The sequence below is a fragment of the Chiloscyllium plagiosum genome, unplaced genomic scaffold, assembly GCF_037043375.1.
Source record: "Chiloscyllium plagiosum isolate Xiang-an unplaced genomic scaffold, Cpla_swu_hap1 HiC_scaffold_23, whole genome shotgun sequence".
In the NCBI taxonomy this organism is placed as follows: Eukaryota; Metazoa; Chordata; class Chondrichthyes; order Orectolobiformes; family Hemiscylliidae; genus Chiloscyllium; species Chiloscyllium plagiosum.
The window spans coordinates 30659211-31735296 of record NW_028270161.1 but is presented as its reverse complement, the minus strand read 5'-3'; the positions used below and the strand labels follow the sequence as shown (position 1 = coordinate 31735296).

Sequence of the window (1076086 nt, the reverse complement as noted above, 5' to 3'; positions counted from 1 at the left end):
GCCTGGGAACTCTTCTATTTTTTTTCTCTTCAACTTTTTCTGCTTTAGCTTTCACATCATTCCTTTTACTTTAATTTGGTTTAACAGCGTTTCTGATATTGTTACAACAGTACACAGTACTGTTTGATTTCCCTACTATATGAATACTTTGTTGTGTCCACTCACTATGATTGTAATTATCATTGTGAACTGCAAGTAAACTTTTTAAAAAATTCCTAACCACCTCTGCATTTTTCGTTAATACCATTAATTCAAAGTTTTCCTTTTTATACGACAGGGATGTTTAACTTTACTCAGGAGCTCTGATGCATTTGTTATCTATCTGAAACTTCAACATGAAGTGCGCCCACAGATTCCCAGTGAGTCTGTAAATTCCAGATAGGTCCGTTCTTTTATGCTGTTTCTAGATCACACTGCTTCTTCTGAAGATCTGAAGTAAAGACTTCCACTTTTTAGTGCTCATTTATCTCCTTGTTGATATTTCCCTGAGTTCCAGCGGACTGCTTGTGTTTAATTACTTGCAAGTACTGTCCATTTGTACGAATTGTTCCTCAAGCAAATCCAGAGCTGCTCTGTGGTTGTGTCCCTATATCTGAGCCAGAAGACTAGGTCTTTCCTGTGTAAATACATCTCTGACCAGGTTGATTAAAATAACTCTTAAAGAACTAAGTACTTTTATGCTCTAAAATCACTTGGTCTGATAGAAATTTATTCTCCTGGGACTAATGGGTTTTGTTCACCATTGTACCTTGTGGTATTAAGAAACAATGGCCACTGCTGATCCCCATGTAGTCATAGGGTCATAGAGATGTACAGCATGGAAAGAGACCCTTCGGTCCAACCCCTCTATGCCGACCAGATATCTCAACCCAATCTAGTCCCACCTGCCAGCACCCGGCCCATATCATGTTTATGAAAAGAAAGCTGCTTTGACAAATCCTCTTTCTTGACAAGGTCAAAGCATCTAACTGGGTTTATAGTGGTAGAAAATCAACAATTTAACAAAATGAAGCTCCTATGATATAGTTTATTGCAATTAGGTACAAATTATGTTAGCAAATTAGACATATTAGTAACTGAAGAGACCTTTAGATAAGCATCTCATTGAATAAAAATCCTTAGGTGTTCTGCCTTATTCTCACCCCAAGTCAGAATTCTATCATCAGATTGGTTGGAGTTTAATGAATTATCTAGTATTAACCTTTTCAGAATTGTGCGTGCAGTGAAATTGTTTGTCACACTGAAGTATGATTTGATACAGAATAGGTTGGGGATCACTACCATAATAGGTTTATACAACAATCACCACTTCTGGAAGGCTCCTAACATCACTCTCAATTTCTTATGTGCACATTCACTAGTCAGTGTGTTTTAAACTTATTTTGTTAGAAAATGGTGTTAGCAGGTTTTATTCCAAGTAAGCTTAATCATTTTAATGCACTTGTGCACATGGTACTGGAAGCCCTTATTAAAATTGTTGGTGTAGCGGCTACGAGTGTTTATGTGAGAAGTTTTGTGGCAATCTAAAGGTCAGGACCTTTCAAAATTATTTGTTTGTATTTTCCTCTATCTTTTATACCAGTTTAAACATCCAATTTGCTGGACATTTTTTTGAACTTCTAGGAATATGGCTGAGAGAGGGGAGGGATGGGAGCTAAATCAAAATAGAGTTGGAAAGGTCCCCTGTTTCAGCTTAATTACTAAACTGCACCAGATGTTTACACTTTGATAAACCAAGGAATACTTTATATATGGGAAGAAAATATAACCTATTCAGTAAGATCACACTGCTCAATTGTTTTGGGATTATGGGAAGTTTTAGCATAAATTTGAAGCCTACCCATACATCACAATTTTAAATGTATTTGTAGTGTCTTTTCCTGATTGTTGCCAAGGTGGAATCTTGACTTTTTTATATCTGGTTTGAACTTTGCTTTATTATGTTTGCAAGGTTGCATTTAGGGCTGCACTCATTACTCCATCTTTCCCTGTTTGTTTGTAGAGATGTTTCTACTGAGCCAACCAGACTGGAGCATTGTGAATTTAACTGAGCAAGCTCCAGAGAAGAAATGTGTATGAGGGAGTATAAGTTAATTCAGAGTCAGGTCAAAATCTAACCGGAAAAAAGGATTGGATTACAATACTGGAAGAAAAGTAAAACAAAACTTGCATCTTTAAAATATCCAATAAATAAAACAAAAATAGAAGTCCTGAGGAAGGGTCACCAGAAACATACATTTCTCACCACAGATGCTGCCTGATCTGCTGAGCTTTTCCAGCAACTTTTCTTTGATTTACAGCAACCACAGTTCTTTCGGTTTTTACCCAGTAATTAAAACCCGAATTAATGAGACTGAACATTTGTAAATTAACCTTAAGTGCTAGAGTTGTTGATTGGCAAGTTGACATTTGCCGGATTGTTAGAAGGGGATGTGCATTAGAAAGAACAATGCTGTTATCTGTAAATGGTGAAGCAGACACTGTGATACCAGTTTTATAAAGTTACTGGCGCAGCTATCTCATCTAAGTAGCAATATTTGAATGTGTCTAACTAAGCATCGTCTTTAATGTTATTCTAATATTTTTACATGAATGACAATGAGGCCATCAGCCTTCCCATTGATTAATTTGGTACTTCCTTCCTTACTGTTCTCGCACCGAAAGTCAACCCATGCAATTGCGTTTTGAAGAGTTTATATAATACTGTATACAGCTACATTCTTCCATATGCAATACTCCACAGTTTAAATAATAATGCAGTTACATCGTTAACAGGCCAATTCCAACCTACACGTTTACAAACATTAACAGATGTACATTATTTTACATTATAAATTTATATTTACAATATGCAAATTGAGTATTAATATGTCACATACAATATACGAAACCAATCGTTGTCTAGCACCTATGTTGCTTCCATTTACGAGCGGCGAGTGTGATTGGAGTATCCTTTCTATGCCACAAGTAGATTTTATTCACGATTACATTGGTGTCCTGAACATTGCCAATAAGGACGTATTGCACGGCGCGGTTGCTGCTGGGTGTCAGCTTGTGGGCGCAGTTTGTATTGATCAGGAGCCACTGCTGAATAATAGTGCGTGATCCAAAGGGAAACAGCGAACCAGGGCTAATCATCTCCACCCATCCTTCCACCTCATACTCGGAATCACCTGAGGCACGCTTCCTTTTCGTCAGGGTAACTTTCACAGCTGTGGGTAAAGCAACAAGGGGCCATCAATAACTTTTACACAGAAATGTCCAAGGCAAGGAACTGCACGGTCGTTTCACGGTGTCAAACAAACGCCCAGTTTCCATTGTCCGATTGTGTGTGTAATCTCTCTACTGCACTTTAAAACAAAAGCTCCCCCAGACTTACCGAAATTGTTCTGACAAAATGCTTGCAGAACTCTTTTGTGGGCTCCTGGTTCCTCTGTAGTCGGACAGCCCTGGCAAGTTGGCTTGGGGAAAACTGCAAACCAGAGAGACAACGATCATTACAGTTATTGCTGATTTCCACTCTCACGCTTTTAAAAACAAGCAATTACCAAAGGAGAATTGAATCGCGACGTGGTCCATTAGGTCGCTTTTTTTTAAAACAGGATGCGACGTGACGCTGAGACAAGTAGAATTTCTCGCAGCTCTCACATTTTCGATAGGTAGAAGATTCGGTGCCGATCGATGTGAGGCAGGTGTCCTCCTCGGCGGGGAATCGATCACAGTCAAAGGCATCGGGCCAGGACTGTCCGTGGCAGGTGAGAACTTGGCTACAGCTGTCCCTGACAGCTACACACAGACTCCTGCAAGGCTGAAGGAACCTGCAAACCACACAATGGGGCAATATTACTCATTTTCCCCCCAGTGTTCCCCACCAGTGACGAAGCAATATGCAGATTCTGCTCAATAATGTTCTCAACGACCACAATCAAAGGAAGGTTTAGGAGAAGTAGCCAGGCGGGGCATTGAAAGCGGAGTACAGTACTTACGTGTCTAAGCAGACGGGAGCAAACAAGGAGCAGAGAAAGGTGGCACTCTGTGAGTGACAGCCAGTACGAAGCAGCGTCTCCCACTCAATAGATTTCGGGATAACTTCCCTGAGTGTCGTGTGGCCCATCAGATTGGGAAGCCTCATTTCTGAGTATCCAACATCCTGACACAAGCCCATTTCTTTCGGTACGTTTACGCACTTTGTCGATATTCCAATGTCAAAGCAATCGATTAGCGCAAATGACAGGGCACAGACCAGCGAAAGAAGACCAGGCATCTCTAAGGTGTGAGCACAAAAGTAAACCGCAGATTTCTTTTCTCTTTGCTCCAGCGTTTGTGGCAGTATTTATATCTGTAGTGGTGTGCTTTATCAATTATCAGCAACCTGTCAAAATACTTCAGATAAGCCCCCGACTCTCTTCTCCATTTAAATGATGGTTGCGATTATAGTGGAGGCAGAGGTGATAAACACAGCACCGTTTCCAGGGGGTGCATCGATTCACATGTAGCGACTCAGTGCCCTGAGGTTTACTGCACTTTCTTTGTTTCACTTGTTAGGTGTCTCTGGATTGTACTTAATATTTAAAGCAAACCTCAAATATACGCAGTGCCAAGTTCGACTTTAGGGATGTTGCGCATAGTTTTCAGTAGACAGGCAGACTCCAGCAACCCAATTGTCTCTGTTGTGCTTTGACAAATGCCAAATGTGAGAAACGAAACAAAAGAATGAATTAACCGAGTGAGGACGTTTCTGCCAGTGCTAATTGTCTCGACTCTCTTGTCTTCAGCACCCGGAGACATGGTTCTGGCCCTTGATGACCGTGATGTCTGGAATCCCACTAAAGGTATGAAAGGTTGAAAAAGTGGAAAACGGAAGATAACACTTGTTCAATTTCAAGTCTTGCTAAAGGACCGTAACATTTCACGGAGAAATAAATAATAGGTGTACTCGGGTTTAACAAGTTCGGTACATAGTAAATCTGAACATCCGCCAGAAGAACATATTGGGATTTGTATTTGGGACTTGTACTGCAGTAGACTAAAATTTTATAAATTCATACATGGATCATAGAAACATTATACGTGTGTCATTGTAAGGTTGATAAGATTGAAGAATAGGCCAAACTACATTCGACACCTCAGTTTTTTTCCCCTCAGAACTAACGTTTCACGCTTGATTTTACGTGTGCCCCTAAACTAATTTAATCAATCAACGAATTTAAATTAATTTATAGTGTTGTTTGTTAAACGAGTCACAAATTAATTACAAATTGCAAATTAATTGATGAAATTAATTTGTGGTTCATTTTAACAAATCTAATTATAATTGTACCAAAGTTAGTAACTGGACATTGATATGCATTATTATTTTATTTTGTACTCTCATGCAGCATACAGTATCTGAATATGGAAGCATATTTTACGACATATATGTTCTTTAATGTTAAGTATGGATTTATTCTATATCCAATCCATGCATAAAATTATGATCCTTAATTTTCATTGAATGTTACAAGTGAAGATTCCTGCCACAAGTTTAATGTGTTAGATCAATGTATGTAATTTATAAACTTTTAATTTTACTTCACTAAAGTCCCAAGTACAAATAAACATGCAACCCAAACAGATAATGGACAGCTAGGAGAAAGTGAGGACTGCACATGCTGGAGATCAGAGCTGAAAAATGTGTTGCTGGAAAAGCGCAGCAGATCAGGCAGCATCCAAAGAGAAGGAGAATCGACATTTCAGGCATAAGCCTTCCTGAAGAAGGGCTTATGCCCGAAATGTCGATTCTCCTGCTCCTTGGATGCTGCCTGACCTGTTGCGCTTTTCCAGCAACACATTTTTCAGATAATGGACAGCTCTCATTTTAGTATATTCACAATATATATGGTTTGATATAACTTTACTGAGTCATTAAAATATAAAGCTAGCAAGTTATTTACTGTAATTTTGCTAATTTCCTTTGAGTTCTCCTGAAATATTGCTTGATATGAATGGTAATTATCCTCCAAGTGACCTTTTTTAATCTGTTAACCTATTCAGCTGGTGGCAGTCCACTACTTGGATACAAAGGAAATTACAGTTGATCTTGATTCATTTTCATTTAATGTCCAAATATAGACCATCCAGAAGGACCTTGGGTTGATCATTCTTCATTGCTCAAGAGCATTGAAGCCAATTGATGTATTTTATACTCGTGCTTGTATAATTAAGGTTTCAGGGAGAAAGTGAGGACTGCAGATGCTGGAGATCAGAGCTGAAAATGTGTTGCTGGAAAAGCGCAGCAGGTCGGGCAGCATCCAAGGAGCAGGAGAATCGACGTTTCGAGCATGAGCCCTTCTTCATTTTCACATTTTCAGCAGCTAATTAAGGTTTCAGAAGACTGGCTTGTAAGTCCCTGAGCTGGAAATGTGTTGCTGGAAAAGCGCAGCAGGTCAGGCAGCATCCAGGAAACAGGAGAATCGACGTTTCGGGCATAAGCCCTTCTCCAGCTCTGATCTCCAGCATCTGCAGACCTCACTTTCTCCATGTAAGTCCCTGACACAAATCTTTGTACTGCTAAATCCAGCTCCATTATTTCATTGCTAGAATTGCATACTCACGAAAAACTAGATCTGCAATTCTGCTGCTGGAATTCATTTCTGAAATAAAAACTTACTGTTTTCTTTTAAATGTCACTCACAGTTGTACCTGAGACCTGGTAACTTAGCTTTGACAAAGAATTGAAATCAGACCTACGCAAGTGGAAATGCTATAAGTGCCACCTGGTCATCCAGCAAATGTGGAGTGATTAAGTGTGTTATCATATTTAATGCATCCTTGCCCAGCACTTCAGAAGAACTCTCTATTCTTCTTTAAACAATGACATGCAATCTTTGCTATCTGCCTGAACCAGTGAAATACTTAACTGGGACTTTGTTTATTATTTCATCAAAATGCATCCTCAGTATTTTTCCCTATAGTGAGTTCAAGTTCAGAATATTCTGACGCAGAAGTTCACTAGAAAGGTTAATGCAAATAATCTGCTCCCCAGACTCTAAAACACAAAACTCAAAGTGGCCTTATGCAGCTATATTGTCAAAGTTCATATATTTCAATATGTTAAGGGAAAGTAATGGTAAAAGATCTTTATCATTAAATTATATCTGATGGTTCTCATATTTCATCTCTAATTCATTAAAATATCATAATTATTCAATCATCCAGTGCCTCTTCTGGCAGGCAGACACCTGACCAACAGACAGAAGTCTTGCATGCATGATTTGCTTTTCATTGAAGAGATGAGGCAATGCAGAGGCAGGTCTGATTAATTATTTATAAATACCTAAATTGTTCACACTTCATTAAATGCAATAAACATTAGTCAGTCCTACTCCTTCCTTATCTGTCTTGCAAATTCTTCACATTCAGGTATTGTAACTATCATTCCTTTCCCCACCCATCCAATTCAAGATGTTTGGTAAAATGTTAAATGGGGATTATAAATGAAGGGATTATTTTGAAATCTCACCATTATAATTTTTGTAAGAGTTTGCTTGCTGAAAAATTCAATTGATGTTTTTATATTTTTCCAAATTATGTTTAAAGTGTATTCTCAATCCAGTCAGACATCTAGGAACATGGAAGGATGAGTAGGTCATTCACGCCTTCAAACTTGCTCCACCATTCTAAATCATGGCTATTCAGCCATCTTTATGCCTTATTCTCATGCTCTTCCCATATCTCTTGATATCTAACTAAAACTCTCTGCAGACTAAAAACAAAAAATGCTGGAGATTACAGTGGGTCAGGCAGCATCCATGGAGAGAAAGCAAGCTAATGTTCCGAATGTAGATGGCTCTTCGTCAGAGCTCTGAAGAGTCATCTAGACTCAAAACAGCTTGCTTTCTCTCCATGGATGCTGCCTGACCTGCTGAGATTTCCAACACTTTGTTTTCAGTACAGATTCCAGCATCTGCAGTAATTTGCTCCTAAAAGTCTATCTGCATTGAAATTAATTAATGACTGAGATTCCATGTCCCTCTGTCATATCTGCTTCACGGCCATCTCCATTCCAGATAAGATGTAGCACCAATTACTTCATCATGTTTTTTTCATTTTCCGTGCATGGTTAGTACATGCAGATCTGTTGGAGTAACTGTTTTTCTTCAGTTACAATTCTCTCAGAAAACCTATGAAATTATTTTGTTTAACAGTAACATACATCATGTTGTGTTTTTAATGTTAAGATTGCACTATGGTTACCCAAGAGAAGAAAGAGGACAAAAAGCAGCTAAGTATTTATAAGAGGTGAACAAAGACTTGATCAGTAATATGTATTTTACAGAGAATTTTAGTGAAAGTAATAGAGAGGTGGAGGGGTCATAGCATACTTAGCATAATTCATATTGTGGGTTAAACCAGACAGTCTGTATTGTTGAACAAAACAGTGCATTCAAACACTGATCCATCGAGAGGGCTACTGATGCACACACTGCCAACCAATGTCTGAAAGTGAGATGCATTACAGCAACATTCCTGATTCTTCTCTCTTGTTTAGTGTTGCATACTAATAGCTGCCTTGAGATACATAGTCAATTAACTCAGAAATTATAACAGTGGTCAAAGAGAATTATTAGGATATTACAATCTTGTGTTCATGTTAATTTTATAAAATATAGTTTGAAACAGTATTTCAAAGATATATCAGTAAAGACATTTCTATTTCTAAATTTTCACTACATACAATCCAAATTTGAACAAATCTTCATTCAAAATTCTAACAGATTTTGCAATGGTCAGTATTTGGCTTTCCAATTTGCTTAATTATAAACAAGAAATTTGTAGAGCAAAATTCTCTGTAACTGAAATAATTAGTGAACATTTATGGACCTTGTAATTTATAGGTAGAAACAAATCAGGTCTAAGAGCACAATACTGCAAATGCTGGAAATCTGAAATAGGAAAAGAAATGATAGGAATTACTCAACAGGTCTGTCAGCATCTATGCAAAGAAACAAAAAATAGACATAATGATAACATTTACTTTATTTCTTTGTCCACAGATTTGGCCACATCACCCCAGTATTTCCCATTTTTCTGTTTTATTTCAAAAGATTAAGGAATCACATTTTTACAGATCATCAGAGTTGTTGCCCCATTCCATTTTGTAAATAACATGCCCTTCAGCGTTGGGCTTAAATTCAGTCTTTTACCCACTGATCTTTAGCCACCAAGTTTGAAGAGAACAGACATTTCAGAGGAACTCCTTCCAAATTTGCACCTGTGTCCTGGTAAGATGGGCATCCATAGGTGTAGGTTGCATGTGGCCCATGTGGGTGGCTGCTCTGGCTGCCTGGCTCTTTGCAGTCATGTCACCATTCTCCCTCTAACTCCAACCACCCCCCCACCCCCACCCAAAACCACCCCACCCATTATTAGAGACAATACTCAGTGTCAGCTGATAGACTCCAGGTCTTCTATGACCAGAGTGACTGTGGTGACTAGATTGTTTGGCACAACCTAATGTTGTCTTGTTTAAATTCGGCAAAATTAAGTAAATGCATACTTGCAAACTAAATATTGACTCCGATGATAAAATCTTGGGAAATTCCAAAGTAAGAGATGAGACTAGATAGAAGTTGTTTAGCACCCAGATCGAAATAATCCAAGATTAACTCAAATCAAATTGTTTTTTTTCTCATTTGCTTTCAGACTTTACAATAAGATGATAATGGAATATATAGTAATTGGGTTTCATTTACAAAACCAGAAATGATTAGGCTGAATTCCTGTGGATAAGTATCTCTGTATAGTCCTTAAACAACTGAACACAAAAATTTGTGGATGTATTGAGGGAAGGATTTCATAATACTATGAAATAGTTACATTTTACACATCTGTTCTCTTATTTTTTTCGTACTTTGACTTGCACAATAGTTAGGACATGTTTGATAAAAATCACCAATAATTCATGTAAGTGACAATTCTTCACATGTGAACCTACTAAAACAGCAAAGGACGCGTTTTCTCATATGTTTTCCATAGAACTGAATCATAGAATTCCTACAGAGTGAAAGCAGGCCATTTAGCCCATTGGATCTATACCAACCCTCTGAAGAGCATCACACTCAGACCCACCCCATTCTGTAACCCCACATTTCTCATGACTAATCCACCTGCACATCTCTGGACATTAAGGGCAATTTAGCAGCCAATCCACCTAATCTGCACACTTTTGGACTGTGGGAGGAAACCAGAGCACCTGGAGGAAACCCAGGCAGACACAGGGAGAATATGCAAACTCCAGTCACCTGAGGCTGAAATCAAACCTGGGTCCCTAACGCTGTGAGGCAGCAGTGCTAACCATTGAGCCACTATGGTGCCACACTACACTTGGTTTTTACATCAAAATGTTATTATGTTTGATGTCACTTCATGTATCCTGATTCCCTGTCAGTGTGTATTCTCATATTTTACATATTTATTGCTAGGGGCTAGGCCTCCAGTTAAATATACTCATGAGGACATAGGGAATTGCAACACTGACAACCTTTAAAATTTACTCAGTTGCTGGTTAATTTTGAGAGATCCTGTGGAGGGAATATTGTAGACTGACCCCAGATGAGTATTTTTGAAGTTTAAAGCTTGCAGCCAAAAATCTGAATTTTCAACAATGGATTATTTTTAAAGTGGCAGTGACAAGGAGAAAGTAAAATACAATCAGGGTGTCAGTAAGGAGGAAGGATCGCATTATGCCAAACTGCTTTAAGCCATGAAGCTACTGAGCAGTATTTTGCAGGAATGTCCCATTCCTCTATCAAAGTCAGGATTTCATGAATATTATGGCAGGTATTGAGTGATGTGGTTCGTACCAAGATCAGGTGCAGCATCATGCCAGAGCTGATGTGCCAGGAAAAGATTAATTAATGCACGATGAAAGTGAAAGTAAGTGTGAGCCTTTACACTGCTGGAAATATTATCTGCTTAATTAATACAAATTTCTTTGAGTGACCATAGTTCTGGAGTAAGAACCTGGAGGTCATGAACTCTATTCCCACTGTAACAACTTGTGAAGTTGAACTCCCTTATTGTGCTAATTTATGGTTGGCACAAGTAACAATGATAATGAAGCTGTGGGACTTTGCCAGTGGAACCTGCCTGTTTTATTATTGTTGTTCAGGGAATAAGAAAAAGTCAGACTGGCTTACACAGTCTGGATTCCAGTGTCCTATTGTGTAATGATGCATTATGTCCTCAGAGAAACTAAGAACAGGTAACAAATGTTGCTTTGCTGGTGTCATCCACATCTCAAGAATAAATTTTTAGAAATAAGTATGCTAGTATAATGCTAATTGATCAGCACAATGCTGGATCACATACTAAAGACACACAAACAGGTGAAGTGACGGTCCAGTGGTATTATTGCTGGATTGTTAATCCAGACACCAAGGTAATGTTCCAGGGACTGAGGTTCAATTCATTCAGTTGGTGGAATTTGAATTCAATACAAAAAAATTCCAGAATTGAGAATTTAATGATGACCATGAATCCATCGTCGATTGTCAGAAAAACCCATCTGATTCACTAATGTTCATTAGGGAGGAAAACTACCATCCTTACCTGGTCTGGCCTACACGTGACTCTAGACCCACAATGTGGTTACTCTTAACTGCCCTCTGGCCAGTTGGGAAGGGCAATGAATGCTGACCTAGCCTGTGATACCTCATCCCATGGATGAATTTTTAAAAAGTACCTGCAAGAATTTGGGGTATGAAAGAACATTAGCATAGTACATCCAAATGCATGTGTGTTTTGAACACTATTGATGTTATTGAAGTACTGACGCTATTTTATGGGAATCAGAAAAATGTGCTTACTATTGAAAGTTCTACTGTTGAAATCATGGAACCAGTTTAGCATTGTTATTGTAGGGACGTAGCCAGTGAGTGTCATGCTCCTGTAACAGACTTACAACTGCATCAAACCTCTAAAGCATCTGGAATAACTGAGTATGATTCCTGTAGCTAATAGTGTAAACAGTGCTAATCTCAAACAACTAGAAGTGAGTTTACCTGCCATGATTATTCTGGGCAACAGTATAAAAAAATTGTTCATCAGTAAACTTATTCTGATGAAACACCAGACATTTGAGTACAGATGTGCTTTCAAACGCTACTGTGTTCAAGTGTGTAGGTCAGACTTTCAAAAGACATTTCTCTCTATCTCAGCCCCACATAAACTTACAACTCATTGCAATTAAGTACTTCAGACATGCATTTTAAAAAATACTGGACATAGACATCTAAAAAACACAGAAGATCCATCTCCAGTCAGCTTGTGAGAGAATGATATTCATGCACCATTTCCCCGACTTATCTAATTTATGCTACTAAAGTATACTCCTATCATAATTTACAAAACTTTCAGGTCTCGCAGAGAGAAACCCATCATGAAGCTTGTCAAAAATTACACTTTGCCGGTTAATGGTGAGATTCAGCCTGTAGTGTTTCAGCAGTGATTAGCAGAGGCAGGACCAAGTGAGAGAAAGTGAGGACTGCAGGTACTGGAGAGTCAGAGTCGAAAAGTGTGGCACTGCACATCGGAAATTTTTTTTAAATTCTAAGAATGTTTTAATTCACCATAGAACATACAACTGCAGAAAGTTCGAATATCAACACTGCAAATTGATGAAACCTTTGTCACAAGCAAAAGGGAATACAACTTCGGAAAACAGAGGAGAACCACCTATACAACGTATTCAAGAAGAACGGATACTCAAATAATACAGTGCACAGATTCCTCAAGAATAAACCATTGCAAGCAGACCAAACACAGCCAGAAACCCTAACCACCTTACCATACATCAAAGAGTTTCTGAAATGACAGCCAGACCAGTAAGACCCCTTGGAATCCTAGTAGCACACAAACCCACCAACACTCTCAAACAAAAACTAACAAACTTAAAAGACCCAGTACAACCCATGGACAAAACCAACGTCACCTACAAAATTCCATGCAAGGACTGCCACAAACACTACGTAGGACAAACAGGAAGAAAGGTAGCCACCAGGTTACACGAACACCAGCTAGCCACAAAAAGATACTCTCTCCCTCGTAGCCCTACACACGGATGAAAGAAAACACCATTTCGACTGGGACAACACATCTATCCTGGGACAAGCTAAACAAAGACATGCCAGAGAATTCCTAGAGGCCTGGCACTCCAACCACAACGCCATAAACAAACGCATAGATCTAGATGCCATCTATCAACTCCTCAGAAAACGAGCAGGAAATGATATCACCACAAACCCCAGGAACCCCATCCAGGAGAAAGATATAAATAGAAAGCAGGAGACAACAGCTTCGCCTCACTTGGAGGTCGCCACTGATGATGTTACCTAGCCAGGTAATGAAACGTCTGGATATCAAACCTACAGCTCAGCGAGCAAACCTACACCCTAAAGGGAATGCAACCATTGGACAGTTTGCATCATATCCTTCTTGAACAGCTTTTATATTTTGTATTGTGTGCATCTTCTGACACAGAATTTCTTGCAAGAAGAAAGTAATTCTGCTGGGGTTTGCTGCAGTCAACAACCACGAAGAACTGGTTGAGAAATGAAATCTTTAGAAGATCACAGTAATTTTACTTTCACGTTGCAATTGGCAACTGGTTTCTGTGTGACACCCTTGAGGCAAGAGTCAGTCCAATTAGCATGAGTAATAGTGCAATACTGTCTGAAAACCACTCCAGGAGGGGCTTCTATGGTGCTGTGGCAGTGTTCCCTATCGCTGAGCCAGACTTCTAACAGGATGACAGAACTACAGTTAGCAGGGCAACTACTGGGAGATGACACAAATTGAGATTCTGAACTAAAAGCAGTGTCATTGTAAAAGCAGCTTTATTGAGGAGGGTCAAGTTCACTTCTATTAAACTGGCACAGTTACAATTCTGGTCATTTTAATAAATTCTAACTGGTAAAGTCAGACACTGATTCAACTGACAAAACAGCAGTTACTGAAAGTACACGTGGAACATATCTGTTAAAATATTCACATGAAAATTGCAGCTATTTCTCAATTTTTGCTGAAGTTAATTGGTGAAAAAAAATCCCAAAAGCAGCTTGATACGTGCAAGTTACAACACTGTCTGTTTGCATTGAGAAAACACCACATTCAGTAAAACCTGGTTTCAATAGAGATTTCCCAGCACAAAAGTATTACGCTTAAAACTTACATCAAATTAAATACGTACGTAAGAATTATTTGTATACACATAAGATAATCACATTTATTTTCCTATCTACTTCTAGTGCTCTTTTTGTCTACTGTCTGTAGTCGGCTACTGATTGCCAGTGATAAGACATGGGCATCAGAACCACACAATCTTGTCTGGCAGTTTATATGTTAAAACTCCCAACAGTTTCAGCAAAGCATTCAAGTGATCAGCCGCTTCGACTCCAATATATTAGGTACTTTGAATGATACATCTGGTTAAAATAATTAAATTTTGCTATAGCAGACACTCACGAAAAATCTGATCAGCTAGCAATTGTATTTAGAAGACAACAATATTTTCTAAAAGTGGAAGCAAAATTTTGCTGGCCAAACCCCTATTGGCTACGTGTGCGGTTTCAGCAAGCATTGTTAACAAGCCTGCATTGATTAGACCTTGGAGGTTTTCCTACAAAGCGGGTGACTATTTCTGGGAAGTCTATCATCTTCCGACAAGGACATGAAGGAGGAATGTAGCATGAGGATCAGGTGAAAGGTTTTCAGCTTTACCTGCTTATATGACATGCCACCTCTCCTTGGAACATGTGGTCTGAAGATCGGATGGACATTGTTGCTGGGTGGAATGTAGGGAGGCATCAGAGCTTTTTTGGTTTTCATTCCATTTAAATTCATGGGAAGAAAAAAAACTCAGGCAGGCTCTAATCCACGATCACAAACTTGCCACCTGATTTTCCCACTTAGGTTCTGCCCACAAAATGCCCAGAAGATAAAAGCAAAAATCAATCTCAAAATGTTTCACCTCTCCCAGCTACAATGCTAGTAGCTATCAAACAAGGCAGAAAATTGCCCAGACATTCTCTTTGCACAAAAATCAGGACAAATGCAATCTGGCTAATTACTGTCCCATCGGTCTGCTCTCAATCATTTGCAAAATGAAGGAATGCATCAATAATAGTGTTATCAAGTGGCACTTACTCTGCACCAGCCTGCTTTCTGACGGTCAGTTTAGGTTCTGTTGGGGCCATTCACATTCAGACATCTTTACAGCTTTGGTTCAAACATAGACAAAATAACTGAATTTAACTGACATCAAGGGACCTTAGTAAATTTGGAGTCAATAAGAATAAAGTGACGTACTGTCCACTCATTAGAGTTACATCTCGTACGAGTGAAGATGGTTGTATTTGTTAGAGGCTGATCGTCTCAGCTCCTGGACATAGAACTACAGTAAATATATAGCATAGAAAGAGGCCATTCATCCTACTGTATTTACATTGTGACATCACTGTAGGAGTTTGTCAGGCAAGGGTCCTGCACCCACACATCCTCAACTGTTCCATCAATAATCTTCCCTCCATCATAAGGTGAGGAGAGGAAATCTTTGCTGATGAATGCACAGTGCTCTGTACTATTCACAACTTCTCAAATACAACTAGTCTGTGCCTGAATGCCTTAAGATCCCCAGAACATTCAGGCAAGACCTGATATATCATGAGTGACATTTATAGTAGTCCAGTGCCAGTCAAAGACGATTTCAAACAAGTAAGAATCTTCACTTGACAATCATACAAGATGAAGTCTGATGAAAGTTCATCTGGATCAAAAATATTAACTCTGTTTCTGTCCGTGAACGCTGCCAGACCTACTGAACATTTCCAATAGTTCGTGACTGAGGAGACAAACAGAACCCTCAACTCCCAGCTTCAGAGTGGGGCAAGGCCTTGTCTACTGCAGGGCATTTTCTGCACGATATTGGTTATCAGCCAGATCATAGTCCCATGAGGACACTGTGCAGGAAATCTTGTCTGCCCTGTGGAGTCCCCCTCAGCAGGAGGTGGAAAGTGGAGATGCCAGAAACCTGAAGTAGAGGGTCAAGAGTGCAAGACAGCAACACGTTTGTCACGATTTCACAGTGTCAAGAAGCCCAAGTCACAAATATAGCAGACTGACATGAGTGACATGGCTTAAACAGTCAACAAGTGGCAGTCAAGTCAGCAAACAGCTGTGGAGGACATATGTGGACCACTTAGACTGCACCTTGAGTTTGAGAGGCCCCAGGGGTAAGTTATGGTGGACGACATGGTAAGGTCAACTAGGAGAAAGTGAGGACTGCAGATGCTGGAGATCAGAGCTTAAAAATGTGTTGCTGGAAAAGCGCAGCAGGTCAGGCAGCATCCAAGGAGAAGGAGAATCGATGTTTCGGGCAAAAGCCCTTCTTCAGGAATGAGGAGGGTGTGCCAAGCAGGCTAAGATAAAAGGTAGGGAGGAGGGACTTGGGGGAGGGGCATTGGGAATGCGATAGGTGGAAGGAGGTTAAGGTGAGGGTGATAGGCCGGAGAGGGGGTGGGGCGGAGATGTCGGGAAGAAGATTGCAGGTCAAGAAGGCAGTGCTGAGTGTGAGGGCTGGGACTGAGAAAATGTGGGGGGAAGGGGAAATGAGGAAGCTGGAGGTGCCTGGCTGAGATTCAGTGGAATGTGAAAAACTGGAACTGGCCCTGTCAGCAAGAGAGGCCAAAGTAGCTGCAGTTCCAGAAGGTGCTCAGACTTTGTAGGATGAAGCTGTAGCTGAAAGTCAAGATAGTGGTCAGGAAGCAGCTTCCTGTATGCTATATTTTACCATAGCACAGGACCGAAGCTGGATCCCATCAGGGCTATGCTGTGTGCCAAGCTGGACAGATTTTGGGGAAGACCAGAGATGTCCAAAAATGTAGTGGCTGATGACTAGATCAAGAATGTGCACCTGCTCATGGCTTGTGAGGCCTCAAAATGAAGGGGCAGTTGGCATTTGCAATGAAACGTCTGTGAGGAAAGCTCACAGGGAAATACTAGTGAGAGGAATGGATATCCAAGAAAGTCCACAGTAGATCTTTGAAGTCCTATTATGGGTGCTTAGCACCAGCAGTAATCTACCAAGGCTGGACAAAAGGTTCATGAGTACAAGTAGAGAGGACCTGGTCTCTGTATCTCTGGAGTTGAAATAGTTTGATCATACTACCTTTCTGAAATACTGCACCAAATCCACTAGGGACATGCAGCTGAAAAACCATCCTGCTGGTGGTGAGGATGAAGTAGAGAAACTTCACAGTAATGAATCTGACTGTCTTTCTTTGGCATGCATGGTTACACCATCCGACAAGACTGGACTCCATCATTAAGGTAGGAACTATCATTAGGGAGGTGACAGTCAGCATGGTTGGGGATGTAAACCTCAAGATGAAGAGGTACATGGAACAGATCCAATCCTTATTGTCTGAACTCCACAGCATGCCTTGTGGCACAGCACATCCAAGAGATTCTCAAAGGACAAGCTGGATTTGTAACAGATTTGGGCAAACGAGACTGGCCTGACTACCACAGACATGAGCGGCCTCAAGCAATGCAACTTAAATCGTTCTCCTTCACTAGAAAAGAAACAGGCCCAACAAAGGTAATGGGAAGGACTGAGGCACTCAGCCAGAAGACTGACTGTGAAAGGTAACCAGCCATTGCCAGTTTAGAGAGTGTTGTGGCTGATGCTATGTCCATGCCTTAAGCAAATGGAAGCATCCACACCACAGTCCTCTGCAGAAGCCAGACAGAAAGTTGGCAATGTTTCACCATTCGGCTTCTGACCATCCCAATCCTGTGGCATAGAGTCACACATAAGTTCACCTTAGCCACTCATCTCAAAAATGAATCTAGTAGCTTTAATTAATCAATAAGGTATCTATAGATCTCACTCAGCCCAACAGGATACTGGGTAGAGGATTCTGTCAGACATGGGCCCTCTTCATGTTCTTGGCTGGCTGGATTGGAGCCTGGAGCCCATAGAGTTACTTGCGAGGCCAGAGGCCTGTAAGAGAGGTGATAACAGAAGCAGGAGCGGAAGTCTGCAGCTTGTGATTCACAGTGCCAAGGTGCCCAAGTCACAAATCTGGCAATCTGAAGTCAGTGACACTAATTAGACAGTAATGAGTTGGCAGTGGATCAAGAAAGCAACATTGGGAGACCTATGTAGACTGCCTTCATTGTGCCCTCAAGTTCAAGAGGCCATAGGTGAGGAAGATATGTTTCTTATTTAGGATAATAAGTAATCTGGTCCATGTCATCATGGGAAATTAGGAGTCCGCCAACTGAACACTGCTACCTAGGTGATAAGTAATCAGGAGATACACCATCAAGTGTCCTGGTGAATCTGGAACATTGGTCACGAAAATCCACTCTAAGTAGTTTGTTTCTTGGAGTTAAGTTTTTTAAATTAAGTTCATAAGATTGGACAGTGGAATAAAGAATCCTTGTTTCATAATCTTGCAGACTATATGCTTAATACTCCTAATACAGTTTACAGTTTACATTATCGGCTTCTGCATTATTTTGCTTTTGTATGATTAATAGAAGATAAAATTGGCCCTGTTATCTAGATGACTGTGGGACTAAAACAAATTAAATCCTTTCAGAAAGGGAAGAACCAGGGAGTAAAACTGGAGGGGTAACTTTAAGTACATGAGAGGAATAAGATACTAAGCTGGAGCATGATTGCATTGAATTGAATTGAATTTATTGTCACGTGTACCGAGGCACAGTGAAAAGTTTTGTCTTGTGAGCAATACAGCCAGATCACATAGTTAAGTAGCATAGATAGTAAATAATAGATAAATAGCGGCAAAAACAAAAACACAGGCATAGGCAAATGTTAAGAGTTTGTGAGTCTATTCAGTATTCTAACAACAGTAGGGTAGAACTGTTACAAAACTGGCAGTGCGCGTGTTCAGGCTTCTGATGGTAGAGGTTGTAGAAAAACATTGCGGGGTGGGATGTTTCACCACATGTTGTGATTTGTTGATTAAATTCTCTGTCTCCCAATATGTTAATGATTCTAAATTGTAGAGTGAGTACTTTTGAATGAAGTTTTTACTACTTAGGGACTTTAGCTCTTGGAGGAGAAAGTGAGGTCTGCAGATGCTGGAGATCAGAGCTGAAAATGTGTTACTGGAACAGCGCAGCAGGTCAGGCAGCATCCAGGGAACAGGAGAATCGACGTTTCAGGCATAAGCCCTTCTTCAGGAATCCTGAAGAAGGGCTTATGCCCGAAACGTCGATTCTCCTGTTCCCTGGATGCTGCCTGACCTGCTGCGCTGTTCCAGCAACACATTTTCAACTTTAGCTCTTGTAAAGGCATAATTTACTTTTCCTTAAGATGCTGAAAATGTGTTGCTGGAAAAGCGCAGCAGGTCAGGCAGCATCCAAGGAGAAGGAGAATGGGCGTTTTGGGCATGAGCCCTTCTTCAGGAATAAGGAAAGTGTGCCAAGCAGGCTAAGATAAAAGGTAGGGAGGAGGGACTTGGGGGAGGGGCGTTTGAAATGCGATAGGTGGAAGGAGGTTAAGGTGAGGGTGATAGGCCGGAGTGGGAGTGGAGGCGGAGAGGTCAGGAAGAAGATTGCAGGTTAGGAAGGTGGTGCTGAGTTCGAGGGTTGGGACTGAGACAAAGTGGGGAGGGGGTTGCCTTAAGATGGCAAACTATGGTATGGATAGCTGCAATGTAAACAGACAATAAAATAAATATTCAGTCGGCAAAAATTAATGGTTGACCTTTCCTCAGAATTGTTTTCAGCAGTTTGTCTATATTTCAGATTCCAGCACCTGCAGTGTTCAGTTGGTTTGGGAATTGGGGTTGGTTCCCTTTTGGGGAGTGGGCTTGGTGGTGCGATGTTCTTCCCATCCTGAAGGTGGCAGCAGGAACTGGAGGTCGGCGGACTGGCATGCAAGGGGAGACTCTTGTCCAGCTCGGAGGCCCTGATGGCGGCCGCTGGGAAGGAGCCGGCGCTGTCCCGGAGAGGGAGCGGAGTCCCTTACAAACAGCAGCTGGAGGTGAGTGAGGGCCCGGTGGGACGTGGAGGAGGGTGGTTTGTGAGAGCCTCGGTGCCGCTGTCGCCCAGAAGCTGGTTCAGCAGGGGCCGTGGCCGACTGTTAGTGTCTGATACAAGCAGCTGTCCCTGTCTGACAGGACCAGGTACATTCAACACCATTGACAGGAAGCAGCAACAACCGGTACTGCTCTGGACAATGACACGTTTCCATGGGTAACCCTATCACGACAGTGACTGCACTGCAAAAGGGATTGGAAAGTGCTATGGAACCTGCTTCTAAAACTAAGTCTTCAAAGGGTGCCTCCAGCACAGTGGTAGTGTCCCTGCCTCTGAGCCAGGGCATCCAAGTTCAAGTCTCACCTGCTCCAGAGGTGTATAACAATATCTCAGAGCAGGTGGATCAGAAAATGTGTGAGCAAGCAAGACTTTTTTTCCCATTTAATGAATTGCTGATGTAGATGCCCTGTTCTGCTTGTTACCTAAAACTGCAAAGTATTTATAGCACAGAGATAGTTTGTCCAACAGAACTCTTTCATGGCAGTGCTTATGCTCTGTATCACCCCGCCACTTTATTTAATCTCATCCACTAAGCACATATTTCTATTCCTTTCTCTCTCATGTACTTAGCTTCATTTTTGATACAACTCAATAATTTGCTTCAACTATTTGTGATTGAATGTCCCATACCTTCGAGTAAATATATTTCTCTTACATTTCCTATTAAGTTTATTATCTTGAAATACTGTGTTGGTCTCACCCATAAATGGAAATATCTATACGTCCAGAATTGAATGCACTCTCCCATGTTAGAACACACTTCAATCTTTCTTTCCTAGGGAAAATAGAATTTAGCATATTCAGTCTTTATTGAGCAGAACTTTGCATGGTACTTGTGGTCTCACCGTGTTTATATATAAATTCAAACTCTCTGCTTTTCAATTCCCTTTTTTATTTCTTGCCGCTTGTGTGCTTTGTTCATTTTCAAGTCAAACCTGGACCCCTCACAGTTCTGCAGTGTTTATGATACCTTGGCAAACATTGGGTGCCTTTTCTTTGAATTTTTGTAGTACAGAGTACCTGTACTTCAATTTATTTTCAAAACTTCTTTTGCTTGAATGAAGCTGAACTGAAGTAGCATCCACCATCAATCTTGTTAACAGTGGATCTGCCTGGTATCTTTCTGCCACTCCCAGTAATCCTCCAAATAGGTATCCCTTTGCGCTGTTGCATATATGGTGTTGCATTCTCCTCTGCCCCCTTCACTTGCAATAACCTTTGTCTAGTCACTGCTCATTCACTTACTGCTTGACTAATTTACAAACCTCTGGAAAAATCCCAAAGTGTGCTTAGAGGTCTATGATCTCTGGTTTGAGGAACTCTAGTTTTCCTTTGAATTTTGTAGATATGCTTTTAAATTTATGAAAAATATAACTTGGTAGTTGCTATTATGCTGTTACATGATAAGAAGCCAGATGTATATCTTACATAATGATCTTTGGAAACTTGAGGTTCTTCATAACCAGTTGCTAAAAAGATACATGAAATACATTTTTGCTAGGACAGAAAAGTTGATTGTAAACACTAATTTTTCTCCCTTTACTTTAGTAATGTTCTCAGATTTAACTTTACTGTTTCAAAAGTTTTATGTTTGTGATATCTTTTAGATGCTGATTGGAGACTGCACTGACAATTTAATTAAACGGATAATGAGACTCATTCTACAAGACACCTATGAGGCCCAGTCAGAACTACACACTATCATGTTAAATTTGTTTGAGAAAATCTGTATTAATGGAGCTGACGACTGTCGCCCAGAAGCACATGTTTTTTTGCAGCGCTTTGCTGAAATTGCATGGTCTGAGCTGGTGGATGAATGCTTTGCTGAAGGTAGCATGAAGTTGATTCACTCACATTCTACATTTTTTCAGGCTTTGGGCTTCTTACGTCGAATATCTTGTTACTTGCCCTGTGTCAGACGAATGTGGGATAAACGATACAGAATTGTTACAAATATTGGCATCATGCTTGTTTTTGATGGTGAAATTACTCATTTACGCCATTTTATCTGGCAGGAGTGCTTGAAAATACTGTACAATTGCCTTGTCTTGTGCAATGAGGATGACATAAAGTATCTTTGCCAATTGCAGATCTTTAACTGCTTAGAAGTGGCTTGGAAAATGTCTGATCAAAGGTTGAACCTTGGGTTGCTTGTTAAAGCATGGCTGGTCCTTGCCGAGCATTATCATATTCCAATTTGTAAGCAAACCTGGGACAGGTCCTCCTTCCCCCAGATAATTTGGTACTTGTCACAGGAAGATGAATATGAAATGGCAGGAGTGCACGTTGCTAAAAAAGCCATGCTGGCAGTGGAGAATCCTGAAGCATACAAGAAAAACCCTTATGTGCATTATAAACATAAAACGAGGTACATATCCACAATTTCTGACATTGAAACCAAATTGCCAGAAACATTCCCAACTATATGCTCTTCCCCTGTTTGTAATGAACTGGAGGATTTGGACTGTCATTTTCGCTCTTGCGAACGCTGTCGACTTGCATATTACTGCAGTAAAATTTGTCAGAAGTACCATTGGAAGCATGGCCACAAAGAGGAATGTGTTCCCCTGATTCCAAAGGAGGATATCCTCAAATATTACACTGAAGATGTGATAAATGACTTTCAATTGTACTGTATGAGCCTGTCGAATAGCAAGATGCTGGAAAGCATTATGGGTCAAACCATTCCGAAGCGTAAGAGAGGAGATGGTGTTCGCTGCTTAGGTGTCCTTGTTAAAAACGAGCAGGGTCAGTGGGTTACCATTGATGAACATGTGCCTGATTCCAAGAAGCATCCCCGAAGAAATAGACCCAAAGACTAACTTTTGCTTTGACGACATTTGAGTTAAAAATTAGACATTTTACATCTGGTAAAAGAAACTGAAGAAAGCAATGTTGACAGAAATTAAGCTTTCAAACTTCAACAAAAGTGATTAACTCAAGACCTCCAACTGCACTAATGTCAACTGCCTCATTATTGAGGATTACTGCTGCATTATGGACAATAGATCGAGCACTGACGGTATTTCTGGTTACGCCTGGTTTTAGCTCTGAAATTCATGAGTACTACAAGCTGCACAAGACCCAAAACTGATAGTGTCTTAGCTGCTTTTCCAAACGCTAACTAATATTGCCTGTGGGCGTGCCCTAATTGAATCTGCAGAGAGAGATTCAGAACCAAGATTCACCCATGTTCACAGCAGTGTGACAAGTTCACATGTAAAAATGTGTTGTAACTACCTTTTAATTCCAAAGCTTTTTATTCTGAGAAAGCATAGGAATTATTTAACATTTACTTGAATAACTGTAAATGTCATCTCTCTCGCTAATTCTTTATCTAAATAATCTCACTGACTATTTTATGATCTTTCCTTTCCAGCTGTTAACCTATAAGTCAACCTTTGTGTTAAAACTCCAAGGTTGTTTGAGTTGCATTTACTTCAGAATTTCTTTTACACCCTTCTGAACTAGATGCCTCCAATTTCTGCAGTTAAACTCCTTAATTCCTAAACTAAGTGATATTCTAAAGCACACGAATTATGGACGAGATATTCAAAATGAAGTATTGCCTTTTTGAGAAGAAATGTTTTATTTTGACATTTCTGATTCATTTAGTGTGCTAGCAAAATGACTTGTTTTGGTGAATCTAACCAGTTGTTTAATTGTCACTTGTAACCTGAATCCCAAATGAAAAATGGATCCTGCAAATTACCTTGTTGTTTGGTAATGTCTTTTGGTCTAAAATGTTGCTGTAAGTTATATTTATTTCTCAGAAATGCCACATTGTAAATTATTTTATAATAAAAATGTTACGAAAAGGCGACCTGTTAATTTTGCTTCCATTAGAAATCTAATTCTCATAGTGTATTGCATCTTTTTTGAGGCATTGAGGATGGGGATGAGAATAAATTATACTCTTTTAGCTCACACTTCTAAATTGTAAATCTTTGTTAAGGCAATCTACAGGTCCATGAAGTATGGGCAAAGGCAACAATTTTACCCATTACATAATTATTGGAAATACATTTTAACCTCACACAGTTTTAAGTTTTCTATTCACTTAACTGAGCTCTTTCTGTAAATGCGAAGGTCCAACTGTGGCTTCATATTGTGCCACTGAATGTGGGCGGAGACAATGTCTTCACCCCTGTTGGTCTGTTTGCAAACAGTATGTCTTAAAAATATTGGTGGACTTCAGGGAATATGGTACACAGAGAATGACTCACGGTTTGAAGAATTGTGGATCTGGATTCTTGGTTTATTGTCAAGGATTCATTAACAATGGGAGGTGGAACAAAGACTTTTATTTTGGAATGTTGCATATTGTCTCAGTTGCTGTTCCAAATTTGTTGCAGCTGTAGAAAACATTGTCGGAGCAGGTTTTTGACTGTGGATTGTCCTGAAGCCTCCTCACTGAGTTTGAAGCTCTAATAATTTTTTATTTAAGCTTTGTAATTATAGAACTTCAAACAGGTGAGGAAAAGCCTTGAGGAAAAGATGAGTAATCATAATATTAAATAACCCAGTAAGGCAGAGATATGTGCTCAACAGAATGCTTTCTTCAACTGTTAATTCCTAGGAAGGTACAAAATAAAACAATAGCTTCACACTTTAATGAGAGTTAAGGAAGCTCAAGGTTTTTAAAATTACTTTAAAGCAGAAAACATCTCTTCAATACCATTGTTTTGTAGAGAAAGATATGTACTGTACAAATCCAATACGATAATGTTTTAAGTGCAACAAAGAATAGAAAAAGTCTTGTAGGTATCTCTGTGCTTGCAGACACTGAAGTAGTACATTCTTGAGGATCAGGACGTCAATGCAATAAAGGATGTGTTTTAAGAGACTCTGATGTTTGTGATTTTGGACTGCCCTGTGAAGATTAATTTGATATGAAAAAATATACTCCTCTCCATGGCTAGGAGGTTTGCCTTTTCGAGGTTTTAGAAGAGTTCTATTAGTTATTTAAGGATGCAATATTAAGTAGCTTGAATGTATAGATTGAGTGTGTAGGCGAAAACATGGCAAGATGCAATTTTAATGTCGGAAAGTGTGTGGTCATGGACTTTTGGTAGGAAGAATCAAGAGGCAGACTGTGATTTAAATGGAGACTCCAATAAAGAGCAGCACAGAGGGGTCTTGTGCATGAAACACAAAACAAATTATCATGCAAGTGCGAGTAATTAAGGGAAATATAATTTGGAAGTTTTGTTTCAAGTGTACAAGATGTTGGTGAGACTGCACTTGTGGCAATGTACACAATTTTTAAGAAATGATATACTGGCATTGGAAACAGTTCAAAAGAGATTTACTAAGCTAATTACTAGAGTGAAGGGGTTAACTTATCCAGAATAGCTAAGCAGATTAGGTCTCAGTTCTGAAGAAATGCCATATGGGCAGCATGGTGGCTCAGTGGTTAGCACTGCTGCCTCACAGCGCCAGGGTCCTGGGTTCAATTCCAGCCTTGGGCGACTGACTGTGTGGAGTTTGCACGTTCTCCCCGTGTCTGTGTGGGTTTCCTCCGGATGCTCTGGTTTCCTCCCACAGTCAAAAGACGTGCAGGTCAGGTGAATTGGCCATGCTAAATTGCCCATAGTGTTAGGTTCATTAGTCAGGGGTAAATGTTGGGGAATGGGTCTGGGTGGGTTGCTCTTCGGAGGGTCGGTGTGGACTTGTTGGGCCGAAAGGCCTGTTTCCACACTGTAGGGAAACTAATCTAATTCAGTCAGATTCATCGTTTGGTTTGACCACAAGATGGAGCTCTGCAATAGTCAGTTACAAACAATAAGCTATCCCAATGATATTAATATTTGAAAGTAAATATACCTAGTTAGACTCAAGCCCTTGATTTTTTTAGAATTTTATTTTACCCTGACATTGGTTTTGAACAGTTTCTTGTTTTATGATGGATTTAGGATTTGTATTTTATCTTGGTAAGGTTTAAAATGTTGGTGAGCTGTTAAAGATTTGTCCCATAGGCTGGGGTTTCTGATAGATCTAAGATCAGGCTGCTTTGGAAACAATTGTAAAGCTTGAATGTCAGACACTTATGGGAGTGAATGCATGTTAGAGTCCAGAACTTCTATTTTTCCAGGCATATTTTTGACCTCCGATGTGACTGGTTTCTCAGTAACATCATTCAACACCAATCGCATGACTGCTTAAAGTTATACATAGTTGTTAATCAGGAAACTTTACTGGTTAAAAAGATCAAGACTAATCTCAAGAAAAATTAATATTGTAGATGTATTTACTTTCAGGAATCAGGTTGAGATCAGCCACATCTTTACACCAAAATTAATGAATTCAGTTCTAAAGAATGAGACTTTAATTTCTCACTAGTTCAAACATGTTACATACTACTTATGATAATGTAAAATATTCCTGTTGCAATAGAAATGGGTGAAAAGTACTGGCCTGCCCAGCTTCACTGGCTTTAACAGGAGCAAATAATGAAATCTAATTTTCACCCTGTATTTGTGAGGCCTAACCAATTTTGCTAGTCCACACATATCCATCCACAACAATTATTGTGCTGAAATATTCATTTGGGGAATAGAACAAAGCAGGTGGAATCCTGTCAGCCAATGTAACCGAATATTAGGACTGCAACAGGCAGCTGATGAAATATCTGCCACCGAAAATGAATTCTTATCCATTATGTGGTATATATTATAGTGATCCTTATTCATTTTTGATGTAATTTCAGATCAAATAGTTTTGACTTCAAGAAGTATCTATGGATATCAGGTGGAACCATTATAATAAATGGAAATCAATAAACAGATGCATTATTTTTAAAAATTGCACAAAATTATCTAAATTTTAGAAAAATGCAAGTGATGCAAGGATGCCAAGGAAAGGAGACTAAGGAAGAAATGGATACCGACCCAAGCCTCCTCATAGACTTATTCAGGTTGCTTTTTTAAAAACATTCATTTGACATGGGCATGAATAGGTGGGGCAACATTCACTTCCCCTTGGAGAAGTTGCTGATAAGCGTTTTTATTGATTACTGCAGTCTCTAGTGTAGGGACATCTCTAGTGCAGTTAGGAAGAAAATTACTGAATTTTGACCATGCAGCAATGCTTACTCGATTTATTTATTGTCATATGTATCTTATCCTGCAAAAGGTGTTGTTTTGTCACCTATCTTCAGTGCCATCTTAAAACAGAAAAATAAACAATAGCATAGAATATAATGGCAGAAATTAAGAAAATGTCCAACTTTACAGTCCTTGTTGAATGCTCCGTTATGGCCCAGGCACAACTCTCCTTTGCAATGCTGCTATCACTGGAACAAAGTCGCCACTCTTTGGCATCACCTTGCCTCCACTGATGCCCTCACCACTTTGAGTCCTCACTGGTCCTTGAAATGCAGACGCTACTGATTCTGCTGGGTACCAAACTGGCCCAAACTCAATTCTGCTGCCATGGGTTCGCTTCAGGCCCACCTCGCCAATGCAGCCACTGTTGATGCCACGAGGTCTCGCTTCTGCCGCAGCACCTCTGACCCCACTGCTGGGCCTACTGGGGGCCGCACTGTTGGCCTACTCGAGAGCCCATTGCTGGAACTTCTTCAGTCCGCGTTGCTGGGCCTACTCGAGACCGTGCTGCTGGGCCTACTGAGGTCCATGTTGCTGGGCCTACTTGAGTCAATGCGCTCGGCCTCCCCGAGACTGTGCTCCTCGAGTGTGTGCTGCTGAGCATACTCAAGTCTGCACTGCTGGGCCTTCTCGAGACTGCGCTGCTGAGCCTACTCATCGCTGCAACTAGGTTTGACTTACCTTTTGGTAAGGAGAAAGTGAGGACTGCAGATGCTGGAGATCAGAGCTGAAAATGTGTTGCTGGAAAAGCGCAGCAGGTCAGGCAGCATCCAAGGAGCAGGAGTTTTGGGCATGAGCCCTTCTTCAGGAATTGGTAAGTCAAATAAAATTGAAGAAAAATAAAGAAAAAAATGAAAATGAAAGCCACTTGAGCAGACAAGTCCCAGGCTCTTAAGCCCTACTCCATCACCATCTTACCAGAAAATGGTCATATAATTCCAAGTCATGGCAGTGTGGCAGTTAGAGGGGAATGTGTAAGTGTAGTTTTCTCACCAAATACTTACAATGTTAGCATTTGAGTTTAGGAAATGTAGAAGTACTTTCCCACTAACTTTACAAACTGTTTTTGGACTTCTTTGTCAGTACTTTCAAAGTAAATGGCTTTATAGGTATCCTTGAATCTGCAGGATTCTAGACAGCATTGTTTGATCTAATAAGTGGCAGGTAACAATCACTGTACACAGTGTCAGGGCAATGATGATCTCCAACAAGAAAGAGCCAGAGCATTTCAATGGCATTGCTATTGTCAAATCTCCCATCAATAGTAAGCTGGAGCCATAACTGATCAGAAATATATCCATTGTATTTATGTAACTGGAGCAGTCACAAGATCAGATTTAATTATCAGTGTTCTCTGGTGAATGCTCCATTTCCAGACTCTCTAAAGCCTTTCCACCATGTGCAAGGTAGAAATCCGTACTGTATTGGAATGCTGTCCACCTTTCTGGATGAGTGTGCCTTTAACAGTATTGAAGAAGCTCAACCTCATTCAGCAGAAAAGCAGCCTCTTGATTGGCACCTGATTCCCCATCTTTAACATTTATTACTACCATCTTGACCAGTGCACTTTGGTTGCAGTATGTACCATTCACACAATGCATTGTGAAAACTTGTCAAGAGTTCTTTGACAGAACATCTCAAACCTGACTTCACCCAGTTATGCCAATTATAGCAGTGCATGGCAGCACTACTTCCTGAATATTGGCCGTCTGAGTTATGCACAACTACTTGTTGAAATATACTGTTATTCCTCCACTGTTACTGCATTAAATAGTGACCACTTTTTAGGTAACAGTTACAATGACAGCATCTTCACCTCATAGATTGCAAAAGTTTAATGGTATGGATTTGAAGCTCTTTTCGGTTTGTCTATTCTCAGTTGATCAATTATTTTACTATTCCCTCGGCAAATGTCATCCTTTTGGCACCTCTTCCAAGTGAAGTTATTTGTCTGGTGGACAGCACTGCTCCAAGCAAAATTATGTCGTCACCATATTTAACTCTGCAGTTGTAGTAAAGCATTGGAAAATGATAAAAAGATGGCATGTATTGGTTTTCACTTCCCTAATCCAAAGATGCTGCAACAATTGCTGCCAGATCCTCTGTTTTCCCAACCATAGATCCACTAATTCAATTTAGACTGCTCATCAGAGCTCCTCTTGGCTAGAGGGGCAGGCTGATTCTCTTCCTCACCTATCTCAGACTGAACAGAGTAAGGTAGTATAAAAATGGGTTGGTTTGGCTTAGTTCGCTGCATGGCTGGTTTGTGATGCAGATTGATGCTAATAGCATAGGCTCAATTCCCACACCAGTTGAGGTTACCGTGAAGAGTTCTCTCTCTCTCAACCTCTTACCTCACCAGAAGGGCAAGTGACTGTCAGGTTAAAGCACCACCAGTTGTCTCTGTGGCAACTTTTATCTTTTTAGTAGAAAAGCAGACAATGCTAGAAATATTTAGCAGGTCAGGCAGAATTTATGATGAGAAAAACAAAGTTCACATCTTAAATGACCTTTCATATGTCAGGTGGTATGCTACCAAACTGCACTCTATTCCGATGCACCTGAGCCCACCTTGATTTCTGGTTTTAAGTCATTTGCATTTTGTACAACAACTTGTCTTCTCGCACTACCTGTTCTGGAGGTTGTGGTGCAATGGGTTGGGTCTGTTTTCAGGCAAAGAACTCAAGAAGCATGCGCAACTCCTTTCAATAAAAATGTGGAATTTGCATGCTGCTACAGGCCTGCAGCAGCTTATACAGAAGGTTGCTGTTTGAAATGTTGGCTACACAATTAGCCTCATTACAGAGTTCTGTCTTCTTCATGAAAAACTGGAATATGCAGTTTGTTCATCCACCACATAGGAGTCTCAACGCTCTACAGAATGATGTGGCACCATTCTAAATAAAGCTGCACCCAGTGTAAATGAGAATCTTCGTTATAAGGAATAACTACAAGCAGGGTGACTGACAAATGTTGTTCATGTAATTGGCAGGCCGATGGAAATCTGATGCTCACTTGCTCTCTTAGCTGAACAAAGAAAATCAGCGAGTAAATCTGTCTTGTCCAATGGAAATAGTTCAAATCATGTTGCAACGTTTTGTTGAAAAGTTTCCATCAAGCCAAAGTTTCTGTGTTTTGAACTTCATATATGTGGTGCTGGATCAGAAGAATACATCTGAACTAAACCTGGTGCCAACACTTCCCTAATTAAAGGTCAGGAAACAAATACATGATGAAACTTGTAAGTGAGATTGCCATTCCTGCTTATATCCACAGGCAATAAACTTCAACAGGTCAGTCCAATGATGGAATGTGATGTTTTCTGTAATAGCCCTGATCTCCTGTGCACATTTTAAGTGGGCAATTATTCTACAGACAAAAAAAAACGGAATTCAAATATAATCAGGAGCCACATTTGTCACAGCACTGATTGTTACCAATTCTCTGCATTTAAGCTTTTTTTTGGCAATCCCTTTGGCAAAATACAACAAACCTGTTACCAGTTCCACTTCTGTGCCATTTGAATTAGATTTCTATGCTTGCATCTACTATCATGAGGATAGAAATTCATTTGGCAGTTTAATTTGATATCCTTAGAAAATTATTAAAAAGAAAATGTATCCTTCTGAAATGTTTCAAAACGAGGATTGTTTTTCAAGGCAGACAGCAAATTGTGTGCACTAAATTATAGAAGCATTCGGAAAGCCGAGTTAAAAAGTAATGAGGAAACTTTTGAGTTTGGCTTTTTTTCTAAAACAACCTATTAACATCTACTAGTAGGTGTACAGGATTACCAAGTTTGTGATAATTAAACTGTTTCTTAGATAATTATAGTCTGCCAGTACTGTTAATAAGTTAATTATTAATCCAAAAGTGGACTCAAGTTTTGGTTTGACCAGGCTTCAACAGCTTCCATCATACGATATACAGGTATTGAGCTGAACTGAGCAGTTTGGCTATCGCAAAGTACATCTCTGAACTGCATTTATATTTCTTGCTGAGATTGAAACAATTACAAAGCATCTTACAATGATCAACGCTCCTCATTTATACTGTATCCTACAAAGTATCGTGAGCACTATCACTCATATTTAGTAAGCGCAGCAAGATTGATTAAACCTGTTTGCAGATTACTTTGCATACCTGTTGGATACCAGTTAACTTGACCCTGCAAATCCTCAAATTTGTATTCCTTATGGAATCAATAGTTAATTGGACAACTTGGTCAGTAGCTGATACCACAATCACTCTGGTAATGGGCACAAAGTACCCACCAAGAGGTGTTTTGTGACCTAGCCTCCCTTGAACATTGTCTGTATCAACTAACCTTTAGGCCAGACCAGGTAATTATGTCAGATTTCCTTCCTTGAATTACATTGGTGACCTCGTGTTTACATGATGATCTGACAACCTTATAATCACTTACTGAAACCAAGTTTACAAGCCACTAAACTCAAATTTCCAAGTTGTCATGGTGGACGTGAATGCTTATTTTGTGGATTTCTTGTCCAGTAACATATCCAGTAGCCTGTTGTAAATCCTGAAGTCTTATAATGCAACCCAACCGGTGGTTTTTGATCATTTGTCTTTTTGGATCCTCTCATCGAATATGATGTAGATTTTACCTTATCAATATTAAGTTCTTTAATGAAAAATCCTATAATGTCAACATTTATTCATTAAAATTATATATGCTGGAAGCCTGCCTCCTGGGAGCTCCCTGTGACACTGGATGGTATGATATTGCAGAGCAGTAACAAATGTCATGAAGTTGAAAGGATGAATGGTCACTTTAAGATAGAAAGTGCTTTTCTGAATGTAAAATACAGCCATAGCTGCCAGTTAAAGATCAAGCTGTTCCAAATGTAACGATTGGATACCTGAGTTTTGGTTGTTGTTTTGACAACAATTCAAATTTAACCAATTAGTTTAAATTATAGGAGAAAGTGAGGACTGCAGATGCTGGAGATCAGAGCTGAAAATGTGTTGCTGGAAAAGCGCAGCAGGTCAGGCAGCATCCAAGGAACAGGAGAATTGACGTTTCAGGCATGAGCCCGAAGAAGGGCTGAAGAAAGGCTTATGCCCGAAACGTTGATTCTCCTGTTCCTTGGATGCTGCCTGACCTGCTGCGCTTTTCCAGCAACACATTTTCAGCTAGTTTAAATTATACCCAGGATAGCAGAAACCAATGGAATTTGAACTTTCTTGTTTGACACCTGGAAACCAATCAAATTATAAGAATTTAATGTGTCATGGGGGAATATAAAATCAACATTTTCAAAATTAGAGAGAGAGAGCATCTGCTATACAGCTAGAGAGCTAACTAACCATCTAACATCTTGCTCTCAAAGAAATTAGAAAATAATCTCTATCAAAGGTACCTTTTCATGTGAAACATACAGTAAAATGAAAGAAGACAACCCTGGGAGATCAGCAGCCAGAAGAGTGAAGACACCGAAGAAGATAGAGACAGTGTGGTCCTGAGATTAAGCTAATATAATGTTTAATAAATGTGTTATTGGAAAAACACTTCTTTTTAGAGTTAGGGCCAGATATTAAGTACTGAAAATGAAGAAGGGCTCATGCCCGAAACGTCGATTCTCCTGCTCCTTGGATGCTGCCTGACCTGCTGCGCTTTTCCAGCAACACATTTTCAGCTCTGATCTCCAGCACCTGCAGTCCTCACTTTCTCCTAGATATTAAGTAGTAAAGAGAAAGGTGCCTCGGATTTGTAAAAGTATATTTTTGTTGTTTAATGTTCACTATCAAAGTTAGGAAAATAAATTATTCTTTTCTTTAAATAGTGGAATTTAGAAGTTCTGTCACTCAAATTTTAACATTACAAGGCGAGGTGAGCGTTTCTGAGTGTTTGGTTTTACTTAACAGTGGGGTTCAACAACTACATCATAACAGAAGGTAAGCTCAATGCTTATCACATGATTATGCTTAATTATGTAATTATAGCAGCTGTGTCTATTGTCACTATAAATACAGGAGGCTAACAGGTCCAGGCAGCGGGCCGTGGAGGGGGTCGTTAGGGCCGACTGCCTGCCCCTCTTCCGCGGTTACGTTAGAGCCCGGGTGTCCTTGGAGAAGGAGCACGCGGTGTCGACCAACACCCTGGAGTTGTTCAGGGAGAGGTGGGCGCCGCAGGGAGTGGAGTGCATCATTTCTCCCTCCAATTCTATTTTGATTTAGTCCCTACCCTCCCCTTCACTGTTTTGATCACACAGCACTGTCCTTTGATGTGAAGGGCAGTGTTTGTCACTGGCCACCCGGGTGTTTTCCTATCTTCCTGGTGGTGGAAATTGAATAAAGATTGGTGCACTTTGTGTCTTTCACTGTGTCTCACACCTGCACACACACACCATGGGTGCTGGGGATAAAATAAGCACTACCGCACTTAGGTGGTAGTGTGGGGGTTAAATTTAAAAAAAAAAAAAAAAAAAAAAAGAAAAAAAAAAAGAAAAAAAAAAAAAAAAAAAAAATAAATCCCCCCGGTCTCTCTGGGGAAGAGGCACCGGCCCTTGGAAGGGAGGGATTCTCCTGCAGTGTGCCGGCGGTGCTGCCCCTCTCCGGGGGACGAACCAACGGTGCCCCTCAACTGTCCCGCACCGCGGCCCGACTCGCCCAAACCCCTGGGGGCTACAGCAGGGCCTCCTGCTGCCTTGACTCCTCCGGCCCCTGGGGAGGACCTCGATGACCACGAGGGCCGTGGTGCGGGCGACGACGGAGGACCCTCTGCTGGGTCGTCGAGCGGTGGAGGGGAGGAGGGTGTTATCCTCGCTCCTCCCTCCCAGACTGTAGGAACGAAAAAAAAAAAAAAATAAAAAAATAAATAAATAAATACAGGAGGCTAACAGGTCCAGGCAGCGGGCCGTGGAGGGGGTCGTTAGGGCCGACTGCCTGCCCCTCTTCCGCGGTTACGTTAGAGCCCGGGTGTCCTTGGAGAAGGAGCACGCGGTGTCGACCAACACCCTGGAGTTGTTCAGGGAGAGGTGGGCGCCGCAGGGAGTGGAGTGCATCATTTCTCCCTCCAACTCTATTTTGATTTAGTCCCTACCCTCCCCTTCACTGTTTTGATCACACAGCACTGCCCTTTGATGTGAAGGGCAGTGTTTGTCACTGGCCACCCGGGTGTTTTCCTATCTTCCTGGTGGTGGAATTTGAATAAAGATTCGTGCACTTTGTGTCTTTCACTGTGTCTCACACCTGCACACACACACACACACCATGGGTGCTGGGGATAAAATAAGCACTACCGCACTTAGGTGGTAGTGTGGTGGTTAATAAAAAAAGGAAAAAAAAAGAAGAGAAAAAAAAAGAACCAGAGTGTTGTAGAGATAATGGGTAGGTAGTCAATTGGCAGGATGTAACCAGTTGTGTCTCACAAGGACTTGTGTTAGGGCCTCAATTATAGAGAAAAAAAAGTAAATACAGGAGGCACAATAACTACTCATGTGGTTACAGTCACCTTAATGTCATTGCCTGCAATGCCTCCATCAAAGAGTATGACCATTAAACAAAAACAGAAAGGAGTAATAAAGTGAGTCTTTTGCAAACATTCTAAATAGATTCAAATTCTGAGATCTTAATTTGTTTATTGCTCCTGACCTCCCACTATTTCCCTTCCAATGCTGTGCTGTCTCATTGTGAGCTGTCCCTGGAAGGGACAGAGCGAGGCAGAGAGTGAGAGTGAAACAATGTGAGAGTTAGGAGGGAACCAATCAGGAGATAGCAAGAAGGTGAGTGGACTCCCATTTGGGGGAAGGCAATGCGAGTGAAACAGTGAGTGAGTGTGGTGGGGGTGATTGGAGCAGGACAGCAAAATGAAATGAGAGAGTGGGAAACTTAAGCGAAGGCTGAAATGTGCTCCTTAGTTGTCAGGAGCCCTGGCTCCTGCCATTGGGTGCATATTAATGATATCAGTGATGCAAAATGTCTCTGCTGCCAGTGCTGTGGTGGAAGATTCTCTAATTCAGCAAATTGATGAGTTAATTTTGAGTCTCTAAGCTAGATTTCGAAAGAGTTAGGAAGCACTATACTCTGTGAAGAATGTTAGGAGAGCAGAGGAAAATCAGGTATGAAACATTTTTGCTTGAATAAATTCCTGAGGTACACCATTCAGGCACATAAATGAAGAGTGGTTCTTTGTGAGGGATATCAGGACCTGTAGAACATACATTAACCACTTTTAAGAGATTAAACAAAAAATGGAGAGCAAAATATTGAGGTGGATGGTGTTCAGTCATTTCTACATTTGTCTTTCAACGCAGAAATGATGCAAGCAATCTTTATTGTCCAAAATGCACACTTATCACAGAAGTATGAATTAAAACAGGAGTTTCAAATTACTTGATGCTGACTCAATTGTCGAGTTTCAAGGTCTTTAGATTAAATGGTTATTTCAGTGTAGATAATATTGTCTATTCTATATTTGTTTCTTGGACTTGCCTCACTCCATGGTCAGGTTATCATGCAATTATTTTAAATCAATGTTTGTTTTTTTTTAATCAATCATCAGTTGATATTAATCCATATTTATCAGGATCGTAACACACTTACATTATGTCATGATATATTCCTTAACTAAGTCCAGAATGAATACAAATGTTTAGCAGAATCAAAGATTAGACTGTTCGTCCCACTGCTACCCTGTCATTAATAAACTACCTGAAGGAAGATATCCATGGCATCTTCCATGATGTTAGGATGTCCCAAAGTTGAGTGGAACGGGAAATGGTTATCCAGGCTCATCTTCTCATGTTAAACTGAGTTACATGATAATTTGGGAGATTTCCATACATCTCAAAAAAGTAAGCAATTACATTTAAACACATTTATTGCTAACTTCTACCATCTTCAAACTGATGTGAAAATTGCATAGGTTTCTTTTGGTTTAGCATAAGTTGCAACATGAACCATAGCTAGTGCAATGTTCAGTTACAGCAATACAATTGGAGATGCTTTAAGTGAAAGTGCACAGGTGCAATCTGTGTCTCTTGAAAACAACAATAAACATAACAAACTAGATATTCCAATAGCCAGGTAGCTACAACCCCTGTGGTCTGGAGTTACATATCGGGACCATGCAAACACACCAATGCAGCATACTGTGTGGGGATTGGCTGGTAAATTGAAACTTGCGATGTACAATCCCCTCTGCATCTGGAACACTCTGAAAATGCTCCTTAAAGTCAGAATCTTTGAAGCATTCTGATTCAGTTAAGCTTAACGTGTATCTGGAAGCGTCAGAGGATTAAATACTTACTGTAGTTCCTGCACAACTATTAAACCAATACCCTGATTATACCTGCTGTGTCTTCCAGACCTGGCACTACACTACCTCACATGCCTGTCCAAACCAAACTGGATCCGACACCCACTCATGACCAGATATCTGCACCCACTCCCAACCTGCCAAACCCAACACCCCCACCCAGACTTTGCTGGATCCAACATACTCTCTCCCTGACTTGGCACCTCCTCTTCATCTGACCTGACAACACCCTTGCCCTTTCCCGCCTAATTTACTAGCCTGACCTCCCCTACACCCAGCATCATTCTCCCACCTGCTTGACCTGATATCCCTCTCTTCCCCAATCTACTCTAAGCACTCATCTAATTACCTGGCACCCTATGTCTCTCATCAGCCTGGCACCCAAACACTAATCCAACAGCCACCCTAACTCCACATCTCTCTTAGGTACTTATCCTTTTACAGTCACTGTCAAAGTGGCTGTCTGTTGTTAGACATATAAATCAAAACACAGCACAATGACTGCTGCAAAGGGGGCCTTGGTCTCCATAAAGAACATCTGCCCTACTGGATTCCTGGGTAGATTTGTAACAGGGCCTTGTCCAGGAATCTCCAATATAGAATTCATTTAAAAGTAACTATGTAATTTTTATCCAAATCAGGGTCAGAGTATGTGGGCTATTGTGACAAAATCTTTTGCCAGTTGTGTACACTGAAATTTTGAGTTAGTATCTAACTTTGAGAATGCTAGCATCTCAGATTACCTTAACATTGATTAACTGGATGATGGCTGAGCATTTCAATAAATATCTATTGTGTTTAGTGAGGTCAATGTAAATATTTTTGTTTAGCTAAAGAGAAATACAGGTATGCATTTATATAGTGCCTTTCCAAACTTTAGGACATCTCAAACCCAATTGGCTTTAGAGCCAGTTAGTCTAAGTACTGCCTGCAATCTGTCAGTTTCTTTGCCACTCCTTTATCTTTATCTATGCCATATGGGCCGGTTCGCCATTGATATTAAAATAATTGAATCACTTGTGTAATCAGGAGAGGAGAAGATAAAACATCTGACCCAAATTTTGAAATTTACCCATGAAAAAATTAATGTCTTACAAATATTTACAAGGCCTACATCAATCTTACTCAGTACCACAGTGCTGAAGTTCTCAGTTGTTGACCAATACAAATTATATGGGATGCTAAGTTTTCCATTTCTTAATATCCTCAGAAGACATGAAGCTAGTGATTCTCAGGTATAGAGAAGCTAACTTGCCCTGTAGTGTCCAGGGATGAAGATGGATTAGCCATGGTAAATATAGGGTTATGGGAATAGGGTGAGTCTGGATGAGATGCCCCTTCAGAGTGTAATTGCAGACTTGATGGGCTGAATGGCCTCTTTCTGCACTGTAAGGATGCTATGATTTATAAGGATGGGAGAAAAAGTGTGTGATCCCAATGGTGAAGGATTATTATTTGAGGTCAGTCCATATCTACTGAGTTTCTATGTGTTCGCTTGTGGGAAGTGGGCATCATTAGTTGGGCCAGCAGGCGTTGCCCTTCCCTAGTTGCTGTTGAGAAGGTGATGGTGGTGAACTGCTACTCTTTTAAAACAAAATATTACTTCAGGTTAGATAGTCCCTGTTGGGACACTGTAACAAAAACAAAATCAAATGATCAATGGAAATTTAAGACAGAAATGGAAACTTATCAAAATCAAACCAAATTGAAATATCTTCATCCAAAGTGATGATGTACCCAATGTCTTTGATACCCACCTGAATCTAAAGTCCCCAATAGGTTTCTATGACTATTCAAGTAGTCCAATGATTTTAACTTTGTTATTTAGAAAGTAATTCCAGAGAGATTAATTACTTGTTAAAGAATGGTTTCAGCTTGCTAAAGATGCAGTGATCAAAGTTTTAGGCCCTGCTCTCTCTGGACAATTCCAACTTAGATGCTCTCTGTAGATGCTTTTTTTTGCTTCCATATCATGAATACTTAACACAAAAAAGATTGACAAAACATTGCAATTGCGATGATGTACCAGTAACACTTTCTCATAGAGTGAGTCCCAGTGCACAAATATAAATGGCTAGCAGAAACAATGGTACTCCTCAAATTTTTAAAAATATTTTAATGTTTTAACTACTCATTGTCCCTCTGCATTACAGTTCATAATTTATTACAATTCAGTCAATATTGTTCCTTTAGGAAGTGTTTCTATGCTACTATAATGAGGTTCATAAGGCTAGTTGCAGTGGATGAGTGTCTACATGCAATACCAGCTGATGTATAGCACAATTTACAAGGAAACTTAGAAAAGTACCACAAATAACTGGATGGCACCCCTGAGGAAATTGCTGAAGTGTGCTCTCACTGGTTTGAAAGATAATGTGATGGATTTTGTGATAGAATTTACAATGAACTGAATCATTATTATTCATGTAAATCAGACAGCAATTTCTAACAATTGCACATCAATTAAATGTGTTAAAGGAAGTTGCTGTCCAAGCTACCCTTCTCCAGAAGAGAAAGGTATCTAAAGGACCTTGGCATTGAAATACATAGAAAAACAAATATATTTTAATGGTGTTTTGAATCTTAATTACTATCAAACCTCTCCAGTGGTGGAAATCTACTTTAATAAATGTGAAGTCTCATTGCTTCAGATTTTAATTATAATGGTCATTGAAATAAGTTTTACAATTTCTTTCTCTCATCATCCAATTTTACATTCCTTCCCTCTACTGTTTCCCCTTGTGGGAGAACCTAGGACCAGATTAGATTAGATTAGATTACTTACAGTATGGAAACAGGCCCTTCGGCTCAACAAGTCCACACCGACTCGCCAAAGCGCAACCCACCCAGACCCATTCCCCTACGTTTATCCCTTCACCTAACACTACGGGCAATTTAGCATGGCCAATTCACCTATCTGCACATTTGTTTTGGACTGTGGGAGGAAACCGGAGCACCCGGAGGAAACCCACGCAGACTCAGGGAGAATGTGCAAGTTGCCTGAGGCAGGAATTGAACCCGGGTCTCTGGCATTGTGAGGCGCAGTGCTAACGAGTTACACATTTAAAACAGAGATAAGGAGGAATTTCTTCTCTCAGAGGGTAGTGAATTTATTGAATTCTTTACTGCAGAGCTATTGAGGCTGGGTCATCAAATATATTCAAGGCTGAGAAAACCTATTCCTTTACTGATTAAAAAGATCTGTCTGTGGGGAAAAGGCAGGAAAGTGGAGTTAAGGATTATCAGATCAGCTGTGATCTCATTGGATTGGTAGAGTAAAACTTGGCTAAATGACCTCTGCCTCTACATCTTATGGGTATTTCTCTTTTTATTTCCATAAATGATTTGACATTGGATTAAGTATACTGTAACTGGCACATCCTGATTCAAATTCTATGCAGTGAGATAACAATTCTTCAGTCTGATTAGTTAAGGAGATACAGGTATATGGCCTGTCCCAATAGGTCACATATACCCTATAGACAGTGCAGATTTCCAGTAGATAACTGAGAGGAATATTCAGTGCAGCACATATAATTGGTCTTTGGGCCATTGAGATAAATAAACAGCACCTAATGGAGTTAGAAATAAAGTCACAAATTGCTGTAAAACTCAGCAGGTCTGTCAGCATCAACAAGTTTTGAAGAAGGGTCACTGGAGTCAAAATGTTAACTCTGCTTTCTCTCCACAGATACCGCGAGATCTGCTGAGTTTTTCTAGCATTTTCTGATTTCCAGTGTCCATAGCTCTTTGGTTTTCTTGTTTATCCAATTGAATTAGACTGTTAATTTCACATTCGCTTGAAATACAGTTTGGAAAATATAAGTGAATTACTATTATTACCTAGATTAATGAAAAACTGTGAACTAATTTGCTTGGAGTGGGAAATCCCACATGATTGGTCAGTGCTACACACTGGCACAGTTCTAATGGTTAGTTTTGGTCAAGGATTTTAAAAATGTAGTCTTTGATAATTATTTCTAATTAGTGTCTGTGATTAGTTATAATGGGATTGAGGATAGATTAATCAGTTTTCAATACACTTATGTGTTTGTTATAATTTTAACACAACCACTATTAACAATGACTCTACATTATCTTACTAACAGCACTTAAAGAATGATGGTTAAAGACATTATACATCAATTAAAGAGACTACGCAAGTGACTGTAGACAATACAGTTATGAGAAACTTTAGAATTTATATAGCACCATGAAAAATTCAGTGTTTGAACAAGATTGCTTTTGCCTATTTTTTCCCTCTCAATTATAGTCAGGAGACATTTCAGCCTAAAATCACATAATTAAAAATGTTACAACACTGAAGTGTTTCCAAGAAATGCTGGTGCAGAGTTTGACCTTCAAAAAAAACAAAAAAAACAAAAGACTGAAGTATAGACATAAATTTAAAATTGTGTACATTTTCTTTCAAAACATTGGAACAACAAGTAACTAAATGATTCAATGTCTTCAGAGCCAGTTGCTCACTCCACAATTATATACTACTTCTGTCTTCTACCTATGATTCCAGTGTTACACTGCTGTTTCTTTAGATTCTGGTACTCCAGTTGATGGTTTAAAGTTGATCACTTCTTTATAAGTATGACCTAGGTAGAAAAGAAATGAATTTATTCCCATGCAATATATCATTTTTACATATTGCAAAAATTTAATAATTCAATTTGGCTCTGGCGCCTTTCACTTTTTCTTATAAAGTACTCAGTCTGACATACTCTCGAAAAGCCACACTCTTACAAAAGATATGCTAATGTCTGTTGCTACTGGAGTCTGGATGTTATTGACAAGATTGAGCATGCACATGAACAAGAATAGGAGGTAAAGAAGGATCTCTGGGGACATTCGAGAAGTAGTTATGAGGGATAGAGAGATGAACCATTGCTGGAGCTGTACTTGCCAAAAGTGCACAACGTAAAAAGGAACCAAGTGTGGCTAGTGTCATTGAGCAGGACAACAAAAGGGATGCATTGGAGGATGTTGATGTGTTTGACAAACTTCAACAGCCACAGTGAGGTAGATTTTTTCCCTTGAATTCCTGTCCCAAACCTCTTGGAAGGTCTTACTGGGTCACAGTTGTACTGGTACCTTACCAAGAAGATATTCATATATAAATTTAAACTATTCAACTATGGATGCATTATAAGTGATCCCAAACAATATCCGTACATTTCCACAGCAAAGGCCACTGGAGAGTTATCAGTAGTGGGAACTCAATCCTTTTCTAGCATACTGATTCTGAGGCCAACTGTAATTCTCAATTGCTATTTTAATTGAAATTGGCTAAACATGACTGGAAAATACTCGCCAAAATGCAAGGCAGCATTTATAGAGAAAACAGATAAGTTAATATCAAGTATGGAATCCTGACCAGAACTGACTACAACAGGAACTTGGAATTAAATCCAGGATGTCCTGAACTTTATACCAATGTTCTATACCTGCCACTATTTTTACCAACAAGAGAATCAAAGCATAAATAAAATATCACAAGACCTAGCAGTTTGAAAAATAAACAGCATGAAACTGTAATGAGCTCAGCCAGGTGGACCTCATAGAATGAGGTAGGAGGGAATCTAACATTTTTAAATTTTTCAGTAAAGTGCCAGAGTGTCAGTGTTAAACAGTGCTAAAATCTATAGATTAAAGCAATAGTGTTGTCTCAGTTCTACCTTTAACAAGTGATTCAATGTAAATATCAGTAGATCATCCTTAACTGTACCAGATGACATTTTCCATTTCCTATCCCAAACATTGGATAAGCATATGGATGAAAATAGAATAGTGTAGGTTAGATGGGCTTCAGATTGGTTTCACAGGTTGGCTCAACATCGAGGGCCGAAGGGCCTGTACTGTGCTGTAATGTTCTATATTCTCTGTTGTAAAACACATTTACGTCAACTTGTGAGAAGTTTGTGCTGTGGTCTAGCTCAATCATGAACTTTGCTGGGAGCAGTGAAAATGATGGTACCGTACTTGGAAACCTTACAATGGGCAGATAGAAGAAATTTAATTGTTCAACTTGAACACAAGTTGAGCACAAATTAGATGGTTAAGAAAACATGTTTAATGGAACAATAACTGCATGGCATGTCCTAAACTCTACTGATCAACACTAAGCAAGAAACGTCTTACCAATATCCATTGTCTTGCTTCTTCTCTTTCAAATAAATATCCCTTTACTTCTCTTCTGCTTTGTTTTAAAATCCCATCCATCATTATATTTTAAAGCTTTGAATTTGAGGAGCAACATCACCCTGACTGAGCACCCTCACTCCCACATCCCCAACCCCTTTGCTTTCTTCTTGAGCTCCAATGCTGTTCACAGTTCATCCTTCCAAATCAATATTTTCTTTTGCACCTTCTCCTGAGTCTCTTTATCCAGTTTTTAACATGGAAACCAGCTGGTGCCTGAATTTTAATTCAAGTAAATTTGAGAGCCATTGAATCAGATATTTTTCTGACTTTGGCAGTTGACTCTAATACCACTATATGGGTCCGAGCATTGGAGATGGTCAATTTGTGTGATCTAGTGTGATCAGCAACCTTAAAACAACTTTTAAAAAATGTCAATATTTGAAGATTGCTTACATTTCCATTCTTCAATAGTGCAATCCATATTATCAAAACTATCATCATATGGCATTGCCACAGTCTCTTCTTCAGGATCTCGATACTGCTCAAAGTAAGAATGAGCCAAAGCTTCTGCAGCAGTTATTCGTTTCTCTGCATCGAGTACAAGCATTTTCTCCATTAAGTTGACAGCTGTTTTGAGGGAAAAATAAACAAAGTCAGCAACATGACATTATTAAGCTACTGAAATTTGAAGCTTGAAAGAATGACGTACACATTGTTAAATTAGTTCAGTACAAAACCATATGAAATGCCAATGTAGGAAAATCTGACACGCTGCTTCACAGAAGTGAAAAAAGGGCATTGATTATATAGTGCCTTTTGCAAAGTTTCAAAGAATTGAACTGTTAATGGAGTACTGTTGAAGTACATTGTAGAACCCAATAGCACTCAACTTATGTACAGCAAGTTTCCACAAATAGCAGGACAGAAATGACTAGTTTTTTTTTGTAATATTGATTGAGGAATAAATATTGGCCAGGACACTGGGGATAGATCCCTGTTTTTCTTTGAAATTGTGTCATGGAATCTTTTACATTTACGTGGAAAAGTGGACAGGGCCTCAGCTTAACATGTCCTTTGTGGGTTAGTAGTGTAGCGTCAGTCCAGATTGTTGTGCTTTTATTATAGAGTGGGACTTGATCTAACATTAACTCAGAGGCAAGAATGCTCACAACTAAGTGATGGCTGACTGCTTTAAAGATGATTTGGAGATGCCGGTGTTGGACTGGGGTGTACAAAGTTAAAAATCACACAACACCAGGTTATAGTCTCAACACGTTTAATTGGAAGCACTAGCTTTTGGAGCACTGCTTCCATCAGGTGCTTCCAATTAAACCTATTGACTAAAACCTGGTGTTGTGTAATTTTTTGTTTTAAAGATGATATACACAAAACGTCTCATAATTCATCACAAAACAAAGGGTGTCACCACAGTCAGAATGCAGCATACCCAGCTTATATCATTCAGAATACACATTAGAGACAAGGTATATTAATATAACCTTGGTACAATTCAGCTGTTGGACTGTCAAAAGAGACACAAGCTTTTAGTATCTTTTCTTTGGCACTGACAAATATTGATAACCATGCACAAACTGACAAGATAGATGTAAATTTTAGTATTGCAGTTGTGAAGTGGAAGTACCAATAGCCCCAAATTGGTTTCCAGCCACTTTGGGAAAATTACAGCAGTCATAACTTAAATCTCATTTCAGGGTTACATCCTCATCTATATCAACAAGGCAATGTCTATTGTACGGCACAGTAGTACACTATCAGACAGGAGTTGGGAAGTACAGACTGGGAGCAATTGTTCCACAGAAAGGGCACAGCAGACATGTGGAGACTATTTAAGGAGCAGTTGTTGTGAGTTATGCATGAATTTGTTCCTCTGAGACAGGTAACAAGGGGTAAGACTAAGGAACCTTGGATGACGAGAACAAAGGAGCCTCTCATCAAAAGGAAGGCGGCAGCTTACGTAAGGTGGAGGAAGCAAGGATCTAGCACAGCTTTAATTACAGGCTTACTAGAAAGGAGCTCAAAAATGGACTGAGGAGAGCCAGGAGGAGGCACGAAAAAGGCTTAGCAGGAAGGAGTAGGGAGAACCCAAAGGCATTTTACTCATACGTGAGGAATAAGAGAATGATCAGGGAGAAGGGCGGGCCGGTCAGGGATAGCATAGAGAACTTGTGCATGGTGTCTGAACAGATAGGGGAAGCCCTAAATGAGTTTTTTTGCTCCGATTTTCACTAAGGAAAGGGACCTTGTTGTGAATGAGAACTTTGAGGAGCTGGGAAACAGGCTTGAACAGATCAAGATTGATAAAGTTGATGTGCTGGAGGTTTTGGTAAACATTAAGATTGGTAAGTCCCCAGGCTAAACCAGATTTATCCCAGGTTGCTTCAGGAAGCGAGAAAGGAGGTTGCAAAGCTGCTGGCAAAGATCTTTGCTTCCTCACTCTCCACGAGAGTCGTTGTGGAGGATTGGAGGGAGGCGAATGTTGTTTGTATTTTCAAGAAGGGGAATAGGGAAATCCCTGGCAATTACAGACCAGTCAGTCTTACGTCTGTGGTCAGCAAGGTTTTGAAAAGAATTCTGAGGGATAGGATTTATGACTATTTGGAAAACCATAGCATGATCAAAGGCTGTCAGCATGGCTTTGTGAGGGGCATGTCATGCCTTACAAATCTTATTAAGTTCTTTGAGGAGATGACAAGGCAGGTTGACGAAGGTCAAGCGATGGATGTGGTGTATATGGACTTCAGCAAGGCATTTGATAAGGTTTCCCATGGTTGGCTCATTCATAAAGTCAGGAGGAATGGGATACAGGGAGATTTGACTGTCTAGATTCAAAAGTGGTTGTAGATGGAAAGTATTCTGCCTGGAGGTCAGTGGTGAGTGGTGGGCAGGGCTCTGCTCTTTGTAGTTTTTATAAATTACTTAGATGCGGAAGTTGAGGGATGGTTTCGTAAATTTGCTAATGACACAAATGTTGGAGGTGCCGTTCTTAGTATTGAGGGCTATTGCAGGCTGTAGTGTGACATAGACAGGATGTAGGACTGGGCTGAGAAATGGCAGATGGAGTTCAACCTGGATAAATGCGAAGTGATGCACTTTGGAAGGCCGAACTTGAATGCTGAATATAGGATTAAAGACAGGATTCTTGGCAGTGTGGTGGAACAGAGGGATCTTGGTGTTCAAGTGCATAGATCCCTCAAAGTTGCCACCCAAGTGGATAGGATTGTTAAGAAAGCATATGGTGTTTTGGCTTTCATTAACAGGGGGATCGAGTTTAAGAGCTGTGAGGCTCTGCTACAACTCTGCAAGACCCTGGTGAGACCACACTTGGAATAGTGTGTCCAGTTCTGGTTGCCTTATTATAGGAAGTTATGGATGCTTTGAAAAGAGTGCAAAGAAGGTTTACCAGGATGCTGCCTGGACTGGAGGGCTTGCCTTATGAAGAGAGGTTGACTAAGCTCGGATGTTTCTCTCTGAAGAGAAGGAGGAAGATAGGTCACTTGATCGAGGTATACAAGATAATGAGAGGCACGGATAGTCAATAGCCAGAGATTTTTCCCCAGGGCAGGATTGACTGGCACGAGGGGTCATAGTTTTAAGATATTGGGAGAAAGGTAAAGAGGAGATGTCAGAGATAGGTTCTTTACACAGAGAATTGTGAATGCATGGAATGCGTTGCCAGCGATGGTGGTGGAAGCAGAGTCATTTGGGACATTTAAACAACTGGTTGACATGCACATGGACAGCAATGAATTGAGGGGTGTGTAGGTTAGGTTATTTTATTTTAGATTAGGACAATCCTTGGCACAACATCGTGGTCTGAAGGGCCTGTTCTGTGCTGTACATTTCTATGTTCTATATCCACAAGCACACTAATGTCGCACCATTGCCTCACTAACATGTTCAGTGGAGGAAGGATATTGGTGATGAATCTTAGGCAGCAATTTACCTCCTTCCATTACCAATTCAGACTGATCAGGTGCCAAATCCATGCACTGATTCATCCACTTACCCCAACTCTCTAACTCATATAACTGGTTTCATTCAGAGTCATACAGTTATACAGCACAGAAACAGACTCCCTTTGGTCCAACCAGTCCATGCCAAACATTATCCCAAACTAAACTAGTTCCACCTGCCTGTTCCTGGCCCATATCCCTCCAAACATTTCCTAGAGTCTCAACACCTGGTGTTTACACATCTCATCCTGCTTGCTTTATCTGTGTCAGAATCATTACCCATAAAAATTTGCTGTTTGTGTGTATCTGTATTCTTTTAGTAATATAAATAAAGTGAGTCAGGGACAGCAATCTACTTAAATCTATCTAAGGTCATGGAAGTACTGAAGGTGTTTTAAGTAGAAACTGCTTCAACAACCTTTGAATACCCTGTTAAACAAAGAACAATAGACCTAAATTACTATATAGTAGTTAATAATAATTTATTGCTTCACTGACTTTTACTCCTGATTACTGGTAGGCTATACTCCATTTAACTTTTTCACCATAACTTATAAATTTATAAAAAAAGGTGTCCCTTACCTGCTTGATTTGCATTTGCAAATAAGGCTTTAAAATCTTTCTTTGGAATTCTTTGTAAACTTTTGATGTAATTTTTAGCCTATAGAAAACAAAAATATAACACGATTGCTCAGGTTTCATTGAACATGAATTTTCTGGCAGCTTGTGAGCATTTAGTATACATTTCATTTCAGTCTGTTCCAAGATATATGTGAACATTGATGCCATTCTTTTCAATAGTAAGACAAACTCATTTTATAATAATTATAAACACAACGTTTTTATTGGGGAATGCAATAAACTAAACTTTACATTGCGTAGTAAGTTGTTAAACTGCTAATATGACTGATTGCACATGTTGAAAACTGGATATCATTAAGATCTTAAAAATTCCTACTTCTATTTCAATTAGGAACATGTTTTAGTTAAAATATATACATTTCTAACTATTCCATTAAAGCCAAATAAAGACATTTGCTATGTTTCAGAATCCCGAAAACTTGAACCATTATTCAAATCTGTCCAATGCTGAAATGAAAATAGCAATTTTTTGGCATTCATTCTATTTTAAAGTTCTTAATAAAGTCTCTGCTTCACTAATATAGGGTGGCACGGTGGCTCAGTAGTTAACACTGCTACCTCACAGGACCAGGGTCCCAGGTTCGATTCCAGTCTCGGGCAACTGTCTGTGTGGAGTTTGCACATTCTCCCCGTGTCTGCGTGGGTTTCCTTTGGGTGCTCCGGTTTCCTCGCACAGTCCAAAGATGTGCAGGTCAGGTGAATTGGCCATGCTAAATTGCCCACAGTGTTAGGTGCAGTAGTCAGAGGGGAAATGAGTCTGGGTGGGTTACTCTTCAGAAAGTTGGTGCGAACTGGTTGGGCCGAGGGGCCTGTTTCCACACTGTAGGGAATCTAATCTAATGTAACATGGATGTTTGAAGATACGTATGCCACATCATGCTGACTTGTGTAAAAAGAGACATTGTGTATTTGCAAATCATGTTGCTTAAATACAGCACATCCTGAAATGCTTTCCAAAGAAGTACAAATTTCCAGCTCAGCGAACAGAACCACAACAAATATTCTGCTTTTAGTGGTGTCATTTAAGGGTTTAATATTAGCCAGAATATTAATGCAAGAATCTTTTTTCAAGTAACATCAACATATCTATTTTGCCTACCAACATGAGAGGATGAGGCATCAATTTAAATGTCTTATCGAAGAGCCAGCACCTCTAAGAGTACCCCACCCCTCAATCCTACATTGCAATGTTAGCGAATGGTGAGCAACTCAAATCTTGCAGTCAAAGTTAAATTCTCTACTTTCTGACTGAATCAATACATGACCACTGAGGCAAGACTGAAACCTTTTATTAAATTAATTTAATCTCTATCCAAGACTATTTTCAAATAAGTCATTATTTTGTATGTTTTTCATCATATTTTCAACTGTGTATGTAACTCACATGAAACCCTTTAGGATTTGACTTTCTATCCTCTTTAATAGGATTTTTGAAGCATTAATGGACCATAATCTATGCATATCAGAATCAATGTAGCACCTCATAATTTATGAGTCACATTCACTTGTACGACATTTTTTGAGGAAATATAGTTTTGAGAATGCCTCTATTGATGTTGCCATAAATAAAACACAATATTTCAAATCAGTGGCATTAGTAATGATATATACTTTCAGACTGTAGCATTTCTTATTGCTTAGTTTCCATTAAGAAGTATAAGTTATAGGGAATTAATTTAGTTTCAACAACAAAGAAAAGATCCATTGGAAGCTCAGCTGTAATATAATAATTTTTTTAGCTGATTGCCATCATTTGTCGTCATGGTAACCCATCTCTGAACAGTTCTCTTGCAGCAGTTGGAAACAGCACTAACTCTAATTAGCATGCTCATAGAAAGAGTATCATAAGCGAAACAGGAAATGTATAATTAACCAATAATTGCACAAGCAATCAAATGTCAGGCAATCTGGATCTTAACAATAATCCGGTGAAATATTTTACTGGCTGTTTTCTAACATAGTTTGAAGACTGTATTGCAAACTATAATTATCAAACTAACAAAATACAGAAAGACCTGCATTTATATAGCACCTTTCATAACCACCAGTAGTCCATGTGGTAATTTTAAGGTAGTTATGTAGCCATTGTTTAATGTAGGAAATGTAGCAGCTGGTTTGAGCATAGCAATTCAGAAACAACAATATGGCTGATGTATTAAAAAATAGAAAGTGCTGTAGAAAGTCAGCAGGTCTGGGACCATCTATAGAGAGAAAAATACAGTTAACATTTCAAGTCCAATGACTCTTTGTCAGAAGTTCTGAAGAAGAGTTATTGAATTTGACACGTTATCTCTGCTTCTGTTTCTACAGATGCTGCCAGATCTGCTGCATTTCTCCAACAACTTCTGTTTTTATTTCACATTAACAGCATCTGGTGTATTTTGCTTTTATTTTAATGTGTTTGTGGTGATGATTGAGGAGCTGGGAAAAACTCCTCTGCTCTTCTTTGAAATAGTGCCAAAAATATTTGTATCATCTATAACCATGGATAAGATGCTGGAGACTGGAAAGTGGCTAATATTGTACCTTTATTTAAGAAAGGCAGTAAGGAGGAACCTAGGAACTATAGACCTCTGAGCCTGATATCAGTGGGAGGTAAATTGTTGGATGAGATTCTGAAAGATAGAATTTACATGCACTTGGAGAGGCATGGACTGATTAGGGATCATTAGCATGGTTTTGTGAGAGGGAAATAGTGTCTCATAAACTTGATTGAGTTTTTTGAGAAACTAACCAAAAAGATTGATGAGGGTAGAGTGGTAAATGTTGTTTACATGGACTTTAGTAAAGCCTTTTACTAATTAGTCTACCATGCAGAAATTTGTCAAGTTAGATCACATGGGATTCTGGGTGAACTTGCCAATTGGATACAAAATTGGCTTGACGGTAGGAGATAGAGGGCGGTGGTGGAGGGTTCTTTTTCAGACTGGAGACCTGTCACCAGTGGTGTTCACAGGGATTGGTACAGGGTCCACTTTCGTTTGTCATTTATATAAATGATTTGGATGAGAATGCAAGAGGCATCGTTAGAAAGTATCTGGATGACACCAAAATTGGTGATATAGTGGTCAGCAAAGAAAGTTATCTAAGGTTATAGAGACATTGATCAATTGGGACAATGGGCTGAGGAATTGCAGATGGAGTTTAATTTGGATAAATGCGAGGTATTGCATAAAACAAACAAGGGCAGGACTTATACAATTAGTGTTGTAGAACAGAGAAACCTAGGGGTTCAGGTACATAATTCTTTGATGTTTGTGTCACATACAGACAGGATGGTTAAGAAGGTGCTGAGCAGGCTTGCCTTCATTGCTCAGATCCTTGAGTATAAGAGTCGGGACGTCATGTTGAGGTTGTACAGAATGTTTGTAAGGCCTCTTCTGGAGAACTGTGTACAATTCTGGTCACCCTGCTGCAGGAAGGATATTATTAAATTCGAATGGTTCATAAAAGATTTACCAGGATGTTGCTGGGAATGGAGGGTTTGAGTTATAGAAATAAGCTGGGAATTTTTTCACTGGAGCATAGAAGACTGAGGGGTGAACTTCCAGATGTTTATAAAATAACGAGGGGCTCAGATAAGATGAATAGCAAAGGTCTTTTCGCTAAGGTGGGGGAGTTCAAAACTAGGAGGGTATATTTTTAAGGTGAGAGGAGAAAGTTTTGAAAGCACATGAGGGGCAATTTTTTTTACACAGAATGGTTCATGTGTGGAATAAACTGCTCGAAGAAATGATGGATGCAGATACAGTTAAAAGATGTTTGGCTAAGTACATGAATAGGAAAGGTTTGGAGTGATATGGGCCAAACACCAGCAAGTCGGACCAGTTTAGTTTGGGAACAGGGTCGGCAGGGACGAGTTGGACCGAAGGGTCTGTTTCCGTGCTGTATGACTATTGGCTCTTCTACATTCACCTGAAAGGAACTTGAGGACTTGGTTTGAAAGACAATGCCTCCATAGATGCAGCACTCTCACTCAATACTGCACTACAGTGCCAGCCATGACTTTTTGCTGCTCATTTCATGGAGTGACACTTGAATCCACAGCTTCAGACATAGAGGTGAAAATGCTACAAACCCAGCCAATGTTAACATGGTCCTACAATAAACTGTGCAGGAAAATGTGAAGGCAGTCTAAAATTTAACCTCAGAGTGAGAGAGCCTCACTCAAAATCCATGTGCTTACAGCCTTAGAATTAAAATCAAATCAATTTTTACTAACACAATTGCTTTCCCATAACTGAGCATCAGACAAGGTTGGAAAATGAATTTGAGGTGCACAACATAAATGATCTAATTGCCAGCTTGATGGGCTGAATGGCTGACTCATGTTCCTAATATTATATGCTGGCAGAATATTTCTATAACTGCTTTTAACTGTAATTTCTGCATAAGATTTATGACATTCTAAGTTCAATCTGGCTCAGTTTAGCTTGGCCAATGTGTGGGGCTGAGAACTAGCAAAAGGATAGTATTAATCTAAAGTCACAATAATAAGGGAACCATTAAAATGTCCATTGTTACTTTGTATAGGTTTAAAATATTCTGCTTACCTCTTGACTCTGTAACTTCTGAACAAAGTCTTGTGTGGGCGTACCTGTTATTTTCATGATTTCTGTCAGTTGGTCTAAGTCTATAAACTACAAGTCAAGGATTGTGCTTGATGAACCATGTAGCTGTAGACTGTAGGGCAATAATCTGAAGTGTAATTAAATTAATTAAATACTGTAACCTGTTGTGTTGTTGTTGAATGTCACACATCAATCACATACCCAAGATATTATACCTGTGAAAAACAACTGGGAGAACAAAGTCAAAGAAAGATTTGCATTTATATAGTGCCATCCATGATGATGGCAGGGAAGTCACAAACGCCTTATAGCCGATAAAGTATTTTTGAAATGTTGGCACAAAAGGGGACAGCAGGCGAATTTATCTCTAATGTCCCCAAAACATCTGGAAAAATCCACTCACCTGGGCAACCAGACAAAGGTCAACCCAATAAACAGAATGGAAGGAAGTGGTGGTCTCCTTTGTGTTTGCTGCATTGGTCACAAAAATAGGCGAGAAGCAGCTTCTGAATGCAAGAATGGTGAGCTGTTTGGTAAGAAGGTGAGAGCAATAAGGGAGCTTTATTCCATGGGGGAGCAAAAGAGTGTTTGGAGGAAGAGACTGCATTGGGCAATGGAAGGAGACAGAGAAGGAGGAAGCTCCAGGGAGTGGGGAGAAGGAGGCTGCGATGGGGAGGGCCAGGGGAGAAGAGGGGAGTAGAAGGCTGTTGCATGTTGGGAAAGGAAGGCTGTGAAGGTGAGAATGGTTTTAAACTCAGCTAACTGGGATCAAAGAAAATTTTAATTCACTGACATAATTAATCCCTTGCAAATGAATATAGAAGCTCCAGTTTAAGGGTATTCAAGTTCAGAAGCTGCTATATGGGGAAAAATGTGATGGACTCTATTGTAATGAACGGTAAATCAACTGTTTAAACTTGAGATTGAGATCAGAGATGTACTGAGTGAAGTTGTAACTGCCTGATTAAAATATTTTAACTTTTTGCTTGTGCAATGGAAATGTATTAGCTGTGACCTTGCCATCTGTGGAAGGTTATTTTGAAGTAAAGACTTCCTTGCTGACATTTGTCTGCTATTTTGTACTAAATTCAATTCGGTGGCGTCCAGGATATTAATGTTTTCGTTGTATGTTGTGGCTTTCAGTTTAGTGGAGACTTAACAGTTCTGGAGGATATGAATGAATTATTCTAATTCCTGTTCTGTGTTAGTCCAAATACCCCATTCATCAAATCAATTCAGAAAATACTGTTACTACGTGACTGCATCATCCAATAAATGAATCAGTAAGAATGAAAAAGGAAAATTTAAATGTTGCCACTCCCCCTGAGAAGAGCCCTCAAGAAAATAATATTTGACACCTGGTAGTTACTGTTGTACTGTGGGAAATGTGGCAGCTAAGTTACACACAGCAAGCTCCCACAAACAGCACTGTGGTAACAATTACATTATCCTTTTCTTTGTGATGCTGCTTTGAGAAATAAATCTTGTCCAGGGCACCAGGACCGATCCCCAACTCTTCCTTAAGATGGCTTCAGTGTAGAAAGAATGATGCACAGTCACATTGACGCTTGGGGCTCAGTGGTTGCCTGGACACTGAAAAGGGATAACAGAAACTACAGCTGGATTTATAGCACCCTACTGGGCTTGTTTTTAGTTGTGGGGATGGTGGGATGGCAGGGGCATAGAGAATATGTTGGTTGGTACCACCTTAGCAACCTCCCCCAACAAGCAACCACTAGTTTGCCCTCAGGCCTATTGATGGCCTTAACTAGCCCATTATGACTACTTGAAGACCTGAATCCATTTCACCTTCATAAAACATTGGATAGTGACAGGCAAATGACGGTGGAAAGACAGTTCTTTTTGTATTATTTTGTTGAAAAGGCAGGAAGGGGGCACATCATTCCAGGAATACCTTATGTGCATCAGGAGCAGCCCTCACATTCCCACAGGATGTTTCCCCCTCTCTATTCCTTTGTACCTGACCTCCAAAACCAAGGCCCCATGTCTCATCACCTCCTCCCCGCTGACTGTTAGGCTCCCTGAGCCCTCCTAGTTCAAAACTCTTGACTTACCACTCTCCAGGACTCAAGCTGTCGTTTTTGCCACAGCACTACTGAAGACTGGGCTGCTAGGACTGCAGGCCAATCAGATTGACCATCTTCTCTGGAGGATGTGACGTCCTCTCATGGTGAGGCATAGTTACTTCAGTGATAATTGTGGGGCTGCCTGCACCACGTTATTGCCTCGGAGTGAGCAGAATGTGCCCCCATAAAATTCAGTTTATAACGTCTCCAGACGTTAAACAACAAATGCCAGAGATTAGAGCGGGTGGGGCAGCATCAATGGAGAGAAAGCATGCTAACATTTCAAATTACACTACTGAGTTGTATAAAGTTTCCAATTAATTACTGAGAAATTCTTTGCTATTTCTTGAGATCCATTAGCCACCTATCCCAGAGAGACTGTTGCAAAGGATACGATCAATGCCTTTAAAGAGCGGCCGGCTTGTAATCATCTCTGCCATGATGCAGCCAACAGACCAAATATCAACTGTAGACATATAAGTCACATAAGGTCATTAACAATCGTCAACTGAATTTACTTTCATGTAGTCAACGGTTTACAATACAAAAAATCTATTTTATGATTTGAGTTAAATCAATACGTAAATCTTCAATATACATGCCCATGCTTGCTTGGCTAAGTATATACTTAGAAGGCATACAAAGCAGCAAAAACTAATCGTATGCCAGAGAATTGGGAATTTTTAAGGAAGCTGCATTCAATGACTAAAAAGCTGATAAAGAAAGGGAGAAAATTAATTAGAAAGGCAAATTGATAAGAAATGTAAAAACAAACAGCAAGAACTTCAATGCATATATAAAATGTAAAGAAAGTAGCTGAAATAAATATGGGACCCTAGAGGACGTGACTGGGCTGTTACCAATGAGCAACAGGAAACGGCAGATTATTTACACCAGCATTTTGCAGTCTTCATGGTGGAGGACACTATAAATATCCCAGAAAATACAATAAAGAAAGGTGCTAATGGGAGGAAAGATCTTGTAACAGTCTCTATCACACAGGACAATGGATTTGACAAACAAAAGAGTCTAAATAAGGTAAAAACAAGGACTGCAGATGCTGGAAACCAGAGTCTAGATTAGAGTGGTGCTGGAAAAGCACAGCAGGTCAGGCAGCATCCGAAGAGCAGGAAAATCGATGTTTCGGGCAAAAGCCCTTCATCAGGAATAGAGGCAGGGTGCCTGCAGAGTGGAGAGATAAATGAGAGGGGGTTGGGGGTGGGAAGAAAGTAGCATAGAGTACAATAGGTGAGTGGGGATGGGGATGGAAAAAGTCATTAGGACGAATGCCTGCATCTAAGGATTTGAAAGGAAGTGGCTGCAGAGATAGTGGAAGCATTGAAATATTCCAGACACACTGGATTCCAGGAGAGGTACAACAAATTGGAAAAATGCTAACGTGCTGACCCCGTTCAAGAAGGGAGGGTGACAGAAAGCAGGAAACTATAAGCTTAATATCTGTTATTGGGAAAATGCCAAAGTCCATTATTAAAGGAGAAATAGCAGGACATCTACATCCTTTTGAAAATGCATGGTGTTTTAGCCTCAACCACTTCCTTTGCTAATAAATTCCACAGGCTCACCACTCTCTGGGTGAAGAAATTTCTCAGTTCAGTCTTAAAAGTTTTTGCCCTTTTTCTTATATTATGACCTCTGGTCTGGACTCTCTCATCATTGGGAATATCCTTCCACCACCTAACTTGCCTAGTCCCATTAGAATTTTGTAGGTTTCTATGAGATCCCCCTCATTTTTCTACAGTCCAGCAAATGTAATCCTAACCAACTCAATTTCACCTCATGTCAGTCATGCCATTTCAGAAGTCAATTTGATAAATCTTTGCTGTGCTCTGTCTCTATAGCAAGCACACCCTTACTTAGAAAAAACGACCAAAGCTGCACACAATGTTCCAGATGTGGCCTTACCAATCCCCTGTATAATTGAAGCAAGACACCCTTGTTCCTATACTCAAATCCTGTTGCCTTCTTTATTGTCTGCTGCATCTGTGTGTTGACTTTCAGCTACTGGTGCACAAGGACACCCAGATCTCATTGAACATTCCCCTCTCTCAACTTGCATTACTCAATTAACCTGCCTTCCTATTTTTGCTATAAAAGTGATAACCATATTATACATTTGCCAGCTCACTCAGCCTGTCCAAATCACACTGCAACATCTCTGCACCCTCCTCACAGTTCACCCTTCCACCCAGCTTTGTGTCATTTGCAAACATTTAGTTATTACATTTAGTTTTAGAGTTAAAGAGTCATAGAGCTGTACAACATAGAAACAGACCCTTCTGTCCAACTCGTCCATGCCGACCAGATATCCTAAATTAATCTAGTCCCATTTGCCAGCATTTGGCCCATATCCCTCGAAACCCTTCCTATTCAAGTATCCATCCAGATGGCTTTTTGATCTTTTTTTCCTAAGTTCCAAAACATCGCAATGGCTTATAAAACAGTAATTACTGCTCCAAGAATTTGAGGAAATCAGCTTCAATGCTGAAAGTACGTCAAAAAAGCAGCTCTTACAGTCACATTTTTTTCCAGTCCTCCATCTTGGATTACCTAGAATTCTTCGCTTATCATTGAGACCTAATGGCTTTGGTCCATATGCTAGCACTTTATAAAAATACCATAAGTACAGGGTGACCCCCGTAACCGTGGAATCGTTTTCTGTGGTCTCAGTTTTCCATGGTTTACCGCAGCCCAAATATATTATAGGGAACACTCTGGAACCAGGGACTGGGGGATGCCGGGAAGGTGAATTTCTCATTTAAATGAATGGGTTCGCTTCAATCTACAGTTGTGGACTTCCGTGGTGGGTCTTGGAATATATGCCCCCACAGGTACGGGGGGGGACTGCTGTATACATAATTAGGTGAGTCAATTTTTGAATAAACCAACAAGACTAAGCTGCGTACTGAAGCAACCTCTCCCGTATATAAGTTATGGGAAAGCAAAGTTATGGGCGGCACGGTGGCACAGTGGTGAGTACTGCTGCCTCACAGCGCCTGAGACCCGGGTTCAATTCCCGCCTCAGGCAACTGACTGTGTGGAGTTTGCACGTTCTCCCAGTGTCTGTGTGGGTTTCCTCCGGGTGCTCCGGTTTCCTCCCACAGTCCAAAGATGTGTAGGTCAGGTGAATTGGCCATGCTAAATTGCCCGTAGTGTGAGGTAAGGGGTAAATGTAGAGGTATGGGTGGATTGCGCTTCGGCGGGTCGGTGTGGACTTGTTGGGCCGAAGGGCCTGTTTCCACGCTGCAATCTAATCTAATCTAAAAGATCGCTCTGCTGATTAAGTTCCTTCATTTAACTGAACAAGTAGTCTCTCCCAGTGATTGATAAACCTTTTTAACTAAAAAAGCCTTTTGAAAAAAAGAACTAAAAAAAAACTAAAAAGAACTGAAAGCCACAAGTCAAAATTCTGCATTTCTAAATTATATCTATGGCAAATGCCCAAGAGCAACTGTTAGAATTCATAATTTGCACACAGCATTTTGTATGTACACATCAATTGAAAAACTCAATTATAAGACCTAAATAAATTACTGAATGTTTTTAACTTTCATTAAACGTTAATTTTTCAGTAAAGTCACCTTTAAAAATGCCATTAACTGAAGTTGAGCAGAATTAAGAATTTTTTGGCCACTAATTCTCATGATAAATGTAGCTTTTACTGGCAAATTCAGAATAATGTCATTTCAGATACATCAGAAACATAATCGTTGCAACCATAAAACTTCTTACTTGAACCAAAAGAAATATCTATAATTATGGTGTAGCTATTTCACTCAATCAGGACTAGAATACTATAGTGTTTTGATTTCATTTGAAATCAGGAGGTAAAGCAGAGTTATCAGCTGTTTATCTCCACAATTTCATGATACCTACCGATCCCTACAGTATTATTCAATCCGTATAGACAATAACACACAGCCTAGTATTACAGGACCATACTGTGAGGAGCTTTTACTTGATGAAAATATTTAAATAAATGCCTTATTCAGTACTGCAATAAAAGCTGCTTTCCAAAGTGCTTGGTCAAAAACTACAGCACAAACTCAAAAACGTGATGAAACAGTGACAGAAATAGGGAATAAACCATACACCATTTTATTGGCCTGATGAAAATAAGTTGGGTTGGGAATATTTCAGCAGGGTAGCGGGATGACAAGGTAGAAGCATTTTTAAAAAATCAATAGCAAATATTCTTGGATCCAGCAAAACAACTTATTTACTGAATGATCTTCTATTTTTTGGATCATAATTCTAGATGTAAATTATATACATTAGGAATCAGTGCCACATTCAACTTACTGTTATTACACTTTCATCTTTAAGAACACAGGAAAATGAGAGTTTATCCATTTTGAACCAAAAATAGAACAGATCAGTCTTATCAAAAGAAAGTAAAAAGCTGAGAGCAGCTAAGTCCTAAGAGAGAACAAAGTAACAGATAACTAAAATATAAGGGTGAGGTGTTTAAAATACAAGATCAAAAGGGCTAACAACAATAACCTATCTGCAGCGCTGGACTATCATAAGAAGTATGTTTCTCTTCAGCAATGTGAAGTCCTGATGAGTCCATATTTGGACAGTTTCAGGTACCATAAAATAGAAAGGATACCTAGAAATTATTGCTAAAGTCATATATTAATTGGTTTAGGGACAAACATTAGTAAAATAAAACCATATGGCGAAAGGACTAGTGTAGAAAGGAGGCATTCTGTTCATGAGACACTGGGCCAGGAAAGATTTGGAGATGCCGATGTTGGACTGGGGTGTACAAAGTTAAAAATCACACAACACCAGGTTATAGTCCAACAGGTTTCATTGGAAGTACACTAGCTTTCGGAGCGACGCTCCTTCATCAGGTGATTGTGGAGGGCTCGATCGTAACACAGAATTTATAGCAAAAATTTGCAGTGTGATGTAACTGAAATTATACATTAAAAAATTGATTGTCTGTTAAGCCTTTCATCTGTTAGAATACAGTGATAGTTTCACTTCTTTCATGTGTAAATCACAAAACTCTTTTTTTTTAAGTTGCATTCTCGGGTTAGCTGTTAACAATGGTGATAGCTAGACAATATGTTGAAGGTGTTAGCCCCTGTGTTCTCTGTCTATGACCTGATGTTTAGATTGATTCCAATCTAAAAAGTGAGATAACAGAGTTTTACATAAATTCATGCAATCTTTGAGCTCAGAGTTCTACATGAATGTATGCAGTTTTTGAGCAAAGTGCAAGTAACTCTTGTACATGGCAGGTACTCATGTGACTCAGCCTACGTTGTCTATCTTATAAGTTGCAGGCAAGGAAGCCCTGAGGCATGGTGCATTGGGGAAACCGAGCAAAGGCTACGACAACGGATGAATGGGCACCGCACAACAATCAACAGACAGGAGGGTTCCCTCACAGTTGGGGAACACTTCAGTGGTCCAGGACATTCAGCCTCGGACCTTCGGGTGACCATCCTCCAAGGTGGACTTCGGGACAAGCAGCAGAGGAAAGTGGCCGAGCAGAGGCTGATAGCTAAGTTCGGTACCCATAGGGAGGGCCTCAACCATATTACAGGTGATCACCATTGCACTACACACACACACAGATATTCCTACACACACACACACACACTCTCACATACACACAGACACAGGTACACACAGACACGCACACAGACACCCACACACACCCTTATAGACACACACACTCCCACACTCACACATGCACCCCTTCACAGACTTAAGACACTCTGCACTCACCACACACACACACACACACACACACACACACACTTTCTCACACTCACAACCCCCATCTCAGACAGACACACACACAGACAGACAAAGACCCACATGCACACATATATTTTGTGTGGTGAATTTGTACTTGCAGAGTTACATTGCACTTTGCTCAAAAACTGCATACATTCATGTAGAACTCGGAGCTCAAAAACTGCATGAATTTATGTAAAACTCTGTTATCTCACTTTTTAGATTAGAATCAATCTAAACATCAGGTCATAGACAGAGAACACAGGGGGCTAACACCTTCAACACATTGTCTAGCTATCACCATTGTTAACAGCTAACCCGAGAGTGCAACTTTAAAAAAAAGGGTTTTGTGATTTACACATGAAAGAAGTGAAGCTATCACTGTATTCTAACAGATGAAAGGCTTAACAGACAATCAATTTTTTAATGTATAATTTCAGTTACATCACACTGCAAATTTTTGCTATAAATTCTGTGTTACGATCGAGCCCTCCACAATCACCTGATGAAGGAGCGTCGCTCCGAAGGCTAGTGTGCTTCCAATGAAACCTGTTGGACTATAACCTGGTGTTGTGTGATTTTTAACCTTGGGCCAGGAAAGACGGTTAAGGCAGACTGTACCCAATGTAGGTGAAAGCCGAGGTTCTAATAAAGGATAACTAGGTATGTAAATAAGATTTTAAGGAGATATCATGGAAAGTAATACTACTGGAATATACAGAAATCTCGAAAGAATCAGGAAAAGAATCAAGGTTAAATTAAAGGAAAGAAAAACAAATGACCAGAGATCGTATAAATCACAGAGCACCAAATGAATATACAAGACGTATTTAATTCATGCAACAAGCAGCAAATACAAAAATAAAATCACATTCACTTGACATTAAGTGTCCAAAGGCAATCTCAAATCCCATCCAGCTAATATCTTATCTTCATGAGATGATTTGGGTGTAATATGCTGTATCCTGACATTCTCAGTTGTCATGCAATGCATGATTAAATGGATGAAAAAAATCTAGGGCTAAAGTCAAAGTTGCCAATGGTACACAACAAAACTAATTTCTGTAATAGTTGTATTCCTGGAACATTGCAATGGAGTTTGGAAACATGAATAGCCCTCAGGTTAAACAAGATTGGAAGGTCTGGTATATCTGGATCCAGTGTGATCTACTTCAACTTCCACTTTAAACTCACACATTCTTTGCTTTCTTCAAAATTATCATCTAAATCCTATTTATATATGAAGGAAAAACTACCTCTGTATACTTGTTATCTTGTAATCATGCGCTGTGTAACATTGTACCCATCTACTGCCAGGGTGAAGAAATTACGGTAAGAATTATTTTGGGAAATTCAGAACAATAAATCTGTATTGGAATATATATATAAATGCTGACATGATTTTTAATCTACTATTCATTAATCTTTCACGGCACCACACAAGAAAGAATGAATATGGTTCAGCTGATTTGCCTTAACAGCTGTGCTCTTTCTCTGTGTGACTTTTGCTTCTATCGATTCCAACATAAAAACAACAGATGTGAGCTGAAGAGAGGAGTCCGGTCATAATTCCACTCCCAATCCCAAGACAAATTTGTAGCACGAATCCTTAACAGCCGATGTTTTTCTTCAACCCTGCTCAATAACACTAAATGTAATTTCATCAGTTCATATTACCAAATCACTGCTTAAAGCAGTGGCCCTCCTGATCTGGAACCATAAAGATTCTTCATTAGGATCCATAACTCAAAGTATCTTGTTCAATATCTATGCATAGCTGGGAAATGTTTGTGGATTTTTAAATTAATTCAAGGCTGTAGCCATCAGAAGAAAAGCCAACATTAATTGCTAATCTCCAACTGCCTGAGCAAAGAGGGTAAAGCAACACCTTGAACTGCTGCAGTCCAAGTTGTGTTGCAACATTCACAGTGTTGTCACTTAATTTGTATGATTCATACGATTCATTATTCCAGTTCTTGCTCCACCTCAGAAGTAACCATCAAGAAACAAGTGACTGTAGAATTAATGAATACTGGTCCATAAACTACCAATTAATTTCCAACAGCTTCAAACTGCCAGCACATTGAGAACTGAGCATACATTTGGTTTCAATTCAAACACCATGTTTTAATGGACTGTATTTTTCAGTAGAAATCATTATAAAACGGTCAGTAGTCATCATTATTCATCTGAAATAAACAACAACTTCTGGAGTTCATATACACACAATTAACCTTGGAAATCCAAACACTGCTCTCAGTGCTCCTTTTCTGTAGGCTGTGTTGTTGGAAAACACTGTAAAAATCCTCAAGATGTTTGCACTTTTTTTAATGAGTTGAACTGAGTTTTTCCAAATGATGTGCCTGGATGAGGTGTCCTCACTGCATGCAAAGGACACTTTTCACCCAGCTCCAATGTTCACCCTTCCAGAAGTTGGACTCTAGTCCCACCATCATCGAGTTATTATTTCCAGCACACCATCCTCATCTCCTCTGGTGATGTTTACTAAACCTCCTGCCCTGTCACTGCCGACCTCAGTTTTCCACCAACCCTGAACATCTTGCTAGTACCTCCTTCACAAAATCTATAAACAAGAGTGTATTGGCAGATCTCTCAATTCAGTGTATCCCTACCTCACTGAATTAATTTCACAATTTTTACAGTGCAGGTGTTTTTTTTCTCTCTTATCAAAATCGTCGGGAATAGCTAGGATCCTAGTATCAATCCCTATAGTAACCTACTAAATACTGCCTGCCATTCAGAAAAATGACCCAATTACTCCTACTCTCTGTTTCTTATCTGCTAACCAATTTTCTATCCGTCTCAATACACTATCCCCTGTTATGCATTTTATTTTTACATTAATTTCTGATGTGGGACTTTGTTGAAAGCCTCCTGAAAGTCCAAATGAATCACATCCAAAGGTCTAATAGAAACATCCTTGAAGAATTCAAATAGATCTATCAAGAATGATGCCCCTTATGTAAATCCATGCTGACTATGCCTGATCCTCCCATGATTTTCTATGTGCTGTGACATAAAATCCTTGATAATGGTCCATAGCATCTTCCCTACTACTGACACCACTGGTCTATAATTCGCTGTTTTCTTTCTCCCTCACTTTTTAAATAGTGGAGTTACATTAGCTACCTTTCAATCTTTAATTGTTCCAGAGTCTAAAGAATTTTGGAAGATGATTACCAATGCAGCAACCCTTTCCAGGGCCACTTCTTTAAGTATTCTGGGGTGCAGGTTATCGAGCCCTGGGGATTTATCAGCCTTCAAACCCGTCAATTTCTCCAACACCATTTGTCCACTAATACAGATATGCTTCAGTTCCTCCCTTTCACCAAACTCCATCATTTCTGGTACTTTGCTTGTGTCTTCATTGCGAAGACAGAAGTGAAGTATGGATTTAATTCATCACCCATTTCTTCATTATAGATTCCACCATTTCTGACCATATAGAACCTACATTAGGTTTCACTAATCTTTTTCTCTTTGTACACCTAAAAACTTTTACAGTCAGTTCTTATGTTCCCTGCAAGCTTAATCTCATACTCTATTTTCCCTTCTTAATCAATCCCTTGGTCGTCTTCTGCTGCCTTCTAAACTGTTCCCAATCCTCAGGTTAACTGATTTTTTCTTGCCAATTTGTATGCCTCTTTTTTACAATCAGTACTACCTCTAACTACCCTAAAAAACCATAGTTTGGCCAATGTTCTCTTTGCACTCTTGCAGCAGACAGAAATAAACAATTTTTGTTGTTCTCCCATTCGCTCTTTGAATGTTTGCCATTGTTTATTGATTGTCATTCTTTTCAGTAACATTTCCCAATCTATCATAGCGAATACATGGCTCATACTATTGTTGTTTCTCTTAATAAGTTTCAGGTCTCTGGTTTCTGAATCAACTACCTAATTCTTCATATTGATGAAGAATTCTATCATATTATGGTCGCTCATCCCCAAAGGATGTCTCACAAATATATTACCAATCATTCCTTTCTCATTGCATAATACCAGTCTAAGATGGCCCATTCTCTAGTTGGTTCATTGTTACATAAATTTCCACAGAAAAGGTTATTGTACAAGATGGGAGCTCATGGTATTGGGAGTAATGTATTAGCATGGATTAGAATTGGTTATCACATAGAAGGCAGAAAGTTGGGATTGATGGATCTTTTTCAGGATGGGAAAATAACTCCTGGAGTGTCATAAGGATTGGTCCTGTGCCTCAATTAGTTATTACTATATTAATGACTCAGCAGAGTGTAATGTATCAAAATTTGTAGGTTGATATACAGTTAAATTGGAGGGTGCATCGCAATTAAGACATAAGGAATCTGAAAATGGATATATATAGATTGAGTGGAGACAGAAGCCTGAAAGATAAAGGTTAATGTAGGAAAGTATAAGGTTATGTACTTTGTTAGGAAGAAAGAAAAGTAGAAAATTATTTAAATGGAGAGAAATGCAAAGAAAAAGTGAAGTAGAGGGATCTGGGCATTCTTGCGATGGAACATAAAATGTTAGCATGTAGCAAAGTTAAGAAAGGAAATGGAGTTTTGACCTTGAATGCTCAGGGAATAGAGTTTAAAAACAGGAATGTTTTGTTCTAACTCTACAGGGTGTTTTTAAGGCCACATCAGATTTTATGATCCTCCTATTTAAATAAAAATGTATTGGCATTGGAGGCAGTTTGAAAGAAATTCATCAGCTGATTCCTGAAGAAGTGTCAAGAACGGCTAAGCAGGTTAAGCTTTTAATCACTAGTGTTTAGAGGGATGATCTTATTGAAATGTACAAGATTCTGAGAAGATGTTTCTATAAATGTGAGAAATCTCGAACTAAGAGTCACCATTAACACAGGAGAACACTCATTTAAAGGAATTTGTTCTCCCAGAGAGTAGTGAATGTCTGGAATTCTCTCCCCCACAGGGTGTGGGTCACAAAGTACTTAAAGAGGAATTGTTTTTTTTAAAATTTCAAGGAGTTGAGAGCTATGATAAGCTGTATGAAGGAGAATTAGAGGCCTTGGGCATTTCAGCCATGATCTGCTTGAATGATTTGAGAGGCTAGTGCCCTAATGCAGCTCCCATTTCTTTTGACAGTTGACGGTGCAAAGTGTGGGAGAGGAGTGAGGGTCAGCACATTCATGTCAGAGAAAGGCTGGCTGTTTGAGAAGATCCATCATAGAACTCTTTGCTTTAACATTCCGTCTGGAGCCGCTCAACCCAGCCACAACTCAACTGTATTTGTTTTTCTCCTTTCCCAGTGAATGAGCTCAATACAGAAGGTATGATCTTGTATGCTGAATCTAAGATAGGTCTGGCCAAGAAAATGGCACAGAAGCCATGTTGACCCCTTTGGGTAGATGCAACATGTGATCACCTTGATTTCTGAACCTGCTCCACCTTTCTAATGTTTTAAAAGCAAACTTGTCATAAAAAAATTGAGAGACTTGCTGGTATTGTTATCAGAAAATGCAAGTTATTTGTTGCTCATGGCATTTTGGTCAAGAGCTGTGAGATTCTGGGTAATGGAAAATAAAATTCAGAACATGTGAGCATTATTCACACATACTTCAAATAAACCCATTTCTCACACAGGCAGAATAATACTGTAAAATAAATCCAATATTGTCTAATTTTTGTAACAGTGGAAACAATGGAAAACCGTGATTTTACATCTCCGCAGTGTATCTATACAGGGTATAAGATTACCTGTCTGTGTATAATGCATCCAGTTCAGTATTACCTCTGGGGCACGGTACCATCTGGTAACTACATAACCAGTCATTTCTTGATCTGCATGTCTTGCCAATCCAAAATCTAGAATCTATAATGCAAATTGAAGAGCATTAAAAAGGTCAAGGCAAATGTGTTTTGTACACACAAACCACGATCCTGTGTAACTTTGTACAGGCTAAAACTCCAGAGTTGTTTCTTTTGGTTCCTTAAAGTGAGAACAGTATTTTCAACGAAATTATAAACGATTGCTGAAAGAGAACATTAATAAATGCTTTTCTTCTCCTTTACCCTTTCATAATTTCATTAAAAGCACACTGCATTCTAACTCTAGGTTTGGTGCTGAAAGTTTTCACCTTATTCGGACCATGTAATTATAATACAAATATAACATGAATCCGATGACAGAGCTTAACTTCATACTGGAAAAGGAAGGATACTTTTAAGTGATAGCCTCATTCTGCTCTATTTCGAACTTTCTTTGCACCTTGACACCTGGCTTGCAGTCCACAAGTTTCAAGTTGGAAAAACGTTTTACTAAGAGTTCAGCATGGCTTGCAACAATGGCATGGTCCCATTTTGCCTGGGTGCAGCAGTTAGTCTACATCCCACTCATTTAGTGAGCAGTCTTTAAATTTTGGAACACTGGATTCAGGCTATAGATGTTGTGACCAGCAGGAGACAAGAATACAGAGTAAAAGCAAAAGGAATAAAACCAGATCTGATCCAGAGAACTCATAAGCTCATTTGTACCGAGTGGGATTAAAGGACATTGAAATTGTATTTGAGACAATGTGTTTGGATGATCTTTTTGACTTTTATGTAATGGTGTATTTTTAATCCATTTGAAACAAATGGTTCAGCTTTTATGATGAAAGGTGAGACAAGGAATCTCAGGTGAATATGTTAACATATTTGTTCTTAATTTCATCTCGAGAGAGAGCATTTTTTTTAAATCAGCAAACTCATCTGGAGTACCCAGCAGTAATGCTGTTCAAATCAATTAAATGGAAATGATAGTGAAACCGAATAGGAGGGACAACAAGCTTTCAGTATCAGGTGTGTTTGGGAATGAACAGATGTCTAATGGTGTCTGACAAAAATTAATCTAGTCATCAGCACTAACAACAAACGATAAAGATAGCATAAAGTTTTTGTCTGGTGGTAGCAGAGTTGAACTCGAGTTGTGGACCTTTTGCTCACTGTCATATTTTCACGGGTGATCGAGGCTGCTCCACTGAATCTGTGGCCAACTGGAGAACTGCATGCAATTTTTATTTAATACGTTTCTGGGTGGAGCATGCATCATCGATATCCTGCTCAATAAAATCTGTTGGGCATGAGGAACAGTCTAGAAGTGTAAGTGCTAAATTATTTCTATGAAACCAGTCGAAGTAAATGTCTTCCTTTGTTGTTCACTGGCATAATGCCACATGTTGAAACCTTGGTACTGCAGCTATCACTGTTAACATTTTCAAAGGATACACAAAAAGTCTTGAGAGAAAATGGCACTCTATTGTTTGCCAGTTTTTAAACCAATGTACTAAACCACAAATCAAAAAACTGAGCCTACCTTGAGTTCACAGTCCTCATTGATGGCCAGATTCCCAGGTTTAAGATCCTGACAACAGATCAACCATAAAAACATAAGTTAACCAGGGAAGCTAATCTTTGCTAAGCAAAAGTTTCTGAGATTTTATTTATACTCTGCAACAGCCCTGACTTTATCCACAGTGCAGTAAATAAGACGGCATTACTGTCCTTGAAAAGTCCTCAAAAGGTGGTCCTCCTTGGCATTTCTAGGTACTATAGCACTGCCATTATAATGGCATGAACTGATCTTGGCAAATGCTAATAATTCTAGTGATGTTTGATCTGAGCTTTCAGCCCATTCATAAAGGCTAGTGATAGGATTTCCCAATATGTTGGCTCTGCAGATCCATCTCAGTCTTTTGAGATCAAATTTAAAACAAAACATCTGTCCCTTAGAAAAAACTAAGTTCTAGATTACATGTCTTCCCATCAAAACAAAGGCAAAATTCTGATCCTTCAACTTGGCCATCAAGAAAACGCTACACCCCTTTATTTGAGCATCATAATAAACTATGACAAATATGGCATCAAATTAACGTCCTGTACAAATTGCAGGACTCATTTTGCTTTGGGCTTCACAGTTCCTTACTCACAATGTGCTACAATTGCCCAGCAACTCTCATGCTAACTGGGCCTCCAATAAAACATCAGAGAACCTGCTAGAATGGGCAACACTTTAAACTATTGAAATATGTTAATACTTGGGACTTCTTTTATCCTTGTAATTGCAAGCCTCAAAACGTGACATACAGGTACATTTCATTACTTTTTGTGATGCCTGGTGACAATCAAACTATAATCAGTGTTTCATGTTTTAGAAATTAAACATAAAAGATAGCATTGAGTGGGGCTTACCCGATGGATGATCCCTGCTGAGTGGATGTACTATTAAAAAGAAAAAGATACTATAAATTTATTTTTTCTCAGAGACACATCTATTTGGCCCAAGTTAGAGTTTCTTTCCACAACAAATACATTGCCATTAGAATTTAGAAAACACATCCCTGTGTTGTTCCCCATTTATCTGTGTATTTATTTTTGGCTCCACATTAATTTGAATGTTAAAATAGCTATTATCAATGTGCATAATGATAAGTGGGAAGACCTAAATTTGTAGAATTTGATGGAGTGCATAGAGGCATTATTAGTATTTTTTGAATATAATTAGGACTTGTTTAACATCAAACCATTTATGCATCATTGAGCACAGCACATAAATACAGGACAGTGTATTGACTCAAGATGACCCCCTTGTTTCAGAACCAAAAATATGTATAGGCCTATAGTCAGCATATATATCAAACTCCCTAGTCTTCTGCTAAGAAATGCTAAACTCGCATTAGGTGTTGGCCTCAATTTTCACCTGAGATGTTTTACTCATCGTCTCCATTCAAACTTGAGATCAAGTAGACAACTCAGGATGTGTATGAAGACGCATTGGGATTTTACAAAGAGCAGACCACAAATGGCAAACACTAAAGGATGCTGGAGCAAAAAGAATAAAGTTGAGTGCTGCTTTCATGATAAAAATCATACCAATTGTTAACTCGTCAAATAAATGTGTTGCAGCGAAGGGATTTGGTGTCAGTGAAAAACTTTTTGGAATCAAAATAGAAGAAATCCATCCTAATGAAGACGTCCAAGACCAAATGGGCTATAAGAACAGGGATCAGCTGCTGCCCTGATCTTGAGGAGGATGGATTAGAATGATCAGAATGTATATATATACAATTCAATGTTTATATACTTGCGTTTGGGCTAAACCAACTGTGAACCCAGCAACGATTTCAGACCAACGGCTAGATTTTGAGATGTTAATGGTTGACTAATACTATGCAATCTATTGTATGAACCAAAAGATAATTAGTGTAAATGTCTATGGAAATTACAGAGATCATTGAGATGATAGAGGAAGAGGTCATTTGGTGCATTGTTTCCTTGCTGATTGACAAAGAGCTACTCAGCCTAATCTCCTGCACTATCTTCCAAGACCTGCAGGTCAGGGCTCTTCAAGTAGCCATCCAAATCATTTTTAAATGTGCTGAGATTTTCTGCATGTACTATTCTTTTAAGCAGTGAGTTCAATATCCCCTTCACTATCTAGATGAAAGAATTCTTTCTTATCTCCCCTTTAAACTCTTGTCAATTACTGTCGATCTGTGCTCCCTTGTTTTGGACCTGTGTGTTAAGGCAAATAGGTTAATTCTATTAACTCTCTTTAGGGCATCACAACTTTACGCATCGCAAATAAACTCCTTTAATTAAAAACTTCTACTCCTTGCAATACTCTTATAAATTTCCTTTGCACCCTCCCTATTGCAGTAATATTTTTCCTATGATGAGAAGACTGGAACTGCATGCATTAGTTAAGCTGTGGTCTAATTAGGGTTCTATGCAGTTCGTGCATAATCTCCCTGCCCTTATATTTCTATGCATTGTATAATAAAGCACAGCATGCCATATGCTTTCTTAATTATCCTATTGAGCTGCCCTGCTACCATTAAGAATATGTGAGCGGGGTCCCTTTGTTTCTTCACACTTTCCAGTAACTTGCATTTATTGCATATTCCCATGCTTTACTGCACCCTCCAAAATGCGTTACCTCACATTCTCCTGGATTAAATTCCATTTTCCATTTTGATGCCTCACTGATGAGGCCATCTACATCCTGCTGCCACAGTCTAAAGATTTCCTTCTCACTTTCAACCACATGTTTGCTATTGCTGTTTATAACAGTTTCCAACCGCACAGATGCAAAACCACAGTAAAATTTGGCAGCCATAATGGTGGTCATGAAGGATAAATGAGTCCAATATTAGTTTGTATACATCTACAAACTTCAGAGCAGGCCATGGGGGATTAATTTTGTGTTTGCTTTTTAGATCTCTTCCAATGTATAATGATACAACACAGAAGACAACTCACACCATAGTGCTTGTACTGGCTGTTTGAAAATCCTGTCCATTGGTCTCACTTATTTGTTATTTTCCCATAGCTCTGAAATTCCATATGTCCTTTTTTTAGAAGCACATACCCAATTCTCTTTTTAAAAAGTACGATTGAATCTGCATCCACTATCTTTTCAGGTAGTGCATAACTCACTGTATAAAAAGAGTTTTGCTCATCCTCCCACATACTGGTGTAAATGTAGAAGATCTTGCCGTGTGTGTGTGTGTGTGTGTGTGTGTGAGAGAATTTAGACTGCAAACTGTGAGATGAACACTTATGGCCCTTGAGGTTGGGTGGGAGTGGGGATTGGGGGTCTGCATCTTCAAAATTGGGCTCCATGCCAGTGGCACTGTTCCCTGTGCTTACCTGCCCACCTCGCTCCAATTTTACTCAGTTACCGGCCTCTTAAGAAGGTCCTACCACAACCAATGGATTTTACCCATGATGTTTTGAGTCCAGCACCTAGTGCTCAGCACTCACTATAAGCCACATGGAGTCCTAGTCAGGAAGGGTGAATGGACCTCCTTTATTGGCTCCTGTGTCATTCAGAAGGCTTCAATAGCTTTCCCCCCACTCCCTCCTGTTTCCCTCCTCTCTGCTCTGTCTACTCTGGGAGGTGCCCCCTTCCATTCCACTCCTTTGTTATGGCCTGGCAGCCGAGGCCCGGTGAGATCCCAGAAGAAGCTTCAAAATTGGTTCCATCATAGCACACATCCCTCCTGACTCCGGTGGATCTAGCAGTGACCACTGCTCTTGATGGTGCTGCTAAGTCATCAGCAGTTATTAGATGGATCCTGAGTGAGCCTGCGAAAGGTCATAGGGTTAGGCTCACCTATGACCTTTACACTGGAGGCATTTGGACTGTGCTGCCTGTATTAAATTCAGCCTTTCTGTGTACAGTACTATCCACATACTTTCGCAGAAATGTAAAAACACAGAAAATGGGAACAGGAGTAGGCCATTCAGTTCTTTGAGCCTGGTACATCATTCAGTACAAACATGGCTGATCCCCCAACTCAGGAAACTGTTCCTGCTTTCATTCCATAACCTTTAGCCCTAAGCACTATGTCTATATCCTTCTTGAAAACATTCAATGTTCTGGCCTCAATCGCCTTCTGTGGCAAAGAATTCCATGGGCTCATGAGTCTCTGGGAAAAGAAATTTCTGCTCACCTCAATCTTAAATGGCCTTCCCTGTGTCCTTAGACTGTGACTCCTGACTCTGGCCTCATGGTCATTCGGAACATCCTTTCTGCATTTAGTCTGTCTTGTTCTGTTGGAATTTTCTGGGTTTCTATGAGATCTGCTCTTATTCTTCTAAGCCCCAGTGAATATATTCCTAATTGATCAAGTCTCTCTTCATACTTAAATCTTGACATCCCAGGAATCAGATTGGTAAACCTTTGTTGCACTCCCTCTATAGCCAGAATCCTCAGATAAGGAGACCAAAACACCAGGTGTGACCTCACTAAGGTCTTGTACAACTGCAGCAAGACATCCCTGCTCCTGTACTTGTATCCTCTCACCATGAACATCAACATACCTGCATGCTTATTTCCATTAACTGGTGAGCAAGGACATCCAGGTCTCGTTGCACTTTCATCTTTCCCAACCTATATCCATTCAGATAATAATCAACCTTCCTGCTTTTGCTACCAAAGTGGATAACCTCACATTTATCCACATTATGTTTAACCTGCCATGCATTTGCCCACTCAAATTGTTCAAATTACTCTGATGCATCTCTGTATCCTCCTCATAGCTCAAACATCCACCCAGGTTTGTGTCGTCTGCAAATTTGGAGATATTACATTTAGTTCCATTACCTAAATCATTAATATATGTATAAATAGAGTGAATAGTTGGGGTCTGACTGATTCCTGCTGTATCTGACTGGTCACTAGCTGCCACTTAGAAAATGAATTGTTCATTCAGTGCAGAAGAAGGGTTACTGGATCTGATTTCTCTCCAGATGCTGCCAGGCCTCCTGAGTTCCTTCAGCAAATTCTGACTTGTTTATTCTTACTATTTGTTTCCTGTCTGCCAGCCAGCTCTCAATCCATGTCAGTACACGACCTCCAAGAATTTGGCGCTGCTTCAAAATACATAAATCTGTGAATCTAAGGAGTTTGTGGTTAAGAATTTCCAGACAACACAGGCCAGGTTAATATCCTGCCAATATAAATTGAAGTTATTTCCTTAATGAAATTAACACAATACACCAACGAGAAGCCAGAATCTTTACTGCCTCTGGCTTCCCTCCTTTGTTGAAAAAGAATGACTTTTATGTGAAAGCGCTATTTCATAGATGCCGTGTGGCTAAGCATATTTCTGAGAGACAATAACGAAAGAACAGGATGAAACCTTAACACCCACGTAACCTCAAGCCAGTTCAGCAGTCAGTTGCAGAATAACATTGTGCTGTTTTCGTGAGTGAATTGCACTTGCAAATTACTCTTGTGTGGGTGCACATCTACTTCTGGTAGCACACCACAGCCATGGTATATGTATGTTCTGAAAAAAACTGCTTTTAACCTCTCTCTTATTTCTTAAACTGAGGTTCACCAGCTAGTCCTCTTCTGCAAAACACCTTCAGATATTTTCTGCGTTAAAGACTCCATAGGTGAAAATTCTCATTGGTGCCAAAACATTAAATTGCATTTGTCTTCAAAATTGGAAAAATATTGCTATTGTTCACAAAGTTTCAAGTTCTGTTTGGCGCCATTTTTCATTTCACAAGAATACAAAGAAGATATATGCTGAATGGAATTGATCTTCAGTTACTGTTTAAATTTCTGCAACATACGAATAAAAATGAGTTATTATAGCGTATGGTCACATTATTGGACCAGTAAACCAGAGAGAACAGGAGCTCAATCCCAGTCAAATGGAAAATATGAATTTAATTGAAACTAAACCATGGAAGTAATAAAATTGACATCAGTAAAAATAAACATGAACTGTTAATAAGAAATATAAACTGGTTCAGTATTCTTATTTTGGGAAAGAACCAGTTGTACTTGCCAGCTCTAGACTATTTTAAAGCTTTAGATCTACCCAGTTAAATTTGTGTTATCGGTGGTAATTCAAAAATGCCAGATACTGAAGAGCATCGTAAAATATGTAATCCACGCTGTTTTCTCACATTCAGTAGTGACCAGCACTCCCAATAAATGATCATACAATATCTTAAATAGCACTTCAAGCTGCCTTATGACTATCAGTCCCAGCACCTCCACCATCAGAGGGTCACTTCGGAAAGGCTCTCAGTTACTGAAGGGTGCTAGTTCACTTCGGAAAGGCTCTCAGTTACTGAAGGATGCACTTCATTCCAGTCAGTGGAGTATTCCAATGTGCAAGATCGGGAGAGATAGTGGTCTAGTGGTAGTATCACTGGACTGTTAATCCAGAGATGATCCAGGTTCAAATCTCGGCATGGCAGGTGGTGAATTGTGAAATCAATTAAAAAAATCTGGAATTAAGAGTCTACTGATGATCATGAATCCACTGTCAATTGCCAGAAAAACCCACCTCGTTCATTAATGTCCTTTAGGGACAGAAACTGCCATCCTTACCCAGTCTGGCCTACACATGACTCCTGACCCACAGCAATGTGGTTGACTCCTAACTTCCCTCTGAGCAAGTAGGGATTGGCAATAAATGCTGGCCTAGTCAGCGATGCCCTCATGCCATGAATGAATAGAACAAAATGCTGAAAAACTAAGTTGTGTGGTAGGTAGATACTAACTGCCCTGAGAAGTGGCTCAGCCAACCAAACAGTTGCATCAAACCACTGCACTACTTCAAGAGAATTCCAATATGCCATTGACACCACATCCTCAGAATACTGTTTTGAAGTACGCTTGTGAGAGTAGAAGATTCAAAAGAATGATTTTATTATATTCTGGTGAAAAAAACAATTATGGATAACTACATGTCTTGCAAGTTAATATAACATGTCTCAAAGTAATGTAAGGGCATAAGGTTCTAACTCACTTGTCTAAAATTATATGTACTGACGTAAAACTTTCATTTTAAAACTGGCCAGGCAATTAACTAATATCATATTCCCAGAGTCAAAATTAATGACTGGAGGACAAACTGACCTTTAGGCCTTTCAAGATTTGATACACCAGAAATTGGATCCGGTCTTCAGTCAGTTTCTCATGCTTCATTAATTTGCTAAGGTCTGTTCCCATAAAAGGCATAACCAAATAACTGCAAAGCAAGGTAAATTAATAAGCAGAACATCAGTATGAACAATAGCCACAATACATAGCTGTTTTAATGTTTAGATAAGCAGTAACCAGGGTACTGGTTGATGGTAATTTGTTTATGATAAGCTGGGTCCTAGATAGAGAAATAGGATATAAAGCTAAATTAAGTAATTCCAGAGTGGAAGATTCAAGGTTCAAGAATGACTTTTAATAATTAAGCTGATAGGCAGGATTTTAGATGTTTAAAGTGATGAAAATTTAAAACACTGTATTAGAATCTAACATCCAAATAAAAGTAAAGTACCTTGGATTCTGGAAATCTGAAATAAAAACAGAAAATGTTGGAGAAACTCAGCAGGTCTGGCAGCATCTGTGGCAAACGAAACAGAGTTAACATTTTAAGTCCGATATTACTCTTCTTTAAAGCTAAAGAGTCATATCAGATTTGAAATGTGAATTGGTTCATTATTCACAGATGCTGCAGACCTGCTGGGTTTCTCCAGAAGTTTCTGTTTTTATTTCAGATTGTATTAGGAATGTGTCTTGAAAAATTACTTAAATAAGAATTGGAAGTTCAAACAAAATATTATGGAGATAATACAGTATCTTACCACATGTTCTATGCAATGTACAATTGTATCATTTTGAATCCGACTACACGGATTCTTTTTTGACAGTACAGAATTCCAACTTCTGTAAGTAATCCCAAAACAGGAATGGTATACAAAATAACACCATGAATGGGAGAAATGTAAGTTTTTTCCATCGGTTGTAATTTCTTTTTGTTTTAGTGTAATTATCTACTCACATGATAAAACTTGGCATATGGGAAAGACATGTCCAGTCATAATAAGTATATTCTTCACAGTTAGTTGCATTTTGTATTGAATAAAATTATGAAATGAAAAAAAGAATAGTCAAGTGATTATTAAATGATGTGGTACTTAACAAGATCTTTTAATTAGTTGTTAGGACACTTTCCTGTAGAAACCTCACCTATCAAACAGTTTAGGTTGCAAAATTTTATCTTTCTTATCTATGCCCATTGTCCAATTTCCTTTAAAAGAGACTAAATTTGGAAAGAATTCATTTTGCCCTGGAGACCTATATGTTCACAAATTATGAGTATGAAAGAATGTGTTATAAAAATTTGCAAAGGTTTTATTCTTTGACACCAGTTAGATCGTTGAAGGTATATATGATCTGCCCTGAGCTACTAACATTGCAGTTAATAATCTGACATTTCTAATACTGGTTTTTCTCCACTTGTCAATTTTCTGAACTGTAATGAACTATTTGTGGGGTTATGGGCACCTTGTACCCTCTGAAATCTTGTTTGGTTTGCTATTCTTCTGTGAATTTGGAAAGCAGCTTTTTACCTATGGGGTCATCACTGTGGAGCCTGAACCTGTCCTTAACACCAACCAAAGTTTACTTCAAACAGAAGTCAGCAAAAGGACCATGAAGCAAAGTGGGACCTTGGTCATTGAATGTTTTCAAGGCAGAATTAGATGGATTCTTGGCTAACGGGAAGGGAACAGTGGCATCAAAGGGTATCACAGGTTGGCAGGAAAGTGGTATGGAGGCTATTATCAGTTCGGCCATGATCTTATCAAAGGCAGAACTGGCTCAGAGGTCGAATGGTTTAATCCAGCTCCTACTTCATATGTTCATACATGTGACAACTGGATTCAAAAAAGCCTTTAGCTACAGGAACCAACATTTGCTGCCTGGACAACCCTAATCTCCGTCCTTGTCAATTGGTTGGTATCTAGTGGGGAGGCTGACATTGATATTGTACACATAAAACTTCATAACCTGCAGAGGACTCTGGTTTTCTGCATCTTTGATGCTCTTCTATGACACACAAACCCCACTCTTGACTTGTCAAAAGAAATTAACTCCCCATTGCGTGTAGATATAAGTATTTCTGATTACTGGTCATGAAAATCACCAATTACATATTCTGCTTGACAAGGAAAAAATCTCAAGGATACATCTTACGTGATTGGTGAGAACAAGTCTTGCATGCACTCTGCTAATTCAGGTCCAAATTTCAAATGAGACACTCAATTCAATGTATTTATCAAGCTATTTGTTTTATTTGACTCCATGTTCTGTATACTAACACTATAGTTAATGGTTTAAATATAAGTGGTTATCTGGAAATACTGTCAATGAAAAGAAAGCTAAAAAATGTGACATTTATTAATTCTGACAAATTAATTCAATACTGATCCATTAGAGATGAGGCTTCTCTCATTTTTCTTTCTCAACCAATTTTTTTCCTGACTTTCTGCTTTGAGAGTACTGAGCCAATGTAGGGGTATGATATCAAAGACACATTCCAGTACTGTGTCCAAGCAGCTGGTCTTTATTGGACCCCAGACAGTGAATCTTAGTGAGTCATCTGACCACATCAAATCATTATGCCCAAAATGGTCTGACCTGCTATCTCTACCTATGTGATTTCAGAAAGTGAAACACCCCTTCCTGATCAAGCTAGCCATGAATTTTAAACAAAAACAGAAATTGCTGGAAAAGCTCTAGAGGAAGGGTCACTGGACCGGAGGAAAACCAGTTCTGAGGAAGGGTCACCGGATCCAAAACGTAAACTCTGATTTCTCTACACAGATGCTGCCAGACCTGCTGAGCTTTTCCAGCAACTTCTGTTTTTGTTTCTGATTTACAGCATCCACAGTTTTTTTGGTTTTTATTTAGACATAGATTTTAGCCCAGTCATAGAATCAATGCCTTCAAATGGGAAAGAGAATGGACACAACTGGGGAAAAAAAACAAGATATTGTTACTGATTTCGGAGATTGACAAGGTTGAAAAAGAAAGTGATTCTTCTCTATGGGGTGGATTTCTGGTGGGGACAGGATTTCAACCTCTCCCTCAAAATCTGCCTTAACCCCTACCAACTTAACTGAGTCATTTATGGTACACATGACAAATGTCTCACTTAGAGAGTCATCTGACAACTAGCCTAGTGCAGGGGAAGGGAAGGGAAGTCCTGGCTTGGAAAGCAAGGTGATAGTCGATCTCGTGACCCACAGTTTTTCCTCCTTCTTTGCCCTAACCCTGTGAAGAAAAAAAAAACAACCCTCCTATGTTGAGGAAACAGAAGCAGGCTTATTGAACTCCCTCACATTTTAGTAACAGATTTCATTTTTTGCAATGCAGCGGTAACAGTATGTACCAGCTATAAAGCACATTGCAGCAACTCACCAAGGCTCCTTTGACAGCACCTTCTGAACATGTCACTTCTATCACCTGGAAGGCCAAGGTCAGCAGATGCATGGCAGCCCCACTGTCTGTAATTTCCCTCAAGTTTCACACCATTCTGACCTGGAACTATATCACTGGTCCTTCACTATTGATGAGCCAAAATCCTGGAACTCCTTTCCAAAAGGCACTGTGGGAGTACAACACCATATGGACTGCAGCAGTTGCAGAAGGAAACATGCTATCACCTTCTCAAGAGCAATTAGGGATGGGCAATAAATGCTGGACCATCTAACTACACCCTCCCAGGAATGAATAAAACAGTATAATACTCCAACTGAAGTCTGGTGGCAAAATGGAACAAGATTTGTGAAAATTAATCTGAGATTACAAAGCAGTTATTTAAAGAAAACATTCTAATGATGGACTCCTATTATTACTGTAGGTTTTGGATCTTTCTGAAAAGAAAACACAGCTTAGATAATTAATATTTACTTAGCATCTATGGTTAATGCAATGCTTAGATCCTGAATTAATATAATGTCATATAATATAATGACGCCTGGAGGAAGAGCGCCTCATCTTCCACCTAGGAACCCTCCAACCACAAGGGATGAATGCAGATTTCTCCAGCTTCCTCATTTCCCCTCCCCCCACCTTATCTCAGTCCCAACCCTCGGACTCAACACCGCCTTCTTGACCTGCAATCTTCTTCCCGACCACTCCGCCCCCACCCCCTCTCCAGCCTATCACCCTCACCTTAACCTCCTTCCACATATTGCATTCCCAACGCCCCTCCCCCAAGTCCCTCCTCCCTACCTTTTATCTTAGCCTGCTTGGCACACCCTCCTCATTCCTGAAGAAGGGCTTATGCCCGAAACATCGATTCTCCTGCTCCTTTGATGCTGCCTAACCTGCTGCGCTTTTCCAGCAACACATTTTTCAGCTCTCATCTCCAGCATCTGCAGTCCTCACTTTCTCCTAATTAAAATAAATATCTATACGTAGCTTTACCACAGTCAGAAAATGTATATTGTTGGAGCCTTTTTTTCACAACTTAGTAATCGTAAGCCAGAAGTTATCCTGGACATTTATTCCATATCCCTTTACAATATGAATCTTGAGGAAAGATAATATAATATTCCAAGGAGCATTAACAAGCAACATTGATAACAGAGACAGCTAAGGAAATACTAAGATAAGTTACTAAAAAAAACTTGGTCAAAGAATGAGGTTGAATGGAGTGCCATAAAGGAGAAAAAAAGAGGCAAGGAAAAGGTTTATAAAGGGAACTCCCGAGATGAGGAGCTTGGAATTTGAGGGCATGGCAACCGGTGGTTCAGTAATTAATAACAGTAATACTTAAGAGGCCAGAATTAAATGAGCAGAGATACCTCAGAGAGTTAAAGAGCTGGTAGAAATGATAGAGACAGGGAAGAGTGAGACTATGGAAGGATTTGAAAACAAGCATGAGAGTTTTCAAAATTGATGCATTGCTTGACTGTGCAAGTCAATGTTGGTCTACTAGCACAGTGGTGATTGGTAAAGAGGACTTTTTTGAGGTAGAACATGAGTAACAGAGGTTTGGAAAACCTCAAGTTTATGGAGGATAGAATATGAGAGGCTAGCTAGGAGGGCTTTGAAATAATCAAGTCTAGAGACAGCAAAGGTATGGATGAGGTTTCAGCAGCAGATGAACTGAGGGAAAGGATGAAGTCAGGCCATGTTATAGTGGTTGAAATAGGCAGTCTTAGATACGGAGCAGATGGACATTTGGAAGCTCAACTTGGGCCAATTTTGACACCAGGTTATGAACAATTTTGTTTAGACAAAGATAGTTACTGTGATACAGGATAACTCGGTAGCTTGGGGAGTATCATGGAGACTGAAGATAATGATTTTTGTCCTCTTATATTTAATTGGAGCATATTTCTGGTTGTCCAAATCTACATGTTATTCAAGCAGTCTGGCTAACAAGAGCTTGTCTAACTGCAGTATTCATCACTGACTATTGTCATTGTGGCTTGTTTTGACTTGAAGTCCAATATGCTGCAGTGAAATACTGCTGTATTAATAACTTAGGTAGAAAACAACACCAGATGGTTCCATTAGTCATCACCTTTAGGGTAGAAGCTAGGAAATGCATTAATTGCCTCATTAAGAGTTAAATAAATGAAATAATCTCAAGAGTATAGCTGAGATGCATGGCAGCAAGGTGGGAAATTTTTGATAATACGCTGTCAACAAAATTTAGTTGCAATTTTAAAAAACTGTATTTTTCTGCCACCTCCATTTCTGCACCATTTACCTGTCCTTAATCACATTCTGGCACCTCCCAAAGATAGATGCTGGGGTGTAGTTATAGAAAGCACTCAAATGATAAGGCTTAATTTTAAGGGAGCTACAGCAATTCAAGATTAAATGTTCATTTTGTGGGAATGAAAGCCCTTGCATGCCAACAAAATAGCCTGCTTAACTTGCAATAGAAGAGACCATTGAGGATCAGAGAATCCACTCTATATGATTTCTAGAATGTTAAAATCTCACTTATACAAAATGAAATTAAAGTCAATATTTTGGTCTGTTCAAACAGCTTGGAAAAGTTATAAAAATGATTTTATTCAGATTTATTTGATATTACTTGAATTGTTGCCTGCTAATCACACATGTAAAATGGTGGACTGAGATTAGTGTGAATCTTGCAGCTGCTCCTGAGATTCAGGCTTATATCAAGATTTACTTCTAGATTTCTTATAGTTATTACATTTCAGTAGTATAAGATTTCTATTTTGATACATTTAGATAAGTACATGAAGAAATGTTTGGAGGGATATGGGCTAAGTGCAAGCAGGTGGGACGATTTTAGTTTGGGAATATAATCAGCATAGATCGATTGGACTGAAGGGTCTGTTTCAATACTGTATGATTCTATTACTCTAATCTTCATTTATCTACAGATTGCTAAAACAGTGCATTATGTATTATAGTTTATCCCTTCCACGTCAGACCCAGAGAAAATACTTCAGCAGCCTCTGGGTAAAAGGACATCAAAATAAAAGTTGTCCAGGCTCACAGATGGCTAAGGCACAACAGTTAAGGTGCTGGTTTCTAGTAGGCAGCCATGGAGAATCTCATCCATGTGTTTGTGTTTTAAGACTGTTCAAACATAATCACTTTCCAGGAGAATTCACTGGAAAATAGTTCGATCTGAAATCTAGCAGTCTTTTCTTCTGCCTTAAGCTGCAGTCATTATGGTCAACTGCAATTTTTCCACAGCAACCCAAACAGGATCTAACTTGGCATAAGTTAAGGATCAGACTGTGATCTTCCTGACTGTATGGACCCGTTCTAGTTGATATCTTTACTCCTTGAGCCACTTCAGGAGTCGCATTTTAGCAGAGAAGAACTCTTGTCAAGTGCTTTCCCAGAAATAGTGGCCACAGTTTTGAATTTTCTTTTTTGTACAGTTTGGTATTTGTGAAGCAAATGCAAGCTTATAAAAGCAAAATACAGTAGATGCTGGAAATCTGAAACAAGCACAGAAAATGCTGGAGAAATTCAGGCTCTGGAGAGACAAAAAGAATTAATTTTTTGAGTCTGATCTGATTCCTCTTCAAAGTCATATCAGAATTGAAATATTTGCAAGTTTATAGTTTTGCTACATGTAAAAAACAAATGCTGTAAAACTTGAGAACTACATTCTCGGTAAGGGAAGTAAAATAGGAAGATGTCAACTGCTCACTATTATAGTAAAGCTGTAAACACATTCTTAATACGTTCATTGACAATTGCACAATAGGACACAATGGAGATTTTACTGCTCAGCAAACTGAATGAACTTTAAGAACTGCTGCCTGTTGACAGTTAAGTGAAAAATAGCTTGGTTGCCAAGGAAATACTTATACATTTGACAAATTTTGAATTGATTTCGTCCAGTTTCCATGGTTACTGAACTATTTTCAGTAGAGATGGCATTTCAGCAGTTGCAGGACAGAATTTGCACCGAGTGATCAGGAGGAGACGGTCTACTTTGATGAAAAAAATTATTTAGACTCATCAAAGACTTTATTGAACAGCAAGGCATTGGCAGTATGTTTTGTGGCACAGTGATATGAACACCCAACATGTTGGAAACGTACTGAATATATAAAATGTTTTATAGTCAATGGCTCAAGCAGCCGAGATGAAAATTGCAGTTACATGTAGGTCAATGATGTACAGGATCATCTTTGTGCATATTAAAACAGGTATATCTCAGAAGCCTAGCTGCCACTTTGATGCAGCTGCAAAATAATCTTATTGCATGGTGTTTGTGAGCTGAGGGCTGAAATGGGCATGTGCATATCAACTTGCAATGATCCTCGAACAAACAAAAATTTAAATTTGACTGAGTTAAACCTTGAACATCGTAATCATGCTTAATGTCCATCCCATTGTGTCGTAATCAAAATTTAAAGCACTATTAAAATCTGTTAATACTCTTCTTTGCTGCACAATCATCAATTGTTGTTTCTGGGTAATGGATTCTCCAATACATTCTTCCCATTGTGTAATGATCAGGACTAATTGCATTGACTCCAAAATCAACTCATTCTATTCCAAGTTAAAAATCACACAACACCTGGTTATAAGAAAAAAAGTGTGGACTGCAGATGCTGGACATCAGAGTCGAGAATGTGGTGCTGAAAAAGCACAGCTGGTCAGGCAGCATCCAAGAAGCAGGAGAATCAATGTTTCTCATCAGAATTCAGCTTATGTCCGAAATGTCAATTCTCCTGCTCCTTGGATGCTGCCTGACCTGCTGTGCTTTTCCAGCACCACAATCTCAACACCAGGTTATAGTCCACCAGGTTTATTTGGAAGCACTAGCTTTCAAAGTGCTGCTCCTTCATCAGGTGCTTGTGAAGCAGAATCATAAGACACAGAATTTATAGCAAAAGATTACAGTGACATGCAGCTGAAATGATATATTGAACAAACCTTGATTAAGTCTTCCATCTTTTAGAATGGATTTGTTCGTTTCAGTTCTTTAAAATTAACTTATTTTAAGTCATATTCTCAAGATAGCTTAAGGATTTATAATAAAAGATGCCATCTCAGCTCAAACAATGTATTAAAGGTATGAGGTTAAAGTTTGTCTGTATCCCAATCCTGAGTCAGACTGGTTCTATTTCTAAAGTGGAATTTACACAACTTTACAAAATACGTAACCTACAGGCATGGATTGACTGCCTGTAGGTTACGTATTTTTTGAGCAAAATAGAATGTATATGTAAATATAATTCTGCAAAATAAATTCACTCCATAAACTTATGTGTGTGCGTGCAGGAGAGAGACAGACAGATTGAGTGTGTGCATGTGAGTGTGAGTGCATGTGAGAGAGTGTGCTTACGTGTGTGTATACAACATATACAACCCACACACTCACACCCACGCATGCACCCTCTCACAGGCTTATACCCCATCACACTCACACACATACTTTATCAAGCTTGCACAGAGGCAAGCACACTCTCTCTCACATGCACTCACACTCACATGCACACACTCACTCCGCCTCTCTCTCCTGCATGCAAACACACATATAAGTTTATGGGGTGAATTTATAGTTGCAGAATTATATTTGCATATATATTCTATTTTGCTCAAAAAATACATAACCAGCTGAAAGTTAATCCATGTAACATTATGTAAATTCCACTTAAGAAATAGAACAAGTCTGATTTAAGATTGGGATACAGACAGACTTTAACCTCACACCTTTAATGTATTGTCTGAGCTGAGATGGCACCTTTTGTTCCAAAACTTTAAGCTATCTTGAGAATGTGACTTAAAAGAAGTTCTGGGGTTTACTTATTAAAGAACCGAAACTAACAACTCCATTCTAAAAGATGAAAGACTTAATCGAGGTTTGTTCAATATATCATTTCAGCTGCATGACACTAATCTTTTGTGATAAATTCTGTGTCTTATGATCCTACTTCACAAGCACCTGATGAAAAAGCAGCACTTTGAAAGCTAGTGCTTCCAAATAAACCTTTCGGCCCAACAAGTCCACACCGACCCGCCGAAGCACAACCCTCCAGACCCATTCTCCTACACCTAACACTACAGGCAATTTAGCATGGCCAATTCACCGGACTGTGGGAGGAAACCCACGCAGACACGGGGAGAATGTGCAAACTCCACACACTCAGTTGCCTGAGGCGGGAATTGAACAGTGCTAACTACTGTGCCACCGTGCCGCTCATAGGAAGCTGCTGAAATACTAAGCCAGATTTATTTCAGCCCCAGGTAATAAGATTTATTGTTGAGTGTGGTGTATTGTTATATTTGAGGAATTAACCTCAAAGACAATCAAAATATGCTGGAGAAAGATCAGCATATCAGGCTGAAACTGAATGTAGTACTGAAGCTAACTTAGCATGAATACATTTTTTATTATCAATAATTTATTGCATGGGTTGACAGCTTGCTAAATTACAAAAGCAGAATACAGAATATGTCCAATCCAGTTCAACAACAGCTAATATTTATATAGTGCCATTAACATCATGAAAATCTTCACAGGATCATTATAAAGCAAAGTTTGATACTGTAGAGATTGGGATCAGGTTGACCTTGTTAGCTATGAAATGTTTGATTGAGGTTGTTAACTTGGGCCAATTAGGAAAGCCTTGACTAACCAACATAACCAGGAGATTATAAGCTCCCTGTTTGAGAATTGACTTTGAGCTGGTTGCTCACAGCCAGTGTACTGTGCATTAGTAAATAAAGTTAAAAATCACACAACACCAGGATATAGTCCAACAGGTTTAACTGGAAGCACTAGCTTTCGGAGTGTCGCTCCTTCATCAGGTCGTTTGGCCCCACAACACCCCAGTCCAACACTGGCATCTCCAAATCATTAGTAAATAAAGGGTGCCTTGGTGATGGGACCCAGCCTCTGTGCAGATGTTTCAGACACCAAGCCACAAAGAGTTGTTAGATCAGATGACCAAAAGCTTGGAAAAGAATTAGGCTTTACTAAAAATATCTTGACGGAAGAACATGAGGAATACTCTCTCAGGGGGATGCATCTATAGAACACTCCATTCAAACATTTACTCACAGGGAAATTTGCATGTAGCACAGAAACATAGAAAGTAGGAACAGGAATAAGACCTTTGGCTATTTAAGCTTGCTCCGCTCTGCCATTTAATATCATCCTGGCTGATCAACTGAAATATGTAAACTTCAGAACTTTAACAACTGTTCATTGATTGAAAGAAGCAATAATAACTTTGTCTGAAATGAACTACTAAAAAATACGTACAGACTTACACAGGAATTAAAAGCAATTAGCCCTGCCTGGGAAAAGATGGAGTCAAAATTACATAAACAAAAAACAGTTTTAACTTCTGCTTGACAATTGGCTGCTTTGTGACACAAGGATAACTGTTTGTCCTGGAGTAGAATTTAAGGAGTTAATCGCAGGAAAGGTGTGTCTTCAAACATACAATCAATGCCAAATGTAACAAGGAACAAGGGAGCTACTTCTGATAAAAATGCAAGCTGCAGCCTGTAATATTGTGGATGAAAGAAGCTAAAAGATAATCAATAGTGACATCCACTAGACCTGAAGGATGAAAACAAACTGTGTAAGAATCCAACACTTGAACTCTTCGGCAGCAGAACTTGGATGAACAACACTATGGAGCAGAAAGTGAGGACTGCAGATGCTACAGGTCAGAGTTGAGAGTATGGTGCTGGAAAAGCATAGCAGGTCAGGCAGCATTAAAGGAGCAGGAAAATCAACATTTTGGACATAAGCCCTTCATCAGGAAGGGCTTCATCATTCCTGATGAAGGGCTAAAGGGCTTATGCCCAAAACTGTGAACAACAGTGCACAAGGATCATACCTGTACATCAGAGAGAGATGTTGTTGGTTGGAATCATAGCTAAATTCCACCATTAATTTGTTAATAGCCACGGTGAATTATGAAGCTTAACTTGATTTCTTGAGGGGTCTTATTTTGGTTGCTACATGCAATAAAGTTTTTAATAATTAATAATTAATTCATTACTTGACTGTCTGTGAGATTGCTTAATAACTACATAAATTAAAGGTAGCTTGTGGTAATTTACCCACAACACAACCAACTCAGTACCCTGTTCCCACTTTGGTCCCTTTAGCCGTATGAATTATAACTATTTCCATTTTGAAAAAATGTTTTGGCTTCTCTAATGGAAAATTCCATTGGCTTAACACTCCTCACCCATAGACGGCAGTCAGCAAGGGTAGGTGGCAACACTCCATGATCATTCTCAACTACAGTGCTCTGCAAGGCTGCATACTTAGGACCTTACTATACTCCTGATACATTCATGACTGTGTGATCAAATTCTGCTCTATTTCCACTTACACATTTGCTGATGACACCACGGTAGTGGGTCGGCTCTTAAGCAATGATGAGATAGAGTACAGGAAACAGACAGAGAGCTTATTGGTGTGGCGTAAAGACAACAATCTCTCCCACAATGTCGGCAAAATGAAGGAGCTGGTCATCAACTTCAGGAAGCAGAGAGGAGGACATGCCCCTGTCTGTATCAATGGTGCTGAGATGGAGATGGTCAAGGGCTTCAGGTTCCTAGGAGTAAATATCATCAAAAGTCTGTCCTGGTCCATCCACTCAATGCTACAGTCAAGAAAGCACACCAAGCCTCTACTTCCTCAAAAGGCTAAGGAAATTTGGCATGATCACAATGACTCTCACCAATTTTTATAGATACATCACTGAAAGCATCCATTTAGATGCTCTGCCTAAGACCACATGAAATTACAGAGTTGTGAACGCAGCTCAGTCCATCATGCAAACCAACCTTCCTTCCATTGACTTTGTCTATACTTCCTGTTGCTTCGGGACAGCAGCCAACATAATCAAAGAGCCCTCCCAACCCAGTTATACTCTTTTCCACTCTCTTCCACTGGGCAGAAGATACAAAAGTTTGAAAACATGTTGCAACAGTTCCACGAACAGCTTCTTCCCCACTGTTATCAGACTTTTGAATTGACTTCTCATATATTAGAGTTGATCTTTCTCTGCACTATCTCCATAGTTGTAATACTATATTCTGCATTCTGTTCTATTACCCTTATGTACTTATGTAAAGTATGATTTGTTTGGATAACATACAAAACAATAATTTTCACGATATCTCAGGACATGTGACAATAACAATTCAAATCAAATCCCTGGGTGAAGACATTTCTCTTCAACTTTGCAGTCAATTTTGCTTGTTCCATATAGGAAACATTTAAATAGCACTTGCTACTTTGCTCTGAGGAGAAAATATTGACTGTGGGCTTGAACACCTGTTCAACACCTTTTCCAATTTATGATTCAAGTGACCTTAAAAATTACATGTTCTGTGTAAGAATTAGGATTGAGAGTGTGTTGCTGGAAAAGCACAACAGGTCAGGCAGCATCTGAGGTTTTAACTGTCCTAAGTATGCAGCCTTGCAGAGCACTACAGTTGAGAATTATCATGAAGTTGTGTCATCTACCTTTGCTGACTGCCGTCTATGGGTGAGGAGTGTTAAGCCAATGGATTCTTCCATTAGAGAAAGCTGTTGAAGCCAAAACATCTTTTCAAAATGGAAATAGTTATAATTCATAGGGCTAAAGGGACCAAATGGTATGGCGTGAAAGTGGGAACAGGGTACTGTGTTGTGGGTAAATCACCACAAGCTACCTTTAATTTAATCAGAGAATGCTGCCTGACCTGCTGTGCTTTTCCAGCACCAAACTCTCGACTCTGATCTCCAGCATCTGCAGACCGCACTTACTCCTAGTAAGAATTAGGATGACAAATCAATATGTGACTGCTTGCTGTGCACACAGACTGATCATGGACATTGCGAATTTGTTTAGTTTCACTCTTCGAGGCTTACACCTACTTTTTATAAAGATTTAACTCACTTAGGTTTTTCTCTTCTTTTACTGTGTTCTTTTCCTTTCCACCACTCCTGTTTCTTAGATTACTTTTGTAATCATTTCTCATTTTAGGATCTCAAACCAAAAGGGGATAGTAGTCAGAGTGGAACTGGTCTTGAGGGAGCATGGCAAGCAGAATTCTAACAAAAATGGAATTTCAGAAATAGAAACCCCAACAGAGAAGGTATGAAGCAAAACCAGGAAGAAAACCTGTGTCACAGAGAAACTACGTTATATTTAGATTTGTAGTTTATAGTGGAAGTAGTCTGATTTATATTTCACAAATACACCAATGCAAAATATTTTTAATTGGCTCATGCAAGCTGTGATGTACATCCTTAGTTTAATATATCCCAAAGTGTGATTAATGATTTAAAAATCTGATATGTACTCCCTTTGAGAGGGGAAAGATAGAATCAGAGGTAATTGTCTTTCAGTGAATAAAGACAACTGAAGAAGCATGAGAGAGGAACTGGGTAGAATGGGAAAGCAGCCGAGCAGGAAAGACAGGGGAACAGCAATGGCAAGAATTTCTGGGAGTAATTCAGCAGAGATTTATCCTGAGAAAAAAGAAACATGGTACAGGGAGGATTAGGCAACCATGGCTGACGGGGAAAGTCAGGGATAGCATAATAGCAAAAGAGAAAGCATGTAATGTGGCGAAAGGCAGTGGGAAACCAGATGTTTGGGAAGCTTATGAAGACCAACAGAGGGCAACAAAAAAAAGAAATAAGGAGTGAGAAGATTAAATGATATGCTAGAACAGGTTCATATTAGAAAGGAGGATATGCTTAAAATTTTGAAAACCATAAGGATATATATACCCCCGGGCCAGATGGGATATACCCTCGGTTACTGCAGAAAGCGAGATTGCTACAGCTCTGGCGATGATCTTTGTGTCCTCCCTGTCCACTGGAGTAGTGCCAGATGATTGAAGGGTGCCAAATGTTATTCCCTTCTTCAAGAAAGGGAATAGGGATAATCCTGGGAATTACAGACCTGTCAGTCTTTCGTCAGTGGTGGGCAAATTATTGGAGCGGATTCTGAGAGAAAACCATAGTTTGATTAGAGATAGTCAGCATGGCTTTGTGAGGGGAATGTCATGTCTCACAAACTTTACTGAATTCTTTGAGGATGTGACAAAACACGTTGATGAAGGTTGGGCAGTGGATGTGGTGTACATAGATGTTAGCAAGGCATTTGATAAGGTCTCCCATGCTACGCTCAGAAAGTAAGGAGGCATGGAATACAGGGAAACGTGTCTGTCTGGATACAGAATTGGCTGGCCCACAGAAGACAGAGTGTGGTGGTAGACGGTAAGTATTCAGCCTGGAACTTAGTGACTAGTGGTGTTCCACTGGAATCGGTTCTGGGACCTCTGTTCTTTGTAATTTTTAAAAATGACTTGGATGAGGAAGTGGAAGGAGGGGTTAGTAAGTTTGCCGATAATACAAAGGTTGGTGGATAGTGTGGGGGACTGTTATAGGTTGCACAGAGACATTGATATGATGCAGAACTGGGCTGATAAATGGCAGATGGAGTTCAACCTGGAAAAGTGTGAAGTCCTTCACTTTGGAAGGTCAAATTTGAATGAAGAATGCAGGGTTAAAGGCAGGATTCTTGGCAGTGTAGAGGAACAGAGGGATCCTGGGGTCCATGTCTGTAGAAACCTTAAAGTTGACACACAGGTTAATAGCTGAAAATGTGTTGCTGGAAAAATGCAGCAGGTCAGGCAGCATCCAAGGAGCAGGAGAATCAACGTTTCGGGCATGAGCCCTTCTTCAGGATTCCTGAAGAAGGGCTCATGCCCAAAACATCGATTCTCCTGCTCTTTGGATGCTGCCTAACCTGCTGCACTTTTCCAGCAACACATTTTCAGCTCTGATCTCCAGCATCTGCAGTCCTCACTTTCTCCACACAGGTTAATAGAGTTGTTAAGAAGATGTATGGTATGTTAGCTTTCATTAGTGGGGGATTGAGTTTAAGAGCTGTAAGCTTATGCTGCAGCTGTATAGAGTCCAGGTTAGACCACACTTGGAACATTATGTTCAGGTCTGGTCGCCTCATTATAAGAAGGATGTAGAAGTTTTAAAGAGGGTGTAGGGGAGATTTCCCAGGATGCTGCCTGGACTGGAGGGCATGTCTTACAAAGAAAGATTGAGGGATTTAGGGCTTTTCTCATTGGAACAAAGAAGGATGAGAGGTGACAATATAGAGGTATACAAGATGTTGAGAAGCATAGATAAAGTGGACAGCCAGACACTTTTTCCCAGGGTGGAACTGTCCATCACAAGGGGGCATAATTCTAAGGCAATTGAAGGAAGATTTAGGGCAGATGTCAGAGGTAGATTCTTTACTCAGAGAATGGTAGCTGCATGGAATGCACTGCCAGCAGTGGCAGTAGAGTCAGAAACATTAGGGATATTTAAGCGACTCTTAGATAGGCACATAGAAGTTAGTACAATGAAGTGTATGTAGGTTAGTCTGATCTTAGAGTAAGCTAGAATGCTGGCACAACATTGAGGGCTGAAGGACCTGCACTGTGCTGTACTGTTCTATGTTCTAAATATGAGAGTAAGCGAGCCAATAATATAAAGGTAGACTGTAAGAATTTCTTTAGATATATAAAGGGCAAAAGAAATGCAAAAGTGGACATTGGGCTGCTGGAAAATGACATTGGAGAGATGGTAGTGGGGAACAAGGAAATGGCTGAGGAACTGAGTAAATTACTTCGTGTCAGTCTTCACGGTGGAAGACACAAGAAATCTCTAAAAAATTCAAGAGAGTGAAGGGACAGAGTTGAATATTGTGGCCATCACCAAGGAGAAGGTGCAAGGAAAACTGAACGGCCTGAAGATGGATAAATAACCTGGACCAGATGGACTACACCCCAGAGTTTTAAGGGAGATAGCTGAAGAGATAGGGGAGTTGTTAGTGGTAATCTTTCAGGAATCACTAGAATTAGGGAGGGTCCCAGAGGTCTGGAAAATCACTAATGTGACATTCCTGTTTAAAAAGGGAATAAAGCAAAAACGGAAAATTATAGACTGATTAGCCTTAGCTCAGTCGTGGTTAAGATCCTGGATTTTATGAAGGATGCGATTTCTGAATACTTAGAAGTGTATAGTAAATTAAGGCAAAGTCAGCATGGTTTCAGCAACGGGAGGTCATGCCTGACAAATCTTCTTTAATTCTTTGAGGAAGTAATGTGCAGGTTAGACCAAGCAGAACCAATGGATGTTATCTACCTGGAATTCAAGAAGACCTTTGACAAGGTGCTGCACTGGAGGCGGAATATGATAAGGGCCCATGGTGTCAGAGGCAAGGTGCTAGCATGGATAGAAGTTTGGCTGTCTGGCAGAAAGCAGAGAGTGGGGAATAAAAGGCTGTTTCTCAGGATGGCAGCTGGTGACAAGTGATGTTCTGCAAGGCTCAATGTTGGGACAACCTTTCACTTTATACATTAACAATCTTGATGAAGGAACTGAGAGAATTCTGGCTAACCTTGTAGACAATACAAAGAAAGGTAGAGGACTGGTACCTTTGAGGAGGCAGGGAGGCTGCAGAAGGATTTGGACAGATTAGGAGATTGGGCAAAGTAGTGGAAGATGGTGTACAACGTGAGAAAGTGTAAGCTCATGCACTTTGGTAGGAAGAATAGAGGAATGGAGTATTCTCTAAATGGGGAGAATATTCAGAAATTCAAAGTGCAAAGAGACTTGGGAGTTCACACCCAGGATTTTCTCAAGGCACTGGATTAGTGGTGCTGGAAGAGCATAGCAGTTCAGGCAGCATCCGAGGAGCAGTAAAATTGACGTTTTGGGCAAAAGCCCTTCATCAGGAGTACAGGCAGAGTGCCTGAAGGGTGGAGAGATAAATGAGAGGAGGGTGGGGGTGGAGAGAAAGTAGCATGGAGTACAATAGGTGAGTGGGGGTGGGGATGAAGGTGATAGGTCAGGGAGGAGGGTGGGGGAAGGTAGCAAAGAGTACAATGGGTGGATGGGGTGGGATGAAGGTGATAGGTCAGAGAGGAGGGTGGAGTGGCTAGGTGGAAAAGAAGATAGGCAGGTAGGACAGGTCATGGGGACGATGCTGAGCTGGAAGTTTGGAACTGGGGTGAGGTGGGGGAAGGGGAAATGAGGAAACTGTTGAAATCCACATTGATGCCCTGGGGTTGAAGTGTTCCGAGGCGGAAGATGAGGCGTTCTTCCTCCAGGCGTCGGGTGGTGAGGGAGCGGCAGAGAAGGAGGCCCAGGACCTCCATGTCCTCGGCAGAGTGGGAGGGGGGAGTTGAAATGTTGGATCACGGGGCGGTGTGGTTGATTGGTGCGGGTGTCCCAGAGATGTTCCCTAAAGCGTTCTGCTAGGAGGTGTCCAGTGTCCCCAATGTAGAGGTGACCTCATCGGGAGCAACGGATACAATAAATGATATTGGTGGATGTGTAGGTAAAACTTTGATGGCTGTGGAAGGCTCCTTTAGGGCCTTGGATGGAGGTGAGGGAGGAGGTGTGGATGCAGGTTTTGCAATTCCTGCGGTGGCAATGGAAGGTGCCAGGACGGGAGGGTGGGTTGTAGGGGGGGGCGTGGACCTGACCAGGTAGTCACGGAGGGAACGGTCTTTGCGGAAGGCGGAAAGGGTGGGGAGGGAAATATATCCCTGGTGGTGGCGTCCATTTGGAGGTGGCGGAAATGTCAGCGGATGATTTGGTTTATGCGAAGGTTGGTAGGGTGGAAGATGAGCAACAGGGGCATTCTGTCCGTGTTACGGTTGGAGGGGTGGGGTCTGAGGGCGGAGGTGTGGGATGTGGATGAGATGCGTTGGAGGGCATCTTTAACCACGTGGGAAGGGAAATTGTGGTCTCTAAAGAAGGAGGCCATCTGGTGTGTTCTGTGGTGGTTTTTACCTATTTTCTCAAGGTAAACTGCAGGTTGATTCAGTAGTTAGAAAGGCAAATGCAATGGTGGCTTTTATTTTGAGAGGACTTGAATATGAAAACAGGGGTGTACTTCTCTGGTCAGACCATATTTGGAATATTGTGTGTCGTTTTGGATCCATATCTCAGGAAGGAGTGTGTTCAGAGAAGGTTCACAGAAATGGTCCCAGGAATAAAAAGCTAAATATATGAGGAATGTTTGAGGACTCTGGGTCTATACCCGATGGAGATTAGAAGGATGAGAGAGTATTTAGTTGAAACATACAGAATACTGAATGGTCTGGAAACAGTAGATGTTGGGAAGATGTTTCCATTGGTAGGAGAGATGAGGACCTGAAACCATAGAGTAAAGGGAAGGCCTTTTAGAATGGAGATAAGGAGAAACCTCCTCAGTCAGAGAGTGGTGAATTGATGGAATTCACTGTCACAGAAGGCTGTGGTGGCCAAGTCATTAAGTATATTTAGACTGAGATAGATAAGGTTCTTGAGTAGCAAGGGGATCAAGAAAGTGGGAGGATGGGGTTGAGAAACTTATCAGCTACGATTGAATGGCAGAGCTGAATGGTCTCATTTCTGCTCCTATGTCTTATTAAAGTAATTTAAATTTATTGCTGAGTAATGTTAAATGTAACATGTTGGGACATGAGGCATTGTATGGAAAGACTGGAGATAACTGCACACTTGATTGTGGGGAATTGAAACATTTTCGGGAATATCATTTTAATAACCTGCAATTAAGACACAAATGAGTTATTTCTGTGAAAAGCAATTGTTTTCCATGTCACATTATATCGAAAGTAATTTCTACGTTTGTTTTTGGTAGCCTTTTTTGATTAGATTACTTACAGTGTGGAAACAGGCCCTTCAGCCCAACAAGTCCACACCAACCCGCCGAAGTGCAACCCACCCTACATTTACCCCTTCACCTAACACTATGGGCAATTTAGCATGGCCAATTCACCTAACCTGCACATTTTTGGACTGTGGGAGGAAACCGGAGCACCCGGAGGAAACACAGGGAGAATGTGCAAACTCCACACACTCGGTTGCCTGAGGCGGGAATTGAACCCAGGTCTCTGGCGCTGTGAGGCAGCAGTGCTAACCACTGTGCCATCATGCCGCCCAGAATGTGATATCTACAAAACAGGATTTATACTGGAAGTAGAACTGGATCAAACTAGAATGATTGAAGGGAATCACTGGCTGAATCAGCAATTAGTTTTCAATGTCTGTTACGTAAACTTCTTTTATGGGGTGGAACCTATGACCTTATCTGTGTTTGTTTTTCAATAAGGTAGACTTGGATATTTTGAATGTCTGTTTTGTTACCAGTATTTTATGCAATAGGGAGTAGAATTCCCGTTGGTGTAGGTTAATCAGCAAAAGTGAGGAATTTCATAGTTCCTATTAATGTAATTGCTCTTGAACAAATAACAACAATGTCTGTTAACTTGACAACACTATCCACAGTGCTGATAATGTATTAAATCAAGCTGGATTCTAATAATGGAATTAGTCTGTTTGCTATGTGAAGAGGAAGGTTACTGCATGTCAGTATTAGAAATTTAATCAGACTGCAGTTCCCTTTTTGCTTAGAAAAGGGGATCTAATCTTACTTGCAAATATAAAACAAATTTTCTAGCAAATGAGTTACTTCAAGAAGTTAGTGATGGAATTAAACATTGAACTTCTTCATTTTCTCCTTTTCTCTCCTGAAGCTATGTTGGGAATGGTTTTAAGCTAAACATCTGTCCACTGGAATATTGACAGAGTGAATCTTTTTATATTAGCCTGATCACAGAGGGCAGAATTTTAACAGGCAAACTGGGGAAATAGGGCTGTCTGCATAATACGGGTGCAATTTAGATCCACTAAAAAGGCCAGAGTGATAGAAAACCAAATTGACTTTCAGAAACATTAGGTGGCACATTGGAAAACCTGCAGAACTGTCAGTTCTGCAATTTAAATATGAATTTTGATCTTAATCTTGTATTCGGGTTTAAAATGTCAGTGCTTGGGTTTTCCAAGCTGTATGAAAACCATCAGTGTCAACCAGATGCAAACAGTATTGTTGAGTGAAACTGACATGCCTGAAATCACACAGCTGCCTTCCTGCTTGTGTGAATGTTTGTGCTCACAAGAACCTGTTCTGAGAGTGTGCCTTCACTGCAGATGACTTTCAAAATTTTGGAAATTATTTCTGCCACCTTTGGCTTTACTCACCTTGTCTTACATTTCCATGCTCTCAGCCTTCATGGAGCTGAGCAACATGAGAGCAAATGATGTTGCTTTAGTTTCGAGTTCTACTTACGACAAGAGTAGCAGAAGCAACCCCAATAGCAGCACTTGCCTTCTCCTCAGCCAAATGCTTCTCCATGTAACAGAGCACCAGTCTGAGGGAGACAATCCTGCCAGCACTGAATCTACAGCAGATCAATTCCCTTGACTTTACTGAGCAACAGTACATCAGGAGTATCAGATTTGAATGGCAAGGTTCTTCTGGAACAGAATCGCCTTCCCAGTGGAACAAATGGGCACACATTGCCTGGGGCCAGAAAGGCAGAGCCCAAGCTCCTTTACCTGAAGCTTTTCTTTGGGATCTGCTGGTGACATCTGCAGGATTTCACAATCTACTGCCCATAGTTCACCTCCCCACTCACTGATGCCAGATTTACCAGAACCATGAGGCCAGCCAGAAACAGGGAGCTCTCACCACTGCAGCACCACCTGGTTGAAGAGGGTATTGAGTGCATACACATATAGCCACCCTGAGATCAACAAGAGGATGGGTCAATTGGGAGGATATACTCAACATGACACAGGAGGATTCCCCTGAAAATATAGTACCTGTTCCCCCTAACACCCCATCCCTGCCTTCCTAACTGTCTATATTTAAAATCCACCACATCCATCCAACCCTTCCCTCATGTGGATAAACAATCCACCCAATATCCCTCGCTTACTTCACTCCATCAGGCCTTCTTAATGGGACTAACTGCAGTGCTGGGAGTGCCCACTACTGAGCTCTGGTGTTGCCAGGTCTGTTGGATCTGCCTGTCAACCATACTGGCTGGCACTTTCTCCCTAATGAGAGGCAGAAGTCCAACCCTCCAGGATTCAGCACCCACCTCCAGGACTTCAGCCCACTGCAACATTCACGATTGTGGACCTCTCTCCCTTCTAGTCTAACAGACTGACTTTCCTTCGAGGTGACAAGTAGTCAGCTCCCAACCTCCAAATTATCTGTCCTCAGTTCCGACTGTAACATTAAATTAGTTTGTCAACACTCCTTGCTCCTAGATGCAGTGTCCTGTGTATGAAGCCAACAGTACTGTTTACAGCTATTTGTCTTTTCTCACCCTTGAAAGAACCATGTCTTGCTACTTGCAAATCTCTCCCCCTTCCAGTTGGCTAAAAATCTTATAGGTGTAACTCTATCCCTTATTCTTTATTGGCCCATATCTAATACTTCACCTTCATTTGTTTCAAATCATATTTACCACTTATTCCCAAATCTCCTAAGTTATCCAATTCTTTTCACAGATTCTCAAGTCCAATCTGACCATCAGCTGGTTTCCTTTTAATAGTAGGATGAATGCCTCATGCTTTTGTTTGTGTGGAAAATAACTCAAAATGTGATTGAGAGTTACAATTAGTATAATATAACTTTTCATTTTTTTTAAAAGATCGTCAACTAATATTGTTCATATGATGAGTGACTTATAGAGTCTTAGAGATGTACAGCACAGAAGCAGGCCCTTCAGTCCACTTCACCCATGCCGACCAGATATACTAAATTAATGTAGTCCCATTTGCCAGCATTCGGCCCATATCCCTCTATACCCCTCCAATTCATGTACACATCCAGGGGCATTTTTACATATTGTGATCATACCAGCCTCCTCTACTTCGTTTGGCAGCTCATTTCATACATGCATCCAGATGCCTTTAAAAATGTTGTAACTGTCACTGTCTTTGTCTCCTTTCCTCCTTTTTAAAGTGATGTTGCTTTGATCTTTTCTCCCCAAAGTTCCAAAACAATGCTACAGCTTATAATAGAGTAATTACTGCTCCTAGAATTTGAGGAAATCAGTTCCAACATTGAAAATACCTCACAAAAAAAAAGGGAGCCGTTCTTACAGCCACAATATTTTCCCTATCCTCCACTTTGGTCCTTGGCAGGATTTGCATTAACAACTGGAAAGTAGTTGTTGCCAATTGTTCAAAACAGATCACAAAGAACTTCATTGCACATTATAATGGAGCTTTCACCGGGACTAAAAATATAATTGATTATAAACAAATCTCCAATGTTTTAAAGTTTGTATTATTTGCCATTTGCAATTAATGAATAACCTGCCCTTCCAACACAGACTTTACAGGCATTTCAGATGACTTACTCCCAGACCTCTTAAAATTTAAAATCTGATTGGATTTTAGAATCTCAAAGATACTTCTTAAAACTCAAATATTTTATGATTGTTTTCTTGCAAAACTGAATTGTGAATTTTTTCAGATTGAGTCGCTTAATAAAATTTATGAAATTGATGTTGTAGTCTGAAGAAAGGATGGTAATTGGTCATCAGGCAATTTAAACAAATGTGATCAGAGTGTATGCAAAACTTAAGTGGAAGGCAAATTTTGATAATTGAGAATTTAATTCATGATCAGTCCTGTATGTATGGTGACAAACACCCATTATATTATATTATCCATTTCTTGATAAATTTAACAAACCCAAGGCTCAAGGGCAATGAGCATCAATGATAAGTATGAAACAAAAAGAGTTACAAATCCAAATATAGTTGCAATAAGCAGTCAAAACAATGGAAAATCGTTACAATCTGACAAGGCTGAAAAACCCAGAAGATTGTCAGGTCAGGAATACAACATGATTCCACCCACTTCCAAACTTGAACCAGCAGGCTTGCAGATGTGAAAAATCCTTGTGGGGACGCTGTTTAAGTAACATATTAAAATCCAAAACTTAATGTGAGACTAAATACAGATTACTAGTTTTGACAGCCAACATGAGTTTATTGAGCTGCATGGAACTCAACAAGAAGAAGTGTGTCATCAATGAAACTAACAGGTTAGAAAGCCTTCAAGGGGTGAAACTGAATAATTGCAGCCTTTTAGATTAGGTGGAAGGCTAGTACTCACTGCATGTCTTTCTTTCAATTGGAGAACCTTTGTGGCAATCAAAAGCTGGAACCCCAGTGAACTTTCCTTTTCTCAGCTTAGCATAAAATGGTTATTTGTAATGATCTAACTGCTATTCATGTTAACACCAAATAACTGTTCAAAAAAAAAGGAACCTTCCTGTTCTGTAAAACTGCATGATAGAACTAGACATTAAGCCGTCAGAACAACTTAAACATTTATCTTTTTTATCCTTAAGTTGCTCCAATTCAGTTGACATGAAAACAGTTTTCCAAGGTGGAATACATTCCCTTCTTCATATTGACCAGGGTTAGAAAGCTTTGTCTATCTTGTGCTTGTAACTTTCTTAAAACTCAACTCTGATTACTTTGGGATATGAATGATAATGTTTTTGCTCAAAAAGGTTCTTAATACTTACAAGTCATTAAATTTTGCCAAGGACAGATCTGGTGTGAAAACATCCAACAGACCAATCACCTAGACAGAAAACAAAATATGTTTATAGTCAATGTATGATTTATTCAGATTATTCAATACATCTGCAAAGAATAGGAGACAAAAGACAAATCATGTGATAAGCATTTCTTCAGTTATCAAAGAAAAATTACTCATAAAATACTTTTATTTTTAGTGCACGTCTTCCTTTCTGAAAACCAATCAAAACTGGTTGTCAAATGTATAGTAGTGACATATACCACATTGATATCAGAAATACAATCTATGATCGAAATATATTACTCTCTTGTTGAACAATCATGTTGAAAATGATACAAAACCCTTTCTCAGCTCTTCTCACTCTCTGCAAAATAATCGGCAGCATGCTTTCTTGTAAAGACATAGAGTTATAATTTGCCTTTCTCAGTTGACCAAATGACCAAAAACAATTTCTCAGACATTTTCCATTTTGTTTTTCACTGAGCTTTTTCATGAAAACAACTTTCAGATAGAGATAAATTGGGCTGCCAACTCGCTATCATCCATCTGCTAGTTTATACACACAATGACTTTTTAGGAGTTATTTTTTACACCTTCAAACATTAAAGATTCTTAGATTTAAGAAAGACAAACACTATAATTATTGTACATACAGATATATATTTCTTAATGTATCAACAATATTATCAGGCAGCTGGCTTTGACGTGTTAGTGAATCTAGTTAGGCTGTGGAGTTAAATTAAAACAAAACGCTCAAGAAACTCAGTATGTCTAGCAGCATCTGTAGAGAGAGAAACTGAGTTAATGTGTCCAGTCCTGTATGATGTCTTCTGAAGAGGAATCATATTGGATTTGAAATGTTATATGTTTCTGTTTCTACAGATGCTGTCCCCACTACTAGGTTTATCTAGTACTTCCTGTTTTTATTTCAGATCTTCAGCATGTGCAGATATTTTGCTTTTTTTAATTATTCACTTGTGGGATGTGGACATTGCTGCCTGGCCATCATTAATTGCCTGTCCCTGGTTGCTCGAGAAGGTGGTGGTGAGCTGCATTCTTGAACTGCTGTGTTCCATGTGCTGGAGAACAACCTACAATACTGTGAGGGATGAAGTTCAGGACATTGACCCAGTGACAGTGAAGGAATGGCAATATATTTCCAAGTCCAAATTGTATGTAGCTTGGAGGGCAAATTGGGTGGTGGTATTCCCATGTATCTGCTGCTGTTGACCTTCTTAGGTGGAAGTGATTGTGAGTTTGGAAGATGTTGTCTGAGGATCTTTGGTGAATTTCTGCCATGCATCTTGTTGATAGTATACACTGCTGCTACTGAGCTTTGGTGGTGGAGGGAGTGGATGTGTTGCCAATCAAGCGGCTGCTTTGTCTTGGATGGAGTCAAGATTCTTGAGTGTTATTAGTGCTTCACCCATTCAGGCAAGTGGGGAGAATTCCATCACACTCCTGACTTATGCTTGGTAGACAGGCTTTGGAGAGTCAGGAAGTGAGTTACTGGCTGCAATATTCCTCACCTCTGACCTGTTCTTGTAGCTACTGGGTTTGTGTGGTGAGTCTATTTAAACTTCTGGCCAATGGTAATCTTTAAGATATTGCTAAATGAACTGATTATAACCTTACAACTTTACTTCAGCTCTGTCATATTGCTTGGTTCTGTAACAATGTCAAATTAACTTCTCTCAATGTCATTAAATTCCATTGGTTAATGAATGCTGATTCAACCCCCTGTCGATCTGATTCTGGTCAGAGAGCATCAGGACTCCTTGCACTGAGCTATTTACATGACCTGGAGGTATTCCCAATCAGCTCACCAAAATCATCATCATATTGTAGTTCAGGTCCACTAGCAGGAAGAACTCACCACGGATATCCAGTGTACTGGTGGCTGTTGAAATGATTTTGGATAAAGTTCCTGTCTAATTGTCTCCATGATCCCCACAGATCAAGGAGTTGACAGGATGTTGAAGCCAGACACAGGGCCTTGACTGTAGATCACCCTGTGCAGTGATTACAGCACATGAAAACAAGAGATAAAGCTGGAAACACCCTCTCCTGCCTCACTGGTCTACTTCTGACAGGTTTGGAAATCAGCAAGGGATTTCCAATCATGTTGAATTAATAGGGTTTTTTTTCCTGAAATGAAAGGACTTACATTGAATTGTTTTTTTTTTAATTCACTCATTGCACATGGCCTGCATTAATTGCCACCCCATCCCATAATGGAATTTCTTGTACCCAGAAATTCCTCATGCTCACTGTGAGGGAAAACAGAAAGTGGTCTAGTCCAGTTCAATTACATGATCTGCCCGTGCTGCATGTTCTCAATTCCAATAACTCCCACTTGGGTATTCTCTGCTATCGTGAGCATACAGCCACTGAAATCCAATAGAGCCGCTTGGTCACACAATAGTTAATACCAACTGAACAAATCTCCACCAAGCCCGTAGAGAGAAAATAATTTTGCGACATAGCTTATTTAAATTCTTTACTTTTTGCATGTTTCCACTGGACCAAATGGAAAACATAAATTGAAATGCTGAAACTATAACCAACCAAATGAGGACACAATAAAGGAGTAAGGCGGAGAATGGGGTGACTATTTGGGGAAAAATTCAGCATTCATCTGAATCAGTGTGTATAACTAATGTACCCAGATATTCCAAGGAGTGGCATGGTGGTTCAGTGATTAGCACAGCTACCTCACAGCGCCAAGGACTAAGGTTTGATTCTAACGTCAGGTGACTGTCTGTGTGGAATTTGCACATTCTTCCTGTGTCTGTGTGGGTTTCCTCCGTTGTTCTGGTTTCCTCCCACAGTCCAAAAGATTAGAGAGATGGGCTTCGCTAAATGCCAATATTGTCCAGAGATGAGTAAGCTATATAGGTTAGCCATGGGAAATACATTGGTGGGGGGTGGGGGGGGGTAGGTCTAGTTGAGATACTCTTCAGAGGTGTAGTGTTGGCTTGATGGGCTGAATGGCCTACTCCCACATTGCAGGAATTCTATAATGAGTGACAGTCACTCTTGGATCACATTATTGTATTAGGGCTGAGCTCTGCATTTCTCGCTGGCAATTCCAATCCCAATTCCTCAGAAATGTGGAGTATTCTTGATATCTAACAATCCCCTTGGTTCAGGATAATTGGGGGGAAAAAAATTGAACTTCATCCCTTTTTTAAGGGAGTAAATGGTGTATTCTGTAAATGTCCATTTTAAAAGGTTTTAAATGGGCTGTGTGCGTAGGTCAACTCATTATCTCAACTTCTTTCTTCAGTGTAAACACCTTCCTCACAGCTCCTCTCCGCTAGTGAATACTGCTTCCTCCCCCTCACCCCTATCCTCCAATAGGGGGGGCTTAGTAGTGAGTCAGTGGTCAGCTTATTAGTTTTCTAGGGCTAGGTTTTTAATCCTTTAGTTTTCCCAGTCTAACTATTAGCTTAAGGGACCCTTCCAATTACAATGGACTCCTATGAAAGGTTCCATGCAGGGCAATTGTCCATGTGAAAGTTCAATTTCCTTGGCAATCCCCATGGAGTCAGCTGCATTGGGATTCTACATAGTCCTGATATACAACTCCAATCTTCACTGTTCCAATGACTCTCCAGCTATTAGAATATCTGGGTTGTGATACTATGGAGACTAAAAATTGGTGAAAATTCAATCATAACAATAATAGCATTAGACCCTGGAACTTTACCTCAAGGTATTGTTGCACAAATCTTAAATGCATTTCACTGAAATTCTTTCCTTTGCTCTATTAGCAGTAGATTTAATTGTTTTAAAATAAGTAAGTTCATATTTCATTAAAGGGATTTCAAATATCACCAATATTTTACAACTTTATTTCAGAGTCTGGGTCACAATGGGATCAAGGGAATATGGTCTTGTGGAGAAGGTGAGCTCAGAAAGAACATGAGGAGGGATTGGATCAGGCTTAGACCTAATGAGAGAGTAGGAGATAAGTGGGTCGAGATAAGGTTGGGAAAGGGCTTAGGGGTCATCTGCAACTATCAGTGCAGCATACTACATATTCTTGTCCTCCACAATGTTTCTCTATTATTGTCAGTATTATCAATACATCCTAACTGTACTGATTCAGAGCATGTACACAAATGGTGCTTGTCTGCAGCCCAACAGGTGTTCAGCTGAATGGCCTCCTTCTGAACTGTAATTATTATGTGATTCTGCTCCGACATCTTTCACAAGATCACACCTGGGCTTCCTCAAGGAGCCAAGCTTACTCCGCTTCTCTTTCTTATCTCTGTGAAACTTCTCAGGGCGATCACCTAATGGTATTAGGTCAGCTTCTATAAATATTCTAACAATATCTAGCTTTCGTCTTCAACCATTTTCCTTCTCTCCCGTGAAACCACCTGTCTGACAGTAAATTATGAATTCCCTCTCAACTCCTTCAAGTGAACTTGGGAAGATTGAAGCTATCTTTTTTGGCTCCAGGCAAATATTTTGTTTGCTTTCACTGACTCAACTTTGTACCTGCTTGTTTGCTTAGGCTGAACTAGAGGGTGCACAACCTCAGCATCCTGTTTTGACTTGCAGTTGAGTTTCAGTTATTATATTGTGTCTGACATCAATACTGCTTACTTCCACTATCACAATATTGTCTTTCTCTACTTCAACTTGCTATATACTCTCTTCCTGCTTCCACAGCACTATTTGTTGTGGCCTAATGATCTATCCTTGGAAAAATACTGATTTCTCAACTATATAGTTCTCCTGTGTGACATCATTCAAAGTACAGTTTCTATTAACACTTGCCAACAACCAACTCTTCTTCACCACCCCTCTCTTGACTCCTCCACTGTCTCTAATTTGTCACAATAATTTGTTCAACATCCAGTACCGGTTTAGCAGAAATGTCCTCCAGCTCCATTTGAAAAAGACTGAAGCCTCTGTCTGCATTCTCTGTCAGCAACTCCATTTCCTGTCCACTGACTTCATTCCTCTCCCTGACAACTGTCAGGACTGAACCAGGTAGTTCATAACCTTGGTGTCCCTTTTACTTCCAAGGTGAGTTTCTGCCCACATATCCTCACCATCTCAAAGGTTTTGTGAAAGAAGGAACATTTTCATTTATATAACACCTTTCATGACCACAGCAAGTGCCAAAGCACTTTACCGCCAGAAAAATGAACCTCAGTTTGTCAATTGCTGAAATCATCATCTATGCCTTTATTAACTCCAGTCATGATGATTTCAGCACACTTCTGATCAAACTTGCAGCTTTCATCCATCACAAACTTGAGATTATCTAAAACTTAACTGCCCATATTCTAAATCAAACTGATCACTCTCATACTCACTGGTCTATATTGACAACCAGATGAGCAACATATTGAATTTTTAAAATTCATTCTCGTTTTCAAATTTCTTCATGGCTTTGCTCTTCCCTCTCCCTGTAATGTTCTCCATCCTCTATAATAGACACAGAGTGCTAGCTGTTTGGAACTTTCTTCCACAAATGCCAGTGGATACTATTCAGATGTTAGTTTAAAATCTGAGATAGATTTTTTTTTGTTAAGCAAAATATTAATGGATATGGGACAAAAGGTACATGGCGTGTGGCTACAGTTCAGCCATGATCTCATTAAATGGTGGGACAGGCTCAATGGGCTGAATAAACTATCCCTGTTGGGACGTTTCAATCTCTTCATTTCTCCAATGATAGATTCCTGCAGGTCATTGATTTTAGTCAATCCACATTGGATGGCTGTGCCTTCAGTTGACTAATTTCTAAGCTCTGGAATTCCATCCCTTTCTACCTTTTTTGATTCTTTTTCTTCCTTTAAAGATGGCTCAGTGGTTAGTACTGCTGCCTCACAATGCCAGGGACCCGGGTTCGATTCCAGCCTCGGGCAACTGTCTGTGTAGAGTTTGCACATTCTCCCTTTGTCTGCGTGGATTTCCTCTGGGTGCTCCGGTTTCCTCCCACAATCCAAAGATGTGCAGGTTAAGTAAATTGGCCATGCTATATTTGCCCATAGTGTTCAGGGATGAGTAGGTTAAGTGCATTAGTCAGGGGTAAATGTCGAGTAATACGGTAGGGGAATGGGTCTGGGAGCGTTACTCTTCAGAGGGTCAGTGTGGACTTGTTGGGTCGAATGGCCTATTTCCATGCAGTAGGGATTTGATGATGCTCATTTAGACCTAACCTTTTGGCTGCGCTTTTGGCCATCTCCCTGACTTATCTCCTTATGTGAGTCAGTGATTAAATTTTGTTTGATAACACTGCTGTGAGGCAGTTTCTCTTGCTTTTCTACATTAAATGCACTATACAAATACCATAAGATAAGGACAAAAAACTGCAGATGCTGGAAATCTGAAACAAAAACAGCATGTTGAAGAAACACAGCAGGTCTGTAGAAATATTAACTCAACATTCTTTCAAGTCCAGTGACCCTTCATCAGAACTACTGTTACTGTACAAATACAAATTGTTTTTGTTATTTAATCAAACCTTCAGTCACTTTTCTTAACACACCCTCCCAAGCATTGGATTGACCTGTTTTCCTTTATTTTTCAGTGAACTGTACAAATTTCATGCAATTGTAGTATAGTGTTAATTGTTGTTCTGATGTTTCGATGAATAATTAATACACAAGGATTATCAAAAGGAATGAACATGTATAATTAATTTGCTTGAATTGACATGACGTGCACCAATTACAAAACTTTATCCTAAAAAAATGAATTAAATAGATTTATTTTGCCCTAATACAATGTGTTTTTGCATTTTTAATATTCAGCTTCTTCACTTCAGCTTCTGTTAACAAAAAGTATTTCACATCCACAGCAATTTTCTTTTGGAAACTTTGCTATCACCCCCTCACCCGGTCCCCTTTTCAAAAGCTCTATGCATTGTGTGACTGGTAGCACAAGTGTGGGAACAGCTTGACACAACGCAAGTATGTTACTATGGTAACAGTGTCTAGATCCTGAACACTGCTACCTAACGGGACAGAACAAAGAAGCTAGTGCTGTCTTTCTAAAGGCTGTGAAGACCTTGCACAAAAATGTTTAGCTAATTGAATTTCAATAGTCACATTGCTGTTTCAGCTCAGTGTAAATTCAAATCATTCTGAGTGTTACAATTTTGTTTTTGAATCCAATTATATATCCTTGATACCTCGCTATAATAAAGGACATTAGATAGTCTAAAAAAGAATTAATTTTAATTCTTACTGACCAACTAAAAAGGGACACAATATTAAACCTCATACATAACAACGACAATGTCACAATGGACTGCAATGCACAGCATTTTGCTTCAGCTGAGGAAACGTTTTAGAGAATCTACCATATTTAATCTTGTGGGAGTTGATATATAATATAAACAACTGACAAGCTCACCTTGAGTTGAAAGTGATGGTAACTTAAGTTAGAAGTCAAATTCAGTACTTTAACCGGTCATGATTTTTTCCTTGCATTAACTTTGTGAATTGGTATATTAAAATTGTAAATCCCAAGGTCATAACTAGTTGTGAATTAATTGTATAAAATAAAGAACTATGGTTGCTGTAGATTTACAATACATAAACAACAAATTGCTGGGTAAACTCAGCAGGTGTGGCGGCATCTGTGGAGAGAAACCAAAGTTGATGCTTTGAGCCCAGTGACCTTTCTTCAGAATTCTTCTAAAAAAGAATTAATTTTAATTCTTCCTGCCGAACTAAAAAGGCACTCAATATTAAACATCATACATAACAAAGATATGTCACTATCAACTGCAATGGACAGCATTCAGAATTCTGAAGAAGGGTAGCTGGATTCAAAACATAAACTCTGCTTTGTGTCCGCAGATACTGCCAGGCCTGTTGAGTTTCTCCAGCAATTTTTGTTTTAGTTGTGAATTAATTATGTTGTTTGAAGGAGTTGTTTGACCAAAGTGAATGAAATAATCTGTTCAGAGTTAACAGGAAAACCTTAAGTGTAGAGTGCTTTCTTTAATTATATTCAAAGAGACCTTTAGCGGACATTAATGGATGAAAAAAAATCATAGTAACTGCCATTGTGATTTCCCATCATGCATGACCAATAAGCAATGCTTGTCACTGGACTGCATATTAGTCAGTGTTATACTGTCAAATTGGAAGAGACAGCTGAACTCATAGACATAATCCAACAATTAAAATAACAACTATAGAAAAGCAAATATGAAATAATAGTGGTGAAATAATCCTTACATGTTTGAAGTATTATGCATAGGAAGAAAGTGGCTGATAAATTACTTATTTGATGAGATAGTTAATGGCATCATTGACAGTCATCCAGGATCTGATTAGACTTTGTACTCAGTATACTGTTTAATGAATATAGTTGAATGTTGAATTGCATGTGCAAAAGATGAAAGCGCAAGTCAGAGGAAATAATGCTTACACTATACATCACTGCAGCCAGACAATACTTTGAGCACTACAATACAATTGAAATAAGTATGTGGACCAAGGAGGTGGTGCAAAACAGAGTTAGGTCCTTTATTCCCAACCTATGAGGAAATACTGTAGAAGAATGACCTTTGCATCCTTGAAAGATGACAGCATGTAAAAGTGAACAGTATAGAAAAGGGAAGTCTGAAACACGAAAGCCTAAGCCATGCGACACATTTAAGTGATATCAGGAAGTTATTCACATGATAATATGGACTTTTAAGTTGATCCGTGGAGGGAAGAACCACAGAATTATTCAATGTATTTTGGTTTGAGATGCTGACAGTTGGCTAGATGGAGCACCGTCCTTACTGATCACAGTGATTAAGAGGAGGTGGTGGGGTAATGGTAATGTCACTGGACTAATAATCTAGAAGACTAGGATAAAGGACTCAGAACATACAGATTCCACCATTGCAAATGATTAACTTCTGATTCAATAAACAAACTGGAATTTAAAAAGCCAGCCCAATGCTGGCCAAGTAACTATTGTCAATTTTCATAAATAACTCCATCTGGTTCACCAATGTCCTTGAGGAAAGGAATCTGCCATCTTTTCTGGGTATGGCCTACATGTGACTCCAGATCCACAGCAATGCAGTTATGGATTCATATAAAGTTATAGAGCATGGAAACAGACCCTTCGGTCCAACCAATCCATGCCGACCATAATCCCAAACTAAACTAGTCCCACCTTCCTGTACTTGGCCCATATCCCTCCAAACATTTCTTGTGCATGTACTTATCCAAATGTCTCTTAAATGTTGTAACTGTAACCACACCCACCACTCTCTCTGGAAGTTCATTCCACAAGTGAATCACTCCATGTAAAAAAAAAGCCTCCTTGTCTTGAAATCTCTACCTCAGGGAAACGACATCTACTATTCACCTTATCTATAGACCTTACAATTTTATAAAGCTCTATAATGTCACCCCTCAACCTCCTACATTCCAGTGAAAAAGGTCCCAGCCTATCCAGCCTCTCCTTATAATTCAAACCTTCCATTCCTGGCAACATCCTGGTAAATATCTTATAAACCCTCTTCAGCTTAATAATGTCCTTCCCAAAAAATGGAGACCAGAACTGGACACAGTACTGCAGAAGAGGTCTCATCAACATCCTGTAGAGATCTCATCATAATGTCCTAACACCTATATTCAAATGTTTAAGCAATGAAGTCAAGTGTGCTAAAAGCCTTCTTAACCACTTTATCTATATGTGATGCAAACTTCAAAGAATTATGTACCTGAACTCCTACATCTCTGATCTACAATACTACCCAAGGCCCTACTTTTAACTGTATAAGTAAGTTAACTCATAATTGCCCTCACCAGAATCTGGAGTCTTGCTAGACTAGAAATATTAACTGTGCTTCCAATGATGCTGCCAGACTTGTTGAGTTTCTCTAGTATTTGCCACAGCGACGTGCTTGACTCTGAATTGCTCTCTGGGCTATCAGGGATGGTAGCAATCTCGCCAGAGAAACCCACATCCCATGAATGAACAAACATCTGACGACTTTGGTCCTTCCTCTCAGCCACTACGTTACTCCTCTCCATCCTCGAACCGACATAGATAACTGGCACTTATACACAGTCAACAATGAAATAGGAAATGGACAAGCAAAATCAAGTCAAGATTATGTAATAAAACAAAGATTATTCAAGGCGCTGCTTTTCCCAAAGACAAACATACTCGTAACACTCCCATTTTATTGGGAGGCATTAAAATTGAGGATTTGAAATCCATTACAGTATGGTGTAATTTCAATAAAATCCCGGTGCTCTCATGTTTACACTTTTGAAGTGATCCATTCACTCACATTCTCGTGTTTCATGTGCTTCAATAGGCGAAGTTCCCTGTAAGCTCGTTTAGCAAACAACTCGGATTGAAAAGGTCGGTACAATTTCTTGATTGCCACTTTAGTGCCAGTTCGCTTATCAATGGCTGAGCTGTGGGTCAAAAAAAAATCAAAGATTGGTGAGAACGTGTTTGGTGTCTCAGCGAGTAGTTCTTCGGGTACAGTAACGTGTAGCAAGGTTTTATTTGAGAACCCGGAAGAGCTATGGCCCAGTCCACAACTTTCTCAGTTCACCGATTGCACTTAAATACATGGTGGTCTAATCTGCTGAAAAAATACTGTGTGTGTTTTTTAAACGTCAAATGACCTGAAGAAATCACACTGCCGACCACAGGACAATAAACAAAAAACTTCCAATCTCTAAAACGAAACCGGGTAGGGAGATAAGATCCCACTTACCAAACACTTCCATAGGCTCCCGAGCCGACAGCAGCCAGATCTGTGTATCTCTCCAATACTTCCCAGGCTGTTTTATTGATCTCCTGGTAATAGAAACCCTTTCTCGTTGTCATTGTAGCAATCTATCAGACTTTGGGACCCACTCAGAATTATTCGAACAAGACGCTAGAAGCAAAAGTGTCAGTTTGTTGTACTTCTGTCTGGAGTTTCAGAACTCTGACTCCAGCTCCTTCACCCACTTAAAAGCTGAAGTGAATGTATTGAACTGGATGCCTTCATTGACTATCAATGAGTACAACTCGACCCAGAGTAACTTGGAATACTTCCCCCTTTGTTCGGATTAGTGCGACTACAAGCTTCCCTTCCGTCTCTCTCTCTCTGTAATATTCAATCGTTTCCTTCAAAGAAAATCTTTGAACTTGATAAATCACGTGTTTGATCAATATTTGCAGTGAGGTGGTGTTTCGGTTGCTTTGAGTAAACACTGTCTATAGTCAGCAGCTGGATTGGAGACTGCCATCTCATGGCAGTAGTCGATCATTACAAGCCAGCGCTTAAAAATATGTTGCTGGAAAAGCGCAGCAGGTCAGGCAGCATCAAAGGAACAAGAGAATCGAATTCCTGAAGAAGGGCTTATGCCCGAAACGTTGATTCTCCTGTTCCTTGGATGCTGCCTGACCTGCTGCGCTTTTCCAGCAACACATTTTTAAGCTCTGATCTCCAGCATCTGCAGTCCTCACTTTCTCTCATTACAAGCCAGACCCAAATTCTAATGTTGCTTTCAACATTTATGGATGGTAGTCATGATTTGGAGATGCCAGTGTTAGACTGGGATGTACAAAGTTAAAAATCACACAACACCAGGTTATAGTCCAACAGGTTTGGAAGTACTTTTGCTATAAATTCTGTGTCTTACAATTGTGTACTCCACAACCACCTGATGAAGGAGCAGCGCTCTGAAAGCAAGTGCTTCCAATTAAACCTGCTGGACTGTAACCTGATGTTGTGTGATTTTTAATTCTGAACATTTATACATAGCGTGAAATATTTCTGCATGCAGTACTGGAGTTGGAGGTCAGCACCACTGAAATCCAAAATTCAAGTAGCACTAATCCTACAGTGTAAAATCTTTTTTCAAACTCCGCTTCATTTTTGATGTCCTGCTTCCTAATAAAACCAGAATTCCAGCACTGCAAGATGGACAGACTTGAAAGGATAACGTTGACAACTGATTTAGCTATCAACCATCTTGGCTGGACTACCTAACAATAGAGTGCTTGTCTCGGAAATCTGTTCCAGAGTTGTCCTGGAATCGAAGGATAACCTGTAGCTGCTTTTCTCTACTGCAGGCAGTCTACTAAATCCCCGTTTCCCTGTCCACTCCCACCTGACTAACTATGGCATGGAAGGGCCTTATGGACTTCCGAGTGACACAATCTCATTATTTACTGCTGCTGTCTCACTGCTTCCACTACCCCACCTGACCAAACTTATTTTATTATCCTAATTGCCCTGATCCTGAATTCTCTCTTCCCCTAGACTCTTGATCACCACTTGTGCCTTCTGAGCTAATCTTATTAATAAGATTCAACTCCTGTTTCCTCAATCTTATTCCCATTAAACCGCTGATTGGCCAACTTCCCCTCCTTGCCCCTTCCATCAGCAGATGTTGTAATTGCCTGTCCTTTCAGGTGTAGTCCCTCTCAGATTTACATCTGCTATTATAAGGAGAAAGTGAGGACTGCAGATGCTGGAGATCAGAGCTGAAAAATGTGTTGCTGGAAAAGCGCAGCAGGTCAGGGAGCATCAAAGGAGCAGGAGAATCGACGTTTCGAGCATAAGCCCTTCTTCAGGAAAGATTCTCCTGCTCCTTTGATGCTGCCTGACCTGCTGCGCTTTTCCAGCAACACATGTTTCAGATCTGCTATTATAACCCCTCCTTGACATCCCAGGACTTGCAAACTGCTAGTCTCCCTTTATTCTCCAAAACAGTTGAATATGCCGTCATCTCTGAAATTCATGCCTTTCCCAGAACACCCTGTTCCACCCCTCCAATCTGATTTATGTTCCTCACTCAGTTTCAGTCAAAAATACAATGCCATCCTATGTGATGATAATAAATGTCCCGACTTGTCCTTCTTAACCTGCCTGCAGCCTTGAACATGGTTAAGCACACCACCACCCTCAATGCCTGTTGTGTGCCATCCAACTAAGAGGGAGTGTTCTCACTTAGTTCTAACCTTGTCTATCTAACCATGGCCAATGAATCACTCACAATAGATTCTCTTCCTGCTCCTGCACTGTTCAGTCTGGTGTGCCCCAAGGATCTATCCTTCACTTCTTCAAATTCTCATCTACATCTTGTGCCTTGTGACATCATTAGTTTGCATATAGGCATCAATGAAACCCATCTCTACCTCAGCACCTCGACTCCTCCACTATTACTGTTATTTCCTCTTCTCTGATATACTGTACATGATGAGTTGAAATTTACTCCAGTTGAAGCCTGAGAAAGACTGAACCTGTTTTTCATCCCTACCTATCCAAATTCCATTCTCCATTCTTAAAACACACTTCCCAGACCAAAGTTAAAAATCACACAACACCAGGTTACCTGGTGTTATGTGATTTTTAACTTTGTACACCCCAATCCAACACCGGCATCTCCAAATCATTCCCAGATCAAGCTTGTGACCATCCTATGTAATATTTCCTTATGTGGTTTGGTGTCATACTTTATTTTATTATGTTTTATAATGTTTCTGTGCCGTATCCTGGTGCATTTCATTATTTCAAAAGTGCTACATAAGTAAAGGTTGCGCATTAGAACTATCTAATACTACAGAAACTCAATCCTTTCATTTAGGATATTTTGCAAGATAACTTTCCCTAATGCTTTCAGAATGTTCAACATTTCTAATAGGCATGCTTTTCCTAAATTTTCCAGTCCACCAGCTCCTTTTTATTTTAAGAAAACCTCCTCTGCTTCTAGCTATATAAAATGAAGACTGAGAATGATGGCTTTTTAAAGCTTTCAAATCAACAAATGTCATGAGACATGAGCAGGAATGTTTTGCTGAGGTAGAAGATTAGCAATGATCAGGTTCAATAGCAGAATAGGCTTAATAGACTCATTTCACTTCTAATTTTTCTAATCCTCTGCTACATTGTCAGCAGTTCATTCTCCCCCAGTCAGTCAAATACCTTATGATACCATCATCTTCTGTCTGGGCCTTTTTCTAAGGCTGGGTGGAGATGCTGGGTTGCAGTGTCATCAGCTTAAAATCAATATCTTTATATGTGCCTACTCTCTCAGGGGGAACAATTAATAGAAAATATAAGAATTCAAAAAGCAGGACTTGCATTTAAATAGCATCTTTTATAATCTCTGGATGATCCTTAGCATTTCAGACATCTAAAATGTCTTCGCATTTTGTCATGGGATATGGGTGCCACTGGCTAGGCTGGGATTTTTTGCCCATTCCTAATTGCTCAGAGGGCATCTAAGGGTCCATCACATTGCTTTTGGGTCTGGAGTCACATGTAGGCCAGACCAGATAAGGATGGCAGATTTCCTTTCCCAAGGGATATCTTTGAACCAGATGGGTTTTTAAAATCAGATCATCATTTGACTAGCTTTTTATTTCAGATTTAATAAAAATAATTGAATTCAAAGTTCACCATTTGCAATGGTGGGGATTCAAAGCCATGCCCTCAGAACCTTAGTTTGGAGTTCTGGATTACTAGTCCGGTAAACAATCCTATCTCCACAATCATTCACATATAGAAACATGGCAGCCTGTGTTTGCACAACAAACTACAACATGACAGGACCAGATGATCTGTTTTTATGATGTTGGTTGAGAAATAAAAATTAACCAAGTCACCAGAGATAACGTTTTGAAATAGTGCTGTGGGGATCTTTACATCCGCTTAAGACCAGTAGGCACCATGGTTTAATGCCTCAATTACAAGGCAGCACTGACTCTGTCCTTAGCACTAATGTGTATCCACCTTCATTTTTATAAACTCTAGGAGTGGGATTTGAACCAACAACTTTTTGAACCAGTTTCTGCCAACTGAAGACAAAATGAAACTTTAGGTTTAATGACAATGCAGGAAGACTTTAAAAGCAAATGTTACTTTCTGGAAGAAAAAATGTTTTGGATTTTTGAAGACTGAAGCAATTTTCAAGGACGATTCTTTCTTGTTTCTTGCAGATAATCCAATAGTAGCTGCTGCTTTTTAAAATTCAGTTTCTTCTCTTCATTCAAGTTTTTTTTGTCAGCTCAGTGCTTTGATGTGGGCACAGCTGCCTAGTTGCTCAAGCTGTGGATAACTATCTAACGAGGAGTTTACTGGTAACTGACACTTGTATTTCTCAGATTGGTGATGACTCTGACCCTATTTTAGTTTAGCAAGAGGAGTGAAATTCAGTTGCCCAAGTAGCACCTAATAAGACTGGGAGAAAGTGAAGATTGCAGATGCTGGAGATCAGAGTCGAGAGTGTGGTGCTGGAAAAGCACAGCCAGTCAGGCAGCATCCAAGGAGCAGGAGAATCGACGCCTATGAGGAGCTTATGCTCGGAACGTCGATTCTTCTGCTCTTCGGATGCTGCCTCACCATCTGTGCTTTTCCAGCACCACACTTTCGACTCAGCACCTAATAAGAATTCACATTAAAACTGTGTCTTTAGGGGCATTGCAAACATAATTAAGTCACATGGTCACACATGCTAAAAGATTCTAAAATTATAAAATCAACAAAGTCCCAACGAATCCAGAGGGAAGCCTCCCTGGCTGAGACATAGTACAATCATCAGTGTCTCAGACACTCCATTCCCTATGGTGACCACCAGTTGAAAAGGCCTCAATGGATGCTAGCCTCTGGGACCAGCAGTAATCACTACTACCTTCTAAGTGGGAGCTATGGGATTTAGAGCTGAGTACATAGTCAATGGCATTTTCTGCAATAATTAGATACAATTAAAACTTACACCTCAGCAAAGAAGCAATCTCAATTGGCATAGCAGATTGACTTGAAAACAAGAAATGTACCAAAATATCATTGTGTAATAAAAAGTGCCTTTCATTTAACTTCTAAATGTTTTTATGGAGTACTTTTTTCTCAAAATCATTTGTAACTCCTAAAGATCAAGGGACTAAATGGCATAGCTCCCCTCAAAAATCAATAGAATATTTTTCAATGTATATTCTCAAGTTTTCAGCTAATCCGTACAGAGCTAAGGGCATTCCACAGGAGGAGGGTCAAAAACATTCCACAGAAATTGAGTTGAAGTATAAAATGGTTGTGTAATTTCCCAGTAGTCAATCATTAACTTTCAGTTGGTTTTCATGCTGTGATTACTTCACCATTGTCAATGCATTCTCAGGTTTATACATCATGTAACAATGAATAATGTCACAAAATCACCAGCTTGAACTCCACAATACATTTTGTAAAAGTATATACACCTGTGATTTCAAACTTGTAACTTCATCTCCAGTTTCAGATGACAGTTGTGTAAGATACTCTAGCTTTGACTGCCGATCATGCATTTCATATTTTTTTTAATCCTTAAATAAGAGAACGGACGTCATGTTTTCCTTTAAGAAAATCAAGCATCTGTAGGGAATGTTTCAGGGGACAATGGTCATAGTATTGTAGGGGTTAAAATGACAAGGAGAAAAACAGGCTAAAAATAATAGGAGTCAGGAGTATTGATATGCTGATGAATCTGGATGTGCAGGTCCACAGATCACTGAAGGTGGCAGCGTAGATAGATAAGGCAGTAAAAAAGGCCTTTGGCATGCTTGCCTTCATTGGAAGGGGCATTGAGTATAAAGGTAGACAAGTTATGCTGCAGCTTTGTAGAACTTTACTTTGGCCACACTTGGAATATTGCATACAATTCTGGTCACCACAGATTGAGGATGCATTGGAAAAGATGCAGAAAAGGTTTACTAGGATGTTGCCTGATATGGAGGATTTTAGCTATGATGAAAGGTTAGAAAGACTGGGTTTGTTTGCGCTGAAATGCAGCAGGTTGAGGGGCGATCTGGTAGAAATTTATAAAATTGAGAATGGCATCAATAGAGTAGAAAGTATGGGGCTTTTTTCCAGGGTGGAGGGGCCAATTACTAGGGGACACAGGTTCAAGGAGAGGAGGGAGGGTTCAAAATAGATGTGTGAGGCAAGTTTTTCACACAAAGGATGGTGAGTGCCTGGAACATGTTGCCAGAGGAGGTGATGGAAGCAGATATAATAGCAGCATTTAAGAAATACCTGGACGAATACATGAGTAGGATGGGAATGGAGGGATACGGATCATGTAAGTGACAGTTTTAGTATGGAAGGACAAAATGTGTCGGTAGAAGCTTGGAAGGCTGAAGGGCCTGGTCCGGTGCTGCATTATTCTTTGTTCTAATTAACTGGGAGAAGGCCACCTTTAATGGGATGAAATTAGATTTGGCCCAAGTACATTGGAATCAAAGAATAGCAGACACAGTTTAGTGGAACAATGGTTTACCTTTAAAGAGGAGAAAGTTGAAATACAGTCAGATACATTCCCACTGGGGGAAAGATGGAGATAACAAATCCAGAGATCTCTGGATGACTAATTACAAAAAAAAAGCATGACACGGTTCCTAAGGTTACGGAATGGAAGATAGCAAATTTAACGGTACCATTTGCAAAGGAGGGACACAGAAATTTAAAACTATAGATTTGTTAGCCTGAAATCAGTTCCAGGGAAAAGCCATGTATCTACTTTAAAGGATGCATTAACTAGAAATTCAGAAACCAATGGTGGGATTGGATGGATGCACAAAAGGGATATCATGTTGGAGGTTTTTTGAGGATTTAACCAATAGAATAGATAAAAGGGAAATGGAGTAAAATGTGAGAAATCATTAAGTTATTCATTTTAAAGGGAGAACAAAAGAATAGCATATTATTTAAATGAGGAAAGACCTGCAGAAAGCCACAATGCAAAGGGTCTTAGGGGCACTTGTACATGAAACACAGAAACCAAGCAACTGGTAATCAGGAAGGCTGATGTAATTTTGGTCCTTGCTTCAAGGGGATTGGAGATTAAGAAGGGAGGTCTTACTGCACTTGAAGTACTATGACCAGTTTTGATCCCCTTTCTTCAAGGATACAGATTATTTAATCAGAAACCATTCAATGTTCACTAGGATGATTGCTGATATGGAGGGATTGCGTTATGAGCAAGGGCTAAACAGGTTGGGACTCCACTCATTGGAATTTAGAAGAATGAGAGGTGATCTTATTGAACCATATAGGATTCTTAAAGGTCTTGACAGGGTAAATGCGATGGGGATGTTTCCCTTTATGGGGGGAGTCTAGGACCAGACAGCATTGTCTCAGAATGAAAGGATGCCAGTTTAAGATTGAGATGAGAAGGAATTTCTTCTTGAGGTTTGAGTGTCTTTGGAACTCCTTGTCATTGACAGCTGTAGGGGCAGAGTCCTTGTGTGTATAGAGGAGCAGTGCTCCAAGAGCTTGTATTTTCAAATAAACCTGTTGGGCTATAACCTGGCGTTGTGTCATTTTTAACTGTGTATATTTAAAGTTGAGATGGATAGATCCTGGATCAGTGGGGGACTCGAGGGTTATGGGGAAAATGCAGTTTGGTCTGGATGGGATGCTCTTTGAAGAGTCGGTATAGACTGGATGGCTGAATGGCACTGTAGGAATTCCATGAAAAAGAGAATGGGCTTATATTTGCTCAAATTTTGAAATATGAAAAGTGACCTATTCGGATACATAAAATTCTTACAGGCCTCAGTAGGGTAGATGAGGAAGGATGTTTGTTCTTCACAAATGCTGCCAGATCTGAGTTCTTCCAGCAATTTCTGTTTCTGATTTCCAGCATCTGAGTTCTTTGATTTTTTAGTTGACAGAACTTTAATGTTTGAGGAAACACAGAATGGTTTACTGTACTTCCCAGATAAAAGTGAAGGAACATTGCTGGAATTGCAATATTCTATTGTGTAAATCTGCCAAAATAAGAGGAGTTGGCCATTTGACTCCTCAAGCCTACTCTGCTCTGGATTATGGATCTTCTGGGACACAGCTTCAGGAGAAGGGGTAGACCATTTAGGATTGAAATGAGATGGAATTTCTTCATTCAAAGGCTAATGAATCTGTGGAGTTCTCTTATCCAAATGGTTGCAGAGGCTCAGTCGTTTGTGTTTGTCATAATAAAAGTGAATAGGTTTCTAGATATTAAAGACATCAAAGGATCCAGGGAATAATGTGGGAAATGGCATTAAGGTAGAAGATCCATAATCTAGAGCAGAGTAGGCTTGAGGAGTCAAATGGCCAACTCCTCTTATTTTAGCAGATTTACACAATAGAATATTGCAATTCCAGCAATGTTCCTTCACTTTTATCTGGGATGGACAGTAAAAAAATTCTGTTTTTCCTCAAACACTAAAGTTCTGTCAACTACAAAAAATCAAAGAACTGCAAATGCTGGAAATCAGGAACAGAAATTGCTGGAAAAACTCAGATCAGGCAGCATTTGTGAAGAGCAAACAGAGTTAACATGTAACCCTTCTTCAGAAGAAGAGGGACAGAGAAAGCATTTAAGTTAACGTAGAAACAAAATTTGAGAAAATCCTTCTCTGATCTCAAAGAACAAATTACATTTATTACACAAGGTAATGGTTCTGAATGAATTAATGTTGGACACTCCATTAAATTTGATGATGTCATATGGTCTTAGCGAGTGGAAACTGGGAGAATAATTCTCCCAATGATTGAAGGGGACAGATTTCTTTATATCTCTTTACTGTGTTAGTAACAATTTCTAACTAGCTAATGTAACTTGTAAATAATTGCTATTATTGATTAAACTACATCTTATTAGGAGCTTCTTCTTGTTTAGATACATTAGTGGTTGGTACTATAAGCAAAATGGGCCATTAGGCCAAATCAAGAAAAGAAAAATTGTAGATGATCGTGTCAATGAGTTTGAGTGTATAATTTGTTATAAATGAATTTGAGCTAATAGAGACATAATTTCTAGGTTGGACATACAATCTTTTGAAATATAGGGTCTAGATGGGCCTTGGTTCAGTTGATCAATTAGTCGCAGATAATGGTGAACTATGAAACATGTGAACAATGTGTTTGCAGAATACTCTCCTTATTGCTGCGAATATATGTCAGGACCAGCAGTTAATTTGTTTCAAGATGCTTTATTCCAGCCAGGATATATATAAGTTCACTTTGATACTTTCAACTTCACATCAACCCTGTGATGTATTATTTGTAAGTTGTTTTCATAGTAGAAAACTCCACAAATGCTAAGTAATTAGTTAAGATTTATGCCATGTTCTGGGCAGTTAGCTATTCTGTAGGATACTAGCCTCAACAGCAGGAGTATGCAGTCAATCTTGCCCAATTCAGCACCATAATTCCAGATTTAACCCTCTTGCAAGTATTTAATAGCTTTGTTTTGATGGAACAATTCAAGTCTAATAATATTTTGATTACTTATTCCTGGGTGTTTCTCCATATGGAGTCCTGATAATTCATCAGGTTTATTATGAAAAAACAGATCCACCCTCCTAGTTTCTCCAAAAACATGTTGCACAAGGAAATAATTATAATGTGGAGATACTGGTGTTGGACAGGGGTGGACAAAGTTAAAAATCACACAACAGGTTGTAGTCCAATAGGTTTATTTGAAAGCTCGTACTTACAAATGAACCTGTTGGACTATAACCTATTGTTGTGTCAGAAAAAAATTGTTTATCATAGCTACAAATCTTTTCAGTTATTCTCCCCAGTGGATTTTGGACTGGAAACCATTGGCCCATTGAATTCTGGAATTTACAATCCTCAATACTTATTATTATTGAATTATTGAATAATTATTGAATAAAGTTGTTTCTACAACCGATGGGCAACTCTAGGTAATGTCTGTCTCTTCAATGAATAGTAGCTTGAAACATTCTGCACAGGTACTTTTATTGGGCTATATAGTGGTGGCCTACATTGAAGAAGGTTATTTGGATTTTTTTTTGGCTTGTGCCTAGTAACAATGTACTAGCTCAGGTACCAGTTTCTATTCAGAATCTTCTAATCTGTGCCCAAAGTGTCTCCGTATAATAGTTCCTTAACCTGCAGTTCTAAATTGGGTGTCAATGTTTAATTTTGCATAAATACAGCTGAATCAAAAAATCATCAGCTCAACATTGTGAAACATAGCAATCTCTTCCTACAAGTAGTCCATCTTTAACCAAAGCATTGCAGGAAGAGTAAAAACAGGTGGAGATGAAGCCCAGAGAGAAAGAAAAGCAGTTGCATAGACAATGGTATAGGTAAAGGTCAGCCCGGGAGAATGAATAGCTGCCAACGGGGAATATTAGTGGCTGACAGTTGGATGGGTTGTGGTGGCAGCCCATGTGATGACAAGGCCTGGTGTGTGGTGTTTGGCATAAGGACATAGAGGGAGAACTTAGGCCCTGAAATTACTGACACAAAAACAGACATTGCTGGAAAAGCTCAGATAGAGTGACCCATCCTCAGAATGCACTTGACTCGAAATGTTAACTCTGATTTCTCTCCACAGATGCTGCCAGATGTGCTGAGCTTTCCCAGCAATTTCTATTTTTGTTTCTGAATTACAGCATCTGCAGTTTTTTCCTAAAATTACTGAACTCTATCTTGAGCCCCAAAGGCTAGTTCCCAAGTGGAAAGGAGGTGCCCGTCTTCCAGCTTGCCCTGAGCTTCTCTGGAACACTGAAGGAAGCCTGTGAGAGAGAGATGTTGGTAAGGGAACACAGTGTGTGTTGAAGTGGCAGACAACAGGAAGTTCAGGGTTATTTTTGCTGACAGAATGTAGGTATTCTGCAAAGCGCTTCATCTTCCCAATGTAGAGGAGACCACACCGTGGCAAGCAAATACATTAGACTAGATTGAGTGAAGTGCAGGTAAAGCATTGCTTCACCTGGAAGGTGTCTGGGGTCTTAGAAAATGAAGAGGGAGGAAGTGAACAGGAAAATGTTAGACCTTATGTAATTACATGGGAAAGTGTTGTGGGTATGTGCAGAGAGAACAGGACCAAGGTGTCATGGAAGCAATGGTCTCTGTGGAGGCTGACAATGGAGACAAGAGGAATATGTGTCTGACGGTGGCATCCCACAGAGGTAGTGGAAATGGCAGCTAATAATTGTTTGAATGCAGATAATAATGAGATGCTAAGTGAGGACCAGGTATCCCTATTGCTGTTGTGGGAGTGAACAGAAGGGATGAGGGCCAAAGTGCAGAAGATGGGTCAGACATAGCTGAGGGCCCTGTCAGTGGTGGGGAATCCTCAGTTGAGAACAAGATGGAAATTATAGAGGTTCCCTTGTCGAAGTTGGTATCATCAGAATAGATGCAACAGAGATGGAGGAACTGACAGAATGGAATGGAATCTTTACAGGAAGCAGAATGTGAGAATGTATCGTCAAGGTAACTAAGGGAGTCAGTGGATATCAGTGGCCAGCCTATTCCCGGAAATGGAAACAGTATTGCCAAGGAAGCAAGACTGGGAGTTAAAGATGGACCAGGTGAAGGTGAGAGTTGGATGGAAATTGCAAGCGAAATAGATCAACTTTTCCAATTCTACGTGAGGGAACTAGCACTGATAATGTCATTGACATATTAGAGAAGGAATTGTGGGTCAGAACCAGAGTAGGACTCGAACAAGGAATGTTCCATATATTGTGCCCAAAAAGAGACAGACATAACTGGGGCCCTCCCTTCCCTCACGTCCTTACCCCAAAAACCCAACACACCAGGCCTTTACCCTCACATGGGTTACTACCACAACCACCTCATTATCAGCCACTAATGGTTCCAATTAGCAACTATTGAATGCTCAGGGTGATCTTTACCCACTCCTTTGTCTGTCCAACTGTTGTTTTCTCTTTCTGGGCTTCATCTCTACTTACTGTCTACTCCAAGCCCCTCCTCCACCATATCTTCAGCACACATACCAATCATTTCCTAGATACACTCAGTTCTGAAAGAGGGTCACTAGACCTGAAATGTTAACTCTGCTTTCTCTACACAAATGCTGCAATATCTGCTGAGTATTTCCAGCAATTTCTGTTTCGGGTTTCCCTGAAGGACACATGTTTATTTTTAAAGATCTCAAACATTGAGTTTGCTCCCTACCTACTGTGTAGTTTTTCCAATTAATTTTCTTATGTAGATGAATATTGAAGAACATCAAATTTGTTAGGTCTATTTTTAATTTCTGAATCTCGCCACAACTGTTTATGTTACACGTTTTTTCGTAAAGACCCAGTTGACATTGAGGTATAAACTGAATGGTATTTTAACAATTCTAGCAGGATTTCTCCTGTGCCTATTTCTATCACTTACATTGTTGCATGCTGACATTTCCTGTCTGAAAAACCTTCTTTCCTGTTGTTGCTATTTCATATTAACCTTTTTCTATTATAAAATCCTATCTCCAAATTGGGCAAACAGCGCAAGCGATGACCACAGCTGCATTTGAGCCTCTGCCCTGGAAATTGACACAATGTAAGAATGATAGAAATTTAAATGCACATTCTCATGGCTGCCAATATGTACTGTACATGTATGCTAATTTATTCCAACATCAAGAAATTGCAAGGTGGGGGCAGAAGGGGGAATTGTTTTTTCAATAACTATCTTAAAATTCACCTGTCAGAAAATAAGTATTGTTGTGAGGATACCTGTGATTGAAAAGAAATGTATTATAGGCTATTATAGTTTTAGACTAATTAATGCTATAAACTTTATAAATCACTTGATTTTATTTCATAAATATTTCATAAAGATGTTAAAAAGGACTATCATTTCTTCATTACATTTTTTTTGTTATGGCATGTAAAATTTAATGCACTTTTATATAGTTATCTTCACCTTTGTGGGTGGGCTTATACATTGTTTGCACAACTTTTAGCTTTTGATACAGCCAAGGGAAACATTCCCCCCATGCTAGATGTTACAAACCAGTCTGAAAAGAACTTAATGTTTTTTAAAACACAATACAGAGGAATCATTCTACTCAGTTATTACTTTACCTATTGATAATGAACAATATATTATTCCTAGCAACAATCTCTTTGAAAATTTAAAGTCCATATATAGTTGGAATTTCCTGTTTGTACAGGAATTCTTTGATAAATGTAAGCATTTCAGGATCCAACTGTTGACATAACAATGCTACTAACCTCACAAATCAAACATGCAATGTGCTAAAAGTTTGCAAATAAGATAATAATTGGAGTTGACAGTCCACGAGCAGAAGCTCAATTGTCTCCTTCTTTGTCACTAATATCTCAACATGAATTTAACACAAAAAAGACGATCTAAAATGTGTTTTGCTACTATTAAATAAAAGAGCAAAGCATCAAAAGCTTGTGTGAAACCAGGCTTAAAATGTATGTGTAACAGAAATGAAGACAATAAAATTGAAGTTTTCTTTTGAATTTTTCTGACTTGGTTTGTTAATCATAAATTTTTGAAGAATGAACAAATTTCAGGTCAAATAAATGGTATAGTTATCAAATGACATCTTGAAAACATTTGTGCTCTCACTAGTTCTGAATGAGTCAGCATCATTGCCCAACTTCAGCAGTAATAACACAGGCGTTGATATAGACATAAAAAGCCATTGATAAATTTAGGATGAATGCCAGACATGATTTGGTTTATTAACTGTTTACAGAAGAAGTCATGCAAAAAGTCATGGTTAAACTAAATAAAATTTTAAAATACATTCAATTGTTTTTGGTTTAAGACAGCTATAACCAAGTTATCAATTTGTTGTGTGGTAGCCTGTAGGGTGGTGAAAATGCAGATCTCTGGCAAGTCATACACCAGCAGCAGCTGAAATGCTTTATATTTCTTAATAACGTGTTTAATGAGGTTGCTCCTAGGGTTCCATCTCCATGTTATCCATTGTTGATTGTGGCAACTCAAAGCTGTTTACCTCCTCAAATGTAAGTTCTGTGAATATAAAATTGCATTTATTTTCTATTATTCACTAGGATAAACCATAACAATAATAATAAGTGCCTCTCATGTCAAAAATTCTTGAAGTCCTTTATAAAATAAATTACTTTCTGAAGTGACTACTATAATGCAAGGTAATTTGTAAAATGCATTTTATCTTATTATAGTGTATAAATTGCTTATGTTTGTGGAGCATGTTCCTCCAAGTGTAGTGTAATGGCCCTACTGTGAACGCTCCAAAATCTTCAAAAGAGCACAGGGTCCCCTTATATGAATGAAGAATTTTATTCTTATTGATACGGATTTAGAAAGAAATGTGTATTTGGTAGGATCCAGTTTCCAGTACGTTGCTAATGATTCTAATACTGCCATTTATTGTGTGGGCTGTTCACAGAAATAAAAGCTGGGTTAAATAAAGAATGTCGCTCCCTTTTAATGCTCTTACTATTCTATATGCAGCTCGTTCCCTAGACAATGACTTTTTTTTTCATTATGCATCTCCATTGGTTGATGTAAATTGTCTGGTGTAAGAAAATTGTATTTAATAGCAAGTCTAGTTAATCTACCATACCCTGTTCTCATTCTCTGGAGCGTATTGTGACACTTGACAAAGTTTTGTGTTTCTCTTGCCCCCTGCCATGACTATTTCCCTTTGTTCTCTTGGTATGTCTTTTCTGAAACCTTACTATCAGTGGATGTGCTGACAAGAAGAGTGGCACTGAAGGAATTGAAAATTCTTTTTATTTTGGATCATTTGGAGTGGCACGATAGCTCAGTGGTTAGCACTGCTACCTCATAGCACCAGGGACCAGGGTTCAATTCCAGCCTTGAGTGACTGTCTGTGTGGAGTTTGCACATTCTCCCTGTGTCTGCGTGGGTTTCCTCCATGTGCTCCGGTTTCCTCCCACAGTCCAAACATGTGCAGGTCAGGTGAATTGGCTATGCTAAATTGCCCATAGTGTTAGGTGCATTCATCAGAGGGAAATGGTTTTGGGTGGGATACTCTTCGGAGGGTCGGTTTGGGCTGAAGGGCCTGTTTCCACACTGTAGGGAACCTAATCTAATCTAATAATTTTCGTTCAAGGTGATTGCCCAAACAGCAGGAGTGACTGACTTTCTTGGAGAGACACAATCAATGCCAAAGGTGGCTCAATATTACACTGGCTGGTGCATATACCCACTTACAGTGGCAGAGATGTTCATATGTTCATTCAACATATAAAGAATATGAGACCATCCAAATTTTTAGGATGCACAACATATGGAATAATTGAACAGAAGAGTACATATCTCAATAAGTTTCAAAATATACTTACCTTTCCACTCCTCTATAGTCCGTTCTTTATTCTCTATTGAATCATCATATGGTTCTGCTTCTGGTTCATCATCAGGGTCATGATACTGAGCAAAGTAAGGGTGAGTCAGAGCATCTGTTGCAGTTATCCTCTTATCAGTGTCAAGTATAAGCATCTTCTGAAGCAGATCTACAGCTATGATTGGAAGGGACCAAGATAAACTATATAAAAGGTTTACATATAACATCTAAATTATATTTACCCTTCATAATGGTCACATTGCAATTTATGTATGAACTTCAAACAAATTAATCTAGCACCCACTGTCTTGAAGAAGCACTCTTTAGGAGGAAGGAATAGAATAGGTGAATTGACAGCCAGGCAGGAGTTTTCCTTTTGGGTCAGGCCCCCATTGACTGGTCAAATCATGACCACACTCTGTGTGGAAATTGTCACCCATCAGCGGTTTTTCCCAGACTGATGAACCAGCAGACACAGAGTGGGCTTGTTGTCCAATTGAGAATGTTGAGTGGGCCCTTGAAGCTGGAGGGGAAGTGAGAGACAGAGTCAGAGAGGGCCCCTTCATTTTGAGGCACCCTCTGTGCACATTTTAAAAGCCCTCATATAAAAAGGATCCTATCGTGGAATTTCCTCCACAGGGTAGCCTGCAATTGCAGCTGGGATTAGGCCAAAACGGAAGGTCTCAAAGCCTGCCTGGAGTGTCTGCTTTCCTGAAGCTCACCTGGCTATTCCCTCATGCCTCAGGGTACTTGCAGACATCTAAAAAAAAAGACCAGCAGGCATTTGACATGCCTTAAGGAAGCAAGTAGCCCTTTCGCTGCCAATTCTGCCATTGGGAAAATAACCCAGTATGAGATAGTGCCAGCAAACTGGAATTCCAACTGGAGGCTCAATTTTCATGGCCTGCCTCTGTGAACACCTGCCCCTGGTTTTTGACAATCAAACGTATCTGGCATAGCACTTCCTCACTTCCAGAGTCCAGTTTTTCTATCTTAGTCCTTCAGGGTTAACCAATCCCAAAACAAGCAAGAAATTCAACCTATCCAGCCTGAAGAATCTTCTCAATACCTAATCTCAGCACCCAGAACAACTCAGCCCTTAATTCTGCTCTTGTGCTTAATGAAATCATTCACACATTACTTTTGGTTCAGAAAGCTTGTTCTTTAAAGCTTTCTCATTTGTTAGACACCAGAGTCACAGTCCTAGTGGTTACATTAGTCAATATTGCACTCAGATAGCAAAAATGATTGATTAGGTCCATACCTGTAAAATATCTGAACAACATATTATCTTCTGATGATTTTCACAGGTCTGGGGTAGTTATCTAAAATGGGTACGAGGCTATTTACATTCAATGGAGTATGAATGTGTGGTTCTCTTTCAGACTGATAGAATATCACAAGTGGTGAGCCACAGGGTTGGTGCTGGGGTCTCAACTCTTTACAATTTATATAAATCATTTGAATGAAGGGACCAAAGGTATTATAGCTAAAGTTGCTGATCACACAAAGATAGTTGCGAAAGCAAGTTGTGAAGAGGATACAAGAAGCTAACAAAGCAATAAAGATCAGTCAGTGATTGGGCGAGTGGTTGGCACTGCTGCCTCACAGCACCAGAGGCCCCCAGGTTCAATTCCAGCCTCGAGTGATTGTCTGTGTGGAGTTTGCATGTTCTCCCCGTGTCTGCGTGGGTTTGCTCTGGTTTCCTCCCACAATCCAAAAATGTGGAGGTCAGGTGCATTGGCCATGCCAAATTGCCCATTGTGTTAGGTGCCTTAATCAGGGGGTAAATATAGGCTAGGGGAATGGGTCTAGGTGGGTTACTTTTTGGAGGGTCGGTGTAGACTTGTTGGGCTGAAGGGCCTGTTTCCATACTGCAGGGTATCTAACTTAATCTAATCTAAAATGGAGTACAATGTAAGAAAATGTGAACTTGTCCATTATGGCAGAAAAACTGAAAAACTCAAACACAGTATCTAAATGCAGAGAGATCTGGGAGTACTAATGTATGAATCACATAGGATATAGCAAGTAATCAGGAAGGCTACTGAAATGTTTTGGTTTATTGCGAAGGGAACAGAGTGCAACCTAGTGAGGTTCTGCAGGGCATTGATGAGACTGCATCTGGAGTACTGTGTACAGTATTGATCACCATACTTTTGGAAGCAGTTCAGAAAATCTTTACTGGACTAAGACTTGAAATGAATAGATAGCCTTTTGAAGAAAGGCTAGACAGGCCTTGTCTGCATCCTCTGGAATTTAGAAGAGTCAGCGATGACTTAATTGAAGCACAAAAGATCCCGAGGGGACTTGACTGGGTGGTTGTGGAACGAATGTTTCCTCTTGTAGGAGAGGCTAGAACTAGATGGTCCTAGTTTAAAAATAAGAGGGCGCTGATTTAAAACAGAGATAAAGAAACATTTTTTCCTCTGGTTATGAGTCTTTGGAATTCTCTTATTCAAATGGCAGTGGAAGCAGAATTTCAAAATATTTTTGAAATATTTTGAAAAAGGTAGATGGATATTTGCTTACCAATAGGATGATAGATTCAAGTTATATAAGCATGTAGAGTTGAGGTTAAAATCAGACCATCCATGACCTTGTTGAATGATAGATCATTCTTGAAGGGCCATAGCCCACTTTCATATAAGTTTTTTGGGATGAGTGATTATTGGCTTTTCTAAGCAGAGCAGATCAGGGGCCTGGCCTCCAACCTGCTCCATTCAGTATGCATGTGAGATACCTGCAGACACCATTAAGACAGAGTTTGCGTTTTGTTTTAAATTCATGTTCATCCTGTCAGCCAGGATCTACCACCTCTCGCACTGTACGTTGTTGTGTTCCAGCATTGATCAAGCCCTGGCAAATATCTAGTGGGAATGTGACACTCCTTAGTGTTCATTGTGAAACTGCAATATTATCAGAACCTTTAGGTATTGCAGCAGGGTTACTGCTTTTGGCAGTGTGGAGTTGAGATTCCCCCTTGGCAGCAAAGATACTGAAGCCACCATAATAACAGAAGCCATGCTTGTTAACAGGTAAGGCAGACTGGTGTCAATGTTTATCTCACCGTTCTCTTTGGTACTTTTTGATCCAGGAGTGTTATCACAGTGTTGGTCTTTTTACAAGGTGTTGAGTATTTCTTTTTCAGACAGGGAGTAATTGGCCAGGCTTCAACAAGGCTGGGTTTGAAAGGTTTATTGGGGCCCTTTTTATTTACGCCTAAGAATAATGACTCCGCTTAAGGCTTTTATGTCTTGTTTTAAAAAAAGGTATTATCAAAGGAGAGTGGCCAGCTAGCTGAGTAGCTAGCTTTTGTTTAGATGAGAGTTTTTGATTCAGTTCAGCAGCAGTGTGTGTGAAGAAAGGCAGCTGGTTCTTTCCCTCCTTCTGCCCTTCTGACTTTGCAACCTGTAAGCTTTTTGTGTCATTTTTACTCTTTATGCTAAGGAGTTTGTTTATGGGGACTGTTGCAAGTAACAACAAGTCCACAACGACCCGCCGAATCTTAACCCACCCATACCCCTACATTTACCCCTTACCTAACACTACGGGCAATGTAGCATGGCCAATTCACCTGACCTGCACATCTTTGGACTGTGGGACGAAACCGGAGCACCCGGAGGAAACCCACGCAAAGACGGGGAGAATGTGCAAACTCCAGACAGTCAGTCGCCTGAGGCGGGAATTGAACCCGAGTCTCTGGCGCTGTGAGGCAGCAGTGCTAACCATTGTGCCACCGTGACGCCCATCTTGATTAGATCTTGATTAGATGTGCCCATGAGCTAAGGTGCAGCAGATGGATTAATTTAGATAAATGTGAGGTGATGCATTTTGGTAAGGTAAACCAGGGCAGGCTTTATACAGTTAACAATAGGGCCCTGGGGTTTGCTGCCAAACAAAAAGATCTAGGAGTGTAGGTGCATAGTTCATTGAAAGTGGAATCGCAGGTAGACAGGGTGGGGAAGAAGGAGTTTGGCCCACTTGCCTTCAATGCTCAGAACATTGAGTAGAGGAGTTGGAACATTATGTTGTGGCTATAGAGGACATTGGTGAGGCCATGCTTAGAATACTTCATACAGTTCTGGTCACCTTTTTACACTAAGAGTGTTGCCAAACTTGAGAGGATGCAGAAAAGATTAACAAGGATGTGTCGGGATTGGAGGATTTGAGTTATAGGGAGAAGCTAAATAGACTGCAGCATTTTTCTCTGGAGCAGAGGTTGAGGGGGTGACCTTATTCAGCTTTATAAAATCATGACGGGCATGGATAGGGTGATGATAGGGTGAATAGTTAAGGTCTTTTTCCTGGGATGGCAAAGTCCAAAACTAGAGGGCATAGGCTTAAAGTAAGAGAGGAAAGATTTAAAAAGGAACTGAGGGGTAACTTGTTCACACAGAAAGTGGTGCGTGTATGCCAGAGGAAGTGACGGAGGTACTTTTACAACGTTTAAAAGGCATCTGGATGGGTATGTAAATAGGAAGGGTTTAGAGGGATAAAGGCCAAATGTTGGCAGATGGGACTAGGCCTGATTAGGATGTCTGATCAGGGTGGACGAGTTGGACCGAAGGGTCTGTTTCTGTGCTGAATGATTCTATGACTAAATGACTCTCTATTCTGTCAATTAGTTTTGAAGTTGTGCATTAATTATATTTCATTCTATAATTATAAACTATTTGATGCATTTTATGAAGATGAACTTTCAGTTGTGAAATCTAGATGATTAGGCAAGGGTAATAGTGCAGCATAAACAATAATGGCATCTGATATTGCTCACTTATGCAATGGCATTTTGCATTCATTACAGCAAAACCTAAGCCTACAAATCACAACAGTTATTCCCATATAGATTACTTCCAACCAGTTTAAATGCAAAAAGTCTTACCTAAAGGATTGTCACCATTGAATAGTTCTTTCAAATCTTTTTGAGGCATGTATGGTAAAGATTCAATGTATTTTCTAGCCTGCAAGGAGTAAACAATGTCATTTGACTGATTTTCAATTTAGTAAAGCAAGTCCATGATTGTATTTAATTCTTTTAGAATAATATAATGAGAAATACTATAAAGTATAATGCTTCCTTCTCTGTAACAGTCTGCTTCAAACGTGGCATTGTACAGTCCATCAAGCAAATCCTCCCATGCACTGACTTTATCTATACTTCCTGCTCCCTCGCGAAAGCAACCAGCATAATCAAAGCCCCCTCCCATCCAGGTTATACTCTCTTCCACCTTCTTCCATCAGGCAGAAGATATAAATGTTTGAATACATGTATGAGCAGATTTAAGATCAGCTTCTTCCCTGTGTTATCAGACCTTTGAACGGCCTCTCAAGTATTAATGTTGATCTCTCTCTCTCTCTCTGTAACACTGTATTTTGCACTCTCTTCTGCTACCTGATGCACTTTGTAGGTACGATCTCCTATACAGCACGCAATACAGTGAAAAATGTTGTATCTCAGTACATGTAACAATAATAAATCAACAATAATAAAGAACTTTAGCTACAAGTGACCATTTGAGCTTTTGTTGCTATTAATTATAAAATCAAAGTCTCTTATAACCTTGGACTTAGTAGGGTCTTGTAGCCTACTAGCTAATGAAGTGTTTGTAGGATCTATGCAGTTAGAAAAACAAAACAAATCTTAAAGCTCTGAGAAATTATTTGAAACCAATGTTGGAGGAGTCTTTAATCGGACCTTACTAATTGGAACAAAGTTAATAATGTCTCCAACATCCGACTATCCCATTGAACTCTGAGTTAAAAATCACACAACACCAGGTTATAGTCCAACAGGTTTAATTGGAAGCACACTGGCTTTCGGAGCGTCGCTCCTTCATCAGGTGTTGTGTGATTTCTAACTTTGTACACCCCAGCCCAACACCGGCATCTCCAAATCATTGAACTCTGAAGTAGTGATGGACTGGAATCAATCTTTTGTTTTCTGAGGTAGTCGCAGCAGGCAAATGCCTCTCAAATATGCATCTACTGGAGGCCCGAGACGTGGCTGACCTCCATTGTGCTTTTTAATGTGAAAAATCAAATGTCTTGCTCAGAGTCAAATTGCTGAGTAAAATCTTATAGATTGTTTTCAGAAGCTGACTGGAACCACTGAAATGGATAATGGTGGAATTCAGATCACAGGGACCCGTGTACTATTGTCTCTTTGAGAGGATTTCCGAGTTTGAGGACTCCTCGCTCTTCCTCGTGAACCCTGATTAAGGTCTCACAGCTTAGAACAAGAAAAATGAGGACTGCAGAGTCGAGAGTGTGGTGCTGGAAAAGCACAGCAGGTCAGGCAGCATCCGAGGAGCAGGAGAATCGACGGTTCGAGCATAAGCCCTTCATCAGGAATGAAGGGCTCCTAGAATGCTGCCTGACCTGCTGTGCTTTTCCAGTACCACACTCTTGACAGCTTAGAACAGCAAACATGGTAACTTCAGTGTTTTGGAGGAAGTGCTAAACGTAGTCATGATCAAGAGGGGTTTGCTTTGGACTCATTTTCCTGTTCGCAAAATGTGAAAGTAGCAGTGTCAGTACAATGAATGCAGGCTTCCGATAAGACGGGCATTCCTGCTTTTAGTAGGTTCTGAGAGCCCACAAGAAATGACTGTCTGGAAGTGGTTAGGCTGCTTGTTCCTAATATATCTGGATGGGAAACCTGCCAACCAATGTTAAAAAAGCATAGGGATTAAAATATTGCTGGTGTGAAATTTCTGACAGAGAATGTGTTTCTCTCTTACCCTATCTGCCTGCACCCCAATTTAAAATCCACTTTAATGTTATTCAAGCTAATCTCCAGAAAAGGATACAAATGGGTATCCCAGGGAATCTATCTTCCTAACAGATCATTTACTGAAATGGCAGCTTGGAAAGGGGTCTTGTAGCCTACTAGCTAATGCAGTAATGAGAACCTTTCATTTGCAAAAATCTATTACAAACCTAATGGTGTTTTTGCAATATTGATGAGGGTGGAGGGGAGAATGTTGATAACAGTGGAAGCTACGCAAAGATTGCATTCATTGCATCTACAACATGCTGCCCAAGGACTGAGGTTCTGAACAAGAAATTTCCTGCCAACAACTGAAGGAAGCTTTGTTAGAATATAATTACAATTAGATAAGAATGAAACTCTATGGTCTGAATGCTGAATTTTATCCTGGTGATGCAAAAGATTAGAATTTTGCACATGAGCTTGTAGGACAGGGTATGCTACAGCACAGATATGGATGAAATTCCATGTTTTGGATGTTGGACTTTGTCCTGGTGATGCAAAAGATTTAAAGTTGTTCTCTGATCCAGTCTGTTTTGTTTCTGGTTATAACTGCATAATAGATATTACCCTTTTGTTTTAGAAATTCCTGGCATCTTTCACTTAATAAATTTAGTGGGTATGTCAATTTATTTGTTTTGATGCTCCTTAAACTCAACTGTATGGTTTTCTACTTTAGAAAACTCTCTGCATTAGTGCTAGTTAAAAGAAAAGCAGGATTAAAGAGGAATGATGACCGGGTTAAACAACACTCAAGATGTGCTCACCACACCCTAGTTTCCTGCCAACCACAAACCTGTTTAATAGGTGCTTGCATTGGTCTTCAAGTCAGGGTTTCTAAATACTGTTTTCTGATTATTGATATAGATTATGAAAGACAAATACTGTTCCTGACCGTCATAGCAATTGGATTCTGGGAGACATAGAATTCATTACCATCTGAGCCAGGGAGCATGTATGCCTGGGACAAACAGGAAGGAAAGGGGTTGAGATTCTTTTTAAATACGTCAGTATTTTTGAATGGTGTGTGCTCTTGTTTCATGGATTTTGTTTTTAGTTAAAGTATGATCTGACTCTGTCACAGCAGTGTGACCTTTTAAAAGAATTTTTCCAGTGAACACAGAATTTATGGGGTTTGGGGAATCGCAAGGCTGTGACAGTAGTCCTAGTCACTTTGATTAGAATTTTGCACATGGGCATTGTAAGACAGGGTATGTTACAGCACAGATATGGATGAACTTCCATGTTTTGGATGTTGGATTTTGTCCTGGTGATGCCAAAAATTTAAAGTTGGACTCTGATCCAGTCTGTATTGTTCCTGGTTATAAACTGCACAATACATATTACCCTTTTAAACATTTCTGGCATCTTTCACTTAATAAATTTAGTAGTATATCAGTTTATTTGTTAGGATGCTCCTTCAACTCAACTGCATGTTTTTCTACTTTAGAAACTGCACAATAAATATTACCCTTTTGTTTTAACAATTTCTGGTGAGAACAGAAAGAGACTCTGAGCTCCAATATAAACACTGGGCTGTATCTGATGAAATTTATAGGATGAAGCTTGAGATTAAACCCTTGGGAGCAATTGCTTTTAAAGTTTTTTTTCGGTTAATGCTTATGGCAGAAAGATGTGGCCATGTTTTGCATTAATGATGGGAAATCACAGTTTTCAATATCTACAAACGGCAAGCACAACAACATAATTCCTCTATTTCAAACACTGTTTTGTACAATATTTGTTAAAAGTGTACATAGTATTTTGAAAAAGTGTTACTATCAATTGCCAACAATTTCCCGACAAGCTTCAGAGGAATAATGCACATGGAATTCCATGATCCTTTGGCCAAGGTTGTGCAGCATGATTGGGACAATCTGCATGCAAATACAATCTCCCATATGTTTCCGTTAGGATAGATTTTCAAGTAACTTAAGTTGAGGCCATGACTTGATCACCTTCTTGTGGTCTGGGCAGCATGACTCATCATGAATGTGCATTGAATCTATGTTAATCCACTGCAAATACAGTTTGCAATGGTGGAGTGGGCATAACTCTGCATCCATCCACAATAAAATATAGTCAGTTTACGTTTCAGATTTGTAAACAATGTTCAAGCACAAATGGTGCAAATGTCCAGATAACTGTAAACATCCTTCATTTTCAAATTATATACTTGTAGATCATCTTGCAGTGATTATAGGTTGGTAAATTGAAATGTCTTTGCAGGTTCGAGGATAAATTCAAACATACATTCAATCCAGGCCACAACATGAGATGGAGTTTCTTCTTCACCACTAAAATGCAATTCTGAAATTTTAAAACTATGGGAATCATAGAAAAATTACAGCTCTGAAAGTGACCATTCAGCCCATTGTGTCTGCTCCTACTGAATGAGCTAGCTGCCCATTTTAAACCCATACCTACTCTGTGGCTTGCACATTACAGCACTTCAGATACAGATCCAGGTTTCTCTTCACTGAATTGAGGGTTTCCACCTCCTGAACTGAGCAGTGAAGTCCAGATATCCACCATCCTCTAGCTGAAAATGTTTCTCCTTCCAGTGATCACCTTAATTTTGTGCTCCCTAATAAGTGACCTCTCTCCTAAAGGAAAACAATTTGTTTCTGCCTACTCTACCCAAACAGCACACCTCCACTCCATTATTTTGAACACCTCAATTACACCACCTTTCAGACACCTCTATTCTAAGGGAAACAATGCTAGCATACCTAACCTTTGTTCCTAACTGCAATTTTCAACCCTGGCAACGTTCTTATAAAATCTTCTCTGTTTTCTCTGTGCAGCAATGTTGTCCTCCATGAAATGTCATGACCAGAACTCGATAGAAAACTCCAATTATGGCCTGGTCTATGTCTTACATAGTTCTGAAATTCCTTCTTTTGTATCTTGCCCAATGAAAGAAAGCATCCCATATGCTTTCTTTACCACTTTGACGAGCTGTTCTGCCACCTTCAGGGATTGGTAGATATGCACTCCGGGTCTCCGAATTCCTCTGTCCATCTTGATACCTTTCTATTCAATGAGTATAAACAGGTTCTTGAGTTGGTCTTTATTTACAAAGCAGCAACTTTGTACCTCATTGGGGTGAGATTTCAAAGTTACATCCTTCTGTATGAAAATTACTTAATAAATTTTATGTTCTCCCAGAACCCATAAGAACATTTCAAAATTTCAACACATTTTGTTCATTACAGATTTTGAAATTCAGTTTTAGAATTTGAGTTTGGGTAATCCTACAGTGTCAACATGCTGATATTTATTTCTCAATAGTCACTCATCAACTTCAGAATTCATATTGTTGGCTTGTTAAAACGTGAAGGGCCCGTTAACAAGCTGCAGGTCACTTCTTGATTATTCATTTAGAATTTGATACAACATCACATTATTTCCATATAAATAATTGATGTGGAAACAAGGTCTCCGAAGTTTAAAAACAAAATCCAGGATAAAATTTTAATAGTGTTGAGAATAAACAAGATTAGTAATGTTTATGCAAGCCTTTGGGTCAACATATTTCCAATAACTAAGTCATGAAATAACATAGAAATGTAATATGAGAAGAAATGCAACTTAAAATTAAAATGACTTGCAGGAAGTGAGAAGTAAGTCTATCAGTTTCAGTACCAGTAAATGTACTCGCTGACCTTCACTGGCTCCCTGTTAAACAATGCCTCAATTTTAGAATTTCCTACTTGTTTTAAAATCCATCCAAAGCCCAATCCATCCATACATCTGAACTTCCTTCAGCTCTACAACTGTCAGAGGTAAGTAACTATCCACCTCTTATCCTGCCATTTGATTTTAATCACTCCTCAACTGATGCTGTCTCTGGCCAAAACTCTAGTTTCTAAGCTTTTATACATTTCTTCCTTTCTTAAAGACACACCTTTTGAAAGCAGATGTCTTTGACCAAAGCTCTGATTATCTATCCCAATATCTCCTTTTTCAGCTCAGTGTCAATTTTTTTTTGTGTAAAGCACCTTGGGATTGCAAGAAAATAAGTCCCTTAATAAGTAGCTATTTTTGGAATAATAAAAACGTTGTGAAATTTGCATTGATTATTCAATTGCAAAGAAAGGAAATCAATGCTTAAAACACTTCTGGAAATAAGTGGGTCATTAATTATGTCAGGTTTCCAAGTTAGCGAAAATAGAACCTGAGTAACCTACTATCAGCGCAAGTGTTTAGAAAAAGATGATCCTGGCATAATGCAAATTGACTTGAGCGAGGAGGTGGGCAAAGAGGGAGATGACTATCCTGTCAGTTGCGTAGCCTGTCCTGCGCTGTGTTCAGAACAGTCTACCAAACCCCTAAAAATGATGATTATTAACAAGTGCTCAGAATCAAGGAGCATTGCTTTTCAGACAACTATCATCTTCAGATGGAAGATGGCCGAGAAGAGGAAGAGGAAGCCACAAGGAGGGGATCTCTAGCACTTTGAATCGTGAGCAGGATAGTGCTTCCACAGTTCAAATGAGATCAACACACACTCTGCCAACTGTCTCTTCATCCTCTGCTACCACTGATCAATCCATAATTGTCATGAGTCATTTACTTTTTCTCTCTATCTAAACTACTGCTTAAATTTAGTACACTATCTGAAAATTACTTCTGAATAATCAACTGCCTACCTTGGGTAATTGGTCCCACATTTCAAAACCTAACGTAATGTTTTATTATGATGAAGGTGATACAGAAATATAAGTCATGAAAATTTATTTCTCTGGCTTTCGTTAATCATCTGTCATGGTTTTGCCAAAATTGCTCAATTAATCTCTATTGAATTAATCTCCTTTTCACTGAATTTCTTTCTACCTTGCTCAATTTTCACTCTATTTGATTTTTGGTGCTCCATCCTTTGTTTTCTTACTGTCACACCCTTTCTTCTCTGTAACTCTTTATTGTTCTTTTCATTTGTACAATTTCTTTTGTTACTATGCCTTTGCTTCCCCACATCCAGCTTTGTCATTCTTCTCCTGGCATACAGGCAAAATCTCAAGCAGGAGACCCCCTCACAGATCCAGGTCCAGTGCTGGTCAGAAGAGGCAGAAGATCAACTCTGGTGCTGTCTGGAATCGGCTGATTGGGCCACGTTCAAACAGGTACCTTGGACGAGTACGCCACCACCATCACAGACTTTATCAGCATGTGTGTGGAGGAAGTCAATCCGGGTGTTCCCTAACGGGAAACCCTGCATGAATCTGGACATACAGAACCTGCTAAACACCAGGCGTGAGGCTTTCAGATCAGGAGACCATTTAAATATAAGGAATCCAAGTAAGACCTTTGCAGAACCATTAAGACAGCCAAGGACCAATACCGACCCAAACTAGAGACCCAGACAGACAAGGTAAGAACTATGGCAAGAACTGAATGACATCACAGGTTCTAAAAAGAGACAGTGCAAGATTGCAGACGCTGACATATCCCTCCCAGATCGTCTCAACGCCTTCTATGTTCGCTTTGAGCAGAATTTTGGCGGAGAGGTAACACCTATTCCGAACAGTCCTGATGGACCTATCCCAACAGTCACTTCATCAGAGGTCAGATCAGTTTTCCTTTGTGTGAATCCAAGGAAAATGATGGGACCAGACAGAGTACCAGGCCGTGTACTCAGAGCATGCGCAGATCAACTGGCAGAGGTCTTTTCGGACATCTTCAACCTCTCCCTGCAGCAGGCCACCGTCCCTGCCTGTTTCAAGAGGCCAACATCATCCCTGTGCCTAAGAAGGCTCATGTAGCATGTCTCAATGACCGCCCAGTGACCCTAACATCGGTGGTCATGAAGTGCTTTGAAGGACTGGTCATGGCATTAATCAACTCCAGCCTTCCCACTCCTGACCCACTCCAATTTGCCTATCGGACCAACAGATCCACATCAGATGCCATATCACCTGCCCTTCACTCCTCCTTAGAATATCTTGACACCAAGAACAGCTATGTAAGAATCCTACTCATTGACTACAGTTCAGCCTTCAACACTATTATCCCCTCGAGAAAGATTACTAAACTTAGTGATCTTGTACTAAGCCCCACTCTCTACAATGGATCCTCAGTTTCCTGACTTACAGGCCACAATCAGTGAAGATTAGGGACAATATTTCATCCTCACTAACACTCAACACTGGAGCTCCCCAGGGGTGTGTACTCAGCCCCCCTCAGTAACTCCGAACCCAGAATAGTCTCTAATTAGATAGATTGTGTCACTCCTCCCACTACTGCACTGTGTGGTTAACCAGCTGGTATCGGATGAAACTAAAAAACTCTGAAGTTATGAGGTCATGTTCTCCATTTGCATAAATAGAATGGAGAGGTTCCTCTTTAGAAATGGGCATGATAGCATGGCAAGGGGTGTGTGGACGTCTTTACTGCAAGATCAAATGCACTTTGCAATCTTCTGTCCACTAGAATAAGATGGATAAAAAGGCCACGAAGGTGTGGAAAGCACTACTGGAGTAACTGATTAAACTAGAAGCCATGTGAACATTTAAGAATATCTTAGATGGGTGATTGTCGGAAAGCAGAATAGAGATTTGGGAATAAGGGCAGCATATGAAATAAGGATAACAATTGACGAGGGGAAAAGACGAAAATGGACTATATATGCCAAAAAGTTTGTTATAATTTCTAAGTACTTGTAAATAACATTTATTGCTGCATACTTTGCCTGAGGCAAGACTATTCAGTCAATTATTTATTCAGAATAAAACCTCACCAAAGAAGAATCTTGATTGCTATGTGTATTATGAACTGTGTGCAAATTGTGGTTTCCTAAATTGTAGCAGCGTCTATCCAGCAACAGGCTTCATTGGGTGTAATGAGCTTTAGGATGTACTGAGGCTATGAAAGGTTGGTTCTGTGAGACTGCAAGCCTATCTTTTACTTTTATGCTGTCCATTAAAGGGAAAACATTTATTAGATGCTTTCATGTTTTTGTTTTGTCCAAATTAGCAAATTTCAGCTTTTGGCTGTAGCAGGGAGTAGTACAATTGGTTACAGAAACCCCTGATTACAGATTCCTGTGGCTGATTGTTACTTTGCAAATTCCTGCTCAAAGCGTGTTTCTGTTCAGTCGGCCTTATTTGTGATGGCTCATGTTTTTAAATAGTTTGCTTACACACATTCCAAGACCACACATGAATATTTACCAGTTAGTTGTCACAATTACTTTGAAATCACAATTCACTAAAATCATGTTGGATAGAAAGGAGGAAAACCTATCAAAGGCAGAATTTTATCATAAGTGTGACTATGTACTCTCCACTTTGATACCTGATGACTATATGAGGGGACAAATAACTTCCTGTTTGAACAGTAGTTACTGTTAGGATCAAACACTCACTTACATGTTCTGAAGATATCTTTTTTAGTAATTCAGTACTCGGTGTTCCAACAACTTCCATTATTCGCTTCAGTTGATCAATATCTGTATCATTATAAGAAAATATAGAGGAGAAAAGAAAATGCTCTTGTTGATAAGTCACAATATCTGCTGCTTAATCAAAGCTCAATATATTTTATAGACCATATAAGATTGGGAAAGCTCACTATCTAGAAAAATGAGGATGGTCAAAGTTACAATTTCACTATTATCTGTAATAATTAGAGATAAGAGGGAGGCTTTTTCTTACATTTCATACCAATCATACAAACACTAGCTCTAGCTAGTAATCAGCTCTAGCTCATGTTGGTGAAAAATTAAACTTTAGCACTATTGCTGTACTTTGTCAACAGCAGTGGGGGTCCGTTGGAATCGAGGATGATGTCTGTCAATTTATATGAAGTCCTTAGATAAGCCCAATTTTGGCTCGAAAACCTTTTCTGTAATGGGAGCACATTATTGCAACAAGAAGTTGGAATTTGCACCACTGGATGGGCGTCATTCTTCCTTTGGTGCTGCTGTTTGACCTCCCAGTGAAGTCATGGACCTTGGTGTCTTGTGTCTTGATGGTTTGGGCGATGCCATACTGAGCCATTCTCCTCTCAGTCAGTAGTGCCGAAGCCTTTTGTGTCTTAGGGTGACCTTGAGTCTCTATTTATACCTTTCCTTTGCCCAACCTTTGGACCAACTGCCAATGGAGAGCTGGAAGATGAGAACTTTTAAAGGCGGAGGCAGTTTTTGAGCATCTGGACACAAGAGCCCATCTATGGGAGCTGGCTCTTTAGGAGCAGAGCTTTTGATATTGGTAGGTATAGCTTCATGGGGAGTGCTCACATTGGTCCAGCTGTTCTCCCATTTGATCCATAGGGTTCAATGTGAGTACTGCTGGTGGAAACACTCTAGAGTCTTATTGTGATGTTGGTAGATGGTCCAGGTTTCATTGCGGTAGGCGCAGTGTTCAATACAACAGCTTTCCAGACCAAGATTACTCCTATTAGAGTGCATGAGTCACCCTAGCAGTAAACATAACTCTGGATAACTTGTATTTCAAATTCTTTTACTTTATGTTCATTCCATTTACCAGTCTAAAATCAGAATAAATACTATCGAACAAACAAAAAAACTTGTCAAGGATACAATCAGTTCCTGGGAAGAGGGCTTTTCCTTTCAACAACTCTGCCATAATGCATCCAATAGACCAAATATCCACTGGGGAAGCAAAAGAAAAAGAATTTAGATTAAAAAGAAACCTGAAAACAAGTCCAAAACTGTATTGTGTGCATTGGTGCAACAACTTTACCATTACACTCTGGAGGCTTTCTTTTCAGGGATAGAGCTTAACACGGTTTCATGGCATCGACTGCAATACAAATTTAAGTCATGATTTCTCACTTGTTTCCCTTGGATTGGGAGTCTAGGATTAAAGGGCACAGTCTAAAAATTAGTCTTACAAGTTCAGAGCTCTTCTGAAAGTAACAATTAATAGATTTTATTTAACAATCAAAGGTCGTATGGAGTATGGGGTAAAGGCAGGTACATGGAGTTTGTTCACACATTGGTCTGACCTCATTGAACAGACAAACTGGCTAAAGAGCCTACTTCTGTTCCAATGGTATATCTTCTAATGTTCATTATACTGTTACTGTAAACCTACTGTTACCAAAACTTGATATGACCAGATTTACGTAATCACAGTTGGAGGTCACCTTTGGATTCATTTTCTTGTCGAAGCAGAATAAGTTTTAAATTGAGATAATGGGCTGAATTTTAACTTCGGCATCCCAATCTGAATGCTGGGCTGAAACTCTGGGAAGCTGGCGATAACCCTGGCCGATCCCTGGCGAAGATTTGCAAGGAGGCAGCCACCTCCAGAAGCAATGCCAGTTGAGCCCCAGCAGACAGAAAGTCCTAAGGGGTGCCCGAGGGGCTAGAGGGCTGGCAGCCTCCTGAAGAAGGGTTTATGCCCGAAACGTCGATTCTCCTGTTCCCTGGATGCTGCCTGACCTGCTGCGCTTTTCCAGCAACACATTTCCAGCTCTGATCTCCAGCATCTGCAGACCTCACTTTCTCCTCCAGCCTACTGTGGGAGACCATCACTGTCAGTGGGAGATTTGCATGGGCACCTTAAGGGGGACGCTTATACATTGTATTAAATTTATAAGTTGACCACAGCTACCAGGCCATCGTTGCACAGGCAGCTCCCCTCCACTGGGGTCTCTGTTATAGCTGTCACAGCCCAACAAGTCCATGCTGAGAAGTTCATAGAATGTGCCTCAGGCTCACCCTGGCCTGTCAGTAGGAGGCTCCACCATTTCATTTGAGGGACTGGGCTGTACCTTCAACTGCCTTGGCCTCAAGTTCCAGAACACACTCCTATATCTTTCCACCTCTCTACCTTGCTTTCTCCCTTTAAGGCACTTATGAAAATTTACCTCTTTGACATCAGACCAATGCCTCCTTATGAGGTTCAGGGTCATATTTTGTATTGTGCTGCTGTGGAGCACTTTGGAATGCCATATTTCATTAAAGCCACTGTATGAATCCAAATAGTTAATTATAGACCTGAGGCCCAGATAGTCAAAGTTTGCATTAATTAATTTTTTTTGCAACATAGATCCAAAATTTTGATTGTCTACTCTTACGAATCGAGTACAAGCTATAAAATTAGTTTGATGCAGATGCTATGTTCTTAATCCGGTCAGCAAATCAAAATCTTAAGTGGCACTGGAAACTCTTTATTCACATCAATTTAGCAGCCATCAATATCAAGGAAGAGTTAGCAGAAAGGCTGGTGAAGACAATGCAGATCTGTAAAGGGTTTTATGCATTCTCTACAACCTAACCATCGTGTCCTACATATTGCTGCAAATGCTCTCTTGAAGTTGTTTCTAAGCATTTTCTTCTCAGTAACTGAAATATTTATTGTCCCCAAAATAAGAAAAACACACCATGATAATATCTCTACATAAAACATCTACCACTTGTTATTTTTGCCTGTTTTGACTGAGCTGAGTTTTGATTGTGCAGTTGGAATATACGCATTCCATATTATGCATCATTCAACTAGCTGTACTGCAGGAAGGTTATCTTTATTGTTCAGCAGTTTCTATTCAAATATTTTCTTCAAAATTATGATATGGCAAGAGTGAATAAAACACAAGCTTTCTCACACAACAAATGTGCACAGAAGGTATTTTTCAACTTCATTTGTGTTTTATTTAGTGCAGTGTAAATATAAAAGTAAGAAACAGAACTGCAGTTCCATTGACTTTCATTATATCCGTTAGTAATGGCACTTGGGATTCAGCAGGCACATATTAAGAGAATGTCAGAAAACATAAATAGGGAACTGTTTTATACTGATTTTGGCTTCTTACCAATGTTCTTGAGAAATACTTTTCCCAGACTGAAAGACTGAAAATATGCCCAAAGAAAGGGAAAAAAAAAACATCCTATCCATGTCTTTAATTTGCAGCTGTGTTTATTCCAGTTTTTTTTTTCAAAAACCCCTCATCTTGTGAGTTCCTAGCCAGATGCCCAGTATGGGATGGGAGCTTATATTAAATAGAATTAGTCCAACCCAGAGTTCTGACTGGGCTGACCATTTGTAAAATATTACAATACAAGGTTTGCAAGTCCCACCATGAAACACTGTGAATGGAACATATACTGTAGAGTCTGTACTTAGAGAATCCTTGGCACTGATTTGAAAATTGAACAATGTTTCTATAGGTGTTAGCATTCCTTTTACCTGTCTGATTATAATGCATCCAGTTTAGCATTATTTCTGGTGCTCGATACCATCTAGTTGCTACGTAACCAGTCATCTCATCATCGGTCTGCCGTGCCAATCCGAAATCTAGAATCTGTATGTTCAATAAATATAAAACTATATGTTAGGAGCAAGCGGTGGAGGAAGAGAAAGATGTAAAGAAAAAATATTCTACTTCTTCAAATATGAATTCAACAGCAAGGGAACTAAGTTATCCTTACTCGTAATTCACAGTCCTCATTTACTGCTAAATTGCTTGGTTTCAGATCCTGCAGAGAGAAAATATTTATCACTATTTCAGACTAATGTAGAAACATCAAATGCTTTGGATGCATAAAACAGATGATATCACATTGACTCTTCACTTTCTTTGCAATCCTGCATTTTGCCATTACATATCTTTTGATCAGTCTTTAAACATGAAGAAACAGACCTTGTTCTGTAATTTGGTTTTAAAAAGTTACATAATTTAATTCTTTAGATTTGTAATATTTGTAATGAAAATATTTATATTGAAAATATTTATTGTTACCGTTCCTACTGGCTATAACCCTATCATGCACTAGCTATTGATACAGATTTCCCAGAAACCAAAGTCCCAAAAGGCATATACTTCTCTGTGTTTGCATTCATTTTAGCCCCTTATCCTGCTACAAAAGTGGTAAACCTATATGAAACATTTGCTTTTTCCAATGTCCTCGAACGTTCGAATACATGGTTGTCTGCCCCCTGTAGCCTGGCATATTAATAAGGGAGGCAATTGGTGGGATAGCATTATCCATTCTAAATTCTCTTGGTATTTCTCCCTATACTTCTAAGTTACTGTGTGCTATCAACATACTCACACATACAATTCACTGGCATGGTGGGACCCTTCTAGGACAGATTAATGGTCTATAGCACTCCAAGACTGAAGTCATGGCTTTTCTGAAATTAGCCTTCACAGAAATGAGGGCTGTTTTAAAAGTATTGCAGTGGTTTCCAGCTGAACCTACTCAACTATGCTTGCAAACAGCTGGGAAGGCAGTCTTTTGTTGATTGTATCTCGTCTAAAATGGAACAAGCTGGCGGATTGCCAGTCACCACTAAACAAATGGAAACTCTGGGGTCAGAAACTTATTGTGATGGAACTTTCTCTCCCCATTTGCTTAAGCTCTTTATTAATTTGACTGTTTACTGGTTTGACTTATTTTTGTCTTATTAAACTTTTACTTAAGCAGGACATGCTGAGAATAAAAACTTACACAGGATACAATACATAATACAAACTCAACTTACTCTGTGAATGATACCAGCTGAATGGATGTACTGTCAGAAGAAAAACAGGAAATTATGATGTTATAAATCAAAAATTTCATCATAAATGTATTGTGAAATTGAATTTGAAATTGCCAGATTTTTCTTGTTGAAATTGACCATTTTTGTTTCTATGTGGAAAGACTGCGAAAAACAATAGTTAACTCTGTCTTATGATAAACCTATCAAAAATTGTTTTTTCCAGAACTGTAGAGAGAGACTAGGGAGCATGGAGAACAAGAAAGAAAATGAGAGAAAAGGTCAAACTAGAGAAAGCATTTTTTGATGCTGATTTATTTGTTACAGGAAAGTTGCCTAATGACGTTGATATAGTCAGGGTTGAGCCTACAAAAGATTTTCTTTTATTGATTTATGTGATATGAGTGTCACTGTCCAGGCCAGAATTTATTTTATCCTAACTGCTCAGACAGCAGTTAAGAGCCAATTAAATTGTTGTGGTCCAGAATCACATGCACATCAGATCGGGTAAAGATAGCAGAATTCCTTCTCTTAGTGAACATGACATATATGATTAGATGGTTGTTATTACACAAGCTTCTTCCTCCAGAATTTTTTTAATGAACTCAAAGTGCACCATGTGTCACAGTGAGATTTGAACCCATGTTGCCTGTGGTTCTGAATTGCTCGTCTCGCGACATCCCCACTATGCCCAAAATTTAAAAGCTATTCAAAGCAAGGATCAATCTTTGGCCTTTGTCAAGAAGTGTGTATATGTATGTATGTGTATGGCAGATGCCACTTTGTCCTCAAGTCGAGTGGATTAGGGCTCAGTTGGTGTCATCTTGTGAGAGAAACAGTTGCCATGGCTGCAGATGGAAGCATTCTGGTAGTTTATTCAGAACTGTGTTGAAGCTCTGGTAGTTAGTGGATTGCTCACTTTTATGGCTGGAATTACTCTGTGGCATAGGCTTCAGTTACAAAATGAAGAGAAAATATCAAGAATGTATGCACTAATATAAAATCATGGCAGGCTCAATTTGCTGGAAGGCTTCAACATGGGAGATCTTCAGACATCACCCACAGGATTGTTCCCACTGATTTGCATTTAATTTCAGACAATACAGTGGGAACATTTCCACAATGAACTCATGGGGATTTTACACTATCTTCAGGAGAGATGCTGCAAGGATTAGTGCAGCCACACTCAAGGTTTGGCTAATAAATTTTAAAAAGCATTTTAAAACAGGTAGGGCTGACGTGAGAAGGAACAAATGCTGGTAATTAATAAGGAGCCAAAATTATGCTTGAGTGACAGTTTTATAACATGGATTAAATATTTGTACTGGGCATCATGTGCATGATTTCCATTCTGGAGGCTTCAAAAGCATGCCCTACTGCTTTCAGGAAATGTTGATTTTTGTGGTTATGACCAGTTAAGCAAACAGCACTTGTGTGTCAGCTTCTCGTAAGAAAATTGAGGTAAAGGTGATAGATACCAACACATCAGAGTATTTGAAAACCAAAACTGAAGGTTGTCAGATAAAACCAAATAGTTAGAACCTGAACAGTGCCTATATACCGAAGGTTTTTTTTTCAATCTACCGCTGATTGTTCAGAAACTTAAGGCAGAAAAGCTTTAAGATGGGCTGATGGTAAATGTCCATTGCTGTTATAGCTGCTTTTAATTGATCTATGTCCCCAGGGCAAATACAGAAAGTTAGTAAACTGCCAAAAATCAGGATTTTAGAACTAATATTTTCTCAAAGGAATTGTCTGGATATTTCTATGAGGATTTATTTTTCTCAAGCTAAATTGCAGTTGCATTTTGATAGAGAATGTTCCCTCATACAATTGCACTAAATGTGGTATTTGTTTGTCACAGCAAATTGTCAGGATTTAGAAATAGCCTGTGAAGAAGTGGTGATGAGATTTACTTAATTTCAATGCATTATACTGTTTTTCTTCTTTGAGGTCTTTGCTACAGCACGCCGCTGTGATGTATAATTATTGTTTGTGTGTTAACTAGAATGCTTGGTTGTTTTACAACTTTGTTGTTTTCAATTTGTTTAATACATCTAAATTATATTATTAAATTTTAGTTATTATTAATTTATAATTTTTGAGGGCCCTTAGTCCTATCAATTAACTGATGGAAGAAACAGTGCAATCTGTAATGAAATGGTCATCCACGGGCCCAAATGCAATATGACAAAAAATACAATCGCCTCCTCAGCCTTGAAAGAAAGTTGTAAAATACAGCTCGCTCTCTCGGTTACTGGAAGTGATACTTTTGTGCACTTTGTTTTGTCAAAAATATTTGCATATTTTTGTCTACTGATCATGTTAAAATAATTTTGACAATTTTAAAACAGCACAATGGTTTGCAAATACTCACTATAGCTTTATGGTATTTTAACCTATTTATTTTGATTTACTAAAGATTGACAAGCACTTTCGTGTTTAAAACATTTAACATTTCCATGAGAAATGATTTTGACATGTAAAGTAGAATACAATAGACTGTCTAAAATATACCAAATAAAGTGTCAAAAATCAATGTCATAAAGTTTGTATTCACAATCAAGCTTGAACTACCATCATTCCTGTGTCTTTTTTTAAAAATAAGTTGTTGTTTGGCATTGAGATCTCTGTTATTGCTACCCTTGTGGATGAATTTGGGTGTTGGGTATGTTTACTAGCTGACTGTTTAACTAAATGTAACATTTAACTAAATGTAAATGTTTAACTTGTCTATTCCCTGCACAAATTTTGATCGAACCAACTAATTTCAGTAATATTCTGTCATCAGATTTACAGACTTATTTCATTTTTTGGTTTAATACTTTTAATGAATTTCAGATTTATTGCTGATGAAACAACTCTGTTCTTTCTGAAGTCAGGATAGACCATTGCTGACTTAAACTAGCAGAGTTTCTTGAAAGTGTTAACGGAATTTAGGCAATTTAAGAAATGACAGAACCCAGACTATGTGAAGTGCGACCATGGGTCAAGATTACATGTAGATATTCACTTCTGTACATGTAAAAAAATCCTTGCAGTTATAGTGCCTTTCACAACACCAATGTCGCTGTTATGTAGGAAATGTGGCAGCCAATTTGTGCACAACAAGCTTCATACTGATATGATAAGTACAAGATAATCTGTTTTTAGTAATACTGACTGAAGGATTAAAAAGCGCACTTAGGTAAAACTTTTCTGTTCTCTTTTGGATATAGTGTTATGAGGTCTTTTACACAACATGACAGCTCAGACTTCAATTTACTGTCTCATTCAAAATATGGTACCTCTGACAGTGCAAGCCACCCTCAGTATGATCTAGAATTCTGTGCTTAAGCATTTTGAATTGCACGTGAATTCAGGTCTTTTGCTAACAAACGAGGCAAGGTCGGCACTATAGGCAGTTATACATAAAGTAAGATCATTCTCAAAAAGTTTAGACAAGACCAACTCTGATGCTATCTGTGGCTGCTTCGAACTGGTCTGAGGTCGAAGCAAAAGGGACAGCTTTAGCCTTCAAGGTTCCATCTTTGCAGTCTATCTTCCTTTTCAAACTAATCTGACAAAACCAATTGCCATAAATGGTAGTTTTGTGACAGCTATCCAGGGAGAACCATCTATATGACAGAATCATACAGGTCACTGACCAAGTGCCGTGGGTGGAACAGAAGCCCTTACAATGCAAGAGAAAACACTTGCTAGCTGACAATCATAAGAAAATCTTGACTGTAATGGTTTGGAGTTCAATCTTGGGTACATTTTCCACTGATCAATATATTTTTCTGGTAGAGGTTTAGTTACAATAATGAGAATAGCATTGTTAAGTTCATGGACTTTGATCGTTCTTTTTGTGAAAGCAATCTGCAACATACCATTGACATAGATGAATGCAAAATGTTTCTAGATAGGTCAATATAATTCTGTAAATGGTAATTAGTATTTAAGTATTTTAGATGGCAAAAAAAAGGGAAGAAACTGCAAATACTGAAACTCAAACAAAATCAAGCTAGAGATACACAGGAAGCAAAACTGAATCCATGAAGAAACCAGGCAGGTTAATTATTTTCATAACATTAAATGTGAACTTTTTCAGTGAAAACATTTCACATAAGTTTTCTAATTGAAGGCAGATTTAGGGCACATTGTAACCTTTTACTTCATACACAGATAATTGTTTTAGCTTTTACCCATATCTTAAGGAGGATATGTAATTACCTGATAGTTGTGGTAATAATTTCATCAAGTAATTAATGAATAACGGTAAATTCCATTTAGTCTCCCTCACTTAAAAAAATTACATCTTTTGCAATGAATCTACTTCTTAGTGAAAATTCACTTCCAAAACACCTCTGTCTACATGCAAATGAGATCAACAGATATCCTCCCTGATGAAATACCTTGAATAATAATTTTAAAATACCTGCACATTTGGAATATTTGAAGAACTACTGTAAATTAGTTATGCTGTGACCATTGTTTGACTGCAGAGAATGGGTTGCTGTTGGGGTAATGACTTAATGAGGTCAAGTATGGAGTAAGTCGTTGAATATCATAAGACTGGAAGAGGAGAAAGGATAGTGTACATGCTTAATATTAATCATTAATAGATAGAAAGCTGAAATGTGTAAATGATGTTGAAACCATCTAAAGTATGCATCGGATAGAAAAAGAAATGAAAATCAGACATTGTTCTTGACCATTGTTAACCTAATTTTGTTTCTACATATAGTACACTGAATACTGTACCTTAAGTCCCCTGAGTAACTGATACACAAGAAACTGCACATGATCATCTGTCAACTTCTGACACTTAACGATGTTATTCAAATCTGCACCCATAAGGTTTGTCACCAAGTACCTACAGTGGTAAATATGTAATTGGCATTAGACAAAGATTTTAAAGAAATTGTTTGACAGACAATCAACCTTCACAGTACTCTTGAGCTAAATACAAGGCACTTTAATCGCAAGATCCTTTCCTCAAATATGCAACAGTTGCGCTGGCATATCATTTTCCAGCATCATAATCACAAAGCATGAATAATAATTTCTTTACTATTGCAAAATTGAACTTTTTTTTCAACAAATAAGCTATTGGCACTCAGGCACTTTGAAAATATCAAAACGACATCAGACATATATTTTATTAGGTAAGGGTATTAAAGGATATAGAACTAAGGCAGGTAAGTGGATCATGATCTAACTTAATGCTGGCACAGTCCCGAGGGGCTGAATAGCCTGGTCTTGATCCAAAGTTTATCATCTCCATTAGAGAACAAGATTAAAAAAACACAGTAAATGCTTGAAGAAATGTTTCTAGGTATGACTAGAATAATGGATTCAGAATATTTCAATATACTGTCAAAATTAACTGCATTATCTGTTCAGCCCAATAATTCCACATGTAATTCACTCTATTCCTGACTCTGCATTTGGCAGATGCAGGAAGTGGTTGTCAACTTCTTCTTTCTTAAAAGACAAGTTATCTTGGGTTGTACTTGTGCTTCTCCCTTGTAAACATTTGAGAGATGTTTGAACCAGATGCACATAGGTATCCCACTTCCCATTTTAAAATCGTACTATGTCTTCCTGCATTTTTGTTATAAAATGATGTGTACAAATTCATAATAGAAACTACTTCTGCAAATATAGCTGTCTTCAGTGAAGCTGCTTCCATGCTGGCAAAAAGGTGGTTAAATTTGGGAACCAAGAAATTTCATCATCCTGCATGCACTTCACAGACGTATGATAAGTAATTAATATCCCAATATAGCAGGCAGTGTCTGCGCATTCATTCCATTTTCGAAATGCATCACCCAAGGGATGTGAGCATTGCTAACTAGGCCAAGATTTATTGACTTTCCCTAATTTCCCAGGAGGTGGTGGTTGTAAACTGGCTTCTTGAACCGCTGCAGTCCATGTAGTGTATGTTCATCCATTGTGCTGTTAGGAAGGTAGTTCCACAGTTTTGACCCAGTTACAGAGAAGGAATTATGATATAGTTCCAAGTCTGGATTTGGGGGTATTTACAGCTAGTCATATTCCCATGTGTCTGCTGCCCCTGTAGTTTGATTTGGTGGAAACTACGGGTTTAGAAGGTCTTGTCTCAGAATACTTGGTGAGTTCCTTTCAGCAAATCGTGGCATCAATAGTCAAAATTTGCCCTGCAAGACCACTATAAAAATGACTTATTTGTCGTAAAACATCAGCTCAGGTTTGTCTGGAGATCCTAGTGGCTTTTAAATGTGCATAAATCCCAACCTTGCCAACTCTGAGCTAAGCCTGATTAGAATAACTGAAATCTACATTAACCACCCAAATTCCACACTGGCAAATATAAAATATGATACACCTAAACTATGGAATGTTCAAAGCTTACAGTGTATAAAGAGGAGTTTTAGCCCTTGAGTGGGGAAACAGTGCTGCCCAAACAGTGTTAAAATATAATTTTTCATTTTTCAAATATTTAAAATACTGCAAGTTTTACATCATTCATGAACTTCCAAAACAGATTTTAATTTTATAAATTGCTTATGTTTTCCAAAAGGATATTTAAAAATGTTTAGCCACCAAATCTTGATTTCCCAAACAGGCACCAACTGTTTTATTTCCATTGTGGCCAGCAGACTGAGCTGTAGAGCACTAACAAGTTCTTCCAGTATTCAGTTGGAAAAAAAAGCAGGTTCAATCACGGAAATTTAATGTTAGTTATTCATTCTTCTTTTAGCTTGCCCATTACACCATACAGTGCTTGGGCAGGGTTACACAAGTAACTCAGAATTTAATGAATCCCACCCAAATAAAACAACAACCATGCAAGGAATAACTTAGCAAGTTTTGAGAAGATTTGTAGCTCAGGTTGAGGTTCTGGATGTAGGTTTACTCGCTGAGCTGGAAGGTTCGTTTTCAGATGTTTCGTCACCACACTAGGTAACATCATCAGTGAGCCTCCGGATGAAGCACTGGTGGTATGGCCCGCTTTTTAGTTATGTGTTTAAGTTTCCTTGAATTAGTGACGTCATTTCCTGTGGTGATGTCATTTCCTGTGGTGATGTCATTTCCGGTGGTGTTGTCATTCCTGTTCTTTTTCTCAGGGGGTGGTAAAAGTAATAACTTTCTCACATGCAGCAAAGCAAGTCCAGATTTCTTTACAAAATCTTCCATCTGTCCCCCTTGCAAATTGTGCTCTTATTAGGCTTACTTATGGATCTTTCTCAGGGAACCTACTTCAGTATAAACTGAGTTACAACAACAGAGCAGAAGAGATTTTCGCCAGTTTGTAATTTAAATTCTGCTGAACTTACACTTCTCGAAAATTCTCCAGTGTGACTGCTGGCGTAAAGACATCTAACAATCCAATAACCTGAAAGAAATCAACAAGGGTTGAGCTTTTGGATTTTACACAACTTCTAAATATATGAATGGTGAAATGAGAAGACACATTTGTGAGACAATGAGTATTTACCAATTAGAGACTTTACAAGTTGCCATTAATATATGAATGAATTCATTCATTGTGTAATATTCTTGTTGCAATTTTAAGCATCTATTAAGATTTTCGCAGAGTGTGGTACCTAATAGTCTTGGGTGGCTCAGTGGTTAGCACTGCAACCTCACAGCGTCAGGGATCTGGGTTCAATCCCAGCCTCAGGTGACTGTCTGTGTAGAGTTTGTACATTCTCCCCATGTGTGAGTGGGTTTGCTCTGGTTTCCTCCCACAGTCCAAAAATGTGCAGGTTAGGTGAATTGCCCATGCTAAATTTCCCATAGTATTCAGGGATGTGTACATTAGGTATATTAGTCATGGAAAATGTAGGGAAATGGGTCTGGGTGAGTTACTCTTCAGAGGGTTGGTGTGGACTTGCTAGGCTGAATGGCCTGTTTCGACATTGTAGGGATTCTATGAAAATTTAACAGGTGACAAGGAAATCTCATCATTGAATTGTATTTCTCTCCCTGAAGGTTATTATAATTTAATGCTGTCATAACCAAATAACACAAACTTCATTCTTATGACAGTAGCCACAAAACTCATTCAAAACTAGAACTGGCTATAAGAAATTTGGTCAAAATCTGGTCAGTAAATGTTTACCAAATATGCAATAAGATAAATCTAAATCTGCAAACTTGATTCATAAATATTCTTTAAAGACTCAAATTTTATATCTTTCCTCCTTTCCCAAGGGCAACAAGTCATTGCTGAGTTCAGGTTCATTGTGAATGCTCTCCAAATGTTATTCAGATGGACAGGCAATGGACCAGTGGTATAATAAACCAGGGATCAAGATAATGCTCTGAGTTACCCAGGTTCAGTAGAATTTGATTTCAATAAAAATCTGGAATTAAGAGTCTAATAATTGTTGAAATTGTTAGAAAAGCCATCTAGTTCACTAATGTCCTTCAGGAAAGGAAATCTGCCATCTTTGCTTGGTGCGGCCTACATGTGGCTCCAGACCCCAACCATGCGATTGACTGTTAAATACCCTCTAGACAATTAAGGAAAAATAAATCCTGGCCTAGCCAGCAATGCCCACATTCTGTGAATGGATAAAAAGAAAAGTGAAGATCTCCTCTAGTCTAGGTATGCTGAGGCCAATTGTCTAACCATTACTTTGTCTGAGATCAGGCTATTCAGCACTAGGATAGTCCTTTTTCTTTTGCATAGCATCCTATTGCACAATATATGTGTCCATTAAGCTATCCTCTCCTGTCCTGACAGCAATAATGCTCCTCAGAGGAAATATATGATGCCATTATTCACTTGTGTTTTAACAATAAGTGGCAAAATGCAATTAGAATTCATATGCTTGAGTGTGATCCTCATCTGAAAAATGTGTTGCTGGAAATTCGCAGCAGGTCAGGCAGCATCCAAGGAGCAGGAGAATCGACGTTTCGGACATAAGCCCTCCGGCAGTTACAAGTATGGTTCATTCTAATGTGATCAAGAATGAGAATTAGAGCTGTTTTTTCCCTTTCCTAACCCAGCTTTTATATTCCTCATGCTTCTCTGCATAAGATCAGCTAAACCAACAGACACCAAATATGAAACCTGGTGTTTCTCAGGTCTGTGTGGCTCAGACAGTAGCAGCTCACTATTTAATTTACTGGAAGGATATCTGCTTTGTTGTTCATACTTGACTGGAAAGAAATTATTCATGTGACTAAATTTTGTTAATATTTTTTGGTATTCATGCTCATTATAGAAATATACAATGTTATTAATTTTAACATTTCACTAGAGGGTTACCAGTAACAGCCAAGAAATTTATAGTATTACAGGGATAACTGAGCATTACTACTGAGTTCTGCTGTTTTATACAAAAAAAGCATATTAATATAACTTTTGTAATCATTTTCAATGCTTTAACACCTACAAAGTGCACATTCAGTAGACAGCTGCATTAAATCAATGTAGAGAAACATTGTTAATAAAATAATGAGTTGTTGTGGTTCTGTTCTCCGAGCTGGGAATTTGTGTTGCAGACGTTTCGTCCCCTGTCTAGGGGACGTCACCTACATTGAACTCCATTTGCCACCTTTCTGCCCAGCTCTGCAACTTATCTATATCCCGCTGTAACCTGACACATCCTTCCTCACTGTCAACTGTGGCGGTTGATGAAATCTGTTGATGAAATTGCAAGGTATCTGTTTTTGGCAAATACATTGTAGAGGTGTTCTTCCTCTTTTTGCAGTTCTGGTGGACTGCAGTGTGTTGTGGCCCTTTTGAACAGTGTCTTGACTGAGTTCGACTGGGACAACAGTACTATTATACCCAATATACCGACCACAGCAACGGACAGCTGGAACTGACAACCGGAAGCGGCAGAGGTAAACCACTATAAATGCCGGAGGAAACATCACAGAAGCGCTTCACAGGTGGCTCCCAAGCACTGAGGATGTCACCTAGACAGGGGACGAAACGTCTGCAACACAAATTTCCAGCTCGGCGAACAGAACCACAACAACGAGCAACCGAGCTACAAATCTTCTCACAAACTTTGAAAATAGTGAGTTATTAAATTCCTGAAATTAAATCACCTGCCGACTAAGAGAATCTTAATTATAACATCAGCCACTAACAGAAAGCATTGATTCACAGATGAAATTGTGGATACTCATCCTGAAGGAATGAGATGGAGGAGGAAGACAACAGATAGAATTTTTCTGACCCCTTTGGCTGATGAGCAGGGAGGTTAGCTGGCTCCTGAATTCATTCCACTATTGCCATTTCTCAGCAATAGAAAGGGACCTAGATTAGCTACCTGCACCATACAATCTCCATTGAGACTGCCTCCTTATGGAAATGCCGTTGGAACTTACTAGTTTGGCACTTCTACATTTTTAAGTTCAACTCACCTAGGGTGTGTCCATGTTGAGGTGCCCTCATGGCACTGCATACTTCCCCCAGTGGATCTGCTGAAGCTACAGAACTGCTAACTGCCTGATGGGACTGCCCTTAATTGGACAGCAAGCTCAGAGGTTGTGAATTAGGAGGAGATCGCTGGGAATAAGACTTGTGCTCATCTTTCCGTTTGCGAATGTGGCCTTGAGACCTCTGTATGGTCATGATTTTAAGGGCCCCAAGAAAATTTCCCAGAGGTGTGTGATGCCAGTGGTATGGAAATAACCACCACAAAATGTTAACATTGTCTGATCCTGGTGATGGAAGAATACAAAGAGGGCATATTCCATCCTGAATGTTGGGACATTCCCATTAAAGTCCGTGCACAGTCTACAAATTTGGCAGAGTTAGGAAGATAGTCCCTGTTTCTCATGGCACTGACTGATATCCATCCAGTGAACAGGCCCAAGAGTATAATTGGAGTGAAATGTAAGGAAAGTGAAGCAGACTGAATTTTCTGCAAAAGTGCATTTACTCTTTTTTTATTTTAGATTTTGTCTATCTGCATGTGTGTATAGTGGTGTAAGAAAGGGCAGAGATTAATTAGAGAACTGTAAGTTAATAATTAAAAAATTGTCTGCCCTTGGTTAGAACTCACTTATTTGCAATAAATAGGTTTTTTTTTGTTACTGATTTCTATTGACCTGACTTCATTAGACATGAAAGTTGGATGCTTGAATTTTCAGTTGGTATTTAATTTATTGTTGTCACATATACTGAGATACAATTGTTTTGCATGCTATACAGGCAGGTTGTAACACACAAAGGCAGCAGGGTAGCTGAACAAAGTGCAGAATATAGTGGTACAGCTGCAGAGAAAGTGCAGAGAGAGAGATCAGAATTAATATTTGAGAGGTCCGTTTAAAAGTCTAACACAGCAGCGGGGAAGAAACTGTTCTTGAATCTGTTTGTACACGTATTCAAACTTTTATATCTTCTGCCTGGTTTAAATTTTTAACTTTAGTGATGATCTGGGGCTCAAATTTCAGTGTGCGTTCCTGAATGGATTGTGACAGTAGTGTTCAGAACTTGATCCTGGCCTCAAAAGCCAGGTGAGCTATATTTTCTTCCCTTTGGCAGAAATGCAAGCTTTGTCTTCCATGGGCGTATCTCTATCAACTCTCTGTTAGGTGCTTCGGTGATCAGGGAATGTGAGAATTCCCAACTCAAGAAGAATGTAATTGTGTCAGGAAGATAGAACCCCACAAAATTAGCCAAGCAAGAGCACTCATGTTTGATGAGGGCCAAGAATATCTCTTGGGCTCTTCTGGCAAAATCCGTTCAATTGATGGTGGGGCTGTGAACCTTGGCCACAATGGTGTTAGTGAGGGTAGATACATTAGAAGATGAGTCCTTAGAGATCATCAAACAACCAATGATACAGTGAAATTATGACAATCTGAAGGAGACCATTTGTCCAATGGCTTGGTCAATCATGTCTGATATAAATGGGACAAAATTCTTCCTGGGTACTGCACAGGGAGAGTATAAACTGAAAAACAGTTGCACAGTACCTACAATTTCCTTACTGGTACACTTTGGTAAAGGTGCAAATACATTTCGATCAGACATTTTAAATATGTGAAGCTCTCCATAGGGAGCTAGCATAATGCCGAAAGAAGATAATCCTAAAATACAATAAACTGAATGAGCTTACTCCTTTAATGTGTAGGCTTCAAGATAGTCTCAATAGAATTTTGCTTTTGAAATTTCTCATTTTTATTTATAAGATTAGAAATAACTGAAAAATCATTTTCATCACTTTTCCACAACATATTTTTGATTGCAATTATAATATAGCAATAGATAGTCAACATATTTTAGAATAAAATATTCACTTACATTTTCATGTTTCATGTGCTTCAACAATCTCAGCTCTCTGTATGTTCTCCTTGCATGAATCAGTGACTGAAATGGTCTTGAGAGCTTTTTTATTGCTACCTTCCGTCGTGTTCTTGTATCATAGGCAGAGCTAAACAAATAAAACAATACAAATCAGCCACACAATGAAAACTGTTCAAGCCCAAAAGAAGCTGTGCCTGCTAAAATGAAAGCTTTCTAGGCAGCTACCTGGAAAGTCCTCACTTGTATTTCATTTAGCTATTAACTGATTGCAATTCCTTTTGGAATTTGTAGAAGAAAAGAGGCATTTGGGAGCTTATTTGATTTTTTTTTGTTCACTGACTGTTTCTCAAATATCTGCCAAAGTAATGTGAAACCGTATTTGAATTATCGAAGATTGTGAAATAATGCTTCTCTTACTTTAGAAAAAAAAAGGTGGCACATTTTCATCCTGGAGATTGAAAGAGTTGCAAATAGATATGTGTCAGCAATGCTATATCGGCCACATGAAACAAACAATGCAACATTAAAACCAAAATATGCAGATACTGCAAATCTGAAATTGAGTTCCAAAAAATAGTCATTCCAGACTCAAAATGTCAACTCTTTTTCTCTCTGTGTAGACATTTCCAGACTTTGAGTTTTTTCCAGCACCCTGTTTGCATTTCATTACCTCCCTTTTTGTTTCTACAATGCCATAGCTTTTCAATAACCATTTAGCCCACTCAAACAAGGCAGATCAATAACTATTGTTATGAAGTAAACTGAAAATAAGCCCATTGGTTTAACTATGTTACCATTCAGTTCTGTTCAACAGAAAATGGCACCATGGGAAAAAATCTTAAAAATTACTGATACAAACAAACATATGAATCAGGAAATGCAGTGCTATCCATCTCTGTGCTCACTCTCCCATTCAATAAAATCATAGCTCATCTGATTATACTCTCAAATCCACATTTCTGCCTATCCCAAAAAACATTTGACCCCTTGCCTACATAGAATCTGTCTTTCTCTACCCGAAGAAGTTCAAGGACTCTAGAACTCTAGACCCAGAAAATAAATTTCCTGATTTCTGTTAAAAATGAGCAATCTCCGATTTTTGAACAGTGATTCCCAGTTCAAAGTTCTCCCAGAAGAGGAAACATCCTATTCACATCTAAATCAAGATTCCTCTTACTCTTCCAATTTCCAGCAGATTCAAGGCCCACCTGTCCATCCTTTTCTCAGAAAAGACAACCTGTCCATTCCAGTCTGGTAAAATTTCTTTGAATTTAAGTTATTCAAGTAAATGTTGGAGTATGTTATCAATTGAGTTATGTAGTTGGTGGACAGGCTTTGGCAAGTTAAGTGGTGAGCAGAATAGCTGGCCTGTAAAACCAGTTTCAATAACCACTTCTTTTATGTAGCTGGTCCCTTTGAGTTTCTGGACTTTGATGAGCCCCAGGATATCAATGGGAGGGAAACTGGAACTATAGTATTAGATTAGATTCCCTACAGTGTGGGAACAGGCACTTCGGCCCAACAAGTCCACACCGACCCTCCGAAGAGAAACCCGCCCAGACACATCTCCATCTAACTAAAGCACCTAACACTATGGGCAATCTGGAATGGCCAATTCATTAAGTGTGACAGGAAGGACCATATTCATTGGACAGAGTCTCAGGTTGAAGATGGCCATTGCCTGACACTTGAATGACACCAATGTTAACTGTCATATGTCAGTCCGAGCTTGGATACTGTCCAGTTCTTTCTGCATGCAGGCATGGAGGACTGCTTCGTTATATGAGTAACTGTAAATGGAAATGAACACTGTATAATGATTATCAAACAGCCCACATCTCACCTTATAACATAGGAATATCTATTGACAAAGCAGTTTAAGATACTCAGTTGTCGGACTCTGGCCTGTGGAATGCCTGCAACACCGTAGGGCTGAGGTGATTGCAATTGCTAAGAGGCAAGGATCTTTTGTTGTCTTTGGCACGAGTCCAGCCACAAGACAGTTCTACTGCTGATCCACAATGAATTCAGTTTTACAAAGGATTTTTGATGCTACACTTGGTCAAATGCTGCTTTAATGCTAACAATACTCATTGTCTCCTCACCTCTGGAATTTAACTCATATCCATACTTGAAACAATGTAGTCATAAAGTCTGAAGGTTAAGAGTTGAACCCAAGCAAAAATCATCAGTAAAGCAGACAAATCCTACTTTAATGTACTTTTCTTCATGTTACTGATTATTTGGAGTCAGTTGATAGGGCTGACTGCAATTCACTTCATTGGATTTTTTCTGCTTTTAGGGGACTGGCCAAATCTGAGCAATTTTTTTTCTGTAGACATCAGAGTTCTAGCTTTAGTGGAATAGTTTGGTAGTGTAGTGGCTCATTATCAGTACAGATTCTCAGCATGACAACCAAGGTATGGTCAAGATCATACCTTTTGCTTTATTCAGTATGCTAAACCAGGCTTTAAAATTAAATTCTTTGTGTCTTAGAAGTATTGGAATCCCTACAGTGTGGAAACAGGACCTTCAGCCCAACAAGTCCACACCGATCCTCCGAAGAGACACCCATCCAGACCATTCCCCTACTCTACATCTACCCTGACTAATGCATGTAACCCACACATTCCTGAACGCTATGGGCAATTTAAAATGGCCAATTAACCTAACCTGCATATTATTGATCTGTGGGAGGAAACCAGAGCACCTGGAGGAAACCCACTCAGACACGGGGAGAATGTCCAAATTCTACTCAGACAGCCGCCTGAGGCTAATTGTTATTTTACATTTATATAACAATAGGGAAACTGCAAGGAGGCCAAGAAAACACTTCTTGCTGAAGATAGTAGTAAATGCTTCAGCCTTGTTTTGCATGTCAATGGTGGACTCCGCCAACTTTGAGAAAGAGGATTTCAAAGACCTTCCGACCATTCCATTTGTTTGTTAATTTTGCACGATCATTCATGATGTGGCAGGGCTGCACAGATTTAACTGAGTTCTCAGCCAATCCACTGACTGAGCAGTTGTGTTAGTATACATGCCTGGAGCCCACAACTTGCAGCTTTTGTTCAAAGTACAGTTGGTACTGGCCTTAGATTGACACAGACTGTTCCACAGAACATTAACTCATTCTAATTAGTGCTTTTTTTAACGGCAGAAGTCAAACTTCTCCTCTTTCGTTTTAGGTGAGTAAGGTGGCTTTTTAAAACTCAAGATAATGACGCCAGATGTGAAAATTAGCAGTCGGCATTCTAACTTGGCATCAGTAAAAGGTCAGGTGCTTTTCATGCATTCATTGGTGCACTGTGTGAAAAGAGTTGACAACCACAAGAATATTCATGGCTTGAAAAACAAAAAGGGGGACAGCGCTATAAAAGGAAACCAGATATTCAGCCATCTGGTAATGGAGGTTCCTGTTTAATGAAACTTCAGTCTTGTAAACAAAGCTACTGCACAGTGCTGTTGCCCGATAGGGCCAATGTAAAGTACAGTGCAACATGCAACATGAGCTCCAGTGTTTGTTTGGCAGACGAAATGTACGCTTGGCCAGTCTACTCTCTTCATTTTCCTCTGGCTTTCATACTTTGCTGTTTTGCAGAAAACAGTATCTAGTTTTCTTAAAAAAAGTGATATAGCCTTATTGTATACATGGAGTAGAGTCCAATAATCTTCCATAATTCTGGACTGTCTGAAGTTTTTCCCTCAAGATATACTTTATTAATTGCAAAATACTTACTTGAATAATACTGAATTCGCATTAAAATTCAATTTGTCTCCATACAGTTTAGATAAATGTGAGCTGTTGCATTTTGGTAAGGGAAACCAGGGCAGAACTTACACAGTTAATGGTAAGGCCCTGGGGATTGTTGCCGAACAAAGAGACCTACGAGTGCAGGTGCATAGTTCCTTGAAATTAGAGTCGCAGGTAGACAGGATAGTGAAGACGGCATTTAGGCATGCTTGGTCAGTGCTTAGAGTATAGAAGTTGGGATGTCATGTTGCGGCTGTATAGGACATTGATAAGGCCACTCTTAGAAAACTACGATCAATTCTGGTCTCCCTGCTATAGAAAGATACTGTTAAACTTGAAAGGGTTCAGAAATTATTTACAGGATGTTGCCAGAATTGGAGAGTTTGAGTTATAGGGAGAGATTAAAAAGGTTGGGAATTTTGTCCCTGGAGCATGGGAGACTGAGGTTAATAAAATTATGAGCAGTGTGGATAGGGTGAAATGCCAAGGTCTTTTTTTCCCAAGGCAGGAAAGTCCAAAAGTAGAAGGCATAGGTTTAAGGTGAGAGGGGAAAGATTTTAAGAACAATCCGAGGGGCAACATTTTCACACACAGGACGGTATGTGTATGAAATGAACTGCCAGAGGAGGTGGTTAAAGCAGGTGCAATTACAGCACTTAAAAAGAGATCTAGATAGGAATAGGATGGGTTTAGAGGGAGATGGGCCAAATGCTAGCATATAGGACTAGATCAGTTTAGGACATCTGGGCGGCACAAACAAGTTGGAACAAAGAGTCTGTTTTTGTGCCGTGTAATTCGATGACGATGACAAGTTGCATTTTTATGTATTTCAATACAATTATAATAGTTCCATTATAAAATTGTATTGAAATACATAAGTTTCTGTAGGGGATGACTTTGGGAATAGTGATCACAATTCTGTAAGTTTTAGAATACTCATGGACAAAGACGAGAGTGGTCCTCAAGGAAGAATGCTAAATTGGGGGAAGGCTAATGCTACCAAAATTCAGCAGGAGCTGGGGAATGTAGATTGGGAGCAGCTGTAAGAAGGTAAATGCACATTTGATATATGGGAGGTTTTAAAGAGAGGTTGGTTAGAGTGCAGGAGAGACATGTTCCTGTGAAAATGAGGGATAGAAATGGCAAGATTAGAGAATCATGGGTGATAGGTGATATTGTGAGAGTAGCTAAGAGGAAAAGGGAAGCATACATAAGGTCTAGGCAACTGAAGACAGCCAAAGCTTTGGAAGAATATCGGGAATGTAGGACCAATCTGAAATGAGGAATTAAGAGGTCTAAAAGAGGTAATGAAAATATATTTAGCAAACATGGTTAAGGAAAGTCCCAATGCCTTTTATTCATGTATAAGGAACAAGAGGGTAACTTGAGAAAGGGTTGGCCCATTAAACGACAAAGGAGGAAAGTTATTCATGGAGTCAGAGAAAATGGGTGAGATTCTTAATGAGTACTTTGCATCGGTATTCACTGAGGAAAGGGACATGTCGAATGTTCAGGTTAAGATAGATGTTTCATTACTCTAGGTCAAGTCAGCATAAGGAGGGAGAAAGTATTGAGTACTCTAAAAGGCATTAAGGTGGACAAATTCCCCAGGTCTGGATGGGGAAGTGAGAGAGGAAATAGCTGGGGCTTTACAGATACCTTTGTAGCATCTTTGAACATGGGTGAGGTCCTGAAGGATTGGAGAATTGCTAATATTGTCTCCTTGTTTAAGAAAGGTAGCAGGAATAATTCAGGTAATTGTAGAACAGTGAGCCTGACGCCAGTGGTAGGGAAGCTGCTGGAGAAGATACTAAGGGATAGGATCTATTCCCACTTGGAACAAAATGGACTTATCAGTGATAGACAACATGGTTTTGTGCAGGGAAGGTCATATCTTGCCAACTTAATAGAATTAGTTGAGGAAATGACAAAGTTGATTGATGAGGGAAGGGCTGTTGATGTCATATACATGGACTTCAGCAAAGCATTTGATAAGGTTCCCCATGGTAGGCTGATGGAGAAAGTGAAGTTGCATGCAGTCCAGGGTGTACTAGCTAGATGGATAAAGAACAGGCTGGACAACAGGAGACAGAGAGTAGTAGTGGAAAGAAGTTCCTTAAAATGGAGAACTGTGACCAGTGGTGTACCACAGGGATATGAGTTAGGACCACTGTTGCTTGTGATATACATAAATGATCTGGAGGAAGGTATATGTGGTCTGATTAGCAAGTTTGCAGATGACACTCAAGATTGGTGGAGTAGCAGATAGTGAAGGGAACTGTCAGAGAATACAGCAGAATATAGATAGGTTGGAGAGTATGGCGGAGAAATGGCAAATGGAGTTCAATCCGGGCAAATGTGAGCTGATGCATTTTGGAAGATCCAATTCAAGACAGAACTATACAGTAATTGGAAAAGCCCTGGAGAAAATTAATGTACAGAGAGATCTGGGTGTTCAGGTCTATTGTTCCTGGAGGTGGCAACGCAGGTCAATAGAGTCACCAAAAAGGCATATGGCATGCTTTCCTTCATCAGACGGGGTATTGAGTACAAGAATTGGCAGGTCATGTTACAGTTGTATAAGACTTTGGTTCAGCCATATTTGGAGTATTGCATACGGTTCTGGTCGCCACATTACCAAAAGGATGTGGATGCTTTGGAGAGGGTGCAGAGGAGGTTCACCAGGATATTGCCTGGGATGGAGGGCACTAGCTATGAAGAGAGATTGAATAGATTAGAATTATTTTCATTAGAAAGATGGATTTTGAAGGGGGGCCTGATTGAGGTCTACAAAATCATGAGAGGTATAGACAGGGTGGATAGCAAGAAGCGTTTTCCCCACTCAGTTACTAGGGGTCATAAGTTCAAAGTGAGAGGGGAAAGGTTTAAGGGAGAAATGCGTAAAAAATTCTTTACACAGAGGGTGGTGGGTGCCTGGAACGCATTGCCAGTGGAGGTGGTAACGCGGGCACGTCATTTAAGATATCTAGACAGATACATGTATGGGCAGGGAGCAGAGGGATACAAATCTTTAGAAAATAGGCGACAGGTTTAGATAGAGGACCTGGATCGGCGCAGGCTTGGAGGGCCGAAGGGCCTGCTCCTGTGCTGTAATTTTCTTTGTTCTTTGTCCTAGTCTTTATATCACAATTTGCATTCTATGTCAGGCATACAGTCCATGGGAAAAAAAACACTTCAAATTGAAAATGACAGAATATGCACTAAAATTTAAAACTTTCTCCCTGCACCATGTTCCACTTTAAGGTGCTTCTATACAATTTCAATACTACTGATGAAATGCACAGAGCCCACATTTTATCTGTAAGGATTGTAATCCATTGTCGAGATGATTGTGCCTCACAGGTGAACAGCTTTAATATTTGTCTTTGCATTTTTACTACTCAATTAAAGGAAAATAGTCATTGTTACTATTTGATCAGAGAAACGAATTATATCTTAATTTTATATATTCACTCAACTATGTAAAGCATACAGCACAAATACATGCACTTGGATCATTGCCAGCTATTTTACATTTTCCCTTTTTAAACCTATGAATTTGATATCAGTTTCTGTACTCCACTGCTCTTAAAACACAATATTGTAATCTGCAAATAACACAGTGATTTGAAGGGCTAGTTCAATGGAAAAAAAATTATTAGAATCCACAATACTGCAAAGCCACAAAAGGTTAGACTGCTATTTTTAATACTTAAAAAGCACCTGTTTTAAGGTCTGTGATAATGACATACTTGAATTCGGAAGTGTGTAAAAGCAGCCCTACGATACTTTTCCTACATCTTTCTCAACTATGCATAGTCTTTGGCCAAGACACTGCTGAGATTGAAAATTACACACTGAGTATACATCCTTATATTCTGCAGCTCAGAGCTTTAGTGGTATTTGATGTCCTATTGTGAATTATCAACTTATAAAACACAGAGTTTGTCTTCTAACAATGTTGCAGATACTAGTTTTGTTTTCCACACAGGATTACAGAAAAAAATAGCTGCAAGATCAGACACCGTATATATCACCGTATTTTAAAATGCAACTGTGTATGAAAATTTACATTTATCTAGCACCCTTAAATTAAAATGTCCCAGGGTTTACACGAGCCTCATAAAACCTAACGAAGGAGCTTTTGGGTCAGATGACCAATGACTTTATAAAGAGGTAGATTAGGTTTGAAAATGAGTCTTAAAGGAGGAAATCGAAGTAGAAAGCCAAAAGAAGGGTAGGGAGGAAATCCTCCAGCTTGGGGCCTAAGCAAATGAGGATGCGGCCAGCAATGGTGAAGTAAATACTAAACAAAAAAGTGAAAACAATGTGGATGCTGAAAATCAGAAACAAAAACATAAATTGCTGGCAAGATTCAGCTCATCTGGCAGCAACTGTGGAAAGAAATCAGAGTTAATGTTTCCAGTCCAGTGACCTCTCTTCAGAAGTAAATATTTGGTCAGGTTGATTATAATGTGCATTTCTTCAACACAAATTGGCTGTAACGCGATTGAAGGATCTCCATTGCCATCTGCCTGACCTCCTGTCAGCCTGCTGCCAAACCCTCCTCCTATTCTGAGGCAATCAAACAAATTCTGAGATATCACAGATTTTAAAGGACACATCCCTCAATAGCCTACATCTGCTCTTTGAGTAACATTGGTTGCAGAGAGTATAATTTGTTAGGATCGCTAAGCTGGATGGTCTTCACTGCTGTGTTTTTTTCTGGAGCTAACTAAACCATGCAGAATTGCCTTAATCCTGACAAGTGAATCTCACTCAAGACATGAATGTATCTTTTTACTATCAGATTTTGATAAAACTGCAACACACTCTCAGTTTTTGCTTCTGTGTAAGTTCAACTGACATTGATTGATACCATGTCTTCAACAATGTTTTCCTTCTACAATTCTTTAGACAGTTTTCCAAATTAAAAGTGGATGTGCCATGATGTGAAATATTTATGGTGTCCTCACACAACACTCAGAACCTCTGAGTACTTTGCCCTCTAACAGCCCATAATTTGCTTTCAAAATAATAGTGGGAACATCCTACAATGAATTCAGGTGAGAGCAGATGCAACTAAAAATGGAAATAGTCAACTTCAGTGATTTCATTTCAAAATGCAGCCTTAGTTGTTACATGCATAGTGCTGACGCAGCTCTCCACCTCTCTCAAGTTCTCCAGTGATGCTAATTATAGGATTGCCTATCTAACATCCAGTACGAGATTAGCAGAAACATCCTTTAATTAAATGAAGACTGAAACTAGTATCATAGTCATAGAGCATGGAACCAGACTCTTTAGTCCAACCAGCGGAGCAGGAAAATCGATGTTTCGGGCAAAAGCCCTTTATCAGAGCTCCATTCCTGATGAATGGCTTTTGCGTGAAATGTCGACTTTCCTGCTCCTCGGATGCTAACTGACCTGCTGTGCTTTTCCAGCACCACTCTAATCTAGACTCTGGTTTCCAGCATCTGCAGCCCTTGTTTTTACCTCTTTAGTCCAATCAGTCCATGCCAATCATAATCCCAAACTAAACTAGTTTTACTTGCACGTGCTTGGCCCACATCCCTCCAAATCTTTCTTATTCATATAGTTATCCAAAATGACTTTTAAATGTTGTAACTGTACCCACATCCACCACTTCCTCTGGATGTTCATTTCATGCAAGAACCACTGTGTAAAAAAGTTGCTCCTCATGCCTTATTAAAATCTATCTCCTCCCTCCTTAAAAATATTTCCCCTAGTCTTGAAATCCTCAACCCAGGGAAAAGATACCCGTCATTCGCCTTCTCTGTAGCCCTCTGTAACCCCATGATTCTATAAACCTCTATAAGGTCACTCTTCAACACTCCAGTCAAAAACGTTCCAGCCTATCCAACCTCTCCTTGTAACTCAAAACCTCCATTCCTGTCAACATCCTGGTAGTTTTTTTTCTGAACCCTCTCCAGCTTAATAACAGGGTGACTAGAAATGGACACAGTACTCCATAAGAATCCTCACCAACATCCTGTACAACCTCAACATAACATCACACCACCTATATTCAAAAGGTCTGAGCAATGAAAGCAAGCATGCGAAGCACCTTCTTGACCATCCTGTCTACATATGACACAAACTTCAAAAGAATTGTGGACATGAACCCCTAGATCTCTCTGCCCTAGATCTCTCTGTCCTACAGCATTAACCAAAGCCATACTTTTAATTGAATAAATCCAGTCCTTGTTTTTTTTACCAAAATGCAATACCATATCTTACCTTAATCCAAATTAAACACCAGCTGCAACTCCTCACTCCTTTCCCATGGTACTGACACCAAACATTTCGCTGCCCATTATCAGACTGAACCAGATTGCTGTAACCTTCGTGATATAGAGTCATAGAAATGTACACCATGGAAAAATACCCTTCGGTCCAACCCGTCCATGCTGACCAGATATTCCAACCCAATCTAGTCCCACCTGCCAGTACCTGGCCCATATCCCTCCAAACCCTTCCTACTCATATACCCATCCAAATGCCTCTTATATGTTGCGATTGTACCAGCCTCCACCACATCCTCTGGCAGCTCATTCCATATATGTACCACCCTCTGCATGAAAACGTTGCCCCTTAGGTCTCTTTTGTAACTTTCCCCTCTCACCCTAAACCTATGCCCTCTAGCTCGGGATTCCCTGACCCCAGGGAAAAGACTTTGTCTAGTTATCCTATCCATGCCCCTCATAATTTTGTAAACCTCTATAAGGTCACCCCTCAAACTCCGACGCTCCAGGGAAAACAGCCCCAGCCTGTTCAGCCTCTGCCTGTAGCTCAGATCCTCCAACACTGGCAACATCCTTGTAAATCTTTTCTGAACCCTTTCAAGTTTCACAACACCTTTCCGATAGGAAGGAGACCAGAATTGCATGCAATATTCCAACAGTGGCCTAACCAATGTCCTGTACAGCCGCAGCATGACCTCCCAACTCCTGTACCCAATACTCTGAACAATAAAGGAAAGCACACCAAACACCTTCTTCACTATCCTATCTACCTGCGACTCCACTTTCAAGAAGCTATGAACCTGCACTCCAAGGTCTCTTTGTTCAGCAACACTCCATAGGACCTTTCCATTAAGTGTATAAGTCCTGCTAAGATTTGCTTTCCCAAAATGCAGCATCTCGCATTTATCTGAATTAAACTCCATCTACCACTTCTCAGCCCATTGGCCCATCTGGTCAAAATCCTGTTGTAATCTCAGGTAACCCTCTTCACTGCCATGATCAACACCTAGCTACACATCCACACTATCACTGCATATGCCTATATTCATTTCCATAATATGATCCTCTTTTGCCTCGTCTTCTTACCTTCTGCTAAAACCCTTCATTACCTCTCATTCTTGACTATTCCAACATGATCTTGCAGCCCTTGACATTCTACTCTCCATAAACTTGAGCACAACCAAAATTCTGCTGTATGCATTATTATTTGCACTAAGTCCTGCTCTCCCCTTAGCCCCGTGCTTGCTCATCTACACTGGCTCTCAGTTATGCCAAATCATGATCTGATGATTCTCATTCAGTGTCACACCATTGCTCATGTTATCTTCAAGATATCTTATGTCCAATGCTAGCCTCTTAGCATTGCCAATTTTAATTGATCCACTCTGAATACAAACACATACAAAGTAAATCCACCACATAAAGTTAGAACTGATCTCGAATGACATGAATTTCTTTTCAGCCATTTAGGATCTACACCTATTTAACTAAAACTAATACAATTTAATGAAGAGTGGGTTCATTGCCAGAGATTCTTCTTGTTAATTCATGAAGCTCTCTTAACTATTACCTGCATGAAGCCTCATTCCTTGAGGTTTTAATTGTTGCTGGATATTTTATAAATATAAACTTCCCTTCTGTCTTTTTTCCTTTCAATTAATATATTCTCTTGCCCATTTTCCCCCTTCTTTACCTGATTTATCATGAGATTTAGTAAAAATCACATTTTCTTCTGCCTTTGCACTGCTAATTTCATAAACCCTTATCTGATTGGTTGAGAAGAACTCCAATTGCTTGTTCTATTAACTCAGATCCCAAACATCCATTTTCTCACACTCTTACCAGTTCACACGTTCACTAATTTAGAGTGTAGAATATCACTGAGATAAATTTTTGCACTATTTTGGAGTACTGTGTGCAGTTCTGGTCGCCTCACTTTAGGAAAGATGTGGAAGCTTTGGAGAGGGTGCAGAGAAGATTTACCAGGATGTTGCCTGGAATGGAGAATAGGTCGTACGAGGATAGGTTGAGAGTGCTAGGCCTTTTCTCATTGGAACGGTGAAGGATGAGGGGTGACTTGATAGAGGTTTATAAGATGATCAGAGGAATAGATAGAGTAGACAGTCAGAAACTTTTTCACCGGGTACAACAGAGTGTTACAAGGGGACATAAATTTAAGGTGAAGGGTGGAAGGTATAGGGGGGATGTCAGGGGTAGGTTCTTTACCCAGAGAGTGGTGGGGGCATGGAATGCGCTGCCTGTGGGAGTGGCAGAGTCAGAATCATTGGCGACCTTTAAGCGGCAATTGGCTAGGTACATGGATGGTTGCTTAAGCTAGGACAAATGTTCGGTACAACATCGTGGGCCAAAGGGCCTGTTCTGTGCTGTATTGTTCTATGTTCTATGTTCTAAATGAGAATAGGAAAGTCTAATAAGACAATTATTTCTATAGAAAAATATTACCCAGTTATGGTTCAGGAAACAATCATTTATCTGAACAAAGGTGTTGTGATCAGATTTGATAATTAGTTTATACTAAATTACCTAAGATATCATTCATGGAAAATCAGTTCCTCAATTACTACATTTTGCATGAAATGCTTTTTAACTATGTTACAAGGTATTTGGTAAAGGACAGATGATATTAGTTGCGTTTTACTGTACCCAGTACAAAGAAATGGAGCAAGGCAAAACAAATCAGTTTGATTCCAGTTTCTCAGTGCACATGGGGTGTTATTCTGCAAATGTAGAGGCCTTGAAATGCTAAATCACCATCTATGAATTTGTTTTTGAAGTGCAGCAGAGATGAAGTACAAGTCCAAATGCAATGAAAACTAAGTTTAGTTAAATTCCATGGCACTAAATTGTTTTGCTGAATAAATGCTAAACATCTAATTAAAATGAATGTCTAGCACAAATGCATGCCATAAGAATTATGACTGAAAACTGAAATACCTGTAAGTCTTACAATATATTGTGCTAGAAGGTCAAACAGGTTAGAGAACCGAAAAATAATTCTAACCAAAGGTTGCATTTCCTAGCACCATATCTGCAGGGGATGCGCTCTCTACCTATGCAGTCTCAGTGCCCGGATGTCACTGTCAGTAATGCCGCAGGTAGATGCTGTATCTTAAAATCTTCTTTACTTGTCAGTTCAGGTTTATCAGAGAATGTCCCTTTCCATACATGCACTACATTGGAAAGCGAAATAAATGAAGCAAATTTATTAATTTTGTTTTAAAAGAACTCCCATTTGTAAGGTGTGTGGATAGCCTTTGACCCAGAGGATCCATTGTTGATTTAGCTACCATCTCCTGAAGAAGGGCTCATGCCTGAAACGTTGATTCTCCTGCTCCTTGGATGCTGCCTGACCTGCTGCGCTTTTCCAGCAGCACATTTTCAGTTCAGCTACCATCTTATTTACTGCCTCATTCTCTCTGAATGAAGCACTGAGCAGGACAGCAAAGGGACACAATTGGGTCAGGAGCACCAGCTTCCTGTTCCAGTAAGGTGCCAGTGCACAGTTATGACATTAGCAGGACCAACATCCTGTTGTAATGCATGGCAGGAGATTCAGTTTTCCAAAAATTAACCATAGGCTATTACAGAAGCCATATTAGGACACTGATCCATAACAAAGTACATGAAGAACTTTAGAATATTAGCATCTCACCAGCACAACATTAGCATTTTTATTTGTTCATGGACTATGGTTAGCATTTTCTGCCTTTCCCTAATTTCCCAGAGAGCAGTTTAAAGTCAACAACATTGCTGTGGGTCTAGGTTCACACATTGGCCAGGCCAGGTCAGGAAGGCAAATTCCACAAAGTGCATTAGTGAACCAGATGGACACACAGCTAGCTTTTTATTGAATTCAATTTTTCCCATCTGCCATAGTGGCATTCAAACCCATGTCCCAAGTATTAGTCTGGAGTTATTCATTGCTAGTCTAGTGACATTACCATTACACCATGCCTCCCCACTTGGTGACACTGATGATATGGACAAAACTCCAAAGTCAGCAAGTATTCAGCACTATGGGCTTGTAATTAAAAAAAAAAGCAACTTTAAATTTCACCAAAATTCCACTTTGAGAATATGAAGCCATTTAAAAAAAATCTAGGAATAATAAACTAAAACTGATGTCTGCCAAAGTGGCCATGGATTTTTGTAAAAGCCCAACTGGATCATTGACCTTCAAGAAGGAAAGGCTGCTATCATCCTTTCCTTGCAAAAGCATATGGCTTCAATACAACAGCAATATGACTGCCCTCTAGAGTAATCTGGTAAGCCACACAGTTGTACTAAAAATCACCAACCATTAAAGAGGGCCCAATACCAGTTTTGCAGGGCAACTGAAGAAGAGCAATAAATACAGGTTCTACCAGCAATATCAAATCTCCATTAATGAAAATGAATACCATTATTTGTATTACCCACCATAAAAACAGTTGGTGAAAGTGAGTGCTATTGCATCACTAACAAAATTAACTGGACACTTTTCTTTACTGAGAACTTTAACCAAAACCCTTCTTTACCAATACTGGCAGGATGAACAAGGCAGTGATGCAACCAAAATATAATGTAATTCACATTAATGACTAAACTTGCAGATGATACAGAAGTTGTAAATTTACCAAACAATGAGGAGGATGGTAACAGACTTTAGAAGCACATAGATTACCCAATAGGGCAGACATGTGGCAGATGGAACACCACGCAGAGAAGTCAGAAGTGACTCATTTTGCAGGAAGAATAAGGAGAGGCAATATGAAGTAAATAGTAATATACAATTTTATTGGGGCACAGAAACAAACTTTGGGACACATGGACATGTATCAAGTACAAAAGAAAGGAAGTTATGTTGGGTTGGCCTCAGCCAAATAATGTAATTATTTTGGGTACATTTCAAGAAGCATTCAAGGCATTCGAGATATATTGAAAAGATATATTAGAATGTTATCAACAATGAAAGACTGACAGTGGGATATTCAAGGGACTTGTATTTCTTAAGAAGAGAAACTTAAGTGGCATGGTGGCTCAGTGGTTAGCACTGCTGCCTCACAGCACCAGGGTACCAGGTTCAATTCCAGTCTTGGGCAGACTGTCTGTGTGGAGTTTGCACATTCTCCCAGTGTCTGCATGGGTTTCCTCTGGGTGCTCTGGATTCCTCCCACAATCCAAAGATGTGCAGGTCAGGTGAATTGGCCATGCTAAATTGCCCGTAGTGTTAGGTGCATTAGTCAGAGGGGACTGGGTGGGTCACTCTTCAGAGGTTGGTGTGGACTTATTGGGCCGAAGGGCCTGTTTCCACACTGTAGGGAATCCAATCTAATGTGGAAATCTGGTAGGGATGTTGAAACTCATGAAGGATTTTGATTGGGTAAAGTGCCAGAAGGGGAAGTAACCAAATGAGACAGGTTGGCATTCTTAGGCAAGGAGAATGTATATGCACAGTAAGTTGATTTGATTTGAAAAGGTGGTGAAAGCAGATTCATTAATGTCTTTCAAAAATAAATTGACTGTATAATTGAAGAGGGATAACTGCAAGGCTGTGTGGAAAGGTCATGTGTTGCTGGAAAAGCGCAGCAGGTCAGGCAGCATCTAGGGAACAGGAGAATCGACGTTTCGGGCATTAGCCCTTCTTCAGGATTCCTGATTCCTGAAGAAGGGCTAATGCCCGAAACGTCGATTCTCCTGTTCCCTAGATGCTGCCTGACCTGCTGCGCTTTTCCAGCAACACATTTCCATCTCTGATCTCCAGCATCTGCAGACCTCACTTTCTCCTGTGTGGAAAGGTTACACAGGCTTGGGACTATTTCCACGGCTCTGAGTCTGGTCTTTCTCTTGCTGTACAATTCAAACCCTGCAAAATGTTTATATACAGTAGCACCATTTGGAGAAATAAAGCATACTTTGGGTAAGGTCAGAGTCACACAGGTTATAGTGCAACAGGTTTATTTGAAATCACAAGTTTTAGGAGCACGGTCCCTTGGTCAGATGAAGGGGCAATGCTCCGAAAGCTTGTGATTCCAAATAAATCTGTTCCTGATGAAGGGCTTTTGCCCAAAACATCGATTTTCCTGCTCCTCAGAAGCTGCCTAAACTGCTGTGCTTTTCCAGCACCACTCTAATCTAGGCTCTAATCTCTAGCATCTGCAGTACAGCACTTCTGCCTGTAACTTGGAGTTGTGTGACTTCTGACCTTGTCCACCCCAGCACCTCCACATCATACTTTAGGTATGCTGCAGTTTCAATATCAGACAACAGAAAAATCAAATAAGTAATGCAACATCTGTTTACAGTCAAAACTTTCTGAAATTATTCAGGAATAACATTTCACATGTTTAAATATATATCTTAATAGGAAGAGCAATGGCTACTAAGTCATTTATTTAAATACTTTAACTTAAACACCATTGGGGCCTGGAAGTGAATTGAAGCTAAAATTTAAAAAGTGATTGCAGAAGATGCAATTGGCCATCATGTCATTTCGTTTCGGGACAGACTATTGTCACTTGTCACTTTTACCATTAATGCCAACGTCATCAAAGGGCGGTAGATGAAGACCCTTTGCTTATGTAAACATCTTTTACAATTGACCACAGAGGCGTGGAACTGCTGTTTAACTGTCCTCAGTACCAAATGCACAGACTAAAATCCCGCACCGATACCGTGCTCTCACATCGACATCTCGTCTGTACAAACCACGCCCATACAGCCCATTCCAATATGGTTATCTTGCCATTTCTCCGGGCAAAGTAGTCACTGCAATTTTTGAGGAAGCGCAGTCTGAGTGAGATTGCACCCCTGCACTTTCCAAAGGGGTACCTTACCGCCGAGTTACATTTGTTACAGGGTCAAATACAAACTGCAGACAATTCTCCATATTTATAAACACAATTTTGACAATGCAAGTGTGATTAATGCCCGAACCGTCTAAAACAAAACAAAAAAAATCAGCCATAAAATAGCCTCATATTCCTCCTGGGGTGAATCTCTAGCAGTTTCGGAGCATATTTTACTCACCAGACAGATCCATAAGCCCCTGATCCAACGGGAGTCAGATTCTGGTATCTCTCCGGCACCTCCCATTTCGTTTTGTTTAATTCTTGTTTGTAAAATCCAGTCCTCACTGACATTTTTACTCCATCAAACGCAGCAAGCCGGCGGCCGGAGCCCCCTCCCTGTCTTGCTGTCAGCGTCGAATCGAAACTGGTTACAGATTGCAGGCACACGCTCGCATTTTATTCCATTCGGGCCCCAGAAGGCAGGCGGGCAGCGCTCACTGTGCACAAACCACTCGCGACCAGCCGCTAAAGCTTGCACAGCGACCTGCCTTCGCAATGAGTTGTCACATCGAGTGCGAATATATTTGCAACTGCTTCAACCGCCCGCGAGGTCTCCACGCTTCAGTCACTGAGTTACTGTGGGGAAACTCCGCCACGCAGTTTGGGTTTCGTTCTCTGCCCATGCTTTCGCCAATGTGTCTCCTGGTACGCACCTTTTCTGAAGAGGTTTCCACTTTTACCGATCAGAATTTAGCAGATCTCCACCAATCCATTTTTCCATGTTCCCCTGGGGATGTGGTGCCTTCCCTGACACTCTGCTGTATTTACCACCTCTAGCAGTAAGCGGTAGTGGGTAAAGTGTTGGTGGAGGTGGTTTGCTGCCACCAATGCTCCATTGTCTTCAACCTGTCTCATGACTTGTAGTAGAAGATACATCACTGTACAGTATCCTTAGAGGAGGTGTGTTGTGTAACAACAATAAAGGTTATTTATGATGGCCAGAAGCATAGTTACATTTGGTCAGGCCTCATTACTAGGACCATAAGGAACTGGTACAGATAGATCTGCTCCCTCCCAAAGCTAGAGTCAAACTCCTTGATTTCACCCATAGACTGGGTGAGACCAGCAGAATTGGTGGAACAAATGTAACCAGTATTCAAAACCATTAGCACCCCTCCAAGATCCATACTTAATTCCCTCCTCTTCTCTGGTAACAGCACTTGCAGGGCCAGGTATGGACACTGATCACACATCTGGTTACAGTTCTCCACCACTTCGCTCCACTGTCTGGTGTTGCTTGACACCTTATCTGACAGTAAATCATGCATTATTTACTATTTCCAGAAGCTCCAGTGCTTGGAAGATTAAAATTACCATTTTAAACTTTGATCAATTGCTTTTGGCTTCATTCCCCTCTTCAGCAGAACCTTTCTTTAGGGAAGCAAATCTGCCAGCCAACAAGTAACCCCAGGCCCACAGTGGTTGACGCATTACTGCTCTATGACTAGGCCTAGCAAGCCACTCAGTTGAACCAAAATTTTAAAGTACAAAAGAAATAAAATTGAATAGACCACCTCATGGCATAAAGTTAGGCACCAGAACTCAGAACAGTGCACACAACCTTGTCAACTCTGCAAGTCCTTCTCATTAATATATGCGGGATTGTGCAAAATTTGGAAAGCTGTTGCACAGACTAGCCTGATGTAGACATACACACGGATTTATACCTCATATTCAATGTCCCACAGACCAACATCACATCACTGGCTATGTTCTGTTCCACTAGTAGGACAGGAGCCACCAAAAGTGGTGTTACATGGTATATACAATTTGGAGACTTGCCCTGGATGTCCTCAACATTGAACCCATGAAGTCTAATGGCATCAAATCAAAGTGGGTCACAGACACCTCTTGCTCAATAGCACTTATAAGTCAGTACTCCTCCAAATCGAGCCCTATTGGAAGAGTATGTACCCTTGGGGAATGTTATAGAATCTCAAAGCCTGTCACCAAGACTAGCTCTGCAGTGTCACCACTGACAAAGCCAGTCAAGCCCTGAAGGATATACCTGCCAGTCTGGGCCTGTGTCGGGTTGTGAGGGAACCAGCCAGAGGGAAAAACCCACTTGACCTTGTCCTCACAAGCTTATTTGTCACATATGCACCATCTATGATAGCACAGGTCAGAATTATAATCAATACAATCCTTATGAAGACAAAGTCCCATTGTCATATTGCTGATACCCTCCTTTATCTTGGGGTTCATAGCCACTGTGCTAAATGGGACTGATTTTGAACAGATATGGCATCTCAAAACAAGACCTCCATAAGGCTCTAATGGCCATCAGCAGCAGATGTCTAGTTGATCGCAATCTGTAATCACATAGCCCAGCCCCCATTTTACCATTACCACAAGTCTACAAATACATTAATATAATTTAAATCTTCATCTTGAGTTGTATCCCTCCATAATTTTCCTCAGTCAATTTCTTTGATATTCTTCAGCCCAAAATCAGAATTTAAAGTTTTTGTTGCTTTACTCTGTGCACGCCCTACTCAGATCTATCATAAATATAGCAACAGGAAACAGCCTTTTGCCTCTCATGTAAACTTCCCAGTTCAATTAGAATCATTAGAGTAAGAATCTCCACTTTGCTCCTAGTTTAATCTTTGTACTTTGGGCCAGCTACAACATTCCAATGAAACTCAATGCAAGTTCAAGGAGCAGCATTTCACTTTTTGACTCAGCAATCCACAAGTTTTCTAGATTTAGGGATGAGTTCAATGACTTTAGATCATCAACTGTCCTCCATTTTTCTCATGTTTTTATTTGCTGGTTCACTTTTTTTCTTAATTCTTTCTACATTTCTTCATGTTTCATTTGGATAGCTGCAATGCAACCATTCCCACCTTATCCCTTTAACTTTTATACTATTCAACTATATATCATTAAATCTCTCCTGTCCTCCACTGTATCATAGAACTTCTCTTTTCCCCTCTAGCCTTTGACCTTACACAAAATATTATTCCTCAGTGTGCATCTTCCAGAAACGTTGGACTGCATTTTACAGGAAGGCAGAGTGCTCACCTTCCCTGGGAAGGAAATTTGGCTGGAAGCTGACTCAGACTGAGCAAACCTACCCTGAAGCCATCGCTGCTGCAGGTAAGGTAACCTGCTTATTGGTGCAATTTCCAGCCCTCAGTATGAGGAAATTCCACCTTGGAAGCAGTTTCTCCATCACCGCTGTCAACTCCACCTGGGTTACTGTGTATGTGAGCTCAGGGTAAACTGGAAAGATGGTGGGCTGGCCACCCAGGTCTATTTTATGTAGACGTCCCACCAAGCGACAGGTGAAGCCCAGCCTATTCCTGACCATTGATGCTGTCTGACTTGCTGAATATTTCCAGCATTTTCTATTTTTATTTCCAATTATCATTATCTGCAACATCACGCTTTTGTTTTAATCACGGTCTTGAAATTTCCAACTTCTTGAGCATCCACAATCTTTTGGTGGAGAGAATTTCAGATTATTCTTTGAACGTTCCTTTACCCCTGCATCTTTCTTAAAATTGGTTTTTGAACAATCCTCACATCAAACGTTTTCTTGGGTTGGTGGCCATTTGTCTTAGATTTGATTGCAAAGCACTTTGTGTACTATCTCTGGATTAAGGACATTATTTATACAAGTAATCATTTAGAGTTGGGCATCTGGTTCATTAATGTCCTTTGGGGAAGGAGACTGCCTTCCTTACCTGATCTGACTACATGTGACTCCTAACTGGCCTATGGAATGGGCAATAAATACTGGCCTAGGTAGTGATGCCCTCATCCCTTGAATGAATTAAAAAAATGTATTTTGGGATATATTTCCACATGCATTGTCAGCGTTCCAGAACTGTGCACCAGTGGACATTATTCATATAACAACATAGACAGAAGGTGTTAGCAGTTTCCTTGGCAATGAGGGTTTAGGACAAAGTGATGGGACGGGGGAGTGGGATGGGTATCAGGTCTACTATTACAGTTGAACAATAATCTGCACTCAACCAATGTCTAACGTGGGCCATTCCTTCCAGGGTCATCCAAAAGCATAAGAAGCAGGATCCTTGACTGATGCTCACCGAATCCAATTAGAATGACTCTCAGCTCTCCTGAATAAGAGTTGCTCTTTTTACTGGATGGAAAATCAGAGGCTGTTAGTGCGCAGTTTCATGATATATGTTCCCCCTGAGAGTTGAGCTGACACCTGAAATTTACCATGTTTTGAAATCTAGCAGCATATTTTACAGAACCCATGTGTTGCAAAGTTGGTGTGTGTAAAATTGTAAAATGGGGAAAGCATTGCATGGTCCATTTAAAAGTTGCTGTTGTTTTTGGCACTTAAAGTTAAAATGGATGTCTGTAAGCTGCTTTAAAGTTTGCAGGAACAGAGAGCACCTGAATAGAAACATTTTGTATCGAAAGGCCAAACAACAGTTTTTTTTTATCAAGACAACAGTCTTTTTAAATTTAGCCAATCAATTTAAACTAGGCATTTAGCAACCAAAAATCTATCAAGTTTAAATCTGATAGTTTTGACAATCTGGGACCAATCAAATATTGATAGGTCATCAGTGGGGCAGTTGAAAACTTGGCACAGCTAACCGCAATCTGCTAAGAGATAATAGCTCTCAGCTCTTAGAGTAAGCACAATCTATTTACCACAATACCACAGCACACCATCTAAATTTCTGACTGAAAAATTCACAGAGAAAACATTCCTGACAGAAGAATCAGTTGAGAAGACACAGAAAGTTCCAGAAGACATGTAACCTGGCTGTATTTTTAAGGGACTAAATTCTGTTGTTTTGTTTTTAAGTGGGACTTTTATTTATGTGAATAGCATACTGTTAGAATCTTGGCTTTATTTGGGAGTAATTAGTAGTGAGAGGGGAATTGTTCGATCTGTTAATAGTTTAGTTAATTTCTTCACTGTTAGACTTAGATAAATAAATTGTTACTTGTGGTTGTAAAGTGACCATCAGGGATTTCTTTTACTTAACCACTAGAAGGTACTCAGAGAAAAAAAACAGAATACACCCCTTCTTAGACTCCTTTTAACACATTATAAGGTGAGATGTTCTCCTTTGGTTTTAATTCTCAGAGAGGAAGGTCAACTTCTACTTTATAACACCATGCAAATTTTTCTCAATTTGTTAGTTTTTGTTTTGAAGCACTTTGTTAATTTTGGTAATGTTCTAGGTTGGTATTGATGAGTGTTGTAATTCTGGGTTATCTATTCAAGAGAGAATAAAAGAAGCGAAGGAATGTACCATGAATAAGAATTTGTTAATCCTGGAAATAATTGCATCTGACCGACAGCTCATCCATTGTGGTCCTGGCTTTCCAGTTGAGTAAGCATGGGATTCATCACTATTTGTGGCCCAGTGAACAAACACAATTCCTGAGAGACCAACTGCCTACCTATCATAGTCATCAACATTAACTGATGACAATTATGTCAATCGACCTGGTGGCCTGTGTATGTTTGCATGTGTGTACAAGGAGTAGGGGAGAGAGGAATATGAAAATGAAACAGTTTCATGTGTGCTGCTATTATTAGTAAACTCACTAGTTGCTGATATAGATTTTATATCCTGTTTAATGCTATCTCTGTGCCCTTGCCCCCCACCCTGAACAATTATAATAATATTTCATTCACAAAATTAGGCTCCATCATCCTAAAGCCTGATGGCACACAATGAGTAGGACACTTAGCTGAGACACAGTGAGGTGTAAATGCCCTCAGAACTGTAACATGGCAAGTATTATTAAGTTTAAGGGCATTAGGGACATGTATATATAAAGTAAACATTTCCAAAATGCATGTGTTTGGGGCTAATTCTTTTCCCTACAGCTTAAATAAACAGATCCTGCTTGTACAAGGAATAGCTACTGTGTGTCCTTGATAAGTATGTACCTGTCAGGCAGGGAGGAAGTGGTCAAGCAAGTGAATTGTGGTTTACTAAAGAAATTGAATCTCCTGTCAAGAGGAAGAAGGAGACTTATCTAAAGATGAGACATGAAGGCTCAGTTCGGGTGCTTGAGAGTTACACGTTAGCCGGGAGGGACCCAAAGAGAGAGCGAAGAAGAGCAAGGAGGGGGCATGAGAAGTCTTTGGCAGGTTGGATCAAGGAAAACCCTAAAGCTTTCTATAGGTATGTTAGGACTAAACGAATAACCAGAGAAAGGTGAGGACCGGTCAAGGAAGTACTAGGAAGGTGTGCGTGGAGTCCAAAGAGGTAGGAGAAGCACTAAATGAATATGTTTTGTCAGTATTCACACAGGAAAAGGACAATGTTATCAAGGAGAATACTGAGATACAGGCTATTAGACTAGATGGGATTGAGGTTCATAAAGAGGGGATGTTAGCAATTCTGGAATGTGTGGAAATAGATAAGTCCCTGGGCCAGATGGGATTTATCCTAGGATTGAAACTTTATTGCTGGAACAGCACAGCAGGTCAGGCAGCATCCAGGGAACAGGAGATTCGACATTTCGGGCACAGGCCCTTCTTCAGGAATGAGCAGAGAGTTTTCAGCAGGAGAAGATAAAAGGTAGGGAGGAGGGACTTGGAGGAGGGGCGTTGGAAATGTGATAGGTGGAAAGAGGTCAAGGTGAGGGTGATAGGTCGGAGTAGGATGGAGGCGGAGAGGTCAAGAAGAAGACTGCAGGTCAGGAAGGCGGTGCCGGGCTGGAGGGATTCGGCTGAGACAAGGTGGGGGGAGGGGGGATGAAGAAACTGGTGAAGTCCAAGTTCATCCCCTGTGGTTGGAGGGTTCCCAGTCGGAAGATAAGACGCTCCTCCTCCGACCGTCGCGTTGTTGTGGTTTGGCGGTGGATGAGTCCAATGACCTGCATATCCTCGGTGGAGTGGGAGGGGGAGTTGAAATGCTGTGCTACAGGGTGGTTGGGTTGGTTCATCCGGGTGGCCCAGAGGTGCTCTCTGAATCGCTCCGCAAGTAGGCGGCCTGTCTCCCCAATATAGAGGAGGCCACACCGGCTGCAGCGGATGCAGTAGATGATGTGGGTGGAGGTGCAGGTGAATCTGTGGCGGATATGGAAGTTTCCTTTGGGGCCTTGGAGAGAAGTGAGGGGGGAGGTGTGGGCGCAAGTGTTGCACCTCCTGCGGTTGCAAGGGAAGGTGCCGGGAGTGGAGGTTGGGTCGGTGGGGGGTGTGGATCTGACAAGGGAGTCGCGGAGGGAGTGGTCTCTACGGAAAGCTGATAGGGGAGGGGAGGGAAATATATCCTTGGTGCTGGGGTCTGTTTGGAGGTGGCGGAAGTGACGGCGGATGATGCGCTGTACATGGAGATTGGTGGGGTGGTAGGTGAGGACCCAGGACAGAACCCCACTGGTCCTCACCTACCACCCCACCAATCTCCATGTACAGCAATAAAGTTTCAACTTTCATCTCCAGCATCTGCAGACCTCACTTTCTCCTCGAAGATTTATCCTAGGATTCTCTGGGAAGCCAGGGAGGAGACCACAGAGCCTTTGGCTTTCATCTTTATGTCATCATTGTGAAGTGGAATAGTGCCAGAGAACTTGAGGATAGCAAATTGTTCAAGAAGGGGAGTAGAGACAACCCTGGTAATTATAGACCAGTGAGCCCTACTTCGGTTTTGGGTGAAGTGTTGGAAAGGATATAAGAAATAGGATTTATAATTATCTAGAAAGGAATCAATTGGTTAGGGATAGTTGATACGGTTTTGTGAAGGACAGGCCGTGTCTCACAAACCTTATTGATTACTTTGAGAAGGTGACTAAACAGGTGGATGAGGATAAAGTGGTTAATGTGGTGTATTTGGATTTCAGTAAAGTATCTGATAAGATTCCCCACGGTAGGCAATTGCAGAAAATATGGAGGCATGGGATTGAGGGTGATTTAATGGTTTGGATCAGAAATTGGCGAGCTGTAAGAACTCAGAGGGCTGGTGGATGATGGAAAATGTTCATCCTGGAGTTCAGTTACTAGTGGTGTACCGCAAGAATCTGTTTTGGGGCCACTGCTGTTTGTCATTTTTATAAATCACCTGGATGAGGGCCTAGAAAGATGGGTTAGTAAATTTGCGGATGATGCTAAAGTCAGTGGAGTTGTGGACAGTGCAGAAGGATGTTGCAGGCTACAGAGGGACATAGACAAGCTGCAGAGCTGGGCTGAGAGGTGGCAAATAGAATTTAATGCGGAAAAGTGTGAGGTGATTCACTTTGGAAGGAGTAACAGGAATACAGAGTACTGGGCTAATGGTAAGATTCTTGGTAATGTGGATGAGCAGAGAGATCTCGGTGTCCATGTGCACAGATCCCTGAAAGTTGCCACCCAGGCTGATAGGGTTGTTAAGAAGGTGGACGGTGTGTTAGCTTTTAGTGGTAGAGGGATCGCGTTCCGGAGCCATGAGGACTTCTTGCAGCTGTGCAAAACCCTGGTGTGGCCATACTTGGGAGTATTGTGTACAGTTCTGGTTGCTGCATTTTAGGAAGAATGTGGAAGCATTGGAAAAGGTGCAGAGGAGATTTACCAGGATGTTGCCTGGTATGAAGGGAAGGTCTTATGAGGAAAGGCTGAGGGACGTGAGGCTGTTTTTGTTAGAGAGAAGAAGGTTAGGAGGTGACTTAATCGAGATATACAAGATGATCAGAGGGTCATATGGGGTGGACAGTGAGAACTGTTCTCCTTGGATGGTGATGACTAGCACGAGGGGGCATAGCTTTAAATTGAGGGGTGATAGCTATAGGACAGATGTCAGAGGTAGGTCCTTTACTCAGAGAGTAGTAATGGTGTGGAATGCCCTGCCTACAACAGTAGTAGACTCGCCAACTTTAAGGGCATTTAAATGTGCATAGGATAAATATATGGGTGATAATGGAATAGTATAGGTTAGATGGGCTTCAGATTGGTTTGAAAAAGCGCAGCAGGTCAGGCAGCATCCAGGGAACAGGAGAATCGACGTTTCGAGCATAAGCCCTGAAGAAGGGCTTATGCCCGAAACGTCGATTCTCCTGTTCCCTGGATGCTGCCTGACCTGCTGCGCTTTTCCAGCAACACATTTTCAGCTCTGATCTCCAGCATCTGCAGACCTCACTTTCTCCTTCAGATTGGTTTCACAGACCGGCGCAGCATTGAGAGTCAAAGTGCCAGATCTGCGCTATAAAGTTCTATGTTATATGTTCTGTGCAAGGGGATGTAAAACATGTCTCTTTTCTCCACCTTTATTATTTCATGGAATGTGAGAATCATTGGCAAGGCCAGTGTTTGTTGACATTTGTTCTTTTAAGTAAATTGCTCTTGAGAGGCTTGTTAGGCTATGTCAGAGGGCAGTTCAGAAACAACTATGTTGTTGTGAGTCTGGAGCCACATGTAAACATCACCAAGTAAACTTGGCAATTTCTTTGCTGAAGAGCATTAGAGAACCAGGTGGATATCCACATAAAATTGATGATTATTGTCACGATCACCATTACTGATGGTTAACTTTATAATTCCAAATTTATTAATTGATGCTATGCCATCTGCCATGGTAGAATTTGTATCCAAAAACATTAGCCTGGATTACCATTACAACACCATTTATGATCTGATTTGGAGGTATAAGTATTAACTTCCTACTCTCAGAATGAATAGAAATGAAAAAATTGTAAATGCTCTTAATATAACCAGGTACTTATTAGTCCATTGAATGGTGCTGATATGATCACATTAATAATAATTCCTGAGGGGATATAGTGAATCTCATTAAAATTGAAATAATATACTATAATATACTTGCGTAAAATCATAATCTCTTAGAAGATGTTTAAAAATTAATTTTTAAACTTAAATTGCCACTAATTGGATAAAGAAAATTATTAATAATCACCTGCAGAATGAAAACCTGGTCTAATGACCTTCACTGTCAGATTTCATTCAAAAAACCAATTCTAATTTCAAAATCTATTCACTTGCTCCTTATAACTTTAAGTTTCTTACATCAGTTTGACTCAGTTACAGCTTTCTGATCTCTGAGGTAGATAAGATCATAGACATTGCAGCAGAAATAGGCCATTTGGCCCATCAACTTGCTCCATCATTCAATGATATGGCTGAACGGATAGTCCTCAATTTCACGTTTCTACCTTTTCCACGGAATTGTTGATTGTCTTAGTAATTAGAAATCTGGCTGTCTCAGCTTTAACTATACTTAACAGCCTAGCCTCAACAACCTTCTATGATAAATGATTCCATATTCACTACCCTCTGAGAGAAGAAATTCCTCCTCGTCTCTGAATTCTCTCAATTGTACCAGAAAGTTATTACCAGTAAGTGCAGGAGATACATAGGAACATCATGGGATGCAGATTTCCTTCTAAGTGACGCACCTACCTGACTTGGAAATATAACGGTTTCTTTACTGTCTTTGGGTCAAACTCCTGGAACTCCCTCCCTAACAGCAGTCTGGGTGTCCCTACACTCCAAGGACTCCATTAGTTCAAGGAGGCAGCAATGACCATAAGTTCATGCCTTATGCTGCGCTGACACTTCAAGAGACTTTAGTGGTCAAATGTCATTGTTGAAGATGTTTGTTAAATTGCAAATCCATTTACCTGTACTGGTCAATGCAAATATTATGGGAAAGTGTAAAATTACTGTTCCATCAAACAATACAATTGTGATTTGCTTAGGACACCTGTAATACAAATCTAATTGGAGGAGAAAGTCAGGACTGCAGATGCTGGAGATCAGAGCTGAAAATGTGTTGCTGGAAATGCTGAAGAAAGGCTCATGCCCGAAACGTCGATTCTCCTGCTCCTTGGATGCTGCCTGATCTGCTGCGCTTTTCCAGCAACACATTTTCAGCATACAAATCTAATTGGCAATTATTACTAATGTCTGCAATGGCAGCTTAGAATGACAGGAGCATGATAATTGAGCACACTGTTGAAATGTTGAAAATGCATAAATCCATAAAGAGGTATCTTGCAACTCAATCTGATTAACATCTCATAGTTGAAGGCAGTGACTGGTAATGCTGGACTCATGGTGGTGTAGGCTGGTTGGTCATGTTGCAAAATGTAGTATTAATCCTTAATATACCAAAGTATCTTCTGAAAATTGCAGGTATTGGTGCCACTGCATGTATTTTGTGACCTGGAATATGCGTGGGTTTGGGTAATGTGTGCCTTCAGTGTTTTGTAGTCAGCCTTGCTTCTATTCATTCCTCTTCCTCCTCTTCTGAACAGCATCGACATAAGTGATTTCCCAACAAGACACTTCATGCGCCTATGGGAAACATTAATGGAAAAGCAAGAGGGCAATAGTAATTGATAGAAAAGTCACCTTTTTTCTGTGATTTGCAGAAACAAAGGAGGAAAGAAACTGTAGACTGATGTAAGTAGTGTTATACACAGCTCCTTAAAATCTCTTGCTCCTCCTCCTTAAACATCACTATTTTGAACAGATGAGAAAAGGTTTAAATTACAGCCAATGGAACAAAGTGGTCACAATGACAATTTTACCGTATTGCGTAAAGGCAGGCAGCTCCAACGGCAGCAGGAAATTGTACGCTAAAATGGGAGTGGAACCTTTACCAATTTTCCAAGTAGTTCCATCACATTTGTGCTCGATCAGAATATCAAGTTTTCACCGTTGGTAATCATGCACCAATAACACCATTTTGCAAAAGTTTCAGATACACGTCAGCATATGTGAACAAAACTATAGACCAGCAATGAAGAGATATGAAAAGTTCAATGTTTAGAATCTCCATTTGTGAAGCAATAATGTCATTATGGTCAGGACCTTTCCGCCTGAGAAGTGGTGGGAAGGATGAATAACTGTGCAGGTTGGAACCAAGGGGATATTCATTCCTTTTCTGTCACCTCAGGGTTGGGATCTGGGTGGGAAAGCCCATAGGTGACCTTCCTGATCTGTAGCCAATTTAGGTAGTTAAGTGTTAACAAATTGCCATTTAATGGTCTCATCCAGACACTGCCCCAATAAACTGTGTCCTTGTCAGGTGAGAAAAGTTGCAAGCTCCTGACCAGTGCAATGGAAGGGCCTGCCCATTAGGTTGGGACTGGGTGATCTGCCTCAATCTGGGGATGGTGGAAGACTTGGAAGTGATTGCTGAAAGTCAAACTAATTGCCCTCTCCTCTGACTCCCCAGAAACCCCCTCCCTGTCTCTTCGACCTCATTCCCCCACCAAAAATTCACTTACTTTGCCCAGTGCCCCAAGGCTTCATCAAAGTGACTTTGCCTCTGGAGAGGTGTTGCTGCTCCTCATGGAGACTGCCAGTCTCTGACTAGCTGGCAACATCAAGTAGGACAAGGTCTCTCTCTGCCATGTAGTGATCCACTGAACACACGTCACTGGATGATCTCTTAATCTGGTGGGTTTTGTGTTGGTAGTGATGAGTGGGGGAGTGGGGGGCTGTCATAACAGTGCCTGCTTTCACACTTTAACTGAAAAATGGAATATCCCAGCTTATGTTTCTTCAAATCTCCCGCAGATGGCACTCTAATCATAGAATTATAGCAGTTGAACTATAGATGGAGGGCCATGGTGTCTGTCTAGAATGTTAATGATATAATGATATTATATAGTTGCAAAAGTCATGCAGGAAGAAACAGTTCAATTTTTATTCTTCAAAATATTGATAATATTTCTTTAAAAATAGATTGCAATTCATAGACTTGTTCAAATTCTGTATAATACCAGCCAGTGGTTTGAATCAAACAAATAACGTATTTCAGAACAGAGGGTTATTACAGTGTCACCAAGTGACAAATATCTTGTATTGCAAGGAAGTTTTAATATAAACAATACAGCCAGGCTGTAACAATTCAAAAATGAACAGCTTCATTAAAATCAAGAAAGAAAACAAATTCACTCATAACATCTTTATGCATCACCCTAGATCACTCACCATGTGAGATTTGGTTGATCTTTACAATAATTGCTCAGCACTTTAAATTACTTTTTCCAATCGTCCATTGTACCTTTGGCAGAAGATCTGTTGAAATGCAAGGAAACAATGTAGTGTCTAACTGTTCCTGAGAATCCTTTTGCTAACTTATAAAAGATGAGAGGGAAGCCCTCACCCTTTATTTAAATGCACCCCTTCCATATCTTACAATGTGCTTTGTGCTAACTTTTGTGTTTGTAGATATCCTTCACATTCAGAGGCTGCATTGTACAGTCCTTGCCTATAGACTCAGTATTGAAACACAAGCTGTGTTTGTGACTCCTTCCAAATTAAACTGACAGAATTTATTATAGTCAGGGGGCTAAACCTAAATAATGCATTCCATTGTGCCCTTCTTGGAGGTATTCAAACCATTATTAGTTCAGACAATCGATGTTGGCATTTTCAAAGAGTGAGGTATTAGTAGAAATTATTAAGATAAAATCTGTAGAAATCGCATGAAAACCCAGAATGGTTTGTGATCACCAACTCATTGATGCTAACTCCACCAAGCTCAATACAATGAATGCTGTTTTGATTAGATTAGATTCCCTACAGTGTAGAAACAGGCCCTTTGGCCCAACCAGTCCACGCCGACCCTCCAAAGAGTAACCTCCCCAAGACCCATTTCCCCTCTGACTAACGCACCTATGGGCAATTTAGCATGGCCAATTCACCTAACTTGCACATCTTTGGACTGTGGGAGGAAACCCACACAGACACGGGGAGAATGTGCAAACTCTACACAGACAGCCACTCGAGGCTGGAATTGAACCTGGGACACTGATGCTGTGAGGCAGCAGTGCTAACCACTGAGCCACCCTTTTATTTTGTCAAGCTATACTGCAGTAACTCATGAAAGGTCTTTTGAAAGCACCTTCCAGAATCATGACCTATACTCCCGAAAAGGACAAGGCCAGTCCATGCATTGGAACATTGCCACTTGCAAATTCTCTGCTGAGTCACATACCATGTTGACTTGAAAATATATCACCATTGCTTCACTCATCTCTGACACAAAGTCCATGTTATTCAAAATTCTGTTGTGCACCTCTAACCCTCCATCACTTGTCCTTCACTCCCATGCCAACTAAATTCCATTAACTTCATTCTCTATTGTATCAGATTCAATACCGTCATTCTTGTTTACAAACCTCTTTTCAGCTTAGCTTCACTTTATGTTATTCTTCCACAGGATCTAAACATTGCTGGTGAGACCAGGATATGTTGTTCATCCAATTTCTGCCTTCTTAAACTGCTATAGTCTATGTGGTGTAGGTAGTTCCATAATACTAATAGAAAGGGAATTTGATCCACAGTAGTGAATGAATAGGAATATAGTTCCAAGTAAGAGTGTGTGACTTAGGGAAGAACTTCGCTTGTGTTTCCATATGTCTGCTGCCCTTGTCGTTCTAGATGATAGCGGTGGCAGGTTTGAAGGTGCAGTCAAAGGAGCCTGTGGAGAGTATTATATCACATACCTGACTTGAGCCTTGTAAACTGTGCACAGGTTTTCTGGTGTCAAAAGTTCATTTATTCGCTACAGAATGTCTACCTTCCGACCTGCTCTTCTATCCATAATATTTTTATGGATGGTCCTGATCAGTTTCTGATCAGTTTCTGATTCCAAGATGTTGGGGAATTCATCAATGCTAATGCTAATGTCAAAGAGAGATTAGTAAATTCTCCCTTTTGGCACTTGTGTGGTCTGATTGTTCCTTATTATCACTCCAGGCTGGACACGGTTTGGGTTTTGTTGCATTTGCACATGAACTGATTCAGTATCTGTGGAGTTGTAGACAGTGCTAAACATTGTACAATCATCAGCGAACATCCCCTCCTCTGACCTTATGATGGAGGGAAAGTTGTTGATGAAGCAGCTGAAGATGGTTGGTCTTGGTCACAGCCCTCAGGAACTCCTGCAGGGATGTCCTGAAGCTGAGATGATTTGCCCTTGACAACCATAACCACTTTCTCTTGTGCTGGATATGACTCAAACCAGTGGAGAGTTTTCACCCTGATTCCATTGACTTCAATTTTGCTAGGGCAGCTTGATGCCATATTCAATTCCATGCTGCCTTGATGTCAATCTTGAGGTGTGCTCTTCTTTTCCATGTTTAGACCATAATTGTAATGAGGTCAGGAGCTGAGTGGCCCTGGCAGAACCTACACTGAACATCAGTAAATCGATTATTGTATATACATGCCACTAGATAGATGAAAAACATATTTTGTTACAGTGGATTATACGCTGATGGGGCAGTAATTACCGGATTGGATTTGTTTTGCTTTCTGTATATACGACTTACCTGGCAATTTTCCGTATTGTTGGGTAGATGCTTGGTTAGAGGTGCAGCTCGTTCAGAGTTCATAACGTTTACAGTATCCAATATCTTCAGCACTCTCTTGATATCACATGAAGTGAATTGAATTGGCTTAGAATGGCTATCTGTGATGCTAGGACCTCAGAAGGAGGCTGAGATGGATCACCACTCAGCACTTCAGGCTGAAGATTGATGCAAATGCTTCAATGCTTGTAATGCCTGCCAATATACCTGACTCTCTATGACTTCCTGTCATCTATCACTGTTCCATTTTGTATTGACCATACATATTATTGCTGTTCATCAGATGTCATGCCATTTGGTGGGGGATACACTGGGGGAAGGTGAAGACTCAGAGGTTGTGGTTCATGTTGATACAGCTAGGAAGGGGATGAGATCCTGAAAGCAGATTTTAGGGAGCTCAGGAGTAAATTAAAGAGCATGGATGCAAAAGCAGCCATTTCAGGATTAATCCCAAAACCACATGCTGGTAAGCATAGGAATAGGAGAACTGATTTGTTGAGCTCTTAATAAGAAAATTGGTATGGGAGGGAAGGTCATTGGGACTGGTTCTGGGGCAATGTAACCTGTGCAAGGTGGATGGATTACATCTTAACAGGACTCAGACTCCAATCCTGGCAGGAAGATTTGGCTGAGGAAGGTTTAAACTAAATTGGCAGGGGGAACCCGACATGGGAGCTGAGATTGGAGAGAAGTAAAACTGATAACAGGAAGAAGAAAAGTAACAAACTAAAATTGGAAGACAGATGATGCATAGGGAGTAGTGAGTGGTAAGGGCCTACTTGCTAATGTAGTCAACTCAGCCACATTAGGGAGATTTAAACAATCCTTAAGTAAGCACATGTAATATTTGGGGATAGTGTTGGGGGACGAGCTGAGAATAGTTCAAAGGTCGGCGCAACATTGAGGGCCGAAGGGCCTGTTCTCCGCTTTATTGTTTAATGTTCTATGTTCTATGAAACATTAAATAGGAGCAGAATGCAGAACAATGTTAAAAAGGCAGAAATATAGGAGCTCAGAATAAGTCCAGCATTTGCAACAGGGTGGTTGATTTAAAGGCACAAACTGAGGTAAATGTATATAATTTAATTGCCATTGCAGATAGCAAATGTAACCCCACTATCAGAGAATGAAGGGAGAACTACAGAATTGTTATTTTGATATCAATAAAAATGTTACAATCTATTTTAAAGGATGCAATAATTGGACAAAGAAAATAATGCTCAACTTGAGCAGAGTCAGCATGGAATTATCAAAAGGAAATCATGTTTGCTAAAAATGTTGGAGTTTCTTGAGGATGTTGGTGTAGCGTAAATGAAAGAGAAACAGTGCAGATGGTGTATTTGTATTTTCAGAAGGCTTTTGATCATGTGTCACACAGGATGTTAGCAAGCTAATACATGAAAAAGCATGGGAATTTTGAAAGACTAGGCCATTGCTCACTAAATTTAGCAGAACGTTTCTTCAGTGAATCATTCAGCATGATCTTGAATTCTGAACATTCCTGCAGCAGACAAACTTTTTCCTCCATTAATATATATTCCTCTGTTGTGTCAGTGAGATGATAATGCTGGTAGTCTGAGTCTGAGATCTTTATTAATCTTCTGAATGTTTCCCCTTTCTGCCTGTAAGTTTTGATTGTGCTGTTTGGAGTGAACAGCTAGACCTTTAGTTCAGTAATTCCACTGAGGTAGTTAGACTGTGACAATTTTTGTTGGGTTTTGATCTTTTCAAACTCATTTTGATGCTTAACTTTAAGCTTCATCACCTCATCTGCACCTCTAAGAGCTGAATAGTTTGGTCTTGTAGATTTTAAGCGAAAAAAAATACTCTCTATTGCTTCAACATCTTGCTGATAGGTTTCCTTTGCAGTCTCCAACTGCCATTTTTGTAGGTCAACAATTTCTGAATGTTGACTTGATCCATTTCAGAGTTGGGGATCTATTTTTCCTGGGTGGATTTTTATTAGCTACTTCAAATTGTTGTACTTCTTCATGATGGGCCTTTTCTGAAATTTGAAGCTTTTATCTCAATGTAGTCAAGTTCATATTGAGGTTCTCTGGGTATTATTACAACATTGTTGCATGTGGCTTCTGTCTATGACACCATTCAGCTTGCCTGAAGCATCAATGGTTCTAAATTTGTCTTGAAGCTCTGGAACCTCTTTCCTGCATAATTGAATATCATTTTCTAACTTTTCAGTTAGAGATATCTCAGATGCTGTGGTCACTTCACTGACAATAAAAATGCTTGAAGTCACTTGACTGACTGGTGATTGCTGCATTGTTTTCTTGCTTTCCAACAATGGTCTCTACTTTGGGAGGAATGTCATCCTACTGTGGCTACGGTTGCTGTTGCCGCATCTCCTTGGAAGGTTTGGAACAATGGACAGAAACCTTACTTCTTTATTTTCTTCAGCACAGGCTTGACTATCCATAAAAGAGACAGTTGGGTTTTCAGTAACAGTGCCGACTGAATCTAAAGGTTCAGAAAAGGCCAAGGTTTCAGATTTCAGTAAATGAATGACCTAAGTGATGACTTCATTCTCTGTAACTACATGTAAAAGTGAAAACCACTGTCTGAGAGAGCTTTGGGTGACTGAACACCATTAACTTTGGCACTTCCTGCTTCTGCCATTTTTGGCTTCTGTTTTGAGGTAAATGAAAGATCTGCAGGACCATCTTGCAAGGCTAAGTTTGAAGTGTCTTAAGTGTTTGCCAGCTGAAGAAAGTATAAAGCTTTGAAAGCAGTTCCACTTAATGATAAAACATAATGATTAAAAATTACATACAAGATCTCTGTGATACAGCTTCCATTGTAGCAAAGTGTAGCATGCATTAGACCCTCACCTTATTCCAGTATATTTCAAACTGAAAACTGATTGGAAGATGTCAAAGAAATCCTGGCCTTAATCGTGGTTTAGCATCAGAATGGTCAATACATCTCCCTGATATTCAGTTTAGTTTCCCTGCTATTTCCCTAAATCTCTGTGTGCTTTAATTCATCCTGTGCATGTGAAGTATCAGGGGAGTTAAATTTCACCTGGAGAATATATTTGAAGCAAAATACTTCAGGTGCTGCAAATCCAAAATGAAACCAGAAAGTGCTTGAAAAAAATCAAAAGTCTAGATTTGAGCAATGATTTGAAAGAAAAGAACAAGAAATAGTACAGAGAGAGAAAAAGCTGAAGAATAACAAATAAATTGTATTAAGTATTTGCATTCTAAAATTAATGCTTTTGGTGTCTTTCCTGTATTTGGTGCAGTGCAAATGGCTGTTTAATTGCACTGCATAAAGTTGTTTTGCAACATCAAACATTAAAATAATCAAATCTGAAGTGCACATAGTAAATAAAAAGCAGTAATTCATGTCTATATGTAAGCAATATGGATGATAAATTTATTATTCCATATACACCTTAAGGGATATCTGCTTGAAGATGTAATAACAGAGCTCTGTAACTCATTGTAACAGCAACTTCAATTTCATCAATTGCTTCTGTGTTGTAAATGTGGTCATCCATTTCAAAAGTGCATTTCCCGCAGTCACACTCTGCTCACTCTCCCTAGTGAATTTGTTAAAAATTGCAAAGCATCACTAAAAAAAAATTTTGAACTGCAAAACGTATCTTCATTAGTGAGCACATTAAATTGCAAAATAAGATGAAAATATGTTTATGTCTCGTTTACTCTGGAGAATGCTTAACTAAATATTCAAATCTTCTTTCCTGTTTGCTCATTGCTAATTACAATGAGCTCAAGAATTGCAGGTGAATATGCCTACCACTTGTAACTGCATGAAAAGGGGAATACGCTAATAGTCATGTCGTCACCATTTTCAATCTATTCACATAGTTCACATTTATATTCTTAGTGGTGTTGTGTTGACCAGTAGAAGCCGTGACTATGCTCCGTTACCTTGAGCAATCTATTGCTGATTTTTTCCCTGTTGTCTTTTGGTATTTTGCAAAGTTTATGAGCTGGGCATCAAAACTGTACACTCATTGCCATTTGCAGTTACACTGAGGAAATGTGGTTTTGGCAGTTCTTTAATGTCCCTTCACATAATGTGACTTACATAATGACCTCATTGTAATTTGCACTCTCACCACCACTGCACAATTGTAATGATTGCATTTCAAAGCATTGGCCCTGACTCTTATATATGGTCTTATCACAACACATGCAGTAACAAGCCTGGTGATTTCAGAAGACAATCCATGTTTCAAGTCACTGCGAAACAGATATAATATAATTTTTATCTCTAGTTTCAGGTAGAACTTTGAAACAATGGGTTGTTTGGCCTTCCAATTTCTTATTATTTTGCATAATCTCAATCTGAGTTCATTTTGATGGGAAAAGTACATTTGGGCAAAGAAACTAATTTCACAGAACACCTGAGCTTTTTCAACATTTTCCCTAAGGTTTGTTTCTTAATTGTGGCAAATAGTTATATTAACTCAATAAACATTGCAAAAGACCTAGATTCTGCTCAATGGTTTTTCTCTTAGTTCTATGAAATGCCACAGGGCCTATAAAACTCTCTTTGACTTATTGTAAAATCATCTCATGAAACTATAACTTTCCAAGAACATGCTAACAAGGACCCATTTGACTATTTTAAGAGGAGAGATCTCAGGATAATTATAATTTGACCAGGCTCTGCAATACTTATAAACATACACAAACAGGACAATTTCAGCTGCATGTTCTATTGCAATTTTCAGCATTAGAAATAAAAAAAATCTGTTTTATTATTTTAAATATTGAATGTTACAAAACATGACTAGAGAAATTTGTTGCCTACATTAACACTATACTTTAGTTTGCAACACAATCTGTTTGCTTCAGTATGCTTCATACTTGCTTCACACGTATGAACAAGAAGCAAGACCCTTTTGAGCCTGCTCTGCCATTCAATACAGTTATGGCTGATCTGTTTAGAACCTTAACTTTACAATCCTTCATGCCCCTAAATCTTTCAGCCCCTTGGAAATCTAGAATCTATTTGCCCCTGCCTTAAAAATATTTAAGTGTCAGAGTCACCATGCACCTTTTATGCTGTAACTTTAATAAGGAATGAGCTACTACAGAAAGTAAGTTGAGCTTTGTTATGAGAGAGTCTGAGCTAATAGTGCAGGTGCCAAAGCATATGCTTATCATCTTGGTAATTTATTGGTGTAGTACATCTCATATTTAACCTATAAACAGGTTTTCCTGATGGTATATTTCTTCATTATTATTGTTGATTCACTAATATTGTCTTTTAGATTGCTTGAAAATAACATTAACATTAATATTATCTACCCATTATGACTGTTCTTCTTCAGGAAGGGCTCATGCCCAAAATGTCGATTCTCCTGTTCCTTGGATGCTGCCTGACCTGCTGCAGTTAGTGTGTGGGGAAAAGCCTGTCTAATGTTATGGACCAGACCAAACCCCCTCAAAACATTTCAAGGAGGTAGCCCTGACACTAATTTTTCTCGTTGTTTTGAGTATGTGTATAGTGGATATTCCAGGAGGGATGCAGCTGGTCAAAACCCCTTGGTTTTAAATAAAACAGAATCTATTTACAGAAACAGAAACAAAAGAGAACAGAATACAGAATAATTTTACATATCCGAAAACTCAACAGACTATCCCAACTTAATGATGTTGTTCAAATTCCTGCAATAATCCCCATAAACACCCCTTGACAGAAAAGTTAAAATCAAAAACAGGGTCTTACATGATAGAGAGATGGCAGACAAATTTAGCATGGAACACCCTCTTCCAAGTCAACTGCTTCTTTGATCAGCAGACTCAAACAAACTGACTGACTGCTTGCTCTGAATAGCAAGACTGCTAAAAGCCAAACCAAACCAGAGGAAAGCTGAGCTGGGAGAACTGACCACTGCCCTTTCATTGTACAAGTGTTTGTTTAAAATCTTAAGAGCTTCTTCAAGTAGATAAACCCACATTTTTGAATCTATGTGTTTATGGCCCCTTTGAAAAAGAAGCCAAGGGCAACCTACTTGTTAAAGGAGCAGCATCGTTACACCTCTCCCTTAAAAAAAGAACCATCAATATTCAAAGGTGGCTTCATTTTAAAACCCTTTAATCTTACACTGTTAGTATGCAACAACACTCATATACATTACATTGACTGCAAACGTGCAAATATGCACTATATATTCTGCTTCAGTTCATTTACTCCTGCCAACAAATGCCTCTGCTTCTCATCCATATCTCAACCATGCGTCGACAATCATGTTTTCCCGTCCTACCGCATGCACAACTTTCAAATTGAATGGCTGTAACAAAAAGCTCCCTCTAAACAGTTTGACATATTTGTCCTTAAATTTCTCCATAAACTTCAATGGGTTATGATCAGATTATATGATTGTCTCAGATGCATCACTGGTAACATAAACATTAAAATATTGTAAAGCCAACACCAAGCTCAAAGTTTCATTCTCAACTGTCAAATATTTCTCTGATGAATGTTCAATTTCCTGGAGAAATACTTGGTAGGTCTTTTCTAATTTGTTATCATTTTCCTCTAAGAGCACAGCACTGACACCCACATCACTCGCATTGATAGCCACCTTGAATGGCTTTGCGTAATTAGGTGTGGCTAACACTGCAGCAGTGGTAAACACAGCTTTCAGGCTGGTAAAAACAATGACTGCAGATGCTGGAAACCAGATTCTGGATCAGTGGTGCTGGAAGAGCACAGCAATTCAGGCAGCATCCGAGGACAGGCAAAATCGACGTTTCGGGCAAAAGCCCTTCATCAGGAATACCAAATGCCTTCTGACAGTCCACTGTCCACTGAAGCTTCTTGCTTTTCTTTAGCAATTCAGTGAGTGGAGCAGCCACACTGCTAAAATTTGGTACAAATTTCCGATAAAATTCACTCAATTCCAAAAATCATAGTACTGCTCTTTTTTGTTGATGGTATGGGAAACTCCTCAATTATCTTTGTTTTTGCATTCCATGGGGCCTTTTGACCATGTCCAAGAACACGGCCCAGGAAGGTAACTTGGACTTTGGCAAATTCATTTTAGCTACGTTTATCACCAAGCCTGCCTCCCCAAGTTGATCGAACAATTCTGATAAATGTTGAAAAGGTTCCATTTGTATGTGACTAAAAATCATTAGGTCATCTATATATGCAACACAATTGGGTAATCTGGAAATGACCTGATCGATTAGTCTTTGAAATGTGGCTGGCACATTTTTCATTCCAATGGCATTACTTTAAACTGACACAGTCCATTCAGTGTTACAAAAGCTGAAATTGTCTTTGCTCTTTCGGACAGAGGTACTTACCAATCCCCTCTGAGCAAGTTCAACTTAGAAATATAAGTTGCTGGTCCCACCTTTACAACACAGTCTTCCAAACATGGAATCAGGTATGCATCAGTCTTTGTAACTACATTGACTTTGCAATAGTCCATACATAACTGTTGGGGTACATCTGGTTTTGGCATCATTACTATGGGCGAGCTCTAGTCACTGTAACTCATTTCGATTATGTCATCTTGGAGCTCACGTTCAATCTCGTTTTGAGCCTGTGCCACTTCTAGAGGGTTATGCCTATAAGGATATTGCTTAATCAGAACAGCACCTCCTATACCTACATCATGCATAATTAGTACTTCCAAGCTTATTTCCACATATCTCCCCATGTGATAGCAATAACTCTTGCAGGTCATTTCGATTTTCCTCTGGAAAGTAACTCAATTATTTATCCCAATTTTTGACAACTTCTTCATTGTCCAATTTAATTTGAGGCATGTCCAATCCAGAATCCAATGAATTTGGTTCTTCACCTGTGTTGTTACCAATAATACAGTTTCCGTTTGCTTTCCTTCCCTGTCAAAATAACTTTTGAGCATATTCACATGGCACAATCTGAGATTTCTTTCTGTCTGGAGTCCTTATCAAATAGTTCACCTCACTCAATTTCCTTTTGACTTGATAGGGTCCACTAAACTTTGCTTTTAAAGGTTCACCTATCACTGGAAGTAACAGTAACACCTTATCTCTGATACCAAAATTGTGAGGTTTTGATTTCTTGTCTGCTTCTCATTTCATTGTATTCTGTGATTCTTTTCAATACTGTCTAGCCAACTCCCACACTCTATTTAATCGTTTCCTAAAATATGACACATAGTCCAAATATGTGGTCTCTGAATCCTGACTTACCAATTTCTCTTTAATCAATTTTAGCAGTACATTTGCTTCACACCCACAAACTAATTCAAATGGACTGAATTGCTTGATTCGTTTTGTGCAGCTCTGATCACAGAAAGTACAAACAGGATGCCTTTATCCCAATCATCTCAATAGTCTTGACAATAAGCCCTCAACATTGTCTTTAATGTCTGATGCCACCTTTCTACTGCTCTCTACGATTCTGGATGGTACACAGTAGATTTGAATTGTTTTATTCCCAAGCTGTACATAACTTCCTTGAATAATTTTGATGTAAAGTTTGTTCCTTGATCTGATTGTATCTCTGTGGGTAGTCCATATCTATGGAAACTGTGAGTAACTCCTCTACAATCCTTTTAGCTGTGATATCGCGAAATGGAACTGCCTCTGGAATTCTAGTGGACACATCCATTATTCTTAAAAAATATTAATTCCCACTCTATGTTTGGTGGGGGGGAGGGTGGGGGGTGGGGGGGGCTACACAATCAATTAAGATTCTTGTAAAAGGTTCCTCAAATACAGGAATAGGTATTAAATGTGCAGGTTTTAGTACTGCCCGTGAAAAAATCAACTACATCTTTATGCAGTCCAGGCCAGTGAAATATTTTTGTATTTTACTTTGGGTTTTTCTTACCCTTACATGAACCCCTACTGGTAGTTTGTGTACCATACACAACACCTCCTTCCTATAACTCATTGGTAATGCAACTTGATGAACTTTTGCCCATTTCTCATTTGCCTGAATATGTGATGGTCTCCATTTCCTCATTAAGGCATAATTTTTAAGCTAATAGCAGAAAGTGAGGACTGCAGATGCTGGAGATCAGAGTGATGAAGGGCTTGTGCCCAAAACGTTGATTTTCCTACTCCTCGGGTGCTGCCTGACCTGTTAAGCTAGTAGAATTCAGAGGTACATTTAGATTCTTCTTCCGTGTATGCATTTTGACACAATTGGTTTAAGTTTCTCATCCTTCTGCTGTAACTCTGCTAATTTCTCTGAACTAAAGATGTCTGCTTTGGCATTTATCTGCTCCTGGCTTGTCTCAACCATTTGATCAAACAGGATCTCTGCTAATTCCACTTCAACTTTCTTTGATCTTTGATCTCTCCTGTTCCAACTTGTGACTTTGTGACCTTGCTACCACACAGTTGGAAAAAAATCCCAGGATATGTGTCCTGAAAAAGTTTAATTGCCTGAGTTTCCACAGGCTTTTCAATCACAGTAGGCAGTAGTCCTACTGTGAACCAGCTATATCGTTAGCAAGGACAAATTGTATTCCTGGAGCTGAGAGTTTGTCTAGTACTCCTACCACGACTTTTCAACTCTTCTCTGGACACTCTAACCTCATTCTACATAAGTGAGTGCTTCTTGTCTCACCATTAATTCCCCTTACCTGCACTTTTTCTGGCAATAGTCCTTCAGAGGTACATATATCCTCATCTTTCAACATCAAAAATTGAGAGGATTCTGTATCTCTTAATATTGTAACCTCTTTACCTGTTGCTTCTGGCCAATGTGAGTAAACTTTAACTTCACAGGTATATTGTTTAAGAAGATCTGGCTCTTCCTCCTTAACCAGCCTCCACTGTGCTTTCTGTGATCACTCCAACAATGTTCACTGGCTTATCCTGTTTTCCTACATCTGGCTTCCAAGTGCTTTTCCTCCACCCACCAACACTGTGATTTAATGTGGCCTACTTTATTGCAGTGAAAACACCGAAGCTTTTTAACTTCTCTTTCTCCTTCAAGAGTTTCCTTTTTACCCTGCGGTAAGTTATCCTTATGATCTTCACGGAGATCCATCTTTCCCTTTCCACGGGAAGATTTTCCTTTTTCTGAATTTCTATTCCTCACAGATTGAAATTGATGTTGGAAGCCAAACTTTGATTTATGGACCAACATATAATCATCAGCCATTTCAAATGCTAATCTTGCCATTTTAACTCTTTGCTCTTCCTCACTAAGCTTACCTTCAGCCTTCATTTCCAACCTTTTAAGCTGATTTTCCTGTCCAAGTGCCAATTTCTGAAGTTCAAGCCCCCGCTCTTTCTTCCTTTCTTCTCTCTCTTCTCTCTCTCTTTTTCTTTCTGTTCTGCTAAAGCAATTCATTCTTCTTCTCTTTCCTCTGATTTTAGTCGTAATTCAAACAGTTCATTACTTTTGCCCTTTCCTTGTCTTTTGCTTCTAACTCAAGCTGCTTCATTTTCAACTGAATTTTAACCATCTCTAAAGAGTTTGATGACATTTACAGCAAATTTAAATGCAGAGTTATTGCTGTAATTATCTCTCATTTCCTCACAAAAGGAGACAGTTCAAACCCCACTTGACTGCCAATTCCTGCAGCTTTTCCTTATTTTGTAATGCCTTCTACCACCCCTAGAAAACTCATATTGACTGAAAGAGCCATTGCTATCCCAAGCACTATTTAAACTAACTGAATTCAACACCTGGAACAAAAGTGACTAACACCTACCATTTGCTGCCTTTGAGTCCAACAACCCTAATCCCAATTTGGAACTATAGAACAAATCTTGCAAAGAACCCCTAGTCTGTATGGACCAGACCAGATCCCCTCAAACATTTCAAGAAGGTATCCCGGACCTAAGTTTTCTCATTGTTTTGAGCAGGTGTGAAGTGAGTATTCCAGGAGTGATGCAGTTGATCAAAACCCCTCGAATTTAAACGAAAGAGAATTTATTTACAGAGTACCAAAAGAAACACATATAAAAGAGAACAGAATACAGAATAATTTAACCTTTCCAAAAACCAAACAGACGATCCCAACTTAATGATGCAGTTCCAAATTCCTGCAACAATCCTTTTGGCACAAAGGGTAAAATCAAACATAGGGTCTTACAGAAGAGAGACAGATGGCAGAGAAATACAGCATGGAACACAAAAACTGACCAGCTCCGAACAGCCAGACAGCTAAAAACCAAATCAAACCAAACCAGAGAATAGCTGAGCTGGGAAAATTGGTCACTGACCTTTCATTGTACAAGTGTTTGTTTAAAAACTTAAAAGTTTCTTCAAGTAGGTAAACTCAGACATTTCGGAATCTGTGTGTGTATGAGCCCTCTGAAAAAAAAAACAAAGACAATTTAACCAACTAGTCCATCTAAGTGAAGCTCATCTGACCACACTGACTGACACCAGCTAACATCACTGAAGTAGGCAAGTTGAGTTGAACTTTGACATGGGTCTCAATTCAAAAGGGGGCTGAACACAAAAATTTTAGATAAAGGTGAGTTAATTAGAATGGAATAGAAGAGAATGGAACCTAAAAGGTATGGTTGTTCACAGCACTGGAAGTATCCTGGTGAATGGAGAGTGGAAATGGGGTTTCAGAGGTGGGAAGCAATGTACTGGGGAAGGAGGACATAGATCAGCAAGATTTGCATATTAAGGAGGGGAAACATGATGTGGTAATTAGGTGTTTTCTGCCTGGTTTTCTACATCTCCTGGAATGGGTGGAGGTGATGAGCAGAGGTTGCTTGCTGCTCCTGGATTATGGATGATAACTTATAGAGAATGAAGTGCATTTTAAATATATTCCCCAGAATTTGGAAACCCAGTGGGCTTTCAAACTTCCTGCCTGTTCAACTGCCCATGCTTTTCTCTCCACAGCTGCCAAATCTGCGTTTCTTCAGCACTTTTTGTTATTATTTCAATATGCAGCATCCGCAGTATTTTGCTTTCGATATTATTACATTTGACAGCCATGGGTCAGTTAGTGCTTTTGCCTCTGAATCATAAGGTTACTCCAGAACTTGAGCACAACGATCAATCCTGAAACTTTGGTTTAATGCTGAGGCAATGCTGCCACTGTGAGGTGTGCTATCTTTTAGATGAGGGATTAAACTGAGGCCCTGGCTTCCTTCAAAAGGTGTACTAAAACAAAATCCCATGGCACTGTTTCAATGAACTGCAGGATATATGTGTGGTATCCTGGTCAATATTTGTCAATAAATCTACATTTAAAAAAACGGATGACCTGACTCTAATATAATACTGCTTTTGGGAAGATTTTTGTTTATAAATTGGCTTTTGCTGTTCCTACACAAAACAGTCAATTACACTTCAAAAATATTTCATTGCAAAATGCTTTGGGACATCTAGTGTCAAGAATGTTGTCATATAAACCCAAGTCTTTGTTTTCTGTTAATATTGCTGCAAAAATCAGTTGCCATTGTATTCAAACACAATATCCACAATAAATCTGCAAATATGTACAGCCGTTCATTTGTGCCAAGGTCATTACAATAATCTTGCAAGAATTAGATAGTCAATAATGTGAACTGCTGTAAACTGACTAATATTGGCAGGGCTAGTTTTATGTTTGGGATAAATCAGAAACACAAATCATATACTCACTGAATAACATTGTCATAATTAAATCAAGTCTCAAAATACAATTATTATTGAAAAAAACAAAATAACTTCAGTGATCATAAACTGAATATGTCATGGTGAATGGTCAATACATGAGCTTGATAGCATTTTTACTCAAGTTACCTCGTCAACATTTTTTTGTGAAGATATTTACCACATCTCCCTTGTCGACTTTGGCATGTACCTTATTTATGAAATCTGTGGGAATCATTTGGAGAGCCAAATAAACTCAGTTATTTATGTTTCATTTACGACACAAATTTAGCACCTTTGATGCAATTTAAGTCTTGCACTGGGGTGAGAAACTAAATTAATTAATCAAAGAAAAATCAAACTTCGCCTTCTATTTCAAAGTTGATGACCCTTTGGTTGTACATGTTATTTAAGTTTTTGCAGAAGATTTGAGGGGAGATAGTCTTTGGTCATAATTTTCAAACAGCACAACCACCCTCCAAGTGCAGCATGAATGTGAGAGACAACTGCTGCCTAAATTGATACAGTGAGACTGGTTATATTTCCATTAAACTTCTAAGCACTTGTGAGTCCCTCTATTCTCGACAGGAATATACTATATTGATGCTTAAACAGAAATGGGATTTTATTTCAGATTCTTGTTCTTTCCTTACATTACAAAATCTGGAAAGTGATTTGATTTCCTTGCTATAGGTAAGAATCAAGGAATGACAACAAGCAAATGTTTGTCGTAGTGTGTAGTAATACAATTAGACCACTAGAGGGCAGGCACAAACAATTTTCATTTGGGGATGTAGTTTGCACTTGATCTTCCTCATTAAATCTGTTTAAAAGAATAAATATGCGGGATTTATCATTTAACCAGCAAGGCTTTACATTTGATAAGCTGTCTACAATTCATGGAAACTGATGCCTTTGGGAATGCTTCATCTGTGACATTGAGTTTTGTTTTCCAGGGCAAAGAATTCTCAGGAAATTATGGGATAAGCAAATTAAACTATTATTCACGTCATCCTCATGATTTTCTGGGAGTTTTCTGCTTTTGCACAATTCCACAGCCATGTAAAATGGATTTTCATAGTGTTAATTATTCTCACTCAAATCAATGACAATATGGGTTTCCTTAATTTAAGCTGGTTTTATCCCTGCACCTTGATAATGACAGTTGAGATTGCAAATGATGGGGAAATTGTCATATCGACTGACATTACTTTGATGTGTATCTTGCCTCCAATAGGGTATCTTTACCTGATGTGGCATGCTTATGTTATCCCTTGTAACATATGAAACGAGGATGTGGGAAATGTGGCATTGAAAGATCTGACAGATGTTTACTACAGCTCACTAAAGTATATAATATATAAATATTATGGGCTGGCATTAAACTATTTGATTACAAAGAGGAACATCCTTCTAACAGCATGTCATTCTTTAAGTGGTCCCAGTTAAGATGGAATATGTAACAGGCCAATATGTATTTGTTTTTAGTTATTTTGAGCTTTACTTTGTTTTAGACTTCAAGACTTATTGTGAATCACATGTGGTTCTTTTGGTTAAAGGATATTATTAGGTTTTAGCAAGCATCTTGATGCATCAGTTGGGATATTTGTGATGATATTAAATCGCTAGGAGCTGACACGACATATTCTACTTTGACATATATTCTACTGGTGCCACCTTATCTTGCCAAAGATTTGATGTCAGTAAGATAAGAGGGACAAGTGTTGAAAACGGGATTACCATTTCCTAGAATTAATCAGGAGACAGTAAGAAGTAATACATTAGGAAAGCGAGTGCCTAGCCGGGGTTAATAAATGGTTTGGTGCACTTAAAGGAAGATTGATGACAGAGGAACTTCAGTTATTAGAACAGAACAGAGACCTATACCCAACCAGTATTGCAATCTGGTCTCCTAAAGTGGATCAACTGAAAACCACCGTTTTGATTAATTATAAATTGTGTAATCCTTACAATGAGGAAGCAGACCATTTAGCCCATCGAGACCATACACTAAGTATCATTTGTTTTGCATTTGTTATGATAAACTTAGTAAATTCTGTAAAACTTATGAAAAAATAATTGTATCTGGAATGGGTCTTATAGCTAATAGTCTAGATTGGTTCTCAAAATTGTAATTGGTTGAGGTCTGAAAATTACACTTAAAATGAACCCCAATATTTTACAAAATTGGTGCTCAAAATCACAAATAAGATTAGTGTGTTGAAACAAGTTTCATCCAAAGTAGGAGCCAATGATTGGCCAGTGATGTTTAGTTTCTTTGGAGCAAAACCATTTTAGTCAGGTATCAAGTTAAACTGACCAATGGGGTCTCTTGAAAGTATACAATAAGTCACAAAAAGATAATGGGAAGAAATGTCTTTGGAAAATACTTCAACAACGCTGGATGGTAAAACCCTTTTCAAGAAGTGATTTGAGGAATGCACACAGTTTCCTTTGCAGAAGTACTTTGTCCAAAAATAGATGCAAGGGCAAAAGAATGTCAGATTAATGTTTTTAGCTTTCCAGGATGAGCTGGCAGTTTAAGTTCCAAGATGAGAGTTTTGTTCATGAAGGTCTATTATATGGATTCAGAGAAGATCAAAAAGATTAAAAGATGCTTGTTTGATTAAACTGATTAGTTTTGCAATCAGTTCCTGTGTACATAGAGAAGGTGAGAAAAATAAAATAAACTTTGAAGTTAAAAGTAATAGATAGAGAAGGTTAAGTCACTATGAGCAGAAGGCAAAGTAAGTGTTAAGTGGAGTAATTTTCTATTGGTGTGTTTTATTGCAGCATCTATTTGATTTAATGTTTTTGCACGCCAGTACCCAGTGTTTATGTTATTAAATTTTAATGGAATGACTATGGTGGCCAGCCGGCGATGCCCATCCTTAGCTGCCCTTGAGAAGGTGATGGTGAGCTGCCTTCTTGAACCGCTGCAGTCCACCTGCTGTGGGTTGACCCATAATGCTCTAAGGGAGGGAATTCCTGGATTTTGACCCAGCAACAGTGAAGGAACAGCAATATATTTCCAAGTCAGGATATTGAGTGGCTTGAAGGAGAACTTTCAGGTGGTGGTGTTCCCATATATCTACTGCCCTTGTCCTTCTAGGTGGAAGTGGTCCTGGTTTTTGGAAGGTGCTGTCTAAGGATCTTTGATGAATTTCTGCAGTGTATGTTGTAGATAACTCTGCTACTGAGTGTTATAGATGGAGGGAGTGAATGTCTGTGGATGCAGTGCCAATCAAGAGGATGTCCTGGATGATGTCAAGCTTCTTGAGTGTTGTTGGAGATGCACTCTTCCAGGCAAGTGAGGAGCATTCCATCACAATCCTGATATCTGTAGGTGAGTTACTTGCAACAGTATTTCAAGCCTCTGACCTGCTTTTGTAGCCACTGTGTTTATGTGGTGTTTTTGGTCAATGATCACCCCCAGGATGTTGGTAGTGGGGGATTCAGTGATGGTAACACCATTGAATGTTAAGGGGCAGTGGTTAGATTGTCTCTTATTGGTGATGGTTGTAGCCTGGCATTTGTGTGGCATGAATGTTACTTGCCACTTGTCAGCCCAAGCCTAGATATTGTCCAGATCATGTTGCATTTGAACATGGGCTACTTCAGCATCTGAGGAGTTGCAAAGGGTGCTAAATATTGCTCAACCATCAACAATCGTCCTCACTTCTGACCTTATGATGGAGGGAAAGTCATTGCTGAAGTAAGAGGGAGGGGACGTCCTAGTGGTATTATCACTGTACTGTTAATCCAGAGACCAAGGTAATGTTCTGAGGATCCGGGTTTGAATCCTGCTATGGTAGATTGTGGAATTTGAATTTTAAAAAGAAGACTGAAATTAATGAATCCATTGTCTAGGCAATTAGAGATGAGCAACAAATGTTGGCCTAGCCAGCGACACCCTCATCCCATGAATGAATAAAAAATAAAGCTGAAACTGGTTGGGGCACACCCACTACCCTGAGGAGCTCCTGCAGAGATATCCTAGAGCTGAGATGACTGATCTCCAACAACCACAACCATCCTCCTTTATGTCAGGTATGACTCCAACCACTGGCGAGTTTGCCCCTGATGCCCATCAATTCTAGTTTAGCAAGGGCTCCTTGATGCTACACTTGGTTGAATTCAGCCTTGATGTCACTCTCACCTCACCTCTGGAATTCAGCTCTTTTGTCCATCTTTGAACCAATGTTGTAATGAGGCCAGGAGCTTAGTGGCCTGGCAGAACCCAAGCTGGGGTGCTGAGCAGATCATATTTTACCACAATATGGAGGACTAACTATTAGAGATATTTCAATCACTGTCTTTTAATACCCTGGATTCTGTAGCTCATCCCAAATGTTATTATCTGGGAAAGTTGGCAGCTGGCCAGACTGGAACCCTTCTCGGTGCCTTCCTCATGCTTCCTGACTAAGGGTACCTCTTACAAAAGTGATTTTACTGCTGAAAAACCAATGGTTTACCAACCTGTTTTATATAGTTTGCTGTGCCAAGTGCATGCCTCATTCAGAATTATCCATGCATGTGATCAATTCTGAATGTTTTGTCTTCATTTGGTAAAGACAACAGTTCATAAATTTCTGCAATCCTAGTTCTCAGCAGACCTGAATGACTCAGCATAAGTCTATTCACAACACATCCCATTGTAAAGCCTCTCATCAGTTCCTGTATCTTCAGACTTATCCACCATCTTCCCCACTTTTGATCCAAAGATTTATCTGAAGATCATCTCGACTGGGTTTGTTACATCCTCCAGATCACCAGAAGTGATCATTACATCCTTCCAGCAATGTTTTCTCTGCAAAGCATTACTTCATTTGATTTATCTGAAATCCCATTTAGACCACTGTGCTTATCAAAAACAAAGTTATAAATGGAATCAAAGTTACAAATTAGTTCCTGCGAAACAAGCATAGCCTCCGCTCTTGTTTACAATTTATTCTATACTTTTTATTGTATTTATTGTGCTAATCTCCTTGCCTCCCTCAGCGAATTCACATACATCAAGGGCTGGTTCCATCCTTCCATCCTTTATCCTCATCTATTTCTGTTGGAGGTGGATGTCTTATCCAGTATATTCCTCTTTATCTTTTTCCTTCATTTGCATTTTCATTGGTGAGTCTGAGAGTCCATCAGATCCCTAAGTGGTTGGGAGATAATGGCGGATCTACATTTTGCTCAGGTATCTCTGGTCCCACAATCCCATGTTTTATAAAGCATCAAGTGCTGTACACTTATCATCCCCTATCAGTGACCTACCTTGGTTACTGCTAAAAATGTGTGGCTGGAAAAGCGCAGCAGGTCAGGCAGCATCCAAGGAGCAGGAGAATCGACGTTTCGGGCTTGAGCCCTTCTTCAGGAATGAGGAAAGTGTGCCAAGCAGGCTAAGATAGAAGGTAGGGAGGAGGGACTTGGGGGAGGGGTGTTGGAAATGCGATAGGTGGAAAGAGGTTAAGGTGAGGGTGATAAGGTGAGGGAGATAGGCCTATCACCCTCACCTTATCACCCTCACCTTAACCTCCTTCCACCTATCGCATTTCCAACGCCCCTCCCCCAAGTCCCTCCTCCCTACCTTCTATCTTAGCCTGCTTGGCACACTTTCCTCATTCCTGAAGAAGGGCTCAAGCCCGAAACGTTGATTCTCCTGCTCCTTGGATGCTGCCTGACCTGCTGCGCTTTTCCAGCCACACATTTTTAGCTCTGATCTCGAGCATCTGCAGTCCTCACTTTTGCCTTGGTTACTGGTCAAGTAACATTGTGATTTTTAAATTTTCATTCATGTTTTCAAATCTTTCCATGGTCTCATCCCTCCCTTACTCTACAATCTCCTCCTGTCCCTAGCCCTCCGTGATATAGCTATTCTATAATTCTGGCCTCTTGAGGATCACCAAATCTGATTGCTCCAACACTATTGGCTGTACTTTCAGTTAAATAAGCCCTAAGTTTTTGAATTCCCTCCAAGATACTTCTTTACTTGTCTGTTTTAGGACAACCCTTAAACTCAACCATTTGATCATCTAAACTGATTCTCCTTCTCTTGGCCGGTTGTAATCTTTTGTTTTGTAATGCTCCTATGAAGTGCCTTGGGACATTTTATTATGTGAACATTTCTATATACCCCACATTACTTTTTATTGTTGATTGCAACTATGATGTTTCATTCCTTCAATTTTTATTACTGTTGGAGATTGAAAAAACCTTTCTTTTACTTTCCCCTCTTAAACTAAGTTTTTCATTTTCTTTATTTCTTTTTCTCACCCCATTCTCAAATACCTCCACAATTTCTTCTTTCCTTACTCAGTAATTTCCTTCAGTCTCAAATCATCCAAGCTATCTTTACTCATCTAATTCTGAACTGCTTGAGCATCCTCAAGTTTAATTGTTCCATCTGTTGCAGCCATGTCTTCCACTATCTATGCCCTTGAAGCACTTGGATTACCTTTCTACATCCCTCTGCATCTCCATTACTCCTACCTCCTATAAAGACACTGCTAAATGCTATAAAGACACCTATTGATGAAGCATTTGTCCATTTTGCACTAATAAGTCATGAAGTACTTGTAATGCTGTGAAATTTTATGCTAAACAAATACAAATTGTTTTTTCTTGTTCTTTCTGCTGCTGATTTAGCCTTGATTTCACCCACTCATATTAAGCTTTCTTTCTTTGTCTTAACACAGTTAAGTTCACAAAGCTTCAATCTGATTTAGGAGGGAGCTTTATCTGTTGTCCACCTTGTTCAGTCATATCCCTGATGTCATAGAGATGCTATTTCCATCTCACGCTTGTTGTAATTTGCAGCAATGTTAAATAAACAAGGGGCACATCTAACCAATAGTGAGTACCAGTGACTATTCTGGCAACTTGAGGTGTAGCTCAATGGCCACCCATGTCATCCTCCTGGCCTGGCATGGTCTCGAGGTGATTCCAGAACGATCTCACAGCCTCATGAACCATAAGGTGAAGCCTGGCACAATCCTGGAGCCAAGGCAGTGTGAGATATGGAGGCTACGGACCAGCATGGTCTGGGTTGAAAGACCATTGTTCTGAACTTTTATTCCTGCAATGCTGGACATTCTATTTCTCTATTTTCCAAGATCTTGTAATTGAAGAAGCTGTACCTAGACACCTTTGTACCCAAGATGACACTGTACAAGGCGACATATAAACTTTTTACTGTACTCATTTGAGTACATGTGACAATGCAACTAATCCAATGTAATTCGGTTCTCTGTAATTTGGTGTAGTAAAACCTGAAATAACTGCAGTGAAAAATGATTTTGAAAAAAAAGTCATTTTTCCATCAACGTATCTTGATCTTTAGAATGAGATGTTCATATAATAAGAAAAACAGCCACAGAGTATATTAATAGCAATGTAATAAACAACATTTCTCTTCTCCCTACACACACAGCCATTAATATACCAAGCTGAGTTGCTTTTGGGATCCTGAAGGGAATTAGGTCCCTGAGGAGACTTCTTTCCATACTGTATCTGTTGTAATTTATTCAGGTGGGTGACAGATATGTTAACCAAGCTCAGAAAAGAGTTGAGAAAGGACCAGTGGGAAATCCTTGGAGTCCATAATTTATGGTTTGGAGATAAGATAAAAAACCTGTAGTAAGATCAGACCTTTGTCAGGTGAGTGCACATTAACAGGCTTCATTGAACATAACTAGATATAAAGAGCAAGATAGGACATTTCTGATACCTTGCAGACTCAGGTCCCAGTTCTATGTGATCCAACATCGATAGATGACAGTTGAGGGGGCAACTTTAGAGTATTTTTTTTAACAGCCCTCTTTAGGTCTGTGGAGTTAACTTACAGTTAAGGAAAGTATCAGAGAAAATTCTGGGCTGAAAGGTCTAAAAAAAAAGATCCTGTGCTCCAGGCCTAAGAGCAGGTAAAGAATAAGCATTTTAGTTTCCGAAACCTTACTTAGTTGTACTGTGTTTTTTAAAAAAAATGTTCATGAGATATGGGCACCGCTTGCCAGGGCAGCATTTATTGCACATCCCCAATTGCTCTGGAGAAGATGTGATGAGCTGTCTTCAGTCCTTGTGGTGTATGGGTACCCATTGTGTTAGTAGAAAAAGAGTTCGTGATTTTGATCTTACAACGGTGAAGGAACTGGATATTTCTTATTAGGGTAATGTGTGGTTTGAAAGAGACCTTGCTTTTGGTGGTATTTCCATGTACCTGCTGCCCTTGTCCTTCTAGGTTGCAGAAATTGTGAGTTTGGAAGGTACTGTTGAAGGACCCTTAATGAGTTACACCAGTGTATCTTGTTGATAGGATACACTGTTGCCACTATGCAGCACCCATGAAGGGAGTTAATGTTGAAGGTGGCAAATGGGGTGCCAAACGAGTGAGTAGCTTTGTCCTGGATGGTGTTGAGATTCTTGAGTGTTGTTGGAGCTGCACCCATATGGGCAAGCGGGGATTATTCCTTCACACTTCTGACATAGGGAGACATAAGGTGAGATATTCACTGCAGGATTCCTAGCCACTGACTTGCCTTGTAGCCACAGAAATTATGACTGGTCTGGTTCAGTTTCTGGTCAATGGATGTTAATCAGGGGATTCACCAATAGTTTTGCCCATGCATGTCATGGGACAATGATTAAATTGTATCTTGATGGAGATGATCATTGCCTGACATTAACATTACTTGACACTGACCAGCTGAACCCGAAATGTTGTCCAGTTCTTGTTTCATGAGGGCATGGATTGATTCACCATCTGAGAAGTTGCGAATGGCCCTGAACATTAGGCAGACATTGATGAACATCCTGCTTTTGAGCCTAAGATGATGAAAGGTAATCAATGAAGTAGTTGAAAAGGCCTAGGAAACTACCTGAGGAACCAGTGCAGTGATGTCCTGGAGTTGAGGTTTCTGACCTCCAACAATAACAACCATCTTCCCATGTGCCATGTATGACTCCAACGAGTGGAGAGTTTTCCTTCAATTCCTATTGACTCCAATTTTGCTGAGGCCCCTTGATGCCACATTTGGTCAAATGCAGCCTAGATGTCAAGGAATGAAGGGCTTTTGCCCGAAACGTCGATTTTGCCTGTCCTCGGATGCTGCCTGAATTGCTGTGCTCTTCCAGCACCACTGATCCAGAATCTGGTTTCCAGCATCTGCAGTCATTGTTTTTACCTAGATGTCAAGGACACTCACTCTCACTTCACCTCTGCAGTTCAGATCATTTTTCCATGTCTGGACCAAGGCTGGAATGATGTTAGAGGCTGAGGGGCCCTGGCAAAACCCAAGCTGAGTGTCAAGGAGCAAGGTATTCCTTTAAAGTGCCACTGGACAGTATGTTGATAACCCCTTACATCACTTGATTGAAAGTAGAATGAATGGACAGTAATTGATTGGCTTGAATTTGTCCTGATTTTTGTGGGTAGGATTCACCTGAGCAATTTTCCACAGTATTGGGTAGATGCCTGTGTTATGGCTGTAATGGAGCAACTTGACTAGGTGTGTGGCTAGTTCTGGAGCACGTGTTTTCAGTATTATTGCCAGAATGATGTCATGGCCCACAGTCTTGGAAGTATCCAGTGCCTCAGACATTTATTGATACCATGTAGAATCAAAGCGATTGAAGACTAGCCTGCAGAGGTGGTCAAGATGAATCATCCACTTGGCACTTCTGTTTGAAGGTGCATGACAATGGTTCAGCTTTGTGTTTTGCACAGATGTGCTGGGCTCCACCATCATTGAGGATCGGGATATTTATGGTGTCTCCTACTGTTAATTGTTAAATTGTCTACAAACATTTACAATCCATAGTGGCAGAACTGCAGATCTGTTGTTTATGGGATCACTTAGCCATGTTTATTGCATTCTCCTTCCACTGCTTGGCCTACAAAGTAGTCCTGAGTTACAGCCTACAAGGTTAACATCTCATCTTTAATAGATCTGCTGATGCTCTTGACATGCGATCCTGAACTCTTCATTGAACCAGGATTGATTTTCTAGCATGAGGATAATAACAGGGTGAAGAATATGCCCACCATGAGATTGCAGATTGTGATATATTACAATTCTGCTGCTGATGGTGGGCCACAGCGTCTCATGGATGCCCAGTTATGAGTCACTGGATCTGTTTGAAGTCCGTCCCTTTAGCACAATAGCCACACAATGCTGATTGAGATTATCCTCAATGTGAAGATTGACTCTGTCTCCACAAGGACTGTGCAGTGTTTGCTCCTCCTGCTGTTTTTATAGATAAACACATTTACAACAGGTGGGTTTGTGAGTACAAAGTCAAGTAAGTTTTTCACTTGTGTTCCTTCCCAGTCTTGTAGTTATGTCTTTTAGGATTTGGCTAGTTTTGTAAGTACTGATGTTATCAAGCCACTCCTCCTCATAAACATTAAAGTACTCCACCCAGAGTACGTTCTGTGTCCTTGTCATCCTTAGTGTTTCCTCCAAATGGTGTTTGACACAGAGGAGTACAGGTTCATCAGCTGATGGAGGGTATGGACGCTGAGGGCTTCATTATCTATACTTGATGACACTTTAAATGGCTCCGATTAAATGTTGAGGATGGCCAGACCAACTCCCTCCTAATGTGTATCACTGTGCCACCACCTCAGTATTGGTGATTATGGTATCTGGGACATTATTTGTAAGGTAAAATTCCACAATTAGTTGTCTGACTCCCAATCTTGGCACAAGCCCCCTTGTGTTATTGAGGAGGATTTTGAAGGGTGGGCCAGGCTGGGTTAGTTCTTGTCATTTTTGTTGTTTTGGTTGATGCGAGGTGGTCTGTCTGGTTTCAATCCCTTGTTCAGGCTTTGCAATGGTTTGATCTAACTGAGTGTTTACTATGCCATTTCAGGGGATATTAGGTCCACATGTAGGTCAAGTCAGATAAGGACAGCAGATTTCCTTCACTGAAGAGCAATAGTGAACCAGATGGGTTTTTGCAAACCACTTGAGTTGATTCAATTCTAGATTTTTATTGAATTCAAATTCCAGTATAAGTTCCACTTTTGAACCGAAATCTTCAAACTATTACACTGGGCTCTGGAATATTAATTCAGTGATATTATCGTTATGCAACTGCCTCCCTCCATTTAAAGTCATGAAGTCATAGCGATGTACAGCACAAAAACAGGTCCTTCAGTCCAACTCATCCATGCTGACTAGATATCCAAAATTAATCTTCCTGTTTGCCACCATTTGGTCCATATCCCTCTAAGCTCTTCCTATTCATAAACCCATCCAAACGCCTTTTAAATGTTATAATTGTATCAGCCTCCACCACTTCCTCTGGCAGCTCATGTACTACCCTCTGCGTGAAAAAGTTGCCTTCTAAATTTTTCCCTTCTCACCTTAAACTTATGTCATCTAGTTTTGGGCTGCCCTACCCTGAGGAAAAAGACCTGTCTATTCACCATATCCATGGAGCCCCACTTGCTTTTATAAACCTCTACAAGGTCACTCCTCAGCCTCCGACGCTCCAGGGAAAAATGCCCCAGTCTCTCCCTATAGCTGAAACCCTCCAAGCCTGGCAAAACCCTTGCAAATCTTTTCTGAACCCTTTCAAGTTTAACAACATCTTCCCTGTAGCATCTTTCAATGCACCTTTATACTGCCTCAATGTCAATTCAGTAGAGTATTTCATGATGCAAATGCCCAATTCTCTGGCAGTTTTAACCAGGCATTGGGTTTTTTTAAATCATATCCAAGTATTTGTCAATGGTCCATTAAATATGACATTCAACAAGCACCAAGTATGATATCAACCCAACTACCTTATATGTTATGTGTTCACATAAATGATAACAGACATGTGAGCTTAATGACACATATCTCGTTTCTCTATATTCCAATACTTATCTTTTTTTTCTCCATGCCTGAAAAAGATGTTAGTTATCTTAGTTGACTGGATAGCTGCCACAGTGTGGATCCAATTCCTGCACTGGCTGAAATTCTCTTTCTCAACCTCTCCTCTCGCCTGAGGTGTGGTAACCCTCAGGTTAAGCCACCACCAGTCATCTCTCTCTAGTGAGAGTGTAGCCCTATGGTCTGGTAGAACTTTGGCATCTTTACCTTTACCTTTGCTAGGAAAAGACACATACAACTTGTAATAGTTATTAAAACTATAGATTATTTTCAGACTAAGGATAGAGTTGGTAAGGTTAGATTATCATCCAACCCATCTCTGAAAAGAAGATGTTATGGACTTCTCTTTGAGCTATTGCAGTATTTGGTGGGGGTGGAACTCACATGGAGTTTTTGGATCGTGAATTCTAGGATTTTGAGCCAGAAATGATGAAGGAACAGAAAGAAGCACTTAAACCTGAAGACTATGTGAATTGCCACAGACTTGTTGGTTATTTGATATGGCACTGCTACTCTTGGTCTTCTCAGTTGTGGCACATTTGTTAAGGTAAATGGCATTTACTATAACTACAGTACAACATTGTTGGAGGCAAGGTTGCTATGATCAATGTGGTGAAAACCAGTCAAGTGAAATATTTAGTTCTGGACAGTATAAAGTATTTGGAGCATTGTTACAAGTACATGCATCCAATGATTAGTAACACTACATACTTGAGCTTTGCAGATGGAGAAATTGCAGAGTCAGAAAATGACTCATTTCAGATAATTCAGTCTCTAGCCTGCATTTGGAATCAGTAATGAATTAATATTCTGTCCTGTGGTGACTTTTCAGAAAAACAGTGACCATTGTTCAAAATGGTCACTGCCTGGTAATTACATGGTACAAATGTAGTTCCTCACTAGTCATCACAATCCAGGATGTTGCCCAGATATTGTTGTCAGGAATGGGCTTCTCCCTCTTCTCTGTGGTTATGTCTGTGTGAGGTTGGGAATTCCAGTGCTCTTGACCCTGACTGGAAAAGAAGTTTAAATGGAGCTGAACGTGTTGAATGGTCAGCAAACATTCTGATCTTCCAACGGAGGATAAGGTAATTGGGCCAAGAATACCACTCTAAGCAAATGTGATAATAATGTCCTGGGGTCGAGGTTACTGACCTCTGACAGCATGATCATCACCAATTGCATACTATTGGTGATATGCACTTCAAATTTTACATTTATACTTTTGAATGATCGCGTGTCCTTCATTAACCAGCTCCACACTGTGATCTTGGACTCAGATTTAACTTGATTGTACAGGCTCTGAAATCTCTCAATATTTTCTGAGGGTTTCAACCATCTCCTGTGGGGTCCAGCAGTTTCTATCGGAAAGCAGAAAGCCAGTTATGTTGCATTTTTGGGAGCAGATGGGCTGTTGGACAGGTATTGGAGGACTGGGAATGGGTACTGGGTGCTACGGATGAACCTGCATTGCCTGTTAGTCCCATGTACGTGAAGTGTCCTCTGTATGACTCTACAAATTCTGCCTTGGTTAGGCACATCCGCCAGGTTTGTATCCCCCTGACTTTCATATCCACTGTTCTGCTAAATCCAGATGCAGCAGAGGTTTTTAAAATGATGTTTAAAATAATGTTATGTTTATGATAATATAACTTTTTGATTAACACCTATCAGCTATTCTCATTCATGTTACAATAAAATAACATGCTGGTGTCGAGCTCAGTCACTCACATATCTACGAAGGAGTCAGGGTAGACTTGTTGCTGTCCTGATTGATCTTATTGAGTAAATAATGAATATTTTTACGCCATTGTATATGGAATAGTTGGAAGCAAATTAATCTCGGCCACATGAAACACCAGCTCTCTGATGTGTATATGTTGGTACAACATTTGTTTGATGCCCTTCAACCAATACAGATAAATATTGGAATTTCTAATAATATGTTCCTATCTAACAGATATCCCTTGAAGGTGATTCGAAATTAAAGTATTGTGCTTCAAACTAGGGAAATTTGTAGCTTTCATGCTCACCTTTTCAAACTGCACTGTAAGAATATAAATCTCTGTGGTTTTTGTAAGCCATAAAATTATGCACAGTTTACTAATTTCAAAGTAGTTACAAATCTCTCCTCCAAGGACGTGGAAGAAACATTGAAATCTCATAAACACATTCCTTGGGTAAGCCCTAGTGAATTTGGAAAGCAGATGCATTTCTCTTGTTCCCTCCGCAGACCATCTGTGCCTTCCTTTATTCGATTAGATCTTGCAAATAGTGCTACATCACAGAATTCTTTGGTAAATGCGCGAAAGAATCCAATCATTCATTACAGCAGTCACCTTCAGCGTGACTGATCGCTCTGTTTCAATCTTGGATGAGACTAGTAGATCATCATTTAACTAGTGACAGATTTTGTCAGGGAACGGCCAATAGCTTATTTGTCCTTGACTAGGATAGCACCTGGAGAGGATTCTCTTTCACCTCGAATTTGATTCCTGTCTTGTTTACACCATAGAACGGAATGGCCTCTAAAATGCCTTGATGCTGTTTAGCCCAATATCGCATTGAAAGGAAAGTTTGACCCCAAAACAGCACTCACTCTTTTATCAAAAATGGGTAATTTTCAAATACAATACAAGCCACAACTCTTATGGAACAATTAAATGGCGGAGGGATGGCGGTGCACGCATCATTGATATTGATGAGCTGGTTCATGACAGTTGGACCATCTTTCAGTTATAGCTTTCTTTTTTCTCTTATTTTTAAATTATTCAAAATGGCGCCATTTCGAGGTGACAAATGAAAGCTTTTCACTATAATTTATTCTTACTGTAAAATTCACATGACAATAATATCAAAATCAAAAATCAAAATCAGATCCAATGACATCCAAGAAGCTTTACACCATCCAGGATAAATATTCTTGACATCCCATCCACCATCTTCAACATTCACTCCCTTCATCATGAAACACAGTAAAGCCATATTTATTACATATATGGCTTCGCTGCCGTTAACACCAGACCCAAATAACATTGAATTTGCTGATTCTCAGGTGCCATAGTTTAGGCTGATACTCCTCTGCTACTGCCTTGCTTAATATTAACCTTGCCAGATTAACCAAATTTAGAATCACTTCTCCGATGTTGTGCCCACTTCATCGATGTTGCCCTGATGCACTTCCACCATCACTTTGCCACTGCCAGCGCTGGACGCAACCAAAGAAGTAGCCAATCCTCAGGCACCATCCTTTGCTGCTGGGCCTCGCTCACTGACGTCGCCTCTGCCAATGTAACAGCTGTCAATTCCAGGTACTGTGCTTGCTCTTATAAAGTAGGGGTTCACCTACTTACAGGCCTCCACACTGGGCCCAGTGGAGGTCCACAGAAGGCCCACTCCAGATCCATGCTCTAGACCCGGCTAGAGACCGCTCTAGACCCGGCTAGAGATCACTCTTGCCTTGCACCCTGGGCCCACTCAAGGTATGTGGTAGCGCCCCCAACCCCTGTCCACACCCTGGATTCAGTTTGAGATCGCGTCCTGGGCCGGATCTCACTGCTGCTGATGCCGTCCAACCTCAGGACAAGACAAGTAATTATGAAAAAGAAAAGATCCGCACCTACCTAAGCAAGTGGGGACTACTCCCTTCGGCTCCTGACTTGGGCCTTGTCAACGTGGAAAGGCACAGGGGAGACAGATGGTGAGTTACTCATTGCAGAGTTCCTAACCTCTGTCCTGCTGTTGAAACCAAAATATGGATATGGCTTGTCCAGTTCAGTTTCAGTCCAGTCAATGGTTACTTTCAGATATTAATAGTGACTTGTAGATGGTGCCTTATAGATGGTGGACAGGCTTTGAGGATTTAGGAGGTGATTTACTTACCATGCAATTCCACTCTGCTCTTGGAACCAGAATATTTATGTGGCTTGACAAGTAACTCCCTGGATGTTGATAGTTGGGTACTCAGTGGTGGTAATGCCATTCAGTATCAACATCTGATTGCTAAATTATCTGTTGTTGGAAAAGAAAACAGCAAAATGCTGCAGATGACCCTGACAGAATCCAGAGGGTCAGTGAATAGGCCATTGCTAGGCAAGCACTGTTGATGGTAGTTTCCATCACTTTCGAATGATTACAAGACGTTTTGATGGGGTGTTCATTGGCTAGGTTGGATTGGTACTGCTATGTGAAACTCTCTTGCTATATTCACTATCTTTCCATTATAGATGAATGCCTCAGCTTCCCCAAAACCAGTGATCATGGCCTATCCAATGCATAGCCAAACAACAGCCTGCATAATATGAAAATATGTTCCATGGTTATTTGAATTGAACAATGTTTTATTACCATCAGCAGTTATCCACCTGTAGGTCTTCTTATCATATCTGTCAACATAGTCTTTATGGTGAAGTGCCAATGGCTTCTCATAATTTCTGTATTCTGCAGACAATTTTTGGAAGAGTGTAATGTGCAGACCATGTCTTCCTCAAATATCACCTCAGTCCTCCCCTCATTCTGGACTGCTCCTACCTCATTTCCAGCAAATTAAACAACATTGTGTGCTCATTGGGAATCCCATCATGTCTCAGATCCTGTAGCTGAGGGTGAAGTATCCAAATGGTCTTACAGTTCTTCAAACTGCCTGTCCAACTCCGAAAAAATAGTCTGCAAGAGAATACTCCAGGTCTCTTAGCCAATACCAACAAATATGACAAAAATATAATCTGGTCAACATTGCTACATTTGTGTGGCTTTGCTGTGAAGACATTGGCTGTTGTGCTTCTTAAACTGCAAGTGTCTACACTTCAAATATCTCATTAGTTGTAGGATATTTTGGAATATCCTGATTCTAAGTAAGCTGCTTCATAAACATAGGTTCAGGTTGCGCAGACCAAACCAAATGTCTTCCACTAGTTTCAGCTGATATCTGGCAAAAGGACAACCTCTTTAAATTTGTGCCTGATTACCCTTCGGGCAATGATGGCCATAAGAATGGATTTTGACCCACTCCAACACTGTACCCACAATAGAAGCTAAAAGAAAATCACTTCAAACTTTCTGGCTCTTATTCTGAGCATTCCTTTTTCTGTTCACCAAAGAATTTGATTGCTCCATGATGGCCAATGGTACCTCTGGCATCATTGCTGATAGTTGGAAGAGGTGACGCATGACTTGAAGTCCATTTTTAAATATATTTTAAGTTAAAATATATAATGATTTTACAGAGAAAATCTGCAGAGAAGAATAGATTGTACAAATCTACATTCACAAAATATGCTATTGCCAAGAATGTGAACAACTATGGAAGGTAGCGGGCTGGAGGTGGGGAGCAGTGTAATTATACCCACTCATATTCCACTAATATGAACATTATTACATCTCCATTTTGTACAGTGCATTTTTAATGAGCTTTAATACTTATCCATTTCAATTTGACTTAAAAAGTACTTTGCCATTTTTGTAAGATTATTAGAAATATGTTAACTAATAACATGCCAGGTTTTACAGCTCTTGTGAATTTCATGATTTCTTTTCATTCATGCTAGACCAGCATCCATTATCCATTTCTAATTTTCATTGCGATGGTGATGGTTTGTTGCTGAAGTATTTTTGCACATTAGAACATATGTTATTTTATATTAAATCCATGAACTGTAGATTTGAGGAGAACACTGAGAATTTTCACCCATGAAAGAATGCTCTTTTATTTACTTTTTACAATTTGTCCGGATGAATTTTCCATTACAACTCGAAAACCAAAAGGATTTGAAGGTTTTAAGACTTTCAACATGAGACTGATTTTCTTTATTTTCACCTTGCAAAATGTTTACAAGCCTCATCATATAAAAGCTTATATGAGTGTTTCAACATTCCACTTAGCAAATTGATCCTGTCCATTAATTTGAAAGGCATATGGCTAATGCACATCATTGAAAAAAGTGGATTTACCTGTTAATTATCACATATATACCGTAGTCACCTTCAACTGTAATTTCTAATATATATTGCCCTTTAGTAATATCAGGAGAATCGACATTTCAGGCATAAGCCCTTCTTCAGGAATGAGGAAAGTGTGTCCAGAAGGCTAAGATAAAAGATAGGGAGGAGGGACTTGGGGGAGGGGCGTTGGAATTTCGATAGGTGGAGGGAGGTCAAGGTGAGGGTGATAGGCCGGAGTGGGGTGGGGGCGGAGAGATCAGGAAGAAGATTGCAAGTTGGGTTAGAACCCAACCAGGACAACCAGTACCTACAACAAATCCGAAGCCTCCAGCAACAGACCTCCCTCCGGATCCTTCGCTCCACGCTTGCAGCCATGCGCCGCTACCTACATTCCCTGCAATTAGACCTACCCCAGCTCAGGACAACACTCTCACAGACCTGTAAAGGACCTCTACTGTTCTTCATCTACAGAAGAATCCATACACTAAATAAACAGTTCTTCCTAGCCATATCGGAAATTAAAGACAGTAAGTACCAAAAACTTTCATGTACTTACCCCCACACTCTGGGTTCCTCAACTGTTCCAGAATCTTCCATCGGCCTCTGAAATCGTTCCGGCGCCATTAACCACGCGTCTGTTACAACGCCCGCGGCAACAACTGCCGCCACAGACCATGACGTTACTTCCGCCCCCACCGACCTCGCAGCATCCACGATCGCCGCCCAGACAACCGCCTCCACGATCGCCGCCCAGACAACCATCTCCACAATCGCCAGGAAGACCATCTCCGACAGATTCACGGTCCCCACGGCTATCGGGAATAACACTGTCTCGGTCGTCGCCACAGCCACTTCCGCCCCCTGGGTTGCCGCCACCGCAGCCACTTCCATCCCCAGTGACATCACTAACCTGCACGACCACAACGCCGCATGTGTCTCCGCCCCCACGCCGATCTCCGTCACCATGCCCAACTCTGTCCCCACGCCGATCTCCATCCCCGCCCCCACGCCCAACCCCACCCCCACTCCCAGCTCCAGCCCCACACCAGGTCCTAGGTCCTAGTTCCCAGCCCTGCCGTGTTTTCACCATCCCTCCAGAACTACCCCTCTCTGAGGATGAAAGATCAGTCCTCAGCAGAGGCCTCAGCAGACGCTCTCGGATTAACGAGTTCAATATGCGGCGTGACATCGAACAATTCTTCCGCCACCTTCGCCTCCGCGCCTACTTCTTCAACCAAGACTCTCGCCCACTCTCTGACGACCCCTTCTCCCGCCTCCAACACACCCCATCCACCTTGACACCCCATGCTGGCCTCTTACCCGCCCTCGATCTCTTCATAGCCAACTGCCACCACGACATTAACCACCTCAACTCCCCCACCCCTCTCACCCACTCCAACCTCTCACCCTCGGAACGTGCAGCCCTCCACTCCCTCCGTTCCAACCCCAACCTCACTATCAAACCAGCAGACAAGGTAGTCGCGGTAGTAGTTTGGCGCACCGACCTTTACACCGCTGACGCTAAACGCCAGCTCGCGGACACCTCCTCCTACTGCCCCTTGACCATGACCCCACCTCCCACCACCAAACCATCATCTCCCAGACCATCCAGAACCTCATCACCTCAGGGGATCTCCCATCCACCGCCTCCAACCTCATAGTCCCACAACCCCGCACCACCCGTTTCTACCTCCTGCCCAAAATGCACAAACCTGACTGCCCCAGCCGACACATTGTCTCAGCCTGCTCCTGCCCCACCGAACTCATCTCTGCATACCTCAACACGGTCCTGTCCCCCTTAGTCCAAGAACTCCCCACCTACATTCGGGACACCACCCACGCCCTCCACCTCCTCCATGATTTTCGCTTCCCCGGTCCCCAACGCCTTATCTTCACCATGGACATCCAGTCCCTGTACACCTCCATCCCCCATCATGAAGGACTCAAAGCCTTCCGCTTCTTCCTTTCCCGCCGTACCAACCAGTACCCTTCCACCGACACCCTCCTTCGACTGACTGAACAGGTCCTCACCCTGAACAACTTCTCTTTCCAATCCTCCCACTTCCTCCAAACCAAAGGAGTAGCCATGGGCACCCGCATGGGCCCCAGTTATGCCTGCCTCTTCGTAGGATATGTGGAACAGTCCATCTTCCGCAGCTATACTAGCACCACCCCCCACCTTTTCCTCCGCTACATCGATGACTGTATCGGCGCTGCCTCGTGCTCCCACGAGGAGGTTGAACAGTTCATCCACTTTACCAACACCTTCCACCCCGACCTCAAATTCACCTGGACCGTCTCAGACTCCTCCCTCCCCTTCCTAGACCTTTCCATTTCTAGGCAGCATCTAGGGAACAGGAGAATCGACGTTTCGGGCATTAGCCCTTCTTCATTCCTGAAGAAGGGCTAATGCCCGAAACGTCGATTCTCCTGTTCCCTAGATGCTGCCTGACCTGCTGCGCTTCTCCAGCAACACATTTCCATCTCTGATCTCCAGCATCTGCAGACCTCATTTTCTCTTTCCATTTCTATCTTGGGTGACCGAATCGACACGGACATTTACTATAAACCGACCGACTCCCACAGCTACCTAGACTACACCTCCTCCACCCTGCCCCCTGTAAAAACGCCATCCCATATTCCCAATTCCTTCGTCTCTGCTGCATCTGCTCCCAGGAGGACCAGTTCCAAAACCGTGCAACCCAGATGGCCTCCTTCTTCAAGGACCGCAATTTCCCCCCAGATGTGGTCGACGATGCCATCCACCGCATCTCTTCCACTTCCCACTCCTCCGCCCTTGAACCCCGCCCCTCCAACCGCCACCAGGACAGAACCCCACTGGTCCTCACCTACCACCCCACCAACCTCCATGTACAACGTATCATCCGCCGTCATTTCCTCCAAACGGACCCCACCACCAGGGATATATTTCCCTCCCCTCCCCTATCAGCGTTCTGAAAAGACCACTCCCTCCGTGACTCCCTCGTCAGGTCCACACCCCCTACCAACCCAACCTCCACTCCCGGCACCTTCCCCTGCAACCGCAAGAAATGCAAAACTTGCGCCCACACTTCCCCCATTACTTCCCTCCAAGGCTCCAAGGGACACTTCCATGTCCGCCACAAATTCACCTGCACCTCCACACACATCATCTATTGCATCCGCTGCACCCGATGTGGCCTCCTCTATATTGGGGAGACAGGCCGGCTACTTGCAGAACGGTTCAGAGAACACCTCTGGGACACCCGGACAAACCAACCCAACCACCCCGTAGCCCAACACTTTAACTCCCCCTCCCACTCCACCAAGGACATGCAGGTCCTTGGACTCCTCCATCGCCAGACCATGGCAACATGACGGTTGGAGGAAGAGCGCCTCATCTTCTGCCTGGGAACCCTCCAACCACAGGGGATGAACTCAGATTTCTCCAGTTTCCTCATTTCCCCTCCCCCCACCTTGTCTCAGTCAAATCCCTCGAACTCAGCACCGCCTTCCTAACCTGCAATCTTCTTCCTGACCTCTCCGCCCCCACCCCACTCCGGCCTATCACCCTAACCTTGACCTCCCTCCACCTATTGCAATTCCAACGCCCCTCCCCCAAGTCCCTCCTCCCTACCTTTTATCTTAGCCTGCTGGACACACTTTCCTCATTCCTGAAGAAGGGCTTATGCCCGAAACGTCGATTCTCCTGTTCCTTGGATGCTGCCTGACCTGCTGCGCTTTTCCGGCAACACATTTTCAGCTCTGATCTCCAGCATCTGCAGTCCTCACTTTCTCCTTTAGTAACATCAGTCTACTTCCAGCAACCCTATTATCTTCACACCAGGTGATAGCATTTACAGATATTACACCTTACTGGAAATCTTTCCACCAGTCTTTTAGTTTTATCACTTCTCTGTCTCCCGAAAACCCTTCAATTGTGGTTTCAGCTTCATCTTTATCTCCTTTTCTGTTCTACTCAATGTTCACTTTTTTCTTTCACTACCTTTTTAGCACGATTGTCCGACATGAATTGTCAGTAAATTGCTGCAGCTATACTTCATATTCTTTTTAGTGAACAATGTCATATGTCATTGAAATCATAGTAAAAATCAAGGGAACTTTCATCTTCTCTGTGATGGTTTTGGTGGTCCCCTTACTTGTTCTGGGAACAAGTGGATTCTATTGGCATCAGGAGTTTAGCAGAATTCGTTGCTAGAAATATTGCCATGAGATGATGTTTTGTGTCCCATTTGCTGTTTTTTATAGCTGGCATGATGTTATCTTAGGTGTGGAAGGTAATGTCAGGTTTAGGCTTTGTGAAAAATCAGTTATAAGTGTTAATTTGATTAACTCAATAAGTGAAAATATACTTTGGTAGTGGATTGAAATTGCTTTCAGTGGATTGAAATTGCCTTTATTGCATCAGTTTAGTTCCACAAACAGATGGCAGGACTTAAAAAAGACTGATTTTTAAAATATAAATACATCTATTGTAATGTTTTTGAATTGTAGTCTTTGCAGGTGCATTGTGTTTCTGTATAAGAGAAAAATTTAGTGACTTAAATTCTGCTTTCTCATAGAACTAACTGTTATTTTATATGAAATGAAGATTACTCTAATTAAACTCTGTCAATGCAACACTATTGAAAAGATAATGGCAGACCCCACATTCCATTACCACCTCAGATCTTACTTTGTTTACTGTTAGGAGTGTCTGTTCTACAAATGCTGATAACAGTACGCCTCTGCAGTTATACATTACATTTTGTAGAAATATGCAAATTTCTCAGATGTCTCAGTGGCTGCTTCATACTCCGAAATTTTGTGACTGAACCAATTTCTACCTTGTCAACATCTTCCAAAAATTTCCTAAATAGCAGCAGGGAGTTGTTATGTTCTCCCTAATGTTCTAGAAATCTTTGCCTGTGCTGAACACATTGTAATTGGTAAGCCAAAATAACATTAGTATCTGTAGATTACCTGTCAACAACATGGTTGGAAAGCAAATATACTATTTGTGTCCATGCTTTATTATAAAATGGATATGTCATAATAGTTGATAGAAATGTAGACATGTAAGTAACTCTTGTAAAAAATTCTAGTCAAGGGACCATTATTTTCCAATAAATAGGCTATTCTTTTAAATACAGCGCATACTTCAGTGTATGATTAATATCCAAGTTTTTGTACTGTAATCTTATCTGTGTATTTAAAATGAGTGAATACTAAGAATGCTACAGAGTAAGAACTATCAGGGAAGTTATCTGTGTGAATGTTAAAGGCAATTTTATGGATTGTCCTCCTTGCTGTTTTAACATCTAAGACTTGTTCTTATATTATTTTCAATGTTAAATTAATTATCATGTATGAATTGGAATATTATAGTCAATTATGTGGTGGTGTCTAAAAGGGTGTTAGATACATGAAGTCATCAAGCTTATATCATGAATTGGGAAAATAGGTTCAAGTGGCTTTGTGTTACACTATTTATATGCGCAAAAATGACATGGCAATCACATGTATTAAGAACTATTTAAATTACCATATATATCTATGCAATTGTACACATTATATAAGCATTTGAGAAGAATAATTCACAAAGATGTGCCATTTTCTAACTGTTGAAATAGACATTGAAACATTTTGGTCCAGTTATGTCTAGTGATAGCAAAAGTATGGATAAAGGGTTTCAGCAGCAGAACTTAAGCAGGGCAGAGAAAGGTTAAGGAATCATAAAGACCTTCTATGTGATGGAGCAAGAGTGTGGTTGGAAACCATCCCAGCGTCAAATATAACAGCAATTTTGCGAATCGTCTGGTTCAGTCTCAGACAGGAAGAGAAATGGAGTTGATAGATAGGGATTGGAGTTTGTGGCAGAGATTGAAAATGAAGGGTTTTGGTCTTTGCAATGGTTAGCTAGGGGAAATTTCTGCTCATCTAGTGCAGGATATTAGATATGCAGTAACAGATCAGAGAAAGTAGAGGGGTCGATTGAAATGGTAGTGAGATAAAACGGCGGGTTGTCAGCAAATACATGGCAGTGCATCATTAGAAGCAGCAAACACTGTAATTTCCCACACTCCAAAAAGAAAGCTCAACCCCATTTAAAAATCTGTTGACGCACACAATCAAAGATTTTTTTTGTTCTTGGCCTCTTAGTGTGATGTGAGGAAAAGATGTTATATAATTCAGCTTTTAAAAAAAAGTAAGGCTCATCAACTTCTAAACTCATCAGCATCATAAACCTGATTACCGTTTTATAAACTATATCGCATATTGCCGTATTTCTGACCTCTTTAGAAAAGATGCAAAAATGTTAATGATCAGATTATACAGTATTATAAATAACTATAATAGCCAGATAATGTTTTAGTGGTATTGATTGAGGGATAATTATTGGCCAGAGATAACACCCTGCGAATGAGATTTTGGCTTAATATCTCATGTGAAATACAGCACTCAATCAGAGTAGTATTCCGTTGAATGGACAGGGATACCATCTGAATGACAAGCACTGGTAAAGACAAAATAGTGATGGAGAGATGAGGCTGATACTTAAATTGCCTTTATTTAAAATATCCAGTAGTTATGATTCCAGAGTCCATTTGTATTCCTAACATCTAATAAAATCTCCATCTAGAACCGCTGAGAGAAAGCTAGTCTTTTACTAGTGTTGAAATATGCAAAAAATGATATTTGTTCACTCTTGAACAATAAAAAACATGAATAAGTCGTATCTACTTAAGCAATTTTCTGGTTTAAAAAAAACTGTTTGCTGCATTATATAAGGAGCAGCAAATGTGGCCATAGTTCCTAATGTTATAAATCACTTGAGTTAGATGTCTGCGGTTTCATATCAATACAAGCACTTCAAAATCATTTAAAAGTTTGTAACTTTCTGTCTAAAAGGGCGGCACGGTGGCTCAGTGATTAACATTGTTGCCTCACAGTACCAGGGTCCCAGGTTTGATTCCAGCCTTGGGTGACTGGCTGTGTGGAGTGTACGCATTCTCCCCGTGTCTGCGTGGGTTTCCTCCGGGTGCTCTGGTTTCCTCCCACAGTCCAAAGATGTGCAGGTCAGGTGGATTGGTCATGCTAAATTGTCCATAGTGTTGGGTGCTTTAGTCAGAGGGAAATGGGTCTAGGTGGGTTTCTCTTTGGAGGGTTGGTGTGGACTTGCTAGGCCAAAGGGCCTGTTTCCACACTGTAGGGAATCTAATCTAAAAGCAGTTGGTTTCTACTTTTATCATCAGCTGAATGACCCATTCAGTTCAAACTCAGCAATAGTCTAGAAGTAAGGTAATCACCTTTGCACTAAGTGCTCCCAGATGCAAGTTTCATATAAATATAGACATTGTGCCCTGTTTACCTTTTGGGCAGGATTTGTTTCACACCAAGTTTTTTTACATTTAATTTGGTTTCAGTCACAATGGAAAATTCTCATATCATATGGCATTATATTTCAAAACTCAGTCAAATTTAGTGGTGACATTTCATCATACTTACTTTCCAAACAACATAAACTAAGAAATTCCTATGGTTTTTGGGATAACTGATATCAGGTTCATGACCTCTGGTAGAATTGGTGGAATACCTTAAACTCAATAAATGAATAATATTTTAGATCATGACCTGACATTGTAACCTTTTCCAGGGGATTTATAACTTTTAAAGTTTCTCAAAACTACATGCAAAGATTTTAAAAATATGCTAAATTATTCCAATCCTTTCGTCAAGTATCTTTAAAACCCATCAAGCCAGATGTAGCCTGTGATAATGTAATTTCTTGCCAACACAATCTTCAAGCTTAAGAACAAGTTAAGTTAAAGTTTCATATGTGCCGTGGAGGTTCTTGTGAGCCAGTGTGGCTTTTGAAGATTGAGTGAGCTTTATTCTGAAACTGTTAGCTGACTGTTAATTAATACTAACAATAAAATGTTTGCCTCTGCAGGGAAACAGAAATAAATTCCATAAAATTAGTACATAAGTATATAAATGAAAAATATTTTGCCCAATTTTGTTATCAGCCATTTAGAAATTTAACAAATTGTTCACCTTAAAATTTGACATTTTTCTATCCAATGGTGTTTTGTTATTCCACATTCTACATTTTGAAAGATTAATACCTTTCTGGTCTTATGAGATTTAGTCTGATGTTCTATTATTTATGAGTTCTTCCTACCCTTGTGAATGGAGTAGATTGAATCTTTTATAATCTTTCTGAGCTGCAGGGATGGGTGATAACCCTTGGAGAAGGATACAGATTGAAGTATGCAAATGCAATAAAACCATCAAATCTGTGTGGAGTTCTATTAGGTTTAATTCTTCAATATGCAATCCAATTATCTTGCATGATCACAAATTCTGATTATCCTGTCTGCAATAAATGAGTAAAACTATTTCTGCAGTGGTCCCAATATGTGCATATTTTGCATATCATATTAATTTGCTGAATTCAGCAACAATATTCAGGCAGCAAGATCATATAAAGACATATTGTACACCAGCTGCAAGTAGCAGAATGTACTTGGATTATATTCAGGACATGTATAATTTCCATGACTTCTTTGTATTGTTAAAGATAGCCTGCTCATACTTTTGAAAATTTGAATAAAAAAGATTATTTTCTTTTTGAAAAATTTGTATATCGATTGAGCCAGATAATCATGTCACAAAAAGGCAGAACTATTTACAATCTTATCTACAAAAGGATATATTCTTTTTCATCATTGAAAACTCTTCCATTTTATATTTTTGCTTTGTTTCCTTTTTTTAATTTTGTGGAAAAACCGAACTGAAGCAGTCTCACATGTTTATTGTTGCTCTGCATTCTTTTCCCTCCAAAATGGTTTTAACAACAGAGTGAAAACTGGTAATCAGTAATGAACTTGTCAAATTCTAGAATATATGTTGGAATCCAGGTCAGACCTGGCATTTGTAAACTTAACACTGGATATAAAAGTGAATGACAGACAAGAGTATTGACCTGAAATTTCCTCCATATACAAACCTGGAAATTAGAACCAGAAATGCACCTTCTATTATGCTTATTCCGCTGACACCAAGTTAAATACATGTTCCCCTTGTATCTTATTAGAATATACCTGAATGTTGGTAGATAAGACCAGCATAAACAATAGAGTTCAAGGAGAGTGTGGAACACATTCTGCATATATCTTCTTTAATTATTAAAAATAAGATTCTATTAATTTAACCATCATCCATGTACCTCAGGCATAGCAGGTTTAAGGGCCCAATGATTGGGAAATTTTTAATTTTTAATACTTCTTACATTTATGCAATAAAAATCAATTCAAAGAACAAGAAAATGTTCTATTTGTGTTTCTTTCCGATTAATATATTACTGTCTTATCCTTGTCTTCTGAAGCCCAAACCATTTTAGTTATAGCACACGTTTGTTTGATGTTATCCAGCCTCTGTAACGTTGTATTATGCAGTTACTGCCAGGGAGCTGTAATTATGATATTTCCCACAAGAGGTTGCCAATGTATCAACTATTAGACGGTTCAATACATCCTTTACAAGAGCCCATTTAAAGAGAATCATTCACTTTAGCAAGGATTACTAAGTTGTCATTCTGTATTACTAATGCAGCTCTTAAGCTATGAGGTCTTTTTACTTTCTGTTCATCTGAAAGTCTGTAATCCTCAAGAGTATATTGCAAGAAGAAATTTAGGCTTTTCTTGCCATTATCTATCAAGAAGTTTAGTGTTTGATGATTAGGTGCAGAAATCTTTTGAAGTGTTAGGTGTCATTATCCCAAGAGCTAAATGCTATATTCCTGCTTTATTTGTAAACTCTGACTTTTACTTATATAAACAAATGTTCTACTGAGAATGCTCCCAAAATTCAATTCTGTGGCATACAGATGTTTGATTTTAAGATTACTAGTTAATTTTTGATCATGGGATGGATGGATGGGGCATTGATTCCACATGCCCAATATACCAATGTATTCAGCAGGCAACATTTATCATGTTGGCACTATTCCACACATGCCCCCACATCCCCCCACAGGCCTTGTCCTCTGGTTCAAAGAGGTGCTTGTGGAGTAAATGAAGAACAGGTAGGAGATCCAATTCTCTGCAACGCTGACAGATTCTCTGAAAAATCAGTCAGCAGAAATAGAGAGAGATTGCTGGAAAGTTCAATGTGATGATCATAGTTCCAAGAATCTGGTTGCAATGCATGAAGAAAATTAATTACCTCACAAAGATTGCCAAGGTAAGTTTTTTTTCTTCACTGTCCTGATATATTTTACCTTTGTCCAGCAAATACAATCCTTCCCAATTTTTTCACAGCTGCAAGTACTTTACTACTCCTTCTATTTGGAGTCATGTACTCAGCCATCACAGCTATACACATTTATTCTCAACTTGTACATTATACACATGTTCAAAATCCTTCAGGAGACTCACACTAACCTCTTCTTGGTTTTCTTGTAGCAGAAACTTTCTCAAAATTCAAGGATAATGGCAGTAGAATAACAGGAAATCCCACAGTGAACTGCCTCCATCTTTTCTCCATCTCCATCACAGATGCATGCAATCCATAACAATCTGCTCTTTACTCTTGTCATTATTTGTAACTCTGTTTTGATCTTCCCTTTATCTGGGTCTTTCAGTCTGTAGGTTAGGAAAACCTCAGAGCCCTATCCTTTTCTTTGCCAATGTCCATGGATAAAACATGAAAGAAAATATTGTACTAGTCACCTGAGCAATGCAAACATAAACTGTGGGCTGACTGATATGGATATCCCTTGTGGTGACCTGGAAGGAACATGAGCTCTTGTGTTCATGGTGGCAGTTGCTCACAGGGCTTGTTCCAGGAAGTGATGCGATTTTGTGACTGTCTGCCTAAGAAAAGAACAACCTGATTATGCTGATCTTCAGGAATAACATCTTGGGTGTATATGCTTTCTGGAGGGAATGAGAACTCCCCTTTCTTGTCCATCTAGGTGCAGTCCCATTTGCTGCTTCCTCCTATTGCTCCTCCTTCTCTTTGTTTAGATCTTCCACCTGGACCTCAATAACTTCTGAACTTATTTATTGTTACTAAGTTATCGATTTGTTAATACCTTCACTGACATGGCTCAATCCCCTATCATTTATTTTTAACTTGTCCAATTATCCCAAAATTTTTCAAGTAAGTAAACAGTTGTATCCAAAGATCACAGTGATCCTGTTATTAGGTCAAAGGTTTTGTGTCTGATAGTAAAATTAAAGAATTAAGGCCTTAGAGTGATAAAAGAATTGTGTGTAATCCATTAATACATTAATTATCAGTACAATATATAGTGGTTTCAACAATATTCTTATAATTGTGATTGTGTAAAAAGTTCAGTTTTCTGCCTTTATGTATTGGTATTCTACGCACACCATTTATTTGGGTTATTTGGATTATGGCTTCCTTAATCAGACCAACAAGCTCTGGTTGATTTTCAAAAAATATCCATTTTCCAGCAATTCAAAGTGAAACAGCAGCAGCGGACTAACGAAGAATGGTGAAAATTAGTATTATTCTACTGCATAATGAGTTTTGGACTGTAGCTTTGTCCTGGAATTTGGCACCTAGTGAAGACCATAATAAATGCATTCCCACAATGAAAGAGGATAAATGAAGGAGTGCTATCAATGTACTCAACATCTTTAATGATACACTTCTAATTCAGAAGATCTAAAAATAATCTAACAAGATCAAGAATAACAAGAATCTAACAATATCATTGGAGATACACATTTGAGTGAGCTTCTATCGGAACTCAATGTTCAATTAAAGGCGTGGAAGTAGTTGCTGTCTCTTTCAGTCATGGAAATTCTGAGCATATGGCCTCTTTGCTCTATGATTTGAATAGCATCTGAAAATAAGATAAATAGTCTGGGTAAAACAAAGAATGTGGGCTTAAGTTAATGCTAGTTCTCTTAAAAATATCATTATGGCAATTAAAAAAATAATATTTTCTTTCAATTGATAAATCACTAGGTTGTTCCCATGCATTTATTAGTAGATATTGGACATATCCTTAGTTCAAGTATTCCGACTCACTGTGGTAATGTGCTAAAAATCAAGCCCTGCTTTTCCCGGAGTCATCACAAAAGTTAAAGATTTTATAGAAGTATGCAAAATTCCCCAACTGACCTGTCTTTCAGACTCAGTTTAACAGAAAGCACATACTAGATTTCTGTAGTTGTCATGAATGACTATGTCTTATAAACAAATAGCTTCTAGTTACTGATAACAAGTATATGTTGACGGTCAATAACTCTTCTGGTTAAAGCTCTAACCCCCTTATAAACTCCCCTTCAACACACACATTTAGGCAGACAGATAGGAAAAAGAAACACGCGTATTATGAATGGAGGGAGTACTGGAAAGACAGTTCTCTGGTCTTGACCACAGAGTTTGCTGAAATGATACTTGTGCTGATCAGAACACTACTTCTTCATCTTCCTTCTCCAGATATTTTCATCTGTTTGCAGGAGACCAACTCAATGGTCAGAAGCAAGGTTTTATTTGATATGGTTCAAAGCCACGCTGGGAATAGTGTGTAAAATAACAATTTGTAAGATATTATGCAGGTGTCATCAACAAGGAGAAAACTGAAAATGGGCTTTCATTGAGAGACAAGTGCCTTGTTAACTGGAGACTGAGGATTGGTGGTTCATAGTGAATGCAGATGCTAACCCTGCCCCTTGCCAAATATCACAATTTTGTACTTAGTGAGGAAAATGGAACAAAATCTGTGAAGATTTTGAAAACACCCTCCCTGTGCCTGTATGGATTTCCTTCGGGTGCTCCAATTTCCTCCCACAGTCCAAAGAGGTGCAGATTAGGTGAACTGACCATGCTAAATTGCCCATAATGTGTTCAGGGATGTGTAGGCTAGATGTGTTAGTCAGGGGAAATGTAGAGTAATAGCGTAGGGGGATGGGTCTGGGTGGGATATTCTTGGAAGGGTTGGTGTGGACTTGTTGGGCCAAACGGCCTGTCTCCACACTGTAGGGATTCTATGATTCTATGATTGCACTTAAATTAATAAAGTGTCTTATCTTACAATATCACCATCAGGACAAACCTAGTGGCAAATTGGATCAAGAGCTGAAAGAGGCCCAGAAGCCCAGGTTTGTGTGTTTTTAAGTCTTCCAGGTGGATCAGTAGGAACATCACAATAAAATGTATCTTGTGCTGGCCATTGTTGCCAAGGGTTCTCAGCAAAAGGCTCTGTCGCCTGATTTTATCAGTTGGGCAGCCTGACAACGTTGTTGGCCAGGAAATTGGCAAATGGTGTGATAATGTGACAAACAAATTTTAAAGCATCGCAACTTATACTACAGGAGAATAAAGTGCTGATTGGTTGGCAAATCAACTGTGACTGGTCAAGGCATTGACATAGAGAAAGTACAGGGAATTTTATGATTGTAAGGTAATATGCCAATTCAACAAAGTCTCAGAGAATTACCTTAAAACCTCAACTAATGATTTTAAATTGGCTGTTGATCCAGAAATGAGCACACATGCGATTTTTCAGCGATTGCTGCCTAACTAAGTAATCACATCTATTAAATGTTTGTTTTGGGGTTTTGGAAGAGCAGGCAAGTTAATTATGATCTATAGTCTGCCTATTATGAACAACCAAAGTAACATACTATTCCATTCAATCTGCCAATTATTGGAACATACAGCCTATATACTTGGCATTACCAGCACTGAAATCCATACGTAACTTTGCTCAATTACATGGAAGGTAAGCTGTCTTGCTGGACTGACAACAGCATCCTGTTAGTGGAAACTACCATCCAAGTAGCCATTGCATTGTAGCAGTGTAAATCCTTTTGTATCACTTGATATTAACATTTTTGCAATACTTTGTCTTTCCACGATAACTTGAGGTGGATCAGGAACTTTACATCTCCAAAACATAGTAGCTGTTGGACTGTTTATGAGCTTTTATGATACATAAGCAATGATCTCATATGGCTAGGTATTGTCCCGCATATTTGCTTTGATGTACTCTACGTCTCTGTCAAGCTTGAAAAATGAGCTTGTGGTCCAATGTGGACTGTGGTCCAATTTACAAGATTTAATGTGCTTCCCTTCCTCAATATGCAATTTGAGAAATCTACTGATGGATTCTTCATGACTGTCTACCACAAACGCACCTTCACCAGTAAGTAAACTTGCATATCCACAGCCCAGACAATCATGGAAGCCAACTTTCCATCCATTAAAGCTGATGAAGAGTCATCTAGACTCCAAATGTTAGCTTGCTGTCTCTCCATGGATGCTGTCTGACCTGTTGCGATATCCAGCATTTGTTGTTTTCAGTACAAATTCCAGCATTTGTAGTAATTTGTGCCTACTATGATCTGTATGTATTTGCTTACTATGATCTGCCCATAATGCGCACAAAGCTTTTCACTGTACTTAGGTACACGTGACAATAAATCAAGTCAAATCAAATCAAATGTACTATAAGATTGGTCTGAATAACAATCTTGTTTATGAATTGACAGACAAATGTTGCTCATCAATGTCAATATATGAAATTCCTTTCCTCACATATGATCATTATAGGAGAAAGTGAGGTCTGCAGATGCTGGAGATCAGAGCTGAAAATGTGTTGCTGGAAAAGCGAAGCAGGTCAGGCAGCATCCAGGGAACAGGAGAATCGACGTTTCGGGCATAAGCCCTTCCTGAAGAAGGGCTTATGCCCGAAACGTCGATTTTCCTGTTCCCTGGATGCTGCCTGACCTGCTGCGCTTTTCCAGCAACACATTTTCAGTTATGATCATTATAGCCAATGATCTAACAGCTATTGTGGCAATTTCTGTTTTCTTCCCACATGGCTTATAATCTCATTCAATCAGCTTGTAGGATACCATTGTTCCTTAATAAAATATCTTTGTTGCATTTAATAGTTTGTCTACTAAGTAGAGTTAGGATCTCACAGTATCTTTAGTATTCTTCTTGAAATGTCGTTACTGCACCTCATAATAACCTAGACAAGAAATTGGTGATAATTATGTTAGCCAGTTAACCACAACATGGAATTAATGTCATTCTTTTACTGGACCAGTGGCCATTATGAGACAGTATGCACCATTGAGAAAATAGATTGCTTCCCCAAAGCATGTTTAATGGTATTCTATTAAGATTTAATTCAAAGGTTTGCTAAGCTCAACCGTAATGCCTGGGCTCAAAAATTTTGAGTCAGTAGCAAAATATTACTCACTGAGGATTCAACTAAAAAAAAAGATAAATGATTTTGTAGAGCTGAGATATTTCTCAGGCCCAGTGCTTCCCAAAAAAAGGTCTTACAATGGGTATGTCGCCAAACTGTTGCCATTTGTTAATGTATAAAGAGATGGGCCTGAAGGGATATAATGGTCACTGAAGCTCAGTATTCTTAGCACACAAACCTCAAAATTGATGGGAAATAGATGAATGAACATTACAGCTCTGGTACGGTCACACTTGGAGTATTGTGTACAGTTCTGGTCACTGCATTATAAGAAGGATGTGGAAGCTTTGGAAAGGGTGCAGAGCAGATTTTTTAGGATGTTGCCTGGTATGGAATGAATGTCTTATGAGGAAAGGCTGAGGGCCTTGAGGCTGTTCTCGTTAGAGAGAAGAAGGTTGAGGGGTGACTTAATAGAGACATACAAGGTAATCAGAGGGTTAGATAGGGTGGACAGAGAGAGCCTTTTTCCAAGTATGGGAACGGCAAACACGAGGGGACACAACTTTAAAGTGAGGGGAGATAGGTATAAGACAGACGTCAGAGGTAGTTTCTTTACTCAGAGAGTAGTAAGGGTATGGAATGCTTTGCCTGCAACAGTAGTAGATTCGCCAAGTTTAAGTGCATTTAAGTCGTCAGTGGACAGGCATATGAACGTACATGGAATAGTGAAGGCGGCATGGGCTTCAGATTAGTATAACAGGGCGGCGCAACATCGAGGGCCGAAGGGCCTGTATTGTGCTGTAATGTTCTATGTTCTATGAAGCATTATGAAACTACAGGCTGGAATTTACCAGAAATTGGCCAAGTGTCAATTTTGGAGGGTTTCACGGAGGATTTCTCTTTGTGAGCACATAACAGTTTTTTTCATGCTCTTCTCAGAAACCCACCTTATTAGCCATGCACTAAATCTCCACAATGTCCTCATTGCATCTTCCCTCTCACCAGAAGCAGAAGCACTTACCACTGCTGGAACCTCCCAGAAATCCAGCACCAACACCAGTTTGAAAGTCCAGCTGTGTACCAGGTCAAGGGCTGCCAACCATGAGCTGCCCTTCACAATGCACCCAGTGCGAAGGCAACCAAAAGGAAATATTTCTCAAGGCGAACAGGTGGCACATCTGACACTTCATTGCAACTGCAACTGCACATTGGTCCATATTGGTCTAATTAGGAACCGAACAACACAGGCTACCCATCCTTGTTGTAAACCCATCTTAGAGACCTATCTAAGGGAATGCTACTCTTTCCCAATGCCCAGTCCAGTCTAACATCTTATTCATTGCAGGACCATCATGTATTAGAAAGCTTTCAAGCAGTAGAAAGTGCTTACTTTTACTCATCAACAGCAAAAATAGAGAAAAAAACAAATGCAAAAATTACTCGCTTGCTTTCAGATTGTAACAATTTTACAGTCAATGATTGATCACATCTCACATAGAGTCATAGAGATGTACAGCACACAAACAGATCCTTTGGTCCAACTTGTCCATGCTCACCAGATATCCCAAATAAAATTAGTCCTATTTGCCAACATTTGCCCCATATCGCTTAAATCCCTCTTATAGGAGCAAAGCGGTCCTTCTGCAGCTGTACAGGACCCTCGTGAGACCGCACCTGGACTATTGTGCACAGATTTGGTTTCCAAAATTGAGGAAGAACATTCTTGCTATTGAGGGTGTGCAGCATAGGTTCATGAGGTCAATTTCCGTAATGGTAGGACTTTCATATGTTGAAAGATTGGAGCGACTGGGCTTGTATACACTTGAGTTCAGAAGGATGAGAGGGGATCTGATTGAGACATGTAATATTATTAAAGGATTGGACACACTGGAGGCAGGAAACTGTTTCTGCAGATGGGTGAGTCCAGAACCAGTGGACGTAGTTTAAAAATAAGGGCTAGGGCCATTTCGAACAGAGTTGAGGAGAAACCTCTTACCCAGAGAGTGGTGGATATATGGAATGCTTTGCCCCAGAAGTCAGTGAAGGTCAAGTCTCTGGATACTTTCAAGAAAGAGATGGATAAAGTCCTTAAAGATAACGGAATCAAGGGTTTTGGGGATAAGGCAGGAACACGATACTGATTGTGGATGATCAGCCATGATCATAATGAATGGTGGTGCAGGCTCAAAGGGCCAAATAGCGTACTCCTGCATCTATTATCTATTGTCTAAACCCTTTCTATTCATATATGCATTCAGATTCCCCAATTTGCTTTTTATCTGGCTTTCTTTCCCAACATTTCACCCTTGTTGAAGTATATTTAACCTGATGCATCTCCTTCTTGCAGAGCACTCTTTGTTCTCTTGCAGTTTTTCTTGTTCGTCTTTGGTTCCATTTTATTATAGTCAAATCCCAGTCATGCCATTGAGCTTAAAATCCATCTAATTTTAGAAGTTCTAATTTTAGGTTGCTTCTTGCTCATCTCCATTATGAATCTAAATCTTTTATAATTCAGTGGTCAATCATGCACAGTACCTGTTTCAATTCAACAAAATAAGTGACAGTCATTTGCTGGTTGGGTGGTCAGGGAATTACCTTGAGAGAATCGGTCAATCTGTCTGGTTCAAATTGTAGAGCCTGGTAGTTAACTATCAATCAACATTGACAGGTGCATTTTCCATGGTACTGCCTATCTTAATCAGAGTTCACTTATCCAACCAATCAGTACTCTCCTCTCATGCTGTATAAAATGTTGGTTTTCCCCTGTGAATTGTCCCAATGAGTGAAAGTTTTGATAAAATACCTTTTTTTTTGCGCCTATGCTTTTGTGAAAATAGGATTGGGGGGAGGATCGGGTGGAAAAAGCGCAAAGATCAGGGATAGATTAGAAGGCAGGCGAGACTTAAATAACAAAATGATGTCATGCAATAAAAAGTAAAAGCAGTGATGATGGTTGTAAAGAAACAACATTGTTCAGAAAAATCTGTTTAAAGCTGGACAAAGGTCAGCTCTTAAAGTGAAAACATGAGAACAAGATACTGACTGCTATGTTGTAGTAGGATTGGTGAAGAGGAAGGCTTGGAATTGAATTGGACGACAGTTAATAATCTGAAGTTATTGGACTTTAAATTGAACCCAGAAGCAGAAAAGTGCTTAATTGAAAGCTTTGGTACTGTTCCTTTAGTCTGTATTGGGCTTCGTTGGAATACTGTGGCAGGCTGATACTATATGTTGTGGTTGTGTTCACCAGAAACATTTGGGATGCGTTGGCATTCACTACCATCAATCCTCCTGTAGGTTACTGATACTAAATGTGGAAGGACATCCATGTGAAATCTTTAACAAATATGTGCTCAGTCTTGATAAACAGTATTTTTAAAAAACGTATTACAACACTTATTTACATTTCATCTGGGATAAGGCTATAAGATTTAGGAGTAGAGATAAGCATTCTTCCCATTGAGTTAATCATCAACTCCTCTTTCCTACCTTTTACCCATAACCCTTGATTCATAACTAAAAGTCTTTCCATTTCAGCCTTGAATATACTTTATGATCCAGTCTCTACAGCCCTTTGATAAAGAATTCCACAGAATCTCTCTACTATGAGAAAGAAAAACTCTTCTTCATTCCTGTTTTAAATGGACAACTCCTTATTCTGAGATTATGCCCTCTGATCCTAGACTCTCCCGGAAGAGGAAACAACATTTCCACATCCACCCTGCCAAATTCGCTAAGAATCCTAATGTTTCGGGTCTGGTGACCCTTCCTCAGAACTCTTCTGGCTCTGAAGCAAGGTCGCTGGACCTGAAACGTTAACATTGATTTCTCTTCATAGATGCTGCCAGACTTGCTGAGTTTTTCCAGCAACTTCTGTTTTTGTTTCAGATTTACAGCATCTGCAGTTCTTTCAGTTTTTATTTTCCCTAAGAATCTGTCATCATAATATGCCTCTTATTCTTCTAACGTCTGCTGAGGACAGGGCCAAGTTACTCAAACTCTTCTCATAAGACATAGCAAGCGCAAATAGAGAGGTGGTCAGGCTAAGACTCCAAAGGGAGGGACAAAGTGGATGATCATTAGGCAATGGAAGAAGACTAGGCAGGCAGAGCAAGTAACCCCTGTGACTATCCTCCTGCAAAACAGATCTCGAGACATGGGGTTGCTGCTGGTCACTGTGCATGAAGTGTGACCTGAGACATTGGTAAATGCTGTTTGAGATAGAGCCCTGGAGGAACAAGCTGCAAGCTGGAGTTGCCAGCTAACCCCTCTGACTTACTGGCAACAATTGTCACCATCTAGTTTCTATCCTGCAGGTGGATCAATGGGATCAATGAGATAAGATTTGGTAATAATGTCATGTTAATGCCAGAAAAAGATGCAAATAGGCCTCATCACTCACTAGCAATACTTTTGTCTCACTGTTTGAAACTTGTTTCGCAAATCAGACCTTTATCTCTCAAAGTCAAGAGCCGTATTTCTGCCAATCATGCCCCAATTTGCCAACTGACTTGCGAATGTCCAGGTCATTCAGGGGCTGGGAAGATTCTGTAAAATGATGGGAATTCTCCCAGTGTCTAAATGACATGGAAAATGACAAGGTAGTTGTGATAATAAAGTGAAATTGAAAAATTGAGATTCTTGACATCAAGACAAATAAGTCACATTTAACCCTTAAGGGCTTAGTGCCAAGTTGTGAATGTTGCTAGTTGGTGTCAAGGGCCACGTTTGGTTGGATTAATACCTCATTATTCCCTAATCTTGCTTTATTTGTATGCACATTGTTACTCTCCCAAATACCAGTAAGAAACTAAATGGTGCCAATTCCTGACTTGAAACTCAGAAAAATTACATGGTGGCTGTAGCTCACTGGCACCACCTCTGGGCATGGTCTATGGGCAGTAACCTCCTGTACCCACCATCAATGGACATTGGCACCAGCAAAGCACCAGCGCAACATATCATTCCGGTGCACCTTGGACTAGCTTTTCACAGTTCAGCATTTTAATACCGTTCTTTGGAACTCACCCACATCTTTCATTTCCATGCTGCTGCCAAGCCCCAATGCATGTAGGATCATCAGACATCCATCCCATGCATGAAAACAGCATGTACCGAGGTTTGTTTGCTCATTGAGTTGAAATTTAGTTCATAATCTGGAATAAAAAGCTAGACTTAGCAATTTTGACCATGACAAGTACCATCAACTGTTATTAAAAATACATCCAGCTCATTAATATCCCTCAGGAAAAAAAAATCTGCCTTCTTTATCCAGTCTGGCCTAACTGTGACACCCTGCCCACTGCCTACAAATCATTGCTGGTTGTCTTTTGAGTCTATTGATCAACATCAGGAATTCTTTTGAATTCTGGTTCTGAATCAGATTGTTGATTTCTGACTGAGGACAATATTGTTTTCTCTGTCTTCATAGTAATTACATTAAAAAACTGCAGACGCAAGAATCCAAAGTAGATTGGCAGGAGGCTGGAAGAACACAGCAAGCCAGGCAGCATCAAGAGTTGGAGAAGGTCTTGAAGAAGAGTTACACCTGAAACATCGACATCTCCACCTCCTGATGCTGCCTGGCTTGCTGTGTTCTTCCAGCCTCCTGCCTGTCTTCCATTGTAATCATGGCAGCTGTGGGTGAGCTGGTAGGGTTTCCTTGTGCCTTAAGAAGAAGAGGGAAAATGAAAAGGAAAACTGAATAGACCTGCTGCAGCTCATAGAAGGACCTGACCACGCTCACAGCACAGGTCTTCAGAGAGCATTCCTCCTATGTGAATGTCTCCAAGGGGCAACATCTCAGGGATTCACTGTTTCAGAAAGCAGGTTGCCTGTGCCCGTTAAAGTTTAATTGCTTTCCATTCTTGTGCCACAAGTTTCTTCCATCCTGAAGCATGTCACATCAATGATAATTCCTGGTTTACCATCCACTGTCTTATCAGAGAGGTAACTGAAGTACTTTATTTCAAGCGGAATGTGAGCAGCAGCGGCCATGCACCTAAGTAATTTTAATGAGATACCAGCACAATTTTAACATGTTGTCTCTGAGCAAAGGAATGGACATTTGCATTCACCTGCATACCTAATATTGAGTGCAGTGGAATTTCTAGACAAGCATATTTATAGAGTTCTTTTTTTCATTCATGGGATGTGGGTACCAGCATTTGTTGTTCATCAGTGAAACTATTATCCTTTTATTAGTACACACAATAATATGATAATCTGCAGATTTCTGTCAAGTATTAAAATTTCAGGGTATAAAGTTTCTTTGGCTCATCAGACCCTCTCCTAATGAGCTATGAATTATCAGTAATTAATATGACATTTTGATGTAAGTTAGCTGCAGGTAGAAGCTACAAAAGAAAGTTGAATTTCTGTTCATAAAATAAATTGAGTGAAAATAACAAGTTATTGATCTAACATTGCAATTTCTTATTCATAAATCTATTTGACTTGCTTAGAAAAAATCCTATAGGGAAAGTTGCAATAGGGTGAGATTTTATGGGGCATTGATCATTCCTGATCATTTCCACATTTAATTCTGTTCTGATAGAAAATTCCAACACACTATGTCATAAAATGTATGGCCTTGAAATCTCTCATTAGTGCAAGGCCAGGAGATTGAATCCTTCATCTGCCCCTGTTCCAAGCCAAATACCCTATACTGAATTTTAGGGCTGGAAAACATTGGACAAACAGGATAGGTGAATCAGTGAGATCTTGGGAAAAATATATTTTTTTTATCCACGTACAGGATGTAGGCATCTCTGGCATTTATTACCCAATACCTAATTGTCCAGAGGGGAGTTCAGAGTCAACCACATTGCTGTGAGTCTGATGTCATATGTTGGCCCAATGACAAATTTCCTTCCCTAAAGGACATTAGTGAACCAGATGGATTTTTATGACAACCAAAAGTGGTTTCATGGTCATCATTAGACCCTTAATTCTAGATTCATTGTTAAATTCAAATTCTATCATCTGCCATGGCGGGATTTGAATCTGGGTCCCCAGAGCATTATCTGAGTTTCTGGATTAATAGTCTAGCAATAAGATCACTCAGCCATTATCTCTCCTAAAAATGGACTTCTTCATACTTTTATTCACAATGGAGGAACAGTGCTCTTTGAGAAAATGGTGTAATTTCTGGACAATTGATTCTCATTTCAAAACCAAAGATTCAGAAGCAAGTGAAGGTGTAAAATTGTAGACTTGTTTAGGCCACCTAATGTTCTAGGCCACAGAATGTTTCTTGCTAAAAATAATTACACATATGTAAGCTTGCAACACTCAGTGGCTTGAAAATGCGGCTGTTTGTTACCTATAAAACCTATGAGAAGGCTGTGTACCTAGTAAAGATACAAGGTAATGCAGGGCAAGGCAGGGAACCAGAGAGTATTCAGGTATGCTTAGAGTGGGCAGGTTCCAAGAGAATAAATGAATGGGCTGGAGATGTAGCCTGGTCTATGAGCTGAGTGCATGTTGCAAAACACAAAGTGTCTTTGTTGCAGCTTTACAATATACTTGCTGTTGCCTCCTGAGCTGTAGCATTGCAGTGGAGGAGCTACTGTAAGTGGTTTGGAGATGTGCAATGAGGCTGATACATGTTGGATGCCAACATCTACGAACGTGATGTTCATGAGGCCAATGTCCGCTATGTGTATCCTGAAAAGTTGATGCCTGCAATCCAACATAGAGGTTCTTTGGACAGTACAGCGATGTCAATACGTACTGTAACTTCCATGTAGAGCATTGTCGGGATGCATTCTGCTTGCGATGGGTGGTAGGATTGGATGTTGCATATTATTGAACTGAAATGTGCAGTTAGTAACATCATTAACAAGGATCATCCCACTTAAGAGACAACTCACTGCTGACTAATGCGGATCTCTCCTTGGCACCTGGAACTTAGTTAAAAGATTTGATTTGATTTGATTTATTTATTGTCATGTGTATTTTGTCACAAAATATATGAGAAGTGTTGTATAGTGTTGCTACTCGCTGGTGTCATCTTAAAACACAGAAAAATAAATCAAAACATAGAATACAAAGGCAGAAAAATAAATAAAAGAATTCCACTTTACAGTTCTTCTTGTTAAGTGCTTAGCCATGTGCCTGATTATCAGGTGATTTTTGATAGACACTGCTGCACATGTTGAGTGTAAACCAGTTTTTCACTCACAGTAATATCTTTTGGGAAAATAGATTCCAAAGTGTCCCATAGAATGTTTGATAAGTTATACTGCTATTTCAGCTTTGAATTTTCATTTCTTTTCAGAATCTGATACTGAAATTCATGCAGCTCTTCTTTAAGGAATTGATCTGATGGTTGTGAATTTTGATGGCAATCAGTTCTATTGGGAAATATCTCTCTTCTAACCTGTGATTCGGCTTACCAATGTTGTTTTCACTTTCTTATAAACTTGTGAAAACAGATCGAATTTTGCTTCCATTTCTGTTAAAATGACTAATCAATTAATATTTGAACCAGTCGACCCAATTTAGTGATTGTGCCATCATCAATTCCCAACCTCACGTTGTGAAAATGTATTATGCTGAGTCAAATGGTGGGCTGGAGTCATTGATCTGCTTGAATTCACTTTCCCAATTTTTGAAGGTTTTCAAATAAATGTAGGGGCTTCATTACTATCCTTACTTCATACAAGGATTAAAATTAGCAATCTTTTATTTATAAAATAGAATCTTAGAATCCTTACAATGTGGAAGCAGGCCAGTTGTCCCATTGAGTCCTCTGAAGAGCATCCCACTCCATCCCTGTAACCCTGCCTTTTGAATGGCTTATCCACAATTTATTAAATGCCATTCACCTTTCTAAGAAACAAATATTGTTGGAATTTCCTCTTCTCTTTTCGGCAGCTTGTTCTCAAGTGGTAGGATTAACAATCTAGAATTGAATTTTAAATTTGGGATTTTTAACGTTTTCCACTCAGCGTGATGGTGAGCTGAGAGGATGGGAGCTGGACAAATAGCCATAAGCTACGTAGAGGCAGATACCATATACATTCTTGCCTGCAGACTGAGCAGGAATGTGGTTCAGCTGCAAGGTAGCAGGTCAATAATGTACACATTGAAGGAACCGATTCAGGGCTCTTCAGAACCCTAACTGCCACTTTGCCCCTAGTAGAACAGCTGTCCCACCTGCCATCCACAGAGTCTGCAGCTTTCCAGCAGCAGCCCAGGGTGAGGAGGAGCAATCAAAGCTGAAAGCTTCATCCTCCATTGAGGGGATCATCTGCATTACTTGCAGCCTCGGTGATGCATCTGAATGGTGAGATCTGACTGCTTAGCCTTTCCAAAAAAAAGTATTTATTTTTGACCCCTCCATTTTGGGTTGCCCTCATGTTCTCCTACGGCCTCAGCAGACCCAGCTCTCTTAGTGATGTTGCTGAGGCTTTAAAACTGTCAGCTCTCTGATTCCTATCAAGAGCCTACCCATTAGCTCTAATACGACAATGAGCATCGAGATGGCTGGTGAAGGGGACACCACTGCAAAACCACTTGCTCCCAGCAAGTGAACACTGAGGATTCTCCTCTTGATCCTTATGTTACGGTCCCAAAGGCAAATAATTACACTTAGTACATCATTTGATTTTTGAAGTTGCACTTTTGAATTGTTAGATGTGCACATATTTTTCCCCCAACATTCTTACTAGTGGCTGCAGGCTCCAGATCCCACTCCAGGTACAATCCAAACTGATCTTACAATGTAACATTGAAGATATACTGCATGGCCAGAGTTCACTACTTTGAATGAGGTGTTAAACTGAGGCTTGATCTACCTATCCAGTTAGTTTTTAAAAATTAATATCTGGGATTTGGGTGTCGTTGGCTAGGTCAGCTTTTATTACCAATCCATTTCTTAAAGCAGTTGCTATTGAGAAGGTGGCGGTGAGCTTTCTTCTTGAAACCCTTCTGTCCATTTGGTGCAGGTGGACCCACAGTGACATTCGGGAGGGAATTCCAGGTTTTTGACCCAATGGCATTGAAGGAATGGTGGTATATTAACAAGTCAGGTCGATGAGAGACTTGGAGGGGAACTTTCAGATGATGGTGTACCTACATATCTGCTTTCTTAATCTTCTAGATGATGGTGATTGTGGGTTTGGAAGATGTGGTTATAGAGTCATAGAGATGTACAGCACAGAAACAGACCCTTCAGTCCAACTCGTACATTCCGAGCAGATATCCCAACCTAATCTAGTCCCATTTGCCAGCACTTGGCCCATATCCCTTCAAACCCTTCCTATTTATATGGCCATCCCAATGCCTTTTAAATGTTGCAATTGTACTAGCCTCCACTAATTTCTCTGGCAGCTCATTCCGTACGCAAAGCACCCTCTGCATGAAAAAGTTGCCCCTTAGGTCTCTTTTATATCTTTCTCCTCTCAGCCTAAACCTATGTCCTCTAGTTCTGGACTCCCCCATGACAGGGAAAAGATTTTGTCTATTTATCCCATCCATGCCTCTCATAATTTTATACTCTGCAGTGAATAAAGTAGATGGTACACTCTGCTGCTACTGAGCTTTGTCAGTGGAGGGAGTGAATGTTTTTGGAAGTGCTGGTGTTCACGTGAGATGTTTGGTCCTGGATTCTTGAGTGTTGTTGGAGCTGCACCTAACCAGGCAAGTGGGGCATATTCCATCACACTTCTGATCTGTGTCTTGCAGATGGTGGACAGGTTTTGGGAAGTCAGGAGATGAGTTACTCACTGCAGAAAACCTAACCTCTGACCTGCTTTTGTAGCCAAAATAGTCAGGAATTAGAGTGAGTTTGAATCTCTCCAATCTATCCTGGGTAACTACTTGGCTAAATCAGTTAGAATTCTCCAAAGTCTCTGACTCTATCATTTTCTTTCTTGTGTGCTTTCTTGGAAAGTTCCAGATACTCGTTAATCAGAAATCAGAAGTTTCAACTTGCAGGGTAACTCCTGGGGTTTCAGTTATAATATGATGTCTGTGTCATCCTCATGTGCAACTCTTGCATCGTCTCCTGGAATGACTTTCTTCCCAGCAGAAGGTCTGGACTAATGCTTTTTATTCATCGCAGTGTTCGAACTGTTGCACTCAGGGATAGGGTTAGATTTAGAAGAGGTTAAAAAAAACATACAGCCAGAAGAAAGGTGCTGTTTCTGGAGTCACATTGCCCATCTTGCAGAGATGTACCTGTGTCCAATTCAAAAGAAAGCTGCCTTTGTTATCTACACTGCACAAGGGAGAGTCATGCTGCAATGTCATCAGTGCAACCAGCTAATAAGATCTAAGGCAGGGATAGCTATCCACTGTCTGGATATTGCCACGTCAGTTCAATTTATGCAATCTTGTGGTATTTTAACAAATATTCAATGTTAAGTAATCGCTCACACACATTTGAAGTAGCGATGATGTTGGAGCAGTATTTCTGCAGAAATCTCCAATGTATCATACAGTGAGCAAAGAACATCCTCGAAGGAGATATAAAACTGCTGTTTAATGAGCTCCTCTATATAAACAGCCTCTTTGAGATAATAAACTTTGGCTTTGCAATAGCAGAGTGCACACTTTGATCAGGTTGCTCTTGTTCATTTACAAGCATGTCCACTCGCTCCTCCTAGTTCTGTTGGGCACCTTGAGTTTCTGAATCCCCTGTGGGATCTGTGCAAGTGTGTTCATGAGGGCATGACAAACCTTTGGTGAAATTGCACGGCTTCCTGCCATTTGAGGTGGTGAGTACATTATGTTGGGAAAATCTTATAGCCAAAAGAAAGGGCCATGTAGCCTTGAAAGAGAAATCTTTATTTTTCAACCCCTGTGACTATGTTGTGGCTGAAGTAGAAGTTAAAGCTTCAGTGCTGGTACAGAAGGAGAGATGGGACATTATTTCCATCAATTCAATATTAAATTGTCCATCAACTGTAAGAGTGAAAAGAAGACTTGCATTTACATAGCACTTTCAGACATCTCAAAAGCTTTATAGCCAATGAGATACTTAAGAAGTAGACGTTGTTGCACCATAGGAAACGCAACAACCAAATTACACTCAAATGTCGACAAATTGCAATGTTGGAATGACCAGATATCTGTTTTTGTGGTATTCATTGTTGGATGACTATTGCCCAGGACACAGGGGATGTCTTTGATATTGCTTAATTGCTATTTTTTGGCACCTCATGGTATCTGCCACTTCTGTCAGTATATTATTCAGCGTAATGGTTGTACTTGAGGGAGCTTGCTGCCACCAATCTTCGTTCATTTCTAGTTTGTCTTGAGCTTGTGTAATGATCAGAGTTAGCGAATACATCATTATAGAATCTTTACAGAATTGGCACTGATCTTAGTTAACCAGATTTTTATTGGATGATAGCAGAAATTACAAGTGCAAACTGGTCAAGTACAACTCCTTGGACTCTTGTGAGCTGTGCAGAATACATCTGCGCCCTATGAAGGCTAATGTAGAATACACTATCTCCACCACAGCCTGAGTGTGACATCAACAGGAGTTCAATGTAACAGCTCTTCTTATTCTCCTTCAAAATTCTCCTTCACTCCCATCCAAACATGTAAATATGGCTTCGGTTTAAGGGGTCATCTGAAAGATTGAATGAAATTGGATTAAGCTGGCAAAAAGTGAACAAATAAGTACAATTTTAATATTTTCACATGGTGATAGCAAACTCTACAGTAATAATAACTTGTATGTTTGTTACTTCACTTAAATAAGAAACACATCGTAATATATTATTCTATCAGTTATGCAGTGTGTGATCTTTCTTATTTTTGGAATGAACTAGGAACCTCAGCTCCAAACCTCATGTATTCAACTTATATTTTTTCATTTTCTATTTTCTATAGAGCCCTTCACTGTAGCATAATTTGATAAACTCTGAAATTGATAAGTGGTGTCATATTGATAATGTCACTGCACTAGTATTCAGAACCCCAGTTCTGGGTACTTGCCTTCATATCCCACCATGACAGATGGTGAAATTTACATTCAACAGAATCTGAAATTCAAAGCTAGCCTGATTTAACAACTGTCAATTGTCATCTACAAACTCCTGTCTGGTTCATAATTTCTCCTGTGGGAGGAAATCTGCTGGTCTCACCTGATCTGGCCTTCAAGTGACTCTACATCCATAGCAATGTGGTTGAATCTTAACCGACATCTGAGCAATTCAGGATGGGCAATAAATGCTGACTGAACCTGCAACACCCACAAACCATAAGTGAATAAAAGATAAATAAACTCTGATACAATATACATTGATTACAGCTTCCTTCTGAACAGTGAGATCACATTACTCTCTTCTGACCCACAGAATATTTCTTTTGTAAGGCTCCTAGAGTAATACACTAACTGAAAAAAAGATCTATTTCTTAGAGCATTGCTAACACTTGTGATTCATTTGCAAATCCCACATTATGCACACATTTCAATTCTTGCAATTTACAAGAGGAATTTAAATTAAGTTCTCTATATTTTATTGCCTAACTTGAATTGGAAGCATTACAAAACATTTGCAAATCACTAACCCTGTGAATGAGTCATGCAAGTGTACACTCTTTCTGCATTTTTAATGACTATTCATATCAATCTCAAAGTCTCAAACCTTAGAAACAAAGTAAAAAGAATTTACATTCTAATTGCGCTTCTAAATTTTCTCAGAATATCCCAAAGAACTCTCAGGTAGTAAATTATTTTACAAATGTAGTCACAGTTATGATAAATAGCAATTGCAAATCAGTTCTTGCAAAGTTACAAATAAAAGCAAAGTCAAAACCTAAAGTTCTCAGGATGTCCAAAGCACTTCATAGTCAAAGAATTACATTTGAAATGTATCACTGTTGTTATGTAGGGAAATGTGACAATTAATTATCACATGGAAAGCTTTCTCAGACTTCACTGAAAGAAGTATACAGCTGGTTTATTTACTGTGCCTTTGGCTGGTGTAATGTTACCTAGGACACTGGGAAAATGTCCTGCCCTTTTTCGAATGATATTATGGGATATTTTACATCTATTTCAAAGCTTCAGAATAAGTGACACGTCCGAAAGATGACACCTTTGAAAGTGGTGGCAACCTTTTTATTACTACACAGAAGAATCCACCTGAATTATGTGCACAGGTCCTGTAGTCCTGCTCAAACCCAGAACTTCCTGATTCAAAAGTGATTGTATTAACAGCGAGTAAAACCACTGTAAGCATTTGGTAAACATAAAGGACTTATATACAATGAAGTCAAAAATGAATTTTTAGGAATATATTCCTAGTACCAACAAGTACATATCTATTTTAATGATGTTGTCTTCATCTATCCAGTTATCCAATATCACTTAATTCACTCAGCCAGATTTTTCACTCATCCCTCACATCCTTTCCTTATCAAGTATAGTTAAACATGATTCTTTTTATATTATTTGCATGCAGTTTTGGAGTGTATACTTGTCCCAGTGATTCAAATTCAATGTTCTATCAAGTATTGCATTAACTAATATTGTTTACTTGATCATTTTAATATCTTCCTGAATAACCCTGTAAGAAAAGGATTAATACCAGTTTCATAGAAGATCTTGCCATTCACATTTGATCCTTAATACATTTTGCAATATAATCTCTTATTTCTATTCCAATGGTACTGCTTCCATGTGAGTCTCTGAGGTACATCTGCTTACCATGGACTGATCGTGCTGTTGTATAGTGACAATGCCTCAGTTACTAAGCAACCACTGAAAGCAAATCCCCAGAAACCTGCCTCTCCAGAAGCACCTGTCTGCAGACCAGCTATTTATTTAATTAAAAAGGACCTATTTCTTTGCAAAAGCCTTGCAAAAGTCAACAGAGCGAATACTGATCAAATCTGATGAAAGCAATCTGTCACCTTACCATTTCACAACTTTGGCCTGCATGAAATTGTAATTAATTTGGAGCACACCTTTCTGTGATTGACTTTACTGTGGTCTTTGGGAGAAGCTCATGATTTCCTCATTGAGTAATGTACAAATGAATGAGAATCGTGACTGCAAATAGCAAAGTAGGATCACTTGTACCGAAATTTTAAAATTAAGAGCTCTACCAATTAAATATAACGTGCAGAATACAATCATATTCAAAATTAGGACAGATGAAGAATTTTATACTTTTTATGCAGTTTAATATGAGAATGCATAAACTACCTCTCAAGACACCAAAATGTATATTCATACAGAGACAGTCATAATGACACCATTTAACCACTTCAAAGTAATTTTGATTGCAATTAATTTAACTAAGCCCTTGCTCTGTTGTTCAGCTTAGTCTTGGTAATTGTGTTTTAATGATTATGTCTTAACTTGGTTCCTAACAACATTGTTAGTATACTAATACTACATGGATTTCAATGGTTCAAGAAAGCGACTAACCACCACCATTTCAAGGGTAATTCCAGCATAGGTAATACATGTAGATCTGACCAGCAACACCCAGATGCCATTACAGAGCAAAGGAAAAAAGAAATGACATGCTGTTGAACTTTGCAGGTCAGGAAGATTTGGAGTCAACTCCCAAACAGTGTCATCTGAGCCAATAAGTTGCCTTAATTATTAATACATTAATAGTTTGGGAGAAAATATAGAATGTGCCTATTTGATTGAGGAACCTGAAGGGCTACATGTTCTCATAAACTTCACGGAGTAAAAATTAGAGAGGGAGATTTTTCTCTCTGTTTCACTCAGTTTTTCAGTATGAATGGGTGAGCAGTAGGATGACTTTGTAACTTATTATCACTTTAACATGACGCCAGAACTCATTATGCTCTGGGTGCACATTGGTGTGTTTTCCTAACCACAAGTTGTTGTTGTGAATTGTTACAGGAATGGAGTTTGTGTTCCACAAACTGAATTTGTTCCATGTCACATCAGTGGTCAATTTGTGCTTAGTACATTAATACAAACAGCAATAAGATAACCTGCTTTAGTGACCTGGGACTAAAAGTACCATGAGACATTTTTTTAAACTTAAGAACGCAGTTACACATCTCATACAAAAGATGAGGCTGATGGAAACCTGGGCTGGAATCCATAACCTTCCAGCTGAGAGAGTAGCGTCCTCCACTCAGCCAAGGGTGATAACCTAACATTTTTGTTTCAATTCTGTTATGTCACCTGTCATGATGTGGTTATAGGCTTTGCAATGAAAGACTTCCTGACCTTTCTTCCGAAAAGCATTCACTGTCCTGTATAGAGAAACAATCATATTCATCAACTATCAAAATTCTTTTGAGCAATTTATCCATATATTTGCATATTACATGCAATAAAGAAAATCTAAAACCAAGATTATATATCAAACATTAACTTTGGTTATAAATACATGCACATTTTTAAAACATTGCAAGCTGTCCAGAATCTCAGCTCATCGTGCAATTTTTCTCCAAACTACATGTACTGTCATTGTCACTTTAGTATCATATATCATTCATTATCCCACTGCTCCTATGCTGTACTTGTATTTTATAACAGTTTTGCTTATACTGGACAAACATAATAAATCTGTGCTATAGCAGACAAGAAAAGACCATTTGGTTCATAAACAAAATAGAAATTGCTGGAAAAGCTCAGCAAGCCTGGCAGCATTTGTGGAGAGAAATCAGAGTTAATGTTTTGGGTTGAGTGACTTTTTCTCGACCCGAAGCATTAACTCTGATTTCTCTCCACAAAAACTGCCAGACCTGCTGAACTTTTTCAACAATTTCTAATTTTGTCTCTGATTTACAGCATCCTGTAAATCTTTTGGTCTTTATTTGATTCATAAAGCCTGCTCCATGCAGTTGGGGGGATACCTCAAGCATCAGGAGACCTCCAACCCACTAAGAGCCATGCAATCTTCTAGGAGAGGCAAAAAGAAATGGATAAAATACAAGATCAATTCAGGACTTTTTTTTGTTGCCAGGGCAAATTTGTCATCTAAGGCCTTATACAGTTATGAGCAGTTCTGCAAGTGGCAGTTACTATCCTGATATGACTTGGTCTTTCATCTGTCTTTTCTAAGATGTTACTTCAGCTTCAGGCAATAAGTGTCCAGCTCTGTTTTGAAATTTTCTAAAGAGCTAGCACTCACCAGTTAACTCTGCTTTCTTTTCACAGATCCTGCCAGGCCTGCTGAGTTTCTCCAGCAATTTCTGATTTTGTTTCCTCACTCTGAGTCTGATTGGGTAGATTTATGCTGACATAATTTGACAAGTGAGGATTTAGAATGGTGGAGAAAAGATTTTACAGCATGATTAATTATTTTCTATTCTACATTTTTCACCAGTTAGCAATGCGAATAATAGAATGACCCAGATTTTGTGGTTGGCAGTAAATGAACAGCGTCAGACACTCCTTACACTTACCCGTATGGTTTTTATGTTGCATTGAAATTTGCAGATGTTTGAATTCAGATACAGCATTTAACCTTCTCCAGGGAATAGTGCAAGCAACAATGTGGTTCTTCAACCAATAAAACTGAAGAATCCAAATGAGCCATGCAGTATCAAAACAAAGTTTAATGCTAGACAGTTTAATTCAATGAGGTTATGTACAGAAAGCAAACAGAGGGGAAAAGGTGGGTGTGTATGACAGTGGCATAGAGAGAAAAGAATGATTATAGTTTTAAATTGTTGTATTTCTAACAATAATTAAAATCCCTTGAAATGAGATTCCAAGCTTATAAACTTTCATTGCTACATACAGTGGCTGATATTTTCCAATGCCTAATTAATCTTTTCTGAAGTGTGGATGAGAATTGCACATGGGGACTCCCTTTGTAGCAGACTCCGATGGAATTTCCTCAGAAATTAAGATTCCATTGGGCAATTCTCCAACTTTAGTGGGTACACTGAGAGTATTCCACTGGAGTTTTAAGTGAATAGTTATTCAGGAAAAGTCAGGCTCTTAAATACCTAGCGTAACAACGGGGTAAGTATTCAGCTAATCTCCCCTCCAAGTACACTCCCCAGACACTAATCTGACACACCCACTCCCATTTGGACCTTGGCGTACACATTCATACCCAGATCCAATCCCCATACCCATTGTGAAATCAACCCCTTTTGCTCCTCTCTAGGCTGAACCCAATCCTTCCCACCACTGAGCCTGACAGATATCCCCACTGTTCCACAGCTGGTCTTGACCTTCTTCCCCTGCCACTGGACCTGATCTCCCCCCCCCCCCCCCCCCCCCCATTTGGGACCTGACAACCATAATACATTTTCCTATCCACCCTGGGACCCGACAGCCCCCACCCTCCACCCTGCTAGACCCATTATCTAACCCTAACCCTAAGCCACCCCGACCTACCCTATACTCTCCAGCACTGCCCTGACACCTCACTCGCTAAACACCCATTTGACATTTCCGCTTTATATGTATCTTTTCTACCATTTTATCTTAGTTGTCAAAGTGACTGTCTATACTCCTGGATCTTTAAATTCCAGAATACAGCAGCTTTGTAGTGCTGTAAAGAAGGGTCACTGAACTCAAAATGTTAACTGTTTTCTCTCTACAGATGTGGCCAGACCAGCTGAGATTCTCCAGCAAGTTCAGTTTTTCGTGTGTTTGCTTTCCCTGACTGCTCTACTCTCAAAGGGACCTGTCAGAATGGAAGCATGGCCTAGCATTTCGGAAGATGCAATCTCTGCATAAGATTGCCAATCCCCAGAAAATGTGGTTTATTATTCTGTCGTCGTTAGCTTTACCATGATGTTAAAAAACTGAATGGACAAGTTCAATACCTTCTATTAAGTAGAAAAATTTCTATCATTCAAGTACCACAACTTCTCACTGGCCAAAATGTTTCAAACCATCTCATTGCGTGACAGATTGTAATAGAAGCTTCTGGAGTGGCAGAACAATTCAGACAGGAAACACCTGATCTCAGTTCTCAATAGTGCAAGTGTAATTCTGGAGGTTGTATCCAAATTACTTCTTAATAGCGGGGAGGACCAATATTCTCCTCATAAGGAACAGGGAGAACCAATATTCACCCTCTTAATAACAGGGAGAACCAATATTCTCCTCCTTAATAACAGGGAAGACCAATATTCACCCTCCTAATAACAGAGAGGACCAATATTCTCCTCCTTAATAACAGGGAGAACCAATATTCACCCTCTTAATAACAGGGAGGACCAATATTCTCCTCCTTAATAACAGGGAAGACCAATATTCACCCTCCTAATAACAGAGAGGACCAATATTCTCCTCCATAGTAACAGGGAGGACCAATATTCTCCTTAGTAACAGGGAGGACCAATAGTTACCCTTTTAATAGCAGGGAGGACCAATATTTTCCTCCTTAGGATCAGGGAGGACCAATATTCACCTCCTTAGTAACAGGGAGGACCGATATTCACCCTCTTAATAGCAGGGAGGACCAATATTCTCCTCTTTAGTAACAGGGAGGACCAATATTCTCTTCCTTAATTACAGAGAGGGCCAATATTCTCCTCCTTAATCACAGGGAGGTCCAATATTCACCCTCTTAATAGCAGGAAGGACCAATATTCTCCTCCTTACGAACAGGGAAGACCAATTTTCTCCTCCTTAATAACAGGGAAGACCAATATTCAGCCTCTTAATAGCAGGGAGGACCAATATTCTCCTCCTTAGTAACAGGGAGAACCAACATTCTCCTCCTTAGTAACAGGGAGGACCAATATTCACACTCTTAATAACAGGGATGACCAATATTCTCCTCCATAGTAACAGGGAGGACCAAAATTCTCCTTAGTAACAGGGAGGACCAATATTCACCCTTTTAATAGCAGGGAGGACCAACATTCTCCTCCTCAGTAACAGGGAGGACCAATATTCTCTTCCTTAATTACAGAGAGGACCAATATTCTCCTCCTTAATCACAGGGAGGACCGATATTCTCCTCATTAGTAACAGGGAGGACCAATATTCACCCTCTTAATAACAGGGAGAACCAATATTCTCCTCATTAATAACAGGGAGAACTAATTTTCTCCTCCTTAGTAACAGGGAGGACCAATATTCTCCTCCTTTATCACAGGGAGGGCCAATATTCTCCTCCTTAATTACAGAGAGGGCCAATATTGTCCTCCTTAATAGCAAGGGGGACCAATGTTCTCCTCCTTAGTAACAGGGAGGACCAATATTCTTCTCCTTAATAGCAGGGAGGACCAATATTCTCCTTAATAGCAGGTAGGACCATATTCTCCTCCTTTGTAACAGCGACGACCAATGTTCACCCTGTTAATAGCAGGGAGGACCAATTTTCTCCTCCTTAATAACAGGGAAGACCAATATTCACCCTCCTAATAACAGAGAGGACCAATATTCTCCTCCATAGTAACAGGGAGGACCAATATTCTCCTTAGTAACAGGAAGGACCAATAGTTACCCTTTTAATAGCAGGGAGGACCAATATTTTCCTCCTTAGAATCAGGGAGGACCAATATTCTCCTCCTTAGTAACAGGGAGGAACAATATTCACCTCCTTAGTAACAGGGAGGACCGATATTCACCCTCTTAATAGCAGGGAGGACCAATATTCTCCTCTTTACTAACAGGGAGGACCAATATTCTCCTCTTTAGTAACAGGGAGGGCCAATATTCTCTTCCTTAATTACAGAGAGGGCCAATATTCTCCTCCATAGTAACAGGGAGGACCAATATTCTCCTTAGTAACAGGGAGGACCAATAGTTACCCTTTTAATAGCAGGGAGGACCAATATTTTCCTCCTTAGGATCAGGGAGGACCAATATTCACCTCCTTAGTAACAGAGAGGACCGATATTCACCCTCTTAATAGCAGGGAGGACCAATATTCTCCTCTTTAGTAACAGGGAGGACCAATATTCTCTTCCTTAATTACAGAGAGGGCCAATATTCTCCTCCTTAATCACAGGGAGGTCCAATATTCACCCTCTTAATAGCAGGAAGGACCAATATTCTCCTCCTTAGTAACAGGGAGAACCAATATTCTCCTCCTTACGAACAGGGAAGACCAATTTTCTCCTCCTTAATAACAGGGAAGACCAATATTCAGCCTCTTAATAGCAGGGAGGACCAATATTCTCCTCCTTAGTAACAGGGAGAACCAACATTCTCCTCCTTAGTAACAGGGAGGACCAATATTCACACTCTTAATAACAGGGATGACCAATATTCTCCTCCATAGTAACAGGGAGGACCAAAATTCTCCTTAGTAACAGGGAGGACCAATATTCACCCTTTTAATAGCAGGGAGGACCAATATTTTCCTCCTTAGGATCAGGGAGGACCAATATTCACCTCCTTAGTAACAGAGAGGACCGATATTCACCCTCTTAATAGCAGGGAGGACCAATATTCTCCTCTTTAGTAACAGGGAGGACCAATATTCTCTTCCTTAATTACAGAGAGGGCCAATATTCTCCTCCTTAATCACAGGGAGGTCCAATATTCACCCTCTTAATAGCAGGAAGGACCAATATTCTCCTCCTTAGTAACAGGGAGAACCAATATTCTCCTCCTTACGAACAGGGAAGACCAATTTTCTCCTCCTTAATAACAGGGAGGACCAATATTCACCCTTTTAATAGCAGGGAGGACCAATATTTTCCTCCTTAGGATCAGGGAGGACCAATATTCACCTCCTTAGTAACAGAGAGGACCGATATTCACCCTCTTAATAGCAGGGATGACCAATATTCTCCTCCATAGTAACAGGGAGGACCAAAATTCTCCTTAGTAACAGGGAGGACCAATATTCACCCTTTTAATAGCAGGGAGAACCAACATTCTCCTCCTTAGTAACAGGGAGGACCAATATTCACACTCTTAATAACAGGGATGACCAATATTCTCCTCCATAGTAACAGGGAGGACCAAAATTCTCCTCAGTAACAGGGAGGACCAATATTCTCTTCCTTAATTACAGAGAGGACCAATATTCTCCTCCTTAATCACAGGGAGGACCGATATTCTCCTCATTAGTAACAGGGAGGACCAATATTCACCCTCTTAATAACAGGGAGAACCAATATTCTCCTCATTAATAACAGGGAGGGCTAATTTTCTCCTCCTTAGTAACAGGGAGGACCAATATTCTCCTCCTTTATCACAGGGAGGGCCAATATTCTCCTCCTTAATTACAGGGAGGAACAATATTCACCTCCTTAGTAACAGGGAGGACCGATATTCACCCTCTTAATAGCAGGGAGGACCAATATTCTCCTCTTTACTAACAGGGAGGACCAATATTCTCCTCTTTAGTAACAGGGAGGGCCAATATTCTCTTCCTTAATTACAGAGAGGGCCAATATTCTCCTCCTTAATCACAGGGAGGTCCAATATTCTCCTCCTTAGGAACAGGGAGGCCCAATGTTCACCCTCTTAATAACAGGGAGGACCAACTTTCTCCTCCTTAATAACAGGGAAGACCAATATTCACCCTCTTAATAGCAGGAAGGACCAATATTCTCCACCTTAGTAACAGGGAGAACCAACATTCTCCTCCTTAGTAACAGGGAGGACCAATATTCACACTCTTAATAACAGGGAGGACCAATATTCTCCTCCATAGTAACAGGGAGGACCAATATTCTCCTTAGTAACAGGGGGGACCAATATTCACCCACGTAATAACAGGGAGAACCAACATTCTCCTCCTTAGTAACAGGGAGAACCAACATTCTCCTCCTTAGTAACAGGGAGGACCATATTCTCCTCCTTAGTAACAGGGAGGACCAATATTCACCCTCTTAATAACAGGGAGGACCAATATTCTCCTCATTAATAACAGGGAGGACCAATATTCTCCTTAGTAACAGGGAGGACCAATATTCTCCTCCTTAGTAACAGGGAGGACCAATATTCTTCTCCTTAATAGCAGGGAGGACCAATATTCTCCTTAATAGCAGGTAGGACCATATTCTCCTCCTTATTAACAGCCACGACCAATGTTCACCCTGTTAATAGCAGGGAGGACCAATTTTCTCCTCCTTAATAACAGGGAAGACCAATATTCACCCTCCTTACGAACAGGGAGGACCAATATTCTCCTCCTTAGTAACAGGGAGGAACAATATTCACCTCCTTAGTAACAGGGAGGACCGATATTCACCCTCTTAATAGCAGGGAGGACCAATATTCTCCTCTTTACTAACAGGGAGGACCAATATTCTCTTCCTTAATTACAGAGAGGGCCAATACTCTCCTCCTTAATCACAGGGAGGTCCAATATTCTCCTCCTTAGGAACAGGGAGGACCAATGTTCACCATCTTAATAACAAGGTGGACCAATATTCTCCTCCTTAGTAACAGGGAGGACCAATATTCTCCTCCTTACGAACAGGGAGGACCAATTTTCTCCTCCTTAATAACAGGGAAGACCAATATTCACCCTCTTAATAGCAGGAAGGACCAATATTCGCCACCTTAGTAACAGGGAGAACCAACATTCTCCTCCTTAGTAACAGGGAGGACCAATATTCACACTCTTAATAACAGGGAGGACCAATATTCTCCTCCATAGTAACAGGGAGGACCAATATTCTCCTTAGTAACAGGGGGGACCAATATTCACCCATGTAATAACAGGGAGAATCAATATTCTCCTCCTTAGTAACAGGGAGAACCAACATTCTCCTCCTTAATTACAGAGAGGGCCAATACTCTCCTCCTTAATAGCAGGGAGGACCAATATTCTCCTTAATAGCAGGGAGGACCATATTCTCCTCCTTAGTAACAGGGAGGACCAATATTCACCCTCTTAATAACAGGGAGGACCAATATTCTCCTCATTAATAACAAGGAGGACCAATATTCTCCTCCTTAGTAACAGGGAGAACCAACATTCTCCTCCTTAGTAACAGGGAGGACCAATATTCTTCTCCTTAATAGCAGGGAGGACCAATATTCTCCTTAATAGCAGGGAGGACCATATTCTCCTCCTTAGTAACAGGGAGGACCAATATTCACCCTCTTAATAACAGGGAGGACCAATATTCTACTCATTAATAACAAGGAGGACCAATATTCTCCTCCTTAGTAACAGGAAGGACCGATATTCTCCTCCTTAATCACAGGGAGAACCAATATTCTCCTCCTTAGTAACAGGAAGGAACGATATTCTCCTCATTAATAACAGGGAGGGCCAATATTCTCCTCCTTAGTAACAGGAAGGACTGATATTCTCCTCCTTAATCACAGGGAGGGCGAATATTCTCCTCCTTAATTACACAGAGGGCCAATATTGTACTCCCTAATAGCAAGGGGGACCAATGTTCTCCTCCTTAGTAACAGGGAGGACCAATATTCTTCTCCTTAATAGCAGGATGGACCAATATTCTCCTTAGTAAGGGAGGACCAATATTCTCCTCCTTAGTAACAGGGAGGACCAATATTCTCCTTAATAGCAGGGAGGACCATATTCTCCTCCTTAGTAACAGGGAGGACTAATATTCACCCTCTTAAACACAGGGACCACCAATATTCTCCTTAGTAACAGGGAGGACCAATATTCTCCTCCTTAGTAACAGGGAGGACCAATATTCTTCTCCTTAATAGCAGGGAGGACCAATATTCTCCTTAATAGCAGGTAGGACCATATTCTCCTCCTTAGTAACAGCGACGACCAATGTTCACCCTGTTAATAGCAGGGAGGACCAATTTTCTCCTCCTTAATAACAGGGAAGACCAATATTCACCCTCCTTACGAACAGGGAGGACCAATATTCTCCTCCTTAGTAACAGGGAGGAACAATATTCACCTCCTTAGTAACAGGGAGGACCGATATTCACCCTCTTAATAGCAGGGAGGACCAATATTCTCCTCTTTCCTAACAGGGAGGACCAATATTCTCTTCCTTAATTACAGAGAGGGCCAATACTCTCCTCCTTAATCACAGGGAGGTCCAATATTCTCCTCCTTAGGAACAGGGAGGACCAATGTTCACCATCTTAATAACAAGGTGAACCAATATTCTCCTCCTTAGTAACAGGGAGGACCAATATTCTCCTCCTTACGAACAGGGAGGACCAATTTTCTCCTCCTTAATAACAGGGAAGACCAATATTCACCCTCTTAATAGCAGGAAGGACCAATATTCGCCACCTTAGTAACAGGGAGAACCAACATTCTCCTCCTTAGTAACAGGGAGGACCAATATTCACACTCTTAATAACAGGGAGGACCAATATTCTCCTCCATAGTAACAGGGAGGACCAATATTCTCCTTAGTAACAGGGGGGACCAATATTCACCTATGTAATAACAGGGAGAATCAATATTCTCCTCCTTAGTAACAGGGAGAACCAACATTCTCCTCCTTAGTAACAGGGAGGACCAATATTCTTCTCCTTAATAGCAGGGAGGACCAATATTCTCCTTAATAGCAGGGAGGACCATATTCTCCTCCTTAGTAACAGGGAGGACCAATATTCACCCTCTTAATAACAGGGAGGACCAATATTCTCCTCATTAATAACAAGGAGGACCAATATTCTCCTCCTTAGTAACAGGGAGAACCAACATTCTCCTCCTTAGTAACAGGGAGGACCAATATTCTTCTCCTTAATAGCAGGGAGGACCAATATTCTCCTTAATAGCAGGGAGGACCATATTCTCCTCCGTAGTAACAGGGAGGACCAATATTCACCCTCTTAATAACAGGGAGGACCAATATTCTACTCATTAATAACAAGGAGGACCAATATTCTCCTCCTTAGTAACAGGAAGGACCGATATTCTCCTCCTTAATCACAGGGAGAACCAATATTCTCCTCCTTAGTAACAGGAAGGAACGATATTCTCCTCATTAATAACAGGGAGGGCCAATATTCTCCTCCTTAGTAACAGGAAGGACTGATATTCTCCTCCTTAATCACAGGGAGGGCGAATATTCTCCTCCTTAATTACACAGAGGGCCAATATTGTCCTCCCTAATAGCAAGGGGGACCAATGTTCTCCTCCTTAGTAACAGGGAGGACCAATATTCTTCTCCTTAATAGCAGGATGGACCAATATTCTCCTTAGTAAGGGAGGACCAATATTCTCCTCCTTAGTAACAGGGAGGACCAATATTCTCCTTAATAGCAGGGAGGACCATATTCTCCTCCTTAGTAACAGGGAGGACCAATATTCACCCTCTTAAACACAGGGACCACCAATATTCTCCTTTTTAATAACAGGGAGGACTAATATTCTCCTCGTTAATAACAGGGAGGACTAATATTCTCCTCCTTAGTAACAGGAAGGACTAATATTCTCCTTCTTGATAACAGGGAAACCAATATTATCCTCCTTAGTAACAGGGAGAAACAATATTCACCTCCTTAATAGCAGGGAGGACCAATATTCTCCTCCTTAGTAACAGGAAGGACCGATATTCTCCTCTTTAATCACGGGGGGGGGGGGGGGGCAATATTCTCCTCCTTAGTAACAGGAAGGACCGATATTCTCCTCCTTAATCACAGGGAGGGCGAATATTCTCCTCCTTAATTACACAGAGGGCCAATATTGTCCTCCCTAATAGCAAGGGGGACCAATGTTCTCCTCCATAGTAACAGGGAGGACCAATATTCTTCTCCTTAATAGCAGGATGGACCAATATTCTCCTTAGTAACAGGGAGGACCAATATTCTCCTCCTTAGTAACAAGGAGGACCAATATTCTCCTCCTTAGTAACAGGGAGGACCAATATTCTCCTTAATAGCAGGGAGGACCATATTCTCCTCCTTAGTAACAGGGAGGACCAATATTCTCCTCCTTAGTAACAGGAAGGACCAATATTCTCCTTAATAGCAGGGTGGACTGTTATTCTCCTTAGTAACAGGGAGGACCAATATTCTCCTCCTTAGTAACAGGGAGGACCAATATTCTCCTTCTTAATAGCAGGGAGGACCAATATTCTCCTTAATAGCAGGGAGGACCATATTCTCCTCCTTAGTAACAGGGACGACCAATATTCACCCTGTTAATAGCAGGTAGGACCAATATTCTTCTCCTTATTGATACAGGGAGCTCCAATATTCTCCTCCTTAATCACAGGGAGGGCCAATATTCTCATCCTTAGTAACAGGGAGGATCAATATTCTCCTCCTCAGTAACAGGGAGGACCAATATTCACCCTCATAATAGCAGGGATGATCAATTTATCCTCCTTAATAACAGGGAGAAACAATATTCACCTCCTTAGTAACAGGGAGGTCCAATATTCTTCTCCTTAATCACAGGGAGGTCCAATATTCTCCTCCTTAATAACAGGGAGGACCAATATTCTTTTCCTTAGTAACAGGGAGGACCAATATTCTCCTCCTTAGTAACAGGGAGGACCAATATTCTCCACCTTAGTAACAGGGAGGACTAATATTCTCCTCCTTAGTAACAGGAAGGACTAATATTCTCCTTCTTGATAACAGGGAAACCAATATTATCCTCCTTAGTAACAGGGAGAAACAATATTCACCTCCTTAATAGCAGGGAGGACCACTATTCTCCTCCTTAGTAACAGGGAGGACCAATATTTACCCTCTTTAGTAACAGGGAGGACTAATATTTACCCTCTTAATCATAGGAAGGACAAATATTCTCCACATTAATAGCAGGGAGGACCAATATTCTCCTCCTTAATAACAGGGAGGCCAATAATCTCCTTACTGATAACAGTGAGGACCAATATTATCCTCCTTAGTAACAGGGAGAACCAATATTCTCCTCCTTAGTAACAGGGAGAACCAATATTCTCCTCCTTAATAACAGGGTGGCCAATATTCTCCTCCTTAGTAACAGGGAGAACCAATATTCTCCTTCTTAGTAACAGGGAGAACCAATATTCTCCTCCTTAATAACAGGGAGGCCAATATTCTCCTCCTTAATAACAGGGAGGCCAATATTCTCCTCCTTAATAACAGGGAGGCCAATATTCTCCTCCTTAATAACAGGGAGGCCAATATTCTCCTTACTGATAACAGAGAGGACTAATATTCTCCTCCTTAGTAACAGGGAGAACCAACATTCTCCTTAATCACAGGGAGGTCCAATATTCTCCTCCTTAGTACCAGGGATGACCAATATTCTCCTCTTTAGTTACAGGGAGGACTAATATTTATCCTCTTAATCACTGGGAGGACCAATATTCTCCTCCTTAGTAACAGGGAGGACCAACATTTTCCTCCTTAGTAACAGGGACGACCAATATTCAACCTCTTACTTATATGGAGAACCAATATTCTCCTTATTAATAACAGGTAGGACCAATATTCTCCTCCTTAGTAACAGGGATGACCAATATTGTCCTCTTTAGTAACAGGCAGGACCAATATTTACCCTCTGAATCACTGGGAGGACCAATATTCTCCTCCTTAATAACAGGGAAGATCAATATTCACTTCCTTACTAACAGGGAGGACCAATATTCTCCTCCCTAGTAACATGGACGACAATATTCACCCTCTTAATAGCAGGGAGGACCAATATTCTCCTCCTTAGCAACAGGGACGACAAATATTCACCCTCTTACTAACAGGGAGAACCAATATTCTCCTTATTGATAACAGGGAGGACCAATATTCACCTCCTTAATATCAGGGAGTTCCAATATTTTCCTCCTTTGTAACATGGAGGATGAATATTCACCTCCTTACTAACAGGGAGGACCAATATTCTCCTCCTTAATCACTGGGAGGACCAATATTCTCCTCCTTAATCACGGGAGGACCAATATTCTCCCTCTATTTGGATCCCAAAATCCAAACTTGACTACTTCACCAATGAATAGGAAGAAAATTTACTTGTTTGTAAGTCTTGATAGAGTCTATAATGTTGTTAGGCATGGTATTTTTTATTAAAGAGAAACTTTTCATTTTTAATACATGCATTAAGATGTTTTGACCAAAATATCGAATTTTGTTCACCTTCTAAGTGTAAGTCAATCTGGAGCCAAGTTTGAATTATTACCTCATTTTTTGACTCATATTTACAGTAGGTACAAACAAAAGAAGCAGGCTTTCTGAGCCTACTCTGCCATTCAATAGGATTATGGCTGATCTGATCATAACCTTAAATCCACATCCCTGCCTCCCCCGATAACATTTTCCCTCCTTGCTTAACAAGAATATGCCTTAAAATATTCAAGATCTCTGCTTCCAACACCTTTTCAAGATGAGAGTTTCAAAGATTCATGATGCTCAGAAATAAAAAAATCACTTCATCTCTGTTTTAAATGTGAAAACACTGAATTTTTAACTAGTGACCTCTATTCCAGATTTTCCCACAAGAAACATTTCCACATCTATACTGTCAAGACCACTCTTTTTGCTTGTAATATTTCAAACAAATCACCTCTTACACTTCTGAATTTCAGTAGATACAAGCCAAGCCTTCCTAAGCTTTCCTTATTTATCTCTCCACCCTTCAGGCACTCTGCCTGTATTCCTGATGAAGGGCTTTTGCCCGAAACGTCGATTTTACTGCGCCTCGGATGCTGCCTGAGCCGCTGTGCTTTTTCAGCACCTCTAATCCAGAATAAGCTTTCCTCATCAAACAATCCACCCATAATCATCTACTAAGTCTTCTCTGAACTGCCTCTTAAGTATTTACATCCTTTCTTAAACAAGGTGACCAGTTCTGTGCACAGTACTCCAGATGTAGGCTCATTAGCCCCTTGTAAATCTGAAGCAAACCTCCCTACACTTATATTAGATTTCTCTCAAAATAAATTAAAACATTCTGTTAGCTTTCCCAGTTATTGGATTTACCTACATACTGACCATTTACAATTTGTGCACTAGGACACCCAGACCCTTCTGCTGCCCAGAGCTCTCCAATCTCTCACCAGTTAAATATTTTTTGTATTCTTCCTGCCAAAATGGACAATCCATATTTTCCACAATTTTATAATAAATCACATCATTATCATTCTTCTCATGGATTTGAGTTTCTTCCTGAGGCTCACTGAAGATGTTACCTAGTATATTGATGAAACGCCCGAAAATGAACCTTCCAGCTCAGCGAGCAAACCTACATCCGGGTTTGAACATTTTCCTGCTCCTCGGATGTTACCTGACCTGCTGTGCTTTTCTAGCACCACTCTAATCTCCAGCAACTGCAGTACTACCTCCGCCTATGTTGGTCTTTTTGTCTAATTAACTATGTTCCCACAGATAATGTGTATTACAATTAATTATTTTTTTCTGAAGGTCATGCTAATGATATACTTTACTCATTGACAATTGCTAAACATATAATAATCCTGTATCTCATTTTTTTTTGTTAATTCCAGTTAAACATTGCTAAAAAGGAGACTAGAAGTTGAAACTTCTCATTTTACCCTTATCAAATCAAGAAACAGACTTGGAAAAACAAATACACCATTTTAGACAGAATGAGAAGAGGTGCTGTTTGGTTGTGCCATCATTGCATGGAGCTGCAGCACGAACAGTTAACTGTCAATCTTAACCCTCAGACTAGGCAGATAGACTCACATTGTCAGAGCATTGACTTGGGGCTGCTGCAGAGTTTGGATCTCTTCATGACCCCTTTAAGTGTAATATATGTACAAATTCCTTTTGCCTCCATAAACAATGTCTTGAATATTTGTATATGTAGCTCTTAGTATGTGCAAATACATCAAACTGTGAGCCTAGCTGATGAATTTAATTTGGTTTCTTTTGAAATTCTTAGCATGGTCTGTATTATTTAGCAGATGGTTTCTCATAGCAGAACAATAACACAACTGGTTCCTACATAGTGTTTTTAAACTGACTAAAGGTGCTTGAGAGAGATATTATCAGGTAAAAATTAGCAAGAAGTAAATGCATGAGGAAGGGGGATTAAATGCTTGACCAAAGTTGATTTTACAAATTATTTTAAAGAAGGACTGCAAGTTGTAGGAATGAGAACTAAAACCACTCCATTTTCAGTAAGAGGTTCAATTTGCAGTTCACATTTGTGAACTCAAATACTCACTCAAAAACCAAATTCCAAGTTATTTGTCAAATCCTTCTCTGAAGCATGTGAGAAAATGGACCTCTTACAAAATGCCCAAACAAACCAAGATCCACTTCCAAAGAGCTTCCACAGAAAATATCGTCCCTGTCCACTCCCTCACGCAATACTTAACCTCTTCCCTCTTTAAAGATGTTTCCTCACTTTCTTGATTATTGTTCCCTCCCTCTGGTGATAGTTGAACTCTCCCTCCCAGTACCAGCCATATGACCAATGCCACGCCAAAGTGGTTTGAAGCAAAATACTCTTCACTAGCCAGCTGCCTGGAGAAATCTGGCTGGCAGCTAGGGACCACTGGTTTCATGTAAACGATCTTTGACCTAAAACTGAGTGGGGTTTGGACTATCTGTTGCCATGTAGCACTCATTTCCTGTGTCCAGGCCAGTAAAAATGAGTTTGAAGAGACCACAATACAATTTCACTAATAACCAGAGGATAACTGTTGTTTCTTTGTTCCCCTAATATTTTATTGACTCTTGCATTAGTTTCAATGTATTTTACTGTAGTGACACAGTTGTGTTCATAAGAAAAGTTTTACATCTTCAATTTTTCCAAACAGAGAAAATCACCAGAAGTAACATAAATACAGTAGGTAAAGTGTTGCAGCCCATTTTGATTCATGTTCTTTGTGATTATTTTTATGTTCATCAAAGACAGAAATGTCATTTCTTGGGATTGAAATAATTTTCCATCTAATGTCAGATTGAGTAACTCCCGGTTCAGGTTTTACACAAAACAACCACATTGTAAAGCTTTTCTGCACCCCACTGATGCACATTTGAGAAGTATGGTTCCATTTATGAGTGCATTTTTGTTTTTAACTTTCTACCTCATTTATCCTCATGACCTTCGAGTACAAGATTGCCTGTTTATGTATTGTTGATCCAATTCAGCTAGGAATTGTGATTTAAAAAAAAAAATCTGATTGCATATTTGACCTATGCAGTCAGCAGGAAGAGAAGATTTTTATCATGTTCACTTAGACTGACTACGTATCAGTGTCCTAGACATGAAAGGGCAATTTGCTTATCCACTGCACAACACTTTCCCTTTAGTTAAGCATAGTTTTGAACTTATCACTCTTATACAGTGACAGCAGTTAGATAAAAGCAAACTGGCATGAAGAAAGTTTAGAACAATTTGAAAACTGCCTTAAAATAATGGCTATGTGGTGTCAAGGGAAACTTTCAGCCACAAGCCAGAGTGACATTTATAACTATGATTTGACTCTTATGTTAAAAACACAAAGGACAGAAATTACTAGAGAAGAATGTCTCCATGTTAGGATAATAGAAGGCTCCCACACAGCCATGGACCAGGACCACATTGGCAATGTAGCTGGGAGCCACCTCTGAATTGGCCACCTTGTGGCTTGCTGTCCAATTGAGGATGGCTCTGGGGCTGTCGACACTGCTGGGCCAATCAGAGGGCCGGAAACTCTGATGCCTCAGCAGGGTCCCTGGGAGAGAGAGTCACTGCTGAGGCAGGCTGGATATCGTGAAGCTTCTTCACGTGAAGATATCTTTGAGAAGGCAATTTAATATTTTCTAAAATTATAGGCAGTTGAGGATGTATATCCAATTGACCAGCAATAACCCTGGGACTACAAAGCGGTGTTTACTTGGCTACCCATTCTTCTCGCCATGGAGGCTCTAGATCCAAGACTACTGGGAAACAGCTAGGAGGCCACTTTTCAGTCAAATCTGACGTTTAGGAAATGTCCCTATACCTGTGAATTCATCCCAGAGTGGCCCATTGGCTTTATTCCCAGCCCAAACCACACCCAATCTGTCACCCTGACACTAATAAAATCTGTGCCAAATTGTTTAGGAAAACAATGCATACCTGTCAACATATAGTTTTAACTTATTAATTTGACTGGGTTGAATCCCAGTTAATTCCCAAGACATCAATTATTTGCAAAGTCGATACAGTGAAGGAAAATGTGTGAGCCAGTTTCAGTCTGAAAATACTGCAGAGTGTCATCCAATTACATAGAAAATATTAGACTTTTCATTCCATCAAGAGTTGATGAGTCTTTATTTATTTTAAATTTCTATCCTCTTCTTGGACGACCTGCAGTTAAAAATATAGACAGAAGACTGCTTCCAAATCTTCATAAGTGTTACCCTGAAGTAGCCAGCAGAGATATGTGAGACTGGACGGACGTTCCTATTTTCCCTCCTTTCGTTTCGAAAGGCATTTGTGTCCCACAAAGAGTGCCATGGAATCTTTGATGTACATGGCCAGAGTTTAAAATCTCAAACAAACAACAGCACATCTTACAATGTTACACAATACCCTCAGCACTATTCTAGCATTTCAGGTTAGATTATCCACTTATACCTGAGGTTTGGGGCTCGAACCCACAATTTTGTAACCACAAGTTACCATTAACCCAAGGTTGACACGTGAAAGGTTAATTTTGAATGCTATTCTTTTTGTTTATTTTTCTGCAGCTGATTAACCTGCTATATACTTCTGACATTTGCTGATTTTATTTCACTTTAGGATTAAAAGTAGAATTAAATCAGGAATATATTTTTTCATTAAGAGCAGTTTGAGATGTTAAATGAATGAAGTTCGGATTGATTTCAAAGATGTGACTTGCTAAGTGAGTGATCTCTCTTTGATCTTGCACTTTCCAGTCTTTTAAGAGAGGGGGCAGGATTTTGCATTTTGCTTGGAAACCACATGATGTGGTCAAATGTGAGTCCCCATCCTGCACTGTTTTCGGAGCAGCAACCTGACCTGGATTTTGCGAATGAAAGGCTGAAAGAAGTGCTTGCTGTCCAATTCAGAATGGTGAATGGGTGGGCTCTCGAAGCTAAAGGCCAGTAAGAAACCCTGATGCATGAAATGAGCTGCAACTTGCTCTGACAGGTAATGATTAGAGAGGGCATGTCCACTTTAAGGCACCATCTTAACACATTTAAAAACCTTGTAATAAAATCCAGACAGAGCTGCTTGAACACCATTGTGGAACAGCCATTCATAAAAACATAGAAGATAGGAGCAGGAGTAGACCATTCAACCCTTTGATTCCTGATGAAAGGCTCCAGCCCGAAACATCAATTTTCCTGCTCCTCAGATGCAGCCTGACCTGCCTGACCTTTCCAGCAACATATTCTCAAAACATTTAACCCTTTGAGCCTGCTCCAGCTTTAAATGTGATTGCAGCTGATCATTGAGCTCAATACCCTAATCCTGCCCTTGCCCCATTTCCCTTGAACCCTTTAGCTTCTAAAACTAAGTTATCTCCTTATTGAAAACACATTTTTCCTCATCTCAGTCCTAAAAGGTTTACCCCTTATTCTTCAACTCTGACCCTGGGCTCCCACATCACTGGGAACGAGCTGCCAGTATCTAAGCTGTCTGGCCCTGTATAAATTTTACAGATTTCTATGCAATTCTCTTTATTTTTCCAAACTTGTGTGAATACAATCCTAGCTGACTCAATCTCTCCTCACACGACAGTCCTGCCATTCCCACATTCAACTTGGTAAACCCTCACTGCACTTCCTGTATAGCAAGAACATCCTTCCACAGATAAGGAGATCAAAATTTCATACAATGTTCCAGGTGTGGTTTCACCAATGCCCCTTTTCTGTTAATCAAAGTGAAAAATGACATTTCTGAAGAAAGAAATATTTTTCCATCTGTTGTCAAGTTGAACAACTCCCAGGTCAGGTTTTACACAAAATATCTGCTTTGTCAAGCTTGTTTGCACCCCAGTGATGGATATTTCAAAAGAATGGCTTTAGTTTTACCATTGTCTTTTTGTTTTAAAGTTTCCACCCCATTCAGCCTCATGGCCTCTTAAGTACAAGGTTGCGGTTGATGGAGATCATTGTACTGCTGATCCAATTCAGCTGGGAATTGCGAGAGTAAGACAAGGTGGCCTCCAGCTGTGGCTGAACCAGGTGTGTAGGGAGAGGAGGAGTCTCAAAGTTTGTACCCACTCTGTTGCTGCCAGGCATCTCCATTTCAGCATGTTCCAGCAAGTACGGGTTCCTGCAGGTTGACCCGTAAACTCCAGTTGGCCTCTTATCAAGAGCTTTTTTAATGGGTTGAGCAATCTACCTGAAATAACTCCACAGAGCCAGTATCCCATCACCAAGTCACCATTGGTTTACATCAACTAGGCAGAAGTGGGTACTGCAGATGCTGGAGATTAGAGTCAGGATTAGAGTGGTGCTGGAAAAGCACAGCAGGTCAGGTAGCATCCGAAAAGCAGGAAAATCGATGTTTTGGGCAAAAGCCCTTCATCAGGAATCAGAAACCTTGAGTATAGTACTGCGTTATACAGAGTCAGATCAGAGTGTCAGTATCTATGGCACTCACCACGTTTATCTGTCAGCGGGGCTTGCTGATTGAGTCTGTTAATCTGGTCAGTCAGGGAACTCATACTCTATGAGGTCCAGCTGGCCAGCCTCATTACAATCACTGCACAATCTATTGCTTTCAGGTGGTAGCTGTTTAGCTTCCGACCCAAATTTTAAGAAAATGATCTGGGATGGAATGGTGCCAGTAATTACACACCTTCCTGCCTCTGCTCCTGATCCCTTTCAGGGGAAATTCATGCCAGTGCAAAATATTCTTTAAGTCATCGAACAATTACAACAAGTTATCATTAACAATTCTAATATTATTTATATTTCTGTGATTTTTCAGTAATGAACGTTAATATTTTTTATCTGAATAACTATCCTGCAGACTGGCAGATGATTGAGGGAAATTTAATTAGCATCATTACAGAGATATTGTTAAACTTGGTTGTTTAAACTTGGAGGTAAAAGCAATATCAAAACCATTGAATCGATTTTGTCTGGTATACCCAATACATATAGAATAAAAACTCCATCATCAAAAAGAACAGAAAAGGGATTTAATTTGCTCTTTGTAAGCTGTCTTTAAACACATTTGCCTGTTACCCTGTTCTTTGTTAACATACTCACCAAAGTATAGGCATTTATTCATTGCATATTTCTAGAGTTCAGATGTGTCATATGTACAAATATAATGCTAAAGCTGGATCTGTACATTAACACACATCAGAAAAATTTACTCCTTTGCGGAGTGTGAGCAAGAGTTATTAATCAAACAATTAACAAAAAAATCTCAATTCTGACACTACCTAAAAAACAAGTAGCAAATTCATTTGCTCTGACACTGAGCAAATTAAATCTCAAAGAAGCAGTAATAATTACTTGTAACACATTAAAACATGTACTAATGATGATAGTCTCCCTTTAAGAGTGATTATTTGAACTTGCCTTTCATTTGCTGATAGCATTTGAACTTGCCTAGCCTTTGTTGAAAATCCTTGTACACATAATGTGCGTGTGTGTATGTATTCCACACAAGAAGCTACACTCCTACTGAAGAGATTTTCTTTGAATTGTTCTGAGGAAGGGTCGCTGAACCTTAAATGTCCACTGATTTTTCTCCTGAGTTGCTGCCAGACTTGTTGCCTTTCCAGCAATTTGTGTTTTTGTTTCAGATTCTGTAGAAGGTGCCTCATCATCCTGACAAGTCCTACATTCTGGTGATGTTTAATGTTCAGATGGTAAAGAAAACAAAGGTATCCCTTTCAATCTGATTCAAGCCAATAGATTGAGTTCAACACATCCTTTTGAGTATTTTTTGAGATTTAAATTGTCCCCTTCACTCTTTGGTAGTTTGATTTGATAAATTAGATCTTATTTCTATTATTCCAAGATTTTCCATCTCTTTCTGATGTGCGTCCTCCATCACAGATGGAAAAAAAACAACAAATGTTAGCAATTGGAAATAAAGTCAAAAATAGCTGGAGCTATATTAGATCTTCAATGTCTGAAAGTAGAAATAAAATGCTAATTTGCAAGTAGAATTCATAATGATGGATCAATACCTGAAAGGTTATTTATATAAAAACCTTCTCTGTGTAAGTGCACCTTTCAACATTGTTTGCAACTCCCCCCCAGTGGGCTTTGAATCTGTAGGTGACAACATTAAGGCTAGAAATTGAGTCCCCAATTCACTGGCCACCTGCTGTTTATTTGCAGCAGTTTTTGTTTTATTTTAGTTTGTTATTGCTGGTTTGCATATGCATAATGTGTGCTGCCTCACTCTCAGCCATCTGCCAGTGACAACACTGTAATGGCTAGAAAGCGATGCACAAAAATGACTCAGTTTCAATTTTTTCTTTGTCACACTGGGGATATGTAAAATCTTCCATCATCGTCTTCCCATTTATAGTCACAAAGGAATAAGAACTCACTATGTGGGTTTGCAATAGAGTCAACATGGCTTTATGGTAGGAAAATCTCAATTAAAAAAACTTAAGAATCAACTTTACTGACAATGGAAACTTTGTGAATGTGCTATGTTTAGATCTCAGTAGACCCTTGGAATGTGCCACTCAGGCTATTAGTTGAGAAAGTAACAACTGGAACTAACAAGCAACTTCTGAAGTGAGTTGACAATTCACTAAATCAGATAAAGCGAAGAATGTCTATGAATGGAACTGTGCTGTACAGCACAAGGTTTATTCATAGGATAACAGCGATTAATACTGGAGACATCATTTTTACAATGCGTTGGAATGGTTTTGAGCTTGTAATGGAAATCTGGTTACGTAAATTTGCAAAGAACAAGTTGGGAGACAGGTAAAATTTCAAATAATAGGGGTCAGATAACCAAATATCAAAAGGTTTTTGAAATTGGAAAGTTGGACTGATGACTGCCAAATGGCATTTAACTTGACCATGCACAAGTAAGACAAGGGAAGTGAAAAAAGTAATGGGAAAATAAATTGAATAGTTCTTGTTTTCAAGACATAAGAGCAGAATCTGGGAGCACTGTAGATAGTGTACTGAGAACCGAGATAGTTTTTGAATGTATAGTTAGGATGGTTGAAAATAAGTTTCAGGAAGTGATAATGAATCTTTATAAGGCACTGAAATGCCACACTATAAATAACATATAAAATTCTGACTGTTGCATTGCAGCAAGGATATTCAGGCACTGGAAGTAGTGCAGAAAAGAGCAATTGAAATTACAGTTAAAGCTTGTGAGCTAACCAAATGAACTGTCATAATATTGCTACAAACACAAGAACAGACATATTGGTTCAATCTTACAAAAGAACATGTGTTCATGTTGTTTGGACTTAAACTACTTTATACCGAAAATTGATGGTGTGACATTAAATTTTGAAGAGGCAGTTGAGATAGAATAAGAAAATGTATTGGTAAATTAGTTAGATACTTGAAAAAGGGAGTGATTGAGAGAATTTTGGTTATGAAAACATGCCAAGTGGATTGAAAAAACTTTGTCAACTCTGTAGCATTGTGGCGAAAGATCATCATTAAAATAGCATTACAAAAAGGAAAACATTTCATTCTGAAAAATAAAGAATTGCTTTTTACAAAGCAACTATTACCTCTCTTTGCAAATAGAGCATATATATCTTTTCATGTATTTTTGCTTTTATATCCCAAATGTAATAATCCATTTCAGTAAAATTAAAATGGGGATGTCATTGTGCTGAACTACAGCTCATGTTCCACATGACACCATTACTGTTCCTTAGCTCATTGAAATAAACATTCAGTATGGGGCTTGAGAATTAGGATATTCAACCATTGTTGAAAGAAAAGTGTTAATGCAGTTGAACTTTAGATTTTCAGCCTCAGGAATACATGATTAAAAGTAATTTTGTAAACGTAGCTAACTGCTTTTCATTTGACCACCGTAATTTTACAATGCAGATAAAACATCACAAAAATGTAAAAATGTCATTCGAGCTGCAGTGAGGGTGATGGATTTTTAAAATTTTGGTTGTGGGCTGTAAATGTAATTGTCTCAATTTTTCAAAAGTGAAAAATTATGGCAGAGTGATTTCTAATATTCAGACTGGGGATCTTTTTTTGATTAACTTTTAAAGCCATCATTTCATTATGCAATAAGAGCTTTAACCATTTAAAATTCCAATGGCATTTTTGAATATATTACACAGGGAAATTTACAGCAGTTTTTAAATACTTAAAGCTAGTATTACCTGAAAGGCTAAACATAGTGCTTTTAAGCATATTCAGAAAAATTCTATGAATTAAAGAAATATTGTGAATTTTGGGTCAGTTAAAGAGGCTTTCGCTGTTACACTTATTCTCAGATCCTGCTTTGAAAGACTGATCTTTATGTGCTGCTTTCCTGTGTTAATCCTGTGAATCAGTCCTGGTGTCTATAGAGCTGTTTAAACCAGAGAACTGAAGCATGTGTGTAGGGATCAGCTCCCTGCATTTATTTCACAGGAACTCACTAACACATGTCAGTGTAACATTTACAGACTAAGATTTTGTGTGTCTGTGAACCTTCTTTATGCAACCAAGAGAGGGAGAACCAACACTCGTGGTCAAGCTACATTTCTATAATGTGAAAGCAACTCAACTTTCAAATGAGATACCATAAATTCAGAAAAGTGTTAAGACATTAAAAGTATTAAAATAAAGACTCTTGGCCAATGCACAGATTGTTTCCAGATAACAGATACAATCAATCCCATCATGAAATCTACTTCACTTACTGCATCTAGTTTGTTTAGGCAAAATGTTACATAATGCTCATAAACCTCTTGCAGTTTATCCTTCTCACTATTCATGTCTGATCTGGAACTTCATTCAAGCTACATATCACCCATTTTATTCTATGTAATCCCATTGTTATGTTTATTTATAGCCAGCACTATATCAGATATAAACTCTACGAATAATCTTTTGGTAAATGCATGATGGGCCAAATGGTCTCCTTCAGTACTGTATCATTCTACACTAATCTACTTGTAGGCTTTTGCCCGAAACGTCGATTTTACTGCTCCTCGAATGCTGCCTGAACTGCTGTGCTCTTCCAGCACCACTGATCCAGAATCTGGTTTCCAGCATCTGCAGTCATTGTTTTTACCTAATCTACTTGTAGTCTATTCCACAATATACACTCCTCGAGAAAGGAACAAGGAAAGCTTCTGATTTATAGTCTGACCTATGTTTTATTAATTTTAATCCGGTGTGTCTGGTTCCGCATTCACAGTTCCTGTCAAAAACTGCCTTATATCTATATTACTTACAATATTCAGCATTGCAAAAAATATGGATCACATCCTCTTCTGATCAGTCTTTTTTCAATTGAAAATGAAGGTCAGCAATAGGGTGTTTTCTCAACAGTTTTTTATGTTCGTCAATGAATTCATTTTCTGTTTAAAATAAATATAAATGCCAAGTTCTACATGAAATTGACATTCTTGCTGAAAATAATGATAATAAGTGCAAGAAGGAAGAATCTTCTGAGGGTTGAGTCAAACAATATAATTAGAACAGTTTAAAGTGTCCTATTGTCATATTTGACAAAACCTAGGAGTGTCTGATAGTGACACTGCGCCCAAAAGTGGTGATATCTTCAATTTGGTGAATGACAAAAATCAATGTTTAAACAAAAAATGGAATCTCATTGTACCATACATCATTATAAAAAAGAACCTCATTTTTGTCTCCCGATGATAGCAAAATGTCTTTGCTAATGTTCCTATAAGCTCAAATAATACTGTGAGCTCTTCAAATTGAATTTGGCAGTGAAATTCTGAGTGTCTTCTTTAGGAAATAGTTTTTTTCTGTGGGTCTGTATTTCTCATTTTGCACTGACGTATAGGGACAGAAACAGTAATATTATGAATGATCAAGTGGATGCCCATGTACCTTCCGTCCTTTGAGCAATGTAAGGGTGCATAATCTGTCCTAGGAAATTTATAATGTCGTATTTAAAGCAACTCATTGTTTTCTGGCTGGATGTAATTTTGTATTCATTAAGGTTTCAAACCCAGTCAGTACAGAACCTTACCTCTGGGAAGACTAGGTGACAATGTGCCCATGAGTGAGCACTATGCTTTATCACCTGCCCTGACAGTAAGGGTTAAATGAAGGATACGTTCCACTTGTCAGCATGAACCTCTCCCACCTTTTATAGCATTCTGAGTCTGATTCATTCATAAAGAATGAAACCAGATGGATCACTTGGCACTGACCTAGGCACTGAAAATGACAACGTCGCTCCCAGCGCTGTCAACCCTACAAAGTCATCCTGGGTGCCTAAGTCAAAAGTGGGAGAGTTATCCTGCAGACTAACTAATTAACAGCCTGCAAACCATCATTAGATTGTCCCTTAGAGAATCACGTCCTGTCCCATCAGCAAAATAGACATACCAGAGATAGCAGTACAGTGGCAAAATGGGTAAATGGTCAGAAGGGAGTTGGCCTGGGAGTCCTCAACATTGACTCAGGACTCAAGTGTGGTGATATCAGGTCAAACATGAGAAAGGAAGCCTCCTCTTGACTACCATGTATCATACACTCACACCCATAACTAATGATTCAGTACTTCTCCACATTGAAGACCACTAGGAAGAAGCACTGAAAATGGCAAAGGAACATATGTGTTCTGGGTGGAGGACTTGAATGTTCATCATCATGAACAGTTCCGTCACACTACTAATGACCAAGCTGTCAGAGTCCTAAACAGAGCGAAAAATAATCTGTCTGTCACAGATGTATCTGTCTGTGATAGTTTCAATAGTTATTTGGACAGCTACATGGATAGAAAAGGTTTAGAAGGATATGGGCCAAGTGCAGGGAAATGGAGTTAGCGTGAATGGACTTTTCGGTTGGCGTGGACCAGTTTGGGCCAAAGGGTCTGTCTCCATGCTATCGGACTCTATGACTGTTTGAGTGATAATTGTACAGTCTTTGTGAGATAAAGCTCCATCTTCAAATTGAGGATACCCTCTATTACCATACTAAATGGGACAAATGTCCAACAGACCTATCAAATATAGACCTAAAGCCTGGCTTCCATGAGGAACTGTGTGCAATGAGAGCAGCAGAATTGTACTCAAACACAATGTTGACCTCATTACTATGAAGTCAAGAGATCAACTGGTTCAAATAAGATTGAAGGAGCACATGCCAGGTGCAACACCAGACACACCTAAAAATGATATGTAAACCACATGAAGCTACAACATGTGTCAAACAGTGGAAGCAACGAATGAGAAATAGAGCTAAGCAATTCCACAACCACTGGATCAGATGTCAGCTCTGTAGTCCTGCCACATGCAGTTGGTAGTAGACAATTGTGCAGAAATCTTCAGTCACAAATATTTAATCACTCTCAGCTTCTCCCTGAAATCCCCAGTATCACTGATGACAATCTTCAATCTATTCAGTTCTCTCTATGTGATAACAACAAACAGTCAAAGACACTAGATACTGCAAATATAATGAGATCTGACACCATTATGGCAATAATATTGAAGACTTGTGCTCCAGAACCAGTGACTCCCTTAGCCAAATTATTCCAGTACAGCTACAACACTGGCTTCTATCCAGTAATGTGGAAATCTAGGACAAGTCCAACCTGCAAATTACTGCTCCATCAGTCTACACTGAGTAATCAGTCATGGAACATATTAACAGTGCTACTAAGTGGCACTTAGCAAAACTCTACTCATTGATGCTCAGTTGGGTACTACTAAGGATACTTAACCCCTGACCTCATTGTAACCTTGGTCCAAACATATACAAAAGCAGTGGGCTCAAGAGGTGAGGTAAGTGTAATTGCCCTTGAATGAAGGCAGCAGAATTAAAGAACCTAAGCAAAACTGGTGTCAATGGGAATCAAGCGGAAAGTGCTCCACTGATTGGTATCATACTTAACACAAAGGAAGATGGTTGAGGTTGCTGGAGGTTGATCACCTCAGTCCTGCAACATTACTGCAGGAGTTCCTTAGGATAAGGTCTTAAGGGAATGTTTGCTTATTCATACCATCAACAGTAACGTTTAAAAGATTTTAAATCTTGACTTTCAATTAAAGTATAAATAATATATTTACAATGCTTGATGGAATTAGAAACACAACTATTTAGTTCCATTAATAATCATGTGAATGCAGCCTTTTCTGCACTGAAGAACTGTAAAGTTTCTGCACTGAAGAACTTAATCAGCAGCATATGAACAAATATAAACACACCACCACTGACACTGAGTAGTAACAAGGTGCAATGCAGAAATTTACTAGAGCTCCTGAGACAGCACCTTCCAAGCCTACTTCCGTCTAGAACGACAAATGCAGTAGAAACAGGGGACACTATCACATGAGCCACTCCCCATTCTGACTTATAAATACATCACAGTTCCTTCACTGTCGCTGTGTCAGAGATGAGCTTTTATCTTGTGCACTGTGAATTCCCTCCATAAAGGCATTGTGGGCCTATCAGAAGCATGCGGACTCAGTGGTTTAAGAAGGCAGTTCACCAATACCTTCTCAAGGGCCACTAGCAATAACTGCTGGCCAGCCAGTAATGCCCACATCCCCTAAATGATTGACAAAAACAATTGTTGTTGTTTCACTGACATGGCATTAAAATCCATATGGACTGCACTGGTTTACAAACATGGCCCAATACCACCTTCTCAAGGATAATTAGGAATGAGCAATAAATACTGGTTATCACCCACACCACATAAAAGGATAAAAGTAAATGAATTGGGACAGAAAGTTTCAAACTTTTAAATGGGTCAAGGAGGTTAATGTTCCTGATATGCAGAAAGGGTTGCATACCAACAAACATTGTATACATATAATTTATACCTTTCATGAAAGTCAAGATTTTAAAACTTTGTTTAAACACTTGCATTCCAAGAGATTGAGTAGTCACTGTTATGGATGATGTGAATGAACAAATGTTTCCAGAATATTTTTCTGTTGAATATTTTTAAATTAGTCTATGTCAGCACTAAAAAAATGCCCAAACAATATGAAACAGATCTATTTAGGTACCCCTACTGGAATCACCAACAGTAATTTCTGGAGTATAATAGGTGCTCCTGCATTCTCACCGTGCAAGTGGAAGTTTCAGAGTGATTACATAGAGAGCTGGGGCTGGCTGCAGCCTTTTGAACAGAATCACTGAAACCAGGAAACGTTCAATATACAAAAACAGAAATTACTGGAAAAGCTCAGTGGGTCTGGCAGCATCTGTGGAGGGAAATCAGTTAAAGTTTCCTGTCCAGTGACCCTTCCTCGGGACTCTAACCCGAAACTTTAACTATGCTTTCTCTGCACAGATGCTGCCAGACCTACTGAGCTTTGACAGCGATTTCATTTTTTTTGTTTCTGATTTCCAGCATCCGCAGTTCTTTTCGGTTTTATTATAAAGATATTTGTCTCTGCCACCGCACATATCAGTAGGCTTAGGCTCTTAAGACCGCAAGATTCCGTTCTTTAAGTTCTTAATTAAGAAAAACAAAAGCTTTTCCTCTGTGCAATATATGGAAGGGATATTTGCTGATAAAGTTCTATTCTTGCAGGAGCTGCGTCCCCTCAAAAATGAGCTTTTATCTCGTGCGCTGTGCAGCTTCACAGGGCAAACTGGAACTTAGTCATATGCAAAAATGAACCACTGCAATATAGCTTTGATATTCTTTCCAGCAATCATATACATCAGAACAGCTGGTCTCAAGGTATAAAACACACCTCAGGGTTGACGTTTCGAGGGTATGGAAGGTGGTGCATTTTGATCTATAGACTGTAATTTTGAGTCCTTTCTTTTGTTTTTTTTATAACACGCTTTTCGAACGAGAAAGTCACCGCCGCGATTGGAGAACCCGCCTTGTGAATGCTTTAAAAGCGTCACCTCGGCACGCAGCACCTCGCTTTAACAGCGTCGATATAAACCAGGGTTAGACTGCGATGTTTGTGTGACAGGCGATCAGCCGCTGGCTCCCCGAGAGGAGAGCGAGTGTGTGTCTGTGGTATTCCTTGTATGGAAACTCGAGGGGGAGCGAAGGGGATTGATGAGACTGGTTTCACAGGGCAATTGGAGGAGGGGACTGAGTACCCAGGACAGTGGCGATCACCAGCAGTTTGCACTGCCCCAGGATAAATCCCAACCCAAGAAAAAGAAGAAAAAAACAAAAACAAAACTAAGCTGTTTGGAGATGGAACCCGGGCTGATGGCGGCTCTTCAGATCAGCCGCTAATGTGATAGTTTGGGATTATTAGAATTTGTTGCTGTTGTGAACCTATTCTTGGAATCTCTTCTTCCTGACATTAACTTGGGACAAATTTATTTTCATTTTGCATTTTTTTTATTTTCCCTCCCACTTTGTTTTAAAATACATCCACGGTGGAAGATGGCTGCTTGCAGGAGCTCACTCTGTTTAATAGCAGTTATACAGTTGTGCCTGATGCTATCATGTACATCGCAAGAAAGCTTTCCTCAAGCTAACGAGTAAGTAACAATAACCCAGTTTGCTGCTTGTCCTTGTTGTAACTGCGTGTGTGTGTGTGCACTGCCCAGTGCCTCTGACTGTGGCTGCTTTGCTTGCCAACACGAAGTGTTGTACTGTACAGTATCTCACGGCGCATCTCTGATTAAACAGATCGCTGTAGAGAGGGAACAAAATCTTCTGATGCATTTGCGATCTGGCTAACCGATTACTGATTCAGAGAAGTTTTAACACATTTGGACGTCTTTACTGGGTTGATCTCTCGCCCTCTTTCAACTTCCAACCCTCTACTGAACGACAAAGCAGACCCCTAAAAGTTTATTGTTTGTGAGCATCTATTTAGGCTAAAACGATGGTAATATGTCAATCAGACAGGGCTGCCATGTTTAATTGGAATGGGGGGGGGGGGTGGGGGTTAGTTGGATTGCTGTATTCTCCCTTCTGAATTCGGGCAATCAAGTTGCTCCAATAAACTTGTTGCCAAAGTTCATAAAAAAAAAGTAAATCATTTGGGGAACGTTTGCCGTGACTGTTGTCACTGGGATTGATCCCGTCAGTTCTTAAAGGAGCCACTGCCGTCTTCACCAAGAGGTGTTAAACACGTTTTCCTTTGTTTATAAACACAAGGTACAATTATATAAACTACGTTCAAAAGCATTGCTGCGTCACTTGCATGTGATGTTAACGTACGGCAATAGCATTTATAGTCTCTTCCCTCCCCCCGTCTTCCCATCCCCCTACTAATCCCAAAAACAAGACTGTTTGCTAACAAGAAAGTAAAAGGACGTGTAGGTCCGGAGTTCTGTTCTTAACCAGAATTATAGAAATTCTTGAGTTTTTTTTTAAACATGCAATCATTTTCCTTTTTTGGTTGTTGGTTAGCATAGAATATTTTCAACATTGTTAAATCAGTAATATATTTCAACTCTCTCTCTCTTCCCATCCCAGAGAATAAAAGCGGTTCCATTAATAGATGGTGATTAGTCTCATTAAGGTAATACAGTTAACCCATCGGATGATGAACCAGGCTTTAATTCCATGGGAGCAGGTTTATGTTTGAATGTGATGCTGTAACAGGGGCAGTGGTGGTCTGGCATGTGACCTTTTCCCCACAGTATTGACAGTTCTAGCAGGTTGTTGACTTTGAAGAACACAAATCTTGTGCTGCACTTTAGTTGCACGTGGCGGCATAAACTTCACAGGCATTTTTGGCGCCAATAGAATCATTTTGATGAGCAAAATGTAAAATATTGTATTGGTAGCACTCTGAGCCATCTCATTCCATCCCTCCAAGAAACTTGGGAGCATGTGTTTTCTGCTTGAAAGCTATGTAGTATTAATAAACACATTTCTTTAGGTTATTGCAGAATAAAGTAATTTGGACAAACAATGCCTCAAATTGCGAATGATTAAAATGTTGAATTTTGATCCACTTTTAAAAAAATTTGGTCATGGGACATTTCCATCATTCATTGCCAGAGGTCCATTAAGAGGTAGCAACATTTCTGTGGTATTGTAGTCAAATGTAGGCCAGGCCAGAGAAGGATAGCAGATTTCTATTAGTGCACTACATTTTGTTTGCAAATACAGAAGTTGTAAAGAGAAATCAGAATTAATGTTTCGGTCCAATGATCCCTCCTCAGAACTCTGACGTTCTGAGGAAGGATCATCAGACCTGAAATGTTAACTCTGGTTTCTCTCCAAAAATGCTGCCAGTTCTGCTGAGCTCTGCCTGCAGAATTTTGTTTTTGTTTCTGATTTACAGTTGTCTTGGTTATTATTTAGATTTTAAAAATAATTTTACAACCATTGACAATTTTACATGGCTACCCGTAGGCGTGATTTTCTCTAATTCCAGATATTTATTGAATTCAGATTTTGCCATCTGCCGTCATAATACTTGACCCCATGTCCCTAGAACATTAACATTAGACTAGTGATTTTACCACCATGATAACCCCTCCTTCCTGCTGGATTCTGCTTGTACTGTATAGAAGCCAATGACAAATTCTATTTTAAAATTGCTAGATTTGATATAATAAGACACAATTGAATTATTTACATGGTTTATATTAATTCCAATGCAGCTGCAGATTTCTAAGAAGCTTTCCCACATTTTTCCCATTATAAAAGTTACTTTGCCTCCATAATAAGTTCACTGGGGTAGAACCTGGCGTCCTGTTTTTAGGCTCTTGCAACTTGGAACCGTACAGGGAACCACTAGGAGGTGTGTGAGAGCAATGCTTGTTGATTCCCTCTGTGAATTCACTTTGTATGACAGCACCGATAAAGGCCTAATGAACAATTGCCTGTGCTCTCTCTTGACCATAGATGCGGTATTAGAAGGTCAAGAAATAAAATGCCATTTAAGTATTTTCATCTTTCACAGACATGAAACAGAACAAAAATTGTTAATTGTTTGGCAGTGCTTTTAATATCTGGTGAAAAGACAAGTGAAAAGTCAGTACAACTAAGCAGAGCATATGCAGTACAGGACTGCCTAATGGCAATGAATTTGGAGTGGGCTCTGAAAGCTGGCTTGGAGACATTATTTTGTACAGTTGCGACATCAAATGCTTAGGCAAGTACCCTGGAAACTAGACAGTTGCTAACTTCCAGTTTGACACAAGTGGCATATATCAAGGGCATCAGATGAAAAAATGCCAAGCAAACATTGCTCAAAACCAAGGTTGGTTTCCCTACCATTAAATAAAGCTGTTTTTCTGAACAAGTATTTGAAGAGTTAATATTCTATGTTAAAGGAAGCCTTCAGTGACAGCTGCTTGCCACATGCTGTGCTTAAGTTATCTCAGTAGAGTCTCTGGTATATTATTTAGAGGAGGCTTGATTGGTTGTTTCCACATGAAATTGTATTAACTTTGATAGTGTGAATGTAAAGAATGTGTTTGTAGCTAACCACAGATGCTATGCATTACTAGTGCTTGTAGGAATGGGGCCATCACTCTGTCCCTGCTAATTTGCTGTGGTATATTTTTAAACCTGTTAGCTAGCACAAGTGTACAGATCTATATTTTAGGAATGAGTTATTCTGCCATCTCTGAGTTGCCTAAATATAGAAGTAGAGAAGTTATCAGCTGGTCCCAACAATCAATGGTGTTGTCTGTTAACCCATTAAGTAGTATAGCAGGCCAACTTTCTAGTCCACTATGTATATGTGAAATGAATTTGTATCTACATTTAAAGCATTGTCCCTGTTTCTTTTGGTGCCATACTATTTTAAAAACTAGTCAATATTTTCAGCTTGTACAGTGTTACTACAGCAACTTAGGAAGATGTAATATATCAGAGGTAGATGTGTATGAATTAAAGACACATAGCTATTTAAAAGATAAAACAGAAATGCACTATAAATCATCAGTATTTTCAGTATTTAAAACCGGCACGGTGACTCAGTGGTTAGCACTGCTGCCTCACAGCACCAGGGACATGGGTTCAATTCCAGCCTTGTATGACTGAATGTGTGGAATTTGCACATTCTCCCCGTGTTTGCGTGGGTTTCCTCTGGGTGCTCCAGTTTCCTCCCACAATTCAAAGATGGTGAATTGGCCATGCTAAATTGCCCATAGTGTTAAGGGTAAATATAGGGTAGGGAAATGGGTCTGGGTGGGTTAGTCTTCAGAGGGTCGGTGTGGACTTGTTGGGCTGAAGGGCCTGTTTCCCTACTGTAGGGAATCTAATCTAATCCATGGACTTTCCACTAGGAGGTATTGTAGAGGGTAAAACTGAGTCAAGAGGGAAGTTTTGACAAAGACTAAATGTTATGCATAACTATTTCAAAGCTAGAAAGTTGACCAAAATAATTTATTTCAAGTTTTGTTTTGTTTGTTTTTAACTTTTGATAACACTAATTAAGGCAAATTTTAGGTTTGAGGTTATATGGCATAGTTGCGAGGAAACTGTTTGATTAAGTTTACCATCACACCAATTAAAACCAAAGGTTGCTGTGTAGAAAGACTCAAAACAAAACTACTTTCTGATCTCAGCCTGATAAACCTCCAAGACTCCTACACTCGAGCACTTCCCCGATTTCATGATTGGTGGCTGTGACTTTGCCTGCCTTGCATCTAAGCACTGGAATTTTCTCTAAATCTTGCTTTTCTCTGACTTTCGAATCTCCTTTAATATGCACCTCAAACTCAACACCTTAGATCAAGGTTTTGGCTAATGAATATCTGTTAATATAACACAGGCAAATTTGTTTGATAATGTTCTTTTGAAGCTCCTCCCATCATTTCATCATGTTAAAGATGCTACTTAAGTCGTAAGTTGTTGTTGTAATGGGTAGAGGGGTCAGAACAACCGTTCATTATATAGGTACTGGTTCTAGGGCATCTGCAGGGAAGAAGCAGACAGTATTGTCAGGGCTGAGAAGCCCCACTCAACCCCAGAGTTTATCTCTTTATTTTACAACTAAGTCCTGAAAGGTTCGCCACGTTGAGAAGAAACCGGCTTGGTGTCTTTTAGTGAGATTCATCTGTGCTTTCCAATATCTAGCATTAAGTTTCTTTGATTTGAGTACAGAATATTACACTGACAATATATCAATAATAATGTAAAATACCATTATGGTTTTACAGATTAAGTCAATACAAATGAACATTGTAATGGACATAGGGAGGCAGTATTAACAGGTGTCATTATAACCACACAACAGCGCTATAGATGGACACTTCTGAGCTGATGACCCAATCTCTGACTTCTGGATCATAGAGATAGAGCCAAGATTTGAATAAGGGGCCCTTTTCGTATAAAACAAGAGATTAAAATATCTTTTATAAACAGAGTAGCAGACATATGAAATGTGATTTGAAACCTCTTCCATAAATGTAAACAGCACAATAAATGTTTGTTTAAGAATATATGAGCATTTGAATAGAGATCAGTGATCAGTTTTATTTATTCATTCATGTGTGCATCACTAGCTAGGTTAGAACTTATTGCTAACAAAATAGTAATTGCTGGAAAACTCCGCAGGTCTGGTAGGTTAGAGTCATAGAGTCACAGAGGTATACAGCATGGAAACAGACCCTTCAGTCCAATACATTCATGCTAACCAGATATTTTAAATTAATCTAGTTCCATTTGCCAGTACTTGGCCCATATCCCTCTAAACCCTTCCTATTCATGTACCCTTCCAGATGCCTTTTAAATGTTATAATTGTCCCAGTCTCCATCACTTCCTCTGGCAACTCACTCCATACATACACTACTTTCCGCGTGAAAAAGTTGCTCTTTCGGTCCCATTGAAATCTTTCCCCCCCCCCCATCTTAAAACTTTTTTCCTCTTTAGTTTTGGTCTCCCTTATCCTGGGGAAAAAACCTTGTCTATTCACCCTATCCATGCGTCTCATGATCTCCTAGACCTCTGTAAGGTCATCCCTCAGCCTCCGACATATCTATGGATGGAAAGCAGAGTTAACATTTTCAGGGTCAGTGACCCTGAAACATTTAGAATTGATTGCTCATCCCTAATTGCTCAGAGGGTAATTAAGAGTCAACCACATTGTGTGAACCAGGTTCCTTCCCCAAATGAGACATTAGTGAATCAGATGGGTTTTTACAACAATTCTTAGCCGTTACATTGTTACCTTTATCCTCCACTAAATTCCAGACTTTTTTTTCCACTGAATTCAAATTTCATCATCTGTTATAGTGAGATTTAAATCAATGCTCCCCGATCATTAGCTCCCTGGTCTGGATTACTGGTCCAGTAATATTACCACTATGACATTCATCTTCACTATGCTTACATTTTGCACACTGCTGGATCCAGGTTTATGTGATCAGTGGAATGTCACTCGCCAGTGTTATTGTAAGGTTCAGTTGATATCACACAGGTTTGTTGCATAACAATTGAAGACCGATGGCATATATTATCATTGTGATCCATATGCCTATTCATGTACCTGCAGAAAACTATCAAAAATTGACCTGTAGCTTCATGAGGGCATACAACTCAAAAAATATATAAACTTATGATGTAGGCACACCTACATTGCAATAGGACACAATGTTGTTGAAGTTTTGACAGGAGATATATGCAGTGTTCCTTCGCTTGTATTGTGGAAGTTTATAGCAAAAACTGTGGCAATTTCTGCCTAATTTCTTTCATAGGATTAGAGGGCAATTGTGGGCATGTATTGGTACTTGCTATGGGATTTGATGTTAAATTTAAGATTATTTATATTTTGTGCTAGCAGCATGGAAACAGTTTTCCTCTGCCTCACCCCTTTCACAGAAGCACTTTTTGTCCTCTGTCTACATGGCATTGGTTTCCCTTTCCTTTTGCAATTCACACTGCCATTCTTCAACCCAGTCCCTTCTGTTGTTGCTGCTAATCTCTGCTCTGCTGTTCACACTGGCATTCATTCACCCATCATTCCTTATTTTAAGCTAACATTTTCTTCCCTTGTTGATGCTATTATTCAACTCCATTGCTCCAAGTCTCAGGGGCCTTTAATCCTACCTGTTCAGTTCCTACATAAATTCTTTCCCACTGTCAATTCCAACCAGCACTCTCCTTGCCGATCCCTCAGTTCAAATTGACTCAGCTCTTCCTTTCTCTATTTTGATCTGCTGTGGATGTTTTTCCTCTTGCCTCCTTCACTTAATGTTGGCAATATGAATCACCTCCCACCCTTCATCAAGACACGTTACTTCTTTTCTCCCTCACTTCATACTGACCATTCTTTGTACCAACATTCCTACCAACATATGCTGCCACCTATTCCTGTCTCCTTTTCACTACCAATCCTAGATCTGACTTAATGTCTCTGAGATTAAAATGCTACATGACTTTCTCACCTTTGTATACAGCACAGTTACATATCCTACAGAGGCAACATAACCAGATAGAAATTGGAAGAAATATTGAGGTTCTGAGCTAGAGAGCTAGCATCTATTTATTTTCATATCATAATTTCCCTCATCTCATGAAGTTGGGTAAGACTCTGACTGACAGGGAAAATTCTGAATGATCTGTGGAGGGCATGTGCTTGAAGATTAAATAAGGTTTTATTTTTCTGTACTTGCTTACTAATTTGTGGAAGTATAAAGAAAAGCTTACAGTTGACTGCCAGTGCTGAATTAATCCTCACCCTCAACAACGTTTCCTTCAATTCTTCCCACTTTCTCCAAATTCAGGGAGAGGCCATGGGCACTTGTGTGAGCCCTAGCTACACCTGCCTCTTTGTCGGTTATGTCGAATAGTCTCCCTCCATTACGTACACAGGCATTCTTCCAAACTCTTCTGCCGTTATATCAATGACTGCATCGGTGCTGCATGCTGCACCCGGGCTGAACTGGAGCAGTTCATTGACATTGCCCACAACTTCCACCCCATCCTCAAATTCACATGGTCTATCTCAGACACCTCTCTCCCCTTTCTTGACCTCTGCATTTCCATCTTTGGCGACAGTTTATGGACCAACATTTACCATAAACTCCCTGGTTCGCGCCACATTCCCCACCAACCCCTCCAACCCTCCTCGCTATCTTCCCCGTAAGCAAAAAAAGATGCAATACTGCCTGCACACCAATCCCCTCACCCCCATAGCTATCTGGACTACACCTCCTCCCACCTTGTATCCTGCAAAAATTCCACCCTCTTTACCCAAATCCTCTGCCTCCATCGCATCTGCTCAGACGAGGAGACATTCCACCCCCAAGCATTCCAGATGTCCTCCTATTTCAAACAACGTGGCTTCCCCCCTCTGTCAACCAGACGGCCCTCTGCTGCACCTTCTCCATTCCCTGCTCCACTGCTCTAAAACACCTTGCCTTCAAATGTAAAAGACTGGGTCCTATTTGTCCTCACTTGCCACTCCAACAGCCACTGCATCCAACGTGTCATCCCCAAGCATTTCCACCAACTCTAATTAGTCCCCACCATCAAGAACATCTTCCCCTCCCCCACCTTGCTCTGCCTTCTGCAAGGACCTTCCCTTTGCTACTCCCTGGTTTACATTCCCCACCAACCCCTCCAACCCTCCCCGCTACCTTCCGATAAGTGAAAAAACATGCAATAATGCCTGTATACCACTCCCCTCACCTCCATCCCAGGCCACAAACCGTCCTTCCAGGTGAGACAGTGCTCTCAATGTGGTCTTCTCTATATCGGTGAGATCCAATGTACACTTGGTGATCGGTTCAGCGAATATTGTCGCTGGGTCCGAAACAGCCAGCCTGACCTCCAGTTACCGCCATTTCAATTCCCCTTCCCACTCCCTCTCTGACATATCCATCCTTGGCCTCCTCCATTGCCATGGTGAATCAGGCTCCAAATTGGAGGAATAACATCTTATCTTCTGCCTGGGCAGCTTTTGCCTGGAGGACTCAACACTAAGTTCTTGAATTTTAAATAACCTTCCCACCCATCCCCCTACTCCCTTTCCAGCCCCACCTCCTCCCCCCCCACCCCCATTCCTTCCAGCTACCAATTGAATTCATCCCTCCCATTGACCAACCAGGTTGTACCACTACCTGTGTTCACTTATCACTACCTCACCATTCTGCTACCCGTCCCCCGGTTTTATCTATAGCTTCCTATACCCCACACCTAATCCTGAAGAAGGGTTATACCTGAAATGTTGATTTCTCAACCTCCTAATGCTGCTTGGCGTGCTGCGCTCTTCCAGCCTTCAGCTTGTCTACTTTGGATTCCAGCGTCCGCAGTTTTTCGATCTCTAACCCTGTATCTTCTCAGAGATCACTTTGCCCTTTTTGCTAAAGAAAAGAAAAATTCATTTGCTTGGATTTTATTTCATAAATTTATCTTCCCCTTCAGTCCAGAAATAAGGTAGTTATGATTGTGGATTAATGTGTTCAAATCTCACTGTCGAAGCTTGAGAATTCGGTTTAAAACAAAATAAGTTTAGAATCCACATGAACTGAAGCTGTCAACTGGTTTCCTCATTTTATTCTGTTAGTAAATGAACCATTCTGATTCAGTCTGTTTTATATGTGACTCTCTTTCTCTTTTTTTCTCTCACCTTTCTCACTCACTCAGTCACACACACACACACAGTGTCTCTCTCTCACACACACACACACACACACACAGAAGCACAAAGGTTCTCTCTCTCTCTCTCTCTCTATGTGCATGCACACACACACACGCTCAGTGTCTCCTCAGTGTCTCTGTTGCTACTGAGGAAGCCAAAGAGAACTTCCAATAAAGTTTCCTCTTTCTGACTTCCACCCGTACTGACTCAATAGTCAAACCCTCCTCAACGACCTCCCTTTCTGCAGATGTGCCACTTGCCCACCACTTAACTCCACACACACACACACTGAGCGTGTGTGTGTGTGTGGAGTTAAGTGGTGGGCAAGTGGCACATCTGCAGAAAGGGAGGTCGTTGAGGAGGGTTTGACTATTGAGTCAGTACGGGTGGAAGTCAGAAAGAGGAAACTTTATTGGAAGTTCTCTTTGGCTTCCTCAGTAGCAACAGAGACACTGAGGAGCAGACTGGGAGGCAGATTTTGGAATGGTGCAGAAGTAACAGTGTTGCTGTCATGGGTGACGTTAACTTCCTAAATATTGATTGGAACCTCCTTGGTGCAAATAGTTTGGATGGAGCAGACTTTGTCAAGTGTGTACAGGGAGGATTCTGACTCAATATGTAGGTAGTCCAACTAGAGGGGAGGCCATATTGGATTTAGTGCTTGGCAACAAACCAGGTCAGATGTCAGATCTCTCTGTGGGAGAGCATTTTGGTGATAGTGGTCACAACTCCCTGAGCTTTACTATAATTATGGAGAGGGATAAGAGCAAATGGTATGGGAACGTATTTAATTGGGGGAGGGGGAATTTCAATGCTATTAGGCAGGAACTGTGGAGCATAAATTGGGAACAGATATTCTCAGGGAAATGCACGACAGAAATGTGGAGATTGTTTAGGGAGCATTTGCTGTGAGTACTGGATAGGTTTGTCCCAGTGATTCAAGGAGGGGATGGTAGAGTGAAGGTACCTTGGATGATAAGAGATGTGGTTCATCTAGTCAAGAGGAAGACGGAAGCTTACTTAAGGTTGAGGAGGCAAGGATCAGACAGGGCTCTAGAGGGTTACAAGGTGGTCAAGAAGGAACTGAGGAATGGACATAGGAGAGCGAGAAGAGGGCATGAAAAAGCTTTAGCGGGTACAATTACAGAAAGCCCCAAGGTATTCTACACTTATTTGAGGAACAAGAGGATGATCAGAATGAGGGTAGGGCCAATCAGGGATAGTGGAGGGAACCTGTGCCTGGAGTCTGAGGAGGTAGGCAGGTCCTTAATGAATACTTTGCTTCAATTTTCCCTAATGAGAGGGATCTTGTTATTTGTGAGGACAGCATGAAACAGGTTGACATGCTCGAACAGGTTGATGTTAAGTAGGAAGATGTGCTGGAAAGTTTGAAAAAAACATGAGAATAGGTAAGTCATGGGCCAGATGGGATATACCCAAGGTTTTACCGGAAGTGAGAGAAGAGATTGCTGTGCCTCTGGCGATGATCTTTGCATCCTCACTGTCCACTGGAGTAGTACCTGATGATTGGAAGGTGGCAAATGTAATTTCCTTGTTCAAGAAAGGGAATAGGGATAACCCTGGTAATTACAGACTAGTCAGTGTTATGTCGGTGGTGGGCAAATTATTGGAAAGGATTCTGAGAGATAGGATTTATGATTATTTGGAAAATCATAGTTTGAATTGAGGTAGTCAGCATGGCTTTGAGAGGCTGGTCATGCCTTTCAAACCTTATTGAATTCCTTGAGGATGTGACAAAGGTAGAGCAGTGGATGTGGTATATATGGATTTTAGCAAGGCATTTTATAAGTTTCCCTATGGTAGACTCATTCAGAAAGTAAGGAGGCATGGGATAGAGGATACAGAATTGGCTGGCCCATAGAAGACAGAGAGTGATAGTTGATTGAAATTATTCAGCCTGGAGCTCGGTGACCAGTGGTGTTCCGCAGGGATCTGTTCTGGGACCTCTGCTATTTGTGATTTTTATAAATTACTTGGATGAGGAAGTGGAAGGGTGGGTTGGTAAGTTTGTCAATGACACGAAGCTTGGTGGAGTTGTGGATAGTGTGGAGGGCTGTTGTAAGTTTAAAATGGGACATTGACAGGATGCAGAGCTGGGCTAAGAAGTGGCAGATGGAGTTCTACCTTGAAAAGTGTGAAGTGATTCATTTTGGAAGGTTGAGTTTGAATGCAGATTACAGGGTTAAAGGCAGTGTGGAGGAACAGAGGGATCTTGAGGTCCACATCCATAGATCCCTCAAAGTTGCCACCCACCTTGATAGGGTTGTTAATAAGGCATCTGGTGTGTTGGCTTTCAAAGCAGGGGGATTGAGTTTAAGAGCCATGAGGTTATGTGCAGCTCTGTAAAGCCCTGGTTAGACCGCACTTGGAATAATGTGTTCAGTTCTGGTTGCCTCATTATAGGAATGAAGTGGAAGCTTTAGAGAGGGTGCAGAGGAGATTTCCCAGGGCGCTTCTTGGACTAGAAGGCATGTTTTATGAAGAGAGATTGAGGGAGCTGAGGCTTTTTTCATTGGAGCGAAGAAAGTTGAGAGGTGATTTGATAGAGGTGTACAAGATAATGAGAGGCATAGTTAGAGTGGATAGCCAGAGACTTTTTCCCAGAGTGGAAATGGCTATATTTTAAGGTGATTGGAGGAAGATTTGTGGGGGGATGTCAGAGGTACCTTCTTTACACTGAGTTGTGGGTGTGTGGAATGCAGTACCAGCAATAGTATTAGAGTCAGATACATTAGGGTCATTTAAGTGACTCTTGCATAGGCACCTGAAGATTGTAAAATGAAGGATATGTAGATTAGCTTGATATTGAGTAGGGTAAAAGGTCGGCACAACATTGAGGGCTGAAGGGCCTATGCTGTGCTGTACTGGTCCGTCTGTCCGTATATCTATCTATCTATCTCTCTCTCTCTCTCTCTCTCTCTCTCTCTCTCTGTCTCTCTCTCTCTCTCTCTCTCTCTCTCTCTCTCTCCTATCTCGTCTGTCTGTCTGTCTCACATTAATATGTTTTACACTAAGGTCCTTTCCGGTGATGGAGCTAGCCATACTTTTGTATGCAATCACTAGAAAGAAAGGCTTGCATTTACTCTGCCTTTCACGATGCTAGCTGTGGCCACCACATCTAGATAATAAATTTCAAACAAAGTTTAAGAATGTTCTCATCTAACTAAGGTGGGATATGAGCTTCATACTGTTCTGATCTGCCATCAACCTTTCAGCCAGACTGTGGTTTTAATGGAAGGACCTGGCCCCAGTTGAAGTATAGCACCCTTCACCCAGCAACCTAAACTCACCTTGCTGCAGCAGCTGAATGTCAGTGCCAAAGAACCCACAGCTGGACACTGTGGCTTCAAGATTAAGGAATAATTGTACTGCTGTGTATCTCAATCCCATCTCTTAGATCATTGTATATAATACGTAATACCCTTTAAGAATACATTACTTTTTTGCCACAGTGAATATTTTCAAGAAGGTGGTAGACATACTTCTTATATGGTAGAATTATTGCAATTTTGTATGTCTTGATTCAGTGATGTGGTCCTATATTGTGATAACCCCAAATGGAAAGAGTATATCTTTATTTTTACATGCCTTCAGACAAATAGCTACCTTGTGTAATCACAACTATTATTTGCATTAATCAAATTTGGTGACTGAACAGGATTCATAACTTTAAAATTCCAGATTCAAAATCATTTGGTAATTCAATCACACCCATCTTTGAAATTCCATACCAAGTATTAAATGTTAAATTATTTATTTCCACTTATTTATAGCTGGGGAGAAATTTGCTCAGCTGTACTAGGCCTCAGTGACTTACGTCCGTGGGGAACACTTATGGCAAGGCAACTATAGTGGTTGTTCCTATAGGGAAGAAGAGAGGTCAAAGTTGCTCACGGATATCCCAAATTGCATCTCAATGTCACTCAGTCACTATTGAATAAGGCACAAACTTCTGATCTTCTAGTCCTGCTCCACTCTCTTCTGGTCCTCTAGATCTTCCTCCTCCATTGGTTCAATACTATTCCATAATGAAGTCAGTGTCTATGGCCTATTGCAGGGAACTGAATTTGAATGATGATCAACACTGGTATTTAAAAAAAATAATATTTTTAATCCAGATATCTATCATAATCTTACTGAAATTATATAAAGATCTTAAAGTACAAGACGAGTAACGATAATGAGATTAGGCCAAGGGAATTTGATATTGCCTTTTATGCTACAAAAGCAGATTCTTGGCCGAAGATGAATGATCTTGTAGCAGGACTAAATTGTGTATAATCTGAGAAAGCCTCAGATTTCCCTCATCTTTGTGAGGGTTAGGATCTGATTGGTTATGTTGGATAATGACTGATCATCCTAACTATGCCATGGCCCACTGGGAAAATCTTGACCCAGTTGCCTCTGTCATACTTCTGTTGCTTCCAACCAGCTTATTGTAATAACAGAATTATTTATCATTTTCCTTATTTATTCCCTGATTTAATTATGAGGTGGTGAAAGTTGTGTTTGGAAGTGAGAATGGTTAGATGTGCCATTCTTATGCTTAACATGCAGAACTTGATAGAAGAGGGTAATTTTACCTGAAGAGAGAAGTAATGAGCTGAATTAGCCTGATAACAAGATGGTCACTAATATAAAACATGCAGTATGAATCATGAAAAATAAGGCAAATGCATTGACAGTGTTTAAATGTTCTGATTTTTAAGAATTCTCTGAACATGTGTTAAAGCAGCATTGACTTGTGTGAAAATATGTTTGTTAACAAGTTCCTGAGGTGGAATCTTGGAAGAACAGAATAATGTCACTGCTGTTTATATTTCTGAAACCAATTAATGAAGCATGAAAGACATACACCAGGCAGTGATGAATTAATATTTATTACTTCTTTGACTTTCAGAATATATTAGAAATTAATTTCAACTGTAAAGACCTTACAAAATAGAGGTAATCTTAACTCTTGATAATTGGACCCATGTGAACCTTAACTGAGTAAAACGAGTGTGATGGAGATATGGAAATAGTGATATGATGACGTGCTGCCAGGCAAGAAGATACAAGGCTTTGACATAATATCTAATCTGAAAGATGTCATTGCCAGAATGCCACTTAAGGTTGGCATTAGTTGACTAAATTAATTTTGCTGTGAAGTAATAGCTTAGGTTGTGGGCTCAAGTACATAGAGTTGAGTTTGTAACCTCAATTTTCTGACAGAAGCAAATATGTTCCCTCTGAGAAAACCACTTCTTTGGACATAGGCATTTGAATCGATTCTTGATTTGGGAAGTGTAGATTCAGTGCTGGTCAATAGCATAAAAATAAAGAGAAGATGTGGTAGACTGGATTAATGAATGAATTGGCAGAAAACACACCAGTAGCATTTTGCCTGCCAAATTTTCTTTGATAAGAAAATTTAGAATTACATAAAATTGTGAAAGTGTATAATTTTCACATGCCTTCATAATAGTGCAGGCTATTGTGTTTATAAATTCAGATTTTATTTTGTGATAGGTTTTTGTCTGCTGAAGTTTATGAAATATGTTGTAATTCCACAGGTATGGAAATTGAATCACACTACATGAATTAAAGAATAATTTTGCGTCCAATGGCAGTGACAGGTTCATTTTGTGATGAAAGTGCATCACGTGCCATACTAGGGTCAATCTGTTGGTGTTGAGGGTGAACAGTTGAAATGCATGTAACTACATACAATGAAAGCTTGAGAGTTCTTGTATCACAATTGTAGTGTCCCTACTTCTGTGCCAGGAGATACAGGTTCAAATCCCAATAACTTCACAAATGTATAGTAACATCTCTGCAGGTTGATTAGAAAATATCTATATTGAAAGGTGAAGGACGGGGGGTGGGGAAGTGGGGGGGGGGGGGGCGGAGTTGGGGGTTGTGGTTGCGAGGGTCTTTAAGTCTATTTCAGGTCTCTTTGTGAAATTGGGCTGTGAATGACCATAGCAATGTGACCAGCCTCAACTAACAAAAGGGATCAGTGGAGATTTACACAGAAAAGGCATGTTCTCTGTTTCCACATTCCTTACTTTAGGAAGAAGAATGTTCCTGCTAGTTCCACATTGAATCCATAGGCTACTACTAAACATTTATTTCCAACTCAAATGCTGGAGTTTTCTGCCTTCATCAGACACAATCAGAAGTCACTTGGCACCAGGTTACAGTCCAACAAGTTTATTGTGTCTGCACCTGTTGAAGGAATGGCATTCCAAAAGCTTGTGATTTCAAATAAATCTGTTGGACTGTAACCTCGTGTCGTGTAACTTCTGACTTTGTTCCCCTGATTCCAACACCAGCACTTCATTAGGCACATTGGAAACTCATGTGGGGGCATTGGGAGAAATCAGCTATAATAGGAAGTATATTTTAATTGCATTTGTCATCACCGCGTTTACTGATAACTGGTTTGGATACAATTCAGTTTCTAAGTCACTGAGATGTAATTTGCAATGTTCATCCTGGAAATAATAATGGACATTAACAATGCTTTTGCATTAGCTCTGTTCATACAATAATCAAATTTGTCATTTCAGATCATTGTTAGGTGTGAAAATCTAAAGCGAAAGGCATTACAAAGCATACAAACAATAAACTATGCATTGTTACTTGTAGTTCTTGGACGTTTACCCTTCCAATGCATTTTGATCTATCAAGCAGGATAATCTTTCTGAATATACATCTTCAGTTCCCTTGTTATGACTGGATATATAGCTAATGTAAATTGCAGAGAATTATCAGATAGGTAAGTGGCTATCTTGCAGATGCAGGTCTGGTTTTGTTCAGCAAATAGAATTAAATTGCAGATGGGAAAGAGCAAACAAAATCCCACTGCTTCCACCTCTTGCGTCAGAAAACTTTTGTGAAGAATTGTTCCACCATAATAACGTAAAATATATAGTTTGAATTTCCATCACAATTGTATTTCTAAATAAACTGAATTTTGCTTGTATTCATCAAGCACCTTGGCCAATTTACTGTCAGTGAAATATTGCATGTCTATGAGATGACTTTTTGGAGCACTTTGTGGTGGAGCCCACTAGGGAACAGACAATACTGGATTTAGTGTTGAACAATGAGGCAGACTTGATAAGGGAGTTTAAGATGAGGAAACCCTTAAGAGGCAAATATCATAATATGATTGTGAAGGATGAGATTTCTAAATACTTGGAAGTATATGGTAAAATAGAGCAAAATCAGCACAGCTTCATCAAAGGGAGGTCATGCCTGACAAATCTTCTAGAATCTTTAAGGAAGTAACAAGCAGACTAGACCAAGGAGAGCCAATGGATGTTATCTACCTGGACTTCAAGAAGACCTTTGATAAGGTGCTGCACAGGAGACTACTGAGTAAGGTAAGGACCTATGGTGTCAGAGGCAAGATGCTAGCATGGATAGAAGCTTGGCTGTCTGACAGAAAGCAGAGAGTGGGGATAAAAGGGTCCTTGTCAGGGTGGCAGCTGGTGACAAGTGGTATTCCACAAGGCTCAGTGTTGGGACTGCAACTTCTCACTTTATACATTAATTATTTAGATGAAGGAACTGAGGGCATTCTGCCAAGTTTGCAGATGAAACAAAGATAGATAGAGGGGCAGGTAGCATTGTGGAGGCGGAGAGATGCAGAATGAATTGGGCAACTTAGAAGAGTGGGCGAAGAGTGGCAGATGGAGTACAATGTGGGAAAATGTAAGATCATACACTTTGTTATGAAGAATAGAGGCATGGACTATCTTCTTTTGGAGAAAATGCAGAGGCATGGGATTGAGGGTAATTTAGCAGTTTGAATTAGAAACTGGCTTTCTGAAAGAAAGCAGCGGGTGGTGGTTGATGGAACATATTCAGCCTGGAGTCCGTTACTAGTGGTGTGGCTCAAGGATCTGTTTTGGGACCACTACTGTTTTGTCATTTTTCTAAATGACTTAGACACAGGCATAGGTGGATGGATTAATACATTTGCAGATGACCCTAAAGTCAGTGGAGTAGTGGATAGTTTCGAAGAATGTTACAGATTGCAGGGGGATTTAGATAAACTGCAGGATTGGGCTGAAAGGTGGCAATCGGAGTCCAATGCAGCTAAACGTGAGGTGATGCACTTTAGGAAGAATAACAGGAAGGCAGAGTACTGGGTCAATGGAAAGATTCTTGGTAGTGTGCATGTGCAGAGGGATCTTGGAGTCCATGTACATAGATCCCTGAAAGTTGCTACCCAGGTTGATATTGCTGTTAAGAAGGCATACAGTGTGTTAGGTTTCATTTGTAGGAGGATTATGTTCCGGGGCCGCAATATTATGCAGCAACTATACAAAACGTTAGTGCAGCCACACTTGGAATATTGTGTACAGTTCTGGTCGCCATATTTCGGGAAGGATGTGGAAGCATTGGAAAGGGTGCAGAAGAGATTTACGAGGATGTTGCCTGGTCTGGAGGGAAGGTCTTATGAGGAAAGGCTGAGAGACTTGGGTCTGTTCTCATTGGAAAGAAGAAGGCTAAGAGGGGACTTGATAGAGACATACAAGATGATCAGAGGATTGGATATGGTAGACAGTGAAAGTCATTTTCCTAGGATGGTGATGTCAGCTTGTATGAGGGGGCATAACTACAAATTGAGGGGTGATAGATTTAAGACAGATGTCAGAGGCAGGTTCTTTCCTCAGAGTGGTAAGGGTGTGGAATGCCCTACCTGCCAACGTTGTTAACTCAGCCACATTAGGGAGATTTAAACAATCCTTGGATAAGCACTTGGAGGATGATGGGATAGTGGAGGGGGACGAGCTGAGAATTGTTCACATGTCGGTGCAACATTGAGGGACGAAGTGCCTGTCCTGCGCTGTATTGTTTTATGTTCTAAATGGGAGAAAAATCAGAAGTCTGAAGTGCAAAGAGTTGGGAATTCTAGTCCACGATTCTCTCAAGGTAAACTTGCAAGTTGAGTCAGTAGTTAGGAAGGCAAATGCAATGATGGCATTTATTTTGAGAGGACTTGAATATCAAAACAAGTACTTCTGAGGCTCTATAAGGCTCTGGTCAGACCACGTTTGGAATATTGTGCACAGTTTTGGCCTCCATATCTCAGGAAGAATGTACGAGCCCTGGAGCATGTTCAGAGGAGGTTTATGAGAATGGTCCCAGGAAAGAAAAAACTTAACATATGAGGAGTGGTTGAGCACTCTGGGTCTATACTTGATGGAGTTTTGAAGGATGAGGGGGGTTCTAATTGAAACATAAAGAACACTGAATGGTCTGGACAGAGCAGATGTTGGGAAGATCTTTCCATTGGTTGGAGAGACTAGGACCCGAAGGCACAGTCTTGGAATAAAGGGAATACCTTTTAGAACAGAGATAAGGAGAAATGTCTTTAGCCAGAGAGTGGTGAGTCAATGGAATTCATTGCCACAGAAGGCTGTGGAGGCCAGGTCACTGAGTATATTTAAGACTGAGATAGATAGGTTCTTGGGTGTTAAGGGGAGAAAGTGGGAGAATGGGGTTGAGAAACTTATCAGCCATGATTGAATGGTGGAGCAGACTCAATAGCCTAGTTTCTGCTCCTATGTCTTATGGTCTTCTGGTCAGTTTTACTCTCATTTAAAATGCAGTTCTATTTTCTGTGGATATAAAAGTCTCAGGTATGTTGATGTGAGAGCTGCATTTAACTCCGAGGTTATTTAATAAATGACTTCTGAATGTATTAAAGCAAGAAATGTGAGACTAATCGTGTGTAACCTGACACCATTTGGGCTTTTATGGTGCACTGGGTAACTGTAGCCTTGTGGAAAGTACCCATGCTTCGACCTTTGGGGGACTTTAGCGTTTATTTTTAAACATTATTAGTGATGCTGATGCCTATTATCTGATGCAGTGATCTGTGCTGGAACTACAGTATTTGTTAACTTTGCAAAATAATTTAACTAATCTATAATAATGATTTGGAGATGCCGGTGTTGGACTGGGGTTTTTAACAAACTATAATAAAGCCATCATCCTCAATCCAAACTTAGTTAGAGGATGCTGTTCTATTAAAACACAGTCATGTCTGCTATTAGAGCAAAGTAAAATTGATGACTCAGTTGGCTATTTAGGATCATTGGTACAAGCGCTTGAGCAAGCATAACCAACATATGTGGGAGGAAAACGTCAAGCTTAAAGAGAGCTATTTGTTTGTCATGGCTACATATAGCAAAAAGAAAAAGAAGTCAGGAAGCAGTTTTGCTTAATTAGCATGAGGGTGAAAATTAGGGTCCTGTAATTAATCACTGTATCATTGCTATTTATCACCCTGTGGTGTCCATCCATCTATCTGCCTGTTTAGCTTATTATGTAAGTATGTGGGTGTTTGCCTACCTCTGTTTTCTCAGCAAACATCTTACAGTTTCTGCTTGTCTGTTTTTTTGAAAGTCTTTTCATTTCTCAGTTGATGTTTGGAAGTGAAGTTTTACGAATTGGTACACCTTGGCCTTTCATTCCAGTTTGTTTCGATATCCAGTTCTTGTTTATGGAGTGATTGGATAATAGTGACTGGAATTCTGTTTCCACACAGATCTGTGACTTAACATTTGTGAATTAATATTTACTATCCGTAGCTTTGGAAATCTCAAAAAGCATCCCCTGAAGGATTTCTGGAATATATTCTATTCTTGAAAAGAAAAGGAACTGATAATAATCCTTAGAAAAGTAATTCAAAAGTATAATAATTATATTGATGCAAAATATTATTAACAAAGTTATATTTGTTTTAAATTATGTATCCTGAAATACTTGTATTGAAGTGAAGAATGCTACTGACATTTGTAGATAACAAGCTCGATGGAGTCACTGAGCCTGATGCTGCATGTGTGTTGAATTAGCGTCAATTTATGTAGTCATTAACCACAGGTTATCTGGTGATCATGGGGGCTTTGTGGCACAATTGTCGTGACCCTACCTCTAATCGGAACATTCATGCTCTATTTACCTCAGACATGTGTCATAACCTTGTTTAAAAATATCTATTTAGTGATCATATCCATTTAGCTGTGGTAATTCAGCACCTTTTGGTTTTATCCATCCTAACTTCCCCAAGGAGCGCATCGGCAATTACAAAATGTAAAAAGATTCACAGAAAAACAAAGAGACAACTAGTGAAGGTTAATAATTTTTCTATTAAACTACATTTCTTGCCTACTAAAAGCAGAAAGGGCAATGTTAATACTCTTAACAATATTACATTGAGAGCTCAGGAACATGATGGATGGATGAAGCAGCTTAGTGACGTAGGATATAGTCTAGTGCTTGGTGTGCAGAAGATTCTGATTCTCATACAGGGATAGGTGCCAAATAGAAGCTTGCTCTTCCCTTTTACGGATGCATCAATCCAGAAAACTCTTAGTCACCTGATAGGATCTAATTGCAGTTCATTAGCTGCATGGTGTTCAATAGAAGTGTTAGAAAGGCACAAAAAAATTTGTATGAGCACAATGAAATAGTGCGAAAATTGCTGAAAATTAGAAACAGACTGGTTTGGAGTTAAATGCCAATTAAGTGTGTATAATTCGAAGTCAGCTAATTCCATCGTGCTTTATTGAATTATATTTCCATAATTTTATACAACATTATAATAATTTAAATTATAATTCAATCACATTAAAAGCATATTTTTGTTAAAAAGATTGTTATTTTCCTGCTGTGAACACAAAAGTTAGTGGTTGCTATGGTGACACAAGTCAAGTAGCCAGTGCCTATGAAATTTGAAATGAACCTAAAGCAAAATTAATCACTAGGATTTTTAGACATTAATTTGTAGGATGTTACCAATAATTTTGCAACAGATATGATCAGTGGTCAAATGCACCTAAATTTCTACTGGGAACTTCATGGAGATTTGGACATTTAAATACCAAATTGATGGAGAAAATACTTTGTGACATGTCTTGTAATGTTTTTAAGATTGTTCTATTTTAAGTAAATAGATGGTGAGTAACATTTTTTCTGACTTTATTTTATGATCAACCAGGTTGGCAATTGAAACCATTTTAGGATCTCAACTGTAAGGATCTGGACTATTTAAAGAAGAGCTGCTGAAACAGCTTGCATATCACTGCTTCATGTTTCTGAAGATGTGCACCATTAATAGCAGCAATAAGCACTGCTCAGAATATGAAACAGAAGTCCACTACTGCATATGTTATGTGCCTTGTTTTCTTGACCTGTCACCTCCTTTTCAAATTTGTGAATTCACTCTTCTTTATTGTTGCCACCAAGAAGATGTCTTCTGGTATTTTTAGATTAGATTCCCTACAGTGTGGAAACAGCCCTTCGGCTCAACAAGTCCACACCAACCCTCCGAAGAGCAACCCACCAGACCCATTCCCCTACATTTACCCCTGCACCTAACACTACGGGCAATTTAATGTGGTCAATTCACCTAACCTATACATCTTTGGACTGTGGGAGGAAACCGGAGCACCCGGAGGAAACCCATGCAGACACAGGGAGAATGTGCAAACTCCACACAGACAGTTGCCTGAGGCGGGAATTGAACCTGGGTCCTGGCTCTGTTAGGCAGCAGTGCTAACCACTCTGCCACCGTGCTGCCCCATTTTACATTCAACTTTAAAAAATTAGCAATATCACATGTTAATGGTGGCATTAAATAATTTGAATCATACTATGTGGATTAAATGTTTTTAATTGAACTGATGCTTGTATGTTAATACAAAATATTTCAGCTTCACAGTAATGTAAACATGGTTCAGTTTTATACTGGATGCAGCCGAGAACGTGGTGCTGGAAAAGCACAGCAGGTCAGGCAGCATCTGAGGAGCAGGAGAATTGATGTTTCGAGCAAAAGCTCTTCATCTGTCCTGTTGAACAGCTTTTCCCTGAAACATTGATTCTCCTGCTCCTCGGATGCTGCCTGACCTGCTGTGCTTTTCCAGCTCCACACTCTAATCTCCAGCATCTGAGGTCCTCACTTTCGGCTCTTTATACTGGATGCAGTATAATTCCAGTCTGAACAAAATGTTTAATGGCTGCCCTTATCATTTTTAAATGTTTTCTAACAAAATATTGTCAGAACCTATGACAATATTTTGCTTTAGTTCATATCCATGCTCTTTAAACTTTGTCCATATCTTTGGAGAAGGGGGAGACTCCAAAGAAACAGAAATTTAAATATGTCCCTAAGTAGAAAAATGATATTAACAGTTAATTATTTTTCTATTCAATTGCATTTGTAGTGAGCCTTTACATCAGTACAAACCAATTTCAGTTGCATATTTATAGCACAACCTTGAAAATATTGCAAGATACTATCACGGAGTGCAGTAAGAGTCAATATCATACATATACAGTTAATTTGTGCCTGACCTCAATTGAGATTATAACTCACATTTGCCTATTCAGACTGGTAGTGGGAACACAGGCTTTTTAATGATATATTATTAGTGTCAATGGAACCGTTTATCTCCCAATCCTAAAGCATTAATTTGTTACCAGCTAATCAGGAAAGAATAATAAGACAATTAATCCCAGAGTAAATGTGGATCAAACACAGTAGAAGATCATACTCTCGGCTACCAGAGGTACGATTGGTTTTGAATTAAATACATAAACCTGAGTCCTGCTTGATGAATGAAAGACCACATTTACAAAGAGAAATAGAGTTAGTACAGAAATATATGGAGGTAATATTATATTACCATGATGCACATCATTGGATAGTCAAGTGTCATTTCTTCCAATTGGAAACTCTGGAGTAGGACTTGAACCTTGTGCCCATTTTGCCAGTGTATAATGGGCTTAACAATGCACAAGTTTGAAGATAGATATCTTGGAGCTAGGAAAGCTTGATCAACCTTGACCTGAAATTGGTTAGGTCATTTCAAAGACTGTGTGATTTTTAAATGGACACAAATTTGTAGGGTATTCGCCAGCAGTGAGCCAACTTTTCAGCAAGAGCATAATGATTTCTGATTTTGTTTTCTAAGAAGTCAGATTTGGCCAGTGGTCCAGTGCTGATTCAGCACTCATAAATAGTGCACAGAACTGTCATTAGAGCCTGAAAATATGACATTTTCATGAATGCACAGGCACCAAATGCTCCCAGAGACACTGGAGTGTGGACATCCTCAGTATAGCTGGCAGAAAGCTGCCATATGCTTGAGTGTCAAATGGAATATTTTCACTTGAAAATGGTAAATGAAGGTTCTACAATCATTTTGACTTTGAATATGAAAGCAGCCTCGACCGACCTTTGTCAGGGACGAGTGTGCATGGCGCTTACTCATTTGCCATCCTAAAAACTTCTTCAGGTAGCTTTGGGCTTCAAAGGGGTGGTGGCTATTACCCTGCCATGTTCAGATTTCAGAAGCTTCATTCATGGGGCTGCCATTATGCGGATATTGCTTCTCCCAGTGAGTGAGATTTATTCACTTATTGATACTCAACTCAGTGCTAAATGCTCAAGACTGTCCTAATCTGTTTAAAGGGCTCTAAAGGTGTAGTGGTAGTATCCTTACCTCTGAACAAGCAGGCCCAGGTTCAAGTCTGGCCTTCTATAAAGATGTGTGATAACATCTCTGAGCAGGTTGATTGAAAAATATCTGACAAGTTGTGCATGCCATCTTTTTGCATAGCTTTAACTTGTGATAAAGATAACAATGTCAACAGCTTGCAGTCATGTAGTGCCTTCAGCATAGTTAGACCTCTTAAGAGACTTAAGAGGCATAACATCAGGCAAGAAACGGCACCAAGCCAAAGTAATTGATATTATTCTGGTGAGCAATAACCTTAAGTAGATTCTGTATAAGAAGATTGTCGGGGTTTATGTGGAGAGAATAGGGGAAAGGTGATGATGGGGATAATTCCAGTGTTTGCGTTTAGATAGCTGGCAGCTTTCCTCATTGGCTGAGTTGCTGTTTGAGAGATTCAACCAAAACCAGGTGAGACAGGAGCACCACCCAATACATAACCAGCCCTCCTTTACAATGTGCACAACACCAGTTAAATAAAACTATTTTCCTTAAAAATACTGATTGCTTCTGAGCAAGCATTTTCCAGTCTCCAAACTTTAGTCAAACTCTGTGTTGTGGTACGACTTTAGTTAACAATAAATAGACTTCGGGACTTTAAAGGGCTACCTTTACAGCAAATAAGAAGTAGTGGTGGTGTCTGGGTTATAACGTTGGTGGCGTAGATCAGCCACCATCTGATGGAACCACTCAACTCTCACATTAAAATTGGGCAATTTCTTCATATAATAATTTGCATCCTATTGTACTTTACAAGTTTTGTGATACTCCTCCAATTGAAGATTGTATAACTTTCTGGAAACAAAACCACTGTGATCAACTTGTATGTCTAAAATCAAGAATATGCAGCAGAGCTAACAAGATTGGGATGCCCACTTTAAGTTAGCTTTTCAATGAGGGAATCCATAGTCAAAAGCAAATGTAATAGCATCTATATAAGTCTTTGATTCTGTAACCGAGTGAAGAACAAAAAAATTGTACCCTTTAAAACATCTTTTCTAAATTAAGGTGCGTTTAATCACATGGATTTCACCAAAATGATCTCTATATTTATACAATATAATTTAAATCCAAACCAGGAATACATTGAGTCAAACTAATTTAATTTTCTACTTTTGATTCAGCCCTGAGCCTTTGGTGTGTAGTTGCTGATTCATCTTGCAACCAGCTGCAATGATCTTCCTCCTACTGTCACATGCCCTCCTTTGGTACTAAAATGAATGGGATGTTCAATTCAAATGGTTCTTTGGGTTATTAATGAGTTTCACCATGGGTTCTGTTAAAAGAGTGATGGCTTCAGAAGCTGCTGCACGGTTTAGAATCAAAGAATCTAAGCAGTTTGTTCTGCATTATTCTGCCCATCTGTTCTGTGCTGGTTAACTTAAAGGAGCAATTTGGTTACTTATAGAGGCTTTCTGAACTCAGTAATAAGCTTTTATTGATTGTTTCTTGTTATTTTATGCAAACTATAAATATTAATTATTGAAGTATCTGATCACTGTTGTCAATGTTATTTCATACAGTGATTTTTTTGACATTTATTCTGATTGATGAAGTAATTCTGCACAATGCTACTGTTTGGAAATACTGTGCATCCAGGGCTGTTTCACAGAGGCAACAGACTGATTCTAGGACTCATTGCTGAGCTTCAGTTAAGTTGGTTACAAAAGCACAAACCTCTTGCTTTGTATCCATTCCTAAGAAACCTCCAACCCTGCACCTTCACCACCATGTATTATTGCCTGGGAGATGGCTATTACAGTAATCCTGCTTGTTTCAAAGACCTGAGTGGAAGATTTTCATCTTACTCATCTCAGCTTCTGAACTCTAACACAGAATAGATCTTTTGCATTAATTGCAATGAAAGTAGATGAATAAATCCTCTGAATTTAGCCATGCGTTTGGAGACTGCACATGGTTGAATCTAATCAGTAGGCTGAATGCACAAGGAACCTTTCTCATTGTTGCAAAAAGTCTTTCGCCTTTTGGTGGCTTCACATGGAGTGTGTGACAGCCTTGTTATACTTTATTCACTCTCATTTTACGCAAATTGTTTCCATGCTGCAGTCACCAGTTTTTTTTTCACTGTTTGCTCCATGAGCTATAAAAACAGGTGCTGTTGGGATTTGCTTTTCTATCCTTTGGGAGTTTCCATCTTCAAGGTGTGTTTGGTTTCCCACCTGAAGTTCTGGGTTTCCTGGGAGTATATTTACAATACTGGTGTTTTGCATTGTAATCCTGCAGTACAGAACTGTTTAATTGTGGGTTTCCTGCATTTGTGGCTGGCACTTGGTCCTTGCAAAGAAATTGCTTTGGGAAATTCAGGATTTGGGAAGGCCTAGGTTTTAATATGGAGAAAGGGAAGACGTGCCTTAGGCATTTGCTGTAGTTCATCAGAAGGAAAGCTTCAGACATGTCTGCACTGTCCGCTTTCCCTTGTTGGCCTGACAGGTTCCTTAGAGCCAAAGCAAAACAATTCCTGAGATGGGAGGTATTTGGGTGTCCCATCCCTTACCATGTTGGTGCATTGAGTGTGAAGCACATGTAAATGTATTATAGGTGGGTACAATAGGAGCTGCAGCAGCCCCGACTGAGTTTATGGAGCCAGGAGAGGCTCTTCTGCTCCTCCTTTCCCTACACATCAGTGAAGAGCAGCTGGACATCCACCTGCTACTTTGGAGCAAAGTCCTGGGATATACTCCATCCAGTTCGCTCCAAAAACCACAACCAAAATTTATAAAAATCGAAAGCACTGCAGATGCTCTAAACCAGAAACAAAAATAGAGATTGCTGGAAAAGCTCAGCAGGTGTGGCAGCATCTGTGGGGAGAAATCAGAGTTAACATTTCAGATTGGTTCAGTCAGTTCTGAGGAAGGGTGACTTGAAACATATTTGTTACCAAAATTTATATGTACAGCACCCCATTAAGTGTTCTGCTCCAGCTGCTGGGGAAACATGACTGTAAACCTGGTGACAGTATTCATAGGATGTTGGCCACCATTTCGCAGAAGCCACCATCTTGGTTTCTTCAGACAGGAGGCCTGACAATTCATTCATACTTTGAGTCACAAGACACAGGGACACTAATTTTATTTTACTGGACTTTATACCTGAAGAAACAGCCGGCTCGATGATGGAAGGAATGAGAATAGATCTTGCTTGTGATCTTTTGCAACATTGGGATTACTTAGTCCTTGTTTTACAATCAACATTAATCCAATTGCAGGACAGATAAATGACACTGAGCTATACTTTTGTTTAAACTGAAGTTTTACGTTAAAAAAACAACTGAGAAATTACCAAGAAGTGCCACTCTAACTTGGATCAATACTTGGGTGGCTGTAACCAAAGTTCATTAAGATTTTAATACTTGTTTGGGATTTTATCGATTAAAATTGTGCAGGATAGATGAGTAGATTTAATCTGTGACTCATTTATACAAATATAACCTTTTACATGTTTTATTTTGAAGAACTAAGTATGCACAGCAATATAAAATAACTGTACTAATAGCTAGTGGTGTTTTCATTGATCTGTTGGTGTCTGGAAAAAAAAACAAAATAAGCTGCAGACAAATGGCTGAGAAGCCTGCTATTAAATGTCAGTGGAGCGTGTGTGTAGCATAAATGATGAATGCTTGTGTCTCGCCTTACCTTAGCTCAAGTTAGATGATTCACCCGAATTGATTGAATGTGTGTGATGCTGATTGCGTTTCTTTACCTTTATTTTGTTGAGCATCAACCATTATTGTCAGTTCCCTGTTAAAGTTGAGTCTGAAATGTATAATATTTTTATTTTGTCTTTTAGCCAATTTTCTTTGTTCCTCTCTCAAGCTGCTTGTTGGGAGATGGCTCTGTGGCTGGCCCATATCCTCCAGTATCTTATTCAAATGACTGCACTGCATATGATTGGGAATGTTAACAGACTGTTAGATATAATGGGAGGGTTCCAGCCAGGCAAGGCTTGACCTCACCTGACATCTACACATATTAGACGAGTGGTGCCAAATAAAGCAAGCCCAATGAGGTGCCAGGGCTGGGAGGAATAGCCTGGAGGATTGGACAACTGTACTAACGTCAGATTCTTGGCATTGGAGAACAGTCCCCAGTGAAGTAGCAGATCGCAAGGGGCTTTTGAGGGAACTCCAACTGTCTGCAGCATATAGGCGATTAGGTTCAGCAATGAGGTGAAGAAAGCCAATTATTCCCAAGGCCACAATAATTTATTGGTCGCTCAGGGATTGAATGGAACTTGCTTGGTCTTCCTGTGCCTGCTGAAGACCATGTAACAAAATCTGGTCAAGGGTGGGGGTGGGGGAGGAGGTTGCCTGGTGAACTGTGTGTCTGATTGAATGGGTGGGGCAAGCAGCTGAAGGCCATTCTATGCTTTTGCCAGTGATCCCCTGATCCTTGCCAGCCATCACGCCCCTGTGACCTCCATCTTCCCCTCCCTTCCTGGTGTTCTGGGATCCGGATGTCACTACTGGAAGTTGGGAGCTGCTGGACTCTGACTGACCATCAGCTTTCAAGTGAAGATTTCCTTCCCACTGGGAGCTTCTCTGCATGGAAGGCAAGGTGCTGGCCAGTTAAGTGCCTGAAGGGCACTTATTTATGTTGGACCTCCACGTAGAAAAGGTGTGGGGTGCTCACTTGTTCTCCATGATGTGATGGGATGCTGGGGAACCTGTGTCACTGGATCAAAATTCAACCCACTCTTTTCTGATAGATGTCACTGGAGAGAAACCAGAATCTTGGCTCATTTGTGTCCTCTCTCACACAGGAGTAATGTATCACAGATTTACAGAATTGTGATGGAGCAGAAGAGGCTATTAGGTTTATCATGTCAACTTAAGCATTCCAGATGAATAATATAACCTAGTGCCATTCTTCTGTCTTTTCCCTGTAATCCTGCACATTATCTCTAACCTTTTATGATTCATGCACCAGAACACTGGGATCCCTCTGCATCTCAGAGCTCTGCCAGAGATATTTTCATATTTTCTCACATTATACTCTTTTGGCCAAATCTGTGTCTACTCACTGAACCAGTCAATTTTTTTTGTAGCAGCTAATTATTGAAATGCTGGAATCTGTACTGGAAACAGAAAAATGCTGGAAATTGAAGTGGGTCAGGCAGCAACCATGGAGCGAACGAGCTAACATTCTGAGTCTAGATAACTCTTCATCAGAGCCTTATCTGAGCAATAACAGCAATATCTTTTTGTAACTTTCTTAAGTCCTCTCCACAAATAATTTCCCTACCTATATTTTTTGACATCTGCAAATTTAGCAATTATATCTTCTGTCCTTTCAACCAAGTTATTTATATTGAGTAGAATCTGATAGGGATCTGAATGACATGGCCTACGTGAAATGTATGACAGAATCAGGCAACAGCAAGATCCAGCTCAAAGTGAAGAACATCTTGTTCCATCCTTTATGCTTTTTATAAGCAGCATGACATGATTCTCATTAAAAGAGGCGAGATATCAGCGATGTATTTTTAATGCCTTACTAACAGCCTAACTCACCTTGCTAACATTTCAACTCCCATCTTACTAAATTTGCCAAACAAGCTTGACATCAGGAAAATTCGACCAGGAAACCAGAGCGATTACCTGACAGATTCAGGCTGCCATTTCCTCTGAATGACCTCCATGTTTGACACCGGGCACCAATATCTCAATGCTAGCTCAGTGGGCACTGACCACAGTGTGCCAGCCTCTAAGAACGGTCATTACACATCTCCAATCCACTTTAAGGATGATTCTGCACTTCAATGCTGCACCTCAGGCTGCATTGGCAACTATTATTGTAATACCGCAACAAGGTCACTGTGCACTGAGAGTCACACACCCAACTCATGGACTGATCCAGGCTGCATCTCCAAGCTTTGCACTCACTGTCATAATGCACACTTATTCTGAGCTGACCTGGATGTTCATACCATTCCTGCCTTCCATTGCATTGTCTTGACATTGTTTTGTGCATTACCTTCTCAGCCAGAATTGAGGCTTGTATTACTTTCAACTTACCTTGCTGCTTAACATGCATAAAGTCAGGAAGCTTACATTGGCTTCCAGCAGGCATCAGTCATGCTAGGGGGATAGTATTCCTCCGGGATACTGGCAAAGTAAGTCGAAGGCAGTCTCCTGCTTGGGGCAGTCAGAGCCAGGACACTGACCTCCTGAGGGGTGAAGATCCAAATGATGGGCAGCATACCATCGTTTAGTCTGATGCCCAACTGTGGACTTACCTTCCATTCCTTTCGAACAGGAGGATATTAAGGGACTTGAAAGTCACGAGTGGAGAAGACCATTGACCTACAGTGCTGTGCATTCTCCACATGGCTGAGACTGCTTTAAGCCAGTTGGGAGCCTTGGACCAGGTCAGCGTGGCCTGGTGTGACCTCCATAATTGGCGCTGGAGGACCAGAATGCCCTGTGTCAGTAGCACACAGCCCACCAGGAGCTTCAGGACATTGCCTGCAAAATGGAATACTGATTTGTCTCTCTCTGCCATGTCTTAGACAAATATCAGGAATCACACAGGGCACTTCTGGAGTGACAGCACTTGTCTAGATGCATCCCAGCCTTTCAAAGATGGCAGGAGTGTAAGGAATTCTGTGTTTTATTGGATGTCCAGTCAGTGACAAGTTGTTGAGGAATGGTACTGGATAAGATAGGGCAAAAATCAGATGTGAGAGATGCCACAGGGTTGTGTTGGGCAATCAATAAGGCCAGTTTGGTAACTCACCAGGCCTTGCAGCAATAATCCTTTCAAAAAACATGATGCATAATGAAGTTAGCCAATAAATGTAAGATTCAGCCTACAAATTGTAAAAATAAATAAAATAAAGAAGCTGATCCCTGTGGTACACTATCTATTATGTCTTGCCAATCAACAAAGTCTCCTTTATCCCATTCTACTTCCGGTTAGTTAGCCCATCTTCTGTCTATTTCAATATGTTCCCTCCTACAGCAATGATTTCTGACCTGTTTGTGCACAAGATCAATTTTTGAATTTGTGTTCAATCCCAGATCTACCCTGAAGCAAATATGGAATAAACAATTTATTTTTAGTGCTATAGAAATGTGTAAGTAAAAGCAAGTTCAGATAATTATTCATTTTGTCCTATTCACACCAAGTCTCATTGGCTACCTATGACAGCACATTATCTGCCAGTGCCTTGAAGTCTGGATTGTAGTTTGAGTGTGCTAGTTCTATAGACCGATATATGCAAGTCCATCAAATGGGTCATCTGTGAGGTCGGTGCGATACTGGATTTGATTATTTTCATTTGTGAGTGTGCTGTCTTACAGAGGTATATAGAGTCATAAAAACATGGAATATAAGAGCAGGATTTGGCCAACCAATCCCTCGAGCATACTTCATCATTTAAGATGATCATGGCTGATCATTAAGCTCATTACTCTGATCCCACCCTCTCTCCATACTCCTTGGTCCCTTTATATCCACCTCCTTCTTACAAACACATAATGTTTTGGCCTCAGCCACTTTCTGTGGGCTTTCACTTTAGAAGCATAGGATGATAGATGCAGATATTTTTCTGTGTTTATGAGTTCCCAGAAATCATTGTCCCTTCTAGAGTCATAGAGATGTACAGCATAGAAACAGACCCTTAGGCCTAATGCCGACCAGATATCCTATATTAATCTAGCATTTGGCCCACATCCCTCTAAACCCTTTCTATTCATGTACCCATCTGGATGCCTGTTAAATGTTGTAATTGTACCAGCCTCCACCACTTCCTCTGGTAGCTCATTCCACATCCTCTGCCTGAAAACATTGCCCTTTAGGTCCCTTTCAAATTTTTCCCCTCTCACCTCAAACCTATGTTCTCTGCTTCTGGATTCCCCCACCTCAGGGAAAAGACCTTCTCTATTTATCCTATCCTTGCTCCTCATGATTTTATAAAACTCTATAAGGTCACCCCTCAGCCTCTGACTGCTCCAGGGAAAACAGCCCCAGCCTATTCAATCTCTCCCTATAACTCAAATCCTCCAACCTGGCAACATCGTTGTAGAGCTTTTCTGAACCCTTTCAAATTTCACAACATCCTTCCGATAAGAGAGAGACCAGAATTACACACAATATTCCAAATGTGGCCTAACCAATGTCCTGTACAGACGTAACATGACCTCCGAACTCTGTTACTGATCTGACTTTCAGCACAATATAATTTTGCATAATAATTATCAACTTCACGGCTTTAAATCAAACTCCTGATGGAATTGCCAACCCACCAATGTTGACTTGAAGAAATGGATTTGAGAAAAACATGATGATTTATTCCATCATATCTAATTCCTGAAATTGCCTGTTGACTTCCTCTGCTAACTTCCTCAGGTATGCTCAGAGGTTTTCTGGTTGGAACCATTGATTCTTTTTCTAGTATTTTCTCCAGACTCAAAGTGTTGCAGCATTTTATTTTTTGATTGAAAGGTTAACAGACCCAGTTTCAACTTGAATGTATTCACAGCACTGACCATATGTGCTAAGTCACTGTCCTTTTTCTGCAATTCACCTCATTCAGTTTTGACATTCAGTCTGGAAAGAACCCAAAGTCGAGCAACCACACTGATGGATCACTGCACACTTCATTCATTGATTTAAGCAAAGTGAGGATTTCAGGCATCTGAAGGTTTTGCAGGACCACCCCTTGATTTAGCAACCTCGGATTAGAGTGGAGGATTAGTTCACTGTAGGCAGCATTGATTTCATTGAGTAAGGATTTAAGCAAGCGATGCTAAAGGGTTGTTGCTTAAATTGAGATTACAATCTTACCGCAACTTGCATTACATGAGGAAAGTCCATAACTTCACTCAGTAATACACATTGGTAGATTATACAATAATTGACTAAAGAGGGGAAATCAGGGTCATTTCTGCACAATGCAACAAAGCCAGCTCTTTCCCTTTTTGACTAAAGGAGCTACATTTGCTATTGTTGTGGGTGAATCACCATAGGCTACATTTAATTCGGCTACTTATTCAGAAATGTCAAAATCAAGTGCTGAAACAATGATGTAAGCATTATTGCACGTGGGAACCAACATAAGACCCCACATGTAAGTTAAACCTCACAACTCAACTTGGCTATTACCCGATTAATGGTGGATGTTAGCTACAATTCCAACCAACAGTGTCCGTCCCTGGACATGTCCAGGGTTCAACCCTTACGCAGTGTTGTTCTTTGAAGTTCTGGTGCTGAATTATTCTGATGTTGGATTCTTACACAATGTTCTCTCTTTTCACGTTTGTGGTGGGATATTCTTGTTGATCCTTTAGATTCTTTCATTTTCAACATTCTGTGGTCCTTGAATCTGTAGCTTGCCTTCTTATCAGAAGTTGCTCCCTTGTTCCTTGTTACAATTGGAGTTAGTTATCTGTTTTAAACAGCCTGTCCTGCAGTTTACCCCTTTACTTCAGGATATTCCTTCTGCAGGCAATCTTAATTGCCCATTTATCAATTAACTGCAGGTTATCAAGCAGTGTTACCTCTGCTATCCCAGGAAACAGCTTATTTATGTTGCTTTGACTCCTTCTTCCCAGGGATGATTAATTAGCAGGTTGCTTTTAATTCCTTTATGACGGTTTCTCCTTGAATCTTTCATCTCAGGAAACAATTTATTCCAGAAAGAGTTATTGCTAGTTCTTCCAAGTTGTGAAGTTATTAAAGTTCTAAAGTTTATAATATCACACTATCTTCCAATCTAATGAGACTTCTCATGAACCTAGGGTGTTTTGAACAAATAAAAACAATGTATCAGATATCTCACTTCACACTTCTTTTAAGACCTTCGGATGAAGTCTATCAGGACCCAGGCATTTGTCAGCTCAGCAATGATTTACTCAGTACCACTTTGCTTTTAATTGTAATTTTCCTGAATTCCTCTCTCCCTTTCATTTCTGAATTTGTAGCTGCTTCTGAATGTTACTTTTATCCTGTAGAGTAAAATACAAAAGATTTCTGGTAGTAAATGTGAAGGAGTGGTAATGGGCAGAAGTGGGGCCTGGTGTTCCAGGGTCCCCACTGAGCTTAGGTCTGGGGCTGGGGTCTCTAGGCAGGGACAGTACTAGGGCCTTTGATTTCTGTCTCTGCTCCTAGAGAGTAAGTTAGGACTTCCAGCAGGTTTCTCACTCATGGTTGCTGTTTTAGCTGTGTGTGGATCAGACATTGAGATCTTCTGGTCTGCTTGGCCCTACTTCGAAGCTGCTTTAATCAGCTGAGCTGTCAGGGGAGTTTTGATTCTCAGGACGCAGATGTCACTGCTTTTGAAGTAGTGTTTTTTTTTGCCTTTGATGTCACTGTTCCAAAGTACTGCACCACCATATGCCAGAATGTAGCTTTGCACCCCACGCTGATTTTTTTTTAATATTGTTGTGGGGAAAACATCTGGCACAATACAGGAACCTTTTCCCAGGGAGGAAATCTCTGGCAATTTTCAAATGCTTTCCTTCCAAATTTTATAAATGGCAAAGCAAAGACTTAGGAGTAAGCTGACTATCAACTTTCTTTAAAAGGAGGACTTACAACCTATGAAATGTACTGTGCTGCTATCAAATGTACAGTGCATAGGCGTTATTGGGGATGTTTATAGTTTACAAAGACTGAACGTAACTTTTGAACATTTGTGTTTAATCAGGATGAGTAGCAATGTTAAAAATAATCACATTGAGATAGATGTTGTTTTTTCGCTACAGTAATGAGTGAACACCAGCCCATTGCCTATCTTTCCCTAAACTGAGATAACAGCCACTTTTCATAAATCACTCAATTTGAGAAATACCATCAGCTTAGATGCTGATTTTAATAAAGTGGCTGTTATCTCAGTTTTGGATAAAAGACAACATTTCCAAATGAAAGGTGCTTAACTAACTTCAAAATTGATGCAGTTTTGATCAGACAATATTACATTTATATTCACTGGTAAGCAGCTAATTTTTTTATTGGTTTACATATTTTGCTCTTACACTGTAACCTCTCTACTTCATACTGCATTTGGTGAGGGCTTTGTCTCTTCATTGCTTCACTGCTCTGCAGTGGACTGACCAATAAACCTTCTTTCTTTGTGTGATTTTCTTTCTTTGTATTTTCACCTATTCTCTCATCGCTTGCATATCAGCATGACTGAGAATTGATAAACCAAATCTGTGAAAATAAATTGGTTCTGTTATCAAGCGTTACTAACTTCTGTGTTTTTTTCTTGGCTCTGAATTCCACCTTTTGATTAATCAGAATTTCAATGTTGTTAATAGCTAACCATTTTATAGAAAGAACAGGACACTCGATTGTTTTGCAGACAGGTTCCTGGGTCCCCTAAAACTCCTCCACATTGTTTTGTGTTTGTGAGTTTGTGTTGATTACGTTTTCCCTCCTGCTTTCTTTCTGCTCATTTCTTCTGCTTTCTTCCCGATTTGTTTTTGGTGCCATTCAGGTTCCGTGCCCTTGCTACAAATAGGGCCTGCTTCTGGATGTCTGCCAATGCCCTTTTGTCTGGTCAAGAGGAAACACATGGTAGAAATCCAGCTATGACATTCACTCGAATTTCCCCATTCGCCCAGCAAACAGCCTTTGCCCAGTCTGCAAATACGGATGTTTGAATGTTTACACTTTTCCTTGTCATCTTGGAGCATGTCCAGCTATAAGCAAGGGAGGATTAAAATCAAACATAATAAAACAGCTGGAGTTAGAATGCTTAATGAGATCTCTAAAGATAGAGTGGTTCATGATTTTTTGACTTTTTAAGAATGAATCCTGTTACAAGGAAGTCGGCAGTTTTGAAGAAAAAGCAAATCACCTGTCAGACTAATGTAATAGGCTCTGAATAAGTGCTCAATGAAGACTAAAGAGGGAATGATGAAAATACTGCTATTGACGTAATTAAGGTTAGATACTTTGATCAAAATAATATAATTGTTGACAACAATCAGTTTAACCACTGCACAAAGATATGGAGAACATTCATATTATTATTCATGTTATGAACTTAATGTGCAGTTTGATCTTAAGCTCAAAATTGTGCATGCAGTTATTACTTCAAAGAAAGATTGGCATTTTTTCGACCTTCCATCTCAACGACATTCATACGATTGTGCCTGAGATTGTTTGATCAGGATGTCTACATGTTTTAGTGGATGTTTTTAATGTATATCTGAACCAATGAATTGGTCATTTGGCTGGGCAGTAGGATAGTGGTCACTGCAATGTTGTCTTTACCTAAAGAAACTTTTTCATCAGTTATCACATAAATCAGTTGGAAAATATTGTGCAATGCACAGGAAGAATCTGGCTTGAGTGATCCACAATGGGTAGAAACCACTGAGAAGTAGCCATAAAAGGCTTCTGAGACTTTGCTGTTCTAAGAACAATATTAGTTACTGTTTTGTACTAGCATTGCTGCTATTTCAAGGTAAAACTATTGAGAAGTTCTGCACATATACAGTCAAGTGTGAAAATCTGGAAATTGCTATCTGTGACACTGCTTGACAGGCTGAATTGGTTGGTATCTCTGTGATATAATCTGTATGGAATTCAATATTATTTTATGAACAAGGCTAATCACCCACTTTCCTATTGTAAAGACAGTTGAAATTAGGGCTTGTCCAGTATGAAGTCACTGAGTCTATAATGATTGTTCTGATCAACCTCTTTGGACCTGAAAGAAAATAATTTTGCAGGTCTGAAGTCAAAATTGCTTTGAAGAACATTGTCAAAAATCTGTAATGTTAATGTTAAAACAATTGTCTATTTGAAATCTTTTTTTCATCTCTCATATAGCCAAATCTATATTTTGTACTGTGTACAATAAATTAAATGTAAGCTGCATTTCCTGCAAATTTATTTCTTACTTTCTGTTGATAGGTGGGTGGGTCTGAATGTTGTGGAAAACCTGGGAATTAGAATTCTTATGCTTTCCAGGTGTTTCCCGCCAGATTTATGGGCAGTCATGGGGGGATCTAGTCAATGAGGGTGCCCAACAGGCAAAGTTGTGTGGAGGGGCAAGCATTGAAGTGGGAAAAGAGTGGGTTGATTATGGAGGAAGGGACAGTGAGAAGATCAGGCCAGTGAGCTGCTGATCCAAGAGTTTGGTAGGGTGAATGTGGGGATAGGATCAGAGAGTTTGGAAGGTAGTGGTGGCTTTGTGTGGGAATTGGAGGACTTGCTAGGAAATGGTGGGTAGGATTGTCATAAGAAGTCTACCCTGGTATTCCGATTTATGCAGGCTCCTTGACTCAGCAAGGAGCTGAAATTAATCTTGCTTCTTGATGGAACTGCCAGGTTACCTAACACTCCCTTTCCAGCCTCAGATAAAACTATAAATAGACGCTTTTTAGGGGTAGGGGTGTTTGAGTAAGGAACAGATCTTTCAAACTTGCCTCCGTCTCTCGCCATCAAGCGACCTAAAGCTCTGTGAAGTTTTCAATTAATCCTTCCCCAAGTTGTTGGTGGGTATTTTTCAATGTAATTGGTTGACAAGCTTCTTTGCTCCCTGTCTGGCTCACAGGTACCACAGATTCCCTGTTGGAGGGCAGCATATTGATGTGGACATCCGAATACTAGAGATTAGAATTGACATATCCAAGGTCTCTGTCATTTTTATGTAGAATGCAAGGGGTAGGTAACTGATAGTAAAGGTGGTCTGAAAAAATTCTGATCACCAGGTGGTGCCTTTCCCTCATCCTGATTATATTTTGTACTATAATTATGCAATTTATTTCTACACGGTGAAAGTGAATGGGCATAGTACGTCAGAATTTAATACTGCGATTGAATTACATTGGATTCAAGCAATCATTTGTTTCCCATGACAATGAATTTCATGTTCATTTGTTCAGTATAAAACTCCAAATCCCATTCTATTGACATATGATATGAAATAAATCTTTTAAAAGTTAAGCAGGTTACAAGGATGATTTAAAGGATGAAAAAAAACCTACCATGAAGGTTGTGAAGTCATCCTACATCGTCTCTCACAGTGATAACCAGCCAGATCAGCCTCAGAACAGGCAAATCGGATTAAGGGGTTATTCCACTTCCCAAAAATCAAATATCACAAGTACCAGCTTAATCTCTTTTATTTCAGTCAGAGCACCAGACCTCCAATTCGAAGTAAAGAGAACATCCAGCATTCTAAGGTACAATAAGGACTGCAGGGGAGTTTGGAAAATTACTGTCAAGGAAATGCTTTAGAATGACACAAGTCCAAATCCCACTGTTCAGAATTGTGTTTATTATCTGTACATCATTTTGTGACAGATAAGTAGGAGGTATTTCCCACTGTGTAATTCCCAAGTTTGTCATAAATCCGTAGGATGACTGTGTATGTCAATTACATGTGGTCCTGAATGATAGTATGTTTAGATTAAAACTGTACCCCAGCAGATTTATGGAGATATTACATTACAGACAGTCACTTTCGTAGGTTTAATTACAAAAGATATTTAACAAAAAGAGAATCCATCTTTTGTGTTTAAAAATAACACAAAATCTAATAACTATAAGGGTCAAGCATGAAATAAAATGATTTATGAAAATACAGTGACAAACATTTATCTTTGCTACAACTGAAGTTGCTTTAAAAGCATGTCCAAAAACATTCAGAAAGCTCAATATTGTTGTGTGTTGGCCATGCATACCAATGATAGAAGGTGTTGTTAGTTGGAGTCAACAGTGTTACCTTACATAGATTGGAGGAGCATTGAAGGTGAATAAATATTAGCCACTTGTCACAGAGGCCTCGTGATCAGGTTATTTGAGAAAGTGAGTGATGCAGTTGGCTTGTGGAGAGGCAAATAAATGTACAAGAGATATGTCACTATGTTTATTGGTTCATAGAATGGTTATAGAACTGAAGGAAGCCTTTAGCCCATTGTGCTACTGTCATGTTTCAGCAAGAGCAAATCCGATCATGACATCCAGAGTTTTTCGCTGCAGTCCAGCAAGGTTTTCATGTCATGATCCAATTCTATTTTGAAAGCCATCATAACCTGTTTTTCACAAAATGCTGAGATCATGCATTCGGATCCTAACCACTTACTGTGTTAAAACACTTTTCCTCATTTTCAATTGCTTTCATGGGAGCTGTTTCACGTGCAGCAACATAGGAAGTACATAGTGCAGTGAGCCAATGTTTGACTGGTCTTCACAGTAGATATTCATTTAAAAGCAGATTTGTTTGAAGTCTGTTCCATTTGGCATGGTGATAGTGCCACACAACGCAATGGAGGATTTTCTGAATGTGAAGACATTGTCTCTGCAAAGATTGTGCGGTGGTTACTCCTGCCACTGTAATGTCGGATGCATCTGTGGTAGGTCGATTTTTTTTTATTTCAAAAATATACTTTATTCATAAAATTATTTAGATATCTATACAATTGGTCATGCCATTCTTATGCACACATTGCATTACATACAGAGATTGGAATTAATAATTTGTATATACAAGTCTGGACATTGACCATCCAGATATTTTGCTGAGGCGTCAGTGGGGCCCAATTTCTGAGTGGGTCCCCTGTTCTTCTTAGACAGGCAGACCTTACACTGTGTTCGTTCCCCACCGTGCCTTGGCGGCAGCTGCCCCAAGCTTCAGTGTGTCCCTCAACACGTAGTCCTGGACCTTGGAATGTGCCCGTTTGCAACACTCAGTCGGGGTCAACTCCTTCAGCTAGAAGATCAACAGGTTTCGGACCGCCCAGAGAGCGTCCTTCACCGAGTTGATGATCTTCCAGGTACAGTTGTTGTTCGTCTTGGTGTGTGTCCCGGGGAACAGACTGTAGAGCACGGAGTCCTGCGTCACGGCGCTGCTTGGGACGAACCTCAACAAACACCATTGCATTCCTCTCCAAACTTCGTTTGCATAGGCACATTCCAGAAGCCGCTTCGAGGGCAGCGTGTGGTGCGGCAGAAAGTCCGGGCGTGCCTAAAGGATCTCACAGGCAGAGCCCTTCTCACCACCAGCCAAGCCATGTCTTGGTGCTTGTTGGAACGTTCTGGCGATGAGACATTCTGCCAAATGACTTTGACAGTCTGCCCAGGGAACTGCTCAACAGGACCCACCCTCTCTTTTTCCCAAAGGGTCTCAAGGACACTAAGTGCTGACCACTTCCTGATGGACTTGTGGTCAAGGGTGTTTCTCTTCATAAATTTCTCCATGAAGGACAGGTGATACGGAACGGTCCAACTACTGGCAGCGAAGTCAGGCCCATCCTTCGCAACACCGGGGACAGGTAGAACCTCAGTACATAGTGATACTTGGTGTATGCGTACCGGGGATCCACTCACAGCTTGATGCAGCCACACACAAAGGTGGCCATCAGGGTGAGGGTGGCATTGGGTGTGTTTTATTTTTCTCCCGTTGCCCAGATCTTTATACATTGAGTCCCTTCGGACCAGGTCCATCTTTGATCTCCACATAAAGCGTAAGATGGCTCGGGTGACTGCAGCGGCACAATTCTGGGAATAGACCTGTGCCACATATAACAGCAATGACAGTGCCTCACACCTGATGACCAGGTTTTTACCCGCGATGGAGAGCGACCGTTGCTTCCATCTGCCCAGTGTCTGCCTCACTTTCCTGATATGCTCTTCCCAAGACTTGCACGCCCCAGCCCCTCTGAACCAAATACCCAATCCTGATGGTGAAGGGGATAGAGGATTAGTCGGCCCAGTTCCCGAAGAGCATGGTCTGGCTCTTGCCTCGGTTTGCCTTGGCCCCCGAGGCCTGTTCAATCGGTGGTAGGTAGATTTGGTGAGGACAATGTTACGTAGATTTTTCACTCTTGTTGGATCCCCACCATTGGCCACAGATCCAGTCTATCAGCTATGTTCTTTAGGTTGTGACAGCTTGGTCAGTAGTGGTGCTGGTGAGCCACTTTTGGTGATAGACATTGAAGGTCTCCACACAGCATACATTCTGTACTCTTGCCACCCCCAGTGCTTTCTCCAGTTGGTGTTTAACATGAAAGAGTGCTGATTCATTAGCCAAAGTGGCATGGTAGAAAGTGGTAATCAGCAAGGGTTTTCCACGCACATGTTTGGGCTATTGCCATGAGGGTTAGCAGCGCAATCCCTTCCTGACTGTTGCAGCTGGTCATTATCTGACGTAGCTGACGGAATCTGCTGTGCATGGCTTTGGCTAAAATGTGGGAGATCAATGTTGAAGTCTGAAAGCTTTGATGTAGTAACTGGTAGAATTGTCATTTGTGGATAGTAATAATATTTGAGATATGTGCATGCTAGTGAGCTGATAACAACTCATTCATTCATCTATTTCACTGAGGTAAAAGGTTTCAGTGCCTGTACTGAACATCTCAATTTGTATTTAAGTTGGGTAATGCCACTGAATGGAATGTCACATTTATTGTAAGCAGTTAACTTATCTAGGGCAGACTGTACAACACTGACAGTTTCTTGAGTACATCTCATGTAAATGCATAAAGTAATGATATTTACATTGGCACCAGTGCCAATCTTAGCATATAATGCATGTTGTCCATTCCTGCTGAGATATTTCACTTGGATGAAAAGATTCAACTTCTCTGACGGCCTCCATGTGAAGTATCATGTGATTTGACCCAACTATTATAATCCAAAAGTTTTCGAGAAGTGGGCGGCACGGTGACACAGTGGGCAGCACGGTGGCACAGTGGTTAGCACTGCTGCCTCACAGCGCCTGAGACCCGGGTTCAATTCCCGCCTCAGGCGACTGACTGTGACACGTTCTCCCCGTGTCTGCGTGGGTTTCCTCTGGGTGCTCCGGTTTCCTCCCACAGTCCAAAGATGTGCAGATCAGGTGAATTGGCCATGCTAAATTGTCCATAGTGTTAGGTAAGGAGTAAATGTAGGGGTATGGGTGGGTTGCACTTCGGCGGGTCGGTGTGGACTTGTTGGGCCGAAGGGCCTGTTTCCACACTGTAATGTAATCTAACCTAATCATCGCCTCTACAACCCTCAAACACTCAGAAAAGTAATTCTGTAATGACTGACTGGGATCAGCAAACTGTAACCTTGTAGTTATCCCTTGGGCTTTGTTGACATGCTGGTGGAACTTTGGAAGGATTTTTGGCATTATTCCTTTGTTGACTCATCTTCTCAAGTTGCTTTGCAGCATTGTGTTGCATTTTGAGTTTCTCTGGGCAATTGGACTTCATTCACATTGTAGCCCAATGTCCATGGAGAATGTACACAAAATGCTAGACATTGTCTTGATTAATGAGACAGTTCTTGATGAATCTCACACAAGATTTTGATGTTGTACTGAACCTACTGATAGTTGAAAGAGTTGTTCCAGACTCAAGTACTTGAAATGCTACAATTGGTTCAAACTTACACCTTCTTCTAGTTGAACATGAATGGTGTATTCCTTAGATTTGTCCAGAATTACTTTTCTGAGAATTTGAGGGGTGTAGAGGTGATGACCACTTCTCGAAGACTTTTGCATTATAATAGTTGAGTCAAATCACGTTCTGAACGTTTGCATCAAGAGCTGCCTAGAATTTTGGTTGATTGATTTAGTTAGCTGTTGGTAATAACTCATTAACTTAAGCCTATATATCCTGAAATTGACTTGAATTTTCAGTTGATCTTCTAAAATCTGAAAGGTTTGTCAGGGCCTTTGGGGTCACCATCAGAAATACCAAAGGATTTATTCTTCAGTGCCTAAGGAGAGAAGAGGTTTGACTGCCTCTCATTCCATGTTAGGTGTCTGCGGGTCCATCAAGTAAAGGTTGATTCTTTCTTTAAATAACCAAAAGTCTGACAGAATATCAGCGGCATACCAATCCATGTGTTTGCTTTCCATTTTTATTGTGCTCTTTATGCTTCTTAAAATATCAGAACAAAAATCTGTATTGCACTGTAGTGCTTTTACTACCTTTTATTACCTGTTGGCTTGACAAGTGGCTCTCTTTTATATTTGTTGTAGCAGCTTTAAAAGTACTGTTGGCTTATCTCTCTTTTTCTTGTACCATTATAAGTTGCAGACTTGCAGTAGCAGTTTTGTGCCTGTAGGGTGCCATTTGTTCCAAAAAGGGAGTGATGATGTTCTATGTACTTTTTCTGTGCTCTTTCCATAAAGGAAACTGGAGAAATGGACCAAAGTCTGGACTCAGTTAAGGCGTATATAGTAACAAAAACGGTTTCTTTTATATCTATTTGTTCTAAACTTCTTTGGGTAGGGACTTTCATTTAGCATACTTTAAGTGCAGATTTTGGTTGAAAGCAGAGCTGTCTCTTGTAAAATGCTGATTTTTTAAAACAGAGAAAGAGAGAGGTGAAGTATTCATTGTGCTTTGGTATCTGCTCCAGTACAGGACTTTAGCCTTTAGTTTTGATTGTTGCACTTTAGACATAGCTCAGCTCTAAACTGATGAGGACTTCAAAATACCATATTGCTGTCATCTTCTTCCCCTTTCTCGTCCGCTTACTGCCTTTGGTGAGCTAAAAGGTTCATCTTTAGCAGCAGCCAAGCTACTGCATCTATGATAAGTTTGTGATTTTTCTGTATGTTGGGCTGCTTAGTCAGAATCTTGTTGAGTCAGATACCCAGAAATTTATTTACAATATTAACTATTTATAACCTTAAATGGGCATAGTCTGGATGTCATGTAAATATCTTAAAGGTACAGGCCTATCTGGTCTGAAATCTACGCTCTCATACAACAGTTGAAAATGGCAAACACTCTTAGGACAAATTGTCCTTGGAAGATGTAATTTTGTTGTTGATTCCTTTTTTTTCTTATCTGACAAGGTATTTAAATATTAATGTAAAATTGAGTGACAATGCATGGATGCTCCAAATCACATTGCCAGTGATGGTCATTTCCTTCTTTCTGACTTGCTGAAGATTATCTTGGACTTTTCATTTCTCAGTTGCAAAAAAGATTTCATCTCCTCTCTTGAATTAACCTTCTGAAGATTAGATTCCCTCCAGTGTGGAAGCAGGTCCTCCGGCCCAACAAGTCCACACTGACCCTCTGAAGAGTAATCCACCTAGACCCATTTCCCTCTGAATAATGCACCGAACACAATGGGCAATTTTAGAATAGCCAATTCACCTGACCTGCACATCTTTGGACTGTGGGAGGAAACCAGAGCACTTGGAGGAAACCCACACAGATACAGGGAGAACGTACAAACTCCACACAGACAGTCACCCAAGGCTGGAATCGAACCTGGGACCTGGCACTGTGAGGCAGCAGTGCTAACCACTGAGCCACAGTAATACTCTGTGCTCAAATTTGCAAACGGAAAAGAGAAGAGAATGGGGTTTCTGCCTTGGAGCTGACCTTTCTATTTTTATTGCAACAGATTTGACCCTAAGCCTCTTGACAGGGAAATTTATAGGAGTTTAGCCAAACAGCAATTTTACACCTTTTGGAGACAAAATTGGGTGAAGTTTAAAATCATCACTTGACCTGATTGTCACTGGATGGATTTGGTTGAATTACTGTTCAAATTTCCTGCAGTCAGGATGAATCTGAAATGTGCCTGGCCTGAGTATAGAAAGTATACAAATTGTACTTAGCTATCCTGTCACAAACGCAGTTTCTGTTGTCTCTGACCTCAAAGTCCAGGCTGGAGTGCAAGCATGCCATTTGTCACTGGGGTATCACAGTTAAGCCTGAATTTGTCCTTGCACTACATTTGCCCGGGTACACTTCCAGCAGGGGCTGTGAAACAGGATTAATAACAAGGTTAACTACTTTTGATGATGTACCAAAGAGAAAAATACCAAAGGTGCTATCACCTTTAACACAGATATTCCCTGCATCTCAAGTGGGTAAAACCATAAAAAGTGGATGGTATATTGCATTTTAAGGCCAGATATATTAAGCTATAAAAAACCTTAGACATTAAATAGAATAGTAAAATTCTCATCCTTGATTTTAAGTTCCTTCTTGACCTTACCTCCCCCCAACCCTCTGAACTGTTCTCAAAATACAGTCCCTGAGATTTTGGCATTTTGAACGTCAATGATTATAATCACTTCATCATTGACTCTCTCTCTCTCTCTCTCTCTCTCGCGCTCTCTCTCGCGCTCTCTCACGCTCTCCTCTATTAAGATGCTCTCTAAGACCTAAATCTTTGGCCATGCTTTTGGTCATCTGGCCTAATGCCTCTTTATGTGGCTCAGACTGCTAATGCTCCAATGTAGCTACTTGACATGCTTTATTACATTGAAAGCATAAAATAGTTGCAAGTTGTTTTAAGTTAATAGACAAACCCCACCCTGCATTCACCCCTTCCCCCATCAACCAATCCCATCATTGACCAAATTAACATTTAAGACTAGCTTTAAATTGATGGGTGATCGATATAGGACAGATGTCAGAGGTAGTTTCTTTACTCAGAGTAGTAAGGGTATGGAATGCTTTGCCTGCAACGGTAGTAGATTTGCCAACTTTAAGTACATTTAAGTTGTCATTGGACAAGCATATGGATGTACATGGAATAGTGTAGGTTAGATGGGCTTCAGATTGGTATGACAGGTTGGCGCAACATCGAGGGCTGAAGGGCCTGTACTGCGCTGTTATGTTCTATGTAAGTGATTGGCAGAAAGGAGAATAAAGATATTCACAGAAAAGGCTGGCACACTAAGAATGTAACTATTGTTCACATTGAGTCGTAGCTATAAGGCAGACCAAAATAACAGCAGGAAGTGATGGAAATACTTAAAGGTTTAGCTGCAACTGTGGACAGAGCAAGAGAGTTAATATTTCTGGTCAATGGCATTTCATAAGCATCTCTTTGTAATTCTGTGCTCCAGTTTGCTAAATATTTAGAAAATACTTTATGGGGGAGACCTAACAGTAATGAAATTATTTACATTGAGGTAGCTCCCTTACTTTGATGAAATGGATCCCAGTTAGTACTGAGACTAACAGGGCTGTTATACAGATGGTCTAATCAGCTATGTTGATCTTAGACTTTGGAGAGGTAACTCCAGCTAGGATTCCTGTTCCTGACTGTTATCTACTTCAGCTGGATTTTAGTTGAAGGCAGAGCTGGGATGCTTCACAAAGGTCAAATTAGAGGCAAATGTTGCCACAGTCTTACTTTCCCATTAACGAGAGATAAATGGTGGTGAGTTTAACCTGAGGGACACCACACCTCTGGTAAGGTTGAGAAGACAACATTTTCATGGTAACCTCAGCAGATATGGGATTTGAACCTGTGCTGTTGGTATTACAATATTATCAACCAGCCATTCAGGCAACTGAGCTAACAATCCTCCTGCCATTCACAGTGTAGTGTTACCGAGAGAAAGTACAGGGGGAGCTACTGAACAAACACTGGCAGCACTGGGCTTCTCATCTTCTTAAGCGGAAGGGGAAATTTGCAGGGTATAACAAGTATTTTTTCATAATTTGTCCTTCTTGTTTAATTAGACTGCACCATTTTAATTAAAGGATTTTTGGAAAAAAAGCTGTAAATAAAGAGGTAACAGAAAGGGTTTCTGAAAACAAGGTTGTGTTTTTTTTAATTCACACATGGACATAATTAGCTGGCCAGCATTTATTGCCCTTGAGAAGGTGGTGGTGAGCTGTCTTCTTCAACTGCTGCAGTCTATGTGGCTATAGGTTAACCCACCACCCTGTTAGGGAGGGAATTCCAGGATTGTGACCCAGTGATACTGAAGGAATAGCGATATGTTTCCAAGGCATGATGCTGAGTGGGTTGGAGGGGAACTTGCAGGTGGTGGTGTTCCCATGTACCTTTTGCCCTTGTCCATCTAAATGGTAGCCATGATTTGGAGGTACTGGGGTGGACAAAGTTAAAAATCACACAACACCAGGTTATAGTCCAACAGATTTATTTGGAAGCACTAGCTTTCGGAGCACTGTTCCTTCATCAGGTAGCTGTGGAGCAGGATCATAAGACACAGAATTTAGTGCAAAAGATTATAGTGTCATGCAATTGAAACAATATATTGAACAAACCAAGATTGCTGTTAAGTTTTTCACCATTTTTAGAATGGGTTTCAGGTTTGCATTCATTAATGTCTAAATCCCAGAGCTTCTTTTAAGTCTCATTCTCGAGATAACTTAAGGTTTTATATGAAAAAAAAGTAACATCTCAGCTCAGACTGGTTCTAGGTAAAAACAATGACTGCAGATGCTGGAAACCAGACTCTGGATTAGTGGTGCTGGAAGAGCACAGCAGTTCAGGCAGCATCCAAGGAGCAGCGAAATCGACGTTTCGGGCAAAAGCCCTTCCTGATGAAGTCCTTAAGTTATCCAAAACTTTAAGTTATCTCGAGAGTGTGACTTAAAAGAAGTTCTGGAATTTACATATTAATGAACTAAAACCTGCAACCTATTCTAAAAAATGAAAGACTGAACAGCAATCACAGTTTGTACAATATATCGTTTCAGTTGCATGACACTACAATCTTTTGCTATAAATTCTGTGTCTTTATGGTCCTGCTCCACAGCTACCTGATGAAGGAGCAACACTTCAAAAGCTAGTACTTCCAAATAAACCTGTTGGACTTTAACCTGGTGTTGTGTGATTTTTTTAAACTTCTAAATGGTGTGATTGTAATATGGCTTTAAGAGGTACATTTTGTCCTGTTTTGTTTTAAAGGGTAGGTTTTAAGACAGATGTGCTGAGCTGTCTATTTGGAAAGTCAGTAAACGGCTTGTGAAGCCTTGGGATTTCTTTTAAAGTTGAAACAATAGAAGCAGCCTGAATGGGTGTGTTCAAGCTCCCACAAAACCAGGACTTTTAGTTTTAGGTTTAGTTTTCAGCAGCGGTTGTTGCTCGGGTCTTTGGAAGCTGCAGCACATCTCTCCCTCATACATTATCTCAGAGTTTTCTATTGGTGTTTTTCCTCCTGAATTGCTAGAATTGAGTGCGAGTAAATTTTTTTTGTCTTTGCCCAGGGTGTATTTATGCGATGTTACTATATTGGAACAGCTAATTAGTAATACTCACTACCTATTATTTTGTTAAGTATTTTGATAGTTATAGCTAAGCTGATTATTATCTTTTTTTTCCTTTTGCTGTATTTTCACTATAGTGTAAGAATAAATTGTGCTTTGCTTAATGTTGAGTAATTTGACCATTGAATTGTATCTAGAATGCAACACTTTATATTTTTCTTTAAAATTAGAAAAAGTTAGGGTCCAGGCTACCACCTTCATATATTTTCAGGGGGGAGGGGGGTTGGTCTGGTCCATCACAAAAGAAGTGATTGTGCATCTGGAAGGTGCTTTGCAAGGATCTGCAGCAAATTTCTGCAGTGCATCTTGTTCATTATCTTGCTGCTGCTGAGCATTGCTGGTGGAGGGAGTGTGTTTGTGATCTATACAAGCACAAATATCAAATGTTTGTGAATTGTTGGTGTTACCTTTTGATACTGAATTGTCACATGAACGATTTGTGAATTGAAGTCAGCATAATCTTATGAATGGCACATTGATTTGTGCGACAATATTTATGGCAAAGTGAATAGAAGTTGGGTGATGACTGTTCATGGGATAACAGTTAAACTGACAGTTTAAGCTACCAACAATACAAGATCAGACATCCTTTATCTTACTTACTTTATGTCGTTCTTAACTGCATGGAACAATATGAAAGATGACACCTCAGTCACATCACAAAAGAGGGCACATCTTTGCCTTTTATGCTGTGCAGCTGTTTTGCAAAAGCAAAAAATACTCAGATTAAGTTGTCGGACTATAAATTAGTGCATAAACTGCATGGCAGCATCACCGGGAATATTTCAGGTGACAACCTGAGCTATTGAGAGTTAGACCCAAGCTATTTGTCAGTAAAATTCCAAGCCTGAATTAATTTTCTGTATCAAAACACACTCTCTTGTGCATGTTAGTTGAGTGCAGAAACACAGAAAAGGAAGGAATGCTTTCCCTTGCCCCACTCGGGTCAGACACAGTATCAGTAAGTGAGGGTGGAATACGGGCTGAGGCTTTGAGTGAGAGGAATGGTTGCCCTTGCCATGGTGAGTCAGTCTCAGCCACACAGTAATTTCATACAAGTGACCATTTATTGTTGTGTGCTGTAATCTATCCGGAAGTACCCTTTAACACAAATCACAAGGGAGTTTAGGCAATGAGTTCCTGGCATCAGGGTCCCATGACAGTAATGCATGACTCATGAAACACGATTACAATGCCTTCATACTACATAAAGGCACAGCCATTGAGTTCAATGTGTCATCATTTCTTAGTCTCCCTTCTGCACTGAGCCAAGCACAGGCAGACTTTTCTCTTTTGCAATTATCTGGCATATGTTTTGTCCAGTGAAATTTGCACCTACACACTTATGAATATCCAGCTTCTTTGAATATTGTTGATACATATCTGGCAGGTTTCTACATCTGTCAGGAACTTATCTCAGTGCGGCACTTGGTTGGAGAAGGAGTAGGGGAGGAACAGAAATTGCTGTGATTGATAGCTGGGGTTCCTGAGGCAATTGAAAATTCTAGGCTTTTGTTAGAATTTAATTTCCCAACCCCCTACTATAGTAATTCTGTGTACATGAAAACATGACTATTCTGTGTAAATGGAGTGATCATGATATGGATTGTTACCACCCCATTCACTTGAGGCAGTAAAAGTGAAACCTGATAGAAACGAAAACTGAGCCCAAACTTTGCAGAATTGTTATTGGGAAATGTGGGTATCCTGAAGCTGGGGACTAATATACAGACATAGTGAAACAATAAGGTTTTGAAGCCATCTACATATTCAATGCTATGCTTGATGATCAGAGCAATGGTTTTAAAGATTCTTTGACCTGGTTTATAAATCGAACGCTGTCCAACTTCCTCTTAAAATATCATTTTAAAACAATGCAGTATTGGAGAATGATAATTATTCTTTGTTTTATCTTTCTATAGATGTGTAACTACACTAAACTACATGGGCAGCACAGTGGCTAGGTGGTTAGCACTGCTGTCTCACAGCGCCAGGGACCCAGTTTCAATCCCAGCCTCAGGCAACTGTCTGTTTGGTGTTTGCACATTCTCCCCATGTCTGTGTGGGTTGCCTTGGGATGCTCTGGTTTCCTCCTACAATCCAAAGCTGTGCAGGTTTGGTGAATTGGCCATGCTAAATTGACCGTAGTGTTAGGTGCATTAGTCAGGTGTAAATGGAGGGGCATGGGTCTGAGTGGGTTACTCTTTGGAGGGTTGGTGTGGACTTGTTGGGCTGAAGGGTTGTTTCCATACTGTGGAGAATCTAATCTAAATCAGTAAAGCTTAATGATATTGTCTGACCATTCCCAAAGGATCTGCCGACATTCTTGTGAGTAACCACATTTCTGATGAAAACATTGGAATGCAGAAGAAAGAATTTGTTCAGATTTAATGGAGCTGACTCTTTTTTAAGATTGATGCATGACCATAAGCAAAGTTTATAAATTAGATATAGAAATCCAATATGAACTGGTTAACAAACTAGAGTGGGTGCACTGGTGGAGGGGAGGAAATTGTAGGAGGAGCTGTCAAGGTAGACTAAGTAGCCAGGACCACACAATAGATGGTTCATAAATTTTGCAATTAGACAAATCAATACCAATTACATTGTGAAAGTGATGAATGCAAGATCCTATATAATGTCAGAAAAATTGATGCTACAAAGATACTGTTAATGCTATAAGTAAGGCAAATGTGTAAAGAGATTTGGGTGGGTTAAGAGACTCAGGAATGAGAAAAAGATACTTTTAGATTTATTTAGTGCTTATCATGAGATGAGTTGTATCATAAAGCTTTTCACAGCCAACAAGTAAGGAATTGTGCTAGCTAGTTTGCACACAGTAGTAAGATAAGGGACCATTTATTTTATTTGCATGTTTTGGCTGCTTGATAAATATTGGACAGGACACCAGGGTAGCTTCTCTGATATTTGAATACTATTATGGAATCTTTAATATCTACCTGCAAGAGCAGATGGGATCTTTTTTAACATTGCATCGTAAAGACAGAACCTCAATTGCACAGTATTCTGTCATTGCTGTGCTGATAATGTCACTCTGGATTATATGCTCATCTACCTGGGATAGGGATTAAGATGTCAAATCTTTGTGAAGTGGCAATAAACAAAGCCTACTTGTAATACAGCCTGCTCCGCTGTGTTTTCTCAGCATTTTATATTTCATATTTACAGCATCTGCAATGTTATTGTAATAGAAAACATTGTTCGTCCAATATCGATGTGTTTGATTCATTCTACATGGATGAACAGAAAATGGCTCTTCTCCCATATTTGCATTAATGTTGTGACTGTAAAATACATTCAAAAGATTTTGTCTTTTTTAGAAGGATTCCTTTACATATATATTTTTTAAATCATTTCTATTATTTCAAGAACATTTTGCATGTTTGGATAGATCAAAGATATGAGCTATTTTTGGCATTTTGATTCATAGAGTGAGATGAGTGAACCATCTGGTCTCACCCAGCAGGATTGCAGACCCCAGGATGAGGAGAAAAGAGATGTGATCAGAATGCAAACCAGTGCAGTTCTAAGTATGTTGATGGCTAGCAGTATGCAGTCACTGGGCAGGCTGCCTGATGTCTAATTGGTGGGAGGGGAAAGGGATTTTGCTGTTGCAAGTATTTATTTTAGACCAATGTGCTCATTGTAATTAGAGTTTCCCTCGCTGAAGGCAGGACACCATCGCTGTGTACAAGGCCAGACATGCCTGATGTACTGGATCAAGACAGTTACAGTAGCAACCACATATCTTTTGTCTTGGCTCTTGCAGTGAATGCAATGGTGAAGGCAAAAAGAAATCAAAAACTGAATGTAAATCCCAGCACTTGGTTTGTTGTGAACCTCAAAACGACCTGAGGCTTAGGAGTCTTGTGGCATAATAGTTGTGTCCCTTCTTCTGGGTCAGCTGATCCTGCCCTGAAAATATGTAATAACGTATCCAAAAAATGGATTCAAAATGCATGCTGTCTGAATCCGATGACGAGGACTTTGATCAAGTGTTATTTGTAGTATTACTGTGATTGTGAAATATTGTATTACTGCTCGCAAAAACAACACCAGAAAGATATGCATGCCATTGATACCTCTTTTAAAATAAAACCTGCTTAACTGCACAATGGGATAGTTTTGGATAAAAGCTTTGACTATAAATTTGAGCAGTTGTGAAATTCTGTTGCTTTAAAATGCAGCACAGATGGTAGCCAGAAGCTTACGCTGCATGGCTGTGGTGTCTACACAATAGGACTGACAAGGCTGTGTTATATCAGCTAAGTCCACTTGTATGAATGTGGCATAATATCATGTGATGCTTCATTTATGAGATGAAAATATGCAAAGATATCAAGATATCTGCCCTTTTTGAAAAGACAGTTGCTTTTTAAAAGGTTCCATTGTGTGGGTTGTTGGAGATAAGGTAGAACCCAAGAGAGTCTAGCAAAGGGTATGACATGTGGTGTGTTGAATTGTAGTGAGATAGAGCTTTTCTTAGGACCATTTTCATTGTAATAGCTCATCTGTGACAGGGGTAGATAACTCTGGACTTTATAATGATAAACAGTTGGCAGAAAGGTCAACAATTTTGAAGCATGTACAGACAATGTTTGATTTAAATGGCTACCTTGGTAACCTGCAACAGGCCAATATTTGACCCATTGAAATTGTGGGGAATGACTACCTAAAAGCCTTTCATGTCCATTGTGTACTCCGATAAAGTTCAAAGCATCAATGGTGATTCCCAGAATTTGAATGATTTCAAAGAAGGATGCTGTCAATTGCTTGAAGATGTCAGAATGTTGGCATATGTTTCCAAGGCTGGATGGATGTCAGGTCACTAAACTGGAAGAAAGTTCTGGATTTCTTTATTGCTTTCAAAGTCCTTTAAAATATTTTGGAGAACAACAACTTCATCTTCCATGGTTATACACTTGACCATCAGGTGGGCCTCACTTTCACCAGTTGGCCACCTAAGCATTCCCTGCGCTGACTGTACTTTGACTGATTATTTGGTTCAGGTGAGAGTTTTTTTTTTGGAGTCTGCACTCAGCTTTTCTGATTCCCAGCCAAGATGCTCATAACATTCCCACAGGAATTTCTTCTTTTTGTGGCAGTGTCATAACTTGGCAGTGGCACAAAGCTGAACTCCAAGCACTGACTGAACCTTGGCTTACTTAGGGATTTGCCAAATTGTGGCCACTATTGCACACCCAGTATGAAAATGGAGCCTTATTAATTCCTGACAGAGGGTGTGAGGTGATCCCTGTTCTGCAATTCTGACAGGAAGCAGTACACTTTATAGAAAATTAGATATATGTTTCATCATAAAAGTCAATTTTGTTTGCAAAATTGTTTGCTGACTCAAGTGATGCAGTTAGATAATTCAACTCTCTGCATTATTTAGGGCAACTGTCTTTCCCTGAGGAAACATTTGTTATTTTTAGCACTGACTTTTTTTTTCTTGGATTAGCAAATTAAAGCTTCCCATGTCTGCATTTTCTCATGTAAAAGTGTTTAGAAGGTTGTGGATCATCATTTGCATTTATTTTGCCCGGCAGTATTTTTAACGCATTCATTTATTCTTTTGTGATGAAAAAGACAGGGTTTTTTGATCTCCTTCATCCTGTGATGAGAATCTTTGTTCATTTCTCAGATGAAATGTATAAAATATTTCAGGTGGAAACTTACCAGGCTCTGAGTGCCATGGGTTACAGTGAAATGACTGGTAGAATTAGGTGAGATGGTCAACTTGCTGCAACTTCTCCTCCATCCTTTGCTCAAGTGGCATGACGAGATTCTCACCAGGGAGTGGCGAGTTCCCAACTGAAGCTTTTTATTGCTTGTTAAACATGTTGGTGAGAGCCCAACTTGCAATCTTGCTAAATGTGCCATGCAAACATCGGGAAACGTTGATGTGGAAAATAAAGCATGTACTCCCTGCTTGGTCCAAGAGATCCCTATTAGCCACAGACAGACTGGAGGACAGGGCCAGCTGCTCATACCCTTTCATAATAGACATTGGCATCCACTTTCAAGGAGGCACCGCCACCATTCTGGCACTGTCCAGTGAACTGGCACTGTATCCTGCAAGTGTGGACTTGTCTAAGAGGACACACCAGCAACCAGTAGTGGTACAGCTTTATCAGGTATAGGTACAGAACAAGGAGAGGAACTCATTGTGCGGCTTTTACAGGGCTGTCTACCAGCACCTCTCAGTGAGCCCATTGGCATGACCTCAGCATGCTTTGTTCTACCGTGCCTTCCTTTCTGTTGGCAGTTGGCACAGTGAGACTGCTGGGTAGATGGCTGTGTACTGCAGCTGGCCTCAGTCAATGTGCCATGTCACTGTAGCACCTGCACCCTGTGATCTCAGTGTTCACATCTGCAGCAAGCACTCCGACGCGGCTGGATGTCTGATGGGATAAGCTGGCAGTGAAGGGTGTACGATGGGGTGTACCTATCCATCAGGTGGTGCCCAGCATGGTTATCATGGGCAGCCGCCCATAACCGTACTGGGTTTCAATCGTTAGTTCTAGGGTTTGGCCTTAGTCAGGTTGGGGTGTCGTTGCCTAGGGATATTATGTGTCCTTGCCTCAGGAAGTGGGTCCTGGTCTGTGTATCCAAGGGCCCCATCCAGTGGGATCTGGGGAAGGGAGGGAATATGTGTCCAACAGCCAAGGTTTGTCCTACGCCTGAATTCACAGTAATTAAAGGGGGAAGACGTTTCTGGGAAGGGGTCTGGGGTGGGGGAGTGCGGGGTGCACATTTGACAGTTTTAGTCGCATTTACTCAGCTTGGGTGATATTTGGGGGAAGTGCAAATGGCATAGACACCTAGAAAGGAGAACCTGATTAGGGTCTCAGCAGCATGTTAACACAGAGGCTGGAAACTACTCAGAGGACCACTCACTCTCAATCTTGAAGCACATGGATAGTATGCAAAGATGAGCAGAATGGCTGCAAAGGGATCTTAATGAGTGAGATAAGTCGACTGACTAGTGGGGGAGGAGTCTATGCCTGCCTGTCAGCATTCACTGGGCTTCACAGAGAAATGACACAGTCCCCTGACACATGAGGGGTTAGTCACAGAAGCATGCATGGTTCTTACCCCGGCCATCCTGTAATACTGACTGTCTCGGTTGTACTTCCCTGTCAGTCACTTGCTGGGGAGCTCCTTGATTTGTACACTACTGTCACACAGCCAGCCGAATGGTAGGCAGTGATTTGTGTGGGAGGTGGGACAAATAATTTGGAGTGAGCTGTTGCTATGTGATTTATCTGGTGACCATTGCAGACCCCTGACCATTGCACCTCGTTATTGGATGAGAAGCAATGCTTAGGGCATTCCAAAGTTGGGTGGTTGAAAGTTGGGAGGAGGTTCTAGGAGGATATAAACAGATTAGCCAGACAGGCAGATCAGTGACAGATGGGACTTAACTCTGAGAAACGTGAGGTGATGCACTCTGGAAGAAGGAGCAAGGCAAGGGAGTACTCTTGAAATGCAGGACACGAGGATGTTTAGAGGAACAGAGGGACCTTGGGGATGCTTGACCACTGATCCCTGAAGGTGGCAGGGCAGGTTAATTGGGTAGTTAAGAAGGCATATGGGATGTTTGCCTTTATCAGTCATGGCATATACCAGATCAGGGTGGTTATGGAGTTTTACAGAACTTTGGATAGGCTACAACTGGAATACCATGTGTATCACTGTATGATAGGAAAGATGACATTGTCTTGGAAGGGGGTCATGGTAATTTGCCAGGTTGTTGCCTGGGTTGGAACATTTGAGCTATGAAGAGAATCTGGTTAAGCTCAGTTTGATTTCCTTGGGGCAGTTAAAGTGGAAGAGGACGTGGTCAAGGTGTATAGGATTATGAGAGGCCCAACGTGAGTAGAAAGCAGCCATGCACTTAGTTGAAAGGTCAATAACAAGAGGGCATAATTTTAAAGTATAAAGTAGGAAGTTTTGAGTGGATTTTCTGGAGGAAAAGCTTTTTTACCCAGACAGTGGTGGGGGTTTTGAATGTACTGTCCAAGAGGATAGTTAAGGTCAACCTCAACCTTTAAAAAGTACTTCGGTGAGCTCTTGGAGTGTAATAACATTCAGGGTTATGGGCTTAGTGTAGGAAAGTGGAATGAGTGTAGTTGAAGTGTAACTTTGGTGGTCCAGACTCAATGGGCCAAAGGGCCTCTTCTGCACTGTATGTTGCTCTGATTCTATGGTTCTATGATTCTAAAACATTTACAGCTGCAACAGAGGCAGGTACAACCACATGAACAGCGAAATGCAGGGGGATTATGAAATGTTAAAAATATTTACTACCATGGCATGTGAAATAATCTTTTAACATGAAAATGTTTTCTAAATAACAGAAGTAAAAAACTAGTTACATCGGATGTAATGATCTACAAACGACAGGTTTTCCAGCCATCCCCCACATGTGATGTTAGTATATTTTTCTGCTCCTCTCCCTCCCGCAGCAATGCTCTGAGCTTCTCTGCTTCCCAGCTGGGATGGAGGCTTTGCTGTGAACCCTGCTGCCCTGGAGGTTTACGCAGACCCCTGGGGTATTGGATATGGGTGAGCCAGATAACGCAAGGGTCTTCTTCCCAGAGACAAGTTGATCCTCCCAGCTGGCACTTCCAGTGGTGGAGACAGGGTGTGGAGGGGGGGGAAGGTATGGGGAGCAGGGGTGGGGGTGTGTGTGATATGGGGAGTAGGGGAGGGTAGATGGTTGGAGGCGACGGACCCCTCCGCAGTCTCCTGAGTGGAGACTGCCGAAAGGCATGTGTGTGGCTCCTCCTCTGGCTGGTCATCACTATGTCTCTTTGTGAAGTTGGTGGTGGTGGGGCAGAGGACACTTGCCCTAGGGTGAAGGCTAAATGAAGGCCTCACTGATCTGGAACTGCGAACTCGGTTCTTTGGTGCTGAAATGCAGTTTCTTCTTGCTTTCACTCGGTGTACATTCTTTGAGTAGGTTCTATAATCTGCTCACTCACTTCTTACATTCTACACTGGGTCCAATTCTAATTTCTATCTCAGAAGTTAGATTCTTGAGCTTTGCTAGGATATGGTTTGCAGGGCCATTTTGTTATCATGCTCATGACTTTAACTTTGGAGTACTTGCTCTTAGGAGAGTTGCAACTAAGGTCAAAGTGTCCAATATTACCTTTACATAGGAGGCTGCATGTGCATATATAAGTTTGCACAGTGGATATCAATAGAGCATCCCCCTAGTCTCAATACTTCTTTTTGGATTGGGACCCATTTGCACAAAATGATGATTAGTCTCCTTATCTTATGAGTGAAATATCGTGAATGTATTTGACCTGCTTCAGTCCTTTCAAACTAATTTCATTGAGTCATCCTTTAATAGGCATCAGACCTTTTTTTACGACATGAGGTCAACCCTCCTACTTAATTTACACCAGCAACACAGAAAGATTTATCCCATGCAGTAATCTATGAAAATTTGAGAGGCTAAGAGCTATTTAAAGTAAAAATTAGCAACTTTATTTCTTAAAGTATAGCAGAGAATAATTAAGTAACAACTATTTACAACTCCTTCTTCTAACCTATCTTTTATCTTCCCTTCTATAATAGACAATAGATAATAGGTGCAGGAGTAGGCTATTCAGCCCTTCGAGCCTGCACCGCCATTCAATATGATCATGGCTGATCATTCCTAATCAGTATCCTCTTCCTGCCTTATCTCCATAACCCTTGATTCCACTATCTTTGAGAGCTCTATCCAACTCTTTCTTAAATGAATCCAGAGACTGGGCCTCCACTGCCCTCTAGGGCAGAGCATTCCACACAGCCACCACTCTCTGGGTGAAGAAGTTTCTCCTCATCTCTGTCCTAAATGGTCTACCCCGTATTTTTAAGCTGTGTCCTCTGGTTCGGCACTCACCCATCAGCGGAAACATGTTTCCTGCTGCCAGAGTGTCCAATCCTTTCATAATCTTATATGTCTCAACAGATCCCCTCTCAGTCTTCTAAACTCAAGGGTATACAATCTCAGTCGCTTCAGTCTTTCAGTGTAAGGTAATCCCGCCATTCCAGGAATTGACCTTGTGAACCTATGCTGCATTCCCTCAATAGCCAGAAGGTCTTTCCTCAAATTTGGAGACCAGAACTGCACACAGTACTCCAGGTGTGGTCTCACCAGGGCTCTGTACAGCTGCAGAAGCACCTCTTTGCTTCTATACTCAATTCCTCTTGTTATGAAGGCCAGCATGCTATTAGCCTTCTTCACTACCTGCTGTACCTGCATGCTTGCCTTCATTGACTGGTGTGCAAGAACACCCAGATCTCTCTGTACTGCCCCTTTACCTAAATTGATTCCATTGAGGTAGTAATCTGCCTTCCTGTTCTTGCCACCAAAGTGGATAAGCATACATTTATCCACATTAAACTGCATCTGCCATCCATCTGCCCACTCACCTAACTTGTCCAGGTCACCCTGTAATCTCCTAACATTCTCATCACATTTCACCCTGCCACCCAGCTTTGTATCATCAGCAAATTTGCTAATGTTATTGCTGATACCATCTTCTATATCATTAACATATATTGTAAAAAGCTGTGGTCCCAGCACAGATCCCTGCGGTACCCCACTGGTCACTGCCTGCCATTCCGAAATGGAGCCGTTTATCACTACCATTTGTTTCCTATCAGCCAACCAGTTTTCAATCCAATCTAGTACTTTGCCCTCAATACCTTGCACCCTAATTTTACTCACTAACCTCCTGTTTGGGACTTTATCAAAAGTTTTCTGAAAGTCCAGGTACACTACATCTACTGGATCTCCCTCGTCCATCTTCAGAGTTACATTCTCAAAAAATTCCAGAAGATTAGTCAAGCATGATTTCCCCTTCATAAATCCATGCTGACTTTGTCCTATCCTGTTACTACTATCCAGATGTGCCATAATTTCATCCTTTATAATAGACTCCAGCATCTTTCCCACCACTGAGGTCAGACTAACTGGTCTATAATTTCCTGCTTTCTCTCTCCCACCTTTCTTAAAAAGTGGTACAACATTAGCCACCCTCCATTCCGCAGGAACTGATTCCGAATCTATTGAACTCTGGAAAATAATCACCAACGCATCCACGATTTCCCGAGCCACCTCCTTCAGTACCCTGGGATGTAGACCATCAGGCCCCGGAGACTTATAAACCTTCAGACCTAACAGTCTCTCCAACACCAAATCCTGGCAAATATAAATTCCCTTAAGTTCAGGTCCTTCAGCCACTGTTACCTCAGGGAGATTGCTTGTGTCTTCCCAGGGAACATAGGTCTGAAGTACCCATTTAATTCTTCTGCCATTTCTTTGTTCTCCGTAATATATTCCCCTGTTTCTGTCTTCAAGGGCCCAATTTTAGTCCTAACCATTTTTTTGCCTTGCACATACCTAAAAAAGCTTTTAGTATCCTCCTTTTATATTATTGGCCAGTTTACCTTCGTACCTCATTTTTTCTCTGCGTATTTCCTTCTTAGTAATCCTTTGTTGCTCTTTAAAAGCTTCCCAGTCCTCAGTTTTCCCACTTATCTTTGCTATGTTATACTTTTTCTCTTTGAACTTTATATTATTTCTTAACTTCCCTCATCAGCCACAGCAGTCCATGCCTCCTCCTGGGATCTTTCTTCCTTTTAGGAATGAACTGATCCTGCAACTTCTGCATTATGCACAGAAATATTCACCATTGTTCCTCCACAGTCATCCCTGCTAAGGTATTGTACCATTGAACTTTGGCCAGCTCCTCCCTCATAGCTCCATAGTTCCCTTTATTCAACAGAAGTACTGTCACTTCCGACTGTACCCTCTCCCTCTCAAATTGCAGATTGAAGCTTATTGTATTATGGTCACTACTTCCCAATGGCTCCTTCACTTCGAGGTCTCTGACCAATTCTGGTTCATTACACAATACCAGATCTAGAATTGCTTTCTCCCTGGTCGGCTCCAGCACCAGCGGCTGTAAGAATCCATCTCTGAGGCACTCCACAAAGTCTCTTTCTTGAGGTCCAATACCATCCTGATTCTCCCAGTCTACTTGCATGTTAAAATCCCCCATAACAACTGTAGTAACATCTTTGTCACAGGCCAATTTCAGCTCCTGATTCAACTTACATCTGACATCCAGACTACTGTTTGGGGGCCTTTAGATGACTCCCAAGAGGGTCTTTTTACCCTTAGTATTTCTCAGCTCTATCCATCCCCTGACTCTACATCCCCTGACTCTCGGTCCCCCCGCGCAAGGGACTGAATATCATCCCTTACCAACAAGGCCACCCCACCCCTCTGCCCGTCAGTCTGTCATTACGATAGCACGTATAGCCTTGAATATTCATTTCCCAGGCCCTGTCCACTTGAAGCCACGTCTCAGTTATCCCCACAATATCGTATCTGCCAATTTCCAAAAGAGCCTCAAGCTCATCCATCTTATTTCTAATGCTTCGTGCATTCATGTATAGTATTTTTAATTTGTTACTGTTCTCACCCTTCCCATCAACCCCTATTTCACTCAACTTTACAGCATGATCCCTTTTTGAGTTTTCTGCCTCATTGATACAGTTGTCTTTCTTGACTTCTCTTGTTCTAACTTTCCCTCCAATTTCCTTTTTAAACATCCAGTTTGTCCCCTCCCCCCGCTACTTAGTTTAAACGTAGCAGTGTTGCAGTAGAAAACCTGCCTGCCAGAATACTGGTCCCTAACCTATTAAGGTGCAAACCGTCTCTCTTGTAGAATTTATGCTTGCCACAAAATATACCCCAGTCACCCAAGAACTTAAATCCTTGCTTCCTGCACCAGTTCCCCAACCACACGTTCAAGTCCATTATCTCCCTGTTTCTAGCCACACCAGCCCGAGGAACTGGAAGCAAACTGGAGATAACCACCTTGGACGTCCTGCTTTTCAGCCTTCTTCCTAGTTCTCCAAAGTCCTGCTGTAGTATGTTCCTCCTCTTCTTCCCGACATCATTTGTGCCGACATGTACCACCACCTCTGGCTCTTCACCCTTGTCCTTGAGGATTTCCTGCACTCTGTCCGCGATGTCTTTCACCCTGGCACCAGGAAGGCAACACACCATCCTTAAATCCCGTCTGCTGCCACAAAAACCCCGGTCAGTTCCTCTCACGATGGAGTCCCCTATTACCACGGCTCTGTGCGATGTCCGACTCTTCCGCTCTGCCTCTGTGCCAACTTTTGATTGACAGACCTGGCCGCCTTGCGAACTGGCAGTGTCATCAGTCTCTACTGTTTCCAAAAGCTTCAACTTGTTCCTGACAGGTACTTCTCCCGGGGTCTCTTGCACCTGTCTCCTCTCTGCCTTCCTCATCGTCTGCTCTCTTCTGGCATGATTGGTGTAATAACCTTGCTGAAGGTCTTGTTCAAAAAGATTTCGTTCTCTCGGATGAGCCTAAAGTCCTCGAGTTCTTTCATCAGCGCTGCAATATGCTCGGTCAATAGCTGAATGTGCACACACTTTCCACACATATACGAGCCAGACACACCAGAGTCGTTGACCTCCCACATCAAGCATGTAGCGCACTGAACCAGCTGGGCAGTCATGTCTTCACCCTCTTCAACTGTGGAGTAATCACTTCACTCAACCTCCTTGACAAAGACTCCTGAGCTGAAGCCTCACTCTTTGATCCAAACTTCCTTAGACCCTCTTTTTGTGGCAAGTCTGTGGACTCTTAATTTAGGTTAGAGGAGGAGAGAGGGAGGGAGACCCTACTTTGTAGGACCTGGGGTTTAGAACACACCCGCTCTAATAGCAATCACTTACCTTCCCGACCGGCTTTGCGCTCCGCCTGAACTTCCGCCCAGCTGCCGCCGCTCTCTGCTGTGAAAAGACCGTTGGCGTCGAGCTAAGTTCTTTATATAGCAATCACTTACCTTCCCGACCGGCTTTGCGCTTCGCCTGAACTTCCGCCCAGCTCCCGCCGATCTCTGCTGCGAAAAAATAAGTACTAGACCGATTAAAACCCCCAATTAAGATTTACCAAAAATTCAAGTTTTCAAAGCCAGCCAGCTTTCGAATCTTCTGTTTGGATCTTCATGTGTCTTACTTTGTTCTTCTTGGGGATTATGCTTCACAGGTCATGGATTGATAAAGGAACCTTTAAGAGAGCTATTTTTTGGGTAGTCTCTCTATGATGGTGTTGGGACAAGTCCTCCCAACTGTTCAATTTTTTCCGGTCTTATACCCCCAAAGCATTGGATTGTGTTATTGGCTGTTAAGATTGTCAATATATTAAATTCAAATTGGATTGGAATTTGGTGTTTTTTTGGGTATAATTTAAACTTATTGGCCTTAATTCAAATCTGTTTTTGTCTCCAGCTGCACTAACTGCTGGACCACACTTGGTGCTGTCACTGTTGAGAACACTTGGTGCTGTCAGGTTGTTCTGTTAGCTTTTAATTTTCTTAAAGGTACAGTACACCCACATCTTCATAACACCTTCATGAGCAATTTTTGCTCCTCTGCACCTTCAAACACAAAAGCAAGAAATTTTGCATCAACAACAAAAAAACTTGCTTATTTCTTTATTAAGAATTCTGAATGCCTCATGGAAAGAGCTGATATTTAGATCAGCTAATGAGTCCTATTCTTTCAATTTTACTTCCATTATGTTCACAGATGCACAATGTAAGGACAGAATTCTGTTCCAGCTGATTACATCAGAGTGTGGGAACATGTACTGACCATTCACCCCCTCAGCTAGAATTCAATGACATCATAACTGATTTGGACCTTCACTTTATCTACTTCCCTTTGATGCATAAACTGAACGCCATTACATAGCAAAAATGTATTGACCTAATTCTTGAAACCCAACATCCACAACCTGTTGAGAAACAGTTTCAGATCTTTGCCGCTTATTGTGAGAAAGCTGCATACAAGGGAGATTGAGTGCTGAAATAACAACTTTGCAAAGGTCAGGAGGAAAATCCTTCAATTTAGAATGCCATTCTTCAGAGGAAGCTGTGACACCACTGACTGTCTTCGATGTGACTAAGCCAAGCAGAGATTTCAGTGAAGATAAATGTCAGCTGGTATGTACATTTGTGACAAACCATTCCAAAAGCCATTGAGCTAATCAAACATCTTTTGTCTTGCAGTATACGGTCATGGGCGGAGAAAATGAAGGATGACCTGGTGAAGTTGGTGCGTGCTTCGAGTGGAGTGGATCAGATGGAACAGGTAAGAAGAAACGACATCAGGTTTTCTCAGCCACAAGCTCCCACATAATCCTGTTCCCAGAGAGCCTCAGTTCCTTTATTAACGCAAGAGTTATTTCTGTCTTTCCAACTGTTTGTGCCAACCTGTTACCATATTAATTGGCAATTCACCATTACCTCATGAGAATCTTATCTTGCTGCTTGTGAGAAGTGATGTGGACTGTGGATAGATGTGTGACAGAATCCACCAATATGCATCTCCATATCGAAATATTCATACTCCATATCTGTTTTTCACAAGCGGTTTGGCGAAATTCTCACCAGGCAGTGTCAAGTTACCAATTTACTACAATTAGGGTCCTTGTTCCTGGCCAAAATTGCCTCATTTTAGAATCGGTCCAACTTATCCATGCTAACCAGATATCCTAACCATTTGCCAGCACTTGGCCCATATCCCTATCCATATACCCATCCAGATGCCTTTTAAATGCTGTAATTGTACCTTCCTCTGGCAGCTAATTTCCATACTTGCAAACGTTGCCCTTTAGGTCCCTTTTCTATCTTTCCTCTCTCACCCTAAACCTATGCCTTCTAGTTCTGGACTCCCCAACCCCAGGGAAAAGACCTTGTCTATTTACCCTATCCATGCCCTCATGATTTTATAAACCTCTATAAGGTAACCCCTCAGCCTCTGACACTCCATGGAAAACAGGCCCAGCCTATTCAGCCTCTCCTTATAACTCAGGTCCTCCAACCCTGGCAACATGCTGTGAATCTTTTCTGAACCCTTCACAACATTCTTCTGATAGGATGTTGCAGTAGCAATCCAACCAAAAGCGCTCAACAAATTAGATGTTGGGAAAATGTGAGATATAAACCAGATCAGGTGCCTGGCAGGTTGAGCTCAGCCTTTGCCCCAAATGACCCCCATGGTGGATACTGGGCACTGACCTGTTAGGGCAAGCTTCATGGCATGCACAGCTATGTCTACATACATTGGCATCTGATATATGCCAGCCTCTAAGAATCCCTGAGGCACATTTCTGATTGACTTAGAGGATGCTTCCATGTTTTGATGCTGCACTTCAGGCTGCACCAGCAACTATCAAGGACCCTGTGAGCTTAGGGACAAGCTGCATCTCCAGGCACCTAGTGCTCACTCACTCAAGTATTCCTGTCTTTCCTTGCCTCACAAAGGATGGTGACCAGAATGATGGACAGTGCAACACATTTCTTGTTGCTTTTGGCACTAATGTGGGCTACCTTCCTCCTGGGCTCAACGATGGGTAGATAAAGTGGAGGATGAAAGTTGGTGACGCTCCGGTTTGTGTTGGTGCTGGTGAGAGGTCTTCTGTGTGAGTAAGTGATGCAGAGGGCACAGAGGATTCCTGGCATCATAGATTGGTGTGGGTAAGGGCATGTGACAAGTCAGGAGTGAGATTGGTAAGGCGTGAACTTTGCTGGGAATTGGGTACAATGTGAAATATCAGAGAGGGAGATGGCACCAATTCTAATGGTGAGGCTTACCCTCATCCAACAGGATTTACATGGTCCCTCACAGCACAGCAGATGCAGATTTACTCCCATCTGCTGTGTCCGGGGCAGTTGTCAGCCCGGGTAGCTGTGGAGTGATAGTGCTTCTCTGAGTGCACAATGGACCTTTAAAGATGCTACTTGTGCCAGGGTGCTGGTCAATTCTGGGGTATTATAGACAATAGACAATAGGTGCAGGAGTAGGCCATTCTGCCCTTTGAGCCAGCACCACCATTCATTATGATCATGGCTGATCACCCTCAATCAGTATCCTGTTCCTACCTTATCCCCATAACCCTTGATTCCACTATCCTTAAGAGTTCTATCCAACTCTTTCTTGAAAGTATCCAGAGACCTGACCTCCACAGCCTTCTGGGGCAGAGCATTCCATACTCCCACCACTCTCTGGGTGAAGAAGTTTCTCTTCAACTCTGTTCTAAGTGGCCTACCCCTTTTTTTTAAACTGTGTCCTCTGGTTCGGGACTCACCCATCAGCAGAAACATGCTTCCTGCCTCCAGAGTGTCCAATCCTTTAATCATCTTGTACGTCTCAATCAGATCCCCTCTCAGCCTTCTAAACTTGAGCGTATACAAGCCCAGTCGCTCCAATCTTTCAGCGTAAGATAGTCCTGCCATTCCGGGAATTGACCTCGTGAACCTACGCTGCACTCCCTCAATAGCCAGAATGTCTTTCCTCAAATTTGGAGATCAAAACTGTGCACAATATTCCAGGTGTGGTCTCACCAGGGCTCTGTACAGCTACAGAAGGACCTCTTTGCTTCTATACTCAATTCCTCTTGTTATGAAGGCCAGCATGCTATTAGCTTTCTTCACTACCTGCTGTACCTGTATGCTTACCTTCATTGACTGGTCTACAAGAACACCTAGACAACATTAGCCACCCTCCATTCCGCAGGAACTGATCTTGAATCTATAGAACATTGGAAAATGATCACCAAGGCATCCATGATTTCTAGAGCCACCTCCTTCAGTACCCGAGGATGCAGACCATCAGGTCCTGGGGACCTTTCAGCCTTCAGGTCTAACAGTCCAACACCATTTCCTGCCTAATATAAATTCCCTTCAGTTCAGGTAGTGAGGAGTGGGAAGTTATTCCAGAAACAGCGAATGGAAAAGTGGGGTGAAAATTGGACACGATATTTGAAATGACACTTGGCGGGACCATTTGGCATTAACCCACCCGCTAGAAAAGACAATGGCAGAAACAGCACTGTCACACCTGTCAAGTCCTCCTTAGTAACATCTGAGGACTGGTGTCAAGATTGGGAGAGCTGGTTCACAGATTGGTCAAGCAACAGACTGACATAGTCATGCTCACTGAATTGTACCTTACAGACAACATCCCAGACATCACTACCACCATCCCTGGACACGTCCTGTCCAACCCAGGACAGACCCAGCAGAGGTGGCAGCACAGCGGTATGCATTCAGGAGGGAGTTGCCCTGGGAGTCCTCCACATTGACTCCATACCCCATGAAATCTCATGGTTTCAGGTTAAACATGGATAAGGAAACCCTCTGCTGTTTACCATGTATTGTCCTCCCTTGGTGATGAATTGGTGCTCCTCCCTGTTGAGCAACAGTTAGAAGAGGCATTGAAGGTGACAAGAGTGCAAAATGTACATTAGGTGAGAGATTTCAGTGTCCACTACCAAGAGTAGTTGGGTAGCAGCTGGGTGAGTCCTAAGGACATAGTTGCTGGACTGGGTTTGCAGTGAGTCGTGAGGGAACCAACAAGAGGGAAAAACATACTTGACCTCATCCATACCACTCTGCTTTGCAAATGTCAACATGTATATTGCACTTAAATGGAACCTACACTGGCAGAGATACCATCTGTAACTAAAGTTCTTGTGCACAGACCCCATAGGTTTCTGAGTTAATCTAATTTTGGTGTGATGGTTTCACTGATTTGGAGTTGTTTTCCTACGTCCCTCTATGAATGCAACTTTTTGTAATTAAAGCATAGTTGCATCAAATGGTTTCACATTTTTATTTTGTAGATTTACTTAAAAAACAGACAATACTACACAGTTGAATCAAACAATGCTCGGCGTTTGGTGGAAAGTGCAGCAAGGGAGATTGAAAAACTTTTAAGTAACAAAGTGGAAGCCCTGCAGGTGAGTACAGGAACTCTGTTAAAATTCAGTATGCATTTTAATCAACACTTTATAATGTTTTAACAAAAGCTATGGACTTTCTGTCTTGAGAGCAATGTTTTCCACTGCAATGATGTGTGTAGATTTGTATGGAAAGGTATGGAAATGTAGTATGAAAGATATAAGCAAAACTGACTATGCCATTAGTTAGGATTTGTGACGTGACCCTGATTTGAATTATATTCAGCAATCTTGTTAGTAAAGCAGTATTAAAGGTTCTGAATATTTGCTTATTAGCAAAAAATTACAGCATTATTAATGTATCTACTTTAAAAAGCATCAACATCATGTTGCTGAACACTGATAGTTGGATGTGAACCACTATCATGTCTGACATCATTTACCCATTATAACCAGTTTGATATTTCCCAGATGGAATTTCTTTGTTATTCCCAGGGTCTTTTTTACATGAATAAGTAGCATAATGAATAGCATCTCTGACTCTTGTTTACAAATTTCATTTTACACTAGTCTATTTCTCTGTTGTAACTCATATGATAAAATAGTAAGGAGTCTTGAAGAAGAAAGACTTTTAACTCTTGCATTTCAATTTATTGGCTATTGGAATTCATTCAAGTCTCCAAATTCATATGTTGTATAATCTTGAAATGACAAATTTTGTGTAAAGAGAGATTATTCTTGAGAAGTGAGTCTAACAGAATTGGTTGTTTGATGCCTGAGCTTTGTTCACCTTCAGAATAGAAACAAAAAGAAAAACTGCATCTGAAGTTTAATGAAAATGTTGGAAATATACAACAGCTTGAATAACATTTGTAAACAGAAAGGAAATGTTAATGTTTGGGAATGCTTCTTTAGAACTACCTCAGAGTCATGACCACCTCCTAAAATGTTAATTTGTCCTTTCTCTTGTGGATGCTAATGGATGCACAGTCAACATGATGCTCCATTCAGACTCTACAGGCTAGCAGACTAGAGCAATAAAGCTGGTTGATTGCTCAGGAGTACTCTTATCAGGCAAACAGAAACTTTATTTGTGGGGATTACTCAATAGTGAAGCTTGGAAACTGTTACTCAAGGTGATGGGTTCTGTGTCAAATGCCTGACTGGTCTAACAAAACACGTAGTTTACTTTTACGTTACAGTCTCACAATGAGTCACTGCAATTTACAGTTTCGAATGCAGTCTCACCAGTACTGCTTTGCACAAATATTGATCAGATTTAATCATTTACAGGTCTGTATTTGAACTGCTCTTGTTTAGAAATTGATTTCTATTAAGATCAAGACCAAGGAAGGAATGATGTCATGAGAAGTTTTAGTCAAATTTTTACATATGGTAGAAAAGAGATAATAATTTAGGTCATAATAATTTGGCCTGGCCATTGGTGTAAGAAAATATATCAGACTTGTAGAGGGACAGAAAAGAGGGCAATTTAATATTTGATATTAGAGTTAGGACTTTGTTGCCCAAGTAAAATACATTAAGTTTAGAAAGGTAGAAAATAGAGGGAAATGTATAAACATTATTAATTATTTTTCAGAATAGAGTTGACCTCCATATTATATACACGGCTATAGTTAGGTTACACTTGTAGTGTTATGCCCAGGCTTGATTCCAGGAATAAAGTAAACCTTTTTCAGCAAAGGGCATTGAAGCAATTTGTGATGTTAGTAAAGAGCAATCCTTTAGGGACAACCGTGACATATTTACAATTACGCTTCTGTAACATGCATTGTGGAGTAGTGATGGCTGGCAACACTTCTTGCATTTACATCACTTAAAATTAGGCATATCCAGATGTTGGAATACACTCAAACTACACTGTCATGAATCCAAGATGTTTCCAATCAGAGAAGGGAATCGATAAGGAGGATGTAGTAGTGTCTTGGTAATGCTGCTGGACTATTAATCCAGACACTCCGGCTTATGTTCTGCTGGGGATATGAATTTGATGGTGAAATTTGAATTCAATAAAATCTGGAACTTAAAGCTAGCTTCATGACATCCATTGTTGATGGCCATTAAAAACATATGTTGTTCACTAATGTATGTTAGGGAAGGAAATCTGCCATCCTTACCTGGTCTGGCCTACATATAATTTCAGACCCACAGTAATATATTTGACATTTAAGTGCTATCTGGCCAATTACAAATGGACAATAAATGTTGGCCCAGCCAGTGACTCCCACATCCAATGAATATAAAAAACATGTTTGGATTTTTTCCATTATGATCTGAACTAAAGAATAATAAATAGAAAATAATGTTTCAATAAGCTGGGCTTTGTAACCTTGAAAAGATATCCGAGAAGTTACCTCTTAGAAGTATTTAGAAGCCATAATGAAATAGAGAAGATAATTTTCAGTTGCAATAGAGCTGCCTGCAAGTCAAGAGCTCAGATTTGAGGTTATGATGAGTACATTTTGGGACAGATGCTGCAAAGTACTTCTTTCTGTGCAGAGCAATCACCAGTTTGGAAAGTTTGCCAATTACAGCACTTGAGGAGAGAATATACTTAAGAAGTGCCTAAATGTTGCACAAAGGTGACAAGAGTATTGGTGTTCTGGAAGAAGGCAATCCAATGGAAATCTCTTACCCAGAAAACAGTGGAGGGTGAGTCATTGAGTTATTCAAAGCAGAGTTAGTTAGGTTTTTGGTCAAGGAAATCCAGGGTTATGGAGGGGAGCAGACAGAGTGTGATTGAGATCAGGACCAGATCAGCTTTGAACTTATTGAACGGTGGAGTCTGAAACCTATTGTGTGAAATGGTTAATAAAACATGTGCTATGATAGTATTTGTGAGACAAAGTCAGATTAGTGTAAAACTTGATAATATTCAATTGCTTTTCTTTTAGAACTCCGTCATGATGCACCTTCCACACTAAAACAAAATCTATTACATTATTTTCGAAAGGAGTATCGTTCATCGTCCTCTCAATCGTCTCTGCAAATCCATAAAACAGCTGGTGACAGATTGTATTCAGATATTTATTTGTAATATCTGACTTGATTAGATGTATATATTGTACAACTTTAAGTGGATAATGAACATGTCTGCTATGCATTTAGCCTGTTAATAGCTTTGCTTCTTCACACTCGTTGCACACCACGTTATGGGGCCCAGGAAGATTAAGTTCAGTCATTCGTAAATGTCCTACTTAACTAGAATGGTTTAAAATTACTCATGTCCGTACAGTGAGTGTTGTAGAATAAACTCATTTACTCATTTTAAAGCAGAGAAACAAATTGTCATTGAAATTAGAGGGGATTGATGGTGGCAAGGCCACTGAATGTCGGTCAATTATATAATCTCTCGAAACGGAGTGAAAATTAACAACAAATAAATCATGACTGTGCATCCAAGTATAAAAACAACTCATGCACAGCATAATAGTAGGTATAGGAGAAAAAATAGTCCACGAGCATCTAAACCCCTGTCATGAAGTAATTCTGCTCATTACATTGCTTACTGTTCAGTGGTCACCTGATTATCGCACCTGCATTGCCATGACATCTGCTTTCCTGCTATGGGCTGTAATTAGGAAGTTTAGCTCCTGGGTGGAGGAGGAAGAACAGAAATGACATTGGTTTAATTACTTTTTCAAGGTAATTACAAGTTTCTCTTTCTTTTCCGAAGATAATTTTCCTCATTCAGTGGGGACCAGCTTGATATTAGGCTTGGTTCTTCCACCATGGCAGCATGGCACATTATGTCATGAAGCACGATGCAGCAATGGTACCATTCTGTGGAAAAGTGCTCCATGTGAATTATGTGCATTATGCAGCTACAATTTTACTTCTTAGACCTGAATCCAGCCTTCATTGTAAGACTTAAGGCAATTACCATTATAGACGGAGATGAAATAGTCAATCAAAAGATTTCTCTGTCCCAATGAGTGATAAGACCATTCTGGGTAAAATATGATTTCACAAGTATGTCTTGGGGCCCTATGGTGATTTCCTGGAGCATGTGTTCGAAACTCACAATTGCAGATACTCCAATTTCAATTTAATTTGTAAAAATCTAAGTTCTATTGAAGCTAGTCTATTGCTGATCATGACACCTTTGTCACTTGTTGTACAAAGCCATCTGGTCCACTAATGTATTTTAGGAATTAAAAATCTGCTGTCCTCACCTGGTCTGGCCTGCATATGACAGCAATATGCTTAGTTCCTAAATGCTTCTGAATTGGCCTAGCAAGTCACTCAGTTGTGCCTAACTGCCACAAAGTAAAGTATAAAAGGCATGAAACTGGACGGACCACTTGGCATCAGTAAAGGCACTGAAAACAACAGTGGCACATCTTCTTTGACAGTCTGTCAGCTTCATTGATGACTTGCTTCCACTCTGGGGATTACTTCTGTGGTGGTTGAATTGTCCAAAACTGGAGCCAGAGAAGGAGTGGGTGGGTGGGACACTCTGGAATATGCTCACTCTTTCTGCTGCTTGTGCTTGGCTTCCATGTGCTCCACTTGGTGACACTCAGTGTTTGGCACCTTTGTGGATGCTTCTTCTCCAGTTTGTGTGTTCTAGAGCAAGTGATTCCCATGTGTCAGTGGAGTTGTTGCATTTCTTTAAGGAGGATTTCAGGGTGTCCTTGCAGCATTTCCTCTGCTCTCCTAGAGACCACTTACCGTTGCAGAGCTCAAATTAGAGCACGTGTTTAGGGAGTCCTGTGGTCCACCCAATCACAGCTGGTCAAGTGTGACCACTGCCTTGATACTGGGGATATTGGGCTTGGAGAGGATGCTCACGTTGCTACACCCATCCTACCAGTGGATTTACAGGATTTTGTGAAAGGAATGCTGATGATAGCTCTCCAGGGATTTGAGCTATCTGCTGCACATAGTCCATGGGATAGTGGGGACCGTAGCTGCTCTGTAGGCCATGATCTTGGTGCTGGGTTTGAGGTCTCAGACTTCTAACTTTCTGTACCTCAGATATCTGAAGACTGCAGTGGCACATTTGTGTCAGTGTTGGATTTCACTAGCCTATTGGATTTCAGTGTACATACAACATTCAATGGTACATACAACATTACCAATCCTGCAAAGTCTGATTTATTAACATCTGGGGGCTTGTGCCAAAATTGGAGAGCTGTTTCACAGACAAATCAAGCAACAGCTTGACTGTCATTCTGAGAGAATCACACTTTCAGATAATATCCCACATACCACCATCAACATCCCTGGGTATGTTATGTCCCATGGACAAGACTGACTCACCAAAATTGGTTGCATAGTGGTATGCAGATAGTGGAGGATGCACTGAGAGCGGCAAGGGCACGCGCTGTTCTCTGGGTGGGAACTTCAATGTCCATTACCAAGTATGGCTCAGTAGCACCACTACTGATCAAGTTGACTAATTTCTAAAGGACATGCTTGCTGGACTGTGCCTGTGGCAGGTTATATGGGAATGCACAAAAGGGGAAGCATTCTTGACCTTGTCTTCAATAATCTACCCACAGCAGATGCGTTTGTCTATTAAATGTTTGGTAGGAGTGACCATCGCAATTCTTATGGAGACAAAGTTCATACTGACATTGTATTGAGTGGCATTATCACTGTGCTAAATGGGATTTCACACAGATCCAGTAGCCCGAGACTAGCCACCCATGAGCTGCTGTGGTACAACAGCAGCAGCAGAATTGCATTCAACCACATTCTAATCTCATGGCTTGGCATATCACCCATTCTCCTATTCCTGCAAAGCTAATGGATCAACCCTGATTTAACGAAGAGTGCAGGAAGGCATACTGGGAGCAGAAACAGACATGCCTAAAAATTAGGTGTCAACTTGGTGAAGCTGCAATACCTGCATCTACAATCAAATAGCAGAATGCTGAATGCAATAAATAGAGGAAATAAATCTGCCACCAATGCATGAAATCTCATCTCTGCAGTTCTGCCACATCCATTTGAGGTGGTGCCAGACAATTAAAAACACATTGGAGAAGGAGGCTCCACAAACATTCCTGCCCTCAAAGATGGGACAGCCCAGTACAGCAGTGCAAAAGTTAAGGCTGTAGCATTTGTGCATGTCTTCAGCCAGAAGTGCCAAGTGCATTATCCATCTCGGCCTCTACCTGAGGACTCCAGAATTGCAGATGACAAACCTCTGCCAATTCAGTTCATTCCATGAGATGTCAAAAATGTCTTAAGATCCTCAATACTGCAAAGTGTATGGGCTATGAAACATTCTGACAACTCTAGAACTAGCAGCACCCTTAGCCAATTCACTTACAACACTCCATCTACCTGGTAATGGAAATTGTCTAGGCGTGTCCTGTGCTCAAAAAACAAGACCAATCCAACCTGGCCAATTACTACTATATTAGTCTACTTTCCATCACCAGCAAAGTGATGGAAGGGGTTGTCAACAGTGCTTACTCCTTACTAACCTGCTTACTGGTGCTCAGGTTTGGTTTCACCAGGGCCACTCCTAATTTCACTATGGCCTTGATCCAAATATGGAAAAAAGCTGAACGCAAGAGGGAAACTGAGGATGACTGCCACAACATCAAGGCCACATTTGACCAAGTGTGGCATCAAGGAGCCTGAGGAAAACAGGAGATGGGGGAAAACTCTCTGCTTGTTATAGTCATACCCAGCACGAAGGAAGACAGTGACCTCCAACTGCATAAAACATCTCAGCCACAGGACATCACTGCAGGAGTTTCTCAAGGTAATGTTCTAGGCCCTGCAATCTTCAGCTGCTTTATCAATAACTTTCCCTCAAATGTAAGGTCAGTGATGGGGATTTTTGCTAATGATTGCACAATATACAGGATTGTTCACAACTCTTCAGGTACTGAAGCAGTCATTGTTCAAATGCAGCAGGTATCCAAGCTTGGGCTGAGAGGTGTCAAGTCAGTCTCTACTTAATGACATTTTGCGTTTACGTATAGCAAATTCAAGAGGGCAGCTCACCCCACCTCTTGAGGGCAATTGGTAATGGACATTAGATGCTGGATCAGTCAACAATGTCCACATCTTATGAGTGAATAAAAAGCTTGATCAACATAAGTGCCAGGCAATGAACATCTACAACAAAGGAAAAGGCAACATCATCCCCATGGCGATCAATGGTAGAAGCATTGTTGAATCCTGCCACTATCAGTATCCTGGGCAGTTACCATTGACAAGAAACAGAACTGGGCCAGACATAAATACTGTGGCTCTAATAGCTTGTGAGCAACTTGGCTCTAATAGCTTGTGAGCAACTTGGAATTCTGTGGTGAGTAACTTACCTTCTGCCTCCCCAGAGCTTGTCCATCATCGAGAAGGCTCAGGTCTTGAGTTTGTTGGAATACTCTCTGCTTGTCTGGATGAGTGCAGCTCCAGCAACATTGCAGTATCCCACTGAACATGTTTAATCTTTATACACTGGCGCACAGTTATCGCAGTGTGTATCATTTGCAAGATGCACTGTATCAATTCACCAAGAATTCATACCGTTGCTTCCAAACTCATGACCCCTTCTATATAGAGGAACAGGGCGGCAGATGCATGGGAACACCAACCAATGCAAGCTCTCTTCCATCCTGACTTGGAACTATGTTGCTGCACCTTCACTCTCACTGTCACAGCACCAGCATTCTGAAAGTCCCTCCTGAATAAAAGTGTGGATGCACCTGCAGGACATAAAGGTTCAGGAAGGAAGCTCACCATTACTTTCTGGAATGTAATTAGTGATGGGTAATAAATGCTGACCTAACCAGCAATGCCCATGAACTATGAATGAGAAGTAGTTTTACAGGATTTATTAAGTTTATTGCAATAAATATAAAAGACTGATAAATGAACAGTAAGGGAGTGGTTGTCATCAGAACAAAACCTTTGGAAGACATTGCACATGTCTCTTGTTCTGTTCTGTTGACTGAAGTTTTGCTTCTGTCTTTATACTGCACATTGTAACCACTAAAGGTTACACCCTATTAATCCTTGCTAGCCACTATCCCTATGCATGATCAGAGGCATCATAAACTTTGATTGACTTAACCAATATAAGAACAGCATTTGATCAATTTCAGATTGGACAGGCAGTGTTTTCCCAATTTTTAATTCTTTTTTAATGGCGATGGTCATCTTCCTGATTATTTTCTATTATATCCTGACTAGATCTTTAAAATATCAATCACTTTGGAAGGGTCATTACCATCTTTTAAGGATCTTTACTTTTTTCACTAGAGAGTTATCGATCACATGACTTACAAAAATTCTCTTCAGACCGTACCAGATTATCAAACCTGAGCATTGTACTAAAGCATGTTAACACTGATGTAATAAAATACCATTACAAGATATAGCAAAATGCATGAAGGTCAAAGTAACCATACAAAACTGTTCACAGGACTTAATTTCAACCTAATTTATGGGCCTGTTATAGACTTTAATTGACAAAAGGAGAATGTGAGGACTGCAGATGCTGGAGATCATTCCTGATGAAGGGCCTATGCCCAAAACGTCAACTCCCCCGCTCCTTGATGCTGCCTGACCTGCTGTGCTTTTCCAGCGCCACACTCTTGAACTTTAACTTCCAAAACAAAACCAATTTAGGATATAGCTATATACTGAATCCTGAAGTTGTTTTCACGCAAAATGATTTTACATTTATCCTGTAATTCACCACATGTCCATAAATGCAATATTGAGTTATTACCATCATTTGTTTATCATGACCAATCTTACTTAACATACAGACATGTATGTTACAGATAACATGGTATGATACCAATTGTAGAATGCAATTGAATTTAATATAATTTAATTTCTCACTTGCTGAATCAATCCAAAATATCCAAACTGAAATGAATTACTGAAAAATAAACTCGATCTCACAAGAGGGGTGAAGTTTCTCCTCTTTGCCAATGTTTACACCTCCTAAATCATGGCTGTGAGTTTGCAGTTGTCAGTAAGAGAAAGTTGTCAGTGGTCATCATTACCTCTGAAACTGACAACTCCTAGAGTTGTGCAATTAAAAGTTAAAAATCCAGAAATTGCTGTCAGTGAATCTGTGGTATTCCAGAAGATGTACGATAGAGGTACTCCCAGTAGTAAATCATTAGAAGTTATTTAATTGATCAGAAATTTCACTGGGATGCTGTTAGTCCCTTTGCAAAACCCATGCACCCAATTACTTTGGCTACTTGTAAAATTGAAAACTAAAAGATGAAGAGATCCTGGATTTTCAGTGTATTGGCTTCTATGTTCCAATGGTTTGCTTCTATATCATTATTCTACTTGATGATATGTCTATAGCTGAAGGCCTCAAGATCCCTTTGACTTGGCAGCAGATTCAATCTGATTTTGGAAAAGGAGAGATCCATGAGTCAAAAATTGCTAGATTCAGAAGGACAGAGATCTCCAGGTGCCATTGTTTCACCACCATTTGCAAATACAGTCTGTTAGCATTAAGGAAGAATTACATGATAACCCAATGCAAGAAACTGCCAGAATTTAGCAGGAAGTGGCAATCTCACTCTAGAGTATACAAAGGGTATTTCAGACAATTTTACATTAGCAGATACTCTAGGAAGCTTGGCATTTAATGTATATTGCTGAGGGAAAATAGAGTTTTGCTCAGCATTTGGCATTTATAAGCTTCCTGTCACAGCTGAGTGCCATTCACCATTACTTTACTAACCTGTTTTACTTTCCAAAGACTGACAATTTGGAGGTTTGCTGACATGAACAGGAACTGATTTCCCATTATATCATGCCAACTAAAGTGAGCCAGTAACATAAGAGAATGCTTTAATGAGAGGACTGGCTTAGAAATATTCTAATATCAGGGTGTTTAAGGCAATGAATGAAGAAATTCACCACTGGATCTTCATTTCAATGTGTTGATGGGGGAGTAAGCGTGAGAATTTTGAAAGAAGTGCTGCTTTGAAGAAACAATAAAGTAGAAATTTAGACTATTAGCAAAAATGTTGGAAAGGATAACGTAGACAATAGTTTTATCCTTTTGTTTACACAAAAGATACCTCATATTTGTTTTTCTTATTATTTGTTCATTCTAGGGATTTGAATGCTGTTGGCTGGACCAGCATTTATTGTACATTACTAACTGCCCTTGAGAATGTGTTTCTTTCTTGAACCTTTGCAGTCCTTGCTGTTAGGAAGGGAGTGCCAGGACTTTGACCCCATGACAGTGAAGGAATGGCGATTATATTTTCAAGTTATGATGGTCTTGTTGGGAAATGTGTCGGTGGTGATGCTTCTTTATATCTGCTTGTCCTTTTTAGGTGCTAGAGTACATGGGTTTGGAAGATGCTGTCAAAGGAGTCCTAGTGAGTTAGTGCAGTGCATCTTGATGGTACTATGCACTGAAGCCATTGTGTCGGTGGTGGAGTGAATAAATTTTGACGTGGTTGGTAGAGTTTCAACCAATGGGCTCTTTCTTCTTGAATGATGTTGATAGTTCTGAGTGTTACTAGAGTTATATTAATTCAGGGAGATAGACAATATTCTGATGTGCTCCTGACTTGTGCCTTGTAAATGGACAGAGATTGAGGAGAAAAGAGATAAGTCATTCACAAATTTCTTACCTGATGTTCTCATCGCCAGACTATTTATAGGATTGGCCATCCAGTTTCTGGTTAATGGCAACTGTCAGGATTTTTAATTGGGAAATTTACCATTGGGAATGCCATTGACTATCAAAGGGAGATGGTTAGATTCTCTGTCTCTTGTTTCAGAATATCAAAGCCAGACCATCACATGGCATGCATTTTAGTGTTAGCACAATTCTGGATTTAGTCATATGGACATGGGCTGCTTTAGTATTTGAGAACTGAAAAATGGTGCTGAATGTTAACAGCAAGCATTATGATGGAGACAAGAATTTTGTCATATAAAATTCTTCCTTTTTTTTTAAAATCAAATGCTGACTTGCCTTCTGACTGGACCTGCTAATTTGCTTTTTCAACAATCGGTCTCAACTTGATACTGCTCAGCTGAAAGAGATGCTTATTTCTGCATTTCAATTCATAGTTATTCTCTTAGCTGGAGAAGATTGATTGTGCAGCCAATCCTTATAGCGTCTTTAATGTATTTATTTCAAGGGACATTCCAAGCATACACAATCTTACCATAATTTCATTATCTCTTTATATGCGTTCAGATTTTATATTTACTGGTCAACTTGTTTGTTTATATAAATACACTCGTCTTGAACCTGCGATTCCTAGCTCAGAGGTAGGGACATTACCGCTCCACTACAAGACCCTACTTTATATGTGTTCAATATATTTTCTAATCAACCTGTTTATTATACATGTCTAGAGCATGTGGGACTTGAACCCAGGCCTCCTGGTCCAGAGGTAGAGACACTAACATTGCACCACAAAAACCCTTTTATAAGTGTTCAGAGGAAACCCCAATGAATGCCTCCAACTGGATTTTATTTAACACATTGAGATGCAATTAACATCAGTCACTCTCCTTTATTTACTTTCCACGGACCTCCCCAATCTATAACTGTGATTCTCAATTTTATTCTTCTGTGTCTGGCTTCGTTCCCATCAATTGCTCTTCAGTCAGCACACTTAATGTGATTTAATGAAGTCATTGTGAGGATGGTTAGGTACATTGGATTAGTACACTGTTATTACACCTTTTGGGAATTGTTTCTTAAGTCAGCCCTTGACAGATGGGATGAAAGCCTCTTGCCATTAGAATGCAGCCCAGGGATGAAAGTTCCCGCATTTTGCCAGCTGTGTCCTACATGGAGCATATTTTTGTTTGGTCAGCCCTGTTCCCAATGGGCATAGTTTCACCTCACAGAGCAGTGCTTAATTCAGCTTGTTGCTGTCAGGTTGGCAACCTGAGAGTCTGATATTCTGTGAAATTCAGTTAGATTGAGGCTGTGGTGAGGGATGTATTTGGAACGTGAGGGATGTATTTGGAACAGCACATAAAGAACTTTATTCTGCAGCTGATTTCATCTTTCTTCATGCTGATTTTCAAACAGATATGTCTCCGAACTGTTGCCCTGCACTTTGATAAGCACAAAAAAAGCTCTAAAGTTAAATACTGTATGTTTAAAATAATCAGAATGTGACACAGTCACAGCAATTTAACACATTATTGTGTTACAATTGGTACATAGAAGGTTATGAAAGTTTGATATTCAGTGAATTTGGTATTTAATTTAACTCAGAATGGAGGTCCTCAGGTGTGACTGATGTTTCTGTAGTCACTAATCATGTTTGAATCCACGTTTGATACAGTCAATGTGAGAGCACGAGCTATTAATGTGGTGTCAGGGTAGTTGTGGCAAAATTGAGCCAATAGGAGTTAGTTTGTATGGATCTGATTGTACATAAAGTAGATTGTTTGGATTTGCAGCAGGAGAGTGGGTAAAGATTCAAATTCACCAAACAGATTCAAGGCAGTGACAGCTTGAAATTGAAGTTCTAAAGATTCGAAAAGAGATGTCATGAGAATAAGGGTCCAGAGACACTCGCTGTGAAGTAGCCTGCTTTATTCTGTACATTTCCAATTAAAATACCATACTCATTTTCTGTAGTTTACATCGTCTTATAAAATTGTATTTGAGACTGCACATGTCATAATTTTGGCAAACAACATGGCTGTTCATCTTTAAAAGCTCATGAGTTCTGTACTCAAGAGTTATATACAGTTCATCATATGCTGATAGAAAGCTTGTCAGGTGTATACACATAGATTTATATTTTAAAATAATGTTGACTGTGTTGTTGTTAACTCAGTCTGTTAGCATCTGTTGATAAATTACCATTGAACACCGTTACGGTATATGATTGATCTTTACACATTTTACGAAGAGAATTACTATTGTTGCAGAGATTTATTTTCCACTTTTTTGGTTCTGTGAACACGTTGCTTGAGAATGAGAGGATGGATGGTTGTAACAGCTGCTGTTTGGTAATTGGAAGAGTTCTTAATGGCTGATAGGCAATGGTCTGGTACACAGATGTGAGAGCTTCTGTCATCTCTGACACTGATGCTTAAAGCTACTGGCAAAGCACAAGTATTGCTCACTGCTGCTGAGTGGACCTGCTGGCTATGCTCTTTAAGAGACAGTCATTGACGTCAGCAGGGCCAGTTGAAGATGAAGACAGCCAGGTGGTTTTGTTAGTGTCTGGAAAAGCACTCAGCAATTCCTCTTCTCTGAGGGGATGCGCACACGCAGTCAGTGTTAATCCAATTACAGGCCTGGGCAATTAACCCTGAAAGGTGCTAGGTATTATGCAGGACTAAAACACGGCTGTGAATGGGATAATAAGATCTAAAAATGGCGCAGAGAAACTCTGCGATGCTGTTTAAAAATTGTAGTAATATTTTTGCATCACTTAGCAAAATGGATCCAGTGTAGAAAATTCTGTGGGCCCTAACCTTTCTGTCATCCTCTTTAAAGGGACACAGCATTATTGATTTTTGGTTTTAACCATGAATAAAATGCATCCTCATCCATCATGAGTATTGAATTCTGATATGTTGTGTTCTGAATCTTTAGCTTGACTGCGATGATATATGTGTGTGTGGAGCATCAGGGTTATGGCAGGGGCAGATTAACACATGTAGAACCAACAAGATATGATGCTCCTGGCAACATGTAACAATACTGCAGAAAAGCTGACAATTCTATTTAAGAATAATATATTGTAATATAATTTTTAAAATTATTACTTCAATATAGAGACTTTCTACAAACCAATTTCTTCATGCAGGTTTGACAGAGACTGGTATTTTAATCAACCAAAGGGGAAGGGGAAGCCCTTAGCTATGGCCCCAAAATTTATGAATCTGTCTCTGCAACTTACAACCCTTCTTTGAAATTGCATTTGAACAAGTTATAAGAGTTACCGTCAATATTAGGCATTTAAGGGATTTGAGGTGTTAGAACGTTACAGCTCCCACAGAACTCTCTATTCCTCTGACTCTTGGCCTCTTGATCATCCTGCCTTCCTTCATCTCCCATTTAGGACTCAAGTCTAGAATCCCTTGTGTATCTCTGCCTTCACCACCTTCTCCGTGTTTTGAAGACTGACCTTAAAAATACATATTTGACAAAGCTTTCAATCAGTTCTCCTAATAACTCCTTCTCTGGCACAATGGTTATTTTGTGAAGGACTCCGGAACAAATTTTCTCTGCACGTTTGTGGTATGCAAATGCCAGTTGTTTCAGTGACATTACTATTGTCCATTAGAGCCCAAGAGATATACAGCACGGAAACAGAACCTTCGGTCAAACTCATCCATGCCGACTAGATATCCTAACCTAATCTAGTCCCATTTGCCAGCACTTGGTCCATATCCCTCTAAACCCTTCCTATTCATATACTCATCCAGATGCCTTTTAAATGCTGTAACTATACAAGCCTCCACCACTTCCGCTGGCAGCTCATTCAATACATGCATCATCCTCAGTGTGATAAAGTTGCCCCGTAGGTCCCTTTTTTATCTTAACCCCTCACCATAAACCTATGCCCTCTAATTCTGGACTCCCCCACCCCAGGAAAAAGACCTTGTCTATTTATCTTATCCATGCCCCTCATGAATTTATAAACTTGTATAAGGTCAACCCTCAGCCTTTGATGCTGCAGGGAAAACGGACCTAGCCTATCCAGCCCTGGCATCATCCTTGTAAATCTTTTCTGAACTCGTTCAAGTTTCACAACAACCTTCTGATAGGAAGGAGACAAGTTTTGCATGCAATATTCCAAAAGAGGCCTAACCAATGTCCTGTACAGCTGTAACATAACCTCCCAACCCCTGTACTCAGTACTTGGACCAATAAAGGAAAGCATACCAAACACCTTCTTCACTGTCCTATCTACCTGCAACTCTACTTTCAAGGGACTATGAACCTGCACTTCAAGGTCTCTGTTCAGTAACACTCCCTAGGACTTTCCCATTAAGTGTATAAGTCCTGCTATGATTAGCTTTTCCAAAATGCAGCACCTTGCATTTATCTAGATTAAACTCCGTCTGCCACTCCTTAGCCCACTGGCCCATCTGATCAAGATCCTGTTTCGAATGGATATTGTGAGGAATTGAGGAATGCCACATGGTCATATTAAGCACTCTTCTCCTAACAACACTGACACTTTCCAGCCTCTGCTCTTAGTGCAGGCTATTGGTGTTAGAAGGAATTGCTCTTTAAAACTGCTGCTTTTGAATATTTATCCTTTACAATATTTATCCTTCTCAAATTTCAAATGAAAGCCAGCATTGAAATTTAACACAGTTTTTGGAACTTAACTAGAAATTCCTGGAGTCAGGCTAAAGATTTACAAGGATGTTGCCAGGATTAGAGGGTTTGAGTTATAGGGAGAGGCTGTATAGGCTGGGGCTGTTTTCCCTGAGCGTTGGATGCTGATGTGTGACCTTGTAGAGGTTTGAAATCATGAGGGGCTTGGATAGTATAAGTCTTTTCCCTGGGATGGGGAGTCTAGAACTAGAGGCATAGGTTTTTGGTGAGAGGGAAAAATTTTAAAGGGGACTAAGGGGCAACTTTTTCACGCAGAGGGTGGTGCATGTTTGGAATGGGTTGCCAGAAGAAGTGGTGGAGACTGGTACAATTTTAGCGTTTAAAAAGCATCTGTATAGGTATATGAATAGGAAGGATTTGACTTGACTAGTTTCGAATATCTGGTCGGCATGGACAATTTGTGCCCAAAGGTCTGTTTCCGTGCTGTACATCTCTAAACTCTATAGCTAAGACCACAAAACCATAATAAGTAAGAACAGGAGTAGGCTGTTCGGCGCCTTGATTATGCTTTGCCATTCAATAAGATTGTGGCTGATCCAACATTCCTCTCATCCAGTCTTCTGCCCTTTCTCCAGAGCTCTGAATTCCCCGACTGATCAAGGAAGAATCTATCTCATTTAGCTTTAAATATACAGAAGGACTCTGCACCCTCCCACCTCCCCCCCCCCCCGATTCTCTGTGGTCAGGAGCTCCAAAGATTCCCAGACTTTGGAGAGAAGAAATTCCTCCTCATTTCTCATATCAGTCTTCACTTGGTGCCCCTTAATGTTTTTACGATTGCTATTGAATAATCCACATAAGCAATATTTACAACAAGAACTCTAAGGTTTGGGGATGACTAACATGTTGAATGGTTATTATGAGTTCTTAATGAATAATAATTTGAATTATAGATGGTTTGAAACAGGAAATGGAAATTGTATAAGACTTTAACAGGCAAATGTATACAGATATTTAATCTCAGATTCACAGGTTGCTTTAAAACAAATTTTATTTTACTGTCTGCTATGCCTTATTTGCATTTCTTAGTGCATTATATGAACAGATGAAATGATATTCCAGAGTGTTCAAGAGAAGCTTGTGTTCTTAACACCAGGGTTTGATTCATATTCAAACTTCCAGGCCGAATGAAGCCAAAGTAATTGCTGTTTACTTCCTTATTGGCTACAAATTTCAGGTAAAATTTTTCTATTTTCTACATCAGTTGATTTAAGATTACATAACTGCACCCTTTACAGGCATGAAAGCAATTCAGGCGAGCCCCTAAAAACATTAAGATTAATTGTGTGGTGTTTTCTTCAGGGAAGATTTGTATTTTTATTTAAAAAGAAACATATATATTCTTAAAACCAAAAGATTAGTATTTAAAGAAGATGGTACATATATGCTTGCTGAGAGAGGTGTATTTGAATCCTCCCCTGAGGTGACTGTTCCCTGTGAATCTCCAGATGGCAAGCTGCCAGTTTCCATACAGTTGATAGGGTGCAGCATCAACAAAACCCAGCTTCTGTCACTTAAGGAAAGAGGAAAACTTAGAAAGAAACTATCCGTTTAATCACCAAAGCTTTATTAGCACCGATAGAAATGGATAGAGACTGATTGAGACCAGAGCATTTCATCAAAGTGGATCATCTGGGTGTGCCAAATGTCGACAGGACAAAATGGATATGTGATGCCTTCTGTGTAAACCATTATAAACATTGCTAACATTGGCAATATTTTTAGCTTCAAATCAGCCCTGTATTTGAATGGGTCAGAAATTTGAAACCATACAATTTGCTGCTAATTGAAGACAGTTAGTGTACTTTAGTTTAAATGCGCATATATGCAGCACTCCCTTAATCTGTGTTAAGCATATCTGTCCCTGAGATGCAGCAAGTATCTTAAACTCAGCTTTGAAAAGGGAATGGCAATTATTTGTATTTTTATAGCATTGTGTGACATTTTCAAACTGTCTTGAAGCACTTCCTGCAATAAGCTCCTTTATTTATACCTTGTTTACATTGTAAGTATGGAAACGTTACGTCGGTAAATGTGAGCTATTCAAAAGCGCAAATTAAATAAAATGACTAGATGAACGAGGCACTTTATCATTAGAATGCTTGATAACTCCTTGATCCTTGTTTGGACTAGATGTGCTTAAAAACAAGACAGCAGTGGTTTGACACTAGCACAGTACAGTAGAATGACTCACCAGCTTTGTTTAAAATTGAGCCCAATGTGATATCTGTATAAATCAACTGGAGTGATTATCAGTGATAGACAGAACTATATTTACAATCAATATACTACTGCATCATTGCCTGACTTGAGACAAATAAATCCATTATGAATGATGCCTTGCTTAATTAGGATGTCTAAAAAAATAGGATGTAAAGAAAAGATTAGACTTGTTAACAAAGATGTGTGATTAAAAGAATGTAAACAGCTGGACAAACTGATCATAGGGAAGCTTGTGCTAATCATGCAGTAATAGATTGTCCTGTGTTGTGCAAATAATGATGGCGGGGGGGGGAAGAGTTACCCTATGGCTGCTATACCAATAATAAAGAAGAATGTTCGCATTGCATATCAGTAATAACTGGAATCTTTTTTGTTCCAAAATATGTAGATCTATAAAACTTGGGGTACAGTCGTTTCCTGATTCAGAAAATCAGTATATATCAATGATTTTATATGTGAGAATTAAATTGAATATTTCCAAGTTTGCTGATTGTAGTGATGGTAATGACGTCAGCCAGATAGCCCTCATAGAATGAGTTCCCTGATTTGGGGTTGTTAACCTGGTCCAATTAGGGTGCCAAGGTTGTGAAATATAAACAGGAGTGTCAGAGGTTCTGTCCACTGTGGAAACTGCTCTGAGGAAGCTGGACCAGTGTCAAATACTATGCACATGTAAATAAATGGTGACCTGGTGATGTGATACCAGCCTCTATGGAGTTCTTTCACAGATGACACAAAGTTAGGTGTGATTGTGAGTGGTGAAGATGATGTAATGGGCTTCAAGGTGATTCAGATAAGTTGGGTGAGTGGACAACTACATGGCAGATTGAGTACAAAACAGATAAATGTGAAGCTATCCACTTTGGTAGGAAAAACAGAATGGCAGAGTATTGTCTAAATGATGATAAATTGGGAAATCTTGGGTATATAAAGAGACCAGGTGAAATTGTATTCTGATTACTAAAAGCAAGCATGAAGGTGTAGCTAGCAGCTAAGAAGGCAAATAGTATGTTGGTCTTCGCTGCAAGAGGATTTGAATACAGGAACAGGGAAATATTAGTTCACCTGGAATTCCCTCCCCAATGGTATTGTGGGTCAACCACAGCAGGTGGACTGCAGTGTTTCAAGAAGGCAGCTCACTACCACCTTCTCAAGGGCAACTAGGGATGGGTAATAAATGCTGGCCAGCCAATGAAGCCCACATCCCACAAAATGAATAAATTAAAAAAAATTGCTGTACCAGGGCATGGAGACATCAGCCTGGTTTCCAGCATAGAGGTTGTTTGGAGCAAGCAGTGAGGGGAAGCTATTGAGTGCTCTTTGGTTTCCTTTTTGAATTTTCCCAACATAAGAGCATAAGAATATAGGAAACATGAGCAGGGGTTAGCCATCTGGCCCTTCAATCCCACTCCAGCATTCAATAAGATCGTGGCTGATTTTTTTGTGACCTCAGCTCCATTTACCTGCCCTCTCACCACAACGACCTCCGTGCTTTGGCAGGTTTGTTAAGAGGGGAGGCTGAATATTAATGAGGCCGTTTATGGCATTTACAAGGATTGAACAAATATTAATCCCCATCAATTGGCATCTTGTTGCTGCCTAGTGAGAGTTTTGCCATGCTGTTTGTGAAAAGCACAAGAATATGGAGTGAGATGACACTGAGATGGGCCTTGCTATAATTGTCTGCTGATTCTGCCACATGACTTGCCATATCTCATGTCACTCAGGCTTCTATATGTGTCTGTCCAATGCAAAGAAAATCACTGATACAAACGCATTTCCTTTTACAATGCTGGACTGCATCAAATAGCTTCCCAGAATGCCTGCATGCATATATGTCTCAAATCCCAGAGTATGGTCCATAGGATTGACTATTTTCTGTAATTCTGAGCGTTTCAGCAGTTGAAAAGTGTTTGTGTGGTATATTTAGCTATGAATGTGACTGCTATCTTGATTTAATATTTATTTGAAAGCTTTTAGTCAGAAATACATGAACTTTGTGTATAAAAGTCAAATTGATAAGAATAAAAATGTAGCAAACTGCTCAAACTCAGAGTCTTTAAAATGTTCTAAACTTTTTCATAGGATGTAAGCATCACTGACTAGGCTTGCATTTGTTACCCATCCTAATTGCCATTGAGAAGTCTGTAGTGAGACATTGACTCGAAATGCTATATATAACATAGGGAAACCCACAGCACTGATGAAGAGTGATTTCCAAGATTTTGACACAGTCAAAGTGAAGAAACAGTGATATAATTCCAAGTCGGGAATGCTTGTAGCTTGGAGGAGAATTCACAGTTGGTGGTATTCCCATGAATCAGTGGGTCTTATGGTTAAATTCCCTTTGTTTTTAGAGATGGTCATTGTCTGGCATGAATATAACTTGTTCGTCCAATATGGCTTTTACAGCAATCAACGTTGGACATGTTCAAGTTTTATTGATTGAATTAAAATTGTAACATGGCGGCACAGTGACTCAGTGGTTAGCACTGCTGTCTCACCGTGCCAGAGACCAGAGTTCGATTCCAGCCTTGGGCAACTGTGTGTGTGGAGTTGCCATTCTCCCCGTGTCTGCGTGGGTTTCCTCCCATAATCCAAAGATGTGCAGGTTAGGTGAATTGGCCATGCTAACTTGCCCATAGTGTTCATGAATGTGTAGGTTAGGTGCATTAGTCAGGAGTGAATGTCGAGTAATAGGGTAGGGGAATGGGTGTCGATGGGTTACTGTTTGGAAGGTCGATGTGGACATGTTAGGCCAAATGGCCTGATTCTTTACTGTAGGATTTTATGATGATCTGTGTGCCATAGTGGGATTTGTACCCATGACTCCAGAATATTAGACTGGGTCTTTGAACTACTAGTCCAGTGAGAATGCTACCATATCATCATATCCCTTGGACTGCAATGGTTCAAGAAGACAGCTCATCATCACTTTCTCAAGGATAATTAGGGACAGCCAATAAACAAGTCAGAGATGCCCACATGCTATCCACAGCTAAGAAAAAGCTATCTGTGTGGTCCGTTTTTGATATTAACCTAACACTGCTGCCTCAGCTCATTCATGAAGAATGACTATTTGAGGTATGGGAGAGTAACCCACTGAGGCAAAAACTGGATTGAAGAAATATAACATTGAAGTTGACCAATTGTGTAATGTCCTAAACAGTGGTTTACTTGTGTCACTGAGGAGGGTTTAAAGTAGTTTGGCAGGGGAGGGCGAATCAGAGCAATAGATCAACAAGTAAAACAACTGAGGAGGAGTTAGAGTCTAAGGCCCCTAAGGCTAAGAGGAAAAACAGACAGGGAGAGGTTACTGAACATGGTAGGACTGGTAGTGTGAAGTATACTTGTTTTAATACAGTATGACCGGTAAGGCAGATGAAGTTAGAGCGGTGATCAGTTGCTGTGACATTGTAGCTGTAACAGAGATTTATTTGCGAGAGGGACAAGACTGGCAGCTTAATTTGCCAGGATTTAGATATTTCTGGTGAGAGAGAGAGAGGAATGCAAAAGAGGTGGGTGAGTTGTGTCACTGATTAGTGAGAATATCACAATGTACTGAGGGAGAACACCTTGGAGAGTCACCCAATTTGTTAGATGCATCGAGGAGAGTTTCTTGAAGCGTAGAAGACAGAGTGTAATGGTGGTATGATGTTTTTCTGACTGGAGATCCGTGACTAATGGTGTTCCGCCAGGATCGGTGTTGGATCCCTGTTATTTGTAATGTATGTGAATTATTTGGAGGAGAATGTAGGCAATCTGATTTGTAAGTTAGTGGACGACACAAAGGTTGTGGGAGCTGCAGACAGTGAGGAGGATTGCCAAAAGGTACGGCAGAATATAGGTAGACTGGAGACTTGGGTGGAGAAATAGCAAATGGAACTTAATCCAGCTAAATGTGAGCTGATGCATTTTGGAAGATCTAATGCAGGAAAGAAGTATACAGTAAATGGCAGAACCCTTAGACACATTAACATACAGAGGGATCTAGGTGTACAGGTTAACAGTTTCCTGCAAGTGGATAAGGTAGTCAAGAAGGCATATAGCATGCTTGCCTTCATTGGTCAGCACAGAGAATATAAAAATTAGCAAGCTATGTTGCAGTTCTATGGAACTTTAGTTAGGCCACATTTGGAATATTCTGTGTAGTTCTGGTCACCACACTACCAGAGGAGGTGGAGATTTTGGAGAGGGTACAGAAAAGATTTATTAGGATGTTGCTTGGTTTGGAGTGTACTAGTGGTGAGGAGAGATTGGACAAACTTAGTTTGTTTTCAGTTGATTTTTGGAGGCTGAGGGGCAATCTGATAAAGGTTTACAAAATTATGAGAAACATGGATATTCAGAATCTTTTTCCTATGGTAAAAATGTCGATTACTAGAGGACATAGGTTAAAGGTAAAAGAAGAAAAGTATAAAGGCGATATGAGAGGTAAGTTCTTTAGCATAGAGGATGGTAAGTGCCTGGAATGTACTAAAAGAGGAGGTTGTAGAAGCAGATACAATAACAACGTTTAAAATGCATCTTGACAGATTCGTGGAAATAGAGGGAAATGGACTGTATAGAGGCAAAAGGTTCTTAGTTTGGAAAGGCTTGATGGGCCAAAGGGCCTGTTCCTATGCTGTACTATTCTTGCTCTTTCTTCAGTACTAGAAGAATATACTTTTTGTTCTGAGCGATATTTCTAGGTCATTTGTAATTACTGTGAACTCTGTCATCACAGAAAAAAATACATTGAAGCTTGAGGACATTTGCATATTTAATATAAAAAGCTTCTTTAATATGTGAGTTGGCTGAAATTGCTTCGGATTTGAGGAAGCATTAAACTTCTACTCATTAGAGTGTAGCTCCTGGAAGCATTTTTTTCTTTCTTGTAAAGCTTAATATTGAAGAAAAAGCTCAATTTTTAAAAAAATGTGAATGTTCTTCTGATGACTTCCAGTATTTGCCATAGCAACAACTGACTTTAATGGGAGTCAAGAGGAAATCTCTCCACTGGTTTGAGTCATACTGAACACAAAGAAACATATAGTTGTGGTTGTTGGAGATCAATTACCTCAGCTCCGGGACATCTCTGCAGGAGTTCCTCAAGATAGCGTCATAACCACCTTCAGCTACTTCATTAATGAACTTCTCTCCATCTTAAGGTCAGAAGTGAGGATGATGCTGATGACTGTGCAATGTTCAGTACCATTTACGATTCCTTTGATACTGAAGCAGTTTGTGTTCAAATGCAACAAGATCTAGACAATATCCAGGCTTGTGCTGACAAGTGGTAAGTAACATTTCATGCCACACAAGTGCCAGGCAATGATGATTTCCAGCAAGAGAGAATCTAAACATCCCCCCGCTTATTATCCAATGGCATCACCATCACTGAATCTCTCACCATCAACATCCTGGAGGTTACCATTGACCAGGAACTGAACTGGACTCCTCTTACAAGTACTGTAGCTACAAGAGCAGGTCAGAGGTTAGGAATCTTACAGCAAGTATCTCACCTCCTGACTGCCCACTGCCTGTCCACCATTTCCAAACCACAAGTCAGGAATGTGATGGAATACTCACCACTTGCCTAGAGGAGAAACTCCAACAGTCAAGAAATTTGACACCATTCAAGGCAGCCCGCTTGAATGGCACCGCATCCACCAACATTCAGACCCTCCCCATTAATGCACTGTAGCAGCAATGTGTACTATCTGAAAGACATACTTCAGAAGGGTCATTAGCTTGTGTTTTCCAAATTCGTGACCATTTCCTTCTAGAAAGACATTGGCAGGAGTTATATGTGAACACCACCACCTGCAAGTTCCTCTTCAAAACACTCAGCATCCTGACTTGGAAATATATCACTGTTCCTTCACTGTTGCTGGGTCAAAATCCTGGAATTCTTCCCCTCATAGTATTGTGGGTGTACATACACCAAATAGCTTTCAGTGTTTTAAGAAGGCTCACCACCACCTTCTGAAGGACCAACAAGGATATGGGATAAATGCTAGCCCAGCCAGCAATGCCCACATCCCGAGAGTGAATAAAAGACACAATTAGTATTTTTGACAACTTGTGTCGAAACAGTTATTAAAATTCATTCACTAAGGAGAATGCTGGACCTGTCGTTTTTTTTGAAAGATTACTGAAGAGACATGCTGGGATATGTGTTTAAAAATACACTTATTTCAAGTCACAAGACTTAAGCAAATACCTTGCACTTAATGGAAGTTGCATATCTGAATTTATGGATGTCAGGAGTTGTGGCTATTTTGTTATTGTTCACTCTCATCTAATTTACACCATGTCCCACTCTATACCACTATTTACTGGCCTATGAAAATAACTGCAACCAATATCTGCTGCCTCTTGATTTTTCTTACTTCCTGCCAAACGGATTACACACCTTGTTCTTTCCGACTGAAGTCACCTCAGATCCCATTTCATGTTACTGGTGCAACTTCACCTGCTTTTCCTTCTTGTCTCTCTTTCCTAAATTTGAAATATCCTTGAATATTCAGTTCTCAGTCCTGGTCACTAAGCAGCCATGTTTTTATAAGAGCCACAGAACTGTTCCAAAGTCTCGGATATGATGTCCACCTTCTTATGCCAGATCAGCTGTGCGTGCTGTTCTTATATTTATTGACATGTGGCAGAGAGTAATCAAGACATTACTGCTCTTGAATTCCTGCCTTTCAATTTCCTTCTTAACTTGCTGAATTCTGTTTTCAGGACCTCATCCCTATTCCTACCTATGCCATTGAATCTCTCATCATTATTGGCCTCCCAATCCTCTTTCTCTCCTCACCTACAAAGCTGAATACCCTTGATACCATGGACTTGCCTCTGGCTGCACTCCCCTGAGAGACCGTTGCCTTCATTAGCTTCCAATATAGCAATGCAACTTTAAGACTAAAACTTAACATATCTATGCTTGTAGTTTTTATAAATAATGGATAATAAATAGTGTTACTTTTAAGTCTAAGCTTAAAGATTCTTCTTGACTTTGTCTTCTTTTCCTCTAGTGTGACATGAACTAAATGAAAAAAAGCTCAACCACTTAAAAATACACATATTTCAATCCATATAACTTAAGCTAACAGATTGGACTTACTGGAAGTACTAAAATCAGATGGTAGAACAAATTACCAGACACTGATCGCCTTATCTGAACTGGTGTGTCAAGTATCCAAACCATATTGAGACCATGTCAATTAAGTTTGCCTGGTTGCGCAGCTAGAACCAATTTGCAATTTCCTTCATACTGGCATGTTCCTCTCCCTCCATTTGGATCATGTATTCTGAAGAAAGTAGCAAAACTGCAAGATATAGTACAAATAATACAGTTATGGAACTCTCTCCATTTATAGTTATGTTGGTTTTAAATAACTTTATCGTTGTCTAATTGTTTTCCTAACAAACTTTCATCATCATATAGAGATTAGTTAAATCATATTTCAAGTAACTTGCAATAAACATTATAATATACATTTTGGGAATGGATTCTGAGATTGTTGAACCGATGCCAGCTATCAAAGGGGTTTAATGTGTAAGTTGGACTTTCACTTTCTCCTGATTTTGCCATAATTTCAGCTCCCATTTATCAGTATTTTATCCTCGATCAGAGATTTGTCATGCAACACATCCTTTAGACTTTTTTTATGAAACTTGGTACAGGTCCAAGTAACGAGGTGTGAATACAGAATGTATCTCCAGGTTTATTGGTATTGGAAATCAGTTTCTTGTTGGTGACCCAGCAAATTTCCTTCAGCTCCTTTTTGCAAGATATATTAAAATGTTTGCCCTTGCCAATGTTGCCAGCTCATGAAAACATGTTAGTGCACTATCCTGAGAATCCGTTCTAAATTATTATTCATTTTAAGAAATTGACTAATTTACACTTAATTTTTTCCTCTCATTATTTCTAAAGCCTGAATCCATTGTGCTGAACAGAGACATTATAGGCTCCTTTAATTTTGTCTCTTGGAGCTGAAAGATTGAAGTGCGAAGCCAGAGTGCCCTAATGGGCATATGTCTTTTGATAACTTTCTTAAAGCTACACTTGGAGATGGCAATATTTTACACACACTTTGATGCACAAAGCCTTTTAGGAGAAGCAAAGGAATGTTCTTCATGTGATGAAATGTGTGAAAGCAATGGAAAGATCACAAATCCTTAAATGGTACAGTCAATTAAAAGTATTAATTTCATAGTGTTCATGACAGAATGGACCTCATCAATGTTTTGTGAGTTGATAATGAGGGTAGTGATTAATTTAAATGCAAATTGTGGACTTTTAAGTTTTTGGCTGTTTTCACTTTGATCAACGAATCTGACCTTTGATTAAATGGCAACAAAATTTTCCACTCTTTAAATGTAAAGGCCTTTTATCTGGGGATTTTCATCATTATCAAGCTGTGTCTCACTTCATCAGAAACTTTGATCCAAAGTTTTTAACTTATTAAATTTGATCTGAATTCAAGTGTCTAGCCAAAGGAACAAGATTCAGGAGGTGCTGCTGAGAACATTACATGGGAGAGGAAGAAAGGAACATGCTGTCATCAATGATCCTCCTTTAACTAGTTGTAAATATTATTTACAAAATGCTGAGAAAATGAAATAAAATCAGAAAATACTGGAAATGCTCAGTAGTTCCACAGCACAACAGAATGTTTGGGTTTCAGAAAACAGAGTGCTGGAGAAACACTGGCAGCATCTGTAGAAGGAAAGCCATGTGGTTGGCACTGAATCCATCTATGGAAGTAGAGGGTCTTCCATCGCTCTTCTGCCTCTGATATGTAAATAGTGGACAGTCTGTGGGGAGTCAGGAAGTGAGTTACTTGCCATAGAATTCCTGGCCTCTGACCTGCATACAATATTTATATGGTAAGTCCATTTCAGCTTCTGGTCATTGATAATCCCTCGGATGTTGATAGTGGCAATACAGCAATTATAATGCTGTTGAAGGAGCAGCAGTTAGATGCTATCTGGTTGGAAATTGTCATTTGTTTGGTGTGAATGCTCTCTGCAACGTGTCAATCCGGCTTGAATGTTGTCCAAAGATTGCTGCCTATGGAAACTGACTAGTTGATTACCTAAGTTGCCAAGAATGGTACTATATCTTATGTAGTCACTGATGAACACTGCTGCCATTGTGATTGAGGAAAGATCAATGGTGAAGCAGCTGAAGATGGTTGTGCCAAGGAAAGTAGCTTGAGGAATGTAGTGATGTCCTATAAACTCCTGTAATTCTATCCTATAATGTGCAGTGCTTCTCTCTAATGTACTGGTAATCTAGAATCCCAGGCCAGTGATCTGGAGTATGGGTTCGAACATCATGGTCGGTGATGAAATATGATTCTTAAAAAAAATTAAATATTAGCCTAATAGCAATCATTTAACCATTGTTGATTGTCATGAAAACCGATAGGTTTACTATTGTACTTTAAGGAAGGAAATCTACCATCCTTACCTAGTCTGACTTACATGTGTTTCCAGATCTGTAACCACATGTTTGATGCTCAACTGCCCTCTGAAATAGTCTAGCAAGCCACTCAGTTGTCACAAACTTGTAAAAAGTCTAAACAGAAATTTACAACACTGTGGTTGCTGTGACACTCTCATCACCACCAGGAGAATTACAATGGGCAAAAATGCTAGGGTAGTCAGCAATGCCCACAGTCTATGAATGAAATATAAAGAAAAAACAAGAATTAGGTGCCTGTGCCTCTCAGAAGTATTTCCTGAAAGATTTACAAGGAGTGCCATTTAAGAAGGATTCAAATGAGTCTTGCTTATGTTGCTATTCTTGAATTGATTTCAAATCATCCTGTGCTATTTGAAATAATGGGAAAAATGCTCTTCAAATAACAATCCTGTGAATTAAACATACTTAACTGTGTAGCCTATTGAGACTGCATCCTATATTCCTCAGATTAATTGACTCTTTAAATTGATGGACCACATATAAGGAATCTGAAGTAATAAATGGGACCATTATTAGTTTGGGACAGACTGGGGGTAATTTCTAATCTCACCACCTGGGCAGTTACTGAATGTAATGAATTGTCCAGCCGAACTGATGTCTGGCTATTGTTCAGTGGTGGGATAATGGATGAAAAAACAAGTCTGCTAGGTTATGTTCTAGATTTACGTCATGCGCAAATTCTCACCTCAGTTTATGGACGGGTGTCACTTCTTGCCTTTGTTCAATTCTATGTTAGATAAAAGAAAAAGTATCTGGAGAAATTCAAATTGTAACATCCTTATCACAGAAAATAATGTTGTCACTCTGTTATAGAGAACGCTAAATCACACTTATGCACTGTAGTGTTCACCTTATTAATCTTCAGTGCATCATGTTCAGAAAATACCAAGTGCATTTTATAAAATAATACCATTTCAGACACCATTACCACCCAGTCATTTATATCTGAAAATGCTGGAACTAATCTATAAATCTTAATTTAATAAAGCAAAATAATCTCTTCATTTGATGAGATAAAATCAGTAAAATGCTTCATAAATCATATTGAGCTTGTCTCCACTGAAAACTGGAGTTATTCCTACATAGCACCTTGTAAATTTCACAATTGAATTTTACTGCTCTTCCAGCTACTGAATTGATTTTGAATTTATGAAATTGATCCAACTATAATCAGGTGCTCCCACAAAAGACAATTACTGTGTTTTGAAATTAATCTAAATCCACTTTCACTGCAGTAGCAACAGCATATAATTCGTAACTATCGAGCAAAAAGATTACTCTCAACTTCCAGACTTAAGGCCTTTTATGACGGAACCAAATCTTGCTTTCGTCCTTTTAGAAAATAGCCTTGTTCTCCTTTCATGGTGTGCATAGCATTCAAGAAAGTGAGTGTGGGAAGTTATTGAGTGTCTGTTTGAGGGCAGTTGGTGTCAAGTGGACATACCTCATCCTGTACTGCCTGAAATTAGTTCAAAGCAGAGATTGAACCAATTTTTTTTAAAATCATGATGAGTGGGCCAGGTTTTGAGAAGCAAGGACACCACTAGATAATGGAATGAAGGCTTCTTGAAAAGGACCCAAGAACAGCTTTTAATCATCCATAGTTACCTGTAGTTAGTCTGTATAATGCATGCTCAATGTATTATAGCATAAAGATGTAGAAGGCAGAATATTTCCAGCATAGCTTTACCTTGCCAATATCATACAATGTAATTTGTCTTCATTTCGGGAAAACAAATTCAAAACTCTGTATGCAATGAAGAACAGACCTCTTTCCGGAAGAGCTTTCTTCTAGAGCCCAAACAGAATGCTGGGGAGGAGGCCAGGGGTCAATTTATTCATATTTTATTTTGTAGTTTCCACAGGACTGAATGCACTGTCAGATTTTGGAGTTCTCCAGCATCTGTGGCAGCAGCTTATTTAATGTTTGTTGTAGCTGATACTGTGAAACAAAATCACATAATTGTTAGCTGTGGGTTATAGATCTGACCACAGTCATAAGCATGACCTGGACAGGGTTTCTGCTTTCTCAAAGAATGCAGTCTACTCCACTGTTAACTGCTGTGAGCCCTTTGTGTAAATTCACTCTGCATTTTACTCCAACCTTTGACTGACCTAACCATCCTTGGTAATTTGTTAAACAAGCAAATATGTTGCCTAAGCTACAAAATTATAGGTTCTTGAGACAACTCTAAATGGTATACACTTTCAATGGTACTTACTGTAATGAAGTGTTTCAAACAGCCATACCCTGGCTTTCAAACAGTATGCAGATTGCTCATTCCTGCCTAGGCTAATGATACAGTTGTGTACAAAGCTGACGACCTTTGATGACTTCTCTGCAGGGTAGCTGTATTCACCTTATGAGAGCAACTGTGACATTTATTTGCCGCAAGTATCAAATGATGAAGAAAAGATTTTAAAAAGAATGCAATTGAGTAATCAAAGGTTACAGAGACTGTAAATTATTAAGTGGGACATTAAGTACTTCATTGTACCACACTCCCCAGCTAACCACGATTTGATATTACTGAATGACTTGGACAACTTTTGTCATAATAGACCAGCATTTACAATCTAAATAATGGCTCAGATAATGGTGCAATTTATGCGCACACCACATAATAACTTTGGATGAGAGAGGACTCCATGGTTAATCATGTGAAAATAAAAGTTGCTGCCCAAAGGAGGCTGCTCCGCCAATAGCTTTACATCAATTGGCATTTTACCATCTGCCTTACCATTGAAATACGTTGAACAGTATGAGGTCCCTGTAATTCAGTGGTGGATGCAAACTAGACTCACCGCTAAGATTTAAGGTTTATTCATTTCAATTTAAATATCTTTTTAACTATGTGATTGATTATAATTACTTACAGATAATTTGGACCAGATCAAACCTCCTCAAAACATGTCAAGGAGTTAATCCAGACTGGAACTTTTTCTTATTTAATAGGCAAAGCATTGTGTCCCGGATGCTATTCGATTGGTCAAACTGTTAGGTTTGAGGCAAAACATGCTTTATTCATACATTACAGTTAAAATACAGCCAAAATAAAAAATAAAAAAAGATTTGGCTTAACTGTAACCCTATTGAAATAGAAAGAGATTTAACTTTGTGTGATATCTGGTTGTTACGTCCAAAACAAATAAATCTGGGTTCCAGGGAACTTTCAATCTAGTTATAATGTGCAAACTCTTGCCCTTAATCAGTTTACAATTCAATAGAGATTTAATCCTGGGATCTTCCTGCCCTGTATGATTGGGTATGACATCATGTGATGCAACGAGAAGGCAACATACGCATACTCTAAAAATCTGAGCCAAAATCTCAGTTTGTTGTAAATACACTTTTAATCATTTGTATGCTGATTTGAAATGCTGCCCGTTAGGCTTGGCATTAAACAGGATGTTGTGATTGCTCTTCTAGGAAGTTGAAATCAAATGAGTCAAGGGGTTTCTTCTTTTGAAATCTATTTATTTAAAAAAATGCAACTCTCAGATCAGATATAGATTGGCGTTGTGAATTGACAGTTGTGAACATTTATGCAGTTGCAGTTGCAATGTTATTTTTAAGCAGAACTAAATCTTAACAGTAATTCAGGGCATTTTGAGTCAGTTTTTCACTTTTTGCTAGGTACCAAATTATTTAGATAACTGTAACAATTAAAAATTCCAGGTGTATAGGTTACATTCATTTGAAGTCAGTAACATTGGTTTCTCCTAAATGTGGACCCCAAGTTTCTTAGAAGCATTTGCTTACTTTCTTGAACATTGTCCAGTTGTATGATAACATCATACAAGTTTTTAAGCAATATTACTACATCATATGTGAACTGGAAATAATAATCTCTCGAGCTCCCATTTGTGTTTCTCCTCTCTCTTTTAAAAGGTGGAAGAGTAAGCACACTAGTGAGACAAGATCACTTATAAATCATCAAGGTGATGCATTTTGGATTTGGGAGCAAGCTTACATATTTATATTGAGTTGGCTAGGGCATTCAAATTTAAATATCTTGGAGTCATATTTTAAAATTATATTTTTGCTCTTCTGTAACTTCTTTGGAAGCAAATTTGCCTGTCTTTCTGACTGTGCTTGTATCTAATTTATAGAGAAAGTGTACCTGGGAGGCCGAACAGAATTGACATATTCTAGAATTCTGGATTGTGGTTGCCTTGGCACTCCCCTCTTTCTTATCAAAGCACTGACATGCGAGAGTACAGTTCCATCAGTTCTCCAGTGCCTGTTCCAAGAAGTCATAAATGAGTCTGGGAAATTGTGTCACCTATCATGAGCTGCCATTGATGATTCTGATGTTGTTCTTAAGGATGAGGTTGCTAGATAGCCCACAGGGCTGATAGCCTTGCAAAGCGATTCCATGCTTTTCTGGGATACTGAACTCAATTTACTAGGCTAACTGGGAATCAAGTATCGGAATTTGTTGTTCATTATGGTTTAGTTCCACTGTTGGAAGTACATTGAAATACTGAAGAAAGTTGGTTTGACTTTTGGAGGAAGAATTTTCACAGAAACCAGGAAACATCTGAGACATAGTTACAACACAAATCGCACAAGAATCCCGAGGGAATTTTCTCATACCATCGGTCCTTGTTAATATTTGTTATTCAGCTGGTGGTTAGCATTCTGATTGTTCTGATTACTGCATGGCTGCTGGAGCAGAATGTAAGCTCTGTTCCTGTGTGGCCATGACATTTGAAACATAAACAGTAACAGTACTGCTGGGGCAAAGATTCTTAATTAATCTATTAGTTGACTGACATCATTATTTTTGTAATGCTATTCATCCTCAAAGATAGCATGAAAGAATGTCATTCTTTTCAAAATAATTTGCTTTCTCCAAAGGAGATATGAATTTGGTTAAGTAGCCATTAGAATCACGCAGGTTGCAAACACATCTGGAATATTGATTAACTATTGTACCATTTTAAATTGAATGGTTTGCTGTAGGAAAGCATGAGGGGAGTGAAATCTGAAGAAAACAAAACACCATGGCTTTACTGCTACAACATCAAAATGTACTGCTGGTTTCTGTTGTCTATGAATAGACTCGCAGATTGTGCCAACTTTCATCAGTTATTTATTCATCTTAAATAGGTGAAAGCACCACTGAGTTTGTTCCCTTGAATTATTAATGCTGTGTGTTGTAAGACATGTTGTTGAAAACAGGATTACCTTTCAGAGATGCATGCGACTTATTCGGCCTTGGGCTGGGTGCAGAGTGTATGTGACAGTTTATGACAGGATAGGAGATCAGAGAACTATGACTCATTGCATTAAGTTGCTACGGTGAACATCCTGGAATCAAAAGCATCATTTTTACACAGTTACATAAGCAGTGTTTGGTAATGATAGTTCAGTCAGTGCACCATGAATAATATATGGGTGAACTGTTTGCCAATTGACCGAGTGACCCAGAATTTTCTCGAGTCCGGCAATGTTGTAATGGTGGACCTGCATGATTGGGCACATTTTCCAGTCCAAAAGTCCCAGGAACCATTTTGAGGTTCATGATTTACGCGATCATTCACGTTGCACTAAGATTTCTTGGGCTTCTGTGCCACAATGTCTGAAAATTGGATCACTCAATCATTGTTTTGAATAAATGATGGATAAAGGTCAAATTTCACTAATAACATTTTCTAAACCTTTGCAGGTATTTAAATGACTAAAGTCATCTTCTTCAAAAATAAATGGTTAAACTCAAACTTGAATGGTCATTCCAAACTGAGTGCGGTGGCTGGGAATGCTGAGAACAGGTTTCCCAGGAGTTATAAAGGAAAATTCAACTCAGAGTCATAGATCTATTGGGCCAAATGACCAAATATTACTGAAAGAGATCAGTTTAGAGAAGAAAAGAGGGGAAGAAATTTGGAGAGGTTTAAAAAGGGAATTCCAGAGCTTGGGGCCTAAGTTGCCAAAGGCATGACTGTTGGTGGTGGAGCAGTTCTGGTCTGGGATAATAATGAAGCCAGAATTGAAGGGCACAAGACCGTGGAGGGATTTAAAACCAAGGATGAGAATTTTGAAGTTTCATCAGGAACTAGTGTAGTTCAGCCTAGTCTGTCATTCAGCAGCCCTTGGGGCCATCTCTGATCTGCGTCTGCGGACAGTGAGCTCAGGTTCAACCTCCTCCGCGTGAAACTGTTGCGCGATGGGGCACTTTTTATTGAGGAGTGTGTGACGAGTCATGAAATTTTGCATTTGCCCTATCTAGCCTGGGAGTGAATATCTGATCCTGTGACTCAGGGCACTCTGTGTTAATTTAATTATTTAAAGCAGGTTGATTTGGACCTCTCAAACATTACTGTTGATCTCTCTCTCTATGCACCTTCTCTGTGGCTGTAACACTATATTCTGCACTCGGTTCTGCTATCTCACTGCACTTTGTATGGGGTGATCTGCTTATATAGCATACAAAAAACACTTTTCACTGTATCTCAGTACATGTGGCAGCAATTAATCAATCAATCATGTCTAGAATCCCTGATTGATCCCTTTGCTTACTGCAGTGTTTTGAAATTACTGAAGTTAGCTTGTAGTGGGAAAGTTGGGGTATAACATTGTCATCAATGGCTTTTGTCACCATTTCAGCAGTCTAGGATATGCTTTATATAAAACGTGTTCACATTCAGATCGGTGAATGTAAATTGTTAACATTTTAGCAAAGCAAAACCTGTAGTTCAACCAGACAGTGAAGTTTATCTACCTTTTAAGCATATAAAGATAAATTGGATTGTTGTGAATATTTTGAAAAGCCATTGTACTTTTCTTTGCTATGTTTATAATCCAGTAAACTCAATCATCTTGTGGCCAACTTCACTACAGCAGCAAAAACTGAACATAAAATATAAAGGATTGACTTTGTAAGCAGACCCTTAGAAGCAAATCTTCAAACTAGAGCTGCTGCTTCTTTTTTTCCCCCAAAGTGAATGAAATGCTAATTTGTCTCTGTGTGCTCATAGTTAGTGAAATGACATACTGCTTCATACCCTACAATGAGCTAGGTTTGCATTTAATATGGCCTGTTGTGGTTACGGTTAGAAATTTGAATTGTTATTGATCAGTCAGCACTAAATTGCTGCCAGTCAGTTCGAGTTGTTGTTGGTAGGAAGGTCTTGTATATTTCTCACTCTTGTTATGATTCACTGGGGTGGTGATCTGGAAATCCAGCCCCGCTATTCTCAGCGTTGGCACAAAATTTGAAGATTCTATAAAGTACAGTCAGTCTTGCTATAACACATGTTTCTTCAACGTGAATTGGCTTTAATGCGACCGAAGAATTTAGACCATTATTTCAATAACATAAACTTTCCTTACCTGCATTGGCTATAACGTGACTCCAGCCCCATTAGTTTGAATGGCATGGTTACTGCACGATTTTCTTACAATGCAAAATTGCACGAAAATGGAACTATCGTGTTATATCAGAACCGACTGTATGTAAGATACTTCCACTGATTGTTAAGAGATACAGTATGGCTGGTTCCCATGTAAAAAGTCTTTATCACTTAAAGGTACAGCTTGAAACAACAGTTGCAGGAAAGAAAGACTGGTTTTCTTCTGTTTTACAGCTTTGACTGTAGAAAATAGAGAGACTCCTCCCAAGCTGGGGAAGAATAGAATATTCACCTATAACGTGTTGCCAGCTGTAAGCTGTTCAGTTATCTGAGATCTAATCATAAGTATTATGATGTTGACATGTTACCAGTAATTTTTTTTACCCACTGATTTTAATGGGAGCAATGTGGGCACCAGTTTTGATATTTCTTGAAATGCTGTCTGTTAGCCGAGGCTCCCTGTTGGTTGTAAAATCCACCCTTGTATCTCTGCTGATGTACATTTAATGCTATAGCTGTTTGCGTCAGTCTAAAAATTCATCCACTGCCACAATAACAGCTTGTCTTACAAATATATTTTAATGTATCAACAATAGACAGAAAAGGATATTAAAAATAGATCAGAAGTCCTTGCAATTCTGCAACTGTTGACCTTTTTTGAAAACTCTGTATCACACATGGTATACCAGTTTTTCTATTTTATGTGAGTAGTGAGCGAAATTGTGAAATTTCAGTTTGAGCAGGAGCATTTAACAAACATATTTAAATGGTGGATGAAAATAGAAAGTGCTGGAAAAACCCAGCAGGTCTGGTGGCATCATCTGTGGAAAGAGAAACAGAGTTAATGTTTGAATCTGAATTTAAGAATCACACTTCAAATGTTAACTCTGTTTCTATCTTCACAGATGCTGCCAGACATGCTGAGTTTCTCCAGCGCTTTCTGTCTGTCTTTCAGGCTTCCAAAATCGACAATATTTTGTTTTTATTGAAGTGTTTAAGCACAAGCTTGCTTAGTAGCCCAGCCAATTTAATGCCCTTCTTCCCTGTAATTCCTGTGTGGATGTAGGAAGAAAAATAAATAGCCCTACTTCCTGATGACTCTCAAAAATTAGTAATTATTATTGGAAATTACTCCCGTGAATTCCAGGTTAAAAAAACGATGAGGCTTGATTGTCATGTTCCGAACTGATTCAACTGAACAGAGAGAATAGGGCCTCTTAAAGGTCAAGAAGTTCATCTATGTGTGGAGTCACAAGAGAGGGGTGAGATCCTAAATGAATATTTCTCATCAGAATTTACTGTTGAGAAAGGTATGGATGCTAGTGAACTTGGGGAAATAAATAGTGATGTCTTGAAGAATGTCCACAGTACAGAAGAGGAGGTGCTGGAAGTATTAAAATGCATTAAGGTAGATAAATCCAATGGCACCTGATGAAATGCACCCTGGGACTTTGTGGGAGGCTATGGAGGGCATTGCGGGGACCCTAGTGGAGATATTTGTATCATTGACAACCACCAAAGTGGAGAAATATATTCTGCTATATTTTTGTAAGTGTATTTTGGAGCGCAGACATTAAAAAAGCTGTGATGGTTTTGCTAGAAGTTTGGATGTCTTTTATTATACTGCCATTGAATTGTAATTGGCTGGAGGGAATTTCTGATAAATCTCCCTTCCTTGTCTTGTTGTCCTCCATCCCAGGCATTACTTCAGTTACGTGATAATTTCATGAGATGAACTTGGTTTTGATTCGATGTATAATTACTGTAATATTCTGATTGAAAGATCTGTTATTTTAAAAAGTCCTTGACACAGAAAAGTGACTTTATAAACTGAATTAATGCATTCCTAATTATTCAACTAATTAATCTGTCTCTGAAATATTTTTACAGTCCTGTGGTCAGAAAGATATTCAAGTTTTATTTAGATATGGTACAGTGCTGGGAACAAAGATTTTATATAATAACATAATGCAAATTCATTTCTTTTTGCCTTACAATATAATTGTTAAAGATCAGATTGTAGTTTCATAAACTAATTAAGAACATTGTAATGTGATTTTGCTGAGGAGCTATTTTGATTCCTTTGGAGTATTAAAATAAATTGAATGCTTTGTTTGATTATAATTTTCAACATCTTGCATTAGAATTTAATAACTTTAATTTCTTTGTCCAGTTCAATTTGGTGATTTTTTTTCTCTTAATGTAACTTATGAGCATGAGGCTTGGTTTCCCTAACCAGTTTGAATTTCTTAATTATATACAAAAAAAAATCAGCACATATATTTGAACTGCTGTTGTTTTGCTTTGCAATATCTTTAGAAACTTCTTTTAATCAGCTAATGAAACTTCAACAGAAGTCCCCACCTCAAAGGTATTCCTAAATTTGATAACTACCCTTTTTTTCTGTCTCATTTGTCAGAAATGAAAAGTGAGCCTAGAGCCTATTGTTGACCGTGTTAATGGATGGGCATTTACAAAGGGTATGGATCCACAAAATCACCAAATTGTTGTGATGCAGAAGGAGGCCATTATACCATCATATGTGCACAGAGTCTCTGAATGAGCACTATGATTTAATGCAATTTGTTTAATAAACTCATATCAACATGTTGAATTTGCAAAGAAACTTCAGAAGTTTGCAAGGTTTTTATTTGTAAATCTTTAAATTAACACAAACAGCAGTTTCAACCTTTCCTATTTGGATCCTTTCCCTGTCCAGAAACCAATAATAAATCAAATCAAATTAACTCTCCACTGGGGAAGAACCCAACTGTTAAATATAAAATCCTAAAAGCACCTCCTGATTTCAATCAACTGTATCAATCTCAACTCTCCTCAATCTCAGCCAATGCCATCTACAAGTTTGCTGAATGCACCACCGAGGTAGGATGGATGTCTAACACTGACAAGTCAGAATACAGAAAGGAGATAGCGGGCTTAATAACATGGTGCAATGAGAACAACCTCTACCTCAATGTTGGCAAACTAAAGAACTGATCATTGGCTTCAGTAAAAAAGGAAGAGAACACAACCCCATCTACGTCAATAGGGCTGAGGTTGAGAGGGTGGAGAGAGTCAAGTTCCTCGGCATGACGATAATTGACAACTTGTCCTGGACTTCCCATGTAGACACCATGGTCAAGAAGGCCTTTTCTTCCTCAGGCAGCTCAGGAAATTTGAAGTATAACCCTCATCACCTTTTACAGATCCACCATTGAAAACATACTGTCCAAGTGCATAACGGGCTGTACATCTCTATGACTCTATGTTCTGTCCAGGAATGTAAGAAACTACAACCATCACAGCCACAACCATCACAGAAACCAACCTTCTATCCATGGATTCTTTTTACATGGCTTGTTGATGTGGAGAGGCTGCTAACATCATCCAGGACCCATCCCACCCTGGTAATGCTCTTCTACAACCTCTTTCATCAGGCAGAAGATAGAGGAGCTTGAAAGCTTGCAGTAGCAGATTCAGGAACAGCCTCTTCCTTGCTGTTATTAGACTGATGAATGAACTCTCTAACTTCAAATCATGCTGATCTTGCTAATGTTGATCTTGTCTAGCGCAAGCCATATGCAATGTGACCTGTATGCTGTTGTCTCTTTTTTTTTAACCCTCTGACCTGTATGTTCTGACTTACTATGATCTGCTTGTACTGCTCATAAACAAAGCTTTTCACTGTACTTTGGTACACGTGACAATAAATAAATCAAAGCAAATCTTTCTTTTAATAAAGGAAGTTGTATTTATTGGAGACTATATGGAGATAAATAAAATACAGATTTCTCACTGTGTAGTGAGACATCCTTCTTCTAGGGACTTGTACAGTTTTTCCATCGAGGCATTCTTCTAAGTGAAACAATCTTTTCTGGTTAGAGTGAAGGGTAAAGCTGGTAAGATTAAGGAACAATGGATGAATAAAGATATTGATGTTCTAGTCAAGAATAAAAGAGAACCTTATTTCAGATATAGACAAGTTGGTTCAGTTGAATCTCTAAATCGATATAAAGGATGTAGGAACATTCTTAAGAGAGAAACCAGGAAGGCATAGAGGGGAAATGAGAGAACATTGGCAAATAAGGTTAAGGACAATCCAAAGAGATTCTACAAATACATAAGAGCAAGAGGGTAACTAGAGAGAGAGTAGCCCCTTAAACATCAAGGAGGACACCTTTGTGTTGAACCCCAAGAGATGAGAGAGATATTAAATGAATACTTTGAATCAATTTTTACTGTGGAGAAAGAAAGAGAATTGAGAGAATGCAGAAAAATAAACCTTTGATGTTTTAAAAACTGTTCACATTGCAGAAGAGGAAGTTCGGGAGGTCTTAGAACATAAAGATGGGTAAATCTCTGAGACCTGGCCTAATGTATCCCAGAACATTGTGGGAAGTAAGGGAGGAAATTACGAGACACCTTGCAGAAATATCTGCATCATTCATAAATATGCGTGAGGTGTCTGATGACTGGAAGGTGGCTAATGTATCTTTGTTTAAGAAAGGTTGTAAGGAGAAACCAGGGAACTGTAGACCTGTGAGTCTGACTTCACTTGTGGGTAAATTGTTGGAGGTGATTATAAAAGATTGGATTTTTAGATGCTTAGAGGGGCAAAATTTGATTAAGGATAGTCAGCATGATTTTGTGTAAGGAAAATCTGTTTCCCAAACTTGATTAAAGTTTTGAGGAAGTTACTGAAAAGATTGACGAGGGCAGAGCATTAGACATTGTTTATTTGGATCTTAGTAAGCTTTTGGCAAGGTTCTGCACGGTAGATTAATTAGTAAAGTTAGTCATATGGGATTCAGGGGTGAGCTTTCCAATTGGATACATAATTGGCTTAATGGCAGGAGACAGACAGTAAAGGTGGAGGGTTGCTTTTCAGACTGGAGGCCTGTGACCAGCGATATTCCACAGGGATTGGTTCTGAGTCCTCTTTTCTTTGTCATTTATATAAATAATTTGGATGAGAATATAGAAGGCATTGTCAGTAAGTTTGCAGACAACACCAAAATTGTTGACACAGTAGACAGTGAAGAAGGTTTTCTAAGATTACAAAGGGATCTTGACCAAATGGGTCAATGAGTTGTAAAATGGCAGATGGAGTTCAATCTGGATAAATGCAAGGCATTGTATATTGGTACAACAAACAAGGGTAAGGCTTTTACAGTTAATGTTAGGACCTTGGGTAGTGTTGTAGAACAGGGGGACGGAGGGACACAGGTACATAATTCTTTGAAGTTTGCATCACATTTAAATGGCATGGTCAAAAAGGTGTTTGGTATACTTGCCTTCATTGCTCTGTCCTTTGAGTATTGGAGTTGGGATGTTATATTGAGATGGTACAGGACATTGGTGAGATCTCTTCTGGAATCTGGCGTCCAGGGTCTGGCTGCCTAATTATAGGAAGGATATTATCACGCTGTAGGGGCTTCAGAAGAGATTTACCAGGATATTGCCGTAAAACTTTTGAGTTATAAAGAAAGGCTGCATAGGCTGGTATTTTTTTCACTGGAGTGTAGGAGGGTGAGAGGCAACCTGATAGAAGTTTATAAAATAATGGGAAGTATAGATAGTTAATGGTGGTTGTCTTTTCCCTAGGATGGGGGATTTCAAGACTAGGGGACAGATCACAAGGTGAGAGGAGAAAGGTTTAAAAAAATACATGAGGCAAGTGTTTTACACAGAGGGTGGTTCACGTGTGAAATGACCTTCCTGAGCAAGTGATGGATATGAGTACAATTACAACTTTTAAAAGACATTTTGGATAGAAACATGAATAGGAAAGGTTTGGAGTGATATTGGCCAGAAGCAGACATGGGGGATTAGTTTAGTTTGGGCTGGTTGGACTAAAGGGTCTCTTTTCATGATGGATAACTCTATGACTCTATAACTAAATAAAAAATAAAGCTGGACACCATAACCACAAATGTAATTGGTAGTCATTCTTGTCCCATATCTTCACAACCAGTTCTATTACTTCATTAAATTTCTGGGCTAAAGGAACACTTACAATTTGGTGTGGTGCTGTCAATATTTAACACATGAATCACATTGTGATGTGATCTGTTCTACAATGGATACCACAAATGAGGCATCCTTTAACAGTAGCTTTAGATTTTGTGACTAGGGATGAGCAAGTGTATATGTGTGTGTATATATGTATATATTATAATGCTCCTCTTATCTGCCAGATTCCTAGCTGCAGAGATCAATAACACTTTTTTTTAAATCGAAGAGAGACAATTAACAAGGTCAAAACCAAAAATCTCTCCATGTGCAGAATTTGTGTGCAGTCTAATAGTTTAGCACCAGCACAGTTGTGGAATTTCTAGCTTATATTTTTTTAGTCTTTCATCTAACTTCTCAAAATCCATAACATGCTTTTCCATTGATTGACCATCCACATCTTTAAATTTCTCAAGTATTGACTACACTTTATAAGCTTCCAACACGTCATCCTTTTAGGAAAATTTGTCCATAAATCCTATATCTCCACCTCAATGTCCAGGTCAGTTACATTCAGTTCCAGAAACTATTTTCGTCATAATTTAAGTCCTGGCAAGGCGTAATCCAAAAACATACCTTGCTTCTTCTTAGTTAGAGTAAGAGTGGCACGGTGGCTCAGTGGTTAGCACTACTGCCTTACAGCACCAGGGTCCCAAGTTCGATTCCAGCTTTGGGTGACTGTGTGGAGTTTGCACATTCTCCCCTTGTCTGCGTGGGTTTCCTCCAGGTGCTCAGGTTTCCTCCCACAATCCAACGATGTGCTGGCCAGGTGAATTGGCCATGCTAAATTTGCCCTTAGTGTTAATGTTAGGAGGGAAATGGGTCTGAGTGGGTTACTCTTCAGAGGACTGGTTGGGCCGAAGGGCCTGTTTCCACACTGTTAGGAATCTAATCTAAATGACCTGAGTCTGCATTTCCACCTGGATCTTCTATTGCTCATGTGGACTGAATTCTGCATAATGATGGTTTTTTTTTATCCTACTGTGTGATTCAGACATTTCAGTTTAAAAAGCAACTGAGAACATTGCTTCTATCACAAACAGTGATTACCATTTACTTTCTTTATCTTCACACTTGGAATGATCAAGGTTAATCCTCTGCTACCATGTTTAACAGGCTGATATGAAGATTTCAACTGAAAAAGACTTTCTGAGGTTTTTGTATGGTCTCAGCTGATGTTACTCCTGACAAGTCAGATCCCAGACTGAAGTCTGTCTTGGAAGGCTTGTTTTTAATTAATATGGTGGTCTTTGCCTCAGTAACCTGTTTCTGCTTTTATCCCATACCTTTTGATCCCTTTATTCAAAAGAATTAAATCTATCTCCTTCTTGAAAATATTTTGGATTCAATGACGTTCTATGGCAGATTATTTCAGGCTCACCACTGTTCGGGTCCTAAGTGGCCTGCCACTTGTGGCTCCTGGTTCTACATTCCTTGGCTGTCAGGAACATCCTTTGTGCATTTATTCTGTCTAGTCCAATAAGAATTTTATGGGTTTTACCGCGTTTCCCTCTCATTCTGCTAAAATCCTGTGAAAATGGTCCTAACCGATCCAATCCTCCTCACAATTCACCCTCCCATTCATCTTTGTGTTATCTGCTAACTTGGAGGTATTACATTTAATTCACTCATCTAAACCATAAATACAAATTGTTAAAAGCTGGGATCCAAGCATTGATCTCTGCAGTACCCACTGGTCACTGCCTGCCACTCAAAAATTGACCCATTACTTCTTATTATTTGTTTCCTGTCTGCCAGCCAATTCTCTATCCTTGTCAGTACACCGTATGCTTCAGTTTAACATGCTACTTTCCTATGCGGAACCTTACTGAACACATTCTGAAAGTCCAAGTAAACTACATCCACTGGATCCCTTTTTGAAATCCATGCTTACTCTGTTCAATCTTAAGACCATAAGACATAGGAGTGGGAGTAGGGCCAGCTCATCAAGTCCACTCCATCGTTTAATCATGGCTGATGGGTATTTCAACTCTACTTAGCTGCACTCTCCCCGTAGCCCTTAATTCCTTGCAAGATCAAAAATTTAACAATCTCTGCCTTGAAGACATTTAATGTCCCAGCCTCCACTGTGCTCTGTGGCAATGAATTCCACAGGCCTACCACTCTCTGGCTGAAGAAATGTCTCCTCATTTCCATTCTAAATTGACCCCCTCTAATTCTAAGGTTGTGCCCATAGTCCTAATCTCCCCACCTAATGGAAACGAATTCCCAGCGTCCATCCTTTCTAAGCCATGCATTATCTTTTAAGTTTCTACTCGATGTCCCCTCAATCTCCCCTCAACCCATATAATGAATGCAATCCTAGGATCCTCAACTGTTGATCTTATGTTAGGTCTACCATTCCAGGGATCATCCGTGTGAATCTCTGCTGGACACATTCCAGTGCCAGGATGTCCTTCCTGAGGCTAAACGGCCTATAATTTCCCATCTTTTGTCTTGATCCTTTCTTGAATAAGGGGGTTACAACAGTGATTTTCCAATCATCTGGGATTTTTCCTGACTGCAGTGATTTTTGAAAGATCACAACCAACTCCTCCACTATTTCCAAAATTGGACACAGTATTCTAAATTGGACCTAACTAATGCTTTATAAAGTCTCAGAAGCACATCGCTGCTTTTGTATTTCAACCCTCTTGAGATGAATGACAACATTATATTCGCTTTCTTTACCACGGACTCGACCTGCAAGTTAACCTTTAGAGAATCCTGGACAAGCACTCCCAGATCCCTTTGTACTTAGGCTTTATAAATTTTCTCACTGTTTAGAAAATAGTCCATGCCTGTATTCTTTTTTCCAAAATGCAAGATCTTGCATTTGCTCACGTTGAATTTCATCAGCCATTTGCATGACCTTTCTCCTAAACTGTCTAAATCTTTCTGTGTACTCCCCACCTCCTCAGTACTACCTGCCTGTCCACCTAACTTCGTATCATCGGCAACCTTCGCCAGATTGCCCTCATTCCCTTCATTAATATATAAAGTGAACAGCTGCGGCCCCAACACTGAACCCTGTGGGACACCACTTGTTATCAGCTGCCATTCCGAAAAAGGACCTTTTATCCCAACTCTCTGCCTTCTGTCAGACAGCTAATCCTCAATCCATGCCAGTAGCTCATCTCAAACACCATGGGTCTTCATCTTAATCAGCAGCCTCCGTGAGGCACCTTCTCAAAAACCTTTTGGAAGTCTAGATACATAACATTCACTGGGTTTCCCTGGTCTAACCTACTTGTTATCTCTTCAAATAATTCTAACAGGTTTGTCAGGCATGAACTCCTCTTACTAAATCCATGCTAACTTGTTATAATCGACTCTGCACTTCCAAGAATTTAGAAATTTCATCCTTAATGATGGATTCTAGAATTTTACCAACAACCGAGTTTAGGCTAAACGGCCTATAATTTCCCATCTTTTGTCTTGATCCTTTCTTGAATAAGGGGGTTACAACAGTGATTTTCCAATCATCTGGGATTTTTCCTGACTGCAGTGATTTTTGAAAGATCACAACCAACTCCTCCACTATTTCCTCAGCCACCTCCCTTAGAACTCTAGGATGTAATCCATTGGGGCCAGAAGATCTATCAATTTTTAGATCTTTTAGCTTTACTAGCACTTTTTCTTATGTAGTGGCTACCATACTCAACTCTGCCCTTTGACTCTCCTTAATTGTTAGGATATTACTCATGTCTTCCACTGTGAAGACTGATGCAAAGTACTTATTAAGTTCTTCAGCTAATTCCTTACCTCCCATCACTAGCCTTCCAGCATTAATTTGGAGCGGCCCAATTTTATAGGCTCTCTTTCTTTTTGATACACTTCCTGACTTCTTATTTCAGCCAGGGCTGTTTAATTGTTCCCTAGATAATGTTTCTTTTCTTTGGGATGAACCTCTGTACGGTGTCATCAATTACACCCAGAAACTCCTGCCATTGTTGTTCTACTGGTCTTCTCCACTAGGCTCTGCTTTCAGTCAATTTTCTTCAGTTCCTCTCTCATGCCCCTGTAATTACCTTTATTTAACTGTCACGCCATTACATCCGATTTTGCCTCTTCTCTTTCAAACTGCAGCCTGAACTCTACCATATTATGATCGCTGCCTCCTAAGTTCCCTTACTTTAAGATCTTTTATAAAGCCTGGCTCATTACATAGCACTAAGTCCAGAATACCCTCCTCCCTTGTGGGCTCCATCACAAGCTGTTCCAAAAAGCTATCCTGTGAGCATTCCATGAATTCCCTTCTTTGGATCTAACGGCAACATTAGTCTCCTGGTCCACCTGCATATTGAATTCCCCCATGATCTTTCTGACATGCCCTATCTATTTCCCGGTACATCTTGCACTCCTGGCCCTGACCACTATTAGGAGGTCTGTACATAACTCCCATCATGGTTTTTTTTTGCCTTTGTAGTTCCTCAAATACACCCACACAGACTTCACATCATCTGACCCTATGTCATTCAGTGCCATAGATTTAATTTCATTCTTAAGTAACAAGGCAACCCCGCCCCCTCTGCCCACCTCCCTGTCTTTTCGATAAGTTGTAAATCCTTGGATGTTTAACTGCCAGGCCTGAACCCCCTGCAGCCACATCTGTGATGCCTACCACATCGTAATCATTCACAATGATTTGTGCCATTAATTCATCTACTTTGTTACGAATACTACAGGCAATTAGGTCAAGTGCCTTAATGCTAACTTTCTTCTTATTATTAGAGATATTGGAAATCAAAGATCTTGTCACTGTTTTCCAAGTACTCTGCAATTAAATGTTTGCAATTGCCTATCTGCCATCATTCCATTAAGTAAGGCTTCCCAGTTTATCATAACTCGTACTTCATGCATTCATGATTTACTCGATGTCATCCTCCATCTTAATTAAAAATTCTGTCACATTATGGTCACACTTCCTCAAGGCACTAGATTTCTAATTCTTCTTTTCTCATTACGCGATACACAGTCTAGGATGACTTGCCCTCTAGTTGGTTCCTCAATATATTAATCCAGAAAACTATCTCATAGACACTCCAGAAATTCTTCCTCTAGTATTATTACTGATTTGATTTGCCCAATCGATATGCAGATTAAAGTTGTCTATAATTACTACTGGATCTTTTTTGCTTGTTGATCTAATTTCCTATTGATGCTTTCTCCAACATTACCATGACAGTTTGAGGGTCTACATACAACCCCCAATATCTTTTTATCCCCCCTGAATAAACTAAGCTATTTGCATATAATGTAATTTGAAAAAAATTGAAAGACATGGGAAAGAAAACATCTTATCAATTTCCAACACCATCACGTCAGTGATTCTACCAGAGAGGACTACCTTCTTATATTATACCTGAAGTCCACCTGTAGGTGCTTGATTAACTTCACCTTGATTATTCAAATTTTCTGAGCTTGAAGCAACTATTAAGGCGTCTAACCAAACACTTGTGGTCTGGAAAGTTTTCAGTTAAAACATTTGCAATAAAATCACCCATTTCCTAACTGTTCTGAACTAACTTCTTTCTCCAGGAGAAACGTCTTATGTCTGACCCCAGCCAGTTATTCTGTGAACTGCACCAAAAGCTTTCGAACCTATAGATATTTCCTAAACATAAAAGCTTGATTCTTCTAAACCAAAAGCAAGCTCATGCCTTTCATCATTTGCTCTCTCTGATCATAAAACTCTGACAATGCAAAGAAATTCCCATTATCACACTAGGACGGTCTCAATCAGCTGCTCTCTGACACATAGTTTTGAAATAATGACTCTGGAAATACTTACAAATTAATTTTTAAATCCTTTATTGCAGACAGAACAAAGCACTCAACCCTGGAGCCATTCTTGCAAACCACCAGGGCAACCTGTTTGATCAGTTCGTACCAGCAATTGTGCTCTACCCAAGTTACATGCCATTTTTTACACCTAAACCTGTTATCATAACCCTCTATTGCTTGCTTGCATGCTTGAAAATGCATTTTAATGCTTATGTCCTAAAATGGCGTGCATAATGGCATATGACATTGTTTGGTGCCCAGCTGCTCAAGTTGACCATTGTATGCAGACCTTGATGTGTTAATGTGACAAATGAAAGTTGGACCTTCAAATTTGTTCTTCACTTCAAAATGCAAATATTTTATGTTGCATCAAAGATTTCAGAAGTAGTTTAATTGACAATAGACATTTAACTAGAAAGGTTAGGGTAAAGCTAAGGGGAATGCAACTACTAGGTTGCACTTTCAAACAGTGTGATGGGCTGGATATCTTTCTCTGGTGGTTGCATCATTCTGTATTATGAATCTAGATCAATTGGCATTGCATGGCTTGTAACTTACATTCTTCCCTGGATCACAAGCTTGTCGTATAATTAAAAACTGAATTATTTATAAAGATCCATTAAATTGGGTGACAGAAAGATTAGCCAAAGGCCACTGGCGTGCGACAATGGACTGTGTTATGTTTTCTGCGACCAGGAGTAATTTTCCAAATGATCAGCAGCAAAGGAATTAATTGAATTTGGAGAACATTTTGTACAGCAGTTGTATGCAAATTTGACTTTTACATAAAAATCTATGAAGTGAGTTCTAAAATATGAATGATAAATGAACAGTGTGACCAAAGCTCATAAGTTTGGAACATTTTGCAGACAGTATTTATTAACCTGGGATTTAAAAATACCATTATGATATAATGTATGAATGCAATTGAATTTTGTGGTTTGCCCAAGAGGTACATTTCAAAACAGCACAATAAACCTCTAATACTCACAACTACATTTCATGGCAAAAACTTCAATGTAACTGAAAGTTAATTCTTAGAGCTAATTTTGTGGTACAGCATTGTCTATTAAAAATAATGATCTCTGATTTTCAAGCAATTTAGACACAAGAGATAGTTCTTTTGGAGTTTTCATTAAGCCTTTAAGACAGATTAATTTTTGTGAATTTGCTTTTTGCTTCTGCTTTATAGTCTTTCTCCCTTATTAAAATAATATTTTCAGTAACTTGTTTGCCATTTACACACAAACTGCAACTTCCTCATGAAAACTTAAAGCAAAGTTTAGAAGCAGGAAAATTCCTGCAATATGTGCCATGATGGTGATCAGAAGGTGTTCATGAGTGAACCATTTTTTTAAAACTTGGAACAGGGATTATTTAAGTTGTACAATAGATTTGGTGCAACTTTTATAAGACATTTCCCAAGTTTGAGATTATTTAGGTTTAGAGGGTATGAAGGGGGTCATGTGACCTGTTTTGAGGTCTGAGTCAAGATTAGAGTGGTGCTGGAAAAGCACAGCAGGTCAGGCAACGTCCAAGGTGCAGGAAACATCGACACTGCTCCTGGCCCATATCCATCCAAACATTGCGTATTCATATACTTCTCTAAATGCCTCTTAAATGTAACTGTGGCCACATTCAGTACTTCCTCTGGAAGTTCATTCCACACACGAACCACTCTCTGTATAACTAAATTGCCTCTCATGTCTATTTTAAGTTTTCCTCCTCTCACCTTAAAGATATGCTCCCTTGTCTTGAAACACCTCCATCTTAGTGAATAGACAATGCCATTCACCTTATCTGCACCCTTCATGATTTTATAAACCTCTATAAGGTCACCTCTCAACTTCCTATGCTCTGGTGAAAAAAAGTTCCAGTATTTCCTTATAACTCAAAACCTCCATTTCTGGCAACATCCTGTTAAATCTCTTCTGAACCCTCTCCAGCTTACAATATCCTTCCTATAACAGGGCGACCAGAAATGGAGATTAAAGGAAGGCTTGGGTTGTTTTACCGGGAAGAAAATGCAAATTATTTCTGAGACATTGATTGCAGTCTCCAAGTTTCTAATGAGTGGGTACCAAGTCTCCCAAAGCCATAGAAAAGTGTTGCTGGTTTAAGTTTGTGAACAATTGTGCTGTAAACTGTCCATTTGTTTCTAACATTAATGAGAGTGAGGATCATGGATATGTGATTAGCATTTCTACCTGAATGTAACAATAACTTATTTCATCTTGCTATGGGGAAAAGGGCAGAGGAGATTATTTTTGAGATGGGGTTACAGACCTTCTTGAATATCAGGCGATAGTAGAGATTCTGTATTGTTAACACAGAGAGAAGAGGCTGCTTGACTTTGTAAGTCGTGAAGACAGTGGCCATTTGAAGAGGTGCATCTTCTATAAGACAACTTTAATAAAGATATTCAGGCTGAATCCTCTATGTTTTGGCTAAGTCTGATTTCCTTTGAATTTCATGAGGAGTTTCTCACTGTAAATCCTGGCAGGTTTTCTTCCATGATTGTCCCAAACCTGCCTTATGAGCTACCTACCGTGGCCTTACAACCTCCCGATCCATGTCTAGGCCTTCAAGAGATGGAAGGTTAACAGCGGTTGCTCTTTGAACAATAACTCTCAGGCTCAGCCTCTATGTCTTGGTGAAGCCCCTAATCATAACCAGCCCCTTCTTTGTTGCCCACCCCATCAACTCCATGGGATTTGTACTTCCCCAAGTTAATAGGCCTCTTGTAACTTCTAGTGAGAATCGCAACTTGACATCAAACACTTTATTGGAAAATGCAACTTCTTGGTCTTGATATCAAGAAAGGCCTTGATCCATATCTTACCTGATCTTCCCAGATTCTTCACCAGAGCTCACATTGTTCAGGGCCTGGGAACAATCCGCGCTTAGTTTTTATCAATCATGTTTGTTTTAGACATCTGTTACAGTCAAGTTATAAAATATGAATTTATGATGTTGTACTTTCAGCATTAACTGAGAAGTTCATATTTCTTTTTGAAGGTTCTTGGCCTCTACAGGGGTTGGAACAACTTGATTTTATGTCATAACATTACAGAATTCTCAGAACTGCCAAGACCTTTCACTCTTTGCAGAATGGGTGATGCCTTGAAAGGGCCACCTTGAAATGAGATAGTTAAGATAGTCTTGAGAAAGGAGGTGGAACACCGGAGCTCAGAATAACTGGATAGTTAGATAATTAGCTCGTGATCAAATTGGCATCTGATGGTCTTGAAGAAAACGTGAGTTCTGTTTTCATATCAACCGTGCCACAATGATTCAACAATGAGAGTGGTAAGAGTTGGCTGACAATGATTGAGAAGTCAGCAAGTCCTATCTCAACATTGAGAACAGCTATGCATATTTTAACTAAGTTCTAGTTGTTATGGGGAGATTCTCATGAGCTAGTGGCAAGTGGCCTATAAAGAGGGATTATTGTTCATTAGCAACCATACTAACTGCACAGGAAGCTGCATTATAACACACCGCTGTAGACAAACATGAGACTCGTTGCTCCAGAGGATCTCCATGTTGGACACTAGGCATGAATATTTCAGGGCAAGATCCATGGCTATAGCCACATGCACCTCAAGCCTATGGACATTGGCATGTGATATGTGCAAGCCTCTTTGAGCCTCATGGTACATCTCTAACCATTTTCAGTATGCTCCTCTCATTCAATTGCCATTGTGCCCCAAAGTGTGCCACTATCATTGTAATACTACAGCCAGGGCACTTTTACTCTGGGACATGCACTAAGCTTGTGGACTAGAGCAGGAAGCTGCATCCCTGAGCTGGTCACTTTCTCTCTGTGCTCACTCACCTTGACTCTCCCTAGATGAAGACAGCCTTTCCAGCCCTTTTTGTGCCTTGTCCTTCAGCCAGAGATACCGTACTCTCAGTACTATGGTCCAACCTTGGCATTTAGCACAGGCACGAAGGCCGGAAAATTGTTGTGGTTGTCAGCACTCCTACGGTAAGTCAAGGGAGATAATCTTCAGTTAGGGGGTCACAGCACCGTAAGTTAAAGCCAGTGTCTGATACCAGTTCAGGGACTTGGAGACAGTCAGTCAGCTGCTCAGGGCAGGCAGAGTCAGGATGCAGTCCACATAGTTGGGGAGGAACTGAATGTTGGGCAGCACACAATTATACTTCTGACTCTGCCTGTAATATATCAATGGTAACTTTTTCTTTTTATGTAGCTATTCCAACTTTGATGGACCATTTTGATGATTGAAATGAACTACAAAAGCTTCAGTAGCTAAGTAAAAAGGAAACATTTGGCTAAAACAAATGTTAGTATATTACAGGCAGAGTCAAGATAATTTACAATGGCAGACAAACTAAATTGTTACTTTGTGTCCATTTTCACTGAGGAAGATGCAAGAAATCTCCTAGAAGTAGAAATCTAAGTTGCAAGGCAGAATGAGGTGTTGATTGGTGTTAGCTTAAGAAGATCATGTATAGTGTGGGTTTCCTCTGGGTGCTGCAGTTTCCTCCCAAAGTTCAAAGATGGGCAGATTAGTTGGATTGGTCGTTCTTAATTGTCCATTGTATCTGTGGATGTGCAGAAAGTGAGGTCTGCAGATGCTGGAGATCAGAGCTGAAAATGTGTTGCTGCAAAAGCGCAGCAGGTCAGGCAGCATCCAGGGTACAGGAGAATCGACGTTTCGGGCATAAGCCATTCTTCAGGAATGAGGAAAGTTTGTCCAGCAGGCTAAGATAAAAGGTAGGGAGGAGGAGCTAGGGGGTTCTTCCTGACCTCTCCGCCCCTGTGGATGTGCAGGTTAGGTGGATTAGCCATGGGAAATGCAGGTTACAGGGATAGGATGGAAGGGTGGGATTGGGTGGGAAACTCTTCAGAAGGTCAGTGTAGATTCGATGGGCCAAATAGCCTGTTTTCACACTGTAGGGATTTGATAATTCTTTGATTGTACTGGAAGAAGTATGGATATGGGCCGGGTGCTGGCAGGTGGGACTAGATTGGGTTGGGATATCTGGTCAGCATGGACGGATTGGACCGAAGGGTCTGTTTCCATGCTGTACATCACTATGACTCTATAACTGTAAGTAATGGAGCTGAAAGTTGATAAATCCTGATGGACTACATCCCAGAGTTTTGAAGGATATCACTATAGAGATAGTCAATGCATTGATGATTATCTTGCAAAATTCCATAGATTCTGGAATGATTCCTGAAGACTGGAAGTTAGCAAATGTGACTCCATTGCAAATGCTAGAATCTATTATCAAGGAGTGAATAAATAGACTTCTGGTTAATAATGATCTGATTGACTTGATTTATTGTTGAGATGTACCTAGGTACAGTGAAACGCTTTGTTATGCATGCAATATAGTATCACAGAATTCCTACAGTGTGGAAGTAGGCCCTTCAGCCCATCCAGACCCTATCTCTGTAACTCTGCACATCCCATGGCTAATCCACCCAGCCTGCACATTACTGAACACTATGGGCCATTTAGCAAAGGTAATCCACCTGATCTACACATCTTTGGACTGTGGGAGGAAATCAGAGTATCCGGAGGAAACCCACGCAGATATGGGAAGAATGAGCAAGCTCCAATTAGACAGTCACTTAAGGCTGGAATCAAGCTTGGGTCCCTGGTGCTGTGAGGCAGCAGTGCTAACCACTAAGCCACCATGCTAACCCAAAGCCTACTGCACCTGATATTGCAGGCAGATCATAACATACAAAGATCGTAGCATGAGTGGATAGAGCAAGGAATAGAAAGTTTCCGCTGCAAAGTAGGTTCACAAAAGCAACATCAACATTACATTTGAAATTTGAGAGGTGCATTCAGAAGTCTAATAACAACAGGGAAGAAGCTGTTCTTGAACATGTTGGTATGTGCATTTAAGCTTTTGTATCTTCTGCCTGACAAATGAGTTTGGAAAAGATTATAACTGGGTAGGAGGATTCTTTAGTGTTGGCAGCCTTTCTGAGGCATTGAGAAATGTAGATGGAGGCAGCGGATGGAAGGTTGGCTTGTGTGATGGACAAAGCTCTGTCCGGAGCTTGCTGTAGTTTCTTACAGTCCAGGGCAGAGCAGTTGCCATACCAGGCCATGATGCATCTACATAGAGTGCTTTCTATGGTGCATCTTTAGAAGTTGATGAGAGTCCTGACAGACATGCTGAATTTCCTTAGATTTCTGAGAAAGAAGCAACGTTGTTGTGTCTTTTTGACGTGGGTACTCCAGGACAGATTGCTAATGACTGTCACTCCAAGGTACTTGATGCTCTTGACCATCTCCAACTCAGCTGCATTGCACATTGTCAACATGGATTTGTGAATGGGAAATAGTGTTTGATGACGTTGGTGAGGATGTTTGATGATTTTACCAACAAAATTGATTAAGAGAGCCAGTGATGCAGTACACTTAGATTCTCAGACAGCTTTTGGTAAAGTCCCCCACAGGATACTGGTTCGACAAATTAAAGCACATCAGAAAGGAGGTAATGTAATGACATGGATTAATGATTAGCAAATGATCAGGAAACAGAGTGTAGAAATAAAAAGATCTTCCTCACATTGGCAATCTGTGACAAGTGGGATACTGCAAGGTTCAGTATTTGGGACCCCAGATGTTTACAATGTATATCAAAAGCAACATTTACAAATTTACAGATGATGCAAAGCTAAGTGGGAACGTGTATTGTGAGGAAAACATAAAGCGGTTTTGGGACTGGCTTAGTGAATGGGCAAGAACACGGCAGAAGGAATGTAATGTGGAAATATGTGAGGCCATTTGGTAGGAGAAACAGATTTACAGAGTATTTCTTAAATAGTGAGAGTTGGAAACAGCTGATGTACAATAAGTTTTTGAAGGCTAACATGCAGATGCAGCAAGCTATTAGGAAGACGAATGGAATGTTTGCCTTTATTGCAAGAGGATTTCAGTACAGGACTAGTGAAATCTTGCTTTAATTATAGGAGCTTGGTGAGACCAAACCTGGAATATTGTGTGCAATTTTGATTTCATATCTTGGGAAAGATATTATTACCATAGAGGGAGTGCAGTGAATGTTCACCAAACTTGCTTCTGGGATGATAGTTCTGTGAAGAGAGATTGGACAACTGGGCCTGTACTGTCTAGAGTTTCGAAGAATGAAAGGTCATCTCATTGAAACTTACAAAATATGACAGGGGACAGGTACGGTGGATGCAGGTAAGATGTTTCCCCTCTAGAACCGGGGGCACAATTTAAAAATAAGAGGGATGCCTCCAAGGTTCAAGATGAGGAGTTTTTTTTCGCTCAAAGTGTTGTGAATCATTGAGATTCTCTACCACAGACTGCTGGGGAAGCTCAGTTGTTGAATATGTTCAAGGCAGAGATTGTTAGCTTTCTGGTCACCAGTGACATAAAGCATTATGGGAATGGCCTAGTTAAAAGACGTTAAAGTATTCGATTAGCCATAATCATATTGAATAGTGGGGTGTGTTCGACACGCTGAATAACTTATTTTGTTCCTTTGATTGTACTGAGTTTTTGAGTAGACTCGACGAGATGTAGGATCTGCTGCTGCTTCTGTTTCAATGTTCTCACACGTCTGGTGCAGAGTCTTTTTCTCTGTCTCTGTTCAGGTACCAAACACTAAGTGGACATTGGCAATGATGGACTTGGCAAAGTACTGCAATGGTTTGTTATTGCTTTTTGCAGGATGGCTGATCAAGAAACAGGACCAGGCCTGCTCTAACTACTGACCATCAAGCATATCAGAAGTATTTACTGGCTCATAAGCAATCTGGTTGACATGCTTTGAACTCTTTTTTTTTGTGTGGTTGTCATCTCCTGAAGTGGGACGTGAACCCGGGGTTTCTGAGAAGTTCCATGATTAGCGATATTACCCACTACCACACACAACTCTACAGGTTATATTCATTAAATCTCATTGGATAAGGAGAAACAGAGTTACTTGCCCTGTTCACACAGATACTCAGCTAAAGGATCTGTGCTGTTTCCGCCTCCCAGCCAAAGCAATTTAATGTGCAAAGTATTCTGGAGATTAAATAGGAAAAAGAAGTCTGACTCTTGGCAGGTGGTATTCAGTTGTCATTTACAGTAAAGTTTGGCCCATTACATTTTTTTTTACCAGGCTGCAACCAGACATTAGAAAATGCATTTTAATCCTGTCACTCAGAACTTGAAAATGTCTAATTTAAATCAAGTCGAGGGCCAAATGTTCACTGCAGCTATAAGTTCTCAGCATCTCCAGGTGCATTCACATCCTTTTTGATTCATTTCCAATGAATGGAGATAAATCTTACAGATTCTAATACTGATTCAAATTGCTGAGGAAAATTGCAATAAACCAAAGTGTTGCAGATGCTGGAAATCTGAAACAACAATCAAAATTGCTGGGGAAACTCAGCAGGTCTAGTAGCCTCTGTGGAAAGAAAGCAGTCAATGTTTTGGGGCCAGTAATACTTCATCATATGAAATGGAATGTTTGGGATGCACAAAATAACTCTTCACCGAAATATTCTTAAGTATAAAATTACATTTCTTGAATGATTTCTCCAAGTGACATATTTAGCTGTCAGTTCCTCTCCATCCAAACAGCTTTAGAGATTGATACCAGCCACTTATTCCAAATGTCAATGCAATTCCAGATTATTGTAATTAACTGAAGTGAAAGTATTGAATATCATTGTAATTGATAAGTAATGGGTTAGTCTTCATGTGGAGAATTGGGGGTTATCTTTTAAGAGGGAATCTCAACTCCGCTCGTGAAGACATGATTTATTATGGATTTGATATGATGTGCATTTTTATTTCCTCACCAATGGAAAACTTTTAAAAGCAAATCTTTTATCCAACGCATTATGTGCCTCTTTATGACTGCAATAGGTGGGTTCATGATTGATTTACTATTGGAGGCATTAGCATCACTTTTAATCTGACTAATGAGTTCTATGTTGTTGTAAATTCCAATTCAGTGCATGTATTCTGCATAAGTTACATCTTGTTTTCATTGATGTTTACACAGTCACTGTCTCCTATTGTGATTAGCACAACTAAGATTGATTGTACTTTCCACTGCAATCGAGGAGTTTACGCATGAGTTGACAGTATAAAGGCAGAGGTAACAAAGAGCTTTTATCTTGCTTGCTTGTTATAGCTAAGTGGAGCTGTGGCATCACTGGAACATTTGTCACATTCATCAGGGCTGTTTGGGTGTCAGGAAGCTAACATAGCCTGCATCTTAAATTGGCAGCTGTTAGAAAGAGCGGAGAGTTAGGAATTTCATCTCTGACTGAGAAAAAGATTTTACACATTTTATAGTGGAATGAGGAATCTATAAAGTGAGCTTTACTGTGCTGAAACAGTGTTTGGGCCAGTTTCCACCATGAACAGTCTTTAAATTTTTTACTACATGACTACCCTCCCAATGGAAACTGGTTACATTCTTCACCACAAAACTCTTCTGACAAGTGAATAGAATTGATGAGTTAACTGGGCTATTAACTGCACAGTTAGCAACAATAGATGTTTTCCGCAAATATTAGGATGGTTAGTGAACATTATCTGCAACGACCCTAGCACAACCCTGCAAATTAATACAAGAGTTCTTAAATTGTGTGTCGAACTTTCACACTCCAATGGAAAAGACACGTTTTTCTAAGTAAAAGCTATCTCTTGTTCTTTGATGCAACATAACAACTAATTTAAATTTATTGCAGCTGTTCCTCATTGCTTCCAAGTTATTTCACTAAGTCATTTCACGTACATGAAGTGTTAATTAAGTAATTTGTACCTTTTTATAGCCAGGCTTTGGATCCGTTTTGGTGGTTGTTTAATTAGGTGCTCATCCCCCAAGACACAGAACAATGGATCCTGAGCATGATTACAAGCAAATGATCTAATTGACACTTTTGGATGATTTCATGAGCAGTAAGAGCTAAGCCATAAAATGAGATCTGTGTATTGCCACTTTGGGTGACATCCTTATAATCATAAAAGGGTAGTTTTGTTCACTTTGTTCCTATTGTATTGATTATTCTTACCACCAGGGCTGGAATGGAATCAAATGTGGAAATTTTTATTGAAACAATAATTATTTTGATGTAATAATTGTAGGTTTATTGAGAAATTATTAACAATTGGCTTCAATGTCAACTCCTTCTTGAATGATGAACTATGCTTTTGTTATAATATAGCCGAAACCCACCAGCAGTTTGCTCAATGCTATTTAAAAGAAAAGTATTCATATAGTTCTTTTACAAACTTTTTAAGTATTAGTCCATGAGATGTGAGCACCTTATTGCCCATCCCTAATAACCCTTGAGAACGTTGTGTCATAACGTCCAAATCCACTGAAACATTTTTAAGGGCAGTCACTGTTATGATCTAGAAAGCAGGGCAGCCAATTTGCACTCAAACAATATATTCCACAGACAATAACGAGATTGTTTTAAATTATGTTGATGATGGAGGTAGCTTTAAGCCAGGGCACTGGGGAGCACTCCCTTGTACTGGGATTCTTTACTTGAGAGAGTTGACTGGACTTGCTCGATGTGATCAGAAAAATGATAGCTCTGACAGTGCAACATTCCTTTAAATTCCACTGAAGTAGAACATAGAACATAGAACATAGAACAATACAGCACAGAACAGGCCCTTCGGCCCACGATGTTGTGCCGAACATTTGTCCTAGCTTAAGCACCCATCCATGTACTTATCCAATTGCCGCTTAAAGGTCACCAAAGATTCTGACTCTACCACTCCCACAGGCAGCGCATTCCATGCCCCCACCACTCTCTGGGTAAAGAACCCACCCCTGACATCTCCCCTATACCTTCCACCCTTCACCTTAAATTTATGTCCCCTTGTAACACTCTGTTGCACCTGGGGAAAAAGTTTCTGACTGTCTACTCTATCTATTCCTCTGATCATCTTATAAACCTCTGTCAAGTCACCCCTCATCCTTCGCCGTTCCAACGAGAAAAGGCCTAGCACTCTTAACCTATCCTCTACCACCAATTCTCCATTTCAGGCAACGTCCTGGTAAATCTTCTCTGCAACCTCTCCAAAGCTTCCACATCTTTCCTAAAGTGAGGCGACCAGAACTGCACACAGTACTCCAAATGTGGCCTAACCAAAGTCCTGTACAGTTGCAACATCACTTCACGACTCTTGAATTCAATCCCTCTGCTAATGAACGCTAATACACCATAGGCCTTCTTACAAGCTCTATCCACCTGAGTGGCAACTTTCAAAGATCTATGAACATAGACCCCAAGATCCCTCTGTTCCTCCACCTCACTAAGAACCCTACCGTTAACCCTGTATTCCGCATTCTTATTTGTCTTTCCAAAATGGACAACCTCACACTTGGCAAGGTTGAACTCCATCTGCCACTCCTCAGCCCAGCTCTGCATCATATCTAAGTCTCTTTGCAGCCGACAACAGCCCTCCTCACTATCCACAATTCCACCAATCTTCGTATCATCTGCAAATTTACTGACCCACCCTTCGACTCCCTCATCCAAGTCATTAATAAAAATTACAAACAGCAGAGGACCCAGAACTGATCCCTGCGGAACTCCACTTGTAACTGGGCTCCAGGCTGAATATTTGCCATCTACCACCACTCTCTGACTTCGACCGGTTAGCCGGTTTTCTATCCAATTGGCCAAATTTCCCTCTATCCCATGCCTCCTGACTTTCCGCATAAGCCTACCATGGGGAACCTTATCAAATGCCTTACTAAAATCCATGTATACTACATCCACTGCTCTACCCTCATCCACATGCTTGGTCACCTCCTCAAAGAATTCAATAAGACTTGTAAGGCAAGACCTACCCTTCACAAATCCGTGGTGGCTTTGATTATGTGTCAAGTTTCTGAAAGGAGACAGGAATTCTACTATTGAGCCAGAGCTAACAGCTATCAAATTGCCATTAAACGTATGACTACCCAATGTCGTTTTCTGGCCTTCATGCCAATTTTTATTGCCAAAGTTTCTTTCTCCCCCATCCTTTCAACTCTAGAGTCATCAACCCTTCTTCAGTAACTCCTTTCCTCTCCTGACCTTTCTATCATTGCAAACTACTGCCTTGTCCCTAAACTCACTTTTTACTGTGCCCGTTTTATGTACAACTTGCGGCCTAAGATTCCAGCAGACTGGCGTGGATGGCAGTGACTTCGAGCCTGATATTCCAGGCTTTGTCTTAATTAACATTTTTTCTTATCTATACTTTGTTATTAGTATGGGGGCTGTGATATGGTGACTTTTCACTTTGTTTTTGTAAAATCATACAGTGGCTCAGTGGTTAGCACTGCTGCCTCACAGCGCCAGGGGCCCAGGTTCAATTCCAGCCTTGGGTGACTATCTATGTGAAGTTTGAACATTCTCCCTGTGCCTGCATGGGTTTCCTTTGGTGGTCCGGTTTCCTTCCACTGTCCAAAGATGTGCAGATTCAGTGAATTGGCCATGCTAAATTGCCCACAGTGTTCAGGAATAGGTACATTATTTAGAGGGAAGTGTAGACTAATAGGGGAATAGGTCTGGGTGGGTTACTCTTCAGAGAGTAGCTGTGGACCTGCTTGGCCGAAGGATGTTTCACACTTTAGGAATTCTAATTCAAAAATCTCTACAGTGTGGAAACAGGCCATTCGGCCCAAAAAGTCCACACCGATCCTCTGAAGAGTATCCCACACAGACCAATTCCCCTACCCTATTACTCTACGTTTCCCATGACTAATGCACCTAACCTACACATCCCTGAACACAATGGACAATTTAGCATGGTGAAAAATACAAGTGGCAATAAATGACTATTCTATTCTGTCTCCATATTTGAACTATTAGAGTCATAGAGATGTACAGCATGGAAACAGACCCTTCGGTCCAACCCGTCCATGCCGACCAGATATCCCAACCCAATCTAGTCCCACCTGCCAACGCCCGGCCCATATCCCTCCAAACCCTTCCTATTCATATACCCATCCAAATGCCTCTTAAATGTTGCAATTGTACCATCCTCCACCACATCCTCTGGCAGCTCATTCCATACACGTACCACCCTCTGCGTGAAAAAGTTGCCCCTTAGGTCTCTTTTGTATCTTTCCCCTCTCACCCTAAACCTATGCCCTCTAGTTCTGGACTCCCCGACCCCAGGGAAAATACTTTGTCTATTTATTCTATCCATGCCCCTCATAATTTTGTAAACCTCTATAAGGTCACCCCTCAGCCTTCGGCGCTCCAGGGAAAACAGCCCCAACCTGTTCAGCTTCTTCCTGTAGCTCAGATCCTCCAACCCTGGCAACATCCTTGTAAATCTTTTCTGAACCCTTTCAAGTTTCACAACATCTTTCCGATAGGAAGGAGAACAGAATTGCACACAATATTCCAACAACGGCCCAACCAATGTCCTGTACAACCGCAACATGACCTCCCAACTCCTGTACTCGATACTCTGACCAATAAAGGAAAGCATACCAAATGCCGCCTTCACTATCCTATTTACCTGCGACTCCACTTTCAAGGAGCTATGAACCTGCACTCTAAGGTCTCTTTGTTCAGCGACACTCCCTAGGACCTTCCCATTAAGTGTATAAGTCCTGCTAAGATTTGCTTTCCCAGAATGCAGCATCTCGCATTTATCTAAATTAAACTCCATCTGCCACTTCTCAGCCCATTGGCCCATCTGGTCCAGATCCTGTTGTAATCTGAGGTAACCGTCTTCGCTGTCCACTACACCTCCAATTTTGGTGTCATCTGCAAACTTACTAACTGTCCCTCTTATGCTCGCATCCAAATCAGTTATGTAAATGACAAAAAGTAGAGGGCCCAGCACCGATCCTTGTGGCACTTCACTGGTCACAGGCCTCCAGTCTGAAAAACAACCCTCCACTACCACCCTCTGTCTTCTTCCTTTGAGCCAGTTCTGTATCCAAATGGCCAGTTCTCCATATATTCCATGAGATCTAACCTTACTAGTCAGTCTCCCATGGAGCACCTTGTCGAATGCCTTCCTGAAGTCCATATAGATCACATCTACTGCTCTGCCCTCATCAATCTTCTTTGTTACTTCTTCAAAAAACTCAATCAAGTTTGTGAGACATGATCTCCCACGCACAAAGCCATGTTGACTATCCTGAATCAGTCCTTGCCTTTCCAAATACATGTACATCCTGTCCCTCAGGATTCCCTCCAACAACTTGCCCACCACCAAGGTCAGGCTCACCGGTCTATAGTTCCCTGGCTTGTCTTTACCGCCCTTCTTAAACAGTGGCACCACATTTGCCAACCTCCAGTCTTCCGGCACCTCATCTGTGACTATCGATGATACAAATATCTCATCAAGAGGCCCAGCAATCACTTCTCTAGCTTCTGACAGAGTTCTTGTGTACACCTGATCAGCTCCTGGGGTTTTATCCACCTTTAACCATTTCAAGACATCCAACACTTCCTCCTCTGTAATCTGGACATTTTGCAAGATGTCACCATCTATTTCCCTACAGTCTATATCTTCCATATCCTTTTCCACAATAAATACTGATGCAAAATATTCATTTAGTATCTCCCCCCATTTTCTGTGGCTCCACACAAAGGCCGCCTTGCTGATCTTTGAGGGGCCCTATTCTCTCCCTAGTTACCCTTTTGTCCTTAATATATTTGTAAAACCCCTTTGGATTCTCCTTAATTCTATTTGTCAAAGCTATCTCATGTTCCCGTTTTGCCCTCCTGATTTCCCTCTTAAGTATACTCCTACTTTCTTTATTCTCGTCTAAGGATTCACTCGATCTATCCTGTCTGTACCTGACATATGCTTCCTTCTTTTTCTTAACTAAACTCTCAATTTCTTTAGTCACCCAGCATTCCCTATATCTACCAGCCTTCCCTTTCACCCTGACAGGAATATACTTTCTCTGGATTCTTGTTATCTCATTTCTGAAGGCTTCCCATTTTCCAGCCGTACCTTTACCTGCGAACATCTGCCTCCAATCAGCTTTTGAAAGTTCTTGCCTATATTCTGGTGGTTTCAAGCAATAAACGTTGGCTAAGAGCCAATAGAATACCTTTCCTCGCTCTGAATAATGCTGTGCGATTGTTAGTTCCACTAGAAGCATCAGAAAAGGAAGAAAGGGTCTTGTTTAGATGTCTGACCGAAGAATAGCCTGACTGACAGTGCACCTCTCTTTGCATGGTGATGTCAGCTGAGGTTATACTGAATTGTTATGAATGTGAGGTTTTATAAGATCGCTTTAACCCATCTTTCTAATGTAAAACAAAATGGAGGAATGAAGTTGGTCATGTGATCTTTGACATATGCCTGCGAACAAGGATGGCTGAAAGGGAAGGCTGAAAGGTCTTATAGGTACAAAAGCTGCACCTGGTATGGCCAGCAGAGAGATGAGCTACCAGGTAGAATGCAAGAGGGAGAACATCCTGAGGTAATCTACAGATTCTGGAAGATTGCATCTGGTGAAACCTGAAGGACAAATAGCCAGAATGGGACTTACTGCTTACTGGTATTTGGCTTGGAAATTTACTGAAAGATGAGGTAAGTGCCTCTTAACCGTCGCTGCTATGAATCTGAGCTGAAGAATAGGGCTAGCCTTTGGGAGCTGTTACAAACATGATGAGTCAAATGACCTCCTTCTGTACTGTAAAATTGTAAGATTCTATTTGAACTTGGAGAAGCTGTGAACTATTTCTAATAAAACAGTGATGACATTGTTCTGTGTTGCAACACAGGGTCATCTTTTATGTAGTTGAGAGTATTTGTTGCCTATGATGTAATGTTTAATCAATATGCTTGTTTGTTTGTTACAGTAGAAGCCTTACATCTTGAAATTTTGGTGTGCAACTCCTTTCAGTTGATCACTGGGAATTAAAATGTCTTTTCAGAAGTTATGTCTCTATAGACATCATAACAAAACATTTGGGTGTATTGCACTGCTGCCACTAAGGGGCTGTGTCTCACTTTAAGATTTGGAGATGCCGGTGTTGGACTGGGATGTACAAAGTTAAAAATCACACAACACCAGGTTATAGTCCAACAGGTTTAATTGGAAACACACTAGCTTTCGGAGCATCGCCCCTTCATCAGGTGGTTCACTTTAAGAGACACCCTATCTGTTTGAATAGGAGAGTGCAGCAATACCAACATATTTGGGCATGGCAATTGCATTCCCAAATGTATCTGGTAACACAGATATTTTTTGTATTTGAGTTTAAAATTGAATTTAAAGAAAATGAAAGAGTGCAGTGAAAACGCTTACATTTTTACGTCTCCTATTGGGTTTGAAAAGTGTCACAGCTTGGAGGCAGACAAAACAATTTTTTTCTAGTTGCTTCTCCTTTCATTCATACTCCTGAGAAGCAGCCATGGTATTTGTGTCACTAACTCAAACCTACATCTTTCTTCAGAAGTAGAGATGGCAGCAATTTCAAAAGCCTTTTGCTGGATTTTGATCTCTCATCCAATGACTTTTTAATATATTATCTCAGGCTACTTGTATATGCAGTAAACAGATGGCAGACATTCTGAGATTATCTAATTTTAGAAACAAATAACACAGCCATATTTTACAGTGATACGTAATGTCAGCATTTGTCTTGCACCTGCTTTCTCGTGCTGCATCAGGATTTCATCTCGTTTACACTCTCCACTACAACCTCTTGGAAAATCTTCTTACAAGTCTGTGGCTTGTCAGTAGCATGAAATGTTGTGAATATAATTTTACCATTATTGGTGAAGTAAAGAAGATTTGTTCCTCCTATCAGCAAAACACCATCAGCTGGACTTGCATCCAGTGATGTCCACCAATAGATAGAAAAGCCCTTGTATATGCAATTTCTTAAGTTGGTTGCATGGTAACTTTCTGAAAATACATTTTGGCCAAACATCAAGAATAATTCCCATTCCGTTCTTTATCGCTATATTATAGAATCTGTTCCATCACCCAAGAGGTCAGGCAGCACACATTTAACATCTAGATGGCACTTCCAACAGTGCAGGACTCCATCAGTATTGCACTGACCTGTCAACTTTAATCTTTGTGCACAAATCCCAATTGGGACTCAGATTCAGCACTGTAAAGACCATATATTTTCTTTTTTTTATGTTTGGAGAGTGAACTGAAATCAGAAGGTACTACTTTAAGCCAAGGGGACTATCAGAAGAGATGGCAGAATTTTAAAAATCACCTGTACTAGAATATATAATGTGTTTTTCCTGGAATAGTGCGATGATATAGTGTGATGATAAGAGGTGTATTTTGTCCTTTATTAAAATTGAATTGAATTTATTGTCACGTGTGCTGAGGCACAGTGAAAAGTGTTTTCTTGCAAGCAATACAGGCAGATCACAGAGTTAAGTAGCATAGATAGTAAATAACAGGTAAACAGCGGCAAAAACGAAAACACAGGTACAAGATTGGGATAGAGATACAAGCAGTCCAGTCAGAGCCAATCAAGTAAACAGCTGATGAGGCCTTGCAATCTTTTTTTAAAGTTCAAACAATAGAAGCAGCCTGAAAGGGTAGGGCCAAGCTCTCCCAGAACCAGCATTTTTAGTTTTAGCTTCCAGCAGTTACTGAGGTCTTGAAGCTGGATGTGAAAGCTCTTTTACTCTCTCCGTTATATCTTCCATTTGACTTCACCTGTCAGCAATTAGATTTCATCAAGAGATCTGGCGGATGGTGAGAATTCATCAAATTCTATCATTTATTTTTCAGACCATTGGCGAAAAAGGCTGTTTCTCTCTTATCATTTTAAAAATATTTTCTCCACAGGTATCTTCTGCATTGTGTGAGTACATCTGTTTTGTAATCAAAAGGAAATATATTTCTAAATCTAGATTATTGCTGAGATGTTGACCAATTTTGCGATATGTCTTTTATAAGTGAGCTTTTTTTCGTAAATTAATTATTTTGAGCTCTTTAAAAAAGCCTGCTTTTAATCTGGATAGCAGTACAAAAGGGAAACTACTGGTCATTTTGAGAACTAAATCAAAACGTTTACATTGGTGACTTTGTGGGGTGGTAGTGCTTAACTACCAGCTCATTCCACCCATCAAATGGAAGATATAACAGAGAGAGGAAAAGAGCTTTCACATCCAGCTTCAAGATCTCAGTAACTGCTGGAAGCTAAAACTAAAAATGCTGGTTCTGGGGGAGCTTGGCCCTACCCTTTCAGGCTGCTTCTATTGTTCTAACTTTAAAAAAAGACTGCAAGGCCTCATCAGCTGTTTACTTGATTGGCTTTGACTGGACTGCTTGTATAGACTACCGGTCAGGTCCACACCCCCCAACAACCCACCCTCCCGTCCTGGCACCCTCCCCTGCCATCGCAGAAATTGCAAAACCTACACCCACACCTCCTCCCTCACCTCCATCCAAGGCCCAAAAGGAGCCTTCCACATCCATCAGAGTTTCACCTGCACATCCACCAATATCATTTATTGTATCCATTGCTCCCGATGCGGTCTCCTCTACATTGGGGAGACTGGACGCCTCCTAGCAGAGCGCTTTAGGGAACATCACTGGGACGATTGCACCAATCAACCCCACCACCCTGTGGCCCAACATTTCAACTCCCCTCCCACTCTGCTGAGGACATGCAGGTCCTGGGCCTCCTCCACCGCCGCTTCCTCACCACCTGACGCCTGGAGGAAGAATGCCTAATTTTCCACCTTGGAACACTTCAACCCCATGGCATCAATGTGGATTTCACCAGTTTCCTCATTTCCCCTTCCCCCACTTCACCCCAGTTCCAGCCTTCCAGCTCAGCACTGTCCCCATGACCTGTCCTACCTGCCTATCTTCATTTCCACCTATCCACTCCACCCTCCTCTCTGACCTATCACCTTCATCCCCACCCCCTTCACCCATTGTACTCTATGCTACTTTCTCCCTACCCCCACCCCCCTCTCATTTATCTCTCCACTCCGCAGGCACCCTGCCTGTATTCCTGATGAACGGCTTTTGCCCGAAATGTTGATTTTCTTGCTCAGATGCTGCCTGACTTGCTGTGCTTTTCCTGCACCACTCTAATCTAATCTGGACTGCTCATATCTCTATCCCAATCTTGTACCTGTGTTTTCATTTTTGCCACTGTTTACCTGTTATTTACTATCTATGCAATTTAACTCTGTGATCTGCCTGTATTGCTCGCAAGACAACGTTTTTCACTGTGCCTCAGCACACGTGACAATAAATTCAATTCAATTCAATTCAATTTTAAAAAAGGACAAAATACACCTCTTATCATCACACTATATCATCGCACTATTCCAGGAAAAACACATTATATATTCCAGTACAGGTGACTTTTAAAATTCTGTCCATCTCTTCTGATAGTCCCCTTGGCTTAAAATAGTACCTTCTGATTTCAGTTCACTCTCCAAACATAAAGAAAAAGAAAATATATGGTCTTTACAGTGCTGAATCTGAGTCCCAATTGGGTTTTGTGCACAAAGATTAAAGTTGACAGGTCAGTGCAATACTGATGGAGTCCTGCACTGTTGGAAGTGCCATCTAGATGTTAAATGTGTGCTGCCTGACCTCTTGGGTGATGTAACAGATTCCATAGTACAGCGATAAAGAATGGAATGGGAATTATTCTTGATGTTTTGGCCAAAATATATTGCTCAGTAAACATTACAGAAAGAAAATTAATTATTATCACATGGTTGTTTATGGGAATTGTCCCACACAAACTGGCTGCGGCATTTCCTGCATGAAATCTTCGCGACATTTCAAAATACTTCATTGGCTGTCTTGCGCTATGAGACATCTGATGGTTTTGAAATGTGCTAAATGTATGAAAATCTTTATTTTTCTTTTTATTGATAATGTTTCTGTGAAGTTAAAAGTACACACCGACCTGTAACCTTTAAATTTTTAAACTTAACCAACTATCTGACTTTTGCCAGTTGCTAGAATGTTTCTGGGTAAAGAATGGTAAGCATCATTTGTCTCTTGCTCCTAGTTTGCCAAGAAAATCTGGTCCCATGCTTTTAATAATATCAAATAATTTTTGTTGTCACCACAACACTGAGGAATGGAACTCCAAATTTTGAAGTGTGATCTGCAAATCCTTGTGATTTAATGAGCCAAATGCTTTGGCCGGGTCGCTGAATATAACAAAGATTTCCTGGTCTTTTCCTCTGGGCACCCTCACCACATGTTCCACTTATTCCTCTTTCTGGCAGCATAAAAGCTATAATTTTCTCATTCCAATCTGTTCCGAAGCAGAGTCGTATTAGACTCAATGCCTTATCTCTGTTTCTCTCTTCAGCGATACTGCCAGAGCTGCTGTGTTTCTCTCGCACTTTCTGCTTTTTATTTAAGAATTCCTTTTGTTGCTTGCACCATTTTTTCTTGAACTTGACTGGCATTTCAGAGCACGTCAGAGTTTCCTCTGAACGCCACAGTTTTTCTCTGGAACTCTGCAACTTCATTCGCAATCCTATGACTACTTTATGATGCTATCACAGCATTTATTAACTGTATGGTGGGAAACCTAAATCAGTTGTCATTAAAAACCAGACTGGGGTTGAGCAGGTCTATGTGATAGCCTATTTGATTTACAATCCACCACCCAGTGGCTGTTCACATCATCAAAGATTGCCTCTGGTTGTCAGTATTAAATATGGCCGAGATGGAAAACTCTTTACCCTCAGTCCTCCATGTCAGAAATATACCTGCAATCTACAGTTTACAGATAACAGGGAAAATGTTTGAAGTTGTTATTAAAGAAGTTAGAACATGGCATTTGGATAAGTTCAAGATAATCCGACACAGCATAGTTTTGTGAAAGGGCGGTCATGTTTGACCAATCTGTTGGAGCTTTTTGATAATGTGACACATATTCTGAGTAAATTTGTTATAGTTCCAGAGGATCATCGGGCAGTTCTCTCATTAAAGAGAGGTGACTGGTGGTGAGTTTAACCTGAGGGTCACCATGCTTTAGGTGAGAGGTGGGGTTGAGAAGGTGGGACCTTCATGATAACCACTGCCTCTGTGGGTAAAGGGGAACCAATGGATGCATTTAAGAAGGCATTTGATAAAGTGTCACATCAAAGACTATTGCAGAAAATAAAAATGTAATAAAATAACATATTGCATGAATAGACACTTGGCTGGCTAACAAGAAGCAGAAGGTTTGTGTAAATAGGTCTTTTTCAGGTTGGCAAGATGCAATGAGTGATGTGCCACAGAGATTGGTGCTGGGACATGAACTGTTTACAATTTATATAAATAACTTGGATAAGGAAATGGAAGATGTGGTTCCTAAATTTGCTGATGACACAAATATAAGCAGAAAAGTAAATTGTGAAGAGGGCACAAGGAGGTTACAAAAATGTATTGATAAATTAAGTGACTGAGCAAATATGTGGCAATTGAAGCATAGTGGGGGAAATATGAAGTTGTCTCTTTTGGCAGGAAGAATGAAAAACAGTGTGAATATGCAGAGGGATCTGGATATCCTAGCGCATGAATCACAAAAGGTCAGCATGTAGGTACATCACATAATTAATGAGGCTATTACAATGTTTTAACATATTCTGAGGGGAAATAAATATAAAAGTAGGGAGGTTCTATTTCACTTTTATAGGGCACTGGGGAAACTATATCTGTAAATAGAGTGCACAACCTCAGTCACCTTATTTATGACAGCATGTAATTGCTTTGGAGGCAGTTCAGAGAATGTTAGATTAATACCTGGACTGAGTTGTGCATCTTATGAAGAAAGGTTGGATAAGGTTGCTGAATTTGGACTTTATTGAAAGAAATAAGATTCTGAGGGGTCATTACAGATGCGGAGAGGATGTTGTCTTTTATGGGAGAATCTAGAACTAGAGAACAGTTTAAAAATCAGGTGTGACTCATTTACAATAGAAATTCTATGTTTTTTTTCCTCCAGAGAATAGCGAGTCTTTGGAACTCTCACTTAGAAGGTGCAGGTTGCAGAGTTCTTGAATATTTTTAAGGCAGAGATAAGCAAGGGGTTGAAAGGTTATCAGGGTAGGCAGGCTGATCCATTCGGATCAGCCATGATCTTTTGAATGGGGAAACAGCCTGACTCATGTTTACCCGATTCATATGTTTATATGTCTGTAGTGTTGTGATCCCTCTGTAAGCAATTCTTCATTCTCTTCAGTTCAACAAGATAGCCAGCTTGTCCTTGAATATTGCCAAATTGAAACAAAATGCACCAGGTCAGCCAGATATTGCACTGCCCATTTATGTTGAAGGAATGACTCTGGAAAATGTTGAGTACTTGTCAAAGTTTGGCAGTTAATGCTCTTAAAAGGCTGCCATTGACTGGGAGATCGAAGATCTTGTCAGGTCAGACATCCTATCCCTAACCCTCAAATCCATGTCTGACAACAACTACCAAGCAAGTCACCAGAAATGTTAGTGCACTGCAGTGAGACCTGGCTGTCAATCCGTGACACACAACGGTGCTAGAGAACTTCCATTAGCAGTGCCTCAGTGAGACGACTATTGAACAAGTGCAAGTATTCCTCTTGAAGTCAGTTTTACAAGCAATCTGGCAGATCTCCTATGATAGAAAGTTCAATGGAATAGTGCCTGCTCAACATTCCACATAAAGACTGAGAAAAAATTCAAAGAAACTTCTTGAAACTGGGCAGAATTGACATTAATGACTGGCAGGAGCTTGATACCAACTGTTCAACATGACAGCATCTTGTCCATAGATTGTCTTGTGTTTTGAGTCACAACATATCAACGTGAGGCAGATTAGTGGCAGAGAAGATAGGAAAAGGCAGCAAATCCTGAACTCTGGATCCAACTATCTTGTGGGATGTCTCAACCTTGTCCTCAAAGATCTGTGGATCAAGAATTGGCATATTCAGTCACCTGAAGACCTGTAGCAGAAACTTACAGTTGACATCATCTTTGAATTGAGGGACAGCCAATGCTGACTGAAAAATTAACAGGAGGAAATATTCTGCTGGCAGTGTTTAGGCAGTCTGTGTCTGGAGTACAGAAATACTGTTGGCAAAGATTACAAAAGGATCAAACACCAACGTAAAGGCCAAGCAGGAAGTATTTCATTACTTTGTAACCTAATGATTCAATGGGTAAATTGGCATAGCAGATATCATGTTGTACTGCAACTTCAGCCATTTATCAAAGCAAAATAATAATTCTGCAGTGATTAGGGTGGGTTTAAATTGCTACTAATACCAGTTCAACAGTAAAAACAGAAAATGTGAGATAGGTAGGAACTACTTTATCCTTACTTTCACAATAAAGGTTTTTAAGGGGAATGAATCAACCATTTAGGAATAGTCTCAATCGGGAGCACTGGCAGGCAGCTGTAAGATGAGTATTGAATCTTAAGGAATTGAGTAGATGCCAGTCTATGCCAGACCTGACGAAACTGGAGGGAAGAGAGTAAAATTCGTCAGAGACTGATAAAGGATAGCCTGACCCCCAAGAATGATTACGCTATTGAAACCTCACATGGCCTTTGCTTGTACATATTAAAGAGAGAGATTTTTGTGATAGCTCCTAATTGCTACAAAAAAAGACAGAGATTTTTGAAGCAGTGGACTATTTGAAGTAGTCCGGTCCCTGACAACACTTGGGGTGGGAGGGGGGAGAGTGTGGGCAGAGGGTCTCCTCGTGGATCTGCTCCTGTACCTGGCTCCAGTTGCCATCAAGAGGTCCAGGCAACATGCTGTGGATGGGACTGTGGTTCCTGAATGCTTCCCCTTCTTCTGTGGCTATGATCATTCTCAGATATCCTTAGAGAGGGAACATGAGGTGTCCACCTGGAAGCCTACAGAAAGATGTGGGGGCCCGTGCTGCATTATTTGCTTCATTGATTCTATTTTGATTTAGCCTCCTCCCTGGCTTGTTCTCTGTTTTGGCTTTTTTTATTATGATAACACTCCCCCTGGTGGGCAGTAGCTGTTTGGTATTTGGGTGCTTTGCTTAATTGATGGTAGTTTCGTTTTAAATTTAAAAAAAAGGGCTGGGTTCTGCCCCAGTGAGGGGTTAGCTTCTGGACAAGGGAAAGGGCCCTGAAACGAAAGATGGAAACTTGTGTTTGTGTTAAACCAAAATTTTTGTGTTTCTCTCAGAATTTTTTCACAGCCTAATTCAACATTGGAATATTGATTTGTTAAACATTGAGGACAAGAGAATCATGGCGTCAGGATATCTGTCGACCAGTTAGGACTAGGTGAGGAGAAATTTCTTCACTTAAAGGGCGATGACCCTGTAGAGTTCTCTATTATATCATTCATTGGGAGTGGTATGGCAGGGGGTCAGTTATGAACTAAAATACTCAGTGCTTCAAAAGTGGTTTCCTAATCCTATTTTGTTTCTTTTCTTGGTTTAAATAAAAATCTCTTAAACCAGTCTGATTTAATTACATTTCAGAAGCTTGATTGCAGTGTGCCAACAGCACACTGTAATTAATGAAATTCTACTTCTCATTGAGAGACATAAAGATGACTAGTGCACAAATTGAAAATGCTACATTTGACAAGTAGGGGCTGTTCTTTGGAAATTTGAATTAAGTCGGAGTGGTTGAAACCATGCATTACTTCTAGTTTTGGCTCTTGCTCTAACTACAGAACTCTTAAAAATTAATTGTTGGAATGTGAGCATCATTGCCAAGGCCAGCATTTATTAGCCATCCTAACGGCCCTTAGACTGAATTGCTTTGTAGGCCTTTCACAGGACTTATGGGACTGAATCTCTTTGCTAGGCCTGGAGTCACATATCAGTCAGACCATATAAAGTTTCCCTGAAAGATTTTAGTGAACTAGATAGGCTTTGATCCAGAAATCTAGCATTTAAAGATTAGCTTTTTGGAAAGATTTATTAATTCTTCCTCTTCCAGATAACTCATTTCTCTGAAGCCATGGCTCACCCTTTTAGATTACTAATCGGGTAACATAGCCTCTGTGTCACCAGATGATTTAGTTATGCCATCAAAAAAAGTCCTATTCTTGATTTTGTAAATGACAAAAACTAATGCGAGTTTGGTGTTAGGTTGATGTCATCCAGTAATGCATTGTACCTCTGCAAGACTCAGGCCTACATTAATTCAATCAGATTTTAGTTGTACTTGCTCCTGCCCTGGTGTGGTTGTACACTGTTTGCAGCCCTTGGAAAAAACAACCAGCATCAAGTTGCCAGAACTTCACTTTTCATTAAAATCAACGCGAAAACAGCCTCATAGACTACACCACTCGAGTGAAGTGATGACCTTTTCAGCATGTCATAGCCACATTCCCACTACTTCTCATTAATTGAATCAGACTTGGCTAAGAGACTTTCTATAGGGAAGACAAGTAAGGAATACAAATAGTGAATCCTATTCAAAACTCATAAAATCCATTAGTTTACTGCTGTGAACCTAATGGGAAACTGGATATGAATGGAACACATGACTATAGAGCCTTCTTAAAGTGAGGAGAAAGTGAGGACTGCAGATGCTGGAGATCAGAGTCGAAAAGTGTGGCACCGGAAAAGCACAGCAGATCAGGTGGCATCCAAGGAGCAGGAGAATTGACAATTTGGACATAACCCCTTTATCCTGCAATTACCCATTTGGTGGTGAGGATGCCCATTGGTTGCAGTTGCATTCTGCACTATATTTTTTTTCCATAAGGTTTACCTGTGACACTGGCCTAGCCCAGACGATAGTTGTGAGCCTTTTGCAATGCTGCTGCTTTGTCAGATCTACATTGTGAAAACAATGCCTGGTGACTGGTTCCGCTGAATGATGGTGTTGATCAGCTTTAACTAGCTTGCATGTGGAAACACCGAGCATGAAACTGTGTGCTGTTTCTCCACGAGAAATCCAGTTGAAGTGCAATGTTAAGAGAAGATTGCAGTGATGGCCTTTGAAGGCCAAGTGTATCACCAACCACTGTACTTCATTATTGCTCAGAAACACACCCTGTGCTTGTATAATCACCATATTGGAACTCACCTTCCACATCTGAAGCTGTAATTGCTTCAACAATTCAGGGCGATTAGCCAAGGCAAGGTCTCAAAGATTATTGTTGCTTTCACATAACTTTGTATTAAAAATGAATCAAACTAAGTTGGAAAGAGAAATGCAGTAATATATTGAAGAGGAAGCAGAATGCAATACTGAGGAATTGATCGTACAATAAGCAAATTAGTCTGCAAACCGCCATTTCCTTACCCAGTGGCTATTGTTCATGTGTAAGTTGATTTGATGAGCCCTGATAGGCTGTGTGACAGTGGAATAAAATATCCTGCAGTCTGTTTCTATTCTCAGTTGGCAAGCACAAGTACACTCTACAACAGAGATCACTGGATAGCAATCAGGTGCTGGAACTGTGGCACTGGGATAAAGGCGCACATAACTTTTTGTTTGTATGTGTGATGGTAACATCACTGAACAGGCTAGACTTTATTGCTTGTTTGTATTGCACTCAGGAGAGTTTGGCAAGACTGGAATTGCAGCAGTCAGTATAGCGAACATATCTTCATACTGTTGTTAGAACTAAAGTTGAAGAATTTTCCAAGGGATCTTAAGTCATGGTATTCTCATCCACATTTTGTCCTTGCTCCCTTAGACAGAAAATGTGTGTGTGGATGTAATTACATAACCTATTGTCCAAATTGTTAAAATATTGATATTTTCTAATCAACCTGCTCAAAGATATTATTATGCACCTCTGGAGTAATGGGACTTGAATTATGGTTGATACAGAATGTAAAAGGTAAAGGCAAAGTCCAGACCATAGGGTTGCTGTCTCATGAGAGAGACAGAGACAAACTGGTCATGGTTTAACCTGAGAGTCACCATGCATCGGGCAAGGGAGAGGTTGAAAAAGAAAGTCCTTCATGATAACCTCAGCTACCGCGGGAAATGAGCCTAGGCTGTTGTCATCATTCTGTATTGCACACCAGCCATCCAGCTAACCAATCTCAACATATTACATATTCCACTAATATCATTCTTCTTTCCAATCTGCACAGCTGCAGTGACTTCTGAATTGTCCAAAATATACGTCTCATTCTATTGCTGTATACCTAACAATAGTAAAGCTTCATTGACTATCATTGGAACACAAAAGTTAAGATCAGAAATAGGCCATTCAGCATCTTGAGTCTGAAATGGGAGACTCCAATTTTTAAAAAAATATGTTACCTAATTCTAGACGCCTGCAGAATGGGAAGGGTCCTTTCAGCATCTATACTGTCAAGACCCTTCTGAATGTTAATTGTTTCAATAAAATTACAGTTACAAGTAGGCCCTTTGGCCTCTTGACCCTGCTCCATCTCTCATTTATTTCACTTGCAATGGGTGTAGGCCCAACCCGCTCAGCCTTTCCTCATCTAACTCTCTCATTCCAGGAATCATTTCAGTGACCCTTTTCTGAACAGCTTCTAATGCTATTGTATCTTTTGTTACAGACAGGGGAGAGATGGTAGGATGGTTCATCCTTTGTCAACCTCTCAGTTAACTAAAGATAAATATGTTTCACTAAAGAAAACTGTTTTAAACCCTTGAGTGCTGTAACTCGCAAGAAAAGACAAATACTTCCTTTATGATTATGACTTGAAATGTTGCAGGCCTGTGGTTCACTGAGGAAATTAAGGGTGATGGTCTGTGGAGTGTAGCTCATTACTTGCAGTAGCAGCTTTTCATGACTTCACTTCAGTCAAGATGCAGTCATATCCCTACAATGAAAATCTGATTTGGTTCCTCCTGGTGATATGTAAAGGTAGGACCAATTCTGTGCTTCCTGATGGATTTTAGGCAGGATCCTAAACGCTTCTCCTTTCTCTCTGCCTGCTGCTGTTCAAAATGTGTCTGATTAAATAACCTTTTATCCAGAATCTGATTTTTGTCATGTTACTACCTTATCTGTTTTTGATTGTCCTCACAAGTAGCCTCTTGTAGTTTGGACATTGACACACAGTGGTGTTTGACTTTCATCCATTTACAGATTTGCATCAATTTACATTTTTTCACACCCTCTTTTTTGGAATTTCACTCCTTAGCTAATAAATCTGAAAGTCCATTGTGAAAGGGTTTGTATTTAACTATTTAGATAATGCCCTATGCATACATAGGATCTGTTCAGATAAGGAGGAGCACAACAGACACCTGAAGGAGCTAAATGATGTCCTGATAAGAATAGGGTACAATGCTCAACTCATTGATCACCAATTCCGACATGCCACAGCGAGAAACCATAATGACCTTCTCAGGAGACAGACATGGGATGCGACTGATAGAGTACCCTTCGTTGTCCAGCACTTCCCGGTAGCGGAGAAACTACGCCATGTTCTTCGTAGTCTGCAACACATTATGGATGAGGATGAGCACCTCGCCAAGACCTTCCCCACGCCTCCACTTCTCACCTTTAAACAACTGCCAAACCTTAAACAGACCATTGTAAGCAGCAAACTGCCTGGCCTTCAGGGCAACATGGACCACACCACCGTACAATCCTGTCATGGCAACCATTGCAAGAATATTGACATGGATGCCACCATTACCCATGGGGCCACCACCCACCATATACACAGCAGGTACTCGTGACTCCGCCCACATTGTCTATCTCCTACACTGCGGAGTAGGATGCCCCGCGGCATGGTACATTGGCGAGACCAAGCAAATGCTATGACGACGTATGAATGAACACCACACAACAATCAACAGAGAGGGGTATTCCATCCCAGTCAGGAAACACTTCAGTGGTCAGGGATATTCGACCTCGGATCTTCAGGTGACCGTCCTCCTACGAAGACTTCAGGATATGCAACAACACAGAATGGCTGAGCAGTGGCTGATAGCCAAGTTCACTACCTTGAGGGTGGCCTTAACTGGGACCTGTAGTTCATGTCACATCACAGATAACCCCACCACACTAAACTCTCTCTCTCTCTCTCTCTTTTACACACACACACACACATGCATTTACATGCTCACGCACTCACACAGACCCTCTCTCAGACACACATGCTGTCTCTCAGACACATATATATACACCCCCCCACACTTTCATCTACACGCACACCCTGTCACAGGCTTACACTCCATCAAACTGATACACACACTGTACCAAGCACACACATGCACACACGCTCACACACATGCATGCACTCGCACTCTCTCTCACTCTCTTTCTCTCTTTCCCTCCCACTCATGCATGCACAAACACACATGTATAGGGTGAATTTGCATTTGAGGAATTGTATTTGCACTTGCACTTTTTGAACAAAGTAGAATGTATAATCTGCGAGCAGTTAATCCGTGTGGATTTTTATGAATTCCTACTTTGGAAATAGAACCAGTCTGACTCAAGATGGACTCTAACCTCACACCTTTAATGCATTGTCTGAGCTGAGATGTCACCTTATTTTTTAAAATCTTAAGTTATCTATGGAGTGTGACTTGAAAGAAGTTCTGGGATTTACATATTAATGTATCGATACCTGCAACCCATTCTAAAAGATGAAGGACTTAACAGTAATCTAGATTTGTTCAATATATTGTTTTAGATTAGATTAGATTACAGTGTGGAAACAGGCCCTTCGGCCCAACAAGTCCACACCGACCCGCAACCCATCCATACCCCTACATTTACCCCTTATCTAACACTACGGGCAATTTAGCATGGCCAATTCACTGACCTGCACATCTTTGGACTGTGGGAGGAAACCAGAGCACCCAGAGGAAACCCACACAGACACGGAGAATGTGCGAACTCCACACAGTCAGTCGCCTGAGGCGGGAATTGAACCCGGGTCTCTGGCGCTGTGAGGCAGCAGTGCTAACCACTGTGCCTCCATGCCGCCCACTATAATAGTGTATGACACTATAATCTTTGGCTATAAATTGTATGTCTTATGATCCTACCCCACCTGATGAAGGAGCAGTGCTCTGAAAGCTAGTGCTTCCAAATAAACCTGTTGGACTATAACCTGATGTTGTGTGATTTTTAACGATTTGGATAATGGCAGGAAAAACTTGTCATATCGTAATGCTTTCTCGCGGAAACATTCAAAAAGATAATTTGCCTTTTTATGTTTTGAGCAGGCATGCTGGGTATCCTCCAGACCTTTGTGTAGTTCCTTATGTGTTGACAGGAATGGGAAAACAGACTTGCCTGGCCTTTCAACTCAATTTTGTTTCAAAAGCAGTGTGTCCACTCTCCATTTTATTTGAAGGAAAATATAAATGGTCATTTTGAATAAATTTAGGTGACTCCATCATGTTAACCATACATACCATGGTAAGCAAAGTATGCATTTAGATGCATTCTCACCGAGGTCTTGTACAGTGATAGCAGATTTTCCCAACTTTAATACTCCAATTCCCTGGCAATAAATGCCAAATTGCTGTCTTTCTTCCTCATCGGCAACAGTACGTATGTCCTTTTTTGTGTGATAAAACAATCTGTCTGAAGGGTGCTCAGACATTTTCTCCAATGACTGCAAACTCGACTGTTAAATTATCAAAATGAATTATTATGGGAACATATTATTGGCTACCATTTTATTGCACTTAATGGAATAGCTAACACTAATCACATGTTTGAAAGTCTTACACACGCACGTCTCATCAGCACAGTTGAACAACGTACTTTGTTCCCTTTTCTGGTGCAGAAACAAGGATGCTGATTGTACAGGGAAGGCTGTGAAAGTCCTCTGGGATTTTTTGATATGGTCGTGGTGCATTCTGAATGACTGCAGAAGCTCAAGCAAACCACTCAATCCAAATTGAGGGATTAATATTCTTGATTGCATGAATCAAAAATGTTATTGAAGGCAAACTATTTTTCAACGAGTTGAATTATGGATAAAGATCCAGGAAACTAAAGTTAATCTATTGCAATGTATGTTTAGAAATCTATTCTAAATTATTGCATTTTTTACTTGAAATAGTCTGATGACAGAAATAGTTGATAGTAGACATCATTGGTAACTTCAACAAATCAGCAGCTGTTCCTGGAGTTAGGTAATATCTTATCAATGGCTAATGTATCCAACATTCAGTGCCTCCAGACTGTTCAGTCTTCGTTAAGGGGACTTAATGTATCTGGAGCACCAGAGCAATGCTAAATCAGCTTAGCTGTATTTTCCCTCGGTGTTGCTGCAACTAGACTGATCTTTTGCCTTTTATGGCTTTCTCTTCCATGCAGGGTCACTCCTTATTACATGAACAACTGCCTCATGGGCTTTTAAATACCCAGCAGGCAATTTGAATCTTTTTACGAAGGTCCTATTTCAACAAAAAGTGGGCACTTTTTAAGGGGAACAATATAACAGCTTTTGATAGCTATTAATCTGCCCAATGACTTCGGAATTCTCCCAATGAATAAGGTGCCATGCAGTGCAACTACTCTTGAAATAAATTATTAAATTAACCTGTTATTATGCTGAACCATTGCCTACACTTTCATTGCCTGAGGAACAGTGATCTTGGAAGCACTTGGCTGGGATTACTTTATTGGCCCCAGCATCATTGTGGAAATGCTAAGGATATTAGACTTAAATCAGTGTGGAGAGAAATGTAAAAATGACCAAATAATTATCACTTTTTAGACAGGAATGGCCTAAGGTTATTGAGCTCTGATAAAAGAGATGTACTGCATTCATTTTATAAAAAATGCAAATGTAACTTAGAATGAAAATTAAGTATTAAAATATATCCAGTTACTCTTGAAAGATAGGAAAGCAACAATGTTCAGTGTAATGAGGTCAGTCAGGTGGACCTCATACAATATGTGTTTGCTGATTGGGGCTGTTAACCTGGTCCAGTCAGGGAGTTCAGGCTGACAGATATAAACAGGAGTCTCAGACATCTTGCTCACTCTGAGAGCTGGGTGTGAGGAAGCTGGGTCAGTGTCAAGGACTCTCCACATGTTAATAAAGGGTAACTTGGTGACAGGATAACTCTGTGGAGTTATTTAATCCAATGCATTCTGCTAAAGTGAAATTGTGTACCTTAGAACCTAATTGTTATAGAACATGGACAATGATTAAAATGAATTGGATACAATCTGGAACGGCAACACGACGGCACAAGTGCAAAATCAGCTCAGAAATGTTTCTGTTTACTTGATACTGACATGAAAAAAAATGTGAACTAAAAGAAGTCCTGAACACCATCTATTCCCAACAATTTCTACTGCACCCACCACTCAGTGGCCATGTGTCTCTGAAGTATGATTCATGAGAGCTGTGCTGTAACCATTGCCTACTAAGTATTGCAAGCAAGCAGGAACAACATGGATGCATATGTTGGTTCAGTCAGGCACACACAGACGGAATTGCCAGCTGATGATTTAGTCATGAGACCTCCACAGCTTTCTACTTTCACAGCTCTTGGCAGGCTCATTACTCTGTGTGCATTGGCTTCTGTTCAGCTCTGCTGTGCGTAGGAGGTAAACTTTGCAGGCAGATTGAAAATTGGCTAAACCAGTCAAGGTACAGCGTGTTTGTGAATGGAGCTGCATCAATATGGCAAGGAATCATTTGCAGCTTGTCACTGAAGATTAGTGCTAGTGCTATTGCTGCTTCCAGTTTGTACAAATGATTTGAATTTGGAGGCAGATTGAATTGTCTAGCTTGCAGATGATAACATAATAGCTGAGGATGGAAGGTGGGAGATAGTGGAGAAGCGAGACAGTTTCCACAATATAGAAGAGGCAAGCCACAATTAAAGGATATGGATGAATTGGAAGGCTTCATGGATGAATGGAAAATAGCAACTAAAGTGAACACATTCAAAATAATCAGTCATTGAAAGCCAGTAAACAATGGAAATAGAACTTAAATTGCTCTAAGATACAGAACAAAATACAACAGAATAGGCTATTACAGAAAAGATTTACAAGGGTGTTGCTGGTTGGGGTATAGGGAGAGGCTGAATAGGCTGGGGCTAATTTCCCTAGAGAGTTAGAAGCTGAGGTAGGATAATATATAAGTTTATAAAGTCATGGGAGGAATAGAAAGGTGAATAGCCAAAGTCTTTTCCCCAGGGTAGAGGAGTCCAAATCTAGAGAGCATAGATTTAAAGTGAGAGGGGAAAGATATAAAAGGGACCTGAACGGGCAAGTTTTTCACGCAGAAAGTGCTGCATGTATGGAATGAGGTCCCAGATGAAGTGGTGAAGGCTGGTACAATTGCAAAGTTTAAAAAACATCTGGATGGATATATGAATAGGAATGGCTTAAAAGGATTTGGGTTAAATGCTGGCAAATGGGAATAGATTAACTTACGCTATCTGATCAGCATGGACACGTTGGACCAAAGGATCTGCTTCCATGCTGTACATCTCTATAACTCTATTTACAAATAGTCAACAAAAATCAGCAGCATCTAGCATGTATAACAGCATTAAAATGAAATAGAGGTAACTGGATCTAGAGATCTTAAGATAGAGCACATATTGCATGATTTGATCATGTGTGCAAGGTGGAAAGGAAGTGCAGAGTAAAAAGCAAGTGCAAAAAGACAACCAGACACATTATAATGTACTGGAGAAACTTCACAGTTCTGGCAGCATCTTTGGAGTGAGAAACAGAGTTAACATTTCAAGTCCAATACTATTCAGAACTCCCAATCTCACACCTAGCTTAAAATGTATGAGCAGGTGGGCTTGAGTTTGACTGTCTAGAAGGGTTTATTCCGAATAAATAGAGATTTTGGCACAATCTTATTCAAGTAATTTATGGGAATTTATTGAATAATATTGTCCTGAATGAAGGAATGTGAGCTGTCAGCTTAGAAGACAAAAAGTGCACAGTTTACATTTGACTGATTGATGCAGAAGGCAGTGATGTGTGGAATAGTTTGTCCAGTGAGGCAGTGAAAGTAGACACAGTAGATTAGAATAGTTTAAGGTAGCATTGGACTGATATTCAACAAAGGGGCCTATTGCGAAGTTTTAATGAGATTAGTAGATGGACTGCATAGTATTGACCAATTCTGTGCTGTATTTTCTGATAGCCCAGTTTCAGTGAAGAACAAAATTGTTTTTAACACCCTCTCCAATGAGTAAAACTCAAATTCACCCCAAATGGGTTGGGTTAAAACATATCATTAATGTATATTATGTTGTTTAGCTTAACTCTCTGAATAAACGAAAGCTACTTTATGCTGATTTTCTGAAATATTACAAAATAAGTATTCACAGTTTGTCAGGCATGAAACAAAATCTGCCAATCAATGCAAGCTGAGAGAAATGCTACAAAAGAATGAAGAATAAAGGGAATTAACTGTCTAAATATGTTGTGAAAATGCTTTCAGCTGCCACATTGCTGAGAATATGTGGCTTAACATTTTTAACAGCTGTTTTATTCTTAAATTAGTTATTGAATTGATTCAACTTTTCTGTGTTTGGAAGATTAAATCACAATAATGGAAACCTTGATTTAAATTGTGTGCTGATGCTCCATTGTAAGAATCTTTGCAGCATGCAGACAGAAATAAAACAAAAAAAAAGGACTTTAACATTTTTCACCATTTTCTATTTGGGCAAGTAACAATATATCCTTCCACATACCATTCACTTTAGAATTAGAATCCCTACAGTGTGGAAATAGGCTGTTCAGACCAGCAAGTCCACACCTACCCTCCAAAGAGTAGCCCACCCAGACCCATTCCTCTACATTTAACCCCTGACTAATGCATCCAACCTACACATCCCTGAACACTTATGGACAATCCATCTAACCTGTACATCTTTGGATTGTGGGAAGAAACCCACGCAGAGACGGGGAGAATGTGCAACTCCACGCAGACAGTTGCTCAAGTCTAGAATCAAACCTGGGTCCCTAGCGCTGTGAGTTAGCAGTGCTAACCACTGGGCCACCGTGCCACCTTATTGAAATGCATGAAAGTAGAGTTTTTAAAGAAATCTACCATCACTATTTCCAGGTGTTATTAATGGAGTACTGTGTCCAGTTCTGGTCTCCCAGTTCTAGGAAGGATAACCATGATGTGGAGGAGCTGGTGTTGGAATGGGGTGGACAAAGTTACAAATCACACAACATCAGGTTATAGTCCGACAGGTTTATTTGGAAGCACTACCATTCAGAGCCCTGCTCCTTCATCAGGTAGCTGTGAAGCAGGACCATAAGACACAGAATTTATGGCAAAAGATTACAGTGTCAAGCAATTAAAATGACATATTGAACAAATCTAAATTGCTGTTAAGTCTTTCATCTTTTAGAATGGGTTGCAGGTTCCAGTTCATTAATATGTAAATCCCAGAACCTCTTTTAAGTCACATTCTCAAGATAATTTAAAATTTTATTTAAAAAAAAAAGTGACACCTCAGCTCAGACAATGCATTAAAGATGTGAGGTTAGAGTCTGTCTGTATCCCAATCTTGAGTCAGACTGATTCTATTTCCAAAGTGAAATTTATAAAATATTACATGGATTGACTGCCTGCAGATTGTGCACTTTTTGAGCAAAATAGTATCTGCAAATGTAATTCTGCAAATGCAAATTCACCCCATAGACTTATATGTGTTTGTATGTGCATGAAAGAGAGAGTGAGAGTGTGTATATGTGAGTGCATGTAAGACAGTGTGTGTTTGTGTGTGCAAGCTTGGTAAAGTGTGTATTTGAGTGTGATGAAGCATAAGCCTGTGAGAGGGTGTGCGCTTGGGTATGATGTGAGGGTTGTATGTGTGTGTATGACAGAGAGTGTGTAGATAAGACATGGTCTGCATGAGTGTATGAGTATGAAAGTGTGTGTGTGTGTGTGAGGGAGGCAGTGTAGTGGGGATATGCTGCAACGCAGAATGGCCGAGCAGAGGCTGATAACCAAGTCTGGTACCCATGAAGATGGCCTCACCTCGGACCTTGGGTTCATGTCATACTACAGATGACTCCACTACACTATGCACTCTCTTTTACAGGACTTTGGTCATTTTCTTTCTAAGTTGCATGAAGGTACCTTTGTGCAAACTGTGTTCGATGACTTATTCCTTTGTTTCTCAAGGGCAGTGAATTTTCTGAGCAACTTTTTCTGCTTGATGGGCGAACCTGAACTGTTTTGATTTGTTTCACCCCAGAGGTTGAGCCTAGTACATACTCCACATCTTCCATTAACATGGCTGAAATCAAACACTTTCCATTCAAATAAATACGGATAGGTACCGATGCATAGCCTTACACAGACTCTTCCTTTCTTTTGAAATATTTGTCTACTTTTTTCACATATTTCCAAAGTAGTTTTGATTGAATTAATACAGAACATCTGCAGGGTGAATGCAAGTGTGATGACCAAACATAAATGGACTCTCAAGTGGAATCAGGCTATCCTCCTAATGCTGCCAATATCAAGACAGGCTCTTCGCTGGATTTGAGCTGTATTTAAATTGCAGCTTTGGTATTCATGTGGAACAAAACTAGGCACTAAAGTCATGGTGTCAATGTTCCCTAAAGGATGCCACTTCGAGCCTTCTAGGAACACAAGTAGGAAACTTACAATTTGCACCTTGTCCTATTTTATTAGACAAACTCTTTCTTCCCAGGTCATGTGAGAGTGGGGATGCAAATACATCTGTGGATGATCCTGCACTGGTGTTCTAGTTATCTTCTGCCACAGCAAAAGCGGATGGCATTCCATTTGATGACTAGCAGTATAACTGCCCTGTTGGAATTTCCAGTTTTAATCCAAACGGTAGCCAAATTTGTTTTCTTGTAGAAATGTGATTCACTTACAAGAATTGCCCTTTTCCTACCAGTTTTGTAGAAGGGGTATGGAAGGTCTGTACTGAATAAAATGCATAGGATGTGTTGTTGTTTAAGCCAAGTTAAATATACTGTACATGCTGTTCTTTGCACCATCTTCGACCATATGGTGTAAACTCTCTGAATCTTTCCTGCATTAATCATGCAGAACTAATCTCTCATGAAACATGGAATTAATGTGTATCACTGCAAAAACAAAAGCGATCAAGTGCTGAGAGACATGTTGGCAGCTGCTATATTTGGTAGGACAAGTTGATTGCAATACATTACACTGTCTGCGATTGTTTGGCTAGAAGCATTATGGAGAAAATACATTTCAAAATAGGTGAATGTGGATTTGGTGCTAAGAGACTTCTTGTGGTCTCTGGGGCTCTGACTGTTGGCTCTGGGGAGTTTCATCAGTCAATGCCATTTTCTCACAGCTACTATCCTCGACTTGGTTTCAAAATTTTGGTATCTACAAGTCAGGCAACACAGAAACAGAAAGAGAAAGAATCAAACTTTGTTTAATTCAATGTAGTTGAGTATAAGTCATTGATGTGCAAAGTAAATTATTATTTAAGGCAGATATTCAGCCAAGGGACATACTGCTGTGAAGCCATGCTCTAACAAATTCAAAGTATGAGAGAATAATATTACTAATAAACTTGGTATTTAAGGAATGAAACAGTGGTCCTGTTTAAATGTTGAGTTCCTGTACATTTGAGATCATGCTTAAGCCATCTATCTGCTGCTTACTTTACAAGAAGACTCACTTTTCTGTGAAGCTTTTTCCAGCCTCTCAGTAGCATCTCAAAGATCTTACATATAGTAAATGATTTTGAAGCCTGTTGACTGCTGTGTTGGTAAATGTGAAAACCATTTTAGCACACATGATCCACAACCCCACATTAAGTAATTGCTGTGGGTAACTGAGGGAGGAATACTTGAAATATCACTCACACATATTAATCTAGAACAACTAATTACGCAGCTAAAATTGAGGTATTAAACTGCTGAAAGCACACCACAGGAATATACACGTCAAACAGCAGAAGCAATATGTAATAGGGCTAAGTGATTCCACAAACAACAGATCAGATCCAAGTTCTGCAGTCCTACCACATCCATTTGTGAATGGTGGTGTACAATTAAACAATTATGGGTGGCACGGTGGCACAGTGGTTAGCACTGTTGCCTCACAGTGCCAGAGACCCGGGTTCAATTCCCACCTCAGGCAACTATCTGTGTGGAGTTTGCATATTCTCCCCGTGTCTGCGTGGGTTTCCTCTGGATGCTCTGGTTTCCTCCCACAATCCAAAAGTGTGCAGATTAGGTGAATTGGCCGTACTAAATTACCCGTAGTGTTAGGTGTAGGGGAATGGGTCTGGGTGGGTTACGCTTCGGTGGGTTCGTGTGGACGTTTTGGGCCAAAGGGCCTGTTTCTACACTGTAAGTAATCTAATCTAATCTAAATCACTGGGTGAGGAGTTTTCACAAATAGCCATATTTTCAACAATGGCGGAGCCGAGCACATCAGTGCAAAAACAAGGCTGAAACATTTGCATCCATCTTCGTTCAGAAACGGCGAGTGGATGATCCATCTTCCTGAAGTCCCAAGCATCACAGATGCCAATCTTTAACTATTTGGATTCATTCTACATGATATGAAGAAACAACTGAAAGTGCTGGACACAACAAATACTATGGCCCTTGACAATATTCTGGCAACAATACTGAAGACGTGCTCCAGAATCTGCCATGACCTGAGTGAAATTCCCCTTGTACAGCTATAACAAATTACCCAGCTGTCTTATATACAAAAAGCAGGATAAACTCAACACAACTAGTTACTCTCCGCCCCATTAGTTACTCTTGATCATTACAAAGTAGTGGAAGGGGTTTTCCACAATATTATCAAACAGTGTGGAAGCAGGCCATTTGGCCCAATCTCTCCGAAGAGCATCTCACTCAGACCCAACCCATCCCTATAATCCTGCATTTCTCATTGTAAATCCACCTTGCCTGCATGTCCCTGGACATGATGGCAATTCAACATGGCCAATTCACCTGACCTGCACATCTTTAGATTGTGGGAGGAAATCTGAATACCTGGAGGAAACCCACACAGGCACAGAGAATGTACAAACTTCGGACAGTCGCCCGAGGGTGGAATCAAACCCAGGTCCCTGGCACTGTGAAGCAATAGTGCTAACCACTGAGCCACCATGCCACTCCATACGATTTACTTGACAATAACCTACACACCGTTGCTCAGTTTGTATTCTGCCATGCCCATTCCTGAACTAATTGTAGCCTTGAGTCAAACCTGGGCCAAAGAGTTGAGCTCCAGAACTGAGTTGAGAGTGAAGGGAGAGTAACTTCCCTTGACATCATGGCAGCATTTTATTGAGCGTAGCATCAAGGAGCCCGAGCCAAATTGGAATCAGTGGGATTCAGGGGAGAACACAAAAATGATTGTGGTTGTTGGTGTTTGATCATCTTCGTTCCAGGAACATTACTGCAGGAGTTCCTTATTAATGTGTCCTAGGCCCAGCCATTTCAGCTGCCTCATCAATTAACTTTCTTCTATTTTAAGGTCAGAACAGAGGATGTTTGCTGATGTTTGCACAATGTTCATCATTTGCAAATCCTCTGCCTCTGAGGCAGTCAGTGTTCATATTCAGCAAGACCTGGGCATATAGTGAATAACATTCATCCCACACCAATCCCAGGAAATGGTTATATCCAACAAATGAGAAATTAATCATTGCCTACTGACATTCAATGGGATTACCATCACTGAATCCCCAGTATTGACAATCTGGGAGTTACCATTGATCAGAAACTGAACTTGACTAAGCATATAAATGCAATGGTTACAATAGCAGGTCACAATTATGAATTGTGAAGCAAATAACTCATCCCCAACTTTGCTGCAAAGTGACAGTGCAAACTTATCGGTCGCCCAGTTTGTTGCCTATTCTCCCATCCTTTCCACAGTGTGAGATCCAGGAGATTGCTGGTGAGGTTGTAATGCATTTTTCCCTTTACAGCTTTTTTTAGCATTTTCAGGTGTAACATTCAACGATTCCTTGACAGTAATCTTTTGGCTGGATCAGACCTCTTTCAAAAAACAATGCTGGAATTAAAAGTTCAGTATGTCTACAGTGGATCATAAACACCATTTGGGCGAAAGTGAGGACTGCAGATGCTGGAGATCAGAGTCAAGATTAGGGTGGTGTTGGAAAAGCACAGCAGGTCAGGCAGCATCTGAAGAGCAGGAAAATTGACGTTTAGGGCAGGAGCCCTTCATCAGGAAATCACTCCATTTGCCTGGATGAGCGTAGCTCCAACAAAACACAAGGAGTTCAATTCCATCCAGGAAGAAACAACTGCTTAATTGACACCCCACTGTGACCTTTCACATTCAGTTCATTCACTGTTGATACATAGTGTGATCAATCTAAAAGCTGCACTGCAATAACTTGCCAATGCTCCTTTGGCATAGTTTTCCAAACCCGCCACCTCAACCGCCTAGATTCACAAAGGCAACAGAATCATGGGAACATCATCACTTGCAAGTTTCCCTCCAACCCACACACCACCCTGACTTGGAGCAGTACCACTGTTCCTTCACTATTGCTGGATTATGTCCTGGAGCTCTCTTCAGAACAGCATTGTGGGATACTTCATGTGATGGACTGGTTAGTTCAAAAGGCAGCTCTCCTCTTTTTCTCCAGGGAACACCCATATCCCATGAATGAATTTTAGAAATGATTTCCTTGAGTGTTATGGCTACTGCGAGCTGCAAAAGAGCATGTGGTTTAATACAAACTGAGAGTGTGTGGGTCATCAGAGCTACTATGTAACCTTGTACCTCACTGAAATTAAAAAATCTCATCCCTCAGTTGTGTAGTAGGTCGAATGTCTTTTCAGCTTGATGCAAATATTTTATTAGTGGGAATTACCAGTCATTATTGCTTCATTGGAGCAAAGTGAAATGGCTAGCTTCACCTGTTGCTCAAAGTTTTGAGAAACCTTACCCTACACTAAGGTAGTCCAAACTTTTTCAGTTCCAGAGGTGGAGGCCTTAGGCTTATTTATGAGTATGCATGATCCACAGCACAGTTAACAAAGGTGCAGATGAGAGTTTCAGCAGCAGATGAGCTGAGGCAAGGGTGGAGTTCGGTGACATTAATGTCGGCGAAAATAAGTAGGGTTGATGATGGCCTGGATGTGTGGTCTGAAGCTGCCGTTGAGACCAAATACATTAATCTGAGACAGTTGCCAGGCAAGAGGATAGAATCAGTGGCTGGACCACAGAGTTTGTAGCAGGAATGATAAAAAAAAGGCTTTAGCCTTCCCGATTATTTCATTGGAGAAAATGACTGCTCATCCAGTACTGAATAAATCAGGTTGAAAACTGAATAAAACTGCCTACTCTGCTAATGGTCTCTTCAGGAAATCCCACCATTCTGTGTTGTAGTAGTAAACCATACAGCTCACATGGTTCCAGATGATCTGCACTGGGCTATCCTGTGGACTGTATAAGTTATCTCAATATCTCTAGACTAACAAAGAAAAATAAATATCAGGACAGTTACTTCTAAACAAGTCTCCAATTAACATTCCCACTGCACAATGAATATATACAATTCCTGGTGAGAACAGCATTGGGATTGCTGCAATGCATTCCATGTGCCAACACTATCTAGTCCTGTGGGAATGACGACTCGGGTGCGATAATTAGAATGCTGTCTGCTTACGTGAAATGTGCCACACCAAGAAGTTGTGTCTTTGGGAGAAGAGGGGAGAAACTTTAAGACTATCACATAAATCCATTAATTCTGGCAAGTCATGTTTTGACATAGATGCAGTATAGTATTTTTCACAGTGGTATTATGTGAATTTACTGTATATATTTGGATCGGAGAGAGACTTACACTGAAACAACATTCAAGGAGATACTGAGGCCTGGAGTTTTGTTCCTGGAGCTGACTTTTGGAGCTGGCTCCCCAACCCAGGAGAATGTGACCCAGTAGGTCAGACTTTCACTTTAGAGTTGTTGGCTTCTCTGGGAATTAAGCCGGTTGACTCTGGAATGAGTGTTGAGGCAGTGCTGTCTATTTTTGTGCACCAGCACTGTGTTGAATTATTGTATGAAAAAGCTACAAAAATATAAATTAGCCTGCCAGCCCTCACCCATCAACTGCTGAAATCTATTTACTACACTTGCATTCTTTCATCAAAATGATCCCTTATAACAAGAAGTATTTCATTCAAGTGTTCAATCCCTCATGGAAACAAGCATGAGAATTCTGAGTCCCAATAAACTCTGGAATGGTAGCACCTTACTGTGACCAATGGGAAATTGTCAACCAGCACTGAGGCTCAAAAAATAGCAAGCAAGTCTTTTTTTAACATTCCGAGCAGTTTCTTTTAAACATATTTAGAGAGCAGTGTTTTTAAATACCTTTAGAGCTCCCTGATAGAGTTCCTCTTGATAGTTCCAGTGATTGCCTACGTACATTCATGCCGACCTTCAACAATCCCAAAGGGTGCACATCTCGCTCAGAGGGTACATGGACTCCCTAAAGATGTTGTAGGATTATATCCAAAGGTGCACTTTAACACTCCAAAAGAGTACACTGGCTATCCAAACAAATCTACAAAGTTCAGATTGTTCCTTTCAGGCCTAATCTGCATGTTTTGTTTCATATACCTGGAACACCAAAAGCAGACTTAACTGGAGGCGGATTCTGATGTATACGGGACGGACACACACACACACACCACAACCATGGAAATTATAGGTACCTGATTAAGAGGTGGTACTTTGAATATACAGCTTCATCTGCTATATTTGTAATAATGGAGGCACTCTTTAACATTGTGAAAATTGAAGCCCAAGTCTCTTTTCATATCAGTTGCTAAAAGGAATCGTTAGCGTTACTCTGTACAGCAACTTTGACAGCGAATGAGCTTTTGAAAACCAGTCCTGCACACTCCCCAAGTCCTTTCAATCCATCGTTTCCTGATATTCCCTTACCCATCTAGAGAATCAGTCCTGGAATTCTTTAACCAAAACACAAAAAAACTGCGGATGGTGGCAACTGCAGTTCTGAAGAAGGGTTGCTGGAGCCACAACGTTAACTCTGATTTCTCTCCACAGATGCTGCCAGACCTGCTAAGTTTTACTAACAATTTCTGGTTTTGTTATTGGACTTCTTTAAGTCTTTCCACTCTGCTCTTTTCTTTTAAGGAGCTCCTGAAACTCTACTTCTTTGAAAAAGCTTTCCGTCAGTCATCTGAATATCTCCTTTGACTTTGTTGATTAAGTTCTGTTGAGGCATTTGTGATGCTTTCTTATGTGAAAGGCCTTATTATTCCAAGTTGCTTTTGTTAACATGAAAATGTGGTTTTCGAAAAAGGCTACAGAGATGGTTAAATTCTTTAAGGAGTTTACTTTGTTGATGACTGAATGTACTAATGTAGACATATATAATAAGACTTTCAAGAAGGTTTTAACAAAGTGTCACAAAATAGTATCCTTTGGGATTGGAGGGTCGATCTTCGGTTGGACAGTGAAGCTGTTACCTGCTCATATAGAGTCATCATCAATGTCAACAGCTCTTCATGGAGACTGGATAATAGTGGAATGCTACGACCACTGTCTTCATAACCTATACCGATAATTTGGAGTAAAGAATCGGGGAACAGTCTTCAAGTTCAAAGCTCTTGGGAGCATTTGAGGAAGGAGAAAATATCAATCTGATCAAGATCCAATGAGTAAAGAGGCAAATTTAACAGGTCATTTAATTACCACAACTGGCTGTCTGCTACTGTTTGTGGATAGATGGGTATTCTGACTTCGACGTGACTCTACTCAAAGTGGAAGTAAAATACTGTGGAACTGAAATAAAAAGAGGGAATTCTGGACAAGTCCTGTTCCAAAGAAGACTGTTTGGACTTAGAGTGAAACTGAGTTAACATTTCTCTGTTGATGCTGCCAGATCTTCTGAGTTTCTCAAAATGAATCAGATTGTGATCATGGCACTGAACCTGTGTGACAGTGGTGAATGTGTGTGTCCACCTGTTTGTCAGTGTCTGTCTTCTGGAATTTTGTCTGTTACCCAAGATGAAGAGAAATAATATTTTTGTTGACTTATCTTAATAGTTGGAGTTGAACCATTATGGGGATTTTCTCTCAGCCACCCAAATACCAGAGATGACCCATGGAAGAGGTAGAGCTGCATTGTTCCCTATGGCCAACAGCATTATAAAGACAGACCAGAAGAGTTGGGATTGTGCTGTTTAGCCCTGGTGGTTAGCATATGTTTAGAATAACACCAATTGAGGTAGACTTGGGACCTGCCTCCTTGCCTGACCCCTGATAATGGATGGCAATGGCAAACCATCAGTGAGAAAAACTGCCAAGAATCATGACTGAGGATGAAGTATGAGCCAAGGACCTGCCTTTGGATAGAGTACACATGAAAGAATTATTGAATGAACACAAAGAGCGTGATAATGATTTCCTTACCCATTGTGATCAAAATAGTACTATCACAAAGGGCAGTTCTGATTTGGCACTGTTGTGACTATGGATACAATTAAATTTAAATATCAATCAAGAGTGGGATTCACACCTCAAATCCTCTTGGGGCCAACAGCTCCCAGCATTGCTTGGAAATGATATACAGTTGCAAGGTCTTCATGTCATGTGGGGATTAAATTAATGCATGTTTTTGATATCTTCTGACTGTTTTATTGAATTGCTGGGCAGGCCTGATTTGCTCAGTGTTGCTGCTGAGCATAAATTTATATCCCTGGCAGCACTTGTTCAAGTGCCTTCTGGTAATGGAGATTCCCTTGAGAACACTTGCCTCCACTACTAGCGAATAAAATGCCAGAGATCTGAGTTGTCTTCTGCAGCTTGGGGTATTGACAGATGCTCCGAACTGGCTACTTTGCATTCTGTACCTGCTGTGCATACGAGATCACTGGAATTGATGTGCTGTACTGTATTCATGAAGGCGCCTTACTAATTCTTTGTAATAGGAAAAAAACACTGCATGAAGCAGTCCACATGATCCTTTAGCCCCATGCTGAAACTCAGCAGATGTACAGCTCCTGCCAAGAATACATTTACTCAGGAAGTGTAATACAAATGATACATTGCACTGACATTGATTTACAATTGAGGTAGTAAATCATTTCCCTATGAAGCTTGGGAAAGTGTCGGGTCAATAAAAAGAAACTTTTTGTGGCCTGTAGTTGTCCAGGTAAGTAATGACTGATGTGTGAGGAGGAATTATGATTTCAGTGGTGAAAGAGAATGACCATAACAAAGCATGGACTTGCTCTTAAAATTACTGCTAACATGATTAGCATTGTCAGAATGTAGGCTGGCAGCCTGTCATTAACATTGGGAAACAAATGTTTAAAAAAAAACCCTTCCTTTTTTCTAATATTATTTTATATACAAGCTATTCCCAGGTCTCTGGTTGCTAGGTACAAAGGTACATGAATGGATCAGCCCCTTACTTTCTCCTATTTACAAGACATTTTGTGCATGTTACTTCTTGGCCTGTATAAGTGATCAAAGATAAATTGCCAATATATATTTGTTTGTATGGATTTCAGAATGAGTTGAGATCTGATAGCTTGAAAATTTAATCCTAGAGTATTTGACTAGAGTTGATTGACCTTGCTTACAAAATTCAAGATAATTGACAGATTTGAATACTGTAGAGCTGATTTAATTCAATAACAATAACTACTTGTGTTCATGTAGTGCCTTTAATATTGTCAAAGTAGAGGGGTGTTGAAAAGAGTTTGACCCAGCTGCAAAAGGAGATATTGGGACAAGTGAGCAAAAGCTTGGTCAAAGAGGGAGGTTTCAAAGGTACTCCTGGAAGGGAGAAAGTGAACTGGAGATCTGTAAAGGTTTAGCAAGAAATTTTAAAGTTTAGAAAGTCGGTAGATGAAAGAATTCCCGCTAAAGGTGCTGCAATGGAAATTGAGGATGCTGAAGATGGAGTGAGACTTTGAATGGTTATAGACATGGAGGAGATTACTGAGAAAGGGCAGTGACAAGGCATAGGAGGATTGGAAAGTGAGGCTGAGAGTTTTAAAGTCTTGTAAATGTAATTCAGCAAGCAAAGGAGTGCTGGAGCAATGGGACTTTGTGCAAGTTAAGATACAGGTGACAGAATTTTGGATGAGCTCAAGTTTATGGAGGGAGGAATGTGAAAAGCTGGCCAGGAGAATGCTGGATTAATCAAATCTGGAGCTAATAAAGGCTCAGATGAGGGTTTCCTTAGCAGATGGGCTGAGCATTCACATTAAAACTCAACACAATAATGAAATCATAGAATCTAAATGCTATGATTATTGAATCTTATTGCCAAAAAATATAATTTGATTCTGTCTATATTGTATATCTATGAAGTTGGGAAACATTTGACTAATTGAAGTACTTGTGTCAGCTTGTTGGCTTTTCTTTATACAGGGTGCAGCTGTGAATAGTCTGGGTGAATATTAAAGAATATCATCCAGCAATTACACATCAAGAGGGATGCTGAGGAATATTGTATGAATTTAATGCAAACCGAAAACTTGAATAGTTAATAGGATTACTTGATTTTGCCAGTTCCTAACAAAAATACTTCTAACTCCAACTTTAAAAAAGCGACCCACAAATATCAGGGTAAGGCTTCTGAAAATCTGGTCTCAAGGTCTACTTAGGTATTTTATTATAAGATACAAGGCAGAAGTCAAATTTATGATCTTTTCCAGTTTTTTTGTGACATAGCTGTGCTTGCATTTCGGTCTCGTGCACCAATTTTGATTAATTAGTGACATGAACAGAATCATGAACCCAACCCTTGGGATGCCTATAATCTCATTCTGGGGTTGGCAGACCTAAATTTATCCCACCTCTTGGTGTAACAAAGCCTTTTAAACTGAGGTGACTCTGCAAATGTGGGATGTTTGCCAACTTGAGCTAGCGGAGTATCGAAATTCCTGCCCTGCTACCTTTGGCCTTTGGTCCCTGCCGTAAGCTTTGTCCTCTAGCCAGCATCTCCCTCTCTGTCTGTTTGAGATTGAATCAGACTCCTCACAAAATAAAGACTGAAAGAACTATGGGTGCTGTACATCAAGAACAAAAGCAGAAGTTGCTGGAAAAGCTCAGCGGGTCTGGCAGCATCTGCGAAGAAAAATCAGAATTAACATTTCAGGTCCTTAGACTGTTCATAACCTTGGTGTCATATTTGACCCAAGCTGAACTTCTATCCAAATTTCCATACCGTCACAAAGACTTTCCTATTTCAAACTCAGTAACATTGCTCAGTTTCACTCTGCTTGTCTGCTGGTCAAACTCTCTTGAATGGTTTTATTACCCCTGAATTTGATTATTCCAATGACACCTCCCACATAATAACCTCTGGAAACTTGAGGTCATCCAAAATTCTGCCACGAGCATGCACCAAATCCAGTTCACCCATTGTCCCTGTGCCCACCAAACTGATTAAACACACCTAGATCTTACATTTCCCATCCTTGTTTGCAGTTAGCACGATGCCTCACCCCTTCTGACTCTGTGATTTCCATACCTGCCTAACTCTGTGACATGTCTGTGCTCTGCTAATCCTGGTCGCTAGTGTATGCCCAATTTTAATTGTTCTGCAATTGATGGCCATGCAAAGACCCTAAATTCAGAACCTCCCTCTGCAAAGCTGTCTGCATCTCTAACGTTTTGGTTAGAGCTCTCATCTTGTAATGAGCTTCAGTGTCTGATTTACTCCCTGTAAAGTGACTTGGAATATTTTCATACGTTAAAGGTGTTATATAATTACAAGTTATTGTTATGGGTGGGGTATCCAGGAACTCAATTAGGGAATCAATATCATGCTGTACACAAATTTATTGTTACCTCAATTGTTTCATTTATTTTTTCCTTTAATTGATCTCTAGGATTGGTTTCTACGCTGCTAAGTAACAATGTATTTGTATGTAGGATATTGTATTCCACCTTCAGAATTAATTAGTCTTAAACGTGAATAAGTTACCAAGGTTCAAAGGGTGTGCTTTATATCTCATGAGTGAGCTGTGCTGAATTCCAAGGTATAGCATAGTGCCTATTGCCTAAAGGAATAAATATCTGTTTTCACTCATAATACCTGTTATCACAACTTTATTCATGGTTTGGTTTGAGTAGGGCAGAAGGTAGCATGAATGGAAATTGCAAGTTAATTTTTCTATTTATAGGTTTATAGATGATGCCTTGAACCTTCTCCTTCAAAGAATTTTGAAAAGAAAAGTAAATGTCAAGCAAATTTAATATAAAATACTTCATTGATATCTACACTCAAGCAAATATATTGCATTGGGCATCAGTGTATGCCCTCAGTGTAATGTAATATCAGATCAGGGATTCAGTAGACTTTTGAAAACTTGCCTTTTGAAAAGAGAAGATTGAACAACAACAAAAAAACCCCACAATATTCTAATGAAACATTTCATCAGTTTTTAGGTGGTGGGAAGTTGTGTGAAACTATTTCATTGAAAGGCATGATTTATTTAAAAAAATGAAGGTTTCTAAAATTTGGAAAATGTTCAACCTATTAGTTAAGATACATTTGCACCAAAAACTTAGTGTAAAATTGAATGGATGAAAGATAGATGTATTTCCAATTGGTTCTGGAATAGACAGCTTTCATTTTAAATACTTTTGTAATTAAGAAATTCACATGATAAGTCAAAGCCCAGATAAAACATCATCAATAAAGTGCCACATCACAACATTCATTGTATCAACAGATATAGCACAAAGAGTATTTCATAGGGTGTCAGATTACTGTAGCTCCTTCCAACCCCAAAGCCAAATTAATGCCAACCCATCTACCACTATTAATCCTTACATTCTCCCTGGACATTAATAAAGACAGGACAAATAAGTTGAAAAGTAATGGCTTCGATTTTATAATTGATAGCTTGTAGGAGCAAGATGAGCTTGGACAAGGTAAGGATTCATGACTTTGAGATTAGATTTTTTAGATTAGATTACTTTACAGTGTGGAAACAGGCCCTTCGGCCCAACAAGTCCACACCGCCCCGCCGAAGCACAAACCACCCATACCCCTACCCCTACATTTACCCCTTACCTAACACTATGGGCAATTTAGCATGGCCAATTCACCTGACCTGCACATCTTTGGCCTGTGGGAGGAAACCGGAGCACCCGGAGGAAACCCACGCAGACACGGGGAGAAGGTGCAAACTCCACACAGTCAGTCGCCTGAGGCGGGAATTGAACCCGGATCTCTGGCGCTGCGAGGCAGCAGTGCTAACCACTGTGCCACCGTGCCGCCCACCGTGCCGCCCATTAGGAGATGACAATTTATATTGACTTTAACCTTTTGAGCATGAGGATGTCAGATGATACACTTGGCATATGGGGAACAAATTGTGGCTCCAAGTTTTTATTTCGCTCATCCTAACACATTGCATTGATAGAATGTTGGATCTTTGCTGGTTTTGCAGAACTATGCCATGTAGAAGGTGTAACTGGAATGCTGAGATTGTTAAGAATGTGATTTTGTCTGACCATAAAGAATGCAATAGATTGCAGACCACCTGGAATGTTGGAAGGGGTTTCTTCTAATCTTTGAGCCAGACATCAAAACTATTCAAATTTGAAGTAGATCTGGATTTTCACAAAGGTGTAGAAAATGTTGGGTGAGACCTGGATACAGAAGTCACACCCACACTTTTAGCAGGTCCCAATCTGCAGGACCATTTCAACTCATCAGACCCAGTTTTAGTTGTACCATGGGCCTTAATCCAGTGTGTGTTACACACTTTTTTTAGAATGGATGTAAATCTAAAGGATGAATAGGTCTACTGAATTGTCAAAATGCGAAGTTATTTAAATCTACAGTTCTTTTAAAAAAAACAACTGTGTCAGTGAGGGATTAAAAAAAAACTTGAGTTTTAGGAATAACATTAGCTGTTTGTCAACAATACCCAAAAGGCTCTTAATCAATGCTTGACTGCTTTCTACAACCAATAGTTACTTTAGCAAGGGATCTTTAAGATCATACTTTGATTTACAACTAAAATAGGTGATTAAAAGAGTAGCTGTTTTTGTGGGGTTAGGAGTAAGAGTTTGTTTATTTTATAAGGGATTACTTGAGTTGTAAAAGTTTTGATTGGGCTTTCATGAATGAATTTATTATACTGATGTTTTCTGGATGAATTGACAGGGAGAATGTAAGGATTAATAGTGGTAGATGGGTTGGCATTAATTTGGCTTTGGGGTTGTAAGGAGCTACAGTAATTGTTGCTTAGCATACATTGATATGAACTGTCATTACATTTGTTTGAAGCTAAAAAAAGGGCCATGATTATGGGTAGGTGACTTGCATTTGTACTGAGTTGGCACATAGAGCATGAAGGGGTGGGTGCAGTAGTATTAGTTGTCTTGGGTGGGGCACAGGTGAGGGATTGAGGGTCAGTGAAAGCTAGACACCCGAAAACAACAGGGAGGAGGTCTCACCACTGATCTGTACTCTATTCTGCACACCCATTCCTGGATTAAATATCCTGCTGTATTGAACCTGTGAACTGATTGCTGTTGTGCAGCCAAATGCATCTATTTTGCGTGTATCAATCTCATACCCATATTGAGATGAAATAAGGAAAATCTTGCATTTATATAGAATTTTATATAACCAGTGGATGTCTCAAATGCTTTTAGCAGTCTTTTGACATGTTGTCGTTGTTGTAATATAGGAAAACTGGCAAACATTTACACAAATAGCAATACCTAGGTAATCTACTCTTTTGTGATGTTGGGTGGACAATAACCTAGTGGTTTTATGGCTAGCCTATTAACCCAGAAACCCAGAAGAAGGCAAATGGAATGTTTTTATATCTCATCCAAAAGACAGTATCTCAGACTATGCAGCACTTCCTCAGGCCTGGAGTTCTGGAGTAGGTCTTCAACCTGGCACATTGTGATCTAGAGTGAAGGGTTCACCCAACTGAGCCAAACCAACATTGTGAGCACCTATTTGCTTGAGGTACTTGGTTGATCAGCAATGCTAGCTATCATGTCCTTTTTTAAATATAATATTATGGTATTCCTAATGCCACATGAGCTATGGAACAAAAAACAGAGTCTCATTTTAAATTTTCCTTCAAAAAATAGTATCTCTCTATGGCAGCATTTTGTCAAAGAACTAAAATGCAAATCAGCATTATAAGCTCAAACCTTTTCTTTTAGAAATGAAAAATTGAGATTTTGTTGGATTTTAGGAGAGAAAGACACTTTTATATGAAAGCCCATTTTTCAAAAGCTTTATTAATTGGTGAATCTTTCCTTCAGAAGACTTAATAAGCAATGTTTTTCTTTCTCTCTTTGACATTTGCAGCTTTCAACCACATAAATTGGGTCTTGTAATAATACTTCTTCACAAAGGAGCTAATTCTTGTGTTCAAGCCTATGCTATCAGAAGTCTAGCTTTCCTTTTATATCCAGAAGTGCTCTTGCCCACAAATGAACATTTAGTTTTACATATTAAACATCATCAGTAAATCACCCATGTTTTCCAATTGATTAACTTATGTACAAAGCTCAATAAGTGCAATGCAGACCATCAAAGGTGAGGGAGAGGTAGGGAGAGAGGGAGGTGGCTAAATCAAAATGGACTTGGACAAAATTGGGCTTTAAGTACTCCTTAAAGTGTTTTCAGATTGGTGACAGCAGAAAATGATTCACAATGACAAGTCTGTTAAAAGTTTCGATGATTGTTATGGATTAATGCAGATTACAAACCAGCAGTGGCATCTGATACTATTCCAACTACCCATTGCACATTTTGGAGGGGATAAAATACCTATCAACTTTGCAGCATGCTGTATTAGATTAGATTACTTACAGTGTGGAAACAGGCCCTTCGGCCCAACAAGTCCACACTGACCCGCCGAAGCGCAACCCACCCATACCCCTACATTTACCCCTTTAACCTAACACTACGGGCAATTTTGCATGGCCAATTCACCTGACCCGCACATCTTTGTGACTGTGGGAGGAAACCGGAGCACCCGGAGGAAACCCACGCAGACACGGGGAGAATGTGCAAACTCCACACAGTCAGTCGCCTGAGTCGGGAACTGAACCCGGGTCTCTGGCGCTGTGAGGCAGCAGTGCTAACCACTGTGCTACCGTGCCGCCATTATTTTGTGTAGAATTTGAATCCCAAAGACTTTTGATTTTAGGTTGTGAATTGGCCTTAAATAATTTCTGATGAAGGGCTTTTGGATGAAATATCGATCCTCCTGCTCCTTGGATGCTGCCTTTTCTAGCACCATACTCTCGACTCTAATCTCCAGCATCAGCGGTCCTCACTTTCATCTTAAATCACTTCAGTCCAGTTCTATAGTCGAGGCATGGTCCTCCTCTGTCAGAAAGGCTCATTAATCTGTTAGGTGAATGATTAACAGAGGTGATAAACTTGTTGACAGGTGCAAATGAGTTGATACGTTATTATCTTCTGAGATATAGGCCCTAGGCTAATGGATGAATTGGGAATAAAGACAGAGGACAGAAGGCTGGAGGATTCTAACAGGTAAGTCAGTAACGTCAATTTCTGGATGTAAAGAAATCAGAGACAGCCTGTCTTTAAAAAAGGCATTGAAGACATTGAAAGGTATTTAGAATTTCCCTTCAAAGCACTGCTGATATTTTTCACTTATGCTGCCACCCAGTGCTTCCAGCACATTTTGCAATAGCCTTCACCACTCAGTTTGATGGCTTGAAGGTGATGGTGATGACATGAGGGGAGAGGGAAGTAAGAGAGTATTGTTTTCTAATATTTATGAAAAGGGTCAACTGGCGCACAAAACGGAGGAAGACACTTTAAACTCACCATTGATGAAGAAATAAGTTTATACAAAGAGCAAACAATTATGGTTTCAGAAATCTGATTTTATAAACCTCTATAACGTAACCCCTCAACCTCTGACACTTCAGGGAAACACCTCAACCTATTCAGCCTCTCCCTATAGCACAAACAGTCCAACCCTGGTAACAACCTTGTAAATTTTTACTGAACCCTTTCAAGTGTCATAACATCCTTCCTATAAGAGGGAGACCAGAATTGCACTCCCAAAAGTGGCCTAACCAATGTCCTGTACTGGTGCAACATAACCTCCCAAATTCTATTCTCAATGCTCTGACCAATGAAGGAAAGCATACTAAGTGGTTTCTTCATTATCCTGTCTACCCAAGACTCCACTTTCAAGGAACTCAGAACCTGCACTCTAAGGTCTCTTTGTTCAGCAACACTCCCCAGGATCTTACCATTCAGTGAATCAGTCCTGCCCTGATTTGCCTTTACAAATCTGAAGGGAGAAGACAGAAAACACTCAGTAGGTCATGCAGCATGTGTGTTTAGAATGTAGGGTTACTATTTCGGATGACTTATTCAAATGGGAAAATAAGCCTCAACTTTTGGAAAGAGTATCCCCGAATTTCTCAGTTCTATTTCCACCTGCAGTTATTCTATGTGGTACAGCTTTCAGATTACTGTTAATGCATCATTTTCCAACAGGAACTCCAAAAGGCGATCTGCTATTGTCAAATATTGTAATCATTGCCCTCCGATAATGTAACCTTTGTATTGGCATTCGATTCTCCCCAGTCTCTATGACACACATTATAGCATACATTATAGAATGGAAGGAAAAAGAAAATCACCTGACAGAAATTATGTCCAGAAATATTGCCAACAAATATGTCAGTTGTGAGAAAAATATATTCTCATCAAAGGTCAGAAAAGACATAACCATTCAACTACGTTAGAAGCTATAGCAATGGCATAGATATACCTAACTCTCCAAATCACTAAATCTACAGGTTATACCAAGGTCAAAAGCCAATGTTATTACTTTATGCTCCCCTCTTCCCCTTTTCTCTCCCATTGCAATGATATGGCTTACGCAACATTATACAGTCAGAAGGACTCTGAATCAAAGATTTTCTAGTTGACCCTAATCAGCTGATGCATTTTGTTGCCACATACTACCCTCTTTGAGGAGACGAGCTCTATTATTTTGCTTGTTACTTTGTTTCATGATTCAACACTGAATGCTGCAGTTGCCTTGAAGCTCCAGTTTTGTCAATAGTGACTGTAATCTCGGCAAGGTAGTTCTACTGGCTATGGATGAATGCAAAATTTATCAATAGATGTTTGTTCCCTGTGTGTCAAGCAGGGCAGAATTGGAGAAGCAACAAAATTGTTCTCGTAGTATTACATTTTTACATTACATTACATTACATTACAGTGTGGAAACAGGCCATTCGGCCCAACAAGTCCACACCGACCCGCCGAAGTGCAACTCACCCATGCCCTTACATTTACCCCTTACCTAACACTACGGGCAATTTAGCATGGCCAGTTCATCTAACCTGCACATCTTTGGACTGTGGGAGGAAACCGGAGCACCCGGAGGAAACCCACGCAGACACGGGGAGAACGTGCAAACTCCACACAGTCAGTCGCCTGAGGCGGGAATTGAACCTGGGTCTCAGGCACTGTGAGGCAGCAGTGCTAACCACTGTGTCACCGTGCCACTGTGCCACCGTGCCACTGGCGATCTTTTATTCTGGTCATGGACAGAATCAACATATTGGCCGTCTTGCACAAGTCCAGCTAATTACTTGGGACAGAATTTTTTGGGTGTTGGGTTTCCCGTACCACTGCAGGAAAAATTGATGGGGAGCATATCCCATCATTAATAGTGCTGGGTCCATTGCTTTTCATCATTTATATAAACGATATGGATGTGAACAGAGTAGGTATTGTTAATAAGTTTGCAGATGACACCAAAATTGGAGGTGTAATGGACAGCAAAGAAAGTTACCTGAGAATACAACAGGATCTTGATCAGATGGGCCAATGGGCTGAGGAGTGGCAGATGGAGTTTAATTTAGATAAATGTGAGGTGCTGCATTTTGGAAAGGCAAATCAAGAAAGGACTTATTCACTTAATGGTAAGGTCCTGCGGAGTGTTGCTGAACAGAGATCTTAGAATGCAGGTTCCTAGTTCCTTGAAAGTGGAGTCTCGGGTAGACAGGATAGTGAGGAAACCGTTCAGTATGCTTTCCTTCATTAGTCAAAGCGTTGAGAATAGAAGTTGGGAGGTTATGTTGCAGCTGTAAAGAACATTGGTTAGGCCACTTTTGGGAGTGCAATTCTGGTCTCCCTCTTATCAGAAGGATGTTGTGAAACTTGAAAGGGTTCAGAAAAGATTTACAAGGATGTTGCCAGGGTTGGACTATTTGAGCTATAGGGAGAGGCTGAATAGGTTGGGGCTAATTTCCCTGGAACGTCTGAGGTTGAGGGGTTACCTTATAGAGGTTTATAAAATCATGAGTGTAATAGATAGGATAAATAGATAAGGTTTTTCCCTGGGCTGGGGGAGTCCAGAACTAGAAAGCATTGGTTGAGGGTGAGAGGGGAAAGATTTGAAAGGGGCCGAAAGGGCAACGTTTTCATACAATGGGGAGTGTGTATATAAAATGAGCTGCCAGGGGAAGTGGTGGAGGCTGTTACAATTAAAAGGCATGGGTACATGAATAGGAAGGATTTGGAGGGAAATTGGCCAGGTACTGGCAGGTGGGAGGAGATGGGGTTGGGATATCTGGTCGGCATGGATGAGTTGGACCTAAGGGTCTGTTTCTATACTATACAGCTCTATGACTCTATAATTGCCCTTCTACCAAATAGTGCTTTGTGGATCTGATTGGCCAGTAGCTCTGTCATCACAACAATGTCAAAGGGTATAGTGGCAGTTGCTGGAATTACAGTCTTCCAAAACAAAGTGTTGGGAGCCAACGATTTAGATAGGTCCGGGGACTTTAGATGGGACCAAGAGAGGAGGCTCTAAAGCGAATGGCAATGGGCTTGGGGATTGGATTGCAAAAACCAGGTTTAATGGGGACCCCAAGGAGGAGGGTGGGCTGACCTTGTGGATCAAGCTGGTGATCTCCCTCACATCCTGGCTGAGAGCAGAGCAGGCCAATGTGTGAAAACATCAATGACTTTGAGAGAAAAACATATCTTTGTTTTACAATTTCTTCAAACACTGAATGAAGTGTTACAATACATAGAACTGTTCTTTAAAACAGATTTATGATTTAACTACATGTAGAAATGATTTCCCCTCAGTATCACAACATCTTTCAAAGTGGATAGATAAATATAGCATGGATTTTATTAGCTTTAACTTTGCTCGTGATATTGCACAGAAACAGAGTCACCACCAATACTAACTAGCACTGTGTGTGCACTGCCCCTTCCACCGCTACTGCCATTGTTGAGTGCTGGCAGTCCACTGATCCATCTTCACTCCCAACTCCAATATTTGCGCTCGACCTGAGTCTGCTCGGGGCCTCTTGCTGTTGCCTCCACTTGCATGTGAGTACCTGAATTAGGAACAGGAATAAGCCAGTCAGCCTATGGAGCTTCCTCTGCCATTCAATTAGATTGTTGCGAATCTGACTGTAACACAGTCCACATTCCTGCCTATCTTTCAACCCCTTACTTGACAAGAGTCCATTTACCTTGGTCTTAAAAATATTCCACCACCTTTCCGGAGAAAATTTGAAAGACTCACAACCCTCGGAGAGAAAACAAAAGCCTAATCTCTATTTTAACTGGACAATGCCCCCATTTTTAAACCGTGATCCCTAGTTCTAGATGCTTCCATCAGAAAACAAGTCCTTTGTATATCGATCTGATCAAGGCCATTCATGATCCTTTTTGTTTCAATCAAATAACTTCTAAACTCCCATAGATAGAAGTTTAAATGCCCAACCTTTCCTCATAAGAAGACGCTCACATTCTGGTAAAACTCTGAACTACCTGGAAAACAATTACTTCCTTTCTTAAAAGAGATCACCAATACTGTTCAGAGTTTTCCAGATGTGATCTCACCAATGCCCTGTATAATTGAAGCATAATCTCCTACTTTTCTTTCAATTCCCCACTCAGTAAGTGGTAACATTCTACTAGCTTTCCTAATTATTTGCTGTACTCCTCAGCTAGTCTGGCTAACATGTGACTCAGACCCATGTTAGTATTCGATTCCTAACTTCCCTCTTAAATGGCTGACCAACTTGGGATGAGCAACAAATGTTGAACTTGCCAGCAATGCCCACATCCATGAAAGAATAATGAAGACACAACTTAAATACTACTTTTATATGAATCATGAACAGGCACACCAAGAACCATTTCTATTTCAGAGTTCTGCAATCTCTCACCATTTAAATAATATGCTTCTCCCTGACAAAATGGACAATTTTAATTTTTCTCACATTGCACTGCATTTGCCAAATCTTTGCCCATTCATTGACTTATCCATATGTTTTGTAGCTTTCTTACGTCCTCTTTGCAATGTACCTATCTTTGAGTAATCAACAGATTTAGCAATTATATTTTAAATTCATTTATCAAAGTGATTTACGTAAGTTTTAAAATGTTAAGGCCTGAGCACTGATCCCTATGGCACAGCATTTGTTACAACTTGCCAACCAGAAAGAGACCATTTGTACCGAATCTCTGTTTCCTGTTAGCCAGCCAATCTTGTGTCTGTTCCAATATTTTATCCCCTACACCATGAGCTTTTATTTCTACCATAATCTTTGTCTATTTAAATGCCTTCTGAAAATCAGCTAAGTACTTTATATCCATCTTTGTTCACAGAGTATTTTATTTTTTTGAGGAGGACCAATAAATAGGTTAAATGTGATTTCCTTTTCTCATGTTGACTCTGCCTGTTTGCTTTGAATTTTTCTCAGAGTCCTGGTATACATCATTTCATAATGGTTTCTAACACTTTTATTATGGCAGATGTTTGAGTAACTGGCCTGTAATTCCTCCTGCTTTCTCTTTCTCACCCAGTTTGAATAAAGGAGTCACATTTGATATTTTCGATTGAATGGAATCTTTACCAAATCAAAGGAGTTTAAGAAAATTAAAGCTTTGGCATCAACTGCCACATGATCCCCTTCTTTTAAAACCCCAGGATGAAATCCATCTTGTTTGGGGCACTTGTCAGCTCATAGCTTCATTGTTTATTTGGTAGCACTTCCCTCGTCACTGTAATATTCCTGAATTCTTTCCTCTCTTCCATTTCCAGATTTACAACTACTTCTGTGGTGTCATTTGTATCTTCAATAGTAATGACTGTTACAAAATAACTTTCATTGATCTGACCTTGTTTTCCACTATCAGTCTTCATAATATATAACTTTTACATATCTAGCTAGCTTTTGAATGTATTCCAAACTTTTCCTTCCTTATTAATCTTTTAGACATTCTTTGCTGATCTTTATACTTTGTCCTAGATTTGACTTGCCACCTATCTTTACACAAATATGCTTTATCTTAAAATTTAGCACTACTTTTTGTCTTTTCAGCTGATTACTGATGGTGGGTTCGCCTTTGGAATTTTTCTTTCTCTTCAAAATGTATCTATTCTGAAATATCCCCTAAAGTATCTACCATGACATCTCTACTGACATTTCCTTAACCAAATTTGCCAGTTCACTTGAGCTGACTCTTCTTACTTGCTCTCATAATTGCCCTTTTTAACTTTAAAATTCTAGACTTTGACTCACTCTTCTTTCCCACAAACTGAATACAAAATTCAATCATATGATGATAGTTGCTACCTAGGGGTGTCTTTACTATGAGGTCATTAATTATTCCTATCTCATTACGCAATATCGGGTTTGGTATAGCCAGTTTTCTTGTTGGTTCCAGAAATTGCAATGCTGTTCTAAGAAATTATCCTGACAAAATGCCGTGAACTCTTCATCTACATTACTTTTATACAAATTAGTTTTTTCCAAGTCGATTTTCCAGTTCATAAAATCCTTTAGGATTATCGCTGTCATTTTCTGACAAGCTCCCTTTTATAAAAATAGAGCAAAGACCTGTGGATGCTGGACACTTGAAACAAAACCAGAATTTGCTGGAGAAACCCAGTGGGTCTCGTAGCATCTGTGGTAAGAAAACAGAATTAACGTTTCGAGTTCAGTGACTCCATTAGAACTCCATCTCTGATTTCATTGATCTTATTGTTTTGTCCTTTATATGTGGTCCTATAATGTGGTTACTATTAGGGAAGATATACTGTACATCCAAAAGTATGTGACTTTTTGCCTTTATCATTTCTTACCTCTATCCAAACTGTTTGTACATACTGGGCTCTCGAACATAGGCCAACCTTCTCTATAGTGCTAATTCCATTGTTAATTAACAGAGCCAATCCTTTAACTTTTCCTAGCTGCATATCCTACCTAAATGTTATGTCCCTATTCAATAGTTGTGTCCTAATCTATGTGATCTGGCAGCATTGTCTCTATAATGGCTGTCAGATTGTACTCATTTACTTTGACTTTCACTCTTGGTTCATCTGTTTTATTTTTATCCAACCACATATTCAGATACAGAGCCTTTAATTTTGTCCTTTCATTATTTTGGCAATCTCTAGTCTTATCTGCTGAAGTAACTTTAGATTTATACTCACTCTTCTTTTCCTGTCATGTCTGTTAATTATTTCCAATATTAATAGTTTTCTCTGTCAGCTTGTCTGTACTTCGTGATTTACCACATGTTTCAAAGTTTGATCTCTTGTTTCCAACAGTTTAAAATCTTCTCTACTTCCCCAGGTAGAACACTGATTCCAGTACTCTTCAGGTATAGTCTGTTCCAGTGTTACAGATCTCTCATTCCCCAGTGCTGGTGCCAGTGCCCCGTGAAGTGGAACCCATTTATCCCACAGACCTTGAACCAGAATTTCTATAGAATTTCTATAATTCTATTTGTCTTATACCACTTTGCTTGGGGCTCATAGTTATTCAGAGATTGTTACCTCTATGATTCTACTTCATAATTTGGTCCATAATCCTCTCCTTTATTGTCAAAGTAGTATCATAAATCTCTTGGCTTGACTCTTACTTGTAATGAACAGTGTTAGTGAAAAGATTTATTTTGTCTCCATTACCTGATACAATTTGATTGAACTTGTGGTTATTAATTAATATGATATGATAAGACAAATTATAGGAGCAGAATTAGGCCATTCTGTCCATCAAGTCTGCTCTTCCATTAAATTATAGCTGATATGTTTCTCACTCCCATTTTCTTGCCTTCTCTCTGTATCCTTTGATCGGCTTCCTCATCAAGAACCTATCTATCTTTGCCTAAAAGAGTCAGGGAGAAGGTAGGAGAATGGGATTGAAAAACATGCTAGCCATGATCAACTGGTGGAGCAGAATCCGTGGGCCGAATGGCCTGATTCTGCTCTTCTATCTTATATCATACATCATATAAATTAATAAACACCACAAATTCATTCAAACTGGTTTGAGGTCATGGGCATAGGATAAATCACCCTTTTCACTAACACTGTTCATGAGAAGTAAGTGTCAGGGCACGAGATTTATGACATGTCTTTGACAATTAAGGAAGCACTAGGAACCAATTAAAAAAAAGCAGAATCACAAAGGTACGATCTCTGAATTATTATGAGCCATAAGCAAAGTGGTATAAGGCAAGTAGGCTGGAGATCTGAATGGTTTCATTTGACAATATAAAATAAAAAAAATTATATAAATTTTTGCTAGATTATACATAATTTTGCCATCCAGATTCATTTGGCTTTCCATCTGCACTGATTGCTATATTGTATTTCTGCTGATGGTGTTTGCGATTAATCCATGTATGCTTTTCAAGTAGAGCACCAGTGGCACAAAGCAATAGCTGGATAAATTAACAGGTGATTTGCTCAGACGTAAGTGACTGGTGAACAGTGAATGTATTTTTGACCACCTTGGGATTGATCCTTATAAACTGCACTAAAGAAGAATGGGAACTTTTATTGTATAATTGATTGCATTGCCAGTGTGTATTTCCTGTTCTGTGGAGGCATCACATATTCCTTTGAGCATAAAAATAATGGGTGAGCAAAATGAAGATGTGACTGAAAGCCGAGTTTAAAACTGAAGGGCTGGGCAAAGAAGTTTTGCAACAGGAATAAATATTGCAATATATCTTTCCATACACTGGAGCATTAAGTGCTTGATCAATGCTTGTGCAGCATTTTAAATCAATTATAATTGTAAGATTTTAATACTGGCTAAATTGGTAATTGGTAATCGTAAGTGTAATCTACTTCCTCAAGTATGGTCATTGCCATCTCAACAAGAGCAATTTATTTAAATTACTGCAGGGCATAGCATGTGTAAGATTAGAAAAATTTTATTATTTGTTAGAAATGAAAGTATTTGTACACCCTAAATGGATCCATACTCTCACCTTGAAATCAAATATTTTAGTGCTTAACTTCTACAATGCCGAACCCATAGCTTCTATATTCAATAGTGAATCATTTCCTATCTTGATACTTAAACCAAATTAGAGTTTGGATATTAATTATAAAAAGGATCTTCCTCTTCAACTGGTATTGACTATCTTGTATCCTTGAAATTTCTTCTGTTTGACTGTTTCATTGGTGAGGTTGTATCTCTCCTGCACATTTCCATTTTCTTTACCTCCCTTCAGTCAAAGAGGGTGTGGAACAAAATGATGCTAGATTACTAATCCAGAGTTCCGGTCTAATGTTCTGGGGATGTGGATTTGAATGGCATCATAGTAGATGGTGACATTTGAATTCAATAAAATTCTGATGTTAAAAGTTACCCTAATGGTGACTATGTAACTATTGTTAGTTGTTTTAAAACACATCTGGTTCACTAACATTCTTTAAGGATAGAAATCTGCCAGCCTTACTTTGTTTGGCCTATGTGTGACTCCAGACCCACAGCAACGTGGTTGACTCTTAACTTCTCACTGAAAAGGCCTAGCAGGCCACTCAATTCAAGGGTAATATGGGTGGGCAATAAATCCTGGCCCAGGCAGTGTCACCCACATCTCATGAAGATAAATAAAAAAAAAATCTCCTGATAACTAAGTTGAAACAGGCAGATTGTTGGCAAGGAACGAGATTCTAATTTTTGGAACCACTCCATAACTACATTTAATATCTTGCTGTATTCTTCCCAGTTGGCTTTTTGTAGGATTCATCTCAATTTCTTTATGCTGGCATTGATCAGTAGTTGAAGTCGAATGTAATCCATCCACAAGTGCCTTGTGATGGTTACTGGTCTCCAGTGAGTTGCAGGATGCGAAATGCAGATCCAATAGTATGGAAACTACAGGATTTCATTTGTTGATGGTTTTTGCTGATATGGTAATCAGATTCAATTGGTACATTTGCTAGAATTAGTTCACGAGGAGGATGATTGGACTCCCAGTGTAGCCCAAATACAGTATATTGATATGTCACACAACATTTCATTGCTGTTTGATATTGGAACAGAGTGGTATAATTATGCCAATCCAAAATATACAGCTGTTATACAGAAGCTTCTGCAGAGCGATCTACAAAGCGGCTGGAAAGTGTGTTCATGTAACTGGCAGGCGAGAGTGGGATCAGACTTCACTCCGATATCTCTGCCAAAATTGAATTTTCTGCTGGAACTTGGTGTTGAGATGTGCTGTTATAAAGATGGCCACCGGAATAAGAAACTGTCATGATCCCAGCTGACATTACTCTGGACAAGTCACTGTCATACCTTCTCATTTCAGAAAACTCTGAGCAACCTTCCAATCCATTTTTAAATCCATGCAGAAAACTTGATCATTTTGTGTTCATCACTTTTACGTCCCCATTTCTTTAGAAGCGACTCAAATCTCTCTTAAATTCAGTGAACTCAGATCTTGCAAGAGTCTCCACTTGTTATGATTACTGGATAAGTCAGAACCCAGAATGAAATAGGTTTGATTGATCATATTTTGTTCTTTTTTAAAGTATATTGTGTTGGTCTTTCACTGGAATATGAGCACACAATGCTGCAGATTTGGTTTTAACAATAAAGAAGATGTTTATTATGCAAAAGAAAGAAAAATAAAAATAAAGCTATCAATTTATAATATATTCCAATCAACTTGTTCAAAGATATTATGACACACCTCCGGAGCAGCTGGAACTTGAATCCAGCTGCTTCTGGCTCAGAGGGAGGGACTCTACCGCTGTATAGCAGGAACCCAGCTATCTACATATAGCACAATTTTAAAGATTTTAAACAGGTGATATAACAAAATCCCATCTATTCCTCAACATCATTACTTTATTCAAAGTCAAGAGAATTTTTCCTTTGCTATCCAATCTGTAGATTGACTTAGCTGCTTCTTTACAGCTGATCTTGCCGTGAAGTCTTTTTCTTTGACTCATACTACTGAGATCTTTGACTTTATCAGTCCTAAATTCCAACAAATTACTTGTGGTCTGGAAGTTTTCACAAATTACCAGCCCTTTACAGAGGTAACCTGAAACAAACACCGAGAATACTGGAAAAACTCATCAGTGGAGAAGCAGGTTTAACAAGCAGATGACTTGTTTTTTAAAACTGAGGTCTCTTATTCCCTTGACTATTCTGAATAATCTTACCTTAGACATACTATTCTTCCTTCAAACACTTTCATACCAGATTTTAAATAAAATTTGCTTTTCCCAACTTCTGATGAGCTGATGGCTAATCTTGAATTTCACTCCTGTTATAAAATGATACAATATAAACAAACTTTTATTAATACTCCAGAAGCTCCATACTTATTTAAAATTGTGAATTTGGAAAGATTGACCTGTGTAATTTCCAAACACTAGTTTATAATCCAAACACTAAAATTAATTAACATATGAATTACATACCTTGCATCACAATACCAATATGTCACAACATGTTTAGAACTTTAAGAGTCAGTACTTTAAGAACAAGCATTCTGAAACGCAGTATTTATAGAGGAACATGGCTGATTTCTGAAGGAACACAGCTGATTTAAAATAATCCTGCTGCCTCGAAACAAAGGGTCATAGATCACATTTACCAAGGAAGTTAAACTTAATTGAAGATTTCTTTTTAACAGGATGGAATTACAATATTGAAAGTCAACATTGTATAATACTGTAAACAAGTGATGTAATGATGTTTTTGTGAGTGATCAGAATTATTGTGCAGAGGCAGTGATGCAGTTGCTTTCTTATACCCAAGTTAAATTACAACCTTAGAAAAGTAACAGCGTCCTTTAATTAAAAATGAAAAATACTGACAGCACATTGTATCAAAAATCAGAATGCTGTTTTAAACGGTAGAATAAGAACAGAGAGTTCTGAATCTTAACAGTCTGTGAGATCAGGCTGGTTGGCAGAAACAATTTAGTAGAAAAAGAAGAAAAATTGAAGAGCCACTTCATGAGATCTTGTGAAATTCTATTATTGAGACTTCAGCAGAGGGATACAATATTGGCAAAAAAGGAAGTGAGGAGCATATTAATTGGAATTAAAATGAATGAAAAAAATTTGTGGCTATAGTCAAATCTGATTTTATAGTTACAAAATTGATCAAAACTTCCTTTGATAGCTTGTGATTAGATTAGATTAGATTAGATTACTTACAGTGTGCAAACAGGCCCTTCGGCCTAACAAGTCCACACCGTCCCGCCAAAGCGCAACCCACCCATACCCCTACATTTACCCCTTACCTAACACTACGGGCAATTTAGCATGGCCAATTCACCTGACCTGCACATCTTTGGACTGTGGGAGGAAACCGGAGCACCCGGAGGAAACCCACGCAGACACTGGGAGAACGTGCAAACTCCACACAGTCAGTCGCCTGAGGCGGGAATTGAAACCGGGTCTCAGGCGCAGTGAGGCAGCAGTGCTAACCACTGTGCCACCATGCCGCCCCCTAATTGTGCTGTCCTCTTAAGTCAATCAGATGGGTAAACAAGTTCCTAATCACATCCTACCATCGACCATTCACCCTATATAGAAAAGAATAGAGTTTCATTGTGAGAGCTTTGCAAATCTGCATGGAGTCCAACCAGAAAAAAACCCAGAAATTGCTGGTAAAGCTCAGCAAGTCTAGCAGCATCTGTGGAGAGAAATCAGAGTTAACATTTCAGGTTCAGTGATTCTTCCTCAGAACTTACCAGTATGAAACTGACTTAACAGAGACTGTGGTGTATTTAAATTTACTCTGGCTGTTCAGATATCTGAGAACTTTAAAATGTTTGAAAGGAAAATATTCAAATACATTTTGATGCTTTAATCTGTTGGATGGCTATTTAAATTTAAAAGTAATCAGAAAGGATTGGATTAATCTAATATGACATTAGCATTTTACAACACTGCATTGAACACAATATATGATTTTAGTAATTTTGATCCAATACTTCTGAGATATAAATTAGGGATTTAATATTCTATTATTCAATCACTAACCCGATTTCTAATCAAAGTAATGAGTACGCACGGATCCAATTAATATATAATTCAGCACAGCATTACTGGTTCAACTGTTATAGGTGCTTCCTAATTGTGACAAACTCTCAGATTTCATCAGTATTTTTCACAAATTCCTGTGAGGTTTTTTCTTTGCAGTAAATGAATTCAAGAAACAGTAAGATATAAATGTGGTTACTGGCCTAATTAGCATTGCTAAAACAGGGAGATAATAACCAGTATAACATATAATGAATTACATTCTTAAACTTACTGAAGATTAAAATTTACTCAGCATTTCCAGCATTAGTGTGTGTAATGCATATTGCACTTGTATGTGTACCTTGTCTTTCAGAGAACTCCCATTTCAGGACCCCAAATGCTATTTGTAAACAATGTTGCACTCCTCCTGGCACTTTGCTTTGGTATTGCATGTTCTTCACAGAAATCATTTGGTTGCTGCAATATCTGCTTTGTGACTTGTAATGTCATAGAGTTGTACAGCATGGAAACAGGCATTTTGGTCCAACCCGTCCGTGCTGACCAAGGTCTCTTTGTTTAGCAACACTGCCCAGGACCTTAGAATAAAGTGTATAAGTCCTGCCCTGATTTGACTCTCTTTAAAAAATAAATCCACTCACAGGGTTAACCAATCCATGGTGAGTGATTAACATAACACGGTGAATGGCAGTGGGGAGTATTGTGCTGATGAGGTCTACTGTGTTTGAACATTCAACAATCAGCCCATAGATAAAACACATGCCTGACATTCTTAAGTCATGTTGTAGTACATGAGACAACCCTTTATTTGTTTATCCCAATTTGTTGGAAAACTTATATGTTGGTCAGCAGATAAGTGTTTATCAAGAATCTAGTTTAACTTACTTGAGAAATACTCTAATCACTTGTCTATGTTGGACCATTGGCAAGCAAGGGAGGCAAAAGGTAAGTTGTCATAATGTTGACAAAATTCCCTACTTTAAATTGGGACATGCAGGATCTCCTAACGGAAGTTGAGATTTTTAAACGGAATTCAAAGCTATGGTTTCTAGATTCAGGCATGTTCAATGCAGAAAAGCAAGTGATTAATATTTGCTTAGCAATTGAGAATTAAGGTCACCACAGTTTTAACATGTCATGATTATTAGCCAAAGAGCTAAAACATGCCCAAAAAATATGGACTACCTCAGAAAATCAATGCGGAATTGGATTAAATGTCCATATTCATCAACTAGAATTCATGGCGTTTAGACAGAAGCTGACTGAATTTATAGACCACTTTTGAGAGCAGATGCAGCGAAAAGGGCTTGTTACATGATTTCTTTGGACGGGGAACTAGCAAACAGAATTGTTAAGTGTGATCATGTCATCCCCAATGGAAGCTTTTCAGAAAGATTTGCTAGATCAACCAAAGACTTAGTGTCAAAAAGCTACTGAACAATGTTCACAAATTTCAAATGATCATTGCAGGTCAACAAAACTGACAGGTCCTGTGAGAAATTCAGTGGTTGGCACAATTAATAGAACATCCAAACAAAGCAAGACACATGGAAGGTGTGGCATTCTGCATGTACTAAGTACACCAGTCAATGAAGGTAGGCATTGCAGGTACAGCAGGCAGTGAAGAAGGCTAATAGCATTCTGGCCTTCATAACAAGAGGGATTGAGTATAGAAGCAAAGAGGTTCTTCTGCAGCTGTACATGGCCCTGGTGAGACCACAGCTGGAGTATTGTGTGCAGTTCTGGTCTCCAAATTTGAGGAAAGACCTTCTGGCTATTGAGGGAGTGCAGCGTAGGTTCACAAGGTCAATTCCTGGAATGGCGAGACTACCTTACGCTGAAAGACTGGAGCGACTGGGCTTGTATACCCTTGAGTTTAGAAGACTGAGGGGGGATCTGATTGAGACATATAAGATTATTAAAGGATTGGACACTCTGGAGGCAGGAAACATGTTTCCGCTGATGGGTGAGTGCCGAACCAGAGGACACAGCTTAAAAATACGGGGTAGACCATTTAGGACAGAGATGAGGAGAAACTTCTTCACCCAGAGAGTGGTGGGTGTATGGAATGCCCTGCCCCAGAGGGCAGTGGAGGCCCAGTCTCTGGATTCATTTAAGAAAGAGTTGGATAGAGCTCTCAAGGATAGTGGAATCAAGGGTTATGGAGATAAGGCAGGAACAGGATACTGATTAAGGATGATCAGCCATGATCATATTGAATGGTGGTGCAGGCTCGAAGCGCAGAATAGCCTACTCCTGCACCTATTGTCTATTGAAATATCCAGCATTTAATCAATTTTGCAATGCAGTAGCAGAAAAAAAGCCATAGGCAGAGTCAGTTCTATAGAGGAAAGGTAAATGCAGCCACAAAGACTGCTATACTGACCTACCAAACTGCGTCATGCTACAATAAGGACCATCTGTTATCACGGCAGAGGCAGATATGTGAAGTGACTCGATAGAATCTGACGATTCAACAATGAGACAATGAATGGTGAACACGTGTTTCACACTGTCGGTCTCATGGCAAGCATTTAACACACCACCTGACATGTTTGCAGAAATGCAAATCATCCATGCTCCAAAAACTGATGACCATTTGTTACTGCCTAAGATTGACAGTGAGGCATGTGCCAGTAGACCACCTCCATGAAATCAAAACAACATATACCCATGGACATGGAGAGCCATGATGAAACTTATAAATATAAAACTTTCAGCATGCAACAGTTCACTGATACCATGTGCAGGTTCAATAGTGCTGGATTGCAACTGTGATTAGTGTACCTGGGGGTTATAGCTGATTGATATAATTGGCACTGTTGGATTGGGGATTGCACGAAAACATCATGTCATCACCGAGCATTAGTCACAGTCCCCGGAATCTGGACATCAGAGACAGAACAGAAACTGTAGCAACTATTCAAAAAACACTTGCAGAACTGAACATTAAAGAACAGAACATTTCACTTCCTTGTGATTTAATGGAGTTAAAATCTCAACTCTGCTGTGCAATAAAAATGAAAGTTTAGGAGGAAAATGCCAAACAAGTCAGTTTCAATGCAGATTTGAGAATACCATCCATGAGATGGTGAAGTCTTTATGGTATATCTCCTTTCCACACATAAAGTTGAGCGAAGAGCTAAAAGATAAAGAAAGGAAGCAATATGGATTACTAGCTCTCTTCGTTAATCCAGTGAAAGTATTGCAAGTTTACAGGAAGACTTGGAGAAATTTAGACATAAAGCAGATCAGGCTCAGTAGGAGCAGCAATAGGATCATTAACTTGAGCTGAAAGCAATGCTGGAGAAAATTATAACCTTGCAAATACAGGAGGAGATGTCCAGCAGACATAATAAGGATTGGCTAATCACTGGTGTGGTACTATCAGAAATCGTTAACAGAAATGATGCTGTTGTAAAAGAACTCAAAGTAGGATGTTAAAGAACCCAAACAATGTAGAAGAGGTGTAGACTTGCCAGAAAACAAAAAAAAAGAAACAAAATAGGAGAGGGTGGGCCGTTAGTAGAGCAGTTTATGAGGTAGACAACAATACTGGACCATCAGAGGACTGAAGCCATGAAAGAATTAGATGATTCTAGGGTTAAAACTAAAAGATTCAAAATGAACTGCTCGTCATCTGTCTGGCTGTGCAACTTAGAATGATTTCACATTCTCTTGTTTATCAGAGACAGCTGTGGAGTTCGTTGGTCCAGTCGTCACAACAAGAGTAAAGCACCAATCAGCATTATAGGTCCTCCAAAAATACATCCTGGGAAATACTTAAAGAATGACAATTCGAGGAGACTGTGATCCAAAAATGTAAACATAAGAAAAGGTCTGGTGGTGCAAGGATTGCATTCCTACTATTGGACCAAAAGATGTGAGGTAGTTTGTACAATAATCACAACAAAAAAAATCAAGAAACCCCTGTATATAATATGCACAAAAATATTCAATGAGAGTTGAAAATAAACTTAATAATTTTGTTTTGAGAATGTTCTTAATGAAATAGTGACATTTGAGCAAAATATTATTTTATTTTAATGATTTATTTGTGTAATTTTATTATTCTAGTAAATAAGCCTTCACTTTCAACCTTAGCTATTAGATCTGGCAGTTCTAAGATGTTAATCATCCCATGTGCTTTGTTATAATTTCCAATACCTACATGAAGGATAGAGGTGTTCATCTGTGGCAATTCTAACCCAAATATGTTACATTTAAGGAAGTGCAGTCTTTCTTATGGAGGTCAAGTTGCATGATATGCATACGTGAAGTGTTTTAGGAACTAGCAAGTTGTACTGCCTTGCCATTTGTGGGACTCTGCCATCAACACTCAATTCAACTCATTATATTTGCTATGTAGTCATTGTTTCGTGACTAGTTTAACAGATTCCTGGGATATAACACTGATCCATCAGAAAGTAACAATTATATGTCATACAGTATAAACATTTCATTAATCAGTGACATGAAATCATTGTCCTGGCAAATATCAACTTTGGAACACAAATAGACCCAGAGATGAAGAAAATTGTCCATAACTCTCTCTGGGTGGCCCAATGGATATCTGCACTGTGATACTATTACCATAGCATTTTCGGATAAAGTGATGCGCAAACATATTAGCTTTGCTTTCACATTTGCATTGTGGGGGAATTCGTTCGTCTTTCCAGCATTCTGAGTCTTAATTGAAATTGGAGAAAGAGAATGTAACATGATTAGAAAAAAACAACACTTGTGGCATGACTTCACAGCAGGTGAGATGATTCTTACACTTCCATCAGGCCTTGTCACATCGAGATATCACAAGATGCTTCACATATTGACAGTACTATGAAGTGTTATGTGCTAGGATGTATCAGATAACTCAGTTACAATTTCCCTTTTAACAAAGTAGACTAGTGAAGAGGTTAATGATCTTTTGTGGTCACTTCTTACAAGGACACATTGAAGTGAGAAAGTATAATTGTCTTAAAATCAAATGGATATCTCTTCTGTTTCATGTCGTGTTGAGACTGTAAGTAATTTTAATCAGCTTTTTACTTAAGGAAGAGGGGAGAGAATTAATTAAAATAGATGGGTTGTACATGATGGACATGGTTTGGATAAATTCCAATTTCTACAGATGTATGAGCAATATTCTGAAAAACAATCCTATTTAGGATTTTAATGTTGCTTTGTCATAGCAGCTAAAAAAAATGTGTACCTGATGTCATCTGAGCATATGACTCATTGGTACATTTCTAAATACAGCAATATTAAATCAAATTATGCACGGTGTATCAATAGGTGCAACTAAGGAGAAGGGGTAGTTAGCTATTCCAATCCAAATTAATTCCAATGTATGATGATAGAACCAATGAGTGCCCTGTCCAAACTAAAAATCTTCCAAAAACCAACAGTAAAGAGAATAATATAATCAAGATGCTTGCATGAAATACACTGAAATGATCCTTGCTACTCCATGATGGGTAATGATGCAAGAGATTTTATACCTCAAGCAAATTACAATGCATTCCTGTTATTCTTTAAGTGCATATCAGTCAGCTATTCTAGCATAAAACGTAAGAATTGCTGATAGTTTTGTAGATTGCATTTAATCAGATTAGCTGCAGCATTGATCATCAATCAATTGATGAAATCTACATGTATGTTTTCAAATCTCAAAGAGGGCGATTCATACCGTGTTGCTTAAATGGTTTGCGACTTGCTGAGTCAGGACTTCAATAAGAACAATCTAAAATTTGCTGCAATAAAACAGATTTTGTCAAAGCTTTTCATCTTGCACTCATCGTAAGAACTACCAATGTAAGGGAAAACAACATTTATTCAGTAAAAGAGGAGAGTGAGGATATTGCTATTGAGGATACACCAGTTAGAAGATGACAGACTGACAGTTAACAGACAAGAGTTTAGATCAGAGTGGTGATGGTGCGTTATCAGGAATTGCTTTTGCCTGAAACGTCGATTTTCCTGCTCTTTGGATGCTGCCTGACCTGCTCTGCTTTTCCAGCACCACTCTGATTTAAATTCTGGTTTCCAGCATCTGCAGTCCTCACTTTTGCCTAGTTAACAGACAAGTTTGATTTAAATCTTAAACAAGGCAGTTTGACTTTGATTCGTCAAGTTGTTGCCCTGACAAATGAACCAGAACATCATATAAACATTGTTTTCTCTTTATGTTGGTAATTCCTGAAAAATGTCCTGATGAGTGCAAGTTCAAAAACATAGACAAAATATATCTTTTTGCAGCAACAATCAAATCCTGTACTAACAACCAACTATTTGTAGATCTGAAATTCTTGTCTTCAGATGCAGTGACATGATCTTTGAGTTGGGGAATGGAATTTCCCCAGTGTCTGACAACATGGGCAATGACAATACAGTCAGGGAAATACAGTGAGAAGGAGAAAAGAGGTTCTTGATGTCAAGCAAGAAAAGCATGATTTTTCCCCTGAGGTTTTCAGAGGCTGGATGAGAATCTAAACCCTGCTTGCTTATTGTTACCCCAGATACAAGTGAGAAACTCAACAGTGCCAGCTCCCAACCTGAAAGTCTGAGTGGGCACTTTGGTGGCTGCAGCTTGTTGGCATCTTCTCTGAGCCTCCATGTTGGGCAGCATTCCCAAATGGCTCAGCACCTGCTTCATGGGCAACCACACTCAGTCCACAAATGTTGGTATCAGAAAAGTATCAGCCTCACCACGCCAAAATGGCTCATCTTGGACTAATGTATTGTACAGTTCAGCTATTCACTACTGCTAATTTGGTGCTTGCAACCATGTGGCATTGCAGTGCTGCTGCCAGTCTGTTTGTGCACCCGTCTCATGTATTGGAACAGGGGCTGTCTCAGGAATCTTGGCTTACTTCCTTAGCACTCACTAATTTTGTGTTAGTTGGATGCTTACAAAACAGGCAGCTTGATGTTTTTCAGCAATAGAGTATCAAGGGTGCAGACATGTGGTGAATGATGTTGTGCCACTGTCAATGTGACACCTACAGAACATACCAGCAACTCACGTGAAAAACACATTGAATGCACTCCATCAAACAGCCATGTCTGAAAGTCTAAGAGGATGCCCCTTAATCCAGTTAAGGGGGATTATGGTTAGTCCAGAGGCTGGTCCATCAGTCAGGAACGTTGCTGTGATGACCCGAGTGAGTGTGAAGTACAGAGGACACGATGGATTAGTTGTTTGGGAGGGATGGGACATGTGAAAACCATTAAGGGAAAATACAGCATGCAACAATGCAATTGTTAGACTATGTGCCTGGTGGGAGCTGGGTACAGTAGTGGAGTTAGACTGAGTGTGAGGTAGTAGAGAGAAGATGGTGGCATTTAATAGTCTAATGAAATGTTAGCCTTTATCAAAAGGGGATTTGAGTACAGGATTTGTGAAGTTTTACTTGAATTGCAAAGAAGCTTAGTAAGATTGCACCTGGAGTACTGTGTCTTGGTGTTCTTATCTCAGGAAAGATATTGCCAGAGAAGGAGTGTATTGAAGGTTTACCAGGCTTATTCCTGGGGTGATGAGACTATCCTATGAAGAGGGATTGAGCAAATTGGCCTATATTCTCTATAATTTTGAAGAATGAGAGGCAATGTCATTGAACCCTGTAAAATATTTGAAGGGATAGACAGGCTGAATGCAGGTTCCCCAGTTGGTATACTTAGAATCAGGGCGCACAATTTAAAAATAAGGGTAATGTCACTTAGGACTCAGATAAGGAGAAATCCTTTTACTTAGAGTTGAGTCGTTGAAATTCTCTGCCCAAGAGGACTGTGGAAGCCCTGTCTTTGAGTATATTCAAAGGAGAGGTTGATAGATTGCTGATTGCGGATTACTGGTGCTGAAAAAGCACAGCAGTTCAAGCAGCATCTGAGGAGCAGTAAAATCGACGTTTCGGGCAAAAACCCTTCATCAGGAATACAAGCAGAGAGCCTGAAGGGTGGAGAGATAAATGAGAGGAGGGTGGGGGTGGGGAGAAAGTAGCATAGAGTACAATAGGTGAGTGGGGGAGGGATGAAATTGATAGATCAAGTAGGAGGGTGGAAAAGAAGATAGGCAGGTAGGACAAGTCATGGGGACAGTGCTGAGCTGGAAGGCTGGAACTGGGGTGAGGTGGGGGAAGGAGAAATGAGGAAACTGTTGAAGTCCACATTGATGCCCTGGGGTTGAAGTGTTCCGAGGCAGAAGATGAGGTATTCTTCCTCCAGGCGTCGGGTGGTGAGGGAGCGGCGGTGAAGGAGGCCCAGGACCTCCATGTCCTCGGCAGAGTGGGAGGGGGAGTTGAAATATTGGGTCACAGGGCGGTGTGGTTGATTGGTGCGGGTGTCCCAGAGATGTTCCCTAAAGCGCTCTGCTAGGAGGCGCCCAGTCTCCCCAATGTAGAGGAGGGAGCAACGGATACAATAAATGATATTGGTGGATGTGTAGGTAAAACTTTGGATCTGGAAGGCTCCTTTAGGGCCTTGGATGGAGGTGAAGGAGGAGGTGTAGGCGCAGGTTTTGCAATTCCTGCGGTGGCAGGGGAAGGTGTAGGACGGGAGGGTGGATTGTAGGCAGGGTGGTGGACCTGACCAGATAGTCACAGAGGTCACCTCCATCCAAGGCCCTAAAGGAGCCTTCCACATCCATCAAAGTTTTACCTGCACATCCACCAATATCATTTATTGTATCTGTTGCTCCCGATGCGGTCTCCTCTACATTGGGGAGTCTGGATGCCTCCTAGCAGAGTGCTTTAGGGAACATTTCTGGGACACCCACACCAATCAACCACACCGCCCTGTGGCTCAACATTTCAACTCCCCCTCCCACTCTGCCGGGGACATGGAGGTCCTGGGACTCCTTCACCGCCACTCCCTCATCACCCGACGCCTGGAGGAAGAACGCCTCATCTTCCTCCTCGGAACACTTCAACCCCAGGGCATCAATGTGGACTTCAACAGTTTCCTCATTTCCCCTTCCCCCACCTCACCCCAGTTCCAGCCTTCCAGCTCAGCACTGTCCCCATGACTTGTCCTATCTGCCTATCTTCTTTTCCACCTATCCACTCAACCCTCCTCCCTGATCTATCAATTTCATCCCCTCCCCCACTCACCTATTGTACTCTATGCTACTTTCTCCCCACCCCCACCCTCCTCTCATTTATCTCTCCATCCTTCAGGCACTCTGCCTGTATTCCTGATAAATGGCTTTTGCCTGAAACATCGATTTTACTGTTCCTCGGATGCTGCCTGAACTGCTGTGCTTTTCCAGCACCACTAATCCAAAATCTGGTTTCCAGCATCTGCAGTCATTGTTTTTACCTACCAGATTGCTGATTGCTAATGACAAAGAGTACAATAGGTGAATGGAGTTGGGGATGAAAGTGATAGGTCAGAGAGGAGGGTGGGGGAAGGTAGCAAAGAGTACGGGCAGAGGAGATGACCTGCGGGTCGCAGTGAGAGACAGACTCACTGAGGTTCTTACTCCCTCTTTGCTACCTTCCCCTGAGGTAGACAGAATCTCAGTGAGTCTCTCTCTCACTGCAACCCTCAGGTCATCTCCTCTGCCCAAACTCTTTGTTACCTTCCCCCGCCCTCCTCTCTGACCTATCACCTTCAACTCCAGTCCCATCCACCTATTGTACTCTTTGCTACCTTCTCCCCACCCCCACCCCCCTCCCATTTATCTCTCCATCCCAGAGACTCCCTGCCTTCAGTCCTGATGAAGGGCTTTTGCCCAAAACGTCGATTTTCCTGCTCCTCAGATGCTGCCTGACCTGCTGTGCTTTTCCAGCACCACTCTAATCTAGACTCTGATTTGAACCATTAATGATAGAGCTATCAGCCACTTTTTTGCAATTCTCTGTGGAGATGGCTCTGTATGTTCCCCTTTGACTACTTTCCTGTAAAGCCTATTTAAAACCAATCTTTCATAGAATCCCTACAATGTGGAACAGGCTATACATCCTAACATTGATTCTCTGAACAGCATCCCACCCAGACTAACCCCCTTACCCTATAACCCTGCATTTCCTATGGCTAATCCACTTAACCTACATATCCCTGGTCACTTCTGGGCATTTTAGTGTGGTCAATCCACCTAACCTGTACATCTTTTACTGTGGGAGGAAACCCACACAGACACAGGGAGACTGTCTATGTCGAGTTTGCACGGTCTCCTGATGCTGGACCTGAACCCAGGCCCCTGGCACCATGAGGCAGCAATGCTAACCACTGACCCACTGTGCTATTCCAACCATGCTTTCTGTTATCATTCTTAACTCTGCTTGGCATACATTATGTAAGTGAAATTATTTGAGTCTACTTCCCTAATCATTCTGTTTAATGAGCTTCACATTCAAACTCACACTCCAGTAGGTGGCCTTGCTAAACACTTTCAGAGTCCTAATGAGAGGTTCAGAAAATGTCACCCATTTTGAAGCAGCTAAATTTAGGCTTTGGCATCAGGTTTGCTGTGCCCACTGTTACTTTTTCATAACTGTCTTTTCATTCCTGCAACCATATCTCTCAATTAACTCACCGTTTCTCTGGCTTTCTCCTTTCTGTGTCCATGTTCCAGACCACTCTTGTGACCCAAAGAATGCCTAAAAGTCATCATCTTAGAAGTTGCCACAAATTATCTAAACTATTTGTAAGTGTGGTTCCTGTCATTATTTACATCTCAAAGCAATTCTGGAACATTAAAGCAGTTCTTTGCATTGGGTCAAATGACTGTCATTTGGAATAAAATTGGGAGCTTTGAGATCAGAGAATATTGATGACGATGTCTTGAAAAGGTATTCCCACCTGTGAGAAACCTGACTTATTCGATATATATGGCTGAGTGTTTGAAATAATATAGATTTCTTCAATCATACTGGCGGACAAGAAGTCTAGCAAGAAATTATTAATCCCTCTTGCACATACTGTCACTCCCTCCTCCCTTTTGTTGGAAGTGAATCTCTTGTCCTCTTTCACCAATGTCAACACTAAACAAGTTTTATTTACCTGGGCTGTGATCAATTCCTGAATCAAGATCTTGGGGTCTGGGAAGCAGGGAACAAATCTTTTCCTTTGAATTTTCATTGAAAAAGAATTATCCAGATGTACTTGGAGTAATGGTGTAGGGTTCCTGATGTACCGAGTTTAAGAAATCTCATCAAAGTAGTTGTGGTTTGAATCCCATCTCTGAACGCCCATAATGTTCTGCTTCTTGTCACTTTGATTCAGTGCCAATGTCCTTTTATTGCACTGATAGCCCATTTTCAATAAAGCCTATAGCAATGGCATGCAGTAGTCACCTGCCCAGTGTTCCAGTACACCTCTGTCCAACGCTGTCATACGCTTTCTTACTGTCACAGAAATCTCACAGAGCAACAAGTCTTTGGTCCCTCTGCACACTCCCACCTACACACTGCATACAAGCCCTTAACCACTCTCCATTGCTGGCATACTTTGTAACTGCATTCTCTGAATTCCAAAGACTAACTAGCATGATCCCTCCATGTTCTTTGCTACCCCTTCCTCAAGTATTAATACTATTCCTGTGCAAACTGTGAAGATCTTCCTTGCCACCTTCTTGGGTTTTGAAAAAGAAAGCAAAATGAATGATGTTAATTGCAGAATTAAACTTTAAACAGTAATCAAGTTCAGCAATTTAAAATTTCCATGCAGATGCACACATAATCACAGCATTTGAGTCTGAAAATAAGACTAACACTCCTACAAAATTCTGTAATAAAACACACAATTGGACTTAAGTATTCATTGCAAATCAGTGATGCTGCTAATTTGATGTTATAACGTCCCACCAAATATTATGTTCTGACTCATCATGAAAAATAACAATAGTTTTGTGTGTGTGTTGTGTATGTATGTGTGTGTATTGACACTCATATTTTTAAGACTACCTTTCAGAAACTTCCAGGTTAGAAGCAAGTTCTCATTCCTCTATTCTCTCAGGTCAACTGCTGGGTAAATTATTCTTGCAGTTTTAACATATGATATTCAAAATGCTTAGTTACTTATCCTTACTTTTCACATAGAGAACAATCTATTTTTCTAATGATACATATATCTGTTGTTGCATCTGCTGCACTTAGTAAGGATGAGCTCCAAGTCACCTCTATAAGTCGGTCTGCCTGATCTGATTTCAAGGATTTGTATAACATTGCTTATAGAACTCTTGTAGCTGCAGGAACTTGGAATTGCATGGATGCTGAGCACAGGTGGGATGGCAGAAACTAGGTTCATCCTAGTAATGGCTGCTGCACACATCAGTTTCTATAAACATAATGTGTAATGCATACCATCACAGTGTCAATATACTGCTGGAACACATATTAGATCAGAGCTTTTGATATTGATTTTCCTGGATGCTTTACAAGTGAGGGAGGCCAACATCTTGGTTTAACTTCCTATTAGTTGGCTGAGCTCCCATGATCCATCATGTTATGAACTAATTAGGACTTTAGATATAGACAATTCTGGTTTTGCTTAGTTTTAAGCCTATTTTGCTGATGTAAGAAATGACAGAGGTTACGTGCAATAATTATGACTTTGGAAGCCAGGCTGCTTCTGAAATAAACTGAGTTATGATAAACTTTGACTCCTTTCATTAGTCACATTCTGCTGAGCCAAGTAGTTCCACATAGTCATTTCCCTGAGCGGGTGGAATGTTTTCCTAGTGTTAGTGCCAAGCACAAAATGCCAGGCACATAACAGTTAGCTACAGAGTACATTCCCCTAACGATACTTATTGGAATCTCAAGCATACCTTCTGCTGCCCCAGCATAGATTATTCCCATTTTGTATACTAACTATCCTTCATTGGTCTAGCTGCGGAAAATTGTTGATTTGAGTACTAAACTGTTTGCAGTTTTGGGGATGGTGTTTCAGTTGGTTCCTGTTGGAAACTGTAAAGCATTCATTATTGAATTCTTAAGTATGGCTCTTTGTGCCCATCATTGAATCTACCTACTGCTATTATACTTAACATGAAATAATATAGATTTAAAAACTCCAGTCAATGTTTAGCTGCCCCTTACTAAGATTTTTCACACCCAATTTATCATTGCAAATTAAACACAAAACTTACTGGTTAAAACAAATTGCATGTGTCGGCTCTTCATCAAAATTGTAAAACTAAACTCCCAATGAAGCTTTATGAAAACCCTGAGAGGACCTCAGTTATACATATTTAAAGGACTAATTTCCAAATCTCTTTTCCACAGGAACACCAATTTCCTAGTGATCAAAGTTTCATAGGAAAGGTCAGAAATCAATGATCTGCCAAATAATCTTTGTGTCTCAGGGACACCCGACTGCCTTGGGCCCATATCTGGTTCTGCATCGCAGTCAATAGTTCCTTGGTCCAGCATCTTTATGGATCAAGGATAAAATTAGGAAAATTTTCCGAAACATTTAAGCAAATGTTACTTTTCGTGCTGCAGTAGGTCACAAAAGTGAACTTTTCCTTTAGGTGTTATGCTCAGTTATGAATTCACTACTTGCAAAAAGAACATCAATGTTTTGGCAAAGGTTCAACAAAAAGGGAGAATGGTCTGGAGCTTAGAGCTATAAGCCCGGAGAAGATCCTTGCAGAATTGCAGTTTTTATTGTTGGAAAGAAAAAGATTAAGAGAAGATAAAGCAAAAATTATTTTCATGCCAGAGAAACTAAGTGTTCTTAACCTATGAATGCAGAACATGAGTACAGAATCAGTAAATCTCAAGAAGAAGTCCTCAATGGAATCAGATCCATGATTGACAAGATTGTTTGGCTCATACATAATGAATGGACAATATGATAATTAAATTACAACAACTTAATTGTGAAAAATATGAAATTCGATTTTACAGCTGGTGATCCATGGCAGTCGAACAAAACCCTTTTAAGTTTGGCTACAACTTAAAATGCTTGGGGTATTTAAGTTTTGTCAGTGAATAGGTAGATATTTGGTCCAGTTCAGTGAAGGAAACTTCTGCGATAGTCACACTGCCAAGCAAGACAGATACCTGGAGAAACAAATTGGACAAGTGAGGGGCTAACCAAAAAGAATGACCTGTTTTCTCACTGAATTGCAGGAGAGCAATGATTACAAATCCAGGGGTCTAATGTGGCTAAATGAAAAGAAGAAAATGTATCAGAATGAAATACTTCAGTCAGGCTGGTTGGTAGTGCACAGAAGGAGAAGGAGTGGCCTAAAAGGTAGAAAAGAATAGCACATCAGAGGAATTGATAGAACAGAATGGGTTTACCGAACACACCTATCGATGAGGGAATTGCATGAGACAAAACATGGGTTTGTTCTGACCTTTGCATCATTTTCTATTGAAGGCTGCTGATATGAACACGCCAGAAACACAAAATATGCATTTTTGGACTTGTTTGCGCAAGTGACTCGAAAATAAGCAGTGGATTATTTATTGTGATATAGTCATACACTGCTGCTTTGGAAGTAATCTGAGATGTATCTCAGCAAGGAAATGCAGATTTTATTTCACATTAAACAAATGTATATTAAACCTACTCACTACTTTTGAATTGTCCAATAGAAAAATACATTTGTTGAAATAGAGCACTTGTGCATTTTTGGACTAACTAAGTGGGGAATGTTTAGTAAGGAAATTTGGAGTATAAAATGTGTAAGAAGTGCTGGTTGTACCTCTCTCTGAATGATTAAAAGAACCAATGGTTCTCTGTGAGGTAAAAGTGTTGAGTCATTAATTTGATTGCAGGGTGTGTATAACACTGATTAAACACTTTTTGCTGCAAAAACAAGGTGAAATTACAAATATATGCATTTGAATTTAAACAGAGTACTTTGAAATTGGTGGTTCATACTGCTTTTGTTATTTACATAAACCTATTAACAATGAACTTTGACACTACTAAGCAAATATGATTCTTAATTGAGATGGAAAACTGCCATTGTTTGTGAAGTTAGTATTTTGGCTTTATGCAGTATCATAGAATCATTTGAGAAATGTTACCTTGACGGGCAAGCAATTCAATTTAATAAATCCAGTCTCTGTCTGAAATTCACATATTTTGAGAGATTTGGAGAAGGCATTCATTTACCAGAAATTTGCTGGCTTGGATTTTGTGTGGTTTGTACAAGTCAGGCATCTTCATACTTAAGCAGTTTACAATATAGTGGGATGTTGCTGATATTATATTATAGAATGTTAATAAGGATAGTGACTAACTAAATGTTGATTTAGTTACAGTTTCTGAGAGGGTTTAATCAGTCAGCCAAGAAACAATTTAAATCTTATTTGGTCTTATTAAAGTACAAATCATGAATTAAACATGCAGTATTCTCATTTCGTGGCTTGCACTGAATTCAGTTTAATGTTTTCTATGCGCTTGTAAGCGAGGCTTAGTTTTTTTTGTTTTTAATGATAAATACAATTGAAATACTGCTAAATAACCCTTAAACGTCTTATGGCTATTATTTTACAATTGTGATATTCTTGGAATTAGTTTCTAATGAACCTGCCCATTTCCTAAAAGTGAAAAATAATTAACAATACATAAGACATGCAGTTAGGCTTCAGGAAATGTTGTACAACCTGAACTGGGAGTTTATATATAGAAAAGGTGGGCCCCACGTTCACTGCAGCAAGGGCCTTTAGTGGTAGAATTAAGGTATTTATAGCACATTAATAAATGTTCTTGGTGTAGTTAAAATCTGTACAACTACCAGGTTATAAAGATTTTTGAATCTGCAGCCCTTTACAGACTTTAATAAACAGCCTGCATATATCCTTGAGAGATTAGAAAGTCTCAAGCTATGAAATTATTCAAATTGTCAAGCCTTTACATTTTTGTTTGAAAAGGTTGTGTTAGAGAAGTGAAAAAAAATCTGCCCTAGCAATCATGACAACTATTTATTTATATTGCCACAAAGGCTATCCTTATGTCACTTATTAACGCTTGGCTACTTTCTACTATCAATAGGTGATTCTAACTTCATAGTTTAAGGGACAGCTGAAAGAGGTTATTGAATGATCAATGGTCTTTGAGGTTGGATTATGAATGGAAACATGTTTGTTATTTATATGTGATTAAGTACTTGAAGGAAATTAAATGTTTGAATGAGCTTTCATGGATGGAAATTTATTTTAGAACAGTAAAGGCTATGTAGATATTTAGCATTTTATTCTCTTTCATTTTAACATGAATTTTGGGGCTGCTTTTGAGGGTGAGTGACACTGAGGAAATAACTATAAAACATGTTGAGTAGGTTGACGTGAGTTGACATTGAAATAGAGTAGGGGCTACAAGGTACTGTGGGAGTGAGTGTGGCTGTGCATTAGCATGAAGAGTTTAATTGACCTTTGGGAGTGGGAGGTGAGCATAGCTGGCTCTGGGCATATGCTGGCATGCAATGGCCTAGTCGAGGCTTCAGGGCATGAAAGACGATAAAAAGGTGAGCGCCAGTAAGCCTAGTATAGGTCAAAGTCCCTGAGAACTAAAGCAGGCCTTTTCAATAACTCACCTCTGCATTTTCCATCCTCTGCAGTCATCACCATGCTACATCAGATAGCAAAGAGTTTGAGTTCATCCCAGACCCCAACGCCCACTGGAGTGAAGATCCCATCATTCAGTTTCTTCTGAGGCTCTGTGGTGAGCCAGGAGAGTTCAAACTCTCACTACTTGACATGAGGACGAAGGTCACGGTCTGAGTGTTTGTCCCGCTAAATAAACCGTAGGAAATTATGTAACATGCTTCATTACTTCAGCAGCACAATTACTTGCAAGTGATTAATGGTGCTGTTGAAATAATTAAGCATAGTTGCTACTTTACTATGGTGTTCCTTTTACCATGCATTATCCACTGGAGAAAATAGCCAGTATTTATAGCCAGCACTTATAGCTTATTTCAAGATGTTCTGAGAGATGGCAGTGGGCCTCCTTCTTCAACTACTACAGCAGCTTAATGCAACTAATTAGCTTCCTACGTCACTTGAGAGACATCAAATTGTATAATGATAACACTGTTCTTTTCATTAAAAGACATATGCTTTTTAATTTTGAGCAAGAATTATTGTTATGTGATATTAATACTCAAACACTTGTATGTGTGCAACTTTAATCTGTAAAATTTTAATTATTATCCACCTATATTGCTGTAAACAGAATCAAACAATGTGAAAATGCACTAACTGCAGTGCAATAATTGTCTGATTGCTATTGAGCTTGACTTTGTTTCAGGCTGAAGCAGCTTCTCTTATGCTGCTTCGTGAGATAAAGATATATTTCCAGTTCACTATTGCTTGATTATAGGTTTGTTCCAGCTTCCTTCTGAACTGGAATAATAACCTGCCTTAACAATCTTCATTGTATGCAGCATATGTTGTTTGTTCACAGACTGATAAGTAGCTGGTACACATGTATTCTCTTTCAACCTCATAACAACTGCCAGCAAGTTGAATGATTGATTGAGTTGTTAATCAACTTCCATGCATGAATGCTGTATGAAAGGTAGTGTAGTATATTTAGAATTTGAACATGCCAATTTTCTTATACGCTGATTTTATCCAAAAATCTCTATAAACAGTGAATATGACAGCCTGAATGAGGGGTGCAATTCTTAACTTCAGTGTTGCTAGGTTGTACCTTGATTATGTTTGGTGGTCGGGGATGGGGGTGTACATGGCAAGGTTTAACTCAGTGTTCCCAATCTGTGAGCCATTGGTATTTCAGAAGCAGCATTTGGTATCACAAGCTCCCCCTTCATTCTCTGAAGCAGCCAACTGGTGGACTGACAGGAGAGCAGACCGGTTGAACAGCCCCTGGGCCAATTGGGTGCTTGCTGTGAAACAGCAAGGAGGGACAGTGATCCCAAGTGATCCTTTAACCTGAGGGATCATATCGAGCAAGTGAGTGCAAGATGTCAGTGTGCTAACCTGATGCAGGCATGTGTAACCAGGTTCCTGATTGAGTGCAGGAACAATAGGGAGAACATGACTTCAAATGTGACTATATTTCTGCTCTTTTCCCATACTTTTCTTGTACAAGACTAGTAACTCTGCTCCTCAGGCAACTGGACCAAGACAGGGGAGGGAGGAATGATAAATGTGTGGATTGTTAGTGAAGTGAATGGCTGCTTGTTAAGTAGAGGCAAAACTGATTGCTGTGTAGGGAGGCGCCCAGAAGAAAACACCAGTAAAACTGGCGAATGATATATATTGATATGAATTGTTTACTTCAAGTGTGGTCTAGTACATCATTTCCAAGTATGGGAACTGGTGGCAGAAAAGCTTCACTAAGTCATCTATCGTCTATCATTGGGAAATATGAAGAGCTTGGCTGAAACCTTACATGTGTGCATATAATAGTTTTACAAAGTCCTTTGAAACATACACTTTGGAATTTATATGCCATAATGTGAAAACTCAAATGAAAATATCCCAAGTTGTTTCAATGCTGTTTTGTTTTTGCTGGTGTCTGGGACCACATTAACCTTTATGTATTAGAATGAGGTCATGATGGGAAATAGTTTGTGAAGCACGGGGATTAAGTATTCATATTGTTATATTTATCGTGCTTTACCAATCAAAAGTGCGCAAGGCTTGATTTTCAGTCCATTTACAAATTGCATTTCAAATCCTGGGAACCTTTGGAATCTGCAAGATGAGTTGGCGTCAAATATTGTGAAAGAGGTGGTGATGGATTGATTTTACGTGGATCAGCGATAACCAATGTAGTCCACAGTAAAGTGCAGCCTGTTTCTATAATAAACAGTAAATGCTGGAAATACTCAACATGTCTACATCTGTGGAAAGAAGAAACGGATAATTAAGGTTTCAGATCTGTCACAGCATTTCGCTTTTTATTTGAGCCTGTTTTCTGTTGACTCGTTTCTGCCCACAGGAGGATTGCATCCCTCCCAAACTGTCTGGAAGTCTCCCAGATTTGTCAATTGATCTCCTGGCACTGAGGAAGTGATCACACCCTCTCCCTAAGTTATGAGTGAAAAAGTGCTCAGAGGTTGTCTGAAATCAGGCAGAAGTAATTTGTAACAAGTAAATGCCGATCTTGTAAAGATTGCCCAAACATTATGGAGAGCAAGCATTTTTGCTTTAACATCAATAAACATCTGAGGATAAAACTCGTAACCTGTGCAAGATGTTAATCCTTATCATCTGTTAAATACTCTGAAGAACTTGTGAAAAATGTGAACAAAAGCAATTTTCTGTGCATTATTTTTGTTTAAACTTTTTCTGAATAAAATTTTGCACAATCTTGCTTGTACGATATTATATTGACTGCTGGAAAAATAAACTGCTTTGTGCAAAAATTAAATTGCTTTCTAGTAGAATGGGCAGCACGGTGGCTCAGTGGTTAGCATTGCTGCCTTGCATTCAGCCTCGTGCAACTGTCAGTGTGGAGTTTGCACATTCTCCCCGTGTCTGCATGGGTTTCCTCCGGGTACTCCGCTTTCCTCCCACAGTCCAAATATGTGCAGGTCAGGTGAATTGGCCATGCTAAATTGCCCATAGTAATAGGTGCATTCGTAGGGAGTAGGGGAATGGGTCTGGGTGGATTACTCTTCAGAGGGTTGGTATGGATTTGTTGGCCAAAGGGCCTGTTTTCGCACTGTAGGGAATCTAATCTAATCTAAAAAAACTGGCTGATACTAATATGATAGTTACCTTCCTCTTGCCAACCTCATAGAGTCGAAGGGAATCTCTTGGAATTGAGATTTATCTCCTGGATACCACTCTAGAAAACCAGAGGAAGAGGATGGCATTGCACCTATCCCCCGTGGATAAACCTGACAATGCTGAGTCCCATATTAGATTAGATTAGATTACATTACATTACAGTGTGGAAACAGGCCCTTCGGCCCAACAAGTCCACACCGACCCGCCGAAGCGTAACCCACCCATGCCCGTACATTTACCCCTTACCTAACACTACGGGCAATTTAGTATGGCCAATTCACCTGACCCTGCACATCTTTGGACTGTGGGAGGAAACCGGAGCACCCGGAGGAAACCCACGCAGACACGGGGAGAATGTGCAAACTCCACACAGTCAGTCGCCTGAGGCGGGAATTGAACCCGGGTCTCTGGCGCTGTGAGGCAGCAGTGCTAACCACTGTGCCACCGTGCCACCCACAATGCCTGTTTTACCATATCACCACAGATATGGTAAAACAGGCATTACTAAGAATAAAGGGGAAAAAAGAACATTGCATGGTTGGTGGGGTGGTGACTGGGAAATCACAGATTTGGAGTTTATTCCTAAAATAATAACCTTTGGCCTTGCAGAATTCCAATTCTCAATTTGGATTACTCAATGGGAGTCCTGGAGAGAGGATTGGACCAGATAAATCATAAAGCACAACTGAGTGACAGGGGAGGAGCTGGAGATTGAGTCGGATAACAGACAAATGCAAAATGTTACACCCAGGAATGAAAGAGATTGTGTGGGTAAATGGAATAGGAAAGAAAAACAGTGGAAACTGCATATACAGCTTGGGGAATGGTTTACCCATACTAGCTGGGCTTTCTAAATTGTGTGACATAACAAAAATTGGAATGTTTTAATGGACCCTTAGTGATTCTGCGACAGTCAACAAGGCAAATGTAATATTTGAACACCAGTGCATTTGTCTTCAAATTGTCATGTGATCAGTGGACTTTAATAATGATTAAATAATTAAATTCATATTAATATGTAGAATTGCCAACCACATGCTTAAAATGTCACACGATCAAACCCCCATGTGTACTCCTAGTCAGTGTTATTAACCTGAACACTTCTCTTTCAAAGGCCATGTATTCTCCATTGAGTGTTTTTATTGAACTGGGTTTGAAGATGGACTTAAAATGAAAGAATGCACTCTGTGTAGTATTTATTTCTTCAACAACACACTCTTGTTCATTTCTTAAAACAGCCTGGAGCTCAGCAAGTAAATGAATGCATTACCTTAAGGACCACGCTCCATCTGCTGGACACATGAAATTCATACGATTTGTGAAAAGATGGGTTTTGCTATCTCAGATTACATTTGGGAACGTTAGTCCAGCCTAATTTACAGTGGAGAACGCGAATACAATCCTATTGAATCCTAAATTCAGCTCTTATTTGCAAATTAAAAATTGGCTAGTAAAGAACATAAATCTCACCTCAGAAATCCAGTACGTCTTCAATATTTTAATATCACATTTAAAAATGTTGTGTAGTTTAATCATAGAGAAGTATATTACAAATTTAGATATAGATTCATTTTGAGATATATTTATATTAGTCAATACGTGACCTAAAGCAGTGCCTGTCTTTTATTAATTTCACACAAAGGATGGAAACTTCCCCACCAAAGTAGACTGAGGTGAGTCATTTGGGAAATATGGTGAGCTCATAAAATTGTGGGTTGACCCACAGCAGATGGACTGCAGAGGTTCAAGAAGGCAACTGACCACCACCTTCTCAAGGGCAACTAGGGATGGGTAATAAATGCTGGCCAGCCAGCGACACCCACGTCCTGTAGTGAATAAATAAAAATCGCATGCATCAAAGCAGGGTTTAGCTCAGGGTGTTCACTTACTTTCTTAACACTCACTCATTTTAAGCCTACCTGGATGTTGAAAGTATCTGTAGCATGCCTTGCTGTGCACTGCTGTCTCATTCAGAACTTACAGTCTCACAGTACTTCTGCCCTGCCTGGCTTTTTCACAGAGACACAAAGTCAACCAGCTTGTCATGGTTGTCTGCAGTAACCAGTCAACGATCATTACACCTCCACTATATGCCAACAGCCTACAAAACAAACACACTGAATGTATTTTAACTAAAGAACCATGTTTCAAATATCTAAATGGACCGTCCTCTGTCAAGTCAAGGGGTGACTGTCATCAGTCATGGGATACTAGCACAGTAACTCAAGTGTATTGTCCGATCTCAGTCCAAGATTCGGCATGGTCAGGCAACTGTATCACCCTGAGTCACAGTCAGTCCTGCAGGTCCACTGTGGGTTTAGTGGGATGTCAGCTGGGGAGGTACTCAGAGAGTCACAGTCATCAGGTCAGAGAGGTCTACAGCACAGAATGAAAGGCCCTGTGGATCATCAAGTGGGTGCTGGTGAAAAACAACTTAACAATTCGAGAGTGCGGTTAATTATCAGTCAGGGTTGTCATACAGGTCAGAAAGGGGGATGGGCTGTGGTCACTGTGGGGTCTGTTCATTGAAAATCAAGAGGGGGTTATCAGACCACTGCTTGTGCTGGCACTTTGGGAAGTAAATTATAGAGATTGAAAGTAGCATGCAGGGTTACGGAGAGTAATTGTGAAGGAAGCTGCTGAACACATGAGGGTAGGAGACAGTAAAGAACGAGAGGGCACCATCGATCACCACCACACTGGCTTCAATGAAGGAATAGTGCATAAATATGTTTGGCATAATTGACACTTGGGTGGGGGGGGAGTACATGGAGACATAAAGAGATAAATAAATGAATTAGGTGGGATTGTGGGGAAATCAGACCCAATGGAATTGACAGGGAGCGGAAGGCAGAAAGGAATACAAAGGTTTGGGGTGGGGGTGTGTGAACCTACAATGACATGCTGACTCATGTGAAGTGCTTCCTGTGTTACCTTCTCTCTCCCTGGAAAGTGCAAGTGTGCAGTCAAAATGGATAGTGGCTGCCAGTGTGGTAAAAACAAGGACTGCAGATGCTGGAAACCAGAGTCTAGATTAGAGTGGTGCTGGAAAAGCACAGCAGGTCAAGCAGCATCCGAGGAGCAGCTGCCAGTGTACCTGGACTGGGCAGAGTAAATGTTACTTTTACCTTGTATCTTTCTACTTGTTAGGGATTTAAACATCCACTCCCTTCACCACGGAGACTCAGTCGCAACAGTATATACTACTCGAAGATGCACTGCAGAAATTCACCAAAGATCCTCAGACAACATCTTACAAACCCACGACCACTTCCATCTAGAAGGACAAGGACAGCTGATACATGGGTCAGCTACCACCCACAAATTCCTCTCCAAGGTACTAACCACCCTGACTTGGAAATATAAGACCATTCCTTCACCGTCACTGTGTCAAAATCCTGGAATGTCTCCCCAAAAGCATCGTGGGTCAATCCACAGCACATGGGCTGCAGCATTTCAAGAAATCAGCTCAGAGAACCTCGGATCGAGTAATAAATGCAGACTAGCTAGCAATGCCCACATGTCACGAGTGAATAAAAAAGTGAGGCCCTTTAAGGGGTAATTACATTAATCAGACACTCACAGTATGTCTAAAAGACAACTGTTATCACAGAATTCCTCATGTGAATCCCAAACATTGACCCCTACTGTGGAGTTACAGATCCTCCAGCAATCTTGAACATGTTATTGAACAGATTAGTCTGAGTAATGGCTGTGAAGCAGAACTTATGTCAGCTGTACTTTAAAATTTCACCTCTGTTCTACAACTCTCAAACACAATCCAGAGTCTCATAGCTTAGGGGAGCTGCACGCCTCACGCCACGGACTATAACAGTTGCACACCATTATCCTATAGGCAATACTGTCTTTTTTGAATAATGTGGAGTAATGGGACAAAGTGGAGTAATCGGTTGGTCTTGGAGTTTTGGGTGGATGACACTGAGGCATTTGTAGCTTTGACATTCTTCCTACTACGCTTACAGTCTCCTACGGAATGTGTTCTAAATGGCTTGTGCAGCATAAATCTGGTCTATGATATAAAAGAGGCATCCCATTGTCCTCCTTGTCAGAGAATTCTGTGTCCTGCTGTTTGCATAATGATACCTAAGTGTCATATATGTGTATGCTTTGACTGTTGACTGTTTACTGAGGTGCTAAGGAGACTAGCATCTCTATTTTGATTTTTGTAGCTGCAGCAAAAATTATAGTCAATCACACAGCTGATGACAAAAAGTGAACTTTTTTTATTCTCCCATGTGATGTGGGCATCACTAGCTGGGCTAGCATTTATTGCTCATCCCTAACAGCCCAGAGAGCAGTTAAGAGTCAACCGCATTGCTGTGGATTTGGAGTCATGTTGGCCAGACCATACAGTGAACCAGATGGGCTTTCATGGCAATCAGTATTGGTTACATGGTCACAATTAGACTTTCTTTCAATTTAAATTTTTATTGAATTCAAATTTCACCCACTGCTATGGTGGGATTCAAACCCATGTCCCACGAACATTAGGTTGGTTTCGGGATCCCAGTGAGAGTACCATAATGCTGCCTCCTCCTGCGACATTTGCGAATGTGAGATCCTATCTAAAATGAGGCCACTTTTGTGTCCTTGTAAGGTTTTGTTTCTCCTTTCCATCCCCCTACATCTGGGTGCAGACCTGGGTATAGGGGGTCTGTCCTGAACTGTCTTGCACCTGGGGTATAGGGGGTCTGTCCTGAACTGGAACTGGTTGGTCTTGGAGATTTGGGCTGATGACGCTGAGGCATTTGTTGCTTGATGGAACAGGCATGCTGACAGAGCAATAAAAGTGAAGTATGGTAGATGACAGAGATCTGAAATAAAAAAAAACAGTTAGTGCTGGGAGATCTCAGCAGGTCTGATAGCATTGCGGAGAGAATAACAGAATTAATGTTTTGAGTCCAGTATGACTCTTCTTCAGAATTCCATGTTCTGAAGAACAGTCATATTGGCCTTGAAGTGTAGAGACACAACAAGAGGCCGACAAAACTTTATTCACACAGATGTAGTACCAGCTACAAAAGGGAGACTATTCCCCTAAAGTGTACTGTTCACACCATTCATATAAAAAAAAAATCCATCTCTGAAATCTACTGCAAGCAACACATTTTCAATTTGTTTTTTGCGGGTGACATTCTTCTCATTTATCTGGGAATTGTAAAAGGTTCTATGCTTTCTGCACTGATGTCAGTATGAAATCCTGGGATCAGTTGTAGTACAAGCTAATTGAAGAACGCTGATGGTCGTGCATACTACCAAATGATCAGAACAACTGCCTAATATTTGCACATACATAGCTCCCATCTCATGGCTTCTCCTGAGTGTGATTATAAGGGCTTTCCTGTTTGTAGATAACCTACCAATTGGAACACTGAAACCCATTTTATTTAGGGCCTGTTTTATTTGTCAATGAGCAGTGATGTCTGCCTCGTTAATATGGATAGGGTTTAGATCTTTTCCAACCATCCGGTTCCAAGATGTTACTACACAGGTCTGGTGCAAGTGGGTCTTCAGCCAGGGCCTTCTGGCTCAAAGTTTGGGACATTACCACTGCACCACAGCTTATAGTTAGGATTAACAGTGATCCCCAGTAATATAAAGCACCCGTATTCTGAATTGAATCAATTCCCCATAAGCTTCTGCCGATATATTTTCCAAAGCTTATAATAACAAGGCCAACGTGGTCACACCTGAAGGAAAATTGTTAATTGGTAAGATATAGTTAACCAAGTCATTTCTATCTCTATAGAAATTATTTGTGTTGCTTAATCTTAACTATGCAGTTCTATTTTAGAGTTGGGCCTAATCATTAGTTCCAAAAGATGAATTCCAAAATCCAATTTCAATGTGTTTGTCAACTCCAGCTCTTGGGTAATATAGGTATCTGTTCTTTCTATGGTAGAGGGAAGAATTCTCTTTTGCTCCATGCCACTGTGCAGTATTGAAGTCAAAGGTAGTTTAGTTGATTGAATCAAAGAATGGTGACAGTGCAGAAGGAGGCCACTCAGCCTTTTGTGTCTGTGCTGGCTCTCTGCAAGAAAAATGCACCTAGTGATGCAGCCCTGCTGTTTCCCCATGGTCCTGCAAATTTCTTTCTCTTCATGTAATGATCCTCTTCTCTCTTGAAAGCCACGATTGAATCTCTCAGATTCTATCTGAAAATGTGTTGCTGGAAAAGCGCAGCAGGTCAGGCAGCATCCAAGGAACAGGAGAATCGACGTTTCGGGCATAAGCCCTTCTTCAGGAATGAGGAAAGTGTGTTCAGCAGGCTAAGATAAAAAGTAGGGAGGAGGGACTTGGGGGAGGGGCGTTGGAAATGTGATAGGTGGAAGGACGTCAAGGTGAGGGTGATAGGCCGGAGTGGGTTTGGGGTGGAGAGGTCAGGAAGAAGATTGCAGGTTAGGAAGGCGGTGCTGAGTTCGAGGGAGTTGACTGAGACAAGGTGGGGGGAGGGGAAATGAGGAAACTTGAGAAATCTGAGTTCATTCCTTGTGGTTGGAGGGTTCCTAGGCGGAAGATGAGGTGCTCTTCCTCCAACCGTCGTGTTGCTATGGTCTGGCGATGGAGGAGGCCAAGGACCTGCATGTCCTTGGTGGAGTGGGAGGGGGAGTTGAAGTGTTGAGCCACGGGATGGTTGGGTTGGTTTGTCCGGGTGTCCAAGAGGTGTTCTCTGAAACGTTCCGCAAGTAGGCAGCCTGTCTCCCCAATATAGAGGAGGCCACATCGGGTGCAGCGGATGCAATAGATCATGTGTGTGGAGGTCCAGGTGAATTTGTGGCGGTAATGGAAGTATCCCTTGGGGCCTTGGATGGAAGTAAGGGGGGAGGTGTGGGCGCAAGTTTTGCATTTCTTGCGGTTGCAGGGGAAGGTGCCGGGAGTGGAGGTTGGGTTGGTGGGGGGTGTGGACCTGATGAGGGAGTCATGGAGGGAGTGGTCTTTTCGGAACGCTGATAGGGGAGGGGAGGGAAATATATCCCTGGTGGTGGGGTCCGTTTGGAGGTGGCGGAAATGACAGCGGATGATACGCTGTACATGGAGGTTGGTGGGGTGGTAGGTGAGGACGAGTGGGGTTCTGTCCTGGTGGTGATTGGAGGGGCGGGGCTCAAGGGCAGAGGAGCGGGAAGTGGAAGAGATGCGGTGGAGGGCATCGTCGACCACATCTGGGGGGAAATTGCGGTCCTTGAAGAAGGAGGCCATCTGGGTTGTACGGATTTGGAACTGGTCCTTCTGGGAGCAGATGCGGCGGAGACGAAGGAATTGGGAATATGGGATGGCGTTTTTACAGAGGGCAGGGTGGGAGGAGGTGTAGTCTAGGTAGCTGTGGGAGTTGGTCGGTTTATAGTAAATATTAGAATCTCTCAGATTCTAACCACTCGAGGAAAGATGGTTTTACATATTAAGTAGCCATTGTTTTCTTTTGCCAATCACCCCAGTACAGTGTCCTCTGGTTCGATCACAAAAAGTTGACTGTACCTTTTTAAAATTCAGCTATACTGTTAATCAACCTGTTCAAACATGTTATGATTCATCTGTAAATCAGATGGGATTGAACCCAGATCTTCCGGCCCAGAGGTAGAGACATCACCAGTGCATCACAAGAGCCCTTAAATCACAATTGATGAGAAGCATGATTGACAGGACTTGAACCTGGCTTCCGAAGCTGTATTATCATTCTTTATGAAGATAACATGGCCTTCTACTTATTTCATTTACTGTATTCCTGTCAAAAAGATATTTTACTGATTTTAAGTCATTGAACAATTTTACCTGCAGTTAATTTTGATAGTTTTGTTTGACTGGAATTCAGAGCAAAAAAATAATGAAAAGGTCTCACTTTAATCTTGATAACAGTTATTTTCTGAGCACTATGTGTGTGTTGTTTCCTGTTCATCAAATTCTATGAATTCTGCCATTTTTAGACCAATTACTGGACACAATTTGTGTGGATTGAAAGCAGTTTTGGCTTCAAGCCACAGATCATCAGATAGTTTTTCGGATCCTTTCACCCAAATCAAATTTAAGCCAGTAGTCTCTTGGCTTCATCTTATCAGCTGAAAGTTAATTATACCTAATCCGAAGCAAAGCTTAAAATCTTCCTGCACTAAAGTCGATACGGTAAGCATTGAACATGAAGATCCTTGCCGTGATCAGATCAGCATGTTTGATAAGCGTGTCAATAATTCAAGTTTGCTGCAGTAAATTTGTTTTTTTTTTGAAGCAGTCACAGAAGCAAGACCTTTATGTATATGTGATTCAATGAATTTCCCACTGCTGTGACTGCTTAAAGTATTATTTATTGCAAACAGATGTGATGGACCTAGATATGATAACACCATGGTTACAGGAGCATGAAGTTGCATAAATAGCAAGAATCTTCCATTATTAAATCTACTATTCTCTGCTTTTTTACTCAAAGTAGAACAGAAATAGTTATGGAGGCAAATGCGCACCATAATTACGTTTTAAATAACTTTGTAATACCTTTAGATTTTATTGTTAATTCGCTGCTTAAAAATTGTTAAATGCTATCCTTTGTGTCTCCACATTTCTGAATTGCGTTATGGCTTTAATGACTATAAAGTTATAGAAAATCATTTTGACAGATCTTTTGTGAAAGACCTTGACATTTCGAAAGGTGAAGGAACCATTCAATCAGCGACAGATTCTGCTTTATGTTTAAGCATTTTGTCATGGTTTTAAATAAAGCCTCATTAAAATAATAGTGATAGATACCCTTTCCCAGCTGTGCAGCATTAGTCCAATCATCTTTCCATTGAGGCCCTATTGTCTAGATTGCTGATTATTGATGGTTAACTGCAAATACACTGCAATGTTTCATATATCCTTGTCAATATTTGACATACATGGAACAATCCAATACTGAAAATGTTCTATTGTAGACTTTTTTGAACTGCATCCAGCGTTCAGTTTCAAGCCTTTTATGGAATAATCAGATATTACTGTCAAATTCAGAAACTATTATTTTTGCTATGCTTCATTATGTTCCACCTTTTGAATCGAACTTAAAATGAACCCTTAAGTAATACTTGACTTTTTGTTTCAAATGAGATATCACAATAATAAAAAGCTATTCTGAGAGTGACAAGGGAGTGGACAAAATATGCTCATGTTTTGTGCTATCTGACCCTTACATGGACGTTAGATAAACACTTCCAGGCTTTTAATGTTGGGAATAATGATTAGCTTGCAATGCAGAACATATTCACTGATATGCTATTTCCTGTTGAAAGTTAGGACATTTTGTTGTAGCTGAATCAAACCTCCTATTTCTAAATTTACAATAATCATCCATAATGTCAGTATATATTGAAAGAAAGGAAATGTATTTTGTTCAATGTTTGTGTGTGTCTCTCTATATTGCTTAAAACATTACTTTACACTTCTTAGAACCTGTCTGTTGTTGATTGAGCCTTTTCCAACTCTCTGTTCATGACTGGACTGGAAACGTGTTTTTATGATGTGAAATGTACATTTTTATTTTCTACTATGATGCCCCATTTTCTTGTTCTGTTTCAAATTTATTGTTGAAACTGTGTTCAGCTGGAAAAAAAGTTCCAAACACTCTTACTTTCCTGATTTTAATTCTTTGTGGTAATGTCAACTGGCAGTTTCTACTTCCCGATCAGTTTCTGTTTTTTGTCTGATCCTTTGCATTTACCTCTTCCACACACCATTCTGAAAGAAGGAAAATTCCTCTAGCACATTGTTCTCTCCTTGTGGTGGACTAAGATATTTAGTCAATGCTGAGGAGAGAACAAAGTGCTAGAGAAATGCAATTGTTTTCTTTGTTCAGAATGGTGCTTGGAAGAGGTAAATGCAAAGGATCATACAAAAATAAACAGATTGCTGGTGAAGTGCAGATACTGTTATGTTGAAAAGCACGGTCATCAAGTTGCTGACACATTAACACCCTTCTGCAAATATAGTGACCAACACTGTAACTCTGTTCTCCAGATGTAATGCTGAGGTGAGAGATTGTTTTTGAAAACAATTTTGCCTTTGCTGGTGGCCCACAATGCCTCATGGATACCCAGCTTTGAGTTGCAAGATCTATTCAAAAACTATCCCATTTAGCACAATGGTAGTTCGTACTCCATGGTGCAAGCTGTCCTCAGTATGAAGATGGGACTTTGTCTCCACAGGATTATGTGGTGGTCACTCCTACCAACACTGTCATGGACCAATGCTTTTGCCATATACAGGTTGATGAGAATGAGTTCAAGTTTATTTTTATTTCTTTTTGGTTCCCACACCAGTGGTCGCAGACCCACTTTGGCATTTATGTTCTTATAGACTCGACCAGCTCAGTCAGTAGTGGTGCTGTCAAGCCAATTTTCTTGATGGACATTTAAGTCCTGCACCCAGAGTACATTCTGTGCCCATATCACTCTTGGTACTTCCTCCAGTGATGTTTAGCATGGATGAGTACTAATTCATCAGCTCAGTGGAGCGGTTTGTGCTGATCAGCAAGAGGATTCCTTGCCCATGTTTACCTCATGCCATGGGATAGCCTGTGGTTCAGAATCAATTTGAAGGATTACCAGGGCTGCTCCTTCCTGAGTGTATACCACTGTTCCCATCCTTCTGTTGTGTCTGTCCTGACAGAACATACAAAGGTGAAAGTGAGGATTGTAGTTGCTGGAGATCAGAGTTGCAGAGTGTGGTGCTGGAAAAACACAGGCAGTCAGGCAGCATCCGAGGAGCAGGAGAATTGACGTTTCGGGTGTAAGCCCTTCATCAAGAATGAGGCTTGTGGGCCGAGGTGGTGGAGAGATAAAATGGAGGGGGGGGGGGGGGGGGGGGGGTGGGGCTGGGGGGAAGGGAGCTGGGAATGCGATAGATAGATGAAGGTGAGGTGAAAGTGATAGGTTGGAGAGGAGGGTGGAGCAGAAAAGTGGGAAGGAAGATGGAGAGATAGGACTGTTCAAGAGGGCAGTACCAAGTTGGAAGGTTGGTACTGGGATAAGGTGTGGGGGAGGAGAAATGGGGAAACTGGTGAAATCCACATTGATCCCAGTTGGTTGGAGGGACAAAAGGTGGAAGGTGAGGTGTTCTTCCTCCAGGTGTTGGGTGGTTAGGGTTTGGCAATGGAGGAGGCCCAGGACCTGCATATCCTTGGCAGAGTGGGAGGGGGAGTTAAAGTGTTCAGCCACAGGGCGGTGGGGTTTTTAGTGTAGGTGTACCAGAGATGTTCTCAGAAATGATCCGCAAGTTGGCGTCCTGCCTGGGAACATACAAAGAAGAATGGTGATGGTGGTGTCTGGGATATGACAAGCTATATTTTTGTGAGTATGACTGTGTCAGACTGTTCCTTAACTAGTCGTTGAGAGAGCTTTCCCAATTGTAGCACTGGCCTCCAGATGTTGGTAAGAGGCATTCTGCAAGGTTTACAGGGCAATATTAGCTGTTGTTGTTTTTTCAGGTGCGTAGATCATTGTCTAGTGGTCTGTTTTTCAAAACTTTTAGTGATTTGATACAACTGAATGGCTTCTTTGACTGTTTCAGAGACCAGTTAAGAGTCTACTATATTGCTGTGGGTCTGGAGTCACATTTAGGTCAGATCAAGTAAAGATCTTCTTTTCTAAACAACATCAGTAAACCAGATGGGGTTTAGTGATTATCAACAACATTTTCATGATAATTATTAGACTTTTAATTCCAGATTACTTTTCACATCCAATGACATATGTGGTGGTTATATAATCTTGTTCTCATTTTCAGTCGTGCAAGATGAAGCCACAGGAAATTGTTTCTGAATAAAGTTAATGTTTTCCTTACTTTAGCAGAAACTGTATGTAATCTTTAGCAGCATAACTAAAGAAAGACGATACTAAAAACCATATTAAATATTCATCACATTGTTATTGATGGAAATTTGGTACCTAAAGCTATTACCTGCATGACAATACTGACCAAATTTGAATATTAATTTGTCGGAAATTCTTTGATACTTTTCTCAGACATTCAAGATGTTTTAAAAATACAAGCTTTCTAGTGTTGCTCCTTCTTTCAGCTCAGTGTCTCACAAAGCTGCTTTTCTGTCACTCACTTGCTTTCCTCTGAAATCACAATCACTTGGCACTGACTGAATCTAATGCACAGTGGCAGAGTCAATGAAAACTATAAAGCAACAGCAGTATTGATATAAACTTCATTTGATCTGGTGAATGTTCACTGAATTGAGATTGCAAAATTTTTTGGCATATTTTCTTCATTAATATTCAAAAGACCTTTTGGACACTTCCGTTTGTCAGAAGAAAATAGACACAACTTTGACAAATGGCAAATTATTAATTTATTTCTGTAATTTCCTGCAGTACCATCACTGCTCCTTGCACATTCAACTTGAACCTTCCATGACTCTGATTAGAAGTTAATCTAAACATTCTTCACATCCCCACAATTTGTGCCACTATTGGTGACTATGCCCCCCCGACCAGGAAAGCCCAAATCTCCCTAATCTCCCTTCTTCAACCCTGTGCCTTATTCACCTCCTACCTCTGTTAGTTCAGAGTGTACATTTTTTCCCAGATAGTTGTGTGAAATGCTTTGGAATGCTAAGACTTCGATGCTTTTTCAGTCCAGTGATACATGAGGTAGTCACAACATGTACTTATGTCTGTTTATAGTTGGAATAGGTTGCCTGTTTAAAAAAAGAAAATGGCTGGAGAGACAGCATGCTGCTCCAAGCATGATTGACCAGGCGCCTCTCCTGCATTTGCCACCTGCCTATCAGAAGGTGGTTGGTAACCACTCTTTGACTATGTTATGAATGCCCCTTTCATGGTCAACAAGTCCTGAAGCTTCTGTCTCAAAGGCAGGGTCCCCTTTCACTGGTGAGGCCTAAGACCTCCTATTTTCTACTTCGAAGGTGTGATGTAAGTGCATATGTATTATACATATATTTACTGATAATACATAAATGACATTTGAATATTTAAAACCTCCATCACTGTTGGAATTTATCTTGCAACAAAGAATTTCTTACAGTTGCAAAAGGTATTCCCACAGGAAAATGCTTTTGATTGTTCAAAGTATCTCAGATCAGTCATAGAGTTATAGAGTCATAGAGATGTACAGCATGGAAACAGACCCTTCGGTCCAACCCGTCCATACTGACCAGACATCCCAACCCAATCTAGTCCCACCTGCCAGCACCCGGCCCATATCTCTCCAAACCCTTCCTATTCATATACCCATCCAAATGCCTCTTAAATGTTGCAATTGTACCATCCTCCACCACATCCTCTGGCAGCTCATTCCATACACGTACCACCCTCTGCATGGAAAAAGTTGCCCCTTAGGTCTCTTTTATATCTTTCCCCTCTCACCCTAAACCTATGCCCTCTAGTTCTGGACTTCCTGACCCCAGGGAAAAGACTTTGTCAATTTATCCTATCCATGCCCCTCATAATTTTGTAAACCTCTATAAGGTCACCCCTCAGCCTCTGGGCTCCAGGAAAAACAGCCCCAGTCTGTTCAGCCTCTCCCTGTAGCTCAAATCCTCCATCCCTGGCAACATCCTTAAAAATCTTTCTGAACCCTTTCAAGTTTCACAACATCTTTCCAATAGGAAGGAGACCAGAGTTGCACGCAACATTCCAACAGTGGCCTAACCAATGTCCTGTACAGCCGCAACATGACCTCCTAACTCCTGTACTCAATACTTTGACCAATAAAGGAAAGCATACCAAACGCCGCCTTTACTATCCTATCTACCTGCGATTCCACTTTCAGGGAGCTATGAACCTGCACTCCAAAGCTCTGTTCAGCAACACTTCCCTAGGACCTTACCATTAAGTGTATAAGTCCTGCTAAGATTTGCTTACCCAAAATGCAGCAGCTCGCATTTATCTGAATTAAATTCCATCTGCCACTTCCCAGCCCATTTGCCCATCTGGTCCAGATCCTGTTGTAATCTGAGGTAACCCTCTTTGCTCCCCACTACACCTCCAATTTTGGTGTCATTTGCAAACTTACCAACTGTCCCTCTTATGCTCGCATCCAAATCATTTATGTAAATGACAAAAAGTAGAGGGCCCAGCACCGATCCTTGTGGCACTCCACTGGTCACAGGCCTCCAGTCTGAAAAACAACCCTCCACCACCACACTCTGTCTTCTACCTTTTGAGCCAGTTCTGTATCCAAATGGCTAATTCTCCCTGTATTCCATGAGATCTAACCTTGCTAACCAGTCTCCCATGGGGAACCTTGTCGAACACCTTACTGAAGTCCATATAGATCACATCTACTGCTCTGCCCTCATCAATCTTCTTTGTTACTTCTTCAAAAAACTCAATCAAGTTTGTGAGACATGATTTCCCACGCACAAAGCCATGTTGACTATCCCGAATCAGTCCTTGCCTTTCCAAATACATGTACATCCTGTCCCTTAGGTTTCCCTCCAACAACTTGCCCACCACCGAGGTCAGGCTCACCGGTCTATAGTTCCCTGGCTTGTTTTTACCGCTCTTCTTAAACAGTGGCACCACGTTTGCCAACCTCCAGTCTTCCGGCACCGCACCTGTGACTATCGATGATACAAATATCTCAGCAAGAGGCCCAGCAATCATTTCTGCAGCTTCCGACAGAGTTCTCAGGTACACCTGATCAGGTCCTGGGGTTTTATCCACCTTTAACCATTTCAAGACATCCAGCACTTCCTCCTCTGTAATCTGGACATTTTGCAAGATGTCACCTTCTATTTCCCTACAGTCTATATCTTCCATATTGTTTTCCACAGTAAGTACTGATGCAAAATATTCATTTAGAAGAGACTGAAATATATTTCTTACACCAAATTTAATGGACTGCCTTTTGTGTTTTCTTACAGAGACTTGCTCGTGCTGCAGAGGATTCTCAAGTGCATCATGTTTGGCAAGAAGAATTTGGGGTAAGGCCTTAAGTCTCCTTTTGTTTCCTCCTGAGGCCATCCTTCAGGAGTGATTCTGTGTCTGGCCTCCTTGTGTTTGTAGCAGGGATCCACAATTGAAGGGCACAATGCATAGTGATTGAAAATCAATGTCTGTCTCTTTGAGTTTTATTTTAAGATTTGTTCAAAGCTGTTGAGGTGTGACCAGTTGTCTGTCATCCATCAGTGACCTACTTTTCAGTATTAACTACAAATTTGTTGTTTGGGCATTTATATTGATCGATCCAAACGCAGTTAGTTATTAAATGTAGGATCTCTTTACAGAAACAATCTGCTATGCAGTCAGGGCTGTGCGTCTGAAACCAATAGATTCATATTTGTGCTTTGTTTTGAATTTGGTTAAATCCAATCTCCACTCTCCACCCCCAGGCATCCCGCTCCATTTCTCTGCTCCTTTTCTAGATACCAGGGCTACCCAAGTTCAGGGGTCATGAGTTCTGGAGCAGCAAATGTCATAATGGAACTCTGACTAAGTTATAACAGCTAACCTCCCACTCTCACATACAATACCCGTTGTCTCGGCCCCCCTCCCCCACCTCAATTCTCTCTGAAAGGGCCACGATGGATTTCAAGACTCAAATTGGGGTCACTGTGGGAAAAGTTCGGAAAGCTTTGCTGTGGACTGAAGCTGGATTTTCCTGTTCATTGGTCTTAACCAATGAAAAGTGCAGAATTCCATTTGTTTGCATGCTGCACAGGAATTTTTAGGGGTTTCTTATTATAAGCAGGCTTTTGCCTGTGCCTGGAGTAGGCTATAATCAGTGTTCCTACCTTAATGACCTCTCTGCCATAATACTGGCAGTCAAGCTTGTCTTCTTTACACCAGAGTGTCTTTGGCAGTCCATGGGATACATTAAAGATTTTCACGTATGCTATGCTCTTTTCTCAGGCTATTCAGTAGCCATAGCAGCCTCCAGTCTTTTGTCTACTTATTTTTATTGCTTCTGTTCTCCCCTCCTACACAGAAAATGCCTGGCAGCCAATTTAATCCTTGATGTGATGGACTGGCTTTAGACCAAGAGCTCACTGTGGGGAATTGCAGCTTACTAATAATGCAAGTGCATGAACCTTTCTCTGATATATTGTGCAATTAATATCAATGGATATGAATGCAGATGGAATTTCAAACAGACCTAAGATACTGCTAAAAGGGCAGACCACATCTGCTGGATGAATGGTTTGATTTCACAACTAACGTTGCTGAATGATTCAAATAACATCGAAACCTCGAAATCACTCCCATCGTCTATGGTTTTATCAGGATGCAGAATGCATGGGTGTATTGTTCCTGCAGTTTGTTTTTAAGTGAAAGATGGTGCATGGTAACTAGCTGAGTGGAAGAATTATGTTGGTAACAAAATCGCTAACTTTATCAAGAGACAGGATAATTGACTGCTAGTAAGTAGTCGGCTTATTTTGTGCAGTATTGATCCATTGAAAATGAATGCTGACATTTTATTTAGCTCTTGTATCACCAATTATTTTAACATCCAATGGATTATCCATTAATGTAGTTTTCCATATAAATTACTGAGGTAAAAATCCACTAGGATCTTGGAAGTGAAAATATCGAAAGGAGCTGTATACTACCCAGTATTGGTGTTTGTAATAATTGCATTTTCTAGTGGCTTTGTGCTTTCCCTCATCTCATGGTTCTCAGATGGAAATCTGATGGTTGCATGATCTTTGAATCTGATTAACTTTGTGCGAAGTGATTTTTTTTCATATTTCATTAGCTCATCTTATGCAGACAACTGTGACAAGCATGTCTGTGATGTATCCAGCACTGCTCAGTCAATAAGCCCGGGCCTGAAACTTCGGCCTACTTGATGAACGTGCTTTTTTTTGCTGTTTGCATCAGCCATTAGTTGGGGTTCAGTGACCAAATTTCATGCTACCAGTAGCTCTCTGGTTGCTCAAGTCCACTCAATTCCTTGGCCTAGAGGGAAGTTGTAGAAGAGGGCAGCCACTGTAAGTGTCAACTCAACAAATGAAGGGCTTTTTAAGGCCCATTGTTGGAGGCATCTGTGATTTTCCTGTCAGCTTCAAGGTCCCAAGATGAGATGGGTAATTGACTCCATTGTCAGATAAGAATTGATCTAACTCATTTTTAAAAATACTCAATGCCCCAATTTCCACACCTATCCTGGAAAGAGACTAAGGACTCCCAGACAAAACTCTTCTTCTCTGTCTTAAGTGGAAAAGTCATTATTTTTATGTTGCTTCGCTCAACAAAGGGAAACATCCTTTCAAGTCCCTTCAGGATCATTTATCTTTAATATGATCACTTCTCATTCTGCTATATTTGAATGGATACTGGCCCAACCTATGCATCTTTTTCTTATAACTCCATTATTTCAGGAATCAGTCAAGTAAGCCTTTCTGGACTGATTTTAATGCTATTGTATTATACTCAAATCCCTTTACAATAGACAAGAACATTAAATTTGTCTAACCAATCATTTGCTGTAGTTGCAACCTAACTTTGTAATTTGTGTACCAAGTTGCCCAGATGGAATCTTCTAAATCATTGAGTTCTACAAACTCGTTCTATTTAAATAACATGCTGCTTTTCTGTTCTTCCTGCCAAAGCACGTAAGTTAACACTTTCCCACATTATACTCCATTGGATGACTTGGTCATTGATATTGTATGAAAGAAGGAGATTGAGGCAGATGATCAACCATGGTCTTGTTGAACAGTGGAGTGTGGTCGGTGGGTTGAATATATTGTCCTGTGTCTGATATATTGAGAATTAATAAGTGAAGAACTTAAAGACTATCAGATCATGTTAATCTCAGGTGCACTGATGTTTGCAAGAGGAATGTGAACATTTTTAATGTTGATATTATACGTTGCAAAGAAGTCAAAATTGGAGGAACAGGACATTCCTGAAGGGTTGTAGGGCTGGACGAATTTACAGCGATAAAGATGGAGTGATGCCACAAAGCAATTTAAACACAAGGTGAACTCTACATTTGAAAAGGTGAGGTGTGCAACCTGTAAGTGTCAGAGAGGTGATTGGTGATTTGAACTTTTCTGAGAAAGAGCACAGGCTGGAGGTTGGAGGTTGGTTTGGGATGCAGTATAGGCCAGAGGGTGGGTGTTTGTCAGGGATACAGTGCAGGCTGGAGAGTGGAAGCTTGTCTGGGATTGAGTGCAGACCAGAGAGTAGAAGATGACAACCAAAAATGCATTGGAATAGCAAAGCCTAAAGATTACAGAGGTATGGTTGAGAGTTTCAGCGCCAGGTGAGCTGAGACAGGGTGGGGGCAGAAATAAGTATCTTTATAATTGTGTGAATCTTCGGTCAGACACTCAGCGTAGTATCAAATGGATACCACAGTTTGGTTCAAAGAACAGAGCATCTGGTGAGGGGTTGAAATTAGTGGCAAGCTGACTCAATTGATGGCAGAGTGCAAAAAAAAAAGCAGTATTTAACTGGAAGAAATTTAAGAACTGTCAGCCAGAATCCAAGAAACTGGATCCTGCAATTCTTCATTCTTTTCAGGAAAAGAAAGATTAAGAGGAGCAAAATTGAAAGACAAAACAGTGAACATCTTCTCATCCTTATTAGTTTATCCAAATATGGCAAACTGTACAGATTTGCATATAATACATAGCAGTGAGCTCCTCGTTGGTCTACTGTCAAGAAGAGAGGTAGGAGGACCAATTCTGATCAGATCATTTTGAGCCTGTTGTTCACACTTCCCCTGAGGACAGAATGTGTCTTGTGCACGCACTATTTGTTGATGCTGTGAAGAATGGCAGAGGATGACCAAGTGGCAGAGGATGACCAAGTGCCAGGAGGTCATGGAGTGGCATCAGAGGGTCAGGCAGCTGGCAACTAGGACCCAGTACAATGCCAAACAATGGTACGTAATTGAATATACCACTGCTCAGTCACTGACTGCGAATGCCAGAGAAGCAATGTCAGAGATGGCTGAAGATGTCACCATAAACAATTATTGACCTGTATCAGCTTCTGCTGGAAGACCTACGGCCTTGTTAAATCAGAGGCAATCCTGTGTCAAATTCCTTATGCAAATGAGGCACAGACCTTCTGACCTTCAGCAATGTGATGCCAAACTTTGTGTTCTTCTAGCTGTATCCTCCCTTCCCAGCTTTAGCACTAATGATTCTGCTAGTCAAGCACAGAAGGAAGACAGTGCAGGGGGCACACCCTAGTTCAACAACACCAGGTGACATATTCAGACATGCTTTTAAAGATCTCAAAGGTTTTCAGTGAATGAGTTGGTGATGAGTGAATAGGTGGTTGGGAAATTGGCAGCCAGGATGGTAAATAGGAGATAGTGAGGACTGCAGATGCTGGAGAGTCAGAAGGCAAATAGTTAGTGAGGACTGCAGAGATTCTTTTCCTCCTCAGATGCTGCCTGACCTGCTGTGCCACTTTATTGAGCCAGGTTGGTAAGGTCTCAGTAGGAATGGGCAGCTGAGTAGGGGGAAGAGGATGGGGGTAGAGGGGAGGAATGATGAATCAGGTTGGATGTTGTCAAGAGGGTGGATATTCTGATGGAGAGGTATTGGCTGGGAAAGTGTTAGCAAAGTGTGGGTATTACATGTGGTTGGAGGCTGAATTAAGTTACACTGTTAATCACTAAATAATGCCAGAGTTTAAACAGTTTCACAATTCTCAGGTAAGTGTTGCATATTTAGCTCAAGTCTCTGACACAGGTCAGTTAAGAGAAAACAAAACAGTATGTTCAAAATTTAATTCTGGGCCTTACAATTACATCTTCAATGTTTGTTGGGGGTAGATGGATTGTGCATAATAAATTCTCTCGACAGCCAAAGCCTCAGCTTGAAAGTAGACTTTGAAGTAGATTGTTTTAAAGGTAACACACTCTACCTAAAACTTCCCAAAAGATTGACAATTCCCCTTTTTATAGAATCTAGATTCATTGCACACGTCTCACTCTGCTGTGAAATATATATTGTTATTGATTTTTTTGGTGTATAGACTGAAAGCAAATCTTGAAAGACATCTCACTCAGATTTCCCTTGGGATCATGTGTCTGTGCTGGTAGTGGCTCAAGGGGATTCTTTCATGGTTGCAAAACATTTTCCCCTGTGCTTAAAGGGAATATCTTGCATTTTATTAGTCCGTCCATGTTAGAGACTTTCCCCATCAATGTAAAATCATGATATTTATTCAAAAAGAATCTTTGGATTAACCGAGTCTTTTTTTCTGGCTTTGCTATCTGTACAATCTTACATGCTTTGCAGAATTCCTGTTGGATACAGTGAAAGTGGGCAAAGGTGATCCTACTTAAAAGGCATTAACTCTTGTGGTGTACCAAAAAAAAATCACAGGTCATCTCTTGCTTGTTTTTTTACACAATTTAAGGTTGGTGCACTGTGTTTAATTGGCTTGCAAGTGTAGCTTTAATATTCAATGACAGCTGAGTAAATCTTCAGTTTACCCGCTCAGATAGTTGCTTTTGTTGTGACCTTTCTTCTCTTTCCCTTTTGTTTGTTCTCTTCTTAAATTACCTGATCATTTGCATACAGTATTTTATGTTTGCGTAAAGCCTTTAACAGAGCAGAACCAAAACACCAGGCATTGCAGGCAGGCAGTCAAACATTTACAGCAAAGAAAGGGATATCTTCATGGAGGGGTGACTAAAAGTCAAAGGGCTGAAAATTTAGGAGAAGGTCTCCAAAGAGTTGGAAGAGCTGGGAGGATTGAGATGGCAATTCTAGAGCTCAGAGCCAAAATGTTTATGGAAGACATGGCCACCTATACTGGAACAAAAGGGTGGCTGTGGAGTGATGGCGCTTAAGAAACTGGAGTGAAAAGATTCAAGAATACCAGGCATCTGAAAATGAGGTAGCTGAGCTAGGAAGGAACATGGCCATAGTGATTTGAACATGAAGATGAGAAATTTTAATTGGAAGTGCTGGAATTCTGCGAGCAAACATAGGCTTGTGAGCATATCAGTAATTGATGAATGGAACTTAGTATGTAATAAGATGCAGGTTGCAGCATGAATGAGCTGATATTATGGAGAATGCAGTTTAGGAGACCCAACAAAGAGAGTATTAGAATTGTTAAGCCTAGAGGTAAGAAAGACAAATACATTTGATAGCAGATAACCAAAGGGGCGGGGGATACTGATGAAAATAGACACCGAAACTTTATTTTGATTTTAAATATGGAGATTTAAGCTAAATCAGGAAACATCTAAGTAATGTGGGATGACTATTTTACATCCTGAGCCTATTCCATGCTTCACTGAGTTTGTGTCTAAATTATGACCTAACTATATGAACTCACATTCACTAAGAGTATGAGTCTCAGATAGAAACTTGATAATTGATCTAACATAATTTTCATTTGAGAATCAGAGTTCCAAACTTCTACCACTTCACCAAGTGAGAAGCAGTTCCTCATTTCAATTTCTTTACATCTACCCAATCTGTTCCTATTAATGCTGTGAAAATGTTGATCTCATCATCCTTTAACCTTCTAAATTCCTGGGAATACAATTCTAGTTTGGGGCTGTTATAGTGCCTGAACCAGGAGGACTGGATTCAAGATGTGTCATAACATTAGTAAACAAGTTGATTAGAAAATATGTCTAATCCTGGTTTGTGAAATTCATCATTGTAATTTCATGCTTGGAATCCAGGTATTATTTTAAACCAAGGTGGCAATATGTTTTCTGAGATATGGTAACCAGAACTGATTCCAATACCCTGGGCTTGGTCTAACCAGCTAACTTTGTATATCCACAGCATAACGTCTACTTCTTAGCTTCATATAGAAAGACTAGCAGTCCATTAGCCTTATTGATTATTCTCTGTACCTGTAAGTGCTCTTTCATTGACATTTGCATTTGGGCCCCCAAGAAGTTTTGGACATCACTGTTTTCAGCTTTTTACTTTTAGAAGGTCCTCTGTTCTGTCTTTTTAGGTTTGAAATGAACGATCTGTGAAATCCATTTTGTAGCTTTGACCATTCAGTAATCTGTCACTATCAAATTGCATATTTATTCTTCTGTCTATACAATGTGTAATGCCTCTATCTTCGATTCAATGGCAAACCTTGATATGAAGCTTTCTATCCTGTTATTGGAATTGTTAATAAATGTGGCAATTATTTGAGGGCCAACACAGATCCTAGCAGGGTGTCATGTTAGAATTGCTAATCAGAGATTAATTTCCTCTGTTAATAGGTTTCTTTGAATCAGTAAAACACCTCAAATTATGAAGCAGTTCTGGAGCAAACTAACTGATTTTTCTGCATGCTGCTTGCAAACATACAGCAAAATAACAGTCAGGCAGAGTCACAACATTGTATAGACACAGTGCATAGAGTCCTGAAAGGTGAACTCATTCAGAAAGGAGGGGCATGTTATATGTTTACCTTGTCTTTAAGAAAGTTTAATGATTTGCATTAACAAAGGAGCCCATGAGGCACTGTATTGAATTAAAAATATGCCAATATGTTATCATATCATGATGGTGACTTTGTTGATTTTCACAATTACCAGTTTTATTGTCAAGCATTCCTATTTGTGTTATCAATTTTTTTTTCATAGACAGCAGCAGCTATTCCGCAGTTTGCTTATCCTAATGTACAAAAGCCAGATCTTGTTCCAGATTAGCCACTGACTGATCTTGTTCCTCAATCTATTTGTAATGTTTCAAATCAACTCAGCATTTCCTAATGTTGTAAAAATATTTTGAAGTTTCTATTTTTACCTAATCTGAGTATGCCCCTTGTAAATCCATAGCAGAATAGCTGCCAGGCAGTCACTATAAGTTAAATATACAGCACAAGGATATCCCTCAAGTCATATCCTGCCAGTTGGATTACCTGCCCATTATTCCCACTCTGTCTCCAATTTCCAAACATGATCAGGAATTTGGTTCACTTTCTTGAGCTTCAATTTGAGCCATTGGAAACTTAAGAGTGACTTTATTAAATGCTTCATAAACAGCAGCCTTAGAACAATTCCCAGGCTGCAACTTTAGTTACCAATTTAAATAATTTGATCAGGTTCTTCAGTTATGACCTACCTTTTACAAAAAACATGTCACTCTGATCATCTTACAGCAATGACAAGCAAAAATTTCCAATGCAAAATAATTGTTCCCAAATAGAGAAGACTTTAAAAACTTCTAGTGCAGAGATGTGTAATGTTCTCACCTACTTTCTTTAAAAACATGACAGAAATCCTCGGAATTTGTCACTTAATAGTGCCATTATTTTCTTTTTAATGGATGAGATTAGATTCCCTACAGTATGGAAACAGGCCCTTTGGCCCAACAAATCCACACAGAAGAGAAACCCACCCAGACCCATTTCCCTCTGACTAAAGCACCTAACACTCTGGGCAATTTAACATGGCCAATTCATCTGACCTGCACATCTTTGGACTGTGGGAGGAAACCAGAGCACCCGGAGGAAACCCATGCAGACACGGGGAGAATATGCAAACTCCACACAGACAGCTGCCCAAGGCTGGAATCAAACCTGGGACCCTGGTGCTGTGAGGCATCAGTGCTAACCACTGAGCCACCGTGCCGCCCGTAAAGTTATGTTGCTTTTGTTAATTGTGGGTATCCTTCCCCGAATCAAGATTTATTTCCTTGGATGTTCCACATTTTATGCTTTTCCTCACTGTAAAATGATACTCAAAATAGCTATTCAATGTGTTTGCCATTTACTTATTTTCATTGATAATGCCATCATTATCTGTATTCAATAATCCCACGTCACGTCTGCCCATTCTTGTTTTCCTTATAGCAAATCATGAAATCCCTTGCAAATTGCCTTTCATATTCTTCTTTTCTCATCACCTTTCATTGTTCCTTCCATTCTCTCTCTGTTGCCAGGATCTGCACTAGTTTTTGTACTTCTGTCAGATTTTTCTTTAGTTTGATTTTGTCCCTTACTCCTTTGGTCAAGCCAGCCTTTTTTTAGATTCCTTGCAATCTGGACCTATTGTAGTTTTCTTTGCATTCCTAGATGATTTATTGATATATTCAAAAGAAAGAAGAACATCAAGACATGCCTATAACAAAGTTTCAACACTTTAAGAAGGTTTGACATGCTTAGTATACTAGCAGAATCTGTCTCATGGCCCAGGATGTTATTTTGGATACAGGCTATGAAGATACACTTAATTCCATGCCTGTGGTGGTACAAACAATGTGTTGAGAATTTTCTGTGCTGCAGTTGTCTTAGCTGAGCATCAAATTTAGTAATGAAGGCAATGTGGACAGCAGTAGCAACATACTTGTGATTGCTGCTATGATGGTCACCACAATCTCCACAAGAAACCATCAAGGCCTGTGTTTTCCAATGCTCACAGATTACAAGATGTCGAGGACATTTCAAGATATTCTCTCCAACAATGTATGTAGAGAGAAGCTTTGATTGAACAAGTAACTACAGTCTGCACCTTGTTGATGCTTAAATGTATGGTCTTTATTGTCAATTTGCTGATGAGTGGAAACACTATTTTCAGTTTATCTAATCAAACCTCCTCACATTTTGAATTGAAAAGAGCCTTAGTGTCTTTTGTGTTTCCCTATAATAGACGTCTTTCAGCTCCCCTGTCATAATGATTCTCTTCTGTTCTCTGTCCGTAGCCTGACATGCTTGCTAAAGTGAGGCACTCAAAGCTAACCACAATATTCTATTAATCACTTTACCATTCTTATGCTATTCTTAGCTCATCAATTAGAATTGCCTGTTGTAATTCATTTCCCTGCCCTTGCCCAGTCATATTCTTTAAATTGCTTCATCTCATACGTAATTATTTGCCTTTTAAATGACAGAGCTTTTGACCTTGGTAATAACCTGTCGCAACATTGAAAATAGTTACTTGGGGTTAAGTCTAAAACACAAAGAACGTGCCTGAACCTGCTGCCCATGCGACTGTTGCGCCTTTTTACACCTGTCGATAATATGCCATACTTCTGCTCCACCTTGCTGAGGTGGGGCACTTCATTAATGAACTTAAGCCAGATTTCCACAATTGAATCTAAAAAATGTAACAGCTTTTCTGGGGTTCATGCTGTTATGTATCCATATTTCCACTTAAACACTACAAATTGCTTTCAATATATTTATGTTCACTTATTTCCTTCAAAAGCTGTGGTACTTATTTTTTCTCTATATTGAACTGTATGCAAAACCTATCTGTTAACTCCAGTAACTCTTCTGTGCTCTTCCAATCTATTATGGCCTTCCTCAGAGTTTATTACTGCTCCTAATTTAGTATTGGCAAGTTTCAGTACCTTCAATTTCTCTTGTGCCTGTGTCTAAATTATACATTTAAATGAAGAATTGAAGAAACCACAGATCAAACCCCTGGAGCACAGTGCCATTCATATCCTGACTAGTTAAAACAAAAGTTTAGATTAGAGTGGTGCTGGAAAAGCACAGCAGGGCAGGCAGCATCCTCGGATGCTGCCTGAGCTGCTGTGCTTTTCCAGCACCACTCTAATCTAAACTCTGGTTTCCAGCATCTGCAGTCCTCACTTTTGCCTAGTTAAAACAAAAATCCATTTAGCCTTACTCTTTATATTCTGTCCCGAAGACATGTCTATGTTCATCAGCTGCACATATTTCCATATCATGCACTTTAATTTTCAAATACTTTCTAATAACTAACATATATAAGTCCCATGCTGCATTTCCTATATTTATGCACATTGCTAAATTATCTACTTGAAAAGTACAGCAAAATGATTCAGTCCTTCTACTTTTTTACAGTGGCTCAGCTGGTGACATCAACACATGTTTGTCTCCCTTGCCTACTTCTCCTTTAAAGTTCAGGTCTGGGTCTCAGACGTAGCATGTTAACATACATTAGCATTTGTTACAGGTACTTCAATCAACTAGTCCAGGCTTGTTATTACACATCTCTGGAGCATGTGGAGTGTGAACGCAGGCCTCCTGGTTCAGAGATATGGACATGACCATTGCGCCACAAAAGTCTCTAACATTCGTTGCATTCTAAATATCAACTCAGCGCCATTGTTAATTATATCCAAGAGTTATTACTACTGTTGCACCTGAGTCCAAAGCTCCAGGAAGCAATCAATCCATTTCCTTGAAACGTTAAATTCACTTCCGTCAAGTATTCACAGGGAGAGACATCAGAAGCGTGTTCTCCCCAGATAAAAACTGCTTGACAATATGCAGGCTAACGTGGCTCAAAACCATTATGTGATGATGATGTTGATCAAGTTCCACCGGGACATATGAAACATGGAAATTACTACAGGGGAGTTATTGCTTTGTGAAAGATGCCAGTGGATTTGAAATGGGCAAATAATCTTATTGAATAACAAATATTAAACATAAAGAACAAATTCATTAGTCTAACTTCAACCCATCATGTGCAAAGGCATAAGTGGTAAAATAAAGATTGGATAAAATCTGTAAAATGTGCAAGTGTAAGCTATTAATCAAAAAGTTAGTTAGCACACTTATTTTGAAGTAATGACAGTAGCATTTGGGATGCCACAGCAATTTGTACTGGGATTACACTGTTCCTTGTTTATCTTTGGAATTAAATACAAATGGATGTAGCACTCAGGAGCACTCTGGCTTGGTGAGACATCTTCGTTAAAGAATGGATTGGTCAAAAGATTTAAGTGCACATAAAGTTCAAAGTTGACGAATACAAACATAGGGAACATATTCATTGCAAGAGCAATGTTGAAAGAAGCTAAAGATGAAGTTGATAAGAGACCTAGGTGCCTTAGTAGATTCTGGATCGGTTTGTCCAACTAGTGAGGAGCAGCAATCATCAAAGCCAGTAGTGTATGAAACCATATTTCCAAGATAATAGAGGACAAGTCAGAGGAGGTCACAATCAAACCATACAGTGTTCAGTTCAAATCGCACTTGGGGTATAGGAATCATTTCCGGTCATCCCGATAAGAAACTGAAGCAGTAAAGACACTGCAGCGCGGGATCATGAGGCTAGTATTTAAAGTCTGAGCCATGAAGAAAAAATGGACTCTTCATAATTGAAGGGAATTTGTCTGTGACAACTTGGTATAGTTTGCACATTAAAAATTAAACTTGAATATTACTTCAAACAAATGTGTTAGTGTAAAGCTGCAGATTTAAACTAGTAAAAGGGAAAAAAAACAAAAATAAGATGTTCTTTACAATGTGATTGGTGTGTGAACCATTCCATTATCACAACTAGATTAGTGAAGATGGCACACTCATTCATAGTCTCCTGATCCCTCATTGCTTACCTGTGAAGTTCAGATATTTTTATGTTTGGTGTATTGGATCCACTGCTTGCAGCAATTTGTTCTGCAAACACACGTTTCATCCTCTTCAAGCTCCACATGAACCAGAAATAGCTATTGCATGTAAGCTGAACATGGGGCAAGAAAACTTGTACACATTATTCATTTAGAGTCATAGAGTCATAGAGATGTACAGCATGGAAACAGACCCTTCGGTCCAACCCGTCCATGCCGACCAGATATCCCAACCCAATCTAGTCCCACCTGCCAGCACCCGGCCCATATCTCTCCAAACCCTTCCTATTCATATACCCATCCAAATGCCTCTTGAATGTTGCAATTGTACCAGCCTCCACCACATCCTCTGGCAGCTCATTCCATAACACATACCATCCTCTGTGTGAAAAAGTTGCCCAGTAGGTCTCTTTTATATCTTTCCCCTCTCACCCTAAACCTATGCCCTCCAGTTCTGGACTCCCCAACCCCAGGGAAAAGACTTTGCCTATTTACCCTATCCATGTCCCTCGTAATTTTGTAAACCTCTATAAGGTCACCCCTCAGCCTCCGACGTTCCAGGGAAAACAGCCCCAGCCTGTTCAGCCTCTCCCTGTAGCTCAAATCCTCCAACTCTGGCAACATCCTTGTAAATAGATCTGTGGTTAACTAAAGAACTTCTGCTTGCTCGCCATGTGTAATACTTCCAGATCTGACTCTGAGTAAATTTGTCTCTTTACCTTTTCTCTGAGTGACCTGCACAAACAGCATCTCACACATGTGTCTTCTAATTGCGCTATAAGCAGAAACTTTGGCCGTTCATAAACTAATTTTCATAGGCCTGCTTGAGCACAATGGCAAAATTCAGAGCTGTGGTAAAAATCAATATTGGTTAGTGCTTTGTGCTGGTACCACTCACATCTACTTACAGTGACTTCCTTTCCCCATTGTGCAATAGCCCACAAGCTCAGTTAATAGCTGTTCAGAAAGCTGGATTGAAGATTATTCCAAGACGACAACTGTCCATTCCAATATTTTGTTCCATCTGTTACTTGGCAGAAACCTTTTTCATTCTGGGAAAGAAAATAATGGAAAGAAGTTAAAGTATTAGAGTTGAAATTGAAGATCAACTTTACAGGATCAAATAATGCTTGTATATGTCTTGCTGAACTATCAATTGTTATTAGCTAATAGCCTTAGCTGATGTGGAGACCTATTTTCTGAATAACATCAGCATCCGTTATTTCTTCTACATCAAGTAGAAGTGATACTTTAATTATAGATGATTTTCATTGTCCAGAACTGAACCATTAGGGTATGATAGTCCTTGAGCTACTTTCCCAAATTCAAATATACTGTCTCCAAATGGCACATTACTTGTGTTCATCACCGCAGTATTATAATTTATGGGACATCAAGTTGAAATCGACTCTTTAGTCAACATCCGTGGTTGCATTAGAGTAAAAGAAAAATAATCTCTCTCGAGTTTTGTTTACTTTACCTTGTATTTATCCAGCATTCCACACATCTCAGATCATAATCTCCTACTGCCACACCTTTATTCCTGATGAAGGGCTTTTGCCTGAAACGTCGATTTTACTGCTCCTCGGATGCTGCCTGAACTGCTGTGCTCTTCCAGCACCACTAATCCAGAATCTGGTTTCCAGCATCTGCAGTCATTGTTTTTACCCTGAAAAGAGTTTGACCTTATCCAAGTTTCCAATTTAGAAATAAAACAAAGCCATAAGCATTTGGTCTTATTTTCACAATATCTGTGAGCCATTTTAAAAATTATCATGATCAGAGCTATAAGCAAGAAAGCGTGTTCTGACAATACCATGGCATTAAAACGGGCATGTATTGAAACTTTGATTTATGTTTGATTTAAAATGCAATCTTAGTAGGTTCAGGTAGCAAAGGTCTTTCCTTCATATAAAGCTGTCCTCCCCTATTATATTCAATAAAGCTCTCTGGTGAACACCAACAATGAATACTAAATTTAATTTAATCAGTAGTTAAAGATTGTGTCTGTAATAAATTGCAGTTGATTGAATGCAACCCTCTTTTAAACCTCGGTATTTGTTGACCTATGAATTTTAATTTACCAGGCCTTAGAGAGGTCATTAGGGGTCATTACTATTACCCAGGATAAAGACTTTTGTGTTTTGGCGCTGTCTTGACATTCACAGTTATAGCCTGAAAATTACTGCTGAAGAGTATGGTTACATTCTGAGTACAGGTACAAACTGATCTTTCTTCTAAGATCATAACTTACGAGAAAAAAATCTCATTCCTTTTTAACACATATTAAACAAAACTGATCAATTTCTATGAGTAATCAACACAACAGACTAGAATTCCATGCCATCAGTGCAATCTATTCACAGGATAGTGTGTTTACCAGAAAACAGCTTGACTCTAATTGCCTTTGGATGATGACCATTATTAGATTACATACAATGTGGGAACAGGCCCTTCAGCCCAACAAGCCCATACCGACCCACCGAAGCGCAACACACCCAGACCCATTCCCCTACATTTGCCCCTTCACCATCTTAATGAAAAATTGCTTGAGTTAAAAGATTTGAAGTAATCACACTGTCACTTTGCTTGAAAATGAATACTGCTGTTGAATTTTGTTTTACATTTATCTTGGAAACACTTGCAGCTTATTAGTATTATTTATTGGCTATGCAACCTCCTTAATTCCGAATTTATTTTATCCACCACAGATCCCATATTATCTCAACAGGGACTTTCCTGTCCCCACAAAATAAGAATCTAGGAGAATAGGAATTGCTAAATGGAAAAAGGGTCGGGTCCATCCCATTTGACTCTGATCATTCCAGTGGAATAATACAGATGAGGAAAACCCCTTTGTAGAGAAATGCACTGGGAACATGAACCTACCATCAACTGTTGTTTCCAAATATGCTGCACCTATTACAGGTATACATCATGTCTTATGTTACTCATTTCAAAGTGATATCCTGAAGACAGTCTTTCTAACTTCCTCTTTCCCGGTGGGAACTTGTCCAAGCTGTACAATTTCTTGAAAGACTTCTGAAATAACTCCACAGAGACCAGTATCCCATCACCAAATCACCCTTTATTTACACGTGAACAGTTCTTGACCATAGTACTGTCTCAGGCACCAGAGTGTCAATATCTGACACTGACCCTTTCAGTTGCATGACACTGAAATCTTTTGCTATAAATTCTGTGTCTTGTGATCCCACTCCACAGCTATTTGATGAAGGAGCAGAGCTCCGACGGCTAATACTTCCAAATAAACCTGTTGGATTATAACCTGGTGTTGTGTGATTTTTAACTTTGTCTACCCCAGTCTAACACCAGCACCTCTACATTATTTTATATGTCAGCTAGGGCTCCCTGATTGGACTAAACTAACAGTCCCAATCAGGGAACGTGTATGCTATGAGATCCAGCTGGCTGACCTCATTACAATCACTGCTAATTCAAACATTTTATTCCATCAATCAGGCTAGGTTTCCTCTTCTGTATTCCTCCAGAATCCTTTGTCTAGAGAGGTTGGCACGAGACATACATCAGCTTCACCACATCCTCATGACACATTCTGGCTCACTTACAATACAGTTCTCCACTTCAGTCCTGCACTTTGGAGCATGTGCATTTCTTATACAGTGTAGTGCTGCTGTCAGGCTGATTTGTGAGCAGGGACAGGCATCTATCTCATGGACTGGAGCAGGGGTCTTCTCAAGGTTCTTAGCATTCTCTTTTCGTGTTCATCACTTTGCACCAGCTTGCATGTTCACAGCATTTCTGTCTTGCCTTGCCTTTTTTCACATTCCTGCTTCATACAGAACTTACAACCTCTCAGTACTTCTTTCTTGCCTTGCTTTTTAGCGCAGGCACAGAGCCAGACTGTTTGTCACGGTTGCCAGCAGTTGCTGAATGACACCATGCTACATCAATGTCAGACCTGCAGCATATGCCAGCAGTTTATATGTAAACCCTCTGCAAGTGCTTCAGCAAATTGCTATATCTCAGGTTCTAAGTGGAGGAGTCCTCAGTCAAGTCAAAATGGATTGTCATCTGTTAGAGGAGACTGATACGGTAATTCAAGGGCATCATCTGATAACAGTCTGGGGAGTGCACCCATTTAGTCTCAAGGGGATGAGATGGGGTAGTGGCATTGTCAATAGATTGGCAATCCAGAGACACAAGTAATCTGGATATCTGGGTTTGAATACCAACATGGCACAGGGTGAAATGCGAATTCAGTAAAATTCTGGAATTAAATGTCTCATGAAACCACTGTTTGAAAACCTCTGCTTGGTTCATTACAATCCTTTAAGGAATGAAGCCTGCCATCCTTACCTAGTCTGGCCTACACATGGCTCCAGACCCACAGCAATGTGGTTGATGAGTGACTGCCCTCTGAAATGGCTGAGTAAGCCAATCAATTGTACATCAATCAGTCTTATAAAAAGAGTGAAACTGGACAGACCACATGTTATTGACTAGGGCACTAGAAATGTGCATGAGAGTGTTTGAAGGAAAGTGCTGCATGCAACTGAGGACGCAGTGGCAGAGATGAATAAGTGTGAGGGAGCAGAGAGAAGCACCTACCCTTGTGGAGGTCAGAAGGTCATTAACCTTTTGTAATTCTTGGCATTTGTCCATACCTGGACACTGCATTGACCCAGATAGTCACTTGTTTTATTCATTCATGGGATGTGGGTATTGCTGGCTAGGACAGTATTGATTACTCATCCCTAATAGCCAGAGGGCAGGTAAGTGTCAACCACATTGCTGTGGGTTTGGAGTTACATTTTGGCCAGATCAGATAAGGATGGCAATTCCCATCCCTAAAAAGTATTAGTGACCCAGATGAATTTTCCAGACAAACGACAATGGTTTTATAGTCATCATTAGATTCCTAATTCTAGACTTTATTGAATTCAGATGCCACCATCTCCCATGGTAGGATTTGAACCCAGGTCCCCAGAACACTATCTGAGTCTCTGGTTTAACAGTCGAGTAATAGTGCCAGTTGGCCATCACCTCCCTATTGTGGTCTGGTCTGGCAGTCCTGAGGAAAGTAGATTGTCCTCTCCATCATCCCGTCCTCCAAGTCCCTGTTCACACAGCAGCTTGCCAACTTTCCTTGCTTAGCAGTGTCCTTTAGAATTCTGCAGCAGCCCTCTGACTGGTAGGTCCTGGCTTGCAGCCTTTAAACTGCTGCATGGCTGGGATTTTAATTTGGTACCTGTTGCAAATCCTGGGAATTCCTGGCCGTGACTAGTAACTCCACTGCTGGTGAATGTAAGATAGCATGGAGTAGCACCACAGAGATGTGCTGCATACAGAATGAGGAGGGTAGCAGAGAATTGCACATAAAATTTGCTCGTGTTCATGGCGAGAAATCCTCTGTGAAATTCTGCAAAATTGAAACTTTCGTGATTTTTGGTAAAATTTAGCCTTTGTCTGGTCTGAGAGTGGGGTGCTGGAAAAGCACAGCAGGTCAGGCAGCATTCAAGGGGCAGGAGAATTGACGTTTTGGGCATAAGCCCTTCATGATGCTGCCTGATCAGCTGTGCTTTTCCAGCACCCCACTCTCGACTCTGATCTCCAGCATCTGCAGTCCTCGCTTTCTCCCTGGTATGTATGGCATTGAATTTCTCAATAGTGAATATCGCCTGTCATTTGTCTATTCCCAAATATGTTTTTTTTCTATTGTAGTTTGTCCTGTTCAGCCTGAGAACCTTGCAGCCTTATTAACATGCCAGATAAATACTGACATTTCCCCAGATTGAAGACAGTCCCTGTGATATTGTCTATTGGTTACTGAGTAATGCATTGATTGTTAAATATTTCTACCAACTCCACCTTCTTAATTTTCATTATCAACTTTCCAAAAGAAGTTTGTCAAAGGACCAACTAAAATTGAAGTACAACATCCAACATTTCAAGATGCTTCTATCAAGCTGTATTTGCATACCCTTGCAGGTTTGCAAAATCTTCTCTTCAGAAACCCAATTGGTTTATGGTTTTGTTTCTTTCCAGATCCTTCATTCTCTTTAATAAAAACTGCTCATAACCTTACCCCTGTTGGATGTCACAGTCATGTGGGGCAGCATGGCGGCTCAGTAGTTAACACTGCTGCCTCATGGCGCCAGGGACCTGGATTCAATTCCAGCTTCAGGTGGCTGGCTGTGTGGAGTTTGCACATCCTCCCCGTGTCTGGTGGGTTTCCTCCGGGTGCTCAGGTTTCCTCCCACATTCCAAAAGATGTGCAGGTCAGGTGAATTGGCCATGCTAAATTGCCCATAGTGTTAGGTGCATTAGTCAGGAGGAAATATGGGTCTGGGTGGGTTACTCTTCGGAGGGTCGGTGTGGACTTGTTAGGCCGAAGGGCCTGTTACCACACTGTAGGGAATCTAATCTGGTCTGTAGTTTCTTGGGCTAATTTTGCTATCTTCAAATAAAAAAAAGGAGTAACATGTGCGTTCTTTGGTTCTTAGGCATTTCTCCAGTTTTCACTGCTTTCTGGAATAAAGAGAAACAGGAGTCTGTACTTGTCTTCATTCACCTAACAGCTTCCCACAATTATATTTAATTTAAGGTTTGATGACTATGCAATGGTTGGTTAACTATGGTAATTTTAGCATATGGTTTTCTAGTGATTCTCACTGAACCTATACTCTTTAAACATGATTAATTTGCAGTTTTACATGATCCGTTTGCAATTTGCAATGGCCATTTTTAATAGATACGGACACCTTATTTGCAAAATTAATTATTGCAGCTATTGGCTTGCATGAGACAGATTGCTAAGCTTCATCTTTCCCGTTTCTAATTCATCTCCGCACTCAATGTCTCATTTTGCCAGCATAAGTGGTAACCTTTACTGGCTAACTTTGAATCAGATAGCTAATTCTGACAAAACAAAAGCAGACTTCATACATATGAATACTTTGTTCTGGTGGGTAAGAAACACTTTGGGCAGATTTTTCATTTGATGATAGTGGCTTTTCAGATGTAAAAGTGTTGATATTTATCACTGCTTGATTTTTGCTTCCTGCAATTCACTCGAGTTGCAGTACCAATGGAAGAAAATTGTAGCATCTGCTAAATGACATCTAAAATACTGCAAACAATCAGTTTGACTGAGATTGAGGGCACTTGATTCTTCTCAATGAATTGGTTTCTGTCTGGAGTGCAGTGGTTAAAGTTATTATACACAAAGAGCTACTTACCTGGAAGGCAACATTAAACTTTCCCCTGAAGGATGTTTTGATAGAGAAAGAGACTGCCTTTGGTTTAAAAATAAACACATACGTCCCATCTCTTATACTATTTGGGTAAAATTTGCCCAAAAAAAAAATGCGACTTCCAAAGTTAAAAGGTACATGTGCAAGCATGTAAATAATATTGCAGAACATTGGAAATTGAGCACTATCTGGGAGATAAATTGTTATGATCAAAAGGGCTGGACTGAAACCTTGTCCAACTCATACATTTGTCACAAAAAAATTTGAATTGAAAAGGGAAGTGATATTACTGCTAATTATATATAGACTATTTCAGAATCAAAAACATGTCAACCAGGTTCTGTAAATTAACAAATAAATAATTAGTTTTATTGTGTGAGAAACAAAGCTCACTCACTTCAATAATTTCAGTCCGAGACAAGATCTGAAGCAATCAGTATGTTTATTATACGCTTGCAAGCGTGGTGCCTGTGGTAAGGCACACAGAGTTCAGCAAGTACATATCTTATTTAAGATTCACTACTCCAAACCCAGTGCCCATTACTATTGTTTATCTCTTGCCTTATCTGGCCTTGTGCATAACAAAGTACAAGTTTTACTCGGCCATTTCACCACATCCTGCTGTGGCCCATTGTTAGGTATATCCTTCTTCATGATTATCTACTTCATCCACCTGTGCCATTTCCTCCCTTTCCCCAACCATATTGATCCTTATGACCTTTTAATTGGGTTTGTTTTTGTGTTTTTGCAAAAGTGGGAAACAGATGCTTATAACTACTGCTTGTACAAGCATATCTGGCTTAACCTACATCCTCACAGCATCTTATCTATTTGTCTACCATTGTTAGCAGGCACGTTTCATTCTTGCATTCATATTTTAACTAATACAAAAACAATTATATATTTCCTCCATTCATTCTTGTTGACTCAGCTCTTGGTTGAAACAATTATACACTGGTGTGAGTGCACTTACCTTGCATAAGTAGTTATAATTGCAGAAGTAACACTACCTATATCCCACAATTGCAAAGAAAGAAAACCAATCTGCAAAGAATTTTTGAAAAAGAATTAAGAAGTACAAATATGTCCAACTACCCTTGTGAACATAGAAACCAGTAACAAAAGGAGGCCATGATGTGGAGGAGCCGGTGTTGGACTGGGGTGGACAAAGTTACAAATTATAAAATGCCAGGTTATATCCAACAGGTTTACTTGGAATCACTAGCTTTCAGAGCGCTGCTCCTTCTTCAGGTGGTTGAGTAGCAGGACCATAAGACACAGAATTTATAGCAAATGATTACAGTGTCATGCAAATAAAATGATATATTTAACAAATCTTGATTGTTGTTAAGTCTTTCATCTTTTAGAATGGGTTACAGGTTTCAGTTCATTAATATGTAAACCCCAGAACTTCTTTTAAGTCACATTCTCAAGATAGCTTAAGGTTTTATTAAAAAAAAGGTAACATCCCAGCTCAGACACCTTAAACGTGTGAGGTCAGAGTCTGTCTGTATCCCAATCTTGACTCAGACTGGTCCTATTTCCAAAGTGGAATTTGCAAAATATTATATGGATTGATTATCTGCATTGGCTGCCTACTAGTGTATTTTTTGAGAAAAATAGAATGTATCTGTCAATATAATTCTGCAAATATACATTCACCCCAAGACTTATATGTGTGTGTGCGGGAAGGAGGGAGAGAGAGAGAGAGAGAGAGAGAGAGAAAAAGTGCATGTGCGTGTGAGTGTGCATGCACGTGAGAGAGTGTGTATTTTGTGTGTGAAAGCTTGTGTATGTGTGAGTGTGATCGTGTATAAGCCTATGAGAGGGTATGTGATTGGGTATGAGTGTGGGGTGTATGTGTGCGTGTATGCCCTCCCCACTCGGGGAGCACTTCAGTGGTCAGGGACTTTTGGCCTCAGATCTTCGGGTGACCATCCTCCAAGGCGATTTTGGGATACGCAACAACACAGAGTGGCTGAGCAGAGGCTGATAGCCAAGTTCGGTACCCATGAGGGTGGCTTCAACCGGAATCTTGGGTTCATGTCACACTACAGGTCACCCCACTAAATATATATACACACACACACTCTATATACACATGCTCTCTCTCTCATGAATGCACACATACTACCCCACATACCTTCTCACAGGCTTATACCCCATCACCACTTACACACACAATTTACCAAGCTTGCACATACACAAACACACACTCTCTCATATGCACTCACATACATTGTCTCTCTCTCTTTCTCTCTCTGTTTCTCTCCTGCACATGCACACACGTATAAGTATATGGGGTGACTTTTTATTTGCAGAATTATATTTACAGATATGTTCTATTTTGCTACAGGTATGTTCCATTTTGCTCAAAAAATACACAACTGGTAGGCAGTTAATGCAGATAGTCAATCCATATAATATTTTGTAAATTCTACTTTGGAAATAGAACCAGTCTGATTCAAGATTGGGATACAGACAGACTCTGACCTCACATCTTTAATGCATTGTCTGAGCTGAGATGTCTTTTTTTTTATAAAACCTTAACTTATCTTGAGAATGTGACTTAAAAGAAGTCCTGGGATTTAATGAACTGAAACCTGTAACCCATTCTAAAAGATGAAAGACTTAACAACAATCAAGGTTTGTTAAATATATCATTTTACTTGCATGACACTGTAATCTTTTACTATAAATTCTGTGTCTTATGGTCCTCTACACAACCACCTGATGAAACAGCTGTTCTCTGAAAGCTAGTGATTCCAAATAAACCTGTTGGATTATAACTTGGCGTTGTGTGAAGAGAAGGCTAATCAGCCCTTTGAGCCTGCTCTGCTATTCAGTAAGATCATAGCTGATCTGATTTTAACTTTAACTCTACGTTCCTGTACATCTCTGAATAACCTTTCACTTGCATGGCAATCAAGAATCTATCGACCTCTGCCATAAAAATATTTAAAGGCTCTGCACCCACTGCCTTTTGAGGAAGATAATTCGAAGAACACTCAACCTCTGAGAGAAAAAAAAGTCTTGAAAAATACCGCGTACAAACACGCACATACTCCCCATGAAGCCTTGAAAATGTTTGTAAAATTCTGCAGAGTATTATCTTAAAAACACTTTGGTTAAGCAACATGAAAATCAGAACACAGTATTATTCACAGATTGTTCAAATGCTGGTCTGCAGGCAAAGCCACTTTCCACACAAGCCATTGACATGGGAATATCTCCTGAGATCAGTTATAGCTTGTTAAAATCTTTTTTTTCTGTCGACAGTGGTGTAGATTCAAACTTTTCTTTCTAAAATTCCTCCACTTGTAGTGGTGAGATCTTCTAATGGGGTTTCAACTCTCAAACTTTGATACGAGGGATTTCAGACAATGAAAGGGTATAAAGAATTCCTTGGTCAGTTTCTCTGTGATGGTGCTATTTCAAAATAATATGTTTCACCCACAAAATGAGCTGTGTGCCCTTTCTCGGAAAATGTTACAGACTCAGTGACTTCATTTTAGCAGCTTGTGCTTCTGACAAGTACACCATTGTTGCTATTGTTGTCAGTGTCTGAAAAAAAGTTGTCTACAAAAGCTGCAGGTCATGTCTTCCTAATGATTGTAGAGATGAACATTTTGGATAATGCATCTTCACAACAAAATTAAGATGTAATTAGAAAGTTTCAGTGGACAATAAAATCTAAGGATAAATTCCTTGTTAGTACTCAGTCATTTTGTCTCTGCCAAGACAGGCTTTTGTGTGTTTTTGGGTTATGAAGGGAAAAGATTGATATTTTGTCATTGATTAAAAAACAGAATTAGTTTTCTTTGTTCTGCTTTGGCCTGAATAAATGTCATGACATTTCATCTTATTATAACTATGAACTAAGATAAAAAGCATTGACCATAAATTAAAGTCACAAATAATAATATAAGACATCAAGGGTTAATCATAAAGTAGCAATTAGGCCAAAAAAAATTGCTGAATGAATGAGAAACTAAGAAAGAAAGTCCAAATAACCCTCTTATTATATTTTTAGTCTAACTTTGGTTGCAATTTTCACCCCTTAACCACCACCATTAAATCACTCCTGTTTCCAATTATTCAATTTACGTGCAGAGCCCATTAAGGGCAATGCAATGAACCAAAGGGTAGGGAGAGCCCTGGAGAGAAGGAAAAGATCTTGTTGCAGTGAATAGAATAGCAGCAAAATAGCAACACCTGGTTGATTTTAATTGTGGTGTTGGCACTCCTCCTTAATCCTTATCTTTGGGAGATCCAGAGGGATACTATCAAAACTTCTGTTTTCTGAAACGAATGAATAGATCAGTTCCTCAGTGAGCACTTTAAAGTTTAAAAGCAAATGTGACATGTGCTTGAAGATATGACTAGTGAGGATGTATATGTGCTAGATTATCTATTATTGATCTAATCTTCATAATGTCAGTAAAATCCATAGGCAGGAACATCAAAATGAGAATAAAAGAACAGGATGAATTAGTTTTTTTTATCTGGAGTTGAATCTTCAGAACATGATTTCTCAGCTCAGGTGTTACTGGAAGTTAAATTATTTTATTCCAAGTGCACATTTGTGATGCAGTGGTAGTCTCCCATTCTCTGAGGCAGAAGGCCCAGCTCCCTCTCCTGTTGTACCAGAGGAATATCTGAACATGTTGAATAGAGTTATCTACATTTTCTAATTAGTGTTATTTCAATTAGTGTGTTTATTTGACTGTATATAACCACACACTATTAAACACAGCCACCTACTGGTGGACTTTCCTTTTATATATATTTGAAAACGATTAACAAATTAGCGCACAACACATACTTGGCTTGTTGCCATTCACTCCTAATTATTTACTATCCTCATGACAGTTTAGATATTAACACCTGGCACTAAAATGATCCAAAATAAAGTTGTATGTAACACTGTCTGTGACCTTACTATGCTTCATCCCCATCTTTCTCATCCTCAGTAACCTTTGAGACCGGCAGCAATGCCATCCTCCTCCAACCCATGTCCATTCAGATCCTCGCTCGGTTCCATTTATATAGAGTATTTCTAGCGACAAATTATTTCCCTGATACTGTGTCGTAACCTCTGGAATGACAAGGATTTGTTTTAGTATTATCCTATTTAACACCAGCGTGCTGTTTCGCACATTGGAATCCGAATATATGTTCATATTCAACTGTATTCATCTGGAGTCCTGTATTGCCTCTGTTTGGTTGCTTCTCTCACATCCAAACCTGGATGATTGTGAACATTCATCGAGCATTGTCTTCATTGCGGTCATTGAATTAATTCTGGACCCAACCACAAACTCCATCCTGACATTCATTGCCTTCGTATCCCTCCATGCCCTACCTACTTTACAGCTATATGTATTTCAATGGTTATTTATGTCTCACATTTCTCATATCATCATCCATCTCTAGCTTCCTGTGCATTTCCTAATTCCTAGTCCACACTGTTGGAAGCCAAGTATCTGAGCTCTGTACTGTGGGATTTCCTCCCTATTTTTCTGTGCACTTCTAAGACTTTGCAAAAATTCACTTTTTCTATCAAGCACTTCTGTTATCTCCATTTGCTTTGGTTTCTGCTTTTATTTGACTGTATATAAGAGAGGTATTTTAGGATGTTTTCCCAAATTACCGAGATCTTCTATGTATAAGTTTGTGTTGCAATCGTGCAAAAGTGCCATAGCTCATATTTTGTGACAGTCATGCAGGCAAGACTGTCACTGTTGCTATCATTACTCAGTTGAAACTGACAGGACATTCTGGAGCCTGCCACATGCATAGTTAAGTGCCAAATTCCAGAAGTTATTGACAGTGATTCTACGCTTCTGTGTGACGTTTGGCGTTGAAGTCTCAATCAAATAGAAATCATGGAACTGATGAGATCCCGCACTTCCACGCTCTCAGTATCATTGTAGAAACCATTGAAAAATGTACACATGGTTAAGTGAGGTGAACTGGATTTCTAAGAATGCAGTAAATTCATGATTATTGTCAAAGAATCATTTTAGACTTAGAGCAGTGTCGTTATATTTGTGGAATGTCAAATTTTTCTATTGTGATACATCATTCCTTGTTTTTAAAACAGTACCACTTTAAATTTGTATATTTCAGCTTCTACTTTAATATCTCAATCATTTATTTAACCTTCTGTAAAGCTTAACTAAGAGCTAAAAGATTCAGGCCATTGACTTCCTGGGTTGCAATCTCTGAAAATCCCTCAATGTGACTGGTTACTTTCTCTGCTTGACAATAGCTTCTTTGCTAGACGCCTGGAGATATCTTTGATGCCAGCTTCACACTAAGGCCAGGAGAATTGGAAATCCATGCTTCAAAGATCACGAGATTTATGTAGGCAGCTTTCTTTGAGGTCAGTGGTGTGTGCTGTTACATTGCCCCTAACCGCAAAATCCAAATGAATTATCTATTAAGCTGAAATCTTCAATGTGCTGCTTTTTTTTTTGAAGGTAGTCTTTGAAGATGGCAGACAACTGAAGATAAATAAAACTTATGTGGGTATTTTGAAAAATTGATGCAAGGAAAAACAAATTAAGTTATAGTACAGATATGGTGCCACACAGACCATTTTGAATGAGGTATGATTCCTGTATAACTTATGTGTTCATAATAATGATAGTAATAACGATGGGACTAATACATGACCAGAAGGAGTAGTTGTGCCCTTGATCATGTTGTGGTGAAGAATGACCATGCTGACGTCTGCAAAGTTCAAGGAAGCAAAAGTTTTATTCAGACATTTGCAAGAAATAGGCTCATCTCAGTTACCCAAAAAGACTTCTCAAAACTAAAGAAACGCAATCAGATATTGTTGGAGAAACTCAGCAGAACTGGCAGCATCTGTGGACAGAAAGCAGACTTAAGATTTCAGGTCAGTGACCCTTCTTCAGAACTGACTGTAACAGAGAAAAGATTGGTATATATGTTGAAGGCGGGGGGTGGGAAATGAGTAAACAATAAATGCTTGTTTACAGACAAAGGAATGGGTAGAGGTCCGCCCAGGAGAATGAATAGTTGGTAATGAGCACTGTAAGTGGCTGACAATAGGTTGTGTCTGGTAGCAGCCCATGTGATGACAAAGCCTGGTGTGTAAGAATATGAGTAAAGATGTTCAGGCCCTAAAATTACTGAACTTGAGATTGTGTCCAGAAGCTATAACTATAATCTTATAACAATAGTTCTAATATTAAAACCTGGAACTCCCTCACTGACAGCTTTGTGGGTTCAAGAAGTTCTCAAGCGCTAGTGTCCGAAACCCAACTATCTTCAGCTGCTTCATCAATGGCCTGCGCTCCATCATAAGTTCAGAGTGGGCATGTTTGCTGATGATTGCACAATGTTCAGCACCATTCTCCACTCCTCCTGAAGCAGTCCATGTTCAATTACAAGAAGATCTGGACAATATCCAGGCATGGGCTGACAAGTGGCAAGTAACTTTTGGTGCCACCCAAAATACCAGGCAATGACTATCTTCAGTAAGAGACAATCTAACCACTAAACTGTGGTATTCAATGGAGTTGCCATCCCTGAATCCCCCTTTATCAACATCTTGGGGGGAGTGTTACCACTGATAGAGCTAGCCATATATATACAATGGCTACAAGAGCAGGTCAGAGGCTAGCAATACTGCCCCAAGAAACATATCTCCTGACTCCCCAAAGCCTGTCCATCATCTGCAAGGCCCAAATCGGGAGTATGATGGAATACTCCCCACCTGCCAGGAGGGTGCAGCTCAACAACATTCAAGAAGCTTGACACCATCCAGGACCAAACAACCCACTTGATTGGCACCATATCCACAAGCATCCATTCCCCCCACGACTGATGCTGTGTAGTAGGAGTGTCTTCTGTGCATAAGATGCACTTCAGAAATTCACCAAACTTCCTTAGCATCTTCCAAACCATGACCAGTGCCATCTAGAAGGACTAGGGCAGCAGATACTTGAGAACACCATCACTTGCAAGTGGTTTCCAATCCATGCCATGCACCATTCTGAACTGGGAATACATCATCCTTCCTTCACTGTTGCTGGGTGATGATCCTGGGAATTCCATCTCGAACAGCATTGTATTCTACCTAGAGAAGAAGTTCCAGAAGGAGCTCACCACCACCTTCTCAAGGGCAGCTAGGGACAAGCAATTGATGCTGGCATAGTCAGAACAGCCCACATTCCATGAGTAAATAATAAAAAAAGTATGGATGGGTAATAAAGACTAGTGACACCCACATGCCATGATCATAGAAAAAAACAATTAAAAGTGACAATAGATAAATAGATAAATGAACTGGTTTAACACAGTTTTATATTTTAAATTAAACTTAATTAAATGTTTTGAATGACACAATAATTAACATTTTGGTGCTTCACTAAATTTATTCATTTTTGGGTTGTCAGCCATGCTGTATAGGTCAGCATTTACTAATTATTCTCACTTGCCCTGAAAAAGGTGCAAGCAAGCAGTCTTCTTGAACTGCTGCAATTGTTGGGATAAAGGGACACCCATAGTGTTATTAGGAAAAGTGTTCAAGGATTTTGACCCATGACACTCAGGAATGATGATAAGGGTGATGAGTGCTTGCAGGGGAACTAGAAGGTGCTGGTGTTTCCATGTGCCTATCTCCCTTGGTCATGATCAAAATGCTGCCTAAGGAACTTTGCTGAATTTCTGAAGTGCATCTGGTAGATGGTACACACTGCTGCTGGTGAGCATTGATGATGGAAGGAGTGAATGAAAATGGATATGGGGCCAATTAAATGGGCAGCTTGGGTATTAGGTTTCTTGAGGTGCACTCATCCATGCAAGTGGGGAGCATTCCATCACTCCTGAATTGTGTATTGTGGAAGATGGACAGCCTTTGGAGAGTCAGGAAGTGAGTTAGTCATTGCAGGATTCCTGGCAACTGACTTTTGCTTGGAGCCAGTGTGCTGTTGCGTCTAGTCCAGTTGAGTTTCTGGTCAATGGTCACCCTAAGGATGTGGACATTTGCGTGTCGTCATTATTTATTAGAAATAGATAAAAAGCTAATCAGCTTGAACTCAGTCATAGATTGAAAATGAGGGAGCAGTTGGTGTGTTGGTTTGATGTATTTCCATTATTTATTTAAAAATAGCACTTTTAATTATTTCTGTCTTGTCATCAGTCATGGAGCTAAATTTTTTATTAGTTTTGTTCCTCACCTCAGCATGGTGCAGTTTGGGTCAAAAGAGACTTTGCAACTTAATTATCACTTTGCGGGGGATTTTTCAACATGATAGATGTTGAATCAAGGATCAGTGTGTTTGAAAGTGCTTCCTGAATTTCATTTAAGTGACCATAATGTTCCCACAAGAAGGACTTTCTCAGCTCCTATTGAATCCTTTAAGTGTTTTAAACGCCTCAATCAGATTAAGCCTTCAATCTTCTAAAATCATGCAAATACAAGATTGTGTCACCCATCCTCACATTTTGATCTATTATACCCAGAATCATTTTGACAAATTTGTACTGCATCTCATCAAAAAAGACAATGTACCTTTCCTGTCACAGGCAGAATGCATGTGTTCTCTTCCAATCCATAATCATTTTGGTTTGCATGGAGGCAGTTAGATCTTTTCTTAATCTTGAGGTGTGTATTCCAATTAATAGTTCAGCAGCAAGTCTTTTTGAATTGAAAATGACAAAGGTTATGCATCCTTACACACATATGCAGGAATTAATGCAACATCACATATTCAGTCTCTGTAGTGATTGTAATGAGGACAGCCAGATGGACCTCATAGAATATGAGTTCCCTGATTAGGCCTGTTAAACCGGTCCAATCAAGGAGCCCTGGCTGACAGATAAGAAAAGGAGTGTCAGAGGCTCTGTTCACTCTGAGAGGTTCTGAGGGAGCTGAATCTGTGCCATGTGTAAATAAAGGGTAACTTAGTGATGGGATACCAGCTTCTTTAGAGTTATTTCAGTCTCCCCCATACGTGCGTACAGAGATGGGATACAAAGATCTTTTACAGATTATGGTTAATCAAGTCTCTGATTATTGGTCTCTTATGTGTCAACACTGTGATGACTTTAATTTGAAAACTCAAAATCAGGGTCTTATAAGGCATACGTTCACAGCAGTTTGAGAGGTTTATGGTAGTTGAATAAAACAAAGTAATGCAGATCTTGGAGATTTGAAGCAAAAAGCAGAAATTGCTAGTGAAACTGGCATCAGTTATGAGAAGAGATCAGAATTCTGATGAGTCACATGACTTGAAATGCTAACTCTGCTGTCTTCCTATAGACCTGCTGAGTTTCTTCAACAATTTCTGTTTCTGTTTCTTTTGATTGAATATCTATAAAGCTGTTTCTCAGGTGAATCTTAACACCGGAACAGGTTAAGTGCTTGAATTGGAGGTTATCTGACAGCCAATTTTATGGCCTGAATCTTCGGTTGACTGGTGACAATTGATTCTGACATGCCTTCTAGATTCTGAGATAATACGTGTGTGCTTCCAAAATCAATTTCAAACATATATCACAGGCTTTACATTTCTGAGAGCTACCCCATCTATTTTGGATGGAGAGTTTATCCTGATAGATTAGAAAGTTAAGAATGGTGTTGAATTTCAATCTTCACTTTTATCTGGGATGGAACATGGAGACAGACAATCTGGAAACCATAGTCTATAAATTTATCCATCCTTAAACAATGAGATGTGTGAATTCCACCGATGTGAGGTACCCTTTGTCCATGTTCACATTTAATTAGGTATGCACCAAAGACTTGATATTGTCTTTCATCTGAATTAAACAACTCCAATCATTTGTAGCAGCCATCTTACCAGCTTGTTTGTATTTAGTTTTTAAATGTGTTGTCTGAAAATTCATGATATGACATGCCAGTATTGGGCATGAGAGAGGTAAAATGTTCAGAAATGAAAGATTAAGTCTGATCAAGGCTTGATACTACAGCATTCCTCCCCCATTCAGACAAAGAACAATATTTTAGCATCCTTTTTGATTAGTATTTGCATCAGCCCACTCGCTTTTACCAATCTGTGTACCAAAAGCAATACATTCTTTTGTTCTCCAGCATCCTGGAAGTATCAGCAATTCAGGAATCAAGAGAGAGAGGAACTCAGGAAAATTACAATTACCAGGGAAGTAATACTGTGTAAATCATTGGAACTGTGAGCTAGCAAGTCCATAGATCCTGATGATTACAACCTCCGGTCTTAGAACAGGGAGCTACTGAGATAGTTGATAAATGGCTTTATTTTCCAAGGCTGGTAAGATTTGTGGAAGGTTCCTTTAAGTTGGAAGGTAGCTGATGTAACATCTTTATTTAACAAGGGAGGGAGGCAGAAAACAGAAAGTACTGTCAATTAGCTTAACATCTGTCATAGAGAAAATACTATAACCATTATTAAACAAGTTTTAACAGTCCACTTGGATAACTGCAAGGTAATTGAGCAGAGCTGTGATGAAACCATGGGTTTGAAAGATGAATTTTGTCCATTCTTTTTAAAGAGAAGTTTTGATCCATAGATCATGAGCTGTCTCCTACAGGCCAATAAAGTAGACAGTTTGTGAGGCCTTGGTTTTTTTTTGTAAAGTCATAACAGTAAAAGCAGGATGAATGGGTGGAGTCAAGTTCCCACAGAACCAGGGTTTTAGTTTAGCTTTCAGCAGTTGTTGGGGGTTTGAACTCATTGTGGAAGCTGGAACATCTCTCTCTGTTACAGCGAAAAGTTTGGGTACTCTCTCTGCTGTCAAAATCACATGTGGGGCAATCTGTTTTACTGATTTTGCCTTTGCTAAGGGTGTGTTTGTGGGATGTTACTATATTGGAACAGCTTCTGTTTGGTAGTTAAACAATTTGTTATTCTGTTATGTTTTCCAATAGAGTTAAAATTATACTGATTAGAATCATATACAGCACGGAAACAGACCCTTCAATCCAACTATCCATACTGACCAAATATCCTAAATTAAACTACTTTTTCCAACATTTGGTCCATATCCGTCTAAATCCTTCCTATTTATGTACCCATCAAGTTGCCTTTTAAATGTTGTAATTGTACCTTCCTCCACACACCACTCTCTGCATGAAAAAGTTGCCCCTCAGATCCCTTTTAAATCTTTCCCCTCTCACCTTAAGCCTGTGCCACCTAGTTTTGGACTCCCCTACTCTGGTGAAAAGATCTTGGCCAGTCACCCTATTCATGTCCTTTAAGATTTTATAAACTTGTATAAGGTCACCCGTCAGCCTCCAATGCTTCAGAAGAAAGCCCTATTCAGCCTTTCCGTATGTCTTAAATCTCCAGTCTCGGTGACATGCTTGTAGGTTAGATTCCCTACAGTGTGGAAATAGGCTATGTGGCCCAGCAAGTCCACACCGACCCACCGAAGAGTACCCCATCCAGACCCATTTCCCTCTAGCTAATGCACCTAACACTATGGGCAGTTTAGCATGGCCAATTCACTTGACCACATCTTTGGACTGTGGGAAGAAGCCAGAACACCCAGAGGAAACCCACGCAGACACAGGGAGAATGTGCAAACTCCACATACACTGTCACCTAGGCTGGAATCAACTCTGGGTCTCTGGTGCTGTGAGGCAGCAGTGCTAACTACTGAGCTACCATGGTGGTGATGGAGGGCTGTTTTTCAGAATGGAGGCCTGTGACCAGTGGAGTGCCACAAGGATCAGTGCTGGGTCCTCTACTTTTAGTCATTTATATAAATTATTTGGATGCAAGTATAACAGGTATAGTTAGTAAGTTTGCAGATGACACCAACATTGGAGATGTAGTGGACAGCGAAGAAGGTTACTTCAGGTTACAACAGGATCTTGATCAGATGGGCCAATGGGCTAAGAAGTGGCAGATGGAGATTAATTTAGATAAATGTGAGGTGCTGCATTTTGGGAAAGCAAATCTTAGCAGGATTTATACACTTAATGGTAAGGTTCTAGGGAGTGTTGCTGAACAAAGAGACCTTGGAGTGCATGTTCATAGCTCCTTGAAAGTGGAGTCGCAGGTAGATAGGGTAGTGAAGAAGGCGTTTGGTATGCTTTCCTTTATTGGTCAGAGTATTGAGTGCAGGTCAGAGGTCATGTTGCGGTTGTACAGGACATTGGTTAGGCTACTATTGGAATATTGCATGCAATTCTGGTCTCCTTCCTATCGGAAAGATGTTGTGAAAGTTGAAAGGGTTCAGAAAAGATTTACAAGGATGTTGCCAGGGTTGGAGGATTTGAGTAATAGGGAGAGGCTGAACAGGCTGGGGCTGTTTTCCCTGGAGTGTCGGAGGCTGAGGCCGATCTTAGAGGTTTACAAAATTATGAGGGGCATGGATAGGATAAAGAGGCAAAGTCTTTTCTCTGGGGTGGGGGAGTCCAGAACTAAAGGGCATAGGTTTAGGGTGAGAGATGAAAGATATAAAAGACACCTAAGGGGCAAGTTTTTCACGCAGAGGGTGGTGCTTGTATGGAGTGAGCTGCCAGAGGATGTGGTGGAGGCTGGTACAATTGCAACATTTAAGAGGCATTTGGATGGGTATATGAATAGGATGCATTTGGAGGGATATGGGCCGGGTGCTGGCAGATGGGACTAGATTGGGTTGGGATATCTGGTCGGCATGGACGGGTTGGACCGAGGGTCTGTTTCCATGATGTACATCTCAATGACTCTATGAAGATCTTTCTATAGCAAGGAAACCAGAATTGAACACAGTATTCTTAAAGTGGCCTCACCAATATCCTGTACAGCCTCTTTTTACTTATGTGTATATTTTAACTCTGGGTAAGAATAAACCATGTTTTTGCTTAAAGCCGAGTACTGTGACTCATCGAATTACATCTGGAACATAGCACCTTACACTTGCCGTTAAATAAGATAAAAGTTGGGGTCTAGTCTATCTCTTTGATATATTTGCAGGGGGTTTGGTCTGGTATATAACAGAACCAGCATTGTTTTATCAAAGGGAAAACATATTTACCTAATTTATTTGAGTTTTTGAAGAAGTAACGTGCGCTGTAGATAGAGGGGAAACCAAGGGATATTTTGTACTTTGATTTCCAAAAGGCATTTTATAAGGTGCCATGTTACTGGTTCTTGCAGAAAATAAAAGCTCATGGTGTAGTGGGTATCATTAGGTCATAGATAGAAGATTGGCTGGCTTACAGGAAGCAGAGCATGGCACAAAATGACATGACCCTATCTCACTAGTATCCTTACATACGTATAAGGAAGGGCACCACTTCGGCTGGGACAAATCATCCATCGTAGGACAAGCCAAACAGAGACACGCACGAGAATTCCTAGACGCATGGCATTTCCAACCGGAACTCTATCAACAAACACATCTACCACCCCCTGAGAAAAAGAACAGGAAATAACATCACCATTGGAAATGACATCACCAACCTAAAGAAACCCAAACATATAAATAGAAAGCAGGAATTGAAGATGTTACCTAGTAGGGTGATGAAGCATCTGGAAATGAACCTCTGAGCTCAGCGAGCAAACCTACATCTAGAACCTCAACCTGAACTACAAATCTTCTTAAAACTCACTAAGAGAATGGCAATAAGTGGATCTTTTGGAGGTTGGCTGGATGTCACAAGTGGTGAGCCACAGAGATGGGTATTTGGGCCACAACTCTTTGCAATTTAAATTATTTGGGTGAAGTGACGGAAGGTTTGGAAGCAGTATTTGTTGATGATCCTAAGATAGTTAGGAAAGGATTTGTGATGAGGACAGAAAGGGGCCTACAAAGGGATAGTTTCAGTGATTTGGCAAAGAGATAGCAAATGGGGTCTAATGGTGGAAAGTGTGAAATTGTCCACTTTGGAAGAAAGAATAAAAAAGAAGCATGTAATCTAGATGGGGAGTGGTTGCAGAGCTCTGAGATGTGGAGAGATCTGGATGTCCAAGTATGCAGGCACAGCAAGTAATTAGAAAACTAATAGACAATAGGTACAGGAGTAGGCCATTCTGCCCTTTGAGCCTGCACCACCATTCAATATGATCATGGCTGATCATCCTTAATCAGTATCCTGTTCCTGCCTTACCTGCATAATCCTTGATTCCACTATCCTTGAGAGCTCTATCCAACTCTTTCTTAAATGAATCCAGAGAATGAGCTTCCATTGCTCTCTGGGGCAGAGCATTCCACACAGCCACCACTCTCTGGGTGAAGAAGTTTCTCCTCATCTCTGTCCTAAATGGTCTACCCCGTATTTTTAAGCTGTGTCCTCTGGTTCGGCACTCACCCATCAGCGGAAACATGTTTCCTGCTGCCAGAGTGTCCAATCCTTTCATAATCTTATATGTCTCAATTAGATCCCCGCTCAGTTCTCTAAACTCAAGGGTATACAAGCCCAGTCACTCCAGTCTTTCAGCGTAAGGTAGTCTCGCCATTCCAGGAATTGACCTTGTGAACCTACGCTGCACTCCCTCAATAGCCAGAAGGTCTTTCCTCAAATTTGGAGACCAGAACTGCACACAGTACTCAAGGTGTGGTCTCACCAGTGCTCTGTACAGCTGCAGAAGAACCTCTTTGCTTCTATACTCAATCCCTCTTGTTATGAAGGCCAGCATGCTATTAGCCTTCTTCACTACCTGCTGTACCTGCATGCTTACCTTCATTGACTGGTGTACAAGAACACCCAGATCTCTTTGTACTGTCCCTTTACATAAATTGATTCCATTTAGGTAGTAATCTGCCTTCCTGTTCTTGCCACCAAAGTGGATAAGCATACATTTATCCACATTAAACTGCATCTGCCATGCATCTGACCACTCACCTAACCTGTCCAGGTCACCCTGTAATCTCCTAACCTCCTCCTCACATTTCACCCTGGCACCCAGCTTAGTATCATCAGCAAATTTGCTAATATTATTACTGATACCATCTTCTATATCATTAATATATATTGTAAAAAGCTGCGGTCCCAGCACTGATCCCTGCGGTACCCCACTGGTCACTGCCTGTCATTCCGAAATGGAGCCGTTTATCACTACTCTTTGTTTCCTGTCAGCCAACCAACTTTCAATCCAAGTTAGTACTTTGCCCCCAATACCATGTGCCCTAATTTTGCTCACTAACCTCCTATGTGGGACTTTATCAAAAGCTTTCTGAAAGTCCAGGTACACTACATCTACTGGATCTCCCTCGTCAATCTTCAGAGTTACATCCTCAAAAAATTCCAGAAGATTAGTCAAGCATGATTTCCCCTTCATAAATCCATGCTGACTCTGATCTATCCTGTTACTACTATCCAGATATGTTGTAATTTCATCCTTTATAATATACTCCAGCATCTTTCCCACCACTGAGGTCAGACTAACTGTTCTATAATTTCCTGCTTTCTCTCTCCCACCTTTCTTAAAAAGTGGTACAACATTAACCACCCTCCATTCCGCAGGAACTGATCCCGAATGTATCGAACTCTGGAAAATAATCACCAACGCATCCACGATTTCTCGAGCCACCTCCTTCAGTACCCTGGGATGTAGACCATCAGGCCCCGGAGACTTATAAACCTTCAGACCTAACAGTCTCTCCAACACCAATTCCTGGCAAATATAAATTCCCTTAAGTTCAGGTCCTTCAGCCACTGTTACCTCGGGGAGATTGCTTGTGTCTTCCCCAGTGAACACAGATCTGAAGTACCAATTCAATTCTTCTGCCATTTCTTTGTTCCCCGTAATATATTCCCCTGTTTCTATCTTCAAGGGCCCAATTTTAGTCTGAACCATTTTTTTGCCTTTCACATACCTAAAAAAGCTTTTACTATCCTCCTTTATATTTTTGGCCAGTTTACCTTCGTACCTCACTTTTTTCTCTGCGTATTTCCTTCTTTGTAATCCTCTGTTGTTCTTTAAAAGCTTCCCACTCCTCCGTTTTCCCACTTATCTTTGCTACTTGGACTTTTAACTTTATATGTTTCTTAACTTCCCTCGTCAGCCACGGCCACCCACACCTCCTCCTAAGATCTTTCTTCCTTTTTGGAATGAACTGATCCTGCATCTTCTGCATTATGCACAGAAATATCTGCCATGGTTCCTCCACTGTCATCCCTGCTAAGGTATTGCACCATTGAACTTTGGCCAGCTCCTGCCTTATAGCTACATAGTTCCCTTTATTCAACAGAAATATTGTCACTTTCGATTGTACCCTCTCCCTCTCAAATTGCAGATTGAAGCTTATTGTATTATGGTCACTACTTCCCAATGGCTCCTTCACTTCGAGGTCCCTGATCAATTCTGATTCATTGCACAATACCAGATCCAGAATTGCCTTCTCCCTGGTAGGCTCCAGCACCAGCTGCTCTAAGAATCCATCTCTGAGGCACTCCACAAAGTCTCTTTCTTGAGGTCCAATACCATCCTGATTCTCCCAGTCTACCTGCATGTTGAAATCCCGCATAACAACTGTAGTTACATCTTTGCGACAGGCCAATTTCAGCTCCTGATTCAACTTACATCTGACATCCAGACTACTGTTTGGGGGCCTGTAGATAACTCCCAAGAGGGTCTTTTTACCCATAGAATTTCTCAGCTCTATCCACACTGACACTACATCCCCTGATTCTACGACCCCCGCGGAAGGGACTGAATATCATCCCTTACCAACATGGCCACCCCACCCCCTCTGCCCATCAATCTGTCCTTACGATAGCACGTATAGCCTTGAATATTCATTTCCCAGGCCCTGTCCACTTGAAGCCATGTCTCAGTTATCCCCACAATATCGTATCTGCCAATTTCCAAAAGAGCCTCAAGCTCATCCATCTTATTTCTAATGCTTCGTGCATTCATGTATAGTATTTTTAATTTGTTACTGCCCTCATCCTTCCCATCAACTCCCATTTCACTCAACCTTACAGCATGATCCCTTTTTGAGTTTTCTGCCTCATTGATACAGTTGTCTTTCTTGACTTCCCTTGTTCTAACTTTCCCTTCAATTTCCTTCTTAAACATCCAGTTTGTCCTCTCTCCCCCTCTACTTAGTTTAAATGTAGCGGTGTTGCAGTAGCAAAACTGCCTGCCAGAATGCTGGTCCCTAACCTATTAAGGTGTACACCATCTCTCTAGTATAATTTATGCTTACCACAAAACATACCCCAGTGATCCAAGAATTTAAATCCTTGCTTCCTGCACCAGTTCCCCAGCCACACGTTCAAGTCCATTATCTCCCTGTTTCTGGCCTCACCAGCCCAAGGAACTGGAAGCAAACCGGAGATAACCACCCTGGACATCCTGCTTTTCAGCCTTCTTCCTAGTTCTCCGAAGTCCCGATGTAGTATGTTCCTCCTCTTTTTCCCGACGTCATTTGTGCTGACATGTACCACCACCTCTTATGATTTGGAGATGCCGGTGTTAGACTGGGGTGTACAAAGTTAAAAATCACACAACACCAGGTTATCGTCCAACAGGTTTAATTGGAAGCACTAGCTTTCATACTGCTGCTCCTTCATCAAGTAGCTGTGGAATATAAGATCGTAAGACACCAATGCTGTGTTTTATTGCGAGAGGAATTGAGTGCAACAGTAGGCGGTTAGTCTTAAGTTACCTTGGGCATTGACTGCATCTGTACTGCTGTGTACAGTATAGAATCATACAATCCCTGCAGTGCAGAAAGACTCTCTTCAACCCAAGTCTGCACTAACTCTTCAAAGAGCATTTCATCCAGATCCATCCCATCACCATAACCCTGCATGGAGTTTTTAATCTTGGCTAAACCACCTAATCTGCACATCCCTGGACACTACAGGCCAATCCATCTAACCTGCATATCTTCGGACTGTGGAAGGAAACCAGAGCACATAAAGAAAACCCATGCAGATGTAAGGAAAACGTGAACTCCACAGAGACAGTCACCTGGGGCTGGAATTGAAGCTGATTCCAAGAAGAGTTGCTGCATTGTGAGGCAGCAGTGCTCACCACAGTGATACCCAGTAATAGTCACCGTACTAACTAAAGGATGTTAATACATTAGAAGCAGTTCAGAAAAGGCTTGCTGGACACATATAGGCAGAATAGTTAAAAAGGTGTTTGGCATGCTTTCCTTCATTGTTCAGTACTTTGAGTTCAGGAATTGGGAAGTCATGTTGAGGTTGTACAGGACATTGATGAGGCCTCTTCTGGAATACTGTGTTAAGTTTTGGTCGCTCAGTTATAGAAAGGATATTATCAAGCTGGAGATGGTTCAGAAGAGATTTACCAGGATGTTGCCGGGTATGGAAGGTTTGAGTTATAAAGAAAGCATAGATAGATTGGGACTTCCTTCACTGGAGCTTAAGAGGTTGAGAGCTGACCTGATACAAGTTTATAATATAATGAGAAATGTAGATAGAGTTAATCATAATTGTCTTTTTCCTAGGCTGGGACATTTTAAGACTACGAGGCATATTTTTAAGATGAGGGGAGAGGGATTTAAGAAAGATACGAGGGGCAAATCTTTTACACAGAGTATGGTTCGTGTGTGGAATGAACTTCCTGAGGAAGTGGTGGATGTCGGTACAGTTGGGTTTAAAAGACGTTTGGATAGATTCATAAATAGGAAAGGTTTGGAGGGATATGGCAAAAGTGAGGACTGCAAATGCTGGAGATCAGAGTCAACAAGTGTGGTGGTGGAAAGGCACATCAGGTCAGGCATCATCCAAGGAGCAGGGGAATCAACATTTCAGGCATAAGCCCTTCATCAGGAATGGACAGGCAGGTGGGACCAGTTTCCTTTGGGATTATGTTCGGCATGAACTGGTTGGACTGAAGGGTCTGTTTCCATTCTATATGATATTATGACTTGAAATGAGTGGATTGTCTTTTGCAGTGCCTGTATCCTGTAGAGTTTGGAAGAGTCAGAAGTGACTATTGAAACATAAAAGATCCAGAGGGAAATGACCAGGTGAATGTGGAAAGGATGTTTCCTCTTGTGTGAGAACCCAGAACATGGGGTCATAGAAAGAAGGGTCGCTCATTTAAGATAGAGATGAGGAAGCATGTTTCTTTCAGAGTGATGTTGGGCTTTAGAATTCCCTTCCTCAAAAGCTGACAGATGCAGAATCTTTAAATGCCTTTATGGCAGAGGTAGATAGATTCTTGATTACAAGGGGGTGAAAGATTATTGAGGATATGCAGGAGCGGAGAGTTAAGGTTAAAAGCAGATCAAACATGACCTTATTGAAAGGTGGAGAAGGCCTCAAATGCAGAATGGCCAACTCTTGTACCTTGTTCGGAAGTTCGAACATTCACAATTTCTGAATTTTAGAAAACATAGTGAATGTGTTCATTAATGTGGTTCCTGCAGATTCAGTAAAAGGCACCTGTAGGCTCATCAGTTATTCATTGCCTGAGGGTTGCTTTACTGCCTCATAAAGCTGGCAGATCTGATGAACATCAGGGATAGCATCGGCATGTTTAGACAGTTGAGGCTAAGACAAGTCGCTGAAAAATGAGACCTGAAAGTTTAAGTCTAACAGTTCGTTATTTCCTGTGTCCTGATTTTTTTGCAAACAGCAGAGACCCACCCTATCACTGCTGTTCAACCCTTTTCCTTTCTTAATTTCTTGCATTAACAATTAACTGAGGGCTTGAGGTAGTGCCAATAATCAATTGTTTATCAGGAATGATAGTTTTTAAGTTAACATTTGGATTGCTTTGCTTTAAATTAATCACTGCTCAGATGGAATGTTAGGGAAGTTAATGTTTTGTGGAGTTACTCTGTCTGACAGACAGGGGATAATTAACAAACCAAGTGCTGTAACCAAATAACAGCATCCAGCTTCTTTTAACAATGTATTTTATAAAGCCTTTATAAAGCCTGGAAATTACAGCTTCACACCCCCACCCAATCCAATTTCTTCCAATGTATTCAGTGGTTTCATGAGCATTATTCTATGAAAGTTGTCTTTTGATATTAAGAAAAGCGTGTGGAAGAAAAACTTCATTTCACTTCATTCATTGCTCTTATAACTTTGCTTTATGGATGCTGAGACTTCCCTGAGGTTGTAATGGTTAGACTTACCAGAAAATGTGTTATTGAACTGCCGATCAAGGAGCTGTATTTTGCTAGACTTACTGAATTTCTCCAGCATTTTCTGCTTTTGTTTCAGATTGCCAGCACCCACAACTCGTTGTTTATTAAATTCCTGATCCTTGCTGAGTGCGCTGTCTTACAGCCACCATCTTTATTAAGCATTATGAGACCTAAGGATCACCAGGCTCAAGTGCAGAAATGTCAGACATGTTCCATGCTTTTGATCACATGCCAATGACCTCCCCTGTAAAGTACCTGTGTAGTGACCAGTGGGATTTTCTATGATGCTGCCATGAAAATACAACATTAACATTCACTTCCCTAGATTCAAATGCAGTGACGAATCGTCTGTCCAGGGTAATAAAAATGAAATACTGCGAATGATGGAAATCTGAAACTAATACAGAAAATGCTGCCCAGATTATTAGCTGGTTAGTTCCTGTTGAATTGTATTTGAACTTGATTCATTTAAAAGACCTAAATAAAAAGTTGAAGTTCTGTTTTTAAAAGGATTTTGTTGTCTGCTCGGAACACACTGGTATGAAGTTTGGCTACAGATATCGTAGTATGTCTATGTAATAACTTTAGCATTTCTGGGATATATTTCATAACTTGCCATCTGCCATGCTTATGATAAGTGTCCGATAATCAATTGCTCATCAGAGACTGATCAATTCCATGGATTAGTTTATTTGAAACAGTAAAACACATTTCAATCTATGAAACAGATGTTACAAAACCAACCAATTTCTGTGTGCACAGCTTGTAGACCCACAAGATACCATCAGGCAGATTCAAAACATTGTCTGTACACCACACATGGAGTCCTTAAAGATGAACTTTCTTTAAGGCAAGTTACACATACACCACCACCCAGGTACAAAACTAACATAACTGATGGGTCACCTGTTTTATAAACCACTGAATTTTAATATCCATTGATTTCAAGAGAATATTGGACTGTACACAATGATAATTTTTGTACCACTGGCAGGTTTAAAACTGCGCCATTCACCTTTCTTCATGTTTTGATCATTTTTGGTTAAAAGAATTGCTGCCACCTTCAATGCATTTGTCTGTGAACATAAAAAAGATGTTTTGCTGCAACAAGAATGTACCTTTGAGATTGTTGTGATTCTACTCATCCCAAGTACAATGTATACTTAATCAGTTGTTCCGGAAATGTGGTGCAACCAGGAGACTCCTGAAGTCTGATGCCCTGACAAGAATTTCAGGTTGCAACTGGTATTCAGTGCAATCCAAACCATCCCATTTACACAACAAAAAGCTTCGTTAGGTAAAGAGATAGTGGCATGTTCTAGAGAGAAGAAAGATTTTCAACATGTACAATTAAATTTAAAATTCTTTGATTTTATGCCATTATTTAAAGTGCTTACCTAATGGAGCATCTCTCCCTCTATCTCTTACATTTTCTGAACTCAAGGTTCCATTTCACCAGGTTTATTTTGTTTTTTCTTCTTTACCAGTTTTGTTTTAGGATTTAAATTTAATGAGAACCAACTGGCAACTCTTTACTTAGGTGTTATAAATTGAACTTTTGGAACCAATAAACTTCTTTTTCTTTTTCAAAAAAAAAAAAAATTAATGAAGGCCTCCAGCAATGATCTGTTAATTTTTCTATTTTCTTTTCACTTTTTAAAATTGACAAGTTCTTGCCTGGAGCCTTTACATAGGAAATGCAGCAACACTTGGGGAACTGAGTAGGTTTAATGACAATGCCATGTATTTGCAATGCCACACATTTTTGGCCAAGGGTTACTTTCTGAAAAAGTTGCAGCTTTAAATGACTGCATATGGAAACTTCTCACACAGTGAAATCATTGCCAGTTTGGGTTATTCCCAATGGGGTTGTTTCATTTAGCATTACTGGAAACTGCTCCCTGGTTGGAGAGCAAACTTTGCCACTGTTCAAAAGATGTGCAAGTCACAAATGAGGCACTGGGCAGTACAATGACAAATCTGCAGAGAACTACATGTGAGGACAAATCAGGCTTCTTGCCAAGTCTGTGACTATTACTGATTCTATGTCACCATACAGCATGTTTTAATTGGGTGGCAAAAAGGTGGCTGCATAAATTTTGGAAAATTGAGGGTTATCTTCTCAAAAACCCAGCAGACAAACTTCCTCCAATCAGAGAAATGTTAATAATGAAAGAAAAAAACAGTTAAAATAAACTGAATGTCAAAAACATATATTATGGCAGACTTGTTGGTAAACTAGGTAATTTAAGATGCAGCAATGGCCCCATAATTCAAATGTGACAGAGTTGCAAGTGACAATCTGTCACACCAGTGAGATGTTGGTGTACTTAACTCCAGGCAATAGTAAATTGCTTCACTTCACAGATTTTATATGAGGGGAGTAACTCTGATTAACAAAGGAAGGAAATGCTAGTTTGTGCAAATATGTTATTCCATTAAGATATAACAAAATGTTTTGCTGACATTACACAAACTGCATAGAGTTAAATAATGTTTCCTGTTCCTATGATTTTGAGTTGTTGCCAAAATAAAGTTAATCTCATTGGCATAACATCAGACTGACGATGTGAACTTTTTTTGTATTTTGCTGTGCTGTTTTTTACCTTAGGAATTCATTTTTTTTCAGCTGGAAATATTCTTCTAATACTTTGTCTCCTTCAGAAAAATCCCATGATGGTACAAATACTCAATCTATGCGATATGTTTTCTGATATTTTTGAACAGTATTTGTTTCCCTTGTGTTCATGTGATAGTGTGGCTATCACCATATATAGTAGTAAGCATAAATACACAAAGTTATCTCATGGATTTAATATGTCAACAAGAAACCTTCAAAAAAGTTTGAAAGGTCCACTTTAAGTGACTGTTATGCAATTTGCTGACAATATTGTAAATTGCCAGTTGCAAATAAAAATTAAATATAAGTCAAAGTTGCATTTCTGATTTCTGGTAAGACTGACAACTGAGTTTTTGCCTTTTGAACATTTTTATCGAAAGATCTTTTGTACGAAATAGACTGCAAAAGCAAAGAATGAGACCCTGGTGTTTTATCAGTCAGCCTTATGAGACCTCATGCTTGCCTTTCAGAACTTCAGGGCAAGTATGTGTTACTAACATGCCTGTGTGCTGATAACTAGAGGCTGAGTTTATGTTTGTCAATGAGGCACGTCATGGGAGAATTACCCTGGAAGTGGAAGGCCCTTATTATTTAACATATGTGGAGCAATTGCTTAAGAATGGCTGTTCAAGACTGTCAGGTCCTGTGAGGCTAAGCTTAAACATATATTCTCATTTAAACGATAAGGAGAGAAAATTGAGGAAAAATGTAATTCACCATCCATCTCCTCCATCTTTTAGCTGCAACATAAGCCTGCTGGATACTTGAAATGATGTATAAATCCATCTGATATTCTGTTTCCCACAGTAGTCATCTTGCCATTAAGTGAAATTGTATACTTGCCAATTATTGCTGAATTATGGATGACTGTAAACTATCAGCCCATTTTCACCAAAACTGAAATACTCGATCTAATTTCCTTCATTTCACTTTGGAGCCACACAGACAGCAGAGAGAAAGGAAAAAATTGTGTGATCAGTCTTGGATGGGTTTGTTTGCTGTTTGATTGTGTGGATGAGTTACTGTTTTATTTCAATTTTCTGCTGCAGTTTCTGGATATTACTTTATTGTTTTTTATAAAATTGGGTACCTTTAGGATCCCTTTCCTCTGATTTTGCTATTGAAACCTTTGGTGACTCTTCTTCCTCAGTATGTTGCTTTTATGTCAATTAACACGAAATTGCTAATGTTTCATATTGTTATCGCTGATGCTGTTTTTAATTTTTTTCTAATTTTGTCTCCTGGTGCTTTTAAGACATTCCCAGATTTTCCAAAATTCTTCCTGCTCACATCTTAAGAATTTTTGTTTTGCATTTCATTTTTAGCCTAGGAATTGTGAGAACTGAAAAAAAAATCCTATTTTTGATGGCCCTTTGTAATGGCGTACTTAAAAAAATCAATTTTGGAAATTTGCATTTCATGTCACTATGTTGATTTTTTAAATTCTTTAATTTTTATGTCACCGTAAGTTATTCAAGGGTGGTTAGAGAATCTGGATTGGGTGAGCATTTATTCCTATTAGTTATTGTGAGTTTTTCATATTAGCTAAGTCACAGTTGCTTGTTATGATAAGTAAAATATTGTCAATGTGTGTTTTATTTTATTTAACAATCTACCACTTTTAGTGTTGACGTTTCCCTTTCACCAACGCTTGGAATATTGAGATAAATTTTTCAGGCACAATGCACCTGGGTGCTGTTTGTATTTGTAAAGGGAAGGCCATGTCTGATCAAATTCATTCCAATTTTTTAAGTAATAACTAAAGTAATTCGTAGAAGGATATCAATGGATGTTATTTATCTGGACTTGATGAACATATTTGATCAAGTCCCTTAGGAGTGATTGATAGTTAAACCAGAATCTCATGGAATTGAAGGCAAATTATTAAACTGGTTGGAAAGTTGGCATTGAAGGGAGAACTAAAGAGGGTCCACAACAAATATGTTCCTCTGAAGAAACCTTTCTGGACGTTGTTAAAAATCGCACAACACCAGGTTACAGTCCAACAGGTTTAATTGGAAGCACACCAGCTTTCGGAGCGTTGCTCCTTCATCAGGTGATAGTGGAGGGCTCAATCCTAGCACACAGAATTTATAGCAAAAATTTACAGTGTGATGTAACTGAAATTATACATTGAAAAGTTGATTGTTTGTTAAGCCTTTCATCTGTTAGAATACCATGATAGTTTCACTTCTTTCATGTGTAAATCACAAAACCTTTTTTTTAAAAGTTGCATTCTCGGGTTAGCTGTTAACAATGGTGATAGCTAGACAATATGTTGAAGGTGTTGGCCCCCTGTGTTCTCTGTCTATGCCACGATGTTTAGATTCATTCTAATCTAAAAAGTGAGATAACGGAGTTTTACATGAATGCATGCAATTTTTGAGCAAAGTACAATGTAACCCTGAAAGTACAAATTCACCCCACAAAATATATGTGTGCATGTGGGTCTTTGTCTGTGTGTGTGTCTGTCTGGGTTGGGGGTTGTGAGTGTGAGAAAGTGTATGTGTGTGTGTGTAGTGAGTGCAGTGTGTCTTAAGTCTGTGAGGGGGTGCATGTGTGAGTGTGGGAGTGTGTGTGTCTGTAAGGATGTGTGTGGGTGTCTGTGTGCGCACGACTGTGTATATGTGTGTATAGGAGTGCCTGTGCCTGTGTGTGTGTGTGAGAGTGTGTGTGTGTAGGAGTATCTGTGTGTGTGTATAGTGCAATGGTAGTCACCTGTAATGTGACATGAATCCAAGGTCCCTGTTGAGGCCCTCCCTATGGGTACCGAACTTAGCTATCAGCCTGTGCTCGGCCACTTTTCTCTGCTGCCTGTCCCGAAGTCCACCTTGGAGGATGGTCACCCGAAGGTCCGAGGCTGAATGTCCTGGACCACTGAAATGTTCCCCAACTGGGAGGGAACACTCCTGTCTGTTGATTGTTGTACGGTGCCCATTCATCCGTTGTCGTAGCCTTTGCTCAGTTTCCCCACTGTACCATGCCTCAGGACCTCCTTGCCTGCAACATATAAGATAGACAACATTGGCTGAGTCACATGAGTACCTGCCATGTACAAGGTGGGAGGTGGCCCCAAGTGTAATGGTGGTATCTATTCACACTCTGACATTTCTTGCAGCGCCAACCCCATCTTCCCCACACCTCCACTACTTGCCTTTAAACAACCGCCAAACCTCAAACAGATCGATGTTCATAGCAAGCTGCCCGGCTCTGAGGACGACTCCATACAACCCTGTCACGGTAGGCGCTGCAAGACGCGTCAGAGTGTGGACATAGATACCACCATTACACAATATATTGCCTTTACTTCAGTACTGCTGGGTCAAAATCCTGGAATTCACTCCCTCATGTATCTCAACTGTATATGCAGCACAGGGATTGTGCTGGCGCAAGACAACAGCTCACCACCACAGTAAGGGCAACTAGGGATTGGTAATAAATGTTGGCCAACCAGCGATGCCCATGTCCCATGAATGACGTTTACACTGGGTGCTCTACAAAATGGCAAAGTTCCAGGGATCTGAGATCCTTGGCCTTACACAAGAGCCCAAGTCCCTGAGATCATTGATTCTAACTGCCAGGACATTTTGGATGATAGATTCTGCCTTTGGCCATGCTCCAACCCTACCCATTGAAGAAATTGGGGAAGACCTCCTTACCAGGTCCCAAAACATCTTCCAGCACAGACTGACCAATCAGAGAATTGTTGCACCTATCAGTAGAATTGATGAGGAGTTGCTCCCCCAAACACAGGCTGTTTATCTCCTGTGATTGCTGCTTGTTGGTTCACTAGTGAGTCTGTCAGGATTAACCAGAAAAGTGAAGCAGTGAGCAATTTGGAAAGGAAGTGCTGACAGTGATGGCATTGCCAATGGAGCAGGATTTGCTTATGACCAGAACTCGAGTGCCTTAAACCATGGGACTTTTGCCCAAAAGCAGGAGCAAGAAAGCTAGGGTGTGACAGCTGGGTCTGGGGTTGCTTTCTGCAAGTTTGGATGTTTTGTCTGTCGGGATGAGTGCTGTCCAGTCCTAGGTTGAGGGATGTGTTGGTGGAAATGTGTGTAGGTGGAAATAAAGAAGCTGTGAGAAGGGAATGGGAGGGGAAGGAGGATCAGAGAAGTTAGCAAAACTTGAGCGTGCAAGGCTTCAAAAGGGGTTTGGTGGGAGAAGGAGACAACAGGGGAAATTCACAGAGAGAGGGAGGCATCAAAGTACTAGGGAGAGACTCAGACTACTTGGGATTGTGGGGAAAGACATTGAGTTTACAAATAGATTACGAGAGAGGGAGGCTGCAGAGGTGTGTAGACAGGGAAGTGGAAAAGGGACAGAGAGAAACCGGGATATTGCATGGTGGGTGGGAAAAAGAGGATGTGGTAGTGAAAGCATCAGCGAGCTGCTCATGGAGTGAGAAGAAGACAGCCTCCGCAAGGGAGAGATTTTAGAAAGGAGGACATAAGGGGTTAAGCAGATTGAGGCACGCTGTAAAGAAGAGGAGCAGTTCTAAACACAGCCTCAGTGGGGTGAAACAGTTTTGTAAAGGTTTAGCAAATCCTCTTACAATTTGTACACGATTCTTCTATTTTATAAAGCGCATTAAAAGCTTATGCTTCAGAATGATACACTTAACAAATTTGTCAGTTACACACAAATTGTCATTCATGATAATGCAAACAGATCTGCTACTTTAAACCTGGTCCTATGCAATATCCAACAGGATAGCCAACTGGGAGTTGACATCACTGAGGGAAAGTATCAATTACAAAATGAATACAGGGCCTCTAGTTTAAGACTTCATATGTTGAAGTGCTACTATCTAGGAGAATGCATTGCATGCTACTCATGAACACAACGACACTTGTTGAATTTAAACCTGCGATTGCGATCTGTAATACAGTGAAAAAAGTAGTAACTACTTGGTTAAACTCTTCCAGCTTTGTGTATGTGTGATGTAAACTCATAAACTGTAACCTCAACAGTGTACGGAAGTTGCATTTATGGTAATGGCTTTCTGTATGTTGAGGTGTCAGTTAATCTGAAAAACTTTCTTTTATTGCTAATTTTTGTCTGTTCCCTTGTGCAAAGTTAACTTCTGTGGCTTATAGAAATTAATGCTTTCCTGGTGTGTAGTTGCTTTAAATTGAAAGGGTGATAATTCTTGAGGGTATTGCAGCATTATTCATATTGTTTTTCTGTGTGAGTCCAAATTCCTCACTCGCCAACACAAACACAGCAGGTAATGTGACTATGTAGCTTTATCACCTGAATTAGAAGACTGAAATAGCTTCCCTTGAAAACCAAAATGTATTCTGAAAAGAGAAAAACAAAATTTCAGCATTGGCTGTATTTTGCTCTCTTATTATTTGTTCTATGCTGTGTGCGTTTAGTTTCAGTTTAAAGTGAGAACTTATTTATCACTCAGTTGCAAAGTGTGTTCTTTTCTATTACCAAAGCCCACTTACATGGGTCGAAATAGAGAAGTAGTACATTATTGCAGGTGAATGGATTGCTGGTAAATTACTGGAAAGTTTTTCCCAATTTAAACTTGGAAGCAAAACCAGGAGTCATGCGACAATAGAAAATGTCATTGTAATTTGTTCTTTGGACTATTATTTGCTGTGCTTGTTGTGAGGTTCAAGTCTTATCGGTGTTATAGCAGTCTGGATATTACATAGAACCAGCTTCAAAGGAGCAGAGCTGCTTGCATTATCATGAATGACAATTAAAGTGTAATTGTCTGACAAATTTGTTAAGTGCATCATTCTGAAGCATGAGCTTTTGATGGGCTTTATGAATAAAGGTATAGTGTATAAAAGTGAAGGGGATTTGCTAAACCTTTATAAAACTGTTTAACCCCACTGAGGCTGTGTTTCCTATTCAGGGCACATGAAGTCTGTGAAGGGGTGGGTCAAATGCAGGGTGGGTGTGATAAGGGAATGGGAAACCGGTGAAGCTCAAGAGCCTATGGTTTCTCTCCATAGCCCTGGGAGGGTATTGGGATGGGGGTATAAGATTGATTTGCAGTGACCACTACCTCTCACTGTCCAGCTTCCATGACATTCTGTCAGTAACAGGGAGCACTGAGGCCCACTGTCTCACTTCAAGAGACTGATTAAGGGATTCCTGCCTTTGACACTGGCATTTTACCAGCAGAAAGTATTGGCCCCACCCCACTGGGTTTGAAGTGAGGGTATCGTCTGAATCAACGCTGTTTAGTCTGCAATGAGGCAGGTGGTGGTAATGGCAATCTTCAACCATGTGCACTTAGTCATAGAAGGTGATCGTAAAATTCCTACAGTGTGAAAGCAAGTCATTTGGCCCATTGAGTCCCACCAACCCTACAAAGAGCATCCCACCCAGACCTGAAACCTGCTATCCTATCCCTGTAATCTTGGCCAGTCCACATAGCCTGCACACTATGGACAATTTAACATGGCCAATCCACTTACCTGCACACCACGGGCAATTTAGCATGGCCATTTCACCTGACCTGCACGTCTAAAGACCTGCACGTATGGGAGGAAACCGGAACATCGGGAGGAAACCCATGCAGGCACAGGGAGAATGAGCAAACTCCACACAGAAATTGCGAAACCAGTAACAAACTACACATAAATAGTTATGATGTCTCCACTTATCTTTGATTCCATTAATAAAATCTGTTCTATCTCCAGTAAAAAAAACTCTGCCATATTCTATCCAATTGATGTATTGCAACATAATGTGAAAGAGCTGCTTAGTAACAGTTGTCAATGTCTGTTGATTCTAAGGATTAATAGATTGTGTGATTACATTTAACCCATTCAAAAAAATATGATTATTAGATTTTGGAACACTACAATTGCTTGTGATTTATATTTCAAAGTTATTTTTAAAAAATCACAATTTTCAAAGCTTTGCAAAGCTGCAGATTTCAGATAATATCTCAATCATGCAGTCAGTAAAGTCCACTATAACCACGAAAAAACATTCACAGGCAGTCTGGTCTACAATTACAGTACATGGTAATGCAGAGGACGTTATAAAAAGAACTCAGGATAAATGTTAATTTTACTTCTATGTTTTTTTAAATATCATTGGGGAAGTGAAAACAATTGTCCATGTTATATTCATTTATTTTTTTGGTAATGTTATGGCTGTACATATTTTCGAATCAGCCTGCTCAGAGGTGTTATTGCACACCTCTGGAGTAAGTTGGATGTGAATACAGGTCACCTGGCACAGAGATAGCGACATTGCCACAGTGCTGTAAAAACTCTGCAATTATTAGCTGAGGGTTCTGGATTATTGGTTCAGTGTCATTACCACTATGCCACAGTCTTCCGTCCATCATTATGTAGCATGGTTAATATATGCTACATATATTGATATACATGTATGTATGATATGCACTGGCATAGAGATGGTATTCATGCCAACTGGCAGCTGAGTCAATCTTTCAGTTATGTGCTAGTATGAACATTTTGTGAAATAAGCAAACCTTCCACCTTCTGATCTGCTGGGAACCTCTTCAGAATTAAATGACTCCAGGAGTAATAAGCATTGTGTGCAACTCCCCAAATTTTAACAATGAACGACAGAACATTTCTCTGCATTGTCTCCATGTTTATTTTGTATTAAAATAGACTCAATCTCCCTTCTATACAGACTCAACAATGAAATCACTTCAGGTCAGCACTGTGGACCCCAGTTATTGTGTTAAATGCATATGGATATGCAAACGTATATACAAACGGATATGACATCATGAAAAAGGAAGGAAACCTTCAAATTTCTGAAACACAACCAACCACTTTTTCAACGGCCATATGGACTGACATGCTATCCTTTTTCTAACTGTCATTCAGTTGTCAGTCACCCATTACAATTACTGCAACAGTTGATTTAACTTGATAATAGCACTACACGAAGGCACCATGAAATGCTTCTATTTCTTGTCTCTGATCTTATGCTGGAGAATAAAATTGGATAACATCCAGATCAAGAGCTTTTCTTTTGAAATTATTCATAATTTCTCTGTCTGAGTTTTGCGAGTAACCTTGAACTGATCTCTTGTAACTTATTATAATTCCTGTTACATTGTCATCATTCTCATCTCCTGGCAACTAAAGCATTTGATTTGTTTGGATCTGTTCAGATTCTGACCACTTGTAGGCAGTTCCAAACTGTAGGGAATCTAATCTAATCTCAGCACTTGACTTCTGTAACTCTCACTAACTCACTGTAGTGTTTATTCCTGAGATGTGTGCGGTGATTGAACTTTTTCACCTAATATAAAGTCCTTGTATTCCAAATACTTATTCTCAAAGAACTACTTCATTGAGTGTAAGTGGCTGAGAAACTGATCACTCTTGTGAGTTTACTTCACGCCCATCATAACTTTGTTGGCTATTTTGTTGGATAAAGAGTACTCCTTCCCAGTTACTGTTGATCACAGAGAGGCTTCAAGTTCTTCCCGTATCTGTTATTTTTGACCATAATTAGCCATGACTAATTCTGGAGCTTATACTGTGTGAGATCCCACATTCTCACAGGTGACTGGCCATGTTGCTTTATTAAGCATCATAACTGTGCCCTAGTGAACATGAGCAAAGCTGATACAAGTTTGTCAAGAAAATGATTTAATTGAAACCAAAGTTTAGTGATAAAAAAAAAATACACTTGGAGAACTTCAGGTAATGTATTTGGAAATCAAACAAGTAAATTATGCAAAACAATGGGCAGAATTGTCCCAGGCCGTGACAATATGGGCCATGGCCCAAAAGTTGGGAGAATTTTGTTAGATGTATAATGTATAGCTTCTCAGTGTCTGGCCTGAAAATGCACCATTTTTTCCTGGAATGAGAGAAAGCCAGGGATTGAGATAAAAGTGGGTGGCACAACTGTTAGTGCTGGTGCAGGTGGGGTAAGGTAGTGAGGTGTTCTCATTGGGCGAATAGGCAGCATAGAGACCATGCAGGCTTAGGTGGTTGGAGGGATTGGGTGGGTGAGAGTGAGAATGGGAAGATATTGCGTGCAATAATGAGAGTGGACAAGCACAGGCCTTGGCCAAGCCTGGGTCTAGTAGCAGAGATTGATGGAGGGTGAACTGTCAAGGAGACGATGGTGGCACTTAACTGAGCAGAGCAAAGAAGATAGCTGACCTCTTTCCTACACTGTTGTGTATTTCTCCACACTGAACTGGGTGGCAACTTCAGACCAAGGTGACAGGCTCTGCTGTTGTGGCCTTTTCGGCCGACTCTTGTTGGAGGGGTCTGCTTTTGATTAGATTCCCTACAGTATGGGAACAGGCCCTTTGGCCCAACAAGTCCACACTGACCCTCAGAAGAGTAACCGACCCAGACCCATCCCCTTATTCTATATTTACCCCTGAGTAATGCACCTAACACCACAGGCAATTTAGCATGGCCAATTCACCTGACCTGCACATCTTTGGATTGTGGGAGGAAACCGGAGCACCCGGAGGAAACCCACGCAGACACTGGGAGAATGTGCAACTCCACACAGTCAGTCGCCTGAGGCTGGAATCAAACCCAGGTCCCTGGCGCTGTGAGGCAGCAGTGCTAACCACTGAGCCACTGTGCCGCCCCTCTCTGCAGCTTACCGTCCCCAGGATGTCCAGGTTCCTGTCTGCAAAGATGGCCATTAATTTTGCCTTATCTAACATGTCCAATGCGATGAACTATAAGGGGAAAATTTGAACTGATGGGATAAGATTCAATATTGAATATAAATTTAATATTTCACATTCAAGTTGGTGGCGGAGCAGTACGCTTCAGCCAGAGCTTGTCCATTCCACCTGTTTCTTTTTTTTTGTCTTTTTCTTTGCTTTTTGTGTTTCTTTTCTTTTTTCTTCTCCCGGCCTCAGTGTGGACCATGTGAGGCGTCCTCCCAACATGGTGTGTCGCCCTCCTGGCCTGGCATGTGAGTCTTTCGGCTGCCCATGACACTGTCTTGGTAGCCTGTGGTGGCCTCTTGGCCTGGAGTCCGAGGCGGCTGGGGGTGAAGATAACGGCCCAGCTTTTATCCGGCAATCTGAGATTGTGAGTGGGTGCTGGCTGCGATCAGGGATTGTGAGTGGGTGCTGCGATTGGAGGCTGTGAGTGGGTGCTGCGATTGGAGGCTGTGAGTGGGTGCTGCGATTGGAGGCTGTGAGTGGGTGCTGCGATCGGAGGCTGTGAGTGGGTGCTGCGACCGGGGATTGAGAGCGGATCCTCTGATCGGAGGCTGAGAGCGGATCCTGCGATCAGAGGCTGAAAGTGGATCCTCTGATCGGAGATTGTGAGTGTGTCTGGCCCGGCATATTCCAGAGGCAGCAGAGGAGATCAGAAGCAGCATCTTCAGCAGCAGTGATGGCATTGTGGCCCGGTGATGGAAGAGCGAGCGGTGAAGGAGGTTCCCCCAGTATCTCTGGCGCCAGCAAGGACAGGCAGTTTAGATCTCTGGGACAGTGAGCTGAGTGGTGGAGATTGGAGCCCCAGCAAGCACTCATTAAAGATTGTCGAACTTTTAACTTTATTCCTTTATTTTTCTACTTCTTCCATGAAGTTTGTAATGCTTAACTTGTTAATTTTGATTCTTTTACTATTTTGTACCTGAGTTATTTTGTGTGTCGATACCTTTGTACCTAAGGCAGGGCTATGTTACGACATTAGACACCTTTCATGTACTTCTGTACATGAGTGCATGTGACTATAAAACTTAAATATAGAATCTAATGCACAACAACCTTTTAAATGTGGTTCAGTTGGCAGGAATCCCACGATATCCCAGCAGTCAGCAATACATCCAGATATGGCAAGTTGCCGCATCAGATCAGATTAAGATGATTGGGCTGCCGTAGAAATGTACTGCATGGTTACTTGGAATGATAGCGTGGAAAAATTCACTAGATCCTGTGGAGGGAAACCCACCACAAATCTTGTGGAAAAAATACATTGAACCAATTTTTTTTTGGTAAGATACAGCCCAATATTTCAGAAATAGTGTAAAGAAAGACATTTCTTCACATCCCAGAAGGGATATAAATTTACATCATTGTCTTCTTGCGGAAAAACTAAATTGAAACTGAAAATACCAAAACAGGAAAAAATGTTTGATCATTCAGATCTTGACCTATTTTAAGATGATGACATTAAAGTAGTATTCACTCTTCAACTTAACACAAATATGTATTTTTGAGGAATCAGAACAAAGTTTTCAGAACAAGAAACAGAAAGCAGGCTGTTTTGTCATAGAGTCAGAGAGAAGTACAGCACAGAAACAGACTCTTCGGTCCAACTCGTCTACGCCGACCAGATAGCCTAACCTAATCTAGTCTCATTTGCGAGCACTTGGCCCATATCCCTCTAAACCCTTCCTATACATATACCTAGAAGATGTTTGATTATCTCAAATGTTATCTGAGCTGAACTCACTTAGTCAATTGGAGACTATTCCATCACACTCTTGAATTATGCCTTGTGGTAGATAGGAGTCAGGAGGTGAGTTACTCACTTCGAGGTTTCCAGCCTCTGACCTGCTTTTGCAGATATGTTATTTTTGTGACGAGTCCAGAACAGTGTCTGATCAATATTAACCCGTGGGATGTTGATATTGGGGGATTCAGTAGTGCAATACTATTGAATGTGAAGGGGTGATCGTTAGATGCTCTCCTGTTGGAGATGTCCATTGCCTAGAACTTGTGTGGTCTGAATGTTACTTGCCAGTTGATAGACGAGACCTGAATATTGTCCAAGCTGTGTTGCATTTGGAAATGGACGACTTCAGTATCTCAGGATTTTCAAATGGCACTTGACGTCAAATAGATATGTGATGTGAAATAATGGACAGAATCTATCCTGAACATGGGGGCATTGGCCTAAAAGTTGGGAAAATCAAGTTAGATGTTCAATGGGAGCTTCTCAATGACTGAACATTGTGCAATCATCAGCAAACATCCCCGTTTCTGACCTCATGTTGAAGGGAATGTCATTGATCAAGCAGCTGAAGGTGGTTGGGCCTAGGACACTACCCTGAGGAACTCCTGCAGAGCTGTCCTGGAGCTGAGGTAGCTGACCTCCAACAACCACAACCATCTTCTTTTATGTCAGTTATGACTCCAAACAGCAGAGAATCCCACCACCCCCACCTGATTCCAATTGACTCCTCTTGTGCTGGGGCTCCTTGATGACACGCACTTGATCAAATATGGCTTTGATGTAAGGGCTGTCACTCTCACATCAGAATTCAGCTCTTTTGTCCATGTTTAAACCAAGGCTATAATGAAGCCAGGAGCTGAGTGGCCCTGTTAGAACCCAAACTAGGCACCGCTGAGCAGGCTATTGCTGAGCAGGTGCTGCCTTGAGCACTGTTCATGTCACCTTCCATCACCCTATTAATGATCGAGAGTAGACTGATCCGGCGGTAATTGGCCGGATTTAATTTGTCCTACTTTTTATGCATAGGGCATCCCTGGGCAATTTCCACAATGTTGGGCAGATGCCGGTGTTGTACTGTACCGGAACAGCTTGACTAGGTTTGCGATGTGTTCTGGAGCATAAGTCTTCATTACTATTGCAGAATATCATCAGGGTCCATTGCCTTTGCAGCATCCAGTGTCTCCAGTTATCTTCTGAAATCACGTAGAGTGAATCGAATTGGCTGGTGACTGGCATCTGTGATACTGGGTATTTCTGGAGAAGGCTGAGATGGATCATTCACATGGTACATCTGGCTGAAGATTGTTGCAAATATTTCGGCTTTTTTTTTGCACTGATGTGCTAAGCTTCTCCATTACTGATGACGCGAACCTCCTCCTCCAGTGAGTTGTTTTGTTGTCCACCATGATTGAAACCAGGATGATGTGGCAGGACTGCAGAGCTTAGATTGGTTATGGAATCGTTTAGCCCTGCCCATCACTTGCTGCTTGTGCTGTTTGGCATGGACGTAGTCCTGTTTGTAGCATCACCAGGTTGACGTGTCATTTTTAGGTATGTCTGGTGCTGGGTCTGGCATGCTGTCTCTCCTCACCAAAGCCTTGTTTGATCCCCATGGAATGATAGAGTTGGGATAAACTGGCCATGAGTTTGCAAATTGCATTGGTGGACCATTCTGTTGCTGCTGATAACCTATATTGCTTCTTGGATGCCCAATCTTGAGTTGCTGGATCTAATTGAAGTCTATGTCATTTAGCACAGTGATCAGTGCCTCATGGTGGAATTGCGAATATTGGGAAGTTGGGAATTTGTCTCTCCAAGAACTTTGCAGTTCTAACTCTTTCAAATACTATTGTGGATGAAAGTGTGGCAGACAGATGGGTAAGAATGAGGTCAAGTATGTTTTTCTTTCTTGTTGCTTTCTACCTGCTGCCAACTCAATCCAGCAGCTTAGGACTCAACCAGCTCAGTAAGTAGAAATGCTGCCAAGCCACTCTGGTGGACGCTGATGCCCCTTACCCAGAGTACATTCTGCACCTTTGCCACCCTTACTGCATTCTTCAAGTAGTGTTCAGCATTGAGGAGTGTTGATTCATCAGCTTGGAGGGCAGTATGTGGTAATCAGGGGGTAGTTTCTTTGCCCATATTTGACTAGTTGCAGTGAAACTTCATGGTGTTCCGAGTCAATGCTGAGGGCTTCTAAGGCACCACATCTCAAATTTATACCAGTGAATCAGCACCTCCTACTGACAGGACAGATCCATGGATGGTGGTAACTCAGACATTGGGTGTAAGGTATAATTCTATGAGTATAGTTGTGTCAGGCTGTGGCTTGACCAGTCTATGAGAAAGCTCTCCCAGTTTTGTTGTTAGATGTTAGAAGGGTTCTTTACAGAGTCAGCAGGGCTGTGTTTGCCATTGCTGTTTCAGGGGCTTTAGTTGGTGTCAATTGGGCCATTGGCTACATTTTCTTTTCTATTTCTAGCAGTTGATGCTATGTGGCTTGCATGGCCACATCAGATGGCAATTAAAAGTCAACCAGTTTGCTGATGGTCTTGTGTCACATGTAGGGCAGACCAGCTAAAGATGGCATTTTACTTCCCTAAAGGACATTAGTGACCAGATTGGTTTTTACAACGCTGGTTGCATGTTTATCATTAAACCTTTCCATTCCTGTTTTTTCAAAATTCTAACTCGATCAGTTGCAGTGAGGGGATTTGAACCCAACTGTTCAGAACATTACTTGCGTCTCTGGATTCCTTGTCCAGTAGACTTGTACTGGTCTGTTACTATTAGACAATTCCACAAGGGTATTGTCTCCCCATTAAAATGGAAAACTGAAAATCATGACACAGTGCAGAAAACAATACAAAGGAAATGTTAGCAAAATGGAAATGACATAAAGACAATGAATGGATGCAACCTGATGTACCAGCAATGATGATAGAGGAAAGAAGTGAAATGTACCCGAGTCTGATGAAATTGAAATGAAAATGTGGGCAGATGAAAGTGTAATGATGTACTGAGATGTGTGATGAAGCATTGAAGCTGGAAAGAAGTCAGAAAATGAGAGTTCTGCTCCAGAAAAGGAAATAATTGATAGTAAGGCATAGCAACAGAAAGTGGGTGTGAAAATGTCTTGTTTGACAGGGATGCAGTAGATAAAGGGTGTATTGAATACGTAAGCAAATTGTACAGTGATTCAAATTGAGGAGTCTTCAAGACAAAGAGGTAAATGATAGACAAAATATTATGCTATCAAAGGTAAAGTATGCTTTGAAATTGATGAGTACAGGAAAATTTCCAGGCATGGATAAGGAAGTCACAGAGTATCTAAAAGCCCTTGGAGAAACAGAATTAGGAGCGGTAACAGAAATTTATATTCAAATATAAACCAAAAGAGACATTCTTAATGATTTGAGATATTTGATATTTCTTAAGCAAGGATAATGAGTCATCTTATTAAATAAGCTTCAAATTTGTAATAGGGAAGTAATAACACATTTGAAGCAGAAATTGGTGAAACACAGTTTGCATTTAGACCTCAAATAGGCACAAAAGAGGGAATATTTAACCTAAGGACAATATTCAGTAAATATCCTGATGTAAACAAAGTATTTACATATGCCTCATTGATTAGGAAAACATGTTTGATCATATTTATCACCAAAAGTTTATATGCATATTGCTGAAATGCTGTATTGGAAACTAATAGGGTTAAATAAGAGAACATCTGACATACTTTCAATAAAGGGTGGAGTGGGACAGGCTGTGTAATAGTGCCAAACTAAGTCAATCTGTACTCAGAACGATATACAGAGAATTAGGTATACTTTCAAGGGTAAAAGTTTGAACCAAGAACAACCAACTTGCAGCATGCTAACACCACAGCCCTACTTGCAAAGTCAGAAGAGACCTTTCAAATTATTGTGGGAACAAGTAAAGACATTGTCTAAGACAAATTATAGACAAGAGATAGCAGATACAATATAGAATTTAGAAGGGTAAAGGGAACTAGAAATAATTTGATGTGCCAACTACAAACCAATTCAACTTGTAAGGTGGAGAAAAGCTCGAAAGATGATACATTCTGTCAACCTTCTTATGTGTTTCATACAAGAAGTGAAAAAAAATGCTCTGGAAGAAAAGCCTTTGAAATGTGGATCTGTCAAAAAATCCACAACACCAGGTTACAGTCCAACAAGTTTATTTGGAAGCACTAGCTTTCGGAGAGCTGCTCCTTCATCAGGTAGCTTTAGAGCAGAAATTCTATGTCTTATGGTCCTACTCCACAGCTACTTGATGAAGGAGCAGTTCTCAGAAAGCTAGTGCTTCCAAATAAACCTGTTGGACTATGACCTGGTGTTGTGTGATTTCTAACTTGGTCCACCCCACTCCAACACCGGCTTCTCCCTGTCATAAAGTCCATGTACAGATCATGAGACAAATTTGGTACTTGAACTTGCAAGAGCAAAAGGAAAGGTGAAATTCCAAAAAAAAAGAAATGTTAGTATTTTGACTGTTTGGTTATATCTGAAAAGCTACAGAGATCTCTTCTAGAAGGCAAAGTGTGGGGATGCAAAAAGTGACGTTGACCAAGGCATGGGTTGGAGGATAGATATCACAGAGTGGATGTAGACAGGCTACAGTGGGTGTAAGAGGATGGTGCAAGGCCACTGGTAGAGGAAGTGTTCAACAACTGGACCTACAGTGCTCAAAAAAAAAGTAATGACCACCTCAAAAAAAAAGCTGATACAGTGGAAAACATGTACAGCTCATGAGTAACTGAGAACAAAGATTTGTGAGTAGGGACACTGCTGCAAGATGACAGAATAGGTTAAATTTCCTTTTTACTACATTAGATTTCAGAATTTTTATTACTTGTTTAGTTTTCCTGTGATGATTGAAATCCAGGAGCCCGGTTTATGATTTAGCAAGGGCAACATGTCCTTTGGAAGCCTCAATTGCTCTGTACGTAGATGATGAACTTGTGATATTTCATTGCCCTGAATATCCATCCAGGGTGAAAATAAAGCACCTTGCAAAATCCCTATTGTACCACTTTTGTTCAACGTGCACATTGTGCACAGTTAATGACTGGCCTGAAACATTACCTTTAAATATTAATGCTGGTTAAAAGTAACTACTGCTTTGAAGATTGAATATCATGGGATGGCATGTAGACTGAATTTGACTTCCCCACAGATTTTCCAAGAGATTTTGTGTAGTATATTGCTGCCAGAGAGCCATGCAAATGGTACCTGGAACCTGTGAAAAGGGGGCAAGCCAATGTATATCACATTATCCAATCAGATCATCAAATTGGAACCAGGGCATGACAAGTAAAATATTTAATTCAATGTCAGAATAGGCACAGAAAATAATTTAAAAATGTAGAAAGAAAGATTAGATTGCGAAGGAGTTAAAATAAATAGAAAGATAAAGTAGTAATACATTTTTATTTTAAAATCAGTTTTGGAAAAATCTCTAATTATCATCACAATCTGATTCCATAGTTGTTAAATTCATTTCAGTGCCAGAGATGCTATTCAATAGGACTTGAAATTTGTCACATGGTTAAAAGCGCTGATAGACTGAACGACTTAGCTTAATTTTCTGTAGTGTGTTTAATTCATATCTCCTTTGCAGAGGAACATCACACGATCTGATAAATTTGCATGAGGATAAGGTCGGTATTGCTACTTTGTGCAATTTATAGAGAAATGGTACATCTCATACAGCAAAGTCCGATTGTCTTGAGCAGTTAGTGTGCCTCTATATGATATTGCTGTACCACTTGTACCTACTTCAGGGTGACTGATGGGTGCCAGAGCCTTGGGTTCTAACGTTCCTGTTTATTTTATTACTTATGACCCCCCACTTCACATTATTCATGGATTGTACAGTACAGAAGGAGGCTATTTGACCCATCATGTCTGTACTGGCTTCTGAAAGAGCTACCTAGCGAGTTCTATTTTCCAGTTCTATCACTGTAGTCCTCCAAATTCATCACTTTCAAATATATATCCAGCTCTCTTTTAAAATCTCCTTTGGAATCTGCCTCCACACTGTCAGAGATAATGCATTCTAAATCCCAAGAACTCTCAGAATAAAGAAGTTTCTCTTCATCTCACTCCTTGCTGTCTTCTTGGCAGTCATGAAATTGTGATCCCTAGTTACTGTCACACCAACGAGTGGAAACAAAATATCTTTCTTTACCCTGATGAAATTGTTCATAGTTTTGAACACCCTAATAAAGTCACTCCTTAATCTTCTCTGCTCCAAAGACAATAAGCCCAATTTCTCTAATCTTTCCTTGTATCTAAAATTCATCATTACTGGTATCATTCTAGTAAATCTCCTTTGCACTCACTTCAGGGCTTTAATATCCTTCCTTAAATAAGGTGCTCAGAACTCAACACAGAACAAAGTACAGGCCCTTCGGTCCTCGATGTTGCATCGACCTGTGAAACCTCTGAGTAAAGAATCTACCTCTGACATCTGTCCTATATCTATCACCCCTCAATTTAAAGCTATGCTGCCTCATGCTAGCCGTCACCATCTGAGGAAAAAGACTCTCACCGTCCATCCTATCTAATCCTCTGATCATCTTGTATGTCTCTATTAAGTCACCTCTTAACCTTCTTCTTTCCAACAACAACAGTCTCAAGTCCCTCAGCCTTTCCTCGTAAGACCTTCCCTCCACACCAGACAACATCCTGGTAAATGTCCTCTGCACCCTTTCTAATGTTTCCACACCCTTCCTATAATGCAGAGACCAGAACTTTATGCAATACCACAAGTGTGGCCGCACCAGAGTTTTGTACAGCTGCAGCATGACCTCATGGCTCTGAAACTCGATCCCTCTACCAATAAAAGTTAACACACCATATGCCTTCTTAACAAAACCTATCAACCTGGGTGGCAACTTTCAGGGATCTATGCGCATGGACACTGAGATCTCTCTGCTCATCTACATTACCAAGAATCTTGACATTAGCCTCGTACTCTGTATTCCTGTTACTCCTTCCACGCTTTTCCACATTAAACTCTATTTGCCACCTCTCAGCCCAGCTCTGCAGCTTATCTATGTCCCTCTGTAACCTGCAACATCCTTCTGGACTATCCAAGACTCCACTGATGTTATTGTCATCTGCAAATTTACTAACCCATCCTTCTACACCCTCATCCAGGTCGTTCATAAAAATGACAAACAGCAGTGGCCCCAAAACAGATTCTCGCTGTACACCACTAGTAACTGAACTTCAGGATAAACATTTCCCATTAACCACCACCCTCTGTCTTCTTTCAGCTAGCCAATTTATGATCCAAACTGCTAAATCATTCTGAATCCCATGCCTCTGTATTTTCTGCAATAGTCTTCTTTGGGGAACCTTATCTGAAATCCATATTTACCACATCAACCACTTTCCCCTCGTCCACCTGTTTGGTCACCTTCTCAAAGAACTCAATAAGGTTTGTGAGGCACGACCTACCGTTCACAAAATGCTGTTGACTATCCATAATCAACTTATTCCTTTTTACATGATTATTAATCCTATCTCTTATAATCCTTTCCAACACTTTACCCACAACTGAAGTAAGGCTCACTGGTCTATAACTACCAGGGTTGTCTCTACTCCCCTTCTTGAACAAGGGGACAACACTTGTTATCCTCCAGTCTTCTGGCACTATTCCTGTAGACAATAGGCAATGAACACACTGCTCCAGATGTGTTCTAACCAATGATTTGTAGAGTGTAGCATCACCTCCTTGCTTTTCCACTTTATGCCTCTATTTATATCCAAGGATCCTATAAACAACTGTTTGAACTTGCCTGGCCAGCTTCAGAGAATCATGCATGCAAGGTCTCTATGCTCCTGTGTTCCTCTCAAGGTTTTGCTATTGAGCCTGCATTGTCACTCCGTGTTTCTTCTGCCAAAATGCATTGCCTAATATTTCTCTGCACCGAGAAATCTTCATGGACCATATATGTGTCCAGTTGCTGCCAGTAGATCCTGCCCTGGGATACTGGGGACTCAACACCAATTTCCAAATCATTTATGTAAACCAGAAAAAACAAGGGTCCCAAGACCAATCTCTGGAGAACACCACTTTCAACTCATCTTCAATCTGAGAAATGCCCATCAATGCTTATCCTCTGTTTTCTACCTTTTAGCCAACTTCTAATCCATGCTGCCATCAATCCCAAACATTTCCAATTTGCTAGCCAACCTGCCATGTGGCACTATATCAAATGCTTTCTAAATGTTCAAATATACATCATCCACAGCACTATCATCATCCATCATCAATGCCACCTCGTCAAAGAATTCAAATAAATTTGTCAGGCGTGACCTGCCATTGACCAAGTCATGTTGATTGTTTCATATTCACTTATGTTTCTCTAAAAGCATGCCTACCTTTATCCTGTATTATTTCTCCAAACATGACTTGCTCAGTTAGGAACTTAATAGGATGTATTCTGCAATTGCAGAGCTAATAGCTAATAGTCTGAATATCTAGTGTACTAGAATATACCCTATATACTATAGAGAATACTGATGTACAGGCACAGAAAATGCACTTTGAATCTCACCTGGTAATTTAGCAACTCACTTTAATTTTCCGAGTGGATCAAAGTGCTGACTTAACATTACATTTCTAGACATTCAAATCCAAATTTGCAGGGGGCAGTTTCGAACTTCAGAGTTCGAGAACATTTCTTCTGAGAATTTAAATATGTTTCTCAAAGTAATCAAACACAGTTAAAAGTGTGACATTGCATCTCACCAGAAAGCAGCTAACTGTTATTTTTTGGTGGATTTCAAAGAGATTTTCTCTCTGCAAGGCCTAGTGAGTTTTCTAAGTATGTTCCCAAGCTTGTCTCATGACCTGTGCACCATGCCCCAGTGGTGCCAAACTCATTGCATTCTCAAACTCACCAGAGGCACAAGTAGTGGTCATTACCAGAACCTCCTGGGATTCCTGGCACCGGGGTCATTTTTAAGCCCAACTGTGCACCCTGTCAATCTCTGGCAGTCTGCAATTGGCCTGGAAGGTCTTGTCAGCTGTTCCAGACATGTTGATCAGAGGGAAATTGGCACCCTGCATTGTTGATAGTCACCTGGAGGTCTTGGTGGACGGCGTGCATCTGATTGCTGCCAGTGGAACATAGCTTGAAATATTGATGACTGATGCAGGACTTGAGGACCAAGTGGCAAGCTGGAGTTGCCTGGTTTACACATTGACTTTCATGTTGAGATTTGTCACTGTTTAGTTACTATCTGGTAGGTGGGAGACTACATATCCATGAGGTGAGTTGGCACAGTAATCAGAAAGTTAATGTATACCAATACATGTCAATAAGCTTCTCGCCACTCACTCATGAGAATCCTGGCTTGGAAAATGGAACCTTTTGCTCTTGACATCGGGATGCTTCTCACTACTGGTCCCATGTCATTTTCTCAATTTTCTCATCAATGTGCAAGTCACTTAGTGCCTCAGAGAATACCGCCTGCTACTTTTGCGATGTTTTGGTGAAGATAAGCTTATCCTCCAATCTCTAGTGCACCACAACCGGACTGTGTAGGCTTTAGCTACAAACACAGCCAGGATCACACCCTCTCTGATATGATCCTTTCCACTCGTGTTCACTTGAGCAGCTTAATGCTCATCATGTAGGAAAAGAAACACTGTTAGCTTCAATTTTAATTGCCAGATGAATTAAGAGTGAAAATAGGTCAACAGTTTGCCATCCACTTATCACAGAGACTGGAGATGTAATTTCATTGCTTTTCAAAAGAGATTTTATTTCAAAATAGGTATATCTTGTTTTTGAAAGCTGTTGAATGTTTTCATGGGAAATTGTTTTAATAGGTGAGTTTTTCACTCAACACACAAGTTGTCAGACATTTAATGCTTTATTACTGTGCAAACCCCTATGGTGAACCCTTCAGAACTGACTGTGTAGGAAACCTCAGAGAGAGCAGTGTGAAAATCCACACAAAGACACACCCTCTTTTTATGGAATTGCCTATCAAATTGCAGGAAGTAAGCCGTTTAAATGTGCCAATGCTTGTTTATGAATCTCCAGAGAGAAGGTAAATGTGCATGATGTTTGGTTGCATGTGATAAGTGGTTAGATGGTCGGTGGGTAGGGTAGCAGGTGTGGGGAGGAACAGTGAACAGTACAGCACAAGAACAGGCCCTTTGGCCCACCAAGACTGTGCTGACACACGATGCATTTCTAAACTAAAAACCTTTTCACCTTGACACGATATGGGATAGTGGGATAAGTAGAATAGTGAGGTCGATAGCTAATCGGCGGGGGATTGGGTCAAGGCAGGAGGTCAGTTGGTGAGTTAGGTGGTGGGGCCAGGTTGTGGGCTATTACGTGAGGATCAGGATGGAATCAGCAATCGAGGGGTCATGAAGTAGTTACCCAGGTGTCAGGCTTGGTTTTCTCTCCTGTTGACCATTTCCGGCATAAATCAGAACTGAACAAAGTCTTGGCCCTGAGTCAAACTTGGAGGTTTATTTCCTGGAGGATCCTGAGGAGCAGGGTGATCACCCTTTGGGCATTCAGAAATCCCAGGTGATTCCTGCAGAGACCTTTCATCTCCTGCTGAACATCTTCCAGGAATGTACAGTCTCTGACGGTCTGGACACCATACGATCTGTGTCAGTGACGAGCTCCAGACAGACCACACTTATTGTTTTTACGAAAAGAAAAGTTGCGGCATTAAGCCCAAGTATGAATCGAGCAAGTGTTTCTCAAAGTTGTCTTTTAAAATGAAACCTCTTGGAATAACATGCGCTCTGTCAGTGAGCAATTCTCTCTAAAACTGATTGCTTTAAAAGGAGCTGTAGTTTGTCAAAACACTGCCTAACTAGACCCTGGTTTAGACCAGTCTTTTCTCCTCAGATATCGATTCTTCTCTGAGCTAGGACAAATGATCACACAGTAGCCATTCCTTAAATTAGAAACACCACCTTCAATATATCCTGTTTGACACACCCCACTCCAAACAATCCTGCATTTATTGTGTCAGTTTGAAAGGGTGATGAGAACATACTGCAAATATAGTTAGCGGTAACAAACTGGATGATCACATAATCAGCACAAAATTTACACTCCAAAGCTTCACCTCTGCTCTTCTTTCTTTGATGTATGCCATATGGTAATTGGGCTGGTCACCTCACAATCTGGATGATGCACAGTAATTAAGTAAAATCTGCAGAAGCATATGCAGCAATGGATAAATTGTTCAATTCCAGCGCTGCAGTGTATAAAATAAACCTGTCATTGGAAAATAATTCTCTTGTAAAACTTGACAGGTTGTGTAAACATTATTTAATAATCTGTCCATGCTTGGTGATAGATATTGAACACAGCTACAATTGAGTTTTCCTTTCTGCATAGTCAAACCCTCTTCCAGCATTTCTTTAATGATATGTGCTTTCTCTCGTCAGTCAATTTTATGAGATGTCTCTGCTGTAAATATTGAACAGCTCTAAATCATTTTAATTTGCACAACATCTGCCCATTCCACACAGTGTCCAGAAGGAAGGCTTCCCTGACCAAATCTGAGCATCTTCTTGGAGGTATCTTCAACATGATTGGCAGTGGCTTGGGAACAGTAATTATCCTTCTGTCATGGATCATGAATTTCATTGAGGAGAACCAATAAACAGGAGGGGAAGGAATTACTTGTGTCAGAGAAAGAAAATAATTAATGAGCTGGGAGGTTGCTTGAGGTGAGATTTTGTGCCAACTTCAGTCACATTTCTCATTACAAATTTAATGTACAGGATTAACTGGTTTACGGATTTTGTAGTCACACTCTGCAAGTGGAATTAGCTTCCTAAACCTTTACTTAATTACTATTTAAAGACACAACTCCAGTGGGATATCATGAGGTGTTGAAACCCTGTTTAGGTCATCTGGCACTTATGTGTACTGGAGAGGACTACAGAATAATTTACTGTGGAAGAACTTTTGAATTTGTGAAAAAAATTATATTTTCTAGCCTTTAATATTCATGTAGTTAATCGAATGATGCTGTTTAATCAGATAATATTAATTCTGAGCATAGGCTTTTGTAACCGAATTTTGAATGTAAAAGTAGTCCAGAGTGTTTCCTTAGAGGGCTTGTGGTTAAACTACTTACCAGTGAATATAACAACAAACAAATTTACAGTTCTCTGTGACTTGACTGAATTGGTTCAACACTAATTTGATGTTAGCTTTAACCCAGATACTGGAGGGAATTTTAACAGTTCTTAATAATGGCTAGGTTTGAATGGATTTGGAGGTCAGAAGTGTGAATACTCTGGACCCTGACCACTATCCAATTCCAGTTGGCTCATTTCTGGTTCTGATAGAGGCTGAACGTAGTGTGCTTGCGAGCTGAAAATTGAAATATTGCAATCATTGACCCACTGTTTCAAATTGGACTCTCGCAGGAAACCTGGCAGCTTTAAGAACATCAAGACTGCTAGGTCCAGGGTGTAAGTACATTTCCATTTGTGAATTAGATCTGGTATACCTGCCTCATCAATCCTCTGCAACCACCTAGCTCACTTGAAACTCTTGATCTCTACCCACCCTCCAACCTGTCACCAGGGACTCCAGTCTCACTGCCTCCAATTTCTCATAACCTCACCCTGGCCTTCAATTCCTCAGCCCTCTTAAGTTAAACACCTACTGGCCTCCACTGTCCAATCCTGATCCCTACAAGCCTCTGACACCACTCCCCGTCCTTTTACGCTGCTTCCGACCTCACGCATTTTCATCCTCACCGCAATTGTCAACTGACTAGGTTAGTCATGTCCACATTGTAGTGATTGTAATGAGGTCAGCTAGGTGGACCTTGTAGAATATGAGCTCTCTGACTGGAGCTGTTAACCTGGTCTAATCAGGGAGCCCTGGCTGACAGATATAAACAGGCGTGTCAGAGGTCCTGTTCACTCAGAGAGCTGGCTCTCAGGGAGCTGGATCAGTGTCAAGGACTTTACATTTGTAAATAGTGACTTGGTGATGGGATGCCAGCCTCTCTGGAGTTATTTCGTACAAAAAGCAGGGAAAATCCAATTCAGTCAATTTTTTTGACCTTTTTAGTCCCCTGTCATTCATCAACAAAGTAATGGAAGGTGTTGTCAACACTGCTCTGAAACAGTATTTTCTCACCTGTTACCTCATGTCCATTTTACAACCTTGGTCCAAATATGGGCAAAAGAACTGAAAGTGAAAATAACTGGCTTCGACCTCAAAAGCTCTAATAATGTTGATGTCAGTGGGGATTGTGAAAATTTGTCACTATTTTACATGATAGTTTAACAGATTGTTGTTTTTGAACGCCAATAGTCTGATTTCCAGCTGAGGCAAGTGTATATAACTGACTAGGATCACATTTATTGCCCATTCCTTATGCCCTTAAAGTACTGAGCTGTTTTCTTAAATCTTAGGATATGGGGGCACTCAGTGCTCTTAGGAATGCAATTCCCGGATGTTGATCCAGTGACAGTGAAGGAAGAGTGTTAAAGTAGAGCAGTGCCCTAATCTCAACCATCTTTAGCTGCTTCATCAAGGACTGTCCCTCCATTGTAAGGTCAGACTGGGGTTGTTCACTGATGATTGCACAATATTGAGCACCATTCGTCTCTCCCCAGATGCTGAAACAATCCCTGTCTACTTGAAGATGACCTGACACATTCAAGCTTGCACTCTTTAATGTCAAATATCATTCACGTTACCTAAGTGTCAGGCAATGACAATCTCCAACAAGACAGAATTTAAGTGTTGTCCCTTGACATTCAATGGCAGTGCCGCAACCAAGATGCTTGGGGTTGCTGTACAGACAGCAGCAGTTTAAGAATGCAACTTTTGCAGGGCAATTTGGGATGAGCTGTAAATGCCGGTGTTGTTAATGACACCCACATCCTGTTAATTAATTTTAAAAGCATGTAAACAGAGCTATGAGTTTATCACCGTGAAAGAAAAAGTAACAAAAACTGTATTTCTAAAAGCAAACATAAAATATGGTAAAATACCTTTTTGGGGAACATTGTACAGTTTCTAACAATTACTTTGGGACTATGTGTTCCATTAGTCTGATTTCTTTTGTTCAAGTTGAAATCTCTAATTACAACAAAAGGAAGAGATGAAAAAACACATTGAATAAAATAACTTGTGGACTAGTGTGAAAGAATTATATTTCAAATGAATTGGAATCCTGCATGAGAGATTAAAATTGGCAATTCTAAGTACAATTTGGAGCTGAGAGCAATTACTATAAGTAATGAGATATATTTATAAGTATGTACAGTGTATAAGATTACCACATTTTTCCAACCAAAAAAAATTGTGCATTTGCAAACACTCAGCATATAAGTTGACCTCCTCTTTCAGCCATGCCTTGCTATACATATAAAGGGCAGAGCAGGAGATATACACAGTGTTGCAAAGATGTATGGGAGTTTAAAACACAGTCACAGACAGCAGATCGAGTCTGAGAAACAGCTTGGAGAAATGAGCCTTCCACCAAAATGAATGGAGCATGAAGGATATTTCAAGGTAACGAGAGAACATTTGATTATTTACCCAAGTACAGAGGAACCTCGATTTATACAAATTTCAGATTATCTGGCAAGATCACAAAGTCTCGACGCTTGGCTAAACTATGTTATCCAGCATTCGATTATCTGAGTTTCGATTATCCAAACAAAATACTCCCCGTCCCTGTTGTTTGGATAATCGAGGTTCCTCTGTAACTGTACTGTACTGATAGAAATCAATATTAGTGAGAAACTGGTGTGGGAATGGAAGAAAAAGTCATCCACCTGGAAGAAAGACATATTGGATTGACTTCTTGAAAATTGTCAGAATGGTTTCATTGTTACCAGAGTCTAGAAGTGGACAGTCATAACTGAGATTCTTTCAGTGTTCACAAGGAGTGAATCTCCTCAACCATAACTATATTCTGCAGCATGCTTGTCATTCCCACATCAGCACAACTCCAGCTAGGCAGGAGAGTAAAAGGACCATCTGATAGCTGAAAACCAAAAAGGACACCAGCGCAGATGGAATCTTTGCCGAGAAACTGAAATACAATGGGAAAGTACTCTTGATATGAAAAAATGAGCTCATCTGGAATAAGGAGAATTACTGAGATGCTGTAATTGTGAGTATCTCCAAGAAAATAGATATGATCTATTGCAATAACTGTGAGGGTGCACATGCTGCACACCACAGGGAAGGTTATGATAAAATCCTTCTCAATTGTCTGCTTCCAGTGGCTAAAGAACACCTATTGGACTCTCAATGTGGATTCTGTCCATTTAAGAAGCAGAGTAGACTTGGTCTTCACAGCAAGGGAAATTCAAGCAAAATGCAGCAATCTTAATTCATGTCCTTCTTTGTTCCAGAGTTATTCAAGTTTGTTCCCCTCAGACATTTGTCACCATTCTTCACCTGCTTCTTCACATTCAAGCTGTGGTCCTCATCAATGGGTCCACCACAGATAAACAGCTATGCAAACGTGGGTCAAGCAAAACTGTGTCATCATGCCAATGCTGTTCTCCACTTCCTCAACATGGCACTGCACCCTAAATCCATTATGCTTTCTGTTGGAGTAGAACTTCTTTACAATACGAAACCGTTCAACCTGCATTACCTACAGTCTAGAACCAAGACCACCTCAACTTCTGTCATTGAATTGCAGTGTATAGATGAGTGTGTGTGTGCGTGCCCTCTGAAGCTGACTACCATGTTGTTGATGCATTCATGAGGCACATGAGAGAATTATCCTTTTCCTCACCTTTTGGAACTCAGGCCCTTAAACCTTGCTCCCACTGTACAAAAATTGCCCACAATTGTGGAGGTCTGGGACTATCATGGACAGCATTCACAGACCTTGGGAATCTCCTTTCTGTGAGCACTTCACATTCAGCCCTACAGGGCAATAGTGTTACCTGCTCTTCTGTATGTATCAGTGACATCAATAAGGTACAATAGACACTCAAATCCTTAGAGAAATATCAACCGAGCTAATTGCATAGAATTCTGTGAATCTACTGGCAGGTTAGATGTTCCAATATCTCTCAGACAAACCTGGTGAATGGGATGCATTGTTCACATTCCTGGCATAAGCTTTCCACAACAAAGTCTCTCCTCTGAGCTTTGTCACAGCAAACAATTTACAGGAAAGCAGCCAAAATGTTTCAAAGGTGTCCTCAAAGCCTCCCTAATAAAACGCATTAGCCCCACTGACTCATGGGAAAGTCTTGCACAGAATGACTCCAACTGGAGAAGGAGCATCTATGAACTTCCAACCATTTCTGACAAATGCTGGTAGAAGCCAAGTATAAACAGCAGAAGGAGCATGCAAGAACCCAGGAATCCCAACCATTCACCCCTACAAACACCACCTGCCCCACCCATAGCAGGGTGTGCTTAGCCAAACTTTTTTATTACCTCAAGACCCACAATTCCACAGTAGGAGCAAGTCATCCTTGATCCTGAGGCACTGTGTTGAAGGTGTTTTTCACTGCTAATAATATCCCGGATTTATCTGCTAATCTGGCTGTTAATCAGAGAGTGAGGGAAAGGAAAGGGATGATGTTTCTGACCTGAAGTTGTCCTGAAAATTTATGAAATACTCAAGAACTTGCTTGCTCCTACTGAACCAAAAGTCTGCTGTTGCCTGACATTTTGGGTAAGCTGGAGCAGCAATAGAGTCCCAAACCATTGGAACATGCAGGAAGCCATTGGTTTGGACCAAGGGACCTGTTTACCCAGTGTAGTGGTTGGACATTTTGTCATGGCTTTGATAAAACTGTCTACCCATTGTAATTTTGGAGAATTTCAAGAGAGAGTATGATGTGTCAGATTTCTGTGCAGCTTAAAATGTGTATGCATTTACTGACATTGCCTGAGTGAGCTTGAAATATATCTTGCCAAAAAGCATTGTCCATGGATAGGGAGAGGGACTTGAGAGAATTCAGTTAACAACAGCCAATCATCTGCTGAAGTAGATAGGCTGTCGCTGAGTAAGCCAAGTCACACCAAAGTCAGTTACAAAGTCCTGTTGCTTCGACAACATCAGAATTGTAAACACAGAGTGCAACAGGATGTTATAGAGCCTTATGTCCATCACCCAACATTCAGGTGCCTGCCTCTACAAATCATTCAAGGATCATGTTCACACTGAATGGAATAGATGAATGGCTGGTGACAAAGGAATATACACCATGGGTAGAAAGAAGCATGTTCTCCCGCTTGACATTTTGTGTGGTTTTCGTGATTAAATTGTGGGGTGCTATTTATGCAGAAACTATTATTCAATCATTCCAAAAATGTAGAATATTCAATTCAGTGGATGGAGAAGAAGCCAATTTGCTATGGACGAATGATTATAAGCTGAAAATGCCAAATTTGATCCAAAGGTGAATCTCTATGATGGTGCTATAGCTAAAGTGACTCAATAAATTTCATGAACTTCTTGCGTTGCATGTCAAAGACAGTGAATTTAATGAGTTCTAAATATTTCATTATGGTTGAAGATACCTTTGTATAATTACATTATTCCCTCAATGTGTCACATTCGTTTAATGTAAATTGCCAGTGTTTTATTTCATGTTTCAAATGGCAAAAATTCACAACCAGCTCAGTAGATTGCGTTTTCTATTTGGCATATAAGTTGAATTCCATTACTTGAATAATCTTTAGAGATTTTAAAGATTGGCTTATAGGATCGCTAAAAGGTTCCCCAAGGGAGACTGATTAGCAAGGTTAGATCTCACGGAATAGAGGGAGAACTAGCCATTTGGATACAGAACTGGCTCAAAGGTGGTGGTGGAGGGTCGTTTTTCAGACTGGAGGCCTGTGACCAATGGAGTGCCACAAGGATCAGTGCTGGGTCCTCTACTTCTTGTCATTTACATAAATGAATTGGATGTGAGCATAAGAGGTACAGTTAGTAAGTTTGCAGATGACACCAAAATTGGAGGTGTAGTGGTCAGCAAAGAAGGTAACCTCAGATTACAACAGGATCTTGACCAGATGGGCCAATGGGCTGGGAAGTGGCAGATGGAGTTTAATTCAGATAAATGCAGGGTGCTGCATTTTGGGAAAGCAAATCTAGCAGGACTTATACACTTAATGGTAAGGTCCTAGAGAGTGTTGCTGAACAAAGAGACCTTGGAGTGCAGGTTCATAGCTCATTGAAAGTGGAGTCACAGGTAGATAAGATAGTGAAGAAGGCGTTTGGTATGCTTTCCTTTATTGGTCAGAGTATTGAGTACAGGAGTTGGGAGGTCATGTTGCGGCTGTACAGGACATTGGTTAGGCCACTGTTGGAATATTGCGTGCAGTTCTGGTCTCCTTCCTCTTGGAAAGATGTTGTGAAACTTGAAAGGGTTCAGAAAAGATTTACAAGGATGTTGCCAGGGTTGGAGGATTTGAGCTATAGGGAGAGGCTGAACAGGCTGGGGCTGTTTTCTCTGGAGCGTCGGAAGCTGAGGGGTGACCTTATAGAGGTTTATAAAATTATGAGGGACATTGACAGGGTAAATAGGCAAAGTCTTTTCAAAGTTTGTGAGATTATTTGTAGCTCGGGTCCGTTGCAACGGACAGTTGGAACTGACAACCGGAAGCGGCAGATTCAAACCACTACAAAATCCGGAGGAAAGATCACAGAAGGGCTTCACAGTAGGCTCCCAAGCACTGAGGATGTCACCTAGACAGGGGACGAAACGTCTGCAACACAAATTCCCAACTCGGCGAACAGAACCACAACGGCAAAGTCTTTTCCCTGGATTCGGGGAGTCCAGAACTAGAGGGCATAGGTTTAGGGTGAGAGAGAGGAAAGGTATAAAAGAAACCTATGGGGCAACGTTTTCACACAGAGGGTGGTTCGTGTATGGAATGAGCTGCCAGAGGAAGTGGTGGAGGCTGGTACAATTGCAATATTTAAAGAGGCATTTGGATGGGTATATGAATAGGAAAGGTTTGGAGGGATATGGACCGGGTGCTGGCAGGTGGGACTAGATTGGGTTGAGATATCTGGTCGGCATGGACGAGTTGGACTATTTCCATGCTGTACATCTCTATGACTCTAAAAGAATGAGAGCAGTTTGGGGAATGCACGATTCCGGCTTAGAAGATTACAGAATGTCGCAAGTGAGAGATTATTCGTTAAAGCTCCAAATATTTGTGATCTATTGACCCAGATTCAGAAACCAATGTAAATGATAAGAATTTGTGTATGCTAAGACTGTAACCTCTAATTCTTACAAGTAATGGCTGACAAATGGTGACAATTTAATTACAATACAGAGAGAAGAGTATTGTATTGTTAAAAGAAAAATGAAAGTCATATGTACGTTATGGATGGATAGCTATAAGTGAAATGGAAAAGGATCTGAGGATCATGGCATAATAGCTCAATAGTTAATGTGTTAAATTACTGTGAAACAGTGACAAGCAAAGCAAATAGAATGTAATTATTATATTAATCGATCAGAAGAATTAAATGGGGCGATGTCATAATAAAGTGGACAATGTCCTTGTTGGATTATGCTGTAAGTAATGGGTTCAGCGTGGCACAAAGAAAGAAGGAAATTTTCAAGCTAGTGTTATAGCACTGAGAGAAGCATTAACTGAACCCTCTGCAAGATAATCCTGTATGATCTGACTTAGCATTGAATTAGGGAGGGATACATGTGTATTGTGGAAAAAAGGACACATTTAGTCAAAGCTTTTTTATCTTCCACTCTTCAAAACAATTCGCAAGAATCCTGATTTATGTGAAAAACAAAGCTTTTAAGCTGTGAGAGGAAGATACTATTTTGTTGACAAGTGGACTCTGGTAGATGTGTTGCCCTGGAAAATGCACCATTTTAATGATCATTGACAGTTAACTGCAAGGCTTAGTTTAAAACTTAAATCAAGCAGTTTTACTCTGGTCAGAGCCTTGTCTTGAGGAATGAACTAGTGAATGACTGTCAACTATTTTGTTGAGTTGAAACAGTGCATGTACATTTTCTTTCTATTTGCAAAGAACAGAGTATTAGTCTAAATAGTTTCCTGTACATGGAAATGCACCAGTTTGAGATTCTAACTTGCAATTGGTTGAATTGCTGTCAGCATAATTCTTCACACACCCAGGATTATTCAGCAAATGTTATCCAATTGAGGAATCATGCCCAATCTCGAATGCTGTGTTTTGGGTTTTGCAAGTGCAGGCTGGTTGGCTACAGTCAGTATTTGATGTTGCAAATGGTCAAAGCGATATTCTACTTGATATGATGTAAGTCTTTGGGACACCCAGCCTTGAAACCTGGCATCACCCTGACACTGCTTTTCGTAATTCACTTCTGAGATGGCAAGTATGTCTTTTTGACTTTAAAGCAACATCCTGTTAGTGGTGAACACCACTGGTCTAACTACTGCATAGAGGCAGCACAAAGCAACTAGCTTTATCTGCTGTTCTAACCTTTGAGATATCTTACCCTTCAGGATAATTTGAAACAGACTCAGCAGGCCCTTAGGGCCATTCATGATGCTTTTGTGATGTACAATGAGAAATTTCTGTGATGTGAGAGATTGGAGATCCAACTGAGCAGGCAGATGACAGCTCTTGTTCCTACCAGTTTGAAGTGTCAGTTAAGATGATAGATTACATGTTAATTATAGTAAGATTGAATCCCCCATTTGTCCACACGTCACTGCTTTGTAATTTTAGTGATAAGATACAAACATATGAAGTACAAACAGGAGTACCAGTACTGCTATTCAATAATATTATGGCTGATCTGACTGTGCCTTTAACTCCATCTTCTCACCTACCCCCAATAAATGTGGACTCCTTGGTCAAAAAGTTGTCTATCTCTTACCTTTAAAAAGTCAATGCTCCTACCCCATCACTCTCTGGGAAAGATACATCCAAAGATGCACTAACCTCTGAGAGAGATATGGTTGAAGGAGTGAAAGGCAGCTATGAGGAAGGAACGGTGGGCAGGTCAAAGCTAACCTGATGCCAAAGCCTAATTTTAGCTGCTTCAGAATGGGTGACATTTTCTGAACCTCCCATTGTGACTCTGAAAGTGACCATCAAGGCCACCTACTGGAATGTGAGTTTGAAGGTGAAGTTCATTAAACAGAATGAATAGGGAAGTAGACTCAGATAATTTTATTTACTAAATATTTGCCAAGCAGAGTTATGAATGATAACAGAAAGCATGGTTAGAACGTAATGGGTGGTTCAGTGGTTAACGCTGCTGCCTCAGAGTTCCAGGGACCTGGGATCAGTTCCAGCCTCGGGCGACTGTCTGTGGAGTTTACACATTCTGCCCGTGTCTGAGTGGGTTTCTTCTGAGTGATCTGGTTTGCTTCCACAGTCCTAAGGTGTGCAGGTAAAGTAGTTTAGCCATGCTAAATTACTCCATAGTGTTCAGTAATGTATAGGTTAGATGTGGTTAGTTATGGGAAATGCAAGGTTACAGGGGTAGTAGGGGAGATGCTTTTCAAAGTGTCAGTGTTGGGCCGAATGGCCAGTTTTCACACTTTGGATTTCTGTAGATCAGAAATGATTTCTCCTCCAATTTAGTTAAGGCCTTTTGATTTTTAAACCATGATCCTTAGTTTTAGACTCTCCCACAGAGAGAAACATCCTCTGTGTCCAGTTCCTTCAGGATCTTGTATGCTTAATGAGATCATCTCCACATTCTTGTAAATTAGATCAGATTAACTTGTCTAATCTTTCCTCCTGCAACAACAACATTCCAACTTCCAACCCCAGGTATCAGTCAAGTGAACCTTCTCTGAAACTGCTTTTATGTAGTAACATACCCCTTTAAAAATGGAAATAAAAATTGTACAGAGCGTCTCACCAATGCCCCATACAATTGCAGCACAACATCCTTACTTGTATATTCCATTCCTGTTTTAATAAATGCTTGCCTTCCTCTCACTTGCCACTCACTGTCTGTCCATACTAACATTTATGATTCATGTACCTGACACCCAGATCTCTCTGTGCCTCAGAGTTTTGCAATCTCTCACCATGTAAATAATAACGTGTTTTTATATTCTTCCTACAAAAGAGAATAAAGACATTTTTTCCCATATTATACTCCATCTTCCTTTGTTTTTGCCCACTCACTTAGCCTGACTATATCTCTTTGCAGATTCCTTCCCTGCTCTGCATAACTTAGTCACAGATCTATTATTGCGCCAAGTTGATTCTGCACTAATTCCTTAAAAACTGTCTCTAATATTTGCCTTGCAATTTTGTTTAACTTAATATTTCCTTTGTGGTTCATTCTGTTGGTCGTCTAAAATTACAGTTGACTTCTATATTTAGCAGCTTGTCCATATGTTTTAAAATCATATCCATAAACCTTCCAATGTATATTTCACTTCTATTCAAAGTAATTATCTTTTGCAAAAAGAGGGCAAGAATTTAGAGCAAAGCGTCGACTGTGTGTAGAAAGGGAAGAAAAATAAAGGACTAACGGATAAGAAATAATGCAGAGCCTCTGGTTTTTGTGAAAAGCAGCATTGAGACAGAGATAATACAAGAACTGGAATTGAGAGTTGGGAACATAAATATTAAATTTTGGGTTAATTTTTTTGATTGAAAGAAGGATCAAAGGTTATGAGGGGCAAACATGATCCTACCAAATGGCAGACTCGAGCGATTAAATGTTCTGCTCCTACCCCTTATTTATTTGATGTTCTTGTGTGTTGTAGAGTGTGGGGGGGGGCAGTGATGGGGGTCAAATTCAGAAGGAGAGTTCTGTTCTATATCACGAGTCCTTTGAATGTGGTCTGGGATTAGAAGGTGATCCAGGTGACAACTGCTCCAGAGATGTAATAAAATCTCTGAACAGATTGATAGGAAAGTAGCTCGAAGAGCAGGTCTAGAGCCAATGATAATAAAATAGGTTGAGCTGAGATAAGTTAGTGTCAAAGCTTAGGACCTGGGGCTTGCTGAGGAGTGGAACTATAATGTGCAGGGAAATTCAAGATCTGAGATATAAAATATAAAATACAGGGACAGAATTAGGCCATTCGGTCCATTGAACCTGCTCCATCATTCGAACATGATTGATGTATTTCTCAACTCCCTTTCTCCTGCCTTCGCCCTGCAACCCTTGGTCCCCTTACTAATTAAGAACTATCAATCTCTGTCTTAAATTCGTCCAATGACATGGCCTCCACAGCCTTCCGTGACAATGAGTTCCACAGATTCACTACTGTCTGGCTGAAGAATTTCCTCCTATTCTCAGTTCTAAAGTGTAATCCCTTCAATCTGATGCTGTGCCCTTGGGTTCTCGTCTCTCCCTCTAGTGGAAACATCTTTTCCTCAGCCACTCTATTCAGGTCTCTCAGTATTCTGTAAGTTTCCCTCTGATCCACGCTCCCACCCCAAATCATTCTAAACTCCACTGAGTACAGATTCAGAGTCCTTAACCGCTCTACGTACGACAAGCCCTTCATCCAGTGGATAATTCTTCTAAACTTCCTTTGGATCCCCTTCAACGCTAATACATATTCCCTTAGATATGGAGCCTAAAACTGTTGCAATTATTTCAAATGATATCTGACCAGAGCCTTATACAGCCTGAGCAGTACATTTCTGCTCTTCTATTCTAGCCCTTTTGAAATAAATGTGGACATTGCATTCTGAATCTGCATGTTAACCTTAAGAGAATACTGAACTAGGCCTCCTAACTTCCTTTTGTACTTCAGATTTCTGAAGCTTTTTCCCATTTAGAAAATAGTCTGCACTCCTACCAACGTGCATAACCTCACACGTTCCCTCCTATCATTTCTTTCCCCCCTTCTTATCTGTAGCACTCCTTCTGCAGGCTCCCTGCTCCCTCCACACTACCTGTCCCTCCAACTATCTTTATGCATCTGAAAACTTAGTAAGAATGTCCTCCATTTATTCATCTAGATCTTTAATGTATAATGTGGATAGATGTGGTCCCAACAATGACCCCTGTGGAACTCCAATAGTCACCAGCTGCCATCCTGAAAAAGACACCTTCATCCCCACCCTCTGCCTCCTGCCAGTCAGCAAACCCTCTATCCATGTCAGTACCTTGCCCCAAACACAATGAGCTCTGACTTACTAGCCTCCAGTGCAGCACTTTGTCACAGGCCTTCTGGAATTCCAGACAGATAATGTCTACTGGCTCTCCTGTGTCAACTTGCTTGTAATCTCTTCAAAGAGTTCTAATCAGTTTTACGAAGCTATGCTGACTCAGCTCTATTTTACCATGCTTTTCCAAGTACTCTGCGAACTTACCCTTAATAATGGATGTAAAATCTTATGAATGACTGAGGTCAGGTTAATCAGCCTTCAATTACCTGTCTTCTGCCACCCTCTTTTCTTAAACAGGTGTGTTAGATTAGCCATTTCCCAATCCTCTGGAACCCTACCTGACTCCAATGGCTTCAGAATGATTAGCACCAATGCTACCACAATCCCCTGAGCTATCTCCTTCAGAACTCTGGGGTGTAGTCCATCTGATACAGGTAATTTATCTACCTTGAGACCCTTCTGCTTCCCTAGTATTTTCTCTTTCATGATGGCTGCTACACTCACCTCTGCTCCAACTCTCTTAAAGTTTTGGTATAACACTGGTATCTTCCACTGTTAAGTGTGATGCAAAGTATCTATGCAATCCCTCCACCATTTCTTTTTTCCCAGCACAATGTTTTACTTTTTATTTATTTAAAAACACTCTTCCAATCTTCTTTTATATTACTGGCTAGCTTACGCTCATATTTCATCTTCTCCCCATTTATTGCTTTTTTAGTTTCCTCTGCTGGTTTTTAAAGCCTTCCCAATCCTCTGGCTTCCCATTCATCTGCACCACATGACATGCTTTTTATTTTGCTTTTGGATTTCTGCTGGCCCTGACTTCCCTATCAGCCACGGTTGCCTCATGGTTTTCTTGAGGAATTAATTTCTGTGAACTGTAATTTAACCTATTGATAGAATTTCTATTTTTATGAGAGGCAACAAAGCTGAAATGCTAAAAGGGTTTGGTAACTATTTCTACTGAATATCCACCAGCTGTGGTTGACCACTTTTTATCTTTTGCTGTTATTCGTGCATCCCAAATTTCCCTTTGGATATTGAGGGCTATGATTTTTTTTAGAACTGGAATCCCTACAGTGTGGAAATAGGCTCTTCGGCCCAACAAGACCACACTGATCCTCTGAAGAGTAACCCACCCAGACCCATTCCCTTACCCTATATTTACCCCTGACTAATAACATACACTATGGGCAATTTAGCATGGCCAAAAAGTGCTTGTTTTTCAGTTATTCGATAGGAAGAATGGAACCTCAATCTATGACTCATTCATAAAAACAAATCAGTGCTCCATGTCATAAATTGCAATAGTACTCTTTAGTAAAATGTTAAAAGTGGGAATAGATGTGGAGTTTGCTTAAGTTGTATGCAGCGCGCCCTCTATTCCAAAACCTGCCAATTCTGGCAGTGTGATGCTGGGACTGCTCAATAAAGCCTGTGGAAGATTGTTACTGCAACTTTGCTCAGTTTGATGAAAACTTGGTGAAAATGGGCAGAACTCCAGTTACAGGCAGCTCCACCATCCTTTTTGTTCAATAAAGACTGGCATGTTATATTCTGTCTTCCTATTGGCATTCATTTTGCTTCTGATAATGAATGCTCATGGCCCAGTTTATGCCAGAGGTTATGGTCAGTAGTCCATCAGTACAATGAGTATGTGTGTATGAATGTTGTTTGTGTATGTCATGCAGGCAATTTCGTACTGATTCTATTGTAACAAAGTTAACTATTTCTGATCCCTGTGGTCCCTTCATTTTAACTGGTAAAATTAATCAATATTTTCTTATTCAGGCTCCTGACTTTAAAAGTGTGGCTTATTTGGTGACAAATTGTTATAATTTGATTGGTTCACAGTGTATTGTTCAAAGGATACTTTCAGGTATACTATCTCAAATCTGGAAATCTTGGGACTGGGTTCATGCTAGACCTTGTTGGTTTTGGGTGAAATCATGTTCAGAAGATTGGGCAAAATTGGTTCTGGTGGGGTCAAGGGTCACTTGGCACATGGGAAGAAACAGGCACACAAAGCCATTAACGAGTCTGATCTGTCAGTGCAGTGCCGGGTGCAGCAAGCCACCAAGTTATTTTACAAATTCACATTCAGCAACTTGTAAAAGCATCTGGTTTTCAAATACCCCTGGCTTTCAGATTTGTGACACTGCTTGTGTTCTATACTGTAAACAGAAAATGCTGCGTATATTCTACTCTGAGGAGGGCTTATTGGTCTGAAATATTTTCTCTGTTGTCCTCTCCACAGATGGTGCCTGATCTGCTGAGCATTTCCAGCTTTTTGCTCTTATTTCAGATATCATATGTTGCCGTTGTACTTGCAGTATGTAGCATGCCTTAGCTTTAATATCTATCCAAAAGATAGCACTGCTGACAGTGCAACACTTAGTATTGCACCTGTGGGTCATCCTAGAATTTGCGTTCAAGTATCTGGAGCAAGATTTGGAACCACAACTTTCTGACTCAAGTGGAAGTTCTGCCAACTGTGCCACAGCTAACATCTCTGCACATTGATACATGTAACTTGCATGTGCAATGTTTAGCAACATTAGGTGGATTATGTCTTGCTGTACATAACATAGTACCAGGACCATTGGTTTGGTGCGATTGTCAAAATCCTGTTATTATTTGATGGTATTTTTTGGATTTTTGCCAATTCTACAACTTTGTCCATTATTCTGTGAAAATGATCAAAGTTTGATCTTTAGTTTGATATTTACTTCATGGTATTGCCTTGCTGTTCTTAAAGTTGAACATACGCATCAAGGCATTGTGCAAATTGTGCTGGCCAAGGTCAGTATTCAGCAGTAAAAGTATTGAACTGTTTTCTTGGGCTTTCTTTAGCTAATGTTACAAAAGAAAACCCCACAAAATCTTGTTGGAAGTGGATAAGAAATATTCAAATATATGGCTAGTTACTAGAAGGACCTATAAAATGATACACATTGCAGATACTTAGACAGCAGAATCTATCTTCCACTTACATTGTTATAGCTCATATGAAACCACAAATGCCCATGCCAAACAAGCTTTTGGAGATCCAGAACACTTCAGTTAAAAACAAAATTGGAAGAACTGTGGATGCTATAAATCAGAGACAGTTCTCAGGAAGGATCACTCAACCTGAAATGATTTCTCTCCACAGATGCTGCCAGACATGTTGAGATTTTCCAGCAATTTCTATTTTTTGACTTCAATTAAAATGTTTGTGGCTGTTAAATAACATTTCAGTAATTTTAATTCTTGTGAAATGTGTCATTTTAAAATATGATTCTGTTTCAAGTCTCATTTTGGCCACTGGAAATTTAAGTTATTACTAGCACTGGAAGTCTAAATAATGTTTTGCAGTTGGATTATGTTTTTCTCCCCTTTTGTTTGAGTTGTTCTCTTCTCAGTAAATTTTCCAAATTGGTTATTCATGATTGGTTTGTGTTTATAAGCCTGTCGATTTTTTCATTGCTATTTTCTACCTAGTTCAATTGTGTTCAATTTTTGGTTCACAATATTTCCATCTCCTTGTTTGTATCAGCTCTTTCATTCATCCCTGATCCTTAAATATTCTGGCTTATTGTGATTGCTTTATGCCATTTGTTCCACTTTTGCTATTAGCCAAACGACAATGCATTTCCAAATGTTGACACTAAAAACACAAATGAAACTTGAAAAGGAGGATGGTCTCGCTACTATATACAGGAAATGTGCATATGAAAGATTGAATATTTCAGACATATAAAAATGTGTTCTTTGTAGCAGGGTCACCCTTAAGATGCCACTACAGTGGTTGCACATCACTGTAGGATAGTCTTAGCTTTAATTCTACTGACTTTGTTTCCAAGGATTATTTGTCATTGCTATTTTGAATGAATCATGAATTGTGCACTTTTTGTTTTGGTAATTATTATTTTCTTTATTTCTTCAGGATAATGATGTGATATACTACAATGCGAAGGATGATCTCATGGGTGTAAGTATGGGGTAAAATAATGGGCTTGAATTGTGGACCATTCTTTTCAGAAATCAATGTTTTTTTTTCAAAATGAGTATGTACCTGAGCTTTCACAATTGATTCTATATTAAGAAAATACTGTGCTGTTATCATTGTCCTTGAAAGATGGGACCAATCTGTTTATGTATTCTGTACTGTCTACTTCATTCAAGGATATCTTTAAGCAAAAAATGCAATTTTTAAAATCAACAATAACATGAAATAAAAAGACTCAACATTCAATATATGCTTTAGTGTAATTATTGATGGACCTTGCACATCGCAAAAGGTTCTGAAGCTAGTAAACAATGAATGATGCAACTTATTTTTGGAGAATTGACATGAAGTTAAGATTTTCTTAGGTTGAGGTTTCCTGCCAAGGGTTCATTGTTAGAAAAACTCACTTGGTTCAATAATGTCCTTCTGAGAAGGAAATCTGCCATTCTCAGCAGGTCGGGCCTATGTGTGACGCCAGAGCCACAGCCATGTGGTTGACTCTCAACTCCAAAATGGCCTAGAGCCACTCAGTTTATCAATTGCTATGAAACTTCAACCAAGAAATGAAACTAGGCAGACAGCTTAGCATTGACTGAGGCATCAGAAAAGACAACAGCAAAAATAGGCCTGTATATCCTGCAAAGTCCTCCTTACTAACAGTTGGGGGCTAGTGCTAAACTTGCAAGAGCTGTCTCATAGACTAGTCAAGCAACAATCTGATATAGTCATATTCACAAAGTCATATCTTGCAGATAATGTCCCAGATACCACCAGATATGTCCTGTCTCACTGGCAGGGCAGACCCAGCAGAGGTGGTGGCACAGTGGTATACAGTTGGGAGGGAGTTGCCCTGGAGGCACTTAACATTAACTCTGGACACCATGATGTCCCATGGCATGATATTAAAATTGGGCAAGGAACCCCCTGCTGGTTACCACATGCTGTCCTTCTTTGGCTGATTAATCAGTACTCCTCTATGTTGAATAATACTTCAAGAAAGCACTGAGTTTGCCAAGGGCGAAAAATGTACGCTAGGTGGGGGAATTTCAATGTCCACCACCAAGAGTGGCTCGAAAACAACACTACTGATTAACCTGATTGGGTCCTAAAGGACAAGCTACTGATCTGTGGCAGGTGGTAAGGGAACAAGAGGAAAAAACTTGGCTTCATCCTTACCAATCAGCCAGCTGCAAATGTATCTGTCCATGATAGTATTGGTAAGAGTGACAACAGCACAGTCTTTGGGGAGATGAAGTCCCGCCTTCACGTTGAGAATATCCTCCATCATGTTGTGTGGCACTATCACCAAATGGGATAGACTTCAAATTGATCTAGCAACTCAAGACTGGGCATCCATGAGGTTTTGTGGGCCATCAATAGCAATAGAATTATACTCCAGCACAATCTGAAACCTCATGGCCCGGCATATCCCCTGCTCAACCATTACCATCAAGCCAGGGATCAATCCTGGTTCAATGGAGAGTGCAGGAGGACATGCCAGGAACAACACCAGCCATATCTAAAAAGGAGGTGTCAACCTGGTGAAATGACCAAACAGGACTACTTGCATGCCAAACAACAAAGTAGCAAATGATAGACAGACCAATAGACCTATGCTGTATAGTCCTGCCACATCTAGTGGGGAATGGTGGTGTACATTAAGCAACTCACTGGAGGAGGAGGCTTTACAAATATCCCCATCCTCAATGATGGAAGAACCCAACAGATCAGCACAAACGATAAGGCTGAATGAAACATCTCTCAGCAATCTTCAGCCAGAAGTGCTGAGTGAATGATCCATCTTGGCCTCTTCCAGTGGTCCCCAGCATCACAGATACCAGTCTTCAACCAATTTGATTCACTCCATGTGACATCAAGAAACAGTTGGAGGCACTGGATACAGCATGGTGATGGGGCCTGACAACATTACGACAGTAGTACTGAAGACATGTGCTCCAGAACATGCCTCTCCCCTGACCAAGCTCTTCCAGTACAGTTACAACACTAGCATCTAATCAACAACATGGAAAATTGCCCAGGTGTGTCCTGTACACAAAAGACCAGCATAAATCTAACCCAGCTAATTACTGCCCCATCAATCTACTGTTGATCATTGGTAAAAGTGATGAAAAGTGTCATCAATATTTTTATCATGAAGCAGCTGCTCAGCAATAACAGTGATGCCCAGTTTGGGTTCTGCCAGAGCCACTCCTCCTGAATTCATTACAGCCTTGGTTCAAACATGGACAAAAGTGATGAATTTCAGACGTGAGGGAGTGATCGCCTTTGACATCAAGGCTGCATTCGACTGAGTGTGGCATCAAGGAGCCCCAGCAAAATGGGAATGGAAAGGTGTCAGGGAGCAAACTCTGGAAGATTGTGTGGTTGTTGGAGGCCAGCCATCTCGGCTCAAGGACATCTCTGGAGGAGTTCCTCTGGGTAGTGTCGCAGGCCCAACCATCTTCAGCTGCTTCATCAATTATCTTCCTTCCATCATGAGGTCAGACATGGGGATGTTAGCTGATGATTACACAATGTTCAATACTCTTCACATATTGAAGCTGTCCATGTCCAAATGCAACAAGATCCAACCAATATCCAGGCTTGGATTGACAGGTGGCACGGAACATTCATGCCATACAAATGCCAAGCAATGACCATCAGAGACAATCTTACCACTGCCCCTTGATATTCAATGGTGTTACCATCACAGATCCCCTGCTACTAATATCGTGGGGATTATCATTGGCCAGAAACTCAATTGGATTCAGCGTACACACATAGTGTCTACAAGAGCAGGTTAGATACTAAGAATACTGCAGGGAGTAAATCACCTCCCGACTCCACAAAGCCTGTCCACAAGTCAGGAGTGTGATGGAATACTCCTTACTTGCCTGGACGGGTGCACCTCTTATTATCCTGAAAGAGCTTGGCACCTCCAGAACAAAGCAGCTAACTTGATTGGCACCATATCCATAAGCATCCACTCTTCCACCACTGATGCTCAGTAACAGCAGTGTGTACTATCTACATGATGCACTGCAGAAAGTCACCAAAGAGCCTTGGTGAGCACCTTCCAAACTTGTGACCACTTCATTCTGGAAGGGCAAGGGCAGCAGTTACATGGAAACACCACCACCTACAAGTTTCCTTGCAAGCCACTCACCATCCTGGCTTGGAAATATATTGCCATTCCTTCACTTTTGCTGTGTCAAAATCCTGGAATTCCCTTCCCAAGGGCATTGCGGGGGTCCACCTACAGTAATGGACAGCAGTAGTTCAAGAAGGCAGCTCACCACCACCTCAAGGTCAACTAGGACAAGCAATAAATGCTGGCTGGCCAGCGATACCCATGTCCCTTGAGTAAGTAAAAGAAAACGCTGGTTCAAAATGAAGTTTGGAATTTTCATTGCAGCAGGGAGAAGCCATTTTTCAAATCTTCTATTCCTATGTTTTTGATCATTTTTAAAAAACAATTGCCATTGAGACCTTCATTGTATTTTATCTCTCGTTGCATATTCTTAAAGATTGTGTGGACAATGATTAATTTAAAACTTTAATTTTTAACTTTTATAAAAGGAGTTTATGCCGTGAATTCCTCAGGCCCTCATTATTTATGAGGATTTCCATTTTTACACCCGACCTACAGAAATGTGGCTGGAAAGTTGGATGGAAATGGACTTTGACAAAATTGGTGTCATGTACTTAATATGTCCTGCAGGAATTGCACTCCAGAGTGTGAATTCTATTTGATATATTGAGCTCCTTCTGGTTAAGGCAGAGAAACAGTCATGTCCTTAGTCTGTATTAGCTATGTGATGAACCCTTTAAGAACTCCATGTTTAATTTAAGTTATTCTCTTTAGTAACAATGTTCATTATTACAGGTTTTAAAGCAAGACGAAGGATTCACGAGGTTCAAGGTTATGTGGATTTATTAGATCCTAGATCTGGTGAATTTAGATTAGAGTTAGCTTTAGAGCTGTTATAACATGCAGCAACTTGCAGTTTTTAAAAATGATTTAATTCTGAAGTGCCCCCCAAATAATTCTGAAGGAGCTGCTTTCCTTTTCTCGTCAATGTTCTTTGCTCCATCCTGGAGATGCAGCCTTGCTTTGAATATAGTCCCATCTTCCAACGTGTCACCCCAATGCCCAATCTTGACTTGCAGTGAGTTGCAGCAAACTACTTGACTGTTGACACCATCACATCAGAGCTTTAATTCTGCTGGGTAAAGTGTATAAACAGAGTGGTTTGCTCAAAATCTTTACCTGTCCCTTGTGCGGCCTGGGGAATGGAATCAGGTTCGATATTCAGCAGGAATGCTTCAAACTCAGGTAGTGTTAAACCCTTAGAAGAACATTTCTGCCTTTTTAATTGGCACATTGTTTGGTGATTAACATATTGGATTGTCAACAATGCCAAAGTAAGGAATGCAGGGCATTTAAAAAAAAAGGAACAATCCTAGTCAAATTGAGATTGTGCGAATGTTCATTTTGCACAACTTGGAGCCTGTTACCAACACCATAGAGAAATCTAAATATTATGAATGCAGCGAATTTAGGGGTTGGACCGAAGGGTCTGTTTCCATGCTGTACATCTCTATGACTCTATAATTAGAAATCCTTTCTTTCCATATTTGAATGAGGACTGTTCTGGGGAGGAAACTTAGAATTAATGAAAAAAAACTGTAAGGTCCTGATGTTTTCAGGAAAACAACTTCATAGATTTCAATGTTTTTTGTGATTTGAACCACTTGGCTGCAATTTTTTAAATGTTTTATTCATACCAATTTTGGTGGTTTAATACAAAGAACTTTTGTTTACTAACATGTTTGTGCTTTTATCATTTTGGAAAACAATATTATATCAGTATTGTAATTTTTATCAGCTGAACAATCTTTGGTTTTGTCATTTTTTAATATTCTCCAATCCTGATACAAGATCTGTCAACCTACTTGTTGGATCACTGCAGTATTTAGCTTGCAGCTCTTCCACCCATGTGCCTTACGGCTTCAGCTGCTAAAGGACTAAAGTCAGCTGCAACCTTTTACTTAATTGAACCTCAGAAACAATGTATTTTAAAATTGCAATTTCCTTCTCCCACTTCTGTAACTGTGGAGGCTTTTTGAACAAAGTGTATAAAAGGTAGAATAACCTCTGCAATTGCTATTTCCCAGTAGAAAGTACTGAAGAGAGAGATCCACGAATGAACAACAGCTTTGGACAAACTCCCAATTATGTTTTAGTGTTGACTATCATTATTTGTAGTGACAAAATATTTTTTTCTGAACGGAGAGGCATCATTAAATAAGTGGATTTCAGCAAACCATCCGTTCCCTTTAAAAACAAACTTGCTTGTTTCTACTTGCATTTTACCTTTCTGTGGTTTGTGCACAAGGGCTGCCACACCCCTCTGAATGCAAACATTCCAATCTCTCAGCATTTAAAAATATTCTGCTTTTACTTTTCCAACCAATAAGGATAAATTCTCACTTTTCCACCATTGCCAGAATCTAAGTTCACCTAAACTGTCTATATCTCTTTGTTATCTCTGAGCATCCTCTTCACAACTTCCTTCCCCAACTCACAGTACCTAACCAACTGAACTTGGATATATTACACCAAGTCTGCTCATTAAATCATTAATATGGATTGTACTGATACTTGCAGCGTCCCATTAATTGCAGCTTGCATACCTGAAAATCTCATTATATCCATTCACCAATCTCTATTACATTCCCAATTCCAATATGAATCTTTGCCCTCTATTTGAATTCAGTTACTCTGAGAGGCTCCATGTTATTTCTGTTGTTAAAAATGATAAATTATCGCTGATTCTTTGTTTGTAGAGTAGGCTCCTTTCTATGTAATCAAAAATCCATCATAAATTAGCTTTTCTTGGATGTCATCACCAATTTGGGATTTTTAAATTACTTTCAAAATGTTAGAATAAAAGTGCAATCATGTTTGTACATATGCAAAATTTTAGCTTGTTCTAAAATTTTCACTTTGTAGTTTATTGGCTTAAAACCCCTTCTATGTTGCTTTTTATGCATTGTTATTGTCCAACCAACAGGGTGTAATGTCTCTAATATTCATGAGTAAATGACACTCATGTAGAATTAATAATCTCATATAATGATAACATTGCAGCTTAGATGTCTTTATAATCCAATAATTATACGCAAGAAACAAGATTGTGTCAGAGTCTCAGAGTTCTTAAATGTTCACTCTTTGATTTTCTTCCCCCTAAAGTCTGACAGAAATGAAAGCCGCCCAAGGATCAAACCTGATTTTCAGTTCAACCAAGCTTTCCGACGCCGTGTGGACTTCAACCACACAGCTGTCCACATCCCCACTGACATCTACGAGGGCTGTAAGTATCTTCTTCTCTTTTATGTTCTGTATCAAATTCTCCTTGATAGATAGATAGAATCCCTACAGTGTAGAAACAGGCCAATCAGCCCATCAAGTCCACATCAACTCCTCGAAGAACATCCCACCCAGACCCACCCCCCCAACCGTATGCCTTTCGGCCTGTATTTCCAATGGCTAATCTACCAAACCCTCCACATCCCTGGGGACTGTAGGCAATTTAGCATGGCCAATCCACTTAACCTGCAGATCTTTGGTTTGTGGGAGAAAACTATACAGACATGGGTAGAATGTGCAAACCCCACACAGACAGTCACATGAGGGTGGAATCAAATCTGACTCTCTGACACTGTGAGGCAGCAGTGCCAACCACTGAGCCACTGTGCCACCCTAGGTGAATATATAAATCCTACGCTTGAGCAGTTTTATTTTAAGGTGGTCAGAACAGTGTACAGTTTGTGGTACATCATAGGAAGGCTATGATGAAACAATAGAAGCTGGATTTTCATTCAAGCTTACCACTAAATTAGAAATAACTTTGTTGCATGGATTTTGGAGAATATCTCTTCAGGAAAATTCACCAGCCCTAGAAACTTGGAATTTGTTTACTTATTTAGATTATGATGATTGTCCAGCTGTTAATGGAAACTGAGCAGAGCTTTAAAGCATGTGATATAGACCAGCAGAGTAATTATGTTGATGGTATCTAAAATGATGCAGATAGTCATCTTAAACATATTCACTGTTGTATGCTTTGCCATTTATATCAAGTCATGGTATTTAAAGCAGATATATTATTTCTCTCAGTTACTCTGCACTTTAAGATGATGGTTCCCTCAAATGTGCACTTTATATGATATTGTGCAGTAATTTATTTTTCAAATGGAATGCATGCTATTCATCAGCCTTTGGTAATAAGAAGCTGATCTAATATCTATTTAGTCAATTTGTCTGTATATAAATTTCTACTTAATACACATGTTTGTCTTCTCTGCAAGGCAAGTAATACTCAAAGAATGCCTAAATGTCCTCATGCTATTTTTATTCTGTAGTGTAGACTGTTGGTTGCTAGACATTGCAACGTGGAAGAGATGCAACTTTGCATCTTTAAGGATTGTGTAAAACTTGGTTCAGGGTTTCTAAACTGTGGATCGCAATCCACATATAAATGTAAAAGAACCACACCATCATTCTTATCCTATTCAGATTGGAAGTTACAGTATCCAAATATTTGATTGTAAAATGCATTATATGTGCCACCTGCTGTGGTGTGAATTGAGAATGTTACCCCAGGGTGTGATAATATATTTGTACAGAGGCTTGCTTTCATTGTAGTGAATACATTAACCAGGCTCTTCAGCACAGCTGTGCAGTGAAAAATTCCTGTTCTTTGTTTTGATTTTGCACCACTGAGTTAACTTTTATAATGCGACTAATGCATAATTACAAAGAAAAGCACAAAGAATATTTTATATTCAGTAGTTCAAAGCTTTTGATCTTTTCCAGATCTTATCTGTGAATATTTTTTCATTTTTTACATATGTGCTCCCACATTATTTGTTGCCAGCTTCACAATTATTTATAGCAGAATGAAAAGTCATGCCTGAGGACTGATTACTCTTATGCTTTATTAATCAGTCATTTGCAATACAAATAATTAAATATTCCATTGTGGAAACAATTTTCAATCCACTTCACTCTTTCTGTGTTAATTCTACAACTCTGCTTTTTTGCAAGGAGTCAGTTTTGTGGTCTCTATTCCCTTTGTGATGTGACGCTGTGCCTACACGTTGTCTGATATACTCTGGTATCAGTAACAGAACCTAGGAACACCTTAGGCACTTGGAGTGTATGTGTAAGTTATATGATAACCTCAACAAAGTGCTAATATAGACAAAAGCGAAAAATATAAAAGAATGGCATGGCCATGCTCCATCACCTTTATACACATGTAAAATGTGAAATACAAGATAGCCCATCTATTCGATCCTTGCTTTTAAAGGTGTTCTACTTTTTCTATATATTTTAGCTCAAAAGTCTTATTTCATAGCTATATTACTATTATACCAAATAAAATGTCTTTATTATTTATTCTTTTGTGGTGTGTCAATGTCACTGGCAACTCTAGTGTTAGTTGCCTGTTTTATTTTTACTTGAACTGACTGGTTTACTAGGCCATTTCAGAGGCCAGTTGCTATGGGTCTGGAGTCACATGTCAGCCAGACCAGGTATAGAGGGTAGATTTTCTTCCCTAAAAGGCATGAGTGAACTGAATGGGTTGTTACAACAATTGAAAGTAGCTGCATGGTCCATATTATTATGTTAAACATTCAATTTCAGTTTTAATTCATTGAATGTAAATTTTCCCAAAAGCCTTGCTGGGTTTGAACTTATGTCTGAAGGACTGGGGTCTCTGGATTACTAATTCAGTGATTGTGCCATTAGGTCATCATATTCCTGATGTCTGCTGTGACCTTCCTAAACCAGTAGTGCTTCTGAAATCTTTGCCTGTTTAGAAATTGAATTTTGCTAAAATTGCAGCTTAAAATAGATATTGTTAATTGTCTCCATTAAGGCTTAGAGTCTGCGGGATTAGAGCATTTACTTGACAATGACTGTGCACAGATAAACCTATTCTGACTTTACACAACTGGTGGGCACCGCAGAGAGTCATAGAAATATATAGCACGGAAACAGACCCTTTAGTCCAACTTGTCCATACCGACCAGATATCCCAACCTAATCTAGTCCCATTTGCCAGCACTTGGCCCTACTCCTTCTAAACCTTTCCTATTCATAGACCCATCCAGATGCCTTTTAAATGTTGCAATTGTACCAGCCTCCAGCACTTCCTCTGGTAGCTCATTCCATAGGTGCACCACTCTCTATGTGAAAAAGTAGCCCCTTAGTTCTCTTTTATATCTTTCATCTCTCACCCTAAATCTATGCCCTCTAGTTCTGGACTGCCTGACCCCAGGGAAAAGACTTTGTCTGTTTATCCTATTCATGCCCCTCATGACTTTATAAACCTCTATGAGGTCACCCCTCAGCCTTTGATGCTCCAGGGAAAACAGCCCCACCCTATTCAGTCGCTTCCTATAGCTCAAATCCTCCAACCCCGGCAGCATCCTTGTAAATCTTTTCTGAACCCTTTTAAGTTTCACAACATCCTTCGCATAGGAAGGAGACCAGAATTGCATGCAATATTCCAAAAGTGGCCGAACCAATGTCCTGTACAGCTGCAACATGACTTCCCAACCCCTATATTCAATGCTCTGACCTGTAAAGGAAAGGATACCAAACGCCTTTTTCACTATCCTATCTACCTGTGACTCTACTTTCAAGGAGCTATGAACCTGCAATCCAAGGTCTCTTTGTGTCCAGCAACGCTCCCTAGGACCTTACCACTAAGTGTATAAGTCCTGCTAAGGTTTGCTTTCCCAAAAGGCAGCACCTCACATTTATCTAAATTAAACTCCACATTCATATTGTTCATATTCCAATCATTTATATAAATGACAAAAAGTAGTGGACCCAACACCGATCCTTATGGCACTCCACTGGTCACAGGCCTCTAGTCTGAAAAGCAACCCTCCACCACTACCCTCTGTTTTCTATATTTGAGTCAGTTCTGTATCCAAATGGCTAGTTCTCCCTGTATTCCATGAGATCTAACCTGCTAGCCAGTATCCCATGGAGAACCTTGTTGAACGCCTTACTGAAGTCCATGTAGATAACATCCACCGCTCTGCCATCATCAATCCTCTTTGTTACTTTTTCAAAAAACTCAATCAAGTTCATGAGGCATGATTTCCTACGCACAAAGCCATGTTGACTATCCCTAATCATTCTTTGCCTCTCCAAATACGTGTAAATCCTGTCCCTCAGGATTCCCTCCAATAACTTGCCTACCATTGACATCAGGCTTACCGGTCTATAGTTTCCTGTCTTATCCTTACCACCTTTCTTAAATATTGGTACCACGTTAGCCAACCTTCCCTCTTCAGGGACCTCACCTGCGACTATCAATGATACAAATATCTCAGCAAGGAGCCTAGCAATCACTTCCTGAGCTTCCCACGGAGTCCTAGGGTACACCTGACCAGGTCCAGGGGATTTATCCACCTTTATGAGTTTCAAGACATCCAGTAGTTTCTCCTATGTAATATGGACATTTTTCAAGATGTCACCATCTTATTTCCCCACATTCTATATCTACGATGTCCTTCATTATATATAATGTGCCTTCACAACTATTTTAGTTCACATTTTGTAAGTTTCATTTAATTATTTGATTTTTATTACAATGCCCCTTAAATATTAGTTTGATTTTCACTCTCATTTGTTTTTTACAGAGCTATAATCTATCATTTCTTTACAATGTTCCTTGATTCCTGACTTGGTTGGTTTCTCTACTCATACCCTTTTTGGAGGAAAAAAAAACTTTTCCTAATCCTCTGTTTGGTTTCATTCTCAACTCTATCTCCTCTCCTGACCTCAGCTTCTGACATATGGAGCAGTTTGCTTGCTATACTTGTCTTGACTTCTTCGACCTTAGTAGAGGTGATTGTCTGGGAATTTGTTGCAGTGGCATTATTGGTAACAGTTGCCATAAATAATTCTGTTGTTCATCCCAATTCCCCAGGGCCAATCTAATTTTGCTGAGAAATGCATTGTTGTACAGCACGTTGATATTGGACACAATCAAGTAGACTTGGAAGTAAGATATGGGTGATGTGTGTGAATACAGCGGTTTCATCAGGCCAGAGAACTGATGACTTTCTTTCAGGGTTTTGAATTGCCACTTGAAGAATCACAAGTTTTATAACTTTGATAATAATAGATAAACGAAAAGCAAGCTGTTCAGTCAACTTGTACTCTCAATGAGGGATTCTCAACAGTTTTTTGGCCATGGACCCCCTTGGCAGTCTTCTCAGGTTCCAAGCCCCCCCTTTCAAATAGTGAAACAACACAAACAGATAGACGTTAAATCATTTATTATTGAATACCAAGAAAACTTGAACATTGTGACATACCGGGCAAAACTTACAAAAAAGATTGTATGGAATTGAACATTTATCAGGCCTCATGTGATACTTGAGCTTGGTGCTTCTAATAACTATTATAAATAGCAAGGAAAGTATTGACTCAATTGACGGTTGTTGCTTGGACTTGAAGATGGAAGCAATAAATGCCTAGTTTGTGTGACAATCAGGAATACTTTAGACTTTGCCCTCAGCAACTCTTATGTCTGTACCTCTACTTTGTTAAATATCTGGAAAAAGCAGGCAGTTCGAGTCCATAAATATTACTTCCTGTTGTCACAATTTTTGGTTGGCATTTTTATGCCAACACTACTCATTAAATTTTACCATTATCCATCTGTACTGTCTGTGTGGAAAGTAGCTGGCTTGATCTCACTGTAATTGTGAATGCTTTTAGTAATGAGGAAAACCAATTTCCTAGCATTACAGCTGCTCTTTCCCAATGGAAATATGATGTGAGATCTGGTAAATTTCAGGAAAATAGCAAACAGTTTACCAAAGTAAAATTTTCAAAAAGTTCAGGAGAGCAGTTGGAAACAGTTATAATTACAAATGTGTTTCCGTTACATAATTTAAGACAGTGTTGGATTTATCCTGTTCTTCATTAAATGCTCTCCCCACCTTGCGTAGTGTTGACATCGTCAGAGTTAGCGGCACGGTGGGCGGCACGGTGGCACAGTGGTTAGCACTGCTGCCTCACAGCGCCAGAGACCCGGGTTCAATTCCCACCTCTGTGTGGAGTTTGCACATTCTCCCCGTGTCTGCGTGGGTTTCCTCCGGGTGCTCCGGTTTCCTCCCACAGTCCAAAAAAAAATGTGCAGGTTAGGTGAATTGACCATGCTAAATTGTCCGTAGTGTTAGGTGTTAGGGGTTAGGGGTAAGTGTAGGAGTATGGGTCTGGGTGGTATACGCTTCGGCGGATCGGTGTGGACTTGTTAGGCCGAAGGGCCTGTTTCCACAATGTAAGTAATCTAATCTAATCTAATGATTTGTTGACTTTGGTTAAAATGCTCGATGCATGGTTAAAATGATGGTAACGCTACAGCATTTTCTAATCTCCTTGTATTATTGGTACCCAAGGCTGCATCCGTAGTCAGAACATTTAATAAGACTCAAGGGACTTAGTTAATCAATTTTCTGCTTTGAAATGCAAAGTCTCATTGGTCAGTCATTTGTAGAGATTAACAAAGACTTTGCCTTGGGCAATGATAGTAATACAGCTTTCATAATCACTTTATCTGGAATCATTTACCTTTGGCAATAACAGTGATACTGCGGTTAGAACTATTTAAGCAATATATTTTGTATATAATGGCAGAAGGAGCATGGTGAGACATTTAAGGCTGTCACTTAAATACTATAAATGCAGCTTTTCCATGTGTTGAAATTTAGTTACTGGGCATTTATGAATTGAATGAGACATCTACTTTCCTGGTTAAGGGGCACCAGTGAACAGGATTGCAAAGTCAGAAGTTTTATGTTTCTGTGTCTGGAGGGTTGCTGTGGACCCAATCATAGCTTATTTTGTAGCTTTAATAAAACTGTGGCATGCTTGATACTAAATTGAACTAAAGAAATATAGTAAACAAACTAAATTCATTTTACAGTATGATGGTATTTTTAATAAAGTATATAACAGTGTATGACATAGGCAGCACCTGATTGAATTTAGCTATAACTTTAATTATTTTTGTCTAATTTGCAAAAGTGACTTTATCCAAATAGGAACATAGAAACAGGAGTAGGCCATTCAGTGCCTTGAGCCTGTTCTGCCATTCAATGAAATAATGGCTGATCTATGGCCTAACTCCACATACCTGCATTTGACCCATATCCCTGAATACATTTGCTCAACAGAATTTTATGTAAGAGAAAGTGAGGACTGCAGATGCTGGAGATCAGAGCTGTAAATGTGTTGCTGGAAAAGTGCAGCAGGTCAATTTTATCTAACTCAGATTTAAAATTGACAATTGATGTAGCATCAACTGCTATTTGCGGAAGAGGGTTCCAAACCTCTGCAGCTCTTTGTGTGATCTTGCTGTGATTTCTTTTCATTTAATTTGGGCACTTATCTAACTTTACTTATTAAATTTATTTTGAGTGTCCTTTTAACCTACGACATTTCCTTGCCGTACAAGATATATTTTGTTCCTTGAGGGCATTTTTTTTTGCCTCATTAGTGTCTTCCCCCAAATCGTGCTGTCATGACACTACTCTATTTCCATCCAATAGAAGTAAGTTTAGATCTTGTAGCAAATGCCATTCACTGTCACATCATTCCCTCTAAAGAATCTCTCATGGATTCGGGAAATTATGTGTTGGGGAGATACCAATAATTAAAGCTGTTTTGTTCTCCATGCTACTTTGCTTGAATATGCATTGTTAATGTTATTTGTTGCTGTTTCAGTGATCAAAACATCAAAAATGTTAATTGTTTGGCAGAAATTGCATTAAAATGCATTTTGAAGACAGTTGCAAAATTAATCAATGTTAAACAGCCATCTCTGCCTACAGTTCATTGCAATAGTTTCTGCTCTGTGAAGCTCAATTAAAAACAAATCTGTCTGAAATTGTTTGTTTAAATTTGAAGTGATTAAACAGTGAATTGATTGTCTTTTCCATCTCAGAGGGTTCTTGCTGCCACAGAAATCTGCATTAATATCTTTTTTCATTTGAAATCTTACAATGTTCAGTTTGAAATTGTTGGCAAACATAATGTCCTATGTAAGTCTGCCCAATTTTCACCTATTTATTTCAATTTTACACACAAAATTCATTTTACATAAAAGTAAACTTTACAGTACAGCACACTGTGTTCCAATCCCACTGCTTAGTTCATGAATTGGCAAGATTTGAGTCAAACTTCTCCTGGGTCACAATACAAGTTCCAGGTCTCTGCCAATACCTCTTGGATTTTGCTGTCAGAAGACCTTGAAGAATCAGCTGTTAAGTATTCCTTTACTAATTTTCCTACACTTTCTCAATATATTTTTGGCTTGTGCTTTGTACTTCACTGTGGACGACAACAACTGCGCTCAGGCATTCATAGTGTGGAGAATCAATTCAACTCATGTCCTGCAGATTGTCTTGTAACGTTTACTTTAATGTACCTTGAAATTTTTGGTACAGATTAAAAATAAATGTTGATATTATCTCTGGGGGACTGACAGACTAGCATTAACAAAAGGCATAAAATAGATTATTACACTGGTACTATGCAGACATCAGGAAGCATTTTTTTCACAGATTTCAGTGTTTAAATGGGCAGGGTTGGATCTATGGAAGTAATACGCTTGACAAACAAGGTGGTCTGGTTTAGTTCCATCTTTGATTAAGTTCTTATTTTTAAACCTCTTGCTTTTGGTAACAGCTTCCGATGATAATTGATATTGGGAATGAGTTAAAAAAAATTGCCTATGCCTCTGCTCGTTCCCAGCACTTTAATGTGTCTTAAAGCTTTTGCTTATTCTGCCATCAATAGGTAATATCAGAACTACAGAGCAATATGCTTTCAGCAAGAAAAATAGGAAATTGAATCCATTCAAGCATTCAACACCAAAACTGAGATGATGGTTACAGAAATATTACATAATACATGCATTGAATGGTCTTTTATTTTTTATGATCAGTTTTAATAGAAATATGATTTCATGGTAGAAAGTTTTATTCATAAGTGATTAGATACACTGGAAAGCTCCTAATCCGCATGCATATCCATGACTTTAATAGCATGTTTCTGCCTCTGGGAGTGTAGTTAATTCCTAATCCGTTGTAACAACTTCCCATTGATTCCACTAGATTCTGTCTGGTAGATGTGTCTACTGTGAGAAGGTACACAGAACACACTGAAAACGTAATTATAATGCCATGTGAATTATATATTGGAGAAATTATGAGTCCAGGTTTGTAGCACTCACAAGACATTTTTCCTTCTGATTATCCTTCTAATACAGTGAAAAAGACTGATCAGTGACACACTTGTTACACGGTACTGTGCCACAAGTGGGATAAATTCCTTGAGAAAAAGAAAGTGCAAAACAATTAGGATCTTATAGCAACAAAAAAAAATTCTTGTGTGAAAGTTTGATAGATACTAAAAATAAGTTGCAAAACACCTGCCTGTAATGTCAGGCAGGAAAATTCTGAATGACCAACTCTGTTATTTTTCAGAACTTCTCACAGTGACACATTCTTGACAAGCCACACAGATGATCATTAAGGCTACAGCTAGCCTACTATAGCTGAGACTGAGAATATGCTTTCGGGCAATGTGGTGAATGCCTGTAATTGCTGTTGTCCTCTGACACACTGTACTTTGCTGAGAGACATGGCTGGATATGCTGTGAAACAGACTCAACCACAAATTTTTGTAACAATGCATCTAATACTGGCTACTGTTAGTTTAATTAAAGAAATGTACTGTGAATAACAGATATCTGAAATGAAAACATAAAGTCCAGGAGAAGTTCAGTAGGCCTGGCAGCATTTGTGGAGAGAGAAACAGTGAATCTTTCAAGTTCAATATTAAGTTTGGAGGAAAAGTCATACCTGCATTTTCTGTTTTGTTTCCATTCCTATTTAGACTTGTTCTTAAATCTTTTATTTTAATCATTTCTTTTTATGATGTTGCTGAAAAGAAAAGTTGGTACAACTATAGTGAGGGAAACAGGGCACCTAGAAACTGTGTGAACAGAGCATATCATCTTAATCCATCAGACTGAAGAATTAGAAACTTATCTATGACTTCATTAAAAGGGCACTTAGACTGAATTGGATAGTACTTTTAACTTTCTGGGATGAATTTAGCATGTTATGACCAGGTGAAGAGGGATGCAGTGTCTATCCTATTCTTCTACTCTTTGTTTGACCACAACAGTTTTTTTTCTTTAGAATTTAGAGAGGATGTGTTTTGTTAATTCTGTAAGTGACCCACTGTTTATGTTTGGAGCCTATTAAAAAAATTATCCTGGCAGCTTGCTTGAGTTAAACAAAGAGCAAGATAAGTTTATTATATTTTTCCTGAACTAAAAAGACTAGGCGATGCAACACCTTTCGGTACTTAGAAGGAAAAACAATAGTAAATTTTGTAAGTGCTGAATGCTGGTCAAATCCATCTTATTCACTTCAAAACAGAGGTCCAGTATAACCAAGTTAATCTCCAAATATTGTTTTTTTAACCTTTTTTTTCTCTCTGGAAATGTCACGTAAATACGTCTGCTCCCACATGCACACACATATTATTGGTGGTATAAGAGGATAAGCTGACAAGGATCTTTCAGTCCATGGAAACTAAAATAAACACACACATGATAAACTATTGCATGACTTGTCTTGATGTGGGGATTTCAAATTTGTGGTGGTTTAGTCTAAATCTGTTCTCCTACTTGGTAAGACCATTGAAGTATCCTGCTCATTTGTGTATTCCGTTGATGGTCCATCAGTCTATGCCCGTAGTTGCTTTAGAATATCTGATTGAAGTTGGAGGACTTATTTCAGAATGTTTGGAGGATGGTGATTGTCAATCATTCGGAGACGGGAACTTTCATAATTCCTGTGGATTTAATTGTCTGTTTTCATTATTTTGGTGGAATTCAAAAATAAGTAATTTGCAGTAGCCAGTTTGACTCACAATCTTTGCTTTTTTTAAAAAAAGCACCTTGTTTTTTAAGGGTCCCAGTTTCTTTTTAACATCTCCAGCCAGGAAAAAAGGAAAAGTAGAAATTCCATCTTAACAAATAAATGATCAAAGCAAGCAAATACCTTGTGCAACTATAGTAACTTTACACTGTTCAATGTATTTGAACGGTGGGGCAGTCAGAGATGTTTTGTGAAAACGTGAAGCAGTGGAGTGCTGCATTATGGACAACGTTTGGGTTTTCATCGTAATCTTGCAACTAGGCTGTAGTTTTTGTGCATTCATAACAATATGAACCACTTATTCATCTATTGCTGAAAACTTTCAAGCCAAAACCTGAGACTATGTTGATTCTTTAGGTTAGAATTTGTTTGGAGGTTCCTCTCATCTCCCAGCCTCCCAGTGAATCCTCGATTAATGGAGGAAATAACTGCTCATAATCTTGCTCTATGTCTTTTACCAAACCGATGTTGGAGAATCCACATAGAAATTCAAACTCTTCAATCAGAGTATGAAATGGAATTGTATTGGTTGCTAAAATCACCTTCACTTGAAATAATAGATTTGAACTGTTCAAGAGAAAATTGATTTTCGGTCAATCATTTGAAAGTAAAGACTGTAGTATGATTGCAGAAGAGAGGGAACAAATGTGAAGGCAATGGAAAAGATCTGTTCCATCACAAAGCACATTCTAAGTACAAAAAACAACTGGATAAGAGAATTGCATGTTGGCAAGGGATCCTGCCTGATTTTCTCTCCATTTAGTGTAACTTGATAAAACATCATGTAGGGCCCGATAAGGGTATGCATTCTTCATAGCCCAGAGTGTGGTGCTGGAAAAGCACAGCCGGTTAGGTAGCATCCGAGGAGCCGGAAAATTGCCGTTTCGGGTAAAAGCCCTTCATCATTCTTCATAGCCTGCCCTATTCACCATGTCCAAGTGATCTAATACACCTCAATGCAGGAATAGGAAACATTGCACATGGGATTAAGTTCTGGTGCATATTTTCAGATCACTAATCTGCTTTCAGAAATATCCACAGAATGAATTGTGAAGCTGAAGATGAGGAGGATTATTTTTCTCTTGGCAGAGTTTAGTTGTGGAATTTTCTTTCCTAGAAAGCATTGGTGGCTGGGTCATTTCAAGACCTCCATTCAAGGCTGAGATACATGGAGTTTTGATAGACAAAGGCATTAAGGGTTCTGACAGATTAGTCATGATCTTAAAGAACGGTGAAGCAGGCTTGGAAGGCTGAATAGCTTACTCCTGCTCATAAGTGCTTTGCTCCTATGATCTTGGCCACTGAGTAAATGGAGAGACAGTAAAGGAAGCATCAGAGCAGGAAAGTTGATTTCTGCAAGCTGCTGTGGCACACTTATGTTATAAACAGTTGTGAGAAAGTTTCTTTGGGATTTTGTTCTAATTCATCATTGCATCGAGCTTCTGATTTGATTCCACATTGCAAACAATGCAATCGTTCAGTATGACTGTATGCTAACCTTGCAAATCGAGCAGCTGATTACAGTGCGGCATTGACACAGTTTGTAAATCATTATTGTTCTAACCACTACAGCAAAAAGGCAAGAAAAGTCTTTGGAAATAGTAGTCACCTCACATCTTATGGTTTTGTGCTGCAAAAATTGAAGTCAGCTATTTTTCCTTTTTATCTCTGTTTTATTTGCTGGAGACCTTGACAAATGCTGGTTCTGGCACTATGTGGTAGGCACTCTCTGGTGTCCTGTTCACGTAGCCGTTCTTGACATCTGAGCCTCATGGTTGGTGCTGATAGAATAGTTTCAGCATCAGTGCTATCACATTGAAGTCTGATATTACTATCACCTGCAGTTCACATGCAGGTATTCTCACTGAAACCCACCTAAAAGTAATCAGGAATGGAAATTGTGGCTATTCCTTTCACGAACTTCATTAAAGAGTGAGGAACCTGTTGCAATCCAGTTGCCACACTGGCTTCAGATGATCAAACTACACATGTCCTACTCTTTTAACAAAGGCCTAGAATTTTCAGGGAATGTTGTGTGACAGCATTGGATTGGTGGGGGGCGGGGGGGAGGGTGGGATGTTTTCCCTCTGTCACACTATTTTGCCTGCAGTGGGAAAAGTGTCAGGTAAGCCAGTGTGTACTGACCTATCTAAACTCATCCCATTTTCCAGAACTGAGCCCATAGCCTTGAATGTTATGACATTTCAAGTGCTCATCCATATTTTTTAAAAAGGCTGTGAAACCTCCCATCTCTTCTAACCTCCCAGGCAAAGCATTCCAGATTCCCACCACCCTCTAAGTGAAAATATGTGTCCTGAAATCTTTCTAACCTCCTGTCCTCTTTAAAATTGTGCCTCCTTATTATTGCCTCTTTGACTCAGGGGAAATAGCTGTTTCCCATCCACCTTGTCCCTAATCTGATATACCTCCAACAAGTCCCCCTGCAGCCTCCTCTGCTCTGATGAAAATAACCTGAGCCTATCCAGCCCCTGCTCATTGCTAAAATGCTCCAAGCCAGGCAACATCCTGGTGAATGTCCACTGCACCTCCTCCAGTACAATCTCATCCTTCATATAGTGTGGTCACCAGAACTGCACACAGTATGTCAGCTGTGGTCTAACCAAAGTCCTGTACCTCTCTGCTCTGATAATTTATGCCAAGACTAATAAACGAAAGTGTCCCATAAGTCTTCTTAACTACCCTATTAACCATGTCCTGCCACCTTCAGGGATTTGTGTACAGGCATCCCAAGATCTCTCTCAGCTTCCTCATGTCTTGCCTTCCGTTGAGTACTCCCTTGCCTTGTTATGTCTTCCCTTGGGCAGCCATTTATTTAAGTCTGAAGTTTGAGAACAATGCATGTCTCTGCTGAACTGACTGAGCGATATCACCTCAAAGCTGATTTGGGAACAGCCAAGTCTTATTATGTATACATAAAGAAAAATCTTCATCACATTTATTATAATAGATTTGCCTCTCATCCACAACAACAGTTTGATCTGGTTTGGAGCAGAAGTAAGCCCATTTTAATAAATATCTCAATTTTATTGTGCCATGGAACTCAAACCACTAGAATGTAGTCTCTCAGTCTTACATTAATATTCATCAGTAGGTTTTAAATCTTATTTGTATCTCAAACTGTGATGAGGGAATTTGTTCCATTCATGTTCAATTCAGGTTGGTCGTCACTTATTTGAATTGGAATGAAATCAGATGTTTTGAATGGAACTTTCTCATCTGTATCAGTGAAAACTACAGTTGATGATCATAATGAATCACGGAATTAGAGAAACATGCAGCACGGATGGAGGCCATTCAGTCCTTAATACGTATTCTAGTTCTTTGAAAATGTTTTGCCCCACATCCTCACTTTTTTTCCCTTGCTGCTTTAAGCTCCAACTCCATTTTAAAATTACTACGGGAATCTTCCTTCGCTATTTTTCAGATAATGTCCAAATAGGAGTGAAAAATAATCTTCTCCTCTCGCCTTTGTTTTTTTGTCAACGATATAAAATCTATGGTTTCTGCTTTTGGTGGCCCCCTTACCAGTGGGAATATGCTTTCTCCAGCTATTCTGTCAAAACACCTCTTCATCATGTAAAACTCCATCAGGCCACCTCTTCACTTACCTGCCACAAGGAGAACAATCCTGACACTTATCATATTACGATGTGATATTCTGTGAAGCCATTTTCCACTCAAAGAACCTGCAAATGTCTCTGAATTTTGATGGGAAACAATTAATATTCATTAAATATCTGGGTCGGAAACGAGTCATTTATTAAACCGTAAACCAGCAAGTTAAATTTCAAAAGGCAGTTTCTTTTTGACAGAATGTCAGCTGCCATACATTAGACACTATTACAGTTGACATGGGAGCAGAAAATGACCATTAGGTTCATTAATCAAATCTGGTTTTGATACATTTTTTACCACAGTAATTCAAGTTCCTTCTCTCCCAAGGAGAACGACTAGTTACTTCCTGCAGCCTTTCCTGCAAATATTTAGGACTGTTCCATTGCCCTTCATCTGGAGGGAAATATTCCACTTGACTTCCTTTCGAACTCCAGGTCAGTTTTTTTTCTGAGCATGTGGCCTTCAGCTGCACAAAATACCAACTATTGGTGTCAGCTTGTCAGAGTTTTATAAGAAAAATCGATTTTTTTTTCTCTGGGACCAGAGGTTGTCGTTAGAAACTACTCAAATCAGTTTGTCGGCATAACTGGAGATTGTCAAAACCTTTCAGATCAGTTGGAGGGCAACACTAAAGCCTTTCTTGGATGCACATAAACTTGAATAAGCCAAGTTTCAAGAGATTTGATGGTTTTTGAGAGATTCTTGTTTACTGTTTATTTCTGAAAAGAAAAGTTTAGAGAAACAACAATTTCTTTCAAAGTACTTTCTGGATCATATCTCAGTATTTCTTTGCATTGAGGTCTGGACTAATTGCAGCCAGCTTTTTGAGAGGAGGAGGATCTGCCTGTTATGTATGCATTAACTGGCTTCACATTGCTGGAGTTGGCAGGACTTTGAAATAAAGAGCAGTTCACTTAATTGAAGTAAATCCTCCAGCAAATACCATATTTAATATTCTGCTGCATTGTGCAGCTGTGATTGATGATATGGAGCACTGGCTTATTTTTGCAGGAGTTGAAGTGCCCAGTTTAATAACTTAATTGATGTTGGCTTATTTGTATTTGATATTCCATTGTCTATGGAGCAAATGGGAAACCAGGCCACAGCACTTATATCACTGTGGGAAATATGGGGGTGACATTAAAAGCCAGTGAAAGACACCTGAGAATCCAATTTCAGCTCCCAACCAGCGACATTGATTCCAAAGATTGCTCTGGAATCACACACTTTTGTGACATTTTAAAAAAAAAATTGATGCTGTGTCTAGTAATAATTTCATTTTTGCAAGAAGTGGATAAATCAATTGCTGTTGTTAACAATATTTATTAATGAGTTCGTCTTTGAGTTCTTATTTATTTTAATAGAAGTTGGAATTTTCACACTTACACTGTTTTGTTGAGTGAAATTCATGGTAACTGCTGTGCCAAGGTTTGGAATGACTTCTCTCACACAATCTTCCGTTCTTCACCTCACTCATCAAGCGCCCAGCTTTTGAGCTCTTTCTCTGGGCAGTTGCATGCCTGGAGAGGCAGAGGTGTTGATCACTGCAGGGACCTTACAGCCTTCAAAGCTCTGATGGTATATCTAAAATCCAGCTTAACACCATTGCAGACGCTGCAAACCAGGAACAGCCCCTCACTCAGTGACGCTCAAGCCTCAACCTTCCAGACTTGGCCTCTGCGTAGTCTTGTTGGTCAGGCTGTTGGAGAGGAGGACAATCCTTTTATCTAGCTAACTGCCACACGACCAGAGCTACCAGACTCAGCCAACCTGGACACACATTGCAGCCAGGTCAGTGATATGTCTAGGCTGAGACATGATGCTCAGTAGTGCAGGAAGAAGGTCAATAATCTTCTGTGATGTGCAAAGGTAAGTTCTCTGCTACACCCACAGGACTGTCACTTACTCTAATCTCTCATCAAGGCTCATGAACTATAACTCCCATTATTTCATGCATCATTTCCAGTCACTTATCTATCACTCATTATCTCATCCTCCTAAACCACTACTTCTTTCTACCCTGTGCACTTCATACTGACTCAGTGGGGAAACCTTATCATACCTCTCCTGATCATATATTACCACTCATGGCTCTTCCAACCACTCTAAATGTACTCAATCCCTCCTCTTGCCTCATTGCAGGAAGACCTGTCCCATATCCAGGACAAGAGTGCTAAGACAACGGGTGAGTTTGGGGAAATTGCTCATATGAGGATGGTGAGATGTCGATGGCCAGCCAAGTCATTAAGCTTGATGGTACTGTGCTGACCTGTTCCCCCATGACCACCAATGTTAGTTCACTCTTAACCTGCACCTGTATCCCTTTGACACAATTAATTCCCTCTTACTCATGACACTCAGTGACCCCCTGCCTGCACCAGAGACCCTCTGCTCCAATCCCATCTGTGAGGAGGAAGCCAGTGAAACCTCAGATGGTGCAGCAACAGGGGTTTTAATTGTGCCCTCCAGAATTGCAATCATATTGAAATTGGACTCAGGGGCACAATGTGCTGAGCATATCACTGACAAATCTCTTCACCTGGTCGATGAAGAAATGCTCAAGATTTCTGGCACTCAGAGGACTGCCCAAGACCAAGCATCTGCTCAGCTCCAAGTACACCATGATCCCATCATCTCAGCTGCAAATTGACTTTATCAAAATGTACAGGGAGGCATGGGACCAGCAGGCAGATTTGTCAGAGGCACTCAGTAAGAGGGATTGAAGGATAGAGGAATCCACCAATATTGCCAGCAGTCCACTGGCTCGGACCTTTGTCCGAAAGATTTCAAAGAAATCTTGATCATTGGGTCAATTGGCTGAGGAGTGGCAGATGGAGCTTACTTTGGATAAAGGCAAGGTATTGCATTTTGATTAAAAACAAACAAGGGCAGGACTTAAACAGTTTAAAATAGGGCCTTGAGGAATGGAACAGAAAGACTTGTAGAACAGAAAGACTTAGAGGTTCGGTACATAATTCTTTGAAGTTTGCATCCCAGATAGACAGGGTGGTAAAGAAGGCATTTAGCAGGCTTGTCTTCATTGCTCCGACCTTTGAGTATAGGCATTGGGATGTTGGTGAGGCCTGTTCTGGAGTATTGTCCAGTATTAGTCACCCTACTATGAAGGATATTATTAAGCTGGAGAGGGTTCATTAACAATTTACTAGGATGTTGCTGACACTGGAGGGTTTGAGTTAAAAGGAGAGGCTGGATAGGCTGGGACATTTTTCACTAGAGTGTAGGAGGCTGTGAGGTGATCCTTTAGCGGTTTATAAAATTATGAGGGGTGTAGATAAGGTGAATGGCAGGTGTCCTTTCCTCAGGGTGGGGAATAGGAGGCATATGTTTAAGGTGAGAGGAAAAAAAGATTTAAAAAGGACATGAGCAACTTTTTTTTACATAGAGATTGGTTCATGTATGGAATTAGGTACAGTTACAACATTTAAAAGTCATTTGCATAAGTTCATGAATAGGAAATGTTTGGAAAGATATGGACCCAATGCAGGCAGGTGGCACTAGTTTAATTTGGGATTATGGTTGGCATAGACTGGTTGGACCGAAGGGTCAGTGATGTGCGACTATGACTGGCTGTCTCCGTGGACAAGTTGGTGATAGCTTTGATGAGCCAAGTCCAACACACTCAGCCAGATGTGTGCACAGCCCCTTGCATTCTATTGCCTTAGCCATTCCTCCTCAGCATCAATGGCAAGGTGAGAGGAAGATGAGGGAACTTCACCACAAGCACCCCCTTCTTCTCAGGTGTTAGGCCGATGCCAGTAGGCAAACATAGGGTGGGGGAGCCACAGACAGGCATCCCAGCAGTTTCATTTCGGGCCACTCCAGAGGGGTCAGCCCCTCCAGCTCCTAGGCCTTCAATCCAAAAGCCTGTGGCAGTTCAAACCAAGATGAATGTGCACTTAGAAAGAAGACTCTGAGTGGGTCTGGATCCTCTAGCCCCAAAAGATACCATGGCATTCCTGCTGAAATCTTCAAAGCCAGCACGGTCAACCACAAAGCAGGGGGAGAAAGGAAGAAGAAAATTTACCAATTGCACATCAGTGACATGAATGAAACATCATTGTAAATATACATTTACTTGCAGTGTTAAAGTCTGTGCTGTAGTTTAATTGTTGTGGTTGGATGTGGTTAAGTAAAACCCATGTGAGAGATGAATAACCTCTTCAGACAGCTCAAGGATCAAAGAAATTGTAATCACCAAGCATTGCTCATCTCTCACAAACTGCTGACTCATTGACAGCCAATAGCCACAGATGTCAGGGATCCTTGAACTGTAACATTGAGGACTGCAGCCAAGCATTACACTGTAATATGTATAACACTGAGGCTAAACACAATGCGCAGGAAATTGCGCTAGGATCTGGTTTGCACACGTCATTCACACTTACACCTACCTTGCAAGTGACAGCATGATGATTCTACACATTCTGCAGAGAAGGGACCTTCTACTTATCTGCATTTCAGGAGAGTGCACTGCTGTTCAAGGATGGGAGGTGTACAGTGGGAAACTCATATGTCAACTGTCCCTCATGGCTCATTAATCTGTTGGGAAAGGGTGCACAAAACACTGCCTCTCACAGGTGTAATGTTGTTCTACATGTTACTCAAGCAGTTTCGGGCAGCTTAGAAGTCTGTATCCATTCAGCAACATTAAAGGATTATTGATGATGGAAGGCTTAAAGCATTGATCTTAGCTCTCTTACTCTGAGAGTTCTATAATATATCATGGACTGTCTTTGAAAGTGATGGCTCTTGTATCCTAGCAGTCCCCTAAACTTTTTTTACACCAAGGACTTTGGAAAGAGGGAAGAACCAGTGAGTTCTCTCATATGTAAGAGTCATGGAAGCTCTCATATTATCTGGAACAGCCTTCTTCCACTCACAAACTGTGCAGGTTGGAGACAGGATGCTTCCAAAGCAGTGTGGGTGCAGTGAGTGATCGCGGAGATTTCCATTGCCTAGGCTAATTGATTGTCCTTGTCACAGGGGAAAGATCGGAAAAGCTATGAGCTGAAAAAGAATTGTTAGTGACGTCCCAAATCCATTTATGGGATGAGTTTTGGAAGATGCCACAAAGGCCCCCAGCTGCTTCTTGAAACAAACCATTGGCAAACAAATTCAGAGCAGACATAATCTTGATAGCCACTAGGATAGGATTTCCACCTAGTTCTTCTGCGTCTAAGTCCTGCTGCAGTAGATAATGCAATTAGGTGCTGATGGGCTGGGACATTGTAAATTGGTGCCTAGGCTGTGTTTCAGATAGTTATAGAAAATGTCAGTGAAGCCTGTAAATGTGGGGTTGCATCATTCTTCTCCAGTACTTTGGGAGATCCTCATACAACCAGCCTTTGGAGGTTGCTGTTTATGCTGGGTTTACTGATCAATGGGTAGTGCAACCACTTGCACTCTTGTCTTGCATCAAAGTCCATGAGGATTCCAACAACAGAGATCTCCATGTGAACTCTGAGAGCAGGTAATCTGTGAGGAATGTCATAAAAAGAGCACAATTTTATTGGAGGACCCCCCAGAACCCTCTCAGCCGTCATGTTATGCACTCACAGTGTGGTATGGAGGCTTCTCAAAGAGATGAAAAATTGGCTTGATAAGAGCTCTGCAGTATGTGACCTTATTCCAATTGTATCAAAGTTTTCACACACTTTGGGGGCAGAATTCTACTGTAAGCCACCATAATAATTCTAGACCTTCCACTCTCCCAATGAAAAAAATATTTCCATTGACATCAGAGACCATATCCTAGCATACTTACCGTTTAGTGGCAAATGCGCAAGTGCGTGTTTTGGAATGTGTTTACAAAATGGAATCCTCATGTGCCATTTTTTAGGTGCCTTACATTACCGGTCCTTACTTGACACAACAGGGAGATAATTAGTTTGCTCAGTTTAATAGTCCTGTCTGCTTCCAGCCATAATTTTGAGTGAGCATTTTTGGATCTGCACATGAAGTTTAAAGTGAAGCTGATTGAGTGGCATTCATGAATCAATGGAAACATGATTACTGCAATGGCCCCTAACAGGGCCTCAAATGTTTTACTACTAGCCGGCAAGACAAATGCTGACAAGGGTGGTATTATTGTTGTCTGGTGTTCTGATTTGTAGCTTGCAGAGGCTGAGCACCTCCTAACTCCCCCAGGACCATGACCTCAACATCAAACATTAAGCCGAAAGAAATGCAGATGCTGTAAATCAAAAACAAAAACAGAAATTGCTGGTAAAGCTCAGCAAGTCTTGCAGCATCTGTGGAGAGAAATCACAGTTAACACTTCCGGTTGTGTGACCCATCCTCAGAACAGTTTTCCAGCAATTTCTGTTTTTGTATCAAACATCAAGCAATTGTTTGTCTCACTGCCACTAACCTCACTTTATCTATGTCTCCCCCCCCCCCCCCCCCCACCCCAACAACTTCCCATTATCCCATACAATCCATGTCTACCTTCTTCCTGCAATCCACAGACAGCACTGCCCAGACAGGCCCATTCTTTCAGCTTGTTCCTGCTCGCTAGAATATATTTCTTCCCATCTTTACTCGATTTTCTCTCCCCTTGTCCAGTCCTTTCTCATTTATTTCCATGATTCTTCTGATGTTTTACATTGGTTTCAAATTTTTTACTTTGTGGGTACCAGCCACCTCCTTTTCATATGGACAAATAATCAAAGAATATTGGACCTGGGGAAGCTCTGACCTGAGGTGGCTGTGCTGAAGTGGTTAGCTATGTTGGTGTTCATCAAAGGGTCTACAATCCTTGGACAGTTGGTGGAGATTTGAATGGACACCTTTGCAGGACCTAAGGAGATGGATAAAAAACTCTCAACCATATTTGTATCTTTGAAACAGTAGTCAGACCAACTGTTTAACCTGCCATTTTGAGATAAACATTTGATTTTAGGGAGTGTAAGTCAAATGTGTGCAGGAGGAATTTTGAGTTAGGAAGCTTCATTTAGAGAATTAGTAACTATTGATCATACATTAGTTTGTTTGAAGAATATTTTAATATGGAGTATTCGTTACTCATTGTCATGTTCTTTGATTTTAATGCAATAGAATTCTTTGGTTTTAACCACAAACCTTGTGGCTTCATTCTTTTAGTAAATGCCTGAATTTACAGATTCTGAAAATAACTCTTGGTTTTTGGATTCGAGGCAGTAAAACACATTGCTAATTTCTACTGAGACTAAAATATCATTCTGTCTTGCTGCTAATGGTCCCAATATCGTGGCCTTTGAGGAAGCTCAAAAATTCAATTAATTTGGGCTGTAAGGAAACTGAGAGGCCTGTATACAAAGCTGCTAAATATTTATTGTACTTTCCCAATGTACACCATTTGAGTTAGTAAATGATTTAATATAGATTTTCAAGTCATTTCCAACAATTTAAAATTTATGACAATGGTTAGAAGTTGCAGTTGTTCTTGAGATATGCCTATTTTGCCTTAGCTATTTTTTAAATACATTATGAGATGAATGTGTTCATTTTTGCCTGCTTAGCAAATTAAAAAGGTGAAATTCCTTCATGTTTAATTGGAGCTATGAATGTTATCTTTAAATGTTAGTGCTCATGCAATCCTCTTCTGTTACATAATTCTACAGGCACCAGCCGTTTGTGAACCAGAAGGTGCAAAATTAGCACCCTATATAGTACTATTTATAGGTCTGAACAGAATGCCTCAGGGTTAGGCTGAACTTATAGTGTGATCCTTACAGCTGACGTTTCATTTTCATGGAAGCAATGCAATTTGGCATTTGTGAGGCATTCTGCACATAAAATATACATGGAACTGTCACACTTCCATGCAACTGATAATAATATAATTGCATTAATTAAATAATAGCTGTACAATTTCATGAAATATTACCTTATGTCGAAAAATAATGGGAAAGAAATTGGTTTCCCTTTATCTGTCTTTTATTGCAAATTGAGCACATACTTACCAATTTAGCAGTCGGATGTTCATCTATATTGAATTTGTGCAGACATAAATGTGTCCTTATGTTCACCTGCCTCCTCCAAAACTAGCCCAGGAACATGAAGTCTCAGAAGAGAGACTAAGATCCACTCGCCAAGCTTGCTACTGTACTACATCCAGGGGCCATGTTTGGTTACTATTAAAAACTTGCTATGTTTTTGCTTTTGACTCTCTGGGAAGAAGCAATACAGGAGAAATACTGTTTATGGTAATGTTCAATTAAATTTTGGAATAGCTCCTTATTTAAAATTCTAACTCAGGCCAAGTCAGTTACTTTAACTTAAGTTACAGATTTCAAAACATGTTTAAAAGTTTCTTCTCTTCTGGCAAAGTATTTGGATTTGCTGGTTATGTATCTCCAGTGTTCCCCATTTGAAATTAGGATTGATGTTCTTGGAAGGACTATTCTCCACTCTGCTTCCTTATTGGGGAACACGTGATTTATGGCCCACTGTTCTATAATTATTTATAATTATGGATGAAGGGGCCGAAATAGTTGCGGTGCAGAAGAGTGGTTCATGACTAACCCAGTTGGAAAGCCAGAGCTGTATTGAACAGGTGGACATCAGCTGCACAGAGGCCATGTAATGAGGACCAGAGGAACATCACGACTAAATCATTGAGGAGCCGAGATGTGGGTCACACTACAATGGAAGCAAAATGATCAAATATGTTGCCACAAATTGACGTATGTAGTTTTATGCTCATGATTTATTTGGATTATGTTGAATCAATTCAAAATGAAGGGACTGATGTTACTTATGGTGTCAAAAGAAAGCTTCTTTGATACGAGAGAAGTAACCATGACAGGCAGGCGTACATTCTGTAATTCCGAATCCATCTGGATATGAACAGTGAAAAATAGACTGGAATTTAGAGGAATAATGAAAGGATTATGGTCAGATTTAGTATCATGAAAGACTCTAAATTTGCTATGCATTTCATTATGAGTGTACAGTTTAATCAATGAAAGCTACTATTAGTTAACATTCTGCCTCTGGCACTTGGAATGACAACCTGTGTATCCCGCCGGAGGACTGCACCCTGACTTTTTGCATTGAATCAGGACAGTTCTGGATCCACAAGTCCAAACTGGTACAAAGTGCTTCAGAAGTTTGGAATTTCATTGCTGGATTCCTCGCTGCCATTCCTCGAAAGACATCAGAGACTCCTGGGTGTGCAGGTGAACTGAGCAATAGGCAGCCTTCAGTGCTGTGCCACTTTGAAGCTGTATGATAAGGAATAAAGCAAAACATTTTTCTTGAGTCTGTACCTCTCATATCCCTTCAGATCCCACACATATTTACCCGTCAATCTACCCTATGACCCTCAGACACTGCATATCAACCTGTGCCACGTGAGTAACCATGGCCCTTTATAGCCTCTGCCAGTTTAATGCCAACATGTCAACTTATGCAAATTCCACCATCCTTTTTTACTGCACCCTCCATGCCAATTCACCTAATATTCAACACGGGCATTTCCCAGGACCAGGCCAGGATGAAATAAAATTCTTGTATTCACTGATGAATTCAGTATTTGAAAATAGGTCTCAGTCATAAAAAAGACATTCATGATATATAGCTTTCTTTAATCACTTATAAGAAAACAAAACATGATTTTGTATTTACTGCCGATTTAAAAGGCCTTGGGTTCATGTTACAATACAGGTGACCATTGCACTGCGCGCGCACGCACACACACCACACACACGTATTCTCTCACAGACACTCATAACCCCTGTTCCCCGCCCCTGCACACATACACATATAAGTTTGTGGGGTGAATTTATACTTGCAGAATTACATTTTATTTTGCTCAAAAACTGCATGAATCCATGTGAGATTTTGTAAATCAATTTTTTAGATTGGAATCAGTCTGATCATTTGGCACAGACAGTCTCACACAGGGCAACTCCCACCTTCAATTCATTATCTGGGTCGACATGACACCAAATGTTAAAGTTCACTTGAGAATGTAACTTTTAAAAAAGTTCTGTGATTTACATATGAAAGAACTGAAACCAACATGTTAATTCTAAAAGATGAGAGACTTAACAACCAATCCAGGTCTTCTTCAATATATAATTTCAGTTACATTACACTGTAAACTTTTGCTATAAATTCTGTGTCTTATGAACTTATACTGCACAGCCATCTCATGAAGGAGCAGTGCTCCGAAAGCGACAGCTTCCAAATAAACCTGTTGGACTATAACCTGGTGTTGTGTGATTTTTAACTTTGTGCACCCTAGTCCAACACCGACATCTCCAAATCTTTAAAAACTTTGTAAACAGTTGATGACTCAAACTATGAAATGACTGGCACATTATTGTGGTAATGGAAAGTCATTAAATCAGTGATGCAGTACAAATCCTTTAATGATAAAACTTAGGCTGATATCAATAGACAGAATGAAATAAAAAGCTCTGAATTATTTAAAACTATGCAGTTTCTCAAATGCTTAAAGGGCAGGATACATAAGTGGTTTGACAACTCTCTTGACAGCTCCCTTTGATGCAGCCAATGAGCTTGTCAGTTCCAATGGGCTTGTGCACTTTCTAAGGTATATCCTTTTAAAATTCCCAAAGAAAAATCTACCTCTCCCAAAGGACATGTGGCCTCTTTCTGTGGTGTCCCAGGAACTTTGCGAAAGTGTACGTTACCTCCTGAAAATGGTACCCTACATCTTGAAATAACTTGATAGTGAATCTGTTGGAGGCAGTTCTGAGGCAAAGTTTTAATCTGCATTTGAAGGGGTAGAGAACTATGTAAGTTAGCTCGCTGAGCTTGTAGGTTTGTTTTCAGACATTTTGTCACCATAGTAGGTAACATCATCAGTCTCTGGTGAAGCACTGGTGGTATGTCCTACCTCTCTATTTATAGTCCTTGATTTCTTAAGATGGGTGATGTTATTTCTGGTTCTTTTTTTCAAGGGAAAGTAGATAGGATCTAAATCGATGTGTTTATTGATGGAGTTCTGGTTAGAATGCCGTGCCTCTAAGTCAAAGTAGTGTATAGAAACTAGTGAGAGTGGGTCATGTCTTTTAGTGGCCATGTATCCTGGTGGCAGGTTTCCTGCTAGTTTGTCTGATGTTATGTTTTTTTACAGTTTTTGCATGGTATCTTGTAAATGACGTTAGTTTTGCTGGTGGTATTTCAGACAAACTAGCAGGAAACTTGCCACCAGGATACATGAACACCAACTGGCCACTAAAAGACATGACCCACTTTTGCTAGTTTCCATATGTATAGACAAAGAAGGACACCACTTTGACTGGGACAACACACATATCCTAGGACAGGCAAAACAAAGACACGATCGAGAATTCTTAGAGGCATGGCATTCTCACCAGAACCCCATCAATAAATACATTGATTTAGACCCTATCTATCTTCTCTTGAAAGGAAGAACTGGAAATTACATCACCCACCTTAAGAAACCAAGACCTATAAGTAGAGAGGTGGGACATATCACCATTGCTTTACCAGAATCTCTCACTGACGATGTTACTCTAGTATGGTGACGAAACGTTTGAAAACAAATCTTCAAGCTCAGCGAACTAACTTACATACCTATCATCAACCTGAGCTACAAATCTTCTCAAAACTCATTAACCAAGAACAGTTAGCATGGTTTTGTTAAGGAGAGGTCATGCCTGATATCCTTGTTTGAATTCTTTGAGGAGGTCACCAAGTGTATAGATGAGGGCAATGTTTCTGATGTCGTTTAGTTGGACATTAGCAAAGCTTTTGATAAGGTCCTGCATGGGAGACTGATAGCAGAGGTAAGACCTCATGGGTACATTGAAATTTGGCAAATTGGATCCACAATTGGCTGAGTGCTAAGAAGCCAAGGGTGATGATTGAGGGATATTTTTCTGACTGTAAGTCTGTCCAGTGGGCTCCCACAGGGATCAATGTCATGGCCCTTATTATTTGTGGTTTATATAAATGATTTAGACTTGAATGTAGGAGGGTTGATCAGTAAGTTTGCAGATGATACAAAAATTGGTGTGGTGGATAGCATTAGACAAGAGAAAATAGGTAGGCCAGTCAGATGGGCTGAGTGGTGAGAAATGGAGTTCAGTCTGCATAAATGTGAGGTGATGCAGGGCAACCAAGCCAAAGAAACACACTATGAAAGGTAGGATCCTGGGAAGCATCGAGGATCAGAGGGACCTTGGTGTGCATGTTCCTTCAGGGAGTGGGACAGATCGATGAAGTGGTTAAGAAGGCATGTGGGATACTTGCTGTTACTAGTTGAGGCATAGAGTTTAGGAACAGGGAGGTTATGCTGGAACGGTATAAATGTTGGTTGGGCCATAGTATTGCATGCAATTCAGGAATCCATATTATAGGAGGGATATGATAACATTGGAGAGGGTGGAGAGGACATTTACCAGGATGTTTCCTGGGCTGGAGAGTTTCTTTTACAAAGAGAGATTGGACTGACTGTGGTTGTTTTTCTTAGAGCAGAGGAGATTGAGAGGTGATTGAGATGTATACGATTATGAGGGGAATTCATAGGGTAGACTTCTCCCGTTCTTGGAGGGATAAGTGACCAGGGGCATAAATTAAAGGTAAGGGGCAGAAAGTTTAGGGGAAATGTGATGTAAATGTTTTCATCCAGATGGTGGTTGGAATCTGGAATTGGCTGTAAGGAGAGTAGAGGCAGAAACACTCAAAATATTTGACAAATATTTAGATGTACACTCGAGATGCCAAGGCAGACAAGGCCATGGGCCAAGTTTTGGAAAGTAGGATTAGAATAGTTAGGTGGTTGTTTTACTGGTGTGGGCACAGTGGGCCGAAGGTCCTTTTTCTGTGCTGGAGGTATCTGTGACTCTAGGTTAGACATTCTCCCACAGGTCTAAAGTGCACAAGTCATGTTTTGGACACACCGCTAGGAAAACTCAGCTCTGACCAAAAGCAGCTACACTTTACTGTGTACAGTTCCCTCCGTGAATCACAGATGTGCAAATTACAACCCACTCCCATTCCTACTCCTACACTGTGAAACTGGTAGGATTGGATTTGGAGCAAGACTTTCAGTTTCATGCCTCCAGGGGCATTTTCGTTTGTATTTCCTAATTTGGTAAAACCATTGCATTTGCCACATTCCATTATCAGCTATACGTGTTAAAACAGGAAAAATAATGTTGCGGATAAACTATTTCTAGTTGCCAACAAAGCTAAATTATTTATTGCCAGAGATGGTGTTTGATTTGTGGTCCATCATAAATTGGGGTTACGGGAGGTGATTAGATTATCGTGACTATAAAGGGCAATCTCAAAAACAGCAGATAAAGCCGAAAATAACAATGACTAGAAATTGACTATGTGAATGAAAGTTGTTATTTTCATTTCTCAGGTGTTTTTGTGTTTATAAAGACGAGTAAATCCAATTTCTGTAAAGATATGAAAGAAGATTGTTCATACTGTGAATGTAGATTGCATTTGTGTTGAGGATCGTGGGGAAAGGACAAGATGCTAATCATTGTGTGCTTCCTGCGTACATTTTGATTTTGTTCTGATATTCATGTTCTGCCCAGTCTCTCTAGTAATGGCATATTTAAACTCTAAATGTATTGATTGCCTTGTGACCTTTTAAATGGGTATTCTATCATCATCATCCTAACTGATTTCAGATTGAAAGATTTAAATTATCCTTCATTACTGATAGTAATTTGGGTTCTCTGTAACGAAAGATATTCTCACAAGACCTCATCTTTAAAATAAATATCAAACATGCTGCTCAAGGTACTAGAGGTGAAATGCTAACTTGAGCAAACGTTGTGTTCCATTGGCTTGCTTTGATAACTTGAATGTTGAACCTGGAAGGCTTCCACTGAGGCGTGACTGCTGAGGAGAGGGTTAGGGTTTGCAATGATTCTTCTTTGCCTGAAGTAGGACATGGGGCATTTTTCTGGACATCTAACTGCAAACTACCTTAAGCAAACAAAGTCTTGTAAATCTCATGATGAATGTGCTCTCGCTACATGAACAACGGATTTTACTGTCATTGTAAAGTATAATGTTCTGTAAGGCAAATTTTGTAGCCGTTCTCTAAAGCATAAGATGTCCATTTGATAAGGCAAAAGGGAGATATATGTAAAAGTAATTAATCCTAATATTTTGCACAAAATATTTGAGTTACTTGTAAGGGTAATCCATTCTAATTTGTCAGAAGGTAGCAGCTCTGAATGGTTGTCCTCCTCTTTTCCATTATTTATCAGCTAGTGAAATGCAAATGCAGTCTCATTTGTCATATGCTCAATTGCAGAAGCTATATAAATATATTCATAAACAACTGCTATTGTCATTGTTACTATAGCAACAGCCTTAATAAAGCTGCCAGCTTGTGTGTCTCCTGTGGAAATCTGATTATTTGCACAGATAGTAATGTTTGAAATGTGAAAGCAGTTCAGTCATGGCTGCGTTTGCTGGTTTGTTGTGTAAATCTCTGGTGCGCTTGGGTAGCTCAGCCTGACGAGCATAACACATGACAGATTGCACCACAATGGAAGGAAGGAAGGTAATGAAATCGCAAATTAAAATACCCAGAGAAACATCATTAACAAAATGATTCAGGATAAATTAGTTTATGGCATGCAGCATTAAAATAGGATTGCACCATATTCTAATTTTATTCCCTACCATATTTTCTCAATAAGTTAACTGTCAATAGGTATATCCATTTCCATTTGTATCATCCAATATGTGTTGGCATTACCAAACATTTGCCATTGAGCATCATGTTTATTTATAATGTTATATTAAGTCAAACGCATCTAATTAAGAAAAATGTTGATCTGTGATTTTAAACCTATCGATTTCTAATGGGAGTTGGTGATAGGCTTATATTGGATTCTCAAATGTTTGTTGCAGACCTATTGTGAACAGACGTGTTGTGCACCCAATTGGTTTCTCTCCTGCCAGCACAAGTTGTAGAGACAGAGTGGAAGTGATTTTAAATCTCCCTCCTCCTTTGATTCAGGTGGAAAGGTAAAATGTCAAAGATTGGAAATTCGTTTTTACTGGTTGGAACAGTGACCAATCCAGTCTCAAGGAACAGGTTCATTGTTGAAACCGTTTTAAAGAAGTTGCATGCCTCCAGTTAAATATTTCCATTTTAAAACCTGTGAAGCCCAGCATGTTAGCCTGCCAAGCCACTTGCACCCCACCTCCATGATCTCCTCCTGCCACATTCACAATCAGACAGCCCTCCCTTGCTCACGTATTGGTCTCCTTCTGCTCCCTACCCCTGATCTCTGCCTGACTGCTAACCAATCTCTCCACAACACCACCATCTTTTTCTCTAATCTCGCCTTGGAGCCCCCATCACACTGTCCGAACTTTACTTGCTCCCACCTCCAATCCCTCTCCATGATGTTTGCAATCACTCCCACACTCCTGTCCTTAAACCATGCTATACACTTGACATTCACCTCTAGCATCCATAATCCAAACACCAGCCTTTGAGCTCTGGCCTGTTCTGTAGTGCTCCAATTCTGATTGGGAGGCTGTCTCCGGGCCAGGAAAATGTTTAGTAAAAACCAAACAGCATTCATGATTCGAACTTCTCCCCTTTTCTTAATTAGAAATCCAATGCCTGTAATTATCCTTGCTTTCTTAATGATACATCAAGATATTGAAAAATATTTGGTCAATAAACAATTCCATATTAAGAAGACACTGTCATTTTCATGAGCTGAGGTTCCTTCTCAAATTTGGTTTAGTTCCTTCCACATTCCCCTCTTGGGCAACTTGTAATGCTGCAAATGTATTAACTGCTGTAGTGCAAGTTTTTTTTAAAAATGCAGTTGGTGTAATATGGATACCAGTCACTCAAATAAAAGGCTAAATATTTGAAAAATACCGTAAGTTAACAATTGGAATAACATAATCTTTACTGGTAATTGTTGCGTTTTTACGAGTGTGTTAAGTAAAAGCTGGGAATCATTTTGTATTTCTGCATTCTGTTGTAACATAAAGCAAGGTAGCTCTACAATGTTGGGATACATAAAACAGATCAGAATGTCATAACCTGCAGTCACCAGAGTTTATGAGCACTTCAAGGGGTTATCTGTTTTATAATCGCCCAACATGACAAACAAGAAAATCATGCCAGCCCGGCTAGCACATCTGTAACATTAACCCTTGTACAAACCTCAGTGTCAGGTGATTAAGAACATTTTTTCTCGAAAATAATTATGAATTCTTACTGTATTGTGTATGACATAAATACTTTACTGTAATTTCTGGTAATCTTAAGTATTGTATCGAATTTTCTTGCTGCGAGTCACCAAGAGATGAGAGAATAACTCAGGAAAAAATATGGACAAATTAGCAACCAAGTTGGTAACTTTTGCGATTAAGTACGGCACATGGGCATGATTCTCAATGAGTAGTTTGTCTTTGCTTTCCAAAAAGTGTGGGGTGAGACATTGTAGTTGAGAGAAATATTGGATGAGGGGATGAATACAAAGAAAGTATAATGAAAAAAAGTGGGTAATTCATTAGCCCTGGGTGAACTAAATCCCAGGCTGCTAAAAAAAAGCAGTACTGGAAGCTCTTAACATTATTTTCCAATCTTCTTTGACTATAAGCAAGGTGCTGGATGACTGGAGGATTGCTAATGCTGTATGTACTCTTGTTTGCCAGAGGAGGAATGGATAATCTGAGTGATTACAAATCATTGACATAAATTCAGGAAAATTATTGCAAAATGTTTGAGAAACTGTATAATCATAATTTAGAGAGGCACAGATTACTTGAGGACATGGACTTGTTACAGCGTTGTTGCATCTAACTAATTGATTGAATTATTTGAGGCGGTTTAGAAAGGAGAAGCAAAGGGCAGTGAAGCTAAGGTCATTAAATACTCTTAAGGATGAGTTAAATAGATTCTTGATTATTAAGGGATTCAAAGGAATAGGAGATAGACATAAAGTAGGTATGAAGTCACAAAAAGATCAACCATAATCTTATCGAGTGATAGAGCAGACAGAGAGACTGAATGGCCTACTCTTGTTCTTAATTTGTATGTTTAGTTCTTGTAAATCAATTAAAATTGAACATTTGATGTAATCTGTATGGATTTGACAAGTTCTGCACCAACAGAAAATGTAGACTTGAATGAAAGGTTTGTGCTGGGAAATTCTTAATTAGTGATTAAATCTTATAGGTTTTGTAAAGACTGGTTTGTGCAAGTATGGAACATCATATAGTGAAACAACAGCTGTTCAACCAAAAAGCTGAGGTAGTAAAACCATTACTTACTGCTTTAGAGGTTTATCTTGAATTTATCTGAATGACAATGAAGTGAAGTTTTGGTTTGATGCATGTTTTGGAGAGAACATAATTTCTAAATTACTGCACTAAAGAAGGATTTGATATTAAAGATGATGCAGTAGAAGTGCCAATATTGAATTTAGCTTGCATTGTAATCCACTTTCTTTGCCTTGCATTGAAAACCTTGTTAGAAATGAACCTTTTAATTCATTTATGTCACTTGTATCCTTTCAACCGGGACCTTTCAGAATGATGACTCATTTTGCTAAAGTGGACGATGATCTCACTTAGATAAACAAATTGATTTCCTAATCAATTCCAGGTCAATTCTGTATGACTGAGCATTGATGAACTGGTGATCTTTGTAATAAAGCAGTACTGCCAGATAAATTAATGTAATAACAACCTTCAAACAAAGATGATTGAAATTTAGTAATTGGAGAAACTCAATGGAGGACAAATCATTCAACTAAGTTTAATGGAAACTATCTTCCTATGGACTTTCCTTAGTTAAATATTTCTCCACATAAGGATGGCATGATGGCACAGTGGTTTGCACTGCTACCTCACAGCACCAGGCACCCAGGTTCAGTTTCAACCTCGGGCGACTGTGTGAAGTTTGCACATTCTCCCTGTGCATGTGTGGATTTCTGCTGGGTGCTCCGGTTTCCTCCCACAAAGATGTGCAGGTTAGGTGGGGTGGGGGTGGGTTTGGGTGAGATGCTGTTCAGAGGGTTGTTGTGGACTCAATTAACTGAATGGCCTGCTTCCACACTGTAGGGATTCTATGATATTTCCTCAATACATTTACAATAGCTGGCAGATTATTCGATCTCCATTTGAATCTGATCAGTGGAGTGCGAATGGATGGTAAACTATTTACAAGTTCTTTAAGACCTCACACTATTGCAGGTTGTAACTATGGGATACTGTCGCAGGCATTGGTAGTTAGAAAATTGAATTCATTCCAATTATTAACTTCAGAGCCACAGAGTGATGAAATAAAATGAGTTTTGATTTTCTCATGGTTTTATTGTCATTGGTGCTTTGTTGATGGTTAATATTTTGAATCTTATAGAGTCCAGGACTGAGGCTGAAGTATATGGTGAGGAAACTACAGTAAAAAATTAAACTCCATGTTTACAGATAACTTTTAAAATGTCACAAATAGATATGGGATCGCAACTTATCCAGTGTTAGCAGCACATGGTCTATTCTCTCCCATCAGTTTTAATAAGTACCAGCTGTTCACCAGTGAGTGAACAATCATACAGGTTCATTTCCCACTTTTTCCAGAGGTGAGTAATAACTAGCTCTGAGCAAGTTCACGAGTAAATCATTTTTTCTCCTCACTGTGCTGATCAGCAGCTCCATGGATGTACAGTGATACTCAGTTCACTAATTCTAGCAAAGTCAGGTGGAGCCACCTTTGCTTATGGCTAAGAAATTGTTGGCCAGAGGTACAGCAGAGAATACGTTGATGTGTAGACCAGGTTTCTGCTTCACTTTGAATGAAATTGGCGTGGCAGAGTAGAACCAAGTCCAAGGAAATAATAGGCCATTATTTTTCTCTGCCTTGATTATTTTTTCTTGCATTTCACTTCCAATTCAAACTCATCACCCAGCTTGTATTCAAATAATTTTCAGATGCACACAAACAGGAATACTCTTATGCACAGAGACAAACTTTGATTTTTCCATTGTGAATTGTGCACAATGTATGCATGTAGGTGCAGAATCTCATTACAGCTACAATATAGCTCTGGATAAAACGATCAACTAGGCTTTGGGAACAGCAAGCCAATAATGAAGGCATTTAATTACACTGAAATCAACTTCCTTGTTAAAATTGTGAAACACTCTTAGTATCACAAATCTTATTTAGGAAATGAAATTTTCTTTTACCAAATCATTGTGTTACACTTTTTTTCCCTGGAGTGTTTTGGGTGATCATTTGTTTCTCATGTTCTCCCTTTCTCTTCCTGAATATTGTTATGAAGTCACTTTCATTGCTAACATGCTTTGAAGATTTAGATCTAAAGGACTGTGAAAATGTGTTTATTTGAATTACTAAGAAAATATCTGGACCTGTTTTTATTTTACAATCCACTGAAAGGGCATTGTGGGACACTTTTTAAAAACAGACAGCTGCAGGAAGTCATGTGACTAAGCTAACTGTTTGACTGTGTCTATTGGAAATCCTACACCTTCAGCTAATGGTTTGGACTTACTCAAAGTAATTACATGTCTCAAATTATGACTGTCCAAAATGTGTCTACTTTAATATTGTGTCGGAGTTCAAATGGGTGTGACCTGTGAAGAGGTAAGGTTTTGCCACATTTCTGAGCAGTCAAAATTTTAACTTTCCTTGTGAGTGAGTGGTGAATGACTGAAACAGCTATTTTCATTCAGAAGCTCCTAGAAGACTTCCTCCTGACAGCTCCTGAATGAACTGATCCTGAAGAAATCCCAATGACAACCTTCTGTACCTAGTGACTAATTTAAATGTACCAGAATTCCAGACTAAAACCAACTGGAACATTTTGCATCTCATTCTTTTTTCCTTCAAGAATTGACCTTTGTCATAATGATATCATGACTAACACAGATCACGTTCTCTGCTATATGATTCCTGGAGCACTTTAATAGCACTTTCATCAAAATTATGCAATCCTTTGTGTGAATTATAGGGATGAATAGGACACGCGCTCTGTATTATAATTCATTTTACTCCAAATTCTATTAAGACATGTTTGCAGCAAATAAGTAACTCCTAAAAACAGACTGGCATTCATTGATATGCCAGTGGTGGTTCTGTGCAAGCTCTATTGCCTTTGATTCAGTTTGCTTCCCACTGCAGAGATTTGGGCATATTATTTAGGCTGAGACTTCAGTGCATTGTGAGGGATCATTGCAGTCCTTCTGATGGGACATTAAACTGAAGCCCCATCTGCCTTCCAAGCTGGATATGAATGACTCTTCTGTACTATTTCAATGTGAGAGCAGGCGTTTGGTGCCCTGGCCAATTTTATTCCCAATCAACATTATTGAGACACATTGCCAAGTGATTTATCGTGTTGCTGTTAATGGGACCTCGGAGTACGCAAATTGGCTGTCACATTTCCCTACATTACAATACTGACAACATTTTGAAAATACTTCATTAGTTGTAAACACTTTTGGATGCCTTGGTTTTGTGAAGTGTTATATCCATCAGCCCTTCCTTTCTTCCCCCTTAAACTTGCAACTTTATGCATGCTGTGATGGACAGCATGACACTGGCCTAATGACCCTTTTCAGTGATGTTTTAAACTAGAGAACAGATGAGCTGCCACCACACATTCCTATCCACTTCAAAAGCTAGTAAATATTGATCTGAGACTGTTGTTCAGTCTAAAACTACCTGATTTATTTACAAGTGAGGTAATGGCATAGGAGCAACAAGAAACCGACAGTACAATATAATTATATAATTTAGTTTTTAATACACAAATATAAGCCTAAGCTTCAGAAATTAATTTTTATATTTGAGTTGAGCTTTTGATGAAGTGTACGCGTGACTCCCTCATGCCGTTTTTCATCACTGTTTCATGTGAAATAAGCAGTGAAAAACAGAATCAAAGGCTTTGGGAGTTCGTTTTAGCCTGTTCTATGACTTTCTAAGATTACCAAGAAATAGTTTTCACAGTTAGCATTAATGATATTATCCAGAATGCTGCTTTATTGAATAGAATTAGTTATTGGACAGTGTCTGTGAATTAAACAGAATTCGGTATTAGGGAATGATTCTGCACTGAATGGAAATCCAGCACAAAAATCAACCGGACAACTTTTAATCTGATCTAGATCGGTAATAGGTTTTCTGGCACTGATTGGAATATGTGGGCCAATGGTCCCCACCAAATTTGAAAAACAAATTGATTGAGCTATTTGCAGTTCATGCTATAATAAGAAAAGTCATTTTCAAAGAAGATTAGTGAGTCACAAGTTGCATTGATTGTGACAGATCTGCTTTAAATCACAGGAGGCTTACATAGAGTATTATTCAGTGGAGCAAAATTGTGATTAATCTGGTTTGTCTCGTTAAGGAATTAACATTAATTACCTTACAGCAAGAAGGCATGAAGAAAATTAAGGTTTTGCTTTCAGGTGAAGAAAGTTTTATAGGTTGCAATGCACCTGGAAAATTTTTACGTACATGCAGAAACATTTTACAAAAGCAAGGCATTCCGAAGTGTTTACAACTAATGAAGTATTTTCAAAATGTTGTCAATATTGTAACAAAGGGAAATGTGACAGCCAATTTGCATACTCCGAGGTCCCATTAACAGCAACACGATAAATCATTTGGTAATGTGTCTCAGTAATGTTGATTAGAAATAGTCATTATATATGTTCCCTTTGTACAGCATAATTTTAACACTTTGAAATGTTACCTGCACACTCCTGGCTATTATACCTAGTAATGGATTATTACTAAGCAAGGGAACGGTAATGTGACACCATGGTAGTGCTCTCTAAAAGACTCAACTCCAGCAGAGCTGACCTCATTCCCAACCCCGCCACACCAAGATGATAGGAAAATCCCACTGACTATCATTCCCCCATAATCTGATGTTGCCTACTGTCCAGATCCAATAGCAACCCCCCTCCCTGTCCAAATTAGCCTAAATATGTGTGCATTTACCTGACACTTTACCTACCTGGCATTTTAACCACCTGGCACTTCACCTTACTCACCCACCTGTCACCCTACCTGCAAATATGCTAAATCCTGTACAGTTAAAGTATTATCACTTCATCCATAATCATGTAGCACCAAAATATGACAGTAATTCAGAATTTAGGCTTGTATCTATGTGGTTCTAGTATGACTAAACTGTCTGGATGCTGTTTCTGACAATGGGAGCACAGTAATTCCATTTTGTTCTGTAGAGAGCCAGCAGTCACTTGTGCTCAAACATAAAACAAAGTTAATCAGTGCAGCTTCAATGTTTGTACTTGTCAACTTCTGGATCTATTTAATTTGTTTTTTGATTTTGTGTATTGATTGAGATTCCTTGGCTTCTTTTCAATAAGAACACCATCTGAGAATGAGCAAGATCAAATTAAAATCAATTCTTTCAGACTTTATTAGCTATTTTCACAGTGGAGATGAGAACGTCATCTTAAAGGGGTTATCAATTTCAGAAAAAAAAGCAGTTATGAAATCCATTGCAATTTACATCAAAATAATGGAATCGTTATCATTAGATGCTTGTTTCTATGTTCATTTGAAATATGTAAGTATTGAGTGCAGGTTTATCCATTTTCTATGACTCTTTCCACATTGGATGCCCTCAAATTGGAATTTATATTGCAAGATGCTTTTTCATTGCTTGGTAATACATAACCTTTAAACGCTGCCTTCATCTGACAACTAAAGAGCTTCCTATTGTTTGGATCACATCTCTAAAAAGCACAGCTTGATTGGTCTCAGACTCCCAGCCACTGATGAGATGATTAGATTTGAACATTTTCAGTATATTCCATATCCTTTTGTTGCCTCATTTATGTGGAAATGTCATGTTTGTCAGGTAGGTCAATTCACTCAGAGAATTATTGATGTGACTGTGCTGAATCCAGTTACAGGGTGAATACCCAAAATAGGCTACTCTGTATTCTCGCCATGATTTATATCCAAAAGAAAAACAGTACTGATGCCTGCTATAAATTATTATTCCATGGATGATTCTGAGCTACTTCTATTCAGCGTTATTAAAATGGCAGTGCCTGACTTGTCTATACGACTGTGCAATTTACTCTGATTTCTATAATGTAGCAAGTTGGAAGAAGACATCTCCTTTCTAATCATCTCCTCTGCGTTGAGATTAGATACAAGGATTTTATAAATGTGAAGGGAACAGACCTCTGAAATGAAACCTTCTTCTTGTTATAGCTGCTACGAGAATCATTAAAGGTGAAGTTTGAGCCCCTTCTAACAATCACTTTGATTCCATAACAGTTTCAGAAGCTGAACATCAGACAATGATCTCTGTTTAGTTGGATTGGTTCTGGCAGTTAAGTGTATGTGTGAGGAGCATGAAGCACATCAGCAAGTAAATCACTACAACAGAAATGAATGTGCTCTTTGGCAATAAAACCATTAAACATAACGTGTGTATCAGATTATCATGAAAATGCAATACTATTTTGAGAGAGCAGAGCTGCAGCACTTAGGATTGCTGAGTGCTCACAGATCTGGTGTTCAGATTTGGCTGCCGGCCTTAAGCAATACCAATCGACTTCTCCATAACCAAATCTTACTATTGCTTAAGGATTATTACAGAAGCTAAGGACAATCCAATATTGCTGCTTTTAGTGTGTTTTTCGTTGATTTCTCTGCATATCCATCCGCCACCCACTTCCCCCCCCCCCCCCCCCCCATTATCAAATGTGAACAGCTTATAACTTTCTTTTCATTATAAGTGATCATTTTCATCAGTTCAGCCATTATTTGCTGTTGTTCTCCAGTATTGGACCGTTTCAAAATTAATCCAGCAAATTATTAATTATTGACTGAATGCAATTATTCTGAAAAAAAATTAATCATTAGATATATAAACCTCATATTATGTAATGTATGAAGTTGAGAAGGTGAATATCACAGACAATATTATGCAGCAATTTATTCTTACACCCAGCATTTTATTTTAAGAGCAGATTTAGGAATGTCATCTACTTTGTCTGAGATCTTTGTATGTAATTTTAGTTAATTACTCCTTTGTTTGTTGAGATATTTTAAATTGATTTGCAAGTTTGTTCATACTTTTGTCATCAAATTGAAAGTGATTGCTTATTGTTTGACACCAGCAAATTTCCTTTATCGGTCAATATTGCTTAAGCATGGCTTTTTTGTTATAAAGGAAATCAATAGTGTGTTGTACTGGCAAGACATCAGATGCAATATTCTTTGTTATTCTAAACTGGAGATGTGTTCCTGCAGTTCAGCATTAGCATTGGGAGTTGAAAAATCAGCCAGCTTATTATTTGGCACATACGAAAAGTTGTTGAGGGACACAGATCATGATATCAGCATTAAGATTTCTTGGCATCAAAGAATTAGGCATTTGTTTCATTCATTTGGTTAAATGCTTTTAGTCATGTACAAGATGTTGGAGGCACTTGAAGGAATTACAATTACCTAGCAGGATATGATCAATCAGTGCTTGAGTGCTATGCTTTAGTCAGTCCTAGAACCAACACAGCTTTCATGTGAAGATTACAGGGTCTCTGTTGCTTTAATTTGATTTTTTTCTCCTTTCCTTGCACTGTAATTGTGATTCTTGCTGAACATGCTTTTTAACAATATTCTCTAGTTGGATGACCATAACCTGATATAATGTTGTGCATCCAAAATAGTCTGTTTGGTTCATGACTACTCTGCACGCATCCATTTCTGTTCATTAACAAATTAAAAATAGTAAATGCAGAGAACACTCAGAGAAAAAACAGTATTCATGTTTTGAAGTTCAACGACCTTTCATTGGAACTGGAGATTACTACAGATGCATATAGTTTTTAGGCAATCTCAGAGCCAGGGGAAAATGAGTGTCAGAAAATATAGGGTGGTAGACATAAGTGATTACCTGACCAAAAGGATGCAGTACTTCGAAAAAAGATGATGGTAATTCATAGAATCATTTTGCTTCTTCTCTCCCAGATAAAGCCCCATTTATGGGATATTAATCATCATGTTAAATTAATTTGAGCATCAAAACTACATTCTCATTGACTGTTTGTAAGTTAGGTGCAGGACTGGACTAACAAGACCATTTTGGTTAATTTGATTCTATCAGCTTTGATGAATGAGGCTCGACAGTCCACACAGGTATTTGGGAGACAAGTGATATTGTGTTAATGTTACTGGGTTATTCATTCAAAGGCTGAGACCACTGCTTTGAAGGCTTGGATTCAAATCCCATCATGGCAGCTGTTGGAATTCAGTTCAATTAATAACAATGTGGAATTGAAAGCTAATCTCAGTAATGGTGTGCATGGCAACTATTGATTGTTGTAAACTCTGTCAGATTCGCTAATGTCCTTTATCGAAGCAAAATCTGCCATTTTGCCCAGTCTGGCCTATCACTGACTCCAGATCCTGTTATGCCTCATGCGGGTAGCTCACTGAAAATCAAGCCCAGCTTTCTATGAATCATCACAATGGTTAACAGTTTTTTTTAAAGTATGCGGAATTCCCAATTTACCTGACTTTCACACCCAGGTTTCAGAAAGCATGGTCCAAGTTTCTGTACTTCACAAGAAAGAGTATTTATTACAAATAAATAGATGTCTACCTTATGCTCTAAGATCATCCAAAATTTATGTAAACAATTATGAGCTATCGACATATAACTCCAATCGTTAAAACTCTAACCTCCTTATTCACTCCCCCTTCACACCCACACGCATACTGATACAGACAGGAAAATAAACAACATTGATGTTCTTGGCAGCAGGAAAGGCAGTGCACTGGTTCCTGACCAACGTTTGCTGAGATGATTCCTGTGCTGATTAGAGCACTGACTCTTGGTTTACCCTCTCCAGATGCTTTCAGCTGGCATAGATTGGGTGACTGGCTCCCACTCATAAAGGTCACAACTTACTGCAACTGGAAAAGGGAAATGAACTGGCTGTCATCAGGCTTGAGATGCTTTCTGCTGCCGAGCAAAAACAGCTTCCTTCTCCTTCAGAGATTCAACGTTTTCTGCCAAAACATTGACATCATCAAGCCTTTCAGCTCCCTGGGAAGTTGTTGGCAGATAGGATTGATAGTTGGCCCCCAGTCCACAGCTTACACATTACCAGCCAAAGTTCTATTCGCACCACTTGCCTCCAGCTCATCTGTAAACTAGGTGTCCAGTACTACCTATACAAGCAACTGTCTAACTAACACTAGTTTCTGGTTAACTGCTTTTAAAAAAAAAACAAAGATTCTTCAACAACCCTTGGTTTTCTGAAACAGTTCTTTTCTTATTTCGGTCTACAGTAAATATACGAAGAAAAAAAGGATGAGGTCTTTATGATATGCAGCACAATGTTTCACTCTTAACTGCCCTCTATACTCAGTTCAAGGGTTATTAGGGATGGACAACAATTGCTGGCCTTGCCAGTAATACTCCCATCCCATGATAGAACAAAACAGATTCTGTTTGCCAAACACAGTCTGCACATGAGCTGGTAAACTGCTGCTTAAACACCACCAAATTAAATACTAACCATTGGATAATTGAATGGATGGATCTAGCTTAAACTACATAGGTCAACAATCCAAATTGTGCCCTCTTGTGGTTCAGTGGTAATGTGCCTACCCCTGGACCAACAGGGCTCGATTCAAGGCCTACCTGCTGCAGAGGTGTGTAATAACATTTCTAAACAGGTTAATTATAAAGAAAAGGTGAACCAATCTAAATTGTTAAGCTTCTTGCTGCTTTGCTCATATAAGACCAGACTGCCATAGTCTATGGGGATTGTAACCCAAAGAAAATTTTGATCATCGTACAAAATGGTTCTTACATATTAATTAGCCTTCAAAAGAATAACTCCATGCATTTTGTAACATTTATGTGCCATGAGTAGAGCTGCCACTTTTTATTTACTTCAAACTTCTAAGAGCATCTTGTTCTTTAACTTATATTCAGCTTGAATAATGATAAATGTGATGGTTCATCTACAGTTCATACTGGTAATTCTATAGTAAGCCCAGCTGGCTAAGCTGTGCAGGAGAGGCTTGAAGAAGACTGGGAGAGAATAGAGATAGAAGATTCAAGAGTTTGGTGAAGAGAGGAGCATTTCTGGAGCCACAGAATCCAGGATAGTGTCTTGTCTCCCTGCTGTCAGGGTTAAGGATGTTGTTCAACAGTTACAGTGCATCCAGAGCATGGAAGGTGAATAGTCAACAGCTGCAGTCTATATCAATACCAACGATGTTGGCAGAAAGAGGGATGTGAACCTGGAGGCAGAATTTAGAGAGCTGGCTATGAAACTAGCAAGCAGGCTTTCAAAAATGGTAATCTCCAGATTATTCAGAACAACATGCAAGCAAGTGTAGAAATGGAAGGATTAAGCAATTGAATGTGTGGCTGGAAAAATGGTGCAGGAAGGAGAGGAATTCAGCTTCCTGGGAAATTGGGAACTGTGTAGGCTTGGATGAGTTGCACCTACACAGAGCCAGAGCAAATTTCCTTGTGGAGCAATTTGCTGGGGAAGATTGAAGCAAATTTGCAGTGGTGTGAATGACGAATTAGTAATGTCAGAGAGGAGGATGAAGGTGCAAAGAACACTGGCAGAGACAAATAATGCAAGTGTAGGATTATGTTCTGTCTTTCCACTGCCATGCAATCTTGTCAGCACCTTGTCTTCCCTCACCTCTCCCTGGAGGCCTAAGAAAATCCAGATTCATAAAATAAAGTCATATCATAAATCAATCCATGACAATTCAAAGCAGCAATCATTCTATTGTAAAAACTGAAAGAACTACAGATGCGATAAATCAGAAAAAATAATTGAGATTGCTGGAAAAGCTCAGCAGGTCTGGCACCATCTGTGGAGAGAAATCAGAGTTAACGTTTCGGGTCGAGTGATTTTTTATTCCATTTTAGTTTGCCTGAGTGTGAAAAAAATAAACATTATAAGGAACTGCAGTGCTGAAACTAGGCAAAGCTATGTAATGGGTAGTTTATTGCTGTTTCAGGGATCCATGCATAATGTGGTGATTATTTACATTGTTCTCTTTGGTGTAGAAAATTGGACAAAATAGTGGAAAAGATTGATGGCATGGCACATCAATGGCTTCATGTCTACGCCTAGTTATTGATAGAGAAATGAAAAACAACCATTAAGGACTCCAGGGTTTGCCATTTAGATGTCAGCAGTCTTGAAGAGTTCAAATGCTTTGACTGAAGCTTACTTTTTAAAATGGCATACAATCTCAATCTCTTTCCTTCTCTCTGGCGTTTGCATACATGTGGTAAAGGAAATGATGTGGTCTGTGTTTCAGTTCTTAGTCTGAACGATAGGTTTAGCATAGTGTTTGTCCATTAAGTGACTAGGATAATTACTCCCGTCACTGTTCACCTGCACATACTTGAAATAACAAGAATTGATTTCTTGGACCACCATAAACAGCTTTCATTGATGTTCTGGGTAAACGATGATGTACACATGGAATTCTTGAGGGACTGCAGCAAAGCAGTTACAAATGAACATTTCAAAATCCAAAACTATGTGGGTCTCATTTTAAAGATATAATGGATGATTTGCTGGGGAGGGTGCTTGTTGAGGGTGCACAAGAGAGCTTTATACATACTGGAGATGGGACGAAATCTTTGCCAGGATATGCAGGAAACAGCAGAAGTGGGTGTCTGGTGATTTAAGGTCTCATGTCTGTGACTTTTAGTCATAACTGTGTTAACTTATTAGAATGTTAACTCAAATCTAATAAGCTAGCAAAAAGAGTTACATTATTCTGTGAAAAAGGAAGCATAACAGAATTGTAGATTGTTGACAGCACACCAAGGAGGTTAGCCTGTTGTGCCCACGTAGTTGTTTGCAAAAGCAATGCATCTTGTTCCAAGAAGGGTCGTGCCACCTTCAATAAGGGATTTTAGCAACAGGGTTCATTTGGAGAAGCAGGGATTATCTTAGCGCAATTGAGATTGAGGGTAGATCTTATAAAGATGTACAAGAATATGGAGAAAATGAGGACTGCAGACGCTGGAGATCAGAGTCGAGAGTGTGGTGCTGGAAAAGCACAGCAGGTCAGTCAGCATACGAGGAGCAGGAGAATCGACATTTCAGGCAACAGCCCTTCATCAGGAATGAGGCTTCTGGGTCAGGGCTGAGAGATAAATGGGAGAGAGTGGGGTTTGCAGAAAGGTAGCTGAGAAAGTGATAGGTGGATGAAGGTGAGAGGTCAGAGGGGGGAGTGATGGACAGGTCCGGAGGGTAGTGCTGAGTTGGAGGCTTGGGATTGGGATAATGTAGGGGGAGGGGAAATGAGGAAGCTGTTGAAATCCACATTTATCCCATGTGGTTGCAGGGTCCCAAGACGCGTTCCTCCTCCAGGCATTGGGTGATAATGACTGGTTTAGATTAGGTAGACAATGTGAAGCCATCCAGTTAGCTGATGATACAAAGGCTAGTAAACATAGATGCATAGTTTTTTGGCAAGATATATGTGCAGAGTATGAGAGCGAGTTTTGTACAATGAGAAGGAATAATCTAGAATTTACTGCCTATAAAGCTGATGGACATTGAGTTGTACTTGAGTGAAATAAACTTGTAAGACAATGGGGATAGAATGGGGTAATGGGACTGATGAGGTTGTTTTACTGAAAACCAAGTAGGCCTTAATGGAACAAATAGCCTCCTCCTGTGCCATAGTAACTCATGGAAACTGTTTTGAGATGCCTTAGGGATTGTTTTATTGAGATAGTAGGTTCTGTATGAATGGGAGTCATTGTGGCAGAATATGAATAGGAATCAGAAACAACTTCAGCAAAACTTTATTTTCGGAATTTATGTGGGTATGGTAGAGTCCATGTTTGGAGGGATTATACATAGCCAATAGAAGCATTGTGATTGATCAGCAAAAGAGCATTTTCCTGTCCGATGCTTTTTCAGTTCTCATCTTGAGTACCCTGAGGTACATGCTTTCAATGTGGGCAGTGACTCCACTCTAGGAGATAGTGACTGTGAAGCTGTTGATGGTTTGGGAAAGCAGATCTGGCTGTAGGGGGATTTGAATGCATTGTGACTGATTGTTATACACTTGTTGCTGATCCAGAATAGCAGGCCTACTGAACTGGAAACATGATACTTACATTTAGGTCAGATATGGAAGTTTGCTGCTTTTGTTTTGAAGCACATGAATTTGTTCATGGTTTTAAATGAGAGGTGCACATAAATAACCTCAAAATACACTGATAAAGTTCAGCACGTTGAACAGAATGCAGCTGTACTGGAAAGGGAGGCATAGCTATGAATAGGAGAAGTTAATGGTTCAGTTCGACAACAAAAGTGTAAATACTAAATTGACAACGTTGGGCACAAACATCCCAGTTGAGAGTGTGGTGCTGGAAAAGCACAGCAGGTCAGGCAGCATCTGAGGAGCAGGAGAATCAGCGTTTTGGGCAAAAACCCTTCATCAGGAATGAGACTGGGAGCCTCGGGGGTGGAGAGAGAAATGGGATGGGGATGGGGCTGGGAGGAAGGTAGCTCAGCGTACAGTAGGTGGATGGAGATGGGGGTAAAGGTGATAAGTTGGAGGGGAGGGTAGAGCGGATAGGTGGGAAGGAAAATGGACAATGGGACGGGTCATGAGGGCGGTGCTGAGCTGGAAGGTTGGAACTAGGGGAAGGTGGGGGAAGGGGAACTGAAGAAGCTGATGAAATCCACATTGATGCCATGGGGTTGGAGGGTCCCGAGGTGGAAGATGAGGTGTTCTTCCTCCAGACATCGGGTGGTAAGGGATTGGCGATGGAGGAGGCCCACGACCTGCATGTCCTTGGTGGAGTGGGAGGGGGGAGTTGAAGTGTTTGGCCACAGGGAGGTGGTGTTGGTTGGTACAGGAGTCCTGGAGATGTTCTCTAAAGGGTTCATTTCCCCTCTCCCCCCCACCCCCACCTTACCCCAGTTCTGACCTTCCAGCTGAGCACCGCCCTCAGAACCTGTCCTATCTGTTCATCTTCCTTCCCACCGATCTGCTCCAACCTCCCCTCCGACCTCTCACCTTTACCCACACCTCCAACCACCTATTGCATTCTCAGCTATCTTGCCCCCAACCCCCCTCACATTTATCTCTCCACTCCCGAGGCTCCCAGCCTCATTCCTGATGAAGGGTCTTTGCCAGAAATGTCGATTCTCCTGCTCCTTGTGTGCTGCCTGACCTGCTCTGCTTTTCTGGCACCACACTGTCGACTCTGATCTCCAGCATCTGCAGTCCTCACTTTCGCCAAAGTCATCTCAGCTTTGACACAACATGGACATTGAGTGAATGTTGATATTGGCAGAAATTAGATTCTCAGTATAAAAATAAAGGTGCAATTCTGCAACCAGGATTTGAAGGGTGAGACTATGCAACCTCAGTGTAACACTTGCTCAATATGCCAGCATTGTACATATCTTTCATTCTCCACGGCCATCAGACGAATGACCATGTCTCCAGGTCTAATGGGCATGGTCATCACTCAAGCCAAGGTAGACAAGGGGTCCCAGCACAGTAAATTAAGTAAGTACGTCCAATTTCTAGATTAGAGGTGCTGGAAAAGCACAGCAGTTCAAGCAGCATCCGAGGAGCAGTAAAATTGACGTTTCGAGCAAATGCCCTTCATCAGGAATACAGGCAGAGTGCCTGAAGGGTGGAGAGATAAATGAGAGGAGGGTGGGGGGTGGGGAGAAAGTAGCATAGAGTACAATAGGTGAGTGGGGGAGGGGATGAAGGTGATAGGTCAGGGAGGAAGGTGGAGTGGATAGGTGGAAAAGAAGATAGGCAGGTAGGACCATTCATGGGGACAGTGCTGAGCTGGAAGTTTGGAACTGGGGTGAGGCGGGGGAAGGGGAAATGAGGAAACTGTTGAAGTCCACATTGATGCCCTGGGGTTGAAGTGTTCCGAGGCAGAAGATAAGACTTTCTTCCTCCAGGCGTCGGGTGGTGAGGGAGCGGAGGTGAAGGAGGCCCAGGACCTCCGTGTCCTCGGCAGAGTGGGAGGGGGAGTTGAAATGTTGGGCCACAGGGCGGTGTGGTTGATTGGTGCGGGCGTCCCAGAGCTGTTCCCTAAAGCGCTCTGCGAGGAGGTGTCCAGTCTCCCCAATGTAGAAGAGACCGCATCGGGAGCAACGGATACAATAAATGATATTGGTGGATGTGCAGGTAAAACTTTGATGGATGTTGAAGGCTCCTTTAGGGCCTTGGATGGAGGTAAGGGAAGAGGTGTGGGCACAGATTTTGCAATTGCTGCGGTGGCAGGGGAAGGTGCCAGGACAGGAGGGTGGGTTGTAGGGGGTCGTGGACCTGACCAGGTAGTCACGGAGGGAACGGTCTTTGTGGAAGGCGGAAAGGGGTGGGGAGCGAAATATATCCCTGGTGGTGGGGTCGGTTTGGAGGTGGTGGAAATGTCGGCGGATGATTTGGTTTATGCGAAGGTTGGTAGGATGGAAGGTGAGCACCAGAGGCATTCTATCCTTGTTACGGTTGGAGGGGTGCGGTGTGAGAGCAGAGGTGCGGGGTGTGGACGAGATGCATTGGAGGGCATCTTTAACCACTTGGGAAGGGAAATTGCGGTCTCTAAAGAAGGAGGCCATCTGGTGTGTTCTGTGGTGGAACTGGTCCTCCTGGGAGCAGATACGGTGGAGGCGGAGGAATTGGGAATAGGGGATGGCATTTTTGCAGGAGGTAGGGTGAGAAGAGGTGTAATCCAGGTAGCTGTGGGAGTTGGTGTCAAGTCGGTCGTCATTAATGGAAATGGAGAGGTCCAGGAAGGGGAGGGGTGTGTCAGAGATAGTCTAGGTAAATTTAATGTCAGGGTGGAATGTGTTGGTGAAACCAGGTAAATATCAGTCTAGGGGATTAATCAGTCAGATACTTGAGACATCTAGGGTCAGGAAGTCCACGTCATTACAGTCTAGAGTCACAATCAGTCCTGTAGGACCTGTGCAACTGGGGCCTGGACTGTGATGGGGAGGTTGGGTGACTGAGTGGCTGCACAATGGTTATAGGCTACACTGGATATTGAAGGAAGAGTAGCACTCTCTTAGACAGGGGTTCTAAGGTGGGAAGTTGTTAAGGATGAGTACACTGTGCAGCTTGGTGCTGAGACCAGGTCATAGATTAGAAAATCTGCAGCAGGGAACTTACATCCTGATCCACCAACACCTGTCAATCATTTACAAAGCACAAGTCAGGGATGTGATGGAGTACACCCCTCCACCCCCCCCCCCCCCCCCCCCCCCCCCCACCCCCCGCCTGCCTCTAGTGCAGTTCCAATAGAACTCAAGAAGCTTGGGACCATCCAGGATAAAGCAGCCCACTTGATCAACACCACATCCACAAATATTCACTCCCCGTACCACTAATGCTCAGTAGCAGCAGTGTGTACAATCTACGAGCTGTACTGCCCAAAACTCCTCAGACAACGTCTTCCAAACTCTCGACCACTACCATTCAGAAGGACAAAGGCAGCAGATACATGGGAACACCATCACCTGCAAGTTCCCCTCCAAACCACTCATCATCTTGACTTGGAAATATATCCTCATACCTTCAGTGTCACTGGGTCACACAATTCTGGAGCTCCTTCCCTGAAAGAATTGTGGTCTATCCACACCAAATGGACTGAAGAAGTTCAAGAAAGCAGCTCACCACTATCTCAAGAACAACTAATAACATGCAATAACTGCTGGCCCAGCCAGTGATGTTCACATCCCAGGAATGATAGAAAAATATCTGGAAACCTGTCTGCCCTCTGAAGTCAATGTAAGTGATCCCACGGTACTGCTTTAAAGACAAGTACCAGTAGTCTCTTTCTCTGACATTAGCCAATATTTATCCATTAAGTGACACTGCTCGAGCAGATTATTCCTTGCTTTTTATGGGAGCTTGCAGAAAACCAATTACCTGCCCTCTCTTCTACATTACAGTGATGACTATAAAGATTTTTCATCAAATGTAAACCACTTTAGGGTGTTTCAAAGCTGTAGAATGTTCCATATAAATTCAAGTTTTAAAATTAGACATTTTGCTTTTGTGGAGTGATAATGCATTTTTTAAGAGACCTGGGACAGAAAAATCATTGTTTCGGACAGCATCAAGTTTTAAAAGAATAGGATCAATTAGAAAGTCATGAATAAGCAAAACCAAGCTTAATCACGTAAAGTGCAATTATCCCTGTGAACATGAACTATAAAGGATTATACCTTTTGAAGGCAAATTTTCATTTGAATTAGAAATTCCTGTGTTGCAAAACATTGTTATCAGACCTTACTGCTTCCTGTTAAAATTGTCAGCATGTCCTGCTCAATTGTTAAACAAGGACAAGACTTGTACAATTAATGGCAGAGCCCTGGGTACTGATGTGGAACAGAGAGAGCTAGGGGTTTAGGTACATAATTCTTTGAAGTTTGCATCATATGTAAACAGGGTGGTTAAGAAGGCATTTAGCATGCTTGCGTTCATTACTCAGATTATAGGAGTTGGGAAGGCATGTTAAGGTTGTACAGGACATTGGTGAGGCCTCTTCTGGAGTACTGTGTGCATTGGAAGGCTATTATTAAACTGGAAAGGGTTCAGAAAAGATTTACCAGGATATTTGCTGGAAATAGAGAGTTTGAGATATAAAAAAATAAATAAATATATAGAAAATATCAAAATAAACTGAAGTGTAGGAGATGGAGGAGTCAACTTATAGAGGTTTATAAGAAGGACATGGATAAGGTGAATGACAAGGGTCTTTTCCCCAGCGAGGGGATGTTCAAAGCTCGAGGGCATGTTTTTAAGGAGAGAGGAGAAAGATTTAAAAAGGACATGGGGAAGGGGGGCAAAAGTTTTACGCAGAGTGAGGTTTGTGTGTGGAATGAACTACCAGAGAAACCGATGAATGCACATACAGTTACAACATTTAAAAGACATTTAGATCAGTACGTGAACAGGAAAGGCTTGGAGGGATATGAGCCAAACACAATTATTGGTGCTAGTTTAGTTTGGGAATATGGTCAGCATGGACTGATTCGACTGAAGACTTTGTTCCCATGTTGTATGACTCTATGACTACCATTCTTCTGAATCTGTTAGTTACATATTAAGTGTTGTTTGCTCAATCGAGGTAATCTTCACAATGCTTATTAGAGAACAATAACTTGAAACATTTACCACCTCATAAATTGAATTTGATACTTGTCTCAGCAAATACCAATTACATCACTGCACCATTCGTGTATACTCCATTTCAAACATTCAGCAGCAGAATATTACCAACAATACATTAAAATATTGGTACCAGCTGTAAAACAGACTAAGCTATGTAGCTTCCACTGACATAATCATAAATTTCAGTTAAATTAAAGCCATAGACCAAAACATCCTCGCCTTGAATATTTCGAGAATATCATGAACTTAGATACTCCTCATTCCTGTGGATGTACATACATGAAAATTATTTTTGTAATTTACTTTTTCCAAGCAGCATGTAAAATAATGGATTACTCCTGTCCAGGATGCTAATTGGAGACACAGTCTGAACGTTCAGGTAATATAACAAACTGCAGTCATTTAGTAGGAGAAAATCTGACTTCGAATTCCTACTGTATGTAAACTAGGACATTCAGGCTATTGAGTCCTCACTAACTCTCCGAAGAACAGCCCACCCAGACCCCCCTCGACATCCCTGTAACTCTGCATTTCCCATCACCAATCTATTTAGCCACACATCCCTGAACAATATGGGGAATTTAGCATGGCCAATTCCCCTACCCTGCACATCTTTGGATCGTGGGAGGAAACCTGAGCACGTGGAGGAAATTCATGCAGACCTGTGAAGAATGTGTAAACTCTGTCCAGAGAGCTGTCCAAGGGTGGGATTGGAACCTGGGTACCTGGTGTGTGATGTGGTAGTGCTAACCACTGAGCCACCATGCCATCCTTGATGAATGAAAACACATTTTATTGAAGCTTTACACGTTGTACTCATCAGAATAATTTGCAAGAATAGTTTGAGGGAAAAATAATATTTTTACTGGATGATACGTGATATCTGATCAGTTGGTAAGTAGACTCTGATTCTGAGGGGTAACGCCATGGCTGATGAACCATTTAATGATGTATGACAGTAATTGCCAGACTTTGTTTAATATTTAAACCAGGCTCATTAACTCTGATTGATCAAGTCATAGCCCTGAGAAATGAACCATCAAAGGGCTGTCACCTATTTTGTTGAGATGAACTAGGCACAGTACATGCCTAAAAATAAGGGGCCCTGGTTTGTTGATATATATATGCAATACATTAAAGTGCACCAAACTTCTGTCATTCTTCACACACTCAAGATTAATCATGGAATGTTGTCCAAATGTGGAATCACATCTAACATTGGACATCATGCCACAAGTTTTGCAAGTGCAGGCTGATTGATTATGGTCAGTATGTTGCCCATTGCAAATAGTGAATGGATATAATATTTGATGTGATTGGACAATATTTGGGCCATACCAGAATCTACAAATATTAATAGAAATGACTCTGTTCTTTATAGACAGAAAGAGTATGTACAGATGTTGCATTAATTTCAACCCAACAAGATAAGTGGTTCATTTCTCAGGGCAGTGCCTTGTCAATTCACAGTCAACCTGCCTGTTTTAGCATTTGAATAAAACTCGGCAATTAACTGTCATCATCATTAACTGATACATTCTCCAGAGCAATGTCTCTACCAATCAGAGTTCACTTGACAATCTAGTCTTTTATCCTGTATAAATGTTGGTTTTTCGTTTAAATTGATAGTCTTGCAAGTTGTCCTGATTAGTGCAAGATGAAAAGCTTTGACCAAATATATATTTTTTCAGCAATTATAAGATGTGTCTCTGAAACAAATGTCCTTTATTAACACTAGTTGATTATGTTGTGGCCACAGTTATATCATTGCTGCGTAGTGCACACTTCAAATGTAACTCCATTTGTTTTCTTTTTTCCCCTTTAATTTTTACAAAGTGTCAATAGCTCTTTGCCATTTTAGAAGCTTTTTGGAGATTGGTGCAGTGCTGAATAAACTATTCCTTAATATCATTTATTGCAGGCTGACTTGTAATATTTGCAATTAATTCAAGAGATTAAATACATTACATATTTTACAATTTGTTTTGTAATTGAGATTGTAGAAGACTTAATTGTTCAAAGTCCATTACTTCAGAGGCATAGCATGCTCTTTGAACAGCTAATATGTCCTGCATCTTTCTATAGTTCCTCGCTGATCTCCCCTCATGTATCCTCAGAACTGCATTATTCATCATGTCCATGACTCAACCCCGATCCCTCAACCTATTGCCCACTTCCTTTCTTGCCATCCTCTGATAGCTAATATTGCAAACAGTTTTCTGTTCTAAGAATCTGGCCCTCTCTCCTTTAAATCTGCCATCATCACACCTCTCCTCAAAAGAACAGCCACTGACCCCGCCAACCCTACAGTCTATAATCCATCTGAAAATTTTCTTTCCCTCCCAAGTCACTGAATGTGTTCTTGCCACCCAAAGCCAATTCCCATTTTTCTTGGAAATCTATCCATACAATCAGGTTTCTGCCCCTGCCACAGCACTAAAACAGCTGTGATCACAATCGTGAATGGCATTCCATACAAGTGCAATAAAAGTAACTTTCCCTTCTTATCCTTCTCAAAGTGTATGCAGCCTTTGACAGAGTTGGTCACAGAGTTGGTTTATCTTCCTACTCTTGCACTATTGCCTCTGGTGTCCACCTAAGATCTATCCATACTCCATCTGTTTCTCATCTAATACTGTTCCTTGACAACAGCTTTTATGTAACTATGCACACTATTAAGATATTTGTTTCTCAGATACCTTTCTAAACAGTAGTTTTGAAGTGCTGTAGTGCCGGCTGTGTTGTTTGTCAGATGAGATACTTAAACATATTTCTGCGTATTTCATTGTTTAAATTAGTCATTGAACATCAAGAGCTGCATCAAGAATAACAGGACATTTTCTCAGAATCCTGACCAATATTTGCCGTTATCAGAAGTTCATTAATTCACCTCATTGTTGTTTGAGGTTACAGAATGATTGACTCATGTACCCACATAACAATTAGATAGTTTAGATTCCCTACAGTGTGGAAACAGGCCCTTCGACCCAACCAGTCCACACTGACCCTCCAAAGAGTAACCACCCAGACCCACTACCCTCTGACTAATGCACCTTTTGCTGTGGACAATTTAGCATGGCCAATTCACCTGACCTACACATCTTTGGATTGTGGGAGGAAACCCACACAGACACAGGGAGAATGTGCAAACTCCACACAGACAGTCGTCCGAGGCTGGAATCGACCCTGGGACCCTGGTGCTGAGAGACAGCAGTGCTAACCACTGAGCCACTGTGCCACCATAGTGCATTCTAAAACTAGTTACTTGTAACTGAAATATTTTGATATGTTTTGATGTGAAGAGGTGATTTATTATGCTTCTGTATTTGCTTTGGCAGTCAGTTAGCTCAGTTTACTGGGCAGCTGGTTTGCAATGCAGAGAGACACCAACAGCATGGGTTCAAAATCTCTCCCAGCTGAGGTTATCATGAGAGTCCTGCCTTCTCAGCCTTGCCCCTTGCTTGAGGCATAGTGACCCTCAGGTTATACTCAGCACCAGTCATCCATCTGTCATAGTCCTCTGGGACTAGGGCAACTTTACATTTATTATATTTGCTTAAAGGATTTTAAAATAAGTCACTGGCATTTGTCAGCAAAACAGCCCCCTTGAACATTTTTTATGTAAAATTCCCTTTAACTTCTAAAGATAATACACTAAAACAACAGGAATTGTTAAATGAGTAATGAATTAGAATCATGACTACAGAGATGCACATCTTTCGGGTCAGAGATCAATGATAAGGTCAGAACTGTCAGCGAATTAAAAAGCAGCAGTGATTTTTAGAACATTGGCTGAATTTAAATTACACAGAATGAGAAATTAAGCTAGTGAAGAGTTCATGGCAGAAAACAGCTTGATGGCATCCATGTGAATGTGTTACTGAATACATTCCATGATAACTGCAGTACTGAATAAAATTTATCAAGGCTTTCACTACAACATGGCTAAGGATTCAATAGTGTAGGGGTTCAATTTTTGAGTCACAGACTTCTATATTCACTGATTCTTTACATCCATTCAGGTCTGAACACACACATCTTCTTTTCTCCTCTGTGTTAATTCTGTTCAGTATGTTAAATCATCCCTTTACATACATTACATCCCTGACATGGATATTGTCCACAAACTTGATTCCTATACTAGTCCTTCAGTTCTAGATACTTCTTTGATACCTCACTCTCCTTCCTTGTCACACAGGTTAAATATGATGTTTCCAACAAAATGGAAAATAAATCTTCACTACAAAGACAACAAAATCGCTTAATGAAAAGGGCTAACCATTGAGGTAGCTACGATCTAAATGAATTTTGAATCGTCAGTTGAATTACTCAGTTAATGAGAAGTTTGTACATTTATCCTTTAAAATGTAATGAGAATTCACTGTCTTCCTTCTTTAGAACTACCTGTCATATTAACCGTGCTTTATGTGATAGGACTCTAGCCTCCAAGTCAAAATGTTGTGGATTAAAATCCCATTCCAGAGGCTTAAGTGCAAACGTCCAGGCATGATACTCCAGTACTGTTTGAGGAAGTGCTACACAGGCAGAGGTGCTGCAGTTCAGACCTGACATAAAAAAAATCTTCTGCCCTCTCAAATGTACATAAAAGATTCATAGGTACTTTTTTGAAGAATATCAAAAGAGTTATCCCTGGTGACCTGGCCAATGTTTTTCCCTCAATAAATGCTAAAACAGATTGTTATACATCGCTGTCTATGGAATCTTGCTGTATGCATATTGATTGCCAGGTTTCTTGCATTGCAACACCAACTATACTTAAATCACTACTTTGAAACTTCCCATTGCTATGCAAGGCAATACATAAATGCAGGTAATTATTTTTGAAAGAATATTACAATGTTATTTTTGTTGGTTTTGTTATGAATCTTTTACTGATGAAATTATTTGGGAGCTGTTGGTGTGGTGACTAAGCACAAACATGACTGGATTGATAATTGTCGGGGTGACATTTTTTCGGTTTTCCATGTCAGCTATCTTTTGCTGCCTTTGCTGCCTTGTCAATTTAATGTCATATTAAAGGTAGCTTTGTCCTGTGCGCTTAGTGTCTATATTTTTGACTTTCCAAAACCTTTTATATTTGGGACATGTGCATCCATAGGGAAAAGGATACTTCCATCCAATTACTTAAACTTGATTCCAGCCGTCAAAGATATAAGGCTGAACCAAAGCATTATGCAGTGTTTCCCAGGCCTAGTTCAGTATTAGCGTAATCCTCATGTTTGTAAAGAGAGAAGAAAGAAGTTGTGTATGTGTCAGTCCCATAATTAATCCGTTCCTTTCCATTGCTTGTGATAATGTGTCAGAAGAATCTCAGTGCATTGAGGATTAGTCTGTATAGTTTAGTCTCATACTGCAAGCCCATTTTTATCACACTATACCTCCATAAATGAGAGTAAATTCCTTTGGGAGATGAATACAGCTGGAGGCATAGTGTGATGACGGATATCTCCAGTACTTATGTCAGAACTGAATTTGAAATAATATGAAAGAGTTATGCAATGTTGGATGCCATTATATCGCTCTCATAGATTCCAGTTTGTTCCCATAGTTAAGATGGTACATGATAATTTGAAATTGTGTGTCCTGTATCAACAGCAGGGCTCTTGGCATAGTGGTAATGCCCCTACCTCTGAGCCAAGTGGGCTTGGTTCAAGTCTCACCTGCTCCAGAGATGTGCAATTACACTTCTGAACAAGTTGATGAGAAAATATCTAAAATTAAGCAGTGTTATTTTGAACATAACAATAATCTCACCATCTGCAGCCTTTGCTTTGTAAATCTGGTGGGAATGTGCTGGGAGATATAGAAATTCATGTGGACATGGATACTCTGGGACCATTTTTTGCAGTATCTTGTTTGATGCAAAAATCGTTGCATGCTCCAAACAAGAACAAAAGCCTTAGAAATATAAGAACAGGAGGAGGGCCTTTAATCTTTGAGCCTTTGAGTCAGTGAGATCATGGTTTAGTGTGACCTAACTCCAGACACCCACCTTTGCCCCTTATTCTGTAGTAGCTCTGGCTAACCAAAATCTGTCCATCTCAAGTTATAGAATGAATCATTAGTCTCACATCAATTGTTATTTGCAGAAGAGAGTTCCACACTTCTATTGTCTTTGTGTGAAGAAATGTTTCTTATTTTCACTTTTGAAGCTCTGTATTTTTTTAGATTCTGCCCCTAAGTCCTAGACTTCCCATGCTTCTCTGTCCCTCTTAACATTATAGAGAGATAGGTTTCAATGAATAAACATTTGAGTCTCAAATGTAAGCTATAATCTAACAGTGGCCTCAGTAGCCATGTGATAGCAATACTGATAGATGGTTGGAACAAGAGCATTGTGGGCGGCACGGTGGCACAGTGGTTAGCACTGCTGCCTCACAGTGCCAGAGACCCGGGTTCAATTCCCGGCACAGGCGACTGACTGTGTGGAGTTTGCACGTTCTCCCCGTGGGTTTACTCCGGGTGCTCCGGGTTCTTCCCACAGTCACAAAGATGTGCAGGTCAGGTGAATTGGCCATGCTAAATTGCCCGTAGTGTTAGGTAAGGGGTAAATGTAGGGGTATGGGTGGGTTGCGCTTCGGCGGGTCGGTGGGGACTTGTTGGGCCGAAGGGCCTGTTTCCACACTGTAATGTAATGTAATGTAATCTAATCTAATCTAAATTGTGGTCTGCAGCTCTATCATAATATATGCATAGTAAATAAATATTGCTCAAATAAATCTTGAAGTCTGACCTCTATGAAGAACAGAAACCCCACACAGAAACGATGACTTGATGACTTCCGATTCAAAGCGAGAATGTCATTTAGGGAAAGCTCAGGGTGAAAAGTTTCTTTAGCCCTTGCTTGGGATCCACTGACCACTGTGTGATGGGGGTAAATTGGCCTCCTCCAGTGAAATCCTGCAACTTGGACTGGTTCTCACATTTCCCCTGCTGCCTTTTAACAGAAGGCTGAATTGTCTCAGGTTCACCTATTGTGGGCTACTTGAGAGCCAGATTTACCATTACCTTGTGGTTGTCGGCAGAAACATACCTTTGGAAATGCCATGTTTAGCTAAAGAGAGGATTTTTCTCAGTGTACAGATCCCAGGACCATTGCTGGAATCGGTGGTCTTGGTATTCAGGTTCAGTGTCTTGTAAATGATTTACTTAAGTCACCGAAATGGAAAATTTGATCAGCTTAAAGTAGCCGTTTTTGTTTTTGAATTGAATCACACTCCAACATGCCTTCACTGCATTGCACATTTATGGGTGACTGGAAACAATGGACAATTGTTAATAGTTAATTCTCTGTCATTTTTGACATTTCTGCTGCCGTCTCTTGTGGACAAGCAAGTGATCTTTGGCATTAAAGGGGATTGACAAAATTGCTTTTTAAACATTGAGACACCTTTTGTTTGAATGCTAAAGTCTCACTAAATAAACTGTGTCCTGCACTTTATGCACACCATCTAGTTAAAAACAGAGATCAACAAAGATGGAATGTTCATTATTTACATACATGCCAGTCCAGAAAAAGAAAATCACAAAACAAACCAATGTTTAAAAAACTGCTGACAAGGCCCTAGTAAAAGCAGACAACTCACAGGCTGAATGTACATCTTGGATGTCTTGCTACATTATTAATGCCACCTGCCTCAGACTTGCCATGAACTTAATTTGTAGACACACTCAAAATTCAGTCATTGGTTTTGCATATGATTATATCTATAATGTGGGGATTTCCTGTCATCCCTTGTGGGCGAATTGATCTATCGTGGACATGGAGTCCACTTTAGTGTTAAATCTGAAAAACTGTTCCTGAACTTGTCACAGTAGTGTGGACATACCTCATTTTGCTGTTTCCTTCACTGAGGTTCACTGACTCCATTTTTTGCTGCCCCATAACTTAACCTGGTGTGATGTGTGGCCTCTGTCCGTTCACACTGGCACTCTTAACTCCAATTCAGCCTTCTCTCCAGCTCTTTCCAATTTGTTGATTAACTAACTACAAGCAGAGATCAGACACTTACACTTCCTTTTCTCCAATATTGGTTTATTTTCTGTTTTTTTTTTGGTGCAAGGATTGCTTTTCTGATTGCTTCACTTCTGATTGCTATTTTTGTTTCCTTTAGCATGCAATAGAGTTCGCTCACCAGGAAAACCGTCGAAACAATCAGTAGGTTCCAGGGTCAGAGTTGGAACTGCAATGTGAATATTGCAACTGAGCATTAGTAATTCTTTAGGTAATCTCAGAATAACTGTTTGTGAAGTTCCTTGCTAATCATCATCGAAAAATGTACAAAAGTGAATAGTGAATTTAAAACACTAATTTTGAACATTGGAAATTGCTCTATATTCATGTGTATATTCATTTGCGCGAAACTACTTAAACTACTTCACTTTGGATAAATGCAAGGTATTGCATTTTAGTAAAACAAACAAGAGCAGGATTTATACAGTTAATGGCCGGTGAAATAACTCACAGACACAAGTATCCTGTCTCCAAGTCATGCTTTATGTACATGTGGAGAATCCTTGACACTAATCCAGCTCCTTTGGAACCAACTGTCAGAGTGAACAGAACCTGTGACACTCCTGTTTATGTCTGTCACCAGGGTTCCCTGAATGGACCAGATTTACAGCCCCAAACAGGGAATTCATATTCTATGAGGTTCACCTGGCTGACCTCATTGCAATCACTATATCCTTGCTCCTCTGAGTCTAACGACATAGACCAGTGGGTTTTTTTGTAGTTTCTGTTGGGGCGTTTTAGCACTGGGTCAGGTTTCTTTGACTGTGCCTCTGATACAATGGCATGTAATGCACTGGAGCGCATTCCTTGCACCCAGAGCCCTCAGAAGAAATTCCTTCTCCTCTTCACGTGGCAAAGGCATTGAGGTGGCAATATCTGCCATGTCCATCTCAGATTATTATTATTAGATTATTAGATTCCCTACAGTGTGGAAACAGGTCCTTCAGCCCAAACCAGTCCACACTGACCGTCCAAAGAGTAACCCACCCAGACCCATTTCCCTCTGAGGAATGCACCTAACACGATGGGCAATTTAGCATGGCCAATTCACCTGACCTGCACACCTTTGGATTGTGGGAGGAAACCGGAGCACCCAGAAGAAACCCACGCAGACACAGGGAGAATGTGCAAACTCCACACAGACAGTCGCCTGAGGCTGGAATCAAACCTAGGACTCTGGTGCTGTGAGGTCCGTTTTACTCCTTACTGGTCTTCCCTGTTATTAGCATGTCATTGAGATAAATGGTGACCTGAGGTAGACCTTGTAAAATGTTCTCCATCATCCACTGAAAAAATACCCCAAATGGCAGCCTTGTACATTGCTACAAACCTTTATGGATGCTAATTGTAGCATACCTCTGAGATTACTCATCTAATTACAACTGTAAGTACGCATGTCTCATGTCCAGCTTTGGTTAAGGGCAGCTCCCCTCCAAGCTTTGTGTATAATCTTCTAAGTGAGGAACTGGGTATTTATCCAACTGCGAAAAGCAGTTTACTGCCCCTTCTGATTTCTGCCTGTACTTTTGCCCATAAGGCCAATGGTGCTGGGCAGGCCTTGTGGAATTTTGGAATTGATTCCTGGTGAACATGCAAGGTGGCTTTGACTCCTTTGATAATCTCTATTCATTCCTCAAAATCTCATGGGCATCTAATTAGGACTTCACTTAGGCAGCCATTTTCGATTAATCTTTCTCAACCAATTTCGCCCCATCAATGTTGGAGCCAGCCTTTACTACAGTCAGTGGTAACCGAACCAGATGCTTCATATATGAGACCGGAAATGAAATTGTACCCTTAATCTGTAAAGGCTCCCTGGTATAGGTTCTCAGTCTAGTCGAATTCTTGTGCAAACGTAAGGGTTGGAGTCCAGGGCAAATTTTGTTAAAGACAGGTTCTGCAATCACTGCGATGATCTCCATTAGAACTGGATGACCATTTAATCAGATGTTTGTATTGGTTGGTTCTGATTTGGATGCTGCTAAGTAAGTAAACTGTTTCAAACCAGATGTAGATGGATTTTGCTGACTGTGCATCTGCCTACATACCAAACTGAGATTTCTTTTACTCAATTTAAGTTGAGTGGGACTCCTTTGCAGTCTTGAGTCCGCATATCAGCAGCAATTACAATGGCTTGCCGGCCTAGATACAGAAGAAAATTTTAACCATTTGGCTGAGGCTTGACTTTGTGGTTTTGCTTTGGGCTGACCTAGAGTCCCTCTGATCAGGATATGTCCTGATGAAGGCTGTGCAATTGCCTTTACTCAAGTGGTGTTCCCCAAGTTTAGTCGGCCTGGGAAGGGAGTCCATTTGCACCAGAATACCCTGCAATTCATATGCTCACTTGCTGCATTTTCCAATGATAAAGCCAGTCGTAGTGCCTGGTTGAAGTCCAGTTGGGCTTCAGCTAGTAGCTATCTTTGCATGGTAACATCATTAATCCCACATACCAAACGGTCTCTCAGCATCTCATTAAAAGTTGAACCGAAGTCCTATGCTTCTGTCAGTAGCTTTAATATCTTAAAAAATCCTGATACGGATTCCCTGGGTTCTTGAATTGCCAAGTCAAACCACTAATATCTCAGAATTCAAGGAGACTTAGGTTGTAATATTCCTTAACTAAATCCATCAACACATGAAAGCTTTTTGTATCTGCTCAGGCAAAGTTAGACTCCGAATAATGGAAAAAGCCGTGGGTCCACAAACTGTCAGAAGAATTACTCATTGCTTTTCATCCATCCCAATGTCATTCACCCAGACAGAATAACACATTCTTTCCACATTCTGGGCCCAGTTTTTGATGGGTGGAATAAACGAGTCCAGCTTCCCAATACGCACAATGCCAGAAATGCTTACTCCAACTTAAAGACGACTATTCCGAGTGAACTTTTTCAGGAGCTTGAATTACTTTTGTCACCATCGAAATTACTTCACACAGGCTGGTATCCCATCACCAAGTACCCTTTCTTTGCATATATATAGTGTCTTTGACACTGATCCAGCTCCCTCAGATCCAACTCTCAGTGTGAACAGAACTTCTGACACTCCTGTTTATATCGGTCAGCCAGGGCTCCCAGCCAGGCAACTCAGATTCTGTGAAGTGAACCTGGCTGACCTTGTTACATTCATTACAGTAAGGCCCTGGGTGACCGAGGGGTTCAGTTACATAATCCTTGGAAATTTGTGTCACATATAGACAGGGTGGTTAAGAAGGTGTTTAGCATGCTTGCCTCATTACTCAAACCTTTGAGTTTCTGAATTACAATGTCATGTTGAGGTTGTATAGGACATTGGTGAGTCCCATGTACAGTTCTGGCCACCTTGTTATAGGAAAGATATTATTAAAGTGGAGAGGTTTCAGAAAAGATGTACCAGTATGTTGCTGAGAAAGGAAAACTTGACTTTTAAGGATAGGCTGGATAGGCAATGAGATTTTTAACTAGTACAGAGGAGTGACTTTATAGATGTTTATGAGATCATGAGCGGTATAGATAAGGTGAATAACAAGGGTATTTTCCCTAGGGTAGGGGAGTTCAAATTATGGGGCATATTTTTAAGGTGAGAGAAGAATAATTTAAAAAAGGACATGGGGGCAAGGTTTTTACATAGAGATTCGTTAATATGTGGGATGAACTGCCAGAGGAAGTGGTGGATGCTGGTATAGTTACAATATTTAAGAGACATTTGGATAAGTACATGAATAGGAACAGTTGGCAGGGATATGGGCTAAGAATGGGTAAGTGGGCCTAGTTTGCTTTGGGAACATGGTTGGCATGGACTAGTTGGACTGAAGGGTCTGTTTCAATGCTGTATATGGATCTATGATTTGGAAAGACTGACGCATAATGTCTTTCTGTCAAAGTTTAGCGAGAGTTTGTTCAGTTATTGGGCCATCCTGTTGCCTCAATGTATGAATAGGAGTGCCTTTGGTTTTTGGTAGGAAATGTCAAATTCCAATGTTTATTTCTTTAGATCCTTAAAGATGGCTTTAATACCTGTGAATGTAGATAAAGTTTTTTTTATGAATAAAGTATATTTTTGAATAAGAAAAAAAACCTATTCATTTGCTAATTGTCTAGTATTTTCCTAACCGAGCTGCTCAGAGATGTTCATACATACCTTTAGAACATTTGGGTATTGAACTGATGCCTCCTGGTCTAAAGGTTGGGAAACTATCACTCTATCTCAAGAACCTTCATTTGCTAAATTGATTTTCATTCTGTTGAAAGGCAAGATCGTCAAAAGCTTTTCTGGACCCTAGTTGCCAATGTAATAACTCAAAAAAGTCCAGCTGGAAAACAATATCATTTATTGTTGATCACTAAAAGAGAGCACATCGAACTAAAATGGGCTAGTCCTATTCATATTAGAGAGTTCTGTAGACATATGCCTGGATCTGCTTTATATATTTCTAAAAAAAAATCTATAATTTGATGTTTAGTGATGTTATTGAACACCTCTGAAGCAGGTGGGGCTCCTGGTCCACAGGTAGAGTTAGCACCACTGCACTACAAGGGGGCCCTCATTTGCTAAATTTCTATCTCAACCAACTATTTAAGATCTTAAATCGGCTAATCTAGTAATGTTAAACACAAGACATTCCAGTTAAATACAAAATCAATTAATTCATTTGTTGCTCCAGAAAGTTCAAATTATCCAATATTCTTAATTACACAATGTAAATGGAACTACACAGGAGCCCTTCTTTTCTGCACAACTTCAATCTAAATTAAATTGATTTGAGGAGTAGGTGTGGTGATAGTTTATTGGAGTTTGAATTGCTAACTAATTACTTGCTGCTAGGTGACTTGATTATGAGTTGTTGTAGAAATCACCAGCTGATAAGCTGTGAGGGTAGAGAAGTTCAGGATTGTAACATACCAACAATAAGGATCTGCATCAGTGAAATTAGGAGATGCTGTATTTAAATATTAGCAGCATTTGTGCATTTCCTCTTCCTCTCACCATTTTAATTGAGGATGCCACAATTATGGATTGATCTCACTCTTTACTTCCTGTTAGCCACCCATTTCACATCTAATTGCTATTGCTTCTTTCTGTCTGGATTTGGGCCTTCCTCTTTTTCTTCCTGGCAATTCTGTCTTTATAATTTGCCTCACCATATTGTCACTCTGTCCTCAATAGATAACCATACCATTTCAATCTCTCCTCAGCTACTTTACTTTCTCCTCCCACACTCTTCATTGATACCGTAATATGCTGGCTCCTGATTATGTCCATTCTCAGTTGTCCACGTATTCATTTTTACTTCTCATTAGTATCTAATCTTTGTTCCTCACTTTTTGCTGTTGGCCACATTTCTGCATCAAATAACCAGACCAGTCACACAACTGCCTTGTTGATTCGTCTTTCTGTTTCATCAATATTAATAGTATCTCTAGTCTTAGTGGTGTTATGCCTGTATAAATCCCACTGACTACTTGTACCTTGTATAGTTGGGATCCTTCACTATTATCAACAAAGTTGATACACTAGGACTGCAAAAATCAGCCATCAATAGATAGAAAAGCAAACATTGCTGTCCTTTTAAGTTGCTGCATGAGCTTTAGTTTGAAATATTCTCTTCAGTAATGTTTATTTCTTTTTAACTACAAAGAATTCTGAATTTTTTATATTCTTTCATTGGAGATGGGTATCACTAGCATATCCCTAATTGTTCTTGAACTGAGTGGCTTATTAGGGGAGAAAGTGAGGACCGCAGATGCTGGAGATTAGAGCTGAAAATGTGTTACTGGAAAAGCGCAGCAGGTCAGGCAGCATCCAAGGAACAGGAGAATCTGTGAGGGATGCTGCCTGACCTGCTGCGCTTTTCCAGCAACACTTTTTAAGCTGAGTGGCTTATTACACCATTTCAGAATACAGGTGGGAGTCAAACAAATTGCTGTAAGCTTCAAAGTTACATGCAGACCAGATCAGGTAAGGAAGGCGAATTTCTTTCCCTCAGTGACTTAAGTTGGCTTTTTGTCAACAATTAATGATAGCTTTGTGGTCACTACTTTGGAGACTAGCTTTATGTTCCAGAATTATTAATTTGTTTGAAACTCCACAAGATATGGTTGTGTGATTTCAACATGTACCTGCAGACTTATGGTCTAGGCATTGGGATTACACATCCAGTGACCGTATTGTTTCACCATCACCTCTGAATGTTCGTTCGTTGACCTGCAGAAAGACGTTAAGAATACTTCTCCATTGCATGCTGGTCAGGTGAGATGAGATTGATGAGAGAATAATTCATTGTTTTAAAAAAAAAAGAATGGAGACGTCTCTAAGCATTTCAGTGCCATTATTCGATACATAATGTGGAGATAGCTATTCTAACTCAGAGAACATCTATATTTATATGAAGGTAGTACAATTGGGAAAAAAACTTGAATTACTAAATTAACAAAAATCATTTATATAAATATTATTGGAGTTTTGTGAGGCTCATCATTTTTTACGCTATGAAACAAAATTGCTCACTACCATATTTTGATTGGCAGTAACTTGACTGTGCTGAAATAAGCAACATTGTACTCAGAGAGAAAAATAGACCCTTTTGTCTCTAAATAGTACAAGCATTCAATGTTCCTTATTAATATTCTGAGGTTGTAGACTGTTATTATTGTCCCACATTGGGTGCATGGCACCTAAAATAAGATTAGAGATTAAACTGATCCTGTCTATCTGCAGAAATCTCATTAAATTTTCCTTTGAGGTTATCATCTGACTTGATTCATTTATGTAGCTCAACTTTCTGAAAGTATACTTTTGTGTTTAAGGTGATTAACAACTTGTACATTCAGAACTACACAAAATAACCATTTTCACTCTAAATTCTGTTAATAAAAGATTTTAAATTAAATGACTTTTCAGATTAGAAATGAACATGGCCATTAGAATAATACGGTATAACCATAATCTCTTTAGAGATAAAGATACAGCCATAATACAGCGAAGTGATTAATGAGATTTTATTAAATCTGATTTCTTTTAAGGCTTTTGAGTTTGTTCCCCAATTACAGTATTATGTTGTGCTTTTATGTCTTTTATCCTTGAAATGAGTCTGAAACTATGCTTAATATTTCAGTCATGTAGTCTAACAAAGAATTGAGGGGATTCATTTAGTTAAAGTAGCTCAATGAAGGAGGGATGTAGCCTTCTAAGGCTAGCAATACGAAGTTCTTTCCTTTTCTAAATATTAATTGTTTTTCTACTATGTGATATCCATTATGCTGGTGATTGGTAATTTTTGAGTATTAAAATGATGATCAGAGATATTTTGTGAATTTGGAAAACAATACCTGTCACAAAGCTAGTCCCTTTTTATTGTCTAAAAGCTGTTCCTTGGCTCAAGGATACTGTGTCCTTGATTTTTTTCAGAGGGGTAATAAACTAGGTCGGGCTCTGATCAGACTGATTTGATAGAGATGAAAAGGATTTTGAGAGGCCTTTTGTTTATATGTAAACAGATGAGACTTCAGCCCAAAGTGGTCATGTTTTAGAAGTGACCTGTATAATGAAAGGTCAGCTCTCTAACTGAGCTGAGCAGTTTAGTTTAGTTCAGTTCAGAACTGGTTGGGAAGTTCAGCAGTGGACAGTGTGAACAGGCTGTGTCTCTTCTGCCCTTCTACCTTCAATCTGTGAGCATCTGATTTTTTTTGTATTGTGTTTTAAAGGGGTTTTGCTTATTGGGACTATTGTGTATACTCAGAACAGCGTACTTAAGTCTAGTTTGGATAGACTGAGTTCTGGAGGGGTTCTTCATTTTGTTCTTCTTGTTTCATTGTGTAATTTTGTGAATAAAATTTTTTTGTCTGTTTTTAAACCTGGTAGTCAACCTCGCTAGCTCATTCTGGGTAATTTTCACTGTCCACTTACCGAAACAAATTGTAAAGTTATGGTCTGGGCTGTCTGCTTAAGAATGTTTTGAGTGGTCTGGCCTAGTCCATAACATACCCCACAAATATTATTAAGTGGAATTTCATTCCCAGAGCCATTATGTTGAGTTCATTTACCACTGCTTTATTCAGTATAAAATCATACATGCAGTGTCACTTTGGCTTGAGACAGCTTTGTAACATGCCGGAATTCAACAGCACAATCTGTTTGCCTTGATCATTTTCATTAGGGAAGAACACTATCAATAGAGGGAAAGATTTGCCCAAAAGTTTCATTTTCCTGACATCTTCCCTGCACACCTATGAATAAAATGCGTGCAGACCAGCAATGTGAAGCTGGAACACCTCCCTTTCATGTGCAGTCTGCCAACCCACATCAGGAAAATTAACTCATTTTTACTGCAGCACTGCCAATAAAGCCAGAACAGTGCCAATGATGTTATTATAATAAGAATGTTCTGTGAACACCATACTGGAAAGGAGGTCCAGTTATCAATAAATTTCATATATTTTCAGCTTAACTGAGAAAAGTCTTGCTGCTTTTTATGACTTTCTTAGAGACTTGGTTGTTAAACAAGGCAGAAGTCTCATGTTGCCTCTGCGATTGCGTAACTGCAATTCAGGATTACAGTAAATGAAAAATAAACTACATTTATGTAGAATTTTTCAAAACCCAGAGGTAGGCAAAGCACATTACAACTACTAAGATCTAAGACAAAGGAGCAGAAGCGCTCTATTGAGTCCACTTCGAGTTTCAATGTGATTGTGACTGATCTAATAATCCTCTTTCCTTCCCTTTCATGACTCCCCTTACTGATTAAACCATCTTGTCTATCTCAGCCTCAAGCATACTTTTTGACCCAGCTCTCTGTTAAAGAATTCTTCAGGTTCCCTAGCCTCTGAGGGGAGAACTCGTGCCTCATCTCTGAATTAAATATGTGGCTCCTTATTCTAATTTTTTGATAGATTTTCTGAATTTCTTTTCAATCCCGATTTTGTTTTTCAGTGCAGTTACAGTGCGTGAAATGTGGCAACCAATGTGCACACATTAAGCACACACAAATAACAATGATTAATGAGCAGATTTTGGAGAGATTAATATTACCAAAATACCAGCAGCAGGAGAGGCCTTCTGTATCCTTCTTCCACTTGTAATGTGGGAGCTTTTATTTCCACTTAAGCTCTAACTTGAAATTGGTATATGGCCTCTCCAACACTGCTTGAGTATTTCAGTCTCTACTTCAGTGTTCAGCTCAGCTTTCTGCCCAGAGACTTGAGCTTACAACCCCTCGTAATGATTTGGGGTTATATGTGTAGAAATAAAGTGAGTCACTGAGTGGAGTCTCCGCGCTAGCATGTTTAATATCTTGTCACAAGGTTGTCATGTTTATCCCTATTTCTGTAAAATCAAATTAAAACCAGCAGCTCTACACATGTGTTTCATAATTCAGCTTTGTTGTATTAATTCATAGTTCTAAAAATTCATGTGTTCTTCACATTGCTAGATGTTCTCTCGCTCTGTGCAATATCACTCCTCTCTGTTTCAACACTTGAATTTCAGCAGGTACTAAGACAGCCATACACATACATCAAACACCATGATCCTGAGAGAGGTAGGCTAAGTAGGGGTATTCATTTGCATCTTACATTAGGTTTCTGTACACAAAAAACAGCTGTCCATCCTTCTTCTTTTTGTGTGAGCATTAATAACATTCTCATTATGTAGGCAAATGATATTTCCATGACTGTGCTCCACCTGGTGGAATGATATACAATTGCATGATATGGCCAAATTGAGAATGTTGAACTAAGGAAAAAGATATAGGGGTACCAAATCATTGTTCAAAAAGTAACTTTTTTAAAAACAAGGGTATTAAAGGATAAATGGAGGTGGAAGGGCAGCAATAGTTAGAGGGGTAGTTTTGGATCATAAGGCTGAAGTGTTTGTATCTAAGGCTGGACTGATAAGTGTTACCAATCTTCAAGTGGTTAGCACTGCTGCCTCACAGCACCAGAGACTTGGGTTCATTTCCTGCCTCAGGCGACTGACTGTGTGGAGTTTGCACATTCTCCCCGTGTCTGCGTGCGTTTCCTCCCACAGTCCAAAAATGTGCAGGTTAGGTGAATTGACCATGCTAAATTGCCCGTAGTGTTAGGTGCAGGGGTAAATGTAGGGGAATGGGTCTGGGTGGGTTGTGCTTCGGTGGGTCGGTGTGGACTTGTTGGGCCAAAGGGCCTGTTTCCACACTGTAAGTAATCTAATCTAAAGATAGCCATGGAGAACTTCTTTTAAAAATAAGAAATTGTTTTTGAGTAACAAAAATATTGAACATGAGAGAAAAGACTGGTTGATTGACAGTCAAAAATCAGATAATTGAACAATGGAAAGTCTATTGGTGCACCATGAAGACGGACATGTGAGCAGCCAATGACAAAAGCCGAGGGCTAGGAAAATGTTCAACCAGAATTAGCAACTCCATAATAAAATAAAGAAAGATATGTGTTCCTAAGTTGGGGTTAAAACAAAAACATGTTTGGGAGAGGGTGGTATAGGTAGGACTATAATGCTGGAGAGAGACTGAGACATGAAGTAAAGATGTAGCTATGATATATTGGAGGACTGGACGTTACTGAAGATCAGCATGGACTTGAGTGGCAAGTGAACTGAATAATTCTGAATAGGATATTGGCAACAAGGCTTTGGCTGAGCTGACCTTGAAGGTAAAAGACAGGAGGACAATGCCGAAAGCATTGGAGTAATGAAGCCGAGGCAAAGACATAGATGTTGGGTTTCAGCAGCCTGGGCCAGAAAGTTCAGACTTTCCAATATTTCATTTGCAGAATTTGTCATCCAAATCTGCATGTCAAGCAAGCAGTTTCTTGGTACAGATTTATTAGTGGGACTTTAAACTGAGAAATGGACATTTGGGCTGCTTTGTTAGTGAGAATGAACCAATTTCTTTTTACTTCAATCAAAGGAAAAAAAATACAATGGTGTGGCTATTTATTAGTTGACAAGGGCATGTAATTTTTATATAAAGCTGAACTTGATATTTTTGTGAGACAATTAGGCGACAGATGTCTTTGGGTTGTAAACAAGAAACTGCTTGGCAACATCTTTTGTATTGGTTTAAGTAGCTGTTATCACAGAATTGTGAAGAGAGAAGGTGTGAGGCTTTGAGATCTCTTAAAGCCTCTGAGGAAGCCAATCCCTCTATTTTATCCCTCAGTGAGTGGAAAAAGAATAACATTCAAGGATTACAAATAAGATTGTTTCTAACTTAAGCTAAGAACTAGGTCAAACTGAGTGGCTATGGGATTGAAAATTGATGTGGTCAACAGCAATGTGATATCATTGTCAAAAACACAAAACAATTGTGAGAAAGTTACACTCATTTTCCTTTCTAATTCGAACTCGTTAAACAGCAATTTTATTCCTCGTTGCCTATATTTTCTATGCAAAGTATTTCTAAAGAACTTTGTCTTCATCCATCCTGATTGTGAATCAATATGTGCATGTTGGATTTAAAGTTGTATATTTTAAGTTTGAATGCTAGTAATTAATAATCCATTCCCTCTTCTTAAAAATTAAGTTATTAGAAGTTTATATCCTGTTTATTAACATAATCTGATGTGAGTTCTGTTTATATTATAGTGGTCACAGTCAGGCATTCACCATCTGAGTGGTTAAGTTGGTCAAATTTCACATTTATGGGATAGTATTGCTTGATGTGCAGTGTACTCTTCCCATCTGGATTGAAACAATGCCAAGACACGTAATAAGAAGATAGACCTGAATGTCATTGATGTGGGTATGTGACCTTGAGCTTGTGTCTGTGAACAATCTTGTCAAGAGCCACAAGCAGATGATGAAGAGTGAGCCAAGAATAAATTCTTGATCAACACTGAATCGAACCACGTGGAAATGGGCTAGAAATGCTTTCACTACAGTCAATTAAGTAAAAGCTGTCCAAATAAACTGAAGAATACAGTAGAGGAATTGAAGGAAGAAGATGATACAGCTGACTTATTAATGGTTGTAGTGAAAAGAGCAGATTGTGTCAAAGTCACTGAGATGACTGGTTCTGACTCTCAGTTACAGTGATTTGCAGTTGGACTCTGACCAAATTGTTCAATCCAACTGCAGATCCAAGAAAGGTAAACAAAATTGGAGATGACAACAAGCACGGACCTTTGGCTGCAAGCCTTGGACAATGACCAGTGGAGGGAGGAAGCAAAACTGTAATTTATGGTTGGGATTGGGAATGGACAACCAAAACACTGAAATGGCAATATAAAAGTAGCATGTATGTATCAGGAAGGGAAAAGGAACAATGAAAGGACCGAGGAAAAAAATGGTGATGGGAATAATGTGTTGAGCTCAGCAACAACAGTTGAATTTCAAAATCAAATGGGTGCAAAGGCAATTCTTTGTTACAGAAGAATGACAGAAGTCGTTTAACGTGTAAATTGAGAAAGGATTCACATTTACATAACGCCATTAGGATGTCTCAAAGCACTTCCCATCACTTAAATACTTTTTAAAGTGTCGTCACTCAGGTAGCATAGCAAGTGGAGTAGTGAGCTTGCTCACAACATGTCCCATAAGCAGCAATTTGGTAATGACCAGGTCATTTGCTTTAGTGGTGTTGGGTGGAAGATAAATATTGGCTGGGCCATTTCATTGTGTAACATAGGAAGCAGTCCAAGGTTAAAATCTAATACCAGAAACTCTGCCAAGAGAAGAAGAAAAGATAGCATAGCAGAGAATGATCTCAAGAAGTGGTGGTGTAAAGGCCAGAAACTTGCAGTGAAATTATATTTAGTCATCATCCTAACAGTAGTGTAAAGACAGAGATAAGAAATTTCCACTTTTTAGTGGAATTCAGACTTTTCAATGATGGAATTCCAGCCTTTGAAATGTTTCTCTGACCTCACCTTCCCTGTGCTTTGGTTTGCATGAACATCATTCAGCAAGGTTGTGTTCTGTTGGCTGTATGTATGAATTTTGTCCTGTATTACATGCAGTAGCTGCAATAAATACTGAAATGCTGAGATCACTTTGGGTGATTTCACACAAATGTTTTATTCCCCAGTCTTGCTGACCATAGAAGGCTAGCAAAGAGAAAATGCATGTTTCTACCCACTTGAAGTCTAATAATTCCACCAATTTGAAGTCGCCTAGAAACATTTGCATTCACTACATATTATGAAAAGTGCTACAGTTTTCCAACCCGATACACAGCAGTAATTTTGCCAATTTGTGCTGTATTGTGTGCATGAATTCTTGTCACAAAAGACTTTCAGGGGTTTTTGTCATCATCTATGCTCACCGTTGTAAAGCTCAAGGACAGCTATAATATTGAATGTTGCCTGTTTCTCCTTGGTGCAGACCCAGTCTCTTTATCAAGAGATGGACTGGCAATGTGCCCATGCAATGTGAAAATCCAACGTGTGACCTTGTGCATGGTGTAAAAACCCAATACTTGAAAAGGTTAGATCCGTACAGACAAGGTTTCTTTGGCCGTACCTCCAAAAGCCCCAAGCTCTGTAGCCTTAAATGGCAAGAGGAGCAGCCATATATAAATATTACCATCCCTAAGTTACACTTGATCCTGTCTGGCAGAGCTGAAACCGCACCGTTGTTGCCACTGGTTTCAGATTCTGGAACTCCCTGCCTAACAGCACCTTCCCCATACTGAATGCAACAATTTAAGGAAATGGTTGATTGCCATCCTTTCATGGATGGACGGTGAATACTGGCTTGATTCCAAAACCCTACAAATAAATTAAAAACATGTAGAGATATAGATATGGAGGAGCAGTGTATTTTTACTGACAGCAGCGTGTTGTGTAAAATATCCAAGCATTTCTGATGGGAACAGGGAAGGATTGTACAGTTAGGCCTGCCAAAGTGACAGGTTTTATGTAAGCTTGCTAATTAGCTGGCCTCATTGTTGCAGAAACAGAAAGACATGCTGCTGTCTTGTTTTCTGTCATTCGATTCACCTGGGTGATTGTTCCCTGGTTTGCTTCCTAAACCTAAGCTGTCAATATTCAGCAGTGCTTGGAAGTGGCAGAGACAGCCAAATTGTGTTTCAATGTTGCTGCAGTTAAGTTCAGTGAACTGCATATGTCAACACAGAACCTAAGTCTTTCCACAATGTGTTCATGACTCTGTATGCCAACAGACAGAATTGGCCCCAGTTGATCAATGTTATAGGATTTGACTCGCTATTAGTACTCTCCCATAAAACGAAAATGAAGTACGTTTTCAGTTATCAGTGTGGAGTTGTTTTATTACATAGAGCAGACCAGACCAGAGCAAAACAGTACAATATGTAGCCAGGCTAATAGATGTAGAGTCTAAAATGGTGAGAAAGGCAAGAGGGTTTCACTGATTTTTGTCCTTGTCATGAGTTCCTGAATAGTTACATTTAAAAAAATCCCTTTCTTTTATAAAGTGCCTTTCATATTCATGAGTTGTCACAAAGCCTTTACAGAAAATGATATGCTTTTTGTTTTAAAGTATAGTCACTGTTGTGCACTGTAGGTTGGCCTGAAAGGTTTAGCTCCCGTTTTGGAATAGCTCTACCCACATGGATATAAATGAGTGTTTCTGGGAGGGGTTAGTTATCAGTTTGCTTGTTGTTAGTCTATGGATATTGTTAGTCAGTAGATGTAGTCTATTTTTAGATATTGACTACAGCAATGTGGCCTAGACCTAGTTACTATTTGTTAGGCAAAATAATTTTTGCTATCTAGTGATACTGTAATTAATCAGTTCTGTAATAGTGGAGCTTATTATTTTAAGTGATAAACTATTTCTTCTTATTCAAAGATGTGTCTTTTCTGCTGAAGACTTACCAGTGGTTAATTCTTCACTTAATGCTAGTAGGCACTCTGGGCTTGTATTACAGGAATGGTCAGTTGCAGACAATCTACCCTCCACCCCCCCCCCCCCCCCCCCCCCCCCACTCCAAAACAAAGATCCGATCACAATTTAGTGCCAGCTGAGGGCATCTCTTAAAACAATATAGAAATCACAGCCGTAAGGTTCCATAGACTATTGCATTATGATAACAATCAGGTGGTCTGCTGCATGAAAGTAATGCTAAAGAACTGCAGAAGCTGGAAATCTAAACCAAAAACAGAAATTGCAGGAGAAATTCAGCAGGTCCAGCAGCATCTGTGGAGAGAAGGCAGAGTCAACGTTTCAAGTTCTGAAGAAGGGTAACTGGACTTGCTTTCTCCCTACAGATGCTGCCAGACCTACTGAGTTTCTCCAGCAATTTCTGTTTTTGATCCGACTACATGATATTGATTGGAAGGATAAATAATAGCCGGGGTATATGGGATAACTCTCCTGTTCTTCTTTAAAGGAATCCTTTGAAGGAAATTCTTTGAAGTTCTTAGTTGTAGGGTCTGTAAGAGAAGACTGGGCCTCAGTTTCTGATGTCTCATTTTAAAGATAGCATTTTCATCACTGCAGTAAACCAATGCATAATGCATTCTGATTGGCTTTGTAAAATTCTTCATGGGATTGTCCATTTATTGCCCATCCCTAACTGCGCAGAGAGCAGTTAAGAGTCAACCACATCACTGTGGATCTTGAGTCATGTAGGCCAGACCAAGTAAAGATGACAGTTTCCTTTCCGAAGAGACATTACTGAAGTGGATGGCTTTTCTAACAATTAACAATGATCATCATTTGACTCTTATTACAGATTGTTACTGAACTCAAATTGGGATTCAAAGCTGGGCCTCCATTACATAGGTCTCTGGATTGATAGTCTAGCAGTAATGCCATCAGTCTATCTCCTCCCTCTATAGTTTAATGAACATATCCAACACTGGTTTGCTGGCACCACTACTGAGTAAGCTGGTCAAGTCCTGAACAACCTAACTTGCAGACTGGGGCTGTAGCAGGCTAGAGAACCAACATGAGGGAAAAACCTACTTGATCTTATTCTCACAAATCTCCCTGCTGTAGATTCCAGTTTGTAGACTCCTTTTGAAGTCTAAAACACATCTTTCCAAAAAGAACACTGCCTAGTATGTCCTGCCGTACTGCTGCCACAGGAGATTCAAGACAGATTGAGCTATTTAAAACTGGGAATCCATGAGTTACTGTGGCCATCAAGAGCAGCTGGGATACACTCAGCCATAATCTGTAACCTAATGCTTCACATATCCCTCACTATGACCATTATTAACAAATCAGAGCTCAATCTTAGTTCAATGAGGAAAAAATGAGACCATGCCAGGAAGACTATCAGGCATACCTAGAAAGGATTTGCAAACTGGTAAAACTACCTGCATGCTAACAGGACAGCATGTTACAAACAACACTAAAAAATCTTGTAACCAATGGATCAAATCAGAATGGCCATATGTAGCCATGAATGATGGTGTGGTATAAGTGCATAGTATAGTACAATTGCCAGCATGTGGTAAGATGGGACAGAGGGTACAAGCATAAGAATCTACCAACAATTATGGCCAGGGTATACAAAACTGTGAAAATGCATATTTAAACTTTGAATGTTTGAAGAATTCTAACAAGTGAATTGATAGCACAGACATAAGTAAATGAGAATTATAGTCAATACAGAGATGAGTGGCAGGAGCAATGTCTGGGACCCAAAATTTCAGGCCATTTAACATTTTGGAAGGACAGAACACAAGTGAAAGGAGATGAGAGAGCTTTGGTAATAAAGTTAAAGATCACACAACACCAGATTATAGACCAACAGGTTTATTTGGAAACACGACCTTCCAGAGCACTGCACCTTCATCAGGTGGTTGTGGAGTGTAAGATTGTAAGACATAGAATTAATGATCTTATACTCCACAGCATCTGATGGAGCAATGCTCCGAAAGCTAGTGTTTCCAAATAAACCTGCTGGACTATAACCTGGTGTTGTGTCATTTTTAACTTTGTCAACTCCAGTCCAACATCGGTTACTCCATATTTTGGCAATAGAGGATGAGATCAATATATTCATGAGAAAGGAACTTGATTCAGAAGTTCAAGATATAGAATCTGAGTAGCAATAAGAACCAGCAAAAAGAAATAAGTCACTGCTCGTAGTTTTTATGCATCCTCCTATAGTAGCTGCACAGTACAGCTGTGTGCACATTAAGAAATAATGAAGACAAGACAGATACTGTAATAATCACAGTAACTTTAATCTTCATGTAAATCAGATGAACAAAATTAATAAAGGTAGCCTGGAGGATGAATTCACAAAGTGTATTTGGGACAATCTCCTCAAAATAGTTCTGGCAGACTATTTTCAACCTGTTAATGTGTATTGAAACACAATTAATTAAATGACCCTCGAGGTTGAAGTACTGGAATTGAACATTGAGTTTGAGGGTCGGGCACTTGGGTCAGTAACTAGTGTGTGTAACTTAAAAGATGATTGCAGTTATAAATACCAAGTTGACTAAGTTAACTGAATCAATTTTAGGTAGGTTATTCAGAAGCAGGATCAAATATTCAAGGATATAATTCATAATCCTCAACAAAGATATGCTCCACTAAAGAAGAAAGACTCTATCAGAAGGATGTACCATTCATGGCTAACTGTGGAAACTAGAAAGAGAAGATGTACAGTGCTGTGAAGATTAGTGATAGGCCAGGAGATTGAGAAAGTTTTAAAAGTCAACACAGGATTGTTAAAGAATTCATAAAGAGGGTATCAGAGAAAACGAACAACCAATACAAAAACAGACAATAAAAGCTTCTACAAATGTATAATTAAGAAAAGGGCAGCTAAATAGCCATTGTTCCTTAGAAGTTAAATCTAAGGAATTAATAGTGGGAAATAAAGATATGGCAGATGTTTTGAATAAGCATTTCATATGTCTTCAATGTAGAAGATACAAAAACATCTCAAGAATAATGGAAATTTAAAATGCATAAGAGAGAATGTACTTGAGACAATCGCTCTGACGAGAGGAAAAAAGTAATGGGAAACTAATGGACTAAAGCTGACAAGCTCTCTGAATCCAGTGGCTTCGATGCATTTGAAAGATTCCCAGTGGATTGGAAAACTACAAAATAACATGGCTTTTTAAGCGCAGGGTAAAATTTTAATATCAAGAAGTCAACTAATTTTATGGAAAAAAAAAGTTTGACAAATTTATTAGTGTACTTTGCAGTTGTAAGAAATAGATGGATGAAGTGGATGTAGTGTATTTTGATTTCCAGAAGGAATTTTATTAGGTGCCTCATAGAAGGTTACTACACAAAATAAGAGCTTATGGTGGGTGGGGATCATATGCAGAACCAGAGTGTAGACCAGCTAAGTAAGAGGAGATGTAGAATAAGACCAATGTGTCTTTTTCAGGATTGCAAGTTAACTAGTGGGGTGAAAGTGAGGTCTGCAGATGCTGGAGATCAGAGCTGAAAATGTGTTGCTGGAAAAGCGCAGCAGGTCAGGCAGCATCCAGGGAACAGGAGAATCGACGTTTCGGGCATAAGCCCTTCTTCAGGAATGAGGAAAGTTTGTCCAGCAGGCTAAGATAAAAGGTAGGGAGGAGGGACTTGGGGGAGGGGCGTCGGAAATGTGATAGGTAGAAAGAGGTCAAGGTGAGGGTGATAGGTCAGACTGGGGTGGGGGCGGAGAGGTCAGGAAGAAGATTGCAGGTTAAGAAGGCGGTGCTGAATTCGATGGATTTGACTGAGACAAGGTGGGGGGAGGGGAAATGAGGAAACTGGTGAAATCCGAGTTCATCCCTTGTGGTTGGAGGGTTCCTAGGCGGAAGATGAGGCGCTCTTCCTCCAACCGTCGTGTTGTTGTGGTCTGGCGATGAAGGAGTCCAAAGACCTGCATATCCTTGGTGGAGCGGGAGGGGGAGTTGAAGTGTTGAGCCACAGGGTGGTTGGGTTGGTTGGTCCGGGTGTCCCAGAGGTGTTCTCTGAAACGCTCCGCAAGTAGGTGGCCGGTCTCCCCAATATAGAGGAGGCCACATCGGGTGCAGAGGATGCAATAGATGATGTGTGTGGAGGTGCAGGTGAATCTGTGGCGGATATGGAAGTTTCCTTTGGGGCCCTGGAGGGAGGTGTGGGGGGAGGTGTGGGCGCAAGTCTTGCACCTCCTGCGGTTGCAGGGGGAGGTGCCAGGAGTGGAGGTTGGGTTGGTGGGGGGTGTGGATCTGACGAGGGAGTCACGGAGGGAGTGGTCTTTACGGAATGCTGATAGGGGAGGGGAGGGAAATATATCCTTGGTGGTGGGGTCCGTTTGGAGGTGGCGGAAATGACGGCGGATGATGCGCTGTATATGGAGATTGGTGGGGTGGTAGGTGAGGACCAATGGGGTTCTGTCCTGGTGGCGGTTGGAGGGGCGGGGCTCAAGGGCGGAGGAGCGGGAAGTGGAAGAGATGCGGTGGAGGGCACCGTCGACCACGTCGGGGGGGAAATTGCAGTCCTTGAAGAACTAGTGGGGTGCCAAGGGATTAATGCTGGGCCTTCAACAATTCAAAAACAATATTATTGACTGACTGTATTGCTGTTAAATTTGACTATAAAAATATCTGGGAGAGCAAGTTGATGAGAGGATATCAAGAGTCTGCAAAAGGATATGAATATGATGGATAAATGGGAAAACATTTTGCAGGTGAAGTATAATGTTGGAAATTATCCAAATAAATAGGGAAAATAGATAAGTGGAATATCATTTAAATAGAAAGAGTGACTGCAAAATCCGGAGGTAAAGAGGGATTTGAGCATTTTTAAATGTGATTTCCAAAGTCTGCATGCCAGGATAGCACGTAAATAAGAAGGTGAACGGAATGTTGGTTGTTCCTGCAAAAGGTTTAAGAACAAAAGTAAAGAAGTCCTGATGTGACCGTGTAGGGCATTGATGAGATCACTTCTAGAGTGCTATGCACACATCTCTTGTCACATGGATTAACGATGCATGCGCTTGCAACAGAAATCATTCAGAACATTTCACTCAGCTGATTCCTGGGATGAAGGAATTGCCTTATGAGGAAAGGTTGTGCAAATTGGACCTATATTTGTTTGAGTTTGGATAATTATATCTCATTGAAAGTAATGTTTCATTGCAGAATTTAGAACTAGGAGGTACATTTTAAAAATAAGGAGCTCCCCATTTAAAAGAGGGATAAGCAGATATTCTCAGAAGGCTGTTAGTCTTTGGAAGTCACTTCTCCAAAAACAGTGGAGGCAGCGCCTTTGAGGCCTACCTACAAGGTTGAGTTAGATTTTTGTTTGACAATGGAATCAAGGGTTATGGAGAACAGGCAGGAAATTGGAGTTAAGGTCACAGTCAGAGCAGACACGGTCTTATTGAATGGTAAGGCAGGCTTGGGCACTGAATGGCTTTTTTTCTGTTTATTTCTTGTTTTTAATACCATTAACAGATGGCAGCCTGCCAAGCAGACACTTCAAGTGCTTTCCTCTCATTAGCTATCTTTGGTTGCAAATGGCATTGTTGGCTATTTGTGCTCTGTTCACTTTTTCCAAACCTGTATTAAACATTTAAATAGATTTAAGTACTTCTGTAAGTGACAGTCTTTCCAAAGGCCAAGTTACCATCATAGTGTGCTCTGTATGCAACAGAAAGTGTGTGCTTACAGTATTATTAATGACAACTTGTATTTAGTGTTCCACTGTTCAGTAATCAGAGCTCGGATCCTGTGGTTATGATTTCACATTGAGGTTAATGAAGCTGCAATCTTGGCCTGTCAGAGAACCACAATTAGTGTTGTAAGTTATGGTTGTATGGTTTACAATGAGGGTGAGTAATGGCTAATGCATTTCAATCTGTTCAAAGTCACCCCAACTAATAATATAAATTACATGCAGGTAAAGGACAAGTGACCGTACCAGGTACCTTTTTAGTTCTTGTGAATTTTATTGTTAGTTCCACAATTCATTATAATTGCTGAATCATGCCTATGCACTTTTAGCTGTTGGTATACTCTTGAAAGCTTTAATTTATCTATAATTCACCCATTTGTGTTCAAGTTTGCATGTTATTCTTTAACTTTTTTTTTACAGATTTATCACCATCTGTTGATAGTCTTTAGGGTAGGAACAGATTGAAATACTCCTCTCAGCTATCAAAATATGTTATTACTGTTTAATGCACAGTAATAGGGGAGAGTTTTCACTTTGGATATATTGAGTTTCCAGTACAATTTGCAGCCTTTTATATTAATTCTGTTGTTTATAATTGTTATGCTGACAGTTGCAAAAGTTGAAACTGGATGTAGCAGTCATCTGTCAAAGCTTCACCTGCGCATCTCCAATGTCATTTATTGTATCCGTATATCCCGATGCAGTCTCCTGTACATTGGGGAGACTGGACACCTCCTCGCAGAGCGCTTCAGGGAACACCTCCGGGACACCGCACCAATCAACCCCACCACCCTGTGGCCCAACATTTCAACTCCCCCTCCCACTGTGCCAATGACATGCAGGTCCTGGGCCTCCTCCACCCGACGCCTGGAGGAAGATCGCCTCATCTTCCGCCTGGGAACACTTCAACCCCAGGCATCAATGTGGACTTCACCAGTTTCCTCATTTTCCCTCCCCCACCTTACCCCCAGTTCCAACCTTCCAGCTCAGCACTGTCCCCATGACCTGTCCTACCTGCTAATCTCCCTTCCCATCTATCCACTCCACCCTCCCTCCTGACCTATCACCTTCATCCCCACCCCCATTCACCTATTGTACTCTTTGCTACCTTCTTCCTCCCCCCCCCCCAATTTATCTCTCCACCCTGGAGGCGTCCTGCCTCTGTTCCTGATGAAGGGTTTTGCCCAAAATGTCGATTTTTCCTGCTCCTCAGATGCTACCTGACTTGCTGTGCTTTTCCAGCACCACTCTAATCTAAACTCTGGTTTCCAGCATCTGCAGTCCTCACTTTTGTCCTGTAGCAGTCACTATTCCAAGTACTTAATAATCAGTACATTGAAGAATTTTACAGTATTGTTAAAGTGTTGAACCATTTCACAGTTTTCCATTAATTTTCCCTGAACAAATTTAGATATTTGTGTACTACTCCCTGTTTCTTGAGGGGGATTGTCTCGAATAAAGTTACTGATATCATCAATGCTGCTGTCTGGGCTCCAAATCCTGAAGTTGTACAATTTTTCTTCACCTGATAGGAACTGCTTCCATGTAGTAATTTAGACCACAGATACATAAACACACACTGTTTAGGCAGCTAGGTTTAAGTAGTAGATATCTCCATGGTTCGGGTGTGCAATATCTTTGTAAGTTGAGTTCTTTATGCTGTCATGCTAGTTTGATCACTGCCACACTACAGAATTATTTGCAACAGACTGCTTTTTGAAATTCCATGCAGAACTAAAAGTGTACCTAACTATTTTGCTGATGAATCTGTCAAGTAACATCTAATTAATATTATCACCACAACAATATCATATGTTCCAAAGTCATAATAATAGAGATTCTCATGTCTTGGCAAGTAATAGGTTGATTTTAGTTGAAGTTGATGAAGTTGCCTCAGTGAATATCTCTTGAGATATATGTTGGTGAACTTAATGTAAATTTTTTGCCAAGAAGCGCACAGTAGGACATGCTGCAATTCTGTCTCAGGAGATATTAACTAGGATTGACTGATCCAGTTTACATGAAGCACCAAACATTGCTGCACACACTGCTAGAAGGACACCTAGAATAAATCATCAACAATATTTATATATTCATCTCTACTATTTGGAGGGAGTTATACCAGATTGTTGTATTGATTTCAATTCTATTTATAAAATTAAAAGTGTTCTTGTCAAGGCTTTTCAATTTTGTGTCATTTACTGGTGATAAAAGAATGGAGATGCATATCTGGAAGAAATCACTGGGGATGATGATGTTCCCTTTGTGTGATGAAGTATTTCATTTTCTTTTGCTGTATTGTGCTGATATTAATACTTTGATTTATGTCAAGTAAGAGCTGGAGATCTTCAACTAACAGCAAGCTTAGCTTGGACGTACAGTACAATTTTAGTGATGAATGTCTGCTTGACATTGGTTTATTCATATACAAATTAACCAACAACGCAATGAAATATTACTTCTGTGTAAACAGCTTTGACTCTTTTTCTCTTCCACAAGGAGTTTTTTAGTCTCTTAGATTATAGATGAAAGACAGGTGGTTTAGTAGCTTCAGTACTGAATTATTTGAACCCAAATGCTTGTCAAAGCTGGGATTCAAACTCAAAGCCTTTGTTCAACCCAGAGTAAAAGAGTTCTCATATGCCTCAATGATTACAAATCTTGAAGTAGATACTTATCTCTTATTTTACTCTTAATAGGCAATGTGTCAATGACAGTTATAGGACACTATTCTGTTCTTCTGGATTGCTAGATTTTGTTTAATCTTCAAATCTTTCTAAATGTTTCTTTCTGTAAACTTCAAACTTTTAAAGAATTCGTGCTTGTTACTGTATAATATTATTTCCAGATTTACCTGTTCTTTCCATCCACTTTCTTGAAGATTTCTTCCTTTCGAATCAATGAAGCTTGTCTGCTTCGTTTCTCTTGTGGAAATAGCACTTGGATATGAATATATGAATTAAGAGCAGGAGTGGGCCATTCAGCCCCTTGAACCTATTCAATAGATTGTGGCTGATTCAATCTCAAGTTCACATTTCAGGATCCCCCAATAACCTTTCAATCCCTTGCTTAAGGAATCTATCTAACTCTGCCTTAAGAATATTCGAGGAGTTTGCTTCTATCACCTTTACTGGAAGAGAGTTCCAAACACCAGTGACCCTTGGAGAGAAAAAGAAATCAAGTAGATGACCCTGATTTTTAAACAATGGCCCTCTGCTATAGACTTTACACAATTATTTGTTAAGACCCCTCAAGATCTTGTACATTTTAGTCAAGTCACCTTTTCTTGCGAAGCATAATAAAAGTAGCCTTTAACTGATTTTATTCAAATGTACAACGCAATGGAATGATAAGCTGCTTGTGCGATGAGTTTGTAAACATCTTGCCATTAATAGGTCAGCGTTCAAATACTTGCAGTCTGATAAAATAAACTCCAGAAGGAAAACTTTTTATATCATGTCCTTGAATGTTCTTGGAGTTAGCCTAAGAGTGACACTGGCATAGACCTTATAGTAGGTGACACTCCCCTTCACATAATCGATAAACAGCGAAGCTCCAATCAGCAAGAAGATCAACTGACATAATAGGGAAAGTAAGCTTAAAAGGATCACATCATAGATTTAGAGATACAACAATGGAAGGTGTTAATATGAATGTAATAAAGCCAAGTTGAAAAATGAAGTTCAGCTTGAGCTATAATTTTATGTTATATAAGAACTAGGAGCAGGAGTTGGCTATCTGGCTCTTTGAGCTAGCTCCGTCATTCAATAAGATCGTGGTCGTTCTTTTCATGGACTCAGCTTACCCACTCTCTCACCATAAGCCTTAATTCCTTTATTGTTCAGAAAAAGAATATTTCTTAGCTTTAAAAACATCTCGTGAAGTAGCATCAGCTACTCCACTGGGCAGGGAATTCCATAGATTTTACAAACCTCTGGCTGTCTTGTGGAAGAGAGGACCACACAGACAGATGCACAAAGATTGTTAGGTGGACCCACACTTACTTTCCACAAGAGAGGAAAAGTTTTTAAATGCTTAACTATCAAGTCCTGCGCAATGAGAAACAAGTGCACCCATTTCAGTGATATGTGAGAGTGAATACTTCGTTTCGCAAAAATAATAATAAAACTTTCTTGAATGCAATATTTTCATTTTATGGGTGTTGTTTAGTATTATACTTGTTATGGAGTCCCTCGGACTGGGACACAGACTTTTAAAACTTTGAGACTTGCACACACTGCGCGGTAAAAAATTGGACTCTTTTCCTCAAATGGTAATTGATACGACATCGATGTTCAGTTTTAAAATGGAGATTGGTACCAAAAGTGTGAAGAACTTTGGGCCAATCATAGATATATGGAGCTAGTTCATAGATCAACCGTGATCCTATTAAATGTCAGAACTGGGTTGGATGGAGCTAAATAGGCTACTCAACTCTTAAAGCTTAGACTCGATTCTGCCAATTTGGAATAAATGCTACAACCCCCCAGAGAAGTTTGAGAAACTGTGTTAGTGACCAGAACAGTGCCACAGAGGATGGGAATTAATGCTGCAGTAGTAGCTCCACTGCTCCATAAAAAGTAACCTCTTTTACTGATGGAGATGTAAGAAGTTTCTGTTCTTGAGAATATGGGCTGTTGGCAGGCAAATCAATTGCCCAAGCTTATATATTTAACTATGTCATCAATGAGACTGACAAATCAGGGAGTTTCATAGTTAATTCTTTTTAATACTCAGCTATTAAGAAATTGAGAAATCTTTCTTAGGCCAGGTGGCTTTTTCTTGCCTCATATTTTACTTTGTTTTCAATGTTATATTAAATGGTTATAATAGTGTTTCTAAGATGAAAGTCTCACTACAGCAGCACAGATGTGAAATCAGCAAGTTTCTGTTGGGGCTAGTGAATGTCCAACTTTGGTTTGACTTTGGAAAAAACAACAATTTTCTGGAAAACAACTATGTTTGGTGGGATAGGTGGCAGTATGATGAGTGTTCAGCTCTTGCTCTGATGAACCTTCCCAAAACCTATTCTCCTTCAGTTCTGCATGTAAGTTAAAACAAAATTGCTAGTGCGAGTTAGAAGTGGAGAACCATTCTTGTGCGATAACTCTAACTCTAATAAGGAGCATAAATTATCAGAATCTGCGATCAGCAACACAAAGCAAGGTCTAATTGATTCTGAGCAGTGAAGATATGACACATTCAAGTTATTGCCCGATTATTTGCCATTTTATTCATCTTTCTCTATCTTTGTGACTGAAAATAAATGTTGTGCTTGATTTCTTTCATGAATATTTGCACGTTTTAGGGAAGTACTGAATCTAAGCTGCATGGATTCCTATTGTGTGTTACATGTTTTTTTTTAATAGATATTTTTATTAGAAATTTAACATTTTTACAAGTTTACAAAAGTAAACAAAACTCTCGAGTACAAACATTGATATACAATTAAATCTTAAATATATAATAACCAAAATTTAACAAAAGAAAAATAAACTCAACTAACTACTAATCTAACCTACAACTAACCAGAGTGCATATTTAAGTCTCTTACATTATTCAAATAAGAGAAAGAGGAAAACAAACAGCGGATAACATAGAAATTGGATAGTGAGATACATGCTCGGAATGTGTTAACATCAAATGTAACAAAACCCATACTCGTGCGGGATTCCTCTCCCAAGGGGCCCCGGACCAGCCAGGTTTGTAACCTCAATTAAATAAAAGCCCTTGTTAGGATAGCCGAAATATTTGTATTCATATAATTCAAGAAGGGCTGCCATATTTTATAAAATAATTCTGTCTTTCTGTGCACCATATTTGTAAGGAGATCAAGGGGAATACATTCCATAATTAATCTGTGCCAATTTGAAAGTCCAGGGGGCCCCTCAGCCACCCAGTTTACCAAAATATTTTTCCTTGCACAGAAAGAGAATAGAAAATAGTCTTTTCCCATGCATGTCCAGGGAGGATAAGTTCGAAAAGCCCAAAAGGAGAGATACGGGGTCTACTTTAATTTCCGTTCCTAAAATTTCTGTCAGGGCATTTGCTACTTTAGTCCAGTATCTACGGATCTTATGACAGGTCCATAGACAATGTACAAGAGTGCCCACCTCTATTTTACATTTGGGACACATTGGGGATGCCCCTGCCTTAAATTTTTGCCAAACGATCCGGTGCTATATGGGCCCTATGAAGTATCTTCAGCTGGATAGCCTGAGTTCTGTTACAAATGGTGATTCTTCTGGCATTTTCCCAAATGTCATTCCACGTTTCTATGAGATTTCTAGTCCCAATTCCTGATCCCATGTTTTAAGCAAATTGTCCATATCTCCCGATATTACTTCATGTAGTAAATGATAAATAGTACTGATGGAGGATACCCCCATTGGTCGTAGTACTGTACATTCTCTATCTGATTTAGAAAGACTATCTAATAACATAGTCTTCGTCTGTATATAGTCTTGAATTTGGAAGTATCGAAAGAGGTCTCCATTAGGTAATCCAAATTTCTGACGCAGCTGTTCAAAAGACATCAGGACCCCATCTTCAAATAGGTCCCCTAGTCATGAGATACCCCTGGATCTCCAGAGTTTAAAAGTGGCATCTGTAAACCCCGGTTGGAATCCCCATGCTCCCACTATCGGCGCATAGGGGGATGTTTTATGTGAGTTGCCCTCATTTTGCCGCATTATATTCCAAGCTTTAATTGTATTTAGTATTATAGGGTTTTTACAGTGATCCGTAATGATTTTCCTCTTGTCTGAAAATAAAAGGTTAATAAGTGAGCATTTTACTTGAGAAGCTTCGATGTCCAGCCTGATTGATTGTGGATCAAACAAGACCCAATCAGTTATGTAACTTAAGTGGGTGGCACGGTGGCACAGTGGTTAGCACTGTTGCCTCACAGCGCCAGAAACCCGGGTTCAATTCCCGCTTCAGGCGACTGACTGTGTGGAGTTTGCACATTCTCCCCGTGTCTGCGTGGGTTTCCTCCGGGTGCTCCGGTTTCCTCCCACAGTCAAAAAATGTGCAGGTCAGGTGAATTGGCCATGCTAAATTGCCCGTAGTGTTAGGTGCAGGGGTAAATGTAGGGGAATGGGTGTGGGTGGGTTGTGCTTCGGCGGGTCGGTGTGGACTTGTTGGGCCGAAGGGCCTGTTTCCACACTGTAAGTAATCTAATCTAATCTAATCTTAATAAGGAACTTAACTGATATTTCCTAAAATCTGGGAAGTCCAATCCTCCCCTTGCCTGTGGAAGCTGTAGGTTCTTCAGCTTAATGAGGGGTCGTCTATGATTCCAGATAAAGGAACCCAACCAGCCATATAATTTACGTAGTGCCAGCCTTGGCAGCATCACCGGAAGCATTCTCATAGGGTATAGGAGACGGGGCAGGACATTCATTTTAATTAGTGCTATTCTACCCAGCCAGGGAATTGGAAGGTCTCCCCATCGCTGGAGGTCCTGCCTTATCCTTTCCAGTAAATGCACAAAGTTAGCCTTGTATAACTGACCAAATACTGGGGTAATAAAAATGCCTAAATATAAGAAACCCTCCAGGGACCAACGAAAGGGAAAATGGGATCCATCCACTAAGTGGGGTATCATAGCAAGGCCACCCATTGGCATAGCCTCCGATTTTGAGAAATTAATTTTATAGCCTGAGAATGCGCTAAATGTATTAATAACTTGGATTAAGTGAGGTACGGACATCAGAGGATTACTGAGGAATAGAAGAACATCATCTGCATAAAGGGTAATTTTATGTTTACCTGTACCAATCCTCGGGGCAGTTATATTAGGATCAGCCCGTATAGCTTCTGCTAGTGGTTCAATTATTAGCGTAAATAACAATGGCGAGAGAGGACATCCCTGACGGCAGCCCCTACCCACACTGAAGCTATCCGAACCTAATCCATTAGTAACCACAACTATCCTGTAAAATAGGTAGTATAGCTTTGTGATCACTGTACAATGTTGAGACCCATTTGGTAAACACCTTTCCAATGCCAAACCTTTCCAATGTGTAAAACAAATATGACCATTCAACCCTATCAAATGCCTTTTCCCCTCTAATGAAACTACTACTCCTGGTATCTTTCCCTGATGGCAGGCTTGAATCATATTCAAAACTCTTCTCATATTATTGGATGATCTACGGCCCTTAATAAACCCCGTCTGATCCTCCTTTATGATATGTGGCAGTACCCTTTCTAGTCTCAATGCTAACGTTTTAGAAAGAAAGGATTTTAAAATCTACATTTAGCAAGGATATTGGTCTATATGACGTACAATCTTCTGGGTCCTTTCCTTTTTTAAGGATAAGAGAGATATTTGCCTCTTTCAGCAAAGGTGGGAGACAGCCCTGACTATATGCATAGTTATACATGTCCATAAGTGGACCAGCCAATATTTCTGTAAATTCTTTATAGAATTCAGCTTGAAAGCCATCTGGGCCAGGTGTCTTACCGCTCTGAAGTTGCCTGATTGCGTCAAGTAATTCTTGGACTGTTAGGGGAGCATTTAAGACCGATACCTGTTCCGGAGTTAGGCCTGGAAAGATCAAATTTTTAAAAAATGATTGCATCCTCTTAGTCCTGTCTTCACAATCCTGCAATTTATATAAATCAGAATAAAATTTTCTAAAGATTGCGTTAATCTTTTTATGATCATGAGTCAAAATACCCGTACTTTCCTTGATAGACGTGATAGTCTGAGGGGCCTTTTTTTTTCAAGAAATGCTAAGTATCTACCCGGTTTGTCGCCAAATTCATATAACCTTTGTTTTGCAAATAATATTTCCCTCTTAGCCGTTTGGGTAAGCGTAGTGTTTAGAGCTGTCCTAAGGGCTGTAATCCTTTGCAATTTAATAATAGAAGATCTATCAGCGTATGCAGTTTCAGCTGCTTTTAAGCGTGCTTCGAGCAGACACTGTTGTTCTCCCTTTAATTTTTTCTGGGTCGCTGAGTAGGAGATGATCAAACCTCGCGCGTAAGCTTTGATGGTCTCCCACATCATTGATGGGTTGCTAGCCATACCTAAATTAATTTCTAAAAAAGTTTTAAATTCTTGAGAGAAGTACTTTACAAATTTACTGTCTTTCATTAGGAAGGGGTCCATACGCCAATGCCGAGGGGATGTCCCATTGTTCCTCGCCTTGGTTTCCATATATACAGCAGCGTGGTCGGAAATTGCTATACTACCTATTTTACAGGATATGGAATTTAAAAAAATCGAGGGGGCAAAAAACATATCAATTCTGGTATGGCATTTATGTGGATTGGAGTAAAAAGAAAAGTCTCTGCCCTGTGGATGAAGACATCTCCATATACCTACTAATCCTAATTCTTTGTTCAGATCCACCAATTGTCTAGATCTGGGAGATACTCCTGCAGTACTCTTGGGAGCCCAATCTATTTCCGGATCCATAATACAATTAAAGTCTCCCCCTATAATTGTACGGCGGGCACCAAGAGCCATCAATTTTGAGAAGGCTTCCGTTATAAATTTAAAGGGGTGTGCCGGGGGGCAGTACAAATTTAAAATCCCATATTCCTCTCCATTTATAAGGGCTTTAATCAGAATATATCGTCCAAATTCGTCTTTTATCTGATTTAGGATTTTGAAAGGAAAATTCTTCCGAACAAGAATAACAACTCCCCTACTTTTTGAGCTAAAAGAAGAAAAAAAGGTCTGATCAAATCCACCCAGTCGTAATTTCAAGTGTTCTTTATCCAACAGGTGTGTCTCGTGTAGGAGAGCTATATCAACTCTTTCTTTCTTAAGATTTGATAATATTTTCTTCCTTTTGACTGGCGAATTACTCCCCTTGACATTCCAGGTGCACCACTTAACCGACTGATCAACCATAATCATCCGGGCAAATCCGAGACCCCTCGGGAGGGGAAACCCTATCCAAAACATCCCGAGCATAGAGCATATAAAATCCACAAAAATAAAGGCTCTCTAATACACTCACAACAGTATAATAAAAAACTATTTCTAAATAATAAAAAAAATAAAACGTACTTAAATGGAGATTTTCCCCCTTGTTCCCAGGGGGTATCACTTCCTTTCCAAAGATCCATCGTATCCTCTCCCAACCAATGCCCCACCCTTGACCCAGGCGCTCCTCAATAGGATGAGGAGAATTCAGATATAATACAAAGCTAGAGTTAACAGTGAGCACCCTACCCCCATCACCCCCCCCCCCCCCACACCCACACCTGGATATATTTGGTAATGTTGATACCATGTATAAACATATATAACTATAAAATTACACCCTCAACAAATAATAATTAAATATAATAATACAAAATAACAAGGGAAAACAACCCCGCTCCTAGAGACAGAGGTAAAATAGAATAAGGTAACCACCTCCCCCCACCAACATTAACTAAACCCCCCGGCTTTTATATATATATATATATATATATATATACATACACACACATACATACATAGAATAAAAAAAAACAACCCCAAGGGGGGGAGAAAATCGTTAAATAGAGAACAAATAAATAAATCCTTCTCCCTACCCCCCAAGATAATATTAAGCAGTAAGGTAAGAAAAAAGGGGGGGATATAAACTGGAGTGGGGGAAAGGCAAACCAACATTCATTGTCTCTTACAATTTATCTAAGAGGGTCCAAAAATTCCTTAGCCTTTTCTGGCGATCCGAAGTTATACACGGATCCTTCATGGTTAAAGCGTAGCGTCGCTGGGTAGCGTAAGGAGTACTGAATATTTAAGTCCCTTAAACACTTCTTCGCCTCATCGAATGCCTTCCTCTTTCGGACCAGAGCTGGGGAAAAGTCCTGGATTAACATGACCTTGGATCCTTTATAGATCATGGCTTGGGAATCTTTTCCAAGATTTCTAGAGGCTTCTAGGTGTATCTGCCTCTCCCTATAGCTCTGCAGCCAGAACAGGACCGGGCGGGGACGCTGGTTCTAGCCGGGCCTGCGTATTGCAACCCAATAGGCCCATACCACCCCTACCTGGCCTGATCCAGCTTCCAGATTTAAAAGCTGTGGCAGCCACTGCTCGAGAAACGCTGTAAGCTGGCCTTCCTCTTCCCGTTCGGGAAGATCCAGCAAACGAATATTCTTTAAGCGACCTCGATTGTGCTGTGGTTTCAGAGGTCGCGGCCTTTAGCTCCGCCCCTCCGACTCGGCGCTCGATTTCTTTCATGTCTCGGTCGTGCTTTTGCAGCGCGGCCGAGATTGAGTCCCATCGACTTTGGGATTCTTCAATGAAAGCGTCGATCTTCGCATCCAGTTTAGAGATCATTTCCACGAGGCTTGCCACTGTAGGTAAGTCCCCCGAGGCGGCTGTGGATGCCTCTGCTGCAGCTGGAGAGGGTGGGGGAGGGGTTCCTGCTTGCTGAGAGCTGCGGGCTCCCTTCCCTTTAGTCATTTTTACTGAAGATTAGATTGCTGAAATTTAATGCTAAGCAACTAATTAAATTAAACAGCTATTTTAAATTATTTGGTGAGTGTGGTGGGGGTGGGTGGCCCACTTTGCCCAAGTCTTGGAAGGAGCACTATAGACTCAGACTTGCTAGGTTTCCGCCATGTTGGATCCCCGTGTGTTACATGTTTAACTAATATAAACTATTAAAGTGTAGAAGTAATGAAACAGCAAGTAACTACTTTGCCTTCTATTTGGGCATCTAAGTAACTGGCTAATAATTAACCAAGTGTTTCTTTCTTGGCAGCAACTATTGTTCTAAATGAGCTAAGCTGGACTTCAGCATTGGATAGCATTTTCAAGAAGAACAAAGATAAAGACCCCACATTAATGTGGCAGGTGTTTGGAAGTGCAACTGGCCTGGCTAGATATTATCCAGGTAAAATAAACTTTACAGTGTGAATATGGGGATTTTATGTTGTAACTGGGAGGGAGCTGCAATTAATATGTAATAACTTACCTATACACTGGCTACCTTCACTGTATGATATTGTGCATTTCAATCCCTGTAAAATGTGGATGGAATCATGTCAAGAGGTTTGTTTACTGGGAATCCTCCACCTTATTGTACTCCCTCACACTTATGTTACTAAAAGCAATTTGCTGCAAACCTAATCTTTGGAGTGAATGCAAAATGGGATTGTTTCAATGTTCTACTCATTTAATGAAGTTGATCCTTATTATTTGCATATGTACAGCTCTTTCCTTGTTAGCAATATATTGGTGCTGGAGAAATTAATCAGAAAAATGATGTTTTTCACATTGTTATTTTACTCTGCAGTTTAATCTTTCGTGGTCCTTTCTTATATTCATTTCATTGAACTTCTTCCTCTACGTCTATAAATAATAACTGAGTCTTCAAAGGTGTGTCACATTGACAGCGAAGACCATGGGGGTGAATTTAATTGTTCACGCTCAGCAGGACCAGAATGGTAGAGCTGTTGAAATGGAGTCATTTCCCTTTCCATTGTATTTTTATTGCTCTGTTTTTAATACACAGCTTGCCTTTTGAGGGGGGGGGGTGGTGTAGATGGCCTACTCATTGGATTTGGTTAGAAATCTCAGGCATATATCCTAATCAGGGTTCTTTAATATCACCCTGAACTGCATCTTGACTGTGGCCTACGTGATGAAATAACATCATCTCCACCACCTTGGCGACTAATGAAGAGGATGATGAGGGCCTCCATAAACTTATTATTCTACAGTCTTCTACCAATGATGATACTGAAGCACTCACTGGTGATGTCTTTACAATGTGATGAATTTAGTGGACAGTGTATTTTATAATTGTAGAAGTAAGAGTTTACTGTAGAAAAACGCAAGAGGAGATGCATACAGACATAGGTAGGAGAGGCTAGGACCCGAGGGCACAGCCTTAGAGTAAAGGGAAGACCTTTTAGGACAGTAATAAGAAGAAACTTTTTCAGCCAGAGAGCGGTGAATCTATGGAAGTCACTGCCACAGAAGGCTGTGGAGACCAGGTCATAGAGTATATTTAGGATGGTGAAAGTGAGGACTGCAGATACTGGAAACCAGAGTTGCAATTAGAGTGGTGCTCGAAAAGCACAGCAGTTCAGGCAACATTCCGAGGAGCAGGAAAATCCACATTTTGGGCAAAAGGGCTTTTGCCCGAAACGTCGATTTCCCTGCTCCTCGGTTGCTGCCTGACCTGCTGTGCTTTTCCAGCACTACTCTAATCGAAACTCCATATTTAGGATGGAAATAGCTAGGTTCTTGTTTGTCAAAGGGATCAAGGGTTACAGGGAGAAAGTGGGAGAATGGGTTTGAGAAACTTATCAGCCATGATTGAATGGTGGAGAAGACTCAATGGGCTGAATAGGCTGATTTCTGCTCCGATGTTTTATGGTCTTGTATGAAACATTTTATTTAGTATAGACAAAGTGTAAAATCTGTAGTTGCAACACTTAATTTAGTGGCTCAAAAAACTATACTAGTAATTGGCAGTTGACTTAAATTGCCTGACGCTTGACTTGTTAACTTCTCCTAGAATTAATATTAATTGGCCAGGAGAGCCAGGTGACCTTTCAGACAGGCGACAATGTACTTTTTTTAATTGGTAGAAGGAGTAGAGATTATTTCATTGATCTTCAGGACAACCCAAGTAGCTCGCAGTGAGTTGACAAGTACCTGTTGTTTTTGTTGTTATCAAATTAATTTACAAGTTCCCATATACACAGATTCATCAAATAACTGGTGATGTGTTTTTGCTTGTGTTCGTTAAAGGTTAAGAATTCACTTACTTGAACGGACTGATATATCTCAGGTTTAACATTCTTTTTGTAGGATGAAATCTTTAAGAATGTAAAACTCTCTCAGTATGACTCTGAAGTGCTCAGCAGCATTTTTAGGTCTTGGAGTGAGACTTGAATCCATTACCTTCTGACTGTGCGCAATAGTAATAAATACGGTAAGAATTATGCTTAAAGGTGCAAAAAAAGTGGGTCTCCATAAGAGAAACATTCCATTCGTGACTTATTTTTAATTTTTGACTGTTATATAGCTATTTCCATAACCTGAAATGCTTGATTTCAGAATTAACAATTTGTACCATGTCTCAATGTTATACAGCCTAATTATGAATAAATAACAGTAAAGTTGAAGTCACTGAGTTATAGGGCCGTACAGTACAAAAACAGACCCTTTGACCCAACTCATTCATGCAAACCAGATATCCAGAATAAATCTAGTCCCATTTGCCAGCATTTTATAGAATTCATCAAAACTTTACAGTCTGGAAGCAGTTTGTTCAGCCCATCGAGTCCACACCGATCCTCTGAAGAGCATCCCACTCAGATACATGCCTCCCCAATCCTGTCCCTACATTTCTCATGGCTAATCCACTTAACCTGCACATCTATGGACTGTGGGAAGAAACTGGAGCACCAGGACAAAATCCATGCAGGCACAGGGAGAATGTGAAAACTCCACACAGACAGTCATCCAAGGGTGGAATCAAACCAGGGTCCCTGGTGTTGTGAGCTAGCAGTGTTAACCGCTGAACCATCATGCTGCCCTTATCCCTCTAAACCCTTCCAATTAAAGTATCCACATGGACGCCTTTTAATATGTTATAATTGTACCAGCTTCCATCACTTCCTCTGATAGCCATATATGCAACACTCTCCACATGAAAACATTGTTCCTGGGGTCTCTGTTAAATCCTTTCTCTCTCACTTTAAACCTATGCCTTCTAGTTTTGGACTCCCCCACCCTGGGGGATAAGACTTTGGCTATTCATTCTATCCATGCCCCTCATGATTTTATAAACCTCTATAAGGTCACCCCTCAGCCCCTGACTCTCCTGGGAAAATAGCCAATGACTGCTCAGCCTCTCCCTATAGCTCAAACCCTCCAACCCTGGCAATATTCTTGTTAATCTTTTCTGAAGCCTTTCAGGTTTTACACCATCCTTCCTCTAGCAGGGAGACTAGAATTGAAAGCAGTGTTCCAAATGTGACCTAACCAATGTCCTGTTCAGCCTTGACATGACCTCCCAATTCCTAAATTCAATGCATTGACCAATAAAGGCAAGCATACCAAATGCCGCCTTCACTACTCTGAGTACCTGTGATTCCACTTTTAAGGAACTTCCCAAGGTATCTTTGTTTGAGTACACTCCCCAGGATCTTACCATTATGTATATAAGTCCTGCCCTGATTTGCCTTCCCGGCATGAAGCACTTCACGTTTATCTAAATTAAGCTCCATCTGCAACTCCTCATTCCATTCACCCATCTGATCAAGGGCCAGGTGTATTCTGAGGTAACCTTCTTGGCTGTCCACTCCACCATAATTTTTGTGTCATCTGCAAGCTTACTAAATGTCCCCCCAAATTCGCATCCAGATCTTTTATATAAATGACAAAAAGAGTGGGCCCAGCACTGATCCTTGCAGCACACTACTGATCATAGGTCTCCAGTCCAAAAAGCAGTCCCCTACCACTACCCACTGTATCCTACCCTCAAGCCAATTTTGTATCCAAATGGCTAGAGTTCCCTGTATTCCATGTGACCTAACCTTGCTGATTAGTCTACCATGTGGAACCTTGTTGAACACCTTACTGAAGTCCATATAGATCATGCCCACTACTCTGCTTTCATCAATCCTCTTCATTACTAAATGAGTATTTTGCATTAGTGTTTACTGTAGAAAAGGATATGGAAGCCAGAGAACTTGGAGAAATAAAGAGTGATACCTCGGAAAGTATCCATATTACAGGGGAGGAGGTGGTGGATGTCTTAAAATGCATAGGTAGATAAATCCTGAGGACCTGATCAGGTGTACCCCAGAACTCTGAGAAGCTAGGGAATTGATTGCCGAGGTATTTGTATCATCGATAGCCACAGGTGAGATACCAGAAAACTGGAGTTTGGCTAATGTGATGCTATTATTTAAGAAAGGCGGTAAGGACAAGTCAGGGAACTGTAGACCGGTGGGCCTGATGTCAGGTGTGGGTAAGTTGTTGGAGGAGATTCTGAGGGGTAGGACTTACATATATTTGGAAAGGCAAGGACTGATTAGGGATAGTCATCATGGCTTTGTGTGTGGGAAATCGTGTCTCATTAACTTGATTAAGTTTAAAATAAAACTCAAAGTCTACTCACAAAACTACAGGTTGCCACCATCCAATATGTTGACAATTTGATTCTAGAAATCCAATTTTATCTGTGCATCACATTATCCTGAATGAATTTAAATAGAAGTCCAAATTGACTCATTGTGGAGCTGAGGCATTCAAAGTTTGATTTTATACTGCGCTGAACAAACTGTTATTAGCAGGGATGGATATAAAATTGCTGCAGCTGGCTTCTGTGTGTCTAGTTTAGTAAAAGAGAATTAGTCAGGTCTACTTGATTCCTGTTGGAAATGTCCAGTTATGAATACCTGATACGTACTGAACCATGGATATCTCCCCTGCTACCACCCCAACCCCACTATTACATGATCAACAAATATTCACTGATGTGTCATAAATGTGGGAAGTGACTGCTTGAAAAAGACAAGCATTCCCCAGTGATCCTCCCCTCAGATGAAGAATCAGAGTATTCAAGGGTAAGGTTGTAGGAGGTGGAATGGGTGGAAAGAGGTGACAGATGGCAAGGAGATAAAAATACAATTTGAACTTTAAATGAGAAATCAATACTTATACACCACCATTACCATAATAAAACACCCCAAAGTGCTTCATAGGAGCATTATAAAACAAAGTATGATAGTGAATCCCATAGAGAGCATTGGGTGCAATTGGTGCAATTTAAAGAGTGTCTTAACAGAGGAAAATGGGACTGAGAGGTGAAGAGGTGTGAGGAGGCCATTGTAGGGGTTAAAGTCTAGCCAACAGAGTGCATCCCCAAATAGTGGAACAGTTAGAATTGGATAGAAAAGAGGCAAATGGACATTGGGCATCTCTTGGTGATGACCATGCTGGAATATAACATGGGTTAGCTCATGGAATGGGTGCAACCCAGAAAGAGCCAATTCAGCCACTTGTCTCCATGTCAGTTCTGTTTAAGGGCTACTCAGCCAATGCTATTCCCTTCTTTTCCCTTGTAATCCTGGGCAACTGCTTCTCGTCATGAAATTATCCAATTCCCTTCTGAAAGCCGTGATTTAATTTGTCTCTGTCTTCCTCGCAGGCAGTAAATTCCAGAATCTAAATGCTGAGTGTTGTTATGATGTTAATACTGAACAATCCAGATCCCAGAGTGAAACCTGACTCAATAAAACCGTTAGTTTTATTTTCCTTTATGTTTATAGTGGAAGTCAGACAGTAAATGTGTTAACAAAATTCTGCCCAAGAAGAAAATAAATTATTACATGAAAGAAAATATGAATTACAGACTGAATTTTACCAAGAATCAACCAGACATCAGTTTTGGCAAGCTACATGGATGGGTTCTCTTCTACTGTAGGTTTTCTCTGCAATTTGCCTCATTACCTTTGCACCAAGCCTGGATGGCACTTCCCTCATCCTATCTTCTCTCTCATTTAAAGGTGGAAGTATTCACCCCTGCTGGGTTTGCCTGGGATACCTGGAATGGCACCATTTCTAAAGCCCACCTGTGCATTCAGTCAAGGGCTGCCAGTCAAGATTGTCCTTCACCAGGCATGTACTGCAACAGGATTTAAAAAAAAACACTTCTCAGGGCGCCTAGGTGGTATGGTGGACACTTCATTTCAAGTACAAGTGCACATTTATAAATGCATTCTATTTAAGAAGCAAGCTGCACAGGTTTCCTGTCCTTAGCGTCATCCCATTTTTGAACCCTGTCTAAGGGACTAATAACGTGTTTGTTAATGCACAACATATGATAGCACCTTCTCATTGTTCAATGTAGATAATGATATACTGGAAAGCCTTCAGTGGCAAATATACACTTTTATTTAGCAACAGCTAAAGCAAAAGCAAATGTTTTTTAAAAAAAATGATGCATTTGCTTCTGGGAATAGACAGGGTTCACTTGTTGTACGGTCAGCGATGTGTGGTCACTGCATCCAGCTAACATTTATTAGAAGTGGGTGGCATGGAGTCTGGAGTCAATACTGAGGACTCTTAGGGCAAGTAGGAATATGGGGAGGCAATGATCTAGTGGTATTATTGCTTGGCCAACTGGTATTATCACTCGACTATTATTGCTCGACTATTAATCCAGAGATCCTGGTAATGTTCTGGGCACCTAGTTTCTAATCCTGCCTTACTATGTAGTGGAATTTGAATTCAGTAAATATCTGGGATTAAGAGTCTAATGGTCACCATGAAACCATTGTGAGTTGTCAGGAAGAGCCCCATCTGTTAGGGAAAGAAACTGCTGTCCTTACCTGATGTGGCCTACATGTGACTCAGATCCACAGGACCGTGGCTGAAAATTAATTGCCCACTGAGCAATTATGGGTGGATATTAAATGTGGCCTAGCCAGTGAAGCCCAGATCTCGTGAATGAATTAAAAAAAAAACTTCCTCCTGACTATATATCATTGTGCCACCACCTCTGATGAATCTGTCCTGGGACAGAATATACCGAATGATACTAATAGTGTTGTCTGTGACATTGTGTGTAAAGTATGATTCTGTGACTGTGACTATATCAGACTGTTGCTTGACCAGTCTATGAGGCAGATCTCCCAAATTTGACAGTATCCCCCCCCCCCCCCATTTATTGGTGATTAGGACTTTGCAGGCTCAGTGGGGCAGAGTTTGCCATGTCTTTTTCAGTGCCTAGGTTGATGCCAGGTGATCCATCCAGTTTTATTCCAGTTGACACTGGCCTTGCTGGGCCATTTCAGAGGGCAGTAAAGAGGCAACTGCATTGCTGTGGGTCTGAAATCATGTGTCGGCCAATCCTGATAAGGAGAGCAATTTTCTCTCACTAAAGGCCATTAGTGAAGCAGGTGACAATCAACAATCATTTCTCCATCTTTATTGGACTTGCAATTCCAGATTTTATTGAATGCAAATTCCACCATATGCACTGATGGGTTCCCAGAGCCTTACCTGGGTCTCTGGATTACTAGTATGGTGATAATATCACTACAATATCACCTTCTTCCCTTGTTGACAAGGTATTTGGGGCAGCTTAGTGGTTAGCACTGCTGTCTCACAGCACCAGGGACCAGGTTCGATTCCTGCCTCGGGTAACTGTCTGTCTGTGTGGGTTTCCTCTAGGTGCTCCGGTTTCCTTCCACAATCAAAGATGTGTAGTTCAGGTGAATTGGCCATGCTAAATTGCCAAGTCAGAGGTAAACATAGGGTAGGGAAGTGGGTCTGGGTGGGTTACTCTTTGAAGGGTTGGTGTGGGGTTGTTGGGTCGAAGGGCCTGTTTTCATACTGTAGGGAACCTAACCTAGTAGTTAGGGATTATAATTGAGGATAAACCCTTCAAAAGCATTTTTCAGGTTATTTTGGAGAAGTTAAACCTAAATGCAGCGAGTGCAAAATCAAATTTAAAACAACAATCAAATGATTAAGTTAGGAGCATGATTTAGAAAGACTGTAATGAGAAGAAAGGGAGAGAACAGAAAAAGAAGATTATAAGCATGCTGACCACTGTTACTTTTATGCCATAGGTTTCAAATATTTCATTATGGGGCACTTTATTGAATGCCTTTTGGAAGCACACCAGCTACATTAGCTTCATCACTCTCTCTGAAACTTTATCAGAAAACGCAATCAAACTGGTTAAATATGATTTGCCTTTGAAAAATCCACACTCTTTCCAGATGATGTCTTAAAGCTTGTTACCAAAATCAAGTGGTTTATTGTAAGTCTGTGAACCCATATATGTATAGGCATCTTCACATTATTTCCTGGCATATGTTCATCTTGCAATTGAATGTATTTTGTTCATTTGTTGCACAGTTTTCAACTGCCACTAATCACCATGTCCCTGATATGTGATGACATTTGTACAGCAGTATCACAGACTGTGATACCATTACTGCTGGTTTACTGAAGAGTAATCTAAAGCTATTGAAAATTCTGTTTCCTCTATAATGAGATTATGGATTGACGGTGTCATCTCTGTCTATCTGTGTTGGTTTCAGATTGCTTTTGTTGAGCTAATGTGATTGGACTACCAGAGAATTACCATAATTTTAACTCTATAACCAAATCATTGGCTGGTATAATCAAGTCAAGATTTGCACAGGGGGCTGTTGTGCAAGGACCATGGAGTAACCTTGCAATAATGTCACAGAGCTACCCCTTACTGAGCATACGTAGACCTGTGCAGGTAGAGTTCAAACACTGTGGAATGGGACACAGTGTTAAGCTCACATGCGCAAGAAGAATATGATTAAACTTTACCTAATATTGGATAAATTAATACTTGCCTAATGTAGGTACCTAACAAGGTCAGAACCAGGTATATCAATGATTATCATGCAAGCAGTACTTAGTATGACCATTATAAATAGCGTTACTTTGAAGTTTAGCTGTGACAACATTTCTAGACTTTGCCTTCTCCTCAACAAGCCTTTCTTGAACTTGAACCCATAGTCAGGCATGAAACCACATGATAAAAAGTTAGTTATAAAGAGTTTTTACAATTTACTTTCAATGGAAGTACTCAACATAGGTCAAGGGTGGTTAAAACATTGAGTAGATCATCCCAAATACTCTTCACAGACTTCTAATGAGCAACTTAAGAGTGCCATTCAGAGGTGCCAGGCAGCAGAAAATCTGCCCAATTTTTATGCCAGGAACGTGTACAATATTGGGTGATAAGAGTGGTACTATAGTACGATTTCACCTGTTTATAACTGTTTTATTGAAATGGGTGACCTTAAAAGACACGGTATTTTCAAAGCAACAAATGCACCAGTGTATGGTGAACAGTCTATGTTGGTACAACATGCATTTCTGCATTTGCAGCAACTTCAGCACAATATGTTTCTGTTAAAGTTGATCCTGTTTGCACTCTATTGTACACAATTTAATAATGAATTTAAATACATTCACAGCCCGATGGTGTGATTTTTCACTAACAACAATACATAAAACGAAGAAATGGAGGTGTAATTTACATAAATTACATTGGCTTGGTAATGAGTAAGGGACTACTTTCAAAACATAAGAAAATGAAGTCAATGACAGGTTATAATCATGAGCAATCTTAGAAAGAAACTGAGTTAAAAGACTGTTTTAAATTGACGTAGATTTTTTGCATACAATTGTGGTTTCTTAATTTTTCATGGATCTTACATTTTCAGGTAAGACACCGAAGCCGATTTCCTGCTTAATGGAAATATACATGGTCAAATAAGCAATATTTTACCAGAGGTACAGGCTGCAGGGCAGCGTAGTGCAACATATGGACAAGTAGAGAATATCCTTCAACAATTTTGTATTTCTTTTATGCCTATATGCTTAACGAGGACATTTGCAGAGACTTAGGCCAGAATTTTCTGAACTCCAGAGCAATACAAGCTTTAATTCGTTTTTACTATTGTGCCAGATTTCCAGCATTTCCTTGTGAAACTGGAAGTAAATTTATTGGCATGCTGATTGGCATGCATGGGCCCTTAGAGCGACCTGTAGAGTTCTATGTGCAGAGGGAATGATGTTTAAGAGTGTTGCCACCTCTGGGAAATTGAAAGTGGGTTGCAACCCTGCAATCCTATGCCAATGGGCAATGGTGCTCTGGCAGATTTACTAGTGGTGGACATTGAAGAGAAGCCAGTTTGGACCACTGTCCAACTGGGGAGGGTGACCTGCTTCCGAGAGGTATCCACTCAGAGGGCCAGCAGCTTGGCTGCCTTGCCAACACCATGACTACAAAATGGCCACTGCTGAGGCTGCAGGAAGACAAGAAAACTTCCATGCTGAAGCACACTCAAAGGGAACTCTTCTTTCTGTCCCAGAGCTGGGCAGGCACAGATAACTGAGGTTGTGATCTGTCCATCATCAATATGAAGCGAGGGAAGAGATTGCTGTTCCTCTGGCGATGATCTTTGCGTCCTCACTGTCCACTGGGGAAGTGCCAGATGATTGGAGGATGGCAAATGTTATTCCCTTGTTCAGGAAGGGGAATAGGGATAATCCTGGGAATTACAGAGCGGTCAGTCTTATGTCAGTGGTGGACAAAATATTGGAGAGGATTCTGAGAGACAGGATTTATGATTACTTGAAAAGCCATAGTTTATTAGAGATAGTCAGCATGGCTTTGTGAGGGGCAGGTCATGCCTCACAAACCTGACTGAATTCTTTGAGGATGTGACAGAACACATTGATGAAGGTAGAGCAGTGGATGTGGTGTACTTGGATTTTAGCAAGATGTTTGATAAGCTTCCTCCTGGTAGGCTCATTCAGAAAGTAAGGAGACATGGGATACATGGAAATCTGGCTGTCTGGATACAGAGTTGGCTGGCCCATAGAAGACAGAGTGGTAGTAGTTGGAAAGTATTCAGCCTGGAGCTCAGTGACCAGTGGTGTTCCACAGCCTTCGGTTCTGGGACCTCTGCTCTTTGTGATTTTTATAAATGATGTTGATGAGGAAGTGGAAGGGTGCGTTAATAAGTTTGCTGATGACACGCAGGTTGGTGGAATTGTGGATAGTTTGGAGGGCTGTTGTAGGTTGCAGCGAGACATTGACAGGATGCAGAACTGGGCCAATAAATGGCAGATGGAGTTCAACCAGGAAATGTGTGAAGTGATTCACTTTGGAAGGTCAAATTTGAATGCGGATTACAGGGTTAAAGACAGGATTCTTGGCAGTGTGAAGGAACAGGGGGATCTTAAGGTCCATGTCCATAGATACTTCAATATTGATAGGGTTGTTAAGAAGGCATGTGGTGTGTTGGCTTTTACTAGCAGGGAGATTGAGTTTAAGAGCCACGAGGTTATTCTGCAGCTCTGTAGAGTCCTGGTTAGACCACACTTGGAAAATTGTGTTCAGTTCTCGTCACCTCATTAGAGGAAAAATGTGGAAGCTTTAGAGAGGATGCAGACGAGATTTACCAGGATTCTGCCTGGACTGGAGGGCATGTTTTTTGAAGAAAGGTTGAGGGAGCACTGCTTTTCTCATTGTAGCGAAGAAGGACGAGAGGTGACTTGATAGAGGTGTACAAAATGTTGAGAGGCATAGAGCGGGTGGCCAGAGACTATTTCTCAGGCAGAAATGTTTATCACGGGGGGCATAATTTTAAAGTAATTGGAGGAAGGTTTAGGGGAGATGTCAGTTTTCTTTACACAGAGAGTGGTGGGTGCGTGAAATGCGCTCCCAGCAGTGGCAGTCGAGTCAGATACATTCTGGACATTTAAGTGACTCTTGGGGAGGCACATGGAAGATAGTACTAAGAAAGGTAGGTTAGTCTGAACCTAGAGTAGGACTAAAGGCTGGTACAACATTAAGGGCTGAAGGGCCTGTATTGTGCTGTTCTATATTCTATGTCCTATGTTCTGTGTAATGTTAGATCCATGGGGGCAGCCATTCCCACCAGAGGTCCTTCTCTCAATGACAATGAAGAGGTAGTGGCTGGTTTGAGTGGTGGTGGCAAGTTAGAATGGGGTGTCTTCTGTATAGAAGTGGACATTGACCCTATATCTTTGAATGGTGTTAGTAAAGGGAAGCAACTAGATAAGGCGGAGTCAAGTATATGCATTTGAGAGATAAGGGCATTTCAGGATAGGTGACAGAAGAAGGAAAGCCATTGCTGCTGATACTCTGGTAATGATGAGACTCAGTGAAAATATTGAGCTGGAGAATGGAGCAGAATTGTTGGGGAAGGTGATCTTCTAAAGTAATTTTGGTGCTGTTTCAGGGGATGTGATTAGTGAGATTCAAGCAAAAGTTCTAGGAGCTGTGGCTCTTCATATTGAATGCAATGGAATATCTGATTTTGAAGCTTTGTTATATGGTATTAAAAAATAGGTGCCAATGTCAACACTTATAGAGCCAATCAGGCGATCAGTGTGGAATGCATGCTTCATTTTTTGAAGCTTTGATATGAGTGGCAGCTAGGTATGATCCCATGATTACTCTAAAGTGAGGCTTTTATTGTCCTATTGTTGAAGTATCCCTTCAGTTGGGAAATAGGCAGGTTAAGTTAAAAGAAAACCAGATTGGCATTGTCGATAAACATTCAAATTGTACTGAATAAATTTTATCTATTTATCAACAATTTGTTACATTTGAGACTTTGGGTTGAAAATTTTCTTCAGGCAATTATCCGAAAGGTTAACTGAATCAAAAAGTGTACCCATGTTTAGGAATTCTATATGTATTCAAATTGAGTGTTGTTTTTGGCAATCTGCTTTATTGCACATGAAGTATACAGTTTGTTTTAAAGCATAGGAAGGACCGCACTGCTAGCTGCAAAGTCCTCACCAATATCTGCTTGTATTTTGATATTGCAATCACACAAATTTTCCAAGGACAAGGTTCTGTATGTTGAGGGAGTCCAACACCGAATTGGGATTTCATGAAGGGGTAATTTAAGATCAGTCCTTTTATTTGTGTGAAAAGTTCCTTCAATTTGAAATCACTTAATGCAATTTTTGTCCAGTTGGTATTTTTAATAAGCTAGAAATCACAGTCATAACTATCTTTGGTAATTTCAATGTTATATAAAATTAAATTGCCAGTGTTAGAATTTGGCTTTTTAAAAATGCATTAATTGAAGGGAAGTAGGTATTGCTGGTCAGTCTAGCATTTATTTATCATCACTAATTGTCAAGAGGGCAGTTGAGAGTCAACCATATTGATCTGGAATCACATTTAGGCCAGAGGAAATAACAACAGCAAATTTTTTTCTAGCAAGGACATTATTGAACCAGTTAGTTTTTAATAATAATCGACAATGGTTACACGATTACCATTTGGCCTGCTCTTAATTCTAGATATTTGTCAAATTCAAATTTCATGGCAGGATTCAAGTCCACATTTTCAGAATATCTGCCTGGGGTTCTGGATTACTCGTCTAGTGATATCAGCACAATGTTACAGCTTTATACGAGGTTTAAATGATACATCAGAAGTAAAATGTAGATTGGGAACAGATGGTTTAAATGGGGAGGGGATAAAGAAACAGGTGGGACAATTAAAAAAAACCTCTAACACTAATTTTCATCTGAGAGAATGAGATTTCACACGTCTAAAATGAATTGTTCAAGTCCAGAGAGGTCATTTGCCAGAAATTATTATTTTAGTTCCATTAAAAAAAAACTGTCTGTTGCTCTGTGATTTTATACAGTTTAAGCAGTTCTGTAGGCCTCCCAGTCTATGTAATCATGGAGGCATCACTGTGCAATCATAGACCCTGTCTAAAATTTCTTGTGACCCATAATATCATTTATCTTAAACCACACTCCATGGTTATGTCAGGAACATGAATTATCCCCATTATTACTCAACACCGATTAATCTAAACAATGTTCACAGATTGGCAACAACAAAGTGTTTTGTATCCCCTGTCCACTCTTTAGAACCCTCCCTGATCATAATCTAAATCTCTACACGAATGACTTATTCACCATTTTCTGATTCTGAATTGCTTGAGCATAACTTAAGCAATGGAAAATCTTGCATAAATAGATACTGCAATACTGCTCCAGGATTTCCTTCTTCAGCTGAGGAAAGAATGAGGTTTTTGCAAAGTCTATTCATGTTACAATTCTCTCTGCTGTATAAATAATTCCATACATCTACTCTATCTTTGACTGGCTCCCTTCATTTAAATTTCCTTATTGTGTTTGTATTTATCTGGTATAGCACGTCCAAAATTTATAATGATAACAAGAATAAGTCACGAGTGCTCATCACTATAATGCAGTAAATCTGACAGTAACTGCTGGAGTCAGCACATGCAGCATTAAACACAAATGTGGAAGTGACTATCAGATTCTCTGTTTGTCCACAAGGTGTGCTGTTGCAATCCTTATCGATAGACTCAGCATTAAAATAATTGTAATAGTATGCATTTTGGGTACTTGTCTTTTAATTTTAGATTCAACGGTGGAAGATGTACAATCAAGAGTTTTTTTTTAATGCAACTAAAATAATGACTTTGTCAAATGAACTCTCTGGACTTGAGCAATTTGTTTTAGAAGTGTGAAGGCTCATTCTCTCAGATGAAAATTAGTGTGAGTTTTTTTAAAATGTCCCACCTGTTTTATTTTATTCGTTCCTCCCTCCCTGTCCCCCACTATTTAAAACATCTGTTCCCAATCTACATTTTACTTTGTATATATTTCCTGTTTTTTACTTCATAGTTGAAACATTGCAGAGGAATTTTAATCCAAGTTAGTGTATTGGCTTGATTACAGGTGTAGGTCAAACCAGAGAAAGTTTCAAACTCAGCAGTATGCTGGCTCCAAATTCTAAGTTTTGTGAAAATAGGACAAGGAAGGGCAGCTAATGTGCTTCCAAGAGGTGTATTGACATTCTAATGATCTTAATAAGACTGGTAGCTTTTAATTTAACTTGCTTTTCAGCAGCATCCTGGTCTCCCAGCTGAAGTAAGCTGAGATAAGTTCAGGCAAGTGATGGGTTCAGGCAAGTGCCTTTTCTAGCTCTACCAGGAGGAATAGGTGTACTTTCTCACTTTCTCCCCTCATGATAGTCTCCTTCACACAAAGACTCTTGGAACAAGGGTTGGCTTACTGCCACTACCATCACTCCATCCACCTCAATATGGGGTGTAACCTCCATGTCCCATTCAACTCATGGAGTGTGTGTGACTGAAAGCTTTGCTAAACTAACCCAATACCTATTGCTCACCAGGGTCATAGGTCAGATCTTTCAGGTGCTGTGGCAGGTTTTAGAATGCACCTCACTCAACTGGCTTCCCATCAGAAATTTTGCCCACATATCTTTCTTCCCTTACACCAACACTTAGGTCTCAATAAATATTCAGGCCATACTGTTGCTTGCATTATTTGGAGATTCCAGCAACTCCTGATCCACGGCATTTAGTTCAATAAGATGCCAAGTTAAAGAAAAGTTTCCCTGGGCACGTCACAAAAGATCTTTGGGCATCTGGCAGCAAGGTAAACAGTGAATGTTTTCCTTTATCACTGATAATGAAACCTGGATGTACTGCTTACTTACTGAAACAGATAAACTTGGTTACTGTACAATGTATCTGCTCAATAACATTGAGAACAATAGGTTTGTTCGTATTGCTGCAAGTGGTAGGGGGGAGGGGTGGGCATAATTCTGTGCTGCCAAAGCTAGCTAGTGTTCTTTAATTTTCTTAAACACAGAATCACTGGATTTTCTGGTTCTTTAACTGAATTGAACTCATCCACACAGCAAACTTTTTTGTGCACAGTGAATGGCATACTATGGGACATTTAGAGCCAAGTTATTCATATGTAATTAAGTAATAATTACTTTTTTTTTCTGAAAGAAAGCTATTATTGCCGCCTTGTTCCCAGTAAACTTATTTTTCTATGTTGGCATGTGATATATGAAATTGAAGGTAAATATGTTTCTGTTATAAATGATGAGAGCTGTTTCTCTCTGAAAACTTGTCTTAGTTCATATTAAAATGTAAGCCTAAAAGGATATTATTGCTTAATTTTCGAAGCAGTTTTTTTTGGTTTCTACCTTTGTCTTTTGTATCTTTCTTGACTGGCACCGCCTAATAACATGGGATTTTCTCAAGTATGATCAATGCATTTTCAGAGACCTGCAGAGTCAAAGTGCTAATATTACTCAATGCTGTCTTTCAACATTGTTTTAATTAAGACAAAAAAAATGGAAAGAAGCACTTTCTTTCACAGTAACCGATTGTTGAATATATTAGAAATCACAAGTGGTACATGTTCTGCAAGTATTGAATTTATTTTGAAATCTGTCTTTTGAAAGGAAAAATATTAAACCATTTATGACATTTAGAAAATGTATAGAATGGACAGCCTGATATTAAATAGTAAATCTATGGATTAACATTTCAGGATTCAATGCTTTCAAAATAAAGTTTTAAAACATCAGTAAGTTAAAATTATCATTATTCTATGTGGATTATTACATTTTACATATTTATTTACATATTATAATATTTTGATCCCAGCTGATGTTAATATTGGCCAAGTCAGTTCCCAAAGTGAAACCTGGCCTTACAGATTCTCACTTTGCTTTTTTCTAACTGTGGAGGTCAGTTAGTGAACTCACTCATATAAGCCTGCCAGTGTACTTTTAATAAAATGAATAAAATATTTATTAAATAGGAATGCTAACAATATTACAGCAGACAAAAAAGTTGGCAAGATTTCATCGCAATCATCAGAAAATGAATCAAACTCACAGGATTCCTTTTATTGCAACAGAATTCCTTACAAACCCCAAAGTCCTAGTAATGATTTACCACAATCTCCACTCCCAGGCTTCTGGCACATTGTGGCACCATTGCAACCAACTTTTGTCTAGCCATTTGATTTGATTTGATTTTGTTTGATTTTGATTTGGTTTATTATTGCCACATGTACTGAGATTCAGTGAAAAATATTGTATTTTGTGCTGTCCAGATAAATCATACAAAAGTACATCAGGTTATCCCATCAAAATACAGGATATCCCAACAAAATACAGAATATCGTCTTATAGCTGTAGAGAAGGTGCAGAGAAAGATCAATTCTAATTTCTGCTCCTTCACTAAATGCATTTTCATCAGCTTCCAGAGAAAGCAGAGTTAATATTTTGAGTCCAGTGACCTTTCTTTAGAATTCGGTGCAGATTGAAACATTAACACTGCTTTCTCTCCACATACACTGCCAAAGCTTCTGAGTTTCTCCAGCAACTTCCGACTTTGTTTTAGATGTTCAGAGTCTGCAGTTCTTTGTTTAACTTTACGAATTCATTAAACGCTGTTTCTAGCAGTCTTGCAGAATTTCCTATTGGAGAGTTTAACACCTTTGCCTTCACTCTCTGGTATGCACACAAACTGAGGTGGTCGATTGCTCCCTTCGGATTTTTCTCTATCTTTGTGTGCCCTTGAACCTTTGTCACCAGTCAACACCCAGTTTTTTTTATACCTCTTTTGAATGCACTGAACTATTAATCTCCATCTCTTCACTTCCAATGTTGTAAAGCCTCTTTAAAATGCATGTATATAAATAGGCCTACAGACTTCTCAGCACTAAACTTACAAAAATAGCCCTAAAAATGAAACCAAAAAACTGTTTAATGCAGAAAATACAAAATATTAATTAAATTTACATTTGCATTGTCCAAACAATATTAAATACAATTTTTATTGTTGGCTAGAAATTCCAAGAAGGCCATGTGCAAATATGTTGTGTACCCATGCTGTACACCTGCACACGGAAATGCGGGATGACCCCATTTGGGCGATAACAGTGCTGATTGGGAATTGTCTGTCTGGACCCACTATTAAGCATTCCTTCCAGGCAGCTTTTGGATTATACAAGCTGAAACATTGGGAAGGAATTTACTGATCTGGAATGGTGAGTGATAGACTGGAAAAATAACTGGAAGCCTTGTTGGAATGTTCCCCCAATGCAGTCCGACCACTAGGAAGTTTCTCAGTGGCAGGACCCGATATGAAATTCATTCCCTGCCAGATGGAGGTAAGGTAGCCTGCTGAAATATTCAAATCCTTTATTACGGTGATTTTCTGGAGCAGCTCGCTGCTTCGTTTCAACACCCATCCTGTGGCTATTGGCGATCCACTGGAGATAGAGATTTTATAACGAAAGGAAATGGTTGGTGAATGAAGAAGACTGTAACTCAAGTGTATCATCCAAAGAGGATAGCCTGCTTAACCCCACTCATGTAAGTTTTTCACATAATAGTTTGATATCTTCACGGTGAGGTACCTCCTCTATCGCTGATCTCCCTTAGCAGCTTTCACCTCTTCTGATGGGGCTGACAAGGATTCAGACTTGCTGATTCCCTTATTGGGCCTGAAGCAAATCCATTCTGGCTGAAGCCCTCAAGTAGACAGTTGGCCCAGAGCATCCATTTAGGAAGTTCTTTTCTGGAATATTGTTGAGCCAAAAACAGGGTCAGCATTTGCATTTGGCCTCAATGTGGGGGTCATGAAGCCCACAGTAAAACTGTACCCATCTTATTGATTGATTCAAAAAATGATAATAAAGTTACAAAGGCCAGTTTGAGATGTTTGAGCATCTTTATTAACATTCATCTAGATATTTAATGCAATGGAAAGCTGAATGATTTCTAATTTGCCTTTTTTGAAGGTGACAATGAATTCCTTAAAGCATTGAATCACAAATTAAATTGAAAATGTCTCATTATTCTTTTATGAAAAATGTATTAAATCCAGAAAAATGTATTTTGTTGGTGTTTTGTGTGCAATAACCTCTCTCAGTCAGGGGAGTTTTTTTTAAATCACTGGAGACTTAGGTTTGTACTTGCACCAAGAAAAGAAAACATGTTTTTTTGTCACTAATTAATGCTTAGATGTCTATTCAAGGGTTGTTATTGCCTTGTAGCATGATGAGCTGTCCTTTGTGAGTCCCCACAAGCAGATTTATTACTGACCTTCACTAGAACCATATTGCACTCATACCATACTTGATATTCATAGAATTGGAGAAATGAAATAAGAAGCAATGTCTATTAGCCCATTATATATGCACCTGTATTTTTGTCTGCTTATTTTGACTGGAGTTTTGATTAAGGACATACTAATAACATAGATGTTCAAATAATAGTGATGTTGCAAATTCAACATTGTGACTTTGGCCTCTTAATACAAGTTAACACACTTCTTATGAAATCATATCAGTTGGGAATTAAGTAAGCATTGGAATAAGCAACAATTTTGAATTGAAAGGTAATACATTGACCTTAGAGGGGATATAGTGCAGATTCAGTGTGAGGATCAATGTACTTCAATTATTCCACTGGGTATTGGCATCACCATCAACATGTATTGCCCATTTCTAATTTCCCTTAATATGGTGGTGAGCCACTTCCATGAACAACAACAATCCATACGGTGTGTAAGTACACCCACAATGCTGTTAGGGAGGGAGTTCCAGGAGTTTGAGCCAGCAACACTGAATGAACTACAAGATATTTTCAAATCAGGATGGCAGTGAAACTTGCAAGTGCTGGTGCTCCCATGTATCTGCTGCCGTTGTCCTTTCAGATTGCTGAGATGGCAGATATGGAAGGTGCCATAGAAGGAGCTTGCCTTGTATTCCCTTGAACTTATAGCATTGAGGGAGAGGTCTAATCATGGTATTTAAACAAGAAAGGAAAGCATATGACAGATACAGAGAAAATGTTTCCTGTGGTGGAAGAAACCAGAAAGAGGCATAACCTTGAAAGTAGATCAAGGCCCATTAACCATGAAGTTTAGAATAGTACAAACCTGGAATTCTCTAATTTGAAGGCTGAAAATGGGTCAACTGAAATTTTCAGGACTGAAATACATTAAATTTTCCTTAGTTAAGGTGTCCAGTGATATGAAAATACTGGTTAGACAGAATTGAGCCATGACCTTAAAGAATTGTAGACTTATCAGGCAATAGACTAAAAGGAATCAATACCTTACTACTTAGCCATGTTCCTGTCATTATAATTTGCCATTGTATTGTTTATATTTCTGATATAGTTACTAGTACTTTCACCCGTGATGTCCTGAACTCCCTGTCACAGGGCTTAAGATCATAACACAGTGAGTGTTGCATTATTAAAGCTGCTTTCCTTCAGATGAAATATTAGCCAGAGGCCATGCCTGCTTATTCAAGTGAATCATAAAATCTCCATGCACAGGGCAGAAAAGGAATTCTCCCAGTTCCCAATGTTCCTCCTTCAACTAATGCCACCAGAAAAAAACCCCAATAGATTAAATGGTTAATCATTGCATGGCTGATTGTAGGACTTCACAAATAATGATGCCATATTTGCCTACGCTACTATCAAAACATTTTATTGAAACTAACAGTTTACTAATTCTAATGTCCTGTTTCCTACGTCCATCAAGCCTAATTTATGCTGGTGTGCATGTGGCCTGTAATTTTATGTCATCTACTGTGACACCTTGTGAGAAATCAAGTGAGAAAGATGTTTTTTCCATTCATTCCTAGAAGTTCAAATTATAAAGCAGACATCTTCCAGTGTGATATGAATTTCAAGAATCTTTCCAGCCCCTGAATGATGTGGGCATTAGTGAGTCAGTGGGAAAGTAGGGAGGGATCGATAGAAATGAGATTCTCGACATAGGGAGATAAAATCTGATTCTCTATCCAAATTCTGAGTAGCAACACAAGAATCTCACTTGAGTGGTGAGAGATGGATTTGCATCTATATACATGCTTTAGTATGGCTTTATTATTAAATCACACCTCATTGATGTGCAGTTTTCATGCTCCCATCTACTGGATAGAAACTAGATGTGACAATCCTCGACATGAAAGTCAGAGCAGGTACCTGCGACTCCAGTTCACTGCTCGCTCCTGAGGGGTTCCATCATGGACAACAATCGCCAACATCTTTGGACATGCTCCAAGCATCCACATTCCCAATCCATGGAGGTTGGCATTGCATACGTACCAGCCTCACCATACTCTCCAGGTCAATCTCTGAATCATATACAGTACACATCTGCAATCTGATACTGCACTTGGAATGCATCAGCACCTATCAGTGTAATGCTACTGTCTGGACACTCCACACACAGGGTCAGGCATCCAGCACATTGATTTGACCAGGGCACACCTTCAGGCACCTCGCTTACTCTGTTAGTACACAGTCTTATGTCCACTTGCAATGTCACATCTCTACATGTTCTTGCCATTTTTGCTCTCTCCTCTCAGTTAGATTTTAAATGCTGACAATACTTTTGTCTTGGCTTACTGCTGCAAAGCCAGGCAGCTTGACTTGGTTGCCAGGCAATCACACGCAGGGGTGGACATTTTGCTGTATGGCACCATATCAATGTCACACCAACACTTTATACCAGCAGTCTGCATGGCAAACACACTGCATGTGCTTCATCCAAATGACCATGTCTCAAAGTCTAAGTGGAGCAGTCCTCAGTCAGAGGGTCTTGGCACAGTAAGTCAAGGGCATCATCCTCTTCAGGCCAGAGACTTGGACAATAGTCAGCCTCTTGGGGCAATCAGAGTCAAGGGTTCCATAACTTTACCGTCTGAGAAGTGGGCTATGGTCAGTCCTGCAGGTCAAGTGCAATCAGTTTGGGAGCTGCATCGTCAGTCAGGGGTCTTTTCAGTCATCGTTTGGAACTGACTGTCCATGTTGGTCAGGGGGAGGCAATGGTCAGTTCTGGATACAGCTGTCTAAAATGCAAAGGAAGTTATGAGGGCCATTGCTGTTATAGGAAAGTTGGGGAGGTCAGTTGTATGGATTGGAGGCAACATGCTGGGATGCAGAGGGGACAATAAAAATGATGGGCAGAAAATCAACATGTACATGGGGGTGGGAGACAATATTACATTGGAGGAACATAGGTTACTGCAGGATAGAGAATTATTGATGATCACAATCAATCTGACGTTGATGGGGTCAGTGTAACATGATGGTTGGCATGACTAAGCTGTCGGCTCATGCTGTGAGCATTGGGTGAAGAATAGCACCAACTTAGACAGGGGTTTAGTGTCACATGACACTACAGGTGAATAATTTTATAGCTTGGCTCTTAAATAACAATTTTTGTTTCAATGTGTATTGTATTTGAGATGAAGTGTCAGCCATGCCACCTCTCTGCCCCGGGGAACATTTGTATTTTGTTCCCCTCTCACTACATGGACAATGAAGGGCATCTCCAGGTTGGCAGTACTTGATCTCGTGCGCACTGGTCTTTGTACATAGTGTTGACACTGGAGTGCTGGAGGTCCCAGTGTGAAAAACCTTGCTAGGGCTTAGGGAGAGAAATACTCTGTGAAACTTGCCAAAATTGGTGCTTAGCTTATTTCTAGTAAAATTCAGAGCACAGAATGATATTTTCTAAACTGGCAGGAGTGAGTCCAAACTGTTGAACTCGCCAAGCATAAATCAGCTGTCATCACAAACAGTGTTGTGATATGTTTTACCTTGATGAGAGTACGCAAACCTAAATGATTTTATCGAGGAGAGCTGGCCTGTTTATCAAAGCTGCAAGCAATGCCCAATTTAATAGAGTCATAGATTAATGTCCATTAGTAAATGCCTATTATGTCTATCTGGAGATAGATTCAGCTGTGATGGTTACATCAACACCAAACTCATTGATAATTAATTCAATCTTTTGCTTCTTTTGGAACCTGAACTTCAATATCATGTTCATCAAATTCCGCAGAACTCCTTTGACCAGTTAATCTGGGGAGACAAAATCTCCTCGAGATAGGCCTTCATTTTATGCAAGAAGGATGCTTTTACATTTCTGAGAGGAGATGCTCCCTCAGAAGTTCCGAGCTGCATGTCTGTTCTAACGGTTCAGTCATAGCGCAGAACTGTCAGGAAGGAGGTGAACCATGTTCCCTTTCATGGCAGTCACTTAATGTGTTCCCGACAGGCATTTTGACAATTGCTGTCAAACTGTGAGTACATAGGGTGAGTGTGATGTTAAGGTGCTGGGAAATTTGGGTGGCAGATAAGTGGGATTCCAGCTGGGAGGAGTGCCAGCTGTAGAGGGGTAGGCTGTCATAAGCGGCAAGATGAAGGTGTAAAGTTGGTAGAATACCACACTGCCAGGTAACTAGAGATCCGACTGGGCAGAGTGACAGGTAGGTAGGGGGTACAATGTCTGGGTGAAAGATGGCAACAGAAGTGATGCACTGTTTAACATCCGTCGGAGAGGGTGGGCGAAATTGGTTCAGCGCGGGGAGGGTCAGGAACAGGTTGTGAAGGGTTGGAAAGTTGGGTCTGCTGTGGCTGAGGGTCAGACAGGGCGGTTCTGTCATGTCAGGTCTGGGTTCAGCATGGGCCGTTGGCAGCGGTGTCGCAAGGAAGGCAGGAGTCCAGGAGAGGGAGGGGTTCTGTCATGGTCCATTGTGAGGATAAGGCACTGTCAGGTTAAGTGTGCAGTTATTCAGGAGTTAGACTGCTTTTTTAATGGTCCAACTTTGCCTGAGTAACTATCTCATTTGGTTTCATTGGAATCATCCAAAATCTCTGACCTAAATGAAGACTTTCAGAAGGTTCGAGACTTAATGGATTTGCTGAATTGAAAATTTAATTTCCCAGGCAATAGGATATCTGGTCAGCATGGACAAGTTGGACCAAAGGGTCTATTTCCATGCTGCACTTCTCTATAACTCTCTGACCCTAATTCCTTTGGAGTGTGTTATGATGGTGTTTCCACAGGTTTGCCATGCGGAACTCCCATCTATACTGGAGTAACAAATGTCTGGCCAGTGGAAAATCCAGGCCCTGGCAGTGCAATGTTTTGAAAATTACTTTTTTCCCATTATTGCAAAGATCAGAAACTGCACTATATCCATAATGATCCTTGCAGGCAAATCATGACAGGAGATAATAGTGTGGATAAGTTGATGTAGACCATTGCTGTTCTGATTATTTCTCTCTCTATAAGATGCATTATTTGAAGTCGTTGGATTGATACGAGTCTTCTGATTACTGCATTGCTGGTAATTGCCATCCCTCCCACTGGCATTGCCCAAATGGGCACCTGCTAATTGGGGTGGCACGGTGGCTCAGTGGTTAGCGCTGCTGCCTCACAACACCAGGGTCCTGGGTTTGATTCCCATCTGTCTGTGTTGAGTTTGCACATTCTCCCCGTGTCTGCGTGGGTTTCCTCCAGGTGCTCCGGTTTCCTCCCACAATCCAAAGATGTGCAGGTCAGGTGAATTGGCCATGCTAAATTGCCCAGTGTTAGGTGCATTAGTCAGGGGTAAATATAGGGTAGGGGAATGGGTTTCTCTTCGGAGGGGTGGTGTGGACTTGTTGGGCTGAAGGGCCTGTTTCCACACTGTAAGTAATCTAATCTAATCTGTAAACTATCAGAGCACAGAATTGCAGCCTGGGGACTGGCCACTATGATGGATTGGCATCATTTTAAATGTGTATCAAATGTTCCTTCCAGCCGTTCTTTCTTCATGGTAATGCCATACAAAGGTAGACCGATGAGAAATGGCATTTGTAGCCTTTACTGTCGAGTTGGTAGATGTCAAAATCTGGCATTTTCACACATTGAAGGTTATTTAGGCTAAACACCACTAAAAAACTCACTCTGGAAGATAATTCCCAGTTGCAGTAGCCACAGCACAAACTGTCTGCAGGTACAATTTTTTTTCTAATTAACCTGGTCAGATGTTATTACATCCCTCTGGGGCAGGTGGGACTTGAACCTGAGTCTCCTGGCTCAGAAGTAGGGACACTCCCACTGCACCATCAGAGCCTTTGTGCTGGTATAAAAATTCTTCCCTTTCATCCGTTTCAGCCTGTTCTAATCGCTGTACCTTATCATTCTCATTCTTCTTCCTGCCAATGCACAATGGGAGAAGGACCAGAAAATTTGGAATTCCAACTCCTGGCTCTTTATTTAAATGAAATGAGAGTTTTCTTTTAGTTGTTTGTGGGAAGAACCAAGTAATTTTATTGAGTTTAAAAGCATCGATTTTGAGGCAGAAAGTCCTGGCCAGAATAAATAGTTCCCCTGTTGAAATGTGACAGAAAATCAAAATTTACATGGACATTCAAGACTATTACTTTTTGTAAAATTGTGAGCGGCATTCTCCATGAATGTTGCTTCAGTCTGTTCCCTATATCCTTCCTTTCATTATGACGCTGGCATACAAAGTGCGACAGTGCAGGTACTAAGATCGAACTGTATCCCACAGAGATAAAATGTCAGACGTGCTTTCCCTGAATGTGATAGACTGTTTGCAGATTCCTTCCTCTCTGGTTATTTTACTGAACATGATTTGCATTTTGCAGTACTTGTTCGATGAATCAGACATAGTGAATGCCTGTCAGCCTTGATCCATCATTGAAGACTCAGTTATAATTCAATTCCTACAAACCTGATCTCCAAACGAAAGGCAGTAACTTATATTTAACGTGATGTTAACAGCAAACTGCATAATAGGAAGTGGAATTCCTATATAGATGAATTGTTGCTCCAGTTACTTATCTCAAGAAGTTAGAAAGCTTGCTGCCTTCATTATTTTTGAATTAGTTACTGGAAATATAAATGTTCACCTGGGTAGGATGAAAAGAAAATTGCATTTCTACAATACTATATCCCTCAGATGTCTAATCGAACTTAACAAGTAGGGAGTTCATTTGAAATGCAGTGACAATAACTTGGCAAGCACTTTGCTGTTCCCTTGGATCTTGCAGTGTACAATGAGTAGAATGACCGATTAATCTGGTTTTGGTGGTTGTGTTTGAGAGAAGAACTTTGCTCAGGTCTAATTCATCTTAGATCTTCCTAAATAATCTTAGTCTTTTTGAAATATGTGATGGACTCTTTAATATCTATCTGAATCTCTACATAATTTGAAAGTCTGCATCTCTAATAGTCCAGTACTTTGCTGAAGTTAGAGTACTCAGTACACATTGCATTCCTGAAATGAACTGCAATTCTTTGATTCAGAGTTGTCATCAAATAAACTGAGCTGGAAGCTAAAATACTCATACCAGAGTGATGACAATGTTAAATTGAATCAAGTAGCCCTTCCTTACAAGTAGAAGGTACAATTAATGGGCAGGGGATCTAGGTAACTACTGGTTGCCTAATATGTCAGAACAGGAAATTAAAAATATCCATGAAGTAAAACACTGTTTGAATTTCTAGCATTCCAGATTTCCACTGTGAATCTTATAAAGAGGAGGTCTCAGATTAGGTTTCAATTGATGAAAACCTCTGTTTCAAGGTGCGACTTTCAACTGACAGAGTTTTAAAAAAATAATCATTTTGTGATACGTGGGTGGCACTGGCTGGCTTAGAGTGTTACCAGGTTGTGTAACTTTAATATTTGCCAATTTAAATGTCTAGTCATGACTACAATTAAGAATCAATTGCCATTGCAGAAGAGTTCCTCTGAGCTTGCTGCAAAGAAATTATAAACCCAGTGCATGAAAAATATTTAAGATCTCATTGCACTCACCCAACCTATCCCATTCTTTTCCAGCAAATGCAAAAATTAGTCTTCGAACAAAATAAATAAAATAATTAAAATAATTAAATAATCTGTGAGGTAGGTATGGTGGGAAGGGTATAATACATTCTACCACACTATCACTGCAACAGCATTTGGAGAACACTGCAAATTTCTAACATTATACAGTGCAAATATGACTGTTCTCTTCAAAACAGTATTTTTATAATATGTGGTTGCACAAATGTGTTGTTATCATACATAATGCATATGTACTTATGAAAGGAAAGTGCAGCTGAAGCTATGTACTCCTTGTTTGTGTAAATGAAATTGGGACTTGAGAATGGAGGCAAATAACTACAAAGGTTTTTCAATGTTGATACCTTTGGCTTTTGATATCACAGGTTACATCAGGTCTTCGGTCATTACAACCTTCAAATGAAATGGAAAATAAAGTAGTTGTGACTTTTGAAAAAATCATCGAGAGTAAAAATGTTTTTCTTATCAGTGCGGTCTCACAATGGTAAATTTTGACTTTTAAATCTTAAAGTGAAATTACAGTGGCCTACAATAGCTAGGAGCCAAGTGGTTCCACAAATTAGGAATCAAATGTAGGATTTAAAGTTCAGGAAGCTGTGCAAGTTCACTTTGTTAGATGTATCATTAAAAAAGGAGAGAGAGAGAGAGAGAATTGGATGAATACTTGGAAGCAAACAACTTAGTGTGATGAAGAAAGTGCAGTGAGAGGGACTAATTGGAAAGCTCGACCAAGGAACTGAGAAGGCATAATGGATCATATGGCCTCCTTCTGTGCTGGCTGTTTGATAGAGGAGATTAATCACTGATATTCACAATGGTAGAGTTCAAATACTTTGGAAGGACAATTTAACAGTTAGGAGGTAGGAAGTGACTTCTTCCTATCAAAGAATATGTGATGAAAGAAAGTCTTTGAAACAAACAGTCTAATGATACTTAATGGTGGTCTTGGCAAGAAAAGTGATTGAGTGATTTGGTGAAGAGAGACTGGTGAATTGCTCTGATAGAAGGAGACAGATATATTTGTCCTCATTGACTTTCCTGTCCTGTAGTAAAGTTATGCCTGCGTATATTTAGTGTTTGCTAGAGAAAGGGTGCACAGATGATTCTTTAGAATGTCTCCAAGGATAAGGAACTTCAGCTTTGTGGATTGATTAGAGAAGGGTTTTCTCCTGAGAGAGGAGGATGATGGTTCTGGGAGAAGAGAAGGTTGAGAGGAGATTTGTTACAGGTGTTCCCAGTCATGAGGGGACTGGAAAAAATAGACAGAGACAAATGCTTCCTGCTGCAAGAAGGATTAGGAACCAGAGGACACTGATTTAAGGGGCTTTGTAAAAGAAGCAATGGTGACATTGGGAAAATATGCAGCAAATAGTGTGGAAGTGGAATACATTGCCTAAGAATGTGGTGAAGATAGTGTCTCAAAAGAAAATTGAATAATTATATTCACACAAGGTCACACCTTGAGTATTGTGCGCGTTTTGGTCTGCACGTCTGAGGAAGGACATTCTTGCTATCGAGGGAGTCCAGCGAAGATTCAACAGACTGATTCCTGGGATGGTAGGACTGACATATGAGAAAAGACTGGTTCGACTGAGCTTGCACATGCTGAAATTTAGAAGAATAAGGGGAGAATCTCATAGAAACATAGAACATCCTTGTGGGACTGGACAGGCTCATCGTAGAAAGAATGTTCCCAAAGTTGGGGAAGTCCAGAATTAGGGGTCACAGTCTAAGAATAAGGGGTAAGCCATTCAGGACTGAGATGAGGAAGAATTTCTTCACTCAGAGTTGTGAACCTGTGGAATTCTCTCCATGGGAAGCTGTTGGGGCCAGTTTGTTAGATATATTCAAAAGGGAACTGAACATGGTCCTTGCAGCTAAAGGGATCAAGGGGTATGGGAAAGAGTGGGAATGGGACACTGAAATTGCATGATCAGTCATGATCGTATTAAATGGTGGTGCAGCCTCAAAGGGCTGAATGGCCTACTCCTGCACTTAATTTCTATGTTTCCATCTTTCTATATGAAGAGAGAAAAGTTTCCAGAGCTACAGCAAAGAGACCGGGAGCAGGATTATCTTGCTGGCTCTTACATAAATCTTACAGCGGTTCAAATCTGTACAACCCGAAATGGACCAGTTGAGTTGTTCTTGCAGAGAGCTGGTATAGGCACAGAGGTTTTTGTGGCCTCATCCTGGGTTGTAACCTTCTATGGTTCATTTCATCTTATGAAATTACAAACTGCATTAATAAAAGGTTATTTAACTATCAGCTAAACACAATGTAGGAGCAAATACTGCAGATGTTGGAATCTGTGCTGCAAACAAAAGATGCTTGAAGGTCATAGTGGGTCAGGCAGCATTCATGGAGAGAAAACAAGCTAATGTTTTGAGTCTCGATGCACGGATGAAGAATCTCCAGCATTTTGTGTTTTCAGTATTTAATTGCCAGCATTGCTTTCTTTAAACGGGTTTAGTCAAAATGTAGTTGAGAGTGTGGTGCTGGATAGACAGCAGGTCAGACAGTATCCGAGGGGCAGGAGAGTCGACATTTTGGGTCAGAGCCCTTCATCAGGAATCACTTGACACAAGTATAACATGAATACTTCAAATTCTGTATGACCACACTGATGTACAGAGAAGAGAATTTGGAAAAAGGACTTCAAATTTTCATTACTGATTCCTTTATCCACTGTAGGGTGACTTATCAAATCCATTCTGAGACTGATATGGAATGATTTCTTGCAGTGGTTTGCAACATTTACAATTAACTAAGTGTTGCAAATCATCTCAAATTAACCTAAGCCTAGCATGAATGATAAACAATGAATGTAGCCCTCTACCCTCCTTCATTATCAATATGCTTATCTATGGTCATTTTTGTAAGTTGGTTTATTGATTTACAATAAAGCATACTTCCTTATTTAATGACGTTTTTTTAGGTTGCATTTTTGCAGTTTCTTTGGTAGGTTGCAGTTTCTTTGGTAAATTCTGTAGATTTATTGGACATTTCTTTAATCAATAGCTCCAATCAAGTTCAATCTTTTGTTTTACTTCCAGCATCGCCATGGGTTGATCTAACAAAGACTGCCAATAGGATCGACTTGTATGATGTTCGGAGAAGACCATGGTAAGTGCTGCTTCAGTGAGGGGATGTAGGCATTTGGCAAGCTAGCATGTGTTGCCCATCCCTGCTTGTCCCTGACTAGTTTATGAGACCTTGTCTATAGGCAGTTAACCTTAATAATGTGGGTCTGGAGTAATGTATAGACCAAACCAAGTATCTAATCGAAAGGTTATTAGTGAGCTAGATGGATTTTTATGAGGATCAAACATAATTGTCATGGTCACCATTACATAGACACTCTTACAATTCCATATTTTGTTAAATTAATTTAAATTACATCAGCTGCCATGATGGGTTTTGAACCCTTCATCCCTGTGCATTAGCCTCAGCCTCTGGTTTTGTCATTCACTGATGTCACCATTGCTGTCGTGAAATCATTTAATAACATTTGTAATGACATTAGTCATTGGCTTCCATCCTGGAGCACTGAATGCTATTTATAAAAAGGTATAAGAAAGTAAAAGAAATATTTGAGTTGATACAGTAAACTTAAAAGTTAGAAATGACTATCCATAGTTATCATATTGCTATGATTTTGAGGGAGCCCAGTAACTTTAAAAGAGAATTTCAAACTTTCAGTTTCACATTTTAAAGTAAACTGTTTACACGAGCTAAACAAATTAAATGCTGCTAACTTAACACTAAATTTCATAAAATGTTTAAACTATAAATTTTAAAAGCATACCAGGACACGCCCCATTTTTAGTTTATTTCCATCTGAGAGTTTCCCTCTACTTTTTAGGATTTTGAGGTTTTCTCCACTTCTCTTGGAACCAAACCAAGGTGAGCTACAGATTCCAGGCAGTAACTTTGATTCTTCTCAGTGTTCCTGCTATTCTTCAAGCTGTGAGATTTCTTGGGATCCTTCTGCCAGCATCCTATAATGTGGCCAACTGCTTAAGCAGCTCATGATCATGGACATCCCAGCTTCAGGATTGGCCTCACTACTTTCTTGTTCAGTGACTCCAAAATCAGAAAACATCCTCAGTTTCTGATGGCTTTTTGCTCATGGTCTACAGCTCCTGCCAGATTTCTTTCCTTTTGCTCATCTCTAAGCTACTTTGTGGGTCCAACACCAACTCCTATTTCTTTGAGATATCATACAAGGGAAACCCAGGGACACAAAAAGCTCCCTGTATCTATCTATCTATCTATCAGCAAGCAACATGGCCCACCTGGGATGTCCCAGATGTAAATTTCGACTAACTAACTTTATCTGCCAAAAATCACTTTGATTCTGGGGTCCAAAAATTTATGTCTCCAGAATAATTGCAATCTCGACAGAATCACTGGTTCCATTGTCAGGCTAAAAAAAAGACCACTTTTTTGTTTATTGTTTCCCTCTTCCAGCTCTGACTTCTTAAAAATATACAGGCTGTCCTTTGAATTACAGTTACTCAAGGTCTGTTTATTGGTCTCCTAATCCAAGTGCTTCCATTATCATTCATCTAAAACGTGCCTCCAAACATAAAGTTGCACTCCTAAAACATGAGTCTCATTTTCACAACGATATTCATCGTGAACTGTAAAGATAAGAACAAAAAGAGTTTTTATTCACTTTGATATTCTGTTTCTTCATTCAACGCATCGACAGTCTGAATATACAGCTCTAAATGCTGATGTACATGTTTGGTAGAGATTACTTTGAGCAATTGCTTATCAGGAGCTAACATGTACAGGTATAGCTGCTCACACAGAGTGCCAAAGTGGTGTGTATTGTCATGTTAAGTTCAGAAGCTGTGCCAAGCCAGTTTCCTTCATGCTTTCATTAGCTGATAGAGTTTGTTGCAAAACCTTGTCAGCAAATAAAGGAAAGTGCAAATGCATGCTCATAATAATAAGGTGGATGTGATTTAATCTTTTAATTGCTTAATTATTTAATGCAACTTCAGCTTCGCTAATGCAGCTCAATTACATAACAATAACCTGAGCTAAAAAGTTTTTAAAATTCATTCCTGGGATATGAACATCATTGGCTGGATCAGCATTTACTATTCATTCCTAATTGCCCTTGAGAATGTGCTCAGGAGCTGCCTTCTTGAACCACTCCTGTCCATGTGCTGTCAGAAGATCTACATAGCTGTTAGGGAGGGAACTCCAAGATTTTGACCCAGAATTTTCAAGTCTAGATGACTAACGTGGGGGGCAATTTGAGAGTGGTTGGGAATCCCATGTATCTGCTGCCTTTACCCTTATATACGATAGTGCTCAGGAGTTTAAAAGGCAAACGAACTGTGGATGCTGTAAATCAAAGACAAAAACAGAAGTTGCTGGAAAAGTTCAGCAGGTCTGTAGGATCTATGAAGAGAAATTAATGTTTCGGGTCCGGTGACCCTTCCTCAGAACTGAAAAATAATGAAGAATGCTTCAGCCTCACTATTATTTTGACAACAAAATTAATGGGGCTGTTATCTCTCTGTAGAAATGGCAATATAAGTGACCTCCATGGAAATTAGTTTGCAATTGAAAAATATTGTATCTCTTCCTGCCATCCATGGGTTTTTTTTTATGTGGTATTGATTTTATGTTTCCCAGTCAGAAAGTAGGATTGTTGACCTGTTGTTTGACCTTTGTTAACACAAGTTAACATTCAACTTCCAAACATACTTTTAAGTTTGTTCATGGGATGTGGCCTTTGCTGGCTAATCCAGCATTTATTTCTCATCCCTAATTACCCAGAAGATTAAGAGTCAACCACATTGTCTCTCAAAGTAATAATGTAGATTACACCAACATGTATGAAGGAGTATCAATGACTTGGCATATGCTATTCTCCCATGTAGGGAACCATCATTTCTTGCTCTATTTCTCTCATGCCTCCTCAACAATGAAGGAAAAACACTTCATTTAAAAAGCTTTATGTTCAGCAGGGTGTATTAGTTTATAGAAATCCATCTTACAGTCTCCTTCAGTCTATTCAGAATGGTTGTCTAATTGAAGCAATGAGAGAATGTCAGTAAATTCTGTTGCTTTGTCGCAGTTCAGTCATTAGACTGTACATTTGTCATATAGGAGGTTTTGTGGTTTCTGATGTGTGATACCATGTATTTATGCATTAGGAGTAGAATTAATACAAGCCGGGCAGCAATTGCCTGAATCCTCACAGCCTGATACAAAAATAGCATCCTGTCCAGGGTGACCAAAAGAGAATGAAAATAAACAAAAAAGGCAAAATATATTTTTGACAGTGAAAGTATAAAATGAAACGTTATAACTCAGAGATAGTGAAGGTATATCTGTCAATGGAATGTCCAACATGCTTCTTTTCTGCCAGTTTCTATGAGATTTGTGTGGGTGAAAGTGTAGAAATCTGCAGGCATTAACCATTAATTAATGCCTTGCTAAGGTGTGAGTGTCAATCAAATATAATGAACAACCTACTTGGGCCACCTGAGACTATATTGGCTTTCTGCCACAGTGCCACGTTCTTTGTCTCACAACCGCTCAATGGATGCTTTTTAACTTATAGTTTGGATTTCTGTGAAGCATAAAAATGTTGCTAGGAAATCTTATGCAAATTGCATTAGGATCTGGAGCAGAATGCCTGACCTAGTCATTTTAATTGCACAGTATGTTAGAACACATTAGTATACCTACAGTGAAAAATATCACATTTAATTACAGTACTCAAACATAATTTTGAGTTATTTGGTTAAACGTCTTTTTTTAAACCATTTCATAGACCTAAGAATTACTCTTGCTTCAGCTGCTTAAGAAATTAAAATTCTCAAACTCCTGGGATGGAAGATGCAGTATAGGCAGTGGTGACCTTTCATTGTTATTCAATCTAATATTAAGACAAATGCATAGATCTCCAGCAATGTACAATATAGAGAAAAGTCATAATTAGCAGTTTGATGCACTTTTGAGGTTTTGCAGTCAAAGTTTGTTTTGTAATGTGTTTTGAGTCATTGGGCACAAATATCTTTTTTATTTATTCGTGGGATGTGGATACTGCTGGCTGGGCCAGCTTTTATTGCCCATCCCGAGTTGTCCTTGTGAAGGTTGTGGTGAGCTGTCTTCTTGAACCGCTACAGTCTGCCCTAAAATTCAGATGAAAGTTACCTTAAAGGGGAACTTGAAAGAAAAGGTGTAGCATGTTTCAACTGATGAGTGGCATGCTTGATAAAACCTCTTAATTCTAGACTCGGTAAGTAAGAAGAAATTGTTCATTAACAGTTAAAACAATTGCAAAAAAAAAGTTTACTGAAGAAGGAAAAGTGCAAGCTAGTTTAATACTTTCTGAAGATTTTCTGTTTGGCCCTCAAACACACCTTGTAAGCATTCTATCCCCTTCTTTTCTAAGAGTGGTTTAGTCAACTGATGCAATAGCTTTGGTGTTCACAATCAGAAAGTTATTTTAATCATGTTGACCAGGTTCTGTAGCAAATAGGGGAACTGAGGGTTACATTCCACTAATATTCTGCTGATGTATGTGCACTACTGGAATGTGGGATAGGGCTAAGAGAAATCAAGGTGTTGTTCAATGTTGCCATTGATACACACAAAGTTGAGACCGCTTGGATTAGCTATTGGTCATGAGCAACACTTTCAAATATATCATCTCCTCTAATGTTACCTTGCTGAGCACTTGTTGCTGCATATTTCTGATTGGCAGCTATGATGTTCCAAAAGGAGACAGCCCAGGAAGTGTAGACCCAGTTTCATTCTGTAATTATTGCCTTTTCATTACAGTGAACCAATTACCTGCTTCTGTAGCAACAGTCGCACGAATTACCATCAAATCTATTTGGCACCTACAAATAATCAAATTTGTACTCAAACTGCTTCACCGGAGATTGAATTATATTAGTTTAAACTATAATTATCTTTGAAATTTGACTTAAATATTTGCACCATGGCAAAATTAACTGACTTCTTGACACCTGTTATGACATGGGGTAAACCCTCCTGCTTAATTTAAACCAGCAACACAGAAAAGATTTATCCTGTGCAGTAATCTGTAAAAGTTTGAGGTGAAGCACTATTTAAAGTACAAATTTAAAACTTTATTTTTTAAAGTATAATAGAGAATAATTAACTAGCAACTATTTACAACTCCTCCCTCTAACCTATCTTTTACCTTCCCCTGTATAATATTAGCCAGATAAAACTCCTGTTTAAGATTTACTAAACAAAACTTTTTATCTCAAAACCAGGCACATTTCTGTTTTCTCTGTATTCCTGTCTTCTTCTTCTTGGGCATTCTGCTTCACATGTTACTGATCGATAAAGGTACCTTTTAAGAGAGCTATTTTTGGGCAGTCTCTTTACATGCTGGTGGCTTAGCAGTTGTCCACCCAACTGTTCAATTTTCCCTGGTCTTGTACTCCCAAAGCATTGGATTGTGTCATTGGCTCTTAAGATTGTCAATACACTAAATTCAAACTGGATTGGAGTTTAGTATTTTTCAGGGTACAATTTAAACAAATCTGTTTTTGTCTCCAGGCAACCAGCTACCCTAACTGCTGGACCAAAAGGTTACATTATATCTTTTTTCAGGACACTTGGTCCTGTGTCAGGCAGTTCTGTTGCTTTTAACTCTCTTTTTAAGGTACAGTGTGCCCATATCTTCATAACACATCCTAGGTGGATTTGTTAGAGTGGTGATGGCTGATGTGATACAGACGTTGAGAGTTTGCAGAAAATGTCACCAAACATTTTCAAGAAGGTCAGAGGCACCATCTGAAATTCTCAGCTTAGATATTGAGATTGTTTCTTTTTGTTACATTATATTTATGAGACTCAAAGAACACAATGGTATGAAGGCGGTTATTGCTGTTTTGACCTTCACAGACTTATGGAAACATTTTAGAATGAAGAACCAAGTGTATTTCCTGTTGGAGAAAATTCTGAAGGATTGAAATAATATCCACTTAGAAAGGCATGGGTTCATTAGGGATAGTCAATGTGGCTTTGTCAGAGGGAGGCCTAACAAATTGTTAGAATTGTTTGGAAATGTGATCGACTGTATGGATGGGGAAAGTTCAGTTTACATGGATTTTAGCAAAGATTTTTACAAGGTCCCACATGGAAAACTGATTGAGAAGGTTAAAGGACATGGAATTAAGGAAAGCTTGATGAGATGGATCAGAAACTGGCTGAATAATAGGTCACATAGGGTATTGGTAGAAGGCTGTGTAAGTGACTATTGCCTGGTGTCCAGCAGTGTACCACACGAATCAGTACTGGGACCCTCATTGTTTGTTACAAACATAAAATATATAGATGAAAATGTGGGCGGAATATTAAACAAATTTGCAGGCGACACAAAGATTGGTAGAGTGATTCATAGCAAAGAAGATCACTGTAGGCAACAGGAAGATATAATGGGTTGAGCAGACTGGTGACAGATGATATTTAACCCTGATAAGTGTGAGGTAATCCATTTTGGAAGAAACCAGATTAGGGAGTATTTAGTGAATGGCAGTACACTGGGTAGCTTAGAGGAACAGAGGGTGATTATTCACAGATCCCTGAAGTCGACAGAGCATGTGAATAAGGTAGCTAAGAAGGCATAAGGGACACTTGATTTCATCAGTCATGGCACAGAGTATAAGAGCAAAGAGGTAATGTTGGAGTTGTACAGAGCATTGGTCAGGCCACAACTGGGGTACTGTGTGCAGTTCTGGTCACCTCACTGCAGGAAGGATGTGATAGCACTTGAGGAGGTCAGAGGAGGTTCACCAGAATGTCGCCTGGGATGGAGAAATTGAGCGATAAGAGACTAGAGAGGCTTGGATGGTTTTCTTTAGAGCAGAGGAAACTGAGGGGGGACATGATTGAGGGGTATAAGATTAAGAGGGGTGTGGGCAGGGTGAATAGAGAGTAACTTGTATGAAGGGTCAATGACGAGATGGCATCATTTTAGGGTAAGGGGCAGGAGATTCAGAGGGGATTTGAAAAAGATTTTCACTCCGCAGGTGTCAGGAATCTGGAATGTACTTCCTGGGAAGGTAGTGGAGGCTGGAAACTTGGCAACCTTTAAAAAATAGTTGGATGAGTACTTCAAATATCATAACATTCAAGGATATGGGACAAGTGCGGGACACTGGGATTAGCACACATTTAGTGGTAGTGATGTTGGTGCAGACTCCATGGGCTGAAATGCCTTTTCTGCACTGTATGAATCTACGTATTCTGGTCACACTGATTAATGCATCACAACCGACTCCTCCCACCTTTATCCTTCTGGGCTGCTTCCCTGGTTGCATGGCCCATGGTTGAATGAACCCTTCCAAAGGCAATTCCATGAACTGTTAGAACCAGGCTATTTGCAATAATTAGACCATAAGAAAGTTTTACCCCAACGCCTTCACTAAACATCTGAACCCTCATCCGTTTCATCATCTTGCTGACACCCTACATCAGTTGAGCTTTGACCCAGTAGCTCAGTCACCTCAGCTGTCTGCAGGGTTAATAAGGGAAAAGTATTGCTTTTAATATTGGTACATTTCCGCAGATGGTTTAGCTGCTTATGGTTCTGTATCTACATACACTTCCACCATGTGGCAAAGTGAAGGACCCCTGTGTATCTACCACCTCTGAGGCCCAGAGATTTAATAATGCTAAAAGTGTAGAGGCTAGTATCCGAGCTGAGTCAGTTAAGTTCCATTCATGCTAACCTTTGTATGTGAGAGGAAAAAACAATCACATGATTTTGCACATTTGTTCAGCTGGACATTTTAGGGTCAAGCCAACCACACTCCACACTTTGTGCCTCACAAGAAAATGATCAGATTGAAAATGCAACATTTCTTTATTTATTCAAGGATGTGGGTATCATTGGCTAAGCCAGCATTTGTTACCCATCTGTCATTGCCATTGAGACAGTGCTAGTGAGCAGCCATATTGAACCATTGCAGCCTGTCTGGTGTGGGTACACCCCCACAGTGCTATTAGATAAGAATTTCCAAGATTTTGACTCCGGGATGGTGAACGAACAGTGGAGGATTCTGTCATGGTAATATTATTAAATGTTAATTGCAGATGGTTAGATTATTTCTTGTTGGAAATGGTCATAAGACCATTGTGGTGTGATAATTACTTGCTAATCATTAGCCCAAGCCTGAATATTTTCCAGACCTTTCTGCACACAGACAGAGGCTGCTTCGGTATCAGACAAGTTGCAAATCATGCTAAACATTATGGAAGCATCAATGAATATCTCCACTTCTAATCTTATGATAAGGAAGGTCATTGATAAAGCAGAAGATAGTTGGGACTACAATGCTACTCTGAGAAACCAGGGAAGGGGGAAGACCGAGGAATAGTGGTGAAATCACTGACTAATAATGCAGGGGTCCAGGCTATTTTTCTGAGGCCATTAATTCAAATCCCACCATAGAATTGAAACTCAAGTGATAAAAAAATGAGAATATGAATCTAGTTTCTGTGCTGGTGACAATGACCGATAGTGTACCTTAATGTAAAAACCCATCTGGTTCATAAATGTCCTTTAGGGAAGGAAATCTGCCAACCTTACTTGGTCTGCCTGACGTGTGACTCCAGATCCACTGCATTGTGGTTGATTTTTAAAAGTCCTCAGAAATGGTCAACCACACACTCAGTTCAAACACAGTCAGGGCTAGCCAGTAAATCCTCACATTGCCAATGCTGTTCCTATCTTATAAAGAAAAAGATGCAACTCCTGCAGCAATGCTCTGGGACTGAGATAGAGTCATACAGCATGGAAACATACTCTTTGGTCCAACTCATCCATGCCGACCAAGTTTTCCTAACCAACCTAGTCCAACTTGTTTGCATTTGGCCAATATCCCTCTAAACATTTCCTATTTATGTACCTGCCCAAATGTCTTTTAAATGTTGTAACTGTAACTGAATCTACCAATTACTCTGACAGTTCATTCCACATACCAACCACTCTGTGTGAAAATGTTGCCCCTCAGGTTTCTTTTAAATCTTTTTCCTTTCATCTTAAAAATATGCCCCCAGTTTTGAACACACCCACCCTGCAGAAAAGACCTTTGCTCTTTACCTTATCTAAGCCCCTCATGATTTTATAAACCTCTGAGGTCAACCCTCCAGTTCCTACGCTCCAGTGAAAAAAGTCCCAGACTATCCAGCCTCTCCTTAAAACTCAAACCCTCTAGTCTCAGCAGCATCCTGTTAAATTTTTTTTGAACCCTCTCCAACTTAATAATATCATTCCTATAGTAGGGTGACCAGAACTGTGTACAGTATTGCAAAAATGGCTTCACCAATTTCCTGTACAACCTCAACATGACTACTCTTATATCAATGATTAGATTAGATTAGATTACTTAGATTAGATTACTTACAGTGTGGAAACAGGCCCTTCGGCCCAACAAGTCCACACCGCCCCACCGAAGCGCAACCCACCCATACCCCTAACCTAACACTACGGGCAATTTAGCATGGCCAATTCACCTGACCTGCACATCTTTGTGACTGTGGGAGGAAATCGGAGCACCCGGAGGAAACCCACGCAGACACGGGGAGAACGTGCAAACTCCACACAGTCAGTTGCCTGAGGCGGGAATTGAACCCGGGTCTCTGGCGCTGTGAGGCAGCAGTGCTAACCACTGTGCCACCGTGCCGCCCACCATGGTCTGTGCAATGAAACCATGGGTGCTAAATGCCTTCTTAACCACTATGTCTACCTGTGACGCAACTTTCCAAAATCTATGTAGCTGAATGCCTAGGTCTCTCTGTTCAACAATACTCCCCACTGAACAACAACTACAACCATCCTTTTTAGTATATGTTACTCCAAACAATTGAATGTTTACCCTTGAAACCTATTGACATAAACTAAACCTTCAATTTCATCACTTTCCATTAAGACTCCCTCTGAAAATCCATCCTCTTGGTATGTCTCCAGCTCTCCTTTCACATCCTGCTTGCATTCCTCCACATCTGTCCTTTTATCCTGCTGTATCCATCCAGCTCTGCTGCATACACCTTGGTCGGTGAATAGCGTTCTGTGATTCATGTACCAGGGCACCTGATTCCCTCTGAAATATTTTTTCATTTGTTACATTTTTGCCCACACCTAACTTATCTGTATCCCTTTGAAGACTCCTTATGCGCTTTTCAAAATTTAGTTTCCTGCCTATGTCTGTGTGCTCAGCATTTTTAGGAATAACAAATTTGGTCCCTTCATCCAAATCCATGAATATAAATTGTGAATAGTTGAGGCCTCAGCACTGATCCCTGTAGCATGCCCATTATAACATCTTAGCACCATGAAAATGACCCATTTATCCCTACTCTGTATTCTCTGTTGGCTAATCAATTCTTTCTCCATGGTAATATATCACAACCTACACCAGGAGCTCTGATTTTATAGAAGTGCCTCTGAAGCAGCACCTTGACAAATACCTTCAGGAACTCTATGTAGAGCATTCCCATGTGTACCACTTCGTACACATTGCATTTTTTTTCCGAAGAACTCCAATAAATTAGTCTAACATGATTTTCCTTTCACAAAACCATGTTGACTGTACCTTACTGCGTTGTAATTTTCTCAGTGTCCTGCAGTAACTTCCTGCATAATCTTACCAATTTTCCTGTGACAGATGTTAAACTTTCTAACCTGCATTTGCTGCTTCCTGTCTCCCTCCTTTCTGAATAGAGGAGTCATATTTGCTACTTTCTAGTCTAATTGGACCCTTTTCAGAATAGTTTAAATTTTTCAGAATTCCCTGCAATGTTTCCAAACTTGACTGCATCACTTTGAGCTTGACTTGAAGTGTGAATTTAAACTGGAAAATCTAAGATTCCTCAGTTATTCATAGATTAATGTCTTGCTTCATGGATCTCAGTTTTCATAATTAAAAAATATTAAAATTTACAGTTCCTGGTTTTTAGGATCATTATCAAACCAAGTAATCCAGAAATTTAAAATACGTATCATTGTCCAGCATGCATCACAATTTTTAACAATTAAAATTGAAAATAAAGTTCACAGTTCCTAATTTAGCCAAATAAGTGAGACATATAAAAGTATACTTACGTTATATAAGCATCTGTATAATATCAGAACAGAAGGCTTCTTTAAGAATACATTTCATCATAGTAGCACATCCAGGAGCACTTAACACAGAAGTGTGATATTGAATCTCAATAGGTGAAATTAAGGCACACTTCTAAGAAATTAATGGGTGACTCATATAGGGAGATATAGCTGGTTGAATTTTGACCTAATAGTGCTGGATTTTAATAATAGAGTTTCATCTAGAAACATCCATTCCACTAACTGGATCTACATTTGCAACATAACACTTTGTATAAAACACCAGGTCAGCTCGTGCTACTCAATCCCTTTGATTTCTGCTTCTGTGTGGGAATCTTCTTCGTCCAGCGTTCATGGGAGATATCATCAGTTGCTACAAATACTAGCATTTAACAGTGTGTTTTAAATGAAATTAAAGCTCACTGCTATTGTTTAAATTTTGGAGTTTTGCAAGATCAGGTTTTTGTTTTAATTTAGTTGCAAAGTAACATTGCAGATAATTGCAATTTATGTTATTAGAATTGATAGAATTAAATTTTCTTTTCTTAAGAAGGTAATTTAAATGCTATCCTTGCTATTCCCAGGCTGCTGCAATACAATTTCAGGGACAATTAGCAAACCGCCATGACAAATCTTATTCATTTTTTGCTGCTTCTTGTGGGAGAAAGTGAGGACCACAGATGCTGGAGATCAGAGTCGATGAGTGAGGTGCTGGAAAAGCATAGCAGGTCAGGCAGCATCGAGGTACAGGAGAAGTGATGTTTCAGGCATAAATAAGCCCTTTGTCAATTCTCCTGCTCCTCGAAGCTGCCTGACTTGCTGTGCTTTTCCATTACTACACTTCGTGTTGCTTCTTGTGGGTTTGGACTGGGGGCAATTGAGAAATCTGTACTTCCCAATTTGAACACACAGACATTCTCCAGTGAGCTTTTAAAATAGGCTTAGACTCAAACAGAGCTTTTGTTTGGTTGTTTAAAGCTGGAACTTGCTGAGGGGCAACATAGTTTAATAAAGTCAATGGGCGTTTTATTTAAAATAATTAAAGGAATAAGGGTGTCACTGGCTAGGTCAGCATTGTTTTGTACAATCAAGAGTGCAGTGGGTCTGCAGTCACATATTAGGCCAGACCAGGTAAAGATGGCAACTTCCTGCCCTATTGAACATGAGTGACCCAGATGGGTTTCAAGAAAAAACAAATACCTTAGTGGCACGGTTGCTCAGTGGCTAGCACTGTTGCCTCACTGCGCCAGGGTCCTGTGATCAGTTCCAGTCTCAGGTGACAGCGTGGAGCTCACACATTCTCCCATTCTCTGCACAGGTTTCCTCAGGGTGCTCTGGTTTCCTCCCACAATCCAAAGATGTGCAGGTTAGATGGATTGGCCATGCTAAATTGTCTGTTGTGTTCAGGGATGTGCAGGCTGGGTGGATTAGCCATGGGAAATGCAGAGTCATTGGGGGTGGGGGCGGTGGGGGAGTTTTGTATGGTGGGATGTTCTTTGAAGGGTTGGTGTGGGCTTGGGATGAATGATTTGCTTCTACACTTTATTCTATTCTATGAAACCCCCTCCCTGGGACTTAACTTGTTGCTGCCCAATTTTCTGTCACCTGAAAGACTGTTCCCACCTGGTTCGAGGGCAAGTGGGGGTGGCCGGGTGGAAGATGAAGCCTGGGAGCTAAAATTGCCTCAGCCTTGACCTGCTGATTGTCCTAGTTCAACCTTTCTACCTGTTTCCAGGTTTTATGATATTGTGAATTAAACAACATGAGACACAAGCCATTGTGTAATTGCAGAGGAGCTATTTTTGGCACTTAATACTTGCATGATTTATCTAAACTTGAGGCTGTTAAAATTTAAAATTTTATTTGGTGATTTATTGTTTGGTGCCATTTGCTATTTATTTAAAATGAAAGGCAAAATAATTATCAATAACTGGGCCTGTAGATTGTTAAGGTACAAAGATGGCCTTTAGTAATGTGCTCTTCCCATCAGATGTGGGAGTTTTCAAAGTGTTTCCATGTTACTGATGACTATGTTTGCAGGAAGTGCTTAGTTGCAAATCCTATCAATTTGCATGGAGCGGCAGCTAGAGGCAATGAGGAATTTGCAGGAGTTCGGGGTGTGATGGATGGCTGTTACATAAATGTAGAAAAGCTGCAGATACAGTCAGGTAGATGGGTTACATTCCGGAAATTTAGGAGAGGTAGGCAGGTACTGTAGGAGTCAAAAAGTGTGGCGCTGGAAAAGACAGCAGGTCAGGCAGCATCCGAGGAGCAGGAGAGTCGATGTTTTGGGCATAAGCCCTTCATCAGGAATGTGGGGGTGGGGGGGATCCAAAAGGGGCTGAGACATGAATAGGAGGGGGGTGGGCTTGGGGGGAAGGTAGCTTGGAAGGCGATAGGTGGATGAAAGTGGGGGATGATGGTGATAAGTCGGAGTGGAGGGTGGAGCAGATAGATGGGAAGGAAGATGGACAGGTAGGAGAGGTTCAAGAGGGTGGTGCTGAGCTGGAGGGTTAGAACTGGGATAAGTTTATTTACAATAGCACAACAAAATGGCTTCAAGTTATGATTTGACACTGTGAACCTGCATTTCTGCTTTGCTGAGTTAGCTAAATTAGAAGATAAAGCAGACAATGGTGTCTTCATAAAATGAATCATAAGACAGTAACTGACCACTTGAACTGACCTTGAACTGTGAGTATGAGATGATGTGTGTGAGACAATACCATTTCCCATGAAATACCATTGGATTAAGCTGCTGTCAATCATGTCACCTTATTACATTTGATTGGTCTTTCTTTGTAATTAAGGCTGTACTGTCTCTTAAAAAAACATATAAAAATTGCTTATTGTTCAATAGTAATTGTGCATATTCTCTATGGAACACAGAAACTTTTAACCTGTGTTGCTGGACAAATCTGCGCCAGGCTGCCTTGTTTTATTAAACTGGTAACCTTGCTTTAAACAGACCATACTCCTAGTGATTCCTTTGACCAATCATCTGGACCCTCCTGGGAATCCAAATCTTCAAGGGGAAGGGAGATGAGGAAACTGGTGAAATTGGCATTGATGCTATGGGATTGGAGAGTCCCTCGGTGGAAGATGAAGTGTTCTTCCTCCAGGCGTTGGGTGGCTAGGATTTGGCAGTGGAGGAGACCCAGGACTTGCTTGTCCTTGGCAGGGTGGCAAGGGGTGGGGGTGAAGTGTTCAGCCCCAGGGCGGTGGGGTTGTTTAGTGTATGTGTCCCAGCGACGTTCCCTGAAAGGTTCCGCAAGTTAGCGTCCTGTCTTCCTGATGTACAGGAGACCACATTGAGAGCAACAGACTCAGTAGATGAGGTGTTTGGATGTGCAGGAAAATCTCTGCCAGATGTGGAAGAATCCTTCGGGGCCTTGGGCGAAGGTGAGGGAGGAGGTATGGGCACAGGTTTTACACCTCTTGGGGGGCAAGGGAAGGTGCTGGGAGTGGAGGGTAGATTGATGGGAATCATCGAGGGAATGATCTCTGTGGAATGCTGGTAGGGGTTAGGAGGGAAATGTATCTCTGGTGATGGGGTCTGATTATAGGTGGCAGAAATGGCGGAGGATGATGTGGTGTGGCCGGAGGTTGGTGGGGTGAAAGGTGAGGACGGGAGTGTTCTATCCTTGTTGCGGTTGGAGTGGTGGGGTTCAAAGGTGGAGGTGCGGCAAGTGGAGGAGATATGCTGGAGGCCATTGTTGATCGTGGGGGAGGGGATATTGCAGTCCTTGAGGTAGTAGGCCATCTGGGATGTTCTGGAGTAGAATTAATCCTCCTGGGAGCAGATGCTTTGGAGGCGTTGGGAATAAGGGATAGCATTTTTACAGGATAGGGGGTGGGAGGAGGTGTAGTCCAGGTAGCTGTGGGAGTCAGTGGGTTTGAAGTAGATCTGTGTTGAGTCATCACTGGAGATGGAGAGGTCCAGGAAGGGGAGGGAGGTGTCGGAGATGGTCCAGGTGAACTTGAGGTCAGGGTGAAAAGTGTTCGTGAAGCTGATGAACTGTTCAATCTCCTCTTGGGAGCATGAGATGACGCCAATACAGTCACCAGTGTAGTGCAGGAGTCTCCTATGACTATCCCCATCTCAAACGAGTATGCATTTTTGAAAACTGTAGGGGTGATGGACTCTCAGGGGAATATTAGATTTTTTAGATTAGATTACATTACAGTGTGGAAACAGGCCCTTCGGCCCAACAAGTCCACACCGACCCGCCGAAGCGAAACCCACCCATACCCCTACATTTACCCTTACCTAACACTACGGGCAATTTAGCATGGCCAATTCACCTGACCCTGCACATCTTTTGGACTGTGGGAGGAAACCGGAGCACCCGGAGGAAACCCACGCAGACACGGGGAGAACGTGCAAACTCCACACAGTCAGTCGCCTGAGGCGGGAATTGAACCCGGGTCTCAGGCGCTGTGAGGCAGCAGTGCTAACCACTGTGCCACCGTGCCGCCCACCAATATAGCACCAATATAGCACTGACAGTTAGATTTCTGGTATCGAGACTACCTCTAATGTAACGAAGGGTACACCAGATTCTAAGTGATCAATTGTGATAGGGGATGCTCCAGTCAGAGACACAGACATACATTTTTCTGGCTGACAAATGTCAAAATGGTGTTGTCTCCCTGGTGCCAGGATCAATGATATCTCAGAGAAAGCGTATAATATTCTCAAAGGGGCAAAGGACTAGGAGGAAGTCATTGTACACATTGGAACTAATGACCTAGGAAGAGAAAAGGATGAGATTCGGAAGAGAGAATATAGGACATTAGGCAGGAATTTACAAAGTAGGTCTTTGAGGGTTGTAATGTCTGGATTACTCCTGGTGCCAGTGAGAGTAGGAATAGGAGGATAGAGCAAATGAATGTGTGGCTGAGGAGCTGATGCAGGGGAGAAGGATTCATATTTTTGGATCATTGGAATCTCTTCTGGGGTAGAAGTGACCGGTATAGAGGTCACTTTACTCTTCTGGGGTTGAGTGTGCCTGACTTGGAAGGGGACTAATATACGACCGGGGAGATTTGCGTGAGCTGCTAGGGAGGCTTTAAACTATAAGAGGGGTGTTGGTGGGACCCAGTGAGAAAAGAGATCAGTCTGAGACTGGTGCATTTGGGAAAAGAAGCAAGTCAAACTGTCGGGGAAGGTAGGGACAAAGCAGAGAATGAGGTAAGACTGATAAAATAAGCTGCATTTCAATTCAAGTGGTTTAACTGGTAAGACAGGTGAACTCAGAGCATGGTTAGAAACATGAAACTGGAATATCATAGCAATTACAGAGGACCTCGATTATCCGGCTTTCAACTAACTGAAATTCGGATTATCTGAACAAGATCGCAAGGTCCCAATGCTCGGCTAACAATGTTATCCAGGATTCGACTAACCAAACAAAATACTCCTTGCCCGTGTCCTTTGGATAATTGAGGTTCCTCTGTACAGAGTGGCTCAGGGATGGACAGGACTGGCAGCTTAATGTTCAAAGGTATACATGCAATAGGAAGGATAGAAAAGGGGGCAAAAGAGGAGAGGCAGTGGACTTTTTGTTTCGTGATAACATTACAGCTGTACTTAGGGAGGGTAGTCCTGGGAATGCATTCAGAAAAGTTGTTTGAGTGGAACTGAGAAATAAGAAAGGAATGATCATCTTATCGGGAGTGTATTATAGATTGCCCAATAGTCAGCAGGTAATTGAGAAACAAATTCGTAAGGAGGTCTCTGTTATCTGTCAGAGAAATAGGATGGTAATGGTAGGGGATTTTGACTTTCCAAGCATGGTCTGGGACTGCCATACTGTAAAGGGTTTAGATCGAGAGGAATTTGTTAAGTGTGTACAAGAAAGGTTTCTGGTTCAGTATGTGGATGTACCTACTAGAGAAGGAGCAAAACTTGACCTACTCTTGGGAAATAAGGCAAAGCAGGTGACTGAGGTGTCAGTGGGGAACCACTTTGGGACTAGTGATCATAATTCTGTTCATTTTACAATAGTGATAGAAAAAGATAGACCAGATCTAAAAGTTAAATTTCTAAATTGGAGGAAGAATTTTCAAAAGTTGAATGGGGATGAATATTCAGAGGTAAAAGGACAGCTGAAAAATGGGAAGCCTTCAAAAATAAGATAACAGGTGTCCAGAGACGGGATGTTCCTTTTAGGGTGAAGGGCAAGGCTGGTAGATGTAGAGAATGCTGGATGACTGGGGAATTTGAAGTTTTGGTCATGAAAAAGAAGGAAGCATATGTCAGGTAAAGACAGCAGGGATTGAGTGAATCCATAGAAGATCATAAAGGCAGTGGGAGTATACTTAAGAGGGAAGTCAGGAGGGCAAAAAGGGGACATGAGATGGCTTTAGCAAATTGGGTTAAAAGGAAGAATCCAAAGGGACTCTACAAATACATTAAGGACAAAAGAGTATCTCGAGAGAGAATAGGACCCTTTAAAGATCAGCAAAGCCACCTCTGTTTAGAACTGCAGGAGATGGGGGAGATACTAAACGAGTATTTTGCATCAGTGGTTACTGTGGAGAAGGATATGGAAGCTAGAGAACTTAGGGAAATAAATGGTGGCATATTGAAAAATGTCCATATTGCAGAGGAGGTGGTGCTGGATATCTTAAAATGCATAAAGGTGGATAAATTCTCACAACCTGATCAGGTGTACCCTAGAACTCTGTGGGAAGCTAGCGAGGAGATTGCTGGGCCTCTTGCTGAGATATTTGTATCATCGATAGCCACAGGCGAGTTGTCATAAGACTGGAGGTTGGCTACTATTTTAAAAAGGTGGTAAGGAAAATCCAGGGAATTATAGACTGGTGAGCCTGACATTGGTGGTGAGCATGTTGTTGAAGGGAATCCTGAAGGGTGACATTTACATGTACTTGGAAAGATGAGGACCAATTAGGGATAGTCAACATGGCTTTGTGTGTGGAAAACCATGTCTCACTAACTTAACTGAGTTTTTGAAGATGGAACAAAGATGAGGGCAGATCAGTAGATGTGATCTATATGCAGTTCAGTAAGGCATTTAACAAGGTTCCTCATGGTTGACTGGTTAGCAAGATTAGATCACATGGAATACAAGGAGAACTACCCTTTTGAATGTAGAACTGGCTTGAATGTAGGACAGCAGATATAAGCTGCTGATGAAGAAGTGGTGCTTTGAAAGCTAGTGTTTCCAAATAAACCTGTTGGACTATAACTTGGTGTTGTCTGATTCTTAACTTTGAATGTAGGAGACAGAGGGTGGTGGTGGAGGGTTGCTTTTCAGACTGGAGGCCTGTGACCAGCAGTATGTCACAAGGATCGGTGCTGGGTCCATTGCTTTTCATCATTTATATAAATAATTTGGATGTGAACATAGGCAGTATGGATAATAAGTTTGCAGATGACACCAAAATTGGACGTGTAGTGGACATCAACAAAGGTTACCTCAGAGTACCATGGGATCTTGATCAGATGGGCCGAGGAGTGGCAGATGGAGTTTAATTTAGATAAATGTGATGTGCTGCATTTTGGAAAAACAAATCATAGCAGGACTTATACACTTAATGATCCTGGGGAGTGTTGCTGAACAAAGAGAGCTTGGAGTGCAGGTTCATAGCTCCTTGAAAGTGGAGTCACAGGTGGACAGAATAGTGAAGAAGGTGCTTGGTACGCTTACCGTTATTGGTCAGAGCACGGGGTATATGAGTTGGGTTGTCATTTTCCGGCTGTACAGGAGATTAGTTAGGCCACTATTGGAAAACAGCATTCTGGTCTCTCTGCTATAGAAGGAATGTTGTGAAACTTGAAAGGGTTCAGTAAAGATTGACAAGGATGTTACCAGGGTTGGAGGGTTTGAGCTATAGGGAGAGGTTGAATAGGCTGGGGTTGTTTTCCCTGGAATGTTGGAGGCTGAGGGGGAACCTTATCGAAGTTTATAAGAAAAGAGGGGCATGAATAAGGTAAATAGACAAAGTCTTTTCCCTGGGGTGGAGGGTCCAGAACTAGAGGGCATAGGTTTAGGGTGAGAGGGGAAAGATTTAAAAGGGACCTAAGGGGCAACATTTTCATACAGAGGTTGGTGCATGTATGGAATGAGCTGCCAGAGGAAGTGGTGGAGGCTGGAACCATTACAACATTTAAGGAAGGGTTTAGAGGGACATGGGCTACATGCTGGCAAATAGGGCTACATTCATTTAGGATTTCTGGTCGGCATTGACCAGTTGGACTGAAAGGTCTGTTTCCATGCTGTACAGGCTTATGACTCTGTAACTAAATATCAGCTAAGATATAGCAAAATAGATAGTGAATGGGGACTGAAAAGTTTGTGAGGCTTTCCTGTGTTGTTGATCCCAACATTCACCAGAATGACAGAAAATGAAATAGAGGATTCAAACCTTGCCAATAACTCTGGCAACTAGTTGGTTGATATAATACTGGGATTCTTGATTACAAGGGATGTGCTATGTGTTTGAGTGCTCTGCACTCGTATGTTTGCAGTAGATTTCACAGTGTCAAATTCTTCTGATTCAGAGTCATTTAACTGGAATGGGAGTGAGGGACACTCTGATATGAAAGACAGTGGGAAAGTTTGCCTAGACTCAGTCAGGACTCTGAGTTGCAGGGTCAAAATGGGGTTAAAGTGAGATGTAAGAAAAACTCAGGTGTGATAAAAAATAGGAGCCTGTGGAATCTGAACCTCTCTCCCAGCGTGCACAATGTATTTTCTGCCTGTGAGGATAGGATGAAACCCAGCAAACCATCAGACAGTAACAAACACTACATTGGACAAACAGGCAGAAAATTAGCCACCAGGATACATGAACCATCAACTAGCCACAAAAAGGCGTGACCCACTCTCACTAGTATCTTTACATAATGATGAGAAAGGACACCATTTTTACTGGGGCAACACATCTACCCTAGGACAAGCCAAACAGAGACACGTGCGGGAATTCCTGGAAGCATGGTATTCCAACTGGAACTCTCTCAACAAACTCATTGACTTGAATCCCTTTAGCAACTTCTGAGAAAACCAAAAGGAAATGACATCACCACAGGAAATGATGTCATCAACCCAAGGAAACCTAAACACATAAATAAAAAGCGGGCCATACCACCTGTGCTTCATTCAGAGGCTCACTGATGATGTTACCTAGTATGGTGATGAAATGTCTGAAACCGAACCTTCCAGGTCAGCAAGTAAACCTAAACCCAGAACCTCAACCTGAGTTACAAATCTTCTCAAAATTCATGAAAGCTGATGGCTGTTAGAATGACAACCATAACATTAACTGTGGTACTTTGGAGCAGGAAATGGTTCAAAGGAGGGAACAGGAAAATGTAATATGGAAGTTGTAATGGATTCAGTAAACCCTGGACACTGGTATCCTTTGTAAGCAGGATCTAGAGCACCATGTAGTACATTGCCCAACTAACACCAGGGTGAAGGAGTTACAAATCACCTTGAAAGAATATTGGAGAAAGAATTGAAGGAGTCAGTCATTCTGATCCATGTTAAGACCAACCGAAAAGTTCAGAAAGTAGCATGAACCAAGAGTGAAATGAAAATAATAACCGCCTCAAATGTTTTTGTCTCTGTAAAATTCCTGAGTGAGGCTAAATTTAACATTGTGATGAACAAATCAGGGAGGTGAGCATCTGACTGAAGAAGTAGAACTATGTTGGCAAAGAGGTACAACTCTTTGAATCTGGACTGGGGCTAGAATCCAAGCAGAAAATGGAACAGAACCATCACAAGAACTTAAGTAGACAGCAGAATATTTTCTAAATGGTGAAAAACTAAACTGTGGAATCCAAAGGTGTATGGACATTAATGTGCATAATTCTTTAAAATGGCATGGATAGGTTTATAGAACACAAGCACTAAAACACAAAGGGGTGGAAGTTTTACTTCTGCTGTAAAAAGCATGTTTTAAAAATTCATTCATGAATGTGGCCATCGCTGGTGGGACAGCATTTCCTGTTCACCCTGAGTTGCCCTTGAGAAGCTGGTGGTGAGCTGCACTCTTGAACATCAATGTGGAGGTGCCATGTTGGACCAGATGGGCAAAGTTAAAAGTCACATGACACCAGGTTATAGTCCAACAGGTTTATTTGGAAGTATAAGCTTTTGGAGCATTGCTACTTCATCAGGTAGCTAATGGAGTAGGATCATAGAACACAGAATTTATAGCAAAAGATCATTGTGTCATACACTGATGCAATATTATGAACAAACCTAGATTGCTGTAATTCTTTCATCTTTTAGAATGGGTTGCAGGTTTTGAATCATTAATATGTAACAGATGAATAAACACCATGCAATAATCGCCAGACAGGGCTCTTCCCTCCCAGTCAGAGAACACATCAGCGGTCAGGATATTCGGCCTCAGGTCTTCGGGTGACCATCCTCCAAGGCAGACTTTGGGAAATGCAACAATGCAAAGTGGCTAAGCAGAGGCTGATAGCCAAGTTCGATACAGATGAGGGTGTCCTTTACTGGGACCTTTGGTTTAGGTCACACTACAGGTGACCCCAGTGCTTACACACACACACACACTCACTCTCTCTTATACTCACACAGTCATGCATACACTCTAAAAAGGATGCACACACAGACACACACATTTTTTCTCTCTCTCACTCACTCACTCTCTCTCTCTCTCTCTCTCTCTCTCTCTCTCATGTACACACACACATATAAGTCGATGATGTGAATTTGCATGTGCAGATACAGTCTATTTTGTTCAAAAGGCACACAGTCTGTATACAGACTATTTTTTTATAATCCATGTGACATTTTATAAATTCCTACTTTGGAAATAGAACCAGTCTGACTCAAGATTGGAATACAGACAGACCCTAACCTCACACCTTTCATGCATTGTCTGAGCTGAGCCGTCACTTTTTTTTTATAAAACCTTAAGTTATCTTGGGAATGTGATTTAAAAGAAGTCCTGTGATTTACATATTAATGAATCGAAACCTGCAACCCATTCTAAAAAATGAAAGACTTAACAGCAACCTAGGTTTGTTCAACATATTGCATCAGTGTATGACACTATGATCTTTTGCCATAAATTCCGTGTCCTATGATCCTACTCCATAAGCTGACAAAGGAACTGCGCTCAAAAAGCTTGTACTTCCAAATAAACCTGTTGGACTATAACCTGGTGTCATATGATTTTTAACTATTTGAAACTTTGGTGTAGGTCCACCCACAATGCAATTGGAAAGGAGTTCCAGGATTTTGACCCAGTGACACTGAAGGAACAACAACATATTTCTGGATGGTGAGTGGCTTAGAGGGGGAATTACAGGTGGTGATCTTTCCATGTAACTGCTGCCCCTATCCTTCCAGGTGGTGTCATTGAGTTTGGAAGATATGTCTATGAATCTTTGGTGATTTTCTGCATTACATTTAGTAAATGGTTCACATTTCTGCTATGGACTTTCACTGATGGAGAGACTGAATATTTGTGGTTGTGCTTCAGGTCAAATGGGCTGCATTGTCCTGGATGGTGTCAAACTTCTTGAAAGTTGTTAGCCGCACTCATTTGGACAAATGGGGAGTAAACCCATTACATATCTGACTTTTAGGTGGTGGAAAGGCTTTGGGGAGTCAGGAGATGAGTTACGCATTGCAGGATTACTCGTCACTGCCCTGTTATTGGAGCCACAGTATTTAAATGGCTCGTCCAGTTCAGTTTCTGTTCAGTGATAACCTGCAGGATGTTGAAAAGCGAGGGACTCAGTAAAGGTACTGCCATTAATTATTAATGGGTGGTGGTTAGATTCTCTCTTGTTGGAGATGGTTATAGCGCAAACGTTACTTGGCACTTAGCCCAGACCTGGATAATGTCCAGTCTTGTTGCATTTAGACAGAGACTGCTTTGATATCCAAGGTGCCATGAGTGGTACTGAACATTGTGCAAACATAAGCGAACGTCCCACTTCTGACCGTATGATGGAGGGGAGGTCATTTATGAAACAGCTGAAGGTGGTTGAGTCATGACCAGTACCATGAGGAACTCCCACAGAGAGGTTCTGGTCCTAGTTAACCACAGCTGAAGAACTGTGCTAAATTCTTTGCCCCATATCTTAGGAAGGATATTTGACCTTGAAAGGGATGCAGCGTAGATTTACCAGAATAACACCTGAATTCTGAAGGTTAAATTATGAAGAGAGGTCACACAAATTTAAATAGTGTTTCCATTTATAAAGCAATTTGATCAAAGTTTCAGAAACATTCAGTGGAACTGATCTGGTAAATAAAGAGAAGCTATTTCCACTGGTAGCATGTCTCGGACTGTAGACAGAGTCTCAAACTTAGAGCAGGCCTTTCAGGGTTGAGGTTAGAAATTGTAAAAAGTAAAACCAATATTGATAGGTTTAAGTTAACTGAACGTCAAATTAAGAGATATGGGGCAAAGGGGAAATATGGATTTAAGTCAGAGATTAGTGATGATCTCAGTTTGTTGAAAAAGGCTCGAGGTTTGAATGATCTCATTCTGTTTCAGTCCTCCAATAATGTCAGAGTTGTGATTTGGACTGAGCAATTAGTGACTTGAAACATGGTATTTCAACATTGGAAGGCGATGACATGTCATGCTGTCTAAAGTGACAGCAGTAACACAATAGACTGTAACCTTTTCAGTGAACCGCTGTGGAAGTACTTCAACCATGTGATTCCATCTTCTAATTGAAGATTTAAGATTTCCTTTGATTCCCCCTTTCCTTGATTGTCCTGAATTAAATGGGATAGCTTTAATTTTTATTGATATAATTTGCTTTAAGCCATTGTAAGAAAACCTCCTTTGTGCAAGGCAGATTTTTAAAAATCCAATTAAAGAAAATCATGCTAACTGTAGAAAGTACACAAATAATTGTGAGCTATATCTGATCAGACTTCTAAGGAGTTGAAATTACCTTCAGCACTCTATTTTTTAAATGACTTAGTTAATGTGCTACTGTAGAATTCTTACATGTACTATTTTTAGAAATATGAGTCGTTAGTGTACAAAACCATTTTAAAAGAGTACATGCACCCAGTGCTCAAAAGTATTGCTGATAATCTCTGCCCCAAATAATCCAATCCTTTTCAAACAAAATGGAGGAATTTCAATGTTCTGGAGAACATTTGTATTTGTTAAAGAAAATTGAATCTTTTAACTTGGGTGTGTATTTTTCTTACAAATCTATTGATTTGCCCCTCTCATATTGTCTCTTCAGTAGTCACTGTTAATTGCCACTTTAGTTTATTTGAAATCCCATATTTAAATTCAAAGATAAATTGTGATCAGTCTCTGTCATAACGTCACTGCACCAGTTGACATGCATGGCTTCCCTATACCCACATGAACATTTGATCATCGACATTTCCACCTGGATTTTCCTTCTCTCATTTTTGGCTTTCAAGGCCACTTTCTTCAATGCCATTCTAATTGACTATTTTTCTCTATTTTAATTTTGCTACTTTTTTGGATTTCATATGTATATTTCTCACAAGCTGTATTCAATACCATTTTCCTTGTTAATGAATTCTTCTGTTGAAATCTAAAGCTAATCTTTCTTTTCTTTCTTAGCTCTTTAAAACTATTCTCCTTGCCATAATTTGCAGACTTTAAAAACTCAGGTTTGAGGAAATTGAAGAGGTACTTTTTGATTATATGTTAGTGTTCACATCATCTTCTGCAGTTTCTCAGCATCAAGGATAATTTTCTTACAAAATGGCTTGATGGGTACTGAGATAATAAATCCAATGTGCGCTCTGCAGATTCTGCCAAATGTGGGGTAAAGAATGCTGGAAGGCTCTGTAACATGAGATGTTTGGAGATTCATGCATTATCCCCTCCACAAAGTCTTTCAAAGTGTTCAGTGCCCTCCTGAATCAACCTTCTCCATTTTAGTTGCTCATAACCACGGTCCCCCATAAGTTGGCAGCAATGTTTCACCTCTTCAGAAATGTTTTGAGGTTAACCATAAAGCTGAGCACCAATCACGGAGCGATTCAGGGAACGTCTGTGGTCTGCACGCAATAAACAACCCCACCACTATGGCCAACCACTTCAACTCCGCCTCGTACTTCCCCAAAGGCATGCAAATCCTGGGCCTCCTCCACCATCAATCAAAGCCACCCACCAACTGGAGGAAGAACGCCTCATCTTCTGCCTTGGGACCTTTCAATCACCCGGCATCAATATCGGCTTCATCAGTTTCCAAATCTCCCCACCCCACCACCTCCTATCCAGATCCAACCCTCAAACTTGACACTGCCCTCTTGACCTGCCCATCTTTCTTCCCACCTATCCGCTCCACCCTCCCCACCAACTTATTACAATTATCTTCCACCTACATCCATCTATCGCCATCTCCCACCAATCTTCCTCCCAGCTCCACCTCCACCCTCCTATTTAATTCTCATCCCCCGCCCACAGTGAAGGGCTTATGCCCAAAATGTCGACTCCCCTGCTCCTTGGATGTTGCCTGACCTGCTGTGCTTTTCTAGCACCACACCTTTCAACTCTGACTCTCCAGCATCTACAGTCCTCACTTTCTCTTGAAGTATTTCTAAAATTTTACTGGGACTAAGCCTGTGATCGAGTTCTGAGCTGTACAGGTGCTTCAGGATAGTCTGAGATATGCAATCAATTCTTCCCATCTGGCAGAGCTGTTTTAAAGTAGCTAGCATCTTGATGCTAATTGCGTTGCTTTGGTTGAGGATGCCAACATAGGATCCTTTTCCCAGATTTGGAGGATCTTGCACAGGTACGCCAGTGGGATTTTTCAAGTGCTGTACGGTGTCTGCTATAGTGTGTTCAAATCTCTGAAGCATACAGGATTGTAGGCATCACTGCTCCCCAATAAACCATGCTTTAGATATTTTGAGATAGATGGTCAAGCTTGAGTTAGTGGTCCTCAGATATTCTTTTGCTCAGTCACCAAAGGTTGTGATGATGAATTTACTCATCTGTCTGCTTTCATGAAATGGAGGCTCTCACAACTTGAAAGATTTTGTCCAAACTTTTTAAGGTCCCAGTGTTGATCTAAAGTGGTGTGGGATGGTGTTCTGTTGTGGGAGCTGTTTGAAAGAGGACTTTCGGGTTCTGGATGCTTTGTGAAAGGTCTCTTTTCTTGGGTGCTTCAGAGAAGGAATGAACACTGGCTTGGAGCTCAATTTTGACAGTGCACACAAGCAGCACCTGCACATTGAAACTCAGTGTGGTTGGAGTGATTTTGGGTTTGGATCAAATGCAGTGTAATTTAAAGAGCTTCTCATCTGCTCTGTAGATTGTCCATTTAGCTGTGAGTAATTTGTTGGCGGTGATGTGCAATATTGTAGTGAGGGAAATGGAGGAGAGTTGGCAGTATGTGTTGTTTGACTGTGTATTCATTGAGATAGCGTTTGTAGTGGTTCCGTTGATGAGGATCACTGTCTGCATGTTGTCGTGGTGTAAGTGGAAGATGGTAACAAATTTATCTGGGCAATTGAATCTGATGAGGATACTCTGTGAGACTACATGGCAAACAGATTTGAAAGCTTCTGTGTGGCTGAAAAGTCCGATGATGCTGTTCCTTGCATTTTTCTTGAATTTACCATACAGTAAAGATGATGTGCTTCTCATGAGAACTGCGTGGAAGGAGACTGTGGAAGGAGTTCTTCAGCCACTGCAAGGATGCAGTTGTGGAGAGCCCTTGCGATCATCTTCCTTGTGGAAGACATCAGGGGCCATTCTCTCTGGTTTCAACATCACCTCCAAAGTCAGACCCATGCACATTTCCTGGGATATATTCTTGTCCCTCTGTTTCTGCTACTTGGTGTTATGGACCAGGCCAGACCCCAACTTTGCTTGTTGTTTTAAGCAGGTGTAAGTTGGATATTCAGGAGGGATGCAACTGGCCCAACCACTCAGTTTTAAACAAAACATAATTTATTTATATACAAACAAAAGAAAACCGAATTTAGCATAACATGACTATTTGAAAATCCAACCGACTCTGTCACAACTTAATGATTCTGTTCCAAATATTTGGATCATTGCCATATACACCCCCTTGGCAAATAAAAATGGTAAAATCAAACACCGGTTCTTACAGAAGAGATGGCAGAGAGAGAGTGGATCAGCATGGAGCTGCTTCTTCGGGCCCCACAGCTTCTCTGGGTTTCCAGCTAAAACCTGACCAGCAGCTTCAACTAAAGCAGCTTGTTAAAACCAAACCTGAGGAAGGGCTTATGCCCGAAACATCAATTCTCCTGTTCCCTGAATTGGAGCAGACCTGACCTGCTGTGCTTTTCCAGCAACACATTTCCAGCTCTGATCTCCAGCATCTGCAGACCTCACTTTCTCCTCAAAACCAAACTAAACCAAACCCTGAACTGGGAGAACTAGCCGCTCCCCTTTCATTGTACAACTGTTTTGAAAGAAAGACTTAAAAGCATTCTCAAGTAGATTCACCCAGATATATTGGAACCTCTGACTTTATGACCCACTGAAAAAAAAACAAGGACAACATAACCTTGTTAAAGACGCAACATCGGCACACGTGGCCAAATCATCTACAACCACAGCACCACACTCAATATCTACTGGAAACATGCATCTCTGTCTCCATTACCTGTTTTGCTTTTATAATACTGAAAACTTTAGTAATCAAGCCTTTCGCCACTTAGAACTAGCACTCCAAATGTAAGTTCATTATTTTTATCATTGTCTCTGTGAAGTTTCAGGGGCATAATTTTTATTCATATAATTGTAAATTGTGATTGCTAGCACTTCTTCCCTCCTATTTACTTCCCTACACTAGCCTTTAGGCCATGATCCACATTCAAAAGCAAGTCTGTAAAAACAAATTGTTGTTTAAGGTAGCTCAACGTTAATGATGCTTGCAATTTTTACCAGTGTTTAAAGCTCATTTGTGCATGTCAAAAATTTTTACTTCTGTGGTGTGAAGGCTCTGAACATCTTTAGCTTCAAATGGAAGTTTGACAAAGCAGATGTAGTTGGAGAGTCAATCTGCTTATTGAATGCTCCTTAATCATGACCAGGGACAAAGAGCCAGATAAGACATGTTTTTGCAATGTGCTCCAGTGCCTTATGTTTAATGGGTAGTGCATAGCAGAAATTACAGAAATGTTTCTCATTTATCTTTTGTGCTTGTAAGCCAAGCTGTGGCATCATAACATCTGCTTCCATTTCAAAACTGATTGTTCAAAATCTAAATCCAATAACTTATGCTCTGTTTGACAAGCAGAAAGCACACTTTGATTGTTTTACCACAGCTGACTTCAGTAGAACATCATATCAAATGGGGAACTTGGATAAACTGCAGGATTGGGTGAGAGATGGCAAATGGAGTTCAATGCAACTAAATGTGAGGTGATGCACTTTGGGAAGAATAACAGGAAGGCAGGGTCCTAGGTAAATGGAAAGGTTCTTGGTCGTGTGATTGTACAGAGGGATCTTGGAGTCCATGTACATAGATCCCTGAAAGTTGCCACCCAGGTGGATAGTGCTGTTAAGAAGGCATACGGTGTGTTAGGTTTCATTGGTAGAGGGATTGAGTTCCGGAGCCGCAATATCATGCTGCAACTATACTGTAGCTTTAGGGTGCAGGACCTGGAATGTAGGGAGGTTAGGAACATGGCATCAATTTCAAAGGAGGGTGCCTGTAAACAGGAAAGTGGTTTGAAGTGTGTATACTTCAATGCCAGAAGTATACGAAATAAGGTAGGTGAACTTGCAGCGTGGGTTAGTACCTGGGACTTCGATGTTGTGGCTATTACGGAGACATGGGTAGAACAGGGACAGGATTGGCTGTTGCAGGTTCCAGGGTTTAAATGTTTTAGTAGGGTCAGAGGTGGGGGTAAAAGAGGGGGAGGTGTGGCATTGCTTGTCAAAGATAGTATTACAGCTGTGGAAAGGACGATGGATGAAGACTCGCCATCTGAGGTAGTTTGGGCTGAGGTTAGGAATAGGAAAGGTGAGCTCACCCTGTTAGGAGTTTTTTACAGGCCTCCTAATAGTCCTAGAAACGTAGAAGAAAGGATTGCGAGGATGATTCAAGAGAAGAGTGAAAGTAATAGGGTGGTTGTTATGGGGGACTTTAACTTTCCTGATATTAATTGGGGAAGCTATAGCTCAAGTTCGTTAGATGGGTCAGTGTTTGTCCAATGTGTGCAGGAGGGTTTCCTGACACAAGATAGGCCAACAAGAGGTGAGGCCATACTGGATTTGGTTCTGGGTAATGAACCAGGCCAGGTGTTAGAATTAGAGGTAGGTGAGCACTTTGGGGACAGTGACCACAATTCGGTGACCTTTACTCTAGTGATGGAGAGGGATAAGTGTGCACTACAGGGCAAGAGTTATAGATGGGGGCAGGGAAATTATGATGCTGTGAGGCATGACTTAGGATGTGTGGCCTGGAAAAGTAAGCTTCAAGGCAAGGGTGTAATTGATATGTGGAGCTTGTTCAAGGAGCAACTATTGAGTGTCCTTGATAAGTATGTGCCCGTCAGGCAGGGAGGAAAGGGTCTTGTGAGGGAGCCGTGGTTTAATAAGGAATTGGAATCCCTTGTTAAATGGAAGAGGGCGGCCTATGGTAAAGATGAGGCATGACGGTTCAATTGGGGCGATTGAGAGTTATAGGGTAGCCAGGAAGGACCTGAAGAGAGAGCTAAGAGCAGCAAGGAGGGGACATGAAAGGTCCTTAGTTGGTAGGATTAGGGAAAACCCTAAGGCTTTCTATAGGTATGTCAGGAATAAAAGAATGACTAGGGTAGGAATAGGTCCAGTCAAGGATAGTAGTGGGAAGTTGCGTGTGGAGGCTGAAGAGATTGGGGAGACACTGAATGAATACTTTTCGTCAGTATTCAATCAGGAACAGGACATTGTTGTCAATGTGAGTACTGAGTCACAATTAAGTAGAATGGATGGCTTTGAGGTATGTAGAGAAGAGGTGTTGGAAATTCTGGAAAGGGTGAAAATAGATACGTCCCCTGGGCCTGATGGCATTTATCCTAGGATTCTCTGGGAAGCAAGGGAAGAGATTGCAGAGCCATTGGCCTTGATTTTTATGTCCTCGTTGTCTACAGGAGTAGTGCCAGAAGATTGGAGGCTAGCAAATGTGGTTCCCTTGTTCAAGAAGGGGAGTAGGGATAACCCTAGTAACTATAGGCCGGTGAGTCTCACTTCTGTTGTGGGCAAAATCTTAGAGAGAATTGTAAGGGATAGGATTTATGAACATCTGGATAGGAATAATGTGATCAAGGATAGTCAGCATGGTTTTGTGAAGGGCAGGTCGTGCCTCACAAACCTTATTGAATTCTTTGAGAAGGTGACTAAGGAGGTGGACGAGGGGAAAGCAGTAGATGTGGTGTATATGGATTTTAGTAAGGTGTTTGATAAGGTTCCCCATGGTAGACTACTGCAAAAAATACGGAGGTATGGCATTGAGGGTGAGTTGGAGGTTTGGATTAGGAGTTGGCTGGCTGGAAGAAGACAGAGGGTAGTAGTTGATGGCAAATGTTCATCTTGGAGTGCCGTCACTAGCGGTGTTCCGCAAGGATCTGTTTTGGGACCATTGCTGTTTGTCATTTTTATAAATGACCTGGAGGAGGGGTTAGAAGGTTGGGTGAGTAAGTTTGCGGATGAAACGAAAGTCGGAGGAGTTGTAGACAGTGAGGAAGGATGTGGCAGGTTACAGCGGGATATAGATAAGCTGCAGAACTGGGCAGAAAGGTGGCAAATGGAGTTCAATGTAGCTAAGTGTGAGGTGATTCACTTTGGTAAGTGTAATAAAAAGATGGGGTACTGGGCTAACGGTCGGATACTTGGTAGTGTGGATGAGCAGAGGGATCTTGGTGTCCATGTACACAGATCTTTGAAAGTTGCCACCCAGGTAAATAGTGCGGTGAAGAAGGCATATGGCGTACTGGCTTTTATTGGTAGAGGAATTGAGTTCCGGAGTACTGAGGTCATGTTGCAGTTGTATAAGACTCTGGTGCGGCCACATCTGGAGTATTGTGTGCAGTTTTGGTCGCCATACTATAGGAAGGATATGGAGGCACTGGAACGGGTGCAGAGGAGGTTTACCAGGATGTTGCCTGGTATGGTAGAAAGATCGTATGAGGAAAGGCTGAGGCACTTGGGGTTGTTTTCATTGGAGAAAAGAAGGTTTAGGGGTGACTTGATAGAGGTGTATAAGATGATTAGGGGTTTAGATAGGGTCGACAGTGAGAATCTTTTTCCACGTATGGAGTCAGCTATTACAAGGGGGCATAGCTTTAAATTAAGGGGGAGTAGGTATAGGACAGATGTTAGGGGTAGGTTCTTTACTCAGCGAGTCGTGAGTTCATGGAATGCCCTGCCAGTAGCAGTGGTGGACTCTCCCTCATTATGGGCATTTAAGCGGGCATTGGATAGGCATATGGAGGATAGTGGGCTAGTGTAGGTTAGGGTGGGCTTGGATCGGCACAACATCAAGGGCAGAAGGGCCTGTACTGCGCTGTATTCTTCTATGTTCTATGTTCTATACAAAATGCCAATGCGGCTACACTTGGAATATTGTGTACAGTTCTGGTCGCCATATTTTGGGAAGGATGTGGAAGCATTGGAAAAGGTGCAGATAAGATTTACTAGGATGTTGTCTGGTCTGGATGGAAGGTCTTATGAGGAAAGGCAGAAAGACTTGGGTCTGTTCTCATTGGGGAAAAAAGAAGGCTAAGAGGGGATTTGATAGAGATATACAAGATGATGAGCAGATTAAATAGGGTAGACAGTAAAAGTATTTTTCCTAGGATGATGACGTCAGCTTGTATGAGGGGGCATAACTACAAATTGAGGGGTGATAGATTTAAGACAGATGTCAGAGGCAGGTTCTTTACTCAGAGTGGTAAGGGCGTGGAATGCCCTACCTGCCAATGTAGTTAGCTCAGCCACATTAGGGAGATTTAAACAATCCTTGGATGCGCACATGGATGATTTTGGGATAGTGTAGGGGGACAAGCTGAGAATAGTTCACAGGTCAGTGCAACATTGAGGGCCGAAGGGCGTGTTCTGTGCTGTATTGTTCTATTTTCTAAGAAAAAGGCCCAGCCTATCCAGTCTATTTTTATAACTCAAATCCTCAATTCCCGGCAACATCGTCATAATTTTATTCTGAACCCACTCCAGTTTAATATCCTTCCTATGGCTAGGCAACCTGAACTGCACACAGTACTCCAGAACAGGCCTCATATTGTACAACCGCAAAATATTAGAACAGGTCAAAGCTCTGCAGAAAAAGGAAGTTAGAATATTGGCCTATTTTCAGAGCCTTGAGATCTTGGAGATGAACTGCTATGAAGGAGTAGAAAGAAACAATGCTTGCAAACAGCCTATTGGAGACAATGCTGGAGGTAAAGGTAAGAAAGGTCACTCAGCATTTGTGGAGAATTAAACTGCCAAGTGTGACACATGAATTCTGGCGTGGCATGTCAAATAGTGAGCACAGTTGGAGAGAAAAATAGTTGATGAAGACAACTGGTCCATGAAAGATGTAGGTTCACAGTCCTGCTGTCGTGTATGTCCAACAGGATAAAGCTTAAGGTTCGCAAAAGAAACTTCCCAAAACGTAACTCCCAAAAGGATAAGCCATCTACGTTCATGATAAAGAATGGTGGATGAAAGTGGTTTGTAAAGATGGCTGCAAGCAGATTGGAGCCGCCAATGCAGAGGATTACATTAAGAGAAGTTTTCTTAACTGAGGCGTGCTTAGATCATGCCTTGTCAATGATGTTGCTGAGGTTTGGTCACAGAACACTGATATTGCAGTGATTCTTAATAGGAAATCTAGCTGTGTTCTACCATTGAATGTCTCTCTAAACAAGTCCTTCAAGGATGGCATCAGAAGAATGACTGGATGATCAGTGGAGAAAAGACATTCTCTAGCAAAGGCAGCATAAGAAGTGCAACTTTAGCAATCCTGTATTAGTGAGTTTTAAAGGGATGAAATTAGAGATCAGCTGAATCTAAACTTATGCCATGCTCAAGAAGGCAGAAAGCACATTGTCTATTTTATCACAGCTACCTTTAGTGGAGCATCAGATCAAGTGTTGGGTATGTCCTTATTCAATGGATTTAAAAGGAACAGCAAAGCACATAGAATGACCACTTGGTGGAAATCGCCACTGGCGATCAAGAAAATGCAATAGTTAGAACATTGTTTTCTGCTTTTTAGAAAGAAGGACTGTAATGTTTAACTTTTTAACCTTGATTCATTATTTTTCTGCTTTGTACCTAAGGGTCTGTATGTAATTGGTGTTGTAAGTGGCGACCTGTAAGCTTTTCACTGAACATAAGAACTAGGAGCAGGAGTAGGACATCTGGCCTTTCAAGCCTGCTTCGCCATTCCATTCATTGCCTCAGCTCCACTTACCCCCACTCTCACTGTATCCCTTAATTCCCTCACTGTTCAAAAAACATCTATCTTAGCTTTAAAAACATTTACTGTGGAAGCCTCAACTACTTCATTGGGCAGGGAATTCCATAGATTCACAACCCTCTGAGTGACAAAGTTCCTTCTCAATTCAGTCCTAAATCTGCTCCACCTAATCTTGAGGCTGTGCTGTATTGACCTAGTTTCACCTGCCAGTGGAAACATCCTCCTATCTTATCTATCCCCTTCATAATTTTATATGTTTCTATAAGATCCCCCCCTCATTCTTCTAAATTCCAATGAATATAATCCCAATCTACTCAGTCTTTCCTCATAAGCCATACCCCATCCAGAACCAACCTAATGAACCTCCTCTGCACCCTCTCTAGTGCCAATACATCCTTTTTCAAGTAAGTAGACTAAAACTGCATGCCATTTACAAGTTTGCTGAAGACAACACCATAGTCGGTTGAATCTCAGATGGCAACAAAACAGACTACAGACAGGAGGTGGAAGACCTGGAAAAATGGTGCATTGAGAACAACCTAGCTCTCAATGCCGGCAAAACCAATGAACTCATTCATGACTTTCGATGGGCTGTTACTCATGCCCCCCTGCACATTAACAGCACAGAGATGGAATGAGTGGAGAGTGTCAAGCTCCTGGGTGATCCACAACAAGTTTTCTTGGACTGTTCATGTACAAAGGTCCAACAATGTCTCTTCTTCCTCAGGCAGCTGAGAAAATTTGGCATGATGGCAAATAACCTTGCCAACTTTTATAGGTGTGCCATCGAGAGCATTCTGTCTGGATGTATCACTGCCTGTTATGGCAACTGTACCATTCAAGATCAGAGACGGCTACACAGAGTGGTGAACTTGGCCCGGACAATCACAAAGGCCAGCCTCCCATCTATAGAATCATCTACCAGGCCCACTGTCGAGGAAAGGCCACCAGCATTCTCAAAGATCCATCCCACCCTGGCAATGTTTTTCTGCAACCTCTACCATCAGGGAGAAGGTACAGAAGCCTGAACATACTCACCAGCTGGTTTTGAAACAGTTTCTACCCTACTGTTGTTAGAATACTAAATGGACTCTCAAACTCTTAACATTTGTCTGTACCTGTGTTTTTGTTTTGCTGCTGTTTATTTATTATTTACTTAGCTATGCTACTTAACTCTGTGATCTGCTTGTGTTACTCGCAAGACAAAGCTTTTCACTGTGCCTCGATACATGTGACAATAAGTTTAATTCAATTCAATACACCAGGAATGGCCTCGCCAGCACCCTGTACAGCTGCAACATAACCTCCCTGTATTTAAACTCAATCCCTTTAGCAACGAAGGACACAATTCCATTTGCCTTCCTAATTACCCTAATTATCTGCAGACTAACCTTCTTTGATTCATGCACAAGGATACCCAGGTCCCTCCTCTTAGCAGCATACTACAACTTTTTAACCATTCAAGCAATAGTCCTTTTTACTGTTACTCCTACCAAAATGGATGACTTCACATTTATTAACATTGTATCCGATCTACCAGACCTTTGCCCACTCACTTAAAATATTTATGCTTCTCTGCAAAATTTCACTGTCCTCTGCACACTTTGCTTTGCCACTCATCTTAATGTCATCTGCAAACTTTGACATGCTGCATGTGGTCCCCAACTCCAAATCATATATGTAAGTTGTGAATAATTGTGGTCCCAACACTGATCCCTGAGGCATACCACTTGTTACTGTTTGCCAACCAGAATAACACTCATTCATCGCCACTCTTTGTTTTGTGTTAGTCAACTAATCCTGTATCCATGCTAATACTTTACCTGTAACACATACATCTTTATCTTATGCACAGCTTCTTGTGCAGCATCTTGTCAAAGGTCTTTTGGAAATCTAGATACACCATATCTACTGAGTCCCAGTTGTTCACCTTGTTTGTAATGTCTTTATAGAATTCTAAATGATTAGTTAAGCATATCCTGCCCTTCTTGAACACAGGCTGCATTTGCCCAATGGGACAATTGCTATGTACATGCCTTGCTATTTCTTCCTTGATAATAGACTCAAGCATCTTCCGCACTACGGAGGTTAAGCTAACCAGTATATAATTCCCTATCTTTTGTCTACTGCCCTTTTTAAACAGTGGTGTCACATTTGCTCTTTTCCAATCTGCTGGAACTGCTCCAGAGTCCCTTGAATTTTGGAAAATTATCTCAAGTGCACTTGCTATTTTTCCCATCATCTCTTTCTGTACCTTGGGATGCATTCCATCAGGGCCAGGAGACTTGTTTATCTGAGCCCCAGTAGCATGCTCAACACTTCTTCCTCTTCCATGGTAATGATAGTTTCCAGGTCCTCACCTACCTTCATCTCTTTGTCAGTTACTGGCATGCTGTTCATGTCCTCCACTGTGAAGACTGAACAAAATACCAATTCGATGCTGAGCCAATTAATCATATCCCATGACTAAATGCCCCTTCTCATCCTCTAAAGGACCAATGTTTACTTTTATCACTTTTCTTCATTTTCTATATTTATAGAAACTTTTGCCACCTGTTATTATATTCTATGTTAGTTTTTCCTCATGTTCTATCTTACTTTTCTTTATAGCTCTCTTTGTGGCTTTCTGTTGATCTTTAAAGTTTTCCCAATCTTCTAGTTTCCTGCTGTTATTGGCCACTCTGTATGCCTTCTCTTTCAACTTGATAGCCTCCCTCATGGCAGATTACCCACAATTCTTACAATCATTTCGTTTCACTGGCATATACTTATGCTGAGCACTTTGAAAAATTGGGTTGAAAGTCCTGCACTGCTCATTAACTGTCCCACTATAACGTCTTTGTTTCCCCTCTACTTTAGCCAAATCCTCCCACATCCTATTGTAGTCTCCCTTGTTTAAACATAGTACTCTGATATTGGATTTTATCTTCACACTCTCCATTTGTATTCTGAATTCAACCATACTATGATCACTCCTTCCAAGAGGATTCATAATTATGAAATCTTTAATTATTCCTGTCTCATTACACAGGACCAGATCTAGAATAGCTTGCTCCTGGTCAGTTCCATTACACACTGTTCAGGAAAACTATCCGCAGATACACGCAACGAACTCCTCCTCAAAGCTACCCTGACCATGCTGGTTTGACTAATTGGCATGTAGATTAAAATCCCCATGATAATTGCCATACCATTTTTACAAGCAGTAGTCATTTCTTAGCTACTGTGCTCATGTAAATACATGTGACAGTAAACCCAATTTTCAATTCTAATTCTAAACGTTTGATGGTACACAGTGTGGTTATTTGTGGGATGATGTGAGCAATAATGTTAGTGAAGATAATGTTGATAAACCATATGATATTGCACTTGAATCAATTTGGGAAAAGTTATTTCATTCTGATGATGAAGAAGATAGTGAATCTTAGGTACTTTAATACAAACTCAATGCCTGTTCTGTTGCTAAATTGAATTCATTTCTGCAGAGAAAACCTGAGTAAAATTGCATACATTAATAGGTGTGATGTTTGGTTTTGATGAATTTGATAAATTTAATGAACTTGGCGTTCATCAGTGAACTTACAGAAATTAATGTCTGCCTCTATTATTTACTTTTAAGTGATATAAAGTAATGACAACTCTTCCAACTTCTTTGTCCTACTTTTGGGTGTTGGATTGGTGGGAACAGTCTCCAACATAGCAGTTATAACAGCAAGGTAATGGGAAAGGGTGGAATTCAGCCTCTTCAAAAGTGTTACTTGTCTTAAAGTTGACTCTCTACCTATTGACTGAATGTTTAGTCTTAGAAACTCAACTTGTCCATAACTATATGAGGTAAGTACATTACTAGTGAAGTACTAAAGGAGTACAGCATTGCTATTTTCCAATACAAATTGCCATTAAAGAACCCATTGCAATATTTGAGAAAGAGCATGAGTGTTCTTAACTGGCTATTTGCATTACTCCTATTTCTGGGACCTTGTGTGTACAAGTTAGCTACTGCAGCTGCTTATTTACCAATAATATCTAAACTTTTAAAATAATTTAGTTGCTTGTAAATGTGGAATCATCTGTGTTTTGCAGCTCACTTATGATTTGATGTTATTGATACCAACGTGAATAAAATGCTACATTTTGGCTCATTGTAGAATTACACAATACAAAAGGAAGTCATTTAGCCAACTGTGGCTTGTGATAGTTCTTTGAAAATTCTGTCTAATTGATCCCGCTTAGAGCTATTTCTCCATTGTTAGATTACATTACAGCTACTGCTCCAGCTGTGCTTCTGCACTGGCCACAAACCTTGGCAGAACACTATGCTTGTGATATGCTGTTAAAGAATAAAATAATACATTCCTGAAAGCCTGCAGCAGCTACACTTAAATATATTTCTGTATGGTTTCTCACATTGTGAAGTTAGTGGTGCATCACTGATTTGTTCTACTCTCTCAGGTACATTCAGGGAGCTGCTTCACCCAAGGACATGCTCATTCTTGTAGATGTGTAAGTACTGCTCAAGTCTTTAGAACATTGTAACTGTTATTTTCTCAGTTAAGAGTGAAACATTTACCATTTTTCTTGTTTCCTTTTCTACTAAAAAGGAGCGGAAGTGTTAGTGGGCTAACATTGAAACTAATTCGGACATCAGTCTCTGAGATGTTGGAAACACTATCTGATGATGACTATGTGAATGTGGTTTCTGTGAGTATTGTAACCATAACTCATTATCCATATGAAGTCCAGCAGTGTTTTATCAGTGACATTGTACTTTATAGGTACAAAGGCTGTTCCACTTGTCCATGTTCCCAGTGTACTCCAAGGGTTTGTGTGTCAGAGATTTAGCTTAAAGCTATCATCCTGATCCTCCAAACATGTCTGAGCTGGTGTGGCTCCTGCTGTGAATGCACAATTATACCACCTGTATGTCAGTTATTATACAGCAATTCAACAAAATGTGGAATCATTGAGAATAGGTGATATGCAGATGCTGGAAAGAATACGTTTGATGGGATAAATGTGTTTTTTTTTAATTATTACAAACTGAAGTTTTTAAATTGAACATATTAGTCAGTACAGAATTAAAAATGCATATCAATAACTGATGTCAAATTGTGCTCTGTGGAATATCTTAATCGTATTCAGTGTGTGCATCAGCTATCAACCCAGATTGGTTGTCTTAATTAAATAAGACATGGCTTTTAGGAGTAAAGTTTTGTGCTTTTTCAGACTAGTTTGAATCAAACTGGTGGTTTCAAATTAAATTTTTGAGTATCCTAGTTAATAAAAATGAGGATGGGTCTCTCAAACCATCTCGGGGTTTGGTTGCTAGAAGGAGAATCACATGCCTTAATTCAGTTTGAGTGTCAGCTGTTGTCTAGGGTGATGTTTTGGGCCTGTAGTCCAACTCTGCTCCATCATTCATTTTATTGAAGATGATGATGGTCATCATTATTATCAGAGTTTATACAATTACATGTGTTTCTAACATAGGCAAAGGTTACAAATATAAGCCTTCTTTAGAGTATGTTGTTTTCATTCCATGACATTGTCTAAGTTGAATGCTTTCAGTGTAATTTCCATAATGGTTTTTTTTTTGTAAAGCAATTTACTACTTTTTCTTTGAATATCTATTTTTAGCTAAACTAAACCATAGGTTCCCACAAGTAGAGAAGTGTAAATGTGGAACAGAAAAAAAATGATGTACAGTTATTTTATTTTGTTCCTGAGAGTGGATGGAAGGTTATATTTTAATGATTGCTGTCATTTGGTGTCTGAAAACTTCAAGTCTGCTTCTCTCATACTATGCCATTCTTCTGACTTTGCCAGGTCAGAATCTGTTAGAGGCCAGATTATAGTATCTGCTCTCGCCCCAAAGTATCTCCTTTTTAAGAGGTGCAGTTATTTGACCTGCTTGGACATGTGATCACAGACCCCTAGGGCAGGCAGGACCTGAACCCAGACCTTCCACCCTTGAAACATAACCACTGCACACATCCAAAGGGCCCTTTTAAGAAAGAAGTGTAGTTATTTTAATTAATCTGTTTACGATGTTATGACACACCTTTGGTGAATGTGTGACTTAAACCCTTAAAACTCAGTTCTGAAGAAGGGTCACTTGTCCCAAAACATTTTCACACCTGTTTTCTCTCCACAGCTGCTGCCAGACCTGCTGAGTTTCTCCAGCAACTTCTGTTCTTGTTTCAGATTTCCACCATCCACAGTTTGTTTTTTTGGCTTATTATAAAGCTACTTTGGGTTTTCTTGTGACAGCAACTCAGCGAGAATGGAAGAACTTGCATTCATTTTTCACATTCTCAGGAAAAGTTCAAAAATACTTCAAAAGGTATTTTGTTGAATTGAAGGGTATTCATGGTAATGTGAGGGCATGCACAGTCAATTTTGATTCTACTAGTCCCCACAAACAACAACTTGCCAGGTAATCTATTTCTCATGTTATTAGCTTTTTATTTTCTTCATTCATGATGTGGGTTCAGTGGCGAGACCAGCCTTTATTGCCCATCTTTAATTGTGCAGAGGGCAGTTAAAAGTCAACTACATTGCTGTTGGTCTGGAAACATCAGATTGTTAAGGATGGCAGTTTCCTTCCTTAAAGGACATTAGTGAACTAGATGGGTTTTTCCTGACAATCGGCATCATTAAATGTTTAATTCCAGATTCTTATTGAATTCAAATTCCGCCATCTGCCATGGTCGGATTTGAGCACCTATCCCCAGAATATTACCTGGGTCTCTAGATTAACAGTCCAGCAGTAATATCACTAGTTCATCGCCTCCACTCATCGCTGGATGATGAATGTTGGCTAGAGGAACTCCTCGCTGCTGCTTTCAATAATTCTATGGAATCTTTTACATTCACTGAGAGAATAGACAACTCCTTGGCTTAACATCTCCTTTGAAAGACAGTACCTCTGACAGTGTCAGTTTAGATAATCTGCTCAAGTCTCTGAACTGGGAATTGAATCTCCAACCTTCTGACTTAGAAGCAAAAATACTGCCACTAAGAAAAAACATCAATGAATCACCGCGAATTGATGAATTAATTGAATGCTGGACTCCATTGGAACACTAAGTTTGTAGACAGGTGGGCAGCAGCAAGTTAATAAATTAATACAGCAGTTATTGTAGCAGTGAATTAAAAAAAGAGCAGAGGGCACCTGATAATCAATTAATAAAACAACAGATGCAACCAAATTAATTGAGAAGCAGGCTACAGTGATTTGATAAATGCATGGACCAGGAACACACCAGTGAATCAATAAATTAATGGAGCGTGGCGTATTAGCAGATAATTATGACCATGTAAATTAATGAAGAACTAAGCTCCAACATATTGGTGAATAATAGAAAGGTGAGTATTCCAACCAATTTGATGAATGGAGTTGTATGCACATCTCACATGCTGCCACAATCTGCAAAAGTACTCATATGTAATTGGAATAAGTTCAGAACTTTTCTGGATTTATAAAGAGGCAGTCAGAATTTAGGTGGAAGCTTAATATTAAGGAAGTCATTGAAGACAATTTCGGAGAGTAAATTTACTCAAGTTATCGTGAAAGACTTTTATCTTTTTTTAACTTATGCTTTCTGAAGTCCATTAACCTCCACAGGAGCATCAATTGATAAGTGAGAAACATAATAAAGATAGGGAATCAGCAGAATTACTTGGAAATCCAAGATGAACATAGTAATAGGAGTAGGCCATTCAGTTCCTTGAGCCTGCTCTGCCATTCAATAAGATCATGGCTGATCTGTGGCCTGACTCCATATATGAAGGGCTTTTGCCCGAAACGTCGATTTGGCCTGTCCTTGGATGCTGCCTGAATTGCTGTGCTCTTCCAGCACCACTGATCCAGAATCTGGTTTCCAGCATCTGCAGTCACTGTTTTTACCTGACTCCATATACCTGTCTTGTGCCCATAAGTCATCTTACCCTTGTTTAATAAAACCTTGTCTGCCTCAGATTTAAATTTAACTATTGAATTAGCATTAACCACCATTTGAGGAACAGATTTAGAAATATCCACTATTATTTGCTTTCTAATATCTCCCTAGAATGGTCTGGCACTAATAATTAGATTATGCCCCCTGGTTCTAGAATCTTCAACCAATGGAAATAGTTTCTTTATTTACCCTGTCTTTTCCTATTCATATCCTGAAAACCTCAATTAGATCACCCCTTACCCTTCTATATTCTAGTAGATAAAAGCATAATTTGTCTAATCTCTCCTCAGAATTTAACCCAGAAGTTCAGGGATCATCCTTGTAATCTTGCACTGAATGGCCTCCAGAGCCAAAGCATCCTTCCTAAGCTGTGGTGCCCAGTTCTACATGTCGTACTCAAGTGGGGCCGAACTAGGATTTGAATAACTGCAGCATAATGTCTGCATCCTTTTACTCCAGCCCTTTAGATGTGAAGGCCAGTATTCCATTGGCCTCTTGACTATTTTCTGAACCTGTTCATGGCATTTTAAAGAGCTAAGCATCTGAACTCTGAAATCTCATTGGACGTGCATACTATTTAATTTTATGACTTCTTCAAACAAAATCCGGATCTATCCCTTTTTGATCTGAGATGGATAACCTTACACTCACTCATATTGAAATCCATCTGCCACAGCTTTACTCATTCACTTAATCTCCTGTCATAATTTTATGCTGTGTCGACACTACCCATAAGGCTGCCCATTTGAGAAAATGGTTGTAAAAATTCTAGGTTGTTCTTGACATCTTGCTTCTTGCCCACAGGCTTTTTGAATCCTCGCTGCTTCATTTACATTTAAATATATATTGAAATTGGATCACACTGAGGAAATCACTCCAGAGAGATCAAAAAGAGACTCCTTGACTTAGTTTGGAGGGAAAACAAGCCTGCAATCTAAAGCTGGGAATTAGAAATCTTGTTGGGCTCTGTGTTGTCAACTTTTCCTCCATATCCCTTGTAAAGCAAATTTGATTTTGTTTTTACATTAATCTTGGGGTCAGTCCTCTGCCTATTTCATGATATTAGTTCATTCTTCAGATATGGATTATGCAGGTGATGCATTTATTCCCTTGTATCCTGAAGACATTGAGATTTATGATGTGCCTCTGGATTCACAGGTCGGTGAGAGTGGGTAAGGCTGTCAGATTCCTTTCCCTGAATGACATGAGTTATTAATACTTAAATCCAAAGTTGTATATTTACATGTTGACAGTTCTGCTTTTATTTGTTGTAAGATACCACAGTGCACTACCCAACATGTGAATACACAATTTTGGATTTAAGTTCCAGTTGCAGTAAGCAACTATTTCATTCAATACACTGATGGACTGAAGTCCAAACTTGATTGAATATTATTCTTATTCTCTTCTGTAATTATAGGCATGTTACAATCATGGTACAGAAAGCAGTGATTGTGATATCTTTTAAATATATGTTTTAATATAAAATTATTTTAATTAGGGCTTAACTTTTTTGAAAAAAAAATTAAATTAGATTTCATTCGTAACGATTGACTTTCATTGAAATAACTGACAGCATGAGGCAGGTTTATTGAATTATCTCATAGTAAAAGATCCCCTAGAATCACAAACATGGTCCAAGTTAGCATTCAGTTTGAGAGTGAGCTTGGGTCAGAAGCAACTGTTTTAAACTGAACAAGTTAAGGAGAACATTAATTTCAAGGAAAAAGCATATAATGACGCAAATGTCAGTGATAGTCCCAGAAGACTGAGATAAATTCAGAATCCAGCAAAAGAAGACGAACAATGTAATAAAGACAGAGAACATAAACTGTGACACCAAACTTACAAGGGTCATAAAACCTTACAATGAGAGCTTCTAAAAAAGGAAGAGGGAGGTTAAAGAGAACATAGGCCCTTTAGAAAATAAATCTGAGGAAGGAGAGAAAAACAGGTAACTCTAGGCTAGTTAGATTAACTCATATCATTGGGAAAATGTTAGATTCTGTTATAAGTAAAAAGAAACTAGCAGGTGTAATATATTCAGATTTCGAGAGAGCATTTGATAAAGTATTACAGGGTTAGGTTGATAAGATGACAGTCCAGGGTTTTGGTGCAGTATATGAGCAAGGATGGAGGCTTGACTAATTAATAGAAGACAGAGCATTGGGTAAAGGGGGCATTTTCAGAATAGCAACTCATAACTATTGGAGTATCAAATGGATTTATGCAGGGGCCAAGTTTTACTTGCAATGTATACTAATGAGTTGGAAGAAGAAGGTGTATGTACTGTAGCCAGGTTTGTGCAGGACAGTGGTGAGAATGACACAAAAAGTGTGCAGAAAGATATGGACAGCTTAAGATAGTAGGCAAAATCTTGGCAGATGAAATATAATATGGAAAAAATAATTATTCTGCACTTTGGCAGGAAGAATAGAAGAGTTGAATATTGTTAACTGCAGAAAATCTGTAGAAAGCTGCAGCACAAAGAGAAATTTGGGACTCCTTATGCATAAATCACAAAAGGGTACCATCCAAGTTCAGCAAGCAGTAGGGAAGGCAAAATGAATGTTAACCTTTTAATATAAATGGAATGTGATATAAAAATGGGGAGTACTTGCTCAAATTATACAGAGAATTTGTGAGATCACACCTAGAATACTATGAACAGTCTTGGTCTCCATATCTACAGAAGGATATGCTGGCATTGGAGGAAGTCCAAAGAAGATTCACTAGATTGGTCCTGAGTATGAAGGGGTTATTTTTTGAAGAAACATTGAGTAGGTTGGGTCTGTACTTAGTGAAATTTAGTAGAATGAGAAGACGACCCTATTGAACCATAAGGTTATTAGAGGCTTGACAGGGTAGATGTGAAGATGTTGTTTCCCTTTGTGGAAGAGTCCAGGACCTGAGGGCATAATCTCCGATTAAGTGGTCACCCATTTTAGACAAAGATGAGGAGGAACGTCTTCTCTCTGAGTGTAGTGAATCTGTGGAATTACTTATCGTAAAGGGCTGCAGAGTCTTGTTTGTTATGATTATTTAGGCCTGAGAGATTTTTTTAATCAGGAAGGGAATCAAGGGTTATGGGAATGAGGCAGGAAAGTAGAGTTGAGGATTATCAGATTCACTATGATCTCATTGAATGGTGAAGCAGGTTCAGTGGGCTGAATGTCCTACTTCTGCTCCAATGTCTGATGGTCTTATAGCACAGATGATTTACACTGTATTCTATCTTATTGCCCAGTGCTATAATCTCTTACTCCCTAATTGCAGTGTTCCTTCCAATTGTCTTCCCTTCTGTAGAATGCAAAGATAAAGAGGCCAATTTAGAGAACATAGGACATCAAACATTACACCACAGTACAGGTTCTTCGGCCCTCGATGTTGCACCGACCGGTGCAACCAATCTGAAGCCCATCTATTCTGTGCTATTCCATTTTCATTCATATGTCTATCCAATGACCATTTAAATGCCCTTAAAGTTGGCAAGTCTACTACTGTTGCAGGCAGTGTGTTCCACACCCCTTCTACTCTGAGTAAAGAAACTACCTCTGACATCTGTCCTATATCTATCACCTCTCAATTTAAAGCTATGTCCCCTCGTGCCAGCCATCATCATCCAAGGAAAAAGGCTCTCACTGTCCACCCTATCTAACCCTCTGATTATCTTGTATGTCTCAATTAAGTCACCTCTCAACCTTCTCTCTAACGAAAACAATCTCAAGTCCCTCAGCCTTTCCTCATAAGACCTTCCCTCCATACCAAGCAACATCCTGGTAAATCTCCTCTGAACCCTCTCCAAAGTTGTTGCCAATTTGGTACCTTGCCAATTAGCTATACATAACTGACTGGATACAATGAGTGTTAACAGGTTGCTTGAGCCTGTTGGTCTGAGCCTGATACTATCTTCTTTTATTTCTACGTGGTTCATTTCCAGCAAGAATCAATGGAAAGCTCGGGCAACTGTCTGTGTGGAGTTTATACATTCTCCCTGTGTCTTTGTGGGTTTCCTTTGGGTACTCTGGTTTCCTCCCACAATCCAAAGATGTGCAGGTCAGGTGAGTTGGCCATGCTAAATTGGCCATAGTGATAGTGCATAAGTCAGGTGTAACATAGGGTAGGGGAATGGGTCCGGGTGGGTTACTCTTTGGAGGGTTGGTGTAGACTTACTGGGCCGAAGGGCCTGTTTTCATACTGTCGGAATCTAAAAAGAAAACAGGAGATTCTTGCTAGATTATTTTAGTCAAGATCAACTGGGCCACCTGACTCTACTGGATTAAAATAATACATTAGTCAAAAATAAACTTAGTTCCCAAAGTGTGATAAGAATAAAGAACTTACAAATAAGCATGAATGCATTTAAAGAAAACAAGGTAAGTCCATGAGGGAGTAAGGGATGGAAGGATATAATGATAGGTTTCATGAAAAAGTGTGGGAAGAGGCTTATGATATAGACAACTTTGATCAAATAGCCTGTTTCTATGCTGCGAGCTTTATGGAATCTGATATAATAAAGATATTGAAACAACAGAGGTTGATGTTGCAGTTATAGAAACACACCTAACCATTGTTGTGCCACATCATTAGTTTATCTCAGCTGTCTAAACAAAAAAAACCTGTAAATTTGTGCTTCCAAAGTGAAGATGGTAATGTCACAAAAAAAAACTGAAGCACATTTCTCTTTTTTTTAAGATTGGTTATAAGGTGAAATGTACACAACAAATACTTTGCCCTATTCTGGTCCAATTTAACCCCAGCAAGAAAGTATCAGAATGAGATTTTTTTTTTCTCCCATGCCTATAAAACCAAGCAAGGTAACCAAATTAATGGCTCCAATGGGTTACATAACACCAACTCATCTATAAACCAGAGTAAGATACATTTTTCCACAGCTAAGCATTACCTTTTACTACAGGTCACAGAACACTATTGACAGTAGAGTGGCATTGATTTGCCTGGCTATCGTGGTGTCTCATTAGGTGTGGCAGAAAGATTCCGAAAACCTATAGAGGAAAGGAGGTATTGTGGCAATTCAGTGGTTCAATATATCTAAAGCGTGACAAATAAAACCTGAAGGAACTGCAGTTACTGGTAAATCAGAAACAAAAACTGAAATTGCTGGAAAAACTCAGCTGGCCTGGCAGCAACTGTGAAAAGAAATCAAAGTTAACATTTTGGGTTCGCTGACCCTTCCTCAGACCAGAAACATTAACTCTGATTTCTCTTCACAGAAGCTGCCTGACCTGCATAGCTTTTTCAGCAATTTCTGTTTTTATACCTAAAATGTACATTGTGTTTTTTTGGAAAACTTTGTGACCTGTAATTCTCCTTTGGAAATATAAGCAAACTATCCAGATTTAGCTTTGCACTTAGCCTATCCGCAGATGTCTTTATGGACATGGCAAGGCATGCTAAAGAGTTTGAGGGTTCATCAATAAGTTCAGCTGGACTTAGCTATGGTGGTTAAAAATAATGATGTTGGATTTAGTCTGCAGTTTCGGCTTCAGAAAGAGACTCAAGGGACTGACTGCTATCAATGCTGTAAGCTCTGAATGAAATGAGGTTATTGGCAAATTGCTGGTACTCTAATGAGATAAGGTGACTGATACGTTCTGGCCTTTCTACTCCTTATTCTATACATCATTGGGAATGCAATAATTTATTTCTATCTAGTTTTGCGATCTAACCAGCTTAATGGGATTTCTTGCCTGAGCCATATGTTGTATGTTATCTTGTTCTCTGAGACAAAATTGTAAATTGTGTTCCCCAGTAGTTAACTGTGAAAATGATGCCTGCAATCATGGTACACAAGTAACTGTTTCAGGAATGATTAGTTTCATTATTTAATTTCTAAACATTTATAGTCTCTTCTCACTGCATCACTATAATCAGTCCTGTGAAATTCCATGCTAAACTCACTTGCCAATATGATATGAGATGAACAATTATAGTCAGCATTGACAATACAGTCGAAGAATCTGGTGCTGGAAAAGCACAGCCAGTCAGGCAGTATCCGAGGTGCAGGAGAATCAACGGTTCGAGCATAAGCCCTTCATCAGGAATCTTCCTTCTCACCATCTGCTTCACCCTCCCCTCTGACCTATCAAAATCACACTCCACCTCCATCTACCTCTACTGCCTTCCCAGCTATCGTCCCGATAGCTCCACCCTCCTATTTATCTCTCAGCCCCCATGTCTCATCCCCCAATTCCAGATAACACTGTGCCATGAAAGTTGGTAAGAACCAATAAACTGTCTGTAAAATGAACACTACGTAGTATTCAAGAGAAAGAATAACATCCATTGAAGTGATCTCAAGTGTGTAATCTAATCTCAGGCTTTGAGAACAACTGGAAAGAACTGGAGCACCAGTCTGATGATTTATGAGATGTGAAGGACACAAGTTAGTACATTGTTGCTTTAAGAAGTGTCGACTACAGATTGTGTGTCAAACATTTTCAAGAAAGTTCATGTTGTGTGACATTTACCACTGTGCTAAATGTGATGGATTTGGAACATGCAGCAAGGTGATGGTGACAAATCGGAGAGGTGGGTGGAGCGGATAGATGGGAAGGAAGATGCATAGGTAGGACAGTTCATGAGAGCAGTGCTGAATTGGAGGGTTGAATCTGTGAAGAGGTGGGGGGGAGGGGGAGGGGGGGGGGGAGAGGGGAGTTGGCGAAACTGGTGAAATCGACGTTGATGCCATGTGGTTAGAGGGTCCCAAGGTGGAAGATGAGATGTTCTTCCTCCATGAGTCAGGTAGTTTGGTTTGGCAAAGGAGGCCCAGGACTTGCATGTCCTTGGCGGAATGGGAGGGGAAATTGAAGTGGTCAGTGGCAGGGCAATGGGTTATTTGATGTGTGTGTCCCAAAGATGTTTCCTGAAACATTCTGTGAGTTGGCGTCCTGTCTCCCCAATGTAGAGGAGACCATATCAAGAGCAATGGACACAATAAATGAGGTGCTTGGATGTACAAGAAAATCTCTGCTAGATATGGAAGGATCCTTTGGGTTCTTGGATGGAGGTGAGGGGGAAGGTGTGGGGCGCAGGTTTTACATCTCTTACGGTGGCAAGGAAAGATGCTGAGAGTGAAGGGTGGTTTGGTGGGGTTGGGGGGCATGGACCTAACGAGGAGTCACGGAGGGAATTGTCTCTGCAGAACACAGAAAAAGGTGGGGAGGGAAATACATTTCTGGTGGTGGGGTCTGAAATGGCAGAGAATGATGATTTGGATCTGGAGATTAGTGGGGTGGAAGGTGAGGACCAGGAGGGTTCTATCCTTGTTGCGGGGTGGGGTTCAAGGGCAGAAGTACGGGAAGTAGGTGAGATGTACTGGAGGGCATTGTTGACCATGTAGGAGGGGAAATTGCGGTCTTTGAAATAGGAGGCCATCTGGGATGTCTTGGAGTGGAATTGCTCCTCATGGGAGCAGATACGGTGGAGCAATTGGGAATAAGGAATAGTACTTTTACAGGATAAGGGTTGGGAAGAGGTGTAGTCCAGGTAGCTGTGGAAGCTGGTGTGTTTGAAGTAGATGTCCGTGTTGAGTTGGTTCCTGGAGTTTGAGATGGAGAATTCCAAGAAGGGGAGGGAGGTGTCTGAGATGGTCCAGGTGAACTTGAGGTCATGGTAGAAGGTGTTCATGAAGTTGATGAACTGTTCGATCTCCTCATGGGAGCACAAGGTGGCGCCAATACAGTCATCGATGTAGCAGAGGACAAGGTGGGCAATGGTGCCAGTGTAACTGTGGAAGATGGACTGTTCCACATACCTGACGAAGAGGCAGGCATAGCTGGGACTCATGTGGTGCTCTTGGCTATCCCTTTTGTCTGAAGGCAGTGGGAGGATTCAAAGGAGAAATTGTGGAGGGTGAGGATTAGTTCCGCCAATCGAATGAGTAAGTCGATGGATTGTACTGGTTGGATCAGTGGGAGAGGAAGAAAGGGAGGGTTTGTAGGCTTTTGCCATGGTGGATGGATCTGTACAGGGATTGGATGTCCATGATGAAGATGAGACGTTGGGGGCCAGGGAAATGAATATCATGGAGGAAGTGGAGGGCGTGGGTAGTGTCCCGAATACATGCAGGGAGTTCCTTGACCAACGGGGACAAGACGGTGTCAAGATATGAGGAGATAAGTTCGGTGGGGCAGGAGCAGACAGAGTCAGGTTTGTGATTTTTGGGTAAGAGGTAGAACCGGTCAGTGCAGGGTTCCTGAACTGTGAGGTTGGAAGCTGTGGATGGGAGATCCCCTGAGGTGATGAGGTTGTGGATGGTCTGGGAGATGATGGTTGATGATGGGAGGTGAGGTCACGGTCAAGGTGACAGTATCTTCTCCTCCCTCCCCTCCGAGCCATCACCATCACCCCCCCACCTGCATCTATCTATCGCCTTCCCAGCTACCTTTCCCCCAGCCCCTCTGATTTATGTCTCAGCTCCCCCCACCCCCAACTCCTGATGAATGGCTTACGCCTGAAACATTGATTCCCCTGCTCCTCGGATGTTGCCTGACCTGTTGTGCTTTTCCGTTGCCACAGTTTTGAACAAAATGTTTCTGATTTAGGAGATCAGTCATCTCAGTTTCAGGACATTCCTGCAGACGGTCTTCAAGTAGTTTTCTACATTCAGCCACTGTAAACTACTTCTTCATTGGACTTCCTTTCATCATAAGATTAGAAAGGGGATGTTAATTGATGATTGGACAGTGTTCAATCCCAGTTGTACCTCCCGAGATAATGAAGCCAAACAATGACTGTATACAGCAAGCCCTGAACAATATCCAGCGTTAAACTGAATGTTACGAGACGAGATACAAAATGAGTGCTAATGCTTGTAGACAAGGAAAGAAAGCTTTGGTTCAGAGAGCATGTCATTGGCAAAATAAAGGACAGCTGTATCTAAAAACATCAATTAAGATACAGACTGCCATTTGGCAAAATGGAAGACAGTTCACATTTGGAGATTATTGAACTCATGTTGAGGCCAGATGCCTGTAAAGTGCTTAATCAGAGGAAGAGGGACTCTTCCTCCAGCTGGGGTGGGTTTCATATGAACAGTATAGCAGACTGTGGGCAGCAAGTGAGCATGAGGGCAGGATGAAGCAGAGTGGTTAGCACTGCTGCCTCCAGCGCCAGAGACCCGGGTTCAATTCCCACCTCGAGCAACTGTCTGTGTGGAGTTTGCACATTCTCCATGTGTCTGCATGGGTTTCCTCTAGGTGCTCCGTTTTCCTCCCACAGTCCAAAACAAAATGTGCAGTTTAGGTGAATTGGCCATGCTAAATTGCCCGCAGTGTTAGATGTAGGGGAATGGGTTTGGGTGGGTTGCTCTTCGGAGGGTTGGTGTGGGCTTGTTGGGCCAAAGGGCCTGTTTCCACACTGTAAGTAAGTAACAGGAAGGACCGGGTCGTGCTTGCAGTCTGAGCACATCTATTCCACAGAGTGGTCACCCAGTCTGCTTTTGGTCTTCCCAATGCAGAGCAGACTGAGCTGTGACATCAAGAATGCCTATCTGTGCCCCTGACTCTAGAACCCCCTATCACTCCTGCTCGCTGGCCCTCCCTGCTGTACCACAGAGCCAGTCATGGTGCCACTGATGTGGCTACTACTGTTGCTTTCCCCTGAGAAAACATTCTCACCCTTCCCCATCCAAAATGATATGTTTGTTTGAGAGGGGAAAAGCCGTGGGAGACTCCTGTACTGCCTGCCTATCTGTCCTGGCAGTCACCCATCAATCTGGCTGAACCTTTGCTGCGACCATGTCCCTGAAAATTTTATCTATAAATTTTTCTGCCTCCTGTATACTTTTCAGTGAGTCCCATGTTCATTTCAATTGATTGATGTGGTCTGAGAGGAACTGCAGGTTACACACTTCCTGCAGAAATCGGGACATTTAACTTCTCTCTATTCTTCCACATCTCACAGGATGACCATACCACACCACTAAGTGTTATTATTGCCCCTCTACTAATGATTGGATTAAAAGAAAAGGAAAGACCTCACCTTGCCTTACCTAAATGCTGCTCGCTGTCCTCAGCAAAGCCTGATTCTTACTAAAGCCCACACTTTGACCTCAGCCACTTGTGGACCTCATAGACCCTGTACAAAATGGCCACTCCCACTCACGTTTACTTTCCTTTTATGTACTACCAGTCAGAAGGAAAAACATCTCCCAGAATCGTCCTCAATCACTCATTAGCACTCTTTGTTTTTACCTTATCCATTGTACATTATTGATCAACAAGGAAAGACTCTTTCATTTCTATTGGTCCCTCTGGTATTTTAGAGGAAGTGGTCATTTGTTGACTTCTGGAAATGAGGAGAAAACAAGTCCAGACAAATGCATTAATATCTGTCTGCCAACTAAAGATTTTAAGCAGAAGTGTGGGCAAAATCTGTGCTTCATTCTTAATGACACTAGTTAGTGCTTGCCTACACCAAACTTGCAATCTTATTGCAACTTTCTTTTACTTACAGAATGTAGGCAACACTGCCAATGTTGGGATTTATTGTCCAACCTAAAATTCCCCTGTGAAGTGATGGTGAGCTATCTCCTGGAACCACTTGTCATCCCTGTGGCTTGAGCACATGTACAACATTGATCTTCCAGAATATTGATGTAGTGACAGTGAAGGAATGGCCATGGTCAATGTAGTTCCAAGTAGGTGACTTAGGGGAGAACTTACAAGTGGTGGTGTTTCCATAGATCTGCCTTTGTTGTATTTCTAGATGATAAAACTCATGAGTTTGGGAGATGATGCTGAAGGAGTCCAAGTGAACTGCTGCAATGCTTCTTGTAAAAGGTACAATCTGCTGCTACTGTGTATCGGTGATGGAGGGAATAGATTTTATTTAAGGTCGTGGTTGGGGCAATAATCAGCGGTCTGCTTCATCCAGGATGGTGTTGTAATTCTTGAGAGTTGTTGGAGCTACACCCATCAAGGCATGTAGAGAGTATTTCATCAAACCCCTAACGAGTATTTTGTAAATGGTACTCACAGAATCATAGAAATTTCATGGAACAGAAAGAGAACTCTTTGTATCTGTGCTAGTTAAAAATGTGCTATCCAGTCCCATTCCATTTTGCAGCATTTGTTCCATAGTGTTGCAGGTTATAGCCCCTAAGATGAACATCCAGATACATTTTAAATGAGTTGAGGGTTTCTGGCTTGGCCATTCTTTCAGGCAGTGAGCTCCAGACCCCTACTACTGTCCAGGTCTTTTCTCATCTCCCCTCTAGAGTCATAGTCATAGAGATGTACAGCATGGAACCAGACCCTTCGGTCCAACCCGTCCATGCCGACCAGATATCCCAACTCAATCTAGTCCCACCTGCCAGCACCCGGCCCATATCCCTCCAAACCCTTCCTATTCATATACCCATCCAAATGCCTCTTAAATGTTGCAATTGTACCAGCCTCCTCCACATCCTCTGGCAGCTCATTCCATACATGTACCACCCTTTGCGTGAAAAAGTTTCCCCTAAAGGTCTCTTTTATATCTTTCCCCTCTCACCCTAAACCTATGCCCTCTAGTTCTGGACTCCCCATCCCCAGGGAAAAGATTTTGCCTATTTACTCTACCCATGCCCCTCATAATTTTGTAAACCTCTATAAGGTCACCCCTCAGCCTCCGGCGCTCCAGGGAAAACAGCCCCAACCTGTTCAGCCTCTCCCTGTAGCTCAGATCCTCCAACCCTGGCAACATCCTTGTAAATCTTTTCTGAACCCTTTCAAGTTTCACAACACTTTTCCGATAGGAAGGAGACCAGAATTGCACGCAATATTCCAACAGTGGCCTAACCAATGTCCTGTATAGCCGCAACATGACCTCCCAACTCCTGTACTTGATACTCTGACCAATAAAGGAAAGCATACCAAACGCCTTCTTCACTATCCTACCTACCTACCTGCGACTCCACTTTCAAGGAGCTATGAACCTGCACTCCAAGGTCTCTTTGTTCAGCAACACTCCCTAGGACCTTACCATTAAGTGTATAAGTCCTGCTAAGATTTGCTTTCCCAAAGTGCAGAACCTCGCATTTATCTGAATTAAACTCCATCTGCCACTTCTTAGCCCATTGGCCCATCTGGTCCAGATCCTGTTGTAATCTGAGGTAACCCTCTTTGCTGTCCACTACACCTCCAATGTTGGTGTCATCTGCAAACTTACTAACTGTACCTCTTATGCTCGCATCCAAATCATTTATGTAAATGACAAAAAGTAGAGTGCCCAGCACTGATCCTTGTGGCACTCCACTGGTCACAGGCCTCCAGTCTGAAAAACAACCCTCCACCACCACCCTCTGTATTCTACCTTTGAGCCAGTTCTGTATCCAAATGGCTAGTTCTCCCTGTATGCCATGAGATGTAACCTTGCTAATCAGTCTCCCATGGGAACCTTGTGGAATACCTTACTGAAGTCCATATAGATCACATCTACTGCTCTGCCCTCATCAATCTTCTTTGTTACTTCATCAAAAAACTCAATCAAGTTTGTGAGACATGATTTCCCACCCACAAAGCCATGTTGACTATCCCGAATCAGTCCTTGCCTTTCCAAATACATGTACATCCTGTTCCTCAGGATTCCTCCAACAACTTGCCCACCACCGAGGTCAGGCTCACTGGTCTATAGTTCCCTGGCTTGTCCTTACCACCCTTCTTAAACAGTGGCACCACGTTTGCCAACCTCCAGTCTTCCCGCATTTCACCTGTGACTATCGACGATACAAATATCTCAGCAAGAGGCCCAGCAATCACTTCTCTAGCTTCCCACAGAGTTCTCGGGTACACCTGATCAAGTCCTGGGGATTTATCCATCTTTAACCGTTTCAAGACATCCAACACTTCCTCCTCTGTAATCTGGACATTTTGCAAGATGTCACCATCTATTTCCCTACAGTCTATATCTTCCAAATCCTTTTCCACAGTAAATACTGATGCAAAATATTCATTTAGTATCTCCCCCATTTTCTGTGGCTCCACACCAAGGCTACCTTGCTGATCTTTGAGGGGCCCTATTCTCTCCCTAGTTACCCTTTTGTCCTTAATGTATTTGTAAAAACCCTTTGGATTCTCCTTAATTCTATTTGCCAAAGCTATCTCATGTCTCCGTTTTGCCCTCCTGATTTCCCTCTTAAGTATACTCCTACTTTCTTTATACTCTTCTAAGGATTCACTCGATCTATCCTGTCTATACCTGACATATGCTTCCTTTTTTTTCTTTACCAAACCCTCAATTTCTTTAGTCATCCAGCATTCCCTATACCTACCAGCCTTCCCTTTCACCCTGACAGGAATATACTTTCTCTGGATTCTTGTTATCTCCTTTCAGAAGGCTTCCCATTTTCCAGCTGTCCCTTTACCTGTGAACATCTGCTTCCAATCAGCTTTTGAAAGTTCTTTCCTAATACCGTCAAAATTGGCCTTTCTCCAATTTAGAACTTCAACTTTTAGATCTGGTCTATCCTCTTCCATCACTATTTTAAAATGAATAGAATTATGGTCGCTGGCCCCAAAGTGCTCCCCCACTGACACCTCAGTCACCTGCCCTGCCTTATTTCCCAAGAGTAGGTCAAGTTTTGCACCTTCTCTAGTAGGTACATCCACATACTGAATCAGAAAATTGTCTTGTACACACTTAAGAAATTCCTCTCCATCTAAACCTTTAACACTATAGCAGTCCTTGTCGATGTTTGGAAAGTTAAAATCCCCTACCATAACCACCATATTATTCTTCCAGATAGCTGAGATCTCCTTATAAGTTTGTTTCTCAATTTCCCTCTGACTATTGGGGGGGGGGGGGGGGGTCCATAAATACAATCCCAATAAGGTGATCATCCCTTTCTTATTTCTCAGTTCCACTCAAATAACTTCCCTCGATGTATTTCCAGGAATATCCTCCCTTAGCACAACTGTAATGCTATCACTTATCAAAAATGCCACTCCCCCTCCTCTTTTGCCTCCCTTTCTATCCTTCCTGTAGCATTTGTATCCTGGAACATTCAGCTGCCAGTCCTGCCCATCCCTGAGCCATGTTTCCGTAATTGCTATGATATCCCTGTCCCATGTTCCTAACCTCTAATCTTGGTCCAATCCATGCCCACTTGATACTGACCTGTCTGCTAAGGGAAATGTACACTGTCTATATTATTACAGTGTGGAAATTCTGAATCCAATGCATTTTTTCTGTTTTCCAGTTGGTTAATTATACTTTGCCTGCATTGTTGCACTTCTGAGAGCTCTAACTAAATAATAGTTATTTTGTCGGCAAAATAACTAAGTAACAACGTAGACATGTTTCGCTAACTCAATTCAGGGTATTTTCAGATTGTAGATTAAGTTAAGCAGATTAATTGTATATCTAATCTTTGCTATACAGCACAAATAAGTACTTGATGCTGACACTGACAAAATTCCAAAATTATTCCATTTCCCAAGATGTGCAGAAAATTCACTTTCATTTTTAAACTGAGTTGGTACTTCAATGAGACTTTATTTATTTGTGTAGGATATTGATATATCAGTAATTCAGTGTATTAATAGCATCTGAAGGATGAGACAGGCAGCAGAAACAGTCAGTGTAATATGGTGTCAATATTTACAGCATAAACAGTACTGTTAATCAAACAGTTTAAAGCTGCAGAAAATTATATTTCCTAAATACTCATGTAAATTTAAAACACTTGGGGAAATGATCCTAATGAACAGGTGTAATTAAGAGATTTACTCACTGTGAAGAGAATTCTAATGTTTCCTGATGCTACCTTCCATTTTCTAATGACATTGCCTAATGATGAATCCGACAGATTTTCAAGGGAGCAATTTCCATGCATGTTCTTGCTTTAAAAAGGGATGGTTTCAGCAGAACAGGCTGTTAAACAATGATAAAAGTTCATTGAGCTGCAACAAAGTTTTAGTGGGACTGTAATCTGTAAAAATATTCCACAGTGAGTTGGCCCCCTGTGATGGCTAACACAGCAAGTAAGAGGAAAGCAGCCTCCTAGCAGCAGACTAGTGGTGGAGAGCATTGAGTGGGGTGGGGGAAGAGGGCATTTTTTTTTTTAAAAAGTGTCCCTACCCCAGGTCCACCATACCACAATGATTTCCCCATGCTGCTGCTGAACACACTGTGGAGGCCAGCCTGGCAGCACAAACTCTTCCTGTCTTGGTATTTTGAAGAAAATGTTCAGATATCTCCTTAAGATGGAGGTGTCCTTTCTCTCTCCTGCATACATCAGCACTCCCATCTCAGACTATGAAACTGTCAGTGTATCTTTGCAGGATTGGCTTCACAAGGAATAACCAGTCCTAAGTCTTGCATCCTCTTGGATTTTGAACTTGGCTATCCTTGTTAAAATGCAATTTCTTTTCAGCTTTTAATGTTATTCACTTCTGTTCTTTTGTGGACCTTTTCTTTATCTTCTCTTGCCAAGGAAATTGGTATTGGTCTGACTTGTTTAACATTTCAGCCAAGCTTGCTTTCTTCTTTCATTCACAATTTGTTTTTATTCCCATCTCCTTCTTCCCATCAAGAATTTGGCACAGGTTTTAAAAGCTTGCTGTATACAGAGAGCAACTGTGCAGGTTAAAAAACAAATATATTACACATTTTAAAAAAAAGTGTCAGAAACACAATTCTGAAAATGATGTACTGTCAGCTTGACATTTACAGTTATACTCCACCATAAAGCTAGCAGCTTAAGCTGAGATAACAAACAGGGAACATGCCTTTATTCCTTAAATAATTTGCAGGTCATACTGTCTTACTAATTATTGAGGATTATTTCAGATAATGCCATTTCAAAATTATGAAGTGATCCCTTAAGTTCTGTAAATGTGCGTGGCTGAGTGGAAGAATCTATGAGCTTTGAGTATGAATTGATTGGGAGGAGATTGTGGAGGTAATGGCACATATTATAATAATGTATGATAGTGTATTGTTCTTCCTGTTGCTGTAATGGCTGTGTATTGATCCTCTTGCTTACTATAATGGTTATACATCATTTTCCCTTTTTACAATAATGGCCATGTATTCAACACATTTACCCACATGGTTACGCACCCTACTTTTTCGTGTCATTTTAGGTTATTAAACTACACTTACACACTTTAGACAGAACACAATGCAATATTGTTAGGCAGGGGCATCCCTGAGGTGATGATCATTAACAATTGGGGAACACTATCTCATTGAGCAAATAGGGTAATGAGCAAAAACAGAAATTGGTGCGAAAACTCAACAGTTCTGGCAGCTTTTGTGCAGAGAAAGCAGAGTTAACATTTCAGGTCCAGTGATCCTTCTTCAGAACTGGTGATAGCTAGGGAACGTTTAGTTATTTATACTGAAGATGGGGTAGGGGGGAGGGGGAGGAGTATAAACAATAGGTGGAGATGGAGAACAAGAAAGAGAAACACAGTTGGACAGACAAAGGAATGGGTAAAGGTCAATCTAGGAGAATGAATAGTTGCTAATGGCAATGGTTAGTCGCTGACAATGGGTTATTTGTGGTAGCAGCCCATGTGATAACAAGACTTGGTGCGTAGGGCTGGGTAGGGATATGGAAAAAGGTGCTCAGGCCCTAAAATTATTGAACTTGATATTGAGTCCTCAAGGTTGCAGTGTCCCCAAGTGAAAAATGATGTTCTTCCAGATTATGCTGAGCTTTGCTGGAGCACTGTAGCAAGCCTGAGACAGAGATGTTGGCCAGGGAACAGGGTGATGTGTTAAAGTGGTAACTAACTGGAATCTCAGTGTCTTTTTTGTGGCCAGAACTAGGTGTTCCACAAAGTGGTCACCTAGTCTGCTCTTCATTTCCCCAGTGTAGAGAAGACCACATTGTGAGCAGTGAATGCAATAGACTAACAGATACATTGCTTCATCTGGAAGGTGTGAGTGGGGCCTTGGATACTGAGAAGGGAGGAGGTAAATGCACAGATGTTACACCTTCAGCAGTTGCAGGGAAGGTGCCGTGGGGCTGTGGACGGTGTTGGGAATGAAGGAAGAGTGAACCAGTGTGTCCTAGAGGGAACAGTCCCTGAGGGAGTCAGACAATGGTGGTGAAGGGAATATGTATCTGGAAGTGGCATTTTGCTGGAGGTGGCAGAAATGGCAGGTAATGATCCTCTGGATGTGGATGGTGGTGGGATGGTAGGTGAGGAGATGGGTAATCCTATTGCTGTGGTGGGAGGGAAGAGAGAGGTTGAGGGCCAAAGTGGGGAGATGGGTCAGACATGGCAGGTTGAGGAAGAAGGTGGGCATTTCAGAGGTCTCCTTGTTGAAGCTGGCATCATTGGAACAGAAGTGACCGAGACAGAAAAATTGGGAGAATGGAATAGGGTCTTCACAGGAAACAGGGTCTGAGGATGTATAGTGAAGCTAACAGTGGGAATTAGTGGAATTGTAGTGGATATTAGTGGCCAGTCTATCCCCAGAAAGGAAACCGAGGTGTTGAGGAAGGGAAGGGAGGAGTCAGAGATGGACCAGGTGTAAGTGATAGTGGGTAGAAATTGTAAACATTTCCAATTCCGGACAAGAGAGGGAAGCAACACCAATGATGTCATCAATGTACCAAGCAAGGGACCAGAGTGGGACTGGAACGTGGAATGTTCCGCATATCCCACATAGAGGCATAACCGGGCCCATGTGGGTACCCAGGTTACCCCTCTGACCTGAAGAAAGTGAGAGGAGTTAGAGGAGAAGTTGTTCAGGGTGAGGATGAGCTCGGCTAGGTGGAGGGGGTACGGTGGTGGATGGGGATGGTTCAAGCCTTTGCTCCAGGAAGAAGTGGAGAGCCCTGTGACCATCCTGATGGGGGCATGGATATGGAAAGGGATTGCATGTTCACAGTGAAGAGGCAGCAGCTGGAAACCGCCAAGTGGAAATTCATAAACTCGTGTAAAGCGTCAAAAGATCCGCGGATGTCAGAGGGAAGGTCTTGGATAAGGGGAGAGAAAACTGAGTCAGCGTGGGAAGAGATGAGTTCTGTGGAGCAGGAACAATGGGTCTGCCCAGGCAGGTCTTTTTGTGGATTTTGGGAAGGAGTAGAAGCAGGCTGTGCAGGATTGGGGTACTCTGAGCTTGGATGCAGTGGAAAGGGGAGATCACTCGATGAAATGAGGTTAGTGACTGTTTAGACACAAAGCCCTGATATTTGATGATGGAGTTTTGGTCCAAGGGAAGAGAGGAGGAGGTGTCGGGGAATTTCGAGGTCAGGCGCCAGACAACAGCACTGCCTTTGTCGGCTGGCTTGATTACAAAGTCAGGGTTGGATCGAGAGCATTTTGTGCAGTTAATTCAGAGGGAAATATGTGGGAATGGGTGAGTGGGGCAGTGAAATTGAGGCGAACAATGTCACATTGACAGTTCTCCATGAATAGGTGGAGTGCAGGCAAAGGGAGAGTGTTGATTCACAGACAAAGGGCATCTGTGGGATGGAGAGAGAACTCTTTCCAAAGAAATGGGCACAGAAGTGGAGATAACAGGAGAAATGTTCAACATCATATATCAGAAATACATTGAGATGGGGGCACAGAGTTAAAACTGAGGCCTTTGCTGAGTACAGAACTTTCAGCATCAGTGAGTAGAAGGTCAGAAGGAATAGTAAATACATGACAGGAGGTAGGATTAGGAAAGGCAATGGAGTCAGAGGGAAGGGGAAGAGAAGAAGGTTCCAGAGGGGCATGGGTATCTCTGAGTAGTCACATCTTTTATTCCTTAATGCCTGAAAAAAAATGAACATACTTCTTTTTAAATCACAGTGAATTTTAATTCCTATTTTAAGTGGAATTGCATGGGTTTTGCAATAAATGTTTAGGATTCTTTCAAGCCAGAAGTTTCCTGAGACTTTAAATTGAAAATTTAAATCTTTTATAGATGAGATTGTTGGCAACAAAAATTCATTCAACCACTGAAAAATGCTAAAAATACTCAGCAGATCTGTCAGGCATCACATAAGAGAAACAGATTTATGTAACGAACTTGTCTATTTTTTTGAGTTTTTTTAAAGAAAATTATGGATGGAGAAAAGAATTGTTTTAAAACCAGCAATTGCAAGTATTGCTGCATGATTTGAAAGTGAACAGCTTAATGCTCATGGTGAACATTGTCTGTACAGCTGTGGGTTACAGCTATGGGTGCAGATAACCTGGAAATGAAGCCTTGTGTACCAGTGGATAATCGGTTGGCAACAAATAATGATTGGTTTGTGGACGAGTGACCGGTTACCAATGACAAAAATCTTCAAATATGTACACACTTATGTGATTGGTTCTCAGGTAGCTGAATCACTCGGGGCTGTGAACAAGATATAGAGCAGCTTTCGAACTATGGTCAGCTCTCAAGCTCCCTCTGTTCCCTAGAAATCCACATTAAATTTCAAGGAAACCAATTTATCTTTCTTTCAGCAATTGTGTAAGCTGTGACATTTCATTAATAAACAAGAGACGTTTTAGGAGTGTCAAAACCACCCTGTGGTTCTTGCAAACAAGATAAAGAATTTGGAAAAGTGAAGACAGAGAAGCAACATTCTGATCAACGCAAGAACCATCTGAACAGATCATTTGAATGGAGGCTACTGAACTGCTTTTCCAGCATTCCCTCCATCCATAATACCCAGACACAGGTGTAAACAGGGAATGTGTGTGTGTTAATTAGTAAAGGTCTAGATTGATTGTTCACAATTAACCTGTAGCTACACTTTATGTACCTGTGACAACTAACAGTTTTTATTCAACATAGAATCCTAGTCAACGCTTTCTATCAACCTGGGTCTAGAAGATAGATACATTTAGGAACCTTTGCATACATTTTTAAAATCTTTGACTTTTGTGATGACTCTGGGAACAGTGGGGCTTGCTTTCCAGCACACTATCTCAGTGAGGCACAATAATTAACATTTCAGCTCAATGCAAACATTAATGGTAACATCGTTAAACCAGGACAGCAAAGGGAAGAGAGCATGAAAGATTAAAAGAGAAGACCTATAATGGGGCTGGATGGCAAAAGAGTAAACGACATGATGCAATTGGACTAAAGGTGATGACAACTAGACAAGTGCAGAAACAGACTCTTTGTGATGCAGTGTTGATGTGCCTGTCTCCGATCCAGGAGGCCCTTGTTCAAGTCCCACTTGACTCACACCACCCACGCCCTCCACCGCCTCCAAGACTTCCGTTTCCCCGGCCCCCAACTCCTCATCTTCACCATGGATATACAATCCCTCTACACCTCCATCCGCCATGACCAGGGCCTCCAAGCCCTCCGTTTTTTCCTCTCCAGACGTTCCCAACAGTACCCCTCCACCGACACTCTCATTCGTTTGGCCGAACTGGTCCTCACCCTTAACAATTTCTCCTTTGAATCCTCCCACTTCCTCCAGACTAAAGGGGTAGCCATGGGCACACGTATGGGCCCCAGCTATGCCTGTCTCTTTGTTGGCCACGTAGAGCAGTTGATCTTCCGTAATTACACCGGCACCACTCCCCACTTCTTCCTCCGCTACATTGATGATTGCATTGGCGCCACCTCGTGCTCCCGCGAGGAGGTTGAGCAATTCATCAACTTCACCAACACATTCCACCCTGACGTTAAATTTACCTGGACCATCTCTGACACCTCCCTCCCCTTCCTGGACCTCTCCATCTCCATCAGTGACGACCGACTTGACACTGACATTTTCTACAAACCCACCGACTCCCGCAGCTACTTGGATTACACCACTTCCCACCCTATCTCTTGCAAAAATGCCATCCCGTATTCCCAATTCCTCCGCCTCCGCCATATCTGCTCCCAGGAGGAGCAGTTCCACCATAGAACACACCAGATGGCCTCCTTCTTTAGAGACCGCAATTTCCCTTCCCACGTGGTTAAAGATGCCCTCCAACGCATCTCATCCACAGCCCGCACCTCCACCCTCAGACCCAACCCCTCCAACCGCAACAAGGACAGAATGCCCATGGTGCTCACCTTCCACCCTACCAACCTTCGCATAAACCAAATCATCCGCCGACATTTCTGCCACCTCCAAACAGACCCCACCACCAGGGATATATTTCCCTCCGCACCCCCCTCCGCCTTCCGCAAAGACCGTTCCCTCCGTGACTACCTGGTCAGGTCCACGCCCCCCCTACGACCCACCCTCCCATCCTGGCACTTTCCCCTGCCACCGCAGGAACTGTAAAACCTGTGCCCACACCTCCTCCCTCACCTCCATCCAAGGCCCTAAAGGAGCCTTCCACATCCATCAAAGTTTTACCTGCACATCCACTAATATCATCTATTGTATCCGTTGCTCCTGATGCGGTCTCCTCTACATTGGGGAGACTGGGCGCCTCCTAGCAGAGCGCTTTAGGGAACATCTCCGAGACACCCGCACCAATCAACCAAATCGCCCCGTGGCTCAACATTTCAACTCCCCCTCCCACTCTGCCGAGGATATGGAGGTGCTGGGCCTCCTCCACCGCCGCTCCCTCACCACCAGACGCCTGGAGGAAGAACGCCTCATCTTCTGCCTCGGAACACTTCAACCCCAGGGCATCAATGTGGATTTCAACAGTTTCCTCATTTCCCCTTCCCCCACCTCATCCTAGTTTCTAACCTCCAGCAACTCGATCCCCTGACTTGTCCGGACTTGTCCGACCTGCCCAGCTCCTTTTCCACCTATCCACTCCACCCTCTCCTCCCTGACCTATCACCTTCATCTCCTTCCCCACTGACCTATTGTACTCTATGCTACTCTCTCCCCACCCCCACCATCCTCTAGCTTATCTCTCCACGCTTCAGGCTCTCTGCCTTTATTCCTGATGAAGGGCTTTTGCCCGAAACGTCGATTTTGCCTGTCCTCGGATGCTGCCTGAATTGCTGTGCTCTTCCAGCACCACTGATCCAGAATCTGGTTTCCAGCATCTGCAGTCATTGTTTTTACCTCAGAATTATATAATATCATTTCTGAACAGACTGTGTTGTGGACCAGACCAAGTGCCCTTCAGATCTATCAATGAGAGAGCCTAATAGTCCCAGGAAGTGGGAGCAAGGTTAGCCAGGATGAAGTACCTGCTACTTTGACATGGCGGGCCCAACGTCGGGTTAGATCCTGATTGGGACCTGGCAGCTTCAGTGGATGCATGGTGCCAATACTGCCAGTGGAGGCAAGATAGTACTGAAAAATGCCAACATGATTCCAAGGGTGGAGGAATGGCTCCAGGCCATGGCTGGGTCTGGGTACCAGGTGCTACCATTCTGGCTGTGGCAGCATGTGGGGACTCAGGTTACCTGAACGTTTGCAGACTGAGGGATGTACTATGTGGCTTTGTTTATCTGGCAGTGAAGCCCCATGGCAGAGGCAGGGGAGTGATCTAGATGTATCCTTTCCTTATCGCTGTTTCTTTTATTTCTGCTTCTGTTTTTAGTCCTGTCTTCTCTATACTAACATGGTGGGGAAGAACGGCAACTTTGTACACTTTTCATTGTACTCCTGTGTTCCTGTACTCGAGTACACGTCACAATAACATCAAAATCCAAATCTTGTCCCTAACTTTTGTCTTATTGAAAGGCCTGTGTACGGTGCTGTGTTTCAGATGTAATTTTATTGGTTATACTACACTGCTTTAAGCAAAACTTTATTCTTATCCTCCAGTTAAAATATAAACACAAGAATGAAGAATTGGTATAACTTTAACTGTATTGGAAAACTGAACGGAGTAGTGGATTATTTAACTTCTAAACAGCAACTGTTCCAATATAGTACCATCCCACAAACACACCCTTAGCAAAGGCAAAGTCAGGAAAACAAATTGTCCCACATGTGATTCTGGCAGCAGAGAGAGAACCCAAGCTTTTCACTGTAACAGAGAGATGTTCGAGCTTCCACAATGAGCTTCAAACCCCCAACAACTGCTAAAAGCTAAACTAAAACCCTGGTTCTGTGGGAGCCTGACTCCACCCATTCATGATGCTTCTACTGTTCTAACTTAAACAATGAACCCAAAGTTTGTTGGGTTGAAAGAGACAACTCGGCACCTATGGCTCAAAACCTCTCTTCAAAACAAAAAGGGCAACACCATAGTATTGCCACAGTTTTTTTTTAAAAAAGGACAGTAGTAGAAATGGAAATTGCAGAATCATTAACAATAGCAACCTGAGGTAGTGATTAGCATCTGAAATTGTTGAACTCAATGTTAAGTGCAAAGGCTGTAAAATAATTAATCAAAAGATAGAGGGCTGATTCTCAAATTTACATTGAGCTCCACGGGAACACTGCAAGAGGCTGAGGACAGAATTGGAGTGGGACAGAGAATTAAAATGACAAGTAGAGACTGCATGGTCATGTTCCACAAATGGGTCCCTCAATATGTGTTTGGTCTCCCTCCCCTGTGGAGGATTGTATTGTGAGAATGAATATAAAACACTATCATGTTTTTCTATCATTATTGTATTCAAGCACAGGTATATGTTTTTGTTTGAACAAGAACACTGATGACATTGTCACAGGAATTGGCACTGTATGTTATTCAGGCTGACAGCACGAGGGAGCAGGATTCACATAGAGAATTGAGATGAGAGAATTTCTGAAGCACTATGGGTTTCTGATTATATCTTTATTGATGCTGTCTCTTCTTCGCCTCCGTAATTCCTCCAAGCTGCCTCCCTGATGTCAATCTTAATTCTTTGTAGTGGTTTGATCGTATAGAGGGGCCTGACGCTCGGACTCCTGCTGTCAAATATCAAGGGCTGTAACAGATCAGCTTAGCTACTCCAGTGATTTTCAACTGCTGGACTGTAAGATGAAAGGAAACTAAAGCAGAAATGAGTTTTGAGTGAGTCTTTGTCTCTTTCCAAAAGCTAGCGTTTTTGTTGAACTGTCCGAGCCAGTGAAGTCCATTTAACCAATCACGTCTGAGATACTTCTGCGGTTCAGAATGCCAGGGTAGATCTTTCCTGGCTTTAAGCAGTGAAGCATTGCTTCATGGTAATTGCGCACAAGTCAAATGTGACAGATTGGCTGGTTTCCTGATGGTTGTTTCTGTTAGTTGCCTGCAGGCTTCATTAGATATTCTGTGCCTGTTAGCTATTGGGCCTGAGATACAGTACCTTCAAAGGATTGCTTTCATAATTCAACACTGTTTTACCATAGAAAGAGCACTATCACATATTTATAAACTCTATTTTATTCATATGATATAGAATTGAAATGTTAAAAAAAAGTGGGCTAACTCACCAATGATTGAGGATCAGGATTTGGACTTTATATATTGGTGTGAATTGAAGGTAATGAATGAAACTTTAAACTTCTGTAGGGGTAAACAAAAGCAGGAAACATTGGAACAATCACTCAATCGACATTTTACTTACTATTCCTGTATGTAAAATCATTGAAGAGGTTAATTAGACAAATTATAAAATGGACTGATCTAACATCACCCACTTTATAACTGTCGAAGCTGACGATTTGACGAGAGGTATTTAACTTTAAACTTTGAGACCCGACTGCCTTGGTTGTTGCTAATGGATGTGAATCTTGCAGGTTTTTACATTCAAATAGTTAATTTTCTTGTTTTCAGTCCGTTGTTCTTTAATTTTTTTTTAACATTTGATGCCTCTTTAATGTTCTTATAAGGTAATACAATAAAGTTTTAATGTAATTTCCTTCCTAGCTTTGGTATTTGAATTAGCCTCACTCTCATAAATGTTATTCTGTGAGACTAGTAGATTGGATATTTTTAGCTCTCTCTCTATTCCAGTATTTGAGCATTATATTCATGGTGCTGATCATTATTATTGTCATTATGTGCAGGATACTTTGTCGGTTCTGCAATGAGTTAGGAATGAGTGATGTAGTCACTGTCTCCTGGTGACAAGTTAATTTTCTTGTTTAGAACATTAATGTGTTTCTAGTTTTTGCTTCTCCCTCAGGCCCTGACTCATGTTGATATACAATGCAATGAATGTCAGCTGACCTTCAGTATTTTGCCCTGCTGATCATTATTCATGAATCAGTCTATACAATAAGGTATATATTTAATAATCAGGATGACTTCAATGATATTAACTCATTTAAAATAAATGAGATAATGTCAGAAATGGGATGATGTTGATTGGAAAATCTAAGATGAGAGATTTGAAGACTATTTCCCTAGGAGTATCCCAGCTAAACCAGATCCTCCTTCCATCTCCAACTTCCAACCTTGCATTTGCAGTTGGAATCACTAGATAGTGTAAAGGAGCCAGCCTAACACTTGCCCCCCCCCCCCCACCCACCCCCCCCACCCCTTCCCCTTGCCACTGACCAGGCATTCTGAAAGCCAATAGCAGTGTTTGTCGTTTTTTTTTCTAGCTGGGATCTGTGAGTTTGGCATTGCCCAGGGCTGGAACAGGGAAATCTCTGGTCTGCACAAACCAGCTTTGAATTGGCTCATGCACCTATCAGTTTAATTATCCTCTAGTCACTCTCACCAGAACCTGTGTTGCCTCAGTTTGATCTGCTGGTTGCTGTTTTAGTTTCCTCCAAATGTAATTGCTGGTTAGGGGACACTAACATTGCAATAATGTAAATGACATCTGCCTGATTTTGAGAGATATATAAAAGGTTTCAGAATTACTTGAACTGTGGCATGGCATACATTGTGAGTTTTGCTTCAAAGTGGGGTTTTAAGTCCCTGATTATATTATCATGGTTGTATTTCAATTATGTCAGCACTTCATAAGAATTTGACTTTTTGTTTGGTGAACAGCTGGCATGTGACTGAAAATGAAAATACACAGCGTTCCTACGTTACAGGATTGGTACTGGACTAACTGTTTTTATCATTTATATAAATGATTTGGATGTGAACATCGGAAGTATGATTAGTAAGTTTACAGATGACGGCAAAATTGGAGGTGTAGTGAAGAGTGAAGAAGGTTACCTCAGAATGCAATGGGATCTTGATCAGATGGGCCAGTGGGCCGAAGAGTGGCAGTTAAATTTAGTTTAGATAAATGTGAGGTGCTGCATTTTGGTAAGACAAATCAGGGCAGGACTTATCCACTTAATGGTAAGGTCATAGGGAGTGTTGCTGAACAAAAAGACCTTGGAGTGCAGGTTCATCATTCCTTGAAAGTAGAGTCGCAGGTAGATAGGGTAGTGAAGAAGGCTTTGGTATGGTTTCCTTTATTGGTCAGTGCATTGAGATTAGGAGTTAGGAGGTCATGTTGCAGCTGTTCATGACATTAGTTAAGCCACTTTTGGAATACTTCATTCAATTCTGGTCTCCCTGCTATCGGAGGGATGTTGTGAAACTTGCAAGGGTTCAGAAAAGACTTACAAGGATGGAGCTACAGGAAGAGGTTGGATAGGTTGGGGCTATTTTGCCTGGAGATTCGGAGGCTGAGGGGTAACGATAGGGTGAACAGCCAAGGTCTTTTTCCTGGGGTTGGTGGATTCCAAGACTAGAGGACATAGGTATAAGGTGAGAGGGGAAATATTTAAAAGGGACTTAAGGGGCAGTGTTTTCACGCAGAGGATGGAGTGTGTGCTGAATGAGCTGCTAGAGAAAGTGGTGGAGGTTGGGATGATTACAACATTTAAAAGGCAGCTGGATGGGTATATGAATAGGAAGGGTTTAGAGGGATATGAGCCGGATGCTGGCAAATGGGACTAGATTAGGTTGCGATATCTGGTTGGCATTCAACCGGGTCTGCTTCCATGCTGTACAGCTTTATGACTAAATGGCATTCTAAATAAATTTGTGGAAACTTATTATTAAATAGCCTGTTGCAGCCTCTCTGCTACTTAGTTATGTATTGCGTTCTTGTGTGGTTAAATTTTTCCTGCTCTAAGAGAATTGATGTACAAGTAATGTGAATAATAATTGCAACCAAATGGCCACCAACCCTCAGATATCTGATCTCCTAACAGCTCAGGTTGAATCCAGGAGATTCGAAATCTCAGACTTTGAAAAGGTACTAGGGAGGCTTCTCATCCACTGATTGATCAGCAGACAATTTGCCTGGACTTTGTTGTCAATCAACTCATAGGAAGGATATAATTAAACTGGAGAGGGTTCAGAAGAGATTTACCAGGATGTTGCTAGGAATGGAGGGTTTGGGGTATAAAGAGAGGCTGGATAGGCTGAGATGTTTTTCACTGGAGCGTAGGAAGTTGAGAGTTGACCTTAATGAGGTTTATAAAATAATGAAGGCAATAGAGGTGGGACTAGATTGGGTTGGGATAGCTGGTCAGCATGGACGGGTTGGACTGAAGGGTCTGTTTCCATGCTGTACATCTCTATGACTCTTTGACTAATAGAGAAAGTGTGTGTTTTCCTTTGGGTGGACAATTTTAAGACTAGGGAGCCAATTCTTAACATGAGAGGAGAAATATTTAAAAAAGACACAGGTGACAATTTTTTTTTACACAGTGGTTCGTGTGTGGAATGAACTTCCAGAGGAAGTGATGGATGAGAGTACAGTTACAACATTTAAAAGACATATAGATAAATACATGAATAGGAACTGTTTAGAGGGATATGGGCCAAGTGCCAGCGTGGGAGACTTTAGTTTGGAATTGTGGTTAACGTGGATTGGTTTGACCAAAGGGTCTGTTTTCATGCTGTATGACTCGAACTCCACAGTGCAGCATGAGTCACAGAATACGGATGAGCTGCGCCCTCTGCAGGTGCTGCTTCCTCATTACCTTGATGAGACTGCCCAGCTTCAAGCTGCCATACCATCTTGACACAAGTTCAATTGTTAGAAGCATGAGGTGATAAAATGTTTAACACATCCTTTGTCCCTTAATTGTATACAAACCACGGGGACAGTGTTTGTTTTCTGATACAGATTGTCGAACTTGTGGCTGCTGTCCTGCAGATACCATGACTTGAGAAAGTAAATCAGCTGTGATCACGGCCTGGCTTTTAACTCCCAATGTATTTCTGACAATGAGTTGCACTGGAGAGGTAAATGTCCTGACTGCCCACAAATGTTGGGAAGGGAGTGACAGAAAATTAGTCAGAAATACACTTCCTAACATTGGGATCAGCTTTGAGAGTTGACTTGCTTTAAATGGTGGCAGGATCAATCTATGACAGGGAAAATCTAAGCTGTCCTAGTGAAACTTGCATGAACAAGTAACCATCTTCCACTTTTTGTACTTGCTTTGTACAAGTGACACTGTTTCAGAAATTGATGTTTTTCCACTTTGTCAAGTTGGATATTCTGTGATAGGACAAAATCACTGTCAAATTTTAGGTACTGGAGGCATCAAAGGATATGTGGAGAAAGCAGGAATATGGCATTGAGACAGAAGATCAGGCATGATTGTATTAAGTGGCAATGCAGGCTTGAAGGCCAAACAGCCTACTCCTGCTCCAAATTTCTGTGTTGACCATTGGGTAGAGCAAATAGCTGCTGCTTTCCTGTTTATTGTGTTATTTATGTTTAACTTTTTACATAATATTTCTCTGGTATTAGACTGAGCAGATGTTTTGGACAAATGTATCTTAAAGGAATACTTCAGTTGTGCAGCAACTTCGGTCAGTTTTGTCACATTTAACAAGGAAGCTCTTATCAAGAATTGTAAAAATGAATTGAATTGATTTGGATGGGGTTGGAAGTCTCATTGTGAAATAAGCACAGACCCAAGACCATAGCTTGGGTTCCATAACTCAATACTGTGTACTGCCTCATGCAATAGGGTGTGACTAACCAACAGGTTATAACTATCCTCCAGAAGAATATCAAAGGATGGCAGCCATGTTAAACTTGCATATTTAGGCTTTAATGTTTTTTGCACGGCAAGTAGTTGGAATTGTGAGGTAAAATTGCAGATGCAATGTCAGAAACCCGTGCGATGGGGCATGCAATTGGGCATCACTGTAATGGATCAGATGGAAGAATTATGAAGATAACAATTTGAACAATTGCCTCTCAATTTGACTTTGCACAGGTACAGAGAGAGAAATAAAAGCAGGGAAACAAACATTGGATGAAGAATGAGTGAGAAAAAAGGAAGGAAAAGAAAAACTTCTTAATTCAAGATTTTTAATTTTAAATTCTTTAACAATTAAACTGAAAGAATGAAATGTGACATTGTTAATAATTAACTTTTACTGCCAGTAATGTTAAAGGTTGAAATGGACAAGACTTTACTGTCTGTGACAAGGTTAGTTCATATCTACTGCCAAAGCACAACATTCCACTCACTGATTTTCAATGGTAAAGCAAACAATGAGATGCCATTTTTCCTTTGCTGACAGCCAAGTGCCATCAATTCCAAATATTTGAACTGAATCATGCATTTGCCAAGTGGCTAAGATTTTTAAAAATTAATTATTGTGTGAATATGGATGCCACTGCCAAAGCCAGTGTTTGCTTTTCATCCTGGAACTGAGTGATTGGCTAAGATGGTTAAAAGACAACCACATTACTGGGGGTCTGGAGTCACGTGTAGGTAAGGACTGTAAATCTCTTCCCTGAAGGACATTAGTGAACATGATGGGCTTCTATTACATGAAGCAATCATAGTTTCAGGGTCAACATCACCGAGGTTAGCTTTTAATTACAAATTCTATCAATTAAATTTTAATTAGTTACAGTGGTTGCATTTCAACCTGTGACTGAGAATGTTAGCCCGGATGTCTGGATTACTAATCCTCTGATATTGCCACGTTACCCTATTATTTTCAAACGACTAATGACTGGTGGCATTAGCCAAATGTTATTTTGACAACAAGTTATGACCCAAAAGATTTCAAAATCATGCTGTTCCCCTGAGGAGAGGGGTCAAGTGGCAGAGGGGTCAATAGGACAAATCACATCACCAGAATAACCAATGGTTTAAGACATTTTGCTGTACAACTCATTGCAGGAGGTTTTATTTGAATTAGTTACACACTTGCATAACTCATGTAATTATTAAGTATTAAATGTCACAGATGCTAAGCACTTGGCAATCCCATCTACAGTACAATATGCTCTGTAAAAAATTGGGATTGTGGGGATTGTAAATGGTTATTGCATTAGCCTCACTCTGAATATGCTGTAAATTGGAAAGGGTACTACCATTCAGTGAATAAATACTCAACACTATGACACTGTAAAGGAAATACTTAAATTGTTTACGAAAGCAATGCAAAATCTACATGTAGAGAATGACCCAATGTGAAAGCACCTCCTTGTGGCAATAATTATAACTTAAAGAAACAATTTTTGTTTTACATCTTCCTGGTTAAGAAGAACCTTCTAGTTTGTGTTTTTAGTGCTATTTTGGTGAGAATGGAGAGTGATTGATAGTATTGTTTCAGTCTAAAATATTTATGAATATACACTTTTTAAATCCTGTTTTACACTTATGATTGAACTGAATGGAATTCCAGCCATAAGTAATGGATCACTGCATTCCTCCTTGATGTATAAGGCTGTTATGTATTGACAGAAGTTCCATACTATCTCTTGTAATCTATACCTTACAATGCATAGCGCAAGTACGAGAGCACATGCCATGCTTCCTTTCATGTTGCAAGACCTGGCCGAAGTTCTCAATTGTTCTGTAATTACAATGGAGATCAGCATCATACCGAGCAAAAATCTGAGCCCAACCTATTCAGGTTAGTGTATTGTCTCTGCCTAAGTCTCCACTGAATATGTGCTTCTGTCCTAGAATCTTTGAGCTGTAAAAATAATTTGAAACTGCAGCAGTCTCACTAAGGCTGTAGTGCAGCGATTTATAAATGTAGATTTGGTCGCTGATTTGGAAGGTTTGTTTTCAGACGTTTTGTCACCATACCAGGTAACATCTTCAGTGAGCCTCCGAAAGAAGGACTGGTGGTGTAGCCCACTTACTATTCATGTGTTTAGGTTTCCTTGAGTGTGTGATGTCATTTCCTGTGGTGACATTATTTCCTATGATGATGTCATTTCCAGTTCTTTTTTTCAGGGGATAATAAATGGAATATTGGCAGCTTTTGATGATGATGGCAGCCTTCGTCTCTGTTTGGCTTGTCCTAGGATGGATGTGTTGACAAAACACGTCCACAAACGCTAGCCACACTCCCCTACATCGAAGACATCTGGGAAGTGACTGTCAGACTACTCAGACCCCTTGGCATCATGGTGACTGACAAACCCAGCAACACACTAAAACAGCAGCAATTGAACTTGAAAGATCCTATACAGACAACAAACAAAACTAATGTCATTTACAAAATACCGAGCAACAACTGTAAAAAACACTACATTGGACAAAGAGGCAGAAAACTAGCCACCAGGATACATGTACATCAACTAGCCACAAAAAGACATGACCCACTCTCTCTAGTATCCTTACATATGGATGAGGAAGGACACCATGTCGACTGGGACAACACATCCATCCTAGGACAAGTCAAACCAAGACATGCACGAGAATTCCTCGAAGCATGGCATTCCAACCAGATCTCTATTAACAAACACATTGACTTGGATCCCATTTATCACCCTCTGAGAAAAAGAACAGGAAATGGCATCACCAGAGGAAATGCATCACCAGAGGAAATGCATCACCAGAAGAAATTACATCACCAACCCAAGAAAACCCAAACACATAAATAGAAAGTGGGCTACACCACCAGTGCTTCATCCGGAGGCTCACTGAAGATGTTACCTAGTATGGTGATGAAATGTCTGAAATTGAACCTTCCAACTTAGTGAGTAACCCAACATCCAGAACTTCAACCTGAGCTACAAATCTTCTCAAAACTTGCTAGCAGTGATTTATCTTTTCATTGTGGTCATTTACAAAGAGGCCATGAATGGCTGTGATTGACATGACCTGCAAGGTAAGTTGAGTTGTTGGTACTATGAGCTGAAAATGTGTTGCTGGAAAAGCGCAGCAGGTCAAGCAGCATCCAAGGAGCAGGAGAATCGACGTTTTGGGCATGAGCCCTTGTTGGTACTATGAGGAATGTTTTGAAAACAAAGCTGAATAAGTGTGACTGGGCTGGATATTCTGCCTGAATTTGGGAGGCAGCAGTGCTGCCATGGAAAAATGATGAAGACTCTTCTCCCTCAGTTGCAACTCCCTGCCCTCTTCTCCATATCCTGGTTTTGTATCTGTCTTTTACAAGTGTTTGTCCATTTCACGTGATAGATCAGAATGACCCATTTGCACTGTTAAGTCACTTTATTATGCCACCAACATTTACCACATGCATTGTTTGCATAAAATGAAGAAATTCTTGTAAAATATTACATATTTATTGTGAAAAGGCACAGTTGTTTTGAGAAAAAAAATTGACACTTCATTTTCAGTTTGATGGCTTATGATTTGATTTAACTTATTGTAGTCACATGTACCTAAGTACAGTGAAGAGTTTTGTTTTGTGAGCAGTACTGGCAGATCACTGCAAGCAAGGATGTACAGATCAGAGGGCGCTTTGAAAAAGCGAGACATACAAGGTTAATGCTGCGCAGGAGGTGCACAAAACACAATCAAAATGAGCAAGATCAACATTATTTTAGGTTAGAGGGGCCTATTCAGCAGTTTATTAACAGCAGGGAAGAACCTGTTCTTGAACATATTGGTGTGTATGTTCAAACTTCTGTATCTTCTGCCTGATGGAAGAGGTTGGAAAAGTGCATTACTGGAGTGGGAGGAGTCTTTGATGATGTTGGCAGTCTTTCCACAGCAATGAGAAGTGTAGATGGAGTCCATTGATGGGAGGTTGGCTTCGTGATCGTCTGGTCTATTCTCACAACTTTCTGTAGTTTCTTATGATCCTGGGCAGAGCGGTTGCCATACCAAGCTGTTATGTGCCTGGATAGATTTCTTTCCTGGTGCATCTGTAAAAGTTGGTGAGGGTCCTTGTGGACACGCCGAATTTCATAAACCGCTTGAGAAAGAAAAAGCGTTGTTAAGCCATCTTGACTGTCACATCTATGTGGGTGGACCAGGACAGATTGTTAATTATCGTTGCTCCTATAAATTTGATTCTCTCAACCCTCTCCACCTCAGCTCTGTTGATGTAGATAGAGGCATGTCCTCCTCCTTTCTTCCTGAAGTCAATGATCAGTTCATTTGTTTTGACAACATTGAGAGAGAGATTGTTCTCATTGCATCATGATGCCAAGCACTGTATTTCCTTCCTTCGTTGTTTGATATCCAGTCTTTCATGAGGATGTCATCAGCAAACCTGTAGATGGCATTTGTTGGAATTTGGCTACTCTGTCTAGGGTGAACAGGGATTACAGTAGGGGGCTGGGAACACATTCTTGCAGGGCACGAGTGTAGAGGATTATCGTGGAGGAGGTGCTGTTGTCTATCTTCACTGATTGCAGTGAACTGAGCACCCAGTAACAGAGGAAGGAGGCGAGACCTAGGTCTTAGAGTTTTGAGATTAGCCTGGTAGGGATTATGGTGTTGAAGGTCGAGCTGTAGTTGATGAGTATGAGCCGGACATAGGTATCACACCTCATCAGATTAAAAAAAAATACAAAGCACGGCAGAAACCCTGCAAGTCTGGCCACCTCTGTGGAGAGGAAACAGAGGTAACATTTCAAGAATAATATGACTCTCTTTTTCAGGACTGAAGTGGTTGGGAATTTTTTTTGTGTTATCAAGGGTGGCGGGGGGTGGGTAGTGGTGGCGGGAGAAGGATCGAGTGGAACAAGTAGTGACAATGCCCAGAGCAAAAGGCAAAAGGAGTGCTAATAGTTGTAGGAGAGATATTAGTTTAAAAACATTTTAGTGGCAGGTGTAAATAACAGAAAATAGGTCAGCTCAGCTGAGCACAAACTCATGCAAATATGACAAGGGAGATGGGGTTTGGAAGGAGGTGTAATCAAAATGTTCATGGTCTGAAGTTGTTGAACAAACCGCATAAACGGCATTATATTTCAGTGCCATTCAGTTCTGAAGAAGAGTCTTATTGGATTTAAAATGTTACTTCTTTCTCTTTAGGTGCTGCTAAACTTGTTGAGTCTTTCTGTTTCTTTTACAGATGTGCATCATTGACTTGCTTTTATTTACCAAATTAATGTTTAGTCAGCACAAACATTACTATCTTGCAAACTTAATTTATATCACCATTAAGGTGCATGAAATGGAACTGATTACATGGAGTTATGCCATTCAGCATGTCCACTCTGTGCAACTGGTTTTTATGTTTATCCAATTAACCACTTTGTCTAATCTCACTCCAGCTCAATCCCAATATCCTTTATTATTTTTGAAGAAAGCCATCTAATTCCCAAATAAAGAAAAATTAAGAGCGTTGTTGAAATAATGGCTTCTGGTAGAGAAGCCCACACTGTTAACTGCCACTGTGTGAAGAAGTGCATTTTAATCTCTCCTTTATTTGTACTAGTCATTCAGGTTATGCTGTCCTGTATTGTCTTGCTGAATAGTGAAAACAACCTCTTACTATTTACCTTCTTATAACCCTCCATAATGTTGAAGATATCTGTCAAACCAGCCCTTCATCTTCTTTATGGTTCTGATAAACGCTAATTTCTCAAATATCTCTTCATTACAGTAACCCATTTGTCCTGACTGAGCCAGACTGCCACCCACACAGAGTTCAGTAGCCATTTGTTTTTGTTCTGTTTAATTTCAATTCACAAACATGATGACTGAACTGATTAGCTGTTGTTTCACCAAGCACAGCAAACTTTTTATTAACTGGCACCTATGGGCCCAGGAGTATGCCGGTTGATGAATGTTCCAGATAATCAAGAGGTACGCCTAGCCGCAGTAAATCATCACCAAACAAAGTTTCTAGACATCAACATCTCTGTGTAAAAACGTCAAGGCACTTCCTGAAATCAATATTTAAGCACACAGTAGGTAACGGGAACGTAATACAGGAAGTATACATATCGATGTTGTACTTTATTTTGTTAAAAATCACACACCACGTTATAGTCCAACAGGTTTATTTGGAAGTCATAGAGTCATAGGTCATAGACATGTACAGCTTGGAAACAGACCCTTTGGTCCAACTTGTACATGCCGATCAGATATCCCAACCTAATCTAATCCCACCGGCCCTTATCCCTCCAAACCCTTCCTAATCGTATACCCATCCAGATGCCTTTTAAATGTTGTAATTTTATGAGCCTCCACCACTTCCTCTGGCAGCTTATTCCAAACATGTACCACCCTGTACGTGAAAAGGTTGCCCCTTGGTCTCTTTTATATCTTTCCTCTCTCACCCTAAACCTATGCCCTCTAATTCTGGACTCCCCCTCCCCCCCAGGGAAAAGACTTTGCCTATTTATGATTTTATCAACCTCGATGCGGTCACCCTTCAGCCTCCGACACTCCAGGGAAAACAGCCCAGCCTATTCATCTCCCCCTATAGCTCAAATCCTCCAACTCTGGCAATATTCCTGTAAATCTTTCCTGAACCCTTTCGAGTTTCACAACATCCTTCTGAAAGGAAGACCAGAATTGCACGCAATATTCCTAAAGTGGCCTAACCAACGTCCTGTACAGCTGCAACATGACCTCCCAACTCCTGTACTCAATACTCTGACCAATAAAGGAAAGCATACCAAATGCCGCCTTCACTATCCTGTCCACCTCCGACTCTACTTTCAAGGAGCTATGAACCTGCATCCATTTGTTCAGCAACATTCCCTAGGACCTTACCATTAAGTGTATAAGTCCTGTTAAGATTTGCTTTCCCAAAATGCAGTACCTTGCTTTTATCCAAATGAAACTCCATCTGCCACTCCATAGCCCTTTGGCCCATCTGATCAAGATTCCATTGTAATCTGAGGTAACCTTCTTCGTTGTCCACTACACGTCCAATTTTGGTGATATATGCAAACTTACTAACTATACCTCGTATGTTCACATCCAAATAATTTATATAAATGACAAAAATTAGTGGACCCAGCACCAATCCTTGTGGCACTCCACTGGTCGCAGGTCTCCAGTCTGAAAAACAACCCTCCACCACCATCCTCTGTCTTCTACCTTCGAACGAGTTTTGTATCCAAATGGTTAGTTCTCCCTGTATTCCATGAGATCTAACCTTGCTGACCAGTCTCCCATGGGGAACCTTGATGAACGCCTTACTGAAGTCCATACAGATCATGTCTACCACTCTGCCCTCATAATCCTCTTTGTTACTTCTTCAAAAAACTCAGTTAAGTTCATGAGACATGATTTCCCACACACAAAGCCATGTTGACTATCCCCAATCAGTCCTTGCCTTTCCAAATACATGTACACCCTGTGCCTCAGGATACTAGCTTTCAGAGCTCTGCTCCCTCATCAGGTAGGCCGAAATGTGCACTGCAGATGCTGGAGATTAGAGTCAAGATTAAAGTGGTGCTGGAAAAGTACAATAGGTCAGGCAGCATTCAAGGAACAAGAAAATCGATGTTTCGGGCAAAAGCTTTGATTCCTGACTCCTGATGAAAAGGGGTGGGTGGTGGGGAGGAATGTCAAGATATTGTCCCACTAACAGTGAAAGAACAGTAATACATTTCCAAGTCAGGATGTCGATTGGCTTGAAGGGGAACTTGAAGGTGATGGGGTTCCCATATATCTGCTGCCCTTACCTTCTGGATAGAAGTGGTTGTTGGTTTGGAAAGTGATGTCTGAGGATCGTGGGTGAATTTCTGCAGTGCATCTTATAGATAGGACACACTGCTGCTATTGAGTGTTGGTGGTGGAGGAAGTGGATGCTTGTGGATGCAGTGCCAATAAGAGGGCTACTTTGCTGTAACAATTGTGTTTTACAAGTCCAATATCCAGAGAGGAGGAACTGTGAACATATGAGTGTTTTGTTTGGCTGGGCTGAGTTATTACTATTTTAGTTTGTTGTTGGTTATTATTTATTTATTTATTTAGTTAAATAGCCAGTTTGGATTTTTTTATTCTATATTTCTCTCTATAGGTTTATACATTTGTACATGAAGATGGTTGTTTTTTTAAACATGCTTTGTTTTTTGTATTATTTTGAATTATAATATTTATACTCATTGTAATATTTTAAAAATCTATTTTTCCAACAAAAATATATTTTTGAAAATGAGGGCTACTTTGTCCTGGATGGTATCAAGCTTCTTGAGTGTTGCTGGGGCTATGCTCATTCAGGCGAGTGGAGAGTACTCTGACTTGTTCCTTTTTGATGATGTTTGCGCACTGGGGAGTTAAAAGGTGAGTTACTTGCTTCAATGTCCTAGCCTCTGTCCGAAATCTAACTTCTCAAAATTTTGATAAATGAGCCTACATTGATATTTTAAAATTTGTTTTAATTTAATCTAATTTTCTAATCAACCTGTTCAGAGATATTATTACACAGCTCTGGAGTAGGTGGGACTTAAACCTGGGCCTCACATTCAAGGGATTAGGGCATTACCACAACAGCCCTACTCTTAATCAACTTGTTCCAATGTGTTATGACACACCTCTGGAACAGGTGGGACTTGATCTGGGCCTTGTGTTAAGCAGTTCCTAATGTGCAAGTGATTCCTTGACATTTTTCTGTTAACACATGGAGAAGAGTAACATCATTTCTGAGAATATCTGGAAGTAGAGGCTCTGAATAATGTGAGTGCCTTTAGTTTTTGAATCTGTGTACATGCACACACATTGTTTGACTTCTTATAGCTTGCCTTTTATATGTGTATGTGGAATGTTTCGGATTATTTAAGCCATTATCTTCAGTCCCACCCACCAACTTTGTTCCTGCCACAAAACTATTTCATAGCAACCAGCTCCATCCCTCAGCCAGGCAACTATGAAGCAAAACCACACTGGTGACATCCTTCTTGACATATTTAAAACCACGATCAGCTTCTGATGATACATCCACGTCTTCCCCCAGACTACCACTTCCCTCTTATAGCATTACTTAACTCCACCTTACTTCAGCTCACCTGTTGATGAAATCCAGTGTGGGTGGCACGATGGCTCAGTGGTTAACACTGCTGCCTCACAGCGCCAGGGCCCCAGGTTTGACTCCAGCCTTCAGTGACTGTTTGTTTGGGTAGAGTTTGCACACGCTCCCCCTGTCTGTGTGGGTTTCCTCCAGGTGCTCCAGTTTCCTCCCACAATTCAAGGATGTGCAAGTTAAGTGGATTGGCCATGCTAAATTGCCCATAATGTCCAGGGATATGCAGGCTAGATGGGTTAGCCCTGGGGATTTGGGGACAGGGTGGGCATCTGGGTCAGGATGGAATGTTGTGCAAAGGGTTGGTGCAGAAATGAAATGGCTTCGATGTGCACTTTAATGATTCTGTATGTTCCTGGATGACCTCACATATCCTACTCTCCAAATACTTGTAGTTTTCTAAACTTTTGCGAGCTGTGTCATAACTTGCACCAAACCCCATTGTCCTGTGTGCTGTAACTTTCACTGGCTTCCAGCCAAACACTGTCCCACTTTTAAAATTCTCCTCTCTAAGTATTGCTGAGAAAAATTGCACATTTCATCAAGATTTTCAATTGCACTCATTAGGAGAATTTTCAAGAAATACCAAATTAAAGGAAAAAAACATTTCCACTGAATGTGACGTGAGAGCTGATTGGTCAGTGAGTTGAATATGATTGGATGAGGCATTGCCATGGAGAATGCACTAGTTAATGATGACTACCAATTAGCTGCTAAGCTTTGTTTAAATTTTAAACCAGGCAGATTGACTCTGACTGATCAAGGCATTGCCCTGTGAAATAAACCAGCGAATGGCTGTTAACTAATTTGTTGAGTTGAAACAGGAGTAGTGTGTTTACATTTCCTTTTTATTAGCAAAGAGGAGAGTCTTGTGCAGAAATCTCTGTAGGTGCCAGTGCACACCGTGTGAAATACTATGAGGTCAACTGATACTCCTAAATTAGTTGTCAGCATGATTCTTTGCACACTCTCAGGTTTATTTAGTAAATGGTATCCAAAATACAATGTAACACCCTTTTTCAAAAAGGGAGGGAGACAAAAGTTAGATAAATATCAGCCAATTAGCTTAGCATCTGTCAGCAGGAAAATGTTAGCGACCATTGTAAAGGATGTAAATAACGAAGCATTAAGAAATACATGATAAGATCAAATAGTGTCAGCAGGTCTCTGGGACAGGGTCTGTCCCTGTTGCCTAAAAGGGAAGGGGAGAGAGGAGCAGCGCATTAGTCACTGGGGACTCCATAGATTTGGGGACAGATAGGAGGTTCTGTGGGAATGAGAGAGAGTCATGATTCGTGTGTTGCCTCCCAGGTGTCAGGGTTCGTATTGTCTCGGATTGTGTTTTCAGAATCCTTGAGACATGGACAGAGCAGGGACAGGAATGGTTGTTGCAGGTTCCAGCGTTTAGGTGTTTCTGTAAGAACAGAGAAGATGGTAAAAGAAGGGGTGGTGTGGCATTGTTAGTCAAGGAAGTATTACAATGGCAGAAAGGATGTTTGAGGACTCATCTACTGACGTAGTATGGGGTGAGGTTAGAAACTGGAAAGGAGAGGTCACCCTGCTGGGAGGTTTTTATAGGCCTCCCAATACTTGCAGAGATGTAGAAGAAAGGATAGCAAAGATGATTCTGAATAGGAGCGAGAGTAACAGGGCAGTTGTTATGGGAGAATTTAACTTAACTTGACTGGAAATACTATAGTTCGAATACTTTAGATGGGTCAGTTTTTGTCCGATTTGTGCAGGAGGGTTTCCTGACACAGTATGTAGACAGGCCAACAAGAGGCGGGGCCACATTGCATTTGGTACTGGGAAATGAATCCGGCCAGGTATTAGATTGGGAGGTAGGTGAGCACTTTGGTGATAGTGACCAGAATTTGGTTATGTTTACTTTAGTGATGAAAAGGGATAGGTATATACCGCAGGACAAGAGTTATAACTGTAGGAAAGGCAATAATGATGCGATTAGGCAATATTTAGGATGCATAGGATGGGGAAGGAAACTGCAGGGGATGGGCACAATTGAAATGTGGAGCTTATTCAAGGAACAGTGTGTCCTTGATAAGCATGTACCTGTCAAACAGGGAGGAAGTGGTCAGGTGAGCGAGCCGTGGGTTACTAAGGAACTTGAATGTCTTGTCAAGAGGGAGAAGAAGGCTTATCTCAGAATGAGACATAACGGTTCAGTTAGGGCACTTGAGAGTTACAAGCTAGCCAGGAAAGACATAAAGAGAGAACTAAGAAGAGCCAGGAGGGGATATGAGAAGTCATTGGCAGATAGGATCAAGGAAAACTCAAAAGCTTTATATAGGTATATCAGGAATAAAAGAATGACTCGAGAAAAATTAGGGCCAATCAAGGACAGTTTTGGGAAGTTGTACATGGGGTCCAAGGAGATAAGAGAAATGCTAAATGAATATTTTTCATTGTCTTTTTCCAGTGTGAATACCAATGTGGTCGAGAAGAATACTGAGATACAGGCTATTAGACTAGACAGGATTGAGTCTCACAAGGAGGAGGTGTTGGCAATTCTGGGAAATGTGAAAATAGATAAGTCCCCTGGGCCAGATGGGATTTATATTAGGATTCCCTGGGAAGCCAGGAAGGAGATTACAGAGCCTTTGGCTTTGATCTTTATGTTGTCATTGTCTACAGGAATAGTGCCAGAAGACTGGAGGATAGCAAATGTTGTCCCCTTGTTCAAGAGGGGGAGTAGAGACAACCCTGGTAACCAGTGAGTCTTACTTTGGTTTTGGGCAAAGTTTTGGAAAGGATTATAAGAGAGAGGATTTATAATCATCTAGACAAGAATAAATTGTTTAGGGATAGTCAGCATGGTTTTGCGAAGGGTAGGTCATGCCTCACAAACCTTATTGAGTTCTTTGAGAAGGAGACCAACAGGTGGATGAGAGTAAAGCAGTTGACGTGGTGTATATGTGTTTCAGTAAGGCATTTGATAAGGTTCCCAATGGTAAGCTATTGCACAAAATACAGAGGCATTGGATTGAGGGTGATTTAGCAATTTGGATCAAAAATTGGATAGCTGAAAGAAGACAGATTGTGGTTGATGGGAAATGTTCATCCTGGAATTCATTTGCTAGTTGTGTAACGCAAGGATCTGTTTTGGGGCTACTGCTGTTTGTCATTTTTATAAATGACCTGGATGAGGCCTTAGAAGGATGGGTTAGTAAATTTGTGGATGATACAAAGCTTGGAGGAGTTGTGGACAATGCTGAAGGATGTTACAGGTTACAGAAGGACATAGATAAGCTGCAGAACTGGGCTGAGAGATGGCAAATGGAGTTTAATGTGGAAAGTGTGAAGTGATTCACTTTGGAAGGAGCAACAGGAATAAAGAGTAGTGGGCTAATGGTAAAATTCTTGGCAATGTAGATGAGCAGAAAGATCTCTGTTCATGTACATAGTTGTCTGAAAGTTGACACCCAGGTTGATAGGGTTGTTAAGAAGGCATATGGTATGTTAGCTTTTATTGGTAAAGGGATTGAGTTTCAGAACCATGACATCATGTTGCAGCTGTACAAAACTCTGGAGTGACTGCACTTGGAGTATTGCGTACAGTTCTGATCTCTGCATTATAGGAATGATGTGGAACCTTTGGAAAGGGTTCAGAGGAGATTTATTAGGATGTTTTCTGGTATGGAGGGAAGGTCTTATGAGGAAAGGCTGAGGGGATTGAGGCAGTTTTCGTTAGAGAGAGAAAGCTGAGAGGTGACTTAACTGCGATATATAGGATAATCAGAGGGTGAGATAAGGTGGACAGTGAGAGCCTTTTTCCTCCAATGGTGATGGCTAGCACGAGGGGACATAGCTTTAAATTGAGGGGTGATAACTACAGGACAGAGGTAGTTACTTTACTCCTAGAGTAGTAGGGCCGTGGAGTGTCCTTACTGCAAGAGTAGTAGACTAGCAAACTTTAAGGGCATTTAACTGGTCATTGGATAGGCATGTGGACGAAAATAGAATGATGTAAGATAGATAGGCTTCAGATTATTTCCACAGGTTGGTGCAATATTGAGGGCCAAAGGGCCTGTACTGTGATGTAATGTTCTATGTTCTATTAAAGGACAGTCAAGTCAGTACATCTGTTACAGTTCTTTGAGGTGATAATATTGGCCCATCTGATCAAGATCCTGTTGTAATCTGAGGTAACCTTCTTCACTGTCCACTACACCTCCAAATTTGGTGTTATCTGCAAGCTTACTAAGTATACCTCTTATGTTCACATCCAAATTATTTATATAAATGACGAAAAGTGGAGGACCCAGTATCGATCCTTGTGGCACACCATTGGTCACAAGTCTCTAGTCTGAAAAACAACCCTCTACTACCACCCTCTGTCTTCTGCCTTTGAGTCAGTTCTGTATCTAAATGGCTAGTTCTCCCTGTATTCCGTGAGATCTAACCTTGCTAACCAGTCTCCCATGGGGAACCTCGTCGAACGCCTTACTGAAGTCCATATAGATCACATCTACCGCTCTGCCCTCATGTTACTTAGAGGCATAGAGTGATAGAGATGTACAGCATGGAAACAGACCCTTCGGTCCAACCCGTCCATGCCGACCAGATATCCCAACCCAAATCTAGTCCCACCTGCCAGAACAGGTCCATATCCCTCCAAACTCTTCCTATTCATAGACCCATCCAAATGGCTTTTAAATGTTGCAATTGTACCAGCCTCCACCACTTCCTCTGGCAGCTCATTCCATACACGTACGCAACCCTGTGCGACAAAGTTGCCCCATGGGTCCCTTTTATATCTTTCCCCTCTCACCCTAAACCTATGCCCTCTCGTTCTGGACTCCCTCACCCCAGGGAAAATACTTTGTCTATTTATCCTATCCATGCCCCTCATAATTTTGTAAACCTCTCAGCCTCAGCCTCCAACGCTCCAGGGAAAACAGCCCCAGCCTGTTCAGCCTCTCCCCATAGCTCAAATCCTCCAACCCTGGCAACATCCTTGTAAATCTTTTCTGAACCCTTTCAAGTTTCACAACAACTCAATCAAGTTTGTGAGACACAATTTCCCAAGCACAAAGCCATGTTGACTATCCCTAATCAGTCCTTGCATTTCCTAATACATGTATATCCTGTCCCTCCGGATTCCCTCCAACGACTTGCCCACCACTGACGTCAGGCTGACTGGTATATAGTTTCCAGGCTTATCTTTACTAGGGGGAACAAGTAGATCTAATATATTTGGATTACCAAAAGGCATTTGATAACATACTCCACATAAGGCCAATTAATTAGATAAGACCATAAGACATAGGAGTGGAAGTAAGGCCATTCGGCCCATTGAGTCCACTCCTCCATTCAATCATGACTGATGGGCATTTCAACTCCACTTACCCGCATTCTCCCCGTAGCCCTTAATTCTTTGTGACATCAAGAATTTACCAATCTCTGCCTTGAAGACATTTAGCGTCCCGGCCTCCACTGCACTCTGCGGCAATGAATTCCACAGGCCCACCACTCTCTGGCTGAAGAAATGTCTCTGCATTTCTGTTCCGAATTTACCCCCTCTAATTCTAAGGCTGTGTCCACGGGTCCTAGTCTCCTCGCCTAACGGAAACAATTTCCTAGCGTCCACCCTCTCCAAGCCATGTATTATCTTGTAAGTTTCTATTAGATCTCCCCTTAATCTTCTAAACTCCAATGAATACAATCCCAGGATCCTCAGCAGTTCCTCATATGTTAGGCCTACCATTTCAGGAATCATCTGTGTGAATCTCCGCTGGACACGCTCCAGTGCCAGTATGTCCTTCCTGAGGTGTGGGGACCAAAACTGGACACAGTACTCCAAATGGGGCCTAACCAGAGCTTTATAAAGTCTCAGTAGCACAACAGTGCTTTTATATTCCAACCCTCTTGAGATAAATTACAACATTGCATTCGCTTTCTTAATCACGGATTCAACCTGCATGTTTACCTTTAGACAATCCTCAACTAGCACTCCCAGATCCCTTTGTTCTTTGGCTTTTTGAATTTTCTCACCGTTTAGAAAGTAGTCCATGCTTGTATTCTTTTTTCCAAAGTGCAAGACCTCGCATTTGCTCACATTGAATTCCATCAGCCATTTCCTAGACCACTCTCACAAACTGTCCAGATCCTTCTGCAGTCTCCCCACTTCCTGAGTACTACCTGCCTGTCCACCTAATTTGTATCATTGGCAAACTTTGTGAGAATGCCCCCAGTCCCTTCATCCAGATCATTAATATATAATGTGAACAGCTGCAGCCCCTGCGGGACACCGCTTGTCACCGGCTGCCATTCCGAAAAATAATATTTTTATCCCAACTCTCTGCCTTCTGTCAGACAGCCAATCCTCAATCCATACCAGTAGCTCACCTCGAACACCATGGGCCCTCACCTTACTCAGCAGCCTCCCTGTGGCACCTTATCAAAGGCCTTTTGGAAGTCTAGGTAGACCACATCCACTGGGTTTCCCCAGTCTAACCTACTTGTCACCTCTTCAAAGAATTCCAACAGGTTTGTCAGGCACGACTTCCCCTTACTAAATCCATGTTTACTTGTTCTAATCCGACGCTGCTCTTCCAAGAATTTAGAAACTTCATCCTTAATGATGGATTCTAGAATTTTACCAACAACCGAGGTTAGGCTAATTGGCCTATAATTTTCTATCTTTTGTCTTGAACCTTTCTTGAACAAGGGGGTTACAACAGCGATCTTCCAATCATCCGGGACTTTCCCTGACTCCAGTGACTTTTGAAAGCTCTCAACCAATGCCTCTGCTATTTCCTCAGCAACCTCCCTCAGAACTCTAGGATGTAGCCCATCAGGGCCAGGAGACTTATCAATTTTAAGACCTTTTACCTTTCCAGCACTTTCTCTTTTGTAATGGCAACCATACTCAACTCAGCCCCCTGACTCCCTTTAATTGTTGGGATATTACTCATGTCTTCCACTGTGAAGACTGATGCAAAGTACTTATTAAGTTCTCCTGCTATTTCCTTATCTCCCATCACTAGACTTCCAGCATCAGTTTGAAGTGGCCCAATGTCTACTTTTGCCTGTCATTTGTTTCTTATGTATTGAAAGAAACTTCTACTATAATTTCTAATATTACTGGCAAGCCTACCTTTATATTTGATCCTCTCCTTCCTTATTTCTCTCTTTGTTATCCTCTGTTTGTTTTTGTAGCCTTCCCAATCTTCTGATTTCCCAGTGCTCTTGGCCACTTTCTAGGATCTCTCTTTGTGTTTGATACATTTCCTGACTTCCTTTGTCAGCCATGGCTGTCTAATCCCTCCCCAGATAATCTTTCTTTTCTTGGGGATGAACCTCTGTACGGTGTCCTCAATTATACCCACAAACTCCTGCCATTTTTGCTCTACCGTCTTCCCCGCTAGGCTCTGCTTCCAGTCTATTTTCGTCAGTTCCTCTCTCATGCCCTTATAATTACCTTTATTTAACTGTAACACCATTCCATCCGATTTTGCCTTCTCTCTTTCAAACTGCAGACTGAACTCTACCATATTATGATCGCTGCTTCCTAAGTGTTCCCTTACTTTAAGATTTTTTATAAAGTCTGGTTCATTACATAGCACTAGGTCCAGAATAGCCTGCTCCCTTGTGGGCTCCATGACAAGCTGTTCCAAAAAGCCATCCTGTAAGCATTCCATGAATTTCCTTTCTTTGGATCCACTGGCAACATTATTTACCCAGTCCACCTGCATATTGAAGTCTCCCATGATCACAGTGACCTTGCCTTTCTGACATGCCGTCTCTATTTCCCGGTACATGTTGCGCCCCTGGTCCTGACCACTGTTAGGAGGTCTGTACATAACTCCCACTATGGTTTTTTTGCCTTTGTGGTTCCTCAATTCCACCCACACAGACTCCACATAATCCGACGCTATGTCATTCAATACCATAGATTTAATTTTGTTCTTAACTAACAAGGCAACCCTGCCCCCTCTGCCCACCTCCCTGTCTTTTCAATAAGTTGAAAATCCTTGGATGTTTAACTGCCAGTCCTGACCCCCCTGTAACCACGTCTCTGTGATGCCTACCACATCATAATCATTCACGATGATCTGTGCCATTAGTTTGTCTGCTTTGTTACGAATGCTACGAGCATTCAGATAAAGTGCCTTCATGCTACTTTTCTTATCATTAGAGATATTGGAAGTCATAAGATGTCCTAAGTTATCCTTCCTTTTTGCTGCATTCCCAGTCTGCCTCAAGTTTAAATCCATCTGCACATAAGCTATCCTGCTGCTTATCTTTCCATTTAACTCCATACTCCCTGTCGCTTTCACTTTCCCCCCCCCCTCCCCCCCCCCCACCTTATTTATCCTCTTCGCTAGAACATTGGTACCTGATCGGTTCAGGTGGAGACCGTCCCAATGGTACAGATTCCCCTGGTTCCAAAACTGATGCCAATGCCCCATGAAGTGGAATCCCTCTTGCCCACACCAATCCCTTAGCCACGTGTTTACTTCCCTAATTTTCTTATCCCTATGCCAATTGGCACGTGGCTGGGGCAGTAATCCAGAGATTATGACCCTTGAGGACCTGTACTTTAGTTTCCTTCCTAGTGCTCGATAATCCCCAACCAGGTCCTCCACCCTGGCTTTGCCTATGTTGTTAGTCCCAACGTGGACCACAACAACTGGATCCTCCCCCTCCCGCTCCAATATCCTTTCAAGCCGGTCAGAGATGTCCTGGCACCGGGCAGGCAACACACCATGCGAGACTCCCGATCCGGCTTGCAAAGGATACTATCTGTCTCCCTAATTATAGAATCCCCCATAACAACTACATAGAATCCCCTATAACAACTACTAAGGGCACATGGTGTTCAGGGAAATACTTTATCATGGGTAATGCATTGACAAACTAATAGAAAACAGAAGTTTGGAATGGGGAGGCACTTTCAGGAGGGCAGTTTGTAACTAAGTAGAGTGCCATAGAGATCTGTGCTGGGGCCACAATTATTTACAATATATGTTGTTGACTTGAATGAGGAAAGTAAATGTACTTTCACTAGGTTTGCAGAAAACACTAAAATAAGTGAGCAGGCAAGTAGTGAGGATGACACAGAGTCTGCTGAGGGGATATCGATTGGTGTGTGCATAAAACATGGCTGGTAGAATATAATCTGGCAAAAATGTGAGGTGTTGCCCTTTGGCAGAAAAAAATGGAGAAACTGAATATTATTTAAATGGAAAATGACTGCAGAAAGTCACAGCACAGAGAGCTTTGAGTGCCCTGGTGCATGAACCACAAAAAGCTAGCATTTATGTTCAGCGGGCATGAGGGAAGGCAAATAGACCATTGGCCTTCGTATCACAGGGGATGGACTGAAAAAATAGAAAGCTGTTGCTAAAACTATACAAGGCCCTAGCCAGAATACTGTGAGCATTTCTGACCTTTTATCTAAGGAAAGACATGCTACCATTAGAGGCAGTCCAGAGTAGGTTCACGAGTTTAATTCGTGGTATGGAGAGATTTTCTTATGAGGAAACATTGAGTAGGTTGGGCTTGCTTTCAGTGGAGTTGGAAGCATGAGAGAAGATCTTATTGATACATATAAAATTCTTAGCGAGCTTGAGAGGCTAGATGCAGAGAAGTTGTTTCTCCTTGTGGGAGAGGCCAGGACTAGAGGGCATAATCTTAGAGTTGGGGGTCGCCCAGTTTGGATAGAGATGAGGAGGATATTCTCCAGCCAACCTCTAGAATTCCTTACAGCCGAGGACTGCAGAGGCTATGTTATAAAGTATAGTGAATGCTGAGATAGATGGTTTTTAATGAGTAAGTGAATCAAGCATTATGGGGAAAACGCTTGAGGGTGGAATGGAGGACTATTAGATCAGCCAAGATCTCATTACATGACAGAGGAGACTTGATGGGTCGAATGACCTGCTTTTGCTTCCACGTCTTATGGTCCAAGGATGGAATCATACTGGTTTTGGACAGTGTTTTGCAAGACTGGGATGATTGGGTATGGTTAATACCTTGTTCTGAAGAGCTGAAGGGATCTTGTGTTCAATACGATCTGTCAATCTTTGGAAGATAATGTTCTACATACTTGGCAGCACACTGGAACAGAAATTCATATACCATGTTACTCGTTGGTGTGATAGGCAGAATGTGTTTCTGGTTGGCAGCAGCATCCTGTCCCTGACCAACGCTACTTGTTCCTCCATGGTATCAGTGTGAAGTGGCTGGTTTCGCCTGTTGTTCCTCCACAGTATCAGTGTGAAGTGGCTGGTTTCACCTGTTCCTCAGATCTTTGAGAAAAAGAAAACTCACCCAGGTAAGCTGAGGAAGTCAGGCCACTTTCCAGGACCAAAAGTGATAGCTTTGGGTGTGATGGGCAGTGAGAAGCAATCTGACCAGGCTAGACATTGTCTTCCAGGATGACTGTCATGTGCCCTCTTTCAGTCTGCACAGTAACCAATAGCTTTGAGCCTCTCTGCAAGGATGCTGCTAAGACTGATGATAAACTGTATGGAACTGCAGGAATCCTAATGCATATGTTGACATATGAAGATAGGCTTGCAGTAAATAGTAGTAGGGAATCACTGGCTATGTTTTCAACTGGGACAGCAAGTTTCGTGAGATCTCTTGACTACTGTTTTCCAAGTATGAATTTAAGGACAGCATGGAGCTCATTAGGAAATGTAAGGAACCTCTTATGTTCATCTGAAGATTCAAATATGGCCACTGTTATCATCTCCTGTCAGAAGTATGCAAAGAGCATGACATTAGATATCATTCCACCAAAGGCGTGTTTGTCATGGAACCCAACAAAGATGCTTGCAAGAGCTGGCTTTAGCAGGGTTCCTAATGGCAACACCACCTATTTGGGTATACATGGTATTGTTAAAACGGAACTCAATTTGTGCAATTTGCTGAGTCCATATGTTCATTGAATACCAAATTGTGGCAGATTTTGATCACCAGGATATAGTGTGACTGTGCAAGTCACTTTAACTTTCCAGAGTGATGAAATGGCTAACAAAATGAAAAGACTACATGGATACTGCAGGGTTATTCATATGCAAGACTTGCATTGGCTTTAAGAATTTGAAGGAATCCATTATTGCGTTTGAGGAAAGCATACACAATTGCTGGCTGGTGCAATTTGCCCAGCTCTTTGGCCAGTTCTTGTTGTGCAGAACCAATCATAGGTGTTGTAACAAGTACGTGAATGATGTTCCCCAGTTTGTTTTGGTTTAATATCAGGTACCTTAAACTGTTGAGTTCCAGGGTGACAAGGGGTGACCTTGGCTCTCTGTGGCTATTCACCCACCCTCCCGCCCCTTTGTTGGTTGCAACAAGGTTAGTTTTAAAAGAATCTCTTCCTTTGTCAATACTTCTCTGGCAGACCCAAATGAACTTGTTTTGTAGGCGCTAATATAACCAGACTTTCTTGAATTAACAAAAAGATTGAATTAATTAAGCACTAAGCAGAAGAGGTGAGTCCAGAAAGGTAAATATTTTTTTTAAATGTATATGGATTAGTATCTTAATTGGTTGTGAAGTCTATATAAAGTTGTTTGAATATTGCAGCCGTTGCAATGAATATTACTGTGAACATCGACGTTGATAGTTGAACAGTTCATTTCTAGGTTCTTCAGTGTGTAAAGTGATGGTAACTCATTTGTCCTGATTGCTTTCAGCTATGGCTGACTGACAGGCCTTGACATGAGAGAGAGTCCTCTCCCTTTCTTTTAGCTGCAGGCAAAAAAATTCAAAATGAATGTTCTCAGACCTGTGACCCTCAAAGCACACCAGGCCATACGCTACGATGTTGGGCCACAAGCACACACAGACGGATGCTGCGATTGATTTTTAACCCCTTGTTTTGTATATTCCTGGAAGGCCAAAACACACACAATCTGCAGGATCTTACTTATAGCTGTGGAGGGTATGGTAGAAGGAAGATAGTCAGGCACCTGGTTATCTCTTCCTGTTAGATTTCTGTTCTCTGTTTGAACTTTCCCTAACACTCTACAAGTGCAACACACCTGAGTTCTATATGGAATTTGCCAGATAGCAATTGAATTTACATCTGCAGTCATTTTATTTTGCCTGTAGCAAACATTTTCTAAGGTACACATTTTGGAGATTAGAACAATGTCCATGCTACTTTGACGTTCTCCCCCATTGTCATGACATAGGTAGCAGAGAGAATAAGGCAACATCACTTCTGTGCTTTAGATAGGCAATGCATATATAAGTGCAGTGAGCTGTAAGAATGAACCTTGTCATATTGAACCTGGCCGATCATTGTTCTTGCATGAGAATTTACTTTTGTAAGCTTTTGAATAAGGCTATCTGGTCAAGCTGATCAACCAGTCTAATGGTACATGTTAACTGTCAGTCATCATTAACTGTTGATGTCTATAACTTTGCCCCTATCAATCACAGTACCTTTGACATCCAATCAGCATTCTCCGCTTATGCAGTATGATTTTTTTTCTTTCGCTTTGGTATTCTTGTGAATTATCATGAAAGTTGCAAGACAAAATGCTTTAACAAAATGTATCTTTCTTTTCAGTAATGCACAAGATCTGTTGTCATCATTGACTTCAAATCCCTTCATCGTTCTGGCACATCCTGTCTATGTAGTTTCCTCCAGCCCAATAACACTCCAAAATATCTGTGCTTCCCTAACTCTTGTTTTTTTTTTAGCATCCCTTAACTTATCCTCTCTATTGGTAACTGCAGCTGTCAGATTTTGGAATTCACTCCCTAAACCTCCTCACTGTTCTTTCCTCCTTTAAGATGTTTTAAAAACCTGCTCCAATATCTTGACATGTGGCTGAGTATCAAATTGTGTTTTATAATGGCCCTGTGAATTAATCCTGGGCTGGTTAATTCTTTTAAAGATGCTATATAAATGCAGGTAATTGTTGATAGTGCAGTACTGTCTACCTCTGCCAGTTCTCTCAGGCTATATTTCATGTACTCCATTTAATAGGTTGGTGATTTATTTGTCTCTGCCTGTGTCTCTATGCTTTGAAATTTTAAATTCTCACACATGCCATTTCATTCATTCACTCCCTCATTTTCTTGCTGTCTCCTTCCCCCAGCCCATCTGTTCCACACTTAGTTCAATAGAAAAAAAAACTGAAGTTAAACACTTCACTCATATCCACAGCTCAGTCCATTAAAGAAGCTATCTAAAAGTATTAGATGAGACCACCTAAAATGGAGATCAAGCTGGAAGGGCTTTGAATGATTTCCCTTGGGTTTTCTATGTTAAGTATAACCTGAGAAATCACTTGCCGTTGCTTGGATTTGTGCCTCAATATGCTGCAATGTGATAAATGCATGATTTTAGCTGTACCATCAAGACCGTGGCAACAATCAGAGGCCAGACAATTTCCCACAGGGAAAGATTTTAAGGCCAGGTTCTCCCAGTATTTATTCAGAGTGCAGAGCAAGAAGAGATAATACAAAAAGAATGGAACTGCTTCTGGTATTAGATTATCGTTTCCTCCTGTAACCAATGTTACAAAAGTGACAATAGGTATAAATTGGACACCCAGTCTTTATTTTTGCTAATGTTACTGACTCGGGAAGCAATCAGTAACCTTTACAATAATGTAGGGGAATGCTGAGTGCATTGTTCAAATTAACGGGGCTAATATTTTTTATTATAAATTGCCGTATAAATAAACCCTGTAATTGCTACATTTTTCCGAGGCATTAGGACGTTGGCAGATTTACTTTGTCAAAACCGCCCACAATCGAACAGCTATATGATTATTGGAGTCTTGCCAGCAAATTCATCAAGAGAAATGCACAACCGACTGCTTGACATTTATTTCTTAATGTGATCACGTTACTAAATATGCAACCACATCTTCCCCTTGAAAAAAAGCTCAAGCTAGAAAAACGTGGCACTATTTACTGGAGTGAAATTGACTGTTCTGTGCACCACTGTGATATTTTTCAAATGGAAGAAAGTACCCCTAACTTGTCACACTGACAAATAAACTCATTTGCAGCAAAATCATAGCAGTAGTTTGCTTCTGTCTTCGTTAAGATTGAATCCGAATCAGTACAACTTTGCAGTTCTGTGAGCATCGTGGTATGGTGTTTAGCATACATGATAAAATAAACTGGGCTGTAGCATTATAGGAACAGAGTATAATTTACTTCACAGTATATTAAAAACAAGTGACGGTCGAACAGTCCAGCAAACAAATAAGCACTTGCAATTTTGTGAGATGTCACTGGTTATTTTTGAGGTTGAAACAAATCATTTGCCTGAAGGGTTTTAATTGAGCTTGATTTCCAAATGTCAACTGTTCTTTTCAAATGAATCATTCTGCCCCCAGGGCACTGTTTCATTTTCTTTCAGATGGTCCCATGTTGACAATCATCAGCCTACCTGAAATATCATGAGCAGTGAATGAATCTCAATGAATCTTCTCATGAATTCTAAACACTCATGTTATTAACTGAGCTCATCAGACTTTATCTCAGCCTGACCAGTACTTACTGCTGGAAATCATTTAGAGATAGCACAGTATGATTAATGTGAAACAATGTTCAGAAACCAATTTTGGTCTTTAGTTCATTGAAAATCTCAAATCAGATGACATTAAGACTCACTCGCATTCCACTTATTCTCCCTTCAACAATCTCAAACAATATTCCTAGTGGCAAAACAAAAAAAACTTTCCTTTAAATACATATTTCCTCTTTCACTGCAAGGAACATGCAAATGGGAAGATCCCCAAGTTACACTTTTTGGATGCACTGGGTGTGTGGCACTGCCTATAAACTCTCACATTGTACATGTCTAGAGTAGTTTGGAATTAACGGTGTACCTGCACACTTTATTTGTTTTTATATTATCGAAGTTACACTCCAGTGTTGAAATTTGTGATCTGATACTATTTGGCCCAAAGGGCAGCATTTTTTTTTGTAATAGCAATTTATCAATTACCACAAAAGAATAATTAATCTTGCCATGTTTACTGCAAAATTACATCTCCTTTCAAAATGTTTTTCATTTTGATGTCATTATGAATATATAACATTGAAACCCATATAAAACCTGAAATTGTGTAACTTCTTTCAAATGTGACAGAGGGATTATTTTTAACGTAGTTATCTTATCTCAGGTACAACAGATCACTAAATAAGGATGAGAATTACATTGGAGCCAATTACATTTATCTATCTGGAATAACCTTCTCAGTGCACTTTTTCCTAAGTCATATCCAGTCCTTAAAATGTTATTAAACATTTTGGGACATTTTATCTTGTTAAAGCTGCTACATAAGCTCCTCAAAAGTATTTCAATTTCAAATATCCAATTTCAAAAACAATGTGAACCACCAAACCATTCTGCATCTTGTCCGTCAATCACCTGAAGCTATTGTTTTATATGATATCCTTTATTTTCTTTGGGTATGTAGAGGACAATAAATCCAGTTGTTCTTCAATCTCCTGCCCACAGCACAAGGGAAGGAATTCCCAACTGTCCACTTACCCATGCCCAAATTGAAGCCCACAAGTGGACAGATAGAGTCATGCAGATGTACAGCACGGAAACCCTTTGGTCCAACCTGTCCACACTGAGCAGATTTCCTAATCTAATCTAGTCCCATTTGCAGCACTTGGCCCGTATCCTCTAAACCCTTCCTATTCAGATACCCATCCAGATGCCTTTTAAATGTTGTAATTAGATCAGCCTCCACCACTTCCTCTGGAAGATCCAGTTGATGACTATTTAGCAGCCACTTCACACTGAGCCTCAATTTTCAGGCTGTTTGGAGGAGTTTAGGGGCAGGCAGGAATGCCTGGAATGTCACGCTGCTTCATGCTTGGCTGGTAAGTACGGTGATGAATCAACACCCTCCTTTTGATACACCCCCCACCCAACACTCCACTGACCTCTCCTCCTATAGCCCCAACCTCAGCTCCCTGCCCAGCTGCTGGACCTCACCCCCTGTCCTGTGATCCTGATACTTAGTTGGTCTTGCATTCTGGGGACATAGGCTCTGGAGCATGGCTCATGATCCCAGTCCTATCCACTGCAGATTCTAGTGCTGCTGGGACTGGAGACCCGCTTGTAAAACGGATTGGCTGGCAGCACAGGTCCCAAGGGCAGAGGTTTGAAAGTCCCACTTCCATTCCGTTAAGTTGCTGCAAGACAGTGAGTATCTATAACCTCTCAATATGGGCATGACCATAAAGGGACAACCTGATAGGCCAGGCCACAACAAGCACCGAGGTATGTGCGGCTGATGTCACTGGAGTCTGTGTTCAGTGACCCCTTTGAGAACTCATGAACCTCATGAACTCATGAGTGGGCGGCACGGTGGCACAGTGGTTAGCACTGCTGCCTCACAGCGCCAGAGACCCGGGTTCAATTCCCGCCTCAGGCGACTGACTGTGTGGAGTTTGCACGTTCTCTCCGTGTCTGTGTGGGTTTCCTCCGGGTGCTCCGGTTTCCTCCCACAGTCCAAAGATGTGCAGGGTCAGGTGAATTGACCATACTAAATTGCCCGTAGTGTTAGGTAAGGGGTGAATGTAGGGGTATGGGTGGGTTTCGCTTCGGCGGGTTGGTGTGGACTTGTTGGGCCGAAGGGCCTGTTTCCACACTGTAATGTAATGTAATCTAATCTAATCACCTTCCAAGCTCCTTCTCAAAGATTACATTACAAAAAAAAATGTAATGTAATCTTTGAGAAGGAGCTTGGAAGGTGAGATAAGGCCTGGGGCCTTGGCAGGACCAGCGACAAAGCCTGATGCTAAGAGTGGGTCTGAGGTCTGTGTCAGGAAGGGAGAGTTCAGCTTCCCTAAGTCCATTGTGTGAATTAGCTTTTATTGAAATTTTATCTAAAATATCTGAAGAACTTTTCAAAATGGCTCTTCCTGGAGCACCATCTTTGAGGTTGGTTGTTGCCTTTCAGCACTTACAATTGACATTGGGTTCATCTCTGTTCACAGATGTGCTGTTTGAGTCACAACCACCAATATCACCAGTGATGCATTCACCATCACCACCTCCGATGATTATAAAGGGAAACCCAGTCATCCTAAAAACCTTTACCATAGAATGAGGTGCAGAAGGAGTTTACTTTAAACATAGCTTTACACCTAATTAATTCTGATCATCATGGCTGATCATCAGGACAAGCTTAAAGTCCCTTTGAAGTCAATAACAGTTGTGTATTTCTTGCTATTTTACTGTCTATGAGCATTTTCAATTGGAAATGAAGCACTTGAAATTAACAAGGCTGTTGTTATTTGCCCCTTTTTGCTTTCTCTGTCCCACATATCCCGCATTATTTGCAAATCTTCAATCTTGTGAACTACATCCTCAATTCCAACTGATAAATAGTACTCTCTAAACATTTAAGAGAGTTGCATTGTTTTCTACATCCATGTTCAAAGCAAGAGCTTTCATTTATTTTGCACCAGTTGTGTGTAAAGGTAAAGTCAGCTTGGGTTGCTCTGTCATTACAGAGAGAGATGGCAGGAGGTGGTCTAACCTGAAGGTCATCATGCCTCCGGTGAGGGCAGAGTTTGAGAAGGAAAGTCCTTCGTGACAACCTCTGTTGTTGCAGGAACTGAACCCACATTGTTGGTGTCCCTGTGCGTCACAAACCAGCCGTCCAGCTTATAGTTACTGTTGCAAAGGAGGAAATTCAGCAACCAAATCAATGTACAAACAGAAATGTACTAATGACCAAATTACAGTGTAGTTGTTGGTTAATGGATAAATATTGATCAGAATTTGGATTAGCACTCTGCTGCTCTTTAAATAGTATAGCACAACCCATTACATTACCCTGAGAAAGTAACTAGGATGCTAATTTAATACCTCATTCAAGATCCATGCAGTATTATACAAATTCCTCATTCTTGATGAAGGGCTTTTGCCAAAACGTCGATTTTCCTGCTCCTCGGATGTTGCCTGACCTGCTGTGCTTTTCCAGCACCACACTTTTGACTCTAATCTCCAGCATCTGCAGTACTCACTTTCGCCTAGTATTATACAAAACTCAAGCTTCATGACCAGTATAATGTGTGCATTTTAAAATTTGATATGAAAATCAAACCTACTCTATACAGGTCCATATATTTTGCACCTAGGTGGAAAATTGAAAAGTTATCCCTAGTGTCTACTCATCGGTTCCTTTGTGGCAATTTCCAGTGTTAATCTAAGCTTTTTCATCACCTACAGATGGAAGACAAGTGATCACTGATTCTATGGCAGACCTGTTTGAAAACTTTGACCAAATTATGACAGGATGTTTCCATGCTGATTGGCATCCTTCCAATTTCATATTTTTTATGAATGTAAAATTGCTTTATTTTTTCCACCTTGTGCTTATTAACACACTGAAGACATATATTTTCAGTAAATTAGATAACACTGTTATGATTTGTAACTTAATTTGCATTTTGATACATCATTATTCTGTAAATTCTGACTAGTGGTACCTGGTCCTGGTGACAAGGTTCTCTGAAAACTACAGGTTGTCCCTTGAAGTACCTGAGCCTGCTCGGGGCATATCAATAATAATCCCTGCTCCAATGTGGCTCAAACCAAGGTCTGAACTGATGTGAGGAAATTCACCATCAATAGGCCATGGTCCCATCTATTATGCTGCATTGTCAGTGGATCAGAGTCACATACCTGTTTTATCTGTTTGGATTCAGATAATACCCACAGTTCCTTAAAGTGGGAACAGATGTAGATGTTTTTTGAACTTCACTTTGTGTTTCAGAATATCAAAAGTATTTATTGCCAAGTGTTCAATTAGGAGGGACTGGCAGGTGGAAAATGATTTGTGTTTGCAATTTGTTATAAATGTCAAATCTGACATTGTTACTGCACTGCTTGACGGCACTGTGTAGAAATCCAATTGAAAGAAAGCCAAGGGCACAGCCTTCATGCCAAAGCAGTCTGCAGGAAGTTGGATCAGTGATGTAGTGTAGGGTGTCTGGGTTAATAGGAACTGTGACACATGCCAGGAAACCTTGTTTGTGTGAGAGATTGGTGAGTATTTAATTCATAGTATTTTTCTGATATATTTTCCAAATATTCTATAGACATTTTTTATTTCTATATAATTTATAAATAAATTATACCAATAAAACCTGAGGCACATATAACGGAAGCTGGTATTGTCTACAGACTATGCCACTTGCTGCTTGGTCAAAAGCTGAGAGTAAAAACCTTTCCATGCTTTAAGCTTAATTCACCGTAGCTGCTGTGCTGGTTCTGTACAATCTGTTTTATAGAATCTAGTCATTTGCCAAATCTAGCATGAATATGTGCCAAAGGAAGAATACAAAGAATTTTAAAAATCTGTTGTTTGCCAGAATTGGCATCCTTGTATTTCCAGCAAGAATTGTATTGCATTTCACGGAGTCCTGTTTGCCAGTGGGAGAATCCTGAACATGCCCCAGATGGCCCCACAGTTATCCTGACCTCTGTAAGGGGTATCTTCGACACACTGAGAAACTCACAACTGAATATTCAAACTTTGCCTTCTCAATTCAGCCTTTTCTTATTTTTTCTTACTCCTTTGCAAGAAACCAGAATGATGACAGAAATGTAGCCACTAACACAGAAGCCCAATTTCACTTACCTGGCTATTTCCCATAGGTTAATGCTCAATAGGCAGTGGCTAGCCAAGCATACCCATCCATATTTGGGACTGTTCCAAAAACCAGCCATTTTGGTTAACGTGCAATATGACCAGCAGTGAGCCTCATAGTATTACCATAAGACATATGAATTTCGGCATTCAGCCCATTCAATCATGGCTCATAAGTTTTTTTTAAACTTATTCTCTTATTTTCCCCCTGTAATCCTCGATCCCCTTGATACTCAGTCTTAAATATACTCAGTGACCTGGCCTCCGCAGCCTTCTGTGGTCAATGAATTCCATAGATTCACCACTCTCTAGCTGAGGAAGTTTCTCCTTATCTCCGTTCTAACAGATCTTCCCTTTACTCAAAAGCTATGCACTCAGGCCCTTGTCTCTTCTACCAATGGAAACATCTTCTCAACGTCCACTCTGTTGAGGCCATTCAGTATTCTATATGTTTCAAATAGATTTCCCCCTCATCCTTGTAAACTCCATTGAGTATAAACCCAGAGACATCAGACACTCCTCATATGTTGAGGCTTTCTTTCCTGGGACCGTTCTCGTGAACGTCCTCTGAACACGCCCCAGGGGCCAGTACATCCTTCCTGAGATATGGAGCCCAAAACTGTACACAATACTCCAAATGTGGTCTGATCAGAGCCTTATAAAGCCTCAGAAGTACATCCCTGCTTTTATATTCAAGACCTCTCAAAATAAATGCCATCATTGCATTTGCCTTTCTAACTACACTCACCTGCAAGTTTACCTTGAGAGAATCCTGAACTAGAACTCCCAAGTCTCTTTACCTTTCAGACTTATGAATTTTCTCTCCATTTAGAAAATAGTCCATGCCTTTATTCTTCCCATAAAAGTGCATGACCTCACACTTTCCCCACATTGTACTCTATCTGCCACGTGTTTGCTCACTTTCCTAAGCTGTCCAAATCCTTCTGCAGCCTGCCCGCCTTCTCAATGCTACCTGTCCCTCTACCTATTTGTATCATCTGCAATCTTAGCCAGAATGCCCTCAGTTCCTTCATCTGGATCATTAATGTAAAAAGTGAAAAGTTGTGGTGCCAACATTGAACATTACAGAACACAACTTTGTCATCGGCTGCCTTTCTGAGAAAGACCCTTTTATCCCCACTCTCTGCATTTGTCCAGACAGCCAAGCTTCTTTCCATTCTAGCACCTTGCCTCTGATGCCATGGGCCCTTACCTTACTCAGTAGCCTCCTGTGTGGCACCTCGTCAAAGGTCTACTTGATGTCCAGGTAGATTACATCCATTGGCTCTCCTTGGTCTAACCTGCTTGTTGCTTCTTCAAAGAATTCTAGAAGATGTCAGGTATAACCTCCTATTATGCTGACTTTGCTCTATTTTACCATACACTTCTGAGGATTCAGAAATCTCATTCTTCACAGTAGATTCCAGGATCTTACCCATGACCAAGGTTAGACTAATTGGTTTGTAATTTTCTGTCTTTTGCCTTCCTCCCTTTTTAAACAGGGGTGTCACGTTAGCTATTTTCCAGTCCCCTTGGACCCTTCCTGATTTTAGCGATTCCTGAGGCTATTGCCTCCACTATCTCTTCAGTTATCACCCTTAAAGGTCTGGAGTTTAGTCCATCTAGTCTAGGTGATTTAATCACCTTTATTATTCAGTCCATCAGCCATTTCCTTGTTCCCCATTACTATTCTTCAGCATCATTTTCCAGTGACCCAATGTCCACTTTTACCTCTCTTTTGCTCTATATATAGTGAAAGAAAGTCTTTCAGTCTTCCTTTATATTACTGGCTAGCTTACCCTCATATTTAATCTTCTCCCTCTTTATTTCTTTTTTGTTGTCCTCTGTTGGTCTTTTTAAGCTTCCCAATCCTTTGGTTTCCCACTGCCCTTTGCCATGTTATATGCTTTCTCTTTTGGTTTTATGCTATCCCTGACTTCCCTAATCAGCCATGGTTGCCTCATCTTCCATGTGGAGTATTCAGTATAGAAGTAGACCATCTGAAGTCCATGCAGGAGTTTCCCTCTATTCCTGCCTCCTTCTCTTTAAATGTATCTATAGTATTCACTTTGCTAATATGTTCCACCACTCTTTGGGTAAAGGATTTCTTCTGAAGTCCATACTTGATTGTTTTTTTTTGTTTGCTATCTTACATTGATGGTCTCTTGCCACACGAAAAAACAATCTCTCTTTCTTCATTCTATGAAAAAATTTAATTATTTTAAAGACCTCTCTTGAGTTATCTCTCAGCCTTTATTTTTTAAGGAAGTAGAGATCCAGCATGTCGACTCTTTGTCTATTATTTATGCTGGCATGTTTCTGGTAACATCCTTGTAAATTTTCTCTGCAACCTTTCCAATTCTTTATATCCTTTTACTAACAGGCCAAGCTGAAATGCACACTGTACTCTTAAATATTCCATCTGGTCAGAGGATAATGAAAGAATCAAGTCTCACCGTGACAAAGGCCTTTAGCAAAGGCATCTCTATGTCACAGACAGAAACATATAAATTAAGGAGCTTTAGAAAGTGCACTCTTTGGAGGGAGTGATAAATTGTCTCCAATACATCACTGTTTGCATCCTCCACAGACATCAGTTAATACTGATTGGGTCAAATGGCCTGTTTCTGCATTGCACTGTCTGTGCCATAATGTCCACGGGAAAATGTTTGTTTATATTAACACAATCCAAATAAAATTGTACCAGTATGTAAACTGACATGAATTTGAAATGAAAATCGTTGTCACAATCTTTCTGTTATAGGCCACTGTATAACTGCCTAAAGGTATTAAAGATTTCTATTAAAGTGGATTAATTAAGGTGTTTTAGATGATTAAATAATAAAATATAAGTGCAGGATAATGGAATCACTGGCACAAGGCCAGTTGTGGTAGAGCATTATATCAAGCAATAGGTTGGAGTATGAAATCAAACATTTAATGAGCCTGGTGTTCTGGTGCATGAACACTCAAAATATATTGATCAGGATATCAATGGAGGTTGGTGCGGGAAGTGGAAGGTGACCCCTTAGGTGGTGGAGGAGAAGTTTTTAAAAATTCATTCATAGGATGATGTTGCTGGCTAGTTCAGCATTTATTGCCCATTCCTAATTGCCTATTGGGCAGTTAAGAGTCAACCACATAGCTGTGGGTCTGGAGTCACATGTAGGCCAGACTGGACAAGGATGGCAGTTTCCCTCCGTAAAGGACGTTGGTGAACCAAACCGACAATGATTCATGGTCATCATTAGTGTCTTACTTCCAGATTTGTATTGAATTCAGATGCCATCATCTGCCATGTTGGGATTCCCCAGAATATTACCTGAGTCTGGGGATTAACAGACCAGTGATAATACCACTACGACATTACTTCCCCTCAGGTTGAGAAACCGGAAGACTTACCCCATGTGTTATGTTTTAACTCCATTTGTCTGATTTGTTTTTCACAAGTTCTTGTCCACAAGTCACTCTGGTCAATCATTGGTCACTCTGGGCTTGGTCTTCAGTCAGGTATAGTGTCTGTAGGTTAGGCTGCAGGAAAACGTTGGTTGGCTCAGGAACCCATGGGGCCTTGTTCTAATCCTTTGGCTCCAGTGTGTTAAACACAAGTGTATGATCCAGTGAAAGGCTATCAAATCTCTGAACTCAGGAGGCAGTTACCAGTTCCTGGAGAATGTCCCATTTTGGAATGACAGGATAAGGTGGGGAGGTGGGATCTGTGGGTGTGGTGTTCAGGTGATACTGCCATAGAAATTTCAGCTGAGCCTGGGATATTTGTGGTGTGTCTAAATGCCTGGATGGTGATATTGTGGGATCATACAAATGCCGGCTGGCCATGAAGAAAAACCTCTGCTTCTCCAGATCCATAAGCAGAATGATAGAGTCACTTACCCTCCCTCAAAAGTGATGTCCTTGACTCCATTAAACTGCCAGGTTTCTCCAGGCTTGGAAAACCTACTTTCCATGGTTAAATTTGAATTTATTTTTTAGTCAGAAAATGTGGGTGCTATTAGCCAGGCCAGTATTTATTTCCTATCCCTTATAACCTTGAGAAAATGATGGCAAACTGTCTTCTTGAACTCTTGTAGACCACATGATTAGATACTGTCAGTGTCGTTAGGGATGGAGTACCAGGTTTATTATCAAGGAACAATGAGGCATTAACAATATAGCTCCACAATCGGGAGTATATGTGTCTTGGAAGCGATGATGTTCTTTTGCATCTGTTCCCCATGCCCTTCAAGGTGGTAAAATTCGCAGGTTTGGCTGATGCTGTTGGAGATTTGCTGTGATATATCTTGGTGATCTTGCACACTGCTGTCACTTTGTCACTGGTGGAGGATATGAATGTTCAAATTAGTAGATGGAATGCCAATCAAATGGATTTCTTTAAGCTGTGACATAGTGGTAATGTCACTGGACTAGTAATCCAGAACCTCAGGCTAATGTTCTGGGAACATGGGTTTGAATCATGGTATGTGGTAAAAATAGGAACCAATAAAAATCTGAATTAAAATGCTGTAAAAATGCATCTAGTTCACTCATGTCCTTTCAGAAAGGAAATCTGCCCTTTCATGGTCTGGCCTACATGTAGTTGATTCTTAACCACCCACCAGATAGTTAGGATGGGCATTAAATGCTGGTCCAGCCACTGATGCCCACATTCCAAAAGTGAATTTAAAGATAAAATTGGGTATCTTTTGTGTTTTTGGAACTGCAAGCCTGACATGTGTTTGGTAAAAAGTTGAAAGGCTTTGGAAGTCAGGAGATGGCAGAATTTCCAGAATCCAGAACCTGATGTTGTCACTACACTATTTACATGACTGGTCCAACTAATTTCCTACACAGTTATAAGCTCCTGGATATTGATGACAGAGAATTCAGCAATGAAATACCATGGGATATTAAAGGGACTTGGTGGTGTTGTCCCTTGTTGCATGTTGTCATTGCCTGGCACATTTGTGGTGCAGATGTTGTTTGCCTGTTATAAGTCCATGCCTGAATATTATCGAGTTCTTGCAGTATCTTTACATGGACTGCTTCAGTGGCTTGTGAATAATGCTGGATATTGTATAAACATGATTGAACATTCCCACTTATGATCTTTTGATAGAGGGAAGGCCAGGATTGAAATAGTCGAATATAGTTATGTTAAGGATTGAAGGTGGACCAGTAGTGTAATTATAGTTCAGATTGGATTGGTCTTGCTTTTTGTGGACAGAACATATGTGGAACTTTTCCATATTGTCATGTAGATGCCAGTGTGATGACAGTGTGGGACCAAATTAATGTATTAATGTAATTCATTTTTTCTGTTTTCTCTTTTCCTATATTTCAGTTCAACAATCAAGCAAAATCTGTCAGCTGCTTCAGACACCTTGTGCAAGCTAATGTTCGGAATAAGAAGGTTCTCAAAGATGCAGTTAATCAAATACAGGCAAAAGGGATCACTGACTATAAAAAAGGGTTTACATTTGCTTTTGAACAGTTGCTAAATGTAAGTTGTTATTTCTGTTCCAAATGATTGCATGGATAACACCATATTGAATTTGTTTGGAAATTAGGTAAGATATTTTGTTGTCATATTTAGTTTTAAAACAATAGACTGAATGTTATCCGAGTAAATACAAGAAAATATCATTGAAACATTTAATATTTGGTAAATCAATGGCTGAGGACCAATTCATTTACTTCATATTCATCAAAACACAGAAACTCAAGAACAAAATATATCAAAATCAACAGTGAACGAGGTCATTCAGCTAATCATTTCTATGCAGGACCCGTGGTTTAGCTCTTTATTCAGTCCCACTACTGTATTACTTTGTACATGTCCGCCCTCAAGTATTTAGTGAAATTCCTTTTGAAACACACGACTGAGTATGCTTCCACCATCCTTTCACAAACTGTATTTCAGATCACAATTCACTGTGCAAAAAATATTTTCTGATGTGACCTCTGATGTTTTTTCCAATCATTTAACTCTGGCCTTTAGTCACTGGAAACAGGCTTTCCTTATTTACAATATCAAAACCTCCATGATTTTGAGTACTTCTACCAAATCTTTTTGTAGCTTTAACTAATTGACAGAGAACAGCCCAGCTTTGCCATTCTTTCCAAGTATCTAATGTATGACATGGTTCTGTGCTGTTTCATAGAAATAACTCACCACGATGAATAATTCATGTCGAATAGTGTTATGATCCCAGCTGATGTTAATACTGAATAAGTCAGATTCCAGTCTGAAACCTGGGTTGATTGACCTAACTTTGTTTCTTTTTTTTAAACATTGAAGTTCAGTTAATGAACACATTTATAAGAGTTTGCAAGTGTACTTTTAGCATAATGAATAAATGCTCATTGGACAAGAAAAAAACATGAATTGTATTACACTAAACAAAAAGTTTTTAAAAATTTTGCTGCAAATTCAACAGAAGACTCAAACTTGTAATATTATTTTTATGTCAGTGATATCCTTGCAAATTAAATCTCCAGCAAGGATTTATCAGTGTCTCCATACCAAGGTTTGTGCTTAGGCTGGCACAGTTGCAATTAGTTTCCTTCTGACAAATTACTCCACATTCACTAGATACTTTTGCCTTAGCTGGTATCTCTCCCTGGGACATCGAAAATAAACTCCAAAATAAACTCACTGTTACTTTAACTTCAAAGGAAACGCATGAGTTCCCAAGTGTTAGTTCCTAGTTTCTTGCTGAACTTCTGAAAATAGTGTTCCAGACTTCCATTTCCATTCTCTAGCACAAACATGCACACAACCACTGACTGACTCCCTTATGGAATTCTCTCTACCTCCGTGTTTGTGGATCTGTCATTAGGCAAGCGAACAGTTTTTATTTCCTGTTAGTTCCTCGCTAACTACTAACCCTCACTTCTTCACTTAAAGGGTAATAAAACCTTATTAAAATGCTGATAAGCAAACAGGCTGACAGACTTCTTGTCACCACGACACTGAGGACAGCTCCAAAATGAAACTAAAATCACGTATTCCCCCCTTAAACATATGTTGAATACTCTTCCTTACAATAGGATGCCTGGTTTCACTTAACAGGCTGAGCAAGGTTTGACCTCTTTCACCTTGGTCACATTTTATATCTTGGCTTTTTATGTTAAAGGAGTTGAGTTCCATCTATTTTCATTCAGCCACTTTGCAACACAGTAAAGAAAAGAATTTGCAATATTTAAAATATTTTAAAATGATAGGAATACCACTTTAGTATTCAATTGTGATATCAACACTTGTTTTTGAATTAATTGCTTTTATGAACTAGGTAACCCTATTTAAATAGTTCCCATATGTATATGAAGGTGCCTTTAAACAGTGACTGTAGCATTGGTGCAAATCAAAACTGCTTCACATTGATGCTGCATTGATGCTGAGTCTAAATGGATGCTAAAAAATACAAAAATATTAAAGAAACAAAATTATTGGGCAGAAATGATGTGTAGTTATTATTAGGTATCATTATGTTTGATTCTTATCTACAATTGGGGTTAAAGGATGAAAAATATTTAAAGTTGTCAAGATATTGTAAACTAAACAATATGCCTGGTTGTTTAATGGATAGACAAGCCAGGCCATTTCAGTTTTTGTGCAAGAGGGTTAAACATGGTAGTATTTTTTACTCATTGCAAAGGTCTTAGTTAAGTTCATAACTACTGATTGCTTGTTTGCTTACCTATTTTCAATGAATATATCAGTTGGGCAGTTTATAGTCAATGCCACAGTCCAGGGAAACATTAATTGCATTGTTTTTAGGAATGAAGAGAGATTGTTAGAGGATATGTGGTATAACTAGAGTGTAATAATGAGTTTTCTATTTGATTCCTGGGCTTACAACAAATTACCCTAAATATAAGGCAGATAAAGAAATGACTCAGTCCATTTAGAGCAGGGGTTACTAACTGAGTGATCTGAAACGATAACCCGAAAGACTAATTGGGGTAAAAAGCCCGAAAATGTATCAGAAACCCACAAACCTGGGAAGTCAAATTTGAAGATCAGGAATTATAAAAAAAAAAGGTTTTTTATTGCAACTTGTCATTGTGGGATGCAGTAGATTTAAGAAGTATCTTATGAGTTTCAAATTGAAAGAAAATAAATTGATAGCAGATTAATGTTTCCTATTTCTTCACTGCAGTTCAATGTTTCCAGAGCTAATTGCAACAAGATCATCATGCTATTTACAGATGGTGGGGAAGAAAGAGCCCAGGAAATCTTCACAACGTACAACCAGGACAAAAAAGTAAATATTTGTGAAACTGCTAGTTTTGATTTTAAAAATGCAATGCTAATACCATTAAAATTGTTTTTTTTATTGTGGATGAAAATGATCTCAGTGAATTTGGCCACATAATAAACATACTATAGCCCAATAGAGTACATGTTTTGTCTTGTTTGCAAAAATGAACTTATTGAGACTTGATCTATTGAGACTGATTTTCTTTGGCCAAGAATTATTCAGCTTAACTTAAAAATATAATATGTCATGAGAGAATTAGCTGACATTATCGTGCTTTAAACCTGAATGTGTACATGTTTCCCTGGAGGTAAATAATTTCTATTAATTGGAAAGTTAAGCATAAACTGGTGTCAGATTACTCGCTTGCTAAAATTTTAGTGTATTTGTTTGAAAGATATAACATTATGATGCTAAGAAATGTACTCATCAGTTAAATGGTATAAGTTCAGGAAAAACTTGCACTAAGAACAAAAGTTTGATTCCTTTGCTGAACAAGAATTTGTCTACCTCCATTTGATAGATTTGTTTTTCCCACTTGCTTAACCTGTATCAAGTCACTGATACATTCTTCTTATATCCTCTTAAAATACTTCCTATCTGTCATTGCATCATTTGAAAACTTAGCCATCATGTCTCCAATCCCCTCATCTAAGTCATTGATATAAATTGTTAAAAAGCTGAGGGCCCAGTGCAGACTGCAGGATCCTATTCATCACATTCTGCCAATCTATAAAAGACACATAGAAGCAAACAATTATTATACAGTAATCTAATATTCCATCCATTGCTAGTATTTTACCCCTCTACCACCAGCTCCTTCTTTGTACAATAAACCTTTATGCCAAATACCTCTTGGAAATCTGTGTACACCATGTTAACAGGCTCCTGTTTTCATCTTGAGGACTCAGACACTCTAAAACATTGTAATAAACTGGTTAAACATGTTTTCCTTTTCACAAGATCATCCTGACTCTTTCCTGTCGTCTTGAGTTTTCTCAAGCGTCCAGTTAAAGCATCCATAATTCTAACTCTCCACAGAAGACATTCAGCCAATTAAGCTATGGTTTTGTGCTTTCTACGTCCCTCCCTTCTGGAATAAAGAAGTTGTACTTGCTGCTTTCCAGTTCAGTGGAGTATTTTCAGAATCTAACAGATTTTGGAAAATGAATACCAACACATCATCTGCCTCATTAACCACCTCTTTTGAGATCTAACAATGAAATGTCTCAGGACCCAGAGACTTGCGAGCCCTCAGTTCCATGGCTTTGCTTAGTATCACTTCCACAGTGATTATAATCTCACCAAATGGGCTTTTAAATATGGCATCAACATGAGGGATGCCAGTATAGGCCAGGACATCTTGGCAATAGTGAGTAGGTCTGGCCACGAGCAGTGGGAGAATGAGGCTAGCATTGAACGAGAAGAGCTCCTTATGGGACATGATAGGTAGTTAATAAATGTGTTTTGGGATGATCGCTCAGAAAAGCTGACTTGGCTTTGCAGAGAGAAACCTTTCCTAAAACTCAATGAAAATTTCACTTTGCCAAAATATGTTAAGATTCAGCCCCAACAGACTGTGGTTTCAACTAAAAACCACAGATGTATTAAAAGTACTGGGTATTCAGCAGCAATGGACAATAGGGCAATAGATAATCTAGGACAAAGCACCACACCACATTCACACCCTCCACCACCGATACTCAGTAGCAGCAGCATGTTTCATTTGCAAGATGCACTACAGAAATTCACCAAGGCTCCTCACTGTTCAAACAAAACTTTTCAAACCAATGATTGCCACCATCTAGAAGAACAAAGGTAATAGTTGCACGAGAGTACCAGCACCTGAGAGTTTCCCTACTGACCTGACTCAGAAATACAGTGTATTAGCATTCATTCAATATTGCTGGATCAATTTGCTGGAAATCAATTCCTTGTTGCACCATATAGACGTTGTGATTCACAAAGACAGCTCACCATCTCCTCCTCAAGGGCAACTAGGCTTGGGCAATGAATGCTAGCTATGCCGGTTAAAGTCACATCTCATGAATGTATAAAAAGAAACATCCTTATCCACACTTTTCCATATGAAAGTAACAAATGGTGAGACTATTGCCTATTCTTCATTAGTAGGAACATAGGAGAATACAGGGCTACAAAAGATTCACCAATGGAGCTACTCAGACTGAAAAAAGGAGCATTTAGTTCTGTCTTGGACCTTCGAATCCTCCTTATGATGCTGTCAGAAGAATTGATGCACTGGATCGAAGTTACATAAAATATGTCTTCCATCCCCTTTAAAGTTTCAAAAGGAGCATGAAAGATCAAATGTATAAGACAGAAGCACAATATTGGAAATCTGAAAGATAAATAGAAAATGACGGAAATATGCAACGAGTCATTCAGTATCTGTGGTCATTGATGAAAGGGCATTGCGATGAAACATTAACTCTGCCAAACATTAACTCTGCCTCTCTCTGCTCAAATACTACCTGATGTACTGAGTACTTTGCGCATTTTCTGTTCTTAAATCAAACATATGTTTCTCATATTTGCATATGGGTATGAAAAGCATCCTTCAGATATCAAACATGGGGAGTGTTATCTGACCAAGGTATACATTTTGGCTGTTTGAAATCAAAGATTTACGGGTGAATAGTTGCTTTTCATAGTGGAAGCAAATTCATTGCAATGTTCTCCTGAACCTTAATCCAATGCATGACAACTGCCATTTGCCCATATCTCCCAGTATAATTTCCCAATCAGTCGATCTCAGGACAAAGCTGGCAGTCTAAAAATATGGTTTTGGCTTATTTTGCTGAGGAATAATGAGTTGAAGGTAATATTTGAACAAAGCTGTGAAGCAAAACATTTAAGAGAGCTGCAGTACAAGCCTTGAAGAAATGTGTTTTCTGCTATTAACAAAAACACATCACATCAATGAACACCATTTCAGACTTGTTTTTAGTCAATCAGTCACTTGATGCGGTCAACTATTTGATGCATTCATCTTATGTGATTTCGGAATGGAGAGAAAATACAATGGCTTCATTGATTTTTCAGTGTCCTAATAGAACTAAGTCACTGATTTTGACTGAAATATTTAATTCAGACCCTTCTATAAATTGCTCCAGCTGTTCCCATACAGGAAGTTATGTTTGTGCTTGTTCTTTTGTTATGTGTATATACAATATCATTTGGACTTATGCCCATTGTAAAATTGAGCATGAACTTACTAAACTGGCAACTGAGGACTTTTTCCAGGAACTGAATGTTTCAGAGATCCTTTTGTGACACAGTTTGTTTTATGTCTGTTATTAACTGGAAGTTTGTTACGGTCTTTGCCCTTGATCTGAGATGTGAAAAAAAAACTAACAATGCCACATGGCCACTTTTACTGTAACCATACACTGTGAGCCAGCATCATATCTTGGAAATACTCAGCAGGTCAGGCAGCATCTGTGGAGAAAGATACAGAGTTAATATTTCAAATCAATACACTTTAATCAGAACTAATGTCAGAATCATAATAGGTTTTAAGTAATTGAAAGCAGCGAGGGTGGGAAAACAACAGTGGCAGCATTGTGAGACAATTTAGTAAATGGAAGAGATTCAGTGACAAAGGGGTTGGTGGAATAGTGCCCACGGAAGTGGTAAAGGGATAAGTAGAGAAACCAACATTGGCAGAACTAGAGCAAAATGAAAAGAAAAATGAAAGTAAATCTGGAACTAGTAAAAATTTAGGAAAGAAAATGGGACATGGATTAGGATCTGATATTGTTGAATTTGGTATCAAATCTGGCAGGCTGTAGAATGTTTAAACATGAAACAGCCTCGCAGAGTGAAGATTAAGCTCTGCCTTTGATGTCTGGATTGACATCATGCATCAGGAATGGGTGGTTTGCACTCATTGCGTTCTGGGCTGTGGAAGCCCATAAAATCCTCCCTTTGTTTTGGACTTAGCACTTTATTGGTTGATCCAAACCAGCTTCCAGCCATGAAGAATATTTTCATATTGTGGCCTTGATTACTCATCAGCCTGCCACAATTTCACACTGTCCAAATAAAAGAATCCTATATGACAATACAATTCAACAGTTTATTAGGGCTATAATACCTATTAGAAATCCAATTACAAATCAATACAGTTGAAAGAAATATTGATAGATCTGGGACATGCAGAGTCTAGTGATTGATTGATAATTATATTACTCTTTAGTTATTGAAAATATTAATTCCTAAAAGAGTTTGAACAAATATTTTGGAGGTGCCGGTGTTGGACTGGAGTGGACAAAGTTAAAAATCACACAACACCACGTAGAGTCGAACAGATTTAATTGGAAACACTGGCTTTTGGAGCGCTGCTCCTTCATCAGTGGTTGTGGAGAAGAAGCACAATATTCTCCATAACCACCTGATGAAGGAGCAGCGCTCCGAAAGCTAGTGTTTCCAATTAAATCTGTTGGACTATAACCTGGTGTTATGTAATTTTTAACTTTAAACAAATATTGTTTGGTTGCCAGGATTGACTAAGGCCCAGTCCCCAGATTCCATTCTATACCACTTTACACCGCTTCTGCTTCCTCAAAGCTGAAGTCCTCTTTGGTACACAGCTCCTTTAACTCCTCTCCCTTATGCTGTTTGGCTCTTCCTCCTGTTTTATGGAGCACCTTGGGATTTTATTTGTTACATTAAAGGGCCGTGCAAATGCACATAGTTCATGTTCATTTTGAAGTCATCTTTGCTGGTGTTTTGGTTTTGCTTTGTTTCATCTCCAGTGATATCTCTGCAGCATATGGCTTTGATATAAGACATACCTCCTCTTTGGGAAGCCTCATTGTGGTCTCTTCCAAATCAAGCTACTCATTACTTTGTGTATGATTTATGCATAAACCGCAATAGAAAGATGAAGATTTATTGTGGTTTCAGTTTGGTATGGAATATTGGAACAACTGACTTGGCATGTCCTAAGAGAAAAGCGGCTAATAGACTGCTCAGGGCGAATGAGTTGTTACCTAACACTAATGTTACCTAACACTAAATTTCAGAGGGTTTCGTGGGGGGTTTTTCTCCACAAAGTCCAGTACGTTTTCTCAAGCTGTCGATTCATGAACTATATACACCACTCCAATTTAGTCCCTCTCATGTAATGCTCGCCCAAATCTACCACCCTTCATAGCTGGAAGAAGTTAGCACTGGCTAGATTTCCCGAATGAACTGGCACCCCTGTTACCGGTGTCATCTTTGAAAAGCGATTGTGTACCAGGGACAAGCAGTGCCCTGTATGGTTTGTGGCAATTGCAGTGGACATGGCAGATATGGAGAAGTTGGTGCCCTGCTCTGTGGACTGATACCCTAAATGTCCTGGTGGATGGGGTGTGCAGAGGAGGACCAGCCTCTTCCCATAGGATTGGCAGAGGAGGCTACAACACCAGACTCTGCCAGTTTCGTCCGAGGTTACAACCCAGACCAGTGCAGTCTCAATCATCCAGAGAACTGCCCAGCAGTGTAGAGAGGAGATTAAAAACCTTCCTCACTCTAGCCAGGGTAAGTGCCAGTACCTGTTGTCTGCTACTTCCATGTTGGAAAGGATAGCTCTGACAACACATTCAAATGGAGTGCATGAGGAATAGTTTCCGAGAGCAATATATCCTGGATTTAGAAATGGGTAATGAAGCAGGTTTATTAAGTGACCTCAGAGTAAAAGATCCCTGAGGAAGTAGTGATCATAGTTGAAACTTTATTGCTGGAACAGCACAGCAGGTCAGGCAGCATCCAGGGAACAGGAGATTCGACGTTTCGGGCACAGGCCCTTCTTCAGGAATGAGCAGAGAGTGTTCAGCAGGAGAAGATAAAAGGTAGGGAGAAGGGACTTGGAGGAGGGGAGTTGGAAATGTGATAGGTGGAAAGAGGTCAAGGTGAGGGTGATAGGTCGGAGTAGGGTGGAGGCGGAGAGGTCAAGAAGAAGACTGCAGGTCAGGAAGGCGGTGCCGGGCTGGAAGGATCCGGCTGAGACAAGGTGGGGGGAGGGGGGATGAAGAAACTGGTGAAGTCCAAGTTCATCCCCTGCGGTTGGAGGGTTCCCAGTCGGAAGATAAGACGCTCCTCCTCCGACCGTCGGGTTGTTGTGGTTTGGCGGTGGATGAGTCCAATGACCTGCATATCCTCGGTGGAGTGGGAGGGGGAGTTGAAATGCTGTGCCACAGGTTGGTTGGGTTGGTTCGTCCGGGTGGCCCAGAGGTGCTCTCTGAATCGCTCCGTGATCATAACATGATTGAATTTAATATTTAGATTGTTTGTGAGAAGCTTGGATTGGAAACAACTATTTTTAACTTAAATAAAGAGAATTACCATGAATTGAGGATAGTGTTAGCTAAGGTGAACTAAGCAGATAGATTAGGAGGAAAGACAGTAAGCAAGCAATGGTAGGCATTTAAGGAGGTAATTCATGACTGAGCAAAAATGTATCCCAGGAAGGAGGCAAGATTTTGAGAGGGATAAACTAACCATGGATAACCGAGGAAGTGAAGAGATTGTAAAGTTGAAATAAAAAGTATGTATGGAGGCAAAATCAGTGATAGCCCTGAAGACCGGGATAAATTCAAAATCCAGCAAAGGAAGACTAAAAAGATAATAGAGAGAGAGAAAATAAGCTATGAGGGCAAACTGGCAAGGACAATAAAAATGGATAGTCAGAGCTTTTTTAATACATAAATATGAAAAGAAAAGGTCAAAGTGAACATAGGCCCCTTAAAAATGAATCTGGGGAGATAGTTATGGGAAACAAGGAATTGGCAAAGGAGTTAATGGATATTTTACTTTCTTTTAATGCTAAACAAGCACCATTACTGTCACTAGAAAAGTACTATTAGACAAACTAATGGGGCTACAGGTGGATAAGTACCAGGCTCTGTTTGTTTACATCCTAGGATCCTAAAAGAAGTATTTTGTAGAAAGAAGCTGTTTTCTAAGCATATTTCAGCTCATTGCAACTAATTAAATGCTTCTAAGGTGTTCTTACTGCTGTAATGGAAGAACCAACGGCAGCCACTTTGTACACAAGGTCCCACAGCTGCAATAAGTTTTATGATGATGTTGGGACTAGATTGTTTTAGATTATAGTCTCAAGAATAAAGTTAATAATCACTTGAAAACTCTCAGATTCAAGCATAAACCGAGAGAAGCACAATCCTAAGCATGTTGGTCCGTTAGTAGGGAATGTTAGCGAGAGCAGTTGAGTTGCTGCTGTGTCTGTGGATTTGCAGAATGTGTTTGATAAAATGCTAAGTAACAGGCTTCTTCGCAGAACTAAATTCCTTGGACTTAAACTGACAGTGTTTGGATGTGAACTTGACAATGAGACAAAAAGCAAAGAGTAGTAACGAGTCATTGTTTGCCAAACCAGAGGAATGTACACAATGGTGTTCCCTACAGTTCTGATCTATTTATGCATATTCTTGATCTGGATTTGGGTATACAGAGGATATTTACAAATTTTGCAGATTTCATAAAACTTGGAAATGTAGTTAACAAGGAGGCTAGTAGCAAACTTTAGCAAGAAATAGAAAGACTAGTGAAATGGGCAAAAGGAGGAGGATGGAAATTTAATGCAGAGAGGTATGAAGCAAGGAACTTTAGACTTTTAGAAAGAAGTATCAGAACAAGCATCAGAAAGTGAATGGTACCATTTTAAAGGAATTGTAGGAGCAGAGAGACCTGGAAATCATTTACACAAATGTTTGAACATAGCAGAGCCAGTTGGTATATCGGCTGTAAAATCATACGTATTTATTAATCATATTTTTTAAAAAATAGTGTGTACAATCAAGGAAGTGAACCTCAACCACTGTAGATCGCTAGTGAGGCTTCAGCTGGCACATCAGGTGTAAATCTGGGCTTCAGGAAGTATGTTGGTAAGAATGGAAAGAAGATTTGGCAGAATTTGATGAGAATCGAGAGCCCTCAGTGAGTGGAAAGTCTCAAAAAGCTGAGATTGTTCTCCTTGGGGTAGAGAATAGTCAGGGGAAATGTAACAGAGATGTTTGAAGTTATTGGTGGCTTTCATAGAGTAGATAGGGAAAGATTGTTGCCACTGATAGAGGACACATTTAAAATCATTGGTGGTGAAACCATCAGGGAAATTAGGACATTTTTAATGCAAAGAGTTTTTATGATTTGGAATTCAATGACAGTAAAGGTATTCGCAGGAGATTGGTGTTAAAATTACCATAGGAATTTGTTATAAATTTAAAATGATAAACATTTGAAGAGCTTTGGAGAAGCAAAGGGCACTAATTCGACAGCTCTCATGATGACTTGAAACAAGCCTGATAGGGCCCATTCATTCTGTGCTGCAAAATTCTGCAATTTTCTAATATAACTTTTACCTTGCATGAAGATACGTTAGGATATTGTAAATGTGTTAATAGCACATTCAAGATTTCCTCATTTACTGAATAGTCATGTCTTTTCATGTTAGGTGCGAGTGTTCACCTTTTCAGTCGGTCAGCATAACTATGATAAAGGACCATTACAATGGATGGCCTGCACCAATAAAGGTATTTATGACTTATCTTTTAGGGTCATATTTAGAAATTATGTATTCAATGAACAGCTGTCTGTTTTTAACTACCCCATTCCCACTTTTCTTTAGCTTAAAGAAAATGACTCTGAGTACATTATGAACTGTTATTTCTTTATTTCAGGCTACTTTTTTGAAATTCCTTCCATTGGAGCAATACGTATAAACACACAGGTAATAATGTTACACTTCAACTTACTAGGCTGAAACTATTCAGTTTTTACATACCTTTGTATAGACTCCAGATTTTTAAAAAAAACTCTAAGAACAGATTAGATAATGGGTAATTTGTAGGTAAATACAGAGAAATCCTTTCTGTGGTAAAACTTGCAAATTATATTTGATTTGTTTGCACATTGTACTGTACTGAATGTCGTTTACTACATTGATAGTTTGCCTTCGCCTTTGCTTAAACAACCCCACCAGTTTGATTTAAACCGATCCTGGTTAGTTGTTGATTTCTATTGGCTGCTCCTGAGTTACTGTCGTTGGGGGCTACCATTTAAAGGTGCTGACGTTCACTGCAAATGGCATGGCAAATGGCAAAATCCTTTATTATAAATTCATGGATTGAGCGCAGATCATGTGTTTTCAGTCTTACTGCAGTGGGTTTGTTCTTCCTTGGCCTGCAGTATGACATGGAGAACATAAAAAGGTGAGCAAGACGAGGACAATTTGCTAAGTAAGAGAGGAGGAGGGTAAAAGAAAAGAACTTGAATTGAATCGAATTGAATCAAATCAAATCGAATTGTGTACCAAGACACAGTGAAGAGCTTTGTCTTGCGAGCAATACAGGCAGATCACATAATTACGTAGCATAGACAAGTAAATAATAGGTAAACAGCGGCAAAACAAAAACACAGGTACAGGTGAATGCTAATACTTTGTAAGGCCATTCAGTATTCTAACAACAGTAGGATAGAAACTGTTTTGAAACTGGCTGGTGCATGTGATCAAGCTTCTGTACCTTCTCCTCAGTGGTAGAGGTTGTAAAAAAACATTGCCAGGATGGGATGGATCTTTGAGAATGCTGGCGACCTTTCCTTGACAGTGGGCCTAGTAAATGGATTCTATAGATGGGAGGTTGGCCTTTGTGATTTTCCAGGCTAAGTTCACTACTCTCTGTAACTGTCTCCGATCCTGAATGGTACAGTTGCCATACCAGGTAGTGATACATCCAGACAGAATGCTCTCGATGGCACACCTATAGAAGTTGGCAAGGTTATTTACCATTATGCTGAATTTTCTGAGCTGCCTGAGGAAGAAGAGATGTTGGGCCTTTGTAACCAGTGCATCCACATGAAGAGTACAAGAAAGCTTGTTGTTGATGACCACTCCCAGGATTTGACCCTCTCCACTCATTCCACTTCTGTGCTGTGAATGTGTAGGGGGCATGAGTAACATCTCGCCGAAAGTCAATAATGAGTTCCTTGGTTTTACCGGCATTGAGAGCTAGGTTGTTCTCAGTGCACCATTTTTCCAGGTCTTCCACTTCCCGTCTGTAGTCTGTTTCGTCGCCATCTGAGATTTGACCAACTGTGGTGGTGTCTTTAGTGAACTTGTAAATGGCTTTAGTCTGGTATTTGGCGACGCAGTCTTGGGTGTACAGTGAGTACAGTAGGATACTGAGTATGCACCCCAGGGGGGCTCCAATGTTGAGTGTTAGTGAGGATGAAATATTGTCCTCAATCTTAACTGATTGTGGCCTGTGGGACAAAAAACTGAGGATCCAGTTGCAGCAAATGGGGCTTAGTCCGAGATCACTAAGTTTAGTAATCAGTGTCGAGGAGATAATAGTGTTGAAGGCTGAACTGTAGTCAATGAGTAGGATTCTCACGTTGCTGTTCTTGGTGTCAAGATGTTCTAGGGAGGAGTAAAGGGCAAGTAATATGGCATCTAACATGGATCTGTTGGCCAAATAGGCAAATTGGAGTGGGTCAAGAGTAGTTGGGAGGCTGGAGTTGATTAATGCCATGACCAGCCTTTTAAAGCACTTCATGACCACTGAAGTTAGAGCCACTGGGCGGTAGACATTGAGACATGCTGCGTGAGCCTTCTTAGGCACAGGGATGATGTTGGCCCTCTTGAAACAGGCAGAGACAGTGGCCTGCTGCAGGGACAGGTTGAAGATGTCTGAGAAGACCTCTGCCAGTTGATCTGCGCATGCTCTGAGTGCACGGCCTGGTACTCCATCTGGTCCCATCGTTTTTCTTGGTTGTTGCCTTTTATGACCACAGGAAATCTCAATGTTTCACAGCAAATTAAATCCTTTTAAAATGTAATCAATGTTATAATGAAGGAACGTAATCACTGATTTGCATACACAAACTCTCTGGACAGTAATGTGACCAAAGAGTCTGTTTTTGTGATGTTGGATGAAGGATACATATTGACCCTGTCAGAACTTTCCTGCTCCTCTTCCAACTATATTGCTTTGGGATATTTTACATGAAAGGACAGAGGGGACCTTGGTTCTTCATCATCTTATCTGAAAGATGGTACCTCTAACATTGCCTCACTCTCCCAGCACTGCATTGAAGGGTCAGTGCTGGGTTTTGTGCTCAAGCCTGGAAAGGATCTTGTCTCCATAGCTTTATGACTGGGAGTAGAAAGTGCTACCAACTCAGCTACCTCTGTGGAGGAGAAGAGGGCTCTCAGCATGGTCATCTTGTGCCTTTTTTCCTTGTGTATCTGTAACAGAAAAATGCAAAGTTAGGGTTGTAGTAAGGATGGTGCATAAAGTGTTGGTGACAAGGGAGTGAGAGATGCGTGCACCGCCTGCTGCTTCTAAATCAGAAGAAGGTTGTGGGATAAGTGCAAGTGGGAATCAGGATGAGAATTAGGTGTGAGCGTGTGCAATCTCTTGCAACTGCACAACAGATGACAAGCATCACCACCTCCATCTGAGTGAGTGCATACAGGCACCGTATCCCCGAAGATTGAGGGTTGTGTGTCATGATGTATGATATATTCTGTTTGCTTCATGTCTCAATAACTCACAATGGCACCAAGCTGCAAAATGGGGATGTGATGTGAAGCGTACAAAGGTGAGGTGAATGTGAGGTATGAGGCATAGATTGATAGAGATTGTGGCAGAAAACTGGCTTTTCAAAGTGAAGGCTCGTTTTTAGTGCTGCTAACCTTGCATGAATTTGCTTCAAAGATATAGGCTGGGGTTAATCGCACATTCAATCCCTCAGCATATTTTCAAGACTATCCAGTTGGGCCCCCATGGTGTCGTCATAGATATGTTCCTGCTCAGGGCATTATATCTTTGTTATTTATAAAGGAAGACATTATTTCAAAATTCAGACTGCAGTGAATGTACTGGAGTTCAGATACATTGAGTTGCAACACATTACCCTTTCCCTTCTGTGACCCGAGTTTCAGTCCAGTTCGATTGCTGGGAAGAAGCCCTTCCGCCAGCCATGCCCACAGGTTCTAAGTGTAAGTGTCTGGTTAAGCTGAACTCAGTTCTGACAGCTCAAACACAAATCTCAATATTATTGAAAACTTTGCATTAATTAGCATTTTTTCAGAGAGGTCACCAGGAGGCCGGGCTTCGGGAATTGTTTCTTTTGAAACGGCAGGTTTGGATTCGAGTGAAAGGATGTTCATTTCCCACTATTAGACTGGGGAAATATTGATGGTATCTGGAAATGGAAAAACATCATTCACACTGACAGTCAATATTTCTCATATCTGCTGAAAGTGTAAACATTTTGAGACATCGCTGGGGCATTTTCAAGTGTTCATTAACATACATTCACATTTAGGTTTCTCAAATTTCTTTTGTAAAAGTGTGAAGATTCACCCTGTAACTAAGCTGAGGAGCCAGCCACTTAGACTTAGTGGTGTTCAAGATTAACCATAAATGCTTTGTAAAGGCCATGACAATATGTCTTGTCTTATGGAATAAAATATTGCTCTTTTAGCTGTACCTTCTGCCTAGCTATGAGTAATGCTTTAAGTGATCTGCAATTTGTGTCTGGTATGTGTCATTAGTGCCACTTCTCAAATGTCATCGTTCTTCTGGGTGATCTTATCAAAAAGGAATGGAACCTTGTCAGTTTCAGTTAGGAATTTATTTTTGCTGAGTTAGATTCTCAGCAAGAGCTCAATTTTAACAATTACACATTACAATTTTGTGTGTCGTGCCACAAAACTCTGAGCTGTTCTTTACAATATTGGCCTAATTTGTAATGAGGTCAGCCAGATGGATCTCAGAATATGAGTTCCCTGATTGGGGCTGTTACTCTGGTCCAACCAGGGAGCCCTGGCTGACAGATAAAAACAGGAGTGTCACAGGTACTGTTACTTTAGGAGCTAGCTCTGACTTAGTTGGGTCAGTGTCATGTTCTATGCATATGTAAATAAAGGGTGACCTATAATGGGATATTGGCCTTTGTGGTGTTATTTCACACTTCTTATGTTAAATGTATGACCCCTGGTTATTGATATCTCTCCTTGTGGAATACATGCATTTCTATTCACCCTATGTATGTCCCTCAGAACCTTATACACAACTATTAGGTCCTTTATTAACCATTGCTGCCCATGAGAACAAGACCAACTTTCAAGAGTTGGACCATCTGAAATATAGCCACAAGTTAGCAGCAGAATAACAGGCCATGGCATAATGCTCCTGCCATTTTGAGACTGGGGGAATATGAAAATTCAGATCAAACAATCCGCTTACTGCATTTATACCCACTGTGAGTGAGGTTGGTGAGACACCTGGATTACCACATTTAAATTTGAAACCATATCTTGGGAAATTTATATTATTGGCCTTGGAGGGAATTCCCCAGAACGACAGTTGATATGCAAGGTTTACTTGCCAGACTGACTGCAAAACCTCGGCTTGTTTTCCAGGGAGTTAACAAGGTTGAAGGGTGATTTGATCAAGCCGTTGAACATAATCCAGGAGTTTAGTAGGTAAATGCAGAGAAAGCTTTTCTGCTAATTTGACTACCCAGAATAAGGTGCTACAATTTGACACTCTCCCCTGGCCACCACCTCTTTATCTCTGATCGTCCATTTGGGTCAGGCAACCCACTGAGTCTACATAAATAAGAGCTGGCCAATCAAATTCACTGAGCCTCACATTCACCTATAGGCTGATCTGGTGACATACGCTGCCAGTCAGTGGTCCTGGAGTTAAAAGTCCACTTACTGGTAGGTTTGAGTCATTATGAGCAATTACATAAAAGGTTGGCCAGCATATCATCTTCTGGGGTGTATTTGTGAGGAAGTTATGATTGTAATTAAACCAATCTATTATACAAGAAGTTCGTATGCTCTACTGAGTACTATTCTTTTAAAATCTTAATATTCCACATTTATAAAGCATGGTGAACATTAAGAATTATTCTCTGTGGTTACCATTGTGGATCGCTTTGACTGCTGTGATCAATTGTTTGGTTTATTCCATAGGAGTATTTGGATGTGCTTGGAAGACCAATGGTTTTAGCTGGCACAAACGAAAAACAAGTTCAATGGACCAACGTGTACCTGGATGCATTGGTATGATATGAACAACTTGTATTTATCACAGCTGGCATTTGCATTGAGTGAGAGGTATAACTAAGAGAAGTTCAAATTAGCCAATAAAGAAGGATATCAGAAGAATGCATTCTTTGTAATGTACACCATGTTTGCCTATGAAATAGTGGATATGTCAGCAGTTATCTATAGTAATGCTGTCAGGCACATTCAAAATGTTTCCTGATTGAATTAACCAACATGTGATGCCCTTGACAGCTGATTATGCAATTATTTTGAATTGAATAAATTGGATCTCAAGTAGACAACGGACTCTTTATTCCAAGCTGAAAAGTTATGGCATGACAGTTGAATGCTCTGATGAAGGAAACTCAAGACATTGTGAATGAAAAACAAAGAAGATGCCTCCTATCTTAGTGAAAAGTAAAACTAATTATGTGATTGAGTTCAATTTAATTTTGCTGATTGTCATCCATTGCTCAACTCTTTCAGATAGATTTACAGCATTTTCTGCTGAAAATGTGATATATTTCATGCTGCATTTAGCTTCCCGATTATGTGTATTTTGGAAATTGCTCTGAGCAAAAAGCTTTCAAAAATACACTTCTGGAAAAGGAGGTATTAATGAGGCATTTATCTGGGGAAAATGCAAGTGTTGTTGTGTTTATTTTCATTTTGTAATTATGAATTCAAAAGCAGACAGAATTAACCTGGGCTGTTTGACATGAATCACAGCCATGTTTTCCTCTCTCATTGATAGTAGAAACATTATAATAACACTTAGTAAAAGAGCCCAAAGTGCTTCACAATATTCTGATCCCACTATCTTGGTTATCATTTACTCCTGTTCATTTTCCTCTAATTTGGTTACCAAGGTTTTGATTTCTGTTTGAATTTTGAAATCGTCATTCAGGGCTCAGAAGTTTCCAGATTTTCACTGGGCTCTTTAGATAGTTATTATGATAAAGAGAACAGTAATGTTGTGGTAATGTTAAAGAACTCATAATTCATCTGCCTAGCCTAATGTTCCAGAGTTGTGTTAAATTCCTACAGTGACAGATGGAGCAATTTACATTTTTAAATTAATAAATCTGGAATAAAAATCTCAACTTAATTATTAATATTGTAGAATTGCTGTACAAACCCACTCTGTTCACTAATGGTGTGTGTGTGACTCCAGAACCATACTAATAATATTTCATCTGAAATGGCTTGGCAAGTCATTCATTAGTAGGCTACTCTCTGCTCAAGGGAAATTAGGGATGGGAAATAAATGCTGGTCTTACTAGGGACCTGACATCTTAAGAAAGGAAAATGTTACAGCTAAAAGGCACAATGTGACAGCACTTGATATATCTGCTCTAGCCTGACAAGTTTATGGATGAATCCTCTCTCAGGAAGGTTTCTCTCCTTCCCCCATCTCATGCAAGTGCTTTTTGATAGTATTTAATTTTCTGGTCCCCAATGCTATTGTCAAATGTGCCCTTCAAATTTGAAAGAAATATTGATGCCCTTTAGCTGAAGGCTGCAGCATGAGGCTTGTGGCTGTTCAGAGCTGTGCTTGAATACACATGGTTATAATGGTATCCTCCTGACCCCAAGGGCTTGAATGCACAACTGGGAGAAGGTTTGCAGCTTGAGACATGGAGTCAGTGTGTCTGCCTCCTGGAGAGACTGTGGGTTGATCTTGTTGCAGAGGGTGTAGAATCCAGAAACATTCAGTAAGCATTGTATCGGGTGCTTAAATATTTTTTTCATGTATCAATGCTGCAAAATAAAAATATCTGCCAGTCTGTGGAGCCATGCATGTTGCAGTTTGTCCCGAAATATTCAATCCAACTTTTACTCATTGTCAGTCATGACCTTCTTGAGTTATATATAGTATATGACATCTCAGATGGCATTGCCAATAAATGGGAGCAATCTCTTAATGATATCACAAAATACTGTGCTGGTACAAAAGGTTAACCACATTGCTTTCAGTTGTGTTCTGAACCGGCTAAAAGTTAAGTGCTATTAATCTTATCATCCAGCTCATTCTTCATGGAACACAGGAAAGCTTTCCCTACTGCCATTAATATCTCCCAGTTCAATTCAGTTTTACTCTTTCCTGCTTTTAGTTAAATTGTTAAGATTTTTCTTTATTGCCGTTTTGTAAATTCAAAGTACAATGAACAAATTTACTCCGCTTTAAATAACATGCTTTACCGGAACTGTCCAAGATATTTCCTTTTTTCTTTAAGATTCTATATTTATTTAAATTGATCAGACCTTTTGGGAAAATATTACCAAATGCAGATGATAAATCCAAATCACAGCATTACTCTCTAATATTCTGCTTTAATCAATATGTTGAGGGATTGAGATTTTTTTTCCCAATAATTGTAAGAACATCAATGACGTCTCATTGTTATGTTAGTTATTAATGCCTAATTTCCTTTTTTCTCAATTTTAGATTTCATCTCAAAACAGATATTTGTTGTTACTTGTATAATAATGACATGTTGTAGTCTTAAAAAGATTCATCAATTTGTATGATGGTATCCCTCAACAGTAGATTGCATATATGTTATAAGCGTCCTATTGTTAGAAGACATTGTATGTTCTGGTCACTGTAATCAGTACCATGGGAGATCTATTAATATGTTGAATGAATACACAATTTTGTGGGAGACTGTATAAAATAATTTGTTATTTGAGAAGTATATGATTTAAGTCTACACTTTACCCATTGTCTCTTCCAGCATTTTAAAATCCTGGTCCCCTACCTCTGATCAAGTATCAAATAACTGCCAGCCTTGTGGCTTGGTGGAGTTTTTAAAAATTAACTGTGTAAACAAGAAAGATACGTATATTAGGGATCTATAGTGAGTAATATTTATCCATGTGAAGAAATGGATGGCATGGAAGCCTTCGAGGAAGAGGCATAGTGAAAGGACAACAACAATGAGATGAGTGGAGGTGAGGCAATCTCAAAGCTGTGAGGGGTATTCAGGAAAAGAAAGCAAGTGAGTTGGAAAAATGGAGAGTAGAAGGAACTTGCAATAATTGAAGGGTTAGGAAAGAAACAAATACTTTCCTTGAAAACAGAGACAGTTCCAGAGCACATCGATGCATTTATTAAAATAACACTCATGTCTTTGAGCATTATGATATTGCCATACACAAAATGCAGCTATAATTTCCTTAAGATGCCTAATAAACTGGTCAAACATCTTGCTGTTTGATGTTCACACAGGAGAGGAAGCTGGTGAGGGTTATTCACCAATAAGCAAATATGGTCACACATTGTTACATTATTGAACTAATTATAACCCAACAGGGCAGCTGGGGACCTGAAATCCAGATACTGAAAGAAATGTAGAATGAAAACCTGGTATTGATAATGTTGACTGTGAAACTACCAGATTGTCATAAAAATCCATCTGGTTCATTAAGATTTGGCTGCTATGTGGTTTCAGATTAACAGCAATGTGATTGTCTTTTGAAATGGCTTAGAAAAGCACTCAGTTATATTCAAGCAGCTTTTCAAGGGCAATTAGGAATGAGCAATAAATGCTGGCCGTGCCAGTGACACCTACATCCTGTGAGTGAAATGTTTGTCATAGTGCTTCCACTAGAACCTCTACGCGACATAAAACAGAGACGGCAAATTACAAATCCAGTTGCAAGTCTGAGAGTAATTCATTTGCTCTTTTATTGACCATTATAGGGCCTGATAGACTCATTACATTTCCTCACTTCACCTGCACCAGAATTAAAACCCTCAGGCCAGTAATGACAATAAAACCTTGGATATAATGGGTTGCAATTTGCTGTTGGACTTAGTCGATGTGAGTAATGCTACCAGCCATTCTTTAAACTTGTCCTTGGCAGTTTCATCTCCATGATATTTTAAACCTGAGTTCAGAAAGTGTGAGGGAAACGAGGCATCTGCTATCTAGATGAACATAACAAGCAACTGTTCATCTCCTTAAACAATCAGGTTAAAGGATTATAACTAATGTCAGAAGAACTGCGAAAGGAATGTGAATTTGACTGGGTAAGTTCAAAGTCTAATGAAAGGGCAGTAAAAAAATAAAAATTGGATTACAAGAAAAAGTAATTAGAGATATAGAAGTAGAAAAGTAGTTTTTATTTTAAATTTTACTGTTGCTGAATTATAATGGTGACTTTTTGTTACCAGTCATTGACAGTAGCACATACAGTTGTAACTAAATATGTACAAAATCCAAATTGCTCAAACAGGCTTTTGCATTACTTCAAGCCAATTTTTACTTTCTGTAGTGAGATTAGTTTGTTTATTGTTGAAAATACAGCAACATTTCCACAATGAGTCAGACAGAGAAAATCCCATGATGTTGACGTCAACGTTTGAATTTCTTTATTCACCTCACCTCACCTCACCTCACCTCACCTCACCTCACAACAGTACAGCACAGCGCAGGAACAGGCCCCTCGGCCCACTACATCTGTACTGATCATGATGCCATTTTGGCCATGATGTGGATCTCCATCTCTCTAGAATGAACAATGTGACAGGAACATAATTTACTAGCCACTTAAATAGCAGTAAAAAAAGTCATATTTTCTAAATTTCAAACAATCAGTTTTAAGTAAGAACTGAAAGAACTGCAGATGATGTAAATCATGAACAAAACCAGAAGTTGCTGCTAATCGCTCATCAGGTCTAGCAGCATCTGTGAAGAGAAATCTGAGTTAACGTTTTGGGTCGAGTGATCCTTCCTCCAATGAGTTTTAAGTGCTAGATTTTCTGCTGTCGTGTGTTGTGTGTTTAAACAATTCAGATGGGCGGGGTGGGTTGTAACATCTACCATGTGGCCTCCAGTCACCCACTGCACCCCTGCTCCCAATCCAACTACTGACCTCTGTGTGACTTTGCACTGACAATGGGGGATGCCCCTGCCTCCACCTGGGACTTATTGAGTAGTTGAAATGACCAATCAGTGGCTATTCAAGGGCCACATTCCAATGCCATCGCTATTTCTTCCAAGGCAGTTGGAAGCTCATGCCAAGAGGGTGTCCCAGCACTTCAGGCTGCAAAACTCTTACTACTAGTGTAGGGGTGAGTGACCCTTCTATACAAGTCCCCTGTGCTCATTGGAGGTATCTCTGTACCCATCCCCGCTGATAGCACGATCACACTTGCCTCTTTCACTAGACTTTCAAAAGCCATACCCCTCGCTGGAGCCTGCCAACCTGACACTGGTGAAATTCATACTCCCCACCCCAAACTGCCTCTCCCCAGTCCCAGCACTTACCATTGTTTTCAACTTCAGCAACAAACTCCATTGGGGGGCAGTTCCTTTTGTCCCAGGAGTGCTCACCGTCACAACTGGGATCACTACGTTACTGACTATTCAATCCTTCAGCAAATTTCAGACCTGGGCTCCCTGTTCCTGAGGGGCTAACATTCCGCATTGCCCTTATTCATAGTCAATTGACCGTTACATCTCAGCTGGGCAGCTGTTCTTGATGAGGTGTAGTGAGAGTGATTGGCATCATACCAACAACAAAGGAAGGTGGATCTGATTGTTAATGATTAATCATTTCAGTTCTAGGACTTTTCTGCAGGGGATCCTCAGCATTGTATCCCAGGCTCAACTACCTTCAGCTTCACCAACGACCTTCCCTTCCTTGTAAGGTCAGAAATCAAGATGTTTACCAATGATTGCACAATGTTTAGCACCATTTGTGACTCCTCAGCTTCTGAAGCAGCTCATATCCAAATGCAGCAAGATCTAGACAATATCTAGAACAAGGAACATTTGTGTGACACAAATACCAGATCATACCTTTCTCCAACAAGAGAGGACCTACCTATCACCTCTTGACATTCAATGGTATTAACCTTACTGAATCTGCTACTATCAACTTCCTGGGGGTTACCATTGACCAGAAACTCAACTGCACTAGCCATATAAATACTGTGGTTATTAGAACAGGTCAGAGGCTCTTGGTGGCAATTAACTCACCTTCCTGATGAAGGGCTTTTGCCCGAAACGTCAATTTTGCCTGTCCTCGGATGCTGCCTGAACTGCTGTGCTCTTCCAACACCACTAATCCAGAATCTGGTTTCCAGCATCTGCAGTCATTGTTTTTACCTCACCTTCCCAAAGCCTCACTGCCATGTACAAGGCACAAGTCAGGGCTGAAAATCAACAAGAGGGTCTGACTTTTCACCAAACTGGAATGACTGAGGAGCACTTTCCAAATGGGATGCATTCCGATTCTAGGTTGACAACTTCATTTCTGGATTTTTTCAATTGTCAGAAGTGTCTTTTAAGGATGTGGGCTGGTTCAGGACATAACCCTGCAACCTGCACTCCAAATGTGACCAGCTCTTTTGTAAAGATGGGCATGTTCTATTCTTCCATGACTTTCATAGCATTGGCTCAGCTTTTCAAAGATTTGTGGTCCGAGGAAATCTCAGGTGTGGTGAACCATAGAAAAGCTATGGCACAGAAAGAGTGCAGTCAGCCTATCAGGTCTGCTGTCCTGTCACTTTCAGGGACCTGTGCGCATTCCTGTACCCTCTCAATACCCACCTGCTTTTTGTGTATTCTTTTACGTTGTTTGTCTCCCCAAAAACATAATCTCACACTTGTACGGATTGAATTGCATTTGTCACTTTTCCACCCACCCAAACAAATCACTGATACCATCCTGCAACCATTCTGTTCACTATCAGCTACCTGGTTATTTTTGTGAATGCAATCCTATCTCCCACATTCAAATCTAAATCATTAATATATACCAGAAACAGCAAGGGGACACAAATGCAGGCCCACAGAACGCCATTGGAAACTGCTTTCCATTCGTTAAAACAACCATAATAAATTACCCTTTGTTTCCTGTCACTGAGCCGATTTATGATCTAATTCACCACATTTCTGTATCACATCGGCTTTATTATTTTGCCTGAACATTGACATTTGCATTGACAAATGTCTTTCCATGCAGTCAACATCTACTGCATTACCCTCATCAATCCTCCTTGTTACTTCCTCAAAATGTTTAGTAAGACACAATCTTTCTTTTGTAGAGCTGTACAGACTATCTGTGATTAATCCATGTGCTTCTAAATGGCATTTCGTCCTATTTCTCAATCTTGATTCTAATAATTTGCCCACAACTGGGGTCAGACTGACTGGCCCGTAATTGTTGGACCGATCCCTCCCAACCTTTTTGAAGAGTGGGAAATTTTTCATAGACTTTTAACACCCAGCCTCTTACCTGAATCCAATGAGAATTAGAAAATTATCATCAAAGCATTAGTTATTTCCTCTGGGATTTCCTTTAACAGCTTAAGATACGGGTCATCTGGCCGTGATGATTTATCCAACTCCATCAGTCAAGAATTGGCAATGAGATTTGACTGAGAGCCCAGAAAACAATTGATGTATTCAACCATCTCAGCCAAAGGAAATATATTCCGTGATTGACAGCTGCGACTTGTAGATGTCTATTATCAATTGTATGATATTTACTCATTTCACATACTTTCAGTTTCTGCTATTGATGCTTTAATTCAAATGGGTAATGGGTAGACAGTTTTATTGTGCATTGTGAAATAAATTTTTTTAAACATAGTGCAAGGTTATTTTTAAAAGCTTTTTTTTTTACACATTCTCTACCTTCTTTGGATAATTGGGTTTTAAAGTAGAAGTAACTTGTTTTTATTAATTCATGGGATGTGGGCATTGATGGATTTATTGACCATCCCCAATTACTCAGAGGACAGTTAAGTCTCAACCGTATTGCTGTGGGTCTGGAGTCACGTGTTGACTAGACTAGGTAAGGACTGCAGTTTCCTTTCTTCAAGGACAATAATGAACCAGATGAGTTTATCTGACATTTTAAATTCTGTGAGGATGCCTCTTTTTTTCTTTTGGGACGGAAACTCATTTTGTTAGCATTGGGTGAAAGCAGCCTTTCCTGGAAATCATGTGACCGAAGTTAAATGATTAGGCAAGCAATCAGTGGGGCAGAAGATGGCTAAGTTCAGGAGAAAAAGAGCCTTACTTGTGGATGTACGGGTTAGCAGCTTCAAAAGGGGTGGGGGGAGGGTGTTGCTGGGGAGGTGGTGTTGTCCAGGTGAATAAGATTTAGTGAATGTGCAGAATGTTTCCTAAAATAAATGCTTGCAAACTTGTCAGGAAGGATCTTATAAAGTGAAGTGAAAAGAGATAATTCACAGTGGTTGAGTGTCTGAAAGAGATATTGTTGAGAATAAGGGTTGAATCTTTTTTGTGTTGTTCATAAGGTCTTTCAAAATTATTATATATAATATATAGTTTTTCTTTTTCTCTTCATTTAGGTAGTAAATACATGTTCTTTTTGTATGATAAACATATGTTATTTTGTTAATAGTACAGCGACAACCTCATGTGAACATATTCAGTGGGTATCAAACAGCAAAATATAATTTATGGTCTATCAAGCAGGGTTTTGCTCCAAAATCTGGTGCAGTATTACCATCAATGGGGACAATAATCTATACATTCAAATTCTCTGGGTCATTGGGGGCTCTTGTGGTGCAGTAGTACTGTCTCTGTCTCTGAGCCAGAGGCCTGAGTTCAGGACACACCTGCTCTGGAGGTGTGTATTGGCATCTCTGCATAAGTTGGTTAGAAATATCAGCAGTGTGTCAATGATTATACAAGTACATTATTTTTGCATGGGGGTGGGTGGAGGATGGAGGAATGAGCTGGCATGGATAGGGCATGGGGATTTGGTGAGGGCTACATTGTTTTTATTCAAACTGGGGTAACCCACTGGAGAGCTGGTTCCTTTAACATCTCTACACCTGGCAGCTGTTGCCTCTTACCTGGTTGGGCACCACCCTATCATAAAGATCACATCTTTGCAGACACTTCCATCTGGAACATGTGCTTGAAGCTAGGACTTTTCCCATTTCCTGTTGGCCACCTCAAAGCTGAAAAACCAGGCCATAGTGCTTTGAGTCCTCTGCAGATCTGCCAGTTTCTAAAACGAGAGCAGGTTAAAAGTTGTTCTGTGCTGTTAACTTGTGTCCAGTTATAAGTGCAAGAGAACACTGTATTTTCAACACTTGATATTTTTTATTAGGATTCTAAAATTTACATTGTTGTTTTTCCTTCTTTGTTCTGCACCTTTCAGTGATTGATTAAGAGTTGATAACTGTACAGGAGCCGGCTGCTATCTCAATCCCTCAATCAGGAATTGAAGTACAGAGGTTCCTTATTATTTATGAAATCACAAGTATCAACATATTGAATGTGTTTCCCATTTTGAGGTTGAATTTAAGAATCACTGATGCAAACTTTCATTTATCGGTATGAGGAATAGAATTGTAGTAAAGATTTTTTTTGTTACTAATAACCAACTAAATCCAAGTTAATTCCAGTGCTGACTCTTTTTTTTCTTTTTAATAACCTATTCTAGATAGAATATGAGGTTTCCTTCTATCAAAGCACTATCCTACAACTAATATTTTATTTGGTAGCAGCTCAATATTTGAAGTACTGTTGTTGCAAAAATTAGACCATGAATATCTGTCCATTGCATTGAATGATTACTGTAGTTTTAACTGCATTTAGTTTGGAAAAGTACACTTCAATTTTGTACAGCTGGAATTTGTGAGCTATTATTTACACATTATTTTCTCACATCAGCAGATATGAGGAATCACAAGTGTGAAATAGGACATGAAACCTGAATGTTTCTTTTGATAACAAATGAACATAAGGATATGATAGGGTTTCTTTTCAGCATGGGCAGATATGATGGCAAGTGAATTGATCAAAAATCTAAATACATGTTATAGATTTATGATAATGCTGTTGAGATTTAAATTGACTTTTATGATATAGACTCAATATTTAAAATCTAGGCATCTGTGCATTTTACTTGATGAATAGTCAGACTTTGCTGCTTGAATGCTCTACCGTAAAGGCCATGTCACCTTTAAGTACAGATTTTACTTTTACTGGTCTAACTGGTATTTTCATTCACATTTGAAAACTGCGATAGCTTTGAGATCTGTTTAGAATGAAGCATTTCAAAGGGCCTGTGTTTTTTCAAATTCTTAAACAAAATTACTGGAGCAAATGACCTGGATTATTCTGTCATATTGGAGTGGGAATTAGGGACCAGTGTGTTATTTGTAAAAATTGAAATGAATCATTCCAATTAGCATTTCAAAAATGTTAGTGAAAAGTGTATCCCGGCTGCTTGATTTCTGAAGCAAACATCGTCACAGCATTTCATCTTTGTCTGTAATTGTGCTGTCAGTGTATGCCTCAACTGTGAAGTACCAACAGATTAACTGTACTTCCAATCTACAGTGAAATATTTGACATCTCCATCTATATCACTCAAGTATGTTCATGAAAAAGGAATTGTTAAACTTGAAGTGGGACCTGAGAGATTATCAATTTATTGATGATCAGACAATTGTGAGGTATTTAGGATTTCTAGTTGCTCAAAAAAAAAGAATAATGGAAAGGAGAGCTCTGAAGTGACTGAGGCATGCATTGAGCGATATTTTGATTAGTAAAAGGTTGAAGCAATAGACAATAGGTGCAGGAGTAGGCCATTCTGCCCTTCGAGCATGCACCACCATTCAATATGATCATGGCTGATCATCCTTAATCAGTATCCTGTTCCTGCCTTATCTCCATAACCTTTGATTCCACTATCCTTGAGAGCTCTATCCAACTCTTTCTTAAATGAATCCAGAGACTGGCCCTCCACTGCCCTCTGGGGCAGAGCATTCCACACACCCACCACTCTCTGGGTGAAGAAGTTTCTCCTCATCTCTGTCCTAAATGGTCTACCCCGTATTGTCTATTGTCGAAGCAAACCAAAGCAACAAAACCAGAGAAATTATTATACTAATTTCACTGAGCACAGGGGTGATAGGTGAATGAGACTTCCTATGAGTTAAGGTGCGTTCGACAGAGCTTTGGAAGAATTTAAGTTTGTGGAGAGTGGAATTTGAGAGACCAGCCAGAAGTATGTTGAAGTATCCACATCGAGAGGTAATGAAGGAGTTAGTTTGTAATGATTACAGTAAGGGTCATAGAAGCTTCTCAATAATGACAAAGATTAAAGGCTTTTTCATTTCAAGATCCTGGGACAGTTTTGGTTTAGATCTCAGCGTATAAGAAGTTGTCATGCAAAATAGAACAAGCCGGGTGTTAAAACATGGCAGTAAGATTAAAGTCCATTGTATCTGATTGCTAAGACAACAGTTTAGACCTTAATGAGGGATGCTGTGCTTTAGGTTTTTTTTTTATGCCCCATTTGTGCAAGGCATTAGTGAAACATAATTGGAATATTATGTACAGTTTTGGTGTTGTTCCTTTACAAAATTAAAGCAGAAAGCCATTCAGAGTAGGTTCAGTTAACTCATTTTTGGGATGAAGGGGGATTTTATCTGATGAGGAGAAGTTGAGTAAATCTGGCCTGTATCCTTTGGCATTTAGAAGAATGAGAGATGATCTTAATGTCCTCGGGATGTTATATGGCACAATTGGACAGAATGGCTGCTGAAACGATGCTTTCTCTTGTGGGAGAGATTAGAATTAGAGTAGATAGTGGAAAGGTAAATGGTCTCCCATTTAAGCAGGTATGATGGCAAGTGAATTGATCAAAAATCTAAATACATGTTATAGATTTATGATAATGCTGTTGAAATTTAAATTGACTTTTATGATATCAACTCAATGATCTCGGCATCTATACATTTTCCTTGATGAATAGTCAGACTTTACTGCTTGAATGCTCTATCTTAAAGGCCATGTCATTTTTAAGTATAGACTTTACTTTTACTGGTCTAATTGGTATTTTCTTTCTCTCAGAGAGTCGTGAGTCTGTGAAATTTTCTTTCCCAGTGGTAGAGGCAGAATGATGGATAGACAGGAAAGTCAAGTTGAGACCACAATCCTATTAACTATGATCCTATAAAATAGGACAGCAGGCTCCTGGGGCCAAATAGACTATTACTACATTTAATTTATATATTCTTTGACTGAACAGTAGTGTGTGACAGAAGGTGGCACAATATCTTCGATCTCCTGTTGTTCATGTTTATGATAATGTATAGGCGAAGTTTCTAATCCAGCTGTGCTTTCAGAGACAGAGCTAACCAGGGTTACTTAGTGAGAAAGGGAAATTACAAGTTGGAATTGACAGGGGGTCATGGACATCATGGTACACCCACATCTTCAAGGTCATCACTGCTGGTTTCAGAGCCAAGGCAGCAACCAAATAACCACTCAGTCTGCATTGGTGATCCCTGCCACAGGTACACTCGGAACAAGGAATGAGAAAAAAATCTTAACAAAGGAAAATGTACTAAAGAAGGAAGTAATTGACAATATCTAATGTCTGTAGTCTATCATATTAAAACTACTGGTATGCCGGTAATGCCGATCAGCACAGCTGATGTTTGACATTTGAGCTGTTGCTTTGAATTTTCTTTCGTATCTCGTGAGTTTGGATGATGGGTTTACATTTGAGCATCTTATGCTAGTGACTATACTTCATATCGGATGCATGTAATTGCTAGAAGACTATTCAGTCATGACTGGCATCACATGCAGACTCGACCATTTTCCATTTGTATTGCCAAATAGGCATTAGCTGTGAGCCCAGCATTAATTTTCTCAACTGCACTGTCCTTCAAGAACTTTAGTTTAAATTATTTGTAGCAACACATAGGATGGTCCATTTGTCCTGATGGTTGGGCTGTGTTCTGTTAATATTCATGAGGATCAGACCAGACTTCAGTGTAATTTAGTGGAGTACAGTGAAAATGAAATGGATATGATGCATTTAAGCATATGGTATACTATTTTATTCATTCATAAGTTGTAGACATTGATGTCAAAATCAGCATTTATGTACATCTCTAATTGCCCTTGAGAAGGTGGAATGAGCTGCATCCATCAATAATACTGAGAGACTTGCTAGGTCATTTCACAGGGCAGTGAACAGATAACTCTGGGTTTGGAGTCATAAATAATCCAGAACAGGTGTGGATGGCTAATGTGTTTTCCTAAAGGATGTCAGGAAATCCTTTTTAAGACAATCTAATAGCTTGTGGCCATTATTACTGTTTCTAGGTTTATATTTTAAATATGGAGAAGTGAGGACTGCAGATGCTGGAGATTACATTCGAAAGTGTGCTGCTGGAAAAACACAGCAGCTCAGGCAGCATCCGAGGAGCAGGAGAATTGATGTTTCGGACATAAATGGCTTTCCTGATGAATGGCTTATGCCATTTCTCCTGCTCCTTGGATGCCACCTGACCTGCTGTGCTTTTCCAGCACGACACTCTCGACAATATTTTAAATGTATCTAAATTCTCTAGTTGCAACGTAGGATTTGAACTCAAAGCTCTGGATCATATACTAAATCTTCTGAATCATATACTTAGTAACTAACTACAATAATACCATATTTGAATAATGAATGTATGTGAGCTATTTTTGTTAAATTCAACCTGATTGATATGTATTGAATTATTTCAACAGATGTTCTAACCTGTTGTTGTTTCTTTGTGCATCTGTGTGTGTCTTTTATTCCTCTCTCTCTATATATGTGCATTTCACTTTGCTGTTACAATAGGAACTCGGTCTTGTTATCACAGGAACACTGCCCGTCTTCAACTTGACTCAAGATGCTAGTGGAAACCAGGTATGTTGCCCAGTGCAACAGTTTGGTATGGATTGTTGTGATTGGGTGGTACATGTGCATCTTCTTTTAAGCTACTAAGAAATTTCAATTTAATCTTCTAAAATCATGCAGAAATGATCATTTATCCACACTATAATACTCTGCAGTGAAATAGTTTTTCGCAGTGCACTGAGATTGCATTTCTGCAAAAAGAGAAATGCTCGTAATTATGGGAAATGGGTTTAATCTGTTTGCCATTAGTATAAAGATCTTAAACACATGTGTAGATCTATTCTGTTTGAGAAACCAGGTCAGTGCCTTTGAACTTTATGGCAGGAATTAGAGCTGTAAGCACAGAGTCTTAGCATTTGATGTTTCATTATAGGAGAATATGCTGGCAGAAAACACATAATGCTGCAAAGCCAGTCAGAGATGTCAGTGTTATATATAATTCCTGAGTTCTGTCACAAAGTGTTCATCCTCCTGGTCTTCCCCAGTATTTTTAGAATTGTCTCAGTTCTTATCTTCTGCTGAAGAACCATTACTTCATATCTCATTTTATTCTTCAGTGACAAAATATATAATGTCCGTTGTTGTAAGAGGTCTGTTTAGAAATGTTTATATTTTAAAATTGCATCCATTTCATGTTACATCATGGTTTGATTGAATGTCAAGAAGCAGCAATGTTTTCCTTTTGAACTCTATGTAGTTCTCCCACAATCCCATTTGCTCCACAGCCCCTCCACAGCATTAATTGTGTCATCATGTATTGGAAAATTGCAGCTATTTTGTAATCCTCTCTGGATTAACAGAGGCACACTGCAAAAATAACCAATATATTTTAGTGACCTGGGTCTTAGGGTGCAAGGGACTGTTTCAAAGTTTCCTGATGATACAGAATTTGGAAGCAGTGTAAACTGTGGAGAGGACAATGTTGAACTCCAAATGGATGTAAATAGGATGGTGGAGTGTGCAAATAGGTAGCAGATAAAGTTCAAAGCAAGGAAATGTGAGATGGTGCATTTTAGGAAAGAAAACATGGACTGCCAATGTAAGTTACTTAAGGGAGTGCAGAAGCAGAGGCACCTCATAGCATGAGGTATCCTGATCTTTAATAATCAGAACATAAACCAAAAGAGCAAGTTGGATATGCTGAATTTGTACAAGAGACTTGTTAGCCCTCAGCTGAAACATTGTGTACAGTACTGGGTGTCACACTATAAGAAGGATGTCAATGCATAGAGAGAGAGTTGATGGGGTTTACAAAATTTGTTCCAGGGATAAGAACTTCAGGTATGAGGATAGATTGAAGAAACTGGGACTGTCCTCAGAGAGAAAGAGGTTAAGATGATTTTGAAAACTTCTACCATAATCCATGAGAAATCTGTACAGAGTGGATAGGAACAAACTGTTCCTTAAATGGATCAAGGTGACACAGGATTAATTGATTTGTAAATAAGTAAATTTGGTGTGAGAAAATACTTTGCACAAAACAAGTGGTTCGGACGTAGATCACACTGCTTGAAGTGTGGTGACAGAATGGTCAATTAAGGCATTTACGAGGGTACTAAATGATTTTTTTTAATAGAAACAACATGCAGGGGTATAGGAAAAAAAACAGGCAAATGGCACTAAGTAATAATGCTTGTCGGAGAGCTGGTAAAACCATGATGGGTCAAAGGGTCTCCTCCTGTGCTGTAACAACTTGCGTGATTCTGTGGCTCCCAAATTCTCAAAGTTCACTTATCTGGCTTAACGTTTGGACTGTTTCATCCAATTGCATCTAGAGTCACCAATAGGATAATCTGTTGAGCAGTAGCACTTCCTCTTTGAAAATAAACATTGCTTCAATGATTGGCATGTTTTTTTATCTGACATTGGCCAAGCCAGTGTTTATAGATCTGTGCTCCAAATGGCTGAAAATTTGTTTTATGAATTTGTTTCTTCTGCTAATCACTAATAGAATGTAGGAGACAGAAAAAAAATGTGCCTGTAAAGAGTAATGATTGAGAAATATTTGTAAAATGGTATTGGAAAAATCAGAGTAGATTATATTATTGAGAAATTAGTCAAAAATAATGCTGACATAAAAAGGATGACAGGGAGAGGAGATGTGGAATGTAGAATGTAGGGGTGCTTTGTATTGAAATAGAATCTTTTGAACTAATTAAAGACACTCAAGAGGGCAATAATAAATGAAGTATGAAATGTATAGATTTTACTTTGTGTTCTCTGAGATAACCTGACAGAAACAAAGCTCCTCCAAGCATCTAGTATTATTACTGTCAGGCTAAAGTCTGCTTCAGTGTAACCATGAAATATAAGACCATAAGACATAAGAGTGGAAATAAGGCCATTCGGCCCATCGAGTCCACTCCGCTATTTAATCATGGCTGATGGGCATTTCAACTCCACTTACCAGCATTCTCCCCGTACCCTTAATTCCTTGTGACATCAAGAATTTATTAATCTCTGCTATGAAGCGTCCTGGCCTCCACTGCTCTCCGCGGCAATGAATTCCACAGGCCCACCACTCTCTGCTGAAGAAATGTCTCCGCATTTCTGTTCTGAATTTACCCCCTCTAATTCTAAGGCTGTGCCCACGGGTCCTAGTCTCCTCGCCTAATGGAACAATTTCCTAGCGTCCACCCTCTCCAAGCCATGTATTATCTTGTAAGTATCTATTAGATCTCCCCTTAACCTTCTAAACTCCAATGAATACAATCCCAGGATCCTCAGCCGTTCCTCATATGTTAGACCTGCCATTCCAGGGATCATCCATGTGAATCTCCGCTGGACATGCTCCAGTGCCAGTATGTCCTTCCTGAAGTGTGGGGACCAAAACTGGACACAGTACTCTAAATGGGGCCTAACCAGAGCTTTATAAAGGCTCAGTAGCACATCGCTGCTTTTATATTCCAACCCTCTTGAGATAAATGACAATATTGCATTCGCTTTCTTAATCACGGATTCAACCTGCATGTTTACCTTTAGACAATCCTCAATTAGCACTCCCAGATCCCTTTGTACTTTGGCTTTATGAATTTTCTCACCGTTTAGAAAGTAGTCCATGCTTGTATTCTTTTTTCCAAAGTGCAAGACCTCACATTTGCTCATGTTGAATTTCATCAGCCATTTCCTGGACCACTCTCCCAAACTGTCTAGATCCTTCTGCAGCCTCCCCACTTCCTGAGTACTACCTGCCTGTCCACCTAATTTGTATCATTGGCAAACTTTGTGAGAATGCCCCCAATCCCTTCATCCAGATCATTAATATATAACGTGAACAGCTGAGGCCCCAACACTGAAACCTGTGGGACACCGCTTGTCACCGGCTGCTATTCCGAAAAAGAACCTTTTATCCCAACTCTCTACCTTCTATCAGACAGCCAATCCTCAATCCATGCCAGTAGCTCACCCCGAACACCATGGGCCCTCACCTTTATCAGCAGTCTCACGTGTGGCACCTTATCAAAGGCCTTTTGGAAGTCTAGATAGACCACATCCACTGGGTTTACCTGGTCTAACCTACTTGTCACCTCTTCAAAGAATTCTAACAGGTTTGTCAGGCACGACCTCCCCTTACTAAATCCATGTTGACTTGTTCTAATCCGACCCTGTTCTTCCAAGAATTTAGAAACCTCATCCTTAATGATGGATTCTAGAATTTTACCAACAACCCAGGTTAGGCTAATTGGCCTAGAATTTTCCATCTTTTGTCTTGATAAATATGAGGGAAGTTTTAACAGAAAGTAGTCTACAACTCCCAGGAACTGCACCACTCTACTAGGTTAATGCTGAATATTGATTTACAAAGAAACTCCTCACCTATGACAATAATTGCTGAATAGTTTTATACTAAAATAAGTTTAAGATAAAAATAAAAGATTATGTAAAACAGCTTTCTGAAAGGTTATGGTTTATTTTGCTTCTCAGAATCAATTGATTCTTGGAGTGATGGGCATTGATGTGTCTCTTGCGGATGTGAAGAGACTCACACCACGTTACACTGTAAGTATTGTTCAGGAGTCCCACACGCTCGTTTATTCTCAGTGGGTGTCTCCCATTCAATCTAATTCCCTAAGACAATGTTTCTCACACAGCATATTGTAGAGTTTTCTACCTGTGTTCATTATCCTGCTAAATCTGTCTTGTGTTGTGTTCTCTGAATTCTTACTTTCTATCCATGGGTTAATGTAATATAAAATATGTGTGATCCAATCACTTATGCGGTGGATGCTCATGAAGAAGATGTCACTGCTTGTCTTCAGCATTAGTTTACATCATTAAATTGTTTAATGAACAACTGAAGTAGCTAGCTAACACAAAAATTAACATTGATGAAGTTCAAAATTATATAGCCTCTTTAATGGATTTACTGCAGGTTCGGATTTGGCTTCCCTCAGATGCCGAATGTGTTCTAATTACTTTGTCTTTATTGTGTAATTATACATAATTACAGTTACAATGTTTTAGTGTAAAGATGATCTAAATTTTAAGGAGTGCAGCTGTAAGCTGAAAATGTAAAATCATTTCAATGATTGTTCAAAAATATAAAATTGTGCATTTATATTTTCACAGTTTGTAAATGCAATAGACACCATGCAAGTTATGTTTAATAATATTGCATTCATTTAAACTTTTTCTTTCATTTTGGATCTATAGTATTTTGTTGCATTATTAAAGTCCTTTTTGTATTATAACAGCTTGGGCCTAATGGATATTACTTTGCAATCGACCCTAATGGTTACGTATTGCTTCATCCAAATCTCCAGCCTAAGGTAAGTTAAATAAAAATTTTATGTATTCTAATGGTTAATGCATGGGGATCTACTATCTTGAGCTATTAAAAAGGGAGCCAGTGACTTCTGTTAAAATCATTAAAACTGGGTACTCAAGGAATTGCCAAAATACAGCATCTCAGTTACTTATTAATTTTGTTTCTTTACCCTCCTATAGAATGAAGCAGTTCATCACTCACCATTTACAATTAAATAATATCAGCAATCATTTTCTTGTGAGACTGAGAGGCTTTGTTTGAGACATAAATGTAATTGTTGTAAGACTAAGGTTGTCCAAATTAATTTCCATAGAACGAAAGGAATGGAAATCTTTGTTAATTTTGTGTATGGTTTTAACATAAAACACAGCCTGTATTGTGGTGGTGGTTAATTCCATTTTATACCATGACTGTGAAAAAATGAATGTGAGGATCTATGAACCTGTAGAATATTTGGTTTAAAATAACTAACATTTGTATCTTATTTTTGAACATCTGTGTAAGTACCTATTAGTTAGCTGGAAGAAAAGAATGGGAAAATCTGCACATTCACCTTGAATTGGCCCTTTATATGTCAAAACCTATTAATGCAACAGCTGTAAGATCGTATATTTAATGGACTTGGTCCTGAGAGAAATTTTGGAAGCATGAGCAGTGATGTGTTCATGCTCCATTAAGATTTCTAGTAGAGCGAGTTAAATTAATTATAAATGTAACTGCATTATGTATAAACAGCCAATATTAATATGGCACTTGTGTATTGGAGATATTTCATCCCATTTGATAAATTGATATAATACTTGTTTATAACTGATCCTAATGTCCAGTGAAGCCAAACAAAATGAAGTGTTTTGAACATATATTCTAGATATTAAAATAAACCCACTATATACATAATGGTGTATATTAACAATGTGAACTCTGGAAGTGACGTATACAAACTATAGTGTTGTGTCTAAGTTCAATTAATTCTGTAAGTTCCAATTTGGTGTAAATTCACAATGATGAGGGCAGAGGTTATCTTTGATTTTACTTCAAAAATGAGCCTTTATGGGCACATTGAACACCAGTATACCATTATTGTTTTTCTTTTACCTTTCTGTTTGGCCCTAACTGCAAAGTGTTGAGACAATTAAGTTTGAACTTAATGGAAGTAGCATCGTTTACGAAGACTGTGACTTGACAGTTTGCACAGCTTTATTAAAATCCCCAACAGGAATGCTGATGGGTTTTTACAATTTTGTCAGTTTGCTTGTGATGCTGCATGGCAGAAAGACTGCTAACGGAATCTCACCTGAGGATAAGGTACCCTGCAAAGGCAGCTGCTGTTTCGGTTGCCTTTGTTTAATCTAGTAAATTAAACGTAACATGAACTAACAAAAGTTATGCACTGACTTCAGAGATTCATTTTTTCTTTACTAGAAACTGCTTCTTAGACCTAAACTTATTAATATGATATCATACACAGAGGTGAGCAAGTGTGTGTGCTTAATTATAGAACTGCTCCTTTTCTTGATTTGAGTTGTAGCTGTTAGGGATTGAAATTTGCCAAGCCAGAAGACAACTTTCCAAGATTCCAGTATCTACTAAATCAAAAACCTAATTTCTATGTTGAAATCAGACATTGGTACTTGAGCAACAGGCAAACTGTGATTCCATTCTCCTTAATGTGTTTCGTATCTATGGATCTTTATCAATTATTGATTAAGACTTGAGCCGATCTCGGAGTTGGTATGTTTAATTCTATTAACACTTGTGATACAGTGGAAAGAACACTAGTTAATGTCTGTATATAGGAAATACAATTTTTCCAAAGAAACTTTGCCCTTCAACAACCTCCTTACATGAAATCTCTTGTTTTACTGCACAATGTAAAACCATGCTTCCAGACTTTCTGTGCTGCCAACCATCATATTTTCAAGTCTACCCCTGTACTTTCTTGCATGTCTTCATCACAGAATTGATTCCGGGTTTTGAGCATCATCTAATAAATCTTGATTAATTGATCTTAATTTGTTTTAAAAAAAATTGTCAAAGACAAGTATTTCAGCAGGAAAAACCCCATTAAAACTTTGCCTCCTAATTGGACATGCAACCCTGTGTGCCTCTTGCAACTGCCATCAAGGTCATATCCCCGCATGAAGGGAATCACCAATAATGATACATTTTGTCAGGACCATAATTAAATTAAAGGACTTCTGTGCCCTTCAGCAATATCTGTACAAATAAAGAGACAGAGCTGAAATATTCAAAATGTTATAGTCAAACTGATTTTATCAAGAGCAAGTAACAACACAAAAAAAAAATGGCAGGAACAAAGATAAATGTTTTCTTAAACAGTCCCTAGAATTTCACTCTATTGGACATGTACCTTTGTGATCTATTATTTGTTAGCAGCCATAGTTTGGAGCTCATCTCTGAGGCTTGCATTCAAATTTATGCAAGCTGCATAGATTGACATAGAAATATGACTGAGCCATTGGAATGCATGTCATTTGGGCTGGAGTGTCCAGAAATGTACTATCCTTAATGAGCGAGGAATTAACAATCTGGCATGGGCATCAAGAAACACTAGTGTGTGATATGAGAAGTCTAACAGAGATGCTACTCTGAAATAATAGTAAACTTGTTATTGGAGTACAGGGGGAGCTTTACTCTCTGGAGTGATTGTAACAAGGCAGACCCCATGGAAGACAAGCTCCCTGATTGGGGTTGTTAATCTGGTCGAATCCAAGAGCCCTTGCTGACAGATAGGAACAGGTTAAACTACTGCTAGTGCCCCGATGGGTAGTGTGGGGAATCTTTTAAAAAAGGAGATTCATAGAGTCTCCTTATTCCAGGAACTGGCTCTGAGCTGAAATAAAACAGGTGTTTCATACATGTTGATACTCTGAAAGCTGGCTCTGAGGGAGCTGGATCAGTGTCAAGTACTTTCCATAAAGGGTGACTTGCTAACAAGCTACCAGCCTCTGTGAAGTTACTTCACTCTCCACCCAGGATTTGCAACAAAGTAGTCCGAATAAAGGAAAACCTTTTATAGTAAAAGCATCAGTTGGAAGCTCCAAGAGGATCTTTGCTCCAAGGGAAGTCTTCTGTTCATTCAAACTTATCAGAGCTTCAGTTTAAAGATGGGAAGCTCCATCCTAGAGATAGTGAGGACTGCAGATGCTGGAAAGTCAGAAAATATGAAGTGTGGAGCTGGAAAAAGCACACCAGGTCAAGCAGCATCTGACAAGCAGGGGAGTTGATGTTTCAGGTCCTGATGAAAGGTTCTGACCTGAAATATCAACTCCCCTGCTGTTCAGATGCTGCTTGACCTGCTATGCTTTTTCCAGCTCCATACTTTGTAAACTCTGTTCGGGATCTGACTGAACTGTTAGTGATGAGAAAGGAGCTTTTCTGAGAGAAGGGGAGTGAAAAATATGCAGCTTAGATTGAAAGGCAGCTAAAAGCTTTATTTTCTTAGAAGAAGAATTTGGACCAGTATGGGTTAGAATGTGAAGAAGTTCAAAGTTTGTTAGAATGTGAAGAAGTGAGAGCTGAAAAGAATTAAAAGAAATCCCATAAGTTCCTGAAAGCCCACGCTGAGACAAAACTAAATACAAAGGGAAATGGTAGTAACTAAAAGGAAAATTATGAAAAGAAATGCCAGATGACAGGTAGGAAGAGCGAAGGCAAGAGGGAAAAAGAACACATTGCGATAATAAACATCTGACTTAATTATAAAAATTGATATATTCTGTGTTGCACACGCATCTTTGTTGAGTCTCTAAATATGGAGGCCTTGAAAAAAGGTAAAAATGATACAAATTTCCTGTATGCCAAGCAATCTATAATTGATATGATTGCACCTATTCTATTGGCAAAAAAAAACAGCCATATCAATATCCAGTTTAGCAGTACAGAGTCTTGTGCCATATGTACATGGCCATTTGGGTTCCACTTTAGTTAGCTGGTGTCCTGTATTTAGCTGGACTTACATTGGACACCTGAAAAGAACACTGACCTTTTTTCTCTATTGAACTGAGGCTCCTTACAGATTTAAACCTATGAGTTAATTTAGTCCATTTAGTGCTTTCAATATGCAACTCTGTTGCTTTATGCAAAATTTTCCTCCACCCATACACTTGCCTCTGGACCTGAGTGGAGAAATGTATTGGCATAGTCTCAACAACTCATCAAGGCTCCTTTGACTGTATCCTCCAAACTACTTAAAACGACTAGGACCGCAAATGCATGAGAACAGTACCTGCACATTCCCTCCAAAGACACACCACCCTGACTTGCAACTGTATTGCTGTTCTGCTGGAAGGATCCCTGGATGTCCTTCTCTGAGAGCGTACATGCACCACTGCAGTGATGCAAGAAAGCTGCTTACCTCCACCTTCTCAAGATCAATTAGGTTTGGGCAATAATTGTTGGACTAGCCAGTGACACCTCAACTTGAGAATGATTTGAAAATATGATCAAGGAAGTGAAGGACTGTCCTTCTAATCCATTCCATTCCACCATTCCATTCCATTCCACCATTCCACAAATTCATCACCATGGTCTTAATCTTGGGAAACCCAACTCATGATTACCTGACACATTTTATCTGTATGGTGGAGACGATAAAAGGGAGGCAATGGGCTACTGGTATTATCACTGGACTGTTTATCCCGAGACTCAGATAATATTCTGGGGACCTGGGTACAAACCTTACCATGGCAGATGGTGAATTTGAATTCAATAAAACAAAACTCTGAAATGAAGAGTCTAATGCTGATAATGAATCCATTGTTGGTTGTTGAAAAAGCCCATCTGGTTCTCTAATGTCCTTCAGAGAAGGAAACTGCCATGCTTATCTGGTCTGGCCTATATGTGACTCCAGCCCCACAGCAATGTGGTTGACTATTACCCTCTGCGCAATTAGGGGTGGGCTATGAATGCTGCTTTACTAGTGACAGCCTCATCCTGTGAATGAAATAAAGAAAAAATTATGTCTTTAAATTCTGAAATTGGCCAACTAGTCAATCCACTTTGTGGCTTCTGCAGCTAACTATAATTTCATTTAGGTTTCTGACTTTGTTTTGCTCACTTCTGGTAGCAAGTTAATCTTAGATAGTTGCAATTTGTAATACTTGTGCATCCTCCATAGCGTGGAATTGTTTTGCTTCAATCCACACTTTCAATATTGTGTGTCTATCAATATTGCATTCCCCAAGCAACTGTTACCAGAGCAACAGAATCCCTTTCAATCTCAAAAGAAGTTAACTGTCAAGGCCACTTCTACTGCCACATTTATCCTACACAGATTGTAACACAACTCTATCCTCCAAACTGCTGGATCAAGGCTGCTATAGATTTCTCATTAATTTTAATTCACAGTACACAGATTAAAATGTGTCAATACAAGTCCTAGACAAGATGACCTCTGCTTTGATTTTTTTTGTTAAAAAATGCTGCAATTTTCAGACCTTGTCTGTTTCATCACCCATTTTTTCTTTGCATCTTCTTTCATCCCTATTTTCATTATTTTATATCAAAAACAAAAGCAAAAGAATCATCTCATGCATGACCTTCTAATAAAATATTTTATAACCAACATTTCAAGTAAGCACTGCAAAATACATTTCATTAAGACATTAAAAATTAATTCCTTGATGACCCATTCTTTGCACTGATTCTGTTGATAAGTAAATTGAGCAGCTTGGCATTTGGAAATGTATAATGTGGGTGCTCAATGCTTATTCTCCATTTGTGATCTTTTAGCAAGACAATAATAATTAGATTGATTTGTTATGAGTACATTTTCAATATTAGAGCTCATTGATCAGGACACTTTTATGCATTAAACATTAAAGTAATAAAGCATGTGTGGATGGTGAATATTCCATTGTAATTAGATGTTCTTCAAGTATTTAGTAATTAGGAAGTTGCCAATTACTTATTCATGGCCCCATGAAATAAAAGTTTTTTTCATTATTTAAGCTGAAATTGATTTGTAATGAATTAAAGTTCAGTCCAGGTTCAACGAGTAATTCATTTAGATATATTTAACATTCAATGTGAGCTGTTTCTGTCAGTGTAAACAAGACCTCGGGCTTCTTGCCAGAACAGCATATCCATTGAGTATATTTATACTAATTCTTAAAAGTTTATACAAGCAACAGATCACAATCAACTGCAATATGGCATGGTTTAAGGCACACTCTCACTGTTGATGAATATAATTAAAACAAGACCTTTAAAGTTATCTTAAATCATTTCAAATAATTGTCCTTTGACTGAAATGCATTTATACTGTATATTAAAATATTTCAAAAGGTAATCCTGGTCCTTTCAAATTTTAAAGACATTCGGAATGTGAAAATGTACTAATTAGCATTTACAGCAGATACTCAGTGAATATAAAGAACCAGAAATGTCAATTGCAATACTTATGAAATCACAGAAAGGACAAAGCATTAAACTTGCAGCTCATAAGTATCAATGTCTGAAGCTGGTAGATTTATCATACTTCAAGATGCTTAACTTATGCTTGATTCATGTAGACTGTTGTTCAAAATTTCTGTAATTTCTGAAGAAATTATTTATTTCAAGGCAAGTGCATTTTATAGATGTCAAATACATGAAGTCTCCTCAAGTTTCATTTTCTCAGCAATGTGAAACTCATTTTCCAGGCAAATTTCAAACCCTATGATTAGCTGATTGCACCTATGCCGCTTTCAATGTGTAGATTCAAGCATACTTTAGATTTCTAAAGCTTTCTATTAATCATCTAATCCATGGCTTCTGCAATCCCACGTCATCAGATTGTGGGATGTCAGGAGAGAACTAGCACAATTTGTCTAATTTACTTTCCAGTATTTTCAACAAATAACCAGTTACAGCAGATATGGAGGAATATGGGGTATGTGGCGAGATGCTGAGGGGAGAGGGAATGGGGATTGGTGCTGCTGGTAAGAATTGGAATTGTGTCCTAGCAGAGTTTGTTTTTCCTGCTCACCAGACCTCAATCCCATCCCACCATGCTGCTTTACCATGCCAACACTGACAGAGTTTTCCTGATTTTGCGTTTCTAAAATGTCATAAGTATCTCCTATACATTTAAATTTCATGTGCAATTGTGTATATTTGTGTATATAAGTTATGCAGTAGAGCTTTTAATGGGGCATGAAACTTTACTTTTTAAAAAAAACCTCGAAGTTAGAATAATTAATAAAAATAAGTTTAAATTTTTAACATGTTGAAGATTCATTGTAGACTTCACATGCTGCAGTAAATTCCTTATTTTGTCACAAAGATTGATATTTCCATAAAGTGGCTAGCTATATATGTCTCAAATATGCAGGACAGAGAAGTCAATGCCAGCCTATCACTGTTCCAATCCCACTCACCATCACTACAGTTACTGACTTTATTAAACAATATGGCTCCATGCAATCATTTAGTTTGATGCTGATGTTTGGAGTTAGTACTTGCGAGCGATGTTAGACTAAAATAACATGCCTAGGTTTTTAAAAACTTGTGATGAGCTGACATGCAGGGAATACCTTTCTATGACATTACATTTTATAACAATTACTTTGCAAAGTTATTACAACTCATCTTTGAAGACAGTATTTGAAGGGAAGCTCAAGAAAATGAAGAGGAATAAACACTCCTGCCTGCAGCGTAATGAGGAAGTGAAAACCTGATTACTAATTGCAGTGGAGAAGCCTTGTGCTCAGGAGATGGCTTAAAAATATTTGTATACATCTTGTCAACATAACAGCCTTAAGTCTGTGAACTGTGTTCTTCAAAATGTATCTTTTTTCTTGAACTAAACCAGAAAGAAGACCCTTCTTTGAACCTGATGTGATTTTAGCTCCTATACAATCATGTGGACAAACTATTTTCAAGAATGTTAGATATATGAAGAAAATCATGTTTGTGTCTATGTATGTTATTAGAGATAATGATAGCATGAAAATAAGGATTTTGACTTAGAGTTGTCGCAAAATGTGAATCATGTTTATCTCCAGATTTATCCTGCTAAATAATATAATGCTGCTAAACAGTTTCATATTCTGATTTATTAACAGCCAACACCTACCTTCCCCATTTTTGGTTTTCAAAAGATTAGTGTTAACAAAAATGTCTGTGTCCAACATTGTACAACAGCATAGGACAGCCATTTGAATTGTATTAACTAATAGCCTATTAGGATAATGAGGGATTTAATAAGGAACTGTTGCGTAGCTCCATGTATCTAAACTGTCCTCATGCAAAAGACTAAAATCCAATTCATGAATATATTTATGGAAAGTGGCAGATGAATGATAAAATGTGTTAGATCAGTACAATACCACTTTCCCCCAGTAATGATCAAGACCTAAAGTTAGTGACCTTACAACCTGGGTTTCAAATGTCAAAGTTATTTGGTAAAAATCAATTTGGGTCCAGGATTAGCATTTCCCTTGACAGGAGAACCCCAAGGTTACTCCCTGTAATTCAGTTTTGAGCACATCTCAAATAATGTTGACCTTTATTTCATGCTTGTCAGATGGTCATGTCATTAACAATTAGTTTTGGGATATTTGCCTCTCCAGTAAATTCCAGAGGAATGGAAGGACTATGGTGCAGGGAGACAGGTATTAATGCTGGTATCAACTGTCATTAATATTATTGTGTCAGAAAGAGTTAGCCTCAGTCATCAAACTGGCTGGTGCTGCCTGGCAAACTTTGACAACATAATTCAGAAACATCAATAAAGAGGTATTAGGATACTCATTAATATGTGCTAAAGTTTGATAACCAGACTTTAAGACATCTCCCTTAGCAATTGAAAAATGGCACAACACAATTTTGGTTGGGACATTAACACAACTGTGGATCATAACCAACTAGTCCCTGCAATTAATTTCCTCATTTCTATTTCTTTGTCCATGAGATATTCCAACTGAGTCTAAATTCTACCTCTATTCAATTGTAAAAAATAATAAATTTATTTTAAAATGTACTATGAGGCCTGAATATAGAGGAGTAAAGATTTGGCTGAAAAACCCACACCTCATGAGTAATGGATTCTGATGGATTCTTGATCTAGCATATTTGATGATTTTGTCAATAACTTTTAAACGTGTTCTTTACAAGCATGGAAGGAGTTTCTCGAGGTTGTCAGCTTTAGGATTTGATTATAAGGTTACCAGGCCAGGGATTTCAAAGATTGAGGTTGCATTTAAACCACAAGTATATAATAAATAAACTTAAATGTATATTGATCATTCACCAGTCATGTTGTCCACTGGATTTCATAATTAAGATGTACAAGTTATGCATTTAATCATGGATGAATGATTATATTGCTGTCTTATTTTGACATCTCATCTTGGCATCTGAATTACAAATTGCAAGTTCCATTTAAAATTCAAGACCACTGTTGTATTTCCTGATTAATTCCATATTTGAAATACATGATTTGATATCCATTTCATTAATGTGCCATTTCATTCATAATACTATTCCTACTGATCATTGTCATATTAATCTAAAAACCTTACTTTCTTATTACCTTATTAGTCAATTGGTGTAGGGATCCCAAAGATTAATTTAAGGGAAAGGCACCCTAATGCACAGGTAATGCAGTTGAAGGTACCATTGGTGTTGCAAAGCTGCCAGCATTGAGGTTTTCATTAAGAGCTTTGGCAAGCTTACATTTAAGTGCCTATCTGTCAGCCTGGCTACCAAGAATATTCTGAAGCATGCATTTCTACTTACCTAGTTAAAAACTAATCCAATGTCGAAGAAGCTTGACGAGTTCAGTAATAATGTTTTGTGACATGCTTTTGTATTTTAATGATGGCTGCTAAACATGAGAATAATATCAGCTTAAAGAAAAAAAAATACGTTTTAAGATCAGAGTGGCTGATTTGAACATGTGAATGTAGCAAAGTACTTAGTCTGATGTTTGTCAGGTTGTGCTATTTATTACAGATACTGCATAAGGTTCATGCACTTCTTTGTTAACTAGAGTACACTTTCATGTATGATGATTTAATTGTGAAGAGCACATTTTCTATTGACATTTATTACTTAAGAGATTTAATTTATGAGCCCATCACAAAGAACTTTGAGAAAAATAAAATTTTAGCCATTAAACAAAGTGACCAGGTGCGAAGTAGAAGTCAACAGCAGTAATATTTGCCTGTTTGCACTCAAATAGATCTCGATAGAACAGTACACAGCCACTCAGGGAATTCACAATGTTGATACGTAGGAGTCACTTTGGGAAAGCAAATTCAAATCATTCATTTTAGTCCAATGTTTGATGGACAGTTAATGATTGTATAAATGCTTATATCACCAAGTATCCTTCGTTCAAGTAACTTGTTTTGTCCAGAGTCTAACTCTTGATTTGGTTGACATTGCACATGAAGTCTTATTATACAGGAACAGATTATATCTGTGTATTTGAAAATAATAACTTCGTGATAACCAATAAGAAAAATCCAGAATAATCTAGATTTGAGTTTGTTTTGTATTTGAGTTTCAATATCATCATCATCATGAATTTGCTGCCTGGGAAGATTTTCCTTGAAAAAAGCATCACAACTGCTTTTATAATTATATTCATCCACAAATAGTTAATTGTTACTTTCGTATGGAAATGACACTTGAACTCAACACTTAACCTAGACTTTTCTCCACAAATTGTGAGCTTGACAAATGTAATCTAGGATGTGGAAATATTGGCCCAGAAATTCTGATCAGGTTTGAAAATGCTATTTCTGCCCTGCTTGGATTGAAGTGTTCCCATTTACCTGTAGATGCCTCCTGCACTAAAGATTCTTAGGCCTCTTGTTATAAATCTGTCTAGGAATCCACAAATTCCAGCCATAAGAGAATCAGATCCCTTTTACAACACTTATTGTATCATGGTCTGAGATGTAAATGTACATTAGCACAGCCAGCCACGTTGACAGCGCCTGTGGAAGGGCAAGTGTAGGGTGATGGTGCTAGTCAGTTAAGTGGTTAGGTTGCCAGGTGGTAGGATGTCAAATTGGTGTGATGCTAGGGTGACTGTGGGTAATTTATCAGTTGGGTCAGGGAACAGCCAAGATGGGTGCCAAGTGGGTGGAGTACCAGGTACATAAGCTGCTAGTATGTCAATAAACAATTGACTGCTTATAATGGGAGGAGTTTGAAGACCAGGGATGGGGGTGTGTGTTGGTGGTGGGGAAGTGGGGGAATGGGGGCTAGGGGTTTGCTGAGATGCTGGATCAGGCTGTAGGAAGAGGAAATATCTGATCTGTGTGGTGTCAGTTTCAGGCTTCAGGCAACTGTTGGGGGACAAATGGTCAACAGTGTTGGATACAGGGAGTGTTGGACCTGTAGATGGTTGGAGCTGGGAGGATGGGGTCGGGGGCCAGATAAAGATGGGGGTGCCTGGTCCAGGAGCTGGTTGTTGTCAGTTCTGGGTTTGGGGATGGGGTAAATGTCAGTCAACTATAGGAGTAAATGTGGGTCTCAGCACATGGAAGAGGGTAAGGGGGTTGCGATTCAGCCTGGCAGCAGGGAAGAGGGCAGCAGGCAGTGTCAGATCTGGTAGGACTATGGAATCAGGTTAGGTCAAAGAATGGTGTGAGAGATCAGGGAGGTGTTGTTCAGGCGCTGCTGTGGGGGTGCTCATTGGTGAGCTGGGGGGTTCAGCTAACCAGGTAAACTAGGGTTTCAATCCTTAACGTTCTCCTGGGTAACTATTAAGCTTAGGTGATTTAGAACCCTCCAAATTCTCTGACTTCACTTGATTCTTTTGGAGGGTTTCAAATGGAGGGGACTTTCTATTGAAAAATTTAATTCCCCAGGTTATTCCAACAGAGTCTGCTGCATCTGGGATTCTGTGTGGTCCTGATGTGCAACTTTAGTCTGCACTGCTTTCTGGCCATCCGACTATCTAGGCCATTATGTTTTATGGTGAAGACAAAGCACTAACGTGGGCTGTCAAATACATTAAGATGTCCTTAGTTTTCAACTCTATCATCTGGAGCCACTTATTTCCTCACTTGTTGTACTTTTGACCCACGAACCCTCCCCCAGCAAATAGGATTAGTGCAAAGCTTATGTGCTGCGTTTCTGCTATATTTTTGAACCAACTTCTGGACAGTGTGTAACTTAACCTTTACTCTCTATAGGTAAATAATTGAATGACATTTCCCAACTCTTCCTATGGCTCAGTTCCAAAAAGGTGCTTTGAGCAGCACTCTAATACAGCTTACCACCTCATGACCACATAGACCCCAGGGACATAGAAAGTTTAAAGTAAACTGGTGACATATGGTAGAATTAGAAAAGCACAAATGATAACTTGCCAGAGGTTTAGTAATGCACATTGGTATAATAAAAACCATATTTTGACCTGAGAAATTATTTGCTCATTCCTATTAGCTGTTTCGGACTCTAATCTGAAAAATGGCTTTGTTTTCCTTCAGTATATAATTTAATAAATTCTCTGTAAAGTTTTACTTTTAGGTCTGATAGTTCATTAAAATGAATTGCATACATGTCAGTACGACTTAACATTTCTTCTGTTCAATGCATATAAGTTAATTACAAATTCTGCACACTGCATTTTCAAGCAAACTTGAAGAACCTGTTTGCAATTGTGCGCTGTTTTAAATATAAGAAAAACATCTGTGAAGAATTAGTTTTTTTGGGTCCTGTATAAATATGCCATTGTCAGATAATACTTGTATTCAAAGTATTTGCATGAAACTAATACAAACCACAGTTTAAACACTAAATTGTATCAGGAAAAAAGTCCCCTTTTTCCAGAATTCATGTATCATTCTCTAAAATACTTTGAATTACTAGCTCCGTGCATTTAAAATCTTACTGAGCTATTGATTTTGTTTGTTTGTGTGTGTGTGTGTGTATGGTATGTTGTTTTCATAGGCTTTTTGTAGCCTTTCAATTGAAATTCTTGCATGAGTATATTGTAGGAAAAGTCAATGTTAGCATTCTGCATGCTGTGGGATTTTTGATTGGTTTCTGTTGATAATTTTTTACAGTGGAAGAGACTGAGGAATTTCTAAGTCATTGCTAATAAGCATGATAAGTCATGGATCACATTGCTTAGAATCTTGAATGAGCATTTGCATTACCTAAGGAATAGAACCTTTGACATCTGTTCATAATGATATTCCTTGCCACTTCTGACCCCATGTTCTTCAATTTCACCAGTACAAATTCTAGGCTTCAGTTTCCTGACCAGTTTTCAATGCTATTTATGACTGGACTGAAAACAACCAAAAAATGAGATTATTTCAGTTATGAGCAATCTCCTCAGACTCGTCAGACACTGAAGCAGTCTATGTTCAAATGCAACAAGGTCTGGATAATATTCAGGCTTGGGTTGATAAGTGACAAGTAACATTTGTGTCACACAAATGCCAGGCTATGACCATCACCAATAAGAGGCAATCTAACCACTGTACCTTGATATTCATTAGTGTTACCATCATTGAATCCCCCACTGTCAACATCCTGGGAAGTATCATTGATGAGGAACTCAGCTGGACTGACCACATAAGTGCAGTGGCAGGTCAGAGGCTATGTAACGCACCATCTGACTCCTGAAAGCCTGTCCACTATCTACAAAGCACAAGTCTCAGGAGTGTGATGGAATACTCCCCACTTGCCTGGATGAGTGCAGCTCCAACAACATTCAGAAGTTTGACACTGTCCAGGAAAACGCAGTCCGCTTGATTGGCACTGCATCCACAAGCATCCACTCCTTCCACCACCAATGCTCAGTAACAGCAGTGTGTACTGTCTCAGTGCCAGAGACCCGGGTTCGATTCCCGCCTGAGGCGGCTCTCTCTGTGGAGTTTGCACATTGTCTCTGTGTCTGTGTGGGTTTCCTCCGGGTGCTCTAGTTTCCTCCCACAGTCCAAAAATGTGGAGGTTTGGTGAATTGGCCATGCTAAATTGCCTGTAGTGATAGGTGAAGGGGTAAATGTATGGGTGCGTTGCTCTTTGGAGGGTTGGTGTGGACTTGTTGGGCCGAAGGGCCTGTTTCCACACTGTAAGTAACCTAATCAAATTTAATTTAATCTAATCAAAGGATCAGGTTTTGTTTTGTATGATTTTAGCTCGAACTGCCAAGAGATGATAAAACATAATAGAATCAATAAATGCTGGCAATGTGCAGCAGACCAGTCGGATTCTGGGAAATTAGTTAATGTTTAAAGTTTACTCATTCACCAGAATGCCTGTTCATGAACTGTATTAATCACATTACTTTAATTCACAATTTTTGAAAATAAACTCTGAAAGGGAGTCCTCATGAATGAGTAGTTCTGAAGATTAACAGCAGAGTCAATAAACCTTCACCAGATATAAAATGCCATGCAGTTTATTCCAATAAGATGCAAAATTATCAGGAGTTTAGTGTAGATCCAACATGTTAAAGTATTTCTGGTTGAGGGGGTAGGAAAATCCTGTACTCTTGCATATTATGGAAACAAGAATTCCTAGTACTATGGTTGCAAATTCACAAATTTCAAACACATTTTGGTGTGATTATCCAGTGATAGAATTCACTTAGTTTCACAACCTACAACTGAAAATCCAGCCTGCAGTCTCTAGACTAACAGGTGGGTCATTTCTCTGCCCCATGTCAGTGTCAACGGAGCAGTATGACAGGGAAAACCCAGAGGTGAATTTGATATGCAACTGATGGTGTTGAGCATGATCTGGAGCCAGAACTTTGTGATGGAGGACAATTTTAAAGGGCACACAGTGGAGTGGATTTAGAAGGAGAAAGAAAAAACTAGCATCCCATACAAGTGCCCGAACACTGCATGAGTGCCTTACTTTCACCATTAGGTTTAATACAAGGTTTTTCACCTGTTATGGCTCTCCACTGTTATCTTGCCAAATGTGACCCAAAGTGTCGCAGAACATTTGCTCTTCCTGACATTCACTCTCAGCTTTGGAACAAGCTCTCCAGTGAGCTTAACAGCATGTTAATTAGAGGGGGTAGATTCCCGGTTCCCCTCTGCCAGCCATCAGAACTACAGAACTGTTGGAAGACTGATGCTTCCTTCAGGTATCGTTTCCCGAGCACCTGCACAACCAACCTTGCCTTCACAGGCGATTGTAAATCCAGGACACCCGGTCTCTAGGTGTGTCAATCCAGGAGATTGAATGGGAGAGGAATGTGGTTATGCTACTGTCCTAGATAACTGAGGGCAAATGGCCTTGAATTACTATTTGATACTTTCTCACCCAAGACCAGTAATCATGAAGTGCTGGAGGTAAATTCAGAGCATTATTAATTGTTTAGGGACTGCCTGTGGACTTTTCTAATTGATTGGTGAGTGGACCACAATACTCAGGATACCAAAAATAGGAGTAAATGTGATCAACAGAATGAGAGCTTTAGGATGATTAGCTTCAGGTATGTTCTGAAACAAAAACTTGAACAGGAAAATCACAAGTTTTCCAACTTACAAACAATGGACATTCTACTGCATGTTTCACAGTGACTAGAGCAGTGAATTTCGATTACTCCATTTCTTATTGAATGAGAAAATTCTACACATTTGCTCTTGGATACATACAAGCATATGCTAAGAGAGCTGCTCAGTGGCCTTGATTTTCAGTTGTAGAGTAAAGCTAGCACAGCAGTCTGTGGTACTCTGAGCCAGTTGAATAATTTAAACTTAAAATGTGGCAGAATGTTGTCAAGACTAATGATGTGCAGTCTTGCAATCAGCCCTAAACTGCTTATTTCAACAGCCTTACATTGTGTATTGCAAAATAAATGGTGTTTCACTGATTCCAAATAGGTCATGAGGAATACTATCCTGAATTTAGCAGAATGACTAAAAAAGTGTGGCCAACTGCCATCTCTTACAGAGCCAATCCATATTGCTCTAGAACATTTTAAAGAAAAATAATTTGACCCAATTTGTTAAACCCTTCACACATGGTTTCAAATTATAAATGACTAGAACAGTGCTATTTTTATTGAAAGTCATCCTAAAGTTCATAGTTTCTTCCTCTGTAATTTATCACTTCTGTTTTGTTGTTGTGTAAGATGTTTTGTATAATTGCTTCTGACTCTTTTTTTTTTCCATGGCCACATATATTGGAATGTGACGTGATCTGCTACCTCCTCATACCAATGTCTTGATGCATGCTGCATGGTTGGTAATGTCATGGGGTCTTCTGTGCATGTAAACTTTCTGATTTAATTCAATTTGGTTTGTTATCTAATGTGGGTGACTCCTATGTTTTTATCGTAAGTTCCGTTCTACTTTGGCAATGTCAAGAGAAACTGTTTTGAAATGCAGCACGAGCCTGCAGACTTAGCATAGAGGCATGATTGAATGTCACTGCATAGGGCACCTGCAGTGAGGTGCACCTCGATCCATTAGGAAAAAGCTGCACTCTTTGCCAACCACTTTTACTTGCAGTTATATTGATTGCAAGTTTCCAGATGCTGTATGAAGCCAGTGTATGTTTGCATTTTGTAATGATAGACTTATTGATCGCTGATACTTTCAGTTTGATGGAAAGAAATCAAGATGATACAATCTTGTTTTTCTTTCCTGACTTTGAATTAAGTGGTCCCATGGGTTGAACTGCACTTTTTGTTTAAACCTCCGGATTAAATGTGAGATATGCATTGAGAAAGGGGGTCAGCTTGATTCCTGTGCTGACTTTCAATCCTTAGTAACACACTTTGTAAAATTCCTGAGTTGACTTGAGGATTGATATTCAAAATTCCCATTTCTAAAAAAGTGATTTGACTCCAAACCAAAGAACTTCAGTAGTGAGCCAGTCAAACCACAGATTTCTATGACTAATTAAATGATAGTTGAGTTTTCACAATGAAAAATGCTTTCTGCTCTGAATGTAGTCTGCAATCAAATTTAAAGATTGCAATAATAATTCACTCACTAATTCTCCAACTAATTTAATGCTCAGGAATATGAATCCTCAGTGAATAGCTGTTGTGATTGAGAGTATGCAGCCTGTGTTGTGTGATTGTACAATTCCATTTTATTCTGGTCTAAATCAATTCCTGATACAAAATTCAAAACAAATTAACAACAAATTGTGTATTTTGTTCGAGTTACATCAACATTTGATTGCAATGCTATCCATTCTCAAAATCATTCTGTATGCTGCCAGAGGGGTAATTACTATTCCTTACAATTTTTAGAGAATAACTGTTGAGCATTGAGCCATAAACAAAGGTTCACATTAAAATTTGTAAATATATTTCTTTCAAGGTGAAAAAAAATTACACAGAAGGACACTAAACCCAGCTGAAGAGCATGATCATATAAAGTATTGGCTATGGCCAAAAAATCTAAACCTCCAGATTAAATGTGAGATATGCATTGAGGAAAGGGGTCAGCTTGATTCCTGTGCTGGCTTGTGAACACAGATTGCAACATTTATATGGGCTCAATAAACTAAAGAGCACAATTCTATTTGATTCACCAAAATGCACAGTACTGGTTGTACTGGATAATAAAACTAAATTCAGGCTGTTTCACCTTTGAAGATGCAGAAGATAGTTGTTGCTACTATAATTCAATCATTTTGCTTGTTGTATCAGAGTTAATTCCAATAGTACAATGCCTATTAGCATTCATATGGGCCAAATATCAACAAGCATTTGCAGAGTTTAAATTGCTTTCAAAGAAATATTATTCAGCAGAAGCATTTAGTTCAATAATCTGTAACGAGCACTTCAGAAATGCATCACATTACAGCTGAATATTCCATTAAATGAGATGTTGGAGAACTGTTTTTCTAAGCATTTTATTTTATCCACTGCCAACTTTTTGTTTAACTTCCCTTACTGAGAAAGGTACAAAGCAAAAACTTGTCATGGTTTGGCCTCAAATGTTGAACTCAATATTTTTCCATTGTACATTTAACTTATTGCTTGACGATTATTCCTTTTGGTCTAGAATCCCAAATCTCAGGAGCCCGTCACTTTGGATTTTCTAGATGCTGAATTGGAGAATGAAATGAAAGTGGAGGTAAGACGATCATGATTGGCCAGAGGCTACCATGAGTGGCATGTCAACATCTTTTAACTCCATAACGCCTGGATTGACTTTATGAAACACTTCACAATGTTTTTATTTATCTATAAATTGCCTGTATATTTTTTCTGTGACCTTTCCTGCAGTTCAGGTGATGTGCTTTCATGAAACATCACCTTCTTTTGATTGAACATGACAGTCTGTCTCCATAATCATGAGCAGATGTTAACTGGCAAACTTTCAGTGCCAATTGGCCTGATTGTGGGAGATCGTTTCAGTTAGTGTTTAGGCAGCCTGCTCAGATATACTGTGTATATGTGGCCCTCATTTTCCAGATATACTGTGTACATGTGGCCCTTGTTTTTCTTTTTCTGACTCCTTTATGATTTTGTGAACTTGCATCCTTTTTGGCAAACATTCGGGTCTTTGAACTGATGAATAGTGAATAATAATATCACTTCTAGAAAACGTAAACAGTAATTGCTGCTTAGTGAAATACCACTAGAATGGAATTTCTGGTTGTTCCTAATAGTGCAAGTGTCCTACTGTGACTCGATGCTAATGTACATTTTTTAGATTAGATTAGATTACCTACAGTATGGAAACAGGCCCTTCGGCCCAATAAGTCCACACCGACCCTCTGAAGAGTAACCCACACAGACCCATTCCCCTACCCTGTATTTACTCCTGACTAACACACCTAACACTACGGGCAATTTAGCATGGCCAATTCACCGAAATTGCACATCTTTTTTGGATTGTGGGAGAAAACTGGAGCACCCAAAGGAAAGCCACACAGATACAGGGAAAATGTGCAAACTCCACACAGACAGTCGCCTGTGGTGGGCCTCGAACCCAGGACCCGGTGCTGTGAGGCAGTAATGCTAGCCACTGTGCCACCCTATTTTACAGCTACAGTTTTCACCGCTATAAATGAACTAGGTTGAATGATCTGTTAACTACAAAGAAAAAGAATCTAGCATCCAACATTTTGCCTGTGCCAAGTCAATTACTTGTGGCATTGCCCATGTTCAGTTCAAAAATATGGAGTTTTTATATGTAGTGGTAACCAGTTTGGAAGTGAGACTTCAGAAAGTTTCCAGAAATCAGTTCAGGACCCAAGAACATTAAACTGAATTTTGGATGAGTAAAATAAGGGGGAAATCTTAGTAGCAAATCATTAGTTAAGATCATGATGACAATTCGTAGTCTTTGAGAGCAGTATGTTTGTGCCATGTACAAACATTTTAATAATCTTTCAGTTGGAATTATAATGACATTCCTTGACTATTTTGAACTACCTACACTCTGTCTTCATGTATTCATATATTGGTGTATACACAGCTGAATTTTTACATAGATTGAGAGTCTTTCTAGCATTTCAAAGATGGTGATGAAGAGCCAATTCTGGAACTCTCAACCCCAAACATGGCACAAATCCTTATCACAGACAGGGCAGAAACAATGGAGTGTCCTAATCCTTAGTTCATCAACCCTTTTCGCACGTTAGAATGCAACTGCACCAGGCTGATCTGACTTTCATGAGTGGATGTCCAAAACATGACTTAGGAACTTCAGACCCGGTAGGAGATAGTTGAAAACTGCTGGATTTCTTTGGAGGGATGAGGTATCCATTTGTATATGGTCCTAGGAAACATTGAAGGAGGTCAGCTGCCCTCTCAAAGAGTTAAGTCTCTCTTCATGATTGCTAAAATTAGACATGAATGTGTGTGTAATCTCATTGGAACTGTCAAGAAAATTATCCTTTTGCCAAATCATTTTGACCGTGGTGTTAAAAATATCAGTGATGTATCACTGTGTCTTTTGATATAAACCTGTGTGATTAGTACAATAATCTTTAATTTATACATTGTGGAGTCTGTCAGTTTACAGTCTGAATGGTAGCTCCAAGTATTTGTAAAGTCTTTGAAGTGGAACTGTGTATTCAAGTGTTTGTTTTTGTAAGGAAAGTTAAGTTCAGTAAACAGGCTTTTATCAATGAATTTTTTGAAATAGTAGTTTCATCAATAGATGCAAAATTTTACGTAATTTTAGCATAGAGTCTGACATGTTAGATATAGGTTGAATTAATATAGCTGGTTAAAGAACGATAGGTGGTGGATGGGAGGCATGAGTTGGCATGGATGGGCACTAATTTAGCATAGAAGCTATAAAGAACCATGGGGATAGTTGAAGAGCATAGTTTGCCATAGGAGGTATGAGATGTTATGGGGAATGAATCCAAGGGCATATAAACCCAGAACCAATCCCCAGACTTCCCTGGCATATTTTTACAGGTCGGATTTATGGAACTTGGAACATGGCACAGAGCAGAAACAGAAATTTCCATAAATGTAATGTTTGACTATTGCTGGATGAAACTGAAAAGTCCAGAACGTTCAAATAACATTTAATCATGAGCTCTAATAATATGTGTATTTTTACAGAACATGTTCTTATTTCCCTAAGACACTGTTGATTTTAAGCAGTGTTTTTGAGCTGTTCATTTATTTATCATAAGGCATTTTATGCATGGCCAATTCACCTAACCTGCACATTTTTGGACTGTGGGAGGAAACCGAAGCACCCAGAGGAAACCCACGCAGACACAGGGAGAATGTGCAAACTCAACACAGAGAGCCGCCTCAGGCGGGTATTGAACCCGGGTCTCTGGCACTGTGAGGCAGCACCGTGCCGCCCACAAATGACTTGCTTTAGTGTTTCATGGGATGTAGGCTCTACTGGCAAAACCAAGATTATTGCCCATCCTTAATGATTCTTGAAAATCTGGTAATAATGGTCCTTTGTTCTTAGCGTTACACATTAATCTGGCATTAAATTGAAGTGACTTCATTGGATTTTGCTTGAGCTAGGGTTCTACAACCGTTTGGAAGTTTCATCACATATTAGTGACTGGAACAAACTGTTGCACAGAATTGATGAACTGCAAGTTATAAGTTTATGTCTTCCAGATTCGGCACAGCATGATAGAAGGTCAAAGTGGTGAGAAGACTCTCGACACTCTAATCAAATCCTACGATGAGGTACAGTCTACAACTAATTAGTTATTTCATTGGTCTCTCTCTCTATTTTTTTCTTAAAATGCCAAATTAATTGCTCAAGGAAGGGGTAAGAAATGTTCTTTCTTTCACAATACTTATTAAGTCTCAGATGCAAAAACCAACAGTATTAATGGGGCACATTTCACGACATGCACCCAGGATAGGGTTATATTCCAAGGGTGCCAGAATTAAATACTGTGCTGAAACATGTTTTGCTGATCCTCTCTAATGATGCAAACATGCTTCATTATACTGCCACCCTACAGTTAGCAATGCTGAGATTTTTTTCATCTTCTCCTATTCTCTGTTCCCGTACTACAAAATCATCAGTAACACACTGATTGTCTTCTTTACATTATGGAGTCCAGATTTTAATTACTGATAAAGGAGGCACAAAAAATAATCACACACAAATAATTTGAAACAAAGGAAAGGCAGATTAGATCTCATGTGCAGCTGAGTAAAACAATTCTTATGTAAGATCTATGAATTAATCATTTTCTGATAAATGTATGTCCTCCTTAATGCAAATACTTTGGAACAATGTTTAGTCTTTGATTGTTGACCATTTTAAAATGTAAGGACCCTGCCCATGACTCAGACAGGGTCACAAATGACTGCTGGCATATGTTACCATTCCTCCATAGCAAAAACACAAAAGATTCAACAATATTGTACATGGCTCCAAGGTAGAAAACAGAGGGTGGTGGAGGCTTGCTTTGCAGACTGGAAGCTGGTGTGCCATAAGGATCGGTGCTGGATCCACTGCTTTTTGTTATTTATATAAATATTTTGGATGTGAACATAGGAGGTATGGTTAGTAAGTTTGCAGATGATGCTAAAATAGATGATGTAGTGGACCGCGAAAAAGTTTACCCCAGAGTACAATGGGATCTTGATCAGATGGGCTAATGGACTGGGGAGTGACAGATGGAGTTCAATTTAGATAAGTGTGAAGTGCTGAATTTTGGAAATGCAAATCAGGGCAGAACTTATACAGTTAATGGTAAGGCCCTGAAGAGTGTTGCTGAACAAAGAGACCATGGAGTGCGGATTCATAGTTCCTTAAAAGTGAAGTCATAGATAGACAGGGTAATGAAGAAGACGTTTGGTATGCTTGTCTTTATTGGTCAGTTCATTGAGATCAGGAGTTGGAAAATCATGTTGCAGTTGCACAGGACATTGATTAGCCATGATTGGAATACTGTATGTAATTCTGGTCTCCCTGCTTTAGAAAGGGTGTTGTAAAACTTGAAAGAATTCAGAAAGATTTACAAAGATGTTGCCAAGATTGAACGATTTGAGCTATAGGCTGAAGAGGCTGGGGCTGTTTTACCTGGAGCAATATAGGCTGAAGGGTAACTTTATAAAAGTTTATAGAATCACGAGGTGCATAGATAGGGTAAATAGCCAAGGTCTTTTTCCCAGGGTGGGACAGTCCAAAACTAGAAGGCATAGGTTTAGGGTGAGAGGGGAAAGATTTAAAAGGGACCTAAGGGGCAAGATTTTCATGCAGAGGGTGGTTTGTATATGGAATGAGCTGCCAGAGGAAGTGGTGGACACTGGAACAAATACAACACTTAAAAGGCACTTACATGGGTATATGAATAGGGAGGGTTTAGAGGGGTATGGGCCAAATGGGACTAGATTAATTTGGGATATCTGGTCAGAATGGACAAGTTGGACCAATAGGTCTGTACCCTATGACTCTACAACTATATGTAAAGCTTACAAGACCTAGACTGCCAACAGATCCAATCTTGCTTTGTTGGACCACCTAAATTTCAGTTTTATAAAATGATAAAAATATAAGCATTGCAATAAGGAAAGCTGTTCAGATTCATAAATATCACATTTGCTACTAAATAAGTTCTAAAAATGTTACTTCATCAGAGGTATTTGTTCTAGTCACTGTTCTAGTCATGGTTAACCTTTCATTGCTCTTCGTCCTTCAGAAATGCAAACTTCGAATAAGATGTGAAACTGAATTCCCATCCACCCTTCCAAATGGGCATAAAAGATTGCATGCCACTTTTTTGAAGAAATGCAAGGAATTTCTACTAGTACTCTGGACAACATTTATCCCTCAACTAGCATCACTAGAAAGAATATTATTTTGTCATAATCAGATTGCTATTGTGCTCCTTTACCAGACACAATTTACGTTGTAACAGCGATGACATGTCAGAAGTACATAATTGAGTGGAAAGCATTTGGGGGTATGCTGACCTGTTAAAAGCTGCTATGTAAATTTGATATAGTATTACAAACCACAGTACACACAATGGTGAAAAGACATCAAAATGACTTATCAAGTAATTATGTGTTATCAAGTAATCTTCCCTTTCTTTTTAGAGGTATATTGACAGAGGGACTCGAACATATACCTGGACTCTCGTGAATAGTACAGATTACAGGTAATCTAGTATTACTTCAGGAAAGACACTTCCTTTCCATTCACCTGTTATGACTGAGTTTTTTTTTAAAAAAAGCTATTCTCTGTGGAAGGAGCATTAACATATGAACAGAAATCTTAGGAGCAAACTATTCAGCCCCTTGAAATGAAAATAAAAATGGCTCACACAGACACCTTTCTGATTGAGGTTATGGCTAAAGTACATTGTTGAAACAGTGTATAGAGTGCTTTATTCTGCATTTAAGTCTGCCTGACATGGAATTGCTTAAAGTTGACACCTAAACCATGAATTTTGGTGACCCTTCCTACTTTCTAGAATGTGTACTTGAACAGACACAATTACCTGATAATTAAAACTTAGACTCTGCGATACATTTGTTACAAGGTGCAACATATTTTAATGGTGCACTGTGAACATTGTGCACATAAAACAGCCTGCACAATATAGCTGAGGGAATATACAGTTTCTTTTAAAAGTCTTAACAGGGAAAGTCAGGCAGAATTGCTCCATATGATCATGGTTATCTGAATCAGACTGGAATCTATGGATGTGAGATGCTGCATTAGTTTCAGCTTTGATGGTACCCAATATCAACCAGCTATGTCAACACATACCCAACAAGGAGTTAGCACCTGTAGTGAGGTTCAGAGGGGAGAATGGTGATTAGAGAGTGGGAATCTGAAGTATAGTTTGTTTTTCTATGAGTTGAACAATTACACTGCAACAAAGGCATCTGATATCATAAAAATGTTTGCTTCTCGGCTGACCTATTAACTTCCTACTTGTGTAGAGCATTGGAGTCAAGAATGATTAGGGTGTTCTCAAATAAAAGGAAAATATGTAGATGGTGGAAATCTGAAATAAAACAAAATAGTGGAGAAATTCAGCAGGACTGGCAGCATCTGTGGAGAGAGAAACAGAGTTAACATTTAGGGTCTGACGTGAGTTCTGAAGACTTGAAATGTCAACTCAGTTTCTCTATCTGCAGATGTTACAGTTCTGCTGAGTCTCTTCTGTACTTGCTGTTTTTATTTTATGTTTAGCACTTACAATTGTATTTTAGAAGCAAAGCAATTGGGCTTAGTTTAGGGAAATGATCAGAGTCTCAGATGGACCACACCTGGAGTATTGTATGCAGTTCAGATCTACTTACTTTGGAGACAACAAACTTGGTGTAGGGGGAGGGAGGCAATGAATGTTTGCAAAAATAATTCCTGGGGTAGAGAAGTGTTGTCCAATGAAAAAGGTTAAATATACAGCACCTTTATTATCTAGAATTTAGAAGACTGAGAGGTGACTTCATTCAAACATAGTGTTGTTACAGGGCTCAGCAAACTGGATGCAGGAAGGATGACTCCCCTGGCTAGGGTATTTTGAACTGGGGACACACTCTCTGGGGAAGAATTAGATGATTTAGGCGAGATGAGGAGGAATTTCTTCCTTCAGAAGGTGGCAAATCTTTGGAATTCTCTTCCCCAGAGGGCTAGGATTGATAGGTTTCTATGTATCAAAGACACCAAGATGACAAAAGTGTAGGAAAATGATGCTGAGGTAGAAGATCACCCATTATCTCACTGGTGGTGTGGGCGAAATGGGTTGAAATGGCCTTTGAATTCCACTGATCAGAGCAATAAAACTCTGGCAATTTTCTGTGAGATTGCATCATCCTGATATTAACTTTCCCAATGGATCACCATTTTTGATGTGTCGGGCCATTTGTTCTGGTCAGGTTAATGTCCAAAATAGATTGACTCCATGCATTCTACTGACCTCATACACAGTTTGTGGATGGAGACAAACATTTAAACTCTAGTGCTTGGACCAGCCATTAGTATCTGCACCAGCTCCCTAACATCATAGTAATTATACCTGACCAAATAATTGCACTTATTGCCATCCTCTGTACATGCGCAATGGTGGTGTATCCTTTCCCACTGATCACTGAATAGGCTCAAGACAGAGCAAAGACAAAGGAAGATTGATGGCAGTGAACTCCCTCCAACAGCATTGACCCAGTACCAGGGGCTGGGACAGAACTCAGAGGCCATGGTGCAGATCCACAGCCAGGGTGCACAACCTGAGCATAATGGTCACCTCCCCTGCCACAAGAACAGTCACCCCTATCTCCCAAGCCAGGCAGTGTCTTCCTGTTCCCTTGTCCAAACACAGCTGCAAAATCCCATGACCCAAGTGAAGCAGCCTTGATGTCTGACCCAAGTACAACGATGCCATTACTGACTGTCCCCTGTCCCACATACAGTCATCTCCCCCATCTCCTGTCCTAGGCACAGCCATACCTACCATTTCCTGTCCCAGATACAGCCATCTCTCCCATTTCCTGTCCCAGACACACCATTTCCCCCCATTTCCTGTTCCAGGCATAACCATCTCCCCAATTTCCTGTTGTAGATACAGCCATCTTCTCCAACTCCTGTCCTAGTCATAGCCACCTCCTGCCACCCCATTCCCAATTCATCCCCAACTGTTAATTATTCGGCCTGATGTAACCCCCCCCCCCCCACACCCCCCAATCCCAGGAGCTACATACTGTTAAAGGTGCAAATAGTAGTCTTCTTTGAATGTTAAACATAGCAAATCTGGCAGCCGTATTGATCAACCAAAATGATTGGCTAACTGTTGGCAGTGTGAAGGAATTGTGCTGGAGCCATTGATGGCACTGGGCTCACCGTTGCAACCAGAACATCTTTTATTCATAAATTTAATCCACCAAAGTCCACAGGTTATGTGATTATATCTATCTGTTTTCCTCAGTTTGGCACTGGTTCTTCCGCCATACGGTTCCCACTACATCAAAGCCAAACTGGATGAGGTTATCACCCAGGCGCGGCGTAAGTATTGGGAAGGGTGGAAGCTGATCTGGAAATGCATGCCAGAAAAGAGCAAAGTATTGATTCTGTAAAATCATAAAAAGATCTTAAGCTATTATATTCATAGTGTTTAAAACAGTAAGAGGCAGATTCTTAGATAGATGTCATCATAGTGGAAAGCAATGATTCTAAAGCAACAGAGAAACAAACATGCAAGGATGTAAAACGACTGCATGGTTTGAATCTGTAAGAGTGATCATTTTCTTTCTTTGTCAAAGTTCCATTAATGAATATGCACAATTTCGCTTATCATGTAATTTTAGAATCATTGTACAGCTGTACCTTCTGGTTCTATGCATCCATTAAAAGGTCTGTTTATTTCTTGTGATAATTTTTTTTCTATGTAATTGTATAACAGTATAAATAATTTGATATTAGCATTAGATAGAAACCTGCCATTGATTTAGCATTTGGCCCAGATTTTGCAGTAGAATAGTAATCAGTCTATGGTGCACATTATTAAAAAAGAGTAAATCAGGCAGCAACTTCTAACACCAGGACATTTGTAGTTAAAGGTGGATATCAATAGATTGCTGTCAGCCATGTCCTGCTTCTTGACGAGCTTCACTATACCACTAACTCACTGACAAATTTATTATTAACTTGATAAGGAAGGTGAAATTATGCTACTTAAGCACTAGATACTTAGTAAACATTCAAGTGTAAGTGAACTTTTAGTGGTGTGCTATGTCTTTAAAATCTTTTGACAATCCCTCTGGTACTGAAAATTAACTTTTACAAATGTGTACTTCCATTCTTTTTTCCCTGATGATTGTTGGCAATTTAGAAATAAATTATTCTTTATCTTTTTGTTCATTATCTCCTTAAATTACATCTATTTTTCTTTTCCTCTCTATTGTTTTTTAAACATGATTTTAAAAAAAATTGAATTCTGTATTCAAATTTACACTTTCAGTTTCAGACTCCAAAGTGGTACACTTCAGTAAAGATTCATCAATATGATTGAAGAGAGACATCATTGCTTGCCCTGCTGATGCAGATCACAAATTCCATGACATAAAGCCACTATGTTTGGATTGTTGATAACAACAAATCTGATTACAAGCACCCACGTAGTTTATGAGCAGTTGTAAGCATAATGGAAGGCTCGTACTGTTTGTTTCACAGCTGACCACAAAATCTGGGCCATTTTATTTTGAAATAGATGTTTCCCCTCAGTTAAGGTTATTTTTAAAGATAAATTGGATTTGGTTCTGAATAACCTTTGCTGAAGAAATACAGAAGTAATACAAGTCTCACCCACCAACTTCCTTTGTGCTAGCTTTTCTTTTGCTATCTCACAACAGAAATCTTTATTGCACTTTAACATAAAAAAAGACAACATTAAAAAAATGACAATACACATCTCCATGGCTGGTATTGTCTTAAGCATGTGCTAATTATCCAAACCTTTTATATCCAGCATTTGGTACAGCATGCTATTTGTCTTGTTTTCTGAAGGCACCTTTATATTATGCTTGGCCAAACAAGAGACTCAGGCATCTTCAGTGTAAATGAGCAGTGAAACATTATAGTTGTAGGGCATCCAAAATCCAGCTTAGAAAGATTGAGTAAATGACCTTTTGGCCCGTGCATTTTCCTATCCTGTAACTCTGTACTATAAAGTTAGCAAATAGTATGTCATGTAGGTAAGACATGACTATTAACTGACCCATCTTTTTTTAATATACAAGAAGCTTATAAGATAATCACAAATTTAAGAATTTCAAATATTCTCACCATTCCTTTTTGTGCTGCATCCCTCTTCTTCAATCTATCTCCAACATCCCCTCATAAAAGGTGTACATGGGCAAAGATAGAACCCATAAGCCCAAGAAATGTATACATTTCATTGCTGACTACAAAAACATAACTCAAGAAAAGAAAATAAATTGTTTTAAAATCAGAAAGAAACCACAGGGAACTTCTTCACTTCCTTCTGTGCATTTGTGTCATTATGTTAAATGTTTGAATATCTCCAAAGAGGAGTCTTGTTCAGAGGATACTTTAATGACATTGGGCTAAGGCTGTGTGTTTGCCATGAAATTCTTGAAGTACCATCTGATTTCTACATTGCCTTGAGTCAAGACTATTGGGGTTGCTGGTTATGTGGCAACACATTTGCTCTTTGCCATTGATGAGAAAGATTGGAATTTACTTGGGGAGAAATGTAACTTAAGGTTTTCTATTTTAGAAACATAGGAAATAGGAGCAGGAGAAGCCTGTTTGGCTTTTTGAGACTGCTCCACTGTAAACTCTGATCATGGCTGATCATCCAACTCAGTCCCTTTTTCCCGCTTCCTCCCCCATATCCTTTGATTACTTTTAATGCACAAAGTAGATTCACCATTTGTTGGATCACAAATGCATAACTCCCAGTGAACACAACTTTTGCCATACATAATAGATCTAGTTGTAATGGGTGACTTAATTAATAACCTCCCACGAGGAGGTTGAACAGTTCATCCACTTTACCAACACCTTCCACCCCGACCTCAAATTTACCTGGACTGTCTCAGACTCCTCCCTCCCCTTCCTAGACCTCTCCGTTTCTATCTCGGGTGACCGAATCAACACGGACATTTACTATAAACTGACCGACTCCCACAGCTACCTAGACTACACCTCCTCCCACCCTGCCCCCTGTAAAAATGCCATCCCATATTCCCAATTCCTCCATCTCCGCCGCATCTGCTTCCAGGAGGACCAGTTCCAATACCGAACAACCCAGATGGTATTGGAACTGGTCCTTCTACAAAGACTGCAATTTCCCCCCAGACGTGGTTGACGATGCTCTCCACTGCATCTCCTCCACTTCCCGCTCCTCTGCCCTTGAGCCCCACCCCTCCAATCGCCACCAGGACAGAACCCCACTGGTCCTCACCTACCACCCCACCAACCTCCATATACAACATATCATCCGTCGTCATTTCCACCACCTCCAAATGGACCCCACCACCAGGGATATATTTCCCTCCCCTCCCCTATCAGTGTTCCGAAAAGACCACTCCCTCCGTGACTCCCTCGTCAGGTCCACATCCCCCACCAACCCAACCTCTACTCTCGGCACCTTCCCCTGCAACCGCAAGAAATGCAAAACTTGCGCCCACACCTCCCCCCTTACTTCCCTCCAAGGCCACAAGGGATCCTTCCATATCCGCCACAAATTCACCTGCACCTCCACACACATCATTTACTGCATCCGCTGCACCCGGTGTGGCCTCCTCTATATTGGGGAGACAGGCCGCCGACTTGCGGAACGTTTCAGAGAACACCTCTGGGACACCTGGCCCAACCAACCCAACCACCCCGTGGCTCAACACTTCAACTCCCCCTCCCACTCCACCAAGGACATGCAGGTCCTTGGACTCCTCCATCACCAGACCATAGCAACACGACGGCTGGAGGAAGAGCACCTCATCTTCTGCCTAGGAACCCTCCAACCACAAGGAAAGAACTCAGATTTCTCCAGTTTCCTCATTTCCCCTTCCCCCACCTTGTCTCAGTCCCAACCCTTGAACTTAGCACCACCTTCCTAACCTGCAATCTTCTTCCTGAGCTCTCCGCCCCCACCCCCACTCCGGCTTATCACCCTCACCTTAACCTCCTTCCACCTATCGCATTTCGAACGCCCCTCCCCCAAGTCCCTCCTCCCTACCTTTTATCTTAGTCTGCTAGGCACACTTTCCTCATTCCTGAAGAAGGGCTCATGCCCGAATAATCAATTCTCCTGCTCCTTGGATGCTGCCTGACCTGCTGCGCTTTTCCAGCAACACATTTTCAGTGACTTAATTAATATGCCTTAAAGCAGGAGTGGAGGCTGCTGAAAGAAAGGCCACAGTACGTTTTATCGCTGTGGGCTTAACTAAAGCAGATGTGTTCTTCCTCCCAGATCATAAATAAATTCTGATGCAATGTCAGTGTTTTTTGAGTTACATTTTTAGCAAATGACTACAGATGCTGGAATCTACTGAAATCAAGAAATCCTGGCGATCTGAGCAGATCAGACAGCATCTATGGAGAGACAGCAAGCTAATGTTTCGAGTCAAGATGACTTTTCATCAGAGCTGAAGTGAAGTGTGGAGGGAACAGCATTTATGCTGTAGATTGGAGCAGGGGTAGTGATGGGGTTGTGGGTGTAGAGTGCTGATGGAAAAAAGATGTTGATAGTCTGGCAGGAGACACACCATTGTTCTGCTATTCTCACATTTGGATCACTTAATCTGAGCTATCATTGTCATTTCTCCATCAAAACCAAACACCCACTACCCCAACACTCCTTCTCCCCCCACAAATGAGAGGATAAATACTGTCCCCTCCAACTTCACTTCAGCTCTGATGAAGAATCATCTAGACTCAAAATGTTAACTTGCTGTCTCTCCTTTGATGCTGTCTGACCCATTGTGATCTCCAGCGTTTGTTGTTTTTAGTCATGCCATATAGCTCTGTGTGTCATATGTTTTATCCAACTGACAGTCTGCAACCTAGAGTTTGCTTTGTTATCACACCTCAACAGCAACATTTAAATGAACCTCAGAAATAAAATTAGTTTGAGCTGCAAGTTGGATTTCTCCCTTTCTTCAAATTTAAGGTGCCATTTACTAATTAATATGATTTAATAGTAGCAATGTAATAATCTCTAGCATATGGCTAAATTTAATTCGCACCAAGTTAACTAAGTTTCCCCATCAGTGTTCTTGATCTGTTTGGGCTCTGCATTTCTATTCGTTAAGAGGACATCCAATCTAACCTCTGGCCTTGACAATTGTTGCTCTGGTCATGCCTGGGAACTAATCTGCTTTGCATTAGTATTTCCTTTATTTTAAATGTAAATGCTGTAGTTGTGAGGGTTGGTTAGCTCGGTAGTCTGGACAGCTGGTTTACAATGTGGAGAAATGACAACAGCATGCGTTCAGTTCCCATGTTGGCTGAGGTTACCACAAAGGCCCCTCGCCTGAGACTTGGTAACCCCTAGGTTAAATTGTTGACTGATGACAGAGCAGCTGTATAGTTTGGTAGGACTATGGCAACTTTACCTGCTAGTATCACACTTACGTCATCAGCAACTATAGAGTTTCAAAATGCATTTATAGAATTTTGTAAGTTCAGAAGAAAGATCAGATGTGATTCGAACAGCAACTCCTTAGGAGATTGTGGATCCATACATTTACTTCTTCACTGTATGGGCCTTAATGCTTGATTGTATACTTGCAAAGAACTAGGTTTTAATTTGATGCATTTATTCTCTAAGCCCATAGAAAATAATATTGACTATTATCTAAGGAAACAAGTTTTCTAAAAATTTGAAATATGAAAATAACAAGATGTAATGATGTGCAACAATAAGGAGAGATGTGCAGCATATGCTCAGCACTTTCTGTTGTTTCCTTTGTATCTCAACCATTCCTTCATTTTATTGAGGAATATTCAGGAAAGATAATGGCCCTTCACTTCTCAAGGGGTTACAAAGCTTCTTGTTATATTTAGTGCTGTGCATGATATTATCTGAGCCCAGGTCCTTATTTATAACCAGACTTGTATTATCTCTGTGTTGACATACATATATTGCTCAGTAAACAGACCTTTAAATGATACAGCTTCTTGAAGGCAGCGTTAATGGTGATCACATACAGTTTTCAGTCTGCAAGCGAGTGTGTCTTTTTCAGACTTCTACTGTGCATTAAGTTTCCCAGTATAGCACAATATTTTTATTCAAGCACTCATTGAATAAAATATTGTTTATAATCCCTTCTACTTGACCCTTTTTCCTGTTCCCTGCTTTCTCTTTCTGATGGATTCTGACAGCCAAACGCAAGGGCAAGTATCTTTTTGTTGGTCAATTTCCTTGTTGTATTGTCTTTAGATTATACTGTAATGCACTAGTGCTCCTATCCCTATCGAATATTCTTCTGTGTTTATTGTATCTGATCTATATCTATTAGCTCATGGTGTCCATTACCATTACATTAATAGCTTTAGCACTTTTTGTTTACACGAATTACTGCCTGCTGCCTGTGTATTTTCTATAATTCGGCACTTTGTGGAAAAAAAAATTAGTTGGTGACTAATTATTTTTGCTATTTTGGTAAGAGAAATTCTGTTCAAACTTTTCCATGTCAAAGGTCTGGCTATCTAAGAGGCACAAACAGACGTAATAATGAACATTTAACAATTGTTTCTTTTCAGACTTAGAATCAATACTGCCCGATAACTTCGACACAACAGGATATGTATTTCTCGCCCCAAGGTAGCTCTGTTTAATGCTTTATTGTAAGAGTGCATGTAAAGCATGACTGTTTGTGGACAGAGGGTCTATGATTTGCTGTGAGTTGCGAGCTTCTGGCACTGGGGAAAAAAGAGCGCTTTGAGAGGTGTCCAGATTGGTGTCAGCTTTGGGAAATCTCTGGATTTTGGACTAGACTTAAAAATGCTGAAGTTGGCCTGCGGTCAAGAGCTTCCTTTTCTGATGTGTTTCTGATCTCACCCATTTCAGCTGTATTCAAGAGGTTTATGTCCTAAGTACATTTCGCACAGGCAATGAGCATTTTCTTAGTCATTCACTGATTTCTCAATGTTCACCACATTTCCACATTTACTCATTTTGGGCAACAACAATGTCTTGAGGGCCTGGGAACTATTTAAAATATGCCGTGTTTTTGAATATCCTAATTTGAATTACTCCATAAATATTGATTGAACTAAAAATGTTCCCTGAATATTGATTAATTATATTAAGGGCATTTGTTCACAGTATATTTTTAGTCACTGATATACCAAGACAAAGGAGGCTGTTGTTGTTGTGAAATGAAGTCCTAACATCACTGTTAGTTTTATTGAACATTTCAATGAAGTTCACAATCTTAAAAAAAGCACAAGAAAATGCAAACAGGAATAAATAAAAACAAATATAAGGATTTAAAACAGAGAAGTAAATCTAAATTTAAATTCAAGAGCAGTTAATCAGAAAAGAAAGGAGAAGTAAAGCATATCTTTGAAGAATATTCAGGCATAATTTTAAAAAGTGACAGCTGTATGATAGTCTAGAATGCTCATCCACAGTCTGAACTTTGAGAGTACAGGTAAACATTTTTCTGGGCCATTTGCTAAAATTACCACAAAGATGTTTCAGTACTTGGCTAGTTAACACCTGAAACTAAGAAAGGTTACCGTTACAAATGGGACATTCATCACAATGTGACAGAATCAGCAGGGGCTCTTGTGGTGTGATGGTAGTGCTCTTACCTCTGAGTCAGGAGGCTGAGGTTCAAGTCCCACCTGCACCAAAGTTATGTCATAATATCACTGAATTGTTACGATTTGCTTGTACTGCACGCAAAACAAAACTTTTCACTGTACTTAAGTACATGTGACAACAATAAATCAATAAAATCAAAACCGGTTGATGGAAAAAATATCCACAGAATCAGCAGTGTGCATAAAGCCTATAAATGTGACAACTCCACTGCTCTGAAGTAATAAAAACCAAAGGCGTTACAGCAAAATTGAGATTCTTCCACAACAAAACATGCACTAATTTATATATATTTTAGAAATGAATTTGCTTCAAGATACATATTGAATCAATTTTCCCAATTATTGATATTTAAACTGCAGAATTGCTGAAACAAAACATTTAAATTGGCAGCACATGAACCTCTGTAACCAAACAAAAATCTAAATTATGTTCACAAATGCCTTGCATTGAATAATGATACTCTATGGCAGAATTTTTTTTATCACTTAGTTCAAATGTATTCCATTTCTAACTTGCAGTAGAACTGGTCACTAAATCAGGAAGAGCATCATACTATGCAGCAGATGGAATAAAAATGAGTCTGTAAATATGAGAAATGTATATTTGGAAACCCTGCTATTAATTGCTGTTGTTTCATGCTCCAGTTTAACTTCTTTTCATAATTTGGCATAAACAAGAAATAGAATGGATTTTCTTTTGTTGGAATGTACTGTAATACAGTAGCTGGAGTCTTGGCAGATTTTACATATTGGCTTCTGTTGTGGAAATGTGTTCTCTGTTATTCAATGATAGCTGATATGTTAAGTGGAAACTTCACAACTTTTCCCTCACACAAAGCAAATGAATTTTTGGCAGAGATAATTAGGGCTCTTATGTCAGTCAAATGAGTCAGTTTGCTACAAACATGAACCAAAACCACCCAGGTCTTCATCTCAGCTCTGTGTTGAATCAGCTGATCCTATCTCCTGTTTGGCTGTACCAACCAATACATAATATCGAACTAAGAATGGTGAGAATGGGCCAGACCCCAGCTCCAGTCCATTATCAAGTTTCTCCTATTGGAAATGAGTTGCAAAGGGATGAGGGCAGTATTGACCACACTGTTGTACTCTCCATGAATGGTGCATTGACTACCTAGCTTCAATCATGAAGTGACCCCGTGGTTAAGATATTTATTACTGATGCTTGATGACCTGCAATTGAACATAAGTCATTAGGAAAGGAAGGGAACTGAAGTTGGATTGGCGAATGTAAATTTTAATTATAAACACATTTTGTGATAGTCATTGGGTTGACAACAGATTGCATAATCAGATAAAACAGAAAGACAAAGGGAATGACAGCATTTAATGAAAGTAGACATTGTTATAAATTTGAAGGAAGAGAATAGATTTTCTTCTGACCTACTTAAATATGATTCGTTGGCAATTAGGAATTTTCCAAGAATGGTTAACACCTTTCGAATCCAGCCTTGATGGTGTTGTTTGGTAGTCAGTGAAGTTTACGTGCTTTTGCAGGTTGCTGTGCCCTGTGTGCTGTGGTGTGTAGAGCCAAGTCCTCTTCCTGTGTGTTGCTGCCACCATGTGGTTGTACATTTTCTTCTCACAGTGACCGTGTTTGTTTACATATAGGAAGGCTGTTATAGTGTGAATGTGTTAACAATGCCTTTCAGGGAATACTGTAATGGGCTCACTCCTTCAAGCAACAACACATCATTCCTTGAGAACTTTATTAACATTATCGACCGGCAAACTCCAAATTCTCCAGAATGTAAGTATCATTCTCCCTTGTCGTTTTTGATATATATCGTTTCAAATTTTCAAAGTGCTTTTGTGGAAATTGAGAATAAACATTCACTGTAAGGTCACAATGAGTGTAAAAGAGAAAGGGAGAAGATAGTTGATAAAGTAATGGTTAGATAAAACTGAGCCTAGGTTTAGAGCATGTAGAGGAGGGAGAAAGAAGAGAGCCATTGTGTACAATGTCTTTCATTTTCAGACGTGTAAACAGTCCTGGCTGATGATTTCAAGCACAGCAGTATGGCAGTGGATTCCTTTCTTATAGATTTTTGGATTGGAATTGCAGGAACTGACTTAGGCACATTTAGATGACATCTTGCGACTATATTAAAGAATGAACCAACTAATTAAATTCAGAAAGCTGATTGCATGTTGCACTGAACAGACAGATACTCGTCTAACATTAGGCAGGTAATCCTGCCTGCAACTCAAGCATGAAAGAACAATTCATTTTGAATTATGACAGCGCATCAGTTCTGAAGAAATATTCACTCCAAACACCTGCCATACAAGTTTGATTCTACCCCATTAATATATACTTGGAATTCTAAAAAGAAAATGTCCTAGCCTGCAGTGCTAATGTAGCAGAATTGGACATAATGGATCTATCACTCCAGCAGTAGGAGCACAGAGTCAAGTTACCTCCTGGCTCCATAAACTGGACCTGGAGAAACATTGACCGGAGAGATAAATGTTCATCTCAGGGTGATAGAGGTCCTTGAGTGGTGGACTGGGCAACATTGATATGAGAGGGGGTGCTGTTGGCTGGACAAGTGAGCTGAACTCAAGAGCAGCCTTCCCGCACTGGCACTGCACTGCAGTTTCATAAGTGAAACCAAAAGCATCCCTCTTGCCTTCACTCATCCACCCTCTTCACTCCCCAAACATTCCACATGCACCATCCTTGCTATCCCCATTACCTCATTGCCACTCTACCTGCCTCCAAACATCGAAAGTCCCTAATGCCAACTCTTAACCCTCAATGCTCATATCTGACATGATCAAACCTCAGGAGCCATATTGATATCATTATGTATCTATTGATGTCATTGCTATGAATAAATACATTCAATACATCAATATACTTTAAACTAATTTCTAATGAAATTGAGTATTTGTATTCAACATAGTTTGATACTGTTAACAGTTCTTTGACAACCTGGCAGCTCTAGGGGTTTATACGTGTGTTTGGCACATTCTTGACTTAGTTGTCTACGTCCTGCAATCCCAAGAGGCATAACCACCCACCTCCCCCAGAGCACCTCACATTCTCCTGTCACTCCCTCTTCCAAGTGGCACAGGACCGAATCCAAAAGGTTGCCTCACCTGTACCTGGGCATCTAAAACGTTTCACTGAAACAGATGTAGTATATTATGTGTACTCCAATCGGATTTAAATTGAAACAGCTATCTCCAGGAACCCATGCATGAAGCTCAGGATGTCCAGAAGCATGTCCCTGCAAAATTGGAGATGTGGGCACTGATTCCAGGGGAATGTCACAGGTTTTATTATGGTGGAAAGGTTACCAGATGTGGTGAAAGTCTTGGCCAATGTTGCTACTCTTTTTAAAGCTCCTCGCAGGAATGACATTCATTAAAGCAATTCTTCACAGCCAGTTGATAGAAAATGAGATGTAAAGTGCCACTTCAGAAAATTAGGCTTTTTTTGAATTTCCTAGAATTGTTGTACCTATATACAAAATATGACAGATGTATCAAGTGAAGGATCATCACTGACTGACTGACTGAATTTTGAATGGAATTTATCAATACACTGATTTTCTGGATGCCTTTCAATCAAGGGAACTGATTTTGTTTATAGGTACAATTCCAGGAACCTCAAAAAATGCATAATTTTCCAGTGTGGTATGTTACATCTCAGCATATTTTCTACCAACTGCTTATGAAAAATTGCTTTAATGAATATCATTCCTGTGAGGAGCATTAGAAAGAGTAGCAACACTGATCGAAGCTTTCCCCATGTCTGAATACCTCAGAAGTTATAATAACCATTGTAGATGGTTATGCTGACTTGCACCAGTAATTTAGTCATCTGGCTATACCCTTTTGCCAAGAAATAGATATGCTTTCACAAAAGCTTGTATGTAAATCTAGCCTTCAGCAGTTAAAATCATGGATTAAGCTGACAGTTGCAAGGAGGAGGGAAAGAAGTCCAAAATTTTCCAGATTGTATTTATTTTTAGACGTTTTTGAGAGTAAGCATTGCTAACATGGCTAGTGCTTATTGTCCACCACTAATTGCCCATGGGAAGATAACCCTGGTCTGACTTCTTGGACCCCTGCAGTCTGTGTGATAGACTGTGTGCAGTCTGTCCTTTAAACGTTATGAATCTGGAACTCTCACCCCAAACTGGTGAGGGCAGTCAGTTGATCAGTGTATTCAAAGTTAAGATCATTAGTTGTTTTTTGATATGCAGGGAATTACATGAGATAAAAATTGGGCAGAAAAGTTGAGTTCATGTCATAGTCAGCTTAATGAATTGTGAAGCATCCTTGAAGAGTCGGAAAGCCTACTCTTGCTCATGGTTCTTACATTATGTTAGGAATTCTGGGAATAATGCCCAGCAATAATGAAGAAATTCTAATATATGTCCAACTCAATACAGTGTGTGAATTAGTAGGGCACATAGAGGTGATAGTGTTTCCAGCACCTCCCACCATTGTCTTTCTAGCGTGTATGGGTTCTGCTGTTAAGGATTTGTTTAAGTGGCTGTATCCAGTGAATCACGTATGCAGAAATAAAGGGACTGGATATTTACAATGATGTTTGGGCTGCCAATCAAGTGGACTGTTTTGTCTTGGATAATGTTAAGCTTCTACCTTGCTTGGGTTATATATTGACTAGATCAAAGTTTGTGAGAAGATTTGTAGCTCGGGTGCTCGTTGCTGTGGTTCTGTTCGCCGAGCTGGAAGTTTTTGTTGCAAACGTTTCGTCCCCTGTCTAGGTGACATCCTCAGTGCTTGGGAGCCTCCTGTGAAGCGCTTCTGTGGTGTTTCCTCCAGCATTTATAGTGGCCTGTCCCTGCCGCTTCCGGTTGTCAGTTTCAGCTGTCCGCTGTAGTGGCCGGTATATTGGGTCCAGGTCTATGTGTTTGTTGATGGAGTTTGTGGATGAGTGCCAAGCTTCTAGGAATTCCCTGGCTGTTCTTTGTTTCGCTTGCCCTATAATGGTAGTGTTGTCCCAGTCAAATTCATGTTGCTTGTCGTCTGCGTGTGTGGCTACTAGGGATAGCTGGTCGTGTCGTTTCGTGGCTAGTTGATGTTTGTGGATGCGGATCGTTAGCTGTCTTCCTGTTTGTCCTATATAGTGTTTGTGCAGTCCTTGCATGGGATTTTGTACACTACGTTAGTTTACACCCATGCAAGGACTGCACAAACACTATATAGGACAAACAGGAAGACAGCTAACGATCCGCATCCACAAACATCAACTAGCCACGAAACGACACGACCAGCTATCCCTAGTAGTCACACACGCAGACGACAAGCAACATGAATTTGACTGGGACAACACTACCATTATAGGGCAAGCGAAACAAAGAACAGCCAGGGAATTCCTAGAAGCATGGCACTCATCCACAAACTCCATCAACAAACACATCGACCTGGACCCAATATACCGGCCACTACAGCGGACAGCTGAAACTGACAACCGGAAGCGGCAGGGACAGGCCACTATAAATGCCGGAGAAAACACCATAGAAGCGCTTCACAGGAGGCTCCCAAGCACTGAGGATGTCACCTAGACAGGGGACGAAACGTTTGCAACAAAAACTTCCAGCTCGGCAAACAGAACCACAGCATGTTGACTAGATTCTGAGAATATCGTACGGTATTCAGAATGTGTTACTGTGCCTACCAGCATCAATTTAACATCCAGTCAAAATGTTTGGCTAGATTGGAGTACACTTTGAACACACCCAGGAAAATTAATTGTCCTTTAAAGATTGAGAGATTGGTACTCTGGGCAGGTTGATCAAATATGTTGAAAGGTTTTCTTCCAGACTGACTGTTGTTGTTTAGAGACCATATTAAAAAAAAAATCCAAAGCCTGTGTATGTTGGACATCAGAACATAAGAACTCGGAGCAGGAGTAGGCATTTCAGCCCCTCGAGATCACTCCACTCTTCAATAAGATCATGGCTCATTTCATCTCAGCCTCAACTCACTTCCCTGACTATTCTCCATAACCCTTCAACCCATCACAAATGAAAAATCTGTCTATCTCCTCCTTACGTTTACTCAATGTACCGACATTCACTGTAATTTGGGGTAGTATGTTGCGGTTGTACAATATGAGGCCTCTTCTGGAGTACTGTGTGCAGTTCAGGTTGCCTAGCCATAGGAAGGATATTAAATTGGAGTGGGTTCAGAATAAAATTATGACGATGTTGCCGGGAATTGAGGATTTGAGTTATAAAAATAGACTGGATAGGCTGGGCCTTTTTCTTAGAAAATAGAACAATACAGCACAGAACTCGCCCTTCGGCCCTCAATGTTGCACTGACCTGTGAACTAATCTCAGCTTGTCCCCCTACACTATCCCAAAATCATCCATGTGCTTATCCAAGGATTGTTTAAATCTCCCTAATGTGGCTGAGTTAACTACATTGGCAGGCAGGGCATTCCATGCCCTTACCACTCTGAGTAAAGAACCTGCCTCTGACATCTGTCTTAAATCTATCCCCCCTCAATTTGGAGTTATGCCCCCTCGTACATGCTGACGTCATCATCCTAGGAAGAAGACTTTCACTGTCCACCCTGTCTAATCTGCTGATCATCTTGTATGTCTCTATCAAATCTCCTCTTAGCCGCCTACTTGCCAATGAGAACAGACCCAAATCTGTCAGCTGTTCTTCATAAGACCTTCCCTCCAGACCAGGCAACATCCTCGTAAATCTCCTCTACACCTTTTCCAATGCTTCCACATCCTTCGCGAAGTATGGCAACCAGAACTGTACACAATATTCCAAGTGTGGCCGCACTGGCATTTTGTATAGTTGCAGCATGATATTGTGGCTCCGGAACTCAATCCCTCAACCAATAAAACCTAACACACCGTATGCCTTCTTAACAGCACTATCCACCTGGGTGGCAACTTTCAGGGATCTATGTACATGGACTCCAAGATCCCTCTGCACATCCACACTACCAAGAATCTTTCCATTGACCTAGTACTCTGCCTTCCTGTTATTCTTCCCAAAGTGAATCACCTCACATTTAGCTGCATTGAACTCAATTTGCCACCTCTGAGCCCAATTCTGCAGTTTATCCAAGTCCCCCGCAACTTGTAACATTTTTCCAAATTGTCCACTACTCCACCGACTTTAGTGTCATCTGCAAATTTACTAATCCATCCACCTATGCCTGTGTCTAAGTCATTTATAAAAATGACAAACAGCAATGGTCCCAAAGCAGATCCTTATGGCACACCACTAGTAACTAGACTCCAGGCTGAATATTTTCCATCAACCACCACTCGCTGCTTTCTTACAGAAAGCCAGTTTCTAATCCAAACTGCTAAATCCTCCTCAATCCCATGCGCCTGCATTTTCTCCAACTACGTGGAACCTTATCAAAGACTTTACTGAGGTCCATGTACACCATGTCAACTGCCTTACCCTCATCTACATGCTTGGTCACCTTCTCAAAAAACTCAATGAGGTTTGTGAGACATGACCTGCCCATGTTGACTATCTGAAATCAAATTGTTGCTTGCTAGATGACTATAAATCCTATCTCTTATAATCCTTTCCAAAAACTCATCTCTACTGCCAGGGTCATCTCTACTGCCCTTCTTGAACAAGGGCACAACATTTGCAATCCTCCAATCCTCTGGTACTAAACCTGTAGACAATGATGACTCAAATAGCAAAGCCAAAGGCTCTGCTATCTCCTCCCTAGCTTCTCAGAATCCTCAGATAAATCCAATCCGGCCCAGGGGAATTTGTCTATTTTCACTCCTTCTAGAATTGACAATACCTCTTAGAAACTAACCTCGATCCTTTCTAGTCTAATATCTCGTATCTCCTTCTTCTCCTCTACAATGTTCTCCTTTTCCTGAGTGAAAACCGATGAGAAATGTTCATTTAGCACCTCTCCGATCTCCACAGGGTCCACACACAACTTCCCACTTCTGTCTTTGACTGGCCGTATTTCCTACCCTAGTCATCCTTTTATTTCTCACAGAAAGCTTTAGGGTTCTCCTTTATTCTATTTGCTAAGGACTGCTTGTGTCCTCTCTTTGCTCTTCTTAACTCTCTCTTTAAATCCTTCCTAGTAACTCTCCATCGCTTCATCTGAACCATCTTGTCTCATCAACACATAAGCCTCCTTCTTCCGCTTAACAAGAGATGCAATTTTTGTAGTAAACCACGGTTCCTTACCTTATTACTTCCTCCCTGCCTGACAGGGACATACCTATCAAGGACACACAATATCTGTTCCTTAAACTAGCTCCACATTTCCATTGTCTGCATCCCTTGCATTTTGCTACCCCATTTCACTGGAGCATTGGAATTGAGAGGTGACCATATAAAGGTTCATGAAATCACAAGGGGCATAGATAAGGTGAATAGCAAAGCTGTTTTCTTTAGGGTAGGGGAGTTCAAAACAGGGGGGCATACTTTAAGGTGAGAGAAGAAATATTTAAAAAGGACATGAGGGGCAATATTTTTAGAGAGAGTGGTTCATGTGTGGAATGAACTGCCAGAGGTAGTGATAGATGCAGGAATAGTTACAATATTTAAAAGGCATTTGGATAAGTACATAGGAAAGGTTTAGAAGGATATGGGCCAAATGCAGGCAAGTGGGACTAAATTAGTTTGGCAACATGGTCGGTTCTGACGAGTTGGACCAAAGGGTCTGTTTCCATGCTGTATGACTCTAGTGAATTCCACAATTCACAACCTTTTGAGAGAAGTAATTTCTCATCATCTGTGCTAAATCTGTGACACCTTATCCTGAAACTATAGCCTCTCATTCTAGATTGCCTCACATAAAGAAACGTTCTCTCTTCTACTTTGCTATTCCCCTTTAAGGTCTTAGATTTCTCAATTGCATCTCTTTTGTTCTTGTAAGCATGTAATTATAGGCCTAACTGCTCAAACTCTCTTCGTAAGATAAATCCCTCAACTCTGGAATCAGTCTAGTGAACCCCCATGAACTGTTTCCAATGCAACATCCCTCCTCAGGTTAGGGGACCAAAACTGTATGCAGTATTCCATGTGCTGTTTCACTAATGTCTTGTACAGTTGCAGCAATATTTCCCTATGTAATAACTTCACAGAGGCTAGAGTTCCATTACCAAGTTATCCTTTGTTTACACTTGGAAATCCTTGACTCTGGCACAGCCTCATCAGAGTCAGCACCCAGAGTGTCAGAACCTCTGACACACTCTTTTTATCAGTCAACTGGGGATACCTGATTGGACCGGATTAGCAGTCCCAATCAGGGAACTCATATTCTATGAGGTCCAGTTGACTGACTTCATTACAATCACTATATTCTACTTTTAACCTTCATTCTTTTACCAATATATGCCAAAATTCCATTTGCTTTCCTTATTACTTGCTATAGCTGCATACTAGGTTTCTGCAATTCAACCATAAGCACACCTAGAACCCTTGGCACCAAAGCAATCAGAGGTTTGTCTCCATTTAGATATTAAGTTGCCTCTCTATTCTTCCAACCAAAGTAAATAATTTTTCACTGATCCACGTTAAACTCTTATCTGCCTAATCTATCCATATCCATTTGTAAACTTTTTACTTATTTACTGCAGTTTACCTTCTCACATATTTTAGTGTCATCTGCAAATTTTGCCCTTTTATCCCTTCATCCAAGTCATTAATATAGATTGTAAATAGTTTTTAGGCTCAAAGACTGAACACTTAGCACCCCACTAGTTACATCTTGCCAAGCAGAGAGACCCATTTATCCTTACTCACTGCTTCCTGTTGGTAAATCAATCCTCTGTCCAAGCTAATAACTTACCCCTAAACTAATGGGATCTAACCTTGTGTAATAACCTTTTATGCACCATCTTATAAAATGCCTCCTGGAAGTCCAGATGCACCAGATTTACAGGGACCCCCCTTATCCAGATTGCTAGTTACATCTTCCAAAAACTCCAGCAAATAAGTCAAACGCAACTTACCCTTCATATAACCCCTGCTGACTTTGCTGGATTGTGTTTTGACTTTCCAAATATTCTGTTATTACTTCCTTAATACTGGTTTCCAACAATTCCCCTGATGACATGTTAAACTAACCAGTTTCTGCCTCTTACCTTTTTGAATAAGAGTGTTATGTTAGCACTTCTCCAATCCACTGGAGCTTTTTCTGCATCAAGGGAATCTTGGAATATTATAATCAAATGATCTACTATCTCTGCTGTCACTTCCTTTAAAACCCTGTTGTATAAATAAAACATCCTGTGTGGTCTGTGATTTCCTGAGACACAGTCTGCACTATGTTCTAAACTGTCATGTCTCTTTCAGTAGTCAATTGAATGAGGCCTAATGTTTACTCTTCCTATTAAAGGTCAGCTCGGTCTGTAATGTTGGATAATAAATGCTACCTAAATCAAATTAAGAGTTTGTGATTATGATGGAACTGCATATAAAACAGCAAGTGAGTTTTAATAAATATTTCATTATGTAGAAAGACTCCAAGTAAGTGTGAGACTTCTTTGTCTGCTTTTAAATAATTTAAATAAATTCTAAGGTAGAACTTGAAGTAGTTTTAAAACTGAGAAATTCTATTAAGATAAATGCCAAATAGCTGAAAACTTGGACTTATTTTAATTGATTCTTCAGCTTTGCTTATGATTTGAAATACAGAAAAAGCCATCACATTCATCATGGATGCAGCAATGCGGTTAGTGTATTGTGACCCACTGGAGCAACTGAGAGGGGAAGAGAGAGAGAGAATTCAGTGAGATGCTGAGATATAGGTCTGGGATAAAACAGGAAAAGTAGCAACTCTGCTCCGGAAAAAGAAATACTGAACTGAGTATAACTGACCTCAGGACGATGTTTTATTCCAATCAAACTTGCTCATCATATTTTTCTTTAGTGTGTAATTGAAAACATCACTCACAGTCTGCTACATCACCATTCTTTGAAGTATTGACCTTAATCCGAATATTTTTTTCCCTTCTAACCACTGGACTAGGCATTTCATCTGCAGAAGTGAAATTAGCATGAGTGATACATGCCATCACAAATCCATTTCATATCTTCATTGATAACATACAATTGGTACTTCCATATTTTGCTATTAAGAAATATGTTGCTGTTTCTCACTGTGCTAACAAGTACCCGGTTTCCAAGTAAGGAAACAAATTGGCCACAATGAATAATGGGAACTCAGCTATGGATGACCAAGCTCATGTAACCCAGTGAAAATGTAGCCTTACTTGGTCTTAGTTGCTTTGATCAATGCTGGACAGATCTGGAATAGCCTTAAACAGGCAAACAGACCGCAATAGCAAGTTTCCCCCATGCTGCAACTCACACCGGGAGGTTTGCTGTCATATTATGTCATGTTCTTCTATCTTCATTCATCTAGTGTAGCTTGTATGCAAATCTGTAGCATCCGTCATCTTGTGGTTTTTTTTTTAGTTATGATCAAATTGCTGAAGTGCAGATACTCTTCTGGATGTCACTTTTTTGAGGTTTTGCACTTATAATTTCAAGCACCTCGTCACTTGTCTTTATGGTCCTTGTATGGAACTTTTAGCATAGTTCTTGGCAGCTACATTTCATAGATGTGTTACAGTATCATTCAAAAGATGTAGGATGTAAATTCACAATGAAGTGGCAGTGAGGTAGAAATTGAAAGTAATGCCAAAGCATTGCAAAAACCTTGTAGAACACATACACGAAATTGGGTAAATCAAACCAAACAAGTTGCAAATCGATATAAATAAAATTAACCTAGATTAATACACCTAAGTTTGCAATCAAAAAGGGCTTAGGTGGAAATGAGTGAAATGTAAATTTGAAACTAATATTTGGAAACGTTTGTTGTGGCAAGACTGATTTATGTTGAAAATAATGTTCCTTGCCAGGTGCGTTTTCCAGGTGGAATAGGGGCGTATAAAACACAATGAGGGCACTTTTCTGTTTGCCCCAAACCAGTCCCCATGATATGGTAGGCAAGTTAGCTCTCCTAAATTGACAGCCCATCTGCAACATTTTAATAGATAATTAATAAGCACTTGAGTTTGTACAAAGCCACTTGATCTGAGAGTTACAGACCCCACACAATAATATAGTTGATGTGGACAGAAGGGCAAGAATGAGAAGGTCATTTATTGAGCAACTTAATGGAAAATGTAAGAATGAAAGGGTACGCAGCATTCAGTGGGTGCATCAGGAACACCTACCCAAAACATTTCAGACCTCCATTTTGTTGCTTCCCACCTAGTCTCTGAAAACTGACCCCTCTCTTAGGTCCCATTCACTCCCAGTCCAAAACCCAGATGCACCTGTGCTTGAACACCAGGGCTGGCTTCATTCTTGGACCTACTCAGTGTGAGCAGTGGCCAACACTCAGGAATGCCATTGGCCAGCAGCTCTTGAGGGCAGGTCTTCCTCCCACCAATAGCATGTTACCACCAAGGGGAAGACTTTGTTTAAAAGTCAGTCAGCTTTCATTGGATATTTGAAAGAGGGCCAGTGAGCAATTGCAGCCCACAACCAGGCCACTTCTGTGAAATTCAGCCAGTGATGGGTCGAGATATAGGTGCCTTTTCAGAAAGTGGAAAGGCTTACATTTATATTATGCCTTTCATTATCTCAAGATGTCCCAAAATAATTTACAATCAAGCAGATGCTTTCCTTCAAGAGAGTGTGGTCACAGTTGTAATGTGTGGAATTGTAATGTGAGGAGAGAGTTAACATTTTAGAAGAATGTCTGCTAGTGAGTCAAGTGACCTTTTCATGTTTCTAAATATGCAGTCGGCTTTACATTACTCGTGAAGTAAGTTTCCCAGGCACGAGGAGGTGGGTTTGGCTGCATTCAGTGAATTAAAATCTGTAGAAATGATGTCGGGTCAAGATCCTGACATCTTCCCATCCTCTTCCGGACTCCACTCGGGTAGTGTTGAAGGCTAGTGGGGAACTTATTTATGTGATTTTCCTTAATATTAGGACATGTTTATTTAATGTGAAATTGTTCTCCATTGTGGAGAGGAGCTATATTTCTCCAGCTGACTTCAATACAGCCTGTCCTGATCTGCAGTGTCCAGACTTTACAACATAACATGATTTTACATCAGGGTAAATGAGTAATTCTATGAATGGAGTTTGGAGCCATTTAATCTCCATAAATGAAATTTAAAGTTCTAGGAAGAAAACAAAATAGAATTGATGATATGCAGTGATATTAGTTTTCACATCTGTTTTAAGTCAGTTGTTGATACATGACATATCAGCACATGAAATAGGAGTAGAAGTAGACCATTCAGCCCCTCAAACCTGATCTACCATTTACAATGTCAAACCGTATGCTGGAAATGTAATGGTATACAGGATATCGAGTTCAGAAACTGGCCATTTAGCCCGACCAGTCCATGGTGCATTTATGAGCCTTCTCCTATCTTTCCTTACCTAAATCTATCAGTATAATTGTGTATTTCCATCTCCTCTTGGGAGATTCCCCTTAAATGCATTTATAATATTTGCTTCAGTCACTTGTATGTGGTCGTGAATTTTTATTCTGACCCCACTTTGACTTAAGAACGTTCTTCTGAAATACCTGCTGGATTTCTTGGAAGCTACCTTATACTATAGCTTCTGGTTACAATTTTCTCCACAAGAGAAACTATTCTCTGTATTGTAGCAATACCTTTTGCAATTTTAAGCATCTACATTAGGTTACTGCTCAGTTTGTTTTCAAGGGAAAAGGGACCCAATCTGTTGATCATTTCTTTATAGGTATAACACATTTCTAATATCAGTTTCATAAATCTTCCATATGAACATAAGTTCCACTTTCTGACAATTTAGCAGGTTGACAGCACTTTATGGCTTCAGGGCAGGGCTTCTTGTTGACTTTCTTTGCCCTCTCCCTGTAATTTTCTGTCTAGGGTTTAACGAATAGGCACTTGAGCCTCTGAGGTACAAGAACATGAGCAATTTGAACAGGAGTAGGCCAGTTGGTCCCTCAATCCTGCCCCACCATTTAATAAGCTCATGGCTGAACTGTCCCAGACCTTAAATCCTCTTTCATGGCAGCTTATCATTGCTCTCAACTCACCTATATTACAAAAATCTATCTACTTCCTCTTCCACTCTTTGGGTAGAGAATTCCAAACAGTCACTACCCACTGACAGAGGAAATTCTTTCATATCTCTGTTTTAAAAGGGTGTATCCCTAATCTGTAACTACGTCACCTTGATCAAGACATGCCTACTAGTGGAAACAACATCTCAACATTTACTCTGTCAAACACCATTCAGAATCGTGTATGTTTCAATAAGATCACCCCTTATTATTAAAGAATAATGGCTCAATCTGTCCTTAAAAAATCAGTCCCTTTCTTCCCAGGTAACAGTCTAGTGAATCGCCTTTGTACTACTTCCAATGCCAGAACATCCATTCTTAAATACTGCGAGCAATAGTGTACACAGTACTCCAGATGCAGTCCCACCAAAACTCTATGCAGTTGTAACAAGGCTTCCCAAGTTTTAAATTCTGTCTTCTGTGTGTTAACTAATCCTCTATCCATGCTAATACATGACTCCTAATATCATGCAATAATATTTTATACAACACTATCACATGCCTTCTGCAAAACCTCATCCAGCTCCCCTTTATCTATTCCATTTGTTCAGTCCTCAAAGAACTCGAGCTTAATTGGCAAACAAGATTTTCCCTTCACAAAAACATGTTAACTCTTATTGTGTCAGGCTTTTCTAAATGTCCTACTATTTCTTGTTTAATGATGGATTCTTGTGTTTCCCAAAGACAAATTTTAAGCTAACTGACCTAGAGTCTCCCGTTTTCTGTCTCCCTCCTCCTTGTACACGGGTATCACATCAGCTGCTTCCCAATCCGCTGGAACCCTCCCGGAATCCAGTGAGTTCTGGACTAATTTGACCACTGCCTCCACTGTCTCTATGACATAACTGACTTCAGGTCATCATGTGATAGAGAATCTGCTCAAAGGTAGAAACAACCTTAGTCTCCTGCAGAGATGTGTCGGGGGCTCTGGGATGCTCTAGTATATAGTGTAAATAAACAGAAGAAATACTTGGAGGTCTGACCTGATCTTATCTGAACAAATTAACCCATACTAGTGGTTAAGGATGTCTGTGTGTTTACTTCTACCACTCGGCAAAACAAATTGAAACCATGGGACCCTTTCAGAATAGCACTGGCTGTAGTTTCCACATGCTGCAATAAATCCATGGAGTAGAAATTAATATGCCCTGAAGTTTTCTTTATTTTTACCTTTGTGTTTTTCTTTAATAAGATTCTGCTCAGGAGTAAGATTGAGGTACCACAGCATGCACAGAGTTTCCACCTCAAGCTTGTTGCTTTGTACGCTGTCGTTTATTTGGCTCGTCTCCGAAAAAATGGAAAAATAATGAAAATCGTAACTCTGTCTTTCTGGTGCATCAGAAAATAGGAGAAAGAGAAGCAGGATGTAAATAATGAGAGTTTATTGTCCTTAGGAGCCATGGTTCACTTTCAAGAAATGTATGAAATCTGTACCCTGTCAGGCTGTGCTGAACCTGTCCTTATGGACTGGCTTTTCTAATAAGACAGTGAGACCCTTGTGTATAAATGCCTCATGCATTTACAAGACATGCATTTCCTCAGGAGTTTTATTTGAAGCAGATAAAAGGAGCATTTCTTCCGCAGCTTGAACACAAATAGCTGCTGATTCATCTTCGTTGTCATGAAATTAAAAATGTATCCACCTCCACTTGGCATTTACTTGTTTAATTATAGTCTGATGCCATGTTTTGCACTGTGCAGTTCAGTTCACATTTCAGTCCCCGTGACACATGCTCCTGAAGCTGTAAGCTTCCGTGCCCGCAATTCACTTCGATAAAGAGCATTTCAGAATTTATTGCTTCAAAAGATATGATTAAGCATTTATTATTGGATCTAATTTGCTTGTGGGTTATTGTGACAGGCTAAATAAATATCACCCATAATAAACTGAAATTCTTCCTGTAAGTCTATCCTGATTTCCTGTCATACTATTACTGTTAAGTTGTTCTATAAAGCTAAAATATCGGTTTTGCTCTCTCTGGTTCAGTCCTCTGGATTTGTTGGATGGTGTTCATCCTTAACATTGAGACCTCTAGGTGGCAGCCTAGAGATCAGTTTTTGGGTCTTGACAGTCTGACGGTGGCACAGATGCTCCAGTCTCTGGAATGGTGGAGATTGGATGTATCCTGATAGACCCCTCCAATGCATTGACCACATGATAATAGCCTGGGAACTTTTTCTGGAATCTTCTGGAAAAGTCAACAACTCTGAATTAAAGTTAGAGACTTCAGAGGGTTCTGACCTACTTACATGAATAGTTACTTGGGAGAAGTCTGAAGGATTAAAACCTGCTCCAACTCCTGGATAACTGTAAAACTGATACCTCACTATGCTGACCTCTGTCTTTCACAACTGACAGCTAAATCAGCCCCCACACCCTGCCTTACCCTTCCAACACCATGGCCTCCCTCCAAAAACACGTGAACCCCCAAGGAAACAACCTCTTACATGATACCTGTCCCCTCTTGTCCCAGTACAATTTCCCTTGCTCGCTGATCCATCCATTTACTCACCTGTCAGTCTAACCCTCGCCCAACGACTACTGAAGCCCCTCACCTACCTGTCTGATTACTCCCTCTCTCATCTCTTGCCCCCTTAGCCAAATGGCACACTGCCCATTCAACGATCCATCTACCTCTGTAACTCTTATCCCATTTGACGTACTACACCCTCACCCACCTACCAATGTGCCCTCTTAACTACCCACGTACCACCCTAACCCCTCAAACCCTTCCCTCTTTACCTGCTCATCTACCTGCCTCCCAACCACCTCTCTTAGCTGCTACCATACTCCTCACTCATCCACCAGCATAACCCCTCACCTGCTACCTGCACTCACTCACTCACTTTACACCCTAACCCCTCATCTGCCTGCCACTCTTCCTGCATACCTAATTAACACTATGACACACACACACCCATTTGCCATCATACCTTCAAACCCACCTACCGTCCAACCCCTTTTACCCATTTAACTGAAGCCCTACCCCTTCACGAACCTAAGAACTACATTATCACTTCATCCATTTACTTTAGACATCCAATTGCTCTCCTTGTCAAAGACGCTTTGGATCTTTAAACTCTGGAATACGGCAGTTACTGCTGTAAAAACAGGTGTAGTTTGGCCTCCAACACCAAACCTGCATTAGACTGGAACTCTCCACTCTGTGGGCCTCAAGGTTTGAAATGTAGAGCTCTGAGCCAGGGTAAGTAACAAGTAACAGAAGAGCAAAGTGACTGTGGCTTGTTCTCCGCAGAAGGTTCAGCCTGATGTTTCTAAGTTGAAAATACTACTGATTTTCAGTGGGATCATCTTTGTATCTCCACTGCTATAAGATCCCCAATAGTTCTCACACCATTGCAAGTTACCAATTGTCCTTATTGATTCTTATCTGTAACTGCTACTCTAGGAACCTGGAGCAACCCTTGTAATGATGTCAGAGAGCTTCTCCTCACTGGACATAAATAACAGTGTGGGTGGAGTTAAGAAAGTAGAAATAAATAATGGAGAGCTCAGTAGAAGCCTGAATTCTTGGCATGTGAATCCTGGAAGCGTTTAGAGAGTCATGTAGAGTGGACAAGCTAGTATTAAGCTGTCATGAAATAGTCTTTCAAAAATGTAACAGTGAAATGAGAGACTGGTATTTCTCTGAATTCCATGTATTATAGCATGTAGTGTTAATATACAATAAACACTGTTATGAAGAAACCCTAACCTAAAGATAGTTTATGACCTTGCTTTCTCATTGATTAGTGTGTCTTGCAACTCATGGATGTGGTCATAAAACCATACAAAGAAAGAGGCATACCCTGAGGGTCATTTGCCCTCTGCCTTCTCTCTATAATATGAGTCATCAGCGTCTGTGTCTTCCTCTCCTCAGGCCTCCAATGTTATGTGCACCAACCCCATTGATTGTGCCTGTGTGCATGGCTCCCCTTTCACATCTCTTGATCTTCAAGAGTAAATTGAAATGGGTGGGCATTAAGACTGTACGCGATACAGTACAGAAAGGTAGGGAGTAGCCAAAGGAAAAGATGCTGATCTTGTAGTACAGAAAAGCAGTCACAGCTGCATAGGCAAGTAGGTAGAACACAATTGGTCTCCTATACCACCAAGATTTGAAAATTTCTTCCCAGCATTCATGAATCCAGTTCCACCTTCCGTCCCACAACACAGCACATCAAGTTCTGTAAAATGGTTGAATTCCCGCAATTTCCCATTTCACTGGAGTTTTGTACTGAGATTTTGTTTCTTAATTCTACCAGAACTCAGGGAGGTTTCTCAATGCTGCCAGACAGTACTCTCCTCAGTTGACTGTGTTGGAATCCCCCCACCCTTTCACCGCTGCCAAATTTGAAGAACCCCTGTCAATGATGCAAAGCCCCAGAAATCTTTGAGTGAGGCATGCTGGAATTTCAAGACCCCTATTTTAATGGAAACCAGATTTCTGCTCCATACATTGTTAAACCACAGGAGTCTCCTCCTACTGCTAATGAACCACAGAAATGTCACACATTTCGTGCCTTTAACACTGTAAAAATGCCCAAAGGAACTTTACAGGAACATTATCAGATTAGATTTGACACAGAGGCACAGAAGGAAATATTAGAACAGCTTGGTCAAAGGGTGCTTTTAAAGTACTTACAGAAATGCCGTATGATTGCTGCAGCACTCCCCGAGGCTGTCAACTTCCATGATATTCCATTATCACAGTCTGTTGGAAGGAGAAAAGGCAAGAAGGTCAAATGGGTTGAGAGAATGGCCTTTAAATGTTGAAAAGGCCACGGAGCCCCTGTATCCAGTCTAGATGAAGTTATTTTCAGGAGTGTGTTGGAGAGTTATACGATATTGCCACTGGGATAAAGAGTAAAGTGATTAAGTTTAGCATCAAAGCTGAAGCTGGGAAATTTTTAATAAGGCTTCCAACAAACTGATTAATTTTAAAATCAATGGGCAGCATCTTGTGGGCTCTGAGGGATGTGGGCAGTGATGAGATTTGTGACAGAATTGGTTGAGAAATTCAAAGAGACTGATCTCGACATCAGGAGCAACTTTTTCAAGTTTTCATGCTTTTCTCACTAGGCAATGCTGAGGTGCCAATTAAGAGAGATTGTTGCTTGTTAAAAGTCTTGTTAAAGCTACAGCTCTCCTCATTAATATTCAGCTTTCTATCTTACCAAACTAGCCAAATAAATTAGATGTTGAGAAGAGTTGACATGGAAACCAGAGTGTGTACCTGACCAATTTAGCTCACTGCTTCTCTTAAAAAAAACACCTCCATGTTGCCCCCACCCCAAAACCCATGGAATTTTTGTGGTATCCCAGAATTCACTAGACAAATCCTTCCAATGCTGCAGTGCCATTCTACGAGATGGGAATATCCCCACTTTTGAATCTCCATTCTGGAGATTATTTGATGTAATTTAGGAGGGGAAGTGATGGCTTAGTGGTATTATCCCTAGATTGCTAATTCAGAGAGCTATGCAATGTTCTAGGGACCCCGGTTCGAATCCCACAGTGGCACATGTTGGAATTTCAACTCAATAAAAGATATCTGGAATCAAGAGTCTAATGATGACCATGAGTCGATTGTCGATTGTTGGAAAAACCCATCTGGTTCTCTAATGTCCTTTAGGGAAGGAAGCGGCCATCTTTACTTGTTCTGGCCTACATCTGTTGTACTGATAATTAACTTATGTAGTAATTGGATACTCATTCAGATTTAAACTATTGTTATGTTTTAGTCCTCTGACAAGTACTATTATCACTTTTTTTTTAAATGGCATGGATGAATTGGACTAAAGGTTTGTTTCTTCAGTGGGCCAGTTTTGGCACAATAAGACAAACTGCCTTCTGTTCACTACATTAACTTCCATGGGCTGAGAGTCTCCACTGAACTAGAGTCCTCCTGAAGCTTGATTCTGTCCACATTTCCAGTAATGATACAAAAGCAGAGCTGGACTAGCATCAAGAAGGTTCAGGATCATTGCAGAAACTTGACAGCAGAAATGTAGACTGACACTCCAGCGCAGTATCATGCAAGTCAAACCTGGGCATTAGCTTTCGGGTGAAATGTTCAGGTGAGCTTCTATCAAGTGAACTTAAAAGTCCCACGGTGCTCCTTTTGAAGATTGGTTGGGAAGTTGTTACTGTGTCCTGTTCAATAGGTATCCCTCAATCAACATCACAAAGAATGATAACTTTGTCATGATCATGTTGCTGTTTGTGGGAAATTGCTGTATGCAAACTTACTGTCACATCTTTGGTTTATACAAATGAGTACACTTCCAAAGTATTTCATTGGCTGTAAAGCACTTTGGGGTGACCAGAGGTTATGAAAAACACTTAATGAATGCAAGTCTTTCTTTCTTAAAATCAAAGCATGGTAGGAGGGAGAGAAAATCAAAAATGAAGGGAACCGAAGCAAACGAGAAATGGACATGAAACAAAACAAATCAAGAATTGAAGGAAATGCCAATCCGTTCGGGAGAAAACTAAATTATAAGAATATAAAATTTAAGAAGTAGTGAAGCCAGTAGAGAACTATAAATACAAAATAGATTAATGAACACAGAAGTGAAAGGAAACACCATTAACAGAGCATACAGGTAGGGAAAGGAGACTGCGTAAATACGAAAAAGAGAGTGATCACAAACCAGGAGAGGTAGGAAGGGGACCAAAAGAAGGTAAGAAGAGAAGACAACCTAAAAGAAACAAGGAAAAAGAAGACACTTTAGAGAGAGGCAGCTAGAAATAGATGAGGGTGAGAAAACAAGGGGAAAAAAAAAGGAACTCAGAATGCAAACATGGAGAAAGTGAGAAAGAAGGGAGGAATCGGAAGAAAGCAGGAAAAAGAAATAGAAAAGGGCAGAGTTGATAGTGACACAGTGGGAGAATACGTGGTTATAAATGACTGGGGTGTGACGTACTGAAAGTGAAAGAAGACAGAAGCACAGTACAAGAATGTACCAGGGAAAGTCAGATATTTCTATAAACAAAAAGGAATTGGAAAGATTTCCAATGTGTCACCCTCATTTTTTTCCCAAATCTGGGCACTCAGCCATTACTGCATAGATACCAGACAAAAAACCAATGTTTTCTTCAATGTTTCTCCAAAGCTCTTTCTACTGCTTGCAGACCTGGACTATCATGTCTGCACTACCTAATGCAAAGGTAGACATCATTGGAAAGCAGTAATTATTCAAAACTTTGAAACTGCTTCAAGAAAGAAAACAAGTGAAAGCATTTTCCTGCATAAATCATAATAAGTTTGCCTCTATTTTGAAATAAATGGTTTGCTGTCCTGTTTGTCCCCAAATATTTTGATGGTTGAATTCCGTTTGAATGCTAAATGATGGAATATGAATACAACTGATTTTGATTGCAATATTTATTCATTAAATTTATTAAAGCAGCGAATCTACTTGGCAGGTTTCAAAATACTATTGTTTTTATTCATGGCTTGCCTAACTAAAGTGATGGAGTTTACCACAAAAAAATGTATGAGGCATTAAGAATCCAGAAGTCGTATTGGCAAGTTTTGGTGACATCAGGACCCTAGGACACAGTTGCAGCCTGTCCTCATCACTTTCAAATGATGCATATACTCTCGGGGAGTCCTTCTTAATTGGAATTTAGATCAATGAAAATTGCACCTAATTGGAATAACAAATCATTGCGGGCACGGGGGAAAATGGAAAAAAAAATTAATTTCAGTTGGTAGCAGTGGAAGTATTAATAGTTTAAAAGAACTCAAAATGAATTGAGTTATTGCAGTTTGGGAATTTTATGATGTTTACTCTTGAGGAGGTAGCTGATATTTCCAATCTAGCAACTGCTGCATGTGTGCATTCAAATTTGTTGAAAGGAATTTGGAGCAGAAAATAATTGGATATGGGCTTGATAGGAGAGTATCCGCTAAAGAGATAAATGTATTAAAGATTATGGTATGCATAAACGCATTTTGAAAATGTTAATGTTTTGTAAATTTGGTACTATCCTCTTCTAGCAGTTGTTTGTAGTGTAGAACTTGCATCTGTGTTTCAGCCTAATCCACTGGCTATACATATATATATATATATGTATCACATAAATCTTTGAGGGGATGGATGTGCACTCCCACATAATTCAACACGAGTATGGCTATATTCTCCTGCCTCATGGGATTTAAATTGCATTGCAATAACCAGCTTTCCTGCTTTATTTTGTTCCAGTGATACTCGAGTATAAATTAAATAAGAAAGAGAAAGACACAGAGCAACCAGAAAAGAAAGGGAATCGGGGAGAAATAAAATTAAATATTGTTCATTCAGGGAAGGTACAAGCAAAGAAATACTTGGTGACGTGTTGTTTTCATCTTAGTGAGGACCTGCTCAGTAATATAATCCATCAAGCTAGAATCATTCTTCCTGATGCTTGCTGCATTATCTATATCTGCGAAGCCCCTGCAGGCATTAACCTTTTATGTGACTGCCTTCTTCTGTGAACTGGACTGTGATTATGTTGACATCTCCCTGTCTCTCTTGCATACACATGCACACATGAAGGCACAATGCATTAGTAATTGGCACCACACATTTCAGGAAGGCCTCCTAAATTATTCCAAACATTCCTAGGCTGCAGCCTGAACTATCTCTACATGTCCACCTGGTTGAAACCTATGTGACTTAAACCACTTGCTGAAAATAGGCTTAACTTGTTGGCTTAAATTAGGAAGACTTATTCATGACTGTAGAAAAAAATGTAGTGTGTGTCAATTCAACTGTTTGTCTGTAATTACTTGCCAGATGCATTTGGTTTTGAATCGCTTTTGGGAGGTCCTGAAATTATGGAGCGATTGTTCTATTGGCTTTATCGATGGCTGAAACATGTCACGTTATCTCAGTAGTCACTCAATTTGCTGACAGACTCTATTCAATGTTCTGCCTTTCTTCTTCACTGCTCTCAAAGTCTCAAAAATCATGGAGCCCAAGGCATTTGTGTTATTTACTCAGTTCATTCAATAAGCATAAGCTCCTGTTTGTGAATGATCTGCATTGCCTTCTGTAATTTGCAGGATGCACAAAGACAAAGAAACTAACCACAGAATGAGAGAGAGCAGAGGCAGTTATATTTCTCTTGGATTTATTCATATGTGTTGACTTGTTATTCTCATAACTGATTAATCAGAAATTTCATTGACATGCTAGTTGAGAAATTGGCTGGGGTTCTCTTTTAAAGTTTACTGCAAGCTTAACTTTAGATGTCAATATTTGCTTTGGGATTGTTAGAGTTCCATATCAGCAATCTTATAAATAGGGCCCAAGCTCCAGACCGTCAGGTTTGATGATGTTGTAAGGCACATCAAAGCTATCCTGCAAGACAATTGCCAAAGCAATCAGATCAGTTTTTGATGCAAACTTCACAAACTCATGAATGAGTCTGAGATTGTCAATTTTGGTCCTGGGAAAATGCCCATGTATCTCAGTTTACCCTGGAAGGGTAATTTATTTGAAAGGTTTGGCCAGCAGGTGAATCTAATTGTGTCACGCAGCTACTGTGCAGGAACAGATGAGCGCTGTCCACCACAACAGGATGCTGCTGTCAAACCAAAAAGACGTCCTGCTTGTCCCACAAATGAATAAAGTGGTATATGATAATGCTGGGTGATGCTGATATGATATTAGGGAGGTAGGCCATATATCCCAAAGCCTGGGAGATATATAAAATAGCATATACCTTCAGCTGTTTGCAACATGCAAGCTGTTGACTGTGCTGGCAAAACTCACAACATAGTAACCAATACTACACATGATTCCACAATTGGGCAACATTTGCCAAGTAATCCTGAGTGTGCCAAGATTTATGCTAACAACAAATTGAGTGCTGTCAGTTGAGCTCATAAGCAAGGTGCACTTTTGGGTGCTAGAAAATACACACATTAATATGTGGGGCCCTGTTTTTTTTTTCAGACAGAAAGGCCTGGTGTATGTATATCTTCTATCTCAACTTAACAAGATAGGTGATGGCCATATTCCAGTTAATTCTTCAGGGCAATAACTTGACCAATTGGCATCAACTAGCCTAGATTAAATTTAAACAAAGATTGGCAGTTAACTGTCAGATATTCTCTGACTGGGGCATTCTCCAGGGCAAAGCCTCTTCTCATCAGAGCTCACTTGCCAACCAATCAACATTATTTTCTCACACATTATAAATTGTTATTGCCCTTGACATGGCTATTCTTACAAAAGTCCTGATGAATTCAAGCTGAAAATATTCCCTTAAACGTGTTTTTTTATCAGCTAGATTTGAATGCTGTAGAACTGCACTGTTACGCCAAACAAATACAAACCAGTCTTTCGAAGTTAGCTTCCTCAAATAGAAACAGGCAAAGTTTTAAATACATGGTGCATAGAGCCATTTCTTAGATCATGGCTGCATCTGGTGGCAGATATCAGTGAGGACACCTTCAGAAGAGTACAGACGTTTGAGAGGTTAGTTGTTGGTGAGTTCTCCTGGCAGTTGCTTTAATCCCATGGTGTGAAAAGAAATCGCTGTTGAGATAATATAAACATTGATTCTAGTTTTCCAAAATTCTCTGGATTCTGGAAAGGTCCAACCAGGTTGAAAAATAGTAAAAGTAACTCTTCAGGAAAGGAGGGAGACAAAAATGTGCAAGCCAGGCACCAGTTAGCCTAAACTCCTGGGAAAATGCTTGAATCCTTTATTATTGCAGGGCACTTAGAAAATATGGACACAGTCAGGCAGAGTTGACATAGTTTTGTGAAAAGGAAGCCAGATTTAACCAAATTATTCAGAAGTAGCAAATGACATAGATAATGAGGAACCAGTGGATAAACTGTATTAAGACTTCCAGAATGAATTTGATACAGTATCTCACCAAAGGATGCGAATCAAAATAAGAGCTCATGTTATGGGTTAATATTTTAACATAGATAGAGGTTTTGTGGCCTAATTGGAAGCAGAGGATGGGCATTAACTGGGAAATCAGAAGATTGGGAAGGCTACAAAAACAAACAGAGGATAACAAAGAGAGAAATAAGGAAGGAGAGGATCAAATATGAAGGTAGGCTAGCCAGTAATATTAGAAATGATAGTAAAAGTTTCTTTCAATACATAAGAAACAAACGACAGGCAAGAGTAGACATTGGGCCACTTCAAACTGATGCTGGAAGGCTAGTGATGGGAGATAAGGAAATAGCAGGAGAACTTGCATCAGTCTTCACAGTGGAAGACATGAGTAATATCCCAACAATTAAAGGGAGTCAGGGGGCTGAGTTGAGTATGGTTGCCATTACAAAAGAGAAAGTGCTAGAAAAGCTAAAAGGTCTTAAAATTGATAAATCTCCTGGCCCCGATGGGCTACATCCTAGAGTTCTGAGGGAGGTGGCTGAGGAAATAGCGGAGACGTTGGGTGAGATCTTTCAAAAGTCACTGGAGTCAGGCAAAGTCCCGGATGATTGGAAGATCGCTGTTGTAACCCCCTTGTTCAAGAAAGGATCAAGGCAAAAGATAGAAAATTATAGGCCAATTAGCCTAACCTCGGTTGTTGGTAAAATTCTAGAATCCATCATTAAGGATGAGGTTTCTAAATTCTTGGAAGAACAGGGTCGGATTAGAACAAGTCAACATGGATTTAGTAAGGGGAGGTCGTGCCTGACAAACCTGTTAAAATTCTTTGAAGAGGTGACAAGTCGGTTAGACTGGGGAAACCCAGTGGATGTGGTCTACCTAGACTTCCAAAAGGCCTTTGATAAGGTGCCACACGGGAGGCTGCTGAGCAAGGTGAAGGTCCATGGTGTTCCAGGTGAGCTACTGGTATGGATTGAGGATTGGCTGTCTGACAGAAGGCAGAGAGTTGGGATAAAAGGTTCTTTTTCGGAATGGCAGCCAGTGACAAGTGGTGTCCCGCAGGGTTCAGTGTTGGGGCCGTAGCTGTTCACATTATATATTAATGATCTGGATGAAGGGACTGGGGGCATTCTAGTGAAGTTTGCCGATGATACAAAGTTAGGTGGACAGGCAGGTAGTACTGAGGAAGTGGGGAGGCTGCAGAAGGATCTAGACAGTTTGGAAGAGTGGTCCAGGAAATGGCTGATGGAATTCAATGTGAGCAAATGCGAGGTCTTGCACTTTGGAAAAAAGAATACAAGCATGGACTACTTTCTAAACGGTGAGAAAATTCGTAAAGCCAAAATACAGAGGGATCTGGGAGTGCTAGTTGAGGATTGTCTAAAGGTAAACATGCAGGTTGAATCCGTGATTAAGAAAGCGAATGCAATGTTGTCAATTATCTCAAGAGGGTTGGAATATAAAAGCACTGTTGTGCTACTGAGACTTTATAAAGCTCTGGTTAGGCCCCATTTGGAGTACTGTGTCCAGTTTTGGTCCCCACACCTCAGGAAGGACATACTGGCACTGGGGCGTGTCCAGCGGAGATTCACACGGATGATCCCTGGAATGGTAGGTCTAACATATGAGGAACGGCTGAGGATCCTGGGATTGTATTCATTGGAGTTTAGAAGATTAAGGGGAGATCTAATAGAAACTTACAAGATAATACATGGCTTGGCGAGGGTGGACGCTAGGAAATTGTTTCCGTTAGGCGAGGAGACTGGGACCCGTGGGCACAGCCTTAGAATTAGAGAGGGGTAAATTCAGAACAGAAATGTGGAGACATTTCTTCAGCCAGAGAGTGGTGGGCCTGTGGAATTCATTTCCACAGAGTGCAGTGGAGGTTGGGACGCTAAATGTCTTCAAGGCAGAAATTGATAAATTCTTGATGTCACAAGGAATTAAGGGCTACGGGGAGAATGCGGGTAAGTGGAGTTGAAATGCCCATCAGCCATGATTGAATGGCGGAGTGGACTTGATGGGCTCCTATGTCTTATGGTCTTATGATCTCAGGTTGCCAGGATACAATGAGTGGTATGCAACATGGCTGAATGCGAGGGACTCAATTATTTATAATCTGTTCAAATGACTTGAATACAGAACCAAATATATTGTTGCTAAATTTGCTGATAATACAAAGGTAGATGACATGAAGAGGACACAAGGAGGTTATAAAGGGATATAGATAGGTTAACCGAATTAGAAAAAATAATTAGCTGAGAAAATGCAAGTTGAAATGTTGTAACTTTAACACCAATGAGAAAATAACTAATCTAAAATGCAATCATTTAGAAGGGAATCTGTTTCATATTTTTGTGTTTTGGATTTTTACAGGGAACATGGAATAGGATATCTCGGCATCTAGAATCTCCTTCAATCACAGCCCTTCTCAGTTATTGGGCAAAGATTGATATCAGTGAGCAGCTAACAAAATATGGGATCAGCTTAGCTACTTTAATAGTTGCCAGCAGTTTGTGATTGTGTTTTATATGCTTTGGTTTTTATCTTTGACTATTAAACATTCCAGGTGAGCTAATAATATTGCCTAATTAAAATGGGAAACAGTCAGATGGCAAAATAAATAGCGAGTGGTGTTGTCAATGCAGGGTGAGAAATTTTGCTTTAAAAAAAACAATTTAGTGATATACTGCGTTGTAGTTCACTGACATCCTTTCCCCCATAACAGCCATGAGTCATTTGGGACCAATTGATGTTTCCTATAGATGACTCAATAGACCTCAGGGTCTCTGCCGTTTCATTTGGTGCAGTTGTGTTTGATGAAAATGGCCATGAAGCACAGCTTTTTAAAATGACCTTTTGACAAGATGCCAGAGAGAGAAGGCTGCCTTGGTTTTTATTGCACACTAAGGAAGGAGCTGGTTTCCTACACAGGGCTGCAGTTCCCTGTGATTTCATTTTTACAGCACAGTCACCTGTATCAATGGCGAAGGTCAGATTAAATCACATTCTTTAAAATTAAATCATTGTCTTAGTGAAAATAAAATATATATGCTTCACATGAGTGTTATATTGTGGCTTCCAGGAAATAAATGTGTTAGAGGGCCAGTGGGTTTTCAATTTTGAAATCACAATGAATTTACGTCTGTTACGTCTGTGTGTTTTTTAACTATTAAAAGACCCTATAATCTTTGTAATCCTCAAACAAGGTTTTGAAAACAGCTGAATTCTTGTAAAGACTTCAGGGTTGAAGTTTACAGTAGCTCTGACAGTTGGCATCAAGTGCTGAACTGCTTCGAATCTTTCAATCAAAAAAGAGCAACGTGATGCTGCAGCCTTGCTTTCTCTGGGGCATCAGGACAAACACCAGAATTACAAATTTTAAATGATCAAAACAGTTTTTGTGGGAGAAAAGGGAGATGGTGACTGGTTGGCAAGTCCACTCTGATTAGCTGAGGCATTGCCATTGTGAAAGCAGCAGGGAGCGATAATCTCCCCACATTTCTGGATAATTCATAGAGGGACAAGGCTTGAATGTGTTCCTTTAGTTTTCAGAGAATGAATCCCTGCATAGAAATGCACATCAATTATAGCAAGCTGTCGATAAATGATGTTACTAGCTCTACTGATGATTCTATATTGGTTGCTAATTTTCTGAAGAAGTTAACTAAATTGAAAAGTTAACTCTGCTCCTCTCTTCATAGATGCTGCCAGACCTGCTGAGTTTTTCCAACAATTTCTGTTTTTCTTTGATTTCCAGCATCCGTAGTTCTTCGAATTTTTTTTTGGTTGTTAATGGGACTGGAATCAAATCTGGGTCCCTGGCACTGTGAGGCAACAGTGCTAACAACTGAGCCACTGTGCTGCCCAATGTTAAAGTCCAATGTGACCTGTTAAGGTAGCCATTAACAGGTCCAAACAGCAGGATATGGATGGGTCACTCTTTAAAGTTACATCTGTGTCCTTGTGTCCTTAGAGAGGGAGCATATCCACCAGTATGCATGAGGCCTTTTGGGCTAGATGTTAGCTCTATGGGCTGGACTGCATTGTCTTTCCTCCTCCCTCCCTGTTCCCCAAAACAAAACACTATTTAATTTAGTTTCTTTAGATTTTCTTTTAAATTTTTGGTTAACGTTACAATGCGGAGAGAGTGAGGACTGCAGATGCTGGAGATCAGAGTCGAGAGTGTGTTTCTGGAAAAGCACAGCAGGTCAGGCAGCATCCGAGGAGCAGGAGAATCAATGATAAGGTGCTTTTCTGATGAAGGGCTTTTGCCCGAAATGTCGATTCTCCTGCTCCTTTTCGGGCAAAAGCCCTTCATCAGAAAAGCACCTCATCATTGATTCTCCTGCTCCTCGGATGCTGCCTGACCTGCTGTGCTTTTCCAGAAACACGCTCAGACTAATGTTACAATGCCTCTAATGGGTAGCTGTTGGTTTACAAAATTTGGTTATAACAAAAATGAAAGGGAATTGGCTTCTGGATCAAGAGAGTGTCTGCACTGGCGAGTAAGGGATCAGTGCTGGTACTGAACCATATTTTATCAATAAAACAGTTGCCAATGTCAACATGTCTTTTCCAGCCTGGAGCAGTACATGGGAAACTGATGTAAGTAACACCTCTCTCTGACCTTCCAACTCATCGATCCACATACTTGATGACCTGCCCACTCGCTGACCCTCACCCTTACTGACACTCTCACTGATTCTCTCACTCGTAGACCTTCCCATTTGGGGCTCTCGTACTTGTTAGCCCTCCCGCTGAGCTGCTCACGTAGGACCGCACTGCTGACACTCCTACCTGTGACCCTGCTTATCAACCTCCTACTTATCAAAAATACAGGTCATTGATCCTTCCACTCGCCAACCCTCTCACTGGCTGCCTCCCTCTTCAAATCTTTGGAGTGAGAACAGCAGGTTTTAGAGTTGCACAGATAAAAGTGTAATCTGGAGATGTGGTAACCTAGTCAGGATAGGCAACCTTGTGATGGTGACATTCATCTTCTTCCAAAGAGGCTACAATAAAACTCAACATGTAACTCAAAAGAGTGGACAAAGTGAAAAATCACACAATACCAGGTTATAGTCCAGTAGGTTTATTTGGAAACACTAGCTGTCAGAGCACTGTTCCTTCACCACCTGATGAAGGAACAGTGCTCTGAAAGCTAGTGCTTCCAAATAAACCTGTTGGACTGTTACCTAGTGTTATGTGATTTTTCACTTTGTACACCCCAGTCCAACACCAGCACCTCCAAACCATAAAAGGAGTGTGCGACTGAACTCAACACAGTGACTACATTCTCAATTTTCCTGCTACTGCTGGCAGCCCAATAAATGTGAGGGTGTTTTAAAATGTGATTGAGGTGAAGAAAATGGACAAGAGTAAAAACCATAAACAGACTTAACTTTCATTTATTATCACATCCCAATGTTTTTTCACTGAGTGGGTTAAATACAGTCAATGTGGTTATGTGGCAAACATAGCCAATTTACATAGCAATTTCCAGCTACAAGTGAGACACCACACTTTTGCTGTGTGGGTGAAGAAAGATTTTTGTTTCAATTCATTCTGCCAATGTATGTGCTGCAGACAAGACTAGCACTTATTATCCATCTCTGGTTACATCTAAGAAGATGGCATTGAGACATCTTGACCATGTTCTCCCACCGAGCTGGAAGGTAATAATTCTAGGACTTTGACCTAGCAATGGAGATAGAATGAGTAAAAATCTCCCAGGTTGGAGGGATGGGCAATAAATGTCAGCTTAGCCAGTGACAACCATATTCCATTGAGAGAAGAATCATTTCCTCCTTCGTTTCCCTGAATTATTTTCTTTGTCTTTCTGATATTACACATGAGTCTAAGAAGTTAAAAGCATTTGTAAGATTTTTTTCAAATTAATCTGGAAAGTACACGAATACTTCATTCTCCCCATTTTTGTTGTTAAAAGAAATTATGAAATAATCTTAACTGTGCTGAAAAATCAGATTCCAGTTTCCATTCTTTAATAAAAATCTCTCTATAGTGCATTTTTATGACTCAAACTGTAAGCCTAGTGAGCATGGTGAGAAACCACCCTGATCAATTAAGCTCACAGTGCTACTTGTGCTCAATGAGTGAGAGCTGTAGAAGTGAACAAACACCCCAATCATACGTTGAAATAACGACTGGGAAAGGTAAAGTAATTTGCAAAATAATTAATGCATGAATGAGGAGTTGTAGGGTTTGTGGACAAATTTCAATAAGTTGCTAACTTTTGCACTATAACTACTTCCACGATCCAATATGACAAAAGCGGCCAAAACATAAATGCTTGCAGAGAAATGATCAAGCTTCTAAAATATGCTCCTTTTATGGTAAAATGTAGTCGTGGATTCATATTAATGGTTTGAAGTATGAACCTGATGCCTGGTTTACCACAATTTCAGTCTCAAACTGGACAAGTCATATTTCCATCCATCACATAAATAACACTTCAACAAATTGCTTATGAACTCAGTAATGACTCACAATAAAAATCCTTGGTCATTAGCATTCTTCAAACTGTTACAACTGAAGAGAAAGATTGGAGACAGTAAAGAGGATGTCTCGCCAGCTGCAGTTTGTCCGTGTCTAGTGTGATTCACCAACACCTTTTTTAAAGTCTCATTTCTTGTGTAGTCTGAATATTTTGGCACCTCTCACAAAGCTCCCACGGAAAGGTCACCTCAGTAAGAGCATCCTAATTTTTTAAGTAGAGATTGAAACATCAGACTGTTTAATGAGAAATATTCAACCATTCATACAGGATTTTGAGCCTATGCTAAATCTTTTCTCAGATTCAGTGTCACCAGCATCTCTGATCCCTCATCCTTCCTAATCTGAATTTTACCTTAATTGCTTAACCTGATAGCAAGTCTTGGCTTGTAGCAATGCAACTGCTTGCTATGTGAACTGGATATTGTAATTTCATGTGCTTGTTCTGCTCTTTGGTGACTCCTGTGGCTATGCATTTTATGGCCACTGAGGTAGATCCTATACCTGCTTAATGTTTAATTCATGCACAATTCCTCTTGTTTGAAAGATGGATTAACTAACACAGTGGTGGGAAATGGCTGACTATATACAAACAAGCTGATTTGTTTTAGATAGAATATGCCAGTGAGCAAAATAATATTTGAATAATTGCTTCTCAGAACAAAGTATAACTCGAATCCCTACGGTGTGGAATCAAGCCCTTCGGCTCAACAAGTCTGTACCAACCCTTTGAAGAATAACCCCCCCAAACCCATTCCTCTACAATCTTAAATTTGCCCCTAACTAATGCACCTAACCTACACATCCCTGAACACTATGGGCAATTTTGATGGCCAATTTACCTGACCTGCACATCTTTGGATTGTGGGAGGATACCAGAGCACCTGGAGGAAACCCACTCAGACACTGGGAGAATGTGCAACCTCCACATAATCGCCCAAGGCTGGAATTAATCCTGGGTTCCTAGCACTCTGAGGCAGCAGTGCTAACCACTGAGCCATATTAGATGATTATTTGAATAGAAACAGTGCCCTCTTGAATGTCTCAACTGACTCTCCTTCCACCACCAGATCCTAACCACTTGTTGTGGGGCATAAAATTCTTCTCACATTGCATTTGCTATGTTTGTAAATCACTCCTGATTCTTTTGTGTGTGGTAACAATTTCTCCCGATCCAGATCTCTCATGATTTTTGAAAATTTATAGCAGATTCCCTCTTAGCCTTCCTCTCTCCTGAAGAAATATACCAGCCTCTCCGATCTACCCTCACAAATGAACTTTCACATCTCTGGAAACATTTTTGTAAATCTCTTCTGTATTCTCTGCAATATGTTCGCATCCTTCCCAAATTGTGGCAGCCAGAACAGTACACAATGTTCTGTCTGAAATCTAATCATTGTCAACTATAAATTCAACATGATGTTCTTGCTCTTGTCCTTTATGCTTTGTTAATAAAGCCCAGGACATTGGGTGCTTCATTAGCAATGAGGTAGCACTCCATAGCCCTCCACTCCACCTTCCCGATGCCAGTTGTCTCAATCATGCAGTGACAGGACGGTCAGTTTGCATTTCCCACAACCAGCACAATGAGTCTCCTGCTTACTACTGGGTGAAGGGCAATGGCAACAGGATTTCACACTGAGGGCCTGAGTTGGCAACAGGGCCATCCAGGACCTTTACCACCCTGGTCTTAACTGTGACAGTGTTGGGAATGCAGCATGGTTCCCACCCAGCACCCTTTTGTTTGATTAAATACCTAATGCCACCAAAATGGCAAAAGGGGAGGACCTAAAATTCCCCCCATATTACCATTACTGTTGACCTAATGCTGCATTTTTGGGTGACCAGAGTGTCAAATGTTGATGGACCTGCCATTGATTGCACTATGGAATCAAAATGTCAGCATTCTCCCTCATGAGATATGATCTGACAGCTCAGGCCATTGAAAGGTCATTAAAGGAATCTTGCGTGATATGTATTAACCTCTTAGCCTCTGACAGGCATCTCAATGGAGTTCCATTCTACATTCCCTTGAAAGCAGAATAGTGAGATCAGTATTAAATCAACTCTGAGCTGATCCTTCTATTCATTTTTGATCTTTAAAAAAGATCCTTTTCTCTCACCTGTAATTATTCTCTCTCTTCTGAAAATGGTTGGGACCTTAAACAACGTAGTTTTCTGAATGTTTGCCTCTTTCTAGTCCCTCTATTGTCACATTGACAGATATCCGTTCAGATTCTATTGGCCTCATGCCCGGAATTCAGAGCCAAAATCTTTAAAACTGATCAGCTCCTGCTGGCTTTTAAAACTTCTTCAAAAAAGAATCTTTCTGGACACTTTTGACATTCAACTCTCGATTGCTGCTCAACACAGCTTCTGACCATCATCAACAACAATTCCTGTCCTTACTGGGTCATCATTGAAGCTTATATTTCTGAACCAAATCCTCATTCAGTCCAGGATGAGCTGCTCAAGCGTGGAAGCCGTGATTTGAAAAAATAAACAAGTTGATTTTTAAATGCAGTGTAGATACAATATTGTTTTATATTCAATTCATTTGAGCCACTAAAATAACAATCACTAAAATAACAATCCAGTCTGAGGTTTTTGCATTCTGATTTAGTACATTAGAAGAATGAGTGAGGATCTAATTGAAACTTACAGAATACAGGTTGTTCTGTTATACCATGCATTTAATGTGAATTTGCTGGAACGTGATTGACAAATTGGGGACGCTGTTTCTAAAGTGCGAACTTTTAGAACGTGTGTTGGCTATAATGCGATTATAGTACCAGCAGCCTAAGCACTGTTTCGCCCAAGAACACAACCATTGTGTTATAGAAGAACTGACTGACTGTACTGAAAGGCATGGATAGAGTGGATACTGGGAAGATGTTTCCATCAGCAGGAGAGATTAGGGCCCGAAGGCAGAGCCTTGGAGTAAAGGGAAGACCCTTTAGAACACAGATGAGGAGAATCTTCTTCAGCCAGAGAGTGTTGAAGCTTTGGAATTCATTGCTACAGAAGGCTGTGGAGGCCAATTCGTTGAGTATATTTAAGACAGAGATAGATAGGTTCTTGATTGTCAAGGGAAGAAGGCTGGAGAATAGAGTGCAGAAACTTATCAGCCATGATGGAATGGTGGAGCAGACTTGATCATAGAATTCTTACAGTCTGGAAACAGGCTCTTAGGTCCAACAAGTCCACACCAATCCTCTGCAGGGTATCCCACCCAAACCTATTCCCATACCCTATTGCTCGACATTGACTAATGCACCTAACCTATGCATCTCTGAACACTATGGGCGATTTGAGCATGGCCAATTCGCCTAATCTGCACATCTTTGGATTGTGGGAGGAAACCAGAGCACCCGGAGGAAACCACACAGACACTGGGTGAATGTGCAAACTCCACACAGTTGCCTGAGACTGGAATCGAACCTGGATCCCTGACACTGTGAGGCAGCAGTGTTAACCACTGAGCCACCGTGCTGCCCCACATTGGCCCAAATTCTGCTCCTTTGTCTTATGGTCTTATTTGAACATTATGATTATGGAACAATAGTGCATCCTGCAATTAATACTTAACCATATTCAAATAATGAAATATTAGGATCATGATCTTCCTGCTGGAGGGAGAAATGTGTTTTAGGTTACACAGTTTGACTTTATATAGTTCAGATGATGTTTGATGTAAGGATATATTTATATTACATAATGATTCAGTTACAGCAATGGTTCTTTTATTGCTGTTATTTTTCCAATTCTTACTTGTTGGAGAGCTATTCTTGGTTCAGTTTGAAAATTAGATGAGAAAATCTTGGGTTGGAATCTTCCCAGGCCCTGAACAATATGGACTATGATGAGAAATTTGGGAGAATTGCATGAGAGGTTGAATGATGCTTTTCTCAACATCAAAATCAATAAGAGCAACAATAAAATCAATCATTTTCCAATTAAGTTTGAGACAAGACACTCACTAGTGTGTGGTAAGAGACCAGTTAATGGAATTAGTACTCATTATCACTCTCATTTTATCTTGAATGTACCTGATTAGTGTGCACTCTTCTATTCTCCCACCTGCTGGATAGAATCTAGACACTGAAATGAAAATTGGGGAGGTTTCTTGGTTACTCCAGTGTAACTTTTCCACGTAAGTTACTGGTTAATGTTCCAGTTGTGACATTGAGAAAGCACAGTGCTTTACAGTGACAGGTCCACCCTCAAGTGATTGATCACTGCAGGCAACCCTGACAAGCTGCCTGGCTTTGGGTCTGCAGTAAACTTCAAGACAAGACTGGAATGCTGCGAGCATCCAGGTAAGCTCAATGGGAGTGAGGTTTAGAGTGGTGCTGAAAATGTGTTGCTGGAGAAGCGCAGCAGGTCAGGCAGCATCCAGGGAACAGGAGAATCGACATTTCGGGCATAAGCCCTTCTTCAGGAAGGGCTTATGCCTGAAGAAGGGCTTATGCCCGAAATGTCGATTCTCTTGTTCGCTGGATGCTGCCTGACCTGCTGCGCTTCTCCAGCAACACATTTTCAGCTCTGATCTCCAGCATCTGCAGACCTCACTTTCTCCTTAGAGTGGTGCTGGAAAAGCACTGCAGGTCAGGCAGAGACAAGACCCGAGGGCAGAGCCTTAGAGTCAAGGGAAGACCATTTAGAACAGAGATGAGGAGAAACTTCTTCAGCCAGCCCAATTGTTTCCCACTCTTCGGATGCTGTCTGTCCTGCTGTGCTTTTCCAGCACCATTCTAATCTTGACTCTAACCTCCAGCATCTGCAGTACCCACTTTCACCTCAATGTGAGTGAGCACTAAGAGAGTGAGTGGGCAGTCCTGTGATGCAGCCTGCATCCAATCCATGAGCTGGGTGCCTGTACCTGTGTGCTAAATGTAGTTGCTGCAGCATTACCATGCTAGTGGCTGGTACACTGTAAAGAGCAGCATTCTGTAAGTGGGTCAGAGATGTGTCGTGATGATAAGTCAAATGCCTGTGTTCATGGACACAGGGTGTGTGTGGTCACTGCTCATTGGGTACACACTGAGATGTTAGTGCCGGGTGGCTGACTGAAGGAGCAAGCAGAGAATATTTGCCAGAATATAGTGAAACTCAGCCCTTGGACTTCTTGCAGGCCATACAGGTGAAATGGTTACTGCTACCTTACTGCCAGGATATAAGTCCCAAGGTTAAGACTGATTGTGAGTCTCGAGGTTGGACAGGGCAGGCAGCAAGGGTGTGGTAGCAGTCTTCACAGTGGCAGCCTCTCGGTTGGGCCAATATCTCTCTGGGTCAGCAGTTCTTTAGCGCTGTCAATACAAGTGGCCACTACTAGGGCTGCTGCCTTGCAGGAGAACATGGCAGGCTCTGGTGTTTGGAATGGTAAATGCTGGGACTCCATCCTTCAAACATAGAACTTCGGAATACAATGGCCATAACCTCCATCCAGATAAACCACTGGGAGTATGTAGTTGTTGGCCTCCCAATTGATAGGGGTGGGGGGCTACTGTTACCAAGCACACTTTGAATTGCACACTTGCTACCATTCCTGCTACCGTTGGTAGGAGAGCATTGGCGAGCTGTCCTACTGTGGCTCCCAACAATTACCCATCCTGGCCATCTCCAAGCCCGGTGCCCAGGGCTTGTCCACTATGTCAGTGCACTGGTCTCATAATGTGAGGTAACAGAGTTTTAGTTCCTCCCCATTATTCACCACAATTTCTGTTCTGACCAGTTGAGACGGGCTACAAGGTAGATGCAATTTGCTTCTTGTAAAGAAAGAATAATTAAGAATTCAATTCGCAGCATTTGTGTTTACTTTCAACTGGCTAGCATAGATTATGCATGGCAAGAGTTCAGGTCAGCAAGTTGTTCTTTTCGCTCACGTGCCATCTGAAAGGTTAAAAAAAAAAGCCTTGCATTTATGAAGCACTTTCCATGAACACTAGACATCTTAAAGTGCTTTATAGCTCATGAAATATATCAATACAAGTGGCCACTAATAGGGCTGCTGCCTTGCAGGAGAACATGGCAGGCTCTGGTGTTTGGAATGGTAAATGCTGGGACTCCATCCTTCAAACATAGAACTTCGGAATACAATGGCCATAACCTCCATCCAGATAAACCACTGGGAGTATGTAGTTGTTGGCCTCCCAGTTGATGGGGGTGGGGGTTTCTCCATTGTCATAATAAGAAATTTGGCATCAATTTACTGAAAACTACTTGAAACAGTGATGTGTTTCACTGCTTTTGTGATGCAGACTGGGGGATAAATGTTCACAAGTGCACAGGGAATAACTCTCCAGTTCTTCTTTGAAATAGTGGAAAGGACCTGCATTTAACATCTCACCTGAAAGACAGTTGCTCCAACAATGGAGCGTTCTGTCAGCTCTCCACAGGAACACTGACCTTGATTTTTATGCTGATGTCCTGAAGTGGGACTTGAAGATTAGAAAAATAACCTACAGAACCAGTAAAGAATAACTTGGAAAATAAAGAAAACAAAATAAATGAATAGAATACAGGTTTAATTTACTTAAAATTTAGGGTCTCTGACAATGGCCAGAGCTGAGATCACTTAACTGCAGAGGAGGAGTGGATGTGAGGTGGGTGGTTAATCATGATTTAGGGAAGAGTACAGGGCAATAACAATGTAAGTTGCATTACATGGGATAGCTGTCATTTTCTGTGAGTTGGAGTTGAATTTTATAGGGCCTGAAGCTGCAATTACTAGCATTGTAAGAGAAATGACAGCTTTTATGTTGATGTAATACTGTCTCTCCTCAGGTTTTATAGTTCTTTTCTAATACTTTCTTTGTTTTTCCAGGCAAAACTGACCTAATCAATAACTTGTTACTTGATGCTGGATTTACAAGTGAACTTGTAACAAACTATTGGGCAAAACAAAATCCGTAAGTTCTGACTTTCCATTTCATGTGACTTGTAATAGGGTTGACTGTCTCATTTTGAGCAAGCATCTATCTACACCATAGGCATGCATTTACACATTAAGACATAAAATGTTACATCTTTTTATGCAACTGTGCTGTACAGAAAATAAACCGCGGTGTTGTGCGAGTTTTATAATATGTTGCTTTCACAGTTGTGAATGAAACGGATTGAGTCAATCCCTGGTATCTGATGTGAATTTTATTTCAGTGGTGCAAATGACTAGTTAAAAGAATGGAGCTGAGGTGCTTATGTATAAGGAGGGAACAGGTTGTGTCTGTGTTCAGGGAATTGAATCAGGCTTGTCAAGTTAAGTAGTTTAGTATGTTATCTTGTGTGGATTAATTATTAAATATATGTTAGATATTTTAAAAATTATATACTACATTTTTTAAAATTGCCTTTGTTGTAAAGCTGCGGCTAACTTAAATCTTCAGACAGCCACCTGGTGGCATCATGTTGCATGAGCTGGGTGAACTATGTTGCCATTGGGTGGATTTGTTCCACATCCCCTTTAAGGTTGGGACCTTCAAGGTCTGCTCAGACAAGATGTGATTTTTGTTCATGCTAGTTTGAAAACATCTGATCTCAGAGTCTGAGCAGACTCAGGCCTGGTTAGTACTTGGATGGGAGACTGCTGGGAATACCAGGTGCAATGGGCCTGTGTGTTGGTGGTTAGCTTTGATGTTTAGCGAGTGATGCTAAGAACGCCATGGTTGGGTATTCAATCCACAGACTGGCCAGTGCTGCTAGCTTGGTGTTTTCAATTGAACCACGTACTAACATTGTTTTGAGGCATCCCTATCCTTCCCCTCTCTATGCAACTGACACATACTGGTGGCAATGAGCTGTTCAACTCTTTTTTTTCTTTCCACGCCGGTGCTTCCATGCTCAAGATGCCTCTGTCAAAAGATCTGCTACATCCATCTCCCGAGGAGAAGAAGAAGAAGCACCACCCAGTTCTACCTCCGACCTAAGATCCACAGCCTGACTACCCAGCTGACCTATTGTCTCAGCCTGCTCCTGCCTCACCAAGCTCATCTCCACCTACCTCAATACTGTCCTGGTCCAGGCGCTCCCCACATACGTTCAGGACACCACCCATGCCTTCCACCTCCTCCAACACCTCCGTTTCCCTGGATCCCAACATCTCATCTTCACCATGGACATCCAGTCCCTATACACCTCCATCTGCCACGACCAGGGCCTCCAAGACCTCCGTTTCTTCCTCCCCCAACTTCACCACCAATACCCTTCCACTGGCACTCTCATTTGTTTGGCTGAACTGGTCCTCACCTTCAACAATTTCTCCTTCAAATCCTCTCACTTCCTCCAGATGAAAGGGGTAGCCATGGGCACCTGGATGGGCCCCAGCTATGCCTGTCTCTTTGTCGGCTACATCGAACAGTCTATCTTCAGCTACACCAGCACCACTCCCCACTTTTTCCTCTGCTATATTGATGACTGTATCAGCGCCACCTCATGCTCCCATGAGGTGATTGAACAGTTCATCAACTTCACCAACACGTTCCATCCCGATGTTAAATTCACCTGGACCATCTCTGACACCTCTCTTCCTTCCTGGACCGCTCCATCTCCATCAACCGTGACCGGTTCAACACTGACATTTTCTACAAACCTACCGACTCCCACAGCTACTTGGATTACACCTCCTCTCACCCTGCCTCCTGCAAAAATGCTGTCCCTTATTCCAAATTGCTCCACCTCCGCCGCATCTGCTCTTAGGAGGACCACTTCCACCACAAAACACACCAGATGGCCTCCTTCTTGAAAAACTGCAAATTCCCTTCCCACATAGTTGTTGATGCCCTCCAGCACATCTCATCCACCTCCCGCACCTCCGCCCTAGATCCCCACCCCTCCAACTACAACAAGGAACTCCCCATTCCTCACCTTCCACCCACCAACCTTCCGCCACCTACAAACGGACCCACCACCAGAGATATATTTCCCTCCCCATCCCTATCCGCTTTTCGCAAAGACTGTTCCTTGTGCGACTACCTCATCAGGTCCACACCCCCCCCAACAACCCACCCTCCCGCCTCGGCATCTTCCCTTGCCACCACAGGAATTGCAAAACCTGCACCCACACCTCCCCCCTCACCTCGGTCCAAGGCCCCAAAGGAGCCTTCCACATCCATCAAAGTTTCACCTGCACATCCACACATGCCATTTACCGTATCCATTGCTCCCGATGTGATTTCCTGTACATTGGGGACACAGAATGCCGATTCACAGAGCGCTTCAGAGAACATCTCTGGGACACTCACACCAACCAACCCTACCGTCCCGTGGCTGAACACTCCCAGTCTGCCGAGCACATGCAGGTCCTGGGCCTACTCCATTGCCACTCCCTTACCACTTGCTGCCTGGAGGAAAAACACCTCATCTTCCATCTTAGGGCCCTCCAACCCCATGGCTTCAATGTGGATTTCACCAGTTTCCTTATTTCCCCTCCCCACCCCCCACCTTACACCAGTTCCAAACTTCCAGCTCAGCACCCTCCTCATGGCCTGTCCTATCTGTCCATCTTCCTTCCCACCTATCCGCTCTACTCTCCACTCTGACCTATCACCTTTACTCCTACCTCCATCCACTTACTGCATTCTCAGCTGCCTTCCCCCCAGCCCCACACCCCCTCCCGTTTATTTCTCCACTCCCGAGGCTCCCAGCTTCATTCCTGATGAAGTGCTTTTGCCCGAAACATTGGTTTTCATGCTGCTCCGATGCTGCCTGACCTGCTGTGCTTTTCCAGCACACTCTCGACTCTAGTCTCCGGAATCTGTAGTACTCACTTTTGCCATATAGGGCCCTGACTCATCTGCACAAAACACACAGCACTTCTTCAAAACTTAATATTGATTCACGTTTAACATTTAACATCATAAATTAAAGTTAAACCTGCCATGATGGTTCATCCCCCGCTCAATTAAACCTGAACTACTTGCATTTTATCCATTCCATCTATCGTATGATTGGTTGAATTCCAGTGGTTTCCAAAGTGCCGGTTGGGATCTCCAAGTGGGGTCCTGAACTAAAACCTTGGGGTCCTGAGTTCTGAGGTACCAATGGCTGCCAGGAGTTCTGTCTGAATTATATTAGCTAACCTCCTGTCCTAACAGACTCTTGCTTCCCTATCCTCCTGAATTTTCAAGCCTTGACATAGGGTCACAATGGGGCAGCATTGATCGACTCTCCTTTATTCTGTGTCCCTTCCTGATCATCCTCTTCCTCCACCTTTCTCCCTCTCAGATCATACTTTCAACCTTAATCTGTTACCTGGGTTGATCTGAAAGGTGCCTCTCTTTCTTCCTGTCATAGCCTTTGTTATCTACTTGCTTAATCTCCTGAGAAATTTGGAAATTAGGACTAGGCTGGATAATTCCTTTTTGACTGGCACAGTAGAATGGGCAGTGTCCTTCTGTCCAGTATTGTCGCTGTCTTTCTCTAAACCCACCTTTGGCATATTGTCTTCTGTTTTTGTTGTACAGCTTGCCCTTTATCAAAGGTATAAGTTGCTAATTGAGTAAACGAGTGAAGAAATCTTGTGTCAGAAAGACACATAGCAACTTACATGAAGAAGGCTACAATGGTAAGAGGGAAAGGGGAAAAGAGTAACAGAGAATAGGCAGGAAGCTTCAAGGGGAACAACGTGCAGCGGACAAATAAAAGGGAGAGGAACAAACAAGATTATTGGGTGATTGCAATAAGATGCTCAATTTTATCAGTCATAAATTCCATCCTTGCTTTTGTATTTCCACTGTGCATTGATGCATCCCCATTAATTGTGAAAACTATCCATCTCACTTGGCCCATTATAACCACATCGGTGCATTGTGTCCTCTGGGAAGGGACTTCATATTCACAATATGATAAGACAGTTCTGTTATAAATGTAATATAAGAATTTAAAATGGAAAATATTGACAAACAATGTGCTTTGACATATTAGTTTTGCTAAATACACAGCACAGTATTCAGTCTAGCTATTATTGTGCATGTTCTGTTCAGGATGCTTGCGAGCTGAACTATGTCTTTACTATAGTGGAACAGCACAATGTCAAAACAGATCAATTCTAATGTACATCAGCTGTTTTCCTTAAAGAGCCATACCTAACATTATTCCTTTTAGTTGAATTTTCATCATTGTAAAATGTTTGGTTAAAGAAATCCAGTTGCCACGCAAATATTTTTATTTGCTCTGTGTGTTTACCAAGTAACAGGCTATTTATTCAAAATCTGGAAGTGTTTCACAAGAAACCTATCTCTGACACCAAATTTCAAAAGCAAACCATTGTAACCCTCATGGAACCCCACAAATTTAGTATTTTTTTATCATGGTGTTGGGAAGAAATTACAGAGTTGTGAATGCAACCCAGTCCATCATGGAAAGCAACCTTCCTTTCATTGACTTTGTCTACACTTCCTGCTGCCTCAGGAGAAAGACCTCGCCAACCCTGATTATCCTGACCTCCACCCTCTTCCATTGGGCAGAAGATACAAATGTTTGAAAACTCGGGTCAACAGATTCAAGAACAGCTTCCTCTCCGTTGTTATTAGGCTTATGAATGGACCTCTCCTATATTAGAGTTGATCTGTCTCTGCACCTTCTCTATAGCTGTAACACTGTAATCTGTGTGCCATTCTATCATATGATTAGATTAGATTAGATTAGATTAGATTAGATTAGATTAGATTAGATTAGATTACAGTGTGGAAACAGGCCCTTTGGCCCAACAAGTCCACACCGACCCCGCCGAAGCGCAACCTACCCATTCCCCTACATTTACCCCTTACCTAACACTACGGGCAATTTAGCACGGCCAATTCACCTGACCTGCACATCTTTGGACTGTGCAATCCTTTATCCAAAATCCTGGGGGTGGGGGGTGGGGGGGACAGTTGTTTTTTGGAATTTGGAATGTTTTGGATTTCGGAATAAATGACATTTTCACAGTGAAATGAGAAAAAAGCTAACAGCAGAAGCACATGTGGATAGTACGAGCACTGAGACACACTTGACGCCTGCCAGTGCGGGCTGAGTGGGTGTGGAGTTGGCTTACCTGGTCGCACGCCAAAATGATGCTCCACACTCCACAAAAAATGTCAGATTTCGGAGCTTTTCAGATTTTGGAATTTTGGATAAAAGATTGTGTACCTATATTACCCTGACGAACTTATGTAGGGTCTGATTTGTCTGGTTATCATGCAAAACAATACTTTTCACTGTACCTTGGTACACATGACAATAATAAATCAAATCAAAATTAAAGTTAAACCTGCCATAATAGTCCATCCCCCGCTCAATTAAATATGAGTGAGTGGTTTGAAGTTGAACACATCTCCCACCATTTATGCCTCGGTAACACTGGTTGCAATGGACACTGATTTGTCCTTGGTAACTGTTGTTTTAGCAGTTAGCTTTTAGAAATCAGTTTTCCTCAAAGCAGCCTGTCATAAAGAGATTGACTGCTTAGGGAAACTGCTGATACAAATTACCAGTCAGCTTTTGGAATTTGCCAGGTCCATACCATAGGGTGCTCCAGTGACTTGCCTGTCCTCTACCCTGGCCCTACCCCTGAACACAAGGCATGTGCTCCTGGCACCATTATGGATCTCTGTGCCTTTAAGATATTTTGGGGAATTTCACTGCAAGATGTGGAAAAGGGTGAGGGATATATATTGGTCCCCTTGAAAGATAATTTGATGCCATATCAACATTCATGAAGTCTGGTCTTCCTTTACAAACAGGAATGAGGCTCCACACAGTGCCAAAACAAGTTTGCATTTTCACGTCAAGTAAGACTGATAGTGCATGTGAGAGGATTCTGTGATTCTACTCAAGTCATTAAATTTTTCTTTGTAAAACAGGGCCGGAGTTCTTGCAAGATTCGTAGCGACTGATGGAGGAATTACAAGGATTTATCCCAAAAGGTAGGACTTTTGAAATGAAGGATGCATGTCCTTGTGTCAGTTGTTCATTCATTGCAGCTAATTACAAGTCATTGAGGATCTGAGATTTATCCTGTGGTGAGAGTGGACGAGCTGTGGAGAAGTGGGTTAAATATACGGGCAGTGAGGATGGGAGTGAGTCCAGATTATGGAGGGTAGTTGAGGAAGCCTATAAGCCGGGAAGGAAAATGAGAAACTTTGACTCTGAGTTAATGATCAGGTTTTTGAAATATGTGGGAGATTGGATGCTGTCCACCCACATGGGTTATTCTGATAGATGTCTGGATCCAGATGGATGGTGGAAAATGCCTCATTTCTTGGATTTACCCTCCACTCGTGAATGTACCCTCACCATGTGGATCTGCCTTTCCCCCCTCAATCTGTCCTCATTTACATGGTCCGCACTTGCTTCTTGGTTCAATGATCTCCTCCAGGATATACCTCATCTTGTGGCTCTGTCCTCACAACCTGGAACCAGCTACCTGGATCCACCAGGCCCTCACTTTGTTGATCACAAGATTCAGGAAACCCGAGGTGAACACAGTTAACTTTGAAAATGGAAATAACAATGAAGCTCGCAAAATCATATCTAATTTACCAGCCCATTCCTTGGTGCAGGCTGGTCACCTGCACTCTATCAAATTCAAAACAGCTTGAAGGTGAGTTTGAATCAGGAAGCTGATCCTCATGATTTTAACCTTAACCCACCTTCTCTTCTTGATATGTTTCAAGTCCTCGCCACTAGAATAACATCCATTATAAACTTTCTCAGTAATTTATGAATAGTGATTGCTAGGCAATACCACAAATAAGTTACAAAATAAATGATGATTAGGTTGTCTTGCTACAGCATGTTGAACCAACATACCTCACATTGTATTCTAATTTATTTACAAATGAATCTGATAAAGAAATACACTGCGAACAACTGGACATAGTGACACATACAAATAGGTTTGCTAAATAGTCAACTGCTTCTGGAATAGCAGGAGGCAGTGTGCATGCCTGTTAGTTAATCGTGAATTTGAAATTAAGAAACTAAAATCTGAAGAAATCGTTTACCAAAATATGATTGCATTGTGTGTATGGTTGAAATTGTAACCTATTATTTTCATTTTTGGATTTTCTAGCATTGCACACTCCATAATGTCTGGCATTCAGGACCCTACTGAAGGTTATTGCACTATGCAAAACTGAAAACAAACACATTAACCCTTTTATCTTTTGTGTTTTTGTCACGTTGTTCTCTTTTGTTGTTGTCTATATTTCGCTTTGATGTGATGCTGATCTTTCCTTATGTTCACATCATATCTCGGTCAAATTGTAGGCAGAAGGGAATTTGAGACATGTTTAAGCTTTTCATCTTAGGCTTACATACATCCCCTTTTAGTCATGTCATCAATAGAATGTTGATACAAAGACAATGCCTCCCTCTGGTTCAGTCTAAATATACATGTTCTGACAATGGAGACAATTTTGACTCAAAGTTTATTAAGGGTGAAATGTAACAAACAGAGTCAAAGTAAGAAGGCCTAGGATCTGGTCCCAAGCCCCAGGAATTTGGCCATTGCCAAACTCAAGGTTGGCAGACTATACTTAAAACAATGCATTGTTTGATCCACCAATAGGAATGACAGAGTGGTGCCAGGATGAAGAAGAAGATAAAACCTCATTTCTTCCATTCCTTCTGATGCAAGTAGGCCTCAAGTTTGAATGTACTTGATTACTTCTGGGATCACTTACAAGGATGGCCCTGTGCCTTCAACTGGACTTTTTTCAAACATTTTTAGCTGGCAAGAATATATGTGTGGCCTTAGAAGGTTTGTACTGGGTAAAACTTGAAAAGTTGTCTAGGAAACCAGTCAGGTCAATACTGTGTGGATGTAGAAGAACAGTTTGCCTTTGTTATTCGCTTCCTTCAGAAAATCGCTGAGATTCTTACAAGGGGCAAATCTGGAAAGAAATGAGTTATGTTCCATTTTCAGCTGCCCTCCAGCAATTCCATTAGTGAAGGCTCAGTGTCTGATTGGAATCTTGGTTGCTTGCCTAAAATTCAAAGATATTGCTGATTGATCAGTTTAATGGATATAGCAGATGCTTATAGTTCTCAAGGAACCCGAGCAAAAATGAAGTCAATGCAAACGAGGGTTATAAATCTGCTGGTTGCAGTTATTGCTAGCTCAAAGAAAAATGATTCTTATTGCTGGAGGCCAATCATTTCATTCGAAGGGGTTTGCTATTGGTTCCAGTCATGACCTCAGCCAGACATCCTCAGCTGCTTGGCACTGTCCGAACCCTAAGGCCAGAAGTGATGACTCCACAATGTTCAGAATCATCGACAGCACCTCAGAACCTGAAACAATCAGTGCATGCATGCAGCAAGACCTGAACAACATTCAGGCATGGGATGTTAAGTGGCAAATAAAATTCATGCCAAACAAATTCCAAAAAATTATCATCTCCAACAGGAGAGAAACTAATAATTTCCCTTTAATATTTATTGGTATTACCATCATAAAATTCTTCATTATCAACATCCTGGAGAGCTACTATTGATAAGACACTTAACTGGACCAGCCACATCAATATTATGGCTGCAGGAGCAGGTCAGAGACTGGGAGTTCTGGGTATCTCACCTCCTGGTTCTTTGAAGCCAGTCCATTATCTGCAAGGCACATGTCAAGGTGCAAAGAAATATTTTTCATTTGTCTGGATGAAAGTCGAGGGGTATATTGTTTATAAGATTTGGGATGTCATGTTGTGGCTGTTCAGGACATTGGTGAGGCCACTTTTGGAATACTGTGTACAGTTCTGGTCGCCCTGCTATATGAAGGATATCATTAAATTAGAGAGGGTTCAGAAAAGATTTAACAGGATGTTGTCAAGACTGGAGGGCTTGAGTTATAAGGAGAGGCTGGATAGGCTGGGACTTTTTTCACTGGAATGCAGGAGGTTGTGTGGTGATCTTATAGAGGTTTATAAAATCATGAGGGGTATGGATAACGTGAATAGCCAAGGATTTTTCCACAGGGTGGGAGAGTTCAAAACTATAGATGGTATAATTTTAAGGTGAGAGGAGAAAGATTTAAAGGGAGTCTGAGGGGCAAATTTTTCACAAAGTATGGTTCATGTATAGAATGAACTGCCAGACGAATTGATAGATGCAGGTGCAGTTGCAACATTTAAAAGACATTTGGACACATATGTGAACAGGAAGGGTTTAGAGGGGTATGAGCAAAACACAGGCAAATTGTTCGGCATGGCCAAGTTAGACTGAAGGGTCTGTTACCGTGCTGGATGACTCTCAGTAGCTCCAACAGCACTTATGAAACTCCACATCATCCAGGGCAAAGTGGTCTGCTTGATTGGGACCCAATCCACCGCTTCAACATTCAGTCTGTCCACTACTGGCACATAGTGACTTCACTGCCTACCATCTATAGATTGTACGAGAACAACTTGAGGCAAAATCCTGGAAGTGCACCCCTCTTCCCCCCTCCCCAGCCTTTAGCGCTGTGGTTATACCTACACCAGAGAAACATAAGTTGTTTAAGAAAGTGGCTCACCACTATCTTCTTGAGCAATCCAAGATGGTAACAAATGCTGGCTCAACTAGCAAAGGCCATATTCCAAAAACGAATAAAGAAAGAAAATGGTTTAACCCAGTGATGAGAATTTGAGGGCATTTGAACTGCAGTTAAATTAAAAACTATATTTTACTAGCACTTTTCTATATGCCTTTCATAACCTTTGTCGAACATTTTTATGATGTTGCTGTTGACCATATTTAAATGTAAAAAGCAGATTCTCCATTTCTCAAATATGATTTCATTTTTAGTGCTGCAGAAGAATGGACAGAAAACCCAGAGACATATGAAGCAAGTTACTACAAAAGGAGCCTAAACAACAATATTTACGTCTTCACTGCACCATATATCAACAGTAGGTTCAGCGTGCTTTATTCATTAGGGAATCTATATCAGTGACAGAAATTGTTGATTTTAACAACTTATTTACATTTTCCAAATCTGACTTCTGTCCGAAGCTGATGCGAATGCTGTTAGGGATGTGAGCAGGAGTGGAAATTAATGTGGGAGCCAGGGACAAATGGAACACATCCCAACATAAAGTAATAGGAAGGGTTTTGAGGGATATATGCCGAGTACTGGCAAATGGGACTAGATTAATTTAAGATATCTGGTTGACATGGACGAGTTGGACTAAAGGGTCTGTTTCCATGTTGTACATCTCTATGATTCTCTGACTATAAATGCTCAGGGATAGACTGACTGTCAACTGGGGGCTGTAGAACAGTGCAAGCTGAGCTGCAACATTTCTGTTTCACGTACACAAGGAATTTCTTTAAGTCTTGTCCTTTTAACTTTTTCTGTGCAGCTACTCGTGATGATTTAAAGGGGCAGATCGTGGTTGAACAGTGTGGGGACTTTCGAGTTTTTGTAATGTCACGCACCTGAGAGGAAATGTTGGGAAATGTTCCGCACTCCTCTTGACCACAGCAATTCTATATTCCGGCAATTTTTCTTGCCTTACATTGACCCTGTCTGACTTCCCACAATAGTAGTCAGGGTTGACTGAGCCAGTCTCCTAAAGGATGTAACTGGGGAATTAGTCACGGAGAACAGGGAAAAAGTAATTTAAATCAGTAGTTTGTCAGTCTTCACAGAGAAGGATATTATAAATGTCCCAAAAGTAACAGGTAAGTAAGGTGCTAGTGGGAGGAAACTTCTTGTAAGAGGGCGGCACGGTGGCACAGTGGTTAGCACTGCTGCCTCACAGCGCCAGAGACCTGGGTTCAATTCCCGCCTCAGGCAACTGTCTGTGTGGAGGTGGAGTTTGCACATTCTCCCCGTGTATGCGTGGGTTTCCTCCGGGTGCTCCGGTTTTCTCCCACGGTCCAAAAATGTGCAGGTTAGGTGAATTGGCCATGCTAAATTGCCCGTAGTGTTAGGTGAAGGGGTAAATGTAGGGGAATGGGTCTGGGTGGGTTGCTCTTCGGAGGGTCGGTGTGGATTTGTTGGACCGAAGGGCCTGTTTCCACACTGTAAGTAATCTAATCTAAAAAAAAAGTCCCTGTCATGAAGGACAAAGTATTTGCTAAACTTAACAGGTCTGAAGGCAAACAGGTTGCCAGGACCTGATGGACTGGATTCAAGGGTCTTAAAGGAAGTGTTTAGAGAGATAACGGAGACATTGTTCAAAATAGTTCAGACTCTTTAGACTCTGGGAGGGTTCCAACAGATTTGAAAAATGCTGATATGATACCTCTGTACAAGAATGAAGGGAGACAGAAAGCAGCAGACTATAGGCTGATCGCTTAATATCAGTTATTGGGTAAATGTTAGAATCCATTATTGTGTGCAGTTCTGGTCGCCTCAATTTAGGAAAGATGTGGAAGCTTTGGAGAGGGTGCAGAGAAGATTTACCAGGATGTTGCCTGGAATGGAGAATAGGTCGTACGAGGATAGGTTGAGAGTGCTAGGCCTTTTCTCATTGGAACGGCGAAGGATGAGGGGTGACTTGATAGAGGTTTATAAGATGATCAGAGGGATAGATAGAGTAGACAGTCAGAAACTTTTTCCCCAGGTACAACAGAGTGTTACAAGGGGTCATAAATTTAAGGTGAAGGGTGGAAGGTATAGGGGGGATGTCAGGGGTAGGTTCTTTACCCAGAGAGTGGTGGGGGCATGGAATGTGCTGCCTGTGGGAGTGACAGAGTCAGAATCATTGGCGACCTTTAAGCGGCAATTGGATAGGTACATGGATGGGTGCTTAAGCTAGGACAAATGTTCGGCACAACATCGTGGGCCGAAGGGCCTGTTCTGTGCTGTATTGTTCTATGTTCTATGATTATGGAAGAAATAGCAGGACATTTAGAAAAGCTTAATGCACTCAAGTAGAGTCAGCATGGTTTTGTAAAGGGGAAATCATATATTTCAATCTTACGTGAGTTCTTTGAGGGGATTGCAAGCAGAGTTGGTAAAGAGGAAGTCATAGATATAGTGTTTTTGGGTTTCTAGAAGGCATTCAATGAGATGCTACATAAAAGATTATTGCACAAGATAGGAGCTCATTTATTAGCATGGACTGAGGATTGGTCAGCACACAGCAGATAAAGAGTCAGGATTAATGTATCTTTTTCATGTTGGAAAGATGTAACCTGTGGAGTGCCATAAGAGTCAATAGGGTCTCAATTATTTATTATCTATATTAAAGCCTTGGAGCATTGGGCAGAGTGTAATTTATCCATGTTTGCTGGCGATACAGAAACAAGTAGGAGAGCAGGTTATGATGAGGACATTAGTAATCTACGAGGGGATATAGATAGGTTAAGCCAGTAGGCAGAAACCTGACAGTTGTATTTTAATGTAAGAAAGCTTGGGAGAAGGAATCAAAAGGCCTATTCTTAAAGACTATTTCTTAAATGGTGAAAGACTCTAAAAAGATATTTGTTCTACACAATCTGATTCTCCCAGTAATAAATGTGATTGGTTGTAAAACTACAGAATGCACAGTAAACGTTAGTGATTGAGACCAGAGCAAGATTTTAATGCCCACAAAACTCTAATTTACATAGAGTTAAAACCGAGCCCTCAGGCTGGAGGTAAATGGATATGGGAATAGAGCAGATGCATGGGATTAGGAGCACAGTTCTTATGGAGCATTAGTGCTAATGAGGCTTTGTTGAATAAAAAGGAATGTTTCCCTGTTTTAATTTCAATGTAATTCAATAGTTTAGTTGTTTTTCAAGAACTAGAAGCATAATAGTGTTCCTAAAACAGAGCAGGCTTGTTTTTGAATAATCCTAAACCATCCTGAAGTGCAGCAGCAATAACCACTAACATGTGAAGAGGTCACTGTTATTCTGTATGGGAATAGACACTTCAATTTGCATAAACTTCTGAAAAGAAGGAATGAGATTAGTAACCAGCTGATCAGCTTTAAAAGGATTGATAGAAGAATGATGTTGGCTAAGTGGTTCCTTGACCATGTGTTAAACATTTTTGTATCCATCTGACACTTGAGAATGACCTCAAGTTTAACATTTGAACCAAAATGCAGAAGCTATAACAATAACTCAACCCATCAGTATTATAGTAAAGTGTTTGTTTATATTATGTGTTCAATGCATGCACTGTCATTCAATCCCTCAACCTTCCGAATTTGCCATCTATGTACTTAAACTCTAATCAAGATTCCTATAGATAAACCCGTTGATCATTTAAAATCTTTCACCTGCCTGCAACCCTGCATTTTTGGTTTGAACTCCTTTTTGAATAGCACTATTACCTGCTGATAATTAAGCTTCTCTCTCTGCCAATATGCACTACAACTCGGCCATGTGTACTGAAGCCAGATCAACCTATTTCGTGGGTGGCATGGTGGCTCAGTGCTGTCTCACAGCACCAGGGACCTGGGTTCGATTCCAGCCTCGAGTAACTGTCTGTGTTAGGTTTGCACCTTCTCCCAGCGTTTGCTCGGGTTTCCTCCCACAATCCAAAGAAGTGCAGGATCGGTGAATACGCTATACAAAATTGTCCACAGTGTACAGGGATGTGTAGGTTGGGTGCATTAATCAGGCGATAAAGATAGGCGAATGGATCTGGGTGAGTTACTCTTTGGAGGGTCAGTGTGGATGTTTTGGGCTGAAGGGCCTGTTTCCACACTGTAGGGATTCTATGAAGCATTAACAAATTTCCTGCAGCTGGATAATGATGGTGCTTTCATTTATCTCAGTTCTTTCCTAGGGTTCAAACCTGAATGCAGTGCATCCTGATTTCCTAGCCATTCAGAGCAGACCTTCCCAGAGATGCCCACATTTTGAGAATGAATAAAATGGAAGATAGTTATCCTTAATTACTATGCATTGATCCTGGCTCAACAGTAACTGGGTGAATACACATTAGGCTCAGTTTGGATGCATTTCCCAGTTAAGTAATTGACTGACGTTCATCGCCCAGTTCACATTTGTAATATGGCCACTTGGCATTGGCTCTGGAAAGTTTCTGGCACCTGTCATATTCAACAATGAAAGGTAGTACTAGCAAGTGAAGGATGAGACTGATTTGGGGAAAGGGTATAGATTCAATATTCTTCAAGGCCACCAACCGAGGCGCAACAATGAGTCTTGGTGCAAGCAAATTCCAAATCAAACTGAACCTTGCAGAAAATGGCAAGATACAGGAGGACTGATCACAGCTTGAGAAGCCTTCTGAAGTCTATAGATACAAGCTGCAAGGCATTGTTTATTCTTTAACTCTTTGAGGTGAGGTTGTCACTGGTAATTATTTAGGTCCCATTCCATTGTTGAGTAGCTTGCTCGGCTATTTAAGAGAATGGTTAACCACATCGCTGTGAAAACCAGACCGAGTAAGGGTGGCAGAAGTGGGTATTGCAGATGCTGGAAATCAGAATCTAGATTAGAGCGGTGCTGGAAAAGCACAGCAGGTCAGGCAGCTTCAGAGGAGCAAGAAAATTGACGTTCAGGCAAACGCCATTCATCAGGGAACCTCTGGGGTGGAGAGATAATTGGGAGGGGTGGGGTGGGGCTGGGGCTGGGGAGAAGATAGCCAAGAATACAATAGGTGGGTGGAGATGGGGATGAAGGTGATAGGTCAGAGAGGAGGGTCGAGCGGATAAGTGGGAAGGAAGGTTGGCAGGTAGGACAGGTCATGAGGATGGTGCTGAGCTGGAAGTTTGGAACTGGGGTAAGGTAGGGGGAGGTGAAATGTGGAAACTGGTGAAGTCCACATTGATGCCCTGGGGTTGAAGTGTTCCGAGATGGAAGATGAGGCGTTCTTCCTCCAGGCGTCGGGTGGTGAGGGAGTGGCGGTGGAGGAGGCCAAGGACCTGCATGTCTTCAGCAGAGTGGGAGGGGGAGTTGAAATGTTGGGCCACGGGGCGGTGGGGTTGATTGGTGCAGGTGTCCCAGAGATGTTCCCTAAAGCGCGGTGCCACTCCCTCACCATCTGATGCCTGGAGGAAGCACACCTCATCTTCCGCCTCGGAACACTTCAACTCCAGGGCATCAATGTGGACTTCACCATTTTCCTCATTTCCCCTCCCCCCCCCACCACCACCACCTTACCCCAGTTCCAATCTTCCAACTCAGCACCATCCTCATGACCTGTCCTACCTGCCAATCTTTCTTCCCACCTATCCACTTCACCCTCCTCTCTGACCTATCACCTTCATTCCCACCCGCATCCACCTATTGTACTCTTGGCTACCTTCTCCCCAATCCACCCCCCTCCCATTTATCTCTCCAGCCCGGAGCTCCCTGCCTTCATTCCTGATGAAGGGCTTTTGCCCGAAATGTTGATTTTTCCTGCTCCTCAGATGTTGCCTGACCTGCTGTGCTTTCCCAGCACCACTCTAATCTATACCCCAGTAAGGGTGGCAGGATAGTGTCTCTAAATGAAGCTTTATTTTTGTGACGTTTAGTCATGTATACTGATATAAGCATTTTAAACTGGATTTTGAATTCTCCAACTGCTGTAGTAGGATTTTTGAACTCGGGTCTCTGAATAAATAGTTCAGGCCTCTGGATCACTAGTCCAAAAGCATTACCACAATGCTACCAGCCCTGGTGTGTCTTCACAAAGCCCTCTCTCTGTAAATTGAGTGACCCAACAAAGTGCAAAGCTGAGTGTTCCCCTAGTGTCTCATCAAACACAGGACCTGCGTTCACTCCAACCTCAAACCATCAACTGCGGAGAGCCCTTGGAAACCCAGCAATGTAGTAGGGTTAGAGATTTGGTATGATAGATCATTGCCCTTTGTTCTCCTGGAAAATAATCCTTCTTGAGTTTGGACAAAGAGCAATATGCACCCTAATAAAACCTGAATGGATCAGATACAGAATGTTGTCCCATGTTAATTTTGGTCATGTCAATTGCTGTCAGTAACTGTTGAACAAAATTGCTGACCACATGCTTAGTAAGATGAATGATGTATGATCAGGTGTTTTTAAGCAGCAGCAGCAGGTAAGTATTTCAGTCTGAGGAAGGGCTGGTGTTGTTCTTTCTGTTCTCCACCAAGCAAACACAGAAAGTGAGCAGTTCCGAAATAAAATTCCAAAATTAAATTTCAGCCTGTCAATGATTTCCTACAGCTGTGGTATTTCCCCAAAGCTGTTTGTGTCTTTGCAAAAGTATTTTAGCCTGTTCTGTAATATCGGCCGCTCTTGATATTTTACTGTTCAGTTAGCATCTGGGCACTAAAATGGTATTTTGCACTTGATGGAACACAGCGCTCACAGAATAAAATCACACAGCATCACCACATGGCTGTCGGTCATTATGATGGTTATGGGAATGGTAACTGTTTTCCTTTTATTTTTGTTTCAGAAACATGGGATGGAATACAGAGCAGCGCAGAGTCTGGTATTATGGTGAGCAAAGCTGTTGAAATTAAAATTGATGGCAAACTTCTGAAACCTGCAGGTGGGTTGATGATTTCAGTTATTATTTTTCTCACTGCGTATTAACACATTGTTTATGTAACATCTGAGACCTTCACAAGAGCCTTGGAAAATAGTATGGTACCCAGTTTTGGAAGTGAACATCTCATTACTTAGTTGTGTTCTTTTTTACCCTTTAATATTGTCTGGCACAATAAGTTTGTGAGAAGATTTTGGGGTGAACTTCAACTTTTAATTGTCAGACCTAAATCAATTACAATTATAGATTGAGTTTAAGAGAGTCAATCTAAAATTTTATTAGTTCTGATTAATTACAGTACATATTCCACATGTTTATAGACGTTAATAAGTTTATAATAAGAAGCATAAGAGATACCGTTAGTAAGTTTGCAGATGACACCAAAATTGGAGGTGTAGTGGACAGTGAAGAAGGTTACCTCAGATTATAATGGGATCTTGATCAGATGGGGCAATGGGCTGAGAAGTGGCAGATGGAGTTTAATTTAGATAATTGTGAGGTCTTTCATTTTGGGAAAGCAAATCTTAACAGGACTTACACATTTAATGGTAAGGTCCTCTGGAGTATTGCTGAACAAAAAGATCTTGGAGTGTAGGTTCATAGCTCCTTGAAAGTGGAGTCACAGGTAGGTAGGATAGTGAAGAAGGCATTTGGTATGCTTTCCTTTATTGGTCAGAGTATTGAGTACAAGAGTTGGGAGGTTATGTTGCAGCTGTACAGGACATTGTTTGGGCCACTGTTGGAATATTGTGTGCAATTCTGGTCTCCTTTCTATTGGAAAGATGTTGTGAAACTTGGAAAGGTTCAGAAAAGATTTACAAGGATGTTGCCAGGGTTGGAGAATTTGAGCTATAGGGAGAGGTTGAATAGGCTAGGGCTGTTTTCCCTGGAGTATTGGAGGCAGAGGGGGGAGTAGTAGAGGTTTACAAAATCATGAGGGGCATGGATAGGATAAATAGACAAAGTCTTTTCCTTGGAGTCCAGAACTAGAGGGCATAGGTTTAGGGTGAGAGAGGAAAGATATAAAAGAGACCTAAGGGGCAACTTTTTCGTGCAGAGTGTGGTACGTGTATGGAAGGAGCTGCCAGAGGAGTGGTGAAGGCTAGATTAGATTACTTAGTGTGGAAACAGGCCCTTCGGCCCAACAAGCCCACACTGACCCTCCGAACAGCAACCCATTCCCCTACATTTACCCCTTCACCTGACACTACGGACAATTTAGCATGGCCAATTCACCTAACCTGCACATCTTTGGACTGTGGGAGGAAACCGGAGCACCCAGAGAAAAACCATGCAGACACTGGAAGAATGTGCAAACTCCAGTTTCCGAGGCGGGAATTGAACCCAGGTCTCTGGCGCTGTGAGACAGCAGTGCTAACCACTGTGCCACTGTGCTGTTTTCCCTGGGGTATCGGCTAGTGCAATTGCAACATTTAAGAGGCATTTGAATGGGTATATGAATAGGAAGGCTTTGGAGGAATATGGGCCAGGTGCTGGCAGGTGGGACTAGATTGGGTTGAGATATCTGGTCGGCATGGACGGGTTGGACTGAAGGGTCTGCTTCCGTGCTCTTCATCTCTATGACTCTATGACTCTATGACTCTAAGTAATTAAAATAATATTCAATAAAAGCAGTGGTTTTCAGATGACATTCAAGACATCGGTTGACTGAGCACTGGTCCCCTGTTTTGTTCTGTTGACTGGAGTTAAAAGTCTTCGAGGGCTATAGCACAGAAAAAGGTCCTTTGGCTAATCACGTCTGCTTATTCTTCAATCTTCCTCTTTGTGTTTTGAACCACTAAAATCTATTAACTCTTGCTAGTCACTATCCCTTGTGCAAAGGCATATTTAACACTAAATGCTTACTAGTGCTTGAGCTAAGGGTTCATCTTGGATTTCTCAATAGTCTATTGCTAATTCTTGATTGGTTTCTTTAAAAGTAATAGTCACTTTAGTGACATCACTTCCAACTGTTTCCTTATTCATTCTTTGACATGCCAATCATTTTGTAAGATCACCCTTTTCTAATAGCTTAGCCACCTTAGCCTTGCTTGCCAATTCCATAGATCTTTACCAAGATCAAGTGGCAGTAATGAGCAATGTGAATGTCTGCCTTGAGGACATAATGCCCTCTCCTAATGATTAAACATCATCTCAAATATCCAACTTGATATATCTGAATCATCTCCACATCCTATCAATATCCTTTAAATATAAGAACTGTGTGCGGCTACACAATCACTGTTGATCCCAAAAACAAATTGCAGTTTAAAATAACCACACAAATATATACACCAAGGCTCTTACCGACTTTAAATTACAATTTTAAAACACAGCCATGTCTTGCAGGAAAAGCCTTTTTAATCTCTAAGCGTTCTCACCTGTATGAGCCTAAGTTTACATTAGCCTAAGCATGCAACAGCAATAACACCACAAACCTTACTCCTGGACTGCACATATGGCTTTCTTCTCTGCAGAAATCGTTTAGAGCTGACCACAGTCAAATATATTTCATTTCCTCACTTACTCAAGTCAAAATTATAGAAAAATTATTCGGTCCTACAATGTCAAAAGGGTGACTACGCAGTGCAAACCATACTGAGAGAAAGTGAGAACTGCAGATGCTGGAGATCAGAGCTTAAAAATGTGATGCTGGAAAAGCGCAGCAGGTCAGGCAGCATCAAAGGAGAAGGAGAATAGACCTTTCGGGTATAAGCCCTTCTTCAGGAATGAGGAGGGTGTGCCAGAAGCTAAGAAAAAAGGTAGGGAGGAGGGACTTGGGGGAGGGGCGTTGGGAATGCGATAGGTGGAAGGTGGCTAAGGTGAGGGTGATAGGCCGGCGGGGGCGGGGGCGGAGAGGTCGGGAAGAAGATTGCAGGTCAAGAAGACGGTGCTGAGTCTGAGGGCTGGGACTGAGAAAAGGTGGGGGGAGGGGAAATGAGGAAGCTGGAGAAATCCGCATTCATCCCCTGTGGCTGGAGGGTTCCTAGGTGGAAGATGAGTCACTCTTCCTCCAGGCGTCGTGTTGCCATAGTCTGGCGATGGAGGAGGCCAAGGACCTGCATGTCCTTGGTGGAGTGGGAGGGGGAGGTAAAGTGTTCAGCCACAGGGTGGTTGGGTTGGTTGGTGCGGGTGTCCCAGTGGTGTTCTCTGAAACGTTCCGCAAGTAGGCGGCCTGTCTCCCCAATGTGTAGGAGGCCACATCGTGTGCAGCGGATGCAGTAAATGATGTGTGTGGAGGTGCAGGTGAATTTCTGATGGATGTTGAAGGATCCCTTGGGGCCTTGGAGGGAAGTGAGGGGGGAGGTGTGGGCGCATGTTTTGCATTTCTTGCGGTTGCAGGGGAAGTTGCCGGGAGTGGAGGTTGGGTTGGTGGATGTGTGGATCTGACAAGGCAGTCGTGGAGGGAGTGGTTTTTCCGGAATGCTGATAGGGGTGAGGAGGGAAATATATCCTTGGTGGTGGGGTCCATTTGGAGGTGGTGGAAATGACGAAGGATGATCCAATGTATCTGGAGGTTGGTGGGGTGGTAGGTGAGGACTAGTGGGGTTCTGTACTGATGGTGATTGGAGGGGCGGGGTTCAAGGGTGGTGGAGCGGGAAGTGGAGGAGATGCGATGGAGAGCATCGTCAGCCACGTCTGAGGGGAAATCGCGGTCTTTGAAGAAGGAGGCCATCTGGGTTGTTCGGTATTGGAATTGGTCCTCCTGGGAGCAGATGCGGCGAAGGCGGAGGAATAGGGAATATGGGATGGCGTTTTTACAGGGGGCAGGGGGGAAGAAGTGTAATCTAGGTAGCTGTGGGAGTCAGTCGGTTTATAGTATACGTCCGTGTTGAGTCGGTCATCCGAGATAGATACTTCACCATGGACATCCAGTCCCTATACACCTCTATCCCCCATCACGAAGGCCTCAAAGCCCTCTGCTTCTTCCTTTCTCGCCGAACCAACCAGTACCCTTCCACTGACACTCTCCTTCGACTGACTGAACTGGTCCTCACTCTTAACAACTTCTCCTTCCAATCCTCCCACTTCCTCCAAACCAAACGAGTAGCCATGGGCATCCACATGAGCCCTAGCTATGCCTGCCTCTTCGTTGAATACGTGGAACAATCCATCTTCCGCAGCTACACTGGCACCACCCCCCACCTTTTCCTCCGCTACATTGATGACTGTATTGGCGCTGCCTCGTGCTCCCACGAGGAGGTTGAACAGTTCATCCACTTTACCAACACCTTCCACCCCGACCTCAAATTTACCTGGACCGTCTCAGACTCATCCCTCCCCTTCCTAGACCTCTCCATCTCTATCTCGGACGACCGACTCAACACGGACGTATACTATAAACCGACTGACTCCCACAGCTACCTAGATTACCATTCTTCCCACCCTGCCCCCTGTAAAAACGCCATCCCATATTCCCAATTCCTTCGCCCTCGCCGCATCTGCTCCAAGGAGGACCAATTCCAATACCGAACAACCCAGATGGCCTCCTTCTTCAAAGACCGCGATTTCCCCTCAGACGTGGCTGACGATGCTCTCCACCGCATCTCCTCCACTTCCCGCTCCTCCACCCTTGAACCCCGCCCCTCCAATCACCACCAGGTCAGAACCCCACTAGTCCTCACCTACCACCTCACCAACCTCCAGATACATCGGATCATCCTTCGTCATTTCCGCCACCCCCAAATGGACCCCACCACCAAGGATATATTTCCCTCCTCACCCCTATCAGCATTCCGGAAAAACCACTCCCTCCACGACTGCCTTGTCAGATCCACACACCCACCAACCCAACCTCCACTCCCGGCACCTTCCCATGCAACCGCAAGAAATGCAAAACATGCGCCCACACCTCCCCCCTCACTTCCCTCCAAGGCCCCAAGGGATCCTTCAACATCCATCAGAAATTCACCTGCACTGCCACACACATCATTTACTGCATCTGCTGCACCCGATGTGGCCTCCTACACATTGGGGAGACAGGCCGCCTACTTGCGGAACGTTTCAGAGAACACCACTGGGACACCTGCACCAACCAACCCAACCGCCCCGTGGCTGAACACTTTAACTCCCCCTCCTACTCCGCCAAGGACATGCCGGTCCTTGGCCTCAACACGACGCCTGGAGGAAGAGCGACTCATCTTCCACCTAGGAACCCTCCAGCCACAGGGGATGAATGCGGGTTTCTCCAGCTTCCTCATTTCCCCTCCCCCCACCTTTTCTCAGTCCCAGCCCTCAGACTCAGCACCGCCTTCTTGACCTGCAATCTTCTTCCCAACCTCTCCGCCCCCGCCCCCTCTCTGGCCTATCACCCTCACCTTAGCCTCCTTCCACCTATCGCATTCCCAACGCCCCTCCCCCAAGTCCCTCCTCCCTACCTTTTATCTTAGCCTTCTGGCACACCCTCCTCATTCCTGAAGAAGGACTTATACCCGAAAAGTTGATTCTCCTTCTCCTTTGATGCTGCCTGACCTGCTGCGCTTTTCCAGCATCACATTTTTAAATGCAAACCATACAGCAATTTGAAATGTTTATAGTAAGAAACACCCATGGACTGATATTTTCATTTGTACCCTGGGTCAGCTCAATAGAAGGTCTCCTTACAGCATGCAGATGCATGCAAATGGGCAACAGAATGATTTGCATGGTTTTCTAATTGTAGGAAGTAGATTGTATTTATTAGTCAGACATGTTATGACACACCTCTATGGCTGGTGGGACTTGAACACTGACCTCTGGTCATGAGGGAGAGATGTTACTACTGCACCAAATCAGCTCTTGTTTATAAAAAGAATTTAAATCATCTGTTTGGATATGTTATGACACACTTGCATGACAGTTGGGACTTGAACCCAGACCTTCTGATCCAGAAGTATGAATGTTACCACTCCACGACATCAGCCCCAAGAGAAGTAGGTTGTATATAAACATTTGGCCTGTCAAGATTGCTCCCTCATTCAGTGCGATCATGGCTTGGCTGTTCTATTTGTTTCTTGAATTCTGCATTCACATCTAACCCCAATCACTTTTGATTCCTTTGTCGAACAAGTACCACAGCACCAGGAACTCAGGCAACTGTCTGCGTGGAGTTTGCACATTCTCCCCTTGTCCACATGGGTTTCCTTCAGGTGCTCCAGTTTCTTCTCACAGTCCAATGATGTGCAGGCTCAGTGGATTGGCCATGCTAAATTGTCCATACTGTGAAGGGGATCTGCAGACTGGGTGGATTAGCCATGGGAAATGCAGGGTTACAGGGATAGGGTCGGAGTTGGGATGCCCTTCAGAGGGTCAGTGTGGACTCGATGGGCCAAATGGCCTGCTTTCATACTATGGGGATTCTATGAACAAGAATCTAGCTACTTCTGCCTTAAAAATACAACCCCACATCTCCTGCCTAAAAGAGAGACCTCGAATTTTAGAACAATGCCCCCTAGTTCTGGGGTGACGTACAAGAGGAAACATCTTTCCACGATCCATGTCGGATCGTATACACTGCAACCAGTTCACCCCTCATTCTTCCGAATTCCCATGGAAACAAATCCAGCTTGTCCAATGTTTCTCCGTAAGGCAATCCACTCGTTCCAGTTATCAATCTATTGAACCTCTTCTGAACTCCCTTCATTGCAACTGCATCCTCTTTTAAATATAGAAAAGGTATGCCAGATTGATTCTCTATACTAAGACGTTGGGTAAGTTAGGCTTGTACTTGTTGGAGTTTTAGAAAATGAGAGGAGACCTTATTGAAACATTCCGGATTCTTAGTGAGCTTGACAGTGTAGATGCGGAAAGGTTGTTTCTCCTCATTGGAAGAGTCCGTGACCATAGACCACAGTCTCAAAGTAAGGAGTTGCCCAGAGAAGACAAAGATGAAGAATTTTTTCTCTCAAAAGTGGTGAGTCTATGGAATTCTTTACTACAAAGAGCTATTGAGGCTGAGTGGTTGAGTATATTCAAGGCTGAGAAAAACAGATTTCTAATCACTATGGGAATCAAGGTTATGGAGTAGGGCAGAAAAGTGCAGTTAAGGATAATCAGTCAGTCTTGATCTCATTGAATGGTGGGACACACTTAATGGGCTGAATGGTATGTTCTGCTCCCTTTTCTTATGGTCTCATAAAGCCTTCCTCTTACAGAAAGACCATCTGTTGTATTGGACTATTTAAAAAAGAATTGTAAGGAATTATGAAAATAATTGGGGTGGAGTGAATAATGACCATTTGGCATATTTTTGCTCCTTCATCTTGTGGTTCCAATAAGGCCTTCCTGTTTTCAAAGGATGTTGACAAAGATGGTGGTTCAGTTCTTGTCTGAAGAATGATACATGGCAGAAATTTTATGTTCCCAGTTGGTGTTAATATTGGAGACATTACTTCCCAAAGTGGAATCTGTCCTGTTACACCCTAACTTTGATTTTTATCATAGAGATCAGTGATCAAACACATTCACAGAGGCTGTTAATGTACTTTCAAAACAAAGAGTAAATGCTTATTAAACAAGAAACATGAACTATAGCGCACTTGGCAAAAGTTGGAAAGTTTGTATTGAAAACAGAAAAGTTTTCATCCACATGTAATCCCTGTTATCTTCACAAACACTCAAACTTGAGTAAAGAGTCACCACTATTTTCACCCTAAGGCTCCTTATTCAGATTCAGGCTGGAAGAGTTTTTACTCATTTTCTTTCAGTGACTTTCTGTGCAGTCATTAGATGCTTTTCCCTTCATCGAGTAAGTATTCCCAGCTCACCAAAAAATATCTGCAAGTTAAGATCTCAATCACTTTAAACTTCAGAGCAAAAACATAGAATTATAGAATCCCTACAACCCCATTCGGCCCATACCGACTCTGCCAAGAGCATTCCACCCAGACCCAAACCCCCTACCATGTCCCTGTAACCCATAGTTAATCCACCTAAACTACACACTGTAAGCAAGTTAGCATGGCTACTCCACATTGTCCACAGATCTTGGGTCTGTAGGAGGAAACCAGAGCACCCAAAGGAAACCCACGCAGACACAGGGAGAATGTACAAGCTCCACACAGACGGTTGCCTGAGAATGGAATCAAACCTGGGTCGCTGGCATTATGTGACAGCAGTGCTAACCAATGAACCACAGTGCCACACAACATATCACACACATAAGTTTCCTCAATGCAGTTGTCCATCTGTCTTGTCTCCACCATCAGGCAGAATCTACACATAGATCTTCTGGCTTGCTCTGTTTCTGTTTTCCACTGGATTCCTGATGCAACAACACAAGTTTATTTTCTTCCTGGCTTTTTTAAAATAACACTCTGCACTATTCAACTGCAGCTCCTCAAATAAAGGTCATAAAATCTCATAAAAATGCATGCTAGTGTAAACAATCTCCAGACTCTCCTGCATCCAGAAGGAAAAGCCAGTAAAACTTCAAAATGGAGCTCTCGTATCTTCATTTCCAAGTATCACTTTCTTTTTGACTTGAAAGTTTCAAGCTCGCAAATAAAATGCTAAGAATAGCTAACCACAGCTTTCTCATTTTAACACACCAAAAGATAAAATTCCAGTCAAAAGTTATACATTGTTCTCAACATAATGGGGCATGCAGACAAATAAACCAAGTGGAAAGAGGGGGAAAAAAAACACAATTACAGCTGACTCCCCTTTACTGATGTTGATTGTTACATTTCTCATTGGATTGCAGTTGTTGGAGTAAAGCTTGATGTAACTGCCTGGATGGAGAACTTCACCAAAGTAGCAAGTAAGAGCAAGGTAAGAAAATTCTAGTACCAAGCCCGAGCATTGGCTCATATGCCATGATGCAGATAGTGCATTATTGTTTTAATTTTGAAGTTCTTTGGAAATAAATATCATTCCTGTGCTTGTCAATGGGCATATCATTTGTCTTCAGTTCCTGTATCAACCGACCATTTCCTAACTCATATATTTAAACTGCAAAATTGCTGTGTCTGCAAAGGGTTGTGTCATCTATTTCCACCCAATGAAGGTGGAATATGGGGCTACACTGAGATTTCATATAGTTGTAACTAGATATTTAATTTCAAGCAGGAGGGACATTCTGTCTGTGCTAAGGGACTCTTGGGAAATCTCCTTTAAAATCATTTCAAAAGCCTTGACCTAACTTAGATCAGTTGATAGCTGTGCGTTTCTTTTGAAGGCCTGAAACTTCCTCAAACTGGAGTAACTGGAGCAGAACCTCTGCTTTGGGGCTAGGAGGAGCAGGGAATTTGCTCTGTCTACATACACTGAAGGAGCATCTCGTGATTTCAGGGCCTTACTTTATCTGTGATCTTGTAGTCAAGATAAAACTTCTTTAACTTACTCAAGTTGCAGCACTTGTTCTGCTTCCACCCAAAGTACCTGTTCCTTCACTGTCCCTTCACCAAATACACTACTTAATCTTTCTGTACACCTCTCTTCCTGCCAACATATTACCCACTAAAAATGGTCCTGCCTTAAATCTCCACTCTCCAACCCTCATCCCAATTCCCTACTAATGTACTGTACAATCCTCCTTAAACCTCCATTCTCCAACCCTCAACCCAATTCCCCACTAATGTAGTATTCAATCCTCCTTAAATCTCCACTCTCCAACCCTCATCCCAATTCCCTACTAGTGTACTGTACAACACTCCTAAACTCCTCCTCCCTCAGACAAGTGACAATTAAAATTGGAAAATATGTTTTAAATGTCTGAAATGTAAATTGCAAAGATTGTTTGTATGTATTAATGATTGCTTTTGTTATAGTGTTATGGTGAAATCTGTGACTGCACAAAGAATAGCAAGGTAAGACTTTGCACACCTGCATGCTGTTAGATCTAAAGAAGACACATATATTTTATATTTCTTTATATGAGAGTGGAGGATTTAACACTCCCAGGAGCTGTGCCAAAGAGAGCTTTGAGTTAATCCTGAAGCCACTTTGGCCTGATTCAAAAACCAGCAAGTGTAAATTGAATGTACTAAGCCTCATGGATTAAACCCAGGATATTTATTAATATTCCTGCCAGCTCATCAGAAAGCATTTTGGTTCAAGCATTTTGAATATGAATTCATAACTTCAAGGTTTATTTGGGGTTATTTTTAGTTCAATTGTTCTGTATTTCAGCAGATTAAGTTGGGTAAGCGAAATGTTGTAATAGAATTTATCAATTAATTATAATCACAAACAAGAGAGAAAAGATTCACATTTGAATTAAAATCTCTACTGAAATAGATAATGTATAAAATATGCACAAGATCAGTGCCAAATAGAATTATTTGGACAATCTCAATTTACTGAATGCCAATACACAGCACAAATTTCATGTAAACTATTGACTAAACTGTTGTGCAGTAAACGGGTGAACTGTACCTAAAGAATATAAAGAAGGTCTTTAAAAAGTGTACCTGAGCCTAAACAATTGCTTTTCTTTATAGTTAAAATCAATCATTCTTGCTGGTGTTTTCTCTGCAGCATTTTGACTGTGTTATATTGGATGATGGTGGGTTCCTGCTTATGTCAAACCAGGATGAATATATTGGAAAGGTAAATGCAATTAAACCCTTCTGCCTTGAATGATCTTAATACTTTGAGTTAAAACATGCTTACGTTATATTAAGGGTGATGATCATGTTTTCCTTCAGCACACATTTATAGAAATGTTTTCTGAAGTAATAATGCTGATGTTGTTCAGGTCCCTGTTGGCAGTAATCATAAGATGAGGGAAGAATAGATGACATATTGTATTTCACCTCTAGGATCTGGGTTTGAATTCATCATTGATCATTGACCACAGCATAAAATTGTCTTCAACACCAATTGACACTTATTTTAACAGCGATTCCTTTTAACATTATAGGAAGCAACAAGCATGATTAGTGTGGGAAATTAATATATCTCTCTAACGATAGTAAGAATAGTTCTGAGACTCATAGGATAGATGTGTAACATTGTCTCAGTCCAATGAAATAGCTGACAACAGTATTGAATACTGTTAATGACAACAATTTCTATTCATATAGCACCTTTAACATAATTCCAGGCTAATCCATAAAGAATGTTATCACATGAAAGATTGATAGTGATCCACTGAAATATCAGGGCAGATAGCTACAAGATTAGTCAAATACATTGTTTTAAGAAGCGTCTCAAAGGACGAGACTAAGATGAAGCAGTTTAGGGGGCAAATTCCAAAGTGGGAATTTGTGAGAGTCTTGGAAATGGTAGGCAGGCCCACCAATGGCAGAGTAATTAAAGCAGCAATGCCAAGAGACCAGTATTAGACGGGTTCAGTGGTTTCTATGTATTGTAGGACCGAAGGAGTTCAGGAGGATCGCGATCATGGAGTGTTTTGAAAATGAGGATGCAGATTTAAAGCCCAGGGATTGGCTAACTGGTGCCAATATAGATCAGAAAGCATAGTGGTGATAGGAAAATACAGGGTGAATTACAACAGCAAAGTTTAGATGACCTCAATATTATGGAGCATAGTAGACAGGCGGTCTGTTGGGAAAACATTAGAATAGATTAGATTACAGTGTGGAAACAGGCCCTTCGGCCCAACAAGTCCACACCGACCCGCCGAAGCGCAACCCACCCATACCCCTACATTTACCCCTTACCTAACACTACGGGCAATTTAGCATGGCCAATTCACCTAACCTGTGGGAGGAAACCAGAGCATCCGGAGGAAACCCACGCAGGCACAGGGAGAACGTGCAAACTCCACACAGTCAGTCGCCTGAGGCGGGAATTGAACCCGGGTCTCAGGCGCTGTGAGGCAGCAGTGCTAACCACTGTGCCACCGTGCCGCCCACAAATAGAGCAGTCTTGCGTAGGAAAGGGGTGATTGGTTTCAGCCGTGGATCAGCAGAGGCAGGATCAGAGCAGGGTGATGTTATGGAGGAAGAAATAGGAAGTCTTAGTGGCAGTATGGATACGTGTCAGAAGTTCAACTTGGGGTCAAATATGAACAGCTTGTTGCAGCTTCAGGCAGCTGCCATTGAAAAGTGCTGTGCTCAGTGGCTGAGGAACAGAGTTTGGAGCAGAAAAGGGCATGGTTGTAGTCCCCAGTAGGAACTACAGCCGGTCTTTTTTTTTTGGCAAGTTATGAACAATATTCATACTCTCTCTGGTCCAAGAAAGGAGGCACAAAGGGAACCGGCTGTCACATTTTCTGATTGGCCTACATCAGTTCTATAAAGGACTTCTGCTTTGACCATTCTCCACTCAGCTCCATTGTGGAAGCTCAAAATTAAATTGAGGTTGTAAATTCGTAACAGGAATTTGACTCAAGCTGCTTGGTTGAAACTTGGATGAGTGAACTGTTAATGTAACTTGGTAACTTTATCCTGCCAGGATCTCTCAGTCTAGATGTTTTAATGAACTGTTGAGCAAAGGCATCAAGGATATCTACTCAGAGTCAACAGGGCCCTTCTTTATTTATCTTAAATCCCAATTGCACCATTTTAACTGAACCATACATAGGAAGGCACCACGGTTTTCTAACAGGTGAAGGCCACTGAGCACTTGATGGGAGGTTCAAGAGATCGAGGCCTCACAAGTCACAATAAGACTCCTTCCTCAGGAACAAGGTGATTCACCCTTGACCTTGATCAGGCTGCCTGTGCTCGGTCCGCAGCGAACAGCCATGTTAGTTTTAATCAGCTGCAAGCTTCCAACTTCCTGCCTGTTACATCAAATAACCTCAGCCTCATATCAGTCACTGCAGGCGACTTTCAAATTCAACTTACTGTCCACTTGTACAAAACCTATCCATGGTTAAAACATGGATTAATTAAGTTGACTCTCTGAAGAATTTGCTTGAAGGTAGGATTGACCCTTGGGCTACCTTGAAGAGGAACAATCGTTATTTTGTGCACAAACAAAGAAGCCAAGCTACGAAGTTATTTATCTTGTTGCAAAGTTTCTTTGGAAGCCAATATCTAACATTTACAACATCTTTTATTATTGTGTATGTATGCAATTGCGTTGAGCATTTGTGCAAAATAATTGGCGTCTGAGTTGACTATCAGGAATTTCCTTGAGATTTCTCGTGATCAGTCATCAGAACTTTCTAGTTTGTCAGGAATTTCCAAGTATCTTCCAATATATTTCCAAAAAAGTAAATTCCCAGCGGTCAGTTTAAAGCTCTTGTCTAAGTTGTAGTTCGAACAGTTTTAACAATTCCCATTGCTGTTTCAGATTGGCAAGTTCTTCGGTGAGATTGATCCAAGCCTGATGAGACGCCTTCTGAACACATCGCTGTATGCCTTTAACAAGTCCTATGATTTTCAGTCTGTGTGTGATCCAGAAACAGAGACAAAAGCAGCAGCTGGGCTTCGCTCAGTCTTTGTTGTAAGTAAATTAAAGTTATTGATACTGAATGTAATGGAGCCTCAATTCCACTGTAATGGCTGCCTACAGTCAGAGAATGAGAAACTCAAATTGATTTAATTTCATATCAATGAAGTCACAGACTGACATGTTTTATGTAATTTGTAAGCTGTTACTTAAAAGGTTATATCCAAATTTGTATTTTATTTAAGGAACTCATTTTTTATTGACATTGTAATGAGACATATTTTATGAGTACTGATTTCCTTACAATTCATCAGTCAGCGCAATGTGTCCAATTAGAATGTAATAGTGGACCTCTGCATGGTGCACTGCTGCTTGCTGTCAGGAGCTTACCAATCTCCATCAGTCCCAGCTCTGAGATTCACAAGTTCTGACGCCAGAGCTGAGCGAAGCGGGGAGTGATTTTGTTTTACACTAAAACAGCACTTAAGTGTAGCGCCAAGGAGACTGCATTAAATTGAAGTGAAAGGGGTTCATTTGTGGGGTTCATTTGTGAAGATGGAAGACAAGATGCTCTTCAGGCCTGTCAGCGGAATTTATACTTGTGGCAAAGGAAAGTGATTGTAATTGTCAGAGGTCAGTTGTTTAATTGGGTGGCATGGTGGCTCAGTAGTTAGCACTGCTGCATCATAGGACCAGGGATCCAGCTTTTGATTCCAACCTTGGACAACTGTGTGGAGTTTGTATGTTCTCCACCACGCCTCCTGGTGCTCCAGTTTTCTCCCACAGTCCAAAGATGTGCAGGTTAGGGTGGATTGACTGTGCTAAATTGCCTGTAGTTTCCAGGGATGTGCAGGCTAGGGGGATTAGCCACAGGCAGTACAGGGGTGTTAGGGATAAGGTAGGAGGTGTGAGTCTATGGGATGCTCTGTGGTGGGTCAGTGTAGCCTCAATGGGCTGAATGGCCTGCCTCCCCAACTGGAGGGATTCTGTGAAGTCACGGGACATCACTGTGCAGATCATAAAAGTATCAAATGTGGAAGCACGTTTCTCATTCAGTAAGGTTATGGTTAATCTACTATTTCAGCTATTTGCATATCCTTTGATGTTCTTAGAATCTAAAGGTCAATTGTTTTCTGATTTAAATTTATTTGATGAGTGAACATTTTTAGCCCTCTACATTGAGAATTCCAATGACCAACCACCTTTCTCGAGCAGAATTTTTTCCTCACCTCAATTCTGAATGGTTGTCTCTTACCATGACTAATACTGTAATTCCAAGTTCCAGACTTCACCATGAAGGGAAATATCTTCCCAGCATCTATCCTGGTAATCCCAATGAGTTAACTTTAAGTGTTTCATTGAATGCACCACTCATTCTCTAAACCTCAAAGAATAGAGATTTAGTGTGCTCAATCACCTCTCATAGAACAATCCCCTCATCCCAACATCAGTCCAATGAATTTTCACTGTACCCCCTCCTAGGGCAGGTACAGTAGAACCTCGATTATCCGAACAAGACGGGAGCATTTTGTTTGGATAATTGATCGTTCGGATAATCAATCTGATCGTAACCAAGCAGCAATTTATGGGTGCCAGTTATCCAAACATTTCTCGGTTATCTGGCAATGCACGCCATAATGCCGTTTAACATGTAACGGAATGCTGAATTGCCTAGTGCGGTTTTTATGGGACCTTGAGATCTTGTTCAGATAATCCGAAATTTGGATAACTGATGTTGGGATAATCGAAGTTGTACTGTACATCCTTCCTTAGGTAAGGTAACTAATTTCACCCGGTACTCCATGTGCAGTCTGATCAAAGCTCTATATAATTGCAGTAAGACTTTTTTCACTTTTGGACCAGATCCTCTTTTTTTTTTATGCAAAGCTTAATCAGACCCATTTGTTTCAACTCTTCATTTTCTGTCCTGTCACCAATTCTCACTTCATGTTAACATATTATCTGCCATCTCATTATTCCTAATTTTTTGCAATAATCTCTTCTTCAGCACCCTATCAGATGCTTTTTTAAAATCCAAATTCAATACGTATGCAAATTTCTTCTTAAACAGCCTATTCAAAAGTTCAAACAGCTTTTTTCAATAGATGGTTTTCCTTTAAGAAATCTGTGTTGGTCCAAACAAATTGGTGTCCTGTTGACAGATTCTAGTATTTTTTTCAATCAATGATGTGGCTCAATGGTTATCACTGCTGCTTCACAGAACCAGTGACCTGGGTTCAATTCCAACCCTGGGTGACTGTGCAGAGTTTGCACATTCTCCCCGTGTCTGTGTGGGTTTCCTCCCACAGTCCAAAAATGTGCAGGTTGGGTAAATTGGCCATGTTAAATTTTACTTTAAGGATATGTAGGTTAGGTGCATTAATCGGGGTAAATGTAGAATGGTAGGGCAATGGGTCTGGGAGGGTTGCTGTGGACTTGTTGGGCCTAATGGCCTGTTTCCACACTGTAGGAATTTAATTCTAATGTCAGGTTATGTGGCTTGTTTTCTGTTTCCTTTCCCGAAAAGTGTTTTTTTTTTTAAATTGCTATCTTCCAAACTATGGAAACTGCAACTAAGTCTAGGGAATTCTGTAAGTTTTCTCAGGGAAATATATGTCTTAGGCCTTATAATCATCTTCACTTCTTTATGATGAACCTTCCTCCCATCATACGTGGGGCTGTCTCCAATGATTATCAAGTGTTTGCCTCTGTCTGCTTCCCTCAGATAGGTCAAAGCAGTTGGCTTGATGAGTAAGCCCAGTGTTCATAAATCATTGTTTCAGCCTCCAGCCTCCCAACATATGGATGCATGGAGAGAAGGCGCCAGGTTTGAATGAACAAATGTTCAGCCATAACTGGAGAGTTCTATTTTATTCCATTCCAAGGTAATTTGAGGGATTACAGTGTTTTATGAATGCTGTGGTTACTCCTTATAATTAATATCAAAACATCTACTAAAAATACACCAATCTTTGGATGTGAATATATTTGTCAAGTTTTCTTTTAAAAGTAGGAAAGCTTAAATTGGTTTCAATTTTTTTTGTTCATACATGAACATTACAGATTGAGTAGTAATAATGTACAAATACTAAGAAGCATAATTCTGCAAAATACAAAGGATTTATGTGCCAGGAAGAATGATACCATTTGCTTAAAGTCATGATCCTATGAATCTGATGAAAGATCAAAGACTCATAACATTTAACTCTACGTCACTCTCTCCATAGATGCTGCCTGATCTGCTGAGTGGATCCAGCATTTTTTATTTTTATTAATCCAGACCCATCATTAATTCACTAATCCTCTTTGAAAAGCATGTTTCCAGCTACTCTGTCCATTCATTTCAGAAATCTTGCTCTACGTTGGAAAATTGTTGTCAATTTGATTGATTTATTCTTGAATGATGTCACATTAAGATGGAACATTTACAATCATGATGGGTTGGATGCTGTTTATTGAATACTGAATTAACAATGATGTTTCTTAAATCATTTTTAGCCCAGCATAGTCGATATTTTGAATATAGGTTGGTGGGCATCAAGTGCAGCATGGTAAGTGAAAATTGCTTTGTTATATTCACTTAATTGAACAAGTGACAAAAATACACAAATTTTGATGGCAGCAGGGAATCAAACATATCAACAAGGCAATATTAGACTGCATTAAATTTGTAAGGCTTTAAATTTTGGTTAGGCAGTTTGACAAAAAGAATAAGGACAAAACTGACTAAACTTTGTTTGTTATGCTTTAACTATCTTATAGCCCCTGCAGCCTCCACCTGCACATGCTTGGGAAGGGAGCAAATGGTAGCCCAATAACTCAATGTTAATTTTGAGAATGTCGCAATATTATAGCAGATAGGCTTAGAACCATTCCGAATTTGTCACTTTGTTTTTGTTTGATCCTTTTATTGCTTGGTTTACCTTTGCACATTTAGTGCGGCTTACTTTCTGTGCTGCTTCCTCATTCATTCAGTCAGGGTTTGTGGACGAGAGTGAGCACCTCTCTTAACAGGGCTTTCCAAATTCCACAAAAACCAGGAGACTGTCCTTTCAGCCTGCTCTTGATTATTTGAACATCAGAGCTGAGGTGAGAGTGGCTGCCCTTTACAGCAAGGCAGCATTTGACCGAGCGTGGAACAAGAAACCCAGCAAAATTGGAGTCATTGAGAACTGGGGAAATTTCTTCATCAGGTGGAGTCATATCGGGCAAACAGTTATCTGATTGTTGGTGTTGGAGGTCATTCTTCTCTGTCAAAGGGCATCTCTGCAGGAGTGCCTCAGGATAGAGACCTGAGGTCAAAACCGAGATGTCTGATGATAGCACTATGTTCTTCACCATTTGTGATTCCTTAGATACAGAAACAGTTCACGTCCAGGTCCTGCTGTATCTGGACATCTTTCAAGCTTGTGCTTAAAAGCACCAAGTCACCTTGTGCTACACAATTGCCAGACAATGACCATCTCTGATAAGGGAGAAGCTCATCATCACCCCATGACAGTAAATGGCATTAACATCGCTGAAAGCCTCACTCTCAACAACCTGGGGCGTACATAGATAAGCAACTAAACTGGACCAACCATACTTACTCTATGGTTACATGAGCAGGTGAAAGGATAGGAATTTGCAGTGAGAACTTACCTGCTGTGTTCCCAAAGCCTGTCCACTATCTACAAGGCACAAGTCAGGACAGTGATGAATTACTCTGTACTTGCCTGGATGCGGGTACTTTCAACAACACTCAGATGCTCGACACAGTCCAGAAAAAAAAAAGTCCTGCTTGGTTGGTACTCAAACTGCCACCTTCAGCATTCACTTCCCTCACCACCGATAAACAGTGGCTGCATTGTACACCACCTACAAGATGGACTGCAATAACTCACCACAGCTCCCCTCTACCACAGTACCTTTCAAACTCTTTACCTCTAGCACCTGAAAGGATAAGGGCACCAAGTGCATATGAACAGCACCAGCTGTAAGCTGTTCTTTAATTGTCACTGGATCAAAATCCAGTGCTTTTCCTTTCAGCGCTATGGGTCTCCCAAATATTGCAGCAGTTCAAGAAGTCTGCTTGTTACCACCTTCTAAAGGGCAATTCTGAATGGGCAAAAAGTGCTGAATTAGCCTGAGATACCCAACTCCCGAATGAATGCAAATAAGGAACAGCCAACTGCATGTAAAACTAACTGGAAACTGAACAAGTAACTGTCAAGAGGATAAGTGAGTTCTCCTTGACAGATTTTCATCCATTCGAACCTCAGAGTAGGTCTTGTGTCTAGTATTTGAAGAGTACAATACACAGTCTAGATTGTAGTTTGATCCATTTACACTTGCTTTATGCACACATGCCCGAGTGTGGGTGGAGCTTGTTTCCTAGAGAAGTGGGAGATGTGGGTGCAACAGAGCTTTAGTTTCCCATCTGCCAGCTTCCTTTATCCATTATCAAATCTGCAGTCAGCAGCAGACAATGCTTATGGAGGAAAGCAATCCTTATTGAATAATGGAATTGAGAGCAATTAGCAGATGACATTCAAATTCTAAATTCTAATGACATGCTAAATTATATTCCTAAACCATAACTATCTTGTTAGTGTGATACCGGTGAGTACTGTATTCTCTGGAGAGGCAGGTCATTGTAAGGTAAAGGTAAAGTCACCTTGTCCCAGAGGATCATAGGGCTGCTCTCTCATTAAAGAGAGAGAGATGATGGGTGGTGCTTTAAACTAAGGTCATCATGCCTCAGGCAAGGGGAGAAGGCAAGACATTGATGGTGACATCAGCTGGTACAGGAATTGAACTCATTCTCTGCATCGCAAACCTGCCGCCAGCTAATGAGGACATGAAGGTGGAGTGATGTTGTTTATAGCTTGGGCCGTAAGGCCGTTCTGATATTAAAGCTTCCCAAACTGATGTCTTGTTTAATTAATGACGATATCCAATAGGAATGAACTTTGTATAATAAGTTTTGAAAATATGCTTCCTACTTAACATAAATATTGAATCTTTGCAAACCATATCACAGTAACTGAAAAGATCTAAATAATTGGCAGGAGTCATAGAAATAATATTTCAGAATGGAATTTACATTTAACCACATGTAATTGTATAGTAAATGATTTAATTTGCCGCCTTTAGTCACTTTTTCAAATGTTATTTCTTATAGGTATTCTTTACTTGAGAAATGCTGAATTTTTCAATGTGTCTTAAGTTCTGCATTCAACTTATAACAAAAAGGGTTGGATATTTATTTTCACTGCCTGGCCATGAATTTCAGACCCTTTACAATTGTGAGCATGTTGTAGATCTGAAAGGAGCATGTGATTTGTCAAGCAGTGAAGGTGAATATTTACCCCTACAGCTCTTGGCCTCATTATTCAAACATTTACTTTTTATCTCTTCATTGATGTCCAGGTCCTTACTGCAGCAGCTGTTCCTCAGCCTTACCTTCCCACACTTACTTGAAGCAGGTACCTGAAAATTTCTTTGGTGGAAGCTGGCATCTGTGATGTTTATTTATGTTGATTCTATTGTAAATGAAAAACCATCAGAAGCGAATTGAATCATGATCCATTCATACAATTAGTTTGAATTACCACACCGACAGAATCCCAGTGTATGTTGATCAGGCTAGTGTGCAGATTAGCTTGCCAGCTGTAGCTGGTTGTATTGCTGGAGGTTTCAATACAAGGTCTCAGACCTCCACCAACCCAGCCCTAACTCTCCAAGTTGGCAATTACCTGACACATTCATCCTCAACAGGATTTGTCGTCTTGAGTTAATGAGCTGAATTATTCTTGATCCAGTCAAAGAGCCATTGCCAATATATTTATACCATCATCCAAAATGTTCAATAATTTGAAAATAAATACAATTTGTTTTAATATCACTATGATTGTTCTCCTGGGTTGCAGCAATGTCCCTAGGTAAACTCCAAAGGAAAATGCTCACCCACGTTTTTAGTGGCTGAGATGAGTAGTTTTAATTTAGTCTGGACATTCAGCGTCAACTGATGTGTCACTGCTGGAGCTGACTGAAAGTGAAACATGATGAGAAAACTGCTTCGGGAGTGCCTGTGGCCCCAGCAAAACATTATGGCACTGATTTATTAAACATGCAAATGAAAATCTGAAAAGATTAGATGGTCTGTTGAATTTGCCCCATCTTGACAGGGTTAAACATCCATAGTCTCCCTGCTGCCCCTCCCCCCGCGACTGTGCAGCTGTGCTATTTCCTGAGTTGTGCAAAAAAGAACCTGAGGAAGATTTAGCACGATTCTGGAAATTTCTGTCTGACACCCACAAGTAGCAAGCAGGTTTCATAGGACTACAGGAGCAGCTTAACTAAGCCCTTAAAAACCCTGCTGCCTTTCTCATAGATGGGTATAATTGCCACTATCAAGGACACATTCATCTCCCTTTTCAATCTTTGTCATAAATCCATGCTCACTGTGTATGTCAGCATTTTACCCATGAGATCAATCTCATTGTAAGTAGATTGTACTTCCTAGCATTCAACCTTGATCTATGTTTTTGTAATGTCAACCACTACACATTTTCCCTTGGTCCTAATTATGATAAACTCCAGGAGCTGATCCACGTAGACTGAGTTCTCACCTTGTAAAGATGCCAACTGTATACTTTTCCAGAGCAAAAAGCTGTGCCTTGCTCAGCCTCTTCTGGTAACTCTACCCAATTTTATCAAGGATCTCGATGATCTTAATTTCAGACATTAATAAGACCATAAGACATTGGAGCGGAAGTAAGGCCATTCAGCCCATCGCGTCCACTCCACCATTCAATCATGGCTGATAGGCATTTCAACTCCACTTACCCGCATTCTCCCCGTAGCCCTTAATTCCTTGTGACATATAATGCATATATATTCATGTTGATAGACTTACAAAGTGAATATAGTACTAAAAGGATTCATTTTACAAGAGTAATAATCTTAACCAGAAATTACATTAATAGTATACCATCAGCAAGTCAGATAGACTGAGTTTGTAAGGGATAATGTTTCAGCTCCATATTCATTTGTATTTCACTTTTGATTTGCAGTTGATGCAGATACTGAAGATTTTTCTGAACCTTTATCAAAGTCCAGCTGTATCACCGAACAGACTCAGTATTACTTTTATGACAATGAATCATCCTTCTATGGGCTTGTGGATTGTGGTAACTGCTCAAGGTAGGACTGCAGCGAAACTCTAGCACTATTGGGATCACTGAGTTGAGATTTTAATCTGTGCTTTTCAGGCTGTTTGCTGTTTGGTGTTTGAAGACACAAACACATTTTGACTAGCCTGCAGCCTGCACTTCCAATAAGTATCATGAAAAGGAATCTACTCAGCAGAAACATTTCACGAAAGAAAGAACTTTCATGCACAGAGAAATTTCATATTCTATGGACACTTCAAATCCCTTAATAGATGATGCAGTACTTATAAAGTCTAGTCATTATTGTAATGTGTGAAGCACAGCAATCAACTTGTGATCAGATAAATCCCTTTATGTTCACCTTTCCTAAAATTACCTATTTTGTCTTGCTGTCTGTTTTATCTGATTCCACCTCTATAAAACACTTTGAAGATTTTTATGTGCTAAAATTGTTAATATAAAGAAAATTCTTACTGCTATTGTAAAGTGCATATAGTCATAATGCACAATTCTCCTTGGGCTTAAAAAATAATAAGTAAAAGGAAAGGAAACTAAGTAAATGGCAATTTACATCACAACTACCACATAATAATAACACACACAAAGGAGCTTTGAAAGTAATAATTTGCCACTGAGCAGGAAGGCTTAGATATGCAAAAAAAAAACAAGTTGCTGAGGATGTTTTTGAAGGTGTGACAAGAGGATGCAGAAGTGTTTTTGAAGTGAATTCCTGAATGCTGAGTCTCTGCCATAAATAGCAAAATAGAGAAGTGGGTCACAATGTACAAGTCATAAGAATACATTTCTGGTATTGCAACAGTTAAGAGGCATTTGGATGGATATATGAATAGGAAGGGTTTGGAGGATATGGGCCGGGTGCTGGCAGGTGGGACTAGATTGGGTTGGGATAGCTGGTCGGCATGGACGGGTTGGACCGAAGGGTCTGTTTCCATGCTGTACATCTCTAAGACTTCCTGAAAAGAACCATAGTCAATGAAAATAGTGGGTTTAGGTTCTCAATTAGACATTGGTTTCTGCACATCACTTGACACATGATTCGTGTCATCTCTGTCTTACTCTGACTGAAGGTGCTGCCATGATGACGGTGCCTGGTGAATGGAATTTTAGTATTCTATTTGTTGCTTGGAAGATATTTATTCATTTTTTACTATTGTGATACAACAAAGAGAAAAGTCAATTCAACAAAAGTAGTATTGATGTGTTGCAGCATTTAATAATTTGGAGAGAAAATTTGCAGGACATATTTCATGAAAAATAGTGCCTCACTGATAATGTCACATTGCTGATCTGTGCTAATCTGTCGAATTCAATTGCAGAATATGTAAAAAGGAAATGAACTTGTGTAAAAAGTACCTGGCAGAGTTTTGTTACTGTTAAAAATAAAAAGGTAAAATTAGTCTTTGCTATTAGCATGAAGTGGTCTCATAGTGAACCACCTATTTTACGTCATCCCTTGAAGCCTGTGGAAAAGGAATTGCTTTTGATGTTGAACAAGTTGCTGAGTCCATGTCTTGCTACTGATGAAGACCAATTTCACCTTTCAAATCTACTAAAAAAATTAGAGTTACTAAAATAACTGCATTTTTCCAAGAGTTACTAAAATAGCTGCATTAAATTAACAGAATTAAAATTTTAATTGAATGTTTTAATTAAGATTTTTAATTATTTAATCTGCAAAAGCTGTACCTTTGTTCCTCTTGCCTTTTTTGTAACGGTATTGATTAAAACTTATTCCTTTTGTATTCACACTGACAAATAATAATTTGAATATAATTTTGCTTCAGGCTTTACCATGCGGAGAAGCTGTCCAAGACAAACCTGGTATTTATACTGGTGGAGAGTAAGCCCACATGTCAGTCATGTGACTCAAAGCCCCTAATGCAAGCAGAACAAAAATGTATCCTTTACTTGTCAATGTTGAATCTTCTTCAAACACAGAGGTTTCATTAGGAACAGTAGTTGCAAATCAGACACTAATGTGGTTAGAAGAATAAGTTATCATTGATGGGAGTCAGGTCTGAACTGGAACTTGGATGGGAAGCATTGCACAGTAATGAAAGAAATATTGTTCGTCACTAATGATTGAAATTTTTCTTGGTATTTTTGACTTGAAGTTGGGATGTAACAGGTTGAAACATACTCTGAAAGGACAATTAACATGGTGCAGGACCACTTAACTGGAAATTCCATCAGTTAACTAGAAATCTACCTTAATACCTCGAGAAAGCACAAACTGGTATTTTGTGCCCCTGCCATGAGACACAGGCTCAGAGTGGTCAGTGGAAGCCCTTTTAATTGGCTATTTTTACAAAGACAATTGGGATATGTAACCAGGGAATAAATAGAACTAACCAAATTTTTTAGTAGTGTATGTACAGAAGATGGATGCCTAAATTCTGCAGCCCCACCATTGCTTTAATGAGTCACAATTTAAACTAGGACCTGGATAGCTAGGCCATATGATTGATCACAAGAAAAGTAATCAGTGTCTTGTTCAGAGACCCATTCATCTCAAACAGAGCGAGTGACATAAGATAGGGTGGAGATTCCTGTGGTTTAAATGGATTCATGGATATCACAATAATGTACTTGATCACATAACTCTGACACTAGAGAGAGAAGAGATCCATCCAGAATGGGCAATTGAAGAGGAAGGTCTTTGACACTATATTTAGATTGCTGGAGCAGAGAACCTACTATATATAGATCTAAGTAAAGGACTGATAGAGTACACCAAAAGTTGAAGAGAAGGAGTAAGCAGGCTTTGGCAATAGTGTATGTGGACATGCCAATGGCCTGAGATACTCCAACCTGGTATCTCAGTGTGCATTATTGGCTTAAAGCACAGGATGCTGCAGTTCTCTTCAGCAGAAACTCCCACATCTCCAAACCTCAGAGTGACCTAATATATGGTTAGGTGGAGTGTGCCATAAGGTGGAACTAGGGTTCATCTGAGAGTCTACACTGAGGTTATGCAAGAAGATTTTGATTAATTTCCCCCTATTTTGAGTGAAACTGATAAGAGTAAAGTGCTGCAATGGTTATTTACATAACTTTAGCCCCAAAATGGCATGGAGGCAATGACCTACTAGAATTGCCCCGAGACTAGCAGAGATTAATCCCAGCTTCAAATCCCACAGTGGTCAGATGGTCGAATTTGAATTCACTAAAAATCTGGAATTAAGCATTTAATGGTGACCACTGACAATGGTTAGGAAAAGCCCATCTGGTTTACTAGTGTCCTTTAGGGAAGAAAATCAGCCATTCTTCCCTGGACTGGCCCGCATGTGACTCTAGACCCACAGCAATATGGTTCACTCTCAACTGCCCTCTGAGGATTTAGGTGCTGGGCAATAAGGCTCTCCTATTCAAGCAGCTAACTCCTTCACATATGGTGAAGTCCTAGATAACATCTGAAGGTTTGTTTCATTTTGACAGCATGGCCACTGCAGTTTAAAACAAATCCCCTCAAATTAGTTTGACCCATTCATTCTCTTAAGCAGCTCTGTTTTTGTCTCCTAAGATTTTAATGTCCTAGCTGGCTGATTTATCGCTGTTATTAAACTCCAAATTCGATTTTGCTTTTGGTCATATGCTTCTGTAAAATCCTTAAACCTGGCCCGTTGGCCATATTCTCGATTCTTGACACATTCCAATAAATCAACTTTTATTCCCAATCTCCTGAACTTCAATTACAATATGTTGCACACGGTTGATGGTTAGCAATATGGCAGGAGACTGCAAGCAGCCCCAGGCTACATAAAAAGTCGTAAGTCAGATTTAATCATTCCTGAATGCATTTGTCTTGACAGGACCAACCAGAAAATCTCTCTGGGAACTACAGGCATCCCAACTGCCTTGACCTATTTCCCTTTAACTCTAGACTGTATAAACCTTCACTGCTTGAATTTAAATGTGAATATGTATGCAAAAGTACTGGCTGAATTTATTCCCAGTTGACAAAATGGTGTATAGTTGCAGAATAATATAGTGAAGTGTTAAGAGTGAATGTTTATGAAATGAATTCTGTTTTCTGTTGTAGTACCTGTCTCCTTAACTAAAACCTTGCAGCTGATGGACCTGATCCCTGTCTTTTGGCTCAGAACCCCAGGCACAGAAAAGGTCCTGATGTATGCTTTGATTCTGACGAGCGTGTAAGTATGCAAGGTTTGGATTCAGGAAGAAAAGCAAACTGCAAATAAGTATATCGGAATATGTATTTGTAATGTGTAGTGTCACAAAAACAAGGTCCCTTTAACACCTTTGTACAGATGTGATACTGCTCTGGGCCATAGTTCCTTTATTTTGATAACATGTCATAACTCTTTTGGAATGTTAACATAAAATTAACTGCAGCTTTTGATATCCTTTCTTCGAATACTCTACTTTCACGTGTGTAATCTGGTAGCTGTGACTGGAATTTGTCCCCAGTGCTTGGAATTTAACTTCACACCTGTTCCAACTGTTCTAAAATAGTATCAAGCTATTCAATTTTGGAATGGTGTTCTTGACAGGTTTTAGATACCAGATGGATTTGTCTCTTTACTTGTTTCAAATTTCATGCATTAAGTTAGATCTGACAGAAATTAGTAGATGAGTAACCAGGAGGCTCTTGGATAACAAGCAGATTCTCAGTTTCTCTAGTATATTCTAGAGTGTTACAACAAAGGTCTGCATGTTCATTCTTCATATGAACCATCCATTTCAATCTATCTTTACTTACTATCTCTAAAACCCTTAATATTTCTCTTATTCAAGCAGTTATTAAACAAGCTTTTAAAATAATTAGCTGACAGAGTTTCAGTAAGCTTTCAGGGCTAAGTTTAACAAATTCAAATTTTGTTTCTGACTTTCCTTTCTATTGTATTTGTGATTATCTTTACCTTCTTACCCCTCATTAAGGCTAGTGAAAACAATCAATCTCCATTCTCCAATAATCCTGATGACTTCTATTGTTGATTTCTTAACTAAAATGGCCAGTTTGCTTGGATCAACTTTGGTGACTCATGTTCATGAAAATTGCATCAGATCTCCTTGAAACCTCCTTCATAAACAAACGTCTTTTCATTCTAATGGTCATATGAGGAATGACAAATGCAATGACTTTAGGAATTCATTTCTAAGTTGTGATTTTTCTTAGCTGTTGAAGAGTTATTTTTAAATGATTTTCATACATTAGACATTTGTGTAGTGGATTTCATTTATTACTTAAGAATTGTTAAGAACTGTTTAATTGAGTTGCTATTTTAAGATAATAGCACTTTCCAATATGTATTAAGTGATCGTGTAATTGCTACACATCTTAAACTAAATATGTTTCATAAAGAATTCAGCCCATTTATCCAATTTAGTCTTATTCTGTCCACATAAATTTCCATCATAAATATTTGGGGAAACAGTCACAAGAAAATCTTCCATATTACGTATTTAAGATGGTCATAGCTAAAAGAAGACCTAAATATTCGTGATTCCTCATAATGCCACAAATATCACGTGGTCTCCCCACAAGTCCTTTGCGTGAAAGTACAGTAGCACACGCTCACTAGCTTGACGTCTTTGCTGATTGATGTCTTATTGTGTGTGTTTTAATTTGTTAATAGTGGGGTATTTTCTGTTCTGTGATTTACACTGTGACTTTCTGCTCTAGGTGGACGCTCACATTAATTCTGCCAGCAGCCAGCAAAATGCATGAACTCATCTTGTTTGTCTCTTTTTTTTTGTGTCCCCTTCCTTTTTTCTTCTTGCTACTTTGCCCGTTGTTAATAGGATGAGCCTATATGCACAACGAGTCGTGCCTCTGCCGTGGCGTCAGCTCGTCTCTTCATTTTACTGCAAGTTTTGATGTGGTGCGGAGGGTCAGTTACTTTCACTGGTTTTGTTCTTTAGTTTCCTTCTTAGGTGTGATATTAACTTGAAACTAACACCCCTACAAATGATTGTGGTCCAGAGCGAACTTACTGTGGTTTGATAATTGCGAAGCAAACTAAGTTTGTTGTTCCATCTTGAACTAGATGTTTTTCTTAGATCTGTTAATTTTGAGTTCTTTCTCGAATGAGTGAAAGTTTACACATTATAGATGAGTTATTTAATAAAGCATTTGAATATATTTTCATAGACAGAAACAATGTTCAACAGTCTGTCAACTTGATAAGAAAGAAATGAATATGGGATATGAGCAGCCATACAAATTAATTGTCGGTAAAGGGAACTCCAAATAATAATTTGATTTAAAAGTAAACCCTATACGCCACTAATATCACACTTCTTTCAATACAAAGTTACCAAATAGATTGATCCAATCTAAATTTTTGATAATTCTTTTGAAAAAATAAGTTCTGAGATTTGGTAAATATAAAATAGTATATATGTTTTTGTTTCAGACTTAAATTTGATAAAAATTCATGTTTATATATATGTAGTTCCAGGTTGTTGGATGGGAGTGTTGAAAAAGTGGGCTTTTGTGTTCTTTACAGCTCTACTGGCCCAAATATGTACAGAACCTATGTGGATCAGTACTGAGAAACCAAACTCCTCAAGTGATTGAAAAATTATTTTTTCCAACTGGACTTTTTCTTAAAAAAAAACACTTCATTATATCTTGGTTATATCTTCTCTTTGTTTTATTTTCTGAATATAAATAAGCATAATCCAGAAAGTATCCAATTTGCCTGTGCAGAATTGAAATCAAAAGTTACTTTAGTGGTCAGAATTCTGTGCATATTGTGCAATTCTGTATTATTTACTGCTGGGACATTCCAAGGGTGTGTTGGAACTTCAACCATTTAGTTATCTAGATAAAAGCAAAACAGTCACAGTTATTAACAAGAACTTAATTTAGAATGATTAAGATGACTTCTTAAGTTAGAAGAAGAAATTTGTGGTGTTGATTTGACTTTCAAGGATTTATATTCTTGTTTTTTAAGTTGTTTGACTTTTATTAGAACGACCTTTATTTTGGGCAGCACTCTGTTTTAAACTATGGGAGATTGTTAGAACAAATAGAATTTTTTTTAAGATTAGGCAGCACTTTATCACATTTTCTTTAACTGTGAAATGAAATACAATCTTATGTAAGTGTTGCTTTACAGAAATACAGTTCCCATTCTACAAACAAGGAGTATTATTTAGCTCATCCCCAATCTATTATGTAGTCTAGTATATCACATTACCTCTAAATGATTCAAAGATTTTCCACTGCATTATTCTATCTGCCGCTATCCTTCTTATTAAGATCATGAGAATTATAGTGGCTCAGTGGTTAGCACTGCTACCTCACAGCGCCAGAGACGTGGGTTTGATTCCAGCCTCGAGTGACTGTCAATTGGAGTTTGCACATTCTCCCCATGTTTGCATGGGTTTCCTCCCAGAGTCCAAAGATGTGCAGGTTAGCATGACCATGCTAAATTGGCCATAGTGTCCAGGGATGTGCAGGCTGGATGGATTAGCCATGGGAAATGCAGGGCTACAGCAAGAGGCTGAATCGGGGTGGGATGCTCTTCAAAGAGTTGATGTGGACTCGATGGGCAGGATGGCTAGCTTTCACACTGTAGGGAATCTATGAAAATTAGGAGCAGGAATAATCCTTTTGACCTCTCTAATCTGCCCCACCATTCGATGGGATCGTTGCTGATCTGGTTGTGGCCTTAGCTCCTTAACTCTTAACTTCCTGGTTATTCAAAATATTTGTTGAACTCGGGCTTCAATATATTCAGTGACCAGCTTCCATGGCTGTCTGGGAAAGAGAAGTTAAAACCACCAGTGAACCTTTGAGAGAAGAAATACCTCTGAGTTCTAAATAGGAGATCTGTTCTTTTAAAACTGTGCCTCCCAGTAAGTGAGAACAACCTCTTCAGGTGCCCTCAGAATCTTATATGCTTCAATAAGATCATCTCATTCTTCTGAACACCAATGTTTATAGACTTGACATGCTCAATCTTTCCCTCATAAGGCAGCATCCCAGAAATTAGCCAAATGAATTATCTTTGTGCTGCTTTGACTTTGAGTATAGTCTTTCTTAAATCAGTAGACCAAGATTGTTTAAGGTACTCTCGGTGTGGTCTCATTCATTCCGCAGACAGTAGTATTCAACATACTGCTCTTGAGTGAAGAGCTTTCTGATATCAGTTCCACAATTACCTATTACCTGAATATCACGCTTGTTTCTTGGTAAGTAGAGTTCAAAGCAGAATTTGTACGGTAGTCTGAGCCATGCATTACCCAGTTGATCACAATTATTGATGACTTGTAGTCCACTGTTTCTAGCTATGTAGTTCAACCATATGTTCTCCTTGTTGATCTGCCATCCTGTATTGTTTGCACATGCTTAGCTTTGAATCTGAGTGTCTCATGTGATTTCGAAATCTGTGCTTTTTAACATCCTACACCGGATGCCCCAGGACTAAAACTTATTCCATCTGTCATACTGTTGGTGGATTAAGGGTAACCTAAAGCTCCATGAAAAATTCCATGACCAAGCATTCAAATCTGACTGACATGCGATCTGATCATTTAATAACGAAACTTTGGGTCTTAAAGGACTCATTGCATACAGGGCAATCTACAGTGCAAAATACTTCTGGTGTTTTGTAAAACAACTGACTGGCCATTTCTTGGGATAGACCTGCACGGAAAGTAAAATTAGTTTGAGAGTAAACCTCATGGTCAACCTAGTTCCATTTGTTTACTGATTGATTGACTGGTTTCCCCTCCACTGACCCTTTTTCAATGGTTAGAACCACAATATCTAATTCTTAATTGAACAGAGCCTGAGATCAGCCAGTGTTTAGTTGTTCTGTATTTGTGCTACTTTACAAACTGGCCAATTGATGGTCTGATCCATTTGTTTGACTGTTCATGTGAAGATGAAGAGGGGTTGGTCACGTGTATTTGAGGTCAGAAATGTCATGTTCATGATAATGGTTTAGGAAAAAAATGTTCATCAGGGATTGATTAATTTTGTGGATTAGTTGATTTAAAACAGTGAACAGGAGCTCAATAGGTCTGCCTGCTTCTGTGGAGTGAGAAAGAGTTCATGTTTCGAATTAACGTTTCAAATCCAATTACTCTGTGCTTCTGGTCAGATCTAACATACTTTGTTAGGGGCAGCATGGTGGCTCAGTGGGTAGCACTGCTACCTCACAGTGCCAGGGACCCGGGTTTGATTCCAACCTCAGGTGGCTGTCTGTGTAGAATTTGCACATTCTCCCCGTGTCTGTGTGGTTTTCCTCCCACAGTCCAAAAATGTGCAGGTTAGGTGAATTGGCCATGCTAAATTGCCCATAGTGTTAGGTGCATTATCAGAGGTAAATACAGGGTAGGGGAATGGGTCTGTGTGGGTTACTCTTTGGAGGATCGGTGTGGACTTGTTGGGCCGAAGGGCCTGTTCCCATACTGTAGACAATCTAATCTAATCATGAAACAAATAGCAGGTCAACTGATTTCTCTGGATGTTGTTTGCAAACCAATAGACTAAAAGACAGGCAGAGTTACAATATTACATATGCTCAGCACATGGAGTCCTGAAAGATTGTTATTTTAAGATTACGGTTTTGCTGTAAACTGTACTTAGAATTGATCCCAGCAACTGAGTAGCTTTGGTGAAGGAGAAAAGAAATTCAGAACATGTGCTCCTTTCTGATGTGCTAGTTTTCTTTGCGTTCCCAGGTTTTTAATTTCAAATTTCTAGCATTCACAGTTCTTAACAAAAAAAGTCTTTAGAGATAATGTAACGGAATCAGGGTTAGAAGCTAGAATGCAGGATGTCATCAAGAATAGAAGCTATTCAAAATAAAGAGCAAAATATTGCGAATGCTAGAAACCTGAAACAAAGGCAGTAAGTGCTGGAGAAGCTCAATAGGTCTGCCTGCTTCTGTGGAGTGAGAAAGAGTTCATGTTTCGAATCCAATTAGACTCTGCTTCAGGTCAGGTCTAACATACTTTGCATAACAAATGTGATCAAGGATAGTCAGCATGGTTTTGTGAAGGGCAGGTCGTGCCTCACAAACCTTATTGAATTCTTTGAGAAGGTGACTAAGGAGGTGGACGAGGGGAAAGCGGTAGATGTGGCGTATATGGATTTTAGTAAGGCGTTTGATAAGGTTCCCCATGGTAGACTACTGCAAAAAATACGGAGGTATGGCATTGAGGGTGAGTTGGAGGTTTGGTTAGGAGTTGGCTGGCTGGAAGAAGACAGAGGGTAGTAATTGATGGCAAAGGTTCATCTTGGAGTGCCGTCACTAGCGGTGTTCCGCAAGGATCTGTTTTGGGACCATTGCTGTTTGTCATTTTTATAAATGACCTGGAGGAGGGGTTAGAAGGTTGGGTGAGCAAGTTTGCGGATGATACGAAAGTCGGAGGAGTTGTAGACAGTGAGGAAGGATGTGGCAGGTTACAGCAGTATATAGATAAGCTGCAGAACTGGGCAGAAAGGTGGCAAATGGAGTTCAATGTAGCTAAGTGTGAGGTGATTCACTTTGGTAAGAGTAACAAAAAGATGAGGTACTGGGCTAATGGTCGGATACTTGGTAGTGTGGATGAGCAGAAAGATCTTGGTGTCCATGTACACAAATCTTTGAAAGTTGCCACCCAGGTAAATAGTGCGGTGAAGAAGGCATATGGCGTACTGGCTTTTATTGGTAGAGGAATTGAGTTCTGGAGTACTGAGGTCATGTTGCAGTTGTATAAGACTCTGGTGCAGCCGCATCTGGAGTATTGTGTGCAGTTTTGGTCGCCATACTATAGGAAGGATGTGGAGGCACTGGAACGGGTGCAGAGGAGGTTTACCAGGATGTTGCCTGGTATGGTAGAAAGATCGTATGAGGAAAGGTTGAGGCACTTGGGGTTGTTTTCATTGGAGAAAAGAAGGTTTAGGGGTGACTTGATAGAGGTGTACAAGATGATTAGGGGTTTAGATAGGGTCGACAGTGAGAATCTTTTTCCACGTATGGAGTCAGCTATTACAAGGGGGCATAGCTTTAAATTAAGGCGGGGGGGGGGGTAGGTATAGGACAGATGTTAGGGGTAGGTTCTTTACTCAGCGAGTCGTGAGTTCATGGAATGCCCTGCCAGTAGCAGTGGTGGACTCTCCCTCATTATGGGCATTTAAGCAGGCATTGGATAGGCATATGGAGGATAGTGGGCTAGTGTAGGTTAGGTGGGCTTGGATCGGCGCAACATCGAGGGCCGAAGGGCCTGTACTGCGCTGTATTCTTCTATGTTCTATGTATATAAGATTGTGAATTAAAGCATGGGTCAAGCCCCATCTGGAGTCATATATGTACTTCTGAATGTCAATTCAAAGGAAGTTACAATTTCTGTTGAGAAGTAGACAGATAAGCAGCAAAATGTATCAGAAATGGGATTGCTCTTTCTCTGAACATCCCTGATATTATTATAAAGGGGGCTAGGCTTGTTGTTTCTAATTATTTTATATTATTTTGGTTTCAGATTTTATTAATGCAGCAAATGCATAGGTTTTAGGGAATGGCTCATATCTGTTTATATTATTACTTGCAAAGCAAAATAGTTTAGTCAATTTCTCAGACAAAGTATGACACCAATGTTGGCACCAAAGGAAGCATTAAAGCTGTTGGCTTTAAGGGCTGTCTCAATGTTGAATATTGGTGTCATAATAGACTTCTTCTAGCATGAAGACCTTGGGATAACCAGTCAACTTTATTTTGTTTGCTTTGTCCAGTTGATTTGATGTCACAGAAGTGGAAAGTTCCCAAAACAATGTCATAGCAAAGCTAATTTGTTCTTAGGTCGTGGTGGGCTACCATGAAGAGAGTATACATGAATGATTTTTTGGTACCTGGTTGAAAAGCAAGAAAGTTCCATTAAAAATTCATTTTAATGCTGTATGCTAATAGTCTTTCCTGGTTCCCAAGTTTGCTTTATACCCTTGAATTAAAGAAAGCTTGTCTTTCCTTTCACAGCTGTTGCACAAAATATTGTAAATGTTGACGAACAAAAACTTGCTTTTATCCTGCATTTGTAACTTCATGGGTTCTCACAAAGCTCCTCGCAATTGATGAATGAGCTTTGAAATGGATTCTATAAGCAATCTTGCTGCTTATGTGTATAAACTTTTCTTTCATTTGTGGCACTTTGAGTTACCTCAACCCTCGCATGAAGATAGATGCTGATAAAGGTATTAGTGATGAAGGATTTGAACTAATTTAATCAAATCTGCGAAAATGATTTCAGGAGGTTTAAAGTGAAATCCAAGAGTGGAGGAGGGATTTGGAAAGGTAGTATATTTATGCAATGAAAAGTTGCACACCCTGCCTAATATGTGCAATAATTCACAGAAATGCTCAAAGTCAGCAGTTCCAGATTGGGACACTCAAGTGTTCTATGAACATGTAACAACAAAACCAAGATTAACAGTAACAATGCCAAAGAAATGTGGTTAAATGCTGCCTGAGCTTAAGAGATCAATGGTTTCACTTTTGATGATTATCATGATGATTATCTTTGTTTTTCTCCCTGACAACAGGAGGATGATTCTGAATGCGGCAGTGGCTCTCGTCTGAGCCCATCCTTATGGTCAATGATAGGGATTCAGCTGGTTCTCCTCTGGCTGCTAAGTAGTGCCAGACATTATCCATCATGACTGCAGAGAACGGACAGCCATCTCCGCTTTCTAGACCCACCACACTGTAGCCCTGGATTAAACTAGGGAATCTTTGTCCCCAAGCAGTAGAAGACTGACCATTTCCATATCCTGGTGTATCACTGTGTCAAAGATTCATTGTTGACTCTCCATATGAAGAATGGTCAAGGTGCTCCATTGACAAGTTTTTTTAAAAGAAAATGTTAAGTCATACAATGGTAGCAAATTGGATTGTCAATCCTGAAACGTGCCAGGCAACTATGGGAATGCTAATACATTTATACAAAGAAACAATTCATAAAAAGATCTAGATTTATTTATCATTAGGTTCATATTTTGTTTAGCTTACTTTGATCAAGATAAAAGGGTATTCTTTATTTATGGCTTACATTGACTGACTGTAGCTAATTTTAAAACAACTTACATGGGCTAGCGACATACAGGCACAATCAGCTATCCTATTGGTATAAAGCCAGAAAGCTTAGACATGACCATGTTGGGTACCAACCAGTAATTGCAATCTTTTTAAGGTTTTGATACACCAAAGTACACTGATTATTCTGTGGCTGTGTAATTATATTATTGTTAGCTATTCTGTTACCAAAGGATGCCTGTAACCCTCTCCTTCTCTCTCATTAAGCCATAACTCTATGCCTGATGCCCTTCATGTTTGCTGAAGCAAATGCATAATGATTGTTGTATCCCACACAAGGAATAGTGCTAAGGCTTGTGAATGAAAAAGCTGTTGTTGTGGCGATTGAATTTTGGACACTGATGCTTTTTTTGCATGAAGATTCTGCTACTATTTTCTCATTCAATTTTACTGTAGGAGTGTAGTTAATGTGCAAGAGCAACTGAGTGAACCAAATGTTGTTGATGTGAAATTTAGATAATATGATGTAATATAACTGTTTCACTTATAACAACTAAATGTTGTCAAACATACCTCTTTCAAAGTGCAGTGAGCAGGCTGAAAAGATGGGAATTTTACACAAAGGCAATTTCAAAATTTGGATTTTGTTTTCAACAGTTGGGATTGAGTCAAGGGCTCTCATTAAAACTGTACCCCAATATAGCTGTGTAATTTCTGTAATACAAGAAAAACAAGACTTATATGAGGTCGTTGGTTGAATTACAAGAAAATTCCCAAAGGCAGCAAAACAATTTGAAGTAAAGCTGAAATTTGGTAGACAGTTGATTCTATAAGAAACTTCTATATTGGGACAATTGATTGTCGGGAATTAAATTTTACATCACGGCAAAATAGGAATTTTATATATTAAAAATTGTGATGTGGTCTAAGGAACCCGAAACATTATATGCCAACAAAATACAAAAAGTGTGCATTTTAGTTGAACAGTGTTTTGAGGTCATACAATCAACAATGTTCACTTCATTTATATTTCAGCCTGTCTTAGTGCACAATGTTTATTGATTGTGCATTAATCTTTTTGTTTAATTTTTGAGAATCATCCTCTGGTCTTGGTCGTAAATGGATGTAACTCTAAAGTATTTAAATTGGAGTGCATGCTTTGTCAACATTAGCCATCTGGGGCTAAACAGAGGGACATTTTCCTCAAAAAAAACAGTAAAATTACTAAAGAAGTTAAGCTGCATCAGTGAAAGGAATGAAGATGGCAGTGGATCATTAAATACTTTGGTTATCTCTGCCATCTACTTTTATTCAAAAAGAGAAATACACTAAGACTTTTGCATGATCAGTTCAGTATTTTGAAAAATATAAGTAATCCGATGTTAAAGTATGTGGAAACAGTATTGAAAATGTTTTGGACAAGTTGAGGAGGGTTTTGTTGTATGACCGACTGATATCTTTTTGAGTAAGGATTTCCGTTGAGAATCTGTCGATTGTGGTACCAAATTCAATGGATTCTGCAGCTTTTGTATCAGTGAGCCTTTTGCTGGCAGAAGTTTAGTTGTTAGTTTTCATTGATTCAGTATCAGATTAACAGGCAGTTTTCTCCACTTTAGGGCAAGGGCCAGGAATCTTGTCCGTTGCACTATTGAATATGGACTGCCCTGTGCTGTGACCTGGAGACTTGCTATGACATCTGATTTGTGGGTTTGCCAAAGTGATACTGTAGCATGTGACCAATGCATTGTCTCACAGTCATGTTGTCCTTGTGAGGAGTGAGTCCACATTCAAGAACCTTTCAGAAATTGAAACACATGGAGAATTCTTCCCCGTAAATAAAACAATGCAAGTTCATCAGTGGACTATAGATGCTCTTCTACTTGTAACTTCACCTAGTCATCTCAAAGGGCAAACTTTTTGAACATTAATGAGCTATTTCATATCTGACCAGGCAGTATTATCCTCAGTCCACTTATCTATTGACTGCTTTTGCTGAAAATGAAACACTGATGCAGAACCCACCAGCAAACTGCCAGCATGTCAAGTAGCAGCAAGGACAAACAACAACTAAAAAGGTCCCCACTTTATTATTTGTTTCTCCTCTTTTCTCTTTACTACATATATGATTTCCCGATAGATAGTTCAGGCAGTTCCCTCTCTCTGAGGATACTGCTTTGTAACAATTATCAACAAGTGAGCATTCTGGGTTAATTTCTCCTCCCATTTGTTTTCTGCCATGGTGAAGTTGATGCTCTCCTTTAAGTGTGTATTCCTCAATGCAAATACTCCTTCTGAAATAATTAAAACTATTGTAAGACCAGAGGTAGCTTATTCCAATTTAAGTGCTGTCCTTGCATAGTTGATTGCTGTGTAAACCGGCCAACTTGCTGTCAACCTGGATTTGCCAATGAACTATAAAGAGAGAGAGCATGTGGGAGAAGCTATGGTGTAGCATTAACTTTATAACATCTAGCTATGAACATTTATGAATAATATTTTACGTAGAAAAGGAGCTTGCATCCTGTTTGTTAATTTTAGTGTCACAATTCAGAGATGATGTCATAAATATATTAAGATTTCAAAATTAATGCATTTTTCTCTTTTTATTCCATATTACCATATTAAGTTTGCTTTGTATGCAAATATGAAGAAACTCTACTCAATATTTTACAACCTGTGGAGAAATATTCAAATTTATGTGTCTCGTTTTCTGTTCAGTAACTTGCATTGTGTTACTGTAAATCAGGTATATTATACTGTGCTGAACACTGAGCCAGATTGGTTTAAGATTCTGGGAAACCACTGCTGCTCATAAGTTTGACGAATTGAACTGAGTACATTTTTGCAAAAAGTATTTTGCCACCATGCAATCGGACCATCCTCAGTTCATTAATTCTGATCCGTATGTTTATTGCCAAATGGAAATTCACAACAGATAAAGGAAATGGTTAGTATAGTCATTGCCAACGTAAACGTGCATGCATTTTCTTAAGGAATTGACTACTTTGGGATTCGCATTTACTTATCACTTTCAGGAAACCTAATTGGTATACACTGCTAAATTTCAAAAAAACAGTGTAAAATATAAAGCAAAGCTGCTTCCAGCCCTCCCTAATGTACAATTTGTCAGTTGTACAGAATTCTGTTATGAAATTTGGCCTGATTGTATTTATTATAAGGAACTATTAGATTGTAGATGCCTTTGCAGAAAGTTATGAGTGGTTTGGTTTTTGTTTTTATCACTTGTTTTGAAATGGGTTTGGAGAAATAGATTGATAGATGTACTTCCTCAGTTTTTTTATGATGGCTGTAATCCCAAGAGTAAATTGAATCTAGCCAAAAGCCTGATGTTAAGAATCTGAATCAATATGTGCTAAGAATATTGCTTCACAACCATTGTAATAGTTATCTTGATACTTGTAATCCTCTAACTCCAATCAGAATGAATGTACAGATCATTTCAGGTATTGAATAGTCAACCTGTAAAGACAAAAGGGTCACTCAATACAGATGTGAAGCACTTGAGTGAGTTGGGTGCAATAATTCTGATCAGTTGTGAATGATCCAAATTCAGTAAAATAATTATTTTCTTATTCACAGAATAGTACTGAGAATATACATTCTTCTTCATGTGAGTTTTTGTTTTCCTTTCCATTATCAAGATAATAGGTGTTTTCCTGATGTCTTTATTCTGCTTTCCTGTCAGTAGAAACATATTACCATCTGTCACATTTTTAGTGATGGAAACAGCTAATGAGTGGTAACTTACCAGCATAAAAAATATTCTTTGGCATTGGGGCTACATGTGAGTCCCATGCCTGAAGTCCCATATAGTGTGTGTAGCTTATCTGGGGATTCTTAAACAACCAGGGATGGTAGGTGGGTTGTGCAGGCAGGAGAGCCAGAGTGTCTCAAGTTGTGGGTGGTAGCCAGCCTCACTAGGAGAAGTGAATGCTGCCACTGTAGGTAGAATACTGCAAATGAACCCCATAGAAATTTCAAAAAAATTTTCCAATCTCTTTGGCTACAGTTGTCAAGCCAGCCCCAAGCAGCAGGATTTGTAAACGTCTGGAGCTCTTGGCTCTGGTGTGGAAGAAGTTAGGAAATTAAAAGAGATTTTACTGGCCTCCTGGGTTGGCATTTCCAACTGTCTCTTGGGCTTCAGTCTCAGTGAAACTAGGAGGGGCAAGATGAGCCAGGGGCAGGAGCAGGTAGCGGTGTTACCAATCTTCCCTGTCTGGGCATTTTAATTCCCATTAATTTGCTCTTTGTTATTCTTGCAATGCTGCCTTCTGCATGGTCAGTTAGAGATGTGAAATTTCAAACATCCTCTGCTATTCTCCTTCTTCCAAGCCAAATCCATGTGTCTAATATGATTCCACCCACTATGTCCACATACACTGTCATTAAGGTGAAACAAAACTCTGTAAATAACTGAGCAGTGTACACCATTCCCCTTCTTCCTCCAAGTGCCAGTGACCTTTCCAATGTTACAACTTTTCAATGCAACAGTCTATTCTTTTCAAACTGTAGAAGCTTGAAGATGTGCTGTTAAGGTACCTGCACACAACTGAACTTTAAATTAACTTGTAATTGATGCAATGTTAAAATAACATATGGCAGCCTCTTTGAGGTAGGAGAAAGAGAGGACTGCAGATGCTGGAGATTTCTCGTTGAGAGTGTGAAGCTGGAAAAGCATAGCAGGTCAGACAGCATTGAGGAGCAGGAGAATCAACGTTTCAGACATAAGCTGAATAAGGAATGAAGGGCTTTTGCCCAAAATGTTGATTCTCTTGCTCCTCCGATGCTGCCTAACCTGCTGTGCTTTTCCAGCACTACACTCCAGTCCTGCATCTGATGGCAAACAATTAATATAAAATAAAAGTCTTGGTGCTCCTCAGGAACTGTCTAGTTTAATATGAAAATAAACCAGTTTATTTGTATATAGACATGTCTCTGAGCAGAATAAAGAAGAAGTTATTTATTGTTAGGTGTTATCTATTTTAAGAATTCCATCATGATGCTTAATCTTTGTTCTTTTAATTCATTCAGCTAACCATAAATGTTTCATTTTTAAGCTTACACATAAAGTCATAGCTTCATACAGCATGAAAACAGACTTTCAGTCCAAATGGTTCATGCCAAACATAATCCCAAACTAAACTCATCCCAACTGCCTGCTCCTGGCAAATGGGCATGCATCTCCCACATCCTCAGGACGTTTATTCCATGATCGACATCCTGATTTAAAGAAATTTGGAATGGGACATTTTTCAGTATATTCTATATATATATATATCTCAGTATGTGAAGATATTGCACTACTTTATTTGGATAGGAGATCAATTATTTTTCCAAGTAAAGTCAGAACATTTTCCTGAACACTTGTCTTCATATATTGCAGATTGATAAATCTTATAAAATCTATTACCATTTAGCTTCAATATATCTAAAATATACTGAAGTGTTGGATTTTTTTTCACAAGTGGATAATGAAGCAGCCAATTATAATCCACCACTAACATTTTATTCTGTTCACTGTAATGGATTAGGAATTTCAGAGTTTGAAAATACACATTGATTTTGATTTTTAGATCATACTGTTTAGATTATGTCCTGCTAAAGGTAAAAAAAAGTTTGGTTTTCCTGGTAATAATTTTCTATTTAGCTTCTAATATTTTTGTTTTGTCTTTCCTTTTGAATCCACATTTGTCAGTGTCCTTAAATGGTGATATGTTCAATTGTACTGAATATTTCCTCTTATCTGTCAAATTTCATTAGATAGATGACACCAGAAATAACAAGAATTTATATTACTATTGATTTTCCTGCAATGAAAAGGTTCCCCTTAGAGTGCCACGCTCCTCATATTTATAGCAACTTATCGTAGGATCACACTCACTCATATGTTGAAATGCTGTTCACACTGGAAATACCATGTGCTGCTTTTACTTTTAAATTGACTTTGGCTTAAAGTTTATTTTCTGAATCAAATTTAATTGCAGCTGCCACCAAATGTTTCCTACAGCTCCCTAGTAGTTTTTAGGTACTCCTTCCATTTTGCTAAAAATAATGAAAGGATTAATGCTCCTCCAGGTTTTTCGTGCAAAGCTTAGTAAATAATGCTTTGAGATAGTGTTCCTCCAATTGCCAATTTAATTTTCACATTTACTTCAATCACATAGGCTGACTACCTTGTCAAAGAATTAAATTGACTCTCACACATATGAGAAGGCTCTTCAAATTGATTTATTTCAATGGCTAATCAACATTTTCGTAAATAAATATTTCTTGTCACCTGAAATTTCAGAGCTGTGAATCTTGACCTACTGCTCATAGCATGTCTGTGAACTTAAAGGAAAAAGCCAATAGGAGAAACCAGATAGTTGATCAAGGCCAGATAATTCAATTATAGCTGAGCAACATGATCCTCAAAAGTTCCCAACAGCTGGAGGTGAGTATTCACCTGGGAAGACAATTTAAATAAAAATCTGAGATCAAGTTAAGCCGGGGAGGGAGAAGTAAGGTAATCGGAATGAGTTGCAGGAGACCACACTGTTGATGCGAAACATTACCAAAATCCCACTTACCTTTGCTATGCTGGGATAACCACTAGGTCTCTTTTGAACACTTGCAGTGAATCAATACTTATCGCATGATTAGTAATCTGTTTCAAACTTTGATTCCCAAGCATTGCAACATTCTGTGCTCTGATAAATATTGATTTGGAGGTGCTGGTGTTGGACTGGGGTGGACAGAGTTAAAAATCACACAGTACTAGGTTATCGTCCAACAGATTTATTTGGAAGTAATATCATTTGGAGCAATGCTCCTTCATCGGGTAGCTGTGGAGCAGGTTCATAAAACACAGAATTTATAGCAAAAGATTAACATACATGTCCTGGTTTTCCTTAATTGTAAAATGCATGAAATCTATCCATGTAGATGCAGCCTCATCCCTTCATTATTTTGAATATCTCAATCAAATCTCTGTGAAGTACTTGTCTTTTTTTTAAGAATAAGAAGTGCTAAGTATGGGCTTATAAACTATATTTTAAGCTAGTGGCTCTTCACTGAACTTTTATCAGCAATTCCATATCACCACCAAACAAGGAGTCTAAAACTGAACACAGTATTCTAAGTGAGGCCAAACCAAGATCTTGTATGAGGATGTTTAATGCTTTTAGTTTTTACTGAATTAACCTATAATCCCACAAATTGTTATCCTCTCGGGCAGTCTGTTGTGCAGCACCTTTAAAAGTTTTTTTTTGAAAACCAAACATACAATTTCAATGTCCAGCAGCCTACAGCCTTGCTCAAGAAATTCAACCAGGATAATGAGATATGACTTCATTTGCCGGAGTTAAAATTGAGAATATCTACTAACCCTTGTTCTGTTCATGTGATCATGCAGCATCTTGCTAATTTTTCATTCCAAAAATGAACCTATAATGTTGTAAGTTGTTGCTTTTTAAAAATATTGGCACAACATGAGCAGGCCTTGATTCCATGGACACAAAAAACACAAATCTTGTGATGTAATATTGCATTCATAAGTGACACATTTAACACCATATAAAGTATTGTAAAGATTTCCATTCTCTGTCCTAATAACTATGTAAGATACTAGAACTTCTCCTCTGCATTTTCTTTTTGTTCAAAGTTGAAAAATCTAATTTAAGAAGTCATTCTACTTTGCCTTTAGAATTGGGAATCAACCTGGTTGGCAAAGTCTACATTAACTCAAGGATTGGATGATCCTGTTATACTTTGTCAAACAAATTGCATTGTACTCTCAAGCAAAGCCTGAACTTATCAATGTACAACTAGAGCATGAATTCTGGAGATTTGAATTGACAATAAACCTAAATATTTTTGTTTCCTAACTCACAATGTGTGAATTAATATTTATAAAGCCGAAAAAAAGTGTTCATTTCACTAAGTACAAAAAGAGAACTGTGAATAGGAAATTAAATCAACAGTGATTATTTTACTGATTATTCATTCAAAAGGTGAGATTTACGACTCTTTGGGAGAGGGGCAGGGGGAGAAAAAACAAAATTGTTGTGTTCACAACAATACTAGGTAGTGGACAGTTTGATTTCAATATTTTCAATGAAGCAGCTTTAGTTATGATTGAGCTGTGAATGTTCAAAGTCTCCGTTATGCATTGAATTTGATGCTGGTTTCTTTTTAAAGCTTAAGCTGGTAGATAAATTGGTGAAGAGCATTGCTGCCATTTGTGTGTGTTTGTATGAGGTTTATATAGCTTTTTTCAAAATCATCTAGCCCTGTAGCCTTACTGGGTTGCAAGTTGCAAAGCTGTTTTACAATGTGAATGAGGGGAATTGTGCTGTTGTTGACCATAGTACAAGTGTCCAGATCCTGCTTTAATGGATTGTTTTCTTTATGGTCGCAGATGGTTCAATGTGTGTTCTTGCAGAAGGTTCTCACTGCTCTTTGCAGACTGAGACCCTCTCCCTTTCTCTTGTGCTTTCTGAACGTTTTGTGGAACTTGACAAGCCTGAGAGAAATTTTGTATAAATTTGTACAATACTGTTAAAAAAAAGTTTATAATCTTAGAAATGTTGTGTTATTTTATTCTTGTGCAAATATATTCAGAATAAAAGATTTATCAGTTAAATCATTAAACTGTTTCACCATGCTGAGTTTGTGAAGCTTTGTTATTGTATGAATGAAATGCTTTGACAAGTAGAGCCACTTTGAGTTTGAATGGAATTGATCTGTTTCTAGTTATTGAAGTTAAAATTAGATGTACAAAAATATGACATTCAGTACAGAAGTTTTGTGTTAATAAAGCAACCCATCTTATACACAGCTAATGAACTCATCTTGAAGTTCGGCCATGGAGACTGGGAAAATACATTCACTTTTAATATAGTGCTATGCAATTATTAATTTTACATCATGGTGAACCATCAACATAAGCAAATGTCACCTTGGTTTAATATCTTTAATATCTTAACTGAAGTACAGCAATTTTATGTAGGATTGTACTGAAATGTCAGCCTCAGGTTCAGGAGTACAGCTATTTATTTTAATATTCATTCACGGAATGTGAACTTCACTGGCTGGGTCAGGATATATTGACATACATAATTACCCTTGAGAAGGTGGTGATGAATGCCATTTTTGAACTACCGCAGACCAGATATGCCTACAATGTTGTTAATGAAAAGATTCCCGGATATTGACCGAGGAACAATGAAGTAATGGTGATATATTTCCAACTCAGGATAATATGTGTCTTGGGTAGTAACTTGCAGGTGGAGGTGATCCCATGTACTTGCTGCCCTTGTCCTTCTAGATTGTAGTGGCCATGCATTTGGAAAGTGCTGAGTAAGGAGCTTTGGCTAGTTTCTGCAGTGTACCTTCCAGATAGTACACACTGTTGATATTGAGTGTCATTAGTAGAGGGTGACGGCTTTGTTCTGGATGGTGTCGAGCTTGTTGACTGCACCCATCCAAGCAATTGGGAAATATTCCATCACACTCCTGACTTCTGCCTTATACATGATTGGCAGGCTTTGTGGAGTCAGGAGGTGAGTTACTCACTGCAGGATTCCTAATCTCGTGTAGCCATTGTAGAGCAATTTCTGGTCAACAGTAACCACCGGGTTATCCACAAATCTTTACCTCAAAGATCGAGGTACTAAACTAATTTAAGAGTCCAGTCTTAATATATAGTTCACCGTCCATTTAATAAAGCAGATCTGGTAACTGGTGTGGAGAAATAATAAAAGGATTGACTCATTGAGAATCTAGCATAGCTAAATGGAATTTCTGTGACTGACAATTTTGAAGGGGCCACACTGGGTGGGGCAAGGGAGACAGCAATATCCAACTAAATTCAAGATTGAGATAAATTAAGTACAGGCCCATGAAATAAATATGGCCCCTTACTCCCTATTAGAATGAGAGAACTTAGTTTTCTCTCCACTAGTTCACCAAGTATCAATACTGCTTTTGAGAAACGAATGGATGACAATTTTATAAAGACCACAAATATTTCAAATATATCATTAGGCTAACAGAAGAATCACTTAGAGATAAATAGAACAGTTCCTCAACTGCTCGGATGAGATTTCCACTCAGTTGGGTGCTAAATAGTAAAACGATTATCTGACTGTCTCAGTCAGATTGGAATTGCATTAATATGTATTTTACAGAATCTGAGATCAGAACTTAGGAAAATGATTATTGATATTGAATAACAGTGAAATCTGAAGTATTTTCAAATATTATGAACAGCAGGATTGTAAACAGTTATAAAATCCCTACATTGTGTAAGCAGGCCATTTGGCCCATCGAGTCTGCACCAACTCTCTGAAGACCCTCACACCCAGACTCAGTCCCCTACCCTGCATTTCCCATGGCTAATCCACCTAACCTAAATATCCCTGGACATTATGGGTAATTTAGCACGGCCAATCCACATAAGCTGCAGATCTTTGGACTGTGGGAGGAAGCCAGAGCACTACACGGGGTGAATGTGCAAACTTCACCGTCACCTCAGACTGGCTTCGAACTTGGGCCCTTGACACTGTGAGGCAGCAGTGCTAACCACTGTGCAGCCCCTAGTGGTTCATTAAGCATCCACTGAAATTGTGATATTTGGAGAGAATGGGATGGTGCACTGGATTTTCAGAGAATTGGCAATTTCTGCTCCACGAAAGAACTCCATACTTCAGACAGGAAAATCTGATCAGGAGTCCTCTAGGAATAAGGAGCCTTACCTCCATTCTGACATAGTTCAAAACCGTCAAGAAAGGTAAATCATGCCTCCTTTACAGAGCAGTCAGCTGCCGTTTTCTGAACTATCAAGGTCAAGAATCAGAGACAGCCACTCTAAAGGTTTCTGGGGGGTTGGCAGGGGGAGAGTTCAAATCCAGCAGTGGGGAGGTGAATATGTTGTTACGGGTGAAAGGCAGAATGCTGAATTTGCTTGCCAGAATTACAATTTCTAACCAGAGCTACCATAAATCTCAGTCTCACCTAGTTCTTAATAAAAACAACCAGTTAATCACTCCCAGTGCCACGCAGTTTCTGAACTTTAAAGAGTACACAAAGAATCTCTGCATAATCCAAGCAATTTTGTTTGAAAGTTTTTGGGAACCAGGCATGGCCTTTCTCATGCCTCAGGTCATTTTGAATGCTGTTTTATGCCAATTATTCCTTGTTTCCCAACAATGCATCAATTTCCCAATATCAGACTAACTGGACCCATTTGATGTTAAGAACAGAACATGCATACTATTTGTAACTTCCATTTATATCTGCAGGTTAAAATATACATCGTATTACATCATAAAATGTAGGAGAATATATACTCTGAAAATGTGTAACATTATAGTAACTTGATCTTGTACTGATTTTTGAGATATTGTGCAATCCACTTTTTAAGAAGCCTTTTCTTATCAGTGTTATTTTAGCTGAAGCATTTATATCTTTAACATTAGTGAGTAGGCAGGGGCTAAGTGATTACAAATGATATCCAATCAAAAAAATAGGGCAAACTGACCAGGCTAAATGTTGATTTCCAATTACAACTTGTCTTATAAAATATAACTTGTATATTTCACGAAATATTGGGTACAGTCATGGTGAATGACACAAACCACACGTCAAGATTTGGATCTTCCACTGAACTTACTGATGGTTGCAATACTTGTTTCAGAGTTAAGTATTTGAAGATGTTACCAGCTTGCTATAATTAGTTTCAAACATTTGTCCTTGCGGCACAATTACAATTTATAAATTTTAGGTTTGCCTGAAAGTGCCTTTTTGAATATTTTGATGGGTATGCAGGGAATCACCCCTTCTATAGATCTTTTAGCTAAGTAACTTTGGTGAAGTCACATTCTGTTACCTTGTCTACATTGTCTACGAATTGCTCAATTCATCTGGCTATTTGCGGTATGACGAGCTCAAACTTGTATAACCTGGAATTGATTTGAACTGTAATTTGACCTTCTTAAGTCTGAAAAATTCTGACAAGAATATGGAGGAGTTGATTCTTCTTAATCCTTTATTGTCCAAAACGTGAAAAGATTTGACTGTCTGTTGTTGTTTGACAACTATCTACTGATGCATAGAATGAAGATTAATTCTTTCTTTAAAGAACCTAAATTTTGACCAAATGTGAATGAATCTATGTTCAGATGTATCCCTTCCATCTTTCATGTAAGTGATGCATCAAAATTGCTATACAAGTGCAAACTCACACTGTAGTCAGAGCTGTCTCAGCAATGACTGTACCTGCAGGATTAACCGAGCTGGTGAAACAGTTCAAATAAAACGTGACTCATACACAAATGCCAAGATTCCAAACAAAGGGTTAAGCTTAATTGTAACTTTCCTTGTAGCTGATGAGAAAATAATTTTCACGCTACCAGTGGCCTGCGTACTGTAACTGCACTGATGGTTTGGAATTGAACTGAGGGAAGATTTCTGAACTTAAATTATCCAATAAAAATTGCTTCATGTGCCCCAGGGTGAAATAACCCACTAACATTCATTATCTCAGTTTGCACACAAATAGTGGTCCCTTGAGGATGACTGACCTTATGGAACCACAATGAAGGGAAGAGTCAAAATTTTTATGAGCAGGAGGGAACATGTGGCAGAAGAAAGTTTGCGTGTGAAATAAACAGTTTACATCTGAGACAGCTGCATATGAGAGCATGATGTAACTTGAATGATTTTTGTAAGAACTGAAAACCATTTTCAAGCAATAGAGGCACCAATTCCTTTCTCGTGTTACATTAACTTTTAAACTGCGTTTGTATTTGTTTTGGATTCTACTTATTAATGACTAAGTGATTTGCCATCTGCTGGTTGGGAAGTGTAGGACAGGTTAATTTCAAGGCAGTCAGACCAAATATCAATTGTTTTCAAAAATTAGAATTTCTTTGTCAATTGAAGAGCAGTTCGTACATAATTGATTTTTTAAAAATATCCAGCTTACCTTGCAACTTCAATTCCATTCTTTTATTCTCTGAAATTCCAAACTTCCAATAACTTGCAAATTATTCATACTGGTCTGAACTGTCTTGTGTACATCACAATGGAGTTCCAGTATACCTGTTCATTCCTTTCCAAGTATAACTGTTTTACCTCCAGTATTTTCCCTTGCCTTTCAAGTTCCATTGGCTTCTGAATTCCAAGAAAATTGACTCCAATTTCTCCTCTCATGCAACCACAATCTTCCAAAACTCAACAACATCCCATTTATCCAGTCATAAACAGTCCACTCATGTAATAGTCATTGTTTCCCAGTCACTCTGCTTCACCAACAGTGTCCACTCCTTCAGCCACTATCACTATTTGAAATTCACTTTCTGAATTCCTGTCATTTTGTCAGCGCACTGCCTGCTTTCACAGGATTTTCTTTGACTTACTGACCATTCCCACAACTTTTCTTTTCTCCCCTTTTATTGAATGGCCAATAGTTTTTTTTTAGATTACTTACAGTGTGGAAACAGGCCCTTTGGCCCAACAAGTCCACACCGACCCGCCAAAGCACAACCCACCCAAACCCATTCCCCTACATTTACCCCTTCACCTAACACTACGGGCAATTTAGCGTGGCCAATTCGCCTAACCTGCACATTTTTGGACTGTGGGTGGACACCGGAGCACCCGGAGGAAACCCACGCAGACACGGGGAGAATGTGCAAACTCCACACAGACAGTCACCTGAGGCTGGAATTGAACCCAGGACTCGAGCGCTGTGAGGCAGCAGTGCTAACCACTGTGCCACCGTGCCGTCCACATTTTTGTCCACATTGTCATGAACAATGAAATATCTGTAATGGAGGAGAATTAAACAGTGCATCTTTTCAAATGCTCAGAGGTTGACATCTGATCAGAATAATGAAGGAAGCCAAAAGGTAGCTTGGCAAAACTTTTTAAGGAAGGCTGCTGTTCAATTAGCTTCAAAAAGAATGTGACATGGAAGTGAATACAAGCTTTTTTAAAAAGTAATTGATGGGCTATGGGTGTTGCTGGCTGGACCTGCATTTCTTACTCATCTTTCATTGCCCTTCAACTAATTGGCTTGCTTGACTATTTCAGAGTGCAGATGAGTGTGAACTACATTGTTATGGTTCTAGAGTCACATGTAGGCCAGACCAACTGAGGATGGCAGATTTCCTTTCCTTCCAGATTTGACTGAACCAGATAGGTACTTATGACAATGGTTACTGGTTTGTCATCCCACTAGCTTTTAATTCCAGATTTTTATTGAATTCAAGTCCCTATTCCCATAAACTTAGACTGGGACTCTGGATTGCTAGTCCAGTGTTAAATATTACCATTTGGCCACTACCTCTCTCAATATCGTTGATTGAAAACAGTTTAAAACTGACGCACTGAAGACGTTCCAATACAAATACATATATTGATGCAAATATACCAGCTTTTTCCAATGTCAGGATGTCAACCTTATTAGCAAGACCAGAATGCACTGCCCAACTCTGGTGCTCTCAAATCTGCAAGTAGGTCTTCTTGAATCACTCAATAATTTATTGTCTCTTGACAGAGAATAGTTAGGAGTCAACCGCATGGCATTGGCCAAAAGTTTAATTTTAAGAGCTGGTATAGATATGATAGATCAAATGGCTCCTTTTTGCTGTAAAATCTTTTGATTGGATGATGATTACTGGCTCTCTGTCTAAAGGAAATTAGTGAACAAATTGGATTTTAAAACAATCTGACAGGTTCATGGATGCTTCAACTGAAAGCAGAGTTTTCTGCTTAATTTTCAAGTGTTCTCATTACGTTGAATTGAAATTCTCAATTTGTCCTCATTTTCTTTGAATTACTGGTCCAGCCATTATATCACTACATGATTAGATTTAGGAAAGCTGCTATATTAACAAGGATGTTGGACTGTCGAGACAGAAGGTTGGACTTGAATTACAAACAGCAATTAGTGTTCTAGTTCTACATGGAAAGGTTAGATCTGAATTGAATAAAATTAGTTTTATTGTAACATACTCAAATGAGTACAATGAAAAGTTCACAAGTCACTACTTACAATGCCATCTTAGGTACAAAGCACCAAGGTACAGATTCTTCAATACAAGTTCTTAGGAAGAAAAAAATTAGGAAAATGAAGAAATAAAAAGCCCAGAATTACAGACTGTAGGAATAAATTAGAAAACAGAAAAATGAAGTTCAGAAAGAGTCACAGACTGAACCCTGCATGGATTGGAAACTTGGACTAGTACACGGTCATGTGAAACATCACATAAAATTCTATACATTTTTCCTCTCTGTGATAACATCATACTTTGCAAACTGACTTTAATGATGGCCATATGGCATAACTGTGATGACAATGTGCTGAGATGGTACTGGGTAGGTGCTGTTTCATGTTGGCATTCCTGTTGCTGCCATCTACAACATGCTATGCTATAACCTCACACTGTTAACATCTACTTTCTGAATTCCGAGGGCTGGCTTGTTTCTGGCTGAGGCAAGCATTATTCTAACAGAGGGAATTTACAGCAGGAAATTCAGTGCCAGAATGATGTTCTGGACTAGTTTTGATCATCTGGTCACAACCAGTCAGAAGTGGACCATTCATCTCTCCCCCCCCCCCCCCCCCCCCCCCACACACACACACACACACAGGTCATTGTAGCTGCTCTTCAATCTTATCTCCACTTTTCCACTCAATCTCCATGGCCCTTGGTTTCCTTGGATTCCAAGGACCTGTTGGTCTCTGCATTTAATGTTCTCAATGACTGAACACCTCAGATCTTTAAGGTAGAACATTCCAGAGAATTACAACCCTCTAAGTGAAGAAATTTCTTCTCACCTCAGTTCTATGAAGTTTAGTCAGGAATTTCCCAAATAATTTTCTGCAAATTGCTTGGAATTTAGATTTCTCAAAAATGAGCACATGCTTGTGGCTGTGTTCCTGATAATGTAAAAAGTACCATAATTATAGGTACAGCCAAGGCTTCTAAGTGTTTCAGAGAGAAGGCAACATGATGATTCAAACATATGTATGACACTCACTGCAATTTCCACATACATGAGAAGAATGGAAAAATACGCTTACTCAAAAATGGTGCAAATACTTTGTTAAGCTAAAAATTTAAACTCCTTTGAGAGATGACAGTGATATGACATTAGGATACGATGTGTGTTTGAAAAAGAAATGTGACATAGTAATTGTCAAGCATAGCTATCTCCTTGAGTCGGTAGAATACAGTAATTAATTTTGACTGCTGCAATCTAGATATTTTTAGGTGACAGTTATTTTCCATTTAGCTTCATCCACTGAAGATATATGGACTGACTATCGGCCATAAAAGGCTTTAGACATTTACAACTTAAATCAGTCAAGCTGAAAAGTCTTCCAGAAGGTGACAAATACATGTTGAAATGACAAAAAAAAGCTAATCATACAAATATTCTCGGACATCTCTGCAGGAATTCCTCAGGGTCATGTCCTAGTAGGCCTAACCACCTTCAACAATTCAACAGAAAATGAAGAATGTTGGAAGCTGGAAATCTGAAACTTGAACACAAATTGCTGGAGAAACTCAGCTTTGTTGGCAGCATCTGTGGAAAGAAAGGAGACATAATGTTTTGGATCCAGTTCTGAAAAAGGACATGGACCCAAAGTGTTAACACTGCTTTTTCTCCACAGATGCTTTCAGATCTGCTGAGTTTCTCCAACCATTTATGGTTTTGTTTCATCTTCAGCAATGAATTTAGCTCCATCATAAGGTCAGAGATAAGGATGTTCATTGGTGGTGGCATAATGTTCAGCACCATTTGCAAATCCTCAGAAATCCTTTGTGTCCATTTGCAGCAAAACCTGGGCAACATCCAAGTCTTGAGATAAGTAGCAAGTAAGGTTTGCACCACACCACATAGCAGGCAATGACCCTGTCCAACCAGACTAAATTTAACCGTCATCATTGATGATCAGTGGCATTACCATTGCTGAATTCTCCATAATCAACATCTTGGAGGTTAATATTGACCAGAAACTGACTGGATCAATAATATGAATACTTTGGCTGCAAGAGCTGGTCAAAGGCTCTGATTTCTGTAGCAAGCAACATACTCCCTGACTCGCCAAATCCTGTCCATCATCTACAATGCACAAGTTAGGAATGTCATGAAATATTCCCAAATGAGTGCAGTTCCAACCATGCTCAAGCTTGACAAGCAGGACAAAGCAGCATTCAACATGCAGTACCTTCACCACTGACATAGAATGGCAGAAGTTGTACCATCTACAACACATGCTATAACAACCCACTGCTCTTCCAAGAGCATTTTATAACCTATCAACTCAACTCTCAAAGTTCAAAGACTGCAAATGCATGAGAGCCATCTCCTGCAAGTTCACTTCCGATGTACACACTATCCTGACTTGAAACCAAACCTCTGTTTCTTCATTGTTACTGAGTCACTTCTGAACAGCACTGTGTTTTCTACACACTCATTGATCAACCCTACCACACTCATATCTATTACAAATAGCAAGGAGCCCAATACTGATCTTCATGGAATCCCGCTGGACAGAGGATTCCAGTCTCAAAAACACCCCTGACCATCACTCTCTACTTCCTGGCACTTGGCCAGTTTAGCTGTTTTGTTTACGTTTGAACCAAGGCTGTAATGAGGTCAAGAGCTAAGTGGCCCTGATGGAACCCAGTCTGAGTATCAGTGAGCCGGTGATTGCTCACCAAGTGCTGTTTGATAGAATTGGCGATAATCCCTTCCATCACTTTACTGATGCTTGGGAGTAGTCTGACTGAGCAGTAATTTGGTTGGGTTCGATTAATTTTCTTTTGTGTGCAGCACGTACCTGTGAAGTTTTCAGTACTGTCAGTAACTACTGTAACAGCTTGGCTAGGAGCACAGGAAATCTGAAGCATACAGTATACAATTGCCAGGAAATTGTCAGGCCCCATAGCCTTTGTAGTATCTAATGCTTTCAACTGTCTTTTGATATCCCGTGCAGTGAATAAAATTAGCTGTAGACTGGTATCTCTGATTCTGGGATCTCAGGAAGAGGCCTAGATGGATCATTCTCTCAGCATTTCTCACTAAAGATTGCTTTGAATGCTTCAGCCTTATCTTTTGCATTGACATGGTGGGGTCTCCCATTATTAAGAATGGAGATATTTGTGAGCTGCCTTCTCCAGTGATTGTTTAATTATCCACCACAACTCATGACTAGATGTGGTAAGACTGTAGAGCTTCGATCTGATCCATTGGTTTTTGAAATCATTTATCTCTATCACTTGCTGCTTATGCTGTTTGGCATGCAAATACATCTGTGTTGATCTTCACGAGCTTATTACCTCACTCTTAGGTATAGGTGCTGCTCCTGGCATGCCCTCTTACACTCTCCATTGAACCAGGGTTGATCCCTGCCTTGATAGGAATGATTGAGTAGGGGACACACCAGGCCATTCAGTTGCAGATTGTTGGAGTCTGATTTTGCTGCTGCTGATGGTCCACAGCACTTCATGGTCTTGAGTTGCAAATTTTATTCAATACCTATACTGTTTAGTTTGAAGATAGTGCCACACAACATAATGCGGAATGTGAAGAAGAGACTTCATTGAAGAGCTTGTGCAGTTGTCAAATCTACCAATACGGCAACAGACAGATTCAGTGCGGCACGCAGATTGATGAGGGTGAGCTTGAATATGTTTTTCTCTCTTATTGGTCTCCTCACCTCTTGCTGCAGACCCAGTCTATCAGCTATATCCTGTAGGAGCCAACCAGCTCAGTCTATAGTGACAATGCAGTGCCACACTTGCAAATGGGCCTTCTACCCATTATACCTCCTACACACTTTCCGCCCTCAGTTCTTCCACTGAGTGATGCTCAATTTAGAAGAGAACTGATTCATCAGACATGAGGGTAGGGTGTGCAAACGTGTGTGTTGGTGGGTTGGAGTGAAGGGACTATGCAGGGATTGCAGGAGATATCCTTGCTCTGTTTGACCTGATGTCACAAGACTTCCTGGGGGTCTGGATTCAATCCTGAGGACTCGTTAAATCCCTTCTGACTGTACACCACTGTGCTGACACTTTTGGTGGGTCTGTTATGCCAATGGGAAAGGACATAACAAGGCATTATGAAGATAGTGTCCAGGTCACTGACCTGCAATTACGGGTCATTCTGCTCTAACGCAACAGTTGTGTATCTCTGCAACCTCGTGCTATAGAAAATCGTGAAATGAAAAACCACTATAAAAAATCGTGCTGTCGAAGGTCGCTTATAGAAAATTACTATACTCATCCAGTAGAAACTTTGTATTATTCAACCAACATCCACAATTTGTCAATTGCATTATTGCCAATGTGAGCTGATGGAACGTGTGTTCTAGCAGAATGACCTGGAGGTGAGCATGGCTATATCAGGATTGACTGATCTATGCGCCAGTTCTCCCAGTTTTGGCACAAGCCTCCAGATATTAGCCAATAGGACTGCACTGGCTTCCTCTCTCTGGAACTGATCACTCAGCTCAATGTTCTCCTTAGAGCCATCTCTTCTGATGTAAAAGTTGGCAGGCTAAGGAACAAAACCCTTTTGAAAGATTTTCTGAAGGAAACCTTCATTTCTTTTTTAAAATTTAATGTTAATTATTTTTTCATTCCTGAGTGAAGCGTAATTTGTTTTCTCTGTACTTGAATTTTCATTTCAAATTCATGCTGTTAATCAAATAAATTAGTCCAGAAAACTTGACATAATTAATGCAAGAATGAAATTGCCAGTTAATTGCCCATCTGTGCCATGGACTGGTATCCATGAGAAACTGAATCGAGATCTCCAATCTTAATTCATGAAAAGTGCAAAGTAACAGTTTGGAGTCAGATGCTTTCATAGAATCCACACAGTGTGGAAACAGGCCATTCAGCCCAACAAGTACACACCGACCCTCCAAAACGTAACACACCCAGATCCATGCCCTGACCCTATTACTGTACATTTCCCCTGACTAAGGGGGAAGTCTAACTTTCATTCCAAGTTAGATAGAAAACTCGAGTCTAGAGGCAATCAGAACATGTGCTAGCATATTGGCCAAAGTTTTATTATGCAGTGTCAAACCTCCACCCTGAGTTGAACGCCTTTGCAAACCACTGAAAAGCAATTCCTTTAAAATGATAAAATGTGTTTTGCATGTAACATCATCAGGAATTGTTACTAATTATGAAAATGTTGTCATTGAAAATTACTTTAACAGCATGTTTTGTATGTTATATTTTGACTTGATATATGGCATCTGTTGCAAATCCAGAATTAGCAGAAAATGCTACAAAGCTCATCTATTGTCCACAAAACAGTACCTGACTGTGAAACACTTTGGGATGTTACTGGGAGAAATGTTAAAGAGGCACATGAAATATAGTTGTTCTCTCAAAAATCTGATGTAACTATTCAGATATTCCTGCCATAATATCTTTGATGATGACGACATCAACCTGCGCACATACTTCAGCTGAAGGGAAGTTATCCAATGAAATACAATTATCCAAAAATTGCTGTCCAGGTGGCCAGGTTGAGCCACTACACAGTTAGTTTTATGTGAATGGTGTCTTGCAGTGTTGTGCATCTTTGAAATCCAGTCAATGATGTGAAGTTGTTTTACTTGGACGGTAGATAAAAATTAGTCACAAAAAATGATGTCTTGTCCATTCCAGTCTAAGTTCCCCCTTAACCACATAATAAATAATTATTATGGCTAGTGAAGCTCTTTAGCATGGAAAGCAAATTATTGCAGATTTGGAATCTTTGTCCTTCAGTCTTGGTTGTTATTGGAGATTTTTAAAATATGAAATGTATTTTATTTTTTCTTTCTATTATCTCTTCTTAATCCAATCTTTTCTCTACCTCAGAGCATAACTTACCATCAAATTCCTCCACTCTAAATCATACATTCTTTCAAATCTCATGTTGATAGTTTCACAATGCTTCAGTCAGATTGTTTAGGAGGTACCCAGTTACTTACTCAGTTTTCTTAGATTCTACTCTCTGGTTTCCCCTCACTCTGACGTTATTAGAACACATTTTCAGCAATTTACCACACAAACATTGTAAAACCTCAACATGAAAGGGCAAGTTTAGATGCTGCTAAATGTCCCATTATTGGACACTTTGGCCCAAAGAGTGCGGAATGAGACCATTTGGCAAAGAGCTTACCAAAGGACAATTGGTTGCTGTGTTCACCAGCAAATCAGAGAGAATTCAATTCAATCTGAAACAAGTTCATGAGGGCTATCACTTTTTGCTGTCATGTTGGAAACAACACAGTATGTAGCCCAACTATGATGTAAGACAAAATGTAATCAAAAAGATCAGCAAGGTTTCTTTTGTGGTTTAGTTAGTAAACAAAAATCTGCGTCTATTTGCCCAACATATGACTAAATGAGAAATGGAATTAATTTATTCATCTACCAGCTGTGTATACATAGAACATGAATTATTCAGCTGTTGCATACACGATTTATCTTATTCTTAAAATGTAGAGGACTGTAAAATGGTTATTACGTCAACCTATGGGTTGGTCTCTGTAGTATGTGGAAACTGATCATTATTCTTACCAATCTTCAAATCGGGCTACTGAGAAATCCCATGGAGCTCCTGTTTGTTCTTGTGTAGTGCTGTCTCCATTGTGGCATGTTACTTCTTACTGAGATATTGAAGCCAAAGCAATCAGACAGCTCTGACTTGCCAAAATAATGCAGGGGATGAGGAAAACATAAAGGAACAGCTTCTGTTATTGGGAATGTTTGTCCTAAAGCAGAGGAGGCTAAGAAGATAATTGCTAATGTGTTTCTAATTACGCTATGCCATTTGGCAGAAGATTTGGGAAGCCACAAATGCACAGGAAAAGATGGATCTTAACCAACTAATGCCTTGCCTTTTACCTGCAGTGTTTTATTCATCTAGGAAACCTTGCCCATTAATGCAATGGTTTGTAGTGTTTCATGGAGTAGGACTCCATTGATAGCCCCTCCAAGTACATTAATGAACCAGGTTGTTTGGTTAATCATCAGAAGAGCTCCAGATTATCTCTAGTACAATTGTAGAATAAAGGTACCATATTTACTACTCAATCCAATAGAATCATGGAGGTTTACAGCAATCAAGCAGGATTGTCAATAAATTCTGTCTGTGCCAGATTTTGCCTCAGCAATTTAATGTGAATATGCCAAACTAGATCTCTTGACATAGTCCAGTGTCTTTTTCACTTAGATATAGGGTCTCTGTCTCAACTATGTTTTGTGTAAAGAATTTCTGGTAACTGTACCCCAGTTCATGATAGTGACATTTAAATGGATCACCTCACACCACTGACTCCCCACCAAGTGTAAATAATCTTTTAGATCCTTGATAGTACAAGACTTCAGTATTGCTGAGAAAAGGGATATGCTGGTAAAGCTTTTCAAGTTGCACACAGTAAGACAGAACCAAAAGAATACCCAATTTCAAAGGGAACAACAATTTATACGACATGAAAAGAGTCTGCTGATTGTTTGGTAAGTGGACTCAATTACTAGAGCCATTGCCATAGAGATTGTACCAGGAACAGTTGATCCCCAGGTTTTGTTTATCCATGCAAGTATATGGGAAGGCCTTAGCTGTCAGAGTCAATTTGCTTGGAGGCTAAATGATCCCTGTTGCATTCCCCATGGCAATGCCTCAACCAATCAACATCCTTCTCTCATCAGCATGGATTATTATTCCCTTTAAACTTTGGTATGCTTGCAGTTCTGTCCTGATATAAGCAAGATAGAAAGCTTCAATAGCATGTCTCTTTTTTTCAGTACTATGAAACTGTTAAGTTTTATTCAATTATCTTTTTTAACAGTTCCTAATCTCCGCACAGTTTACTCCAGGAGAAATATTGCATTTTTCTGAAGTTTCTGGATGTAGGTTTGCTCGCTGAGCTGAAAGGTTCATTTCCAGATGTTTCCTCACCCTACTAGGTAACATCCTCAGTGGGCCTCAGGTGAAGCACTGCTGAAAATTCCTGCTTTCTATTTATATGTTTGGGTTTCTTTGGTTCGGTGATGTCATTTCCTGTGGTGATGTCACTTCCTGTTCTTTTTCTCAGGGGTTGGTAAATGGGGTCTGACTTGATGTGTTTGTTGACAAAACACATCCAGAAACCCTAGCGACTCTCCCCCACATCAAAGACATCTCAGAAATTACTGCCAGACTACTCAGACCCCTTGGCATCATTTTTTAGATTAGATTATTTACAGTGTGGAAACAGGCCCTTCGGCCCAACAAGTCCACACCGACCCGCTGAAGCGCGACCCACCCAGACCCATTCCCCTACATCTAACACTACGGGCAATTTAGCGTAGCCGATTCACCTAACCTGCACATTTTTGGATTGTGGGAGGAAACCGGAGCACCCGGAGGAAACCCACGCAGACAATGTGCAAACTCCGCTCAGATAGTCGCCTGAGGCAGGAATTGAACCCGGATCTCTGGCACTGTGAGGCTGCAGCGCTAACCACTGTGCCGCAGCGCTGCCCACAAATCTACCAAGACACTAAAACAGCAGCTAATGAACTTGAAAGATCCTATACAGACAACAAGCAAAACTAATGTCATTGACAAAGTACCGTGCAAGGACTGTAACAAACACTACATTGGACAAACAGGCAGAAAACTAGCCACAGGATACATGAACACCAACTAGCCACAAAACGACATGACCCTCTCTCACTAGTATCCTTACATACGGATGAGGAAGGACACCACTTCGACTGGGACAGCACATCCATCCTAGGACAAGCCAAACAGAGACATGCATGAGAATTCCTAGAAGCATGGCATTCCAACCAGAACTCTTATCAACAAACACATTGAGTTAGACCCATCTACTAACCCCTGAAAAAAAGAACAGGAAGTGACTTCACCACAGGAAATGACATCACCAACCCAAAGAAACCCATACATATAAATAGAAAGCAGGAATTTTCAGCAGTGCTTCGCCTGAGGCCCACAGAAGATGTTACCTAGTAGGGTGACAAAATGTCTAGAAATGAACCTTTCAGTTCAGCGAACACACCTACATCCAGAACTTCAACCTGAGCTACAAATCTTTTCAAAACTCTGAAGCTTCTCTTCTCGAGTTTCACTTTCCACCCCAGTATTGTCTTGATGAATTAATTCTAAGCAATTTCTGTGATTATCATTTTCTCTTTAATTTTTTACTTTAAGTACTCATTTCCAAATTCAAAATACTGTTGACTTTTTAATGGCTTCATCTGTCTGCAGTCATCACAACTCACCTACATGTACTAAGAACAAAGTGGATCCATCACTGTCTACAAGGGTGCGCAGGTTTCTAACATTCTCAAGCATTATCCATTAATTCTCATCCCTTACTGCATGTCCACCACTTAACTTTAAATCAATGCTGCTGCATTGCTGATTTCTTTTTACCAGCAATCTCCTATGCCAATGCCTTCTGGAAATCTAAATAACCTACAATTTCCTTATGTGTTCTGTCTAGACAATCAGTCATTGTTTCAAAAGACCAGAGGAAATATGGTCACCAATTGCTCATTGTCCAACTGATAAACATAGGCTGGAACATAAGTTATGCAGAAATCTGAAATGTGTAATGATCGATAACAACATCGCTCACTAGAAAATGTGAGTGCATGAGTGAATAATGATTACAATGGGACCCTTTTCAAAGATTTTACAAAGTATTTAAAGATCAACACATACAGAAAACAGATTATTCTGGTACCAAATAAATCAATGATTAATTTTTGAATCACGTTTGTGAGATTGGTCATGTCTAATCAGTCATTCGGTTCCCTGAAAGGTACATGGGTTATGAGATGGCAGCATCCAAAGAGCAGGAGAATCGACGTTTGGGCATAAGCCCTTCATTAGGGTTCCTGATGAAGGGCTTATGCCGGAAACGTCGATTATCCTCCTCCTCGGATGCTGCCTGACCTGCTGTGCTTTTCCAGAGCCACACTTTTCGACTCTGATGTCCAGCAAGCTGTTAAGTTTAAAAAGTTCAATTTTCGAACCAAATGTTGGGTGGTGAGAAGAGATTCACATTAGTGAGAAAGGAATGGCCTATTTGCATGAATTACCATGCAATATCACCCTCATTGCTATATAATCTTGATTTATAAATGTGCAGTTTCTCTTCTCCCACCTATTGCATAGAAACCAGATGCTGGGAATCCTCGACATGAAAGTAAGGTGGTTGCTTGGCAACTCCAGCTAGCTAAGCTTCTCCAGAACTCCATCATGGATACCAAATCTCAGGGCACACCCCATGGATAGCAACTGCATGAACCCCATATCCTCGGACTTTGGCACCTGAAATGTATCAGCCTCACTCATCACATCATTATGGTACTCTTCTAATCCACTTGCAGTACACTTATGTGCTTCAAACAATGCTGCACCTTCCAAGGGTTTATGCCCGAAACATCGCTATTCCTGCTCTTCGGATACTGTCTGACCTGCTGTGGTTTTCCAACATCACACTCTCAACTCTGATCTCCAGCATCTGCAGTCCTCCCAGTTTACTTTATGGGATGGTTTGGATCAGGCAATAGATAGGGTTCCTCACCTTCTTAGTGATAACATACTTTATGCTGACTTCAGTGTTCACATCCTCTCTGCTTGACCTTCCCTCGTGGCATTTTCTCCCCCCAGCCAGAGTTTAAAGAATTCACTGTTCTTCTATCCTCACTTGGCCTTTAGTGCAGACATAAAGCCAGGCAACTTTTCATGGTTGTCAGCAATCATTGGTCAAGCTGGAGAGGTAGGTGGGGAGGCCTCGTGATGTGATGCCATGCAATGTCAATCTCACACCTGCACCACGTCAGCAACAGCTTATTTGGCAATCACACTCCAGGAAAATGACCACATCTCAAAGACTAAGTGAAGTAGCCCTCAGTCTAATCCAGGGAGACACCAGCAAAGAAGGCATCCCAGCCCTATAAGCCAAAGGCAACAACCAATATCAGCCCAAGGGCTTGGTCAGGATTAGTCAGTCACTTGGGATGGTTATGGTTAAGGGGCCTGTACTTACACAGTCCAGAGAATAAGCCATGTTCAGACCTAACGGGTCCACTACAATCAGCCCAGGAGATTTAGGAAGACAGTTGGGAACCTGCACAGATATCAGTCAGGGATCTGTTCACTCATTGATTGGTGTTGTTTGGTTAAGTTGCTTAAAGGAGAAAGTGAGGACTGCAGATGCTGGAGATCAGAGCTGAAAATGTTTTGCTGGAAAAGCGCAGCCAGTCAGGCAGCATCCAAGGAACAGGAGAATCGACGTTTCGGGCATAAACCCTTCTTCAGGGCCTGAAGAAGGGCTTATGCCCGAAACGTCGATTCTCCTATTCCTTGGATGCTGCCTGACCTGCTGCACTTTTCCAGCAAAACATTTTCAGCTAATTTGCTTAAAGCCTGGGTCACAGACTGTCCTGAGGTTCCATCCACTGTAGGCTATGTGAGTTTATCAGGGGTCGCTGCTGCAGGAGAGAAGCTGGGTAACTTAATTGTGGGGATTGGAGATGATAGAACTCTGAAAGGTAAGGTGTTTTGGGGGAGGAGAGGTCATCAAAAGTCTGTACCATCTAACTTTGATGTGGGTTGGTGCAGTGAGTGCATTGTGATCTAACAGGTTTACTTTGTTTATTTAAAATGTCTGGGGCAGGTAAAGTAACAAGGGTAGATGAAGACAGGCTGGTGAGGACTTGAAGTTTAAAGCATTAGGGTTACCGTGAAGGGAATGTGTACACTTGGGGGTTCACCAAGGGGAAGAGACTGAGCTTGAAACTCACTGCTAGAGGAGCAGTTGCTGCTTCTTTTCATCATGATGTAAATAACAAATGCTTAATGGTGATGGAAATGGCTGCCACCACATCCAGAGTGGGCAAGGTAAGTTTTTCATTCTGTTTGATAAGGTTCTCCACGGTAAACTAATAGAGAAAGTGAAGTCACATGGTGTGCAGGGTGTTCTAGCTAGGTGGATAAAGAACTGGTTGAGCAACAGAAGACAGAGAGTAGTAGCTAAAGGGAGTTTCTCAAAATGGAGAAAGGTGACCAGTGGTGTTCCACAGGGATCAGTGCTGGGGCCACTGTTGTTTGTGATATACATAAATGATCTGGAAGAGGGCACTGTTGGTATGATCAGCAAGTTTGCAGATGACACAAAGACTGGTGGAGTAGCAGAAAGCATAAGGGACTGTCAAAGAATACAAGATAATAAAGATAGACTGGAGAGTTGAGCGGAGAAGTGGCAGATGGCGTTCAATCCAGGCAAATGTGAGCCAATGCATTTTGGGAAGTCTAATTCTAGAGCAAATTATACAGTAAACAGAAGAGCCTTGGGAAAGGTTGATGAGCAGAGAGATCTGGGAGTTCAGGTCTATTGTACTCTGAAGGTTGTTGCACAGGTGGACAGAATGGCCAAGAAAACATATGGTATGCTCGCCTTCATCAGATGGGGTATTGAGTATAAAAGCTGGCAGGTCATGTTAAAATTGTAAACGACATTGGTTCGGCCACATTTAGAATGCTGTGTACAGTTCTGGTTGTCACATTACCAAAAGGCTCTGGAAACTTTGGAGAGAGTGCAGAGAAGGTTTATAAGGATGTTGCCTGGTATGGGAACGTGCTAGCTATGAAGAGAGGTTGAGTAGGTTAGGTTTGTTTTTCATTAGAAAAAAGGAGATTGAGGAGGGACCTGATTGAAGTCTACAAAATCATGAAGGGTATAGACAGGGTAGACAGAGTTAAGCTTTTTCCCAGGCTGAGGGTTTCAATAACGAGAGGTCATGCTTTCGAGGTGAGAGGTGAAATGTTTAAGAGGGATACACGTAGCAAGTACTTCACACAGAGGGCGGTAGGTGCCGGGAACATGTTGCCAGCAGAGGTAGTAGAGGATGGCATGGTAGATTCACTTAAGATGCGCCTGGACAGATGCATGAGTAGGTGGGGAGCAGAGGGATACAGATGCTTAGGAATTGGGCGACAGGTTTAAACAGTAGATATGGATCGGCTCAGGCTTGGAGAGCTGGAGGGCCTGTTCCTGGGCTGTAAATTTTCTTAGTTCCTTGTTCTTTGTTCTTTAAAGGAATGGGGCTTCAATTTTGAGTGATGAGAGAGCAATACAGAGGCACCAACATTTGGATTGTGGAGACCACACAGACAACCTCAGAACCAAGCTGGGAGAGTCTGGTGTTGTAGCCTCATTTGTCTGTCCTGTCTTCTGCATCACCCCATCCATCAGGACCTCAAGGTCTCTGTCTGCAGAGTGGGGCTCCAAGTTCCCCTTGTCTGCTATTGAGGGCCCGATATCTCAGACTATGCAGGGCAGCTCTGGACTGACAAAACTTTACCAGGTTACAGGAGTGCCTTTTAAATATCCCAGCAGTAGTGCTTACTTTCTCCTTCAGCTAGCATCAGCTAAGCCGTGTACCATTGGGGTGTTATCGGTAGTTAACGAGACAAGTTTGAGATGATAGGAAATATGTGAGATCTCATGGACAGAAACCCTCATGAAACTTGTCAAAAATGACACTTTGCAAATTTCTGGCAAAATTCAGCCCATTTCTTTTTTTTGGCATTTCTGCCAATGGGGGTAACAGAACTTCAAGAGAAGTTAACATTGTGCATGAGTTACTTATGCTTGTAATACTTAGGGTCTCAGGTCAATATGTGACCATCAATTGGATGATGTAAAAAAGATACATTCAGGTTGACGGAGTTACAAAATCTTCAGCCTCATCTATGTAGTTGCATACGCCTGTGACATTTATGAGGTTTGTGGATTAAAACCCCATGCATCATTTCACATGACCTTTTGTCCTTTTTCCAATATTGCACAATGGAAAAAAATATTGAAGCTAAGTACAGCACACTCTGTATGTTCATTCCAATATGACACTGTATAGGCATGATTAGCCATGTCAATAATCAATGTGAGAGTCTGGATCAGTTGCTGACTGTTTGGTAAAGACCACATCCTAAGGAAGTGATAGAAGCTTGGCATCACCAGTGATTAACAATGACGTGTATCCAGACTTCAAAAATGACTTTGGAAAGAACATTTCCATCATGGCATGGTACGGCTAGTTAAAAGACCTACAAGACAGATTACACATCACATGAATTGCATTACTGTCAAACAACTTACAACATTTTCACAAGTCTACTAGACTTACATTTTGACAACTGACCCCACATTCCTCCCTCTGCAACCACTGGAAACAATTTGCTTTAATCTACCTTGCATGTCCTTTCATAACAATGTGTTTGCAAAGTATTTTATGAACTGATACCTTGGCATTTGCTGTGGTTATCAAACAAATACAATCATCTTGAATTAGAATAATTTCTTCAATTCTGTAAAAGCAATGTCTTGGAGTACTTCTGTATGGAATGCTGATGTTTGCCAATCATAATATTTTGATCATTACATTGTGCTGTGTTTTCCATGTTGTTTCATTTTTCCAATTAATTGGAAACGGATGTAACATGGGGGAGTTTACCACAGCATTCATTGAAAAAGCCATGTTTCCCTTTACCCTGCCAAAGTAAGAGACATAGAAATAATATTAAAACACAGAGATGCATCATTTGGCCCAATCAGTCCCTTCCAATGTATATCAACTGCATTATTATATAGAATCAGAAAGTTCTGGAGAACTGTTACATAATTAAATAACACTAATCACATTGACATACAATGTTCTCTTTACTCCTTTCCTTCATTCAGCTATTCATTTTGGTCTGGAATGTTAGCTCTCTTTCTGTCTCTAACACTAGAAATTGATTCTGTAACTTCACAATTCTCTATGAAAAATTAAGTTTCTCCTGCCTTCTACTCTTTTCTCTTAGAGGTTATATTATATGAATGGACCGGCAATCCAACCTCTTCGGTTACCAGAAACCTTGCTTATGCTATCATAATCTGAAACACTTCTATCATTTTCACTACAGCTGGCACTATCTGACAGAAGAAGACCCAAGATTTTAATTCTTTTGTCATATTTGTATTGTGTGGTAAACAGTATGTTCGTAAATCTGAGTTGTAAAGTCTCAGACCTTACATTTTCTGATCAGATGAGAAAATATAGGCTTACCTTTGGAGGAAAGCCTCTTGTGAATGTCCAGACCAAGATACTGAAGCAGTCTAGTCCGGTGGTGCAGGAGTTCACTCAGCCAGCTCCACAGTACATCTCTGGGGAAACCATGCCCCTTTTCTTCAACACTGGCTGTCATGTTCCAACATTTAAAGATGCTGACATCTCTATGGCAGCTGCTGAGAGAAGGGGAGTGCATGTATTTTTTTCTAATCACACCTCTAGCGCATTTGGAGATTGAACCCAGGCCACCTGATCCAGGAGTCAGCACATTATACACATGTGGCACGGTGGTAAAGTTAATGGCAGAAAGAGTAGCATAGTCAGTGAGTTGGGAATAGGGTACCAGATGGCTAGTGGGGAGGGGAAGGCAGGGTAACATGTAGGTAAGAGTTGAGGGTGACAAGTTGGTGAGGAAGGGGTACAAGTGGCAGATATGGAGGTATAGACTTAAAGTAGATTGGAGTGGAGGTGCTTTGGATATCAGGGAGGAGGGGGTGTTAGAGACAAGTCAGGTCAGGAAAGGGGAATTGGGTGTGTGGAGATTTGGGAGGTCTGGTTAAGTGGAGGGGGAAGGGTTATTGAGGGAAGGTTGACTGCCAGTGTGGAGTAGACTAGAGGCTTGGAGCAGAGGGGGACAGTTATTGGACTTGGGCCTGACATGGGTGATCACACCATGTGCTGATCTGTTGCTATTTGAAATTCTTTACTGAACTGTAATGTAAACCCTTCAACTATGTTATAACTATCTTATTTCTAACTGATTATTTAGACACTGTAAGCAATGCTACTGTTTTCCTTTTATTGCTCTTCTGTATCAAGATTTGTACCTCGGTACTTGTACCTAAGATGGTGCCATCAGAGGCAGCTATTGTAAAATCTTTTCATTGTACTGTAATGCAACAGTAAAGGATATTCCATTCTAATAAGTGCATCATATAGCCATGTTAAAGAAATACTTTCAAATGTGTTGTCCTCTTTCTGGATAAACTTGGATATTTCCAGATGGGATCAGAACTTTTGAACAGGATTATTATTAAATGTAATCAGTCACATGTTTATCCAAAAGTAATTGCCAACAACTGCAAATTACTCCTCTGTAGTTAACTAAAGAAATAAGTTGTACTGAAACTGTTGCATCTACTGACATTATAAACCTTGTCTGACAATGTGTTAAGATGATGTAAAATATGAACTATTGAGTTTTGAATTCCATCACCCAATTTAATATCTGTGACTTTCATGGACGAGGATTATTCCAAAAAGACACTGGCAACACTGACTTAAAATGGTCACTTGGATCACCTAACCACACAATTGGGTAAGTTTCAACACAGACCACACAATAGACAGCTGAACTGAGGTAACATTTTTCATACATGATGAAACCAGCTAGAATACCCACTGGGAGGGTGGGTGTGTGAGGGGTTGCGGTGACATGAAAATGCCTTTGTCTTTATTATGGTTTAAACATTTCTGAGAATGTTTGTATGTTGGAGATGAAACTGAGGATGCAGCGTTGAAAACAAGATGAGTACTCCCAAGAAGAAAAAGCATCCAGTGACAATACAGGTTAAAAAGAAATATCAGAAAACTGGGAACTCAAAGGATAGTGGTGGTATTTGCTACTCATGGTGATCTAAGTCACCAAATGAACAACTATTGTCTCAGGTTAAAACCAAATCCCTTAAGACATCCTAAGAACTTAAAAATATGCATTCATTTACCTTCCTTTATACTTGACACTATCCACTTTTATCTTTGTATCTGTGTGTGGAAGGCTGGTTGAAGTTATCATGAAGGATTCTTCTTCTCAAACTTTCTCCTCACCTGAGCAATGGCGACCGTCACATTGAACCATCACGAATTCTCTCTCTCTCTCTCTCACTCTAATGAGATAGCAGCCCTATGATCTACTAACACAATGATGACTTTGGATTTTCCTTTTTTTAAAAGAGGAACGTATCACTACATCCAAATATTATTGAAAATCTTTAGAGTTAGTAACATTCAAGTTACAGTCAAGAAAGTACACAACGCCTCTACTTGCTCAAAAGGCTAAGGAAATTCAGCGTGTCCTCAATTACTCTTATCAATTTTTATAGATGCACCATAGAAATTATCCAATTCAGATGCTTCACAGCTTGATATGGCAACTGGTCTGCCCAAGACTGCAAGATATTACAGAGAGCTGTGAACACAATCCAGTCCATTATGAAAACCAGTCTTCTTTCCATTGACTCTGTCTACATTTCCTGCTGCCTTGGGAATGCACACAACATAGTCAAAGACCCTTCCCACTCCAGTTATACTCACTTCCACGCTCTTCCATCAGGCAGAAAATACAAAAGTTTGAAAACACGTACCAACAGATTTAAGAACAGCTTCTTCCCTGCTGGTATTAGACTTATGAACAGACCTTTCATATATTAGAGTTGATATTTCTCTACACCTTGTCTGTAGCTGTAACACTATATTTTGCATTCTGTTCCATTATCCTGATTTACTTATGAAAGGTATAGTTTGTCTGGTTAGCACATAAAACAATACATTTCACTGTATCTTGGTACATTGTCAATAATAAATCAAGTCCTATACAAATACAAATTGTCGATTAGCCACCAATTTCTAAATAAGATTAGAAGAATAGTGCCAGATTTAAGGAATACTCAGTGCTTAGTACAGAAGATTATGGAATGAAGGCAGGTAGATGGAATTAAGATATATATCAGCCATGATCTAATGGAATGACCTATTCCTTTTCCTTTTTCCTATAGCATATGTCCAATGCCCAGTTAGGAAAGGAAAATATTGAGAAAGGAATATTGTACAGTCTTATTTTTTCAAATACAATGTCAAACCACTTGGTTAATGTCATAGGCAAAATGTTTACCCAATGTAGGGATGGGTGTGGAGGCACTGCAAGTTGGTGTACTGGTTTACTGGCACCATCCTGCATCCAGGCCATTTCCTGGGGCTTGGCCAAGAGTGGAAAGCATTGAGTAGCGAATAAATGCAGTTTCGTTGGCCATGTACAGACATGGGATAAAGTTGGAGAAGATGATAGAGGTGTGCTGGAAGATTTTAAAACCTGCTCTGGCCAACTCTTTCAGCTGCTGGGGGCCAGGGCTACCACTCCACAATGGTGGGATAGAAATTGTGACCATTTTAACAATTTAGAGTTTAAATAATTACTGAAATGGCATCTCCAAACTCATTCTTACCTAGAATGGCAGACTGCATCCCCTTCTGAGCTACACATCCCCCTATTGTCATTCCAGGTATCTTTAATCAACCTGTTCAGACATGTTATGACACACCTATGGAGGGGGTGGGGTTTGAGCCCTGGATTGTCAAACCCAGATATAAGAGCACTACCACTATACCACAAGAACCTCACTATTGCCCTTCCATCTTTGAGAGCCCTCCCATCATCCTTAATTAGATAACAACTTTGTCCTTTTACCAGAAATTGGCCAAATTTGTGAAGATTAGTGCCAAGCATGGTGCAGGGTCCTAACCTCCATTTGACCCCGATGCCAGGGACCCAATCCAAAATCAAACTTTCTGCCTGTAGACTCTGTTTGTTTCTACATAGATATTCTCTTACCTGCGGAGAATTTCCTGCGGAGATTTAATGTTTCATTTTGTTGAGTGTTAGCTTGGCTTTATGGTAGAATCTTTGGCTTTAGTTCAGAAGGATGGGAATTCAATTCCGCTTGTATCTAATCAACACTGACATGGCAGTGCATGTTGGATCATGTTTACCTTCTTTGGGGCAAGGAGATGTTTCATTGTTTCATTTGTTCCAAGTAGTGCAGAGATTGAACCCAATGTTCCAGTAAACAGTTATTCCTCTTTCAACACCAAAAGTACTTGATCCGGTCACTTACCTGATTTCTATTTGTGCACATTATTAACTGTCACATTCAACAATGACTCTATTTCAAAAACAAAACATTGGACATGCCCCAAGAAAGTTTCTCTCTCTCTCTCTTTGCATGTGTAGTTTTCCTTTTAATAATGTGAAGTCCTTGATTTTATAGTTACCAATTTTAATTTCGTCATTTGACACCATGCTAAGCTGCAATGTGGAGCTGAGCTGTCCTTTATGATTATATCATTATATATTTTCAATGTTCTCTTAACCTTGCTTTCAGGACTTTCTCAGTTCCCATGTGTACTCTTAACCAGACTTATGTCAGCTGCAATAAACTGCAGATTCACTACCTTTTGGGACTTTAGAATTTTAAAATAAGTTGACATGAAGTACAGATGACCTGAAGGCTTGAATTGTCCAGCAGTTCTTGTCTCAGTCCTTTCGTAGACCTTGCATTTCCAAGGGATTTAATGATTCCATGAAATGTGTCAAATTTTCCTGGATAAATAACTGTCTTTCTGCCACATTTCATTATTAGGAGATAAACCAGCAGCCTATTTAAACAATGAAGGGATTCATCAGGAGATCTGAATGTTCAAGTCCTGCTGACCACTTTTCATCCAAATATAATTGATACAAATACCATCTCACCCTGAATATTCTGCACATAGCTATCACCCACACACCTCTCCTACCATCACGCCTCATCATCCCCAAAGATCATCCCCTACGTCACTCCCACATTACCGCAACCATTACCTCCACATTACTCCCACATTATCTCCACATCATACTCAACATCACTCCCACCATCACCTCCAACAGCACCCCTACATCACCTCAATATTGCACCAACAATCCTCCCAACATCATTCTGACCATCACACCTTCCAAAACCCCTACATTACCTCCAAACCATTCTCACTATATCACAACCCCCCATATCAGCCCCACATCACTCCCACAATCACTCCCCATATTACACGAACTTGCCCAAATGTTTTTTTTCCAGAATGCACTGGAATTTCACATTAGTTGCCCAGTAAACGTGTCACAGAAAGTTGGGACATGTAATTGACAATCTGACTTGGTTGTTCTTGTAATGACCGACACGCTGAAAGAGAACAATTTAAACTCTGTAGGTTCATTACTACAGGTGGTCAATTGTTGTTAAACCTTTTGAACTAAAACATGGCAATAAGTTATTTTGTGGCATGGAGTTGTGTGATGGCGTGGGGCGGAGTGTGGTAGCCATTTCTGATTTATCTGCACCACTGGCACTAGTCATTTACTCAACTGTTGTGTTGGTCTGTGTGGGGCATCTGCTATTGGCTACCTGAGGTCTCCACAGGAGACCGAACAGCACGTGCTGATTCCAGATGAGCACGTGCTGAGTGCAGGTGTCCTTTTTAAATGACACCTGCACTCAGCAGAAGGGGCTACTATTAGTTGCCTATAGCTAGCTTCTGGATTAGTGATGCTGGAAGAGCACAGCAGTTCAGGCAGCATCCGAGGATCAGTAAAATCGACATTTTGGGTTTTACTGCTCCTCGGATGCTGCCTGATCTGCTGTGCTCTTCCAGCACCACTAATCCAGAATCTGGTTTCCAACATCTGCAGTCATTGTTTTTGCCTATAGTTAGCTGCATACAGGAGGCACAGAGAAAAAGAACAGGATCTTGGATTCATTGAATCAGTCCTGGAGGCCTGAGGCATGGAGATGGACAGGAGGAGAGAGGCCAGAGGGGTCAAAGGAAAAGTGATCAGATGACCAGAGAACTCAGTGCAAAGGAGTCTGGCTACAGGATTATCTTTTAAGCAAAGGGTAAACAGTTCAGAACTCTACTCATTGGAGTTTAGAAGAATGAGATGATCTCATTGAAACATATTGGATTTTTAAGGGGCTTGACAGGGTAAATGCTGAGAGGATCTTCCCCTCATGGGAGTGTCTAGACCTAGAGGACATACTCTCAAGTAAAGGGGTATCAATTTAAGACTGAGATGAGAAGAAACTTCTTTCAAAGGGCTGAGAGTCTTTGAAATTCTTTTTCAGAGAGAGCTTTGCAGGCAGAGTCCTTATGTTTAATTGAGGCTGAGATCAATTGATTCTTTACAGTACCCATCAGAGCCGCTCAGTACCAGTTCCTAACCAGTAGGAGAATCAATGGTTATGGGGAAAAGTTTGGAAAGTGGATATGAGACATGTCAGATCAGACACTATTCTATTGAATGATGGAGCAGGCTTGAGGGGCTGAATGGCCTTCTGCTGTTCCCATTTCTTATGATGGACCTGACAGCAGTATCACAAGAGGTTTAAAGCCTGATGGCGGTAGAGTTCAAGATCAGTGACATGTCATTTCCTACTAAGCACTCCCCATCCAACTCACCAGCATTTCATGCTGTTCAATGTACCACACCCTCATGACTCACCCTCACACCTCAAATCAAGTTCAACGTTCAAATTCTCTGTCAACCTTCGAATGCATTCCAAGGTAGTCAGCCTCACACTCAGCCCCTGCTGCGTTCCATAGATCTCCAGCTACTCAACCTAGACACGCACCTTCCCAAACTCAATGCAGCAAACCCAGTCACTGACATGCTTCCCTCTCCTTTTAAGAAAAGGTCATCCATGACTGCTATGAATAAAATAGAATTGCTGGGGGTGGGGGTGTGGAGGGCAAGGATCCATTCATCTCCTGAACCTTTGGAGGAGCTGCTAATTGGCATCGTGAAGTTGGCAGTGACAAAGTCTAGGTCATTCAATGCCATGGAGAACTTTGAGAATGATGGTATGTTCCAACATAATGTTCCTCGTCATCCTCATCCTACAATCTGGCAAAGTGAACACATCGATGATGGTTTGGCCATGGTTCTGTTGCTTGACGCTACATCTCCATTTCCTGCACACCAACGCTCCCCGGTTTTGCTTTTCTGCTTTCCAATACCCAAGAATAGCCACCTGTCCAGTGACAGCGCAAAGGAGGAGAACAAAATGCATCACAACATCCATGAAGAGATTTGTCATGTGATCACGCTTGACGCCACCACCTCTCACTGGAAGTGCATTGAAGACAAGTTTAGGTTAGGATCAGTACTTAGTGAGGCACTAGGAATGAGTAGACTGCGGCTAAGGAAGGCTCTAATAGTGAGTTTTGAGAAGAATTGTAGCTCAGATTGAGAATTTGGATGTAGGTTTGCTCACTGAACTAGAAGCTGAAAAATGTGTTGCTGGAAAAGCGCAGCAGGTCAGGCAGCATCCAAGGAGCAGACGAATCGATGTTTCAGGCATAAGCCCTTCTTCAGGAATGAGGAAGGTGTGCCAAGCAGGCTAAGATAAAAGGTAGGGAGGAGGGACTTGTGGGAGGGGTGTTGGGAATGCGATAGGTGGAAGGAGGTTAAGGTGAGGGTGATAGGCTGGAGAGGGAGTGGGGGGTGGAGAGATCAAGAAGGCGGTGCTGAGTCTGAGGGTTGGGACTGAGATAAGGTGGGGGGAGGGGAAATGAGGAAGCTGGAGAAATCTGCATTCATCCCTTGTGGTTGGAGGGTTCCTAGGTGGAAGATAAGGCGCTCTTCCTCCAGGCATAGTGTTGCCATGGTCTGGCGATGGAGGATGCCAAGGACCTGCATGTCCTTGGCGAATTGGGAGGGGGAGTTAAAGTGTTCAGCCACGGGGTGGTTGGTGCGGGTGTCCCAGAGGTGTTCCCTGAAACGTTCCGCAAGTAGGCGGCTTGTCTCCCCAATGTAGAGGAGGCCACATCGGGTGCAGCAAATTATGTGTGTGGAGGGGACGGATATGGAAGGATCCCTTGGGGTCTTGGAGGGAAGTGAGGGGGGAGGTGTGGGCGCACATTTTGCATTTCTTGCGGTTGCAGGGGAAGGTGCCGGGAGTGGAGGTTGGGTTGGTGGGGGGTGTGGACCTGACGAGGGAATCGCGGAGGGAGTGGTCTTTCCGGAACGCTGATAGGGGAGGGGAGGGAAATTGGGAATATTCCCAATTCCTTCGCCTCCGCCGCATCTGCTCCCAGGAGGACCAATTCCAATACCGAGCAACCCAGATGGTCTCTGTCTTCAAAGACCACAATTTCCCCCCAGACGTAGTTGACGATGCTCTCCACCGCATCTCCTCCACTTCCCGCTACTCCACCCTTGAGCCCCGCCCCTCCAATCACCACAGGACAGTACCCCACTGGTCCTCACCTACCACCGCACCAACCGCCAGATACATCGTATCATCCTTCGTCATTTCCGCCACCTCCAAACAGACCCCACCACCAAGGATATATTTCCCTCCCCTCCCCTATCAGCATTCCGGAAAGACCACTCCCTCCGCGACTCCCTCGTCAGGTCCACACCTCCCACCAACCCAACCTCCACTCCAGGCACCTTTCCCTGCAACCGCAAGAAATGCAAAACTTGCGCCCACACCTCCCCCCTCACTTCCCTCCAAGGCCCCAAGGGATCCTTCCATATCCATCACAAATTCATCTGCACCTCCACACGCATCATTTAATGCATCCGCTGCACCCAATGTGGCCTCCTCTACATTGGGGAGACAGGCCACCTACTTGCAGAATGTTTCAGGGAACATGTCTGGGACACCCGCACCAACCAACCCAACCACCCCGTGGCTGAACACTTTAACTCCCCCTCCCACTCCGCCAAGGACATGCAGGTCCTTGGCCTCCTCCATTGCCAGACCATGGCAACACGACGCCTGGAGGAAGAGCACCTCATCTTCCGTCTAGGAACCCTCCAACCACAAGGGATGAATGCAGATTTCTCCAGCTTCCTCATTTCCCCTCCCCCCACCTTATCTCAGTCCCAACCCTCAGACTCAGCGCCACCTTCTTGACCTGCAATCTTCTTCCCGACCTCTCTGCCCCTACCCCCTCTCCGGCCTATCACCCTCGTCTTAACCTCCTTCCACCTATCGCATTCCCAATGCCCCTCCCCCAAGTCCCTCCTCCCTACCTTTTATCTTAGCCTGCTTGGCACACCTTCCTCATTCCTGAAGAAGGGCTTATGCCCAAAACGTCGATTCTCCTGCTCCTTGGATGCTGCCTGACCTGCTGCGCTTTTCCAGCAACACATTTTTCAGCTCTGATCTCCAGCATCTGCAGTCCTCACTTTCTCCTCACTGAACTAGAAGGTTCATTTCTAGACATTTCGTTACCCTACTAGGTAACATCTTCAATGGGCCTCAGGCAAAGCAATGCTAAAAATTCCTGCTTCCTATTTATATGTTTGCGTTTCTTTGGGTTGGTGATGTCATTTCCTGTGGTGATGTTATTTCCTGTGGTGAAGTCACTTCCTATTCTTTTTCTCAGGGGGTGATAGATGGGATCTAACTCGATGTATTTGTTGATAGAGTTCTGGTTGGAATGCCATGCCTCTAGGAATTCTCGAGTGTGTCTTTGTTTGGCTTGTCCTAGGATGGATGTGTTGTCGCAATCGAAGTGGTGTCCTTCCTCATCTGTATGTGAGGATACTAGTGAGAGAGGGTCATGTCTTTTTTGATGAGGAAGAACACCACTTCAACTGGGACAACACATCCATCCTAGGACAAGCCAAACAAAGACACACATGAAAATTCCTAGAGGCATGGCATTCCAACAAATACACCAAGTTAGACCCCATCTACCACTCCCTGAGAAAATAAACAGGAAGTGACTTCACCACAGGAAATAACATCACCACAGGAAATGATATCACCAATCCAAAGAAACCCAAACATATAAATAGAAAGCAGAAATTTTCAGCATTGCTTCATCTGAGGCCGTCTGAAGGTGTTGTCTAGTAGGGTAATGAAATATCTGGAAATGAACCTTACAGCTCAGTGAGCAAACCTACATCTGGAAAGCTCTAATGTTAGCATCCAGGAGGGCATGGTCACAGACAAGTTCTGTTTCAATGAGGTAGGAAAATGTTTGATGAGGTTTCAAGTTGAAATGCTGGGTACACTAACTGGCCAGTCACTCTGAATTCTGTCACTGTTAGGAGCATGGAAAACTTGGAAAAAGGCATTACACAGAAGTTTCTCTCTCCACAGCCTCTGCTCCAGAGTAGATCCAGAGACACTGCAACTGTAGCCCTCCCTAACCTGTTGCAACCTCTGTATGGACTGGGCATCAGGCCCTTTATTTTCAGAGAATTGACCACAACAGCATCTAGTCTGAATTGCCTTTCCTAAAATTTGGGTTTCTCTTCCTCTTGAACATGTACAGATATTCCTTTACTGAATGAAGCACATATCTTCATCAAACCTGTGTGGCCAAAGATTGTAAATCAAATCAGCTACTGATGCTGTTTGTTGTTAATTGTGAAACTTCTTCTGGCATGTGCACAGTATGCCCAGATGAATGCCCTTCCTAAAAGGGGATACAATGCCTTTAGCAGCTGGGAACACCCCCCACACCTCACCCCCACCGAGAGACCCTCTGGCTTTGGTAGTGCCATGTCAGAAGTCACATGATGCCAGATTACAGGCCAACAGGTTAATTGGAAATCACAAGCTTTCGGGGCACTGCCCCTTTTTTAAGTGAAGTGGAGGGAAGCACACAGGCACAGAATCTATAGACAGAGAGATCATTGCAATATAATTCCAGGTAATTAAACGTGTCAAAAGATAGTATATATGATGTGAGTGGAGTATTGATCGGCTGAATAATAAGTCTTTGCAGGTGATCAGAAGTGTCAAACTATATGATTAAAGTGTTAACAGCTGAATAATAAGTGAAGGGATGATCTATGATCAGATTAATTAAGGCAGGGAAATACCTATTAAAAAAATCTAAAATAAGATGGTGCTAGAGACAAACCAAATGGCTGGAATAAAATGATGGGTATAAAAGTCACATGACAAGGGTCTAACCAAGGTAACAATAATCCAAAACTATACAAACTAATTATGGTCAAGAGATCATAACAAATTACCAAGGTAATGGCATCAAAACAGGACAATAAGGACGATTTTACAGATTCAGAACAGTACGGTGGGGTTACATGTTGCTCAACGTAATTCCAAGATCACAGTTGATGCCGTCTTCATGGGTAAGGAACTTGGTTATCAGTTTCTGCTCTGCAGTTCTGCATTGTTGTATATCTCGAAGGCCACATGGAGGATGTTTGCCCAAAGATCGGAGGCTAAATGTCTTTGACCACTGAAGTGTTCCCCCACTAGGAGGAAACATTCCTGTTTTGGTGATTGTTGCGCAGTGTCCATTCATCCATTGTAGTAGCATCTGCATGGTCTTGCCCTTGTACCATGCAGCAGGGAATCCTTGCCTGCAGCAGATGAGGTGGACAACATTGGCCAAGTCACATGAGTATCTGCCGTATAAATGTTGGGTGGTCTGCCCACATGTAATGGTAGTAACCATGTTGATGATCTGACATGTCTTGCAGAGGTTACTGTGGCAGAATTGTATGGTGTTATGGTCGATGTTGTCCTGAAGGCTGGGTGTTTGCTGTGAATAATGGTCTGTTTGAGGTGAGCCGGCAGTTTGAAGTTGAGATGTTTGTCCTCATCAGTAACATTTTGAAAGCCGCGAAGGACATGGCGTAGTTTCTTTGCTCTAGAGAAATACTGGATGATGAAGGGTACTCTATCGGTCATACCCTGTGTCTGTCTTCTGAGGAGGTCTTTGCGGTTTCTCGCTGTAGCACGTCAGAACTGGCAATCGGTTAGTTGAGCATCATGTCCCGTTCTTACGAGGGCATCCTTCAACACCTCAGGTGTCCGTTGCATTTGTTCTCATCAGAGCAAATCATGTCTATCCACAGGGTGTGTCCAAAGGGGATGACTTCTTTAATGTGTTGAGAGTGGAAGCTAGACAAGTGCAGCATCGTGAGGTTATTCATGGGTTTGGGGTAGAGTGAGGTACTGAGGTATCTATCCTTGATGGTGATGGGTGTGTCCAAGGATGAGACTGATTCTAAAGAGTAGTCCATGGTCAGTCTGATGCTGGGATGAAACTTGTTGATATTATTGTGCAGTCGTTTTAGTGATTCCTCGTCATGAGTCCAAAGGAAGGAATTGTCGTTGATGTATCTATGTATAGCATTGATCGGAGGTCTTGTGCAGCAAAGAAGTCTTGCTTGAACTTGTGCATGAAAATGTTGGCATATTGGAGTACAGATTTGGTTCCCATGGCTGTTTTGTGTGTCTGGATGAAGAACTGTTTGTCGAAGGTGAAGATGTTGGAGTTGAGGATGAAGTGGATGATTTGTAGGATGATGCTTGGAGATTGGCAGTTGTTGGTGTTGAGTACTGAGGCTGTTGCAGAGATGCCATCATCGTGGGGTATGCTGACACGCCCATTGTGATGAGGAATGTTCTCTGTTTGACTAGTCTGTGGGTACTGAGAAATCCGTAGTGTTGCGCCAGAAGCTGGAGGTTCCTTGTACAGTGGGCTTCAAAATGCCCTCAACATAGCCAGAGAGGTTCTCACGCAGGGTCCCATTGCCTGGTACGATTGGACATCCAGGTGTGCTGGCTTTGTGCATCTTTGGAAGGCGTTACTAGTCCCCTACACAAGAAGTATGTGGGATGGGAGTGTGTAGGATACCCTGAAGGTCTGGATCAAAGGTCTTGATCAGTCTGTTGAGTTGAAGGGTGTGTTCTTTGGTTGGATTTTTAAAATTCATTTGTGGAACTTGGGTGTTGCTGGCTGGCCAGCATTGATAGCCCATCCCTATTTGCCCTTGAGAAGGTGGTGGTGAGCTGCCTTCTTGAATCGTTGCAGTCCACTTGTTGTGGGTTGACCCACAATGGCAGTAGAGAGGGAAATCCAGAATTTTGACTCAATGACTGTGAAGGAAAGGTGGTATATTTCCAAGTCAGGTTGGTGAGTGGCTTGTACGGGAACTTGCAGGTGGTGGTGTTCCCAAGTACCTGCTGCCCTTGTCCTTCTAGATGGAAGTAATCCTGGGTTTGGAAGGTGCTATGAAGGTTCGTTGGTGAATTTCTGCAGTGCATCTTGTAGATGGTACATACTGCTGCTACTGCGAGCCAATGGTGGAGAGATTGAATGTTTGTAGATATGGTGCCAATCAAACGGGTTGCTTCGTCCTGGTTAGTGTCAAGCTTCTTGAGTATTGTTGGAGCTTCATCCATCCAGGCAAATGGGGACTATTCCATCACCCTCCTGACTTGTGCCTTGTAGATGGTGGACAGATGTTGGAGTGTCAAGAGGTGAGTTACTGGCTGCAGTATCCCTAGTCTCTGACCTGCACTTGTAGCCACTGTGGTGAGTCCAGTTGAGTTTCTGGTCAATGATAACCCCAAGGATGTTGACAGTGGGGGATTCACTGTAGGTGCCTAGCTATTGGCAAGTAGTTTCTGTGGTGTTCCTGGTTGTTCAGTTGTCAATATGCTTCTTTGCAGTAGTCCATACTATTCTGTACGACAATGGATCCTCCTTTGTCTGCTGGTTTGATGATACTATTGTGAATGGTCTTGAGAGCATGGATGGCATTGTGTTGTGCTTGGGTGACATTCTGCACTTTCTTGAGAGGGCGGCTAATGAATCTGGTGTTAAGACATTTCCTGACGGCTTGAGCATACATGCTAAGCCTAGGGCAGTGGCATTCTGGAGGGATCCATTTCGACGTTTTCTTTCTTGGTCACTGCACCACAGATCTATATGTTGACTGTTCTGGTTTGTAACTTGTCTCATTGGGCTGGCTGCTACATCTTGGGGTTTGTGGAAGAATTCCTGGAGCTTCATTCGCCAAAGAATTCCTCAGTGTCTGCCATGAGACCAATGAAAAATGTTGCTTATTCTTTGTCTTTATTATCCTTTGCTTAAACCACTCATTCTTTACTTTTCTTTCTACAGCTAATTTGTCTCTTAATCACCCCCTGCTTTCTCTTGCAAATGATTAAGTCCTGTTCACTCTAGCTCAATGAGCTCCGTTGCCCTTGGTGTGTCATGAAGAGCTCATATCTGCATGAAGTTGATTCCCAACAAGGTTTCAAGCTGCAGTGTGTAGCAAAACATTTTATTAATGACGCACATTGTGAGATGCCTCACTCTGGACAGATCCAGTACTAGGAAAAGAATTAGACATAAATGAAAGAAATTATGTTTTAATTGTGCACAGCATTAGTGAGATGATTTTTTTTATTCATTCATAGGATGCGGGCATCACTGGCTACACCAGCATTTATGCCTATCCCCAGAGGGCAGTTAAGATTTAACCACATTGCTGTTACTCTGGAGTCACATGTAGGCCTGACAAGGTAGAAGGGATTTTCCTAATAATCAGCTATAGTCATCATTCAAGTCTTAATTTCAGAAATTTCAAATTGCGCCATCTGGCATGGTGGGTTTCAAACCCATCTCCCCAGAAGAGGATCTGGGTGTCCGGATTATATCACTAAGTCATTGCCCCCTCTTAACGCATTGTGAGTTCAGTGTGTGGTTTTGGTCTTCTTAATTAAGGAAAGAATGTAAATGCATTGGAGGCATTTCAGAGAAGGTATACTTATTTAATACTATAAAGAGCATGTTGTCTTCTGAAGAAATGTTGATTGGGCTCAGCTTGTTTCTAATGGAGTTTAAAATCATGAAGGGTAATGATTGAAATTTATAAAGTTAAAAATCACATAACATCAGGTTATAGTCCAACAGGTTTATTTGGATATGTTTCCCGGTGTTCTGTGAATTTTAACTTTGTCCATGCCAGTCCAACACTGGCACTTCCAAATCATGAAATTTATAAGATCTTGAGTGGTCTTGACAAGATGGATATAGAAAGGATGTTTCCTCTTGAGGGTGAGTCCAGAAGTAGAGGACATTGTCCTAAAATTTGGGGTGCCTTTTCAGGACAGTGACCAGAGATTTTTTCTTTTCTCTCAGACAGTCGTGTGACTTTGGACGTTTGTGCCTTGAAGAGTGTTGGTGGGGGGAAAGGCCATTGAATATATTGAAGGCAGGGGTATAGGGGTGCTTGGGAATATGGAATTTGAAACACAAACAGATTAGCCAAGATCTTATTGAATAGCAGAGCAGGCTTGAGGGGCCTACTCCTACTCTTAATTTATATGACTGCTAATTCGCATCTCACCATGTTTGAGGTCGGACTTGACTGGGAGCTCACCAGGAGGACAATTCAGCTTTAACTGTAGAATGTAAAAGTCACAAACTTTATTACATCACCAGTTATTGTGCTGAACGCTCTGCCTGATTCATTTAACTTCCTCCATGTTTTGCTTTGGGCTTAAGCACTGTAAACTGGGATGACCTTTTCACCTACATTGGTTGGAATGAAAAATGAAGGCCAAGTCATATATATAAGTACGCTTGTTTGGATTCATTCTTTTGTCTTATCTTTTAAATTCATTGTCGGTGAATTTGAGTTGTTAACTTTGAAAGGATTTCCCTAAAGGAGTTTGTAAATAAGTGAACATGCGTTTTGTTGCACAAACATCTTTTACTCTGCATGACTCAAGTGAAGGAGATAAAATTTGTAAATAGCCAGAAACACTGTAAGTAATCACATTCAAAGAAGCACTGCAGTGACCCAATTTTTATCATTTCACTTCTATACAACGTGCCAGCTTTGATTTGACACATTTTTGGAAATGTTTTATTTTATAAGACAATAAGATATAGGAGCAGAATTAGGCCATTTGGTCCATCGAGGCTGCTCTGCCATTCGATCATGAGTGATATGTTTCTCAACTCTATTCTCCTGCTTTCTCCCCCTAACCCTTGATCCCTTATCAATTAAGAGCTTATCGATCTCTCTGTCTTAAGTACACTCACTGACTCAGCCTCCACAGCACTCTGCAGCAATGAGTTGCACAGATTAACTACCCTTTGGCTGAAGAAATTCCTCCTCATCTCAGTTCTAAAGGGTCGTCCCTTCGCTCTGAGGCTGTGCTGTTGAGTCCTAGTCTCTCCTAATAGTGGAAACTTCATCTCCACATCCACTCTATCCAGTCCTCTCAGTATGCTGTAAGTTTCAATCATATCCTCTCTCATCCTTCTAAATTCCATCAGGAACAGACCCAGAGTCTACAACCTCTCCACATATGACAAACTTTTCATCCCCAGGATCACTCTTGTAAACATCCTCTTGACTCCCTCCAACACCAGCACATCCTTCCTTTGATACTGGACCCAAAACTGCTCACAATATTCCAAATGTTGTCTGACCAGAGCCTTATGCAGCCTCAGCAGAACATCTCTGCTCTTGTATTCTAACCCTGCTTGAAATGAATACCAACATTATGTTTGCCTTCCTAACTGCCAACTGAACCTGCAGAATCCTGAACCAGGCCTCCGAAATCCCTTTGTGCCTTAGATTTCTTTTACCTTTTATAAAAAAGTCTATGCCTCTATTCTTTCTACCACAGTGCATAACCTCACACTTTCCTACATTGTATTCCATCTGCCAATTCTTTGTCCATGCTCTTAGTATGTCCAAGTCCTTCTGCAGCTTCCCCACTTCCAAAACACTACCTGGTCCTCCACCTAACTTTGTGTCATCTGCAAGCTTAGCATCAATACCCTCAGCTCCTTCATTGAGAGTGTTAATATGTAATGTGAATGGTTGTGGTTCAACACCGACACCTATGGAACTCCACTAGTCACCAGCTGCCACCCTGAAGAAACCACTTTATCCCTACTCTCCATTTTCTGCCAGTCAGCCAATACTCTTCACATTCCAGTATCTTGCCACTGACACTATGGGCTGTTATCTTATTAGCAGCCTCCTGGGTGGCACCTTGTCAATTTGATGTTTGGGTCACCTGGCTTTCAAACACGACTTGGATAATGTCAATTAAACAAAGAACTGCAGATGCTGGAGATGTGAAACAAAAATAGAAATTGCTGGAGAAACTCAACAGGTCTGGCAGCATCTGTGGGGACAGAGCAGAGTTAACTTTCGAGTCCAGTGACTCTATCAGGTACTTGATCATGTGACATTTTCTTGCTATTTTCAAATATTATTACATTTACCTTATCTGAGTGTCTTAATATCACCAAGCTAAAAATAAATTATTTGACTTTTTTGTTGGAAGATGAAAAGGATACTTTGAAAAATAAATAATAACACCAAAAAGAAAGATTTAACAGGGTGTGTTTGTTCCACAAAAAAACTACGTGCAATATTTCCACAACATCAGAAACGTCAGATAAATCAATAATATTTTTTGGTGTAACAATGGAATTTAAAAGTTTTGTTCTGTGTTATGACATTTTACAAAACAAATCATAAATATGATATGTAACATTAAAATCAAAATTAATTCAATTCAAAAATGTTCCTCCCTCTCTCCCTACTCTGTCTCCCCCCTAGTTTGTGTCTCTATCTCTATTCTAGTTTATGTTTTCTTCTCTCACTCATCCTCCCCAATTTACCTTTTGCTCTCTCCAATCCTCCCTTAGTTGTTGTTTCCTTCCAACTCTGTGTTTCTCTCTTACCGCTGATGTATTTTATTTTGTCTCTAATATCCAATTGACATTTCACACAATGTTTTTATGAAATTTTTATTTGAATTATTTGAATAATACACTTCATTAAAATTCATCAACAATGATTGTGCATTGTACTCCATGTCAATGTGCATGATTAGACTTTTAGTACCTCTTTCAGTAATATTGGCTCCAAATAGTCCCTGTTTCTTCAGCTCTACCATTCTAAGAATGCCAGACAGGGCTATGTGGAAAGAATATTGTGGTGCACCACAAAGCAAAAGCCTCAGTTTCCTTTATGAGTTTTTAATTTCAACATGATTTTGAACATTTTGGCTTTTCAGAATTCCTTTACTTATAATTCTCTTCCCATTTATTAACTTACACTGTATACTTGGTTAGATAATTTGTGTTTATTTAATTCACAAGTCGCCCCATTAATCAAAAACATTCAGTATTGCTGTTTCACTGAATCTTTTAGCCAAGACATTCTATAAGAATCAGGAATCACTGATAGCTTTTTAATAGCACTTTAGTAAACTGTAACACAGTGTGAGTTGTAACAATTTCAAATTTAGGACATCCATTGCTGTTGGGCTTTTTGTTCTCTCCTGACCTGTGGAGACAATTTGAAGAAAACAAATAAAAACAAATCAAAGTGAAGTTCAGATAACCATCGCATATGAAACATAATGCCTTCTGGTGGTGACAAATATTCTAAGTAATTTGGAAATCCATCAAGGGACCATCTATCTTTGAACGAACTCCTGTTATGATCAAACAACTGAAACACAATTAGCATCAATCATATATCTAAAGAATTCTGAAGACTGGTATTCCTGCAGGCATTAGCTGATTTTTAACTAAATTGTGACAAATAACACTGAATATTTTATGGTCAAAGTTAATTTATATAGTTTTTTTTGAGAAAAGCGTAAATCTGTAAGTATTTTAATACTTAGCTTTGTAAAACTTGTTTACTTATGAAAAATCCTTCACACTGTCAAAGTTCCATTTGGAGCTGTAATATGCAGACATGTTGAGCATTAAATATTGTCCTCTATCTGTTCTGTAATTTGTTTGATTCTATTAACAGTATCAGAAGTAGTTGTCCTATCTGGACTCTGAAAAAACTCCAATGTATTCAGAACTCAGATACGCATACGCTATCCTGCTGTCATTGATTGACAGTGTTTCTTTGACCCCAACACTTTGAACTCTTGTCCGATTTTCAAATCTGCACAGCGACTTTGCCCACCTAATTGTCATGGTTTCCTCAAACATTACACTCCTATTGTCACCCTCCAATTGCTTGATTCTTGTCTTTCAAGCAAACCTCTTTTCTTTACCTCATTGTCAGTGGCAGTGGTCTTCACCCACTTCTGTTCTTCTCTGGAATTCCCTCCCTAAACCTATCCCATCACTGCTCAAAGTCTTTGTAAGTGTTTAGAAATCCACCTTTGAGGCTAAGTTCATTTACCTCTCTTGCCTTAATTCAGCAGTGCTTTTTATTGTAATTTATTTTCTTCTATTTAGACTTGGGATTCTTTTTTATTTGATTTGACTTATTATTGGCACTTGTACCGGAGTATAGTGAGAAGTATTGTCTCCTGTGCTTTAGAGGCAGATTGTTCTATACAAGTGCATCAGGGTAATAGAACATAATGCAGGATACAATGTTATGGCTGCTGAGAAGGTGCAGAGAGAGAGAGTAACATTAAATAGGTCCATTCAAAAGTCTGATAACAGCTGGAAAGAAGCTGCTCTTGAATCTGTTTGTACATGTATATAGACTTTTATATCTTCTGCCTAATGGAAGAGGGTATAACCAGGGTGGAAAGGGTTTCTGATTATGTTGGTTGCTTTCCCAAAAGAAGTATAGACAAAGTCATGGATATACGAAAGTTACTGTGAAAACCATTGTTGTGATGTAAAGGATAGGATCATCAACAGACATATTATAAACAGAATAAGGGTGACAAATACACATTAACAATATAGATTGCATAATGTCAGCATAGTTGGAGGATTTAAGAGGGAGTTTGATTAATTCTGAAGTGTTGTCCGACAGAAATTGCTACGCAGATAAAGGTATGACCAAGACAGCATCCTTACAATACACTCCCATGTTAATTGGTAATCCCTCTAATGCACTCACACTGTTTTGGTAAATGTGCGCATGCATTTTTAATTTAACAATTATGGCTCATAATTCAGTATTTGAAATAATAAGTTCCAATGATTACAAGAAATTTTCACATTCCTTTTTAACTCAATTTCACCTACATATGTTCAAAAACATTAAAATGCATGTAGAAATGCCCTGTAAATATGAATTTTGAGATTGCATGCCCAGGAATGGTATCTGTCACACAATTTTTATTTACTAACCAGTAATAAAAATTAGCCACATCCAGAGTTACAATTAGCTAGATGTATATAGTATTGAACAATATAGTATTGAACAATACAGTCTCGAAATAGTGTACAGAAATAATTAGCATACAATAGTTTCTGAAAAATTACTTAAAACAATGGCTAAACAGTATCAGCTGTGTAGCCACTGTTTCATAGAATCCCTACAGTGTAGAAACAGGCCATTTGACCCAACAAGTCTATACCGACCCTCCAAAGAGTATCCCAGCCGATTACCCCTGACCAGCTTACACATCCCTGAACACTATGGTCAATTCAGCACGGCCAATCTTTGGATTGTGGAGGGAAACCCATGCAAACACAGGGAGAATCTGCAAACACCACACAGATAGACACCCAAGGCTGGAATTGAACCCAGCTCCCTGGTGCTGTGAGGCAGCGGTGCTAACCACTGAGCCACTATGTCTATGTTATTAAGAGCATCATATTCTTACTTGCTTTCGATATGTTAGACACTAAGAGCTTCATGGTTGCCTGTGTGCTGCTCCATAATCTGGAGTTCCCTTTTTAAGGCCCTCTGTTTTACCACCTTTAAGTTTGTTATGTTCTCTGCTGCCATCATCATCAGTGAAGATATTGATCGCAGAGGCCTCTTCGTCTTTCTGGGCAGCATCATATCACCCTGCAGAAAAGGTGCTTCTAGTCAAACATTAAGAGGTATCATGGTTTCTGCGGACCTTATTAACCTCTTCTGTGGTTTTTAAGTAATTTTTATAGTATACAGCTGGCCAGGCTGTAATTTGAGCCATTCTGCAGATGTCCTAAATTTGAAGAGTGAAATCCTTTAATGACCGTAGGCCTCAATTTTGAATTACAGTACTGCATATAGTCACCAGATTCATTCTTCCACCAGTTATTGGTAACATATTTATTTTTTAATTGTACATGCTTTTACTGCAGCAGGAAAGATAAATATTATAATACATGAAATAAACAAGAAAGCTGAATTAGTCTAAAATTGGTAGAAGATAATATAGACAAATATTATCATAATTCCTGCTTTGTTTCATTTTGTAATGGGTCACCAGTGAATAAACTATATTTATTTCATTGAAGACTTCATTGTTCTCAGTGTTGACTCCTTTCTGCAGATTGTAATTATGGAAATTCTACAAACTTAGCTTTTCAGTCAGAGACAAAAGGCATAAGTTACTCGACCATCACACACATGGGAGAGCAGAGCCAGCAGATGGAGGGGTCATTATCTGTTGTGTGACACCATCATTCATTATGACTCAATCGGTCTTGTAGTTTTGTGAATTGACTTTGAGAGGCAAGGCAAAGGGCTGAATTTTACAAGAAATTAGCAAAGTCACAATCTTGGCGAGGATTTCTCTCCATGATTCCTAGCAGGTTTTCTCACACCATTATTTGCAACTGGCCTCATTGGCTATGTACTATGCCTCTGTGGTGTTCCACTTGCACTATCTTGTCTCTTGCCTCTTGTCAAGATGTCTCCGGATTCTTGGTACCAATTTTAAAGGCCAGCTATATGCCAGGTAACGTGCTGCCAGCCTGGAGTGGCCCTTCACATTGCAGGTAGTGGGAGGAAAACCAAAAATAAAAGCTTCTCAGGATACCAATACGGCACTGGTGGCTCCACTTGCTTGCAAATTTAAGTGCACATTTGTAAATAGTAGAAAGTGAGGACTGCAGATGCTGGAGATCAGAGTCGAAAGTGTGGTGCTGGAAAAGCACAGCAGGTCAGGCTGCTTCCGAGGAGCAGGAGAATCAATGTTTCAGGCATAAGCCAGTCCTGATAAAGGGCTTATGCCTGAAACGTTGATTCTCCTGCTCCTTGGATGCTGCCTGACACACTTGTTTTTCCAGCACCACACTCTCGACCCACGTTTGTAAATAAACATTTTCTAATCAACTTTTTCAGTGATATCATTATAAACTTCTGGAGAGGTGGGACTTGAATACAGGTGTCCAGGCTCAGAGGTAGGGTCACTATCACAACACCACATATATAAATATTTTAGAATGCCCTTCAGCAACAAGTCCACCCCCAATATTTATCACCATTGAAAATCATGGCAAGCTGCCTGGTTTTGTGCATGACAGTGAACCTTTCATGTATGGCTGAAGAGACAAAGTGCAAAATTGCAAGACAAAGGAACACAAGGCAAAGGAAGAGGCAATGTGAGGGCAGAAGCAGGATCAATGTAAGTGAGTGCTAAGAAACCAAGCAAGGAACCCTGAGATGCACTCTGAGTTCCTGTCCTTCTGGGCAAAGTATCCTGACACCAGCATCAAAATGAAGGATACCAGTGTGCTTTAGAGTGCAATACTGAAGTGCAGAACTGTTCTATACGTGGGTTGGAGATTTGCTATGATATTGCATTGAAGTTGGTGTGTGTATGATCACAAGTCTGTAGACAGTGTTTGTGAGCAGTTGCTGCCCATGGACAGTACCTTGTGACGTTGGAGATTTCTGTGCAAAATGGAGGCCTAGAGGAGCGAGCAGTGAGCTGGAGTTTCCAGGTACACACTCCGAATTTCATGTCAGGAAGTGTTGCCATCTAGTTTCTATCAGTCTCATGGTGAATAGAAAAGTGTATAATCAATGAGGTGAGATCAGGTAGTACTGACTTTTTATTGTCTATAGATAGTTGTGACTAGGTATTTCATTGCTCAGACATGAAATTCTCTTCTCAACATTCAACACTCAGATGGAAAATCTGTCTTTTTGCTCTAGATGTAAAGAATATGATTTCTTCTGAACTCACCCCATTTTCCCAACTGACTCAGCAATGCCCATGTCCTTCAAGAATTGGGAAAATTCCATCAAAGTTATTCTCATTTTTGTGGCCAATATCTGGACTTTAACCTATTTGGAAGAGATGACACCATAAACTCCAAGGGTGAATATAAAACAGTTCGCGAAGTCAATTAGATCCCAAGTTAAGTTAACTTGGCTGAGCAGGTGCTGCCTGATGAAGTTTTCTAATACCACAGTACACTCAATGGTGATTTTGAATCTATTTTGACATCAGTATTTGGTCTGGAAGGTATTCAGTTGCATCATTTGACCTTAAAACCCAATATGAGTCGTCTAATTTTCCTTCCAGTTTTTCCACATGTTCCGTTTTAATAATGTCTCAAATATGTGGTAGAAGCTTTAATACTTGCTGTGGAAAAAACATTTCAAATTAATAATACCCTTGGCACTTAATCACATTGTTTAATCTGCAGTGATATTTCACATTTAACTGTGGACACTGCTTTATTCCGCTTAATATTACAGAATAAGTGATGTCTATTTATTGTTTGATTGTTTTTATCTTTGAGATTGAGGACAGTATTAATCATGAAGTTTCCTGATAATTATGAAGGAAGATAGCAAGGAATATGATATCATCTCGACAACATCTTATTCATAGCATGAGAAAAGCTCTAGGCATGGATTCTGTAGTCAATCTGATTGCGGTGCTAGACAATGACAACTCACTCTTCAAATGTGGTCCAGTTCTCTTGCTCGTGGTTGTTGCAAGATGTTTTCTCTTTCACATATAAATTGCAATGTTACATTTAGATTTCAAACACTAAAGTAACATATCAGGACATATTGAGTATACTGCGTATTTCTGGAAAGTATGCTACAGATTTCTTCTATGTACATATGCAGATTAGGAGGTCATGTGTTGCAGTCCCTTTGCCAATGCCAGGTTCAAGTCCCACCTCAGAACTCAATAGTTCCTAATGCCGTTCACCAGGTCAAGAGACAACCTACACATCGGTCAAGCAGAAAACGTGAGAGAGATTTCTGATCAGCCATGTTTGGAAAGAATATTAGAGCTTCATTACCATCCAAAGCTGCAGACTACATGATGAATATAAAATGCATGTTACCACAGCAACTCAGAATCCTGGTGATCTGTAACACAGCAACACATATATATTCATTAATATTCATTAATTACTGATGCCAGACTGTTGTCATTTTATATTGTGCAAACCTGAATAACATCCTATTCTAGGATTCCTGATGCCCAAAATGTTTTTTTTCCTGCTCCTTGGATGCTGCCTGGCCTGCTGCGCTTTTCCAGCAGCGCATTTTCGGCTCTAACATCCTATTCTCACTACATTTTACATTCATATATAATTCAGAATTTCCTGAGCTCAAATTCTCACCATATTAATGTAATTAATGACAATTGTAAGAGATCTGCCCTTGTGTTAAATGGATACCACCATTGGTGGGGAGATGGTCCTGCAGTGTTTTATGTCACTGGACTGGTAATCAAGGAGCCATGTTCACTCTCTGTGAACATGGTTCCATAATATTCATTCAAGAAATAAATTTGCCATCCTTATCTGGTCTGGCCTACATGACATAATAAACGTGGTCAATCTTTTACTTAAGAAAAGTAGAAGGGGAATTACCCCACAGTAGTCACCACTAGTACATACCACCATGGACCCAGCAGTGACATAAAACCACAGTTACTGACTGGGAAAACAAAACAGAATTAAGTTTCAAACCTAACTGTATGAATGGAAAGTTCAAAGATATTGTATAATGGAATGGTTCTGAAGGAGTTGAATGTTCACATTAGGTTGAGATCTATCCAGTCTGGAGCTGCCACAGTCTTTGGGTGGAGATTGCTGAATTCTGAATGAATACCTGAATGGAACTCTCTTATTCTCTCCCTTTTTGAAGGACAAAGCAACCATTGGCAACACAAACTGAAGAAAAATAATTGGACATCAAGAACTAAAGAGATCTGTAATATTTGCTACTGCTCAGGATACAAGACAATGGTCTCAAGTTAAAATCTGCATGCCTCAAGAATATGCTAAAGACATTACATTCTATATTCCTTCCATATTCCTTTTGAATTGTATATTTTCTCTTTTTACTTTGTCTGTAGGCTTGACTTCATTATTTTTTGCGGGGTTAGCAGATATCAAACTTACCCTTTATTTCCCTGAAGAATAGCTTGTAACAGGATCCTTACAGTTTCTGATGAACTGCTTATCCATATTTTAGTTGGCGAAAAGTACGGCCTCATGCTAAATAGAATAGAAATCTTTGTGGTCAACAAAGCAGGTTGAAAAGATAGGAGTCAATTCACCCCACCTCACCTGGTTGTAACACTAGGAATAGATGTTGTTTCAAATTTATAAACCGAAGGGAAGCATTACTAATATGTAGGTAATAAGGAAAATTAAATACTTACTATCTGACATCATTACAGTCAGGATCTTAGTGTGAAGACATGCCTATGATCAGAAACTGGTTTCTGGTAATTCTGTCAAAAACTGCATTTTAAACTGAAGAACTAAAATATTTGTATTGAATAATATGCAACTCCACAAAACAAAATTGAATAGGAAAATGGATAAATGGCACTGCATATTTTGTAGCGGGGAATCCTGGGGAGAGATTTTAACAACGCAATGCTTTCTTTTCCTGTGGGCTTCAATTGTACTCAGAAACTTTACAAATGCAGAGCTGACTTTCAATCATTGGACAGTGCATGGAATCATTTATTGGAGTCCAGTTTCTTTTTTAAAAGTGTGTGTGCGAATGAATGTCTTCAAAGCAAGTGTCATACTGCAACAAAACTGTCTTTGTTATATCGTTTAGATTTTAAGGTGGCGTTTCTGGCAAAACTGTCAGCATTTGCCAATGTTATCCATTGATAATGACAGCAATTTTAATTGTACACACATTTGTAGTTTTTTATGTGTGGTTTTCTTTGAGATCACATTAAGCTCATTTGTGGGTGGCATGCTGGCTCAGTGGTTAGCACTGCTGCCTCACAGCGCCAAGGACCCGGGTTTGATTCCAGCCTCGGGCGACTGTCTGTGTGGAGTTTGTACATTCTCCCTGTATCTGCTTGGGTCTCCTCGTGATGCTCCGGTTTCCTCCCACACTCCAAAGATGCGCAAGTTAGGTGAATTGGCCATACTAACATGATCCATAGTATTCAGGGATGTGTAGGTTAGGTGCTTTGGTCGGGGAAATGTAGAGGGGAATAGGATAGGGGAATGGGTCTGGGTGGGTTACTCTTTGGAGGGTCAATGTGGACGTGTTGGCCTGTTTCCATGCTGTAGGGATCCTATGAAATCAGTAGTGAATGTTGCTGGTTTGTGTCTGACCTTAAAATCCATGTCTAAATAGAAAATCGTAATCATCATGACTGGGGTTGTTAATTATTTCTATACTTAAATACAACGTCTGTCTTATTACAAAGTGTCATGCATTCAATCAGTATATCACATTTCCTCGTGTTCTTGTCATGATTGGTTGATATATCATAAAAAGAAACCAATCACTATAAACTGAATAATTAAACAATACCTATTGGTTCACATACGACAGAACATGTTGAAAACCAACAAATGCACCAGCAGGTTAAAAAGTATCATTAAGTATCTAATCAATATATTTTTGAAGATGAGCCAGTTTTGACTCTGTGCACTTTGCAATTGCATTCTGCATTAAGAATTCAGCACAAACTTTTCAATAGAGTTAATGGATTGATCTTATTCCAGTGGATTTTGGTGAGTAGTTTTTGAGCAATATAGGAATCATGTTATGAACCAGGCACCTGATATGAACTCTCAAGATGCTTACCAATTTTGGTCATGCATTTTATACAACATTCTGTCCATATGTTTTCCAATCTCCAGATTATGTGAGGATACTAAACTCAGTCGAGGCAATGGGAGAAACAGAGGAGAAAAGAAAACATCTCTCATGAGAGTATTAATGTGCTATATAATTACATTATGTTACAAATGTTGTTTGAGAGCTGTACCTTTCAGTATCAATGAAGTATGTAATAATTTATCTTTTGTTGGATTCATGACACCCATTGAGTTCATGGTATCATGAGTAGGAGCAGGTTATACAGGATCCCAGCACCCACTGTAAGGACTGGCACTTTGGTATGATCTTCAAAAAAACCCCAAGACCTAAAATTGTTAATAAACAGAAAAACTGCAATAACTGCATCCATCCAGGGCAGCAACAAGGCTCAATAGTTAACACTGCTGCCTCACAGAGCCAGGGACCCACGTTTGATTCCACTGTTTGGGTGACTGTCTGTGTGGAGTTTGCACATTCTCCCCGTGTCTGCGTGGATTTCCTCCGGGTGCTCCAGTTTCCTGCCACAGTCGAAAGATGTGCAGTTTCAGTAGATTGGCTATGCTGAATTTCCCATAGTATTCAGGGATGTGTAGGTTAGGTGTGTTCGTTATGGGAAATGTAGTGTTACAGGAGTTGGGTTGGGGGATGGAATGATCTTCGGAGGGTCAGTGTGGACACGTTGGGCTGAATGGCTTGTTTTCATACTGTAGGGATTCTATGAATCACTCTAGTCTGTGAACATTTTTGTGAATTCTTCAACACATTGGTGATAGTTATGCAATGGAGCTGTGCGCAGAGGGTCTGAATGCCAGTGAGGCCTATCAGCTCCCAAGAATTCTTCATCTGGCAGCGTGCAGGAAATACACTCCAGAAGGAGACTCATCACAGCTGGATGATGGGACATCTGTTTTGCTGTGCTGAAACAGTCCAAAACAGACTTTTCATCCTGGATCAAAATTAACATGACAAGTTTAAAAATAACTTTCATCATCTTGCTAATCTGAGTTTCTGGCCAGGGTACTATATACAGGACTCCCAAATTTTTATACCAAGTTTGCATCTCACCAATTGGATGATTTGAGTAGTGCCAGATGTACATTCTGTTTGGTCATGGTCCAATTTTCTTTTATATTTTATCAGCTGCAATATAGCAAAATTAAATAAGACCTTAAATTTTAGTGACAAGCTTTAACATCGCTTGGCTATTAGCAAACATGTAAGCTTTTAATAAACAGTCTAAATAATATAATACAACTTTGGATTGAGCAGATTAACTGGTATTGCAAATGTATTCTGTACCCAAACCAAGGTGATGGGTGATACTATATAAGGAACGATCAGACACAGGTAACTATATACTGGGTCATTGGTGAAGCATTGTGAGCTGTAATACCAAGAGGACCATGGTTTGGATATTATTGCCTGAAACAATGCTGATTTGTTTTAAACATTCCTTTAAATTGCCAGGAATTCCCTCAGAACTGCCGTAATCTGATCCTTATCTTCACTTTCTAATTTTGTTAGATTGATGAAATAGTCCGAAACCAGAGAGCAGGCTGATAATTGGTGGAGATTGGGAGGGGGCGGGGATGTGGTAGGATTGGTTGGCCTCCTGAGAGTAGTTTTTTACGGACAAAAATGTATTTTTCCAGTAATGTTTTCCAAACACTCCAGGAGAGAATAAAACCCTTGGAGGAGCATTCAGTGCTCACATCTATTGCTGGCAGTCACCATGATGGGGACAATCAGGCTCTTACTGCTCCTCTCCACCCTCATGTTGGCAGGTTGGAATGTTTTGCTTTTTGTGTGCATGTCTTTCTCTTGTGAAAAGACAGTTGGTAGGAAGCTAGAGGAAATTCAACGGGACGTGTGTGATGACAGCGGGGAAATTCCGCATGCACAATAACCATTGCGCTTTCGAGTGTTGAGGGCTCTTGAATCAATTAAGGAACGACAGCTCCCTGACCTGGAATCGGCGCTTGAATAATTGTTAATTGCAATGGTCCGATCTTTTAAGTAACTGTTTATTTAGACATTTAAAAGCGGTCTAAAAGGAGCCCCGTGCGATTCAACCTTCATATCTTTCCATCTATGTTAGCGAACGTGGTCTGGATTTGTTTGTCTCTCAAATCTAACTACAGAGGCTGGAGAATTTCTGTGTGAAATACTGATCTCTTGCTTCACAGGGAGACAGTCTTGTTGGGTATTTCTGAAACTCTCGAATTTGAGAAAGATAAGTATTTAAATATAAAGCACTGGTTTTATAATTGTACGCAGTGGCAGAGTTGCTGTCGCTGTTTTAAAAACGGCTTCCTGTTCTGTTTGTATGAGCTTGTTTTGAAAAGGTGGAGTTGAGTAAAGTTACTCTGTTGTGTGTGGAAGTGATTACTCCAGGTAATTGGAAGGTTGGAGTTTTCTTACAAGGGTGATAGAGCTTCCGGTCAACATTAATGTTTAAAAGTAAAGTTTCCCTTTTCCCCAGAGGGACAGTAATAGGATAGGAGTAGAATAAAGCTTACTTGAACATACATCCTCCTCAGCTTTTCAGATGATATTCCCTTCCTTTCCAACATGGAGAAAAGCAGAAAAAGGACATTCAAGACAGTTTTATTCCCTTTAACTCTCATTTATTGGTGAGACTGTTTCCTTCCTCGAGCACCAATTTAAATTAGAGGCAACCCTGATTAACAGCAAATAGATGCTGCCTTTCATTGAGCTGTTTTAACTTAACTGAAGGAATGCTCTGTGGTCGAAATGTAAAGACCAACAAAGCCTGTTATAATACTGTAGTGATAATTGTGGGGTGACCACCTCTCCTCCTTGAACATGATTACTGACAGCTAACATATAAACAGCTTTTTAAAAAAAGCCCAATTCAAAAAAACATTGCTCCTCCAGAAAGTAATTTGAACTATTTTATAACTCCCTCTCCATTATGAATTGTGGCTTCAGTTGGTTTAAAATAAATGCAGGTGAAAGTAGTATTATCTGAGCTAACTGTTTCCTTTGTCATTATATTAGTTATCAATTTGAAGTTTAATGGTGATCCACAACTGCCACTGTTTTAATTTTCTGTAGGGAATGTTTGAGTTTGTTATTGAATTTTGGTTATTTTATTGAGAGAGATTTTCCTGCCTTGTCTGTTGTTCCAGCTAGTGTTCAGACTCTGAAAGCCATGGCTTATTTGGTTGTCCTGCTCTTGACCTCCTGACAGTCTGAAATACAACCCAATGCTGAAGAGTGGTGATCAACTGTGAGAGACCGCAGACTAATTGGAACTGTGCATCAATGGGAAAGAGAGCAGATATGCCATGTGGTTTACCTTAATGTTTCAGATGGAAGTTATGCTTTAGTTTCCCATCTTAATTTGTTTGCAGATTTTTCTTTTGTTTATACTGAATATGGATTGGCAGCAAAGAGCCAATTACATTTTTCTTGATATAACTTCATGATGACAGGATTGCATATTTACAATTGGAATTTGTTTTGGATACCTGGCATCAATTGCTGTGCCTTTTTAACTAGCACGTAAGTTCTGAATGTTGGATGCTGCATGTAAATCCCTCATTGATGGCTAACACTATTTCTGTCAACCTTGCTAATTGTTTCTGTCATGTTTGTACCAGAAACAATGGTGTTGTAATGAGTGCTGATGCCTTTGAAGTGATTATGATTAATGAGTATAAAGTAATTAATTACCTCTTTCATGTCTATTATACTTTGCCCTAAAGTGGTGGGAAAATACCTTAATCATCTGGAATTTCCTGAAATCCTGCTTTTATATTATTGCAAGTTGCTGAGTTAGATGTTTGATAAAAATCCTTCCATATAGCTGAACTCTGTCTGGGGTCGAAGCCACAAATCGGTTGTAAAATTGGAATTATGACTTTGACTTTCTGTGGAATTAAAAGTTGTGCCAAAGGACTGAAGGGGTGAGCAAATGTGGCATATCTACTTCATAACAAAAGGAGACTGGAATGAGATGGGGAAATTTAGAAGACGGTTACCTCTGTTATGCGCAAGGTGCCAGAGACTATAATACAGAATGAAATATTGTGAACACTTGGTGAAATGTGGATAGTCAAATGTAGATAGGAGCAGGACTATGCAATTCAGCTCTTTGAGGCAGCTTCACCAGTCATTATGATCATGTCTGATCTCTAATCAGTTCCTGCTGCTTCTTCCCCACCCACTCTTTGACCCTTTTAGTCCTAAGTGCCGTATCCAAGTCCTTCTTGAAATTATACAATATTTTGGTCTCCACTGCTGTCTGTGATAGTGAATTCCACAGGCTTACTGCTGACTGGGTGAGAAAATTTTCCATTTTTCCCTGCCATTGGGAATATCCTTTGTCTTGTCCTGTTGAAGTTTTATAGATTTCTGAGATGACCCCTTATTCTTCTGAATTTGAGCGCGTATAATCCGAATTGATTCAATCTTTCTTTGTACATCAGTCCTGCCATCCCAGGAACCTATCTGGTAAACTTGACTATACTCCCCCTGTAGCAAGAACATCTATCCTCTGATAAGGGGACGAAGGATGAATGCAATATTTCAGGAGTGGCCTCTGCTCCTGTGCCCAAACTCTCTTACTATGAAGGCCAATATACCATTTGACTTTTTTTTGCCTGCATGATTACTGTCAACTGTTGCATATGATGACACCCAGGTCTCATTGCACATTCCTCTCTGTTTATAGCCATTCAAATAATAGTCTGCCATCCTGTTTTTGCGAGGTAAAAACAAGGACTGCAGATGCTGGAAACCAGAGTATAGATTAGAGTGGTGCTGGAAAAGCACAGCAGGTCAGGCAGCATCTGAGGAGCAGGAAAATCGATGTTTCGGGCAAAAGCCCTTCATCTATTCCTGATGAAGGGCTTTTGCCTGAAACATCGATTTTCTTGCTCCTCAGATGCTGCCTGACCTGCTGTGCTTTTCCAGCACCACTCTAATCTAGATCCTGTTTTGCTGCCAAAGTGGATAACCTCGCATTAAACTGATCCACATTAAACTGTATCTGCAATTCAGCCTGTCCACTGTTTGTCCAAATTATACTGAAGCATCTCTCCATCCTCCTCAGTTCACCCTCCCATCTCGCTTTTTGCTGTTTGCAGATTTGGAACTGCTATGCTTAATTCCCTCATCCAAGTTGTTTAATATACGTTGTGAATAGTCACTGTCTTCTAATCGGTAAAAGATCATATCAAAACAATGGGAGGAGGGTCCATAAAAACATTCAGAGATGAGAGACGACAATTAGAAAGAGAAGCCTGAAAAGTTGAAGTTGCTTTTCCTCCATGAAAGAATGCTATGGATGACTGGGAGTTTATGAACAGGCAGAAAGTGATGATTAGAGAAACTAAAATGTGATGATTTTGATTACTTTCAGCGAGGATGAATAGATTGTGCAATTCTTTACCACAAAGCTTGCTTAAAATACATTCCATATATTTGTTCTTTTTAATAGGATAGTTATTTGAAGAAAACAACTATTATGGGGTATTAGGCGTAAACACATCTTTGGGTTCGGCTGATTGTTCATGGTTGGGGTGTTTTTTGATCTGTTAATGTGCTGTAATATACTATGAAGAGACTCTTGTTGAGCAGTAATGCAGACATCAGAAGTTAAGTTTGTCCTATACTTGTCCTGCCAACAGATAAGCATTGGTGTAAAGTGTGGAAATTTTAGTTTTAATTTAATCAATACTTAAAGATGCTGTTTCCTTTCTCATCAGTTGATTCAATGACAACAAGAAAAAATGCCCTTCATAATTTTCTGAAGACTTCTGGACATGTTTTGATTAAAAAGTCCCTGCAGCAAAAGTCAAAAAGAATGGATAACATTGAACAATGTGCAAAGCGATGTATGAAATTCAAAGGATTTGTTTGCAGGTAATTAGATATCAAAGACTGTTTGGCCAATAATTCAATTCTGTTTAGGGGCTGAGCATGTTAGCGATACAATGGGGTTGGAGATTGTAATGGTGGATATCAGTGCAGGGCTACTGCTTGCTTAATAATTGCTGCCATATCAACCTTTACAACTTCTAAACTTACCACCTCATTCTCTCCTTTCAAATGCACAAGGAACATCAAGGTGAGTCTGCATGGGGAAAAGTTAAGAATTATCTACAAATAGAAAGGTATCCAAAAGCAAGTTTGTACCCTATAGTTTCCCTTGTCAAAATGGCACCCAGTGACTGGATCCCTGTTTGTACTGACTTCAGAAACTGGCTTCAGTAATTCACTTCAGTGCCATGAGTGACAGCTGTTGCATTATTATCCCTTCTGTGGGGTTCTTTTTTTAAAAATATAATTCTGGAGCATGAGTGAGATTTTTCAGAAATTGTTGTTTTGTGGTGGTGATATATTTTTGTGATGAAAAATAAACTTGATGCAATGACGTGGAGATATAATGAATTGTCTTTTTTAAAATATATTGTAAGTGTCCTTCCCTTCCTTACGTTGAATTAGTATACTAGAAATTTGCCAAATTAAAACAAAGAATCTAGTGAAAAGTAGTTTATAACTTCCTCATGAACCATCATAATTACATTGTGTGTGTGCCAAAATGTATCCTGTTTAGGTTGTTTTTTTAAGAAGAAGTTTACCACATCTACAAGAGAAAAATGAATTAGGCACATAATTTGATTTATCCGATTCTTTCCACAGGCCATTATATCTCTGTGTCAAGCCAAGTATTTGAGCTTCAGAGGCAAAATTTGATCTAAAGACACCCTGATTCTTACCATGACTGTGACCTTCCAGTTATGTGCCATTTTAATTTCCCACATTGCTCTTGTGCTCATATCACTCTCTTTGGTCTACTGCAGTGCTCCAGTGAAGCCCAGTATAAGCTTGAGAGACAACACCTCCTCTTCTGTTTCATCACATTGAAGCCTCTGGGTTTAGTATTGAGTTCAATGACTTCATATGGTGAACTCTGTCTTCCCTTTGGTTTGTTTTACCAAGTACCAATCTGTATCTTGTTTACATACTTATTCTGTCAGACAGACTTATCCTTTATTTTGCCATTCATGCTTAATCTCGCCCCTGACCTTGCCCTTTTGTATCAGCTGATTTTTCCCTTTTATCTCATCAGTCCAAATCCCATCACCTTTCCATCTCTCTTCACTTCTGAAGATGAGTCATATTGGACTTGAAATGTTTACTCAGTCTTTGTTTTCACAGATGCTGCCAGACCTGTCAGGTTTTTTCATTTTCTGTTTCTGTTTGAGCACATTAAGACACTGCCACGTATTTATGTTTGTGGACAAATTTCTGTATAAACCATACCCTTTGCACACTGCGCCCAGCCTCAGCACTCTGTAGTAACGAACTGATACTTCTATATACTGAATGGAAGGTGTCATGTGAGATTGGAAAACCAATCCATAATGAGCAAAAATTTCAATCCAGTATTAGTTATAGCAAGAGTTTTAGAATGTAAGAATCCATGATGCTGCAGGGAGTAGAGTTTGGTAGGATTAAGAATAGAAAGAGATGTGAAAAGACATGAGCAAAACTGTTGAGGAGGCAGAGAGAAGCTGAGAATTATTTTGGGGAGGAATAAGGGCATTTAGCCAGAAACACTATGGAAAGGGGACCATTGGTCAAGTGGTTTTTCTTCCGAAGTGTATCGCTTCATACTTCTCCACATTGAGCCTCATTTGTTACATACCTGCAAATTTCACCAAATTGTCAATGGCGTTTTGAAGTTCTACACTGGCTTCCTCTCAGTTTATAATGTTTCCACAATCTTGAAAATTGTCCCATAAACTCCAAGATCTAGATCATTTACATCAGGGAAAAACAAGGATCCCATTAATGATTCCTGTGGAATTCCAAAACAAAAACTGGGAAAAAAAAACTATGGATGCTGTACACCAGTGACAAAAACAGAAGTTGCTGGAAAAGCTCAGCTGGTCTGGCAGCATTTGTGAAGAGAAATCAAAGTTAACATTTCATGTCTGATGACTGTTCCTCAGAACTGTACTTGGATACATGTGACACAGTAAATCAAATCAGATGGGCAAATGGGGCCAAGTGTGCCACAGGGTTGGTGCTGGGACCTCAGCTCTTTACAATGTATATGAATGATTTGGATAATGGGACAGAAAGCTAAAGTTGCTGATGACACAACAATGGTTATGAAGTTGAGCTGTGAATAGGACATAAGCCTATAAAGGGATGTAGATTCAGTGAGTGGGCAAATGGAATACAAATGAATAAGTGTAAAATTGTCCACTTTGGCAAAAAGAATAAAAAAGAAGCATAAATTAAATAGTGAAAGGATGCAGAGAGATTTGGGTGTTCTTGTGCATGCATCACAGAAGGTTAATATGCAGCAAGTATTCAAGAAAACTAATAAGAATGGAATATTTTATTGTGAGGAGAATTGAATATTACATTGGACATTGGTAAGACTGCAATTCAAGTGCTGTGTACTGTACGGATCACTGAACTTATGGAAGGATGTTAATGAATTGGAAGTAGTTGAGAAGGTTTGCTGGACTAATACCTGGGATGAGCAGATAGCTTTATTGGGAAAGGTGAGTCAGATGATGTCTGTATCTTCTGGGCTTTAGAAGAGTCAGAGGTGACTTGATCAAAACATATAAGATCATGCAGGAACTTGACTGGGCCAACGTTGAAAGGATGTTTCCTCTTGTGGGAGGATCTAAGACGAGGGCCAGTTGTTTTAAATGGGTGACTCCTTATTTTTAAACAGACATGAGGAAACTTTTTTTTTGAGGGTTGAGTGTGTTCCTGGAAAAGGAATTGATGCAGAATCTTCAAATATTTTTAAGGCATTGTTAGGTTCTTAATTGCCAAGGTGATGAAAGGTGATCAGGGATATGCAGCATTGTAGAGGTGAGATTAAAATTGATTTTATTGAATGGTGGAGCAGGCTCAGAGGACTGAGTGGAAGTATTCTAAATGCACATCTGCAAGTAACTTGTTTGTAAATTGCTGCAAATAGTTTCTAAAAACATACAAGACCATTCATTAGTTATATTGTAGAACAGTGGTTAACATCAAAATGATGTCTGTGCGTATTCCTGTTGTAAAAGTCAGCCTTTACAGAAAAGGCAGAGGTTGGTTGGTTGGTTTGTCAAGTCCCTGCTGGCTCTCTTTAGTACAATCCAAAAAAATATAACTTAATGTTTAAAGTTTTTTTGAAGACCCACAAAAGGGTGCAATGGATATAAACTCCCAGTGGTGATTGATACATCCTGGAGGAAGTCCAGTTTTGTAGGTGGGGCTGTACATTCTGGAATATGTTTTAAAATGGTGTAAAGGATTGCAGAAGCTCAAATTCAGGTGAATGTAAATTGGATGATTTTGCAATCCTTCACGTTAGTTTCACCAGTTGTTTTTGGTACACAACCAACAAAGCATGACCAAATTGGCCCCACATCCACAAACCTCCACTCCCTCCATCTCTGACCCTCAGTAGCAGCAGTGTGTAGTATCTCCAAAATACACTGCAGAAATTCACCGAAGAGACTTGGCACTTTCCAAACCCATGACCACGCCCATCTCAAAGGACAAGGGCTGCAGTTACATTGGAAAGCCACTACACTGAGTCCCACTTCAAATCACTCTCCATCCTGATATGGAAATATATCACTGTTCCTTCTGGGTCGCTGTGCCAAAATCATGGAATTCCCTCCCTACCAGCATTCTGGGTCCAACTGCAGTGGTTCAAGAAGGATGTTTACCCCCAAGCTTGCACGGGCAACTAGGGAGTGGCAACAAATGCTGGCCCAATCAGCAATGTGCATATTCCATGAGAAATTAAAATAGACTAGATTCTTTATTCTAGGACTTTTTAATTGCTGTGTTTTTAATAACCTGTTCATCCTGAGTCTGTTTTAGGAGAGATCTATTATTTTGTGCCTCTATAAAACATAGATGCAGAGGTTGCTCAACTTATTACAGAAGTTCATATTTCTGGATGAGACTTGTCTGGTCCAGTTTTACCCAAAGTGTTCAGCCTAACTTGTATTTGCTCTCTCCCCAGGGCCTTTTATTTTGGTAAAAGTGAGAAGCGGTGTTATTGGCTGTCGTTTAACAGCAAAACAAAAGGGGTAAAAGGAAAACCGGACAAAGCATTTGATCTTTATGAGAGAAAAGGTAAAAATGTGCATACGTTTTCCAAAGAGTTGGCATTTTGGTTCAGCTGCATTTTGAAAGGAGGTTAACATAACTGAAATTTCTACCCCCAGTGTGCTATCCTGTTTACAGATCCTTCAGTGTCAATATGTGATTTTAGACTTCAGTAGATTATCCCAAAAACGCTAGTAAACTAATTATTGGCATATCAAATCTTCTTGTATCTTGGGAATTATTTCAAGTAACTTGTTGTAGTCTAACAGCTTTCAGTGGATTTGAACTCTATTATATTTCAGTTTTAAGTTGTTAAAATTGTTTACAGAGCTTGAGCAGTGATTGGCTTCAGATAGTCCCCATGGAACAGAATTATTTGTGGCCAGTCTTCTAACTTGGTTATTTGCAAAGGAATGGGTATGGGGAGTAGAACAAATAGAATTCAAACAGAAGTGGATTCCTTCGGTTACTGATTTATGGGATGTAGACATCGCTGGCTGAGCCAATACTTATGATATCCTCAGGTGCCCTTGAGAAGGTGGTGATGAGCTGCTTTCTTGAGCCGCTGTAGTCCATTTGGTGCAGGTAGACCTGTCATGCAGTCAAGGAGGGAGTTCCAGGACTCGGACCCAGTGACCCAGTGTTCTTTATATTTGCTGCCCTTGTCCTTCTAGTTAGACATGGCTGTGGGTTTGGAAGGTTCTGTTAAGGAGTCTTGCTGAGTTGTTATATTCCAGGTTGTAGCTGGGGACATTGCTGCTACTGTGACAGTGGTGGAGGGCGTGAATGTTTGTGAATAAAAATTCATGACTAAACAGGCAGGGATTAACAGTGACGCCCCATTCTTAAGCAGATACCAAGGTAAGAGATATTTATCCAGGGCAATCCAACATCATGCCCTCTTGTTGCAAGCCTGCTAAAGTGGTGATGAAGATAGCCCTTTATACCACTCCTTACACAAATATGCCAGCTTTCAGGTCAATTCAGATAATCCATTTTCAGCCCAGTGCTGGATGGTAGCTGCTGTCTCTGCAACACATGGCATGAATTTTATATAACTCTCTGCAAGATGCTCTTTGTCAGGCTAGTCAGTTCAGGCCAGAAATGTATTGAATCTTGGCAGCAGTACACGATTGAGGCAAGCTGCCTGTTAATCAGCCCGACTTGCTCCCTCCATGCAATGCCATTGAAAGTAGCAACCGGCATAAAAACAACTGTTCTTGAAATCACTCAATGCTGAAGGGCTATCTTAGAAATCCTCCAGATGTAATGTCCTATATTCTCAGTGCTTAGGATGGTAGGTTGCATGTTTGTTCATTGTCAAATGGTAGATCGTGTGTGTATGTTCCCTGTCCCAAATTTTTCAAGGCTATTGTACAGCTATCCAGAAAATAGACCCCTGTGTAACTTGAGTGGATTTCTGTCGGATGAAATTCTTGCTTATTTTCCATGACCTGTTATAATCTAAAGAGAACCTGTTCACTGTATTGGGAAGTTCTTTGCTTTAGTGCTTATTGCATCAATGGAATTCCTTTACTGGACAGGAGACTAAACTTAACAACCTATCTCTCTCCTGCAGATTACATTAGAGAATGTATTATTGGAAAAGGTAAAAACTACAGGGGTACAAAGTCAGTGACAGAAAGTGGTCAGACCTGTCAACACTGGAATTCAACAATCCCACATGACCATAGGTAACATGCTATTATTTAATGTTTGTTCATGGAATGTGAGGGTTACTGATTTAAGCCACTAATTATTGCCTTGTTATTTCTTCCAAGCAAACTCTGTTTTGTGCAATCTTCTTGCTGAGGATGTTGAATTGTTTAGCTGTGGCAAAGTAGCTTTACTGTCTGAATCCAATGCCAACACATTCTGTTAGTTAGAGTTGAGGATTTTTTTTAATATAAGGAGTTTAAATTTAGCTGGCTTAGTGATCCATTTGTCTAAAAATATAGCAATTTCTGAGCTTCAGCCAAATTAATTTGGCAGTTGCCATTGGACCATTTCAGGATTGCCTTGGAGAAAAAAATAGCTGTAATTAACTAAGCTATAAAATTGCAAAATGCTGAAACACCCCCTTTTTATGATGCTTATTCTATGGTGCACATTTTTTTGGGAAAAGTAAATTCTGCAATTTTCAGGAATTCTAGATGAACATCACTGGAGGAAATTAGTCCTTGAAGAAAAATTTCAGTTCTTCTTTGTGTATGTTCGATATCTTTTGTATAGTCAAGGCAGTCTTTTGGAAGAGAAATCCAGTGTGTTTTTAGAATCTACTAATAACTTTGAATCGCTTATGGAGGAATATGCTGAGTGTTCTTAGCACAATTGTCTTTTAAAGCCTTTTCTGTGATGTTTGAGGAAATGCAGATAACCTGCAAGCAAATTTTGACTTTGCCACCATAGATTGGTGAGTCAGTCATTTGAATGGAACATCTCGAGATGACAAGACCCCGACTTGAAGTAAAGCAACCATTTTAGATAATTTCCAAAGTGGATTATCAGAGCATATAACAAAAAATCTCTCTCCATTGAAAGCACTGATTTGTACCTTTTTTTTTGTTTAAAAATTAGTTCTCTCTTTTTTACATGATTCAAAACTTAACACGCAAAGTCATTTTGCAATTTTCACTGGTAGTGCCATCCTTCTTATTCAAATATCATAAATTGAATTTGAAATCCGGAATTGTGGATTAACTGGTTTTTGCTCGAGTGGATCAATGATTGTCATTTTTGTACTTTATTAGGGGAAGCACTTAACTGTCTGACTCTGAAGAGATGGAACACACTCCTCACTTAAAACATCCCAGGCTTTTCACTTGTTTAGCCGACTTGAAGAGGACTTTTCCTGTCCTTTTTTAATTAACCTTGTTTAATTCCTTGGTAACTATTCAGTTACCATAATCAAAACAGTCCTTTCTATTTATCACATATAAGACACTTGATGACACAAGTGTTAAGGTCGCATGACTTTTTTTCTGAAAAGGCCAGTATTAATGTTAAAGAAACGTGAACATTAAACAATACTTAAGGACCAAGTAATGCAATGATGAGAAAATATATCAAGTGATTTTTAGTATATTGAATTTGGTTAGCAAACATGAAATACTTTTTTAAAAAAAAATCAGCTATTGATGTTTTTTTTAACAAAAATCAACACATTTTCTTTTGAGAAATGTTTCTTACTGTCTTTTAAATGGAAGAATATCCATTTTTGAGGTGAAATATTTCATGTATCATGTGTTGGTATCAGTTGTTTTTTAGGCTGACTTATTACTTGGGTCAAGTGCAGGTTAAAACTCACTAGTTAATTTTAACTTCAACCTCAGAAGCATGAGAATATATTTAAGGATGGCAATTTCTTCTTCTCTTGCAGTGGCAGAACTTTTGACAATTTTGGATGGAGTTTTAATCGTAGTGCCAATTGAGCCTAATAGTGTATTTCTGTGCAATTAACTGCATTTGTAGAACTACATTTAAAACAGTTTCACTTAATTTATAAGTTTGCACTCTTCGAGATGGCATAGCATTTTATTCTATGGGTCTGAACTACATTTAAAACACAGTTCCCATGGGTAAGAGGACATAGTATTGGAGATTGATCAAATCCAGATGATACTTGTTTTAGTTGATTACACAACTTAAATGGATAGATTTCATAGTTTTTTGACGGAGTGCAGGTTCAATATGTCTTTAATATGAGAGGCCTTTTGTCTGTCCAACTAGGTTTTTGCCTTCGAACAATCGCAATAAAAATCTAAAAGAGAATTACTGCAGGAATCCAACAGATGATGAAGGAGGACCATGGTGCTTCACAATGCACCCAAGAATTCGGCTAGAGAGCTGTGCTATTCCACAATGTTCAGAAGGTGAGATCCTCTCCTTGAGGTTTACACAGTGTTTGATGTGGAGGTCACAGTGTTGGACTGGGGGTGGACAAAGTCAGAAGTCACATGGCACCAGGTTATAGTCCAGCAGGTTTATTTGAAATCACAAGCTTTTGGAGATTGCCCCTTCATCAAGTGAAGATTTCACCAGATGAAGGGGCAGGCTCTGAAACCTTGTGATTTTATGTAAAGAATTTGAATCCCTGTTTGCAAAAGTGTAGTAGTTCACAAGACCTGATGCACAAAGTGATGGGTCTGGATTGTGGTCAGTTTGAGAACATTGAAAAACTTTTCTTGGGGCACATCTGACTCTGATGATGTGCATCATTGTGATATGGTGAAATTATCAACTTCATTGTTATAATTCATCATCCGCCACCACTTCAAATAAAAATGTATTTTGCTTTAAGCAAACTTTGACCAAAATATTTCTTTTTTGTTATTGCTTTAAAATGTAGTTGAATGCATGACATGTAATGGAGAAACCTACCGGGGACCCATGGACCACACAAAGTCTGGAAAGGAATGTCAGCGCTGGGACCTTCAGATGCCTCACAAACACAGATTCAATCCCGAACGGTGAGAGGCTGAAATACAGGAGGGTGTATTTAGAGGGTGACCAAATTTGATCTGAATAACTGATAGATTTATCTTTAAATGATCATAAGACATACTCAATATTGGCACAAAGAATTGAATCATCATTTTCGAATTCACATGAAAGGAATAAATACATCAGTGGTTTCAACACTGCACTATGGAAGGAAAAATATGGAATGAATTCTAACAGTCTCCCTTGTGATTGCAGAACCACACACAAAGCTGCCTTGAATTCCCACAAAAAAATGAAAACCAAATTAGCAATCTTGCTTGAAGCACATTAAGGGTGCTTGATGTGAGCAATGGAAATTGAAGATATAAACATCGTGGGCTGAAGGGCCTGTTCTGTGCTGTACTGTTCTATGTTCTATAACAGTCTGACAGTCAACATTTTTGGACATGTTTATATACTGAGAAGAAGAGTACCAAGACATTGTGTTTTCAGGAATCGGAAGATAAGCTTCTTGTGGCGAAAGGGAACAAGAGATAGTGGGGGGGAAGATGGAATTGGGGTTATGAGCTCAATGATCGTATAAAATGGTAAAGAAGGCTGGAAGAGACAATTGGCCTATTCTTGCTCCTGCCCTTTGTTTCTGATTTACTTGCACTGTTAGCTGAATTGAGAAAGTTGTGTTCGCTGCCATTAGTATTCTTCTCACAGAAGGACTAACTTGTCTGGCATGTCAATACTTTGCAATGCTTCCTCTTGTGTGTTAACTTTTCTTGGTAGCACATTAAGTTCCATTTCATGAACTATTTGAAACATGATGGATTTTTAGTGACCATATTTCTACAAAAAAATGAACTGATTATTTGGCTTAAATTGGAACTACCCTCTCTACAGTCTGCCCTGCCTCAGCTGAGGGCCACACTCTCTCAGAATTGCAAAGGACCCACTCTGTACTACATCCTCAGGAGAATTCATATTCTCAACAAACAGTATTTCAATTCCATCTCAAACATCAAAAACTGTAAGTACAACAAACTTTTATCTACCCACCTCCATAACCAGCGCTCCTCAAACATTCCAGAAGATTCCCCTGGCCTCGGAAACGCCACTTGCCATGAGGCTGATGCAGCTACCACCCCCACGCTGATTGATGATGTCACTTCTGCCCCCATCATGGCCACTCCCACAGCCACTTCTGGCCCTCTCAACATCACCGATGCCACACGCTCAGTGACTTCCGCCACCCCTACTGCCGTGTCTGCCACCACTTCCGCCCCCACCAGCGCCACTCACCTGCATTCTGCTGACACGCCCCCCACAGACCCCACTGTCACTATCCCCACCCCCCAGAACCCCGAGGGGAATACTACCCCTGCTCATGACTCCACCCCCATTTTCCCCACCATCACACCCACTCCAGGTACTGGCTCCGACCCCACTCCCAGCTCCACACCCACACCAGATCCCAGCTCCCAGCCCTGCCGAGTTTTCACCATCCCTCCAGACCTCCCACTCACTGAGGACGAACGATTAGTCCTCAGCAAAGGACTCACCTTCATCCCCCTCCGTCCACACATCAATGAATTTAATACACGCCATGACATCGAACACTTCTTCCGTCGCCTCCGCCTCCGAGCTTACTTTCACAATCAGGACTCCAAGGACCCCTTCACCCACCTCCAACACTGCATCCACCTGGACACCCCGCGCTGGCCTATTACCTGCCCTCGACCTCTTCATTTCCAACTGCCGAAGGGACATTAACCGCCTCAACCTGTCGACCCCCCTCCCCTACTCCAACCTCTCACCCTCACAACACGCAGCCCTCCAATCCCTCTGCTTTAATCCCAACCTCACCATTAAGCCAGCGGATAAAGGGAGCATAGTGGTAGTCTGGCGCACTGACCTCTACACCGCTGAAGCCAAACGCCAACTTGAGGACACCCCTTCCTACTGCCCCCTCGATTATGACCCCACCCCCCCATCACCAAACCATCATCTCCCAGACCATACAGAACCTCATCACCTCAGGAGATCTCCCACCCACAGCTTCCAACCTCATAGTCCGGGAACCCCGCACTGCCTGGTTCTATCTCCTTCCCAAGATCCACAAGCCTGACCACCCTGGCCAACCCATTGTCTCAGCATGCTCCTGCCCCACTGAACTCATCTCTACCTACCTCGACACTGTCCTATCCCCCCCAGTCCAGAAACTCCCCACATACGTTCGGGACACCACCCACACCCTCCACCTCCTCCAAGACTTCCGTTTCCCCGGCCCCCAACACCTCATCTTCACCATGGATATCCAATCCCTCTACACCTCCATCCGCCATGATCAGGGCCTCCAAGCCCTCCGTTTCTTCCTCTCCAGACGTCCCCATCAGTACCCTTCCACCGACACTCTCATTCGTTTGGCCGAACTGGTCCTCACCCTTAACAATTTCTCCTTTGAATCCTCCCACTTCCTCCAGACCAAAAGGGTAGCCATGGGCACACGTATGGCTGTTTCTTTGTTAGCTACGTAGAACAGTTGATCTTCCGTAATTACACCAGCACCACTCCCCACCTCTTCCTCCGCTACATTGATGACTGCATTGGTGCCACCTCGTGCTCCCGCGAGGAGGTTGAGCAATTCATCAACTTCACCAACACATTCCACCCTGACCTTAAATTTACCTGGACCTTCTCTGACACCTCCCTCCCCTTCCTGGACCTCTCCATTAGTGACGATTGACTTGACACTGACATTTTCTACAAACCCACCGACTCCCACAGCTACCTGGATTACACCTCTTCCCACCCTATCTCTTGCAAAAATGCCATCCCGTATTCCCAATTCCTCCGCCTCCACCGTATCTGCTCCCAGGTGGACCAGTTCCACCATAGAACACACCAGATGGCCTCCTTCTTTAGAGACCATAATTTCCCTTCCCACGTGGTTAAAGATGCCCTCCAACGCATCTCGTCCACATCCCACACCTCCGCCCTCAGACCGCACCCCTCCAACCGTAACAAGGACAGAACGTCCCTGGTGCTCAACTTCCACCCTACAAACCTTCGCATAAACCAAATCATCCACCGACATTTCCGCCACCTTCAAAGACCCCACCACCAGGGATATATTTCCCTCCCCACCCCTTCTGCCTTCTGCAAAGACCGTTCCCTCCGTGACTACCTGGTCAGGTCCACGCCCCCCTATGACCCACCCTCCCATCCTGGCACTTTCCCCTGCCACCGCAGGAACTGTAAAACCTGTGCCTACACCTCCCTCACCTCCATCCAAGGCCCTAAAGGAGCCTTCCACATCCATCAAAGTTTTACCTGCACGTCCACTAATATCATTTATTGTATCCGTTGCTCCCGATGCGGTCTCCTCTACATTGGGGAGACTGGGCGCCTCCTAGCAGAGCGCTTTAGGGAACATCTCCGAGACACCCGCACCAATCAACCAAACCGCCCCGTGGCCCAACATTTCAACTCCCCCTCCCACTCTGCCGAGGACATGGAGATCCTGGGCCTCCTTCACCGCCGCTCCCTCACCACCAGACGCCTGGAGGAAGATCGCCTCATCTTCTGCCTCGGAACACTTCAACCCTAGGGCATCAATGTGGACTTCAACAGCTTCCTCATTTCCCCTTCCCCCACCTCATCCTAGTTCCAAACTTCCAGCTCAGCACTGTCCCCTTGACTTGTCTGGACTTGTCCAACCTGCCTAGCTCCTTTTCCACCTATCCACTCCACCCTCTCCTCCCTGACCTATCACCTTCATCTCCTCCCCCACTCACCCATTGTACTCTATGCTATTCTCTCCCCACCCCCACCCTCCCCTAGCTTATCTCTCCACGCTTCAGGCTCTCTGCCTTTATTCCTGATGAAGGGCTTTTGCCTGAAACATCGATTTTGCTGCTCGTTGGATGCTGCCTGAATTGCTGTGCTCTTCCAGCACCACTGATCCAGAATCTGGTTTCCAGCATCTGTAGTTATTGTTTTTACCTTAAATTGGAACTAGTTAACACTTTAGAACAATGAGCCGTTGCAAGCCCTGTGATTTTTTTTTTGTTTGTTTGTTTTAATCTTGTAGGTATCCAGATAAGGGGCTTGATGATAATTATTGCCGTAATCCTGATGGCCGCACTAAGCCTTGGTGTTACACACTTGACCCCCATACCCCTTGGGAATATTGTGACATTAAAGAATGTGGTAAGTAACTGTTTATTTATTTTATGGCTTAAATAAAACACGTTAGGGGCTTTCTGCATCAGCAATAAACTTTACTGAAGCTTATTGTCATTACAAATGACTTCCTTAGTTAGAACACACTGTCAATCCTAAAATACAGAAGAATGATTCATATTTTCCTTTTAATTGGAATCACTAGCTGGGGGAAAAAAACCTTACTAACTGTTGCAAAGCTTCATACACTGGATTGTTAGTATTTGATTACAAGAGCAATGATGTGACTAATGCGTGTTATTTGTAAGATCTCTTTTCCCTGTTCAGACTTGGCTCAGATATATGACCTGATCAGCACCAAGATGACTCAGAAGTTGCTTTTTTTTTGGTGTTCAACTTGGGAGAGTTTTCAAAAAGTAGAAAGTACCTTCTGAGTTTTGCTGCTTGCCTTTTTTCCACTGCATTTCTTCATTTGCTTTATTGCCATTAGTTATTTCAGGATGTTTAATGAAATATGTCTCATCCTATTCTTTTGGTGAATGTTTTAGGACTAAGAGAATTTGTTGTTAATTTATGGTTGCTAATTTGGAAGGTATACTGATTGGAACTTTGGGTTCATTGCATGTACTTTAACATTTTTTTAAAAAAGGAGCTGGCTGTTCCTGAATAAGGTGGATAATAAAAATTGTATTTCGATACTGGATTTGTGCTATAATATGTTGCAATGTCAGTAAGATATTTATTCTGTAAGGAGTCCTCCATTTGTTTAACTCCATATCACTGTTTCAGTTCATAACTGTGACCATGATTTGGAGGTGACTACAGAATGCTTCAAAGATCTTGGGGAGAGTTATAGAGGAACTATGAACACCACACCTTCAGGAATCCCTTGCCAACGCTGGGATGTTCAGTATCCTCACCAGCATAATTTCACCCCTGAGAACTATAAGTGCAAGTGAGTAATCTTGCTTTTGTTGAGGTTATAAACTCTGTGTATGGTTGACTTTTTTTTTATATGGCTTTCTAATTTTTTCCAGATGGTTTTTCTTTTTAAACTCTTGAAATATTAGTGTGAGCTATTGCTAGAGCAGAATATGACAGGGAAGTTTCAGCTGCTAAGTGGGCCAGTTGGCTCAACTAGTCTATACTGGTATTCGGACTCGGCAATACATATCCTATTCTAATTCATCTCACCATATCAACGTATTCTTCAATTCCTTTCTTCCTCCTGTTGATGTAGCTTTCTTTTTAAATGCAAAGACAATTAAGAATTTACTTTTTGATGGTGGATGTCAAGTAGAGTTTTACTAATGGCAATAAAATCAATTTTAATAACTGGATAGTGCAGTTCCTAAAATTTAAATTCTGCTATCTTGTCACCCAAATTCAATTCAAGTACTGTAATTGTTTCCCTGCAAAATATAATCTCGCAGTTTAGAGACAAAGGCTGAAGAAGTGGAGACTTTTGAGGAGCAAAGTGAAATTGTGTAGTAAGTCTCCATAATGGGAAGCAAAAGTTGCGATGCAGTCCATTTTCCCATCACCAGTAGAATTGATGGACAAGTGTATTTTGATGCCCTTTTATTTGGAGGCGAAGAAACTACAAACACATTTCATCTGTCAGTCGGGTACAGAAAATGTGTTGCTGTTGTTTCACCTTTCTTAAAGTATGTGTCTTTTTTAATACTGGAGAGCTTTGTTGTAAAAGTATGAACTAGGCTTTTCAAGCCAAAAAAGGATGTGTAGATGTAATTAGAAACTTACTGCATAGTTTAAAAACCCAGGAACGTCTCACTTCTAATGCAACCTTTACACCCGACACTAACTTACCTTTTTTAAAAAAAAAGTTTGATGCACTTGACGATTCATTGATTAACATTTGCACTGTGGAGGACATCAGTGCACATCAAAACAAGCAGAAAATCACTGATCATCTGGGTTACATTGCATATCTGCAAATACAGGAGAAAGTGAGGACTGCAGAAGCTGGAGATCTGAGTCAATGAATATGGTGCTGGAAGAGCACAGTCGGTCAGGTAGCATCTGAGGAGCAGGAGAATCGATGTTTCAAGAATAAGCTCTTCGTCAGGAAGGGCTTATGCTCAACATTGATTCTCTTGCTCCTCAGATGCTACCTGACCAGCTGTGCTTTTCCAGTACCATGGATAGTTCTATCATGACTCACTGGGTAGCATCTTGGAAACCAAACCCCACTATGCCCTGTGTCGTCATAGAAGTTAGGTTTAAAAAGAAGTATGCATTATCCACAAAGTTACCTGATTTTTAGATCCAGGTTGATGGGAAGGAAGAATCTGGTTTCTATTTAAGAAGAAGACATCTATTTATTACAAATCATTAGCTTCTAGCTACAAGTAATTGAATCCAATTCAGCAAACTCTACAAATTAAAATTTGCAGTCTCTTATGAACTCACTCTTTTACACACATGCAAGCACGCACACACAAACATAGACATGGAAAATAAACATCAGGGCAGAGGGAAAACTGGGAAAACAATTGTTATCTTCATTCTCAGGACGGTTTGGTTGATTCTTGATTTCTCTGTTGCTTGCAAGGTACTCCTTGACTTTGCTTTTTCTGAATGTACCCACTGATTTTCATAAGGCAATTGCCTCAAGAAATGAGATGTTTATCTTCAGGTTTAACCAGTCATGCTGCACTGAACTGAGCATGCAGAGCAGGTCAGGTAGCATCTGAGGAGCAGGAGAATTGACGTTTTGGGTATAAGCCCTTCATCAGGAAGAGGATTATGGGCTGGGGTTGAGAGATGGATGGGGCTGGGGGAAGGTAGCTGGGAATGCAATAGGTCGATGAAGGTGATAGGTCAGAGAAGAGGGTGGAGTGGATAGATGGAAAAGATGATGGACATGTCAAGAGGGCAGTGCCGAGTTGGAGGCTTGGAACTGGGATAAGGTAGTGTCGGGGAAATGAGGAAACTGGTGAAATCTACATTGATCCCGTGTGGTTGCAGGGTCCCAAGGCGAAAGATGACGTGCTCTTTCTCCAGGCATCAGGTGGTTAGAGTTTGGCGATGGAGGCCCAGGACCTGGTGTCCATGTTAGAGTGGGAGGGTGAGTTGCCCTCCAGCGCATCTCCTCCACTTCCGCTCTTGAACCCCACCCATCCTAACGCAACAAGGACAGAACACTCCTGGTTCTCACCTTCCACCCCCACCAACCTCCATAAACATCACATCATCCTCTGCCACGTCAGCCACCTACAAACAGACCCCAACACTGTTTCCCTATAAGGAAATATAGGGGATATATTTCCCTCCCCACCCTTGCCAGCGTTTCGGAGAGACCATTCCCTCTGTGACTCCCTTATCAGATCCACATCCCCCACAGCCCACACACCACTCCCAGCACCTTCCCCTGGCACTGCAATTATTGCAAAACCTGTGCCCACACCTCCCCGCTTACTTCTGTCCAAGGCCTCAAAGGATCCTTCTACATCCAACAGAAATTTACCTGTTTCCCCCATTACTGTATCCATTGCACCCAATATGGTCTCCTCTACATTGGGGAGACAGGTTACCAATTTGCGGATTGTTTCAGAGAACATACCTGGGACACCCGCGCCAACCACCGTTCCATGGCTGAACACTTCAGCTTCCCCTCCCATTTCACCAAGGACATGGATGTCCTGGGCCGCCTCCACCACCAAACCCTAACCACCAGACGCCTGGAGGAAGAACACCTCATCTTCTGCCTGGGGATACTGCAACCACGTGGGATTAATGTGGATTTCAGCAGTTTCCTCATTTTCCCTCCTTTTCTCCGCTGCCCCCCCCAATCCCTGCCACCGCCACCCCCCAACCGTATTGCAGCCCCAAGCCTCCAACTCAGCACTGCCCTCTTGATCTGTCCCTTGTCGTTTCCATCTATCTGCTCCACCCTTCTCTCTGACCTATGACCATTACCCCCACCTTCATCTACCTATTGCATTCTCAATAACCTTCCCCTCAGCCCTAACCCCCCCCCCCCCCCCCCCCCCCCCCCCCCGCCACCCCCTCCCATTTATCTCTCAGCGCCCCCAGCCCACAAGCCTCATTCCTGATGAAGGGCTTATGCCTGAAACGTTGATTCTCCTGCTCCTTGGATACTGCCTGACCTGCTGTGCTTTTCCAGCACCACACTATTAATTCTGATCTCCCGCATCTGCAGTCCTCACTTTCTCCCACCGAACTGTGCATGTATTTTTGGCTGATGCAGGTTTTTGTCTTGATCTGACAAAGCTTCTCTATCTTTGTCTTGTTCACAGCCCAAGCTTTGGCAGGAAGGAGATGTTTTGTCATGGATTTGTGGACTAGGGACCAAATGTCAATCAGCTTCACATCTAATTAACCCCGTGGCCCAGTTCACTTACACATTGTGTAGCCATGGGTTTCAGCAAACAGGGATCACAAGATTTTCAAAGGCCTTGCTCCAAAACATGCAGCCATCCTTCCAATTCCTTGGCTTAAAACAGTTCTTTCTCATTTCAGTCCACAGTTTTTCTTTTAAAAATGCACAATTTTAAAGACATAACATTTTAAAAAAAAACTCCAGATGCTGAAGATGTGAAACAAACAGAAATTGCTACAGAAACTCAGCAAGTCTGGCAATATCTGTGGAGAGGAAAAAGTTAACATTTTGAGTCCAGTGACCCTTCAGAACTGATAGTAGCTAAAGAAAAGGTGGTATTTAGATAGATGATAGCAGGGAAGGCTTGAGTTGACAGATAGCGATGGGGCCGGGACCGAAAACGTTGAGGAGGCAAATGGAGGGCTGATAGGAAGCCAGGGAAGCAGGAACGCTGATAATGGGAGACAATGGGCAAAAATGGGCTGGAAGCTAAACAGAGCCTTTAATGATAGAGCTTGGGTGGATGGGGGTGTAAACAAACTGGAGAAGGTACTTGAGGCTCTAAAATTATTGAACTCGATATTAAGTCCCAAACGCTTCAGGGTTCCCAAGTAGAAAATGAGGTGCTGGAGCACTGCAGCAAGCCTTTGACCAAGGTGTTGGCCAAAGAACACAGTGGTGCGTTGAAGTGGCAGGGAACTGGAACATTAAAGCCACTGTCTTTATTACTAACTTCAATGGAGTAATAATGCTGAATGATAAGAATTTTACAGTTATTACTACAGCCAAATCAGGGCTGTTTTGAACTTGTGCTTTATTTATGAATACGTACATGAGACAAAGTCGTAACATTTTTGACTAGAAATTTACAAATGTGAGTTATGACTGATTTTCTCTCAAAGTAAGTATCTTGATGCCTGTAAATGTATTTTACTGCTATGGAGTTTTTCTGATACTGATTTTTTGATTTTGAACAAACAATTTTATTTTAAACAAGCAGTACTGCATACAACGTAAAAACCTTTTGTCCTTCTATAAAAGTGTATGTTTGATTGCAAATCTGTGATTTTAATGAAGAGCTTGACCTATTCACTAAGATGTAACTCCTTCGCTGGAAATAATGGGTGGTAGCTTCTGTTCCAAGAGGAAGTGAGATTGGAGGTGACAAGGACACTTAATGGTCATTAGTCAACCGTTTCTGTCTTCAGTGGTCAATACAGAACTGCTTGAGGGCTGTCCATGTATCCCTTCAGTAATCAACATGGCTGTGGCCCTGTTCCTGACAGCTACTGCCGTTTACTCAATTTCCCTGCTCCCCCCAATATGCTGCTCCAAAACAAAACCAAAATGAGATCTCTGTGATCATGTCTCACTTGCTTCTACCTTGGCTCCTCTGGTGTCCTCGGAGTCTGGAGTATGGGATCTTTTTCAAATAATGACGGAAATCAGTGAGTGATGGAAAAAGCCTCTTTTATTCCGCAATCACAGCATGAGTTCAATGTAGCAATAGAATCCCGAAGTACAGTTCTTACAAGACTCCCTTTGTATACAGTTCTTGCATATATTAAAATTCCATTACTGTAGTACAGAAAGGTTTGAAGGGCTCCTGTCCTGGGAGACAGAAGATGGGTTAAAACATGTGCTAAATGCTGGCTGTTACTTCTGATGGGATTAAAGGTGTCTGTCCAGTTTGCTTGCTTAATCAGGAGGTGTCAGTTCTTTTGTCTTTTAAATTAGTAAACATACCAGGCCTATATGCTCTAAATAAGTTTGAAATCATAATAAAGGATATTAAACTGATGACTGCAGCTGTGTGATGAGATTTGTTTACTATTTGCCGATATGAGTTTCTTTCATTCATGCGATTTTATGTAAGTGTTGTTTTGTCAGTTAGTTTCTTGAAGGGATAATGGCCCAGTTAAAAGGAATTTATCAAATACTTAATCTGCTTAGTTCAAGAGATGGTTGGTAAGGACTGATTAATATCATATTTCATGGAGACTTGATGGGGATGGTATTGTTCTCTACGCTGATAAGGTGTGGAAATGCAGTACTCCCAGAGGAACCTTGATTATCCAGCATTTGATTATCCGGAATTCAATTAACCGAATGAAATACTCTCTGCCTTGTCCTTCGGATAATCAAGGGTCCTCTATAATGGGTTTGAAAGGGTTTTTTTTTTAAATTTAGGTAATACAGAACTATGGTTTTATGAATGGATGAAACTGTGTTATAATAAATAATGGGTTAGTAAAGGATTATGAATGAATGGACAGGAACCTGGTATTAATGAATATAGCAAGCTGGTGAGTGAGTTAATAAAGATAGCATTATATCTCATAACACAGTATTTCACGGGTGTGACTGAGCACAGGAGCTGTCAGCTTCTGATTGGTCGGTAGCTCTCACTGGGTATGTGTTTAGTGTGCGGTTGGTGAGCATTGTGTGGAAAAGGCAGCCTAGCCCCTAAGTAAGGCTGGCAAGACCCACTGATGCTTCAAGACAATTTCACCCAGTGCTGCCACATTATTGGTAAATTGGTTTATGAATGTGCAATGTAGTCAATCAATATTGGGCGCTTTATCCCAGAGTGCGAGTCATCCTTTTCGTCTGAAAACCTATTACCTCCAAAAGTTGAAACTTTTTTAAAAAAAATTGATTCACAATCATTGCCTAGGGCAGCATTTCTGCTTAGTCCTAGAGGTGGTGGTGAACTGCTGTTTTGAACCACTGTGGTCCTTTGGTGTGTAGGAATACTCACGGTGTTGCCACCTCTAGTAGGTTATCCTGCCAATGGGACAGCTGCAGAGATGGTGGGGGCCTTGCCTGGGTCACATGTGTGGGGCATGATTCCATGCGAATGCCTGACTGTATCAGGCTATTGTTCAAACGAGACCACTGGACAGGATATCCCTGCTTTGATTTTAATCAGAAGGACTTGGGTTGACAGAGTAGTATTTGCCATTACAATTTTTAGCACTGTGGTCTAATCCAATTTCTGTGAGATATTCTACAAGAATTGTCTACACAATTATGCCATTTGATTGTAGAAACATGTATTGTTATGTTGTGGTTTTAAAATTCACAGAATTGTGCTCATTTTAAAAACTGGTGAATTTTAAACCAAATATTGTGTGCATCTGTCTATGATGTGTTTGTGTTCTATCCATGTGTATTTAGACAGCTGTGAACACTCAACTGCAAAGGTCATGAAGGTTTCTTATAATTTGCCTTGCTCATTTTTAGCTAAACGTTTATTCTTTTGAAGAGCAATTAAATTCTAATGGTCGACGGCCATTTCTTATTTTTGGAAGAAAACAAGCTTGGAAAGAGTTTGAAAACAAAAATTGCCATTCAGCACTGGATGATTCCAGGATAGTTAGATTCTGAAAACTTGTCACAGATTGTGGTTCTTTCCCTCATCTGCCAGTTTTCTTGATGACATAGAATCTAAATACACAATAGGCCTTTAAACGCAACTGGACTATGCCAATGCTGCTATTTCGTATGACCTTCATCCTTTTTTTTAATTCTAATGTTAACTGCAATTTTGTTTTTCCTTTCTGTTTATCCAGCTTCTTCATATTGATGCATATAACATTTGTCTCTGCTATGCCTTGTGATGCTGATGAATATAATACTTTTCTTCACATTTTATTTATATCCTTCAGTACCTTTCTCGATTTAAATCGTGTTTTAGTAGTGGTGGCAGTCTTTCTATCTACAAAAGATAATGGAGAGGCTGCAAACAGTCCATTTCAGATGGAGTGTTTTCATATGACACCATCTACCTTCAGTTGCTTGTTGAATAGGCAAGTTCTTCCGCACGTGCCAAACTTGAAACCACCAGATGTCATTGAGGATTCAACGTTGGCATCTGCCAAGCCAGTGTAGCCCACAAGTTGTCAAAGTGATACACACTAGCTCACCGGAGCGGTTGCTGTTTTCCTCATTCACTAGCTTCTGGCTCCCCGGTCAGATAATTGATCTTAGCTGGCCCTTGTTGCATGGTGCATGCATTCCTCAAGCAGGAGTCTTGGCATTTCATTAACCATCTGCTTCTGGACACCAACTCCCCATACACAACGTGCTTGAGTATATGACTGTGTCTTCAATTCTGCAGACCTGTCCAAGCCAACACACTCACGCCTCTGTTTGAGCGATAAACATTTTGCTGTTTAGAGGTCTATCTCGTTAATTATTTTGTCCTAACAAGATGCACCCAGAATGTTACACAGGCAATAAGGATGGGAATTGTTGAACTCCTCCTCACAATATGATTCACAGCCACATAGCAAAGTTCTGAGCACTGTAAACCATTAGCTTGGTCCTAAGGGTCAGTTTGATGTAATAACGTGTTCTGTGAGTCATTCAAAGATAGCAAGTGCTCTCACTGAGCCAAGAGACTCTGTCTGCCTCTTTCACCATATGCCTGAGGTAGCAGAATGTTCTAATAATTTCCGGGGGGTGCTATTTAGTGTGACCAGGGGTACAGATTGTCCATTTCAGTCAAAAATCTTCGAAAGCCTAGGGTTTTATTACTCTTCTAGCCAAGGAAATCAAATTGCAGAAATAGGAGAGATAGTCTGAGTCTTTGTTTTCTGTGTGAATGACTAATGCAGGAGCATCAGTGTAGAGGCGATCCTAACTAAGTGTATGATCGGTGTATTTTTTTAAAATTCAGTTTTGATAGATTTGTAGGGCCATCTCATGTGATATGCAAGTAGACTCCTCCTCTATCTTGTAGAGAAGGGCAATTAGTAGGATCCTGGAGAAGAAGGTGCTAAACAGGATGGGAGCAAGAACACGTCCATTTCACACAATCCTTCACTCTGAAATTGTTGGGAGGGGAGCCATCAAACTTTACAAGGCAGTGCATATTGCATGGAAATAACACACAGGAGACTGAAGAGCTTTGATATACAGCCAATTATTCCCAAATCTTGTAGAGTCTGGCTCTACCAAAGGTGTTGGATACTTTGGTGAGATCTATGAAAGTACGGTAAAGAGATGTCACCTACTTTATATGCTACTGTTATAGCAGACTTACAGAGAAGATCATGTCAGTAACCTGGCCCAGGAACCTGCACTGTTTCTGGACATGCTGTTATACAAGTCAATGAAGTCTTAAGAGTGACCTTTCTCTATGATACAAAGGTGTGAGTTATGCTGTAGATATTGAGTTCTTCTCTGTCACCTTTTTGTGTTTGAAGAATGTGATGACATTTTGTGTCATGCAGTGCATGTGAAACGGAGCTTACTTTCCAGCAGAAGAAGAAAAGATGGTATTGGTGTCCCGTTAGATGAGACCTCTTTTCCATCCATCAGCCGTTTAGTTGCGATGCTATCATTGCTGAATGTCTCTGTTTGCTTACCAGGCAATGGCTTTCTTGAGCTCACTGGATGAAAGATATTTCCTAACCCATCCATGACATGAAGCTATTGGAGAGTATTCCAGGGAACTGAAGATCCGAGCCAATGTGTAGTACTTAAACAATATTTTCCAGGTGTTAGCTGTATTTTGGAAGGGAAATGCTTAACTTACTGAATCATGAACAAGATCCAGACATTTAGTTGCTGCGTTATACCTCTCAGTTTGGCATTTTGAGATACCATCTTTGCTTTGCTTAAATATTTTGAGAGTGAAGTTGATCAGATTAAACTCTAGCATAATGCTCGAGTTGGCATAATGCTATCCAGTTATAGATCATTATTTGGACTGTGAAGAAACCTTTCCTAATTCTGATAAAACAATAACTAACTATTTAAATGTCATGAGTATCTGGATATTGACAAGGAGGGCTATGTTTTATCTTATTACAAAGCTAAATTTTAAAAAGGGTGCAAATACTCAGCATGTCAGGCAGTATCTGTTGAGGGAGGAACATAGTTAACATTGAAAGTTGCTGACTTTCATGAGCTTAATTCCATCATCAAACTCCAAGTACGTAAATGAATTGGAGGCCAAAAGAGGTTTGTGGGATTGATACCTGGAATTAGCAAGTTGTTTTAAGAGGACAGGTTAGACAGGCTGGTCTTATTTCCACAGGAGTTTGGAAGAGTGAGGGCTGACTTGACTGAAAATCCTGAATGGTCTTGGCCATATTGATGTTGAAAAGGTGTACCCTTGTGTGGGAGAATTGAGGTATACTGATGTATAATTAGGTGTCCCTGTTTTTGAAACAAATGGGAGAAATGTTTGGGAGTTCTGCATTTTTGGAAGTCTCCGCCACAGAAGGCCATGGAAGGTGGAGATGGGTAGATTCTTGTGAGGCAAGAGAATCAAAGCTTATCAGGGGTCAATAGAAATGTGGAATTCTAAACAAACATTGAATTGAATTAGCTTTGTTGTCACATGCACTCGAATGAGTACAGTGAGAGCTTTACAGTCACTGCATGACAGCACCTTCTTAATTACAAAGGTACCTAGGTACTGATACTTAAGATCAAATACTTAGTCAAGTATGATCCTTTATTGAAATGTACAGCAAGTTCAAGAATCTGGAAGACCAACTTTTTTTTTAAATTGACGTTTGCATGACTCTTAATGTAGCTTGATGTGACTATATTGGTTTGTGCTGCCCTAAGCACTGTTGACTGGTATGAGCATTGCTATAACTTCCAGTAGTTTCAAAGAAGGAAAGAGAGCTTGAAATGTAGATGTAAATGTATCACAGATCTTGAGTACATATACTGGAGAAGAAACAATTTTGTGTAAATGCTACATTTTGTGGTCCTTTTATAGAATAAGAGTAAGTCTGTTTGGAGTATAGTGGGTGAAAGCACCAGGTGAGCATGCTCTGAGTAAGAGACGGGGGTGAAGGAGCAAGGTGAGCATGGTCTGAGCAGGAGGGGGGTGAAGGGACAAGGTGAGCATGCTCTGAGCAGGGGTGGGGTGAAGGGGCAAGGTGAGCATGGTCTGAACAGGAGGGGGGTGAAGGGACAAGGTGAGCATGGTCTGAGCAGGAGGGGGGTGAAGGGGCAAGGTGAGCATGCTCTGAGCAGGGGTGGGGTGAAGGGGCAAGGTGAGCATGGTCTGAGCAGGAGGGGGGTGAAGGGGCAAGGTGAGCATGCTCGGAGTGGTGCAGGAGTGGGAGAGAAGATTGCGAAAGGGGCAGTGTGAGGATGCTGGCCAAAATGGCACTGGATTGTGGCAACAAAATATTTTTCAGTTTTCCCAAATACATGTGACAGTAAAAATTGTTCATTCATTCAGATCTCTAACTTCCTGTATCCTGTAATATTTAATTCTGATGGTTTTACAGGGACTTGGATAAAAATTACTGCAGGAATCCTGATGGAAGAGAAGCCCCCTGGTGCTTCACTACAGATCCAGAAATTCGAGTAGCTTATTGCTTTCATATCCCAAGATGTGAAAATAAAACTCCAATTTCAGAAGGTAAAATGTGCAAATGACTGTGTGTATTTTAAACTGCCCTAAAAATAGGAGATTTCTTTGATGAAAGCCAGGGATGCCTTCCAATTTACAATGGTCAATATGATGTATTACAGTTTAAATGACTGACTGACTTTCTTAGACCCCCTTTTGGCACCATTTTGAACAGGCAGCAAATAACTTCACTATAGTTTCTCAGAAAATCAGTGGAGCACAAGAGGGCAGCAGCACACACTTTCCTGAAATTATACACATTCCTGGGCACAGGATCCACTTGACATCCCACACATCAATAATAAGAAACTTCATTGTACATCAAGGGTATTGAACATAAGAGCTTTGGTGAAACCACTTGGAATGTATGACCCACACTTCCAATGCTAAACTAATCTGAAGAAAAGATATACCAACAGTCTGTATCCCTTTCGCTTTCTAAAAATGCTGGCAGAACTGTTGTGGTTTTCCAGTGCTTTGTTTTTTATTTCATATTTCCAGCTTCTTTGTTTCTAATTTTTAATCTAATAATTCGTCCATGGACAACAGACATTTTTAGTCCTCTCACAATGTTGCCCTGATTAGTTTTAAAGAGGCCTAGTCTGTTTTTAATAAGAAATTATTCGATTTTAGTTTTTAAATAAAGAAAAACAAATATTGCTAAATTCAGTAATTGGACTTCAAATGAACACTGTCTTTTTGCGTTATTGTCCCAGCCTTCTTGTCTTGTAGGTTTTATACTTTTAAAAACTCTATTTAAGGCCTCCAAAAGACAATAATTTGGTTAACTGAGAGGAGAACATTTGTCTGGCTGTAGGGAAATGTGGAGGAGTGGGATTAGACAAGTTGATCTTGCAGAAAGAATGCACAGGTGTTGTGGGCTAACTCGTTTCCTCCTCTTGTGCAATAACCATTTCCATAGGCTGACTCTTCCAAGGCCCTGAAGGATGTGGGCAGTGGTGCAAGATCATGTGAGCCTTTCTCAACATCGAGGCTTAAGTGCATTTTCTAACCAAGATCAGCATGTTGGGTTGAGACTCACTACTGTGAGAAGCCTGTTAAACAATTATTAGTTGTTATCATAGAATTCCTACAGCGTGGAAAGAACAGGCTATTTGACCCAACAAGTCCACACCAACCCTCTGAAGAACCATTCCCCTACCCTATGTCTCTACATTTCCTCTGACTAATGCATCTAACCTACATACCCCCTGAACACTATGGGCAATTTAGCTTGGGGAATTCGCCTGACCTGCACATCTTTGGATTGTAGCAGAAATTGGAGCACCCAGAGGAAACCCATGCAAACATGGCGAGAATGTGCAAACTCCACACAAACAGTCGTCCAACTCTGGAATCGAACTCAGGTTCCTGGTGCTGTGAGGCAGCAGTGCTAACCACTGAATCGCTATTATTTAATCAAAATTTAATATATGCACACTCATTAATCTATTATGTTCTGAATAAACACCATATGTCAAGAATTCCTGGCATGAAAATCAAAGTGGGTACTTGTGTCTGCCATCTTGAACACTTGGCACTAATGGGCAGTGGCTACGTACACACATCCACAAGTGCTGGCATCTGACACATGCCAATCCCACTTCCATTCAGAAAATGTAGGGTAAGGAAAGTAATTCGGAAAGATGATCAAAGATGAGAAATGAGGAATTATAAACCCAAGTTGATACTGTCATCCTTAACCCTAATCTGTGATTTTCTATTTGCCTAGAATGTTACCAAGGGACTGGAACAACCTATAGAGGAAGTGTATCTAAAACCAGGACTGGCATTCATTGTGCGCCGTGGGTAAATTACAGCCAGGCTATTGCAAGGTAAGATTCCAGTTTTGTTTTTGGGTGCTGGGAATTGGGATTGTTCTTGTTATAAACAGAACATCTTTGTCTTTTAAACTAGCATTTAGGCATGTCTGCAGCTTCCTTCCACCTTCTGCCCCTCCACGGCACTGGTATTTAACCGCAGGGCTCCAGCAATGCATGGTATAGATAGCTGTTAAAGTTTACAGTGCAACAGTGAACTGGATTTAGTCAGCCTGACAGGAGCTTTTGTCCACTGGACAGCTGGTAGGAAACTCACTGTCAGCTCTGTGGAGGAGCTTCTGGATCTGTGTCCTTCAACACTTGAATCGTTGTTGGGGTTACCCCAGGATTTGGGAACCCCTTGAATTTTTAAAATTTTTTGTTGGGATGTGGGCATCACTGGTTAGGCCAGCATTCATTGCTCCGAGGGCAGTTGCAATTCAACCACATTGTTGTGGGTCTGGAGTCCATGTAGACCAGACCAGGTAAGGCTAGCCGATCTCCTTCCCTGAAGGAGATTAGTGAACTTGATGGGTTTTGTCTGGCAATCAGCAATGGATTCATGATCATCAATAGATCCTTTAATTCCAGATTCTTTATTGAATTCAGATTTCACCGAGTGCTATAGTGGGATTTGAACCCAGGTCCCAGAATGTTAACTGAGTTTCAGGATTAACAATCCAGTGATAATACTACTAGGGTGTCGCCTCGCTGTAAGGAAATGGAATGGAAAACCCCTTAGCCAAGAACTGCCAGTCAGTCTATGGAAGACAGATCTCCATCACTTGTCAACAGAAGCAGTGACAGCTACTGGCAACGTACTCACCTGAGGCCCAGGATTACCAAGGGAATATTTAGAGCAATGGGAGGTTGGGGCAGAATGGAGAATCATAAAGTGGACTTTTCAGATCCATCACCCTCCCTGTTATCAAATCCCTCCAAGTACAGGATAGTTCCTGAAAAGAAAAATCTGAGTCAGAGTTCATATGGTTGAATGTATAACCTTAACGCTTAATCACTCTTTCTCCCACTCCCTCTCCTGCTTTCACACCCAATTCTGTTTTGTCAACAGGAAACTCTGGGCTGTAAGAATTAATTGACTTCTACCCTTAATTTTACAGACATTTTCTTACCCTTTTTAAAATACTTGTGCATTTGTGTGTGCATACACTTGGGATGAAAAGGGGATATCATTCTAATTCTCCATTTGTAATTGAATGTTGATCAGTCTCTTCACATCTTGTAAGAGTAAAGATATTGTTATGTTCTGATGCACTGAGTATATTGATTTTATTGAATGAGCCACGTGACTTTTTATTTTGGATAGCTGTAACAAAGAGTAAGGTTGGCCTTTTTGTTGACAGTATAAATTTTTAACTTCATTGATGGGACTTGGGGTTCTGAAAAAGGCTCATTGGTCCCAAGACGCTTCGTTTTATCCACAGATGCTGCCAGACCTGCTGAGCTTTCCCAGCAATTTCTTGATTTTGTATCTCTAATGTAGTTGTGCAACATGAGTATCAGGTGCATTCCTCCTATTGTGGTCATAACACAATTTAGAAAAGTCTGTTGTACTTGGAAATAATCACACTGATCCTACTAGACCTCTAATTTGAACTATACAAGACCAATCAGACTGCGTATACAATAGTTGCAAATTGTATTGGTTTTACCTTCTGTGGTGGTAAAGATTATCAATCAAATCAGCTACTGGTAGAAAGATGTTGAATGACAGGCCCTTCATACAGTTGAATACAGAATGCTGGCAGGTCCTCCACAATTACATTTAAAGAATAGACCAATTTTAGTGACTGTGTAGCTTATTTGCTTGCCTGCTCCCTCTTAAGTTACATAACATCAGCACAAATATGATTGACCAAAAGCACCATTAAAAATAGACCAGGCATTTACAATTTAATGTCTTACCAAGGAAGGTGTGTCAGTGATAATGTTAAAACATCCACATTGCTTTATCCTTTTCAGAACAGAGCAAAGTTTTTCATTCTTCAACTGCTGTCTTTTTCCTACGCGCAGAATCACCTTGGACACCAATACTGAAAGCCTGGCAGAGAACTACTGTCGCAATCCAGATGCAGACAAACATGGTCCCTGGTGTTACACTAGTGATCCCCTCACTCCATGGGACTATTGTGCAATTGAACCTTGTAAGTACCAGCAGACATGTAAACTGCAGCCTGTAAGACTCCACTCACTTCAAAAGCAAAGTAATTTTCATGTTGAACAAAAATCAGAAAATTAGTCAGGGAGTGCCATGTGCTTGTTCTGTGCTTTTGCCGCCTTGGTTTATTTCAATGGCCAGAAAATCGAAAATCTCATAATTGTTTGGAGAAATCCACGTTTTGTATTTTCAAGCCAGAGAGTCTTTTGGGGCTGTTGGCTTCATTTCGTGAATGACACCATCACATATTTCAGAAAACTTATCACTAAATATTGTTATGTTAATAGCATAGACAGTGAGGCACTATTCTGTGGAATGATAAGATCCCATCACATTGAAGCAAACGTGTTCTCAGCCACATTAGCATGGATGCTGCAAACTTTGGTTTCAACTGTACGTTTATTGTAGATTCTAACAGATTCATAAAGCTCTGAGGAAAAACAAAATTGGGAAACTGAGAAAGATGACAAGTTAACTTATCCATTGACTCTGCATTTCACCAAGTTACCAAGTTAATAGTGTATTGTAGATTTTTGATGCTTGAGGTTTTTTTTAATATTATTCAGAACATGGTGAGTAACCTAATAATGCTTTCATTAAAAACTAGTATGAAATACTTAATTTTCCTTGAAAATTCAACTCTTAAACTTGATGCAGAAAATAATATTTAAGGTCTCATCAATCTTTGAATGGTAACTGGCAGGTTCATTAGTAATATTTCTATGACCTCTAGCATCTGTGTTCATAAGTAACTTGTGGATATCTGTGTAAACAGTAGATTCTTGTGTTTCCTTAAGAAAATATGCTATTCCTGCAGCTGTGAATGTCAAAGACTGATTGATTGAACTATTGGTAATAAGTATATTCTGAATAATTTTTCAGCTGAGCTTTTCAGTATCCTGCTGTTTTTCTGCATGTAGCAGTTCCTTTTGCATATGACATAATCAGAGTTATACATTATGACTTGGGATATGAGTGCATGTGCAGATTTGATACTGGCAGCATCGCTGCACATGTGCAGGAACTGAACAGAACTACACGTGTACAAAGAATCTGCATTAGAGCACTTGCACAGATCTGCTTTTATGTGTATGTAGGGCTGTAGAATCCTGTTAGGAGAAAGTGAGGACTGCAGATGCTGGAGATCAGAGTCGCAAGTGAGGTACTGGAAAAGCGCAGCCGGTCAGGTAGCATCTGAAGAGCAGGGGAATTGATGTTTCAAGTATAAGCTATTTATAATATGAAGAGCTTATACTTGAAATGTCGATGTGCTCCTCGGATGCTGCCTGATCGACTGTGCTTTTCCAGCACACACTCTCGACTCAAGAATTCAGTGCAAGTCCGTTTTCGGGGTTTCTGCGTGTGAACATTTGCAAGTGGCGCCAGGTATGTTCAGACACTGTTTTCACTAAAACATGACATAACATAATGGTTTTTATTAAACAATCCAATCCATTTGCTAAACAAATTTTATGTTGGATCCTCTTTTTGTTTTGAAACTTGCAGCTTGTCTGAATTTTAGTTGACACCAAATTGAACTTTAAGATTGTTATGAAAAAATATGACTGCAAATCCAATGCATCATGCAAGCGGGCTCAAATTCCATTGTTGTTGATGTTTGTTGTGATTATTTTGGCAGCACTAAAATTGGAATGATACTGGGAAGATTAGCCTGCACAGATTTTGCTTTGGATTTGAATTAAATATATACTTGTATTGCATTTCAATCCATGTGTCAAGAGTAACTTGCCTTGTAGTAACTTAATGATGTTTCTATTTAGGTGACAAAACAACATCATCTGAATCAGCCTCAGCAGGTATGCTCTTAAATTGTCACTTTTTGTTTTCATGTTTCAATGGGATTATTTCTTGGTGAGAAGCTCTCACCTGGAGAAAGCTTGTTAATTCATGTTGGTGGCTAAACCTATAGGTTGAATGCAATCTTCATCTTTTTTGTTTTGCTGCCTGGAAGGTTAGAATGTTACTGTAGTACATTTCCCATCTTTAAATATTCTCTGTTTACTCAAGTACTGACATATACATACAGATAGGGTGGGAAGGGCAGGGCTACATGGTTGAAACACTACTGTTAGAATATACATCAATCTTTTGATTTCTGGGTTATTCAAATTTTGAGTGTTCCTTTAATATTTTAAAAGGGCTAACACCTTTATGGTTTAGCTTTCTGTAAAGGTCTGATTTTAATGACATAGACACTTCTTTTATTTTTTGTTTCCTACCCAGTCCAATTCCCAGGCACTCGACAATGTTCCAGTAGAATACAAACAAGAATAGTGAATGGATTTCGAGCAACTGCCAAAACCTCCAGCTGGATGGTTAGCCTGCGACACAGGTAGAGCTCAATGAATTTGTGAACGAACCTTTTTCTAGTTAATCTGCAACTTCAACTTTTAAAATGATATAATCCAGAACTTATCAATTTGACAAAAACAAAGAGATTACATGACATTACAGTGTAGAAACAGGCCCTTCAGCCCAACAAGTCCACACTGCCCCGCCGAAGCGCAACCTAGCTATGCCCCTACATTTACCCCTTACCTAACACTACGGGCAATTTAGCATGGCCAATTCACCTGACCTGCACATCTTTGTGACTGTGGGAGGAAACCGGAGCACCCGGAGGAAACCCACGCAGACACTGGGAGAACGTGCAAACTCCACACAGTCAGTCGCCTGAGGCAGGAATTGAACCCGGGTCTCGGGCGCTGTGAGGCAGCAGTGCTAACCACTGTGCCACCGTGCAATATTTGCAATTTCTTTGTAAAAGAGAGATCAATACGTGGACCACTGATATCCAGAGACACTGAACTAGACATATTAAACCCCCTCCCCTATTCTAATCAGTGTTACCAACTTTTGATCCATTGGCATTGTTGATTTGAGATTGGTGACCATGTATAAGCTGCCTGATACTTTGCTCAAGTAGCCGTGGCTCAGTGGTTAGCATTGCTGCCTCACTGCGCCAGGGACCCGGGTTCGATTCTAGTCTCGGGAGACTGTCTTTGTGCAGTTTGTACTTTTTTCCCCCCCTTGTCTGCGTGGGTTTCCTCCCACGATCCAAAGGTGTGCAGATTAGGTGGATTTGGCCATGCTAAACTGCCCGTAGTATCCAAGGATATGTAGCTTAGACGGATTGGCCATGGGAAATGAAAGGTTACAGGGATACAGTAGGGAGTTAGGTCTGGGTGGGATGCTCCTCAGGCAGTCGATGTGGACTCAATGGGCTGAATGGCCTGCTTCCACATTGTAGGGATTCTAGCCACATTTATCATATTTGTACTTTTGATTACCTTTTTTTCTATTCTCTCAGTCATACCCTGAGGTTAGTTGTAGTGTCCACACTGTCACTTTAAACTGGTGCTTTCCTAATCTGTATGCTGTGTAGCAGATTATACATTATTAAAGCAGCATTGTCTTCCCTCTAAACTGGATTTTATAATTCAGGAAAATCGATCCAAAAGTTTGAGTAATTGCTTTTGACAAAAATAAAATTTGAACTCCTCAGCATTGGAAATAGGACTGTATTTATTATAATCAGTGTCTGTTTTCAATTAGTCAAAATTTAAAATGGCTGTGAATAAGCTGATGCAAAGTGAGTTTAGATTAGATTAGATTACTTACAGTGTGGAAACAGGCCCTTCGGCCCAACAAGTCCACACCGCCCCGCCGAAGCGCAACCCACCCATACCCCTACATTTACCCCTTATCTGACACTACGGGCAATTTAGCATGGCCAATTCACCTGACCTGCACATCTTTGGACTGTGGGAGGAAACCAGAGCACCCGCAGGAAACCCACGCAGACACGGGGAGAACGTGCAAACTCCACACAGTCAGTCGCCTGAGGTGGGAATTGAACCCGGGTCTCTGGCGCTGTGAGGCAGCAGTGCTAACCACTGTGCCACCATGCCGCCCACAAGTAGGCATTGGCTGCACCATTCCTGGAAACACTGCAATACCAGGCTGATACATGGAGGGGACAGAACAAGCCCTTAAGCCATCTCCCTGCTCCAAAAATCCATTTAATACAAACACTCCCACGTTCGGGAGATATCAGCGATTAAACTGATAAGAACAGAAACTACACATATTCCGAGCCAAAAGGCCAAAACTTTACTAAGTTGAGAATTAGAATTATTTGAAGTATGAGCAGTAGATGTATTCATACTTTGAGAATTTATTGCTTTTGAACTTTTGATGCCCTTTCCCAAGTGTTCAGCTCACCCGTCCTGTAATCTCCTATATTTACCTGGTTCTGAGTGTCTCAGAGGTTTAAAGAAATGACTAAATTACTGAATCTTTACCCAGATGTGATTTTTGAACAAATATAACAATTTGGTACAATTCCAGTACTTTGTTTCAACACAACCACTTTCTGGTTGATGGAAACCAATTTTAGATGTGGGTTTTGTTCTAATTATTCTGACTGTGGTATTAAAACCAAATGATGCGGGACTTCCTTCCAAAGATCTCTGATTATGGAGCAGTCCAGCATATTGTATATTGAGAAGTCAGCCCTAGAAAATGTTACCCATTTTCTGGATAGTTGGAACTTGCTGGGGTCTTTATATGCTGTGGGGTTGCAGCGACACACCTCCCACTAAATCTTTCTGACATTTAAACTTGTAAACCAAGGTGCTGAAGGAGTGGAGCTCAAGTGAGGGACACAGATAACTGATGACCTAAAGGAATCAAAGGTTGTTCGTTTTATGACTTTTTTTTTGCTAAGCCAAGAGGATAGTTGACCATAATTCCCATTTTGAGGGCGGAGTGATGTATGATAGTAGTAACGTGCAGCTCTCACTTGATCCACAAGTCTCTGGTCTTGCTCACTGTGGTTTGAAGCTGAATTCTGCCTTAATAATGGTGCTTCAAAGCTGCAATCTAAGATGCCAAATCAGAAGTATTGTTTCATCAATATATTTACCAGACTTTGTTGTGAACAATACCACTTCACTGGGGTGTTTTGTGAGAAAGTGAGCCCTCCTATACCTGAAGTTTTCACATTTAAAAACTTTCTAAATGTATGCAGAATTCCTTAATTTACCTGTCTTTCAGACCCAGATTAACAAAGTACAGACTGGGTGTCTGTGCTTTGACTATTTGTAATAAACTACAGACAACCAATTAGGAATTGTTGTCATATCACTCTAATCCACTCAAACTTCCCCTATACACATGCATAAAAACAGACACACAAAAAAATTGTTATGATTGAAGAGAAAGTCTGGGAAGGTGGTTCCCTGGTCCTTGTCCAGGGTTTACTCAGATCATTCTTGTGCTGATCAGAACACTGCTTTTTGATCTTCCTTCAACAGTTACTTTCTTCAGTTTGCAGGGGCTACAGGTGACTGCTTCCCACTTTGTATTGTTCTTTGATGTTGTCAATTAAAAATCACAGCTTGCAGAAACTGAAAAAGGGGAAAGAAAAATTGGTTATCTTCAGGCTTGAGATTCTTCCTTCTTGCAGAGAAAAAGGTCAGCCCTTGTTTTCATAGAGACCTGATTTGCTTCACCAAAATATTGACATCTACCAAGTTGGCTTCCAGGAGCTGAATAATCTCCAGTTAGAGATGATACTAGGCTTTTGACATTGATAACTGGTCACTAGGCCCCAGCCAAGCAGCTACTTGTTACCAGCCAATGCTCCATTTGTACTCCCATTCCTTGCCTCCATTACTTGGCTCCGTTATAAACTTGGCTTCCATTACTGCTTGAACGAGCAGCTTTGTGCAATGAGTATCAAGTCACTTACTTATAAGAAGTACAACAAAACCTTCAAGATTCATGGCATTTAAAATCGTTCTTTTCACAATTTAAAAATGCAGAAAAAGGGAAAACAAAAGACAATCTTTACACAATTAAGACTGTGTACATGGAAATCTCCATTTTTGCATCCCCTGACATTCATATTACTCAAAACATTGAATATCTCTTAAATATCTTTGATAATCTGTCAATAACTGAAATGAGCATACCTCTGTTACCATTTACTAATTAATCCTTTCTCTCTTCCTCAGGGATATACATTTCTGTGGAGGATCATTAATTGAACAGAATTGGGTTCTCACAGCCAAGCATTGTTTTTCTACATGGTACTTAGGATTTTTATTTCATTCAGTAATAGATGTTTGGGTGTCTTGTGATGGTTGTATGTAGCAGAATGTTAGGACAGTATCAAGTACTGTTAGACCCTTTCTTAATCTTTCCCTAACCATGACTGATGACACAATCAATTATGATTGATCTAAATGATTTGAGGCTAGTTACTAATAGGTTTCAGTGATCTGTCATCATTTTATAATTGGCTCTTTAAAGATGTTTTGCAGTGACTGATGTTATTGTCTCTATCTCCTGTTTGGCTCCTTTTAAGTTGCAATTATCTGTGGGTCCTTCTTGTTCCTTTTATAGTTTATTTAATGACTCTTTGACTTTTATGACTCTTTGCTTAGATAAGAGGATGGTTAATTGTAAATTTTCTCCCTTGACGAAAGGGAGAGATGTATGATCGTTGGATCTCCGTTCTAATGAAGTTCTAGTCAAACTCAAAACATTTAATTTTGCTTCTTTCTACACAGATGCTACCGGACCTCCTGAATTTCTCCAGCATTCTGTTCATTTCAGACTTCCAGCATCTACAGTATTTTGCCTTTATTTAAATATTCATATACATTGTTCATACAAACGTAGTCCTAAACATTAAAATTCTAAAGATTGTACAATTACAAACTTAAACACACATTTGTAACAAAGATAATCTAATACAAAAATTAAATTTTTAGTTAAAATTATGTTGGTTCACATCTTCAAATTTAAAAAGCCCAGTGCAGATCACATCTCCGTCTCTCTCCAGAGTTCCCTAATGAGGAATTAATGAGTTGGGAGGATGTTAACTCCTCTTACTCAACCTTAAAGTTTCTGTTTTCTCAATTGTGAAATGGACATAAGCTAAACAGAGGCACCTCCGCATATAAAATCTAGTTTTATGACATTAGTGTATTAGTCACTTTCTTTCCAATTCAATGGTACATTTCTGTAAATTGAAGCTGAATCACGTGATTGTAACCGATGTAAATTTTACTGTTAAATGGAATAACACAATAGACTAATAATTGAAAATGTGTTGTGTGATTAATACCAAAACTAATCATGGAATGTGAACTTTCATCCTAATACTAAACACTGCATTTGAGTATAAAATGAACAAAACTATGTAAATGATGAACTCAGCTATTGTGGAAAACACAAAAATAATTTCAGCCTTTTGCTTTTTTTAAACACTTCTTTTTTTGATTTATTATTTATAAAATAGTGGAATTGGCAAAGGGAACATTGTTTGGTAGAAATCCAATCAGTAATAGAGTATGAAATAAGAAAAACCTGCATATATTTAGATTAGATTCCCTACATTGTGGAAACAGGCCCTTTGGCCCAACAAGTCCACACCAACCCTCCGAAGAGAAACCCACCTAGACCTGTCTCCCTCTGACTAATGCACCTAACACTATGGCAATTTAACATGGCCAATTCACCTGACCTGCACATCTTTAGATTGTGGGAGGAAACCGGAGCACTCTGAGGAAACCCACGCAGACACTGGGAGAATGTGCAAACTCCATAGAGTTGATCAAGGCTGGAATTGAACCTGGGACCCTGTTGTGAGGCACCAGTGCTAACCACTGAGCCACCGTGCTGCCCAACTCAGCTCCGTTTTATATTAAATTGATCTTATTTGGAATTTTACTTGGAATATCGCAGCAACTGGACTACCACTTTGTAAATGCTTCCAAAAATACATTTAATTTGGGAAATGATTGCTGCTTTTTGCTATTTACTAGTTTTAGCAAATTTTATTTAGACTGGTAACCAGTGATATCATTCTCTGCATGCAGCTTGCTGTGATATTAAGTTGAAGACAGGGAACTTGTATAGGTTGGAAGAGTCTAACTGGTACCTGTGGTTTTTCCTTTGTTTTAGTAAGCCAGATTTAAGAGGATATGAAGCTGTGATGGGAATTCTTAAAGATGATAAAAGTGAGGAAGCTCATAAGCAAGTAAGAGAGATATCACAGCTTGTCTGTGGCCCAGATGGATCCAATCTAGTGATGTTGAAATTGTCCAGGTGCGTCACTTAACCACATGACTGTAGTATGTCAAAGTCAAGAATTGGCTTCTTGGCCAAAACCTATTATTTGATGTTGCACCATATTTTCTATTATAGTTTGAAAAATGTTTGACACCTGAATGCTGTGTAGACAAATGTTGTCTCTGAATCCAGATGCTGAATACTTGTACCCATTTATTCATCTTCTCCTAGCTTTTATTTAAATGTTTGAGCATTAATTACCACCGCCATTTCCAAAATTCCTTTTATACAGAGATTTGACGGAGCTTGGGAATGGTTGAGCTATAGGCCACACAAATTTTTTTTATTAGAAAATCAGACAAATATTTGAAGCAGCCCACATTCACAGGCCATGGGGAGGAAGTAATGGACATTATCTTTTTACTGGCATAATGTATGTCTTAGAACTTGCCAGGAGTAACCTGTACTCTCAAAGCAGCACCAATCCAACCTGGCCAACTTCCAACTTTTTTATCAGCCTATTCTTCTTCATCAGTATAATAATAGAGGTGTCATTATCACTGCTGTAAAGCAGCACTTGCTTAGCAATAAGCTGCTCACTAATGCTCAGTTTCGATTATGCCAAGGCTACTCGGCTCCCTGAGCTCATTACAACTTTGGACATCTCTGCAGGAGTTCCTCAGGGTAGTGTCCTAGGCCCGACTATCTTTAGTTACTTCGCCAAATGCTGTCCCTCCGTCATAAGGTCAGAAACGGGGATGTCACTGATGACTGTACAATGTTCAGCACCATTTATGACTCCCCAGATACTGAGCTGTCTATGCTGAAATGCAGCAAGATCTGGAGAGTATCCATGTCACTGGTCAGCCCAAACAAGTAATATTTGTTCCACCCAAGTGCAAGGCAATGGCCATCTCCATCAAGAGAAACTTTAAACACTGCCCCTCAATGTTCAGTGGTGTTATGATTACTGACTCCCCAACTATCAACATCCTGGGGATTACCTTTGATTAGGAACTCAGTGGGACTGTCCATATAAATACAATAGCTACAAGAGCAAGTCAGAGGCTAGGAGTCCTGCAGCGAGTAACTTGACACCGGATTTCCCCAAAGCCTGCTCATCATCGACAAGGCAGAAATCAGAAGAGTGATGGAATAATCCATGCTTGGCTGTCTGACTACAGCTCCAACAATGCTCAAGAAACTTTGACACCAACCAGGAAAAAGACAACTTGTTTGGCACTGCACCCTCAAACACTCAATCCCTCAACTACTGATGCTTAGTAGCAGCAGTGTCTACAATCTACAAGTTGCATTGTAGACATTTTAACAAGGCTCCTTAGAAAGCACCTTCCAAACCCATAACCATTGTGATCTAGAAGAACAAAGATTGCAGATTCACAAAGTCCATCACTGACAAGTTCCCCTCCAAGCCACTCATCATCCAGACTTGGGAATATAGCTCCATTCTGGAATTCCCTCCTGAGCAACATTTGTGAGTCTACCCACACCAAATGGATTTGCTGTTGTTCAATAAGCCACTCACTATCACCTTCTCAAGGGCAACTAGAAATCAGGAATTAATTAGGCCCATTCAAAGATGCCCATGTCCTATGAATGAATTGTAAAAAAAAAAAATGATAGCCACTGAATCAAATCTATGTGGAGGGATTTGCCTGACTGCTTCAATTTTCAGAGGTCCTCTGATTTAGGCAAGGCCCTCATTTTTATGTATAAATCAGGTTGCACATTACCCAGCGAACTTTGTTTATTTTTGGTCCGTATTGACATTCTCAGTTCCTTAACTTGCCACAAATCATTTGTGCATCAGGAGTTGGCTGTTTCTGCTGCTCAGGAAAAATTGGAAGTGCCTATTGCCAACATTTGTGAGAGCAAGTGCACGTGTGACTTGAGCCTTCAATACTTCCAGTATTTGATCTCATTGCTTTAATTGTGCAGAAATGTCCTCTGTCACTAAAAGCTGATGCCCCCTTTCATTCTCAGTACTTCCAATCATCAGGTTTAAGATACCATAATTTCCAGAAATTATGGAAAATATTTCTGTAGAATTACATGTCTCTCAAAATCCGATAATGATCTGGCCCTTCCATATTGCACTGAATCTCTGAATGATGTTAGGTCAATGAACATACAGACAAATAAGTAACTAGAAGCAGGAATGAGCCACACAGCCCCTTGATCTGGCTTTGCTGTTCAGTCGGATTGTAGGTGATCTGGTTGTGGCCTTGACACCACATCCCCAACCACCCCCTGATACCCTTTTTTAATTTTCTGTTGCTGCTTCTGAGTAGAGCAAAGTCAGTTTGATTGTGTGACAGTGTCTATGAGAAACCTGATCCTCATTGGAAAATGTCCACCCTGGCAGATTGTCATTTCAGCAACATGACAATTCTTAGAATGTTGAAAGTGCTGCTTTCCATTGGCAGAAAATAACAAAATGGATACTTAAATAAAAAACAAAATCACAGATAATCAGTCGACATTTTAGAATTGGAAATTTGCACAGAATACCTCCATGCTTAATATTGGTTTGGATATTAAACACTTCTTGTATAGAATTGAATCATGCTCAACATTGGCTGCCAGTTTTCTGCATTTAATCTCTCCCTTTTTTTTTACCAGACCAGTAAAATCGACCAGTTATGTTCACTGGATCAAACTGCCTCAGCCTGGATGTGAAATAAGTGAAGGCACCTTATGTAACATATCTGGATGGGGAGAAACCAAAGGTAAACAAACATTTGGGATGGAATGAGTGTATCTAGATACTTCCCAGCCTGGGTGATGCAACTGATTTGTTGAACCAGGGGCAGTACATTGGCTCAGTGGTTAGCACTGTTGCCTCATAGCATGAGAGGCCCGGAGTTCGATTCCAGCCTTGCATGACTGCTCCGCACAGACCTTTTCCCTATGTCTATGTGGGTTTTCTCCTACACTCCAAAGATGTGCAGGCTAGTTAGAAGTTAGAATAGCCATGGGAAATGCAGTGTTATGAGGTAGAGGGTGGGTATGGGTGGGATGCACTTCTTCAGAGGATCAGTATGGATTCAAAAGGCAAAATGGCCTGTTTCCACACTGTAGAAATTCTATGAATTAAATTTGTCACTGATGTAAAAGCAGAGCCCTACGTTTGAGGGGTCACTTGACTGTCTCATCTGGCATATTCTCTTCAGATTAATTTCTGCTGTTTTCACTTTTCTATTGGATTCCAGTAAAATTTGAGCAAACTTTGTTTGTTTTGTCTCCTGCAGATGGGTCATTAACTCCTTTTTAGTCCATTACCTGTGTATTCAATTGTTTTGGTAACTTGAGTTTTGATGGAATATGGGGAGAAATTATTTAAAGTTCTGTGGCGAAAACTGGATTGTATTTTTTTTTAAATGCCAGTTGAAAAGATAATGGACTTTTTTTTAAAGACACTTGTTGGAAATCGCATGTCTTGAGCTAATTAGTTACATTCACTTCTCACAAATCACCCCTGGCCTGGGTATTACAGTTGTTCTATTTAAGTTTACATTTTTGCAGGCAGTAGAATTTATTTTAGTTTTCGGATTGGGAAAGGCTGCTGCTGAGCAACGGGCTATGTAGATCACTTCTCTATTTTTCTGAAGTGTACTTGTGAATTCAGTGATTCACTGGATTGTCCACTTGAAAATGTGACTGGATGATTTCTCAACTCTGCATTTTTTGGCATCTGCCATGACCTTAGTTATAACTGCACATGACTAGTGACTTGTCCACAAGTGCCAGAATGCCAGATCAACAGTTGTCAGAACATTACACACCTTGTTGTTTTGTTTCCTTCAAGAATTACCCATTATTGGCCAAATGTGGTGTTTTTTAATAATGCTACAGATGTGAATCTTTGCAGGGAGAAATCCATTCTTCCCCTGCTGTGGCCTGCTGTAGATGTTTTTGTATAAAGCATTTAGAGGGCTAAATGTGTATGTTTTCAACAGATTGTGTTATCCAATTCCAGATCTTCATTGAATAAGTTTTTTTTTCTGTTTTACAATAAAACAAAATGTGTTGTCTGTTGATACCTTTTTAGACATTTTTATTCCAAGTGTAAAATAGAGTATACAATTGCTATATGCAGACTGGGTAAAATAATTACATTTCTGTTGAGTTTTGGAGTAGTGGGACTAGGGAAAGTGTGTGTGCAATCTTCTCATCCTGATTGAAACACACATCAATAAATCCAAATATTTTTCAATAGTCTTTCGTTCCTTAAACAATTACTTTTGACTCCAAGAATGGGGACAAAAGAGTTCAAAACAGTTTAAATAAAGGTGAAATTTGAAGTCTAATGTGACATATTGTCATCTTCAGTGCCTGAATGGTTCTGGTTGGATACACTACATATTCTTCATTTACTTGCCAATATTTTTCATTGCATTTACATCAGTTTGCATAAAAATCAGGCAAGTTCTATAGAGGATGTGGAAGCTGCCCTGACAGGTTAGCACTCATCGAGTGAAGGTACAATATATGCCACAATGTTCCAGCTCATCACTGGAGGATGGCAGAATGAGAGTATGTTGCATGTTTCTGTGGAATACAGGACTACAGTCGAGGAATAATTGGTCGAACCAGCACAGAAGGTCATGGAATTTATGCAAAATCATATGCATTCTTGATTCCAATGAATTTTTGTATTCAAGACCTTATTAAAAAAAAACTGCCCATAACTTGAGATGAAACTTCTCCCATTTATGTTGGCTCTGGAAGATTCTCTAGACTGTGTGCATTATTTTTAGACCCAATAACCAAAGGCATGCTTTAAAACTTAGATTAAGCATATTTAATTTAATATCTAACCGTTACTTGAGTATCTTTAACCTTTTTGTTTATTCCTGTTTCTTGTTTAGACACAGGTTATGAAGGTGAGCTAAAGGTGGCCCAGATCCCGATAATTGGAAATAAGAAATGCAACGAATACCATCAAGGAAAAATCCAAATTAATGAATCTGAAATCTGTGCAGGAGATGAAAAGGGAACTGTTGGCACATGTGAGGTAGGTTTTAAAAAGATTAAAATTATAAAGAATTTGAAGACAAGTATATACTTTTTTTTAAATTGGCAAACTGCATTGCATTGAAGAAATGAAAGCACCGAATAGATTCTGGTTTGGTGTACCTGGTCAGTGTTAACCTGATACGCCTGAAGGAAAAGCTCATCCTGAAGCTTTTAACTGGCAGTATAAATCCTATAATCACTACAGCTGGGCACAAATATTATGGTTTACTGGTAAATGTGTAATTTAATGTCATTAACATCTATTATCAGAGTTAGTGGTGAGTGTACACATCAATTACTGTTTGAAAAAAAAAATTCTGCAGGTTTACCTTCTGTCACCCACACTGTGAAATTCTGTGGATGAAAAGCTAATGTGTATGATGCAGGAAGACACGTGACTGTGCTTGACAATGTAACAGCTGGAACCTCCGGTTTGCAAGCAAAACTACACTTATAGAGTCATAGAGATGTACAGCATGGAAACAGACCCTTCGGTCCAACTCGTCCATGCCGACCAGATATCCCAACCCAATCTAATTCCACCTGCCAGCACCTGGCCCAAATCCCTCCAAACCCTTCCTATACATACACCCATCCAAATGCCTTTTAAGTATTGCAATTGTACCAGCCTCCACCACTTCCTCTGGCAGCTCATTCCATACACCCCACCACCCTCTGCGTGAAAATGTCAATCCTTGGGTCTCTTTTATATCTTTCCCCTCTCACCCTAAACCTATGCCCTCTAGTTCTGGACTCCCCGACCCCAGGGAAAATACTTTGCCTATTTATCCTATCCATGCCCCTCATGATTTTGTAAACCTCTATAAGGTCACTCCTCGGCCTCCGAAGTTCCAGGGAAAACAGCCCCAGCCTGTTCAGCCTCTCCCTATAGCTCAAATCCTCCAACCCTGGCAACATCCTTGTGAATCTTTTCTGAACCCTTTCAAGTTTCACAACATCTTTCCGATAGGAAGGAGACCAGATTTGCACGTAATATTCCAACAGTAGCCTAACCAATGTCCTGTACAGCTGCAACATGACCTTCTAACTGCTGTACTCAGTACTCTGATCGATAGCGGAAAGCATACCAAACACCACCTTCACTATCCTATCTACCTGCAACTTCACTTTCAAGGAGCTATAAACCTGCACTCCAAGGTCTCTTTGTTCAACAACACTCCCTAGGACCTTACCATTAAGTGTATAAGTCCTGCTAAGATTTGCTTTCCCCAAATGCAGCACCTTACATTTATCTGAATTAAACTCCATCTGCCACTTCTCAGCCCAATGACCCATCTGATCAAGATCCTGCTGTAACCTGAGGTAATCTTCTTCACTGCCCACTACACCTCCAATTTTGGTGTCATCTGCAAACTTACTAACGATACCTCTTATGCTCACATCCAAATCATTTATATAAATGACAAAGTAGAGCACCCAGCACCAATCTTTGTGGCACTCCACTGGTCACAGGCCTCCAGTCTGAAAAACCACCCTCCACCACCACCCTCTGTCTTCTACCTTTGACCCAGTTCTGTATCCAAATGGCTAGTTCTCCCTGTATTCTGTGAGATCTAAACTTGCTAATCAATCTCCCTTGGGGCACCTTGTCGAACGCCTTACTGATGTCCATATACATCATATCTATCGCTCTACCCTCATCAATCCTCTTTGTTACTTCTTCAAAAAACTCAATCAAGTTTGTGAGACATGATTTCCCACGGACAAAGCGATGCTGACTATCCCTAATCAGTTCTTGTCTTTCCAAATACATGTACATCCTGTTCCTCAGGATTCCTCCAACAACTTGCCCACCACCGACATCAGGCTCACTGATCTATAGTTCCCTGGCTTGTCCTTACCACCCTTCTTGATCAGAACAAAGAAACAATCACTCAAAAGATTGATTCATTTTGGATGGATCATAAATGAGACAAAGACCAATCTTGTATCCTTGAATGTTAATGGAAAATTTAGGATTGAGTAGACCGGCTAGAGAGTAGACAAATTCAAGTGTCTTGTTTCAATGATGAACACCAAAGTTGTGAACAAAAGTTAAATCCAGGTAAGATTAGCCATGGAAAGAAGCATGATCAGTGTCTTTAGTGGCATCTGGAAATCCAGATATTTGAGGAAGCTGAGAAAATGGTCGAATGGTGTCACTGGTGTGGACTGTTGCACTTGAGTGATTTTGAGAGTTGGACTTTGAAGCAAGACAATTAGGAAAGGATAATGTTTAAAATATCAATATGTTGGAGGGTGTTCAGAATCTGTTGGATGGGCATAAAAGTTTGAGTGGATCAGAAGTAGGAGGGCATGAATAAAAAGGGTTGCCAAGTGTAGTTAGAGGCAAAAGAAGGGCTAATGCCCGAAACGTCGATTCTCCTGTTCCCTGGATGCTGCCTGACCTGCTGCGCTTTTCCAGCAACACATTTCCATCTCTGATCTCCAGCATCTGCAGACCTCACTTTCTCCTTAGAGGCAAAATAGTCAAGTACAGTAATTGAAAACAAAAATCTGGCAGCTTCATCATGGCATTGGTTCATCAAGAAATGGAGGATAAAAACAGGAAGGAAAAAATGGATTCTTGGATAACACCAAGAAGTTTGAAGAAAGCCAGAGAAGAAATAAAACAATGCTGGTGGTTCTCAGGCTATGATTGAGACCAATAGCTGGGGCAACTGATATTTTTGTATGTACAAGCCATGGAATTCCTCTACATATGAATGTTGGTGAAGATGATTGTAACTTTATTGGATCCTGACATGTTTTTGTCATCAATAACAATCTCCTGATTTTTTTTGTTTTGGTCATTTCTGCTTTTAATAATTTAAATGTGCAGGGCACAATGCCCTTTTACGTGTTCTGAGAGTTGCTTGTGCATTGTTGAGGAGTTCAAAAATAGTTAAAAAGCCACAAACTTAGTGTTATCTCTTTGACCTAAGTTTGACATTCTAACTCCAAATCCTACAGATCAAGATAAATAATTTAATAAAATTAATTATTTAATAAAACAATTTAATTATGCATGATTCTTCATTATTTTAGTCTGTCTTTAAATTTAAGATTAAAGTGATAGGAGTCATTTAGGAATTCCAGGGAGGTGAGCTCATGCCTAGACTGAAGAGACTGTGTACCAACATCCTGATGGAATATAGTAAATTCAGTAATGTTCATCATTATTCTCAGCAGAATTTAATGCCAGCAGCAGGAGTCTAAACTGCCAGCTGGAGAACCCAATGCTATCTTTTAGGGAATGCCTGCTCAATTCAGTGTTAACAAGGCACTACTGGACAGCAATGGGCTTTTCTCAGGATCAATGTCTTCAGTGGCTGGAAATTGTGCCACCCGAGAGTTCCCATCTAAACAGAGGCCAATGGCTGTGCACTCCTTGGTAATGCACTCGCTCACTGCTCAGGTTCCTTGAGAGATCCAGGCTACAGATGAGTAGGATTCATGGGAGGGCGTGGTTGGTAATAGGAGCAGGAAGTTGGCTCTTTAGTGGGATGCTCTTTCCTTGATGGGTCGGGCCTCTCAAGCAGGTATTGATGAGGGACCTCCCCATTTGACTCATCCCGCTCTCAAATATCACACACAACTGGAAGCAATCCTGACCGTCTGTTTTATTGGTTTTCCACATGCAAAGTCTCCTGTTTGCCACTGGGTGAATAAGGGGTACAGTGGAATGTGGCTCTGGCTGACAGGGCCTGAACCCATCCATGAGACCACCTGATCTGATTGGGTATGAAGTCCCGACTCAGCACACTCTTCCTCTTCCTCTCCCCACCCCCACCCTCTGATTAAATGACTCCATCACCCAAACTCACCCTGTGCAAGGAATTAAATGTCACTCCACATGTCTTGCACTGAGAGTATGTTTTGTAGTAGATGTTTAATTATCCAAATATTCTGTAAGTGAAAGAAATAAGGTCACATTTTAAGCAGAGATACTTATTTTCAACTTAATCCTCAAATATAATCACTTCCTAACATGTATAATATATCATATGTAGTTTTGAAGTAGATGGCATGTTTTCTCTTTGTTCCTGTTAGCATTCAGACCAGACTGTGAAGCTGGGAAGATACAATATCATTGCTTATTAATGCTTTTGTTTACTGAGAGCATTGGTAGTACAGGAAAATAGGAGATGTGGTTGCACCAGACAATATTCTGAGTTGAGTTAACTATTAATGCAATCTCTTGATCTAACTGTAATGTGTTTTGTTATGTTGTGAATAATGCACTGAAGTGATGAGAAATGAGTGAGAAGTGATGAAATGAACCTAGTTCATGCTTTTGAGGTAGAAAGAGATTTGAAAGTGAAGTCTGAGTTGTATTTGGTGCTGATCTCATGCTCAGACACCCAGAAAAGCTGGTGAAGTAGTTGATCATTTCAGTGATGAACTAATGAATATCTCTTTCTGGCAATTAGAAATGAAATCGCTCCACTCAAACTTAGTATGTTTTGGAAAGCTGAAGGTTTTTTTTTACTGAAGCCAGATGTTAGAACAAAAGTGTGCACGAAACTTTTTCCTGTTGAATAACTTGGACTCTTGCAATTTTTCTCTTTTTTTTTACAGCGAGATTATGGTGGCCCCCTAGTCTGTGAAGAACATAACCAAAGCTTATTGCAAGGTGTCATCATTCCTGGTCGAGGTTGTGCAAAACCAAAGCGTCCTGGTATTTTTGTGAGGGTGTCATATTATGTCACATGGATACACAAAGTCTGTAAGACATACAAAAAACACAACCGTATTGGATGAATGTGTCAACCGAAATTCTTAATTGCCAAGCACATAATTTATCAATTGAAGACTCATGTTGCTGCAGATAACTATCAACTCTATTGATACTTCCCTTTTAAGAATGATTTATCTGATCATCCTGTTCATTGTTCAACTATATCTGGATCTGAGTTTTGTATGTATTTTTGGAGGGTTCCTGAGGTAACTTAAAATGTACAACTGCAATAAAGTAGAAGTAAGGAAACTTCCATAATGTCAGGTTAACATCTGGCTCACACTTGAAAAGCTTCTCTTTCTGAAATTTTATTTTGATGTTGGAATAGCTGCTTGTCCTGCTCTGAAGACAAACATTCAGCTCATGAAACGTTTGTGCCTTTTGTTATAACTTAGCTTGAACAAATTCTCTTCCTGCACTTGAGAAGGTTGACGAGAACCTTCAGCATTAAATCAGGCAAGTAAAGAACTAGATTCTAGAGTAACCTCTAGGGCAACTTGGTTTGGGCTCATTTAGGAGCATTAGCTGTCCAAATGTATGTTGTATATAATTTAATGTAATTTTTCCAAACATTCCAATTTTTGTAATGTAATGAATTGGATTTATATCAGAATTTTACAACTTTGAAACTCTTTTTTTAAAGTATACGTGCTACCCGTTTGTGTGCGTGTTCTCTAGAGGATTTAATGCCAGGACTAAAATGGATTTAAAACTCATTCATATCTCTTTTTCAAAGATTTTCTTTTCAATTTCCGCTCTTGTTAAGACAATTGAATAACTTGTACTCAATGTTTTATTCCTTGAGTGACTGAAACTGTTGTCAAGACACAATGCAAATGTTGTTTGCTGCAACATTTTTTGCAAACTGACAACAGAGAATCCTTTCTATGCACTTGTCCACTTATTTTCTGTGACCTGTACACGGCCTTGCTTCTCCACTCATCTGCTGGTCAGATTTGGACTTGTTGTAATAAAAACAACAATGAATTTTCAACATCCCAAATTCTGCATTCCAGAATTGAAATATCAATGTTGTGCAGCATTAGAGCTACAGCTTTTCTGTGTCCATCTGCTGAGCACTGTTCCATTGTTTAGCACTGTTCAGCCAATCCTCTCTAATCCTGCTACCTACTGACCCTTGATCTAACTGTGATGGTACTTGGAGAATACTGACTGGAGGACAAATAGCAGTAGCTGCCCTGATTAATAGCCTCGTGGAGCTGACTCCTGAATAACACATCCAATTATTCATAACATCTGCACTGACAAACTCTTTCACCAGTTTAGCTCAACTTTAGGAATACACATTTATGAATATTTTTCTTATTTGGGCAATTTGTTTTAGTGTCATTCAGGGGTCTAATTTTCCATTTCTCTTTGCTAGGCTGTTTTGAAAATGGCACTAATTCAAGTAATGATAGATTTATAGCTTTCACTCATTATTGCCTTTTTTGTGACTAGAGGGAATAAAAAAAATCTTCTGAAATGGAGAAGGAGGGCTATAAACATTGCTTTTTTTTTTACATCTTCCACCACATTCTCTACTTTGCTTAAATTAAAAAGGAGGAAAAAAAACACATTTAATTAATTTACTTGCCTGGATTGCTCTTGCAATAAATAATACAAATCTAACTAGTGCGATGAATAACTTTGGATCTTCTGAATATATTTGTTGCCAATTAGATACAAGTCATAGCCGATTTAAGTCTTGCAACCAGAAATTCCCAGGTTATACACCTGCTGGTTGGCCTGTACCAGACAGCTGATGTTTTATAGCTGGCTCAAATGGCACTGGGTTAACAGGAACTGGTCAGATTTTCCAATATGATTCTGAAGGAGGGTCACTGAACCCAAAATTTTAACTTTGTTTTCTCTCCACCAATGCTGCCAGACTTGCTGAGTTTTTCCAGCAATTTCTAGCTTTGTTTCCAATATTCTAATTATCCCACTTGGAAAATGCATCCAGCTGAAGTAGAGGAAAGACTCATGAAACCAAATTCTCAGCATTAGTCAGTGTCTTTAGGAGAGGAGACAGGAGGGTTGGGGGGAAGGGATAAAAGGATGATTTGCATGTTCATTGAGTAAATGTTATGAGTTTTCAACAGACATATATTACTAAATAATCTTTCCAGTTGTATGGTTACCCTACTGTGTGTGGCTGCTTTTGTAAAATGTATGCCAAGTTTAAAGTATATGGTTTTACATCGTCATGTTATAATTCAAATGAGGGAACACTGAAAGGCAACCTAGGATTACTTGTCTATCTTATCCTCAAACTACGCTTATTTTAAAAAATGATTTTTTGACTTGATATTTTCATTAACGCTGAACAGCAGTTTAGTTTTGAATGAGCATCTGAGTATTGTTGCAACGTTGGCACAAAAGCTGATATATAATCTTTACAGTGTGGAAACAGGCCCAACAAATCCACACCGATCCTCTGAAGACTAACTCACCCAGACCCATTCCCCTACCCCTATTAACCCCTGACTAATGCACCTAACCTACACATCCCTGAATACTATGAGTAATTTAGCATGGACAATTCACCGAACTCGCACATCTTTGGATTGTGGGAGGAATCCGGACCATCCTGAGGAAATTGAAGCAGATACTCGGAGAATGCGCAAACTACTCAGACAGTTGCCCGAGGCTGGAATTGAACCCGGTACCCTGGCACTGTGAGGCAGCAGGGCTAACCATCGGGCCACCATGCCACCACAATATAGATTGTGTCACCTCTTTTCGCAATTTATTTGTCTTTTTTGGTGAATGCAGTGCATGTTGGACTAGATTTTGTGGGTGTACCTTCAATCGATTGTTTTACAGATGTCGCTTATTTCTTTAATGATCTGAAAACTGTTTATATTTTGAAATTACTTTGGTACTTTTAGCACCCAGAATTGTTGAATTTAAGGCACAACTGTGTTTGCAGTTGTCCAAGAGCAAATCAAATTGTACCTGCTGCCAAGTATGTAATGGCACAATTGCTAAGATTTTTCTCCTGCTTATTATAATAGTGATAACCGTTTATGGTGACTTTAAATTCAGACAATGCCCAGATAAACATATCTTTATAAAGTTCTCATTTTGAAATATTATCAAAAGATAAAGCAAAGAACTGGTTTTTTTGGAAAGTATATTGAAAGAGTTGTAATGTGAAATAAAACATTGTATTTTGTGCTTCTCTTCCCCCTCCCTTCTTGCCAGCTTCCAAAGAAGAGAAAAGAACATATTTAGTGGTTAACAGCTCTGGTGAAGAATCTAATGGTATAACTATAATACAGGTGCACCAGCTGGTTTGAAGTGGTTTCATTTGAAAGTAATTTTAAGGTCTGATGTTTGTCCAGTTTAAGGATGCTTTCTGTAATCCCAAAAAAGTGTTCCTTTTGGGGATTTTCCATAGGAAGCACAGTTATAAAATGAGGGAATAGCGTAAATAGAATAAACCTTTAGCGGTAATCTCCTCACTCGTCAAAGTGGGCTTTCACATCTGATTTGCATTATGGAAATTTGCTGTTGTGAAATGGAAAATACTAAACTTGTAGTGTGATTTGACTGGATACATTCATGCATCTCTGAGCATGGTGTAATGTTGCTGAAGGATGGGATTGCAATAAATAAAACTTGACCTTTTTACAACTACATCTGATTCAAACCATGGCCTGAAAATCCTGTTAATGGTTAGTTCTACAAATATTTTAATTTAAAAACGGCTGTTTCTGTCTTTGAACTAAAAAAAGGATTCTAGATTAGGGTCACTTTGGAAATTAAAGTTGCTTGTGATGTACTTTACATTATTTATAAGCAGCTCTAATGCACAAGCACACTTTGTGAGTGTTTTGAAACTGGTGTTGCACACTTTTGTATACAACTCTTGACTTGTTACATAATGTTTGTTGCGTACTTTACAAATATTTTAAATACAATTTATCTTCTGTTGAGCAGGAGAAATTTAACCATTTATTCAAGAGATGGGTTGTTCTCACTTCACATGCTATTTTGAGCTGATTAGAAAAAATATTTTTATGTACTTTTTTTCTAATGACCTCTGTATATAAAATAAAAGCATTAGCTTGAAACTTTTTTTGATGGCTTTTGGTTGACTACACTTCTATGGCTAGAACATATTTGCCGTGGAAATAGTGGAGTTGAGGCTAAACTGGAGAAGCAGACTCCAGTGACTGCAAGTTTCACATATTTGAATAATTAATGTCTAAGATTGCTTTTGACTTGTACTATTAATTTGTAATTCAGGAATGGGATTAATAACTCAATTTCAAATGTTCATATCCTGTTAAGTACCCCGTTAATGACACTACATAGCTTTAAAATATTGTAGATGTCTTAAAAGCTGTTCACCCTAAATGGACCCTAGGATCCTTGAGTCATGCTTGTGTGCTTACTCGCTGGTTAGAAAATATATTTTTGTCGAAAACTTTCTTGATGTACATTTTGGAAGTGTCTTAGCTTTACTAAACAATATATGATGCAATATAGGAGCAGAACTAGATCTTTTCAAACCCCTTGTGGTTGCTTTGACATTAAACCAGATTGAGGCTGATATGATTTTGTTTCAAGCTGCACATTCCTATCTATCCCATCTAACACTGGAATATATAACCACTGATGAGAACTCCACATTCCCATCGATCTTCAATAACCTGTTCCTCCCAGTCAATGTGAAAGTCAAAAGGGCTGAATTGGACCAAAAATGCATTCTGTGTTAATTTAGAGGAGTTCATGGAGAGTTTCTGTCTCAGCCCCAGTATGTTTCCCCTCTCAAACTTCTGCCACTCGCCTTATTCAATATTCATCACACCTCCCTCAGCTTCTCTTGCACTCACCAGTGAGGAAATGTGTACTGGTGCTGAGTCTAACTCATGTTCTTACTGTGGGCACCATACTTAAATCCTAGTTGGACACTGTGATCTGGCTGTCACTGGCTGGGCCAGTGTTTCTTGCCTATCACTAGTTACCCTGGACAAAGTGGTGATGAGCTACTTTCTCAAATGCCGCAACCCTGAGGATACGGAAAACACTATAGTAGTGTTAAGAAGGGAGTTCCAGGCTTTTGAATACCTTATCATTGGTCTGGCCTGGTCCATATCAATCAAAACACTTTTAAGCAGGCAGTCCAGACCATAACTTTGCAATTGTTTTGGTAAGTGTACAGTGAAAATTATCTGGAATAAGTTAGTTGGGTTGACTACCAGGTTTTAAATAAACAAAAAATTATTCACAGAATTACTCAATGAAACACAAAGAACAGAATAAAGAACCCCTACAGAACTTAGTCTATCCAAACTAGATTTAATTATGCTGTTCTGAATATACACAACAGTCCCAATAAGTAAAACCCCTTAAAAACAGTAAACATGGAACAAATGTTTACAGGTTGAAGTTTG

General features: G+C 40.2%; 6 protein-coding genes, 1 long non-coding RNA gene and 1 other non-coding gene across 16 annotated transcripts; 4 read left to right on the top strand and 4 right to left on the bottom strand.

The window, feature by feature from the left end:
- Positions 1 to 2669: 2669 nt before the first annotated feature.
- On the bottom strand, positions 2670 to 4264 carry szl (sizzled). Its single transcript, XM_043713755.2, has 4 exons — positions 3987 to 4264; positions 3649 to 3818; positions 3380 to 3472; positions 2670 to 3212 (listed from the first exon to the last, which is right to left on the bottom strand). The coding sequence occupies exons 1-4, from the start codon at positions 4262 to 4264 to the stop codon at positions 2902 to 2904; spliced, it is 852 nt and encodes a 283-aa protein (XP_043569690.2). The 3' UTR covers positions 2670 to 2901.
- Positions 4265 to 19865: 15601 nt separating this feature from the next.
- On the top strand, positions 19866 to 23935 carry LOC122561713 (uncharacterized). Its single transcript, XM_043713752.2, has 2 exons — positions 19866 to 20059; positions 21723 to 23935. Exons 1-2 carry the CDS (start codon positions 19988 to 19990, stop codon positions 22935 to 22937), a joined length of 1287 nt encoding a protein of 428 aa, XP_043569687.1. The 5' UTR covers positions 19866 to 19987; the 3' UTR covers positions 22938 to 23935.
- A 14656-nt stretch (positions 23936 to 38591) lies between these two features.
- Positions 38592 to 109093, bottom strand: LOC122561715 (mitogen-activated protein kinase 12-like). Its single transcript, XM_043713757.2, has 12 exons — positions 108668 to 109093; positions 108230 to 108359; positions 97931 to 97989; positions 74100 to 74211; positions 67901 to 67930; positions 67026 to 67073; positions 65429 to 65543; positions 54323 to 54394; positions 51824 to 51903; positions 47211 to 47289; positions 43108 to 43281; positions 38592 to 41108 (listed from the first exon to the last, which is right to left on the bottom strand). The coding sequence occupies exons 1-12, from the start codon at positions 108778 to 108780 to the stop codon at positions 41035 to 41037; spliced, it is 1086 nt and encodes a 361-aa protein (XP_043569692.1). The 5' UTR covers positions 108781 to 109093; the 3' UTR covers positions 38592 to 41034.
- Positions 109094 to 121475: 12382 nt separating this feature from the next.
- mapk11 (mitogen-activated protein kinase 11) lies at positions 121476 to 173357 on the bottom strand. The gene is made up of 12 exons (XM_043713758.2): positions 172534 to 173357; positions 155482 to 155611; positions 150542 to 150600; positions 147984 to 148095; positions 143241 to 143270; positions 142184 to 142231; positions 141942 to 142056; positions 139328 to 139399; positions 138156 to 138235; positions 128899 to 128977; positions 124015 to 124188; positions 121476 to 122692 (listed from the first exon to the last, which is right to left on the bottom strand). Exons 1-12 carry the CDS (start codon positions 172644 to 172646, stop codon positions 122619 to 122621), a joined length of 1086 nt encoding a protein of 361 aa, XP_043569693.1. The 5' UTR covers positions 172647 to 173357; the 3' UTR covers positions 121476 to 122618.
- Positions 173358 to 277952: 104595 nt separating this feature from the next.
- On the top strand, positions 277953 to 970464 carry cacna2d1 (calcium voltage-gated channel auxiliary subunit alpha2delta 1). Of its 8 annotated transcripts, XM_087999530.1 has the most exons (41): positions 277953 to 278487; positions 341170 to 341251; positions 344787 to 344903; positions 490735 to 490794; positions 573465 to 573509; positions 577414 to 577449; positions 579784 to 579904; positions 669697 to 669828; positions 699066 to 699135; positions 737007 to 737057; positions 737156 to 737255; positions 803350 to 803508; positions 806171 to 806275; positions 814749 to 814827; positions 814975 to 815024; positions 820287 to 820376; positions 833994 to 834062; positions 837978 to 838052; positions 838748 to 838822; positions 848368 to 848424; positions 856782 to 856853; positions 859832 to 859903; positions 862277 to 862338; positions 865111 to 865187; positions 871413 to 871473; positions 874154 to 874251; positions 910793 to 910877; positions 916806 to 916868; positions 920725 to 920828; positions 927254 to 927349; positions 936030 to 936097; positions 937096 to 937134; positions 937805 to 937876; positions 940535 to 940687; positions 944132 to 944184; positions 947045 to 947100; positions 948691 to 948820; positions 950595 to 950707; positions 952882 to 952964; positions 954577 to 954665; positions 961310 to 970464. In XM_087999530.1, exons 1-41 carry the CDS (start codon positions 278390 to 278392, stop codon positions 961344 to 961346), a joined length of 3354 nt encoding a protein of 1117 aa, XP_087855656.1. In that variant the 5' UTR covers positions 277953 to 278389; the 3' UTR covers positions 961347 to 970464. The 8 variants fall into 8 exon arrangements, with proteins under 8 accessions (XP_087855656.1, XP_043569699.1, XP_043569702.1 ...); XM_043713764.2 differs by lacking the exon at positions 577414 to 577449 and having other exon boundaries at positions 277954 to 278487; XM_043713767.2 differs by lacking the exon at positions 848368 to 848424 and having other exon boundaries at positions 277955 to 278487.
- On the top strand, positions 838885 to 848074 carry LOC148145863 (uncharacterized). The gene is made up of 2 exons (XR_015761125.1): positions 838885 to 840126; positions 846638 to 848074. It is a non-coding gene; the product is annotated as an uncharacterized LOC148145863 (long non-coding RNA).
- A 49489-nt stretch (positions 970465 to 1019953) lies between the features above and the next one.
- hgfb (hepatocyte growth factor b) lies at positions 1019954 to 1074765 on the top strand. 2 transcript variants are annotated; one of them, XM_043713771.2, is made up of 18 exons: positions 1019954 to 1020091; positions 1024043 to 1024199; positions 1028335 to 1028447; positions 1030000 to 1030114; positions 1032150 to 1032292; positions 1032769 to 1032889; positions 1036945 to 1037063; positions 1037826 to 1037991; positions 1048668 to 1048801; positions 1050525 to 1050627; positions 1052647 to 1052777; positions 1054573 to 1054608; positions 1055036 to 1055144; positions 1058833 to 1058907; positions 1060790 to 1060933; positions 1063541 to 1063647; positions 1065790 to 1065935; positions 1070519 to 1074765. In XM_043713771.2, exons 1-18 carry the CDS (start codon positions 1020040 to 1020042, stop codon positions 1070699 to 1070701), a joined length of 2154 nt encoding a protein of 717 aa, XP_043569706.1. In that variant the 5' UTR covers positions 1019954 to 1020039; the 3' UTR covers positions 1070702 to 1074765. The 2 variants fall into 2 exon arrangements, with proteins under 2 accessions (XP_043569706.1, XP_043569709.1); XM_043713774.2 differs by lacking the exon at positions 1019954 to 1020091 and adding an exon at positions 1020212 to 1020309.
- Positions 1056738 to 1056929, bottom strand: LOC148145862 (U2 spliceosomal RNA). Its single transcript, XR_015761227.1, has one exon. It is a non-coding gene; the product is annotated as a U2 spliceosomal RNA (small nuclear RNA).
- Positions 1074766 to 1076086: the final 1321 nt, after the last annotated feature.

Excerpts from the sequence above, each read along its gene's own strand:
- szl (XM_043713755.2), bottom strand. The coding sequence starts at position 4,264 with ATGCCTGGTCTTCTTTCGCTGGTCTGTGCCCTGTCATTTGCGCTAATC. Across the intron at positions 3,473-3,648 it reads ATCTTCTACCTATCGAAAAT|TTTTCCCCAAGCCAACTTGC; the intron begins GTGAGAGCTGCG and ends TCTGGTTTGCAG. Across the intron at positions 3,213-3,379 it reads ATTTTGTCAGAACAATTTCG|CTGTGAAAGTTACCCTGACG; the intron begins GTAAGTCTGGGG and ends CTTTACCCACAG.
- LOC122561713 (XM_043713752.2), top strand. The coding sequence starts at position 19,988 with ATGGCGGCCGCTGGGAAGGAGCCGGCGCTGTCCCGGAGAGGGAGCGGA. Across the intron at positions 20,060-21,722 it reads CTTACAAACAGCAGCTGGAG|ATGCTGATTGGAGACTGCAC; the intron begins GTGAGTGAGGGC and ends GATATCTTTTAG.
- LOC122561715 (XM_043713757.2), bottom strand. The coding sequence starts at position 108,780 with ATGACAACGAGAAAGGGTTTCTATTACCAGGAGATCAATAAAACAGCC. Across the intron at positions 47,290-51,823 it reads AGAAGTTACAGAGTCAAGAG|GCTAAAAATTACATCAAAAG; the intron begins GTAAGCAGAATA and ends TGTTTTCTATAG. Across the intron at positions 43,282-47,210 it reads TGCAAATGCAAATCAAGCAG|CTGTCAACTTAATGGAGAAA; the intron begins GTAAGGGACACC and ends CCCTCAAAACAG.
- mapk11 (XM_043713758.2), bottom strand. The coding sequence starts at position 172,646 with ATGTCAGTGAGGACTGGATTTTACAAACAAGAATTAAACAAAACGAAA. Across the intron at positions 155,612-172,533 it reads GGGGCTTATGGATCTGTCTG|CTCTGCCTATGATACAAGAA; the intron begins GTGAGTAAAATA and ends TTATTTGTTTAG. Across the intron at positions 142,232-143,240 it reads CAGCTGGTATCATTCACAGA|GATCTGAAACCAAGCAATTT; the intron begins GTAAGTTGAGTT and ends TTCTCTCTGCAG.
- cacna2d1 (XM_087999530.1), top strand. The coding sequence starts at position 278,390 with ATGGCTGCTTGCAGGAGCTCACTCTGTTTAATAGCAGTTATACAGTTG. Across the intron at positions 803,509-806,170 it reads CTTTTGAACAGTTGCTAAAT|TTCAATGTTTCCAGAGCTAA; the intron begins GTAAGTTGTTAT and ends TCTTCACTGCAG. Across the intron at positions 814,828-814,974 it reads GATGGCCTGCACCAATAAAG|GCTACTTTTTTGAAATTCCT; the intron begins GTATTTATGACT and ends TCTTTATTTCAG.
- hgfb (XM_043713771.2), top strand. The coding sequence starts at position 1,020,040 with ATGATGGGGACAATCAGGCTCTTACTGCTCCTCTCCACCCTCATGTTG. Across the intron at positions 1,048,802-1,050,524 it reads TAAAACTCCAATTTCAGAAG|AATGTTACCAAGGGACTGGA; the intron begins GTAAAATGTGCA and ends CTATTTGCCTAG. Across the intron at positions 1,060,934-1,063,540 it reads GTGATGTTGAAATTGTCCAG|ACCAGTAAAATCGACCAGTT; the intron begins GTGCGTCACTTA and ends TTTTTTTACCAG.